The 1,153,433-nt window shown below is 39.2% G+C and overlaps 21 protein-coding genes and 4 long non-coding RNA genes across 70 annotated transcripts; 16 read left to right on the forward strand and 9 right to left on the reverse strand.

Moving 5' to 3' along the window:
• Positions 1 to 334: 334 nt before the first annotated feature.
• LanB2 (laminin subunit gamma-1) lies at positions 335 to 161,406 on the forward strand. Of its 2 annotated transcripts, XM_087359845.1 has the most exons (27): positions 335 to 542; positions 28,469 to 28,742; positions 70,975 to 71,092; positions 71,835 to 72,021; positions 72,884 to 73,014; positions 73,889 to 74,067; positions 133,757 to 133,942; positions 135,358 to 135,583; positions 137,475 to 137,734; positions 138,971 to 139,140; positions 139,980 to 140,112; positions 140,470 to 140,694; positions 141,895 to 142,080; positions 143,109 to 143,306; positions 145,485 to 145,681; positions 146,114 to 146,329; positions 147,094 to 147,364; positions 148,456 to 148,634; positions 148,735 to 148,865; positions 149,440 to 149,550; positions 151,035 to 151,239; positions 152,423 to 152,660; positions 153,668 to 153,870; positions 155,455 to 155,613; positions 156,175 to 156,292; positions 157,577 to 157,689; positions 158,221 to 161,406. In XM_087359845.1, the coding sequence occupies exons 1-27, from the start codon at positions 405 to 407 to the stop codon at positions 158,341 to 158,343; spliced, it is 4,875 nt and encodes a 1,624-aa protein (XP_087215971.1). In that variant the 5' UTR covers positions 335 to 404; the 3' UTR covers positions 158,344 to 161,406. The 2 variants fall into 2 exon arrangements, with proteins under 2 accessions (XP_087215971.1, XP_021921558.1); XM_022065866.2 differs by lacking the exons at positions 335 to 542; positions 28,469 to 28,742; positions 70,975 to 71,092; ... (1 more) ...; positions 72,884 to 73,014; positions 73,889 to 74,067 and adding an exon at positions 107,035 to 107,323.
• Positions 161,407 to 165,623: 4,217 nt separating this feature from the next.
• Syx6 (Syntaxin 6) lies at positions 165,624 to 186,273 on the forward strand. Its single transcript, XM_022065966.2, has 7 exons — positions 165,624 to 165,960; positions 168,441 to 168,613; positions 174,718 to 174,812; positions 175,802 to 175,861; positions 177,568 to 177,800; positions 179,442 to 179,536; positions 182,233 to 186,273. Exons 1-7 carry the CDS (start codon positions 165,926 to 165,928, stop codon positions 182,307 to 182,309), a joined length of 768 nt encoding a protein of 255 aa, XP_021921658.1. The 5' UTR covers positions 165,624 to 165,925; the 3' UTR covers positions 182,310 to 186,273.
• A 1,555-nt stretch (positions 186,274 to 187,828) lies between these two features.
• Positions 187,829 to 193,752, reverse strand: eEFSec (eukaryotic translation elongation factor, selenocysteine-specific). Of its 2 annotated transcripts, XM_022066016.2 has the most exons (6): positions 193,273 to 193,752; positions 192,805 to 192,974; positions 191,703 to 191,817; positions 191,300 to 191,460; positions 190,089 to 190,890; positions 187,829 to 188,526 (listed from the first exon to the last, which is right to left on the reverse strand). In XM_022066016.2, exons 1-6 carry the CDS (start codon positions 193,547 to 193,549, stop codon positions 188,363 to 188,365), a joined length of 1,689 nt encoding a protein of 562 aa, XP_021921708.1. In that variant the 5' UTR covers positions 193,550 to 193,752; the 3' UTR covers positions 187,829 to 188,362. The 2 variants fall into 2 exon arrangements, with proteins under 2 accessions (XP_021921708.1, XP_087215988.1); XM_087359862.1 differs by lacking the exon at positions 192,805 to 192,974 and having other exon boundaries at positions 191,707 to 191,817.
• Positions 193,753 to 194,694: 942 nt separating this feature from the next.
• On the forward strand, positions 194,695 to 317,808 carry LOC110830682 (WD repeat-containing protein 47). Of its 6 annotated transcripts, none has more exons than XM_087359886.1 (11): positions 194,695 to 194,892; positions 207,854 to 207,925; positions 226,975 to 228,615; positions 262,061 to 262,240; positions 262,693 to 262,777; positions 302,986 to 303,182; positions 306,410 to 306,579; positions 307,796 to 307,966; positions 309,702 to 309,838; positions 310,871 to 311,090; positions 313,080 to 317,808. In XM_087359886.1, the coding sequence occupies exons 3-11, from the start codon at positions 226,994 to 226,996 to the stop codon at positions 313,223 to 313,225; spliced, it is 2,928 nt and encodes a 975-aa protein (XP_087216012.1). In that variant the 5' UTR covers positions 194,695 to 194,892; positions 207,854 to 207,925; positions 226,975 to 226,993; the 3' UTR covers positions 313,226 to 317,808. The 6 variants fall into 6 exon arrangements, with proteins under 6 accessions (XP_087216012.1, XP_087216029.1, XP_087216022.1 ...); XM_087359896.1 differs by lacking the exon at positions 194,695 to 194,892 and adding an exon at positions 201,227 to 201,325; XM_087359903.1 differs by lacking the exon at positions 207,854 to 207,925.
• Positions 317,809 to 318,760: 952 nt separating this feature from the next.
• LOC110830703 (uncharacterized) lies at positions 318,761 to 329,791 on the forward strand. 2 transcript variants are annotated; one of them, XM_022065944.2, is made up of 5 exons: positions 318,761 to 318,944; positions 321,296 to 321,445; positions 323,802 to 323,880; positions 326,634 to 326,790; positions 328,210 to 329,791. In XM_022065944.2, exons 2-5 carry the CDS (start codon positions 321,308 to 321,310, stop codon positions 328,400 to 328,402), a joined length of 567 nt encoding a protein of 188 aa, XP_021921636.1. In that variant the 5' UTR covers positions 318,761 to 318,944; positions 321,296 to 321,307; the 3' UTR covers positions 328,403 to 329,791. The 2 variants fall into 2 exon arrangements, with proteins under 2 accessions (XP_021921636.1, XP_021921626.1); XM_022065934.2 differs by having other exon boundaries at positions 318,766 to 319,005.
• A 2,915-nt stretch (positions 329,792 to 332,706) lies between these two features.
• On the forward strand, positions 332,707 to 714,105 carry Ih (hyperpolarization activated cyclic nucleotide gated potassium channel Ih). 15 transcript variants are annotated; one of them, XM_087359920.1, is made up of 14 exons: positions 332,707 to 332,939; positions 504,501 to 505,022; positions 624,352 to 624,515; positions 656,762 to 656,898; positions 663,960 to 664,103; positions 673,514 to 673,591; positions 684,217 to 684,324; positions 691,502 to 691,651; positions 692,609 to 692,827; positions 695,279 to 695,425; positions 697,427 to 697,544; positions 698,238 to 698,514; positions 701,038 to 701,480; positions 702,581 to 714,105. In XM_087359920.1, exons 1-13 carry the CDS (start codon positions 332,899 to 332,901, stop codon positions 701,399 to 701,401), a joined length of 2,469 nt encoding a protein of 822 aa, XP_087216046.1. In that variant the 5' UTR covers positions 332,707 to 332,898; the 3' UTR covers positions 701,402 to 701,480; positions 702,581 to 714,105. The 15 variants fall into 15 exon arrangements, with proteins under 15 accessions (XP_087216046.1, XP_087216050.1, XP_087216073.1 ...); XM_087359924.1 differs by having other exon boundaries at positions 663,966 to 664,103; XM_087359927.1 differs by having other exon boundaries at positions 332,708 to 332,939; positions 701,062 to 701,480.
• LOC147874857 (uncharacterized) lies at positions 682,468 to 684,702 on the reverse strand. The gene is made up of 3 exons (XR_015538311.1): positions 684,623 to 684,702; positions 684,115 to 684,268; positions 682,468 to 683,810 (listed from the first exon to the last, which is right to left on the reverse strand). It is a non-coding gene; the product is annotated as an uncharacterized LOC147874857 (long non-coding RNA).
• A 2,311-nt stretch (positions 714,106 to 716,416) lies between the features above and the next one.
• On the forward strand, positions 716,417 to 734,864 carry LOC110836668 (BOS complex subunit NCLN). Its single transcript, XM_022078089.2, has 13 exons — positions 716,417 to 716,708; positions 719,409 to 719,596; positions 721,261 to 721,408; positions 723,540 to 723,634; positions 724,640 to 724,723; positions 726,871 to 727,080; positions 727,847 to 727,954; positions 728,522 to 728,671; positions 729,768 to 729,917; positions 730,900 to 731,021; positions 732,361 to 732,459; positions 733,203 to 733,281; positions 734,471 to 734,864. The coding sequence occupies exons 1-13, from the start codon at positions 716,537 to 716,539 to the stop codon at positions 734,534 to 734,536; spliced, it is 1,671 nt and encodes a 556-aa protein (XP_021933781.1). The 5' UTR covers positions 716,417 to 716,536; the 3' UTR covers positions 734,537 to 734,864.
• Positions 734,865 to 738,169: 3,305 nt separating this feature from the next.
• On the forward strand, positions 738,170 to 747,814 carry Phax (phosphorylated adaptor for RNA export). 2 transcript variants are annotated; one of them, XM_022078090.2, is made up of 5 exons: positions 738,170 to 738,428; positions 741,074 to 741,674; positions 743,094 to 743,185; positions 744,259 to 744,448; positions 745,674 to 747,814. In XM_022078090.2, exons 1-5 carry the CDS (start codon positions 738,396 to 738,398, stop codon positions 745,919 to 745,921), a joined length of 1,164 nt encoding a protein of 387 aa, XP_021933782.1. In that variant the 5' UTR covers positions 738,170 to 738,395; the 3' UTR covers positions 745,922 to 747,814. The 2 variants fall into 2 exon arrangements, with proteins under 2 accessions (XP_021933782.1, XP_087216207.1); XM_087360081.1 differs by lacking the exon at positions 738,170 to 738,428 and adding an exon at positions 738,869 to 738,933.
• Positions 747,815 to 749,140: 1,326 nt separating this feature from the next.
• On the reverse strand, positions 749,141 to 751,059 carry LOC110836675 (centromere protein X). Its single transcript, XM_022078108.2, has 3 exons — positions 750,873 to 751,059; positions 750,150 to 750,344; positions 749,141 to 749,583 (listed from the first exon to the last, which is right to left on the reverse strand). Exons 1-3 carry the CDS (start codon positions 750,921 to 750,923, stop codon positions 749,566 to 749,568), a joined length of 264 nt encoding a protein of 87 aa, XP_021933800.1. The 5' UTR covers positions 750,924 to 751,059; the 3' UTR covers positions 749,141 to 749,565.
• Positions 751,060 to 751,199: 140 nt separating this feature from the next.
• LOC110836665 (GON-4-like protein) lies at positions 751,200 to 774,003 on the forward strand. 4 transcript variants are annotated; one of them, XM_087360026.1, is made up of 15 exons: positions 751,200 to 751,357; positions 752,317 to 752,603; positions 754,112 to 754,247; positions 756,985 to 757,112; positions 757,819 to 757,969; positions 759,720 to 759,866; positions 761,639 to 761,804; positions 763,299 to 763,379; positions 764,676 to 764,854; positions 765,836 to 766,039; positions 766,697 to 766,833; positions 767,766 to 767,792; positions 767,956 to 768,120; positions 770,142 to 770,343; positions 771,962 to 774,003. In XM_087360026.1, the coding sequence occupies exons 2-15, from the start codon at positions 752,380 to 752,382 to the stop codon at positions 772,145 to 772,147; spliced, it is 2,133 nt and encodes a 710-aa protein (XP_087216152.1). In that variant the 5' UTR covers positions 751,200 to 751,357; positions 752,317 to 752,379; the 3' UTR covers positions 772,148 to 774,003. The 4 variants fall into 4 exon arrangements, with proteins under 4 accessions (XP_087216152.1, XP_087216171.1, XP_087216162.1 ...); XM_087360036.1 differs by lacking the exon at positions 751,200 to 751,357 and adding an exon at positions 751,495 to 751,556; XM_087360045.1 differs by lacking the exon at positions 765,836 to 766,039.
• Positions 774,004 to 779,168: 5,165 nt separating this feature from the next.
• LOC147874858 (uncharacterized) lies at positions 779,169 to 782,510 on the forward strand. The gene is made up of 4 exons (XM_087360086.1): positions 779,169 to 779,342; positions 780,325 to 780,474; positions 781,072 to 781,164; positions 781,962 to 782,510. Exons 1-4 carry the CDS (start codon positions 779,261 to 779,263, stop codon positions 782,285 to 782,287), a joined length of 651 nt encoding a protein of 216 aa, XP_087216212.1. The 5' UTR covers positions 779,169 to 779,260; the 3' UTR covers positions 782,288 to 782,510.
• A 202-nt stretch (positions 782,511 to 782,712) lies between these two features.
• LOC110836670 (ubiquitin-conjugating enzyme E2 T) lies at positions 782,713 to 794,958 on the forward strand. Of its 3 annotated transcripts, none has more exons than XM_022078097.2 (5): positions 782,713 to 783,947; positions 784,865 to 784,934; positions 786,189 to 786,393; positions 787,305 to 787,403; positions 793,504 to 794,958. In XM_022078097.2, exons 1-4 carry the CDS (start codon positions 783,839 to 783,841, stop codon positions 787,386 to 787,388), a joined length of 468 nt encoding a protein of 155 aa, XP_021933789.1. In that variant the 5' UTR covers positions 782,713 to 783,838; the 3' UTR covers positions 787,389 to 787,403; positions 793,504 to 794,958. The 3 variants fall into 3 exon arrangements, with proteins under 3 accessions (XP_021933789.1, XP_021933788.1, XP_021933787.1); XM_022078096.2 differs by lacking the exon at positions 793,504 to 794,958 and adding an exon at positions 788,729 to 789,904; XM_022078095.2 differs by lacking the exon at positions 793,504 to 794,958 and having other exon boundaries at positions 787,305 to 788,663.
• mRpL42 (mitochondrial ribosomal protein L42) lies at positions 791,982 to 793,075 on the forward strand. The gene has a single exon (XM_087360121.1). The coding sequence runs from the start codon at positions 792,173 to 792,175 to the stop codon at positions 792,560 to 792,562; it is 390 nt and encodes a 129-aa protein (XP_087216247.1). The 5' UTR covers positions 791,982 to 792,172; the 3' UTR covers positions 792,563 to 793,075.
• Positions 794,007 to 800,339, reverse strand: LOC110836671 (uncharacterized). 3 transcript variants are annotated; one of them, XM_022078099.2, is made up of 6 exons: positions 800,168 to 800,339; positions 798,158 to 798,291; positions 797,826 to 797,956; positions 797,362 to 797,444; positions 796,413 to 796,563; positions 794,007 to 795,010 (listed from the first exon to the last, which is right to left on the reverse strand). In XM_022078099.2, the coding sequence occupies exons 2-5, from the start codon at positions 798,229 to 798,231 to the stop codon at positions 796,528 to 796,530; spliced, it is 324 nt and encodes a 107-aa protein (XP_021933791.1). In that variant the 5' UTR covers positions 798,232 to 798,291; positions 800,168 to 800,339; the 3' UTR covers positions 794,007 to 795,010; positions 796,413 to 796,527. The 3 variants fall into 3 exon arrangements, with proteins under 3 accessions (XP_021933791.1, XP_021933790.1, XP_021933792.1); XM_022078098.2 differs by lacking the exon at positions 800,168 to 800,339 and adding an exon at positions 799,857 to 799,977; XM_022078100.2 differs by lacking the exon at positions 800,168 to 800,339 and adding an exon at positions 799,018 to 799,130.
• Positions 800,340 to 804,138: 3,799 nt separating this feature from the next.
• Madm (MLF1-adaptor molecule) lies at positions 804,139 to 918,660 on the forward strand. Its single transcript, XM_087360176.1, has 10 exons — positions 804,139 to 804,749; positions 905,824 to 906,048; positions 907,503 to 907,633; positions 909,302 to 909,396; positions 909,823 to 909,906; positions 911,430 to 911,717; positions 912,630 to 912,789; positions 914,265 to 914,451; positions 915,784 to 915,903; positions 916,381 to 918,660. The coding sequence occupies exons 1-10, from the start codon at positions 804,621 to 804,623 to the stop codon at positions 916,564 to 916,566; spliced, it is 1,605 nt and encodes a 534-aa protein (XP_087216302.1). The 5' UTR covers positions 804,139 to 804,620; the 3' UTR covers positions 916,567 to 918,660.
• Positions 918,661 to 919,972: 1,312 nt separating this feature from the next.
• On the reverse strand, positions 919,973 to 926,371 carry LOC110836676 (uncharacterized). 2 transcript variants are annotated; one of them, XM_087360166.1, is made up of 3 exons: positions 926,307 to 926,371; positions 924,665 to 926,156; positions 919,973 to 923,270 (listed from the first exon to the last, which is right to left on the reverse strand). In XM_087360166.1, the coding sequence occupies exons 2-3, from the start codon at positions 924,679 to 924,681 to the stop codon at positions 920,525 to 920,527; spliced, it is 2,763 nt and encodes a 920-aa protein (XP_087216292.1). In that variant the 5' UTR covers positions 924,682 to 926,156; positions 926,307 to 926,371; the 3' UTR covers positions 919,973 to 920,524. The 2 variants fall into 2 exon arrangements, with proteins under 2 accessions (XP_087216292.1, XP_087216286.1); XM_087360160.1 differs by having other exon boundaries at positions 924,665 to 926,349.
• A 70-nt stretch (positions 926,372 to 926,441) lies between these two features.
• LOC110836672 (lymphokine-activated killer T-cell-originated protein kinase) lies at positions 926,442 to 940,306 on the forward strand. Of its 2 annotated transcripts, none has more exons than XM_022078103.2 (5): positions 926,442 to 926,687; positions 927,385 to 927,777; positions 929,912 to 930,259; positions 930,997 to 931,132; positions 937,641 to 940,306. In XM_022078103.2, the coding sequence occupies exons 1-5, from the start codon at positions 926,579 to 926,581 to the stop codon at positions 937,654 to 937,656; spliced, it is 1,002 nt and encodes a 333-aa protein (XP_021933795.1). In that variant the 5' UTR covers positions 926,442 to 926,578; the 3' UTR covers positions 937,657 to 940,306. The 2 variants fall into 2 exon arrangements, with proteins under 2 accessions (XP_021933795.1, XP_021933796.1); XM_022078104.2 differs by lacking the exon at positions 937,641 to 940,306 and adding an exon at positions 935,961 to 937,598.
• On the reverse strand, positions 931,796 to 943,006 carry LOC110836674 (syntaxin-1A). 2 transcript variants are annotated; one of them, XM_087360203.1, is made up of 10 exons: positions 942,876 to 943,006; positions 940,347 to 940,426; positions 939,607 to 939,693; positions 939,112 to 939,211; positions 937,873 to 937,947; positions 937,589 to 937,777; positions 935,124 to 935,197; positions 934,356 to 934,493; positions 934,020 to 934,130; positions 931,796 to 933,257 (listed from the first exon to the last, which is right to left on the reverse strand). In XM_087360203.1, exons 2-10 carry the CDS (start codon positions 940,377 to 940,379, stop codon positions 933,189 to 933,191), a joined length of 876 nt encoding a protein of 291 aa, XP_087216329.1. In that variant the 5' UTR covers positions 940,380 to 940,426; positions 942,876 to 943,006; the 3' UTR covers positions 931,796 to 933,188. The 2 variants fall into 2 exon arrangements, with proteins under 2 accessions (XP_087216329.1, XP_087216337.1); XM_087360211.1 differs by lacking the exon at positions 942,876 to 943,006 and having other exon boundaries at positions 940,347 to 940,429.
• Positions 943,007 to 950,153: 7,147 nt separating this feature from the next.
• Positions 950,154 to 974,104, forward strand: LOC110840776 (ribosomal protein S6 kinase alpha-5-like). 6 transcript variants are annotated; one of them, XM_087360218.1, is made up of 14 exons: positions 950,154 to 951,482; positions 954,503 to 954,765; positions 956,697 to 956,758; positions 958,812 to 959,046; positions 966,886 to 967,023; positions 967,359 to 967,484; positions 968,850 to 969,068; positions 969,279 to 969,394; positions 969,807 to 969,917; positions 970,614 to 970,694; positions 971,165 to 971,271; positions 971,673 to 971,823; positions 972,033 to 972,144; positions 972,727 to 974,104. In XM_087360218.1, the coding sequence occupies exons 5-14, from the start codon at positions 966,969 to 966,971 to the stop codon at positions 972,963 to 972,965; spliced, it is 1,317 nt and encodes a 438-aa protein (XP_087216344.1). In that variant the 5' UTR covers positions 950,154 to 951,482; positions 954,503 to 954,765; positions 956,697 to 956,758; positions 958,812 to 959,046; positions 966,886 to 966,968; the 3' UTR covers positions 972,966 to 974,104. The 6 variants fall into 6 exon arrangements, with proteins under 6 accessions (XP_087216344.1, XP_087216378.1, XP_087216352.1 ...); XM_087360252.1 differs by having other exon boundaries at positions 972,730 to 974,104; XM_087360226.1 differs by having other exon boundaries at positions 966,923 to 967,023.
• A 5,226-nt stretch (positions 974,105 to 979,330) lies between these two features.
• LOC110840934 (uncharacterized) lies at positions 979,331 to 981,968 on the forward strand. Its single transcript, XR_015538369.1, has 5 exons — positions 979,331 to 979,390; positions 980,071 to 980,209; positions 980,315 to 980,490; positions 981,250 to 981,369; positions 981,836 to 981,968. It is a non-coding gene; the product is annotated as an uncharacterized LOC110840934 (long non-coding RNA).
• A 32,022-nt stretch (positions 981,969 to 1,013,990) lies between these two features.
• LOC147874860 (uncharacterized) lies at positions 1,013,991 to 1,015,433 on the reverse strand. The gene is made up of 2 exons (XR_015538371.1): positions 1,015,180 to 1,015,433; positions 1,013,991 to 1,014,645 (listed from the first exon to the last, which is right to left on the reverse strand). It is a non-coding gene; the product is annotated as an uncharacterized LOC147874860 (long non-coding RNA).
• Positions 1,015,434 to 1,032,858: 17,425 nt separating this feature from the next.
• Positions 1,032,859 to 1,036,440, reverse strand: LOC147874861 (uncharacterized). Its single transcript, XR_015538377.1, has 3 exons — positions 1,035,200 to 1,036,440; positions 1,034,509 to 1,034,781; positions 1,032,859 to 1,034,223 (listed from the first exon to the last, which is right to left on the reverse strand). It is a non-coding gene; the product is annotated as an uncharacterized LOC147874861 (long non-coding RNA).
• A 6,091-nt stretch (positions 1,036,441 to 1,042,531) lies between these two features.
• On the reverse strand, positions 1,042,532 to 1,144,484 carry scramb1 (phospholipid scramblase 1). 8 transcript variants are annotated; one of them, XM_087360465.1, is made up of 10 exons: positions 1,144,368 to 1,144,484; positions 1,069,653 to 1,069,746; positions 1,067,477 to 1,067,740; positions 1,064,381 to 1,064,428; positions 1,052,588 to 1,052,695; positions 1,052,085 to 1,052,302; positions 1,050,144 to 1,050,308; positions 1,048,573 to 1,048,734; positions 1,047,476 to 1,047,572; positions 1,042,532 to 1,043,078 (listed from the first exon to the last, which is right to left on the reverse strand). In XM_087360465.1, exons 2-9 carry the CDS (start codon positions 1,069,699 to 1,069,701, stop codon positions 1,047,513 to 1,047,515), a joined length of 1,074 nt encoding a protein of 357 aa, XP_087216591.1. In that variant the 5' UTR covers positions 1,069,702 to 1,069,746; positions 1,144,368 to 1,144,484; the 3' UTR covers positions 1,042,532 to 1,043,078; positions 1,047,476 to 1,047,512. The 8 variants fall into 8 exon arrangements, with proteins under 8 accessions (XP_087216591.1, XP_021940950.2, XP_021940949.2 ...); XM_022085258.2 differs by lacking the exon at positions 1,144,368 to 1,144,484 and adding an exon at positions 1,143,298 to 1,143,475; XM_022085257.2 differs by lacking the exon at positions 1,144,368 to 1,144,484 and adding an exon at positions 1,071,310 to 1,071,471.
• Rap2l (Ras-associated protein 2-like) lies at positions 1,071,539 to 1,074,986 on the forward strand. Its single transcript, XM_022085263.2, has one exon. It carries the CDS (start codon positions 1,071,739 to 1,071,741, stop codon positions 1,072,282 to 1,072,284), a length of 546 nt encoding a protein of 181 aa, XP_021940955.1. The 5' UTR covers positions 1,071,539 to 1,071,738; the 3' UTR covers positions 1,072,285 to 1,074,986.
• Positions 1,144,485 to 1,153,433: the final 8,949 nt, after the last annotated feature.

Raw genomic sequence — 1,153,433 nt, forward strand, 5'->3', positions numbered from 1 at the left:
GAATTCGCGTTTAACGTACATAATAAGGCATGGGATTAGTGGCGTAACCTTGAAACTTTTACACTTACGTTCTGATCCCACAAAGCTGTCGAATCCGCGTTGGACAAACCCGCGTATTAGGAAAGTTTGTTTGTATTATATTTATTTATTCTAACAGAACAGCTAAACACATTTTCCCTCCTTCCTTCCTTCCTTTATCGTAAAATGATTCGCTGTTCCTTTAACTTTGCGCTCCACAGGGTACAAACCATTGATCTGATGAATGGGATCCGAGATAAATCGGCGAACGGTACATAACGTAGTTGCGCGCTGTCGGAGAGACCGCGCAGGGAGATTGCGCAGTGGGATTCAGTCGGTGGCCGTCCGTCGCGCAGTGCAGTCGCGTGTTGTTTCGTGTTTGTGCAATGGCGGGCGAGTGGCCGGGTGTATTCATTGCCCTGTGTGTGGTTGACTTGCTTGTGCTCGGACAGGTGTCACACGTGGACCCCGTAGGTTTCACGAGTCACGAAGGAACGAGGTGCTACGACCACGGACGGCCTCAGGTAAGTCGTTATCTGGCATTGACACTGCAGCTTATGGAGATTTTTAAGAGCAAGCCACGGTTAAACGACACAGAGACTTGCGTTAGGTATCTTGTATTGGAGACAAAACGTATCGTGTCCATTCAGAAAGATTAAAAAGTTTTAACTTGTAGGAAGTGAACAGCTTCAGAAATCGGTTCCTGATATTCCGAGGTTTAACCTGTTGTTTGTAATAGGATTCTTTTCGCTCTGATTTTCGTGTAGCAAACATAACCACACATTTTTGTAGAAACTCGTATCTGTTCGTCGTGGCTTGCGATTAAAATAAAAATTCGATTGTGATGGTGAAAAATTGTTTTCGCGTCGTTCTGTGTCGGGTTTATTTCGTATTAGTAATAATACTGTAAGTGTGATGGAGATGTAATTCTTGTACTGATTTCGGTTTAATGTAAAGATAATTTAGGTTCTGGTACAGGCATCGCTTTATTTGGTAAATTAAAGGCTTCACATATTGTATTCAACGAATATTATTACGAAGATCAAACCAAGGAGAATTAGACGGAAAGACATGTAGCACGCACCGTTTAGATGTTAACTGCGTCCAGAATTTTTGTCGACGGTAGTGAAGGGAAGAAATCACTTCACAAATCGATAGGGAGATATTATTAAAACTAATCTAAAATAATTTTTATGTTGATTGAATTGAACCATCTTGTTACGGGCTCTTGTGAACACGATAATGAACATTCAGGTTTTATAAAAGCTGTGAAATTCTTGAAAAGCTGAATCCCAAGTTCTCTGTTCAGCTGTCCCAAAAAGATGTATACGCACATTCAGTGAATGAAAGACTTTCAATAAACCAAATTTATTCTAGCGTCTGCATTGACGCGTAGTGTAGGTGTTTGAAGTGACCACCGTTAAGTTCGTGGCACAATTGACGGCGGTGGGCAAGCGACGACCACCCCCCACAACTGCTGCTGCGTGTACGTCTTTACGGGGCAGCCTGTGTGTACGGAGCGAAGCAGAGGAAACAGCTCACAGTTCTCTGTGATTACGGCCAAGTTCCAATATTCGTAATCTATTTATTTACTAGACGATTTTATGTTGCGCTGTGACGTGGACCAGAGCCCGCCACCGGTCATTTGTCTGTGACGTGGAAAGTGGTCAAATCGGACGGAACAGGGTGACTCGGAAGTAAATTTTGAACTCGGTGCACCTTAGCAGATAATGTGGAAAAAATCACCGCGGTGAGTGAGTTCTGTCTCAGAATTCGATCTCAATTGTGACCAAGAGCGCGGTTGGGGCTTATTTAAAGACGGGTTGACCGAAACCTTTTGCGTTTGTTTCGTATTTATCTCCCAAAGTCGAGTCGTCCCGTTTATTAGACGTAAACTGGACCGATGGATGGTCCGATAATCAAAAATATTGGATAATTCGGAAGACCAATGCTAAAGCTTGGGTTAATATCAACTGAATTATAACTCAGTTGACGATATTATTTAATTATGAAGACATCAACTTAAAAAGGTTCAGGATTTTCGATTATGTAAATTTGTATATAAAAGAGCTTGTTTTTTAAGATGTTATAAATGTTTTGAGCCAGTGCGTCTGAAGCAGCAGAGAGCATAATAAAATGTCGAAGGCGAGAGGCGGAGAGTGTGATTCATTCCGCCATATTGCAGAGATGACCGTCGACAAAATGGAGCGTTCGGACACGGCACGTCGGATAATCGGGGACTCGCCCTGCACTTGGACGGCCTTGACACGTTTCGGGGTTGCGCTGTGCGGATTTGCGATTTATCTGATCTGAAGTATCAGCGCAGTCTTGGCTATTGTGTTCCTGTAATTCGTGCGGTTTCAGAAAATCCCCGCGTTTTGTGGAAGCCAAGAGACCGCCGCCACTGAACCCTATCGTATGTCAGATGAAACCTGTTCATACCCTCCCACGATATTTATTTAAAATTTACTTTAAAATTAGCCTTCCATCTTCCGAAATATCACCTCCCTTCAAGTTTCCCTGCAAAAATTCTGTGTTCATTTATAACATCCGTACGCTATTAAATCAAACGTATTCACTGTCTGTGTGTTTAAATGTTGCTGATGTGTGTTTTTTACTACAGTGAATCGATGTTTTATAATATAATTGTCGCCAGAATCGTTTTGGCCAATCCGCGACTGTGCCGTAAGTTCCATGACTTTTGTTTACCCTTCGCGATATATTATGAAATTAATACGAAGGGTTGAGACTGTATGAAACTCTAAAGGTTCTTTGTCAATCCCCGAGGTAATACACGAGTTCACGTGGAATTATATTGACAAGGTAAATCAGGACTCGGAGAGAAACCTGTTTTGTCGCCCCCACGTGGACCGCTCTGGGATCGGACCCGGGACTCCGCGGTGAGAAGCCGGCGACTAACCGCGTGAGCTATGGCACAGCCCTAACTCGGTGTTACGCGGTGATCTGCAGGTAATGGCTGCATTGTGACTAGCAATATTAAAATGATATAAAAGGTCGAAGACATAATCTCACCAAAACAAAGCGAGCGAGCCGACCGGCCCAGAGTCTTATATTCTTCTGTGCATGATTAATTATTTATTGTGTGACGTTGCCTCCGCCCAGCTGACGCTCAGTGAAACATCGCGTATCACTCTCAACACTTGAATCACATCCACAAGCCTCTCAGCGAGAAACAGAAGTTAATTAGAGGAAGGGTGACTGAGGAAAGCCATTAGAACACCTGGGTGTTTGGGTCCATAATCGAGTTTGGTATTTTTGAAGTACGAAGCAACCACTTAACAGCGACGATCCAGCTCTGGCAGCGGATTCAACGAACCAGTTTCAAATTGTGTTTATAAAAAGAATAAAACGCTGCTTTGGGTACGTAGCACACTTTTGCGCTTCGACGCGCCGAGCCCGGGTGACAACAGTGATAAAGCGGATTTACTCACGCGAGTTTTACCTCCGTTTCAATTTGGGCGCTTGTGGGGAAACTCGTCTCTTCGGCTGCTCGTGAGAGCAGAGAGAAACTGTCGAAGGTCAACGCGAACGACGTTTCGTGAAACTACTGCCGTTGCAGTGTCTGAAGTTGTGATTGAACAAATTGCGATCGGAGATTGTTTCAAGAGACTGAACATGTTTAGTTAAGAAAGTTGCCGTACCAACGCGAGTGCGTAAGCGATGTCGCTCGATTCGAGGTCGTAGTACCGCCTCTACGCATGCGTAGGAGCAATCAGGCAGACACATGGCGGAATGCTATGCTATAGCTGTCGAAACTTCCTACAATCATCGAACCACGTTATTTCTGATATGGGACAATGATGACGATGAGAAGTAAGTTGAAGACATTCTGAGTGGAAAAAAATTATATTAATTTTTAATATAAAATGTAAAGCGTGTTGTGTGTCGAATGGTAAGTAATTTAAAAAATTAATTTTAATGGCAAGCTATTTATTATTTTATTTCAGATTGTTGCAGAATTTATTGGTAAAGAGGTCTCTGACTTGTCTTACTTCAGCACTTGACAGGTTTTTCTTGCCATTTGTTGGTCCACGTGATTTTCTTCAGTTACGCTTAGTTGTTGTATGACGTAATGATTCAGTTTACTGTAAGGGCGGTATCGCACTAGGATGCCAACGGGAGGCCATGGCGCAGCTGCCAGCATCTCGGCCAAACTCAATGCATTAATTTAGTAGTCACATATCGCACCTGGCATCCGTCTGGCAGCGCTTCCAACTTGGCATCGCTGCCAACCAAGATGCCAAGTTCAAATGCTACTGGCATCGCTGCCAAGGCCAAATCAACATCACATGACAGTCTGGCCAGTCCATTGGCGTCCGTGCGATGTGCTTGTGTGTATTTCTGTTTCTTCCAAACGTGGATAATATCGACACCGAAAGATTGATAATTGAAATTCAGTCCCGACTATGGGATTCATCTGCTATTGAATACGCAAACCGGGACTTGTAAAAAAGAAACTGGGTAGAACTTGTGGAAATATTTGGAGGAGGAGATTTATTTACAGTAGAAAAGAAAGAATTAGCTAAGAAGTGTTTCTATGGCTTTATTTGTGGGGCCGCTCTCCAATATGGCAACTTGATTTTTAAGTTTTTTTGTTTAGCAATCTATGCATCTATCTATATATCGCAAATAACGTGAATTAAGAAGAAACATGCTTTTATAATGTTTTATTAAATAAATTTGTTCATGTAATATTACATATGATTTGCAAGAACTGAAATATTTCAAATTCAATAAAGGTATGGACGTGCAAATTGTGTGAATGGAGAATTTTTCTTACTTATTTCTTTGTTACAGAATTGAAATTCACTCCAGGTATGTAGTTTTGATAAAGGTGAATCTCATTTTCTCAAAAGTGATAAAAGTGGACATTTCTCCTTGCTAATAGCCCTTCATTTCGTGATCTCATAATGTTGATCCATCTGTTCGCTCGACTGGCGTCGAAAGCTGGCAGCTTGTCTGGCGTCTTCTTCTGGCAGCTGGACGCCATGGCATCCTAGTGTCTGATCAAGTTGCGGAGAAGGCAAACACGTTTACCTTAACACAAGCTTTTCAGGAAATTTTCTATGTCTAACGACAGAATATAAAATTCGATAAACTCTCGAGCGATCGAGAGGCGCTAGTTGTGAAGCGGTCCGTTCAGGAACTACAACCCTCTGCCGGTTCGGTCAGTTTAAGTGCGCCTGTCCTTTGAGAGGATACGCCTCTCACCAATTAGAACGATAGGCGACTTCACTTTGGTTCCTCTTGAGCAGGTAGAACGTCAAATTAACTTTTCTTAAGTATATTCAAATCATCTTTTTCCGACAAAAGTGTTTCTCCTCCCACCCCAATCATCAAGACTTTTTTGTATCTGCTACACCTTGCAATATGGCCGAGTAATATTTAAGGTAATCGTTATAAGTAGAGGGCATTTTACCTGGCAGCATTTCTCGCAACCGAAACAGTTGGGGAATTTTCAAAGTTTAGAAGCATCTGAATCCACTTTGAAGTTGGCTGTCTTCTGGATTGTTGTGCCGTGCAGTCTGGTAGATGTTTATCGACGTTTCAGAGGCCCCTGCTGCTTCCATCATCAGGGCGATGACTCACCGCCTTGAAAACCTCGAATCCTACTCATTCCACTTATTAGAAAGGTTCAGATACTTTGAGTTTGATGTTGTTTTCCCCATTTGATACGCAAAAACCAAAGAATGAAATGAACGAATGCTGAGAACCTCGAAGAAAGATCCATGGTTTAATGTCTTTATTACTTATTATTATTATCAGTGCTACTAATTTGCGGGAAATGTTGCTAAGACGAAATAGAAATCTCTGAACAGTCAATACAGACGCGAGTTGTAAAACGTTCCCACTTTGTACGGTTGGTAGCAGTGGAGTTTCCTCCATTCCACGCAAGGGTATTTGGGGGGCAGCACAGTCGTGTTCCTTGAAGAGATCGGTGTTGAGGACGATTTGATTGTGAAATTGTATAGAGTAACGACGATTTTGAAATGTCATGGCCTTCGCCGGTACAGTCACCAAGCACTCCGCTCGAGAGTACGTGTTCAAATGCACACCAACAGAATTGAATACAGGTAATCTTTCGTTGTCGCCCTGATGATGGATGCAGTGACCACCTCTGAAACGTCGATAGACTTCCACCAGACTGCACGTTGTAACATCTCAGAAGACAGGAATTCCTGTCCAACAACGTGTTGAATGCTCAGCAGAACACATTTCCTCCACAAGCCTGTGATTGCTGAAATTGTTTTATTATTTTTGTTTTAAATAAGTATTTTACCTAACTAAATCTTCGTAATATGAAATATTAACTTCTTGCAACAACCAGTCTCTCAGCAGGCGAAATGGTAGTCTGTAATTCATATCTGCTTTTGAAGATGGTGACTCACTTTACATACTAAGAAGTTTCCACGGACATACGACAAGTATTTGAAATACCGATTTGGGTGATTTTGAAACTGCCAATAAAGATAAAATCCCCATAAATATATTAATACATTAATCATGTGAACACAAAATGTCCATTCTTTAACATAATATTTTGTATACGAACTTTCTAGAAAGTTTGTCGTTTAAGATGGCTAATTCTGCCTGTTGTTTTGTATGGGTGCGAAACCTGGTCTGTCACTCAGAGGGAGGAACACAGATTGCAGGAGTTTGAGAATCCGGTGTTGAGGAGGATATTTGGGCCTAGGAGAGGAGACGATGGGGCATGGAGAAAACTGCACAATGACGAGCTTAAAAATCTGTACTCCTCCCCCAGTATTGTCAGGGTGATTAAGTCGAGAAGAAGGAGATGGGCTGGGCATGTAGCGCGCATGGATGGTATAAGAGATGTGCACCGGGTGTTGGTTGGGAAGCCTGAGGGGAAGAGACCCCTGGGGAGACCTAGACATAGATGGGAGGATAATCTCAGGCGGGATCTATGGGAGATAGGAGTTGAAGGAGACTGGATTTTGTTGGCCCAGGACAGAGCTTTTGTTAATTCGGTGATAAACCTTCGGGTTCCGTAAGCCATCTAGTTGGTTGGGTCCACTATTTGGGAAGCCTGAGGGGAAGAGACCTCTGGGGAGACCTAGACGTAGATGGGAGGATAATCTCAGGCGGGATCTATGGGAGAGAGGAGTTGAAGGAGACTGGATTATGTTGGCCCAGGACAGAGCTTTGGTTAATTCGGTGATGAACCTTCGGGTTCCCTAAGCCATCTGGTTGGTTGGGTCCACTATTTGGGAAGCCTGAGGGGAAGAGACCCCTGGGGACACCTAGACGTAGATGGGAGGATAATCTCAGGCGGGATCTATGGGAGATATGAATTGAAGGAGACTGGATTTTGTTGGCCCAGGACAGGGTCCGGTGGAGGGCTTTGGTTAGTTCGGTGATGAACCTTCGGGTTCCCTAAGCCATCTGGTTGGTTGGGTCCACTATTTGGGAAGCCTGAGGGGAAGAGACCTCTGGGGAGACCTAGACGTAGATGGGAGGATAATCTCAGGCGGGATCTATGGGAGATAGGAGTTGACGGAGACTGGATTTTGTTGGCTCAGGACAGGGTCCGGTGGAGGGCTTTGGTTAGTTCGGTGATGAACCTTCGGGTTCCATAAGCCGTCTAGTTAGTTAGTTAGTTTCTCTTTTCTGACGTATCGAGTGCCCCTTTACTACGAAAGTGAGACAGAAGACTTTGAGGTTTCGATTTTATTTTTAAGTGTTAGCCGGGCTAACACGGTTAACATGGTTTTTAGTATAGTTGTCCCAAAAAGATGGTAAAACAGCAACTTTTGCTTGCCGCTGTCAACTGCTCTGCGTGGCTATCAGTGGTTATTTTCGCGGAGTTCCAATGATTGAGTTTGTTTCCTTCGTTGACTGCATGCGTGCAGCTTTAGTGTACTTCGATATCGCGATGGTGATCCGTGTTCTTAGGAACCTGAGTGTACAAGATCACGCCTTGTGCTTCGTTGCCCATTTATTTCGGTGCGAAAGCAGTTGTTACATTTCTCGAGTCCAAAGTGGCTAGAACACTTCGCCTCAATTGAAACATTGGCAGGCAGAGTTTAAGACTAACTTTTGTGTGTTTAGATTCATTGGCGGTCATTAAATTTGTACGGATGCCAGGCAGAGTTTGTGTGTCTGAACTAAGAGTTTACGTCAGAGTTAACTGTTGAGAATGTGAGTTGTAGCGCTGAATTCACTGTAGAAACAGGGGAACTGAGACAATTACGTAATGAGGAACTCATAGTTGAACCTTCGCCGAGTTATTTATTCACCCACGGACATTTCATTAACCGAATAAGCGTTGTTCATTTTTGGCGTTTTCATCAACTGCAAATGTTTTACTTAACTCGGGCAATATACGCAGACCACAGAAGATACTTCGCATGAAATTCAGCTTTTACAACGCTAAATTATTCGCACAAGAGTGCAGCTGTGTCTGACATCGCATTAAGAACTGGTTATTGTGTCTGTGGTTATGGTTTGATTCTCCGTGTGAATCTCGCGATTCCGTTAGAAAGTGTCGGAGAAAATTTCGTCATAATTTTCGCGGGATTTCAATTCCAAGCACGTGTTAATGAGGTCACGTGTACTTGGTCACTTCTGGACACGAAACAGAAACCAGGAGTAAGGGCTGATATAGAACAAACAGTGAGACGCCTTTAGCAAGAGACCGGCATTTCGACGTCGTCAGCAGCGAATTTGAACTTACCTAAAAGGTATAGAATGTGTGCGTGTGCAGGAAAATCATTTTTAGCAACTGGTACAGTCTTGGTTACTTTTTATAGACCGACACTTGACTTGTTTCGGGAAAGTCTTGTAATGCTCGATTAGGCAACGCGCAGTTCCTTCTGGGAGCCTTGCTTGGGCCCATGTCACTGTATATAATACAACAAATAAATAATATACAGGCATACCTCGTTTTATTGCGCCTCGCAGATATTGCGTTTTTCCCCCAAATCGAAGGTTTGTTGGCAACCCTGCGTCGAGCGAGTCCATCGGCGCCATTTTTCGTGCTCACTTCGTGTCTCTGCGTCACATTTCGGTAATTCTCGCGTTGTTTTTAGACTTAATAGACCACAGTAGAGAGTAAACATAACTTTTATGTGCACTGGGAAACCAAAAAATTCGTGTGACTCGCTTTAGAAGAAGAAGAAGAAGAATATTCACTTCCGTCGAGTTCGGAAGTTCCGATGTTTAATTACGTCTTCATGGGACTGGGCTTAAAAATAGAGACGTTTATTTTTATGTTTCTGTAGTCAAAGAAACATACGAAGTTTTAAGTAGGATCTGAGGTTTTCGCGGCGGTCAGTCTCAAGATGATTGTCTTCTGGGTTGTTGCGCCGTGTAGTCTGGTAGAAGTTTATCGACGTTTCAGAGGTTCTTGCTGCCTCCGTCATCAGGGCGACTCATCATCCTGATGATGGAGGCACCAACCCAGAAGACAGCCATCTTCATACGAAGTTTTCGTTTTCCCTTTCTCTACTTCTCTCCGTCTTTTTTCTTCCTTCATCTCATGCTCTCTTTCTTAATGATTGTCTGTCTTTTCTTTATATTTCTTATTTCGTCTTATAAGATTTTCATATTAGTGGCTAATAATTAAAATGGAGTCGGAGCTGGAAATTAGATCTGCCGCTTACTAATGTGGTAATTACTCAAACTTCTTCGAAACTCGTATCTTGCTTCTACAGCTGCGTTAAATTCATTAAGTTTTGCTCGCATAAATCACCAAGGGCCGTACTGCTGCAATTTAAAAAGAATTATCGCATAATTTTACCTCAGTAACGTAGTGAGTAATTCGCCGAACCTCTCGGGGGCGGATTAGAGGCGCCAGTGAAGTCGACGACGTGCGTCCACTTTTGAAATTAAGAGGCCAAAGAACGGAGCTGATGCAGCTCGAATTGAGAGGAAACGCGTGTCAGTGCACCGATACTCTAGATGAGTATAGCAAGTATTTATTTGTTATTTAATAAATACGCCACGCGCTTGTTATTAGATTCAATTGTCTTTTGCGTTTCAGGAAATACTCGAAAGTTCTGTGTATCAGTGGATTGTAAACCCACTTCTGTGTGACTTGACTGAAATCCCCGATGGTGTTAATGGTTTCGCAGAGCAAATGATGGAGCTTGAGTCACGCAGTCGTTGCAAAATGTTATTTGAGGGAAAAAAAGGACGATTTGGAGTCTTTCTGGGTAACAGCTGGGGAGGCCGCGATGCAGATTCCGAGCACCTGCATCTGTGAAGTGGGATTTTCCACTCTCGCCGTCATAAAGGGCACAAAATGAAACTTTGCTGAACCCCGAATACGACGTGAGGTGTGCTCTGTCTCCAATTGCTGCAAATTTTGTGTTACTAGTAAATAAGATGGGGCAGTGGCGTTGTACTCATTAGCTGGGACGTGGGTGATGAAATATTCAAGGTGGCTGCTAAAATGTTTAGAGACGTTTAAAATATGTTTTCTGTGCAGTTTGTGTTTAACTTGCATTGGGTAAAAAGGACTTTCAGATAAGCGGTTTTCGGTAACGAAGGAAAAAGTTTGGTTAGCAGCGATCTGGAGAGATTTGATAAAGTTACTCATCTTCCTGTTAATTGGTATTCACGCCGAGAAGAAATATGACGAAGGAGGCCTGCAGATGTGCACAGCTAAAGAAGTTCGATGTACGTACGTAATGTCATTGAATGACTTGTTCCACGTAGGACTCACAAAGCCTAATTTCGTATTTCGCCGACCGTCAGTCTTACAAATCTTGTGTTGTTATCAGCGGCATTATTATTATTATTATTATTAAACTAACTTAATATTGTGGTGCGATTATTGGGGGGGGGGGGGTAATATTATTGCATTTACTCTTGACGTCACTTCTAGGCCAGGATTCGCCACTGTTGCTGATGTCATGTGTTTCATGATAGAGGGATGCAGTGTGGTTTAGGGTCAGCTCGTAATTAGATGGTCAAAAGATCGAATTTCTCTCGAGTTTCATGGTCTTTTCTCGTATATACAGTTTTAGGCATTCTATGGCTCATTGATTTTATGATTCTGTTATTAGTAACATTTTAATTTCCTTTCAGTAATTAGCATTAAAGTAACACACAGAACTTACTAACTACAATATTAATGAGAAAGTATACGAATACAGAATGAAATGGTTGGAACACGTGGGCGTGTGCAAGAAGACCTAGAAAGAGATGGAGTTACATCAGGCTAGTCTTGGTGTTTGAGGAATAAAAATACGAACTTATTAGCCCGCAAAGTAGCTACAGATTCAGATCTTTCGGCCATAACCTCAAAAGTATCTGTCACGCCGTCTCTGTAGTCGCTCACTTACGTAAACTGTTTCTGACGTAGGATCGTTGAATAACCTGAAGGTGTCGTGGCAGACGGTCTCCGTTTTCTTTTGTCCTGTATTTCAAAGATGTTCCGCTTTCCATGTTTTAATGGATTTGAATTGATTATGTGTTTGCCTCGAGGTCCAGCTGTTAGGCAGGGAATTTGTTTGCGTGTGGTTGCTTGTTATATCTAAATCAGTTTAAAAACGTTTTCCTTTGCCAAACGTTCCATGCCTTACAGATTCTGTGTACAGTATCATTTCAGTTTCACGCAGTGATTTCTAGGTTTAAAACAATAGGTCCCGAGTTCACATCTCGTCCCGAAGACCAGTTATCTTAACCCAAGTTTCCCGTGATTTTCCTCAGATTCCTCGGGCATAATACTTTAAAATTAGTCCATTGCCCCATCCTTTCTCACGTTGTTTAATTACGTGATCCTAACATACGACGCAATAGCCCATAGTCTGAACTATTTGAAATGTCGTAAAATAATTATAAATTAAAGGCTCCAAAGTAATGCCTGTTCGTTGTAGGACATACCAATATTATATAAAATGGTGATGGTTCGCACCACTGGAAATTACCAGTTAGTCAGACATAAAAAGTAGTTAGCGCGTTCATGTCCAAAGGAAGTGAAATTATAGGCCTGAAGTTAAGTAATAATTGGAACCACGTGGTGACCCTGGGATCATGGTTTGGTCAGCCCTGTGCGGACTCTGAACATGGTGTAGATATGCTTACCGAAGCCAGTGTTAAACTAACAACAAGACTGTGTAACTTTATAAACTAAGATATAATAAATGACATAATGTTTTGATAATATACGATTCCTTAATGTTATTTGATTTAAAAATAAATATCTGCCCCGTTTTGGGATTTGGTTAACACTGGCTCCCCAACTGGTAGATAGTAGCTGAGTTGGTCGAGAAATGCGTAATCTTTTACAGAACCTAGTGTTTATTTTGTGACCACCAGAGCCCGCCTCAAGTCTCTGTCCTGAGCCAATCAGCGTAGGCCGCTGTATTTTAAGACTTTCGTTCTGTTGAGCTACGTTTCGAGAAGAAACGGACCGCGACTATGTGCCTGTCCGAACACGACAGCGAATAAGTTTTTCTTGGTGAAACGAGAATGCGCTGAAATGTTCTACACAAAGTTTGGTGCGTGACATTTGATCTCCTCCCAGACCAGAACATTCTCTGTGCTGGCCAAGTCTCGTGCAGACTAAAGGCCGTCGATTATTAAACGTACCCTTCGAAAACACTCTCTAGTCCGTCAGTGAACAGCCACTCGACCAGACCGTCTCTCTCTCCCATCGTATAGAGACCAATTACTGGCTCCGGAAGTTGGCTTCCCTTCTGTCCTTGTATGTCCTCATTTAAAGGACCTCCTAGTGCGTCTCTCATTCATCAGTTTTACCCTCCCAGTTTCTTGACACTCGCATTTCAAAACGTCTCGATTTTAGAACCGAGGTTATTGTGAGAAATACAGTAGTTAGGCCATTGTAAGGAAAAGGGTAGCCGACTGACCAGAAACCTAACCTAACCGAAGAGCTGAGGACCGAGTCCCTTCTACGTCACACCATTCCTCCTCACGAGACGCAAGCCTCGATGGTTAAAACTAGGGCCTCTTGCTAATGGTGGGAGATTATCTCCGTTGTGAAAAGGATTTGAACCCAGAAGTGGTGTTGATCGCTTTGGCGGGGGGCCGTGCCCCTTTTGAATTATACCTTGACCCTGAGCAGATGCCTCTGACCGACCTTTTGTGTTCCAATGCACTTTCTCTTCTATTGTATCCTACACACCCTCTGGACGCTTAAAAATTAAGATGACAAATTTTTCTGATATAATATGTGCTGTCACTCAAGATAATTTTTTTTTTTTTTGAAATTGCGGGCGGACACTCCAGAAGTTTGCAAAATAGGCAAAGTCAGATTATTACGCGTTGCGTCTTGTTTACTTTGTTACACTGGTGATTCACACGATTTATCATCTCTCTAGCCACATTATTGATGGTTGTACCCTACTTTCAGTTTGCACCGGAAACAAATAGAAAATTAAATTGAATTAACTTGCACGTAACTCCAGTGGACTACGTACGGTTTCCAGCCAGAGATTTTCTGCTGTCGGACTTACGCAAAGGTCCTCACTGCCGAGGACAAAAGCTTTTCCCCCGATTAACGAACAGCAGATGCCGAACTTTGTGCCTGAGAGAAAAGCGAATTCTGTACCAGAATGCACACGCGTTCTTTGCTACGTGCATTTGGAGGTATTAAATCCACCTTGTACGACAGTTGCCACTTCAATGTCTGCCTCGCAACTTTCCTCATCCGTAGGATTTTCAAAAGTACTATTTTGAGGTCGTGCAGAATAGTACAACCTGAACTTGAAATTTTATCCAAATTCGTCGAGTCGTTCTCGAGTAGAATCGACTAGGCGGACGGACAGACACGACCAATTCATAATGCATTCTCGCTATGCCCTTTGTGCAAAGAATGCATTATGACTAACTCCTTAATTTTAAGACTTCTCTAAATCAAGGTTGTGAGATGGACGGGACATGTAGCATGAAGCAGACAGCTGAGGAATGAATGCACAGTTACGTTAGAGAAGAACGCTTTAAAAACCTGGACATAGATGAGAAAATACTGAAAGAAGTCTGTAAGGAAATGTGCATGATACATCTGGCCTAAGATGGGAGCTCTTGTCGAACGCATTAATAAATCTGTTGTTCCAAGAAGAGGCGATTAATTGTGGCCCCGTAAAATGTTTCGCTCTTAAAGGGTCACTCTTTGAACGTGATGTAATTTTAGCCCTGATGATAACGGTGGTCGGCAGATGAGACGTACAGCTTGACGCGAGATACGAACCACGGTCTTGTATTTTACTCTGCCGGAGTAGGTTTTACCTGAAGACGGAGATAGGCTCCAATCTCCGAAACTTCGTGGTTTTATTTGATATTGGACGATGGTTAATGTCCAGAAAACAGTTTCATATTACTTAACTTTATATTAAAATTCTTCTGGTATATTAGAGCAACGAAAACATTATCTTTAATGAGAAATTCTTTTTTTACGCCATATTATAAACACAAAACAAGTCAACATTTTTGAATATATATTCAAATTTAGTATTCAAACTCATCGAAGGTTTGTTTCTTTCGCCGCGGACTTCATTTTTCTTGTTTCCAGAGGCGATCATCTTCACTGTATCAAGACCACCCAGCTTGTTCGAGCAGTTGACTAGACCTTACCATCAATCTAACACTCTCGAGCCAGGAAATTACATAGCAAGAATTCCTCGGACGCTGGAAACTGTACAAGCCCACGTGGCGGGCGACTAGGAGACAAAATCACTGAATTGCGATCTTGTGGCGTATGTACACTGTAACTTTCCATGACTTAAGAATTATTCGTTCTCCTGGGAATCTGAAAAGTCATAAAAATTGAAGGCAATGAATTTTCGTGTTTCGCCCAACCAGCTGAGACCAACAGCTCCTCAAAAACGTCTCTTCCCAGTGGTGTTAGTCGTCTAATGATAAATGGAGCGAAGGCAGGGGCCCTAAATCTGAACGTGTGGATACCAGGCTGCGTGGTTCTGTCCTACTTTGTTTCTGCTCGATTTTCCTTTTTTCTTCGTCGGATGACCCCCCCCCCCCCCCCGGGCCCCCCCTTGTTCAAACACGTTTCGTCCAGATGTTGCTCTATGCCTCCTCATCTGAGTTTGCACTTGTTCTAAATTGTTAATGGTACAGTCTGTTTTGTTTAAAGATGTAATAATTTGATAATCCTTTAAGCACGGTGGTAAATATCTGTTACCCGCTTTTCCAATCATTAAATCTGCATTTTCCCCACAGAGTACATTTTTATGATTTCCATACGATTCTCAGAATAAGCAATGATTTTTCCCGTTAGCGACAACAACTTGTTGATCTTTATAATGCAAACGCTCAATTTTCTTTGTGACAAGAATTGGATTATTAAATATGAGTTCTTTGAACGATTTGCAATAAATAAATAAAGGCTGTCGTCTGTCATGATTCGATTCGAGAATCGCTGGTCGGACATTTATTAAACTTAATATCGACCTTGTGCCCCTCAAACTCATGTTTCTTTCTAAATTTTGTACAGTTTATATACCAAAATGACGGACGAACGAACTTTCGGAGAGAGGTCGACACCAGCGCCACTTAATACAGTCTTTTAATGATGTGTGGTAGTAAAACGTAGAAAAACGCGTGTTTTGTGCAGCTGCATTGGACAATAAAGAGAGGTCATACTGGACCACCTTCGTACGAACCCAAACGCTGCCATTGGTTTACATTAGATACTTTAAAGAAGACGTAAAGACCACGTGTTTCGTCCGGTTTGAGTAAGATAAACGTAATTTATTAATTACCTTTCCGTTAGTTTCAACAGGACGAGGGATATTTCAACAAATACAATGTAGGAATTTATTAGTTTTTAGTAAGTATTGAAACAAATTTTTTCTTTCTACAGTTTCCGATACTCAAATCAGCAGCTGAGAAAATAAACAAAGTTCCAGTTGAGTGATTATAATATCGATTCCAGCCTGGAACATGCGAAGTGCTTTTGTGCAAGGTTCGTGTACATTTCCGGTGTACACGGGTTTCGGCCTCGAAGAGTTAATTGTAACCTGATAATCGCAAAAGTCCGCCCCCAAGAACCAAACCCAGTACTTAGCGTTTCTTCATGCTTAGATTGTGTTCAGGTATAAATAATGGTGACATTATTTGTTACATTCTTTTTGTAAGAAAGGACTTGAAATCGCGGTAATGCTACATTTATTTTATTTTGGAACAATTTTGCATTTTTATGAATATTTTAACGGATTTTGATAGAAAATTACTGTCTTCTCGGGTGTTTTACTGACTCATCGCCCAGATGGTGGTAGTAAGCACTTCTGAAACGTCGGTAAACTACCAGACTACACGGCACACCATCTAGATCAGTGGTATTCAACCTGGGGCAAGCGTACCCACGGGGGTACGCGAAGACATCTTAGGGGGTACGTGAAATTTAAAAAAATATATATTATTTTACGATAAACACTGAATAATCAGTAATGTAATTTATTTAATTTATTTTAGATGTAGATTATATACTACGTATAACTTGAATTATACACCAACAACTTTGGGGGTACAAAGTTGAAGAGAAATTATATCTGGGGGTACGCGAACAAAAAAGGTTGAATACCACTGGTCTAGAAGACAGCCATCTTCATACTCGTCACCGTGAGAAACTGCAATCTCAGGAAGATGAAATACATTACGTACGAGAGTTTTCGGCCAGTTTTGAAATCTTCTTCAGATTAGTGACTGAGGTAAAGAAGTGTTTGCCTTTTCGTTGATGAGACTGTACCTCGGCACTTGTTATGTAGATGATTTCTCGAAGTGACCATCCATCCATCATCACACAGAGGTGCAACCCAGCACCGGGATGCTGCAGTCTTTCGAGAAAGCTGTCGGCTCCAGTGAAATCCTCTTTGATGACTTGCAAAGCTCGTAAATACGCGCGGAATAAATAGGAGACAGCTCGTTTTCATTTTCACTAGATGACACTTATAGCGTATAATTTGCGTTGTACGAAGTGAAGTCCTTTTTTAAACAACTGAGAACATGAACCGGGAAAGTTTTCTCCAGCCCATTGAAGTAATTGGTCCAGAAGTAGTCTGAGTAAAACCAAATATAAAAATTAACCCCATCCGTGCAGCTCGTAGCCGAAAATTACTGATAAAGTGGAATTTTGACGCTTCAAACGACAGAGAGAGGAGAAAGTGGGTGGAGTAGCGTGGGAGGGGGGGTAAACTTAGATTTGCGGTCCCTACTCGTCCTTATGGTAAAGATTGGGAATGGAGAAAGGAGGTTACTCAGTGGAGCAAAGCGAGAAATCGAGCACAATTTTGAATTTTGATATTGGCCTTGTAAAAATGTTGATATGGGGGAGGGGGTTACTTTAGGGCGGAAATCTTATTTTAACACACGGAAGGCTACACGAAATTTTGGTACTAACTCTTAAAGCCGAAGGCGTTGAATTCAGTCCGTGCCGAAAAGAAAACAACATTTTGTGGTACCAACTGAATTTTTAAAAGTAATTTAGACGTACTTTGACTTAAAAAGGCTGTTGCGTTTTAAACGAAGGGCATCGCGCATTTTTTCTGTTTTATGATTCAGGAATTAAGACTCGTGATGACGTGCCCCCGATATATTTTATACGAAACTGTCGTCACCGGAACGAGGCAGGCGGTTTGCAAATAGAAAGTTAATTACATGTCTAGCTTGCTTCAGCCGTCAACAACTCTTCGCTTTTCGTTACGATTCTCGCTGTTAAGAGGGATTATTTGTTTCAACAGCGTTAACCAGTTCGTGCTTGTAAAGGTACGAGCTTCGGCTTCGAATAGTGGAACGGATTCGCGTGTTTCAGGACAGCCGGATGCATCTCTCGCTACCCGGTAAGGTGCACGTGTAACGTAGGATCACAAGGTCGCAGGAGCTGCTATGACATCACGAGATGATGTCTGCGTGTGAAAGTGTTGACATGTTAAGTCTCACCCAGTCCTGGTGACCTGGACACCCACGTCTGGTAACTTACGAAATTTAAATGTTCGTGTACTCGCTTCCGGAATATCGAAAAAGAACTTTTTTTTTTAAACTCTTGCAGACAGAATATGTAGCGAGTACAAAGTCGTAGGATTACAGCATTCATTGGAGTTCTGTGCTTGCATTTGGAGAAAAAGTAAGAATTGACTTGAGGCATCAACTGGGCCGTGTTCTGCCATCTTGTCAGAGACTCGGGGGATGGAAGTTGGTGTTTTAAACTCTTGTACGTGCGTGTTTAACCAGGGAACACAAAGAATATATATGGCGGTATTGTGGTGAAGACACATCCGAGAAATTTTGTAAACATGTAAACAGAGAGGCACGCTCCAACCTTGCGTAACGTTTATCTCTCCTTCCGGTCCATATATCTCTCACTTGTATCCGTTAGCAGCTTCTCGCTTGTATCTGGGTCGTCCTGTGTGGATTGTAAAGCAGTGTGTGGTCCGTGGTGGAATTCGGCTCGCGGTCGGAATATCATCAAATTATCTACAGAGCAAGTTGACGTGTATTCTGGTGTCCATTTCGAATCTTTGCATCGGACACCGTCTGTCTTAAAGTAGGCCACATTCTGTTCTCGCGAATTCTGGGATAATTCATTGAAATAGGCCGCGACTTTTCCTTACAGCATTTTAATCGGGTAAAGTCTTCCTGTCACATGATAAGTTTGTGTAACGTTTGCAGTTGATACAAGCCTTACTGTATTCATTCCAAATATTTTTATTATCTGATGAAACGTAATGAGATGGCGAAACATGAAGCCAAAGGTGACGTGAGAAATGCATAATTTTGTCTGACAACCTGAATGGAGAGGATAATATTAAAATTAATCGTAGAAAAATTAAATACGAAGGTTTTGACTGTTCCGGGACAGGGACCAGTGGCGGACTCTCGTGAAACTTCGGGTTTCGTAAAGCAACTGGTAACGATGCACCCACGCCGAGTAAGACTGAGCTTTAATTATTCAGGTCTGTGGGGCGTAGTTCAGCTCATAACTCTGTCATGTGTCTCAGTGATCTGATACTTGTGGGAGGACTGACTGTTGCACCATCTAGAGTCACGAGTGTTTGACGTCGACTATGAGAGCACAAATTCCTTTTAATGCAATTTCGTCTTGAGAAACAGGGGTCTCCAAAGGAGGTTTACGAGCCACTGCGGAGCACGTCCGCTGGTCAGAGAGGCAACGTCTTCTTAAGCTTCGTATCCATTGTTTTATTGTATAAAATCTGTATATTACGAGACCCCCAAGAAGAATGAAAAACTGTTTTGGATAATTCTTCGTTTAACAAAGCGCGTTCTTACTCTGTCTTCCAGTGACTGTACAGGCTACAAAAACCCAATTCCTGTAGGTTTTTGATTTTGGTCAGCTTTCTGTAACCATTCTAGTCATATCGCTTCCTGTGTACAGGCATACCTCGGAGATATTGCGGGTTCGGTTCCAGACCACCGCAATAAAGCGAGTCACACGAACTTTTTGGTTTCCCAGTGCACATAAAAGTTATGTTTACTCTCTACTGTGGTCTATTAAGTCTAAAAACAACGCGAGAATTACCGAAATGTGACGCAGAGACACGAAGTGAGCTCGAAAAATGGCGCCGATGGACTTGCTCGACGCAGGGTTGCCAACAAACCTTCAATTTGAGAAAAAAATACCCCGCAATATCTGCGAGGCGCAATAAAACGAGGTATGCCTACAGTCATCCAACTATTAGACTTCACATACTTCGGCTGTTTCAGGTTTATTTTTAATTTTCTTTAATTTCCACTGCATAGGAACTGTAAAATTGTTTCAATGATCCTTGGTTCGAGAAAATTGTTTCCAGCCCTTGGTAATGTTTATTGTTGTAGGACACTGAGTTTGTCGGAATAAATGGTTGTGGATGATGATGGCTGAGGTTCGGAGACATTAAGGGACACACAGAAAGTAAAATAATTTTTCGTTAGGACCAAGCATTCGGCATAAATTACTTAAAGAGATTTTTTGAAAGAAGGAACTGAAAGGAGATGCCGATTATGTAAGAACGTGACAAAACTATTGACTACCTAACCTAACGTCAGAATGTCAAATTCAGGCAAAGAACGAATACGTAATAAGACATGATAAAGTGTGTACAGTCTGCATTGCTCAATTTACAAGACATCTGGCACTGATACAACAAATGGTCCTCACACGTACCGGTCGGTACAACATTTTATGGAACCCGAAAGTTCATTACCGTGTTCAAAAGTCCGCCATTTGTCCCTATCCCTAGCAAAATTAATAATCCGTCCCAGTCCGAGGCCGTGTGTAACATTTCGTAACAATTCTTTATTTATACAGTGAGTTTTAGCCCCACGCCAAACCCCAAACTAGAAAGCCACCCCTTGTCGGCTGTCCGCGACGCTTGTTCAATATATTCTCAGCTACCGTCCATTTCTGGAGGTCTTCTCCATCTGCAACAAGGCGCCCACAGCGGCTTACCTCGTCCGAAAATCTAAGCAAAGAAATTAAGTTTCTGTATAACGTGAAATAATTTGTCATGCCTGTAATTGCTGGGTCCACGGGACTGCAATAAATATCCGTGAAAATACCAGAAAATTATTCAATATATTTTCTACAGCAGCCCCAATAAAGTGTGTCCAGATATAAGAGTGAATCATTGCGCTTGAGGTCGCAGAGTTTGTAATATTTGCGACTTGTCCACTTTTTCGTTTGAGAGAAGCAAAATTATCCATTCTGTTTAAAAACACAAATTAAACTTCAAGAAATCATCGTTAAAACACCGACACCTGTTAACTTTTCTTTGGAATGAACTGTACTGCACTCCAACTCACCACGTGCACTGCGCCAGTGTCTGTTCCTTCCTCTGTACACAACCCCGATAATTATAAAATAAAAATACATTGTATTGGATTAAATTTAAACATTTAAATAAACTCTTTACACACTAGAAATGTACTACGAATTACTCAAAGTGAATTCTTACGAATCACAGTCGTACCGCAACTCTCGGTTTTGTAAATGGAAACGTATGCATAAGGGGGGGTGACAGAAATGGAAGTAAAAGCCGGACCCGTGCTTCTCTGGATTCTTTATAGCAACGTGAAATGTTATAAAGAAAGTGCTACAATCTGAAACCCGGAAACAAGGAAGTCAAGCTTAGATGTGAGGCTACTTTAAACATTAACCTTTAAGAGATTGGTTGATGTTTTTGAGTGGATTAAACCGGACCAGGTTAGTGTCCAGTTAGGGCTATCGTAAGTGAACACGGAATGGAAGGAAGGAATTTCATGATCGACTGAGTGACAGCTTCAAAAGATTCTACTTCATCTAGTTATGTCTGGAGTAGGCCAATTGGTTAAGATGACAAATTACTATTTCATTGTGACAGTTACAATGCATGTCGAAATGTAAGAATGTGGGTCTTTTTTTTTAGAAAAAGAACTATTTAAGGTCGTACGGATATCACATGTCATCTCGTTGCTTTGTGTGAATGTTGATACTAGCTGATAGCAGCGCCAGGCACGCAGACCTCCCTGCACTGCACACGCGTTGCGCAGGCGCAGTTGTCCGTGAAGTGAAATGGCTCCATGCAGTGCGAAGTCCCGAGTCCCATCAACGTGATGACTCACTTCATCCTGTGCGGCCGATATTTCAGTGTATACAGTAGCTGGCTTTTGTTTTCTTCGAAAATATCAGTGGCGGATCCCAGCCACTTCGCCTCAGACGTTTTGACAGTGTTGCAAGTTATGAGGAAATGAAGGCGAATGCATGTCGGAAGTAGGTATTCGCTCTGCTGGGTTGTTCTGTTTTTTTAATTTTTTTTATTTTTCACGACACGCCATATTGTTTATCGCGTCCCGGGGCGATAAATAAAACAAGAAACTGTTTTGTTCAACAAATTTTGTCCAAGATTTAACATATAAAAGCATTTTTGTTTATAGACCGATGTTGAATTTTACTGAATTTTTAGAACTCTCTTAAACAATAGAACATCATAGTGTTAAATGTAAGCTACATTACGAAAATACCACGGACATGTCAAGTGGCCATCTTATGAGTTGTTGCGCCGTGAGTTCTGGTAGTTTACCGACGTTTCGGGCGTACTTTTTGCGTTCATCATCACGAAACTTTTAAATCACTTTCTGCCTGTTGCTGCCCTAATGTGGACTGCACTTGTAAAACTCGCGGAGTTTTTCTTGTGATATTGCATTTGTCTTTATTACAGCTAGGAAGATTCAGAAGTATCAAAGAGCTATTGTGATTACTGTGAATTTCGGTACCGGTTATATTTTCCTGGTCTCATTAACACAATTTTCGGATTCAGATGATTTATAAATTAATTAATAATTAATAAAGGCATGTTGGATCTGTGACAGCGACTCAAAAATGTTTTACCTGTAATACGTGTTAAATAATCACTTTAGTCATACATTTTATTGGGAACACAATATGTCCTCGAACATAAGGTGTCGTGGTCTTAACACATCCCTTAAATAAGAATCTTTTGTTTTGTGCGGTAATAATATGACGACCGCTTTATTCATTTCATAGCTCAAAAATAAAAAAAATGGTATTTTTCAAGGATAATTTTATAATGTTTGAGTCGTGGTGATTGGCTGAGGCCTGCTTTGTTCACATAGGAGCGCTCCGATTGGCCGTCTGATGTCATAAACGTATCAAAAATCATTATACGTAACTGTCCTGTTAGCCATAAATTATTGCTAACACGAACCGTAGTAGGTATGGATTGTCAGCTTATCCGCCTCTGTAATCCGCCACTGCACGAAACATTACTCAGCATGTTGTTTGTTGGCGCTAATAAGAATCATCAGTCGCTTGTATATAAACTTCTTGGTGCTCTGAATTACATGCCATTCAAGCCAGAACACTTCGCGCGGTGTTGGCCCACACATGCGCACAGCGTGCTACTTGCCATGCGCGCGACGAATCTGGATCCCCAGGGACGGACAGAACCGAACCGAACCGAACCGAAGCTAATGGGAGGGGTTGGCGAGCGAAGCGCGAAGGGGCAGGGGGAAATATTGAATATGAATGTTTTCACACTTTAATTACTTCATAAAGGCGGAAATATTTTGTTCTTTCAGTGCGATTTAGAAAGACACGAAAAGAGGTTCATTCCCGTCAACTTAAACGGGTCATTATTTCAGTAAGAAGTATATTGAATTATCCCTTGTCACAGACCCTTCGACGATCATTAAAACACCCGCAATTAGCAATTAAGGGTCTTGTGGGTTGCAGTGACGTGTAGATTTGTAGGCTACCAACGTTTCGTAGAACCACACTGGCACCTTCTTCAGGGCGACCTGTTTCTTGGGATAGGCTTCGTTTAGTACAACAGCAGGGCTACACCCCTCGAGATCGCTAGACTGCGTATGTGATTGCTCCCGGAAGTGACGCAGCATCCGGAAATGTGAACGAGACGCAACTGTCTTCACGTGGCTGCAGTCGTTCAGATTAAGACGGCCTTGGATTCGGGAAACCCTCGTCCAGTGCCCGTGGGTTCGCGTTGTACAGGAGAAATGCGAATGGAAAGCCAACGTTAATATACAAACACACTGAAATCATATTTATTTGTGAACAAATTCTGTAATTTTATAAACATCATGGGAAAGTCGAGCATTCAGGTAATATATCAACGGAGTGTCAGGCCAACTTCAGCTGCGCACAAACCACCGCGCAGCTTATCCAGAAGCAATTAGTATCCCCGAATGAAATCTGCCTTCATGTTCCTTATGAATAATTTTTATTCCAAAACATTTAAATATTCTGCCTCTGTCTTCGGTTTACGATTTTGACTTGTTTTTTTTGTCAGACAAGTTATTACGTCATAACTGTTGCACCTGCGGTGTATTAAACCCCTCCGTCAATTTTATGAGGGTACGTGCAAGGTTAACTAATCTTTCCTGTTCCGCTGTTCTGAGCCTCGCCACCCCCTCCCCCGGTGTGTGGGCTTGTGACGACCGCCTTGACCCCGCCTTTCGTTGAGGTAGGCTCTTCCCCTCCAAGGCTTGAAGGCCACGGGACCACATCCTCTTCCGGTGGGCTTGGTTGTGATGCTTCCACATTTGTGACAGATACCGATATTCATCTTCGAATTTAGGCAACCAACCTCCCCCCCTTCAATTCGCACAGGTAAAATGATTGGCAGCCAAAACACATTCCCCTCTCTTCACACTCCTTCTAAAACGTGGTTGAAATGTTATTTTGTTCTCCTGTAAACATATACTGATGATATCCTGATACTTTCTTTGTTACTGACGTACGCTGTGCCTCCTACACCCAAAAAGTAAACATCAACACTCACAAAATTTAAAGTTTCGAGTTGCACAACTAAAGGACGAATGTGTGCCTCGTGGATCCGCTGGCCAGTGCGCTGTTCAAATTAACACGCATCCACCCCAAAGTCGTTTTACAGACAAACGTATGCAGCACTGGAACATTTAACATCGTCTATTTTATAAATACTGATCAATATGACGCTGAAGATCGTTGTTGCAAAGAATAATACAGTCGCTGTATTCAGTTATTAAAGAAAGAAGAAAAGTATTAATGAAATAACACCGGACGAAGGACAAGGTTCGAAAGAAGTAACAGCGACACGACTTTGTTTACATCGCCCCCCATCTCATCGGGAGTGCTGCTTAGTGGAGAGGTGTTTTGTTGTGCGTTCTTTGCAGTTTGAATTATTAAAGCTCCGATCAGACTAAGAAGATACCGTATCCATACGCCATTAATGAGTTACAGATAAGGGGAAAAGACTCGGCTCGTAACCGTCACGGCGGAAGTGTTGGCCACGCCTTGCTGAAAACATCTCAGGTTACAGTCCTAGATGGCGTTCAAGTCGTGCAGTCGATTCCATAGTACGAGTTACTTGCACGTTCTGTTTGTGTTTTAAGATTTCGTATAGTTTTTATTCAAGTGGTTCGGTTCTTGAGGTTAAATGCGTTTTTAATGACTAATAGAGCTGTTATTCATTTCGTAGAATTCGGACGTCGCCCACACACCAAGTTCTTTGCCCGTGTGTATACGTCACTAAATTATTCTTTTCAGAAGGCTGGAGTGCAGACCGAGTTACGTAATTTGCCCTTTGAAGGTTAGTGGTGCATTCAGCAACTGCTTCAACAATAGCAATTTTGCGTATTTGTCGATTTCATATGATTTTCAGAGCAAGCAGCTGTCATTTCCACATACCATAACTCATTTTGGGACACAGTTTTTTTGCATTAATTCAACATTTTCAAGCTCTTCGTATGTGAAATATTGTTTAGTGAAGAAACTTGGAAGTAAGACACCGCTTTGATTCGATCTAGTTGTAGAAGGGACGAGGGAAACGTGTGAGAATGTCTAGATTCAGGCGGTACGAAAAAGGTTCTGTGGCTGGATCTCGTGGATTACATAAGAGGCTGGACATTTCTTGACTGGCTAAAGAGGAGTTGGCTTCTTGTCCCTAGAATGAGGTTAGTAGTTCGAGCGGCCGGACGCAGATGACGACTCTTTTGTTAGGGTGCGCTAACCTCGTCACTCACTGCAATTCGTTTGTGTTGTAATTTAGAAGGCGGTGGTAGCGGAATGTTAACTAGTCGATGGTGAGAAGACAACTCTTCGTGTTCAACCACAGACGAGCTATCCTCACTGTGGTTTTCCTCAGTTCCTAGAAGAATATGTTGTGATGGTCTTTGAAAACAAATCATTGCAGCTGTATCCGAATGTAAAATCAAATTAGAAGTTTGCTTTTCGAACAGCCTGTAGTGTTTTGTCGCTGTTAAGAAATGCTGACCACGTAGATTTCTTATTCTCCGCATTCCCTCCCCTCCCCTTTCATCGTATTTCCTCGAGGGTCCTTGGTTTTCCTCAGTCTATACAGACTGCATTTCTCCGTCTGTGTATGCCTTCTCGGACGTCTTTTGAACGCCTGCTTAATGCGAAACTTTTCGCTGCTGTTAATATAAAGAGTGTCCCAGGTAACAAAAGAATCCAACACTCGATGTGCAACAGCCGTCTCCTAAGCAGTATCTGAGGTTCTCGCCCCACCGAGTATGTCGATGACTGTCTTCTGGGTTGTAGTGCCATGTAGTCTGGTACAAAATTTACCGACGTTTCGGAGGTCCTTGCTGCCTCTGTCTTCAGGGTGATGAACCGTTTGCCAAATAACGGGGGTTTGCCTGGGACTTAAGGGACAACCTGTTAGATATCAAATCTAAAAGTTCTTGATGATGATGATGAGTCATTAGAATAAGAATTTTCTTGGATAATATCCAAGAAAATTCTTATTCTAACCTGTTAGATGTTTGAGATTACAAAATCAAACCGTGTGTCTATAAGAGAGGATTTAAATTATGTTTGGCGTCATCTGACGGCAAATTATATGATTCACAAACGATCTTAAATAACACACCCCTTTCATAAAATCCTACCTGATGTTTTTGTGGTATTACTCAGTCTCCTGACAAACGCGGACATTCGTGTACGCCCCGAGCGGAATTCCCAGTTTTCAAATGGCACGGTTTCTGTGACCAGCAGAGTTATTCATTATGTATGAATCAGCTACTTTCTTTGGTCAATAATTATAATTCTAAAAGGTCCGTGTGATATTAAAAGAATAATCCCCGTCTACGCGTGGTCCGTTGCCCTGGTTTGCACTGCGCTGGCCCACACTTTACGTCAAATTCTTGGTTCTCCTTAAATACTGCGATTGTACAAACTTCTTCAAGGCCCAGCTCTCGAAGTCCTCACATCTTTACGATAATTGCAGTGAAACAATGGAACATTTACCTCAGCGGTCCCCAACCTCATCCGCTGTCCACGAAATTCTACTTTATACGATCTCCATAAATACGTATCTGAATCCATGCAGGAGAATTCGTCCTGAGATTCTGATAGTGATCCATCTGGTCAGGAGATTCCGCACTCTTTTATGGGACCAAATGGTTTGTTCCCATATTCAGAAGACCCGCTAATGAACCTCGTCTTGGGCCAACCGAATGACCCGTGTGCCTCCGTGACTTCAGGTTCATCAACTGAAATTTGATATGCGTTTTTCATTACCCAGTTCAGTGGTAAAAATCCAGAATCCTGATAAAAAGTCAGTAGCGTTTTTAAAAAAGATGCTTTATACCACATCAATAAATATGCGTCTTATTGACGAATAAACTTCGACACCTGAGCTCAATATTTTGCTTTCGCCCAGTACTAATTTCTCTCTCTTGCGCGCACAGTCAGTACCTCGCAACGCAATAAATCGTCGTGAATGACGAAATCATGAACCATTTACAATACATTGATTCTGATACCTAACTCTGTCCGTTCTATGTTCGTGTTAAATTGTTTATTTTCATTGGATAAATTTAATGTAGTTACAAGATCCGCGACATGTTGAAGGTTAATTTATTAGCACTATAAATTTGCGGACTTGATTGTAGATTCAAGTTTCCACGTTGGGCGCATCCGGTTTTGGCGTTGCGCCAATCACTGGGGCTCGGACGATGCGCTCCGGGCTGGAACTTTCATTCATTATACGGTGTCGGTGTGGGAAAAACGGAAACACTGTACGCGAGAGTTAATAAGTTCCTATGACGTAGGCGGCCTGGTAGGAAAATGATGTGCGCATGCGTAAGCCCTCTGCGCACCTGACTGAAGAACATTGGTCTTAGTACAAAGATAGTTCTCACGCTTTTATGTTGTTTTCCGCTGATGGCAGCTAACTTCCAGTGTCTATAGTATTGCTAGTATCAAATTAGAACGAGCATAATGTTTTCGGTCTGTACCATGTGACTGTCCAGGACGTATACGTCACAGAGACTTATTTAAATCTTGCGTTCTGTAGTAAATAATCGTAGAAAAGTGTTGTGGTGTGACTGTCGTGAGACTAGACTAGCACTTGGCTCGATTTCATCCCATCTGCCGATCAGGGGAACGAAAGTGTGGCCACTTGTGTTGTGACGGTAACTCATACCCAATTTCCATCCATCTTCAAAAGATTCGCGCGGCGAACAGGTAATGTTTCTTTTTTTTATCTCGAGTGACGCAGATGCGCTGTTGAGCTGGAGTAGCAAGTTTTGTGTGTGTGACTATCGATTGTATAATCGGAGTTCGATCTACGGCGGGGCCAGAGGTTTTTGCTTCTAACCTCTGCCTGTAGATCAGCACTGGGTCTGTATGGGACGACGACGTAAAATTCTCATGCAGCTTTGTGCCATGGCCGATTTATCACGGAAATTACTGCGCTCTTACCATTGACTCGGCGGGTACAAAAGCTCGTACAGATGTGTGGAAAATAGATTCCTACCGTCGTCATTTAAATGAGTGAAATGTGTTGTAGCCGCCAACAAATTGCATGCTTCAAGGCCAATCTTTGCCACGCTGTACGATTTTTCTGTGACCTTGAATCACGCAGTGTTCGTAATAAAATCCGTATTTTCGTTGGGAACTTCCCCCTGAATTAGTTTGTGTGGTCTATGGTTCGGCAAGCCTCGCTCACTCGTCTCTGCTCTGTGTTCTCAGAGATGTATTCCTGGGTTTGAGAACGCCGCCTTCAATGTCCTCGTCGAGGCCACCAACACGTGTGGCGAGGAGCGACCCACCGAGTTCTGCGTGCAGACGGGGGCTTCGGGCACTAAGAAGTCCTGCGAAGTTTGCTACGACGTAGGACCCCAGTCGCACCCGGCCGCCTACCTCACAGATTTCAACAACAATGAAAACCAAACGTGGTGGCAGTCGGAGACCATGTACGAGGCCATCCAGTACCCCAACCAGGTCAACCTGACCCTCCACCTACGTGAGTACCCGCCTTAATCTGAGTTTGATGATATCTGAGCTGTCGATTGTGGTTTTCCGGTCCTTCATTTTAGATAACCGTGATTGCTGACACGCGGGAACTGTGGGTCTTTATCCAATTGACCTACAGTTAACTGTTTTCTTTCCTCTTATACCGGCGGTCATTTCGATGAGCGGGTTTGCCATCCCAAGGGCATCACATCGTGTCTAAACCGTCCACACTGACTTGTGAACGCAGAGACTAACGTTCCGGAGGAACACGGGCGATGTTTGCATACTCCTGAGGTGTAGCTAATCTTAAAAGTAATCCTAATAAATTACAGCCTTACATAATATTATATTAAAATAACAGTTAATAATGCAACGTTTCATCGATTTTAAGACGGCATCGGTTGGATTTAATAATCACGAAATCATCTACAGCCCGTTGTCTTCGTCTCGACCGGAAACCTTTTTTTCCCCTCTTGGAGGGTCGGATGTTTGGCCTGGGACCTCTCAATTTCAGCCGGAAAGAAAATGAATGACGGCTACGAAAAAAGGAGAGAACATAAGCCCCCTCTCCTCCCCTCCGGCCCAATTTACGTCAAGGTCACCCCTTCCGGTTTACCAGCTGCATTTTGTTTGAATTTCTCTCACTGGCGTGCTGCATGTCTCACCCTAATAATATCCGATGAGTACAAAAATAGCCCTGAAGATGGAGCCGGTATTTTTGTCCGAATCGTTGATATCTACCAACGTGTTAACAACATACAAATTATGAAGGTCCTGCTACATCCATTAGGTCCACAAACTCCCGAAGCATGAGTTTTCTTCCAGTGGGACAGGCTCTGGTTTAGACAGCAGACTTCAAGACGAAAGATTTTGAACTCGAAGCCCCCCCCCCCCCCCCCAAATTTAATGTGACCTTGGTGACATTCCCCAGTGCAATCCAGAAGGCAGCCATCTTTAAGAGTATCGAAATTTATCACGTTTATGAATTATGTATGTGAGTCAGTTAAATTCAACGGGAAATGGTTTATTTGCGATTCTAATCTCCCGTCTCCATCTTCGTAATCTATTCCTTTCTAATCCCTTGGCTCTTCTCACCATTCGTCTAATTTTAGTGTCCGTGACACACCTTTTTCCGTAGATGCTGTTTTATTCGGTGTCGTGTTGTAGTCTCGTGAAATAGAAGTACCAGGTTCCAAATTACATTTTGATCCAACTCTGAGAATTCTTTTATCTGCCTGCGCGTTCCAGGAGTTTACGTTCACTTGAGGTCAAACTGACTTTAGGGCAGATACGCACGCACAAGACTGGTTTTTAAGCCTTTAATAAAGGAACTTTGTCCTTGACGGATTTAAGGCACGTAAGTGGCCGTGCGGTCTTGATCCTGTGAATTCAGGGATCGTCGGTTCGGATTTTGTTTCGTGTTTCTGTTCTGTGCTGTCGTAGAGGTCGCGCGAGTAGTCGTGACACCTAAATGCGCGATGTTTAAGCCGAGAGAGGGGAGTTCGGTAGTAGTGGGGGGGTCGCACCGAACTAAACACAGCGAGAGCTACAAACCAACTGAAGCTGACACCCCTCGAGCGCGTGCCTAGGACGGGTCCATCTCGCACGACCAAAATCAGTCCTTCGCGCATGCGCCAGCAGTTCTCGCGCGACCTCTACGCAGGTCCAAGGAGCCTGCCAATGCCGGAAAACGGTTTCCAAAGGTCTAGAACAGGGGTGGGGAACCTTTTCATGCTGGAAGGCCGCATTCAAGAAACTTCAATTAGATATACTTAAAAATGTACATTATTTTGTAAAAATCTAACTACTATGTGCTTCATAATTTCTAAAAATGAAAACTATTTGTTAATTTTAAAGTTAACTGATCTTTTAATGACTTTGTTGTGTCTGCGTTTTGTTGGAAAGCATTTGAATGTTTGGTTGCAGCATGTATTAATAAAAATAAAAGGATTTACTATGTAAAATTTGGATTCAGTCAAAAGGCCGCACTTAAGGACCTAGAAGGCCACATGTGGCCTTGAGGCCGTAGGTTCCCCACCCCTGGTCCAGAATCTCCTACAAGAAATAAATAAATAGACGACAGAGTTAGAAATTCTCAAGGACAACCGAACACGACCTTCAGCATGCAAATTCTCTATGTTCTGTGACTAATCAAATTCGGGTAATTCCTTAGACCGGTAGCAATAGAAGGAGATTAAGTTAGGGTAGGACGGGGACGATGCCACGTAGTGCGTGATGGAGTGAAGTGCAGAACTGAATTCCGCCTCCACTTGTGCACTTTCTGAGACTGATCCCGTGATGTAATAATTTTTATTTAAATATCCGAAGTAATTGAACTTTGACTTGGTGTTTGTATGTGAAGACGATTTAGATGTGTACACATTTTCTTAGCTTTGCTAATGAAACATTCGAAACAATCGAATACCGGAGCATTTAGAGGTTAGCCTGCTTCTGATTTTTAAGCCACAGTTATGCTGTGATGACGTAACTCTTCGGATTTTCCCAAGGAATTTGAATATTGCGTGTCTCCATTCGCACAGAAGTTGCTGTTGTCCCTTGTTTCGTTTTTGCTGTGAACTCTATGGTTACCCTTGAGTACACAACGAATTAAAAGGCTTTCGGGGGGGCTCTTATTACATTACGGAGTCCGTATAGTCTGCAGTCCCATTAAAATGTTTCTTTTCTCGTGGAAGGCATACAAATTGGTGAGTCATCACGAGAGATGGGCCGTGTAAGAGGTGACTAGTCTTATTTATAGGGACCTGAGAACGACTTGATGGCGGGATCACGAGGGTCACAATCAGGCTTTAGTCTTGCTTCTAGCCGACAACTGGCAACACTAATGGATACAACCCCAGGGCTACTAGTTAAGGGGCTTCTCGGGTCAAAAGCTCCTGGTTTCTTGTATCATTTGGAGCAGGGGTATTCAACCTTTTTTGTTCGCGTACCCCTAGATATAATTTCTCTTCAACTTTGTACCCCCAAAGTTGTTGGTGTATAATTCAAGTTATACATAGTATATAATCTACATCTAAAATAAATTAAATAAATTACATTACTGATTATTCAGTGTTTATCGTAAAATAATATATATTTTTTTAAATTTCACGTACTCCCTCGCGTGCCCCAGGTTGAGTACCACTGCTTTAGAGTGTGTATCCGTGGATCTGTTTGCAGTGAGAATTAAGTTTTCCACATTTCTTTACTTTAATAGAATTTTTCTGGTATTTACTGAAATGTGTATGTGCCATGATCCTTGTTTATGTGTAGACGTTCTTTGCACAGAATGCACAAAGTCTGTAAAAATTTGGAAGGTCACGTCTGTCCATCCATGTTTGTCTTACTTCTTCGTTCTACTTTGCATTGACCAATTATAGTTAATATTTTAGATTGGGGGCAAAGCTGAAATTTGCTGGTCGAATTTAATCGTGATTTATGTCGGTCGGTCTGTCCGATTTAATATGAAACTCAAATCGAAGTTGATAAGTCTTTTCAAAAACGACGTATGAGAAAAGGAGTTCGTGCATGATGAATCTAGTGTAGATTTCTTGAAGATCGAACATTTTAAAACATTTCCGATATTGTTATGAGTATTTAAGGACATTCCATTGATTAGATTTGCAACATTTGATTTGTATAGGTGATATTGAACAAGGCAGAGACGATATACGATATTGTGATTAAACCACATCGGAAAATACGTGTTTTTCGAATTGAAGTAATTCTGTCTTTCCAATCTTGTTCTTTTTGGTAAGACTTTTAAAACATTTTGTCCCAAATGTATCCGGTCTCGCGGACGGATACTTCGTCGAAACGCGTTTCAGCAGCGTTGATACATGATACGCTGGGAGATATGGCGAGTTTGTTGGGATTATTAATTTTCATGCCGCGTGTTGTTTTTCAAAGCACGTCTCAGCATTTCTCATGCAGTCCCATTGTGTGGGCTTGAATTGCGCCTGGACAAAGTCCCTGCAGATACAAGGACGTGTCATCAAGAACCTAACTAACTAACTAACTAACTCGTGTTTTGTAACGCAGCTAAACTGTTGACATGACTGAGACGATCTCTTGTCGAGAACGACAGAACCTGAGTCGTGCGATGAGGAACTAGCGACTGACATTAAAATTAAGAGCTGTGATGGGCTGCACATGTAGCGAGAATGGTAAAACGATAGATCTGGACTGTACAAAGCGTTGTTGCGGTAATTTGGTAAGCGTTTACTGTGAGGGCAATCGCTCTGATGATGGAGGCACTAATCATCTCTGATTTTACGTGACTTCAAGGCGCAAGTCCCAGATCTCCCTCTCACCTTCGTACTTACCGCCTTGAGAACCTGAAATCGAACGTCCCGTACTGTTTATGTACATCAAGTTTTACGATATTCTGTTTTTTCCACATTATTCACGTCGTTTAAATGATTTACAAAAGAATTGTGATCTATTACAATACAGAGTGAATTTTGTTCGCAAACCCAACATGTTTTTACCTTTAGGTGGTCATGAACACAAGTGTAATCCAAATTACCTGTCGGAGCGTAAGTTTGTTTTATTTTATAGTGTTATTCCAACAAAAATATACCACATTTCAACGTCCAAGGTTGCATACGACCGTGTGAAAATATTCTTTCTCTCTGGAGGCCATTACCTCGCATCATTTTGTTAAATGAAAGTTTTCTGGCAATCCAACAACGTCCACGAAGTTCTCTACACATTAAAACAGATCTGGTGACCATCTCCGAAACGTCGGTGTATTTGTATCTGATCACATGGCGGTACAACCCAGAAAACAGACATCTCGATACCTCAAGGGAACCAGGGAGTTGGCCCCCGTGTCCTCGAGTCCACTTCGCCCTGAGATACGGACCGCGGCAGTCGAGAGGTCACGCGGCAATTCTTTGATGTCGTCTCCGTTCGATTGTATTTAAATCTGTGGATTCCTACGAGCAAGGCATCGCTCCCAGATATCGCTTGTACCTGCAGCTTGGCACGTCGTCTGGTTGGGGGACGAGAGGGCTTGTATTTTAGTTGTTTATTTAATGACGCTGTCGGTAGATCAGTCTAGTCTTAAAACTTGTACAGTTGAATGATAGGAAGACTAACTGAAGACATTTTCATGAAATTTGTCTGGATTGACCAAAGAAAACCACGATAAACTTATATATAGTATTTCTCTATGCCATTTAACCGCTTACTTGTGCTCATATCTGTACTGTTAAATTGTATGTACAGGCATACCTCGGAGATATTGCGGGCTCGGTTCCAGACCACCGCAATAAAGCGAGTCACGCGAACTTTTTGGTTTCCCGGTGCATATAAAAGTTATGTTTACTCTATACTGTGGTCTATTAAGTCTATAAACAACGCGAGAATTACCGAAATGTGACGCAGAGACACGAAGTGAGCGCGTGATGTTGGGAAAATGGCGCCGATAGACTTTCTCGACGCAGGGTTGCCACAAACCTTCGATTTGAGGGGAAAACGCAATATCTGCGAGGTATGCCTGTACCTCAGACTTTGGCGGGTTCTTTGGAAGGTCCTGAGCAAGAGGGGTTCGTCGGAAAACACGAGGAAACGAGGTCACTTGAGGTAGCTAGGCGTAGGTGAGAGAATTATATTAAAATTGATCTCAAAAGAGTGTATGACGGTGTGGACTGGATTCACTTATCTCAGGGCTAGGCGTAGTTGAGGAATTTTGTGAACTTGGTCATGAACCTTCGGATTATAGACTTGTTGAGCTGAATTATCAGCGTGTTAAGATGGACTCTTGTTACGTAGAGTTATTTAATTACAGGTCACGTGGCTTCGAGTCTGATTATGAATAATTAATTTGGAAAGATGTTAGGAGATACTTGTTTTCTGTTTTAGGTACTGTATCAGTATTTGCCTGAATGGACGTTAAAATTCTCCGGGTTGTGAACTCAGTCCTCAAACTGGCTTCATGTTAATCACATTCACAAATTGGACAATTGGGGACAAATGGTCGGTCCGTCCTATCTGCGGGCTAGACCGCCGAGGATTAAGTTGATGGATCGGTTGTCGTGATCTGATAATGATACAAATTCCTTCTTTATATAAGCTACCGGTTCTGTCCTCCCGAAATAGTGACCGCACTCAATATCTTTACGTCAATTCTCAGGGCGCATGCGCGAGAGAAGACAAACCAGTAGCCTCAGGTCTGCGCGAGAGTCTTTTTGTAACGGAATCTGAACAAAGCGTAAACGTAAATAACGCGCTTGTAACATCTTCCTTCGATAATCGACCTCAGTTCACATCAAATATCGATTTTCGACGTTGCCTACGTCATTCGATTTTACTGTTGGAGTTTGTTGTTGGACTGTTTAGTGTAAAGATTTTGTTTTGCAACTTTTGGCATCAGATAACTTTCAGACGAAACTGATGTGGTCGGGACATTGGATCTGTCATCTTCAGGGTGAATGTGTGGTGGTTGGCCTTGCAAAGAGCAGGCAGGAAGTAGGTGGCAAGTGTTCTTTGAAGGAGCGTGAGAGATGTCTGCTTTGAATTGGGAGAAAACCCTTATTTTGATGTTATTGGCGGTACTAAATTTCGTAATGGCGACGTGAAATGAGATCTGCTGGAGTGGTATTTTCAGTAGGCATGTAACCTACTAAATTTAGTGCAAATCCATCACTTCCAAACATTTTAAAGAGGACTTACGGATTCTGTAACACCATAAATATTTCCTGTAACACGGAGAAGGCAGAAGAACTCCATGGAGTACAGGCAACTCTCGGTTTACGAACGAGTTCCGTTCCAAGACGTTGTTCCTTATGTGTATTTTGCATTCCTGAGCTTTTGCGATACGTTAGCAGCCATTTTAAAGCATTAAAACCATGTACTAAACATCGAATAGTCTATACCAGTGGTATTCAACCTTTTTTGTTCGCGTACCCCCAGATATAATTTCTCTTCAACTTTGTACCCCCAAATTTGTTGGTGTATAATTCAAGTTATACTTAGTATATAATCTACATCTAAAATAAATTAAATAAATTACATTACCGACTATTCAGTGTTTATCGTAAAATAATATATATTTTTTTAAATTTCACGTACCCCGTAAGATGTCCTCGCGTACCCCCTGGGGTAAACCAACTTTTTTTTTTACTGGCTGGATTTGTTTTATTAACCAAGAAAAGTTCAGTGTAATTATCATATAATAATTTTGTAATAATTACATTTTTCAAAAGTTTATTTATTTAAATCTTAATTATGTTTACTATACGTTTGGCATTCCGTTTTATAAAGAACTCTATCTGTTGGCGACTTTAAGAAATTTTGAATGAATTGTGACTTTCGTTATAGCGAACGTTCGTAATCCGAGAGGTGCCTCTGCGGTGGTTCTCGATAAACTGATGCCGTAATTATGGAATCCGATTATTACGAACAGAGTTTACAAGAGCCTGATCAACTTTAGTTCGCATTCTCACACCAGTTTTCTGTAAGATTCGTTAAAGTGTTGTCCCATCTGCGTCTACGTTTTCCAATTGATCGAATTTCATGTTTTCCGCCAAAAATTCGGTATGCATTTCTCTATTCTCCTGTAGATGCTGCGAAATATCTACCTCTCTCTGTGGGATCGCACTGAGCTAATGCGTAAGAGAAGTGGATTATTGTAGAAAGAAGATGAATAAATATGGATGAGGCGTTCTGTGGCATTCAAAGAAAGGATATGTAAATGGTTGCATTCATTTTGCAGGTAGCGGACTTGTACATTACCAATACAGGATGTGCGCTTGGCAAGCAAAACCATTCAAATGTACAGTCGCTTTATTCTGTGTTGGCGTCTGGATTGCGCGAAAGAACAGGAGGGGGGGGGGAGACGATATTGAGGGGAGTCAGTTGCAGTAGATCTGTCGGTGAGCGTTATGACATACAATTCGGTCAGATTAAATTCTCCGTACGTTTTGTGTACGTACATGTGATTAATGCGAAATTTTGTGGAGATTTGTTAAGTATTTCAGACGTGATCGTGGTGGAAGACAAACGTATCTTCCCATAAAGAATTCCCCTCGGGCTACTACCGAAGTTGGTTCTCTAAACGTTGGTGTTTTCTCCATTGAACCACCTGACACGTCTCGTAGCCCGAGAAGAATTCATTTTTAGCAATATGCTCTTATTTTAGAAGCTTACAAGAAGATTTGTGAGTCTTGTCATGAAATCGTCCTTTCTCAAGCAGGCCTTGAGAAGCTGATAGTTGCTCAGCTAGTAAGAAGTTCCCACCTCCTTTCCACATTTCTACCTACATTAATAATTTATCCAGCAGCGTAACACCAGGCTGGATGTTATTCGTTGAGGTACATTGGAAATGTCTCATTGAAACTTCCAAATGTGTGCGATATCTCCAAGCTTTACCAAGTTTCTGATGCTCTGTGAAAGCTTTAAGTACGGCTTTGGAGTAGACTTATACGACAGATACATGTTTTCCAAATGTATTTCGTGCTATTTTGGTTTATTTATATAACCTTCTTGTTCATTTATTGTGGATGTGAAGCTGTTCTTTGCAATGCATCATCACACGTACAGAATGAGAAGTTCTCTTAAATTTCTTTAAATATACTTAAAAAGAAAAATCTGTGCTTTATGTTATAAAATCGATTAAATTCGAGATGTTAGTATAGACTTTATTTTCAGAACCACATTGTGTTGTTATTGGCTAAGCGCAGAGAACTCGCGGGATTTGAATAAATGTTCGTCGCTTGTGACGTATTAAGCCACTGCATTCCTAATTCTTCACGTGTTTGTCCTTTAAGGCAGCTTAGAGACACGAAGTATGTGACAGGTACATTCCTCGTGCAGTATTCAATAATCGAGATGTCAGGTATCGACTATCGTTCGTTCTCATCAAACACCCGAACTTTCGAATGGTAATCTGTCTCGGCCACTGACTGGCATCTGTTGCTTGTATGTAATGAATCTCCTACCTGCTCACCTGTGCGTGACGTCCAGGTTTACCCTCCAACGCCGTGTTACCTAACCCAGACCATGAATTTGTGAATATCAGCAAATTAAAAACGGAAATTGCTTCAGGCTGTTCTCAAATAGGAAACGAGTCTTGTACAAAGATTTTTTCAGTCTGTCGCCGTCGACCACCGAAGAGGTTTGGTACGTTCCCAGAAAAAGTGTTGACTTCATGGGAAACCAAGTGCAATGTCGTATAAGAGACTTTCCTCCGGAGTCTGGTCACACGTGGCCATATTCTGTTGTCTGCTGTCTTAATTACGTTTGCTGAAAGGTGCAATTGAGTAACAGCAATTACGCCTTTTCGAGTTTCTCAAAACCGGTTTAGTTAAAAGTGAAGATTTGCTCGTAGTTAAGATCTGAAATTTTTATACTTAAACCTTCGTTCTATATGGCCTTCATCACGATTCCTAAACATTTTTGGCACCCCTGACACCCCCCCCCCCCCCACCATAAAATTATCTCGTACATTTTGAGGATTAAACAAAATGTAATTTCTTTTGGTGTGATGTATTTCCTTGAGTGAAGAGCATAAATTCTGGGTTGTTGCGCTGTGTAGTCTGGTCGATGTTAGCCAACGTTTCGGAGGTGATACTTGCCTCCTTCATCAGGGCGATGATATATATCTCATGGTCTGGTGATTAATTAACCACCAGGTCCAATTTACATTTTCCTTTCTACACGACCATTCAAGGTACCACGCCTTACTTCTTCCGTTTCTGTTGCAAGAATCTCCCCCCCCCCCTTCCTCATTGCTTCTTACAAGTGACTGTTCCCCCCACTTAGGTCCGCAAATCGCCAAGGCCTGATGTGTGTGTGTTCACTAATGAAACTCTGAGGGTTGATTTCCCGTCCATTGTCTTTCGAGTGGCGGGAGGCGAGCGAGCACTCCGGCCACTTTATAAATCTCCTTTCACTCCCTGCCCTCCTGCTTGACTGGTTGCAGCCAACACGGGTCAACACGTGTTCAGAAGGCAGGTTTGTTTCGTTTAGCCGAAGGAATCGTCACTAATAAATTACATTCTCGCTCCAGGTGCAGTCAACCTGAAAGCACGGAACGGATCTGATGCCAAATTAACTGAAGGGGCGATGAGAATCCACTCGTGTGGAGGTTGACCTCCATTCTGCCATACGCCTTTATGATAGGGACCTTAAATAAATATTTTCTTACTATTTGTTGTAAATGTTGATTTTAGTCCGAAAGGATTGACAGCTTCGTTGCCCGGTTAATTCTCTTTAGATGTTCCTTATCTGCGTTGATATGTTAGGACTTTGAACGCGTCATTGACATGAATTTGTAGAAAACTAAAAACAACTTTGTTAACAGCTAAATGTAGGCTGTACTTTCCTCCAGATCAAACAGAGTTATGTTACTTGCATAATATATTCTTTTATGTGGATCAGTATAGCCACGGTGGTCTAGCGGTTAGAACGCTGGCCTTGTAATCCTGGGGTCTCGGGTTCGAATTTATAACTTGTGTTGGGCAAGGCCGTGGTCTAGGCAACACGGAGTTTTCCTCCGTGGCATCCCAACAATTACTCCATTCACACACAGAAGAAGGCAATGGCAAACCACTTCTGGATCATCTGCCAAGAACGTATATGAACAGGTCCCAGTCCGAGAAGAGAAAAGGATGGAAGGATCCTGTTCATATGGACCTGTCGTCAGACAGAACACTAAATAATAATAAGATGAGGTGGTCTAGCGGTTAGAACGCTGGCCTTGTAATCCTGGGGTCTCGGGTTCGAATTTATAACTTGTGTTGGGCAAGGCCGTGGTCTAGGCAACACGGAGTTTTCCTCCGTGGCATCCCAACAATTACTCCATTCACACACAGAAGAAGGCAATGGCAAACCACTTCTGGATCATCTGCCAAGAACGTATATGAACAGGTCCCAGTCCGAGAAGAGAAAAGGATGGAAGGATCATGTTCATATGGACCTGTCGTCAGACAGAACACTAAATAAATAAACAATGTAAAGTGATCAGAGGGCCAATAAGGAGCGCGTTTTATCCATAATGCAAGATTACTGTAGGTCAGACTTCGAAAGGATTTAAAATAACGAATATGGTTATCTAAGAAGCTACGCGGAGATGAATTAGCAAGGTGTTTCACCCTCTCCGAGACTGTAGCGCTGTTAGGAAGCTTTTTCCGCCTCAGTTGGTTTCATGATACTGCCGCGTGTAGAAATGTTCATTGTCCAGGAACGAAAAATAACTTGCATCAGACTCTAACGCCACACGAGACACAGTGAAAGTTATTTCACGGGGGAGGCGTGGATCGTGTGCGGCGCTGACCCTGGGGTTTGATAGACTCAGCCGAGGTACACGTGTGCCCGGGTACTGTACCCTCCAAGAGAAAAGATTCGGGCGAGCACGTGGTCACGGTGAAAACATTTGTCTAGAGGTTTCAGTTAGGACTGGGGTAACGCCGAAACGGACTCAGTGATCGCGCATGTTGGAAACCCAATGCCGTTTCGGTGAAATATCTTCACTGCGTGAGCACGACCTGACTTCCGGGATTCAATTGCTTTCGAGTTGCAGCGAACGTGCCCCGAGACTTATTTACGAGTCATTGTTTCCGTTGTGGGTGGTTTTCGAGTTTAAACCCCACCGGAGATGTTGTAACGTATAATTTAATTTGGAGAAATTAAGTTGGAAATAAATAATTGCTGCTAGAAGGATTCGTGTAATGTACTTTTAACGTTTCAATAACCCTCCTTCGGACGGAAGTGAAATTCTGGGTTGTGACGCTCTTCAAACATTTTGAAGGAACAAATCTCCATATTCTGGGTAGATACCGTACATACTCCCATGCTCTGTGCCGTATTCCAGAAGACGGCCATCTAAGATTTTCACTGTCTTCAAAATTTCATCTCGCACTTAGTTCTGTTTGGGATAGTCTGTATCAGGGGTAATAAATCTGCGATCAGCACATGGCCCGTGAACGTCTTCGTAACGCTGTTTATCTCTGTGTGTTGAGAATTGTTAAGTGCCATACTTAAAATATTAAACGCTGAGTTTAATTAGTAGTAAAGAAATCAAGGTTTTGTTAAAATTACTGGATGTATGCGAACGTGATAGCGTTTTTACTAAACTGCCATAAACGTCGTCACTTGTCCATTAGATTCAGTTGTAAATTAATTATCACTGTGTATTTACAGGACCGATGAAATTTACAGTCTAGGCTTTTTCTGTGAAAGTTTATAGGACCGTAAAGTGCTCCTTGTCAGTTACAATTATTCGGCACTTGAAATGGTAAACAACTCAGGTCTGGCTTCGGGCTGAGTGCGTGTTGCAGAGAAGCACGAGAAGATAAGATGGACGAAGTCACTTGTCATCGTGATTTTTATATTTTATTCTGTCCGATTCTGGCTCGACTCAGTCAGCGGGGGGGGGGGGGGGGGTCACGAAGTTGCATTAGCTCAGTCACTCTCTTGGGCTCTACGATTTAGTACAGAGGAGTTGAAACTTGGTGAAAAGTGTGAAGAATTGTAGGACGTAGCTCGACTAGCCCAGACCTGTTGAGACAGACATCAAGAGGGATTACAGTTCCACGCCTTCAGGGTCTCAGTGGCGTGCTCCCCAGTAAACTCCATTTTTGCCTTCGTAGGGTCTATTAATCGATAACTTTACGACATTTCTCGAAATTATAATAATATCGTATAATTAATTTCTCCGCCATAACGTACCGTCGTAATACAACGTCAAATGCAGTGAGTTACATGAAATATGCAAAAGATGGCAGCGCAAGGTGACAGTGGCGTATCTAAAACTGTCCTCTGCCTATAAAACCGAGTTTATTTGTGGTCTAAAGACGCCCTCAGTAGCCGAGACTGATTCGAAATGTTATGCTTGAAGGCCACAGAAGGACTTACCCATCTTATCCCGCGCAGTGTCGCAGGCTTTGCTACGCTGCGAGTTTTGAGCTGTCTTCACTCGTTATACGATTTCGCTTTGACCTTGAAGCATGTAATTTGATGACGGCTGCCATGGTGATTAATGGTTTTGCAAAGGATATAGAAGAAAGTGATCGTGTTTAATTTAATGTATTATCTCGGCTCGATACAAATATTTTCAAAGTAGGATTTTATGTTTTCCGTCCCAAGATGAGGTCCTTGATTCCTCCTTCATCAGGGCAATGATCGCCCTGATGATGGAATCGCAAAACCCGGAAGACAGCCTCTTCAATTATGAAGCCAGCCTATGACGGCTTTAAATAGGAATCTTTTCACTCGTAGGCTTTGGTGTGTTGACATCTTGAAATGAATTTCTTGTCTCTCTGCATTTGCTCTTTCCAACGAGGGAAATGTATAAATTTAAGAAGTTAGTTGCCTTAGAAACGTGGGAATGAATCAAATTTGAAGACTGAATGTCGTGCTCCGGTGTTCAGATCTGCGACAAACAACCATTTGTCATTTATCTTCTCGGGTATAAAAGACACGCCACTGATTTCGTACAAAAAAACCCAATCTTCTTTCCATTTGTCACGGCCGGTCTCACATTTTCTTGGCTTCCGTTTCGAAATGGTCGCAGTGCGTCTGCATGTGATAATGAATGACCACGATGCTCGATCTTCATATGCCCCTTTGTATTATACTTTTTTTTTGTTCTCCTGCTGTACATTTGTCTGACTCAAGCAACAGAGCGATTGGCTCTTAATCGGGCATGTAGCACGCATGGGAAATATGTGAAATTTGTACAAGGGAAATATATGTTTGGGAAAACTAGGCGTAGATGGACGGATAATATTAAAATGTACTTTAAAAATGGTCGCAGGTTGTGGATTGGATTTATTTTATTTAGGATAGGGTCCCGTAGTTTCATAAAACTCGCGAAATATGTTGTCCACTTGATTGGCTGTTTGCTTCTTAATAATTAGTTCGTCTGTGGCGTTGCATAGACAATAATCTTTAGTCACGTGGTAGTCACTTAAGTGTTCAGAATACTGAGTCTTTACAGACTCATCACTATTTTTGAGTCGACAAATTACACTACTAAAGCACGTTTCTGAACTGAACTGGTTCAGAATACATGTTAGCCCAGCGTTTCTCAACCTGTGGTACGCGAACTAAGTAAGAAAATCAAAACGTAATATTAACATGAACGCTACATTAAGTGTGTTACATTAGAATTAGTGGCACGCCAGTTAATGTCTCCATAACTCATTTCTGTGCTATAAAATTTCGCATTATCTTCCTATGTTACAAGTTAACCATCTAATATCTAAATTATATTTAAGAATTCAGTCCTTACCGCAAAGAAAACATTGCACCTTACCATTACAAAGATCAAGCGGTTAATGGTGTTTACCCTAAGATTAACACTAAACACTAAATTAGTTATTCATTGTTTAAGGTGAGGCAAAGAGGTTAGTTACCATTGGAATTTGAAGGGTTAACTAGAGGCTGTTATCGCCCTGATGATGGAGGCAGCAAGGCCCTCTGGTAAGTTTGTAAATTTGGCGCTGTAACCGAGAAGACAGCCATTGGTTTATGAGCTCAGTTTAGGCTATCAACACTGACACTCATTAAATAAACAGAAAGCAGTTGATAGCACCGAATTCGTGAGCGGCGAAAACAATGGGCCTGTTGAGTGTTCCTTTACGGCTTATAAACACCTTTAAAGAACGTAGTTGTAGAGAACGTTTGTCAGCTTTACGTTCCATTTGATTTATCACCCGGGAAATAACTCCCGCTAGCCGTTGGATGGATAGGCCCTGTAGTTCTCGTAAAGAGATTTATTTCGGTGTATATTTACACACAGTAAGCTCCTGTGAAAACATCTCTTATACCAGTCGAAAGCCCCTGTAACTGTTTGGCTTGAAACTTGAACTGGGTGAAGATTCCCACGCTTGCAATTCATGTGTGGAGGTTCCCACGCCAGTTAAGGGATCTGGAAGACACGGCATTACTCGAGTGGACACGGTCGACAGCGGGTGTTGAGCCTGTGTGCAAAACTTTGGTACCAGTTATGGAAAGTGGTGTATAAGATTGGCCTTAATTTCAAAAGTAAAATTATTCGGAGTTCTTAAATTTGTTGTTCCTGTGTTTATTGAAATACATAAAATTTACGACGTCAACCCTGAGGCGATCCTTGTTCCCCACTGACTCCAGTTCGGAAAATAACTATCTCTTGCCGAAGGAACAAAGGAGGAGTATAAAGAATAGTTATATAAAAAGTGGCGCCCAACGAGGATCGGCGTCGAGATTAGGCAGAAGAGCACCGGTACGACACTGCAAGTGTCAGGGGAGCATCAAACCAGCCCCCGCGTTTCCAGAAATCTGCCGACTTCGAAGTGGGCAACCGGGTTCAGGGATTGCAGCACCCGCGAGGAGACGTCGCCCGGGGAATCAGCCGCGGACCCTGGCAAGTCAGTTTAAGGAGATTTGGAGCGGGGAGGAACGTCCACATAAACACCCCCCCCCCCCCAGAGTGTGCGTGTGAAATAAGGAAATAGAAGTGAAAGGAAATCGTGAAATCCTTAGTCAAGTGTAAAGAGTGCTCAGTGAAGTCAACCCCACCAGCAGCAACATCAGCTTCGGCACACCAGGTTAGCACAGAGTTTAGTTAATTAAAATGTATAACCAGAAGGAGCTCAGTGGATGTAGCTCCCTCAACACAGAGCCTGAGATTGAGATTGACGAAACATCCCCTAGCTTACGTGGTCAACCATCTCCAGTAGCTGACACCGAACCACAGACCGGAAAGGAAGTCCCGGAAGGTGACAGACACGGGGACGTTATCGCGATCAGACGGGGAGAGGGTACAGCAGATGAGGGACAAGCCAGTTTTACGGTCAGAAAACAACTTATTAACTAATGATTCCTTACAGAGAATTATGGACTTAATACTAGGAAGCAACGAGGCTTTGAAACAAAGCTTGAAAGATGAGAATGCTAAACTATTGAGAAAGTTAGAGAGGAAACAAGCAGAATATTTCGAGGCGTCCCTACGAGAACGGTCGACCAGGTTAGATGCGTCCATAACGGCTTTAAGGAACAGGACAGAGGAGTTGGGAGTTCAAGACTAGGGACCTATCAAATGAGGTATTAAACATATAGAAACGAATGTGAACCAAGAAATTGAAGCGGTGAGAGAGGCAGGAAGTGTCGAGCGAAATTGTAGATTGGAGAAGGGAAGCTACGAACAAGTAGATGTAACGAATACGTGACTTTATTTACAGACATCCGGTATTTAAAATTTTAAAGACTTATTGATAACAGAAAAGACAAAATTTAATACAGTATATACCAAGTATTTTTGTAATATTCGAGCGGATAGTAATAACATTCTAGGTTTTAGCAAAATTTATTAATTTTAATACTTTAAATTTCATGTCATTGTATTTATATTACTTTATTTTAACGTCCTAACTTTTACAACAGATATTCTAAAATAATTTTTAATTAGTTTTAATTAATTTTAAACCAGGTACACCCCGGATAATCTGAAACCCAATTAATCTGCCCCCTGATAATCGGGTATCTATTATATTTCGAAAACCGAACCGGACAAATCCGTGCGTTGTCACTCCGCACGTTAAACATGAGCGGCTGATCCATTCTTCGTTTAAAAAACTTTACTTTAATTTGAGTTTCAACCCGTCCTAACCACGTAACGGTCGATATTTCGTACCATTTTGATATCAAATGCGACACTTAAAATAACCACCTGAATTTGGAACACGCTGTAGGTTTTTCGCTTAGGGCGAAAGTTCAAGTTTTCACATCCATACAAAACAAGAGGTAATGCTAGTCTTTTTATGACTTCATCTTTATGATTTTAGATACGAGACGATAAGACATAAGATTTCGAACTGAAAGGTAGCAAGCAGTCTCCAAACTGGATCTACTCTTGACTTCTCCGTGAATACAATTTTGATTTCTTGCTGTTGTTAACCTGCGAGATACTTATCACCTGATGTGCTGGTAACCACTGTGTGCCAAAGTGATATAAACCAATGCGGAGTATCGTGAGTACCCCCTCTATAGCCCGAGATCATATCGGCTCGAGTCCAGTGGTACTTAGAGTAACACGCGCAATTGACGCGAGAGAATTATCGCGTAAAACAGGATGCAGCTTGAACTGGAACTGGAACTGGTGTCAGCATCTTCCGTTGACACTTATCTCTTTCGTCTGTGAAGTTCAAGAGTACTTTGCTGTGTTCACAGGAACCATCTGTATACGTTTTACGTTTTTGAATCTCGTGTAAGATCCATTTTAATATTATATTCTCATCTGTGCTTCAAATATTTTCGTAGCTTCAACTATTAATACATTCAGCCCGCCCAATTTTACGTGAAAACATTAGTAAAATGTAATACCAGTTCTACGGAGTAGAGTCCTTATTGGAAAGCTAATAGCCCCTTACGTAACCGAGAAATTCTACTTCTTTTATAGAACCCAAAGTTTTGTTACCGTGGACACAGTGTCCTTCCATTGAACCTTCGATGTCCTCTCACCCTGTTCACAAAAGATTTAAAATATCTTGCTCCAACCTAAGTCTACTTCTTCCAAGTGGTCTCTTACGTTCAAGTTATCTGACCAAAATTTTAAATGCATTTCTTGTCTTTCTTACGTGAAGTAACGTCGAACCACGCGTTTGAGGATTTATTTTGGTTTGTAGTTTTTTTCGGAATTTATGCTTTGAAATTTATTGATATTCTAAAAATAAAGGCCATCGTAGAAAGATTTTTCTGGACGTTAAATATGGATGTGATGAAGCTCTGAATGTTTAATTTTGAAACATTTTTCATTGTGTTTCTTGCAATAAGAAATGATTTTGGCCATGCAGTGCGATGTGCCTTTTATTCAAATAAGCTTTTATCGACCATAAGGGGAGATTGCCAGTAACGTATGAACCTGTTCGACACATGTTCGTTGCCTCAACTCTGTAGAACTAAGCTCATGAATTCAGCATTTTAAGAAGCAGCAGATGTTTGCAAGTCGTTTCACTTCGCCTAACACCTTTCAACACTTGGCTGATTTGATGACGTCACCGTAGCCAGTCATTGTGACTAACTTATTGTCGTACATAAAATGACCGCAGAAGTCGATTCTTCTGTGCCACCGAATTAAGCCTTTAAGACCCAGTGGTAATTATATGTACCACCTGCTTTACACAGTTAATAACTCAGCGTTTTGTATGTATGGGTTTCGTATTGTTCTCAGTGTAAACAGGGATTATTTCCTTAAGCGGAGTCAACCAGTTGATCCACGTAATGGTGAGGTGTTGTGTTTTCTTCGCGGTACGGGCTGATTTATTAAATAATATTTAGACGAGCTTTGGCTTCAAAGGGTTAAGCCGAACGTATGGTTGACTTTAACCTTGGCTTTCGGGCGAGGGCCGCGCTGAACGCTTGGTGTTAACCAACATTTCGTTGTCGCAGGTAACAGGCTTTAAAATTTGGCAGCTGATATGATATCGATGCTTCTCACGATAACAGAAATAAACCGGGGACATGTGAAGGCGTGTCGCGAGCCACCTGTGATTAGATTATGATTGTGTGTGTACTCGCATTGATGTGTCGACTGTCTCGTGGAACGTATGCTCGACAACAGAATTTGACGTGTAAAACTCGTGAATGTGTTAAAATTTTCGGGCACTCCAAAATTATTCTGAGGGCAGCGAGGTGCGTGCGAACTCCGGGATTATAACTGTATTAAAATAGGTCACGACTGTTTTCTTCATTATTATCCGTAATTCAATATTGACGTTGGTTATCATCTTGTAATTTGAGGCTATGTGGCCTCAACCACTACAACGTCGATTAACCACAAATTCACAGATGGTGTTCGGAATGTCACTAGGCAAATGTGACCCAGAAAAGGAATATGGAAGTTAGAATCGATTGGACTGAAAACATACGAATGGAAACCCGGATCAGTTTGTCATGTAACATTGCAAGCGTTTGACTACTAATCGTGAATTATTCATGACAGTAATTGTTGAATAAATATCAAATTAGGTGCAAAGTTGAAATCGGCCCCTCCCTTAACTTGTAACTTGAACGTTGGCCAAGACGAGCGCATCAGTGGCGGATCAGCTACACTGCGCATTTGATAAGTCTCTGCTGTTTCCGTCTGTCTGTCTGTCTGTCTGTGGTGTGCTTTCGTGTATTGGCCGCGCTCGCTGTGAATTAATTTTCGACAAATCTTTTTACCCCTTGAATGAATCGATTCTTAACTCCTCACATTCACGTATTCCTGTTGTAAAACGAAAGCTTCAAATTAACGTGGAAAGATTCGACCGTTGCTTATTTTAAGGTGCTGTCTAAAAATTTGTCTGGAGTACTAAGGAAAGCAATGGATAACCGGTCTCCGGTCAAAGATCCAGCTATGCTCTCCCATTCACTGCGTTAAAACATGATTTTAGATAGTTTGTATTATGTAGTTGAAAGCTGAATAAATTTAGTAAATTTTCAGACTAAAAACAACGCGAGAATTACCGAAATGTGACGCAGAGACACGAAGTGAGCGCGTGATGTTGGGAAAATGGCGCCGATGGACTTGCTCGACGCAGGGTTGCCACACACCTTCGATTTGGGGGGAAAAACGCAATATATGCGGAGCGCAATAAAGCGAGGTGTGCCTGTATATGCATTTTTCACTGGGTTGTAAAAATTTAGGTTCCCGCAAACATAAGAGTAGAAGAAAGGAAACAAGGAATTGATGAAGAATGATAAAGAAGTGAGAAGGTTAACTGACGTACAGAGTAGTGTACATTTGTAAAGTGAATGTGTGAGTTCTACACTCGGTTGTTAAAAATTAATAACCCGCGTTTATGTTCTGAGGTAACGAACTGTGTGAGATTTGAGGGAATGTTCGTTATGTTTTTCAGGGGTTTTTGGCGCCGTGTAGACTCGTCGGTATGTGCAGGACCAAACTCAAAAGAACATGGCAACTGTTCTACGTGAGCCCGTCTGAAACGGAACCATGATTTTGCCCGTCGAATTCCGTTATAAAGTTGGCTGGACTTCGCTTTCAAATAATTGCAGTGGATTTCTCGTACGACTGTGCAGCAAACTGAGAGATGAGATTCTTGTTCTGCTTTTTGGGAAATTCGCTGAATATTAAGGGTGACTTATGTAATCAGAAATTTCATTTTCATTTTCGAGAAACATTTCCGAGCGATATGTTCATATATTTTTCGTAATGAAAAGGTTAGTTACGAGCTTCGTCTTCCCATGGCTGTTGTCGGCGACTTCAAAGAGCGACCCGAAGGACAGTTTGTAGGAACTACACGTCTCCCTCGGCGACTGGGAAAACATTCTCGTGTTTGGAATCCCACTCCCTTCGTTCTTGAAACCCACGCCAAAAAATATCCTCCCTCTCGTCCGGAAGTTTGGTCGGCCATTTATAGAACAAATAGTTGACGTACGCCGTGCGCGCACTGGGACTTCAGGTCTGATCCAACTGGAGGTATTTCGGCGGACAAAAACTGCCATGGGGATTAAACTTGTTATGTGGTCAAAACGTCTGGTAGACTCTGCCCTAAAGAATTAAACTGGTCTTTAAATCCACTGTAATTAATATTCCTTCGAGTGAACGTTTCACCGACTGTCTTAACGACAGATGATGACAAGGCATCTGAGAAGGAGAATTAAATTAGATGTGGGCGTTGTAACAGGACTGAAGGGCCCTAACAAATCCTGCCGTAGTCGAATTATGAAAAGAGAGGAAGGGGATTCCCCGTATTTCCGCAGGCAACGTGGATCGCACTTAACGAGGCGTTAACTTGACAACTGACTCGCCCCGGTATAAAACTGAAAATTATTTAACAGGTACTTTAATTAATGAGCGTTTAAATGGACAGCGTTCTCTGTTCAGTTATTCGTGAGTGCCCCCCCACGGGGAGCTAAAGTTGAAGATATTTAAATTATAGGACAGCATGTAAGGTAAATAAGTGTAATAAATTTGGAATACAAATATTAAAATGATTTTATATTTTTATTGTGCACGTGTCGATAGGAAATTTACAGTGCAGAGGCCTCGGGGAAATAAGGTGAGGAATGGGGCTACACCCTGAACGCTTTGAGGCATCTTAGGCTATTATAATATCGTGGGAGCATTTTCTCCATCTGAACATAAACTGCGGGGAGTTTACGAAATTGTCTGTCGAACACGGAGAAACTCAACGAAATTAGTAATGGAACACAATTCACGTTTCTCTACATGGAAACACGTATAAACCCATTGCTCGAAATCGGGTGTACACCGACTCAGAAATTACTATCGTAATATGGATTTATTTCGAATACAGATCGATTTCCCGTGAGTCGACAGCTCGTCCTTTACCATTATCGATTCAAAATTTAGACTCGAGGTATATGGGTTGCTCGGAGGGTGGGATTGTGTTCGAATCCCTGTTGGGGTAATGATGTTTGTTTTAAATATTGTGTTGGTCTCTGTAGGTAGTAATTGTGTGACGGGAGGATCCCCGTCCAGGGAGTCCTACAAAATATCTTACAGTTTAGTAGTTTCAGAATTTTTAATCGTAACCACTTACAAGACTACGTCACAGGCTAATGCAGAATACCACAGCCGATATCTTCACCGCCCTGATGACCTCAGATCTCATCAATCTCTTTGTTTATTAGGCCTTTTGTTAGGCCGAAATGATATAATTTGATTGTTAATCGCGTGGACCTTCCTCTCTGCATTGAGCTATTGAAAATGTATCCAAATTGCTTAATCTAGTTCCAAGCCACGTGCGTGTGTGGGGACTGAAGGCATAGAATGAAAGTATTTTGTGAATTTGCCTTCGCGCTCCGGCCGTTTTACCCCCGAAGTAAGAAGGATACTGGTACGTATATAAGACGCGTGGTGCGCCCCAAAGCCTGTCCTGACGTGACGAAGGAAAAATCTTGCCAGAGCTCTGTCCTTGGCAACTGTAAGATCTGTTTCTTGTGGTAAAAGTCGCTGATAGTTGCCGCGTCTTTTCATTTTCAGGCTGATGATTGTAAAGAATTTTGTTTCGTTGCCCTGTAATTAAAAACTAGGTTTAATGAGTGGCGTTGGGACTTTTATGTCGGCCTAGTCCGTCCAACTTGTCCCTGAAGGCGTAATAAAATTTGTTTTCAGACTTTTGAACGAGCCATGAAAACATCATCCTACTGTAATGAACTTAAAATTTACGACCCCTGACTTCGTTTTACAGTAAATTTGTCTGAGGGGTATTCAAACTATTTTCAACGAATGCTTTGCGGGACTTTGCAGGAACAAAGTCCCATACGGTCGTTGGGAAACTACAACTATCTTGGCGTGGGTATAAAATGCAACTACCAACTTCATCATAAATAGTTCGTTTTTAAAACTTTCTTTGCACTAAGTTCATGAAATAAGTGTCAATTTACCCTCCGAAGGTATAAGACAGTTTTTTATTAAATTTATTTTATTTGGATTGAAAATTAAGCTTTATCTGGCGAAGTTAATTTACATTTGTCCTAGTCCAGTGGACAAAAAACTGTTTGTGTTTTTTTTTTTTTGGATAGTAACGCCGCGTGGACTTATGGGTAGATACCGACGTTTCGAAGGAACAAGCAGTCAGTCGACACTGTAAGAACCTCAGATCGGACTTAACCGATTAAAGGACACGAGTTATCGTACGAAATTGGCGGGGAACGTGGTTTAAAGACGGTATTTGTTTTAAATCTTCAACTTTTATTTGAAATATTTTGAAATGCGGTGAAGTTTTAACGAAACACCAGGACAAACAATGTAACAGGATAGGATTTGTGCCTGCAGGTGATGAACATATTAGTGAGGAAGATTTCCCGGGCCGTTCTGGACGCGATAGTAATCAGAAAAATGCTATCGTTTCCGCCGGGAATTGAACCGCGACCTTCCATTACACTGATGGTAGAAATGCAATCCTTTGTCCGCAAAGATTAAAGATGAAGAATTTTCGGTCAGGAATGGTAATTGACATCATTGAATTCCGAAAATTCTTCTTTAGAACGTCAGCACATGGAAATTAATTGATATTGAAAGGATAAACGAAGAAGTCCTTGAATTGTCGGTCTGTGTAATTTATGGAAAGACGCGTCTACTCGAGAACAGGTGTGGTGTCTCTCGCCAGAGCGCACCTGTGTGCCGAATGTGGTCCGAAAGACACTGACCTCTGAAGGGCGTCCATATATTTCGAATATTACGCCTGGTGGGGGCACTGCCCTACACCACACGGATTCGGAAGAAAGTACAGAACATGACGTCGTCATTTTGCGTTGTTGTTCTGTTTACGACTATGAATAAAATGCATTTATTCCTTATTTATCTTCATAGAATTAGCTGACAAAGTACGCTTTGTATCACGGGTAGGAATAAAACGTACAATGAACTTCTATGTTATAAATGCCTCAGTGTACGTATAAAAAGTTTCTCGGTACAATCAATAGACGTTAAAATACTATTTGCAAATTCACGTAGGATGTCATTGAATTTTTTTTTTATTAATTTGGATAAAAGTTTTTTGGATGCATTTTAGTAGGCGTAAGGATTCAAAATTCCATCTCTCCATGAACGGATCAGTAATTACTATAGACTGCAGTGATTTGAGACAGGAACATTTCCATATATTCTTTAGCGAAATATTTATTATTTGGCGTCCGTTGCGCTGAAAGTAATCCGTAGGCAGAAACTGCACGCGTTAAAGATAAAGTTGTCCCAGTGCTTATCTAAGCGCTAGGAATCTCACGTGATTTCGTCACTGTGATGTCAGCGAAGAGTAAACTTTGCCGGAAGTGTGATTGCTGCTTTCCAGCGAAATATTTTGTGTTCTGTGATTTAGCAAAAAAAACTGTTCAGCTTAAATTTCGTGTGTAAACTGTATAAACACGTTTCTATATTTCTTGAAAATCAATGGACAGGATTTGTGAGAATTTTATTAGAATTACTTTTAGTTTATTTTGTTGCCTTGACAGGAAAATGATTAAACTTCTCAGCACGTACTTTGCTTCGTATTTCTGTTACATTCTCTGTCATAGGTCAAAATATTTTCAGGACCCTGGTTTTTGAACAGCTTCAGTACAGGTGAAATTTCAGGTTTTCACGACGAGTAAGATTGATTGATGGGAGATCGGCCTGATGATGGAAGTAGTGAGCGTCTGCGAAACGTCGGTCAATTTCTACAACATTACATGGCACAGAATTCCAGAACACAGTCGTCTTTACCCTCAGTCTGTGTTCTCCTTCGGTCATCTGCAATGTCTTATTCTGCAACTGTGAATATTAACTAGCCGATTAATTTGTCTCTGTTCGTGTGTTTTGTAAGCAAATGAACAACTTCTCTGTACGACTAAATTTATATTCATCTGTGAAAGGTTTAGTTATGACGTAACTAGTTCATAAATCTCTCGAGGTTTTTAATGTTCGGCGCGTAGTTAAATTGTGTGTTCTCTCGGACCGCGTGTCACGTGACGTGTTACTGTGTTATTTGTTTACAGAGAAAGATTAATTATGTTTCTCGCGCAAATCGGAATACGTAGTGTGGAGTTTTAAAAATCCGAAAATTTGACTGTTCACTGAAATGGAATTATCAGATCCGAAGGTTCATATCCCCTCGAAGAGTTACCTGGTGTAGTCATCACCGAATTGCTTTATTCAAGGCCACAGCAAAATTGTGTAACTTCGCCCAGGCGAGGTAAAGCTAGTAACATGGACTTTTCTCAGGCTGATGAACAGATATGTGAGGTTAGGTTAGCATGTTTAACAATTTTCCTTCTTTGTGATGCAACATTGAACTTATTTTGCTCAGTTTCAGAGCATGAATAAATGAGATACAGGACCGAGTGTGTTTTAAGACATCTAAGATTCTCATGATGATAATGACGTCGATATCTGTCTTACGAGAATCATCGCCACATGGACTTTAAGGTTTACCACCATTCAGAGAGACATACTGCCTCCACCTTCAGGGTTCCCTCCAGCCCAGAAGGGGGAAGTAAGTCTTTCTGAAACATTTTTTCGCCACGAGATATCGACACAGCGTCGCTATCGAGAAGCCTGTATCGATAAACAGATTATTTACTTTTTAGATTTTAATAATTTCTGGATGGATTCAGTGTAGAGTGACAGATCAATGGTGTTCCTTTATATTGAAGGTCGCATGTCAGTAAAAAGGTAAAGTTAATTAGGCAACTCTACGCATTCATAAATCGATACGAGATGGAATTGAGTGGTTAGCCTCACGATCCGACCGATGAAAACTGTATTAGAGCCTGTCTGAGAACAGTGGTGACGAGAAATGTCTCTGCTCTTACCGGGAATCGAAGTCCGGCCGTCTAGCTCGTGGCCTGACGGAGATCTCCCGGCTTCTGGAAACACGCAAAGAGCTAAACCTGTAATTGGTGACAGTTTTGAAAAGTTACTGGAAGTTGGATCAACGCATTCGAGAAGTTTGCCATCGTACGTTCAGGTGTGGCCTTATTATTACGGTGTTTGAATGGCGTTCGGAGGAGATCTCAAGTTAATTAAGAAGTTTATTGAAGTAAAGGAATCTTCTTCGTATTTCAGATACAGATCTCTGCGTGATTTGGATCAGTGACTGGGTTTAATTAATCGACGAATATACGTATTTTAATTGTCCGACAACAAGATACAGGAAAATAATGCCTGCTACAGATTTAACACTCTTGTACTTAGCAGCTGTCTGTCTGTCTGTCTGTCGTCCATGTTAGTTCCGGCTCTCCTTTAAACCTTTTCGTTCTATAATTCTTTGAGGTAACTTATAGAAAATCCAGTTCGCCCTCTGTATGAGCTATTGCTGTTATGTCCGAAGTGCGTATTTCATAATAGAAATTTATGGCCATAAATTTCGTAACCGAGGCGCTACGATTTCTGGGGCACTGCGTCCACTCCAGCGTCTGATTCAAAGTTATTAGGACGCGGACAGTGGACGCTACGCTTTGCTGATGACATCTCGTGGCCCCACCTGTATGGAGTGTGGGCGGGTCAGGGCTCATTAAGACCGGATATTATCAAGCGCCCATGCGTTCTGGGCCAGGGGTTACCAATATCATACCCAAAGTTGTTTCATTTGGCCCGCATATGAAAGCAGAACCTTGCTTGTGAGATTTTCATCTTTATTGACTCCCTGTGCAGAGTCCCTCAGGAGCTGATATTCAAGATGTATCCCGAATTTTTGTAAAACCCGGAGATTCATTAACGTGTTCGCAACAGCTTGTTAGCAGTCACTGTCCTAAGCCAGGAGGTCCGTTTTAATATTATTCTCCCAACTACACTCAGATCGTCCGAGTTTCTTTCAGGTTTTCCAACAATTTTTTTGAATGCATTGCTGATCTCCATGCGTGCTACAAACCTGTCTCATCCTGGATTCCTTGTCTTATTAAGAGTTGATGAAAAATACGAAAAATGGATTTTAGATACCAGGTGGATGGACCTGTACGATAACACTGATTCTCGGAATTATGTAATCTGTTTTAATTTCTTTTGGTTTTCTAACGTCGTTTCCAAACTTTCGAAATATTTATCAGCCACCCTTACAGATTTTGTCCTGTAGTCTGGTTGCAAGCCAGTTATTCGTCTTTGGATGATTTACCATTAATCCGACGTTTCTGAATCAATTGGAGATTGTAAGGTATATTGTGCTTAATGATATTTAATAAGAAAAATTTGAATTATAAAAACGGGACGCATGTACCGGGAAACGATACTAGTTTGCTCTTAAGATATTGTATTTTTATTTTTATCGAAAGACTGAGGGAAATTGTGTAGGTCTTTGTGTTATCTAGTCCTCGGTCAGGATTCAAATCCAGAACCTTCAAGGCGCGTCAACGTATTGAATATCCTGCACGTATATTTTAATGTCAGTATTACTTTTTTGGTGTGTAAATTATTATTTTGAATATGACATTCACGAAATATTTCAGAATGAAATTCTGATACATCAGGACGTTTAGGCCATTCGAAGTGCCAAAGCTCAGGCCACTAGACGATGGCTTCTGGGTTCATTTCCGTGTAAGTGAGATTCGAGATGTAGGGAGAGACGCCTGTTGCTCCGTATTCATACACCCCGACCCACGAGGACCAAGCGGCACATTATCACACCCTCGCCCAATTTTGTTTGTCTTTGTACTAATGTAAATTAGTGGTTTTAGCTGACCGCGTATTTAATTGCGTGGTGTCGTCGTACGAACACGACACCGACACCCACGGACTGTGTCGTGAGTTTATGTTTGGTAAAATTGTCCAGTAGAATGGTGGGTGCGAATCTGAAGTTGTCAGTGTTAATCTTCTGAATCTGTGACGGCGTCGTAACCCAGAAGACCAACACCGACAGATCGTAGGACTTGAGGTTTTCACGGCGGTGGGTACGAAGATTTCTGTCTTCTAGGTTGTTGCGCTGTGTAGTCTGGTCGATGTTTACCAACGTTTCAGAGGTCATACTGCCTCCGTCATCAGAGTATGAAGATTTCTGTCTTCTGGGTTGTTGCGCTGTGTAGTCTGGTCGATGTTTACCAACGTTTCAGAGGTCATACTGCCTCCGTCATCAGAGTATGAAGATTTCTGTCTTCTGGGTTGTTGCGCTGTGTAGTCTGATCGATGTTAACCAACGTTTCAGAGGTCATACTGCCTCCGTCATCAGAGTATGAAGATTTCTGTCTTCTGGGTTGTTGCGCTGTGTAGTCTGGTCGATGTTTACCAACGTTTCAGAGGTCATACTGCCTCCGTCATCAGGGCGATGAGTATGAAGATTTCTGTCTTCTGGGTTGTTGCTCCGTGTAGTCTGGTCGATGTTAACCAACGTTTCAGAGGTCATACTGCCTCCGTCATCAGGGCGATGAGTATGAAGATTTCTGTCTTCTGGGTTGTTGCGCTGTGTAGTCTGGTCGATGTTTACCAACGTTTCAGAGGTCATACTGCCTCCGTCATCAGGGCGATGAGTATGAAGATTTCTGTCTTCTGGGTTGTTGCTCCGTGTAGTCTGGTCGATGTTTACCAACGTTTCAGAGGTCATACTGCCTCCATCATCAGGGCGATGAGTATCAAGATTTCTGTCTTCTGGGTTGTTGCGCTGTGTAGTCTGGTCGATGTTTACCAACGTTTCGGAGGTCATACGGAGGCAGTATGACCCCTGAAACGTCGGTAAACATCTACCAGACTACACAGCGCAACAACCCAGAAGACAGAAATCTTCATACTCTGATGACGGAGGCAGTATGACCTCTGAAACGTTGGTTAACATCGATCAGACTACACAGCGCAACAACCCAGAAGACAGAAATCTTGATACTCATCGCCCTGATGATGGAGGCAGTATGACCTCTGAAACGTTGGTAAACATCGACCAGACTACACAGCGCAACAACCCAGAAGACAGAAATCTTCATACTCTGATGACGGAGGCAGTATGACCTCTGAAACGTTGGTTAACATCGATCAGACTACACAGCGCAACAACCCAGAAGACAGAAATCTTGATACTCATCGCCCTGATGACGGAGGCAGTATGACCTCTGAAACGTTGGTTAACATCGACCAGACTACACAGCGCAATAACCCAGAAGACAGAAATCTTCATACTCATCGCCCTGATGACGGAGGCAGTATGACCTCTGAAACGTTGGTTAACATCGACCAGACTACACAGCGCAACAACCCAGAAGACAGAAATCTTCATACTCATCGCCCTGATGACGGAGGCAGTATGACCTCTGAAACGTTGGTAAACATCGACCAGACTACACAGCGCAACAACCCAGAAGACAGAAATCTTCACCGACAGATCGGTTTTCACATTGGTGTAGCTGTACGACTTTCGTGTTGTACATCTTAACATTTATTTCTGGACATTCTAAATGTAGGTACTTTTTGCCGCAAATTTCGACAGTACTTCAGCTTTACTGTGAAAGGTGGAAGATACTTTTAGCTTAATACGAGAACCACAGAATTTCATGTCACAGAAATGTCCTCCACACGAGGACGCTTGTACCTTGCATTCCAGGAGTCAAAATAACCCAATTAATTAACCCCATGTAGCAGAGTGTATCTTGAGACGCCTCCTTCCCCTTTTTGGAATGTATTCACTTCAGCCAGCCACTGGTCTCTATCCTGAACCAGATAAATCCAGTTTACATTCCCAGCTCTTATTCCTTTGAGAGTCATTTGATAGTAGATTCCCATGTACGCCAAGGTCTTCCGAATGTCGTCTTTCTTTTAGATTTTCGAACTAAAACTTTGTATCCGACATTCGTTTCATCCGACGTCCCGTGTCGTAACGCTCGGGGGGGGGGGGGGGGGGGGCACTTGTAATTTCTTAAAAATACTTTTATTTACAAATTTCCTTTGTGAACCCCTTAAATTTGGTGCCGTGTTAAATATTCTTTGTAATTTAATAAAATTGTAAACTGAGTTACAAATTGAGATGATCCTTTCCCTCGTCTTTTTAATTAGTCTTCCGTATTATCCGACCGTCCTACGACCCCCTATAGATCGGATAATTGGGGCTTGAACTGTTCGCCCCCTGCTCCTAGCAAAACGTCCTTAAGTGCAGTATTAAGCACCTGATTCCTGGGTATTACTGCAGGCGGTAGAATTGATGGCAGCGTCTGATTGATGGTCGTGGCAGGTGGATCGGATAATTATAGTTGGCTAAACACTCGGGGCGGCAACGCGGAACATTTGACTGACTCCAGGTCGGAAGGACTTTGCTTCGTATCCCAGGACTTAATACTTTGGAAGTGTTACGTAAACACTACTTTCTTAAAAGTGTGACCTCCAGTGCACACAACACGTGTTGGTCAAAATTGGTCGGACCGATGTATGTGGAACCGCCTTAGCGATTTCAAGATGCAGCCGAACCCCCGGGTACTTTGAAATTTTGAAAGAGATCGACGCTTCCAAGCTTAGAGCTTTATTTAGTTCATTCCCTCACCAAAATAGTACACTCAACGAGATGAGAAATTCCCCGTCTTTTATGGACCCCTTAGTTTGAGCCCGCCACCGTCACAAACTACGCGTGAGTCTGTCGGACTCCTGCGAAACGCAACCTTCAATCACGATACGGCACATTTGTTCTGAAATTTACATTTCGTCATAACCTCGGCGTTTTGAAGTCTGCATAAAATGAATGTTTTTCTTGGACAGTATGTCTGTCCGTCGTTCGTCGGGCGGTTCGATTCTAAACTCCGCAACTCATTTCGATGCAATTTGGTATTGGGAGGCCTCATCTGTTCCTATTTGCCCAATAAATTTCCATATGACATCGCAGTTCTGGTCTCTTCCTGTCTCAGCTCATTCCTCAGTCACGTAATCAGCCCTTTCATGACTCATTTTTCGACGGCGGGTCTGCCCGTCTGTAAAAAATATTTCTTCTTAGTCAAAGTTCAGAACGAAATTTAGGCCTGGGTATGAACAGAAAAGAAATATTCTAGACTATTTTTCGTTAAATCATTTGCCTTTGTTCTATAATTACGCATTAAGCACAGATTACGTGTTTAATTTTCTCTTTATTCTAAGGACACGAATCCTGTTAAATAGAAGATACTGTTTAATCGAATTTTGGGCGTGGAGAAAACTGTTTAATGACGAGCTTAAAAATCTGTACTCCTCCCCCAATATTGTCAGTGTGATTAAGTCGAGAAGAAGGAGATGGGCGGGGCATGTAGCACGCATGGATGGGACAAGAGGTGCATTGGTCGAGAAGCCTGAGGGGAAGAGACCCCTGGAGAGACCTAGACGTAGATGGGAGGATAATCTCAGGCGGGATCTATGGGAGATAGGAGTTGAAGGAGACTGGATTTTGTTGGCCCAGGACAGGGTCCGGTGGAGGGCTTTGGTTAATTCGGTGATGAACCTTTGGGTTCCGTAAGCCATCTAGTTGGTTGGGTCCACTATTTGGGAAGCCTGAGGGGAAGAGACCTCTGGGGAGACCTAGACGTAGATGGGAGGATAATCTCAGGCGGGATCTATGGGAGATAGGAGTTGAAGGAGACTGGATTTTGTTGGCCCAGGACAGGGACCGGTGGAGGGCTTTGGTTAATTCGGTGATGAACCTTCGGGTTTTATAAGCCATCTGGTTGGTTGGGTCCACTATTTGGGAAGCCTGAGGGGAAGAGACCGCTGGGGAGACCTAGACGTAGATGGGAGGATAATCTCAGGCGGGATCTATGGGAGATAGGAGTTAAAGGAGACAGGGGCCGGTGGAGGGCTTTGGTTAGTTCGGTGATGAACATTAGGGTTCGATAAGCCATCTAGTTAGTTAGTTACTCCACTACGTCACGGAAGTTACGAGAATGTGTTACAACATGGTAGATGTCCTTGCTGTCTCCATCATCAGGGCAGCTTGGACCCCTGAAACGGTGGTAAAGTTCTACCTGATTACACGATGCCACACCCCAGAAGACAGCCATGAACTTTTCGTGCTGTGTTTTCGAAAGAAATGGGACCCAGCATTTAGTGTCTTGGTTCCTGCCTGATTTGTTTGTATAAAACCGGTTCGACAGATTCCCCCACATAGCGATCTGAAATAGCAGCAGCCGGGTTTTCGCCTTACGCCGACACCCAGACACTTGGCCTACGCGTTCTCAAATGAAAAAAATACTCGAACGTTATAATGCGGCCAGATGTTCGAGGTTCGACCACGTCTCTGCAGATACCATCGGGACATGTCCGGTGACCGAGCGGGACTGAACAAGCATTGGTTCACAAGGCGTGGCCCGCGAGGTGGTCACCGCCACTTTTAACCAAGGGTACGGAAACCTGTACGAGTGTGGAACGTGGTCGCTCACTCTATATACAGAACGTCCAAACAAGATGTCTGCACATTAACCTTTTGTCGATCGTCGCGTGTTGTGTTTATGGAAGACATGGGCAGTATATTATTTTAAATTTGCTCCATCAACAGCTTGCACCTCTCACAATTTTTACCTGGTACAATAACAATTTGTGCCATCAGAACGTACGTCTTATGCTTTTAAAGTCAATGTCTTTAGTAAGAGCACTGAGCAGAATGTTCTTTTACCAGTGACGGAACATCAACTTCTATTTTTGTCGTCGTTAAACCAAGGGTTGATCCTAACACAACCTCAGATAACGCGTACCGAAATGTGACATTTGTACGTAAAGCAGCTGACGAGATAAGAATTACAATTACTTTTTTTTCAAATCCTTTCGAAATTAAACGGGTTTGTACTAACTAGTAACAAATTAACAAATCAATAAAATCTTCTCGGACAATCAGCCGCGTCAACTGATTACCGTAGTAAACAGACGTTTCGGGAGTTTGTTCCCGAAACGTCGGTTTACTCGCCGCGATAAACAAATATCTCGGTCCAGCCACTTCTTTGACTTAGCTTCTGTGTAGTGAAGGACGAGTGATTTCGCTGGGACCGACAAATTAACTTTCCTCGTGAGGCGCTGAGTTGTTATGGAAAGAAACGGGGTGGTCATAATGGCGTGTACTTGGCAAGGCAGTCACCTCCTGTTGTTATGTTGATGGCGGTTCTGTTTATGATCCGCGGATCATTACCTGAATGGGATGTCGGAAGGAGGCTGCTAATAAGATATAATAAGTCTGTGTACTTAACAGCGAACTGTCGGTGTTTTGTATCTCAGCGTCTGAAAAGTTACAGCTCGCAAGACAAGGTAACGAGACTTATGTGAAGAATTGATTACATTTGCTTTCTTCAAGCTCCTGGAACTGCCTGCTGTGCACTACGTAACCTGTATCCAGAACAGTGATTAATCGTAGTACAGATTCACGATGTTACGTTTGTCAGATATAAATTCGTAAAATTCTGTAATGCGTAAAAAGTATTTTTTTTATACGGAATTTGTTGGCATGTTTGTGATCATCGACCATAAAAGAGTTACATGCTTAGCTTAAGCGATTCTTTAGTCACATTTACGGTCTTAAAAAGCATTTCCCAAAGTTGTACATTTTTTCGAATATGTTTGTTTTCATATAAACTTCAAACTCTACTTTAAGCTCAACTTGATTTCCGAAAGAAAGAAAAAACTATTGTAATGAAAATACATGACTTGAAATATTGATCTAATTAAAATTTAGAGTATTGTTTCAAACATTTTCCTATAACCTTAATACTTTACTTACTGGGATACTAGGAACGTCCCGTTCTTCAGGTGCCTGAGAACTGCGTGTCCCAACTTTTCGATGGCTCTGATCTATAGACACTCGGTAGGACTCCTTAGACGAGGGATCGGCCCGTCGCAAGGCCTCTACATGTACACCACAACATCCATGGCTTGAGTGGGATTCGAACCCACGGTCCCAGCGACCAAGAGGCACTAGGCCCTCGCCTCAGCCCGCGCGGCCACTGGGACGGCTTTAACCTCAATGCTTGTCACTCGTGTGATGTGACGCCGTTCAAATCTTTGAGAATCGACTGTTCAGTCCATGTTTCGTAAGCTGTCATTCGGTCTCCTTATCGGACCTGCTTTAAATTATCACGTTCATGAAAACTTACGGACATTTTTGTTACAGATTATAAACATGGTTAATATTATGACGGGTCCCGCGATCAGTTTACTAAGGTTTGGACGTGATTTGGATTACTTCTTCAGTGTCAAATTGAACCAGTACGACTTTTATTACTACTGTCCGATTTGTTTATGTTTTAGTCTGTCCTGCGCAAGAGGGAGGGGAGGGGAAGGGAAGGGAAGAGTGGTGGGGGAAGAGGCGGTGAGCTCAGGTGTCATTAGCAGAAGATGACTTCAAAGAATAACAACTTTCAGGAAACGTGAACCGTTCATTGACAAATGTAACATATAATTTTGATAATTATGCAACCGGACTTACCGTCCACTGACTCTCTCTGTCCTTTGTTTGCGCGTAATTTTACCTCGTGGTTGACATTTAACTGATGTTTTGTAATCTTGTTAGTATCACGATGATAAAGTCTTCACACTAGATCACTCTTGAAAGCAGCTATCAGCAAACAACCGCTTGTTGTGAGTGCGGGCGCCACCATTTCTGCTCAGTAAAGTAAAGTTTGTCCCACTATACGCCAAATAGGCGTTTGGGGTGAGTGGAGGTATAGCTCCTCTCTTCCTTGACCTCGGCACTAGATGGGGGTGAGTGGTCAGCATCACGCCCCGGCCGGCTTTACCCCCGGGAAAGGACCCCGGTACCCATTGTAGAGGAGGCTGGGTGGGCCCCAGAGCCGGTCTGGACGCAGAGGCTAGAGGAAAAATCCTCTGCCCCCGTCGGGGATCGAACCCCGGTCGTCCAGCCCGTAGCTAGTCACTATACTGACTGAGCTATCCCGGCTCATATTTCTGCTCAGTGGTCACGACAAAATAATGGGACTGTAACATGTACTTCCACCGTTCGAATACGAGAGTCGAGACGGACGGCACTGATGATGCCAGGTGTTCGAAGTACGTCGAACTTGTTCCCTGCATAGTTAATATCGGCGGTAACATTTCCGATACTCGTCTGTTGTGACACCCCGATGTTTGTACATACATTAGCACTGACAGGTTATTACCGTCTGTAATATTAACTTCACAGCGGATTTCGATTAGGTTTAGGTTTCGCGTTGTGAAACAATGTCCTTGAACGATGATTCTTGCACTAATCATTTATAATAAATGTTACGTACGTCCTATATTCGCCTGTTTTGTCTTGAAGGAAAACGTCCGTGGTGATGTATACTTTCTGTTATTGAAAACCTGTAACTGTTCAAAGATGGCGTAGCGTATTTGTTTCACAGTAAAATGCAACATAAAGCCACAGCAATAGAGCCAGTATTACCGTGTAAAAATCTCTTGTACGTTGCAGTACCAGTGTTTGATTTTTTATCAGCTGTGCCGCGGAAAATGTATTCTGAACGAACACGTAAATGAGTGATGTCGAACTTCTGATGCCCTGTACACGTACTTTGGCTGTATTTTCTGTCAGAACTGGTTATTAGTATTCCTGTTTTCATATTATCAATAAAATGTTATAATGCGAATAACTGATAATTACGTAATGATTTGAAAACGAACACTGGCTTTAGGTCCCGGTAAAAGGAGGGAATTTTCCCTTCGTTGCCCCTTCCAACTCGGATCTGGGGTTCAACCAGTCTGTCCAAGGGCACGACGATCTCTTCCTCAGAGGAAGTGTCGAGTGACAGTTGCCGATACAAAATTGCATTGAGGTTATATTAACTGGTCCATACGTCTTCATTCGTGGTGCTCGCAGGGACACAATTGCCTTTTACGCAATACTACAGTCATAATGCTAATGCGCACTTAATAGACTACAGTAGAGAGTAAACATAACTTTTATGTGCACTGGGAAACCAAAAAGTTCGTGTGACTCGCTTTATTGCGGTGGTCTGGAACCGAACCCGCAATATCTCCGAGGTATGCCTGTATAAAACTGAAATGAGATTTGTACTGGGCCGTTTCAGGAAGGGTTCCGTTGCTGTGAGTGAAATGAAGCGATGAGTTTGGGAGAATGTTTGGATCCAAGAGGAAGGGACAAACAGGAGGCTGGAAAAAACTAATTTTGATCGGAAATTATTTTATATTAATGATCAAAATTGGGTGGATGAGATGGGAAGGGAGAGAAATGTACATGCAGTTTTAATCAGAAAACCTGAAAGGAAGAGACCATTTCGAATAATTTTTCGAAAATGCGAAGATTATATTAAAATGGATATGAAATAGGTTTTGAGTCTTAACTGGGTTCAGTTTACTGAGGGCAGTGACTGGTGGCGTGCTTTTGTGAGTATGGTAATGAACCGTGGGGTTCCATAAAAGAAGGGAAATTTGTTGACCAGATCGACTGTTCACTCACGAAGGACGCTGCTACAAGAGGACAGCGGCTGCTGTAGGATTCGGCCGACCGAACTTCCGGCCGCTCCTACCCTTTTCGTTTGACTCTTGCCAGCTTCTGTTTAAGGACAATTTCACACTGGAAAGAAGTTCTTTAAACCAGAACCTTTTTTGTTCGCGTACCCCCAGATGATAGCCGCGGTGGTCTAGCGGTTAGAACGCTGGCCTTGTAATCCTGGGGTCTCGGGTTCGAATTTATAACTTGTGTTGGGCAAGGCCGTGGTCTAGGCAACACGTAGTTTTCCTCCGTGGCATCCCAACAATTACTCCATTCACACACAGAAGAAGGCAATGGCAAACCACTTCTGGATCATCTGCCAAGAACGTATATGAACAGGTCCCAGTCCGAGAAGAGAAAAGGATGGAAGGATCCTGTTCATATGGACCTGTCGTCAGACAGAACACTAAATAATAATAAGATGAGGTGGTCTAGCGGTTCGAACGCTGGCCTTGTAATCCTGGGGTCTCGGGTTCGAATTTATAACTTGTGTTGGGCAAGGCCGTGGTCTAGGCAACACGTAGTTTTCCTCCGTGGCATCCCAACAATTACTCCATTCACACACAGAAGAAGGCAATGGCAAACCACTTCTGGATCATCTGCCAAGAACGTATATGAACAGGTCCCAGTCCGAGAAGAGAAAAGGATGGAAGGATCCTGTTCATATGGACCTGTCGTCAGACAGAACACTAAATAATAATAAGATGAGGTGGTCTAGCGGTTCGAACGCTGGCCTTGTAATCCTGGGGTCTCGGGTTCGAATTTATAACTTGTGTTGGGCAAGGCCGTGGTCTAGGCAACACGGAGTTTTCCTCCGTGGCATCCCAACAATTACTCCATTCACACACAGAAGAAGGCAATGGCAAACCACTTCTGGATCATCTGCCAAGAACGTATTATATGAACAGGTCCCAGTCCGAGAAGAGAAAAGGATGGAAGGATCCTGTTCATATGGACCTGTCCTCAGACAGAACACTAAATAATAATACCCCCAGGTATAATTTCTCTTCAACTTTGTACCCCATACATAAGCTCGGATATATTTTGCGTCTGCTGTACCAAACTGTTCCGTGGATTCGTTTCTCTGAGGGAAATCGAAGTCCATAGCTGAAAAATGTATAATTGTTGTCGGTCAAGACGTTTCTCTTCTTTAATGGAACTAGAAGGTTCATAACCGTGTTCACAAAATCCCGCGTTTGAACCCATTCCTGAGTGATCTCAGTCTTGTCTCCGTCACTATATTTGTGAAATCTCCATTTGCTTGTGTCCTCCAAGCCAGTGCCTCTCTGGTTTGGCTGTACACAGTTTTGCCTTGCAGTTTCCTAACTCGCGGGCCAACACGTAGCAGAATAACCAATGTTTTTGTGCTCGCTAGTACCAACACGTAACATCCCTGTACTCGACCTCCCAATTACGCAGGTATCGACTACTGAACCACACACCTCCTGATAATAGACTCGACCAAGTTTCCTGTCCTGTGAAATTTTATGGCCACCATAAAATAATGTGACGGTAGTGGGACTCATGACCGGTTTATTGTCCGAAATTTGTTTCCGTCATGAACTGACTGTGCCCCATTTTTCTTACCCCGAAAGCACGTAATCCTGAAATATATCAACCACAGCGGAAGAACATTTAGTTTCAGAAATACTTCACAGAGGGCAATAGAGGCCACCTGTCGAATTCCCAGTGAAGCTCACGTGAGTGTTTACAACGGTGCGCATCTCCGCCATGATAAATCACATTTGTTGAGGCAGCGAAAGGAAGTTGTTACTACTGGCTTATAAATCACGCGAGGAGAATTATGTTGTAACGTAATCAACTTTAAGAGCTGTGAACGAAAGTAAGGACAAGATAATTACACGGGGCCCTCGGATTGTACATCTCGTAAGCTTTTTTGTTCTGCAGATCGGCACAAACAGAAGACTGTGCAGGTGCGTTGTTGATGGTTTTACGTTTGATACCGTGGAACAGGTCCTCTGACTTCGCCTCTAGCGTCTAGTTACAGCGCCGTAGGCTTTGTACTCGCAATTAGCCGGATCAGGTTTCTTGCTTCCGGGATTGCGGGTCCGTCATTCTTGTGGAAATTGGATTATGGTCCACTGTTGGATTAAAAAGTCAGATTAAGCAGGGGCAAAGGGGAGGAAGGAAAGTGGGAAAGTACGGATAATGAAAGAAGGTTTCTTTTTGTTAAATATGGTTTTCAAAGAACGCTTAAGTCGAACAGTTGTTTTGAAAATGGTGCAGGAATAATTAGATCTAACGGAATGCATACATACCTGTAATACGTACATATTTTGATAAATGTATGGCACCAGTAATTGACTCATATTGCAGGATCAACACACACAGTCTCTCGGAGCATTTCCGGAATACATCTTATTTTCAATAGTGGTATGGGGCATGGTTTTAGACGGCGGGGTTGACACTCCGCTCAGTAAAGGCTTTTTCCAAAGTTAACTCGGACTTTACAAGTGCTCAGCTGGAATAGTAGCCGTCAACAGATTTTATACTTCAAGGCCACGTAAGGATTTTACCCCCTCTTTGCTGTGCTCCTAGCTCTGAGGTGTCTTCACTCGCCAGGGCTCGCTGTTCGAGTTGCAACGTTGCATGATTTTGCTGTGACCTTGAATCATTCGATTTGGTGACGTCTACAATACTGCAATGCTCATATTGGATGCAATGACGGTCGCTGACGACTCCCCCCCCCCCCCCCACACTCGACGTCTGTTATCCGGCGTGTAAATGAGGAGAGAAGAGCCCTCGAGAAGGAACATTATCGTGTTTACAACAGACCGCCACTGGTCACTCTCCCTGAGATCTATTTCTAAAAAGCCTCACATTTACGTCGTCCTCCGAGGTGTCTCCCCCTTTATTCGTCCCACACGTCTCATCCTCATTGATTTGATCATAAAAAGTTATTGCTGATGCTTCTGATTGAACTATTCTTAACCTCACTTCTCTGCATTTTTTCCTCAAACGCCCACAATCTGTCTTCTAATACGAGAGACATCGTTTCACACCGTTGGAAGAGAAGAGAACTTTTTGCCGTACGTTCAATGTAACTACGCCGAGTGAATTGGCGTTGGCAAATAACTCGCACGTGTGGGTGACGTCACGATTCTAGGGCATCAGTATCGCTTCTACTGGTAATTGAAAACTGGACGCGACTGCACGACTCGAACTGCTATCCCGACACAAATGTTTTCAACACTCGGCTTAGAGCTTCCGTCTCCGAAGTAGTTTGCCTTAGTTAAACCGAAGTGTTACTGCCCGGAAGCGGCCAGCATTATTTCTAAGCCACAATCAGATCTTATCTCAAAAAATTACAAAATGCTTTCCTATAGAATTATCTGTTTCTCTCTCCTACTCTCCCCACGAACAATCAGCTGTAAAGCTGTCCCACTATACGCCATGTAGGCGCTTGGGGGGAGAGGAGTATAGCTCCTACTCATTCTTGACCTCGGCACCAGATGGGGTGAGTGGCCAACATTATGCCCTGGCCGGCTTTACCCCCGGGAAAGGATCCCGGTACCGATTGGATAGGAGGTTGGGTGGAACCCCAGAGCCGGTCTGGACGCAGACCGGATCTTGACTAAAGTCGATCTGTGTCCATCGATATTCCGTTCCTTGGCCACCTAATTCATTAGGCGAATATTATACAACACCACGGCGGTTAGTAACAAAAAGTAAGGTTGTAATCCTAAGCAATTGCATTATTTAATTTCATTTTGAAGACGAAGAACTCGCACTTTCGGTTCTATAAACGAATTTGCAGATGGCTGTATAAAATTTGCAGTGTTGTCATGAAAAGGAAGGTTGTGTAATATCGATAATGGCCCAGCAATCAATGACAATACGCAAAACGTTAGTTATTTATAATCACTTTTAAATGTAAATGTCGTGGATACAGCCAATAAGAATTAGATTTCAGTACTGAATCGAGTGCGTTACAGCCGTCTTGCAGCAGCCTTTAAGATTAACGGTCCGTTATTTCCAACGGAGCCAGAAATCGGATATTCCGTTATTAGTTCCACACACGCGCTCGGCTGTAATGCTCTTTTATTCCGTAAGATGGCAGTGTGAGTCGTCGATACACGCGGACGGTTGTCAGACATAACCTCCTTGTGCGTTGGATTTTGCACGTAAAATGCGGTAAGTAAGGTTGCCTTCTGTCTTTAAACATTCCTTTTGTTCTACGGCGTCCTAGACAAATACATCAAACATGTGCTTAGGGTTACCTCATGTCCCATTTTACCGTTCGTAGTTTGGCCCCGGTCTTCTGTTTTAGTAAAAGGCTCGCTCTCGTGTGTCTGAACTACAAACAGTGCGAAGAAAGTGATGAATTGTGTTATTGAATTGGAAAGTGCAAATGACTATCTGGTATCAGGAGAATTTTATATTTAATCCAATTTTTCATTTGTATTAATTACATAGAATGGAACCGTGATCATTGACTGACATGAAATCAAGTCATGTACTACAATGTGCCCCATCTTCCATCTCGTATAAGAAAGGGTGTGTTCCGGTTTGTAGGACCAAAAATATTGTAACCTAACACAGTTTTATTGTTTGGGTTATAACGAAGAGTTAGAGCCGGACTTTGACTTTATGAGGCCCAAAGTTATGTCAAGTTTAAGCGTTTCAAAAATTCGAAAGTCGAAATATATATTTTCCACTGTTACTGGAGGAAAAAGTAACAAGTAAACACGAAACTGGTGCGAATGAATGCATTATATTTAGCATTGGCATACAAAAGTGACGAAAGCCAGGACGGACACTGTTTGGACAAAAGATTAATTTAAGCAATAAAATGTTTTTGAGGCCCAAAGCCATAACTTAGCGTTTGCTTGAATTTGGCAGTCCGAAGAACTCTAATAAATTCATCTTTGTGTTACGTTGCATTTACCAACAGGCTCACCGAAGTCGGTATTATGTGGTTGTTCGAACTGCCACAAAGAGCGCGTAGTGGTGCCATCTGTTGAATATCAAAAACGACAAAAGGAAATTGCTTCGTAGTTTGTAATGTTTTTAACGACGCTTTTTAGTAGCTCAAAGTACATAACATCGAATGAGAGGATGATAGTGAATTGGAAAGGATGTGGAAGGAAGCGGTCGTGGCCTAATTTGAGGTACTATCCCGGAATTTGCCTGGAAGAACTGAGGAAAACCAATCAGGATTAACAGTCTTTGGGCCGAGATATGAACCCGGGACATTGCTTGGGAAGCTATGTTTGTGGATAAGTGGTGTACGAACGTGTTAAATTTGAAAATACGTAATTTCTTACTTGGGTGATCATAGAAAGAGTATGAGGCAAGGCACGTAGCACAAATGAGGGAAATGTGAACTGCATACAAAATTTTAGCCTCGAAACTTGAAGACAACGGACCTCGTAGACCACCTGGGCGAAGGTGGATATTAGAAACTGATTTCAAAGAAGTAGGTTCTGTGGACGTGAACTGAATACACGTTTCACCGTTTGCTATTTGCTCATTAGTAATAAATCATCTTGTACTGACAGTGTCGTTATATAAACAATAAATAAGTTAACTACAGTTGCTTGGCTACAGACTGGACGACTTGGGTTCGGTTCCAGGCAGAGCAGGAAATGTTCTCGTCCACTCACAAGGTCAGGAGTGGCCCTCCAGTGCCACCCCCCCCCCCCCACCAATACCAATGAATGGCGTTGTTCTTAATTGAGCAGAGTGGACTAGTTTACTCCTCACACCAATGAATTTATATTCTTCCGCGTTAATTCGTGCCCTAGTTCGCCAGAGTAAATGTGTGACTACCAGGGCTCATTATCAGGCACACAATTTCCCCAATCAAGTCATTCTCCTTAAACTCATCTGCCATTTTCAGACTTTTAAGGGTTGCCTAACCCAAGTACGGACACTCAGTCTTAATATGGGAGCTGCAGTGTTTATCGAAGACCGAAGTCACTTTCAACTCTAGCAGGGAAAGTCTGAGTGTGTTTTATGAAGTCGTGTCATTCTTGTGTATGTTCCGGATGTTAATGTGTTCCATCAACATATGAACTTTTTAATAATGAGAACATGACGTCAGGTGCAGTGTAAACAACGTGTCTATGTTGGTAGCACTGAAATAGCTGCCGTGGCTTTTGAAAGTAGTTACAACACTTGCCGTTAGATGGTACGATATGCGACGTCACGTGTCAAGGCTTTAAGAATCTAGACTTCTCTTTTCGAGGTCCAAATATTATCTTCAACACTTCGTTCTCTAACATCCACAACCTTTGTTGTTCTCTCTGGGTGACTGAAGGCCACGCCATAGCTCAGGCTGTTTTTTTCTCAGCTAGCAGACTTGGAATAGTAATTGTGATAAAGTTTCAGAGATTTTTATTTATGGCATCTAATTTCTATTTTTCCGACTGCTAAATCAACATTACCGGCGATCAGCCCTTGTATAAAACTAGCTTTTTTTTTCCTTTGCAGGCAAAGCTTTCGACATTACTTACGTTCGCTTGTGGTTCTACTCCCCGAGGCCTGAAAGTTTCGCGATTTTCAAGCGAACCAGCGAGGACGGCCCGTGGCTACCGTATCAGTTCTACAGGTGAGTGTCTGCCCCTTAAACTGTCTCAGAACTTACACTGAGTAAATTTATCGTGTCACGAAAACACGACAGACGTTTCGCACGTGCCTACTGCGATGAACTGTTCATAGAGGAAGTGAACACCTCTGAAACGTCGGTTAGTTTTTATCAGAGAACACAGTCACGTGGTGTTCAGGTTTCCTGATTGATAGTGTCTCGTCTTGTCTGTCGTCATCATTAGGGACTGGTCTCACTGCCTTCAACTTTGTAGTCTTTGGTCATAGCCCAGACGTGTAGTTACTGAAGGTTTCCCTTACCTGAGGTCCAGGTTCATTCCCAGGGCAGATCATGCCGATAAAGTAGCACTAGGGTAGGTTTTAATACCTTTCATAACAACGAACCAGTTTTAACTCCTTGGGGCCATTTTCAGTGGCTCTGCATTTCGTTCAAACTTACGTAATAAAACGTGTAGTCGTGAAATTGTAAAATGTTACGACCGAGTCTGATAAGACCCCAAAATGCATATTAAAACTTTGGCTAAAATACATTTCAATTGTTTTCCCTTGTGCCTTGGACCACTGTTCCACTACACATATGACATTCTTTGTTTTCTCACGTGTTCGATTGGCAGTGGTTGGTGGTCTTTTGGGGCAGGTTGTTTCTCGTAGAACTCTGGTTTCACCTTTGATCTAACTCGTATCACGACGTTCGGTGTCTGCATTTGCGCGAACGCGTACAGACTGAAGGCGTTGCTTGTTCCCAGTGCCACCTGCAGGGACACGTACGGTCTCCCTGACAGCAGCTACACGAGGAAGGGACCCGAGGAGACCCGGGCCCTCTGCACCGCTGAGTACTCCGACATCTCGCCTCTCACAGGCGGTAACGTCGCCTTCTCCACCCTCGAGGGCCGGCCGTCTGCTTACAACTTCGACACGAGCCCCGAATTGCAGGTCAGTCCGGCTTTCAATCCGAATTCACGCAGAGATATCAAAACTTTCGAAGTTGGAAGTAAGATTCTTGGACCAGAGGGTTCAGAATCTTGGTATTTATTTATTTATAGTTGATTTAACGACTCTGTGTCTAGACTTGGCATTTTCTTCGAGGTACTGAGGAAAACCACGAAGAAATATCGGTCTGTATAGCCGAGATTCAAACCCGGGACCTCCAAAATACGAAGCAGGAGTACAACGTTCTTCAGGATCATAGCAAATCCAACGGATGTTTTTAAGTGTTTTATGTTCGTGGGTTCTGGACTTTAGATATGAACCAGTTATAATTTCTGAGACCATATTTTGTTTGTTTTTAAATTAGCAAATCTAAATTCGCCGCTTACGACGGGTTTGAATTCTATCCTAGCGTTGAAGTCTTTCGTCCCCCGTTCTTTAGTTTCGATTAGTAACGCGAGTAGTGTTTAGGGCTTCTGTGCTCATGAATAAGTCTTTAAATTTTAAATATCTGCCTCGCCAAAGTTCGCTTGTTCTCAACTTCCGCCGATAACTGTCCGACGTAGAAATAATTTCTCGCGCAGAATTGTTAACGGGTACCAGAGTTGTTCTGCTTTGTACTTCGCCCTTCGTTGGAAATCCCGGTGTTACGGGGCCGCACCCCCCAAAAAATATGCCCGACGAAACGAAGTCTGTACTCTTTTCTTTCGCAGATTTGATTGAATTTGAGAATGGAGAGAAGTTATTTAAGGAAAATACGAGTCTTTTTTATATTACTTTCTTTTTATTGGCTTGATTTGGTGAACTGGAACGCGTGTCCGCCCAACCCTGACCAGTGAGCCTCGCCAAAGTGAGGTTTGTTTTGCAGGAGTGGGTGACGGCCACGGACATCCGCATCACGCTGGACAGACTCAACACGTTCGGAGACGAAGTGTTCGGAGACCAGCAGGTGCTGCGCTCGTACTTCTACGCGATTTCAGACTTCGCCGTGGGAGCCAGGTGAGAAAGATCGCGAACTTCTTTTTACGTCAAACGCACCGAGACTAAGTGTGACCAGAGACACGAAAGTGCTGCTAGGGCGAAATCATATTTCCTGGGAAAGTTTTAGTTTTGTGAGATGTGAGGTTTCCACGTAGGTTGTAATCGTCTGGTTTGTGACGTCATGTAGATGATTACCGTTAGAGTTTATACAAAAACCGACTTTTGAAAAAACCTGATTTCGAATTCCAGTATTTCCAAAAAAACAGTTTTCGGAATTTTACAAAAAAAATTAAAACAATAAAAACTATTTGTACTTATTTTAAAAATTTTCAGTCTACTTAATATTTCTGGAACTACGAAAAATATAACAAAATAAAACATACTCCATACAAAACCAAATAAAAAACTAAAATAACTAAAATCCGTACAAAATATAAATTATAAATTTTTATTTTATTTAGTATTTTTATTCAGGAAATATGGTTTCTTTCTTGAATTCGTACTTCTAAAGCGTTTAATAATTTGGAAGTAATTTCAGTCTTTACATTTTTTAGTTCATTTAACAGAAATTTTTACATATTAATTCTAGTATGTAAAACCGGTTTTTTAAATTTTAAAAGCCGGTCTTCGAATTTTACAAATTTATCCAAAAAAAACCCGGTTTTTAAAAACCCGACAAACCCTAGTTACCATCGTTTCTGAAGGCGTTCCCACACATTTGAGTCCTTTCATGTGAAGGGACTGAGAGGCAGACGGACGAAAGGACCAACGACGTCTCCTTCGAGGACAAATGTTTCACTCCCGTTGCTTAGTGCAGTAACAGAATTTGCAGACACCACTCGTAGTGACCTTGGGCGACAGCTGTCAGTGTTCCTTCTGTGCTTCTGTGCAGATGCAAGTGCAACGGACACGCGTCGGAGTGCGTCGCGAGCACCGCCGTGGATGGCAGCGCGCGGCGCGTGTGTCGCTGCGAGCACAACACGGCGGGCCCCGACTGCAACGAGTGTCTGCCGTTCTACAACGACGCCCCCTGGGGACGCGCCTCTGCCCTGGACGCCCACGAGTGCCGGGGTAAGTGACGCGACTTGTCTTTTGAGCGAGGACGTCAAGAAATGTGTGATTCGAGGAAGTCTCTGTCTTAAAATAGTGAATTGTCTGCTGATGTCAGTCGATCTGGTTGAAATTCGGTCTCTTAATGCGGGAGTCGGATAATCGAGGGTCGGTTAACGGAGGTTTCACTGTACCCACAACAATTTGTAGTTTGCGTGATTATGGGCCTGTTCCATCTTTCTAGGAACTAGACAACCCGAATGATTTCCGCAAAGGACTGCAATTCGAGCCCCCCCCGCCCCCCCGCGCTTACTGCTCTGGAGATTTTGCCCCAGGCTTCGTCTCCCGTCCGTTAAACGTCGATCGGTTCGCCGTCGTTGGGCTGCAGCCAACTCGTGGTTAGAACGCTGGCCTTGTAATCCTGGGGTCTCGGGTTCGAATTTATAACTTGTGTTGGGCAAGGCCGTGGTCTAGGCAACACGGAGTTTTCCTCCGTGGCATCCCAACAATTACTCCATTCACACACAGAAGAAGGCAATGGCAAACCACTTCTGGATCATCTGCCAAGAACGTATACGAACAGGTCCCAGTCCGAGAAGAGAAAAGGATGGAAGGATCCTGTTCATATGTCGCGTAATAAATGTCGCGTAGTGATTAGAAAGATTTGTCCTTCATTTGTCGTATTTAATTATAATGGCGGTGGATATTTGTTTGCGTTTCGGTTTCGCTGATAAATGAATCTACAAAGACGCCAGTGTCTCCGCGAGTGACGGATTGCTGCACTGATTTAGATGAGACAGATTTGTGGCTCGGATAGTCAATCTGCTTTCTGACCGGAATAGTGGCTTTTTTATCCTCATGCATTCCTAAAACTCACGAAACTGATGTTTAATTCATAAAGAACGTTTTCACTGTTAGTGGAACTTTCTTTGTCGTATTTTATACCTCGGTTCGACCCCAGTCCACGGACATAAATATAAGATTGACTGACGATAGAAAATTCTAGAACCTTCGTCATTTGCACACCGAACCAAGTACTTGAGCTATTAGACCAAGTCTGTAGGGACCGTAACATGAGACAAGAACGAAATAAGAAATGCTTGCGAAATTTTTTACTGGGAAACACGTGGATGAAAGAATAATAGTGATCATTTGTTGGGGTATTCGACTTCTGTGTTCTGTAGCGTAGGTGGAAGGAATGGTTTATTGTTTTATTTCTACGTTTGTCTGGAGGGACTAAGGAAAATCATGAAATGCCTGAGTTAGTTTGGCTGATCTCAGGGGCATGGATCCTATCCCAGGACCTTCCAGATATGAAGTGCGGGTGCTGACTTGAATAACATTTGATAGAATTTTACTTAAACGTCGTTTAAATGTTAAACTGTTAAAATTGGTTTTAATTGGGGTTTGCGAGGTGGATTTTGTGGCGAAGGGCTCAAGAATCCGTAGCAAAGAACAGCTTAATTATGTTATGATGCAAGGATCTTTAAATGAACGCGTAATCTTGAGGTGTTAATTCGAAAAATATCTAACGGGTTTCGATAAAGTGTGGTATTTGTAGCTAATTTTGGTTCGCAGGTACAAAAAGTGTCCCGTAATGAATCTAAAATGCGTTTAATACGCGGTTCTTAAAAGAATGAAATTGGTTGGCATAAAGATGTAAAGTTTTTGTATTTGAAATACTTTTCGAGTGGATTTTCAACGGAATTAAAGTAAATGCAGCTTCTGACCTACGTAATTTGAGGTATTTTTGTGTGATTCGACTTGAGTCACTGGGTTTCTGGCCGACTTTAAGGTCGCGGAGACGTTTAAAATGTGAAGGAAGCAATTTGGAAAGTGATGATGGCTGTCGTGTGACTCACCCTCGTGAAAACCCCAAATCGTACTTAATTTGGGAAATATAGGAGTAAAACCTTTCCAATCTCTTTGAATAAAAATTTCCTTGGATATTTTCCATCGTTTAGTCCAGTGGCATTGAACCTTTTTTGTTCGCGTACCCCCAGATATAATTTCTTTTCGACTCTGTACCCCCAAATTTGAGGGTGTATAATTCAAGTTATACATAGTATATAATCTACACCTAAAATAAATTAAATAAATTACATTATTTGATTATTCAGTGTTTATTATAAAATAATATATATTTTTTTAAATTTCACGTACCCCCTAAGATGTCCTCGCGTACCCCCGGGGGTACGCTTGCCCCAGGTTGAATACCACTGATCTAAGAAATAAAATAGAAAAACGACGTTTCGGAGACGGGTATCTATTGGGCCTGAGTAGGTACCTGAAGACGTAGATAGAGCCCCATCTCCGAAACGTCGTTTTTTCTGTTTTATATCTTAGACGATGGAAAGTATCCAAGGAAATTTTTTATTCAAATGACTCGCCGTCGTCACGAACTTTTAGACTTTCGTAGTCGGTGAGAGACGAGTTTGGGAAATCGGGCATTCGTGGTGACGTGATGATGGCTGGGTGCGCCCAGAAGTTGACCATATAGGGAGCTACCCGAGACCAGTTGGGCCTGGCGCCTCTCTGCCGGCCGTGTGGACGGGGATATAGCTGCAGTCTGACTTTCGTCTATTGATGCAACAAACCATCAGTAGGATGAAGCAGGGTGCTTGGTACAGCACACGCCACGAGTTAAGACACAGAAAGAATATACTCCGCCTTTCCATCCGCGTATTTCTTGATCTCATCTCCGACCGTAGGAAGTAAACACGTGGGGGTTTGCGTTGCAAATCGCCGTGTATATCGAAAAGGTGAAATGTGTGACGTTCCCGTGGAATTTCTGAGCCATGCGCCGTTGGAGTCCCCGGAGTCAAAATGGCGGAGTGAGTCAACGAAAATGCCCGCGAAAATGTTTACCTTCTACGGATGGGATATTGAAATAAGAGAGCGGATATGCGAAAACGCCGATATCGGATGCTGATTAAACGACAGTAATCTGTAAATTAGAAATAAAGAGATGTAGGCCCCATGTTAACATATCCGTAACGTGTTTCTCGGGAGTTTTATTTTTAATTAACAAGTTACTTTCGTTTGAAACAATCTTTGTTCTTTGCGCGTAAACAACTTTCCATTTTACAAGTCCATTAAACATGGTTTTCCCAAACTAAAACTTGTTACAATCATATTGAACGCGCTGATCTGTCGGTGTGAGACTTCGGGGGCAACAGAGCAGGGCTGTTCTGTTTAGCGAAATACCAGTCGAAAGCCCCTGCAACTGTTTGGCTTGAAACTTGAACTGGGTGGAGGTTCCCACGCCAGTTAAGGGATCTGGAAGACACGGCATTACTCGAGTGGACACGGTCGACAGCGGGTGTTGAGCCTGTGTGCAAAACTTTGGTGCCAGTTATGGAAAGTGGCGTATAAGATTGGCCTTAATTTCAAAAGTAAAATTATTCGGAGTTCTTTACTTCGTTGTTCCTGTGTTTATTGAAATACATAAAATTTACGACGTCAACCCTGAGGCGATCCTTGTTCCCCACTGACTCCAGTTCGGAAAATAACTATCTCTTGCCGAAGGAACAAAGGAGGAGTATAAAGAAGAGTTATATAAAAAGTGGCGCCCAACGAGGATCGGCGTCGAGATTAGGCAGAAGAGCACCGGTACGACACTGCAAGTGTCAGGGGAGCATCAAACCAGCCCCCGCGTTTCCAGAAAAACTGCCGACTTCGAAGTGGGCAACCGGGTTCAGGGATTGCAGCACCCGCGAGGAGACGTCGCCCGGGGAATCAGCCGCGGACCCTGGCAAGTCAGTTTAAGGAGATTTTGCATGTGAAATAAGGAAATAGAAGTGAAAGGAAATCGTGAAATCCTTAGTCAAGTGTAAAGAGTGCTCAGTGAAGTCAACCCCACCAGCAGCAACATCAGCTTCGGCACACCAGGTTAGCACAGAGTTTAGTTAATTAAAATGTATAACCAGAACCCGCTCAGTGGACGTAGCTCCCTCAACACAGAGCCTGAGATTGAGATTGACATAACAGCCCCTAGCTTACGTGGTCAACCATCTCCAGTAGATGGCACGGAGCCACAGACCGGAAAGGAAGTCCCGGAAGGTGGCAGACACGGGGAAGTTATCGCGATCAGACGGGGAGAGGGTACAGCAGATGAGGGACAAGCCATAAATGCAAAGGAGGAGGGCAGTGAGAGTATGAATGATAGTTATAGCGAGTATGGAAAATGTAATTAAAAATTTAAATTCAATTGGTCATTTGCCATTCCACAAGACACACTTTCGAGAAAACTGAAAGATGTGAGAGCTTATTCATGAAGTTGTAGTTCACGAACAGCTTTCACGTCCAAAGTTGTGGGGTAATTATTTGTGTAGTCTTTTCAAGTACCCGTAATACTGATGTAACACTTACCGTTGTTGTCGCTGCTGGGGTGCTCTGGGCTTTGGTGCGTTCTTTAAACTTAAATCGAAACTAACGATTTATAACGTTGAGTCCAGGACTCATGTCGTTTCGCTTGTACCGACGTGATTATTGTGAGAAACTTTGTCAAATTCATGTTCTCACGGCAGCGCCTTGTAGTCTGTTAGATGTTTTCCGACGTTTCAGAGGTCATACTGCCTCCATCATCAGGGCGATGTTTTTCAGTTTTCTGCAAATTTCCGTGATTGTATTTGGCGCAGTTGTCTCCGTCTTTCTGTCATGCTGTTAGATAACAAATGCCCTCGTAATGGGGCAGAACGCGTAAGGAAGCGTCACGTATCTTCTCAGAGGCTGCGACCAGTCGCGTAGTTGCATTGCCGTTGTCATCTGTTTCTCTTTCAAAATGAGTCCATCGGTTACCCAGAGCAGACCGGTTGTTATTATTCGGAACTTATCAGCAACCACTTTACTGCCATTTAGAGGTCAGCCCTGCGTTTGTCTCCACCCACAAGCCACATCTTGAGGGTTACATGACCGAGAGCGATAAAGAACTCGACAACAGAAAGTCGTGTCTGCCCGAAAGTTAATAAAAAGTACGAAACCGGTTCATATCTGAAGATGGAGGATGTCACAACTTTGAAAATAAACCGCGGTTTTACGTGGAGTCCACACTGAAATTATTATTTTTTCTTAAAATTGATATTAGTATAAAAATATCTCTCGCTTCTGGCCACGAGGATTGGTCAATAAATAACGTGTTTTTGCCTATGTTTTAAGGAGCACAGACGTCGGTCGCTGACAGATTTTCTCTAATTTTAGTCGCCCTTCTAAAATTCGTGAATGGCTGTCGTCTGTGTTGTAGCTTCATGTAGTGTGGTAAGCGTTTACCATCGTTTCAGAGGCGTTGCAACCCAGTAGACATCCATCTTCGTAAGAACCTCGTGTCCAGAAATAAGTACTTGGTACCAACTTGTAATCTCCTATGGGCCGGAATTAATGAAGTGTTTTATTTTCTGCAGATTTAAGAACTGCGATGGTAGCTTCATTTTGTGCTCGTGTATTTCGTCTTGTTTCGAAAATGTGAGAAAATCCAAGTATTTAGGGACGAAACTGAGAAATCATTATCACATTAATGACGAAACCAAGGGAAGATTAAATTCAGGGAATGTTTGCTATCGTCCAAACAAAATCTTTTGTCCTCTCGTCTTGTAAGGTTAAAATGTAAAAAAATGTCATTTTGCCAGTTGTGCTGTACGGGTTCGAAACCTGGTCTCTCACTTTGAGGGAGGATCATAGATCGAGGGTCTTTCATAACTGAGTGTTGAGGGGGATATTTGGACCTAAAAGGGGGGAAGACGGATCATAGGGAGAATTGCAGTTTGATGAGCTCCACGGCCTGTACTCCTCACCTGATATTCTTAGGGTGATTAAATCGGGGAGGATGAGGTGGGCAGGACATGTGGCACGTATGGAGGTTGGGAGGGGCGAGGAGGACACCTAGGCGCAGGTGAGAGGTTAACGTTAAGAAGGGCCTTACGGACATCGGAATCGGTGGAGCGCATTGGATGCAGATGGCTCAGGATAGAGCCTGGTTGCGGGATTTTGTGAACACGGTGATGAACCTTCGGGTTCCATAAAGGAAGTGGCTATTCTTTGAGAAGCCGAGTATGTTACCGGCGATGTATAGAGTGCCTAAGTCAGTAGACAAAGTTTGAAATGACTCGTAATTTTAATATTTTTTGGTTGTGTAAATTGAAATTAATCAAGGTCGATTGGGTGAGCTCTCAAGATGGAGGCTGTGCAAGATAGTCGCGAAAACACGAAGCTACTGAATCTGAACATAACAAAAGTTTTTGCAAATATAGAAGATAAAATAAAACTGTATAAGTCGTCATTTTTTAGTTCATTTAACAGAAATTTTTACATATTAATTCTAGTAAGTAAAACCGATTTTTTAAATTTTAAAAGCCGGTCTTCGAATTTTACAAATTTATCAAAAAAATCCGGTTTTTAAAAACCGACAAACCCTAATAACCATAATCGGGGTTTCGGTGCTGTGTAGACTTCAGTGGCGTCAGCCACGCCTGGTTGGCGTCCACCGACGAGTTTACACGGCGCCAAAATCCTTCTCTTCCTTCATGACGGCACATCGGGTGCATATTTTCCAAACCTTTGGCGAATGGTCATCTCCTCACTCCGGCCGCATAAAGTGTCCCTGATACACCACCTGCTTCGTAGGAGATTGGCCTAGACACAGATTTACGTATACATCAGCCAACCACAGAGACCCTAACTAAAGGGTGAAAGTTCTGAAGTGTCTTGAGGTAACGTCGTAGCGGTGGAGCGAGTTCCGTTGTGCGAAGAACCACGAGGCAGCCGTGAGCTAACATTCGTCTGCATTTGTAATGAGTCTTGAGGTAATCCTTAGGTTTACGCGTCTTTCCGAGTATTTGAAGGACGTGAACGTACGGAGAAAACAACTTTTTGTGCCACAGATGTCACTGACTTCGTGCTCTTAGAGCACGACTATCCATCTGGATGTGCCCCACGATAGATTTTACTCGGCGTGTGTCCTCGTGAGTTCTGGCATTTAACTTCGAACGAGGAACTTAAAGTGAATCCAGATGTGATATATTCAGCAACAGATATTTTTATTGAGTTTGTTTTACAGTTCTTGTGCGTGTCTCTGGTGCAGACATACAATCAAAAATAATGGAATAACTAAAATATACCGAACATTATGGATCAATTGTCCAGAAATGTAATAGTGTACAAATATATCATAAAGATTTTAGCAAGAAATGTTTATATTGCACCAAAACGTGCACTAACTGACGTACAGTTTACAGACCTGATGATGACTGGGTGTTAGTCGAAAGGCATTTTTCAAAGGTGTGGTAAATTGAAGGTTCTTTAACACGCACAAAAACAATTTCTCACCACAGTTTACGCCATGATTGTGTGTCGTAATTCTGACTATCGATAATGTCAACATGGCGAACATGCGAACTTCTTAGGTGAACAACCACTAGCCCCACTTAATGAACGTCCTGAGAATGTGCTCTCTTTCTAATTAAAAAAGTGATCAGATATTTCAACAATATAATACAACGTGGCTGCCGCGGGAAATACAAGTCTGTCGGCTAATTTATCTCTCCGTTTGATGGCGATAACTAACGAACCATTGTTTCTGTGCGTGTAATGTTTTGTAAGGAGATACGCGGTGAATTATGTGTAAAATGTATTATAGAGTAGGACTTACGAACATGGCGGCTGTGCGAAATTTTAAACAAGTGTAAGGCAATCTTGATAATGTGTAGTTTGAAACTTTTTAAGAAAATTATGTTCCTTTCAAAGTTTTTTTTTAAAAAAAATTAAATATTAAAATGCAATTCTTATTCGTGTTTCATAACTTGCTGCATTTCTGCAGATGACAGAAGGGTTGGCGCACCACCAGGAGGGATTTTGGGAAACTTTGTCCACGTCACATTTAAAATACTTTACGATTGATGCTAATCCGTTAAAAAATTCTTCGCATCAAAAACTTCAGACGAAATTAACAAAACTCGCCGAAACATTAAATGTACGGAAGCAAATCTGTTTGTGTAATATTTTTCATTATTATCTTATTATTATTTATTATCAGTGTTTGCCTGTTTCTGGCTTCTTGCTGTTGGCAAACACTCATATAAATAAATTGAATTGAATTGAAAATTAAAGGCGAGTTTGTTATGAGTAGTCAAAATAACCGCGTACTAGTCGGACATCTTGTAAATGATTAAGTAATCGCATTCCATTAGGGAAACAACAATATTTAAAGACATCGACACTTCCTTGGTACAAACGATGAACGCTCAAATTTCCAGGGCTGCCAATATCACTATTTAGGTAAACTGTGATTGTCACCTGATAATTACAGACGAAGTTTTGATGATGTGTATCGTTGGGACAAGTGGTTATTTACACATTCTTGGAATTTTTTGGGATTCTGGTTCGACTCGAAGACTTTGACAACCCTCGCCTCTCCCCCAGACCACCAATCCGTAACTTTCTCGGTCAAGAGACCAGACGGTGTCGGCGAAGTTACCTCCAGTCTAACTTACGAGAGTACTTAAGGGTGGAAGCCCGACCACCCACATTCACGTTCATTATCCAAGAAGTGACGGCTTTGTTCCCTTTATGGAGAGCTGGACACTATCCGGTGCGACAGGCCACGGCTCGTCCAGTGGACGTAGCAAGTTGTCAGATATGTAAATTTTATAAATAAACGTAAATACAATGATTAAAGACTCCAAAAATATACCAAACATTTCTAAGGTACAAAGATAATTTTGAAAAAAATAATAACATAAATATTAGCGTTGCAACATTTGGCCTCCTGGTGGCGTATTAATTGATTCTTCTTAAGCCGAAATATTCTTCTCAGAACCATGTTCTCAAACACCCTCAGTCTGCGTTACTCCTTTAATGTAATGAACTATCGGATTTCAGAAAAAGCGTGGATTATATTTGTCTAGAAGTCTCGAAGGACTCTTACCTTTGGAGTCAGTTACTTGTGTGTAGTGCGGAAGGCTCCTATAGGACGGATATGTGACTTTCTCGTCTCGTGATTTCACTTAGGCCAGTCTTGTTTGCAGCTTAACAAAACGATAGTCTGTGGTTTCTGTGCCTGTTATTGGCTCCCGTAACTCGTACCTTATGTTCCCAATTACGTGAATATGTGTGAGCTGCTTCTCGTGTTATTACGTGATAATTAAGAGGGTCGATCTTTGAAGCAGACAATTTGAGAGCAATGCCCCGCGACACGGAAGTCGCAGATCTCGTCTTAGGACAATCTCTTGGTGGAACGTAGACAAAGAGAAATCGATAATTGTCCTCTGGCTGTGTTTATACCTTACAGGTGGTTACCGACGTTTCGAAGGTTGATATTTAATTAACGAAATGTAAACTAATTGAGAAGTCATGAACTGGACTGAACTTACCGAGTGTGAAATTGTTATTTTGGAGTTTTTATAAAAATTGTTTCAGAGTTACGTCTGCTGTTGTATGAATTCTAATACAAAAGTAAATTTAACAGATTTGTCAACTGATAAAACTCCTACTTCAGCTCGTGGCTTACACCATTGTAATTTTCTTAGTCCGCGCCTAAATCTTGATTATAACGTGGATCTGTCACTTCCGAGTTAACGCGTTCTGATGTAACTGGTGAGGGGGTGCGCCGATAAACACGTTATGACGCTCCAGCGTCAGATGCACTTAAACTTGGACTGAACTTATTCAGTCCAAGGTACGTACAATTTCGAACCTTTGTGCTTTCGGAATCCGTAAGCAGAGTGGAGTTCTTAGTCGTTTGGCTAAATCTCGGTCATTTGATGGCCAGTTTCTTCATTGAGGTGGTGTGTTCCTCTCGAGGTCTGTTAACCACCTACAATGACCCAGAGGACCAAAATACACGTCAACGAGCATTCTCGTGCTGCCTACAACAGAACCCGGATCAAAGACAAATATTATTCCGATATTCGTGAACATCGATTTAAAATGTTACGTAAATTTTGCTCTATAAACTGGAAGATATGAATTCTACCAAAAATATTTAATTCTGTCCGTCCAGTTTTTATTTTCCTTGCAACTTGCATTTCACTGATATTTTCCTCCGTCTTGCAAATGGACGTTTCTCAGCCGCGGTTCTCGTATATGCCATTTTCATCTCATTTAATGGACCATTTCATTATCTTAACGGTACCAGATAACCCGTATAAAGCTCGAAGTGCCTCTGTAATTCTCCATCCTTTGTTTCAAAACGCTTGTGATTTAAACTGATTCATATCACGTGGTGTTTCGTAACCTAGCTATGCTTCCATCATCAGGTGAAAGTATAGAAATTGTCCATTTAAACTCTCACCGCGGATTCCGAAACGTGCGACTTTCTTTGAACAAGACAACAGAAAATGCCAAAGGAATTATTAAATGAAACTTATAATTTGTATTCTTTTCTAAAACTTCGTTTGCCGTGCTCGGTAATACGGACGTTTCGTCAGGGAGAACACGCTGTGTGTAGCCAACCATTTCGCAAGACAGAAAATATACTCTGTATAGTCTGGGCTACTGAAATAGTAAATTATAAATAAATGAGAGTGGAACACCGGTGTTGGCTGTCTGGGCCTCCGACAGTCCGTTCATTTGCATATAATAGCTAATCCGAACAGAGTTCGCTGTGATTACGGTTGTGGACAAAGGCAGAATTAACATCTCCATTCCGAATATCTGAGTTTGAAATATTCCATTTCCCTAGAGACAATGGCAGATGCATTCAGAGTTCTGTGCTAATTAACAACTTTAAATAATCGTGCGTAGTTTTAAAATTTAACTAATATCCTTATCTTTTCCAGTGGCATAATGAATGTTAAATATAGTCTCAGTTCTTAAATATAACGCGTATGAAGTGTCGTCATAATTCTTACTACATTATCATTCTTTCGGGGTCGCATATTTTACCATTCTAATATATTTCTCGTGATGTAGTCGGGATGAATCCGTGCGTCCTACGTCCGTTAGAAGTAAACTGCGTGGTGGTTAGAGGGGTTTGGTGGGGGCGCAGATAAGGAAGCTTACACTGTCCATACTACAAACGCTATTTCCCATCAGCTGTACTGTTTATTTTCCGTCTACTCTCAAGTTAGTGACGAAAGAGGACAAAGTTTCGTCACGGCTACTGTACAGTTGGAAAGACAAAACTGGTATCCAGTGACTGGAGGTTTTTTGCACATTCAGAATGAGCGTTCTAGCTACAACACGAACACCTGTGTTCGAGAATTGTAGTAAACAATCACCCCTCCGCCCCCTCCATAAGAGATGATATTTGGTGAAATTTGAGTAGCCCAAACGAATGTATCGGCACACAAAAAGAACTGGAAACAAATGTGTAGCAAATAACTCGCTGTTAATCACAGCCTTCGAGGTATTCGAATCGACGTGAACTCTCAAGCTGGAAGTAATTGCGTTTTAGTGAAGCTGATAGCAGCAAAAGAGCATTGGCTGTTTCATCAAGAGACCTACTTCAATGTTCAGCGGACATTTTAAAACCTTTATTAGTAATAAATGCTTTAAATATGAAATAATATTTCTTTGACGTCAAGAAGAATGAGATGGGACAAGAGGTGTGCTCCGGGTATTGGTCGGGAAGCCTGAGGGGAGACCTAGACGTAGATGGGAGGATAATCTCAGGCGGGATCTGTGGGAGATAGGAGTTGAAGGAGACTGGATTTTGTTGGCCCAGGACAGGGTCCGGTGGAGGGCTTTGGTTAGTTCGGTGATGAACCTTCGGGTTCCCTAAGCCATCTGGTTGGTTGGGTCCACTATTTGGGAAGCCTGAGGGGAAGAGACCACTGGGGAGACCTAGACGTAGATGGGAGGATAATCTCAGGCGGGATCTATGGGAGATAGGAGTTGAAGGAGACTGGATTTTGTTGGCCCAGGACAGGGTCCGGTGGAGGGCTTTGGTTAGTTCGGTGATGAACCTTCGGGTTCGGTAAGCCATCTGGTTGGTTGGGTCCACTATTTGAGAAGCCTGAGGGGAAGAGACCCCTGGGGAGACCTAGACGTAGATGGGAGGATAATCTCTGGCGGGATCTGTGGGAGATAGGAGTTGAAGGAGACTGGATTTTGTTGGTCCAGGACAGGGTCCGGTGGAGGGCTTTGCTTAATTCGGTGATGAACCTTCGGGTTCGGTAAGCCATCTGGTTAGTTACTTGACGCGAAGCGACAAGCTTCCAGCTCAGCACGTGAATATCCTAATGTATTGTTCAGAAACTACACTACATGTTTCGACCTTTACCAATCATCATCAGTTGGAAAAACGGTATTCGTACAGAAATGTCACTATTAAATTAATACATATGTGTTTATATGACGATGTTATGGGTGATGTTATTTTGATAAGTGGATGTTTTATTAACACTTGGAACCTCGAAATTAAAATTAAAATGAACAGCAAATCACAGGAGAAACAAAAGAAATGCCAGATTCCGTCGCACTTTTCGCCTCGCGTCACAAATAATACAGTGATAATGTGGACGATATTTACGACTGCATTTCGCTCGCTGACAGAAGTTATCGGACTGAGTAATCATTCTCTTTCTACAGCTGCGCGGTTTAAACGAGTACTCGTGCTGAGTCAAGATATCTATTGATTAAATTTGCCGATCGAACTCGCAATTTTCACCTCTGCATGATCGCTGGTCTACCGAGAAGGAGTCTTCAACTTTGTTTTGCCGTGGAACCTCGGAAAAGTCATTAATGTTAATTTGTATTCAAATTAAGCAGACATGTTTTGGTGTCGTTTCTTAATAGGCATCTGTAACACGTAATTATAATTATTAGAAGAAAGAGAGGACAAACAGAACGAAAATACTGATGACTGGAATTACGACACCAGACGTGCTCTTACGTCACTTCTGCTTTCGAAATGTTAAGACTTTCAAGCACTTGATGTTCGTTGCACAGAGTATGCAATATAACCAATTCCACATATTTATAAAATAAAATGTATTTGTCATGAATATATTACTTTTTATCGAAATCGATCCAGTCCAGTAATTTATATCCATTTGATGGCGGCCATGAAGGTCGAAACACATTGTAGAGGAGTTTATAAACATATATTCATATATACATACACGTGTTATGTTGACCGTCTTTTATTTCTTATAAATAATACACACAAAACGAAAGATTTGGAACGCATTAGAATGGACATGACGAAGACTCTGTATCTTATGCAGACGACATCTGACCTCGAAGCCGCCTTTCATCGTCATAAAGTGTTTGGCACTCCGCCCACAGCTTAAAAATTGCTCCGGGATTTTAAAATTATATCCGCGATCAATGAACTACGTGTGTGTTTATTGTTTCATTCTTATGATCGCTACCAGCATCTGCACCAAAGTTCGTCTCATTTATGGAGATCTTAATTCGAATCCCTGATCTGACTATCCCAGTACCCAGGTTTATGCCATGAGCAGAGCGGGTTATTTCAGCGGGAACTGCGTAAGGTTTGAGTACCCTCTCAGTGTCTCGAAGACGTGTCGCGCGCTAACGTAGCTAATTTACGTTGTCCAAGTCACTCAGAAGCCAAGCAAGGGGTTAACGCTGTTCCAATTAAAACTAAAATAATGTCCATTCCGATATTTTCATGAATTAATGAGCATCTTTTTTTTCCAGTGGGAACAAAGAGGCTTTTGTTTTGACACTGACTGTGTACACACGTATGAAAGATCTCGATTTGAGTTATGATGGACATTGTTTTGTCTGTGCGAGTCTCTGTAATGAGTAATGCATATTTGTGTTTGTACTGAATTCTGTCCCGTAAAATATACGGTTTTTAATATAATTAAACATCTCATAACTCAAGTGCTGTTTGACTGATTTCTATCAAATGCTGTATTGAAGTCTTTGCTCGTTTGTCCCGAATGTTTTACTATACAGGTAGCCCTCGATTTACGCCGGGGATGTGTTCCTGGACGTACCGGCGTAAATTGAAACTCTTTTTATAATTTAAATCAATGGGAAGTCACGCGTTCCCAGCACCAAAACATTGACGAGTAATATAATGGCATTGCATTTAAAGATCTGAAATGACGTAAATAAAATAAAATAAAGGGAATTTAAAAAATATATTTTATACATTTACAGTCGGCGTTGGCGTGATGAAGCGACGTTAGTTCTCTGACGAAGTCCGTGGTTGAGGATCGTCGTGTTTTTTAAAGACGGCATGTCGTGATTTATTATTTCTTTCTTTAAAAATTTTACGATTAGGCCTCATGGATGCCATAACGCTAATCTTCGCTGTAGTACAAGAGAAAACTCGCATATGAAAAAGTTTGCAACTCACAAACAGCTTTTATCGATTCATGGGATCTCATTGGAAGAAATTCGAGTTTACGAAATACGTATTTGCAGAGATGACTGTATTTATAATTTTTATTCAAAATCAGCGATGTAAGAATTACGATTTGATGTAAGAATCAGTACGAGAAACATTGTAAAACGTTATAAATAATAGTAATTTTTTTTTTCAAAAAGACTTGCTGGTCTCAGAATCGGCGCAAATCGAGGGCTACCTGTATTTATAAGAGATCGTCAGAAGTTAGCGTTTACAGTTGAGAATCTAGAAGCAGTAACAGAGCGAACGCTCTAGAATTTGTATCCTGAGTTCACATTTCTCAACGTGCCATTGTATTTTTTTAGTTACTTTTTATGAATCCTAAAACAGAAGGCCGTTAATTCGAGTATACGACCAGATCCATCCGTAGTAATCACGTAACTAACTACGGAATCATCAGACACGGTGTTCTAGGGAGACGTCTTTAGATACGGCTTAGACATGTTCCTTTTCCTCACATCTGCTATAGAAATTGTCTGGCGTTGTGACAAGGTCGGTAGGTTTTTTGGTGTAAGAAATGCATAACGAATTCTTATATCTGCTCTATGTTGAGTTAAAATTGGTCACACTTGTCTACGAGATTAAGGTTAAAGTAAGGGGAAATTAAAAACTGAATTTTATGTTGTTTGGTGTTAACCAGATGAAAGCTTGCAGAAAAGGAACGAAGCAACTGCTAGATTGCATGGATGTGAGAATCTTTAAACACTCACATGAAAACTATTCATAAGCAATGCGTAATTATTAGGTCGGACGAATCAAGGAGAATGACGCATAGCAGAAATGGAGTTCTTCGACTAGTTTTTTGTTTAAATTGTAACCGACGATTTCAACGGTTTAAAATTTACTTATAGAAATATGTAATCTGGACATAAAAATAGATTCTTGTGTTCAAAATGGCGCACGTAAGAATTTATCTAAGCATTTTAGTATTTAAACCTACTGTTTTAAAGTCGATATGTTTTCAGTAGATTTAATACTTTATGCGAATCCCTGGTTATTTCTTACACTAACTGTGAGAACTTTCAGTTATCCAGCCTGACATCTGCGCAGAAAAGCTCGTTCGTGTTTTAATACTGCAGCGCCTTCAAGTGGCTATTCTGTGCATCAAAGACATCCGCCGATAACAACTGACTGGCTACTGCGTCTTCTAGTGGCTTCCATTCAGATATTTGTTGTTCTCGTGGGTATATAAAATTTCTGAGTAGTCGAACTTTTCCAATTTTACGTTGAAGTTTGCGCAGAATTGTTTTTTATTATATATTCACCTAAGTTATATGATAAGATCGACAGTCGAAACGTGACAGTTTTATAGCAGTAATACCTCGATTTCATTTGATAATCGATAAGACTCGAAAGAGGATTTATAGGTTATGTCAGTCGGTTGAGATTGTATCATTACTGCATTTGGATTTTTAATGCTGAGCCGAGTTTCTTTTCCGTTGAGAGTACAATGGACTTATTTATCAAAGACAGCTTTCGTGAAGCTGTAATCCTGGTTATGTTTAGTTTTGAAATGCGTTGTCTTATGTGGCTATTTAAAAACCTCTTGGTGGTGGTCCGTCGCTGACAGATGGAATAAGTGACTAGTTTTTGTCTTATTAATAGAGCGTGTTCAGAATTTTCGAGTTCCCAGGCTTCCGTGGTTCTTAGTACAAACTTCAACCGGTTTTATTGAATTTTGTATTAGAATTCAGAGATCCATTTCATCCACTGATCCACGCATGGCGTCTATTTCCCACAATGCATCTATCTCCTTATCCGTATTAAAAGTGGAAATGTTCTACACTCTTATGGCCTCGACTGTGGCGAGTGATAGAGTAGGTTTCGTGCTGTGTTCTCAGAAGTTCTGGCTTCGATTCGCTGTCCGGAACCCTGTTATTCAGTCTCTTTTCTTGGTTTTCACAGTCCCTCAAGATCCCTCCAATCATGTAAAAGGTTATGTTAAAAACAAACACTTTTTTGCTAATCTAACCTAACTTTTGTACTACCTGCTTATGGCAAATCCTAAAATGTACCAACGCCCATTGAAATAAGACGCGAATAGTTCTTTCTACGGCCTTTTACCAACATAAAACCTAGGTTTCACCAACAACGGGCTTTTACGTTAAGAAACACGTTTTTACATCTCTTCAAGTTCATTTTTCAGAATCATTCCCGACATTTGACTGTGTTATATTTCTTTTCCTACGTATTCCATGACGCTTTCCCACGAAACTTGTGTGTGTATTTTATGTTTTCACCATCTTAGTCCGATCCCCACCCATGATCCTTCATATTTCCCTATCTTATCAATACTTGGCGCACTCTAAGGGTCAGAGAGTTCCTCGTTTTGTAAAGACGTAAGTTTTCCTGTAATTTCTTATTTCTGTCTCGCGTCCTTATTTGCTTTCTTTGAATTTCGAGAACGCAATTTGGGCCGATCGTGTCCGTCCATCTGTCCAGACGATTGGTCTCGGAACTCCAGAGCAGCTTCACGGATTTTAACGAAATTTGATGTGGACGTTGTGCTGTTCTGCACAACATAAAAATATAACTTTTTGAATATTATACGAGCGGTGTTACCAAAATGACGGATAAGGAAAGTAAGGTAGACATTGAGGTTCTGCCATGTGACCAAAGTAGGAACTATCTTATAAGTGCACGTTGCAAAGAACGCCTGAGTACACATCCGAGCTTGTTTCAGTTTGTTTTTACGTTTCTCTTTATGTTTCGCTGCTACTCTCAACCTGGGAGTGGACCGTTCTTCACAAAATCATGCTCGTAATGTGACCCCCATAACGGTGCCCGTGCTGAGGTTACGTAACAAGCGTTGTCCTGGTTTATTTAACGACGCCTTCAGTAGCAGTTAGGGCGGTTCCTTCCGTATATGAGTAATTCGCCGAACACCGAACCGCGAATGTCTGACACGAACGTCGCGCAGTTCGTAGTAGAGCAAGGATTTATTCGTAATTTGACAAATGATCACAGACGTCGTGCATTTAGCGAATGACGAATGTTCGGAGGCGCCATTAGACTTTAGGGGCTTATGGGATGTCAGAAACAGCTTCAGACTTTTGAAGGCCTGTTCAATGTTTACTATTGTGACACAGAACAAATATTGTGGCATTTTGAGAACAGCTTCGTGGATGTAGTTCGATTACGTAATTTTAAATATGGCGGTCGGTGGTGCGACAGACATCCCAGTCTCTAGAATTGTCTGGTGTACCTCGCAGTTAACCTGCCCTTTGACTTCTGAAGACGAGGTGGTAATGATGGTTGTTGATGACTCGCGTCTCTTCCGGTGATTCTAGTAGGAAATTTAACATAAAATGATCCATTTCTACGTAACATTTCCACTCAGTTTGGAACACACGCCTTATGTTTCCCGGTCGTCTGCTAACTCCACCCCCACTCCGGATTTTATTACCTTAATATTATTTGATGAAGAGTACATCGGGTGATTCCGGAATCACAAAATTAAATGACAAGATTCATTACGCATGAAAATGTAGCTTACTGAACATTTAATCTTACGAAAAATGATTTCGTTGTTCAAGGACTAAAAATTATATCAAATTTGAAAGTGTTTTTAATATATTTTTCAGATTTATTTTTTAATTTTCAATCAGAAAAAAGCGAAGGGAAGATAATATTCTCGGATTTGGGAGGATAATATTGAAGTAGATCCAAAATAAATATATTTAGATGTGGATTGGATTAAGCTGGAATAGGACGGGGTTTTGTTACGGTAATGGACCGTCGAGTGCTGTATAAATCGGAATTTTCACCGAAGTATAAATGGATGCGCGGAATATGTTTTTGAACTACAACTTATCTTCTGTTCTGAATGCACGGAACTACCGAATAAATTGTTAATTTATATCCAGAGGAAAAGTAAATTTTATTTATTTCGTGTTTTCTAAGAAAACTGTTCTTTTTATACCGTAATTTCATAGGAATTAAAACGGAATCGATTTATGCGATCGCACAGACTCGCTCTCAGATGACAGATGTAATAGATTTAAACATCTCAGGTTTTATTCGAAGCACGTCTACATGTCAGCGTAATCATTCGACATCTGAAATTGCTGCTTAGGAAATTCCTTTGCTAACCGGCTGGAGACGCATTCAACACAGAAATAAATTAACAAAATGATGCAACCAACTCCAGTTTAAATTTCTATTAAATCAGTAGGTCTCTTTATCGCCGCCAGAGTGGACACGACGTAAACCCGACTAAAAAGGTACAAGGGTCTTAAAAGTTCAGTAGATTCTTTTAAATCGGGGAATTTTACTAAAGTTCTTCGACACGTTCCAGTTTTCGTTGAAGTTGTACTCGACATTTCTCTTCAATAAAATGAGTAGCGTTTCCTTCTTTCAAATGTTTTTTCAGCTTTAATACTTGTCCCATTTTTTAATCTGACGTTTTCCAGTAACAAACCTTGTCCTTTGTTTTGAGGTAACTCTTATCGCCAAGACGATTGTACGTAAAAGGTACGCGGGCCGCGGGTAACAGCGTGAACGTGGGAGTTGTTAATGTCGTGTGTACATTCCATGGCCTCTTATGACTTATCGTGGTCGTGGCTGTAAGAAGTTTGAGTGACGATGTCTTTGTAAAGCGTACGTGTGGAAAAGTGCTTAAAAGCAAAGAACGACAAATTGTTTTGAACTGTCGACTGTTTAACCACAAAGCAAACTGGGCAAGATTTTATAGGAGGATAGGAAATGTAATGAAAAATTATATACACATACATAATGAGCGGGCGTAGCTCAGTCAGTATAGTGACTAGCCACGGGCTGGACGACTAAGGTTCGATCCCCGATGGGGGCAGAGAATTTATCCTCTAACCTCTGCGTCCAGACCGGCTTTGGGGCCCACCCAGCCTCCTCTACAATGGGTAGCGGGGTCCTTTCCCGGGGGTAAAGCCGGCCAGGGCATAATGCCGAGGTCAAGGAAGAGAGGAGCTATACCTCCGCTCTCCCCCCAAGCGCCTACATGGCGTGTAGCGGGACATCTTATATATACATATTTATCGTAAAAGGTAATTAACCAGGATCTGTAGATCTCACGGTAGTGATTACGAAGATGGCTGTCTTCTGGGTTATAGCGCCGTGAAGTCTGGTAGAAGTTTATCGACGTTTCAGAGGATCTCTGAAGACTGTCATCGTCTAATTAGCGTGTGAAGATAAGACTGTTTATCGTATACAAATGAAGTTGGCATTGGACACAGTTCCTGACAGATTGCCTTCTGATAAGGCATCTTTCGTCGTCGTCGTCGTCGTAAGTTACAGGACAGAACTTGTTTGATCTCGTTTACGTGTTCCACCTACAATCGTTAATTGGCTTTCAGGTTTGGGAGCGCGTGTATTTACATGATCTTTGCCACGTAATGATTACGTTTTAAGATAATACTGGATCGTAGCACTGCGCGTACTAATGCATAGAATATGTTTTCGTAAGTTACCAGGGGATGGACGGCTGAAGTTTCGCCCAGGGTGCCAAATATCCTTGTTCCGGCCCTGTTTTGAACACTGTAAACGTATTCAGCGAGCGTATTTCAGCCACAGAACTTACGAGAGTTTCAATTTGTACGGAAGGGATTTTACGTCTGTAGAATAAATTGTGTATGTAAATTATTTATTTCGATTTCTTCGTATGAGTCCAAATCTGCCACCTCGTCTCGTACGATTAGAGAAACTGTTTAATAATGTTGTTGCTTATTGACCGTGCGTCTGAATCTCTGTCTGTTTTGTACTCCTGGGGTCTCGGGTTCGAATTTATAACTTGTGTTGGGCAAGGCCGTGGTCCAGGCATCACGGAGTTTTCCTCCGGGGGCTTTCCCGGTTTCTCCGTGGCATCCCAACAATTACTCCATTCACACACAGAAGAAGGCAATGGCAAACCACTTCTGGATCATCTGCCAAGAACGTATATGAACAGGTCCCAGTCCGAGAAGAGAAAAGGATGGAAGGATCCTGTTCATATGGACCTGTCGTCAGACAGAACACTAAATAATAATAAGATGAGGTGGTCTAGCGGTCAGAACGCTGGCCTTGTAATCCTGGGGTCTCGGGTTCGAATTTATAACTTGTGTTGGGCAAGGCCGTGGTCTAGGCAACACGGAGTTTTCCTCCGTGGCATCCCAACAATTACTCCACTTTCATAATCATTTCGCAAAAATGGGGTCACAGCAGGAGCGTTAAATGTCGCGGTCCTGGTCGAACCCATGTACCGATGGGTCGAGTATCCAATGCACAACAAATGCCGTCGGATTAGTAAAAGTTGTCTGCGTCCTTAACATCGGACAGGCTGTAGTAAAATGGATTGCATTGCTGTTGTAACATGAGGAAGCGATGCCCACGTAATTAGCGAGATAAGTAAAGATACAGCCGATGGCCGTGGGCTCTGTGTCCCCTCCTCCATGCCCAGGAGTTAGTTGTTTCTTGTACCGCTAGAGGCATTGCCATTTATTTTGATGAGACTTCATCAGAAAATTCAGTACGCGGACCTGTTTTTCAGGTCAAATAACTAAAGATTCTGTGTGTGTTAACAAATGTTGCATTTCGTTTACGTACTTTTGTTAAAAAAGTGAATCAGAGGAATAATACCAGAGTTCCTTTACATGCTTAAGCGCTTTTGAGAGTAGTTGTTTTGTGTGAAATGTGGAGAAAAATTACCTCGGGAAGCTTCTTATGGCTTTGTGCAAGAGACCATTGGGTATACGTAAAATCAAAAAAAAATTAAAATGTTTTACTCGGTTGAAATAACTTAACCTCTTCGGTCTGGTAATGAATTGAATCGATTAGAACAAGAAGGAATCAACTCCACTGTCTGGGCTAACATGAGGATGTGTTTGCGAAGGCACGTCTCTTGAGCAGAAGATATTCCGGCTAAATCAACATTAAACCGGCGACAAATGCGATGGAAAATATCGTGAGTCGAGAAGTTCTCGATAAATATATTCACCGATCGATATCAACGGATAAATCATGTCATGTCATTAAATGTCTTACATCAGATGTTCCTGTCGATGAAATGGTGTATGTTCATATAAATATTATGTACAATGAATTAACAGATCCTTGTCATTGCCTACGATAACGGGGTTCATAAGAAAATGGCCTCAAACTCATCTTATAAAAAACGGATCCTAAGAATTTGATGGTTATGGGTTCTTCTTGTACTAACAGATTTAGTTTTAAGTAATGATACAGTTTTTGTAACTAGCAACTGGGTTTGGAAGTAACGATGCTATCTCCGAAGTTACACTGGCCGCGTTACAAATATTTTTATGTTCTCGTGTCCCGCGGACAGATTCTTCCTCTGATATCTGGAGACGCAGGACCGAAAGTGTAGTATTGCTTCTCACGGATGTGTTAAAACCTAAACCAAGAGCACTCTTGGCTGTGCCTGCGTTGGACTGACGAGATTGTCGACAAAAAGACCCGACCAGATCACGCGAGGGTTTTATGAAGTGCTCTAACGCTTTGAAGTACGTAGTTTGTCTACGCCTTAAGAATCTACCGACAGAATTAGACACGATTTGATACGAGATTACGAGTATGAAGATGGCTGCCTTATATGAGTTATTGGTAGTGTAGTCTGATATAGATTTACCAACGTTTCAAAGGTGCTTGGCGCCTCCAACATGAGGAACCTCTGAAACGTCAGTAATCAGACGCAGCATTCCAGAAGGTATTTAACACCAACGTCAGAACCTTAAATCTCACCAAGTGTATTAATGGGTTTCATATGATTTTGGGAATAAACAGCAATTATTTTATAAAACAGCATTTCCTATTTGATCGTTGTAATTAATAGGCATGCGATGTTTTCTGTGAGGTAGGTACCGGAATTTTAAATATTATTTATACCAGTTTTCGTTAACCGGATTCCCACGAAAGGGTTGCGTGGAGCTCGTGAGAATTCTACTCGTGAGTTTTAAACGTTTGTCTGATTGTCACATGACCGCTGTTTCTCAAGAAGTTTACCGACGTTTCGGAGGTGTTTGCTGCGTGCATCATCATGACGATGAGGACGTATGAAGCACGATTTAATGTCATTAAACTTATACCAGACTACACGGCGCAACATAATTGAAAATAATTATAGTTTGAGGTTCTGTCGGCGATGAGTACTGGTTGAAGATGGTAATCTTCGCCCTGATGATGGATGCAGCAAAGACCTCTGTAACGCTGGTAAATTTCCATCAGACTACACCGCGGTACAACACACAAGACACGTCTTTATAACGTGAAATAATCATGTCCATAAATACACCGTCTCGGCTGAATGCACAGTTAATTAATATGAAAGTGGGTGATATTTACGAGTGTACGACGACTGCACTTAAAAGGGTTGACTTTCTACTGCGTTTGAAGTGAGATAAGGAAGGGAATTGTGTTTAAATAGGGTGTGGGGGTGTGGTTGGTGCACTTGGGTCAGGAAAGGGTCCAGTGGCGTGTTCCATAATGGAAGGAAATTTACTGACCGACTATCGGCTTGTGAAAAAACTCTTGTCCGTGGTGTAAAATTTAAGTATATCTGGTTCCGGTCTGGTATGCCTCCTGAATATGAAGCGAAAAGGTTACGAGGAGCAGTTTTTGAAAGAAGCATTTGCTACTGGCACAGTCGAATTTATCCTGAATTTGTGTCTCCACTAATCGAACGTAACCTCGCCCCGTATCAAATATAATTCACTTAAACAGAATGGCAGATGAGTTACCGTCATATGGTTTAAGAAATTATGTTATGTGCATTTGAGGAGCTGGTAATTTCTCAGTTGGCCAAGCGATTCTCCGCCAAATTAAAGAACCTGAGGGGATCATAACAACCCGCGATCCAGCTTTGTATAAAACGTTTTTCTACGCGTAAGCGACTCGTCTGCTCACTGCAAACGCAGACTCGACGCAACGAGATCGTTTTTTGTCTGTCGGCCCACGCCTTAGGAGCGGGCGAGGACGATGAATCACTCGAGGCCGATACCACCGCTCGCTTTGGAAATTTTAATTTTCTCGACGATAAATGAATATTTTAAGAGTGGCGACGTGAAGGCGCTTTGGCGGCCTCTACCATACGCAGCGTGACGTAGGGTCTGAAAGAGGACCTAGGCAGTTTCTTGGTATTGCCAGCAGAGTGAGCCCAAAACTGACTATGATAAATGAGGACATCTCCATTGGGCTAAACGGCCTAATGTAAAAACACACAAACACCCGAATAATATTTCAGAATTCAGCCCGTACCGCGAAGAAAACATTACACTACAATATGCAGAGCTATTTATTGTTAAAGCAGGTGGTTTAAACGGTGAATGTATCTGTCAGTACCTCAGACTTACGGGTTTAATGTCATAATAGGAAGTCATGACCAAATTTAAAGTCCTGTGGGCGGACTACGGAAGAAACCTGAGTCATTATAGCCGGTCTCCAGACTGAGATATGAACTCGTGACCTCCAGAATACGAAGCAAAGGTGTCAGTCACGGCCAAGACGTGATTTGTTGTCATAGTAGACTGATGGGTTGCGATGGGCTGGACTTTTAGTCAAATTGTAGGACGAAGCAAGAGTTGAAAGAGAATGTGATATGGAAACCTCTCCAAGAAAGTTCGAGGAGTGGGATTTTCTATAGAATCCTGTAAGCCAATAGAAATACAGTACCCATGGGGGTGTACAAACCACTCGTTAGAAAGGCGATGTCACCCTGACGCCCTGAAAAAGAACAGTTTTGCCGTCTTGTATTTGACGTGGTGTTTAGGTTAGGTTAGGAACGGAACAGGAACTGCATGTCGCACTGCCGAGGGCTACAAAAATTTTCCGGACTCTAGTCAATTAGTGTTTTTCAGAAACGAAATCAACAGGTGCTGAAAATATCCCTGGTTCATCAACGAACGTCGTGTGTGGAAACGGTGTTCAGCCTGGAATGTGAATATTTGAGAAATCCGTGTCTTAAAACGTAGAAGTGTCATCGGAGGATACACCGGTCCAAAGGCTCTAATTTGAAACCGACTGAATAATTCAAGCGGTGACTTCGTAATGGCTGCTTCAGTTCACGTATAAGATCATGAGACGGGCAAGCCTTGTGTTACTTTCAGACGTATTCAGCGATAAACTATGATCGATTGTGACGTGTGAATGTAATGTCATTAGTCCCTCGATGGCAGTACTCTTACATAAATGCATAATTGTGTATTGGATGTCCTTGAATTGCAGAATTTGCAGTTGAACTGTGTAGAAAAAGTTTTTGACAAACTGTACAGACATTTCCTTAATTAACGAGGATAACCAACTTAGATACTTAATTTTTTTAGTCTAAATAAATTAATTTTTATTCAGCCAAAATGTTTTTACAAGGTTGTTTGAATTTTCCACAAATTTATTTGTTTGTGATCATGAGGTTATTTAACAACTGTGTATCAACTAAATGCATTATATAGCTCCGGAATATCTTGCGAAGGATTTGGAAGGAAACTGTTGGAACAGGAATAATGTCTGAGCACCGGTCATGAGATGGATTTCCGTCTGTGTTGCGACCTTGAATAAAACGCAGTCCAGTGGTTGTAATGCCTTCATGGTGTGACATGGCAGAAGAAGGATAATGCTGTAATTTGCACAGCGAATTCTAACAATTCTGTATTATTCAGTTGTGCTACTTAAAAACAGATATTAACAAATAGGCTACAGGAGTGTTTTCGTTTCAGAAACACCTCCGACAATCCATCAACCATCTCCAAATTTTTCCTCGCGTAATTTACGATTGAAGTTTGAGGAATCAAATATTCTTTCAACAGTAATTACGTACTGCAGTGGGCACATTTTCAACTATTCCATGTGGACGTCATCCACTGCCTTTGTTGTCAGCTTTCTGGCGCGTTGATAAAATAATAGATTTATCTTTATTGGAAATATGTCGAGACTTATAAAAAATCTGGTTCTTTTCACGTATATTTTTCAGGAAATGAGAATCAAAGCGTTTTACAACTTTTCTTGTCTATCAAGAGACATTCCATCCTCCGTGTCGTAGATATTCAAGACTTTTTGCTGAAATTACTCTGTGGAATGTAACGAGCCGCCTCTGAATGTTTTTAACAGTTCCAGGAACCACCCGAGGTGTGGCGACACTGTATGTCTCCGTATCTATCGCACTTTTCATCTTCTGAATAATTTTGTTTTACATTTCGTCTTGTGTTATCTTTTCTCAAACCGAATTCATTTTGTGCTCCGACGTCTGTGGATCATTTCAATAACAACCTCCACTTTCAGCTGTCCTCTACTGTGTGAGTAATGGAAAGCAAAGCTGCTTTACAAAGAAGATAAAAGGATGTTAGTTCTCTGGTGAAAAGTCACGTCCCCCCTAGTCTAACAGCGTCTCCTTTGTGCGCTCAGACTCTAATGTTGAATCATCAGTACAATAGCGTTAATTCCTTCTGATTTCGTGGGAAATAATTCTGAGGACAGACACGTGTAGCGAACGCTGCCAAGAACATTCGAGACTCTCCTCGTGCGAACGCTGAGTCAATGTTAAAAACGTTGGAACAAGTCAGTACATTTTTTTAGGCGAGACGGGATCACATTTCCCTTCCTCCCACGAAGTTTTATGCGGCCGAATGGTTGGCACTCCTGCTTCGTATTCGAAGACTGGTTGTCCTTACTGAGGATTTATATGTCATATTCCAGGACAGTGCCTTAATTAGGCGACTTACATTTTTTTTTCAAATTCGTTTTCAGTTTAATTTTTATAGTTTATTGATTACGCTCTCATCCGACGCTATATAGTTGAGCTACTGACAGTGTCGTTAAATAAAACAAATGACTAAATCACGTGGTGGTCCATTCGGAAAATCCACAAATTTAAGATATTAGAATTTTTTTAGGTAAATTGAAGGTAACGTCATGTCGACTACCCGACATTTTTAATTACGATTTATTGAGATTTTTATAGGAGGTGTGAAATTTCTTTGATAATCTGTGTGATATCACTAAGTGACTAATAGGATTGAGACCTGTAGAGCGTAATTGACCTGTTTTCTGCCCTGAATACCTTATTCTTTGTGCAAAATGAAATTATTATTTATAAATCAAAGAATATTAACAGAAGTCCCTCTTCATACTCTTTGAACAATTTAGTGTTAATAAAAGCAAAGGAAATATCCTCAAAATGATCAGTAAGCAGCGAAACAGTTCTCTTAAATTCGAACTTCAGAAGAATTTTTACGTTTTAACGGCATGTGAAGTGAAGTTCCTTATGTAAGCTCTGAAGATGCCAGGTCTTGGAGGCTGACATACAGATTCATATTTTGTAGAACTAACTCATTTTTTACGACACAGAAACGTTTCTAAAGAATTTTTTTTCCTGTCAGATTCGTCAGTGACATTTCTAAAGTTTGCACGTGTTTACCAACAGAAGGGATTTGACACATTTAACAGATGAAGATTACTGTTTTTTTTGGGGTATTTCGCCGTGCAGGGCCGTCATCGCCCTGATGATGGAGGCACTAAGCACCTACGAAACATCGGTAAACTTTAATCAGACTGCAGGTTGCAAGAACCCAGAAGAACATTATTATCGTACTTGCCACCTTGAGAACCTGAAATATCGTCTTTGAAACAAGACTTTGTAGTCGGAATAAGCTTAAACGTGATATGGGATTTGAGACTTTCGCGGCGAGTGCAATGAATAAAATCTTCTCGGGCAATCAGCCGCCTCAACTGGTTACCGTAGTAAACCGACGTTTCGGGAACCAACTGTCCCCATCATCAGGGTTCTTATGTGACTTATGCGACTTCAAAGGTATCCAGTCCTGTCAGAACCCTGATCATGGGGACAGAGTTTGTTCCCGAAACGTCGGTTTACTACGGTAACCAGTTGAGGCGGCTGATTGCCCGAGAATACTTCATTGAAGCTTAAACATATTCATATGGAGGCAAGAAAAATGAGATGTGGCGATATTTTTGTGAAATAAGTTGCCCGAGTCCCGTTTAATAGCACTCACGCTCGCTTGTGGTATTTTTAGACCGTGATCCATCAAACACTCGGAGCTTATCGCGAACACTTTGGCTTATCGTCGTGAGAGTAACGAAGTTTGGTGTCCGATCCACGCAGCCCCGAAATGGAACTTCATTTACCTACGATACGTGGGAAAGACATAATTGAACGCACTCTGAAACGAGGGCGAAGTGATTCAGAGCTAGAAAGATGGAGTGCCGAGGCTAAGAATGCGTGGAGCTTTACCTTCGGTTAGCCATAAATTATTAATTAGAATAATATACAGAGGAACAGAAAGGAAAGTTGATGAGGCACGAGTACTCGAGAGGCAATTCTGATCTTACGTTTGATAATAGAAGGACGGATTAAGAAAAATAAAGATGCAATTATGGCATTTGTAGACTTGGAGAAAGTGGAATAAGGCGTTTGAAATCTTGAGGAGGACAGGGCTCAAGTTTGAAGACAGACGAGTTATTGACAGTGGCCATAAGAAAAGTGGAGAATCAAGAAAGATTTTTCTGAAGTTAAATGTTTGGAGCACGGCGCTGTACGAGAGCGAAACATGGTCGGTGGGGAAGGCAGAAAGAAGGAGGGTAGAAGCATTTGAAATGTTGAAAATTAAGTGGACTGATAAAGGACGAAATGAGCTCGTCTTAGACAGGACAGGCGAAGGAAAAATCTTACGAGAACAAATAGGATGGGGGGACACATTCTGAGGCACCCAGGATTGGTTAATTTGGTAATGGAAGGGAAAATTGTAGGGGAAGACAAAGATTGGAATTTTTGAGGATGTGGGCTGTGAAAAATATGTGGAAATGAAGAGAATGGCGCACAAGATAGACGAAAATGGAGGACCAGTCGAAAGACTGATGACAAACAAGCAAACAAAACTCTGACTTTTACGCGTTTATTTAAGTTGTAAGGTTAATTAATCCCACACCATTAACACAGCCTACAAACTTGCATTAATGTAAAATATTGTTACCCTAGTTTGGTTTGATTTAACTCCTGCAGCACTGAGATTTCGTAACAAAGAATTGGCGCCAAATTGTGCCATCTTAGGAACCTGCTAGTCGCTTGTCCTTCAAACGTCGCCTGTCGTCAACACCAAATGTATTTATAGCCGTGCAAAATGTCGGCAGATGAACCCAACGCAGCGTGGCGCCATAACCCCAATACAGAAACAAGGTTTGGCGCTGACCGCTGTGAAAAACTTTGTAATATTCAGGTAATATTTCGGGTTCTCTCGACGAGTGTGGAGGTGTCTGTCTCTAGGATGTTACGTAGATATTGACCGACGTTTCAGAGGTGCTTGCTGTCTTCATCATCAGGCAATGATACACAACACGAGGCGATATTCCACAAGTCTCCTACTCGTCGCCCTGAGAAATTCCGTTTCAGATATGTTATTAACACCTCGGAAAAGAGTCGATTTTAGAAGCTGATAGTTGCTAAGCACGTCGAGAGATTTCCAACCTTTCGTGGAGCCGAGGGTTCATTATCGTGTTTACAAGAATCCGCCGTTGCTGGGCTAGATTAATCCAGTCCCCATCCCAGAATATTTTTTAAATATAAATGTTGGTATTACTGCCATGTGTAGCTAAGTCCACCAATTGGCCTCTTTCGTTCGGGTTTTAATAAATTTCTCATGTCTCTGCATGCCTCGCCCCTTTTGAGTAAGAATCATCTTCAAAAGCTTGTGAAGACTGAGACTGGTCTCCACAGCTGTCATTGCTACGGCATGGATGGGCAGACAGCTCTGACATTGACGAGAATTCTCTCGACTTAGTCCGGTTCTCACGGGCAGACGCTGTTAACAAGGATACAGCAACACGAAATGGAAGGCGTGTATTGGAAGAGTTCTTCAGGTTGTACAGGAGACGAAAGGTGACGGACATATTCATTGAATTATACGTTTTCTCGTCGCCTCTGTGACGAACCGTGTTACATGATACATTCTTCACCATTTTCATGTTACGGACGAGATATCTCGCTTAAGAACATGGCTCGAATTTAATTAATGCTTATAATATGGTCTAGTGAACATATCGTGCCACCTCTGAATGTGTAAAGATGATGACAGACAACCATAGGATGTGTACGTTACCATGGAAACTCGAACAGAACGTTTTTCAAATGGGATACTATCTAGAAAGGAGTACGCTGTAATAATTCTGTCCAAAAACACGAACCCATTCGTAAATGACCTTTAATTTCACTTCCGTAATGTTTTCGCGTTATGTAGTATTCGACAGAAGCTTTCGCCATGAGACGCATTTCTCGGAATTGTTTGAATTTAAGTTGTGTTACCTCGTCTCGGCTCATCAAGTTTGTTTGCGCGTTACAGGAGCCTCTCTCTGCATTGGACTGAACGCACTTTTCATGTCGTCTGGTTTGTTTCGGAGGTAATCGAACGGATCTTCTAAGTAAAATACACGTCAATCTGTCGGCTCACGAGGAATCAAAAGTGATTGCATGCGATTAACGGTTTATCGCGTTGAGATCGACCTTTGCGTTGTTGCCAAAACATCCGCTTGAAGTTGTGTATCTTAAGCGTGTATCAAATGTGTTTTTGGGGACATGGCAACAACGTGCTGTCGATTCAAGTCGAGAACCACTGGACGGATTTGGATGAAATTTGATGTGGAGTTTTGTTATCCTACGAGTGATGATAACAGCGTGACGGATGAGGAAAATCGTGAGGTAGACATTGAGGTGCTGCGATCTGGTGGCCAAAATGGACGAGGCGGATTTAACACCTCTAAATACGTGTTGCAAAGAACGCGTGTGATTCTGTTACGGAATTAAACTTTCCCAGATTGTTTTGCTTGTGTGAGATACAGATTGGTTAAGTAACCAGCGTTCCTTTTTTATTTCTATTAGTGAGTCAGCCTTCATTTCAGCTCTGATTGTCATATTTTACGCAGACAGACAGACAAGAGATGGAGAATTACGAACTTGTGTACGATGCTTACAAATCTCTCAAGAACGGATTGTTGCTAAGAGGTTTGTGTGACGTGAGTATTAGAACAGCGAGGTTGAACCAGAAGTTTGGCAACACTCACGCGCCTTCATGTTTGAATTCTACAATAGTTGTATCGATAAACTGTTGCCTGGTTTCTTGTTCGTCCTGTATTACAAATTCTGTGCATCAGACGTTTCAGAATACGGTAGCCGGTTTTTTATACGTCGGGTTCAACACGCGTGATGAAAAGGTGTGTGCAAATAATGTCACTGAGTTAGTGTAAGAATAATTCAATTTGGTGTCGTTTCGCGGCCTCGTAAAGCAGGGCGACGCTTTGAGCGTAGAAGACGTCACGATCAAGAATTATGGTACAGCCACGTCCCTAAAAAACGAAACTAAGTGGACAGTTACGTATGTCAAGTCAAGTCAAGTGGTCGGCACGTTGGGCTGAATTCTGCTGATTCAAAACAGAGCCCAACATCTTAGAAGTTCGAAACTATTGATTAATTGTTTATTTAACGACGATTTATCAACTGGACTGTCATGTAGCGTGGATGCCACAGTGATTTCGGATGATGTTTCGCGTTTGATGTCAAACTCATAACAGCTGTGATCGCTGGAAAATTTATCTATCACGTGAGTAGCTCTCTAATTTTTAATGAAGGTTCTGTACCAATAAGTTGATTATTTAAAGAGATCCTTGCGTGCGATATTAGGGAACATCCTTCCAGGGTACTTGAAGTGAGTTTAATATCTTAAAAACGAGCTTGTTCCATCTGCCAGCTGGTGCTATTCGTTTCTGTAGCCTGAACCACGTATATAGAAGGGTCTATTAAACGTACGTAAAACACAACCGATAATAGGACAATCTTTCACAAACCCCGTGGAGCTGAGGTCTTCTTAAGAAGCTCAGGTGGTTAAGAACAGGCCCATCGTCCATTTCCCAGGTGGCGCGTGACTGAATTAGAGTGGATATTGGAGGGAAAACCGAAGGACTCTGACAAAAATTCTTGCCCGCCACAAGATCCACGTGGACGAACCAGGGCGCGAACCCGGTCCTCCGCGACAAGAACTCAGGAAGACAGTAACAAATTGGGGAAATATAAATTGTTCTCATTTGTGACCTCGCGGCCCGCGAGTCGGTGAGGGCGGGTGAACCGCACCGGGGTTCATGTCCAGGTCAGTCCATGTGAGATTTGTTGCGGACAGAGTGGCACTTGGACAGATTTTTCTCGTTATCCTGTTTTTCCCCAGCCACTCTAATTCCACCGCGTTTCCAGTAGGGTTTATCGGTTTTTAAAAACCGAGTTTAAAAACATTTTTTTTTGGATAAAATTGTAAAATTCGAAAACCTGTTTTTAAAATTTAAAAAACCAGTTTTATATACTAGAATTAATTTGTAAAAATTAATTAATTAATTAAAAACGTTAACATTTTGACTTGAAATCGCCTCGGGCACAAGAATATTGTAGTGAAACTAATCTTCATGAGTCAGACTGAAATTAGTTCCAAATTATTAAATGCTTTAGAAGTACGAATTCAAGAAAGAAACCGTATTTCCTGAAGAAAAATACTAAATGAAATAAAAATTTATAATTTATATTTTGTACGGATTTGAGTTATTTTAGTTTTTTTATTTGGTTTTGTATATGGTACATTTTATTTTGTTATATTTTAGTAGTTCCAGAAATATTAAGTAGACTGATTTTTTTAAAAATAAGTATAAATATTTTTTTACTGTTTTAATTATTATTTTTTTTAAAAAATTCTAAAACCAGTTTTTTTTTCTTCAAAAGTCGGTTTTTGTATAAACCTGAGTTTCCAGATTCACTTACTTATCTGGGGGATGGACTCTCCTCTGAAGGAGGAATGCCGACATATTGGAACAGCTTTATTGTAGGGTTCTGTTAAGTGTGAGCGTAAACATTAACATTCCGATGAAAAGGGCGAAAAGTCAAATGCTCGGACAGTTTTACTGAAACGTTGAAGCGAATGTAAGTTCCCCGCAGCCACTCGTTATAACTGAAGACCGAGGGGCACCAAGATCACAGACTGGGGTGTGTCCGACCTTTCCCTACAACAACCTGTCTCTCCCGCTCGTGCGTCTCCCGTATCCAGTTTACCTGCGGCCAGTCGTGTGCAGAGCGACTAGGAAGAAGGCCGAGTGCGGTTGTGAGCCGAGCCGAAGGCTGCCACTAACCTGTGTTAGGTAGAAGTAAGGTTAGTTCTAGAAGTAGGTTCGTAAACTTCGACACTGTAATACGTCGTTTGTGACGAAAGATTTCCTTGTTTTTTTTTTTGTAAAGTTCAATTGTTGTCTGTCATTCGTGTATAAACGAAAGTTTTAAGTTGGTACTGCGAACAGTTTGATTCAAGTGGCCTTGTCTTATGCAGTGTTGTTAATACTTGAAAACAAGATAGGATAGTTTATGTAATTGTTTAGTGAGCTTCATACTTACTTCGTGTTAAATTAATTTTACTCTCAGTGTGGTGAAGTTTGTGATGGAGAATTTATGGACGGCTGGAGTCGTTGATGATTTAAATCTGAAGTTCTAAATGTGTTTGTGCTGTTGTATCGATGGTGAATAAGTAGACGAAGTATAAGTGTCATGAACATGGCGTTTGTTATGAGAAACGTCTAGAATGTCATCGGAAAATGAACCTTAAGCTCTTTTTTTTTTGTATAAATGGACAAACACTTATCCAAGCTTACTTTAAAAGTTAAAGCAGATAAGTTTAAATAAGTTTTCTTATTGGTTCTTCGTTTGATTACGCAGTTTACGAACAAAAATTTGTACACTTAAGACTAAAGAAACAACTGAGTGTTTGTGTCCGAGTGCGTAATCGTGTGTGAGATGGTACTCAAGACGACGCAGCGACTGTGAGGTGATGTTGACTTTTGCTGATCTCGAGGTAGTTGACATGACCCTAACACGGATTCACATCAGCGTCTTGCTGGCGTTTTGCCTGGTGCTGCCTGCCTCTGACACCACCAAGTGGGACGGGATTACTCCTTGGTTCTCAGACTCTTGTAAGTCCACTGCATTCATTCCAAAGTATTTCCATGCATGGTAATTAGCAGCATTTGTAAACGTTTTAAAGACAACTTTTAAATTTGCAGGAGGCACGACGCGTGATGTACTGCTCGCTGAAGAAATACAATGACAAAACTGAACGGAACTGTTTACTTACCGGCTCCCGACTGGAACTGCGTGACTCACCGCCAAGCGCTACTCGGTTCTCCCGAAACGAGACGAAAACAATAGTGAACACGCCTTTATTTGCAGCAGTTCCTGTCGGGAGCCTGGAAGTTGCGTTCAACTTTGTCGATGAACGCGCATTATTTTGTGTTACGCGATTGGGGGCGAAGCGCCGAGGTTAAGAATGAGTAGGAGCTATTATAGTCTCATGGTAGACCATAGGATAAGTCAGGGTTCGAATCTCCAAATTTCGGAAACATTGCGAGACGTCTAATGTTCAGGTGTAACGACGATGTTTCTCGATCATGTCCGCTGCTTCTGACTTTTAAATCTGACAGATTTTAAGTTTAAACGTAGATGTGGCTGTTGTATTATAAGTTAATCCACATTTCTTTTAATGCGCAATGCCAGTAATGAATTGTTAACGACGCTCTGGAACTTTGAGGTTATTTTGTCATTTTTGGAGCTGTACAAAGATATCGGACCCCAAGTTTGTTAGTCTCGAACTGTTTTTGGGAGGTTCAGATACGAAAGATTCTTGAAACCGAATGCCACGATGGATTCAGGTGGTGAGCGCTACTGGGCAGTCTCCGGAAGTCCCGTGTTCTAGTCGCAGCCCAGACAATTCATACCCTGACAATGTTTTTAGCCGATTCCTTCAGTCACTTAATTGAATCGGGGGGTATCTTTTTTATATAGGCCACGGCCGATTCCTTCTATATCCTTTCCCGTTCATCACTTACACTATCATGCTACTACCATTCGACGCGAGGTGTCGTATCTTGTAAATTAGGATAATCGTAGATTCGAAAATCGAACAGAAACCGGATTACGAACTGAATGACCATGACTGATGAATTATAGTTTAAGATATATTTTTTGTTCGTCTGTTTCCACACAGAGATGTGACTCATTCAAGCTCATATACGCTTTATTTAATTAAAATATAAAACTGCTGTAGACTTACAACACGCATTTGGGGGGGGGGGGGGCGCACAAGACGAAGGCCGAGGCTTTGACGTGTTTTCTGTAAGCCAGATTTTTTTTTATCCGAGCCTCATATTCGGAAGATAAATAGATCGCTTTCGAATTCGATCGGCTTGGTGACTCAGAATAGCCTCTGAAATAACTCAGACCTGTCGCTGCCTCGAGGCCTTATACGGCGAGATTAAATTATACCTATCACAATTGCGGAAAGGCGTGTTCACTAGGTAAACAGACTTCCGTCGTCTCTTGGTTTATCAAGCACCACTCCATAGAGACAAACGGGGAAATGTTTATAAAGCTGCAAGCTTTCTAAGCCCCGGCACTGGCTTCAAGACCCGATCGCCTTAACCCACGGACAGGGTCACTGGTACCCGTTGAAGGAGATCCCGGGTGGGCTCGACGCTATGGCAAACGGAATATCTTCCGTTGTTCTGTTTCTTTAAGATTTTCCGGTTAAAATTGTTTAATTTCTCATCTCTTGTAACAGCCAGTGTGTAATTCATCCGTGTAATGTTACTTTCTCGTCGTGTTTGTTCGTATTGAAAATCGTTTCCCTGCAGAAGACCTCTCCCGTGGGAATTGTTCTTGTGCCAAGGTGAGACGTACACGATGTCAATTCCGACTGCGGTTTCGCTAACAAAATTTCCTGCAGATTGAGCGCGGTTATGCACGTAAAGAAAGAGATATTGATCGTGTGTGAGATTGGGAGAAGACCGCAAATCAGATTTCAGATTAAATCGAAACGAAGTACGAGTTAGAAGGAAGTCTACTAAGTTGCATTGTGCTCGTGGGGTCACATGGCGTGTTATGGAACAGTGCAGGGAATATTTGAACTCTGACCGACATTTTAGGTCCTGGAAAGACTATTTAGCGAAGAAAGACAATTAAAGAGTAGAATTTTTTTAAAAAAAATAGGAATGGAATACACGAAAATATAGGAAATTTGTTTAGGAAACTCATTCCGTGGAGAATATTACTTCTTGAGAAACTAACAGTCGCTCGGATAGTCAGAAAATTCTCTTTTGTTGGACTCGAAGGCTATATACCGTATTCGCAAAAGATCACGAAATCCGTAAAGTTTATCTCTTTAAAAACTGTCCTTTTCCTTTGGACTGAAAAGCGTAAGACATTTATTGGACGGATTTAGAAGAATCGGATGTCTCGTGCATGAAAATGTTGTAGATAAACAGAAATCTGATCATGCCTCTGTAATGTGGCTGTTATACGCATGCGCGCGCACTGAGAAACAGTGATTTCGTTTTACTTTGTGAAGCGTCTGTTCTAATCGTTCAAAGAACACAGCAATGAATCTGACAGTTCTTGGGGACAATGCATTGCCGCTGTGCGTTTCTTTCCCACACCCGCTGCTGCTCAGAGGTCGTTATACCCTTGTTTTCCACAACACAGCGTTTTATGCGCAAGTCGTCTTGTTTCGAAACATTAATCTTCATTTTTATGTCCACGTCTTCTTGTACATTCTGCGACGATAATTAGGAAGCTTTGTTTTACAAGAAAACATAAAAAGATGACGTTATTATGGTCTACAAGCTTGCCAACCGTACATTCTTTAAAGTAAAATGTAGTAAGTCTCGGATACTAACACGGAGGTTGATCTACAGGGTGGGTGGGAAGTAAGTAGGCATTGAGAAATGGTTATAACCTCTGTATTTAAAATGTATAGCGATTATTTAATGACTACTTACTTCTCACCCACCCTGTAGAAGAAAACTGAAAAATGAGATGTGCATATGTCGCCACCAGAGCGCAGAATGAAATTATAATACAAAAAGCATATTGTTAATATGCCTTTCGAAACTGTGGTAAAGCTTATATTTTTGAGAAAGACAGTTTTTAAGTTACATTCATAAAGGAGATGAGGGCAGGTTCAATTAGAGTTTTTTTAACGAATTATCAGACCTTTCTAAACGCGCCGCCATTAAAATATACAAAATTATCATTGTACCTGTTTAATATGTATAGTAAGAACCAGATAACTTGCGTGTTCTTGGCGCGGGGGTGAAAAGCAAGGTGCGCGCGCACCTCCACGTTCTACCCGGCCGTTCCGAGCACTGACCGGGCCGTGCCTAGTGCAACTATCCACAGCGCTAGGGAGCTCAGGTAGCAAGTAATCTGGTCCCTACTGTAAGTGAAACTCGGCGACTCAGCGTAAAGGAACGCTGATTGAGAGCGTTTCAAAACAAGGCGATAAAGAAAATGTTTTGACGTCGGAGGATGAAAGAAGTTTCACAGTAAATGAACTTAAGTTTTACCGGATTCATCAAATAATGGAACATGATATCTGTCGGAAAACGATAATGAATCTTCGGGCTGTAACAGTCGACTACTTCAGAGACTGCCAGCTTCTGAAAAAGGACTCTACTCTTTGGAGTTCGCGTGTCGAGGCGAAGCCACGAGCAGATTCAATTAAAAGGAAATTATTTTATTTATGTCCTCAGTAACTCGCGTTGCGTAGAAGTCGGTGGCCGAGGCAATATGTAGGCGGTCTTGGAGCTGCCGTGTGACCTTTGAACCATTATGCGAGTAAATTAGAACAGGGGTTGGCAAATTTTTATTGTCGACTGGATGTTTATGTCTCCGCAGAAAAAAACAAAAACAAATAACGATGTCGAAGATTCTAATCGAAACTTTATTTAACTTAAAGAATATAGCGGGTGTTTACTTGAAAAATAAAGACGTTGTTAGCTTTCATTAAATATCTTTTTTTTTAGATTGTTTGCCTTTACGTATACGTAATGTATTTATATTAATGTTGTCTTCTGGGTTGCGTCGTGTAATCTGATAGACGTTTGCCGAGGTTCCAGAGGTTCTTGCTGCCTCCATCATCAGAACTTAGAAGACGGTCATCTTCGAACTCACCGCCGTGAAAAAGCTCAAATCCTGCTCAGAGATTATGGTGAAATATAAATTTATTCTTCTACGCACTTTTTGTGGAAATTATGCGTGTTAATACGCACGAACCTTTGACATATCGAAAATTGGCCAAACTGCTTGTGATGAGTTTATAATTTGCGACGGAAGACAAATTAGCTTCGACTCTTTAACTGAGAGTGGTTGTAGAGGTGATGGACGTCTGTACACTCTTCTCCAAAAGCCGTGTCTTTTCGCGTGGGCATTTCTGTTGGGCTGGGGTCGTGGCGACAGGATCCTGGAAATCTTCATCTCCTTATTTAGTCAGTGATTACGCGAGAGACTACTGGGCAAATCTCCACTTGTGTTGTTCAGCAAATAATGTCTATTGTGTGTTAAATCAACTTCTGAGAGTACTCTTGACTAAAGGATGTCACTTATTAGTATTCTCGTAGTTCCCTTCAGGACTGTATGTAGTTTTATGTACAGAAACAAACACTTCGCACATGGCTGGTTTCCATGAAAGCCTTTGAGCAAATCCGTTCTTGCGTCTGGCTCTCTGTGTTTGATTTAATCTTTAGTGACAGTTGGTTCTACAATAAGTCAGGATATTATAAGACCGTATCAAATTTTTCGTGGTTTTCATCGTAGGAAATCTTACCGTAGTCTATTCAGCGGGTTAAAGTGGATTTATTGAAATACATTTATTTGTGTTCTATTTATTACTGTATTCGCACAATGACTGCGCACTTCTGTTTACATCCGGAAGACGCATTCTTTCTGGATGAAACATATACCCACTGCGTTCAAACTATTTGAAGATCTGGGATAATATTAAAACGGATTGTAGAGAAATATGATCTGAAAATGGACTAAAAATATGTGAGATTTCCATCAAAGAAAGGAGTTTTCTTGGACAGCTATCAAATAACCCTTCGTATGAAGCTGTATGATGCTGATAGTTGCTCAGCTAGTGAAGAAATTTTCCTGTTTTGATGATAATAAACATAACTTTTTAAAATTTTATCTAAAATATATAAAATCATGCATACAAACAAAACTGTTTACACTTTCAAAAACACTTTCATAGACGGACTAATGAATTAATGTTTTTCCCACTGATGAGGTCTAAACGCATTTGGCGCTAAGTGATTTTCAAAGTGTAAACAGTTTTGTTTGTATGCATGATTTTATATATTTTAGATAAATATTCAACACTGCACGGTATGCAAGGTTTTAAGATTTTTGAATTTTAAATACTGTTCTCACACAATACGAAATATCAGAATGTGACTTCATATATAAAAAGTTGTTTACGAAATTAATGATCTAAGCATTTCATTTCATTTCATTTCGGAGTTTCAACTTCGTCGAAATCGTGAACTCGTGTCGTTTCGTCGAAATGGAGCGAGCACATACCATTCGATCTTCGACAGATGTGCGGTTGTTGTTTCGAGGCTGGCCGTCTCTGGCCTTCGAGATTTCCAGATTTAAATGAATTTGACGTTACCCTGTGGGCGAAGATTGAATCATGACCACAATATTGTCGAGCTGAAGGGGTCGAATTCGAAAAACCTTCTCTGAAGAGGAGTGAAATGTTTGCAAAGGGGCGAAAACATGTCTCGATGTAGTTTTTAAAAGTGAAATGTTACACTAAAATTCTTATATGAATGTTTGACTTCGTTACATAAAGTATTACGCATTTGTCGGATTGTTATGGCGGATTCTGCTTATACGCGCTTAAATACGATTACTTCCGACATTACTTTAGTATTATAAGAGCTTTCAGCCGTTTTAGATGGTAAACAAGTTACAAAGAAGCCGTCATTATATTACGACTGCCGGGAACATCTGACCCAAACTGCTTGACATTATCTGTCGCTCCGTAATGGAGTAATAAAAGACGCAGTGTTCTACTTCTTGAATGTCTTGCAGCGCTGGAACTCCATTAGTGGACTTTGTAGGCCACATCTTGGTTCTTTTTCTTCTGACTGGGCGGGGAAATTTGATGAGATATTGTTATGATCAAATTTGTAAACCTGTTCCATGCAGAGCTGTCTCTGTGGACTCACGCATTGTCGTGTGCTATCTGTACGATGTACAGTAGGGACCAGATTACTTGCCAGCTGAGCTCCCTAGCGCTGTGGATAGTTGCACTCGGCACGGCCCGGTCGGTGCTCGGAACGGCCGGGTAGAACGTGGAGGTGCGCGCGCACCTTGCTTTTCACCCCCGCGCCAAGAACACGCAAGTTATCTGGTCCTTACTATACATGAATTTAACGCATGTATCTGTCCGCATGTCCGTCAAAGATACGTGTTTTTGTACAGAAATTGTCACCGTTCCTTAAAAATGTTACAGATGTTCAATTTTCAGGCTGATTCACCTGGTTTCGTCTTTACAGTTTGGTAAATGACATGAATATACAGTAACAGATAGATGTAGCCTAAAACCTCAACTTTCCTCGGCGACTAAATTCCTCTCGGACTATCAGCCACGTTCACAGGGAGTAAAATATTCGAGACGGCAGAATTTGTCTATTTTTTTGGGGTTCATGTGATCATTCACGCAAATCGGTCGATATATCATCCACACACAAAGACCTTACCCAGTTCAGTCTTCATATTTTTCCGCCGGCTAGTTCGTGGACAAAGATGATTGGGCTCCGATAGATACATAGTCCCATCTGCGAATATGTTCTTCTTTCGTCATATAAGCTCCTGATGATGGAAGCAGTGACAGCCCACGAAACGTCGAACTTCTGTTCAATATCGAGGAAGCAGATTGCCGACAAGATTTCTTGTCAGGGGAACAGTGTCATTTCTTGTTTAGCAAGTGTGAGTTTGGGCGTAAAATCGTCTCTGCTTCGGAAGAAACGTTCTCAGCAGACCAACCGAGTGTTGCACTGACACCAGGAGGACGGATAGCGGACTGAAGGTTCGCTCTTGATTAGCATCTGACGATGTTTGCAGGCTGCCACGTCCTAGAAATGGCGAACACAACTGAAACGCTCGGTGTGAACGGAGACAATTGACGCGAAATAACTGCTACCAAGGCCACAAACATCCCGTGTTAAATACACGCGAGTCTGATCGGATGCCACACGCTTTATCATCGGATCGAAAATAAAGCAAGTGGAAGGTCGCTGCTTTATTTCTTGTACAGAGATTCCATGCCATTTTGTACACGTAATAGTGTCTGAGATGTTCTCTGTAGTAGCAAGCGGATTCACGCAGTGTTTTGTTTATTTTGTCATATCAGAAGAGACGGGAAGGGGGAATGGACGTTTCGTCTGCATCATATCAAAATAACTTCATGGATTTTTAGAAGATGGTAGTCGCTTCACTGGCGAAGGCATTCCAGAAATTTTATAAAACCCTAAAGTTCATTATCGTATTCACAAGAGCTCACACTTTTTCATATCCTGAGGTACTTGAATCCAATCCATAGTCACGTGTCCTGTTTCTTTAATATCCGTGTTAGAATTATCCCCTCTGCTTCTAGGTCTGAATCCCATGCAGTCTACATGTCCCGCCAATGTAGTCCTCAGCGAAGAAATATTACTAAGAGTACTAAACAGTTGAAGGTAATTTAATTTGAAGATTTTTAAATAATCACAAAGTATTTAGACGTATCTGATTTTTCCACACGTATTCTCTTTACTTTGCAGTGTGTGAGATTCATTGTTCCGCAAAATTTCTGATTTCTTCAGGGTCGTAAACGTTTCTTTGTATGTATTCATTTCGTATACCGTTTCATAAAAATAGATTTGTTTTTCCGGATTCTCTGATAATGGTATCATTCACCCCAGAACTTATTATAACTTCGGCGGGCTTACGATTTGAGGTTTAAACGACGGTCATTCCGAAGATGACGGTCTTCTAGGTTGTAACGCCAACGTTTAAGAGGTCCTTGCTGCCTCCATCTTCATCAGGACAAATCGCTACAACGCAGAGGACAGCCATTTTTTTTTCGGGCATCTCTGTTTGTACCTTCTAGCCCGAAGGACGTGATTTTGTTGGTTTTGAATACGGAGGATCTTCAAGAACTCCTGTGTCCTGCGTTACAGAGGCAGTCAGGCAGAGACGGTGTTATCACGAAACACGCCCTCAAAGTAGAAACCGTCGCGAGTAGCGATAGTTGTTGTTAAAGAAATTGACAGCTTCTCGGCTCGTCTTTTCGTATCCCCAGTTCTTTGAACCCTCCTCTGACGCAAGCCAAATCCTCAGGAGCATTCCCTTTGTTCTTGCCGAGAGCGTGGCTAAAGAACGGTAATTATCTGTTCTCACTTCTCGTCGTCTTCGTTTTCGGATTTTATGGATTTCGCCTTCTGGCACCTTCTGATTTAGTATTATTTATTACACAAGTCTAGATTGCTATTTGATAGGAACCCCTGGACTGGGGATCGGCCTGTCCTAAGGGCTTTAACTCTGTGGGTCAACACAAACGGAGCATTCATGCTGCAGTCTCCTCAGTGTTCCAACGTTTCAAGGTCGCTCTGATTCTCACAGTTTGATTTAAAAATGTTCCATAGGTTAGTTCACACAGATTTGTCGAAAACAAGACATTTTAAAATTTAAAATTCGTGTTCGATTCCTGGGAGTACCCACGTTCATTCTTCGGGGGGGGGGGGGGGGGGGGGCAAAGCGACCGTGGAGTGAGGCTAACCGATAATCTAGTGCCAAGTTTAAGAATATGTGGAGTTCTACTTCCAACGTCCATACGTCTGCATGTCGTGATGCTTAGCTATGAACCAGTGCATCGTTACTTGGTTACAGTCTGAAAATTTAACCCTTTGGATCCGAAGCGCGTAAAAATATTTAATAATTCCGTACCGCAAAGAAAACAATATTTCACCATTACAAAGATCATGTTGCTAACGCTGGTTAAGAAAGCAAGAATCACGCGAAACCGATAAATATACAATTAAGAGTTATCGATTGCTGAAGAAAGTGGGACACATACTTACCATTGGGCATTAAAGGTAAATGCTCATACCTGCGCACTGGAGAGAGTGGCCAGGCGGACGAGGAGTCCTCTCCGCCTTAATCGACGTCTTCTGTGAATTATAAACAATTAGGAACAAGTCACGCTTGGCGCTGTGGGTCGTGATGAGGGGGCGAACGTCACTAGAAACTGTCTCTACAAATAAATGCAAACATGTTAATTCTCTGCAGGAGGTCTGATCCATGCCAAGTAATGTCCCTGTCGACCGCTTCATTTATGTCAAGGTATAGAATCTTTTCTCCATTTGGAACGAGCGGAAATAACATTTACGATTGTAGGTAGTTACGATGCGAGGGATAACTAACCTTGAATGTTGCCTCTTTAACTTTTTCAAAGCTGTTTTTTTTAGAAGATGCAATAATTCAGTTTACAGAAATTGATGTGACGGTCGTCCAGCCCAAGATGACTGTCTTCTGGGGTGTTGCACCGTGTCTTCTGATGTAAGTTTAGCGAATAAGCGAGTTCGTCGCACTCATGATGGGGGGCAGCAAGCACCTCTGAAACGTCGGTTCAGATTATACATCGCAGTATCCCAGAAGACAGTCACTCGTCGCGAGAACTCGAAATCTCACAAAGGAGTCAGTTTCCAGTTCGAGGATCGTAGAGGTTCAATAACGCAGCGGTATTCAACCTTTTTTGTTCGCGTACCCCCAGATATAATTTCTCTTCAACTTTGTACCCCCAAAGTTGTTGGTGTATATTTGAAGTTATACATAGTATATAATCTACATCTAAAATAAATTAAATAAATTATATTACTGATTATTCAGTGTTTATCATAAAATAATATATTTTTTTTAAATTTCACGTTCCCCCTAAGATGTCTTCGCGTACCCCAGGTTGAATACCACTGATCTAGTGGGCCGGATCCACCGTTCTTTTGTTCAACCAAAACGGACTGCATCAAAATAGGTGATGTTCGGGCAATATTTGAGCGGAGTACCTCCCGAATTCAAAAGCAAGGCTCGTAGTTTTTACTGAGACCACTTATTTCTCGTGTTGCATAAATTCCTAACATTCCATTTGTCGACTTCAGGATCGACAGAATTCAAAAGGCGGTGTCAGAGCGAGGTTACTGGCACTTTGCGTAAAACCTAATGTTTTCCGATCCTAATGGGGTCATTGTAATTCAAGTCCAGTCCAGCGTCGCGTAGATCATGTAAAAATGTATTAGTTATTTGTTTCGGTGAATATTTAACGTCGACTCACTGTCTGGCCTCCGACGGCTGTGCATGCCGACGCAGCACAGCGTAGTTTTTGTAAGCTGAGATGTATTTGGAGGAAAGATGCCATAGACGGAATGCGCTCCTAATTTGGAATAGACCACGTCCTTATCGGGTGGGAACGCAATGTGACAACACTGTAATGAACCCTCCACGTAGTCTCTCTTGTTAAATGACGCTGAAGTCCAGCCTTTTATTTGTTCTTGGTCAACGACGTGTTTCTCAGTTTCACAAGGAATTTTTGTGCGAGACTTTTGCAAATAAGATGATTAGAAATTGGTAAATTGAAGTGGTACAGAATTTCAGATACGGACAAGCAGTTTCGTTTATAGTGATATTCCAGGTTGTCGCCCTCGGTGGACTATGGCTAGCGTGCTCGCCACTGAACCCAAGGTATGCGGGTTCAAACCTGGCCGAGGTCGATCGATGGATTTTTAAGGGTGATAAATATCCGTATTACATAGGATTTGAGACTTTCGCGGCGAGTGCAATCAATAAAATCTTCTCGGGGCAATCAGCCGCGTTAGCTGGTTACCGTAGTAAACCGACGTTTCGGGAGCAAACTCTGTCCCCATCAGAACCCTGAAGATGGGAACAGAGTTTGTTCCCGAAACGTCGGTTTACTACGGTAACCAGCTAACGCGGCTGATTGCCCCGAGAAGATTTTATTGGTCCGTAGCAGAATTTCCAGTTGGCGGTCCCACGTCGCAGGATTACGGCATGTAAAAGAACGTTACGAGCTCGAACGAGATGTTTCGTAAGCAAAATTCAGCGGTCATTCTCATCCAAGTCTCTCCTACTATAGTGAATACCGTGAATCAAGAGCACTTTGCGAACAATAATCAATTTGTGTGTGCATGCATGACAGACACACGTACCGCCGCTGTCTCTCGCAGTAATACGCAATTTTGTATTCTGTGGTGTTTAATCTTGGTCTAGAATTCAGGTCAAGTCAGGTCTTGATCTTAATAATAAGTCGCCGTTCTATTAGGAATCTAACACTTCTTTGATATTCCTCAAATTCTATAGCAAATTTAATTCTTCGAGGTCACAGCACCGTCGTAACAAAGCTGGAAACGCTGTGCTGACTTCGAGCCGCGCGCGCATGCGCGTACGTTTGTGTGAATTATTTCTCGTGTCCTTGAAGCAGGCTCCGTGGTGATTGCTACTGTAGTGGTGTGGCGGCGCGGTAGTAGCCTGACCGGAACTTTGCCCCTGCGTGTGAAAAGGTTTGAGATTGTTTCTTAACATTAGTTTACAATATTTAGCCCGGAGACTCTTGCCAACTGTAGTACCAGATCTGCAGTTTAATATAGGTCCACCCACAGTCGTCTGCAACTTCGAGTAACTGCGGAGGGCGATTAAGTTGAGATTCAGCGAAGAAACCGCGTTATTTGTGTTCACACGGTAAAAAGACTGCTTTTGTACCAAAAAGTTTACATTTGCTGTAATGACAACCGAAATAAGGTTTCTGGTGTCCAATGTTACGACTTTTTGTCTTAGCGAAGGAACTTAGGACAGCGTTCTCGGTGCCCCTAATCCCCAATTTCCCATAATTCTTTGATCCTGCCAACCGCGGTGTTGTTCAGGAACCCTGTGGCTAGCGAGGAGTTGCTTTCCCTACTTTGTTATTGTAACGTGTCTCTGATGGTCGTCAATCATATGCAGTTACACGTGGGAATGAGACGTTCCAAAAAAAAAAGACATTTCGGCAGCGAAGACAGACGATCAAGATTTAATGACCGGAAACTGGTTATGTTTCAGCAGTTGGGCATGGGCCAGTCACATAATCTGTGCCCACATTTATGGTGCATCGAGTAACAAAGAAAATGTTCCCATCTGGTTCAGTTTTCTGATGTTCTTTCAATGACTAACGATACCCGGTGTTCCAAAATGTTTCAGTCTGCATTTTAAGGTAGTAAGAACTATAAATCAGTAATTATAGAAATTTTTATATAATTTTCTATGATATACCAATTCCTATGTAAATCTTTTTTGCTGAACATCTGTTAATGTAGGACGTAACAAGCGGACAGAGTCGAAGGTTCTAGTTCTTGGTGGTTTTAGAATGTTCCTGGATTAAACAATTCTTTTATTTTTTTTGAAACATTGGTGCCGTACACTGCCTCTCAATCTTTGCATGCAACTCACACAATCAGCGTGAGAATTAGATCGGCTTCAGCGTCGAGGGAGTTGGAAGGAAGGAACTGACTCAGTGTGGTGGCTAAATGCAGACCAGAGCGTTGCCAACCTTTGCCTGCCCGTTATTGGACCTGTGCCCGTAGATGCTCTTGATCTCACCGCCGATGTGCGCTGTCCGGAACATCGCTGATGCAGGACTCCGGTCACGTCCATATCTTCTTGGTTATCGTACGGCCGGTTCTCAATTCATAGGTTGAGACATGTTGACTTATAAGCTTAGTGAATTACTAATGCGTAAGGAAGTGGTCGTGGCTTTGTGGTCCTTCAATGTCCTTGTCCAGGGGCCAATGAAAACAACAGAACACCTCAGCTGTTATGACGAGTGCCGGAAGAGACATTCGTGAACCACGCTGATGGAGAGTGGTAGGGTCAGAGAACTGGAGATGACAGTCGCTCAGCTGGAAAACCAAAATATTGTAAATCCTGTCCTGAAAAAATCCGGTTCAAAATCTACTTTAATATTCCGTGTAAAATTTTGTACACATTTCTCATCGTTCTTGATTTGATCATCCAAATAATATGTGATTAGTATTTATGTAATTTTCTACATGTTTCTGTCTTGGGTCAAAATATCCCCTTTAGCATTATGCTCACGTATGCCTTACATAATACAAGAACCCGTGCATTCCATGTTGAGTCCGAAGACAATTACGTACGTGAGATTCGTGTTTTTCCTTTCGCTATTTCTGTTGTACTTTCACGTGCGACTTTAATAACGTCCTCCGCCTACCGCGTGGGAACTAGACCAACGTTTCAGTCGCTGTTTGCCGAGACTGTGTGGCGTTCTTGAAAAACCCGTTGGCGAAATCAGTTTTTTTAAAGGGCTGGTTGGGTTTTAATATTTAAATCTCGCCTGTACTCCCGTGAGTGCGTGGTTTCGGCCAATTTTCTTCCTAATGCACACGTATTTCTGTTACCTGTTTGGATTGTGACTTTGTGAATTGGCTTGAGCTGAATCAGAAGCGGTTTCTATGAAGCGTTGACTCGCGTTTTGTCGTAACAGCGAGTGCGCATGTGCGGACTCAGTTGCTGAAGGTTTGGCGCATCAGTGGCACATGTGCTATGTTTCCGGTTTGAAATTTAGCCCGTTGATTGCTACGTCTTACCGCAAATTTGGAATATGGATATTTTAGCCTTATTGTTTACAGCTCTATGTTAATATTGGTGTTCATATAAAACAAATTCAAATTCTTACATCTTCAGTATTCACAATTATTTTCCCGTCTTCCTTAACGCTGTGTAATATCTGAAGTTGAAACATCGTCGTTAAATAACCTTATAATCTAGCACTGCAGTGACACAGCTGCTTGGAATCGAAACAGGTATCCAGTTAGAATGTCGGCCAGGGCAAAACTAATGGAATTAGGTTTCTAATGTTTTTTCTCAGTCCTTCCAGTATAAAGGTGGCGTTTCGAATTCTTCTTACGCAGTTTGATTTGAGGTGTCGTTGAGTTTATGGAGAAATGGCTCAACGCTGTTCGACGATGCCTGAATTGGCCGAGCTGTTTGTTAACACCGAGTCTGTGTAACAGAATGACGCGACTGTACGTGCCGACATTTGGGTGCGCCCGCCTACGTGCGCACTAGACAAATGGTAACATTTCCACCCACAACACAGCGTGGGCTGGGCTGCAGGTCACTGGTTCCAGAACCCCTATACTAAGCAGTTCGTCGGTAAGCGTATTAGACGTATTTAAGAAATCGATGCTCTGCTTGATAGTGAAATAAAACCGCGGAGTTCGAAATCGCGTATAACGAGAGTCTCCAGTGAAGTGTTAATTCCAGCTAAGATTAAAGTTGAAGGGTACGGAACATTAGTAACCTTGTTCTTCAGCATGAAGACACCGTGAAGACGTGTGGGGGGGAGTGGAGGTAAACTCCCACGCATTCCTGTCCTTGGTATTAAGATACGGGTAAGAGGTCAGCTTCACGTTCCGACCGTATTATACCAGGAAAATAAAATTTAAAAATGTTGTATATTAACACCAACGTAAACCAACAAATCTAGCGTCACTCAGCTTATCAGACTGTACCCACGGAAATGTTTTGGAATCAGAGAACATTTTCCGGTAGAATTAAAAGTTAATGGAACCGCTCGTTGTAGGATCTTGACTTTTTTGGGGGGTTCTTAGATCTGCGGTAAGTAAAGACATTTTTATCGTAGACTCAGATGCATCAACACATCGGCCGCCCTTAATCCGCGTTTATCTTTCGGTACGTGTAACAGTTTTAACTAATGAACCTTTGTGAAATTTTAGTGGCAAGAGATCATAAACATTCTTACGATTTATGTGGTCATGATATTACATGGCGACTGTGCGAAAATTTGAAATTATGTCCCGATATATTTATGATAATTTGGAATCTGTGTTTGTGGAAATGAGAGGCATTGATACGTAATTAATTTTAAGGTGTTAATCTGTAGTTACTGCTAGCTTCATAATATGTTTAAGTCCGTATGAAGCTCGCCTAAATACTGTTTACAAAATAAATTATTACCTGAAAGAATATAAAGTCGTGTGCATTACAGAGACCAATACTCTAACCCCTAAATACGGTTTATACGTAAAATGCACTTACGGAATTTAGAAAGGATTCGAACCATTAGTGCAGGGGTTCTCAAATTTATGTAACCCAGGGCCGATTTCATCCTTGCTTATCAACTCGCGGGCGACAAATTTGTAAATGTAAATGAGACGGAATTTATTAAAGATGCTACTTAATTTGAGCTATTATTGCAGACATGTTTGCATTGGGTTACTCAGTAGAATCCGTCATTAGTTAGATGTTTGACACTAATTTAACCCGATTATGTTTGTATTCCTTTAAGTGTTCGTTAGTAATACAGGCCCGAGTTCTTGATTAAATGTTCATCTTTAAGTTTTAAGGAATATATTCTGTTGTCCGTTGATTAAAATCCAATACACGTGTCTACCTTAATAGGTCATCTCCAGGTGGTTATATATAAGTGGTCGAAAGTAATACGTAGATATGATAGGTCGAAACATGTAGTGGATTTTGATAAATATTGAGACTAATCATAAAAATTGTTGAGTACACGGACTGTCAATATAACCTCATTAAACTATACGGTGGTACGAACTGACGACATTTCTGATATCAAGTTAACTATCTTTTATCATATAGACCAGTGGTATTCAACTTTTTTTGTTCGCGTACCCCCAGATATAATTTCTCTTCAACTCTGTACCCCCAAAGTTGTTGGTGTATAATTCAAGTTATACATAGTATATAATCTACATCTAAAATAATTTAAATAAATTACATTACTGATTATTCAGTGTTTATCGTAAAATAATATTTATTTTTAAATTTCACGTACCCCCTAAGATGTCCTCGTGTACCCCCAGATATAATTTCTCTTCAACTCTGTACCCCCAAAGTTGTTGGTGTATAATTCAAGTTATACATAGTATATAATCTACATCTAAAATAAATTAAATAAATTACATTACTGATTATTCAGTGTTTATCGTAAAATAATATATATTTTTTTAAATTTCACGTACCCCCTAAGATGTCTTCGCGTACCCCCAGATATAATTTCTCTTCAACTCTGTACCCCCAAAGTTGTTGGTGTGTAATTCAAGTTATACTTAGTATATAATCTACATCTAAAATAAATTAAATAAATTAAATTACTGATTATTCAGTGTTTATCGTAAAATAATATTTATTTTTAAATTTCACGTACCCCCTAAGATGTCCTCGCGTACCCCAGGTTGCACAGCACTGATATAGACTAACACGGTACTACATTAAACGTTTTTGAAATCTTGGACATTTTGAGAAATACTTTGCTGTGTGTGAGGTCGCGGAACTCAACAAATGATGAGTGCAGAAACTTTTCCAGTACGCGGAAACTGTTTTATAATGTGTGGGGCTCGGGCCATTTCGAGATTGACATACGCACTTGAGAGACGCTGGTCCCACGCTTGTACCTGGGCCGACATAGCTCACAAGGACGTTGACTTTGGATGGGCGGACAACTCGAGTTACTTGTGTCTCTGTTAGTGACGGGCTACGTGGGATGAGAAAGCTTTTGGCGCCTTAGTGTAATTGACAATCTGCAGGGTATTATCTGGTCTCTCACTCAGGCTCTATGAACCGCTCCCTGCCGCTGTGGGACACGTAAAGCCGCGCGAGGCAATGCTCGTTGCTTTGCCTCGCAAAGTCGATACCATGTTGCCGCGCGCGGCAGAACGAACGCGTTTCTGATCTGAGTTTCACGTGCCTTTAAAAGTGGCAACTTCTGGCTGCAATCCAACGAACGCAATGAATGACGCTCCTCTCCAAAGACCTGGCACGTCGTAATGTTCGCACTTGCAGGAAGTGCGATAAGATATGCGACATTTACTTATCGATTGCGCTGTAAAAATAACAGTTTGTTTCATTCCTTAGTTTCCACTATTTGGACAGGTTTCTAGACGCTCCTCGTGTCCCGTTGGAAGATACAGATCAGGGCGTCTTACCACTTTGGCATTCTAATCTGTTTCTTTGTGATATTATTATTATTATTATTTAGTGTTCTGTCTGACGACAGGTCCATATGAACAGGATCCTTCCATCCTTTTCTCTTCTCGGACTGGGACCTGTTCATATACGTTCTTGGCAGATGATGCAGAAGTGGTTTGCCATTGCCTTCTTCTGTGTGTGAATGGAGTAATTGTTGGGATGCCACGGAGGAAAACTCCGTGTTGCCTAGACCACGGCCTTGCCCAACACAAGTTATAAATTCGAACCCGAGACCCCAGGATTACAAGGCCAGCGTTCTAACCGCTAGACCACCGCGGCTGTTGTATCAGGATAGGGGATTTTAAAGGGTTTCATAAAAGACGCGGAATTTCTTAACCAGGTGAGCGACTATCACGTTCTGAAGAAGGTATCTGCTGCATGTAAGTAGTATCGTGAAACGTTTTAACTTTGCTGCGATAATTGAATGGTCTGTCAGTGCTGGGAATTAAAGGGGATACTGACAGAAGCTGAACTCTGGACCAGTGCGTGTTTGTTGGCGAAGTGGATGGATTATAATAACGCAAATGAAATATGAGTGGCTATAATAAAACAAGGCGGCTCATTCAGCTGATATTTTATTACTTATCTCGCCCGAGGGGCAGTCATTTTTACTTGTTCCTTGCTGGGTAAAAGCCAATTCGAGTGAGACCTCTCCGGAGCCGTCTGCTGAAGAGAGAGACTGAGAGACCGATTTTCATTAAAGTCGGTGCCATTGGACACTTCACGTTCTTTGATGAACGGGACGAAGACGTTTATTGGGTTCTGAGATCTCGGACTATATTCTGACTTGAGAATAAATTACCGTGGTCTTGCAGTGTTAATAAAATGACTTGTGTAAGTGTTGAATCACGAAATTCGAGATGTTTAGTTCTCCATCTGAGCTTTGCTAATCAGTAGAATGTCACTTCGAGTTTCGTCAAAGACTTGTGTAGTTTCCACATCATCAGCGCCTGGTTCAAAGAATTTTCCACGCGCTCACATAGCAGACGCTTATTTTAATTACGTTGTAAAATAGTTCTCATGACGTGAGGACTGACAGATACCTTTAAATGGCAATTGTTCCTTAAAGGTACTTGAAGTTACCGGAATCAGCCACAAGTTCTTCCCAGTTTCTTTTTTTCAAGTCCCGGTTTGCGTATTCAATAGCAGATGAATCCCATAGTCGGGACTGAATTTCAATTATCAATCTTTCGGTGTCGATATTATCCACGTTTGGAAGAAACAGAAATACACACAAGCACATCGCACGGACGCCAATGGACTGGCCTCAGATTGTCGTGTGATGTTGATTTGGCCTTGGCCGTGGCAGCGATGCCAGTAGCATTTGTACTTGGCATCTTGGTTGGCAGCGATGCCAAGTTGGAAGCGCTGCCAGACGGATGCCATTGGTGATATGTGACTACTAAATTAATGCATTGAGTTTGGCCGAGATGCTGGCAGCTGCGCCATGGCCTCGCGTTGGCATCCTAGTGCGATACCGCCCTAACGGGGTGATGCCGTTGGTCCCGCTTGGTCATGTGCCAGGGCAGGAGCGCCTGGCGCTAGGCAACAAGTTTGGCTCGTCACATGACGCCACAATTTGGATCATTTCCTTGATTTCGTGTTCTTTCGATGTTAAGGGAAATTATTGGTCCGAAGAGAGATACAAGGAGAATTGAATGTTTCACATAACGAGCAATTTTGTGAGCCTGAAAATAATTATTAAAATTTTGGCCTGTAATCTTGCACAGTTTTAACCTATTTTCCTCATTTATTAAGAAGGTCTTTATGGCATCATTCCCGTACCATAGTACCCGTCCCCCTAATTAATTCACAGAGGCTCTGATTCACGCTGGTAACGAGATTGGTCTGGAGGTAAAGACAGAGAAGACCAAGTGTATGTTGGTGTCTCGTTACCAGAATGCAGGGCAAAATTGTAACAAAGAAAGCTAGTCGATCCTTTTATAATGTTGCAAACTTCATATATTTTGGAACGACCTTTACAAATCAGAAATTCATTCGTGAGGAAATTAAGAGCTGATTAAATTCCGATAATTTTTGGCTACCGTTCATTTCAGGACATTTTGTCTAAAAACCTAAAGATTAAAACACACAACACTAATTTCGCCTCTAGTTTTGTATGGGTGTGAAACTTGGTCTCTGACACTAAGGAAGAAACGTAGACTGAGGGCGTTTGAGAACAGGGTGCTGATGAGAATATTTGGACCCAAAAGGGATGAATTTCTAGGAGGGTGGAGAAAGTTGTACTCCTCGCCAAATATAATAAGACAAATCAGGTCAAGGAGGATGGGATGGGCAGGGCATGTAGCCCGCATGGGAGGGAAGAGGAACACATACAAACCAGAAGGAAAGAGACCAATAGGTAGACCAAGATGTAGATGGGAGGATAATATTAAAATGGATCTAAGATGGGGTGGTATGGACTCGATTCATTTGGCGCGGGGTAGGGACCAGTGGCGGGCTCTTGTGAACACGGTATTGAACCTTTGGTTTCCATAAAATTTTAATAAATCGAGTGTCTGAGCGACTGTTGGCTTTTGAGGAAGGACTCGATGCTCGCGATGTAGAATGAAATGTTTGAGAGGAAGACAGCGACTCTTCTAGACTGTTGCATCGTGTGGTCTGGTGGAAGTCCCGTCGTTTGAGAAAGGTGTTCATTCCGTCCGATCGGGTTCTTGTGCAACTGTCGCTGGTGCAATCGATATGAGCCTCGTACAAGGAAACATGGCAACCAGAAACTCCACATTGAACAAGTAAGAAATGAGTGACGTTGAAATGTGAGGTCCCTTCAGACACCAGGTCCAAGGTAATAAAACGTATTGTTTGTTGCCACAGGTAGGCTCTTCCCCGACTTCCAAGAGAACAACACTCCACAGTCCGGTGGCCATTGCGCACGTCTTTTGTCGTTTGGTAGAAATTACGAAACAGCATGGGGTTGTGAGGGTGGCCTAGGATTTCTTCTATAATCTTCTCTTCTTTCTTTATGTGATTCTCTTTCATTTTCTTCTCTTCATCTGTTTTTGTTTTCTCTACGTCTAGTTTGTTTCCCTTTAATTATTTCCTGTTTCTTCTCTCCTGGGGCCAGAATTAGACGTACTCGAGCCCTGAGGTTTTTAAGCTTCCGAGAGGACAATAAAAAGTTAGTATAAACTTAGTATCTGGGATACTGGGAACGACCCGTTCTTCAAGTGCCTGAGCACTTCGGGTCCCAACTTTTCGTTGGCTCTGATCTATAGACACTCGGTATGACTCCTTGGATTAGGGATCGGCCCGTCACAAGGCCTCTACCTGTACACAGGACAGCACAACACAGAAAAACATTCATGGCCTGAGTGGGATTCGAACCTACGGTCCCAGTGACCAAGCGGCACTAGGCCCGCGCCTCGGACTTACTATCATCACCGACAAAGATGCGATAAAGATTGACAGCTGTGAAAATAACTGATTTGTATCTTGGCGCTTTTGAGGTTCTCAGTTTCTTCAAGAGTCATTTCGGGCTTTAAATACGCGTCATGTACAGTCCGCGTCTGTAATCTTGAGACCTGCGGGGTGTGGAAGTGGGGTGAAGGAGGAAATCGTCTGCCTTTAACGCTTCGGACTTTCTGCAAGTCTCAAGATTACAGTCGGTGGACTGTAATTAAAACAGAATCACATTAGGGCCACTGATAACGCGAGGCCCTGTCCACCATTTTGACAACGACAGCACAGAAGCTTTACCGTGGCACAGCTGGAGGGACCGACCAGCTAATAAGCGGCTGATTGCAGACAAGCGCCGGTCTGCATGCGATATTCTGCGATAATCGATGCGCTGCGAGCTGAATTCCCCGACAGCGAGTCTCGCTGGTAGGGAGCCATTGTGTCGGCAGCCATTGTCCACATTCCCAGGACAATACACGAGTTAAACGTTTTTTGTAGGAAGTTAAGCAATCATTAATCAGCAAGAGAACATATCGTCTGTCTGCCAGTTTATGGGACCCCACTAGAACAAAGGGAGCTTCGTACCTCATGAAGACATGTCCATGGATTCACCTAATGACAGTAATCAAATGCAGATGTTATGTTGCTAAGAGTGAAAGGCAAATGTGGTAATGGTTGGGCAGGAGTGGTGAATGGGAAGGGATGGGTTAGGAGAGGATGCGTTACTATACAGTCTCTACACTCGACACACACACAGCCCTCGGTCCGTAGCACCCCACTGGACACACGATGGCCCCTCAAACGCACTCGATCTCCCTTCGCTTCAGTTCCACGTCATTTCGACCTGTTAATGTTCTTTTTCGTGATATACACTTGGAAACATTTTTTAAAAGATTTATTAGAGCTACAAAAATTATATAATGAAGCTGTTGCTGATCTTGGCTTTGTGTCAGTTGGTGTGTTTAATTTTATGAGCAGTGTAACCGTCTTCAATGCAAAACTGTCTTAAGGATTTTTGAGTTTTCTTCTATGAACAGCTGATTCTGATTAACCAACTTGAGGCGAGGTTAGAGTAGCAGAGGCTCGGACTGACTGACGGGTGATTCACATTTCAAACTGCATTCCAGCTTAGACTCACAGAAATGTCGAAATGTAAAAAGAATTTACGTGGAACATTTTTTTTTTTTTAGATGTAAGGAATGAGAATTTGGTCGTGAGTTTTGACGTCGGCTACTGACATTCCTGGCTTGAAGAAATTAAGCGTTGCGTCTTTTTTTCTCCCTTTATGGATCTTTCTAGTTTTGTTATATTATGAACACTGCCTATAAATAATGGAAGAGTTGAGGTGAAGAATCCTGTTCACGACAAAAAGAAATACGCGTTCTCTGATTCGTTTGTTTGTCCCAATGGACTGCCGGCTTTTCGTGAAGTATTGGGCGAGCGTGGGAACTTTATTTGCCGTCAGAATGGTTCTAGTTCATTTCTTGTCTGAACAGAGTAATAGTCGTTTCATCAAAAACCAGCATTTCTGCAGGCCTTAAAGGAAAGGAGTTCATAATTGGTTCTTGCACTAAAAGTCTATCGAGATGTTCCGATTGGTGACAGCTTCCTGCTGTTTCAGGCGTCTGAAGCGTGAGAATTATTCGGAAACTCGGGTTGCACATTTGGAAGTTGATTTTGGCCGGTAGCAATTCGATTGGCATGTCCTGCACTAGCAGAGAAGACATTAAAATCGCTGCGCAGTTGACTGATTCTTCACACGCCTCAAGCCTAAAGCAGTTGGTAACCAACATCGCATTCGGGAGGTCGCGGGATCAAGTCTGGTTCTAGAGTCTGGTTTTTATAACCGACGTTTTTCGTGGTTTTACTCTACGAACAGGCAAATGCCGGGATACTAACCAACGACTGTATTCTTCAATATCATTTCCAATTAATTCCTCACTAATTATTCTATCATTCGACGCTAACTCTTTTGTCAGAATTACTGACCACGACGTTAAATAAACCACAAATATGTAAATTTACCAGCGTCCTTCAGAGCTGCCATAACCTGCTTACTTGTTACTTTAATGTCGATAAAAACAACACGTTTTAAGTGGACTAAAAATTGGCTAGAACAAAACATTCTTCTATAAATCTGTTGAATGAAATTCTGCCATCTTCAGTACCCAAACACGTTGCGTCTTGTAAACATCATTGCAAACCTGCAGGGAAAAAATTAAACTGGTGCAGATTTGAAGATTTCTGTCTTCTGGGTTGAGTTCATCGCCCTGATGACGGAGGCAGTATGACCTCCGAAACGTTGGTAAACATCGACCAGACTACACGGCGCAACAACCCAGAAGACAGAAGAAATCTTCATACTCATCGCCCTGATGACGGAGGCAGTATGACCTCTGAAACGTCGGTTAACATCGACCAGACTACACGGCGCAACAACCCAGAAGACAGAAATCTTCATACTCAAGGCTGTGAAAACCTCAATCTTAAATGTTGCAGATTTATCTGAGGCTGTATTTCCGGCCGAATTCCGCCACGTACACTCAGATTTACCGGAAGCTTTGCCTTCCAGTAACTCGTAACTTGCATGCCAACCCTTGGATCTAACGTGTCAGACCGTGGGACCACACTCCAAACGTCTGATTTCTCTTCTAACCTTTAAATCACGTGGTTGAGTCCGGTCAATGATTATCACGTATTTGGGATCATGCGTCTATAAACACTTGGTAATTACAGCCAAGAAACAATTTTGAAGGTAATCATTACCGACTCCACCCATAGGCGCCGAAAATTACCGTTCATCCTCGCCGAAGAATCCAGTCGCTTCGGTGACGTGGCACATTTGATCCACTCTTTTGTTGCGAGTCACAGGAGCCATCTGTCAACCCGAATAAATGTCTGGTTCTTTTGAACTCGCTGTGTGGAGTTAACGAGTGTAGGAAGTCGTGACAGGAGACTTGATTCTTTACGTTGTAGAGGTGCGACCTTCTACTGTGGAAAGGATTGCTTCTTTGCACAGGCATGAATTGAACGCATATAGGGCTCGTCTGTCTGTCTGTCCGCAAGGTTCACCGCTAGAATCGCTGGATGGATTTGAATGAAATTTGGCATGGGCGTTATGTCACTGGAAACTATCCTAAATTCGTACTTTTCGTAATACTTGTGAAGTGTGATTGATGCTAGGGCCACTTGCAGTATGATTACAGGTTTTAGTAAAATACAAAATTTGATGTACAATTCTTTGTATTTCGTAGTCACCAGTGGCGCAATGTCTATACGAAATTTCATCTAAGTTCGTACATCGGCTGTCGAGTTAAATCATACGGACGGACAAATACATGGGACCAGTTTTATATAACGCATATCAACTGACGTAAACTCGATAATTCAGAATTTGCGAATAAGGCGTTTGTGTATTCCGGCACACGGATTATTCCTTTCCAGTCTTGTTCCACTGAGATAGAAGGCATAACAGTTTTGTTGTCACTGTTGAGAAGCTAGACGAAGTGTTCTTGAATAACTGTGAGGAAAACGTGTCTTTGTAATCCAGTGTCTGTTGAATCTTCCCGGATTTCGGTTTTCACGAATATCATTCAGCGCTGTATAGTCTGAGAGACAAACGTCGTTGAATAAATCTAAAATTTAATTCAATTCCTTTATTAGAGTGTTTGACAACAGCAAAGAGCCTATGTCAGGAAAACTCTTAATTTAAATATAAAAAATACTAAAACAATGTAAGGAAACAAAATGAAAGCAAATTAAAACAAATAACCAAGCTAGATCCAATCTAGACCACTCTCTAAATCATTTCTCTTAGTGAGAAAGTGCCCTCAAAAATGTTTATGCCAAATACGTCCAAAGATTTACATACGTCATTTGCAGTGATGACGCACCTCGCAGAAGGACTATATCTACGCGCACTGCACACACTAAAAGTAGAAAATTCTCTTATTTGCCTCGACGGCACACGAATACCAACATATATTTAATAGCTGACAATTAAGGTATTCTTTCAGAAAAGATGACCTATGAAAATTTGAAAAGAGGAAACGTAAAGCGACAACTGTGCATTCAGTTACTCTCATCTCAGCCTTCTCGATTTTCCAGAAGCCAGTTCTAGCAGGGTTTGATAATCTTTTTTGTTTACTGAAACACGGCGAATTATAGGTTGTCATGGAATATCGTTCTATGCTGTTAGGATATTTCAGAAAATAGTTTTCTTTTTCTTGTTGCTAATAAATTATTTTACTGATTGTCTCAGCTCTTTCTGATGTTACGTTAATGTTAATAGAGATTTAAAATATCATTAAAGGAACACGAAGTCAAGACATTCAATTGCCAATAATTAATTTCTAAGCGACTGGTTTTCTTGAAGACATTAATATATTTTATTTTATAAATTTGATTATAGCCTGACAGATTTTATTCCTTGAACGAATCTAAGCAGCAGTTGTGAACAGTCCTTGTGGTTGTCGACCAGAAAAATAATGTGTTGTCCCGCCGTGTGCTGCCTTTTAACCGTTTAGTGGTAACCACACGTACTACTTCGGCATTTAGTAACTCTGCATTCTGCTCACAGAGTGCGTTGATGCGTTTCTTATGATTCTCGGAGTAAACATCGATTGTTTCCCTAAACAGCATTAACCGGATTATCTTTGTAATGGAGACGTATTGTGTTTCATGATGAGCTTAGGATTCACGGGGTTAATGCCACGACACAGACCGGGAAAAAAAAAGTTGTAGGGTTTCCAGTTCCTCGTTTCTTTTCCTCTCTCTTATAGTTTAATTTTCTATTTAATTTTCCTGTTAAATGCCTGCAGTCGGAAAAATTCTGATGTACCTTAAGATTTAGTATCTGTTCTTTTTTTTTTATTATATTCAGTATTTGGCCTTCACAATCAGACATCGCTACTGAATAATTCAGGCAAATTAGTTTTATAATAAAGTTGTGTTAAAACTGTTTCGTGGCTAAGTGTGTGGATTGCAAGGGACGTCGATTATTTTCAGAAGTTTTTTTTGTTAATGTTTTAAACCTCCAACATGGCGACAATGCGAACCTTTGTCGAGTCAGGACTAGGGCGATGTGTTTTTGTTTTGGAAATCTGGATCAGGCGTTTGACTGTGTTGACTTTGCCCAGCTCCACCGCGTCACGTGACGTGACTCACTCAGCTTGGACTGGAAAAAGGGCGGACCCAGTTTTCTCCCCGTTGCAGCGAAAGGGGTTGTGTGCAGAGAACAAAGAATTGTGGAGTTTGTGCTGCGTACATTTCGTGTGCTCCAAAGAGTACACCTTTCCAGTCTTGTTATTTTTATGTTGGCAATTGGTTCTTTCTGACAAGATTTGTGTTGCACTTTAGACCGACCTACACCCACTGTCTGCTCGACACGTGCCAGTTTGTAAGTGATAACTCTTATATAATCTAATCATTTCGCCGCTGTCCTAGTAATATTTCTTGTCTTCCAACCTTCATGAATAGTGAAAACCTTTTCAAGTTCATTGCTACCTTAGTTCAGTCACGCAGTAAGATACCTCATAATTGTTATTGTTATTATTCAGCTGTCTTAGATTAAGCCCTCAGGTGTTTCATTTCAGAATTTTGGAAGTATAAATATTTTAGAAATTTTGTAGAACTTCTTGTGTGGAGAACTGGTACATCACAATCTGCAAAGAAAACGCGACAAGCCAAAATAATATCGACATATATCGATACCCCAAGTCGATTTTGAACCCCGACCTCTGGTGTTCGTGTTTTAAACAGAAACACATTGTTATAAAGTTAATGGCGCCACAGACATTGTACAGAGCCAAAAAAAAAATATTTTTTTTTACTGTTGAATAAAATTATTTGCCATATTGGAAGGTGTCTCAACATTTGACGGTGGATATTTTTTTTATCAGATAGTAATTATTCATATGAGCTGTTTTTATGCTTAATGTAAATTCATTTTACACACTTAGCATGAACGCTATTAAAAAATTATACATTAATTTTAATAATTTAAATTGTCTTTTTTTTATTTTCAGCTTGTAACTGCAATGGGTTTTCAAATCGGTGCTTTTTCGACAAGGAGTTATATGAGAGAACAGGGCATGGCGGCCATTGTCTGGACTGCACAGGGAACAGAGACGGACCGAACTGTGAACGCTGCCGTGAGAACTATTTTCAGCGAGAAGATAATTACTGCATTGCCTGCAACTGCAATGAGATAGGCAAGCTCTTTGCATTTATACTTCTTTTTCCATCACGTTTGCATGTTTGTCTTTCCTCTAGCTTCTAGGCTTGCCTCCAAGAACAGAAAACCATTTTATTAAATCTTTCAGTCCACTGAAGTGACTACACGAACGAAGACGGTAGCTGCAGTGTCAGAGGGGGCGGAGGAGTGAGATAGTACTTACGCACAATTGCCTAAAGCTGATTGGCTCACGACGGCACGTGCCGGCAGATGTACAGAACGGCCAAAAATCGGCTTCCATTAGTTGCTTTGGTATTCGGCGACTAGTGTAAGAGGCCCTTTGAAATCAAATGGGGAATAATTGCTTTTATACCTTTATCCCTTATGTAATTTGACTCCTTCCCTTCTGTATTCCATATTCTTTTCCCATCTTTTTGAACTCAGAACAACGATGAAAAATAACAAATGTGGTAGTTCCTGTGTTGCTTGAACTGGTAAGTAATTCGTAAGGCTGCCCAATGGTAGCAGTGCTTGTAAAAAAAATGATTTTTGCAGTCATTACTGAAAACTTTGTACCTCTGTGACTGCAACTGAACTTATTTCTAAGCAAACAAACGTCAGACTGAGTTTTATTTAATACGTATGATTAAATTGTCAACAAATGAAAAGTGTCTGGTGAAATTACGTTTTTGCTGTCAAGTCGACATGGCAACGCTGCCTCAAATTTTACTATTTATAGTATGAAGAATGCAAAAATTGAAACTTCAGGTTGGAAACCATGACTTCAAACTGTTTCCCCCTCTTTGCATTTACCTGTATTTTGCCAAATATGGCTTTGAGGTTATGGGACACACTGTATTTGACTTCGCAATTTTTAGTACATAAAAAAACATGGACATATATCCCCCCCTCTCCCTCACTCTCTTCCCTCTCTCTTCCCTCTCTCTTCCCTCTCTCTTCCCTCTCCCTCCCTCCCTCCCTCCCTCCCCCCCCGTCCCATTTCTACATTTAGTACGTACTGTTGTGATTATTGACACATCATGTATTGTATGTTTTATGTATCATATTTTATCTAACTCTCCTCCCCTCCTCCTCCTCAGGTCCGTATTCGGTCCATGCCCTCCTCAATTCTCCTCTTCCATTCGATCCTCTGTCCGAGGCTTTGATCGAGGTTTCGAAACGTCTTCCTTCTTATGGTGCAAGGTTGTTGGCCTTGCGACCAACCCCCAACCTGGAGCATAACTTTAGTTTCAGGCAGGAAAACATAAATAAATTATGAAATTCTTTGAAAACATGGTTAACAATTTTATGAAGGGTATGAACTGTACACATTTCTTGGCACACGCAAGAAATACTTTGATGTTAAAATACTGGTTCAATTCGTGAGCTCATCTGTGTGAAAACTTTGCGAGTTTGTTGGTAAGTGAACGCATTTTAAATGTAATGTTCCAGGATCTAGGAGTCTGCAGTGCAACAGTGAAGGAAAATGCCAGTGTAAGCCTGGAGTGACTGGGGTGAAATGTGACCGCTGCGAAGAGAATCATTATGATTTTAGTAACCAGGGTTGCAAACCGTGCGGTTGTAATGCAGCGGGCAGTCTGAGAAATCAGCCCAGATGTGATCCGTACTCTGGCACTTGTCAATGCAAGGAAAATGTCGAAGGCAAGAGATGTGGAGGGTGAGTTTGCACCCAAATAAGATATTCCCTTCCCCTTATACTTGTGATGTACATGATTTAATCTTATCCGGGTTATTGGCCGCTGCATATCTCTTCGTTTTTAAAATCACTGTCTTGTATCTTGTTGCGTGGTTTGCATTTCTGTCTAGGTAAGTGTCGTATTAGTCCCGCGCCGTAGCCGCGCGGTCTGAGGCATCATGCCTCGGACCGGCGATACGCAATGCGCGCTGGTTCGAGTCTCGGGGGAGAAGAAATTTTCTCGTGAGCTTTCGACCGGTGCCAACCCAGCATCGTGAGGAAATTGGGGAGCTACGATAAGTAGCGTAATCCGGTCAGGAAAAGCTAGCAATGGCTGGGGGTTCGTCGTGCTGACCACACGTCACCCTATATCTGGTTGGATGATCGTTCACCTCCGCTTAGGCCGGCAGCCAGCTAGTCGGCTCTGGCTCTCTGGAGCTGTTACGCCACGGATTTAATTTCATTTCAAGTGTCGTATTAATAACTTTTCATAAGAAATTACTTTTCTTTAAAATCTTCATGATCATATATACAGCTTATTGAGTGCTATATAATCCCTTCAGTTGATACAGCTTCATTAAATAAGAAAATAAGCTGAAGCCTCAAGTTGTAGTGTTCCTTTTAGTCTTTGCTCACCAACAGGATCAAGAATTCACTTCTATGTTGGGAGCTGGCCTATGGTTAGGATTCCGTTACAGTGGCAGGGTGAGAGAGATGTCCGTTAGTCATGCTGAGGGCTTGGAACGCCCTCACATTCATAAAGTTTTTAACTCTTATTGATGGAGAGGAGGATTGAGGAAGATATGGACGAAAATTGACACGTCCCATATTCTGGGAGTGTGTTCCGTGTGCCGCGTATAGACCACCAGAGTTCTGGCTACACATATACGCTTCTTTTTCAATTTAATGATTAAAGAATATTTATTCATGTTCAAACACTAGTCACAAAGCCCAAGAACTGTGGTCTCTTCTCCAGAACAACCAGTTACGATTTTTATAAGAAAACTTCAGTTCTCCTATATTTCGACATACACGGAACTTGATTTTCAGTAACGAGTGATGCAATACGTACTTTTTATAAATTCCTACCATGAATTGTGTGAAATGAACATACAATGAGTAATTCATGTTAGTCAGTCCATTAAGATTTTTTTGGAGTTTTAATATATTGGTGATGGGGGTTCTTTGCTGAAGTTTCTCAGGTAAATTTTAATTTTGATTCTTACTGGTGTCCTGCTTTCTTTAATTAAAATTACTAGATTTTTAAACACAGCTCATTGGTTAAAACAATTGGTTCCTGGTACAAAAATACAGGTTTATAAATGTTACTTGTAACATTTTTTCAGTATGGTGTTTATGTAATAGACTGAAACAAAAATAATGTACGGCTCTGTCCGAAATAACATATTCACTCTTAAATACATTTAACAACGGATTGTTTTCTTGTGTGCATGTAAACTTGTACCTGCTGTAAATCAACGTCGGCACTAACGAGACCAAATATCAGGACTGTATGGTTGTCACTCCTGCTTGATATTTGTGAGATCCCTTCCGCACCATTTCCAATTCGTCGTTCTATAACCATCCTGTCATTCATTCCATGTTACATAATTTGAGCTACTGAAAGTATATTTAAATCATGCATAAATAAATAAATGTATAAATACATGAAACACTAATGGGGAATGAAAAATCACAAAGGATTCATTTGGAAACTTACGTAGTTCAAATCACGTCTTATTCATCTTTCTGTAGGTTATCACACATCCAGTACATATCAAGCCGTAATCAACGTAACCTGAGTTGTAGCAGTAACGAGATGTCGGCATCTTAAAGCCCTGGTGAGATCATAATGTCATTTAATTTGTTGCAGTTGCAAGCCTGGATATTTCAATCTGGATACTGAGAATGAATTTGGTTGCACACCCTGCTTCTGCTATGGCCATTCCTCAGTGTGCCGGTCTGCGCCCGGCTACTCAAAAGTAGAGATTGCGAGTATTTTTGCTCGAGGCAACGAGCGTTGGTCTGCGCAGGACTACAGAGGACATACTCTGAGTATCCAGTACAATGGTATAACACAAGCCATTGGGGCCAGTGCTCCAGGCAGAGAGGCTATCTACTTTGTGGCACCAGGTAACGAGCGGAGAGACCGATGATGTGATGGCGTAATACATTTTGATTCTCTCATTACACCGGTGTTCTGTAAGGATTTGAATAGTCGCCCTCGGTGGACTAGTGGTTAGCGTGGACACAAGGTTCGCATGTTCAAACCCGGCTGAGGTCAATGGGTTTTTAAGGGTGGTAAAAATCTGTAGCACAACTTCCTTCGGAGGGGAAGGTCCGATGTTGTAGATTTACGGCATATAAAAGAACCTTACGAGCATGAACGAGAGCAAAATTCAGCGGCAATTTCTCATCTAAGTCTCTCTTGATTCACTACTAGATGGCTCTGGCAGAAAAAAATAAGGACAGAGTAGGAATTGTGTGGAGGCAGTGGGCGTGTCACTCACTACTCACAAATGCACGTTTCAAAGACTAGGAAATCCTCTGAAATGGAGATTTATCTAAAATACTTAAAATCATAAACAGTTTTGTTTTGTATGCATAATTTTATATATTTTAGACAAATATTCAACCTGCACTGTGTGCGCGGTTTTAAGATTGAGTTGTAGAGCCAAGGAAGTAGAAGAGGAGGAGGATTTGAATAGGAGGACGGTTATATAAAATTAAAAGATAGAATAATTGTCAATATTACATTATTATCTCTAATTAAGTATATGTTATAAATTAGTACAGCTTCGTTATTTTATTTTGTGATAATTTTATATTTTCATACAATATATGACACACTTAAAAATAAATTTTAGTCCTCTGTTCCAAAAAAAAGTATCCCTGGTGTTAGCATCACTGCATTAGACCAATTATGCTTAAAATTGTTAAAAAAATTTTTTTTTTGGCCGAGCAGCGATGTCATTACTGAGTTAGAAACCAGTGTTTCAGACTGGCTCTGCCCCCATCATCAGGGAGATTATCAGAGAATGAGCTAGTATCTGAATCATCGGTTTCTCGTAAATCAAGACTTCGTTTCTGTTTATTAAATCTGTCGGTGTGATAAAATATTTTGGGTAATTTGGTCTATGAATTTGGGCTTTTGCTTCATGTTGATACGACTGATTACCCATAAATTTTTTATTGCTTCCAGCAGACGTGTAATCTTCAAGCTGTACGCAAATAAAAATAGATCAGACTTTAAGATTGTTTTGTTGTTTCTCTAAAGAACAAAGTGTGCTAGTTAAATTGTAGGAATTGTTTTAAACTCCTTCACCTTTTAGGAGGAATCTTTTGGTACAAACTGCTGAATATTTCCAGACAGATTCTTGGGTGACCAACGAGCCAGTTACAATCAAGACCTGACATTCAAGCTGAGGATTGGAGAAAATGGGCCATCACCCACTGTAGAGGATATTGTACTCGAAGGAGCTGGTCTTTCCATTACTCAGGCAATTTTTGGACAGCAAAATCCTCTTCCTTCAACAGTTGTAAGTGGCTTTTGTCTAGTTAAATGTTGACTGCTTTTTGTCTGGTATTGTTCATTATTTCTGAAGCATGCAAAGCTGCCCCACTATACACCATGTAGGCACTTGGGAGGAGAGGCGGTATAGCTCCTACTCGTTCTTGACCTCGGCACTAGATGGGGGTGAGTGGTCAGCATCACGCCCCGGCCACGCTTTACTCCCGAGAAAGGACCGTGGTACACGTTGGGTAGGAGGTTGGGTGAGCCCCAGAAGCGGTCTGGACGCAGAGGCTAGAGGAAAAATTCTCGGTCCCCGTCGGGGATCGAACCCCGGTAAAGTTCAAAATAAAAGTCTTGGATGTTGCTGCTTCAGTACAGTTTTGCAAATTAAGTTGTGAATCATCATCATCATCATCATTAGTTATGGTGACGTAAAATCAATGCATTTGGCTCACCTAAACCAATCAACTGACCAGAGCCAGATGAATCCAGTTTACAATTTGATTTTATATTTCTTTAATATTCTCTCCCAATCCGTGCCCATGTCTTACACGTGGTCTGATCCCTTGAAGTTATGTCTAAAATTGTGTATGCATTTCTCACCACTCCAATGCATGCTACATGCCCTTCCCATCTTTATCTCCTTGATCTGGTCATCCCAGTAGCATTTTGTGATGAGTACAAAGCTTCTAATAATGTAATTTTTTCCATCCTGTTATTACGTCCTGTCTCAGCCAATTCAAATTTATTGATCACTTTCCTTAAGCTAATTATTTAACACCTTCAAATGAAGCACAAATTCCTTTTATATCTTAGAATCGTTTCATGCCCGCAAATTCCTGATATTATTATTAACTGTCTTAGACTCAAGAATACAAGTTTCGGCTCCATGAACACCCGCAGTTTGGCTGGCAGCCTCGTCTGTCAGCTCGTGATTTTATGAGTGTTTTGGCTAACCTGACTGCAGTTCATGTAAGAGCTACGTACACACCTGAAGGTGAGTTCATTTATAGAATAAAATATTACATGTTTGTGGTTTACCATCCAAAGCTACAGAATTAAGTCAGTCATTATCCCCTGCGCACTCTCACCTGATCCAAAGTGTTTTCAGAACTTGTGTGGCAGCCTGTACTTCTTGAAACCAGAAAAAAACATCACTCTCACATAACGTCATTAAAGTGGTCATTCTGCTTTGTATTTCTGGATCATTAATGGTGGTGGCATGTGGTTCTGTAGTCAGTCCGAGACAAAACTTGGACTTGTGATAGACGTTCTGTTACAGGCACTGAAATTTCTAGTCATTTTATGCTCGCTCTGTGTAGTACTAATATGTTTTAATTTTTATTCTGATAAGGGGTTGGATTTCTGGATGACGTGGTACTTCAGACTGCCCGGCGAGGAGCAGCAGGGCGACCTGCCAATTGGATTGAAATGTGTACCTGTCCTGATGGATATGTGGGGCAATTCTGCGAATCTTGCGCCCCAGGATTTCGGCATGAACCGTCAAACGGGGGTCCGTTTGCGCCTTGTGTGCCTTGCAACTGCAACGGACATGCAGATATTTGCGACGCTGAAACCGGTGAGCTCAGTATATTCATCCTTACTTTTGTTTGTATTCAGCCGTCAAACAGCAAATAGCCACATGTGAGAAGTGGGCAAACAACTAGCCCTTTTTGACTTTAGGATATTGTGTTATATCAAATTTGGATGCTACATCCTCCTACTAAAGTGGGGTGTATCATGAGCGTCCAATGGGTTGCCTCACACAATTTGATTTCCATTGGATAGGAGGTTTTCAAAGTGTAAAAACTTGGTGAGATGTCTTATGCATTCTTCCAGAATATTTAACTTTACATTTTACTTACGGCTTGGTGGATGCTGAGTAATGGTAATCTTAGCCGTTGTTTCTACTCCTTTTATCTCGTACTTATTTTTTTAATTCTTAGGGATTTCTTATTATTCTTCTTCCCACTGCCTTATTGCACATTACAGAGGCTTGTAGATGGGATCTGAAACCTTTCTAACTGATCGAGGCAGCGTACGTTCGTTCAAAGTACATCTCTAGACAGATGCGTTGTCTGGTGAAGGTGTCTTGAGACTTAGCGGCCATTGAATTTTCTGTAATGTGGTGACAATAGTAGATCATGCCATATTATGTTGTGTAGTCAAGTAAGATCTTCATAAAATATTCCGTGTTTTTTTTCCATCTTAAGAATGTCAGCTAGCCATTGATTCATTTTATGAGGGAAAACAAAAAGGTCCGGTTTACCAGTCCCATGAACGTACATATGAGAATTTGAGGTGAATTGCTGTGTTGTGTTTACCACAGCTTTAGGTTGAGATAAGCAGTCAGATCACAGGTCACCTGCTTTTATCCTATTTGATATTATTTCCCACTCTGTTGGATTTGAAAAAATATAGTTGTGACTGTATTATTTTTGCACTTCTTTTTCTAAAACTTAACTTTGTTCGGAAAGAATTTTTTTATGCAGAGGTCACGCGAGTAGTCGTGGCTCTTAAATGCGCGATGTGTAAGCCGAGAGAGGGGAGTTCATTAGAAGCGGGGGTCACACATCCTCAGCTGCGGTGACGCACCGAACTAAACACAGCTAGAGCTACAAACCAACTGAAGCTGACACCCCTCTAGCGCGTGCTTCGGAAGGGTCCATCTCGCACGACCAAAATCATTCCTTCGTTCAAGTGCCAGCACTCGGCATCATACGAACATACAGGGCTTCTCTCTGTCAAGCCCATATGTAATGTTGTTTGGTTCATTCAGGTCGCTGTATATGCCAGCACAATACAGCTGGAGACAACTGTGAACGCTGTGCTCGTGGGTACTATGGTAACTCACTGCAAGGAACTGCTTATGACTGCAAACACTGTCCGTGTCCAAATCAGGGAGCCTGCACGCAGCTGGTGGACGAAACAGTTGTCTGTTTGGAGTGCCCCAGGGGATATGGAGGTGAGATGCCTGTGACAGATTAACCACCTAACCAGTTACCTAACTAAATAACTTTATGGTACAAGGTGAGGTGTGGAAAGCAAGTACTGAGATAAGCAAGAAATATAATCTTGTTGTTGATCATTACGCATCATCAGTGTTCACTTGTTTGTTGGACTGTACCCAGTGTCTCTTCAGTTGTGATTACACATTCTCACAACCTATTTCTCAAACGTACGTTATAATATTTTTCTACTTTATATGCCTAAGTTTTCCAAGTATCTTCTGATGAGATTTTCCAAACAGATTTTGTATTAGTGTTTTGTCTGCCCCATGTGAGATTACGCATTTCCAAAATAAATAAATAAATATATGAGTTTATTCATTGAATTCATGTACTGTGTCATAACCGGTTTCTGGTGGCAATGTGCATATTTCTTCCAATGCTTTACCCCATTTATTAAATGCTTACTGGGAGCCTCTACTTTATACATTTTGATTATTGTTGTATTACTGCTGTTTTTGTGCCTGGCTGTTGTCATGCACAATAATAAATGAATTGTACTGAACTGAATCTCTCTGTGCCGCTCGTACAATTTAAAAAGTTGCTCTTTTATTTCAGCCACTCTTTAGAATATTTTATTTATATCTTTGAAAATACCATCAGCATTTAAATTTGTCATAATATGATATGAATAAGATGACATTGTTTTGTCTGCAATTATTTCATTTCTGTAATTACAACATGAAGCATAAAAAGTCCCCCAACAACATCAAATTCCCCCGTTGGTCTCTTCCTGTTAGGTCTTCTAATTAAAACTATGTAAACATTTCTCATCTCTTCCATGTGTTATTTTTTCCAAGTCAATTTCGCTTGCATCCGCATGCATTCAATAAGAGTATTCAGTTTAATACTGTACCTAAATACCAGTTTTCTTTCCTTCGCCTCTGCTGTTGCCATGGAAACGTGTAGCAGTCCGGCAGCATGTAATGGCGGTACGGCAAGGTGCTCTAAACACTTTTTCAAAGACATATTTGTTTTGCGTCAGGACCACGGTGTGACCTTTGCAGCGACGGTTACTACGGAGATCCAACAGGAAGGTTTGGACCGGTTCGGGCATGCCAGCCGTGTGACTGCAACCAGAATGTCGATCCTAACGCCGTTGGGAACTGCAACAGAACTACGGGAGAGTGCTTGAAGTGCATATACAACACTGGAGGACGTGAATGTGACCAGTGTATGCCAGGTATGATATCACGTATTTTATTTGTGTGTTTAAACTCAAGATATTAATAAAGTATGAAAGAACTTTCCTTAAAATGCTTCATTGCTTTTGAGGTTATTGAAAAATTTTAAGTTATTATTAAACGATGGATGTGCTCGCGTGTTTATTCCTCTGGTAAACAGCTGGTTTATTATATGCGGGTGGTTGATAAGTGTGAATGCACACTTGTTCCAGCTGGTGGTAGTCTGAAGTAATATTCGTTCTCCCTGTTGTTGGCCAGAAAATTTATTTGCAGTTAGCACAGACGCTAGTTAGTAGCAGTCTGTAAGAAATTTTAAATTTCTCTGACATGATTGGCTAACAACATATACTAGATTAAAAATTCCCATCGTAATGTCAACAGATGACAATAATCACGAGTTTCCACCATGAATTCACAAATGTCAGGAATTAACTTAGAAACCTATGAAACTAGTATTGTGATCCTCGGTAAATCGCGAATGATCCATTTATAATAATTTAAATAATTGTCATTAGTACTTATTTCCATTATGTCAGTTATTCAAAGTTTTTGTGTGATCACCGTATTTGTAATGTTAAAAAAAGTTTCCTACAGAATTTGTAAGTATATTTATGGCCCACGCAAAGTTAAGTTGGTGTCTAGTGGCATGATATATATACCAGATCTCCACGAGAACTTCTTGAGAATCTGATATTGACTTTTATGGAACACAAAGACAAATTCTTCACATGAGTCCACCAATAAACCTTGTCCTGAGCTAGATGAATCTGGTCCATACACTTACAGCCTATTTCTTCAAAGTCTTTTAAATATTATCTTCCCATCTACAACTTGATTTTCCCCCGAGGTTTTTTGACTAAAATTTTGTATGCATTTGTCTTCTGCCCATCTCATCCACCTTAATCTGATCACTCTAGTATTATTTGTTGAATAGCAGAAATTATGGAGCTGTTTATCATGTATTTTTCATCATCATTCTGTTTACCCCCTCTCTCCTCAGTACCGTGTTCTCAAATGCCATCAATGTGTGTCTTTTCCCTTTGGGGCGATAAGCAAGTTTCACAAGTAGAAAACAGCAGCTAAAATGATAGTATTTTATATTTGATTTTTCTAGGATTCTAGGTAGAACATGTGAAGATAACATGAAGCGAATCTAGCAATGACATGAGTCAGCTTTTGATTTCTTTGTGAAATGTATAAATATTTATGAAATTGCTGGTAAAGTGTGTATAATTATTCTGTTGGGCTTATCCATTGTGTAAATGCTCTTGTTTAATACCACAACATTCAGAAGTTGGTTCTACTTCAATTTTCAGGTGAGTAGGGGGGAGGGGAGGAGCCACGGTGGTCTAGCGGTTAGAACGCTGGCCTTGTAATCCTGGGGTCTCGGGTTCGATGCCCGAATTTATAACTTGTGTTGGGCAAGGCCATGGTCTAGGGAACACGGAGTTTTCCTCTGGGGGCTTCCCCGGTTTCTCCGTGGCATCCCAAATATTACTCCATTCACACACAGAAGAAGGCAGTGGCAAACCACCTCTGGATCATCTGCCAAGAACGTCTATGAACAGGTCCCAGTCCGAGAAAAGGATGGAAGGATCCTGTTCATATGGACCTGTCGTCAGACAGAACACTGAATAATAATAAGATGAGGTGGTCTAGCGGTTAGAATGCTGGCCTTGTACTCCTGGGGTCTCGGGTTCGAATTTATAACTTGTGTTGGGCAAGGCCGTGGTCTAGGCAACACGGAGTTTTTCTCCGTGGCATCCCAACAATTACTTCATTCACACACAGAAGAAGGCAATGGCAAACCACTTCTGGATCATCTGCCAAGAACGTATATGAACAGGTCCCAGTCCGAGAAGAGAAAAGGATGGAAGGATCCTGTTCATATGGACCTGTCGTCAGACAGAACACTAAATAAATAATAATGATAGGGGGGAGGGGAGGGAGTCCTTTAACTTATCTGTTGGAACCCATGCTTGAAGTAGTCTTCACCCAGCGGAGTGGAACGTTTCCATCCCACCATTTATCTGATGATGTAAAGTTACAAAATCTTGTGGTTTTACATAAAAAACAAGTGGACTGTGGATAAAGCCTAATATAATAATCACCATCATCAGAAATTTTATACTTTGCTGTTCAAGTACCTGAAACTTTATTTATTGTTTGTTTTGAAGGCTTCTATGGTGATGCATTGGCAATACCAAAGGGAGACTGCAAGCAGTGTCAGTGTAACCGAGATGGAACGCAGCAAACTGGGTTTGGTCCTCCGGTCTGCGATCAGCTATCTGGGCAGTGTCAGTGCAAAATACATGTCGTAGGGAAGAATTGTGACAGGTGTGAAGATGGTTTCTATAACATCATCAGTGGAGAAGTAAGTGGGCATTGGAATACAAAGTAAAATGTCAAGTAGATGATTTATGAAGTTAACAACGGTGTCTTGTTTATTTATTTTTATTATTTAAATTATTGTCTCTGAAAATGAAAAAAAGTCTGTCTGTCTGTTCATGTCATCCATTCATATCATAAAGAGGGTGTGGGAGATATAATAATTTAAAAAATAGAGAAATAGGATTTGCTTCTTGAGCATTCATGTGTACTAGTAGAGACATTCTCATAAAAATCCCATACCATGGACAGTAACAAACTTTTTGTTTCCCGTGTACAGTCGTTACCATTTGTGCAATACCTGCGTTTGCTTTGCTGTTCGTGTTACACTTAATTTATGCCTTAAGCCAGGCTTTTGCGCACGCTGAAACGCTGAAGCACCTACATATTAAATTTGAGGATTAGTTTTATGTTTCAGGGTTGTCAGCCATGTAATTGTGATCCTGTGGGTTCTTTGAACCATACTTGCGACCTCTACACGGGACAGTGCCAGTGTCGACCTGGTGTGACTGGTCAGAGGTGTGACGTCTGTCAGGCGTACCAATATGGATTCTCTCTCGTTGGCTGTAGACCATGTGAATGTGACCAGATTGGGTCTCTTGCTCTTCAATGTGACCCTCTTGGACAGTGTCCAGTGAGTAGAGAACAAAATGTTTCTTGCTGCCATCTCAAGGCTTTCTAAGATATTGTGATGTTTGAAATTCCGCTACCCAGATCCGTGCTGGAGTGTGAAATTCTGCGTTTGTTTGATTTTACAACTGTTTTATTAACATTGGGGGGGGGGGGGGGACATACAGAATTTTGCTGGGAAACCGTTCTGGAAAATGACCGCTGGGCAGATCCAGAAGGAGATGGGAGGATAATATCAAGATGGATCTTAGGGAGGTGGAGTGTGAGAATGGTAAATTGATGGAGTTGGCTCTGGATTGTGGCCAGTGGCAGGCTTTGGTGTTGTCGGTGTTCGACCTGCGGGTTCTGATACCATGGAATTAGTTGCTGCATTGTGGGACCTAATATTTAAATGTACCTTGGCTGCATGGGAAGATTTCTTTTATATGTCATGTTAAAGGATTAACATGGCAATGTCTTTGGAAAAAGCAGAAATATTCAGTGTCATTAGCCTAGTTCTTCCAGTTATGTTGAACCCTCAGTTACACTTAATCCACTACGGTTATAATGGTTACACTGCAATGACTTATCTTCCTGGACGTTGTTTGGTAAAATGGGATAAATCATGTAAAGATGAGGTTGCTAGTGTGTACCTTACACTGTAATAATATTTTATTTTATAGTCGAGATTTTTTCTCAGCCCTGGAAGATTGTGTCTTTCTCTTGGTCAAATTGTATTTGTTGTGTCAAAGTTATGGGTGTTTTATGCAATGTTGACTTTGTTCCTAGTGTCTGGAGAATGTGGAGGGCCGCCAGTGTGATCGTTGCAAGGAAAACAAGTACGATCGACAGCGTGGGTGTGTAGACTGTCCTGCTTGTTACAACTTGGTACAGAGTGCGGCTAATCAGCATCGAGTCAAACTTAAGGAACTCGAGAAAGTACTGAGTGATATTGCAAGTAATCCGACCGTCATCAGTGATCAGGACTTCGAGAATAAACTGAAAGAAGTTGAAAGAATCATGGAGCAGCTGTGGAATGAAGCCAGACATGGGGCAGGAAGTATGATTTATATGAGTACATAGCTTTGCATGTAACGGGATGAGATGTACTACAAATAAGAAATTTAAAATTTATAAATGTAATAACTACTAAATCTAGATCTTTCTTGATTAGCTGGAACTTATTCAGTTAATGAATTAAATTACTCTTTTTTGTGGAACATCACTGTGTTGACAGAAGCCAGGTATTCGATTATAGCCTGAGCCATTTCAGCCAGTTTCCAATTTTATAACCTATTTATTGAAGGTAAGATTTTAATTATTACCTTCCGTCTACACTTAGTTCTCCCAATACCTTTTCTTCTATTGTATGCGTAGATATTTTGATTTTATTATATTCAAGTTTTCTAGCACTGTAGTTGGGAAATGTAGACAGTTTTGTTTGGAAAACATAAAAAGAAAGAGACCACTTGGAAGATAGGAGTAGGTAGGATAATATTAAAATATATTTTAAATAAATAGGGCGGAGTTTGTGGCTGAATGTATTTAACTCATGACACAGACCATTGGTGGGCCCTTGTTACTCTTTGGTTTCCATTAAAGGCAGGATTTTCTTAACCGACTATTAGCTTTATTCGTTGTAGTCAATTAATTAGTCAGTTTGTACATAGTCAAGAAATGACTTTTCAAGTAATTTTATTTTATATTAGGACTGTGAAGGATAGGAGTTAAAAAAAAATTGACTTTTGTGTGCCTTTCTGTCTGTTTTTAATTCTATTACAGGTACAATGAAATTCCAGTGCAAGGTTTATCCGGTTGGCAGTAAATTTAAGAGAACCTTAAATAGAGGATGTTTAACGTCGAGATGATCAACTTGGGCTCATTGAAATTGAAGTTGAATATTGAGAAACCTTAAATTGAAGAATGTTAACTCAAAGTTTTACTGTATCCATATTATAGATCCTAATTGGCCACAACTACTTCTTTAAAAAATCCTTCCTAACTCGCCGTTATCTTCCTCATATCTCTGCCAGTTGATACAGTGTTACAAAAGTGCCAATACACTTTTTTTCAAAAATATATGAGAACAGGAAGTGTGAGTTTCTATACTTCAGGTTCAGTTCCATGTTGTTGGTGTGTTCGTGTTTCCAGGTGAGGATAAGAGCTTGCTGGAGAGACTGGAAGAGCTACAAAAGCGTTTTGACGCAGTGGGCGAACTTACTGACCAGACTGATGAGCTTACCGACAAAACAGCATTGAGCACTGCACAAGGCATTGGGAATGTTACGCTTGCAGAAGAGACTATTGAGAAGGCGTTCGAGTCTTTCAAAGTAAGTCGAAGTAAATATTTTTTTCAGATGCCCCGCGTGCTGCCCCGATAAAGGACGTTTCTTTTCTCTTGTAATTTATTTCTAACCTTTATCGCTACAGGACACGATGGATTACGTGCAGACAGATGGCTCTGCTGCTTTAAAGAAGGCTGTGGAACGCTCGGAAGAGTTTGGGCAGACGAGTAGTCAGATGTCTGAAATCGCACGGGAAGCTCGAGGTTTGGCTGAAAAGTGAGTAACCTGGCACATGAATAAATCTCTGTTCTTCTGTTCTGTATTGTGTCAATGTTCGTACGTTATATTTACTTATTTTTTTATCATTTTAGCCAAACCACTAGACTTATTACTAAGACACAGTGAGTTCTTATTAATTTAGCCATATGAAATTAACACAGAAGATAAATACAAAAGCTGTTTTATAAAGAAATGTTACTTAGCTTAATTTTAGTGTCATAAAATGTACTTGTAGTAACCCAAGGAACATGTTACACTCCGCAAACCAAGAAGTTAATGTTCCTGACTTAACAATCATTAGCTTCTCAACTATCCACGCATTTAATTGTGTGGACGTGTATCTGTATTTCTCTTTATGTTGTAAACCTAACAACTAATTATAGGAATTTGATCTTGGTGGATACTGTGTTTCTGTTGTCAGATTAATTAATTAATTTTGCAATTTTCACGACTGTATGAGATTGAGGTTCTCATGGAGATGGGGACCCATATACTTGTGGCCTGACTGAACATGTATTCTAAACAGAACCTTGTTTTAATGCTTTGTTAATATTCAGCTTGTCTTTGGCAGACAGGAAAAAGAAGCTGATGATATTCAGCTGATTGCCGCCAGAGCTGTCAATACTTCCACGGCAGCTTATGAATTGGCGAGGGATGCCATAAAACAGCAACAAAACATCAGGTATTGCAAACTCTCTACACTTGTCCTTTTCTAAAAATATCTGTCGATCAAAAGATTGTTCTGCATGCCTTTGCAAATATGATAAATCATATTAGGGAAAGTTTAAAAGCAAATACATTTTTTTTAGTTAATCTCCTTGTATTTGTCCATTTGTGGCTTTTTCCTGCCTTCCATTAATTTCAATTACTTTGGCTACACATATATTAAGTTAAAGATACCAATATATCCGTCTAATTTGAAGAAAGACACGAATGATTGTCACCGGCATTTCCGAGACAAGGGATTATGTCACATGGCAAAAAAACATGTGAAGACTATAGTTTGCTTTGACAACTATTTCTACCACTAGGCAAGTTGCTAGCGTTGGAGGCATTTGTTGTAGTGAAGATCACATTTGCAAGTTTGAGGTCTCATGTCAGCACTTAATGGATAATTTAAATTGGAAATGGACACTGAAATATATCGATCAAGATATTTGAAAGCAAATATGTAATTGTTGTTTCTCTGTGAGGTATATCAAGTCCAGTAAATTTTGTTTATGGGCAAAAAGTAATCATCCTTATATGTCATTCACATTATTATTTTATTATTTGTTCTGTGTTGGAAAGGCTGCGAGTGCAAGGGAATCAGGTATTTCTTTTATTATTCCATTATATGTAGTTCATTGACATTCTTATTTAAAAGTTCCATGTTTAAATCTGACAGTAGTCAATCTTATTTGCGTGAAACAACATTTAGAGTTTTGTTTTTGTAAAATACACCAGTTGCTTACACAAAGCATGAATTAGTATGGTAGCCCTTCACTCACTCACTATGGCACAGGAAATTCTTTGAAAAGTCAGTTGTATACTCGACTTGTCAAAGAATAGCCCACTTTCTGTATGGAACATGAAAGTTCATCACCGTATTCACAAAATCCCACCATCGGACTCTGTCGTGAGCTAGCCATCATTGCATGGTCTTGGTTGTTTTATTGGTTGTTCCATTGTGGAATGGCAACAGCATAGCTATGAAATGGTGTTGAAAGGGCTTTAGGTAGCCCCTTACCCGCATGAAGTCGCACTCGGTGGACTAGTGGTTAGCGTGCTCACCACAACCCATGTTTCGTGGGTTCAAACCCGGCCAAGGTCGATGGATTTTTAAGGGCGATAAAAATCCGTAACATAACTTCCTTTGGAGGGGAAGTAAAGCTGGCGGTCCCATGTTATAGATTTATGGCACATAAAAGACATTACGAACATGAACGAGATGTTTCGTAAGCAAAATTCAGTGGCCATTTCTCATCTAAGTCTCTCCTGATTCACTACTAGATGGCTATAGCGGACAAAATCAGGATTGAGTAGAAATTGTGCAGAGGCAGTGGGCGTGTCACTCACTACTCACAAAAGCACACTTCAAAGACAAAGTAACCTCCCACATGGGAGGAGGCCAAGGCCTGAACTTGGGCTGTAGTCTAATTTAATAATTTAATTTCTTGTTTACAGTGATGAGTTAAAGGTTCTGGGACAGGAACTAGGAAGTACTGAAGAGAAGCTGGGACATACGAAGGAGTTAGCTGAAGTGGCCAGCGCAGCTGTAGGAGACATTCACACGAATGCCCTTAAAATTTACACTGACATATATAGTCTCAACATTCCTGAAATTAATATTCCAAAATTGAAGCAAGTTGCTGAATTGACTGCAGCTGAGGTAAGTTGGTTTAAAGGATTTTCTTCCATTATTCAGCGAGAGAACTTTTTTGTAACAAGTATCCATTGAGTTTCCACTACTTTAGACAATATAACAATTTTGTATTTATTAATCTGTATTTGTCAGTAGACAGTATCGTTAAATCAACTACAAATAAAAAGCATAATGTTATGGTCACTCACTCTTATGCATATATCATATTTGCCTCTTTATATTCCGTTGTGTTAAAAATACGTCTCATTACATGCCAATGTTGGCACTAAGGGGAGCGGAGGTATAGCTCCTACTCATTCTCAACCCCAGCACAAGAAGGGGGTGAGTGGTCAGCACTTTACCCCTCTAGAAGAGGAGCCCGGTACCCATTGGACAGGAGGCTGGGTGGGCCCCAGAGCTGGTCTGGATGCAGTGGCTAGAAGAAAAATTCCTGCCTCTGTCATAGATTGAACACCGATCGCCCAGCCCGTAGCCAGTCACCGTGCTGACTGTGCTACCTGGCTCGCCTCCTCTGTGTTGGCATAATACTGTAGAAACAGTGATTTGCATAGTAAAATATAGTTCATATAAGAAATAAGAAGATTTTCCCTTAAATGTAAATGGGCGTCATATTGTTGTGGAAGACTGAAAACAGTAAGGGGTGTGTCCTCCCCCCCCCCCCCCCACCCAAAGTGTTAGGTTTTAGCTATATCCGTGCCATCAGATATGACCCTTGAGCCAATTTGGTCCAGTTGAAATTCTCAGTTTTTTCCCCCAAGGTTTATTTTAAGATATTTTCTGTCTCATACTGAGATAGCACCAAATCTCACAGTTTTGTCATGAACATTCTGATTCATGTCTAATGGGTGTCAAGTTTGCCTAAGATCAACTGTAGACAAACTCACAAGGAGTTTAAATTTTCCTCAGTCTGTCCAGGTGAATGCTGAATAGACTATGAAGTATTTTCATCTTTCTTTCAGAGTCGTAATTTAGTCATCCTTGCATTGAAATTATATGTTAATGAGCCCTGATAGGCAGCAGGCACCTTTGAAACGTCAGTAACTTCTACCAAACTACACAGGACACCTGAAATCTAACCCAGAGACTTTATCAATTTTGATGGCAAGCATTAGTGCCTAGAATATCTCATTTATTTCTGTATATACATTAAGTGCATTCGTCCTAACATGTATCGTGTTATATTTTTAAGGCTCGGATGATAAAGCAGGAAGCAGAAGACCTTCTGGCTGATAATGAGAGCCTCCTTGAAGACCTTAGGGACCAGATCGATGAGACAAGGGAACTGCTGGAGAGGGGCCACAGTCAGCAGCAGATTGCAGATGAGTTATTGGCGGATACAGATGCTGCGAAGGCTAAAGCTGAGGAAGCGGTTAGTAGAGGGGATGAAATTCTGGAAACAGCCAGGAAGACATTAAAAACACTGCAAGGTTTGTAAATATTGATTTATGGGCATTTATAACCAGATACCTGGCTGCGTGATTTTAGTGTTTGCACGCCTTTCACATCTTCACACATACAAATTTAATTGCATTTTTAATTTTTATAAAATAGATTGACTTCATTTATCATTTAATAGTGTGTAACCTGAATTCCTTTTTATGTTTTATATATTTTTATGCCGCGCTCAGTTACAAATTTAGCGGGAAAAGAGATCGAGTTCGACCATGAAGAAGATGGAAAGATCAATTTGAAGCCAGAACAGGCATTAATGGCTAATCCGTGATGATGATGATGATGTTGTTTATTTGCTTTGACACACTCACTTATTTTACCATCTCTGTGTCTGTTTGCTTATTGTCCATTTTAATTTTTCTTATGATAATGAATTAAAAGATGACCATGGTGATGTGGCCTCCAAAGGCATGACTTTCATACAGATTTTTTAAATCATCCAACTTATTAAAACATTATTAGGTTGATATGTAAAAACACTCATTTGATGTGGTTAATCTGTAACATTTCCTGGTTGAAAGAGAAATCTGTTCCAGTAGAATAATTTTGTTATAACAACTCTGTATGTTGCTGTATAAAGTGAAGCTTTCGCGGCGACCGAAGTTAATGAAAGACTCTCGGGTAACAAGCCGCGTCAGGTGGCTGAATGGTGAATAAACCATTTCTTCTGTATGTCGCCGCTGAAACAGGAAGTCATGATTCATAAAAATGATGCTAACTATTTTGGTAATGTTTTCTTCATTTATGGAGACTAAGAGTCCCATGGAGTACTGCTTGATCCAAGAAATGTATGTGTTAGTTTCCATAGTTGTGCCTTTTTGATAAATATGACCAATCAGATTGCTTGTATATTTATTTCTTATATTAAAAATTGTTTTTGTCATGTGATCAGTACCAGCATTAAATTTTTTGCATGGATTATTGAACTTTATTGTGAGAAAATTGTATGAGACAAGTTAAGTAAGCAATGTTTGTTTTACAGAGTTTGATCAGCAGGTGCAAGATAGTAAATACAAGGCAGAGGATGCCCTGAGTCTGGTACCAGAGATTCGGCAACTGATCGCTGATGCAGAGAACAAAACTGATAATGCCAGGCAGGCACTGGTTGGTGCAGAGCACAGTGCTCAAATTGCTCGTGACACAGCGCAGGAAGCACAACAGAAGTACGCAGAACAGGCTTCTCATGTACGTCCTAAAAATATTTTATGAAAACAGTGTGTTTCACGCTTCTTCAATTGTTACCAGATTGAAGCAGAATATAATTATATCTGACTGAACTAACTCTGTGTCCATGCCATGGCTTAGGCTGTTAGTCACTCATTTTTGCTGCGGGGGTCACGGTTCAATGCCAAGGCAGTGTATGTGAGATTTATGGTTGACAGAGCAGGGCTGGGACAGGATTTGCCCTGAATACTTTAGTTTTGCTGTGCCAGTTATTCTGCCATTGCACTGCACACCTCATAAGGGGGTTAAACAGTGGGCCCATCTAAGGCTGCAGTGACAAGGGATTCAGTCTTCCCCAGACTTTATCAGTAACTGACAGTGAAACCAAAAGTTTTGTATCTCCAAGACCAGAAACTGTCACTGACCAATATCTTGAGATAGGCCACTTCTATCAAAATTAGTTTGATGCAACATATGTTATGTTTTTGGTATATCTGAATTGCGATGTAGTTGATTTTTGAAATTTATTCTTTATTTGTTGCAATTGATTTTGAATTAATGAACTGCGGTATGCATATTGTATTTATAAATGCATTTTACCTCAAAATGATTCATTGCTTGTTGAAAAGGAGTGTATATTGTCTTGTATTCAGTAAATGGTGTTCCACAAACTTTTTCACCTGTGACACACCCTAAGGTGTTGAAGACACATGATGACACACCACAAAATTATGCCTCGTGGAAGGGAGGTATGAAACTGTACATGGACATAAATATGTATTTACATATAAATCCTTACTCCGTGAGAAAGCAGGCATATGAAAACGATGCAACACATTTTGGATTAAACTATTGTTAATGATGATTCCGGTTAATTGGGCTATCTGTTAATCGGGGCAGCCGTTTATTTGGGAAACAAACATTTTTAACCCTTTATGTGGAACTTCGCACAATTGGGGCAGTCACTTAATTGGGCCAACGTGTTTTAGTCCCGATGTGTCCCAATTAACCGGAATCCACTATATATCACAAATCTAATTACGAAAGATAAGGTATCTTTTTTTATAACTGCAAGATGCAAATAAGCATTCTCTTACAACAATTTGTGAGACACCTGAAACCTCGTGATTGTACACCAGTTGCAGAACATTGCAGTAAAATAAGTAAAACTATTTTCTGCACACACCATGAAGATACACAAGGAAAAAAAGAGGAGGTATAACCTTTACTCATTCTTGACTTTCACATTAGATGGGGTGAAAGTGGTGAGTTTCATGCATGGAGAAAGGTCTGCATAGGAGGCTGGTGGGCCCCAGAGCCAGTCTGGACGAAAAGGCCAGAAGAGAATTTGTTCTGCCTGGGATTGAACCTCAGTCATCCAGTCCATAGTCAGTCACCATGTTGGCTGAGCTACCTAAGCTCCCCTAATATTCAGTATTAAAAATTAATTTTTGTCACCCAGAATCTGTTTAGAAACATTTGATCAGTCATGTAATTTGAAATTATCAGCCTGTTGATAACATTGGGACTTCATTATTAATAATAATAATGTAATAATACATTTATTAAATTCATAGTAATAATTTATATTTTAAATTATATTAGGAAGCAGATTTAATACGACAAGGAGCTGACCAAACCAAGCAGGATGCTGGAAAAGTTCGTGATGAAGCAGAGGCACTGGAAGGCCGTGTCGCGGTTACCACAAACAAAATTAAGGAGCTTGAAGCCCTAGCTGTTCAGGATGAAGAACTTACTACAGTGGTAAGTACAACAGTTATTAGGTCATTTCACAGAAACGTACATTTCTTGGCTTGGATGTGTATCATGGCTGCATGGCACACATTTTAATACAACAGGTTTAAGTTAACCATCATTATTTGTGCGTCGCTACTTACATGTGTTCCACATGGCCTTGTACCACACTAGCATACCACTAAACTGTTGACCCCAAAGTTAAAGTTTGGCTCGCATTACCTCAGTACTTGGCTTTAAATCTTGAAATCCCTTGATTTTGAGCCTTGTAGTTCATCATCATTGGCTGATAAAAAACATGGGAACAAAATTATTGGTGAATTGTTTGCTTTGTCAAACTGTACAAAAAAAAGGGTGCAGAATTTTATATGAAGACATAACCATTTCTTTGTTTCACAGTATCCAGTAAAATACATGGTTTAAAAGATGTACCAAGTTTGCGTGTTGCATAAAAATGCATTTGTCAGGGAGGCATACTGAAAACTACCTTATAAGTTATCTTCTTTTAGGAATTAGTCTAAATTTGAGAAGTGTAATAAAATTAGTGTTGTGACTATTACTGTTTCCTAGGCAAAAAATAAAGTGGGCCAAACCAAAAGTAAATCGGCAAATGCTACAAGACAAGTTGAAAAAGCCCTGGATGATGTCGAAGCTATTATTGAAGAACTGAATCAGTTACCTAACATAGGTAAGACCTCACTTTACTGCTACGTAACAGTGTCGATGACTTATACAGTTGCTTTTCTGTTTTGTTTGCAGGTGTGTGAAATCGGTAATTTTAAGTGCAAGCCAAGTTTAAGTCATGTTATGGAATGCTTACAGGTTCCAAGTTTAAACTCGGGTTTGATCTCAAAATTTTTTTCATGTTTCACAGCAGCTAGGGCAGTGGTTCTTAAGGTACAATTTGGCTGCACGCGACAGAGACGGGAGACGGACACATCGCAGCTTGTCGCCACACACTTTTGAGGTGACGACCGAGACATGCGGCAAAGTGTTTGTTTCCTTTGTTTTGTTGAGACATATGTGCACATATTCTGTGAAAAATGAGTACAAAAATGCTTCTAAAAAGGTTACTCGAAGAAGAAGAAGAAGATGATGAGTTGCTGTGTTATTTGTTGCGAAAGAAACAAAGAAAACCTATGAGTTCAATATTCAAAACCAGACGTGAAGAAGGATCTTTCTGTCGGTGGTCAGTGGTTGGTTTTCTGCTACTGATTCTACCAATTGCTCATCTTGGTCACCAGTAAATTTAATTTCTGCCATTATTTTACTCAACAACACACGTGCTGCCTGAGCCTGTCGCGAGACACTACTGGTCCGAGAGCGGTCTCCTGTGCTTTGTCTCTGTCGCCTGTCTTTGTCTCGCGCTAGTAATTGGACTTCATACGATTGTACAGAGAGCAGACAGGAAGCGACCAGTCTTGGTCTCGCAATTCTGTCGCTTGTCTCTGTCGCGTGCAGCCAAATTGTACCTTTAATGTCTATGGGACTGTTACCACTTATGCATGTTCATTAAACCAAAATTACCCTTTTTCCTCTTTCAGAGAATAGAGAGCATGTAAGAACCTCTGCAATTGACAAAAAGAAAATTATGATTAATCATTTTTGTTATATTTAATTTTCTCATATATTGTTGAACAAAATTGAACGCCTGTTATGTTTTATACCATTGTGAGAACACTGGAACACTTTGTTGCATCAATGGGAACATTTTCATGTATAAAATAAATCATAAAATAGAAGCCATGGGGGAGCAAAGTATTTTAGACACAAGCCAAAAGGGGGGGAAAGTTCAGTTTGTAATTCTGAGGAATATTGACAGACATGCAGTACTCTGAGTGAAGAATTCTGCTGTGGTAATAGTGCTTTATGTCAGAGAATGTGACTTTCTTATAATGTTCAGGAGCTGTGGTTCTTGGCAAGACCGTGTAAAGAGACTGTACTGTGTGTGCATCCTTTTATTTTGATTCAGACCCCGCAGTACTAGATGATCTGCAGTTGCGACTGGAAAGAGCGGAGAAAGAATTCAAGGTAGCAGATCTTGATGGACGCATCCAAGAACTGAAGGACGCCAGAATTTCACAGGTATGGTTTTGGGATGTGTGCTTTATAAAGGCGAGTATAATATTCTCGTAATAAAATTTATAAACAACATAACATACTGACAGTGGGTAAAATACATGTTATTTTCCAGGATTTTCCTTATTTATGTGTGGTTTATTTCGTGGCACAGTGTGTGGTGTGATAAGTTAAAATATGAAGCCACTTAAGTATACCTAAACCAAAAAAATATACAGTACCAATAAAGTCAGTAGTAAATAAACAGTAGGTTGTGTTAATTGTGAGGTTTTAGTTTTATTCTGGATGGTTTTGATGATGTAATAAAATCTGGATTACTGGGTTTTCTGACCTTGTCTATTGTCTGATGCTATAAAGTTACACGATGTATCAAGGACTGGATCTGTCCTTGTCTTCAGGTGTGGAGTGGAAGGGCACCTACTCCGCAGGGTCCATTAGAAAGAGCTTATCTTAATCACTGGACCAGTACTTGAAATTTTGTGTAAATTTATAACATCAAACGATGGACAATCCAGGTTTCAATTTGTTAAATGACAGGCACAGTGGGTGAAGGACTACCAAGATGAAGTGGACAGGCTCCAAGCTGATGTACAGAATATAGAGGACATCAGTAACTCGCTGCCTGATGGATGTTGGAAGCGGGTGCAACTTGAACCTTAGGGAACAGATGTGTACCATTTTGTAAAGTGAAATTGAAAGAACAAAACACCACTGAAATATACCAGAAATGCTCTAAATGTGTCTTGAACGTTATCAAAGTCAGAGATGTGAGTGGTCACTCATGGGGATGCACAGATCATGCCAGTGTCTCACATGCTGGTAAACAGAACGGTTATACAAAGAGACCAAAAATTACTGTGATTAAGGCATTAATACAATCTTCCTCTGTGCACTCGTGCCTTAGGCATAAGTTTGACAATTTTTAGAGGAAAAAAAATGTTCTTGTCACATCATCATACAATTCCAAAAATATTGAAGATACAACAAACTGAAGTTTATTTTTGTATCAACTCTTATTGGTATGAACTTTTATTTGCTGGATCGCTACAATATTCTGAATATTATCAGTGGATAGTTTATTTGCAGACACACATACCAAAGAATGTAATTGCTTTGACTTATAAATATTTGTTTTTTTTTTTGTAGTGTAAGTGTTTTAACAACCATTACACATTCAACTCAGTGAACGGAATATAACAGCTGCTTGGTGCAGTAGCTGATAACAGTGGTGTTACTCCACGTTCCTGATACATTATGTGGTATCAAATGGAATTAAGAACCTTTCATCTGTTGTGGAAGCTAAGATTTTTATAAACTTTAATTTTTCATGGATGTGCCATATTTTGATAAGATTTATTATAGCATTTGCCTAATAGTATTTAACCAAACAGGGTATTTTTTATGTGTAGTCCTACACAAAAAATTCAACTTCAATTTCACGCAAATATAGAATTTTGTAACAAGTAGAACATTTAGAAGAGGAAGGAAATTTCTTTTTCTTGTGTTGTCTTGCCACTTTTACCAAGTTCAGCATCGTCTGACTCTTATCGTGTGGTTTCTCTTCGAAGATATCTTGGGCAATCAGCAGAAATGCTGTGTCTACCTGAATCTAAGACATCCTTTCAAAATGAAGAGTGAAACCCTATATCCCACAAAACCTTCTGAGATTACACACACAAAAAATGTTATTTCATAACAATTTTAACCTAGTGCTTTTATCTCAGTAATATAATATTTTCGTGGTTACACAATTTTGTTACTGTTTCTGCAGTGTTTGTTGTCGTTATGTTTAGATATGTATAACAACTTGTGAGTACTGCTGTAGTCAGTTTTCATATAATGCACGTGACTTCATGTTTATAATTGACTCTAGACAAACCATTCAGCAATATAAATATTTTTTGATAGTCTGCATAATTTATTCAAATGGAAAATGTTGTTTGGTGTGATTAATACTTTTGCTACATGAAAATATCTCTATCGAAACATCATGCTGTATGAGATTATGGTAATACAAAGCATATGCCAGTAGGTGGCTCTGCCAACAGTATATGAAAAACTTAATTATGCTACATGAGATTATGGCAGGAGTTAAATGCATGTTAATTATAAATACGGTAGAACAGGGACAACAAACCATCATGGATATCTATGATGGGACCAAGAACTAAACTGAGTTTTTGTTAGAATTAAAGTATTTAGCAAATACATATGAAACTTTGAATGGATACAGGGTTTTTTATATGATTAATATGTATTAAACTCAGATGGAGCCGCAGTGAGCTGCTCAGTAATGAGGACAAGTTATTGATTGCTTTGGAGAAAGTGTGTTTGATGAAAATTAGATTTTATTATGGGTGAATCATGTGGGAAGTATGAGGATTGTGGTGCTTTAGCGGTTAAAGCTAAAGAAGGATGAGCTATTTGTGCTTGATGCTAATTTTGCTAATTCCTTCATCCCAGAATCCCTAAAATGATGGGAAGGACAGGAAGGAGGGATGGAAGCCCTCTGGCAGGATAGTAAGTAAGGCAAGCTGTGGTAGAGTCCATGGTCTTCACATAATGATGTACATGAGCTAAAAATCATGTACATAATTTATAACTTCTGGTTGTGTGGTTAATTCCTTGTACTATCGCTTCCCAAAACATTTTCCTAACCACACAAAAACATTGTTATAAGATGAATACATTGACGTTTCCAAGGTTTCTTTTTTAGGATGAAAGTTTAATACAGGCCTTATTATTTAGAAATTAAGATGTCTTATATTTGGGTAGATATGGTGCTTCAGATTTTTCATGTTTCTGTGTCTCATCTTGTATGGCTTCAGTATGAAGACTGATTTATTGTAATTATTTAACAACACTGTATCAACAGTAGATGTTATTTAATTAGAAATGAGTTGTGAGATGATCATATATGCTGAACTTAGGGTGATAGAAAAGAATATTACCCATATTAATTTCAAAATCTGATGTCCATTTATCTGGAATGACTATTGCAAACCACAGAAAATTATGTCAGAAGAGCGAGTGTACTGGTTAATATTTGAAGTTGTGTTTACTGACTACAAGTTTTGACATGTTATTAATGAGCTAATTAATTTTATTATGAAATAATTCTGCATAATTTAGTAATAAAATAGTTGATTTTTTTTAAAATTATTAATTAGAAATTTCACCGTTTTGTCCAATATTTTGAAGACTTTGTGTAGTTCTATGAGCTCATTAAAAGAAACCCTGTACCATAGGCTCTAAGTTTGTTTCATGCAACAACTTCTATTTTGTAAGATGAATCAAGGTATGCTCCTTTATCAAAAATATGCAATACTGTTGTGGATAGAAGCACAGCAGCAAAACACGAGTACCTTGCAATATTATTTTTATACCAAAGATGTTAAATGAGTGTTTTCTTGTGCATTGAATTCTAGTTCTTTGATGATAAATGTGTGGCATTTTGCAATTTGTTTATTTTAATTTAACAGAGAGAATACCTCGGTTGATTTTATATGATTCACTGCCAGTAGTTGATATATTTGTGTCTTGTATTTTCACATCTCATCAAGTTCATAACACTTTGAAGACAAAGAGAAGTTTGGTGGTAAGAATAGGTATGTATGTTTCATACAGAGATAATAAATATTAAAGTAGATGAAATAATAAAATGTATGTAAAAATGTTATAATTAACCATTTAAGAGTCTGGAAATAACAGTACCATATTTCATTCTTTCATTTAATTCATGTACCCTCATTTCTTATCGTGACATAAATATATCCATATATATTTTATGCATTCTTTAACTTCACATAGAAGAATTAAAATAAAAGGTTTTGTCACAAAAGACTGAAAGGGATACTGGCAGGTATAAATTCAAAGCATGTGGAAGAAGAAAGTGGTGTGCTGTGGTGACAATTATTCCTTCTTGTTATATGTTATGAAATCTGTGTTGCATGACACTGTGCCTATACAGAAGTGACAGACAAAATCATCGATCATTAGATGATGTGCTGTGCAAAAGAAGCACGAACATTTTTTCTGGTCTTTTATTACTTCATAAGTTATGGAGTGCCACTGTCCAACTTTCTCTGATGTGTGACGGACACCACTGATGGTTTTCTGCAGGAAAGTTCAAATAATCAGTGCTTCATTCATTTCGAAAGATGTTGCTCAGTTGCTTTGATATGTTTACATTAATTTTTTCAGTCATGTTCCAGGCATATGATTTTACTACTGTTAGAAGTACCGTTATTTTTAATTAAAATTCACTGTTTTTTTAACTCTCAACTTAAATTTAGGGAACAGTTTAATTTGAATACTTAAAATGACAATTTCAAGTGTTAAGAGACAGGAAGAGCTGAAAAACAACACGTTATCATACTGTTCGATATATATGGGATTTTAGGTTCTCGTGGTAGTGAAGATGTCGATATTGGCCTTCTGGGTTGTAGCGTAGTGTGAAGTAGTAGGTAGATACCAACATTTTGGAAGAACATACTGTTGATGAAAACCGAAGAGCAAAATACCTCCAGCATCTATATTGCCTGGTGAGTATTAATCAAATTCCACAGCCAAGAAATTAGTCAGTTTGACTGCGTTTAATATGACTGTAACTGCAGTCATGTTTGTGTTTGTTTTATTGTCCATCTGGAACTAAATTTATCCCAGTAGCAACTTATTTTCTTTAATGTAGCATGAGATTTTGCTCACATGTTAAATTTTCATAAATTCCTGCATGAAACAGAATCCTTCATGGGAAACTGATATTCACTCAGCTGGTCCTGCCCTTATGGAATCTGGAAGTTTGTTAATGTGTTCACAAGAGGCCACCACTAGACCCAATACTGAGTCATTTTAATCCAATCTACATCAGACACATTTTTAATCCATTTTAATACTGTAAGAGGTGGTCTGTTCCAAAGGGCAAAGGGGTTGGGCCCCATCAACTTTTAACACCTTAATATATAAAAAGTAGATTGATGCTTTTATAATTTGTTTGATGTAGTATAGCACAAAAGGTTTTTTTCAGGATCTGTGGAGAAGATGCGTAAAATGACATGGAGGGTCTTACAATTTTATCACAGCTTTTCATAAGAGTCCCTTCCCTTGGCTTTTGGTGTTAAATAGATGCTTGAACATCTGTTCGCTTCTGCTCGGACCAGGACATTTTTGTTCGGTGAGAAGTTTGAGAATAACATACAAATTTGTGTCTTGGAAATCAAGTTTGAGAATAAGGAATACATGTATTAATGAGTGTTTACCACTGGGATTAAGGTTCATGAAATAATGTTTTCATATAATTTCCTCAAGTAAAACAGCTGTATCTTCTTTATTTTTATCATAATTAACATGATAGTGTAATAAATGTGTGGGTAAGCACATGCATGTACATGTGTGATATGAATACAGTTCATAGTTAACTAGAAAACCATTTTTCATGCCAGACTATCAAAGAAAGGTTATATATTTAAAAACTTAATGCTGTTCAACATGAAGGTATAGAAATAACTGAAGAAGATCGAGGGCTTTGAACAAAAAAGGTAGTGTTAACTGCATGCGAAGGAAAGGAAGTTATTGCTTTGAGTTTGTTGTCACGAACTCTAAAGGAATTAACATTTATATGATCACATTAAATTTATAGCTTTTATTAGTATAGGCATTGAGGTGGAGGTTAGGAACTGCAGATTTTATTGGTCATGCTTACAAGCCACCATTTTTGTCTGCATACTGGTCTCCCTAGTTGCCCCTTCCCTTCTCATTTTCTGACTAGTTCAACACAAAAATAAAAAAATGTTATTTAGGGCTAACAAATTTTAAAATAAGGAATAGAAAGAATCAAGATTTAGCCTCATTGGTTGTTGGTGTAGGCATGTCCTTCATTCCATTATCATCTCTGTTTGTATTGAAAGCTGGATAACCGTATTTTCCTATAATGAATGAAGCCATTTTGATTATATATGTAGTCTGAGGCTTACAAATGCCTTGTATTTCCATGGGACATGTCACTTCACGAGAATCTGCTGATGGTTTTTCTGCACATTAATTTATCTATAGAATGTTCTTGTGGTTCATGTTCAGAACTTCCTTGTTTACTATTCTGTTTCTGTCATATTCCAATTGAGAGGCCCACATCAATATTTAATTTAAATACGTTTATGAATCACCTTTGTCCTATCTATTGCCTATGAGAAGCTCTTTTCAGTTAGATGAAGTCTGAATGTGAAGCTGACTGATCAACTATAGCTAGTACCTAGATTAGGAGTTACAAATCTATAACCTTACTCCATACATGTCTTCATTTTATGGTGCTTCATTAATCATAAAAATGTGTTTACTTGGTTAGAAGGTATTAAAAGTTATACATTCAGCATCATAATCCATTCACAAACTTAGGTCAGGGGTTGACCTGTTTCAGTCTCAATATTCACGCCATCAAGCAATCAAGTCTTCTCCCTTTCAGACAGTATTTCAGCAACCTGTGATCTTCCATTCAAGTTACATGTTCCAACCAATTGTTTCTGTATGTGGTGGTTCCATGGTGGAGTTTATCTAAAATTTCTTCATTTCTCTTGTGGTCAAGTCGACCATATTCTGTCATCCAACGTAGGTATTTCATTTCTGCAGCGTTTAATTTGTTAAAATCTTGTTTAATGTCCACATTTTGCTTCCATGTAAAAGGGATGGAAGGGCTAATGTTTTATATGATTTCATTCTTGAACTCTGTTGTACTAGATTTGGTTTAAAAGTGTTAATGAAAAGTCCTAATATTTGTAAAAAAAATTTGCAATTTTCGAATTTATATCTTTCTCTCCTTGATATGAGATGTTGCAGCCTAGATATGTGAATGTGTTAACTTGTTCTAGTAGGCTATTATTAATTGTAATTTTATTTCAGATTGGTCCTGTACCTTTGAAGGCCATTATTTTCATTTTCTGAGATGATTTTTCATGCCAAATTGTTGTGTTGTTTGGTTTAAAGTATATATTCCTATTTGTAGATTATTTTAAAATTTGCAATGAACACCTGAAATCAGCAAATAATAGGATATTTAATTCAATTTTGTGTGACATCTTTATTCCAATGCTATATACCATTTCCAGCAGTTTATCATTTCATGTATGTTTATATTTAACAATGTTTGTGACAAGGAATAGCCATGTTTTATTTGTTGATTTATAATTTATTCTTCTGACATCCTGTTATTTAATTGAATTTTTATAGTATTGTTTGTGTACAATTCTATTATGTTCTGGAGTAATAAGTTTGGAACCGAGTCACAGCAGTATAACTTGCATCAGGCACAGAGGAATTGCTATACATAAAAGCCTGTCCAGAATATAAATGTAGTGGCCTTACCACTGGAATACTCATCGCCAGGCTAGTTACCTGACATAAGAAAATCATATTACTTTCAAGCCTACAGAACGTAATCCGGCCGAATAAATTTATACATTGTGTTGGTTATATTTATGTATGACGTCAGTTGTAATGTACTTTAAAGAATGTTTTATGTGGAAATTTAGAAAACAAGACCTGGAAATCAAATACCCGAACTTCAATAACTGTAAAATTCTACGAGACTGCATGGTACAACATTCAAGAAGACAGATATATTTTAAAGCAACTGTATAATAATATGAAATGTATGTCTAATTTTGAAATGAAAAGATTTAATCATTTTGAATACGCCGCCATTGAACTAACACTGACGTCATGAGATTATGCAAAATTTCACAGGCTGTGAAAACAGCCAACATTTAAACAAGAAATCTTCTTTTGTTAGGGCGTGAAGGTGAGAAAAATAGTTTAAATGGAATGCAGACATTTCACTTACTTGTTATGTTTATGTATTAATCAATCGATATTATTAATAAATATATATCAATATTTCCTTCGGTAACTCAGGTTAGTATTATAATATTGGCAATCGTGTACATTGACTGTAGGTTCGAGATTACATAAAACAGATTATGTTGTTAATTTGTGCATTTAGAAGGCACAGTTTGTGTGACTTGCTAATGGTTAATATGTGGCAGTGATAGTGAAGTGGAGGTGGGGAAAGTACATATTGTACGTGTACGGCAATCTTTTTTTGTACCCGTTTGTTGTTTTGGTGATCTTGTGTTCTACTCTGTTTCTTCCTCGGTAAGATACTTTAAATAACACTCCTGATGATTCTGATATCAGTAGAACTGTGTGGATATTACAGCAAACGATCAGTGCATGAGTGTCGTTGAGTGCTGACATGACACTCGAAGATCCTTTTTTCGTGGTGAAAGAGTAAGTAGGCCTTATCTCTAGCAAACAGAATATTATAAGTGTGGTGTGGGAGAATTCACCAACAATAACGAGTACTTGGAAGTGTTTTGCACATGTAGCCAGACGTAAGCAGTTTGTCTGTCAAAACATTGCTCATGTGTCATTCTTTCTATAGAATTGATAGTGGTTAGCTAATAGAGGTTGAACATTCAGTTGGACCATTTCCATTATTACTGAATCTACTGTTCCGTTTTGTTGCCACAGGGCTGTTCAGCTGTGACAGCATTTTAATTTCCTTCAGTGTTTATCCAGTCTTAAAAAGGGAAATTTTAAGGATGTACATTTTGTTATTGTTATGTTTCTTATCTGAATTCACTGTAACCCATATGTGTGGTATAAAGGGACAGTTCCATGGTAGATTTGAATCCTTACGTCAAATCAGGCATTTGTCAGAGGGATTAAGAAGGATTTATGCTACCCATTTGATGTGTAATTTCTGGCACTCATACAGGATTTAATTGCTAATTACACACCTTTCTTAACCCATTGGAGTCTTAGCATTGAGCTGTACTTTAGGGCAGCTGTAATATCTGTAGAACTACAGTATAATCATAGGTTGTGTTTCTTTGTGCTACCTGCTCTGACTGTACCATTTAAATGTATTTGCAGGCCAAGCAGCAGCCCATTAATAATAACAATAATTATTATTATTATTGTTATGGGGATTTACATAAATTTTTTGGTGGTGAAATCTGGATCATGGCAGTGTGTAGATTCATGGGTGGCTACCAGTGTTTTGGAGGATTGTCATATTCATTAAACTTAACAGTTGAGGTACTGAATACTTTAGATATTTAAAAATCTTTAAATTCAACTGTGTATTTTTTACATGCTTTCTGATGTCTCGCTCACTCACTCACTCACTCTGTGGTGCAGGATATTCTTTGTAAAGTTGAGTGTATACTCGGCTTGTCAAAGAATAGCCCACTTTCTTTATGGAACCCAAAGGTTCATCACTGTATTCACAAAAGCCCACCAACAGACACACTCCTGAACTAGCTGCATCGAGTTCACTCCATTTAGCCTTGTCTCCATAAGGTCCATCTTAATGTTATGCTCCCACCTTCACCTAGGTTTTACCTTGCAAACACCCTCCCCCATGCATGCCGAATGTCCTCATCCTCCTCGATTTTATCACCCTAACAATTTCAGGTGAGCTCATCATTATGCAATTTTCTCCATGATCCGTCTTCCTCCTTTTTAGGTTCAAATATCTTTCTCAACACGCTGTTTTCAGAAACCCATTATGTATGTTCCGCCTTCAAAGTTAGAGACCCAAGTTTTGAACCCATACAGCACAACTGGCAAAATTACATTTTTGTATATTTTAACCTTTAGTTTCTTTGATACGAGATGGGAGGACAAAAGATTTTGTTTGGATGATAGCAAGCATTTCTTGAATTTAATCTTCCCTTGATTTCGTCATGAATGCTATTCTGACTTGTTAATGTCGTCCCCAAATACTTGGATTTTGTCACATTTTCGGACGATTCATTAGCTGTCCTTACATTCTGGTTCTGTCCTGAATTCTGATGCTGAGACATTGTCATATACTTTGTCTTTTCTGCATTTATTTCGTAACCAAAATCCTTACTAGCCCTTAAGTGTTTCTTTGTTTCCTTTTATAGTATTTGTATTATCGCCCAACACATTAATATCATCAGCAGAGACCAAAATCTGATGTGTCCCATTCAATTCCAAACCACACTGATTTTCTTGGACCTTCCTGATGGCATATTCTAAAGCAAAATTGAAAAGCAGCGGCGATAGAGCATCTCCCTATTTCTGACTATTTGAAATCGGAAGCGTATCAGACACATGTTTACCTACACGAATTTTGTTAGAGGTTTCACTTATTCACATTTTAATTAAGCTGATTAGCTTCTCAGTTACACCAAATTCGAGCAAAATATTGTAGAGCTTTTCTTTTAACTGAGTCATAGGCTTTCTTGAAGTCTATCGTAAATAGTTGATGGACTGTTGTTCATGATGTCTAAAGTTAAAAAATCCACCATGAAACTACATGTAGATGGCATGAGTACTGCCACATCTTTATCCCTGGGGAAACAACCTCTGTTGCCCATTAGGTAGGGGTGGAGCCCACAGCTGGTTTGGCTGCAGTAGTAAATAAAAAAAATTCTGCTGTTGCCTGATTGACCAGCTAAAAGATACTTCACTGGCACAGCAGTCCTGGTTCACAGTTACTTTTTTGGAGGAAAAATATATGAATATTATAGACTATGTTGTCGAGCTCTTCTCTTCAAATTCTGACTTGTGCTGCATTAATTTGTAGTGTATTCTTTTACAGGACATTAAACTGAAACTTGGTGCCCTTAAATGGCCTGTTGCCCACGTGCATAATGTGCATTCTCTTAATTTTCAGAGTAGCTTCACATCTCATCATATTACCATAAAGGATAACACGTTCATTATATTTGCAGTGAGGTTTGTAAAGCACTGAACAAGACAAGAGGACTTTACCGTCGGTGGCTCGAGCTCCAAGACGATACAGCTAATAATGTTTCGAAGGATGAATTGGAATGGACAACAACAGAATTACGAAATTCAGTTCGTAGTATTGAGTGGGATTTAGAAGACTTGGAAGATACTATTGATATCCTTTGAATGTTTTATTGTTTTACATGTTTTAGCTATTCTTTTCTGACATATTGACGGCACTATAAAATTATATTTATGACATCTTATTGCGTTACTATTATACTGGTTGTTATATTGGTTTTTTTTTTGGTTTTTTTATTAGGGTTCAAAGTTGAGATTAAAAAATACAAAGTTATTTGGATTGAGTCTCCTGTTCATAGCAGCTCACTTTGCTTGTTTTAAGTTACTACTTTCGTACTAAGACAGATGTTAAAACCACTGAAGTAAAAGTAGAGATGTGCTGTCTAGGCCCTTAGGGAGAGAATATGGCTCCTCCTTCTTGACTTCAGCTTTAGATGTGGGAGAGTGGTTGTCAGTATCGTACCCCTGTACATATTTTAATTCCTTGTATATTATGTTAGAATATGCACCATGTCCGTGTAGTTTTAGGGTATTTTAGTGTCCCTGGTTACAATTAGGTTAATGGCTTTACCCAAGATAGCTAAAATTGCTGAACCAAAATTAGAGGCTGTATTATTCAGATTCAAATTGTCATATAAGATGTTGAACTTCACCAGTACAACCTCACTCTCCATAATCTTCTTCGGCGTTGATTTCTGGGTTGTGGTGCCGTGTAGTCTGGTAGAAGTTTACTGATGTTTCAGAGGTGGTTTGTGATTCCATCATAAGGGTGATCATATTCTACCAGGACTACACAATGCTACAACCCAGAAGAGAGCCATTTTCTTGATCTTGTTATCACAAACTTTCCTGATATCGGTTTGCAGTTGGTAACCCTGATTTCATTGTTCCTGATACCTGTTATCCTTCTGTGGTTATTTATCACAGTATATCTCTGGCATTCTGTTTGCATTCTCCGGATTATCTGTTTCATAATTATGTATTTGAAGATAACGCTATGTTTCATGAAATGTTCTCATCTCAGTAGTTAGTGGTCCTTTAAATCGTATTGTTCCTTATATATACTTCTAGTACTAAGACACATTACGTTAAAATGAAATCACTCTTTTCATTATTACAAGAAAACAATCTGTTTTACATTTTACTTATTTTTTATATTTTTGTAAACTTAGTCTATTGACGATGGTGTTAAGACTCAAGCAGTTTTGGGAATATATTTCAATATTACAGGGAAGGATATTACTTTTATTTGACTTAAAGTTGATAACCGGTATGTTACAGAACCAAAAAATGTCGCCAATGATTTGCTAATCGTAAGTCAATTTTTAATACATTGCATTCTCATTTTGTTATGTCATACTTTTTCCTGCGGCTTCTATGTGTGCTACTGAATTTAGCAGGGGCTATCAAGTATCTTAAATTGCCCAAGTGTGTTGTTTTGATAGAATTCCGTTCATAATTAAGGTATGCCTGACATTTTTGTTCTGTTGTTAATTTAAATTGTTAACCTCAGTGAAAGAAGTGAGACCTTCCCATCCTTTTGGAAGCAGACTGCTGTCATCCTAATGTTTAAAAAGGAAAACAATACTACACTTAGCAAATGTAGACCCATCTCAGTGTTTTTGAATTTTACCATTTTTTTTTAAAAAATTTGTTGTCTATGACCATTTATATAATTTAAGCACAGACTTAATCTTTCTTAGGTGTCTTCCAAAAACATAATTTCATCTTGACAGTTTGATTACCTATTATGCATTTGATGTGCATTCAAGAATTAATTGATTCTGTGTTTATAAAGCGAAGCTTTCACGGCGACCGAAGTTGATGAAAGACTCTCCGGTTACCACCCGCGTCAGGTGGCTGAATGGTGAATAAACCATATCTTCTGCCAACGTTTCGAGAGTCATCTCTGCTCTCATCCTTAGGGGCTGCTGTGTGATAAATCTGGTTCTATGTAGCGTGCTCTGTATAGTATGGTTAATAAGTTTAGATATCCCTGTTTATGTCAATTGGTTCAGCAGGTATTTGCCCAAGAGACAATATCCTTTTTGCATTTCTGGAATCTTTTCATTTTTGTGTGTTCTGAATTCAGGAATTTCGCAAAGAACCATTTCAGGACCTGTTTTTTTAATGTATTTGTTAATGCTATATGTGACTGTATTCATAATTCTAAGTAACTCTTATATTAAAAATGTCATTGTCTATAAACTTCTGCAGTCTGATACTGATTCAATGCGAAATTGGTGTTTGGACCATAATTTTGGCAAATCTATGATTATATCATTTACCTTTAAAATGATCAGCATTAACTTTAATTACAAACGATGGAATAATCTTATTTAACATTCCCATTGTGGAAAAGATCCCAGAGTTCAGTTAGACTGTAATCTCTGTTTTCATCATCACATTTATTACATATTTTCACAAGGTTTAAAAATGTTGTGTTTAATTTATTATGTATTCTTTTTTTTCCACTATTTGAACCCAGAACCTCCTGAGTGCTAACCACTGCACCACTAATCTTAGAGATCAGGTTTTATTGTGGGAAAATTGTTTTTAATATACATTTTGCTGGCATTATTTTCGATTCATTTGGATGGGGACAGGCAGGCTTACGGCTTTTGTGCTGATGTGTTTTTGGTTGCATAACATTAAGTAATTGTAATGTGTGAATTTCGTAAACTTTGCTGTAGCCATAAGCCGAGTGCTAGTGTGCGTCTGATAAATAGACGTAGCAGAGCTGGTAAGCAGGTTTTTTTTAGCATTGATGGCTTAAACTAAGTACAAGGTCACATTAGCTATGTATGTGCTATCACTTCGGTGACTGATATCGTCACTGCGGTTACCCGTTTTAGTGCTCTTTGTTGCTAACATTCAAGTTCGCCATAAATTATGCAAGTAAGAGTTATTTGTGTATATGGAATGATGAAACATTTCTGTATACAGTCTAGTAATGGTGGACTCGGTGAATAGTAAAGATGAAGTTGTTTGTGTGCCTAAACAGACACCACGAAGGTGTATGAGAGATTCATTTATTCTATTGAATATCATGGCCAAGTAGTTAACCCTCCTGCTTCTTATTTGGGAGGTCCCTGGTTCAAATCTTCGCCCAGAGAGGTTTTTTGTGATTTTCCTCAGTCCATCCAGGCAGGTGCTCGGATAATACCTGAATTAAGGCTGTGACCACTTCCTTCCCAGTTCGTTATCCGTTAATCATTTTATCATCTGACACTGTATAGTCTGAGGTGGTTAAAGCATTGTTAAAATAAAACACAAATAATTAGCTCAATGCGTGATAATAGATGGAGCAGTGTGGCTAACTTTACATTGTGATCCATTCATTGTTGGTGTACTGTTGTATAGGAGGCTGGGTGGGCCCCAGACTGGTCTGAATGTTGGGGCAAAATAGTCCTGCCCCTACTGGGAAATGGGTCGTAGTTGTCCAGCCCATATTGATTTAGCTGTCCGAGCTCATACAGAATGAAGCAGTTTGTTTTGGCTCTTGCAGTGACAGGAGATTGAAGAGAATTATGTAATGAGGAGCTTCATAATATGTAATAGTTATAAAATAACACCAGGGCAGTCAGATCGTGTATCATGAGATGGATAAGGCGAGGGAGTTGAGGCATGCATTTTATTTTTATCTGGAAACCTGTACACAGGACAGCAGAACCCAGAAAAACGCGGACAAACATCCATGGCTTGAGTGGGATTCGAACCCACGGTCCCAGCGACCAAGCGGCACAAGGCCCACGCCTCAGACCGCACGGCCACTGCGGACCCCTTATTATATATGGAAAATTATAAATTAAATTCTCTGAAATATTTGTTTTACAAATTAGTTGACAGTGAAATCATTTCTTTCTTAACATGTGTAACAGTAAATTATTTAAGCATGTATGTGATTGGATCAGCAGTTTTATTATTGTCACTACTGAGATTAGATCTAGAATTTGATTTTGATTTAAAGAACTCCTGTGTTGATGTTACGTGCATTTTCTGGGTTATGAGGTAGCCAGCTCATCCAAATAGAAAGCAGTCCTAAGTGAAACCTGTTTGTTGACCATGTACCGTCCCTTTTCAGAACATTCAGTTTAATTTGTCAAGCGTGTGTGCATGTATAGCATTGCACATCCTCACAGAACCAAACATAAAGGTGAAAGTCATTCCAACTAGCCGTCCGTTTTGTTCATGAAGTCACAGTTGACGTACAAAGCAAGTGGCCTTACTGAGTGAAAGAAAACTATTTCAATATTGAAAAAGGTTTAAGAATTATTCTCAGGCTATCAGCTGTGTAAGGTGGTTTAATAAAGAAAATACTAATGTTTAGAGGACCATCTTCGTCCTCATCCTCATGGTACCATAGCTGTAGTAAGTACCCTGAAGACGAAGTTGAAGATGGTTCTCGAAACGTTGCTGGTTTTTTTTTTTCATTAAACCACCTTACACGGCTGGTAGCCCGAGAAGAATTTAATATACATAGTCACCGTGAAAGCTTCAGATCATACAACAAACTTTAATTTTCACACGTTTGCTCAGAGTATTGTGTCGGATTGTATCGTTAACCATTTAAAATTCAGTGGCAACCATATGCCCCACCTGCTTCAACATTCAATAACTGTTCATTTTGTATTTGTGGATTTTGTATGATTTGCGCTGTAAACAGTGATTATTCCCGTAAACATCATTAACCAGTTGATCATTGTAATGATGAAATGTTATGCTTTCTTTGAGGTATAAATTGAATTATTAAATATTATTAGATAAGCTTCAGCTTCAGAGGTTAAGGATGGAAAGTAAGGAAGAAAGAAGGGAGGGCAGAAAGGAACAGATAAATAAAGATAAATAGATTTATTCCTTTTATGCATTTTAAGAAAAGAAATTGAGAGGGTATGAAATGGACTGAACCAACTCAAGGCACTTTTAAATTTGGTGGGGGGTGGGGGCTTCAGGTTGTGTTAACAGAGAAGTGTTTGGTTGGTAGGTTTGTTAGTGTGCTGGTAAACTGCACGGCTTACTTGTCGCCCTGATAATATAGGCAGCAAGCACCTCTGAAATATCAGTAAATGTCTACTGGCTACGTGGCACAACAAATCAGAAGATAGCCGTCTTCATACTTGAAACTTAATTTGTAGTACATTGGTAGAGGTTCTGATTTATTTGTCTAACTTCTGTGGAAATTTTGGACCTAGAAGTAATATTATTGGTCTGTGGTCTGCAGACAGCCGCTCTTCTGAAGACTGCTGGAGCAATATCTTTAAACATACGTCATTTCTTACTACTCTGCTTTCCTTCCTTCCCGCAACATCATTAATCTCTTACCTTACTAAACACTATTTGCATTGGATACAGTGTTATGAAATAAGCTCAGAAAGTGAATTCTGTACCGAAATACACATAATGTCTTCATGCAACGTGAATTTAGAGGAATAAAAGCCATGTTTTTGATAGTTTCCACTTTTGTCACCGGATTGCAGCACCTCTGTCTACCTCACGATTTTCCTTACCTGTCATTTCGTTATTGTCGCTCGTAGGATATTCAAATGTAAGGATTTGAGATTGTACAGAATATCGCAACCTCCACATCATATATCATCCAAATCCTTCCATTTGTTCTCGAATTGAATCAACTAGACGGACGGACATGACAAGCCATAATGCATTCTCCCTATGCGCTTCTTGCAAGGAACACAAAAATGTACAATTAAATCAGTCTTTACTACATGTTTCAGAGGATATGAGAATAAGTTTTATATGAGAGTGAGAAAGGGAATATTAGTATTTTGATTTTGTTGAATATTGTCAGTATTAGTAATGTAAAAATTACCAAAATCATCTTCGCTCTTTTTTTTCCCATTGTACAGTAACCATGTATGTGTCATGGCTTTCAGTATATTGCATTAAAAATGTAATTGATTAAATTATTTATAATTATTTCTAAGTGCCTTTAAAGCTTAACTCTGATGTATGTGTATTTAATTTTATTTCCAGAATTTATTGAAGAATTTATAATTTTTAAATGCATTAAATTATACTGTTTAATGTGAAATAAGTCATGTTAATATTTATTGCAGAGTTATTAACTTTTACTTTTCACTTAGTCTCTTTACCTCAGGGCTACAGTGTGAAATTAAATGCCCTTGAAAATAAATTTCTGTAAGTAAATTTGAGTATTGTGATCCTTAACTTTGACTTAACGCATTGTCGAGAAGAATCCTAGTAAATTCAAAATTGACAACAAGGAACTAAGCAGCCGAAGAAGCTTCATTGACCAAACTCGGGAGGAAGTGAAGGTGAGCATACGTCACATCGTAACCAGAACACTTCTGTCTGGAAGTGGTCATGTTACTAGTCAGCTGACAGTTTTATTATTGTTAGTTCTGTGGAAGAAATTAATTAATCTAGATTAAGCACTGTAGAGGCACGTTCACTGAAATAAGGGATGTTGATTACTGTAAAGACAATTGTTCACATTTCTTTGGATTCTTTTAATTTGACTTTATAAAATTCACAGAATACCTAGTGTAAGTATTCACCAGGATACTTTAAAGAAGTTCTGTCCTACAAATTTTTATTAAAGTTACTAAATTTGAAAGATATTTATTTGTCTGATTAATTTTTATTATGTAAAACTTGAGGTTCTCACAGCGGTGAGTATGAAGATTTCCATCTTCTGGGTTGTTGCGCTGTGTAGCCTGGTCGATGTTAACCAACGTTTCAGAGGTCATACTGCCTCCGTCATCAGGGCGCCCTGATGACGGAGGCAGTATGACCTCTGAGATGCTGGTAAACATCTACCAGACTACACAGCGCAACAACCCAGAAGACAGAAATCTTCATACTCATCGCCCTGATGACGGAGGCAGTATGACCTCTGAAACGTTGGTAAACATCGACCAGACTACATGGCGCAACAACCCAGAAGACAGAAATCTTCATACTCATCGCCCTGATGACGGAGGCAGTATGACCTCTGAAACGTTGGTAAACATCGACCAGACTACACGGCGCAACAACCCAGAAGACAGAAATCTTCATACCCACCGCCGTGAAAACCTCAAATCTTACGTTGAAGAGTTGACTGTGAAGTGCAGACTTAATTCAGTTCATCTCAAGATTTTTGTTGCATTGATATACCTTTGCATGTGTACTGGGAGTTTGATTCAGTCTGTGTAATGGCGGAAGCAAAATTCCTCGTCTGTATTACTAAACTTACGTGTTTATAATAAGAAGTTGTGGCTGCAGATTGACTTCAGTCTTATCTTTGTTGATTTGTTCACAGACTATGAAAGACAAGATGAATATCTCCAGGAATAGGGATCGTGACAGAACTGCTAGGCAGGTATGCACACGCTGATTCATTAGCATACTTTCTGTGATGGTATAGGTAAATAGTAATAGCCAGGTATGTATTGTGTCAACTTGTTTTGGTATTTTTTGTGAAGTCATACTACAAACTCTTTGCGTTTTATGTGGCGAGTCTGTAAAACCTAATTGTATGTTTGGATTTTGAATATTGTTTGAATTAATACTTCGTGCAATGTAAAATGTATGCTGAGACGTGAAATTAATAAAGACAGAACATCAAACATGTAACTAATAAAAGAATACGGAAATAGTTCAGATATATCTTGTATCGTTTAAAGTATAATTTTGAAAATGACACTATCAAAGACATTTAAACATGCAATGTAAAATACGTTTTAAAAGTATATTCAGCAGACACATGGACTTCCATTAAAAAGGCAAATAGAATCCTGGCAACTGAAATAAAATAGTAATTCTGAAAACCAGAAGTGATGCAGTTAGGAACGGAATAAAAATTGATAAACTACGAGAGAAGTTTGAATTACCCGTGTGAAGTAAGTGAAGGAAGATGGATTGCCAAAAAATGTTCATGGATTTGAAACCGAAAGAATGAAACATCTAAGAATTTTGAGATCTGACAGGTGGACCACGTGAGGTGCGAAAGGAGACAGTTCATTGATGGAAGTGACAGACGTGAAACTGTGGAGGGTTAAACAAGGACAGAATTTTTTATGCAATAGAACACGATAATGATGATGATAATGATTTCGCAGTTGAGTAATTTAAAAATGCTCAAACAGTTTCTGACTACTGTCACCAATTTTTCTATTAATTATGACAAGTATCTTAAGATATTTATAGCCTTGATTCTTATTCACAGGAAGACATCCTGAAAGAGGTGATTTCAGATGAACTTAGTAATAATATATAGGTCAGTTCTGAAAAGGTACAAATAATGAACTGTACTTGGATTCCAAAGCTGGGTCTTAAGTGTGGACCAAAAGGAAGAAGAAACATAGAATATTATTATGCAATATTTTCACAACTGTGTCGAGGTGGAATGCAAACTGATGCTTCATTGGTATGATGAAACATCAAGAAGTATTTCAGACATAATGTTTGCACTAATCATGTTTTGTATATATAAATTTTTAAATGTTCAGATTTTTTTGTATAGATATTGACTAACTTAGCCCAGTGATGTCTGCAATTTTTAGGTGCATTTGCATCCCTTCAGAGCACCAATTAAAATTGCTCTGTCCTTCTGTTTATATGTATGAGTGAAGTAACTCAAGAATGATAAACCACTTTCGATTAAATTTTTCAATGAAAAATTTTGTATAAAATTGTCAGGCTCTTTCAGTTTTGGGGTCGTAGTGGCCGCGAGGTCTGAGGCGCGGGCCTTGTGTCGCTTGGTCACTGGGACCGTGGTTTCGAATCCCATTCAAGCCATGGATGTTTGTTCGCGTTTTTCTGTGTTGCGCTGTCCTGTGTACAGGTAGAGGCCTTGCGACAGGCTGATCCCTCGTCCAAGGAGTCCTACCGAATGTATATAGGTCAAGCCAATGAAAAAGTTGGGACCCGCAGTGCTCAGGCACTTGAAGAACGGGTCATTCCCAGTATCCCAGTTTCAGTTTTAGATCAGACAAGTTTAGCAACTCTGTGTGACATATTAAGATTGAATTGAGGCATGTTTGTTGAGTTGCAGTTAATCTTACTACAAGTATATTCTGCCCATAGCCACTTCTGGAGAACAGTCCAGTTCGAGTTCCAACGAGTCATGGGACAACCAAGTATTCTAAGCTGGAGAATGAATTGGACAGTCCAAATCGACAGTTTTTGGATGACACACTCCAGCAACAAAACCACATCATGAGGACTCAAGATGAACAGTTGGATATGATTAGTGATTCAGTTGGGTCACTAAAGACTGTGTCACGGCAAATTGGGAGTGAACTAGATGAACAGGCTGTGTAAGTACCCGTTTCAAAAGTATTCTGTGTCTGCATGGAATAGATGTTCTCGCAGCGACAGAGTTATGATGCATTGTTTGCACAGTATGCATGAAATGAACACATGGGCTGATCATGTTTGTCTGTTTGTCCATCCATATGATTTAACTCTAAGACATTTGTACAGATTTTGACGAGATTTGGTGTGGATGTTATGCCATTGGAGGCTATCCTAAAGTAGTACATTTTAATTTCGTATAATTGTCAATACCAACATAGTATATGTACAAACTTGGGAGGTGGGAATGACACTGTTGCCAGTTGATACAGGGTCATACAATGATGTATGGTAAAAATGTAAAATTTTGGTGCATTAATTTTTTGTACAGTATAAAACAACACAGTGGCTGTGCGAAACAATTACTATGCTTATGTGGAAAATAATTCAGAATGTAAAGAATACTTGTGGAAACTGTACCCCGATATATATTTTACCTCTCCGTTCTTTATTTCGATGGTCGACACTTATGTTGTTATGGAACCTGTACCATTTCAGCCATATTTGGAGCCACTTACTCCACATTTCTGTCACCACAATTGGATTGTAACAGGTTATAGTTTCTTGGGTTCATGAGAATTTTTTTGTACACCACCCGTGTTTAAATTTCACATACTCATATGCCTTTATAAATGGCGTCACTTAGAACAAGGCTTGTCAAAGATTCTTTAAGGGTATTAATGCATTTTATGCATGTATGTGTATCAGTGGGGTGTGTGGATAGTTTTGGGATTGGGGGATGTGGATGAGAGATGGAACATTAACTCCACTTCAAAATATGAACCTTGATTCACGGTACACATGTTCCAGAACACATCCACAATATTCAAAGACTGCCTTGTAGGCATGAATATTACTTGTAGAATTGAATCATTTGAAAATTGTCTGCCCTGAACTTGGAAGTCACAACATAAAACTTCCTTCTTCCTGTGGCTCTACAACCCAGTGTGGGTCTTGACTGCCTCCTTTTGGAGGTTTCTTAGTCTTCAAAGTGTGCATTTGTGAGTAGTGGGTGACCAGTCCACTGCCTCCGCACAATTGCTACTCAATCCTGATTTCGTCTTCTATAGCCATCTAGTACTGAATCAGGAGAGAGTTGGGTGAGAAATTGCCATTGAATTTTGCTTACGAAACATCTTGTTCATGTTCGTAATGTCTTTTATGTGCCATAAATCTATAACGTGGGACCGCCAGCTTTGCTTCCCCTCCAAAGGATGTGTGCTACGGATTTTTATCACCCTTAAGAATCCATCGACCTCGGCCAGGTTTGCACCTGTGAACCTTGGGTCCAGTGGCGAGCATGCTAACCACTAGTCCACCGAGGGCAACCGCAACATATAACACCTTAGTTAAAAGGGTAGTTGACTGAAATTGTCATTTATACAGGTCATAACTTTGTAATCCAGGAGGTTTGATAGGTTGGGCGTGTGGATAGAAGGGTTTTCAGGATCAGATGTGTTGAGAGGCTGTCTTTGGTATTAATGGTGTTGAGCCTTTTTGTTAGCTGCATTTCATCTTGAACATGCCATGTTGAAAATGGTTTGAGATTAATGATACTGAATTAAAATTATTTTGAATCTTCATTTTTTTATCATTTGTTGTAGGATGTTAGATGAATTTGGTAATGAATTGGAAAACACCGACTCCAAACTTGACACCACAGTGAAGAAAGTAGCAAAGGTGCTTCATATGTCAAATGGTGAGTTTGAAAAACTTGCTATTTCCAGTATAGATGAAATAGTGATATTAAAGTAAGAGAGATGAAAGTTCACAAATTGTTCTATGTGACAAAAGTAATGGATGTTTAGTTTTGATCTTGGCGTACTGTTTTTTACGTATAACAAAATTTATATACACACCCCACAAACGCCTGCACACCAAACACACCACACACTGCACATCCATGCACACTCGCGCGCGCACACAATTATCTGTTTATACAGGGTGAGTCAGAAGTATGTTTACAAACTTCTGTGCATGTTCCAGGATTAAAAATAAGAAAAAATGTTCCTATGAACATGGGGTCGCAAATGTTTCATTTTCGAAATAATAGCTAAAAATAAGTTTCAATGAATTGACTTTATCTCAAAGTGAATCCAGCTTCCAGCAAAGATTTTCAATTAACGTTTGGGCAGGAATTGTTGGCGACATGCTTATTGGACCACACATGCTTCGATCGCATCTAAGAGGACCTTTATATCGACGATTCTTAAGAAGACACTTGCCACGTCTCCTTGAAGACGTACCACTGAATACAAGAAGACAAATGTGGTTTATGCATGACGGAGCGCCAGCACACTTCCCCCATCGCGTCAGATATCATCTCAACGAACAGTACCCTCAGCGATGGATTGGGCGTGGTGGCCCAGTAGCATGGCCACCGAGGTCACCGGACCTGACTCCATTGGACTTTTATCTGTGGGGTCACTTGAAGTCCGTCGTTTATGCAACTCCCATAAACAATGAAGACGACCTCTGGGAACGTGTGCGGAATGCAGGCCTGATGATTCGAGGAAACCCTGGTGTGTAGGAACGAATTCGTCAGTCTTGTGTACGTCGTGCTCGGGCATTTGTGGAGAATGGAGGAACAACCTTTGAGAATCTGTTACAAAGAAACATCCCTGTCCTTATACTTGGCAATAAAGGCATACATTGAAACCTATTTTTTGCTATTATTTCAAAAATGAAACATTTGCGACCCCGTGTTCATAGAAAGTTTTTTTTCTTATTTTTGATCCGGGAACACGCACACACAATTTGTAAACATACTTCTGACTCACCCTGTATATTTCCTATTTCACTTGAACAGTTTTTATATAAGAAAGGCACATGACAATGGTATTTTATCACATGCCAAAACATGTAACTTTCATGAATTTACATAAACAGTTTTGTTCAACTGAAAAGAAAAAATACACTTACTGGTAATTCTGCAATGAAAGTATATTTATGTTGTGTTTAATGTTGTTTGATTTTGGTAGTGCGAGTTTACTTTCATCTTGTAATGTTTTGTAACATTTCAGTCCACTTCACATTAGTGTGACGCCATCTTTATCAGTTTTAATCAATCCTGCTCGTGTTACACTGACAACTGAGAGTAATTAAATCATCTTCTGTTATTGATGCTTTTTCTGTGTTGTGGTGCCTTATGGATTTATAGGTAGATGCCAGTGTTTCAGAGAAACATACTGTCTTCATCTTCAGAGCTGAAGTTTCTCTGAAATGTTGGTATGTACCCACGTGTATGTCCACAAAGCATCACAACCCAGAAGAACAACACTGACATCTTTACCACTGTGAGAACCTCCCTCAAATTTCACAAACTGTCCTCTGCCTGGATAAGAAGTAAACTAATTTATCAGGTTACGTAAATACGACAAATAAACTGTTCCAAGGTTTCAGTCAAACCCAGGCTTTTCATCTGTGGAAATCACATTCAGGTCAGATGTTGGCCTAGTCTGAGAATCCTGATGGTCTTAAAATTGAAAAGAAAATTAAATGAATTTTAAAAGGTGCTCCTTGTAGTCTGTAAAAGTAAACAGTCCCGCTACACACCATGTAGGTCGCTTGGGGGGAGAAGAGGTACAGCTCCTACTCTTTCTTGACCTCGGCACTGGATGGGGGTGAGCGGTCAGCATCACGCCCCGGCCACGCTTTATCCCTGTGGAAAGGACCCCTGTACCCATTGGATAGGAGGCTCTGTGGGCCCCAGAGCCAGTCTGGATACAGAGACTAGAGGAAAAATCCTCTGCCCCCGTTGGAGATCGAACCCCGGTCGTCCAGCCTGTAGATAGTCACTATACTGACTGGGCTATCCTGGCTTCCTTGTATTGGTTTGTTAAAATAAATGGATCCTAACAGGAGCCCTTTGTTGGATTTAGTGTAACCCTCAGAAAATCATGCCACAGTCCAATAGGTTTGACCTGCAAGGGTGTTATGTGTTAAAACATAGGGAACGTAAAGGATTAACCCTCTTCTGGCTTAAGTGCTTTGTTGTTAGTCTTAGCATTCAGAAACATTCATGTTTTTTTGTTATTTACCAGTCATATTTGTTGTGAAGTTGAACTAACTTCTCGATGATCCATGTAGTCTGTAGTGACGTTTCAGAGGCGTTTGTTGCTTCCATCATCAGAGCAGTGAGTCCTGATGATGAACTCATTAAGCGCCTCTAAAATGACGGTAAACTTCTACCAGATTACATGGCGCAACATTCCAACAGACAGTAATTTTCTACTCACTGCCGTGGGAACCCGAAATCTCACCATGAGAGGCTTTTTTTTTTTAATTTTCTCCAGTTCTGACTTATTTATCTTGATGAAATAATGTAACATTACTTTTCTTGTGTGTGAAATATTAGAATGGGTTAATGAAACTCCTGTCTTGTTATGTTTCCAGATCGAAGGCAGTGGATTGCTATAGCGGTCTTATCAGGAATAATGGTAGTTGTCATTATTCTTTTCATTGTCACTTGAAGAGTTCTCTCCCAGCGCAAGCTGCAGATTATCTGTGACTTGTGTTTGTTGTAATTAGCTACGTGTTAGTTGTACTGATGTCACAGACATACTCCAGCTAGTCCAACTTGATGCAAGAGGATGCCATTAGCTTCATGCGATCGAGGATATAAGTGGGTGCTCATTTTACTCCAGTGTTTACAAATCTTGTAGGGTTTTTTTTTGTATAGAATGGTTATTGTAATTCCATTTTCTATTCCTGTATATGTCTTGAAGTAATTTATTTGGAAAAATCTAAGCTTCAGTAATTTTAACTATCGTGAATTTTAAATTCTAAAAAATAATGCAAGTATTAGAGATAGAAATGTTCCTACATTATCACACAATTTATCCAAAATGCTGCGTACCATTTGAATGCTTCATGAGACTATAAGTGATTCATATGTAATGTCAAGGAATTCCAGGCAGAACTTGTAATGATTACTTTTCTGTTACACTAACTTCTAGTGCCACAAACATTGTGTTGTTTGTATGTTATTTAGGCAAAATACATTTATAGTCCAACAGCAAAATAAAATTTAGCACGCGCACAAGAGCAGATGGTCATATAATTGAATCCTAGATGAGTTAGAAAATTTTTATCCCTTGCAATTATAAATATGTTACAGATTATTATCATCATATTTATAATCTTCATTGTTTCCTTCTGAGCAGAACTTATTACTTAGGTATCAGTTTTGTTTTTATTTAAATTTGTCAGACATAATCTTAAAGTTTTGTACCATTGGTGTGTTTGTATAAATGAAATTTGCACACAATTAATAGACATGTTTACAGCCTACATATTTTCGTATTGAATTTCAAATTCCCAGGTCAGATGGTTCATTATTTATCATCTTCAAACTGAAAATTAAATATGCATGTCATGTAGCTACCATCCTGTTGTTTTACACACTACAAAAATTACCTCAATAAATGTAATTTTGCTTAATGTCAATTACCGTACATCATTTCCGGACCACTTGTTAAGTGGGTTTAATATCATTCCGACTTCACAAATTCATGTTTCTGCCATGTTCTATGTATTTATTTATTTGTATATTATTTAATGATGCTTTTTCATTAACTCAGACTATATAATGTCGATCTGCCTTGTTGTTGTTGCTGATCATTAGGAATTAAAATTATGAGGGGATAGTGGTTTGAAATGGCACATCATATATCATTCTGTGAAAGTTAGTCACTTCGTTCTAAAGCTGAAAGGTGGAAGGACACCCGAACTGCATGGACATCGCAAAATCTTTCTTTATGTACGTTTTGCGAGATATATTTTTGTGTCATCACAGAAATAACAGAGGATGAGTTTACCCCTAAATGCATTATCCTACTGAAGTAATTGCTACTTTAGAGGAGAGAATGATGTGAAAGAATTAGTCGCAAAGAAGCGAATGTTCTAGACCAAAAATTACACCAAGTTGTTGCAGGGCTGTTCAAGTTAAAAAAATTAAATAAACATGCTGTGATGTTCTTTGAAATTTTGTGTAGTATTCTTCCCTCAGAATTCTGTTTAGTACTTTGAAAAAAAATTTCAACAAGAATGGCAAACAATCCATTTTGAGATTTTGTCAAAATTAAGAACTATATTTTTTACAAAAAAATATGTATATGACACATAGTGTGTTTTTTTGTTAAACTTTATTGTACAAGTATAAGGGATGTAAACCCCCATTATAGGGGCTGCTGGCCAGACTTTAACTTTGAGATTAACAATTTAGTGATTTGCGAGTGTGACTCATGGCCGGTTCGACTGCACATTAGCCACAATGTACAAAGGTTAAGCTCTATAATTTTCATTTCAAATATTTTTAATAAAAAGTATTTGTTATTGGCCTTACGTGAAGCAGAGGCTATAATGTTTACCTCTGAACTAGAATTCACTGGCAAGTTTCATGGACGGAAAGATATATCAGTCCCGTACTTAGTGTTTCAGTTTCAGCATTGAATATCTGAAATCTGAACAGCGAAAACTGTTGCCATATAATGGCCTACTTTGACCAATGAAGTTCAGAACTCGTACATCAAATATCATACAGAACTTGTTATGATGGTGTAAAATGTTTTCTAGCCAGAAACAGCAGCTTCATAAATTGAAGATACATGTTTGTTTAATTTGTGTGAGGCTTATTGTTTCATAAATAAAGCAGTAAAATGGTACTCAGATCTTTAATGATCCTGTAGACAGGGATGGAAGTGGCTTTTCGGAACTAGGCCGTTACTCCAGATCAGTAGAAATGTCCAGGGGAATGTACAGCACGCGTTATAAAGCAAATTAATATGATGCAGGTTTGAGAATTCATTCCCACGTGGTGTGTTTTTGGGAACAATATTTACTATGTCCAAGGCTCTGGAAATTGCTTAGTTAAGAGAAGCAATCTGGAACTAAGTAGAAAGTCTTCTCCGTAGGTTTTAGTGGCTGTTGTTTAAAGTATAACTTTGGCTTTTGGGTAATAAGCTTTATCATTTGTTTAAGGTTTTCTAACATTTTAGCAAATATATCATTTGCAATCTCATACATCAAGTATCATACAGAATTTTTGAAGACTGCAACTGCATTGTTTGCTGAAATATAGGGAAACGTTAAAAAATGTACTTGACTTATCCCCGAAAGTCGAAGTTATACATCAGGTACGTAGCATATGTCTGCATCTTCTTCTCTTTCAAGCCCTGCCTATAGATGTTGCATCAGTTGATATTCCCAGTGCTCCCTTCAAGTGAGAAACACTTGGGATACAAGAATTTTAAGATGCAATCACATTTCCTATTCATTCATTAAAAATCACCAAAGTTTTATGTTTAGTTTAAAACAGTAGGTGAGTTACGTATGTTAGCTGTATAAGACGCAGTGCAATATGTTCATAGAGTGAACATTTTATACCACAGTTATTTCCTGGTTACAATAATTAGATTGCTAAATTATTGGTTTAGTTTTTTGTTAGGTGCTGTTTCATAAAGCAGTGTCATATTCTTTTATGCTCTGAATTTTTTTGTGCACAGTTGTAAGGATACACTAAAGAATTGTATTAATTGCCAATAAAATGTACACAATTATTCTCAAAAAAGTTATCTGATAGGTTGTACAGTATCATATTAGATTGTATATAGATGAGGGAAATTATAATTTTAATTATTGTTTGGTGTGTTTTAGAAACATTTGTTCCATTTATATTGGTGCATCATTTGAAAAATATAAAATGTACGTAAATTAAAATGTTTTGTTTCAGGTGTCAGTGTGTTTTCATTGGTGATTTGAAAAATGACTTTGTAGTAAGTAGTTACTGCACTTGTATTGACTTGTCATTAGCCTCTGATGATCTTTTTATTTATATTTTTTATCCTGGCTTTAAATACATTGTCTTAGAACTTGGTGGTTTGCCAACCATATTTACTTTTATATATTCGGCGTCAGATTATAATTTATGCTATTAACAAAACAGCAACATGCTCCACACACCTTATCTTGCATTTGAATAAATATTTATGAACTGTATTTAGATTTCTGTAGAGTGGAATTATATGAATTTTATCTTCCACTTTAGCGACTGTCTGAGAAGTAAATGAATTTAATTTTATAACTTCTTCAGAAGAAAACTAGAAAAGTACAAATACTTAAAGGAAACATAATAAACATTATATACCTGGTTGCATTATTTACCATAACCGTGAGAATTCAATGATTTTCCTTAAACAAATATGGTTTTTGCTAAACTACTACTTTCATTTGATACTTGTGTTTTGTTATTTATATTGTTAATGTCTTTATAAGATGAGTTGTTGCTATCAAACATCATATTAAAACATTGTGTATCTTATATTTGTAAGGGAAACTAAACAGTTGTGGAATAATGAAACTGAAATTGTCATGTCACCTTATATAAATATATAATTGAACCCTGATATAGAATAAATCATCATATTTCCATCCCTCTTTGGCTCTACAACGTAAATCAAGTTTTGTCTAGAAAACTTCTAGTGTTGTGTTTGTAGAAGTCATCTGTTGATCCCCCGCTGAACTGCATTATCCCACCCCCTCATTTTCCCTACAGGCCCCTTTTTACCTCAAAATTACTAATCCATTTATGGTGATTCATAACCATGTGAGCCACCAAGTCTTGCATCCACGTAAAACAAGATTTGTTACTGCAATGCTCAAGTGCTTGAACGTGGCTACATTTTCTAACGTTTTATTTGCCTTCATATGATCTAGAGCAAACTTTTTACATAATAAGGCGAGATGTGTTGGTGATTCTATTTCATGGCATGTTCTTCATCAAAGGATGACAGTTGCTATAGCAGCAGCTTGTGATGCCTTTGTTTTTAAGACCATCAGCAATTCATGTGGCAGTTTTTATGCGGGTCTTCATAATTACCGCAACGTGATGCATAGACGTAAAAAGTCTCACGGTCGGCAAGGGGAATGGGCCCAGGTAAGTGGTGAACTGATGATATGTAAACAATTGTGTACTTGATAGCATTATCACTAAGAGATGGAATGTTGTGCTGTGCTTAAAATTTTCAATATTCTTCATTCAGGAAATACCAGCTCCTTCAAATGAGAAGTTCTGTGCAGATTGATCTGGAATTCTGAACGTGCAAGGTATGTATTGTTTGTTACTGAATCTGTACATCATGGTGTCCATGGTGTACAGTTTTTCAGTGATGATAAAATGTTCCCTTGGTGGTTGTAAGCATTTACAGTTTATGGCATTCAATTAGTGTATGAAAATAAAATTCAATTCATTTACAACTTACATAAAAATCTTTAATAAACGCAGAATACCAGATTTCCTGTACAAGATACAACAAGAAAATACATGTACAATCTTCATTAAATTTTATGTTAATATTAACATGATTAAAAACTGTTGTCCAGATCAAATTAAAATCTATTCTTTCTATTGCTTTGACAAGCTGAGTAATTACTTGAGTTAACAGATGAGATTTTATTATTTGGTATTCTACATGTCGTAACACAATAGTGTTTCCAATCTTTGAAGAAGTGAGACCTAGTCCAGTTGTTTTTAAGTTATTGTGTTCATCTACCCAGTTACTAGGGTGATCTAGAACAGTGGTATTCAAACCTGCGGTACGTGAAATTTAAAAAAAATATATATTATTTTACGATAAACACTGAATAATCAGTAATTTAATTTATTTAATTTATTTTAGATGTAGATTATATACTATGTATAACTTGAATTATACGCCAACAACTTTGGGGGTACAAAGTTGAAGAGAAATTATATCTGGGGGTACACGAACAAAAAAGGTTGAATACCACTGGTCTAGAAGAATGAAATTCTGGGACATGAATGCAATGATGAGCAATGTGTACAGAATTTTAGTCTGGAAACATGAAGGGAAGAAACCAATCTGGAGACGTACGTATAGATCAGAGGATAATATTAAGTGGACTTTTCAAGATCAGACTTAGCATAGCATACAGTGGCAGGATCTTGTGAATGTGGTAATAAAACTTCGGGTTCTGTACAGCGTAGGGAATTTCTTAACCATGATAATTGTTTATTGTATTACTGTCAATACCGAGTGAGCACAAAAGAACTTTACACTTTCAGAATGATACAGAATACAAATGTGGTGTCCCTAATGATGGAAGCTATGGCAGTTGTGATTCACTTCCTCAACTCTGGCAGAGACTGCGGCAGAGGCACAACAGACACTCTGTCTTTCATGTAGCCCCCACAAGAAGTCACACGGAGTTAGGTCTGGCTATCTGCACTGCACGACATCATTGGCAAGTGCACTCTTTCTGCTCAGATTTCTTGTACCAAGCATAAATGGATATTCAGGTAGGTGGTTCCGTGCGAAATTGTGTTGGAAATGCACACTGCACAGACTCTTCCTTCGCTAACTGCAGAACACAGTAACTCCTCTGTTGTGGGGTAGCCATTTTCAAAATCAGTGGCATCTGGCAGAGGCGTGCAACAACAATCACCCAGGTGATCCGAAGCAAAACTTTGAGAAGACGGCAGGTTATTGCCTTTCAGTCGCGATTGCTATGGTTGGATAATTTCCTTCTTTGGGTCATAAATATATCTTCTGAAGTGTAACACTATTTTTATGGGTTCAGGATCCGGTAAAGTGTTCTGAGGATCAGAATGCTTGCCTTTCTTCTTGGTCATGCTAGGTAAAAGTACAGAAGTTGATTCTTTGAGTCCATCTGAAAATTATAAAAATCCGAAGAAGTAAATAATTGAGAATGATAATATGTCAGTTTTTTTTGAAGGCCTGTGACAAATTAGATAAAGCAAAATGGTAGTGATACCTTGTATATTATATTGAAAAAATGTCAAAATACAGTTATTTGCAATTTTCATTCAAAAAATTGGTAAAGTAGTTGTAAAGAGACCCATAGAGAGTGAACAGAACATAGATACAGAAGATACAAAATCTAATAAAAGTAATATTTCAAGTACAAGGGAGGCTAATGTAGAGCAGATGGACAGGACAATAAACAACCCAAACTGCAATATGAACATAACATGATAACACAATATAGCCAAGAATAACTTAACTTTATTGTTTTAAAAACTGAATATATGAAGCGGCTCACACTGGGATGCTGAAGTTACAAATAAAGTTTATATTGTCATTCCAATCAGCGTATTATTGTAAGAGCAACAAATGATGGAAGTTAAATTAAATCCGCGGCGTAACAGCTCCAGAGAGCCAAAGCCGACTAGCTGACCTCACGTTCACATGCCTAAGCAGAGGTGAACGATCATCCAACCAGATATAGGGTGACGTGTGGTCAGCACGACGAACCCCCAGCAATGATGGAAGTTATCTTTCTAAATTCTAAGATAATGAATATTTAATGTGCTTCAGGTTAGAAGTTTTTCATGTTTATCATACCCTTGAAGACGACTATAAGAGGTCAGATAAAACATAAATGTAATAATAAATATTTCAGCACACAAATTCTAAAGACTTGTATTTTGACATTTTTCACACACAAACCTGGATAGTGTGCGTTGTTCAAAAGCCTGTCAAGATTGTTACAAGGTTATTCCATGCAACCAAGTACAAATGTAGATGGCTGAATCCCATCAGTACAAAAAACAGTTAAAGCTCGTGGTAAACACTTACTGCCGAGCGTTAAATGATTAATAGCCAAATCTGAATTATTATTATGAATATGAACAAGACATTGTAGTCGTATTGTATGTCCGAACTCCTGAACCAATCCTTGGTCATTGATGAACTAGTGGCCTATGAATTCTGATAAATTTTTTGTCAATCAACATCTAAACCTTGGCTGATTTAATTTCTATGAAAGAAAAGGGTTCACTTTTGAATACGAGGGAAGCCTGGATGATATGGTAATGGTGGATACAGTGTGGCAAATGCATGCAAAAGGGGGCAGAATCCTGCTATTTTACTTTAAAAATACTACAGTCCAAATAATTACGTGATACACATATTGAAATGGAGGTGGCACAGCTCAGCCAGTTTTCTGACTGACTATGGACTCGACATCCAGGGTTTGGTCCGTGATAGGGGCAAAGGATTTTTCCTCTAGCCCCTGCACGAAGACCAAGTCTGGAGCCCACCCAGTCTCTATTCAATGAGTACTGGTGGTCCCTTCCCTGCATGTAAAGTAAAGCCAAGGCTTTACGCTGACCATCAACCTTCTGGTGCTGAGGTCAAGTATTTGCAAGGGTGTGGCAAGGCAACTTTACTTTACATAACGAAATGTGTTGATAATCTAAATTTACAAACCTGGAATATGTATTTTTACTTTCCCACTCTGTCCAAATGAGCTTTCGATAACGCCCGTTTCTCCCGTAGACAGTTCCACTTGTAAGCCTACAAACAACTGGATGTTGGTTTCTTTTTTAAACATGCTCTTCCCAATAACTTGATACTGATTACATGCTCTGTCGACCACTCCACATTTGCATTTTTCCTTATAAATCTTCAGTTTTGGTAACACAGTTGTTGAGTAATTCTTATCTTCAACGCTTTCTAAAAGATGTCCCCAGAACGCTAGTCTGCAGGTCTTGGCGTGAATGTCGGAGTCTAGCTTTGATCCTATTACAAGACATTTAGGGACTACCAGTGTAGGTTTTTCAAATTCTAGCATAGCAAACTGCTTTACTGGCATCTCGTGTGCTCTTGCGCCTTCGTCGTCATTCGTTGGGTCAGGCAAAAGTTCATTTTGAAACTTGTATTCTTTATTAAAATCAAAAGCATTGTCTTCAGATGTGTTGCTAAAATCTTGCAACAAACCAAAAAATGATAACTTTGCCATTACTGTTTCATGCCCTATGCTAATATGAAACTTTGCCTTTGTGTTAACATTTCCCTTGAAATACTTTATTTTCTGAACTGAAACGATGGCCAATGAAATGGCTGGAACATATCCAGGCATACAAGCTATCCCTCGCTCCAGCTGTCTGGGGTCAAACTGAGTGACGCAGAGGCCAATTCGATCACCTTGTACTGAACATTCTACTGGTTTCCTGAACATCTGCATTGACTTCACTTTCCTAGTTACATGGATGGATGGTATTTCGACTGTCTGAAAATTAAATTATATCAACTTTAGTTTTCTCCCTTTATTACCAGGTTTGAACCAAGAAATATGGTTCCAGACATCATATAGCTGAATTTATTAATTTTATTTTGCCAATAGATGAACCATGATTAATGAAAAATACAGTTATGTGTACGTAAGATATTCTGAACCAATGAAACAGTGATCATGGTATCAACATTTTAAATTTATCACAAGAATCAACATGAAAAAGAACATTCGGATGTTCCTCTACACGAAAAATTGTAAATCAAAAAATATATGTCGATAAGTCACGGAATTGTGATTTGTATATCGAAGTGAATCTTAAAAGGAGGTATAAGAACATTAAGATAACTTAAGTGTCAATGACAGGTTCTAATGATAACAGTGGCGGTTATCAGATTGCACATACATCATTTATGTTTACCGTTCCTTGCAATACAGTGCCTGTCATGACAGTGCCTTGACCACGCACACTGAAACAGTGATCAACAGCAAAAAGAAATGGACTCGAGACGTAACGTTTTGGTATAAATGCAAACTTCTGTAATGTCTCTATGAGATCTTGGAGCCCTGTAACAAAAAGTGAATCATAAACCAATACAAATAGGCAAATGGAGACTGGTCTGTACATTTTCAGGTCTTATATCTTACAGAATACACATCTTTGCCCAAAATTAGTTTAAATGTGGAAGAAATATATGCAGAAGAAATCACAAGAATGGTTGTAAGATCCAACCAAGGGCCTAAAAATTGTAAAAAAATTTCCTCAAACTTTCCCCTGTCTAAAAAGTATCTGCGATGAAACTGCATACCTACAGGCGGGGAGGCCGAAACAGCTTCTGAGCCCCCAGGTTTTGCCGAGACGCTCACAACAGGGGAATCCTTGAAAACTGAATTTTGTAATGTCAACTTCATTTTCCTTGTCATCTGCAATGAAATGAATAATTCACCAGTGCCAGGATAAAGTTCAGGGGGAGGGGGGGGGGGTAAAGATGTACTTAAAATCACTTTTATTTATTTCTTCAAAAAATAATGCAATGCTAGTTTTGCTACAGATAATATGAAATACAGGTCAAAACGCAGAAAACATATCTCCATTGTTTTTTGGACTCAGATCCCTTGACCCTGACACCAGTAACTTTCAGTACGTATATCTGTTTTCATATGCCAATTAAATTTAATTTGTGTATACTAATTACAAGAGGTCATAACTGATTTGGATAACTGATTGTCAGTCTGTCAAATTGTTTACAACATACAAAACAACTAGCATAGAAAATGGCTTTCTTTTACCATTGCATTTGTAATCAGCATGTTTGACGTTATAATTGAAACATTAAATCTCTCTTTCATCCGAGACTCAGGAAGTTAAATCAGTGAACAATGAACATGGTGGAAATGTGACGTAAATGTAAAAGGGAGAATCCCATTGGAAATTATTCATATTAAAGTGGGAAAGATACTTGTAAAAATTAACACATATTTTAATAAACCTGGTCGCAAGCCTGTGACCTGTACTTTGTGCCTCAGGAAAGAAGGCCCAATGGGAGGCTTTTGTGTTGCATTTTTAACATTCTGGTTCCATTATCAGAATGTTTCACCTTGTGTCATCCAACATCATGGTATGGTATTCCATGAAAATTGACAGCCAATCAGCTGATTAATTCCCTGTTATAACAGAACAATCAATACAAAAAGCACACCATGTGTCCCTGTTCTGTGTTTGCTGAACACTGGCCGTCCAGTCCGTAGCCAGCCATTATACTGACTGAGCTACGCCAACTCATTACTATCCCATCCTCATTATGAAGTGTTGACACGAAGAGGTTTCATACTAAAACTCTGATATTCACTATGAAGTATCTTGCATTATCCTCTTAATCTTATTTATTTATGTATGCAGTGATCAGCAACCTTATCAATCAGCGCTTGTTTCTGTCCTTCAGGCAGCAGATCTGTTTTGTTTAGTACCACAATCATCTTCTGGCAGGTCACTTCACCAACAACAAGGCACTCTGCGGTTTGTGTTTGCATTCCTTTAGTGATGTCAATTACAAGCAACATCAAATCAATAATCTGTGCCCCTGAAAAGTTATAAACATTTCTGTATTCAGTCCATGTTCATTTCAACTGGATGTGCATTGCACTAGCGTAATGCTAACCTGTTAACACCAAAACTAAAGTCTGGTCATCAGCCATGTGTTATGGGGATTTAATGTACTTCATTCCCTACTAATTTACCATGAAGGTTATATGATAAAAGTACAGAAGATTGTTCTGAATCCTGACAGCAAATGACATTTGTGATGCTGTACCCATGAGTACTAGATGGTTAAAAAAAGGTGGTCTAAGGATGAAATGCATCTATATCTCTTAATCTACCTCCAATTATAGTGCGAATTAATGATGCATGGCCAGGACAATCCACTAATGTTAGCTGCAGTTGTTCTTCCAAACATGAGTTCTTCAAATGTTCTGGGATGTCAACTAAAAGTGAACTAAAGCCTAGATCAATCGTGATCCCTCTTTCTTGAGACTGAGGATTTTTATCGAAACTTGCTGTACTAGCGGTAGTACTTAGAGCCTTTGCCAGTGTTGTTTTACCGCAATCAACATGTCCTAAGATACCAACATTTAAATTTAACACAGAGCTGGCCATTTGTTCTTTATTAAATTTTCACATAAACACAAAACAAGATACACGGTCACAACATTCTTTCACATGTACGGTATGTGCATATTATTTTGCAGAATTTCTTTCAGCGGGCAATATTCGTTAACACATAATGAATGAAATATTTTTGTTTTGACGTCTTATTAATTCCATTCATTCATACTTTCAACGATCCATTACTCATTTGTTTATTTATAATTCCAGTATTTACCGCTAGGAGTCCTTCAAAGATCATAAAATGCAGATATGTTACTAAGATAGAGTAGAGTAGAGTAGAGTTTATTTACATTCCATAGATCCTTCTTAGGACTCAACCAAAGGATGTAGAAAATGTCATTTCATACAATATATACATACACTTCAGAACTTTCAACACAAGTACAAGATTGTATTTCACATGTCAATGTACATAAATTTCAGATTCTGCAATACAAGTATGAAAAATAATTTTACAAATTAATATACATAAACCTCAGAATTTTAAATATAAATACAAAACTTGCTTTACATATACGTAGATTATGGATATAAAGCTTAAACCTTTTCAGCAGAGATGAAATCATCTACAGAATAGAAGGAGTGAGTAAAGAGGTAACCTTTCAATGCAGGCTTGAATACCTTCATATCATAATTTAGACTTTTAATTGTTGGTGGAAGATTATTAAACAACTTGATACCTGTATAGTACACTCCTTTCTGATATTTAGTAAAGTTAGCATTTGGCACATATAGATTATGTTTACGTCTTGTATTTAAATTATGTACGTCTGTATTTCTTTTAAATTTATCTATGTTTTCCACCACAAATGATAGCAAGCAGAGTATAAATTCACTTGCAAGTGGAAGTATATTAAATTTACGAAATAATTTTCTACAAGATACCCTGCTTTTGACACCAGCCATTATTCTAATTATTTCCTTTTGCATGTAAAAAACTTTATTACTAATATATAACATGTCATGAAAAAAGAAATCCTTTAGAGTATGGTTTAAATATTAGAGACCCTAACCATAATTCTTATTAATTGTTTAAGATTACTATGTTTTCATTAATGACAGAATATTAATTTGATATTTTATTTTAGTTTCAGAATGTAATGTAACATGTCTGTGCTATTAGGTGCTTTGGTTTGTTGTGCAGTTGGGGCGGAATAGGAATGGCGCGTTGGGTGTTTATTGTGGTCTTATGTGCCGATTTGGTGTTATAAAAAGCGGTTTTTGAATCAAACATTTTAACAGAATTAGAATATATAGTGATCTATCTTGGTTTTTTTTGCAATTGTGTTATTGGCATTTCGGTTAGGTTCGTGCTGGTATCAAGTGTGTGGGTGAGTATGTTTTCTCAATAGTTAATCCCCTTTTAGAAATCGTTTGTATTACATCTTTTGCATCTAGTTATTGAATGTTTTGTTCAAAAGAGTAAGGTCTGGCAGAGAAGACGTGTTTTATAAATGGGAAATTTAAGGTCTCCTTCATGTCAGTGAAGTAGCAGCGTTATTAAGGAGGGGCCAGCAAGTCTCTTATAGTACAGAGTGAATAATGTATTTATATAATGTAATGTGTAGTGTCTTTTCGCCGTTGTTTATCGTAATCATATTGAATAGCAGAAATTGACTTCAGGAATATGTTTGGTTTGTAATGCTGTTACAAAACTATTTCATGCAAACGAGTTATGGGAGTACCAAATCTCATTTTACTGGGTGGTTGTGAAGGAATAAAAGCCACTACGTTTGTGAATGAACTGTTTTGAATTCATTTGGAACAGAATATGTATTAATACTTAAAAATTTATAACAATTAATAAAAACAGTTCTTTTGTGAGTCTGAAATGAGATTTGGTACTGGACTACAGTTGCAATACTATTTTTGAAAATATTGTAAGTGTAGAAATAGATGTACAGGTGTGAATAATATCTCATGAATTGTTGTGAAGTTGACCATTAGTCCAGTTTGACATTCTATAGGCTGTCTGAGGTTAGTAGGCATTATACTGGAGCTTAATTTGAGGGCCGTTATGAGTTTTACTGCACGCCAATCTGGATGTGAATATGATTCCTGTCCCAAATTAGTTTGATCTTTTAAAAATATCTGTGTTCGTAACTAGATTTTATATTGTATTTTGGGTTATTACATTCATTGGTCATTGATTGTATACCAAGATTCTTGATGGACCTATGGCATCCATTTTTAAGATTGAACCTAGACTGCATATTTTCTTATACCACAGTGTAAGCTGTCGCTGATGTGAAAACCTCAAATCCTGACCTATTTCTATTTTTATTGGGAGTGATTCACAGAATGAAGTTTTAGGTAAGATTTTAAAGTTGGAACTTCTCTTCTCAATAAAATATTTTGAATTGTGTGTGGTAATTATTCTGTGAAAATGTTAGTGCGGACATAGATAATGATTTCTTAGAAAATGTCACTGAAATATACAGTTTTTTCCCTGTGAAATGATTTGATGATTCATTGTTAAAAATAACAGATTTTAAGGTCACTAAAAGAATTTCTCAAGGATCGTATCTTGCAGAATGTCAGTCCATGTAGGATTTTAGGTTCACGTGGCAATGAGATGTCTGTCTTCTGAGTTGTAACATTTTCTAGTCTGGTACTAGTTTACTGACCTGATGATGAAGACAGCAAGGACCTCTGAAATGTCGGTAATCTTCTACCAGATGAGACGGCGCTACAACTCAGAAGACAGCCATCTACGTTACTTTTTAAATTGTATGAATTTTTTGTCTCATTGCGGCTTCTTGAGCTGATAAGTGAAGCTGTTCCACTACACTCCATGTAGGCACTTGGGGGGAGAGGACGTATAGCTCCTGTCTTCCTTAACCTCGGCACTAGATGGGGATGAGTGGTCAGCATCACGCCCCGGCCGCGCTTTACCCCTGGGGAAGGACCACGGTACCCATTGGATAGGAGGCTGGGTGGGCGTCACACATTATGAAGATCTTTATTGTTTAATTTTCCCATTTTATTTATTCAGCATTTCTTTAAAAAATTCTCTTACTCTTTGTTCATTCTTCATAATGAGACGTCAAGTATTTCACACACAAGAGTTTTATGTTTCAGACTTTAATCTTTTTTGACTTTAACACTCGAGAGACTTTTAGTAAGTTTGGAATGTTGTTTTCTGACACCTTATAGACCGGTTTGGAGGAACATACTGCTTGCATCTTTATGGTAGATGAGAGTCAGTGTGGTTTGTTTACAGGCGGAATTAATTAAATTGAGTCCTTCTCAAATCGGAATGACGTTAATGCATGTCATTTATTTAGCAATATTAGTGCAACTTTTACCTCACAAGTTTGCGAGTTTGTTTTCTGTGTCGTCGTTAGTGATCGCAAGAAATATTTAAAGCATGAGGTTGTGTGACCTCCAGTGACATAACATTTATGTCATATTTTGTGGAGATCGGTCAACTAGTTAAAAGCTAAATTGCATGCTCGGACACCTCACGCGGTGATGTCGTAACTGTATTATTCTTTTAACCACTAATGCGACTAATAACGCAAAGTAAGAAAAACAGATGTGAATGTTGTGTTGAAATAACAACATTATTTTGAAATGAATTTATGATGGATTTATTGAATGTTTTAGTCTTCTCCTGTATATCTGTTGATATCTTATGACTAGACGAAGATTGCGATGATAGTGAAAAATTCTGCAGTTGTTTCTTATTTTATTCTATGCTTGAGAATAGACATGATTTATAAAATTCTATAAAGTATTATAGTTCCCCTGATGTTTGGGACAGAGTTGGTTCCCGAAACGTTGGTCTACTATGGTAACCAGTTGACGTGGCTGATTGCCCGAGAAGATTTTATTTATTACAGTTTATGTGTGATTACACCAGCTAGAATTTGAAGGGTAATATTATAATAAAACCATATTCTGTTCCGTTTCATGTAATCCACAGGACATAATGTCAGAAACAAGGGGTAGGTAAGATATTTAGATGACAAGCGTTAAATCTTTTTGGCATCTTAAAACTGCCTTTGGAGAAACCAAGGATTAATTAGTCAAATCAGTTTCCAGCTGAAAATTTGTTGTCTTTGTATTGTTTTTAAATCGCACCTTTCGGGAATTCAGAATGTTTTGGTATTTTGGTCATTCAGTGACGCGCATGCGCGTTTGTGTTGTGGATGTTGATGCAACGTCGGTAGGTACAGAAACATTTAGCGTGGCATTAAAGACTTTTGGTTGGATTTCTCGATATTTACAGAAGTTTACCGGTTCTTTGCCATGTAAGAAGTGTCGTGTAATGGCCACTTTACGAGTACAGCCGTACTAAGTCAAGGTTCTCCGTGCGTGAGAAAAATATTCGTGTTTGTTTATACAGGAAAATAACACCCGAGGATGAGTATCGCTATTTTAGGACATGTAGGGGTCCGCCACATTTAGAAAACTTTTACACAAAAACTCTGGATGTAAAAATATGCTTCCCAGACGTTTCCTCTGAGGAAGGAAGCAATCCGTTTCTGAATTACCCAACCACATGGAAACGTTCAGTTTAATAATGCTAGTCATTCGTCTCTCTGCTAGATGGCAGCCAGTTCCAGCTCCTAACCGTGGTCGTGTATTCTGACTTGGCGCTGGTATGCGACCGAAGTAGTAATTACTTGTACTAAACGTAATTCAGTTTTCAGTCATATTAATGTCCGACGACGAGGGTTATGTTGGAATTACTTTCTTCGCGTAGTTTAATAACTCCCTAAGGGCGGTATCGCACTAGGATGCCAACGGGAGGCCATGGCGCAGCTGCCAGCATCTCGGCCAAACTCAATGCATTAATTTAGTAGTCATACGTATATCGCACCTGGCATCCATCTGGCAGCGCTTCCAACTTGGCATCGCTGCCAACCAAGATGCCAAGTTCAAATGCTACTGGCATCGCTGCCAAGGCCAAATCAACATCACATGACAGTCTGGCCAGTCCATTGGCGTCCGTGCGATGTGCTTGTGTGTATTTCTGTTTCTTCCAAACGTGGATAATTTCGACACCGAAAGATTGATAATTGAAATTCAGTCCCGACTATGGGATTCATCTGCTATTGAATACGCAAACCGGGACTTGAAAAAATGAAACTGGGTAGAACTTGTGGAATTATTTGGAGGAGGAGATTTATTTACAGTAGAAAAGAAAGAATTAGCTAAGAAGTGTTTCTATGGCTTTATTTGTGGAGCCGCTTTCCAATATGGCAACTTGATTTATAAGTTTTTTTGTTTAGCGATCTATATCTATCTATATATCACAAATAACGTGAATTAAGAAGAAACCTGCTCTTATAATGTTTTATTAAATAAAGTTTGTTCATGTAATATTACATGTGATTTGCAAGAACTGAAACATTTCAAATTCAATAATGTGTATGGACGAGCAAAGTGTGTGTATGGAAAATTTTTCTTACTTATTTCTTTGTTACAGAATTGAAATTCACTCCAGGTATGTAGTTTTGATAAGGTAAATCTCATTTTCTCAAAAGTGATAAAAGTGGACATTTCTCCTTGCTAATAGCCCTTCATTTCGTGATCTCATAACGTTGATCCATCTGGCGTCGAAAGCTGGCAGCTTGTCTGGCGTCTTCTTCTGGCAGCTCGACGCCATGACATCGCTGTTGGTGTCGCTGCCATGGCATCCTAGTGCGATACCACCCTAACAGTCGCTAAACATACTTACTCTTGACTGCCTGTATACCTATGACAGCTACATCAAGGTTGGACGTGTTTACGTATTTACACGGTCATACATCTCTCAGATTTATAAAGGGCGATACCCGAACATTCTATTGTGTTACAGTTTGCCTAACATTGTCAACCCCATGTACATTGAACAGCTAACAGGATAATTCTTTTTCCAAGTTCCTTTACGTTGGTAACCCCTCTTAAATTCGTATATGCCACTGTACAGTCATTGGGGTCTTGCAAGATCTGCTCTACTAGTCTCGCGTTTTACTTTGTTACGCGTTCTGCGCACGAAGCGAGCGCTGAGTTCTGCGCAAGCGCAAGACGTCGTCCCTTGCAAGGTTAAACCATTCCTTCATACGAAACGAAAACTGTACCTTATAAAATTATAACTGGAGACGTACTTACACTAACTGGATTTGAGCTCTTGGCATGTACAAATGCTCTTTTTTAAATATCCGAACCCGTATTAATGGCATTGTCATCAAAGATTTCCAAAGCTGCAGTTATGCTATTAAGATTTCTACATTGCGTAGATTCGTGATGGTCTTTCAAGTGTGGTTATAAATTTTGTGTGAAACATTTTCATATCTGCCAATTTTTTTTTCATAATATGTGTCCGATGTAGGTCTCAGGTTTTTAGTTTCGGAATGCAGTTCAAGTCGTGCTTGCGAGTTCATGATCAAACGCGTTTTGAATTACGAATATAATCGCAATAAATTTCATAAAATTGTGACGCGTCAAATTGTTTGATCATATCTGTACTACTCCCGTCAGATAGGGAACGACTAGCGGTGTGCCTATTTCACGGTAATTTTCCGTGTAGTTTTGACCTAAATCAGTGGAGATGGGAAAAATAGCTCGATAACAAACGGGAAGTTTGGTGAGTCCGAGTATTCCAGCTGAAAATACTGACGTGGAAGGCACTGAGTTTCTCTGCAGGCAACGTTGCATGTTTTTGACAAGGTCTTTACGTCTCTGATTCCACTACTCGGGAGTCGGAATTACAAATAGAAGTTCAACTCCCTGCAAAGCATCAGCGAAAAACTAAGAATGAATCGTATGTTGGGCTGTGAAGTTTTTAGTTAGAGCAGCAGTGTCGCCAACCAGAACAATAATTTGTACAGAGAGCAGCGGTGGCTAATTTCTGCATCCCTGAACGTCTATAGTCGAATCTCGGTCAATAAATATCAAAGTAGTCTTCACCAGATAATATTCGGCGAGGATGAGGTATGAGGAATGTGTAGCACTTACAGAGATACAAAATATTAGTCGAGAAATTAGAATTGAAGAAACATCTTACAAGAAGAAGGCATAGTTGGACGGAGGATTTTAAATTGGATCTTCAAGAAACAGTGTGACGTGGACTGTTTTTAACTATATTGGGATAAATGGTTTTTTTAACACGGTAAAGAAAGCATTGATAAGCATAATCTGAAAGGAGGATATCCTCCAGGAGACCGAGGTTTCGATGGGAGGATACTAATAAAAATGTATCTTAAGGAACTGTGTTGTGAGAATGTAGGCTGGTTTCGGGTTCAGTAAAAGGTAAATTCCTTTACCAGCTGAGCGACTGTCAGCTCCTGCAACCAATCGCCTTCATGGAGTTCATTTGGGGTCACTATTTTTAAGCAGGCCACAACACTATTGAAGAATTATTTGAAACATACTGTACCAGTCTCGAGTAATGAGTGCATTTTATTTGGAGGCACGTGTAGTCAAGTGATTAGGTCATTTGCCGCTCGTTACCGGAACACGTTCCCGCCCCTTCCCCGCCGCCAGTCACGTGTTACCGCCTTCACTCTTGTTCCTTTGCACTGTACTCGTAACCCTCGCACTCTGAGCGTCTCTCTTTTCAGTGTGAATACGCTCCTTGACTATGGTAAGTGCGCTGTTGGAGGGGGGGTCGCACTGCGCATGCGTACTCCGCCTATTCCAATTCCAAACGCATTACACCCCAGTCGTCTCCAGCCGTGCAATGCGGTGTGTGCGAGGTTAGTGATGCAGGGGTAGACGAGTGTTTCGTGATCTGGTGTGTTGTGGTGCTTGTGTAAAAAGCATTGTCGCCAGGTGAGTTCATTAATTGCGATCTTAATTGTTATAGTCGAACCAGTACAGATTTTTTTTTATCGAAATCTGCGTAGACTATAACCGTATATTAGCTTTGATAATATCAGCGCAGGTTGTGTTTGAATTAGTATCCTGTATCAGCGAGCGATTAGAAAGATACGTATCTGTATGCTACCGTATTTTGCAGGTTTCGTTTTGGTGATGTGATAAAGTGTACACCATTTTATCTTATCTCTTCCTACCGATTTATACAGTATGTGCGCTAGGTAAGACGGTTTCTGATTGAATATTTTGGATTACTTCTGGAGGTCAAAAGCCTCTATGAATTTTTATGGCGATGTTCAAAGTGACAATACACCTACAGATCTTGAACTTAAAATGATGTCTAATGGAGAAGAGTCCATATTGAGAAACTGGTAGTCGCATAGCTGGTAAACGTGATTCAGAATAACTTGTAGCTTACAGGCGTTCGGATGATGTTTCTTGAAGTTCAGGGCTGTCTTCAGTCAGTAGTTCATTACCCGTCTTCGAAGTACAGGAAAATCCGGGTTTTCGGTTCCGATTTTCGTGGTTTTTCCCTTAACCGTTTCTGCTGTTGCCGAGACACTGTAGCGCGCCCTTCTCTAGTATTCTGTTTTTTTTTTATAAATTTGGCCTTTTTAATGATACTGCCTTGACGAAAGAGGTACGATAATATTTCTCTGTCTCTTTATGTAGTTACATTTAGTTAACTCAAGAGTGACAATGTTGCGTTGCTCTCGACTTTCTCAATTCTTTTACCTGATCTGAAAAAAGAATGAATTGCGCAGAAACACATCGACGACCAAAGTTTTTGGAACTTTATCCTTCAATAAATACTGTGCACGGGATTTAATTAAACCGCTCTTCTTTGTCTAATAACTTAAAAAATGTGTTTCAGAAGCCGGTATTCGGTAAAGAATTTGTAATAGAACTTATTATTTTTGTTTGAAAGTGCTCTTCATTCGTACAGATGCCCCTCCAAAACGACGCCATAAGCCAGACGGCCACAGTTTGAAATTACGCCACCGTCTATGCGTTTTTGAGAAGACATCCGATGATGTTTACTCTCCCAGGCTGTGGGTTAGTGAAACTTGTGGGCTTTTAGTAATAGTTCGAGTAATCCCTTCACTACACAGCGTTTTTCAGAGTTGGCCATGCCCACTGAAAAGCTCCGAGCCTTTCTGCGACTATGCGACGAAATAAACAGCACAGAGAGAAATTTTCAGTATTAAAAATGTATACTTTAAGGTTCCGTGGCAGTTCTACCAGCAAATCCAAATTTTTACGTCTAGGAAGGCGTGTGTGCGGTTCAATCTGCAAGATTGTAGTGGACGTAAGGTGGTTAAAGGCGAACTGCTACTGACCGGTGCATTTTGGCTGACATTGTGGTGGAAACAGTCGAGACTCCCGTGTGTTCAGTGCCTACGATTTTTCTATGTTAATTATGTACGCTCAGGTCTTTTGTGCAATCTTCTATCAATTACTTTGTATGGAAATGCAGGTCTGGCGCAGTGTGTGCTGTGCACCATTAACTAACTACGAGCCAATTGCTTGTTTGATTGTATACATCCTTTGTAAAAAAAACATTATAATGGAGTAAAATCGAGTTCAGAAATGAAGATATGGAGTAAGGCGTGGGATGAAGGAAAGATAACAAACGATGAACGAAGTAAAGACTGATGTTTTCAAGTAAGAGTGTAACTTATAAAATAAGAACTGGAAGGCTTTGGCCATTCGGCGTATGCATGTATGTTTTAAGAGTATGGCACATACCGATAGAAATTTTCGTTTGAAGCGTCCCTGTCCGTGTTGCGTGGCTTTCCTTCTCTCAGTCCCGGCTTCGAGTTCAGAACAGTGACGAAAGCTGTCATCGCCGGTGAAAATCATGTTAACGAAGTGCCTTAAATTTGCGGAAGTTGGTGTTAATCTGAACAGTAGATTTTTTCTTATCGTTCGGCTAACAGAGAGATCTTTAGCCGGGTTAAAGCAGCCGGAATATTAAGCTGATTACTCCCATTTGCCTTCTATGGCTCTCATTAAGTACCAGCGACAATTTTACCTTAATTTTTGTAAGGTCGTGTAGAAATGTGGATTCTTTTTATATTAAGCGATTAACATTTCACGTTACATGATCTGGAGCTTTCACGGCGAGTGAGTGTAATAAGTTCTTCTCTGGCTCAGTACTCGGTACTTGAGTACCCAGAGGACGAGGGCGAAGTTGGTTTTTTCGCTATTCAACCACCAGACACGGCTGGTAACCAGAGAAGGATCGGGTATATTTGGAATCTGTATTGCTCTAATTTGCGTGTTTGTATTCTGGTTTGTTTTTAATGATGATTTCTGCCATACGCTGATGAATAAGAAGAAGAAGATGAAATAAGGGGACAAGCAACATCGAGAGGAAGAAGGAAGGAGCAAATATGGAGAGAAAGAAACTTACGAATGAGAGAGGTAAAAGATGGAAAGACTCGTGGGCAGAAACGAAGAAAGGGAGATACAGAGATAAAAGACAAATGAATGTGATATAGAGGAAATGGAGGAACAGAGAAACGTAGGTAGAGAGACAAAGAAGTAAGGAAGAAGATACAATTTCTTTTTTACGTCTATTAAGGAAGCTGTCACTCATTGGTGGTACGAATCAGACGAGTGGATTCAGTCTGTTTGTTCTGAGGCCGCCTCGTATTCCGATGTTCTTCTATCTTTTAGACGTTCTTCCAGAAGAGAAAATGAACACTGCGATCCCCAGAGCACATTTCTTTAGTGAAAGATGTTTCTGTTCTGGGAAGAGCTTGAAATTGCCTTGTGAAATGATCGGGTTGAAGTTCCTTGCAGACACACCGCGTACAGGTCGGAAATAAAGCGAATGGTTCTTACAGGCTTGCGGTGTTCAAATACAGAGCTTTATATGTCTTATTATGTCAGTAATTATTTTAAAGAATGTAAAAGTTGAAGATTGCGCCGTGTAGTCTGGTAGATGTTAACCAACGTTTCAGAGGTCATACTGCCTCCATCATCAGGGCCATGAGTATGAAGATTTCTGTCTTCTGGGTTGTTGCGCTGTGTAGTCTGGTCGATGTTAACCAACGTTTCAGAGGTCATACTGCCTCCATCATCAGGGCGATGAGTATGAAGATTTCCGTCTTCTGGGTTGTTGCGCCGTGTAATCTGGTAGATTTCCACCATGGTGGTTAACATCGACCAGACTACACAGCGCAACAACCCAGAAGACAGCAATCTTCATACTCACAGCCGTGGAAACCTCAAATCCTACAAAGTAAAAGTTAAGAGTGAAGTTCGTATGCTTCATTAAGCACAACCGTGGGGTAGTGGAATATCAGGATCGTGCCCCTGTGGATGTCGACGAAGAAACCTCACCACGTAACACATTATAGTCAAAGGGTTAAACTTTCGGGTTGACAGATTTTTTTGTGAGTTGTAGCGCACACAAGAATTTGTAGGCAAAGTTTTGGAACTTAGATTAGTCCATTTCTTTAAGGGTGGCCCCACACGCTCCGGCTTGCCGGGAGGTAAGCCTCAAACCTCTGAGAGTCTTGTGGCTGGTTTGTGATCAGTCTTTTTAATCTTCAGTCGATGCTACGACATGTTCAGTGAAGACGATGCGATTTTAATCGGTCTTGCTGTTAATTTAATGTTGAAAAAGGAAAGAAAGTTGAAACGTTCTAAGTGGGCCAGAGGTTGGTCGGATGGATCAAAACATTCTCACATAAATTTGTTGAATGAAATTCGATTAGAGCCGACAGACTGACATAAATACCTGCGAATGGATGAGGACGCATATTTGGAGCTGTTAAACTTAGTTTAACTTAGCACCCTCGTCTCTGCCCACACACGTTACGACTTGTAAACATTCAGTAAGCCTCGAGGTAAGAAATCAAGCGACTGCAGATTCATCGGAGGCTCGGTTTCCGGTCAAATTCAGCACACACGCTCCGGGTTGCCTTCAGGGACGTAAGCCTTCCGGCAAACCGGAGCGTGTGTGGCCACCCTAAGGCCCGTTTTAATATTATCCTATCATGTATATCTAGGTCTCGCAAGTGGATTTCCGGATACAATTTTGAAGCTGCTTATTTTGTAATATTCACAGTTCTTTTGTTACTCCATCTTAAGTCCAGATACGCAAGGAATAGGCAGGTTCAACCCCAGAGATCACTATATATATCGCTTGATTTAATAATCAGTAATTTTGCGTTTTGTGATTCGGGTGTCCTGTGACACTCAGTGTAAACAGGGATTATTTATTTATGGGTAAGTGTTGTGTTTTGAGGTAGAGATGAATTTAGGGCTTCAGAGGATTGCCTTGTGTTGTGCTGGTGTCATCGGCTATGATAGAAAGAGGACCTTTTAGTCAATTTCTAACCTTTTTTGGACAGCTTATGAAATACGTTCGGAAAAATACTTGAATTTCTGATTTCGTAGAGCTGAATTTTTGTACATCGAGGATTGTCACCATTTCGACATAAAGCTGGATAGACGACCACTCGAAACTTAATTGGCTTTCTTAATTACATTCTTTATGTACACAAGTTTGATTGATGACGGCGCTGTCCAACTGCATGTGACGGTGTCCTAAATCAAGGCTTTGTTTTTGCAGTTCTGTTAAGGAACTTTTGTTACGCTCCGCGTCATATGATTGCATGAACCCACGTTCTGCAGTCCTGAGCACTTCCCTTAATTAATATGGCCGGCTTTAAGAGAAGAAGGTGTTTGTGTTGGTATTATATCACCACGTTAATTAGTTTTGCTAATTATTTCTGATAACCAATAAGAACTCTGTACTTCTTCACAAACTCTCATGTGGGCACGAAGCCAAGACCCGAAGATTCAACTCCGAAATACACAACAGGGCGTAAGAGTTTATTTTACAAGCTTTTCAGAAGTTAGCCTCTTTTTAAATATTTCTTACGTTAGTCGTCAGCAGATTTCATGGCTTAAGACAACGGAAGGAACCGCGAGGCTCTAATTCAACAGCACAGTTGTGGTATCTTTGCTACGGCACGAGTTCTGCGCTGTCTTCACTCGCATGGACTCCTCTGTTCGTGTTACAACGTTGTTCGATTTCGCAGAGACCTCGAAGCGTGCGTTTTGGTGATCATAATTACTTCAATTTCATTTTTGTCTTCACAGAAAGATACAGTAGTCACAGCGATACAAAACGAAAGGTAAAATTAAGTATTGCGTGTTTTTTGTTGGAGGCGAACCACGTAAAGTGTGGTAGAAGTTTACCGACGTTTCGGAGGTTCTTGCTGCCTCCATCGTCTTGATGATCTTCGTAATTTCGCTTTTGTGGAACCAGAAGGTTCACAAGAACTCACCGTTGGTCCGTGTCGTGAACCAATCAGATCCATTGTACACTCTTACATGAAACGTTTGTTGTCCATTTTAATATTGTCATCCCATCGCAGATTGTGATAGTGACCATTATGTAGTTTGTAACCTAACATAGTGAGGATAGTGAAATTTAGGAGACTCCGATGGGCTGGACATGTAGCACGCATGGGGCCAAGAATTTTGGTAGGGAATCCTTCTGGAAAAAGACCACTGGGTAGAACAAGAAGGAGATGGGAGGATAATATCGAGATGTATCTTAGGGAGGTCGGCTGTGAGGATGGCAAATTGATGGAGTTGGCTGACGATCGTGTCCAGGTAGTTAGTTCTTTAGTCAGGCTGTCCTCCCATCTGCTTCTAATTTGGGTACGCCGACTTTCTGCATATAATTGAAGACAGTTATTTCAACATAGGCATGAAAGAACATGTTCTGGAATGCTGCTAATTCTTGTGTTAATGCTGCATGTGATCCAGAATAGTGACACTAATTAGTTAAGGCAATTAACTCACGAATTTTCTCTACGAACAGTGGCACACTGAACGACATTTGGAATAAGTCCAGCTGAGGTTAACGAACGGGTCGCAGTTAGAGGTGTATTTGTTTACGTAGTGAAGTTACAATTAGCCTGTAATCTGTGCTCTAGATCACTCACTGCTTGCATTAAGGCAGAAGGAAAACAGTCTCCGATTTTACGGTGAAATTATTGCTTATTTTAAATACTGTGCTGGACGCATTTCCATGTTCTTGGGTGTGTGAGTTTGTGTGTCATTTAAAACAAATCTCTTTGTTTAGATCGTGTTTTAAGGATGTAAGAATAGTAAATTTTTGAGTAAAGTAGAGAGCAGGACACATCAGATCCAATTCTCGCATTCGGTAGGACGTCTTAGAAAATTGGTTTATTTCATCGGATAGCCTCCGCCCCTTGACGGGACAGCACGGGGCGACGACTCGATAACTTTGAGGTTATATACGACAAATTAGCGTATTTGTAATCTGTAGCGGTCTAGAAAGATATATAATTTCTTAAGTTGTTTCTGGTGGGCTCATTAAAAATTTATGATTTGGAGGAAAGTGGGAAACACGAATGTAAAGTAATGTAAAGTAATGTAAGTGTCGAGAAGTTGTTCGTTACAAGCTCGTCGTTGTGTTTTTGTTCACAGAGACCTGGTGCTAAGAGCGTATTAATGTAGACGCCGTCGAGGAAGCCAGGAGTTGCCGTATCACGGTGATTGGTAAGTTGTCATCTGTTAAATCAGCGTTGAGTGGCTTGACGGTAACCTGTTCCGCACTTAACACGCGATACGTCAAGCTTCAGTCCCCGTTATCTGAGAGGGTCTTCGTCAGTATTTGAGTTTTAATCGACGTCCGGCACAAAGGAATTTGAATAGAGAGGTTTAACAGAGATACCAGGAGAGGGTGTGATAAAGGGAGAAGTTTTTTTAAATACGTCGAGACATTTAGAAAAATTGAGATGTGATTGTCGCAAGATATCTCCGAGCTTGCTGATCAACCGAGGGGAAGCGATAGTCTAGCTCCTCCTTGACTTTTCAATGTTTCCTCCCCTTTTAATGTGACGCAGCCTAGGCCCGCAGATATTCTGCGTGTGGTATACATCCTGCTGAACCGTTAGTTGGAGGACCAAGGTGTGAAACTGAAGTCCTTGGGAAATTAGAGCGTTTTGAATATCGAGATGTTATGTAGGATTTGAGGTTTTCACAGCGGTGAGTCTGAAGACGGAGGCAGTATGACCTCTGACACGGTGGAAATCTATCAGACTTCACAGCGCAATAACCCAGAAGACAGCAATAATCGATATATTAATTTTTCGCTCAGAGTTACGTAATTTGCAGTCGTATTTGGAGTGAAGGGTAATTACATGAATTGGGGAGAAATGTTTTTGCCCCTTTCATAACAGAGACAGAAATTGAGAAATTTCTCTTCCGTGAATCCCACACAAAATTCCATCCAAAATATTTTTAAGCGCAGTTCATAATATTCGTGAGTGATGTTAATGTCGATAATTGTTGTTGATTCCGACGTAATAGCGAACTGTTTATCAAGTTTCCTGTTGGGCGTATTTAATGTTGAAGGAAATTGGAATATATTCTATTAGCAACACTAGATTTAAAATTCTCGTGATACACTTTGGAGGATAGTACTGAATTTGAGTCTCGATGTCGAGGCACCTTATTAGGTTAATTTAAATGCGTGTGCATCAGATGGACGTTTTAGGAAATATTTATTTGTTGAATTTCAATTTCAGGGTAGGCCAAAACATGGTAAAGTTTTCCCCCCCGTTACCGAGGAAAATGTGTAATTAAATGACGCATACCAGGTTCTTGTTCATGTTGATATGTCGGGGAAGAATAGACCCGTATATAAAACATGTTTAATAATGTATTGAAGCGTAGATACTTACAGACACAGGGTTTATAATATTTATTATGTTAATTGGTGTTGAAACTAAGCCGACACGTGGTGTAACAAGTCGATCGTTTCGATATTATTAATCGATTAATGTCACTGGCGCCGAAAAATATTTCGTCGATTGCTAACATAATTTCTGTTTCGTACTGACGCCACATTTTGACGGTTTGCACACCCACGTGCAAATGAACAGGAGATAAATCTTTCATCGTTTGAATAAATCGTCTTTCATTTCCGGATGACCTCGTTTTGAAAACAGTGTGACTTAAATATGTGAATTATGTTCGGTAAGTCATCATATAAGCCTCAATTTTGAGCTCAGAAATGACCACCGAGAATTCGGCTCGTTGAACACAAACTATTAACATTAATTAAAAAAAATTAATCTACGAAGTTTACGTACGATGTGATGGGCGAGATACCGGCTGTGCTGTCTGGAATATCTTGCAGTCTATTGGAGTGAATGCAAGGGTCGTGGTTTAAACCGGCCACGACCAAGTTCACATAACGTGGTCACGTTTTGCCGCCATGTAAAATAACCGAAAGACCGGTGACATCTTCAGGAACGTGCCGAGATAGCACCTTGAAATAGGCCACGGTCGCTTTATGCTCTGGTTAACCGTACAGATTCAAAGAAGTTTTGTAGTCTACACAAAAACCTGCTAAGAACCAATGAATCTTTAATTCCTTTGAAGATGTAATGTGAACATACTAATTAAGGTTCAGGCTCCATAAAAGGTAGCGAATTAGCTTTTAAACAAAAACTCTGTTCCATGAAGTTAGTTAGAAGATATCATTACTTAGAAATTAGTCGTAGTTTTTCTTAATTCCCATATTGCTGGGTAATACGAGAGGAATACTTTGTGACGTGATGGTATGTGTAGATCCGGATACAGTGGCTCTGAAGATTTATAGTGAGGGCCCCTCCATCCCCCCTTTCGATCACCACAAAATTCTATAGGCTTCAATACATCCAGTGGCTGTTACAATTTTTAGCATATTTTAGCTTAAAATACCTCTAGAAATTAGAGGGGTTTTCTTTAATAAATTATTTTGTTTTGTATAAATTATATTCGAAAATGACGTAACAGAGATCGTCCTCTGAAATTAAATTAGAAATAAGATAAAGTCGTTATGTAATTCGTTTAACAGTTTCTGTTGTCGAAGAAATGCGTGGTTATGCACTTGATTTTAGATTAGGTAATGAAGGTAATCATTCACACATTCAACCAACAAATTATATTTCCTAATGTTCAGTCATAATAACACCAGTTATATTATGTTACGTATTTCATTTATACTCATTCATTGCACGAACTGCTTGCATGAAAATAATGCATTGTGGGAGGTTTGTCTGTCCGCCAGCGAATTCCATCTTTGAAAGTAGCAACTTGACGGATTTAGATAAAATTTAGTATAAGATAGTGTAATTGCGTCATATTGTGAATATTATATCAATTATTTATTTTAATCCGTCTGATCACAATATAATTTTTATTTAAAATTTCTTATAATTAAGATAATAAAATATCATTCATGTTTCATATCGATTGATCGATCAATGTAAATCGATCAATCGATATGGAACATGAATGATATTTTATTATCTTAATTATAAAAAATTTTAAATAAAAATTATATTGTGATCAGACGGATTAAAATAAATAATTGATAAAATTTAGTATAATGAAAGTTACAGAACATTTTCATTTTGTTTTGTGCCTCAAATATAACCCTTAATTTACGTAAGCCCAAATAGAATTTGATCTACCCTAAAAAAAACAGAATCGTCATGCAAAGAAACTTATATCACAAAAAGTGAGGTTAGAAGAAATATATAATTTATTGCAGAAAAATGGGGACTTCGAAGCTGTTTCTGGGGTCAGTGCCATGGACTGAGTTATTATTTCTGTCTCCGTCCTTCGCTCTTCATTTGTATGAGCGTCTCGTATTTGATATCCGCGATGTCGTGTGGTCATCTCGTAGCCTGGAGGCAGTTACGAGTTGAAACGTGAGCCGAGTCGTCACATCGAGCGCGGCTGTCCACAAGTGCACTGCCCCTCGAGAAGGTTTGTGTTCTCCACTTCTTTCAGTTTTGTGATAGCAGTTGCGATGTGTGAGTTCGGCTGACGTGCGTTTACCACGGAACCACACCCGTTCTCGTGGGAAAATAGGTTCTTCGTTTATTCCACCGTACAGCTTAACGATTGTATCGATTTTTGATTCGAGTGTTGTGTGAGTGGTGTCGATATTCATTATCGTGGTTCACAGATGTTTTACTCGCTTGGAAATCAGGACTCAAACGGATATCAAGTCTACGTTGTGTAAGAAACGTATAACACGCTGGCATATACAGAATTTTGAAGTGAAGATTATTTACGAAATTTATAGAGTGTGAGTTATGAAAAGGCTTTGTGTTAACAGTTTGAAGGCTTAAGACTCGTCAAAATAACGTTTTAAAATGCAGTCCGTACCTCTAAATAAACACACTGCACCAACTATTACAAATTTAAGTATGTAATGATAGTTAATTTGTGATTAAGAGGAAAACGTTTCTTAAATGTTTAAAGAATTCTTAGGAGATTTTATGGTCTTCATTCTAAGAACCAAGTTAAACCCACAAATACCTTTATTGTGTGAGCGATATGCATGACTGTGATCTCAAAAGTTGCCTGCAGAGTATCAGAAGTTAACATTTTGTAAGCGTTGCATTCATTAGCACCGAATTTGTTACGTACAAATACACGGAGCTTCTTGGTTGTTGTTATAGAACGTAATTGTTTGTCAAAATATCTGTCGATTTTATTTTAAATGATTTCTTATGATATATTTTCGATTTAATACGCTTTTAAAAATCATTTAAAATATTATGATTAAAACAATACAAATTTCAGTATTTGTTACTTGTTTTACAATTATATTTTTTTAAAGTTTCTGTAACCTTTCGTAAAAACATTTATTTGTGGGTGTTTTTTAAGTCTTAATCGATCATGTAGTTGTGCTGTCATTAATGGATTTTCATACACGCTTCTGAAGACAGTGAATTGTGGAATTTTTGTGCATTTTACATTACGATGTTAAAGTAGACAAATGTGTTTAACTCTTAAAAGCCTAATATCGACTATATATTCAACACGCTTTAATAATTAGCAACTCTTTGTTTTGTTATGGATTTCGTATGATTCTCACTTTAAACGAAGATGTTTTTGTAAACAGCTTTAACGTATTGATCTTTTTAATGGTGAAGAGTTGTGTTTACTTCGCGGTACGGACTGGATTCGTAAATATTATGAAGACGAGCTTCGGCTTCAAAGGGTTAACCAGCTGATTTTCGTAATGGTGAGGTGTAGTGTTTACTTCGCGGTACGGACTGAATTATTAAAATATTATTTAGACGAGCTTCGGTTTCAAAAGGTATAATTATATAAAAGTTTAATGTCCGGGCTCTGAAGGTGGCCCACGATTTAATGCAATTTAAATTGAATTTAAATGACGGCTAAATCTAGCATTTGGGTCTTCGGTAAGCGGATGAAATGCCGTTGGTGGGAAGACACCGATGATGGACTCTTCGAAATTTCCGATCATGTGTGTGTAGTTAATCCCTGCGATCAGCTGGTATACACAGAAAGTAAGGTTATTTAATACATTTCTAGAACCTGTTAACTTGTAGCGAAGCCGAATAACTTGAAATGTGGCAAAATGTGGATTCCTAAGATGGCTCACGCTCTAAAACCTCTCGTTTTTGTACTTACTTAAAAATTAAACGTTGCGTGTTTGGGCACCCATATCAGCGCTAACAGTGTTTTTATTTATTTTATGAATCATTGAGTTGTAATTAAATTCAACTGTTTGGGTAATTTTAGTAGATAGCTGAACAGTGCCCTTTTTTACATTTTTTATTGTTAAAATGTCTTTTAGTTTAATTTTATAGCCACAAATAAACTTTGTAATTAATACATGTTTTACAATTCTTTAATAATTCTGTGGGTCGGCCATCTTTGGACTGTTGTGGCTTTCAGACGTAACATTTTTCTAAATTTCTGTGCGTGTGCCTTTATTCTGTCCTGTCTAGGGTCAATCTGTGCGGAACACAAAATTAGAAAAAAATCTGACAAATTGGGTCACCTTTGGAACCTGTACCGTATATATTTTAGTTTTTCTACTTTGATTGGTGCGAAAATGTGGAACTGACGCCGTGTCATGTGACATCTGCAGCTGCGAGAGGAAGATAAACAGATGTTCTGACTTCATGGGACGAAGTTTCGTGTCTTAAGCTGAATCAACGAGTGCACTGTGCGTTAGAATGTGTTTGCCGTGTTCTACAGTATGTGAACATGCCACCGTGTACTTTCCAGATGTTTGAAAACTTCTCTCGTAATTCTATATCGTGACATGAAACATGAAACGTGGTTAATTTGAAGCCGCTTACAAGCCAGAGGACGGATGCAACCACGGCGTGTGGTTTGCGATGGTAGCGCTCTCTTTTGTTGCTTTCGGGAGTCAAGAGGAGTTCTCTTGTGGGTAAGTTAACATGTTCTGACCACAAGAAATCCAAGGGATTTTCTATTTTTCTCTTAAAAAAGAAAGCGATTTGTTGAGGTAGAATTCACGTGAAGCCAATAAACTCTTGCCTGGATTGGATTCTTCTGGTTCAGTGTGAAAATCGTGTCGTAACGAAGTTCTTCAGTAAAGGGCTTGAAATTTCTTCATCCTGTCAAGGATTCTGCAAGGTCACATCCACTGCTATTTTCCTTAGGGTCCGGTGGAGGGCATTGGCGTGTTCGGTGATGAACCTTCGGGTTCTGTAAGCCTTCTAGTTAGTTAGTTTCGTCCATTGGCTGCAATTCGGCGGTGTCACGGTGGAGTACCTAAACGCCCGGAAACGATAAATAATTTTTGGAAATATGAGGTTCTTACTTCGACCAGAATGAGGATTTCTGTCTTTTGGGATATTGTACCGTTTACTCTGGTAATGGCTGACGTTTCGGAGAAGCTTACTGTCATCCTGACGTTGTAGGCTGTAGGCTCCTCTGAAATGTAGACCAGTGTAGTATCTACCAGACTGCATGGTGCAATATACCAGATTATAATCTTAAAAGACTGGAAAGTTTTTATAAACCAGATTTATTGTTTTTTAAAAAAATATGTAAATGTGAATGTAAAATTCACACATGAAATTTAGGCTGAAGTGATAGTTTTGCTAAATTACTTGCGATATGAAATGCAGGTTCTAAAGTAACAGGAATGATTTTGATGTAATTTCTGAAGTAAAATTCCATTGCCTGCCGATCAGAGTGGCTTAATTCGTAAGTGTTAATTATGTCGTAACCCTGACATCGGGTAATTATAGTCGACCGGTCAAATCTGGAATTAATACGTCGTCGGTAACATGAATTTTCCAGACAAACGATCCTTCTGTAAGAATCGAGGTAATTGAGGAACAGGTGGACGGCTGAGTTGTGTTAATAAAGTTGTACCTGTTGGGTTATGAACTCGAGAAGTATGTCGATTAGGTCAGAGTCCGGTTGGCACTCTCCCCTTTGAACTGTGTACAGCCGGGTAGCAATTTCTTTAAATTCGTGATGTTAGCCCAGCTACCAGCTGACGCTTGTCTTACATTTCCCGAGTTCTTTAATCACCTGTCGCAGTCTGAGGCGCGTACGGCCTTGAACTCCCGTGACACTGGGATTCTCTGGAATGCTGCTTCGTATTCGGGAAGTTTCTGGTTAAAATCCAGCCGGTCTGTCCTATTTTTTCATGGTTTTCCTCAGTCCGTCTGTCCAGGATGGTACCTTAAAGTAGGACACGACCGCTTCCTCGCATTTTGGGCCGACTGTATTTTTAGTAGCCTTAAACAGGCACTAGGAACTTTCAGTTCTCGAATTATGTAGGATACGCGATGTCTCACTTTTAATAGATTTTAAATTTAAAGTGTTTTTAAACAGCTTCTCGTGCGAAATCAACTGCAGTTCTGTATCTAAGGTGAATTGGAAATGTGTTTCAATGAAATTCACATTTGCGTGTTTATAGGAACGAATGACGTATTATAAAGTTGAGCATGAATTTGGTAAAAGTAGGCGATTATAATTTCCCACACCCATGTGTAGGCGTTCGGAACAATGAATTGTTTTCTAAGCGTCCTTTAAAGCATTTCTGCTGTGCGCCATGGAGGTCGCTTGAGGGGAGAGACGGTATAGCTCATACTCATTCTTAACCTCGGCACTAGATGGGGGTGAGTGGTCAGCGTCACGCCCCGGCCGGCTTTACTCCCGGGAAAGGACCCCCGGTACCCATTGCAGAGGAGGCTGGGTGGGCCCCAGAGCTGGTCTGGACGCAGCGGTTAGAGGAAAAAGACCTCTGCCCCGGTCGGGGATCGAACCCCTGTCGTCCAGCCCGTGGCTAGTCACTATACCGACTGAGCTATCTGGGCTCGCTAACCGGTCCTAAGTTCATCAGATAGCGAGAAAGTTTCGTGTCTGCTTTAGACCAAATATTATTAGGATGAGGTGGGCGGGGAATGCAGCACGCATGGGAAGACGAGAATTGCCGTAAAACCGAATAGAAGAGACCACTAGACAGGAGACGGAGATGGGAAGATGATATTAAAATGTATCTTGAAGAAATAGGATGTGACAGTGTGGACTGGATTAAGCCGGCTTAAGTTTTGGGTCCAGTGGCGGGTTATTGTGAAAATGATAATGAACATTTGTATTCAGTGAACGGCGGGAAATTTTGAATAAAAGTTTTCTTGGATTTTATCCATCGTCTAGTAAATAAAACGAGAATTGCGGGAAATTACTCGACTGGCTGTCTGACTGTCAGCGTCTCAACATAGTTTGTTAAACTTTTCCAAAGGGGCGTGCATTGTATTCGTAAATCTCTTTAAAGTTATTTATAAACTTTTATCCTACCCCTAGCATCTCTACTCCACACACAACAACCCTTTGTGACCTCCAGCAACGAGCCATCATCACTCATCAGAGGTTATCTTGGCACCGATTGTCTGTCTGACACGTGTGGATTCTGGAGCAAGGCCGGAGAACGGGAGGCGGAAGGGAATTGGATCGATGCCCGTGACGTTCACGTAATGCTTAGCAGAGTTTCCACCGCCTTGCTCTCCGCACGCCGTGAACCGTGGTAGGCAATGCCAGTGCCTGGCTCCTCCTCTCCTTGCGTAGAGCTTGTTTAGTCCAAGCGCTTTGTTCGGAGACACGACTTCGTAAATGTTAGTGAAAGTTTTGTAGACAGTCTCATCGCTTAGACTTTGAAAAGTTTTATTTATGTTGGAATTTACTCCTCTACAGATGTGACGAATTCGTAAGCGTGTTTGGATGTTTTGCGCATTTAGCCGGATGTACTGAGACGCGGTGTCCAAACCTCAGATTTTTAAAAGGCGCGTTGTTGTGTTGAACAGCCCCGAAAGTCGTGTTCGAATTGTGGTTGTGACATTTTTGTGTACGTTTTTCTGTGTTGTGTTGTATTTTGTGGGTACTTTGCGACAAGCCGATGTGCGTTTTGTAAACGTTCTTATAAATGTTCAAAATAATTTTTTTGTTTTTAATTAATTCTTAATCGGAACAAGTCAAAGAGCGTAAATGTTGAACTCGGGAAACTAAATTGAAGTATTAGAATCACATTTTGTCAGTTTCTTTTGATCTGGTAGTTAAAACCGAAGCCGAATCGCGTGGATGTTTTGAAACTTACCGGAAAATTGACGCGTGATGTCAAGTTAAATTTGCGAGTGGTCGGTATGTGTGCAGAATCTACCTTAAACGCCCCCGGAGGGAGGCCCGAGGGGTGTCGTTCCAGGTCCTGATGCCAGCTGGTGTCTTGGTACGAATGCAGTGTTTTTACTCCTTCTATTTTGCTCCAAGGTCTTACATCTCTTTTATTTGTGTATTACCGCAATCTTTTCCGAGTGTGTCCAGTTCAAGATGGCTTCTGGTCATTCACCTATTTGCCCCGCGTTCTTGCCGTCTTTTGTTCACAGAATCATCTGTTAATACTTGCACGTATTGACTGAATATTTATAAAGCGGTTAACTTCATTTGGAAGCAGTTCGTGACAATGTAGAAGCCGAACGAGTCAGATGTTCTTGATGGGTTTATTCCTTATTCGGTTTAGTAGATTTCAGTTAATTTAGTCAGTCATTTTGACAAGAGGCTTATTTTTTTTGTCTAAAATGAGTTAAAGAATTTTTATTTAGTGTTCTGTCTGACGACAGGTCCATATGAACAGGATCCTTCCATCCTTTTCTCTTCTCGGACTGGGACCTGTTCATATACGTTCTTGGCAGATGATCCAGAAGTGGTTTGCCATTGCCTTCTTCTGTGTGTGAATGGAGTAATTGTTGGGATGCCACGGAGGAAAACTCCGTGTTGCCTAGACCACGGCCTTGCCCAACACAAGTTATAAATTCGAACCCGAGACCCCAGGATTACAAGGCCAGCGTTCTAACCGCTGGACCACCGTGGCTTTCTTAAACTGGTGGAGAAAAAGATGGTATAGGCCTGTTATGTAAAATATTAACTGAAATAATCCGTCGTCCGAGATTTTTTGTAAATAAACTTATTGAAATTATTAAATAGTTTGTTCGTATCATACATTTATTTAATGATTGCGACTACATTTATAATAAATTAACTTACATTGTGGGTCTTTAATAAAATACGTTAACAGTGATGAATTACAGCAAACTCATAACTTCTTAAATTCAGACCCTAAAAACGAAGGAATTTACTAATTATTTTATCTTGCGTTGTCTCCCAGCATCCAACATGCTGACAGGACGGAAAGAAGGAATGAAACAATTTCATGTTACGCGTAACGTTTGAGTGACATTCAGTAATGTCACTATCCAAAAGGACCATAAAAATTCGACGAAATTGTAAAGGAAGACATTGTAATTTGTATTTAACTCCCTAATATTGAACTCCGACCTTGCCTAAGTAGGCGCTGGGATTCTGGATTTGTTTTATTTTGATACAAGATTCGATATTAGACGTACACATTTTAGTGATGAGTTTTTCATACAGAAATAATTATACAAGTTTATATAAACATGGATCCGAAAATCATTGGATTTGAAGTTGGGGCTTTTCGTACATGCTGGAAATTGACGCCTGGTGAGTGCATCCAGTAGTCGTACACACATTGCACGGCTGTACGTAAAATTGCCTATCGCGCAGTCGCAATGCATTTTGTAATTGAAACGCACGTGAACGGAACATCAGAAGAGTATCAGACGGGGACAGTCACCGTCTAACTGTAATACTTTTTCCTGTCTGTGCATGATGGCTGGATAGCAAGGTCAGGGGCCTGTCAAATGCTTTGGGAATGCACAACGACTGTGCGGTAGGCAATTTGACGAACAGCCGTGCAGTGTGTGTGAACTACTGAACAGGCGCTTTGTCCTTCAAACTGCAGCATGTACGAAGGGCCCTCCCCGACTAGAACACTACGGATCTGCGGACTAGGGTTTATACAAAAACCGACTTTTGAAAGAAACCGGTTTTCGAATTTTTACAAAAAAATTAAAACAGTAAAACAATATTTATACTTATTTTAAAATTATTCAGTTTATTTAATATTTATGGAACTACACAAATATAACAAAATAAAATATACTCGATTCAAAACCAAATAAAAAAACTAAAGTAACTAAAATCCGCATAAAATATAAATTTTTATTCCATTTAGTGTTTTTCTTCAGGAAATATGATTTCAAAAAACATAAAATGTCCACTGAACGATTCTTCTTCTAGATACAAAATTGCCTGAAATAGAAAACACTCTCTCATTGGCTACTGAACTTGGTTTTATCGTTTTCAGGGCATCAAATAATAAATCCAAATTCTTTGTTCTTTTCAAATACTGAAAACTCGGCCTTCAGTGTCTTCGGATTTGATATTATTTCTTCAGGTTCCTCAAGAAACCTTCTTTTCGAGCATTGCCCTGATTAATTGTTTCTCCGTCATCGGAATCTGTTTCCATACAAGAATTTTCCAGATAACTTAATAATATATCGAGTTTCGAAAGTAGTGGAAATTCACTAGATTTTTTTGTCGAAACGTTTCGTGGATTTTGCAAATGTAACAAAAGGGTTACCAATCCAACTTGTCTTCTTTCTCGAATTCGTACTTCTAAAGCATTTAATAATTTGGAACTAATTTCAGTCTTTAAATTTTTTAGTTCGTTTAACAGAACTTTTTACATATTAATTCTAGTATGTAAAACCGGTTTTTTTTAAATTTTAAAAGCCGGTCTTCGAATTTTACAAATTCATCGAAAAAACCGGTTTTTAAACCCGGTTTTTAAAAACCGACAAACCCTACTGCGGACCAATAATCATATGAACTTACATAATTGTTTCTGGATGCACAGCTTGCCACTAAAATGTGTACGTCTGATACCGAATCAAACTATTATTTGCTGTCGTGTGACGTAAGTAATGAATTAATCTCTTCGTTGATTGACCAAGAGGGATTCTCGTTTCGAATGTAGTCCTTCGAGACAACGATATATAAATTGCGCAGTTTTTGTTCCAATTACATTTACTGGGGTGATGAGATGGTCTGGCCGTGCAGCACGCACGTTAACGATGAGAAATGCATAGAATCATCTTACTGCAAAACCTGGAGGCAGCGGTCATATGATATACCCAGGAGGATATTATTAATGTGGATATTTTCTTTAGTAGAGTGTGAGGTTGTGGACTGGATTACCTGCCTCAGGGTAGTGTCCAGTGGCTGGCTTTTGTGAACGCGGTAATGAGACATGGGGATCCATGAAGAACTGCTATTGGCTTCTGAAAAAGGTCTGTAGCGTAGTCGAATTTCAACTGACCTGTTTGCCTTTAGCTGATCCGGAAATAACTTTGACGCACGTATTGACTGCCTTTGTTTTGGCTTTAAATAAACCACTTTACCGTTTGTAGTGACGTAGAGGTAACTAGCCGCATGAGACAGATTCATAATTGAGAAGCTGACAGTCAGTTATCTGGTCAAGGAATTCCTCGGCTTTTATGGAACATGGTTAGTTGCCGTGTTCACGAGAGACCTCGGGGTACAATTATAACTTTGGAAATGTTAAACTGCGGTGAACCGAGACGTTTCGTCTTCTGTTCTAACTCGAGCGCTTCGTTAATTAGATTTTACTGCAATTAAGACGTAGGCGGGAGTCTTTTATCAATGTCGGTCTACGAAAAACAGCAGAAATCGTATCTTTTAGAGTACTTTGACCCCATCTCCCAAGAAGAGAAGCCTTTCTTGGCAGCTTTGTAATTGAAGTCACGCACTTTGGGATCCGGAATTCTAATCTCTCTGTGTCTGTCCGTACGGTAAAATCTCAGGTTCTGATACGAGGAAGATAGTCCTAATTCTAATGTTTAAATTTTACTAAACTCTAGAAAAAGATTGAGATTATTGGTACAAGTTCGTGCTATGTGTTTAGCTTGCTTTCCTGTCTTAAGGAAATAAAGCAGGTTGTGTGTGACTGCCTAAATTTCAACTTTAAATCAAGTGGCAAGGACATGTTTTTATGGAATTCGACCATTTCAACCTCTTAATTTTCGGTTCCTACTGTGGGTAATAACAACATGGCGGACACACGAACTGTGATGTCTGAGCGACACTAGCGCCATTTCGTAAACGGTCCTGAAATTACGTACTGCATTAAGTGTTTGAGAAATGTTCAACTTTGTAAGGCAATGTTTTTTTGTAGACAGAAACACAAGGCCTCTAGTTAGTTAGCGTTAGATTTGTCGGCGCACGGATGAACCATAAAGATATTTACCAATTGTGCGTGGAATATTGTTTATAAGTCAACAGTTACAAACATGGCGACGGTGCGAAACTTTTAGCCCGTGTCCGATAATTAACGTAGACAAGTTCTGTACTTAATTAGACTTTTCCTGTTCTGCGCCAGTTTCGCTTAGACACACCGCAGATATATATCTCATGCCACTTTTATCGTGAGTGGTAAATATAGACCGTCCATGAAACTATCGGCTTACTAATTAATCTACTTACATTTCAGCATGGAATGGATTAAATATGTTTAAAACTGATAATTGTGGAATATTGAAATTACATGACGTGGGCCCTTCTAAGCATGGTAATAAACTCGCGGTTTTCATAAGAGGTTGTGGAAAGAAGGTAGCGTGATTGCATTGTGCCTTTCGGTCTGAAGTCAGATCTCTTCTGGTATGTGTTACTGTCGAATTGTCCCTCTGTCACCATTTATGTAATCCCGTTCAAATCCAGTTTCGGGAGCTATTCATGAACCATCCAGGTAAAAAAGCAGGAGATTATCTCGTAATCCCATCGCTTCTGTGACAGGGCGGTGTAACGTTTCGAAATCACCTTGCAGGTATCGATTTTTTTTTTTTTGAAAGAGATGAAATCGGGGATTTGAAGAGTTCAAACTGCTTGGTATTACCGGGGATACACCGCACATTACATTTACATAAGTGAGTTTTTATTTTCCTTTTAAAGGCATGAAGTTTTTCGCACTGGAATTAACATAACTTGACGTATGTATTTCTCAGGTCTGTTATAGTAAGGACCAGATTACTTACGTGTTCTTGGCGCGGGGGTGAAAAGCAAGGTGCGCGCGCACCTCCACGTTCTACCCGGCCGTTCCGAGCACCGACCGGGCCGTGTCTTGTGCAACTATCCACAGCGCTAGGGAGCTCAACTAGCAAGTAATCTGGTCCCTACTGAACATACTTCGTAAGGTTAAATGAAGAGCAAACGAAGATTAAGGACCGTGGTATTTCTGTTGTTTGGGCAGCAACATTTGTTTAAAATAGTTTATAATTAGAATCTAATATGGGCAGTAAAATAATCATTACACGAGTAAAAGAATATAAATAAATAAACAAATGAAATGAACATTACGCAGTGCAGTTGTCACTGAGTATCGCTGCGAACAGTATTTTGAAATTGTAAACTGACTAAGAAATCAGTAAGTGTGACGATGTATTTAAATAAAACGTACGAGTAGGCATATATTGAGCAACACATACGTTGAATAAGGTACATGATGTATTAAATACAATAAGTCGTGTTGGTGAAAGACTTGTGTAATTTTTGTAGTTTGAGAGTGTTTGGTAACTGGGTTCTGAGGACGACATTTGGACCTAAGAGATTGGAAGTGACAGGAGAATGGAGAAAACTGCGTAACGAAGAGATACATTATTTATTCTCATCAGCAAATATTATTAGGGTTATGAAATAAAGTAGGATGAAATGGGCGGGGCATGGAAGATATGAGAAACGCGTATAAAGTTTTAACCCGGAAAACCTTTAAAGGAAGAGGCTACTTGGAAGACCCAGGCTTTAATTTAAGGATACTATTAAAATGAATCGTAAGGTATTAGGGTGGGAGGTTTTCGATTACATTTATTTGATTCGCGTTAGAGTTAATGTAATGAATCTTGGCAGACCAGTAGTTTCTCAAGAACTCTTGTTCATGAAATTCGATCATGACGTAAATTCGTTTTGAGAACCGAACAGTCGTTAGGTAGTCAAGAAATTTGCCGTCGTTTAGGGAACCTTAAGGTTTTTTTTATTGTTTTCACAAGATTCCACTAGATTATAGTATCCTGGACGTCATGAACCCAGTCCATGTCCTCAGACTGTGTTCCTGTAGCGTCCTTTTTAATATTATGCTCCGAAGTTGTCTTTCCCGACTAAGATTCCATAAAGATGTCTGTCTTCTGGGATGGCCCACCGTGTATTAATACAGAGGTTTACAGACCTTTCAGAGGTGTTTACTACTTCCATCATCAGGGCGATGGTTTACCTTCCTTATAATTACATGTTATACGTGGAGTGTGGCCAGTCGGGTGACCTAGGGGAAGCCACGAAGCCATCTTTCTTTTACGGACTGGGCACTTCGATAGTTTGAATTTCCAATCAGCGAAACCAGCAGATGGTCATTATTTTGATTTGCTGTTACTTCGAAACGTGTCACTAACTGTTGACCCCCGAGGAAGGGGGTGAGGTCATAAGTCAGTGAGTGTCGGCAGAATGACCTTTGATCTGGCGATCCTGCACGTGAACTGTTGTCTGACCTCACAGTTTCTTGTTGAATTGTTAGGACGCGTCGGAAAGGCACGCTTTCAGCTAGCACCTGTTGTGGTTTGTGTTACGGAGCTCCGGTGACGATTTCTGTCTGTAGTTTACAAAACATGCATACGAACTGTTTACACTTTGAAGGACACTAATGCCAAACGCGTTTCGACCTCAAGAGGTCATCATCGGTGGCAAAAAAACAGGTTTTTGATTTGTATTTTATGAATTATCTTGTTTTTTGGGACTGGTGACCTCTTGAGGTCGAAACGCGTTTGGCATTAGTGTCCTTCAAAGTGTAAACAGTTCGTATGCATGTTTTGTATTCCAATACACTACACGGTATGCAAGATTTTAAGATTGTCTGTAGTTTGTTGTGGAAGTTTGAATTTTCAGTATCGTTGGAGTTTTTATGCAACCTGCTAATTAAAATATTGGCCTCACTGCCTCAGATTTATTATTCTCTTGCAGTTGGCTTTGGACACTATATTTACTATCAATTCGCCTGCTCGTAACATCTTCAGTTACCAGTGCACCGTCCCTTAAAATTTTTGGACTGAAATGGTACATACGTCCTCACATCTCCCTCTCGTGCTAAATGTCCCCGTCATCTAATCTCCTTGAAATTACAGAATTTTGAGGTAAAGACGCGTTAAAGCCTACCGCGTAGAACAACGCAGAAACTCATCTAAAGTTATTTGATAGTGGTAGTCAACGACTTTCAGTGTGTGGTCAACTTGACCTCGACCTTAAACTATGGAAATTATACAGGGTGAGTCAGAAGTATGTTTACAAACTTCGTGTGCGTGTTCCAGGATCAAAAATTAGAAAATAATGTACCTATGAACATGGGGTCGCAAATGTTTCATTTTCGAAATAATAGCCAAAAATAAGTTTCAATGTATGCCTTTATTGCCAAGTGTAAGGACAGGGATGTTTCTTTATAACAGATGCTCAAAGGTTGTTCCTCCATTCTCCACACATGCACGAGCACGACGTACACAAGACTGACGAATTCGTTCCTACACTCCAGGGTTTCCTCGAATGATCTGCACGCGTTCCCATTGGTCGTCTTCATTGTTTATGGGAGTTGCAGAAACGACGGACTTCAAGTGACCCCACAGATAAAAGTCCAATGGAGTCAGGTCCGGCGACTTCGGTGGCCATGCTACTGGGCCACCACGCCCAATCCATCGCTGAGAGTACTGTTCATCGAGATGATATCTGACGTGATGGGAGAAGTGTGCCGGGGCTCCGTCGCGCATAAACCACATTTGTCTTCTTGTATTCAGTGGGACATCTTCAGGGAGACGTGGCAAGTGTCTTCTTAAGAATCACCGATATGAAGGTCCTCTTAGAAGCGATCGAAGCATGTCGCCAACAATTCCTGCCCAAACGTTAATTGAAAATCTTTGCTGGAAGCTGGATTCACTTTGAGATAAAGTCATTTAGGTTTGGCTATTATTTCGAAAATGAAACATTTGCGACCCCATGTTCATAGGAACATTTTTCCTTATTTTTGATCCAGGAACACGCACACGAAGTTTGTAAACATACTTCTGACTCACCCTGTATATGTGGGCAATAAGATATTGGAGAAGCGATTACAGTGGCTGCGTGGATCGTTCCAACACTGGGTTTGTGGGTTCGAGCCCCCCTCGCTTATTTTTGAATCTCTGAGTCGGGTGTGCGATGGGCTGTGCCCCTTCGAAGGAGTGTATCAATGTCTAAAATATTAGTAGTTACGGAAGTTAATCCTCAGTTGGCTCAGTGTAGTAGCCGTGTTTAGGGCTGCTTGATATTTAAGCAACTTTATAATACGCCATACTGCAAAGTATTTTTGTTGGTTAATGAACAGGAATGGAGAAGGCTTGTAGGCTGTCTTTTTTACGTTATTGTGTCATGTACGGTGGAAATTTACCGACGTTTCAGATGTGCTTGCTGTTAACATTGCTCTGGTGATAGAGGTAGCGGGTACATCTGAAACGTCGGTGAACTTCTGCCAAGATTATATGGCGCATCAACCCGGAAGACAGCCATCTTAATATTTGGCGTTATTTTTGACAAATCTTTCGTATCAGAAATGTTGTTGCTGTTTTTACTCTTTCAAACCTCTCTGATGACAGCAAAATAAAGGAAACCAGACACCTTAAGTTCTTCTAAGAAGTTTTGTTTTTATTTACAAAATGTATTTACAGTTCTTTTTAATGATTTTATTGTACAACATCGTTACTTTCTATTTCCTTTCTAGCTTGTTTTGTGCTTTTGTGCAATGTCCTCAATCCAAAATGTGTCTGGAACGGACAAGGAAAGTTTTCAATAGGATGGAACTGTGTGACATAGTTCAGTCTGATTGGGGTCTCTTTTGAAAGACCACCTGTGTTGCTGAGTAACTGGACCGTGGTTCATGGAAACAGCGAGTCATTTGTACTCGAAAACAAATAAAATGCGATCGTGTTCTAGAAAAAATTTGCAACATCTTTGAAATGTTGTCTGTCGTTAAATGAAGTGACGTGAAGGAACCGTGAATAGTAAACTTTTCGTAAATATAACATTCGAACAATCTTAATGTCTCTTTTAACTCCCGCCCGGGCATTGAACTCTCCCTTAAAGTTGACACTGATTTGACATGTTGCATGGTTAGTTTAGGAAGGACGTAGTGACGGAGGACATACAACGAATGTTTCTTTATTCATTTAAAACACTGTCTTAATTTCGTCTGCTTTCCAAAATGCGAAATATTGAGGAGGAGAGTCCGATTATTGTTACCTTGTTACTTTTAGTGTTAGTGAAACGTGATTTCTACCATAAGGACTTTAATTACATTACAAGTTCTTACAGAAAAGGACGTAAGGTGGTTATGAACTCATTTGTTCCAAGTATTAATGTAGATGGATTTGTAGGATTTGAGGTTTTCACTGCGGTGAGTCTGAAGATGGCTGTATTCCGAGTTGTTGCGTCGTGTAGCCTGGTAGAAGTTTACCGACGTTGGTAAAGAAGACGGCCATCTTTAGATGAATTCGTGTTCTTCGCCACATATGATTCTCATGATCGATGTGTAGCCTACAAATCAAGGCGACGAGGTGGGTGTGACACGTAGTACGCATGTGGGACATATTAAAGGCATGCGGAATTTTAGCTGGAAATCCAGAAGGTTGGAGAAGATTTGGGGTCCTAGCCGTTGATGCTGTGAATGTATACAAAAAGGTTTTAGATAAATATTTTACGAAGATACGAATTGTATCGAAATGTCCCAGTTGTGGGCCGCGGAGAGAACTTTGTGACGGCCCTTCGTGTTCTGCGAAGTTCATAAGAGAGTACACCAAGCCATACGCCATGTTTTTGTCATAATTCGGTGTGGCAGTGGCTGTCTCCTGGGGAACTACGCCTGCATTTTAAAGAAGGTTATTGCCTCGTACTGATGGAGGCAGTGAAATTCTCCGAAATGTCTGAATGTCTATCAGACTACACGGCGTAACTTCCCAGAAGACAGTCATGTTCATTCACGTCGCCATGAGAACCTGAAATTTATCGTATTAGAATATGTCTGTTAGTATCTTACCATTATTCTTGAGAGCGTTTATTTATATGTCCTCGTTCGTCGAATCCTGGAAGTTAGTTCCCTGCAGGGTGATTTACAGCAATGAAAAAAACACACACACCTGCCGTGGTTTGGATTCGAACCCACAAACCCAGCATTCGATGAGCTTTATACACACTGATGTTGAGTTGATATACTCGTATTGCTGACTGTTGAGAGTAAGTTGTTGGTGTTGCAGATTGCGGATTCGATACGTGATGCCGTCGGCGCACCTGACGCTGCGCGAGGAGGACGTGGTGCGCCTCACCCTCGAGTTCTTACACACCCGGGAGCTACACATATCTCAGCTCAGCCTAGAGCGGGAGACGGGTGTTATCAACGGCACGTTTTCAGACGACGTTCTGTTCCTCAGGCAGCTAATCCTTGACGGGCAGTGGGATGACGTCCTTGAATTCATCCAGCCACTGGAGGCGCTTCAGGCATTCGACATGCGTCGATTCCGGTACTCGATCTTGCGCCACAAGTACGTGGAATTGCTCTGCATAAAGTCAGAGGCCCTGGTGACGTCTGGTCCCATCAGCAATGTGGACAGTGCCGTCGAGGATGTTGTTAAAGTGCTCCACGAACTTGAACTCGTGGCGCCTTCCAAAGAGGATTACTCAAATTTGTGTTTGTTGCTTACATTACAGCGTTTGTCAGACCACCTGCAGTACAAGGACTGGAACCCAAGCAACGCCCGCGTTCAGTGCTTTCGAGAAGTGTTTCCTCTGGTCGAGAAGTTCTTACCCGGTGATAGGAAGACCTCAGAGCAGGCTTCAAATATCGTGAATACTACAGCGAAAAACGACAGACTGATCCATTTAATTATAAAGGGAATACTTTACGAGTCTTGTGTCAACTATTGTCAGGCTAAAGCCACGGGTTCCAAGGATTCCCAGCAACAAGAAATGACTTTCTCGCGTCTATTGGACGGTTCTGTGGGATATAGTGACTCAGATCTCAGTCTGTTGTCCTGGTTGCAGAGTATACCGTCGGACACTTTCTCAGTGCCGTTCGAACAGCGAACTCTTAATGTGGATATCGAACGGTTGGAACGGCCATCCCTGGAGACCTCTTGGACGGAACACATGTTAGTGACGCCTATCAAACCGAAATTGTTCCCACATTCGGCCATGCCGTTCACCCGACCTCGATCCGCTGCCGATGTCATGTCGCGGTCCTTGCTTCCAGCTTTAGACGGACTGCCCTTTGGACTAGCTGGTCAGCAAGGCAGTGGCGGTGGCTTGGGAGCTCATAACCGGAACCATAGTCCGATGATGATGGCGCTCTCTACTGGGGATATCAACACAGGCAACGCGATGTCTCGTTCGTCCTTCGCCAGTTTCCACCTCACTGGTTACAAGAATAACAAGCTGATGAACACGTCGGTAGACAGGCTGTTTGAAAACGATGGTGATGTTTTCCTGAGCAGTAGTTACGCTGATTTCCAGCAGTTACCGGCGATTCTAGAAAGTACCCCAAAACCGCAACCCCCTCCTCGTGCCAGAGGGAGATCTCGCAGCCCTGATAAGAAAGGTGGCGTGGTCTCCTCCGCCGCGTCCACACCCGAGCACAGAGGCAGAGAGTCTCCTGCGACAGCGAGGTCGTCCCGCCGGGACTCGCTCACGGACAAGCCGGCGGCCATGCACAGTGGCACAACGGTGGTGCTGACCGGAGCTGAGGCCAGTCCCGACCAGCAGCAAGGCTTCGACGGCGATTTGCTGAAGGAGTACCAACGCCAGAAGCAGCGGCTCCAGGAATCTCTGCAGGTGAAGGAACGAGAACGCGAGGATTTGATCCGACAGCTTCACACCACGGACAATCGATTGCAGGACAGCAGGTGAGTCAGTACTTCCCACAGCCGGTAGGGGCGCATCGTCGGCCTCTTACGTCGGTGTTTGAAGGCGGAATATTTACTTCGTCTGTTGGTTAAAGTGCGGATTAGGAATGGGTTTCTCCAGTGGACCGAGTTTACTAATGGCGGAATCAGAACCAGAAACTTTTTTTGTTTGTAGATTACTAGACAAAGGAAAATGCCCAATGCATTGATGTTTGTTGATGGCTGAGGAAGATAATAGGACGTTAAAAAAACATGAATTAATAAGAGTGTGGAGAATATTTATGATTTTTAAGATTGCGGTCACTAAATGTCTGGGTGTTCAAGTCTAGGAGAAAATTATGGGTGCGACACGTAGTATGCATGGGGAGTTAAGAAATGCGTGCAATATTTTGGTTAAAATACAGACATACCTCGGAGATATTGCGGGTTCGGTGCCAGACCACCGCAATAAAGCGAGTCACGCGAACTTTTTGGTTTCCCAGTGCATATAAAAGTTATGTTTACTCTCTACTGTGGTCTATTAAGTCTAAAAACAACGCGAGAATTACCGAAATGTGACGCAGAGACACGAAGTGAGCGCGTGATGTTGGGAAAATGGCGCCGATAGACTTGCTCGACGCAGGGTTGCCACACACCTTCAATTTGAGGGAAAAAAAAGAGAGATTCACCTGAAGATGGAAGCGGAGTCAGCTTCCGAAACGTATCGATTTTGTTTTCAGTGTACTGAACGAATGTTAAGTCTATAGAAACAGCAGTACAGTAATCCATCATATAATAAGATTAAAACAGTGGTAAATGTTAGTATTTTTGTTCGTGTTTTCTGTCTTCTGATGATTGTGTCCGCTGTTTCGAATTCTGCAAAAGTGAAATCTCGAACGATAATTTTTTCGAAAGTGTTTTCTACGACTCGTATCGGCTTGCACCTGTTTACGTGGCCCAGTTCCTTACTGATCCACTTCCTTTGCCGTTTGCTGGTGTGTCTTTGATATTAGCGTTCACTCGCCAGTCACGAATTCACTAAAGGTAACCCACAATGGACCAGCGGTGTGAAAGTGAAAATGGATTCTGCATTCCAGTGGAGCGTCGTCTCGTACTCGCGGGTGTAGAGGATTTTTGGGACCGTTTAGACTCCGGCTTCTTAGCGCAGAGGCCCGTGAGATTCGTGGTAGACGACATGCCACCGTCACAAGGTTTTCTCCGAGTTAACTCGGTTCGCTCCTGCGTACACATCCGAGGTGACCGATAGCCCCCGACCATCTCTTGTCTATCACAAACTTTTTACACAAGTTCTGAGTTTGGTGCGTGACACCGCGAAGTAGACTCTCCCTTTTTCGCCAAGGAGACGGAACAGGACGTCGTTCGCCGTGCCAGGGCGTGTTTCAGCATTGTCTCTTGCCAGAATTTGGAGCAGGAAAACACGAATGACGAAGCACGTGGACGATACGTTCAGCGATAACTTTTGTGGCCTCGTGAGACCCATTACATTTGACCTCCGTGTTCATACAGCACGACTTATCTACGTCAGATTACCGAAGAACATCGTGAATGAAGATTTCTGTCTTCTGGGTTGTTGCGCTGTGTAGTCTGGTCGATGTTAACCAACGTTTCAGAGGTCATACTGCCTCCGTCATCAGGGCGATGAGTATGAATATTTCCGTCTTCTGGGTTGTCTGGTCGATGTTAACCAACGTTTCAGAGGTCATACTGCCTCCGTCATCAGGGCGATGAGTATGAAGATTTCTGTCTTCTGGGTTGTTGCGCTGTGTAGTCTGGTCGATGTTAACCAACGTTTCGGAGGTGATACTGCCTCCGTCATCAGGGCGATGAGTATGAATATTTCCGTCTTCTGGGTTGTCTGGTCGATGTTTACCAACGTTTCGGAGGTCATACTGCCTCCGTCATCAGGGCGATGAGTATGAATATTTCCGTCTTCTGGGTTGTCTGGTCGATGTTAACCAACGTTTCAGAGGTCATACTGCCTCCGTCATCAGGGCGATGAGTATGAAGATTTCTGTCTTCTGGGTTGTTGCGCTGTGTAGTCTGGTCGATGTTAACCAACGTTTCAGAGGTCATACTGCCTCCGTCATCAGGGCGATGAGTATGAAGATTTCTGTCTTCTGGGTTGTTGCGCTGTGTAGTCTGGTCGATGCTAACCAACGTTTCGGAGGTCATACTGCCTCCATCATCAGGGCGATGAGTATGAAGATTTCTGTCTTCTGGGTTGTTGCGCTGTGTAGTCTGGTCGATGTTTACCAACGTTTCGGAGGTGATACTGCCTCCGTCATCAGGGCGATGAGTATGAATATTTCCGTCTTCTGGGTTGTCTGGTCGATGTTAACCAACGTTTCAGAGGTCATACTGCCTCCGTCATCAGGGCGATGAGTATGAAGATTTCTGTCTTCTGGGTTGTTGCGCTGTGTAGTCTGGTCGATGTTAACCAACGTTTCAGAGGTCATACTGCCTCCGTCATCAGGGCGATGAGTATGAAGATTTCTGTCTTCTGGGTTGTTGCGCTGTGTAGTCTGGTCGATGTTAACCAACGTTTCAGAGGTCATACTGCCTCCGTCATCAGGGCGATTCATCGCCCTGATGACGGAGGCAGTATGACCTCTGAAACGTTGGTTAACATCGACCAGACTACACAGCGCAATAACCCAGAAGACGGATATCTTCATACTCACCGCTGTGAGAACCTCAAGTCTTACATAAACATCGTGAATCTTAAGCGACCGATGAACATAGATAATTAACAGCAAAGATGACTTAAATTTGCAGGGAGTTAGACGACAGATGTGATGATATTAAGTGTCGTGTCCACCAGAGTCCGTGGCGTCTATACCGAGGAAAGTAAATTATAATTTTGAGGCGAACGTGTGTCATATACTGTCTCGAAGTTAAAAGTTTCTGTTTAAAAGTATTTATTTTATCCATACGCAGCCGTGCTGTGGTTTAATCACACACCTAGGTCCTTGTGAAGGAAGGCAATGAACAGATTTCAGCTGTCGGGAATCTTATTACAACGCACCGGGCTGGAACGTTTTAATTGGTTGGGTTCAACGAACTGAGGACCACGTCATAACCAGTTCTTCGACGTTGTTAATTGGTCTCTGTCTATTGTAATCAACATGCACCGCTGTCATTCTACGTAACTTGTGTTTAGAATATTGTTTACTTATTACGAGCGGTAACTTCGTAAGCTAAGAGTACTCGCCTTTTATGACACCGGAAGAGTCATTAGTGTTCACAGTAGCTCGCTACCGGTCTCTGTCCTGAGCTAGATGAATCCAGACACAACCTCTAACCGTGTTTCCTTCACATACATTTTAATATTATCCTCATTGTTAACATTAGTATTTGGCAAAGAGTACAAATTACGAAGCTTGTTTGGGCCCAAATTATCCTTTTTTCAGGCAGTCTCATTCCGCCCCCCCCCCCCCCCGTACGCACGAGACAAGTTTCACGTTCAGGAAAACAACATGCGAAATTGTAGTTTTTATGTATTTTAATTTTACTTGTAGATGAGAAATACTGACGAGCTTAAAAATCTGTACTCCTCCCCCAGTATTGTGAGGGTGATTAAGGCGAGAAGAATGAGATGGGCTGGGCATGTAGCGCTCATGGATGGGACAAGAGGTGTGCACCGGGTATTGGTTGGGAAGCCTAAGGGGAAGAGACAGCTGGGGAGACCTAGACGTAGATGGGAGGATAATCTCAGGCGGGATCTATGGGAGATAGGAGTCGAAGGAGATTGGATTTTGTTGGCCCAGGACAGGGGCCGGTGGAGGGCTTTGGTTAATTCGGTGATGAACCTTTGGGTTCGGTAAGCCATCTGGTTGGTTGGGTCCACTATTTGGGAAGCCTGAGGGGAAGAGACCTCTGGGGAGACCTAGACGTAGATGGGAGGATAATCTCAGGCGGGATCTATGGGAGATAGGAGTCGAAGGAGACTGGATTTTGTTGGCCCAGGACAGGGTCCGGTGGAGGGCTTTGGTTAATTCGGTGATGAACCTTTGGGTTCGGTAAGCCATCTAGTTGGTTAGAAGAGATTCTGAACTTTCTGATAGCAAGCATTCCCGTAAGTTAACTTCTTCGTAATTTCCTCGCAAATGTAATTCTGATTCTGTTAAAGCTGTTTACAGATATTTAAATTTTGCCACATTTTCAAAGTGTACCCTGACGAGACATGAACGTACTTCATTTCCTCTACGTTTGCTTCTAGAAGAACGTTATTATTAGCATCTGATAGAGCATTTATGCGTTTCTTCATCGTATTTACGTTTCCAGCTAAGAAAGTCAAATCGTTGGTATACGATAGATCGATTAGAAGCTGTGAGTTCCATTCATTTTCAGCCCCACTTTGTTTCCTTGGAGCTCTCTGATGGCGTATTCCAAGGCGAAGTTGAAAACCAATGGAAAAGCGTCTTGTTTCAGATTATTCCGAGCCAAAAAATAATTTGCACTATACACAACTCCGACGTCATTTTGCGACTCGTAAACGTTTGGATCCGTAGTCCGTGTGTAGGATGAAGGTTTTCTGTCACCTGTTCATAGATGTCAGTGTGTTGCTCTTCTGCTAATCGCTTTAGCGTTGTTCCCACGCCGTAGACATAATTCGGGTATCTCGGACGTGTATGGATGAGACAGCTTCTGGAGACGACCGGCGGTGTGGGAACGGGTGAAACCCTCGTTGACACAGCAGGACACTGACTTTTGTACATATGGGACAGAGAAACATCGCGCAATGTCGTCTCAGTCTGTAGGACCTGAGGTGTTCACGGCGGTGAGTCTGAAGATGGCTGTCTTCTAGGTTATTGCGCCGTGTACTCTGGTAGAAGTTTACCGACGTTCGACCTGATGATGGAGGCAGGAAGGACATCTGAAACGTCGGTAAACTTCTACCAGAGTACACGGCGCAATAACCTAGAAGACAGCCATCTTTGGTCTCAGTCTTCATGGACACGTAAATTGTTACGATACATTGTTTCTTGCGAAGCTAATAGTTGCTCAGCTCCTCGTATTTTATGTAACTCGAACAGAAATATTTTAAGTCTATTTTAATATGACCCTGTGATCTACTTCTAGGTCTTCCAACTGGTCTCTTTTCTGGAGGGTTTTCGACCAAAATATTTGTATGATGTTTATTTTTCCCAGGGGTCTTAGAAATAGCTTATGGGTTTTATCGTGACAATGTCTTTATCATATCGAAGATTCAGTTCACGATTTTACACGATTTTCGTCCTTGCAAGAAATGGCGGCCGGATTTAAGACGCCCCGTGGCTCGGTCGAGTAGTGTTGACGACTTCAGTGGGTGCGTTACTTTGCCCGAAGCGTAATTCAATATCCGGACACGTAACGCATTCCTGATGACCGTTAATGTGTTTAGTATACACGTTAAACCGTCTTTCGTCTTGGTAAGGAATGTGTTTTACCCAGAGACAGATGACGCTGGTCCACCTTGACCTCGTGCCTGAGTTTTTAAAGTGTGTCGTGCAAGGAATATGTTGAAGGAATTTTTTCCGTAAGTTAAGAAGACAGCCCCCACGTACTTTCGCCGAGCATCAGATTTGCAACAAATTTGTTTTCATAGTCCCGATGTTTATTATAAGTTCCCTTGGTGTACTATTTTCTGTTTTACATATAAGGGGCCCAGTTATTGTGGTTTGGTGTTACAGATTTCTCTTAAGAAAATTCGGAATACAAATTGCGAGACAAATATTACGCAGTCTTCCGAAGTAGGCCAAAATCTCGACGTATCTATTCCAAATCTGAACCAGCGTACATATAATTTTTATTAATTTTGCACTAATTATTTGTTCTCATGTTATGTGGTTTTTTTAAATATGATAAATTGTACTCTAAATCAGGGGTGGCCAACCCGCGGGCCGCATGTGGCCCGCCTTGAACATTTTTCCGGCCCGCGAGATTTATCACACTTTTACAAAATATATTTATTTTATAATGGCCAAAGTAGTGAAAACCAATGTATTAAAAAAATACATTATTTGTGCATCCATATATTCAAAAATTATCTGTCGAAATTATGAGAAAAAATTAACTTTGATTTTAAAATAATATTCTTGCGAATATATGACAGATATTGCCTGTTTCATTATTTTTATTTCATTCATATTTATATATTTTTTATATTTAATTTTTAGTGCTATATATTTCTTTACAATGTAGGCTTAGTATCATTATTATTATATTATCTATGTTTACATGTAAGAATAATAGTAAAGACAATAATAATAATAACTCATTATGTTTCAATTTTTCACTCCAAAAACATGTCTATAGTGTATCTAAATCTAATATGGGGATATATAATTTTACATGTGGCCAGCGGAGTTATGATGCATTTCCAAAGTGGCCCGAAAGATCATTTGGGTTGGCCACCCCTGCTCTAAATGGATCTTGTTCGTTCTGAGTTACCGACACGTATTTTTCCGTAAGTCTTACCTCGTACCAATTGTGCGTCTTTTTATCTACTTTGAGAGAACCTGAAAAAGGCGACCAAAACTTTTGAAGTCTGATTCTTCTACAAAAAGAGGACAAAAACACGGGAGAATTTATTTGATATTATGGAGAAAGCAGTTCAGTAGGAAAATGAAAGGTGCCCGAAGGTAAACCTACAGAAATCAGCCGTTGAAGGCGGGAAAAAATATTGGAAGAGCGAACTAAAGTTTCCAGAAGGGACGGTCAGAGGAGCTTCTGGAGAGCAAGAACGGCATGAGGCACATTGACATTATCCTGCACGCCCGGCAAGACACAAAAAGTGCAGAAACGTGTGACGGACATTGATGCGTAATTGGGTTTGCAGTTTATGAAAAACCGACTTTTTAAAAAACCGATTTTCGAATTTTTACAAAAAAAAACAAACAAAATATAATTAAAACAGTAAAAAATATTTATACTTATTTTAAAAATTTGCAGTTTATGTAATATTTATGGAACTACAAAAATATAACAAAATAAAATATACTCCATACAGAACCAAATAAAAAACTAAAATACCTATAATCCGTACAAAATACAAATTTTTATTCCTTTTAGTGTTTTTCTTCAGGAAATATGATTTCAAAAAACATAAAATGTCCACTGAACGATTACTTAATCTTGTTCTTATTCCAGATACAAATTTGCCTGAAATAGAAAATTCTCTCTCATTGGCTACTGAACTTGGTTTTATCGTTTTCAGGGCATCAAATAATAAATCCAAATTCTTTGTTCTTTTCAAATACTGAAAATTCGCCCTTCAGTGTCTTCGGATTTGATATTATCTCTTCAGGTTCCTCAAGAAACCTTCTTTTCGAGCTTTGCCCTGATTAATAGTTTCTCCGTCTCCGATATATTCGTCATCGGAATCTGTTTCCATACAAGAATTTGGATAAATTCTAGACAGTATTTTTCCAGATAACTTAATAATATATCGAGTTTCGAAAGTAGTGGAAATTCACTAGATTTCTTTGTCGAAATGTTTCGTGGATTTTGCAAATGTAACAAAAGGGTTACCAATCCAACTTGTCTTCTTTCTCGAATTCGTACTTCTAAAGCATTTAATAATTTGGAACTAATTTCAGTCTTTAAATTTTTTAGTTCGTTTAACAGAAATTTTTACATATTAATTCTAGTATGTAAAACCGGTTTTTTTTAAATTTTAAAAGCCGGTCTTCGAATTTTACAAATTCATCCAAAAAACCGGTTTTTAAAAACCGACACACTCTTTTAGGATGAAGCTTAAGAAACATTGCGAAGGAGCTTGGATTTCTGTGGAAGGAGACGGGAAACAAAAGGATGGTCCTGATCGAAAAGAATGAGTCGTCATTCTTCATGAGGAAGGCCGCCGTGGCTTACTTTCCATATTAAAATGATCAATCACTAAATCTGTTTTGTTTTAAAAATCGCCCATAAAAATTATCACCACCTTCTACGGAAGTATATATATATGAGATTAGGTTTTCTTTGTATGACTGTACCTTCTGAAGGCTGTCGACTGCCACGAAGCAAACGGCGGTCACTTCGAACACCTGCGCTGGATTCGATAATTCACGTATTTAGTTTAACAATTTTTTTATTTCTTTAATTGGATTTGTGTGTAAATATTTTTGGGACAGCCTGTAGTTGTAAGGCACCATTTCGAGGAATGGTTTAACCCAGCAAGGGACAATTCCACGATTTCCAGCACGAGCACGTAACCATTTTCCGTTTTGCCATACGCCAGTCTTATTATATTCATTGTGGTTATTTGGTGGCTGTGCCGGGCACGACACGGCACAGCCCGGTATTGACTCTGTCGCGTGATCACCGCGTTTACTGTTCTACTGTCAGAGTTAGTTGTGTATTAGGGAAGTAGGTTATGAGGTTCGGAGGTCGAGGGAATTGGCCTGGGTTCGTGTCTCGTGATGGGTTTTCGTATAACCAGAATCTACAGAACTTTGAAAGCGAACACAGGAACACCTAAGGGCTAGTGAGGATTTTGGTCTAGAAATAAATGCAGAAAAGACAAAGTATATGACAATGTCTCAGCATCAGAATTCAGGACAGAACCAGAATGTAAGGGTAGCTAATGAATCGTCCGAAAATGTGACAAAATCCAAGTATTTGGGGACGAAACTGAGAAATCATTATCACATTAATGACGAAACCAAGGGAAGATTAAATTCAGGGAATGTTTGCTATCGTCCAAACAAAATCTTTTGTCCTCTCGTCTTGTAAGGTTAAAATGTACAAAAATGGTAATTTTGCCAGTTGTGCTGTATGGGTTCGAATCCTGGTCTCTCACTTTGAGGGAGGATCATAGATCGAGGGTCTTTGATAACTGAGTGTTGAGGGGGATATTTGGACCTAAAAGGGGGGAAGACGGATCATGGGGAAAATTTCGTAATGATGAGCTTCAAGGCCCGTAATCCTCACCTGATATTCTTAGGGTGATTAAATCGAGGAGGATGAGGTGGGCAGGACATGTGGCACGTATGGAGGTTGGGAGGGGCGAGGAGGACACCTAGGCGCAGGTGAGAGGTTAACGTTAAGAAGGGCCTTACGGACATCGGAATCGGTGGAGCGCATTGGATGCAGATGGCTCAGGATAGAGCCTGGTTGCGGGATTTTGTGAACACGGTGATGAACCTTCGGGTTCCATAAAGAAAGTGGCTATTCTTTGACAAGATGAGTACGCAATCGACTTTTCAAAGAATTTCCTGCGCCATTGTGAGTGAGAGTGAGTGAGTCTCACCTGTTTTAACATTCAATGAATCAGAATTTTTTATTTCGTGTAATTCTCAGAATAAACAAATAATTTCCTTGATAATCTTTAATCAAGTGGTCTTCGTAATGATGAAGTTGTGTTTTCTTTGCGGTACGGAATTCTCAGATGTTATTTGGACGGTCTTTTGTTCAGTAATTATTTTTTTTCTATTTAAATGCAAAATATCAGGTTTTTTCGTTTTTGATAGGAAACATGCCTGAAGCATAGAGGTGATCCCAATTATATTTGGGGGTTTAATAAGCAAATCGTGGGGTATTTTGATTCAAGAGTCGCATGTGATTTACTCAATAGTTTGGGCACAGAACCAGTGTAATTCTTCAGATCTGCTTACTTCCTGTCGTGTGGATGAGTGTTCGGTTTCTCGATTAGTCAGGCTGTCTGTGCTGAATGATCTATGCTTAATTGATCATCAGTTGTCCGTCTTAAACAGGTAGTCATAAATCCAGCCTCTTTAAAATGAAGCTCTAATTTGACGTTTCTCGATTTGTCAGTTGACATGTCGTAAATGAATCTGATGTTATATAACCATTTAAAGAACAGATCAAATTTGAATAATAGAATAATTTGGCGGCTATTTGCGAGAAAACACACAACACCGCTACTGAGTTCAGACTTTTATGTTGTTTATCAGAAGCTGTGATGTTTATTCTGACCTCAAACCGAAACCCAGGGAACTTCGTTGGCGAAATATGGAGTAGCTAAAACGAGTTCACGAGACTTTTTCAGCAGGAGACGTGTAATAGATAAATAACATTATCTTGGATAATGAACAGACAAAGGTCTGGCCTAGAGTGACTGTTCGGGAATTATACTTGAGAAAATTAGAAATCTGCAGTCAGAATAAATTGTGGTGTGATCTGTAGTCGAATTGGGTACGATGTCCCGGTGTCAATTCTGTTGATTAATTTATCCCAGACAGCAGTACGTAAGTCAGATGGTCGCATTAGGTTTATATGAGAAGTTTGTCAGATGTCTCCAAAACGAGGCTGTTAGTGTTAAAAGTTTTGAATGTGGCTTAGAAGTTAATGTTTCTGTGTGTTGCATGCTTCTAAGTTGTTTTTCAGTCTTGCAAAATCCTCCTTCTCTACTAATGAATAAAAGATTCTCACTTCTGATATGGTGCAGGTCAGCGTGCTACTGTTCAGTTATTTTGTGGAGGCCGCTGAGTTTTGCGCGGCTGTATTCATTCTTACGAACTCGCGTGTCTGAAGGCGTTTGAATCAGCTGGTACCTACGTTACGTATAGTCTCCCAGCAAGCTAGGCAATTTTCATACCAGCAAGGCGCTGTTAGGCACACCCGCGGATCATTCCGAACCCAAGTGAATGTTTAGGTGGCATGAGTCGGAACTGTTTATTCAACAAAATATGATGCTTTACGGTAGGAGAATGTTTATTATTATATCGGAGGCTGAAGCGATCGCACGGGTTAGGTAACCACTGGGCGTTGTCGGAATATACATTATTACCGCCTCTCTTTTCGTATCCGATGCCTGACATCTGTCTGGGTAGACCAGCGGCCACTATAAAATAGCGAGATTGTATCTCAGAGGTCTGCTTCGTGCAGGTTCGCAACTTGGAACTGAAACCTGTGAATGACAAGCGATTGATACTGGAACAAGATTGTGGGGGAGTAAGTAAATTGGAACCGAGTTGAGTCTCGTTCGCCAACGAATCGGTTTGCGATGGTAACGACCTCGATGCTTTTCGCATCATGGCGTGACGTAGTCGTCCGTATAGGTTAGGAATTTACGTCAGCTGTGGGGTAAATGATCTTGTCCCTTAAAACATAATTTAAAATTAGACTTTTGAAGAGTAGGCACCGGCGTAGAAGATTGGAAAGTTGGAATTAGATTTTTTATTTACTGTGTGGAAGAATGGTGGTGGAACCTAAGATCGGAGCTTATAGTAATGAATTCGCAGGCACCTACAATAATAACCTGTACCATCCTAAGGTTACGAGCTTTTGAATTACATACATGAATAAAAGTATTTTATTAATGTGTAGTTTTTTACGTGAGGAATGTCTGTTGAATAAGTGTATATTTTAAATTACAGAGACATTCTTTAGAAGTTAATAGTAAATCAGCTAGTCAAAAAATCTTCCGGTAATTCAGTGACCCCCCAGGGTTCATTACCATAGTCCCTATCCTGAGAAGGATAAATCCATCCCACACCCTGTTTATTAAAGACGAATTTTAATATTTCGAATCCAAATACGTTTCGGCCTTTCGAGTGGTTACTTCCTTCCGGTTTTCAGACCACAACTTTGTGCACAGAATTTTTCAGATTCGTCTCGATTTGATCATCTTGGTAGAATTTAGTGACCAGTGCAAATTACGAAGTTGAAATTTTGAAAATTTCGGACGATATTCATTATAATACATAAAACTGTTATTTTGGACATAGTTTGTGTTCTATACAGGATGAACACAAAATAAATTTATACTTAAAACAAACGCGGTGTACTCAGAACTTCACACCTACTCCAGTCGATAGAAAAAGATTTATTTTTTCGAATTATCTCGGTGTTTGGTGGTGTTCCGCGCCTCCGGTAGAGGCCACTAGTTCAGAAATCGGTTTCTCCGCGACAGAGGAGTTGGTGTGTTATGCAGTTAGCGAAGAATGAGTCTGTAACAGCTGTGCACCGTCCATTTCGCACACAGTTGGAGCCACGCAGCCGAGAATGCATTTTCGCCGGAGTTTGAGTAGCCAATCACAACTGCCTCATCTCTTGTCACAAGGGAGCCTCGAAATGAGTGATCTCTGTGCGTCGTTCAGCTGTGTTTTTAACTGTTAGGAGTAAAGTTGTCTGACCGTGTACTTGTTTGTACTTTTAAACATCGTACACATTTCTAGGTTTATGATTTACCTCCAGACTTAATTTGACATCCGTAGCTCCAGTGATCTAATCATTACCTCATGCAGAAAAACTGAAAACCAAATTTTCCGCTATTTTTCCATTCTATAAAGAAATCGTCTCACGAAATTTTATAATCATATTATTAGTGTTGTTCCCGCCTCACAAGTTCGCACTACCCTACGTTATTATTAGGTCATAGTGGCCGCGCGGTCTGGAACGTGGGCCTTGATCGCTCGTGCAGTGAGATCGTGGGTTTGAGTCCCGTCCTCAACTTTCTGTTGTGGTCTTGCGTCAGAGTCCAAGGGGTCCTGCCAAATGTCTTTAACCGATTAATAATTTCGGAAGTAATTTGAATTTTAACAGCCCACAAGGCTTATTCTACAAGAACGTATTATTATTATTATCCCATTAAATATTCACCACTTTATGGAGTATGTACTTCCATGTACCCGGGACAGACCTTGTACCTTAAGGTACATAGGGCAGCAGCTATTTCCGGGATACATTTTGTTTTTAATATGTATTACATGTATTATATAATTTTATTTTATGAAAGCGTCTTTCGGATTATGTTTGAAGTTCCCAAAATGGCGGTCTTCTGCAGTTCCCTGACGTCGTGATCGCCCGGGATGTTGGCCAAATATTTTTTGATTGATTTGGAGACAGTTCCAGTTGCTCCTATAATTATTAAAATTTTATTATTATTATTATAATTATGATTTTTATTAAATTTAAATATGGAGGCGGGATGGCCTCTAGTGGCGTGATGTTCCATTAATATCCGTCTGTTTGTTCAAAAACTAATCTTGCGGAAAGACGCAGACCACTGTGATGGATGATACTGTAAATCTTTGTTTAGGCCAGGAAACTTCTCTGACTGATTATCACTCTTAGAAGTTTGACCCTTTCCAAGCTGAACGGATGATGCCTTGAATAAATGAACTGTTTTGTCATTGAGATTTATATTGCGATCCTGAGTTTAAACTTACGCGCAAGACAATGTTAAAGTAAACGACTTTATAATGACTGGCATTCAGCGCAGTTGATAGTCGTTTTAATAATTAACTAGCACACACCTGAGGTAATTGCTCATACCGCCCTAGAATCTAGGAGATCTTTTACCCTAGCTGTTTGAGGACTTGCACAGAAATATCACAGATAACGTGAGTTAAGGCTATTTTTTATATAACGTTGTCACAAGGCTGGAGAATTCTGAAAACTGATGTATAATTAATTAATTAATTAATTGTGAATTTACGATTGAGCGAATATCACCTTAATACCACAGACAAGCTTTATTTGTATAGGCTAGGCTGCTGTTATTTTACGTAGTAATGGACCGAGCTTCGTGATCGAGTGTTTAGCATTATCGTCTCGTGTTGTGAGGTTCCAGGTTCAAATATGTGCCTGGGGGCTGTTCGTTGTTTAACCTAAGGTACTCCAGGTGAATTCCTCGGCGTAGTACCTTAAAGTAGGCCTCATGGATTTCCTTTTATATACTTTCAAGTTAATCACTCATTAGTCATATAATTTGACGTAAATAAATACGTGATAGTAATAATTTGATCTATAAACTGTTACTTTTACGTACATAGCGTTACGTTGTTTCGAAAAGAAACCTGAAATCGTCGTGACCTACTTTATAACTGTCATGCAAATCATAGATCAAGCTTCGGTGAACTTACCGAGTTTGATTATGTCTGTTTTAACGAATTAAATGCGAAGTAATGAAGTAGCAGGTCCCGTTTGTATTTGAACCGGAAATGAGGTCGTTAATATGTCACTACCGGTTTACAGTTTTCGTAATTCATTGCACATCGGGTTCTTGTAACGGTTAGCGAGGTCAGGGGTCAGTTGTCTCGTGCGACAAGAGCCCATAACTTTGTTTGCTAGGAGCTGCATTGCCGTGGATTGGTTGGTGTCAGCGACTGCCTGTGTGTTGCGCTGTAGATGGAATTTTATCGCAGGTAAGATCGTCTTAATTCCGAGACTGAAAATTTTGCTAGTAAATAATTTAATGACTACTGAAAGCTCCCAATTTCCCTCTGAATTCAAATTATTTAGCGAATTCTGCAAACCACAACATTTAGTATAAATTATTGGGGAAAATAATTGTAATTGTTTATCATGTTAGCATTCATTTGTCGTTAGGTTAAGTGTTCTGAGTAGATTACTAATTTTGCAGAAACTGCGCCAAATTGAGTGTCCATCTGCCCATATGTTATTATTCCGAAACTACCGAACGGATTTAAGAGCTCCCCATAAACATTTTTTGGCGGAATCTAAATTTTGTTCTCATCTGAAATATATTCGCGAGCAAATTAATGTGACTTCTCAGAGCTGAGGCCTTGGCGGGAATCCTGATTAATGAGTACAGAGTCAATGAGGACGGAGCGCCCACCAGATTTTCCTTCGTGGAGGGAACAGAAATTCCTAGCAGTGCCATTCTTGGGTCCGCGAAGTCGGTCACGGTGTGATAACGAGTCATTCAGTGATACATGACGTCATCGGAGGCTGTGCACCGTTACAAATGTTGCGCGCGCATGTCTCGTTCCTGTGATTGACAGCTGATGTGTGGTTGCTGTGTAGGTATGCGAGGTCATACGCTGTTGTATTTTGTACTCGGGAGTATTTAAGAAATACTTAATATAAACATTAACCCCCTCCACTCCCTACACCCTCTTCTAAGACATTTGCATTCAGCCACCCTCTAACTTTTTTAGCGGTTCGAACGCTGGCCTTGTAATCCTGGGGTCTCGGGTTCGAATTTATAACTTGTGTTGGGCAAGGCCGTGGTCTAGGCAACACGGAGTTTTCCTCCGTGGCATCCCAACAATTACTCCATTCACACACAGAAGAAGGCAATGGCAAACCACTTCTGGATCATCTGCCAAGAACGTATATGAACAGGTCCCAGTCCGAGAAGAGAAAAGGATGGAAGGATCCTGTTCATATGGACCTGTCGTCAGTCAGAACACTAAATAAAAAATAAGGTTGGTCATAGGGAGAGCGACTATGTTGGTACAGCCTTGTACACGTGTTTACATATGGGATTTTCTACACTGCAGGACGCGGCCAGAACTGACCGTCAATTGGCTGTGCTGCCCCTTGTAGAAGGTCTGAATTGGGCTCCTGGGTTTTGTCATCACTGATACAACGACCATTTATCAAAATATGCGTTTACGTGGCTTCGTGTATAACCTAACCTGAGATCCGTTTAATATTATTTACCCACTTACACCGTAGTCTCCTGAGTAAATTAATATCTTGAAGTTCCCCGACAAAATGTATGCATAATTCTCACCCCATACGTGATAAACGCCCTCTTTGATTACACAGCTGACTGACGTAACTGTGAATCATCGACAGGTTTTCCAGTTGCCGATGCATTAGTGAAGGTCACGGCTGAGCTCGTTCGTAGTGTCGTGGAAAGTCTTCTAAGGTTTGGTGTGAGAATTGTGGCGTGGGAACTGTTCTAGTAGGATTTATGCTGTATTCGTATTGAACATCTGCGGATTGTTTAAAACACATTCAATAACCACACACAGTGAGTATTTTAGATAGTGCAACTGTGAAGCAAATGTACACCGTGTGTCAGCGTTAACTGAAATTTCCTCACTAAGTTTAGCGTCTTTATATAATGCGTGTTGTCCAAATAATAAGGTTTATAACATCGTCTTACTCTCAGGAAGGTAAATCAGGCCCGACCAGCAATCTTCGCTTTTGTTTGAACGTGTATGGGTGAGCTCGAAGAAATTTTGGCATGTTTTTATGAAACGCGGTGGGAAATTTTGAGCTGGAAATAACAGACTTGTTGAACGTGTAATTATAAAATTTAAATTATCGACTGCTAAGTGTTGTGAAGTATGTAGATTTTTAAGATGATTTGTGCTTGGTACTGAAAATAACATGGCGACCTCATTAAATGTACCATTTTGTATGTTAAGATGTAGGCCTATCTATTTCATATTTTTATAGCTGATCTTCATGAGCGTAGTAGCAAGATTGGCGAAGTCCACAGTGTATTACGAATTTGTGTTTACAAGACGTCATTAATGAAATTCAATCTTTGATTAGGAATTTAAAGATAGTTAAAAAAATCATCTGACACAACGATTAAGCACGGGTTTTGACGAAAGGACTGTTATATATTTTTAATTGTTTTGATTTTTTTATGGGACCATCTGGTTTGGTGTCGGAAAAATTACGTAAAGCAATGCTGGACGTTTTTGACAATTTAATTTATGATAATAGCTTCCTCCATTAAATAACGCTGTGTATTTATTGTCAACAGAAATTCCTTTCGTGTATACACAGCAAGGTCGCTACGGCCTCGTGTAATGCAGCGAATTATTACGACTCTTAAACAGATTGTGCGTTTTTCCCATGAACTCTGTACATCTTTACGGCGTCCTGTTTTACCACAGCGACAGATTGGTCGTACTATGACAAATTTGCGTCATACATAACCCAGTTTTTTTAAAATTTGAGCTTCGTACGAGCACGAAAATGGCAGTTTTCTGGATTTTTGCGCCTTGTTGAAGTTTGTCGACGTTTCAAAAGGTGTTTGCTGCCGCCTTCAGGGCGAGGAGCGAGGACCTCTGAAACGTCGGCAGATTTCTACCAGATTAGACAGCGGAACAAACCAAAAGACTGGCATCTTTAACACAAGTTTAATATTGACGCGGGATTGAAGTAAAATTGCATTTTTTTTGGTATCGACTGATGTAGTGTTATTAATTACCATTGATAATGTAAACCTCGCGGGCCATTCTTTTTCGATGACACGGTGAACTCTGATCGTTACCCGGCCAAGTTGCGTAAGAACTTTACGCCGTAATTAATTGCAACAGGATTGCCGATCAGAACCCAGTGGTTTATGCAAGACGGAGCCAGGCCACACACAGCTAATTGGTCCCGTGATTTTCTGTATGAAAACTTCGGTCCCACAGTGATTTCTCATCGTTTTCCAGGACGCCATGATTGTGGCCAGGTCTGGAAACCCCACAGCCAAGATATTAATCCATGTGATTTATTTATGTGGGGCCTCATGAAGGAAACCTCGTTCATTAACCCTTTGAAGCCGAAGATCGTCTGAATATTATTTATGAATTCAGTCCGTACCGCGAAGAAAACACTACACCTCACCATTACGAAAATCAGCTGGTTAACCCTTTGAAGCCGAAGCTCGTCTTCATAATATTTACGAATCCAGACCGTACCGCGAAGAAAACACTTCACCTCACCATTACGAAAATCAGCTGGTTAACCCTTTGAAGGTGAAGCTCGTCTTCATAATATTTACGAATCCAGACCGTACCGCGAAGAAAACACTTCACCTCACCATTACGAAAATCAGCTGGTTAACCCTTTGAAGGTGAAGCTCGTCTTCATAATATTTATGAATCCAGACCGTACCGCGAAGAAAACACTTAACCTCACCATTACGAAAATCAGCTGGTTAACCCTTTGAAGGTGAAGCTCGTCTTCATAATATTTACGAATCCAGACCGTACCGCGAAGAAAACACTTCACCTCACCATTACGAAAATCAGCTGGTTAACCCTTTGAAGGTGAAGCTCGTCTTCATAATATTTACGAATCCAGACCGTACCGCGAAGAAAACACTTCACCTCACCATTACGAAAATCAGCTGGTTAACCCTTTGAAGGTGAAGCTCGTCTTCATAATATTTACGAATCCAGACCGTACCGCGAAGAAAACACTTCACTTAACCATTAGAAGTCGAATCAGGCGGTACCACATAAGATTTAACAAAAGAACATCCCGGTCAAAGCCTTAATGGAACTCTGAGCCATGAACATTCTTCAGCTGTGCCGCACACTCTCAGAAGACTCTATTTCATTCTCTTCATACCCTCTTTCGTATTGTTCATGTCTTGTTCTACTCGTATTATTTTCTTTAATCGTCTGCGTTTTCATTTCTCTCATCTTTTCCCGCTTGTCCCGTCCTCCTTGCACGTTTTCCCGCCGTATTCCTCGTCTTCGCGTGTTCCTCTCCCAGCAGACTTCATGCCTCAACGTCCCTCAAGCTTCGGTTGTGGTTAGATAACGCTGTTTGCGTACTCGTGGCTTACGAAGGCTGATTTAACAATCATTAAAACCTTTGTAACGGAAACTGCTGCTGAAGTTCATTGTCGGTCAATAGGAATTCCCCTCGGGCTTCCTGTGCCGTGGTTCGACTGGAAAGGGGAGGGGATGTATTGACACGTGACGTCTCGAAGATCATAAGGGCATGGCGTAGCGGTATCGAACACACGTGGCAACACAGCAGGCCCTACAAAGACAATTTTCATCGCTAGTGGAGGATTCACGGTCTGTAAGAGATTCAGATGGTCGTCGGCGTGCGTGTCGCCAGGAATGTTCCCGGCGTTGTTGGAGTGTGTTCATCTGTGGATTTTAGCCGTGAGTCATTGCAGTTGGAACAGTGCAGTGAAGTGATTCAGTTGTCGGCGTTTGGTAAGACGGGATGTACCATCATAATACGTCGAAATTCGCAACACATTCGCCCGCATCCAGCGGAAAGTCGCAAGAGAGTTGGAGGACGTTGCCTGCCTCGTTACATTCACGGTAAGAAGTAGTTCGCGTCTGGGTTTGGCTTCGAGGGCCCTGTGTTCGTTTCTGGTCAAGTCCACAGGTGTGGAAGGCTACGTGATAATGGCGTGGAGTTGAGTGTCTTCTTAAAGGTGCGAGAAGTGGATTGGAGCAGAAATTCAGAAGCTGAGAGCCTGACACTTGACTGTAACCTGAGCTTTCTGAGTCACACCCTCACAGTTTCCTTAAGATACGGCCTAATATTGTCGGTTCTTGCGTTCGTCTTCCAAGTGATACCTCTCGTCCCTTCAAATTTACGACAAGAATTGTTTTGAAGATTTCTGTCTTCTGGGTTGTTGCGCTGTGTAGTCTGGTCGATGTTAACCGACGTTTCAGAGGTCATACTGCCTCCGTCATCAGGGCGATGAGTATGAAGATTTCTGTCTTCTGGGTTGTTGCGCTGTGTAGTCTGGTCGATGTTAACCGACGTTTCAGAGGTCATACTGCCTCCGTCATCAGGGCGATGAGTATGAAGATTTCTGTCTTCTGGGTTGTTGCGCTGTGTAGTCTGGTCGATGTTAACCGACGTTTCAGAGGTCATACTGCCTCCATCATCAGGACGATGAGTATGAAGATTTATGTCTTCTGGGTTGTTGCGCTGTGTAGTCTGGTCGATGTTAACCAACGTTTCAGAGGTCATACTGCCTCCGTCATCAGAGTATGAAGATTTCTGTCTTCTGGGTTGTTGCGCTGTGTAGTCTGGTCGATGTTAACCAACGTTTCAGAGGTCATACTGCCTCCGTCATCAGAGTATGAAGATTTATGTCTTCTGGGTTGTTGCGCTGTGTAGTCTGGTCGATGTTTACCAACGTTTCAGAGGTCATACTGCCTCCGTCATCAGGGCGATGAGTATGAAGATTTCTGTCTTCTGGGTTGTTGCGCTGTGTAGTCTGGTCGATGTTAACCAACGTTTCAGAGGTCATACTGCCTCCGTCATCAGGGCGATGAGTATGAAGATTTCTGTCTTCTGGGTTGTTGCGCTGTGTAGTCTGGTCGATGTTAACCGACGTTTCAGAGGTCATACTGCCTCCGTCATCAGGGCGATGAGTATGAAGATTTCTGTCTTCTGGGTTGTTGCGCTGTGTAGTCTGGTAGATGTCAACCAACGTTTCGGAGGTCATACTGCCTCCGTCATCAGGGCGATGAGTATGAAGATTTCTGTCTTCTGGGTTGTTGCGCTGTGTAGTCTGGTAGATGTCAACCAACGTTTCGGAGGTCATACTGCCTCCGTCATCAGGGCGATGAGTATGAAGATTTCTGTCTTCTGGGTTGTTGCGCTGTGTAGTCTGGTCGATGTTAACCAACGTTTCGGAGGTCATACTGCCTCCGTCATCAGGGCGATGAGTATGAAGATTTCTGTCTTCTGGGTTGTTGCGCTGTGTAGTCTGGTAGATGTCAACCAACGTTTCGGAGGTCATACTGCCTCCGTCATCAGGGCGATGAGTATGAAGATTTCTGTCTTCTGGGTTGTTGCGCTGTGTAGTCTGGTCGATGTTAACCAACGTTTCAGAGGTCATACTGCCTCCATCATCAGGGCGATGAGTATGAAGATTTCTGTCTTCTGGGTTGTTGCGCTGTGTAGTCTGGTCGATGTTAACCGACGTTTCAGAGGTCATACTGCCTCCATCATCAGGGCGATGAGTATGAAGATTTCTGTCTTCTGGGTTGTTGCGCTGTGTAGTCTGGTCGATGTTAACCGACGTTTCAGAGGTCATACTGCCTCCGTCATCAGGGCGATGAGTATGAAGATTTCTGTCTTCTGGGTTGTTGCGCTGTGTAGTCTGGTCGATGTTAACCGACGTTTCAGAGGTCATACTGCCTCCATCATCAGGGCGATGAGTATGAAGATTTCTGTCTTCTGGGTTGTTGCGCTGTGTAGTCTGGTAGATGTCAACCAACGTTTCGGAGGTCGTACTGCCTCCGTCATCAGGGCGATGAGTATGAAGATTTCTGTCTTCTGGGTTGTTGCGCTGTGTAGTCTGGTCGATGTTAACCGACGTTTCAGAGGTCATACTGCCTCCGTCATCAGGGCGATGAGTATGAAGATTTCTGTCTTCTGGGTTGTTGCGCCATGTAGTCTGGTCGATGTTAACCAACGTTTCAGAGGTCATACTGCCTCCGTCATCAGGGCGATGAGTATGAAGATTTCTGTCTTCTGGGTTGTTGCGCTGTGTAGTCTGGTCGATGTTAACCGACGTTTCAGAGGTCATACTGCCTCCGTCATCAGGGCGATGAGTATGAAGATTTCTGTCTTCTGGGTTGTTGCGCTGTGTAGTCTGGTCGATGTTAACCGACGTTTCAGAGGTCATACTGCCTCCGTCATCAGGGCGATGAGTATGAAGATTTCTGTCTTCTGGGTTGTTGCGCCATGTAGTCTGGTCGATGTTAACCAACGTTTCAGAGGTCATACTGCCTCCGTCATCAGGGCGATGAGTATGAAGATTTCTGTCTTCTGGGTTGTTGCGCTGTGTAGTCTGGTCGATGTTAACCGACGTTTCAGAGGTCATACTGCCTCCGTCATCAGGGCGATGAGTATGAAGATTTCTGTCTTCTGGGTTGTTGCGCCATGTAGTCTGGTCGATGTTTACCAACGTTTCAGAGGTCATACTGCCTCCATCATCAGGGCGATGAGTATGAAGATTTCTGTCTTCTGGGTTGTTGCGCCATGTAGTCTGGTCGATGTTAACCGACGTTTCAGAGGTCATACTGCCTCCGTCATCAGGGCGATGAGTATGAAGATTTCTGTCTTCTGGGTTGTTGCGCCATGTAGTCTGGTCGATGTTTACCAACGTTTCAGAGGTCATACTGCCTCCATCATCAGGGCGATGAGTATGAAGATTTCTGTCTTCTGGGTTGTTGCGCCATGTAGTCTGGTCGATGTTTACCAACGTTTCAGAGGTCATACTGCCTCCGTCATCAGGGCGATGAGTATGAAGATTTCTGTCTTCTGGGTTGTTGCGCCATGTAGTCTGGTCGATGTTAACCAACGTTTCAGAGGTCATACTGCCTCCGTCATCAGGGCGATGAGTATGAAGATTTCTGTCTTCTGGGTTGTTGCGCTGTGTAGTCTGGTCGATGTTAACCAACGTTTCAGAGGTCATACTGCCTCCGTCATCAGGGCGATGAGTATGAAGATTTCTGTCTTCTGGGTTGTTGCGCTGTGTAGTCTGGTCGATGTTAACCGACGTTTCAGAGGTCATACTGCCTCCGTCATCAGGGCGATGAGTATGAAGATTTCTGTCTTCTGGGTTGTTGCGCTGTGTAGTCTGGTAGATGTCAACCAACGTTTCGGAGGTCATACTGCCTCCGTCATCAGGGCGATGAGTATGAAGATTTCTGTCTTCTGGGTTGTTGCGCTGTGTAGTCTGGTAGATGTCAACCAACGTTTCGGAGGTCATACTGCCTCCGTCATCAGGGCGATGAGTATGAAGATTTCTGTCTTCTGGGTTGTTGCGCTGTGTAGTCTGGTCGATGTTAACCAACGTTTCGGAGGTCATACTGCCTCCGTCATCAGGGCGATGAGTATGAAGATTTCTGTCTTCTGGGTTGTTGCGCTGTGTAGTCTGGTAGATGTCAACCAACGTTTCGGAGGTCATACTGCCTCCGTCATCAGGGCGATGAGTATGAAGATTTCTGTCTTCTGGGTTGTTGCGCTGTGTAGTCTGGTCGATGTTAACCAACGTTTCAGAGGTCATACTGCCTCCATCATCAGGGCGATGAGTATGAAGATTTCTGTCTTCTGGGTTGTTGCGCTGTGTAGTCTGGTCGATGTTAACCGACGTTTCAGAGGTCATACTGCCTCCATCATCAGGGCGATGAGTATGAAGATTTCTGTCTTCTGGGTTGTTGCGCTGTGTAGTCTGGTCGATGTTAACCGACGTTTCAGAGGTCATACTGCCTCCGTCATCAGGGCGATGAGTATGAAGATTTCTGTCTTCTGGGTTGTTGCGCTGTGTAGTCTGGTAGATGTCAACCAACGTTTCGGAGGTCGTACTGCCTCCGTCATCAGGGCGATGAGTATGAAGATTTCTGTCTTCTGGGTTGTTGCGCTGTGTAGTCTGGTCGATGTTAACCGACGTTTCAGAGGTCATACTGCCTCCGTCATCAGGGCGATGAGTATGAAGATTTCTGTCTTCTGGGTTGTTGCGCTGTGTAGTCTGGTCGATGTTAACCGACGTTTCAGAGGTCATACTGCCTCCGTCATCAGGGCGATGAGTATGAAGATTTCTGTCTTCTGGGTTGTTGCGCTGTGTAGTCTGGTCGATGTTAACCGACGTTTCAGAGGTCATACTGCCTCCGTCATCAGGGCGATGAGTATGAAGATTTCTGTCTTCTGGGTTGTTGCGCTGTGTAGTCTGGTCGATGTTAACCGACGTTTCAGAGGTCATACTGCCTCCGTCATCAGGGCGATGAGTATGAAGATTTCTGTCTTCTGGGTTGTTGCGCTGTGTAGTCTGGTCGATGTTAACCGACGTTTCAGAGGTCATACTGCCTCCGTCATCAGGGCGATGAGTATGAAGATTTCTGTCTTCTGGGTTGTTGCGCTGTGTAGTCTGGTCGATGTTAACCGACGTTTCAGAGGTCATACTGCCTCCGTCATCAGGGCGATGAGTATGAAGATTTCTGTCTTCTGGGTTGTTGCGCTGTGTAGTCTGGTCGATGTTAACCGACGTTTCAGAGGTCATACTGCCTCCGTCATCAGGGCGATGAGTATGAAGATTTCTGTCTTCTGGGTTGTTGCGCTGTGTAGTCTGGTAGATGTCAACCAACGTTTCGGAGGTCGTACTGCCTCCGTCATCAGGGCGATGAGTATGAAGATTTCTGTCTTCTGGGTTGTTGCGCTGTGTAGTCTGGTCGATGTTTACCAACGTTTCAGAGGTCATACTGCCTCCGTCATCAGGGCGATGAGTATGAAGATTTCTGTCTTCTGGGTTGTTGCGCTGTGTAGTCTGGTAGATGTCAACCAACGTTTCGGAGGTCGTACTGCCTCCGTCATCAGGGCGATGAGTATGAAGATTTCTGTCTTCTGGGTTGTTGCGCTGTGTAGTCTGGTCGATGTTTACCAACGTTTCAGAGGTCATACTGCCTCCGTCATCAGGGCGATGAGTATGAAGATTTCTGTCTTCTGGGTTGTTGCGCTGTGTAGTCTGGTAGATGTCAACCAACGTTTCGGAGGTCGTACTGCCTCCGTCATCAGGGCGATGAGTATGAAGATTTCTGTCTTCTGGGTTGTTGCGCTGTGTAGTCTGGTCGATGTTTACCAACGTTTCAGAGGTCATACTGCCTCCGTCATCAGGGCGATGAGTATGAAGATTTCTGTCTTCTGGGTTGTTGCGCTGTGTAGTCTGGTCGATGTTAACCGACGTTTCAGAGGTCATACTGCCTCCGTCATCAGGGCGATGAGTATGAAGATTTCTGTCTTCTGGGTTGTTGCGCCATGTAGTCTGGTCGATGTTTACCAACGTTTCAGAGGTCATACTGCCTCCATCATCAGGGCGATGAGTATGAAGATTTCTGTCTTCTGGGTTGTTGCGCCATGTAGTCTGGTCGATGTTTACCAACGTTTCAGAGGTCATACTGCCTCCGTCATCAGGGCGATGAGTATGAAGATTTCTGTCTTCTGGGTTGTTGCGCTGTGTAGTCTGGTCGATGTTAACCGACGTTTCAGAGGTCATACTGCCTCCGTCATCAGGGCGATGAGTATGAAGATTTCTGTCTTCTGGGTTGTTGCGCTGTGTAGTCTGGTCGATGTTTACCAACGTTTCAGAGGTCATACTGCCTCCGTCATCAGGGCGATGAGTATGAAGATTTCTGTCTTCTGGGTTGTTGCGCTGTGTAGTCTGGTCGATGTTAACCGACGTTTCAGAGGTCATACTGCCTCCGTCATCAGGGCGATGAGTATGAAGATTTCTGTCTTCTGGGTTGTTGCGCTGTGTAGTCTGGTCGATGTTAACCGACGTTTCAGAGGTCATACTGCCTCCGTCATCAGGGCGATGAGTATGAAGATTTCTGTCTTCTGGGTTGTTGCGCCATGTAGTCTGGTCGATGTTTACCGACGTTTCAGAGGTCATACTGCCTCCATCATCAGGGCGATGAGTATGAAGATTTCTGTCTTCTGGGTTGTTGCGCCATGTAGTCTGGTCGATGTTTACCAACGTTTCAGAGGTCATACTGCCTCCGTCATCAGGGCGATGAGTATGAAGATTTCTGTCTTCTGGGTTGTTGCGCTGTGTAGTCTGGTCGATGTTAACCAACGTATCAGAGGTCATACTGCCTCCGTCATCAGGGCGATGAGTATGAAGATTTCTGTCTTCTGGGTTGTTGCGCTGTGTAGTCTGGTCGATGTTAACCGACGTTTCAGAGGTCATACTGCCTCCATCATCAGGGCGATGAGTATGAAGATTTCTGTCTTCTGGGTTGTTGCGCCATGTAGTCTGGTCGATGTTTACCAACGTTTCAGAGGTCATACTGCCTCCGTCATCAGGGCGATGAGTATGAAGATTTCTGTCTTCTGGGTTGTTGCGCTGTGTAGTCTGGTCGATGTTAACCAACGTATCAGAGGTCATACTGCCTCCGTCATCAGGGCGATGAGTATGAAGATTTCTGTCTTCTGGGTTGTTGCGCTGTGTAGTCTGGTCGATGTTTACCAACGTTTCAGAGGTCATACTGCCTCCGTCATCAGGGCGATGAGTATGAAGATTTCTGTCTTCTGGGTTGTTGCGCTGTGTAGTCTGGTCGATGTTAACCGACGTTTCAGAGGTCATACTGCCTCCGTCATCGGGCGATGAGTATGAAGATTTCTGTCTTCTGGGTTGTTGCGCCATGTAGTCTGGTCGATGTTTACCAACGTTTCAGAGGTCATACTGCCTCCGTCATCAGGGCGATGAGTATGAAGATTTCTGTCTTCTGGGTTGTTGCGCTGTGTAGTCTGGTCGATGTTAACCAACGTATCAGAGGTCATACTGCCTCCGTCATCAGGGCGATGAGTATGAAGATTTCTGCCTTCTGGGTTGTTGTGCCGTGTAGTCTGGTCGATGTTAACCAACGTTTCAGAGGTCATACTGCCTCCGTCATCAGGGCGATGAGTATGAAGATTTCTGTCTTCTGGGTTGTTGCGCTGTGTAGTCTGGTCGATGTTAACCGACGTTTCAGAGGTCATACTGCCTCCGTCATCAGGGCGATGAGTATGAAGATTTCTGTCTTCTGGGTTGTTGCGCTGTGTAGTCTGGTCGATGTTAACCGACGTTTCAGAGGTCATACTGCCTCCGTCATCAGGGCGATGAGTATGAAGATTTCTGTCTTCTGGGTTGTTGCGCTGTGTAGTCTGGTCGATGTTAACCGACGTTTCAGAGGTCATACTGCCTCCGTCATCAGGGCGATGAGTATGAAGATTTCTGTCTTCTGGGTTGTTGCGCCATGTAGTCTGGTCGATGTTTACCGACGTTTCAGAGGTCATACTGCCTCCATCATCAGGGCGATGAGTATGAAGATTTCTGTCTTCTGGGTTGTTGCGCCATGTAGTCTGGTCGATGTTTACCAACGTTTCAGAGGTCATACTGCCTCCGTCATCAGGGCGATGAGTATGAAGATTTCTGTCTTCTGGGTTGTTGCGCTGTGTAGTCTGGTCGATGTTAACCAACGTATCAGAGGTCATACTGCCTCCGTCATCAGGGCGATGAGTATGAAGATTTCTGTCTTCTGGGTTGTTGCGCTGTGTAGTCTGGTCGATGTTAACCGACGTTTCAGAGGTCATACTGCCTCCATCATCAGGGCGATGAGTATGAAGATTTCTGTCTTCTGGGTTGTTGCGCCATGTAGTCTGGTCGATGTTTACCAACGTTTCAGAGGTCATACTGCCTCCGTCATCAGGGCGATGAGTATGAAGATTTCTGTCTTCTGGGTTGTTGCGCTGTGTAGTCTGGTCGATGTTAACCAACGTATCAGAGGTCATACTGCCTCCGTCATCAGGGCGATGAGTATGAAGATTTCTGTCTTCTGGGTTGTTGCGCTGTGTAGTCTGGTCGATGTTTACCAACGTTTCAGAGGTCATACTGCCTCCGTCATCAGGGCGATGAGTATGAAGATTTCTGTCTTCTGGGTTGTTGCGCTGTGTAGTCTGGTCGATGTTAACCGACGTTTCAGAGGTCATACTGCCTCCGTCATCAGGGCGATGAGTATGAAGATTTCTGTCTTCTGGGTTGTTGCGCCATGTAGTCTGGTCGATGTTTACCAACGTTTCAGAGGTCATACTGCCTCCGTCATCAGGGCGATGAGTATGAAGATTTCTGTCTTCTGGGTTGTTGCGCTGTGTAGTCTGGTCGATGTTAACCAACGTATCAGAGGTCATACTGCCTCCGTCATCAGGGCGATGAGTATGAAGATTTCTGCCTTCTGGGTTGTTGTGCCGTGTAGTCTGGTCGATGTTAACCAACGTTTCAGAGGTCATACTGCCTCCGTCATCAGGGCGATGAGTATGAAGATTTCTGTCTTCTGGGTTGTTGCGCTGTGTAGTCTGGTCGATGTTAACCGACGTTTCAGAGGTCATACTGCCTCCGTCATCAGGGCGATGAGTATGAAGATTTCTGTCTTCTGGGTTGTTGCGCTGTGTAGTCTGGTCGATGTTAACCGACGTTTCAGAGGTCATACTGCCTCCGTCATCAGGGCGATGAGTATGAAGATTTCTGTCTTCTGGGTTGTTGCGCTGTGTAGTCTGGTCGATGTTAACCAACGTTTCAGAGGTCATACTGCCTCCGTCATCAGAGTATGAAGATTTCTGTCTTCTGGGTTGTTGCGCTGTGTAGTCTGGTCGATGTTAACCAACGTTTCAGAGGTCATACTGCCTCCATCATCAGGGCGATTCTTAGTATGAAGATTTCTGTCTTCTGGGTTGTTGCGCTGTGTAGTCTGGTAGATATTTACCGACGTTTCGGAGGTCATACTGCCTCCGTCATCAGGGCGAATTGTTTTAACATTTTTTTATTTTTTTTACGTGTGTTGCATGCCTCTCCCATCTCATTATTCTTGGTTTACAATAATAATTTAATTAATAGAACAATGTTATTAAGTTTCACGTGTGTCTGTGTAATAAGTAAATGTTGGTTTGTGATTTTTATATTTTAAGGGGTTTCGGGGTTTATGAAATAATATTTATGACTAGATTTTCCCGTCATTTTTGACTTGCAATTTACTAGTTGCGTAATATACGCCATCTTCCTCTTACATCCAAATATTCTCGCCACTAGTTCAAAGCATCGTCAGTCAGTATTTTTCCTTTGGGGATGAGGAACCCAGTTTCACAGTAACACAAAACAACAGTTGGAATTGTTTGTCACTTTTGTGCTCCTGTGTAAATATTGATTCATATTTGGGAGGCCCGAAGTAAAAATTTCGTCACTGAGACTCGCCTTACCGACTGAAATATGCGTGGTTTTACTCAGCCCCTCGAGGAAAATTCCGGAATAGCAATTTAAATTAGCCCACGACTGTCACTATCTTTGTAATTAATTACTTAGTAATCTTCCTGTTCTTCGATGATTTATAGTCTGAGTCACTGACAGCGTCGTTTAATAAAGCACGAATAACATTGCCTCGTATACCGTGAAGGTCTTCCTGCAGGAACAGATAACAATGTGATAACCCCCGGGGGTACGCGAAGACATCTTAAGGGGCACGTGAAATTTAAAAAAAATTATTTTACGATAAACACTGAATAATCAGTAATGTAATTTATTTAATTTATTTTAGATGTAGATTATATACTACGTATAACTTGAATTATACACCAACAACTTTGGGGGTACAAATTTGAAGAGAAATTATATCTGGGGGCACGCGAAGACATCTTAGGGGGTACGTGAAATTTAAAAAATATATATATTATTTTATGATAAACACTGAATAATCAGTAAATTAATTTATTTAATTTATTTTAGATGTAGATTATATACTACGTATAACTTGAATTATACACCAACGACTTTGGGGGTACAAAGTTGAAGAGAAATTATATCTGGGGGTACGCGAACAAAAAAGGTTCAATGCCACTGTCTTATACGATGTCGTCTGAAGAAATTTTCACGTCAGAATTGTTTTGCCACCTGCACGTGCTACATTTCTAGACCACCGAGGTCTACCTTATTTACCAAGTCTGAATCGACTGGAAGATTTATGTATTTAACTGTGTAAATTAGTGTTAAATGCGCGGTCTGTTTTTATTTGAAGCACGTGGAGTTACGCTGGAATATCGAAGGTTTCTTATTGTTTACAAAAGGAAAAAGGCACGACCCGGTTTCGACTACCCTGGTATTTAATAGGACAAGTGACCGAAGATCGAACGCCGAGAATACTGCCAGAGAATAGTTTACAGCATCACCTCTCCCAGAGATGTCGATAGTGAAGTAACGGTTCCTTTGACTCGGTAGAACGTCTTAGGTCACACAGACACGAGGATTAATTAAATAGATTTCGTTTTCGGATGACTGTCAGTCTTTATCTCTGAGAGTTTTCCAGTTCAAACGTTAGTACGTGTTCGGTTGAACGCAAAATTCGGTTAAACCAGACATAACGGAACTTTTTCAACTCGAGTGTCTCAGTTCAGCGTAAACCATTACACTGACGACTTGAAGGCCACAGGCTCAGCTTGAGAAATTCTCTACGGAATGAACGCCACAGAATCAAAGGAGTTTAAACTAACTCGATGAAACAGTCCTTGAGAACCTGATAAGCGCTCATCTGACCGAGAAAATACCCATCATTTTTGGAGTCCGAAGGTTCACCCCTGAACCCCGTCGCGAAGCATATAAATCGAGTTAATATCATTCTATTTTATATTTCTAAGAACTATGTTTTCCGATTAAAAATTCTGTGGATCACACTGATAAAAATGCAAAGTTGTAATATTATGTTTTTTTTAAAAAAAAAATTCTCTCTAGTACGCTCTTTCCGTAATCTCATGGAATTTCTGTTAACGCATGAGTGTCGTTTAATAAAGTAGCATATACACTGATTTGGACTGTTTAATGTGATATCAAATTGAGTTAGAATCGTTGGATTCAAAGCCTTTCCAGTCGGTTGTCAGTGAAGCATTTCTTAAAGGAACCATAGAGCCTTTTCGCACGTACTGTAGCCGGGGCGAATGTGCGCGCTCGAGATTCGTTAGAAATTTAAAAAAAAAATACGGGGATCTCACGGGTGATGACGTTATTTTGCAGCTCACATTCACAGTTCATGTTTTCCTTCTACCTGCAAGTTACTGAGAGGAATTCAGATATACATAATCTCGATCAAATCAACCCAGTGGATTGGTACAGCAGTGTTTCGTCAGATTCTTGACGTGACCAACCACGTGCAAGCTGCACAGAATTCGATATTGCGTGTTTCAGTTACCACGAAAAGCCGAGATAATTTTTAAGTAGGCCATGGCAGTTTTATTTGAATAGAATTGCGTGTATTTCACAACCATCGCACAAATTACAGTCTCACCAATTGGTACCCTATAACTATCTCCACGGAGCAGAGGCTTTGGAAAACTTGTAGTCTCAAAGTCTCTCAAATATCTCGCGTTTTATGAAATCTGAAGGTTCATTACCGTGTTCACAACAGCCCATCACTGGACCCTATCACGGGTTAGGATAATTTCATACGTATACACCATGTTTCTTTATGATCCATTTTAATATTATCTTTCTTTATCCCATTATGCAGATTCAGTAAAATAATCAAATAGCCTAATACAAATGTCTGAAAGGCTTTTTCCTGGTCATCCGATGCTATAGTTTCGTATCGTGTGAATTGCTCCAAGCTCTGATTGCAGACAGGTATAGTACGGACCAGATTACTTGGGAGAACAAGGTGACAAGCCCTGCGCGCGCACCTCCACGTTCTACCCGGCCGTTCCGAGCACCGACCGGGCCGTGCCGAGTGCAACTATCCACAGCGCTAGGGAGCTCAGCTAGCAAGTAATCTGGTCCCTACTGTAATTGTATCTTGTATGACAAATGACTGCCGGTAGTGAACTTGGGAAATTGCTATGAAAGTAAAGTGAAATATGGAAACACGACCCTCAGCTACTGACAATTGACGAATTTACAGAGTTAACTATCATCATGGCAGTGGTTGTTAACAGTCGGTAGAATATTCGAGACTTTTGCTTTCTTGTAAGCTGAATGAATACTCTCCTCGAAGTCTTGTTGTAAATGCGAAGAGCCGTAAACATAAATGAAGTATAAATATTTACGCAGTAAGAATGCTGAGTCTGTGTTTTGAACAGGTGCTAAGTGCGAGACCGAACGGTTTTTGTAGAACAACTTTGCCTCTTTCTGCAAGAAGCAGGAAGCCAACCTGAGTGCTGTGGTAGGTTACACGGCGTGCGTGTGGACCAGCTGACGTTTAACCGCTTCGCCAAATCGGTTCCTGCCACAGGGATGGTCCGGATATCTTTACCCACAACTGACTCCGTACCCCCCCCCCCCCCCGCGTTTCATGGAACCTGAAAACTAATTTCTCCAATCGGAAGATTCCACCACTGGTTCCTGCCCTAAGCCAGACGAATCCGCCCAAAACCCTCATGTCCAGTTTATTTTAGAACCGTTTTAATATTATCATGACATGATGTTCTACGTGGTTCCTTCCGTTCAGGAATTGTCTAATTACGAGAAAAGGGCTACTTTACAAAGCTGTATAATCACAAAATGACATATTTTGTAGTCGATATAAGGTCCCAGCGGTGTGTCATCAGTATATCTGTGAGTATGTTGTCGTGTGACGAAGAATTCTGCTCTGCCACGCCCAAGGCTTACACTGGGGCCCACCCAATTACCGCGTGTTCTTTTCAATGTGATGTCAAGGTTAAGAACATATGACGAAGTTTACGATGTGGTGCTTAAGAGGTCTGTAATTTTATATTGATTGTTTCAAACATGGTTCTGTGCACAAAGCAACAAGTTAGGTACTGGATTACGTATTAATAAAATCGAGCCGAACTGAGATTGGCTGTCTTATGGGTTGTAGCGCCGTGTAGTCTGGTGGAAGTTTACAGAACTTTGATGATAAAGGCAGCAGGGACCTCTGAAACGCTGGTAAACTTCTAGCAGACGGTGCCACAATCCTTTAGACAGCCATATTTGTACTCACCGTCGTTGGAACGTCAACGCCTACGTTTTGTGAAGTCACGTGGTAATTGCACGTATGTAATAGAACACGTAGCCATCTAGCGGTGCCGCTAAGAACCTGAGAGCGCAACGAAACATCAAACATGGTTTTTGTACAATGAAGATTGGTTTTCTTGTCGGGCGATAATGCCTGTGTATTCGTTAATGAGTTTTACGTAATAAGATAGCGGTCATTAAACTTCGTATGAAGGTCATTCCAACTCTGCGTATTTTAATTTACTACAGTCGGCACTCAGAACATGGCTGCCGTGCGGCTTTTGTAAATGTGTGAAATAGGTTACAGTTTAATATGATATTGCCCTCGCACAGCATTGTGGGATCAAAACGTAAGTGTAAAAGTTTCAAGGTTACGCCACTAGATGGGGGAGTGGAGATTGTGGATAGGTTGCGCGGTGGTTTGTGCGCAGCTGAAGTTGGCTTCACACTCCGTTGACATTTTATTTTGAAGCATAACGTTCCGACGATACTTGTTTTTGGCAATATAATTGCCTTGTATTTATGATTTTATGTTAATTTGCTTCAATCTTCCACTGTCGCTATCCCGCATTCACTTTGATCTCACAGAAAACGGATTAACCGAACGCTCCGGTTTCGAGGAAAATATTTCATCAGTATCTTCTTACACGTCTACACGTTTTACTGCCAAGAATACGAACATCGTTGGTCTACATATTTGCAGGTATTTGTTTCATTAATGATTCTAACTGGCGCACTGATGTTTCAGATCACGTACGTATCGTGAGCTAATGTAACAAGTTCTTGTTGGACAAAGTTGTTCTAAATTCAAGATTTGCGATGAGACGAATCTTTCATTCAGGTTATTTTAATTGATCATTGGTCGAGACGTTTCGCATCGTAGCAAATCTCGCATTTAAAATAACTTTGTGTAACAAGAAGTTGTTAGATACGCTACATAATGATATTTACGTGATTACATGCGATAGTACACCAGTCAGAATCATAAACATAACAGCAGGTACCTGCAAATATGTGGGCTGACGATGGTCTCTTTTTTTTTGTATTCAGCTCAGAAATAACGCATTTAATATTGGAATTATAGGGGACTTCTGAATGTTGACAGGATATTTGACAGCTTTCATGAAGGATTAGGAGTCGGAGTCGGAGGTTTTAGTACCGACTCTACAGCCCTGATGGGTACCTGTTGGGTTATTGCGCCGTGTAATCTGATGATGGAGACAGCAAGTTTCCAGGAAATTTTTACCAGACTGCATAGCGTAACAACCCACCAGACATCCGTCTTTATATTTGCTGCCGTGAGAAACTGAAATCTAATGTGTCGTTGGATTGTAGACCAGATTGGTGTGAATAACATCGTTACAAAATATTTGTAAGCTTAGAAATTTGTGTAATGCGTATGTTGGTTTTGTAATTTCTGCCCCGAACTACATGTTTTCGGATAAAATGGAGCATATCTACTCACCCATCACATAAATAATAGTCTTGTTATTCGTTTCCATAAAATTATTTGAATTAATCGCCGTGCTCATGGGAACTAAAGTCTGTATTTTGTTACAGCCTGAAGCCTGTCGGTAAATTGCCACCGCCTACAGTGGCCGGAGCTGGAGGCACCGTCATAGTCAGAACCAACCCCGCTCCTCCTTCCGATGCTACCAACCGAGTCTCTGTAATCAGCAACCAGGCCTCGTCACTTCGGCCGGCATCCATCACCATGAACGGGACGGGGGATTCCATCAGGTCAGTGTCAGCTGTTCTGTGCAATTGATCTAACTTCTGTACTCAGCGACACGGACACGGACGACTGACTTTCGGGTGCTTCCGCGGGTCTCCAGTCACGTGATCTGGTCAGCCAATAACCTTCAGTCACTTGCTGTCCGCCTGCTCAGGTGTGTCTGGCATGCAAGAAGTATTCAGTTGATTCAAGCGTGAAGCACTTACTCGGTTTCCATGGTTGAGGTTTTCTACGTTTTTCCTCAGTTGTAAATTCCAGGGTATTTCTTGTTCAAGAACGTAACATCTGCGGTTGGTAATAGGATTGCTGAGATTACTTGAGAGGATTTGTGCGCCAGATAACTAGAATTGTCTTTAAAATTGGTGTGTTAAATGACCCTGTTACTAAGCACCCTGTCATGAAACCAGTGTCGGTGGCCAACGTGAGCGAAATATTAACTCCACATTGTTTCTTCCAGAAACACGCAGCCTCCGACGTCATACCATGGCGAAAACGCTGGTGACATTTCTGGGCTTCAAGAAGGGCACTACGATGCTGTTAAGGTAAGCAGAAGCTTGTTATTTGCTGTGAAGTGTGTGCGCGCCCAGTGTAGAGCAGGCACGTGGATTGGTTACATACGATTTCCCACCCCAAACCATGCCATAACGATCACTGAAGACGTGTAGTCTTCGTAGTACCGGCATTGTTCGGTAGATGTCGCGTACGTAATGCGTAATTCCACCAGTAGGTGTCATGCGGATATGTTACTTTCTGCATAGACTGTGCTGCCATATTTGATATTTCGAATACAGGAAGTGAGAAGAGAACGTATTTAATTGAAACGGGGTACATATTATGTTTTTGGTTATGAAGTCAAGGTGGGCGGGTTGTCTTAAACGAACGCGGAGATATTCGTACAAAAGTCTCTTCGGAAAACCGGAAGGGAGTAGTCCATTTTGGGGAGAACGTGGAATACATTGGAGGGTATATGGATGTTAAAGAAACATTAATTCACTACTCTCGCTTGCCTAATTTCCGTTGTATAGGTTCTAAGAATGTCATCATTTTTATTCTAATATTTTTTCAGTTATTAAGTGTGGTTAATTGATAGTCTAACACTGATAATCGATACCTCGAATTCTAATACAATGGACGTGACCATTCCTATATGCATTCATGCACACTGCACTGAATGCACAGAAATTCTACGTGTAGTTGAATTTTGTGATCACCTGATAAGGTTATAGTACTCCACCATTATAGAAGGTCTCACTACATGCCAGTGCTGTTATCAACTTTAGACATACATTGCACCAAAAGTGATTAACATTAAGTAGACGTAAATTTGGAAAGCAATGGTTATGAACTATTTTAAGATAAGGTACCACGTTTTCCTGCAACAACAGATAAATCCCGCGGAAAATCTGTTAGGGTAGCCGAAGCTGAATTTCGTACAGGGGACCTCCCAAATACGATGTACAATGAATGAGGGAACCTAACCTAAACGTGAATTTTACAGTCAAGGAGAGAAGAATCAATTCAGGAAATGCGTTTTACTGTTGTGAGTAATGTATTCACTTACTTTTATGATTAATGGACTGGTAAAACAGCAATGGTGTTTTCAAGGACCAGTCCCCACATCCTACTTTGTGCAATGGAAGTAGTAGTGTATAAATTTAATTACAAGCAACGCACCCAAATATGTTCCTTTTCGGTATAAAAGTAAGCACTTTTGTGTAACATTAAATTCGATTGGATATTACAATCGCCCACACTGTACGTTCACATTTTAAATTGTTCCGTAATGCCTACGAAATAAGTCTGTTGCGCCTTGTAGTCTGGTAGATATTGACCGACGTTTCAGGGTCGCTCACTGTTTCCATCATATGAAACGTTGCTCGGTGTATGCCAGTCTGTGTGATACAAAATCACGGAAGACAGCCATCTTTGTTTAATAGTGAAGGGAATTCGTCTTGCACGAGATATCGCGAGACTGACGTCACAGGTTTCGAGAGGCTCGAGAATATCCCGAGAGTAGAATTGTGTTGTTGTTGCTGCATTCTGTGGGTACGTTTAGGAACTGTTTGCCGGTTCATTTGTTTATCGGAAACTGCTCGTTTAGACAACAGCGTAAATTCAGAGAGCCTTGACTTTATATTGAAAACTGGTAATAGAAATGTAATGTATAGCTGCCATTTTTAAAAAATAGACCGATTATTAAAAATTATATCTTACTCAGGATACTTTATTTTATAATTGTACATGTGACATGATCTCACTGTTCGTACAAACGTTAATCTCTGGATATCGCTCAGAAATCAAACCGATCTCGAGAGTATCGATTATAATCGCTCGTCAGTACTGTCTAAAAGCGTGTTTGGACCTCGGAGGCATGACGAAAGTGGGGAACTGAGCATATTATGTAGTAAGGTAGTTTGAGATTTATATTTTTCTTTAAAATTCACTTAAGAGGAAGAACTTTTTGAGAATTTCGAATAGATTCAGCTTAAACCATTCTGATTAATTTTAGACTATCTGTCTCATTCTTCGTTCTACTTATGACTGCATAACCTGGTTTCGCCCCGGTCCTTTGTTTGATTTTGTCCTGCGTTTTACACTTTGTGATTCTTTGCTTCAGTCTGAATGTTATTACTAACTTTCCATACTTCAAGTTATTGGCGTACTTCTCCCAAAGTCTGTAATTGTGAGTTAGTTATTTCTCATTGCGAAACCAATATTAATTCGTGAGAGTTGAACTAGTTATGCAAATCAATTGCTGGCTTCCTGTTTCTCAACTGTTAACTTATACGCCAGTTCATTTCTGCGTAAATTTACTGTTAGGACACGCGAGGAACAATTTGCTTACTGGTTGTCATTGAGATACGAAGAGACAGCCTTATGAGACTAAAACTCGATGCATTTTAATGGAAAAGGAAGTTCTTTGATTCTAACCTCAAAGGCCTTCTATCCTGATTTTCTGATTCGTATTTCTTGGTTTTCCTCGGCTAGCAAGACACGTCGATTTTACTAATTTTGCTAAAACGACTTTTCCCTGCAGAATATTTGGCTCTCATTAAGGTCGAGACCTATTCCGGTGGCCCCCCCCCCCCCCCCGCCCTGCGTTCCATTCTCTGGGGTTCAAAGCATACGAAGCTGACTATCAATATTCTCAGAAGTTAAGAACGTATTTTGTAATAGACGCTGCGCGCGCGGCCTACGAAGAAATTGTCGATGGTGTTTTTTTATTTGTATGATAAATCTTGTAACAACGATATCTTCCCGAAAAAATTTCTGTCTGAAAAAAAATATTTAAGATAATTTTGATTACCGGTCTACCCATATAAATCGATACACCCATAAAAATGCACCCATCAAAGGTCCTAACCAACTAACTAGATGGCTTAGGGAACCCGAAGGTTCATCACCGAACTAACCAAAGCTCTGTCCTGGGCCCACAAAATCCAGTCTCCTTCAACTCCTATCTCCCATAGATCCCGCCTGAGATTTTCCTCCCATCTACGTCTAGGTCTCCCCAGAGGTCTCTTCCCCTCAGGCTTCCCGACCAATACCTAGAAAACATAAATCCTTAATCCGGACGTGCGTGAAGTGTACCTGCCCTCCACGATCTTCATGGTGGTTACGTAAGCAGAGATCATTTCGTCTTTTATTCTTTATAGTGGTAATTTTAATGTGGCTATGTTGGCAGCATTAGATCTGTAATTAATGAACATGAAGATGAATGATATATATATGTAAAAAATCGTAAATCTCGTATTTATTGAAGTATGTGAACTCTCAATTTTTAAAATTTCTGTTCCGGACTCGCTCTCGGTCGTGAACAAAATTGTGCTCAGTCTCCTGTTTCGCACTAGGGTTCAAATTTTGGCTCTTCGAGCGGTTGGCCTTTCAGAGGTTTGTCTACCCCGCCAAGAAAGAATTCTGGGGCAGAACTTTAAATCAGGCCACGACCCTTTTTCTCCTACAAATTCCCAATACATTTTACAAATGTACATGAAGTGAAATATATCGAGGTAGTACGAAGTTGTAACGTGGTCTAGTCTGATAGACGTTTACCGACGTTTCAGAGGTCCGTACTGCCTTCATCATAAGGACGATTGTAAGGGCCTCTGAAATGTTGGCGAAATTTAAGTTGAGTAGGATTTGAGATTTTCACGGCGGTGAGTCTGAAGATGGAGGCAGCAGGCACCTCTGAAACGTATGTAGACTTCTACCAGACTACACGATGCTACAACCAAGGAGACAGCCATCTTTGAAATATTTGCGTGTCATGTTTTTCGTCAACTTATTGCGTATTTATTTACAATTGGCCGTCTACCAAGTTTTCTCGTAAGCGTATCTATAGATGGCCGGTCGCGAGGGCAGATATGGACTGGGCGGGCCACGTACAAACATGGCAGCGACCATTTCCCAATTGCGCGGAAAGTTTTATCGCTAATGCGTAGCTCGATTTCTGTTTTCTGGCACATTCCCTCGTTGTCCTTGTTCGGAAAGTTGGTAGTTGGCCTCATTCTTCCACAATTATTTCCTGTTAACCGGCACCGTTATTTGGAAATTTGAATAAAAATATTAAACTCCACGGAGCTCTCGTGTTTCGGAAGATGCTAATTGTTCAGCTGGTCGTTTTGGAACCAGAGCACTCAACGCCTTCTTACGAATTTTAATATCAGTTTTGGTATCAACCCCCATTTATCCTCGGGTCTTGTAAAGTCTCTTCAGATTTTCTGACTAAAATTTCGTATGAATTTACGTGCCCCCATGCATGTTCCTTTTCTCGCCCATCCGCCCTCGATTTTTTAATCTCGGTGTTTGGTGAAGAATGACATTTGTGAAACTTTCTTGCTTAATTTCTCCATAATCTGGTCACATTTTTCCCGTCCTCGTCTTAGGCGCCTGTCTGACAGACGTGAACAAGGCTCCCGAAGATACCAGAAAATAGTGACGTAAATCCGAGTAGATGACGTAAAAGATAGCAGAGCTTTTGTAGGAATGCGGTTACGAGATGTGGTAATTAGGTTGATGCCATTACGCTAGATGGCAGTGCAGGCGTGTCGGGGCACGAACGTGACTCAGTCACGCGTCATGTTTTTTTGTGCAGTCGGCAAACAACTGGTAGAATTTCCTTCTGTCCGCCCTGTCTGCATGCAGTACGCGTTTCAATTGCTTCTAAACTGAGCCCCCCCCCCCCCCCGACGCACAAAAGATCAAAGTTTGTATAGTCGGCGCAGTGGTTTTTGGCCGGTGGAGCTGGCGGGCGGGCCTACTCTACGGTCAGCGTATTTCTTTTGTTTGGGCGTTCAGTCCGAGACTCGCTCCTAGCCTTCCCGTTTAAAAATTCCACTGCGCTGACTATAAGTTACTTGCAGGTCTAGTATTTCTGGAACTAAGTCGTATGTTTATGAAAGAGGCGGCGAGGAGGTCCAGCCTGGGGTCAGAAAGTGACATTTGCATGCAACGTAACTTCTTTAATATACGGGAAGTGGCCCCGATCTTATGAAGCCTGTGATTAGATTCCACCGAACCGCGTATTACGTCATTTTGTAAGACACCGCGACTTTTGTGTTCTCCGGGAATTCGTCCTGAAAAAGCGGACTGCAGTTCTGACTCGTGTGCAGAGAAGGCGTCGTTCCGATTATGTTTAAAGAAGGTACAGTGAAACGAATGCAGTTTAAGAAATAACGATTGAATGTAAAGATTGATTTTAATTGATTATTTCTATCCATTTAACTCAGGTCTGCCTGCATTGATTTTTTTTACAGAATTTGGCTCAGAAGGCGTGCGTTGAGAACTGTCAAATGATTCATTAATTTGTCGTCATATCAACTTGTTATTTACTTACCTGACTTACGAAGTTCTGACGAAAGCCCGTGCTTATGAATTTTTCGGTTTTAGAAAGTTAATTTTTTTTTTAAAACACGACGTCCTGTCAGTGTTGCAAGAATATAAGACGAATACTTATCTATTTTTAGTTTTTTTTTCCTTCTGCGATATCTTACTCGCATTAAAAGTGTCCGGTAAGATATTCAGTGTTCTGTCAGTCGCGTGTATAAACCATCTGAAGGTGTCGATTCGACGTTGTGGTGACTTATCATGCGTTCATAATAATTTTATGGGAAGGAGAAGCTAAATCAGCCACGTGTTGTTGACGTTGACACTTCACAGCGGGGCAGAGTGCTTGTGGAGCACGTTTCCTTTGTGCCAGTGCGAATCGTTTGCTCCTGTGCTGGCCGGCAGGTCTTCTGATGCCCTAATAAGGCAGATCGAGGCCCTGCTTGTAGGAATGAAAGTTATGTCGAGCGGAGAGCAGCACGCAGTCACTTCTCCAGCACGCTCCGCGCTGGTCTGACGTTTATGTGTTTGTGTTAAGTGTTTTGTTAAGTTTACAAGCCTGTGAGGATGTCAAGCTGGGGGAACGTCGCGGCAGTGAGACGCCTCGAAGCTCTTTTCAGTAACGTGAAGATAGAAACCCAGCCTTCAGATCACACACACGCGCAGTCGAAATTCGAAACCAGAGGCTGTGATGTTCACGGGGATGGAAACCATAAGATAAATGGTTATGGTTCACGAAGAGGATCCTTGGGCAGTATCTTGCATAATCGCCGTGAATCGGTCGGACCTCGTAGGGAATCGATGCCGGCCCTGAATTCTTCAGTAGGTCACCGACGAAGGGATTCTGTGGGTTTACCGCATTCCCCGCCACGCAAAGATTGCCCAATGCATCCATCTGCATTCCCTTCGACGCTTCGAAGAGATTCTCTGGGGTCTTCCATGGGCTCGTTGCGTAAAGAGTCGTTGAACGTGCCCCTGCGTAGGGATTCGACGGGCTCAACGGGTTCCCTGCGTAAGGATTCCGTAGGGCTGGGCCCTGTATGTTCTACACGCAGAGACTCCTGTGTTTCGAGGCGTCGGTTCTCGACGGATTCCTTGGATTCTGTGCGACGTAATTCTTGGGATCCTGGCCGCCGAGGGTCGTCGAGCAGTTCTGGCGGATGGGATGATCCGATCTGGGAAGAGAACATCGTACGTAAGGTAATGTTTCCTGAAGTTGGTGTGGAAGGCTCTGATGTTATTCTTGGTTTATTTAACGATACTTTAAGTTGATAAAGTTATTTATTTTGTTTGTTGTTAAACGATATCAGCATAGAAGTTTATGAATAGTTTATAATTAATTGGCAAGGAATTATAAGAAAGCTAGTGTTTTTTTTAGTTTGAAATACCACGAAAACCGTGTTGAGATTTGAACTAGGGTAATTCTGAATAAGAAGTAGGTGTGTTGATCGTTCGACTGTGGCATTAGCCTGTGAGATTTTTATTGTCAGTATAAAAAAATCACGTGTCACTGGCAGCTCCAGAGAAGGTTGCCAGACTCGGCCATGACCAAGAGAGACGGCAAATAGGCTGGGCCACTGCATGTAAACGTGATATGAAGATGGCTACCGACGTACTTAGAGGATGACGCACGAGACAATACATTTCTATATCCATGTATGGCTCCGGTTTCAAAGAACATGTGCATATTAAGTGATGTCTTTATTGTGTACTCTTTTCTCAACCCGCGCAAGATTTAAAGCAGCGAGATACAATCCATGACCTTTGGACCTAATGTTACGACAGCTTCGTGTTATTCCTGGAACTTGGGCACGTTCACGTGTTGAATCATTCGCCTGTTTTCATCGTTTGCTTTTATGATAACGAATTAAAAGGTGATGCGGCCTCTGGGGGTTGGAATGAGTACCTTCAGTTTAACAGTAAAGCCGTTCCACTGCACGCCATTTGCGCGCTTGGGAGGGGAACGGGAGGGAAACTCGTGCTCGTTCTTGACGTCGGCGTTAGATGGGGTTAGTGGTCAGCGTCACTCAGAAGCCCAGGGCCTGTCAGGATAGTCTGAAATAAAAATGTCTGTTATCCAATCAGCTGTCAGATATTGTACTGACTGAGGTCTCCTGGCTCCTGGTAGTAATTGTAAATAAAACCCGAATTCGTGGAAGGTGATATAACTGATATGGATGATTTGAGGTTTTCACAGCGGTGAGTATGAAGATTTACTAACGTTTCGAAGGCCATACTGCCTCCGCCATCAGAGTATGAAGATTTCTGTCTTCTGGGTTGTTGCGCAGTGTAGCCTGGTAGATGTTTACCAACGTTTCGAAGGTCATACTGCCTCCGTCATCAGGGCCCTGATGACGGAGGCAGTAAGACCGGAAGAGATTAAAGTTGGGTTTTGTGGTCCAGTTATTTGTTAACACCAGTGTTAAGCTTCGTTCATTTTATGACGCACTACCAATAAAATGCACGTGCGTGTTACATGCCTCGCTCATCTCTTCTTGATTCGGTCCTCCTAACAATGTTTGGAGGTCCTCATCCGAATCTGTCGAGCTTCAAACGCGAAATCTGTGTTATGCAGGTGTTCTCGGTCAGACCATGCAGTGTGTGGGCGTAGCCCAGTTGAAGGCTGTTTCTGAGAAGCAAACTTTGTCAGCTGTATTGAAATCCAGGCGTGCGCGTGAGAAAGTGATGGCTTCGTGTGGATTTGAGTGAGAGTTTGATCGCTAGTGATATTTATGGCTGTTGTCACTTAAGGCGTAAATCCCATCAGACGATGACCCCGAATATGGATGTGTCTTAAGGCTTTGACCGGGATGTTCTTTTGTTAAATCTTATGTGGTACCGCCTGATTCGACTTCTAATGGTTAAGTGAAGTGTTTTCTTCGCGGTACGGTCTGGATTCGTAAATATTATGAAGACGAGCTTCGGCTTCAGAGGGTTAACCAGCTGATTTTCGTAATGGTGAGGTGTAGTGTTTTCTTCGCGGTACGGACTGAATTCATAAATAATATTCAGACGATCTTCGGCTTCGAAGGGTTAAGGAAGTGCAGACTTGGTTCATTTTAGCGACACACCGAATTTCAGTTTCCTACAGGAATTTTGTTAAATTAACTTCGTGGAAAGTTTCGTGTTGATATCACAACCCCGAGACTAGTTATCGTGACTTATTTTGTTCATGATTTTACTCAGTACCTTCAGACAAGTCGGGATAGAGTCTTTTAATAAGCCACGATCGCCTTCTTCCGCATTCTTAGTCAATTATCATCTCATTCGACACCGTACAATCATAGTTACTGACAGATTCTTCTGTGTTGACGGTTTCCAAACACGGGGTTCAGTCACTGGGTGAAGATTTGGGAATTAACCGGCGGATTAGGTCGTCGAAATTTGTTCTTCGCCTAAAGCTTAGGCAGTCCATCAGTACGTTTAGAGCCACTGAGCTATTTTATCACGTGACAGGCCTCATATGACGGGGATATGTCATTGTACATGAACGAGCATTCACGCATGCGCGAGGCGGGATCTCGTAACTAGTCCTCTCAGTATGACAACTTCTTAAACGACGCGGGCACCAAAATAGGATCGAATCAGGCCTTTTCTCTTAGTTTTATTCAAATTGAAAAGACTTTTAGTCCAATTTAACGTTTAGTATAAATGCGGATAAATTTATCATTACGATAAGCTTTGCGGGCGGAGTTGTCTGTTTCTGAGTGTTTAAAAGCATAATTCGCTCTGTCTTCTTGGTTGTTGCGTGTCATCGCCCAGGTGACGAATGCAGCAAACACCTGTGAAACGTCAGTACATTCTTACGAAACTAAAGTCTGTCTGAGCGGAGAATTGACTCCACCTTCGAACATAAGTTTAGGGCCACGCGGTATCGAAACATCGGCAGACTCTCGATCTTCTGTTAGTTTTCTAGATTTCTAGTTTTTCGCCTCATTATTTTGTTGTTGGTGTTGTATACTTTATACAGAGTTTAGTACATCGGTTGGGTCACACATTTATAGTTTCAGATGTGAAGATTACTGGAACAGTGGGAACATTTTTTTAGGACAGCATTTAGAACTGCGTCACGACTTGAAGGTCGTCGTGAGATCCTGAAATCTGAAAACTGTCTAATTGTTCCCGTGTGTGCGTAAAATCTGCGGTGGTTTGTTTGCGAATAAAATGCAGTATTTGCTCTTATGCATTAGTGACGTCATGAATAAGAAGCTATGGCCGCGTGTTGCGAGTAGATGTTGAATGATACAGCGTGAACCAAGGCCGATGAACCCACTCGAGGTTAAATCGAAGTTGTGTGCCTTTCCTGTACGCTTAATTCGTGAAGTGATGATTGATGTTCAGTGTCTCAGAGATTGTATGTAATGAATAAAGTATTCTTATCGCTACGGATTTGTTAAGAATTACGGCGTGGAGTGCATTCCTTTGTATTGCCCTTTTTTATCTGTGCTAATTAGAGTGTTGACTACGTGTTAATTTTTTAAATACTTTTGCTGAGTAACTTTGCATATGCGTTTTAATTTCTAACACCTGGAGATGACCATTTCGGCCGAAATATGTTGCGGGAAAAGCCTGAATGATCCAGTGTTTATAGCAAAAAGGTTTGTTATTCTAATTTCGAAATTGTGTCGGGTTGTTTGCGTGTTTAACGGGGTGTTAAGCAATAGTAATGTAGTTTCGTACAGCCTGTACGTAGGTTACAAATGTGTGTAAAAATTATGTATGAACATTTTTCGTCTGCCGACAGTTTAAACATGGCGGTGATGCGAAACTCGTGAGATTTTAGGGGATATATATATATAAGCTGACCGTTTGAAGCCTAATATGTAAATAACATTTAAGATTTCCGTCCGTGGCTCAAGGAAAACAACACGTTGCCTTTCCAAAGACTATTTGATTAATTTTATGTAAGGAATTATTTCTGTTTACACTGAGAATCATACGAAACCCGTTAGTACAGAATGTGAAATTGTTGATTGCTAAAGCAGATGGTACGTATAGTTACCACTGGGCTGAAAGGAGAAACGTAGTCGAGATATTTGCACAGAAGGATTGCCATTTGGAGTGGTTATTAATTACTGTTGTCGCTGGCTGGCTCGTAGGTTGAGGCGTTTAAAGAAAGTGGGTGTCAGGTTGTGAGAAGGACTTCGTCGTGTCCAGTTATCCCAGGAAGTCTCTGTCTATGACGGACAACTAGAGTGAAAGGAGTTTGGCGTGACCGCTCTGGTAAGAAATGGAATGAGCTTCTCGCAAGTGGAATCGAGGCCTCGGGGGCTGTTGGTTGCCAACACGAACACGCCGAGTACTAGAAATTATATTGACCGTGTACACCAAGCGTAGAGCATAATTATTTATGCACGATGTCCCTTCAAGGTGAGATGTGGTGGGTGTGGCGTGGTGGCAAAGGAGAGAGCTCTGACACTTTTCCAAGTCCGTGCTATCGATATTAAGTATCGAGATTTCGGTTGAGCGTAGTTGTTCGGGGAAGTCAACGTTTCGTAGGCAGATCTTTTAATGACTTCGCTGTTTTTTGATGAACGTTTAAAATATAGTTAAACCCTCCTCCATCGTGGGTTTGTCTAATGCAGATTCAATTATACGCGTGAATATTTCTTTGCCGAACGCGGAATATCCTCTGCGATGAACGAGGATTTACTGTAGTACGTTTGTTAAATCGATATTCTGTTATATCTTTCCTTGTCACATCTCGAAATATTTTGTTACATTTGTTTTTATATGGGTGCAAAATATCTGTCGTTCTTGGTACCCTGGTTCTTGGTGTGTGTGGTGTTCCACTCCCCACACCAGGGGAGTCACAGAGAACTCAAGGCCTTCAGCTGGATGCTGTACGCGTTGAAAGGAATGCATCCACGTTCGATTTCTCTCTAACAAGAGTCTCTCTTCACAGCACACTTGTCTGTCGGCTGCCATTGACAGCTTATTCAACGTGTTGGCTTCAGCGCGTACTATCTGAAGTTGGTCTCTCCCGTTAGAAATACGAGTCTGCGACAATCATGGCGAAAGACGATTAGTTTGTGAGATGTGTAAAAATGTAGTACGCAGATCAAATTTCGCTTTCGATTCTCGTTCTGAATGTCTCACAGTCGCCGGCTGGAACTTGGTGATAATTCAGTCCATTTCCTTTCTACAGAGGAAACCACAATTCCCGGTGTTTGTTTGTGGGATGGACGAATGTGGTGCATGAGATGACGTAGGACTGAGAAGATGACGCCATTGGACACAGTCCTTCAAAGCTTATAGTCGCTCAGCTGGTTAAGAAATACCTCGCATTTACCAAGGTCCATCCCACTGTTTACAGGAGCCATTTTGAACAAACCTGCGACAGTCTACTTCCATTTTAATAGTATCCTCCCTTTTATAGACCTTCCATATAATCTGTTTTAAAGATTTTCGTACGAAATCTTCGAGTGCAGTTTTGGGAGGACACGAGAAGGCAATAATGCATTCTCGCTATGCACTTTGTGCAAAGAACGCCTTTTTAACGTACTTTCTTAGGGCTGAAAGACTTTCTTTGCTTAATTGAATGTTGAATTATCATTTTCACCCACAGTCGTCACAACTTCTAAGGATCACCGCCTTCTATATCCACTTGCTGATCGCTTGTAAAGTTGTTTGTTCACTCAGTGATCACAGATTCAAGGACAGCAAAATGTCAAATGCGGGAAGTGTCTTGATGTGTTACCAATAACTTAATTTGCCACGTCGTCTTTTGTTTCTTATTGTTCCTGATCGCAGTCTTTTCGGCTTTTGAACGAGATTTAGATGTGATTTTACGTGACACTGACAGAAGGATTTAGAAACAGCTGAACTACTACGGGTTTTTTGCGAACGAAAAATCTAACCATCAAACAAGAATAAATGTTTCTTAGAATTGTAACCGTCTTTGTAGTTGTCATCGGAATGAATTTGCGGGACTGAGCCTTGTTCTGTCTTCCTTAAACCAGACACAATTTGTCTTTGCTATTTCTCTTCTGTTCTCGTTCGTGTGTCCTGTGTTTTTCCGTCCTTAGTTTTAAATATAAACAGTTCTGTTATGTCTTGTAGTTCCCTAAACGTATAGTCGGCGCAGTAGTTTAATGGCCGGTGGAATTTTTCAAGGGGAAGGCTAGGAGCGAGTCTCGGACTGAATGCCCAAACAAAAGAAATGCACTGACCGTGCCACCTCAGGTACACAGAGTAGGCCCGTCCGCCAGCTTGGAATTTTCAAGGGGAAGGCTAGGAGCGAGTCTCGGACTGAACGCCCAAACAAAAGAAATGCACTGACCGTGCCACCTCAGGTACACAGAGTAGGCCCGTCCGCCAGCTTGGAATTTTCAAGGGGAAGGCTAGGAGCGAGTCTCGGACTGAACGCCCAAACAAAAGAAATGCACTGACCGTGCCACCTCAGGTACACAGAGTAGGCCCGCCCGCCAGCTCCTCCGGCCAAAAACTACTGCGCCGACTATAACAGCGCAATATGAAGTGATTATTATGATCCTTTATGATTATAGTAATAATTTATGGTCTTTCTGCCTTCTTCATGTGGGGAATCTAGCTCATCGCTTCAGGAAAAGCATTCATCCCAATTGTGTATATAAGGTGACTTTGTGGGTGTATTACCGCTTTCGAAGTGAAGTGCGCTCTATTATGTGTGTCATAAAATTACACCGTGCATTAACCAGATTCCAAACGTATCAGTTGTCGAACTTTCACTGTGCATCTCATGTTACTTGTGAGAGCAAATTGGGCGAATTATTAAAGAGAAACGTAAAGAAAGCTTAGCCGTGGCTGTCCTAATTAATAGGAAATGTTCGCATGGCGGATTGATACATGTCATCAGGTATTGTTTGAGGCTGTTGTAGGTTGGGGAGACAAGTAATGCAGACAATATTTTGGTGGGGAAATGCTCACTTGGAAGACCAAGGAAAAGATGACAGGTGTTGATCGGGTCTAGGTGGGATATGAACTGGGTTTTCAAGAATCGAATCTTGGTGGTGCTGGTCGATGTTAACCAACGTTTCGGAGGTCATACTGCCTCCGTCATCAGGGCGACAATAACCCAGAAGACAGAAATCTTCATACTCACCGCCGTGAAAAAGTAGGGTGAAATCGGCAGGGTTTGCAGCATATAAAGAGCAACATGTTTCGACAAAGATGTTGCCATCATCATCATCAAATTGTTATTAGAGGCTGAAATAATTTAATGACGGGTCTACGTAGAGTTGTCAGAGTTGTTTCTGTCTAAAAATTTGCGTAGCTTTTTTTTTTAAAAAAGGCGAAATATTCGAAATGCTCAGTTCTTTTTTTCCGGAGTTGTTGAGACCGATACGTCAGATGTCGAATTTATCTTCGTATAATTCTTCAGTCGCGATTCAACTTTCTCTCGGAGCTATTATGATTTTTCTTTTCCCTAATTCTTGCAACCCGGTCTACATCAAATACTCTGCTGTAATTAAGGAGCCATTAAACAAGTATATAATTTGGTTCACTTTTCATTAACTGTGTTGTTTAGTTTGTCAACCGATTAACATTCCAATGTAATGACGATTTATATCAGCAATTCGTCTCGTCATAAAAACCAAAAATTTACAGTACATTAACAGGTTCAGAGAACTGATTGATGTTGATGGCTGTACTTTGGAATGTTGCGCCGTGTAGTGTGATTTATATTACCGACGTTTCAGATGTGCTTCTTTTAGTTGTTGCGCCGTGTAGTGTGATAGAAATTTACCGACGTTTCGGAGTTGCTTGCTGCCTCTGTAATCAGGGAGATAATGGAGGCAGAAAACACGCCTGCTAGAACCCAGAAGACCTTGAAATTTCACTCACATTGATTTGATGATTGCATGGTCGTCTCTGTCGAGGGGTTGGGTGGACTTATTTAACAGGCCAATGACTGGGAATGCTCGTACGTGTCTGTTAAACGCGCTCCTAGGAAATCCTAATACGGAAGTTATGCACACAGAAAGTCTGGGGAAACGAGTGTTTGCCTTTGTTACAGTTCACTTTCCTTTCACATGTCAAAAACAAACACCTGGTGCCCCCGATACTGTGAAGGTCTTGTTCACGAAGTACCAAGCCGTTCCACCTCGTGGAACCACCTGGGAGAACGTTGGGCGGCCGACAGGCGATGTTACATGACGCAAGTGTTGTGAACTTTACAACGATGACATTTCGTGTTTTATGAATAAGTGTTTGGGCGTAATGATCCGATTAGATGAATATCTCTCTAAACACAGTCGCCAAGATTTTATCTAAGGAAGTTCGAGAACAGTTGTGTCTTATCAAAACCTCTTAACAGCAATTGAATAACAAGTCCGTTAAGTGAAATACAGTTCGATGTTTACTTGTTTGGATTGAGGCGTAACAGTTGTTGGTACTGACGCTAGATGGCAATATGTTCTATTTTACAAGTGCTACTGTTCTTAGATCGCTTCAGACGGACTTCTGACGTGAAGTTTGGAGGTTTTTGGCGATGGAGCGTTATACTAAGTAAAATTGTTGATTTCGACTTGGCCATAATTGTGCAAATTAAAAAAACAACGTTGACTGATTGTATTGGTGTGCCGAAAGATAAGGATAAGAATGGATTGAGGTGGCATCCATCACAGGGATTTCGTGTATGAATGTTTTGCTAGCATTCGTGGGCCGTTCATTTGGGCTTCAGTGGGTGGACTGCCCGTCGATGTTTTGTGTCAAGTTCGCGGACATTTTTGTTGATACCGTGTTCCTTTGTGCGATGCAAACTTGATATCAGAAAACACGCTTTGTTCCTGTCCGTAACAACAACCCAGAAGACGGAAATCTTCAACTGTAAGTTACTTTTACTTTTAAAATAATTTGCCATAGCGTTATAATTAATCGTCGTCGATTTTTACGATGCAGTCCGCGAGTCGATTACCAAGGGTGACCGTGGCCTTAGGCCGGGAAGTGGTTCCAGACCCCCTGATATAAAGTGAACTCTCTCGTTCTGATTAATCGCCCATCTAATACAGTTTGTAGCAATGTCAGTGTGGAACGTAGCCATTTTGAACAGGCAGTGCATTCACGTGACCTGCGTCGATGTGTCATTAGCAGTAATGACGCAGGTGTGGTACTTGCCTTGGCCTGAATGTGTGGTATTACTCGATTAGGTCACGTTCGTAAACCGTGTTGTTGGCAAACACTGTGGACGGGTCAGCAGATGCCGGTCAGCACTAGGTCACCGTGGCCTTGACGCGCTCACGTAAGTTAAGAGAGACCTTTGACTCCATCGCACAATTAATGTAAATTACGTTGGCAGATTTGTGTCATAGACTGTCGTGTTTGTGGGACAAATCAACTCTGGGTCCGGGTATGAGGAACGGAGTCCCAGAATTTGGGTTTGTGTAACAGTCACGAAGCCAAGTTTTGGGCTTTTGTTCAGGTTTGTTAGTGAACTTAATCGGTATTCAGGGTCGGACTGAATCCGATGCAAATCTGTAATATCATGCAGTTTAACGTCGCTTTTTAAATTTTGGAGCCGCGTATCAAAAGTACCGTACATTAAGTATTTACCAGTTTGTATTTAACAACATAATCCAAAAGTCCAGAAGTTTCCATGCAAACTCTCACATTTGATGATAATTATTTAGATTTAATACGATGGATTATAAAACTTCTTATGACAAGGCATTGTCTTGAGGTATGTGTGGTTACGTGGAGTGCAGTGAAGAGTCACTGCGGTCTGCTGTTACAGTGACACTGTTGCCACACTTCGCCAGGTACATTGTTGGCGTTTGCGTACAGCATTTGCCACAAGTTGAGCATTCGTGTATGCAAGAATACATATTAATTGTCAATTATTCAGCTTTACACAGAGACAGTTTTTTTTTTTAAAATGACATGTACAAAACATGCCGGATCTGGTTATGGCAGAGGTTGTATGCAGTTTATTACATGGTCACCGTTGCGTCGTGTACGACGTGGCAACACGGTACAGGCTGTTACTTTAAGCGTACGCAACCCTCGCAAAGTAAATTAAGTGCTTGTGTTGTTGTTAAGAAGCATCTAAACGTTTTGTTCTTACTAATGAGACAAAAGCACCTCCATCAAATTTATTTCATGCGAAAAGTTATTACATCTTTGTCAACTTTCTTACAGAATTATTTGGAGATGTTTCGCTAAAGTAAAGACACGCGAAAGTTGGCGGTCTATTCAAAACAGCGAATCTTTGTAATTCCACACGGAACATTTTATTTGGCACTACAGTCTACAACAGGAACTTGGAGAAAGTTATATGAGGGGGTTATAATTTTTACTTCGCAATATATTATTAGATCGATGAGATGGGCGTGACGTATGCTACGTTATAGATGAGAAATGCGTACAAATTACGTCGAAAAACTATTTTGAAAAGACCACTTACGAGACACAAGGATAAATGTGAGGTTCATATTAAAATGGACTTTGTTTGAGCAGGTTTTTGTGCCATGAGGGGAGTTATTAGACTGGTGAACAAATATACATTTTGAAATTTAAGAACACTGAGATATTTTACTGCGACGTTGCCAGATATGGCAGAAAACTCCTTTTTCAGTTGTTGAATTATCAAATAAAGGATTTAAAAGTGGCATGTTTGCCCATAAAAAGAAGTTGTTTGAGCTTTCCCTCGTTCAGGAGAAATGTCTCTCTATCCTGATTGACCGTTTTTGAGCATCGCCTATTCAATCACAACCCATGTTTGATGTTAGTTGCTTGCTCTGACATCGATATTCAAGCTGCTGGCTGGTTTGTTTTCTGCATTTGTGGTATTGTGTCTTCCTGTTTTCTTAAATATAGTTACATGATACAGGAAACTCTCGGTTTACGAACGAGTTACGTTCCAAGACGTTGTTCCTTATGTGTATTTTGCATTCCTGAGCTTTTACGATACGTTAGCAGCCATTTTAAAGCATTAAAACCATGTACTAAACATCGAAAGGTCTTTACCAGTGGTATTCAACCTTTTCTGTTTGCGTACCCCCAGATATAATTTCTCTTCAACTTTGTACCCCCAAAGTTATTGGTGTATAATTCAAGTTATACATAGTATATAAATCTACATCTAAAATAAATTAAATAAATTACATTACTGATTATTCAGTGTTTATCGTAAAATAATATTTATTTTTAAATTTCACGTACCCCCTAAGATGTCCTCGCGTACCCCCGGGGGTACGCGTACCCCAGGTTGAATACCACTGGTCTATACAATGTTTTTTATAATATATATATATATGTGTTATGGTTTATCGTATACGATACGTAACGTACGCCACGGGGCGTGGCTTGTAAACCAACATTTTTTTTATTGGTTAGATTTGTTTTATTAACCAATAACAGTTCAGTATAATTATCATATAATAATTTTGTACTAATTACATTTTTTAAAGTTTATTAATTTAAATCTTAAAATTATGTTCACTATACGTTTGGCATTTTGTTTTATAAGGAACTCTATCTGTTGGCGACTTTGAGAAGTTTTCAATGAATTGTGACGTTCGTAAACCGAGAGAGTTGCCTGTACTATAAAATCCGTCGTGTTACTGTCAGTATTTGGCAGTAATAAAGCTTTGATAAACTGTACAGCTTAATGACAGACGTTCGATCAAGAATCGAGAATCTACAGTGGACACAAAATAACTCCGAGCTTGAGCTGCGTCACAGCTGTGAATGGAACATTGAGTCTGTGTGCGCACGAACACAGAATCCGCCACCTTCGTTTTAATTTCGGCACAGTAGACTCTAAAACTGTGTTTTGTGAATCAAAGGAACTTTATGCATGCCTTAACCAACCCGCGTGATAATTTAACATCTGATAGCTTCAAGGAAAGCCTGGTTTTGATGAAGAATGTTGTTGAGTAATTTGTCGAACTGTTTGGACTTGTAAGCCCGGTTTAGTGGTATTTTTAATAACCTGACATGGCTGTTGAATAAATTATCATTCGTAACCTTGTGACCCCCGAATGACAATTCGTAATCGTGAGTTGTGTAAAATTTTGAGAGCCTCTAGGGTTGAAGGGAAGGGAAGGGTATCGTACGAGGTGCGATCGAAAAGTTTCCAGACTGCGCATATAAAAACCCGTACACTTATCTCAGGTATTAAATTCATCAACCACCCTCAAAGTAGTTCCCCTGGGAGTGAACACAACGAAAGATTTCCAGGGATGCTTCCAGGCTTGGCAGCGGCGCTGGGATCGTTGTGTTCACTCCCAGGGGAACTACTTCGAGGGTGATGGATGAATTTAATACCTGAGATAAGTGTACGGGTTTTTTTTTTTTATAGGCGCAGTCTTGAAACTTTCCGATCGCACCTCGTATCTAGCAGAGTTGAGCAGTGCTGCTGGGGGGAGGTTTTAGTTTTGGGATGGCTGGAAATAGAACTACGCGTTGGGCGAGGAGGAGATTCATCAGCAACCCTGGGATCAACGACGCGATGTTACTTCGTGCTATTGAAATTCATAAATAAGATAACATAATTACATTCCAAAGAAAAATACAGCTGCAAAGTTGAAATTCTGGGCCGGCAGTTGAGGAAATGTCGTGGGTGGTTGCCTTCCCGTTCCTACACTCAGTGGGCGATGCTAGAGAGGCCAACGTCAGGTTTGGTACGCGTAGGTTTTAAGGAAGATACAAATGTTGTTATATAACTGGTGGTAAGAGCGTGGGTTTGATGTCTAAAGCTTTCGGAGACATAAACAATTGTCTTCTTGCCATTTGCTGTGCCCTAATTGATGTAACTCTGTAAACAACCCCGCAGCTCCTAAACGAGTCTGTCTTGCGCCTTGGCCTTGGAGTCTCGTGGTCATCTGCAGTCAGGTTCCGCACCCAACACCATTTACAGCGGTGACCCTGTGGTCCTCCTCGTTCGTCCACACGTTACAAGTTACGTATTGCAAATAGGGACCAGCATCTGTGTCCTGGTCCCTTGACAACAAGCCCTTGTAGGAAACAATTTACCTGGCGACTTGTACGTAACTCTTCTTATATTGGTTGTTTACACCAGCAGACGTTCATATAATTGTCTTGTTCTACTCGCAGAATAGGCTCGGCCCTGGTCTGTCTACATACGTAATTATCTTTTACAGGATTTCCTTGTGTTTGGGTTTACTACGAACTGCAAGTGTTCGTTCTGTTTATCTTCCAACTCTTTAAGTAGGCTTAGAACTTGCTTTTTGCTCAAGTCGGCTTCAGGCGTTCACCCTTCTTAAAAGTTTATTTGTCTTGTGTTGATGTTCTTTCCAACAGGAAGTATAATTTATATATTTCGAAGTTTCCCCGCTGATTGTCACGTCTTATGAAATTCGTTTATATATTTAAAAATTTCACTCTGAACTCCGCTAGGTCTCGAAGACTTGCTTTCCCGCGGTCTTCAGATTAGAAAGTTTGTGTCCGTCAACCGAAGATGATTAGCTCAGTGATGGCAGCCAATTCTTCACGGAAGTTGTGCCCTAAAAGAAATTTGGAAAAAAAAAATCGTGGCGGGTTTGACGAGTTACCAAATAGAACAAGATGGTTGATGGAATAATCTCCCACAAGTTCAAAAGATGTTGAACGGCGGATTTGTCTACTTCGTTGACGTCGAGTGGCTGAAAACTCGGGTTACAGACGACATAGAAGATCTACGAGTTCAGACACGTTCTAAAATATCTGGGACACGATGAATACTTGTTATAAAGATTTGGTGATTGGAGAAGTGTTTGTCGGTAGCACAGCCGATATTTGAATCTGTTAGAAAATATACTTTTTTTAAAATTTAGTTTTCAAAAAATTGTCACGTGATACTGTGGAATTTGCCTGATGACACGCGCATGAGCAGAATTATACCGGGTGTTCATTTGAGATGTTCTCCCAGTTAACATTTCTATGCGCAGAGAGGATTTTATATTCCGGTGTTTTTCAGGGAAATATAATGCAATAAAAAATTAATGCAACAGTCCAGACGATAGGATATTATTAAAATTAATCCTAGAGATACAATACGTGAAGATAGGGATAATTGAGTTGGTAGGCTTTTGTGAATACGGTGACGAACCTTTGGATTCAGTAACTACAAAGACTGTATGAATGAGTGTGAACGTCTCGTGTAGTAATTATAGCGAATGGCCTAGTTTGTTACGTGGTCGGTTAGTTGGTTTGTAAGTAAGTTTGTTTCCTTGTTGCAGGTATGTTGAGAAGTGCGCACAGTAGCGTGAGTTTGATGCAGTGGTGCCAATCAGGTATTTGTGCTACCAACTTAATAATGAAAACCCTTGAATTCTCGAATTCCTTGCGTAGTGATACATTGATGATTCTCATAGCTTTACACACGTATTTCGGTTATATAAAATTTAAAATGAAGAATTAATCGAACATTTTAATTTGATTCACGTAAATTAATAATAGGTTTCTTATTTGTTTTGATTTAGGTACAGAACTACCGTGTTTCCTCGTGTTTAAGACGCACTTTTTTCACGTTTTGATGTTTCTGAAGTCAGTGGCGTACAAAAAACGATGTGGCGTATTTTTTTTTAAAAAAAACCCTGTTATCTTACGATCGGTGACGTCATAAAATCGAGGAAATTCGGCAATCCCTTTTACTTGGTAGAGATTGGAAACATTTAGATTTTTTGAAACAGGACAAAACCATTACGAGTTTGAAGCCGAAGTTTATCTGAATACTATATAAGATTTCGGTCCGTACCGCGAAGAAAACACAACATTTCACCATTACGAAGATAAACTGGTTGACGCTGTTTAAGGAAATAGTCGCTGTTTGCAGTGAGAATCGTACGAAACACGTTAGTACAGAAGCAGGTGGTACGCTTACCACTACAAGGTCACGCCCCGAGTTCCCTGTGCGTTATCATCATTAGGAACTGTTCAAACATCATCAATATTGCATCCGTGTAATTAAGTTTGGTTGTAGAGCATTTGTGTGTATCCAAAGTCCCTCCTCTTAACAAGCGATAGGTTCAGGATAATTTCTGGTTTTTATTTGGTTAATTTAAGACGCTTGTTACGAAATCACAAACCTCTATAGTTCGTAGGAGAATATTTGCATGTAATATACGAATTAACGGGAAATTTGTTTATAGTTAATTTCCCTTTTCTTATGCATTATCTCGTGTTGTAAAGGGGTTAATTGAAAGCCAATTAAATCTGACTTTTAGCACGTAAGAAGGAAACAGTAAGTGAACAAAAACATTTGCTGCGAAATGAAGCGAGATCGCTTGGAATTTCGAAGAGTAGATGATAATTTTGAATATAGAATTAAGAATTAATCTTTGCCGATTACACTGGCTGCGCTGTCTAGGGCGTGAGTTTGTCGTAATCTTCCATAATTCACATCTAGGTGTCGTTAGTGATGGACTCTTCTACTAACGTAGTGAAAGCGTGTGTTTGTACACTACCGCCATCTGTTAAACGTACTAGCAATTACATTGATGAGTACTCCGTTGTAATATTTTTAATCAAGTTTATTTTAATTTAGATTTAGATTGTGGAATTTAAGGTTCTTACTGCTGCATTTATGAACATGACTGTCGTTTCGGATGTTGTTTAGTCTGGTAGAAATTTGCTGACATTTCAGAGGTCAATACAATCTTCTCGGGCAATCAGCCGCGTTAACTGGTTAGCTTAGTAAACCGACGTTTCGGGAACCAACTCTGTCCCCATCTGGATATCCAGTCACATCAGAACCCTGAACCTGTATAGGTAAGTATCTGATGTTATTTGAGAAAAGATAAGTTGAATGAAAATTAATTCTTACGCATTAATAATAAAAATAATAGTAGCCCACTTTCTCACGGAACCCGAAGGTCCATCTTAACGTCATTAGGTTGGTCCCTTGTTACCGTGGCGTGTCTTCAGGTTGCGGATGTAGGAGAAGGCCTCCAGTCGTGGAGGGTAGCCGCGAATATGTTGAATACGAAGTCGCGGGCAGTCGACAAGGGGTGGTCCCCAAGCTTGGGGTTGGACGTAAAAACTTAATTTTGTTACGAAATGTCTAAAACGGCCTCGGACCTGGACTAATTCCTTGGCACTACCGAAACAATGTAAAAAGGACATTAATGGAAATCAGTGGTCGATTAATCTCTGAAGCATGTACAGGGTGAGTCAGAAGTATGTTTACAAACTTAGTGTGCGTGTTCCACTATCAAAAATGAAAATGAAACATTTGCGACCCCGTGTTCGTAGTAACATTTTTTCTTATTTTTTGGTCCTGGAACACGCACTCGAAGTTTGTAAAAATACTTCTGACTCACCCTGTAGATTTTTTGCTTAAATTGGCATGTGGATGTTTATACTAATACTTACGAAAGGGAAGTTGGGCTTTGGTGGGGTTTAGGTGGCGTTAGCTTGGGCTGGGTCAGGCCAGGTGAAAATCTAGAAGATTCCGCCCGTGAAGATCACTATGCTGCTGAATGCATAGCGGGCTAGCAACGTACAAGCCAGGGCTGTTAGGTTTCGTAAGAATGATGGTAGATGGCAGTAACAAGCGTAGTGGAAAATACGCATGCGCAAGCCCTAACCTAGCGTAATAAATGAGAAAGTCACTTAACGTAGCTCTTCTATAGAACTTGCTGTGGCAAATTTTGTTTTGTTGTACTGAAACACGAAAATCGGGTTATCTGTAAAGTGACAGTCACGATGTTGACGCGCCTGGCATGAGGAGTGACGAGGATATACAATTATAACGAGTACAGTGTGAAATCGTTGTAACACAGAGCTGTTGAAGAAAATGGCTTCCAAGGACGATGCATCAGTGGAGACCAGATTGAGGGAGAGGTGTAGGACAACTTAAAAGGTGATGGGTGAATCAGGATGGTGTGGTAGTCGGCTAGACGTATTATAATTATAATTTATTGACTATCTGAGCGTCTCAAGAAGGTCTCGTTAGTTAGTTAATACTCCGAGCGTTAAGACAGTTGAAGGACGGAAACCCGCGAAGATTACTCGTTGCTCTCTCACTGATTTCACGGAGCAGAGTTCTTTTTGCGAACTTGGTCGCGACGAAACGCGACATGGATTAATCTGGATTAGGATAGGACCCAGTGTCGGGCATAAAGGACCTTGAGGCTCCATAAAAGGCGGCGATAATGAATTCTTCTCGGGCTACCAGGCGTGTTTGGTGGCTTAATGACGAAAACACCAACGTTTCGAGAACCATCTTCGTCCTCAGGGTGCCATAGTACAGTACCCTGAGGGCGAGGAGAATTCTTTATATACTTAGTCGCCATGACAGCTTCAGATTATAAAAAAGGTGAGAAATTTCTTGACTAGCTGGGCAACTGTTAGATTTTCAGTAAGGACTCTGGTTATAAGTCGGATAAAAAGTTGAGGTTTCAAACCAGAGTTGAATTCGTCCGTAATTTCGTCGTAATCTGTTAGCCTCAAATTTCAGTCGGCAGACTTCGCTGTACGCGCGTTCCTTTCATGAAGTTCGTGGCTTGGGGGTCCTCTGATGGTTTCTTAAACTGAAATTTAATCGCGTATTGAACAAAGTGTCGTTCCAACGCGTTAAGTTATTTAGGACTTAGGATGGCAGTATTAAGTGAACCACTAGCCTCTTTCCCACGAGTGTCTTCTGTTAATGTTATCCCACTTATTGTTAAAAGACGTAGCCTCAGCTTAACCGAGGCGTGAGATTGAGATCTTGAGATCTTGAGCAGTCATTGTGATCCGTTTTTACCCTTTCGTTCAGTAGCCTCAAATGAAGTTTTCTCACCGAGTTCTCAGTGCCTCCACGCCCTATATATCTAAGTCTTTTAACTTCTAACCTGAAGATTAACTGCTGTGCTCACAAGTGTCCACATGTCGTCATCCGGAGCTATATGAATCCGGGCCACACCCTCCATTTTAATATTATATTTCAATTTATTCGTAGGTCTCCTAATGGTGTCTTCTCGTGACGTTTTCTGATGAAAATGTATGGATGTATAATTTTTCTTGTGCGTGATACATGATTCTTTTGTCGTGTTTCTTAATTTTATTTTCGAAATGTTTATTTTGTGAAGAGTGTGTGAATTGTCATTTCAATTTATTTAACTACGTCGTATGTCGATGAAATATAAAATTTTTTGAATGAACCACTTTTCTATGCAGCGAATATTTAAAGAAAAACACCCAAAAAAAGAAAATTGTTCCATGAAATGTGTCTTTGTAGGACATTTATCTTTGAAACAGTCAAGTTCTGTGAACTTGTATGTGGTAAGATTTAAAATATTGTCGGGGAATAGTCACGTACAGGTCTTTTCAATTTATTTAACTACGTCGGATGTTTTGATTTTGAACAAGAAAGTATGTGGAGGCCAGCGAACGTTGTCTACTTAAGATTCTGACCATGAATTTGCAAGGGCAGACTGAGGTAAACCACGAGAAAGCTCGGACTTTTCAAGTCTTCGGACCGAGATTCGAACCATGAACCATAACAACAGCGCTACCTTCCGAATAACGACGCTAGGCGGCATTACTCGTGGTTGTCGCCATATTGTTTCTGCGTTAGTAATGTCACCCGGCGGTAGGCGGAAGAAGGGTCGGGGTTCTTTTCTGTGTTTGGTTTTTTTTTCGTTTTTGTTGAAGTTTAGCAACAGTTCGTGTCAGCGATTGTGAACGCGAGGTCGTCACAGGCAACGCGGTGATCATATTACGTCAGCTGTTTGTACAGTAAAGCTGAGCGACTGTGCTCACATTTTCCCACCTGCGACTAGCCAAGACGAAATACCCTCCCTAATGATAGGAACTTTATTCATACGTAGTCCACACGATATTCGACAGTATTTCGATATATCGATGCACGAGATAGGTCGAGAAAGGCGATGTAATAGTTTGTTCTGGGTTCTGACCCGTGGAGTGGGGAGTCTTTGCGTCAGCATGGGCTAGCTATTGCAGCTCAGGGCGATGGCGCGTGACTGCAACACCAGGAGGCAGACGTGGCCGATGTAGGCCGCGCGGTTTGCCCGCTGAGGCTTCGCGTCTCACAGCCAGTCGCTTGGTCGCTCTCTCCAGGGAAGTTGGCTCTACCGGAGTGCAGTGACGTTGATAAGTTTGGGTGATGTGTGAAATGTGTTCGTCTGATGGATGAACAGCGAAGGGGAGTCGAGAAAGGGACAATGTTACGCCGACCGTGGCCTCCGCTGTACCGACATCCTCTCCAGCACCGTCCTCGGTTCTGTTTCCGGACACCGGACCCGCCCGCGGAGTGGCGAGAATATAACCACACGAACAAAGGTCGGGACTACTATTTCATGGCCCCCATGTACAGGAACGCCCTGCCACCCCCGCCGCCTCCAGTGCGACACATGCTCCTGCTGGACACGAGGCAGAGACGGGTACCCCACAACCACGTGCAGTGTCCGTGTCTTCAGGGGACGCGCTCACGGTCTCTGGAAGATGTCCGCTCCGAGGTGAACAGCGAGTGGGAAGAGGAGGCTGGCAACGGTGGGCCGTGGCCACTCCAGCAGCTGGGCTGCAGCAACAAGGAGAACCACCGTTTGCAGAGGCGATCCATGGAGAACCTCTTGGAGCCGTCGACGCCTTCCAGGAAACCTGGCAATAAGGTTCCGTTCCTGCTTCTATGACTTTCATATGCGGTCGCTTGGGAGGAGAACATTAACCATTTAAAGCCGAAGCCTCTCTAGTATTCAAAATTTAGTCCGTACCGCATAGAAAACGCGTTAGACTAATTATTAGTTAATGATGTTTAAGGAAATAAGCCCGGTTTACACTGAGAATTATATGAAACCGTAAATCCGAAATGTGATGGTGTAAACTGGATTTGCTTAGCTTGGGATAAAGACCATTGTGAATACGATAATGAACCGGATTCATTAAAAGGCGGGGTTTTATTGACCAGCTGAACGACCATCAGCTTCAAAAGAAGGGTTACGTTGGCCGTGGATTTGGTTAGTTGGAGCTGTTCACTTTGTAGTTCCATAGGATTGCATCAACCTTGAAGATGGAGACAGCAGTATACGTAGTGCAGATCGTGCTAAGTGACCAACACATGAGCTTGGCGTGCAGAGTTCCAAGTTCGCGTGTTAGTTACCGTGATTCAACCAAGACAGTTCGCGCGGTCGCCATGTTGTTGCTTTTAATTTTTTTTTTTCAAGACAAGAAAGTCTCATGATTTTTAAATGTCAGTCTTGTTGCAGTATTTCCATTTCACGAGTTTCCTTGTGCGCCATGTTTTTACTTTGAGGACAGATAATTAGAACTCGTTAAGATGTTCACACTAAGAGTTAGTTTGTGGTATTTAATTGGGTTCGTTGGTTATACATAAACCCAGCAACGAGGAGGAAATACATTTGTAACTCTCCTCAAGTTTATCAGATGTAAATTAACTTCATCCCAATTAATTACGCAAAATCCCAAAGAACGCCGTCAAGATGGAGGCAGTGTGTTTCTCCGAAACGTCCGTACAGGTCCTCATGGCGTTATGATTCAGAAGACAAATTTGAATAACTTAGGTATTATTTAGTCTAACAGAGAAAGTCTTGAAGATGGCTGTCTTCAGGGTTGTTGCGCGTGTTTTATAGTAGAAGTTTAGGGTGATGATGGAGGTAGCAATGACCTCTGAAACGTCGGTAAACTTCTTCCAGACTACACGGCGCAACAACCCAGAAGACTGCCATCACCGTGTGGTACTATGAGACACTGGTGTTACAGTGGATTCCGGTTAATTGGGACACGTCGGGACTTGAACACTCTGGCCCAATTATCCTCCGTCTTGTACGTAGGTAAAAATTGTGGCGCGATGCGTAAGTAAACATCGGGACAACTTGCCGATATTTATTAAGCAAATGGAAAACGTAGACACGTACCCGGAAGCAGGAACCCAAACTTAACGAAATTAACTCAGAAACCTTGATTTACATCGAGAAACGAAAACACGCGGAAATTTGGGAATGCGATTTTTATGAAATCGTAAAAAAGATTTGATCGCACGCAAATGATTTATTGACGTTAACATCTAGAATGTTCGGCTGTTTAACACGTTCGTACGAATGAATTTATTTTTGCGTGTGTGTCTCGTTCGTACAGTGTTACTGACACAATTTTGGTCTCACGCACTTATATTATTTTTTTAAAATATGATTCCACAAATTCCTAACTGCTGATTGTAGATATAAACGGTCAGCAAACTGATACGCTCCGTTGACTTTTGTTAGGTTTCACCGGTGAAATCGCTCCACAAATCATCTTAATATTTTAGTAGCCGTGTCACTGTTATTGGCAAGCCTGTAATTCAATAGCGAAATTTGGAGAAGTTCTGGTCCGTTCGCTGTGTTGGCGCGGATTTCTCTTTTATTCGCTGTTGAGAGAATTTAATCTTTTGCTGTTCGTAACGAAAAGTTTGTGTCTGCATGTCGACTCGATTTTAATTACATTTTATATTAAGAAATTCATCAACACGTAATACGCGAAGACCTACTCGTGTTTATGCGCGTATAGAAATTCTTCGAAATAGGATCAGAAAATTTTCGAACAAAAAATGAAACACGTGTTGTCGTAAATCTTCCGATTTTCAGCGTCATTAAAAAGTGACTTCTGATCTCATAACACAAGAACCTTTGGTCTAATTTTGATGGGATTTTCAAATTAGAAATGTAAAGACGGTGACAGAGCCGGAGAGCCTGAATTGTTACGCTGTTCTTACATTTCCTAACTTGTTATTTTGCTAGCAGCTGAGAGAAAGGTCTTAAACTTTGTTTGCTATTTTGACGTTACCCTAAATTTCGTGAACTCGATGCTGTCTTGTTATTCTCCCAGGAGCCAGAACGGAGGCCACTTGCTTAAAGACGCCTTTTTGTTGTGACGTGTTAATAGATTCTCTTTATTTCTGCAAATGTGATGTGACATCCTGTGATGTAGAAAGGAGGTATTGAATTGCACGATTCCTTTTTGAACCTTTACTGTTCACCAAAAATTAAGACGATCAGATAACGGAGAATGAGACGCGCGGGGCATGTAGAACGCAGGGGAGAAATTAGAAATGCATATAGAATTTTAGCCGGGAAACCCTAATATGAGGGGCCATTTGGTTAGATTAAGATATGAATGGGAAATTAAATTAATTTTAAATAATTATGAGGACGTGAATTGAGTTCAACTAACTGAGGATAGGTTCCAATGGCGGGCAATTGCGAACACAGTAATGAATCTTTGTATTCCATAAAAGACGTGGAATGTTCAAATATATATTTATTATTCAAGTCTATACACAAACTTTTAAATTGTTGATGTTAAAATTTAAAATCACCATTAATATTCTGCGCCATTCATCGTTATCTCGATGTTACAATATTGCGCTATATATTACAATCTGGTGATTTTAAATTTTAACATCAACAATTTAAAAGTTTGTGTATAGACTTGAATAATAAATATATATTTGAATTTTGAACACAAACATGACGCATCTAAACTATAAACGTGGAATGTATTGACTACCTGAGATACTTGCAGTTTCACAAGAAGGGCCCTGCTCTGTGGCGTTAGTAATTATACAGAGGCAAGGATTTGGAAGGAGGGTGTTGTCGCCTCTTTGCTCACGGTATCTGGGAACTATAATCCGGTGAAGAGTCGAACCCAGTTCATCTCTGGTCTGTTCGGTCTGTGGCAGGTTGAATTGTCTCGAGTCATCCATCGTGTCCAGATATTTTAAGTGTTGTCAGAATCCTCGACCCGTGTCTTCTGAACACGGTCTTGATGAGAAGAGGTCGATAGTCCAGGAAGCAGTTGCGTGTGAATTGTTTAATCGGTTTTCTTACCATCTGCGCCGATCCACTCTTATCTGATTGTGCCGGGTTCGTGAGCGGTGCGCTCTGGAGCAGTCTGTCACTAGTTCCTGTCCCGCGCGGTGCACTACGGACAGGCAGCGCTGTGAGAACAGGTTCTGATCTCTGGTATGTCGGTCACCAGGCCACGAGGCCTCCTCTCGCGCGTTGACGATACATTTCGGACTTAATTGGTCAGCTATTTGTCCTCAGGTACTGCTACTTTCCTCGGTCCTCTGTCCGTGTTCTATAAAAGTCGCAGACTCCTTAGCCCGAGGCCTTGTACCATTACCGTCAGTTCGTTATTGTGATCGCTGACCAGAGATTGTTCTTAATGGTGCGTATCGAGTTTACGACTTGGAACGTTTTGCATGAGTGGTCGGTGCTTCTAGGAATCCGGAGTTCGAATCTCTCTCCCCGTGCTCTTGGTATCTCAGCAGAATTTCATTTCTCCGGTCTCCAGTCAAATGACACACGATCATTCGGTTTGTTTCTACACCGTTCATAGTCGTTATAGGTTTCGATGATGTTTCGCCTGGTATTTGCAGTTCTAATTTCATGGAGAGGTTTTTCTTGCAAAGCGGACAGTCACACATAACCTGCTTTTTATGGAATCTATGTTCATAATAGCCCGTTAACGGTATCTCATCTTATATGTGTCTAGGATTATATTTTAATAGTATACTCCCATCTATGCCTTCGTCTTCCAAATTCTCTTTTGCCTTCAGTTGTCAATACTAAAATGATGCTTGCAAATCGCATCTCCATCCTTCTCCGATCTTTTCATCCATTATCGTATTACTTTGAATAAAAGATGGGAGATAAAAATGTATATTTTTAGACGTTTGAAGTTAAACCCTTCAAATCTTGGTGGTAACGTCCCAACTGATTCAACAGTCGATTAATCGACACTTGTGTTTATCGATCTTGTGTAATTCTCTGGGTAGAGATTATTTTCATAAACCGTTTTATCTTTTTGGTGGCGAAGAGTTGCTACGGGCTGAAATCTTTAATATTATTTAGACGAAGGCACATTTCGTCTTGAGACTGAACTTGACCGAGGCCGTTGTCACAGCGGTCCGTTACTGCATTGTGGCGCTGCTGGTACCGTACGGGACGCCATCTGTCAGCTGATCCGAGCCTCCGTGGCCTTGAATCTCGGGAGGCTGTGATCAGCGTAGCGGTACGTTCAACTTGTCTGTCACATGCAAAGTGCAATGCCCGTCCTTCGGTTTGATACATGCCCAGCCGATCACCTTCGAAATGTCTGCCTACTTTTTATTTGTGTACAACAAACTTTGACCAGGAAGCCCTTCTAGAGAAGCTGATGGTCGGTCAGTTGTTCACTAAATTCCCCGTCTGTTGTCGGATCTGAAGGTTTATTACCTTGTTCAGGAAAAGCCGATGTTGGACGTTGATTTATTTAGCCAGTTGAGTTCATTCCACGCCCTCACGTGGTTTCAGTAAGACCTTTCATCTACCTTTAGACCTCTCAGTTGAGACTTCGTATTGGTCTCTTACATTGACGGAAGAACGTTGAACACAAGAGTTTGAAAACAGAGTTCTCAGGAGGAAATTTGGACCTAGAAGGGATGAAATAAGTGGGGAATTTAGAATATTGCGTAACGAGGAGCTGGTGCATTGTACAGTTCACCTAACATAGTGAGGATAGTGAAATGTAGGAGACTCCGATGGGCTGGACATGTAGCACGCATGGGAAGGCAATGGGGCAAGAATTTTGGTGAGAAATCCTTCTGGAAAGCGATCCTTGGGCAGACCAAGAAGGAGATGGGAAGATAACATCAAGATGGATCTTAGGGAGTTGGGCTGTGAGGATGGGAAATGGATGGAGTTGGCTCAGGATCGTGGCAGGTGGCGGGATTTGGTGTTGTCGGTGTTGAACCTGTGGCTACTACTACCGGGGGGAGTTGGTTATGTGTGAGACTTCGTCAAAGGTGAAACCCGAAGATCCGATCCGTGTCAGAATTTCATCAGATTAAGATACAACATTCAACGACTTGCTCTAAGAAATGGAGCTCAAGATATACAGGGTGATTCAAAAGGGACTCGGAGAGAACAACTTTTGAGTAGGAATCCACGTCCTCCGAAGTCATCCTGAGTCAGTCGAGGCCATTGAAGATCTGATAACGTACCGATGAAATAACCGTACTTTGCTATTCTCCTACTAGTTTAATTTTGTTTTTTATTAATGTACAAGGATTACATTAGCAATCTTACAAACCAAATTATTTCAGCGGTGTGTTATCAGGCGTCCCTGCCTTCAATGGCCTCGACTGACTCGGGATAACTTCGGAGGACATGGATTCCTATTCGAAAGTCGTTCTCTCTGAGTCCCTCTATACGTTTGGCCCTAACCTTTTGAATCACTCTGTATTTAAACACATATGAGAAACATTGGATACAAAATTGTTTTAGACTAAGGTCTGGTGGATATTCAGAGTTATTTGATAACAGAATTTAAGTGTGGAGGAAATTATATGTTGCTAGAGTGACTGAAGGGTTTTGTAGAAATGTTAGGCATTTCTCATAAAACTACCAGCAACTACATCGAACATTACTTCTAATCGAACTCGTTTGCTGCTATTCGTAAATCATTTAGCGATGTGTGTCCTGACGTGGAAGTGCCGACATCGGGCGACAAAACAGTTGAAATTAATGCCATTTTTCAAGCAGTGTCTCAGCTGCAAATGCATGTAGGATTTATTGTTTCGGAGTTAATTTTGTATCGGACATGGGCATGGGACGGAATGGAAGAGAGAGGTTTTGTTCATTCGGTTCAAACCTGCGAAAGTATTTTTTTTTTTTTAGAATAGACCGTATATTGAATAGAATTGTCTGCTTAATCACGCTGTAGGCGTGATTAGAAGAAGTGTGTCGTTTTGAGAAAGAAAGTTCTTGCGTCTTCCTTGTTCCGGTTGAAAGTTCATTGGTGTGATGATATCGCAGACCGAACACGGAAATATTTTCATTACATATTATTCCTTTAAAGGCCAGTGGTAATTATATGTACCAGATGCTGTAACAATCATCAGCCCTACAATTTGTATATATGTGTTTCGTATGATTCTCACTGTAAACAGCGGTTATTTCCTTAAACAGCGTTAACCAGTCGATCTTTTTAATGATAAAGTGTAGTGTTTTCTTCGCGGTACGGACTGAATTCTTACGTAATATTTATACGAGCTTCGGCTTCATAGGGTTAACCAGTCGATCTTTTTAATGGTGAAGTGTGGTGTTTTCTTCGCGGTACGGGCTGAATTCTTATATATCTTTTGACGATATTCGACTTCAAAGGGTTAATTAATTATCAGAATAAACAGCGATTATTTCCTTAAACAGCGTTAACCAGTTGATCTAATGGTCAAGTGTTGTGTTTTATTTGCGGTACGGGCTGAATTCTTAAGCATTGTTTATACGAGCTTCGGCTTTAAATGGTTAATCGTATCAGTACATTTTCGGTGTGTCTAAGGACTGTAATGTCGTGTAGAAATTATTTGTACGATGGATGAAGGATGTTCGACGTTACATATCGAAATGAATCGAACTCTGTTCGGCACTAAGTAGCAGACAGACTCGACTTCTAAATTGCGTGTTAAAGTTTATGTACTCTGTCTAAGGAGAATATTAGTGTCATGTGATCACGTAATTATACGTCAGTTGTTACATGTGACTTCTTGTGGTCCACATAAGAGATGTAAGTCTGCACCTGTCGCACGTAGACCCAGCAAACCAGTGTCTGAAATGTAATGATGGTTAATCACCGTATAGAACATCTTGACGCCATGAAATTTGAGGTTCTCACGGAGGGGAAAATAACAGTTGTCGTGTAGGGGTTACCAACGTTTTGGAGAAAAATATCTCCTCCATATTTAGTTGGTGGTCCACCTAAATTGACTGCACGGATCCCAACCAAGAAGATCACGAGCTATAGTTCTTTTTTTCTCGTTTTATAATATACGTTGTTTTTCAGATCTTGTACGCGTCAGCTGCTTTGCTTGGCATTTTATTTCGTATTTCTTTACTGTATTTTCTCACCTTAGCCGTAAGAGGTCTCGTTTCACAGTTACACGAAACACATGGTAGCACTTTTTGACGTAAATACGTCTATACGGAAGGGTCATTCGGCAAAAAAGTGTAACAAGTGTACCTAGGCAACGTCGTGTTTACTCGGAATTGTTGTTACCTAGGAAACGTTACCTTACATTACCCTACATTACATTACCTTACATTACATTCAGCTACCACAGAGCCATCTTAAGCGTAACTAATTCAAGTTAAATAAGCAATGTCTTAATCAAACTTATCTCAATTGTAAAGCATGTATAAAGGAAATATTTAGAATAAAGCCAATATATAAACTTCCTTTCCGTATAGACGTATTTACGTCAAATTCTCCGGAACCGTGGTTCCACTGACAACTTTTAATTAGAATATTCTAAAGCTGTATCAGATTTAAAAATGTTATGGAAAACTTTTTGTACCGATCACGTTACAGGGGCGAAACTTTTTTGTGTTTACAACACTTCATACCGCCATTATGGCCGCACACCGTGTAATAGTGCTTGAACACAGCGATACAAGTATCGATAAGTCGATTGAGGCAATCGATATCTGCGCGTGGGTGAAAAATGTGCCGATTACCGACACTTTTGTTCTGTAGCATGACGAATGCAAGTGGTGTAGAATGCGTGGTCGTGTTCTTAAAACACCTGAACATCGCCACGTGCTTCATATTACGTAAAAACTTCGAACGTTGTTTGACCCGAAAAGACGAACTAAATTCGCGCACAAGATTTCCACAGTGTGATTCCCTGTTAAAGGACATTTTTAAAATTTGTACAATATGTGTCCTGTGACGGTTACTTTTATTAATACACATATTATTATTAGTGTTCTGTCTGACGACAGGTCCGTTTACTTGGCAGATGATTCAGAAGTGGTTTGCCATTGCCTTCTTCTGTATGTAAATGATGATGAATGTGAAGTAATTGTTGGGATGCCACGGAGAAACCGGGGAAGCCCCGGAGGAAAACTCCGTGATACCTGGACCACGGCCTTGCCCAACACAAGTTATAAATTCGAACCCGAGACCCCAGGATTACAAGGCCAGCGTTCTAACCGCTAGACCACCGTGGCGCAACTCACCAAATTATCAAACCATGGCCGTCTCGTAGTTGCAATAGGTATTTGAAGCGACCTACATCCATTTCAAGGCAGACGGCGTGGAATTCTCTTGAATACGCTGTAATATGTTAGCATTGCCGTCGTCAGAGGTGCTTCAAGTCTTGCCACAAGATCGTCGATTGTCCTGGGAGGGATTGTTCCCACAGGAAAAAGTCGATTGGGGTTAGATCCGGTGACCATGCAATCGGGCCTCCACGTCCTGGGTATGTCGTGCTGAAACCACGTCTGCCATCGGTAGAACAGTTCCCACGAAATCGTTGAGCTGTTACCCTTTCAGGTAGTAGACAGGGGCCCAGGACAATGTCCCCGACGATACCAGCCCAAACGCTGACGCTGAAGTGGACTTGGTACATTTGCGGATAGCCTAAGGATTTTCTCGTGCCCAGAGGTGACTTGAATTGAAGACTTACAGGGATGCATGGAATCATGGGAAAAACGCTGGTATCGCTTGTATCCATGGCCAAGGGAACTACTTCGAAGGAGACGGTGGAAACTAGGATTTTTTTAAGGGCAAATTTCCTGAACGTTTGGGTAGCTCCTCGTGTGTATGACATCTTCATTGGGCTGTGTCCGTGGAGTCCGTGGGCGAATTTCGTTTCATGTTTGTGTTAACGCGAGAGGAAGATTGTTTAGCTTTTATATCTGTACGTATTCGTTTAACCAATTTGGTTTGTTTTATTCAGCACAGGGAAGGGTATAAATAGGATTCAGCTCAACTGTAATCCACCCCCTCTGGGTCCCTCAGTCTCCGCATTTCACTGTTTCTGATATTGCCCTCGCACAGCATTGTGGGATCAGAACGTAGGTGTAAAAGTTTCAAGGTTACGCCACTAGATGGGGGAGTGGAGATTGTGGATAGGTTGCGCGGTGGTTTGTGCGCAGCTGAAGTTGGCTTCACACTCCGTTGATATTTTATTTTAATGCTGAACTTTCCGATTATATTTTATCATTTATCACAGTTTCGTCATAATAAAATATAATTCAATGTGTTTATGATGTTTTGTATGTTAACGTTGGCTTTCCACGGCCTTGTTCCCGTATCCCCATTAAACCTTAACAATATTAAGTTCGTCGAACGCGGATTTACCGTACGCACCGCATTTGATTAAAGCATTTCCCTTAGGAGGAGGGTTCACTGCTGGAACCTCCGACTCCGACTCCTTCATAAAAGCTCAATATGTATTAATAATGGTAAACCTACTAAAATGGTAAATGGTACCACAAGATATTTCATCACCACCACGTGAACCATCAGCCTACTTTTTAGACTTATAACCGATATTTAAATATAAGTCTAATGGTTGTTGCAGAAATCGGTTGATTTGTAGACAGTTCGTATTTTTAAGGTATCCCAGCCAAAGTTACAAAGCATTTTCCCCACACCACGTGGCTCAACGCGTCGTTGAATCTCCCTAAGCGTTAGGCCGCCTGCGGCACACGCGGTATAGAAATTGTTCTTAAGATTTTATACCGAGGTCGGAGTCAGTACATTTTTATCGACTCAGACTCCACAGCCCTGGTTCGAGACGTACATGCAAATGGGAGTTTAATCTTGTACTAATAGGGCGTTTAAATGTTGGCTGGGCTGTATTGACATTTATATCGCTGACCTCTACAAATGCGGATCTCATGATACTGAAGCCGTCAGTTTTTCCGTGTACACAAATGTGAGAGCCCCTTTTCCAGGAATATTTAAATCCTCTTTGTTATTAGTAAATCTATACAAAAATTAAGTAGAGTATGTCTGTAAATAAACTTACGTATTTTTGTTTTTTTAGCGAGTTTTTTTTTTGTAATTTTTGCGGATTATCCGAGAAAAATGTTTACCAACCACCGCGGTTAATCGAGAGTCAACTGTTTTTGACAAGCCTTTAGAGAGTCTTCGGTACTTTTTAAGTACACGCTGCAATATACGAAATCGAAATAATAGATTCTGTGATACTCCGTTTTGGCAAGTGATGAGATGTGAAGTCTTCCGTCTGGAACTTGTAACACGATGACTCTACTGGAGTGAAAGGCACAACCAGTGGAAAGCAGCGATGGCCAAGATTCTGAAAAGGACTGCTTTACGTAATGCAGATGTTTGTGTTGGAAACCGGAAGGGAATTCGGTCGCGGATATTTCTCAACAAGAAAGCTTCTTGGAGACGACACTTCAAATGCGTGTTGCTTGTAACTTCCCCGTTTCTATTTAAACTAGCAGAATGTTCGTAGTGTTAATGCTGGGAAATTGTATTATTGTATTTGTTATTAATCTTTACTGCCCGAAAGTTTCTTGTAGGCCTGATTATTTGATATGTTTCGTTGCAAAAGAATTTTTGTTTTTGAAAAAAAATTATGCTTGAACACGACATTTTTAATGTTGAATCCAGGACAGATTTTAGATTTGTGACCTTACTATAATCTTCTGGCTTGAAACAAACATCTGTCGTTCTTAATTTACGAGCTGTAGAAACCGCAGTCACCGGGTTTTGAACCCAGAACGTTTTTCGGAGTTTTGACATTTCCGAATATTTTTCGACCATGATTTCCGTTAGGAACACAATTAAACAGTTTTGTTTGTAACTGCACTCCTGCAACGACGCAAGATTCAATAAAAGACAATGAACAGAAAAATAACTATCGGTCATTAACGGGTAATGGTTTAATGGAATTAGAAGTCGATATTTCAGAAAACATAGTCGATTCACGTCAATGATATCGATATACGTCCATGATCTTTAGTCGGCTTATGTTTACTGGAGACGTTTAGGTTATATGCATTTGGATGACGTAGCTTTCAGTTTGATGTCTTCATTTTACATCCAACAGACTGAAACAACAGAAGATGGATCTCTTCAGTTATGTTATGCCGTAGAAATCGACCGACGTGTCAGAGAGGCTTACTGCCTACGTCGTCAGGTCGACGATAAATTTCTATCGATAGGTTAGGTTTATTCAGGTATCGATTAGGTTGAAAGATTTCGACTTTTGTAGAATTTTTTAGAAATGTGGGTCGTGTGTGTGTGTGTGTGTGTGTGGAGGATAACTGTAACTTTTTTGAATAAATTTTTACTTTCGTGTCAGGCCTAATAGGCGTACTCTGAAGAATGTTAGATTTTAAACTAATGACGTAAACATTATGAGTCGCATTTAATAAGTGTCGTGTGCCAAGTTTGATCAGTATCTGCAAAAGAGAAGGGCGGACATTTGCATTTTAGTTCCCTTAGGCACTTAAGTTAGAAGATCGTTGGGAGATAGTTAAGACTTTGGGGGGGGGGGGGGGTTACGAAACAATTTTTTGTAGACGCTGTCTCGAGTTTGGTCTAAATAGACCAGTTTCGGTCTGTTTTCATGCGAACCCAGCTGTGAGACTAATTGTGTGATTTTTTTGTTTCAAAACGCACGTAAAACATATGTTAACATTGATTTTGTGATAAATTAAGTGGTTATTTACGTAGTGCCACATACGAGTAATTTCACATTTTTCAGAAAGGTACGAATGCTGTTCCAAAGTATGAATTGCCGCCGAAATTGATGTGTAATCGTCGTGTACAGAGTTTATATTTTGTGTTCCGACATATTTAGCATATTCTAGCATTTCAGCCCAGTCTGACATATTTGGACTTTACGAAGATTAGCTGAGGTAGCTAGAATTTGGCTTCTCACCGCAGAGACACGGGTACAGTCGTGGGTGACTTTTAAGTTCTGTGGTGGACGAAGGTTTTTCTCCCAAGTTTTATTTTCCCCTGATAATTATCATTCTAGCACTGCTCGACACTCCGTCTTTTGATCTGTGCCTAGATCACACACGTAGCTGGAGAGAGAGAGATATATTTGTCTCGTTTATTTCGGGTTTTACCCCCCCCCCCCCAGACCCTTGTGAAAAGGCTACACTACATCTCTGCATTCCGACAGTTGTAGATTCTTTGAAATTGGGCAGTGCACAAACTCTGCCTAAATTCGTCAACACCATGGTGCTTCAGTCACTGAGTGCACTGTGTTCTGTGATAATTTTTTAAAACTTCCGAGTTACAATGCTTTATCGACATTTTATGGAGATCGAATTCGTAATGAACGCCGATCACATTGCTTTCTTGTTTTTTTTATAAATTAAACCTTGGGTATTTATATCGGAATATTAATCGATGTTCACAGAATTATGTTACACCGAAAAAGTAATTTAACCCCTTGAAGCCGAAGATCGTCTGAATATTATTTATGAATTCAGCCCGTACCGCGAAGAAAACACTACACCTCACCATTACGAAAATCAGCTGGTTAACCCTTTGAAGGTGAAGCTCGTCTTCATAATATTTACGATTCCAGACCGTACCGCGAAGAAAACACTTCACTTAACCATTAGAAGTCGAATCAGGCGGTACCACATAAGATTTAACAAAAGAACATCCCGGTCAAAGCCTTAATACGCGAAGGTATTTTTGCGGAGTGTGAGGCTACTACTCACAGCATATTTTGGTCCTAAATGTCCCTGACATGCTTATGTTTAAAGATGTTATCTCGCCAGAATCCTGTGTGAGTTTCACACTTCATCCTAACTTCCAACATTGTGGGTGAGTTTTGAGGTTATGTCTGTTCGTTGTCCCAGTTTTGTGAAGTAGACCGCATGATTTTAGCAGATGACAGACGTGAAGTGTTCGTGAGAACAGCTGGCCGCTGTTGCATTGTGGGAAGATAACGTTGAGCGCCATCTTTGCTGTTGTTTTGATGATGTCATGGACACATCAGACTGAAAGATATGTAAATATAGACTTCGCGCGGTCGCCATGTTTTTGAAATGACTTTAATGCGAGTAATGCGTTTATGAAGATCTGTTACCATAAACAGTTTAATGTCCATATTTTAACTGTCGCTAAGTTGACTTCCCGATGGCAGGAAAGTGAGTTTCAATAATTACGATTATCCGAACATGGCTTGAGCTTCGATGTGCAATTTTAAGGTTATATTTCCCGCGTATTTTTGTATCATTTTGATATTTGTAAGTTCTGCGATCTCGATGTTAAATGTATCGCTATACTGTAGGGTTATCGAAAAATCACACAGTAAATATTAAAATATTTATTGATGGTTGCAGTTCAATACAGTTGAAGCCGAAGCTCGTCTAAATAATATTTAAAAATTCAGCCCCTACTGCAAAGAAAACACAACATTACGCCATTACAAATATCACCTGGTAAATGATGTTTAAGGAAATAATCCGTTGTTTACACTCAGAATCGTATGTATACATAATGCAGAATTATTGATTGAGGAAGTAGATGGTACGTAAGGTTACCATTGGGCTTCAAGGGGTTAGTAGACAGACATTATCGCCGTGACTGTACAAGAGGCGTTGCATTTCACGCCAGCCTGTCAGTTGTCTTTTGCAACGAGGTTTCATTTTCTAACACTACGTGGCGTCTCGTTCGTAGAACTTCCTTCACTTGTCAGAACGAGGTGTTGTGGATATTCTTTACGCTTCACAGATTTTCTATGAACGTATATCGCCATGTCATGTTCTCGATTTGATATCTCCAGTGAGATGACGATGATTATTATTATTACTTGATTGGCAATGAATGCGAAGTCTACAGACGAGACTTTTCCAAGCATTGTCTCCTGTCGCTTTCTCCATCTCACCGTGGAGAGATTTTGTGCCATGCCGAATAATAAACTGCTCTGAATTGCGTGATAGACGGAACGTGACAGCTGAATTGGAAACCAGTGAAAGGTTTGAAGTCTGATGAGACGACCGACTGCCCATACGAATTTGAATCGTGTGATGCCAGACTCCACGCCTTCTCCTGGTCAGTACGCGACAGAGAAGTGATTATTAAGTAGTGGAACTATTTCTTGTGAATGCGCACACCGGTCTGCCTTCAGTCTTGTGTCGGGCGGAAGGTGACATGTTTGTTTACGTCAGGATCGTTATTCTGCGAGACAGGAAATAGAAGTGTTTGACTTGTTATGTTTTGTTTCTTGTAGCCCGTGCCTCGAGCAGATGCTGAAGTGAATGGTGGAGGGGGAGGTGCCGGAAGGCCTCGGTTTGTGGCTGTCACGTCTCTAGAAGATGTTCAAGCTGTTCGCTGCGCGGAGTTTCACCCCCAGGGCAAGCTCTACGCCGTGGGGTCCAATTCCAAAACATTACGTATCTGCTCGTACCCCAAACTCTCAGATCTCAGGTTTGTATCTGGAGCACACGCACTAAGTCATTTAATGTTTGAGGTTGTTGGTTGCTGTGTTGGTGATTTGGTCTGTAACGCCCTGAAGTATGTTCCTCCGAAATTCTGGTATCTGGCCACAAGTCCGCACAGCGTTACTACCCGGGATCAACATCGACACAATATCAGGTTTATTTAATAGTATTTGACTTTTTGGGATTACTGCGCCGTGCTGTAAATGTCAGGTCCATTTTACGTGATACAGTCGTAAAACTATTATCTATAAGTCATGCACATATTAATAATACGAGCAGTGGGTCTACTGAGATTAATTTAATTAACAAAACAGTTATTTGTTCTGGTTTTAAAGTATTTTGGTCTACACAGCTACAAGTTATGTTGCAATGGCGGGATCTTTTGGACACTGCTGTGAATCTTCCGGTTTCATGGAGGAGGTGACTTCACCAGCTTAGCGACTGATAAATTCCATCGAAGGTCTTCGCTCCATCGAGTTACTATTGCCAGTGGTCCCATTAGATTATCGCAGTTATCGAACTGTATGTTTTTTTTCTTCTGAAAGTTTTCAAGTTGTCTGTGGAAATTCAGAAATCAAACTTGGTAAAATGTATCTCGCGGTTATTTTACTTTCATTCCTGTTAAAGGTCAGTAGTTCCTTTGTACTGCACGCAAGAGTTCAGAAAGTCCCTGTGACGTCACAAGCATGGAAAGCAACCGATGTAGTGCGCATGCCCAAACCGCTCCTCCGTACCCGAGTGGTGGACATTCGTGTTTATTACAAATATATTTCTCACAAGTCTCTCGTGCTTTTCGCTGCTTCACTGTCAAGATCATAGTTGTTCATCCATTTGTTTTATTATTACTGACTGTTTTATAACTTCCAGTGGTTGAAACTGTTACCAGTGAAGTTCAAATCAAATCTGAACAAGCACGACGTTTTTCGGTCTGCTAGTAGTGCGGCACGTGACTTCACGTTTCAGGAACTTACTTCACTTTCGCGAACAGTAATTTCGCGTAAGATCAAAGCCTGTGTTTCGACGTCTGTACTGGCTGATAGACCAACTGATGGCCAAGACTTGTTTGTGCGCAAATTGATGCAAGTAAAAGTTGTTATGAATACGCCTCGAAGGCCAGGTAGTCTTTGATGTCAATGCCAAGTTGACACAACCGAGACTGACTGTAAACCAGTTCCTCGTTTCCTCGTGTAGGCTGATTCAGCGTAATGTTAGTAGCAACACTCATTCCATCCCCAAATCACGGAGATTTTGAAAAGAGGATTCGTATGTTTTTACCAGAATTGTGCAGCGCCGTCCATTTTAACTGCAGTCTGCACCAGGATATCTCAGTCGATACGGCGGCTAAGCAGTAGACTGGATTACTGGGGTTCGATTCTCTTCTCACCCCATCAACCCGGCCCTGAGACCCATCCAGCTGTGTCTGAATTGGATATCGGAGTCTCTTTTGTTTTGGAGGCAAATCGTCCGAGGCGTGAACCTGCCGAGGGTAATGTGTGGAGCTAACATTAACCTCACTTCTCCATGAGTCTTTATGCTGTGGTGTTTTAACCCTTAAAAGCTTAACAAAGTTCGTTTGAATATTATTTGGTTATTCAGTCCGTACCGCGAAGAAAACGCCACACGTAACCATTACGAAAATAATCTCTGTTTACGGGGAGAATCATAGGGAAGTCTTTCGGCTTCAAAGGTTGATTAAGTTCGACGAAGCTTTGCCTTGCCCGATATAACTCGATCAGATTATTGAATTCGTACTGCGTTGTCGTTTGTAATGTGACCGCGTAGTTCGCCTGCGATTGGGCTTACCTGGGGACATCATCTTGCTCTGTGTTCCGAGAGTTTGGCGTTATCGTCGTGTTTAGGAATTTCACCACTAGATGGAGTTGAGTCAGCAACACACTTCTTCCGCCTTCCCCAGTGATTGAAGGTTCAGTGGAATTGTTTGTCATTCTGAATGTTGCAGTATTCTTTCCAGTGATTGCCTGTCTTTACTGATGTTTTCTTGAGGATTTGAGGATCTGCTTGTTGCTTGTGTAAGATTAGAAGGGCAAGGCGTTCGCAGAATAAAAGTGATCGGTCTACGTGTCCTGTTGATGCACTTAAATCCGGAGAAAGTTTGTCAGACTGGTGGACGCTCGCCTCGCTGGCCATGTGGCTCAGTGGAATGAAACCGATTTCAAGGGATTATTGAGTATGAAATCGCACAACTTTCACTAACGTCGTTAATTTGCAGGTGTGCGATGCACGGTGGAGAACGAAGTAGTAATTTATTCATCCTCAAAGACATTTACGTCTTCACACTACTTACAAGTTATTTAGCGAAATTATTGTTATAGTGAAACATGGTCTCTTACATTGAAGGAAGAACGTAGATTATAAGTGTTTGAAAACAGAGTGCTCAGGAAGATATTTTGGACATAGAAGGGATGAAATATTGAAATCTAGGATGTTCCGATAGCCCAGACATGGGATTATGACATTTTAGAAGGAGTTATAAGTACCTAATTAGAAATTTTAATGTTTCGACATTAAATTAGAAGAATTGTAGCAGTGTGTTAATGTGAAAGTAAATATAGACCTAAAGATGGGTCTGTGGGCCTGAAACATGTCATATTAAACCAAATACTGAGACGTGGTGTTTTAAATGTTTTGTGATCAAACATTTACAGATGTATAATTCACTATAAACTTGGAAATATTTTAAAGGTAACTTTTCTGTTGTGCTTGTTAAATAGATTAAATGTGAGTTTTTCACGGCGGTGAGTACAAAGATGGCTGTCTTCAGAATTAAATAATTGTTTAACCACAATCGTGCTTAATATACTGCACACATATCAGTACCGTCAATGCACGTACTACCATTTTGTCATCTACACTTACTAATTACAATTTCGTGGTCTAATAACACTGATCAACAATGTTTCGGTAACAAAATTCAAATATGACCTTGAAAATTTTCCATCATGTAACAATTTTTGTGTTATTTTGTCTTAACGTCTACCAAATGAGTAAATTTCTTGATTCCATAAGGATATTTTTTTTTGCAGGTTGGCTACACTGTCTGTCTCCCATCCCATGTCGATCATCCGGCAATACGTTTTAAGTTTTGTGATTCCACCCGAATATTACATTATTACTGGCATTTATTTCAAAAACTTTTTGTGATTTTACTTTGAGGCTGTATAATGAAAATTATTTTCGTATTTCTTGTTTCAGGGAGGACCATGTCACGTACCAACCGACAGTACTCTTCAAACGCACGAAGCATCACAAGGGTTCCATCTACTGCCTGGCATGGACACCGATGGGGGACTTAATGGCTACTGGGAGTAACGACAAGACGGTGAAGCTGATGCGGTTTAACACGGACACCTCGAACCTGGAAGGTGAGATAACTGAATTGCCTTTACAGTTACGACGACTGCACCTTTGTTGTTGTTTTTTTTGTTAAAAGCCTTTTATAAATGAAACTTCATGGAAAGAGGCCGCTCTGACCTGAGTTTAGGTCAAACTTTGGGCTTGTGTGTGATTTTGTAATAAGAAAGTATTTTAAAGAACTGTTATCTATACGAGACGACCAGGAAGTAAGTAATACCTACGTTGAAGTGAACGAGTGCTTACAAAATCTGTTCGGTTCAACCGAGTGGCTTGAGAACGTGTGTTCTGTTCTACGCGGCGCGTGCATGTCTGTATTGTTCTCATACGTGTGTACTGTAGCCACTCGGATCCTCCGAACGCCAATCGCATTTTGCCGAGTTCCACACGTCTACGACTCTGTTTTCAAAAATAGTTTGTTGGGAAACCTAAGAATTTTAAAAAAAAGTCTAAAGCAGCTGTCTTCTAGGTTGTAGCGCCCAGCGTGATGATTGCCCTGATGACAGAGGCTGCGAGGACCTCTGAAATGTCAGTAAACATCTACCAGATGACACGGCGCTACCATGAAAACCTCAAAATAGTAATTTGTTGCTAAAGCCACCGTTGCATTGAGCACCACGACATGTGACCACCGGCTCTACTTCCTCTCCAAAGGAAGTTGTGCTACAGATTTTTATCACCCTTAAAAATCTGTCGACCTCGGCCAAGTTTGAACCCGTGGACATTGGGTCCAGTGGCGAGCTCACTCGCCACGAGTCCACCAACAGCAACTCCTATACTTGTATGATAAAGGTTAAATTAGGCCAATTTCATATTCTGGGTACTGGGAACGACCCGTTCTCCATGTGCCTGAGCACTGCGAGTCCAAACTTTTTGTTGGCTTTGATCTATAGACATTTTGGTAGGACTCCTTGGAAGAGGGATCGGCCCGTCGCAAGGCCTCTGCCTGTACACAGGACAACGGGGACAAACATCCATGGCTTGAGTGGGATTCGAACCCGCGGTCCCAGTGACCAAGCGACACCAGGCCCTCGCCTCAGACAGCACGGCCACTGCGGACCCCCAATTTTATATTCTATCCCGTTCATTACGCATTAACCATTCTGACATTTGACGCTGTAAAATCTGAACTATTGGCAGATTCGTTAGTCGTACGCAGCATTTTTGGTGTGTGGCGGAAAGATTAATACTAATTCTGTCTCGTTTCTGTTGATAATTTGTTTGCAGGACAAGAGATTGAACTGACAATGCATGACGGGACAGTGAGGGACCTCTGCTTTCTTGAGGACACAAGTAACAAGTCTAGCCTTCTGATCAGTGGCGGTGCTGGTGATTGCAAGATCTATGTCACCGATTGTGCCACTGGTACTCCATTCCAGGCTCTGAGTGGTCACTCAGGTTGGTTCCTCGGCTTTAGCGTCAGATCCATAGGATGCGCTTGTTACCAGTTGTTTCACTACCTGAGATTTAGCGTCTTCAGCGGACATGGCAAATATTAATTTGTCCACGTCAGGAAATTACGAAGCACTACTCTCTTTTGATAATTATTTAATTTAATTTCATGTTACATCTTTTCTCTGATGGGAATGTTACGCCGTTAACAATAGTAGGCGTGCATATGTGCATTATTTCTGGGTTTCTACCACAAGATATGAAACGTATATAATAAGATGATTTTTTGGCCAATTTGTTACAAATTTTATGTAGAATCAGTAGTTACGTACACTTTTTATAAAGTTCACAGCTTTGAGCCCAGAAATTCCTAAAGTCAGTTTTCATTAATAAGGAAGTACAAATTTTTGGGGAAAAAATGTTCTTTTACAGATTCCGTAGAATTATAGTTGACGTGCCACGATGACGCTCGAACCTCGGGTGCATAAAAGAGCAAAGACTCTGTTCGGTTTACTTACTACTGTATCAAAGTCCGTGTGATGTGTGACCAGAAAATGGAATATTCTGGATGCGGCAACTTTGGGTTTGGTACGATATCGTTTAAGCGAGAGGCAGCAACGGCCACGCAAAACTGATTGGATCCAAGAACGCAACTAAGGGCTTTCTGATGGTTGTCTTCATTATGTCTTCTTCTCCGTTCCAAACGTTTCTTGAAACAGGAAAGTTGATATTCGTATATTTAAATTGTAATTTCAGATGGGATTTTACTAATAAGTGTTTTGTCCATAACCAATCAGTTAGAGTGAGCTAGTTGTTAAAATGCATTAAAGCGTCTGCAAATAAAATGTAGAAGGGGATACAGATCAGTGTATCAAATATACAAAATTATTTATTTCCACGACTCGCTTGTTATTTGTGAGTCTGTACTCTCATTGACTAAAATTTTATTTCTTCTTTCTTGACTCTAGAACCCACTTGTGGGTCTTTGTCACTCTTTTCGGAGGATTTCCTAATCTTTGAAGTGTGCATTTGTGAGCAGTGAGTGACACGCCCACTGCCTCCGCACAATTTCTACTCTATCCTTATTTGACTGCTAGAGCCATCTAGTAGTAAATCAGGAGAGACTTGGGTGAGAAATGGCCGCTGAATTTTGCTTACGAAACATCTTGTTCACGCTCGTAAGGTTCTTTTACATGCCGTAAATCTACGACATGGGACCTTCCCCTCCGAAGGAAGTTGTGCTACAGATTTTTACCACCCTTAAAAACCCACCGACCTCGGCCAGGTTTGAACCCGCGAACCTTGGGTCCAGTGCCGATCACGCTAGCCACTAGTCCACCGAGGGTTACAACTAAAATATTACAGGCAATAAACATTTAAGGATTTAAGAAATACACATTTTTAATATTTATAAATGTCTTGTTTGTTAGATTAAATTAAATTAAATTAAGTGCATGTGAGATTGTACCCCGTAACCTTAACTAATGGCGAGTGTTGTTAGTAGCCATCACCAAATAAAACCACAGAAGGTCTTCACCCCCTTTACTGCATGGTTGTAAGTCAACAGTACATTTTTGCCGGATTTACAATTTGGCGAGAGCTAGTGCAGTTCATTTTTCTAGAAACTCGTCGCAATATTAAGATAAGGAGCTGTTTGTTGGTTTGATGAATGGTCATGTAGAATGTTAAGGGTTTTCTGTGATATTGCTCTTGCAAGTGAGATCTTATTCTGTGTGCACAGGACACGTGTTGACGCTCTACAACTGGGGTGGTGCCATGTTCGTGAGCGGTTCTCAAGACAAGACGGTTCGGTTCTGGGACCTTCGAACTCGTGGCTGCGTGAATATGGTGACTCCGGCAACTGCGCCCGGCAGTCGGGTGGGTTTCAGCCACGTACCGAAATGTTTGTTCAGTGTGAAATTATTCATTATTCTGAACAACGGATTATGTTACAGCACTTTTTAAATTTTAAGTATTCACTGACCGAACTAGTTTTTCTTGTTACGAATTTAAATGAAGCACATTGTTCATCCATCATCATCTCTGGAACATGATTTGAACCTTAGACCTTATAAATATTATACATAAATGATAATTGTTTTACTGCAACATTTGTTATAAACTACATTAAGTCATGCTGAGTGCAGCGAAGACAGATGCAGATCCACTCCGACGCTAAGCAGAGAGACTTGAATGCACATTTTGTGTTACTCGGATCATGTCTCTCTCTCTCTGCAACTGAATCTCTACCCATGTTTCAATAATTATTACCTTTTTTTAGCTTTGTGATGTGAAAAATTATGTATTCTGGTACCTGCAATATATACAGCAGCACTGAGTCAGATTTCAGGTTCTCACAGTCCGAAGTATGAAGATGGCTGTCTTCTGGATTGATGTGTTGTGTACTATGGTGAAAGTTTACCAACATTTCATAGGTGCTCACTGCCTCCATAATCAGGACATCGACGGAGGCAGCAACACTGAAATGTCGGTAATCTTCAACCTGACGACGCAGCACAATAACCCAGAAGTGCTGTCAAGTTACACGGGTAAAGTTGTCCTTGTGTCTAATAAAAATGTCTTGAAGGCATAAGGAGAGATGGCGGTAAAACTCCAAATACGTATTCTTAACTCTGGCGCTAGATGCAGGTGAATTATAACCTCCATGTTTGTCATTTAACCCCAGGAAAGAGAGTCTCTGGTACCTAATTGCATTGAAGACTCGGCTGGTTTTGATGTGATATTAAAGAAGAAATTCTTGTTTGGAACCTCAATTTTCCATCCGTTAGCAACTCATTTTTATAACTGACCTACTTCAGTGACACATTAATAACGTGTTTAGTAAGTAAGAGTTTACTGCAAGAAAGTGAAGCCCACACAATACAAATTTCAGTTGTTTTAATTATGCAGGGCTCTCCAGTCGCAGCCGTCTGCGTCGACCCGTCGGGGCGACTTCTGGTGTCAGGCCACGAGGATTCTTCCTGTGTGTTGTTTGATATCAGAGGCGGTCGCAACGTGCAGTGTTTCAAGCCACATTCGTCAGATGTGCGTTCCATCCGCTTTTCTCCCAGTGCCTATTACCTCCTTACAGGAGGATACGACAACAAACTGGTGCTCACTGACCTGCAAGGTAAACGCGGTAATGCAGCCGCAAGTTTTGTAAAGTTTAGAGAATTTCTAGACTAAACTGACCAACTGTTGGCTTCTGAAAAGTACTTTTCTCCGTGTAGTTCGTTAGTCAGGAATCACCGTGTTTCTGCTTTAGGCGTTATTCGCGTGACATCGGAGTCCGCTTCCGTCTTGTGAAACTGTCATTGAACTCTTCAGGTTGAGCTGTTTAAAATGATACTAGTGAATTCCTCCTGAAAATGGATATCACTTTACTCGTCTAAACAAATAGAATTTTATTTTTATTTTGCTAAATACCAAATTAAGAATATTTTACATATTCTTGTTGTTTTTTGTGGTATTTGTTTCTGTGGTATGCTATTTGACCAAGTTTACATGATCAATATCCATAAAGGCTTGATCACGTTTTAAAATTTCTCACGAACAGCTCATCATGCACGTGTGACACACATTAATGATATTATTCAGTGTTCTGTCTTACGACAGGTCCATTGCTCTGCCCAAAAAGAGCTCTCCAGTTGTCCCTATTCTCGGCTTCTCGCTTTAATTCCTGGAACGTCATCTTCTTTCCTTGTTTAAGGTTGTCGGTTAGCTGTATCAATCTTCTTCCCAGTCCTCGCTTTCCTTCAACCTGGCCTTCGGTGATATCACTCAGTAATCCATTCCTTCTCATAATATGTCCCAGCCAGTTAGCTTTCCTTCGTGTAATCGCCTGCAGAATGTTTCTTTGCTCGTTGACTCTCCTCAATACTTCTTCGTTGGTCACTCGATCCGTCCACCTGATCTTCTCTATTCTTCTCCAACACCACATTTCAAAACTCTCCAGGTATTTCTGTTCCTTCTTCTTGAGTGTCCAAGTCTCTGCTCCATACGTAACACTTCACTAGTTTCTCCTTCATCTCCAAGCCCAACTTGCTAGTGAGAAGTATCCTCTTCTTGACGAAAGCTGCCTTGGCCATGGCTATCCTTGCCTTTACCTCCTTGGTGCACAGAGCGTCCGTCGTGATTATGCTTCACAGCAAAATATGCTTTAGTAATTTCTGTAACATGTGTCAATAATAATAACAATGGCGATGTCTCATACGCTTCTTTCTGATCAGCCCAAGCAGAATCCTTCAAATTAAGGAACACAGGTGATGTGTATCGGTGATATCAATATTTGAGTAGGTGGAGATCATTCGTGCCTCTTAGTGAATGTCCATTGTGATTAGTTTATTTTGTAGTGATCTACTGATATAGAAACTGCACTGAGGCATATTAGTGTAAATGAAAAGTGAAAGATTGTTATTTTTCAGTAAACATATTTGAATCATGACTTAGAATTTAATATTAGATTAAGGTGTGCTTGTATCTTTGACTCTTGAAAATTAATGTGCTTGCGGATTTCAGTTCCTACGTAAAGGATCTATACGTTGGGCAAACTAAATTACAGATCATACAGAACTGTTACTTATAGTTTGGGTTACAGGCAACTCTTGGTTTACGAACGAGTTTCATTCCAAGACGTTCGTTATACGTTTTTGTTCCTTATGTGTGTCTTGCATTCCTGAGCTTTTGCGATATGTATCGTATACGTTAGCAGTCATTTTAAAGCATTAAATGTTTACATCGCAAGCAAGTGATGATTCTAATATAATAGGAGGGAATCACCGATTTCTTTCCCACGAGAAAACATTCTACGGGGCGTGGCATGTAAACCAAAGTTTCTTTACTGGCTGGGTTTGTTTTATTAACCAATAACAGTTCAGTATAATTATCATATAATAATTTTCCGATAATTATTGTAATAAATACATTTTTAAAAATTTTATTTATTTACAATTATGTTCACTATATGTTTGGCATTTCGTTTTATAAGGAACTCTTATCTATTGGTAACTTTAAGAAATTTTGAATGAATTGTGACGTTCGTTAAAGCGAATGTTCGTAAATCCGAGAGGTGCCTGTCTTGAAAATAAGAATAGTTTAATTATGTTTTTCTTCTGTTCAGGTGACCTGACAATGCCTTTACCGAGTGTCGTAGTAGCCCAACACCAGGATAAAGTCATCTCTGGGCGCTGGCACCCAACAGAGTTCTCATTTCTGAGCACCAGTGCAGACAAAACTGCTACACTGTGGGCCCTTCCTCCAGTGTGAATATGCTTAATGCCCACACTGACGTGAGCACAAAACCACTGTTTCGTGGCAGTCGCGTTGTTTTATTGTTCGTTCGAACTGCAATGCATTGAGATTACCCATAAAAGATTAATTATTTTTTGGGGGATTAATTAAGGTTGACTAATTCCTACAGACTTACAGAGATTTATTACGTTAACTTCTGTACTAGTGGAATGTACATTTGTTGATGAAGAGAACTTCATTTGTAAAAACACATCCAAATAATCAGTGAGACTGAGAATCGTAACCAAAACTGTATTTGCTGTCTTTGTTTGTAACTTTAATTTTATATGAGAAAGAGATTCAAATCTTGTTTTAACAAACCAGACAGAAATTCGGTGAGTATGTGAGTTGCTGTGGTAAGGCGGTTTGCTTGTCGATCTGATGTGGGTCTGACATCGGTTAAAAAGTCTGTTGACGTTAAGGATTCTAGGTCGAGAGTGCGGAGTGCATAGGAGAGTTACGCTGCTCTTTTCTTGTGCATGGTCACAGTATATTTTGCACATTCGGGCAGAATGTCTTTGTAACATACATAAATGGTCCATGATACAGACTTTGCTTTATTGAATTTGCAGACGAATGTTTACACATGATTTGGGCTATACAAGATTTATATTCATCTTTGTCGTTATGTGTTTTTTTAATTATTTTTTAATTCTCTGCACTACCAACACTAAGAAGTGTTTTCTTTACGAGTCCTGTGATTTTATTCAACTGTTTCTTAAGAACTTGTTAACTTATTATCATTATTGTGTTGCATAATTGTTTATAAGTTGATAATTGGTGAGGTGACTCTGTATTATTGTCTTTTGTTTTCTTCTAAGAATCGTAAGATTTGTCCCGTTGTAATAAAGGAAATAATCTACAAGAAAATAGTGATGAGAAATATGTTTGAAATATCAGGAACTTGCAGCAATAACACTCGTGTTGTAATGTTCAGATAATGAGGTCTGCTGCGAGATGGCCTCACATGAAAACCTAACTCCATTGAGTAGAGTCCTTCTTGGAAAGCTAATGGTCACTCAGCTGCTCAAAAAATGCCCTGTCTTTTTTGGAATTTTGAAGGCTCGTTATTTTCAAAAGAGCCCACCATCAGTCCCTGCCTTCAGTTACATGAAATCAGTCCACACCTCATCATATTTCTTCAAGATATATTCTGATATTGTCCTCCAATGTTTAGCAATGTCATCCAAGTACTCTGATCTGCTGAAACTATTATTGAAAACATAAAAAATATCCATCCGCTGATGTTGGCCATGCCATAGCTCACGTAATTACTGTACCGCATGCAAACGTGTAAACCATGCACCCCATTTTTCGAGGAACTAAAGAAATTATTTTAAAAAGTTTGTAACTTTTTCTTCGTATGCGTCTTGTAGCCTCTTCGCGATCTGGGTCCGTATTCTTATGGTTAAATTATTGTGGGCAAAACACCTCGCCAACCACCCTTGAATTGCCTAAAAATTTGTTACATGCTTGGCCCTAGCTACTTCCAGCACTTTCATCTGGCACATTTCTGTCGATACAGCTTGTCCGAACTGCTGCTTCTCGCAAATAATGCTCGCTAGCTCCTCTTCGATAACTTCAAACTTTAGTTTGGATCTTCTGAAGGCTCTTATTACCTGTAGTCTCTCTTCTTACTCCAGTCTCTTCTTATACATGCCTCGAACCTTCTGCCAGCAGCCCAATTTCCGATTTCCTCGGCCATCGGAACCATAATCTCGTACTCATTTTTAAAATAATATCTGAAGCAGGTAATGGTCAACCCTGCTTTTAAAGGGCAAGGAGCAGGTAGAGAGATACAGTTCAATGACTCATTTTTGCATAAGCCACGCACTCCATTGTACAGGTAAATTATTTTCGAGAAAGTGTTAGTGGGGTACATGAGTAAATACGGCAATTCCTGGCTGTTGGAGCAAGGTTTGCACCCAGGCCAATTCAGCGGGATTTATACTGGAAAAGGGGCACTGAGACTGGTTTTTCTCCGAGTTCCACCATTTGCCCCCATTATCATATTCATATTTAAACAAATGTCTGGGGTATAGGCAGTGGGCCCCTCGGCAGCTGCCGTTCCATTGCAACGATAACAATCTATTCATTTTAAATGTAAAAATTCTGTGAGGCGCATCATCGGTCAACCACGTGTCGTCCTTTGCCATGGCAAAACCAAGTCCCACTATATGCTGCGTAGGGACTCATATTTTGACCTTGCTCCGCTGATGTAAATCTTCCTGTTTACAAGGGAGTTTTGTTTCTTTAGGTTGGATTGGTCCCAGCAGCTGTCTCATTCGCATTAAAAATGCTTATGTAGACCTTGTTTATCAAGCATGGCATAGATATTTTTATATATCAGTGAATGTTTCGGGTTCTTTTTTTAGAGTCATTGAACATATATTTTTCTGACAGTCTGATGGCTGTACTTATGTTTTCTCAAGTGCAGGAATTTGTGGATTTTACTGTTTTTTCTTGTTGATGAAACTGAAATCAGTTTTGTCATTTGCAGGTAACAAACATGTACCATTCTGTTACCGCAGGCCTGCCAGTGAGGAATATTATCAATTTTTTTTTTGGGGGGGGGGGGGGTGGCATGTAGCTTTCCTTGTCTCCCTCATTGATATTATTAACATCTCCATGTTTTATGGTGAAGTAATTGTTTTTAATAGCTAAGCCTTTTGCCTTTTGCCTTTTGTGTGACATCAACCAATGGCCAAGCAGTGAAAATTCTAGTTTAAATATGTGACCAGTTGTTGGGCCGTTATGTATCAGGACAAGAAACCTGTAATAGCACGTACATGTTTTACTATCTCCTGTTCAACTGTTAACTGGTGACATGGGTTTTCTGTAGCGCAAACAGTGGCATGAGATATGAGAGACTGCTCGAGTTTTGATAATCCTATCTGGCCCCAGATTTACTCGGCATGCAAGAAAATTTTAAATCTAAGACGATGTCTCTCACATGGCATATGTATCATAAAAATGTATTTAAAAGAAACTATTTTGCACCTTTTCTGGATGTTAAAAAATGAGTGTGGGTTTAGCGCAAAGATAAACACAAAATTAGAAATTTATTTTATTTCGTCATTAAGAAATCTGGACAAAGTTTCAAATTGTGATACTTTCATTGTGTTCTGGTATAACACACGAAGAATGAATTGAAATGCTTGGGTGAAAATCTGCGGTGGGTAAACTTCTTGGTTACTTTTTTTACTTTTTTTGATTCATGTAACTTAATTATCTTCCTCCTCACTTCTTCAGCCTTTTCTATGAAGGCATCTCGCTGCTCAGCATGCTCTGCTTTCATAATATTTTTGGTCCTTTCAAGGGACAAATCAAAATGATTATAGACTGTCAAGTCGGCATCTTTCTTCCCAATCTTCACAAACAAGCAAGAGGAAGAATGTGTCTTGTGTTCATTCCAGAACCATTCCAGATTTCATGTTATGGTTACTTTAAATTGTGCTCACTTTCACTGTCATCATCACTGAAACCTTCATGCAGGACCCCAAGCACTTCTTCAAAATTGGGATCACGAATTGTAACCCACTTTGAAGTCTCCATGCCCACCCTAAAACTAGTAACGTGTGGTCTCCTTCGCCAGACTAAATTTCCAGGTACAGTCTGTATCAAATGATGGAGGAATGGAAAGAAATATGAGTAGACATATAAGCGAAAGTAAGAAAGAATGGGATTAAGAGAGCACTGCAAGCCATGATCTTGAAAAAAAAAGTAAGATGTAATTTGTTCTGAGGACTGCAAGTCGCCAGTTGAGGGTTAATCAGTTTTTGTTACACTCGTTATGTTAAATATCTTCCAGATGAAAATTGCAAAATATCTGCACACTTTTCAGAGATGCTAAAAAATTAGTTTTTGGCGCACAAAAAAGTTGCATGGCAGGTAAACATCCATCAGTGTGGAAACTAATTCACATGCAGTAGACAGATAGTCCACTAGATAGCAGCATTGGTGATAGGAAATGACCACCTGCTGTTTTATACAAGTTTTTGCTGCTAATGCTGTAAAGAAGTGAGCTTTGTATATTTGAATGAGAGTGGCAAGTCACTTCAGGACAATTTGCTGCTGTTGAATGCAAATGCTATCTGTGGTTATTCTGTAATAACCTTAACATTTGATGATGTATGATTGGTGAAATTCCATGCCTTGCTCCAGTCCTGTAATCAGAAGGAAATACAAACATAACCTCACACAATCAATTACTTTAGGTTTTAGGCTCTTACGAAATACCAAATATTATATTAGCATTAAATATCTTAACATATTTGCTTGAGTACTGAAATATTTTGTATGTAAAATAGATTGTGACCTACTTCATGTAACCATGACTATTATTTTATTGTAATGAATATATTGATGTAAAAGAAAAACCATGATATTGAAGTGTTTGTTTGTATAAATGTATTTGTGGTGCCTTCCTATTGCATATGATCAGTTTGGCAGCTTTACTGTCAATAAATCATAATGTAGCCTTTTTTTCTCTCTGTAGAGTGGGCTACTTTGTAAATGTACATCTGGGTAAAATATTAAAGCACATGTTTTTATTTTCATCATTAGCCAGCTTGATATTATCATACTTGAGCTTTTTAGGTTTGCTTGCAAGGAGCACAGTAGTGAGGCATGTTTTGACATTTACTGTGATGAGCAGAAGCAGCTTTGCCGTTATGACACGAACCTCAGAAAGAAGATCCACATGTATAAAGTAAAACTTTTGCGGCAACTGAAGTTGATGAAAGACTTTCAGGTTACTACAGCAGGTATTTTAAGCAGAGGCTTAAACTTCGCACAAACATTGGGTCTGAAGGCAAACCTCAAGGACTTCATTAGTGGAGTGGAACGCGCCATCCAACACCTTCCGACCTTGCAGTTGCCCTCATGTCAGAGCACTTTGATAAAGAGACTGTTGAGCTCATCAGACATGTGCTCACCACCACACATTTCCCATACGACGGCTCGTTCTATGACCAGAAGGACGGTCGTCGTGGGATCTCCTCTGGTCCCAGTCGTGGCAAACCTGTATGTGGTGTGATGTGGCAGTGCAGACAGGATGTGCTATGGGTCTTTCTGAAACACCTCAACAATATCCACCCAAACATCACGTTTACAACGTTTAAACGGAACACTGCCGATCTTAGACGTTCTGATAAGCAGGAGAGCAGATGGTGTCCTGGGACACGGTATATAGGAAGTCCATTCACTTGGATCTCTACCTCCACGACAGGTCTGAACACCCTGCACAGAAACAGGCCGTTTGAAGTACCTTAGTCCGTCGAGCTAGAAGACTGTGAAACAGCAATATAATCTATGGTCATCTTTTCCACTTGTGATTCATTCAAGCGATTAATTTGTACGTGCCATAACAGGATGCCTATTTTACCAACTGTACACCGTTCCCGGAATTTGTGCGTTGTGTTATCTTTGGAGGAGAGTAGGTGGCAGAATATATCATCGATATGACGTGTCGTCTGCTGTGCTACGTGCGTTGCCAACTTTTAGCACTAACTTGCAAATCAGTTTTGTTTCTGTGTTTGTTCGTACCCATTGCTACCAATGATTTTCTTTCCGACCGTGAATGAGTGATCAGAGAGAACTTTGTTGTATTCTGTGGTAGATACTGTGAGAATGGAAATAATCTGATTTAGAATATGTCAGCTTTTGTTTGTGATTTTATTTTAATATATGATGTGTAAGTTTTCGTAAAATGTAGCTTATGTCAGCTGTTTTACCGTTTGTGAGGTACACCGTAGGTAAGAATGTGTGAAGTACGGAATAGAATATAATTGAATTTATTTACATTCCATACATGTTTCGTAGGCCTAAACCAAGGATGTAGAACATGTCATAGAACAAGTACAGTATTTTTTTCGAATGCAATTATAAATTGCATAGTTATGGCTGTGATTTACAGTCAGATATAGCATTACATCAAAAATAATCACAATAAATCACCATTATTGCTTACGTGTATATACGTTTTTAAAATCCACGTAGAGCTCATGTCTTGTGAGTCATGGATTGAGTCTAGAATCTGGTTCCCACACGTTTTGTTTATTGTAAACTGACATTTTTATTACACCTGTTGATTTCGTGCCTTTGATTTGACCATAACTATACTTTGCATTCAATTTACATCAATGCACAGGCATAATGACTTCGTGATAACAATGTGCATTGCGAATTTAAAAATGTACATGTTCTTTATATGGTTGACCTTTTTAAAACTGTGTGTAGTCCGATGTTTTAAATTGGTTTAATGCATACAGTATAGTGTTTTATTACTGAACAGTATTGATTATTCTTAGGTCATGTTCTGTTCCATGTTGTAATGTATCAGTACTGATCTGAGGTATGTTCTGCATCTTCAGATTATTCATTTTGAGATTTCAACAGCTTTTTATTCATTCCGCAGGGGAATTTTGCATGTTTTGTATTATTTCCATAGTCTTTAAAATATAATGGACCAAAAATGCTACATACAACAGTTAAACCTCACTTATTCATCATCATCTGCCCTAAAGGGGTGGTGCTTTCTTTCTTTCTTTCCACATTCACTAAAAACTGTATTTTTCACACTTCTTTATATTGTGATTCAGACTTTTTAAAGTGGGTGGAATGTTTTCATGAGTAATGTGATAGCCGTCATAGCAAAGCATGCTGAGTGTAGTTTAGTATAATGAATTGAATATGTGTTTTCTGATTTAAGTTACTGTCAATTTGGAGGCCAAGAAATTTTCTTTCTTCTTTAATAGGAGCTGGCGTAGCTCAGTCTTTATAGTGACTGCCATTGATTGATTATTTAAAGGAATAGTAATGTAATCTGCACAGCTTTTGAGTAAAGTTGTTGGTATTTTGTTTTAACCACATGAGTTCTTCGATTTGAGAGAATTTATTATACTTTTAATTTCTTTTACTGTTATGACCGTAAGAATTGTGTTTGCTTGAGTAAGGTACTTTGTTGATTGCTGTCTTCCGGGTTGTTGTGCCGTGTAGTCTGGTAGATTTCTACCAACGTTTCAGATGTCCTTGCTATCTCCATCATCGCCCTCATGATGGAGGCAGCAAGGACCTCTACCAGACTACACGGCGCAACAACCCGGAAGACAGCAATCGTCAGACTCACTGCCGTGAAAACCTCAAATCCTACAAGGTACTTTGTTGTGTCTTCTGTTGTTATGGTTGTATTGTCATTGTTCGTTCTTATATAATTGTTAAGAAGTAAGCATTTAAATGATTTGCTAAGAGTTTAGGATTCTTTATTGCTTATAATTCATCTCTATTAATGGGGTCACTTCTGTAGAATATTTCTCTGTTTCCTTTTTTACTGTTTTCCAGACTGCTTTTATTTATTTATTTCTGTTTATTACTAGCAGTAGTAATAACACTCTTGAATTAGCAGTTGAAAGTTGTAAACACACATTCTTGATTTATGCTTTCACCATAGTCCCTTCTGATTCAACATAAATCATTACCACAATTTTTACATCTTGTGTGATACTAAATAACAGCTGCAGTTGAATTTGCATCATCAAGTAACCCACAGAATAAACTTTTTATGTCTTGCGGTACATTTATGTATTAAGCGTTGGTATAGTCGGCGCAGTAGTTTTTGGCCTGTGGAATTTTTGAGGGGAAGGCTAGGAGCTAGTCACTTGTGCGACTGTATAATGCTGACTGCACCGAGGAGCTGAACGCCCAAACAAAAGAAATGCACTGACCGTGCCACCTCAGGTACACAGAGTAGGCCCGCCCGCCAGCTTGGAATTTTCAAGGGGAAGGCTAGGAGCTAGTCACTTGTGCGATCCTATAATGCTGACTGCACCGAGGAGCTGAACGCCCAAACAAAAGAAATGCACTGACCGTGCCACCTCAGGTACACAGAGTAGGCCCGCCCGCCAGCTTTTCCACTGGCCAAAAACTATTGCGCCGACTTCCATTTCACATTTCAGTTGTGGAATCGGTATTGTCTGTTGTTCTGTATCGTGGGTGTAGGAGGGTCTCTTAGAGGGACTGATATTGCCCGTTGTGGTTGGTTTGCAGGGAATATGCTTGATGGCAGGAATGATTGGTGTGGAGAACAGTAACTGTCTCTGGAATTCTGGTGAAAAGGAGAATTTTCAGATGGAGGACAGTGGCATTGACAGTGATCAGAAACAGCAGCACATCCAAGAGGATGGGAGACTGTTCACGGTAAGGGCACTGTTTGTTGTTGCATTTGTCCAGTAACTTGAGATTTCTCATGATTGTGTCTTACTAAGATGTGCATTAGTGTTGTGTGAATAGTTTGGATTTGTATCTGAACTTTTTGTGGACTTCTTGTATGGGTTGAGGTTGAATTCATGTGACTTGGCACTCTGTAACCTTAAAAAGTTCCATTAACTCACTGGTATATCAGTTAATTTAAAAAGAGTTAATTATTTTCTCAAAGTAATCGCAGAACTTTCATACGCATTTGGGCATATCAGATCTGTTTGCCCAGTATATTATAAAACACGCTTTTATTCATCGACATTTCAAAGCTGTCAAAGTAGCTAATGTTGCCCAAATAGGAGCATGTTCTGTACCCATCAAAGTAGTTTACGTACATGACCTAAGAATTGGGTCATTTATCTCTCTTTAAATTATGGAGAAGTGTATTTCTTTGCCACTGATTGCATGCATCCAAAATTTTATCTTAACTGATTATTATGAATTTTAATATTGGTGGCACCAAATTATAGAGATGTGATGTAATTTTGGTTTGTAATGGGTATTTTGATGTACCACTATGTATTTTTACTTTGGTGGTTGGTGTGTACGATTTAAGTTGTATTTTAACAGATTTTGATGTGATTTGGTTTAGAGAATTCTTAATAAAATCAAAGTCTAAAATGGTACTTCAGACCTATAATGATCTGGCCAAATGCGCTTTCTACTTCAGTTTCATTACCGAGCTTCTTAACAAATTCAGTACCCAGATGACTACAAATTTTACCACAGCACCTCTTATACTTGTTTGCAGCTAAAGTACCAATTTTTTTAGCTCATAAGAATTTCCATATAACATGAGGTTATAATTCTAAGAAATTAAAATTACTTTCAAATGTCTCTCATACAGCACAATGACAATAAATACTGGTACTGGGAAACTGGGAATGACCCGTTCTTCAAGTGCCTGAGCACTGCGGGTCCCAACTTTTTCGTTGGGTTTGATCTATAGACATTCGGTAGGACTCCTTGGACGAGGGATCGGCCCGTCGCAAGGCCTCTACCTGTACACAGGACAGCACAACACAGAAAAATGCGGGCAGACATCCATGGCTTGGGTGGGATTCGAACCCACGGTCCCAGCGACCAAGCGGCAGAAGGCCCACGCCTCAGACCGCTCGGCCACTGCGGACCCCGAGACAATAAATAACTTAATTATTCAACTAACACTTGATATGTGTAGTTACTTTAAAGGATAATTAAGTAAGCCAAATTTTTACTAAATATGTCAGTATATTTATAAATGGAATTGATGGCTGATGCACATTTAGCAGAGGGATAAGATTTATGTGAGGAACCGACAATGAAGAAAGGAACATCTATAAATTTTATGTAGGAATATGAATGCCAACAGTTTCATTTAAGGAAGGACACATTTAAAACCATTATAAACAATAATAAAAAATCGCATCAGGTGGCGTCTTTCAATCCTTGAGGTATGGAAATTTAGGTGATGTAAATCATGCAGACCGCTCAGCCCCCTCTAGTGCCAAAGTCAAGAATGAGCAAGAGCTGTACCACCTCTCCCCCTAAGTGCCTACATGGTGTATACTGGGACAACTTTACTTTAGTTATTAAGAAAAACCCTCAGGTCTGTAGAATTGATACAAGATTCACAAAGCAGTCATATTTATTTTACTAGTAAAAGGAATTAACATTGTTTTCACTAATATTAAGCTTCTTCTGGTTCACCGTGCATAAGTGAGTCAATGTCCGCTTGAAGTAAGGAATGATCTTGAGGAAACTTTATGGCAGGCAGTAGGTGGAGATTTGTTTTTTTTATGGCTCTGTTCTTCGTGCAGTTAGTGAGGCAAGGGTGAAAAGTATGTAAGAAGGAAACAAAATGCTGTTGGATTAATCCAGGTGCTGATACTCCGACGTGCAATTTAAATGGCTGATGATGTGATGCTGTTTGTAGTGCAGATAGCCATAGAAGTTGACACAGGCACCTCTAAACACACACGTGCGTGCGCACACCAAATGTTGGCTCTGTGGGGATTGGAGAGGATTGTGAAGAAGGAATACAATTTTACAGTTGTGTTATTGCAAAACCCCTTAATCGAACATTTGAATTAATTTAATATTACATTTTATTTTCTTAGGTGTTCGGTCAGGACCATGTGCCTAGTTACAGAGGTGTTAAAACATGAAAATGGTGGAAGGCGGAGAATTTGAGATTCTCCAAAACTTTTGAGTTCATGTGATTTTACATGTTGATGATGCATGCTCTTCAGTTGTGTGTTAGAACACTAGACGCCGATATTACTAAAAAGTTTAGATACTGATTGTCTTCTTGTAGGCGAGTGACAGCTCATGCAGCAGTACAACTGCCGCCTCTCCTCAGAAGACTAATGTCAGACAGCTACATAGAAAGCTTGGTACGGTTCTTGTGTGAAGGTGACACGTCCGTTTGTTATCGTTGTCATGCTTACATTTGGAGCTTTTGTATAGTTCGAGCATATGAACGACTCGAATGATCTGTGTGTGTTACAGGATAATATTAAAGTGACATTTAGAGAAGCATGTATTTTGAATTGAAATGATATAGGTTAGAATCTGTTGGCAGGCTTATTTTGATGATCAGTTTTCAGGGGATTTTTTTGGTGGGTGAACCCTACTAAGGAGTTAGTTGTCTTTTCATAATGAATATTCACATGAAATATGATTGTTATTTTGTTCAGCAGTTAGGCAGAACCAATGTTGTGGTGATGTTTTGTGCAAATTTTGAGCTTTGCATTTTAAGTAGAATATTTAAATCATAATTATATTTGTAAGGAATCTTAATACAAGTGACTTGCATAAAGAAAGTTGTCAGAAACTTTTAGAAAACTGAGCTTGCTCCGATGTCAGAAATGGACCGGACTCGAGGTATGTCTTTAAGTTAATCTGTTTAATGAGGAGGATACCCAGGCTAATGACTGTAAAACCCCGGTAAGTAACGGAAACAGGTGTTTGTTTGTTTATGGCATGTCGTGTGACTGATTCTGATTATGAATGAAAAGTTGTAGAGTTGTTTCATAGCTCAGATATCTGTCAGTACTAGCCCATTTCCTGTAAAATATACTATTTTTATGTAACCTTAAATTTGAAAATGTAACCAGATATTGTCACCATTTGGCTTCATTCTTGTCCTTAAGTATAAACTAGTCATCTGACCTTGAATTGTAATCTGCATGTCTGCTTATTTGTTGTCAGTGTCATTATCGTAGGTTCTTGGGGCTTAAGATGGTTGTTTTCAGGGCCTTAGCACCTTGTAGTCTGGTAGAGATTTGGCAATGTTTCAGAGGTCCTTGCTGCCTCCATCACCAGGGTGATTGCCCTGTTGGAGGCAGCAAGGACCTCTGAAACGTTGGTAAATCTCTACCAGACTACATGGTGTTACAATCCGGAAGAAGCTATATCATAAATCATGCGGAAGCTTTCACCGTGCTTAGATGTGTGTGGATTCTTAACTAGAGCTTTAGATTTAGTTTAGTGATCAGCTTCGTACTCCACCTGTCCTTAGTTTCAGTCCAGTAGCTGCAGGTAGTTATTGGATATGAGGTTTCAGAATTATTACAGACGTGATGAGGAAAATCCAGTGATCATCTTCAAAATTAAACCGTCTCTGCTCATCGCTTTATTGACTTCACATTTGTGTCTCAAACAAACTGTTTACATGTTATAATATCATAGATTTTCTGTTAAAGTTATTGGGAGAATATTGCTGAGTAATCAGAACCAAACTCAACGCATTAAAAGGACTGCATGTCCATATTCAGTTCTTTCGCGTTCCCTTCGATTCTACACGTTTAAGAACAAACCGCTAGCATATGATTTTTTTCCCATGGATAAAGAATGTGTTTGAATACTCTGATGGCTGTGAGATGTCAAATTGTTTGGGTCACAGAGCAAAGTACTTTGATAAACTGATAGTCACTCAGCTGGCCAAAAAATCTCTGACATGGAAGTTGAAGGTTAATTACCGTGCTCATAAGAGCTAGCCTCTGATCTGTATCCTTAGCCAGATGAATCCAGTACTTATTTTTACTGGGTCCCGTTAATACTCTTTCTTCAGGATTTTTTGCGAAACCTTTGTATGAATGTACACCAGTCTCATCCGGCGTAGCTCAGTCGGTATAGTGACTGGCTATGGACTGGGCAACCGGGGTTCGATCCCCGACGGGGGGCAGAGGATTTTTCCTCTAGCCTCTGTGTCCAGACTGGCTCTGGGGCCCACCCAGCCTCCTATCCAGTGGGTACCGGGGTCATTTCGCGGGGGTAAAGCACGGCCGGGGCGTGATGCTGACCACGCACCCCCATCTAGTGCCGAGGTCAAGAATGAGTAGGAGCTATACCGCCACTCCCCTCAAGTGCCTACATGGCGTATAGTGGAACAGCGTTACTTTACACAAGTCTCATGGTAATGACAAGTGTTTCACAGTAAAGTTGTATCTGTACTGTCTTTCCATTTTCTGCTTTTTCACTTCAATCCTCACTGGCTGTTGGCTGCGATAAAGTAATGGGATATTTCTGCATTACTTTTTGGTGTATTGCTGTCGCTTCCTTTGCTTGCCGACCCCATTGGGTGGTTCCCACTCTTTTCTCAAGTTTTATGCCCTTTTTTGTCATTCTTTCTTCTCATCATTTGAAGGATGAAATAATTATGGAACTCAACAGGAAATAAGGACAATTAATAGACTTATTTTTATTTTGAGAATCATAGTTGATTGAGAACTTGACGGTGTAGAGTGTTTATAATTCGTTCTTACGTTTTTCTCCAGTTACTTTAATTTTTCATCTCTAGAAGGCTGCCTCTAACAGTGCTACATATAATTGACGATGACCAAAGATGGGCATATTTTGTACATTTTGAAAACATTGGCTTTATGCTTTGTTACTTTGCGTTGTTATTAGCATAACCATCTGTTGGTACACTTTGACACTACTAGAAATGAATGTGTATCAGCACTTTGTGTTAACAACATCTAGTTTTATGTTTTTCTTATGTAGAGAAACATTTTTTGTGCCTTGCCCGTGTTTGCTAAGAGTCCAGCATGTTGCTTTTTGGAATAGACCACTTTTCTGTACTTTCTGCCCTGTGTGAGCTACGAATTATGTTTTTTAATGTTAGTATTATCACAAATTTCAGAACAAAGGATAGAACAAGCAAAGAAGATCCAGAGGATTCAGGAATACAAGAAGAACTCTACCCTTATTCCAATTCAGAGACTTCCTATTCCAAGTAAAGCTGTGACGAGTGCTCACCGTGAACAGCAGCCGTTGGTGGACTGGGAGACCGATGAAAGGTGCACACTCTTTTTTGGAGTTATAGAAGAACCGAATTTATTTTTGGGACCCAATTTGTGAGCTCTGTGGTCTGTCCATACCCTTACAGCTACACCTATCAATATTATGCATACTCTGTGATTGATTTCTGCGTTCGTTAGTGTGAACGGCAAGTTGTGGGAGGTCTGCCAAGCTTGGCATTTATTAACTGCCATCAGTAATACAAACATGGCGGCTATGCAGAAATTTCTAGCATCATTCGGTGTAGATTCATGAAATTTCTTTAAAATGTAACTGGGAAATAAAATCACGGCTACCAAATGAAGTATTTTGACCTGGTCATCTTCTTTTTGAGATCTTCTAAACAAACTAATTTTTTGGTTTTTCTGCCCCCGGTTCAGTTAGATTAGGTTATTATGAATGGTATTTAAGGTGCATAAAGCAAGTTGTGTGAACAATATTTTGTTGCTTGGCAAGTATGTACTTCACAAAGAGATTACTATGTCAGTCACGAATTTAGTGGTAACAGAAAAATCCTGATGAAAGACTCGGGTTACAAGCCGCGCCTGTGCTCTCATCCTCGGCTACTGTGTAACAAATCTGTTCCTCTGTAGCTCACTCGCAGATGGGAACTGGCGATGTAACAAATCTGATCCTTTGTAGCGCGCTCACCTATGGGAACTGGCGGTGTGTAACAAATCTGATCCTTTGTAGCGCACTCGCCAATGGGAACTGGCCATTTCTCATTGACGAGCATGCTACAAAGGATCAGATTTGTTACACTGAGGATGAGAGTAGAGATTGTTCTCGAAACGTTGGCAGAAGTAATGGTTTATTCACCATTCAGACACCTGACGCGGCTTGTAACCCGAGAGTCTTTCATCAACTTTAGTTTCCGCGAAAGCTTCACTTTATACAGTAAAAATCCTGTTAGGTACTACATCATTAAATCTCATGGTACTGTAGTCGGGACAGATATGTACGTTCAAGGTCCATTAGAAGTACAAGGCAACGGATCATTGGGGTTGGGAGGGGTAGCAGGTGAGGAAGCATATACTGTCTGTACTATAAACATTATTTCCCAGCGGCAGCACTTTGCAGCTTGATGTATCAATGCCTACGTCAGCAATGTGTCTGGTTTACATAGTATGTGTGTAGGTTTTTGTTCTCCCCGAAACCCAGTGACGTAGATAAAGTGCACAGTTTTGTCCCAGGTACAGTAAATGGTTAATAAGCGGAATGTTTACCAACAGATTTATATTAACGCCGTCATCTCTCCTTTTGGTGCAGATATCTGAGGTCAATGTCTTGCTGTTTTTAATTCCATTTCCTTTCTCGAGCAGTTCAGTATTCGCTATAAATAATTGGGCTGTTATTCTCTTAAAGTTTCACGTTATGTTTTTATAGTATATATGTATAATTTAAATTTTACTTCACAGTGATGAGGATATAAATTTCTTCCCGTTGTCGAGAATGAAAGACGGCAAGCAGGAACTGACGGACACTTTCAGCATAGAGGACTTTGAAGTGTCGCCAGATGAAGATGACCTCAATTTGCTTCCACCAAAACCAATGTACCAGCGTTGTGTATGTTGTGTCGTTCCCGGCGATTGGAAGTGCACCCTCATTTGAGCGTCGTCTGTGCACGTTTAATTTTTTGTCATTTTTCCCTTGTGCTTATTGGTTTAAAGATGGCAGACATTGAAAATATATTATCTTATAGCTTCAGAATGTGACTTAATCTGTTCTTGCAGTTATAACATTTTTAAAATGGGGGGGGGGGGGCGATGCTTTGTCTTCATATTTTTATGCCTCTTTGCAGAGGTTGTGTCATATGTATGGCGAAACTGGTCACAGTAAAATGTTTAGCAGTTCATTTGTGTTTGTAAGTAGTAGCTTCTGGATGTGTAAACTCTAGTCTCCATAAACGTGCAATGTGAACGTGACTAATGGATTATATTCTTATTTATGTATGTTAAAAGTAAATACAGAAATTTACTGAGATAACATTCAGTTTATTAAGACACGTGCTATGGATTTACTGAGAAATACTTTGGATTTAATCGTGGTAAGAACAATTCGTAAAATATCCGAAATACGCTGTTACAAGTCACCATATCGAACATGAAAAGGGAAGGGGAGACGTCGTGGTTTGATTGATACATGGTGTCTAGTAATTTCTGACACTATTCCCATAAGAGGAAGAAGTGTTTCTAGACTCTCAGCCCTAACTGAATACTCCTGCTTCATATTGCGGGGGCTGTCTTGAATTTGAATGTCTGTCCAGGGATCAGCTATTCTGTTTTTCGTTTTTCCTCGGTCCGTCTTTGCAAGTGCCGGGATAGTACCTTAACATACGTCAAGACCAGTTCCGCGTCTCTCAGACTCGTCGTTCATAGTTATTCGACCCTGTGTATTCTAAATATATAAAATCATGCGTACAAACAAAACTTTTTACACTTTGAAAAGACTGTCAGTGCCAAACGCGTTTTGACCTCAAAGGGTCATCATCAGTGGCAAAGAAATTAATTCATATTAAATCATACGATTCATAAGACGACGGTTTGTTATAAAGCGTAAAAGGTCGCACTTTATAAAACTATATTTTATGTAATATCACGCGAGAGTTGGTGTATTATCTAAATTGAGTTATGTCTGCTGGCCTAAGTTGAGGTTTCCGTTGTTGGTCTTCGTGGTTGCGTTGTGTCCACGATTTTATATTTTTAGAAAACACTGCAAGGTTTTAAGCCTGTGTATTCTGTTCAGTAGAAATAGAATTAATAAATAACCGAATAACCAGTCAGTACATTAGTCCATTTAAAGAGCCAATGTAATTTAATGTTAAGTAGAGTTTTAGGTTCTCAGGGGCAATTATGAAGATGGGCGTCTGCTGGATTGTAGCACTGAGCAGTTTTGTATACATTTACTGATGCTTTAGAGGTTCTTGCTGCTTTCATCATCAGGGTAATGATGACGGAGGCAGTAAGCAGCTCAGAAACATTAAACTTCTTTGGCACTGTTCGGAGCTTCTTCTTCTTCTTCTTCTATGGCTCTCCGGTCCGTATTCGGTCCATGGCCTCCACAATTCTCCTCTTCCATTCAGTCCGTCTGTCCGAGGCTTTGATCGAGGTCTCGAAACATCTTCCTTTTTACAGCGCAAGGTTGTTAGCCTTGCGACCAACCCCCAACCTGGAGGACCAGGGTACCTGTCTTAGTCTGACCTCTCCCCCTAGGGAGGCCCTACCAGTAGCTCTTGGGGTCAAGCCCCACCACCACGACAAGGTGCGCACTGTTCAGTGCTACGACCCAGAATTCAGCCATCCTCATATTTTGATGTTGTGCTGGCTTGAAATGTAGAAAATAGGGGTGCAAGATATGTTTAATTTTGTCCCCAAAATTGGTATAGTAAATTTATTTTTTTAAATTTTTTTTGTGTCAGTTTTCAAAACAGAAATGTGAATAGAATCTTGTTTTTTCTCATAGAACATGGTATTTTTTGTTCTTGAAGAATTGTTATGACTTTAAAGTAGTTAGAACCAGTTACTTTATATGCAATTTCAAGGTGTTTCTTGCATCCATACCTTGCGCATCTTTTACGATACTATGACGTGATGTCCAATGTAGCCATTGCCACTTCAAAATTCTGTTGCTTTTTCAAGGAAGTTGAGTTTTCCAACATGGCCGCCATGATGTCAGTCAACAGCCTTGCACAAGGCATTAGAAGTGAAACCTTTTTTAAAGAAAATTATCATACCAGTTTTTGTATGTGGCAATTGGAATTTTTTTTAGATCTGATTAAGCAATGATGTGTAAAGGTTATACAATAAAAATGTTTTATTTATTAAACAGCCAAATTCTTTAATGGCTATTATCTGAGAGAAAATTCAAGAGATGATTCTGTAGTTTGCATTCTCTGTCTCCAACTTCTGTTCACTCTTGTCATAAACAAAAGCTTATCGACTATGCTTTATTACGAAATATACTCATCTGCAAATGTTTAGGTTAGGAGAGGTTAGGTTAAATACCTCAGCTGAAGGGTTAATGTGGTAAGAGGCAACAGTCCTTACGTGATGAATGTTCTTTCCAGCGCCTGGGGGTAGCACAGAGGTAGGTTATGTGTGGTATCAGATGTTTGAGAACAGTGGAGCCCGGACTGCGAATTGGCACAGTACAATGGCCAAACCTCCTCATCTGTATTCCTGAGCCGTCTTCATATATAAACGCCAAGGTAATTTCAAGAACAGACTATTTTTTAACCCTTTACAATGCTCATGCTTGAGTAATAACCCTAATTTTCCATGAGAAGCTCAGCTAGTAAAATTCCGTACCTTTTGTGGAATCCGATGGTTCATTACCATGTTGACAATGGTAAGCTATTGGATCATATTCTGAGCCAGATGAGTTCAGTCTTACACCATATTGATGATTATTATTATGATCATCAAATAAAGGAAGATGAGATGGGCGAATGTGTACCACGCGTATGTGAGAAGAGAAATGCGTATACAATTCTGCTCTGAAAACTTGGAGAACCAGGACATAGCTGGGATGATAATATTAAAATGGAATGAGGAAATCAGCGAGAATGTAAAATGGATTCAAGTTGGTTAGGTTATAAAGGATGGGAAATTTTATCGTCAGAGCTGCCTTATCTTGAAACCGATATTTCGTCAGTTGGCTGCACTGACCGTGAGCTTCGATGAATCGTTCGAGACCTGCAGGGCGTAGGGATATTCGTTGGAACAGCGGTCGACGCGTAACGAAGGCTGCACAGCGCTGGAAACAACGTAACATGTTTATACGCAATTTTCCAGTCCAGTGGTTGGCTTTCCTTCATATCTTCGAGGTCCCATATTCGACTCTTATCACGTGAAGCCCGCTATCCTGAATATTTTCGTGATTTCTATCGGTCCCTTCAGAAAAAAAAAAAAACGTTGGGATATTATGTACGATTTGAGGTCTTCACGGCGATGAGTCTCAAAATGGCTGTCTTGTGGGTTGTAGTACCGTGTGGTAAGTCATCGTCCTGATGATGGAGGTAGAAAGGACCTCTGAAACGTCTGTAAAGTTCTGCCAGATTACACGGCCACTTAATTGTATGTCATTTCTGATTCATAATTTATAAACTACGCAACTGAGAATAAGCCTTAATAAGTTAAACAAAGGGAAAATGAAATTGCTGTTCAGACAGCGCCTTGCGTGCTCAGATGAAAGAGGAACTAGTTAAAATTGGTTTTCTGATAAAGCTGTTATGAAAAAGTGGCTGTGTAATTAAAACGTTGTACAAGAGGCAAGACGAATCCTACGTGAGTGTGAAGATTTGTGCTTTGCGAAAAGCTGAGTTGCCTTTGTGCTTAATTAGTATCACAAGCTTTGTAGGATTAGAAATATGTGCCGTAGGGAAGTACGCTTAGAAATGGGTCTACAGCTCCTTGTTCTGTGGGTGTGAAACTCCCCCCCCCTCTCAAATTAACCTTTATTTTACCCCCTTCTTCGAAACATGACACGACAAAAGAACAAAACATCTTAACAGTGGTATATTTTACGTAATTTTTAAGTTCTCTGCGAGGTCCGCGCCCATTTCAACTAGGCACAAGCAATTATGAAGGTATGAAACTGTTTGGGTGTACCGAGCTGAATTGAATGAGGTTAGCGACCTCTCAAAGGGGAGGGAGGATGATGAACCTTCGGGTTTAATAAACATTTTCTTAGCCTGCTGTTCAGCTGATGATCTCTCAAAGAAGGCAATGTCTTGGATAGTAAAAGAAGTGAAAACGTGTTTCACGACGAACACAAAGTCAAATCGTATTTCTTTTACTATCTTCACACCTCAGTACATATACCGTGGCTTCTACCACCAGTTGACTTCGTAAATGTTCGGCAGCATTCGGTTGCTATGTCACGAGGTGCCGCGCATGCGTCCCGGTCGCCCTCGCCACTGTGATTGCTGTGGTCCTGAAGTGGATGTTCGCATCGGAGCGGTTGTGGCGAGGAGGGTGTCGTGGTGTGTTGTGTTGTGTAAAGTGTGTACCGCCGTCAGCGCCACCACGGGACAACCTTCGAGGGGACTAGGGTGAGGCGATGCCAGGCCTGCCTGGAGAAGACCACGACATCCCAGATCACGTGACATGTCCGTCCGTAGCCTCCAACGGAGGGTGTCCGGCCCGGGGTGAGTCTGGAATTGAGAGGCATTGTTAAGAAACAATCCTTAATGATGTAGCTGGTTCCTGCAACTACTCCAGCTTATTAATTGAATCTTTGTTAAGAAATGCTATAAACTGAAGTGATGTTCATGTTTCATTTCATCCTTTTCATTATCACTTGATTTATATAGTAACCGTGTGTCATTGGACGATATCGTTTCAAATTAAATTGTGTTCGTCTACATGAATGTGTTACTGAAGATCGGTCTATAAAGCCTAATAAATGTTTTATTTCGTATCACGACAACAAAACGTCATCAACAAACATCGTTCCTGAATATGTTTGTGATATCGTGACAGATCAGTGTTTAAATATCGAAAGTCTTTGTCGAGTTGTGTCGATCATTGAGGGATGCAGAAACGTGGCGAAAAGTTCCACCTCCATTTTGGTTTTGTTGTGTTAATGAATGTAGCCGACATCTGATCTGTTCTCATGATCAATAGCAGTGGTTCTGTGTTCGGGTCCCATTCTGGGTGTGGCCAGGGGAATTTAGACGAGCTTAAATGATTTCAAGGACCAAACCTGATGTAGTTACCCCATCTCTCTCTGTGAAGGCACTATCGTCAAAAGGCCACGGACTGGATTGATTATAGCCACACTGTCGCTCGATGGGGAAGGGGGTGGGGGGGTGCTGTAACCATCTTCAGTGTCCCTCTGACACGATTTCAGAATCTTTCCCACACACACGCAGCGACTTTCTTTAACTCAGTGGCCCGCGAATGCTATGGTTTAATTGGTCCTTGCCTTATTTAACGTAACCTCAAAAACTGCTTTTGTTATACATCGTTCAGTTGTAGGTTAGGTTTATGAACGACAGAGACAAACGGATTTAGGGCATAGACTCGTGACTTCCGGATTACGAAGTCTACCGCGATTTTCGTCGAATGATAAGAAAAATGTCTTGTGGTTCAAAAACATATTTTTGTGTCTCGATAAACTTATTTTTTAAGGTAAATCAAGGAAAACTAATAATTATACGTGGCATTGCTCTCTTCGTTCGTTTTTTTTTTCAGGTGATTTGTTGTGGTGCAGAATCAGTTACAGTTTCTTAATTTAATTTTAGAAACGGTGGTAATGCTGAAGTGTAGTTAAACTGGAATAGTCTACGTCAGTTGTGTGTCTGGGGAATGTGAACGGATCACGTAATGGAGAACTTACATAGAAAGTTTCAGAATGTATTTGTGTATTCTAATTTTTTCAGATGTTTTGTGAAAATACGAAGTTTGGGAGACTGAAAGATTGTTGAAATCTGCATTAGTGTTTGGATATGCGTAAGGATATGTGATCGAACAGTTATTTTCAATTCCGTATTTTTAACAGTTGCGAAATATTAAACTATGCAACACAAATTGAAGTGTTATCTGTGCCATTTATCTGCCTTTAGATGGACGCTGCTTTGTGGAATGGATTTTCTTTTAAAGCACGTAATGTCATATTAAGTGAAACAGTCGCGTTCTTAAAATAAAAAATTGAAGTTCATTTATTAGAGCCTTTGTCAACAGGCAAACGTGAATAAATATATAGTATATTAAAAATTGGCCTAAATACACGTAAACAATCTAATAATTTTCCCGCATGGAGAAGGTGTCCTTGAGGGCTTTAGCTGAAAATATCCAAAAAATCTGCATATGCCATTTGCAGCTGTGACACGTCTAGATGAAGGATTATAAAAATCTTATAAATATAAATAATTTAAAACTTAAAAAAATGTAAAAATAATTTATTTAATAGTAATTATTACATTATCTATTTCTGAAGTTTAGGCTGGACAACCATTTTCCTCCCTCAATCTTTAGTCGTAATTTCAGGCTCTGATGTTCAGAATACTACAAAAGTTGGCGACTTTTCATGGTTTTGTTATTAATGGTTATTCTGAAATAGTAATTTCTGTTCTTAAGCTAATTTCTAACCGTAGTTTCTCTACGTTCCTCTACTTTACGGAAGCAAAGAGTAGTCCCTGCTTTTTTAAAATAAAACATGATGGCCTTTTCAGTAATTGCAAACCAATCGCTGTTATTAAAAGTTCTTCGGAAGTGTTTTAATTTACTATACATTACGACTTTTCTCATTATTTCGACTTTATCCCCCCCGGGGGGCATAATTTCGCTAAGCCTTAAATTTCGTTTAATTCGTTCTCAACGTCATGTTGATCTCGTCAACTTTGACCTTGTTCCTCACGCCTGTATGCGTTTTGACTTATTAACGCTACAACAACTACAAACTTTCTGCCTTCGTCGACAAATTCGTGTGTGCACTCGAAATTTCTGAGATTTTACTTCGCTCGCTGTTGTCTCCTCGTTCATGACTTGTCGATCATCTGACACGCGCTTCGCGTGTTAATTGTTTATTTTTGTGTCTTGTATCTGTAATTGCCAGTTGGTTTATTTAAAGATGCTCTGTTAAATATAGAAGTTACTTATCGTAAAATGAAATAAGAGTGAGACTGGAGTGGGGTGTGGTCTAATCTGTGGCAGCCGACTGATTCTTCCGAATGTAGTTGGCTGATGTAGACATGATTCCGCGCTAATTTGTGCACTTGAACAGAGAGACATCAAGTTCGGTCGCCTTTATTTAATCAGTTTATTAAATTTACTTTGATGTTAAATTACGCTCATAAGATTTTAACGCGGTCGGTGAGCCGAGGCCTGAAAAACACCAGTACTTTTAAATTTAGGTCACATGTTGTTATTTGCGTAAAAATAGCAACATGGCGACAATGCAAAATTTATACCAGGCGGTGGTTTTATGTTCGGACCGTATGACGTAACCTCGACCCGCCACAGACACTATCAGACGCGGGCTTCTCCTCGCTAGTCTTGTTATCTGTGACTCACGTGTCCAGGCTGAGTGCATTTTAAGTGCTATTCAAGATGGTGTACTGTTAGAACAACGCATTTTAACGTACGGAAGTTATGTAAAAAAGCTATTCTACTCGATTGTATCGAAGAGAATTTCATAAAAAAATGTTTCGTGTTTACACAACTTCAAATTCACTATTTATTATTTAGTTTTTAAATTAAGATCTAATGGTTCGGTATTGGATAAGAAAATATGTATTGACTAAAAACATAACATCACTGGGAAAACCAGCCCAGAAATTCGACGTTTCCGTCTCCAAAGCAAGAACTGATACAAAATTATTGAAAAATTAACACAATTGAATTCATTGCAACCAAGAGACTCAGGTACAGAGATACATTTTTGAAACTGGTTTATCCGATCAGTGTGTGAAGGAGCTTAATTTAAATTTACGTGTGAACACGCAGTATAAATGCCACTGGTCAGAAAGCCTTCGGGTTCCTCGTGAGGCGCCACTACTCGATTCTCGACATTTTTTCCCCTGTGTTAACAGAGGAGGAAATACTACACGGTTATTGTCAACAGGCAAGAAAATGTATTCCCCCAGCCGGGAATCGATGCCCGATCTTTCGGGGCCCAATCTTTTTTAAACCTATTGCTAGGCGTTCTTTTTGTGTGGAATAAAACGCCTTAGGTTCTGTGTGCCTGTTGATAAATTAAAATCACCGGAATTTTCTGCGAAAGGATTTTGATATTTTGAGACGTCTCAGTAGATTAGGCCACCAGGGTTTGACTCGATGACGGAATTAACGTAAAGGAAATGCTCCGGAGAGAGTAACATCAGCAGCTGACTGTAGCTAATGACGTCTGAACCGGTTTGCTGATTTTAAGGGAAGGAGACCATTACAGTGATTTGTTTTGAAGTACAGACAACCGAGCGGGTTTACAACTCAAAGACACAGTGAGCTTGGAAGCTGTTCTATGTTTTAAATGTCGCGTTTTACCATTAATTAATATTCTTATTCTAATAATCACCGCCATTTCTTAATTTTCTTTGTTTATTTCTTTTTAAGATGGAGACAGTTACGTGTAAAAAAATATTCATGGTTTGTATTCTTCACCGTTATCACAATGATTAGATCAAGGAAAATTAGACGGGCGGGGAATGTAGCACGCAAGGGAACAACATAAAAATATAAGATTTTAAAGTTTCGTCATATTGTGATATAATAAGTATATATTAAATCTTGTCCGTCTAATCACAATAATTCTTATTAAATATTAAAATATTACAATAATTAACATTTTAAAATATTTAAAATATTAAATGATGTTGTTTATCGAAATATTCGATTTACATTAGACCATCATTTTTTCGTGTTTCACGACATGTTTCGGTTCCTAAAAGAACCATCCTCAGGTTTATATAATTATATAAAGCTTCAAAACGATAAATAATTTCAAATACAATTTTCATACATTATGCCAGCGTACATTTTTATCAGATTTTTACCAGATATTAAACGATGTTCTTTTTCAGATTTATTTTAATATTTAATAAGAATTTATTGTGATTAGACGGACAAGATTTAATATAAACATAAAAATATGTCGCTAATCTTAAAGTAAAGAGGTCATTTGGTAATTCAAAATATAGAGGGGACGATAATATTAAAACTGGTCTTGTAGACGTAGGATGTGAAGGTATGGAGTGTATTTAACTGCTTCAGAACGGAATAGCGGTACGTAATAAATCCTTGGGTTACGTAAATGGCGGGGAATTTCTAGTTTCAGAATTCCTCCTTCCTTCCGAATGCAGTTTACAGTCCGTAGACATCTCTTGAAGAATGAAGATAAAACTTGGTTGGGTTTTCATCACCCACGCTCTGTCGCAGAATACACGTCTCTGAAAACTGTTTCTGATTTTTCCTCATTCTGTGCTCTGTCTTACGCGAGGGGCCGAAAGACTGTACAACGACATTTCAGGAAATATATTCTTAATTATACATTTGTTATGACAAGACAAATTAAATATAAGCTCTTTTATTCAAACTAATTTCAAAAGAAAGGGAGCCTGTCGCTTTGGTCGTGAAATCCAAGTATTTGACCACTTGAACATTAGAAAACGTTTTATAATCTCCTTCGAGGTATCGATGTGCGCCCTTTGTCGATAGAGACCTAAGTAGGAGTCGATTCCCCATAAAACGACTTCTATCAACGTAACCTAACAAATTTATTATTTCAAACGCTGGGTTCAGTTTGTGACAGCTGAAAGTGAAAACCCAGGAAGTTAATATCGAAAATAAGTCCCTTTATGGTCGTTTGTCAGAATGAATATATTTTAGTCTTTAAAGAGGAAAAGTTTGAGAAATGATTTAGACAAAATTTTAGATTTGTGCAAATTGAACTGAGGCACTAAGATTCAATTTGACTGATAACTCTAGGTGTAAACGTCGTTTCGTAGAAATTCATCGAATATTTCTGACGAACAGAAACGATTTCATCATTACGAATATATTTTGAACATTTTGCAGAAAGGAAGGGCAGAGAGACAATTATGGATACAGTTCGTTGACGTAATTATAAAAAAAATATTTTTATTTCTACTTAAATTATTGTCCTATGGCAATTAGCACACGAACTTTAGAATTGGCTACATATTCCGTGTTTTAACTATACAGAGCGGAATCCTTTCACAGTCGCTTAGCTGGTCAACAAATTCCGCGTCTTTTACTGAAACTGAATTGTCAGTGTGCCGAAAAACCCGCAAAGGATGTCTATCTGAGCCAATTGAGACTAGTCCATACGCTCAAACTCTATTTAAGATCCATTTTTAATATTATACGACTAAAATTTTGTATTTATGCATTTATCCTCTGCTGATACTGTTTGCAGATCACGCACTGAAATCGGACGGGAGTGTATGGTTGGATGTTACTCGAAAGATTTTGGTACCATAATGCTAAAATCTCATTAATATAGGGTGCACATTTTTTTTTAAAAAAAAAAAATTAGGCTCTGACAACTGAGTTACGGTCTTATAAGCATTTCGTGTGTTGTGAAGAAAATGTAGAATCTAACCTAACAAAAGAAGAAACGAGTCATTGCAGTTTTGCCCACTAGGTGTCCAGAGATGTCGTAACCAAAATTTAGATGAGGTTAGAGAGAAAAAAAGAATATGTTAGAACCATGATTCCTACGTTTTGATCTGGTTAATTAAATAACTTCACAGATGCAGACAACTAACGCAGTTAAACCGGTTTTAACAGACTCAAGAATTATAAACTTTGGCTTTCGGGTGTGAGCCGAATGAAATGGTGAGCACAAAACCAATATTTAGGCAAACACTGCCAGTATGATTCAATGTTTCGTTCCACCAATCAGCGCCCTCAAATCAAACTCGTCACCTTCTACTGTCCTATATAAGGCTTCCAGAACTCGCCCCCACTACACATTACCCTGAAGATGGTAACTGCAGTGTTTGGTTAATACTCAGTGTTCAACACGGCTAGCCCGAAAGAAAAACGTCGAAACGCTAACCTGCTTCAGTGCAGTGGTATCCTAGCAACGCAGTTGTCAAATATCTTGTGAGTCTCGGAGTGAATGCACAAAAAGGCAGAACGCCTCTCTCTCACACACGCACAGCAAAGCCACTCGACTCGGCGTCGCCTGACAGGTACAAATACACGTCAGAGAAAGCAAATAGACTCAGCCACGCGGGGCCATGCTCCCCTGAACAGTAAGAATACAAGTATCGTGTAACAGATGTTAGATTGATATTTTTCTCGATCTTCTCGATTCTCCGCTTCGTAATATTTTCCTGTCATTTTATTCTCATATTCCTTCTTCCTTCTCTGATTGTATTGACGATTCTTCATAGTTTTTTTGCATTTCGAAATTCCAAAGCTTCGTGTTGCTTTCCGGGGTCTGGCAGTGACTGAGAGCTACGCGCATGCGCAGAAAGGCTAGTGTTACCGCTGCATCTCACGAAGATATATAGGACGTGTGACAATTCTTCGACGTTGTGCCAGATGCTTCAGCGTTGAGAAACATTTTCTAGGACATAGAATCCTGTTTCCTCATGAAAATTTTACCAGCTAATGGAATTTGCAAATGATATTTTTCTAACATTACGTATTGATGTAGGCGTATAGTTTATTTAACGATTATGTCAATAACTAAGACTTTCGAGAAGAATTAATAGATAATTAATGAATAACGAATTAAGGAAAGACATAAAAGGAAGTGGTCGTGGCCTAATTTAAGACAATATCCCTGAGTTTGTGTGTTGGAACTGGTGAAGACCACGAAATTCTGAGTCAAGATAGTCGGTCTCAGAGCCGAGATTTTAGCTCGGAAACTCCGGTATACGAATCAGGGTTGCCTACCATTAGTCCGTGAAATTATAAAATTATACATTTCTCCCCTGTCTTGTGTGCTACATGCATTAGCCATCTCATTGGCGAAAAGTACAAATTGTTAAGCTCCTCATTACGTAGTTTTCTCCAGTTTTATGTTACTCGTGTTACTTACTTTTTATTAACTCAAAGTAACACTCCTTGTTCCACCCTTGTCTCAAACGTCCCCAGTCTAATTTATTTGCTTTGTATGAGAGAAAAATATTAACACCCATACAATTAACAGGTGACGTTATATTTCTGAATATTTTAATCTTTGCGTTTTAGATAGATAACAGAAAGACAAGTGAAGAGTTAAGAATAATATTTAGTAGCCGTTAAGACTGGAAATGTAGGAGAAGACGTAATTCACGTGTCAGTATACGAACAGAAGACAGCGATTTGCAGTCTCTTTAACCCTTTGAAGCCGAAGATCGTCTGAATATTATTTATGAATTCAGTCCGTACCGCGAAGAAAACACTACACCTCACCATTACGAAAATCAGCTGGTTAACCCTTTGAAGCCGAAGCTCGTCTTCATAATATTTACGAATCCAGTCCGTACCGTGAAGAAAACACTACACCTCACCATTACGAAAATCAGCTGGTTAACCCTTTGAAGCCGAAGCTCGTCTTCATAATATTTACGAATCCAGACCGTACCGCGAAGAAAACACTTCACTTAACCATTAGAAGTCGAATCAGGCGGTACCACATAAGATTTAACAAAAGAACATCCCGGTCAAAGCCTTAACGTCTTACATTTCCGATGACGAAGTGTTTAAGCCATGGACCACATTAATCCACTTGTGACAATGGGGCGTGTCCGTCGAATATTGATTTGTGCTTACTTAATTAACATGGCTGGACAGGCAGACAGAAAAATCCTCAGACATGACTTTAAAATTTTCTACATCCAACGAAGATGACAAAACGTAGTTAAATGAACTTTAAAAATTAACAAAAACACGTGGAAAGATAAAATCAAGTTACAGTTTCAAGCACAACAACTAATTAGCTAAGTTCGTGGAGTGAAGTCCTTCTTGAGAAGCTCATAGTCGCCAAGCTTGTCAGGAAATTATCTGCTTTCATAAGTCACAATATTTGCCCCCGAGATTTCGGAGTGGTAATTACGAATTAAAAAACATGCATATTTTATTGACACATTCTGAACATGTCTGTAACACTGTCAATAAAGAGACTAGTTCATGATGAGCTACGTTTACAGTTCAAACAGTGTGAGGTTGGAAGGTCTACATGATTCTTAGGGATTAGCAGCGGTTTTGAATAATTTTCGCGAGACACTTTTCTGGAAATGAACCAGGTACGTCGAAGTGGGAACATCTCTGCAAGGACCAACGAACACAGGACTTAAAGGATGTAATAAATGCCGGAATACACCCTCGGAATTCTTTGCTAATTCTTAATTCTTAATAAAAAAAAATATATAAATTATCTTAATTTTAGTTAACAACTTCACAAATCATGTGCTTTTTCTATTTAAATAATATGAAACAAAATATTACTACGTCATAGCATGCTTGACTCCTGCACATGGTGTTATGGGATCGAATCCTGGTCAGACCAAATTTTTTTATGAAGCTGTCATGTTATTTTATATTACACAAAGAATTACCATACAAATTTTTGTATTTTTTTTTTTTTGAAATTCTGTAACCATACATCATTGTACGGCTCTATTGCAAGTGGCGCTAGTGTCGATTCCACCTCATAAGTTTGTTCGCCCACCATGTTAGTATTAGCCATTGTAGGAAATTGAGAAGTACGACTTTAGGGGGAGGCTTCCAATGGCATAACGTCCGTACCAAATATTTTCCACATCCGTCCAGTTCTTCTCGAGTTTAATCAAGCGGACAATAAGCACGAAGCTATTTTTTTTGACGTAAATACGTCTATGTTTTAGGGTCAGTGTCATTCGGCTTAAATGTGTTACGAAAAAATGTTACAAAAAAATGTTACGAAAAAGTGTAACTTCATTGTTATGTTACCTAGGAAACGTTACATTACATTACATTACATTACATTTATCTACCACAGACCCATCTTAAGCGTAACTAATTCAAGTTAAATAAGCAATGTCTTAATCAAACTTATCTCAATGGTAAAGGATGTATAAAGGAAATATTTAGAATAAAGCCAATACATAAACTTCCTCTCCGTATGGACGTATTTACGTCAAATTCTCCGGAACCGTGGTTCCACTGACAACTTTTTTCTATTTCATGTCTATCGAAAAAATAACCTAACCTAACAACCCATCATTCAGAATAGTAGGCCTCTCCTGGTCGGGATTCGAACCCTCCTTCTCCTGAATACGAATCAGGATTAGTGTAATTTAAGTTCCTTGTAGAGCTTAACTAAGTGCGTAGATTTTCACTGTCTAACAAGTAACGGCTTGGGAGAAGATCCTATTGAATGAAATATTTAGTGTAGACAGGATTAGGAATTGAGTTGTGCTAAAGACATGTATAAAATATGAGGCAGAAACTGATCCCACACCTTGGAGACGCTTGCATTACCCAAACCATTTTGCGGCTGTAATACTTAATGGCACCATAAAACAAATGAGATATATCTACAGAAACTCATAACTGTTCTTGAAACTTATTTTTAGAAATAGCGCTTCACGGAACAAGGGAAAATAATGGTCAATGTAAAAGCTTTGTTAACGATGCATTTCAGAGTGAACTGTCTTAATTAGAACGACGTCTTAACCCTTTCCACGCTGGTTTATAGTTAAATGTCCTCACATTTTCATCGTAACGTAATCATTTCAAAAAAATAGTGAGCTTGGCGAGAAATATTTCTCTCACTAATCTAACATCTAACCGAGATATCTCGTACGAAACACTCAAAGGAATAAAGAATGTTTAGTGCAAAAGATTTATAGTAGCTTATGATAAATACACTTGCAGTAATAAACAAGATATTCTGGACTAAATGAATGATATCACTGACCAGTGTTCTTCTCGAAAAGCTGATGATAGGCCACAGATCCATTATATTATTCGTCCTTCATGGAACACCGGTCTCTGTACTGTGCCAGATCAATCCAGTCCAGACTTTGCCAACCTGTTTCCTGAAGGTTCATTTTAATATTGTCTTATCGTCGCACAAATCTTCCCAGGGTAATTTTTTCCTTTAGGATTTCCAGCCAAAAATTCTGCACTGTGCGAACTACATTCTTCGCTCAATTAACATTCCTTGTTTTGATCATAAAAATGACTGGTTAAGATTTAAGATTCGTCGAGGTCCAAACTGTGGTGTCTTGGCCTCTTGGATATTGGGACTGTGGGTTTGAATCTCGCTCAGGGCATGGATGTTTGTCTTCGTCTTTGTAATCTGTGCTGTTATCGTTAGATAGAGGCCTTGGTTCGAAGAGTCATACCAACTGTCTAAGAAATGTTTTTGGTGTCTCAAATGAGGAGGCTGCTAAGGTTCTCCAAAAAACTGTAGAACCGCGGAAAAACGAGATAGAGCACATATTACTAAGCTTCTCGGTATGTAATTTTCTCCAGTCCCCTGTCATTTCCTGTACCTAAGATCCATATATTCTCTTCAGCACTCTCTCTTCGATTATGCTCAATTCAGGATCTTTCTTCAATGTAAGATACGAATTTTGATACCTACACAAAACAATTGGTAAAATGATGTTTTTTTATGTTTTAATTTTTAAGTTTTGATATGTTATACTTCAAGACAAAAAATTCGCAACTGCATGTTAGCAGGAATTGATTTGAATTTTCTGTTGACGTTATGACGAATACAATTTTGATTTGCTACCGACTTTCCCATATATTTCAACACCCCCCAAGTACATGTATCTATATATTACGATGTCTTAGAGTCTGGTGTTGGAGCGTAAGTACATACTTAATCTGGTCAAAATATATAATATAATTCAGGTCTATACACAAACTTTATTTACTTCATTGGCGCAGTATTGTAACATCGTTGTAACGATGAATAGCGCAAATTTTAAATTTTAAATTTTAACATCTGTAACTAAAGTTTGTGTATAGACCTGAATTATATTATATATTTTGATTATAAAACACAAACATGACGCATTTAAACCTTAAACTTAATCTGGTATTCTAGACAAGACATGGAAAAAAAAACTTTTTGAAAATCGGTACTTTGCTTTTAAATTCCAATCTTGGATAATTCCAACAGAGCAACCATGGGAAATTCGATGTGAAATCGACTTCATCCGTATCAGAGTATTATCTCATAAATTTACTAAACCCAAGAAGCAAAATCTTTTATTAAGTCATTAAATTATCTTTACAGAATACCGGGTGTTTACGGACTGCAGTCTACTTACTTACGTACTTTCCCTAATGACGCTACGTAAACGTAGAAACATTATTTTTCTAACTAGAATCCTACCCCATTTTTCAATATTCTCATTTGTATCTCACTAGTTATGTTTTTTCCATCTAAGTCTAGCTTTACACAAGTATTCTCCCATTTTCCTTAATTCAACAACCTCGGCGTATTTTATTATACCCCTACAAGATACTTCATTATTTATAATAAACCAACTCTTCAAAAAAAAAAGTCACTCTATCTCTCCTCGTTTTAACACCGCGTAAAAAAACACCTTCTTCCGCCTTACACAGAGGACGTCTCTCTTACTCAAACAATTCCTTCGACCTTCATCTGCCGTGTACCAACTTAAAACCACTTATCCATTTCACGTATAAAATATTAATTACCCCTTGTTACTAAAATCTGCAAAGGATATGATATTCAGTCTCTTTTCTCACTATTATCCTTTAGATTATGGTAAATGTATTTAAAAGAGTCCTTTTTATTGTACTCGAAGTCTCATTACCCAATTCAACTCTGTCCTGAGCCTGGTGAATCGATATTAGAGTGTCACGTCCAACTTTTTAATGTTCGTTTTAATATTATCCTCTCATCTGTATCTGTGCCCCGGATTGGTCTTTAATTCAAGACTTTTGACTAATAATAATCCTCTTTGCTTGATAAATGTCCTAACATCTAATCGTCCTGAATTTGACCATTTTAATAATATCTTATCAAGAGTACAAATTATGAGATTTCTTGTGTAATTTTCTGTGTACTCTTATTGAATTCGCTGTCACAGCTTCGTTTTATCAAACACTTTCAACCTATGTTCCTCTTTCTGGAGAGAGATCAGGTTTTTACGCCCATATAATAAACGAAAGACAAAATTCTATTTAAATCTGTACTTGACGGGTTCGAATTTGCGATTCGCGATTCTTACCTTCAGATTATCCCCGTCTTAGTCTGGCCTGAGTATATTTGTTAGTTAATTTCGTTTGTTTTGTGTTATTAATAACATGTGTATTTGAAGAAGCGTCATTAAATAACCAAATAAATGACCGTACAACAATAACATTCAGTTAATTTGACTTCTGCGGTTGGTGAATCAAAGTTAAGAATATCTAACCTATAAATTTACTAAATAATAATATGTGTAACTTACACTTTTTGATGGAGTCGTATTTGGTCTCAGGGATAACTTAACCTGTACCTCACGTTCTTCTCTGTGATATTCTTAAACGACGAAAGCTTAAAATATTAAAATAAAGAAAATGGACTGACGTTTTGCGAAGGTAAATGATCTTGAAACATCAGTGAGAAAATGTGACACATTTCAGTTACGAGCGGTTGTAATGTTCCGTTATGAAGCTAAATTATCCAAAAAATTCTCCTGGGGGAAGGAGGGGTAGTATGGCTGCTACACAGAAAGCGAGCGGAGGTTCAGGATGTACAACGGTACAAGAAACAAACCAAACGCATTTGTTTTGGGACTCTGAGGTCCCTTTTTCAAAACCCTGTTACCAAACTGCAAATGTTATCTCTCAGCCGTCCAGACACATTGTGCATTACGTCACAGTGTTTTGGAAAGGTCATAGGTTCGACTGTGGGCTCGGAGACAAGTTGTCCTGACAGCGATTTCTCGGGGTAGTATGTCTGCATATCCGACCACTAATTCAACTACAGACATCGATATTATGATTATATTAATAAAAGTATAATAAGATTTATTGTAATATTTATTACAAGCGTATTGAATTAAATAATATAAACAAAATATTGTTAACGATAATAAAACAGCAATCAAAATAAACTATGATAAATATTTAACAAATCTGAGATTTGTATGAAAATCAAAATGGCCACCTTGCCAAAATTTTGTTTAGCGATGATTGGTAGATTCTTACGTAATTTGGCGTCGTTTTTCAATAGAATATTTATGGACCTGTAGCGTAAAACCTTAATGTGAGTATTGAATGTGATTATAAAGAATTCGGAATGAAGCTGTCGTGTCCTATGTAAGGTAATACCCAAGAATTTGCCAGAGATTGATCTACAGACATAAATCACATAAACTAAGAGATATTAATTTAGTCTAAAATTTTGTCTGTTGTTCCTCATAACAGCCAAAACTGTTGCATTACATCAATTTCAATATCATTTGGGAAGGAACCAAGAGGTAAGTTACTCACGATAATCTGGTTCGAACAGAGTAAGAATAATTTGAGAAGCTTTGGCCCTTAACACTTTAAGAACTGGTTCTCAATCCAGTTCGGTCGGTAGACAAGAAAAAACAACAGAGGATTTTCCGACGACAGAGGTCTTGCATTGTTCTGCACAATACAATTAAGTTTACAAATCTACACCACGTTCACTTTACTAACTTTCCTCGCTGGCGTTTCCAATCAAATGTTGGTATTTTTATTATTACGAGCTGTTAGGTTGTCACAATCTACATTATCAGTAGTAAAAAAAACTACTGCCATGTTGCCACATTGACGTAACGGGGAAAATGGTACGTGTTCCATAGTTTGCTGTAGTATCCGTGTCTCGTTCGCTACCGTTTCACCGTGCCCAGTTACGTCAACGTGGCAACATCGGAGTAACGTTCTTCTTTCGATGATTTGAAGGGCGGAGAGCCGTTAGAGTCTTACGAGGTGCGATCGGAAAGTTTCCAGACTGCGCCTATAAAAACCCGTACACTTATCTCAGGTATTAAATTCATCCATCATCCTCGAAGTAGTTCCCCTGGGAGTGAACACAACGATCCCAGCGCCGCTGCCAAGCCTGTTAGCATCCCTGGAAATCTTTCTTTGTCAGCCTGTCAAGCACCATCTGCGATTCTGCCTGAATCTCTTCTATCGTCTCAAATCTCCTTCCCTCTAGCTGAATTTTCATCTTTGGGAAGAGGAAGACGTCACACGGAGCTTAGAAAGGAAGTTGGGGTCGGTTCTTGCAAGATCTTTGAGCTCCTGACAAACGAGAAGTCGATTCTGCTTCTGGTCCTCAGACAGGATGCGTCGCATGTGGAGTTCTTCCTTTAGAATCAGCTGACAGGTCCCATAGCCTATCCCAACAATGTCGCACAAGTCGTTGATGGTACGACGTCGATCTTCGTGACATTTTCGGGCGTTGTGCTCGAAGATGGTCGTCCAGAACGCTCGTCATCATCGACAGAGGTTCGGCCATTTCTAAAACGTGAATGCCACACAAAAGTTTGTGCACGACCCATTGCGGACTCCCCAAATGCTTGCTTTAGCATTTCATAGGTTTCCGTAGCCGTTTCGGCGAGTCTTTGGCAAAATTTGATGCACACGCCATTCCGAAATCGCAGGAGGGTCGGTGTAATGCACTACCAAAACGCCCGTAACTAAGAAACAAATGCTAATTCGATGATGCCGGCTGGCACACTGATTCACTATGAATGTAGGCCGCACCCCCTAAAGGCAGAAGCTCGTACTACATCCGGTTCGCCCTCTATTGACACAGTCTTGAAACTTTCCGATCGCACCTCGTACGTGAATAATTCCAACGTTTTTGCTAAATAAAAAATGTTCTTGTTCGGACCCAGACTTATGGGACACTCTGTATATCACTTAAAATCCAGCTAGAAAATTACTATTCACTTCTAAAGTTTTGCAGAATCTAGCCTTTACGTAAGTAAGTAAGTAAGTAAGTAAGTAAGTAAGTAAGTAAGTAAGTAAGTAAGTAAGTAAGTGAGTGAGTGAGTTTCAACCCCTGCATCAAGATTTTTGGGAACTTCGTCACTTATATGACAGAATAAATTTTCTTTAGCATGAAATTGTTTTATAGCGTAATATGTGGAATGAATTGCAAACAGCCATTCTCCAGACAACTTTAAATTAACGAATCCACGCTTATAAGTTGTTCTCGAGCAGACAGGACGTTGTGACTGAGTTAAATCGTCATTTAATATAAAAAGCCGCCTCTGAGTTTAACTTTGTTGTCTATATTGTGGGTTAGCAACCTGCGTCTGCAATTGCCTTGTCGTATCGACACGCGGACCGTCAAGTTATTAATGACAATGTATTGAAACGTCATGAGGATTTATTTAAAATATTATTTTATTAAAATATTATCGAAAATATTCATGTTTGTAACTTACAGGTCAAATTTTTCATCACGCAGGATGATAAAATATTCCTAACGTGGAAACCCGTGGACTGTATTATTTCATTCTCTGATTTGAAGTAAGAATTACTTTATCTGGAATTTGATATGCCGTGTTTTCTAGATTTTAAGACACCTTAAATTGTAATACGGTACTTTATTCAGAAATAGACTTTCAGGGGGAAAATATGCTATATCAATTCTTAGATGCCGTCAAATGTTAAACGCGCACCGATTTCAAAAATTTGAAAATGTGAAAAAAGTTCGAATTAAAAACTAGGAAATGTTGTAATTATTACTAAATAATTATTAATATATTTAGATCCCGCTGATTTTCAACGGGCTGATCTCCTAGTAATAGTAGCAATGCTCAAAACGAACTATTCAATGACCAAAATAAACTGAGAACACGAATTGATAATTGTAGATCAGGGGTCGGTAACAACCTCATTACCGAGGGCCACATTGGCTATTCATATATTCCTCGAGGACCACAGAAAAAATTAATATCGTGGACAATAAACGAAACCTAATTTCCTTAACTTAAATAGGTACAGCTATTATTAATTTAAAAACAGATAACAGTTCATTTCCCCACACAAATGAGTTTACTGTGAAGACTTTTGTTAGCTTTCAAATAGTTCCGATTAAAAGTCATTGTTAATTTAATACAATTTTAGTTATCAAAGCCAAAGTAATTTTCATATCGTTTTATTGAATTTTATATGGTTTTAACAGCAGTACAATGAACGTATGATCAATATAGCGATTTTAAAATCGTAAGCCTGTATCTACAAAATGTGTATTTGGTTCATTAAATATTTTTTTCAATTGTTTGCTCTCACGCTTATATATATATATATATATATATATATATATATATATATATATATATATATATTCCTTTTCGTTCTGCCTAATTCAAAAATCATGTGACGGGTCACATAAGAAGTTTCTAGGGCCGAAGATTTCCAACCGTCTGGTGTAGAATAATGATTTTTTTCGTCGCTGACTGAAATTTGCATCTAAACAATCATCCAGCGATCTGTGGATCACAGATTTGTTACCGTGTGTTTACCGTTCACAGTTATATTTTATTATGTGTTTGGTTATTGAGAAGTTCATAAACGTACTTTACAATAGTAAAATTAAATCTAAAACTTCTTGACGATGGTGAAGAGTCAATTGAATAAAAATTTACTTGGATATTATCCATCGTCTAGTAAATATAAAACGTAAAACGACATTTCGGAGATGGGACTCTATCACCGTCTTCAGGTTCCTACACAGTTGGGCCCACTAGATAGAGCTAATCCGGTCCGGAGATAGGGATTAGCTCTATCTAGTGGGCCCAACTGTGTAGGAACCTGAAGACGGTGATAGAGTCCCATCTCCGAAACGTCGTTTTACGTTTTATATTTACTAGACGATGGATAATATCCAAGAAAGGTCCGGAGATAGGGATTAGCTCTATCTAGTGGGCCCAACTGTGTAGGAACCTGAAGACGGTGATAGAGTCCCATCTCCGAAACGTCGTTTTACGTTTTATATTTACTAGACGATGGATAATATCCAAGGAAAAAGTCCGGAGATAGGGATTAGCTCTATCTAGTGGGCCCAACTGTGTAGGAACCTGAAGACGGAGATAGAGTCCCATCTCCGAAACGTCGTTTTACGTTTTATATTTACTAGACGATGGTTAATATCCAAGGAAAAAGTCCGGAGATAGGGATTAGCTCTATCTAGTGGGCCCAACTGTGTAGGAACCTGAAGACGGTGATAGAGTCCCATCTCCGAAACGTCGTTTTACGTTTTATATTTACTAGACGATGGATAATATCCAAGAAAGGTCCGGAGATAGGGATTAGCTCTATCTAGTGGGCCCAACTGTGTAGGAACCTGAAGACGGAGATAGAGTCCCATCTCCGAAACGTCGTTTTACGTTTTATATTTACTAGACGATGGATAATATCCAAGGAAAAAGTCCGGAGATAGGGATTAGCTCTATCTAGTGGGCCCAACTGTGTAGAAACCTGAAGACGGAGATAGAGTCCCATCTCCGAAACGTCGTTTTACGTTTTATATTTACTAGACGATGGATAATATCCAAGGAAAAAATCCGGTGATAGGGATCAGCTCTATCTAGTGGGCCCAACTGTGTAGGAACCTGAAGACGGAGATAGAGTCCCATCTCCGAAACGTCGTTTTACGTTTTATATTTACTAGACGATGGTTAATATCCAAGAAAATTTTTATTCAGTAGTAAAATTGGTAATCATATTTTTGTTTAACCACGGAAGTTATAAGTGAATGTATAAAGCGATTAGGCTGACTGGCGATACCGAATAACAGCGAAATGGAGACAGCCTTCAGAATGAATGCACGAAACCAGGCTATAATGCCATCAAACTGAGCACCTGTCCTTTCAGACATTCGCTAACCTCGCTCATTTGTCTCACTGGATGGATTTAAGTACCACGGCGCCGTATAAATCTTCGTAGAAGGAATCAGAGAAAATCTGGTGAAACTTTCTGTAATCCGGACATTTATAATATGAAGGTAGAGAATAACTAAGCGTTTGCTGAAAGAGGTGAGATGTGAGGTTATGTGATCTTCACAGTATTTTGAAGGAATGTTTGCGTCTGTTGGTAAATATAATACGTTGTGATTGAAATTAATTAACTTAGTGGTAGTTGGAAAAATGTTTTGGTCTTTGTTGGGCATGTACACAGATGAGGAATTTCAAAACTGCAACAAAGTTATTGATTCCAAATTTTGACGTAAATACGTCTATAAGGAAGGGTCATTCGGCAAGAAAGTGGAACCAAAAAGTGTAACAAGTGTACCTAGAGAACATCGTGTTTACTCGGAATTGTTGTTACCTAGGAAACATTACATTACTTTACCTTACATTACATTCAGCTACCACAGAGCCATCTTAAGCGTAACTAATTCAAGTTAAGCATTCAAGCATTTTTGTTACCTAGGAAACGTCATCTGTTTACTCGGCATTGTTGTTACCTATAAAACATTACATTACATTACATTACTTTACATTACATTACATTACATTACATTACATTTATCTACCACAGACCCATCTTAAGCGTAACTAATTCAAGTTAAATAAGCAATGTCTTAATCAAACTTATCTCAATTGTAAAGCATGTATAAAGGAAATATTTAGAATAAAGCCAATATATAAACTTCCTTTCCGTATAGACGTATTTACGTCAAATTCTCCGGAACCGTGGTTCCACTGACAACTTTTTCTCTCTAATTTTCTGTTCCTGATGCTATGAGCTATAAATCACTGATATTATTTGGCAACCGTTTGAATTATTTATTAGTTACATAATGACTTCTTAAATGCATAAGAATAAAGTGTTGAACTCCAGTAAAAGAAGTTTTCTTGAGACGCTGATAGTAGCTTATGTGGCTATGATGCTCACGTCATTTATGGAACCTGAGGGTTCATTATTGTGTTCTCAAGAACCGCTTACCGGATGTTATTCTGAAGCAGATGAATCCAGTTCACATTCTTATATCCATTATCCGTATTATTATGCACTGATTGCATTCGTTGATAATTAATGCTTTTATTAACGCATACATAATTCTTACGTATGTTATTCGTTGTGACGTCACGTGTAATAAGCGGATAAATGCCAATGTGATTACAGTATACAGTTTCATTGAGGTTTCGAGTCCAATTTAACATACCCGGAAAGTTTAGATTTTGTTGAACGTTCCCATTCGCCGGGTTTCAAACCCGATATCTGTCAGGCCGCCAGGTCTCACACATTAAAATTGATCATGCTTTCTTAGCTCGTTAAGTCTCTTGGACATATTGTAAGAAACATTTTTGTTACTACAGGCATACCTCGTTTTATTGCGCTTCGCAGATATTTCGGGGTATTTTTTTTTCCCAAATCGAAGGTGTGTGGCAACCCTGCGTCGAGCAAGTCTATCGGCGCCATTTTGCCAACATCACGCGCTCACTTCGTGTGTCTGCGTCACATTTCCGTAATTCTCGCGTTGTTTTTTAGACTTAATAGACTACAGTATAGAGTAAACGTAACTTTTATGTGCACTGGGAAACCAGAAAGTTCGTGTGACTCGCTTTATTGCGCTCCGCAGATATTGCGTTTTTTTTACAAATTGAAGGTTTGTGGCAACCCTGCGTCGAGCAAGTCCATCGGCGCCAGTGCAACTATCCACGGCGCTAGGGAGCTCAGCTAGCAAGTAATCTGGTCCCTGCTGAACTCCCGAGTTTTATATGGGGGATGACTGTGTGTAATCTGCGCATTAGAAGTCTTCACAGGTATAGTAAGGACCAGATAACTTGCGTGTTCTTGGCGCTGGGGTGACAAGCACTGCGCGCGCACCTCCACGTTCTACCCGGCCGTTCCGTGCACCGACCGGGCCGTGCCGAGTGCAACTATCCACGGCGCTAGGGAGCTCAGCTAGAAAGTAATCTGGTCCCTGCTGTTTGACAAATTATGCCCTGTGGCTTGTTCTGGTTCAGAATTGTGAAATTCTTGAGCCTGATACCATTTCTTGGACGGTGACCCTCCCGTTGCAAGAACTTCACCTGCACAGCACAGAGAAACTTGGATAGACTCGTACCCCGGGCGGGATTCGAAGCCAGTGTCCCTGCGATCTCTTACACCGCACAGCTGCAGTGACCAGCCGAACAAACACTCGTTCCGACAATAAATGTTGACGAAGGGCTGTTGAGGGGAAATGTTTGAAAACTACACCGGAGTTCGCTTCTCAACTGTTTGTTGTAGACAGAGGAAAGTAATTTCTCCACTTGAAAGCTACCCCCAATTAACTCTCAGTACTTTGAATCTTGTCTTAATGCGTAAGAACACTGACAGAACGTGCTCTTAAATGCGTATAATTATTCCGACTAAGAGGTGTATAATAAGGATTATATCCATTTATGTATTTCTTTTTCAAATATTATTAGAGAAATGAGACTCAATTGGATGGTAAGAGACGAAGTATACAGTACGTATAGTCGAGTAACTGAAGAGATCATTCAGAAAAAATATACTAGATGGGAGGATTCTATTAAAACAGGGGTGACCAACCCGCGGGCCGCATGTGGCCCGCCTTGAACATTTTTCCGGCCCGCGAGATTCATCACACTTTTACAATTACATCAAATATGCAAAAGAAATAAGAAAACTTACAGCTGCTTTTGAAAGCCGATTCAGTAATTTAGAGTTAGACAAATACAACAAAATTTTTGAAATATATTCATCTCCCTTTCATGTTAAAATCGAGTCGGCCCCACAATATCTCCAAATGGAACTGGTTGACTTACAGTGCAATATTGAATTAAAACACATTTTTGAAACATCAGAATCAAAAATAGATTTTTATAACACTTACGTCACAAAAGAGAAATTTTCCAATTTGAGAAATCTGGCACAAAAAGTTGTTAGCGCTTTTGGTTCAACTTACACCTGCGAATCGTTTTTTTCGAAAATGAAATTGACCAAACACAAAACACGCTCAAACATAACGGACGCTAACCTGCAACACCAATTACGATGTGCAAATACCCAAATTGAGATCGATTTGCAAAAGCTAAGTGAAAGAGTGGAGAAACAAATATCGCACTAGTAAAATAAATATTTTTTAATGATTTCATTATTTTTATTTCATTCATATTTATATATTTTTTATATTTAATTGTTAGTGCTATATATTTCTTTACAATGTAGGCTTAGTATCATTATTATTATATTATCTATGTTTACATGTAAGAATAATAGTAAACACAATAATAATAACTCATTATGTTTCAATTTTTCACTCCAAAAAAATGTCTATAGTGTATCTAAATCTAATATGGGGATATATAATTTTATATGTGACCCGCGGAGTTATGATGCATTTCCAAAGTGGCCCGAAAGATCATTTGGGTTGGCCACCCCTGTATTAAAATATATCTTGAAAGACTGGGAGGGGGGGGAGTGCGCTGATTGGATTAACTTGGATCAGAATAGTGTCTAGTGACGAGATCTTGTCAACACGACAATGAACCTTATGATTCCGTAAAAGGCAGGGAATGTCTTGACCAACTGAGCGAATTTTCGCTTCTTAAGTAGAAATTTGTAGCATCGACTTAGAATCACACACGTTGCTATAGTGCGTCCAGATATAAGAGTGAATCATTCATTGAGATTGTGGTCCCCAGCGTTGCAATATTTGCTAAACGCTCGCGGTGTTCGTTTGGGAGAAGCAAAATTATCCATTCTGTTTAAAAACACGAATTAAACTTCATGAAATCGCCCTTAAAACACCGACACCTGTTAACTTTTCTTTGGATTGAACTGTACTGCACTCCAACTCACCACGTGCACTGCGCTAGTGGCTGTTCCTTCCTCCGTACACAACCCCGCTAATTATAAAATAAAAATACATTTATATTGGATGAAATTTAAACATTTAAATAAACTCTTTACACATTAGAAATGTACTACGAATTACTCAAAGTGAATTCTTACGAATCACAGTCGTACTGCAACTCTCGGTTTTGTAAATGGAAACGTATGCATAAGGGGGGTGACAGAAATGGAAGTAAGAGCCGTGCTTCACTCTTGTGTTTGGATTGTATAATTTGAAGGGCCTTTTCGTTGTTGTGACTCATTGAAGAACAACTCAGTAGCTGCAGGTGGCGCGATTGTGCGTACGTGCCCGCTGATTGGTCAAGTGTTGTCCGACGTCCTCATATTTTATTGTTCTGTGTTGCGCGACTGTGTGAAGTGTGTGCTGGAGGTTATCCAATGTTTGATTGCAACTGTATTGAATATCGCCTGCCATATTAACATTGCTTTATAGCATTAAACATACGTTCCAGTGTCAGTGGTTCAAATATCGTCCGCATCGACTTCGTATTTTCGTCTCGTATGTTGGTGGTAAGTGTTAATATTTAAACAAGTTTAAGTTATTAATGTCATTTCAGGATACTGAGTATTTAATGCACATAAAAATGAATGAAGATTCTTTACTGGGTCTGCCATTTTATTATCTGTGCAAACGTGTACAAGTACAATTCATATTATTACAAAAATGTAACACAGTTTAAACAAAGGGTTCGTGTAAAGTTGTAGTGATGTGTTACAAAACAAATCCACCCACTACGCGCGTTAGATACACAGACCATTTATATTATACGGAGGCAATGAACATTATAACTTATTAATAAGCATTTGGAATTGAGCCTCTGGGTAAAATGAGTGTGTAATTAAGTGCCTTTTTTTAAAAGCTACTTTAAAGACTTGTGTTGACAATTTTGATGCCTGCATAATATAAACTCTTCTGAAGAATGAGAGGTTGGCAATTGGTCTATGAAGCTGATTTTTATTCCTTGTGTTGGCACTGTGTACAGCAGAATTAGTTTGAAAGAGTTCTTGGTTATTTACAATAAAGTTCATTAACGAGGTTCTATATTCACGTGGAATAGCCAAGATCTCTAATCTCTTTAATAGACTCCTACACGAATTTTTAGGTCTGACACCAGCCAATTATCTAATAATTATATTTTGTAATGTGAATATATTTTTGATATTAGATGAATAACCCCCCCTTAAAAAAATCTGTTCCTCAATTTGTTGTAGAGCAAATTAAACGGATTTGAGTATGTCAGTGAAAACATCGTAACATGCTCCACTTAACTCAAGGCAGGACCGCGCTACATTAATAATGTCTCAAAATATTTTTAAAGTGTAGCGTCATTATTATTTGCCAAATAACCATCTTGTTCATGCAATATTAACAGAACTTACAAGATCCTTTGAACGTTTATGTGTTCTCTATGCGAATAAATACACGAAGCAAACATTTTTTTAGATTATGTTAACAATATTGAGGAAAGTAATAGAAATTTTTGTAATCCAACAAAAAATTAGAAAATACCAGTTTTGTGTGTTATTTTGAAGAAGATGGGAGATAATATGCCTTGCGGTTGTCAGTAATATTTTTGTGGGAAGACGTAGTAACAATAAAATATTTATTTATATAGTTTATTGTAAGAGGAGATGTTTTTAATTACATCGATGGTAGTTTTTTAAAGGTGGACAAAAAAGTATATATATTTTTAACGCTTGTAGAAGAATACTTTAGAACTAATACTGAGTCTTCAGTTACGTTTCAGGCAGCGTTTCGGATTAAGAGTAGACTTAAATGATTAGGAAGTAATTATTTTTTAACTATCTTTGTTGAGAACCTCGCTTGAGTTCCGGGAATTGTATTAGGCGTGTTTGAAATTAAACAATACAAAATGTATACATTTTTGAATGAGATTGATTACAGTATAGAATAAACCCTCTGGTGATTAAAATTGTTTTAATTGCGTCTAGTAGAATTTTTAAATATCTTTTAACATTTTGAGGAAATTTTAGTTTTGTTTCAATATGAGAACAAGGTTTAAACAACAAGGAGAGTATAGGAGATCTGTGTTGAGTCGTCAGTAATCTTTTGAAAATATATACAAATTTTGAAAAGTAATTAAAATCGTCAGGTTTATTTTAAAAGGAACTGTTATTCCAAATTCTACAGGTGGTTGGATAAAGCTGTTTCGTGAATGAATGTAAACAGATAATCAGATATTATTTATTAGTGTTTGGAAGTTTACTGCTGTGGTATAGCAGGTGATCTCTGTTAAAAGAATCTTATTCCTCAGGTAATTTGTTTAAGCACATCTGAAAGTTGGCAAACAACAATGAAATACCGGGATTTTTAGATTAGGGGCTCTAAAATGTAGGGATATTTTCGTGACAAAAGCAATAAAAATGTTAGGATAATAAATTCAAACGTATAATTAGTTGAATTTACAGTAATTAATAATCTTGATAATTATTTAATAAATACTATTATTTGTAAGGGCTTAAAGGAGTATGTTTCAGCGATTCAACTGTTTCTTGTACAAAACAAAATGTACTTAATTTTGGAGGGATCTGTCTGCCGTGGACTGATATATAATGGATAATACTCCGGAACATGACCACCGGAATATAGTAAATGTGTCTGCAAATGTTTTTATGCGTTTCAGAATTTTATGACTGTTTATACTAAATTCGTCACTTCACAAATATCAGTACGCGAACGTTTACAAAAAAAATAATTTTTTTCTGACCTAAACTCCTGTACTTTTACGAAGCGGATTCCACGTGTCCACTTCGTTCATGACCACGTACTTAGACTATAAATTGATTCGATTCTGCAGCGGAAATTCAGATTTATGAAGGAAAGTCAATGAAGCCGGGTTATTTTTTGCATAAAAATTGCAGAACTTTGAAACACTGAAAATATAACATTTCTACGAAATCAACAAATACGTTACGTAAATTTTATATGAAATAATACCGACAAAAAAATGTTTTTATTCATGTTTACCGACAAACCGTCTGAAATGTTTCATGTTCTGTACTCCCTAGGGGTTAGCAAACCAATGTTGCAGCCCTTAGGGGCCTAAATTTTTGAAAGTTCGTGTTTATACGGTGATGCTTTTGTGAAGAACAGAGGTCGAAAGACGACATAGAAGCACTTATTTTTATATATTCTCTCTCTTCATGTTCTCCTGTTTGTTCTACACCTTTCCTTTGCAAGATTTTGAGCCCAGAGACTGGAAGGAGTAACAGTTTTATTGGTAGGGTAAAGTGGAATGCGACTTCTTGTTAGCAGCTTTGTTTGTTTTACGAAGCTTTCTCAAATGCGCATGTTGCAAATGATTTCATTTGGACTTGATGGTCAGGTTGCTAACCCCATCAAGAGGCCTTTTTCAACTGGACTCTCAGCGGAACCATAATCAGAGCCCTGAAAGTTTTCGACGTTTCTCCGCTGTAGCAGAAAACGCAAGAAATGAACCCGTCGGTGCAATCAGAAAATATCCAGGACCCTTTATAAAGGAGTCGCTAGATGTAACTCGTCCGATCTCAGAGGAGTCAGACATTTCGGGGTAAAAATAACCGCGGCGTCTTATAATAATTAACTTTTATATAGACGTCCCACGAGCAGCTAGGGCATGCTTAAGGGAGGGTGGATGATCGCGTGGTGATTTCAAGTACGCACGGTGCAATGTAAGCCATCGCAGAGAAGCTCACACCTTACGTAACCGCAGAATTATCCCTAGCTTACAGACAACGCCACTAGGAGTCTTCGTTGTTAGTGATATGACGTAAAGTACTGAGAAGTTGTTGATACGATGTTATGAACCAAGCAAGGACAGCTTTTATTTAGAATTAGAGCATGTGTTTTGTTACAAATGTACCAGAATGAAAATTATGTTATGGATTTTATTTTAAAAGTGGTAACGGCAAGAGAGACCAAGTGTTAACACGAAACTCGTAATGGTGTTGGAGGTGGGATAGTAAATTTTGTTACGTAAAATAATCTTAATTGTCAAGGGTACAGTGTTTCCACATCACGAAATTAATATATACTGTTGGAGTTCTTATGGAAGAAGTGATTTATGAATTTTTGATAGATAAAAGACAAATATAAAATATATCTGATGTCCGATCCTTCAGTCTAGCTGACTTATGGGTATTTATTATTTTATTTAGTGTTCTGTCTGACGACAGGTCCATATGAACAGGATCCTTCCATCCTTTTCTCTTCTCGGACTGGGACCTGTTCATATACGTTCTTGGCAGATGATCCAGAAGTGGTTTGCCATTGCCTTCTTCTGTGTGTGAATGGAGTAATTGTTGGGATGCCACGGAGGAAAACTCCGTGTTGCCTAGACCATGGCCTTGCCCAACACAAGTTATAAATTCGAACCCGAGACCCCAGGATTACAAGGCCAGCGTTCTAACCGCTAGACCACCTCATCTTAATATTATTTAGTGTTCTGTGTGACGACAGGTCCATATGAACAGGATCCTTCCATCCTTTTCTCTTCTCGGACTGGGACCTGTTCATATACGTTCTTGGCAGATGATCCAGAAGTGGTTTGCCATTGCCTTCTTCTGTGTGTGAATGGAGTAATTGTTGGGATGCCACGGAGGAAAACTCCGTGTTGCCTAGACCACGGCCTTGCCCAACACAAGTTATAAATTCGGGCACCGCCGGGAATCGAACCATGGGTAAATACATTGTACAAAAGTTTGATACGTAGACATTCTGTCTCAGGAAACTTAAACGATGTAGGAAGTAAGGAAAAGTATCGGCTAAAAATTTCAAACAGTTCTTCACGTCTTGAAAGCTCGGATGGTTAGTGTAGACATCAGTAGGGCTTGCTGGGGAACATATAACCATTTGAACCAAAGACATTTTAGGTCATTATATGATAAGCAGCTTTAATTATTTTACTTAGGGCAGAAGGAAACAGCATACATTTCGGTGGTTGTAGAACTTACGACAAATGAATGACGATAATATGGACAATGTTAATGGTGTTCATAGAAATTTCAGGGTTATAATTAGATAATATCTGAAGGCCCGAATTAACGACCTTTAAGCGAACAGTCAGAGCAAAATTATTAGGGACCTAAACAGAATATAAACGATTTAAGAAGGGTTAGCGATCTGGAAGTAACTTGGTACAAGATGAGAATGTTGATCTGCTTGCAGAGTCTCACTGTTTTCTGAACAGTTGAACAAATTACGTTTGAAAGCCGCTGAACGTACATGGAATTTTGTTAATGGAATTTTTGCGTATTGAAATACACAGAGCTGAGCCATTAATACTTGAGACCAGTTGTTTTGAGGTTAAGAATGCTATTGAAAAATATATAATTTGCCATTTATTGACTAGATTCTAGCATAATTGTTCGAAACCGGAGGTAATGTGTTGTGTACTGAGGTCTACAAACTTAGCGATTCGATTTAGAATAAGGAAGAATTACTACAGCTGTGGTAGCAATATATATTTGATTTTTGTATCTGTCCATAACAGGGACTGTAATAATTACCGGTGATCACAATTTAATAACTGCGTACACATTTTTTATTCAGCATTCTTCTGTCAGATTTAACTCCATGAGTAGAAAAAAATTATTGTGGATTATCTATGGATTTTGACGTAGTTGATCGACATTCGTTCAGTTTTTCTACATTAATCAGACACTAGAGAAGAAATGGAAAATACAAGTCGGACAGTACATCATCTAGTTACAGACTACAGGAGAACCATGATTAAGTTAGAGAGATATGTAACATTTCCATTGAATTCGGTGAAACAATGAGACGAGATACACGGACTGAAATGTTTTTGAATGAAACCGAGAGCGAAGTCTGTGTATTTGAACACATCGTACACAATTCCAGTTCAGAATGGTCTGAAACAAGAAGATGTTTTATTATAATTGATTTTCGACTTAACTTTGGAATATGATATCAGGAATGTTCATGAAAACAAAGTGACTTTATCACTGAGTGGAATTCATCACCTGGTCTGCGATGGTATTCATTTATAGGACGAAAGATTAATAAATATCTTATCTTAAGGGGAAAAAACAGAATTTATATCAGGTACTGGTAACGCAGTTATATGACTAATAGAAGAGAAAACTAGATATATGTTAATTATTGTCAGTAAACTACAAAACCAAATTAATAAATTAATAAATCCATTGAAAATTTAGCAAAGCTCAAATCTATGGGGGAAAAGTCTTAAATGTTGTGTAGTATTAAAATGGAAATAGATTTGGAGTGTGTGTGGATTGGACTAATCTGGTTAAGACCTCTTATGAACATACTAATTAATTAATTAATTAATTTTCGTGTTCCATGAAGTGATAGGAATTGACCAGCTGAGCTTACTGGCTCTTAAGAAGGAATTTTTTTTTCCGTGGAGAGAGATGTTTAGCTATTTTCGAAAATAACACTGATAATTATTATAATTTTTTTCTGTAAGTGGACTACATGGAAGTGAATTTGACAATTAAAATTTTATATACGGAACGCCTCAGAGTCGCGTCTTCCTGCTGAAGAATATGTTTTATACTTTGCGTGTTGTATTTCTGCAGTTACAAAGGGATCCTTATCTCGACGTCCAGGAAACCACCTGTCATATAAGATAATGAAAGTGTTCTTATTTTATATCGTTACGTTAAATATTTTATGTTATTAAAAATATCTTGGGGTTCCCATTGGTTCCGTGTCGATTAGTTATCTTGTCGTGTTGTCAGCCTAGCGTGAAGTTAATTTATGGAAGGGATAAACGAATTTTTTATTACAAACCCACCAAGTCACCGACTATGCCAAACACTCAAGTCATTAATCCTTTCTAATATGGTCTTCGTCAATTCCGGGTTACTCTTAATATATATGTGTTCGTCGTTAACACTACTGTATAAATCTGCGTGTTTCTCAGGTATTTATATTTCCACTTATTGTCTTTGAGTTAATTTTTCTTAAATTTCTGATCTTTGAGGTTTCTGTTTTGTCTCGGCTTTGAAGATTTGTCTTCTGGTTTGTAACACCGTACGGACTTGTTGATTGATAACATTGGTATATACGATCGTATATATAAGTCTACACGGTGTATAATCCAGATGACAAACATTGGTATTCTACACTACGATATGTTATGTATAACTTAAAACCTCGGATTATCGTGGATAGTTTTCATAAGAGTGTGTAGGAATGTAATGAATGATATTTAAAATATTGAACTGACTAGATGTTTATGATTTTATTTATATTTTAAACATATACGAATATTATTAGGGCTTTGTGTTTGTCATAATGTCAAAAAAAAAATCACGAAAACTACTAGAAATATTTCTTTGGTTTAAATTTGTCACCAGTCAGTAGGAAATATTGGTATTCACGTTGAATTTTATACTGTGACACCTTAGAAATATGACATTATTTGTCATCACGGTATAAAATTTAGCTCAAATTGAATTTAAGAAATTTTTTCACTTATTTAGATCAATATATTAAAATTTTATAAGCATTTCTTGTCTCTCTCATACTCCCAACGACATTCGTTACAGTTTGGTGGTAGAAATTTGTGTCGACGTCGTCTTAGTAATGGCGACAACTATTTTGTGTAGACTGTATTGTGATATCTGAGCACATGCTAGTAATGTTAACGGTTGGTGGGTCATTGTGAACGAGTTGTGTTTGTTGTGTGGCTGATTATGCTAAGAATAATTACTGTGGCCAGTTGTTGGTAGAAATTAGTTGTCCTTATAATTTCTATCCGGCGTGATCACAGAAATATAAAAGAAATATATAGAAATATTCCTAACATCATGCAATATTTTATATTTTAAAAATAAACTTAATAATACTTACTCAGTGGGAAGTATAGGGCTGCTTCACGGGCGAATTTGATCACAGATTCTTGGGATTTAGTATTTATTTTAGTTAACGTTATGTTTAATATTTTAACATTTTTTTAATAATGCGTTTTATTCACAGAAGGTAACTATTATCAACAAATTAATGTACGTATTTATAACATTTATTTTATTTATTTACAGTAAATATTACTTTTGTTGGGCCGGGTTCTCCAAACAAATATTACATTTGAATGTACTGGTCTTGGGGAAGGATTACGATGTTTTTTCGAGTGTCATTAGTCTAACGTACCTTCCATTCTGCGATGAGTTAACTGTAAAGAAACTTTTTTTAATGACGTTGGTGTGTGATGTCAGACAAAGAGGGTTTTATCCTGAAACCTATCCGAAGATGACAATTTCGTCTAGTATCAGTGTAAGTTATTGTAGAGTTATGAAGATAAAATAAATATATTTTGCAGAAGGAAACATTTATATGAGTGAATCAGTGGTTAAATGTGATGAATTTTAGGAAATAACGTACCAATGAAATTCTGGAGCGGAGCGAATCATGAGCAGTTCTTAAAATATCTTGAAATATTGAAGACCGTGGATTACATTTGAATTTTATTTAAATATTCTTAATTTGATTCCCAGAAATGTGATTTATCCTACATTTAATATCGCGATCTTGTATGATATTTCGTTCCATGTAAGCTATGCGACAGAGACATTTTGGCAGAGTGTTTAATGACGTTATATCTGTTAAAATTGTTATCCAGACTATCAAATATGGCGGTAGTACTACTTTATTATTAGTTTTCGCTCATTTCACAGAATAAACAGCCAATATTTTTCGTAATTAACTAGCAAAAAGATTTCTGTCCTCTGGGTTGTTGCGTCGTGTAGTCTGGTAGAAGTTTACCGACGTTCGCCCTGATGATGGAGGCAGCAAGGACCTCTGAAATCCTACAACCAGCAACCAGTGTGTCGCGACATGGTTTTTTAGTGTGTTGAGAATTTTTGGTAAGCAATTGTGTGTTTACACGTTAAGATGCGCTGTCATAACTATAACCCTTAAGAATTTGAATTAACTTCCCCCCCCCCCCCCCCCCTGTAATGTCTGCATAAGGATTACAATGTTCGGTTTGTCCTTCGCCCTTCGCCCGTTAGTTTACTTACGAAGAGAAAATTATCTGGGATTATGAATTTATCGAAAATGGGTTTTGTGCAACAGTCATTAGGGCTTATGTTTTATTAAGTTTCAACGTTCATGTTCACATGAATATGGACTCTCCTATGACTTGTTTCATCTCGTGAGTGGCATTGGCTTAGTTCAGATTTTTTATTCTCTGGGCCAAGGATAATTTTCCCAATTCACCCAAGGACCAAGAAATGGTTTTTTTGTTACTATTTTAAAAAAAATTATATCCAGTTTTCGTTATCTTTGTAAATATTTATTCAGAAATGTCAAACTTAGTATATGTTCAGATACAAGTTTTATTGAAATATGTACGAATTAATATAAAATTGCGTTCTATTTATAATCTGCTCCTGAAACAGCTTGCATATGAAAATTTTTACCTCGAAAACATACAATTTGTGGCACTTGAGCGTAAAGTAGCTGACGAGATAGGATTTTTTAATCCTTCGGAATAGGGAATGTAAATGAGCTAGTAACAATGTAACGATTAATTTCACGGGTATGGTTACAAGTGGTTCTGGTCACCATTTAATCCGCGTTGGTCTAGTGCAGGGGTTCTTAACCTTTTTTCGCTGGAGTAACACTAATTCTAATTTAACAAATTAAATGTACCACAAACCAAATACGTTGAGGGAAAACTTATTTACGTTAATATTAACTTTTGATTTGTTTACGTAGTTCCCTTACCACTCAACATACCACCAGTGGTACGCGTACCATAGGTTGAGAATCGCTGTTCTAGTGCATTGTTTTTCACACTGTGACTGACATCTCAAATTGCTACTCGTTTTCTAAATTCTGTTGAGCTCTGTGTTTTACCATAGCAGAAAATAATCGCTATTTTACGTCTGTCTACAACTTTTTTTTACATTTCCTTTTAACCATTAAATTTTGCATCTATATTTTGCGTGGTGTAGGGGGTGTGACCGCCTGTCATCTCTTGCTAATTCTCTCAAAAATAGGGATTCAGAGACATTTTACAGACCCCAGGTCCCTGGAAAGCGAACGTCATATGACCTATTTCATATGTTTAATTATTAATAATTTGATTGGATGATTATGACTCGTCTTCTATTCCAACATTAAGTAAATTAATTATTTATTATTTTGTATGTAGACGTGCTAGTTACTGGATTTGTATCGCGTTGTGTTTTATTGATCCTGGTATCTGTGTAATGTGACATGTGTCCGCCGTTCCAAGTGTTTGACTGCTACTAGGCACGGTGCAAACCACTGAGCATTTCTAGCCAATCACCGTGGTTTATAGAAATAAGAAATAGCAGTCTCAGCTGTCACTACATTATTACCACGACAAAATAATTTAATTTCTCATAATAGGATAAGTCTGTTTCAGAATAACCGTGGAATGTAATGTAACTATCTGAAATACAATTTCCCCAAACTGGCCAAGAGCACTCAATTGTTTATCTGTTGTTAATAAACTTGGATAGTTTTTTCATAAATAATGTCTTCATACGGTCATTTCCTGAAGTAATTCAATCCATTTTTTTCTACCCTTAATATATAGACCTATGGAGTTAACTACTTCTTGAAAAGTTAGCTTAGTTTGGCTAGTTAAGAATTTTCCCTCCTTTGGTGTAAGCCAAATGTTGATTATCGTGTTCATATAAACCTACCAAAGATTCCACTTTTGAGCCAAATGAATAAAATTCATACTAACAAAAATTCTTTTTTACAAGATCCATTTTAATATTATCCTTTGTCCTACTCCAAGGCCTTTTGAATGGTCTCTTACCATCAAAGTTTTCAAGAAAAAATGTGTAATAATTTTTCATCTCCCCATGCGCGCTACTTTATAGATTCACACTGAAATATTTTCAGCCCTGTAGGATTTGAAGTTTTCACGGCATTGAATGTGAAGATTTCTGTCTTCTGGGTTGTTGCTCCGTGTAGTCTGGTAGAAGTTTACCGGTCGCCCTGATGATGGAGTCAGCAAGGACGTCTGAAACGTCGGTAAACAACTACCAGACTACACGGAGCTACAACCCAGAAGACAGAAATCTTCAAGGGGTTGACTTTTATGTAACAAGAAATATGTCTTACACGAGACATCAACTTTCTTCTCTCCAATCGATAATGCAGGTTACTTAACGTTCTACATTCAACAAATTTATAAACTTATATGCAATAAAAATATAAATGGACAAAAGTAGATTCAGGCTTTTGAGGTGTCAGGAAGGACGCTGTGCAGAATTGAGTAATGTGGAAAGATGGATCAACAGGCGTATATTTAAACAAAAACTTTTAAGCTAAAAAGAAAGTAATGATATATTCAAAATAGTCGAAACGAGCAAAAACACACACAATGAAACTTTTTGAGCGGTTTTTACAGCAAAGTTCTTCTTTATCGAACGAGAAAGAACACGTCAAAGCCTCCTGCTACAAGCCGCGCCTTCACTTGTCACTAAAACAAATAAGAACGTACCTGATGCAAATTGAATCTTCGCGAATTTGCGTGTCCTTCCACAACAAATACGTGAAACAGACGATGTATTATTCTGTGGTGAGATTTTAGGTTCTCGCAGATGCGAGCACAAAAATTACTTGTCTCCTGAGATGTACCATCTGCCGTCTGTTAGAAGATTTACCGACGTTTCAGAGGTCCTTGATATTCCCATCATCATCGTCCAGACATGATTTTTGTTCCCTCCTAGCCAAATTTTCAAACACTACAACTCCTTCATTTTTGTGTTTTGAACATTTCGATATGAGCAGATATAGAAAATCTTAACTTCATATTGTGGTGGCCTAGGACACCAGATATCCTGAGCTATCCTCAGTACTCCTAACCATATTTGTTACTTCTCGTGTACGTATTTCTCTTGAAACCTAACCTAGTAACCCTGAAGGAGGCTTGTAATTTAAATTTAGATTTCGTAATGAAATAATGCCCAATAAATGATTTTTAAACTTTTAATACCGGTAACTTTACACAACGATTATAATTACAAATATATTTCGCACAGAAGTGAGTTTTAACAATGAATGAAATTGTTAATATTATTTTCAAAATTATCGTCGACCTTTGTTAATTCCAGAAAATTAAAGAATTTATTACATACGAGAGAAAATATGCACTTAATTCTTGAGCACGTTTCTTCAGATGTTCTCTGTGGTTCTTCATATCTCATTGGCCTTGTTCATTTATTACTGGCGTAAGTCTTTGGATGGAACAGTTACAGTTTATTTATTCTCAATGGTGTAAAATATTTAAACTGATGCAAATCTTGAATAAAATATCTCTTTTTGGAACAACCGGTACCATTGAAATACGTAACTGTCTGCTTCTGAATAAAAAAGAGTATAAATTTTGGGACAGACTGTCCACTTGTGACTAGTTTTGTGGGTTATAACAATCAGATTTGAATAATTAAACCGATGTATCAAGTTCAGAAAATTAATATGACGAAGTATTAAATATTTAAACTTGCTGGAAATAACAATCTGTATTATGAATTTTATTGGTTTGTTAATAAAAGAATGGTACAACAAAATGGTATATTATTAAAGGTAATGCTTATGCGAACTGCATACATGATCTTCATAACGTAAATGTGTGATGTCCTTTGTGTTTCAAAGTTAAAATGATAAATGATAAAACAATTTGCAATCGTCAGGTTTTATCAAAACTCTTGTGCCTTACGCCATAATGGTACCAGGTCTCTCAAGTTTATTCTTAAAAAATTTATTAATGTGTAGTCTTGCTTATGTAAATCTTGTATAGAATATCCGTTTGAGACAAGCTGAGATTCTTTGCTTCAACAATCTTGCTTATTCACTATTAGGTCCTGACACATTTGCCCGGCGTATAATTTAAATCTCAAATAAAAATTCAATGTTTATTGAAAATAACTTTAATTATAATTCCAATGAGACGCGTAATTCATAACAATAAATTTATAGTTTAAATAGGTAAATATTCTTGAATAATAAGACTGGAAATAAATGAACGCCGACGTTTTATATATGGACGCGCTGTCGTAAACCCCACCTACACTATCTACAAGTTCCATGAATTTCGACAAATATTTATCATATCCAAAAATTATTATGTAAAATGTGTAGACCGAAATGTAGCACGTGTTTGGTGACAACAGGTTTATTTTCTACGTAATTCGCTTTGGGTTTCAAGAAAAGTAGTATATTTGCCCCCAGTGCGAACCAAATTTAAAGTCGTTCGACAGCTTTCAATGTATATTTCCAATACCACATTTCATGGAAATTCGATTACTAACTTCGTATGTAGATATCAGGCCTGAAGGAGATGGGGCGTTTGGGAGAAGGGAATGAGAATAAAAGTACGTACAGTAGACGGAAGACGATCCAATTTCCGATACGCAATTTTATTAAAATTTAGACAATTGACAAAGTCTTAGACACCACTTTTATATATTATAACGCACCATCGTCACTGACATTAAAGTTTATGAAGATATTCGTATTTAATATGTTTACCAGTTACTGAAGTTGTGTTTGAAGGTGGCTGTCTCCTGGGTTGTTGCGCCGTGTAGTCTGTCTACACGGCGCAACAACCCAGGAGACAGCCATCTGCAGAACTCTAATCCTACTGCTAGACATTTACCAGTGTTTTAGAGGTTCTGGCTGCCACCGTCATCAGGTCTCAAATCATACTATTGCGTTGTCAGGAACATTGAACGAATTAAATTACATTTTTCTTAGAGAAAATCACGGAAACTGTCTAAAACCGTTCGGTCAGTGAAGATCATGTCAAGAACTTGCATTGTAGTTTTGGTACCGGTTTATTAAATGAAGACCTCGTCGATTTATAGCTGAAAGTCTTACTCAGATCGTCACGGCATTTGAATAAACGTGGAACCAAAGTACTGTGGGGGTGAAGGCTCCCGGTTCGCTCTGGTATCGATTAGGGAGGGTCTACTCAGCAGCAGCGTCGAGAGGGCATCCCAAGTGACACTGTAATGATGCTGGTTCCTTAAAAGAGTCACTAACTTTGTCATGCCGATCGGGACAAGAGACAGTAGAAGACACCTTGGACTATAAAAGACTAACTATATGAGAAGCTGATAGTCTCTCTTTCATTTGTTAAAGAAAATTTTCCAACCTTTTATAAGATCAAAAGCTTATAAGCTTGTTTACAAGGGCTTGGCACTGTTCTCAGCCCTTTGCCAGATGAATCTAGGTCACATCCTCTCATCCTCTTTCTTGAAGATCCGCTTTAAGAGTATTCTGTTATCTACGTCTAGGTCTGGGTCACGCAATTTGTCTCTTATTTTCAGGTTTACAGTTTGAATGGATTGTGGATTTATATTTCTCACGCCTGCTATGTGTGACTGGCAACGAATCCCTAAATAATCTTTGTTTTAAGTAATATAAATAATGCATATAAACAAAACTGTCTACACTTTGAAGAACACCAATGCTAAACGGGTTTCGACCTCAAGAGGTCATCATCAGTAGCAAAATAAATTAATTCATATAATACAAATCAAAAAATCAAAAATATTACGGTTTTCTACAGAGCATAAAATGTATGTGTGAGGTCGAAACGCGTTAGGCATTGGTTTCCTTCAAAGTGTAAACAGTTTTGTTTGTATACATGATTTGTGTTCGAATACATTACAAGGTATGCAAGGTTTTAAGATTTGTTGAAGTACTTCGTACACTTAAACTTGTGGCTACAAATTTTATAACGACGTAAAATATTTTAAATTTAACTGTGGCAACTATTTATCTGGTGTTAATAAATAAACATGCTCGCTTCTCTTTAAAAAAGAAACGAATTCCGCGTTATAACAAAGGAAGAAAATATTTTCCGGACCACAAAACACCTTTAACATCAGGACAAGTAGATAAAGGTACTTAATACAGAATTTGTGTTGGGTTAACAGATGGGGCAGAAGATATAAACGGATTAAGTGGGATTTGAGGTTTTAAAGGCGGTTGGTTCGAAGATGGCTGTATTCTTGGTACCTCCATATTCAGGGACTCATCACCCTAATTATGGATGCATCGAGAAGCAACTCTCAGAGTTTGGCAAACGTTTACTAGAACACTCCGTAGAGAGAAGTTGGAGTTTCTGCGTTTTTGATTGTTTAATGATGCTTTATTAACGTCAAATTGAATTGTTGGGGGGGGGGGGGTAGTGTGAGGTCTCTGTTCTGATATCCTTGAGGGATTCTAAGGTCCTTCTAGGATTTTATTTGAGGAGCTGATGGAATGTTGGACGAAACTCGATTAATCTGTTGTGTGCTGATACGTGTCTGGTACTTTACTGCGATGTACATTGTCAGCGTAGATTTGTGTATTTACTAAGGAAAATCAAATTTGGGTTGTCGTTGTGCGTGCTCTGTTGTTTTGTGTATCGTCATATCTTGCGACAAAAAGAGGTTTCGCATTTTCAGTGAGGTCACATCATCCTTTGTCTTGTTATAAATTTAGAATACAGAGGATAATAAATAATATGAAAGATGGAAGAGTAAGGAATGTAGCATGCATGAAATAAATAAATGCATACAATATTTTAAACGAAGGGGAGGTCACAACTTACGTTAAACAGTGGTATAAAACGGTGTGACGATGTGGCACAGATTGATGTGGTTTTGGACAAGCATAAAGCTCTGGAACTGCCTGAGCGAGGATTGACTTCTCAAGAAGATATATTATTTTGTACAATATGGCTGCTACAATGACTGGCTACGGACTGGATGAGATGGGGGCAGAGAATTTATCCTCTAACCTCTGCGTCCAGACCGGCTCTGGGGCCCACTCAGCCTCCTCTACAATGGGTACCGGGGTCCTTTCCCGGGGGTAAAGCCGGCCGCGGCGTGATGCTGACCGCTCAGCACCATCTGGTGCCGAGGTTAAGAATGAGTAGGAGCTATACCGTCTCTCCCCTCAAGCGCCTACATGGCGTATAGTGGGACAGCTTTACTTTTTAATTTAGTAGACAAATTCTTCAATTAAACTGGACATTTTTCCTTCGTCTATCAGTCAAATTTATACGACGTTTCGGAAACTGAACTTTATTTCTTCCTTAGATAAAAATAATACAGTCTAATCAGTTGTATCCACTGGGACAAGTTAATCTGGTTACTTAACATTTTCCATTGCACCCAGTTAATTAGATATCTGAGAATGGAAGCACAACCAGCTTTCGAAACGCCGTTTGTTTTCAATGTACCACCAAAGAAATGTGTTTAGCATTATGCATCAGTTTAACTATTCACCTTGGGTTGAAAGGTGAACTTGAGGCTACGACGTTCCTTGTGGATCAGTAAAACAGCAGAGATACTTACTTAGTGGCTCTGATATTCTTTAAGGTTGTTGTCAGACTTTCAGGGTGAGTTGTTGTTGAGGTCAGCCAGCCAGCCAGTTTTTGGGCAGTTACATCTCGTTGTGGTATACTGAATATACCGATAAAAAAATCAATTTATAATTGAAAAGTGGGTCTTGTTGGAATGTTTGTCAGCTGTCAGATATTGGAGGAATCAGCATTAGCGGAAATTGTACTAAAATACTGACAGATAATATAAATTATTTTACGGACAATTTCCTCTGACTCTTCTGTATTTTCATCTTCATACGATAGAAAATTGTTTCATTTAAACTATTTTGTGGCAGATCTAGCAGATCTAGAGACGAGATAATTGTTTTAGTCACTACCAGAAGATGTCGTACACTTCGGAACGGACTGCCAGTCAGAACGCGCCTGACACGTAGAACCAGACCTTTCAATTAACGTCACATCTGATGGAGGAAACGTGAAATGCCAGCTAGGGCACCGGGATCGATGTCGGACTGGTGACAGTTCAAATACGTGGCTGCTTTTTTAAAAAACATCAACTAGCAAAAGTTATTTAGCAACTATATTTTTAATAGATTGCTTCTTATTAACTATTTTCTTGTCATTTTAGTGGTCTTAGCAGAAACATTTCAAAGGCTTGAAATTGGTGGTAAATTTTAATTAAGATATTTAATTTTAATTGTACTAGATCATGTGTTTATTCCTTCTTATGTGACGCCATTTCTCCGTAAAAGTAATAAATAAGATTATTCATACCCTATTTTGAGCTGCAAAAACACTAGCTTAACCTTTCAGAACCACTAAAATATAAAACAGGTATACTGACATATATCTTCTTGACAACAGAAAAGAATCACTGAAATAAGACATAACTGGCAACCCTAAACGTATTTTACGTTTGTCTGAGTTCGTATATTAGCCATGAGATTCCAAACTATTCGTTCACAACGAATCCCAGCGGTAGGTTTAATGTCAATATTGGCCGTGACCGAAATATGGTGGCACCTGCCGGCGAGGTTGAGTGGCTGTGTTTCAAAAGTCGCATCATGTCCTTGAATATTAGTAAAATTCTCTGTAGCGGATGCCTTCTTGGCTTGGTACCAACCGTTCGAACTTTGGAGTTTCAAACACAAGACTTTATTTTGATCGTTGGGTTTTTAGTTTCAAATGTCAGTGTCGAAATGATTTTTGTTCGTGTGCCCATAGGAAATTTATACAAATAACAATACATAATAAAAAATAAATAAACTTAGCATAATCCTCGTTTACATGTTGATGATACTCGCTCGGCTGGTAAAGAAATTACTCGGGTTTTCACAAAGTGTGAAAATTTCTAAACATTTTATCAAAGCCCGCTTAGGAACTGACGCCTGTGCCAGTTTAATCCACTTAACATCATTACACCCAGTTCCTTTAATAACCGTTTTAACCCTTTGAAGCCGAAGATCGTCTGAATATTATTTATGAATTCAGTCCGTACCGCGAAGAAAACACTACACCTCACCATTACGAAAATCAGCTGGTTAACCCTTTGAAGCCGAAGCTCGTCTTCATAATATTTACGAATCCAGACCGTACCGCGAAGAAAACACTTCACTTAACCATTAGAAGTCGAATCAGGCGGTACCACATAAGATTTAACAAAAGAACATCCCGGTCAAAGCCTTAATATTGAAACTGTAATATTAAATTCAGAGTGTTTAATATTCTGTATCACTGAAACCTTGCGTGTTATAACCTTATGTGATTTATAATTAATGTACCCCATCTTCGAAATAATCCATCAGAACTACTACTAGCATCATATATAACACCTTAATTCCTCACACAGACTAAACTCGAAGACACCAACACCTGCCCACCGTAACAAGATTCGAACGGCCAATGTAATAACCCACTCAAAGGCATGCATACAAATGACAAAATACCTTCAGAAACAAAAAGTTTGAAACTATAAATAACAACGCATAACTGATTGCTACAGATACGCGCTTAAACTGTGGGAACACAACTAAATTACATTACGACAAGGTATTAACATTTGTTTATAAGTAACATGAGATTTTAACAGAAATTTTAGCAGAATAACATTTTACGTTGCAAATAAAAAAGTAAAATATCTTAAGTGTGGACCTGATGATGCTAAAACTTTTACAATTATCTGTATTGGGTTACAGAATATGTCGACATCACACTTTTATTTCCGTGTTGTGGTAGCAATGGGATGTGTAGAACACATCTAAAATCAAACCACACAGTTACTACGAACACATGGTCGTAACTGTTTGTTAGTAAGATTGAAATCATTGTCCAGTGACGAGGTATCGACTCGATTAGTAAAGTTTTGGGAGAATAATTGACGGTCTCCTCATAGGGGTCTCTTATTTACATTTATGACCAAAGATTTATCTCGAGTACTGGAGAATGCACCGTTGGTAAAGCTATGTAGTTATGCTTTTGATGGAGCTAATTCTCGTTCCACCCGCGACATAAAATAGTTCTTCGGAGCTCGCTACAAAGATCGATGGTTAGTACGAAATGGACCTGTTATGTGTCCCCCGCGATCGCCTGATCCCACACCTGCCGGCTTGTACGCGTGGGGTCATCTGAAGGGCTTAGTTTATGTGAAAATATTAAACATGCGGGCGGCTGTGATAGCGATGGGGGTACATGCTTTGAATTGTTCAGCGTGCCATGAATTCTTGGCGGCACAAGGCTCAGTCATGCATTCGAACTAACGGAAAACATTTCCAGCGACTTCTGTAAATATCAAGACGCTTTTGTGTTAAAATATGAAGTTACTTGTCTTAGTTGATTTAGTAATGTGTCTCGTTCTCTAACAAAAGTAGTTGTGACAATATGTTTATATTAACGTTGTGACTTGGTTTTAAGGAGTAGAACACGATTACTGTATTTATTACACGCATTTATAATTCACCTTGCATATTATAAGGTTAGGTTTGTATATAGCATTAGGCTATTAAGGAATGTAATTATACGTCTTTGATTTACCGTTGAATTTCAGCAGATAACTTGCTCAGTTGTGTAGTAAGGCCACTTGCTGAACAATTTTCGCGTAAGTCCAAATATTTTTTTAAAGTTTATCTCCTTTTCTCAATCCACGTAGTTTGTGATTTTTTTTAATGTTTTGGGAAGTACGTCTTCTTGAATTGTCAGGATATTGAATACAAATTTATTTTTATTAAATTTAGTTCCGAATGTTCAATGTCTTGAAAATTGCATTCATAAGACCTGAAACTCTTATAAAGATAGACATTTTAGCTTGTGTGTAGCTTTGTATAACCCAGGTAATTAAATTCTATTATTGTATTATTTTATCGTTTTGTCAGATGACAAATTTTGAAACGATGTCATAAAATACCGAAGGGTCTGTGTAAGAAGGGAGAAAGTATTTTTTTTTTTTAATTTATATATTGGGAGAAGGTAAATTGGAAATCCGAATTATGGTCCCTAGTGTAATAAATTTTACGATCAGTTCTCGAAAACACAAGGTGCCCCAAAACGATATATATACAATGCTGACGTATATAATGGTTGTGTATAGAGCTTTTGAGACACTCGGTACTACGAAAGATGTTTGTGTTTAAATCTCTCGATATAAATAAACATCCGAGTAAAACTATAACAAAAGTTATAAAATAATATTTTATACGACACAATAAAATAATGAAGCAGAAATATCTTTAAAAGCTTGGAGACGTGTTGGTGGTTAATATTAAAATTGGCCAATAGAAGAAGTTTTTTAAGAATAAGTATTGGTTTCAACTGATTTAGGACAGCGTCCAGTGGCAGGCTTTAGTATAATTTCTGCATCTATTACCAGAGAGCCAATAGAAAGTACTTTGAGGAATGTAGGCTTTATTGAAAGATAATATTAAGATGGATCTGAGCTTGTGATAAAGTGCTCTAGATTCAGCAGGTTCAGAATAGAATCTAATTGCGGGTGATATTTTACTAGACTGTTAGATTTTGTGCTTCATGGAGTTAATCAAAATAGGCGTGTATGTATTCAAGAAATAGAGTGACGTGTAGGATTTAAGGGTTTCACGGCGGTGAGTCTGAAGATTGCTGTCTTCTGGGTTGTTTTGCCGTGTAGTCTGATTGGCGATAAATTTTCATCGCCCTGATGACGGAAGCAGCATGACCTCTAAAACGTTGGTGGACATCTACCAGACTACACGGCGGAACAACCCAGAAGACAGAAATCTTTAGAGTGACGTAGATTGAAATGAATGACGAGCGTTTGTTTTAGCGTATTAAATCTTTGGGTTCTACTAAATTGTCATCCGGTTTAAGAATTTCCAATTTACCCTTCATAATTATCACATCGCTTAATAATTGAGTGCTAAGAGCTAATTACTGGAACGTAAGCGGACTTGGATCTGTGCCATCTGACTCTGAGGAAATGGGTTAAGGGCGCCGCCAAACTCTAAAAGTCCGTAAAGGTCCCGACATAATTGCGAACTGCTATGAGGGGCAGTGCACTTTTTGTGAGAAGTTGTAATTTGCAGTTGCATTGGAGAACTATGGACCTGCGCGATTGTAGATTCACAGGGAAGGCACGTGAATAGTATTTAAAGACTCGGGGGGCCGTACCGCGAAGAGAACATATCACAACTCCTTTACCTGGTGAGATTTCAGGTTTCTACGGCAGCGAGTATGAAGATGGCTGTCTTATGGATTTTCCCCCCGTGTATTCTGGCATAACATTGCAGATGCTTCAAAGATCCTTGCTGCCTCCATCATAATTGTGATGAGGTATCTTCTATGGTGTTATTGTACATTCTAAGAAAATGATTAGCTACTACAATTTTTTTTTTAAAGTTTTTACGTAAGGAATTCCACCAGCATCACTTCCATCTTCAGGAGAAAATTAGAAGTACAAATGTGGTGACCTCTAAAGGCATGAAGTTCATATCAAGTTAAAAGAATGTCCGTTCGTTGGTTTAAAATGTACTTCTGAGGAACCGACTAGCAGACATGGCTATGCCATAAACCTGCCATTTACTAATCTCTGATGATGATGGTACCAAAAGCCTCTGAGATGTGGTAAACATCTAACCAGATTATAAGGCGTAATATCCCACAAGGCATTCATAGTGTCAAACGCACAACATTCAATATTAACACAAAGCCATCTTTATTATTAAAAAATCCGTTCATGTAAATTTTGATTACACACAAAAATTTTCAACCTTACTTGTCATCTTCAGGTGTTAAATATTTATAACATAAAATGCGAGTACATGAATGACGTTTTAATATAGAGGTTGTCCCAGAAAGATTTATACACACGAGAATAATACAATTCAATTCCTTTATTAGAGTTTTTGCCAACAGCAAAGAGCCTATGTCAGGAAAACTCTAATATAAATGTAAAAAAATACTAAAACAATGTAAGGAAACAAAATGAAAGCAAATTAAAACAAATAACCAAGCTAGATCCAATCTAGACCACTCTCTAAATCATTTCTCTTAGTGAGAAAGTGCCCTCAAAAATGTTTATGCCAAATACGTCCAAAGATTTACATACGTCATTTGCAGTGATGACGCACCTCGCAGAAGGACTATATCTACGCGCACTGCACGCACTAAAAGTAGAAAATTCTCTTATTTGCCTCGACGGCACACGAATACCAACACTCCAGATAACACCGCGTAGAGAGAAGAAGACTGTCCTAAAATGCGAACAAAGGCAGATCTGGATGATAAATAACTTTGGACCCACTTGACATAAGGAGAAGATAGTCCAAAATTATTAAGCTTTTCCAAAAGAATGAAATGAGGCTTGTCTCAGATCAAAATACACAGAGTCGATCTGTCCCTGTGAACAAACAGACGGCTGAACATCATTTAGGTAGGTAACTAAATTGGTTACCGTAGATTTAGATTTACAAAAACCATGCTGACTGGGGTGTAATTTGAATTTGAAATAAAATTAAAGATGATCATGAACAATACTTTAAATTTTTTTGGAAAAATTATTTAAAATCGAAATAGGCCGATAGTTAGAATCTAAAGCACTGTTGCCTTTCTTAAAAATCGACACTACGGATGTTTGCTTCCATAACAAAGGAAAATTCCCACTAGATAATTTAAGGTTGAAAATATGGCGTAAAACAGGAGTGCAATGAAATTTGGAATCTCATCAGGTCCGACACATTTCGTCGAACGAGGACGATTAATCGCCCGTTTGACGTCTGCAACGGAGATGGATGGAATATTAATGAAACCAGAGCAGGTGTAACCAGAAATATTCTGAGTATTAATACAAAAAAAATGTTTAAAAACAGAGGAAAAATGGTCTGCAAGGGCTTCGGAAATTAATTGGGGGTCTGTAATAATTTTGTTTCCAACTTCAATTTGGGTAACAGATCGATCATTCTTTTTAGATTTTGAGATATATTTCCAAAAGTGCTTAGGTTGAGTTATTAAATTATCATTAATATTCAGGATTATAATACGTATAAATATTTCTGGAACACTTTATAGATTTATGTAGGATTTTTCATATTTGACGTATGTATGTGACGGTTATGTGCTCGCATCGTTTTTGAACAGCTTGTACATCGCAGCTGCGTGCTGTCTTATAATTTTTATGCTCGGCGCCGTGAGATTTTGGAATCTTTTTTGACTGACGATAGTTTGTATGTAAGTAAAATTTTTGAAATTATAACTGTTCTTTTATCTTACATTGCTAATTAGTTTATTATAATGCTACAATTTGAAGTGGGTACCTCTTAAATTGACACAGGTGTATTTTAATTTAGGTGCACTAATTTCAGGTTCTAATGGAGATTTAGATAGAAATTATGTTACAATTCTTGTTAGCTAGTAGGTCTTGATGACATGGACATATGAAGTATTACATTTAATTTGCCTTCGTTTTGCATTAAATTAAAAGTACTTAATGCTGAAATGAATCGAAGAATCCGAGAATTAAAATATTCCGTAGACTTCAATAATAAGTTAAGCCTGCGTAGCGAACGACATAAGTCCTGCTAAGAAGAACAATTTATGCTGTAACAGAAATCACAGTACCCTCTTTATAGTAAATTCCATTTATTGTTGAGTAATTAATTTTATTTATCTGTGAAAAGTTCTGTCACGATAAGGAAAAAACACGAGAGAGAGTTAAGACAGGATGCAGGGGAGATACAGGGATACTTTGACGACCCGTTCTTCAAGTGCCTGAGCACTGCGGGTCCCAACTTTTCGTTGGCTTTGATCTATGGACATTCGGTAGGACTCCTTGGATGGGGGATCGGCCCGTCGCAAGGCCTCTACCTGTACACAGGACAGCACAACACATACGATAAAATGGAAAAATATCACATAACTTGAAGAGTATGAAGTAGACAAACATGTCTGAGATTACAATATTAAATTGAATAAAATTTGTTTAATTTGTTTATTTGTTTCGATAGAGAACATCATTTAATATATTTTAAATATTTAAATGTTAATTATAGTAATATTTTAATATTTAATAGGAATTTTATTGTGATTAGACTGATAAGATTTAAACAAATATATATTTATCACAATATGACGCAACTTTATCATCTCATGAATAAAATTTTCTCGGGTTATCAGTCGCGTCAGACGGTTAAATAAAGAAACCGACGTTTCAGGGACCATCTCTGTCCCCCTCATCCGAGAAACGTTTATTGAGTTACGTCGCCGCGAAAGCTTAAAATCAAATATTAAATTGGATTTTAAGGTTATAATGTGGGTTCATTTGTTTCGAAAACCATAACGAAATTTCAATTCCATAAAGGACGAGTACGTTTGTAACTAGCTGAGAGACTGTCAGCTTATAAGGCGGCACAGTGCTAGTACTTATTTAGACTACAGTTAATAACGACGTAGTAATTGTTCAGTTTTTTCCAGGAAAATTAATATTGCGCGTGAGTCGCCCCGCGTTTTTCGGGGTGTTTCACTGTGGACATGCTTTCGACAGGTCGTACGTGAGAATTAACACCGAGCGGCGGGTCGGGATAACAACTCAAGCTCGTCTTTGAACTATAACCTGCCGTCAGAAAATTTATTGAGCGTTAATTAATTTTACGTCACAGCTTCGTATCGTGCTTAAAAGTAACTTAATAAAATAATAGACAAGTAAAATTCTCCCAGTGCCTAGGGACTGCAATTTGAAGACGTACAGACCTAGTCACTTCACACCTAGCCGCCAGATGGAGGTGAGTGTTCGGGGTCACGCTTCGGCTGTTTTAAACCCAAATAAAAATATCTGGAATGGTTGTGATGGGGAAGTGATACTTCTTTGCCTGTGAACTCCCAGTTGTCCAGTCTGACTGATTTATCTGTTGCCATCATAAAAATACTGACGCTTTCGACCGAAACTTCATTTTACTTACTAAAATTTTCGATCTTTTATTGACATCGAATCTTTATTTTATTCTGTCTTCAAGTTTCATCTTGAACGTATGGACCCCGTTTCTGAGTTAAGTCTTTATTCCATAGTAAACATTATTCTTTGTCTTATTTTATTTTACTATTTTATTATATTAACTCATATTTTAAATTTCTTATAATTTTACGCGACTCATAGTTCATTTTTAGCCTATATAAAAGACTGTGCCACCTGAAGATGGCAGCGTATTCACCGGAACAAGTGGAATTAATAAATAAGAAATTTCAGTAATAAAGTTGCGTTGAATGTTCGTAAGAAAATTCTAGGATGTTCATTATTGTATTCAAAACAGCCCTCCAGAAATCACAAGCCTTAATCGTGACTCAACTTTCATACCTTCATATAATATGTTCATATATTTTAATATTATAATCCCGTCTACGCCCTGGTCTCTTAGGTAACCGATTTCTTGGTATTGTGTATTAAAGATTCAGTGGTACATTCAGATCCACGTTTCGGCACATGATGTAGTCTATGTAACGCGAAAACGTGTTAGATCTTCAATGGGAATCTATAAAGTGTCTCGTACAAATATTGAACTTTGCCCTCTTCCCTCGTTCAGAGTAACGCTTCATAACAAAGAGTGCATCTGACAATGTGCGTTAGCTCCACATCAGTCAAGTCTGTCATGCTACGGCTGTTGAATGAGTAATGGAATTTCCCACAATGCGCACTCTTACTTAATACTTAACTTAGGATCCGACAGCTGGTATCTGTTCCGTCCTTTCATGTTGAGTAGAATTGCGAGATTTTGCGTCAATAATGTCGAGTCACCTAACGCTAAGAGACTTAATTGGCGAAGGAAGTCATTCAGCCATCTTCAAGCAAACCTAAGTCGGCTGTCTTCTGGGTTTTTGCGTCACGTAGTTTGTTATAAGTTTACCGACGTTTCAGAGGTCATACTGCCTCCGTCATCAGAGTATGAAGATTTCTGTCTTCTGGGTTGTTGTGCCGTGTAGTCTGGTAGAAGTTTATCGACGTTTCAGAGGTCATACTGCCTCCGTCATCAGAGTAAGAAGATTTCTGTCTTCTGGGTTGTTGTGCTGTGAAGTTTGGTAGAAGTTTACGGACGTTTCAGAGGTCATACTGCCTCCATCACCAGGACGATGATCCCTGATGATGAATTCAGCCGTGAAAACCTCAGGTCTTGCCGTTTCAGACGACAGAGCAGATACGTCTCTTGGTGGACGGTTCCGACTTTACTAAACCACAGGTCCTCAGAGTTGAGCTGACTTTTATAAACTCTGTACTGAACCTACGAACCCGCAGTGATCAGGCACTTGAAGAACGGGTCGTTGCCAGTACCCAGTGTTCTTCATGTACAGTAATTGGTGACGTAATTGATTATTTTCATCTGCGAAAATTGGAAACTTTGTTTTTGTTTTCGAGTTATAATGTACTTAAGTAATTGTAGCGAAGCGTCTACGAAGTGTGTCGCTTGCTTTCCCTTGTGATTGAATTATGTTGGACAGTAACTGAACGTGTACGTCGCTGGTTGAAGAACTGTAGGAAGGCATTGACGCCTCTTATAATGAGAAACGTTGCCTCTCGTAACAGCGCTTTGGTTCTGTGGCAGTTCTGTGATGAATATACGTACACTTTATAAAGAGCATCGCTTAAAACTCCCTCATGTCTGCTGTACATAGTTAAGAAATAAAAGTCTTGAGTGTCATAGAATTTCTTTTTGGGTGCGTTATTTTCGCTGTCGTATGCAAAACCAATGCAGCTTGACATTTTTAATGTGTGCTTGAGAAAACTATTATTTACGAGGTGAACGTAATATTTTACAACTCTTACAGACTATAGGACGCGAACACTTATAAATAACATATAAAAAGAGAGACTTGTTTTTAACGACTTCAAAGGGATTTTGACAATTTACCGTTTCAGAAAGCTTTTTGTTTAAAGTAGGGACTTCATTAATAAACGCATGGAAACAGGTAATTCTTTACGGATTTGAATTATGTAACATTTGCGCACTATAAACTTGAACATTCTCAGTTTTCTGTATTTTATGCCTAGAAGTTCTTCAGTGTTCTTCATTACAGCTTTCCGAACATAATTTCTTGACAGCCAGTTCTCATTCACGAGACTAAAGCCACTTTTGAGAGTTGCAATAAACATTGAAGGAGACCACTTTTCTCTTTAACTTCTCTTGGCAAACAGTTTTCATTTATTAACCTACATTCATTTTCATTCTGTTTTCTCAGAATTTGTTGAAGTCATTTTACAGACCCGATAAAGCGAAGACGGATTTCTGTCGCACACACGCATAGAATTTTAAAATTAAATTAATTTTCGTAGTCACAATGGACTAGTTTATCTGTAAACGTGCCTGAAAACGCAGATAAGGCCATCACATTCTGTAGTCGGGGCGAATCTGCGCGCTCGAGTTGCAATACAAGTATAAGGCGGGCTGATAAGCACAAAACATGTTCTACGTTCTTGTGTGTTACTCAGAAGAGCTTTGACCTTAACAGTGAGGATGGACTTTGTCAAAACATAAGGATTTCATTCTTTATAACGTAGCGTTTTGAGAAATGTGTTCCAGCTGATGAACTTGTAGCCACAGTTTGATCTATTGGACTTATATGGGTCTTCTTCAGAGTAACGAACACTGTATGCGTTTGGTTTCCTTCTACCCGCAAAATACTGACGTAGGAATTTGCCCTGAGTTTGGTTCGAAGTTGGCCTTGTCACGTGTTACTTTCTGTTTACACAAAATTATATTGTAATTCAGAAACCTTGACACTGTTTAAAGCAATTGTAGGATTTGAGGTTTTCACGGCGGTGAGTATGAAGATTTCTGTCTTCTGGGTTGTTGCGCTGTGTAGTCTGGTCGATGTTTACCGACGTTTCAGAGGTCATACTGCCTCCGTCATCAGGGCGATGAGTATGAAGATTTCTGTCTTCTGGGTTGTTGCACTGTGTAGTCTGGTCGATGTTTACCGACGCTTCGCTGGTCCTTGCTGCCTTCATCATCAGGGCGATACAACCCAGAAGACAGCCATCATATAATTATAGGCTGGTCACTTGGAACGATAAATTCATAGCATAAAATCTGAATAAGATATACGTTTAAACACCAAATTTTTGTTTCAATTTATTTATTAAAGAAATTTTAATTATTGTATACATATAAACCGTTTTGGGTTTATATATATATATATATATATGTATGTTTATGTATATGCATATATGTCTAGATAGTAAGTAAAGTCAATACAAGGATATTATAAAAGTAAGCATTGATTTTGATATTCTTAGTTTAACAACCTTCGTGGGCTAGTGAAGTTGAAATTTCGACTTACGTCACCATATCGATCTGTGTACCGGTGCTAACAGCAGTCATGGATAAAAACCGGTGTCAGGAGGCTGTGTCTCAGTGCACATCAAACAGCGCTGGTGCGGGAAATTGAATTATGGTCGTTACACATCTGTTTCAACACAAATTTCTCTACCATCAGCTGTTTAGAATTACAGCAAATATTATTTCAGGCAGATTGAAAATATTAGGAAGTTTGAGATTTCTTTTCCCCAGGTAACAGAATATCCTCTATGAATTACGAAATTAGAAGTAATTCAATTTATAAACGTCTTCGTCAGAAATAAAAATATCTGGGTCATTTGACTACTCTGGCGTAACATGTGAGAGAAGCCTAGCATTATCTTTAGTAATTTTTAGACTTTTCCACTGATTTGTCCTCATATTCTTCTACTCTGTACAAACGAAAGAGTAGTGAGATTTTTATTCGTTTCAACACTGCTTTGTTTTTCAGTTGTTTCGTGTACGAAATATTCGAATCTAGGGTTGAAAACTAGTTATATTGAGAAGCTATTCTCAATTTTTAAAAATATATTTAGAAAGTGATAGCAACTTTTCATAAAATTTCGGTACAAAATATTAAGAAATATTTATCTAATTAAATTTTTAAACTCCAATAGAAAACAAGTATAGAAATATTGCCCGCTGTTTGTTTAAGTTTTGAATAGGCTTATATTTCATTGGTAGAATATTTAAAATAATTTTCAGAATTCTCACAGCTGGATTTTCCATGTTTTGTAAACATCAATCAATCATGTAGATTGTAAATAACACAAGTGCCTCCTTAAAATCAGTTCTCATTACTATACTATAGCCCTGGATCGAACCCGGAACCTGTCAAATACTGGGCCAACAAGATATTATTCTAAAGTTCCCGTATTCGATTCCGATCATTATCACTAACAGTACAGGAGACTCCCGAAACGTCGGGTAAATCAAATATACCTCAGACAATGGACAGTGTCTATCATAGTTGAAGTAAATATTTTTCTGGATATTTTCCGTTGTCTAATAAATAAAATCATAAAATCCACGACGTTTCGGAGATGGGGCTCTATCTCTGTCTTCAGGTAGACCTACTTAGTTGGGCCGAATCGATAGAGCTAATTCCTATCTCCGGATATGGCAAAAGTGAATGTCCCTTTAGGTCTGCCTGAAGACGGAGATAGAGTCCCATCTCCGAAACGTCGTGGATTTTATGATTTTATTTATTGGACAATGGAAAATATTCAGAAAAGTCTTTACTTCAACAACGCACTATCGTCACAGACTTTTAGAATTGAGTCTATCATAGTGTTTGCATGATGATTTAACAATTCTCACAAACATTTAAAGAATCATTAAACTATAGATTTTAAACAATATTTTATAGTATATCCACGTTTTTTTGGGCTTATTTGATAATGTACTTAGGCCAACATAAATTTACGTGTCTAATATGAAACAAAGATTTCAGCACTTTCAACCAAAACAAAATCGAAATTATATCTTTCATAGTTTTCAAATTACGGAACCTTAAATATAAAGGGTTTTCGTGTGTGGAAGATACATCAGATAATCACAGATATTATAACAGCGAAATAAATTAACACCAAAGAAAAACACGAGTGTTGTTAATTCTTTTTCGCTGATTTTTAGAAAAAATTCTGGTAGTTACATGACTGTGCCCTTCCGACTAGAAATTGAGTGCGTCACACGTATAATCATTGCGACTTAGTTCACTTTAAATTAATCTAGAAACCTGATGATGTAAAGTGACGAAATTTTTCTAAAATGACGTCCTGCTAAATAAACTTTGAATGTGTCATGAAACTTTTTATCTCGTGTTGTTCACCCCTGTGTTTCATGCCATCTACCTGTTCTGGTGTTTCCACGTGACATTGCCATCTCCGTATTATATATATGTTTTAACATACTGTTCTATTATCAGATTTAATCGTAATACTCAGCTTTCCGTTCCAAATCTACGCATTTCACAAAATTTTAAATTTTACAGTTTGTTCAACGATGATTTATCATCCCACCTAACAGTGTTGCTGTTTTTTTGTTGTTAGGTTGTTGCTAAATTTTTAAAATAGCCATCATTTATATAAATAATTTAATTAATATTTATTTCTCTGTCTTAAAATCGATGATCGACGTTTGCTAAGAGACAAATGAACATTTTGGTTCCATATAAGGCGACGATAATTTTTCGGGTAGTTGATAGGCTGTTAGAATTTATCGGATTTTTAAAAATTTTTATCATGTAGTCAATTTTATTTTCATAATTTTTGTAATTTGTTACTGTCTTTTTCTGTGAGGAGTTTGTAGTTATGCAGAATTACTTTGTTCTTTGAAAAAAATTATGCCTGCGTTATTTTTCGAGGGTCAAATGTAAGTAATTTTGTAGTTCTTGATGCAGAGACCGAAACGTCGGCTTCCCGATATAGTTTTGCAGATAACGTTCCTGGCTAACACTTCAGTCGTGCACAAATATAGTTAAGTTTTTCTTGAGTCAACACGTGGTGTGTTCTCCTTTCTATTTGATGATAAAACTGTAGTTTTGAATTTATTACCAAAATTGATTGGTAAACATAGCAGGAATATAAATACCAGGGCATTTTTATTGAAATTCTCGAAGATATACGTGAACTGAATCGATTTTTACGTATCTGTCGACATGAAAGTGCAATGTTGTACTGTGTTCTTACGTATCTTTGAACAGCACTTAACCGGTGTTCAACCTCGACACGTTAGGCACAGATAACAGAGTAGTCGGAAAGCACGTGTCTGATAAGATCTGTGGCGAGAATCGAGGTTCTGTCAAAACAAACACGCTGTATAATCGGCTATTCCCTGCTTTGACTAAACCTTGTCTACCATTACTATGATGCTAATGGCTAGCCAACTAAACCTACCCTGAGATATTGTATGTGGAGTGCCGTGTAATTAGAGAAAGGGGAACGTTAAACAATCCTTTATTTTCAGACCATACTGGATAGACAAATGTTTGTTATTAACTGAACTGTGGGGTTAGTTAACGTTTGTTAATTTACAGGCAACTCTCGGTTTACGAACGAGTTCCGTTCCAAGACGTTGTTCGTTATGTGTATTTTGCATTCCTGAGCTTTTGCGATACGTTATCAGCCATTTTAAAGCATTAAAATCATGTACATATATTTATTTTCACAGTCTATACACAAACTTATTTAAAATGATGTTGTTAAAATATTATAACATTTATAGTATAAAGTATATTATGGCGCTTTTTTTATCGTAGTACGACATTACATTATTCAGCGCTTCTATTTTTGAACTACATGTTTCGATGTTTTAAGACATCATCTTCAGGTTTATCAATTTATATTATTTTAAAAACTATTATACATTTTGATGCATTGTATTTATTGATCTTTTAGTATGTTTTTAGAATTTTCCGTCTTCATAATGATCTGGTGTCTGTATTCATTTGCATAATAATACTTGGAAATTAATTCCACAGATAACGAACGTCTGAATACATAAATAAGTTTGTGTATAGACTGTGAAAATAAATATATGTATTTGATTCAACACAAACATGACGCACTTAAGATACAAATTAAAATCATGTACTAATTATTTTTTAATTAATTTTCTGATAATTATTGTAATAAATACATTTTTTAAAGTTTATTTATTTAAATCTTAATTATGTTTACTATACGTTTGGAATTTCGTTTTATAAAGAACTCTATCTATTGGTAACTTTAAGAAATTTTGAATGAATTGTGACTTTCGTTAAAGCGAACGTTCGTAAACCGAGAGTTGCCTGTATTTAGATTTCTGAGCGCTACGGACTCAGTTGTAATCTGTAGAAGTATTTGCATATATGAGATACGTAATTGCCTTTCTGAAGCCTATAAATATGACCTAGGGTTGGCTTGAACAACCTGTAACTTGCGGTCAACATGTTGCGCCCGGAGAAATTTTAAATAAGAACCATGAAAGAGAATTCACCACCAATTCAATATTCCCAAGTGACACTGTCATAAATCTTTACCGAGATTAAAATAACTTTGTCGACGATTACCCACGTGTTTTGTTAAGGGGATGTTTTATAGTTAACGATTTGTAGATGTGATGGCAACAGCAGCGGATTCTTTAAAATACTTTCATTGCCGGTCATATCGTGCGAAAGATCACACCCAAGTTAAAATCTATTCAATATTTATTTTAAAAAGGTTATGAGCTATTTATGTATGGAGACATACATCACATTACTAATTAATTTTGTAAAAATATGCTAAAATAAACACACCCTACCCTAGGTTGTGAATTGCATTATTTTTTTTTACAAATTTTTCACATTATTATCAGTATAATTTTATTTTATATAATTTATAGAAAAATACGCAGATAAAAGTATATATATATAATTATAGTATATATTCTATATTTTATATACTGAACTTCATGTTGTATGTACTTTAACTCTGTAGTTACATTTTTCTCCGTATGAGCAGTGCGAAAGGTTTGACCTCTTGACAGCGGACAACGACGACCCAGATAATTTAGTCCACGCGTGGAGGTGAACTTTAGAATAAATTTTTTGTATTGATTCTCTTGATTTTATTTCTTTCAAGGGTTGTGATCTCAATGCTGAAGAACTTGTAGTTTTGTATCGGCGTTTCTCACGTTATTGGAGGAACAAAATTTTAATGATTGGGAACGAAGTTTGAGGAAAGTATTAGGACCGAGTGACAGACGTTTCGGCAACATTTGACAGCGGGAAATTCCATAATCCGTACTCTTCGTCAAATATTATCAGGATTTTATTATTTATTTATTTAGTGTTCTGTCTGACGACAGGTCCATATGAACAGGATCCTTCCATCCTTTTCTCTTCTCGGACTGGGGCCTGTTCATATACGTTCTTGGCAGATGATCCAGAAGTGGTTTGCCATTGCCTTCTTCTGTGTGTGAATGGAGTAATTGTTGGGATGCCACGGAGGAAAACTCCGTGTTGCCTAGACCACGGCCTTGCCCAACACAAGTTATAAATTCGGGCACTGCCGGGAATCGAACCCGAGACCCCAAGGATTACAAGGCCAGCGTTCTAACCGCTAGACCACCTCATCTTATTATTATTTAGTGTTCTGTCTGAGGACAGGTCCATATGAACAGAATCCTTCCATCCTTTTCTCTTCTCGGACTGGGACCTGTTCATATACGTTCTTGGCAGATGATCCAGAAGTGGTTTGCCATTGCCTTCTTCTGTGTGTGAATGGAGTAGTTGTTGGGATGCCACGGAGGAAAACTCCGTGTTGCCTAGACCACGGCCTTGCCCAACACAAGTTATAAATTCGAACCCGAGACCCCAGGACTACAAGGCCAGCGTTCTAACCGCTAGACCACCTCATCTTATTATTATTTAGTGTTCTGTCTGACGACAGGTCCATATGAACAGGATCCTTCCATCCTTTTCTCTTCTCGGACTGGGACCTGTTCATATACGTTCTTGGCAGATGATCCAGAAGTGGTTTGCCATTGCCTTCTTCTGTGTGTGAATGGAGTAATTGTTGGGATGCCACGGAGGAAAACTCCGTGTTGCCCAGACCACGGCCTTGGCCAACGCAAGTTATAAATTCGAACCCGAGACCCCAGGATTACAAGGCCAGCGTTCTAACCGCTAGACCGCTAAAAGAATAAGATGGGTTGGGTATGAAGCACGCGAGGGAGACGTAAAATATTGTAATTGGAAAGACTGTAGGGTCAAGCCCACCCACAAGATCTAGGTGGAAGTGGGAAGATAATATTAAAAATGTATGTGAGTCAAATAATTTGGGGATTAGTGAATTGGATTCGTCTGGTAAAAGACAGGGGCTGATGTCGGTCTGTTGTTAACGCTGCGATGAACATCTTGGTTTCGTAAAAGGTGGACGATGTTTCGACTTGATCAGATTAATATCAGTTCTGCTTCATGCAGTTAGTTAGGCTGATAATAATGAGGTTACTCGATAATTACAAATGTCCATCTTATTTTCACATCCAATTGTACGTGATTTTGTTACGATTCGTGAATTTTAAATTCTTGACAGTTAAATTTATAGTTTATTTATTTTTTCTTAAAGAAAATATGTTTACTTACGAGACCAACAAATTGTCTATATGTGTGTGTGTGATACTCTTTCAAAGTTTGAATTGATTTACCAATTTTCATGAAATTTTGTATTGATTTTATATCGTTTGACTTTATCGAAACCTCCTACTTTATACAGCCGCCCCATTACTATAAATCCTAAAACTATGTATGACAACATTTAGCCTAAGAATTAATAACTTTTGTTAATGTTTTGTAGGATGAACATACAATTTTAGTCTCAACTTCTATTTTCACAGCGAAGGCTATAAATATTTTCCGATAAGAACATGGAACTTAGTAGAAGGATAAAATTATAAACGTACCTAATTATAAATAGGTTTTGAGGTTTTTAGGGCGGTGAGTCTGAATATATATATGTCTTCTGGGTTTCAGCGCCGTGTACTCTGGTAGAATTATTTCAGAGGTAATTGCTGCCTCTATCATCAGGTCAACCTGATGATGGAGGCAGCAAGAACCTCTAAAACGCTGGTAAAATTCTACCAGGCTACACGGGGCTTCATACATACAAATAATAAAGAAGCTGTATTTAAGAAATATGTCACGTTCTCTCATTAAGAAAATACTAACATTCAGTTACTAATGTTACTTATGTTTCTGACACCGCGATATTGCTGACGAAAATTTTCAAAACAATACGTAGTTCATGATTTGAGTTCTCGTCAATCTTGTGGTGTGTTTGCTTGAACCCTGAACTGTAATCCAGGAACTAAATTACGTCTCGTTTTGTAGCTGTAAATTTATATTACTTAATATGACATTAGGAACACAGGTTTAATGACAGGATGAAATTAAGGTTTATGAGTTTTGGTTGGAGCCATTTGTATAATTACCACTTACGTTAAAGCTATTAGCTACATACATTGGTTATCGTATGAAGTCTCATTTCCGTATGTCAGTTTAAAAATGTTCTGTTTTGTTATTGAGTTCATTTTGCTTAAGAGTATTGGCAAATGGAACGTAACAAAATCATTTGATCGAACGTTCTCGTTATTAATAAAACAGTTCTTTATACAGCGTGTTCATCGATAAAGCTGTATCCATACTTTCAACTTTACCAATGAAAGCAATGTATAATCACCTTTGTGCTCGTCTGTTAATGAATTGATATTTACATTGATTTCATTTAAATTTAATAGATCTTCAATAAATACCATGTGAGGTTATGGCTTGAATTCATGTGATTCAGAACAGCGTTCAGTTGTGGGCTTTTGTGAACAGGGTACTAAACTTTTGGGTCGTGTGAAAGGTTGGATATTTCTTGACTGACTGAAAAACTATTAGTTTTTGAAGTACTCAGCTGCATGTGGGTAGTTATATATATTTGTCAGTTTAGGTCGTAAATTTTGTTTCTTTTACAAAATTAGCGTCTTAACCTCTTTGTTAAACTTCGTCGTGAATAATAATCAGATCGGATTCAGTAAGTGTAATATATTTTGTCAACTTTGTAGTAATGACATTTAGGCGTAGTGTGTGACACCTGACACGACACGAGACGCGATTTTCCTGTCTGGGTGACATCCAAGCCATTGTACACTAGAAGAGCTTCAGAAATGTAAATCATTCACCATTGTATCGGAATTAGCTGTAAGCCCGGGGCCTGACGGTTAATTAAGCCTCAAGACGTCTGTATTGAGGCACACCGTCCCAGGCTCGATTGGATCTGAGGAATACAGAATAATTTAAAGCGAAACTCCATCCATGATGTTACGTTGAATGGAATACACTTTCTGAACACTTTACCTTTGATAGCTATCTAAGGAGTTAACTAACTCCATGGATCACTGTATTTCTAAGGAAGCTGATAGTTGTTCAGAGAGAGAGAAGTTTAATAAATTATTTTCGGGCTAATAGCAGTGCAAGATGGCTTAATGAACGAAACACCGACGTTTCGAGAATCAACTCTGTTTTATTCATTAAGCCCGAGAGGAATTTATTATACTTAGTCGCCGTGAAAACTTCAGATTATAAAAGCCTTTTGTGGAACCGGTATGTTTCTTACAACCCTGTGTCACACTTGGTAACGTGCTGTGAGGATTTCTTAGCCTCCTTCTGAATCCCTGAACTGAAGAACGGTCCCTTGTCGGTTGTCCGCCACTGATTATTCCATATATTAGCATCTGCCTTCTACATGCAGTGGTCTTTTGTCCTAAGGAGCCTGCTTTAACCGTATGTGCAGAATTTTAATCCATAAATCAGATAGGGATATACGAAATTACTTTTTATCATGCAAAATTATTATTATAAATAGTTTTATTTTAAAATATTATGAGCAAAAACAACATTTCCTGAAGATAATATACAACGCGATGTAAACATTATTTTTCTGAATTAATTATAGACGAGATTTTGTTCTTTAATTATGTATAAAGTGATATTCATTATGAAATTAAATATTCAATTCGATAACATTTATTTAAGTTCTTGACAAGGCCAATAACAGTCAAACACTGAACAACTTTACAGGATGAAATATGATACAATAATTACATTCATGTCGATAATAATAAAAGTAAAACATTACAAATACAAAACCAAACAAATTAACCCTTTGAAGCCGAAGATCGTCTGAATATTATTTATGAATTCAGTCCGTACCGCGAAGAAAACATTTCACCACACCATTACGAAAATCAGCTGGTTAACCCTTTGAAGCCGAAGCTCGTCTTCATAATATTTACGAATCCAGACCGTACCGCGAAGAAAACACTTCACTTAACCATTAGAAGTCGAATCAGGCGGTACCACATAAGATTTAACAAAAGAACATCCCGGTCAAAGCCTTAAACTAAATAAATAAATAATAATAATAAAATTCAATTCCTTTATTGAGTGATAATTCTCAAGTAAATGGACTTAATTTCACTGATCACAATTATAATTATTTGAAAATCCGACTGACATCGGTAAGCAAAATACGATCTTTGTTAAAGACGTCGATGCTCCTTCAGACTGCATTGGCAGGAGAAACGCATCTGTCAGAGGGACTGGTCTTGAAATTACGATGTACAGTAAAGGTAGAGTAGCCCCTGATAGACGTAGTGGGTACTCAGAGACTAAGTGTATCAAAAACAGATGAGCGTCTGTAACAAGGACCATGTGTGAGACGATAAACAGAACAAGAGAAGTGAAGATGCAACTTTGAAATGTTATAAAAATTTTGGACTCTCCATACCTTTATATGTAAGTGAACGCATTTAAGATTTTACTAAAAAATCAGGCAGAGGAAACAGTTTTAAGAAGCTTTAAGCGGATTGTACGAGATTAGACAAATTAAAAGAAGCAAAACGTTTATTCATTAAATGCAGGAACAGAAGATTACAAAAGAAACGTTGTTAAACCTCTTGAAGGGGATGAAAAGTTAGCGAAACCCAAAACTGTACAGAAATTTTTGAGCTACAGAACGTGTCAGCTGAAGCTCTACAAGCGGTTACTAGGAAAATGATTACTGGTGTGATTTTTCACTCACTGTAGCATTTTGAAGTTCAGAACTCATTTAAATATGCACAAACAATTATAAATAGGAAATGTTCTGTTATAAATCCTGAGAACCAAGTGAAATGTAAATTAGACTGCTTAAGCGACGCTCAGCGTTACAATTTTGTACACATAGTCACGAGTATATTCGTGGAATTCCAAGGAATTTAAAATCGTGGGAATAAACCGTAAGACATTGGAAACATTTGATTTTAAATAATAACGAAAGCAACGATAATTAAAAAATTAAGAACGTGACTCTTTTAATTAAGTGCTATTTAATTAGATTATTTCTGAATTTAATTGAAAGTAATTTTCACGATCAACGCTGTCTGTATTTTAATTGTGGCCTTATTAATCAATAGTAACACAAGTTAAGTCACACCTTAATGGTCAGCTATCGGACAGGAAATTAATGTAGATATAGTCTAATACAGCGTTTCTTAACCTATGGCACGTGTACCACTGGTGGCACGCGAACTAAGTAAGAAAATCAGTCAAGGCTGAAATTAACTGAAATCGAACCTGACATACGAAAGTTGTGTTTTGTTAAACAAACACAACCTTCGAACTGAAGCCTAGATTGGTCTGTTATGTATCCAGAAATGTGCTTTTTGTGAAATATGAAATTGTCATGTATGTACGTACACTTTAATTTCCAGTATTATGTGTTTGAGTAGTTGCTAACCTATTCACTATTTGAATATTATTATGCACACACCTTTCAGTATATTTTATGTAAATGCAGTTAAAGAGAGAAACTATTTCTCATTGAAGTACGTACACTTGTGGTGACTGGGGGTAGGTATCGAGATTTCCCTGAACGAATTTGGTTAGTGGTGCATCTAATGTGTTAAATTAGAATTAGTGGTACGCCAGCGAAAAATGTTAGGAACCCCTGCTCTAAGAAATGGAATGAATGGTAAACATAATTGTTTACACAAAAGCATATAATGGTAATGTATAAATCGTCCCGAAAACTTGCTAATGTGAAAATTAAGGGAGTAATGGAAAATTTACTAATGTATTTAAAATTCACACTGTCAAACTAAAATGTTCGAGTTATAAAGGTGGAAATGGATTAATGAGAAACGTGTTAATTTTACACAAATTTTTTAAAACAGCACACAGATTAAAATGTTACGATTTCTACTAGCTGGAGTTGAAAACAGAATTATTAAATTTTTTTAAATTCATGTTGTCGCTACGTTTTGTATTGTTGGAGACGAAGTTTAGGAAGTATAAAGTCAAAATTGATCCAACTGCTTGTGATTCACGATAATTTATGGTCCAAAGTATTTATGCTCTTTAATCACATCGCAGAGTTCGAGAGAAAAAATTCATGTCCTCCAGTGCCTTAAACAATTTTGGATGATTTACTGTAAAATGAATAAAAAATAAGTTGGAAAATCAGAAAGTAAGGGCATTTAAGACCTGGGTGTAGACGGAAGGGAAAACACTAAAATTTGTCGATTCCTCGTAGGTATGTGACAATGGTTGATTCATTACAGGAACCTTGTGTTGTGCACTGCTTATTGTCTGAGGTATATTTGATACACATGGAGATTTTAAGAGTAGATTCAAATCCGAAACACCCTGTATGTTGAAAATGGCCAACGTCCTACATAATGTTCCTATACTAAGATTTATCTTGCAGAAACAGGATTTGAAATGTAGGATTTGAGGTTTTCACAGCGGTGAGTATGAAAATTTCTGTCTTCTGGGTTGTTCCTCCGTTTAGTGTGGTAGATTTCCACCAACGTTTAAGAGGACATATTGCCTCCATCTTCAGGGCTGATTCTCTTACTCTTTGTGAAATAAAAAATATCCATCGAGGTAATTATTCAGACGAAATATCAGCTAACTGCAAGAAAGTATAATGTTTTACGTACCAACGAGCATACAATTTGCACGCTGATAATGTAGTAGAGAATGTGACGTACTTTAAAAAGGGAAGTGTAGGTTTTATACAAAATCTATAACAAGAAATTCCAATGTTCCGTAGTGATTTGTTTCATGGTAGTAGTTAATACAGTAGCCAAGTTGAATCACTGAAGCAGGAAATTTAAAATGTGATGGCTTCGAACGAACCATCTTTCTATCAAAATAAGGAAACAAATGAGCTATCTGAAAAGTTATTAGTGGGGATTTGGAGCATGTAATATACATCCTGAATTTTTCAGTGTTACGAATGGCAGACTATTTATTTATTCATATTACAGCTAAAACTTAATGAGGCGAGGCACATAGTGGGGGACAATTCTGAAGTGAAGTGTCTGTTTGAACGAGCTATGTGTGATATTAAAAGTTATTTAAAAGAAATAGGATGTATGGATGTTGACTGGTTTCATCTGATTCAGGGTGGGTACAACGTCAGTGAACCTACGGCTTATAAAAGATGAGGAATATGAGTTTTATTTTATGTTGAGCTAATAAGGATTTGAAGGAGATGGTCGTGGAATAATTTGAGATATTATACTGTTATTAGCCGGGAAATGCTGAGTAAAACCGCGGAAACTTCAGTCAATAAGTGGCCCTACAAAGATTCGATCTGGGAACCTGTTGAGTAGAAGTCGAGGGCGTAACCACTGCAAGAACTTTATCTGCTTCATTTTCCATTTACTGTTAAGAACTCGGAGAGTATTTGTGGTAATGTTTGTGAGATTGAAAGTGCTTTTAAGTGGTTAAGACTGCGGACACGTGGCGATGAATGTTACGCCAGAATACTACAAAGTTGACAACGTAGATGATTGGATTAAGCTCTACTTGCTACAATGGATAATTTGCTCATGCCTACCGGCGTTTCCAGTGAAACTGAAAAGAGACGGAAATTTTTCGACGAAGAGAACTCAGTTCTGAGTTGTCTTTCAGTTAGCAATGATAATTGGTACTGCGGTAGAGTTAGCTATCAGTTTATCCGCTAACTTACACTGCGGCAAATTTTATGCTCAAAACTTCATCGGTTTTTCTATTACAACAAACATAACTGAGAAGAATGTTGATTAAAAATATCTCATTATGTAGGCGTAAGGACAAAAACTCACAAACAAATATTTTAATACAAAGGTTGAAGTCTCGTTATTCATTTTAAAGTGCAAATCAATTCTAGCCCTTTGTGCTAAAGAAATGAAATTTTTCTTTCATAATTTTATATTTAATATTATGAAGCCAATATGGTGACCTTGCGAAATTTGTATATGAAACAATAATAGCGTCACTTAATATACATCGTTCTGAAATTCTGTGTGACTTGGCCTTTACCATGTCGAAAGTTTCAAGCTAAAAGCAAGTAATCAAATTTTTTTGTGCGTTTATTTTCACGATAACTCGAAAATTTGAAGAACCGAAAAGCCACAAAAGTTCAATTCTAAAACTCCAAAAAAATTACAGGAAAGCCTCCATTCTAGTATTAGCATTGGTAAAAAAATGAATTTAAAGACGAAGACGGTGTTTCAGATCGATATATCGCGTTGATGACTTTTAAAGGGTCAGTGTATAGCAAAGTTAATTCAGAGGTTTGTAGAAACGTGAGGCTAAATCTGGGCTCTGATGTGTGTGTGTGTGTGTGTGTGTGGGGGGGGGGGGGTGATGACGTCACGTGATCGATAACCTTATAGCCCACGCAGTGTTATCAACAATTCGCTGCTTCAAATTGGATTACAAATCTGCGCACGGTGGCTAAGAGAAAAATTGTGTTATTTTCCACAACGAACACGTTTGTTAGTCGGTTTCACTTTTAGCAGTAGATAATGACTACCGATGTTCTCAATTCTTATCTGTGATAAGAGGCACGATTTCAAGACTCGGCGAATTTATGTGCACCGATAATGTAATCTGGGTTAGTTTACTAATAATGAAATAATTTATTAAAAGAGTTGAAGTTATTTTTTATAACAACGAACAGTTATTTCATGTAAAGTATTGTAAATCCCTTAGGATATTCCATTAGCCCTGCCATTACTAACACCTATTAATTATTACTTTAAAATAATTCCATAATTAATGACATTTGGATGAGAATTGAACATCTGGATATTTAGGTGTCCATTTTATTTTGTCTATAATATATATATATATATATATAGTATATATACATACACATACGTACATATAATGCATCGTCGACGTCATGTCTGATGCTGTGCAAAATGCCTAGAAAAGTTTTAGGAAAGAAGATTCATATTTTTCCTCTAGTTTTTGGCATTTTAATATAATATCTGACTTGGTTATTTGCCTGTAACATGTACAATTAAATAAGGCGAACAGATCTATGATAATGACACTGGAACAGATATAGCCAATGCCGGAGATACTCGTAAGAGTAGGAATTAATCTGGAGGCTACAAGAAACAGCAGTGTTCGGAATTTAAATAAATGAATGGTACTAAAATGAAGAGGAGTTGTTACTTGCTGTAACACGTAGATTTCTCTGCAAAACTAACTAACTAGATGGCTTAGGGAACCCGAAGGTTCATCACCGAAACAACCAAAGCCCTCCACCGGACCAACAAAATCCAGTCTCCTTCAACTCCTATCTCCCATAGATCCCGCCTGAGATTATCCTCCCATTTACGTTTAGGTCTCCCCAGCGGTCTCTTCCCCTCAGGCTTCCCAAGTAGTGGACCCAACCAACCAGATGGCTTACGGAACCCGAAGGTTCATCACCGAATTAACCAAAGCCCTCCATCGGACCCTGTCCTGGGCCAACAAAATCCAGTCTCCTTCAACTCCTATCTCCCATAGATCCCGTTTGAGATTATCCTCCCATCTACGTCTAGGTCTCCCCAGCGGTCTCTTTCCTTCAGGTGCACACCTCTTGTCCCATCCATGCGCGCTACATGCCCAGCCCATCTCATTCTTCTCGACTTAATCGCCCTGACAATATTGGGGGAGGGGTACAGATTTTTAAGCTCGTCATTATGCAGTTTTGTCCATGCCCCATCGTCTTCTCTCCTAGGCCCAAATATCCTCCTCAACACCCGATTCTCAAACACCTGCAATCTGTGTTCCTCCCTCTGAGTGAGAGACCATGTTTCGCACCCATACAAACCAACAGGCATTTTTTATCTTAAGGTTCTTAGAAATCAGACGGGAAGACAAAACAATATGAAGATTTCTGTCTTCTGGGTTGTTGCGCTGTGTAGTCTGGTCGATGTTAACCAACGTTTCGGAGGTCAAACTGCCTCCATCATCAGGGCGATGAGTATGAAGATTTCTGTCTTCTGGGTTGTTGCGCTGTGTAGTCTGGTCGATGTTAACCAACGTTTCGGAGGTCATACTGCCTCCGTCATCAGGGCGATGAATATGAAGATTTCTGTCTTCTGGGTTGTTGCGCTGTGTAGTCTGGTCGATGTTAACCGACGTTTCAGAGGTCATACTGCCTCCATCATCAGGGCGATGAGTATGAAGATTTCTGTCTTCTGGGTTGTTGCGCTGTGTAGTCTGGTCGATGTTAACCAACGTTTCGGAGGTCAAACTGCCTCCATCATCAGGGCGATGAGTATGAAGATTTCTGTCTTCTGGGTTGTTGCGCTGTGTAGTCTGGTCGATGTTAACCAACGTTTCGGAGGTCATACTGCCTCCGTCATCAGGGCGATGAATATGAAGATTTCTGTCTTCTGGGTTGTTGCGCTGTGTAGTCTGGTCGATGTTAACCGACGTTTCAGAGGTCATACTGCCTCCATCATCAGGGCGATGAGTATGAAGATTTCTGTCTTCTGGGTTGTTGCGCTGTGTAGTCTGGTCGATGTTAACCAACGTTTCGGAGGTCATACTGCCTCCGTCATCAGGGCGATGAATATGAAGATTTCTGTCTTCTGGGTTGTTGCGCTGTGTAGTCTGGTCGATGTTAACCGACGTTTCAGAGGTCATACTGCCTCCGTCATCAGGGCGATGAATATGAAGATTTCTGTCTTCTGGGTTGTTGCGCTGTGTAGTCTGGTCGATGTTAACCGACGTTTCAGAGGTCATACTGCCTCCATCATCAGGGCGATGAGTATGAAGATTTCTGTCTTCTGGGTTGTTGCGCTGTGTAGTCCGGTCGCTGTTAACCAACGTTTCAGAGGTCATACTGCCTCCATCATCAGGGCGATGAGTATGAAGATTTCTGTCTTCTGGGTTGTTGCGCTGTGTAGTCCGGTCGCTGTTAACCGACGTTTCAGAGGTCATACTGCCTCCATCATCAGGGCGATGAGTATGAAGATTTCTGTCTTCTGGGTTGTTGCGCTGTGTAGTCTGGTCGATGTTAACCAACGTTTCGGAGGTCATACTGCCTCCGTCATCAGGGCGATGAATATGAAGATTTCTGTCTTCTGGGTTGTTGCGCTGTGTAGTCTGGTCGATGTTAACCGACGTTTCAGAGGTCATACTGCCTCCATCATCAGGGCGATGAGTATGAAGATTTCTGTCTTCTGGGTTGTTGCGCTGTGTAGTCTGGTCGATGTTAACCAACGTTTCGGAGGTCATACTGCCTCCGTCATCAGGGCGATGAATATGAAGATTTCTGTCTTCTGGGTTGTTGCGCTGTGTAGTCTGGTCGATGTTAACCGACGTTTCAGAGGTCATACTGCCTCCGTCATCAGGGCGATGAATATGAAGATTTCTGTCTTCTGGGTTGTTGCGCTGTGTAGTCTGGTCGATGTTAACCGACGTTTCAGAGGTCATACTGCCTCCATCATCAGGGCGATGAGTATGAAGATTTCTGTCTTCTGGGTTGTTGCGCTGTGTAGTCCGGTCGCTGTTAACCAACGTTTCAGAGGTCATACTGCCTCCGTCATCAGGGCGATGTGAAAACTTCAAATCTTACAAAACACTATGAACTTAGAATTAGAGATTTCTCCACATACAATCTGAAAATCCTGAAACATCTAGATAATAACTTGGTGTTAAGTTTAATCAGAATTTTCTACTGGCTTCAAGCATTAACTTCATATGCAACACACAGATGTTTAAAACATTCAGATAAATTTATTTTAATTATGCCGTTGAAGTAATTAATTAATTTTTGTACTAATTAAGGTAGGTTAGATACTTTCAAACTGATACTGATAAATATACGTGCAAAGTGAGTGTTTTAAGGTTTATGTACATTTTGTTTTCCGAAAAGAAGTTGCATCTCTTTATTTCAGCAAATGTGTTCCTTCTATCGTAAATGAAAAGTTCCTACGCTCTTCGATGGAGAGAGATTGTCCTATTTCGTAACCTGAGAGGCCCGTGGAGTTAAAGCCGCTTGAATCCCTTCCCAGGAGATACATAAAATAATGCGTTTTATGGAATCATTCTACATACAGACAGTTTTAAACACCGAAACACAGTATTAAGGCTGCTACTGAAATCATATCGACGCGATATCGTCTCGATATATCGCATTAAAGGAAGTGGTCATTCAGAAATTTGATAAAGGAAGTTAAATATTTTGTCATTTTATTTTATGTTTCAGGTATTTGTCATAATCATAAAAATATAACACTTTGAAGCGTGGAATGTATTTTCTGAATACAATATATTTAAAAGTTGACCCGATTATATTTGTTTACTAATTATATTTCCATATAATTTTATTATATAGACAGAAAAGTTTTTTACAGATTTAAAATGTAGTTGGACACCGTTATATTTATAAACATGTAAGGGTTTTTAAATTACATAATTAATAACATTTTAATTAGGATAATAAATACAACAATTCATATTACAAACTTAACGCCATTATTTACTAGCCGTCGAAAATGTATTGCAATTATATTATATTATATTTGACAATAGTAAATATATGTAACATCCCCTTTAAATAATTAATAATTCTGTATTTCTTTTTTATGGTATTTTTGTATGGTTCTCACTGTGAATAGAAATTATTTTATTAGACTGTGTCTTTGCAATGGATAAGTGTTGTGTTCTCTTAGAGGTCCGGACTGAATTCTTAAGTGTGAGTTGGACGAGATTTGGATTCAAAGGGTTAAACAAACGACGTGATGTTTTCACAAACCTTTAAAAAAATTGCTGACAGACTCTAAATTTAGATTCAATAAGTGTTAACGTATTAACAGTATTGAATGATTAGGAATGTTGCTTCAAGACAGATTCCTCATAACGTACTTGTGCATCGAGCTGCAGAAACTTGACTTATTTATTTATATTATGTAGACGTTGGTCGTCTGTGTAGTAACGCATTTTGGATTTGTAAGCAGATACCAACGTTTCCGAGAAACCTACTGTGTCCATCCTCAGCTGTGACAACTCCATACGGGGTTACTACCCGGACGAGCAACTTCAATATCTTTACGGCCGTGAGAACATAAGATGTCGTGGGCCTATTTGTATTTTTTTAACTTGCTGTCTGTATCTGCAGTGTATATTTGTTTAACGACGGACTTTATGGCGTCCAGTGATAGAATTATCATGTGATAATGGATTAGAAAGGATGTGTAAGAAGGCGGTCTTGTGACGAGTTAAGTTATTGCACCGAAGTATGTCTGGAGGGTTTCCGGTCTGGTAGTTGAACCCGGAACCTCCCGAATTCGAAGCAGAATTACTGAGCACTTGACGTCATTTTCAGTTATAGGCGATCTTGTGACGAATTCTCTTTATTATGTAAAATAATTAGTACATTTTTAAGTATACGTAACATCTGAAGGAGAGTTTCTGAAAAACGGAAATTATTAATAAATAGGGTCATATTTTTTTGTAACTCTGTACCTAATGTAATATTGGACCTGGTATCATTTTGTATTCCGTAATGCGTGACGAACACAATAGATTTGACATGCGTCATTGTCATGGTAACCGATTATGACGTGAGCAATATTATTCAGTTTTGTAATTTCGCATAAATGTACGTATTTGTCATACAAACATTCGATTTCCTTCTGATTGTCTCGTTGCGAGCCGGCTGTTTCAGCGTGTTGCAAAATCGTGAAGAACAATACACTGAGATTATCTGAATTGAACGTATACAGGGTGATTCAAAAGTTTGGGACCAAACTGACGGAGCGTATAGAGGGACTCAGACAGAACAACTTTTGAGTAGGAATCCATGTCCTCCGAAGTTTCAATGAACCCTTTAAAGCCCTGTGGTAACCAACAGCCAATAACTGTTCATTTTGTATTCACGGGTTTTGTGTGTTTGTCAAAGTAAACAGAGGTTATTTTTCCTTGGACAGCGAAATGGTGAATTGTCGTGTTTTCTTTGCGGTACGGACTGGATTCTTAAGTAACATGTAGATGAGCGTCTGCCGTTTCTACCCTGCAGCGTCACAAACTTGAGTTAAGACTTTCTCTGGGCAGAAAAAATGCGTTATTGCAAGGTTAGGTGTTTGATATAAGCCGGGGTAACTCGGCCATTACGAACTGGACAAACGGGGTTTGGTCTTCTGCAGGGACAAAGGATTTATTTTGTAGCCTTTGCATCCATACCGGCTTATTTATTCCATAACAAACGACCAATATTTTGACCAGCTTAGTGACTTCAAGCTTCTCAAGATGGACTCTACTCCGTGACGTCAGTAGGAGTAGGAAGACACTGAAATATTAAGGAACGCATATGAAAAACAAGTGAAAACCTCATTCCAAATTTGGGTAATCTTCCTCTCGACTTGCGACGGTGGACTTGGAATTTTATGAAATGAATAATGACGTATGACTGGAGAGACGTAGCGAAGAACATGGTGTCATTCGCCAATACGAGCTTCAGGTTTATGTGGAACAAGAGTGATCTATGTGGTTGCCGGAATTGAATAAAGCAGTTAATCGAAAGGAACGTAGTGGTTTAGCCACTTCAATCACAATGAAGGCTTAGGAGGTACAGCTGATTTACGTTCTGGATAAGGTCCAGTAAAACAATGGACAATGAGTCAGCTGGAATTTAGACTACGTAGAACATTGAGAACTGACAGAGGCACTGATGTAGGTCACAAGTAAAAGGTTGCATGTTAATGGAGTTACAAAGAGACGAGGCTTAGGTAATGAAAATGTATGTAGAACAAATAAGTGTTGAGAAAACAAGACGTAAGGTTAGGTTAGAATTATAAATAGATACAGCTAGATATGTAGTGTGTTATGAATTTGGATTAAATCTCTTGTAGGTTATGACAAAGCTCGTAATTCCTGATCGAAGGGTGGAGCATCTGTCCCAGGTGGCAGATAAATTTTAAACATCAAAGAAGTCGGATTTGAGACTTTCGCGGCGAGTACAATCAATAAAATCCTCTCGGGCAATCAGCCGCGTTACCTGGTTACCGTAGTAAACCGACGTTTCGGGAACAAACTCGGTACCCGTCTTCAGGGTTCTGATGTGACTGCCTGCCTGGGTCCGGACATGTGCACTGGTCCCGAGCAGTTACACAGGCGACTTCCGAGGATCCAGTCACATCAGGACCCTGATGATGGGGGACAGAGTTTGTTCCCGAAACGTCGGTTTACTACGGTAACCAGCTAAAGCGGCTGATTGCCCGAGAGGATTTTATCCATCAAAGAAGTCGTTTGTTTTAGAAAACTTTGAAGTCTGTTCGAAAATTGAAAATTGAAACTTAGAGTAAACATAGAAACTGTTTAAACACTGTCAATATTTTCGTAATATTTAGTTCCGTCAGTGTGGGAGGACCACGTGGTCAGGCCTTGAGCAGGAAGACAGCTGACGTAATTAATGGATTCCTATTAATGTACTTGTTTTGATAAGCGCGGGTATTTGATAACGGACAGCGGGGCAGCACAGTTGGATATTGGGTTCTTTTTTGAGAAATTGCGAAGTCTATGTCCAGTTGCGACTGATGGTCAGTCAATCAGTCTTGGTGTCGAGTCGCATTTCTAGGGCTCATGACTAGGTTTTAGAGTCTTAGTAGCGAGGAGTGTTGAAAAGTGGTTGGCTAATGTGTGGCTTGTCGAAGAATTAAGCCAGGGCGATTTGCCAATCAGAGCTTTGGATGAGGAAGGTTGAAGAAATGTCAACGTACCTGCGGGTTCCATGAAAAAAGGCATTTATTTACCATCTGAATGACTATTATCACTTCGAAGATGGATTTCTTCTGGGGTAATCTTCTGAAACATCCGTCAGTGTCTAGCAGACTACAAGTAGAAAATAGCTTCCTTAAGAACCTGATATCTCGCCAAATTTGTATCGATATACAGAAAATATGGATGGGATATTCTGGTTCAGAATCAGCCATTTTGGGTTTGTATTAATGGAAGAGAAATGGCGCAAAATGAGGGACCGTACCCCCAGATATAATTTCTCTTCAACTTTGTACCCCCAAAGTTGTTGGTGTATAATTCAAGTTATACATAGTATATAATCTACATATAAAATAAATTAAATAAATTACATTACTGATTATTCAGTGTTTATTATAAAATAATTTTTTTTTAAATTTCATGTACCCCTTAAGATGTCTTCGCGTACCCTCGGGGGTACGCGTACCCCAGGTTGAAAACCACTTGTTTAAAGAAAGTAGCGTATTAATTCCAGGCTCGCAGTAGAACAAAACCCCTTCCTCATTCTTTGCCCAGGTCTTCATACCCTCCCCTCCCTGCCCGCAGCTGACCCCATGAATACAGAGAGTGGAACTTTATTACATAAGGCAGAGCGAAGGACACCAATTTCTTAGAGGGTCTCCACTGACCGCTTGTTATTCTAGTGAGAGTAGAGTCAAAATGAAGTCGGTTTGGCTGCAGTTCACTAAGTTACGAGGATTATTCTTTCACGTGTACGTTTTGAACATGGCAAGTTCTTCAGTCCTGATATCCAAAACTGCATGTTCATCGTGGGATATGCAAGTAATATAACTTTTAGGTACTTGTGGGTTATCGGGACACATCGCTTTAAAAATAAGTTAGGTTAGGTTAGGTTATGTTAGGTTATGTTATGTTAGGTTAGGTTAGGTTAGGTTAGGTTAGGTTAGCTTAGGTTAGGTTATGTTATGTTAGGTTAGGTTAGCTTAGGTTAGGTGAGCTTAATGTGTGTGAATAAATGACAATTACTTGAAAGTTATTATATTTTATTTCAATAAATGACAAGTATTTTTAAAGCGATGTGTCCCGGTAACCAACAATTACCAAATTTTAATTTAATCCCTTTACCATAGAAAAGAACGTCCTCAGACTCCGAACGAAGGAGACGACTTTCAGACGTATTGTCCAAGTACAGGCGGTTTTCTATCTTGGTGGTTGGACGGGGGGGGGGGGGGGGGGGGGGGGGGGGGTTAACAATTCCCTATCGTAAATACAGAGGTTCGGGCTTCACTCTTCGGTTTTCACAAAAGGCGGATAATTTATTGACTACACTAGTGACCTCTAGCATTTTTAGACTAAACTCGAAGGAGTTCGAAAGTTAAAAGACATTTGAGAATCATTTGCGTAGAAACGAACTAAATTCAAATGTCTTATTATCATTATTATAATTGTTGGGGTGGGACTGTGTTTCTGGGGCCCTCTAAAGGGGCCATTGTCCGTCCCCCAACTGACACCTGAGTGAAGACGGTGAGTGACGGAATGATACTGAAGGCCTCGGAGAGAATGTTGTTAAGTCACAGATGGACTGATCCGAGCGCGAACCCTTGTTTCCGGTTTGAGAAACCGGTGGTGGTTAACCGTCTGAGCTACGTCACGATACGATGGTTCGTACTTTGTAAATGATACGGAAGGTGGCGTGTCAGTTGAAACTGAAGGTCAGACGGTTCCAGGATCTCCGATGAAAGCAATGAACAGGAAGATCAGGGAAACATGGTGACTTTAAAGGAGCTTGTTTTTGTTTTACAAATATATATCGAAGGAAATATCTTGTACGGATTTGGGAGATGGATGATATAACCCCAAGGATTAACATGTTTAAGTGAAATTGATTATGGATTATAAAAACTGCTAGGCGTATGTGAATATTGAGCATGTAGGGAAATGATAATTAACATAAATGTAATTTATTTAAAACGCAGTGGAAAATGAGAGAGAAAAATTTGTGGAGGATAAGAGGCAATGAATTATTTACAGCAGACTCTCGATTACACGGGAGTCGATTAATCGGGGTCTCGATGGTCTGAACGAAAATTAGAAATTAATTTTTGGAAAATTCGCTGTAAAAGTTATAATGTTCAAAATAGTGATTGGTACTTGAAGTTTAGGGCAATATAATTTTATCACTATCCGTTGGAATTCTTTTCGAAAAAAAAATAGTTGGTATATATTATATAAAAAATTATTTCTGGTATCAGTAAATGTTTGAAACATGAAATAGTGTATGTTTGTAAATAAACAAACGTATTTGTTAAATCTGCGTGTTTTTATTTTATGTTTTCGGATTATCCAGGAGTGCCACTATCAGGAAAAATATTTCCCAACCAAACTGGATAATCGAGAGTCTACTTCATGTAACATTTGATATGTATAATGAGTGAGCAGTGTCAGTGGGCATAGAAGTGAAGTTGCTCTGGACAGCAGAACCCAATGACAAATCAAGTATACGAGAATACAGCTAAATTAAATTAGTTGAAATTAGACACAAATTAAACAGAGTGCATACTAATATGATCCCTCTCATATATATGATTCTTTGTTTGTGTTTTAACAAGGTAGCATAAATTTTAACCTACAAAAATCACCAAATTGTGATTTATAATTATTGTTACGAAGTTCTTACCAATGGTAGCCATCACCAAATTCCGCGATTCAAGTTTTAGGTTACCACTACAGCGTTAGAGGTCGCGCGAGTAATCGTGGCTCTTAAATGCGCGATGTTTAAGCCGAGAGAGGGGAGTTCATTAGTAGTGGGGGGTCGCACCGAACTAAACACAGCTAGAGCTACAAACCAACTGAAGCTGACACCCCTCTAGCGCTCGCTTCGGACGAGTCCATCTCATACGACCAAAATCAGTCCTTCGCGCATGCGCCAGCACTTCTCGCGCGACCTCTATTTGCTTCGCTACTTTGCTAGTTCTGAGGTGTCTTCATTCGCCTGGATGGCGCCTACAGTTTCCTGTTTACTACTCAGATGCTTTTATATATTTCTAAATTATTATATAATATTTTTAAATGCGCACTGTATAGTTACATTTCAATCGTAGTCTTTTATATGAAAACAGTGAGTATTTTATTACATAACGTATCAAAAATATTATATCCACTTGTAATACGTATGTATACAGGGTGATTCAGATCTGCAGGATAATACGTAAGCATGTTGTTTGGGGAGATCATTTGTAGCAGAAAATGTAAATGTCTGTGTTTTTTCAGATCCGCCAACGTTTCTGAGTGACGACGTTTTTACGTTGTCTAAATTTGCATTATTGTGATCGTTTGACATTCTCGGTGCATTGAGGCGATGTTAGTATCGACATCCGAATCGCAGTCAACCCAACAGCGATGTTTTCGTGGTCTGATACCCTTAGATCTTTGTTCGCGGGGAAAGGTAAAAATTATGCTACGGGTGTTTGGGTTCGCGATGATGAAATTCATGGGATTGAGGTAGCTCCTGAAGATATCGTGCCTAGGAGGTTAAATCGACATATCTGTGGGACGTATGGAGTTGGGAAGTCGGGTGTAATTATGTACAGTGCATCCAGTGTCCTGATAAGTCCCCTCCAGACGAAAAGAAACGTCCTCGGAAAGAAGTACTCTGATGTGACAATTGGTAGATGTTATAAAGGGTAGAGTTTGTTTTATTTATTTCCTTCACTACAAACAAGGAAATTAATTGTCATGTAATGTTAAAATAAATAAATTGTATTCGACAAACACCATAAAAGCGACATTAACTTAAAAAATATCGTAACTCTAAAACGGTGGTTAATCTGAAAAAAATATATTTACGTTTTGTATTCTGAATCACCCTGTATACATACGCTTTGACTGTCAGTGTTGGCTTATACATTTATAGGAAACGTATGCTGGTCTGATTATTGGCATTACCAACTTTGTCTCAGCAAAATACCGGCAACTGTTATGATGTCCCTGAATTAATTTGTAATTTCCTGTCTAGACTATGAATTTATAGAAATAATTTTGGTTTTGGTTTTGCATCGCCACAGTATAACTCCAAATTGTTCTGGAGGGACCGGATATTGAAAAAGCTTCTTAAAACGTTTTATATTACGAAATAATTGGCATTCAGCAGTTTCGACGCTCATTAGGAGAATAGACATAAGCTTACTTATCTGTTTGTGTTGTGTTATTGTGTGTAGACTACATGGTGGTCTTTAGATTGGGTGATCATTAGTCCAAAGAATGTTAGGAAATGTCCGAAATATTCATAATCTAAAAAGCTAATTATGAATTAGAAATAGACAAAGCGTAAAGTTCACGGTAGATTAAGAATTAAAACTTATAGTGGCTTCCCGAAGATGGTTATGGGAACTTTTCTATTTATTCGGGAAGATTTTAGTCGTTCGTTAAAAGCATACAATTGACCTTTATTCCTGTTCTTATAGAACGTCACTGACAAGTTTTAAGGCTGTAGATTATATTATTCAGAGCGTCAAGTCTTTGCTACTGTGCGCCAGTCTTGATTCGTGAATAACTTAGGTCGGCATTGTTAATTAAGCTGTAAATTTCAGTGAGATATTTGTTCGTGCAAGCTGAGACATCTGAGCTTTAAACTGCACAGACTACCCGAAAACATCCATCACTCTGCATTCCTCAGTATAAGAATGGAATGAAGCTCTTGATCCCAGCTGTGTGGTTGCTGTGTTATTAATTGTCTGTTCTTGGAAGAACATATGAAGATCACCTTTGTGGAAAGTGATTTAGAAATTATAATTCCGGTTTACATTAAAACACCTAATATTAATACGCGTAAAGTGTAACTTTTTTCAGAATAGGACCGAAATTTATGAACCACATTTAAGAACAAGGCACGTGGGGGAGACATTTGGATTTAAAATAAATGTCAGATCAATGAGAGGAAGAACCACGTAAGTTTACGAAAATCTCCGTTATTTATAAATTTTATGTAGTGTTTTAAGAGTACTTACGTCACAATGGTATTGATAAGAAAATAAAACATTTATGTGAGAAATAAATGCAAACCCAATCTTGATTGAACAATCTAATAAAGAAATATAAAAAAATAGTTTTTCCCAGGAGGAAGCCCCAAAATATTTTTTTCAAATTCCGACGAACCCCTACATATGTTCCCTGTCTTTATTGCATTGTATAATCTGTTTTTAAATATAAAGATATAAAATAAAAATAAAGTTCACATCCAAAGTCAATATTAAGCTTATTTTCAGCGTCACTTAGGCACACATTTTCTAAATATTTCGAGGTATTTCAAAATTTGTATTTATTTATTTTACGATTTATCGTGGAAACCCTGACAATGTTTTGCGGAACCCCGATTTGGAAACACTCCCGTAGACAAACGGATTGTTATGTGAATTGGATTGAAGTGGCTCAGGATAAAATCCAGTGGCGTTATTACCAGTAAAGGACGACCACTCATACTTTCGTAAATAAAAGTTAATTTTAGAGGAGGATTATAGGACTGTGAAGTTGGTGGATCACGTAAGTAAATTATTCGACTTTGGACTGAGGGCGTTCGAGGGCAGGATGCTGAGGAGGCTGGTCCTAAGACGGGGAAGGAACGCGTTACGTAACGAGGGTTATCGTAATTTATATTATTATGGCGTTGATCAAGAGACGGGGAGAGAGACACGTGTCGAGTTCAGGAAGGAATGAAAATGGCACAGAAAAATTTAGTCGAAGCATTACGGGCCCAGGTGGGAGATTACTGTTGATCGAGTGAATTTGGTTGCATATCCCATGATTATTCTGGAGGCCCTAGCTTCAAGTCTAGGCCCGCAGAGAGGCTGCCTTAACAGAGAGTTTTCGTGGTTTTGCTCAGTCACTCCAGGAAAATGCCACGTTAGTACCTGAAATTGTACCACGACCTCTACCTTTTATATCCTTACAATTCGCATCAAAATTGTTGTAGTTATAATAACTGAAATAATAAAGACTTAATATAAATTTTTTTGAAAGGTAACAAATAATGAACTCTGCTATAAACTTTGTTGTGTGAGTACAGCTGTTATCCATTGTCAGGTAAATATCAGCTTTTCAGTCTCACTCGGCTGCCCCAGACAAAAATATGAGTTTAACATGCGACCGCGGTAATGAGAAACGGTTGTCGAACCTATTTAAGAAGTTGCCATGAAAGTACGCAAGTAGTCGGCTCACACCGGTTTCTGGGGTGTGACAGGTCGGCTGTTAACATTTCAGTAGATGTGACGGTTCATTATCACAGTGGTTCATTACATTATTTGCTTGAAAGCAGCGAAGATCCATTACCGTGTCAGCTAAATCTTTGTATCTAACCGCTTCAGCAATCTCCAGCTTCACGCCTTCTGTCTCCAAGGATCATTTCAATAATATTCTCTCATCACTGGTAAGAGTTAGAGGAGGTAAGTCAGTCATAGTTAAACGTCTATGCTCATTTCTCATCCGCTGATACTTCTTTTTAAGTTCCAACTTCTTTCATTTCATCATAGAAATGTTGTAATCCACTTTACATATAAATATTTTCAACATATTTCAACAAGTATCAAGTAGATATAAAAGTACTTTCAAATAAATATATAGTTTTTAATTACATTCTGTTTTGTCATCACGCTGTTTTGCAGCAAGAACTAGCGGCTGACAAAGGAACTAGCAGTTCCCGGCCAACACTGAGAATCTTAACTGCCTCATTCAAGAAATGCGCGTGGAACAGAGATGAGTCAAATTAGGTTATGTTGATATATTTTCTGGGGAAACACAACCGAGAACAAAAAAAACAACAAACTTTATGTGTGTAATAAGTGTTACGTGTTAATGGATTGTAGGATATACTGTTCTAAACGAAGTTGGAAGATTATAATGTTGATATATCTTTACCAACGTTATTATTCTGGGTGAAATTATGGTAATATAAAGCGTCAGTTGGTAGATGGCTCTGTCAACAGTAGTTATAATACCGCTAGCGATCTCTGTCAACGATTATAGGCAGCGTTGCATGTTAACTCGAAACAGCCGACTGTGCGAATTTTGCGAACTACACGTCTGTGTCACATTCTCTCTGTCCCTGGTCCAGAATGTAACCGTACAGTTTAGAAGATGGTACAGTAAACTCGTGAATTTATAGTAGTAGTGTAGTTTCTGCAAATAATTTGCCGTGGAAGTGACAAACGGTGATTATTAAGTGGAAGTGACTATTGTGCTCTGCGCGCATGCGTCGACTGAGCGGCAGCACTGAGCATGCCCCGACCTGTGCCAGGAGATTGGACAACGTAAAAAGAGAATTTGTATTAGACAATCAGAACTGTAGATTGTGAAACGACAGGCATTAATCCAGGTAATAATAAATTATAATGGCACCTTGTGCTTTTAAACACGTAAACCCACGTGTAGTCACTGAAAACGATGAAGAATAAAAGCGTGGGTCTACTTAATTTCTGTCATAAGGGGAAAGATATGTCTGTACAGCCATATTCCTAATCTCTTTAAAAAAATAAAACTTCATTGAGGAAAACGAGGACTCTAAACATTTTAGAAACACATATCTGCTACGACAAACAATACTTTTGAATTAGCTTCGTTTAACGCGAGACAAGATAATTTTAATGGACATGTACATGCTATTCTACAGTAATTGCTGTTGTAGCCCTGGCTACTAGAAGTATTTTATCAACACGGGCTACGAATAAACCACGGTATGCATATTTATGATAGTAGAACTGGTCTTTGTTTCCCTCATCACAGAACTGTGATACGTCTGTATTAGCAATAATAATGAAGGCAACGGAAGGAATGTCCTTTGATTAGATGCGTAAAATATTATAGAATATTTACCGAGAAAGGAGTTCATAATAGGTACAACCTAATTTCATTTCGAAAACTATTAATGACTGAAATGGTTATAATATATCAAGAGTCACAACGTAAAAACTAGTAGCCCGAGAATAATTCATTGTATTAACTATTCTTAATATTTTTTCTGTTTATTAATCTCGTGTTTTCGTCCTGAAGAAATCCTGTATCCTTGGAGGAGGGATGTGTTATTACATGTGCCCTCACCATAGACTCTTCTTCAATTCTTATGCCACATAAATTTCTGTAATTCAACAACCATGTTTAAGCGCGCTGTTGATAACAATTTAGAGATTATTATTTGTTCTGTAGAAAATTATGGAACCGGTCTTTAAAGAAGCCCGTTGCTGATTTGCGGGTTCTTGAACCAGAAAGGAGTGACAACCTACAGTGTACATTAAAATAGTACTTCTGTTAAATGCAGTGAACCTTGACAAGTTAATATACTTTTCTTTTTTCGCAAGATAAAGATAATTTTCTTTTGTTGTGGATTTTGAATATTACGCAGTAATCATAAAGCCAGTCATTGTCCTGTTAATTCCAGTTTGACTTCGAACAATGTTTTACTTCGGTATAAGTCGTTGTTCTCTAAATGGACTATTCTAGGGAGGCGTTGCATTGTATATGTTACCGGCAAACTACGAAATTCGGCAATGCCTAAAGTCAGTAGGCATTGTATGAAATTCAGGCATCCCAACAATTACTCCATTCACACACAGAAGAAGGCAATGGCAAACCACTTCTGGATCATCTGCCAAGGACGTATATGAACAGGTCCCAGTCCGAGAAGAGAAAAGGATGGAAGGATCCTGTTCATATGGACCTGTCCTCAGACAGAACACTAAATAAATAAAATAAATAAATGAAAATAACAGTTTATTTTATACTTTGCCTAGGTATTCTTTAGAATACCTAGGAGTTTTATAAAATTCCTCACATTCTTTAGGCAAAATATATAACAAAGAAGTTGTCTTACTCGAAGACTTAACTTTTCAATGATCCTTTATTACATAACACAGTTTGTTCATATAATTACCGTATATTTATAAACTGTATGCTAGTTTAGGTTTACACTGCCGTGTTCCCGTATCCGCTTTAGTGCCATAGAAAATGAAGTTCATCCAAAGCGGATTCACCGAAAGCTACTTTTACTATCCCCCGCGTTGGACAAGGGTTTTAGTGCAAAGGACAAAAGCAACTTCCCCCATTAATGTCTACATCTCTTGTAAGAAAACATTTAGTTATACAGACGTACCTAATACCTGGGCCTCTACGAATATGAGGTCGTTGAGCTGGCTTATCTGACTCACTAAGGTGATTGCCTTAGCGATGAGCAACGGGGTTTAGATTAGCGACAGCGACTGAAATGATCTCTCCTCTCCTCTCTAACTCCAGACTGACTCTGGAGCCCACCAAGCCCTCTCTTCAGTGGTTAATGAAGGTTTATTCCCCGGAAGTGAAATGTCGAGGCAAGAACGTGATCCTGAACTTTAACCCCATCTCGTGTCGAGGTTAAGACTGCTTACAGCCAGGGCTGTGGAGTTGATGCTAAAACCTCCGACTCCTTCATGAAATCTCAATATGTATTAAGAAGGGTAAACCTACTAAAATGGCAAATGGTACCACAAGATATTTCATCACCACCACGTGAACCATCAGCCTACTTTTTAGACTTATAACCAATATTTAAATATAAGTCTAATGGTTATTGCAGAAATTGGTTGATTTGTAGACAGTTTGTATTTTTTAAAAGGTATCCCAGCCAAAGTTACAAAGAATTTTTCCTACACCACGTGGCTCAACGCGTCGTTGAATCTCCCTAAGCGTTAGGCCGCCTGCGGCACACGCGGTATAGAAATTGTTCTTAAGATTTTATATCGAGGTCGGAGTCGTAGATTTTTACCGACTCAGACTCCACAGCCCTGGTTACAACTTTACACCTGTCTATAACGTTTCCCTGACCTAACATATACAATTTAGCGTTATCTTTACTTGTAAATTATAGCTCAAAGGTTTATCGGTGTTCATCAGCGTTTATTATTGTGTGGGATTTAAACATGAATAGCGTGCAATGAGAAGTCAATCCCTTAAACAAACAACTTACGGATCGATGCAATGTCAACATCTCTCGTTTCTCCCATTCGTCTCGTTATTCTTTATTTAATCACCATAATAACATCTGATAAAATCACAGATGATGACCCCCGACCACTTTCTCTCTCTTTGAACATTGACATAATTTCAGTGGAGATACTTTAATACATCAAATGAAAAGTTAATTTAAATATTATTTAAATATTCGGTTTCTACAGCTAAAAAATACAAGTATCTATTAATAAGGTTAATTGATTAATGTTATTGAGGGAATTAATTGGTGTTTACGTTGAGAATTATATTAAATTAAAAAATACACTCAGTGGGAAAAATTCAGGTTTTTTATAATGTAAAAGTAGGTGGTATTAACTATGCTTTACTGGTTTTATATTTCGTTCCTGAGTCACGGATAACAGGGGTAAACTAGATCCATCCCAGTCTCCTATAGCATGAGTACCGTTAGACAACATCTTGGCTGCTGACGTGAGACATAACGTAAAAGCTCACAACACGCCGCCATTAGAACAGCCGCTTCGTCTGTACACATATTTCTTTCTCTCATCCTTTTTACCTGTAGGTGTCGAGGTTTTTATTTATTAGATTGATCTATTTGGACAATGGTAGGGCTCCTTAGATGAGTGATCAGCCCGACGCAAGGCCTGTACCTATACAAAGACATCCGTGCCTTGAGTGGGACTCGAACCCACGGTCCCAGCGGCCAAGCGCACGAGGTCCATCCCGTCTGTACACATACCGGGACAAAATCTTAAATTAGGCTATGACATTTAACTTTACACAGCAACTCAAATTTATTATTCTTCAATGCCCCTATCATTTGCCTTAGTGGAATTTGACGATTTCGAATTTATGTTAACTAAAACAGAAATACACAAATAAACAGAGCAGAGTAGAGTTTTTTTGGGGTTTCAAGCTATCTGATAATGAAGTTACTTTTGGACGTATCAGGTACTGTCTCTGTTTTCATCAGGTGACTTCAATGCATGAGTTTGTCTCGGAAGCTTAAAGCTAAGTTAGGTTTAGGCCTTATCTTTGATATCGTTGAGAAGACTGCGTTTGCATTCAGTGTCTCCCACAATTCTCGCTTTTCGAGTTCGTAAGATTTACACGGTTTAAAATAACAGTACAGTCAATTTACGAAATAATTTTAAAACCATTTAATCTAAGAAAGATCTGAAATCTGAAGGACGGATTTGTAGTGTTACATCCCGTTGTGTTAAGTTTATTAATTTAAATTTTGACCTTAATATGACGTTTAGAGAAAGAGTAAATTCCGAAATATTCAGAAATATTTGAAGCTCAGATGAATAAACTATGAATTATGAGTGTGTGAAAATCACTGAGAAAAACTTACAAAAATTATCAATGGAACTGTCACTCTAAGGAAGGAACTTGTGAAATAAATTTATCAGTTTTGAAAATAGATGATGACAAATATTTTAATGTCACTTTTTAAAAATACCTAAACCATTTGCCCGATTAAGATGTAATTAAGTAAATTTAACAAACTCTCAAAATTTCAAAGTAAAGAAATCATCAATACTAACTACAAATGTGGATTGCACTGTTATAACACATGACCCAGAATAGACATTCTATGCTTTCAAGAGCTTGGTTTCCAAGTTCTACGTGGAATATTTGAGTCAATGACGTAATTATATGTTACGAGGCCAAAGAACTATCCAGAATACGAACTGTGCGGTATCATTTAAGGAAAAAAACACGCCAACTTGGCTTCTTTACCGGAACTTTTAACTCACAGAGAGCTCTAATTCAACTTCAACTCTTCTGTTTGCCAAAAAATAGACTTTTTTTTATAATGTTCAACAACGTGTAGACGCTGTTGTATAATGACGTCACCAAACAACGAAATCTTGTTCATGGGCTATAAATAAAGGAGTTGAAAAGGTGTTGAAAGTAGGGGAAGGCTTGGCTATTTGCCACAACTGAAGACACGCAGAAGGGGGTGTGGCTTAGAGGAGATTGTTTCAATGCTTCTCACGTTGGTCTGAATTGTCCCCTTTAATAGCATTCTAATGTACTCGTTCTGTGGCGATTTTTCTGCGATATACTCGAGACGTTTCCAATCGAACGTCGCTATTGTGAATGTTACCTATGATTCACATCAGAATATTGATCTTCCACAGTCTCAAATATGTCGTTATAAGTGGTCAGTAAAATGTAAGACTAAAATTTCTTTCTTCTCAAACCGCGATCTGAAGGTACATGATGATTGTCGTCTTATTTGAACAGAAAACTATATAACGATTTGCTGGATCAAATTCCACTTTTGTCCAGTCTGACGAAATGTAGTTAAATAATTAAATTAAAGTAATTCGGAAGATATCGTGGTAATTTCTGGTGAATTTTAACTCGAACAGGAGACTTACAGTGTTTTGATAATACAGACTCACCCCATCCAGTAGAATTATTCCTTTTCCATTGAAGCGAAAAATACTCTAAACAAAATTCGTACAGAAATATCGTATCTCTGCATTCTATTGTTTCGCATTAATTCTGAACGCGACATTAATTGGACAAAGAACAACACAGTGCATTTAGACCTCATTGCCTGTTTGATTTCTATTCTCGACTCAATTAACAGTCCAATGTTTCGTTTTCCATTTGTGCAATTATTGTCATATGAATAGGTAGAAATATATGAATTATTTTCATTCATAAACCTGTCGGATCGATTCAAGTTTCAGGACAAATTGTGAAAAGGGTTTTTCTTAACAGTAGAATGTGTAGGAAATATTGGATTTAGTGAGTGTGAAAAGAGATTTGGTTCATTCGTTTGTTAAGATCGTAAACTCTGAAGTCGGTAAACGGCAAACCGCCTCCTGTCGGCTGTCCAGGACTGCTTTTTTGTGCAGCATTGCGTGTACCAGATTACTCAGCTGGCAACCATCTTAATTATCGCCGCCTTGAGAACCTGTGGATGGCGTGGTAACAAAAGCCCCACCTAACATTCTCTCATCCCGCATTCTTCTTATATTCCAGATAAAGTTCCTTACCTGCGTTCCCTTAGGAAAAGTTTAGCCACTGATTTAAAGTTTCCTTTGCCGTAAAGAGAGACGACTGGCTAATGGATTTTGCTGATAAGAACGCCTGTTGCATTGTTGTGTAGGTTGCGTGCGTCACTGGGATGTCGGAGAAGTTGCCGCATGAGTCCGGCGCTCCCGTACAGTAAAAAATATTGTGAAAACTTTTAGCAAGGCACTGGGGAATTTTCTCTTTGCGCCATTAATTTACGTCAAGCGATATGTACGATCGTGGCCATTAAGTTTAAAAATATGAGGATTTATTTTACATAACCCCAGACTTACGGCTAGGCAATAATTCTGCCTGTTGTTTTGTGTGGGTGTGAAACATGGTCTCTCACTCAGAGGGAGGAACATAGATTGCAGGTGTTTGAGAATCGGGTGTTGAGGAGGATATTTGGGCCTAGGAGAGAAGACGATGGGGCGTGGAGGAAACTTAAAAATCTGTACTCCTCCCCCAATATTGTCAGGGTGATTAAATCGAGAAGAATGAGATGGGCGGGGCATGTAGCTCGCATGGATGGGACAAGAGGAGCGCGGGTAAACATCCTTGGCTTGAGTGAGATTCGAACCCAAGGTCCCAGTGACCAAGCGACACAAGGCCCGATTTTGAAGATGTTTTCCGGGAAAAAAACTTGTTTTTAAATGAGCATGTAAGTTGTTATTGTGGAGAGCGTAATGAATTTTTGAGTTCTATAATAAGCAACTGCTTTCTTGACTAACTGTGCTGATGATACATCGTCGTGAAAAACTCGGCTTTGTGGCGTTAGTGTTTTATAGAATAAAATGCAGTGATTCTTGTGTAAGAGCGTTGAAAATTTAAACTGACTTCCAATTTCTAAAGACGTTCAATGGAGATAAATGCTAGGTCTGTGTACTGGATCTTGGATACCCCGTTTTATACTACACGACCAAAGAACTTAACTCATGTTCTTTTTGCTCGAAGGAGCTGCGAAGTTCTAGAGGGAGCGAGAACAGAAACCAACATCTAACTTAATGCATTCAAGTCGCCTTGTATCAGTCTATTGTTCACGGAACATGTTGCTTGATGCGTTCCCATAGAGACGTTGAAATCTTATTTCTATTGTCCGTGTTATGTTGGTGTAGAGCGGAATACATTGTAGTTCGAAGCCTTTGCAGTGGAGTGGGAGGTCTCGTGAACAACACATGTAAGGATGCATATTTGAAGAACTGTCAGGAAGTTTTTAAAAAGTCACAACAGTTGACGTCATGAAGTTGATTTCTACAGCAGGATTTTGAAACGACGAGAGAATGTTGTCTTAAATTGTAAAATCAAATAGGACACAATATTGATGATCCTAAAGGGAGTTCGATGGTTGTATGTTTTGTTACAGTCTAAAAGTGGCTCTTTCAAGGAACTTTTAAGTTGATAAACCTCCTGAAATTTATATTAACTTCTGTTGCTTAGTTTTTTGAGTTATGGAGACAGAAACTGAGAACAATTATTTGTACTCTGCATTCCATTTAATATCGCAAGAATATGTTGCTCATTAAAACGAGGGACAAAAGCGAGCGTGGGAATTGATTTTAAAATGGATTTTATTAAAATAGGTTTTTGAATATATGAACTGAATAAAACTTTCACAGAATTATTTAAAAAGTTTATATATATTTTCTGTACGAAAGAAAATAGTTTTTTTTATTGAGTAATAGAATAATTACACTACATAATTTAAGCCTCTATTTCATCACGTAAACGATGAAGAATTATCTCCATGTAGTAGAACGCTTCTTGATAAGCTAGTGGTCGCTCAGCTATCGCCACAAAATTGCCCACCTCTGTGGAAGCCAAAGGTTTATTTACAAAACCCTTACATGAGACCAGCCGAAACCATCCCAACAAGACCTGTTTTATTATCTCCCATGTACATGTAAATCATCGAAGTTATCTCCTCTCTTCAGAATTTTTGACTAAAATTCTATATGCATTTCTTTCAGGCATGCTACATTCTCGGTCCATCTCATTTTTCTTGATTTCTCCATGCGAAGAATGCTATTTCTTATCTCTTAGATCGAAATAATGTCCTCAGTATCATCTTCTCGAATATATTCTTTGTTTCTCTTTCGTATAAGTAGACCGGAGATCACAATATTCTGAACCATGTTTCTAAAACAAATTTTGAACTCACCGCAGAATCTGTTTAAAGCCAGTCGCTAAATCGGGTTTTGTCGTATAATTTGCTACAATGTGGCTTATAATTTCTGGTCATGTGGCGCTTTGGGAATCGATGTGAGGACCTTCGGTTATGTACTTGTAAACAAATGATTAAATGTAAACTGTTCAATAAAGATCGTGTATCGTCGAATTTGATACTTTGGATTATAAGCACCAGGTGCATTTAGTTAATTGGCTGAGTGTTTATCAATGGAACCCACCGACTGGGGTTTGCAGGCACAGTAATGCAAAACCACAATAAATAATTGGGCGCAGGGAATATTATTAAGCAAGGAGAATAGACCATATCGGTGTATGAACAATACTCTCTTCCAGTTTGCTCGGGGATTTCTTCTGTACTCGTATATATTCGTTGACCATTCCTTTAAGATTAGTTTTTATATTATCGTCTTATTTACGTCTAGATATCCCACGTCGTCTTCTTTCCTAAACTTTTGCGTCATACATTTATATACTTTCTTATCCTAACAAGATTTCAGCTCCAGGCAAATTCCGAGATTTTGCCTTTAATTAGGCCAGGACTGCTATCCTCCAGTCGACATTACATTGTTTGAATTTCTGAAAGCGTCGTTAAATGAACTATAAATAGTTTGTTTTATGTAAATTTGTGAGCTTATATGAATTTAAAATTTCTGTTCAATTTTTAGCGTGTAGGAACTTTAAATAAAAGGTATACTATTTATTTTATTAATCGAAAAAGATTATAATCTGTAATTTATTTTTTTATTTAATATATGTATGGATTAAAATTGATACTGTATGCCTAAAAGTCTATAAAACTGTGGAAGAAAACCATTCAATTGGATGTTCATTAGATATTAGGCTACTTAATTTCGCGAAATATGGCACATAGACGTTTAGATTTTCTGTGTTGTGAAGCTGTTGTAAGAAGACGAATCAGTTTTGTGTCGGACTCCAAATATTTGTAATTTCTGCAGTAAAAATGCAACTGTTTGTAACCACTTCTGGAAAATCTGGTAGCAGGGACTTAACCGTTTGAAATGTAATTTCCCTTTGGAAATTGAACGTCGTAATAATGACTACAGACAAAACATTCTGTCAATCTCAACATTTTCCGATATTTGAGAATTAGACTTACATTCTTGTGGTCCGGTCGAAAATTATTCTATCTCCGTGTTTCCAAAACAAGGTTTTTCTCGGGTACACAGAAGTAAATACTCTGTAAAGTGGTGACTAGATGGGATAATAATAATAATATTAATAATTCAAAAATTCGTTTATATTAATATTCCAATATTACCAAGATTCCTTACTTATGGGATATTAAATTAATTTTGTTAAACTTTTGTAAATTGCGGGATCGCGTAAACATGACAGTGAATCTTCTGTTCCTGTAAAAGGAGGGTGTTTGAAGATGGCTGTCTTCTGGGTTGTTGCGCCTTGTAGTCTGGTAGAGGCTCACAACCGTTTCAGAGGTCCCTGCTGCCTCCATTATCAGGGCGACGAGTTACTCATCGCCCTGATGATGGAGGCAACAAAGACCTCTGAAACGTATGTCTTCTACCAGACTGCACTACGCAACAACCAAGAAGACAGCCATCTTCAGACTCACCGTAGCGAAAACCTCAAATTCTACACAGGAGGGTCTTTGTTTGAGAAACTATCAGTTTTTTAAAAACTATTCTGCTCCACTGAGTTAATAAAGACTGTTTAGAGTAAATAGAACTGGAGAGATGAGTTGGGGTACTGAGGAGTAGTTTGGCGATAATATTAAAACGGTTCTTAAATAAATGGGATTTGAATTCGTGGGCTGGATTTATCTAACTCATGGCAAGGTCCAATGACGGGCTTTTGTGAACACGATAATAGATTTTATGGTACCACAAAGAGAGGCGAATTTCTTGCCCGCCGGAGAACCTATTAGATTCTGGGACTCTGTCCTCTAAATGCCGTATATAAAATCCTTTTCTTTAGCACAGACAGACTTCCAGGTATGACGAAGCCAGACATCCGCTTACGTCATGAGTTCAGTCTGTTGAACACAAAGGACAGTGTTCGTGATGTGATATTCCGGGAATCTGACCCTTGCAGACAGAAATCCTCTTTAAAACAAATCGTGTTTTGGTGCTCTAAGCTGTATTGGCAAATCATTTACTACAAAGCACTGTACTTTTACAATATGAGTTCAGCTTTGTGAATACGTAGTTTAGGGAGAAATTACCTGTGTCTACGTTTCGTTGATGACGTAAGAGTAAAATGTTTAATATTGAAGCCACATTTTAAGTTAAATACAAAACTGCATTTGTGTTAGTTTCCAGTAAGTGGGATTCAGGAAAAAATACTGTATTTATTCACCAATCGATTCGGTGTATTGGTTACTCTGTCATGTTTGGGCGCCCTGGTTTCGATTCCAGATAATTGAATAAAATAGATTTTTAAGAAGTGTTGTTTTTAGGTTAATCTGTGTTATCCTCTTGTCTCTTACATTTTAAAACAGATGCATCATGGGCCTTCTATAGGGGTACTTTGCACTTAACTCGTACGCCATGTTAATCACTGTATCAACATATTCTGATGTTTATTTGTTCTGATATTATTATTAATCGGAAGTTTCCGGGTTTGTGTATCAACTGAACGGAATATCAGACGAAAAATATATTAAGAACTGAAGTTTGTTATTTTTCCAGATTATTCTCAGAAAAATAATTCGAAAAAAAAACAATTGGTATTAAATGAACGGTTATAATGATATACATATAATATAATGAACTGTGTCCGTCACGCTTACGTGTGTCGTTGTAATAGTTGCCATGGTAATTCTGCTAAGGGATTCTCGGCCTTATGATCTGTGTTATTGAATGTTGATTAGTTCCATTACAGGTTACAATGTAATCTTACAGACATTTAGAACGGTTCGAAATTTTATTTTATTTTTAAATAAAGAGGACGGTTACCAATGGGTAAAATTCATATTGTTATAAATTAGTTCTGTTTTTGTTATTGTCATAACATACTACAACACTTGAATTCTCAAGAATAAATAATTTTAATAACTTTAATGTTAAGAATCAAACTTGAAATACTGTAAATATAAATTAACATTCAAATATATTTATATAAATAAAGCTAACAAGTGAATACTTTTCGCTGTTTGTTGCTGTGTAATACATTTCAGAATTTAATAAATTACCTGTGTAGGAACATTAGACCCAAATTCTGTTTATATTTATATAGAAGGAATTGGTAAAAATTCTGACGAATATCTTTGAAACAAATTACTGTCCTGGTGTTTAGGGATAATAATTTTTAATGTAATATTCAACGATTGATAAACTATGATACACATTTGAGCAAGAAATTTCGATAAAAATATAAGCAAACACTTGTCTAATTTCTCCTCAGTAACAACAAACTCTGTTAGTATAATAACATAGAAACTTATGTTAATTTGAAACTAAAATAAATAAGACGCATTCCTTAATTTTATTCTTGCTCTATGAAACTTATAATTATGCTTCCTAACTGATCTTCCTGGAAGCGGACTTCCGTGGATGTAATAAGTCTGGCAGCTTTGCTACTGTTCAGGTCATTATTTCGTGAAACTTATTAACAATTATATGAACCTAGCCCTCTCCACTCATTTGGCTCATTCATCGCCCTGATGACGGAGGCAGTATTGTTCATTTTTGATTGGGGGTCTTCTGATTTTATGTAAAACGGATTTTAGGGCACTATGGCGTGTGACTTGGTAAAACCACGATGAAGGTGACTTGATGTATGAGATTTTAGAATGTTTTTGTTCCTTTGTTTTTATTATTAATTTCGTGTTTCTGATCACATCCTAAAGGCACGACGTGAACAAAGACATTCTGAACTATTGATCACCACTTGTGTAAGGAAGGGTGAAAGAGTCTCGAACCCAGACAATGGGGCAGTCCGGACCGGCCCAGATGTCGCATCTCCAAAACCGCGCGTCGATCGATAAGCGAGGAGCCCGCCACACACAGTCAAAATAGCGAACTAAAACAAGCCATGCCCTTTCTCCCGAGTAGGAAAATATTTCTGTAACGTTTATACGAGACCACGGTGGTCTAGCGGTTAGAACGCTGGCCTTGTAATCCTGGGGTCTCAGGTTCGAATTTATAACTTGTGTTGAGCAAGGCCGTGGTCTAGGCAACACGGAGTTTTCCTCCGTGGCATCCCAACAATTACTCCATTCACACACAGAAGAAGGCAATGGCAAACCACTTCTGGATCATCTGCCAAGAACGTATATGAACAGGTCCCAGTCCGAGAAGAGAAAAGGATGGAAGGATCCTGTTCATATGGACCTGTCGTCAGACAGAACACTAAATAATAATAAGATGAGGTGGTCTAGCGGTTAGAACGCTGGCCTTGTAATCCTGGGGTCTCGGGTTCGAATTTATAACTTGTGTTGGGCAAGGCCGTGGTCTAGGCAACACGGAGTTTTCCTCCGTGGCATCCCAACAATTACTCCATTCACACAAAGAAGAAGGCAATGGCAAACCACTTCTGGATCATCTGCGAAGAACGTATATGAACAGGTCCCAGTCCGAGAAGAGAAAAGGATGGAAGGATCCTGTTCATATGGACCTGTCGTCAGACAGAACACTAAATAATAATAAGATGAGGTGGTCTAGAGGTTAGAACGCTGGACTTGTAATCCTGGGGTCTCGGGTTCGATACCCGAATTTATAACTTGTGTTGGGCAAGGCCGTGGTCTAGGCAACACGGAGTTTTCCTCCGTGGCATCCCAACAATTACTCCATTCACACACAGAAGAAGGCAATGGCAAACCACTTCTGGATCATCTGCCAAGAACGTATATGAACAGGTCCCAGTCCGAGAAGAGAAAAGGATGGAAGGATCCTGTTCATATGGACCTGTCGTCAGACAGAACACTAAATAATAATAACGTTTATACATAAACCATATTTAATTATCAACATAAGAACGTAACTAATGAAGCTCCACGTTATGTAATTTTCTCGTCTTCTTTTGTTCAGTATCTCTGTGTTGCAAATGTTGACCAAAACGGTTTGTTATTAAGCACTTTCAGTGCGGGAGACAAAGTTTCACTGTGATGTGAAACACCGGGAAATATGAGACATGTTTACTTCTTCGGCTGAAACCTGAGGAACAGAATTTCAACTGAAGTGATTTGTTATTATTGTTGTTGACATTTTAAGTATAATTTAATTTCAAATCCCTTAAAATTTCAGTAGGCTTTATTCCAGACAACATCTACGTGTATGATTTATTTCTTATTAATATTTTCTAGAACAAAATAAATTACGTTTCAATCATAGACGCTGTTGGTATTCGTACCAAGAAAAATAAGAATATATTTGTGTTTTTACCATGAGCAGTGCGCCATTGCTGCAAATTACGTAAGAATTACATTTAAATTTATTTAAATTTATTTTTGTTTAATATATTTTTGGTCCTTACGTGCACTTATACAGCTGTTCTTAACATTTGTACCTCTACGGACCCCCAATGAATCAGTACTAGAAGCCACGGACCCCTAAGACATTTCTACGATTTTAACCTCAAAACTATACACAAAAACACAAAAAATACACAACAAACAAATACTCAGATTAAGAAATGTTACTTTACTTTCGATACGAAGGGTGATGCTACACTGTGTGACTATTTTTTTAATATTTGATTTTATTTTCTGAGAGTTGAATTCTGAGTTCAGATCCTACGTTTGCTAAGCGGTTTTCGTATTTATTTTTAGGTACATGAGAGCTGAGAAAGCGTTTCCACGTAAATATTTGGTGGGGAATGGAATTAAAAGTTTCAGTGCTCTCTACGATAATTCGTGATAATCCGTTCGTACATGCAGCCAAAATTTCGCCAGAGAGAATTTTTCTTGAATTGAATTTTTAGTGAACTATTCGTAGGGATTTCAATCAAGCCATTGTCTTCTGCTGCTGTAAGTGCCGTTAATTTGCTAATATCTACATTAAATTGATGTTTAAATAAATTTTCACTTTCATTTCGAGGTGCAAAATACTCTTAAAAACTGCATCGCAGGTCTTGCAGATGCTGGGTAAAAAATTCTAACACTTTGTTCGATAATTCTTCATCAGAAGATTCCAGGAAGATCTTAAGGTTTTGAAAATCATCGTAATTTCTTCCTGATAAGTTGCGAGCCCACATTTATAACTTTCTGGTCATGTTTTCTAAAATAAAAATTTTGATGCCTGCTCCTTGCATGGTCGAGTTGAGTGCTTTTAAATGAGTTAAGAGTCCGCCATATTCCTTCACTTTAAAGAGCGTTTTAAAAATTTTAAATTTCAGATTTTGTTTTTAACGTATATATACTTTATTAATCTTCTGAGAAGAAATATTTAATTTCCTAAAGAGTCGCGGACCCCAATGGGTTGCAGACCACAGGTTTCCTAACCGATGCATTAATAGAAGAAATTAATTATTATTCCTTGTTACTGGTTATTTCAAACTGGAGAGTTGGCAGTCTCACATTCTGAAATCAAAAATGACAAAACTGCCCCTTTTAATTATAATTGTACTGTAACAACGGATGCTCGCTTTCTGTTGTCTAATGTTCGCGACTGTAATCTTGAGACTTGCAGAAAGTCCGAAGCGTTAAAGGCTGGGCATAGTCTCAAGATTACAGTCGCGAACATTAGTTGCTACTTGTGTTTGTTTAATAACAAGTAGGTCAGTGTAATATGCTCACTCAGATGTGTGAGACAGTCAGATGTTTTGGAGGGTAGCCGTGTGCCACACCAGCTATTGCCTAGAACAGGGGTGGGGAACCTTTTCATGTTGGAAGTCCGCATTCAAGAAACTTCAGTTAGATATACTTAAAAACGTACATTATTTTGTAAAAATCTAACTACTATGTACTTAATAATTTAAAAAAAAATTAAAAATATTTGTTAAATTTTAAAGTTAACTAATATTTTAATGACTTTATTGTGTCTGCTTTCTGTTGGAAATCATTTGAATGTTTGGTTGCAGCATGTATTAATAAAAATAAAAGGATTTGTTCTGTAAAATCTGGATTCAGTCAGAACGCCGCACTTAAGGACCTAGAAGGCCACATGTGGCCTTGAGGCCGTAGGTTTCCCACCCCTGGCCTCGAACATTTGATCGCAGCGTGTACAGTAAGACAGGTGGTGTCATGTGACGGCAGAGCTCTGAACCACATCCATTGATTCTTAAAGAATGTGTCAGATGTAAGAGAGAATAAAGATTTTGGACACGAAAGGCAGAAGAAAAAACTAGGAGAAGGCAATAGGAAGACAGAACAAAGGAAAAAATGGTTGAGGAGGATGAAATTCAAAGTTTAAATACTGCGTCAGGAATGAATTATATTAACATAACACAGTTTTTGTGTTCTGTCTTGAGAATGGCGAAGTCCATGTCAGGAGTTGGAAACGGTGCAGATGTTTTAATCTGGTAGGGCGACGAAACGGTGAAGGAGGGGTTGTTGGCATATTATGGAAAATTCAGCGCGGACAACGAACGTCAGAGGGACGGAGTAAAAAGTGTAACACAGTGTACTGATTAGCTGTCACTATTAAAGAAACATTATCTCTGTGCTATTTTTTATTTAAGTGGAATTTCTTTGGGCGCTTAGATTACCGCGAATTTCCCTTCAGGAAAATGCCGGAGTAATACAAAGTTTGTTAAAAAAATAACACTGTAAATGTTCGCAGGTGCAAGTTTTTACAGCAGTTGTTGAGGGGGTATAACTGCTTGATTGAACAGCGAGAACAGCGCTCTGGATCTGCTCATGCGCAGATGACAGGTAGAAGGGACGAATGTAGATGGGATAAGTGTATCAGGGCTTTATTGCGAGAAGGTGTTATCGTGCTCTATGGCAATGTGACACCACAGACAGCCCAGAAAACCCGACAGTGGTTCCAGGGAAGGGGTGGGAGGTGTTAACAGCGTTCCACCGCACAGTCCGTACTCGTGACCCTCAGACTTGCGTCTCTTTGGGACTTTTAAATAACATTTATCAGGGCAGTGGTTTGTGAACGATTATGATGTTATTTTGGAGGGATGTACGTTGTTCCTTGCCACAAAATAAATAAGCGATAAGGAATTTTTTTAAAAGCTAAGTAGAAGAACGTGTTAACTTCATCGAAATGTGTCCAAGTCGACTGTTCTTGAAATTGTGATAAAAGAAAAGCTCTTAACTCAAGGGTCAGTATTTTTAATGGAATTTTAATGTAAACTGTCCGATATGATGATAAATTTCGTGGGAAAGAATATTTTTTTAGAACCCAATAGCTTTTAAGTTAGTCAGAGAGTTACGTGATTTTACAGAACCCAGAGGTTTATTATTTGATTTAAAATTATAGATGGTTGTAAATGACATAAAAAGCGAAAATAAGTGAAATTTTTTTGAAATGTTCCGAAAAAAATTTTAATTAAGAATTTTTCAAAAAATTATGGTTTTGGACAATTTTCAGCGTATTTTGATTTTTTGAAGATTTTAAAAAAATTGTTTTTTTAAAAAAAACACATTTCGCTACCCGATCCCTAACAAAACCAGTCACTGACACACTCGGTCTCTGCAACAGGGAGCTGGAGGAATCCAGTTCAAATTGTGAAACCATATTTCTCTAATATGTATTTTAATATTATCCTGCTATCTCTGCATCTAGTTGTCCTTATGGTCTCTTCCTTTCAGGTTTTGCGATCAAAAATTTTGTGTTAAGATTATTTTTCCTCTCGTCACTTTCACGAAAGCTAACGGTGCAACTCACTTTAAATATCACACGAACCGACAGCTGACTCGAGATAAATTTTATTTGGATAAAGTAAAGTCACCGAGCGGTCTCTTGATTATAATGAAGTTAAAGGAGACGCCATGTGGCATTTGGTACAATTGACTCTGAAGACAATTGAATGAAGCTTGTTGCTCTCTGTCGGTGGTTAATTGAACTACACATTTGTGATCTATACGAGATATATGACCCACATTTTATCATCTCGTGTTGCGCTTATAACTCAGTATCAGAGAGTGTTCCACGCTAAGTGTGTTTGGTGTAATAGGTATTTTCTAGGGTGCTGCTGATGTACAGAACGGCATTTTATCTCCAATATCATTTATATAGAACGCTTCACGATTAACTGGCCCATTCGTAAGCCACAAATTTTTGAATTACGATGCGTTTTATGGAATCAAGTTCTGAAACTTCGGACTTTGAAAATAAACCCAAAACCAGCATCCAAAAGAACTGGAAACCTTGTAGAGATATTGATTTAGAACCCCGAAGTAACTTAATCTTTCCTTGAATTTATATTTTCTAAATAGTGGATGAATATAAAATTTTATTCGTCTTGAAGAAACTGATAGTTGCTCAGATAAATAAGAATTCTCGGCCTTTTATGGGGACGAAGGGTTTCAAATCTTGAACACACAACTTCTTCAGTAGACTCTATCTGGAATAAATTGCATTCAGTGCGTATTCCTAAACCCATATTAAAATCCGTTTTAATATTATCCTTCGACCTAAGACAGCCATCTCGTACTCGCAGCTGGGAGAACATCAAAACCTCTGTTCAACGCTGTCATGCGATCTATGATCTGTATTCTTCTCACACTGTCCCTTAGGTACACGACAGTCCCTACTAACCTCTGACAATGCACTTGGTTGTGCTCAAAGTAAGTGACTTTTACTTTATAGCCTGAAGGTGTGCCTGTTCTCACATCCATTGTTAAGAGCTCTGCTTTCACTGGGGGGATCTTCATTGATTACCCCGCATAACACGCAATGTGGCTCTTAAAATAGGTTTTGTATCTGACAGGTCACATATTTCAAGGCTGTTACAGAAATAAAGCCAGATAAAGATTTCTGTTCTAGCGAATTCGTAAATAAGAATATGGCTGTCTTCTGGGTTCCTGCGCCTTGTAGTCTGTTTATCTGTGTTTCGGAGGTCCTTGCTGCGTCCATCATCAAGACGATAAATAGCCGTCTTCATACCCGCCGCCATGACAATCGAAAATATCAGTCAGAAAAAATAATTTAACCAAGTCTGCCAAGTAAAAATTAAAAATAAAGCTGTCCCACTATACGCCATGTAGGTCGCTTGGGGGGAGAGGAGTATAGCTCCTACTCATTCATAAACTTGACACTAGATGGGGTGAGTGGCCAACATCACGCTTAGGGCGTGCTTTTCCCCTCGGGATAAGGCCCCGGTACCCACTGGATAGGAGGCTGGGTGGGCCCCAGAATAGGTCTGGACGCAGAGGCTTGAAGAAAATTTCTCTGCCTCGTTGAGGATCGAACCCCGGTCACCCAGTCCGTAACCAGTCATTGTACTAACTGAGCTGTCCCAAGTCTTTGGTAGTGGTGCTAATAGTACTCGGTACTTTATAAAACAGAGCCATTTTTGGAACTTGATAGTCTCTCGTCTATTTAATTAAAATACATATCCTCATAACCTATTAGATTTCCCTCCGAATTGTGTATCTGTTTTCTACTTGTCAGGTTCCATCAAGTTTCTACACCAATATTATTTTTACATTTCATGTTTTCCCCACCCGTTTTGAAATCGTTATATCGTGACGTTTAAAAATCATTTCTCCCACCAGACGGGAGATGCAAAAAACGTGAAATGAAAAAAGTCATTTAACTTTCCAGTTTAGGCCTACATGCTTTATATTATGACATTGAAATTCTGTGGACCTCCACAATATAACCCTCCCTGCTTCCTCACGAGACAGGAATTAATAACCAACAGGTATCAAAATTGAAAGCCATTAAAATTTCATAGAGGCGTCTGTGCCCCTGTGTCCGTAGGGTAAGGCTGGCTTTTAAGAGGAACATCTGCCTTCTCTTGCTAGATTTTGGTTGGTGGCACAGCTGGTCTACTGTAACCGAACATTTACGTCACACAGAATCTTCAAAAAGTAAATTTTAAATAGTATTTAACAGAATATAACCAACCCTCTGATGATATTTATAACATGTAACGGAATATCTGTTGATAGAAACCGATGATTATCTACCGTCATTTGCCAGTTTAGTCCATTTCAAATAAGGTACTCACATCTACTTCTCTGAGATCCACTTCATTTTACTTTCTTAGGAGTAACTTTCAATACGAGTCGTACGAAGAATTTGTGTTCCTGGAGATTAGCTTCGAAAATCGAGATTTGTGATCTTCACGAAATATTATTTGGGTGACCAGGTCAAGGAGGACGAGTTGGGTCGGCCACGTAGCTGAATTGGAGACATGAAAATTAAATACGACGTGTCAGATGAGAATCTTTAAGAGACAGGCCACTTTGGAGACCAAGGGGGTAGATGAGAGGATAATATTAAAAATTATCTTAATAAAACCGTATATGAGGTGTTGACTGGATTCGTGTGGATCAGAGTAGGATCCAGAATATGGCGTTGAACCGTAATTTCTCGATATTTAAGTGTATTGGCTTCTTAAGGAGGACTCTGACCCTTTTATAATCGCTGTTACCAAATTGTATGCTTCAAGGTCATGGAATGACTTTATATTCCTTCTTCGAAGTTAAGAATACAGCGTTGCTACATTTGGTACGTTGCAGTTTTAAGCTGTGTTTACTGTCAGGTCTCCGTTGTTCATGTTGCAACGTTGTACGATTATTAATTTTTATATGATAGACAATAATGTATTTGTTGTTTAATAGCTTGATTTTCCTTTTTTCCCATTTAAAACTTATTATTTAATACATTATTTTGGATGTAATTTACTTAATTTATTTTGGATGTAGATTATATACTATGTATAACTTGAATTATACAAATTATACTTTGGGGGTACAAAGTTGAAGAGAAATTATAACTGGGGGTACGCGAACAAAAAAGGTTGAATACCACTGGTCTAGAAGATGACTGTATTTTGGGATGTTTAAATTTTATAAACATTTCGAAGGTTCTTACTGTCTCGGACATCAGGTTGTCCCCCTAACGATAGAGGCAGTGAACACCTTGAAAACGTCTGTCTGTTTTTACGAGACTACAATCTAGAAGACAGCCATCTTTACGCCTAAAATCTCACAGTATAAATGTAACTGTTTTTGCCAGTTCAGTGCATACAGAATTTTTATGCAAGCCGTCAGACTGACTTTGCAGCTGAAACACACGAACTCCGTCACTGCTTCACGCAAAACTGTGTCACAGCTCAGCTGAAGAGCTGTATTTTGCCAGGGTGTGCAACATTTGTGTGGGAAATGGTCCGTTACTTGTATTTTATGGCCCAAGTCGGAGGTACCCCCGTTCCAAACATCGAACCACGGGGCCAGTAACCTCATGAAGGTGTTTCATGGAGTAATTTCGAGCTGTTGTCCGTCTCGCTTCGCAGTGTTTCTTGGGATAAACGAGATGGAGTCAAACTTGTACGAAGACAATAATTCATTCAATGCACGCTGTAGAATGAAATACATATATTTTAGATTTGTAATATACCGTCAATATCTCGTGTTATATTTCGTCAAATGAGAGGATTTTAGTAAATGCTAAATTTAAATGTACTTGGAGGTCGGTGGTCGTCGAAAAATTTCAGACACCATCAATCAGGGTAGCAGGTCTCCGGACTGGGATTTGAACCCGAGACTGCCCGAATACAAAGCAGGAGTTTTATCTATTTAAATGCTACGTTTGGTCACAAAATTATAATTTTACCTGTTTGTAAGATGTAGGTATAGATGGTATTATGTTAGAATTCATTTTATATATACGTAGGCTAAGAATGATATATTTTAAATGGATCGCATTGTCTCCGGCGAAAGATGATATGAAATGGATTTTAGATACTTTTATGGATTGTGGGTTCTTGGAGTATATCGCATTGGATCAGATGCGAGATGATATTAAAATGAATTTCTGGCTGGCAGGAGCCTCGCTGATGGCTAATTCAGATACCGAAAGCCACAATCGACTTAAACTCCATGTTTTTGTTGTTTTTGCATTATTAAACTTTCCATTTATAGACGAGGCACTTAGCGGATTTCGGAGTTAAGGTTATGTTAATTTTGTCTTAATTAAATTCTCAAACTTGAATAGAAACCATGGTCGTCCAGTTTTGTCCTCAGATTTCTATGGATCCACAACTTCGATTTCTTGATATTCACACGAAGGACATTATGCAGTTTGAAAGTTAGAAACATGAGATGCTTATATAATTTTCATAAGGAAAACTCTTTGAAAAATGATAATTTTGAAAATCGTAACGGAGCTGGGTGGTTATATTTTAAAACTGATATGAATATTTTGGTAATGTAAAATTGATTCAGCTTGCTTAGAACGGGGTTATGGTATCAGACTGTCGAGGAACTGAGCCAGTATGTTGCAAGGCTGACTTCTTGCTAGCTTATTGATCGTGGGATAGACAAGGATTCAGTGGGACAATGGCGGAGATGATAATCGGCTATGTGGAGGCAACGGTTGCAATGGCGGCCCAGGTAGCTCAAATGGTCCCGTAAGGAAGCGACTTGTGTTTTTTTTGTTAAACACTGGTTGCTAGGTTACAGTCTGTCGAAATATTTTTGATTATTTCTCAAAGAATTTGATATTCTTCTATTGAGGGCGTCTAAAAACTGATATCGTAGGAGAATATTAGGACCCAAAAGGGAGGAATTAAGGAGACACTGAAGAAAATTACGTAATATGTTTTATTCTGCTAATACTGTTAGGGCTGTTATATTAAAACTGATGATAATAATGTAACAAATGAGAAATGTTTGCAGCTCTTGGTAACGAAGTCTCGACAAAGAAACAGATTGACAGACACAGGTCTAGTTAAGGGATTGTTAACATAAATTAATGTAAAGCTGTTCTACTGTACGCCATGAAGGCGCTTGGGGGGAGAGGAGGTATAGCTACAACTCATTCTTAACCTCGGCACTAGATGGGGGTGAGTGGTCAGCGTCACGCCCCGGCCGGCTTTACCCCCGGGAAAGGATCCCGGTACCCATTGTAGAGGAGGCTGGGTGGGCCCCAGAGGCTAGAGGAAAAATCCTCTGTCCCCGTCGGGGATCGAACCCCGGTCGTAGCCAGTCACTATACTGATTCAGCTGCTCTGGGTCTTAATTTTAAAATAAATCTTAGACAAATAAAGTTTTGGAGTGTAAGAGTTTGGGCTGGGTTATCCTGGCTGAAGATAGGTGACCTTTCATGAACGCTACAATAAGACTTAGTGTTCTTAACTCATTAGAGCAAAGTGGTAATTATATGTACCGCCTCCTTAAAGATTAAATTATTCTGCATCTTTTCCACAAGACGTATTTATGGGTTTTATATTATTCTCAGACTAAAGAGATAATTTTTGAAATAGCATAGACTAATTGATCTTTGTAATTGAGGTACGTTGCTTTGTTTGAGATGTGTAAAATAATTGCACTAATATAATAGCAACGTTTCGGATTCGTAAATTCTTTCTGGCATATTTCGTAACTACTTCATTCGCTGTGATTTATAGTTTTTATGCTAATAAATATGATCTTGTAATACATAGATTATTCTTTATTTGACATTGTTAAGAATAATGCTTTAAATACATTTTTAATAAATTTAGTCTCATGGGAATTAAAAATATATGAGACTATTTATTTTTTGTATAGAGGATTTGTGTGAAAATTACACATTTGTTTTTCGACTCTGCATTAGGAGATGCGATTTTAAGCAAGGAGTACAAGAAGGGATAAATTTCAAGAAGTCGAAATTGTAATTATAATTTTTAACAAATGTATTATTAAAGCAATAAGCATTAATAAGACAACTTTACTGAGATGTATGCACTCATGCCTCTTTTAATTATAAAGAATGACAGATTCTTGTACGTGTGTTATTACGTAGGTACTAGATTTTATCTAAAAATGATTTGGTTGCCTTGAACATGGTCTGTCGAGCGCCTCAAGGGGAACATAAATCATCACGATGACGTTTAAACCATGGCCTATCTCGCCTCGTATCTCCTGAAAGAGGACTTCAGTAGCTTTCAGTCAACACCTAATACACTCTCTGCGTAATGTTCCCCACAAACTCAAAGGCTGACCGGAATATCGTATTTCTAATAGCACGGGGCAGATTGAGCTACGCGCATCGCGTAGTTCAGATCAGAAGGTCCTGAAATGATACGAGTTTCCACAGTCACGTGTAAGACTTTGTATATTAAGCACAGTCCTTCTTAAGAGGCTAAGAGTCGTTCAGATAGTCAAGAATTTGCACGCCTTTCATGAAACGTGAATGTTCCTTATCGTGTTTTCAATATCCTGCCGCTGAATCTGTTCTGAGCCAGATAAATCCAATCCAAAATCTGGCAATATATTTTCATAAGATCAACTTTAATATTATCTTTCCGTATATTTCTGATATTTTTAATAACGTTTAACTTTTTAACGTTAAATTTTAACTTTAATAAGTTTTAATAACAAATGTAAATTCTTAAATTCTTGTTAAAACATACTGCCTCTCACGTGCATAAAATTTCTGATTCCACGGAAAGAGTGTAATTTCTTGTGATTGTTAGATTCTCAATGATAATTCTGCTATTTAGTTAGTGTTCTGTGTGACGACAGGTCCATATGAACAGGATCCTTCCATCCTTTTCTCTTCTCGGACTGGGACCTGTTCATATACGTTCTTGGCAGATGATCCAGAAGTGGTTTGCCATTGCCTTCTTCTGTGTGTGAATGGAGTAATTGTTGGGATGCCACGGAGGAAAACTCCGTGTTGCCTAGACCACGGCTTTGCCCAACACAAGTTATAAATTCGAACCCGAGACCCCAGGATTACAAGGCCAGCGTTCTAAACGCTAGACCACCGTGGCGGATACTAGACATTAAGGATTAATAACGGACTGCATTGGCAATAATGTCCTCCTAGCACGCCGTGACTAACATTGTGTAGACTGGTTTTTAAAATATCATTTACGTGCTGGTTTCCTGAATTGGATTTTTGTCCTCTCAATACCAAAACGCTTATGTAGAATTTCTATTGGCGTTACCCTTGAGAGTCTAGTAATAATTTTCAGTATTTTATTCTGAAAAAGAAATTGAAGTTAACTAACATGAGTTTCGTCCGCGTATCCCAAGGTAGGGGCTGCTTACGTTCTTATAGGTCGTATGAAGGTTTTATAAATTGTTAATGCAAGGTTAATGTTGATGAAGGAGGATTTGTTCAAGATTGGGTAGAGTTACCTAAACACGTGGTTGGCTTTGCAAACTGCTTTATTTATATACGACCTGTAGGTGAGTTTCCGATCTAGGATGAACCGAACGTATTTAAGTAAATTTAACCAGGAATTATTTGTTACAAAAATCTTAAGTGGAGGCACTTTTGTGGGGAGGTGGGTCGACCGTTTTGATAATAATGTAACAGTGCATTTAGTATCATCCTCCATTTTTAAAACCAGATTTTAAAAGTGTTAATGAGGTAGTATATTTGCGTCATATTGTGAATTAGGTTAATATTTTAATATTTTCCGTTAAATCACAATTTTTAATAAGATAATAAAATATAAAATATTTAAAATATCATTTCACGTTCCGCATCGATGCGGAACGTGAAATGATATTTTAAATATTTTATATTTTATTATCTTATTAAAAATTGTGATTTGACGGAAAATATTAAGATATTAAGTGTTAATGAGTTTACTTAATTTACTTACCGCGAACTGTACACTGCCTGCTCGAACAATGACGTTCCTATTATCAGCGTATATTTAGACGGCTAAATGATTATAAATTTAGATAGATGGTATATTATTTATATAAATATTAAATAATACAGACCCTAAGCAGCTGCAATTGAAGCTAAAGCTCGCTTGAATAATATTTAAGAATTCAGTCCGTACCTCATATAAAACACACAACTCCATCGTTACAAAATCAACTGGTTAATGCTGTTCAGGGAAGTAATAGCTTCTTACAGTGAGAATTATACGATATACATAAATTAAAAACGAAGGGAAATTTATTTTTGAAGCAGGTGGCACATGGGCTTTAATTCGTTAAAACCAAATACTCTCAGTAAATATACTAGAGCACTGTGACAAACCTTTAAAAGTACAAAAACGTCTAACTTGAAGTGCCATGGAGGGCCACTTAACGTTGGTGAGATAGCTTAACCCTTTGAAGCCGAAGATCGTCTGAATATTATTTATGAATTCAGTCCGTACCGCGAAGAAAACACTACACTTAACCATTACGAAAATCAGCTGGTTAACCCTTTGAAGCCGAAGATCGTCTAAATATTATTTATGAATTCAGTCCGTACCGCGAAGAAAACACTACACCTCACCATTACGAAAATCAGCTGGTTAACCCTTTGAAGCCGAAGCTCGTCTTCATAATATTTACGAATCCAGACCGTACCGCGAAGAAAACACTTCACTTAACCATTAGAAGTCGAATCAGGTGGTACCACATAAGATTTAACAAAAGAACATCCCGGTCAAAGCCTTAAGAATTTGGTACCGCTGGATTTATCTCGCGGTCTCTCGTGTACCACGAGACCCCCCACGCGATGTTTCATAACGTTCTTAGCGCTAAGAGCTCGGGTATAAATTAGAGTAGCAGAAATATCTGCAGCTCGCTGTAGCAATTCCTATGCAAATGAAAACCACGTCGAGGTTTTTAAGAAATTGAATTGCCCCCGCGAGCTATTATTACGCTTTTCCTTAAGGCCATTTTTTTTTGTCTTATAACCGCAGTAAAATGGAAACTTCACATTTTACGTAATACTTTTTTTTTTTAACATGAACTACTTTTTATTCGTTTTGTATCTTTCAAACTTTCTCAATTTGAAATATAACGTCGGGTTCTCACTCAGGTTTATGAGTTGTTTATAGTATTCTCTATCTTAAGACGTACACACACTATCTGAATTCAAAATAAAGACAAACATTAGCTACGAACCTAGTGTCACGATTAAATGCTTAATAAATCCCTCTCTGTGAACCTTAGGACTCAGATTATATTCTTGGTCCCAAGATCTGTTTTCCTGAGAATTCCGTGGTTTTCCCCAGTATCTTCACGTAAATTCTGGGATACTACCTTGAGTTAAAACAGCTGATTTCTTCCATATTTTAAATTAACTAACCACATTTTTACTCGCGTATGGTGATATAAAGCTGATGTAGTTGGGATAGTGTCTTTAAATAAGCCAAATAGGAAACGAAGTGGACAACTGAGTCAGCTTATCAGCGGCTGATAAAGTTCTTGTGACTCGCGCTATTTAGGATTGTTAAGCCGTGCGGTTTGACGCGTGCTAAAATTGTGTAGGCTGCTTATCCCATATGCCGTTTTCACTATTTTCTGTTTACAGAACATTCTTCTATAATTCACAAGGGAGTCTGTCCCCTTCAAGTTTCCCGGTCAGATTTAGGTATTAGTTTTTATTTCCCATGTGCATAAGAAAGGCTTCAATAATTTTCGCTTTTCATTGTCGAATATTATTAGGACGATCATATTATCGAAGATGAGATGGACACGTAGCACGCAGTTATGTAAAAAAAATAGGCTACATATAGAATTTCATTCGTAAAAATCCGAGGGAAGAACACTAATTGAAAGAACTAGGCATCGATCAGAAGATAATATTAAAATTAATATTGAATTGAGGGGGCAGAATTTGGGCTGGAATTTAATGCCTCAGAATGAGGACTAGTGTCAGACTTTTCTGATTACGATAATTAACCTTCGGGCACCGTAAAAGACTGGAAATTTCTTGACTGAGGGACTGTGGTCCATACAGTGAACTATGTGATGAAAAGAGCGAATTTAGGTTGGTTTATGAAGTGTGATTCGAGATTGTGTTCGTAGATCTCATATAATTTCAGATAGGACAACATTGACATTAATAATGGTAAAAATGTCACCCACGAGACAAGTAGCTTCAGGAATAACTTAAATAATTAATTAATATTGCACCCTGAAGCGATTAATATCAGGCCGTTGTACAGAAATATTTTATGCAAATGAAAGACCTAACCTTGAGCTAGTAATGTAATTATCATAGATAACATTTGTTACGATTACCAGTCCAATGTACTCCACTGCCACTATGATTATAAACCTCTGACTGTTCAGTCTAGTGAAGAAATGGTTAGCGTATCCGAATTGGTGGAGCGTGGGTAAGTAGACTTTGATTTTAACTGTATTTTAATATACTATATATTTTAATTATATATCAAATTTCGAATTAGATAATCGAACAAATTCGTACGCAAACCTTTCTGTTCCTGAATAAATTATGTAAAGTTGCCTTCTTCAGGTCTACATTTAAAATAGTGTACGAATAACTCAATTAAGTGACTGGAAGACCGGGGTTTAATTCCTGGTAGTTGTAAAAAGTTCTCTCCTCAGCTTCTAGACTGACTCTGGGATCCGTCCATTAGGTTCACCGGGATGAAATGTCTCTGAGCTTGACGGTAACCGTTCTTCCCTGTTGATTTTTGTTTGTTATACTGTGTAGTCTAATATCTGGTTTCCGACGTTTCGGAGGAACGTATCATCATTATCTTCAAGATATTCTATACGGCGTCTGACCCAGAGGGCAGCAATCCACAGGTGAATAACTGGAAATTGTTTTGAGAAAATGGAAAAATAATCAATAATTTTATGCAGACTAACCTGAATAAATCCTACATTACTCTTGTCTGCACCATAAGAGAAACATAGTTTGAACTCATTCATGTAGATTTATGTCAATCGACTATTCCAATTTATGCTTTTGAATTTATAGTAACAGTACGTGTCGTGTTTATTTATTAATTTTTGAACTAAAAAATATATTTGTGAAGTTAGGTGAATGTTAAATTCTTGAAATGCTTGATATCAGTTAATTCTTTATCAAAATGCGTGTAACTACAGGTCTACATTTTTTTATGATTTTGGAAGTTTGTTACTTTTAATTGCGTTTAATAAATACGATATGAAGTGCGGAGAGCATAGGTCTAGCTCAGGACATGGGTTAGAGGTGGACTCTTATGGACAGGATAATGATCCTATGAGTAACTATCAGCTTCTTTGGAAGGACTCTGCTTTATTGCCAAAAGATCTGGCGAAGGTGGATAGGCGTTAACGCCACTGGACTTCTGGACTTTGTCGTCTAGTAACCCGAAAGTGTATAATGTTTAAGAAACTTGATGTTCCTGTCGTCAGAAAAATATGGAGATTATAAACTTTGTTGCTTTTATAAAGACCTAATTTCAATCATAAAGTTATCGACATGTATTAATACTCATCATGACTTAGAACTCTGACAGAAAATGAAACGAGAAATAAATCCACCAAATTAAGCAAGGACAGAGTCCAGAAAACATGTAAGCGTCGGACAATCGAATTAGTACTACTATAAAATATACGCTTACGAATACACCGTATATGGAAGTTTTAGGGTCTCACCAATGATAATTACACGGTAGGTTTAAATAATATACTAGTGTATGTTGTACTTGGCTATAATTTGCTAATCTTGTTACTGATAAGAGAAACCAAAGTGGACGACCTCCATGTTAGTTTGGCTGATGGATTGGTGAAAGTAACCTCATACATTTATTGCGATAATTCAGAAATTTGTAGACGACCCTGAGAAAACTCCTCGTATCTCTGTGCTTACTCCTGAAAAATTATTGTTTATTATTTTTATGGATTATTCAGTCACTTTACAATGATGTAGAACATGTCTAAATTAGTACAAACTCATGTTACGCATAATACATGCAGAAGTGCGTTATAAACAAAATGACATAAAGTGTAAGAACATATCGAGGACAGACATCATTAATATAACAGAACAGGAAAAATAAAGAAAAAATATTTATGTTGAACTTTTTAAGATTTGGGCAGTTCTAAAAACTAAACACACTTTCAGAAGTTCGCGTATGAGAGATCTATGCTAAAAACCTAACCTAACCTAACCTAACCTAACTTTAGCCAGTCATGTCACGAGGGGAGAACGACACTAGCGACACAGCAAGATGGTGGCAGTTAAGATAATCTACAGCGATACAAAAATAAAAATAAATTTATTAAGAAAAAGCTGTGGTTTTATTAAAAATATTTGTAAGAAAATAATTAATAATATTGGAAAAGATAAAATGTCTGCAGAAATGTTATCGCTTCCTTTGAAACAGATGAGGAGCGCTGTGTTTGGGATAACATCGATCGGAAGTTTCCAGGAATCACACGTAGGAGGCGTTGTTCTGTCACATTAATCAAAATGTCTATTATTTAAGGTCATCCCTGTGGCCCGTGCTTAAATTATCCCTCGTCATTACAGAAACACAAAGTGACATAACTCCAGACCATGGACCCCCAGCAATTACGGTGGCCTTTAACTTACGTGATTCTTGGTTATTAGGGACTACAGTAATAGTGAAATGACATGGTCCCTCGTCATTTCATTCGTTCAAAACTGACATGACTTCTGGTCATTGCTGTAGTAAAAAAATTATGTAATCCCTGGTTATTACATTAATTGAAAATTGGCGTGACTTTAGGTTCTCACAGATGTCCATTTGGCACATGAGACTTAATTATTATTATTATTATTATTATTATTTGCACGAAGAACGCTTTTAGGGTTGGTTATTTCTGTCTGTCCATCTTTTCACATGATTTTGCCATGGTTTATTTGGTTACCATGGCTACATTTGTTAAATCATGTACCGTATTTGTCTTAGTTACTATGGATACCATATTTTAATTAGTGGATGTGGTTTATAGGATAACACACCGGTTAGGCTTGAGGTAGGTTAGATGTGGTTGGATTGAGCTAAGACGGTCGGGTTTGCATAGATTAGGTTAGGTTCGGTTAGGTTGGGTTAAATTTGGGTCGCTGAGTTGGGGGAGGTTGGGTAAGGTTGAGAATCTGTTTAATATTTTTAACTTTTACGACAAATCTATTTCCGAGTGCTAGGCTCACGTTTACACAAGACGCATGTAACTTATGTGGAAACTGTGTGTTCCGGTGCTAATTACATGTTTTCGGTCCTGATATATTTTTCTAGAGGAGTCCAGACATACCAGGGGACTTTGCCCTGAGCCACTTTAATTCGTTTTACGACCTGATGGCATATTCTGATCATATTTGTCCTCCTGCATCGTATTCGAGAAGTCCCGAGTTCATATCTTGGCGATCAATATGCCAATAGGGTGTGTGGGAAACCTAGCCCCACACACCCTATTGGCATAATCATCGCCCTGATGACGGAGGCAGTATGACCTCCGAAACATCGACCAGACTACACAGCGCAACAACCCAGAAGACAGAAATCTTCATACTCTGATGACGGAGGCAGTATGACCTCTGAAACGTTGGTTAACATCGACCAGACTACACAGCGCAACAACCCAGAAGACAGAAATCTTCATACTCATCGCCCTGATGATGGAGGCAGTATGACCTCTGAAACGTCGGTAAACATCGACCAGACTACACAGCGCAACAACCCAGAAGACAGAAATCTTCATACTCATCGCCCTGATGACGGAGGCAGTATGACCTCCGAAACGTTGGTTAACATCGACCAGACTACACAGCGCAACAACCCAGAAGACAGAAATCTTCATACTCATCGCCCTGATGATGGAGGCAGTATGACCTCTGAAACGTTGGTTAACATCGACCAGACTACACAGCGCAACAACCCAGAAGACAGAAATCTTCATACTCATCGCCCTGATGATGGAGGCAGTATGACCTCTGAAACGTCGGTAAACATCGACCAGACTACACAGCGTAACAACCCAGAAGACAGAAATCTTCATTCTCATCACTCTGATGATGGAGGCAGTATGACCTCTGAAACGTCGGTTAACATCGACCAGACTACACAGCGCAACAGCCCAGAAGACAGAAATCTTCATACTCTGATGATGGAGGCAGTATGACCTCTGAAACGTTGGTTAACATCGACCAGACTACACAGCGCAACAACCCAGAAGACAGAAATCTTCATACTCATCGCCCTGATGATGGAGGCAGTATGACCTCTGAAACGTCGGTAAACATCGACCAGACTACACAGCGTAACAACCCAGAAGACAGAAATCTTCATTCTCATCACTCTGATGATGGAGGCAGTATGACCTCTGAAACGTCGGTTAACATCGACCAGACTACACAGCGCAACAACCCTGAAGACAGAAATCTTCAGACCTAATATAAATTGCCTGTACTGTATGTTGTGACCAAGTGTTCAATACTTTTGTTTCATATTTGGGAAACCCCAGTTTAAAATCACGTTAATCATCATATAATTCGAGAATGTATAATCGTCGTTAAATAATTATAAAATAAATTTCACTCATCTCAACATATAATTCGAGATCAAAATGAATTCGTATCTTTCGTTTTATTTTGCTACAAAATTTTCAAGTGCCCATTTATTCTTTGGCGTAATTCGTTCTATTAGAGATTTTATGTAAATATTCAACTTTGAGGTTACGTGTTCATTCTTGAAGATCTAGGGTGTTTGTGTCAGTAAGGTCTGGACTGCATTGAGAGTCAACAGAATAGGACATGTGGATTTTGTTCGTGACACGGGCCAGTAAGACATAATTTGAGATTAATCCTTGTAAGGAATGTACCTGGGAAATTATTTTTGAGATCTCCACTCTTCAAATAACTGACAATACGGAAAACTTTCTGTCTACATTTCTCTCTTCGTATCATTGCACTTGTAGGTTATAATTCGATGATGAAAATTTATAACAATTCTTTTTCGTGTCACGGATTTAATCGTGGAATGTGATACGCCTTATCTTTAGATGGTTTCCTGACATTTGTCTGGTGGGTTTGACGATTACTACAAAAATCCTGTCAGAATAGCTGGTCTCCGGGACGGGATTTGAATTCGGGACCTCCAGAGTATGACGCAGATTTGATACCTGCAACTTTCGATAAGTTTAATTTCGAGTCCCTAAATGTCTTTAAAATGGTGCCACGTGGCTAACTATCGAGCGAGTTCCTTCATGGCTGAAATAATCGATTATCCTCGCATCCTGTTGTCGGTTGCTGTGGCAACGCATACCAGCCGAGCTGTCGCTCTCAGGGGTTGTAACAAATGCGAAGGTACAAATAACATTAAGGAAGACGAAATTCTTCTTATGACTTCGTTCGAGGAATATCTGACTCGAGATAATGAAATTTAGACGTTGAAAGTGATTTTCAGAGGAGAGATATCGGTAATATCAGTTTTAACACTTCACAGAGGACAAGCGATGTGAGTGTCATTGAATTCTTTCTGGGATGTGATAAGTAATTTCCGGCTATGAAAAACAGCTCATTTAATTTCGTGACTCGAAGGGATTTTCCCTTCGCCCCAACGTTCAGATTGGCTCTGGGGACAACTTAGCCTTCTGCCCCATGTGGGTATAGTAGATTTATTCATGGGTAAATCGACCGAAGCGTGAAGCTAACCAATCATTTACATGCACTTTGAAGCCTGATATTTTGTATTCCAACATTTGTAGCAACACTTCTGAATCCGTTGGTGTCATTTCTACAAAATTTCTGAAGCCACCTCAGTCATCTCGACCGGGGTTCGATCCCCGACGGGGGCAGAGGATTTTTACAGGAGACGGATAAACCAGACACAGGCCAGTCTAATTGGTCAGTTTCAGAACCTTCTGGTTGAGTACTGACTTGTAACCATCAGTACGTCATTGAAACATGAAAACCCGATAGATGATATTTCAGAGACACTATCGTTGTCTAGGGTTGCCATCTTCTAAACAGACATGGAAAGTCTTATATTTGCCACTTATGGGGACCACACTAACCTAATTGTTGAATTTGGCAATTTTGACGTATTTTAAACTTTTAACATAGAGCGTTTGCTACATTTGATGTGATTTTTATTAACAATATTCTTACCAGATTTTATCTTTAATCTTGGTAACTTTGTCATTACCTTGAGGATTTTTATTTTCAAATCTCTATAACTTACAGATAGACGTCTCAGTATCACAGCCTACGTCATCAATAGGAGCCGAGGAGTGATTTATAAATGGGGCTAATTAAAACAAGATTGATGTTAATGGCACAGGATTTTTAATATAAGATGTTGACTCAGGGTAAAAATTTGATTTTCTCAGAAATCTGGTTATATATACACGGTATGTTAATCTTGAATCTTACATTATCACAATTATTTTATCTCACTGATCTACACTAAGTTTTCATTAAAAATATGTAATCGACAAAATTTGCGACAGTGTTAACGTAATCTTATATGAAATAAGGTAACATTTTAGAACATTCATGAATATTAATTTTGATTTTTTTACATGTGAAACCGAGGTTCCTACGTCTTAATCTTGTTACTGTGATGTAATTTAATTTTAACACTAAACGGTCTCATTATCACCACAGCCTGAAGTGGCAATGAATGTAGTGAATAATTGTAATGGACTTGTCCTAACACCTAGACTCGCAGGCTTCTTATAATCGCTTTCACTCTAAGAAACCATTCCAAGAAATCCTGATTCACACTGATAAACACTTAGCTCAAAATCCTCTCACGACAGGTTTCACCTTTTAAAGTGTACAATCCTTCAACTTAAATTATTTTCTCCTCTTGATTTTAATATATCTGTACGTAAGAAGTGTCTTCTGTCAAAAGATAATATTTTACTCTCGCTAATGCTCCCGCGCCTTTGGAAAGTGTAATAAATCGTGGGGGAGGACGGGGGAATAGCGGCCAGACACTTTTCTGACAAACGGTAGCAGGTATTTGCTTCTAGTGTTTCATCTATGTTTCTGTGATTTAAGTATCCCAGTGAATGAACATGGACTTAAATTTGTACGTTAAGATGATTTAGATGTGTACACATTTTATAAGCTAAGTTAGTATGCCTTTCGATAATATAACATATTTTGTTTAATTATTTTTCCCGTTTATTTCCGTTAAGGAACGACGTATTAATATGTAAAAGGCGTATCATTTAAAATTTTCCATCCATGCGTAATACGTGCAAATTTTATTGTAAGGAACGTAACGAAACGTGGTTATACGTATTATATCAAATGGGTTGAACACCCCTGCCTGCAGGGAGCACGTGAGGTTTCCCAACGTGCCGCCAGGGTGGGAGTGGTCGTGTGGGCGTGCGCGGGGAGCAGTTAGGTATCTGCGCTCAGTCATCGAATGACCCGGTAGCTCGCCGGTCGTCCCGTGCTTGAGCGAGAGGTGCTCCTGCCGGTCCGGTTCGTCACGGCGCGGTACGGGTTGGCGAGGCTCGTCGCGGCCCGGCACGCGTTCTGGAGGCTGCGACGGCAACACCAGCAGCCACAGCCGGACCCGACGCAGTCTGTGGACATGGGACTGTAAGTGTCTTTCATTTTGTGGGGCTGAGCTTGCACGAAATTGTGACTGGGGAATAAGCATGTGCTGTATGGCCTTCGGATCTAGATACGAATATTTTTAACTTATCTAAATGAGCTGATTTAACACTGCAGTAAATTGGATGTTCTCGCCTGCTACTTTCAGAACTGAGATGTGATTGTTATGTTCTGGAGTCCTACAATATCTCATCATTTACATATGGTTACCTGATTATTCGAAACATTTGATTTGTAAGGATGTTTTGACCTAATCTTTAGAATTGGTTCGGAGTTTGGTGTGTTGGGATATGAAATACAGTCGTGGAGGTACTTGGTCGTAATGGTATAGTGTATTGATATCTCTCTCTAAGGAAAGAAGCAGTAGGTTCTAGATGTTTGAAAACTTAATGCAAGCACATTATTGGGAAACGTTTACGTAAAGCTTCGTAATTTCTGATTCACACCGCTTTGGACTTCGTGGAAAGAACGCATAACGCATTGTTGGCTGGTAGTGTCCGTCCGTCCATTGTATTGAACTCGAGAACCACCGGATTCGGATGAAATTTGATGTGGAGGTTGTATTGTTCTGCACGACTTCAAAAACATACTTGGGCTATCCTTCGAGACTGTTGTAACAAAATGACGGACGAGAGAAGTCGTGGTTGACTCTGAGGTGCTGCGATCTAGTAGTCAAAGTGGGGAACTATCGAACAAGTAGAATGGAGCGAGTCCCTTGTGCGACGGTATAATGCTGACTGCACCGAGGAGCTGAACGCCGAAACAAAAGAAATGCACTGGACGTGCCACCTCAGGTACACAGACTAGGCCCGTCCGCCAGCTTGGAATTTTCAAGGGGAAGGCTAGGAGCGAGTCTCATGTGCGATCCTATAATGCTGACTGCACCGAGGAGCTGAATGCCCAAACAAAAGAAATGCACTGACCGTGCCACCTCAGGTACACAGAGTAGGCCCGTCCGCCAGCTCCTCCGGCCAAAAAACTACTAAGCCGACTATAACAGCCAAATGCACGTTGAAAAGAACACACGAGGTGTGCATTCAAGTACAGGATACATTTTCCGAGCTTGTTCTTCAAATAGTAGAAGTTTAAAAAAGGAGGGAAACAATAAATTGACGCATAAATTCGGGTTGAAGACGAATTTGGAAGAGATTAAAGCTCAGGGGGAGTTAGCATCTAATTGCACGATAGAATGTTGCGGCTAATGTCTAAATCAGCGTGGTGCAACTGGAGGCCCGCGACCACTTGTAATCCGGCCCGCGAAAGTATTTGATAAATTTTTGCTGGTTGGTACAAGCCCATTTTTTTTCGAAGTTGATGTTCCGTCACTGGTAAAAGAACATTCTGCTCAGTGCTCTTACTAAAGACATTGACTTTAAAAGCATAAAATATACGTTCTGCTGGTACAAATTGTTATTGTATCTGATACAATTTACAGATTTATTTAAGTTTTACAACTAAATTGTATGCGTTTCTGATTTCTTGGTGTATCTTATGCCTTGAATTCATTTCTATACAGTTTTATCTACCCTCACATGTTTACTCTCACGAAAATAAATAAAAGTCCATTGAATAGCGTATAAAATGAAGTGATATGGGGGTAAGGCCTCGTTCATTTCTTGTAAAGAACTCGTTTTACAAGTTCAGTCCGTGTTTCTTTGCTTACTTTTTTAATGTCAAATACGCTTTTGAGTGCTGGTTTAATATGGCACTCACCTGCGCAATAACAAGGCAGCAGTTAGTACCAGAATGAGGTTCAGAGATGTTAAGTGTGAAATAACACCCACTTCGTCACGTAACTGTAGACAAAGTATCTCAGCTCCCTGGAGTGGAGGGGTGCATTTTTCTCCTACGTATTTGTGAACAGTTACACTAGATTCGGAATGGAATAACCCGTTGTCTGAGAATGTTTCTGTTCGCTGTCGGCCATTGGCTTGAAGGTGTTTCGGTATGTAGAACTGAACTGTATATTGCAATGATAAGGACGTGTCATGACACAATTATGTTAAATCTTCTTTGGAAACGAAACCCTTAATCCTATGAAAATCTAAGTTTGCGTTTGTCGTCTGGAATGACTCGTCTAAACGTGAAAGCATTCTAAGAACATTTCCAGCATCGTTACGACAGATTTTTGAATGGTGCTTGTTATTTTAGCATGAATACATTTTAGTTGCGTTAAATTTCTATTTAAGTAGGAGGAATCGTAATTCGCTGTTTCTTAATTGTGTTTTCAAGGCCAAACTAGTTCTCATCTGTTTTGGATGATGTTAGTCTGTGAATACCCACGTGGTCAATCAGACTATTCTACTGTGCGTCGTAGCTTCAACCTAACCTAACAATCGTTCTGCTTCGCCAAGAATTTCTGCGCACTTCAACAAGGATAAGATTCCAATTTGCAAATTCCCGTTTGTGCACTTAACTTTGCAGGCTGTTTATCCGAAATCATAACAAACCATAGGTGATTAGAATAAAACCAACACGGGCAGGTACCATGATGACCAAGAAATTTGCTACAGGGAATCTCACTCAACACGTGCCACGTATAACTTGAAGTATCGACATTTGCGTAAAGATGTTGTATTTTCCTGTTTTACTTGTTTGTGGTCACGTAAGACGGCCTCAAAACTTTGAAGTCTAAAATTGAATCACCCTGTATAATTAGGGAATGTGTTTCCTTTTCTGAGGGAAGTGAAACTTGAGAATTGTTTTCCAAAGCAAATAAACTAGTTTGCTGAGCTCTAGTGCAAACCGCTTCGTGAAGTGTTCTAGAAGTATGCGTTTCGAGTCTCGGTCTTGGTTGAGGTTTCGCGTGGTGTACCATAGATCACCGCAGTGCGACATTTAAGTAGACCACGGTCGTAACATTTTACAACACCTACGCTAAATAAGCCATTAGTGAAAGTTAAAGGATATCAGGTTTTCGCATCGGTGTTGAGTAGAGAGTGTGATGTTGTGGGTTGTTGCGATGGTAGTCTTACGGTTCTGTACCGACGTTTCGGCACCTATGTTCATAGCTGAATCCACATTTTAAAGAGATTAAGAGCTAATATGGCGGTTTTAAATATTATGCAAACCAGCCAGATTTACAGTGAGGTGCCTGCCGTCTGTGTGTGTGTGTGTTGTAAACACGTGATTTTATTCGTAACTCCCTCCCTGGTAACAGAACCCACAACACCAAAGCCCGCCACCGGCCACGATCCTGAGCCAACTTCATCCATTTATCGTCCTCACAGCCCAACTCCCAAAGATCCATCTTGATGTTATTTTCCCATCTCCTTCTTGGTCTGCCCAGTGGTCGTTTACCAGAATGATCCCCTACCGTATCCTGTATGCACCCGTAGTCTCCCCCATGCGTGCTACATGTCCATCCCATTGGATCCTCATAGATTTCACTATCCTTCTTAAAGTCCAGGAAGTGAGTCCATAATGAAGAGGTTACGTCAATCCCCGCGTTGTACCTCCGTAAACATTTTGCGGTCTAATTTTTTATGTGGAGTATATACAAAGAATCTGTTAGGGCGAATTTCGGCCCACTATAGAGAGTGTTTCGAGATGTTGATGCAAAACTTGTAGGAATATTCCTTGGGTCAATTTGAGTCAATTTAATTCAATATTTACCGTTTCGAAGTTGAACAGTTTTGGAGATTTGGACAAGAGAATTTCGTACTTTGCGTTAAATACAGAACATCCCAAAAGATGCATACACACGCGGTTAATATTCCATGTTATAATGTGTGTGTATTTTTTTTAGATGTTCTTTATAAACGTCACTAATACTGTGACTTGTAACTTTTTTGTTACGGCGAAATGCTATTTCGTTTTCGTTAGTTTGTAGCAACTTTTATGTACAATGGACTATTTTCTGTCAAAATTACCAATTACAAAAACATCAAAAAATACTTCTGAAAAACGCACTTGTAGGTCTACTCAAATTTTATTAGGTTTTTCCGATTATTTTAAGATTGTGGCCGAAAATTGAAGTTATCACAATAAATATTATGATATTATACAAGGCGATGTCTCTGAAACGTCGATAAATCTATACCAGATTACACGGTGCAACAATCTAGAAGACAGCAATTTTTATTTTCGTCTCCTTGAAAACCAGAAATCTCATTATGACAATGTTATTTTCATTTCATGGTCTTAATGAACTTGTTAAGTAATTTAAACTAAATATCTTGACACCGGACCACTGACGATGGCTCTACAGGCCTGAAACTCGCCTGGCGATGCAAATAAAAGCCAACAAACGGTGAGTAGAAGTGGCAGGATCTTGTAACATTTATTTACGTAACTGCATTACAGTATGATTGTACGAGATTAGTTGTTTTCGTTAGGAGAAAGGAAGTCACTGAACGCTGGAGTAAACGGGGCCACGCTGAGTCCGTATTGATCCACGGAACCTGTCCCAGCGGCATGCAAATTGCACCTGATTCGTGAAACCCGGGATTTCAATCTGGCGAATTAAGAAACGTTGAAATATCGCTTTGATTAAAGATAACACAAGTACTGTAACTTATGTGGAGCTGAACCCTCATATTAAGTAGCATTGTCGCAGTAATTAATTCTGTTTATGAAAATGGAATAAACAAATTCCGTTCTGCAATAACAGACTTTACATATTCAACTGTGAAGTAGACGAGTCCTTATATGACGTATGCTTATGGTTTTAAAGGAAATGGATCTGGCTTAATTTTAATTTTAAAATAGACAAAATGTACGAAAGCATTTCTGTCAAACAAATATATAGCTTGTTATCAGAGTGCCCACAGTGTCAAGGTAAATACTTTCCCACAGTATTTATGGCCGGAAAGTTTTTCATACGCTTAGTCCTTCAATATGTATCGTTGGATATTATAAGAAAAAATAGACACTGAACGCAACATCTTTACTGGGATTCGAACCCAGGATAGTTTTTAGGTTATGTGACCTTAATTCTTGTAATCTCCTCGTCACTTTGGTCTTGGAACCATTTTTCTGCCGTACTTGGTTTCCGGGTTGCAGGGACCGCCCTCAACGAGAATGGAATTTAGAATATTTTTCCGGATTTCTTTATCTTCTGACATCTTCTTGGTCTCAAGAGAAAAGAATACAGATCGGTGTATCCGTTCTCGAGCTATAAGTAAGTAAACAAACAAACAAACAAACAGACAGACACACACGCCCCCAATTTCAACTTTGTACTTTTCCTTAAAATAACATTGATGAAAATTGTGTTGCCTATTCGTTACCATCGTAGATTCGTGTTTAATGTACCGACATTCCTCATGGACACGTTTACGCGACAGTTTTTCGCTGTTGTGAAATATTTTCCTGCATGTTTCGGCTGATATGTGGCCATTATCAGGTCTCTGTTTGAAATATTGCACGTAATTTACGATATAATGCTAAAATTAAGTGTTAAAATTTAAAAATTTAAAAACTTTTAAATGTGTATAAATACGCAGACACACACATCATATGTAACGGAATGTTAATTGCCTGTAGTAGGGTAATTTGTAGTAATGAGTTGTACGATATTAGACGTAATTACATTTTTTGTTTATATTGTGTCAGATGTTATTTGTGTCGTATAAATGTTTTCCCAACTCATCCATTGAAGAATTTTACACAACTCTGGCGGGTTTTCCAATTTAATAAGTACTACTCATGTAACATACATAAATTATATAGCGTGTCTGTAAAGCCCTTAGAAAAAATTTAATTTAATAGACAATTCGATTGTCCACAGGGTGTTTCGTAATGTGAAATGTCAACTGAATAAACACACGTTAAAGCACATTAGATAATGTAAAATTTTGTTATCTTGGATCTCGCTAATGTGAAAGAGTTTATGGGACACTGTATAATCACTTAGAATATTTTGAGTAATCGTTTATAAAGAATACATAAAAATGGAAAATGGTGGTGTGTTTCTTCAGCTGTCTACTGTCTCTTTTTGTTGAAGTGATAGGAACAATGTCTCTGGGATATTTTCGTATTATTTATATTTTGAAATTGTTTAAGACATCTAACCTAACCTAACCTAACGTATCATGAGTATTAGAACGTGTCTAACAGAAATGAAAGTCTTATGGTTGCCTCTGGGCTGCAAATCGACTACGAGACCTCCCGAATGCGAGACAGAATTGCCAACTACTTGACACATAAAACGTAAGACGCTATTTTAAAATTATACTCAGATTTGTCACGTACGTCTTTAAGAGCCACTGGCAGCTCCATGAAGCAGATAATCGTGTTAAATATTGCTGAATTTCAGGAGATTTGTACTTTATATCGTGTAGTATTGTCAAATTTCGAGAAACTTTATAAATTTTGGTTTTAAATAAAACAGGGATTATAAAAATGTACAAAAAAATCAAGATTATTCAACAGCCTTTGTGTTGACTTTCGATATCTGATTATAATCCGTTGTTTCGAAAATGTTACGGACGGAGAGGCAGACAGATTAGTAAATGACACACACGACCTCCCTATTGAGCGTTCTGCTTACGAGCCGTGCGCAGAGAACGCACAATGAAATGACAGTTGTTCGAGCATTCTGCTTGTTTCGTTGCCATGGAGACGTGGCTGGCCTGTGAGTTCCGGAAGGCGAAACTGCTTGGAGGCCCCGTGAACTGAGAGTCAAACCATGCGTATTTAGGGAATCCCCAGTCCGCTTCGAGGGTCTCTATTGATCGAGGGGATGTCAGAAGTCTCACTGACCAACATGTCTTTGTAAACTGCTGCTCCGGAAATAATACAAATTAAAGTTTATAGGTTATAATTGAAGTCTTTATTTCGTAACATTCGATTTACATTTAGAACATCCTTTTCTTACGACATGTTTCGGTTCTTAAATGAACCATCTTCAGGTGTATAAAAATTAATTAAAATTATATAAACTTAAAACTTAATCATAATTTCTTATATGCAACTTTTTTATAGTTGTTTATCAGTTAATAGTGATGTTCACTTCCAGATTCCATTTTAATATATTTGAAGTTGTTTTACATATGTGCGTCGTGTTTAAGCAAACTTTTTTGTTGGTGAATGTTTTTGTTGATGTTCTTACATCGGCCAAAGATGAGAGGTGTAGATGAGTTCCGATGTGTCTGGAAGTATTAAAGTTTACTTAAACACGACGCACATATGTAAAACAACTTCAAATATATTAAAATGGAATCTGGAAGTGAACATCACTATTAACTGATAAACAACTATAAAAAAGTTGCATATAAGAAATTATGATTAAGTTTTAAGTTTATATAATTTTAATTAATTTTTATACACCTGAAGATGGTTCATTTAAGAACCGAAACATGTCGTAAGAAAAGGATGTTCTAAATGTAAATCGAATGTTTCGATAGGAACATCACATGATATTTTAATTATCTTAATTTTAATTTTAAATTTTAAATTGTGATTAGACGGACAAGAATAATTAAATATATTTTTACAATATGACGCAACTATACCATCTAACAAATAATTAAATATTATAAATTTTGTAAATACGTGTGTTAGAAGTACACAGTGCTTAGTCACCTGCAATCTGTTACAGGATTTTGAGCCTTATAAGATAATATTTATGAATGTGTGCGATGTTATAGCTGTTGCCATGGTAATGCTGTTACGATGCCTTGGGTCTTACGGAATAATAGTTAAGGCTTCCCAGCTTTTGTAATTAATCAAGGTTAAGTAATGACTTTAATTTTTAAATGCTCTTTATTACGCTTTAAAAATGCCTTTTAAGTTAGATTCTAATTTTAATATTGACGGGAATTTTTCTAGTATAAACATCATAGACTTTGAAGATTTCTGTCTTCTGGGTTGTTGCGCTGTGTAGTCTGGTCGATGTTAACCAGCGTTTCAGAGGTCATACTGCCTCCATCATCAGGGCGATGAGTATGAAGATTTCTGTCTTCTGGGTTGTTGCGCTGTGTAGTCTGGTCGATGTTAACCAGCGTTTCAGAGGTCATACTGCCTCCATCATCAGGGCGATGAGTATGAAGATTTCTGTCTTCTGGGTTGTTGCGCTGTGTAGTCTGGTCGATGTTAACCAACGTTTCAGAGGTCATACTGCCTCCATCATCAGGGCGATGAGTATGAAGATTTCTGTCTTCTGGGTTGTTGCGCTGTGTAGTCTGGTCGATGTTAACCAGCGTTTCAGAGGTCATACTGCCTCCATCATCAGGGCGATGAGTATGAAGATTTCTGTCTTCTGGGTTGTTGCGCTGTGTAGTCTGGTCGATGTTAACCAGCGTTTCAGAGGTCATACTGCCTCCATCATCAGGGCGATTGCAGCGCAACAACCCAGAAGACGGAAATCTTCATATTCACCGCTGTGAGAACCTCAAGTCTTACATGATATACTTTATGAAACACGAGAACGTTTGAGAGTTCTAGAAGCTGATCTTGGGTTAAGATGCGATTGCAAAGTTGGTTTTTACTCCGAATACAGAATATGAAGAGACGCCGAGCACTGTAAAATGTTACATTCGTGTAGTAATGCAATGTCAGACATGAATATATTTGAACGAAAGGATGGGACAGGTGTGTAAAATCCATGTTTGACTTTGCACTTTGGTGTAGTTGACATTCACGCCCTGTTGCTGAAGGGTGAAACTGTAGATCTCTCAAATATTTCATGCGCAAAAGTCAGCTTATAGTAAGACAGCAACAAACATAAGTTTTGTATTACTTTGATTTTTACTGATCTAAATTAGGCGTTGAAATTCTTATAGTAAATAGCTTTCGAATAAATCAACACGACCTTATTTCAAATGCTATGAGGCCTTAAAAGTAAGAACAGTGGATTAACCATTATAAATTAGTTGCATGCCATTTTCAATAGTCCAGATAAGAATTATGTTAACTTGTGTTCCGATTCATGTCTATTTACTTTACAATTTTCTAACACGATAACTCATATAGGTTTTAAGGACTGAAACCTGTGGTCTGTTACATCGAAAATTACTTCTGTAATTATAATTCCGTTTTGATATTTGGTAGCACTCCGAAGACGGGGGTTAACCCCACGAAAGGCCTCTACCTAACCAAGAGAGCACAACTGAAACACAAACTTTAATTTTTCCTTAATCCCAGTGAACCAGGGTTCAAGACCCTTATCTCAGACCCGCATTTCTTATCATTTAGATTTGTGTTACGACCTCAGAATTTAACAAGACCCGGGTAACTCGCTCAGGATAGTGACTAGCTACGGGCTGGACGACCGGAGTTCGATCCCCGACGGAGGCAGAGGATTTATCCTCTAGCCTCTGCGTCCAGACCGGCTCTGGGGCCCACCCAGCCTCCTCTACAATGGGTACCGGGGTCCTTTCCCGGGGGTAAAGCCGGCCAGGGCGTGATGCTGACCACTCATCTAGTGCCGAGGTCAAGAATGAGTAGGAGCTATACCATCTCTCCCCCCAAGCGCCTACATGGCGTACAGTGGGACGTTTTTACTTTTTACGTCAGAATTTAACACAGAATAGCAATAATAACAGACATTGGACTCAGTAGAAGTTTTTTTTTTTCAAGATTATATTTCGCAAGATTTCGTGGTCAGGAGAATAGCTGTCAACTCGCAGTGTGAGTTTTCTAGGCAGAGTAACCGCGAAGCGAAGTGATGCCGGACTTCACGGAAGGAGCAACCGACATCTCGGTCTGAGTCCGCAGTCTTGAGTAAATCTAAAACCTTCGCATAGTCATGGGTTGCGGGAATTCTATTTATTAGTGCGTCCAAAAGCTATAACTGGTTTCAAGTTGCTCGATACGAATAGAGTCCAGGTTCTTTTTCTAAGCGATGTCCACTACAAGAAAACTGTGATATTTTACCGGTGGAATCAATGAGATTCCGAAAGAATTTTGTGTCGTAAAGAGAGAGTCGTGGACTCAGCGGCAATGCACGTCTACTTGAAGTGTCAAATGTCGTATTGACGTGACTGTACACATAAGAAATTGATAGAAAAGTCGAAGACTGTTCCCCCTTTTTATTTTACATTACCTGATTCCTTCATTTGTTACTTTCCTTTCTTTCCCATAATATACGAAGCAAAACGTTGATCATGTTCTGTAAATAGTAACGCAATTAGATACGTAAATGGTACGTTTATTTCTACTACGTAAATCGATACCTTCTTATCGACGTGAAGTTAGAAAACTCCTTTTTGCCATTAAATGTAAGTTTAATGGTCAGCTTTAAGCTTTAGTCGATTTGTTTTTATTCCAAATTCCCTTTTTTGATTTTTTTAAAAATAAGAATCTTTCCCATTTGTTTGCTGAATTACGCAAATATAACAGAGCCTGTATATGACATAATGTCACGTGCTCCTATAACTTTAGCACAAGGAACTGTCGTTATTATTAATACCAGTGAAATGCTAAATTATGTTAATATTTCTGCTTATATATGAAATAGAAGAATTGTAGCTCTAGAAAGTAAGTTCGCTTGAAAGTTTACAGCACAGATATCTTGGACGAATTTAAATCAATATCTTACAAATAAATCGAATTTTGCAACAACAACACGTGTATTGTATATTTATATTTAAATTGTATGAAAGCACGTTCGCTGCCATTTTCTCTTGAGGGTAGGAATCCTTTATTCTCTACGACATGACACTTAATCATCTAACGCCTGACAGAATCGTTCCACTACTTGCCGTACACGAATGTCGGAGAAGTTGCAGCTCCTCGCAGGGTTTTTCCAAATCACACGTCGCGTACCGGAGCGGACAAATTTAGACACGTGGTGTGTCTGATTCGTAAATTGTTTATAGATGAGGTGTCAGATGCAGACATAGTTAACAAAACGAATGATCATCTGAAAGGGTGACAATGAATTAGAAATGAGGAAAATGTTGGAGGAGCTGGAGAGTTTCACGAAAAATCTCAGCTTATCAATTTCACTTTCGAGACGTAACTGTGGTAAAACCAAATACAAATCGAAAATAGTTACTGAAGAAGACATCAATGTTTTATGAATTTATTTTACGAATTATGTTGTAGCGTGTGATTATCTAGCGAAGATCGGATTTAATATCTCATTACCATTATTTAGGTAACGCAGGGGTTGAGTAATTATGGTATTAAATTCTACGAGATTTATTTAGACAAATACCTACTTAATATGATATAAATGCATCGCGTGGATTTACTACAGTAGTTAAATCAAAGGGGCGATATTTGGGCCCTCGTGTAAATCGTATATGTATACTACATCCTTAGACATTTTCATGGAAACCTTTCGGAAATTTAAGGGCATGCATCTAATTCAAATTATTTAAACTGAAACTCTCTATTTTTTAGCACGTATTTATTTCGAAATCGGACCCGTGTTAATGGGACTATTTTTACTCCTTTTAATGCTTAATTTATGATATGAACAGTGTTGAGTGGATTCAGTACAGAATCCACACAATGGATTTTGTTAGTGACGTCTGGGGTATTATAATTTGTTTTTGTATTGTCAAGTTTTTCTGGCTTCCTCATTACCACGATTAGCCTACAAGTGTAATTGAATTTTGAATTTGTGAAGCAGAGTTATTTAATATGCTCAGACGCTTTTAAAGACGTAGAACACAGACGTAATTATTTACACAGGCGATTTATTCTTTATAAATGAAATGCACGAAGACATTCTTTTGTTTGTAGTACAAATAAAATGCCACTGATATTAAATTTCTGTCAACGTAAGCCTGAATTTATGAAGAAACTGCAACAGACTTATATTTTTATTGATTGGCTTTCAGAATTGCTCACTGAGACATTCGCTCTCGTCATTTCAATTACTTACTCTCTGCCTTATACCTTTCACCTATTGTCTCTGAGTCACGCTGTTTAATATCTTTTTTATTGTAACGTTCATCCATTCTTTCTCTCCACAGCTTATTCCCTGTCTGTCTTACTCACTCTTATTTTCCATTACGTATTATTTACTTCTGAAACTTATACCGAGTTTAATGAATTAGTCTTCACGTATAATGCATTTTATCCAATTACTAACTAACTAACTAACTAGATGGCTCACCGAACCCGAAGGTTCATCACCGAACCAACCAAAGCCCTCCACCGGACCCTGTCCTGGGCCAACAAAATCCAGTCTCCTTCAATTCATATCTCCCATAGATCCCGCCTGAGATTATCCTCCCATCTACGTCTAGGTCCCCCCAGAGGTCTCTTTCCCTCAGGCTTCCTCCCGATGGAGATTATCCTCCCATCTACGTCTAGGTCTCCCCAGCGGTCTCTTCCCCTCAGGCTTCCCAACCAACACCCGGTGCACATCTCTTATACCATCCATGCGCGCTACATGCCCAGCCCATCTCCTTCTTCTCGACTTAATCACCCTGACAATACTGGGGGAGGAGTACAGATTTTTAAGCTCGTCATTATGCAGTTTTCTCCATGCCCCATCGTCTCCTCTCCTAGGCCCAAATATCCTCCTCAACACCCGATTCTCAAACACCTGCAATCTGTGTTCCTCCCTCTGAGTGAGAGACCATGTTTCACACCCATACAAAACAACAGTTTATCCAATTACTATAAATTTAATTTATACGTCATCAATTCCACTTAAATATCAATTTTATTAAATAATTCTCTGATTTTTTTTAACTATACGTATCGTGCGATAACTGTCATTGAATCTGCCATTTTGATTATTAAAATTTTACAACAAAATTGCAGGCTTCTTTTACGATGTATTACGTCATGACGTCGTATTTAAGGAAAATCGAAGTCCTGACATCATCCAACACGTCTTCTTGTGTTTGCTAATGTAAGTAATGAATGATCCGGTGTTAAGTTACGTGTGTTAACTCGTTTGTCACCATTAGCTTAATAAAGTTCTGTTTCAGTTTTGTGCCTCTAGGGTAATGGTTTACTTCGTCGTCTAATTTTATACGTAGATGCACAAACACTGGTCCGTGGAAACTGAGAAATTATCATCTATCTCGGAAATGGCTTCGTAAACAGGATCTCTCATACTGGCTGATGGATCATAGATATATAATGACGCTGCGACAAATTATGTAAGAGGTTGATCGATTTTCATATGCATTTAAGGACTGAAGGAAAGTTATTGTCTTACTTTAATATTCTGTACCGAAATTTATGTCAAGAAAAGGCCACGGTCAGACGGACGACGTGTAGAACGCATGAAGGAAATTAGATCTATACAAAATTGTAGGTGGGAAATATTAAGGAAAAAGGTTGACCGATTTGTACTTGATAATGGATCATGAATTAGAGGGTGTGAGGGCGTGGCCTGTAATGAATTGGTTCAGGACAGGAACCAGTGTTTGGCTACTACGAATGAGGAAATGATATTTCAATGTCCTGTCTGAGAAGTCGGAACTCACCCAGCAACGAAATAAATTTTCTGATATTTATTCATGCATCTTGAAGTTTCATTACTGTGTTCGTAGGAGTTGTTGCCCAGTCGTGAACCTCATAGCCAATTTCTTCAATGTCGTTTTTAATATTATCCTCCCATCTACGTTTAGGAGTCTCAAGTGGTGTTTTCTCTTCAGAGTTCCGGCCCGAAGATTTTGCATGGTTGATGTTTATAATGTTTTCTATGCATTCTACATGCCCGTACCTTATTTTCGTCTTTGCATTTTATACCCTCGATTTGGCGAAGATTTCTCCCACCGCCTGTTACATCCTTTCTCGTAGATTCTGTATTCCCCTCAATATTCCGTTATTAAATGTCCTCAGTTTATGTTCCTAACGTCTTCATAAGTTGCGCACTGAAGTATAACAAGCCTGAAAAATGATTTCCTTTCAGGATACACGGTCGTTCATAACATGTTCTTTGCAACGTATTTTGCAGTTTTAAATTCGCTTTCCCGAAATAGATTTGTTGATAACGTCCACACTGCTAAGTAGATCCTAAACATTATCTAACCTTCCTTTCCCTAACCTAACATAACCTAACCTAACCTAACCTAAACTAACCTAAACTAACCTAACCTAACCTAACCTTCCTTTCCCTAACCTAACCTAACCTAACCTTCCTTTCCCTAACCTAACATAACCTAACCTAACCTAAACTAACCTAACCTAACCTAACCTTCCTTTCCCTAACCTAACCTAACCTAACCTAACCTAACCTAACCTAACGTAACTGTCATTATCTAACATTTAAACATCGCTGAATTTACGAATAATTGATTACCTATTTGTATATTACGAATTTGTCAAGCGTTTTGTTAGCGCGAAATGAACATATACTTTTTTCTCAATGTACACGTGGAGACTAACTTTCTTATTAGTGTGTACTAGAACATTTTTGCTCTTATGGTATTTATTTTTTTGTTCGTTAAATGGATATCGGTAATGATACTTCGGTTTTGCATGGAAAGACGGTAATTTATGGACAACCAAGATGGATTCTGCTTGCATGACGTTACCTAATGTTGAGTGGATTATGAATTATTTAAAGCGACATTTATGGTTATAAGAGTTTTACATTTCCTTCATACAAATTCATATTTAATCCGATGCCCCTCGGATGCCAAAGTGGACTTGCACATTGCAGTATTTTGCAACGGCGTTAATTCAAACACCAGGTCTACATTATATATAAAAAAATCATAGACCAGGACAGAGGGTGATGGTCCTTATTTTAAAATATTGATCAATCTTGATCCATGCCAGTTCTTTCTCGGAGTGTGTTTAAAGTCTTTTGTGATCGGCTACCGCCCGACACGCAGATACGCTTTGGTCGGGACATGCCCGTAACAGGATTCCGTATCGATCCTCGGCCAAGGCTGCAGGATGACGTATGCATTCCACTTGGCACGTGTGAGCGGCGGGCATATTGGAAAGGAGTATGATTCATTCGTGCCAGCAACTTTAACTTTAGAATCTTCCAAGGGCTGAATTCTAAATTTTCGGAAGGCCATTTTTTTTTATAAATTAATTAAGTATTATATATTTTTGTATTATGTTTGTTATTACCTTCTGTATTTATTATTGTGTTCGCGTGCTCATCTCTTGTGCTATGTCTGTATTTGGCCTTCTGGCTGTTGGTACATCACACTCTAATAATTAAAAATTGAATTGAATTATTGTAGGACGCACGGCGAATATAAGAAATACATACAGATTTTATTCAGAGAACCGGAACACGCTATACATTTGTGTCGATGTGAGATAATGTTGAAATTTACTTAAAGATGTGGGAAGTGAGAACGTGGGCTGAATTCAGCTGCATTCGGATTACGTAGAAGTTAGGAAGTTCCATGGATAGAGAAGGTAAACTTCTCAAGAATGACTTTGCTTCGAGGAATTCATTTTTTGTTCAACGCCTATTTCAACATCTCATTAACTGCTTTATTATTCAGAGCGGGAATAAATCTAAAGTTGCTACAAACAGCCAGATAAAGTATCCTTAACATGAAGATTTCTGTCTTCTGGGTTATTGCGCTGTGTAGTCTGGTCGATGTTAACCAACGTTTCAGAGGTCATACTGCCTCCGTCATCAGGGCGATTCATCGCCCTGATGACGGAGGCAGTATGACCTCTGAAACGTTGGTTAACATCGACCAGACTACACAGCGCAACAACCCAGAAGACGGAAATCTTCATACTCATCGCCCTGATGACGGAGGCAGTATGACCTCTGAAACGATGGTTAACATCGACCAGACTACACAGCGCAACAACCCAGAAGACAGAAATCTTCATACTCTGATGACGGAGGCAGTATGACCTCTGAAACGTTGGTTAACATCGACCAGACTACACAGCGCAATAACCCAGAAGGCAGAAATCTTCATATTCACCGCTGTGAGAACCTCAAGTCTATCCTTAACATTATAAATGCGTAGAAATTGGCTAAGTTAAAATATGACTATTTAAAAGTGAGGGTTTGCGATAATTAAATAATATGTTAGCAGTGGAAAGAAGCAGTTTCCTACAAAAAGATTATTTTTCTAGTGATTTCTCCATCCTTTGAAACTGTTTTCTAGATTTATTCCTACTGAACTCTGGCCTATGACAATACTTAGTCACGCAGATAGATCTCGAAGTATAAAGTTTGTGTTTATCGATATTTATACCAAGTAATCTTCAAAAGGGACGTTACTTTTCCCCGTGATGAACTTTGTTCCAAAGGTTTTAAAGTCTTCTTCTGCAATAGGTTAGTCCTTCCTCAGCATGGCAACAGATCCTTACTGGGATAAAGTAAATCCAGTGACTGTGTTCGAAATCCTTAAAGGATTTTAATGGGAGAACCTGGATTGGTGAGGCCATCCACAAGGCGCAGGGGGTAAATGCGAGTAGAACATTACGACGCATTTTAGAGAGCGTGGACTGAAATCGCTGGTTAATAAATCTCTCTCCCTTTATAGAACCGGGAAGCTCATTACGGGGTTCACAAGAGCCCGACACCAATCCCTATCTTGAGCCAGTTGAATCCAATCCCTCATAGTCTAGTGAAATCATATAAATTTTAATGTCCTCCCATTTACAAGCGATATACCAAATGGTATCTTCTCTTCAGGTTTTTATAGTAAAATTCTGTATGAAGTTTCATCATCTCTGACATGTCCAGTCTATTTATGTATTTCTATACACAATCTTGAAGGTTGTAAACATGAAGGAGCTGCTATGAGTTGTTGACGTGGATCGTTTGTTGCAATTTGCACTTAATAATAATAAATTACTGTTTCATTGATTCTTTTAGGAGGCTACGTTAAGACAGTAGACGGATTAATTACATTCTTACATGTGGAATGTGGAAAGTGAAAGTAATCCCAATAATTATAGGAGCAACTGGAACTGTCTCCAAGTCACTTAGAAAATATTTGGCCAACATCCCGGGCGAACACGACATCAGGGAACTTCAGAAAAACCGCCATTGTAAGATCTTCATACATAATTCGAAAGACGCTCACGTAAAACGTGATAATGTCTCACGCGAAATCTGTTTAATGCGTGTAACTTATTAAAAAAGAAAATGTATTTCGGAAATAGCTGCTGCGCTATGTAAATCAGGAGCAAGGTTTGCCTCAGGCACGTAGAAGTAAATGCCCTGTAAAGTGGTGAATAGTTTTCTTATATGGAACAAGAAACTTGAAAGAAGTACCGAAATTATTGGTTCCTTATTTGAACTTTGGAACTCGGGCTGATTTTCTACATTTTTTTAAACGTTTCACGAAAACTTACAATGGCAAGATTACCTCGAAAACGTCCAGGACTAGTTTTTAAATTACTCGTTAGTCTGAAGAGGACATTTTTCGTTTTCACCGCCATAGTGTGATTTTAACAACGCACGTCAATTAAAATCAAGGTTTGTGAATGAATGGAGCTTTTCCTCCATAATTTTTCTCAAATTCTTAACGGATTGCTCAGACACAATAATGTCTGTACCTTTTTTTTTTTAGATAATTTAACAATTGTGTTCTTACTGATGTTATGCAGGTTGAAATTAATGACGAACGGTGAATACGATAAGGGTTTGGAAGGAGGCGGTCGTGATTTGTTTGCGGGCAGGTTAGAAGATTCTCAGCTCGAATTCCATACGTTAACATCATTTTACACTAATGAATCTTCTTGGCATTTTGTACGGCGTCGTTAAATATCCAACGCATCGTTGGATTTATTCGTGTTTTCTGCTAGGTCACATATACCGTTTTTACATTTGTGAAGCCACACAAAGTGACGCGGAGCTTTTTTTAAATGGGAGTCGACCGCCTTTACATTCGTTCTAAATAAAAATGAGATCACGTCTTGAGACGTGAAGCTATTTGTCTCGGACGTAGATTTTCACGAAATGTGTTCACCGACCTTGATTTATGGCCACAATTAACGTTCAGTTCATCGTGAATTTATACATTTTCATGCCTCGATGAACTGGCATCTAGAGTTCGTGCGAAGAGATGTCGTTTGAGTACGTGGTTCTTGGAGTACTCTGTAGAGGTCTCTGCTTATCGACCCTTCTTCATGCTGTTGTAGACTCGACTAACATTTTCACACACGACGTCGAATAGCTGACTGTCTGAAGCGTAGTGAACATAACCTAGTATCATTTGAGATACTTGGCTACAGAGCAAGATCTGTTTTCCTGTGAGGAACTATAATAAATGTATGGAATGAATATTTAAAGGCTTTCCACTTAGCTAGGTCAGTGTTTCTTCTTACTCTGACTGTGTTACGTCACTGGGGGGTTTTGAATGGGTGGATCAATACACCGCTGGTTCATTCACAACCGACTAGTGACATCACGACTGGATGTCGCCTGGGAATTTTTTTTTTTTAATTTTCGTAGGCTAGTGGCGATATATTTCTTTATATTCTGAGCTGACTTCTGAGTGTCAGAAGCGAATGGCTGTGGACTGATTTATAAGAAGAAAAGCCTTTACGTGACTATGAATCGGCATAGTCTTATGTTGATAATGTAATTTATGCTCGGAAAATTAATTTGATTTGTGACTAAAACGAAGTTTAGTTTGGATATTGGATAATTTTGGGATGTCGTTATATTGCATTGCTTTTGTGTTGTAAATAACGCCATTTTATTAAATAAACATACCGTTTCAAAGTCGAATGTTTCAAAAGGTCACATTGCCAAACTATTCCATAACGTAAATTTCATAAATAATAACAGAATTATATATGATAGGTAGTTTAAATGTTTTTGCCAATTTTTGCAACAGAATTTTTGTGAGTCAACAAATAAACATTTATTTTTAAGTCGTATTCGGTGGAATACATCAACTGGACCTATTTGATAATTAAGTACGTTATGTCAAAACTGACTTCAACTGCTTGTACAGAATAATTAGGACGCTTTTTAAAATATTTACCTGGACTTTCAGTGCCTGAACCGAATAAGTTACTTGATGTTCTGTCTAAATTATCAATAATAGTAATGTTTTTGGTTGAAATCTGAATGTATAATTTAAAAACATCGTCTATATTTTGTTTACATATCACATATGTGATGCTAACTTTATTCTCAACGATATAAAGATTTTTTCTCGGGCTACTAGCTGTGTAAGGTGGTTTAATAGAAAAAATACCAATGTTTCTAGAACCTTATTTGTTCTTGTCTTCCTGTGGTGACGGGAGTGACAAGAAACAGCTGCAGTAGTTACGCGAGCCACAGGTTGTACGCATAGAAACAATTCCACACAAAAACACATACGTTTATACATCGTGCCGAATTTTAAACTGATATACGTTAAGCAACATTAATGTATTTGCCACTTACCTCTTGTTTATAGCGGGCCATACAAAGAACATCGGTTACCCGAATATGGTCGTTACTGGTCTAGGCTGTAAGTTTAAAATACGCATTTGTCGAATCAATCTTTGTGGTGGATGTTGTCTATCTGCCCCTAATCTTAAAAATCTGGCCCAAGAAACGATGGTCGTTGTCACACCCAATTATCCCAGGTGAATGCCGGGGGTGTCTTAAAGTAGGCCACGATCTTTTATATTGTCGTTACCGAGAAGGTACTGAGAATCTTAAATAGTAAATACACAGTCATAAATATTACACATTAAGGCTCAAAATCTCTTCACTGAAAATGATCACCAGCTAATTAATTGACGTATAGGTAAGGCCTTTGAACCTGTAGTAATAGTAATCGCTAAACAACCAAACTATGTATGATTAAGCCTAGGAGGATATAAGAACATGGCAGATTCACAGAAAGTGTTAACAAAAAACGCTGAAATGGAGAAACCACTTTGGAGACAGGTCAAAGTGGTGTGATAATATTAAAATTGATTTAAAAAAAGTGGACTGTGAGGAGGTAGACTTTTAACACACTCTGCTTTTGGACAGGGTCCGGTGGCGACGTCTTTGAATCATGATAATGAATCTTATTTCCTCGTCATAGGCAGGTAATTTATCTACCAGCTGACAGACTATCAGCTTCTGTCTTCTCTACGTGGTTAGATGATTCATTTTCAGTGGGACGACCACAGTTTGCCAGCATCATTGTTCCATTCTCACATCCCACGTGTCTCTATAATAAACCTTGTTCCGGACTCCAACAGGGAGTCTCACCATCTTATCTTTGGTCTTCTTATTTTGCGTTTTCCTTTCGGAGAATTCGCTTAGATAATTTGCCAGTCAGTGCTTCTCCATTCGTTCTCCATGATCCTGTCAGTTTAGATGGTAAATTGTAATTGTTATTTGCAATTATGGAAAATATAATAATTCTGTTGTGACTCTATTTGGAATTTTGTCAGATCTTCTGCGTTCTACTAGAGATCGAGAGAAATTCCTTCTGGATGACTGTCTTCTGGGTTGTTGCGCCGTGTAATCTGGTAGAAGTTTACCGACGTTTCAGAGTTCCTGATGATGGAGGCAGCAAGGACCTCTGAAACGTCGGTAAACTTCTACCAGACTACACGGGACAACAACCCAGAAGGAAAACCTCAAATCCTACAAATTCCTTCTGCCCTGCTTATAATCGTTTTTGCTGGTTTATATTTGGGGTCTAGAATTTTAAGAGCTTCGTAAATATAAAACACGAGTAGAGTCGATGGGTCTCGTGAGTAAAGGCCGGTGCGGAACACCTGTTAAGTTTCCTTTCTTTTAATAAACGTATTCAGTGCTTTTCTGGGAAATAAAGGTCCTCTTACTCGACAACTACGTTGGAATGAATGTCATTAACTATAAGTGAAACAGAGTTTTGAATATAGCGATTTAAGAATTATGTAACATGGCTGGTGCTGATTGGTGGTTTGTATAAATAAACCAAGGAGAAAAGTTACGAAACTCGTAGTTGTCTAGAACCCGGAGGTTCCACACTGCTGACACCGGTGTCCGCTACTGGGTAACATCTTGCCTTCCTTCATTAAAAAGTATCTCTTTGCGTTGCGCCTTAAAAATTATTCTTCCAACTTTTTTTGGATATTCTAATTGTATATTTTCCAAAAGATGTGTTTTTCATATATTCTGTGTGGATTCATCGTCTCCCACATCCTAGCCATATGTCCAGTAAATCATAGTCTTGGTAGATTTAATATCCTAAAAATACTAGTCTCTCTGTTTGGGTAAGTTACAATTTTTTTTATTTAAGTTCCAGAAAATCAGTCTAATCTTTAAAAGATTAATTAAAATTAGAATTATAGACATTCGAATCGATAGATCGCGATACAAATAACTGGAAGAAGGGATTGATTGATTAATAAATACAGAAATAAAAGCAAGTGAAGTCGCAATTACGTCCCAACTTAAACGCAATATAATTCTAAAATTAACTCGGGGACAACCATATTGAGAACTTATAAAAATGAAACTTGTTAAAACAAACTTGAAGTTAGTTGCAGTATCACGTGTTTTATATCCAAAGCTTTGGATATTTCAAAATTATAATTTATTTAATCCGGGACGTAATTGTGACTCGACCTGAATAGTTAGCTAGTTGTTACACATACATGTTAAACAAAAGAGAATTATCACTGGAATGAAATAAATTCAAATTGAATAATGGAACATAAAGGAATCGCAGTTCGTACGAATATGCATTGAATAGGTTCGGATATGAGTAGTTGATAGGACAGTCACGTGCTAATAGATTGGTACTTGGCAAATAGATACTTGGGTGGTTCATGAGTGAACAGATATGTTAATAGAGAAATGTTTGTTGTAATTACGGTCTGTTAAATTAATAGGATCTCGCATATTCTAACGGTAACCAAGGGTACATACTCTAGTCAGGATTCAACTGTCGAGAGCGTTCCTTTGAAGTAGCGTCTGTTGTCGTGTGTTCTTCGCACGAAGTGTACAGCGAGAACGCATTATGGGCTGGTCGTGGCGGGCCGTTTGTTCGTCCGTCCAGTCGATTAAACTCGAGAACCACTCGGCGAATTTCGATTAAATTGTAAATGGAGGTCGTGCCATTCTGCACGACCTCAAAATCATACTTTTAAGTATCCTAAGAGAGGCGAGAACAAAATTACGCATGAGGAAAGTCGTGAGGTGGACATTGAGGTGTTGCGATCTGGTGGCCAACGTGGGAACTATCGAATGAGGTTATAAATACATGTTGTATATATTTGTTTAATGTTGTCAGTCTAATCACAATAAAATTCCTATTAAATATTAAAATATTGGTATAATTAACATTTAAATATTTAAAATATATTAAAATAATGTTCTCTATCGAAATGTTCGATTTAAAATTAGAACATCATATTTCACACGACATGTTTCAGTTCTATATGAACCATCTTCAGGTGTATAAATTATATAAACTTAAACTCAAATATAATTTCTTAAATGCAACTTTTAGTCAGATGTTTATCAGATATCAAAATGTTGTTTTCTTCCAGATTTTTATTGTATTTTAATATAGGGGCCTGCATATTCTAGAACTGTGTAGTAGATTGTAGATGCTTCACGCTCTGACGTCTTTGATCCTGGGTAAATATCTCTCGATAAATAATGGGTACGACCCACGGCGGCGCTGATGATTCTGCCAGAAATCGAATCCCGTCTGTCTAGAACGTAACCACTCACTTCACTAAGTGAGCTAGCGAGATTTTGTCAGAGCTGTCCGTTATTACGGGATATAAATTATTTAATCAGTTCTGTTGAAAGCAGTAGATACTAGCTCCTGTAAGGCTGGGCATCCATGTTGCATTTTACCCATATCGATCGGGTCAAGGGGTCGATTTCCGAGATGCCGTGACGTCAGGTTCGCTAGAATAGAAGTTCCATTTGTAAGTTATTTTTTGTTATAGTTAAAAAGTGTGGGATTTCTTAACTCGTTTATGAGTTAATGTAAGAATCATTTATTTTAATCCGTCTGATCACAATATAATTTTTTATTTAAAATTTCTTATAATTAAGATAATACAATATCATTCATGTTCCATATCGATTGATCGATTTACATTTCGGAACAAAAAACAAAAATTGATGTAATATTCACAATATGACGAAATTACACTGTCTTATTAATGTAGCAAGTTCCTGTATATTCTTGTCTCTGCTTTTGTTTATACTACAGGGACAAATGGACGATGTTCAAACGATAATTATGTAACTTTACTATGGTTTTGTAAAGAACTCAACTTCATGATTTGTTTTAAAACCATTTTTGATTATATGAATTAATTCCCTTTTTTGACTTTTGATGTCGAAATGCGTTTGGCACTAGAGTCATTTACAGTGTTAACAGTTTGTTTGTTTTGTATTCTAAAACACTGCGCGGTATGCAAAGTTTTAACTTGTAGTTGTTAATTTTTTAAAATATTTCTTTAGCTTAAAACCTAATTCACCAAACCTACATCTGAATTTACCATTCATTTGGTAATTTTACAGAATGTTATTGAAACTAAGCCAAACTCTTTGTTAAAACTTATGTTTGGCTGCAGATGGCTAGTCAACCAGTGGTCTGGAAAGCCCCTTTGCGTATGTGAGCCGTGTTGCTTTGTTACAAATTTAGCGACCAATATGACGTGTTCCATAGCACGCAACGATGTTTTATTTAAATTCGGAATGAAATTATCGATTTAACAAGTTATGTGATATATACGTTTGCGTCATCACGAAAACTCTCCATGTTGTATTGTTTAAAATAAATACGTTCTCCGACGTACTGGTGCCTCATTAATTAATTTTAAGTACATTTTTAGGTACATACGTACCTTGGAAAATTGTGCAAGTATTCTAGGTATTGATTATTTCGGAGAAACTTACTGTTTCCATCTTCAGGGCTGAATATTCTACAAGACTAAACGGCGAAAATCTCAAACTGTGTGTTTTTCTTGTGTAGTTTGCGATTATAAAAATAATACTTCGCCCTGTTCTCGATGCTGTCGGGTTTTTCAGCGAACGTCAAACGTTACGCAGTTTGTCTGTTCGGTAACACACAGAATTCTCATCAAGCAGAACATGTATCAGACCTCACGATACTACAAATATTTTATCTCGAAAATTGTAATGTAAAACTTGACATTTGGAACACGATTCAGGGTTATAATCCCAGCGTGATTTTAGATAAGGGTTTAGATAGAATTATAGAATCGCCTCTGTATATTATCATTTCTAAGCCATAAAAGTACCACTGGACCCAGTGGACCCAAGGTTCGTGGGTTCAAACCTGGCCGAGGTCGATGGATTTTTAAGGGTGGTAAAAATCTGTAGCAGAAATTCCTTCGGAGGGGAAGTTCCCATGTCGTAGATTTACGGCACGCAAAAGAACCTTACGAGCATGAACGAGATGTTTCGTAAGTAAAATTCAGCGGCCATTTTTCACCTGTCTCTCTCCTGATTGTCTATAGATGTCTCCAGCAGTCAAATCAGGATTTAGTAGAAATTGTACAGAGGAAGTTGGCTGGTCACTCACCACTCACAAATGCACGTTTCAAAGACTAGGAAATCCTCCGAAAAGAGTGGCGAAGACCCACAAGTGGGTCCTAGAGCCAAGAAATAATAATAATAAGAAGAAGTTATACCTTGAAATAGCGTGATATAAAATGGACCTTAACAATTTAACGAAAATCGACGAAACCGAATAACTTTATCAGTCGAGACAGTGTCGTTAGCGTGTCTTCTGACTTCACAACATTGGTTCTTGTTTCCAGGATGCCGCTGAGGTCTCGGATCTGGATTTTACTAGGAGCACGACAGGCTGATTCCATTCCGTTAGTTATCACGTTAAAATATTTTTATATCTTTTTTAAATTAAACTTACTTCTCTCTGCTTGCATGCATTGATTCCTGCTTCTGCAGTTTTCTACATTTTATCAGCACTTCAAAATATCACAGCACGTAACACACGTAGCAGCCAAACACCAAGGAATGTGGATAGCCACGTGTTGTCATGGTTACGGAGTAATATTAAAGTTAGTCTTTTGGGTGTGTAATGAAACACGTTTAATTTTCGGGTCAGTTGTGTAGGTGTCGGTATTGTAAAGTATTTTCCATAAGCAACGTAATATTCTGGGTGGAAATTAAAGTGCAAATAGAACACTTAAATGTGGGTCATCTTGATGGATTTGTCTGCATTGCAACTCGTATTACGTTGGCAGGACTGAGCGAGTGTTCAGCTGCATTATAAAAAGTGTAATAAAAGGGCTATAGATTTTGAAGGATACTGATTCGTGTCCTTGCGTTTTCGCAGAAACTAACTAACTAGATGTCTTACCGAACCCTAAGGTTCGTCACCGAATTAACCAAAGCCCTCCACCGGACCCTGTCCTGGGCCAACAAAATCCAGTCTCCTTCAACTCCTATCTCCCATAGATCCCGCCTGAGATTATCCTCCCATCTACGTCTAGGTCTGTCCAGCGGTCTCTTCCCCTCAGGCTTCCCAAATAGTGGACCCAACCAACCAGATGGCTTACGGAACCCGAAGGTTCATCACCGAATTAACCAAAGCCCTCCACCGGACCCTGTCCTGGGCCAACAAACTCCAGTCTCCTTCAACTCCTATCTCCCATAGATACCGCCTGACATTATCCTCCCATCTACGTCTAGGTCTCCCCAGAGGTCTCTTCCCCTCAGGCTTCCCAAATACTGGACCCAACCAACCAGATGGCTTACGGAACCCAAAGGTTCATCACCGAACTAACCAAAGCCCTCCACCGGACTCTGTCCTGGGCCAGCAAAATCCAGTCTCCTTCAACTCCTATCTCCCATAGATCCCGCCTGACATTATCCTCCCATCTACGTCTAGGTCTCCCCAGAGGTCTCTTCCCCTCAGGTTTCCCGACCAATACCCGGTGCACACCTCTTGTCCCATCCATGCGCGCTACATGCCCAGCCTATCTCTTTCTTCTCGACTTAATCGCCCTGACAATACTGGGGGAGCAGTACAGATTTTTAAGCTCGTCATTGTGCAGTTTTCTCCACGCCCCATCGTCTCCTGTCCTAGACCCAAATATCCTCCTCAACACCCGATTCTCAAACACCTGCAATCTGTGTTCCTCCCTCTGAGTGAGAGACCATGTTTCGCACCCACACAAAACAACAGGGAAAATTATCGTTTTGTGTATTTTAATCTTTAGGTTCTTAGAAATCAGACGGGAAGACAAAATATTTTGAACTGAGAAGTAAAGCATTTTCCGTGGTCGTGCCAAAGAGTTCATCCTCATCCGTTTTCGCAGTCAGAACTTTATTAAAATTCTGTTTCGGGGATGACACGCACCGAGTTTTCAATGTGTTTCGAAGTTTGTGGGAATCCCCAGGGTTTATAAATAAGGACTTCATCATTTATGCATTAAAACGTATATGGTTACCTAGCGACAGGACATTTGTGGACATAATATCGGCTTATGTATTGAACCTTACTGGTGACCAGGCACACAAGAGGGAAGTCGACCTCTTAAGCGGGAAATAGGATTCGAAATGAGTAACTGCCTAATATGTAGAGGCAGTTTTGTCAGTGAAGGTAAGAAAATGTTTTTAAAATGCGTTTTGTGATTGAGGTATAAGTGAAAAATAAATATCCCGCAGTTTCGCATGATAATTAATCATGATATTTGTTACGACTATCAAACGATATAAATTATGGGGTACCATTAAAAATGTAATAACAAATATGTATAATTTGAAGCTTTGATGTATAAAATCTTCAAATATATTAAAACTTATCGAAGTTTCGAAGACTACTCATGAGTATCCCTGAGGACGAGGACAGATGTCCTCAAAAAATCATATGACACAGCTGATAGCCCGAGAAGATTTTATTAAAAAAATATTTGTGTTTTAATGAGAGTTAAGAGCTCCAATAAAAGTGACAGAGAGTTTTCTAGCTGTGATTCGAACCCCGAGCCTTCCAAACGCCAAGTGGGAGTCGTATTTTGTCCTGGATTTAGGGCGTCGTAACCAGATGATGGACTCTGTTGTGTTCGATCGAGCGCTTTCTAGCGGCGCGGAATGGAACATGGTGTCAATACCCTGTTTGAAATGTGCTAAAAATAGACTCAGTGTAACACGAAGCCAGCTTATAATTCTGTTGCTGTTGAAAAATCAATAGGTGTCTTGTAGGAGGCAGGCTTTACAAAGTTCTGCCAGTTTTACGATTGCATTACGAACTTCTTCTGTTTCCTTGAACTGGTTCACTCTAGTCTAGCCTGAATCTGATAACTCACCTCCCTCCGTCTAGTGCCGAGGCCTGAATGCGTGTTTGAAGTAATAACTCCACTTTTCCCACACGTCTTTGTGGCGTGGTGTTTGTACACAAGCAGAGAATCTTCCGAAAGAATGATTGGTTAGTTTTTAGAAAGATTGTATTTTGTTACGAACTCCGTGTCTTTTCACCATCTTCTTAAAATCCAATAATTACTAGTTTATTGCTTACTTAACTTATTTTCCTACCATGATGATCTGCATTTAACGATAACTTAATAATAATATATATTCACGATATCTTATCACCTCAATTATTGATAAGACACAAATAGAATAAAACAATATTTGATAATATGAGATTTGAGATTTGATATTCTTGTGGTAGTGAAGATGTCCGTGTTGATCTTCTGGGTAGAAACGCCAAACAGATTTGTAGGTACATGTCATAGTTTTGAGGAACATACCGATTCCATCCTCGGCGCTGAATATTGAGGCAGTAAGTTTCCCCGACACTAATCTGCCTGTAAGTGTACATGGCGTTACAACCCAGAAGATCAACACGGGCAGTGTCAGATATGTTTCCTTTCACTTCTCTTTTCAAACATTAAATAAATACGTACAGAAGTCTATTGAGTCTGAACGAAATATCCCGTAAGTAGCATGAAAAAGGTTTAAACACAAAATAGAATGCTATCGGACCGTAACACTGCTTCAATAGGCTCGTGTGGAGAGACCGGTCTTCAGTCAGTTGCCTCGCCCTAATCGTATTTCATTTTCGTGGGAAATGGATGATGGCTGATGCTCCTGCAAGAAGGTACTGAATAACACGCGATTATGATCCGTGCTGGATCCAGTCTGCTATATTTTCTCTGAGAGAGACGAATGATTACGTCTTATATGTGACAGAATGTGTCATTTATGATTGTGATCTGTACAACTGATTTCTGTTTCCATTCCCCATGTGTAAAGTAAATATGTTGATGAATGTAGAATGTGTGAAACGCAGTCCGCCTGTACACTCGTGATGATGCTACACGCAGTACAGGCGAGTCGGAGAAGTAGTCGAAAGGACACGGCGCTATCATGAAATTATGTGAAAGTGTTTTAACTTTAATATCAGTCAATTTTTATGCATAAATTCAGTTAGTGCGGGTATCAGAGTGAAAGTCTTCGTTATAATTTGGCATTAATTGCACGAGGCGTTGAAATATCGTCTCATATAGAAAGCTGTAAGTTTAGTTATAACATTTTTAAAACAGTTTCTTTAATCTGGGCCGACTTCATGTATTCGCCATATTACATTCCACCATTTACGTATATTTAAACAAATGTTAAGAATAATTATAGGCCTATTACATATTGATGACTTCTGGCTCCTAGTGTGATTTGAGCAATTAGAAGTAAGCAATTGGTAAGTAAGGATACAAGAAATGCACACTAATTTTTTCAAGAAACATTTACGAAGCAAATTTCAGTGAAATTGCATAAGAACTGCTCTAGTGGCTGTCATATTATTTATGTTACATTAAATATTTAAATTCTAATGCCAGAAAGTTCATTTTATTTATAATTAATTACACGATAATTTTTCTGTTTGCCATTTGCTTCATATAATTTGACATTTAGGGCGCGAAATCCGATTTGCATGCGTTGTGAGCTTTCACTCGTATTTTAGCAAGGGCTCTCATTTAACGCGACATGGGAAAGTGTGGGTGGGTGAGTGGGTGTGTAAATCCTATAAAGCGACAGAATTCACCCTGGAGCCTTGCGGCCTGCAGATGTAATTCTGTGTTTATATTAACGTCGTAAGTCGCGCGTGTACCTCGTAAAGCGAAAAACAGATTCAGGTGCGACGACTGTGAGTTCGGGTGAAGTATTTGAGGCCACAACAGCGCTTAGTGTGAACTGGAATGACGTTTATAGTCGTCACTATTTAAAGTTAAGGCCGCATATACAAGTGCCAGATGTGGATATTACAACGCAGTCATGGAATTACAGTACGTACACCAGTGTTTCTACATTTTGTGCACCTCTGTACACGTTCGAATATTTGAGAACAACAATAACGAATCGGAATGAGATTCACGAGGAAGTTAGGAGGAGATTAAATTCCGGAAATGCTTGCTACTTCTCAGTTCAAAATATTTTGTCTTCCCGTCTGATTTCTAAGATCCTTAAGATAAAAAATGCCTGTTGTTTTGTATGGGTGCGAAACATGGTCTCTCACTCAGAGGGAGGAACACAGATTGCAGGTGTTTGAGAATCGGGTGTTGAGGAGGATATTTGGGCCTAGGAGAGAAGACGATGGGGCGTGGAGAAAACTGCATAATGACGAGCTTAAAAATCTGTACTGCTCCCCCAATATTGTCAGGGTGATTAAGTCGAGAAGAATGAGATGGGCTGGGCATGTAGCGCGCATGGATGGGACAAGAGGTGTGGAAGCCTGAGGGGAAGAGACCGCTGGGGAGACCTAGACGTAGATGGGAGGACAATCTCAGGCGGGATCTATGGGAAATGGGAGTTGAAGGAGACAGGGGCCGGTGGAGGGCTTTGGTTAGTTCGGTGATGAACCTTCGGGTTCCGTAAGCCATCTGGTTGGTTGGGTCCACTATTTGGGAAGCCTGAGGGGAAGAGACCGCTGGGGAGACCTAGACGTAGATGGGAGGACAATCTCAGGCGGGATCTATGGGAGATAGGAGTTGAAGGAGACTGGATTTTGTTGGTCCGGTGGAGGGCTTTGGTTAATTCGGTGATGAACCTTTGGGTTCCGTAAGTCAATCTAGTTAGTTAGTACATGGTCACGTGTTTATTGAACTGCTATAAATGTAGCTGTTATATTTCCCAACTTCTGCCTATCTTGTGTGTCTTTACACAGTACTGTAGAGTATTTAACGAAGCAATGTTTGTCATTCTTATTTCTTACTTGGTAATTTACAGTCTCAAGCAGAAATCTGTTGCTATCTTATAAACTCAGTGGGATTTGATGTTTTCACTGCGGTGAGTCCGAAGAATATTACTAACGTTTCGGAGGTCTTTGCTGATTCCATCATCAGGACGATGATTCATGACTCAGACTACACGGCGCTACAACCCAGAAGACAACCTGTCTTGTTATAAGTTTAATTGTTGGTTTTTAAATCCATGTTTCTCAACAGGCGTGCAACATTATTTTGATTTCAGAGATCGTTTCTACAAATTCAAGAAACATTCGCCAAAATGTGGTTACAGCTGTGTTACTGTGTCCAGTCCCTGTTTTATCAAATAATCTGGTTCTTTTACGGTTTGTTTCGTGAATGGTTTGGACCTCGTTATTTCCGTATTTTACGTTTTTCACGTTGTTCTTTGTCAGTGTATTAATTCTTAATAATAATAATATTTTGTCTGTCTCAGCCATGTAATGTATTACTCACTCCTAAATTGTCGCTGGTCTCTTAAATATTTCTTTTTGCTGTAATATGTTACACGAACATTTATATAAGTAAAAAGTACTCAAAGTATGATAGAACTGATGGGTTACCGAGTTTAAATCTTGGCTCGGACACCAAATATATATATATATATATATATATATATATATTTGTAGATTTTCATCAACTTCTCAAGACAAATTCCAATCACGATGGCCATTAATTATCCTATTATAATCAGACGTTTCTATTTTTCTGAGGTAACGACACTGATAAACAATAAATAAAATAATGAGAAATTATGTGACCATAGGTTTTTCAGAGATGCGTGCACCCTATTATGTACACTGCATACAGATCCAATCAAACTGGCTTCTGTATTGTATTGTCATTATAATGTCGACGGATACCAAGAAGAGTAATCAATTTTTCTGTGATATTTCTCGTATCTTCCAAGAAAACTCCGGTAAAAAAACCTGGAAATAGTTCATGACCAATTCATCAACAACCCTTCAAGTTGACCGAACGTTATGTAACCACTCCAGCTGATGCGGCTTTGTTAAATAATCTAGGATATATCGGTCCGTTCTTACGTAGCTACTGATTGGATTCCACATACACACAGTTTACAGTGACGAATTAATTCATTGCGTAGTTTTTTTTTATTTATAGTGTTCTGTCTGACGACAGGTCCATATATTATGAACAGGATCCTTCCAACCTCTTCAGGTTGTCAGGGACCTGCTCATATACGTTCTTGGCAGATGATCCAGAAGTGGTTTGCCATTGCCTTCTTCTGTGTGTGAATGGAGTAATTGTTGGGATGCCACGGAGGAAAACTCCGTGTTGCCTAGACCACGGCCTTGCCCAACACAAGTTATAAATTCGAACCCGAGACCCCCAGGATTACAAGGCCAGCGTTCTAACCGCTAGACCACCTCATCTTATTTTTATTTAGTGTTCTGTCTGACGACAGGTCCATATGAACAGGATCCTTCGATCCTTTTCTCTTCTCGGACTGGGACCTGTTCATATACGTTCTTGGCAGATGATCCAGAAGTGGTTTGCCATTGCCTTCTTCTGTGTGTGAATGGAGTAATTGTTGGGATGCCACGGAGGAAAACTCCGTGTTGCCTAGACCACGGCCTTGCCCAACACAAGTTATAAATTCGAACCCGAGACCCCCAGGATTACAAGGCCAGCGTTCTAACCGCTAGACCACCTCATCTTATTTTTATTTAGTGTTCTGTCTGACGACAGGTCCATATGAACAGGATCCTTCGATCCTTTTCTCTTCTCGGACTGGGACCTGTTCATATACGTTCTTGGCAGATGATCCAGAAGTGGTTTGCCATTGCCTTCTTCTGTGTGTGAATGGAGTAATTGTTGGGATGCCACGGAGGAAAACTCCGTGTTGCCTAGACCACGGCCTTGCCCAACACAAGTTATAAATTCGAACCCGAGACCCCAGGATTACAAGGCCAGCGTTCTAACCGCTAGACCACCGTGGCGGTGTTTCACAGTATACAATATTAAATATTTTTATGATATACGGGGAGGCTGTGATTGGCTGGGTATGTGGCTAGAATAGTAAGACAAAGCATGCATGTACAATTTTGGCGAGGAAACCTCTTGGAAAACCGAGGGATTGGAGCGTAATGTTGAGGTGGTTTAAGAGACGTGTTTTGAGATAAGATGGGACTGGTTTAGTGTCGTCACTGTTGGTGGCTTTGGTGTTATTCGTGTTGTACAGTAGGGACCAGATTACTTGCTAACTGAGATCTCTAGCACTGTGGATAGTTGCACTCGGCACGGCCCGGTCGGTGCTCGGAACGGCCGGGTAGAACGTGGAAGTGCGCGCGCAGTGCTTGTCACCCCAGCGCCAAGAACACGCAAGTAATCTTTTAGGGAAATGTTTGGAAAAACTTAATTGTGTGATACATTTATGTGGTTTTATTCAACGATGAAAAATCTTGAGAAAATAATTGATATGTACAAAGACGATGCTACTGGCGAAATCGGATTTTTTTTTAGTGGCGATGGTATACGATTTGTAGATTTGTATTCTGCTGATAAGTTACAGTGTGATTTATTTTCATGTCTCGTTCCTTCATCTCATCAGAATGCTGCGTTAAATTCATTAAGAAACATTTTTGCTTTGTATCAGAAGGAATACTTAAGTTTCTGAACATATTTCAGTCAGGGGAACATCTCGTATTTCCGAGGATTATATTCGGTTGAGATGTAGAGATTTCCAGGGACACTCGATAGATGGCAGACCTAGTAGCTGGAGAGCGGATATTGGATTCATTACAGGATGTTGTGTCAGAACAAAGTAGACGGAGTGTTCGTTATTATCCATTGGACCGGATTTATTACATTTGAAGAATTATTCCAACGCCTTGATTGAAATTCTTTGTGTTCAATTCGTCTTTATATAAATCTTACTAAGAAATGCTCACATTAAACTAGAACTGAAATTTCAGTTTCTCATGACGGCGAGCGTAAAGATTGCTGTCTATTGGGTTGTTACGCCGTGTTTGCCGACGTTTCAGATAACCTTCCTGCCTCCATCATCGGGTATAACTCATCTCCCTGAGAGTGTAGGTAGCAAGCACCTCCGAAACGTCAGTAAACGTCTATCAGACTATGCACAAGACAGACTTCTTATTAACCAAAAACATTTGAATCTGTTTGTTTTTTTTGTTTTTTTTTTTTGTATTTTATAAATGTACGTGACTCTTTGAGTTAGATATTCATATAAATCTCCCTAATCTTTTGTTGAGTTGTCTTTGCCAGCCTTCAGGTGTGTTTTGAAGTTTCTAAATTCGAAACAAAAGCTTCAGTTAATTAAAATTAGTAGTAATTATTTTGCACATTACATTTTGAAGGAAAGGTTTAAACTACCAAGGAGAATATTTGTACCCAAAACCGAGAAAGTAACATTGCATTTGAGATATAAATTATACTCTTTTTCAAATATAAATTGAGTGATGAAATATATGACAGCATTAAGGTACGTGCGATGCACATTGATGATTCCCCTAGACATATCCAGATAGAAAAAAATATATTATGGTAGACATTTTGAATGTCACAAGAGTATTTTAAAATGATGTTTATGTAGGTTGTTTTTGTCTGTTGTTTCAATAATTAGTCAAAACAAGTTCTATGATAATTTATTTATTTTAGTGTTCTGTCTGACGACAGGTCCATATGAACAGGATCCTTCCATCCTTTTCTCTTCTCGGACTGGGACCTGTTCATATACGTTCTTGGCAGATAATCCAGAAGTGGTTTGCCATTGCCTTCTTCTGTGTGTGAATGGAGTAATTGTTGGGATGCCACGGAGGAAAACTCCGTGTTGCCTAGACTTTTGACAAATCTGACCATGGTTATATCTATGTATGGTTTTTACAAAGTCTACATTCACATGTTTAAAAAATAAATCTAGCAAAGTAAACGTAAGTTTACAGTGGATCTTAAGAAATAAATGTGACAATCAGGACTGGATTAATCTGGATACACTCTTGTGACGGTAAAGCAGGAAGTCAACTGACCGGCTGTTCCGTTGCCTAGCAACAGTGTCTAGTTACGTGCGGACGGGTGAGCACTCGAAGAAAGGCAGTTATGAATCAACTGTCTCTTCTTGGCTGCTCGAGTTGGTACATCAGCGTTGTAACCGTCCCGCTGGGAACGTACGAGCCGGTCGTGATTTCTCATTCGTGAATAAGTTAAGATGAATGGTCGGATTTTTGTTTTAGAAACTTTCTCGTTCTAGTAATCGTCCGCGACACTAACCTCACTTTATGTTGGTTGCCATGGAATTGATCTTTGTTACGCTGCGGTATTTTTAGGAGCTGGTAGGTGAATTTTGAAATGACGTCTTGTGCCGGGAGCTGATACTAAGATTACCCGATGACACAGCGAACGTCTTTAAGCGATAAATAATGCGATGCACATTGTAGGCCGTGGGCGATTTTATGGAGCCGAGGACTGCGTCTTGACAAGATCATAACAGCCCTGTTGGTCAACAGATTTTACATTTATTTTAGTTTTCACGTCATTGGCAGGCAACGCCACCACGTAATTAAATTATCAGGCTGAAAAGAATTATTACACTTATTTATACTAAGGCACTACTTTCTTGTACCCCCGACATGAACAGATGGCGAATGAGCATCGCATAAAAAACATTATCACGTCTGAATTAAGGATCGATCATTCGTCACAATTTTGGAGAGATCAGGTCTTATTTTCGTTTCCTTTCGTCTTTTCATATTCTTGGTTGTATATTTTTATGTATCCATCCCCTACAGCTTTATCACCGTCCTTATTTCTTGTCCTTTCCTGAATGAGATTCCGTCATCCCTACATTAAACGGAATGTAATTACGTTAACAATTGCTCTAATTATTATTTTTTGTGAATCAAAAACATCGATACTGCACGATCTACACAAAACTGTCCTTTCGAAAGGTAAATCTTCGCTCATAACCCCACTGGACACCTTAGTAGATGGAGAAGTCTGCAGTACTTTCAATCAAACGTCTCAGCGGGCCAATAATATCCTTCCGCCGCGCATGCGCAATGCGTGATATGCGAGCGCTGTGTGTAGACCACGCCTACGTAAGGATTCGACTGACGTCACAAGGGTATTGTGTGGGTGGATCGGAGTGAAACATGTGCATTACGTCAGATGTTCAGTTCCCTAACCTTTTTAGAGCCCTGTGGCTGATAATAATGTGAAATATGTACGTGAGGGCGATACGAAAATATATTGATTCAGGACGCTGGCCGCTCTGCAGTTCGCGAGTGGTGGCATCTTGTGGGCGATGCAGACAATTCTTGTGCGGTACTCGGCAGACGGCGGACCCGTTATGTAAGACGTGATTCGCACGTCATGATTTTGCATGCGTTTATTACAAAACACTACGGCAGTGTTACAAAATCATAAATTTCATATGACTTCAAGGAGATGTATTTCTTGAGAGTTTCTCAAGAAATTCACTGTTTTATGTAGAATCAGAAGGTTCATTCGCCATTGAAGTTGCCCTCAACCAAATCGGTCTTGCCCATTCTCTCATATCCTAAGATCCGATTTAATGTTAATCTCTCATCTTTTCTGGATCTCCAAAATTTCCTTTTTCCCCTTTAGGTTTTCCTATTAAAATGTTGTATGCATTTACAGATCTCACAGGACTTACAGACACGTTATAGGTCACAGCTATATTATAAAACCTGCTAGAAGATTGTATGAACGTTATGAAGGTTTATTCATAAAAGAAAGTAACTTGTAGACCGCAAATAACATGTAAAAATAAAAAAAATATAGTCCTAAGTTTCGAAACCTGAACTTCATCACGCGTAGGGTTTTGTTTCTTGTAGTGCATTGAATTTCATGTGTCAGTTAAGAGGTTAAATGGGGTATTTTTTACGTAGCTTACAAAGTTTATTAACGTTACATGTAGAATATTTAGTAGGCGTACGAGGTGCGATCGGAAAGTTTCAAGACTGTGTCAATAGCGGGCGAACCGGATGTAGTACGAGCTTCTGCCTTTAGGGGGTGCTGCCTACATTCATAGTGAATCAGTGTGCCAGCCGGCATCATTTAATTAGCATTTGTTTCTTAGTTACGGGCGTTTTGGTAGTGCATTACACCGCCCCTCCTGCGATTTCGGAATGGCGTGTGCATCAAATTTTGCCAAAGACTCGCCAAAACGGCTACGGAAACCTATGAAATGCTAAAGCAAGCATTTGGGGAGTCCGCAAACTTTTGTGTGGCATTCACGTTTTAAAAATGGCCGAACCTCTGTCGATGATGACGAGCGTTCTGGACGACCATCTTCGAGCACAACGCCCGAAAATGTTACGAAGATCGACGTCGTACCATCAACGACTTGTGCGACATTGTTGGGATAGGCTATGGGACCTGTCAGCTGATTCTAAAGGAAGAACTCCACATGCGACGCATCCTGTCTGAGGACCAGAAGCAGAATCGACTTGACTTCTCGTTTGTCAGGAGCTCAAAGATCTTGCAAGAACCGACCCCAACTTCCTTTCTAAGCTCCGTGTGACTTCTTCCTCTTCCCAAAGATGAAAATTCAGCTAAAGGGAAGGAGATTTGAGACGATAGAAGAGATTCAGTCAGAATCGCAGATGGTGCTTGACAGGCTGACAAAGAAAGATTTCCAGGGATGCTTCCAGGCTTGGCAGCGGCGCTGGGATCGTTGTGTTCACTCCCAGGGGAACTACTTCGAGGGTGATGGATGAATTTAATACCTGAGATAAGTGTACGGGTTTTTATAGGCGCAGTCTTGAAACTTTCCGATCGCACCTCGTATTATATACGTAGTTCATAGTTTTTAAAATACGTTTTCTGTTATATCCCACTGTGCAGAATTTTAATTATTTTAGTTAAGTTTATTTTAAGAATAAACTCGGGGAAGATCGTGTAGGTTAATGCAAACGCCATTTCCAGCAACCATCTTCTTGTTACAGTATTTGATATTCAGCTGGTCAAGGAATGTTTTCTTAGGGAATATGTAAAACAGATCGTGAGACCCCGGTTTGCTGTGTCCTAGCAACAAAAACCTACAGACTGCAGGTCAGTGGCACTGCACTACGGGTCACGCCAAGGTGAAGTGAGATATTTTTAAATGTCTTGTCAAGTATATCAGCTCACACCTTTCGTATAATGAGGATTTATCTTTAGCGTCAGGACCAGTTGTGGCCTTCGAGGTTAGAGTCCATGCGTGTCAGACTACATAAACACGCACGCACAATATCGAAACTTCTGGTAGGTGATAACATAAGATGAACTACGCTTTTCTATGACATCGATCTGAAGTAAAATATTTTGGAATTAGTGTATGAAAGTAACAGAATATATGAACGACATTTCGAGTCTTCAGGGAGAGTCATAATTTTTCATAAGGTTTTATCTTAAGGGCTCTCGAATCTTCGTCTTTATTTCACAGATTAACCTTTTACTTCATGTTCTGTGAATGAAATTTTGCATGCGTTTTTGATTGTCATGGCGCTTGGTGGATGCCGTGCTTATTTAACGATTATTGATCTGATGATGCGTATATGTGGCTAAAAACGAAAATTATAAAGTTATTTATTACGCATTTGTCTCCATCTTATTGTTAATTTTTCCCTGTTAGTTGCGAGTACGTCCATCGGCACTTTGTTATGAAACAACCGAGGTTTATGTGAGATCCCTATAAAATAACGTGTAACACAGAATTTTGCACTGCGTTTACCAAGCATTAATAATTAATAAGAAGATAACATTAACATTTAATTAATGGTTATATATTTTTGCAGATCGTCTTTTAAATTACAATATAAAGTATGTTCTCTACAAAAAAAAATACTACTGCTGAAGGTTGTAATAATAATCAACGTAGAAAATGTTAGAATCGACTGGGATATAAATAATGCATCCAGTGGAGCCATCTTTTCGCATCACAATGAATTGTATTTGTCAGAAGCTGCACTGGATGTATTTCTCCCGTTACGTAATATCATGTACACATAACTAAATATACATCGCTATTACCCCGATACAAGCTGTATTTAATGACATTTTCCGGGAACCTGTAATTCATTAACATAAATTATTGTCAATGACAAAGCTCGTATATCAGACGAGGGAGACCAATGACAATGGCATGATAAGCGACTACCTGCATACATTTCCGTGTTCCCCCCACCCTCCTCCCTTCCTACACAGCAGCTGTCATGTGATCTATGTAATCTCTGGACTTCTGTCGCGTTTACCAACATTACGACATAAATTAAATGTTTTTGTAACGAGCGTCACATGATTTGATTAACCAAGCGGAAGATGTAATGACTCTCTGTTGTGATGTGGATTGCAATACAGTGTAATAAAATTATTGGCTGTGGGAATAGGGAAAGTTCTTTGTCTATTTCGATGGGATTGTTTACGATGTGTAGTCTGGTCGATGTTAACCGACGTTTTAGAGGTAATACTGCCTCCGTCATCAGAGTATGAAGATTTCTGTCTTCTGGGTTGTTGCGCTGTGTAGTCTGGTCGATGTTAACCGACGTTTCAGAGGTCATACTGCCTCCGTCATCAGAGTATGAAGATTTCTGTCTTCTGGGTTGTTGCGCTGTGTAGTCTGGTCGATGTTAACCGACGTTTCAGAGGTCATACTGCCTCCGTCATCAGAGTATGAAGATTTCTGTCTTCTGGGTTGTTGCGCTGTGTAGTCTGGTCGATGTTAACCAACGTTTCAGAGGTCATACTGCCTCCGAAACGTTGGTTAACATCGACCAGACTACACAGCGCAACAACCCAGAAGACAGAAATCTTGATACTCATCGCCCTGATGATGGAGGCAGTATGACCTCTTAAACGTTGGTTAACATCGACCAGACTACACAGCGCAACAACCCAGAAGACAGAAATCTTCAGACTCATCGCCCTGATGACGGAGGCAGTATGACCTCTGAAACGTTGGTTAACATCGACCAGACTACACAGCGCAACAACCCAGAAGACAGAAATCTTCATACTCACCGCTGTGAAAACCTCAAATCCTACATAATTTCCCATTTAAGTTCAACTCTTATACAAGAATCTTCCTATATTTTTAAAGCCATTTTGTTTGTACAACTTCACGTTTTTTTATATGCTGTTTCTTCATTAATATTGAAGAATCCCTTACTTGTCATTTCTGTTCTCAAATTTTTAGTGTACGGACACTCCTACTAAATATATTTGCTGTCTTCCTTAAGTAACATCGGGGGCGTGTTTATTTATCTGTGTCTTTCATAACCCAGCTTCCACGTCTACTCTCGTCCATATTGAAACAATCAGTATAGGAAAGAGAAATTAGTTGGAAAATAATTTGGAGGTTAGCAGTCATAGTTTATGACAGGCCAGGGACCCCCTGAACGGACTGCATATACATGAATAACCTCGAATCAAAATCTCCGCTATCTAGATAGAGAATCGAACCCAGTACTTATTTTCAAAGCAGTTAACCACTCAACAGAGACTTGTGATATCGGTTTGTGCTCTGAAACTGAATTTTATGCAGAATTCTTGAGTTGATAATCGTTCATCTAGTCGAATTGTTTGTCTCTTTATGGAACACGAATTTTCTATACGATTTTCTATCCTAATCCAATCCATTCTCGTACGTTTATTTAAGTCCAGTTTAATAATTGTCTACTTTGTCTCCAAAATGTTTTGTTGTTTTTTTCTGCAAATAGTTACCTTCTGTCGATTCGTGCTACGTGCCCGACCTATATCATAATTCTGTTCTTCCGTCAGAAATTATCGAAATATTTTAATCAAAGTTTATCTTGTTGAGAAATGTTTACAGAGTGTATTATAATTGGTTTCGTAAGATTATCGCCGATAAATATGGATTATATTTTTTTAAATAGAAATAACAAGTTTATCTTTTGCACTGGAGGTGAGATTGTTCCTTTCACGTGGAGGCTGTATTTTTAAAGTATTTATTTAGATTAATTTGCTGCTTCAGAAAGTTTCCTTCTTGCGTGGCGAAAGGATGAGTATCGTTGGAGCTACCATCTCGCCAAATGAGACCTCCATATTTCCCGTCTGTTCCTTCCTGTAATATAGGTCATTTTTACATCTTTTACGTTTCTGTCATCAGCGTCTAATTGATTCCACCCCCGTCTCCGGTCCAACCGCCTGCTTGAGACGTGTGGTAATTGTCTCACGTGTCTGCAAGAAATCGTTCTTTTTTTCACGTGGAGATAAACGTCAGAACGAGTAATACAATGGACCGAAATTAACCTAAATTTCCATAACAACCAGAGAACGAAACAGAATAAATAAACGTTTGTGAGATGAAGACCAAGGAGTTTCAAAATGTCTCGCTTCTAACAACTCCTTCACGCGTTCTGTATAAAAGACATTCTTAGGTCGTGCCAGTGATTTACAAAGTTATCTAAGTCTGACTATAGAAAGTTAACTTGAAAGCAGTGGTATTCAACCTTTTTTTGTTCGCGTACCCCCAGATATAATTTCTCTTCAACTTTGTACCCCCAAATTTGCTGATGTATAATTCAAGTTATACTTAGTATATAATCTACATCTAAAATAAATTAAGTAAATTACATTACTGATTATTCAGTGTTTATCATAAAATAATATATGTTTTTTTAAATTTCACGTACCCCCAAATATGTCTTCGCGTACCCCCAAATATAATTTCTCTTCAACTTTGTACCCCCAAAGTTGTTGGTATATAATTCAAGTTATACTTAGTATATAATCTACATCTAAAATAAATTAAATAAATTACAACCAAAATAATGTATTAAATGTGGCCCTGATTATTCAGTGCTTATCATAATTTTTTTTTAAATTTCACGTACCCCCTAAGATGTCTTCGCGTACCCCTGGGGGTACGCGTACCCCAGGTTGAAACCACTGCTTTAGAGGATATAAATAAGCATTGGTCCATGTATTATAAGAGTAAGGAATGTCATCGTTCAACGATAATGACCTTTAAAGACCTGGCTCAAATCCAATATTTTGGAGATTGTTTAAGGGTGTAGTTTTTTTGTCTTGAATCGAATTTATTTTGAGATTAATGCCAATAAAATTATGTCTTTTTTATGATAGCGTAAAACATCGGTTGCTGACGAGAAAAGTTTAACCTCAAAGAAAGGACGTAACAGAATTGAGGAAAAAATGTGTAACTTCATAATTTGCGCGCTTCGCGAAAAATTATTAGGGTGACCAAATCTAGGAGGAAGTGATTGGCTGTGCGTGTAACACGCGTGTGGTGGATCTGAGAGATTTCGGCCTACGTGGGAGACTATTAGTGTAGTTGACACTGAAGGAATGGGGATTTGATGTTTTCACGACGGAGCGTCCATTCTCTGGGTTGTAGCGCTGTGTAGTCTTGTAGAGGTCCTTGCTGCCTCCATCATTAGAGCGATGTTGGAGACAGTAAGGACCTCTGAAACGTCGATAAATTTCTACCAGACTACACGGCGCAACAACCCGGAAGACAGCAATCTTAGCAATCTTCTAGTTCAAGATATGTGGTCTCTTCTGTAACACGGTAATGAACATTTAGATACCATAAATATTTGGTAATTTCGTGGACAGCTGAGCGAGTAGGTGTTACCATGTCAATAAATATTCGGCTTCTTTGAATGAGTCCTGATGGATGAAATTAAACACAAGAAGGTCTAACTCCTGAAACGTCGTCTAGGGCCTGTATCTAATGTTCATGGCGTTATTAGTCTTAACAGACTGTAATTAAAAAGATGTAGAGGATAAATAGTTCTTAAATAAACACGTAAAAGTTTAATTTTTCAATATTACCACACCTGAGAAATTATGTAGGCTAAATCATCGAGGTTCAACGATTGTGGAAGACCGTATTAGATGTGGTGGTACAATAAGATCAATGATTCTGTCTGTATTAAAATTTATATAATCACCCAAAAACCAAAATATATTTTCACTCCCGATAACAAAATCTAGCAAGAAAATTACATTTCTATTATTCGGTGTTTCATTTTTCAGTTCAAATAGTCGTTCAGTATTTCACTACCATGAATTAAATACAACTAGTGATATCTCAAATGACCATGGGATCTCCCTTTCTTCCTTCATACCTGAAGAAGGGAACAATTTATTCCGCCGAAACGTTGGCATACAATCAAAATTCTACACGACGCAACAGCACATAACACCGCTGTCTGAATTAAAATCCTTCTGAAAAGCTCAGTACATAAACTAACAGACATTTTACGTGAAACCTTACGCGTGTTTCTGAGCGTATCTTGAGCGTCACTGCTAAATATTTATTGGGGAGAAATTTTTCGTACAAAAGTTGTAGAGGAAAAGGAAAAACTCTTTATGTCAAAGAAGTTGCTTTCTTTCCGAAAGTATTTCTGTTCTTTTATAAAACTAAACAGAAGTTCTTTTGCTGTATCATCTCACAACTCGAGAACCATTGGACTGATTTTGAACAGATGCAATATAATTATTGAAGTCCTTGCTCGTTTGTCCCACCTATTTTACGATATACAGGGTGATCCTGAAAGGACTTTACAACTTTGAAAGTGTATAGAAATTTAATCAGAAAGCTTATAGAATCGGTTGAGGTGTCATTTTGTAGCATTTAACATTCACAATTGAAAACTAAAGTCAGGAACGCACCAAAATTCCTAAGCTACAAGTAAAATATCATCTTAATAATATTTAAACATCCAGTACGTACCTTAAAGAAAACACAACCCATAACCATTATAACAATCAATAAGATAATGCCTTATAGGGAAATAATAGCTGTCAGGAGTAACTTTTAGTAACATCTGAAACAAATTTATTTAATTTCTAATTAAGAAATATAAAGTTGTATAATTTTTGTGAGATTCGATCCCCGACGGGGGCAGAGGTCTTTTTCCTCTAGCCTCTGAGTCCAGACCGGCTCTGGGGCCCACCCAGCCTCCTATCCGATGGGTACCGGGGTCCTTTCCCGGGGGTAAAACCGGCCGGGGCGTGATGCTGACCAATCACCCCATCTAGTGTAAAGGTTAAGAATGAGTAGGAGCTATACCTTCTCTCCCCCCAAGCGATCTTCATGGCGTGCAGCAGGAATGCTTTACTTTTTAAGTATATTTTTACCTAACAAAAATAATTTTACACGTAAGCAAGAAGTTGAATATGAGTTCAGCATTAATTAACAAAGAATAAAATTGTTTTCACTTTTTATCACGAGAAAGAATTATACTTACCAAGTTAACTTTTTATGAACGTAGGTTCAGAATCGTAGAGTCCATACTTCATCCAGAATCTACAAAAAAAAAAGATGGTTTGATTTATGCGTTTTTCGTATAGTTATTTAAATAAAACCAAACCCAGCGCGTATTTATTCTGAACTGAAAATATATACCAAAAATAAAGAAATGAATTTACATTTTATTCCCGAATAATATCTTGCCACATGACAAAGGCCAGTCTTGCAGTGAATGATGTATCGAGAGATTTCCGTGGACTACTCTGCGTTTTGCATAGAAATGTGAAGTTTATGTCAGTGAAGATACAAAACGTTTCTGGGAAATGTTCCAGCGGAAAACCCATAAAACTTGAAGTGGTCATCACTCATGGCATGTAACATATTTTACGTAATTTTAGAAACGGACACGCATGAACGTAAATATTCAATGCTGTTATTTTTTGACTAAATCTATCGTTCAGTATAAAAACGTAAAGCAGTCCTACCACACGCCAAGTAGGCGCTTGGGAGGGGAGATTCTATAGCTCCAACTCATTCTTAACATTGAGTGGTCAGCATCACGCCCCGGCCGGCTTTACCCCCGGGAAAGGACCCAGGTATTCATTGGACAGGAGGCTGGGTGGGCCCCAAAGCCGGTCTGGACGCAGAGGTTAGAGGAAAAATACCTCTGCCCCCGTCGGGGATCGAACCCTGGTCGTCAAGTCCATAGTCAGTCACTAAGCTACCCCGGCTCCGACCATAGTTCTGTTTTCTAAAATGAAGTCACGACGTTTCGGAAACTATAATAAAACTTCAACGTTTCAAAAGCTGGATTCTGCTTCCGTGTTAAGGTAGAAAATGAAGGAAGTTGACAGGTGGCCCATCTGTTGTGCCCTCTGTTTGAGCCGGCTTCAGGTCTGAGGCAACCTCAACCCTATTTCCTACCTGAAGACGGAGGCAGAATTCAGGTTTCGAAACGTTGAAGTTTTAAACATTCTATCATTTAGAGCGCAAAAGATCTTGACTAGCTGGATGAATACGATCAACGAGGAATTCTGATCCATACAGTTCTTGAGATATTTAATTAGTTTTAAATCTAATTTGTTAGTAACTAATCTGGTTTCGAAATTAACATTTTATTGGTTCGTTCGTTATCCTGTTAGGTTATTAGTTGCGTTATTGACACCTGGCGCACAAACGAGGTACAAAAGAGCCTCTGAAACGTCGGTAAACTTGTACCAGACTACACGGGGCTACAACCCAGAAGACAGCCATCTTTGACGTCTGCGCAGTGCAACGCGTTATGACGTACCATATTTTGTGACTGTTCTATTTGATGGCATTTCCAATGTTGAGTGTGTCGTCGTATCAACTGGAGTGACGTGTCGGACACTGCGTACGTTTCTGGTGCATTACACACTGTCAATAAAGAAGACTTTACAGTTGCGACGATTCCCTTTCGAGTCTCGGTGGAGTCATGGCGTCTGTAGATCTTCCTATAAAACAAACGAACACCCGAATTCACGTCTTCATAAGTTTTTTTTTTCCCAATGTTTTCTTTGCACGAAGTGTGCACAGCGAGAACACATTATGGACTGGTCGTGTCTCTTTGTCCGTCCGCTGAGTTCTTTCAACTCGAGACCCACTGGACGGATTTCAATTAAATTTGATTAGAGGTTATGCCATTCTGCACGACCTCATAATCGAACTTTTAAATATCCTAAGAGCGGTGACTACAAAATGGCGGATGAGAAAAGTCGTGAGGTAGACATCTGGTGTCCAACGTCTAAACTATCAAACTAGGCTGGTTTAATGCCCCTAAATGCAGTCTGGAAAGAACGGATGACGTGTTTTATGGTACGGGACACACTTTCTTGGCTTGTTCACTGTAAAGTCTTCCGGACGAATGACCATTTCAGACGGAAACATATTTCCGACGTTTCGGAGATTGCCTGTACATGCGCTATCATCACATGTAAGTATCGGTTTGTTTTATTTTTATTGTTGTGATGGTTTGAGAACGTCTCTGTGGAATTAGGGCCGCTGACGGGTGTAGGACATGAATTAATATGGAGTAGCGGTGGAATGATATTTAAGAGAAAGACCGAATGACTCGGACAGAAATTTGTCTCAGTGACATTGACCGTGGACTTACCTTTGGTCGTCTCCGGGTTTCTCCGGCGACTAACCGCCTGAGCTACAACACGGATTTATCTCTTTGCTGTCGTGGGGCTTAGCCAGCTTTAAAGTTCGTGGCTACGTTGGGCCCTTTCCCCATGTGTAGGGCTGCAAAATCCTTAAACTGAAATCTCACTAGTGACAATGCCAAGAATATATGGAGTTATACCTCCATTTTCGAAAACTTGTTCATGGGACAGTGTCTAATTATGCTTAAGAAAAGTATTTTAACTGATTTAGTCTCTTTATATATTGCGTCCTCCGAACAAATCGATCGACTATTATTATGAGTCGACATATTTATCGAATATCAGCACGCTGTTAGAAGACTGACGATGGTTACGATCTTTTGTGAGGTAGTCTTTGAAAATTGGTCACGACCACATTCTTAAATATCCTTCCAGATTAATTATTCATTAATCATTATACCGTTTTATATTATATTCTTTCACGGCGACTAAGTTTAATTGATTCCTCCCAGGCTACCAACCGGGTACCCTGAGGACGAGGACGAAGATGGTTCCCGAAACGTCGGGGTTTTCGTCATCAAGCCAGAGAAGAATTTATTATATATTACATGTATTTAATTATAAATATAAGAAAGTAATTTGTCCGATTTATATATATTTCCTCTGGTATATAAATACATTTAAAAGTAAAGTATGAAATTGATTACAATTTGCGATCACATGCGTTGTAAAGAAGACTTAGCTTGGCCTTGCTCTGTGCTTATCTGGTCAAGGGAAAACTGGTAATGTGGTTTATCTCTCCTTTTAAGGGTTTAGTTCCATGGCCTACATAGCAGTCCGTGTTCTCGCTGATGAGCGCTTGGTTACATTACCAAGTGTTTAGTGTCGATGTGTCGTACTTTCACTTACCGCTCGAATGTGATCAATTATCGATAGCTCGCGTTCCGTCTGTTAGAACTCCCGCCTAGCACAAAGCCGTGGTTCCCCGACCTTTGCCTCGGCCTGCGCGCCGGATCGGGCCACCAGGGGTAGATTTACCCGTTGGAAAGCGTCCTTGAGAAGTCACAGGCGAGAGGCAACTCAGATCTGTCTCCATGACTGAATATAAGCTGATTACGTCGAAATATGCAGTAGACAGCATTAGATTGAAAAACGTTTAAGCGCTTAATAATGTTTTATTAGGTAATTATCGTCATAACAATAGTCCTAAACCCTTAGTCATATTTCACAAGATGGGGGTTTCTAATCTCCAGTTCTACCCCGAAGATTAGAAGCAACCACGGTAGTAGTTCTGTGACTGCTTGCATAATCGGCACCGCGACTGGAGGGCGTCTATTCTGTCTGTGATCTACGTCTTAGTGGGAGGATAATATTAAAATGGGTCTTAAAATTACGATGTGAGGGTGTTGACTGAATTCATCTGGCTGAACATAGTTACCAACGTTGGGCTCTTCGGAACAGTTAAGAAACTTTAGGTTTTATAAAATTTGGGGAATGTTTTTTTGCCAGCTGAGAGACTGTCGGGTTATTTAGAAAGGCTTTGATCCGTGGAATTACGAATTTGATTTATGTTTTCTGTTTTGTTTGATTTTGAAGATTCCTTGTAAGAGGCGGATTAGCGATATCTCATACAACCTTTTGCAATGACATTTCCGTATGTTGTAAGGTTGTTATGAAATGTGTTAATGTTATCTCTTGAAAATACCACCGCGTCACATGTTTTACGAGGCAACATCTGTTTCTGCGTCATTGTTTGTTTGCGTATTTCCGCTTTAGGTTTAGTTAACAAATCTGCAATCTGAAATCATTTTCAAATTCTACTGGTTGTTGCCTCTAGCGAAACATAAGAAATGCCGGTCATTGAATTTAATGACACTTGTAGTATATGAACGTTAAGAAACTTGACCTCATAAATTATTTTACTTTTAAATTTTAGGCATATTAGGACAGTTTTTTTATAGTCCCATATATACATTTAATGTATGTGGCCATGAATAAATACGTGTTTTGAGTGGGATCTGTCGCCAGGTAATCGAAAATTATCTATTAAACACGCTCCTGCAAATTTTCCTTCTCCATCAACAAAGATTGTCTCGAAGGGTAAAATTTGGTTGAGATTTGATGGGCGCATTGAATGGCGTTACGTTGTAAATTTTCGAATATCTACATAGATACATTTAATTATGTTTGTTAGAATGTATCCATATGTTACAGCACAAATAAATAATTCCTTTAGTGAATAATAATCGGAAATTATACAAAATTACGTGCATAACTGGTTCGTGAATTATACGTAATCGCCGATAATTATTTATATATTTATATATATAGAGAGAGAATTGATCTGGCTCAGGACAGGTGTTATTGGCGGTGTAATGTGAAGACAGAGATAAATATTCGGGTTTCGTTAAAGGCTAGCTGAGCGTACTGTAAGCTATGCCTTTCAAGACTCGGCTCTGTGAATTTAGTCAGAATGTAAATACTTTACTACTCCTCTCTTATTTTGTAAAGCATTTCTTGGAACTGGGGGAAGACCGTAAATTACAGGCGTCTGGGAAAAGCAATGACGAAATACATTCGGACCTAAAATGGATGTATTAAGCAGGAGGTGGATAGAATTACATGTCACTGAATGACTGTTAGTGACGCGTGTGCGCCATCTTGAACCACGGCTTACAGCATTTACGAATACATCTTGGTATAAATTGTCCTCGTGTTTGTATGTTGTCCATGGAAGGTTTCAGTCTCCAAGTAATCAAATCAGGGAAATTAAGATGGACGCCGGTGTTAAGAAACGGTTACAAAATTATAGTTCGGTTAATGCCAAGTGAAGAGCTTATTATAAATATCTTGGCGTAGCTGGGAGGATAATATTAATTTTTTTTTTAAAGACATGGGATGAATTTATATTTCTCAGGGTAGAGCACATTTGGCGAGCTTTTCTGAAGATGGTAATGTATATTTTAAATCCATAGGAAACCTATAATATTTTACTAACTGAGCAGCTACTGTTAATTTCTCACGATGTCCTGTGCTCCGTGCAGTTGTAAGTACAACCGGTGATTCCAGTCTTTAGTTCGCGATGTGAAACAGACGTAAACTTCATGTTTATTCACAACTAAGCATGTCTTATCATATCGCGGTTACCTTCTAAATCAAGACTACCTGTCTAGTGCCTCACTGCGTTTGCTACGTTTCACAGAACAGAAGACGTGTTAGTATCTGTCCTGAGCTGCTCCGACGCCTGATACGTCCAGCGTATCTGACAGCGAAGACAATCGAGTCCAAGCCGAATTATCTACAAGTTTATTTAATAGAGGTTTGAGATCTTTATCTTAATTTCATCAAGGTCATTAACTCAGTAAATACGCAGATGCCATCTGGTGTGGTTTGACGTTGGTAACTGTTTATTTACATATATTTATTTTACAGTCTATACACAAACTTATTTAAAATAATGTTGTTAAAATATTATAACATTTACAGTATAAATTGTATTAAGTTATATTTATGGCGCTCCTTTATCGTAATACGATTTTATATTATTCAGCGTCTTCATTTTTGTTTTTGGACGACATGTTTCGATGTTTTATGACATCATCTTCAGGTTTATCAATTTATATTATTTTAAAAACTATTATACATTTTGATGCATTGTATTTATTGATCTTTTAGTATGTTTGTAGAATTTTCCGTCTTCATAATGATCTGGTGTCTGTATTCAGACGTTCATTATCTGTGGAATTAATTTCCAAGTGTTATTATGCAAATGAGTATGGAATTGACATAGGAAATAAATAAATATTAATATGATTGTAAATATAAAATATAATGAAAAACATACCAAGTTGTATTTGTGACGTAACATGACGCACTTAAGATACAAACTGTTTATTTGTTTCAATACAACGTCCAGAGTTAACTAAAGTCTCAACCAGGGCTCTAATCCAAGAGGTCTTTGCTCAGTGGTTCAGTGCTACCAGACCACCAAGTACACCACACCCTAACCTACGCAAATGTTATGAATCTGGCTACGCCCCTAATCCACCTTCATGTTTATTAATGCTTAATATTTGATCTGGAACTTACGTTACTTGTAGTCACTGTTAAAATAATAGTTATGATACCTTTGACGATGTACGACCCTGAAACACAATGTAACGCGATTCTGTGACCTGCATGAGGTCACGTGACTTTAAACGGGTCAATGTCAAATGCGAATCGTCCTGAAAGTATCAAGGTAGCTCCACTTTCGCTCTGTGTGGATCTCTTTTAGACTCTGCAATGCACAAGACAGTGATCCGAATTGCTTAAAATGACTGGAGAATGGAGAGTTACGAAACCTGACATGGATGTTTTGTGAGGGACGACTGCTTATCGTGTTTATCCTCTGGCCTTTTAGACGAATACAGGGATGGTAAAATGAAGTCAGCTGAATTCTAACTAACGTTTCAGAGGTCCATGCTGCCTCCATCATTATTGCGATCATCGCTCTGATTATCTTCTGAAACGTCGGAAAGACAACAAGCCACATCTTGGGACTCTCCGCTTTGAGAAACTAAGAATGTCACATACTAAATCATAAAATCGTGTAAAACGGGTATATTTGTGAGGGCCATACAGTACCACCAAACATACTATGAAAGTAAGAAGAGAATTTGACAAAATACACATCTTCAGTGTAATAAATAAAGCAAACGTTTTACGAATACAAATCATGCGTTGTCCCTTTACTTTTGGCTTACATTGGAATCTACACAGAAGCATAAGCGATCTAAAGCAATTTATAAACATTTATATTGAACATAAAAATAATTTATAACACACATTTTCTTATATTAAGTAAAATTTACATTGAGGATATTTGAATTTTATGAAGATCTACTCCTGTATATAATTGTTTAAATTATGTTCATTACAGTGTAAAGTAGAGTATTCAGTAAAGCTCGTTTCCATCAACCAAATTAATTGCAAATGAGAGCTAATAACTGGAGCTGTACGTCGAAACGGGCAACTTTTCGTTCTGCAAAGATTTTTTTTAAGAGTGATTATTGGAAGTCTGTAATATCCACGCTTAAAACAATTTAATTCTCAGATAGGAATGGACGTAAAGAATCCTAAATCGATTACTTACGATGCTTAGGTCTCATGAATAAAATATTTTAATTTAAAATAGCAGGCCTCCATCATTCACGTACTATCACAGAGAGAAAATTACCTCATTGGAAATAATATTGAAACTTATGTCAGAGAGTACGTGAGTCTGTTTGCTAACTGAAAGGTATGGTATATTTCACCTAACATATACATGAAACAATATCTCATATTAAAGAGGGTCATGGTCCAATCATCTTTGGTCCAAAGCATACAATTTGAGCTTGTAGGAGAATACTGTGAAATAGGCCACCACTATTTCCTATGTCCGGTATATTCCACACAATTATATACTCGTTGGAATTAGTTACAGCATCAGATGATATGGAACTGTCGAGCTATGAAATAAGACACGTAGGTTTATTAAATTTCTTACGCGGAGAGCAACTCAATTTTGGGAAATACTCTGAGGGTGTTTGCGGGGGGAGAGGCACGTGGTTGCAGAATGTAACCCGAATGACGAGTTTCATGATCTGTAATCTTCACATTTCATTCTCAAGAAAGACTGCTCCTTGGAATTATTTCGTTAGTAGCAATGCAATTTGCTGTTATTCTGCCTCGTTTGTTTCTCTGCTTTGTCTGTTTTCTCTTGTTATTGTAAGACCTGTTAGTTTTATTATTACAGGGACTGTTTAAACCACTAGGGTGCTATTTACGTAGTTGAATATTTTACATATCCGTAGTTTATGTCTGTATCCCAGTGCCTTGCTTTTCCAGGAAAATAGCTCTCCTCTCTGGCGTACCTGTTTTTTCCTTTATTTTTTCCTTGAACTTCGGTTGGAATAAATGCTATAAAATACTTATTCTGAAATAGTTCACCGCCATTTTCTGTAATACTCTCGCAGATCCATGTCCATAGTTGTTCAGATCTCCCGGCAGAGTGGGTTTATATCGTTGGCTTCCGGTCGTGAACCAACGTTCAGAAGGAATATTCCTCGTTCTTCATCTGCAGAAAAATATTACAGCTTGTGGTCCCCAGCGTTGCAATATTTGCTAAACGCTCGCGGTGTTCGTTTGGGAGAAGCAAAATTATCCATTCTGTTGAAAAACACGAATTAAACTTCATGAAATCGCCCTTAAAACACCGACACCTGTTAACGTTTCTTTGGATTGAACTGTACTGCACTCCGAATCACCACGTGCACTGCGCTAGTGGCTGTTCCTTCCTCCGTACACAACCCCGATAATTATAAAATAAAAATACATTATATTGGATTAAATTTAAACATTTAAATAAACTCTTTACACACTAGAAATGTACTACGAATTACTCAAAGTGAATTCTTACGAACCACAGTCGTACTGCAACTCTCGGTTTTGTAAATGGAAACGTATGCATAAGGGGGGTGACAGAAATGGAAGTAACAGCTCACGAGAACTGGGTTGTTTATAGCCGAGTGCTGGCAGTGTTACTGTTAGGAAATCCGGCAAACACTTACGTTACTTTATTAATCTAAATTGCACGAGAACTTATAAGGCCGATCATTTGAAGCTAATCGTTGAATTTCGTTGCAAGAAATTTTTTTCCGCAAACCCAAGAACATTTGTCTTTACTGTAATTCTTTATAGAAATATTTGTATAATTCTTCTTTATGAATATTATAGCAGTTGGATCCGATCTTTATCAATAGGTTACGTGCTCCCTAAATTTGTTGGTGTATAATTCAAGTTATACATAGTATATAATCTACATCTAAAATAAATTAAATAAATTACATTACTGATTATTCAGTGTTTATCATAAAATAATATATGCATTTTTTTTAAATTTCACGTACCCCCTAAGATGTCTTCGCGTACCCCCAGGGGTACGCGTTCCCCACGTTGAAAACCACTGATCTAAATAAATAACATTCAACTGAATCCTCATTCATACCAACCCATACTGCAAAATGTTCCTCATATTAAATTACACGGTACATTATTTATGCAGCTGATACCAGACCTGGCAACTTACAAAGTGTCTTGCTGATTCAGACACTTGCCTCCGACATCGACAGACATTTTCCGTCTCCTCCAGTGCCACCTGGTGGCCTAAAAGAGACATTTGCTACTGCACGTTATTAAACAGTTGAATTCTTGTCCTTTGTTCTGTTGTTTCGAGAGCAGAGAGCAGTATCGATTGTCAAGACGGCTTCTTGAATTTATTTTTATTGAAAATCGTGGGTTTGAGCGATGTCTAAAAACTGTGTGTATTTTACTGTGGCTAAATACACTTTTCAGTAAGCCGGATGGAAACGTGTAGCAATAACGGAAGTCAGTTTTGCAGATTTATCATGTTTTGGACATGACTGTCTTCTAGATTTTTGTACATTGTAGTCTGAAGAAGTACTTGCTGCCTCCATCATCAGGGCGATTACTGCTTGGTAATTCATTTGTGTGATATTTTGACGTATAGAAAACCTGTAATCGTCGAAATGTCATTCCGTACCAATGGCTTGTCAGTCTTCAGTCTAACCTTCTGGATTGTGTTCCAGCTCCATTTATCATGACGAAACACCTGTCGTGTTTGTAGGGTAAATTAACCTCAACTTCAATATATTATCGTGTCAGTAAGCCTTACAGCAATAATACGCGTTTAAGTGGAATCAATCTCTGTGACATGTAGGTATTCAAATATTTATTACTAGTTTCAGTCTACATAGGAAGCGAACATAATTTTAGTGGGGCCCTGTTTTTGAAGTAGCTTCTAGAATCAATGTAACCTCACAGCGACTTACAGAGTTAGCACTCTTAACACCGGAACACTTTCTCTGAACTGCAAAAGTCTCTTTTAAACCGTTAAATAATTTAATTGTGGACACAAAGGTGTCCTAAAAAGATATATACACATATTCAATGTAACTCAATCGAGACTTCGCCATTTTGCTTACCTGAATCATGGGTAAAGATATTGTGGTGCCATCTGTTAAGTGTAAACCACACTAGGTTTCTCTCGTAAACACAGCACACGGAGATCGACAACAAGGTTGATTTTTCGTATTATAATGTGTAAACATCTTTTTTGGGACACCGTGTATGTTATAGACATTTATTTTCGAGAAATTTAGTTATTATCAACTTATCACTGGAGTCGATTCGATCTTCGTACAAAAACTTGCTTTAGAGTAGTTAACACTCGTATTCATATTATTGAAGTATCGGTTCGATTCTCGGTCTGGAGGTTGACTTCGGAGTTGTCTTGGTCTTACTCAGTCCCAGTAGCCAATGCCTGCTTCTGTGTGTGAATTGAGTAATTGTTGGGATGCCACGGAGGAAAACTCCGTGTTGCCTAGACCACGGCCTTGCCCAACACAAGTTATAAATTCGAACCCGAGACCCCAGGATTGCAAGGCCAGCGTTCTAACCGCTGGACCACCTCATCTTATTATTATTTAGTGTTCTGTCTGACGACAGGTCCATATGAACAGGATCCTTCCATCCTTTTCTCTTCTCGGACTGGGACCTGTTCATATACGTTCTTGGCAGATGATCCAGAAGTGGTTTGCCATTGCCTTCTTCTGTGTGTGAATGGAGTAATTGTTGGGATGCCACGGAGGAAAACTCCGTGTTGCCTAGACCACGGCCTTGCCCAACACAAGTTATAAATTCGAACCCGAGACCCCAGGATTACAAGGCCAGCGTTCTAACCGCTAGACCACCTCATCTTATTATTATTTAGTGTTCTGTCTGACGACAGGTCCATATGAACAGGATCCTTCCATCCTTTTCTCTTCTCGGACTGGGACCTGTTCATATACGTTCTTGGCAGATGATCCAGAAGTGGTTTGCCATTGCCTTCTTCTGTGTGTGAATGGAGTAATTGTTGGGATGCCACGGAGGAAAACTCCGTGTTGCCTAGACCACGGCCTTGCCCAACACAAGTTATAAATTCGAACCCGAGACCCCAGGATTACAAGGCCAGCGTTCTAACCGCTAGACCACCGCGGCTACTGAAATATATATGAGGTAAATATTTTCTTTGGAATTAATGATCACGGAATAGAAACGCGTTGGGGTGTGGAATTTAGGTTCCACACATTATAGGTCTCTACACCGGTTGGTATTCCATTTTCATTTAAAGGGGAATGCTGTATAACACATACGTTATGCACATGTCTGATTTTCATTGTTGTGTTAGTTAAGGCTCCCCTGATTTAAAGCTCATTAAAACAGCTTTAGGGGGAAGAATTGTTCGCGTCTGTGGTCCGGGCTGTCTCATTTCCACTTCGATTTCGACAAGCGCTTTGAAAGGCACGGAAATTGTCTGCAGACTCAGCAGGGCTGCCGCGCCTTAACTTGCCCATTTACATTTTAATTCCTTTTTACACAAATTTTGAAACGTTTTCCTCAAAATGAAATTGTACGTGGCAGGAATCTTATTCATGTTCGCCTGTTCTGTGTACAGCTTAACTCTTCTCTAGGTTTGTCTCTTATTCTGTCCGTGGCTGATAAATGTTGAGGAGATCGATGAGTTTTGTGAAAATATACCACGCCACTACGCCGCTAAAACTTATCAAATGAGTAACTATGGTAACGAAACCTGAAGTTTAAGATTCTCTTCTTTTTTATTATTATTTTACTATAAAAATTTCTGACCCACAATTCTGAGCAAGTTACTTAACTTCGTAACGTCATGATTGTTCTTTACTGTTTTGTGACACCATTTGGGCTTGTAGGTGGTTATCAGGGTTCCTGAGGAACGTGTCGCTTTCGTCTTCAGGGTGAAAGTCTTACTTAATCATGAATATGATTGTGATACGTTAGCAGACGACTCAGAATGTCGGAGATTGTGGAAACTTGTTGTAAGAAGGCGCTTCTCTGAAAGGACTAGGGACCACATGCGGTAGTTTGTATGGAAGAACCGACTCACCGAGGCAAGTCATTATCGCCTTTCGGGATCAACACGTCGACAGCGTATTCCATTTACGTATTTTAAAGTTTCTCGCCTCTATTTTTAGAGTTGTGTGTTGCTGTCTTTGAGAAGAAACTGTTTTCCGATAACTGAAGTAAGCATTACGCAGACATTTCTTATTATTCAGTAACTTCGTAGGCGTTTCAAATGACTCGTTCCTTCTCTTACAATCTGAAATTCTTCTGCACGACGTCGACAACGTTTATTATTCCAGCCATCTGTCCATCATTCTCCATACAATACTGCTGATTCCGTCCTAACTTATACTTGCTCATTATTTATCTTCTTACTGTATCATTCTGTGTTATAGAATCTCTGTACCTGAAACAGCGACTTCAAGTAACTCAGTGACGCACTTTTATGTTCATTTGTTATACTGTATACACTCCTTCAATGCTGATTCAGTTATACGAGTGAAAATAAATGTGAAACTTTATTTGTCAAACTTGGAAATTCGATTATATTTGGTCTGCCTAATACAATGTGTAAAATCATACGAAAGATGACATTGCTGTTTAAAAAGCTCAAGATAGTTTAGCTTTTGTATCTCTACGTATTCGTTTAACCAATTTGGTTTGTTTTATTCAGCACAGGGAAGGGTATAAATACGATTCAGCTCAACTGTAATCCACCCCCTCTGGGTCCCTCAGTCTCCGCATTTCACTGTTTCTGATATTGCCCTCGCACAGCATTGTGGGATCAGTACGTAAGTGTAAAAGTTTCAAGGTTACGCCACTAGATGGGGGAGTGGAGATTGTGGATAGGTTGCGCGGTGGTTTGTGCGCAGCTGAAGTTGGCTTCACACTCCGTTGATATTTTATTTTAATGATTAACTTTCCGATTATATTTTATCATTTATCACAGTTTCGTCATAATAAAATATAATTCGATGTGTTTATGATGTTTTGTATGTTAACGTTGGCTTTCCACGGCCTTGTTCCCGTATCCCCATTAAACCTTAACAATATTAAGTTCGTCGAACGCGGATTTACCAAACACGTCGCTTTGGACGAAGGGTTTACGGTAATGTTCATGCACTGAAACCGTTCGTTAGCCCTGTCTGTCGGTTGAATGTCAGCTAAAATGACAGCCGAACTGCAAATTTTCCTCATAAATTTCAAAACGTGAATTAGAGTCTGGATGAAATATTGGCGATCCAGAGGCTCGGGACAATTTTGGGGCGACCATCTGACGACATTTATTTAGGCAATCGTTAAGCCAGATCCGGAATGGACAATTGCATAAGGAGACTCTTCATTTCTCTGATATCACCTCAAATATTTCGCCTCTCAGTCTGCTTGTCTGTCCGCTCGTCAGTTCCCTGTTTCAAACATATTTAACGCCTTGCATTATAGGCAACTTCTCTGACACATATACACTGCGGGAAGCCTAACCATATTTCAGACCCTGAACGCGTGGTTCATGGAGAATAATGGTTGTGAAAAGGGGGAGGGAGGATAGACTAAAGAAGGTTAATATAAATAAGGGGCTGCTGAATAAGTAAATTAACTAAATATGTAACTGGACTAACTCAATACTGGCAACGACCCGTTCTTCAAGTGCCTGAGCACTGCGGGTTCGTAGGTTCAGTACAGAGTTTATAAAAGTCAGCTCAACTCTGAGGACCTGTGGGAACCGTCCACCAAGAGAGTGGACCTCCGCTTATTTGTTATATCGACGTATCTGCTCTGTCGTCTGAAACGGCAAGACCTGAGGTTTTCACGGCTGAATTCATCATCAGGGATCATCGTCCTGGTGACGGAGGCAGTATGACCTCTGAAACGTCGATAAACTTCTACCAAACTACACGACGCAACAACCCATCATTTCGGTGCAGGGCATAAGATAACACAAATCATCGCTTTCGTCAGGAAACGTCGTCCTATTTATATTTATTTTCCGCATTTTGTTACTTTTTATTCCAACTCCACTTTCTCCTATCCTCCATCTCCTTCTCTCTTCTTAACCTCTTCTTCTGTTTTATTTCCTTCTTTTCTGGTTATTTTTCATCCTCTTGGCTTCCTGACATCCACAAAATTTCGTACGGGACATGAAGAAACATTTGTTATTAATCCGATTTATGTAAGATTTCCGTTTGCATCGGTATTTTGAAAAGTATTTATTGCTAAGTCATTGACAGAGCCGTCTACTGAATGACCTCGTTGTGATTAACGATGGAGTAGCTGGGGACTTCCGGAACCGCTAGGGTGGCCGTCAAAACTTTTTACGAAGTTGCTACCGGGGATAAAGTTGACTAAACTTGAAGCTTACTATTTATATCTGTCTAGTTCGAGGATAAAGTTGCGTGGGGGTAAAAATATATTATCCGTCCGTCTTACTTCTGGTGTGGTGAGGATTATCGGACATCGTCTGATAATCTTTCTAAGAGAAGGGTGAGACGTATTGCGAATTAGGAAAGGAATGAAGGAAGTACATAGTTTTATTTTTTATACTTCAAGATAAGAGACGACTTCAGTTACCTATTTTTTTGACGGGATATGCCATTAAAATGGACGTTAGAGGTACATATTGTGAGGGTGGACAGTGTTTTCGATTAAATCAGAATAGATTCTAATGATAAAAGTTTTGAAAACTCTGTAATGAACCTTTTTCTCCATTAGGGACTGAATTATTTATTTAACGGTTACATTAAAATAGAACGCAAACAGAACGGAATGTTTGTCCACCGGAACCATGACTCAGTTTGTATGTTTCGTCATGTACAGACATGTCAGACTGCGGTTTCACGGAGACGAGAATACAGATGGGTTTTTTTTCTCTCTCCGGGATTCTACATCGTGTAGTCTGATAGAAATTTAACGACGTTTTAGAGATGCTTACTGCCTTCTTCATCAGGGTACCCTACTAGACAACAGGGCGCAACATTCTCGAAGACAGCTGTTTTATAAATTCTGACAGCTTTGACGTCTTCGTCGATGACGGATTAATCCGTCTGAAGAGCTCAAACTGAGAATCCTTTCGCTGGTGAGCACAAACGAGACAATTTCACTCGAATGTCTTCGATGGTGGATCTGACGCGCTGACCTTTTAGGTTGGCTACGACTGTCATCTGTCGGTTCTCGCTACCAGGAAGAACTACTGAGCATGAAACATAATGTTGAGTTTTTGCAATGGACTTCCTGAAATCGATTACATGACTCGCATACATGCAGTGCACCTGTTGTGACGTCAGTACAGTTCAGATCATGAAACTGTGTGGCCACCCGCTGAATCTTGGACCTCCTGATGGTATCACTGCCTTTGTCATCTGTGTCCTCTTGCGTGTAGTACTGAAAAGTGGTTTTAGCATTCTAATATTCTTTTTTATGCCGGAAGATTTCTGTCTTCTAGATTGTTGCACTGTGTAGTCTCGTAGAAGTTTACCGATTTTTAGAGGTCCTTTGGAGACTGGATTTTGTTGACCCAAGACAGGGTCTGGTGGAGGGCTTTGGTTAATTCGGTGATGAACCTTCGTGTTCGGTAAGCCATCTAGTTAGAGGTCCTTTCCTTAACGTACCATTTTATTTCCCAGAAATCCAGGTATATAATTTTTGTTGTGGTTTGTATGTGTGGCCTAGATATGTACTATATACAAAACTTTGGTCAATAAACCTGAAGGAGAGAACTATATTTGCATGTGAGGATGATATTAAAACGGATCTTGAATTGAATGTGTTGGTATTGAATGAATTAATCTGATTTATGCATTGATTGACGGTAATCACCATTAGATTTCCACAACCGCAGAATAATTTTTGACTTGCTAAGCCCCAAAATACGCACGTAGTTTGAACAGAGCGCCACTAGCGACCACGTGACTAGAAAGTACCGTGCGATTGGCTGTTGCAGGGACTCGGAGCGGGAGGCGGGGGAGGGGAGGAGGACTCGACGCGTGCCCAGTCTCAAGCTGGCGAACGGCCGGCTACGAGTTGGGGCCACGCAGTCCGAGGAAGAGATTCGTTCTCCGCCGCCACAACCTCGTCTCGCCAAGGATGACTCCATCAAGATCAGCATCGAGAACACAAACACGTGTACCGACTCACTGGTGACTGCAATCGACGACGAGGCTCTGCTCATCGCGGACTACCTGTCCAACTCCCTAACGAACATGAACTACAAGGAGAGTGGAAAGGTGCATTTTGGGGGTGACGATGTCAGTTTATATGGCACCCCTAAGGAGGAGCCGGGGCCCAACCCTCTGGGTGCCAGCGAGAAACAGAGCTTCATCAAGAACCAACTCCAGGCCCTGTTTCAACCCACGGACAACAAACTGGCGATGAAGCTCTTCGGCAGTAAGAAGGCGTTGATGAAGGAGCGGATTAGACAGAGGGCGGCCGGACACTGGGTCATCCACCCCTGTTCCAGCTTCAGGTCAGTGCTAATTTGCATATTCTAGATTCACGTAGTTGAAACCCTTCCCTGCGATGTTATAAACGAAGGAATTTCTTCATGCGGTTACAGTGCGGCACTGACGTTCCTAGTGATCTGCTCGTCTCGAAACGACAAGAGGTTTTGTGTCTGTGATAGAAAAAACTTACTTTAAAACCCTGTGGTAACTATGCACCTGTTTTAACACTCGATGATTCTGAACTTTGTCCACGGATTGTACATTACGAGTTTCGTGTGTGCCTGAATTAAGATTTCTCACTGTCTATTTAACGACGTCCTAACTGCTCATATTGTTTAACGTTGAATTGCATAATAATTTATGAACGCGTGTGAGTTTTCGGGGCCAGGACATCCAGTAGCAGTGTTATCCACTCAACCGAGACGTTTGATGGTAAGAAGTGGTCGTGTACTATTTTAAATAATTAATCTCTGTTCGATTTTCGAAGTGACAGAGGAAAACCACGAATATGTTCTTACGCGTTTTCTGACCTGAGAAAAGTGACGTATAAATAATCAAACACTGCCCATGGTTTTAATGATGTAACTTTATTCAGTCGGGAATCAAATCCTGGTCCCTTCGTCTCGTTGTCTTACTTACACGTACGTAGATGGTACAGTCTCTTCATTTATAGTTACTTGTTTTCGTAAGGAATCGCCTTCTTCCCACGTAGTATTTATCCACACACATCCATTCTGATGTGAACACAATCCCAACTTGTTAATGGATTTTTCAATTTTTAAGAAACACGACTTTAAGTAAAATTAACCTCTCTGCTACGCACGGCATATCTCGGTTCTGGCCTGCGTGTTTGTTGGGACGTTCGGCGAACAAAACAGTTTACATTAACCGTTTATGAGTTTTCAAGAATAGAAATTACGCTCGACTCCTCAAGGTATCTTTATACAGAAAAGGTCTCGAGAAGCAAAGTTATCGATTATATGAATCGATTTTCTAACGTTATAGTTCAGTAAATGACTTAAGTGTACGGTAATTCAACCCTGAATATTGAGGCTTTAAAAACGCGTGTACACGTCGTCGAAACCAAGAGAGATATCATCGATTTCTGAACCCAGAGAACACCAAATCTCACCACGAGCTGTAGTTAAAACTCTTTTACGTAGTGATACAATGTGTCGATATTTATGTGATTTTCAGTTGTTTATCACTTGTAAAGTTTTGGTTGAATTTATGCACTGATATTACCTAATTTGTTTAACCAATCAAAGAATTGTTCAACGAAGCCTTTATTGTTTACTGAACAATTTAAAGATTCCTGACGTGGCTCCGATTGCAGAAACTAGGCTATTCCGTTGCTGAGAGTTGGTGACTAACGATCATCGTGAGATTTTAAAGATTTGTTGTATCGAACACAAGCCCAGGGTAGCCGGGTATTGAACTGAGACCTCCTGAATATAAAGTGGGAGTGTGTATATTCGTGAGTCATTGCGTCATCCCTCGTATTTTTAACATTGATGACGAATGAAGAATTGGGCAAGCACGAACAGCGTAAGTGCACTAGTTACTGACAAAGAGTCAAATGGGACCACTGGCTGTGCTAACCGGGGTTATTGTAGAAATATCCCGTATTTTTAGTGGTCAGAGTGTGAAGATGATTAAAGCTTTTCCAGAGTCGAAGGCACATTCACTGTTCCTTATCGACTTACGTGCACCAATTTGTAATACATATATTTATTTTTCCAGTCTATACACAAAACTTGTTTTAAAATAATGTTGTTTAAAATTTTATAACATTTACAATATAAATTGCATTATGTTATATTTTATGGCGCTTTTCTGTGTCGTATAATATTACATCTTTCCAGCGCTTTTGATTTTTGACGACATGTTTCGATGTTTACCACATCATCTTCAGGCTTATCAATACATACATTTTAAAAACTATTGTACATTTTTGTGCATTGCATTTGTTGATTTTTAATTTTCTGTCTTCATCTTGATTTGGAGTATGCATTTAGATGTTCATTATCGAGTTATATTGTGATATAGACTGGAAAATAAATATATGTATTGATATAACACAAACATGACGCAATTAAGATATATATAAAAAAACCAATTTGTAAATAATGACAATTTATCGAAACCTCGTGGCAACTTACGTGATATTAAATCTGAACTACACTTGTGATTCAGTATATCTTTTTAATAAAATGTTTTGGTATTACGTTCTCGAGATTAATTATTCCAGGTAATAGTTAATTGCTATTATAATTTAATTTAATTTACCTCGGTTCTCGTGAATTCTTCAAAGTGTTAATCTTTAAGATTATTTCTGATACCTGAGCAAACGTTTTTCTGTGATACGCAAAATTGTGTAGTTCACAGCGATAAGTACCCCCGATAAAACATTTAACAAACAGTGAATGAACAGGGTAGGCGCTCCTTTTATGGAGAAATCTTGTTGGAATATAAAAGTGATTTTCAAAATAATGGGATTTCTGACTCTTATATTTTTTTAAGTCTTTTCGTTCTCACCGGATCGGAAGAGACATTTTACTGTGTGCGTAATAAACCATGATTTTCGTCTTAACTGTGTAGTACGACGTATAATAATACCCTTTCGATGCTGACCAATATTTACGCAAATCATAAGTCAATATATTTGCATGGGAACACATTTTTATTGTTGGAAATTCGCAAATTGCCTTAATTGTCGATGTGTTTTTAATTTATTAATCTCTAGCACGAAATAAATTTCGATCAGAAAAAGTTTCTGAACGAGGTATCTGGCGCGAAAAGTAGTGGATAGAGATTCATCTTTACATCGGCTGTTATGACTTTTATATAGACACACGAGTGTACGTTAATTTAAATTTTAATGAATCTGCTTTATTTTATCTTTATGTCTGTGTGTCTGCGATGTTATAAACTGTCTTATCAGAACGGTGTGTCATCTGGGAAGGAAGAAAGGCCCGTCGCATTATAAAGTAAAATAATTTGTTTTAAAACTTTTGTTGAAAACTTTTTTGTTTGTGTTTTTTAAAAAAATTATGTGTCTGATTCCCCCTACAAGTCACCCCTCAAAAATAACACTTATTTTATAGCAGAAATCAGTATTTTCATTTGTATATTTGGTAAGGTCTTTATTTACGTCATTAAGGACGTTTGAAAATCTTGTCAATTTCTATAATATCTTAATAATTTTCCATAACTGTAGCTCATAGAGGGGAAAACGTTGGGACTCTAATAATGTAAATTTGATTTTGCAAATTAGAAACACTCCAGAAGACTATAAAATGTGCTAATTCCAAATTTGTCCTGTAATCTTTACGAAAAAACATTTTATCTCATGACATTAGAGGCGACGTGAACATGGCTTCTTCTAGGTTGTTGCCCTGTGTAGTCTGGTATACGTTTACCGACGTTTCAGAGGTACTTGCTGCCTCCATTATCAAGGGTATCGATCTGATCAAGCATCTCTGAAACGTCGATAAACGTCTACCAGACTACACGGCGTAACAACCCATTTTAAAATTTTATCTCATTCGTTATTTCCTTGGACGTTCTCCCCTTCGAGATGGAGAAACGTGATGCTTTCAAATGCCTATGCCCTGATGAATGTGCTAATGAAATGCCATTAAGCGTTCATTCGACAGGTGGGCGATGCATTTGCATCGTATGCCATCATGACTGCTGTCTGTCTGTGATTCTATGGACCACCCGTCGTCCTACGAGTCCGTAACATTCACAACCTGAATATCCATTCTTCGTGTATTTAATTAACATTTATCAACTGCATAGTTTATAGAACTTCTGGAAAAAGAATTGGGATATGATGCAAGTTAATTATTGGGAAAAAATGTGGGAAAAATTTTAGGATAATTAAAGTTTCTTAAGTTGGAAAGTGTATGGAGAATACTGTCGTGAAATTATTTAAGTTACAATCTCGGGATTTGTCTTATTAACTGAGGAATACCATGTTTTTTCTAGGTTTTAACGCTGTGTAGACACCATTGTGTTTAAGGAACGTGCTGTCTCCATTTTCAAGACAGAAGTAATCCTGAAGATGGAGACAGTAATGTCTGTCCTAAATGTCGATGGCTGTCCACAGATTTTCTTTGGTGTAAATCCAAAAAGTGCAATATCATTTAAATTAGGCCCTCATTCTATATGTGATTTTTCACAGCTGGGAAAATTAGCGTTTTACAACGCCTTAATAATCCTGTTGAACGCATTTTTATATGTTCTTATTACGTATATCAGATATCATTTCTAGAAATTGAAATTATGCGTACGTTCTCAAGACTAATTTTAATTGCGTATGTTCATTACGCCTGATTATAACGTTGCTTCGTTTTTGAAACCTAATAAAGACATTATTTGTAATTTAATAAACAAGTTTATATGTGTCTATTATAATTATTGGTGCACTACTCTTCTATGTAGCGTAAGACTACTGCTTGTTTACTAATCTGTGAAACAGAAAAGTAGGGAATTATAGCTATAAGTAATGAAAAATTAACGTAAAAGCCTTGGAAGTTGCCGCGGAATTAACTTTGTCCAGGTAAAGAACATATTTCTAGGGGAACGTTCATGTTCTTGGTCCGAGTATGAAGTTCTTGCGTTGTGTATACTCGTAGACGTGTTTTTCGTTTAACCTATCATATGACAGTGTGCAACCTGTTTTATATGATTGTACCTGTCAAATAGGACTCAACTTTTCGGTCTTGTTCAGCCTGTGTGTTGCTTATAGGTCGCGCGATGTTTAAGCCGAGAGAGGAGAGTTCATTAGTATTGGGGGGGTCGCACAGTCTCAGTTGCGGTGATGCACCGAACTAAACACAGCGAGAGCTACAAAACAACTGAAGCCGACACCCCTCTAGCGCGTGCTTCGGACGAGTCCATCTCATACGACGAAAATCAGTCCTTCGCGCATGCGCCAGCAGTTCTCGCGCGACCTATACTAGTGAGCATCATGTTTGGTTGTCTTGTTTCCGAACTGTTATCGAGTCATGTTAGGAGACTCGCCCCTCGCCTGGCTTGTGCACATCAAATTTTGGCCACGACATCGAAAGTTTAGTTTTGTCTCATTCCGAAACAGTCCACTGGTGACAGCACTGTCCCCTCAGGGCGAAGTGTCACGAGGATTGAGTTGCCTGTTTTAATGACGTCCCTCAGAGAGTTCAGCGTGTTCTAACTTCGTCTTCTCCGTGACGTTTACAAGGATATGATATACCTTTGGAATTACTACGGGGGTCTGTGTTTAAAGTAGTTTATTAGATGCAGGTGTTAGACTTTAGAATGATTGAACATTTTATGTTTATCAGTTAATACTTTTCATGCTATGAACGAGAGGGAAATTTAATTGAATATACGAGTGAAAGCAAGAAACGTGAATCATTGATGGCACTCGATATGATGTATGATCTATGAAAGATACAGATGGAAGGATTTATATTCCGGAGAGAACTAGTTCATGGCCTGCAGGAGAAAGGAAAAGAAGAATAAGGCTATATACAGCGTGTTTCTAAAATGCATATCACAACATAAGGCGTGTATTATTTTCATACAAAAATTTTTTTTTTTCGAGTTGTAGCCCGTAAGATCACCGATAAATTTTTAGTAATGCCTCTGTAGCCTAGCCCATAGTAATACTTCGTTATTACCGACACTTGGTAATTCTTTTGTCTGTACGCGTGCAGTTACGTGAATGGGCGGAAGGATTTGCATGAATTGATATCGGGTGTTAACGTGCCGTTAAATTATAATTCGAAATCCCGCTTTAAATTTTCTACGGTTAGTAAAAACGAACGTGACGGATTCGAAAATACGTGAGGTGGGACAGTGATAATGCCGTTAACCACAGTAATTTACGTGATGACGTCATGATTTAGGTGACGTCATCGGTCTTGACGAGGTTGATGACTGACTAATGTTAAAAAATGTTGCCCAAAGAACAATTTTGGAAATTTTTTTGTCTTAAAGGCTGAAAATTCATATACATTTGCTTTAGGAAGCGCTGACTTCGATTTTCTTCAGTCCCTCCAGAGAAATTCTTGGATAGTATTGGCTCCTAAAACACATCATAACAGGTTTTCTCACGTTACTCTTTACCATTTTTGACAATATTTCGTGTTCAGTGCAGAGGGCGTCGTTGAAGCAAGAACAGACCTGGAGGAACGCGGTGTTACAGCGGCGTTGTACCTAGGAACTGAAAACCCACGAAATGTAGCGTGTCCCTCTGTCAGGAACACCCGTTCGAGTAAAATTATCTGCCCGCTGCATTTCTCGGTAACGAAATGGGAATTTCACAGAATGCAAAACGTTTTTCAGTCAGTGTGTTTGATTCATCTGGCCATGACACTAATTGTTTTATTACTTTGACGTGTGGATATGAGGATAATATTAAAATGGATAATAAGGAAATGTGGTGTGAGAGTGTGGTCTGGATTTATCTTGTTTAGGATTGGCTACGTTTGTGGGCAGTTGTGATGTTTGTTAACAAGTTGGTTATTTGAACTTAAAATATAATCGACGCTGAAAATTAATTATTAAACTAATTTATAACACAAGATCTTGGTCTAAATTCTTATTCCCCATGCTTCAATACCTTTATAAGCTCTTAAACGTCTAATAAAGACATTTAAAACGAACATTATTAGATTATGCAATTATCAGAAAATTTCGTATAAAAATAACGGTAAAATCCAAAGTAGTTCTCCAGAAACAAATTTTTATTTGAAAGTTAACAAAGCATACAGGAATTGAGATCATTTCTTACCTTTCTCTATTTAGGAAAGCTGAGACGTGTTAACACGTGACAGGAGTCCATTATTTTCATAAAGAATATAAAAATTCATATCGTTGCTCGCCTTTGGTTGATTAAGAAATATTTTAAAATTTAATTAAGTGACCACGGTGTGAAATTTGATCTTCTACAGAGGTGGCAGCATCTAGGAACCCTCCGTTGGAGATCTTGTTGAACGTAGAGGACCTTCGCTTTCGTGAGGATGAATATTCAGTGTCTGTCCCTCGTCCCTACGTTCAGTAAACAGGGCGTAGTGGCCCTCCATCAACAGTATTACACATATTTAATTCACATAAGGCCTATAATCCCATAAAAACATCAAACTTATCACCAACCAACTATATTAAGCAATTCCTTATCGTGTGGAGAGGTTCTTCAACTGGCCTGATCGCCTGTAGGTTACGTAACGTAAAATGAGTTCTGCATAAAGAACTATAAATTATGTGATAAGACTAAATAAGTAAGAAAGACAGCTGTCTTCGGGTTTGTACGTCTTGTGCTCGGTTGGAAATTTACCGACGTTTCGTAGGTACTTACTGCTTCCATCATCAGGGCGATTATCGCTTAGACTACAGGGCGCTATAACCTATAATAGAAACAGAGTCATACTCGTTGTTGTGAGGACCTGAAATCCTATATAAATAAATGTATAGTGAAACATTAAGATTTTACGAAAGATCGCGTAGTTTATAAATAATTGAAGGGAAGACAAATTAAGGACTTGCACAAAAAACCAGTTGATGAGAAAAAGAGAGTGGGATTAATGCAAAGAAAGAATGAATCGTTTGGAAACTTCGTTTCGTATAAGAATGTTAATACTAAGTTCAGTGACCTTGAAGTAGATGCACTATTTTAGCTGATTTACAGATCATCTTTCGAACTTCCTTTAACGATAATGCACTGTGTTTACTTGTGTGGACTGACTGGTGGGTTTAAAGTCTGGCGAGCTGCTTTAGCGGCAACACCGCGAAAGCAAGTCACAACACTTGAAAAGAAAAACGCTTACATTGAAAACAATCTGACGAATGCAAGTATACTGCTTCTCGACATCGAGTAACAATGTACGGTTTTAACCAAAGTAAGAAGAACCTCCTAACTTCAGCCATGAAGATGGACGTTCTTTCTCCAGAAACTGAGTTAATTCTTCCGTAAAAAAAATGTAGCTTGTGAGGTGCTATGAGATCGTCAGTTATTGTCTCTCAAACATTAATCGTACAGTAGTGTCTCGTTCGCCGCGCTGTTGCCATATCTCGCTACAAAGCGTTTGCGACGAAATTTTCAAAAAAAAAAAAGTTTTGTTTCGATTTTAAAGTTAGAACATGATTCTTATATTAATCACATGTATTTAAGAACCGAGTTGAAAATTAAACATATATGTATGTTATCAATTTAAAAGATGATAACGGTTTAGAACTTAGTTACTTTATCGAGAAAAAAAAAATAATTATATTGTCCATGTCACTGAATATTAGGCAAAGAAGGGTTAATAAATTTTGTAAAGTTTGATGTATATATTATATGCCAGACTCTTTGAAAAAATTGAGGGGCATAATTTACTCCTGGAACGTGATTTTCAAGTTGCTGTTCCGAGCTTTCGATGTCTGTCACACGAGGCGCTCGGTTTCCTCAGTTGAATCGGTTTCGTGGATGAGTTTACTGCATATAAACTCAATGCCAAATGTGCATTTTTCGTCGTTTTCAATTTAGACAAATGACTCTTGAAATTTAACAGGCACATTTGAGTACCCCCATATTATGTAATCCCGGATTCTCATCTTGGCCAGGAGACACATCCGGACACATTTTTTCTGAAGATGGCTGTCTTTTGGCAATCGTCCTGATGATGGATACAGAAAGTACCTCTGAAACGTTGCCAAACTTCTACTAGACTACGCGGCGTTACAATTCAGAAAACAACCATCTTCATATTTTTCATTGTTTCCCTCAGTCCTTGTAGGATAATATCTGGATTGTACTTTAAAATAAGCCATTACACCTTCCTTCCAAGCCCTATTGAATTTATTAATGATTAATTATCTTGTTATTTGATACTACGTAATCTGTTATTAACAACCCTTTAATGTACCATAAATAAATAATTAATGTTACGTAAACGAATATTCAGAAATCTGTTTTCTCCCGCCAGAGGTCTCTGCTATTCCTACGCGTGATATTTTGTCGTATTCCACTGTCGCTGCTTGTTCAGGAAACGCGTGTCAGATCCGTGAACTAATTCTGCCTTTAACTGGGATAAATTTGAATTGAGGTACGCAAATTCAGCGCATGCGCGAGAGTTATCACTTTGTTGTAAGTGGTCGATATGTATAAACAATGAGCTGTTAATCGACAAGACTTGAAAGTAAGCTCTCGCCCTTGTCAGTTAAGGATTTAAGAAATGGAACGGACTGTAGACGTGATCATAACGCACCTGCGGGCGAGGTCACGTGACAAGACTGCCCCGATTATGACGTCACAGAGAACATCAGTCATTGGTTTTATCCAGGGACGTCGAGTGTTGATATCTGGTTTAACATTTAAGAACTTCAACTGTGGTTGTATCATGGTTTAAGGTAGTTAAAATTCACCTCAGCAGAGCTATTCATAAATATATAATTGAAGTTTAGCCCCAGTTGCGAATCTAATAGTTGCTTAGTTGTTTAATAAATATACCGTTTCTTGTAGAATCCAAACCGAAATGACCATGAATACGGCTGCCTTCTGGATTTTTAAACCGAGTAGTCTCCCTGATGATGGAAGCAAAAATCATCTGTGAAACCTCGGTAAACTATATTCTTTTTCATACTAGCTGCTTTGAGAACCTCAAATCTTACGTTAATTACTGTGTTTACTAGAGCCTGTCTCAGTCCCTATTCATTTTAAGATTCATTTTAATATTATCCTCACATTTACGCAGAAGCATTCGAAGTGTTTTCTCTTACCTTCGAGGCTTTTGGGTGAAAGGGTCACTCAAACCAGCGCGGTGTGCAGAGACGATAATGTTACGATTTGTGCATACCGCGTTAGTCTGAGAGGAAACTTAAAGTTTTGTGATAAATTTCTTATATCACATGCCAAAGCCATCTTAACCTTAATGATTAAATTTCCCTAGTAACATTTGCTAAGGAGTACAAATTAGAAACCTCATCATGACGCGTTAACATTTGTTCACAATCTGAACGTGTTTCGGCAGTTAGTGCAACTGATCTCTGACTTGTTTATTTATGAATACGTCTATCAAAACATCATTAAGAACGAATACAAATTAAAATAGTGCCAAAGGTAATATTAAAACTTACATTAAATAAATAAAATACCGTGTCACAGTACAATCACTACTCGTAAGCCAATGAGAGCCAAGTAAGTTAGAATAAGGGAATACTCACATTGTGTACATTCGCCATATTTGTTCAGTGTTGCCATAACCACTTGTGAAATAAGTTTTGGCATTTTATGAGTTAAAATTAGTGGCTTAATATGTTTATTTATAAGATAGTGTAGTTGCGTCATATTGTGAATTATTAAATTAAAATTAATTATTTGGTTTTCCGTCAAATCACAATGTATTTAAAATAAGATAATTAAGATATCATTCTGTGTTCCATATCGAATAATCGATTTACAATTGGAACATTTACAACATATTTCGGTTTTATTAAACCATCATCAGGTGTAAAATTATATTAAATTTAAAACTGAATTACAATTTTTTACAATTTTTTGTAGTGTAGTTTTTTGGTGGTCGTGTCCAGATATTTTCATATAATGGATCAACTTTATTGTTTGAAGTGATGATTTTGATGTTTACACTACGAAAAATTGTAAAAAATTGTAATTGAGTTTTAAATTTAATATAATTTTACACCTGATGATGGTTTAATAAAACCGAAACATGTTGTAACTGTTCCAATTGTAAATCGATTATTCGATATGGAACACAGAATTATATTTTAATTATTTTAATTATCTTATTTTAAATACATTGTGATTTGACAGAATAACCAAATAATTAATTTTAATGTTTATATATGTTAATTTTCTCGTTTCGTGCTAAAGTTTAACGTAAAAACGTGATATGACGCTCAAATTTATTATCAGAGTACAAATGTGCAGTTAACTAAGCAAATACTCCAGGACGTTACGGGTCACCGCTTCGAGCCCGTGATCTGCAATATGCAGCAGGTTCGACAGCGGACAAATCGGAGAGCATGCGCATTTAGAGAAAAGAATTGTTTAATTACTTAGACATGGAGTACACGTTTTACAAATGCCTTGTTGTTTAACTATTGCAAATACAAATACGTTGTTAGAAATCTACTATGGGAACATCGGTCAATTATACCAGTCAACAAAATTTTGGTAACGCGATGAACAACAAACTGTTCATAATACTTTTTCAGATACAGCGAGAATAAAGATCTATGCGTGTTAAAAAATTTTGAGTGGTATTTTCGTATTTCGTTAAATATTTACCATATCGGAAATTTGTTTAAGATATTAACGATATTCAGACATATACTTTGCTATGTGTACTAAGGTTTATATTATGAACTAATTTTCCAAAATACGATACAGCCAGACTTGCTTAGCTAATCGTTGGTTTTCTTAGAAAAGCCTTTTCAGTTCGTAAAATGAGGTAATGATCTCCAATACAGAGATACAAAGAATGTGTAAGGAAACTGTCATGACCGGATCTGGCGCTAAGGATCGAATTTGGTAATCACCTAATGCAAAATTAGGTTTGAGATGTGTTAATGTAGAGTGTGGGTTATGTTGAAATCACTAAGGCTACAGTGTAATTAGTTTCGATAACTTTCAATTTGTCCCTCGCCGTTCACAAATTCAAAGTTCCCTTTAAATTTTGATGGGTTATTTCAGAAACGAAACTTTTGTTTGTACTAACACGAAATTTTCCATTACGTTTTCATTTTACGTACTATATATAACATAAACAGTGAATGTGGAAATTCTAGAACTATAATATGCCCATTAATTATTTATTTCGCTATTTCCTGTTCATATGGACCTGTCGTCAGACACAACACTAAATAATAATAAGATGAGGTGGTCTAGCGGTTAGAACGCTGGCCTTGTAATCCTGGGGTCTCGGGTTCGAATTTATAACTTGTGTTTTGCAAGGCCGTGGTCTAGGCAACACGGAGTTTTCCTCCGTGGCATCCCAACAATTACTCCATTCACACACAGAAGAAGGCAATGGCAAACCACTTCTGGATCATCTGCCAAGAACGTATATGAACAGGTCCCAGTCCGAGAAGAGAAAAGGATGGAAGGATCCTGTTCATATGGACCTGTCGTCAGACAGAACACTAAATAATAATAAGATGAGGTGGTCTAGCGGTTAGAACGCTGGCCTTGTAATCCTGGGGTCTCGGGTTCGAATTTCTAACTTGTGTTGGGCAAGGCCGTGGTCTAGGCAACACGGAGTTTTCCTCCGTGGCATACCAACAATTACTCCATTCACACACAGAAGAAGGCAATGGCAAACCACTTCTGGATCATCTGCCAAGAACGTATATGAACAGGTCCCAGTCCGAGAAGAGAAAAGGATGGAAGGATCCTGTTCATATGGACCTGTCCTCAGACAGAACACTAAATAATAATAAATAAAACTTACCGGCGGTTTAAAAAAGTCACGAAGACACCAATCCATAGACGGGAACATGGTCGAGGTTTCAACTCGATACCTCGATTATTAGTTGAAATTACTCTCTAACACTACATATGTTAGGCCTAGGACCTTGAAGTACATTAAACACTGTCATCGTAGGCTGTCTGTAGGTTCTTATACCGATTTTCTCGTGACAAATGTAACAGATTTGCTAAGCTTTAGTGGTACTCGATTCACAGCATCAGAACTATCGATTTAGAAGAACGGAATTTTCAAATTGTAGAACAAATGAATCTCGATCCTGCCCATGAATGCGCTAGTGTGTTGGTCCCTGTGGGCGGCGAAATTCACCCTTGATTCTAGGAGCGGAGTTCAAAACTAATTAAAAAGTGTTCAATCATTCGAAAATGTAGACGGAAGACAACTTTGACGGTTTTACGTTAATTATAAACCTGCCATGGAGGTGGGACATTAGCTCCTACTTAAGTGTACGGTATACAACAGTCACTAAGTGACCGTCTACGGGATGAATTAACGGGGTTCAATTTACTGTAGAAGCAGGGATTATTAATATTATTTTCTAAACCACTTTTGAACTGCCCTGGGGCTCACCAATCTCCAATCCGGTAGCTACCGGGGCTGGCGCCCGGTGTGTGGACCCAAATACTCACATCCATTCACTGCCAGGATCTTCAACTTCATGAAAGGATGTTTTCTCGAGGAACCAAGTTTTAATTTCTAAAATGTTGTCTTCGCTGACATCAGGTTCTTGTGTACGTACGTATGTCTAAGTAATTTTAACGGAGACACGTACATCTTGCCACTAATGGAAATCGTACTTTATGATGTTAAATTTAAATGATTAATATGAGTTAACGTTTCGGAATTAGCGAGATATGTTTTTTATCTTCAGTTCTGATGGCGGTAATTAGTGAGATGTTGTATCTTGGTGTGGGTGTGGGCATATACACAGCTACTAATTGTGCGTGACTCGCTGTAATGTAGACCTATATTTGGAATCAGAAATATAGTATCAATCAAATTTAGCGTACTCTGAATGTGTTAATATAAAATTAAGTACGTTAATAGATGACGGAAAAATGGCTTTGTGTTTATAATTTTATGGCATTTTAGCCTCATAATATCGACCTAAACATTTTAAGAAAAGTAGACTTTAAAACGTATTCCCAGAACACCTTGTTCCGGGTCATAATCTTATTTTATGAAGATTGCTGTCTTCTGTGTTGTTGCGCTGCGTGGTCTGGTAGAATTTCTCTGACGTTTCAGAGGTCCTTGCTGCCCCCATCATCAGGGCGATGAATCTTTGAGATTCGTAAAAGCTCTCAAACATCATAGATGGACGTGCGGGTCACGCGAGATATTTACCTGTGAGGACATTATTATCGGTGGGACAAAGTCCTTTTAAAAAGTTAATAAAAGTCTAGAAATCTAGCTTATTATGGAACTCGTCTGTTAATTATCGTGTTCACAAAAGCCCCAATTGTACTCTGTCCTAAACCAGGTAAATTTAATTACACATTTTTCCCTCGGGATAAGAGTGAAATGTCTTCATCCATGTTTAAAAAGACAAGGAATATTGTAATGTTGAATGGCTTTGACAATTATATAATAATCTATCAATAAATCTTCTCGGGCAATCAGCCGCGTTAAATGGTTACCGAAGTAAACCGACGTTTCGGGAACAAACTCTGTCCACGTCTTCAGGGTTCTGATGTGACTGGATCCTCAGAAGTCGAAGGATCCAGTCACATCAGAACCCTGACGATGGGGACAGAGTTTTTTCCCGAAACGTCGGTTTACTACGGTAATCAGGTAACGCGGCTGATTTCCCGAGAAGATTTTATTGATTGTACTCGCCGCGAAAGTCTCAAATCTGTTGAAAGTTGAAATAAGAAATCTTAAGAATCACTTAATCTTCAACGACGTTTTCCGTCTTCGAGTAAAGGAGGAGATGCCTGTTTTGATGGATCCGGCTGACCGAGCTGTGCCTCAAGACGAAAGAAGTTTAATTCTTCTAAAAGTTGTGATTCTTAAGACTCTTTTTTTTTTTTTAGAAAAATTACAACACGCGATGAATACACAATTTTAAATAAAGAATCTGTATGGAAACATTGCAGTTGTATGTATTTTAGATATTTAAATACAAAGCCAGTGCATGACAAATTCAAAACTAAGTTTTATCAAGCATTCCAAGAAGTTAACCTAACCTTAAATTCTCCATGAATCTTTCAGAAGTCTCCACAAATCGACTTAAATAGATATGAACTCTGGAGTCTGATATCGATAGAAGAATTCGGTTCCTATCGACATGCAGTATATTTATCAGTTGGGTTGTTTGTATTGTACACTTTCTGTTAAAATTTTTGTTGGTTTATTACGTTCGTTGTTTGTTGATCTACATTTGGTAGGACTGCTTCGAAGAGTGGTCGACCTGTCAGACATAGGAAGACGTCCTTGTCTTGAAAGTTGTTTGAACCAACGCTCCAACGGTTCAGACCACGCGGCTACTGTTTTGAGCAAACCTATTAGACAAAGTTCTTCAATTTTCGACCACGTAATTAGATAATTAACACGAAGAAGTGATGTAATCTTTGGGTTGTTTTAAACTAGATCGTAGTCTACTTGCAGTATAAAGCTCAGTGAAGGTAAATTGTTAGGTTATGTTAATATTGAAATTGGTATACGTGAGAATGGCAGACATTGATGTTAACCTTACGTCATACTCCACCGCGTATATGGACAATGTATCTAGGACATTTGAGTAAGAAATACGGAATTGATTTCCTTCTGAAAGTTAAAGTTATAACAGCTATTACTGTCCCATTATGCAAAAAAATATATATACAGATTATCATAATAAGCGAATTTATTCGTGTGTTTGGAGGTTTTCAACTGGAATCGTATTTAAATTGTAATTCGGTCGCCACATTCCAGTTGCTCGTTTTTATGCATCGAATTACAGAAGATAAAAACTGAGTAAGAGATTTGCATCACGTCGTAACATTGCAAACAAAAGGCTCTTATATCTCGCTCGAGCTGTTTCGTTTTCATGGATTCCGGAATTTGAAAGTGAAATTACTTTTTTTTTTTTTTAAAAAAAATATGTGAGACTCGTACTTGAAAGGGTTTTGTTTAAGGCAAGAATTGTAAAAGTAACTGGATAAAGTTTCTGAATTTTAAATTTGTAGAAGCGTTGGACATTTTAGCAAAAATTTTGGGGCTGAAAGATTTCTGGGCACTCAGCGTATGTTCCATGAGACGACTGATAGGGTAAATTATACATCTCGTTATTTAACAACAGTTTATCAACATCGTGTTACCTGTGATGAAATTTATTTACAGTTAAGGAAAATTTGATTTAAGAAGTTGGTATACACGTTAACTGAGACAAAACAGGGTTATGTTATTTTAATATGTCGATGTTGGTGTTCCGGTTGTGGGTTTGTAGATTACTGCCTCCATCTTCAGGGTTCTATGTTAGTATTTACGTAGAAATCCACACGGCCTTACAATTTAGAAGATGTTCATGTCTTGTCACCAGAATACGTGATATAATCGTAAAATAAATGTATTTATTAAATGAGTCTTAAATGTGGCAAAGTTCTGTTACTTAGGATGGAATTTTAAGAAGCAAATGTAAGTTAATTTTCTCCTTAAAATGTATACATTGCTTCAGTAACGGAGGTAACTCCTTGTTTAGCTGTTAGATTGACACCAAGTATACATTTATTAACTCGTTTCACGGCCAATGCAGTGTTGCTTGAAACCCTGACAAATGACAGCTGACAAGCGTCTCATAGGACCTAATGAAGTGTGTCTTGGTACAGTGTGTTACAAAAACGTAATACGTAGCTGTGTCCTGTATAAAAAAACAACCCGAGAACAGTCACGTACTTTGGTATACGAAATATGAAAATCCGGCGTGATATTTGAGTCGTGGTCGACTTGGTTGCTAGGCCGTTGCTCGTATCAGCTGCGCAAAATCTGTTTAGTTACGTACAAAGTGCATTAATTAGCTGGATATGTGTTTGTTCTCGAACAGTGTTAGTAAATGGACCGATTGGTAACTAAAATTTCGGGACACGGGAAGTGTTTATCTGTGAAAAGAGCTTATCGATCGATAAGACAGTATCGATTTCAAGAAATGCATCAGCTGCAAGAACGAGATACGGATACAAGAATTGAATATTAATATTAATTTGCGTGAAGGAGTTCATTTTTATAATTTATGATTTGCGTTTTGAACTGTTAATTAAAATGTTACTTAAAATTAAGTTAATTACTGGTCAGTATTTGGATATCGGCTTTTGGTCCCCGAATAAAAAGAATTGGGAATGTATACTCTCTGGAGTACACTAACGTTTCAAAGGTATTCTTTAAGACTCGTGACAGGCGATGAATTCGCTTGGGCAGCCAAAGACATAACTAATGCAAAAATTGTATCAAAGGCAAATACGGATACTTATTGGTCCAAGGCCGTTGTAACAATTTTATAAACGATTTAGATGTGGTCGGGCTTATAGGATGTTCTGCGTTTACGCCAAATTGTAAAGGACATTCGGAGAATCTTATCGTAAAGTTACACTGAATTCCTCGATGTCTTCTCTCCATTTTTTCGGTGTTACTGTTTTACTGTATATTATAAATTAATCTCTGTCAGTCTGTCGAACGTCATCATCATCATCAGCTTTAACGTGTGGTGAGATTCTGTTAGACCAGAACTTCACTACGGTCCGTACGCCCACATTTAACTGAAAGTCTGGTCTTGCTGTTTAAATAAACTATTCTTAAAATACTCGTCCTTACGTGAAGAACTTCCAGTCCTCAATATCGGTAGGTTATAGTACAGGCTGGAATGAAAATTATAGACTTTTAAGTGTGAAACGCATTTTATATCGAGGAAGACTGTCTTCTGGGATGTTGCGCCGTGTAGTCTGGAGGATTTACGCACCTCTGAAACGTCGGTTAATTTATGTATGACTACACAGTGCAGTATCCAAGCTCATCGCCGTGAGAACCTGAAATCTCCCATAGGTAAATTCCAGTATTACGATGGTTCTCGGACCACCGATTGAGAATTTGTGACTTGTCAACATTTATCATCATACAGTCGTCTTTTAAATGCAGTTTGTAGAGAAATGAAATCGTTGACAAATGTTCAGCTTTGAGGTTGAGCAGCACACGTACTGTATAATTGTGGTTTTCAAACGTAATTTTGAGTATTTTATTAGTGGTTTACTAATTCCTGTGATTATTATTCTTATACGTACGTAATAATCTTATCCTTGGCATGAATCCTGATCTTTTACTTTAAAATTAAACTCTTTTAACAAAATATTATCAAAATGACGCACTTCGAAGGATTTATTTGTATGTTACAAAGATTTCTTCGTGTGTAGAAATGTTTACAGATATACCGACAAGGTAATTCAGCCTACTGGTTTGCCAGCCTCAAGAATTATAAATTCAAACAAGTATGAACATGTAATAAACCTTTGTGTTAGAGAATTATTTGAACTCCTCGGGGGGTTGGTTGCGTTTTAAAATCTTGAGTAAGACACTAAACTAACCCCCCCTTCGGCATTGTTCTGTTGGTATACGCAACAATGCCGAGTAAACAAATGTTTGTTTGATGACGTGTGTTCTGTTATAACCAGCCACTTTGATTGTTGTTATATTATAATATATAATATTGTTGGTACAACAATGCCAAGTAAACAAATGTAACGTAACATTGTTTGATGACGTCATTTCTTGAAGACAAATTGGTTGGCTACAAATAGGTTGACGACGGCGACAAATCACGAATTTTTATAATATATAAAAAGATAGATTTTATTCGTTAATTGTTAAGGGATACAGCACCCTTTTGTGTTTCACGTAAGGACTCGACAATCTTACAGTTTCGCGAGTATTTGAGAAACAAGTCGGTCGTGTTAAGTTATTTCGTAACGCTTCCTAACTAATGTGTGTCTAATTGAAGCATAATTGTTTGTGTAATTGAGGGGACAGTTTCTAGCACGTTAGAACCGCTGGAAAGCAGCACCACGCACAGATCAACGTTAATTGAGGATAATTTACAAGCACTCAGCAGTGAAGTGGCTTGAGTCTGTGTCCAGCCATCTTGATGGGACAGAACGGAACACAAAATTAAGATATTATGCAAAGATCAATATTAAAAGAGGACTTTGACGAGAGATTTGTTCAGTTGTGGTACCAGGTCGGAGCGAATTGTCACCCGAAAATATGAAAATAGAAATTCATCAAAACTTTGTGTACTCATGCGAATATATGAAAAGAATTTTGCAGGATAATTCCGTAATGTTTCATACATAGTATGGAATTTTCCTTTCAATACTCTCTCATTCTATGATGGATGCACCCAGTAATTCCTCCTTTTATTGAGGGGAATCACAAGTGCAGTTTCAACAAAATCCATGTTTGACAATCGTCTACTGTCTGCAAATGCTCTCACGAAATGAAAGGCAGAACGACTGAAAGGTCGTTCGTTCGTCTGCGCGCTTTCATATAATTCGAAGGGCCAACGACAGTTGGTGGACAGAAAAATCCGGGGTTGTCGGTAGAGGTAACCGACTGCCAGTCGTGTCGTAACAGTGCGCGCACCTCTATATGTTCTTAAGGGCTTTGTGCGAATGACGAAACTGTTTGTCTCACGTGTGCGGTAACGCTTATAGTAGGGACCAGATTACTTTCTAGCTGAGCTGCCTAACGCTGTGGATAGTTGCACTCGGCACGGCCCGGTCGGTGCTCGGAACGGCCGGGTAGAACGCGGAGGTGCGCGCGCAGGGCTTGTCACCTTGTTCTCCCAAGTAATCTGGTCCTTACTGTATTAAGCGAAGGACACGATTATAATCTGTGTTATAAATAATAATCAGTGTCGGTGTACAACCATGCACTTGTTTTAAGCAATATTCATATTTAATAGAATATAACAACAAAACAAATGTAATAAAATATGACAAAACATTTGAGATCTTTTAAATTTTTAGTAAAATTTTTGTCAAAGTCGTTGCAATGCTTTGTGAGTCGGTTATCTTTTCCAGACTACACGGTGCAAAATCCCAGAAGGCATTTTCAGGTTGGCTTTTGTATAAGATGTGCTGAACGTCCAGTTTCTGTTACAAGGTGATCCGGAGATAGACGCTTCAGCCGTGCGTCATCTATTTATAGAAATAATGTTTTAAGAAAACTTTTCCTGGTGTGGCCCCAGTAAAGCTGAAGGCATCTGAAATATTACTCTGTATAAATGAACGCGAGAGAACGGTAAAGGCTGTTTATAAATTATTCTCGTCAGACAAACCAATTCGCTGGTTCGCTCATGCAAACAACAATTTCAGAATTCACAAACATGACCTTTCCCTGTCATGAAAATCTGATGAGCTGGGTAGCTCAGCAGCTGCATAGTAACTGGACATAACCTCGGACTGCTAGTGAACTGGCTGTACCCGCGAATCTGTCCATGACACCATCATTACTGGTAAGCCTACATTGGGGTGTAATGAAAGGTGAGGCCAGCTAGATTCGTTTGTTAAAAAAGTTTTAACGAGCTCTACGCTGGTTGGATTGAGTTAGTTTATAATGTGAACATTGCTACGCCAAACTACACACTCCCAGTATACAGGGTGTTTCCAAGACAAGTGCATTTGTTGTAATTACGCTCAATGAGTCACATTGTGTATTAATGGCTTAATTAATTATAGGATAATATCTAAGTAGCCACGGTGGTCTAGCGGTTAGAACGCTGGCCTTGTAATCCTGGGGTCTCGGGTTCGAATTTATAACTTGTGTTGGGCAAGGCCGTGGTCTAGGCAACACGGAGTTTTCCTCCGTGGCATCCCAACAATTACTCCATTCACACACAGAAGAAGGCAATGGCAAACCACTTCTGGATCATCTGCCAAGAACGTATATGAACAGGTCCCAGTCCGAGAAGAGAAAAGGATGGAAGGATCCTGTTCATATGGACCTGTCGTCAGACAGAACACTAAATAATAATGAGATGAGGTGGTCTAGCGGTTAGAACGCTGGCCTTGTAATCCTGGGGTCTTGGGTTCGAATTTATAACTTGTGTTGGGCAAGGCCGTGGTCTAGGCAACACGGAGTTTTCCTCCGTGGCATCCCAACAATTACTCCATTCACACACAGAAGAAGGCAATGGCAAACCACTTCTGGATCATCTGCCAAGAACGTATATGAACAGGTCCCAGTCCGAGAAGAGAAAAGGATGGAAGGATCCTGTTCATATGGACCTGTCGTCAGACAGAACACTAAATAATAATAGGTCAGTAGAACGGCAAGTGTGACCAAACGTGTCGTTGGTTTACGACGTCAGATCGTCACAAAATAAAATATTGGTTGACGTTAGAATGAGTGATGAGTTGGAAATAAATTGTCGTGTTCTGATTGAGGTTACTGTCCTGGAATTCTCTTGGAGCGACTGAGAAAAACCACAGACAGTCTCAGATAGTGTACGCGGTCTCCGGTTTCGTATTTGAACCGGGGATCTCCCGATGAATCACAAATGCTAGTCGCTCTAATTCAACGTTGTTCGACGAAATATAGTTCATGACAATGTGAGTATATGCTATCGCATCTATGAGAATATGTGACCAGATGTTTGCGTGAGTGTAAAACTAGGTCTCTTGCCGGGAAGTAAGATTATAAATTACGTTGTCTGCAAACGAGGTGTTGAGGTAGAGATTCTCAAGGGTCCGGGTGTGGTAGTGTCCGGGCCGGATTCGGGCTTCGTTAAAATGCTAGCCATGAAATATTACATGGAAAGTTTCGTGCTTTCTCGGACTATCCTTTTTCTTTTTTCGCAAAGATAAATTATTTGCAGGTTGACCTCATCCTATGCTCTTGACAGAGTAAAGCTCCAGAGACAAATCTCACCGAGTTGATTTTCTCGGTGATCTCGTAGCTGCCCCCTTCAAGAAATAGTTTGAAGTTACAGCTTAACAAACTAAGTCTAAATCTGAGATATTTTAGAACGTCGTTAAATAGTTAGTTCAAGGATTACTGACGTTTATGCATTAAAATAAATATGTTTTATACGATATTGAGGATAGATTGTTAATAGATCGGGATTCATTGGGGCCCGATAAAAGGGGAGTCGGGCTTGGCTGGAATGCGGTTAAAATATTTGAAGGTAAAATTTGGTCCAAAGAGAGGCGAAGTGACTGGTGGATGGTTCAATCGTCTCCATTACAAAGGTAAATTGGTTACTGTTGCTTAAATAAATAATTTCTGTGTATTTTTAGAATTATACAAAACCCTAATATATTCTGTGGTCGAAAACTAAGTGATATTGAATGTTGAAGCAGGAAGTACATGCACTCTGATGGGTTAAAGATTAGCAGTAGTTTCAGGTATGAAACGTTGCTTTAAAATATGGTAAAAATGGTATGGCGACCATGGATAAAATGTGTGTAGAACATCCAAGGGAAATACTGGAAGGATAGGTGAGATTTGAGGTTCTCACTGCTTGAAGTTTCTGTCTTCTTGGATCAAGACACGTGCCCAAGGGCTTTGCCATATCTCTTTGTCTGTCTGTCTGTCTGTCTGTTAACATGTTTCAGTTCGAGAATCGCTGGATGAATTTCTTGAAACCTAATGAGGACTCTACATCGCTGGAGTCCGCCCCGAACTCATAATTTTTAATTTCTTGCGGTTGGTAATAACAACATGGCGGACGCACGAATTTGTGAGGCTGGAGCGACGCCAGCGCCACTTGAAACGATTCTGAAATAATGTGTACTAATAGAAATAAATTCGAGGTCGTATATTTGAAATTCTGCCATAATCTTAACCGATAGGATCTCGTAAGCAAATAGATCAGTTAAGGAGAAAGACAATAATATTTATAATTTAAGCTGATGAACTTGTGACTATAGATTAAGGCACTAATTTTATTACGATGCATTCTTTGTATTTTTGTGAATGGCAAACGTTTCGTGAATGAAACTTTCAATTTGTCACTAATTGCATTGAAATTATTACTACGTGCTTTTATTTGTTAAACATTTATTTTGCTCGTAAGTAAATATTAGAAAAAAATATTCTATACGTTAAAAAATCTGTGGTAAAATGATTAATAAATATGTCAAAATATATCCTGTTCATTATATTAAAATATTATATTATTTTACCTCGAGATACCGGGTAATGCCAAGGATAATCTGTTAGAATAAGAATTATACTAGTCGAGATTCGAACCTGGTACTTCCCAGACACGAGTCAGATTTGTTACAGATTGGCTCATGGTTCGTGTAATTATAATGAAGAGTTTGCATGACCATTCCGTGTCTTATGGACGCACAGGGTGTGGTACCTGCAACCGGAAATAACCGCGTGGTTTGGGCGTCGCTGGTTCACACGCGTGTTAATACCGGAAGTTCCCGTTCTGATCCATCGGTCAGCTTATGCACAGTAGAGACATCTGCATGTAAGAACAAGCCCCTGTCGGTAAAGGGAGACCCTAGCATTGGTCACATTTTATGTTTATTAAATAAGGAGACGTTTTGTGGTTTATAGAGTAAAATGTGGTAACGCATTACATTGTATATACAGGGTGATTCTTAATTACATGCAGTAAATATAAGTAGGAGACTATTGAGGGTCGTAATGGCGATATTGCCAATTATCCCTGCCTAAACTTCCTCAGTGTGCAGTGTTGCCATATGTCACTTCCAAAGCATCTACGATAATTTTTGTGGGTACACCATGTTTTGATTTGAGGAGTAGAACACAATCATTAAAAAGTTGAATGTGATTAAGAATCACTCTATATGTATCTGTGTGTACAAGGTGAATGTTCAGCATCTATGAATTTGTTATGCAATCGCGGATAAAAGCTGTTTTACACTCTAACCTGAAAACGTCAGTCTTTATTTCGTATTATAGCAAGTGTTATTTTATAAATATTTCTGCCTTTCCTTCTATCTTTGTTTTTTTTCCTTTATCCTATTCCTTATGCCATATATTCGTTTCTGAACGTTCTCCATTACAATGCTTTTAAAAATCTGTACACAGTCAAACCAGTAGCCGACTTTTAGTGGAAGTATAGAAAATGTATTCTGTCATTTCGATTTTGTTACACTACAGGAATATAATTTTAAATATATACACTGTATTTTGAATATATTAACAAGTACAGCTTTTAATCAAACACAGTATATTAACAGTTGCTTGTGACAGCGTGTACAATGCAGTGGATTCCGGTTAATTGGGACACATGAGGACTAGAACACTTTGGCCCAATTACGCGAAGTTCCACGTAAAGAGTTAAAAAGGTTTCTTCTTTTAAGATTTGTCCCAAATAAACGCCTAACGTCGTGATGTCGACGAGATTCAACTGTTTCGTGATGCTGCCCAGTAGTGGGCCCTCGTGAATGTATCAGTAAATTCTAGACTCTACAACAGTTGATAAATTTCTTGATTAATAGATCAAAAATGATTGTGATCTCTGGACTCAAACTATCTCCGTGTCTGTGCTACGTTCACAGTGAAATATGAAGGAAAGTTGGAAAGGCAAAGATGTTATTTGAACATGTATAGCAGTGCCGTGCCGTGCCGTGTATGAAAACAAGGGAGAAGCTTCGTTAATCTTCGTAAGAGTTCGTCCCACCCGAAGTACCTATAAGGTAGCAATTCTGACTCTGTTGTCCGTTCTCCTTGGGCTGTTGTGCAGACGCGGAAGAATGTATTTCAGTTGTGTTGTGAGAATTAAGGCTTTGACCGGGATGTTCTTTTGTTAAATCTTATGTGGTACCGCCTGATTCGACTTCTAATGGTTAAGTGAAGTGTTTTCTTCGCGGTACGGTCTGGATTCGTAAATATTATGAAGACGAGCTTCGGCTTCAGAGGGTTAACCAGCTGATTTTCGTAATGGTGAGGTGTAGTGTTTTCTTCGCGGTACGGACTGAATTCATAAATAATATTCAGACGATCTTCGGCTTCAAAGGGTTAACTGTTTATGTGTTGATTTCAGTAATTATTGCGTGTTGTAAGTAACATTATTTTTTTAAAAAAAACATTTTACGTGCATATTTAGATGGTGGAGGAATGTATTTGTGATCGTAGGGGAGTGATTAGACTCTAATCACGAGATTGGAAATGCTTCCCTTAAATGAGGATCGTTTACTTTCTGGAGTTCAACTGTAACTGAAAACTTCTTTTCTCTTTTAATCTCAACAGAATCTATGGAATTTCGATATACTGACTTTTACATTGCGCTATATTTTATAAACTAAAGGACTATAAAACTGTCAGTGGCAGGTACACGCCTTAGCCCGTGTTCTATGCTTCTACAGCGTAAACGTTCGATAGCAAAATATCGGATTTTCTGTCCGTATCTGAGACCATTTCGTGGTCTTGTCCTCCCACCCTCGTCTATTTGTGACGGTCAACGAAGCTCGGTGTTACTGTAGTAAGGTGTGTCTTCGTAGCAATTTCGGTACCACTCTGTATGTAGTGTTTATCTCTCAGCCCTCTTGATGGTATTGCTTGATAAATATTTATGCGGAATCAGAATGGGCAAGGCGAAGCATCCTTCCTGATGACTTGGATTGTGTTATAATTCTGAGAAGTCGTAAGTTCTAACTTTGAATCATTAATCTCCTCGTAATTACTGCAATTCTTCTTTTACTGTGAGTTGCGTTTAAATATGTTGAAATATTTCCCAGGAAGACGTTCTTTTTTTTCAAAGTAAGGAGTCTGCGCTTAAGAGAAGTTTTGTTCCATCTTTATAACACTGGCAGAAATTTACGAATGACGTATAAGTTTGTTCATTGATTTCAGACATTTGAATTTAATCCGGATTCTGACCTTCGCGAAAATAAATACTCAGGTTAAATATATGTAAAATATATAGACATATACTGGATATATATCCAAGTTTGATTATCGGCTGACTTATTTGCTGTCGAGATTGAACTGTTTCATGGATTTTTCAAGTCTAGTTTGTCCAATTTAATACCGGGGATGTTTTATCGAAATCGTCCACTATCATATTCAATGTACTGTCCTATTTAAGGATTATAATCGTCTCCCAAACTTATTGGACGTTCTGCATAGCCTTGAAATATTTTCAGATTAATTTAAATATTTAAATAACCTGATAATCGATTAATTTATGATGCTATATTAAAAATCATCTCAGACACGTAAGTCGTATTTCAATTTGATATAAATTCATGGATTTTTATATTAACATAGTGTATTAGCATTATAAAAATACATACGACGTTTCGGAGACCTATTTCCTTCTTATGATTACCCCCTCCCCCTATAGAGTACATTCTGCACAATTATATCTGGCAGTTTATCGCGACTGATATATTGTAGTTTTCCTCAGTTGTTCCAAGGAGTACATGGCTGATGTCTTACGTCCACGTTCTAGGTTATGTAACGTTTTACGGTGACTCTCGTACTCAACGCTTTATAAATTATGCATTTGAGAGGGCGTCGTTAAATAAAACACGTTGATAGAAGATGTTTATGCCAGCAGTTTGCGTACTTGAGTGTAATCGCGTTAGGCACAAAACTCGCTGACCTCTTATATCGCTCGCGTCTTGGCCAGGTCCGAGCGACCCCCAGATGGAAACTGTGTCACTGGACTCGCCTTGCAGTCGCGGAAACCAATAGCAGCCTCTCAAGGTCTCGATCATTCAACCTTGCGCTTTGCGCGGCTTCGCCATATTGATAACAGCCGAACGTCGCGGTGTTACGTGGCCAGTGGTTAGTGCCCTCGCTAGAGTGTGTTTGTTTATTAATCAGCTTTCTGTATCTCAAAAGAAAACAGTGAATGTTCAGTTTCTTATAATGTTATACAGTCCAATGCGACAACAGTTACATACTTACTTCATCTATGAATATGACAACACTCCATTAGAATGTTTTTACAAAGGCTGTACTCCTGTTAAAGAACAGCATAAATTACGTGCTTGATAGAGGACCAGCCCAAGGGATTTTATAGGCTGTGCGGGCTGCATAACAAACATCTGGAAGGCTCTCGACATTCTACCTTGTGTAACGTCGACTTATAGAATGAAAAAAATCAGTTGTAAAAGATGGAATTGCGCTGTATTCGGCTAATTTGTTCAATCTGACGTTCAGGAAGGACTGAGGTAAACTACGAGAGATCTCAACTCGGAACCTCTCAGTTATGAAGTTGGAGTGGTAACCACTGAGCCGAAACTGTTAGTGTTCTGGCTTCATATCTGGGATGTCACAGGTTCGAATCTCGTTTTTTTAGATCGAAAACTCCGAGGTTGCTGTTTCTTAATTTACCTTACCATATTCTGGGATAATTGCATGAAATGTTATTATGGCCGTCAAATAACTGTGGGTTAGGTTTTCACGCACGTAAGAGACGCATATATAAAATATAAAATTCAAAATGAGCGAGATGAATGTGGTGATACGATATTAAAATAACTTGTGTTTGAAATAAATTTAAATTACCCGGGACAAAGTCTGTTGACAGTTTTATGGTGATGAGATTACGCAATTAAAAATGTAGCATTTATTTTCCACAATACATGATACAAGTCCTGACCATCTCAGATTTCTTCGTCTTAACAAGTGCAGTAATTTAAACTTCTTGAATCCCCAGACGTTACGTCTAATGGCCTGTAGCGATTTAATTCTAAAAGTATGAAGCTTTTATACATTTGTTAGAAACCTTGTCGCGTGCTCAGAACAAGGTAATAAGGAAAATCGCGAACTAAGTGCACTTTCATGCCCCAGAGGGACTATAACCCAGGATTCCATACAAAAACTTATCTTGAAAGAGTCTTAGGACCTTCCAAGTTTTTACGCATTCCCATCCACGAGGAATAAGGCCTATGCAATCCAGCCAAGCTGCCGGTTTTAAAACGCTAACTAGAGGTCGCGCGAGTAGTCGTGACACCTAAACGCGCGATCTGTAAGCCGAGAGAGGGGAGTTCGGTAGGGGAGGGGGTCGCACAGCCTCAGCTGCGGTGACGCACCGAACTAAACACAGCGAGAGCTACAAACCAACTGAAGCTGTTGGGATGCCACGGAGGAAAACTCCGTGTTGCCTAGACCACGGCCTTGCCCAACACAAGTTATAAATTCGAACCCGAGACCCCAGAATTACAAGGCCAGCGTTCTAACCGCTAGACCACCGTGGCTATGGACTGCCTATTTGTCTTCGTAATATGAATTGGAATAATCTGATTTTAATAGATCTATTTATCAGTAGTGATTAACTTTCAGACTGGAAGAACGCGTGAGTGATCTGTTAAACCATCGATTTTTTGGTTGGGCAATTGGTTTATTTTGTTGGTTGTTTATTTTTACGAACAACCAAGGGATTCCAACAGAACACAGAGTCAAAAATTCGGAAATTGCTACAAAAATATTCTGCCGGTACTGATGCACAGTTTATGTCAAGTCATCCCGCTACCCGGTACCCACTGGACAGGAGGCTGTGTGTGCTGACTGAGCTATCCAGTGCATAATGTTCTTCTGTCGGTGACTGTACTGCAGTGTCGTATGTGTGGGGCTTATCTGCTCTTTGCATATTCACACGATCCAATGAAACTGTCGTCGTGACATGTTTGACAAATCAAGGTGTCGAGTTGCCGGAGCTGCCACCTGGCGCACAAAACAGAGATAAGTTTCTGCTGACACCACATGACAGCCACGATGACAACACCGTAACACGAGGGGATTTCGTATGATTTCGTATGGGTCCTCTTACGAGATTATTTTGCGAATGATGATGTTTTGTTGAGGCTAACGTTGGTCATTTGGGAAGGTGTCGTTCTGTTTCGAAGGACGAGACCGAATGTGATACAAGATTACTGTTTTATGAGATGTTGTGCCGTGTATACCGCGTTACAGGGACAGGGGGACGGGGAAGGTCTCTTACCTCTTCCTAACCTTGTCCTTCGTCCGGTGTCATTTCAAATCGCTGTTCATTTTTTAAAAAGAATTCAATAGCAATTAGCTATAACGGTTTGGAGCGTAATTTTGGTAAGAAGCTTTCGCACAACCAAAACCTTCATTATCGTGTTAAGTTGAGTCCATAAATAAGCATTTTAATCCAGTTCGCACTGTCACATCAATCTCCATAAGATCCAAATTGTTGATCTACGTAATTACTTGGATATTCCTCCAGACACATTCACCGACCACATTTTACTTTCGATTTCCGATATTTAATGGGGTTCCTATGCGTCTCTAAGCACCTGGGGTCTGCCGAGAAGAATGGATAGTCGATATTAATCAGGTCAAGACAGAATGCAACGCCATCTACTTAGCAGAGTTCGTATTCGGGTTGGGTAATGAATTGGTCGCGTAACTTGGTGTTTTAATGTCGGTTCAAATTCTCTGTGTTTCGAATTACTCGTAAAGGACGCAAGTATGTATGTGTGTGCACGTTTTCGTGACAACAGATTTGCTAAAAACGGCTTTAATTAAGTAACCTTATCGTTTTAACCGCTCGTGGAATTGCGATCAGGTTAAATGTGATTTATGTTGTACCGGAGGAGTCATTTTTGAAGATTCCGTTTGATGTCGGGGATAAAAACTATGATGAACTGAACGTTCAGTCGTCGGACGCACTCGTACGTAATGAAGACGTCTGTCTTCTGAGTTGTTGGCGTCGTAGAAGGGCGATTAATCATTGGCTGTTGGTGGAGACAGGAAGTATCTCTTACGCGCGACAACCCAGAAGACAAAGATATAGTTTTTCTATGTGTAATGTATCGTTTAGAACAGGAAATCATTGATACCGAACTCAGAAGAAATAGTTCCTTTTGCTCAGTGAGATGTTAAATGTCTGAGATTCGACACGTGTGTATGTCGATAGCCATCGAACCTGATCCAGTCCGCGCAGTCTAAAGAACGACCACGTTATTTGTGGTGGACAAACAAGCTGTCAACTACAAAGTCTGCCCCCTTGGAATTCTGTAGCTGTTCAAAGCGAAATGGCTCTCTGTGTTAGATACTTAAGATCGAACACGAAACGGCAAATTGAGGTTATGTTCGAACCTTTACTTCCTGTTGATTTACGACGTCAAAGCTACTTTCAGGGATGAACAAACAGCTGACTTTTGACTACCACAGATTAACCCGGCATCACGCACAATTAATTCACATGGTTTTTTATTAAGATGTGAGTGTATTTCCTAACTTCTAGATTGAAGCTCGTTTATTTAATCAAGTCGTACAAACAGCTGGAAACAAGACTCTGGTAACACGAAGAGAGAATTAACAGCGGGAATACTTATTGCATTCCTTCATAATTAAGGCCTCCTGCCTCGAGTCTGTGACTCACAGAATCATCTATCTCTACAATACAAAGATCATTTTGTAAGACTTGAGGTTCTCACAGCGGTGAATATGAAGATTTCTGTCTTCTGGGTTATTGCGCTGTGTAGTCTGGTCGATGTTAACCAACGTTTCAGAGGTCATACTGCCTCCGTCATCAGGGCGATGAATCGCCCTGATGACGGAGGCAGTATGACCTCTGAAACGTTGGTTAACATCGACCAGACTACACAGCGCAATAACCCAGAAGACAGAAATCTTCAAAGATCATTTTGTGTTCTCTCCAGGCCCTGGTCCAGGGCATTCTTGATATCAAGATGGCTGTCTTCTGGGTTGTGACACCGTGTAGTCTGTCGGGTGGTGGTGAATCTATGGTCACAATGTTCACAGTATGCAGTTAACGAGTTGGTCCATTTGTCGAGAAGGACCTCCGAAGACCTCAAACTTCAACGAAGGTTGGGAAATGATAGATTGAAAGTAAATTAGAAGAACGCTGTTTCAGGTTTAAGCCACTGGTACTGTACCGGCGTTGTAATATCGAGATTAATGAAATTGTCACTTCAGATAACCCGCTGTGTCTCCGAGGTGCGAAGCCTCTACATTGCAGCGAGTGTTTTCCGTGACCAATGTCTGTTCAGTGTATAGAAAGAAACTTTCGACGATGATCAAGAATGTTAAATCACGGACTGAGTTGTGTTGATTCATCTGAACTCTATATTAATCGAGAGCGTTGGGCTCAGTATCTGTACATTCTGAAGAGGCGCTCAAGGGCTCTTAACCCTTTGAAGCCGAAGATCGTCTAAATATTATTTATGAATTCAGTCCGTACCGCGAAGAAAACACTACACCTCACCATTACGAAAATCAGCTGGTCAACCCTTTGAAGCCGAAGCTCGTCTTCATAATATTTAGGAATCCAGACCGTACCGCGAAGAAAACACTTCACTTAACCATTAGAAGTCGAATCAGGCGGTACCACATAAGATTTAACAAAAGAACATCCCGGTCAAAGCCTTAAGAGACATCAGCTGTGTTCCACCCACACAGTGAAGTTTCCCGATGAAGGATTGAGGTACAGTTGAAAAATCAATTGTGTTATACTGACGGATTGGTTTCTGAAAACTGAGAAAGCGATTACTCAGTCTTAGTGTCGGAAAGGGTCAGATGTCAGGCGATCGTTGGAACTCAAGTAACTGACTTGCTTACGAGGATGTCTTCTGTTATGTTTCTTGGTGTGCTCTTGCAGAAATTAACCTAAGTTTCAGAAACCGTGATGATGGAGGCAGTAAACGCCTCTGAAACGTCGGTCAATTTCTGGGACACTACGGCGTAACCTACCAGCAGTCAGCCGTCTTCATACTCTCCGACGTGAGAACCTGAAATCTCACAAATTAAGTCGTAACAATCATGCAAAAGGGGTCTATATGACAAGAGACTTTTGAAACACGTTGTTTCCGTCTTAAGAGTAAATTCTTTTTGAAAATGAAAGCGACACGTGTTACCGAAATGTTGGTGACGCTATGTAAGAACCCATCGGATCGACTTCTTCACCGCGTGAGACCCTCATATTTGAAGGACGTAAGTTCGCAAATAAATCATTTAAGAATCTATTGGAGAGCGAAAGAGACGAGAAGAGAGGAAAGGAGAAAGTTGGACGGAAGGTGGAGAGATTAGAAAATAAAGAATAATGTAACGCGAATCGCTCGGAGCGCGAAGTTGTCGAATGTAAAGTTACGAGTGTCTTCTCGTGGACAAGGACGACAGTTGACATCGCAGCGACACGCCGTGACCTTGAGATGGCACGTTCGGGTTTCGCCAGTGAAGGGAATCAGGTCGGACTGCGGTCTGTACTTAGTAGTCGGATGAAAATTTTAACCGCACCAAATTCTGTGAAAGACATTTCGTGATGTTTTATGACGCATATCAAACACATCACTTCGTCGGAAGTAATGAGTACATTTTAAGGCTAAGTTCTGAAATACGAGAGCTTATTTTTGGTAAACTACGTTGCGTGTGTGTTTTAAACTCAGTAGCTTTGAGCCAGAATTTTCGGGGTTTATTTTTAACAAAAGGCAGCTCCCAACAAAATCATTATACGAACTTCTAACGTAGACGTCATTAACGTTCGGTACACAAAATAATATGCAAATCATTGAACACTAGAAAATTTCCCGTCAAGAAAGGCGGGAAAATATACGGAGTTGAAATACAAATTTTTATTCAAAGTGTATCAGAATTTAAATTGTCATTAAATTTCTTTCTTTATTACTAAAACTACGAAGCTTTAACACACAAACATCTCTTTTATTCAGTTGTATATAAATGTACATGTACGAAGCAGGCCGTGGATGATTAAATAGTATTTTGTTTAAACACTGCAGCGTATAAAAAATTGAAATTAAGTACCGTAATATCGCGTTGCAGAAAAATGAATATCATGACTTGTCTTCCATTTATTGAAGAATAAACACGATTTTGTGTGGTGCAGTCACGTCATATATTATATGGTGTATATTGAGGTCATAATTGTGCTGTAGTCTTCCCTCTACATCACCGTGGCAACGATTATAACTTTATTTCATATTCGTAAATATTATCATACAAGGCCCGAAGTCCCTTTACAACAACTGGTTACATTTAAAATAAAATAAATATTTATCGTTAACAAATATAATATTTATTGTAATACTGACACGAAATTAAATATTTTATCCTGAATTTTGTTGGCCTGTAGTATAAGATTATGAAGTTATGTTAAATTGTTTGTGAAACATTCATTTTAAAATGTGTGTGTTATGTATATTGAAATGACAAAGATGTCAACGTTTGAAGTTAAAATTTAAAATTAAACATGAGCAAGCCCTGAATTTGTCACGTTCGACATGCTACAACGTTTGTCGACAGTTAATAAAATATACAGTTGATACAGCGTCGTTGTATAGATACGAATAATGCAACAGATTTGTCTTGCCCTGAAATTTGTAGCAACAAAAGAAGTTTGGAAGTTACAGGATGAAACAAAAAATACGCTGAGCTAGACAGAATTTTCCGAAGGTTTATCATCGTCTTCACAAGAGCGCGCCAACTTCAACTGTCCTTTGAAGGATGCAGGAGGAAAAAGGAGAAAATTATACGTCGTATATTGAAGAGTTTTATAATTTGTACGAGGCGCGTCCCAAAAGTAAGTTTCCCTGGGGCCGTTTACAGAAACAAAAGACAATTTCATGGAAATATTTATTGCAACAGATACAGCAAGTGTCCAGCTATTTTTAAACATATTCGCCACCGGAATTGAGACATTTGTCATACCGTGGGACCAACTTTTGAATACCTGTGTCGTAGAAGTCTGCCGCCTGGGATTGGAACCACTGTGTGACAACCATCTCCGCATCTCTGTCATTCTCAAAACGCTGACGCTGACCGGACAGGAATTTCTTGAGGTGTAGGAATAGATGGAAATCACTGGGAGCGAGGTCCGGGCTGTAGGGTGGATGATTAAACACCTCCCAGCTGAACTCCTGCAGGAGACTTGCTGTCCGTCGAGCCGTGTGCGGCCTAGCGTTATCACTGACCGCACTTCACAGTCGGCGGGAGCTGGAATAAGAACCTCCATCTTCAACAGCTGCAACGATGCTACTGTGAGAACGCGGGAGGTGCCGTTAGTGCATGCGCCATGCTACGTCATTGCTCTATCACGTACGCACAGTCGCTTCGCGCAATATAAGGTTTGCTAGCTGTGGGACGAGTGGGAAACTTACTTTGTGGACGCGCCTCGTACATTTATTAATACGTAACACATACGTGACTTAAAAAAATGCATGTATTTTAGTCGATAAACCCCCAAGGAATTTTTCTATTATTATACGTAGTTCGTTAAAGCACTGAATAACGTTGGAATTTAGTTCTGTCTCAACAAGGTCGTATTTCCATTTAACAAGTTTTTGTACAGAGAGACTTCCATCCGTCTTCATTACCGTGAAATTGTAAGCTTCGGTCAGCATCGTCTGATGTTTCAAAATGAAAAGATCATAAGAAAACAGAACAGCCAACGCCCCGAAACGTCGGATATACGAAGTTCTTGATATAGGTTAATGTATTGCTTTGTGTGATTTAACTTTTAAGTATTAAACAAAGTTTTCCACGATCTTTTCACGTTTAGAAAAGATAGTTTGAAATATATGAAATTATATTTTTGTATTTTTCATAAAATGAACCCATTTTAGGTCGATAAAATCAAGGTGGGTGTGTTTAGAAAGACAAATAACTTGCATCTGAAGTGTAAGAAATTTCACAGAATTGTAGCCCCAGTCTCAGGGCGGATTGTGTAGAAATTAGTTTACGAACCCTCTATTGTGTTAGTTTGCCTTACGTTTAAACAGCCAAATCACTTTAGCGCTTCGTAATGTAGTTCCCTAAGATCCATCTACGTCACAGCCTCAAAATTCGTCTAAATCAGTGGTATTCAACATATTTTTGTTCGCGTACCCCCAGATATAATTTCTCTTCAACTTTGTACCCCCAAAGTTGTTGGTGTATGATTCAAGTTATACGTAGTATATAATCTACATCTAAAATAAATTAAATAAATTACATTACTGATTATTCAGTGTTTATCATAAAATAATATATATTTTTTTAAATCTCACGTACCCCCTAAGATGTCTTCGCGTACCCCCCGGGGTACGCGTACCCCAGGTTGAAAACCACTCGTCTAAATCACAAGATTCTGTAGGAAATATTCCTCGTGTTTCCTCATCTGAGGTCAGAACTAACCCATTATCATTACATTCGACTGTATAATGCAAAATTGAATAAGATCTTTACATTCCAGTTAGGACACTAAATGTCGAAGTTCATGGAAATTCGTTCATCCATGGCGAAGGTTTCCCTTCCGTGTGACTGACGAAAGAGACGAAGACAAACATTCCGCACAGCCTTGGGTTAGTCACACCCGAACTTCGCCGCTGCGTATTCATTAATCAAGAATAACAAAAACCTATGTGACACTGACCTAATTTCTTAGGCAACTGTAATACCGACAACAGTTACAACTCACGTCGACCGTTTAACACAAAACAGTTATGATTATAAAAAAAATTGTCCACTTTCTGCATTTTGTACAAAAAAAATAATTTTGAATTCAAAGTTTCTGGACGTAGTTTCAACGGAGGAATTGGTAAATTACATTTATTAATCATTGTACCTAACATTGATATCTTAATGCTATATCTTTAAAAAAATTATCGAAGAGCCGTGTTTGAGAATCGATTTTTTGGAATTAGATAATCGAATTATTTGAAGATTTATTCAAATATCGCCCTATCAGCTGATATGATACTTAAAATGAAGAGAAATGAGATAAAATTCATTTCATTTGAATTGAATAAAAATTTTCTTGGATATTATCCATCGTCTAGTAAATATAAAACGTAAAAACGACGTTTCGGAGATGGGACTCTATCTCCGTCTTCAGGTTCCTACACAGTTGGGCCCACTAGATAGAGCTAATCCCTATCTTCGGATTTGATATTCATTTCATTTGACTGCAAAGAATTTGGTTTAGTCGAATAGTGGTTTTGGGTTCCGCCATTCGCGTGAGGTAACTGAGGACAACTGCGATTACAATTAATATTTTTATTAAATTCTGATATATTCTAGTCACACAGTAATATATCTGCCATTAACTTGTGAGATATACAGAGTGTCCCACGAAACGTCTGCTAAAATTTGTGTGGTTACTCGTATCCATTGGCTTATTTTGGATCAAAAAATATTTTATAATAATGGTTCGAAATCTCAACCATTGCGTAACTATGAGGAAATTAAACCCAAAGAAAGACTCAGATTAAATTAAATTATTTTAATTTAAGGAATTAATCTCCTGCATCAAAATGGTGGTCTATTCACGTTTAACGGTGTACGTAGAGAGTGAGATTTAATCCCATGTTGATACAACGGCTGTTCAGTTAAAATAAGTCAATGGATAGCTATCCGGTATTGGTAGGTGTTTCGTGGGACACTCTGTATAAAGAGGGACCAAAGTTTGTTACTTGCAGTAAGTTTTTGAAATAAGGAAACGCGAAGTAATTTATGGGAGTCCATCTTGAGAAGTCAGTAGTCTTTGAGTTGGCCAAGGAATCCAATGTATTACACACCCCAGAGGTGAATTCCCGTGTCCTATGAGACATTCTAATATCAAGTTATGTTTCAAATTATCACGGTAGCGAGTATGAAAATTGGCTGTCTTTGGGTAGTTGCGATGTGTAATCTGGTAGAAGTTTACACACGTTTCGGAAGTATTTGCTGCTTCCATCGTCACGGCGATAATGATGGAGGTAGCAAAATCCTTTAAACTTCAGTAAATTTCTACCACACTAAACGGCGTAAAAATTAAGAAGATAGTTGTCTTTATTTAAATATTATTCTTCCAAGTATGCCTGGATCTTTAGGGGATGATTTATTTTTAATTTAATAATAATAATTTATAAATTTCTGTCAACATTACTAGCCCCGAGATTATCTAAGAGACTTGGATGAAGGTTAGGTTAGGTATACTCTAATATTGTGTAGCGAATTTTATTTTAATTAAGATGCCTGAATTACAATACCCAATTTCGTAAGAATATAAATTGTATTTTTTTGTAGTTCCTTAAACACAAATTAATTTTAAACAGATGGAGATGCTTTGAATTTATTTTTTTACGTAAACAGGATGAAATTTGTTAGGCATGTAACAAGAATGGAAGAGATTAAAAATGCATACAGAATTTTAAGAGGCAAACCCGATGGTAATAGACAGCTTAAGAGTCGTTGGCTTAAATGAGAAGGTAATATTACAATGTATTATAAAAAAATAAGGTGTTATTGACTGGAGTTTTGTGACTGACAATATGGCCTCTTGGCGTGCTCTTGTGATCACGACAATGGAGCTTCAGGTTTCATAACATCTTGACCAGCTAAGCAACTTATAGCTTCTCAACGACTTTCCTCAATGATATCAGTTATCCCTGGTGCAGCCAATATGTCAAGGACCTTCCCCCAGCTCACGGTCACACACTTTAATGCCAGTTTCTTTAATAAAATATCAAGATTTACGGCTGTTCCTTGCTACGTTAGTCAAAAGTTCCCACGCCTCGTCTCCCAACAAGGAATGAACTGTCATATCCGCTTTGAAATACAACGCAGGCTTTTTCTGCTGCAGGTGTAACTCGCATCTTTTCAGCGAACTATATTATCTGTAAACGTAACAGAAACACGTGGAGTGCGAAAAATCCCGTCACTTACTAGTTTAATTGTCGTCGTGTTTCGGCGGTACACGGCGCAACAACCCAGACAGACAGACAGACATCTTCAAAATTCACGTTTGATGATCGTATTAAGTGATCAAGATATTTCCAGCCTTTTATGGATTCTGAAGTTCATTGTTGAGTCACTAGATTCCGCCACAGTCATTTATGGTTTTCACCCGAACCCAGGCCAAACCCCTCCCCACACCTTTTTTTTCGTATGATCCGTTTTAATAGTATCTTTCTGATAGTAACTTCAACATAATTTCCCGAGGAAGTTTTTATGAACACTTTATCGTCCTCAAGCCAATCGCATTCTCCTTCTTTGTTCAAGTAGTTTGTTAAGGGTAAATATATTCTGAAGCTTTCCATTACATTCTTCCAAATTATATAACTTCGTCATTCTTAGATTCATCCCTCAGTTTTAAAAACTCATTTTGTTCCTGTCCATACGTTTTAGCGGATGGAGTTCACCGTAAGACTTCAGCTTTCGGGTAGTGTGTTGTGATTGGACGAATTTTGGTAGCCATGTTTTATAGCGTGGAAAGTAGAGGGGGAGGGGAGGCAAGCAGTTCACATTCGCCAGTTACAGTCGCGTCTCAAATTCCCAAAGCATCAATCGTCTTGATGTCCATTTTAAAAGCCTTGAAGAGGTTCTAAGTTTTGTAAGACTACTTGGGTGTTAGCAACGGAGCATTACAGAGTCGTAAGTAACGACTTTAATGCGTATTATCACATAATAGTGTAGAGTTTCGTTTGCAAAGTGTCGTGACTGACCGTGTGTTGTGTTGTGCGACAAAGGCGCACCTATCGGTAAGATAGGGTAACTAGAACTACGCGCTCAGCAAGACAACGGATCTGATCTAAACATTTCAGCCCAGTCATCATTCACAGTAAAACGTCTCATATTATTGAAGTAGTCAACATGTGTTTGTGAACCATCGTTACTGATATGGTAGTGTGCATCAGAGAACCAGGCTGGAGAAAATTACACGATGACGAACTTTAGATGTAATTGTGATCCGATTAAGGAGCGTGAAATGGCTGAGGTAAGTACCAAGCATGGAGAGGTTAAGTGCATATAAAATGTTAGTTGAAGAGTTTGGAAGATACCAAGTGGGAGACCTAGTTATAGATGTGAGGGTGTAATAATTATAATAATTAAATTATTTATAATAATATATTAATGTGGGTTGTAAATAAGTGGGGTTTGTATATGTTAACTGGTTCAGTAAAGTGACAGGGTGTCGTGATATTTCGGATTTGTACCGGAAAAAGTCTGGGTTCGAATCCCGTTAAAGGAAGCTCGGGAATTTTTTATGTTATATGGGATTGTTATAAATATCAAGACGTGCTTTATATAGAGTAGGGACATAATTAACCTTAAAACAACTTTGATATAACGACCTTGTCCATTGCAAATACTACCCGCTAAGAATGTGGTTTAAAAACCCTTTTGTTTGTAGTTTTTCTTAGTTAAAGCAGGTATTTATCAAGAACTCACTTGCAGAGTGAATACCTCTGTGTCTTTGTTAATGTTCCATGTTGTATTATAGGCCGTGTTCCTTATTAATTATAGTTTAGTTGAATTGTGAGAATATAACTGAAAACCCACAACACTACTGAGAAGCAAACCACTGACGAATTTATGGTTAACCATATTCCAAGTTTTGTAAGGTGTGAGGTACACGAAGTCACTCGAGTGGTGAGCGGATTCTCAGAAGTGTAATAATTAAGTCGTGAGAGAAGTCAAGTCCTGCTCAGAACCCAACGGTGGTTATTAAATATTTAGTTTATATTTAAATAAAACAGTTAAACGTAAGTTTTACATTGAAGCGACGTTTTTGGACTACCGGTGAATGCTTTATAGTTGTAAATGATGAGTATATAAAGTGATTATGACCATATCGTGGCCTATTTTAAGCCGGAGATGTTTGTCTTCTGCGTTGTAGCGCCCTGTAGTCTGGTAGATTATTAGCGAAGATCTGATGATGGAGGCATTAAGGACTTCTGAAACGATGGTAAACTTCTGCACAAACTGCACGATGCTACAACCCAGAGGACAGCCATCTTTGTATTCAGAACGATGAGAATCTCAACTGCTTCTGATTTTTAATCGAATAACTGAGGAACAGTGGAGTTCTACTCGTTGCCCCTGAATGTAGATGACACGCAGTGGAAGGTCGAGTTCTTGTTTGCATAATACACGCGTAATGAAAGATTGAGGTGGATTTTCGTAATGAAGTTCTTGAAACGATCCGTTGTGTTTGAGGCGTGGAAAATTTCTCAAATTCGATGTCTGTTTTGTTTGAACCGATATCACGGCAACGGAAGGAGACATTGAGGCAATGTTTTGTGAGAGAGGGCGTTTGCTCTGTTGACTCTGAAACTCCAAGCGGTAAGCGGCTTCCTCAACTCTGCGCGGGTTTTTTTTCCGTATTATCCGGTGTTTTCAGGATCTTGTCTGTAGGCCCGAAAATTACAGTACAGTGTAATTATAAATTTTATATTTCTTATTTTTTATTTTCTGGAGTCTAATGGTTGTGGACAGCTAAACAGATCAGCGGTATTCAACCTTTTTTGTTCGTGTACTCCCAGATATAATTTCTCTTCAACTTTGTACCCCCCAAAGTTGTTGGTGTATAATTCAAGTTATACATAGTATATAATCTACATCTGAAATAAATTAAATAAATTACATTACTGATTATTCAGTGTTTATCATAAAATAATTTTTTTTTAAATTTCACGTACCCCCTAAGATGTCTTCGCGTACCCCCAGATATAATTTCTCTTCAATTTTGTACCCCCAAATTTGTTGGTGTATAATTCAAGTTATACATAGTATATAATCTACATCTGAAATAAATTAAATAAATTACATTACTAATTATTCAGTGTTTATCATAAAATAATATTTTTTTTTAATTTCACGTACCCCAGGTTGAAAACCACTGAAGTGGATTACGTATAGGACGCTGAGGTTAGCGTATGTCTGTCTATCCCTCAATAATTTGGAGACGCATCTATGTTACAAGTCGGATGTATCTGACCATATTTATTTACGAATATTTTATTTTACTAATTATAATATCTCTCCTATTTTAATGCAGATAATAGCATTAATTAATGCATTCTTATCTTAAAAACGTGTATATATTTTAGTAATAATTAGATTTATATATTAGGCTTTTTCTTTTGTATTCCGGTCACTTGAAAAAACTTTGCTGTTATTTTAACTTTCCGAGTTGAGAGCCATTGTTACAAGATCTGATACCAGCGGAGAGGAGTACAAACCCCTTCATTAGTGAGGGCAAACATCCCTAGAGTGGTTGGCGCGAAGTTCTAGCAGCCCCCTGCGGTGTGTGTCGTATGAGAACATCACATTTGGTGGTGGCAGTGTGGACGTATTATTGATTACTGGGGGCAAATATGTGGCGAGGACATCTGGCTGAACGACTGTTTAAAGTAGCCCATAGGGGCGGGTAACTGTAATTGATCAGCGTGTCTAAATATGCACGTAAAATTTAATGTTCTTGGTCAGCACGTCCGAACAAATATGTGGCTTAACTTCATGATATTGTTTTAGTACTTAAAGTTATCGTTAATAGCTGTTATTCAGAAATATATAGCGGTTAGAACGCTGGCCTTGAAATCCTGGGGTCTCCCGGCGGTGCCCGAATTTATAACGTGATATCAAATTAGAAGAGAGATGGGTGGGGAATGTAGCACACATCCAGAAATTTACAATTTTACAAATATGTCGGAAAACATAACATGGAGAGACCTAGAAATAGACGGAAGGACGAAATTAAAAAATTTTATTACGTAAATGTAATGCGAGGCTGTTGAGTGGATTGATCTGGCTGAAGATTGTGTCGAGTTTTGGTTATTGTGAACACGATAATGGATCCTCCGGTTGTATAATGATGTCGCGGTCGGCTGTATAATTGTCAAAATTAGACACTCTGACTCAAGTATCATAATTCTAACGGCAAATTACCGGTTGTCATTTGTTGATTAATTGTAAGTGGGTTTGAAGCAGATACCGCTGCACTAAGCGACATCCAGAGGTCATTTTATTAGTGGCCGTGACCTGTAATTGTTTTCTTTCTGTGGTCTCGAAATTTATTATCTTAAGGTGTTAATTCCTTGCTCATTGTCTCGCAAGTCTTAATCGTGTCAAGGCGTGGGTGTGGCAAATAAGGCAATTAGTGTGATAATGTATCGGTTGGTAACACTGACACACTGTGCACCTCACGAAAGTGGACTTGAACTTCTGAAGTTGAGATTGCAGTTCATACATGGGCAGAGGGTGCGTGATTGTGTCATTTTCTGTTGAAAACATTTGTTGTTCGTTAGTAAATAAGATCTCGATATCTTTAATTTGCTTTACTTTGTTAATATAGCCGCGGTGGTCTAGCGGTTAGAACGCTGGCCTTGTAATCCTGGGGGTCTCGGGTTCGATGCCCGAATTTATAACTTGTGTTGGGCAAGGCCGTGGTCTAGGCAACACGGAGTTTTCCTCCGTGGCATCCCAACAATTACTCCATTCACACACAGAAGAAGGCAATGGCAAACCACTTCTGGATCATCTGCCAAGAACGTATATGAACAGGTCCCAGTCCGAGAAGAGAAAAGGATGGAAGGATCCTGTTCATATGGACCTGTCGTCAGACAGAACACTAAATAATAATAAGATGAGGTGGTCTAGCGGTTAGAACGCTGGCCTTGTAATCCTGGGGTCTCGGGTTCGAATTTATAACTTGTGTTGGGCAAGGCCGTGGTCTAGGCAACACGGAGTTTTCCTCCGTGGCATCCCAACAATTACTCCATTCACACACAGAAGAAGGCAATGGCAAACCACTTCTGGATCATCTGCCAAGAACGTATATGAACAGGTCCCAGTCCGAGAAGAGAAAAGGATGGAAGGATCCTGTTCATATGGACCTGTCGTCAGACAGAACACTAAATATTAATGAATAAAATAAACTTTGTTAATCCGTCCCGGAGAACCAATACTCCATTTGCGAGTTGTCGTGGTTTTCGACAGATCTTCAAGGAAATTCTGCGATGTTACTTCAAAATAGACAAATGCGTTTGTGGAATCTTTATTTCACGTTCATCCAAGGCTGTATAAAGTATATAATTACTAAAAGCGTCATTAAATAAAATAAGAATCAACACTTCTTTTGATGGTTTATTTAGTGTTTTCTCGGTCTGAAAGTAACTGTTTCATGCAGAATCCGTGTAAGTTAGAAACAATTTTTCATGCAAGTTTACATCTGTTATATTAAACCGTTTCTGCATAACAAATATTTCAAACGTTTGTATTGATTTATATGTTGTTTATTTAAGAAAACTGTCGGGAATAATATGACAGCGATGTTACGCGATTTAAAATCTTTGTTTCGACGACAAAAATGCCAGTGGGTCCATTCAGCCGGAATATTCTCTCTTCCAGCCACGTTACATTTTCCGTCAACATATAACATTTTATTCGAATATGGCTGACTGCATGTTCTGATGTCAGTACGTGATCATATTTTCATGCATTGTCTTGTAAAATGTAAACATTGTTTTATATATTGATATTTTGTAGGATACACGCTATATATTACATACATTACTTGTCATTCTGTTTATAACATTTCTGTTGAAATGTATAAATCAAGGAAAATCACTGACGTAATTTGTACTAAAATATCCAACTACTAACTTCATTGCCTGTCTTCGTAGATATGTGTAATATACCGGGACAATGCTGTGCGTTTTGCCTACGTCACTATATGGCGAGTGAGAGAAACAATCATGCAGGTACTACCCAAACCAAACACATTACCGACATTCGAACCAGTTTCAAGGAGTTACAAATTACTGCGTCAGGGAAGGAATTCTTACAGTTTGGACACGCTCTCATGTCCTTACCGAATCTAACGGACGACATAAACTCAAATTTGTATCGGCCACAGTAACTCTTTTGTTATCAGGATCTGTGGGCGTACTTAGAAGGCTCACAGTTATACATTTTCTTGGTCTTACGCTATAGAATCTTTGTCTGTTTGTTTCACCTTTTATTTAGTAATTTGTCATTTAGCTGATTCCCCACGTAGGGGGCACAAAAATATGTAATATTTTCGACAAGTTGTATGCGTTATATATCGACTTGAATTGGTTTTTAAAATCGCAAAGATTATTTTGAATATAATAGAAATGGTTTCAAATGATACAAATGTGTTGGAAGAAGTGGACGTGGCCTATTTAATACACTCCCCGCATTTGTTTTTTGATTGAGGGGAGCCACAAACAAACCTCAATGAAAACATCCGGTCTCAGGGGCGACCGACATTCGAACCTCGGACCTGAATACTAAGCATGATTGCTAACCATTCAATAACAGTGGTTGTTGCATATAAAAACCTGGAAGAATAATCTTTATTTATATAACAACCACAATTTAAATGAAGATGGCTGTCTTCAGGGATGTTGCACCGCACCCTGATGATGGAGGTGGTAAGGTCTTCGGTCAGTATTTATCAGACTTAATAGCACAAAATTCCAGGAAGCAGCCATCTTCTTACACTTTGTAGTGAGAACTTGAAATCTCACCAACATTTAAATAGTTAAAATTGAACGGAGTTGAATGGTGCTTGGGCACAAGGGTGGCATTGTAATTGTGAGCTATCACGCGTGGACATGTTTGCTATTCAGATCAGTGAGTGAACGGTGTCTTGTTCCTTGCTTACAGCCCACCTCTGTATTGTTTTGTGATGATTAATGACTTATGAAAACGAACTTCGTTACATAAGAACTAGTTAGCAACAAGCAGACGGCTCGAGGTTGCCAACCGAGCAGGGATTACTTGTATGTAGGAGTCTCGGGGTCAGGAGAGAATTAAAAAGTGACGTAATTATTATTATTATTGTTATTATTATTATTATTATTATTATTAAGTGTTCTGTCTTACGACAGGTCCATTGCTCTGCCCAAAAAGAGCTCTCCAGTTGTCCCTATTCTCGGCTTCTCGCTTTAATTCCTGGAACGTCATCTTCTTTCCTTGTTTAAGGTCGTCGGTTAGCTGTATCAATCTTCTTCCCAGTCCTCGCTTTCCTTCAACCTGGCCTTCGATGATATCACTCAGTAATCCATTCCTTCTCATAATATGTCCCAGCCAGTTAGCTTTCCTTCGTGTAATCGCCTGCAGAATGCTTCTTTGCTCGTTGACTCTCCTCAATACTTCTTCGTTGGTCACTCGATCCGTCCACCTGATCTTCTCTATTCTTCTCCAACACCACATTTCAAAACTCTCCAGGTATTTCTGTTCCTTCTTCCTGAGTGTCCAGGTCTCTGCTCCATACGTAACACTTCACTAGTTTCTCCTTCATCTCCAAGCCCAACTTGCTAGTGACAAGTATCCTCTCTTCTTGACGAAAGCTGCCTTGGCAATAGCTGAAAAAAATACAGTGTAGATGTTAACTCCGGCCCGGAATCAAGACAGGTATCTTTGAAATACAATAGTGTAGTGTAACCGCTAAGGTAGCCTTGTCCTCCCTCCAGTTTTGACATTTTTCCGCTGACCTATTTTAACATACAACGTGGTAACATTACCTAACTTGTTACTGTTGACAATGTGATGGCTCGTCCCAGGCAAAATAATTCCGTGACTTGAGATTAAAAAAGTAAAATTTTCAACAGCTGTTTCGTATTTACATTTTTACGTATTTTACCAGATAAAGAGTTCTTGGAGTCAGAATGGGTTTCTGACGTTGGTACGTTATATGTGAAATTAATATTTTGGACTTTATTCGTAGTCTAAATTTTAAAATGTAAAACCTCACCGTCTTCAGAACATATGTGGTCCCCCCCAACCTCTGTTGCTGCTGTGGCCTTGCACTTAAGGGACACTTTAATATCCAGTTCTCAGGAAGAGTGGACCTTAACGCGCGTGGCACTGAAATCAATCACCGCAAAGGAATTTCATTAACTGTTGAATATTTAATGACGCGTCGCCATGTAGTGACATAATATTTATTACTCGTCTAGAATCATTTACCAAGACATTCCGTTGCGTTCAGTTGGTGCACCTGGCATTTCTTCCGGTTTATTCAATGTACGTACTAATGACAATGGCTGATACGTTACGAATACATTTAAACTTGTGAACAGCCGTTTGTGTGGACTGCGAAACGACTGAGCACACCTATCTTTCGATTTGCGAACTTCGTCTTAAAAATTTTCGCTATAAATAACCATGTAAATTTATACATTTTTGTTTTGTTTCTATTAAGAACATTATCTTCGCTAAAACAAAGCACCAAACCAACCTTCGTTCGGTTTATACGAGTAAGTAACGAACTTCCGGTCTGCAACTGCTGTAAACATTGTACAATGTAGAGGTCGCGCGAGAAATGCTCTCCCTTGCGCGAAGGACTGGGGTATAATGTATTTGGAATAGGAATAGGTCGAGCGCGCATGCGTAATGAGATCACTCCTCTTCGCGGCTCGTACTTCCCAGCTGGCACGCGGACAGTAGGTGCAACCTAACCTCAAAATTCAGGGGTTTTGTACAAATAATCTGGAGACAGATGGAATGAGAAGATAGCGTCAAGATGAATCTTAGATCTATTGTAAGAATGGGTGATGGACAGAATTATCTAAGAGCTGTTTGGTAGTGGCTTTGTTGAACCTTTAGTTACACTGCTGAAGTCTGTAATACTAACGCTGGTGTTAAGGCTGTGATAACTACACTGTAATTCTGAGAACGCCATTGGAATATACCAGAACAATAGGAGATGTGTTATCTCTTTACTTGAAAATTCCTCACAAGCCATGAAACGCTCTTAATGTCCACTGTATGAAGTACTTTGTGCAACTCTGTACAGTGGCAATAACTGGATATTTTAATGTTTGTTTGGTTCAATATTTTTAGGTTATGGCTCATTATTCCCCACATAACTGATATCACAGCTGTTACTGTCTGGATGTAATGCAGACGGCATATCTCTCTCTCCTGCAGGGATCACTCATTAAAACACTGTTTCTGACACACGAGAGTTTCTCAGAGATATATAAAATTTTCTCGTAACTAAATTAAATTTGTATATTTCATGGTATCGTCTTTCCATGTGCATACTTTGTATAGAAAAAGTAGATGATAGTGTTCTGGGTTGTTGCGCCGTGTAGTCTGGTAGATGTTTACCAATGTTTCAGAGGTACTTGCTGCCTCCATCATCAGGGCGATCAGATTTACCGTCGTGAAAAACTCAAATCCTAAACAGATATAAGTAAACTTTTTTATTTTAATTTTTGTATGATGCTGTGTTATAATTCTCTATAAAAGTTTCTTTTTATGTACTGCTTTAAATTTTACCGTCATTCATGAAAGGCAGTTTTCTAGTAATGATTTATTTTAGTGAGAATTGCGAATATGAACCTCCTCTTTCGTCTCAGTACTCTGTGCTCATTTAGCCTCAATTTATATTTCTTTTCGTAGAGTTTTAATCTACAGTCGGCTCTGTTACAAAGAACACGAAAAATAACGAGATTGTGTTTGCTTTTAATGTGACTGATGCTTTCACGCATTGCCTTTTCTCTGGATGAACGGATTTTATGTTGACCTATTACTCAAAATTAATATTGACCCTAACATTAAAAACATGAATTCCGCTTTTGAGGTGTAAATACATTTTGGATGTATCAATAAATACTGAACAGTTCGAACATATGATATTTCAGGTTATTATGCGGCGAATACGAATATATCGGCCTTCTGTGATATTGCGCCCTGATGATGGAGACATTAAACACCTCCGAAACGTCGGTAAACTTCTACGCACTTTTCCAAAAGGCTCGCATATTTGGCTGAAAAATATTCTGGATTAAATTTGTAGCCGCTAATGATGGGAATATTATGTTTTGTGTCAACGAAATTTTCAATTTTCTGTTGTTTTGTTATTTGCGTGAGTTGAGTACAATGAAAAACAAAAACGTGTGTAACGTGGAACATTTAAAAGCAACACAAGGGAGATAAATTAACTTTTCATAGCAGCCTACTTACATATCCAACTAAACATTTTTATAAGTGAATCTTTCGTTGTAAGATAACAGTATATAATCCATAGAAATCACATTTTAAACTAATGATGAAAGATATTTTTATTTGAATAGGATAAGAATTATATCAATCTAGTCCTTCATATATTTACTGTAATTGGAAAAATAAATTTAAATTCATATCAGATATGAACGACTCATATTACATGTGGACGTCTAGACATTATGTGAGAAACAGTATTACCACATTTTGAATTGCTATCTCGAGGAATAAGACTTATAATAAGCTTCATAAAGGATGGAATAATGGCTGAACAGAGTCTTTAACCTATAAGGCAAAATAATACCTTTCCATAAAACGTTATTTTCGACAGTTTTCTACTTTCACTCAACAAAACAGATTCAATATAATCTATAGGCATATTTTTGTGATACGACGCGTGATATAGGTTAGGTTAGGTTAGGTTAGGTTAGGTTAAAACCTCGAAAGACGTATTTCTCGCGAGGGCCTTCACAAATTTCTTATTTATTAAATATTTGTATAGAAATTCGTATCTTCTCTAAATTAAAAGCTTTTATGACGAAAATAGCTTTAATAACACTTTCCCGAGTTTAGATAATACCTATCCTAAGGGCCGGGCAGCCATGACATTGATGGACCTCGATGTTTCCGACAGAGGTAGGGATTTCTGTCTTCGCCTGCACGCCGAAACCGACTCTGGGACCTACTCTTAGGTGTTCGTAAAGCTTAAAGTCACGCTGAGTTTAAGTATGCTTGTAGCTTAGGCACAGAGAAAGCTTAATAATTTTACATGACTTGAAGCCCTAGTGTTCGGTCACAGCTCGTGTTTACCTGTTTATAATTTATAGCCTGCCCTGTTTTATGGGATGTTACCTCAAATGTCACCACGTTTTTTAAACAGCCTATAGTCTACGTTTAATGCATTGATTTCATTAATAAGAATGCAGTAATTTGTGTGTTGGCAAAAGTTTATATTTTGCGTTGTTAATAATGAATTCCTCTTTTAGGAGGATTCCGAATCCATTTCATAATCACCACACGTTTGTCCAGACACGTTAATCTCCTGCAAAACCACTGAACAGGTTTAAAAAAGTCTGATATTAGAGGGATTTTTTTAAAATTAATCGACACATTCAAATTTTGATTAAAATCGACAATGACGGACAATTTACGTGTTTCTGCCCGTGGTAATGACTCCATTGAGGTCGAGGAAGTCTTCAGGTCATGAGTTTTCTAGTTGGTCACGTGGGAATGTCCAGCTGGCCTCGCTACCACGTGGAATAAACCTCCGTGTTGATATCACCCAGCCAGGTGGGTGCTAAGAAGGCCACCTGCTCTAATGTCATTGACTTGGATAGCTTCGACGTCACTAACTCCATCTGCAGATGTCAAGGATTGCAACTGATTTGTTCCCCTTTGAATCCATTCGTCGACTTATCGAAATAGTCTGTCCTCTCTATAAGTAATAGTCTTTCGCTTTTTAGAAAAGTTGCATGTCCCAGCGAAATGTTACGAATATTTTGAGTTCTGTATCAACCTACAGTCCTGTTATTTTATGAAGGCCTCTGAATTTAGGCCGCGCATCAAAGGTGGTCCAATCACTTAATTCTGCGGGTCGGGTGTGGGTCATTTGTTGATATCTGCGTGCGGGGAAAAGTGAAGATTTTAAAGTTTAACTTCGTAATACCAGAAAATATTTCATCTTTTTATAGCCTACATGCAAAAAAAATAAGTGTGTTGCAAGTTAAAGAATTGTACAGTGAAGTAAAATATTTAGAGGTCATTGATATGACCAGTGGCGGACACGTAAGAATCTTACGTATTATTGAATGTTTTTTGGTTTTAATTATTAATGTTTTTCGAAAGATCTGTAGTTACACTGTCTCTAGATCCTCCTTCGCTGTTCCATACTATTTTTTATCATCTCTCTCCTTTCGTGCATTACAACGACCGCCTTGAGATACGCCATTATTTAGGTTTGCAGATGTCTTATTGTTCTTTTGACACGGAGTGATAAACGAGTTCTCTGCAGATGACTAGAATTGCATTCCCGAGAAATATGATATTGAATTTAAATTAATAAATTGAGGTTAGGAACAGTGGAACCTGCTTGTTACATTTCTTGAATTGTAGACAAGGTAACGTCACTGTGGTATTTCGTGGAGATTGGTCTGGTTCATCGCCATGGCAACGAGACGTGAAATTCAGAGCACTGGCTCTCGCATGTGTCTATCATCTGTGAGATATTATTTCTTGACATGAATAAGGAACGTGAATTGAAATTTATGAAACAGAATACTGAGAAATATTCGGATCATCGCTGAAGTGAGTGAAAAGAATTTTTTGCAGAAAAGTTACGTAACGCGGAACTTCGAAAATTTTTTGCTGATGTGAATCCTGTTTCTGGCCAGTGGCACCGGAAAGGTGCTGGCTGTATTGCCGATCTTTTCAAGGTCATCGTTGTCTGAATTGCGTTATAAGTGGTCACTGCCGTACACAGGCCTGTTCTGTACAGGTTTTACAGTTCAATGTTAACTTCATTTGATTCGTCGACGCGAGATGGAGAATTAAGAATTTTCAAGGTCATCTCTTTCTGTAGGGCTGAATAATTCTAAGAAAACTACGTGATAGGTAACATCACGAAAGAGAATGAGAATATGAAAGAGGATAGAGAAGATAAGAAATATGAAGTGGACATGGAATAATTGTCATTGTCTTCTTTGGTAGGTATTTCAGACGATAAAGTATGATCAAGGAAGGTGATTTTGTGAGTTTTAGACCTCTTGGTGGTTAGACCAAAACGTTTAGGGCAGTTTGATGCGTAAATTTCGTCGGAAACATCAAGAAATTCATGTAGAATTGTAACGAGAAACGTACATGGAAAGTGACCATTTGGAAGACCAAGACGGAGACAAAAGTATGATATTAAAGTGGAAGTGAATAGGATCGAACTGCTTTTAGTCTGGGTTTTCAAGCTAAAACCTCAGCCAGTTTACGTATTGAGTCGGAAGGAGGGAAAGTTTTGACATAAACTTACTATTAAGACATTCACTGGAAGCAATTCGGAAGAACTCGGAGACTGTCAGATATGCATGAATTAATAATTGAATTACAATAAACTTTAAAAACTAGCCACGGTGGTCCAGCGGTTAGAACGCTGGCCTTGTAATCCTGGGGTCTCGGGTTCGAATTTATAACTTGTGTTGGGCAAGGCCGTGGTCTAGGCAACACGGAGTTTTCCTCCGTGGCATCCCAACAATTACTCCATTCACACACAGAAGAAGGCAATGGCAAACCACTTCTGGATCATCTGCCAAGAACGTATATGAACAGGTCCCAGTCCGAGAAGAGAAAAGGATGGAAGGATCCTGTTCATATGGACCTGTCGTCAGACAGAACACTAAATAAAATATAATAATAATAAACATTAAAGCGTTAAACTATTAAAAGATGTTCATTCATTTGCATTTGTTTGTGGACTTATGGAACCAGCGTCTGGGGCCTGAAATATGTACAAATGTCTAATATGTTAAAGTACGGCAGAAATTATTAATCACGAACAAAATCATTTGTGAGTCCGCTTCATGGAACTTCATCCACTCTCTGCACGATCCGACAAACATAAACGCCATGTCGCGGAATAAAAATTATCTTCCAGTTATGAGGTACGCCGTGAGCCAAAGTTATTTTGGTATCTTTAATATCGTATACAAAGAGACGAAACAACCAGTTAATTTTTGTTTCCCAGTTCTGGAAACGACGCCAGACCTTCAGATACTGAAGTCTTGAAGTAAGTTTATAGACGTTTTCAAATTTGTTGAAACAAAGCTGTGTACCGCGGCTCTGATACAAAATTTACATCTTTAGGTTATGTACGTCTGGTCGGAGACAGGTATTTAGAATGTCCTTATCCACGCAACTTGTCAGACACGTGTTCTTTATCAAGGAGTCGATTCTGTTTGTCGCTATCGTTCGAGTCTATCGATATAACTTCTGGTGTTCTCGCGACACAGAAGACTTTTGTAACAAGATATTTAGGAACAAATACACACTTTCATGGGCCAGCTAGCCGCGGACCGGTGATGGGAGGGGACGCGATAGAGCATAAGGCATCTTACCCCTCCCCCCCTTCTATTCCATCTTCACTTCCCCTATTCCTGTGACGTAGCTCAAGTTGATGTTCTGCGTTTAGTACACAGACGTCCGCCCCAGCCGTCATGGCGCTGTTCGAAACCTTTACGTACAGAGCGTGCCTCTGAGCGCTCACGTGCGCATGCTCTGTTCGGAATCGAGCGATCTCTCGAACTTTGTTTCCTTTTTTAGGAGAGACTGCGTCCCGAATGTTGGAGGATATTTGTGTGTCTTGATGAATGAGGCAATTTGAAATAGGATTATGGGATCCTTCTTAAGTTATTTTCGGTTTGATCTGGGTGGTTGTCTCTGTTCCGACATTTGCTCTCTGAAAGATTCTCCGTTACTGTGTCATTCTTCGGTCTTCGTCTCGTCATGCTGTATCAGTTGTGCGGTTTCTGTAGTGCCACACGCGTGGTCGTAGTTGGAGGAGTTGTCGTCTGATTACACTTTCCATTTCTGCAGTTCGTCGCTCGTATTGTGTGACGACACATTCAAAGTGCAACCAACTACTCTCACTTTCAACGAGGTTTCAAATTAGAATTCGTACTCGAATAATTCAATTTTACGAATTTTTTCCTGAACGTCAGTGAGCGAACACCAGAAAACATTTCGAACAAATAAATACTAAGTATTGTTACAAATAAACTGATGATCACTTCTGTTTCGCATTGAGGATATCCACTTCTTGAATTGTTTTCGTAGTTTTTTTTTCTAAGTTGATCCACCTTAATTCACAGTGCGACATCTTTATATGTCCTTTACAACTAATTATTCATACTTATTCTGCCATTTGAATATCGATAATCAATTTGTGACAAGTCTTGGTCTATTTCATCGGATATTCCCCCCTCGATCTACAAATACTGACATATTTCCAGCTGCTGTATACATTAAACATATTTTTAAAAGTTTCTAAATTCTTACTAGGGTTTCGACTGGCTGAAGATATCAGTCAGCATGGTTATTATGTTTTTGAACTCTGCTTTTTAAATTGTGTTGCTATTGAAGCTTGTCTGAAGGGGAATCCGCAGAGATCCTCTCAGAATATCGCGTTTGCTGGCATATTTTCGAACCCGAAACCTATTGTTTATAGTACCACGATTCGGTAACAGAGGACGTCTAGATGTAGCGGAACTTTATAATAGAATTTTAAAGAAACAAAGAGGTTTTTACTGGTTATTACAAATAGTTTACCAGAAATGAAACTTCGGGTTCAGATTTCATACAACCGGCCTTCAATGTATGTATTGTTTGTTACTTTGTATGATTTGAGGTCTTACGTCGGTTCTGGTTTGTAGCGCCGTGTAGTCTGGCCACCAGGGGAAATAACTCATCGCCCTGATGATGGAGGACATCTGAAACGGAGGTAAACTTTTACCATACGGCACTACAACCAAGAAGACAGACATCATCGTTAGTTACTTTGATTATAACTTTATTTAACAGTGTTAGAATGTGTTTTCTTTGGAGTAATGATAAAAGTGTTCTCCACTCTTCACGTGGACCACTGTTGCACTTGAGTGATCCAAGGTCATTATTATGCAATGGCGTTGGTGTCCAGGACTGGTTATCAAAGCAGTGGAGAGACTGTCCGTGGGCTAAACCCCCGGAGTAACAAACGCTGTTTAATTCAGGTTTGCAACAGGCGCTGTGAGCATTGTCTGGGGTTTCTCCTTTGGGGCTTAACCCCCGAAGCTGGCCTAGTCCCATGGGAGGCAGAGACCCTCGGGTTCAGACCAGATCCTCCCGTGGCCTGGACGTTCTTCGAACTTAATTTATATTTTAAACAGTTTAATGTATCGAATGGAAATTATGCAGTGCGAGGGAAATGAAACTTAAGATTTTCCACTTGGCACTCGGCCGAAGGTCACTTCTGTGCATCTGATTGGCTGCGCGGCCGTAGGGGAAACTGGTTTTAATTCTGGAGCGTTATGTAAGCGACATGGCTCTGAACGTGACCTACAAGCACCTGGATTTAACTCCTGCATTTATAATTATCAGCAGTGTAATTATTTCGCAGTCCAGTTTGAACATCGGTGAAATTGGAATAAAATTTTCTTCGACAAATCGTAACCGAATAATTACCTACCTGTCTATCGGTTCAGTTTCCATACGGATATCAGTAGTGTGTCGTTGCCAAGTACTATTTTTGTAATCATATTTTGATTTTATGTTGTATTTCGTTTTCTTCCTAATTTAACAACATCGTAAACTAAGTTACTCTTGTCTCTTTCATCAGTCTTCCACGTCATTGAACATTTTCGATTATTCGACCGTCATTAGGCTCCGTTTAAATCGAATAATCATGAATCTACTTGTAGAACAGGTTTCTTATTCACATTTGATATTTTAATGAATTTCTTCTGCTAACATTTTGGTTTTGTCAGTTTGTTACGAGCCGCCACTGCATTATACTTCGCTGATCGTATCATAAATAACGCATAGCATTAATGACAGCAAATTCCTGTGGTCGGCGTGGTTAGTTTCACGTGGCAATGCATGTTTCATCGTTTCACAGAGGCGATAATAGGTGTTGTTCACATGCCAAACGCTAACTGCTATGTTGTTCATTCGACTAACCGGATGACGTAAACACTGATATCGATAGTTACATTAAAATCGATTACTCGGCCATTTGTCTGCCTCCATATTGTCAAAGAGGGTTTCAGTTTCATGGATAATGAATACTTCAGGTTAGGTTAAGTTAGGTAAAGTTACAATGAGTAAAGAAATTTCTGTTGAGCTTAATTAGTAGATACGTACAGACAGACGTCTGTTTTTGCAAATAATATTCTTCTGTGACAAAATATGGGTGTCTGGCGGTTGTTTCGCCGTGATAATTTTTCTCATCGTCCTGACAATGGTAGCAGTAAGCTCCTTTGAAACATCGATAAACTTAGATAAGACAACCCAGAAGACAGCCAACCTCAGACCTTACTCAGTCTTTTTATTCCGCCTGAAGTAATTACGAGGTGCGATCGGAAAGTTTCAAGACTGCGCCTACAAAAACCCGTACACTTATCTCAGGTATTAAATTCATCCATCACCCTCGACGTAGTTCCCCTGGGAGTGAACACAACGATCCCAGCGCCGCTGCCAAGCCTGGAAGCATCCCTGGAAATCTTTCTTTGTCAGCCTGTCAAGCACCATCTGCGATTCTGCCTGAATCTCTTCTATCGTCTCAAATCTCCTTCCCTTTAGCTGAATTTTCATCTTTGGGAAGAGGAAGAAGTCACACGGAGTTTAGAAAGGAAGTTGGGGTCGGTTCTTGCAAGATCTTTGAGCTCCTGACAAACGAGAAGTCGATTCTGCTTCTGGTCCTCAGACAGGATGCGTCGCATGTGGAGTTCTTCCTTTAGAATCAGCTGACAGGTCCCATAGCCTATCCCAACAATGTCGCACAAGTCGTTGATGGTACGACGTCGATCTTCGTGAATGGCCTGCCGAATCTTCGTAACATTTTCGGGCGTTGTGCTTGAAGATGGTCGTCCAGAACGCTCGTCATCATCGACAGAGGTTCGGCCATTTTTAAAACGTGAATGCCACACAAAAGTTTGTGCACGACCCATTGCGGACTCCCCAAATGCTTGCTTTAGCATTTCATAGGTTTCCGTAGCCGTTTTGGCGAGTCTTTGGCAAAATTTGATGCACACGCCATTCCGAAATCGCAGGAGGGTCGGTGTAATGCACTACCAAAACGCCCGTAACTAAGAAACAAATGCTAATTCGATGATGCCGGCTGGCACACTGATTCACTATGAATGTAGGCCGCACCCCCTAGCGGCAGAAGCTCGTACTACATCCGGTTCGCCCGCTATTGACACAGTCTTGAAACTTTCCGATCGCACCTCGTATATTGGTCGTACATGTACCGTAGTTTGAAGGCTTGTGTACTACACCAGAACTTTGTGTGGTTTTAAGTGCGTCTGGTTTTAAACATCCCGTGTTTTCACACTCTGCAGAACTGTGATCATAATAAGTACAAGTACTGTTTTCCACCACCGCGAAATAATTAATGCATACAAGTGTAGAACAATTTGCTCTGAGCGTCGTCTCGTGTAAGAAGAGACTTTGCATAAAATGAAGCTCTTCTGGTTAGGAGAGGCTTATCTCACGTAATGATGCCCTGGGGTTAGAATTTTGCTCAAAATTAATGTTTTCATTAACAGCTCGCTCACTCACAGGATTTACGACGCGTGAGGAAGTCTTATTGTATAAACAGCACGTGGCAAAGTGGCTATTGAATTGTGATGGGTTCACATGAAACTGTAGAGTTTAGAAACGAAATTTTAAAGAATTCATTGAATAATTTAAATTGTATTTGACTGAATATCCCCTGAAGTTGTGTTCTGGTGTTACAGTGGTTAGTGAGTTGTCTAGACCACTGGTATTCAACCTTTTTTGTTCGCGTACCCCCAGATATAATTTCTCTTCAACTTTGTACCCCCAAAGTTGTTGGTGTATAATTCAAGTTATACATAGTATATAATCTACATCTAAAATAAATTAAATAAATTACATTACTGATTATTCAGTGTTTATCATAAAATAACATATTTTTTTAAATCTCACGTACCCCCTAAGACGTCTTCGCATACCCCCGTTGGTACGCGTACCCCCGGTTGAATACCACTGTTCTAGATAAACTGAGAAACTGGGGATATACGTTTATATTTAATCATCGTGACAATTTCACGGCAAATCAACTCAGGTCACAGGCCGACCACCTCATATTGCCATAGCCTTCATAAAGGTGAATTGTCATAGAAAATTTTGGACCCTTAGGTGTAATAGATTTTAATAATATCCTTATTCGAAAAAAAAATATGGCATGATTAAATGATTTTACACTGCCATATTTCTGACCCATATTTGGATATAAATCCTAAGTTCGTAAGTTCGTCTTATTTTAAAGATAATTTTCTCGGCCTTGACGCTGCTTATGTTAACTGAAAGTTTGTGATTTTTCTCAGCCCCTCCAGCAAAATTATGTTCTAGTTAATTAAAACCAGCTCCACCGCTTCTATTCACATCCTCTCGAACTCATTATTCATATGTATGACGCACTACTCATCACACTGTTGAGAAACGTAATTTAGTAAACGAAAAAAAACAAACACTGAGATACGAGGTGCGATCGGAAAGTTTCAAGACTGCGCCTATAAAAACCCGTACACTTATCTCAGGTATTAAATTCATCCATCACCCTCGAAGTAGTTCCCCTGGGAGTGAACACAACGATCCCAGCGCCGCTGCCAAGCCTGGAAGCATCCCTGGAAATCTTTCTTTGTCAGCCTGTCAAGCACCATCTGCGATTCTGCCTGAATCTCTTCTATCGTCTCAAATCTCCTTCCCTTTAGCTCAAAGATCTTGCAAGAACCGACCTCAACTTCCTCTCTAAGCTCCGTGTGACTTCTTCCTCTTCCCAAAGATGAAAATTCAGCTAAAGGGAAGGAGATTTGAGACGATAGAAGAGATTCAGGCAGAATCGCAGATGGTGCTTGACAGGCTGACAAAGAAAGATTTCCAGGGATGCTTCCAGGCTTGGCAGCGGCGCTGGGATCGTTGTGTTCACTCCCAGGGGAACTACTTCGAGGGTTATGGATGAATTGAATACCTGAGATAAGTGTACGGGTTTTTATACGCGCAGTCTGGAAACCTTCCGATCGCACCTCGTATAGTGAGACTTCAGGTTTCTCACGGCAGCGAGTTTGGATGTCACTGACGTCTGGAATGTTTCGTCGTGTAGTGTGGTATAGTCGGCGCAGTAGTTTTTGGCCGGTGGAATTTTTAAACGGGAAGGCTAGGAGCGAGTCTCGGACTGAACGCCCAAACAGAAGAAATGCGCTGACCGTGTCACCTCACGTACACAGACTAGGCCCGCCCGCCAGCTCCTCCGGCCAAAAACTACACTGCGCCGACTATAGGAGCTTACTGACATTTGAAAGATTCCTTCTGCTTCCATCATCAGAGCGATAGATTCACCATTCACCTCTGAAACGTCGATATAATGCTAATATAAACGTAGCTCCTCTTTTGAAAGACAAGTGTGTGTGGCGTCCATTGTAATTATCCTGACCTCCAGTAACTTGCGCTTTGGAACTTTATTTGTTTAACGACTGTCTGTTGTTTACGTACATTCTATAATGAGATGTTACGTAAAAATTTGTAGATTCCTGAACTTGCCTGAAGGGACTGAGGTGGTGATAAAGAATACTGTGAGGAAAAAATAGGTCGAATCTGGCCGAAATGTGAACAGACGATTTCTCGAAGACGTTTCCATCCTCGGCCCTGTGTCTGGCTACCATCACAAGAGGTTTTTGTGGTTTTCCTTAATCCTTGCAAATTCGGGATGGTACCACGACAGCATTCTTCCATTTCAGTTTCTGTCCACCAGGTGTGCATTAATCGTCTTTTTATTTGGCAGTCTTATCCTAATTGAGAATAGGAGTGCTAACCACTACATCGAAAAGTACTGTCGTTGCTAATGGGCTGACAGAAGGATGTGACAGCTCTCTGCTCTAACCGACACATCTTGGTCGGGGCGGTGGTGTCCGGGAGGGAGGGGGGGGGGTCTAGTATCGAGTCTACGAAACAGCTGACGGCTCAAGGTAAACGTTTCTATCAGATCTTGCGCGCACTGACGTCTGTAAATCGGCCATTTCCCTTTATTTACCCAGGGGCATGACAAAAGCTACTCGTAATTTTATTACGCCGTTTGCGTATAAAAGTTTTTTTTTTTACCGGAGTTCCATAAGACTCACGGGATAAATCCGGAGCTGTGTTTGATTTTGTAGTTGTTTAACGACGGTGTTAATACTCGTACATTGGTTATAGAATGTAATGTAAATTATTTGGTCATATGTATGAAGAGGTGCGAATTTGGAAGGAGGATGTCGTGGCCTATTACGTTATTTGTAAGCCATGGAACTCCTCAGTCATGTTAGTTTGTAACCGGATTTTTCGGTGAGTTTTTCTATCTACTCTGATGTTAATTCCTTCGGTCTAGGTCAAACTCTGTTCAGCACACGAATTACGCATAGTAAACCATTACTCTGGAAAAAGAAAATAGGTCAAAGCGCCTGTGAACAGAGTGTTTGAACGTGGTTACATATCGGATTTCGTAATTATACGTACTGAATTACAATGGTTGAATATGTGGAGATACAAAATGTACTTAAAGTAATTGGATAGAGGTCACGTGGAAGATCGAAGGGTATCGGAGGATATTATTAAAGTGGATAAAATTTATGCGTGTTTAGAACGTGAAATATAATGTAGGCTTACTGACCTCTGAACTTTTTATACGGAAGGGGCTGTTGAAACTTCGGGTTCTATAACCAGAGATGTTGAAATCTAAAAAGAGAGATAGAGAGTTAGGAAGCAAATAGAATATTGTGGGGGGGGGCGGGGGGGGGGAGAGAAAGCATCCTTGGTTAGAAAGTTCCCAGGCAATGGCCGCTCGGCCAACCAGCCACGAACCTACGGGCGAAGTCCACCGCTAGGTGACACCATTCCTGCGTAGACACGCATATATGGTTACCATTGGGGTTTAAAGGCTGAATTAATTTGTACAGAAATGGGGAAACTGAGCAATCAGTCATGGCCTTCTTGAAATTACTGCTGACTAGATAGACGAAATTAACAGTATTTTAGCTTTCAGTTCTAAACTAGACTCTAGCAGTTCGCAAATGCAAATCGGGCGCGTTATGGGTTTTGCTAACCCGCTCGATTTTAATCCACGTTAAAAGTGCAGTATTGAATCGTTATTGATAGAAGAAGCTTTTATACCCACTAGAACAAAGCAGGGATTTTAACAAAGGAAAAGACTGTGGCTGCAAATATGCACAATGGGTACAGAAACAGTCGACGACATGACTTGAATCGCAATTACTTTGCTACAATTCCACACGACACACACATTCAGAATCGAACAGCGAGGTTTAATGTGTAATGACCGGGCTGTGGGCTGGACGGCAGCAATTGGATGTCCAGCAGGGCAAAAATATCTTTTGTCACGTCACCTTTCTAGCACGACCTGATTCTATTTCCTCAAAAGCAAAGCTGACAACTCGCTACCGTCTAGTGTCGAAGGAGAATTCGATATACGCGCATGCGCGAGATTTCGCGGTGAGTGACGACCCATCCTAAAAGCATTCGTTCCACAACCACTGAACGAACAACAGACGACGGGCTTTCGTGTGTTCTGATGGGTACAGCTTTAAGATTACCTCACAGAGGTACAGAGATTTAATCTAGAATATTATCGCAACACCCGCAGAACACATTAGAGGTGTACAGTCCACAGACCAGGAGAAAATCCCTGCTAGGAATTCGATATACGCGCATGCGCGAGATTTCGCGGTGAGTGACGACCCATCCTAAAAGCATTCGTTCCACAACCACTACGACGTGTGTTTGTAACCTGTAGTTATAAAATTATGCATCTTATCAACTAATTTTGTCCCAACATGAAATTCTCCACAAAGGTTAGACTAAATAAAAGCCTTACTTAAGAACGTTGAAGGCGAGAGCTCTATCTTAATTATGATCAGAGGTTATAAGCGTTTTAATATATAAAAAAAATGTCAATTACAATAACCTTTAAATTAAATGATATATGAACGAGGGACTTAATTTATCACTCGTCAGATTCTGTAGGCTTGCAAGATTTCGTAGGAATCTTTGGTGCTTATGTTTAAAGCTGAGTATTTGTTAAAGCGATAGATGTTTTTGTGCTGGCTTTCGATGTACCGCCGAGCATAAAATTTATCTGTTTGGATTTAATTACGTGTGTTGTACCCATGTGCCATGTTTTGGCTTATGTTTGTTAATTATGTGAGATGAAGTACTGTACTTGTCGACGTACCTAATTGCCAAAATTTTCACTACCCCCTTTCGAGATCTGTCTGCACTTTTGAAAAAGACACTCCACCACTAGATACGAGGGAGTGAACAGAATTTGACTAGCTTAAGAGAAGATCGTAGTAAACCATCATGAGTCAGGGTATGTCTTAACTAAGTAAGCGATCGTCACCTCCTGAATAATTACTGTACTTAATTGAGTTACGTCATAATTATTAAATACAGTTCCTACAGTCACGAATGTAACAACCAACAGACCTCAAAATAGAATGAAACCAGCTATGGTGTCATTGTTATTCTTGGGAACCAGGTTAAAACAATTTGGTAGCTCAGAGCCAAATTATAACAAAGCATCAGTCATTAAACTGAGCAAGAAATTTGTTACTGCAATCCGAAATGTCTAAGCTTCGCCCTTCTCTGCCCTCGTTGGTCAAATTCAACTTCAACCGTGTATTCTAAAGCAGTGGTATTCAAATCTTTTTGTTCGCGTACCCCCAGATATAATTTCTCTTCAACTTTGTACCCCAAAGTTGTTGGTGTATAATTCAAGTTATACATAGTATATAATCTACATCTAAAATAAATTAAATAAATTACATTACTGATTATTCAGTGTTTATCATAAAGTAATATATTTTTTTTAAATTTCGCGTACCCCGTAAGATGTTTTCGCGTACCCCCAGATATAATTTCTCTTCAACTTTGTACCCCTAAAGTTGTTGGTGTATAATTCAAGTTATACAAAGTATATAATCTACACCTAAAATAAATTACATTACTGATTATTCAGTGTTTATCATAAAATAATATATATATTTTTTAAAATTTCACGTACCCCCTAAGATGTCTTCGCGTACCCCAGGTTGAATACCACTGTTCTAAAGTATCCCGCTACTGTAATGTTGATGTCTAGAGTTACGGTAATGAAATCAATAAGTGATTGCTTTTCTTTGCAGGTAAGAAACTCCCCCAAATTCACGCCAGGATCCACGAACATCTCCATACGTGAGTGAAATGTTATTTGAAGTTCTTGTATAGTAATCGTCATCAAATTGTATGCTTCAAGGTCACAGAAGGACTTAACCTGCGCGCGCACAGATACAGCCGCGCGGCTCCCAATCAACGATGCAGTGTTGATAATTTTGCTACGGTGCGAGTTCTGATCTGTCTTTACTCATCTGGATTCCGCTGTTGGTGTTGCTGTGGCCTTGAAGCTCGCAATTTGGTGACTTCTTTTTGTAGTAAATATGTAGAATGGACAGAAATACTTAGGTGTTTTAGGATTAACAGACATAAATGTTTAATGCAAAGTAAGAGAGTGGAGTTTTATTCGATGAAGTACACAGAATACAAATTATTTGCTGTTTTGCATATTTCGTTGGCTATTATGTTCATTTATTGTAGATATAAATCTGATTCTCCAAAGATGTGCTATAAGAATCACATTGCACGGAGCCAGAAATTATTTTATGTATATTTTCTTTAGACCTCAACACTTCGTTTTCGCGTACTGTTGGGCGAATTGGAATGAAAGAATAAAATATGAAGATTAATAGAATTTAGATTTAAACATGAAGATATCCTAACTTTTTTTTTCAAAATTGACTGTTAAAAAGCGGTACAATATCAACCACTCGTGAAATCTGAAAAAACCTTCTACATATTTCGTGTTTAAAACGAATAAAATAAGATTTTGCAGCATCGCTGTGTTAAAATGATCAAATCATGAATTTTGAGATTGGCAGGACGTCTAGCATTACATGGGGGGATGCAAGATGTCGGTTATACCCTCTGAACGCAAGAGACAACCCAGAATGCCAAGGCGTAGATGAGAGGATAATATTAAAATGGATTTTAGTCGTCTTTTGCTGGTATTACGATAACGTTCTTTTGTGATTAAATCACTGAACACAAGTAACTCAACGCTTGCAATTTTATTCATGGCTACCAACAGTCGGCTTAACAAAAACGACTATCATCGGTGTTGCCAACACAAGGATTAAAAGTTATTTATATAGTTAAAATTATAGCGTTTGTGCTCACCAGTAAGACTACTGTGTCAAAATTCTTGGTAGAAATATAGATTTTTTTAAAAAGTTTTCTCACTGTGCAGAGCTTAGAGTCATGAGATTTCTTGACATGTTCCATGCTATGTACAAGTTATCTCGGAAATAGACTGATATTTATTTATGGATGTGTTTTGGGGTTAAAGAAAGTCAGTTAAAGACATGTCTGACGCCTTCTCTGGACAGTTATAGCTAACTATTCGCGAGATGTTCGACATAATAATTTACGCATTGCCATATTGACAGAAAAAAACATGGCTGTAGAAGAGAGATCTTGAGAAGTTGGTAAATATGATACGAGCGTGGGAATTGTTGACAGTTTCGCGTCACTTAAATTCTCCAAGTTTGCCCTGTAGCTGCTGTAATTGAGGTTATGTTAGCAGCTGGCAGTCCATAGTTCAAATTAACTCCCGGTGGCGTGAATTAGATGCCCTGTGACCTAGTGGCTGATCCACCGAAGACATCAGCGCCACTGAGTCACACCGTACGCGTAATAAATTGTTCAACCATTTTCTTTAAATCATTTCGTAATTATGTCAGAAAATCGCATTTAAATACTCGATAAATGCCCGGAAGCTTTGTGGGCCCCGTGTACAGTTTTTATTTGTAGTGTTCTGTCTGACGACAGGTCCATATGAACAGGATCCTTCCATCCTTTTCTCTTCTCGGACTGGGACCTGTTCATATACGTTCTTGGCAGATGATCCAGAAGTGGTTTGCCATTGCCTTCTTCTGTGTGTGAATGGAGTAATTGTTGGGATGCCACGGAGGAAAACTCCGTGTTGCCTAGACCACGGCCTTGCCCAACACAAGTTATAAATTCGGGCACCGCCGGGAATCGAACCCGAGACCCCAGGATTATAAATAAAGAATAGGCCGTGTCTATATAAAACCCATTCCGGACGTGAAAGATTTTTCTATATTGAGGGCGTCTGGGGTAAAGGGACTGAGGAAATTATGCAGTGAGGAACATCAAAATTTGTACGGTTCTCAAATTTTTGGAATACGAGACAGAAGTTCATTATTCATGGGAACGAGAGGGGAAGGTTTATTTAAATGTATATAGAATTTTAATCGGCAAATCTGAAAGTAAGAGACCACTTTGGAGACGTAGGTGTAGATGGGAGGATAATATTAAAGTAGATGTTACAGAAGACAAGTGAGTTTATTTGGTTCATGGAAGGATCCGGTGTAGACCTATTCTAAATAGAGGATTGAGTCTTCGGGTTCTGTAAAAGGTGGAAAATTTTATTACCACTTGAGTTTCCATCAAATTCTCAAAAATGACTCTCCTCCATGTGGTTGATATACTAACATGGTGGTGACGATGGAATTTGGTTCGGCCTAAAGTACGTCTTTGCATGAAGCCAAATTTAATTCTGAGTAAGTGCAAGTCAGTAACTGTTGCTTGTTGCAGCCTCCAAAGGTTGAATGATCCTTACGAATAAAATTAAATGATTTTCTTCTGCTTGTAGATCTTTGACATTTCATCCTGTTGTTGGAAATAACCTGTTATGTATTTTAAGGAGTACCAGAATATCAACATCCGGTTTTAACAATCGACACTTATTTCAGTACTGTTCTCTTAATCATCAAACCCCCCCTCTACATAAAATGTGCCGCCATTGTATCCATAGAAACAAATGTGGTCTGTTCTCTGTGGAGATTAGTACAATAGGAACTTCAAACGATGTCCGTTCTACCCGGCCGTTCCGAGCACCGACAGGGCCGTGCCGAGTGCAACTATCCTCGGCGCTAGGGAGCTCAGCTAGCAAGTAATCTGGTCCCTACTGTAACTGAACTTTGCAATTTGTGTAGACTAACTCATTCATTCATCTCGTTAAGAATTTCTCTGTTTTTTTATGTGACCGAAAGATTAATTTCTGTGTTCAGTGCATACGCACTCTCGTGGCATGTTTCTTTAAGGCCCATTTTAATATTATCTCTTACCTGTGTGCAGAGGTATCCAAATTGTATCTTTTAGGTTTTACCGCTGAAATTTTATAGAGTCCAAGCCATACATTTATAATGTGTATATCTACCTCACAAGCCACGGTGGTCTAGCGGTTAGAACGCTGGCCTTGTAATCCTGGGGTCTCGGGTTCGAATTTATAACTTGTGTTGGGCAAGGCCGTGGTCTAGGCAACACGGAGTTTTCCTCCGTGGCACCCCAACAATTACTCCATTCACACACAGAAGAAGGCAATGGCAAACCACTTCTGGATCATCTGCCAAGAACGTATATGAACAGGTCCCAGTCCGAGAAGAGAAAAGGATGGAAGGATCCTGTTCATATGGACCTGTCGTCAGACAGAACACTAAATAAATAAATATCCACCTCGTGCCTTTGATTTGATTAACTTCGTAACAGTTACTGAAGAATATACATTATCATACTCCTTGCAATGTAAATTCATCTCGTTCTACGTCCTCTATCTTAGGTTTAAATATTCTCATCACCATGGTCTAAGAACAGACGCAATCTTATGTTGTTTCCTTACGTAGAGACACCGAAGTCTCAGAACCTGGATGTGTAAATGTCCCTTTGATTACGCTCAAGAGATTGATGGTTTCAACACGACTTTTATAAACGAGATTTTGCAGATTAACACAAAGTTAGGTCCTGAAATCCGAAGAGCGTCTCTTCAACGTAAAAATGTAGGAACTTTGTGATCTTTGCTTTACACATCATCAAAGTTTCGTAGTGTAAACCGAAAAGAAGAAGCCTGAGCTGTTGAAATATTGAGTGAGGACTTCGTAAAGGAATTCTGTTGACACGAGGATTCAGCCTAGAGAGATGGTACCTACTAAAACACTTGCCTGCGTCTTCTAGTGTGTTTTCCAAAAGAGCTTAAATTTAAACACAAAAATAAATAAAAACATCTTGTTTGACATCTCAAGTGACATTGCAGCTCACGTGAAGGATGGAGCAGAGATCTTCAGGACCAAACTGTGTTACGTAAAAGCAAGGATGTTATCCGTGTCTGCTTTATGTAACCTCTTGGCATATTTATGGTGCAGAGATTAAACATTTCGTCCATATTTTACCTTCTACCGATTCAGATGTTTTATTATCAGAAGAAAAAGTCATTTTCGAAGTAATTTTCGGTCCAGTGATACAATTTGTAATGATGATTTTATTGCAGTGGTCAGTTTATCGTCGGATATTTTGGAGATCGTAACAGCTAACGAATTCTTAAGGATATAAATATTGGCTGTGCTAAAAATTTGGAGAACACAATTTATTAAAATGCGTACTTTCAGATTTTTATCTCATTGGCCTTGATTTTAAATTATTACCGATAAAAATCCATTATTATTGCATCATTGACCTTACTACACACAGCCACGTAGTATTTAATTTGCATTTATTAAATTATATACTATATAAATATGTTGCAGATGAACATAATTATAATGAAATCGTTATTTAATGTTAAGGACTAAATTACGTCATGTTATCAATGAATATTTATACAGAGTGTCCCAGAAAGATATATACGCACAACCATTACGTAAGGCAAGATTTTTGGGACAACTTGTATGTGTGGGTAAACTTTTGGTGTCCAATTCGGCCTGAAGGTTTGGCCTTAAATCGAACTTTTTATAAATCAGCAGTGAATTGACTTTTTTTTACCTGGAGATTTGTACGAGTAGTAATATTTGTGGGTTGAGGTTAAGACTGCAACATTTCACCTCAATCAGTGAGCACAGAATAGCAGATCTGTCTCATTCCTTCTTTGTTAGACTGGCATGAAAAGTCTGTCTGTAACCAAAATCGAGTGTTCCTCAGAAATCTGTAGTAAAAACAGAAGTGAGTCGAGTCGCGTTGAGTGGACTTTTATCCTCTGGATTTGCATGGCTGTTGGATTTACGAGTTTTACAAGACCAGCTGTTCGGTCTCTGACAGCTGGGTGTGTTTCTCGGTAGGATACCGATTGTAGTCCACGATAAAACAGTAATGGGAAACTGTAATTATTTCAGTGGGGGTTATTCATATATTGTAAACGTTTTATTTTAAAATTCCTTGTTCACAATGTGTATTTTTGCTCGCATATCGTAGAAACGGGGCGTATTATTTATCTTGAAATTCATCTTTATGTTCTGACGATAAAATAATATAAAGAAGTTGTTCGCAAAGATGTTTAACATTAAATTTAATCACCATAGCGTTCCTTGAATGTCCTTCTCAATGATAATTAGCAATAGAAGTGTTACTGAGGATAAATTACGTAAATACTACCTTAATTTGGTTAAAAGTACCACGCAAAATTAATAGTTATTAAGCTAAAACTTAGATTTCTATAACCTTTGTCATGTGTCTGCTTTTATAACTCTGATATAAATAAATATGAATGTATATAAAGTAAGGATTACGATGAACTGAAATCAGCTGATTTTAATCAAATTGGAAAATAAGCCTCAATCAGTAATGGAGCAAATTTATGTATTTTTATAGAACTGGCCGTTTTATTAAAGCGTTCAAAAAATCCTACCAATGAATCTCATTCTGTGCCAGATGTTAAAATTGTCATCACATCACCTTTGTTTGATTTATCATCTCTTCAATGCGTGCTACATGGCCGGACCATCTCATTCTTCTATATTTATTATTTTGGTTCTGCAAGGGCATGAAGCTTATCATCGTATTCGTCAATGAATTGACGTAAAATGTGTTTTTGTGCCTGGATAAAGTGATGTAATGTATCACATACATTAGTTGTCACTTAAATTAAGCTGAAATGCAAAATACACACGATATTTTTCCACGATCAACAAGAATGAAATCTTCAGTCTACTAAAATGAAAATCTTCAAAGTGTGGGAAGTTATATATTACATTTTTACGATCAGTCACATTTCAGACGCCCCTGTGTATAAATTCTATTGAGAAAAATCACTTATTTTCCCTCCCCCACATTTGTCTCTCACGGAAAAACCGGGGAAGCCCCCAGAGGAAAACTCCGTGTTGCCTAGACCACGGCCTTGCCCATCACAAGTTATAAATTCGAACCCGAGACCCCAGGATTACAAGGCCAGCGTTCTGACCGCTAGACCACCTCATCTTATTATTATTTAGTGTTCTGTCTGACGACAGGTCCATATGAATAGGATCCTTCCATCCTTTTCTCTTCTCGGACTGGGACCTGTTCATATACGTTCTTGGCAGATGATCCAGAAGTGGTTTGCCATTGCCTTCTTCTGTGTGTGAATGGAGTAATTGTTGGGATGCCACGGAGGAAAACTCCGTGTTGCCTAGACCACGGCCTTGCCCAACACAAGTTATAAATTCGAACCCGAGACCCCAGGATTACAAGGCCAGCGTTCTAACCGCTAGACCACCTCATCTTATTATTATTTAGTGTCCTGTCTGACGACAGGTCCATATGAATAGGATCCTTCCATCCTTTTCTCTTCTCGGACTGGGACCTGTTCATATACGTTCTTGGCAGATGATCCAGAAGTGGTTTGCCATTGCCTTCTTCTGTGTGTGAATGGAGTAATTGTTGGGATGCCACGGAGGAAAACTCCGTGTTGCCTAGACCACGGCCTTGCCCAACACAAGTTATAAATTCGGGCACCGCCGGGAATCGAACCCGAGACCCCAGGATTATAAATAAAGAATAGGCCGTTTTTTCTGAAGTTGTCCTCCGAGAAAAAAAACCCATTTGCGTTGTTCTATGGGTTTTTGGACAGCCCTGTGCTTAATTTTCGAAATAAAGTAACTCTAATTTTCGTTGGATTGCCTTTTCTAGTGGAACATTTTTCGTATTTGCATTCTGGGAGAAACTTGAGACTCGTGTGTCTAATTTCCGAAATATAAAAAGTCAGTCTGTAATTTTGCCTCTCCGAAAGGAACAGATTTCGTCTTTAACATTTAATTCTACGACTCGTTGTTTTAGAAAAAAAAAACTATGTTGGACGGAAAGACAGTTTTTGTATTATACGGGCTTTAATGTTGTTGAGATGTGCAGTTAATGAATGGTACAGATTTTTTATTGCATTTGAGTACATCTTGTTTCTGGAGTTTGCTTAGCGGAGTTAACACCGTGTTTTGTCAGCGGTGTGTCGCCCGTCTTGCCCCCGGGTAAGAGATAACTGAATGACTTGGCGACAGACTTTTTTAATTAGACGTATGCAAATACTTCTTAATAACTTAATGAACACGTCTTGAGATGCTTCATTCTAAGCTGAGAACACGAAGAAGAAGTTGATGAAAAATCTATTATGACGGGATTCAATTAACTTATAAATAGAGAGGCAGAGTGGACTAAGTCTCCTTTACCAGCGTCTATGAAATAAATGATTATACATGCTTGATATTGTATCGATTATATAATTATATTCCTTGCTCAATTTTATCAGTCTAATCACAATAAAATATTATTATTAAATGTTAAAATATTATTACAATTAACATTTAAATATTTAAAATATATATTAAAATGATGCTCTCGTCGAAATGTTCGATTTACATTAGAGCTTCATCTTTTACACTACATGTTTCAGTTCTAAATGAACCATCTTCAGGTGTATAATCCATAATCCATCATAAATATTAAATGTTAATTGTAATAATATTTTAATATTTTAACATTTAATAATAATATTTTATTGTGATTAGACTGATAAAATTGAGCTAGTATATATTCAACACAATATGACGCAACATTATCATCTAACTATATTCCATTTACTTGTATTGTTTATTTAATTTTTAGAATTCATACTGGAAATAGTTTATCATTACAATAACAATAAAATGTCGTAGCAAATACAAAAGAACGTAATATTACTTACATCCATGATATTACATTTCGTAGTCTTTTAAGGACGTGGTTTATGTAGCAAAGCTCATCACTGGATACAATTCTGATCCAGTTTCATCCCTCTGATCGTCAGTATATTTCCGTCTATTTATCGGCCTTCAAAGAACATATTTTCCAAGAGAATTTCACACCAAATTTACATAAGTATTTATTGTTTCCCCCAATGTAGCCTGCGTCCGTTGCATTATAGCAATACTGGGCCATGTACGTTAATCATAGAGTTAGCGTTGTTAAGTTTACAGAATATGGGTTTTTTACGGTAGTGAGGCTATCTTCTGAGTTGTTGTGTTATAATCCAAAAGAGAGACATCTTTGATCACTTTTCGTTCCCCTTACATCTGTATATTTTCTTGGTTACTTCATTTTAAACACTTTTAATTAATGTCTGATCTTCTCTCTGAGTACAAGACCACGTTTTATAAAAGAACTTTGTTTCTGTCAAACGTGATCTGTAACGTCTGGAGAAATTGACGAAATATCAACAGTTTCTGAATTTATCAAGGACAAGTATTTCGCCCCTTTCGAATCGTATTTATAATTATAATCCTAAGTCTCTTGATACTAATTTTATTATAAAAAGTGTAAAGGATTTGCGCTGGTCTAATTCTGTCTGAAAAATACTCTGTTACTGGGAAAATTTTGCATTTATTTTAATGTTATATGTCGCAATTTATGTGAAGGTGGAAAATACGTTTTAACACAATAGTTGTCAGGCCTGACGTAGGTAATTTTGTTCTTAATAATATCGTTTAAAATCTCGTAAGTCATACTGAATGAGAAGTGATGATTTTAACTCATAAGAATTTCAAACCTTGCTTATAAACCATTCTGTGAAAAGTCAGGAAATCGCTGTATATGAATAAACCTGTATATGGTTTGAATGTTTTCTGCTTAACAGTAGAGAATACTCGTTGAAATTCAACGGGGAATGATCTCGTCCGTATCTTTATCCCTGATCATTGTTATTCATTTACTTCGTCCCTTCGCACCGTTTCTATGAGCTGCCTAATAGTTGCAGCACTCGAATAATAGTGAATTATTTTACGTATAACTTTACTAATAGTGTATAAACGTTTCCATGCTGACTGACTTTCTTAGATATTTATAATAACATCAAATTAACTTCTGTATTTCTTTTCTGTAAGTTGGTATACTTCACTGGTGTTTCCACTTTGTTGTCAGTCTTAAATTTGTGTATTTTTCTAGCCCTGGTATTTTCCGAGTCTACTGAACTTCTGTGACATTTGAACCAAGTTTTTCATCAGTGGTAGTGGCTATTTAAATATATATGTAGATGTCTGTCTTGTGGATTTTTCTGCCGCGTAGTTTGGTAGAAGTTTATCGACGTTTCAGTGGTGTTTGTTGCCTTCATAATTGAGCAATAACCCAGAAGTCACCTCCGTGAGGACCTGAAATCTCACTTTCAGTTATATTTTTGTTGATAAAACAAGTGTTAAAATTTGTAAGTTTTAAAATTATTTTAAATGTAATACAACTTTAAGTTACGTGTTCAAATTAGTTAACATTATTCCGATTTGCTTACTAAATATTATTTCCCTTTTAAGCTGATCAAGGTTAAACAATCCACTGAAAATAAATGAATTAGGAACTAAACGGAAAGGAAGACAGATCGAAAATATTTCTCGCAACAGCTTTAACAAAAACATAACGATTGAATCTCACGGTAATGGGTACTTCAAATGTCTTTATAACGCGCACTCTAAATGCAGTCGTTTGTTCACGTCATAGCCACATCTGGCGCCACTGGTGTGGTGTAAACTGACCGCTCAATGTGGGATTGCATCAGAGGCTGTAAAAATCTTTCCAAATAACACAGCTACCAACTGTCACAGCAATATCTCTCCTACAGAGGAAAGCATTAAACATTAAAAATTAATATCCCACCACCGAGCATTAAAATGGCATTTCTGTGCAAAAATAAATGAGTGTGTCCAATTTCAACGTTTAGAATGTACGTTCTGGTCTCCCTAGTTTTATGGAAGACGTTTTGGGAACGTATGATAAATTTGTACAATGTTTTGATTGTAAAGCCTAGAATCCTGAGGATCTAGGCGTAATTGTAAGGATAATATTAAAATGGGCGAAATGAGTACTTGCAGGCAAAGCTTAGCACTGTCGTTATTTGAGGATTTTTCAGTTGAATACAAGTTTATGTCTGCTCAGTTACGTTACAAGGAAACAAAGAAACAGAATAATTAACTTCACAGTAGGAAGTCCTCATTTGTTGAAAACTAGTGAACCCTGTTCATTTTTTCACACAATATAAGCCACTCTTTAATATTATCCTGTAATCTACTTCAGGAAAGGGCGTCTAATTTATTTTTCGACAAAAATTGTGTGATTTTCGTGTCGAAAGACGTGAGTTTACGAATTTGTCTTCGTTCTAATTTTTACACATATTAACTGTATCTAATATTCGATTATTTTCTTTAAATACAGAATCATGTACATACAATATAAGCTACATTGTAGCCCATCGCCATATTTGTTGTCTCTCGTAAGAAACACCCCGAATTGAGGTTAGGTTGGTCCACCTTTCGAGAAGTAAATCATGACTACCGTGATTTTAAAATATATATTTTCTAAAAACAATCGCCTGTTATTGTCAGACAAAGTTACATAGAAATTGTTGACAAAAACACTCTCATGATGTGTTCATTCCCTTTACACATTACACTTTCTCCCGGAAGCAACACGGAACTGCAATTCGTTACCGAATACACTAGCAGTGGACGAGAGATCTGTAGGTCCACTGTGTAAGCAACCATTACTCCACTCGCTCGTGCAAAAAGGGACTAACCCTGGAATGACTACCTCGTGTTTTGTTACCATATAAATAGACATAACAACTACGAACCGAAAAATCTGGTTGAAGCTGTACCGATTCGTGCCAGGTTCGAATCCAAGTCCGGACAGCGACTGTTATGACTGAGATGTAACTTTTCCTAAGCTCCCCGCAACCAATTTCGAACACAGTAACATAAAATGTGCCACGAGTATTTATTTTGTAGTATTTTGAAATTTACGTAACGCCAGATAACCACTGAAGTTTATTACCAATCATCGAGCCATGCAGAACCCAGGACATCAGGATAGGATCAAGTGATGTTGTGAGGTCGGCAACGAACCTAGGGTTCCAAAAAAAAAAAAAGGCGTGAAGTTTTTTGACAAGCTGAGCGACCTTGGGTTGTCTAGTAGTACTTTAAAACCCAAAATATTTTATAGAGAAATGTCATCCGTGAAATTATTTTTAATACAAGTCAATGTATGCTTCCTACAATTTTATATAAAAATGAAAATATTTTACTTTTGCTCAAATTTCGTCAGTTGGCTTTGCTTTGTCAATACTCAGACGCTTTCACCGACAAACAAATTATCAGATCCAGGTACAACTAATACCAGAAGCTGAAAAATTGCTTCTGTGAAGAAATAAGTCGTGGTTTATAAACCATAATTCATTCTAGTCTGTAAATAATATATGATGGTTGTACTGAGTGTGAGGTAATTCCACGACATATCCTTCACTTGCTGATTTGTGTTCGTGACGAGAGAAAAATTCCATATAAAATAATTTTAATGACGACATTTTGTTTGAGAGGAATTGTAAATACAGGTATCATAGGTTGACGAAACACTTTGATGTTCGTAGATCGTCCTTCTGTCAATAAAATTAGAGCTGTCAAGTTTACGGCCTTCACAATTAAATGTTGTAGAATGCTGTCATATACTTCGCCATGTCTGTTATCACGTGACACCTCTTTTGGAGAGTTGTACTAAAATTTGTCGATAAATTTCAGTGTTGACTCAAATCAGACAACAGTGAAGGTGATCCATACAATCCGGACAAATTTCTGGCGAAGACGCTGGTATTATTAAACTGTATGTACGTTTCCCAAATTGCGTTCTTAAATAAGTTAGTAATTTCGTTGTATTTGTGGGAATTTAAGTTTCGTTGGCTTCGCGCTGTTAATTAATGGTTTCAATGGAAATAATGGTAACAGTTAGCATCTAAATGATTAAGTACGAGAACAGATTGGCAAAGAAAATTACGTAAATAAATTTTAGAACCCGTCGGCCTGACTTATTTGTACAATTCGCGTTTCATGGTGAAAGATTCGTGTATAAACACCACGGACCTCGCGCACTAGAACTGCAAACATGAAACAGAAAATATACAATTCAATCTGCTATGTCCAATAAACATTGGCTAGAAAGATTTTTTTGGAAATGTTATTTATGCAGTAGCCCTCCTAACTCTTTACACATTGAATTAATTCAGTAAAGTCTTTTTAATACAGTGACATAACGTAGATATATATTCCATTGCTGTTCATGTTAATTAAAAACGAAGGGCAGTTTTCTAATCTTTATTCTCAAAGATAATAGTAGATTATGAGACGAATGTAGGAATGCGATTTTACTGAGGGCCTTCGCCAAAACCAACATTGGGAATGTTGGTAATATTATTTTAAATGTCCGTAGGAAGACTAGTTTCGTATGTATCAAACATCTCTCCACGTAGTCACACTCAGAGGTCGATTCTAGTGTTTCAAAAAAAGTTTGCCATTTGTAGCCAGGCTCTTCTACAGGAAGAAATTTTGTACTCAGGTGTGTTCAGTGATCATGTCACTCAGCTGATACCATATTCTCCTCTCGGTTTACCGCTCACTCCTTCCTGATTATTGATTTTTGACACAAATAGGCCCACACACCCCAAACATTGTCCGCCGTTACATATCAGCCGAGTCTGATCGAACGCGGTCCTCGAAGTGTTCAGTGCAAGCTCCAAGTCCTCATAAACTGGTTTATTACGTCGACTCAGGTCAACTTCTGCAGAGCCGTAATAGTTCGTATCCTAGTTTAAAATGTCTCTTAGGTTTGTTTGACTGTGATGCTCCGTCTCTCGTCATCTTATATACAGAACTGAAATTGTGGCCCTGTGTTTATGATAGCTTCTTATAAAAAAAATATTGGAACTGCCGTAGTTTATGAAATTGAAGATCTCCTTTTGTGTGCCTTTTAAAGTTCTGTTTTGTCTCTTACCTCGAATGAAGAATATAAAATAAATTCTTCAAAATATCGGAATGTGCACGGAACCATTTTGTGTCATATTAAAATTTTTAGATTATTTTGAAATTAATGGAAATTTCTGGGTAATACGTGGCTTATGGTTGGCTGTAACGCCATTGTAAATAAATGCTTATCGAATCGGTGAATTTTATTTTATTTCTGTAATCATACTAGTACCAGTATTATAATAAATAACATAATATCTTATTACAGTTATTACGTAATTGAAGGTTTAATAATTACATGCTTGCTTACACTAGTAGACTTTGTACTCAATTCTGTATCCTTCTTTTTAATCTGTTTGGTCGGAATTCTAGGAACTAACCTAACCTAACCTAACATAACCTAACCTAACCTAACACTTGGGTTACAAAAACATTGGCGACGCGTGTTTGTGATGTTTATGATGCTACTCCGAGTACCATATTCAAAACTTGTTTGAGGATGTGAAGTATTGCCGGGCGTTGAGCGTGTTTACCAGTTCCAGTATATTCTCTCTAGTTCAAATGTCTGCCGCTTTATGTACTTAAAAACAGCGCTGACAGCAAACAGTTGAGAGTCGATACGCGACAATCGAAGTCCAGTGTCTAACCCGTTGTTACCGATTCGTTTGTAAGTACCGTGTGTTTTGTGTATCATTTGTATATTTAATTAAATTAACTACATTCATCTGTCGATGTTTTCGGTTGAGCTAGTATCAATACAATATTATAGATTTTATCTGAGAAGTTTCTGGTGTATATCTTCGCCATCTGTGCGGACTAGTTGAGCATGTAGTCCAAGGTCGCACTGTCTTCCTTAATCCGCGTCTCGTAACTGTGCCAGCAACTTGTGTTCTTCAGGGAGCAATGCCCCCATCCCCAATAAAGATAAACTCTATTAACAAGAAGTGGAAAGAACTTCATTACATTCATATACTTAGGCATGTATTTATCATATATTCCATTACCTTATTCGTGGTTTTTCTTCTTCAAGGAATGTGTCCACCTACAAATACGGAGGTTTGTCTGTTGTTTTCAAAATACACAGTTTGAAGATGTTGTGATTTTAAATAATTTTTTCCCTTATAATTTTGAATTTAACCTTTTTTAACAGTTTTACAAAACTTGGAAGACTGGCACCATCCCAAAATAAGGCCAGAAATTTCAGATCTCGTAGGCTGTCAGATGTTTATTCCATGGACCATTTGCATCCATTCCACATATTTTACAACTCTATAACTCATTTTATTACTGAAAGTTAAAATTCAACGAGGGATGAATTCTTTCGTGTCCTCATAGCATACTCGTCTCTTCCTTTTCATTTATCCCTTACATACCTATATATATATATATGTGCTTCTAAAAGTTCCTTAATGGTGGTAGCACTTCTAAAAATGTGGTTTTATAGCATCATCGCTGATGGTCACATTAAATATGGCGTAATATGCCGTTTCCCAAGCAGAACTTATTTTCCTCTGAGGTTTAATGAGTAAGATGCTGGACGCATCTTTTAATTCATGTACGTCGTTCCGTCCTTGACGTAATTAATTACGTAGCTTCTCGTATTCCGATATTCTCCGTCCTACTACGCCTAAATATAATACAGCTCATCTGGGAAAGTTATTTTTAAAGTTTTTCGCCCCTCGTAACTCAGTAAAATGAATGGCTTCGGGTTTGAGATCGGTATTTTATTCCGGGTAATAATTTATTGTTTGAAACAGGTTTTTCCGTACACACTGGAATATATCCAGGGGCTGTTTTCAGGAAATAAAGCGACCATCCCCTGGAGCTAACCGTCCACTACCATCTGGTAACGTGGTTAATGATTCACTAGGTCGTACCATTTTGCTTTCAGGCATTGGCTCGGCCTGAATATACATATACATTTTAACGAGAACATTTTCAAATATATTTTATCGACCTGTATCTTTTTGCTAATTATTATTGTCAGTCGATTTGATATTTGTGTATTTTACGATCTTATATCAATGATAAATAGTTAGTCTTAGGTATTTTGTTTCACGAAGGACATATTTATTGAATACGTTCTGTTTTTGGGATACATCTTTACATTCTTCATGTAGCCTATGTGAAAGTCCATGTTCTGAAAAAATATACGAATATCTTGGAATCTTGGAGGAAGAATGTGTAAGAAGTAACAATCTCTTGACTAACTGCAGAAACCTTAATGTTTATAGGGTAAGTGTGGGTCGTCTCGTCGAAGTATGTGTTAATGTCCCCGACGATGATCATACCGAATTCTAAGACTTATAATTTAAAAATTCAAAGTTCCGATGTATCAACGAAGGAAATTGTATGATCAAGGTTGACAGAATAATGAGATGGAATTTACTGTCAAATGTGCTCTCAGTTACGAATACTTTTACATCCTGAGAATGCAAAGTTTAATTAACGAAGAAATTAAGTTTAAATTGAATTCACCTGCTGTCTAAAAATATAAAAACTAAAATATAAAAAAAATTCCCTTTTGCTATTGTGAAACTCGATCTGACCCTTACTCTATTTGAGAACAGGGTGCTGAGTAAAATGATTGTCTGCAAGAGAGAGGAAGTAATGATGAAATGGAGAAAATTAAATAATGAATAAGTTCATATTAATTACACTTAGGGTCGTTAAATCGCAGACAATGTACAAATTCTAGTTGGAATGCCTTAAAGGAAGAAATTTAACAGAAAACCCGGCCATAAACGATTTTTAAGTAAGTAGAATATGGAAATATGGGTTAAATTTAATTTAGAATTACGGGGTTTTTTTGTGGAAACTGTAAAGATCCTGACGTTTAAATAAAAGGCTGGGGATTTTTTTGACAAACTGAGCGACTGTTAGCTTCTCAAAAGGATATTAATCTATTGATTTAATTTAAAGAGACGTTAGTTGAATTAATACGATGTTAAAATCTAAATATAAGTAAGGAGAATATATTTTTTAAAAATAAGATGAACGTACATGTCCTATTTGTCGTGTCCGGCTGCAATTTTTGTTGATTTTCAGAAGCCACTTTCCGTAATTAATCTTAAAACGTCAGGGTCTTAAGTATCCTCCTTTGCTGCTTGAGACGGCGTAACAGCCATTGGATCGATGCTCGTTTGTTCCCTCGAGGATACGAGTTGATTGCGCAGTTCCGGGTAATCGCGTTGTCTGCACGTGATGAGCGTTAGGACATCTGTTCCTTTGCAGTTATTTTGCAGACCGTTCCACTAACATAAAGCGCAGATGTCAATCTACAGTAGCACACTAGATTGAGTATAAATGTATTGCCAGGATCTGCTACTCCTTTGTATTTGTATACAGATAATTTCAGTCACAACAGAATTTTAGTTGGAAGGCCTGAAGGTGGGAGACCACAAGGAAGACCTCGACGTACGTAGGAAAACAGTATTAAGATGGATCTTAGAGAAATTGGATTGAAATATGTGGATTGGATTTATCTGGCATAGGATAGGGATGCCTTGCCACGGTGGTCTAGCTGTAAGAACACTAGCCTTGTAAGCCTGGGGTCCCGGGTTCAATTCCCGGTGGTGCTCAAATTTATAACTTGCGTTGGCCAAGGCCGTGGTCTAGGCAACACGGAGTTTTCCTCCGTGGCATCCCAACAATTACTCCATTCACACACAGAAGAAGGCAATGGCAAACCACTTCTGGATCATCTGCCAAGAACGTATATGAACAGGTCCCAGTCCGAGAAGAGAAAAGGATGGAAGGATCCTGTTCATATGGACCTGTCGTCAGACAGAACACTAAATAAAAATAAGATGAGGTGGTCTAGCGGTTAGAACGCTGGCCTTGTAATCCTGGGGTCTCGGGTTCAATTCCCGGCGGTGCCCGAATTTATAACTTGTGTTGGGCAAGGCCGTGGTCCAGGCAACACGGAGTTTTCCTCCGTGGCATCCCAACAATTACTCCATTCACACAGAAGAAGGCAATGGCAAACCACTTCTGGATCATCTGCCAAGAACGTATATGAACAGGTCCCAGTCCGAGAAGAGAAAAGGATGGAAGGATCCTGTTCATATGGACCTGTCGTCAGACAGAACACTAAATAAAAATAAGATGAGGTGGTCTAGCGGTTAGAACGCTGGCCTTGTAATCCTGGGGTCTCGGGTTCGAATTTATAACTTGCGTTGGCCAAGGCCGTGGTCTAGGCAACACGGAGTTTTCCTCCGTGGCATCCCAACAATTACTCCATTCACACACAGAAGAAGGCAATGGCAAACCACTTCTGGATCATCTGCCAAGAACGTATATGAACAGGTCCCAGTCCGAGAAAAGGATGGAAGGATTCTGTTCATATGGACCTGTCGTCAGACAGAACACTACAAATAAAAAATAAAAAATAAGGATAGGGATACGAAAGTTTGGGATTTAAATTTTTCGTGTCTAGCTGAGTCTATCATCATGAAGTCTATTATCAGATCTTTACATTCAGTGAGACATGGGTGTCCAACTTGTGTTTCGGTAGGCGTGTGGCCAGAAATTGATGCTCGTTATTATTTATGTAAAGACCTTTTCACTTAACATGTGGCAGTTGCAAGTTGTTATCAAAATCTCTTGTTATTTCTCATTTGAAATTGTTTCATTCGCACAATTTTGATTTCAATATGTGACCAGTAGCTGATATTTTTTCGAGGTCTGAAAATAATCAGGTTAATGTAGCAGAAATTATCATATCTAAAAGTTCGTGACGATGTTGAGTCATTTGAATAAAAAATTTCCTTGGATATTTTTCAACGTCTAAGAAATAAAATAGAAAAACGACGTTTCGGAGATGGGGAAATTTTTTCTATATTATTTCTTAGACGATGGAAAAAATATACAATATACTTGCAATCGGAAGTTAACGATTCGTGAATTTCGGCCGATTTATGTTCCTACCCAGTGTTTTTCGTGATTTTTCTCAGTCTCTCCGTTAGGCTGACGAAATAAATCTTAAAGTTTTCGTTGTGTGACGTCTAGACGCAGGCATACGCCACTGTGCCCCTCCTCAAAGGAAAAGCGAATATCTGTAGATGTGACATGACATCTTGGTCTCAAAACCCCTGTGTTTATGTTATGTAAGGATGTCGGAGTGCGCTGTATATTTTCTTAGGGGCCGTGAAAGATTTATCTCTGCCTATATTGAAATGAAATAAATTTATGTGCTAGTTTTCCGTCTGGTTGGCTGGAGTTCAATAATAATCATTTCCCGACGCTGCGCAGTTCCTAAATAAGAATGACCAATCCGCTTTTCTGGACGGGTTTGAAATTCATCGCTGGTGCACGCAACAGGCGATCGAAATCCTCATTTTAACCCATTTATTTACAGTTTTTAGTAGGTTATGTAAGTCTGTAGCCTGACTAAGTTATGGGGTCTATGGAGTGTTGGAATACAAAGGCCCCCCCCCCCACAAATTGAAGGTTTGTTGGCAACCCTGCGTCGAGCAAGTCTATCGGCGCCATTTTGCCAACATCACGTGCTCACTTCGTGTCTCTGCGTCATATTTCGGTAATTCTCGCGTTGTTTTTAGACTTAATAGACTACAGTAGAGAGTAAACATAACTTTTATGTGCACTGGGAAACCAAAAAGTTCGTGTGACTCACTTTATTGCGGTGGTCTGGAACCGAGCCCGCAATATCTCCGAGGTATGTCTGTACTTTCATACTTTTAGAAGACTAAATTTAGGCATTACACTGTTGAAGTAATTAATAATATTTACACTGCTAATCGATAATGATATATTAATACTAAAGACAGTGAAATTAATTTGCACAAATAAGTTTGGGATAAATAAATTAACAGGTGATACGTCATGGTGAAGTCCCCGGTGTTTAACTATGTACTGCTACGTTTAGGTGTATGGGGGGAGTGTAGGTATAGCTCCATTAGATGGAAGGAAGAGGTTAGGTTTATCTCCCAGGAAGCAACAGTGCTTCTCACTGGGTAGGAGGGTCGTAACCGGAACTAGCCTGGATATTGTTACCTTGTCGGGAATCGAACCGTGGTCGATCAGCTGTAGCCTAGTTGCTGTACTGATTTAATTGTTATGACTCCCTAAATCACGCAGTGGTTTCAGTTTTAAGTTCTGAAAAAGTAAAACAGATTTGAATTTTAGAGGAAAATATCGGTGATATTAAAATAGCTTTGGATAAGAACATGTTAGAGCAATTATTATATGTGATTCGTGTGGCATGCACTATTAGTTGCAAGGAAAAAGAAGATTTAGATAAAAGTTAATACATTTTGAGGTGGAGTGGAATATTTTTAAGAACAATGAAAAGAATAAAACAGGGAATACACTAGAAACATGAAAGGTAAGCGAAACACAAGTTAGAATAACATTCAGACGGTAGAAATGAAATATTTATGAAGTGTGATGGCTTGCACTAGAGTAGATACATTGAAAGTACATTTTTAACTGCCAATGAATTTAGAACTACGTGTAGAATGAATGTAGAGAAATAGGTTACATTTGTACCATAAACGCAATAGCAAAGAGAGAGTATCTTCCAATAAAAAATTTAAAAAAACAGTATTAGCTGGATTAAAGTTCATGGTATAGGCTATCTCTCCAGGATGAAACGTTGAAAATAAAATGGAAGACGTATAATTCGAGTCTTGAAGATAGCTGTCTTCTGGGTTGTTGCGACGTGTAATCTGTTAGAAGTTTATCGACGTTTCAGAGGTCCTTCCTGTTTCCATCGTCATTGCCTTGATGATGGAGGCAGCGAGGACCTCCGAAACGTTAATAAACTTCTAACAGATTACACGTCGCAACAACCCAGAAGACAGCTATCTTCAAGATGGAAGACATTTGCTGTCAAGGGCGTTCGTGAGTTCTTCAGACTTATTCTGCTGGAGACAGCGTCATATGAATTATATGGAGCATAAATACAGGCGTTTAGGTTTAATAACGCAACAATTAATAACCTATGACGTCATTTTTTGTTTTTATGGGATAGCTGCAGAGTTTTTTTAACGTCCAGTGAAGACTTTTAAGCAGTTATTAACTGTGATTTTCGATACGAAGCTGAATGTATCAGTTAAAGTATTTAAAACGTTTGTGTAATTTTAGCGTATTTTATGACGTTGTTTTAATTACATAAGCGTTAAAACTTAATAGAATAATATTATCCAGGTAAGGGCAGCATCGAGATATATTTGAAAATTCTAAGTACAATACAGTTTATTACAATGTATTCTGACAGCGGTATATTATAACGAAGAAAGCACATAGGTGTATTTAGTTAAACTTCAGTGGGAATAGGTCTGGTTAGTAAAACCTAGGATTTGAGAAATTTATGGTAATAATGTTAACCACTCTACCGCGATGTCTGGTTTAAATCAAAGATATTACAGCGGAATAATACAGCTTATTTACGTAATGTCCTATTTATAGCATTGCACTTAAATTCTTTGTAGGTAAGACAGACGTTGATAGCCGAATTTGACATTGAATGAATAGTTTTTTTTTAAATTTGCCAAACATATATCAGTAAAATGAACTAGTTCCGGGACAAAATTTATTTGCAGTATTCTTGTGTTAGGCGGTCTCATAATTGTGTTTATACGTTTATGTATCGGTAAGTTGGAATATTGACCAAATATGGGTGCGATATGTGGATTTTGACTTACGTGAGAAAAATTGGTTTGGTGTGGGCATGTCCCAAGAACGGCGGAAAAGCAGATGGCCTGACGTATACTGGGAGTGGATGCTGTTAGGGCGAAACTAGAAAGGAGGACGGGATGAAGACAGAGTTAAATGGATGGAAGAAATTCAAAATTCAGGATGTAGTGGCAGAGAGAGAATGGGCGAATGGTGGGAGTTGATGGATAAAGGAGAATGGAGGGGCTGGAAATCGGAAGATTCCAGTGACGTAAATAAACCTATATATATATATATATATATATATATATATATATATTAAAAGTAACACATCACTTGAAAGTGATTCAAAATTTAAGTATCTTGGAACAACAATAAGTATAAAGGAGGTCCATGATGAAATTAGGACTAGAATACATTTGGGGAACACTTGTTTCCGTTCTATTTAGACATTATCATCTCGTTTGCTGTCCAAAACACTGAAGATAAAGATATATAAAACAATAATTTTGCCTGTTGTCTTGTATGGTTGTGAAACGTGGTCTCTTACCTTGAAGGAAGAACGTAGATTACAAGTGTTTGAAAACAGAGTTCTCAGGAAGATATTTTGGACCTAGAAGGGATGAAATAAGTTGGGAATTTAGAATATTGCATAACGACGAGCTGGTGCATTGTACAGGTAACCTAACATAGTGAGGATAGTGAAATGTAGGAGACTCCGATGGGCTGGACGTGTAGCACGCATGGGAAGGCAATGGGGCAAGAATTTTGGTGAGAAATCCCTCTGGAAAGCGATCCTTGGGCAGACCAAGAAGGAGATGGGAAGATAACATCAAGATGGATTTTAGGGAATTGGGCTGTGAGGATGGGAAATGGATGGAGTTGTTACGTCACTTTTTAAAAGTTTGTACCACGGCAAATTTTGCCGTAAGCATAAGGACTACCCCTTGTCCGTTGTCTCTTGCTCGTTTAATACCGCAATAGGAACAACATTTTAACTTTTTCTTTATTTTTGTTTCAGGTATGTCCATATGCCGTTGTATACACATCTCCTTCGTCACCATGGTAACACGCAAGGTACTGTAGGCTGCTATCTGCTTCTTCATTGAACTTAGAGTCTCATCTCTTTGAAACTGAATTTATGATCTCGTACCAACGATAATAGCAGAATGTCGGGCAACCTTGGATTATCTTGTGATCTCTGTGTTGCGGTTAGTTTGTCACTGCAGAACGTGACAAACATACAGACACACCGAATCTCGTTTATGAAAGTAGTTTTTTTAAACGAAATTAAATTTTCCGCTAAATTAGAGATAATATTTATAGATGCGGTGACATGAGACAACATATACTAATTAACTCATGGATCAATAACCTTCTCTGAGAAGCTAATAGTGTCTCAGCTAGTCAAGAAATTACCCGTCTTTTATGGAGCCCGAAGGTTTGTTACCATTTTCATAATCGCCCATCACTGAATCCTATCCTGAGCTATTTTAAGACACTCCAAAACCTATTTCTTTAAGTTCAGTTTTAATATTGTCCCATCTACGCGTAGGTCTCCAAATACTATTTTTTCATTCAGGATTTCAAACTATAATCGTGCGCATTTGTCATCTCTCCCATGTACTTCAGACTCTTAAGTTCAGTGGCGTTAGTGATTCTTCCAACTCAGAAATTTGCACAGTTCCCTTGTTTGTAGCGTTACGATAATTAGTTTAAAAAGTACCAAGATGCTGAAATATACAACCTTCATACCGAGTTTCATAACCATGAATAATGTAGACGTTTGTACTTGAGTAAATGGAAGGAGGGACGGACGGACAGACATCCTCCTTTCTAATAATTTTATGATTAGAACGCCAATCAAAGATGATCTAGGACGTGAAACTAAGTGGCTTGGCGATATTTCTGTTGTATCGAATATTCATTACGTGTCAACTAAGTCCATGCTAATTTTTCCTTTAATGTAAGAAACCAAGTTTCACACCCATACCAAAACAGGTAAAATTCTTAGTTGTTTTTATTGTATCTTTACGTTTTTATTTAAAATTTTTGACGAAAAGACCGCAGATTCTGAGCTGCATGTTGGCTAGGATTCTCCGAACTTAATTTTGATTACTTTCTGTGGTTCGTAACTAGGACTCTCTGATCTTTGCCATATTATCAAAGCTGTCGTCATGTCATGGTTTTCTCTTGCCTTCTGGTAACGAACCGTGATTATAGAATATACGTCTTTATATTTCGTTTCTTTTGTGTTTATTTTCAGAACTAACCTCCACACTATCATTTAATAAAAGCTCTTCATTAGGTATTAATGTATAAAACGCGTTAACATCGCACCAAACGGACGCAGCCTCTTGCTAAGACATAACACCCCTTTGATGTGTAAAAGCACTGGCTAATTAGGTGAATTTTCAATCAAGATTACACGCAGCAAGATGGCGGCCGAATCGCTTCCGGTGGCGCTAGTGTGCCGGTTCTTCCGGTCTAGAGTAAATAACAATGGAATACGTAACTTGGGTTTAAAATGCAGAGCGATCCATTTAAACTAATGGTGTCTTTACTGAGTAGTTGAAATGTGAACAAACAGTTCAGTTACGTGTGTCCTTAATAAACCAATGAGATAAACGTGTTTAAGACACAAAGTAGCCCACTATAATTTTGAATGAAGTAACTTTGTCAGGTTTATTACGTAATGGAAATAATTATGTACGGTCTGTGTAAGGTAATTGCTGTTTTAATGACAGGTAATTTTTAAATTAAGGAAATAACCGTACGTGACATCTTTAATAATAATAATGGTTCTCCAGGTTGGGGGTTGGGCGTAAGGCTAACAACCTTTCACCGTAAAAAACAACATTGTTACAAACAAATTAACTAAGCCTCGGACCAGGACGGACTCTTTGGGACGACCATGGCAATTGAAAACGACATGAGATTTTGAACTTGGAACATTAGGAGTCTCTTTTAAGGCTGGGGCACTGAAATCAGTGAGTAGCGAATTAGAGAATAAGTTAGGAGACCTAGACGTAGATGGGAGGATAATGTCAGGCGGTATCTATGGGACATAGGAGTTGAAGGAGACTGGATTTTGTTGACCCAGGACAGAGCTTTGGTTAATTCGGTGATGAACCTTTGGGTTCCCTAAGCCATCTAGTTGGGTCCACTATTTGGGAAGCCTGAGGGGAAGAGACCTCTGGGGAGACCTAGACGTAGATGGGAGGATAATCTCAGACGGGATCTATGGGAGATAGGAGTTGAAGGAGACTGGATTTTGTTGGCCCAGGACAGGGTCCGGTGGAGGGCTTTGGTTAATTCGGTGATGAACCTTTGGGTTCCGTAAGCCATCTGGTTGGTTGGGTCCACTATTTGGGAAGCCTGAGGGGAAGAGACCTCTGGGGAGACCTAGACGTAGATGGGAGGATAATCTCAGGCGGGATCTATGGGAGATAGGAGTTGAAGGAGATTGGATTTTGTTGGCCCAGGACAGAGCTTTGGTTAGTTCGGTGATGTTCTCTATCGAAATGTTCGATTTACATCGAACATTTCGATAGAGAACATCATTTTAATATATTTTAAATATTTAAATGTTAATTATAGTAATATTTTAATATTTAATAGGAATTTTATTGTGATCAGACTGACAAGATTTAAACAAATATATCTTTGAGTTAATTGGAGCTGTATAGGATGAAGTCAAGAGAGTTCAGTTTTAACAGAAGTACTTAACAGAGACGAAGTCAATGAAGGAGAATAAGGAGCGAAAGTTGGACCTGCGCAGTTTGTGGTTGTAGGTTTCACAGCAAAAAGGGGCATTAATGATTAAAAAGTTGCACTTCAATTAAGACTTAACGAGTAACAAGACCTCGGCGTTGCTAATAGCGGTTTGTGTGAGGGATGTGGCAGTGGCGGACTGTCTCTACTCTTGTTTGATCAATACAAAGTGATTTATTTGAATTACATTCCTGTTACATCGACTCGAAACGCCTCGACGAAAAATACAAGCTTTTATAAGACGTGATATAAACTCGACTATGTTAATTATTTGGTATCAGGACCCGTCTTCATGCTGTGTCTCCTTGTATTTTTATTCTGTGTTCAAACTGAAATATGTACACTCTTATAAGTTATTCCATAGAACAGTCCATTAATATGGAATCTTCTCTGCTATTGAAGAAATACCTCGCCCTTTTTGAACCCTGAAGGTTCATCAGTGTTCACAAGAATCCGACATCAGACTTTGTGCTCTAGTATATTAATCCAATTTATACTCGATACAGTAAACTGTCTGGACATTTGAATTCTTAGCTTTCTTGGTTCGTTATACGAATCAGAGCCTGTAAGGTACATTTAAGAGTTTTATTTCTTTGAGAAATGTTTTTTGAACTTATTAGTGCTACGTAGTATTTCATATCCAATTGGACGTCTAATTAACTTTAATTAATGTTAATCATTATTTTGATTGCCAAATAAATTTCTGGCAGCCTCTCATTACAATTAAAATGTCTTGAACAAAATATGTAGACATTCGTATAAAAACGTTTTTTGGACTAATGTTTTTATACTTTCAAAGCCTTGGGCCATATTTGCACTTTATTATCGACTAGAGGTTTTTTTTTAAATGCTGTTAACTTAATGTCAGAAACAGGTCCACATACTACGCACTACTTTTTTTCAACAAATTTGAATTAATTTATATTAATTATTTACTTCCAGTGGATTAACTTGGGTAATATCAATTTTTCATAGCACCGAGTTATACGGTATTACGTAAAAGAACACTGGATGCACGAAATATTTCGGCGGGTTGAGAATCACTGATTTAGACGAAATTTCAGAAATTTTACGTAAATGAACTATCGTAATTAAAATACTTCGGAAAATGTAAAACATATCAGGTCGATGGATTTTTTATCTGTACAAGTCTGGTTGTCATATAGACACAAATTTTAGGTTGGAGTAGTAGTTTAACTGAATTTAAGGTTCTTTAAAATACAGGCTCTAAAAACTTACATAATTTAAATATAATATTTGGACTCAACCCTATTATGTGGCCACCGGGCTCTTTATCAGGCACATTTGCACGGAGTAACAAATATTTCTTCCACCTTAAAAGTCAACATGGCTGCCATGATAAAAAACTGGATTTAAAAAATGGCGTTGGAATTATTTTTGAGGTACAATTTTCCAAGAGAAATAGTGACTTGATGTCAGAGATTAATGACAAGATATATCTCCGTGTATCCTAGCAACAAGACCACTGCCTTCTGCCTGTTTGTGTTTCAACAAATGACATTGACGAAAGACGAGATGACAAACCACTGAGTCAGGTCACAAGCTATGCGCTGTTCGCAACACGTGACTGTACAGTACAGCTGCGTGTGTCTCGTCCAGCTCAGCTCAGCTGAGCACTTGAAATACGAGCGTGTTTATATCTCACGTATAGGTTTCTGTAAAGTTCCTCACATCCTCGAACATGTAATAATTGCATTCATTTCGTGCTATAAATTTATATAACTCAAAAATGGGCGAAGACCGATTACATCGACTGAAGAAAAACCAAAACTTCTAGCGTCTATAAAATCGATCCTTCATACAGACATGTCTGACTAATCGATTGTTACGTACAGCTGCTGCTACCTTGTGACAGAAGCGGGAAATACAAAGGTTTAATCCTAAGAATGACCAAAACATTCTATAAAATTGATTAAAATAATAAAAATTATAAAACTTTAACAAATACACGAGTCATCTGTGTAGAGAACTCAACTTAGTAAAAGATTGATTGTTTGATTGATTGGCAGCCTACATATATATATATATATATATATATATATATATATATATATATGAGTGGCTCGCTTTACGCATCGATCAGTTTCCCTTCAGGGTATACCCACTGGATACGAGGATGGGTGATATCAGAATTTGCCAAGACGTGATGGCGTAGAGGAAAATGGCTTCCAATGACTGGAATCAAACTTCGGTCGTCCACCTTGTACCGTTTTACGTGATGTACTTTTATATTAGATTAGTGTGTGTTTTTTTGTGCCGAAAGAGGCTGGAAATCTGTGGCCGCGCCATATGAAGCATTGGTCTTTCCCTTTCCCGGCTTCGAATACCATTTCAGGAGTGGATGTTTGGGATTTCCTGTGTTGTGGTGTTATTTGTAGGTAGATTTCTTACGTTGGGCTGACAGTCCGTCTAATGTCTAAAAGGGTTCATAATTTCTAAAATACCACAGGGTATAAGCCCTAATCCGGAAAAAGTTTGAAAATAAACAGTAAACTTAATTTTAAACGTACATATCTGGGGATGAAAAATATTATCTGACCTTGCGTAAAATCTAAATTTCGTATCCGTTTGCAAATTACGTTTCAAGGTCACAACAAAATCATACACGAATAGCGGAGCCCAGGAAACTGAAGACATCTTAGCAAAGCTGTACTGTTGACTTGCAGTCGCGCGGAGAGGGGAATCCTTCGGTGGCCTTGAGGCATGCAAACTCGATGACGACAGCTGTAGCTTAGTGATGCATTGCTCGTGCCTCAACTGAATTCTCCTTGGGCCAGCACGTGTGTTAAACAGCCAGGACGGAGCATAAACATTTCTATGTAAGCTTGGTAGTGTAAATACACCGGATTCTTTAAAACAGACACACAGCGTCCAGAATAAATAATAGGCTACTCTTTGACTCCTTTGCTTATATAACGACCCCAAGAGAAAGTATCACGTAGAAGACAGGGAGACAGGTGCCTCGAACCTTGTGTTCCGGCGTTACACGGTTCGAAATCAGTCTAGGTCAGGGGTTCTTATCCTTTTCTCGCCAGCGTACCACTAATTCTAATATAACACATTAAATGTACCAGTAAACAAATGTTTTCAGTTAAAACTTATCTGTTTTAATATTATCTTTTGGTATTCTTACTTGGCTCGCGTACCATAGGTTGAGAAACGCTGGTCTAAGTTGTTCGATGTTATGAATGAGGTTTTTTGTTGCTTTCATTAGTATCTCCGAGTGTTCAGAAATTACGTTGACGTAAAATATAGACTCTTCCTTCCAGATACTTACCCACTCGTCATGGTCTTTTCGTGAAACGTTGTGCTGTGTGAGTTACTAGTAGGATTTGAGGTTTTTGGCGGTGGTGAACTCTTATTAAAATAACTTACATCGTGCTATGATTTTTTTTGGGGGGGGGGATTTAGATGTTGCATTTTCTTACGAATTGACTTCTAGACTAAAATTCGCCATTGATTGTGTCATCTTATTGTCAAGTCAACGGTTGCGATCTCCCATTTGCTGCAAATATTTTTAAAAGTTCTGTTTCCTGCTGTGTAAGTTAAATTTATGACCGTTTGGTTTTCGTTAAATATACATTTTAAACCACTCAGATCATGTTTGTTCACTCTGAGCATATATAAAATTCTGTAAAATATATTTTTTATATTTTAACTCCAAAGAAGGTGACGATACAATCAACTGAATTTATGTCCGACAAAGAAAAGGTCATGATACGTACTAGTAAAAATTACATAACCTTTAATGCCGAGTTGTTACTATTATAGTCTCAACACAGACACAGGCATTAATAGGAAACCAGTCTTCATCAGTACGAATTTCTCAGAAAGTCTTGTTGAAGTTTAGGTCACATATCCGTGCATGAGGAACGAGTTTCACTTACGTGAAGCTGCCAGCCTCAGGGCGCTCGGACACGTGACGTCTGTTAACAAGAGTTCGGGGAATACCGTGGCCCTGAACTTGTTGTAAAGCCTCGTTGTCTGGTGACACTGCTTTCTTCCATTCGAATGCGTCTCTGTTTAATCGATGTTCCACGGTAAATCGATTCTTTGACATCGGACACGTTCTAAATGCGTTGGAAAAACGTGATTAATTCCATGTTATTATCTCTGTCCGTTCTTATGGAACTTTAATAGTGTAATTATATGTCATATGTAAGTCAGAGACGATGAGATGGGTGAGGCATATAGCATACATGGGGAGATGAGAAATTTCTATATTTGAGTCTAAAAACGTGTAGGGAAGAAACTAAAAGTTGGATTTTAGGTTTTCACGGTTTTGAGTCTGTAGATTTCTGTCGTCTGTGTTGTTTCGCCGTGTAGTATGGTAGAAGTTTATCTACGTTTCAGAAGGCCTTGCTGCCTTCATCATCAGTGCGATCATGAAGGCAGCAAACATCAAGGACCTCTGAAACTTGGGTGGACAACTACCAGACTACACAGCGCAACAACCCAGAAGACAGAAGTCTTCATCGCCCTGATGACGGAGGCAGTATGACCTCTGAAACGTCGGTTAACATCGACCAGACTACACAGCGCAACAACCCAGAAGACAGAAGTCTTCATCGCCCTGATGACGGAGGCAGTATGACCTCTGAGACGTTGGTTAACATCGACCAGACTACACAGCGCAACAACCCAGAAGACAGAAATCTTCATACTCTGATGATGGAGGCAGTATGACCTCTGAAACGTTGGTTAACATCAACCAGACTACACAGCGCAACAACCCAGAAGACAGAAATCTTCATACTCTGATGACGGAGGCAGTATGACCTCTGAAACGTTGGTTAACATCGACCAGACTACACAGCGCAACAACCCAGAAGACAGAAATCTTCATACTCTGATGATGGAGGCAGTATGACCTCTGAAACGTTGGTTAACATCAACCAGACTACACAGCGCAACAACCCAGAAGACAGAAATCTTCATACTCATCGCCCTGATGACGGAGGCAGTATGACCTCCGAAACGTCGGTAAACATCTACCAGACTACACGGCGCAACAACCCAGAAGACAGAAATCTTCAAACTCTGATGATGGAGGCAGTATGACCTCCGAAACGTTGGTTAACATCGACCAGATTACACAGCGCAACAACCCAGAAGACAGAAATCTTCATACTCATCGCCCTGATGATGGAGGCAGTATGACCTCTGAAACGTTGGTTAACATCGACCAGACTACACGGCGCAACAACCCAGAAGACAGAAATCTTCAAACTCTGATGATGGAGGCAGTATGACCTCCGAAACGTTGGTTAACATCGACCAGACTACACAGCGCAACAACCCAGAAGACAGAAATCTTCATACTCTGATGATGGAGGCAGTATGACCTCCGAAACGTTGGTTAACATCGACCAGACTACACAGCGCAACAACCCAGAAGACAGAAATCTTCATACTCATCGCCCTGATGATGGAGGCAGTATGACCTCCGAAACGTTGGTTAACATCGACCAGATTACACAGCGCAACAACCCAGAAGACAGAAATCTTCATACTCATCGCCCTGATGATGGAGGCAGTATGACCTCTGAAACGTTGGTTAACATCGACCAGACTACACGGCGCAACAACCCAGAAGACAGAAATCTTCAAACTCTGATGATGGAGGCAGTATGACCTCCGAAACGTTGGTTAACATCGACCAGATTACACAGCGCAACAACCCAGAAGACAGAAATCTTCATACTCATCGCCCTGATGATGGAGGCAGTATGACCTCCGAAACGTTGGTTAACATCGACCAGACTACACGGCGCAACAACCCAGAAGACAGAAATCTTCAAACTCTGATGATGGAGGCAGTATGACCTCCGAAACGTTGGTTAACATCGACCAGATTACACAGCGCAACAACCCAGAAGACAGAAATCTTCATACTCATCGCCCTGATGATGGAGGCAGTATGACCTCTGAAACGTTGGTTAACATCGACCAGACTACACAGCGCAACAACCCAGAAGACAGAAATCTTCAGGCAAAAAGTTGCTGTTAAGAACCAAAAGTTCAGCACAACACAAAATAGATTTAAACTTTTAATAAATCATTCTCTTTAAAAGTCTGTATTTCAAAGAGTTTGCTTCTGTGCGGCGTATTAAATAGACCTATGTTTTACAACCATCAAAAATTGTTACCGGTGTTGTATTTTAATCCGCATTCGACCGGCTATCACGGCTTATCACGGGGCTGACAGTGGATCTGCCGACATAGAATCACTGCTTATCGCTCTCAGCTGTCGGGGTTAATTGAAAAAGATAACGGGTAACGACAGGTTTATAAACCAATCTGTGATTTATACACGAACCAGATAAACTCGTCAGACTGAATGCCTGCCGTCCGCATAACATTAACTTTGATAGGTGTTAAACTTTGTAAATATAGTTCATTTAGATTAAGGATTATCAACCCGTGGCCCGTCGATGTATTGTGTTCGGCCCGCGCCAAGGCGAATTTTAAGTATCACACTATCAATTCGTATTTCTTCAAATACAGTACAGATATTCTTGAAAAAATAAATATATATATATATATATATATATATACATAAATAATGTAGTTCGTCCAGAAGGCAACTCAGAAAACGAATACATGTTTGTTTCGTCGCCAGATTGCAGGATAAATTTTCAATTTTAAAACAGCTAAGTGTTTTCCAAAAAATTAGCGAAGTTTAAACATTTGGGAACGACAGTAAAAAGTTACAATTGCATTTATGAATAAATTGAAAGAGATTAAGTTCGGGAGATGCTTAGTAAATCGCGACTTTCCGTCCGCTATCTGAGGTATAAATGCATGCCTGCTATTATAAATGGAATTTAAAGGATGCTCTAGAGAATTACGTAACAAGCAGATTAATAAGTTGAACCCTTCACCAAATATCTTGGAGATAGAATCAAGGAGGATGTCGTGCGCATGGGACAGATGAGTTAACTATCCCGGATAGAAGAGCCCACTTGGTAGAACTGGCTTAGATGGAAGAATGAATCTTAAAGAAACTGGATGTAAACTGAATCTATTACATTCTTACATTGTCGGTCGTTCTATTTTGTTTAGCTTACAACTCAGAAGTTCGCACGATAGCTATATTTATATTATTTCCAGTGAGCAAATAAAAATTACGGTTAGGGAGGGTAGGAAAACTCACGTGCATGTTTACCATTGGTTGGGACAGAGCCATGATTACAGTCACTAGGCTGGGGAGTGGAAGACCCGGATTCGATAATGAGAAAGGGCGTCTCGTTATCATTGCGTTTAGACCGGCTCCAAGGAATAAAACAGCCGGTGTACGTCTCCAACCACTTATCAGCCACATACCTTTCATTATGTAGGGTTACGTTTGGCACAGACAAGTGTACAGACCTTATAAAAATCATGAAATAAACCTTTCTCTGCGTGAGTTTCTTGCCGGTGGTACAAAATTTCTTGGTTGCGAATATAAACGTAAAAATACATCTTTAATTAATTTTTGAGACTAATGTCTATCCCTCCATTTAGCCTAAGATTTAGAATATGCGAAGTTTTAATGTTCACTTCTAACAGGGCGGCACATCTACCGGTAAGCTTAAAAGTGAATCTGTCCCACTAAACGCCATGTAGGCGCTTGGGGGGAGAGGAGGTATAGCTCCTACTCATTCTTAACCTTGACACTAGATGGGGTGAGTGGTCAGCATCACGCCGCGGCCGGATTTACCCCCGGGAAATGACCCCGGTACCCATTGGATAGGAGGCTGGGTGGACCCCAGAGCCGGTCTGGACGCAGAGGCTAGAGGAAAAATCCTCTGTCCCCGTCGGGGATCGAACCCCGGTCGTAGCCAGTCACTATACTGACTGATCTAACCGTAATATATCGTAAACAACAAACGTGGTTTCTCTAGGAAACTGTTTTCAGGATAAATTGTAGATTCCGTAAAAACTTGTGTACTAGGGAACGTCGAATTGTTGTGAGATCGGCAGCAAAACATGAATGTAGTGCGCGTAGGATTGGCTGCTTTCTTTTGGAAGGCGTTCTAACCGTGCTGTAGATTTAAACCATTGCAGACAGCAGCAACCAGTCTGTCTAGAGACTTTGACCTACTCTGATCGAGGCTGCTCTACAAAGCAATGTATCAGACGCTTAAATGGCCTATTGTTTGCCCTTGTAGCAATAATAAAACCCGCCACTGCGAACTTTGTAATCGCGTTGCAACTTCATCTCATAACCACTGTGGCGCAATGTAATTACTGAGGTAGGAACGGCATAGAAGTAAGACGTAATGTACAGGGTGATTCAATATGTTTAGGTTATGATATATAACCATAAACAGGTGAAAAAAGAAAAACCAAATAAAGTTTGGAACTGAGACGTTTCTATTGGTTACAGTTCTTTAAGATTTATACGTGTTTGCAAATTTTTTGGGGTCGCGCAGACATCGCGGGTACGTAAAAATGCCCACCTTTCATGTAACGGTCTTCCGAACACAAGACGTCAAGGTTTAGATTTTTTTTACAAAGTTATTTCGACATAATCATCAACTTTGTACATTAATATGACTCTGGAAACTGGATTATTTTTAAATACTGCATGATATTACTATTACAGAATCATAAATCCGGTCAAGGGTCACGTACCAATGTAACATCTCCGTTTTGTAACAGAAATGTGTGACGTTTTAACACCACAACCGTACCCAAATTTCAGCACTCATGGCTACCGAGTTTTTTAAACTTCTGCGCATCTGCTGTCACGTGCCGTCGCCAGCCAATGAGCTGCAGTCACGTGTTGTACTCTAACCGCTCGTTACTTTGTCCTGTGGAATACATTCATTATGGGAGGCCATCATGTCCCAGAAGCCCATAAAAATGACAGGTAGAATTACTGACCCATAAATATTATTTGTCGCCGTGTCCCTCTCGTGGAAACAAGACATCAATTTAAAACCTCAAATAATCTAATGAAATATTGCTTTTGGTACCTGAAAATCGTTAAATGCTAACAAGGTGGTTTAAATTATGTGTATCAATCCCGGAAGTAATACTTATACCGCCATAAGTCTGCTTCTTTCCTATTAATCTCTAGGATTCCATCTACGCCACACCTACATTTTCGTGACATGTCTGTTATTACGCAGTAAACTTGCGTAGCTGTGCGTAATAATGTGAAAGGCAAGATGGCACTGTGTTTCAAAGGCCGGTTGTTTGATATTCCAACTTCAAAAGCTCCACAGTGATACATAAATAAAGATACGGTGTGCAGCCTCTGAAAATTTGCACCTGCAACTGTAATAAGGCCCCCCCCCCGCTTTACACCACTGGAAATAGTCTTCTTTTGAGACTCGAGACCACAGAAATGTTAGAACTACTTCTCGTAACAAACAGACCGCAGAGATGCTATCGGGCAGGCGGGGATAAAACTTCTGGCATCGTTGCCTGATTTCACGAGAGCAACGGCTGAAATTCTGATATTTTCAACACTCAGATCCACTTTCGAGGCTCAGTGGCACCAAAGATCATCTGATGATACATGTCTCAGTGGCACCAAAGATACTCTGATGATACCTGGCTCAGTGGCACCAAAGATACTCTGATGATACCTAGCTCAGTGGCACCAAAGATCATCTGATGATACATGACTCAGTGACACCAAAGATACTCTGATGATACCTGACTCAGTGGCACCAAAGATTCTGACGATATCTGGCTCAGTGGCACCAAAGATACTCTGATGATACCTGACTCAGTGGCACCAAAGATTCTGGCGATATCTGGCTCAGTGGCACCAAAGATACTCTGATGATACCTGACTCAGTGGCACCAAAGATTCTGACGATATCTGGCTCAGTGGCACCAAAGATACTCTGATGATACCTGACTCAGTGGCACCAAAGATTCTGACGATATCTGGCTCAGTGGCACCAAAGATCATCTGATGATACCTGGCTCAGTGGCACCAAAGATACTCTGATGATACATGACTCAGTGGCACCAAAGATTCTGACGATACCTGGCTCAGTGGCACCAAAGATCATCTGATGATACCTGGCTCAGTGGCACCAAAGATACTCTGATGATACATGACTCAGTGGCACCAAAGATACTCTGATGATACCTGGCTCAGTGGCACCAAAGATCCTGATGATACCTGGCTCAGTGGCACCAAAGATCATCTGATGATTCCTGGCTCAGTGGCACCAAAGATCATCTGATGATGACACGTGGTCATCGGACAGTTTTGCCAACATGCGGGCCAGAAATGAAACCTAAGACGTCCAGAATGATTAGGCTGTCAGTACGTAAGCTTACGTACTGACAGCCTGCGACTCTCGGTTAAAGTCATAAATTGCAGATTCTGGTAATGTCGGTCATGAAGGAATTGTTGCGGTCAAAACACGTTAAATTATCCAGTGTCTCACTGTTCTGCTGTAGGGTATATGAGCACAAAACATTTTCTGTAACATTTCCTTTTGTGTTTACGGGTTTCGTATGATTCTAACTGTAAACAGCGATTATTTCCTTAAAAAGCATCAATTAGTTGATCTTTGTAATGAATTATTAAGTTTATTAAGACGAGTTTCGGCTTCAAAGGGCTACCATACTCACAAAGCTTGTCACTGGACTGCATCCCGAGCGAGCTGAATCCAGTTCAAATCCTCACACGTCAACATTTTAAGATTTATAAGAACCTTTTATTGATTTTTACATTAAACCTCATATGGTGTATCAACATCCATACAGAGAGGTCAGAACGACGAGGGTGAGACATAATCTAGCTGCATCCATAGAGCAAAACCTTTTGAGCAAGTTTATGGTTCATAATAGTATTCAAAGAGTCCGCCACTGTCAACATAACTGGTTGTACTCGAATGCTTGTAGCTTGAGCTCTCTGTGTGAGGTTTTATTTTATTTGTAGACTCGTAATCTACAAGCAGAATGTCAACCATATAGAAATATAGAACCGTGTAAGGTTAGGACCTGCAGAAACCCTAAACACTAAAGTAAATACAATAGGACTTAGTTGGAAGTCTAATTCAGACGTACATTTTAAATTGAAGCTACGACATTGAATGGCAACTAGATTTGCATTGTGCAGATGTTATTTGAAACTCTTTACTGATGGAAATACTTTTTAGCTACCACGCACAACAAAACCAATCACAGAGCTAACGGGCTCAATGAAGCAAATTACTCTCCACGCTATTACGGCTCTGTACCAAGCGCAGATATTTCGATAGATTACCAACAAACAAATACGAGAGATTTTCATCATGAACCGCATTAGCTCTTTTAGTGTTTATAGCCAGCGAGAGATCCCTCGCCTTGCTTTCAGGTAGCTTATGTTTTGTTTCTAGGTCAGACAGGCCACGTAACCACGGAGGTGGCTCCGCGTTGTGTTACTTGTAGGTACTTTACCAACATAGACTTCTCCTTACTCACAGCCACTTCCACACTTAAGATGGAGGCGACTATTATACAACTAGTTAACTTAGTTACTCAACATACTGGCCAACTATCGAACTAGTTAAATAGTTAACTACATAAATACCTGCCTGCCTAATTAATTAGTTAGACTGATAAATAAGCTTAACTAAAGTCACTCTGTAACCAACCAACGAATTCCGTGATTATTTAACACTCTGGGATCTGAAAAGTCCTGGTCTGCAAATTTTAGAAACCAGGCGGAAGAGTAAGTTAGAGAATAATATTAAAACGGATCTTAATGTAATTGAGGTTAGGTTATCATTCAGTTATCTTTCAAACGCAGGTCCTATTAAAGGCGGGCAGTTTGAACAGCAGAGCAAATATCAGCTTCTCAGAAAGGACTTTGTTTGATAGGCAAAGTTATTACCTGAAGAGCATATATAAAACCAGGAAAATCTCTGAAAGGATATCAGTACTTCACGAATGCAGATATACAGCATTGTAATTATACTACGCCGATCAACTGGCCTTAAAATTGGTTTAAATTTATAAAAAAACTTGATTAATTTGAATGAAATTAGGCATGAGCTATTATATTAGAAATTGCTTTGGTATGAATCAGATCTGCAATAAATGTAATTTGCTTAAAGGCATAAGTGAACATGTTATATCGTTTTCTTTATATTTACATTAAATATAATAAAAAGTTGTTCAGAACACTGTTGTTATTCTAAATTAAGTACATCATTCATGACATGGAATGCAGTATCACGTTTCTGAAAAATTTATTAAGATTCAATTTGAGTATTTGCATTCATGTTTTTTTTTAAAAAAAAAAACAAGGATTTAATTTAAAAGTATTCTGAACTGAAACGTAACACACACTTTCTGCTCAATGGAATTATAAATTTAATTTCAATTAGTAATTGTCGCGCCCCTCAGAGACATTAATTTCGCCACAAATTTGGCTGTGTAATTCCATCCAAGTAAACTTCCCTTTTCGAAGCATTCATGCACATGGTTTAAGAGCGTTAGTCAAATCGTGCAGAGTAATTACAGCCGGAAAGGAATTTTGCGTGGAACGTTTCTAAGTCTTTTATTCGCCCATCTGAACGACAGCGCATTCTCTCGGAAAGCCACGATAATACGATTCAATTTCAGTTGCACAATGTTGGACCCACTGCTGATAAAGCTACTTCCTGTTCCGGAGTATCGGCTTGCATTAACGGCTGATAGGTGGCTCTCTCAGCGGCTGCGCAATATTGAGCAGTGCATAAACCAAGCACACATCAAAAAGATGTCTGTATATTTGAAATGTTCCGCGTTTTGGCCACTCCAACACAGGATCGTGGGTTCGAAGCCCACACGAGTTATAGATGTGTTTTCGCAGAAGAATTACCTCTGTGTTTTAAGTACCACATCATGAAGGCTATCGGTGGCGTGGATATAAATTAGTCATCATTAATTTCAGCATTAAATTGGATTAGGCGGGATAATACCTTAAATTAGGCCACGATCACTTCCTAACTTAGTCTTTCTAACATATCGGTCTTACCAATTAACGCTGTGGAATCTGAGATAAAACAAAATAAATAAAAATAATATTGAAGTATGCGTTGGAATATACATTATAATTAAAATAATTCATATATGTTCAAAATGAAAACTTGAAAAAATTGTTTATTTTAAACGAAGTCGTGACGTCTTAACAGACAATACACAGTAGTTTTTTTTCATGTTTCTGTAATTGTGAAGTATGATCTCTTGTATTCGGTGAAACAATATTTGAACCTGAGGAGATTGAAGTGTTTTTTCGGATGTTACGTAGGGAGGAACATGGCGTGCCCCACATTCGAAAGTGCGTTACTGGCTCTCGACCAGTAGAAAGCCAATATGGTCTTAACCAAGGTTTTGCTGTGATAGTTTAATATAAGAGGGTGTTATGATACTATAATGCGGTACAGAATTTTTGTACGAAATAACGGAATAGTCTTGAAAAACGTCCAGTTGGATGACCGAGAAGAAGATGGGATATTAACGAGATTGGTTGACCGTATTTGAGGTTGAGGGAAGTTACTGACGAACTTTGATAATAAACACCATTGCCTCTGTCGTAAAAATTAAGGAAGTATAATCAGATGGGAATCATCAATTTGATCTTTAATCTCATGTACTTTTAAAACGATTGAAATTTGACCAAATTTTCATAGTAGAAATTAATATATTGCAGAGACAATACAACATTGTGGCCGTGGTAAGATTTGTTCCTTTACCTGAGACATTGCACTAATATTCTGAGGATGATGAATTGAATTTGCTTTGAGTAATTTTGTAAGGAGATACGAACTCAGAGTCTGCAAAAAATTGTGAGGAGCGCTCAAGGTGTTGCAGTCTCGGCGTGTTATTGTAACACTTCGGGATAGACTTGCACACAAAGGCAAATTGAAACTCCATTGTACTGCAAGGACCGCTCATTAAACAGGTGAGAATCGATTCTTTCACACTTCAGCTGTTCTGGTGGAGTTCATCTAGACCGTAAATATATGGCTCGGGGGAAACAAGAAATGCGTAGTACATTTTGTGTTGCAGCATCTAGATGGGACAATAATACTGCAGTTTTTCTTATACAACAGATAATCTTAAAATTAAATTATTTGGATATTCCGTCAAATCACAATGTATTTAAAATAAGATAATTAAAATATCATTCTTTGTTCCATATCGAATAATCGATTTACAATTGGAACAGTTACAACATGTTTCGGTTTTATTAAACCATCATCAGGTGTAAAATTATATTAAATTTAAAACTCAATTACAAACACGAAACAATTCAGTTATGATATCCGACATCCAGCTAGAGATTTCAGTCCGAAACTTATGATTAAGAATCAGGAATTTTAGGATAATATCTGAACTCTGCGTTAGGTTAATAGATTGTAAAGCTGTTGATTGATTTCAACTGGCTCAGGATGTTTACAGCTACAGAGCTTTGTGTTTTATTAAAGAACGAGTTAAATAGCTGGACTAGGAGGATGGATTATTATTGTTATTTGTCTTAAAGAGTTACAATCCTGTATGTGCCTTCTATTATTCAACGTCATGTGATGGATAACTATAAATGACAAATTTTAGTGCAGCGTTGTCTGACTTTTGTCTACCCTTGGCTCAAGAATAATTATCCAAGAACCAAGAAACCCCCCTGGACTATTTCTGGAAATTTATAGTTAATTTTGTTATGTTTTAACAATATTTATTCAGGAATGACAAATTCGCATATAAAATTTTTTAAATGTAAATGTTATTGAAATGTGGATAAATTACTTACAGAGTTATATATTATTTTAAATTTATTCCTGCTAAATATTATATCTGACACAGTTTTTGGTTGTAAAACTTAAATTTATGGTCTGGTTTTACAGTCAGGATGTAGCACGTACATATAAAAACAGACGAGGAATGAATCACGAGTCTTTTTTCAAATCCTTCTGAGTAAATAAAATAAACTATCTTGTAACTAGTAACAAATTATAATATAATTTTGCGGGTCTGATTACATGTTGTCTTATACTGATTGTGGCCCGCGGGTCGCCAGTTCGACTACGCTGGTTTAGTATATTATTTCATTTTCTTAAATGGACGGGAAAAGTAATATAACCTCAGAACAGAGAAGATGTTTGCTGAGATCTGAACCCGAGACCTTCCGAATGCGAAGTTACACTTATATACTCTGTCAGTAAGCATGTTTCGTTGCTAGCCGTTAGATGAATTCGAACGAGATCTGTCTTCTGCATTAAATCGTGGTAAACTGAATATACATACAGCAAAATTAGTCGGTGTTGTAGAAATTCTATATGGTACGGATTTAATATAAGAATTCCCGAACACATTCCATAAATGCGCTTGCATATTTTCCATTCTTCCTTATCACAACACGTGTATCTACTGACTGAATGTCTGTATAGTAATGTATCCGGAGGTGTGTCACCACAAATACCAAAATTTAAAATTTGAAGCGATTTCAAGTCAATTAAATCAAATTTGCATCTTCACGACCTAGTTTTCTAACATCTAGGTATTGTACATATTACCATATTTTCCGCGGGCTTCCAAGCGATATTTTACAAGTAGTTTCCTTGACAAATATTCGCAACTTTTCTTGTTTCCCTATTCATAGTATATATCCAAGTCACGAGACTCACATTGCGTAACTTTTTACAAAAATCTGTTACGTCAGTATGTAAATTCTTCCAGTCTCAAAATATATTGATTTCTTTCGATTCAGAATAATTTATTTGGCCCCTCTAAAACAAATATTTCTCCTTTATTTTGAGAAAGAGACTAAGAAGTAGTTCACAAATGAGGCAGCAGAGGCTGCCACTGTAGCGGAAAAATTTCTCGCCCCCCCGAGGCTGTTTGAAATTCATTACCGAATCCATTTATCATCCCTACTCACCTTGAAGACTTAAGTGCGTTTTGTTTCCAAATTACGTCACCAGGAGGACTTTGTCCTGCATTCCAACAGCGGGGAGTCTACACAGCGAGATATTTCAAGTCGCAAATAGATAATGCAAACACGGGATATGAAGTACGAAAGCCCGCCACTGTATCAGATCATGATCCATCCAGTTCATATAGTGGTAACGTGTTTTCTTGAGATCCATGAGCGCCACGATTACAGTTCGCATCTTCTGGATGCTAATTTAAGACTTGAGGTTCTCACGGCGATGAGGAATATGTTGTTTTTTATTTTGGCGTTGTGTTTCTTCAAGCGTTGACGAGTCTACTAACTAACTAACTAACTAGATGGCTTAGGGAACCCGAAGGTTCATCACCGAATTAACCAAAGCCCTCCACCGGACCCTGTCCTGGGCCAACAAAATCCAGTCTCCTTCAACTCCTATCTCCCATAGATCCCGCCTGAGATTATCCTCCCATCTACGTCTAGGTCTCCCCAGAGGTCTCTTCCCCTCAGACTTCCCAAATAGTGGACCCAACCAACCAGATGGCTTACGGAACTCAAAGGTTCATCACCGAATTAACCAAAGCCCTCCACCGGACCCTGTCCTGGGCCAACAAAATCCAGTCTCCTTCAACTCCTATCTCCCATAGATCCCGCCTGAGATTATCCTCCCATCTACGTCTAGGTCTCCCCAGCGGTCTCTTCCCCTCAGACTTCCCAAATAGTGGACCCAACCAACCAGATGGCTTACAGAACCCGAAGGTTCATCACCGAATTAACCAAAGCCCTCCACCGGACCCTGTCCTGGGCCAACAAAATCCAGTCTCCTTCAACTCCTATCTCCCATAGATCCCGCCTGAGATTATCCTCCCATCTACGTCTAGGTCTCCCCAGAGGTCTCTTCCCCTCAGACTTCCCAAATAGTGGACCCAACCAACCAGATGGCTTACGGAACTCAAAGGTTCATCACCGAATTAACCAAAGCCCTCCACCGGACCCTGTCCTGGGCCAACAAAATCCAGTCTCCTTCAACTCCTATCTCCCATAGATCCCGCCTGAGATTATCCTCCCATCTACGTCTAGGTCTCCCCAGAGGTCTCTTCCCCTCAGACTTCCCAAATAGTGGACCCAACCAACCAGATGGCTTACGGAACTCAAAGGTTCATCACCGAATTAACCAAAGCCCTCCACCGGACCCTGTCCTGGGCCAACAAAATCCAGTCTCCTTCAACTCCTATCTCCCATAGATCCCGCCTGAGATTATCCTCCCATCTACGTCTAGGTCTCCCCAGAGGTCTCTTCCCCTCAGACTTCCCAAATAGTGGACCCAACCAACCAGATGGCTTACAGAACCCGAAGGTTCATCACCGAATTAACCAAAGCCCTCCACTGGACCCTGTCCTGGGCCAACAAAATCCAGTCTCCTTCAACTCCTATCTCCCATAGATCCCGCCTGAGATTATCCTCCCATCTACGTCTAGGTCTCCCCAGCGGTCTCTTCCCCTCAGTCTACATGGCGCCAAAACCCCAGAACAGCATCGTCAGAATAAAAATGTTTTATTTTCACCGGTTTGTTATAAAGCATCGTTAAATTTCCTGTATTAGTCAGTGGTCCTAAAAGTGCTTGTCGGAGAAGCAGGAACTTATAAGACAAAAACAGAATTTACAGAAATGAGGGGATGCAAAGCCAAAAGTAGATGGAGTATTTCATTCCAGACTTGCGGATAATCGTAAATTAAATAATTATGATGATGAATCTGGGAAGGATCTGATGGACTAGGCATGTAACACGCATGGGGGAAATGAGAAGTGCATACTAAATTTTAGTCGTAAAATGTGGAGAGAAGACCTACAGTCAGATGAGAAGATAATATTAAAATAGATGTTGAATAAGTAGAATATGAGGGTGTGTAGTGGATTTAACTAACTCGGGAGAGGGTTCATTAGCGGTTGTGAAGTCTGTAATGAGCTTTGTATTTTATAAAACACTTAATTTCATAAACAGCCTCGTTTGATAGAATGCCCCTAAATAACTTTAGAAATTAAGCGTGTAACCAGATCTGTCTTCAATACTTATCGCCCTACGATGACATCTGAATGACGTCAATTTGTAATCTGATATCTTGAGAAATGGTAAATATTTCTATAATAGCACTTGAATAATTCTGGATTCGAACTAGTGAAGGCCAATTTTAAGATGCAAAAAACTTTTACATCAGAATAGAACTTAATTAATTCCTCGTTCATTTAATGATTATATCAAGTGTATAGGTTACATGACATCTAAACACAGGATGATTGTTAAGAGTAAAGAACTGGATAGGATGTAAAATAAACTTATTTTGGGTTTATTTGAAGGAATTATCAAACGATAAAAAGCTTTGTAATTTGAACCTTCACCAAATATTATTCGGATGATAAAATGAAGACGTGTAGCACGCATGGAAGATGTTAATGATACTGATCGTAAATTCAAAAGGGAAGAGATCACATGTGAGACAATGCTTAGATCGAGGATATTATTAAAGTGGATAGACCATTAACTTCTCAAGTACTCTGTTCCATGGAGATAAAAAAGTGGCTGATGTGAACAACGGAATAGAAAGGCTTAGGCTATTTGAGCTTGGGGCAGGAGGGTGTGTTGGGAGGGCTAGTAATACAGACGGCCTGGCGTGTCGATGATTTAGCGGTGGGGTAATTTTTCGTGTGTGTTAATGTGAAGAGTCAGTAATCAAAATTTTATAAAACGGGGGGTTAATATAAGCTGTTTCTCATCGTGATATTTGAGGTTATCACAGCGGTGAAGCCCTGAAGATGGAGGTAGAATATTGTTCTGAGATGTTAATACCTACATAGAAGTTTACATGTCCCAACAACACTGAGCCACGACGGCGTTCATGTCTTTCACTTGTAGACAACTTCTCTGTCGTATATGCAACTCGTGTAGACAACGCATTTGTCCAGAATGTTCTGGGATTGGCTGGGAGAATTAACTAATTCAGGTTAAATAAGCAATGTCTTAATCAAACTTTACTCAATTGTAAAGCATGTAGGACTAACACACAAGATCTCATTGTGATGTTCTGGGTCTTGGCGTAGTGCACACTCGTCGGTAGATGCATCTACTGGAGAGTCAACACGGCGCATAAACTCAGAACAACATCATTATTGTCTCGCCGCTGTGAAAATCTGAAATCTCACAAAAAAGAGAGCTCCTTCAGCCAGGTTTCAAAACTGCCATCTCCGCGACCGCCATATTTCCCATGCTCGTCTCAAGTCATGTTCGAACGTTGTGGTTTATTGGGTCCCTGCTTCGAATTCGGAAGAATCCATCCTTAAATATCCTAGTTAATCCCTGATAAGCTGATATATTTGTCGATTCTCTTGGTGTCCATTTTAATGCTTACCAACTTCATGGAGCCGTGTACTTCCACTCAAGAAATTCCCAACATTTTATGGAACCCTAAGGTTCAATACCGTGTTCACAAGAGCCCGCCACTGGTCCCTACCCCGCGCCAAATGAATCGAGTCCATACCACCCCATCTTAGATCCATTTTAATATTATCCTCCCATCTACATCTTGGTCTACCTATTGGTCTCTTTCCTTCTGGTTTGTATGTGTTCCTCTTCCCTCCCATGCGGGCTACATGCCCTGCCCATCCCATCCTCCTTGACTTGATCAGTCTAATTACATTTGTTTAGGAGTACAACTTATGAAGCTCCTCATTATGAATCTTTCTCCACCCTCCTAGAAATTCATCCCTTTTGGGTCCAAATATTCTTATCAACACCCTCAGTCTATGCTCCTCCTTTAGTGTTAGAGACCAAGTTTCACACCCATACAAAACTTCAGGCAAAATTATAGTTTTGTAAATCTTTACGTTTTTAGACTGCAGACGGAAAAGTCAAAAAAGTTCTGAAATGATCGGTTGCAAGCGTTGACCAAATTTAATCTGATATTAATTTCTACATTAATCAAATTTTTTATCTGAACTTTGCCAGATCTTCAAAGCATCCATCAGCCATCTTTATGTAACCGTTTTGCCCTGCATTCTGGTGACGAGATCTCAACACATACTTATTTCCCTCTGTGTTTTTCTTTGTCGTATTTACGTTAGGCCCCCAATAGATTTACATTTCGCTGGCAGAGTTAAATTAGAACCATACCTCGGGCCCAAATTTCTCTCTTTTTCGCTGTAACGTTACTGACTAGTGTATACAGTTCCGTCATGATGAAGAGAACTCATCGTGTTGAGTTCAATAAACTCTTGTCAGTGAGAACGAACAAAATATAGAGCATCGTTAATGTTGAGTGGGATACTTGAACAGTTTAAATTAAACGTAGCGAATGAGAGAGTGTGTGTGTTCATGTGTCATGGTCATGTGATGTGCGCAGACTTCTGCGCAGTGCGCTTCTATGTGGGCAGGCAAGGCTTATTGAGACGCTTCGAAACAAGTGAACGTTAAGACACGAAATGCATGAAGTCAGGGCGAGAACTTGACTCAATCCATGTATTAATATTAACTCTTTCTCTGATGGCTTTTAAGAGATAGTTTTGTTTGTAAGTCTCGCTATTCTGATAGTTTTTAATTAGTTTTCCTGAGTCCCTGCTGGCAAATTCTGGGATAGTACTTTAAATTAGGTCATTATAATTTCATTCTTTATCCTTTTCGATTAATCTTCAACTAATCATCCTATCATCTGACGCGAAAAATCGCAGCTACGGGCAACGTAGTTAAATAAACAATAGAATGACAGGCTTCTGGGACAATGCGCTGTGTAATATCGCCCTGATGATGGAGGCAGAAGCACATTTTAAACGTCGGTGAACTTCTTTGAGACTACAAGTCACAAGAAACCAAAATGCTGTTACATTCTCGATCGCTACCGTGAGAATCTGAAATCTAATAAACAAATAAATAATAAAATATACAAAATAAGATAAAATATAGTTATTTTTACTTCAACATACACAGACAAATTAGTATACTTTTAGCGATTCTCGTATTTACATGGTAAAATAACTTTCTACTCTTATAAAAATAAAAAATAAATGCAATTTTTAATTTTTAGCGACAGCGGGAGAGGTTTTGTATCTGACAAAATCCCCGTATTTTAAATTATACGTCGATACGATATTTTGAGCGTGACATTAAAAGGGTTAATGGTCATGACCTTAATTATTATACATAACAAAATATTTCATTGTGGCATGTAATAGTCCTCCTTTTAAAATATGTATCTCATATTTTATTTCATAATAAATAGGCTATACCCGACCTTGGAAAACTTCTAACGGAATGTGTGACATGACGTATTGTGATTTCGTAAAATCTTCTCACTAAACAGAATAATGTCGATTTTCTTCAAGATATCTGACATTTTGAACGTAAAATACGTTTTAGGCGTTGGCTTCTTCCGATCTCTACGTGAATGGTTATCGATACATCGAACTTTATCTTCCATACAGCTGGCTAGATTAGAAGTTTAATACCCCAAGGGTTCAGATACTGAATTAAACTATTTTTTTTAGAACATTAACTCTTCAGAAACTGATTGTGGCTCAGTTAGTCAAATTCCTTGCCTTTTGTGACACTGATTGTTCATTATTATGTTCGAAATAACCTGCCAGTGGTCCCTATCCTAAGCCAGATGAATGGACTCCATATTCTGACATCCCATTCTCTCGCATTTTAATATTATCCTGTTACCTACGTATAAATCTTGCAAGTTATCGTTTCCTTCATGCTGACCGACTAAAATTCTGTGTGCATTTCTCATCTCTCCCAACAAGATGACAGTGAAGTGATTTTAATGAATATGAATTAGGTTTGAGTGGTTACAACTGAGATTCAACGTCACCTGCGAAAATTATTTTGTAGCAGTTGAAATGTGATGTGAATTTGAACTGAGGTGATTTGTATTTACATTCGTCCCCGCATAAAACTTTTTTATATAATAATACTTCATTCGTAGTTTTGTTAGATTATTTCTGAGTTCGAGTTAAAGTCATTTTATACGCACTCTGTACATTGTGACCTCAGAAATTAGCTTTTATCGTAATGGTCAGTCATTGAATAGGAAGCACATGCAGTAGGTAGGAAAGAAGGAAAGAAGGAAGAAAGGAAAGAATGAAGAAAGGAAAGAAGGAAGGAAGGAAGGAAGAAAGGAAAGAAGGAAGAAAGGAAAGAAGGAAGAAAGGAAAGAAGGAAGAAAGGAAAGAAGGAAGAAAGGAAAGAAGGAAGAAAGGAAAGAAGGAAAGAAGGAAGAAAGGAAAGAATGAAGAAAGGAAAGAAGGAAGAAAGGAAAGAAGGAAGAAAGGAAAGAAGGAAGAAAGGAAAGAAGGAAGAAAGGAAAGAAGGAAGAAAGGAAAGAAGGAAGAAAGGAAAGAAGGAAGAAAGGAAAGAAGGAAGAAAGGAAAGAAGGAAGGAAGGAAAGAAGGAAGAAAGGAAAGAAGGAAGAAAGGAAAGAAGGAAGAAAGGAAAGAAGGAAGGAAGGAAAGAAGGAAGAAAGGAAAGGAAAGAAGGAAGAAAGGAAGAAAGGAAAGAAGGAAGAAAGGAAAGAAGGAAGAAAGGAAAGAAGGAAGAAAGGAAAGAAGGAACCTTCCAAGAATAAGATTGACAAAATAGCATGACGGTAACATTCATGCAGTCTCGCGCGACTTGCTAATGTTAAAATCCGCATAATTTTCAATATTCCCTTTTTTAAGTCTCAGTTAATTCCCTTCGGAGATCCCACCTCACCCCGAAGGTTCACGCTGTTTCTCGAACATTTCATAGTTCCTCTCCCCGCGTGACCCAAAAATTCACTGTTAAATGGTTTAAAGCCTTGTGGTATCTATATATACCATCTGTTTTAAGAATTAGTAAACCTGCGTTTTGCCCACAAAATGTATCTATGTTAGAGTAGACGATTATTTCCGTAAGCAGCAGTGACTGATTGATCGTTGTAATGATTGTGGGTTGTTTATCCTTTGAGGTATAATATTTAAATATTTTAAGACGACCTTCGGCTTCAAAGAGATAATTAAACCGACTGTAATTTCCCTCGATTTTTAACAAAATAATGAATGAAAGTCACTTATGAACAAATAATAAGTAAATATTTAATTAATATTGAAAGTTAATGGCTTTTATTCCTGGTTCGAATAGATTTATTTAAATAGTATTAAAATATATTAAAATTGGCCGTCAATCACAATATAAGATAATTAAAAGATTAAAATATCATTTTACGTTCCGTATCGAGTACTCGATTTACATGTGGAACATTTACGACATGTTTCGGCTATATATAGCCATCATCAGGTGTTATGTTATAAACTTTTTAACTGAATTACTGATTTTTACTGATTTTTAGTTTTCATTTTTCTTATCATTAAAAATCAGTAATTCAGTTAAAAAGTTTATAACATAACACCTGATGATGGCTATATATAGCCGAAACATGTCGTAAATGTTCCACATGTAAATCGAGTACTCGATACGGAACGTAAAATGATATTTTAATCTTTTAATTATCTTATATTGTGATTGACGGCCAATTTTAATATATTTTTAATACTATTTAAATAAATCACAATATGACGCACCTACAATATCTTAGAATTGTTTGCTTTCAGTTGCTGTGTTCAGTTGTCACGTGACACGCTTGGCGTCTTTTCTAGCTCGGAATATTTTTATTCGTTTGAATTCGAAATAAGGGTGGATGCTCAGGAAATTAGATTTGTTTTATTTACAATGTCGTTTCCTTAGTAACTCATGTGTGTTTTATCGTTGTTTTACTAGAGTCAAGGATGTTCACAGTAGTAACTGCCGAACTGCCTTCCTCTTCACAGCTGATCATCTTTTATTTTAATGCAACTTTGTGTGAACTGCCTTGTTTCACGTAAAACACTCTCTAAACGTTAAAATTATGAACTCATATACTTTTTAGTGCCTCGAAACATTTTAAAATGAAAGTACAGATTAATTAGATGGACAAGACATTTATTGAGCGTTGGGCAAATGAGAAATGCATAGAGCAGTTTGTTTGGAAAATTCTAAAAGAAGTTACCACATTTAGATAATGAGTATATTGGGAGATAATATTAAAATGGGCATCAGAATAATGAGATGTAGGTATAAGAGTATGAAGTAGATTTAACTGACTCAGGATAGGTTCCAATGGTTAAATTCTGTAATATTATTTAATGACGACGCTACATCTGTAGAAGTTATATAGGGTAGAATGAAATCGTGACATCATGATAAGTAACCAGAGAGTTTCCGAAGCCCTGACCACTGTCAAAATATTCTCCTAATTGTCTTGGAGAAATGGTTTTAAGAAGCTTTAATCTGGAATCACTTTCGTTTTGAATACAAATAACAACGTTACCGTTACACCAATAAGCTCGTTTCAGACATAATTTCTTCAGAAGTAAGGCACGCCATATTTCCGTCACATAGCTTACATATTATTCCGCATTCATAATCATGTTTAAAACTCATTCAAACAGTAAAGCGTCACAACTTGGTACATTATCGTTTAATAGAATAACTAACGTTAAATCTAAAACATTTTTCCATATAAATGATAAGGATATTAACCATTGTTCCCGCAGGCTTCTGTGTTTTTATTATTTGCCAACGTGGCGCCGCGTAGTGATAGTTTTAGGAATTAAACGGTTTCGAAACAAAAGAACGACGATGCCCGTCGATTACGTTATGCAATATAAAACGAGTTATTGACGTGTAGAAACTATTACTGGGATAAAAGTTAAAATCGAGAGGATTAAGTGATTTAGGCCTGTGCATAAGATTTTTAAAATGTCTTCCGTAGTCTAATATGGAGGATGATAAATATACATCTGAATCGCAGACTTTTGCTCTTAATGCATTTAAAGAACTGAAATTTGTGGGATGTAGCATACAGTTAAATATTCACACACTGATAGAGAAAGATGTTCTGAACCGCCACTGCTACATATCTGAAAAAGTTTCCTTTAAGAATGTGCTTGCAGCTTTCTTGCTGATAAACCAACCCCCTGGAGGCAATATTTGTCTTCTTATCGACAATTTAGCTCGTCCGGGAAGAACGCCGGATACTTTGTGCTAAACTCGGCCTCAACTTGAGGTCGTTTCTCAACGTGACAACGTACACAGGATTCTTCAGTTGAGTTTACCAATGGAAATGGGAACTTTGCAGTCAGAGGAAAATTTATATACCCAAGAGTAGCTTCACACACAGTAAATGTGAATTGTATAAGCAGTAACAGATTGGCTCAATCTACCAAACCATGAGTCAGAATGCTCCTATGCATTTCTGTGAGTCTTATTGACTGTGATAAATATAAATCCCAGTATCGTCTACTACAGGCTGTAACGAATCTTAACTCGTGTTGTGAATTTCGTCTAAATAATATTTAAATAATGTGACGTACCTCAGAGAAAACACAACGCGTCTCCACTACAATTATCAACTGATTAATCCCGAGCAGAAAAATAACCACTGTTTATTCAGACAATGATAAGAACCCATAAGTAAAATTTGTGGGAAAAATTATATTTATTTGATTAAAAAATGCGATGAATACAATAAATACTTTAAATATATTTATTTTTTATAGTCTATACACAAACGTTTGAAGTTTATTGGTGTTGTAAAAAATTATATAATATTAAAACATTTTATTGTGTAAAATATTATATTAGCGCTCTTAATCGTAAATACGATTTTACAATTTTATAATTTTTTACAACACCAATAAACTTCAAACGTTTGTGTATAGACTGTACAAAATAAATATATTTAATCAAACACAAACATGACGCATATAAGATATAAAAAAAACTTTGTTTTAAAGATTTGAAGTAAGTACCTTTAAACTATGGTAAAAAGCCTTAGTTAACACCGGGCCACCGAGGATTGCTTTCATTCTTTTCCGGAATTATTTCGTTAATTTTTGACATCAAATTAATAAACGAAAAATTTTATCTACTTAGGGTAGAGAATCTGTAGTGATCACAAGCATCAATGATATTATGATAAATGTACAGAGATCTGTGCTCTTGTTAGGATCCGAACCCTTGTCAACGATAACCGAGACTGGAATTACGTCCCAACGGAATAAAACGTTTTACGAATGGAACGGGATCGTCTTAAGCTTGCGTCAGTAACTGAAGTGTAATTCGTTTCAGCGAGTTGGATCTGGCTTTTAATCTCGCTAATACAAGAATAACTTATACTTGACATCATTCAGACAACCGTCGGGCTTCAAGTGGAGATGAAACACGGTCTGGCATCGCGAAGCGTGTTCAAATTCGCACACAAGTTGCTGGAAAGCCATTAATAACTTCGCTTTTAAAGGCTCGGCTACAATTAAAATGAATGTTTACACTATAAAACTTCAGAACTTGGTACATTATCATTTAATAAAGTAACGAACATTAAATGTCAAATATTTTAAACGTAAATGATAAGGATAATGCCCATTGTTCCCGAAAGTTTTTATTATCTGTTCTTTAAGAAAGTGGTGCCGCGTAGTGATAGTTTTAGGAATTAAACGGTTTCGAAACAAAAGAACGACGATGCACGTCGATTACGTTATGCAATATAAAACGAGTTATTGGTGCCTAGGAACTATTACTGGGATAAAAGTTTAAATCGATGGGATTAAGTGATTTAGGCCTATTCATAAGACTATTAAAATGTCTTCCGTAGTCTAATATGGAGGATGATAAATATACATCTGAATCGCAGACTTTTGCTGTTAATGCATTGAAAGAACTGAAATTTGTGGGATGTAGCATACAGTTAAATATTCACACACTGATAGAGGTCATACTGCCTCCATCATCAGGGCGATGAGTCTGAAGATTTCTGTCTTCTGGGTTGTTGCGCCGTGTAGTCTGGTCGATGTTTACCAACGTTTCAGAGGTCATACTGCCTTCGTCATCAGAGTATGAAGATTTCTGTCTTCTGGGTTGTTGCGCTGTGTAGTCTGGTCGATGTTTACCAACGTTTCAGAGGTCATACTGCCTCCGTCATCAGAGTATGAAGATTTCTGTCTTCTGGGTTATTACGCTGTGTAGTCTGGTCGATGTTTACCAACGTTTCAGAGGTCATACTGCCTCCGTCATCAGAGTATGAAGATTTCTGTCTTCTGGGTTATTACGCTGTGTAGTCTGGTCGATGTTTACCAACGTTTCGGAGGTCATACTGCCTCCATCATCAGGGCGATGAAGATTTCTGTCTTCTGGGTTGTTGCGCTGTGTAGTCTGGTCGATGTTTACTAACGTTTCAGAGGTCATGCTGCCTCCGTCATCAGAGTATGAAGATTTCTGTCTTCTGGGTTATTACGCTGTGTAGTCTGGTCGATGTTTACCAACGTTTCAGAGGTCATACTGCCTCCATCATCAGAGTATGAAGATTTCTGTCTTCTGCTTTATTGCGCTGTGTAGTCTGGTCGATGTTAACCAACGTTTCGGAGGTCATACTGCCTCCGTCATCAGGGCGATTCATCGCCCTGATACCATACTACACGGCGTTGCAACCCAGAAGACAGAAATCTAGGAGTAATGTGTTGTAGACTAAATGAGACTTTATGTCCTTTTTATTGCCGTCACTGGTAAGAGCCTTTTGTGTTTATGTTTTATGACGATTGTATGCATTAAACATTAGTTACAGAACTTACAACACTTCACTTTGTTAGACCCCAAATTTCTTGACAGAGACACTTCGTCGTACGTCGATGCTTAGGTTAAGGTCTACGCAGTTGCAACAGTCGTGTTTATAATTAGCCCTCCATTTTCGTCACGTTATAATGTACCATCGTACTAAGCGTCACGGTGTCTGAAAGAGTGGATGATTGTTTTTCGCCGTCAAACCAAAGATTGGATAAATACGTACTTCAGGTTATGTTTGTCATTTGGCGTTTTCCAGACAAATTATTCTAGTAGATTTTAGGCATCACATGATTTCGAAATTTTTGGGAAATTTGCTGTCTCCACCATGAAGATAGTTGCAGTTAATCTATACGAAACGTCAAGAACGTTTACAATTTTGACACGCTAAGAAAACATAAATATCTTTAGTAGTATTTGTCATCATTCTACGTTAGATTCTATAACAGTAACTGTATTATTTTACGTTATTACATTAGATATTGCCTCATTAAAGTTACATTTTTATAATATGTGTAAAATGAATTACAAATGTCTGCTTATATACAATGCAGAATCGTGGTGTAAGAACATGGCTAATCTAACGCCTGCAAACATGCGGTTCGATTACACGCTATACTCATCAACCGGAGAAATTGCCGCATTAACACGGATACTTCGGCAAATTGTATCATGTGAATATAATACAGGAGTCACTGAGCTTTGTAATTATCATTAATTACTGTATAAAATTAACAGAGGATAAAAAAATACAAAACTTGTTAATATCAAGATATTGAATGAAACAAGAAAGTCGAAATGACAGATGTAGAACTCAATGTAGTCTATGATAAAGTGTATAAGGAAAACGAAAAATTCTATTCAAAAATAAGAAACAAACACAATTTTAAAAAAAACTTATATTAATATATGCATTTCAGATAACCCGTATATTACTGACACCTCAAATTAATATTTTACGTAAACTACTTAGATGAGTACAATTAATACAAAGTAACATATCTCCTCTAAATAAATACATTTAAACGTAATCAGTGTAATCAATGTAAACATTTTAAAAATATATGATAATATGCTGGGCCATTCAGTTGGCGATTACCAATTTAGAGTACACTTCAATACATAAAGTCCATAGCAAATTTGATCCAAATCCGTCCAGCTGTTCTCGAGTGTAATTATGGGGACAGACAGACAGACATGACTGACTGGTCCTATAAGCGTTCATTTTATCCAGTTCGCGCAAAATACGCGTAATAATTGTAAACATTTGTTATTCAGTTTTTGAGATTAAATTAACATACGACCCAAAATTAAATTAGTGTCTCGCTGACGGGCGCAAATTTGGTTTATTTTGGAACCGGACGCCTCAGTTTCCATCCACCGAACAACAGGTCCTGGAGTCTGCAATTCCAGTTAGAGTATCTTCCACTGGAACGTTCATTAATTGAAGCGTATTTTTTTCCAGAAGAATGCAGCGTCCTTGTCTGCTAATGAACAAGTAATTAGGTCACACTGGACACATCAGTTCCGTGAAATTAGTTTTTCTGCGGAGGACAGTGGCTCGTGCTTTGCGTTACTCAACTGTTTCTGCCAACAGGAACAGTTGAGAAACTGTGGCCGCGATCTGTTATACAACCTTACTTGCGTGCTAATTTCTCACGGTTATCAGAACGCTGTTTGGACAGCTGAGATTTCTTCCTCTGAAATATTTTCGTCGCATACAAAAGGCACTGTACCCATAAATTTGTTGTGTATTTTTTCAAGCCCGTTTGAAATAAATCACAAGGGAAATCTGAGAGGTTTGGAGGTGTAGCAGGTAAGGAATCATATACCTTCCATACAACAAACATTATATCTAAAAATCCACACTTTGTAGCTCGCTGTTTCATTTAATGTTTTTGAAATGATAATGTTGCGTCATATTGTGTTGAATATATACTTGTTCAATTTTTATCAGTCTAATCACAATAAAATATTATTATTAAATATTATTACAATTAACATTTAAATATTTAAAATATATTAAAATGATGCTCTCTATCGAAATGTTCGATTTACATTAGAGCTTCATCTTTTACACTACATGTTTCAGTTCAAAATGAACCATCTTCAGGTGTATAATCCATAATAACTCAAATGTAATATCCTAAGTGCAATCCTTCGTCAGATGTACATTAAATATCAATGTTTTTGATTTACATAGTATACTTATTTGTTATTATTTTATCCGCAAGCTGGTGACGTGGGCGAAAAAGACGTTTCGGCCCAAGCTCTGTATGTTAACCATATTTTGAAAAATTTCTGCCTTATTGATTCTTAAGGCTTCGTACAAGTTCGTAATCACGAGTCCTTAAGAGCTCACGTCTCGTACATTGGCCACCTGAGAAAATTACAATAACGTATGCGTAATAACGAAGAACGCATTTGAAAGTCTGAATGTTTTGTTTGGTATTGATATTAATTGGTTGAAAACAAAGTGTTGGTCCTCTTTGACGGAAATGACCAATGAAAAACTAATTTCGTGGGATAAATTTTAACGTGTGTTTCCCTTAAATATTTATTAAATTGCAGTTTGCTGGTACATTACTGTACTTCCAAATATTCTGGCTCTTTCAATTTTGCAAGATATTTACAGCAGAACTTTATACCGTCGAGTTTCGTTGCCATGTTTGTGACTTTTTTTCATATAAAAAGTCCATTTACAATGTGTAGATTTCTTTATGGTCCATAACCATACAAAAGTTCATATTCCATAAAACTGAGAGCGATTTTCGAATTTTTTTGTGGTCACCAGTCGTTTTTTAATGCGCAGAAATAAATTGTATTAAAACTGACAGTGACATTTATCAGTCAGTTGGTTTTAGTTTACAATATTTGACAGGTCTCGTGAGCATCTAAAAATATTATTAACACTGAAGCTAGATATTTTTAAACGCTTTTTAGACCAAAAAATGTTATAACTCTTTTATTACACCAAAAATTGACACGGCCGCCATATTTGTATAAACATTGTTATGAAATTAGAAAACACAATGTCGTATATTTTTCTAATGGCGTGTTGTTCATACCAAGTTTAGTGAAAATACGTATGTTGGTTCAAGATATAAATATGAAGATACCATAAGTCTGTCACTGCTCATAAAACATTAGAAATTTGCTAGAAATTACTATAGGCTGAACATCAATAATAGTAATTTAGCTTCAGAGAGCTAAAATGGAGTATTATAACATCGAACACTTCACCTCTCAGTGGATTATATCAACAGCTGCAGAAATGGGTTATACCACTTTAGCTCTGATCAGTTGAATTGTGACTTATTTGTATCAAGAGAACTCTGCTAACGAGGAACAGTGAACAGATACTGAGTTTTAAATAGGTTAGGATTAATGATAACATGGACTTTGAACAAATACGAAGCTTTGAAGTACAGTTTTAACACTGTTTCTCTGAACAATTTATTAATACGTACATTGTACAGCGACGAATGACATACCTAGATGATCGTGATGATTTGGTATGGATTGGGAAAGAAGCGATGGCGACTTGTTTCGATATATTATACAGGTATTTTCTGGATACACGAAAAAAAAAATTCCCTAAATAAATATTCAGGATTGAAGGTATCCCGTCGGAGATTCGAACCTGGCACCTCCAGAATAATTCAAGAGTGTTAGCTTGCCTGCCAGCGTGTCACTGAACTAAGATTATAAGACAGGAATAATTTGAAGCACACAGAACTCACAAATTCCCGCTTAGCGTTGTTTAATTATGACTGAAGCACATGTAATTTAAGTAACAACTGAACTCATCGTGGTATGAGGAACATTTAAGTGATTTTGGAGATTTAAACTTTAGGGTTACGTAAATTTTATCCAATAATTTATCTGGACAAATTCACTGAATCCAACCGCCGTTTGCATTGAGAAGGGTAATTACCTACTGTAAAATACGTGGACCTGATGATGAACACATCTTGTCGAAACATATAGTTCGGTAATAAGCAAACTCTTGACAAACTGGGGAAAAAGGCGCGTGTTGAAAGTGACAGTGATATCAAAATTCGACAAATACATAGTGTAATAGAAATATTCTCTATTATAATGTGTTGCATCTTTTTGAGACACCCTGTATTCCACACTGGGATGCTATGCTAGATGATAAGAGGTTAATTTTTCCCAACGAATCTACAGCTACGCTGTTTTATCTAATGCCAGCAGCTGCCTTGCTTAAAGGGAATAGTGACCGATCCCTCCCTGTAATAGCGAGGTTATTCTAACCCACCCAGCTCTGGAGGTTTGCCCAGGAGGGCATGCGTTGTGGCAGTTTTTGGATGTAGATAAAAGTGTTTTGCTGCCCCATTCGGACGTGCCATTACTTAACGTCCGTCACGAGATGTTCTCCTGCATCAGGAGTGTATACACTCACGTCTACGGATTCTGACAGGATAAATTCTTCTACTCCGGACGTTTGTGGCTACGGAGGTCACGTGCTAGTCTACCAGCATACCGAAAAACGTCGTGCTTTTTATAATCTGATGTAAACTTTGCTGACAATACTTTAAAACACGTGGAAGTTATAAAATAGTCATTAACAAGCAAAATAAACAAGTTACGTAACAGCAACCTTCTTAACTCTATCTTAACATTCTTTTGTCCTATAGGCTACGTCTTATTTAAATGAGTTATTTGCAATTTTTAATGTCTCATTAGCCTTGATTCTAATTTACTGCAGATACAGTTACAAGCAATTTTAGGTGGAGCCGGTAAAAATATACCGAATCCGACCTCGATATAAAATCTTAAGAACAATTTCTATACCGCGTGTGCCGCAGGCGGCCTAACGCTTAGGGAGATTCAATGACGCGTTGAGCCACGTGGTGTGGGGAAAAAATGCTTTGTAACTTTGGCTGGGATACCTTAAAAATACAAACTGTCTACAAATCAACCGATTTCTGCAATAACCATTAGACGTATGTTTAAATATAGGTTATAAGTCTAAAAAGTAGGCTGATGATTCACGTGGTGGTGATGAAATCTCTTATAGTACCATTTGCCATTATTAATACATATTGAGCTTTTATGAAGGAGTCGGAGTCTGAGTCGGAGGTTTTAATACCAGGGTGACCTTAACTCAAATGTCACGGGGAGGTTGGAAAACTCTTACACGGTTATGGACCTACTTGTGATCCAATTTTTGTATTGAAGGACATGATTGCTCTTTGGTTACTGTCTGTGCTCTGTTGAGGCTGTGTGTAGACCAGATACCAGCAGACATTGGCCAGGGAAGGGTATCATATTGGCTTAGTGTTCGTGAAGGGCCACGTACATAACCTAGAGCCGTGTGCTTAATCTCTTTGATGTCATAAGGGCTCATATTAAAGCTTCGTCTTCTGACTACGAACTACGCGTGTCATTTGTCTGTCCTTGTTCAGCTACGCACACATCCGGAACACAGCGTAGTCTTTATTGCTAGTTCCGCTCAGGCATGCCAACTTCTAAGTCTTCATTTTTCTTTATTCTTCGCAGGAAACCTTACATCTGGATGTGACCATACCAACATAATCATTTCTTTTCTATGTTACTTTTAATACGCTATCTGGATTCTCCAGTGATTGTCCGTTCTACTTGTGGATCGCTCCGCGTTACTCACAGTGCAATGCCCTCATACATGTAACTAATCTTCAATTAGCAGAGAGGCCTTTTTTTAGATTATGATAGTTGCTTGACTGTAAAAGAAATTCCACCCTTTTATGTGACAAGACAATTCATTACCGTATTCACAAGAGCTCGCCATTGGACCCTGTCCCGAGGCCGATGAGTCTAGCAAAATTCTGTTTATTTAAAATACATTTTAATGTTATCTTACCACCTACGCCGAGGTCTCTGAATATGTTTTCTAATCAGATTTTCGAACAATAATTCTATCCGATCTGTGGTATTCTGCCCTCTTGTGGGATTCCCTGAAACTAACGTCTGTGTGCAGTTTTAACCTCACTTCTGTGGTTACCGAGAATTTATTTGTTTCATCCAGAGAGAGGTTATCGGATATATATAGCCTATGCCCGCACCTGCATGTTTGCCAATTAACTACTGCAGGGGTACCAACCGCCGCAGAGCAAATGTCCCTGATATAAGTTTCTTTCGGTTTGAAATCTAACTGCGTTGCCTTGCCTTTGCCATAAGCGTGTGGCGTAATGTATACGTCTTAGTGATTCGATGAGACTCGAGGGTGCCTTAGTTAATGCGTTTGTTTTACAGGAACAGCAAATTGTACCACACTCTGTACTATATATATTTACGTGTCTTTTGTTGCAGGTTCTATTGGGATCTGTGCATGTTACTGCTGCTGGTCGCGAATCTTATCATTCTCCCCGTCGCCATATCTTTCTTCAACGATGACCTCAGTACACGCTGGATTGCCTTCAATTGTCTCTCCGACACCATCTTCCTAATCGACATCGTCGTCAACTTCAGGACTGGTAAGTCACGAGTGCCGTCTGCTTGGCACATTTCATTTATCATTATAATATGGTAACTACAGGGTGATTCAAAACTCTCCATACATAGGGAAAATTACCACTTTTTTAACAAACTGTCACTTATTCACAAAAAATGTTCTACATGGTTACCATTCCTTTGGGAAAAGAAAACATCCGGAACTCGCGTTAACACGTCTGGTGTTATACGCGAAATTGCATTTCGAATGCGTTCATTTAGGTGATTCATGTTTCGTATCTTTTCCTGGTACACCATGGCTTTCGTGTGCCCCCACAAGTTAAAAATCACGTGGGCTGAGGTCTGAGGTCTGGGGACCTCGGGGGCCAATCCACGGGACCACGGCGACCAATCCAGGAACTCGGAAACTGCTTATCCATTATTCCCTATGTATGTAGATTTTGAAACATCCTGTATATGTTTTCACTTCTTAAAAGTACGCGATATGATAATAAATCGTGAAGGGAGTCACACTTAATTGATAGATTAATGAGTGTGGATCACTTACTCACTCACGAAACTATTAAATAAAAGCAGGTTTTTGAGTTTGGAAAATTGGGAGTTCCAAGAGAAAAACTTTGGAAATAAGACCCATTCGTGAAATGACTGTCATCTAGGTCGTAGCGCCGTGTAGTCTGGTAGAAGTTTGCCGATGTTTCGGGGATCCTTGCTACCTCCATCATTATGGCGATCAGTCGTCCTGATGACGGAGGAAGCAAGGACCTCCGAAACATTGGCAAACTTTTAACAGACTATAGGGCGCTACAACCCAGAAGACAGCCAACTTTGGACTCACCGCTGTGAGAACCTCAAATGTTACAATTCAGTGAAGTGTCCTTGTATCTGTGGCACAGACACTTCCTGTCACATGACGTCTTGACTGGGTGTCGCCCTCTGAAATGTTATTACAGTGACAGCCGCATTGGAAATCAAATTTCGACTGCGAGGTTACGAGGCCCCTGCCGGCATTTGTTTCTCACACCTTACGGACTCATCAGCGCTGCGTTAATCGATACTCCCTGTATCATATGGACCTACCGTAAAGTTGCGTTACCATGACTTCCCCCGTGGATGCCTTTTGACAGCTCCAGTAATCTGTCGTGATTAATTAATATACACGTAACAAATGACTGATGATAGGTCACAATTATATTAGCGCTCTTCGAGGAACGATAATTCCACCGCCAGTCTCTCTCTCTGCCCGAATCGTTTAATATACTATTTATGTTAAAGTTTGCCTAAAGGTAACTTAGATCTTTAAGGACCAGTGGTAACTATACGTACCACCTCGTTTAACAGTAACTGCGCGTTTTATATGTGTGTTTCATAATATTCTCAGTGTAAATAGATATTATGGCATTAATCAGTTGACATTTGTAAAGGTGAAGTGTTGTGTTTTCTTTGCGGTACGGACTGAGTTCTTATATGTTATTTATAAGATCTTCGGCTTCAGAGGGCTGGAAGTAAATCTGCCCTCCTACTACATAAACTGGAGTTACACAACACCCAGTTAGGGAGAATTTAATCAATAAGGATCCGATTGACAGGATATATAGCACGCATGGAAAATAGCTGTAGAAAATGATTTTGGATTGAATGCCTAAAACGAAGAAAATACATGGGGGACCTATGCGCAGATGTAAAGATATTAAAAATATTATTACGTAAACCTTACTGGAGTGACCCAAGATTGTAATGTCGGGATTTTGTGAAGTGGTAATGAAGTTTGAATTTCTATAAAAGCAGGAAAATTCTTGTTAGACCGAGTATCGCGTGCTGAATAAAAACCTGAAAACTGAAGATAACTGTCTTCTGGGATGTTCGTCGTTTAGCCTGGTAGAAGCTAACATATGTTTCGTAAGTGATTACTGCCTCCATCTTCAGGGCGATAAAACACCGATAAACTTTTACCTGACTACAAGGCGCAATATCCTAGCCCTCTTCGTATAATCCACTGTGAGAACCTAAACTATCACTATGATAATAATAAACAAAGATTTTCTTAATTATTTTACGATATTTGCGGTTCCAAAGGCGGGTAGACTTTCGTCTTCCGGGTTCTGACACAGTGTAGTCTTGTATGTGGTCGCCACTGGGTAAACAGTGAAGTCCCTCATGCGTGCTACATGTCCAGCCCATCAGAGCCTCCTACATCTCACTATGTTAGGTGACCTGTACAATTCAGGTAGCTCCTCGTTATACAGAATTCTAAATTCCCAACTTATATCATCCCTTCTAGGTCCAAATATCCTCCTGAGAACTCTGTTTTCAAACTCTTGTGTTCAACGTTATTCCTTCAAGGTAAGAGACCATGTTTCACAACCATACAAGACAACAGGCAAAATTATTGTTTTATATATCTTTATCTTCGGTGTTTTGGCCAGCAAACGAGATGATAACAGTTTTTGAATAAAAAAAAAAGAGTTTCCGAAAATATTCTACTGTTAATTTCAATATAGACCTCATTTCTATTTGTTATTTTTGTTCCCAGATATTTAAATTTTTAAACATTTTTAAATTACGTGTTACTTATACGCAAATAAATTAATTAAATTAACTACACAAACAAAAATAAGAATGAAATGAGTGGAATCATGGATCATACTGAAATTACATTTTATTCACATTTTTATTGATACAACGTCGTTAAATAATGTATGACCTGAAGAGCTATATACGCATGCGCTAAGTACTACCTCCCGAACACTTATCGAGATGTAGGTCATGTTCCAGACAGATATCGAACGCTTCACAGCCGTCGATGTTCTGATCGGGAAAGTTACGTCACGTTCGCTGGAATTCTCACTTCGGATGCGAGGCGTCCTTCGATAGATCACGGACGGAGCCGAACTCTTGCCAGTTCGTTCACACTGAACGCTGAATTTCGAAGCGTCTCTTGCCTTATTTTGTCATCATCGTAGATTAGCCTTTTTCTAGCCTCTTTCGATTTCAGGGGCTGTAGCCTATAAACGTAAGTCATTGGCCTTTGTTTCCTGTGAACTCTGCTCTCTGATGGTATCTCCCACTTTCCTCCATTCTTTCAAGTGAGAACATTATTTCGGTTGTTAGTCAACTATTTTAATTCGGCCCTGTGTTTAGTTTTTCTGTTTAACTAACTAGATGGCTTACGGAACCCTGGGGTTCATCACCGAATTAACCAAAGCTCTGTCCTGGGCCAACAAAATCCAGTCTCCTTCGACTCCTATCTCCCATAGATCCCGCCTGAGATTATCCTCCCATCTACGTCTAGGTCTTCCCAGGGGTCTCTTCCCCTCAGGCTTCCCAAATAGTGGACCCAACCAACCAGATGGCTTACGGAACCCGAAGGTTCATCACCGAATTAACCAAAGCCCTCCACCGGACCCTGTCCTGGGCCAACAAAATCCAGTCTCCTTCAACTCCTATCTCCCATAGATCCCGCCTGAGATTATCCTCCCATCTACGTCTAGGTCTCCCCAGAGGTCTCTTCCCCTCAGGCTTCCTCCCGCCTGAGATTATCCTCCCATCTACGTCTAGGTCTCCCCAGCGGTCTCTTCCCCTCAGGCTTCCACACCTCTTGTCCCATCCATGCGCGCTACATGCCCAGCCCATCTCACTCTTCTCGACTTAATCACCCTCACAATACTGGGGGAGGAGTACAGATTTTTAAGCTCGTCATTATGCAGTTTTTTCCACGCCCCATCGTCTTCTCTCCTAGGCCCAAATATCCTCCTCAACACCCGATTCTCAAACACCTGCAATCTGTGTTCCTCCCTCAGAGTGAGAGACCATGTTTCACACCCATACAAAACAACAGGCAAGATTATTGTTTTGTGTACTTTAATCTTTGGGTTCTTAGAAATCTGATGGGACGACGAAATATTTTGAACTGAGAAGTAGCGAGCATTTCCGGAATTTAATCTCTCTTAATTTCCTCGTGACTATCATTTCGATTTCTTATTGAAGTTCTCAAATACAGTAGATTCCGGTTAATCGGGGCATCCATTTATTTGGGACAAATCTTAAAGAAGAAACCTTTTTAACTCTTTTACGTGGAACTTCGCATAATTGGGTCAAAGTGCTCTAGTCCCGATGTGTCCCAATTAACCAAAATCCACTGTATTTGAACTTCTTCACACTTTTAAAGGATCAGTTTTATGTTTTATTTAACTTATCTTATAGTTCGTTCTTCTAAATCCCAGTGATTGCCCTTGGAAGACTTTCATCTGTTGATTAATTGCATTTGTCATTTTGGTTGAAGGCCAGTTTTCTCATACACGTAACAACGAGTACGTGATATATTCCTCGTTACAGTATTCGTACTGACAATCATCCAAGTCAGAAATTATATTTATCTTCAATAATTGAACATTGTTTGCCAATCTGGTACGCGGTTTCGTAAGCAAAGAATTTGTCCCAGACTACAGAACACTTTTAAACTGTTTTTTCGTAATATTCTGTCAGGAAATTCTATAGACTCAGATGGATGAAACTTGTTATTACGTGATTACATGTGTAATTGTTGAAAGTAAATCCGATTACAATGTTTGTACCATATTATGGATCTCGACAAATGTTTACAAACATTAACATTAACATTAACAGTCTGTCTGAATGTCGTTCTTGTCAATTATCTGTCCGTCCAATTCACTGGGTCAGAGTTCAAGAACAAATTCACAAAGATAAGAAGAAATTGGATGTCAGTGACTCCATAGATTGACGCATTACCCTAATAGATATGTGGGCGGGCAGATTGACGGATGGACGGACTGATCGGAGAATTAATGGCTGAATGTGGGTAGGTGAATACATTGACGGATAGATGGCGAATTAGTGTGTGTGATTGGTTGCGCTATGGATGGCGGACAGCTGGAAATTTCGATGGAGACAAAACTACGTTATCGAATAATTTTAATCTGTCGATTAATCCCAAATTGAATTTACCAAAAAACGTTTAGGGGTAAAAATAGAAAGAATCACGATTAAGGCTTTGGCCGGGATGTTCTTTTGTTAAATCTTATGTGGTACCGCCTGATTCGACTTCTAATGGTTAAGTGAAGTGTTTTCTTCGCGGTACGGTCTGGATTCGTAAATGCTATTTAGACGAGCTTCGGCTTCAAAGGGTTAACCAGCTGATTTTCGTAATGGTGAGGTGAAGTGTTTTCTTCGCGGTACGGTCTGGATTCGTAAATATTATGAAGACGAGCTTCGGCTTCAAAGGGTTAACCAGCTGATTTTCGTAATGGTGAGGTGTAGTGTTTTCTTCGCGGTACGGACTGAATTCATAAATAATATTCAGACGATCTTCGTCTTCAAAGGGTTAAGTATAATCACCCAATTATATTTATTATTTAATTAATTTCGTGTTGTTTTATTTATCGTCTTATATCAACTGTTTAAATAAAAAGTTATTTTGATATTTTCCATCGTCTAAAATAATTAAATACACAATAAAATTGAAACGACGTTTCGGAGTTGGGGCTCTAACTCCGTCTTTAGGTTAAAAAAGGTCCGGAGATAGGATTAGCTCTATCTGTTGGGCCCAACAGAGTAGGTACCTGAAGACGGAGATAGAGCCCCATCTCCGAAACCTCGTTTCAATTTTATCGTGTATTTAATTATTTTAGACGATGAAAAATATCCAAAGAACTTTTTATTTAAATAACTCAACATCGTCACGAACTTTTAGATCTGAGTTACATTAACTGTATTGGTAAACTGTGCGTATATAATTAAGAAATATACGTCATATAATTATGATAATCGGTTTCAAACGAAATTGAACCCGAGACCCCCAGAGTATGAATCAGAACTGTCAACCACTGATCTCCAACAGTGAGTGACAAACGTTCCTGATACAGGTCTCAAGGACAACCTGGTGAGAAATTAGGAGGGTGGAGATAATTTGATGATAACAGGTCCATAATTTGTAAGGGCTCACAAAATATTTTAATTGAATTCTTCAAGGCCACAGGACGTCTTTTGCCCAGTCCTGAGCTGTCTTCACTTACCTAGGGTTCTCCGTTCGTGTTTCAACGATGTACCATTTCGCTGTGACCTTGAAACAATTAATTCGGTGATGGCTACTGTAGAGAGATGAAATCGATGAAGATGAGATTGGCTAGACATGTAGCACACATGGGAGTGTTTAGAAATATAACACTTTCATCGAAAAATTTAACTGAATTAACTACTTGAGAGAGATCTCGGAATAGACGAGACATTGATGGAATATGACATGAAGGTAGGGCCTGTATTTAGCTTGATATAAGGACAGTGACGGGCTCTTGTGGACACTAATGAAAATTCTTTGACATGTTAGGTGTCAGCCACTAATTTAGCGACGAAAACAGTTAGCAAGTATATTAGTTATGCACTTTTTACTTATTGGATAGATGGGAGAGCCATGGTGGTCTGTGGGGCTCTCGCTACTAAAACAGGCCCCGTTAAACGCGAGGACTTTCCAGGCTCAGGAGAGGTGCCCTATTGATCGACGCCGGCTTCAAAAATTGGGTCATGGTGGAGGTAGCAACTGAAATTGTTCAAACACTGGCCGCGTGGAAAATATCATCCTCTGGTTACGTTCTGTGATACCGAACATGGCTCTTGCAATATCACGCGGATGTTGACAACGTCGTCTAATCGTAACGATTGTAGGAACTCTTTTATTTCATTTTTAGCTCTGATAAGGAACATTCAGAAAGATATGACTTGTGTTTTGCACAAATTTTTCATCCCCAAGATATCAGGAAAAAAAGTCCGTGTTTGTACGATGAAGTTTTTATGAAAGTTACAGGTATGCCAACATGAAAACAAAAATATTTTCTGCTCCGGAAATGGAGACTTTAATGTGAGTTTTCAGATCTTGATGGCATCGAGTATGAAGACGGTTGTTATCATCTAGGATATTGCGTCATGTAGTCTGATAGACGTTTACTGACGTTTCAGAGGTGCAATAAACACGACGCAACATTTCAGAAGACGGTCATTTTCTGGTACATGGCTGTTCTTACAACAGACGTTTAGCCGTCAAATTAAACGGAATAGATGATCACAAGATCAGTGCTTATATGGTTCGAATTCACGTAGTTATTTAATCTTGTGTTTATATTTGTTTCCCCTGTTTAACTTTAATATTTAATTCGGTTTTAATTCATATTTATACGCTACATCCATAACTCTGGTGTCCTTGTTCGTCACTACAGAGCAGTGCCATTTTCTTTATAACCTGAAGATGGAGACGGATTGAGCCTGCAGATGGCGTGTTTTTTGTACAGACAGTAGACTTGCGAATAAACGTCTCTCACAATGAAACTTTTATGTATGATAGAATATTTAGATAAAATTAGCCATAAATTGGAAAATAGGTCGATAAAAGTAGTAGATTATGTTTATGATTGTGATGATAATAATCTCGTATATAATGTGGATAAAAGTGTGTATATGGAGGAGACCGTGAAACCAGGTGTTAAACCTCGCTGTCTCACAATATCTTGTATTTGTAAATGAACTTAACTCAGATGTGTTGAAATTAATTGGGCTGAACCTTGAATGGTAATAGACGTATGTAAGTAGTATTTGAGGTTTTCATGGAGGTGAGTAACTTCATCACCCTAATGATGGACCTCTGAAACGTCGATAAACTTCTACCATACTACACCCATCTATTATCACGTAGTTTACAAATATTAATTATTACAATTATTTAAAAGCTTGTTTTCAACTGGTTCCTCAGCTGTTGTAAACCCTTCAGAACCTTTGTGTGACGGTGAAACAAGGCTTTACGTAGTGTCTGAGGTTCTGTATAATACACGCTCCATTAACCACTGCACTGTACTGGAAATGGTTGGCTGTGTTGCTGTCGAACCATTCGTTTTGCTTCTCTGTCCGTGCTGCATTTTTTTTGTTCGATGCTAAATGATGGCGTCAGGTTGTGAATGGAAGCCATGCCTCTTTCAAGTACTGTACTTGCTCTGAATTGGAATTACACCTCTTAACTGGCTCGTTGATTGGTTTTTTAACGACCGCTTTCAAAGAATAATGTCAGAATGAAAGAGTAGAACTTGTACTGAATCTTTTTTGTCGTGTTTTCACGTAAATTAGTGAGAACTGACGTTTAATTCAGGGAGATACGAGTTGTCCCTTGAAGTTAACAAGTTGTTGTGTTATCCCTGCTTATTCTCCGTCGTCTTGGTTGTTTCGGACATGCTTTTTGCCTCCATCTTCAAGGCAATCGCTCTGAAGCCTGAAAGCATGTCTGTAAACGTCTACGACTGCACGGCACTACAAACCAAAAGGCAGCCATATTAATTTTCGCGGTTTTAAGAACCTGAAATATCATTTATTCTCTGTTAACTTGTGTTACGATGTCATACCAACTACTGACGCTACGTAGTGCCACCTGACAAGACGTTTCTGATTGATGGATCTGAAGGGTGTTGGTTCATTTTAAAGGTCTTACGTAACCATTTTCTCTGAGAGGTTGAGGAACTATTGACTTGTCTAAAAGGATTTTGCTTCTTAGATTTATAAATAGGCTTATGATACTAAAATGGATATTAAATGAGAAGGGTGTAGAATCGTGCACTGGATTCAACTGGCTCAGGATAGGATCTATTGGTAGGCTGTTGTTAACTCGGAAATTAACTTTAGGGTTACGTAAAAGATGTGGAAATTCGTGCCTCTCTGAGCTACTATTGGCTCCTGAAGAAGGTCTATACTTCATTGAAGTTACTTGTTAGATTAAACAGTTTTTTTTTCTGTAGGAATGACTAACTTTTCATGTATATATTTTCATGTGAAATAATAAATTTGAAACTCGAAATAAATCAACATCAAAGCATTCGCTTTGGTATGTAAATTCGCAAAGAGAACACGTGCTCTCCTGTTTTTAATGGCGCTGTACTGTACAAAGAATTCTACAAAAATTATTTTACATGAACGCTAAAAAAATCATATTTACGCACTCACCTGTAATCTGTCGTCCACCTGCCACACATCTCCAATGCCCACAACGTCGAGAGCGCCTCTAGTGTCGTAAAGTGTGTTACTGCGTCTCTATAGAAAATCTCGACCTATCGATACTTGCATAGTCGATTATAAAAAGCACTATAATCCAATGTGACATGCGCGCAATCTGAGCTTGTTGTAATTGTTTCCGTGGATGTCTCATTAATATTTAATGACACTGCGACATGACAGGGGAGTAATTTGGCTTCGCATCAAATTCCTTCGTCTGTTTTATGAAATGTGACTCTCTTTCTTTCCGGCAGATGGCTACAGCGGTTTTGTATAACTACCTGCAATTTGTTAGAATGAAATTAATGATACATTTCGATGTTTCGTGCCAGAAATGAATTTATTTTGTGAATATCTTCTTTCTTTTTTTTGACAGTTTATTAATGAAAAAAGACACAGTATTATAATTACCTAATTACGTAAGTAGGCCTGTGTGTGTCTCCGTGAACATGTTAGAAAATTACTTACTTTATAAGCATACTGAGTGAAATTTCAAGTGTCTGACTCGTATTTCGGAAGAAGCTACTTCGAATTCCTGTCGGGACACCTCTTATTCTGATTGGGATTTGGTTAAGTACTCTTGAACGTCAGCCTGTTATCTGGATGTCGTGACAAAGATAACTTATGACATTTCTCATCCCATCTAGGGAAATGCCAAGAACCTTAAAATAGGTCACTTCCATATCGTTTCGAGTAGACCGTTCACAGGTTATCCTACCACCATTCCACGCCTCGTAACGAAGGTACTCGTTATATAAATAGACAGTTGTTACGTATTTTTAAACGCCTGTATGTTAGCAACTTTAAAATATGCCACGATCGTTTCTCGAAACGTTCGTGTCGACCCATAATTAATAACGATTGTATCATGTCTCATTCGACGATGAATAATATAATTCAGTGCAGTAAAATTACCTCATAATTATCTTAGTAAAGGGAGAGGAATACTAATTTTTGTTGGTGCCTTAGGTTTAGTAGCATTTTATAAATTTCCGTGACTTAATAAGATTGTAAGAATTTCTAGCAAAATTTGCCTTACGCGGTCGAGGTTACAGAAATTCTCGTTTCCGGTGGCTTACGTTGGAGTTTAAATTCGGATCTTGTAAAATTAATAGATTTATTCTCGTGAAGAGAGAAACATTTTCGAAATTTTAATGATGATCTGGAGGCTATCAAAATCATAGGCTTATAAAATGGATAGTTGATAATTTGATGACCCGTTCTTCAGTGCCTGAGGACTCCTTGGATGAGGGATCGGCCCGTCGCAGGACAGCATTCCCCATCATTGGTCTCTTATTGGTCACTCTTCTATCCCTCTTCCAATATTGCTATTGTCCTGTTCGGCATTGTAACAGCACTCACGTCTGTCATGGAGGATGAAAATGGAAGCATCATGTTCCTCCGAAACTTTGGTAGCCATGTCCTAAGCTACACGTGTAATAAAGCCTTTGGTCTTAGTTCAACAGAATATCTTTCCACGATACATATTTTTAAACGCAGTTACCATGCACTTCTGGAAATTCATTTCGTAATTCTCTCGTCAGATGCACAGAAATTGGTGGTCAGGGGAGAAATGACATTATCCCTTGCACGGTCCGTGGGAACGTCATTACATTGCGCTCTGTACAGGTGGCAGCACTGGACGTGCAGGAGATTTCAGTTAAAACGAGCATAGCGTATCCATTGTGTCTTTCAGCAGACTTGTTATCCTAAAGTCGCTGGGATTACAACACGCCATTTGTGCTGGAAGTTGGTAGATTCGTTTCTATACTTGGCTTTAAATGAAACAGGAACTGTAAAATTAGTTAAAACAAGACTTACAACTAAGCCCACAGCATGTGACGTTTACTCAGAACTTTGCGTTGGTCGTAACAAACCACGCCTACTTACCTATACATACGCGTCTCTCTGTATATCTGTCTGCGAAACATTTTTTCAAGTGTACTCTCTACGTAGAAGCCACGGTGGTCTAGCGGTTAGAACGCTGGCCTTGTAATCCTGGGGTCTCGGGTTCGATGCCCGAATTTATAACTTGTGTTGGGCAAGGCCGTGGTCTAGGCAACACGGAGTTTTCCTCCGTGGCATCCCAACAATTACTCCATTCACACACAGAAGAAGGCAATGGCAAACCACTTCTGGATCATCTGCCAAGAACGTATATGAACAGGTCCCAGTCCGAGAAGAGAAAAGGATGGAAGGATCCTGTTCATATGGACCTGTCGTCAGACAGAACACTAAATAATAATAAGATGAGGTGGTCTAGCGGTTAGAACGCTGGCCTTGTAATCCTGGGGTCTCGGGTTCGAATTTATAACTTGTGTTGGGCAAGGCCGTGGTCTAGGCAACACGGAGTTTTCCTCCGTGGCATCCCAACAATTACTCCATTCACACACAGAAGAAGGCAATGGCAAACCACTTCTGGATCATCTGCCAAGAACGTATATGAACAGGTCCCAGTCCGAGAAGAGAAAAGGATGGAAGGATCCTGTTCATATGGACCTGTCGTCAGACAGAACACTAAATAATAATAAGATGAGGTGGTCTAGCGGTTAGAACGCTGGCCTTGTAATCCTGGGGTCTCGGGTTCGAATTTATAACTTGTGTTGGGCAAGGCCGTGGTCTAGGCAACACGGAGTTTTCCTCCGTGGCATCCCAACAATTACTCCATTCACACACAGAAGAAGGCAATGGCAAACCGCTTCTGGATCATCTGCCAAGAACGTATATGAACAGGTCCCAGTCCGAGAAGAGAAAAGGATGGAAGGATCCTGTTCATATGGACCTGTCGTCAGACAGAACACTAAATAAATAAATAAATAAATACTCTCTACGTATCTCTAACCATGTCACGATTCATATATATTTATATACACACCTGTACATAAATGCGTGTGTGCGTGATGGTACAGTTCTAAACTCCATTGGATTAAGGTCGTATATTTTGTTTGTGGTACACGCGTGCAGTGTTCACCACCTGATGCACGTAAATTCGTGCTGTGCCCTGAATCATAAATTAATGTTTAGGAGATTCTGCGTATGTGAGGTCCTTTACCATCGTCCGCTCTCGTGTCCGAATTATAGTTTGTCATCAAATGAATGTAAGCGGGAACATTTATCACGCATTGGAAAGATGGGAAATGCAAATTAGTCGGAAGACCTGACGTAGATGAAAGAATAATATTAAGATTGATATTATAAATATATAACGTGAGGCTGTACTGGGTGAGATTTGAGGTTTTCAAGGGTTGTAGCATCTTCTTATATTATGCTGACCCGCGGTGTTCCCCATTGGCGTGCAGTTGTGAACACTGTATATAAAACATCGTTTTACATATAAACCAGTTAATTTCTTAATCAACTGTACAGTTATTAGTTTTTTTCCAAAAAGATTGTGTCCTGTGTATTTATATGGTTTTACCGAGCTGTAAAAAGCATGAATTATGTTCTGAATGTACACGGTTCGAATCTCGGCTGCAGAATTATGAATTCACTCTGAGGAATTCACAAGGTTGGCCCAAATTTTAAATATGCCACGGCTGTATCCATAATTTCACAATGAGCATCTTCTGTATTCGATACGAGGTCGTTGAAATAGTAATCAGTGTTATTAATGCATTGTTTCTGCTAGTTTCAAAATGAGTGTACGTAGAATGATATTGAATTTCTTGGTAGCTTGGAATCCGAAGGTTCAACGTTGCTCTTATCAAAGCCAGCCTGTTTACTGTCATTTTAATGTTTCTATCCCATCGTTTTCGATATTTTATCTGGACATTTTGAAGGATATTTTCGCTCCAAAAATATAGCCTGCATGGTCGTATAAATGTTTTCCCAAAAAGCTGTTATGTAACGTTAGTGTCACACCAACGATGTGACGTCACAAGGGAAGAAACTCGTCGACTTTCAACAGTTTCTTCAACACATTTAAGATAACTTCCGCCAGAACTTAGGAGAGAATTGGAAAATGGCGGTCACTTAAGAGGAAAGCTAGATAAAACGAAAAGTATACGCAAAGTTGAAACTTTATATAAAATGGTATTTAGTCTGAAGAGTCTACTTCTTAAGTATGCAGAATAAAACACGTTGGACGTAACAAAAATTCTATAAGAAATTATAACTGAAGAAGTGTCTTTGGCCGGTATTACCCACCCTTAGGGGTAATGACGGTTACTATTTGAGCTTCAGGATGTCACTTAATTAAATAAGATTATGAGTGAATAAAATGTGTTTCTTAATAAGTAATAGGCATATATTTTAGCTTACAAAATGTGTACACGTCTAAATCATTTGAACGTACAAATTCTAACGGAATGTTAAGATGGAAGTCTTCAATAACCTTAAGTGTGTTAGATCACTGGAGCACGAAACAGACACATGCAAATATCTCGGCAACTGCACCAGAGGAAAATGTCGGAATTCGCTGCTGCAGTTCACTGAATGAAGCACTAGATGTCAGCACCAGCTTGAAGCTTCTATCTGGAACCGTTCGTCAGAAAAGTGCCTGACCGGCATTACCCCTTCACCCCCTAACCTAAGACTGTTAATACGGTTTATTTCAGACAGAAGCTATTTTTAAGTCACACAGAACTTCATGGTATCTGGTAATTAAACTACTTTGTAAATTACACGTTCACAGTACAACACATAAGCTAACTTGTTAATATCTGCGTCGCATGGACAGTAATTTGGCCTCCGATACAGCCTCCCGGTTGTCACAAAGACATGACCGGCTCTGTAGCCTACAAATTGATGAATCATTACGAAGTCTGATTAGTAAAGGCTGATCTATCAAAATGTGGGCAACTGACTAGCTGCTTACTGACTCTCTCGGCTACATGTTTTGAATCTCTGTAACTTATTAGCGGTTAAAAAAATGAGATGTCACACTCTCTATCACTGAATTATTTTGTAATTGTTCCCCACCCTTCACGGTATTAATTATCTGGTATAGACCTACCATTATACAGATGGCTCACGTTATCAACGGTATCGTGTTTCTGCGAATTACCGTCAATATCGAAGGAGCGTAAAACGTGAAATGTTTTATGCCTTGTATATTTTTAGAACGACCCTCAGAGAGGCCTTATTTTTTAGTACCCGATTTCAAAGTGGTGCTGAGAGTCATTGAAATTGAAATTGATGTACTAGTTAGATATTTCTTCGATTTCCATCTACTGTCAAGGCGATTTAACAATAAAAGTGTATAGAATTTTATATTTCATGACTCTAAGTCCGAGGAAGGCTGTCTACTTGTTTTATAGCAACGTGTAGTCTGGTAGAAGTTTACCGACGTTTCGGAGGAACTTCTACCACACCACACGGCTCAACAACCCTGAATACAGTCATTCTAGTAATATAATAGACCGTTAAGGCTTTGACCGGGATGTTCTTTTGTTAAATCTTATGTGGTACCGCCTGATTCGACTTCTAATGGTTAAGTGAAGTGTTTTCTTCGCGGTACGGTCTGGATTCGTAAATATTATGAAGACGAGCTTCGGCTTCAAAGGGTTAACCAGCTGATTTTCGTAATGGTGAGGTGTAGTGTTTTCTTCGCGGTACGGACTGAATTCATAAATAATATTCAGACGATCTTCGGCTTCAAAGGGTTAACCAGCTGATTTTCGTAATGGTGAGGTGAAGTGTTTTCTTCGCGGTACGGTCTGGATTCGTAAATATTATGAAGACGAGCTTCGGCTTCAAAGGGTTGACCAGCTGATTTTCGTAATGGTGAGGTGTAGTGTTTTCTTCGCGGTACGGTCTGGATTCGTAAATATTATGAAGACGAGCTTCGGCTTCAAAGGGTTGACCAGCTGATTTTCGTAATGGTGAGGTGTAGTGTTTTCTTCGCGGTACGGACTGAGTTCATAAATAATATTCAGACGATCTTCGGCTTCAAAGGGTTAACCAGCTGATTTTCGTAATGGTGAGGTGTAGTGTTTTCTTCGCGGTACGGACTGAATTCATAAATAATATTCAGACGATCTTCGGCTTCAAAGGGTTAATATTAACCATTTTTCAAATCTTCACGTATTATTGTCATATTTCTACCTAATTTGGCCTATGAACTGAACTTCTAACGTTTTGATCGAATACTTTTGTACTCGGAACGTCCCCGGTTCGAATCTCTGCGTGGATGCATTGTATGTAGTGAAATTTTACATTCTTTTCGAACTATTGTTTATATTTATCCCAAGATTCAACGCCCTGAGTAATTAAAATTTGTCACTAAGTAAGCCAGAATCTATATAAACTCTGTAGTTGAAGTAGCATCATTAAATTGGATATACCATTCTTTTAACTCGTGACGCCCTGTCTTCAGCTGCCACGAAGAACACTAGAAATCCATGCTCTTGTTATTTGGCTTTGGCATTCGTTTGTTCTGGTATAACCTTCCTCAGGTGAGGGTGAGCCTGTGTTTCAAACCGAATCGATTTTAGCTCACTGCCGCCCGCCGACAAGACACTGCAATATTTCAGGCAGCTTCAATATTTCGTGTGAACTTTGTGTTATACCAACGATCCAGCGGTTCGCTATAATTATCGGGGAAATATTCTACTTCTTCCGCTCGGAGAATAATGAACAAAATATGTACTCACATTGTTTCCTTATTTCTCCATCTCCTTCTCTATTTTATTCATTTTTAGTGATTTCAAAAATATAAGAACTCGTTTGCAAACCCAGGCTTAAACCCTTGAAGCCAAAGCTAATCTAAATAATATTTAAAAATTAGTTTATACCTCAAATAAAACACATTTACATTACAATTGTTTAATGTTGTTTAAGGCAGTGGTATTCAACCTGGGGTACGTTAAATTTAAAAAAAAATATTTTACGATAAACACTGAATAATCAGTAATGTAATTTATTTGATTTATTTTAGATGTAGATTATACACTTTGTATAACTTGAATTATACACCAATAACTTTGGGGGTACAAAATTGGAGAGAAATTATATCTAGGGGTACACGAAGACATCTAAGGGGGTACGTGAAATTTAAAAAAATATTATTTTATGATAAACACTGAATAATCAGTAATGTAATTTATTTAATTTATTTTAGATGTAGATTATATACTATGTATAACTTGACTTATACACCAACAACTTTGGGGGTACAAAGTTGAAGAGAAATTATATCTGGGGGGTACGCGAACAAAAAAGGTTGAATACCACTGGTTTAAGGTAATGATCACTTTTTGATATGAGAATCGTACTGAACCCATAAATACGCAATGTGTGCAAAGTTTATAATTACTGATTGTTAACGTACGTGGTATCTATTGATCCCACTGGGCTTTATAGGGTCGAACTTTGTTGATATTAAAGCTAACACCGGACCAGTCGAATAAAAATTCCCATCCCTGAAACCTAGATTAAAACATCTTATTTTATTACAGGTTTTATATAAAATAATGTCAAAAATTATATAATAAAACCTGTTAAATTAATGAATTTGTTATTAAAGATTCATTTAAGATGGATGTTTGTTTGCACATATGAATTTAAGTACCTTAATTATACGGAATATATCAAAAAAGATTATCATTTTCTGTCCATGTGTTTTTAAGCTTCAGGAACAATCTGTTTCTATGAAATGGGTTGATAACTACACTAGTCTATTCTTTAAGAACTTCCGTGGACTGGTCGAGATGTGTACGTTTCTTGGCCACCATGTTTTCCGGTTTTAATTCCACTGACGTTTTCCTATGTGAGATACTTGAGAAATAAGATGGCTGTCTTCTGGGTTATAACGTCGTGTAGTCTGGTAAAAGTTTATCGACGTTTCAGAGGTCGTTGCTGTCAGATTATTCGGCGTAATAACCCAGAAAGCCACGGTGGTCTAGCGGTTAGAACGCTGGCCTTGTAATCCTGGGGTCTCGGGTTCGAATTTATGACTTGTGTTGGGCAAGGCCGTGGTCTAGGCAACACGGAGTTTTCCTCCGTGGCATCCCAACAATTACTCCATTCACACACAGAAGAAGGCAATGGCAAACCACTTCTGGATCATCTGCCAAGAACGTATATGAACAGGTCCCAGTCCGAGAAGAGAAAAGGATGGAAGGATCCTGTTCATATGGACCTGTCGTCAGACAGAACACTAAATAATAATAAGATGAGGTGGTCTAGCGGTTAGAACGCTGGCCTTGTAATCCTGGGGTCTCGGGTTCGATGCCCGAATTTATAACTTGTGTTGGGCAAGGCCGTGGTCTAGGCAACACGGAGTTTTCCTCCGTGGCATCCCAACAATTACTCCATTCACACACAGAAGAAGGCAATGGCAAACCACTTCTGGATCATCTGCCAAGAACGTATATGAACAGGTCCCAGTCCGAGAAGAGAAAAGGATGGAAGGATCCTGTTCATATGGACCTGTCGTCACACAGAACACTAAATAATAATAAATAAATAATAATAATAACCCAGAAGACAGCCATCTTCAGACTCACCGCCGCGAAAACCTAAAATCCTACAACAGAACGTAACACACCATTTCCATCATTACACGAGAAATGCTTCAAAGCACATTTAAAGGAGTTCTGCTATGCAGATGTACTATAACTCAGCACAGTCATCGTAACTTTGATATAAAATTATATTTTAGATTGTGGTATATGAAATCGTATTATGTTCTTCAATCAAGCAAAGACAAGTAATGATATTAATTTTTCTAAGACACAGAATGACCTTTAATTTTAAACTTTTTACGATGCTTAGTGGAAATTATGCACTAAAGGAATACACCACTCCCACTTACTGTTATGTACACATTCTTCTATATAACGCAGCAAAGAGAAGTTTTATATACGAGTTAATGCTTCGTAGCTTCTGTAATTAGGCAAACATAAGCGATGATTTTGATTTAAATATGTTCCTATGTCGTGTTTTTCGATAAAAATGTGTTTTTTTTTACTATATTTTTCCCCGTCATTCTTGACGGGTAGTATACTAGTTTAACACAATAAAATGTTGATTTTTAGTCAGGGTGGGGTCCAGGGTTATCAGATAAGAACAAAATCGGACTTAAAGGTGTGGCAAGTTAGTGGAATCAATCATTAAGCCGGAAGATAATTATATTTTGGAACATGTGATTAATATGGATCTGTTTAATATTATTATGTAGGTAAGGGAGCGGTTGTTCTAAAAGGAGAATGTAATCTATGTAATATTTGAAATCTAGATTTTTGGCTTTTAGAAAAGAGCATGAAATATCAGTAGGGTAACGATGATTAAGTAAATAATTGTTGTTTATTCCGGGAATGATTTTTTTTAGAAAGTATCAAATTATTATATTGTTAATATTTAATAATCCGTTTTATCCAGTGGTTTAAGTGAGTCTCTTTATGTCAACTGATCTCTGACCCCTTTTAAATCTATCTTTCTTACTCATTTAACAAGTCGTCGTTGAGTATTCTGCTGTTAAATTTTCCGTTACCTTGAGAACCAGAGATTTTTACTCAGCAACACCAAAATACACGATCCTTTGTCAGCTCAACTTTATTCATGTGTTCGTAACCCATTTCCTAATTGGCTCTATGGTGTAGGGGAGAACGGGTAAATGGCGGTCACTTAAGAGGAAAGCTAGATAAAACGAAAAGTATACGCAAAGTTGAAACTTTATATAAAATGGTATTTAGTCTGAAGAGTCTACTTCTTAAGTATGCAGAATAAAACACGTTGGACGTAACAAAAATTCTATAGGAAATTAAAACTGAAGAAGTGTCTTTGGCCGGTATTCCCCATCCTTAGGGGTAATGACGGTCACTATTTGAGCTTCAAGATGTCACTGAATTAAATAAGATTATGAGTGAATAAAATGTGTTTCTTAATAAGTAATAGGCATATATTTTAGCTTACAAAATGTGTACACGTCTAAATCATTTGAACGTACAAATTCTAACGTAATATTAAGATGGAAGTCTTCAATAACCTTAAGTGTGTTAGATACTGGAGCACGAAACAGACACATGCAAATATCTCGGTAACTGTACGAGAAGCAAATGGCGGAATTCGCTGCTGCAGTTCACTGAATGAAGCACTAGCAAGCTTGAAGCTTCTATCTGGAACCGTTCGTCAGAAAAGTGCCTGACCGGCATTACCCCTTCATCCCCTACTGGTAATTTCAAAAGCTTACATGAAACTCTTCAAATATATTTTTGATTTTATATTACCTGCGGGTTGAAAACTGTTTTCTCGAGGCATAGACAGTGTTCTAACTCCTGATTTGCCATACATTTGCGTCATATTTATCTTAATATCATATTAATTATATCCGCTCGTTCCCATGTCTTCTGATTAATGTTTTGTGAGCCAACCCTGCCAAAATTTTGTGGTAAATTTTAAACCTCTGTGACTAGCAGATGAAGATAGTTTCCTGTTCTTTATTATTATCTAGTGCTCATAATCTTTTGACAGAGTGCAGAGATTATCCGATCTCTATTTGACTTATATACTGTACGTTGTAACGTAGTATAATCCCATTAAGGTCCAATTGGACACGCAAAAGAAATGCTGCATTTTTTTTTAAATCCTGCCGCCACTCATCAGCTGATGTTCTCCAGAGCTCACCAGTCTGTTGTATGATTGATGGACTGTCCCATTACGAAACGCCATCTTAATTTCCTGAAATTTCTTATCCAACGCTGCCGGTGCAGTAATATGACGTAGTTTAATGCGTTAAGGTTTTTAAAGTAATGTTAATGTATCTCCGCTGACTTTGCCTTTGGAAACTCTTGACATTTCCTGTGTAATAATAATTGTTGCTAGGTAAAGTTTTATTTGATGTCAGAGGTGTGACAGATAAGAAGCACGGAAGCTAGTAAAACAGACTTTTAGTGACAACGTATTTAAATTCCGGGTCATTTACTATAAAAATGGTTGTATTTTTTAAGAACATACGAGATCCGCTTATAAATAACATATTTAGGAAATCGTTGTTTTTAAAGACCAAGCCGAATTTTGTGTTCACCAAAGGATATTTTTTTTAAAATTATATTGAATAAACGTATTTTTTGTTATGTACAGAAATTGAATAAAAATTTACTTGGATATTATCCATAGTCTAGTAATAAAACGTAAAAAACGTAAAACGACGTTTCGGAGATAGGACTCTATCTCCGTCTTCAGGTTCCTACACAGTTGGGCTCACTAGATAGAGCTAATCCCTATCTCCGGACTTTTTCCTTGGATATTATCCATCGTCTAGTAAGTATAAAACGTAAAAACGACGTTTCGGAGATGGGACTCTTATCTCCGTCTTCAGGTTCCTACACAGTTGGGCCCACTAGATAGAGCTAATCCCTATCTCCGGACTTTTTCCTTGGATATTATCCATCGTCTAGTAAATATAAAACGTAAAACGACGTTTCGGAGATGGGACTCTTATCTCCGTCTTCAGGTTCCTACACAGTTGGGCCCACTAGATAGAGCTAATCCCTATCTCCGGACTTTTTCCTTGGATATTATCCATCGTCTAGTAAATATAAAACGTAAAACGACGTTTCGGAGATGGGACTCTTATCTCCGTCTTCAGGTTCCTACACAGTTGGGCCCACTAGATAGAGCTAATCCCTATCTCCGGACTTTTTCCTTGGATATTATCCATCGTCTAGTAAATATAAAACGTAAAACGACGTTTCGGAGATGAGGCTCTATCTCCGTCTTCAGGTTCCTACACAGTTGGGCCCACTAGATAGAGCTAATCCCTATCTCCGGACCTCTTGGATATTATCCATCGTCTAGTAAATATAAAACGTAAAAACGACGTTTCGGAGATGGGACTCTATCTCCGTCTTCATGTTCCTACACAGTTGGGCCCACTAGATAGAGCTAATCCCTATCTCCGGACGAAACGTCGTTTTACGTTTTTTACGTTTTATTACTAGACGATGGATAATATCCAAGAAAATTTTTATTCAATTGACTCTTCACCATCGTCAAGAAGTTTTAGATTTGATGTACAGAAATTTTTTTACTATAAAAAGTCGTACACTGAAGTAACTGCCCTGTATTCATTAAGACATTGAGATGGTATGTTTTTTTTAAAATGTCAAGATGACAAATGTTTGGAGAAAAAAATATATATTTATTTATTTATTTATAGGTTATGAACAAAATAATAGGTATTTCCAAACAAAACCATCCTGAATCTTATCCATGTGACTTAAATCGTGAAGAAACCTCAATTTAGTGAGTCAAAAGAAACATTAACATTGTGGTTATTGTGTAAACACGCAAAGATCTACATATCAGAACTTTAATTATGATAGTGGAGAAGATCTCGGGCGAGATGGATTTAATGCAGAGTCTTCAAATTATTCAGTGGCGTCGTAAAAAGGAACACCAGCCACAAACAATTACGGTGTAATATTTATTAGCCTGAAGATCCACTACGTAGGAACGATATTGTAAATAGCTTAGTTATTAAGTGTCCTGCTATTAATTAAATGACTTCAGATGTTATTAGGACGTTGCATGATAATGGTCTGTGGCAGTGTTGCGTAACCTTTCTACACGAGAGGCGCACTAAATATCGTCGAATTTATTTTAGATGTAGATTATATACTATGTATAACTTGAATTATACACCAACAGCTTTGGGGGTACAAAGTTGAAGAGAAATTATATCTGGGGGTACACGAAGACATCTTACGGGGGTACGTGAAATTTAAAAAAATATATATTATTTTATGATAAACACTGAATAATCAGTAATGCAATTTATTTAATTTATTTTAGGTGTAGATTATATACTTTGTATAACTTGAATTATACACCAACAGCTTTGGGGGTACAAAGTTGAAGAGAAATTATATCTGGGGGTACACGAAGACATCTTACGGGGGTACGTGAAATTTAAAAAAATATATATTATTTTATGATGAACACTGAATAATCAGTAATGTAATTTATTTAATTTATTTTAGATGTAGATTATATACAAAGTATAACTTGAATTATACACCAATAACTTTGGGGGTACAAAGTTGAAGAGAAATTATATCTGGGGGTACGCGAAGACATCTTAGGGGGTACGTGAAATTTAAAAAATATATTATTTTACGATAAACACTGAATAATCAGTAATGTAATTTATTTGATTTATTTTAGATGTAGATTATATACTATGTATAACTTGAATTATACACCAATAACTTTTTGGGTACAAAGTTGAAGAGAAATTATATCTGGGGGTACGCGAACAAAAAAGGTTGAATACCACTGGTCTAGAAGACACCATCGACGTAAGACTATTGGATGTACTTTAATTGATATGAATTACCTCTCCATGATGCAAGAAGTTTCTAGCCATGGCGTGAAATTATGAAGATGAACCGTCTCGAATTACTATTTGTTTCGATTGTAGCTGTTGAATCGGAAGGTACAATCCCTTAAAGGTAAAACTGTCACAAGAAAAGTTCTTACGTATGGTGAAATGGTACTCATAAAATATTTCACGAAGATGGCTGGCTTCTGGGAAATGGAGCCATGTAGGCTGACCGACGTTTCAGAGGTACTAACTGCTTCCATCATGAGGGACTATAATGAAAGCAGAAACGTCCGTCTATATGTATCAGACTATATGGTACGTTGCGTTAATAAAAGTAGGCTAACATTGCACACGTCTTTAACATTTGCAGTCCGATCTACTGATGACATTGTCATGTTTTGATGTTCAACTGATTAATTTAACAATCTAAAATATTTAAAATTTGTTGGACATGAGAAACATCTTTAGAAATCCTAACATTCGTGATAAACCGAAATAATTTTGATGCTTCGAAATAAATCATAACTCATAAACATTCTCCAACTCTTTACTGTTTTTGTCCTGCATATTGGCATATTTAGTACGATAGGCCTACAGATATCAGACTAAAACCAATAAATATTTTATATGTTTGCCTTCCAATTTTCGAATTGGTATCAATTCTCACCGCTGATTCGTTCAACATAATTTAATAAAGATTATTAGCACAGCAACTGTACCAGTCACAGCGTGATTTATAAATGAACACTACACAAATTTTGACGTGTTTGTTAATGAATCGTGAATCTTTCAGAGCAAAGCGAGAACGTTCTGACGTTAATCTGAAGAAGAATATGACGTTATTTTCCGTAGCTTAATTAACTGGTTAACAGGTTTTTACGCCGTTTTGCTAACTTAACTGCAATATTAAAATGATAATCCCATATTCTGTTCTAGAAATAGCCTGTATTAATCGCATATTTGGGATCCGAACTCCCTATCTGCGATTTCTTGGACAACGAGACATTATTTTTCATTTTATGGTCGCAGTAGTGGCTGTTAATGGAGACAGGCCGTGGCGCCTAAATGCTGGCTATAAAATGATCAGAAATTCAACATGGCAGAGAGGCGTGTATCTGACATCGAAGTACAGGTTTAAAAAATTATAGCTAATTTAAAAGTGTTCAGATTTCTCGTCACTATAATGACTCGAAATTAATAATTTTTGTGGCAGATTTTATCTCATTTCTTGCAATGTTTTCAGCCTTCGTTAAACCGTGGATATTTCTGAATACTCATGCTGTGATCTATTTTGAATTCTTCTGTCTTTATGGAGGAACCAGCATAAGTTAATACAAATTCCGTTGAGAAGAGTCCTTGTAGAGAGGTTGATAGTCGCTCGGTCAAAAATTATCCTTCATTTTTTGAACTAAAAAAAATTTCAGTGTTCACAAGCTCGCCAGTAGATATTATTTTGAGACATATCGATCCATTCCACGCCCTAAAATATTTACTTGTGATTTGTTAAACAAAAGTCCTTCCATCTATACCTAGGTCCAACAAGTTCTCTATTGCCTTCAGGTTTTCGGCTCTTATGCGTGTTATATGAAGTGCACATCTAATCTTTCATTTATATACACACTTATGGTAATTATTTTGATATTTAGATAGAAAATTGTAAGAACAGAAATTCTGAACAGATGAGTTCAATGATTTCCTAATTTAATTTTTTTGTAATTTATTTCTTAATTAATTTACGTTTCATTGTCATTGTCATTTTCAAATACCTGAGTGTTGTACACTTTTAAAGGATTTATTGAACATTGTTATTGTTTATAATTTGACAAATTAGTGATACAAGTTAAAATTAAATGTTCTTACTCCAACTCTGAAGAAAAGTGGTCAAAATTTCTAGGTTAATTTCTAACCCTTTATCAAACTGTACAAGTATATATTAAATCTTGTCCGTCTAATCACAATAAAATTCTTATTAAATATTAAAATATTACAATAATTAACATTTAAAATATTTAAAATATTATTAAATGATGTTCTTTATCGAAATATTCGATTTACATTTACATCATTTAATATTTTAAATATTTTAAATGTTTTAAATGTTGAAATGTTAATTATTGTAATATTTTAATATTTAGTAAGAATTTATTGTAATTAGACGGACAAGATTTAATATATACTTATTATATCACAATATGACGCAACTTTACCATCTTACAAACTGTACAAGTCTGAGAGTTAGCAACAATTGTTAGTCGTTTGTTGTTTTGTGGAAACACGGAAAGGAAATTTCTCTATAAAATTATAAAATAAATAACAGAACTTGTAGTGCTTTTCCGGTCGGTTGAAAAACAGTCCTGATATTTGAGAGTCACATTCGGTACAAAGGACAGCTCAATTTGCTTTATTGGCGTTGGGAAAAAAAATTCAGTTGACTGATTGTTTAATATTCAGATTTTGTGTCCGTAATTGGCTTCCATTATCGTTAATTGCATGCTCTTTGTTAATGAAGTTGTTTGAACCCAACCGTGACACTTTGCCACAATTCTACTTTACATAGGGACATCAACTTTGTTAAGGTAATGCCATTACAGCTATAAACCATTTGAATGAGTCCTCAAGAGAACATTGAAGACCCGAGACACATGAACCCCGAACTTGAAAAATTACATAATGAGGAACATTGTGATGTTACATCCTCTTGTTACTAACCAACTCCTTCGCGTTGCTGGGCAACAAACGATGCGAAGATGGCTGTCTTCTGAGATCGCCCTGGTGATAGAGGCTGCAAGTACCTTTGAAACGTCGGTAAACTTCTACCAGAGCTCGCGGCGCAGCCATCTTCAGACTCACCTCCGTGAAAACCTCACATCCTACCAAGAAATTATGCTTTCAAGGAATCCTAAGATTGAGCCCATGTTGGCATCGAGTCCTGTCCTGGGTTCATGAATTGAGCCCACGTCCTGATTCGAAGATTCGCTCGTACCTTGATGTTTAGGGATCCTAATTCTGTATATTTCTGCCTGCCTTTTGTACAGACTGCCTGCATACCAATGTAATTATCCTTCTTACTGGGATACTGGGAACGACCCGTTCTTCAAGTGCCTGAGCACTGCGGGTCCCAACTTTTCGTTGGCTTTGATCTATTAGACATTCGGTAGGACTCCTTGGATGAGGGATCAGCCCGTCGCAAGGCCTCTACCTGTACACAGGACAGCACAACACAGAAAAACGCGGACAGACATCCGTGGCTTGGGTGGGATTCGAACCCATGGTCCCAGCGACCAAGCGGCACGAGGCCCGCTCTAATTATCCTCCTTACCCTGACAATATTAAGGAACGAGTACAAAATATAAAAAAAAAATTCGTAACTAACACAGAAAAGCAAATTAAACCTTTGAAAACAAAGCTCGTCTTAAGTGATTCATTTCAGTGGTCTTACTTTACAATATTCTCTCAGTGTAAATCTGTGCAGTCAATGGCTGATGGGCCTTTACAGAGCACTCGTTGTAGAAATGACGTTTGTATTTTTGTAAGTTTGTCACGACACGTGAAGTAGCCTCGTCGATAAATAACTGATAATATATTTCTTGTTTGTTTTTATTCATATACAGAAAAAATCGTGTTTCCTCCTATTTAAAACACATTTTGTTATTTCTCAAATCAGCGTGCGTCTTGCAATCGACAAAATAAGGTTGAAAGCATTAAGACTCTTATTGAAACAGGCCAAAATCATTAAATCTTTGAAGCCGAAGGTCGTCTAAATATATATAAGAATCCAGCCCGTACCGCGAAGGAAACACCTCACTTCACCATTAAATCTATCAACTGGCACTCGTAATCATTTGAAATCGGAAATTCAAACCGTGAAGCGATACTTTTTTTATAATTATACAGTGATATAACTATTTTCAACTGATATAACTTAATTATCTACTCTTGTCTCTTGTTCAGACAGTAAGTAGTCATTAAATTATCTGTCCGGACACTCAGTAACACAGGAATACGATTTTGGGATGGATCTACATTAAATCTAATGTGATACCCACAGATTCTTTAAGGCTTTGACCGGGATGTTCTTTTGTTAAATCTTATGTGGTACCGCCTGATTCGACTTCTAATGGTTAAGTGAAGTGTTTTCTTCGCGGTACGGTCTGGATTCGTAAATATTATGAAGACGAGCCTCGGCTTCAAAGGGTTAACCAGCTGATTTTCGTAATGGTGAGGTGTAGTGTTTTCTTCGCGGTACGGACTGAATTCATAAATAATATTCAGACGATCTTCGGCTTCAAAGGGTTAAGTAAGACTGAACTGTGTGGATAGGAAAGTCGTGGTCCCAGTGTACAGGCTACTGAAATATGAAGGTTTTGTTATATTAATTTAACCCAAACAAATGCAACAAAATTGTAATTGATTTTTAATTTTATAGAACAAATTCCATGGAGTAGATTCCTTGAGAAGCTAATAGTTGCGTAGTTAACACATATCCCGACTCCTTTCGAACTATTTTTCAAGCTGGAATCTATCACGAGGCAGTTAAATCCGATTCGCACTCTTATAACATGTTTAAGTCCCATTTTAATATTATTTTTCCCCTCCATGTCTAGATGAATCTATGTGGGCTATTCTCTTTGGGATTTTTGCCAAAAACCCTGTTCAATGTGCAATTATATTTTGTAAACTTTCATAAAACTTCGCCCAGATTTCTGTACGAATTTTAAATGTGGAATTCTGATATTCTTAAAATAATTTTGGGTGGATGTTCGTTCTTCCGCTGTCATTCCGAAATCCCCCCCTAAACGCATTGAAAGGTTAGCAATGCAGAACAGACTCAGTAATTTACGCATCGTCACTAAATAACATCCGAATATGTTCGCACGTTTCGCATGAGGACTACGCCCCCCCCCCCCCCCAGTAATTCTATAAGGTTCCATTCAACTCACGTTTCCTGATAACGAGGCACGGCAAATCCTCTAACCCAGATGCCTCGCTACCAGGCGCTGTTCAGTTTACACAGTGAGCCTACTTTTTTTGCATTGGATGTGAAACGTCTCACTCGAACTTCTACCTGTAATATCAGCGTTTTGAAATGTGGAGCAGAAATGTAATTCTTTGATGGAAATGTTGCAAAAAAATCTCGCGAATATGTGAATTATTAGTTTTTTACCATCAAAATTGCATGTACGTGAAATACAATCTCATAAAACGTCGGAATGTTGCAGTCTTCAGGGGTACCTTATTCATGTGTTTAAATATCAATTTCTCGAAACAATCCTTATTCTAATAGAGTGGCCATATAGATGGGTTTCTATTTATAACTGAAGATAATAGTTTTCACTTTTCGCAATTCTATGTAAGGAGATCCTTCACGATCATCATTATCAATATTATCAAAATTTGTTTTGGTATTCATCTTCGTCTGGTTCGCTACTTGAACTCCCTAGATCGAATTCTGGTGACTTCTTTCTTGAGGTCTGCATTATTGTTTAGTTTGACCCTGACAGAGATCGATATCTGTATGCCCTTTATTATTATTATTATTATCCCATTAAATATTCACCACTTTATGGGGTAAGGACTTCCATGTACCCGAGACAGACCTGCTCCCTAAGGTACATAGGGCAGCAGCTATTTCCGAGATACATTTTGTTTTTAATATGTATTACATATATTATATAATATTATTTTACGACAGCGTCTTTCGAATGATGTATGAAGTTATTATTATTATTATTATTATCTAGTTTGGATCTAATTTGGTTATTTGTTTTAATTTGAGTTTTGTTTTTATTTTGTTCCTTGTATTAATATTAATATTTTATTAATGTTTTACATTTATACTAGTGCTTACCTAGGTAGATTATTTTCTTTTTATCAAATTTCTATCTTTGTATTAGTGTTTGCCTGTCATAGGCTCTTTGCTGTTGGCAAACACTTAACAAAGTAATTTAACTATTATTATTATTATTATTTAGTATTATTTATTTTATTCAGAATTATTAAATTTAATTATATTACTTAGGTATCGTATTTACCCCATTTATTTGTGAAATATGATTCAATAAATGAATCTAATTATTATTATTATTAATATGATCCATTTATATATTTAGTTTCATTTTTTGTTTGTTTTACTTTTATTATTATTGAAATAAATTAATTAGTTATTATATTTTATCCTATACTCTGGTTTAGTGCTTGGCTGTTATCAAGCACTTAAGTAATTGAATTGAATGGAATTGAATTATTGCAGTGACGGTCAATACAAATACCACAGAAGTGACAAGAAATTCTTTTACAGGCCAGTAGGGAGACTGGTTCAAAAATAAATCTCTAAACAGATCATTTTTGTCAGTATTGAAAAGACGATGAGAACGAAGTATAGAACATAAAATTTGGTGTTGCGAAAAACATTTTTCACCGAAACTAGAATTTGATTTTCTCTCCCTGTTGAAGGCATAATTATTTATAGTTCGCTGTTCTGTGTATGGAAAGGAGCGCTGTTTTATCTGCATCGCCTCCCGCCGTCGCTTGTCTCAGACATCTCAAAAGAAAAGGACGCCTCTTCCGTCAGCGAAACACGACGTTGCCCTACTGGAGGCTTCACTCCAAGTCATGATTCCTAATTACGCGTGGCGTTGATGACGTTCTCGTGTTATCTCGCTTAAAGCGAGAAGATCCTTGTTTTCATTTGCGGAAGTTCGTAACGTCGTAATACTTTGTTACTGGACAGGGCTTCGATATCTCGTAATGGTGATCACGGTTAAATAAATGATTCGTTCTTACAATGCACAGAAGAATATTGTTCTTTCGGAGATCATACGCCGGATTTAACTGCTTCAGCGTTGTGTTGGGTATTTGAATAGTTATTTGTAAATTAAAATTAAATTATTTGGTTATTCCGTCAAATCACAATGTATTTAAAATAAGAATAATTAAAATAATTAAAATATCATTCTGTGTTCCATATCGAATAATCGATTTACAAGTGGAACAGTTCCAATTGTAAATCGATTATTCGATATGGAACACAGAATGATATTTTAATTATTTTAATTATTCTTATTTTAAATACATTGTGATTTGAGGGAATAACCAAATAATTTAATTTTAATTTAATAAATCACAATATAACGCAACTACACTATTTTACTTATTTGTAATTTATTCCTTTAAATTGTTCAGTCAGTTGAATAGTTAGTACAAATGTTGCTTAGTTAGCTAGTTATTCCGTTTGTTGGTTATTTTATTTTTTTAGTTAGAGAATTAATATGTCACCAAGTTTCTCTACTTCAGTGATATTCAACCTGGGGTACGCGAAGACATGTTTGGGGGTACGTGAAATTTAAAAAAATAATATTATTTTATGATAAACACTGAATAATCAGTAATGTAATTTATTTAATTTATTTCAGATGTAGATTATATACTATGTATAACTTGAATTATACACCAACAACTTTGGGGGTACAAAGTTCAAGAGAAATTATATCTGGGGGTACGCGAACAAAAAAGGTTGAATAACACTGCTCTAGAGGGCGTTCCTTCAGGAATGAACCGTTTAACTTGTATTTGACATATGTTTTTGATAAGGTGTCGTTAAGTAGCCAGGTACCCAGACAAGTATCTGTCCTAATCTGGTATTGCTCGTCCGATTTTGATAACATTTGTGTCGTTTTATTAATCGTGGTTTAAATAAATTAATGTGTAAAATAATTTAAGTTTAGCAAACCGCAGTGGTAAACAAGGTTATGTCACTGGCAAGCAGAAACACGCACACTTATAATTCTCATAAAACCTTCATTTTATTGTGAATTGAATCTTAGTATCTGTTTATCATACTAATGCCCTGATAACACCTTGAAACAATCAACAAATATCTCATTTCATTCTTAAACTCTGACCTTTACATTCGATTCTGTCTGACTTCTGATACTGAAACAGACACCAAGTAACCTGATGGTGAATTATAGATAATCTGTGCAATTGGTAAGCTTGTGTTAAATCACGAGGCAAATTAAATAACAACTTGTTCATCCTCTGATGTTTGTCGCTTTGCAAAGGCACTGAGTTTGCAAGGCGACAGCTGTCTCGTCTCAGATTCAGGCAGTGACGTCACGAAGCATTTTGTTTGTTTTCATAACCTATAAACAACTGAAAGAGGATTTCCGGGCATAAACACTCGCTTATGCTTTGGAATAATTTCAAAATGTGTGTTGTAAGCAACCATTTCTGCTTTGCGTTAACAGATCTAGTAGTCCTGTATCGAACCCTGTTTTGTTAAAATTCATTCATTTTGTTGACCGCAACAAATTCATTGGCGGCAAGCCAGACGGGGTTCGGGATGGGAGGGGAAGAGACATCGTGTCAGGCGTCTTCCTCCCACCCCCATCTTCATTTCCCCGCTTACTGTAACGAAACTCAAGCTCGCAGATATGCGGGAAATCATAAACTTTTCGTGGCATAAATAAACCTTTGTTCTCTGACATTAGATAATATACGAGGTGCGATCGGAAAGTTTCAAGACTGCGCCTATAAAAACCCGTACACTTATCTCAGGTATTAAATTCATCCATCACCCTCGAAGTAGTTCCCCTGGGAGTGAACACAACGATCCCAGCGCCGCTGCCAAGCCTGGAAGCATCCCTGGAAATCTTTCTTTGTCAGCCTGTCAAGCACCATCTGCGATTCTGCCTGAATCTCTTCTATCGTCTCCAATCTCCTTCCCTTTAGCTGAATTTTCATCTTTGGGAAGAGGAAGAAGTCACACGGAGCTTAGAAAGGAAGTTGGGGTCGGTTCTTGCAAGATCTTTGAGCTCCTGACAAACGAGAAGTCAAGTCGATTCTGCTTCTGGTCCTCAGACAGGATGCGTCGCATGTGGAGTTCCTCCTTTAGAATCAGCTGACAGGTCCCATAGCCTATCCCAACAATGTCGCACAAGTCGTTGATGGTACGACGTCGATCTTCGTAACATTTTCGGGCGTTGTGCTCGAAGATGGTCGTCCAGAACGCTCGTCATCATCGACAGAGGTTCGGCCATTTTTAAAACGTGAATACCACACAAAAGTTTGCGGACTCCCCAAATGCTTGCTTTAGCATTTCATAGGTTTCCGTAGCCGTTTTGGCGAGTCTTTGGCAAGAGATTCAGGCAGAATCGCAGATGGTGCTTGACAGGCTGACAAAGAAAGATTTGCAGGGATGCTTCCAGGCTTGGCAGCGGCGCTGGGATCGTTGTGTTCACTCCCAGGGGAACTACTTCGAGGGTGATGGATGAATTTAATACCTGATATAAGTGTACGGGTTTTTATAGGCGCAGTCTTGAAACTTTCCGATCGCACCTCGTAATACCACGAAAACATAACAGCAGGGAAAATTAGAGTTAAACAGTTAAGAGGATTATTTATGTCCACTTACGAAGTTGGACGCAATCGTCACTTTCCGGTCGTCGGCAGGAATTGTCACAACATGGGTGTTACTTTTTTCTTTTAAGGAACGATACTTTATTCGTATCGGGAAAACCACGGAGACCTTGACGGTGAGTTGACGCGGGTCCAGCCGTGTGCCGGGAAGTGACGATTGCGTTTAACTTCGTCGGTGAACGGACCGTAGTTGATGGTATTTTTTTTTTGAAGTGAATGCTCCAATATATGAAAATATCTGGATATGAACATCTCCAAAAAGCTACACAACAGAAATTGTAATTGAGTTTTAAGCTTGTTGATATAATTTTACACCTGAAGATGGTTCGATGAAACCGAAACATGTTGTAAGAATGTTCCAAATGTAAATCGATTATTCGATGTGGAACATAAAATAATATTTTAATTATCTGATTTGTAAATTTTAAATATAATTGTGATTAGACGGACAAAACCGAATAATTAATTTTAATATTTGATTCGCAATATGACGCAATTATACTATCTTAGGTATTTTGTTGATGTGCCGTGTGTTGTGTGTGTTTTCAGGCATCATGCAACAGGATAATGCCGAGCAGGTGATCCTAGACCCGAAACTAATTGCTAAACATTATCTGAAAACGTGGTTCTTCCTGGATCTCATCAGTTCAATACCTCTAGACTACATCTTCCTTATTTTCAACCAGGTAAGGGATCTTGGCTTTTGGAGTGGAGAGGGGACAGTGCAACTTGCATCCAAAAGAATTTTTATATTAAAGCATGAAAACGCTTATATATCGCACATTTACATTATACCATATATTACACAGGTGTTCGCAAAACCTTAGTTTTTTTCTAATTAAAGTGTTAAATACTGATATAGACATTCATATCATTAGTGTAGCATCTGGAAACTTAATATTTACCTTACAAAATTCATAATGGCCTCCCTGTATTTAAATATATTTATTATGTTAACCCTTTAAAGCCCCATCTACTTTAACAAGCATTAACTATTCATTTTGTGTTTTGGGGTTTCGTATGATATACTTAAACAGCGTTAACCAACTGATCTTTGTAATGGTAAAGAGTTGTGTTTTCTTTGCGGTACGGACTGAATTCTTAAATACGTAATATTTAGACGGGCTTAAGGCTTCAACGGGTTAATATGTGAGTTTCAGAGTGGTTCAAGGCTTAATACGAATGGGACAAGATTGTTAGTGATTTCATTAATATAAGCGTACTTAGTAGGGAGTATAGACACTTTAGGCTTTGTCACCCTTGTGTTAACCATTTGAAATCCGTATATTTTTGAAAACAAGTGTATCTGGTCGAATATGTTCAGTTAATTTTCTGATCTTCTTTGAACCGCTAGGCCGGACATTTGAGCTATTTTTGGTTAATTTACGTAAAACACGATATGGGGCTATATTATTTTGGACCCCTGCTGAGCAACTTTTAAAATTTCTTTGTACATAAGTCGACAACGGCTTGGAGAATTTTTATGGAATTTTATATGGTAGATTTTTACGAAAAAATTGATAAATAGTTATGTCACTTTTGGTTGACATCGGTTAATAATAACGGACATTATACGTGACGTCAGTACGCGTGAAGATTGTCATGTAAAATTCCGGTTATTGTTAACCGATTTCAACCAGAATTGGCATGGGTCGACAATTTTTCATGAAACTCGTCAGTATCATATTTAATAACAATTCGGCTTACCGCACCCGAGCCTAAAGCAGATCACATCAGTGCACTGCGTAGAGGTCGCGCGAGTAGTGGTGGCACCTAAACGCGCGATGTGTAAGCCGAGAGAGGGGAGTTCGGTATGGGAGGGGGTCGCACAGCCTCAGCTGCGGTGACGCACCGAACTGAACACAGCGAGAGCTACAAACCAACTGAAGGTGACACCCCTCGAGCGCGTGCGCCGGACGGGTCCATCTCGCACGACAAAAATCAGTCCTTTGCGCAGGTGACACCACTTCTCGCGCGACCTCTACCTTCATGATAACCAAAGTGTTGTGAAAAGGATGTATAGGTCTGTAGATATCTTCGTTAAAGAACTAACGTCTATAAGGAGACTACCTTGAGGCAGACATTTTGCGGACACCTGTACACATGATCTGCGTGCACTTTTGTACATAAATTTTTATGCTGCTTTTATAATATTTATAATATATTTCTATTGCACGACTGGCAGAATAATTAATTTATTCAGTCTTTTGTACATTATTAGTATTTTATATGATTCTTTTGGTTTATTGACTTGTTAGTGGCAGTTATTTCGAAGATTTATACAGTTAATATTTAACGTAGATTTGTAATTAACTTTTTATATAAGCATGTGCGTTTCTTTGTTACTCTTATCTTGAACTGTCCTGTCCACAGTTTCGTAGTTCCACAGAGGAAATTCTCGAATAACACTCGCCGAGTTAAGTAGAACAATGAAATAGTATTTCGCTCTAAAATACCGCGTAGATCACAAGAAAGTTTCTCATTTTCGTAATTATATTGCTTTGTTATACCTACAGTTTGCAAAAATAATAGCTCGTCTGCGCCAAATATCTTGGTAAATATCTCTACAAATTGTGAACAATTTCTAAGAATAGTTTATAATTATATAATGTATTAAACTATTATAAGTAGAATGGTACAGAACCTTGCTTTATACCTCAGTAATTGAAAAGCTGTTATATCGTATTTGTTGCGATTAAACTGGGAAATATTTTTCCATCATCTGCACAGCTTCGTACAGAATTTAATGGAAATCGATGTTTTGATTTATACGTTATTATAAATGTCATGGACAATATAATAGTAATTAATAAAATATTTTTTCTGCGACGAGTTACAGCCATCCGCGTAATCTAAATCCTAAGCACAACCCTTCATTGTCTTTCAATGACTGCTTATTGGCAACTGTTCTTTTATCCGGGGCACACATAATATAGGCCTATAGGAAGCTACGTAATAGAACCCCAGACAGAATTGTAAATGGGAGATATGATTAAATGATGCACCCTTAGGATTTGAGGTTTTCACGGCTGTGAGTGTGAAAATTACCGTCTTCTGGGTTTTCGTCCTGATGATGGAGGCAGCAAGGACCTCTGAAACACTAGTAAATTTCTACCAGACTACACAGCAAAAACCCAGAAGACAGCAATTTTCAGTTTTAAACAAGTTTATTTATTGCGTTGGCTTCGTGGAATTAACAGTGTGAACAACTTTAGTTACGAAAGGGTGGGGAATTTCATCTTCTAATAGCATCCAGGCCGTTTCTGAGGCCCAGAGAACCTTTTGTCCAATTGTTAGTGAGGGATGTTTTTCGAAAAAAATACAAAACAAAATTAAGATTTTCGCAAGCAGCGAATTTGAAAATATGCGTAGTCTTTCAGCTGAGTGCGTCAATGCTGTAAATAACATGTACATTTCTTTTGACATTTTCAGCAAAACTATTTTCTCATTCGACAAGATTCTCTCGATACGAAAATGCTTTCGAATTGATTATATTGCCTTCGCTTGTTTGTATTGTTTTATGTTCTTTGTGTTTATTTTATCTTGTGCTGACTATGTAATTGGCTGTCGTAACTGTTGAGTTAGCACTTTAAAATAAACAATTCAATTCAATTATTATTGTTAGTCTGTTTTGTTTCGAGAGAGATCTTTTTTACTTCGCGCGGATTATGACGACGTAAAATTATTTGCACAACCTCAAAACTGTCGTGTTCTAGGTTGTGATACCGTGAAGTCTTATAGGTAGTTAGTTGCCGACATTTCGAAGGGACATCTTTCCTTCATTTTCAGCGTCGACATGAATACGGTAATGTAGGAAGTCCGAAAATGTCAGGGACTTTAAGAAAATTGTCGTACGGGATACCAGGGGTGCCAGAGAGGAGATAGAAACCTATCCGAGCCTTCTTAATGAACCCTAGAAACAAAACTGTTTCCGTTGAACCCTGACGATATGGTACTACGTACGACATTACACGGTATCACAACCAAGAAAACCGCGTTCAGAAATCTCACCGCATTTAAAACCTCAAATTCATATAAACTCAAAGGTTTTCAGTCGCCAAGAATGTAATTAATTGTTCACGCATAGAAAAACCACACGATTTGTAAATATGTGAATTATTTGAGTAATAAATTTCATATTTTAGTGGTTCGTGAGTCAAAATGAAACTTGTCTGTAGGCCTGTGTACAAAATGTTCGTACCTACGCCATGTTGTTCCACATTTTACAAAATTTTATTATTTTTTAATATCTATCAGCAGTCGTAATTTCATGACATTATATTAAGTGGGGCTACTGTCGGTCCGCGAATTTTTTAAAGGGGAAACTCACATACACACACGAGCATAACATTGTCTCTTTTAAGTCATCTTTTTTTTAAAAATTCATCGTGGCTGCAATGAACCGCGTTGGCTTTAGTGAACTCGTTATAGACATATTGACTTGTGATTCTTACGCATGTTCAAATAGTTCATGTAACTTTGTGTGACCACAGTTCACATTTCTTGGGTGGAGGACGTGAGGAGACTTTAATGAAGGGCGTTGTACCAAGCATTGTTTTCTCTATTCGATAACCAGTGCCGTGCCACTGTCTTCAAAATACAACCATCTCATATCTGCGCTTAGTGATTTAGGAATTAAACATTATTTTATACCTTATTCCTGTTTTAAATATTGAATTCTTCCTCGCTCGAAATCTCAATTCAAATTTAATTTTATGTATATATAGACGTTTTGGAAATCCTCTTTGGACACACCGTGCGAACAACGTCATATCTGCCTTCACAGAAGAAAAGCCTATATTACAATTTATAGTCTTGAGTCATGTTTTATTTAACGTAAGACCGGGAGTGATTTGGAAATTTCCGTAATTGGGATGTGATAGTAAAGTCAGGTGATTACATGATGTCAATTAAAATTTTTTTTTTTTTTTTTTAAATCGATAGCTACACGAAACAAGAATACAATTTCATAATCAATGCTGTATATGACATAAAACCTGATGTATTAACCTTGTAACTGGATAATTTATATACCTACAGTGTCAATTAAAATCCATTTATTTATTTTTGTTTCGGAAATTCCTTTGTATAAATATCCAGCGGGATTCTTTTAAGAAATTGCTTAAGGTTTTGGAATTATCTATAGCATGAGAAGTTTATAGTCAGCTGGTCAATAAATTCCTCAGTTTTTACGGAAGCCAAAGTTTCATTACCGCTACTGGTAGGATGGAGTAGGATAGGATCTTTATCCGCGTAGATCCAGTCAACATCCCCATATTCCGTTTCTCAGAGGTCCATTTTTTATTATTATCATCAACCAATCTCCTAAGTCATCTCTTTTCATGATATGTGCATTTCTCAGTTTAACCCATCCTGCTACATTCCTCGCCAATATATATATCCCTAACTTCATCATCCTAATATTTTATGAAAAAGAGAATTGTATTATTCGTCTTCGTGTAATGTTATAAACGAGTAACAGAGGTCCATTGTGGGAATTAAGATTCAGTTAGTTTTATAATTATGTGAATTTATGTTAATAAATGTTATCAGAACCAAACAACGTTTGTGGAGTCTAATCTGCTTCTTGGTTCTTCACTAGGAGTTGAAAGAGTTGTGGAAATTTTTCATGATCTCAAGCACCGAATTGAAATAATCCCAAGGACATGTTAGAACGACTTTATAAATCAGTTTGCCTGTTAAATAGGCCCATGACATGAGAGATAACAAATAGAACGTTTATCGTTTACGCATTTTATAACTGGTATTCCAAGAACGTAGTTTTAACTGCCACGAACAAACAAGTTTTATGTTGTATTGAAAACCTTAGTCGTATTTGTATATTTTACGTAACATAAAATTCGACACGCCTGTTTTAAAAAAAATGTCAGTGCATTGCAGAAGTACATTTTCTGCCAGACGTGCCAACGGAGTATCGAACTTCTTTTGTTCAATGCTCATCCAAAATGGCCTCTCATTTTTGTAGCGACTGAATGTTAGGTTAGGTTTTGTCTTTTGTAATGTCACGTGGTCGTCGAGGTGTGTGTCAACGTTTCGGAGGAATATATCGATTTAAAATAGATACGATATGTTCCTCCGAAACGTCAGCCACGTCTTAGAAGACCGCAGTGGCCGGAATCTTTACCGCAATGAGTAATTGAAATGCTATATCATTTCATGGTTACAGAGAGACTTTAGTTACGTACAAATGAAAATTTATGAGTAATCAGAACACACACTGACTCTATCTTAAGGTCAGCATGTTTCTGGGTAATGTCGACTGCTTGTTTATATCAAGTTACACGGACCCCTAGTAATTAGATAATTATAAATGTGGCACTGCCGATTAAATACATCGAAAAATGTTTGTGTAACATCCTCAGATTCTTTTGCATTGTCATTAAATATGTACTCGTATGGTGAGTAATAATTTTCTGTCAGGTAAATAATGTAATATTTACTTTTCGTATATTGAAAAAAAAGTCTCGTGTAACGTGATAAGAACAAGGCCGACATAATCTTCCTCAAGGGTGGTATTGTTCAATTTTGGTTGGAGCATGGCCATGTTATTTTATTCTGCTGGGAATTTATTCTGCACGATATATTAAAATACATCGGTACGCAAGCTTCTTTAAAGAATACACATGAAATGGTTATGTCACTGAATATTCTTTACTTTTATAAACACTAACATTTTATAACTCCATATATATTTTATTCTTACACGTATGCCACTTTTCTACTTACTTTAAAGCTTGATAATTAATCTCTCCATTAAGCATGCTTACAGCTCGAGATAGTGGTCTTGCCTCTTTTTCTAATCTCAGTCAGTATAATAGTAACATGATCTGTTTATTTACTTTGTTTCAGTTATATTGTTTGTTTAAATCTTGTCCGTCTAATCACAATAAATTCTTATTAAATATTAAAATATTACAATAATTAACATTTAATATTAAAATATTACATTAATTAACATTTAAATATTTTAATATTAAATGTTAATTATTGTAATATTTTAATATTTAATAAGAATTTATTAATTAACATTTAAATACTTTAATATTAAATGTTAATTATTGTAATATTTTAATATTTAATAAGAATTTATTGTGATTAGACGGACAAGATTTAAACAATATATATTTATTATATCACAATATGACGCAACTTTACCATTTCAGTTATATTGTTTGTTTGTTTTTTTCCTGTATTTTTATATATAGTTCTTGTGTCATATTTCGGATTGTTTTCTGACGTTTCGGCACATCTCCATGGGATGTACTGTGGAACGTTCGTGAACAAATCCGAAAAACATTTCAGAAGAGTAATGTCGTCTGATCATTGTGTCTACAATCCCCGATTGTTTTAATCCTTGTATTCCATATCACCCTCATTTCTCCATTAAACAGTATAATTTATATTATTTATATTCATGTTTTTATTTCCGAAATTATGGTTTTTAAATATTTGTCGTGTTATAACCCTAACTGTTGCAACTAACCAGTTGTTTTACGTGTTTTAGGACAACCATCGCCTAGATATACGTTCTCAGATTCTTCTTAAATACAATTTGCAGACCTCATCCTCCATACGGACGTCACTGTTACAGCTGGACCACAGGCCAGATATAAAAAAACACATATTTTAAATTAAATCTAAACATGGCCCCATGCTTCTATACTCCCAAAATGGACAGTATCAGCCGTGTTATGTGGCTTAACCTCTGCATCACTGCGCACTTGAGTTGCAGGATTTCAGCGAGAGTTTCCAAATCCTGCACGCGGGCCGAGCTCTGAGGATCCTGCGCCTGGCCAAACTTCTCAGCCTCGTCCGATTACTACGTCTCTCCCGCCTTGTCCGCTATGTCAGCCAATGGGAGGAAGTCTACGTAAGATTGAACAAATATATCTCAGAGCACATTCTGACACTTGCACTATATTAGTGTTTGGTTAATATTTTAGTATAAGGATCCAGAGGTCCTCAGCCATGACGCCTCCGCGTGTCATTTGTCTCTGGATTCATTATCTTGTTTTTGGTGACATGAATGCATGTATATTCAGAAATATACTAGAATTTACGTAATAAATTCAATAGTCACACGAAATCCAGGCAAAGTTCCTGAGTCTCAGTCATACGATGTCTCTTTTGGAATGCACAGAATAGTTTTTGGGCAGTCACATAGCATCTACGCTCCACCTAACCTAACCTAACCTAACCTAACGTAACCTAACTTAACCTATCCTAACCTAACCTAACTTAACCTATCCTAACCTAACTTAACCTAACCTAACCTAACCTATCCTAACCTAACCTAACTTAACCTATCCTAACCTAACTTAACCTAACCTAACCTATCCTAACTTAACCTAACCTATCCTAACCTAACTTAACTTAACCTAACCTATCCTAACCTAACTTAACTTAACCTAACCTATCCTAACCTAACTTAACTTAACCTAACCTATCCTAACCTAACTTAACTTAACCTAACTTAACTTAACCTAACCTATCCTAACCTAACTTAACTTAACCTAACATAACCTAACCTATCCTAACTTAACTTAACTTAACTTAACTTAACTTAACTTAACCTAACTTAACTTAACTTAACTTAACTTAACCTAACCTATCCTAACCTAACTTAACTTAACCTAACCTAACCTAACATAACCTAACCTAACCTAATGTGAACTACTCCTGTGACTTGTATACATTTAACCTTGGCTCTGTAAAGTGTTTCGCCTAATCAAAGCAACAACACGCCCCATGACTGAGGATCCCTGGGTGGATGTATTTATGATATGTCATTTGCATAAGAATGCTTTCTGGTTGGTTAAAGAAAATGTTCCACGTGATATATAAACAAAGTATATGATTCGGGAGGGAATTTCTACTGTGGGTCCGCAGGCCAGATGGCATGAATCTTGGTTATCCTGACTGCTTTTTAAGATTCGTTACAATTGTTATGTTTTGTTGACAGTCCGAATACCATTTGTATTTTGTGTGTTTGTTCGTGGTTAGGGAGAATTTTAAAATGTCAATGATACATGTAAGTTGTTTTGAATAATCTAAGTTTAAAAGTAAATATTTCAAAAGATTAAGTTATGTAACACGTGAAGAATTAGTTTTTCGCCGTAATTAGTAGATACGATTAACAGTCTCCGGCCTTAAGCATTATAAAAAATGTTTTTAGGGATATTTCACAGCTTTACAGCATCACTTCGAAATACACATTACTTTTTCGTGTATTTTTGTTGTTTTTAGTCGAAGTGAGACATTTTCTGCGCGTTGAGTTGACTTTACAGAAATGCTCATTTTAATAAGTGGCATCGGAAGTAACTTACTGCAGTCGTTGAAAATGATTATTTAAGGTTACGACACCTGTGTCAGTCGACACGTGATTGTATATCTGAATGAAAATCTTCTCGGTTGATGGTTCGTAGAAATGGCCCCTTCGGTCGCCGGGCCTCACTCCCCTAGATTGCCACGAAATGTATAGTTTGTAGGCGCAAAGTAAACAATATAGGAAGATGGCTGTCTTCTGGATTTCAGCGCCGTGTAGTCTGGAAGAAGTTTACCAAATATTCAGAGGGCGTTGAGTATAGGAATTGCATCATCGAATATCGATCCTACAAGACGTATGTTTCTTGAACTTAAAATATTTGTAACTCCGTAAACTTTTTTGGAATCTGACACAAGTTCATGTGACATTTGTGACTGTCAATGACCTTAAGAATTAGATCCTGAAATACTGAAATAATGTCAATGTACACTCTGTATAGAAAGACTTGCATTCGAATTGGCTTGTCCTCGTCTTATACCGAAGTCACGTGATGGATTTGCAATGTCATTTTTGAGTAATTGAAGTACATAGCTTTGGACAGGTGCTTTTAATTGATTTCACGATATTCTTTTTTAAAATTATGGTCTGTGTGATGAGTAGGTTAGAAGTCACAATTTTTTCGACGTCGAAGCCTTCAGAGAGTCATCGGTTAGCATTGCAATGATCTTACACGTCAGTACACGTACTTTTAAATTTTATTGTAGAAAATATTTGTCAGGACTCCGGAATCAATCTTTATTGGACGGTAATGGAAGACAATAATTAAACTGCACGTCTCTTCTAATTAGATGCTTCGAGAATCGAAAGGTGCATCTTTTATTAAAGTGTTCTATTTAGAACGCAAAATAACAACGTGGTCACATTGACAATTTTTAATATAACTGATGAACCAATGAAACGTGATATATAAACAGTTTAATGAAGTTAGAAGACTACGTGTTTTACAACCACTTTTTCATACAGTGGTGTGGTAATTCGAGAGATAATTTCGAATAAAATATAATTTCGAAATTAGATCTGTTTTCAACCGTGTCGGTTTCAAATTACGCGCATCAAAAAACAAGATTATTAATAAAAGTAATTTATCGCTGTATTTTGTGAGATGCGTCTTAACTATTCATCTCCCTTTTCAATACACGAACTTGACATTTCGAAACATTTCGTTGTGTTCTCATGTAAGCAATTTGTCTCTCTTAGTCTAGTCTAATCTTTTGGGTCGTGTATTTCATTAGACTTCATGAAATTAATCAAGCTGGATGAAGTTCGGATATCGCGGCGGCCAACAACACTAACTTTTCACCAAAAATGAGGATTGAATTTACCTACTGTTGAACACAAAAGGGTTTATTCCCGTAAACTTTCATACCCTTGTAATATAATAAAATGTAATAATTAACATTGAACCGTCGAAATGTACAGTATCGAAACTACATAATATGAACAAACAACAGTTTAAAGTCTAATTAGAATCGATAACTAATTATAATGACAACAACAATAGTATTTCAGGTGTATTTTGAGCACGCTAACATTCCAAATGTGTTATTCACGCTACATCACAGGGGTTAATGTTGCATTAATTTCATCCAAGGTAGAGGTCGCGCGAGAAGAAGTTCTCGCGCTTGCGCAAAGGACTGATTTTTGTCGTATGAGATGGACCAGTCCTAAGCACGCGCTCGAGGGGTGTCAGCTTCAGTTGGTTTGTAGCTCTCGCTGTGTTTAGTTCGGTGCGTCACCGCAGCTGAGGCTGTGCAACCCCCCACTACTAATGAACTCCCCTCTCTCGGCTTACACATCGCGCGTTTAGGTGCCACCACTACTCGCGCGACCTCTACGCAGTGCACTGATGTGATCTGCTTTAGGCTCGGGTGCGGTAAGCCGAATTGTTATTAAATATGATACTGACGAGTTTCATGAAAAATTGTAGACCCATGCCAATTTTGGTTGAAATCGGTTAACAATAACCGGCATTTTACATGGCAATCTTCACGCGTACTGACGTCACGTATAATGTCCGTTATTGAAATTCTTAGTTCTCCCCAAAACGTATTTATATATTAATGTTATTAACCCTTTGAAGACGAAGATCGTCTGAATATTATTTATGAATCCAGACCGTACCGCGAAGAAAACACTACACCTCACCATTACGAAAATCAGCTGGTTAACCCTCTGAAGCCGAAGCTCGTCTTCATAATATTTACGAATCCAGACCGTACCGCGAAGAAAACACTTCACTTAACCATTAGAAGTCGAATCAGGCGGTACCACATAAGATTTAACAAAAGAACATCCCGGTCAAAGCCTTAATAACCATGGGCTGAGGAAGGCAAATATGTGACCCTTTCTAGGGTACACGTAGAGATGAAAAAGCTTTCCTTCTTGTACGCAGTTGGCGTTAAGATGCAAAGTAGTGACAGGATTACAATGGACATTGCCCAAAGAATTTCGTCATCATCGGCTCCTTTGTTAACAAAGTTTCATAGATGTCACTCACAACACAAAGCTCTAACGCATGGCCGATCTTCTGACTCGGGTGGGTGTGCCAATGTTCTTGCAAGTAATGGACCTCCATAACTTTCGTGCGACAGACTATTATAATCTGTTCTTCACCGCCACGGATTGGGTCTATTAATCTGCTTCGGTTTCATTTCTTAATAATTTATCCGTTCTTTTCAGATGTATTTCTAAATCCCGGTTTCTTTTTTAATGTAATAAATGTGTTTTACGTCTTCAAAATTCAATTCTTTGAATAAAATCAATCCATGTAAGATTTGAGGTTTTCACAGCCTTGAGTATGAAGATTTCTGTCTTCTGGGTTGTTGCGCTGTGTAGTCTGGTCGATGTTAACCAACGTTTCAGAGGTCATACTGCCTCCATCATCAGGGCGATTAGTATGAAGATTTCTGTCTTCTGGGTTGTTGCGCTGTGTAGTCTGGTCGATGTTTACCAACGTTTCAGAGGTCATACTGCCTCCATCATCAGGGCGATGAGTATGAAGATTTCTGTCTTCTGGGTTATTGCGCTGTGTAGTCTGGTCGATGTTAACCAACGTTTCGGAGGTCATACTGCCTCCATCATCAGGGCGATGAGTATGAAGATTTCTGTCTTCTGGGTTGAATATTCATCGCCCTGATCCTGTCTTTTCTATCAAGTATCAATCGCATAATTCCATCAAAATGTTTCAGAAACTTTAATTAACAGATAACTTTTACCAAACGACAGCCATCGTAAGACTGGCGGCCATGAAAACCTGAAATCCTACGTAATTTGTTCACTTTCTTACGAAACTAACAAACATTTCACCCCGACTTCGAATAGATACATTTTCAAAGATATCTTATAAGAAGATTATAAAATATAAATTCTTCATAAAAAAATGTTTTTATTATCGATATCGGCTTCAACTTCCTTGGTCCAGTGGTCGTTTACCGTCTGATGTTATCATTTTAGGGTCTTTCAAAAGATTAGAGATTATTTTGTTTTCGACGAAGAATCTTACATTTAATTCTGTAATATTCTACGAATTCCATGATTGATTGTGAACGTACAGTTCATTTCTGCTGTATTGAATCTCCTTTTATCTCATCTGCATATAAATTTTCACTGCTGTGAGTTAACAGTTATTTACCATGATTCTATTCTTTTACGTTTCTGAACCAAATTTGGTTTGAAAAACTTGTGTTGTTGTTGTTCTGTTTACCTAATCATCTCAGTATTATCCCCCTGCGCAGATCTGTGCCCCAAATGGTCTAATTTCATGAAAACAGCGAAAAATATACCCATTAACTCCACATGTTCGTCGCGATCTCAACTTATCAGAATATATAATTTGTAAATATTGTATTGTAACGTGTATTTATTGTAGTAACATTTACGATATGCATACATAAAAAAAATTATAAATAAATTTTGTACTAATGTTTTAGTAAGTGACCAAGATATATTCTAATTCAACAATTCAAATCTCATTTCTGGTTTCTCGTTGCCCCGACTGGTACTCGAACCACGAACATTCCGAATATAAATAACATAGATACGATATTTTTGCATGAAAACGCCGCGATTCCGGAATATTTTGTACGTATTTTTGTATTTTAAGCTCGTGCTTTCGTAAGGTAACTTGGAGCTTCTGAAAGTCAGTCGGACATTTCGTATGCAGCACAGGAGGGAATGGTTTTCTACACGAACGACCCGTTGCCGTGGTAACGCTTTATTGGGGCTTATGGACTTGAGTTTTCAGGTTAATAGAGCTTCAGTATTCTCTGCGAGAGTCGGGAACATGATCAGTGTTCGGGGATCACGAAGCAATGTGCCTTAAGCTCTGTTAACGAAAGCGAGAAAGTGTTGGGACAGAATGAGGAATCTTGTAAGGAAGCTTTGATACTTTAATTAACATCGCCTCCTCCTCCTCCTCCACATTCATCTTCTTCTCCTGCTGAACTCCTAATTCCTCTATTTCGTCTTCGTATTCTCTCTCCTCCTGACTTTCAGAATCGAGTTCTGTTCTTCTCGAAACGTAAAAGCTTAATGTTCTGGCAGAAGGCTGTGAGATTTCTTACACCATCATATTTCACTTTTTATATAACCTTCGCGGTCTAGTGTGCCCGTCCATGTCTGTCTGTAGTCGCGGTTTTCCTACAAATTATGCAACCCTCATGTTATTAAAATTCTACCATCAGAGGTCATATCATCCAGGCCTCAGGGAGATTGAGACCACACCCGAGGGGCTCCACCACCCACGGGGCTAGATTACGTCAGGGGACAACCCCAGAGATTTTTCCCACGCCAAATTCCGACCGAGAACTTTTTATTAACTTTTTGTGTTTTAACATCCAGACTCTTCCCGAGTATTCTTACTTCTTTGGGGCCTAGCCCCCGGCGATTTTTGCTCCAGGGACTTTGCCCCAGTAGTAACCTCTCTCCTGCCTTGGCCAGCATTGTCCTTGCTTCCACGATTCTTGTTGTAACATTAGTACAAGAGTGATCTAAACCAGTGGTATTCAACCTTTCTTGTTCGCGTACCCCCCAGATATAATTTCTCTTCAACTTTGTACCCCCAAATTTGTTGGTGTATAATTCAAGTTATACATAGTATATAATCTACATCTAAAATAAATTAAATAAATTACATTACCGATTATTCAGTGTTTATCATAAAATAATATTATTTTTTTAAATTTTACGTACCCCCCAAGATGTCTTCGCGTACCCCCGGGGGTACGCGTAGCCCAGGTTGAATATCACTGATCTAAAGCATTCTGACCACATTTTTTTCTCAACAGTTGCCTTGGTGGAAAAATTATCCGTGTGATGTGGCGTGTAGAAAACACCTCAGAATACAATCCAACGTCGCTAATTGTCTCTCACCAATAACACAATGACGACCGTTTAAACAACATTAGTGTGTCTCTGCCTTGTCATTTTGTGAGATATTTTAAGAAAAATATTTCATTCAACACCGTCGTCTAAGAAAATTTAAATTCGTTGTTCATTAACCGACTAAGAGCCAGTTCTTGTAGGATTTGAGGTTTTCACGGCGGTGAGTCTGAAGATGGCGGTCTTCTAAATGAAATAAAAATTTATAATCTATATTTTGTACTGATTTTAGTTATTTTAGTTTTTTTATTTGGTTTTGTATGTGGTATATTTTATTTTATATTTTTGTAGTTCCATAAATATTAAGTAAACTGAAAATTTTTAAAATAAGTATAAATATTTTTTACTGTTTTTTTTGTAAACATTCGAAAACCTTTTTTTTAAAAGTCTTTTTTTGTATAAACCCATGAGAGATAGCCAGGTTCAGTCGTGAGATTTAAAAAACTATAACCTCCTTAATGTGAATTATGAGCAAATTACTACTCTCTTGACGTTTGGTTTGTTCTAGTCGAAACACCTGAAATAGTTTGCTGTTTCTTTCCTTAATTTCTCTCTGACTTTCTACATTTCTTTCTTTAAGTTCGGGCTCTAATTTATAACACAAGATCCGTGCGTGATTTGAAAATTCAAATACAGACGTAAAGGAAATCTAACCTGCTTATCCGCTCACGCACAGACACACAATTCTACATTCTAAAAAGAAATCTCGGTTTCCTAAATTTAATGTTTCCTTACTCTCTCTTGTCGAGTTTCGCATTTATAAATATATTACACTAGAAATCGTGTTCCAGCTTTGACAAATCGTAAACATTTTAATAATCTTTTTGGAGGTCCGATATGTTGAAGTACGTTGCGATGCGTTGAACGGTATTCAAACCTTTGATCTCAGCCTAAGATTCCATATCTCGAATCGTAGGGCCACAATGATTGGCTCTAGATCTTATGTTTCGGTTTTAAACTCGAGAGTGTTCTTGCCTTTTTTCCTTATTTTAATCTTATGGTACCACAAAGTCCGTTTGTCTTTCTCTCTAATAAGTCTGGAAAAAATTCACAGACTTTTGTCGAACTTTGTATATAAAAAAAATCTCATCACTAGGGACCAACCGATCTCTGCAATGTTTAGTTTCCTTCCATCAGTATTACCAATATGGCGGCCGTTGGAACTTCTGGGGTTGGAGCGACTCTAGCGTCACTTAATATAAACTTCGAAAAATAAACAAGATGGCTGTAGGTTGTTTTTGTAGAATGTAAAACAGCATTGCGGGCTCACGAAATATATGTTTAATTTTCCGTTTTATGGTAAGCAATGAACCATTGGAACTAGGAACATGAAATTGCTCATGAATATGAATCATAAACATGCCTTTGAATACTTTACGAACCGCTTCATTTTGCTGACAGTTGCAAAGATCTGGACGATGTGAGACTTTGAGGTTATGTAAGTGACGTTTAACGTAGTGGAAACACGTAATAGCGGAAAACATGCAGAAAAACGTCCTCTTGTAATTTACATTATCAGACACTCTCGACGTATAAGCCTATAGACCTATTGAACCATTTGAATTTGATTCGCTATAAAAATAGTTTAAGCTACGTGTATGAAAAGATTAAATAGAATTTAAATATTTCGTGGTATATAGGTGATTTCCAAACGATTATGTTCCGTGTGCTGAAGGGACGTGCTGCCTCACTTTACTTTGGTGGGGTGAAATCGACATTCTACGCTAGTGCCATGGCGCGTGGCCTACATATCATCCTGACCTCACTAACTTAGTGAACGTTTCTTTAGAAATTAGACAAACTGTGAAATCGTCACATGCGTCTGTTAATCAGGGCACGTGAAAAGGAATTAATTTTGGATTTAAAAATTGGCTAGATGCCCGGTTTAAATAAATGGCTTTACACTCAAACTTTTAAGATTTTAAGGTAATATATTAACTTATCTTAGTAACTACAGCCTTGACTAGGAGACGTTAAAGTAAAACATGTCGTCAGTATAAAAGTTGGGCGTTTGAGCTTCATGATTCGGCCACCTTTAGTTCAAAAGAATGTACCCGTTACAAGTTGATTACATTATTGCTGAAATCACTTTTGTGATCAAGCATTACGTCATGAAATCGTGGAGGTAAAGTTTTCTGAATTTCTTATATACAAGATACACCGGCTTTTATTACAGGAGAAGTTATTAATATTAGCTGGATACGATTCTAGCAGCTTATGCAAAATATTTACCCGCCAATAAATATGGTCGAAGCGAGATATACGAGTCTCATCTCCGCCTGATTCTGAAATTTTTCAGAAGTTTGGTTATGTTTATTTCAACGTCTCCTTACGCCTACTAGATGGTGCGGTGTTGAGACATGGCGGTAGCAATGCAGTAATATGTGGATTATAACACTAACGCCATCTATTATCAGTTCCTGGTAACTTGTATGATTAAAATATTTGTGAGATATATCGTGTCTTGTTCCCGCTCTTAGCAGCTGAGAAATGATTTGCCTGCAACTGGCCACAATTTAAGTTAAAAAGACAAAATGATGCAGGTCCTTTATGAAGGTTTCTGTTCTTCACTGTAGATGGCACCACTACATCAGGCTGGGAAAGCAGTGGACTACAGTACCTGTAATTCGCTAAACCCGGAAAGAAGCCGTAAGGTGCTAATTACTGCCGTGGCCGTGTGTCTCTGTCTCTGTGTCTCTGTTTATTCTTAGTCTGGGAATCCAATTGGTGGATTACGCATCGTTCGCCCCGCCTCGCCCTGCACCTAACCCCTGTTGTGTGCGCTTTAAGACGTTGTTGCAACACAGTACACTAACTTTAAAAGAGTATTTTTTCGTGGAGTGATAATCTTAGAATAAAAACAGTAATTTCATTTGGTTTATTGTCTGTGAACTATTCTTCTGCATTTATTTTATATTTTTCTAATCTTCGTAATTCACCACCTCTCCCTATACGTTCGTCTGTTATTTCACACGAATTAAAAGTCTTGGGATTCACGCGTTGGGGGATCCCCAGTTGGAGAATAAGAATAATAAATCTTGTCACCGCAATAATACAGATAAGAATGTTGAAAATGTTCCTTTATGGGACAGATACAGTTTTATCATTTTGTATACAGCAAAAAAAAAAAGAGATAAATGTAAGAAATATTATTTCCTTCGCTGTTGGATAGGGAGGGATATTTATGTCCATGTGAAGGGGAGGAGGGAATTTATGAGATTTACTGTAAACATTTCCCTTAGTTGTTGATAAGAAGGGAGCAGAATTATTTCATCAAAAAGTCGTGCTTGTTTGCTGAGGGGAAACAAAGTTATCTTTGTTTGTAAGACGTTTTGAATCAGATTTCTCTACTAACCACTGAGGTAGTAATTTACAGAATTCGTTACGGTCCATCTTAGTTACAAACAAGGGTAGAAGGAAGACACATCTCGGCTCTGCATAAATGTAACTTTTGAATAAAAATTTCCTTGGATATTATCCATCGTCTAGTAAAATATAAAATATAAAACGTAAAACGACGTTTCGGAGATGGGACTCTATCTCCCATAGAGTCCCATCTCCGAAACGTCGTTTTACGTTTTATATTTTATATTTTACTAGACGATGGATAATATCCAAGGAAATTTTTATTCAATTGACTCTTCACCATCGTCAAGAAATTTTAGATTTGATGTAATTTAATGAGTTTGTTAAGAATCTTGCTAAAACTTAAGCATTTCGAGACACTGTAACTGTAATGACCGCTTTCTGTAGAAGCTTCTGCTATCTTAACTAACTTCGATAGTAAAACCCAAAATAACGTTATTCCACGGAACAGAGTCCTAATTGAGAAGCTAACCGTGTTCTAGCTGGTCCAGACATTTCCTGCGTTTAATAAAACCCGTGTGAGAGTTAACATTCTTCACAAGAGGCCGTCCCTGGTTCTTATCTTGAACCAGGTTAATCAACTTTTCTCTCGCCCTTAATATTTTTTTAAGATCCACTTTAATATTATCTTCTTATATATTATGCTTTGGTCTTCCGAATATTCTCTCCCATTCAGGTCCTCCGACGTAAATGTTGCTGCCATGCATGCTACATGCCCAACCATCTTATTGCGTCCGATTTTATTTAAGAATTCAAATTATGAAGCTCCTCTCTATGTCTCCTATCGATTATTTCTTTCAGACGCAAATTTTGTTGTCCTCGACGCCTGTTCCAAAAGGAATTTTAATGTATTCTCCCTTTAACATGGGAAACCAATGTAGGATTTGAGGTTTTCACGGCGGTGTTGTACGAAGATGGCTGTCTTCTGGGTGTCGCGCCGTGTAGTGTGGTAGAAGTTTACCGACGTTTCAGAGGTCCTTGCTGCCTCCATCATTGCCCTGATGAAATTCTTACTCGCACGTGCATTTTAATATTATCATGCCATGTCTAGGCCTCTCAAATGGTTTCTTTCCTTCTGAAAGTCCCTGGACAGTAACAGAAAAATATAAACAATAATTCGATCACTTACTTTAGTTTTTGATAGTAACAGGTGTTTGTCAACTTTGTGTCTACAAAATACATCAGTTTTCATTAAAAGATGTCGCTTAGAAGGACTGAGATATAATCAATCTTCGACTTAATATAAAATTGTTACGTGCAGTTAGGATTTTAGGTTAGGGGTTTATGAACTTAACATTACCCTTTTAAACATTCTGAATTATATGAAAAATTTGCTTTTTTATATAACTTACGTACAAATATATTAATGGAATAAATATTTATATCGTTTGCCTGAATTTGATGTACCTAAGAAGCTAGGCGGGCTAATTAAAATGCGTTTGAATGAAACCTCTAGCAAAATTCGTGTTGGTAAACATTTTTCAGTTTTGCAATAAAATATGCCTTCAAAAAAGTCCAAGAAAATCAGGTAGATTTGGAATTGAATGGGGCACATCAGCTTTTGGTCTGTGCTGATGATATTAATGTGTTGGGCGATAATACAAACACTATAAAAGGAAACAAAGAAACACTTAAGGGCTAGTAGGGACGTTGGTCTAGAAATAAATGCAGAAAAGTCAAAGTATATGACAATGTCTCGGTATCAGAATTCAGGGCAGATCCATAATATAAGGGTAGCTAATGAATCGATAGAAAATGTGACAAAATCCAAGTATTTGGGGACGACATTAACAAGTCAGAATAGCATTCATGACGAAATCAAGGGAAGATTAAATTCAGGGAATGTTTGCTATCGTCCAAACAAAATCTTTTGTCCTCTCGTCTTGTAAGGTTAAAATGTACAAAAATGGTAATTTTGCCAGTTGTGCTGTATGGGTTCGAATCCTGGTCTCTCACTTTGAGGGAGGATCATAGATCGAGGGTCTTTGATAACTGAGTGTTGAGGGGGATATTTGGACCTAAAAGGGGGGAAGACGGATGATGGGGAAAATTTCGTAATGATGAGCTCCAAGGCCCGTAATCCTCACCTGATATTAGGGTGATTAAATCGGGGAGGATGAGGTGGGCAGGACATGTGGCACGTATGGAGGTTGGGAGGGATGTTTGCAAGGTATTGGTTGGCAGGCCTGAAGGGAGAAGACAGGTGGGAAGACCTAGGCGTAGGTGGGAGGATGACGTTAAGATGGACCTTAGGGAGATAGGAGTCGATGGAGCGAACTGGATGCAGCTGGCTCAGGGTAAAGTATGGTTACGGGATTTTGTGAACACGGTGATGAACTTTCGGGTTCCATAAAGAAAGTGGCTATTCTTTGACAAGATGAGTATATCCTGTACCGTAGAGTGAATGAGTGAAACAGTTATACCAAAAACATAATTAAACGTAAGTTTGGAAACTCTTTTAATTCTTATATATATATTTTTTTATCCGAAACGAAATTCTACATACCAAATTCCCTGCGCCGTAAGAAGCTATTAGACCTGGCTTTACATTTCTATTGTTTACTATATCCTGTTACCCGAAGACCAGTGATACACTGTTGCAGAAATCGGCCGTGCAGTGAGCATGGCGCCACTTGTTGGAAATGATTTAAAGCGCACAACCTGTCCGTTTTCCCCCCTCAAATTCCTCTCGTTACTCCTCTGATTGGTCAGAATTAGAAATCGTAGGTTTCAAGTGCGTTCTGTCCAGCAGAATTATTTTCACTCCTCGAAGCAAGGCTACCATTATGAAGACCCTTTTCTGTCCAGGCAAATATGACGAGCGGTTAGGAACGAAGTTTCCAAGACATGTCTAGAAGTTATTCAGTCTAATCTTTTATACGGATAATAGAACGACGATTTACTATTCATAAATAATGTTTAGACAGTCTCAGTATGATTTTCCGTATCAGAGATACAAAATAATCACGCGTTAACACGTTTAAAATTAAAAGATTACTTGTAAGGCATTCCGATTTACTGTTCAATATTTTTAAAGGTGCTTCAGTGGATAATTATTTTTAGTGTTGTACTCATCGTCAAATATTAATGTGGCCTTAGTGTTTCAAGACTTTCTTGAAACTTAATAATCACGGAGGTTTACAAAATTTACTACGTTTCACTGCGCCCAGATAAATACTAAGTAGATAAACAAATTTCTTAGTTGTTTAAAAATATTCTTGTAATCAGCTGGTATGCAGATCACATTTTCTGAAATAAACAACGCAAGAGACAGGTTGTGACAGAAATTCGAATGACTGGATAGTTTTGATCTGTTTTCGAGGATACTTAAGTTAAAACTAGATGAAAAACTGAATATAATATTAAAAACGGTTCTTACGAAAATTATACTGTTTGAAGAAAACCCTTGTATTCAATTACCGTAACGTTACTAAGATATAAGCGTCTTATTACTGCATTTCCACTGTTCTTCAGTTGTGCAGTGTTCGTAACAATTCTCCTGAAACTGTGCCTTCATTCGGTGTTTTAAAATAACTAAAAACGTATACAAGTGATGTTCATAATGGTAGACCAGAAGTAACGAAGTGTCATTTAAAACGCAACCAAAGAGAAAACAGTCTGTACAGAAATGGAATAAGGAATAAATCGATCCCCGTGTAATTGACACTCGCAAGATCGACAGTGAAACTCGAATGTGACAATCGACTCAAGGCCGCCATCTTGTTATGGCGCTGATGTCTCGGACGTCCATAACCTCTGTAGGTGTGAATCTTGATATATTCACGACCAGAACGTGTGTTCATTAGCGAATATAATTGTCTGTCGATGTTCGTGAAGCATTTATAGTATTAATCCTAGCAATGAAGTAGTTAATAAGACAATAACACTGCCTGCCTGACGTCACCAAAGCTAACAAATAGGTTAGGTTGCGTTTTAAAAGGAACACGTTCTTACCGGTGAATTCTCTGGCGAATCAGCTGTTGGACAGAGTACACTCGTATCTGGTTGCACCACCACTAGATAGATTTAGTCCCTTAAACCATGTAAGAAGGGCAATGTCATTCATGAATTTTACGTCCCGTTGTTACTCTAAGTTAATGGCATGTTTTTTCAGGATTTGTGAGATGGTTACTTTCAGAGACATTGCTCTGCCGTTGGTGATATCATTGTTATGTGATACTGACTGCCATGTTGTGTAAACTGTCATTTCCCATTAGAGTAGTTGACACACGAGACGTCAGGGGATGTTTGCATCGGTGTTGTTGTTGTTAGAACATAGAATATGACGTCATTGTACTCGTCAGCAATATTTCGTAGCCACATCACGGGACTTCTGCTGTGCATACACACTGAAATGGGGTATCTTCAAAATCAGTTGTTCTTACGAATTGTTTGTTGTTGGTTACACATGTTAAAACCAGCCTTCGAGTCGTGAAACTGACATAATCTCTCTTACAGCAACGACTATTTGCACTTATGTGGATCGGAAAAAAGTTCAATAAATTTCGCTTACGAGAAGATTTTTTTTGCAACAGGAATACGAGATGTCTTCTCGAAAGAATCCCCTTGTTCTTAAGAAGAATTATTTTGGTTCTGCAAATGCTCATTTCGTAATATCTGACAACTGCCAACCCACAAAAACTTTATGTATGAAAAACATTTTAGGGCGTTGTGCTCGAAGATGGTCGTCCAGAACGCTCGTCATCATCGACAGAGGTTCGGCCATTTTTAAAACGTGAATGCCACACAAAAGTTTGTGCACGACCCATTGCGGACTCCCCAAATGCTTGCTTTAGCATTTCATAGGTTTCCGTAGCCGTTTTGGCGAGTCTTTGGCAAAATTTGATGCACACGCCATTCCGAAATCGCAGGAGGGTCGGTGTAATGCACTACCAAAACGCCCGTAACTAAGAAACAAATGCTAATTCGATGATGCCGGCTGGCACACTGATTCACTATGAATGTAGGCCGCACCCCCTAGCGGCAGAAGCTCGTACTACATCCGGTTCGCCCTCTATTGACACAGTCTTGAAACTTTCCGATCGCACCTCGTATGTTACTTTCTCTCTAACAGAGACTCAGAAATCCATTTCTTAGATTAAAACAACACTTTGAATAATACGAGAACGTTTAGTTTCACTGCAAGAATGAAATATATGGACTACGGCCATACGTCGTTTGAGGCAGACTTCAAATTGCGTCAGGAAACTTGGCGAACGATTCGATTGGACGATCAAGTTTAGGCCTAATCATTAAAATTCCGAGATTTCTATTGATACGTGCAATCCATTAGCTAAGATTCAAAGAAATTTGAATATATACTTTTAGCAGACTGTTTGATTAAATAAATAAGTGATATTATAATGCGCTTATATGTAGGAGTTAGAATCATCTTTTATATAAATTTGTTTCTAAAGCAACAGCTTTAAATAATTAAATAACATTCGTTCTTGACAAGTCATTAATCACGCAGATAGTCTAATATATATTAGAATGATAAACGCTGTTCTTCGCATTAATATTTGAAGATAATTAAATCCTAAAGATTTAAAGGTGCAAAGTTTCCGTCCTGTTTTAGTGGATTTTGCTTCGTTATGAAGTTTTGTTTATTCCGAAGAATATTATTGGTTACCCAGCTTGTGACAGCGCTGAAGTCTCTGGCTTAACAAACACGTAGTGAGGTCACATAGAGGCACTTTCTGTTGAGTGAATATTTCGCGTTGTCGCCATGTTTTGATAAGACTTGTCTTTATATTCCTCAGTTATTCTTTTGAAAGCCGGTATATTTTTTTGGATATCCCTCCTCTCCCCATTTAAAATAAACGTTTTAATCGATTTTGTAAATATTTTGTGATATTTATCCGTTCTTTATTATGGGGTCAAACTTTCCTCACGTAATACCTAAGATTCCAAGCGTATTTCAAAATTTACATCTCCTTTAACGTGTTAGTTTTATTATGAAATCCACAGAAGATATTTTTCATTGTTTACAAATGCAATTAGTATGGGGAACCCCACGTCTCATCTCTTCATCTCAGTGTATGAACCGATTTTTTTTTAAATATTTGTATACAAATATTTATACGTATTTGTAGATTGTGGTTGTTATAACAAATGCCATATTGTTTAGAAAATAGCCTAATGCAAATTTTTCGATCCCAGTAGTAGTTTTGTGGGTATTATAAAGATTGAATCTCTTCTCGCACACATTTTCGATTATATTTCATTTTAGAGACACATTTATCTGTCAACAATTTGAGGATACTGTATTTGTGATGTATCCAGTACGCGCTGACCGTCCACAAATTTCTCTAAAACCCCGAAAGAGGTCGTCAAAGATCTCGTCCCGTTTAAATCGATTCTCCTATTGACGTTGGTCTCCTTCATTTCAGTGTGTATGTACGCGATTAGCATTAAGTGGAAATTGTCGTTCTGAAGGGACCTGTATGTGAATACCTGAATCAGTTGATTCACTGCCGTTCTTGATACCTTAAATGCATGGACTAGAGTACAACATATACATTTACAATCATCTCAACATATTTTATATATACATACTTTTATCTTAAACTCGGCCTAAAATCAATTAATTAATTAATATGCATTAATATTAACAATACAGTTGGCCATTTTGTGATAATATTTAGCTACGGAATGATGAACGATGGAATGTATTTTATCTGGCATGTATTCAATACAATTTTTGCTACTGGGTAATTAAAATGTTTGTTTAAGTTCAAGTATCTGTCCGTCCGTCTGTTGAGAAAATCGAGCACTCAAGTTGTTTATTTACACACGTTCTGTTTTGGTTTGCCGATATTTTTTCATTATATTTTGTTGTCACGTACAAAAGACCGATATAAGTAGTTAACAGGAAGTTTATAAGTCACAGAACTACCACAGGACACCAGATAATTAGAATCTGACCAATTTCCAACATTCCTTTGTCTAATTCGATGTTTTCATAGTTCTCTTGGTAAAAAGAAAAGAATTTTCAGGTGGGTTGTGTTTAACTACAGATGTGGACAGATTTTAAAAAATATCTCAAAACACTATTACCTTTTTGTGTTATGAAATGTTTGTAAGGAAATGAAAGTTAATGACTTTCGTGAGATGTTACGTTCGTGTAGTCTGGTAGAAATTAACCGACGTTTCTGAGACGTGTAATACCTCTATCATCAGGGCGGTGATGATAAAATCAGTAAGCACCTCTGAAACGTCGGTCAGCTCAGAAGACAGTTATCTTCATATTTGTCGCCTTGATAACCTTAAATTTTATCAAATAAACATTGAAGGCTAAACAGTTTCGATGGAAGGATTATTTATTTATATATGCCTATATGAAAATGGACTTGAAACGAGATTTTCAATTATCTGCGTATTTCAAGTCACGAACACATTTCATGGTACATATTTTATAAATGTAAACGGATTATTTTTGCGAACAGAACGTCTAATTGACTTGACGTTAAAAATGAGAATCAAAATTAATTTACCAGTGGAAAATTATCCTACGAGTGTAGATATTATGAGGGTGTTAGACCTGTCAATTATCCGTGTATTGGCTACGGAAGTCACTTCTACCAGTTAAGATAAAGATTTAAAATCGAAAGAAATGTGTAAACTCTTGTGCAACCTAACCTATAATTTGCCTTCCGTTCAGCTTTGCGATGTTCTGTTGTAGTTCTAAGCTTATAAGATAAAACCTTGAACTGTACTTACATCGATAAAAATCTAAAAAAAAAAAAAATCGACTTGCTTACTTGAACGGAAGAACGCCCTATCAATCTGGATCCTTTTTAACACGAAATTTGAGAAAAATAAATTAAAATTAAATTATTTGGATATTCCGTCAAATCACAATGTATTTAAAATAAGATAATTAAAATATCATTCTGTGTTCCATATCGAATAATCGATTTACAATTGGAACAGTTACAACATGTTTCGGTTTTATTAAACCATCATCAGGTGTAAAATTATATTAATAAATTTAAAACTCAATTACAATTTTTTTTACAATTTTTCGTAGTGTAAACATCAAAAGCATCACTTCAAACAATAAAGTTGATCCATTATATGAAAATATCTGGACACGACCACCAAAAAACTACACTACGAAAAATTGTAAAAGAGTTTTAAATTTAATATAATTTTACACCTGATGATGGTTTAATAAAACCGAAACATGTTGTAACTGTTCCAATTGTAAATCGATTATTCGATATGGAACACAGAATGATATTTTAATTATCTTATTTTAAATACATTGTGATTTGACGGAATAACCAAATAATTAATTTTAAATTAATAAGTCACAATATGACGCAACTACACTATCTTAAAAATAAAGTAGTCTATAAGACAATTAACCTAGTTCATAAAAATTTAACATCGTTCATAGATAAACTAATTTTTATTATTCCACTAATAAATTTTGATTATTTAACCTTTCTGTAAATTGAATGTCCTTGTGTCTAATTTCTGCACTGTTCACTTGAGTATAGAATTTGCGTTTCCTTTGTGGACGCAACCGAAGTTACTTGTTAGTATTGCAGGAGGCGTACCTCAGTCAAACTCGGATGGTGAAAACATTGTAGTGTTTTCGTAGTACCCTACCTGTAGAAAATTGTAACCTAAAAACAAAATCGTAGCGACTTCTTTTGTTCATTTCCCATTGCACAAACATGTTCTCTACTTATACTGGGTCTTCCATCCCTGTAGACTTCTATAATTTCCTTAGACCTCATTTCTTATTATTTAACAAGTATTTATCGCACGTTGCATTCGCCCTTTTCGTGTAGAACACTAGATGAAGGAAACCAGTTCGTAGCTTTTCAAAACGTCTTGTCGGGATATTTTAAGATTTTGTTTTGTTTTTAACCCAGGATTGCCAACCGTTTGACAGAGGGCATCTTGGTGGCCTCGGAAGACTTTTTGAATAACCACGATATTTTTTTGTAAAAATTTACAACAACTGGCATTTGCGAGTATTTTTGTAAGATGGTTTATGTGTTTTAAAAAATGTTTTAATGTGATAAAACGAGGTTAGCAGTTAATTTATTTCAGTTATTATTATACCTTTGGTGGATTTACTCAGTTTGGTTTCAATCATAAATTGTCACACACGAAAAAGTTAACGACCCCTGTCTCACACAATGAATTGGCTTAATTTTTTTTAATGTGTGATTAAACTGTAATTGATTTGTTGAAATTATTTTAAATCCTGGGTGTCGTCTGGGAAGAAATTTGGAAATTGCCCATTGGGCGACAGACCTAATTTTGTGTGCAGGTAAGTGCTTATCCGTTGGACGAACTGGGTCCCCTGCTCTGAGACGCTTGCACTGCTTCTCGACTGTTTGCATGATCGTCCTTCATCCTCTCTCTCTCTCTCTATCTCTCTCTGTCATCCACCTTGCACAGCCTCAGCTGTTCGGGGCTTGGATTGGCTACTGTTATTCATGTACTGGCATGGGGTTGCTTCATTGTTCGTGCTATAATCAGTTCCTGTAATTTGGGCCACAGTGTGAGGTTATGTTTAACAGCATATGTGTATGCAGCGGACAGTCATTAGAAACACCAACTGTTGAAAAAGTATTTTTTTTTTTAAAAAAAATTAGAATGTATTTGAAATAAAATTAACAGGTTAATGAAACGTAGTGGAATGTTGCATTTAAACCTGTATTTAAGGACTGATGAAAAAAAAAATTTCTCTCTTTCTACTTTATAAGTCTTATCTATGCACAAACTTTCAGTATCTGTTCATTTATTTTTCTCTATTTTCTCTTCGGAGCAAAAACAAATCACTTACTTCATTTCTCTTTTCTCCTTGACATCAAAACGTTCCAGTGTGTGTTTTTGGTGATGGCTTGTGCTCTCTATCTTGTGTTTCTCGCTTCTTCTTTTTTTCTAGATCTTGCAGAACCTCCAAAAAAAGCGCACAGAACGGAGGGGCCGCCTCAGCTCTGATGGGCGGAACAAAAAGAAGTCAAAGTTCAGCAAAAGCAATCTCATTTTTAAGGTAACCCCTTGTCGCTTCGTTGCATGGCCTCGCTCTGTAAAAGCCGCCCGCCATATTCTTACGCTAGCATGTGAGCTCCTCGCTCGCTGTCTCACCTAGTTCGCAACAGTAGACATAGATGGCCGCTGATTCGCTTTGCGCTTGTCGCCATAATACAAAGCTGCTTTTTTTTTTACGTATAGGACAATTATTTGCGCTGATGTGACGTGTAAATCACCTTTCTCCTCCCTCCTCCACATCTCATTCGTCGCGTATAATGTACTTCCGTTCAGGATTAATATTCTATAAATAAACTTACTAAATAATCCATTCGTACATGGGCTTCGTCCGGCGTGGAGCAGGCGTCGACAGATCTGTAAGCATCCCATCACGCATGCGCGGACACCGTACAGCCAGTGTTACCACACCTCGAAGTGTTCTGCGAAACGGAAATCTTTTTGCAGAAAACTCCCATAAAAAATGTGTTGCGCGGATAATTTGTGCATCTGAACGGTGACGTGTGGATGTACAATGGTTAAACCCCCATCACATGTCCCCGTCCAGATTTAGAAGGCATATTGTTTCTTATTTCAGTGCTAATTCACTCATAAGTGTTGGTTGGAGCTCTTATGGAAGGGCCCGCTTGGACTAAAGACCACGGTCTCCAGTTCGATAGGAGCACGCCGTACTACGAAGATCTGCAAAGCTTTCGCTACATATTTCCCTGTCTCAGCAAAATTATAGTTAAATGTGCGACACCAGGTGTCGTACGTTTAACAGAAATTTGGTTACGACAAGAAAATAATGTTTTCAGTGATAACGCACAGCTGAAACTTGGTGTTTACTGTAACTGCTCGGTATTATGGACGTTGGATCGCATGCAATAGTGTTGTTTATCCACGACGCCAGATGTCTCTGGGTCTTCGGACTGGCATGTTTTGAGTTACGAACACAGTAAATGTTACACATTCATTTAAGGATTTGTTGTGTTTCTTTATTGTTGCAACTTGTAAATCCGTCGGTTGTTTCTAAACAGCAACAAATGAGGATAATACGAATAATATAAGCTGAAGATATACAATCCGAATGGTTTTCAAATCTTTCTTTTACTTAAACTAAATGGCATACGGGAATGAATTTTACACCAGTGGAAGGAGAACTCAAAATAATTCTGTAGCTTGTACGAGAAGTGACGTAATACCAAAGATGCGCAATTGTTAACATAGAAGTAAGATGGCGACTTAGATTTTTAAGGGATTTCCTCCGAATCCATGTTGGACAGTTTCTCGCTTAGATTGTGGAATGGAATTTGAGCATACGAAAAGCTTTCTTGGATTGAGTCGACGATTCACTGATACGTCAACAATTGTGCTCCTGGGGATCATCTTTGGAATTACGTCACGTCTCCCACATTCCAAAGTTTGTTTTGAGTTCTTCGTCCAGGTAGTTTCATCTCAATATGCCATTCTGTTTCCGTTAAATAAACATTTTTAAACCTTTCACATCATTTGTGTTCACTCGATGTTAATGCTTATCGATGTGCATTTTTCTTAGCTGTGTTATTTCAAGTGTTTTGCATGTATGCGCTCGTGTTGACCCTGTTGATAAATTTTGCATTTTGAGTTGCGGGTAATGAGATTTTTGTGAAGGGTATTAAATAACTCGAAAAAATATTTCCCGTTTTTTTGCAATGGCGTTGCGAATTACGTGGATATTTTTAACCTCCATATTTTACAAAACCATCTCTCTTTAACTCTGTATGTGGATTATGTTTACAGTTCAAAAAAAGTTTGTCAAATGTTTACACAGTCGCGTATAATCAAAATGGGGGTGTCCTTCAACTTGTGGGTTGGACATGTGGCCAAAGACTCATCGCTGAAGAAAACATTACATCATAAAATCCTAGTTATTTCATACGTACATTCATTATCGGGAATTATCAGTGGAGTTTTCGACATATACAAAACTGATCATATACACCGTGTTTCAAAAGTAGCTTTACAACTTCGCAGGAGAATATAAATTTATTTAAAGGACGTGAGCAATATTTTTAAATGCACAAATTTAGCCAAACACATCAAGTTTCATGTGCCATACCAAGAAAGTGGCCACGTGTTTCTGAAGACGCCGTGGAACAGATTAGGGAGAGCTTCGCTCGAAGTCAACGAGACGTGCATCTCGGGAAAGTGGGATTCCACATGTGACTTTGTGGTTAGTGTTACGAAGACGTTTACACTTATTTCAGATGGTGATAAACTGTTTCGTAAGGAATTTTGTACGGAAATGTTGCGGTGGGTTGAAGACGACAAAGGATTTCCGGACTCTGTAATTTTTAGTGACGAAAGCACGTTCCATGTCACTGGTAAGGTCAACACCCACAACTGCAGGATTTGGGGTGGTGAAAATCCACGTGCCTTCCTGGAACATGTTCGTGATAGTCCGAAAGTTAATGTTTTGGGCCCTCAGCAAAGATCGAGTGTACGTGCCACCCTCACCTGCAAATGTGGCCGAACTCCGAAACTCGAATTACCGACGCAGTTGCAGAAATGACACCGGAGACGCTACACCGCGTGTTGCAAGATATTGACTACAGATGGGACGTCTGTCGCATAACAAATGGAAGTCACGTTGAACCATAAAAATCCGATGGACGTAAAACTTGAAGTGTTTGACTACATTTCTACGTTCTGAAATTATATGTTTCTCCTATCAGTTCACCAATATCTCGCCCTCAAGTTGTAAAGCTACTTTTGAAACACGCTGTATATTCAGAATACGTCGTGTCTGAATTCGGCATTCACATGAAACTAGTTCACGCTGATTAAAATGTGTTAAACACTTTAAAGCTGAGTGCTATGCCATCTGCTTTAACAGTCAGTAACTATATTTTTTCATAGGTTTCGTATGAATTATTTCCTTAAACAGCATTTCACATTTGATCTTTGTAATGGCAAATATTAGTGTTTTCTTTGCGGTACGGTTTGAATTCTTACAAATTATGTAGACGAGTTTTGGTTTTAAACGGTTAGGTGAAACTTGTTATAAAGTCCGTCTACGTGAATACGTATTTGTCTGATTATTTTTTTTTATTTTGAATAGTTAAAGGAAGGCGATGCTTTACCCCCATTGCTTTTTATGCATTTAATAAAGTCCAAGGAAACCAGGTGAGATTGAAATTAGGTGGGACACGTCAGTTTCTAGTCTGTGATGATGATGCCTATTTATTTGTCGAAAACACAAAAAAGGCCTACCATAATTGAAAGTAATCTTACTAGGCTTTATAGTGGAAATGTTGGCCTAAAACACAGGGAAAAGTAAGAACATTTTCGCGTCTTCTCACCAGACTACAGGAAAAAATAACAGTAAGCCCATATACTTTGTGGTAAAGTTAAAATATTTTGGAACAACGGTAACAAATTAAAATTTCATTTACGTAGAAATTAATAGCATTTCCATCTCTAGAAATCTTTACTCTGTCCGTCTATTTAAAAATCCCTAAGAATTATTTTTACCCCGTATTTTGTATAGGTATGAAATGTGTTATCTTACATGGGGACGAACGCCGTTTAACGTTGTTTTAAAACAGGTATTTACGAAAATAAAAAGTGATAATACACCGGAGAGAAAATTACATAGAGTAGCTTCATAATTTGTACTTTTTGTAGAGTGTAATTAGGATGTCCAAATCAAGAAGAATGAGGTGGGCGGTGCATGTAGAACGTGGGGAGATAAGAAATGCGTACAAAATTCTGGTCGGAAACCCAGAGAGGAAGTGACTACAGTCCACAGACCAGGAGAAAATCCCTGCTAGGAATTCGATATACGCGCATGCGCGAGATTTCGCGGTTAGTGACGACCGATCCTAAAAGCATTCGTTCCACAACCACTGAACGAACAACAGACGACAGGCTTTCATGTGTTCTGATGGGTACAGCTTTAAGATTACCTCACAGAGGCACAGCGATTTAATCTAGAATATTATCGCAACACCCACAGTCCACAGACCAGGAGAAAAGCCCTGCTAGGAATTCGATATACGCGCATGCGCAAGATTTTGCGGTTAGTGACGACCGATCCTAAAAGCATTCGTTCCACAACCACTGAACGAACAACAGACGACAGGCTTTCATGTGTTCTGATGGGTACAGCTTTAAGATTACCTCACAGAGGCACAGCGATTTAATCTAGAATATTATCAGAACACATTAGAGGTGCGCTCACTACACGCTACTCGTAACTGCTTGATGTTTTCAGTCTGTGTAGTAGCGTAAAACTCTGACGTATCACACTTCCCACCAATAGCAGCCCTCTAGTCCAGCTGATCAGTAACATTCCCCCAGCAGGGCTTTTCTCGTGATCTGTGGACAGTAGGACTGATAGTGTCTGCTTGTTTATCTGTCCATTTGTTTCACGTCCGGAACAGGTGGGGGGGGATTCTGATGTAGTTTTATATGGAACTTACGTCATTGGTGACGACACCAGCCTTGTTCTTTTTAAGTTTGTGCAGTCGGTACTAACAAAAGGCCGGACGCACGAATTTGTTAGGTGGGAGTGACAGAAGCTCCACGGATCTTATAAAATGAAACTTTTGTTTAATATCTTTTTAGTTTTCGGTTTAACGGCGGTAACTAATTAACCTTTGGAGATAGGCATTTGAAATTTGGTATGAACCATGATGACAGAAATTCTCTCAGTAGCCACTGTTTCCTGTTTCCAGAAAACAGTTAACATATGTTTCAGAAAGAATACAGCTTTCTTCGATATTAGGTTACATCGAAAACTGCCACGTGAAATAAAACCAAAGGATAACATTTGTTGTAATCACGGTTCCATGTTTCATAAAACCCCAATGAACTTCTTTATTTGCCTCATATATATGAAAAGAAAGTGTAACATATTTAATTTAATTTAACAAAAGAAAATAGTTGTGTGTTTTGAATTTTTGGTAGGATAAATGATTTGAGGCGTTTTGTAAATATTATTTCATGGTAATTAACTCCTATATGGACATGAAGATGACTATCTTCTGGGTTGTTGCCCTGTGTAATCTGGTAGGGGTTTATTGGTGTTTCAGAGGTGCTTGCTGCCTCCATCATCAGTGTACCATGTTGATGGAGGCAGCAAGGACCTCTGAAACATTCTTAAACTTTTACCGGGGTACATGGCACAACATCCTGGAAGACTGTCGTCCTCTGTGGACACTTAAGAGTGAATGTGCAGATTGGATATGATTGGTCTCAATTTCTCAGGTGGTTACTTCATTAGTTAATTTAAACTCTGAATACTTTTGAATTGGTTGGTTTGAAAACCTAATACAGGATATTAAAGTGGATACAAGCGAATTATGTGGACTGGATAAAACTGCCCAGTATGGCATATAATGTGGTTTTCTTCTCTAAGGATGGTGTCGGACCTCCAATGTTCAAAAGAATTGGAATACTTGTATTTTTAAAATACGAAATGACATTTGCCCCGTATCAGAGAGATAGGAGACATTTATGAAACTACTGGGAATTCACTGTGTTCTGTTCATGGAACTGAGGTCAGAAAATTAAGAGGGAGTCCTGGGAGTTAACACTCACGGGGCGGTCGAGTGTATTGTGGAGTTGCTGCGTCTACATTGGACTAGTGTATTGGATACATTCTAATTGGCACGGGTTTTAAAGCTGCCAACAAAGGCAGCCAAATTTACTTGTGTTCTTTTCATCTCTGCTGATGGACTGAACTGTGGGATAACTGTTTTTGGAAACCTTTTTACCTCCGTTGCAATACTGGACTTTCTGGCCCTCTACGTGTGGGACAATTCTCCGTGGTGTCCCCTTGGTCGGGGGGAGGTTGTGACGTTACCTTCCTTGTTACTCTGTACCTAACCTATTTTCCTTTCTGACAACCTCTTCCCAAGCTTCATTATTTTCCCGTCAGAGTGAGCCCTGGTCTTATGTTGTCTTGTTTTAGTCAGTCTGTGTCAGGTGGTTGCGTGTGTTAATTCGTGTGCACTTGTGTAGGACTAAATTGGGGTATTTTTTTATATCTTGATAATCTGGGGCAGAGAACCGGTCGGTGTGTCATTCTTTGTTAACTGTCAGTATTTATTCATGTAATTCATAGGTTGTAACTCGTAGTTTGTCAATAATCGATTTTGTTATAAAGAGTTTTGTGCCTAAATGCGTCTCATTGCAGAAAATAAATTTTTTAGGAACAGCAACCGAACATTTGAATAAGTCAAGAGATGACGACCAAACTATGAAAATCTTACAACTAATCCCTACTATTCCGTACTGTTCCATTTCCCATCTTTTATTCTCACTGTAGAAATTCTGTGCTTCTCACACATTTTTATCAGATTTTCTAATAACTTTGGTTTATTTACTTATTTCTAGCATCTTTGGTCGCTGTGTGTGGTTTGTTTGCATGCAGTGAAACTCTGTTAAAATTAATTTGCTTAATAGGAAATACTGATTACAATGTTAAAAGACAAGAACTTACTTCCTATTCATTTGACTTTTTGTAAGTTAACCCTTCATACGACAAAATCGATCATTAGTATTATCAGTATTAATCAATATTAATATATCAGAACTTTAGGCATTGGTCTCCAAGAGAAAACATCATTTTTCTGTTTCAAAGATCATCATGTCGTAAGTAATGTGGAAGAAGGCAGTTTCGTTTTCTGTTAATCAAATGAAACTGTTCTTAAAGTATGACAATTGTATGGATTCAAACAAGAAAGTAACTTCAAAAAAATCAAATAATCACGCAGTACAACCTGTTACGACTTCATCATGCTTTGAATAAATATTACTCATGAAATATAATAATGCATATTATTAGAGTAAACTTCATTATAAAAGATTTCCGTCTTCTGGGTTGTTGCGCTGTGTAGTCTGGTCGATGTTTACCAACGTTTCAGAGGTCATCAGGGTTCTGTTATCACATTTTCATCAGATGCAAGTTTGGTCTGCCCCCTGTACGTAAGAAATTAAATGATAAATGTAGTGTTGGCCAACCTGTGTATCGTGTATTTACGTAAAGTAACAAACTGTGACATTTACATTTACAGTACAGAGCAACGGCGTGATGCTGGCTTCATAGAGAATCTTAACAGGGCACGGTTGGAATTTCGTATATTAAATGTTATTTTGAAAAACAAATTTCAGTGTCAATAGCTCTATGTTAAGCCGTGCGTCTTTCATTGCAGTTCCTCAATATGGCGAGTGTATTTATGCGGATATTTAACCTCATCTGCATGATGCTGTTGATCGGCCATTGGTCCGGTTGCCTGCAGTTTTTGGTGCCCATGCTCCAAGGATTCCCAGCCAATTCCTGGGTTGCCATCAATGAGCTCCAGGTGTGTTCAAACAGTGTGACTGCTTCCTTAAAATTGTGTTATAAACTCCATAATTTATTGCAGACACAAATTGGTTGTTGCAGAGATAATCGCATTACATATAACTGTATGAACTAACTAACTACATGAATATAATTGATGTGAGGTCATTCAGAGGAGCAGATTGTGACACTGACCATTATCTGGTGGTAGCAAAAGTGAGGGAGCGGCTTTCAGTAAGTAGACGAACTAAGCAAAATTTCGACGTGACTGCCAGAAATTATTTTTTCTTATATTTTATTAAATATTTATCATATTGAACGATGCAAATCAATTTCACTTGACATATTTCAGTGTGCAATAGTTTTGATGAGATCATGTGGATGGAGAGACGGACGGAACCTGCCTGAGTATGTTCGCTCTGTGCATTTTTGCTCAGTGACAAATTAAATTCGTCGAAAGTCAGTATGAATGTCTGAATTTGAACTTCTGGTAATACGTAGCAATGGTAACAGCTACAGACTTCAATAAAACATTGTGCTTATGTGACTGTCAGGTAGGCCCATAAACCAAGTTTAGAATAACTTTATCCCTGTATACAAATTCCCTAGAATATGAGTGAGACACATCTGGAAGTAATTACAGAAATAATCATGCATGAAACATCAAGAGGGATTGAGTAGAAAGCTAATATGTAATAAATAGATAAACATAATATCAAAATTCTCTTCCACACATCTCTTCCTTTCCTTTCTTCCTTCCTTTCTCTCTTCCCTCCTTATTTCTTCCTTGATTGCTGTCAGTAGAGGGAAACAGTTTGATTTTTCAGTCCGATTTCTTCATCCTTTCTTCTATAAAATATTGTCTCAATTCTGAGTCCTAAAACTTGCAGTTTCCATCTGTCACAATCTCTGCTTTTAACAAAAAATCTCTTCCAATTTCCACATTTTCTTCAGCGATGATTTTGATCGGTTGCAGGAAGCATTCTGGTTAGAGCAATACTCGTGGGCATTATTCAAAGCCATGTCACACATGCTGTGCATCGGATATGGCCGATTTCCACCGCAGTCGCTCACGGACATGTGGCTCACCATGTTGTCCATGATCAGTGGTGCCACCTGCTATGCACTTTTCTTGGGACATGCCACCAACTTAATCCAAAGTTTGGATTCTTCAAGGCGGCAGTATCGGGAAAAGGTACGTGGTATCCGCAGCTTCTCACGACTGTGGCTCGAGGACGCTCGGCGTATCAGTTCGCTAGCGATGGAAGCACGATAAAATAAGTAAGAACAAACCACTTTGACTGCAGTTCAAGTTGGCAAGTCGATACCAGCGCCAGTCTCAAAAATCCTCTTTCCGGTAGTTTTATTGATTTTCCTGTTATCAGGAAATATTGTTACTTCTCTAAATCAGGAGGGTGAAATATAGTCCTTATTTCATTTAAAAGGATCCTCATTTTATATATAAATTGTATTGTTATTATTTATTGATAATTATAATTATAAGACTTAAGCTTTAATGCCGACAGAGAGGAACGCAGAATTACATAAGCTAGCTGTGACTTTTTAGTGTTTGCAGATGCCGATCTTCATACTTTGGCTACCTGATCGATAGATAAAAGTTATTGCATTGCGACAAACTAATTTATCTGCTTATTACGAGACTCGTCCTTAAAGTAAGTTTCCCTGGGGCCGTTTACAGAAACAAAACACAATTTCATGGAAATATTTATTGCAACAGATACAGCAAGTGTCCAGCTATTTTTCAACATATTCGCCACCGGAATTGAGACATTTGTCATACCGTGGGACCAACTTTTGAATACCTGTGTCGTAGAAGTCTGCCGCCTGGGATTGGAACCACTGTGTGACAACCATCTCCGCCTCTCTGTCATTCTCAAAACGCTGACGCTGACCGGACAGGAATTTCTTGAGGTGTAGGAAAAGATGGAAATCACTGGGAGCGAGGTCCGGGCTGTAGGGTGAATGATTAAACACCTCCCAGCTGAACTCCTGCAGGAGACTTGCTGTCCGTCGAGCCGTGTGCGGCCTAGCGTTATCACTGACCGCACTTCATAGTCGGCGGGAGCTGGAATAAGAACCTCCATCTTCAACAGCTGCAACGATGCTACTGTGAGAACGCGGGAGGTGCCGTTAGTGCATGCGCCATGCTACGTCATTGCTCTATCACGTACGCACAGTCGCTTCGCACAATATAAGGTTTGCTAGCTGTGGGACGAGTGGGAAACTTACTTTGAGGACGCGCCTTGTATTAAATTTAGGTTCTACAAATGAAGGAATGGTACATCGTATATATTTTATGTTAGTTACCATGGTGATGCCACATAATTATCGCTTGACGCAATTAATGATTACGAAACAGTGGAATGTTGGTGCGTATATAAGTACGAGAGGTGAACATCCTTGGCAAACATACATATGCACATACGTTGGCATTTATAAATATGTGTGTGGTTTAGAATAAATATTTAATTTTATTTCTTGTTGGACTCGCAGTAAGCCGTGATTAACCTGAATGAAGTAGTTAATAATTTATTTTCATTTTACTCAGTTAAACACAGGAATAGGACCTTCAAGTTCCTTTAAATTTGGTTTGAACACCCTCTTATAATATTTTGATATTTTTCTAACATTTCAAACATTTAATTTTATTATGTTTTATTTATTTTATATAATAATAAGAAACCAGTTTCAAGATGAAACTTTTTCTGAGCAGAGAGGGATGAAGTTGAACCATATCCAGAATTCTTGTGCTTTCAGGAGTCTTGGAAACCTTTCTCTCCTCTGCGTCGTTATTATGCTGTCCAGTTCAATATTAAAATTTTAAAATTTAATTTTTTTTCATGTATGTTACATTCCCAACCCATCATATTCTTCTCTGTTTAGTCACAAGTTCAGAATTAAATGAAATAGAGCGAATAATGAGGGTTCTGTTTGTATAATTTTCTTCGTTCAGTTTTGATTCCAGATTTATCGGTAAATTCTATACATATTTAGAAGTTACCCAGATTGAATCTTGGGCCACATTTCAAAATATTTATTTTCTTTGACTTCACAAGTAAATGCCAAATACCTTCAAATATTTTCATTACCGCCTCTTTCTTAACATCCGCATATTTAACATTCTCTTCTGCACAGTGTTCTGAAACATCCTCCATGTCTTTTATTCTCTCAGACTGAGAGACCAAGTTTTACGCTAATTTTAAATAATAGTGATCCTGTGAGTGACTGTCACTTCCAAATAAACTTAATTGAAGCTCCTGTCATGAGAGTCACCCTCGGAGGACTAGTGGTTAACGTGCTCACCACTGGACCAAAGTTTCGCGGGTTCAAACCCGACCGAGGGTGATAAAAATCCGTAGCAAAACTTTCTTCAGAGGGGAAGTAAATCCGCGTAGATTTACGGCATGTAAAAGAACCTTTCAAGCATGAACGAGATGTTTTGTAAGCAAAATTCATCGGCCATTTCTCACCCAAGTCTCCTGAATCACCGCTAGATGTCTCTGGCAGTCAAATCAGGAATGAGTAGAAATTGTGCAGAGTCACTACTCACAAATGCGCACTTCAAAGACGTGTCAAAGTCAAGGAACAACCACAACATGTCATGAGAATGATGAGTGTTTTTCAGGTAAAACAAGTGGAAGAATATATGGCCTATAGAAAGCTGCCTCGGGACATGCGCCAGAGGATCACAGAATACTTTGAGCATCGGTACCAAGGGAAGTTTTTTGATGAGGAAGCCATCTTGGGTGAGCTTTCTGAGAAGCTTCGTGAGGTGAGATTTATGTTATTCCTTATATGTTTAGTTGACGAGAAACTTTGAACATGTTGACACGCATGCAACTTGTAGAAGTGGCTCCACTTCCCATCTGAATGACATCATAATTGTCGTTCTCATCAATTTTGGCCTGTTACGATTAATATTTTTTATTTAGTGTTCTGTGTGACGACAGGTCCATATGAACAGGATCCTTCGATCCTTTTCTCTTCTCGGACTGGGACCTGCTCATATACGTTCTTGGCAGATGATCCAGAAGTGGTTTGCCATTGCCTTCTTCTGTGTGTGAATGGAGTAATTGTTGGGATGCCACGGAGGAAAACTCCGTGTTGCCTAGACCACGGCCTTGCCCAACACAAGTTATAAATTCGAACCCGAGACCCCAGGATTACAAGGCCAGCGTTCTAACCGCTAGACCACCGTGGCTCTTTTACGATCATTACAAAACAGAATTGTGCAATCGTTTTGAATATCTTTCTAAGCAATTTGTTCCTCTGTGTGGATCACCAGGCTTTCAAAACATTTCCATAAAAATGTTGATCCCAGTGGCCATGCACAGACACTCTGATTATGTTGTGGGTTGAAATCTTATTCAAAGTATCAGCGTTTCAAAATGTGTTTTTGTATATCATGTATCGAGAACAGCAAAGTAAAACTTGTTACAGAAAGTGTATTTATATTTTAAAATGTATATAAAATATTTATAACCAAACTGAACATGATGGTTATTTCGGATGTAAGTGGAGCCATCGTGGAAATGTTCCTCGCCAGCCTGCCATTGGTTGTTTAGAGAGAAGAAAGGCACCAGAATCTTCTTTGCTTGGGTGACTGCCACCATGACCCACTCTCATGAAATACTTCTCGTGAGTTGCTCTTTGCATAATCACTGGCAGTCAGGAAAAAAAGTAGCGGGTCCTACGCTACTGTCAAGCTGCTACTTTATGCACCTGCCATGAGAATAATTGTCCATGCAGATGAGTATAGGCCTTTGCAGCTCCAGGGGACTTGCAGATCATATCATAGCCCCCAGTCGGCAGTAATATGTTACTGTGGCACAGCCAGGCCAATGGTCGCTTGGCAGTGGGAGTGTCTACACTGCCTGAGTACCCCCATCAAGGCACTTTGTGGGTGTATGTGAGTTATGATCTGGGCTAGACTTGCATATAAGGGCAGTGAGAGAGCATACAGCCTTCATTTCTGAGTTTTCTGTGTAGACGTACAAGTCGGAAGTTGCGCCAAAACCACGCGACAGGAACACGGAGATAAAAATATCCCTACTGGCGAGGCAGTCGGTTCGTAAATTTGATGTACCTTAAAACTAAGAAATACATAAACCAAGGAGAATTACTGTTGTGCAAAAACAGACTTGTAAAATCCAGATGAAAGCAATCCCGCTACACGCCATGTCGGTTGCTTGGGGGGAGAGGATGTATAGATCCTACTTATTCTTGACCTCAGCACTAAATGGGGGTGAGTGGTCAGCATCACTCCCCACTAAAAGACTCTGGTACCCCAGAGCCAGTCTGGACGCAAAGGCTATAGGAAAAATCCTTTTCCCTCGGGGATCGAACCCCGGTCGCCCAGTCCGTGGGTGGGCACTATATTAACTGCGCTGTCCCGGCTCCTGAATATGAATTAATTAAGGTAATGACGTGGTAAGTGTTCAACATGCAAAGAGGGAAAGAAAACTTGATAGCTCCCTTTGCATCCCCACAATCAAAACGTGGACCAACCTACCTCAATGGGTTGTCGTGCCGTGGTGATTGTAGAATTGTAAAATCCTGGATAAGGGCATGGGTTTGAGTTGACGCACATTTTATCTCTGGGAAAGTTATAACAGGAAATGTAGTTTCAGATGTAACATATTATTTGACAAATAGGAATCTTGATGTTTCTAATAAATTTGAATCCTTTTTAGTCTTGAAATGAATCCATCAACAGCGAGTGCTTTTTATTATTTGCCTTGTACATCCTTACAATTATACTTCTATTCTACAGGATGTTATAAACTACAACTGTCGCTCCCTTGTAGCGTCTGTGCCATTCTTTGCCAATGCTGATACAAATTTTGTGTCTGATGTGGTAACAAAACTGCGCTATGAAGTCTTCCAGCCAGGTAAGAAGTCTCTCTGTTATATCAACCACATGTTGATTTTGTTTACAACAAACTGTCATAAAAGATAAAATTTGATGCTTTTATGGCAGTGAAATTGGTTATGTTTCCATGTAGTCTTTTGAATAAAAATCTTCTTGGATATTATCCATCATCTAGTCAATAAAGTATAAAACATATATTTTATTGACTAGACGATGGATAATATCCAAGAAGATTTTTATTCAAATGACTCATCACCATCGTCAAGAACTTTTAGATTTGATATTCTGTGTAGTCTCTTAGGTGGTTACTTAATCTTAAGAAAATGTGCCACCTCCATCTTCAACTCTATGCATTCTTAACCTCGGCTCTAGACGGAGGTGAGCGGTCGACTTCAAGCATACAAAATGTTACTCTGAAAACCTGAAAGGAAGAGATTAGGTGGGAGAATAATATTAATATAGATCTTAAAGAAATAGAATTCATGAAGTGGATTCAACTGGCTCAGGATAGGGACCAATTGCAGTCTGGTGTAAACATAATAATGATCCTCTAAGTTTAAAAAAATGCATTTAATGTGACTGATTACCTCAGTGAATATCGACTTCATGTAATTAGTTGGACTGTAAATCAGTCAGTCTTAACTCTTGTTTGTGTATTTGTACTGATGAATGTTTATGTACCAAATACAGCACCAGCAATGATCTGTTTCAGGAGACATCATCATCAAAGAGGGTACGATTGGCAACAAAATGTATTTCATTCAAGAAGGCATCGTTGATATTGTAATGGCCAATGGAGAAGTCGCCACGAGTCTCAGTGACGGCTCATACTTTGGTGAGATTTGTCTGTTGACAAACGCTCGCCGAGTCGCAAGTGTGCGTGCTGAAACATATTGCAATCTCTTCTCCCTATCTGTAGAGCATTTTAATGTGGTGTTGGATCAGTATCCGCTTATGCGTCGGACCATGGAGAGCGTCGCGGCTGAAAGGTAAGTTTATGAGAACACGATCGGGTCTAACCGAGAAAAACTGATAATGAATTATGGTGATTCATATGCAGAATTTTACCAAGTGAAACACATATGAGACATGTATTATATGAAACTTATGTCAGGAAACATTTATAAAATAGGAAACAATATATTCCAGACAATGAAAGTTATTGTATTGTGTACATGACAGGCATAAATTACTTAAAAATATATGCAAGCAGCATATTTCAGTTTATGCAACAATCTGGTGAATGACCCATTCAACGTATTTTTTTAAAAAAAAATAATCGCGTTTCTCTATTTTTGAACGCATTCCTGTTATGACCATGTTAAAATTAACCTACTCTACGCGATTTTGATTTATGCAGCGATTTCAAAGAACCCATTAATAGCGTATAAAAAGGGATACCTGTACGTGATGGAGGCAATGGAAAATATAAACAGTGTGTTTTGAATCTAAAACCAAAGGTTAAATTATTAAAAGCAAAATGGTGTGAGACGACACTTTTTCTCGTAAATCACTGTTAAAGACTAGGAATTTACTAGGGTTGAATGGTGCAAAAATCTTAGATTTTAGTGTTTATGTTGCAGGAAGTTTGTTGATTTTTATCCTACAGTTACAGTAAAGAACAGTAAGTTATCTGCCAAGACTCTCAGAAATATTCAAGTGTGTCCGAGAAAAAGGGAAATTCTGGGAACACTGCTGTACAGAACCCCAGGGCTGCATTACTGTAGCCAGAACCTTTGCACAGTCAGATTAAATGTTCTTCTATGGCTCTCCGGTCCGTATTCGGTCCATGGCCTCCTCAATTCTCCTCCTCTTCCATTCGGTCCTCTGTTAGGTCCGTCTGTCCAAGGCTTTGATCGAGGTTTCGAAACATCTTCCTTTTTACGGTGCAAGGTTGTTAGCCTTGCGACCAACCCCCCAACCTGGAGGACCAGGGTACCTCTCCCCCTCGACCAATCTGACTAGGGAGGCCGTACCAGTAGCTCTTGGGGTTACTGAGGTACTCGAGCCCCACTACCACGACAAGGTGCAGGTACCATTAAGTAGGGCAGATTAAATGTTGCTGTTAAAATTCTATTCAGAAGACTTTGTTAAATTTTGATTGGCACTAAATATCCTGAATTGGTTTAAGAAGTTTCAAAAAAGAGCTTTGATACTTCATACCTTTGCAAGTTACGGTTATCTTTAATAGTGGTTATGAAAATCAAGCAGTGAATTCATCTATCACTGGAAAATTAGTTGTTTTGTGTGTTTCCATTAAAAAAAACACAGATTGATAGGTTAATAAATGCAAAACAAGTTCAGATTTCACACCAAAACAATTACATCATTTGGTAGTTTAAAAAAAAAAAAATGTTTCCATCTTCACAGTGACTGAAGTAAGTTGATGTAGTCACTTTTATGTGTAAACTGTATTCAGCTAGGTTAAGTTTTGGCAAGAAATGGAGATTTATATGCATTAAGAACAAGTATGACGCATTTCTGTAGGGTCAGTATTTATCTACAGTGACTAGTAAACATATCTTTTGAGACGAAACAAACACACACAAAAATTGACTTTACACTGAAACAGTGATTTTGACGAATGTACGAGGCGCGTCCTCAAAGTAAGTTTCCCTGGGGCCGTTTACAGAAACAAAACACAATTTCATGGAAATATTTATTGCAACAGATACAGCAAGTGTCCAGCTATTTTTCAACATATTCGCCACCGGAATTGAGACATTGGTCATACCGTGGGACCAACTTTTGAATACCTGTGTCGTAGAAGTCTGCCGCCTGGGATTGGAACCACTGTGTGACAACCATCTCCGCCTCTCTGTCATTCTCAAAACGCTGACGCTGACCGGACAGGAATTTCTTGAGGTGTAGGAAAAGATGGAAATCACTGGGAGCGAGGTCCGGGCTGTAGGGTGGATGATTAAACACCTCCCAGCTGAACTCCTGCAGGAGACTCGCTGTCCGTCGAGCCGTGTGCGGCCTAGCGTTATCACTGACCGCACTTCACAGTCGGCGGGAGCTGGAATAAGAACCTCCATCTTCAACAGCTGCAACGATGCTACTGTGAGAACGCGGGAAGTGCCGTTAGTGCATGCGCCATGCTACGTCATTGCTCTATCACGTACGCACAGTCGCTTCGCGCAATATAAGGTTTGCTAGCTGTGGGACGAGTGGGAAACTTACTTTGAGGACGCGCCTCGTAGTAACAATTTAATAAAAGTGTGAATGTGAAGTGTTACTGTACTTGTACCAGTAAAGGTTACTCATCGTAGTGTCACTATTTACTTGACTAGGTTAATACTCTTATCTTGCAGCCCAGATTCCTAATTGTTTTCCGAAGGGCTATTTCTTGGTGGTATCATGTGGTCAAAGAGTAGATCTTGGTAAAATCTGGGACAATTTGACAAGATTCAGCACGATCTTACGAATCTATAGGAATCTTGCCAAATGCCATGCAAGAAATTGCGTGTCTGTCCTGGATCTTCCAAGATCCAGCTAAGACGTCTCAGTAGGATCGCTTGTTGGTACTGTTCCAGACTGAATAAAATCGGGAAGAACCCGAACCTCGTATCCCACCGCGAGGAGGACATGGGTAGCGAGAGCAAGACCATCAATGCCGTGGTAAACGCTCTGGCCGAGCAGGCGGACCAGGTGAACACGTCCGAGGAGTCCATGGGCAATCAGTCTAGTGACAAGAGCATTCACGAGCTGGGGCGTAACCTGCACGAACTGGGCAAGACGCTTCACAGGCTAAACCTGCCGAGGCCCAAGTCGGAGAACAACTTCGCGTCCCAGGAGCAGTTGCCGATGAATATCACCAGCCGGCCCATGTTCCACAAGTCTGAAACATTTCACAGGGACACCGCTTTTCAATGACACCATTGAATAGTGTATTTTGTTATTGTTGTTGCCGCCGCCGCCGCCGCGCTACAGTGAGAGACGCCGCAAACTTTTGGTAAATCGATTTTGTATTCAAATAATATAATATGCTGAAGTCCACATTTACTGATGATGATTCGGTGCAAATTCTCATCGTCAGAATTTGCTGGATCTCGCGCGTCTTCTGCTTGTACCGGACGAAGAGCACGAATGTTGTTGTTCCGGTGTTCGAGGGATCCGGCATCACATTGTTCTGTTGATAGTGAGAGTAACTGACTCACGTACAAGAGGAAGCTAGAAATGTGCAATATTAGAATAAAAAAATAATATAGCTTTAAACTAGGGTGCTCAATAAATATAGGGAGCTGCGTTTTTACACCCAGTCTGCGTCACAGTATGTGTGGTGTAATAGAGTATTTTATTAGTTTACACATCTAGATAATTAAATAGGCCTAAATGTAAAATAATATATATATATATGTACAACATTAATGGCAGGACCATTATCTACTTATAGTACACAGAGTCGGGTTGAGAAGGTTCTATATTTGTTCGTAGCTATTTTCAAACGGGCGAACATTAATTATAAAATTCAGAAGAGGCTTTTTCATACAAGCTCTGTAATTGTGATTATAAAAATCCAGGAACTTTTTCTTATTACTATATTCTCATCTGTTTCGTTGCTGTTTTTTTTCTTTACCGGTAAATCTGACTGACTTAACCGCGTTACATTTCTTTATGCTGTTTCTGATACGAAGGTCTTAACCGCATTACTCGTTTCTAAAATGCGATGATGATGATGATGATGATGATGATTTAGTTTTCGTAGATCTCTTATCCCAGGTCGAATGAGACAAAAGATAGGCGTTATGTATGTATCTATAGTACTAACATGTCCTCCTCAGCGATGTGACGTTTATGTTGGAATAGATTCAAACGTAGTGCTGATATTTTGTACCAAAAGTGCTCATAATTGTTGTAATGTAAGCGAATGATCGGTGGAGAGCGAAGTGACCATCTAGGGGTGCCGATCGAAGAGCGGAAAACACTCCCCATAGAACGAAATCTTAGCCGTGATCCAAGTTGGTAGCTGCTGAAATCTTCCCTCTCACAAACTGTATACCGCTCCTTCATTTCTCCGGAGATGCATTATTGCCGTTATTTTTGTATTTCCAGTTGAGTTGCAGCAAAGCACAAGTCAAATTCAGAAGTTACTTCTGCTGAAGTCTTGATTCCGCTATGCCCAAGCTGCTTCCCCACGATAACTAGGCACTAAGGAATTGTTGTAGAGTTTTATATCTCAGACACGAAAGTTCGTATAAGAGCTGCTTTACGCCACGGTTCGAACACTGGATCTTACTTTAGTTTCAGTTAAAATGGTGTAATTGTTTTTTGTTTTTTTTGATTACAAGATGTCGAACTAGAGCTGTGACTCATACAATGAACAAAGAAGAAGAGACTTTAAAGAGAAATGGAAAGTGTGATAATATTAAAAGTGATACTATTAAGAATAGAACATTTACCAGGATGGAAATAATACAAGAATGTGAGATTTCACGTTCTCGCAGCGGTGAATATGAAGATGTCCGTCTGCTGGGAAGTTGCGCCATGTAGTCTGGTAGATGCTCGATATTTCAGAGGTGTTTTCTGTCTCCATCATCAGGGTGATCATTATAATCCTGGTGATGTAGTCGGCAAGCACCAGTAAAGTTCTACCAGATTACACAGCGCAACGATCAAGAACACGGCCATCTTAATACAAGATTCGGCCCAAGGCAAGCCGGTTAATATTTTAGGACCTAATTTTGAAGTCCTCAACCAAAATTTGCCGACTGCATGCGATGAAAGAAGATTGTGTACAGACAGGCAAATTTTCAAAGACAGAACTTAACAGATGTTGTTCACTCAAGCATTATGAATCATAAGTTCTATATAATAAATTCCATTAATGATAATACACATATGTTGCATAAAATATACCCAACGTACTGCTGTCTTGTTGCAATCAGTAATGACACAGAAACTGTTTAGTCCTGGAAGAACTCAAAAGGTACGACGAGAAGTGGCCATCCAGTAGTTGTTTTATTATCCGAGAGGTTTTTATTAATGAATTGTCTGGCTGTTTAAATGGAACCATGTTTAACCGCTTAAAGCCTTGTACTGTTAGAAACTTTGTTTATGAATTGGGACCCAAAGAAAATAATGTTTAGCGGTCACATACCAGTTACATTTATTCAATTCATTTGAGTTTTTGACGTAAATACGTCTATACGGAAGGGTCATTCGGCAAAAACAGCTTTACGAAGATGTGTCATCTGTTTATTCGGCATTGTTGCGTTTCATTACTGCCGTCAACAATCCGCTTTCGTTATTGCGGAAAGAGCTGAGCTGTAAACGTTTTAGAATATCACAATTACTTATATAAGAATTATTAAGAAATCTTGGTCATTGCGGGTGGACATCGTGGTCTCTTACAATTGAACAAAGTTTGAGGTTAGGGATTCCTATTTATTATTATTGTTCATCACATTAAGCGCCCGGAAGAGATGGATCTGGACATATTGCGTACGAAATACGTATTACCTCTTGAGCTTTCCATATCTGTTTTCAGATTTTACGTATCTCAAATGGTTTAGGTTCTACATACATTTATTTATCCAAATAAAGGCACATCGCACTTCACGCTGATTCTGCGTTTGCGTGTTGCGTCATACTATGTAGAGGTAACAAGATGGATGACATCGAAGCTAAAAGAGACCAATGATGATAATTTAAATACAAAGACGTATTTACGTCAGATTCTCCAGAACCGTGGTTCGACTGTCAATTTTTTTTTTTAAATTTTGCATTATATTATTTTGGTGCACAAAAACAATAGCTTTATGTTGAAAATAACATCACATATTCCTAAATATTATCAGTTGACAAGACAACTTAATCAGTTACTCATTCATAGCAATAACAGAGACACCAATGTATGTTTTTATTGTGGAGTTGAATTTATTACGACTGTGGCCCCATTGTTGTTGAAAGTCGTCTCTGCATTCAGCATTGTTGCCCTTTGTATGCTTTCCACGTTAAGAAGTTCAACAAATCATTTTAAAGCCGCAATTGAGGTTATGTGCAGTGCAGGACAGAATAACAATTTGTTGTTTTTTCGTTGTAACGTTTTTGTCAGGAACTCGGTGAATGTCATTGTTGTCGTAACATTGGTGTAATCATTTTTACTCAAGAATTGTATATTTTTAATATTTGCACCAATTTTGTTCTGGCGGGGATTAGGTTTGGAGTAAATTTTATGTATACTTTTAGTTTTTAATATTATTTCTGGAACAGGAAAATTGAAATTTGTAATTTGTCTTATTTTCTTAATGTTTTCAGGAAGTTTTTTTTTCCGTATATTTTGGAATTTTTAGTTTAACAAGTTCTTTATATTGTATGCCATATGTTTGGTATTTTTAAAATTTTGTGAAATTTTTATTACATGAATCACTGCTATAGGGAAATTCTTATCCTAATAGAGATATTTTAGTTCTGTCGTCACCTCTGCATCCATAATGACTCTTGGATCCACCCATGGGTACTGGGAACTCATTTTTGGGGAGAAACTGCCCCAAGCATGAAGCTGATCACTCTCCTCCACTTTCACCTGCATTAGTTTTGCTTAGTGAATATCAATGTATTTATTTAACTATTTATTTGTTTATTTATTTGTGTTTTTATCACAATCAGGCACAGACATGAGAGAAGGGAAAATATTTTAAACAAAGTAAAGGTAGCCCTCGATTTGCGCCGATTCAGAATAACGCCGATTTTGAAACCAGAAAGTCAAAAAGTAAAAAAAAAAATATTTTACTATTATTTATAACGTTTTACAATGTATCTCGTACTGATTCTTATACTAAATCGTAATTCTTACATCGCTTATTTTGAATAAAAATTATAAATACAGTCATCTCTGCAATTACATATGTTTCGGTAACGCAAATTTGCTCCAATGAGATCGATGAATCGTTAAAAGCTGTTTTTGAAATGCAAACTTTTGCATATGCGAGTTCTCTCTTATGCAATTTCATTCCTGGCACTTTAAACTTTCAAAGGACCAATTTAATCTCTGCGGAGGTCCCGGGGTTATTTTTACTACGCGATTCTCTATAGGTCGGCCGATTTTAAGCGTGTAAAATATATTTTTTTTAAATTCCCTTTATTTTATTTACGTCATTTCAGAACTTTAAATGTAATACCATTATATTACTCGTCAATGTTTTGGTGCTGGGAACGCGTGTCATTGACTTCCCATTGATTTTCATTATAAAAAAGTTTCAATTTACGCCGGTTCGTCCAGGAACGTATCCCCGGCGTAAATCGAGGGCTACCTGTACCATTAATAAACAAGTATTAATATGAATTAATTTTGTAAAAATTAATCTCTAGCCTGTTCTTATTTTAAATATTCTGCCTTTATCATACTTGTTGGTCCTTTATGGAAGAGGGAGGTTTCTTGTCTGATTGTCTTGACCACTGGTTCTGAATGAGGGGTACTTCTGTACATGTGGCCCCAGGGACTACATGAATTCTCGTCATATATTGTCAGTGTGTAATATATAAATTAAATTCCAGGTTCTGTTGGCAGTGAGTATGAAGACGGCTGCTGTCTTCTGAGTTGTAGTCTGGTATAATTTTTCCAACATTTCAGAGATGCGTACTACCTCCATTACCAACGCGATGAGTGAGCCATGCACGAGGAAGCAGTCTGAAATATATAAACTAGTCGTTCAAGGCAGAATCTTGATTTGGAGCACAGCTTATTCATTGCTGTGATGATGGAGGCAGCAATTACCTCTGAAACGTCGATAAAATTTTACCAGACCTCACAATGCAACAACAGCTGAGAAGACTGCCATCTTTATACAATATATGTTGTCATATCTGCAGTACATATTTACGTGTAATATGAGATAAAACTGAAATCCCCATTTAAAGTGGTACACGGGCGATGTCTAACTCTGAGACTTAGGGGTGGGGCAAGAAATTCAGAAATGCCAGACCAGATCGTTCTTGGAGATCATTTGCGCACAATTCATGTGCAGGGCCTCATGAAGGTGAATGGTGAAGAAAAACAGGATTCTGGAATATGTCATGTTATAAGTTCTACAACAAAGGGTCTAAACATTCACAGATATTTCTACATAAGTCGCTTATCTTTGATACTAAAATTAAATATTTATCACTTAAAAACATGTGACTAAAATATTTACCTTTGGGTATCTGATCATTCATTGTTCCAGTCCTTTTGTGGTCGAATATTATTTGCAACATGAAGGCACAAATGAAGAAGCACTGCTAGTAAGAATATAAAATTAAAATAAATAAACAATATATATATTACAATCGTTAAAAATAACATACAGCAAGGGGTGGGGCATATGTTGGAAAATTTGCCTGAGAACAGGATAAATTTTATGGGGAGTTTATACATCGTTACAAAATATTGTACATCGTGTTTCATAATGTTGTTTGGTGGATGGTTAAATATTTATTGTCCTAATGTTTATTAGACTGTTATCAAGTTGAAAATGATTAAGTAGTTCAGAGACAAGTTAAGTTCGTTACAATTATCAATGTATCCTGCCTGGAAGTTGTCATGGAGTGCTGTTTCCACAAATTATTTTGTAAAATCTATAGAAGTCTTGTACAAATTGTTGTTACTCGTATACAAACAAAATTGCAGACTTAAAAATAGAAATTATTACAATATTTCATTTAAGATTTCTGACTTTCTAAATATCCAAGCAATGAAATAATTGCATTCAGGGGACTCAATTTTGCCAGTAAGTGATCCATATGAGCCATGGGATGCCCCCCCCCCCCCCCCCCCCCCCCCGAGATCTTCAATTTCTTTCAGGTTTTGTGTTGCCCTTGCATTTTGTCCCTTCTGCATTAGCACCACGTCACTTAGAGCCATCCCTAACGTTCATCCGAAAAGTAGGAGCCGTTATTACATTTTCACAGAAGAATTAACACCCACTTAGGATGGATCTACAAATTACGCTGCTATAATCGGTGAATACAAAAACACAATATCCCTGATAAATTAAAATTAATGACATGCCGTACGTGGCCATATGTGATGTCTTTCCCATGGCTCAATTGGTCTGACTACTATTAATTCAATGAACAGATGACAGAAGTTTAAGTCCAATTTGGATAAAAAGTTGTCACTGTCTTAATATTATCTTGACCATTGCCCATCATCTTGGGTTTTTTTCCCCACACACAAGACATTCTAAGTGTTGTCTCTAATTCTTTCTCAAATTACTGGTTACAGCAAACTCCAGAAACATATGAATATAAAATATACCTGAGACAATAGACAATGCCCAACATATTGTTAATATAATTAAGGTAACCAATACAAACAAAGACATGGCACAGAGATATGTATACATATATGTCTACTTCACACTTGAAGTAACTGATTACCAAGTAAGATTTTAGGTTTTCACAGCAGTGAGTCTGAAGATTTCTGTCTTCTGGGTTGTTGCGCTGTGTAGTCTGGTCGATGTTTACCAACGCTTAAGAGGTCATACTGCCTCCGTCATCAGGGCGATGAGTATGAAGATTTCTGTCTTCTGGGTTGTTGCGCTGTGTAGTCTGGTTGACGTTAACCAACGTTTCAGAGGTCATACGGCCTCCATCATCAGAGTATGAAGATTTCTGTCTTCTCGGTTGTTGCGCTGTGTAGTCTGGTCGATGTTTACCAACGTTTCAGAGGTCATACTGCCTCTGTCATCAGGGCGATGACAGAGGCAGTATGACCTCTGAAACGTTGGTTAACATCGACCAGACTACACCTCGCAACAACCCAGAAGACAGAAATCTTCATACTCATCGCCCTGATGATGGAGGCAGTATGACCTCTGAAACGTTGGTTAACGTCGACCAGACTACACAGCGCAACAACCGAGAAGACAGAAATCTTCATACTCACCGCCCTGATGATGGAGGCAGTATGACCTCTGAAACGTTGGTTAACATCGACCAGACTACACAGCGCAACAACCCAGAAGACAGAAATCTTCAACTGATTACCAACTCTCTGAAGCTGATTGGCTCACGAGAGAATCTAACAGTAGATGTAACTAAGGTGTAATTTTGGTGTCAATCACTTCAGTTAATCTCTGTCACAAACCTTTAGAGAATGAATCCGTGACTGCGTTAAAATTGTAAAATGCAATGTAAACCAGAAGGCAAGGTCATAGGTCAGGCTGTTCGCCACCAGCTTCTCACTGTGCAGGACCAGGATAAATCCCAGTGAAGTCGTTACAGGATTCGTGGTGGACAAAGTGAAACTGGAGCAGGTTTTCTTATGTGTATTTTACAGACTACTGTTGTTACTTGTTGTTCAACCCATCTTCTGTATTCATCCAAAACCGCCATAGAAGTGTGTTCCAGGCCTACCAGATTTCAAGTTTCCTTTAACTTGTGTCCTCGAGAGTCCACTTCATACTTGAACTAACTCAGAGTGAGGAAGTGTGAATTTGTAAAGAGTATATTGAATTTGTACAGCCAGTCCTCACTTTACAAAGATTTGCGTTACAAAATTTAATTCATTTTAACTATAGTAACAGAGGGCATACGCTCCTTTTGGTTTGTCATCTGAAATTGAACTCATTCATCTGTAGTCTTCCGAACAAAATTGAAAACATGCAAACAACGGATGTGATGTCACTCGGTCAGTCGGTTAAACCATAACAAGTACGAGTCAGTTCACCTTAAGCTTCGCCTTGATGTGCAGATTTATAGCATATTTAATAATCCAGCATGTTTCTGTTGCTTGTATGCTTCATTTCAGGCAATAAAATTCCTGATTTCTAATTATTTTTTGGTCATTTAACATTGCATTTACGGGAAATATCGACTTACTTTGAGAAATTTTGCTTAATAAACTTTCTCCAAGAGCATAACTATTTGTACAGAGTGAGAAACCGCAATATGGCAGATTCCTCACAGACTGGCGAAGTATTTTGCGGTGAGAAAGAAGCATTTCACAAAGAACTCTGACTGGTTCATCCCCTTACGAGGCAATTAATTCAGTGGAAGTGGAATAAAAATGTTAAGAAACAGTGGAAGTTAATTTTATATAAACCTAAGAGCTTGCCAGCTGACACTGCTATAGAATTCTCACTTCATATCAGATACATAGCTGTCCATTTTTTAAAGTAAATTTTATCATTTCTGTTTGGTACTCGATCTGAGTTCCCAATAAATGAACAGTACAAGTTTTATTTGCATGAACGCCTTGCCATTTCTATATAAATGACATTCTTCAGAGAGGTGGCTATATTCTTGATTGTAGATGCAATAAATGATGCACCTTAATCAGGAGATTGTCTTGAATAGCCTAGTCACAAGACAACTCTGATAGAAAGCAGATGACCTAGGTTGGAACACTTTGAGAGACGATATTTTATTTATTGGAACCAAACTATAGTTAGTGATAGGATGGTTTCTTTGTATATGTAAAAGAATTATTTAAATTAAAAGGAATACATCATAGACCTGTTTGGCTGAATTTAATTAATGTGTTTATTAAGTAAAAACATAATTGTAATCAGAATTAGTAATTTTACATTGAAGTAATTTATTAACAGTTAACAGCTAATATTTTATCTGAAAGTTCAAACATTTAATCAAGGTGCATGGATAAATTACCAGCCTCAAAGACACTTAATTTATGTGAATGAGAGCATAATATTTTGACTGCATGAAGCCCTCAATTTTGGAACATACAAACACATTATTTTTTACACACGGTGTTACTTATAGGCTCACATCTAAGAACTGACGAGGTAAAATTGACGTTTTTGAGTGCTGTGGACTATGGTCTAATGCATTTGAGTATTAGTAGTTTGACTGCTAGTGCATGACAAAATGTTTTTATATTACTGATAAAAATTAGACCTAACGGCTGAATGCTACCGACATTGAATGTACATGACTTCTCAGAATATGGTAGCCATATTGTTTCAATAAATAAAGCAGTTAAATTATTTCAATTTTTTCGATCCAGCATTGAATCACGTTGTGCATTTCACATATCATGTCATATAAAATCAGTTTCTACATCATTTGACCATGCTTAGGATTAGGGGTGTAAGTTCACCCCTAATCCTAAGGTCCTGTATTGGGTAATATGAGAACAAAAGGAGCATTTACCTGAAAAAGAGCTCCCAGATACAATGAAGAAAATTATGTATTATATTATGTCATAATAGACACTGCGTACTTCCTATAAGCGGAAAAAAACAAGCAGACATTCGTGGGCAATTGCTCTGGTAATTTCTTCTTTCTCACATTACCTGTTATAAACGTAGTAAAACCAAGTTTTGATAGTAGAGCCAGGCTTTGTATTATATTCTGGTTATCTCACAGGGAAAAAGTTGTTTGCAGTTGCCTGATGAGAATCAGCCTATCTCGTTATGAAATATGGTGCGATAGTTTTGTTGATGCTTCATAGTCTATTGGCTTTACCTGTTTTAATGAGAATTGTGGACAGTTTATACAGAGGTATGAATGAATGGATGAATAAAACCAGAACTGAAAAATGGAATTCTTAAAATACTCCATGTTATTAGAGACTGTTTGGAATATAGTTTTAGCCTTTATGATGTCTTGTACAGTATGGCCAGTCAGACTGTATGAGGAATTATGGTAGTGGATTGTTAAGTGGTTTTTTGAACAGTTTATTCCCATTCAGGTGTTAAGAATTCCACCTCTGATAAACTATCAGGAATGTAGGAAGCTCATCAATGTTATGCCTTAAATCAAAATGTTTCACATGCATGATGCTGATAGAGTTATGCCATGTCTGTGTGATCAGCTAGCTGTCAGCTCCTGTCATATATTGTGCAGGGTCACATACATACAAAATCTGATTATATAATTTTGGATACCACCACTTAAACCTCATGTTGGGTTACAGTAACCATTTTGTAAATTATAAAATTTCTTCTCTGTTTTAACATGCGAATTAATATGCCATACTTTAAAATGTGTTTCAAATTGACAAATAATTTAAATGAATGAAAAATCTTGTTAACATGAATATAATTAAAAAAAAAAGAGCACATACATCAATGACATATGGACCTGTTATCAGTTTTTGGCGACATGTCTCTGGGTCTCTCTAAAAGAAGTGGTCCGCCTTTTCTAACCCATGTAACGTCTGTCTGTAGTTCTGGATATTGGATTCAAAGATATATTTAAGGAGAACACAGTAAGATTTTTAAAAAAAAGCCTTATTATCTTCATCGTGATAAGTGAGAACTATTTGAATGAATTTGTGTTTCCTTCTTTCTTCCTGTGAGCATCTGGTTTTCAACTCACATGATAAGTAGAACAGAACAGAGAGTTTTATGCAAAAAAAATTAAGGGATTTTGAGATTATGTAATTGTTTGTCACTTGTGAGCAGCTGCTTGCCTTACAAAAAGAAACTTCATTCTGCTAGTGTTTGTGAACTTCAGTATGATATTGATTGATATTTTCAGCCTCAGTTACAGAATGGCAACTTTCAAGTTTGTATATTCTCTCTTTCTCACGTAAATAGGCTAGCAAATCGCATAAGGAGCATGAAATTTGTTGGAATGGTTCATTAACTTATTAACTCTTTACAGGGTGAATGAATGACTTCAGATTACTGATGTGCATAATGGGGTGTCTTACATGTATAAAGTCATTAACCTCCTAACTAACTAACACTAAATGAGATTTCTGTCATAATTGGTGAAAACAACAAACATGCTTCTCACCATTTTACAGATTAAAACCTAATGTAAACAATTATTTAAAATTCAGTTGCAACCTTTAAGAAGTCTTATGACATTTTTATTACAAAATGTCAGTCGGTAAAAGATAAGAAATTTACTGTTGTTTAATATGGAAGTAAAACAAAACCAATAGATTTACACTGAGGTCAAAATGTTTGGTTATTTGCTATTAAAGCATTTGATTCAATAGCAATCACAGTCCTATCAAAGGTTACATTATTAAGTTTGGCACGTTTGTGAAGAGGGATCAACAATAAATTGCTATGACATCTAGCTGAAAGGACATATCAGACATTTTGGCAACATTTAGATACAACAATATATAAATCAGACATGTTATAATATGTACATAACTAAAGTTTTCTTTTACCCTTAGACAGGCACTGTTATATATGTAAGTTCTGTATCATTACTGATGCTGATGTAAACTTTTACACAGTGTAGTTTGTGATGCATAGTCAATTCTTGTAGTATAAAGACTGTTGAATTTTTTATTTTGTTTTAATATGTGAGTTGAAATAAAGTATAACTAGAGGTCAGGTCACTTAAATTTTGGCAGTGCTCGAAGCTGTGAATGCCCACATTGGATTATTTGAAGACTGTGTATGAAAGCAGGTGAAACGTAACCTCACTTTATGTCCCATACACAGGCAATGCTTTTGTTACTGTCTGCACTTTCGCAGAACTGAACACAATATTTATTCATTATAATCAACATTATACATGCATATTGGCTGTATAACACAAATGAGGTGTGTTTCATTAGTCTGCAGTCTATCCTATCCAGAGTTTCATAAAATTAACGTTAACAAAAATCTTTTAAACTTTCACAGCTGTAATCTCGAAACTTATCCTTCATATCAAAGAGGTATACACTTTCCAAGTTCTCCAATTTTTTTCTCCTAACATCTATGTATATTAATAATAAATATTCTAAACACATTTTAAACTTTAAAATAATAACAACTTTCACTATAGCTGAAAAATTTAGGCCCTTGAATAGAGAAATATTCTGGACAACTAATATGGCGATGAGAATTTCAGTTTAGACCTTCTAATAGAGTATTTTCTCATTAAATAACAACCTACCAAAAGTTTAAATTTTAACCCAGGGTTACAAGACAGCTCTGAAAATTAATGTGGGTTATTTTTTGTTCAACCATGTACTGCAGCCAGTTTTGCATTAACCCCAGAGTTAGAGTTCGATCAGCAGCCCCTTGGTATAGGGGTTTAAATATTCCATTACTGCATGATAAAAAGCTTTCACGGCATCTAAGTATGATCTTTTCTTCTCAGGCTACCAGCCATGTCATATACCCGAGGACAAGGACAAAGATAGTAAACATTGGTGTTCTCTCGATTAAACCACGTGCCATGGCTGGTAGCCTTTTACTAAAGCAAGTACCCAGTATAACACGTGCACCAAATTATCAGTTTCTGGAGCATTGAATTCCTCATATTAAATTGACACAAAAATACATTTTTCTGTGGGAGTGCAAAACAGACTTACATGAAACATGCCGAAAAGTTTACGAAAAACAATTTAAATGATGACATATCATATGGAAATTTTTTCGCTGAAAATGCGAAGAACTGCCCCATTTAACTCAACACAATTCGAGCACTGAATTTTGGCTAAGCATTGAGTTGCAGCTTCCGTGGAACTGTGAATAGAATTCAAACTAATAAGCAATAAGATTTTATCTTTTTTATGGTTATCAACTGTTAGTGTGATGCTGTTTGGTTCAGTATCTCTTACATGTAATTAAATATCACAGACATTTATTTTAAGTCATGATTATTTTTAATTTAAATATGCACTAAACAGGTATAAATTATTTTAGCAAATTAAACACTTTGCTATCCCTACAGACATGTATAATTTATTGCTGGAAACCTTTCCTATGAAACCAGACAATTCCGCCCCCTCAGTCACTGTCATTTTATCACTACTTTAGCAGTAATAATTAACTGATCACAACAGTATTAATATTTGTGTCAACAATTGTAGTGAACTTATATATTATGTCGCATTTACCCAGAATCTGATAAGTCCCTCATTTCTGAAGCTACCACTTTCTTTTCAAGTAATCTCGTCAAATCTCCATCATTTTACCAGATGTCACAGCATAGCGTTTAGTATTTATACTTTGCATTATGGAGGTCCTGGCATCAAGATCGGACTGGAGACCACATATCCTGACTGAGGTATTCCTGATGGCATATTTTAAGGCAAAATTGAAAAGCAGCGGTGATAGTTCGTCTCCCTGGTTCAGGCCATCCTGAACAGGAAATGTATCAGTAAAACGTTTACCTACACAAATTTTGCTACAGGTTTCGTTCAAACACGTTTTAATTAACCTGACTAGCTTCTTCGGTACACCAAATTCTAACAAAATGTTGTAAAGAGCTTGTCTTTTAACTAAGTCACAGGCTTTGTTGAAGTTTATAAATAGTTAATGGACTGTCCCGTTGTACTCCCACTTTCTCTCTAGTAGCTGAAGAATATAGAAAATTTGGTCAGTTGTAGATCTGTTATGAGGGAACCCGCACTGTTGATCCCCAATAATTTCATTCACATATGGAGTCGACCTTGTCGGAAGAATTTTGGATAAAATTTTGTAAGCAGATGATAAGAGGGATATTTCTCAGTAATTATTAAAATCAGGTTTATCACTCTTCGTATGATTTGGTACAATGCTTACAACTACCAGATAAATAACTTTAGTGTTTCTGTAACTAAAAATACGTTCATCCTGTAGGTCAATTTTGGTATGTCTTCTAGATACATTAGAGTAGAAACAGACATGCAAATTGAAATACAATGAAACTTCATTTTTATGTTCCTGAATTTTACATTTTCATATGCAATTTTACACACATTTTGTGTAGTTTCAGTCGAATGCCACAAGAACAATATTACATGCCCGTGCACCATGTAACGTCATTAAACTTTCTTCCTGTTGCAAGTTCCAGGCCATTTGCAATCCACAGACCCATATTTTTATTGAGAACTTGTTTTCTACCTGCACCCACCCTCACTAGGAAAACCATGTTTTAAGTGTGCAGAAAATGCAGATTGCTGTCATAAGATTGTGACCAGTTTCTAATATAATTTATAAAAAAGTTTAATATGAATAAATGTGTGTAATGTGCTCAGTATTGATTTTAATAATCCAGGGTTACAGTCTTTCTTGCTTCTCATACCTATGTTTTACGTAAGAGTTTCCAGTATTCTTCCTGTGTAGCTGTATGACACATTTCTTAATCATTTGCTTGTCTGCCTTGATGTTGCCTTGGATTGTCTATAATTTGACAGGACTTGTAGGATATTCATATTTTGAAAGCTTTATTTCTACCGACAACACATCATCTATGGTTGTTCTGGGGTCCATATGTTTAACTTAGATCAATGCCATTCTTTCCACTGCTCAAAGTCTCCCTTCCCAATGTGGCCCCATTCCTATTTTTCCCACCACATGTTCAGGCTGTTCCTTGCTGGACTTTTTCTCTGACTACAGAGTTTGCATTATTGGAGCATTGGTACCAATCACTGGTGGCAGAGGTTATATGGTGCTTGAACTGCCCATCTGAATGGTAGATTTTGATTCTTTATTTGGCTTTCTGAGATCATTTTTAGCTGTTCCATTTCACTCTTTAGTTTTTCCTCGTCTTGATTTTGTTACTTTCCACTGCTGCCTTTTTTTGTGTGTTTATGTCAGCTTCTATGTTGTCTATCTTGAAGAGTTTTCCTTTGTAGTAGGTCCAGGCAAAACCACAGCATACATCAGTTCTTTGACTTTAATATGTTAGATTCCCCAACATTGACTCCTGTTCCATTTTCTGTGGTACCATTCGCCATAGTCAGCTTCATAGTCCACACCTTGCCCATCTTCTCCACAGGTTTTCATACCACCTTTGTTTTGCTATGTTATTTAATATTTCATAAGAAAAATGTTGTCTAATGGGATGCTGCACCATGTAGTCTGTTGTCTGATACACGTTTATAATCTTCATACTCGCCGCCGCGAGAACCTGAAATCTCACCTAATATTTTGTCCGTCAGATGGTAGACTTTAGTGGTAATTTGTTGGTAAATTTGTGGTCTAGAGAATTTTCTGTCTGATGTTGTCTAGCTTGTTAAGAGCATAGTTTACCTGCCTTGCCCTGAGAAGTACCCGATGTTGGCATTAATGTATGATAGTTCTCATTGGTTAATTTGTTTCGTGAGGTGAGATGTGAATAAAATAGTACAATTTCTTTCTGTTGTGTGTTGGAAGTGTTCTAACCTGAAAAGGGAATATGTGGTTCGAAGTCGATGAAATAGCTGAATTATTCAGAGGATATATTCCATATTATTTACTAATCGTGTTACCAATATTTATTATTATATCACCCGTGAACCCTGTTGGTGCTGCAAATGAATTTCCCGTGCACCGCATGCATCAGTATGACTTGCATGGTGTACCGCACGGTAAGATTTTAGGTTTTTTCTTTCTTCTTATGGTATACAATAAAAACATATTTGGATGTATTGATGTGAGCATTGAATTTTAACACCGAGTAAAATAGCTAAGAGTATTACAGTGAGCCATTGCTGGAGGAGATATTATAACCTCAATTCTGCTGTCTCATCTATTATTTCACAAGTTATCGTTTGATAAAACAGAGAGTGTCTCATTCAGAATGACCTCAGTAAGGAGATGCCTAATCAGCATTGATTTTCAATTTTGCTTTGAAATGTGTCATCAGTCTGGTTCAAGAAAAGAAAGAGGCATTGAGATTGAATGGGACATACCAGCGTCTGGTCTATGATGATGTTAATTTATTGCGTAAAAACATAATTATCACAAAGGAAAGCAGAGAAATTCTATTAGATTCGTATAATGATGTTGGTCCAGAATTAAATACAGAGAAAACTACATGGTCATGTCTGGTCACCAGACTACATGTCAGAATCTTTTATAAAGGTAGCTAATAAGTCCTTAGAAAGTGTGATGAAGTTCAGATATCCGGGAATGATGGTAACAAATGAAAATTGCATTCATGAAGAAGTTAAAGAACAGAATACATCTGGGGAATATTTCCTACCTTGTAGTTCAGAATCATTTGTTTTCTCCACTCCTGTCTAAAAGTTGAAAGTTTAGAATTGCATAATGAGGAGCTCCATAAATTGTATGTCACCATATATTGTTTGTAGCCTGGAAACAGCTCCATGTCTCCCGACCTGCCCCAGTATATACCAGCTACGTTTTAACATTATTCACTATAGGTGAGATTTCAGGTTATCATGGCAGTAAGTATGATGGGATGTTTCACTGTGTAGTCTAGTAGGTGTTGACCGAGTTTTGGAGGTGCTTACTGCTATAACCATCCACTGTGTAGCTTCCAAGGTTCCGTTGGTTGAACACCATAGAGCTGTAGCTTTTTCGGGGTGGACATTGAGCTGCCTCTGCTCCTGGGGCAATATGGGTGTTTCACAGATAATGTTTTAATTTGGGAGCAGGTGAATGAGGTTGGGTATCCCAGAGTAAATAGGTTATTGGGGCTTAGATAGGTGGTGGATGGACTCCGGATGTCAGGGGGTGTTAACAGTCTGTTTGTAGCAGCTAATGATTAACATTTGATTGGTTTCGAGGAAGTCACCACTATTTATTCACACACACGTACAACACAGAAGTTACTAGGTAATGATCGTTAGATAATTGTAAGTTCTCTGGGGTAATAAACATAATTTAGTTGTTTAGATGTGAGACAAAAATAAGATGTTTTCTGCACACGTAGCATAAGGCTTACTTCTAGGACTTAGAAGCAGATGTCCACTTCCATACTAAACATGTGGTGCTAAACCTCCAAGTAGCTGTTAATACAATGAACAACTTGAGATGTGTGATGCAGAAACGTGTTAACTTGAATAAATCGTTTAGGAATTAATATGAAATAAAAAAATATTAACAAATTTGGTATCAAAAGACATAACCTAATGAAGAGTTGAGATTAATATACAAAATTAATTAATTAAAACTAAACTAAAGTCAGATGAGTCGTTACACTGCTTGCGTCATTAGCATAATGGGTTCTGAAACAATGATCAACTTCAGAATGTGTGATGCAACATCCCAGAAGACAGCCATTTTTGTTTATTGCTTCAGCCTTGATGATAGAGTTCCCTGAAACATTGCCAAAAGGCCATCATCTACTATCTGTATTTACCAAAAGTTTACTCAGCCATGAAGCTATGACATCATGCTGAATGCTTTCCTCAAAACATTGCCCCCTCCTAAAGACGTTTCTACTGTTTGAACAATCTGAATGATATTTAATTGTATGGGTCTGTTACCAGTGAACAGACAAAGATGCTAAATTCTATATAAATTGTGAAATGCTAACAATAGAAGAATGGCATGAAACATTAGAAAGTTAGAAAAATAATGGAGAACAGAGTCAGACAATGTTTCTATACCGCATACAGCTGCGTGTGTGCATGGAAGGGTACTTCTGTTGGAAGGTCAAGTCTCCTTAGACTGAGAGTAATGAGTTGCTGTAGAAGCTTAAAGCTAGTTACTAGAATATCATATCAGGGAGGATGAGTTAGGCAGGGCATGTAAAGAACATAGATGTAAAGAGAAATAAACACAAAATTTTGGTTGGAAGGCCTGAATGGAGGAGACCGCTGGGAAGGCATAGGTGGGAGGATAGCATTAAGATGGACCTTAGGGATAGAGGAATCGATGGAATGAACTGGATGCAGCTAGCTCAGGATAGAGTCTGGTGGCAGGCTCTTATGAGCACAGTGATGAACCTTCAGGTTCCATAAAGAAAGTGGGCTGTTCTTTGTCAAGCCAAGTATACAATCAACTTTTCAAAGAATTTTCTACACCACAAAGTGAGTGAGGAGGCTCTTGTGATCACGGTAATGAACCATTGGGTTCCACAAAATGTGGAGAATTTTTTGACTAACCAAACTTCGTATTAAGGACTTACTACTTGTCAAGGACTGTTTCATCGAATTAGTTTTTATTATGTTACATGTGTTAGGTCTGTCAAAGATAAGCATAAGTATCCTGGTAGATTATGTGATGTATGCTAAAGTGGCTCAAATACATGCCAAAATGCCCCCCCCCCCCCCCCCCCCCCCAATATCGTACAGTTCCATGTTCTTTTATATTCACAGGTTGTCGCAGTTCACACGTAAACTTGGAAGCACGTTCTGTTAGTAGATGGAGTACATCTCGTCACTGTGTTGTTACACGGCTGGAAGACATCACAGCTGCTCAATTTCGAGAACTCTGTAACAAAGCAGGAGCTCTTCTTGTTATGTTACCTCGAGATATGACGAGCTTGCTTGAGGAAGAGAAGCAGGTAAGAAGTTTAAAGCATCTGTGACATTGAAAGAGTGGATCACATGGATTGGACACTAAGTATCTTAGCAGTCTTATGCAAAAATGTTGAGAAAAGGGGTAATGCCAAAAGTACTATTGCACTATGAACACAGTTATCTGAGGGTAGATACTTACTTACTTAGGATATTTAGGCGACCCTTTCTTCAGTGCCTGAGCAACTGCGGGTCCCTACTTTCGTTGGCGTTGATCTATAGACAGTTGGTAGGACTCCTTGGATGAGTGATCAGCCCGTCGTAAAGCCTCTACCTGTGCACAGGACAGCACAACACACAGAGAGACGGAGACAAACATCCATGCCTTTAGCAGGATTCGAACTCACGATCACAGTGTCCAAGCGGCACAAGGCCCGCGCCACAGACCGCGTGGCCACTGTGACAGCACTGAGGGTAGATAATAATATAAAACATTCTTGTGGTGAATGTTATGTTAATCCAATGCTTATCCCGTAAGGTGTAGAACAACTACTTACCATGCTGAGGATAGTAAGGAATGTAAAGTTATTTCTAAATTTTACCAATGTTTTCTCTCAAGATCTTCTACTGTTATAGATTTCAGAATCTTGAGTTGAATAGTGCTTATTCTGAAGGTGGATGGATGTCTTCTGGGTTGTAACACCATGTAGTGTGGTTGTTGTTTATCAGCGTTTTAATGGTCGTTGCTGCCTCCATCATCAGGGCAGTGATGGTGGAGGTGACAAGAACCTCTGAAACATTGATAAACTTCTACCAGACTACATAGTGCTAGGGAGATTCAACGACGCATTAAGCCACATGGTGTGGGAAAAATGCTTTGTGACTTTGGCTCTGTTACCTTAAGAATACAAACTGTCTGCAAATCAACCGATTTCTGCAATAACCATTAGACGTATGTTTAAATATAGGTTATAAGTCTAAAAAGTAGCCTGATGATTCATGTGGTGGTGATGAAATCTCTTATGGTACCATTTACCATTTTAATAGGTTTACCCTTATTAATACGAGGCGCGTCCTCAAAGTAAGTTTCCCTGGGGCCGTTTACAGAAACAAAACACAATTTCATGGGAATATTTATTGCAACAGATACAGCAAGTGTCCAGCTATTTTTCAACATATTCGCCACCGGAATTGAGACATTGGTCATACCGTGGGACCAACTTTTGAATACCTGTGTCGTAGAAGTCTGCCGCCTGGGATTGGAACCACTGTGTGACAACCATCTCCGCCTCTCTGTCATTCTCAAAACGCTGACGCTGACCGGACAGGAATTTCTTGAGGTGTAGGAAAAGATGGAAATCACTGGGAGCGAGGTCCGGGCTGTAGGGTGAATGATTAAACACCTCCCAGCTGAACTCCTGCAGGAGACTCGCTGTCCGTCGAGCCGTGTGCGGCCTAGCGTTATCACTGACCGCACTTCACAGTCGGCGGGAGCTGGAATAAGAACCTCCATCTTCAACAGCTGCAACGATGCTACTGTGAGAACGCGGGAAGTGCCGTTAGTGCATGCGCCATGCTACGTCATTGCTCTATCACGTACGCACAGTCGTTTTGCGCAATATACGGTTTGCTAGCTGTGGGACGAGTGGGAAACTTACTTTGAGGACGCGCCTCGTATGAATTGTTTGTTTACAGCTCTTCTTTGTTGCAGCAAGTGATGGAACTAGAAGCAGCCATGATGTTACAAGAGGTGTTCATTCCAGTTTACTTTACTAAATGGAGTCCAGATCTCCATAATATACTGGATGACATCTCAAGAAGCTCTGTGACTGATGATCGATCTATTTCAGCAGCTGAAGGTGAATAATAGCAGTTTACTCATATTATATTTGAAACTCTGTGAACACTGAAATTTAAAACCTCGGGGTAAAATGCTGAATGATTGCATTTTTGTTTGTCTTTAACTACAGCGTGGGACAAAGGTTTTTTGTAAGTGAGATGCAAATGCTGAAATTTCATCCTCATGTTTGTTTTAAAGACACGGATTATTGCTATATTCTAAAACTTTAATCACAGTGTATCTAATTGTATAGTATGAAGTATAATGTAAGCAAATTTTTTTATTTTCTTTAAGAACTCATCACAACTCTGTCCTGAGCTATTTCATTCAACTTCACATCTTCACAACCTTTTTCTTTAAACACATGTTTTATATTATCTTCCTATTTATACTCCTCCCCCAAGTATTATCAGGGTGATTAAGTCAAGAAGAATGAGACGGACGGGGCATGTAGCGTGTATGGATGGGGCAAGAGGTGTGAACCAGGTATTGGTCAGGAAGCCTGAGGGGAAGAGACTGCTGGGGAGACGTAGATGGGAGGATAATCTCAGGTGGGATCTATGGGAGATAGGAGTTGAAGGAGACTGGATTTTGTTGGCCCAGGACAGGGTCCGGTGGAGGGCTTTGGTTAGTTCGGTGATGAACCTTCGGGTTCCGTAAGCCATCTGGTTGGTTGGGTCCACTATTTGGGAAGCCTGAGGGGAAGAGACCTCTGGGGAGACCTAGACGTAGATGGGAGGATAATCTCAGGTGGGATCTATGGGAGATAGGAGTTGAAGGAGACTGGATTTTGTTGGCCCAGGACGGGGTCCAGTGGAGGGCTTTGGTTAGTTCGGTGATGAACCTTCGGGTTCCGTAAGCCATCTGGTTGGTTGGGTCCACTATTTGGGAAGCCTGAGGGGAAGAGACCTCTGGGGAGACCTAGACGTAGATGGGAGGATAATCTCAGGCGGGATCTATGGGAGATAGGAGTTGAAGGAGACTGGATTTTGTTGGCCCAGGACGGGGTCCAGTGGAGGGCTTTGGTTAGTTCGGTGATGAACCTTCGGGTTCCGTAAGCCATCTGGTTGGTTGGGTCCACTATTTGGGAAGCCTGAGGGGAAGAGACCTCTGGGGAGACCTAGACGTAGATGGGAGGATAATCTCAGGCGGGATCTATGGGAGATAGGAGTTGAAGGAGACTGGATTTTGTTGGCCAAGGACAGGGTCCGGTGGAGGGCTTTGGTTAGTTCGGTGATGAACCTTCGGGTTCCGTAAGCCATCTGGTTGGTTGGGTCCACTATTTTGGAAGCCTGAGGGGAAGAGACCTCTGGGGAGACCTAGACGTAGATGGGAGGATAATCTCAGGCGGGATCTATGGGAGATAGGAGTTGAAGGAGACTGGATTTTGTTGGCCCAGGACAGGGTCCGGTGGAGGGCTTTGGTTAGTTCGGTGATGAACCTTCGGGTTCCGTAAGCCATCTGGTTGGTTGGGTCCACTATTTGGGAAGTCTGAGGGGAAGAGACCTCTGGGGAGACCTAGATGTAGATGGGAGGATAATCTCAGGCGGGATCTATGGGAGATAGGAGTTGAAGGAGACTGGATTTTGTTGGCCCAGGACAGGGTCCGGTGGAGGGCTTTGGTTAATTCGGTGATGATCCTTCGGGTTCCGTAAGCCATCTAGTTGGTTGGGTCCACTATTTTGGAAGCCTGAGGGGAAGAGACCTCTGGGGAGACCTAGACGTAGATGGGAGGATAATCTCAGGCGGGATCTATGGGAGATAGGAGTTGAAGGAGACTGGATTTTGTAGGTCCAGGACAGGGTCCGGTGGAGGGCTTTGGTTAGTTCGGTGATGAACCTTGGGGTTCCCTAAGATGTCTAGTTAGTTAGTTATAATACTATCTTCATTTTCATGTCTCAGGCTTCTAACATTTGCTGTAACATTTTATATGCATTTGTTCCATGTACAACCCATCATCACCACTCCCTCAATGTATTCATCATCTAATGCAATATAATTTTGAAGTCCCTCATTGTGTAATTTTGTCTGTTCATCTTTCAAGTTGTCTATTTTATGTCCACAATGTTTTCCTCTGCATTTTGTTTTCTTTACAGTCATAATTTTGTGAATAATGAAAAATTAATTTTTATTGATCTTTCTGCTTTTAGCTCTGATGAATTCTGTGTCTGCCAATAGTTATCAGGTAGTAATCGGCGCCAATCAAGCTACAGCCAGACCTGATGTCAGTATTGCAGCCATTCAGGTGTGTACATCATCATATTTATCCTTGCATTAGAGAACGCAGATTGGATTAGAGCAGGATTCTCAGATGTGATCATCAATTATTCTTTTTGGTGCATCTGTTGAATATTTCTGTTGTTTGTGTAAAGTCCATAAAATTAATATATGATGGCGAGATAATGTCTCTGCCTGTTGACTGCATCGTTCATTTCCAAAACTGAACAGATTTCCATTAAATTTGATACTAGACGAAACACTCAAAGTTATTGGGTGAATTTAATTTTGGTACACAATTTGTTCGATAGAATTCGTACGTTTATGTAATTTAGAACTAGTTTAAAAGTCGTGGTGACAGAAAATGTTTGAAACGCATGCCAGAAAGTGGGGCCTCAGCATCTGGTTTATATCAAATCTTACAGCAGTCCTTTTCCAACCTTAGTTTTAATTCAGTGGTATTGGTTTTCATTTGTATCAATTTTTACCAACTTCAGTATTGGATTATTTTATTAATTTCTATACACACAGACGAAGTGCCTTTTACGTCAGCACATACACCTGTACTGGAGACAGGCCTTAAATGACACTTGAAATCAGGTTTCTGGCTTCGAGATTGCTTTCGTAGTACATCTTTTTGTGACAATTTTGTATTTCATATTTATTTTTAAACACATTTGTCGGGTGGTTTTGTGTTTAGTGGAGAAACACACAGCTTAGACTGTGATGAGTATTAACAACCAGTATTATTCCACCGACCCCATTGTCCCATATGGAGTCTGGAAACTGCTGGTCTGCCAGTGATGTTGAATTTAAAATGTTTCAGTCAGTATTTAAGGCATGACATGGCTTGTTCATTGTCCGTAACTTCGTAATAGCACAGTTTATGTTTACTCGGAAGGAACTGCATATATGGGGCAGTACAGCAGAAGTAAATGCTTTAAAACTGATGCTTCATATGTTTAATAATTCCTGGAAATCAGTGTGTATTACCACAGCCAGCCACCAAATCTTTTTTTTACTCTTGTTACAGGGTAAACTGTCTGGTTATGGTATTGAGGAAGATCTTCCAACCATTGTGATTGTAGCATATTATGATAGTTTTGCAGTTGCACCAGTAAGTAACAATTATTATATTTAAATGTCTTTGATGAAATCTTGAATGTAAGGTACGTCGTAAAAAGGGGCCATAAATTTAAGAATTAAAGTAGAGGTTAAGGAGAATGATTTTGAATTTCCTGGTTTTTAACCTGACAGGCTTACCACCAGAGACTTGTGAGGGTTTTGGGGCTGTGCTCGCAGGCTTAGACGCGGAGTACAGGGAATCTTTTTATGCAGTGATAGCTCATTGTTCACTTCCCATAAAATGGTGTAAGCTGTGCTCTTTTTGAAATCAAAGCCAGGATATAATTTATTCCAAAAAGAATTGTCAACCCTTACGTTAACAATTAAAAATTATAATTTTAACTTTTTTATTGTGTAATGAATTCTTGGGCTAGAACCATCTTCATCCTCATCCTCAGGGTGCTGAAGTACAGAGGACAAAGATGGTTCTGGAAATGGTGTTTTCTCCATTAAGTCACCTGACATGGTTGGTTGCCCGAGAAGAATTTATTATACTTCGTTGCTGTGAAAGTTTCAGATCATAAATTTTTATAGTCTTTGCGCTCGAGTTCTTATAATTAATCATCATTCTTTGGCTTACGGTCACTTTTTTATTCTTTTTCTTTGTATTTTAAAACTCGTCTGTAACTTATTTAATGTGAAATTTTGCACTTATCTCATTTAAATAAATAATGACTAATGCGCATAGAAAGATAATAGAAAATGTTCTTTGGATGTGGTATTGGTTGGGAGGGGGGGGCACAAAATGGGAAAGTTTAAGACCACTGTTTTGGCTAAATAATTTTAAGTTCATATACTTGCTTTGGTAATAGATATTTACAAAGGTATGCAGTTATATTCTATATAATTTGAACCATAAATTTTTATCATTTCTATAGAAAACTTCCATATATTCTGTTTGTTTTGTTTTTTAATCTCGGCCACGGTGGTCTAGTGGTTAGAATGCTGGCCTTGTAATCCTGGGGTCTCGGGTTCGATTCCCGGCGGTGCCCGAATTTATAACTTGTGTTGGGCAAGGCCGTGGTCTAGGCAACACGGAGTTTTCCTCCGTGGCATCCCAACAATTACTCCATTCACACACAGAAGAAGGCAATGGCAAACCACTTCTGGATCATCTGCCAAGAACGTATATGAACAGGTCCCAGTCCGAGAAGAGAAAAGGATGGAAGGATCCTGTTCATATGGACCTGTCGTCAGACAGAACACTAAATAAATAAAATAAAATAAAATATATTATGCAGATAGTTACCACATTAAATGTAATTTGTTGTCACTTTTCCAATGATTACCATTCTTGCCCAATAAGAAGTTATATTATCATATATAATTAAGTAATTTAACATAATAATTCACAGAAATAGAATCATATAATCTGTTTGGCATCTCTTTATTGTGCATTATGGAACATTTACATGGTAGAAGTAACCTGGATATTATTCTATGGACCTGAGTCATTCTTGAGAAACTGATGGTCATTGAGATAGTCGCATTTTACCAAACTAAAAGGTTTGTTACAATGTTCACAAGAGCCTACCACAGGATTCTATCCTTTGCCAGACGAATCCTTTCCACATCTTCATGTCCAATTTCTTTATTGTCCATTTTAATATTATCCTCCCATCTACATCTATATATATCAGACTTTCTGGCAAACAAGTTGTTTTGTTTTTCATCATCATAGGGTTTTTTTTGTAGTGCGTATAAAAACAATTTGTTGCATAATAATTTCTTGGTGTCATATGCAAAATTAAAATATCCCTTTGTTTTCACATCATAATTCCCTTTGCTAATCCTGTCTTTTGATAACTACGTGGCTTATATTCCTTTTATCTCTTCACTCCTCGCATTTTAATCCAACCAATTGGCATGTGAGAGGGGTAAAGCCCTGACTGAAGATCAAAATTCTGATATTACCGCAGGCCCACTTCAAATCTTACACTTTTTCTACTGGGATTAAAACAATTTCTATGCAGTTATATTACAGGATTTTTATAATGTTGTGTTTGGATTAATGTTATTGGAATTTGACTAGACCATGAAATGTTTGCCAAATCCAAATAATGAACAGGTGGATGAACGAAGGTTTTGGCATCACCAATCTCATTTAGATGGGAAGATATAGTCTGGATATGTTTGCAGACGCTGGCATTTGGTGCAGACTCCAATGCCTCTGGAGTAAGCATGCTGTTGGAACTTGCACGCCTTTTCTCACATCTGTACACAAGCTCAAAGTCACATGCCCGTTATAACATGATTTTTCTGCTGTCTGGTGCTGGAAAACTAAACTACCAAGGCAGCAAGAGATGGCTGGATGATCAGCTTGATGGTCTGGAGGGGTCTATTATTCAGGTTTGTATTTTTGGTTACATATTCTTCATAGCTTTTTTTCTCTAATGTGGAACTTTGTTTTTGGTTAGTGTTATGTAGCTCATTAAATGTGTGCTACGCTAACACTGTGGTAGCAGAACCACTAATACCAGCTATTGCCATCAGACATGGAAATAAGTTTAATTTATTAAGCTCTGATACTCACATCTCCATATGTTTCTTGATCTTCAGATGGACCTTTTATATTCCATAAGACTTTTTCTCTCCAACATTATGTATAGTAGGATTTGAGGTTTTCACGGAGTCTGAAGATGGCTGTCTTCTGGGTTGTAGCGCCGTGTAGTCTGGTGGAAGTTTACCGACGTTTCAGAAGTCCTTGATGCCTTCATCAGGGCGATGACTTATAACTCTACCTGACTACATGGTGCCATGCTGCCCAGAAGACAGCCATAATCAGCATTATGCTTATGTTCCCAAATATACATAAGAAGGAAATATGGGACAGAATTTAGCATTGTGGACAGAGGGATTTTCATGGATGACGGTATATTTGCAGTGCATATGCTTCCCTTTCCGTGATATGGTAATGTTTCCCATAGGTCAGAAATATTAATCTTATAACAAAACTAAGAAAGTACATAATTTTAAAATTGAAAGAATTGTGTTATTTTAAATGTGATATTTATATGTAATTAAAAAGGGGTATTTGTTACTTCTTTTTAACTTTTCTTCGTTTGTAAATGCTCATAATCTTTTTTTCATTATTATTATTATTTTGTTTCTGCAGGATGCTTCGTACATCCTCTGTCTGGACACAGTGGCTACCTCCAGTAGCTTGTATGTCCATGTCTCAAAACCGCCTCGTGAAGGAAGCCCGGGAGCCTTGTTTTTCAAGGTTTGTGTTAATACATTAATTTAATAAACATGTATTAAAAATATATTAAAATTGGTCGAGTACTCGATACGGAACGTAAAATGATATTTTAATCTTTTAATTATCTTATATTGTGATTGACGGCCAATTTTAATATATTTTTAATACTGTTTAAATAAATCACAATATGACGCACCTACAATATCTTAATAAACATGCCTTGGAGTAAAATAACATTTTATATTAACTTATTTCCTCTAGTAACAAAACTTGTAATTTACCTTGCTGCCGCAAAAGCCTACCATTTGACATTGTCCTGAGCTAATTGAGTCCAGTTCACCTGCTTATAACTGTTGCCTTGATCTTTACAGTACAAAAATAAGGGATTTAATCACCCATATCTTGGGGATTCTGGCTAAAATTTAACACCAGAGATTTAATGACTTAGTGGTATGCCACTGTGAAACTGGATCAGTTGGTTCATTAATCAGTTGTGTGGCCAGTAAATGTTAAGATATATTTTAATGTTATATACTTCAGTTTGGCCAACTGTAGAAACTAATTTCAGATGTGTAACAATGTATGCAGGAGCTGAAAGATATAGCAGAACATTTATACCCCAATGTGACAGTAGATGGTGTTCATAAGAAAATCAACCTCGCTGAGGAAGTGTTGGCTTGGGAACACGAACGCTACAGCATACGCCGTCTTCCTTCCTTCACATTGTCTTCCTTGAAGGTATGTTCTGTGTATGAAGATTTCCATTAGTTTGATATGGTATCTCTCAAATTGTTAATAGAATTGCTTGGTGAAATTAGTGATGGATGTAGTCAAGTTATTTTCTTCAATTTATTTATTACCAAACTGTTCCACAAAACTAAACGTTAAAGTGGCGACTGACTTGTAACATTTGCCTGTAATGTAACGTGTTACAAATCGAGCATTACACAAGTGAAGACAGCGAACGGAGCCGCTCGATGCGAGCCGCTCACGCTCGCGGGCGCTCCATCGTGTTGTCGGTTTTTTCGCGAATCCCTTTGAGTGTTACATTACAAGTCAGTCAGTCAGTCGAGCGGCGTCGTAACGAGCATTCACGAGTTCTTTAGATAAGAGTAGCGTATTAAATGAAACAAAGATAACACAACCTCCATGTCCGACATATTGAATGAAATGAATGGAGTACACACGAGCACAGTCGAGCCGAGCGTTCAAAACGAGCATTCGATGCGCCTCACCAGTTGTGGTGTAATGTAACATGCTCGCCGCGAATGTTACATTACGAGTAAATGTTACAAGTCAGTCGCCACCTTTAGATGGCAGGGTACGTGCCATAGTCTGGTCAGCAGGAGGGGAAAGGGCATGAGGGGGGGAGAAAAAAAAGAGGGATCCTCCTGCTGCCCAGGTTGTGGCACGCCCTGCTCCTATTGGTTCCCAGGCCCTCACCTGATTCTCACTCATACCTACTGGCTAGACCAAGGTTCTTCCGTAACTGTGTCCTATAACTCAAACCATTTCCACACGTGCAACTTACTCATCGTCTTTATGATGGAGGCAGTAAGGACCTCTGAAACGTCGGTAAACTTATACCAGACTGCGTGGTACAACAACCCACAAGACAGCCATCTTTGAATTGTCTGCCATGAAAACCTCAAATTGTACTTATTCATATTTTGTCTTACAAATTTTCAACTTGCTTAGTTGTTGCAGTTACGGGTGATATTTATGCAGGCAGTAGCTAAGAAAATTTTATAAATCATAAAGAAGGATAGATGTGGTGAAAACCAGTTTAGAAGTTAATGCCAATATGACATGGATTTCTTGTTGTTTGTCCCAGAGCCACAAGGACTTGATACGAGCCTCTCTGCTTGATGTCCGGGAGAATGTGGACGTGACACGTCTCACAGAAAATACACAGATTTTAGCCGAAGTTCTTGCTAGGCATATCTTCAACCTAACTACAGGAGAAATTTTTTCAAGTACCGTGGTAAGTGATGTATATCTCTTTACAGATTTGGTTGCTCTGACCTGTTTATTCCCTTGGAAAAACATAACAGGCGTAACAATTGTTCCTGTGCTAACAAACTTTGCATTAAGATAAATACAAACAAGTTCCAGGCAGAATTCATATATATTACTTTCCTACTGTGTATAGACTTCTATCCCTACAAATCTTGATATGTTAGAATGCTGGACTTGCCCATAGATGGTTATAGGATTTAAAATAATACTTGGGGTCACAGTTTTGTTATTGCTTACAAATGTAAATGTCATACAAGTTATTTTATTGTTATTGCTATTGATATTTTATTTTTTAGAACGTATTACTCATTTACGTTCTATGTTAAATGTCATGGTTGAGTGGTTAGCACCCCTGCTTCATATTCACGAGGTCTGAGGTTCAGATCTCGTCCTAGAGATTAAGCCTTTCTGAGTGAGTTTTCTCCATGATTTTCTTCAGTCTCTCCAGGTAAATGCCAGGATAATAGCTTAATTTAGGATATAAATTTATGAATTGGAGTATCAGTCTAGGTTAAAATGATTCTAATGAAAATTACTGCCTTCTGGGGTGTTTCGCTTTGTGTCTGTCATCACCCTGATGATGGAGGTAATAAGCACCTCTGAATTGTCAGTAAACTTCTACCATACTGCATGGCGCAACAACTCAGAAGTTAACCATCTTTATACTTCCCATCATGAGAACTTTAATCTCACAAAAAAGAAGTAATGATCCAGTTGAAAAGGTAAAATTGTTCTTCTGCTTAAGCCGATGTCATGATGATGTGTGGGATAGTGTAGATAAATCTCCATTCATTCTTAACTTCAATACTATATAGAGGCGAGTAGTTAGCTTTACAGGCCGATCACTTTATCTTCAAGAAAATTGTAAACTGATTCTCTTTCTTTGACGAGGAACACGTGCTACAGATGGATAGTGTTATTTATAAAACTTTATTTTCTCATTGCAGGGTGTGAAATTGGACTCCTTGAGGTCATGGCTTGACTTCCTAGCAACTCAGCCAAGGTCTGTACAGCTCCTCTCAGAAAAGAACAATCCCTTGGTGATTTCATTGAAGGATGCCATGAGCAGGTACTTGTGTTTGAACTAACCACAATTAACATATTTAAGCTACGAGGCGCGTCCACAAAGTAAGTTTCCCACTCGTCCCACAGCTAGCAAACCTTATATTGCGCGAAGCGACTGTGCGTACGTGATAGAGCAATGACGTAGCATGGCACTTGCACTAACGGCACTTCCCGCGTTCTCACAGTAGCATCGTTGCAGCTGTTGAAGACGGAGGTTCTTATTCCAGCTCCCGCCGACTGTGAAGTGCGGTCAGTGATAACGCTAGGCCGCACACGGCTCGACGGACAGCGAGTCTCCTGCAGGAGTTCAGCTGGGAGGTGTTTAATCATTCACCCTACAGCCCGGACCTCGCTCCCAGTGATTTCCATCTTTTCCTACACCTCAAGAAATTCCTGTCCGGTCAGCGTCAGCGTTTTGAGAATGACAGAGAGGCGGAGATGGTTGTCACACAGTGGTTCCAATCCCAGGCGGCAGACTTCTACGACACAGGTATTCAAAAGTTGGTCCCACGGTATGACAAATGTCTTAATTCCGGTGGCGAATATGTTGAAAAATAGCTGGACACTTGCTGTATCTGTTGCAATAAATATTCCCATGAAATTGTGTTTTGTTTCTGTAAACGGCCCCAGGGAAACTTACTTTGTGGACGAGCCTCGTACTTTGTATAACACAACACCAAACATTAATTATTTTACTTTCATAGACACACAACGCTGCCACGGTGGTCTAGCGGTTAGAACGCTGGCCTTATAATCCTGGGGTCTCCGGTTCAATTCCCGGCGGTGCCCGAATTTATAACTTGTGTTGGGCAAGGCCGTGGTCTAGGCAACACGGAGTTTTCCTCCGTGGCATCCCAACAATTACTCCATTCACACACAGAAGAAGGCAATGGCAAACCACTTCTGGATCATCTGCCAAGAACGTATATGAACAGGTCCCAGTCCGAGAAAATGATGGAAGGATCCTGTTCATATGGACCTGTCGTCAGACAGAACACTAAATAATAATAAGATGAGGTGGTCTAGCGGTTAGAACGCTGGCCTTGTAATCCTGGGGTCTCGGGTTCGAATTTATAACTTGTGTTGGGCAAGGCCGTGGTCTAGGCAACACGGAGTTTTCCTCCGTGGCATCCCAACAATTACTCCATTCACACACAGAAGAAGGCAATGGCAAACCACTTCTGGATCATCTGCCAAGAACGTATATGAACAGGTCCCAGTCCGAGAAGAGAAAAGGATGGAAGGATCCTGTTCATATGGACCTGTCGTCAGACAGAACACTAAATAAGTACCCTGACTTAAAAGTGAACCTCCCAGTATATATTGTGATATTATACTTACAGGTACTTGAAAGAAGTGAAGATAATTTACCAGATGCCAGACAAACGGGATCCTGAGTTTGTCTTGTACGATGTGACAAAAACTGTTGTCAATTTGTACAGGTAAGTGTGGTTTATTAAATTTTATGCTAATGAACTGGTTTTCAGTTTTGTTCCAGAGATTGTTTATTCTAATGTGAACTTTGCTCTATTATTCTTAAGTTTAGTCCTCCAAAGTTCAAAATAACAAGTAACTGATAAGAATGTTAGTATGTGTCTTAAACAGGGAAGTATCCATCCCAATATTACACTCCAAACACCACAGAAAGTTAAAATTTTTAAAAGAAAACTTAAAACAAATTCAGATTAATAAAATAATAAGAAATTAAATAGTATGATTAAATTACCTCAGCAGAAGTTGTAATTTGGGCTGTTACACGTTCTCCTCCCATTTTTTCTCTAGTATCTGGCGAATGTATAAAATTTGAACAGTTGTAGATCTATTATGAAATCCAAACTGATGATTTACAATAATTTTATTGACATGGAGTCATCCTTGTCAGTCAATATAAACATTGCCTTTCCCAAATCTTCATGACTTTTGCCTTGAAGGAGAACTAGAAAGTTTAAAGAAACTTTCTAAGCTTTCCTGGCATTTTTAGGAAATTGAGGTTCACTGTTAATATTAGCTGTAGTCTAGTGTTACTAACATATATTATGTCATAGATAAAAATATTAGAGAAATGAGAAGGGAAGTAACACTAACTTCCATCTAGTGTAGTCCTTTTCACATTTTTTTTCTTTTGCATCACATTACAAATTAAATTAAAGCTGAGTTGTTGCTTTTTTATATTTATATATTTCAGTGTTAAACCGGCCATCTTTGATCTCTTCCTGACCTTTGCCATAGCTATTTATCTTGGACTGGTTTATCTCATTATTCAGGTAAGTAAACTTGTCCATTCTCAAACTTGACATTTAAATCTTGGAAGAAACGTAATTTGATTTATTCTGTTTGCATTATATGCTGTTTATTTTCAGAAAACAGTTATCATTCCTACTCCAGTTTCTTTGTTACAAATTAATCTGCTTTATTATTACAGAATTATTTTTCTGAACATTTTTTATGCTAGAAATGTAATATGAATTCTCTTAATGAGTGTTTATTGCTGTTGTCATAACTGTGTTAAAATTAACGTACCACCATGACCACAAAACTGTCTAAAATTTGTTGTATGTCACTTATGTTGGTACCCCATTGTTCTTTATGGAAAATAAATGCACCTAAAAGAGATTAAATAAGTAAACAGAAAATAATAATAGAGAAAAGTACAGAGTCAGATCCCAAAATCAGAAGGACTTAAAAATCCTCTCTCTCTCTCCCCCCCCCCCCCCCCCCTCTCTTATGGCAGAATTTCCGTACATTTGTCATTTTTAAAACTGGCACTGTGCAGTTATTTGACTCACCACCACGTTTGAGGAGCACCACTGTCGGTCTTATTGCTAGTAGAAGACACCCTGCATGTTTGCACTTGTTTAGTCTGTGGATGGCATAAGTTATGGGCTTTTATGCGTTCTTTAGGTGATGAAGATACCACTCTAGATTTTTGAGTTTTCTGATTTCTTGTGAGAAACAAATTTTGAACTGTTGTTAAAGCATACCTCAACAGATAATTTTTATTTTTTATTCTGTCTGTGTTAAAATTCCATAAAGATCCAACATATCCTGAGTTATACACTTAAATCACAGTATAATCTATGTGTTATGGATCTCAATAGTAAACATCCTCATATAGCAAGAAAATTCTGTGCCCCAATTGAACTTGCTATATACATTTATGTAGGATATAGTGTCTAGAACTCCCATGTTACAAACTGCAGAAGTTTTTATTCCCTGAATATCTCAAAACACAAGTTTCACATTATGGACAGGAATGAAGTATGTTTGTAAAGTTAAAAGTTTCTTTAATATGATGTTCATTTGTTAAATATTTGCTGCATAATTATAATGATGTCCAGACTTGAGGCCGAATGGGTAGTAAGAACATTCATGCCACCTAAAATGTCATTTTTAGACAGTATTCCACCGATCTCTTCGGCTGTGTGTTCGCTAACTTTCTGTTCTTGGTTTCAGAACTTTCCAGTCTTGTATGCAACAGTATCTAAAATCATCTCATCAAAGAAGGTCAGAAGTCAGTGAAGAATATTTGGATTCCTTGGGGAACCCCTTTAAAAATGCAGTTTTAATTTGTGAAGGGTAGTTTTTTAATTTTTCCATATACCTGACGAACTTTTCATATAATACATTTGTACCATACTTTATCATTGGCGTAGGTTAAGAATATTAGTCTTCTTAATTATGGCTATTATTTTGGAGTGCCTTTGCCTTAAATTTTCAGGCATTCTAGTCATCTGCTCAGTGTATACAGCAACATACTTAAAATCCCTGTTTGGGTGCTTATGGTAAAGGAGTGCATCCTGTGTATGTATTTATTATGCCATACAATAAATTCCATGTATGAATGTTACTCTTCTCTGGAATGCTCCAACATTTTTATTCTGTTTTCCTTGCAGAGATTCAGATAATTTCTAATTTCACTTCTGACATACCATTTTGTTGTATATAGCTAGATTATTCAGTTTGTGTACAGAGTTAAAAGAATCAGACGTAACCTGTTTATAGTGCTATTATTTGTACAAAAATGTGCGGAAAATATTTGTCTGGTTTGTAAGATACATGCCACTCTGAAATGGGGCAACACATAACTGTCCAGCAGTGATGCTACTTGTTCATATCCACAAACAAAGGTTATGTAGCAGTGACTGTACTCTTATGTGTAGATATACAGTGCACAGTGAGGCAGATTTGTGATCAGAGGGTCATGGAATACACATGATTAATATTGTGACATGATCCTAACGTTGGGTGCCTGTGATGGCCAAACTGGAATTGCATCGTGGGAAGTAAAGGTCGCGCGAGTAGTCGTGGCAGCTAAATGCGCGATGTGTAAGCCGAGAGAGGGGAGTTCGGTAGTAGTGGGGGTCGCACAGCCTCAGCTGCGGTGATGCACCGAACTAAACACAGCTAGAGCTACAAACCAACTGAAGCTGACACCCCTCGAGCGCGTGCTTCGGACGGGTCCATCTCATACGACAAAAATCAGTCCTTTGCGCAAGTGCCAGCATTTCTCACGCGACCTGTAATTGAGTGTTATCTTGAATGACATAATCCAGACAGTAATGTATTGGCAGATGATACCAGCATTTTCTGGAGACAGAAATTCTTACACCACCTGCAATGTCAGTACAACTTGTCCATAGTGTGTACAGACACCACCCACTAAAGAAGTTATAATTCGTGCCGTGGAATGAGAACCTTTGAGAAGTGCGTGTGCTACCATATACAGTCAAACTCATTTATAATGAGATCTCAGCTATTGCGAGCAAACAGACAAGAATTAGTTGGAAGCGATATATTTTATGAGCAACATTTCACGGTTAAAGCAATCACGGTAGTCGAGAGCTTCATGGGTATAAGAAACAAATCTTTAAGCCATTATAACGAACAGTGGCTCTACTGTCGTACGATGAACTATGATTTATTATTCATTTGCCTGTTTATGACATTCTCCCCTATCTCTTTCAACATCCCTGCCGATAGCAAGTTCTAGCCCCTTTTAAAGATATTTACAGTCGACATTCATAGTGTTTGGTTCGATTTCTCCTCTCAGAATCTCATTTAGTGCTGTACGCTACTTATGAAGAGCATAGTCTCATTCCAGTGGTGTAGCAAATCCCTGCAGACCCTGTGTGTTGGGGCTGCCGAAGATCTACGGGGGATCTTGGGTATAAGGGCAGATATCTCTTCTCCATAAGTATATATCTGTGTGTGTAATAAAAGTAGTGAGCAACAGCAAAAGTAACATATAGCTACAATAATGGACGTAACAAGCACTTTTCCTTGGTCCCTTGGTTCTCGTTATAACCGAGTTTGACTCTACATGGATAGAAAGTCTACTTTAATGTAAACGTGTGGGCTGGTAATATTGGTGGTGCATCCACTTGTTACCAGTACCATCCAGATGCTTAACGGTATACTGTTTTCTTCAAACTATTCTTCCAGGGCTACTTGAAGATGTGCCTCTGGTTGTGTGGCAGGGGTTATCATTCTAGCGTTATGGAGCCTACCACTCTGGAAGATTTTTGTGAGAGTGGGTAGACATGATGGATCCACAGAGGTAGATTGGGTATTGGTTGTAGAGGTCATGTTGCGTGTCTTTCATGGTCAATTGGATTTCTTGTGAGGACACGTCAAGGAATATGTGTATGCAGTTTTTTCCACAAGTATTGAAGAATTGATATTGAGATTTTGTACTGTTGTTACTGACAATATTGGTATGTTGTTTCACATTCAGGGTAATACTATGTGACTCACTACTATACATATGGAACAATCTAGTTACAGTGACTGTTTTCCATAAAAAAAATTCCAATCAGTATGGTGAAGACAGTAAGAACCATAGAACAAAGTAATAATTATTTGATTTGCTTATCTATTTTATTAGCTTACTTTCCACTATAGTGCAGATTTTAGTTACATTAAATTTGTTGGGTACAACCTCAAAATTTCTCAGCATTGCTATCTTTGTAATTGTTACCATAAGTGTTTCAAAAACAATTTCTATGTGTGTTTATGATCTCTTAGATGCCTTGCTCCAGTGGATCAAATAGGGTGTATTGTTGCTGTGTTATTTCACATTCTGCAAAACATTCACCTTAACACAGATGTAATTTTTTATGATGTTACCGCACAAAATTTCAGAATTTATATTACCAGCCTAGTATTACCAAAATTCATTAAAATCTGTAGATTGGTCCAGGCCACACCATAAATCTTTTTTTCTTAAAGAGGAATGTAAAGAAATGCCAAGAACATGTAATAAAGAGAATAGTAGATGGTACAAATATTATGAGAAAAATACTATGGATGCTGAGTTTATTTTCTAGTAGAATATTCATGTATCTAGTGAATTAAATCTTTATGACTAGTGAACCAAGCTAACATATACTGAGCACAGTGGATGACACTATTTGCTTGTACATTATCAGTCAGTGTGCAGTGGTAAATGCAGGTGTTTGATAATTTGAACTGTTCTTTAACTTTCAAAATAACTATATCTTATTTTGACAAGTAGCAGACAGGATAAATTCCCTCACTGCTCATGAACCCTTTTTGCAAGGAAAGTCTCACTTTTCCAAAATTTAAGACTGAAACTAACCCAGTATGAAACACATAGATGCCCTGAGCTATATCAAGCATTATGGCACTGTAACAGACTGCACTGTTCAAATGGGAATGATTCTGTACATAGACATACATTTTTAACTTGCATATTAACATATTTTCATTAAAAAGGTACCAATGCAAAGTGCATTTAAAGTCTGAAAATTATTTGTTTTACACTAACTCAAGTAGGTAGGTTAGATGTATAGTTAAATCATTGCGGTATTGAGCTGTAACAAATAAAGGTAAATTACATACAGCCTGATCATTAATTCGGTTTCATCCTGATTTTGGTTATCCGTGGTCCAGATCCACAATTGTGAACCACAGACAACCTTCAGAAAGAATGTACGGAAGGAATTCTGGTCATTTTGAAACTTATTGGTGTGATGTCATTTAACTGTGAAATGAAAATTATTTCACCTATATTTACGAAGTTGCTGGCTAAGAAAAAATATTTTAAATGTTATAGAAGTTTTTCCATTTCAGAAAGAAAACGAAGTACAGTAGTTTCAAATTATGTTGGTATTGTTTGTGATTTCGAGACTTGTAGATGACACTTGTATTGGCAAGCTGACCATCATTACTTTTATAAATATGCCGACGTAACTTATTATTTGTAGATAAGGGAGATTTTGTTATAGCGTTTCGCATTTGTGAAAGGTAAATTATAATGTTACGACCCGGATGAGACAGCAGACAAAGTTGTGAGATTTAAGTTGGTATGGGTATGTTATATCTGAAGCAGTTTGGTAAACGGCTCTGATAATAAAATATGGACGAAGAAGTGGAATTGGAAGAAGGCGAGGTAAATATGGAGGCTGGGTTTTTAGAAGATTTGCAAATATTGTAATTTAATATGGAAGTAAATTTAGTATGAGAGAATCTATTTTGAAGTAGTCGGAGCCGAGCTGTACTTGATTAATCATGTTGATAGCAATAATACACAAAATTATTGCCAATATTTCAAGTTTAAAACTATGTCTAGAGTGTTAATTTTCTTGGAATTTATAGTAAATTAGCCCTTGTTTCTTATGAGTCAGGTAAATAAATTTCACGTTTTGTCAACTGTTGCTTGCACGTGGCCCATCAAGCCATGAAGGAGATGTGTTGAATGATTAGTTTCAGCTTCTCATGTACATAAAAAAGTATCACACTTTTCTGTATAACCAATACTTGTTGATATCTTCTTTTTCAGCGTCCGTTGAAGCAGAAGCTGCGATTCGGGGGGGGGGGGGGGGCTGAATTAGGTTATGTTATTAAAATTTTTTATTTACATGGTACTTTAAATGGTGTGTGACTAAGGGATTATGGTAAGCATGTCTATATGCTCACATGTACTTATATTATATCTTTTTTAATTTAATATTTTGCTTAAATTATAACTATTTTGGGGGAATTTACACACCAGAACAAAAAAATTAACGTTCTATAATGTAATGAACATTTTACTTTGTGCATATTTTACTAGCATTGTAGGAAAGTGCATGCCCCATGTCTAATGACCATAGTCTCAGCTGCATGTGCCCTGAAATGGCATAATTAAAATATTTTTACTTGATGGAAGGAATGACGGTGGATATAAAAAATTCCCAGTGGAAGCTAAGCATCCTATGCTTTTTAAATACAATGTTTTTTTAATGAGGGATAAGATTACAGGTAACATGATGGTATTTGTAGTAGTTTGATTTAGTTGTACATGGGATGAATACATGCATTTTAATAAATTTAACAGGAAGGTTAAGTACCATGTGACATTGAAATAATTATCAGGAATTTTTAGAATTTACAGAACTTGGTATTACCAAGGCACTCAAAAATATGCTAAATTAATTGATATTTTGAGATGTTAGAAGCCAAAGTAACAAATGAGAAGTGTAGTTGCAAACTTTAGTTAAAATAGATCTGAATAACCTTCTTGTCAATTGACGAAGGACTCTCGGTCTACAAGCCGCGTGAATACACCATATCCTTGGGAACAGGATTTGGTGTATTCACTATTCAGCCACCTGACATGGCGTGTAGCCTCAGAGTCTTTCATCAACTTCAGTATTCGCAAAAGCTTCACTTTATAAACGTTCTTGTCAGTATGCTTTCTTGAAAGTAGTGACCAGGGGAAGAAAAGTGGACTCTCATGCTTTTCTACCTACCACACTTTCCACATCTGAACTATGTGTGACAGCTTCTCAGTCCCTTCTAAGTTTATTCCCAGTTTCTAGTCTTGGCCCACTGGTGTAGATTCTCCTGCCTAACTAGCAGGGACCTGTCCTACCTTCATAGTGCTGCCTCATGGTTTCCATTGTAATCTCCAGTGTGTCTTCTTGGAGAAAGTTCAGAAATGAAGTTCAGTGCACGTTTTTTACTGCCCCCAGCTGCAGATTCCAGATATCAGGAACCTGATATGTTCATATATTCCAGTGAATCCATTGCTGCACTGCCACTTGGCTGGTGTGTTACATTTTATTTATTAAGTGTTCTGTCTTACGACAGGTCCATTGCTCTGCCCAAAAAGAGCTCTCCAGTTGTGCCTATTCTCGGCTTCTCGCTGTAATTCCTGGAACGTCATCTTCTTTCCTTGTTTAAGGTCGTCGGTTAGCTGTATCAATCTTCTTCCCAGTCCTCGCTTTCCTTCAACCTGGCCTTCGGTGATATCACTCAGTAATCCATTCCTTCTCATAATATGTCCCAGCCAGTTAGCTTTCCTTCGTGTAATCGCCTGCAGAATGTTTCTTTGCTCGTTGACTCTCCTCAATACTTCTTCGTTGGTCACTCGATCCGTCCACCTGATCTTCTCTATTCTTCTCCAACACCACATTTCAAAACTCTCCAGGTATTTCTGTTCCTTCTTCCTGAGTGTCCAAGTCTCTGCTCCATACGTAACACTTCACTAGTTTCTCCTTCATCTCCAAGCCCAATTTGCTAGTGAGAAGTATCCTCTTCTTGACGAAAGCTGCCTTGGCCATGGCTATCCTTGCTTTTACTTCCTTGGTGCATAGGGCGTCCGTCGTGACTATGCTTCCCAAGTACTTGAAATGCTCCACATTCTCCAGCTGTTGGTTTCCAATTACAACGTTCAGTGGTTCTGCTCTCGGTGCTATCCTCATTACCTTTGATTTTTCAATGTTGATTTCCATTCCATTGTGTTACATAGGGAGGTAAAAAAGAAAATGAAGTCGTCCCGCTTCATGCCATGTAGATCATTTGGGGGGGAGTGGAAGTGAAGATCCTACTCTTTCTTGACCTCGACACTAGATGGGGGTGAGTGGTCAGCATCATGCCCCTGCCGCGCTTTACCCCTATAAAGTACCCCAGTACCCATTGGTTAGGAGGCTTGGTCAGCGCCAGAGCCAGTATGGATGCAGAGGCCAGAGGAAAAATCTGCCCCCGTCGGGGATCGAACCCCAGTCATCCAGCCCGTAGCTAGCTGACATTGAAATATATTCTTTATTCTAGATTGTGGATTACAACCCTATCCCAAGACCCAGTGTTTGTGGATCAAGTGTAACAACTATGAAGTACAGTGACAACAGTGGAGATGAGGATGATTCTGTTGACAGTGACAGTGGAAATGACAGTGACTCGCCATGTTTTAGGGCCAAAAAGCCGAAATTAAAGAAGAAAAGTGTAGGTGCCAAAAGAACAACAAACACTGGTAAACAGAATAAGTACAATATATGGTGCAGTGAGCTGCAAGAAACATCGTTAACAGAAGAGCTGGTAAACTGTGATGTGAGGCAGAAGATGTTGGACCGTTCGCGAGATGTCGAGTCCTATGACTACAAACTGGCCTACAGTATGAATGACCAGCATGAGCCCAACGTGGATAATTTTGGCAGTGAATCGAGGGCATTTCATCAGGGTATGAAAAGACGTTATGAGGATAGAGGAAGTGTGAAGTTACGTCTTGGAAAGAGACAGAGCAATAGCAGTGAGAGTGACTGTAGAGGTTCACCAAGGACTCTATCAGATCTTAATGTCACGTTGGAGAATACAAATGAAGAAGTGGCTGATGATATAGCTAACAAGCTCTGTGAGGAGAAAGATGATCTTATTTGTAAGTACTATAATACAATTGACTAAAGGTGGCGACTGACTTGTAACATTTACTCGTAATGTGACATTTGCGGCGAGCATGTTACATTACACCACAACTGGTGAGGCGCATCGAATGCTCGTTTTGAACGCTCGGCTCGACTGTGCTCGTGTGTGCTCCATTCATTTCGTTCAATATGTCGGACATGGAGGTTGTGTTATCTTTGTTCCATTTAATACGCTACTCTTATCTAAAGAACTCGTGAATGCTCGTTACGACGCCTTTCGACTGACTGACTGACTTGTAATGTAACACTCAAAGGGATTCGCGAAAAAACCGACAACACGATGGAGCGCCCGCGAGCGTGAGCGGCTCGCATCGAGCGGCTCCGTTCGCTGTCTTCATTTGTGTAATGCTCGATTTGTAACACGTTACATTACAGGCAAATGTTACAAGTCAGTCGCCACCTTAAGAATTGTGCTTCATTTACCTGTGTCCGTGCATGAAGTTTCTCTCTTCTGTATTATATCCATTCATGAAATGCAGTTGTAGAATGCATGTGACATTGATGTTAGTTTTATCTGTAAATAGTACACAAAATTTTCAGAAAACCCAAATGTGGAGGAAATCCAGTATGTAAGGTAAAGCCGTCCCACTACACGCCATGTAGGTCGCTTGGGAGGAGAGGCGGTATAGCTCCTACTCTTTCTTGACTTCGACACTAGATGGGGTTGGCAAATCAAACTTATTTAGTGTGTTTATTAATTATACTTCCTAGTTTTGAGTGGATGTGAGTTTGAGTCTGATATTTCTCACAATAAATGTAGTGTTTGTAGTGACATGAATGTGAAAAATCTGTAAATAGACTATAAAATGTCAGCTTTGATGATGAAGATGATATCATTGATGAAAGTGACATGCAGTATATGGGTTCCTGGTACCTGTTAGATAAGAGGCTAGGTATTCCCCACAGCTGGTCTGGATGAGTACATGAGTCAGAAATATATTAGTGATAATTTCATTCCATCTGAAATCTGTATCACTTGAGTAGTTATTTAGAATACAGTGAAAATCGATTAATGTATTTGAACATAAATTAACTTTCTGTACGGGTTTTATGGCTGAAAATATGTACATATGAATTTTATAGTAAAAGAAATCCAAGAAAAAGAATTTTCAAAATGAGTGCAAAACTTTTGAAGATAAATGGCTGCCATATCAAATTAAAATATCAGCGGGATTTTTCAGATAGATAGTGACTCAAAAATATACCACTTAAGTTGTTAAAGAGTACAAGTCACAACATTGTAACCATACATCTAGCGTAGCATAGCGGGCACACTTCAAGAAATTTCAGTTTTACATAAGAGCATTTTCTTGATCAAATGTTATTAACCTATTGCTCTTCGCATTTTATTTTGCATAATTATTCTGTTTCAGTGAAAGTTGTTGAGGTTCTCGGTAAACAGAAGGCCATTGACATGTTCAGGGAAACAAGAAAGATAGAAGAAGATGGTGGTATGATGGTTTTGGTATGTAGTCTGAATATTTTTGGATTGAGAGAGTTTGTGCTTTATATTTACTTCATGTAGAGCACATTTTATGCTGGTTTCCAGAAGAAAAATAGCTTTGTAAATTTATACATGCTGTTGAGTCTCCCAAAAGTCTTTTGAATGGAATTACCAAAAGTCAGTAAGTAAAGTAAAGTTTGTCCCACTGTACGCCATGTAGGCGCTTGGGGGGAGTGGAGGTATAGCTCCTCTCTTCCTTGACCTCGGCACTAGATGGGGGTGAGTGGTCAGCATCACGCCCTGGCCATGCTTTACCCCCGGGAAAGGATCCCGGTACCCATTGTAGAGGAGGCTGGGTGGGCCCCAGAGCCGGTCTGGACGCAGAGGCTAGAGGAAAAATCCTCTTCCCCCTTGTCGGGGATCGAACCCCAGTCGCCCAGTCCGTAGCCAGTCACTATACTGACTGAGCTATCCCGGCTCATAATAGAAATATGGAGTGCCCCAAAATGCTGGAAGTACACTGTAATCGTGTTATATGTCACTCAAGCTGTGTGAATGGCCCTGATAATCTACATAAGGTTTAGATTGTCTTGAACTTCAAATATCTGTAGCTCTGTAACTGCTGAGAATCAGACCTGTGTTAATGATGTTTCTGACTGGGAATGACCTCTAGAAATATTGACACAGTCACCATACTTACTTACTTTACTTTGATATTTTGACGACCCGTCCTTCAAGTGCCTGAGCACTGCGGGTCCCAACTTTTCGTTGGCTTGATCTATAGACATTCGGTAGGACTCCTTGGACGAGGGATCGGCCCGTCGCAAGGCCTCTACCTGTACACAGGACAGCACGACACAACATCCATGCCTTGAGTGGGATTCAAACCCACGGTCCCAGCGACCAAGCGGCAGAAGGTCCACGCCTCAGACTGCATGGCCACTGAGACAGCACAGTGACCATACACCTTGTATTTTGGTTTCACTGTAAAGATGCTTTGAAAACCACAATCATTTGTGGCCAATGTGTTTATTGCTTTGAATGTTCTGATGTGGATTCTTTTTCTTTCTTTCTTTCTCTTCTTCCCCATATAGAATAACTCTCGACGAAGAACTCCAGGTGGGATATTCCTTTTGCTGGTGAAAAGAGATGGCGACATTCAACAAGACAAGCTGAACTTGATATTCACAGATGACAAAAAGAAAAGGGAAACAGTGAAGAAACATTCACATTCACGGTTGAGAAAGGCAAAGGCAGAAGAGCTGAGGAGGAGCTTATCAGCAGGTAGGCGTGTGCGCGTGCGGTCCCCCCCCCCCCCCCCCCCCCCCCCCCCAATCTACTGGTACATATAAATACCAAATGAGTCACTTCTGTGAAAACCAGGGTTGTGGAGTCGGTACTAAAACCTCTGACTCCAGGTCTGATTTCAACTCTGGCTCTGACTCCGACTCCTTCATAAAAGCTCAATATGTATTAATAATGGCAAATGGTACCATTAGAGATTTCTTCACCACCACATGAATCATCAGGCTAATTTCTAGACTTATAACCTGTATTTAAATATAAGTCTAATGGTAATTGCATAAATCGGTTGATTTGTAGACAGTTTGTATTCTTAAGGTAACAGAGCCAAAGTCACAAAGCATTTTTCCCACACCGTGTGGCTCAACGCGTCGTTGAATCTCCCTAAGCGTGAGGCTGCCGGCAGCTCACGTGGTAGCGAAAGTGTTAAAATAGTATTTTCTAAGATTCTATATCGGAGTCTACATTTTTACCGACTCCTACTCCACCTAAAATTGCTTCCGATTCCAACTCCACAGCCCTGGTGAGAACCTCATCTCATGTATCAGTCAAGGTGGGCTCATCCAAGCAGTGACCAAGTGATGAAATGGGCTTAAACTGCTGGCCGCTTTTGCTTAACGCCCACCTCACTTGTCTTGTCTGAATTTTACTACAGATAATGTTACATGTGAGAGCTTATTCTTTCCATCTACATTCATTCCCACTATGTAATTTTAAGGCTGTCACCCTCGGTAGGCTAGTGGTTTGCGTGCTCGCCGCTGTACCCAAGGTTCGTGGGTTCAAACCTGACCAAGGATGATGGATTTTTAAGGGTGATAAAAATCTGTCGCACAACTTCCTTCGGAGGGGAAGTAAAGCCTGCGGTCCCATGTCGTAGATTTACGGCATGTAAAAGAACCTTACAAGCATGATACGAGATGTTTCATAAGCAAACTTCAGCGGCCATTTCTCACCCAAGTCTCTCCTGATTGACTGTTAGATGGCTCTGGCAGTCAGATCAGGATTGAGTAGAAATTGTGCAGAGTCAGTGGGGTCACTCACTACTCATAAATGCACACTTCAAGACCAAGAAACCTCTGAAAAAAGGAGGCGGCAAAAACCCACAACTTCGGTTGTAGAGCCAAGAAACAACAACAACCAAAATACAATTGTATTCTCATGCTTTGCTTGAAATCACGACATCATAAAGTACTTGTCTCAATTCCAGATGGCATGTTGGCAGAAAGAGACCTGCCGGCCTTATTGACTCGGTCAGAGCTACAAATTCAGCAGCGACGCAAGGACTGCGAGACTGATGGGGTGACTAATCCCCCACCTTCACCAGCAACCGATGGACGGGAGAATAGCAGTGACGGCGTTCCCGAGTTGAGTGAGCAGCTGGGGAACAGGCAGCTTACCGCTTACGCTGATGCGGACTTCCTAGATGTGGCCTGTGACAATATGGATGTTTTCTAGTGATAACGTGCCTCACAAACACAAAACTGCGGTACTCTGTTTATTGCATAAGTTTTTTTGCAGACTTCGCAGTTTGAGCTACAGATAGGCAGATGTGATATTTTTCTGTTTGAAGAATGTTGTAGTATTGACTACTTGGTTGGCATTTCAAGTTTAATTTTGAAATAATATGGAAAGCAGTTACAGCAAATGTTTTTCGTGCATTCTTATGCGTCATGAGAAAGTTATATTCAGATTTCATATTTGCACTTGAATGTTATTCCTTGGTGAATATATATAATAGTTTGCATATATTAAGGTGGCGACTGACTTGTAACATTTGCCTGTAATGTAACGTGTTACAAATCGAGCATTACACAAGTGAAGACAGCGAACGGAGCCGCTCACGCTCGCGGGCGCTCCATCGTGTTGTCGGTTTTTTCGCGAATCCCTTTGAGTGTTACATTACAAGTCAGTCAGTCAGTCGAGCGGCGTCGTAACGAGCATTCACGAGTTCTTTAAATAAGAGTAGCGTATTAAATGAAACAAAGATAACACAACCTCCACGTCCGACATATTGAATGAAATGAATGGAGCACACACGAGCACAGTCGAGCCGAGCGTTCAAAACGAGCATTCGATGCGCCTCACCAGTTGTGGTGTAATGTAACATGCTCGCCGCGAATGTTACATTACGAGTAAATGTTATAAGTCAGTCGCCACCTTTAAGCATATGCTAAAATTATCCTTTTTACTATGACTTGTGTATGTAAGAGGTTTATATCTTTTGGTGAGTTTCAACTTTGTTCATAGTAAAGTTGCAGTTATAACAGTACATTGAATTCCTTAGTGTTCGGAAATGGGTAGCTTTAAAGCAATTGTGGTGTTCTTCAGATGTTTTTAAGAGTTCGTAATGTCAATTGTACAGTCCATGACTGTAATGTTGAAACTAGCGGGGTGAGGGCGTGGGGTGAAGGAGGAAAGACACCGTCTGCCTTCAACGCTACGTACTTCCTGCATTCCTTGCAAGTCTCAAGATTACAGTCGTGGACTATACTAAACTTGTTATCATATGTGTGTTCTGACAGGTACAGCAAAGCTAATTTATGATATGCAGTTTTCCAAAATGAGGAGGCTAGGGCTCGATTTTGGGCTGTTACGCCATAGTAGTAGTAGTAGTTTTCCAAAATGCTGCTAATAAGAATTGCCTTCCAAGGCCCTGACAAGCAAAAAGCATCACAAAAATTTTGATACTGATTTTTAATCTGCAGGTAGATTAGTTTCATCATTTTTCAGTGCTGAGCATAATTTCTGTACACAGTATTCTAATTACATCCAAAATCGATTAGATCTAATTATAAATGAACAATACATTATCTTAATAGTGGAAAGTTGTGATAAATTGGCTGAAAAGTATTAAGAAGACTGTCATATTGTCGTCCTTGCAGTTCAATGTTCTGAATCACATTATTTGATTGAATTTTTATAATTCTGTTTGTAGCTGTTTTCTGTTATTCGATGTTATGTAATTTAAGTTGCCTTTGGCATTCTCTGTGCTAAAACTTTATTCCACCATTCTAAAAAATTACTCATATCAGATATAATATCTGTATTTTAAGATCAATAACTTTTATTTCAAACTATTTTTGGTTTTATTTGTTGTGTGTTTAACTAAACAAAGCATTTGTTTTATGCATTACATAAAATATGGAGTGGACTGGTATCAAAATTAAATTTATCCTACAGTTTTTAATGTAAACCTCTCGTAAGAAATTTCATCCAAAATCAGGTAGTTTTGGATTTGAAATGGAAGAAGACTTTAATATGCAGCCTCCTGGTATATGCAGATTGTGATGCCTGTTTTCCTTCTGTTGAAGCCAGCAGGAATAATAAATACTTAACATAATTTAGTGATTCATGTTTTTGTATAATTTGCATGTTTACAGACACTCTGTTAAATTTACCAAATATAACAACAAAGTATTGTAAGAGTAGCAGGAACTATAAATTAACAATAATTATATAATTTAGTGACAGTTCCCACTGATACAGATTCTGACTCATGTAAAATTTGTCAGATATGACATCAAAATTATGTGCAAAATTTTTTAAGTATATCTGTAATATTCTTACAAAATGCCATATCATTGCTTACATTCTACAAAAGATTACCTGAACAAATATTGCACATTTTTTCCAAGGTCTATCACCACATCAGATTTTATGGCAATGGCACTGATGTTGTTCCTACCCCAGGATTTTGGACGGTAAACATACAAAGATGCAGTGCCCTCTAGTGGCAAGTTTCATCAAATTCTACCATTTGGTTGAAAAGCTATTGGTGGGATGGGAACAGACGAAGTCATGTTTATATGGTAAGTCTGTCTTTTATTGTAAAAAAAATCCCATGAACTGAATTTGCATTTTTTGTATACTTGCAGGCTTCTGAACTTCTCGTATGTGGCCCAGGAAGTGTGGAACGAAAATAATTGTTCACTGATGTATGTGATATTTTATATGTTGTTATTATCCATCTTTACACAACAAATTATCACGTAATGTCTTAGTATTCAGTTCACATATGATGACATGTTTCTGGTTTAAGAACCCATCTTCAGGTCTTGCATAGTGTCCAGAAGATGAAGATATCCGTCTTCTGGGTTATTGCGCTGTGTAGTCTGGTCGATGTTAACCAACGTTTCAGAGGTCATACTGCCTCCATCATCAGGGCGATCATCGCCCTGATGATGGAGGCAGTATGACCTCCGAAACGTTGGTTAACATCGACCAGACTACACAGCGCAACAACCCAGAAGACAGAAATCTTCATACTCTGATGACGGAGGCAGTATGACCTCTGAAACGTCGGTTAACATCGACCAGACTACACAGCGCAACAACCCAGAAGACAGAAATCTTCATACTCATCGCCCTGATGATGGAGGCAGTATGACCTCTGAAACGTTGGTTAACATCGACCAGACTACACAGCGCAATAACCCAGAAGACGGATATCTTCATACTCACCGCTGTGAGAACCTCAAGTCTTGTCCAGAAGATTTTCCAACCTTTCATGAATTTCTAGAGACATGTCAGCATTTAGGGCATTTGCCCCCCCCCCCCCCCCCCCCCCCCCCAATTCCACGTCTCATTCATACCCGCTGCTTGTCTGGTCCAACTCAGTATGTGATTAACTATAATACAGGAAGAAGTATACAAAATATAAAACTTGTTTCAAAATTGTATCTCCATTCTCCTTTTATTGCATTCGCATCCAGACACAACGAACTACAAGGAGTAGACCCTATACAAGTACAAAAATATCACGTGCGTAAAGAAACATCAACTCATGGATTAGACCTTATGGCCTGTTCCAATTAAGAATTTCTCCTGAAATCGTGAATCGGTTTAGACATTTAGCAGGACTTCCTAGATAGGTGATCAGCCTGTCACGAGACCTTTGCTTATGGCATATTTTCATAAAAAAATACAAATTATATTTTCCCATATTTACAGAAGAACAAATTTGTTTATATACTGGCTACATAACATTACAAAGAAATTCAAGAAGAAAACGACAATTTATATATAGTAAATCTGTATAACTGATGCAGTCGGTTAATTGTGTGTAGTTTTATTTGCTAGGGGTTCACTGTTTGGCTCTGTCAGATGAAATCCAGCATCTGGGGGAAAAAAGTGCAAAGAATCATGTTAGCCCAGTGCATTTAAACAGGTGACATGCATCATACAAACTGACGATGAATGAAATGAGGCATGATTAACCTGAATTTTGCCCACAGGCACTAATTGGTGTATATTAGGTTTACTGAAAATAAAATTAATCGAAGTCCGTTATCAGCACAGGATGGCACATCCATCCGGTTGCAGATGGAACAGAATGCCTCCAGACATGAAGAGAGGCTGCAAGTATATTGAATAAGCAGTTGCAAACAGCTGACAGGGGGTGGTCCTCTGTATTGGGTGGAGGGTATGAACTCCTCACTGTGAAAAACTAACATGGGACCTTGACTGCAGATTCTTGTAAACATGGTGATGAAATTTTGGGTTCCATAAGTGGAGGGGGAATTTTTTTACTGCCAACTTCTGAAGAACTCTGCTCTATGGAATCAGTTTGTAATTATTACATTATCAGCCCTGGAGAATGGATCAGAAGGGAAGCTGAATGAAGACTTGGGCAATGCTATGAAATAAGGAAGAAACTTCAATAATATACTGTCCCATGACTCACTAGTTGTGGCAGTATCTTCTCTACGTGCAAAATCTGTACCTCTACCAGTCCCTCAATACTGGCTTGCCTGCTTGCTCTCAAAGTAGCCTCTGTGGTTATAATGCGAATAACTTCTGCCACGAGCTGCAGCACATCTTCTGTGATACGCGTTTTTGAATCTACAAAATGCAGTTTCAAAACTTCCCTAATGGCCTCCTGTTGCACAAATAAAATGTCTCATTAGTTGTGGAAGAAATATTTATTAAAGACTACATAGTGCACTAACCCAGTAAATAGTCATCTTCATACTCCCTGCCATGAAAACTTGAAATCCCATGCTCAGTGCTTTAGTAATGGGTGAAATGGATTACAGTAGCATTTCATAGAATGGTGGAATTTGAAGCTATCACAGAAGAGGTCCTTAAATAAATACTTGATTTCAGAGGTCACAACCATGACAGAAATTAATAGAGCAATAGGGGAAACAGTTTCCTAATTTATTAGAACTATAGTTATTAAAAAACATATGACTCGACTTCACTGCACGACTTGAACTGCATTCTAGATGAGAAAAGTGAGGGAAATGTATGGCGTGTGCCAAGACTTCTGCCGCGACCGTTACGAGCCCCTCGCAACAGTTGCTCTCACGCCTAATAGTTTACCCATATCTATAAGCACTTTTTCCAAGAACATAAATAATACGCTTGTGCTTCATCAAAAAGGCGTAATGGATTACAAACTTACAATTTTAAACTTCGAAGTTAGTTTTGAGATATCGTAGTCTTCTACGTCCATATTTATTGAAATATACAACACTAAACGTTTCGTTTGACAAAATGACACGATCTAATAGCTAAACTAAAACATCGTCTGTATATGAAATGCCATGGAGCCTAGTCGTTGGATGGTAATCAACTCACAAATAACTCGGTTCATCTTTGGAATGTATTGCCGTAATCTGTATACGGATTTTGAAGTTTAAATGGCGATATTAGTACATAGCAATAAATATTATTCTTTAAAAGATGAACGTATAATATTGACATAGAGGTAACGCAGAAGTTTTGAGAAATTCACTGAATGTGTTCAGGGAATTTAGGATTTGTGAGGGAATTTATAAATAAGCTGGAGGTAATTTAGGTTTTGTGATGTTTGTGACTGTGATGGATGGAAATGTAAGCGGTAATGTGTGGCAGACGGAATAATTAGTTTAAGGGCATTTGTTGTTGGTGAGTTTTTCAAACATATTACTAGTGTTAATTTGGGTAGTCGGTAATTGGAGGCATGCGTTTTAAGGAATAAATATCGAATATGCATTCATATGTATTTTTTAGTGTCATGAGATAGACCATCATGTAATTTTCATATTTGCGATTGTCCGTATATTTGTATGAATTGAGGTGCAGTACTGAACTACAGTTTTTAAAGGTATTGACAGAACCAATACCTTGCTTGCAATCTGATGTTATAACACAGTTTGCCGTTTAGAATGCAGTAGACCATTCTAAGAATGCTGATACTGTTGGGAAGATGATGTAGAAGGGAGGTTGATGTGACCAAGTTAACTGCCCACAAACCATCATGTCCATGTATAAAGTGAAGCTTTTGCAGCTACTGAAGTTGATGAAAGACTGTCGGGTTACCAGCCGCGTCAGGTGGCTGAATGGTGAATAAACTATCTTCTGCCAACGTTTCGAGAGCCATCTCTGCTCTCATCCTCAGGGCTGCTGCTTAACAAATCTGGTCATTTGTAGTGCTGATGATGAGAGCAGAGATGGCTCTCGAAACGGCAGAAGATATGGTTTATTCACCATTCAGCCACCTGATGCGGTACCCGAGAGTCTTTCATCAATGTTTACAGTGAGATTGACTTTGAAATTAACCTTACGTAATTTGATGACGTTTGAGAATAGCATCTATGGGATTTGATATATTAATGGCATGTTACAGTTGGTATGCAACGTACAGGGGCCCTCCATTTTTATAGATCTGCCTTTGATCCAGTTTATCATACAACTGTGTGACATCTGTTACCAAAGTTCTTGCATATTTTGTAAATTTATATAAGAATTGAGGTTTTCACAATTGTGTATATGGATTATGCTTATCAGGGTTGTTAAGCGTTTGACAATAGACAGTGTGAAAAAAATAATCACGTTACGTGCTCATAGTTTTGTATTGTTTTCAGGATTTACAATCATGCTAATTGCATACACTGGCGTTGATTGCAAGTGATGAGTGAAATGGAGCTATGGTTTTTCTAAATATTACTAACAATATGGATAACTACTCTCATACTGAGGAGCGTAGATCTCTTGGAGACTGCCCCATTTGGAAGAACAAAACAGATGAGTCATTGACACTTAAGCTGGAAGTGTTTGATGATGAGTCCTCAGATGGTGGCTCTTCAGAGGCATTAGAAATAGTTACATCAGAGAATGAAGTGGCAGAGTCAAGTAGCAGAGAACATAAGAGGTGAGTTTTATTACTTATTTGTAAGTTGATGCAGTAACTAGCAAAATGCCCGCAGTGTTACTGTCGGAAAATTTGACAGATGCTTAGTGATGTTTTTCTGTGATGCTTGATTTCTGGGTTATAAAGAAATGATTTTTCACTGGGACCTGAGCCCAAGACTGATTTTTGGGGTTGTAACCATTGTTTTCATAATCTCCTTGCTGAAGCAAATAACTTAAGTCTTGGCAGAAGCTATCCTGATTGAAGTTTTCTTGATTTTCATAAGTCTTTCCAGAACACCAAAATAAGCAATGATAGTCCCCTGCGACATCTTTTCGTATTTGAAATTCACAATAATTTTCCTGTCTCGTTCAGCACAGAAGAATCCAGTCAGTGGGCAGATATTGTGTTTTTTATTATATTATTACATTATATGATGCCTTTAATTAAGATTCAAGTTTCTTATTATCTACAAAACTGAAAACTTAGTTCTTATATTTGTGCCATGTTTAAACCGAGGTAATGTCTGTATAAGGTGCAAGGTGGGGGAGTGTAAGTAATCATGCTGATGGTTTAGCGGTTTAGCAGTTTCAAAGACTACAAAAATGTGTAATGGGTGGGGGCGGGTATGTGCAGTTGATGTGTGTGGAATTGAACCACATTTTTTTTTCAGTTTGGCCAGCTACAAGGCCGAGAATAATTCTGTGTATTTCCAGGAAACCAGTCTCATGGTTTACTGCTGGTCTGACATATCTGATGGTTTTATTCTTGTACTTCTGGGTAATTGCTGATACTCTTTAAGATAAGCCAAACTGCATCCGATCCTTCCTGGCTCACTACTTCTCATTTTTGGTCTGATGCTGCATAATACTTTTTTAACCCCTTCTCTGATTAATTTTTTCTGAAAACATGACCCAAAAGAATCATATTTTTCATTTCGTGTTGGAATTTACCAACAAAAGTGAAATTATTGATCTGTGTTTTGATGAAAAATATTTAATGGACTGAAAAAATATTTTTATATAACCTGAGTTATCTCAAGTCACTTTCAACCATTTTTAAAAATTAACGTCTTCAAAGTCACAGCACACAGATTACACCGCAGCTAGCACATGCTACAGAAGCATAAACGTTAACGTATTCGTGTACCATCTAGCATGAAAATATATAAATACACATGGCTTATGAAAGTACAGCAGTCTGCCATTTACTGACATGCAGATTGTGTTTTTTTCATGGCCCAAAATAACTCGGTATATTAATGGTGAGACAAAAAGAAAATGTACCGAATTAACTCAAGTTAATATTTTATTTTTATTTTTGCAAAAATTATTAACCAGAGATACGAGATAATCAGGGATATAGTTAAGTTGATGTAAAGTAACGTAAAGAAGTGTACGACGGAACAAGAGACTGGAAGACGGTTTCTTTTGTGTCACTGAGAAATAAGGCTAGGAAGTATAATGCATTGTTTAGCTGAGTATTTGTGCCTGTTTGATGATTTTTTCTTTTTCTTTTTTTTCTTCCAGAGAAAAGAAGGAGAGTTCAACTAATAATGATGTGCCAGAAATAATGAGTGATATGGAAGAAGAGATAGAAAGACAGCTTGATGCTAAAGCTGCAAAATCAAATTTGACGGTTGCTAATGTAAAGAATATCTTAAAGGTAGGTATAGGCATCATATGAGCCGGGATAGCTCAGTCAGTATAGTGACTAGCTACGGGCTGGACGACCGGGGTTCGATCCCCGACGGGGGCAGAGGATTTTTCCTCTAGCCACTGCGTCCAGACCGGCTCTGGGGCCCACCCAGCCTCCTCTACAATGGGTACCGGGGTTCTTTCCTGGGGGTAAATCCGGCCGGGGCGTGATGATGACCACTCACCCCCCATCTAGTGCCGAGGTCAAGGAAGAGAGGAGCTATACCTCCACTCACCCCAAACGCCTACATGGCGTATAGTGGGACAAACTTAAACTTTAGGTATAGGCATCATTTGTATAAATACATTTGACTCTTTGACTATATACATTCATATATTATTGGTTTGTATCTAATTCCTTTCTGGCCTCAGCCTACATGGCAAGGGCGTAGCATCCATTTCTGATGTGGGAGCATTTACAAAGTACATTCTGTTACTCCTAATGTTAAAGTGATAATGTGAGAATGATGGTTGGCAGAAGGGCTCTCCAGATTAGTGTGGACTTCGTACCATGAGGGGGGCTAATGTACTTCACATTACTAAAATTTTATGATTGACAGTGCTTATCCTCTTGATTATCATAAGTGTCATTGGTTTATCAGCTTCATACAAAAATTATGTAATTATTTAATTGGTGTTGCTCTGTGAGATGGTTTCATAACGTCATTCAGGTCTGAACAGTAGATATAAAAGACAGTTTTATAGTACCAAAATACATTATCTTCTGGTTGTTGTAGGTGTTCATAGATGGCAGTCACATTTAATTCTCTCTGAGTTGCACATAAAACTTCCCTTGTTTCTCACAGTGAAATAATTTAAATTATTTAATTTATACAGTAAAACCTCTCTAACTTGGACACTCGCGGTTCCACGATAATGTGTCCAACTTACAGAGGTGTCCAGGATAGAGGGAAAGGGGGAAATTATCCTTTAAAATTGTGGTGTAATGACAATGTGGTAATTGTAAAGTATTATGGAGCCCTTCCCAAAAAGGAAATTATTGATAAGAAAAATCAAAAGTGTAGATTAAATTTTTACAAATTTTGTTTTCACTAAATTAAACTTGCATGGATAAGCTCAAAGGGAAGGGCACCAATACTTTACGTTTACAGACAATGTAATCTATTTAATTACATAATCTAACTACTGTAAGCTTGATTGAATTAAGAATTAATGACAATAATAATAATCTTTTGACACCCACTCTCATGGTTGCACATTACACCCCAGCGTCAATGAAATTTTAAATATTCAGAATGTATTTTTTTAATTGTACTTAAGGCATTAGCTCAACATATGATATCACTTCTTTCTTGTAAAAAAGTCCGTCACTTTTATCTTGGAATTTGCCCATCCCCTTTCTAATTTTTGCCGCAATCCAAACAAAGTTTCAACCATTCCCGGTTGATTATGAGCGAAAGCATACCGTTCCAATTTCTGTTAACACTGTTTAACTCAGTTGCAAGCACAGTACTGACAAATTTAAAACTTTACTAGCAATACATACTGTAGTCCAGTGAAGGGTTCAACAAAATAATTCCATTGATGTGTTCAAAGTCTCACACCCTCAACCATAAGCTAATCCTCAGGTAGAAGGCATTCATAAGTCATAAATTCAAAACAACAAAATATTAACTGTAAACCTTTCCCATAAAAGCTTTGAAGCTAAGTGCGTGCCTGCACCTGTCCAACTTGCAACAAAGGGTGACCAAGTTCCAGGATAAAGGGGTGTCCAAGATATAGGGTATTGTGGACATGTAAAATTATAGGATATTTGCTGGTTCCAATTAAAAGTGTCCAACTTGAGGGGTTTTACTGTATAAAGCTAGAATGCAGTTGTCTTCAAATTTGTTGGGGAGAAATAAACGGGGTTTCCGTAGAGCTGGTTATCTTGGTAGTCAAAATAGGGGTGAGTGGGGAAGTGGGTCGAGTGAGTGTGGTAGGAAACATTTTCTTCGCTTCCGATCCATCAACCACTTACTCATGGTATTGCTTGTGGTGACGTGTCAACTGGCTAACACAAGCAGGTCAAACAAAGTAATTCACTTTAAATAAAAAGGGGGAGATCATTAATAATAATGGTATACTCTACATATGTTTTATTAACAGTCAGTACAACTTCTGTTCACATAACTTTGACGTGGCCATACACATCGAGTGGCGTCTAGGAAGGCAATTGTCAAAATAACTTGTGAGTGTAATACCATTAATTTTAGAATCTTTTATCTTCTCATCTCATATATTTAAAATAATTGTGAAACTATACTTTTTTTGTTGATTTATATGGGCATGAAATATGATGTTACAAGAACAAATAATTAAAAAAGTGACACTATTAATTAGTTTTAATAATTTAACAAAAATGTTGGTCTTGTAAACCAAAAATGATGGCGGTCTTTTGAAACTTCAGAGAAAAGATAAATCTTGTCATTCATCCCAAGAACTAACATTTGTATTTGGAAGACGTAAACATAGGAAGTAAGATGAAGTTAAAATGGATCCTAAATGTGATATAAGGATGTGGACTGGATTGAAATGGCTCATAATAGGATCCAGTGGTTGGAGAGTACCTGTAGGTTCCATAAAAGATGGAGAATTGACTAGCTGAGGTTCTGTTACCTTCTGAAGAAGGACATTGTTCCATAGAGTTTGCTAGCAATGTCATGGTAATTTCTGATCGATAAAGAATGTGTTTGTTTTTCTAGCATGTGATAACAAATGAACATGTCCTTGCAATGGTGAGGCGCACAGTTAAGGAAGATAATGACAATATGTGTGATGATACTGAAGAAGAGTTCCCATATGAGCCCAAGCTAACAAGAGCAAAAGCAAAGTAAGTTGATGTTACTGAATTTATTTATTTCAGAACTTGGAGCTGTTTCCCATGCATTTTGAATCTCTCTTGTTCAGTGGCATCATGTCGCCCTCAGTGGACTAGTGGTTAGCGTTCTCGCCGCTGGACCCAAGGTTTGTGGGTTCAAACCCGGCTGAGGTCGATGTATTTTTAAGGGTGATAAAAATATGTAGCACAACTTCCTTCGGAGGGGAATTAAAGCCGGCAGTCCCATGTCGTAGATTTACGGCATGTAAAAGAACCTTACGAGCATGATACGAGATGTTTCGTCGGAAAAATTTCAGCAGCAATTTCTTACCCAAGTCTCCTGATTCACTGCTAGATGGCAGTCGAATCAGATTCGAGTATAAATTGTGTAGAGTTACTACTCTCACTAATACCGGGACGTCCGTTGGGCTTTGCCGGACACGGAAATAAAAATAAATAGTGGCGTCATGTGAATGAATCCATTTTCTGTAGAGCCTTAGCACCTTTCAAGTTGCAAACAATTTGTGACTTTGTGCATTACAGAAATTGTCACTTTATTTATGATCCATCTTTAGTAATGATTATATTGACATATTTTAGCATAGCGAAAAATTAAATTTTTGTCCACAGAATTTCTACTTTTGAGTATGGGTTCCATCTTATTTCTGTTGCCCTGTTCTATCATTAGAGTAGTAATTCAGTATTTGGTACTTTGCAGGGAATTGCTTAGGACACAATCTGCTATCGCATGGCCATTAACTCCTCCCAAAAAGCATTCTGCTTCCAAGTGCCATGTGCTGATAGAACAAGAATTGTCAGAGGATTCTAGTGATGAAGAATATCAGCCTAATGATGAAGAACCAGAGCAGGTACTTATCTGCCTTAATTATATATATATATATATATCGGTTTGTAACGTCTTTCAACGTCGTCCGATTCCTAGATTCCACCCCCTTTCTATCAATCCATTTCTTCTCTCTTAAGTCTAGCATTCAGTGCTTTTGTTATTCTTTCCCTCCCCCCCTTCCTTCATCTTCCTCATTTCCATTTCTGTGATGGTGTTCACCCTGTTACTTGTTTTGGTAGTCTCCTCATGCCCGCGCGTTGTACGTGCCTATACCAGATCAGTTGTTTCTTCTCTGTGTGTTCTACTCTCGTTCCCTCAGCTCCTATTTTCTGTTTCACAGTTTCATTTCTCACTCTTTCAACCCATGATATTCTCATTCTTATTGCATCCATCTACTGCTTCTACCTTCCTTTTGTTTTTCTCTGAGAGTCTCCATGTTTCGGCCCTGTAAAAAACTTACCTTTGATCTTTGTCTCATTTATGTTATAGTTCCATTTGTAGCCGGACATTTTTTAAGAAAGTCAGTTTAAAAACTTGAATTTTACAAGGAATGATGCGCTGGTGGCTCAGCCTGGTGGGGATTCCCGTTGGAGGCGTTTTGGTTTGCCCCCACCCCCCATCATAAACTATTGGCGTCACTAACAGTTAATTTCTGGTCAAGAGTAGTCGCACTTCATTGAGCTGCGTATCACTAAAGGTTTCAATAAAGAATTATAAGTAACTTTTACGAGAATTTGTCACGTTAAATGCATCCCAGTATCCCATGAGAAGATCTCATGATTCTGCTGACCGATAGCCAGTGATAGAAGATTAGTGAAGGTGTTCGGGCACACTTTTTTGTTATTTTTATACTCAATAATATTCCATTTAGGCAAGCCATCATTTTCCTGGCCTGGGTTATTCGTGTTCCTGCGTCTCTGTCATTGGTTCTTGTTTCATCAAAGCCAACCGCTAGGCATTTTAAGAGGCATACCTCGTTTTATTGCGCTTCACAGATATCGCGTTTTTTTACAAATTGAAGGTTGTGGCATCCCTGTGTCGAGCAAGTCTATCGGCGCCATTTTTCCAACAGCATGTGCTCACTTCATGTCTCTGTGTCACATTTTGGTAATTCTCACATTGTTTTTTTAGGCATAATGCTATTGGACACTTAATAGTGTAAACATAACTTTTATATGCACTGGGAAACCAAAAAATTTGTGTGATTCGCTTTATTGCGGTGGTCTGGAACCGAACCCGCAATATCTCCGAGGTATGCCTGTATTCTTTACGTGACTTGATTTCTCACGTATCCTCCAATGTGATGTTATTCGATTTTGCATCCATGCATGGGTACTTTGTTTTTCCAATGTTAACTATAAAATCCCAGTCCTCATATTCCTCTAACAGATTTTGTATCATGTATTCCATGTCATCCTCATCATTGGCTACAAGTACTTGGTCGTCTGCAAACTGTAATGTCTAAAGACACGTCTCATCATTTATTTCAATACCCATACTATTTTTCCATTGTTCCAACGCCTTTGCTATATATATTTTAAAAAGTGTTGGAGATATACAGCATGCCTGTCTTAATCCTTTTGTTACTAGGAATTCTTCTGTCAGATATTTTCCTGTTCTTATTTTGAAAGTTTGCTTCTGCTTTTAATTTATTTTACAGAATTTGTGTAATATTTTAAATAAAATTCCAAAGGCCCGGCAACAACAGGTTTAACATCATTCAGCTGTTGTAGCTGCTGTCTAATTAGCAGTCTTTGGTAATTTTGCTGTAGAGCGATGAGGAGAGCAAGTTTGTGGCAAGCGACATGGATATGCAGCATCCAGTCCGCAACTGCCCTTCTACATTGAAGTCTCTGGCAAGCAATGATTGCTCCACGCAGACATCCTGGTCTGAAGATGGTCTCTTCAAGATCCCTCAGGTTTGTTTGATAAGATCTTGAAATGGTGCAGGATGAGACCCTGCACTTTTAACAATATCCAATTCTGTCATTTTACCTGGCCTGAAACTATTCTGGTATTTCTGTGGGTTATAGTCTTACCCAATTCTTTCACTTCAGCACAATTTTGAATTTGCTTAGCAAGTTGATTAATTGTTGTCTCTCTCTCTCTCTGAGGGAGGAACACAGATTGCAGGTGTTTGAGAATCGGGTGTTGAGGAGGACATTTGGGCCTAGGAGAGAAGACGATGGGGCATGGAGAAAACTGCATAATGATGAGCTTAAAAATATGTACTCCTCCCCCAATATTGTCAGGGTGATTAAGTCGAGAAGAATGAGATGGGCTGGGCATGTAGCGCGCATGGATGGGACAAGAGGTGTGGAAGCCTGAGGGGAAGAGACCGCTGGGGAGATCTAGACGTAGATGGGAGGATAATCTCAGGCGGGATCTATGGGAGATAGGAGTTGAAGGAGACTGGATTTCGTTGGCCCAGGACAGAGTCCGGTGGAGGGCTTTGGTTAATTTGGTGATGAACCTTCGGGTTCCGTAAGCCATCTGGTTGGTTGGGTCCACTATCTGGGAAGCCTGAGGGGAAGAGACCGCTGGGGAGACCTAGACGTAGATGGGAGGATAATCTCAGGCGGGATCTATGGGAGATAGGAGTTGAAGGAGACTGGATTTCGTTGGCCCAGGACAGGGTCTGATGGAGGGCATTGGTGAGTTTGGTGATGAACCTTCGGGTTCTCTAAGCCATCTAGTTAGTTGATCAATTGTTTAATTTCTGAAATCTTATGGTCAGTTAGTAAATAATTTTGTTCAACGGTTCCAGAAATAAAGCAACACTTTTTTCACTACCATATAATTTTTTTCAAGTTGACCCCCTTGTCATTGCTTCAAACACAGTGCACAATCTCATTGATATTTTATTCTTTTACCACTTACACACTTTTATCTCACGTATTACCAGTTTAAAGCAATTGAAGAATGTCTTTTTCATATATGTAATTTTAGTTCTAAGTCTAATGCTGTTAAATGGTCACCAACAGGTGACATTGTGGACAGAGAGGTGGACGCAATGGAAACTGTGTGCACCCACTGTATATGACTATGAACATTCTTTCTTAGATGGAAAGAGGAAGCTGGTCTCTTTATTGGCACATTTTTTAAAATTTAAATTACGTTCTTCAAGAACATACCTACAGTGTAAAAGGAGGAAGGTCTGTTCATAGTTTTCTTTTTGCTTAGATTTTGTAGGAATGTTGTAAGATGTGCCATAACAGTTATTCATTAGAAATCCAGGGCTGTGGAGTCGGAAGCAATTTTGGGTGGAGTTGGAGTCTATAAAAATGTACTGACTCCGACCTCAATATAAAATCTTAAGAACACTTTTGCTGCCGTGTGAACCGATTGTGGCCTCATGCTTAGGGAGATTCAAAGACGCGTTGAGCCACATGATGTGGGAATAATGCTTTGTAACTTTGGCTCCGGTACCTTGAGAATACAAACTGTCTACAAATCAATCGATTTCTGCAATAACCATTAGACTTATATTTAAATATAGGTTATAAGTCTAAAAAGTAGGCTGATGATTCACGTGGTGATGATGAAATCTCTTATAGTACCATTTACGGTTTACCATTATTAATACATATTGAGCTTTTATGAAGGGGTCAGAGTCAGAGTCGGAGATTTTATTTCCTACTCCACAGCCCTGTACATTTGCATAAAGAATTCTGTATTCTTCATATTACAGGAGAATATTGGGCAGCGAACACGATCAAAATTATCTCTTAGTGATACGCCACTGGAAACAATCGAGAAAGCATTTGTGCCACCAGACATTACGACGGATATGTATGATTCTGAATGCGATGATGAGGACTGGAAGGATTTCTTGAACAATTTTACAGAACCTTTAAGTAAGTTGTGTAACTTCTTTGACTGTGATACTTTATAATGTAGGTCATTGTAGTGGACAAGTTTGGAAGTCTTTTAAATTTAATTTTATTGAATGACATTGGAAGGGACTCTCTGAAATTAATATAGGTTAAATTTTAAATATGGCAGAATTAACCTGTCTCATAATTTTTTTATGAATGTTGAATTGAGTACTTTTGTTACGTTAGATTTTATTGGAAAGGGGCATATAATAATCTAAATTTGGGATGTAACTAACTCTCTCACAAACGGGTGGGTTAGACTTCAGTGGTACTGTTAATGATGGACGGTTGCTTATGTGACTGCCTATGAAGACCATAGTATTGTTATTTATTTGTAAATGCTTCTTCAGTAACTCAAACTGTACAGCATCGAATGAGAGAAAAATCGTGAATTGGAAAGGACGCAGTCATGGCCTAATTTAAGGTACTATCCTGGCATTTGCCTGGAGGGACTGAGGAAGACCACAAAAAACACAGATGCACAGAGTTTATTTCCATTTATTAACTTGTTTGGTGTTACAAACCCAGCAGTAGAACTTCTTAGTATAATCTTTTGCATCTTATATTTATGCAGAAGTGTAAGTTACAAACCAAACTGTCCTGTTCTATACCAGATTGTGAAATTGGGTCCTGTTAAGGTAATCACTAGTAATACGAGGCTGGTCTACAAAGTAAGTTTCCCTGGGGCCGTTTACAGAAACAAAACACAATTTCATGGAAATATTTATTGCAACAGATACAGCAAGTGTCCAGCTATTTTTCAACATATTCGCCACCGGAATTGAGACATTTGTCATACCGTGGGACCAACTTTTGAATACCTGTGTCGTAGAAGTCTGCCGCCTGGGATTGGAACCACTGTGTGACAACCATCTCCGCATCTCTGTCATTCTCAAAACGCTGACGCTGACCGGACAGGAATTTCTTGAGGTGTAGGAATAGATGGAAATCACTGGGAGCGAGGTCCGGGCTGTAGGGTGGATGATTAAACACCTCCCAGCTGAACTCCTGCAGGAGACTTGCTGTCCGTCGAGCCGTGTGCGGCCTAGCGTTATCACTGACCGCACTTCACAGTCGGCGGGAGCTGGAATAAGAACCTCCATCTTCAACAGCTGCAACGATGCTACTGTGAGAACGCGGGAAGTGCCGTTAGTGCATGAGCCATGCTACGTCATTGCTCTATCACGTATGCATAGTCGCTTGGCGCAATATAAGGTTTGCTAGCTGTGGGACGAGTGGGAAACTTACTTTTGGGACGCGCCTTGTAGTTGTTGTATCTTTTTTTACTACTGCCCTTGCGCATTTGTGTTTGAACTCTAGCTGTTGCGTAAGAATGCCCCCCATTTGTACTGTTATCATTTACGTGAATGCAAGTTATTCTACCATTTTTATACAGCGTGTAAATTAAGTACAGCTTAAATGGGCACTAATGTAAAATTATTGTGATTCTAAATGAGCATCTTTTCTTTCCAGCAACAGATATTAATGATGCATTTGATGACGATGAAGCAGATCCCGAGTACAATATTTTGGCAGATGAGGAACAAGAAACAGGTGATATTTTTTTGTGTTCTCAGTGGTAGACTATGACATTTTGAAAATCAGTAATTACTGCTATTATTATGACACATGAAGTTTGTTTGTTGGTTTGCGTGATTCTCTGACCTTATGTACTGACCTTTGACATAATTCTTGTTGTTTTGAACAAAATTTCTAGAAAAATAAAGTGTGAACAGCAGTCATATGAGCTTTGTGTTGGCATCTGTAGAATGAGCAGGGCCTGAAAAGCATTATTTTTGTCCTCTGTGGCAACCTGTCAGTTTGTGATTCTAGAGGTAAATGTCATATTTTCAGTTTGCTGCTCAGCGTATTTGTTAGGTTGGTTGTTTGTGTTACGTAAGAGCTGTATCAGAAAAATTCTGAACATATTTAATAGTGCCCACAGTTACTGCAGATTTCCTACGTGCCGCTAAACATTCTAATATTCTGCCAAGAAAACTTTCCACTCTGTTCCTGTTTGTCACCGTGTGTTGCTCAGTGTCATTATTTTCATGTGTTCCTGGGAACACAAATTGTGTGCAACGAACACTTTCAGAACACCTTAATTTAATTTAAAATTTATTATCAGGACTTTTTCCATTGTCTTTTCTTTAAGAAACCCACAACGTTTCAGAGGCTGGTTCTGTCTCTGTCTTCCGGTGACTTGTGATTATTTCTTCAAGTCCCAAAATTGTAACATTGAAAAGTCTTAGTTCAATGAATGGCTAAATGTGTAATGTGATTTAGCAAATTTATTCTCAAGAAGCTTATAGTCACTCATCTGGTTAACAGATTTCCTCATCTTATATGAAACATGAATGTTTAAAACTTATAAAAAAAACTAATAGGTTTTATGAATATAGAATTAAATCTAATGTAGAATTGTTTCCGTTAAGTATAAATGTTTATTGTGGAAATGGAAAGTAAGAAACAAAGAGATGAAATAAAGGCAGCTGAAATTGTGTACTGCTTAGAAGATGTGAACATACGTGGCATGAATTCTGAACTTGTTATTTTGGTCATAAATACTTTAGTTATGAACTGTCCAACATGTGTTAAAATTGATATTACTTCTCAAAATTTCTTGAAGTAGTTATTTAACTTTGAATTATTTGTTGGCACTCGGCCTCATGAACCATCAACATTTTCCTTAAGTCTACATATTTTATATTTTCTTACTTGGTTGCAGCAGAGAAAGAATGAATGAAAACACTGATTTAAAAGAAACTGAATGTTTGAAGACTTCAGGCACAAATTTGTTAATAGCACATGTTTGAAATAAACTTTGTAACAAACACATGATGGTTGCAGTTGACAAGGAGGAGCTGCGTGTTGATAGGGCTGTCAAGGTGTCTAGGAAGGAGCTGAATCTTCTGGTGGCTGAACTGTTTGACTGCACGGACATGATATCTAGCGATGATGAAGACATCAAGACTCAGCATCACGAGAGTTTCATGTTACCTGATCGGGATGAGTCCGTACAAATTGAGGTTGGTGTGACACTCATGAAGATGTACTTCTTTTATTTTTAAGTACCTTCATGATCTGTACATGTAATATGTTCATTTCACCATTGCCTGAAAATTGTAATTTAAATACACATTGCCACAATTAAAATTTCTAGGACAGTTCAGTTAGTAAAGTATCTGGCTGTGGGCTGGACAACCAAGGTTCAACTCCCAGGAGTGGCACAACCGAGACCAAATAAGCTGTGGAACCCACCCAGTCTCTTGTCAACTTGGTACAGTGGATGCGCGGTTAGAACGCTGGCCTTGTAATCCTGGGGTCTCGGGTTCAATTCCCGGCGGTGCCCGAATTTATAACTTGTGTTGGGCAATGCCGTGGTCCAGGCAACACGGAGTTTTCCTCCGTGGCATCCCAACAATTACTCCATTCACACACAGAAGAAGGCAATGGCAAACCACTTCTGGATCATCTGCCAAGAACGTATATGAACAGGTCCCAGTCCGAGAAAAGGATGGAAGGATCCTGTTCATATGGACCTGTCGTCAGACAGAACACTAAATAATAATAAGATGAGGTGGTCTAGCGGTTAGAACGCTGGCCTTGTAATCCTGGGGTCTCGGGTTCGAATTTATAACTTTTGTTGGGCAAGGCCGTGGTCTAGGCACACGGAGTTTTTCTCCGTGGCATCCCAACAATTAACTCCATTCACACACAGAAGAAGGCAATGGCAAACCACTTCTGGATCATCTGCCAAGAACGTATATGAACAGGTCCCAGTCCGAGAAGAGAAAAGGATGGAAGGATCCTGTTCATATGGACCTGTTGTCAGACAGAACACTAAATAAAAAAAAGTGGTACAGGGTAAACACACTGAAATCTTGTGCACGTCCTCATGTCTGATGAAGTCAGAAGTTTGTGAATGTAACCCAAGAGTCTTTTATCAACCTCAGTCACCACGAAAGCTTCACTTTATACATCATTTTACCTTTGTTTTGCTCTTCAAGGATCCAGCACCAGTAACGGAAGATATGTTGATGGAAACGTCTGATCACAGTGTCAGTGAAGAGGAGTTCGTGCTGTCGTCAGAACAGAGACTTTTGCTAGATCAGCAAATGAGAAAGCACGTACAACTAACAACACAACACTTCCTGCAGACATACGCTCATCCGCAGCTGTCCCACTGTGCTTCAGAATGCAAGGGTACACTTGTAAGTGGTTCAGTATTTCCGTTTGACTGCCTTGCCGATCTAGATACAATACAAAATAAAAAAGAAATCGTAGATTATATTTCGTAACTAACTTCACGGTGCAAAGTCCAATTTGAGAAGTTACCCAGTTGTCCAGTTATTAAAATTTTCTGCCTTTGAGTGTTGCACTGCATTTAAAATTTCTGGGTATCTGGACATTGTCCATCATCGATATTCAAAAACACACATTTCAGAAATGGATCTGTTTCCGTCATCAGGTTAAATGAAGAGGGAGAAAGGGCACCTACTCGGTTGGGTCCATTAGAAAGAGCTAACCTCAACCAGTGACCAGTGGTTACCATTTTTTTAAATGCAAGCTGCATGACCATCCTCCACTCTGCAGTACTTTTGAGGTGCTTTCACATTTTGACAGTGCTACATCAAATCATTTAACACAGACATTTAAGAATCATTAGATTGGCCATCATGCAACTTACGCAATTGCTGTGGCATTTTTATAAATTTCATTATATATATAAACTGTTTTTGAGACTGGATGGTTATGTGGATATTTTATTTTTGTTTTGATGTAAATTACAAGAATTTAATCTTGCAGTGTTTAATTCCCATGTTATTTTACCCTGGGTTGAATTTATTATGATAATTTGTTGCTTTTAGGTGAGTCTTAAGTGTCTTGGTGGTACAAATACAGAATCAGCCTTTATTGCTGCAAATTTGCATGCGGCACTCACGCTAGTAGAAATATGGGAGAGAAAGTTGAATCCGTCCTCTCTAGAAGCATCTGAAATCATCAAGTAAGTAAAAAGTTTTTTTTTTTTTTTTAATTTTTCTTAATATGACAGTGTTAGGCCTGCTTTGTAAGCTTGTAAATAATTCTCTCTCATTCTCATGGATGAATTTTAATTTCATGTATACAGAAAAATTGTTTTACGAGATGAACTGTTATGACGAGTCCGATATTACAAGAGTTCGCTACCAATAATATACCTTCAGCTCCTTAATTTTAAATATAGTTCACACATGTTAAAATAAGTAGCATGTTGTCAGTAACTGTTTGCTGTAATGAGTGTGTTTGGAATCTTTCTGCTCCATCGACAGAGTTTTCTTGCACTGTGGAATAAACAGAGCATAAAATCAGCTGTTATGAAGGACATTGCATGAGGAGGAGACAAAAGGTTATGTGGTGTTGGCAGTCGTGAGTCAGAAATGATTCTTTTTGGAAGGTTTTATCAGTGATTTGCATTCAGTGTTTCTGTATGTTCTAAATTTTTACACATCATGCTTCTTCTTCGTCTTCCGTTTCTTGACCGTTACTAAGGCGTTCCGATGCCTAATATTCTTTGGTAACCTTTCCTCCTCCATCCTTTGCACGTGTCCGTACCAAATCAGTTGTCTTTTCTCTATCTCCTCAATTATATCACGATCCATCCTCACGATTTCTCTAATCCTTTCGTTTCTCACTCTCTTCTTCCTGGAAATTCCAGCCGCTCTTCTTAGGAAATCCATTTCCATTATTCGCATCATGCTATAGTATCAATATTTGTAATGTCTGTCAGCCTTTTAGTATGTAGCTTTAAATCGTTTATTTCTGCATGGTAAAAATTAAATATTAAATGCGAGAAAACTCCAGTTTAGGAAACATTAAGTGCATTTTCCAGTCTATTTTCCTCATTTTCAGACAGTAACACATGTTTACTAATATGTTTTTTTTTCTTTTTTTTTTCAGCTTTGTGCAGAAGGAAATAGATACAGCGTAAGTTTATGTTCATAGTTTAAAATACTTTATAACTTTGCTGGTATTATTTTTATTTTACTATTTATTTTACATATATGTAAAATCAGTGACTCAGTCATGTACCTTGCTGAACTGGAAATTAAGAAAAGAATCTTATGGACTACATTTGGATGCTTTTCAGAGTGTTGCTATGGAACAAGAAACGAGTGTACAGGTGTGAATTTCCACCACAGTTCTTGGAACTTGTCGGCCAGAGTGAGGTTTTCTTATACCCATTGCTTTTACCACCTCAACCATTTAGATGTGATGGATTCACCAAGCCTTGCTTTGTTCCATCTGAAGATTCGTAAGTCGCTTCACATTTAGTATTAAAAGATTTTATTTGAAAGTAATATGCCACATTTTAAAATCTGTTTATTTCATGTGTTCTCGCTACAGTCTTAATCCAATTTTTCTGTGATGAGACGTCTCTCTTTACTCTGTACTGCTTGATTTACTGAACTTACTTTTGTAGGACAGCTGTCTTACATTTCAGTACAGGTAAGCCTCGATTTACGCCGGGGATGCGTTCCTGGACGAACCGGCGTAAATTGAAACTCTTTTTCTAATATAAATCAATGGGAAGTCAATGACATGCGTTCCTGGCACCCAAACATTGACGACTTAAGTTCCTCAAAAATTGACTTCACCTTATCTGTGATAGCAACTTCAGTCAAGGGAATGTTTTTTCGATTCATGTCATCCACCCATACCAATCGTAATTTCTCGATTCTTTCTAAAAGTTTACTTCTGCTATGACTCACTTGCGTTGCACTTACTCTCGTAGCCTGTTCCATTAACTGTTTTATTTTATATGAATTTTTCATTATGGTAGTCACAGTGGAAGGAGGCAACTTCATACGGTATCACCACCTTCTATCCTACACATTACGTCCATCTTATCTTCTGACGCAATAGACCTACGCAACTTTTTAGCATCACATTCACTTCTCTTACCAGACATGGTGGCTCTTCTACGATTTATAAATATAAAACAGTTGCTAGTGCAGAATAGTGGTCGAACAACAACACAAACACGTTTAGAACACAGTTTTTAGCACATTCAATGTGTCAACAAGAAGCGAACTGAGTGCATTTTTCCTTACTCCCTTATCAGGATGAACGCAAATGACTCACCGTGAAGAGTGACCAATGCTCACGTGACTATTGCGCAATGTTGGCAGATTTTTAGGAGATTATCTCGCAATGAGTGCAGAGGTGAATGCATTTATAATTGTTATTCAAAATCAGCGATGTAAGAATTACGATTTAGTATAAGAATCAGTACGAGAAACATTGTAAAACGTTATAAATAATAGTAAAATATATTTTTTTCACTTTTTGACGTGATGGTTTCGAAAGCGGCGTTATTCTGAATCGGCGCAAATCGAAGTTTACCTATACTTTTGTATTCTTTACATGTTCATCATAGAAAATTAGAAGATGCAGAATTATTTATTCCTGTGATATATTTCTCTGGTCACTTTTCATCCATCACCCATGGCCCTTTTCGTCAGCATGCCCATAAATATAGTTACAAAAATTCCAAGGATTTTATACAACGTTACAACAAATTTCTTGACTAGTATTGTTTAATAGTCGTGCGTGTAATATTTTATTAAACTTATATAGTATTTGGCCCAGTTTGATTACTTATTTTATAACTTTTCTCTCAATTACTTTTACGTTGACTTCTCTGTGCACTCTCTCTCAGGTCTTGTCTTCAACTGTTAAGGTATGAAAACATAAAATTAAGAATTTTTGCCATGTTTCATGTAATGTTTCATCCTTTAAGCAGTAGGAATGTTGTTTGGTATTAAGTAAATTAACAAGCTTTTATCTGCTTTTGAAAGTAAAAGCAAGAAAGCGTTAATAAGGGTAATGGTGGCTTTGTACTTTGCACTTCTTTCCTGTTATTATTAGTGTAATTAGATCATTGATATTACAAAGGATTGGTTATATAACTTCAGTATTATAGCTGATTTGAAACCCAGCTTACAGGCAGTCACTTCACTGACAAACCTAGGACCACATTCACTCTTGCTTGTCAGCTCGTGGACCACAAGGTTATAGGGAAGAAAATGTGTACTAATAACTTGCTATTACGAACAGGTTCACATTACTTGAAAATGTATTTTAACACAAACAGTCATCATCATGCTAAGTATGCAGAATTATAAAAATGGACGTGGACTATGCAAAGCACGTCGACAAACTTTGGATTGGGAACCCCTGGTTTAGACTTTATTGACAAATCTCCACATCATTGAGAGGGTTAACAGTGATGATGTCTCATTGGTATTATCTCAGTTTTTATTTCACTTTCAGATTGATAGCAATAGGCCTAGAGCAGTTTGAAGCGTACTTGAAAGTGACATCTCAGCCTCCATCAACTTCTAAACATAAAATCAAGGGATTGCTCATAGAAGTCATGAACCTAGTATCAATGTACATGTTGCCAGGTAGAGATCCAAAACAATTATATTTCCACGTGCGGAAAGCAAGACTGATCAACTCGAATCCTATACAGGTGAGTGTCATCAGTAATATCAGTGTTCTTAATGTTTATTGATGTCATCGCTGTGGGGTTTACCTTATGACAGAATATTCACCGTTCTTCTCTGTTGTTCATAACTGATCCTTCTTTGTTTGTGTCGTCTCTTTCCGTACACTCTTTTGTGTGTATTCTCTTCATCTCTCCACTTACTGCTCAGTTTCCCCAGTGGTCATTTGCTCAACAACTTTATTTTAACGTGCTCGTTGACATCCTATCCTCTGTGACACCACTGTTTCCTCAATTCCTGCAAGTTCTTGTAATGATTCAGGTTTCATATTTTGTACGTATGCTCATTTCTAAATCATCTATAGGAAGTTCATCTCTGCCGCTTGTATCTATCTAAGTTCCTGGATATGTTTCTGCCTCTTAACGCCAAAACAGGCAGATGATGTGTTCTGTGTAACATGTCTTTAACATTCTCTTAACCATGTTTCTGCTGTGTCAAAACAGGTATCCCATTTTATGTATTTCTATTTTCTAATTTACTCTTGAATGTGTGTTTCTTGCTCAGGGTCGTAGAACACGAAACACTTGGTATTTTAAGATTTCTGTCTTCTGGGTTGTTGCGCTGTGTAGTCTGGTCGATGTCAACCAACGTTTCAGAGGTCATACTGCCTCCGTCATCAGGGCGATGAGTATGAAGATTTCTGTCTTCTGGGTTGTTGCGCTGTGTAGTCTGGTCGATGTCAACCAACGTTTCAGAGGTCATACTGCCTCCGTCATCAGGGCGATGAGTATGAAGATTTCTGTCTTCTGGGTTGTTGCGCTGTGTAGTCTGGTCGATGTTAACCAACGTTTCAGAGGTCATACTGCCTCCGTCATCAGAGTATGAAGATTTCTGTCTTCTGGGTTGTTGCGCTGTGTAGTCTGGTCGATGTTAACCAACGTTTCAGAGGTCATACTGCCTCCACCATCAGGGCGATGAGTATGAAGATTTCTGTCTTCTGGGTTGTTGCGCTGTGTAGTCTGGTCAATGTTTACCCTGATGACGGAGGCAGTATGACCTCTGAAACGTTGGTAAACATCGACCAGACTACACAGCGCAACAACACAGAAGACAGAAATCTTCAGACTCGCCGCTGTGAGAACCTCAAATCCTGCACTTGGTAAATTGACCATAATCATAGGGTTCAAATGATCTAGACACTTATTCATTGCTGTGAGAGAGAGAGAGAGAGATAATGACAGTTCTGATATAAATGTTTTGAATCATACTAAAATTAAAAAACAGTGGGACCAGTAAATTGTGCTCCAATCAGTTTCAAGTCATATGCTTTTTTATTGATTTATTTTATGATGTTTTGAATTACTTAATTATATAATGTATGGTGATTAGTGAATAATGAATTTTAAAGATATGTAAGGAAGTAGTTGTTGCTAAATTTAAGGTACTGTCCCAGCATATAACTGGAAGGATTAAGGAAAGCTATGGAAAATCTCGCAATACGCAGTCTCTGATCTGAGATTTGAATCCAGGACCTTCTGAATACAAAACAGAGTGCTAACCATTCAACCATGATGTTCACAAGGGCGAGTTTTTGTCTGAAATTGCGTGATCTCTTAATGGAATATCTGTCTTTTCTCTTTGCAGTATTACTTTCAACATAATAGAGCTCCTAAGACAGACCACTATGTCATCCCGTTCACCCGAGACCTTGTTAGGTCACCAATGGAACAACCCAGAGAACTGCTTCCAGGGGTGTGGAAAGAGTATCTGCACCCCAAGAAAACAAAGTCTCAAGACAGCGTAACAAGTCTCCTTTTGCTACATTCATGATAAGACACTATCAGATGTTCCTTTATTACTCACCTTACTGATTGCAAGGTGAAGCTGACGTAATATGTAGACTGAATCAGGAAGAGTCTGCCGAACTCAATGGGTACATTAGTCAAGCAGTTCAGAGTTGAGAATAAGATAATGACATGCCTGAAATAGGGTGAGGATGGTTGTTGTGCCATACAGCATGGTAGAAGTTTACCAACATATCAGAGGTACTTGCTGCTTTCATCATCGGTGTGACCCATTGACTGCTTGTTCCTGTATAGCTCCAGAAAATATTTTAATTTGCACAAAACTTGGCATATTTGTATATTGAAAGCAGGAAGAACTTTAAGAGAAATTAAAAACTTTGGAAATTTGCCCTGAATTTGGTTTGGATGGTCCCTGTAACTCAGAAACTGAGCACCGTATAATAATGGCGCTGTAATCAGAGATTTTTTAGACTAGAAAATTACAGAGACATAGGCCGCAACCACGAAATCCCAGGTTTGAGACCTGTGAATGTGCATTTTGTATCTAGGAAACTGAGCACAGTACAAACATGGCACCAAGTTGAAATTTGTTTATTTAACCCAGGAAATCACTACGACAAAAGACCAGAACTCGTAAAATCTGTCCTGGGTCCACTGAGTTACAAGAAAAGTAAATGTAAATGAAATGGTCCCTGGTATGTAACAAAACACTGCGTCTTGCAAGCGTATAGGGGAGTCTGGGAACGTGTTCATAACTTTGTTATTATTAAGCTAATTTGAAAATTGAAAAAAAGCAAGCTTCTGGCGCTGTACAGTCCAGAAATTAAGTAAAATTTATAGTTAGTAAGGTGTAGGAGGTACGGGAAATGTATCGTCTTCATACTTGTTAACATATTTCAGAATAGCTGCAATGAGAAACATGAAATAAGTGTTATTTAGAGATGAAATGTTATAAAAGCTGTTCCAAGTGTCTGCCTGTGACCATTTGAGCTCGATATTATTGAGGTGGTTACATTCTCAAGAAAGCAATGGCTGTTTTGTGTATGTCATCTGCAGCCTCCAAAATTCTTTGAAGGAGTTCATTTTTGTCATTGGTTCTTGTGTATAAACTATTGTCTTCACATTCCTCACAGAGAATAATCTAGAGGTTCATATCAGGATCTTGCTGGCCAAGGACAGCCAATCAAATTATTTTAATAGTTGTGATTAAGATATTCCAACAACCGTCATTGAAAATGACGGATGGGGGGATTATCTTGTTGCTGGTACATGCAGGATCATGTTAATAAGTGAACATCCTCCAACAGGACTGGCCTTTCATATATAAGGCAAGGTAGATACTCTCTGTAAGATTTGAGGTTTTCACAGCGGTGAGTATGAAGATTTTCGTCTTCTGGGTTGTTGCGCTGTGTAGTCTGGTCGATGTTAACATCGACCAGACTACACAGCGCAACAACCCAGAAGACAGAAATCTTCATCGCCCTGATGACGGAGGCAGTATGACCTCCAAAACGTTGGTTAACATCGACCAGACTACACAGCGCAACAACCCAGAAGACGGAAATCTAGCTACTCTCTGTAAGATGTTCTTCGAAAACATAAGACCCAATAAACTGATTTCTGTGATGCCCCACTACACATTTATCAAGAACCCGTGTTGAAAATTGCTGTGAACTGTTGGGTGAGGATCCTCGCTAGTCCATAAATGTGTGTTCTGAACAATATTTGCTCCATCACATGTAAGAATTGCTTTTTTCAATGTATAAAATGTAATTCCACATTTGAACATGTACATGAAGCCAGTGACATCAATTCGACTGCGAAGTGTAATCCATTTCTTGCTACACATAAGAAAGCAATACAAAAAATTCACGTTGAAAAGTTCTTTTCATTCCCAGAAGCATGGAAGAGGTGCCGTGAACAACAGCCTGGACCGAAGGTCACATACGCTCATGTCGCTGCCTCTGGCCCTTTGACCTTTGAAATATCCACCTGAACAGATGAGTGTACCTTTGTGTGTGACGATGGTTTTAAGACTCATTCCTACCAACCTCAGATACCTAGCGGACGAACTGAAACAAGCAGAGATCCACCAATCTCAGAAACTGTCTCTTCACAGGCAAAGCCTCTTGGAATTATCCATTGATTCTTCTGATAGAAAAAGGGAGGGCATTCTTACCCAACCCGAAATCATTCCACGAGGACTTCAATTACGTCAGAGCACAGAACTCCAAACCAGTGACCAAACGTAAATGGCACAGTAAGTCCAAGCAGACACGTCCAATCCTTCACACACCACGGACATCCTACTGTGGAATGTCGTTTACAAGAAACATGCCTCCATCAATGTCTCGTGTCCACTGTCCTGCTCAAAGGCCATACATCATGCAGGTAAGGCCATCCGATTGGTGACAGGACAAAGTGGTACTGCCATAGAGTTGGTGATATTGTGTGCTGAACACAGGTGATTCCACATGTCTCTTGCATCTGGTAATCTCTCGTCTTGGTCTTGCCATGTGTAGTCGTGCTATTTCATTGATCTCTGCAGAATTTAAAGTCTGTCTTTATGTACATTTAGGTACCCTTCAGGAAGAGTGTGGTACAAACTGGGCTCTGTTGTCTCGGCTTTCCACAATCAAGGATCCTTTTTTTACCACAGTAGACTCCATACTGAATAAGTACTGAGAGCGTCCAAACAATCTATTCTACAGTCGTACATCAAACCACGCTGTGTTCCTGTCCCGTGGTTGGCGGAAGAATGTTGATGCTATCGAGCCCCGGAGGCGTGGTCTCAGGTACGTCAGACACCAACTTACTGAGGCAAATCTGATTATCTTCAAATATGCCCATGCCAGAGTACAGAGAAATATCCAACAGTCTAAAACATTTTCTTTGTAAAGTAAAACATTCGGCACGTTTGCTCAGCAACGGTGCTTTTGTAGTTTGATGATTTATAGTTTACATATCAGTAAGATCACTGGCAGTAGTGGATGAGCCTGAGGGCAAGGTGGCACGAGCCTTGTGAAAAAATACATGAGGCATTTTACTGAAATATAATACTCATTTTTAACAACATGGAATGTGTTTGTTTGTTGTTGTTTTTTCTAGTTTCTCAAATCTTTCATTTACTGGATATGATGTAAAATAAAGTCATGTAAGCATGCGGATATGTTAACGGGTGTTGGTATCTCACGGAAAAGCAAATCAGCCAGGCCGATGTTTTCGCATATATGCTGCAATAAGGGAGTGGTTTTCGCTTATATTTAAACATTTGTACTTCCCCTTAGTCACATACATGAGTCGGTTGGTCGAATAATATGATGTCCGACTACAAATTGGACGACTGGTGTTCAATTCTCAGCAAGGCTAAAGGATTTTTCTTCTGATCTCTGCATCCAGGCCAGCTCTGGGATCCATCCAGCCTCCTAGCCAGTGGATAATCTGCAGCCAGGGCATAGCACCTCCTTCTAGTGTCAAGGTAAGGAATGAGTAGGAGCTATAATACTCTCCCCACAAATGCCTCCATGGTGTGCATTGGGACAGACTTACTTAGTCATTTAGCGTTAGTCTTACTATATAAAATTTTAAGCATTTATTTAAATTGCTGATCAAGATTGGTGACTCAAAATGCGATGGCTTCACATCTGGAATGATGATGGGGAGAGGGTCGTGGTTTTCATCAGGTCCTCCACACTAAACCCTGGATGGTTCATCACAGTTGCTGAATTCCTAATTTTTCTTCATAACAACCGATGACGTACATACTTATTTACTTAGTCCAGTCCTTCCTGAGAAGCTGACAGTTGCTCAGCCACTCAAGAAGTCCTCAACATTTTATGGAACCTGGAGTTTCATTATCGTGTTCACAAGAGCCCGCCACTGGGCCCTGTCCTGATCCAGAGGATCCAGTCCGTACCTTCCCATCCCGCTTCTCGTATGTCACCAGTGAGGACATATATTGTGGGTCCCTTGTCACCACGGCATGTCATGTCCTCAGCCTGCAGATGGAGGAGACGGCTTCCAGGTATGGAGGATAGCTGCGAATATATTGAATAATCATTCGCGGACAGCCGACAATGGGTGGTCCTCCAGCTTTGGGGTTCGGCATGGAACTAACAACTCCTCACCGTAAAAGTAACAACTTGTTGCAAAATGTTACACGGGGCCTCGCTGGTGACATAAAGTAATGAATTTAATATCGTTATTCAAGTCGACATTAAATTATAAAAGTATTGTTGTTATTACACCATTTTACAGTGTATCTGTCCCTGAGGCTTATTAATGAGATGGATGGGCATCTTTGCGTGAATGGGTTGGGGGAGGAATGTGTTCAATATTTTGTTTCGACAGCCACTTGGAAGACAGGTGTAGATGAGAGGATAAAATTGAAATATCTTAAAGAAATAGGTTTAGAGAACATGGTAATGAACGTATCAGGGCTTTAAAAGGCGATGACGGGCTGAACATACTGTTAGCTCTTCAAGACGTGTGTTCCCAGAAATGAATGGTCTTTCGTAGTTCCACGCAGCGGTTTTTACCAGGGATGTCAGCTATTGGTAATATTCCAGTTGCACCACTATTATTAATATTATCGCCGCTGTTGTAGTAGTGGTGTGGTGATTATGCAGTTATTATTATCATTGATCACATTTTACATACGAATTGTTAACATTGCAAAACCGTCCCAGGGTTTAAGACACCATGAATTCGTTGCCCTGGGCGCCATTTTTCGGAAGGCTCACCCGGAATTTAAAGCCATTACAACAGTGTTATTTGACACTGGAAATCCCAAGCTCTGCAGCTGTTTCCAACATGCTAATGAGCTGCTGTCTTTCTAGACGAATGACATCAGATATGGTCTTTAGTTGTTTTAAACGATGTCATAAATGACATTTCATCCCAGTGGTTTCTGATAAAGATAACCTATAAGGCAATGCTTGCTGTTTGCAGTTGTTCTTTCTCATGATACTGTTAAGTAACTGACTGTTGGCCCAAGGTCATGCCCCTTGTAGATCACAGCCAAGTGATATTTCTACATTCCTGTCTTCAGTGATAGAAATATGGTCTCTGAGGGAATTTTTTTAGCAGGAAACAAGGCTAGAAACAATCGCATTCTGGCATTTTACATGATGCATTGTTGAAACATACATAAGTTATGGCAGATTTCAAAAGAGACGGTTAAGAACAACATAACTAACCAACTCCCTGGTAGCATAACTCGCAGGTTCAACACCAAAGCCCTCTAACGGACACGATCCTGAGCCAACTCCATCTATTTTGCATCACAGCAAACCTAACCTAAGATCCTGAAAGCAATAATTATTGAAGTAGATATTTCCCGTTAAAATGTTATTTTTAATTTTAGTTCTTTTAGTTAAGTTGTTACCGTGTACAGTCGGTCTCTGCTTTTAAGAATAGTTACGTTCCAAGAGAGCATTCTCAAAGTGAATCCGCTGTTTCCCATAAGCACAGTGTTGTAACTTAGGGTTATGTTCCGGAAAGACCAAAAGTGACCAAGAAAATTAGATAACAATTAGTTTCTGGCCTGAAGCGAAACATGGAGGCAGAGGAAACATCTCAGATGTTATAAAATACAAAGAAAAGAATTACAGAAATGCGTCCTCTAAACAAGAATGGGAAAAATGTTTTTCTCGCCTTTCATCTTTTTTCTTTCTTTTGTGATTCCAAGGCATTGATTTTCATTAGCATGTGTTCGAGTTTGTTCGGAAGATTTCGGATGACGAGCGAAATGGAGGGCATTTGCTTCATTATAAAAGTTTGTACCAGCGAATTTTCGTAAAGTGATCTTGAAACCTTTCGTACCGTGCAGTGTTGAATATTTATCTAAAATATATAAAATCATGCATACAAACAAAAGTATTTACACTCTGAAAAACACTTAGTGGCAAACGCATTTCGTAAAACGAGTTTTGACGGCATTAGAGATGATTTTATGATGGCATTCGCCCTATGCAGTCGGGTGCCGAGATATTGTACAAATAATGTATTGTTCAATCCAGGTTTTGCTTATTTTACATTTCGGTTTCACGAATCATGGAGGTTAGAGAGTCTATATTTGATAAATATGTTTATAATTTTATATGAAACTTTCTTCTATTAAAAAACATTTCTGGAATACAACAGTGCGAGTTGATGTTTGTGAATTTGTGTGCGTTGTGTTTTCTTTGTTGAATTTATGTCGTAAAATTTCAATGAGTTTTCATGGTTTCTAGTCTACGTCATTGCTTCTTGCCATTCTACGAACAGAGCTACAATACAAATTAACAGGCTGGTTGTAAGAACACTGTGATTTATCGTACTTCAGTGACAACGACAAGAAATGTGGTCTTTGACACTTGTTCTGCGTAGACTGTGCAGGGGAAGCGTTAAAAGTCCCACCTCCAACAGCCAACCTTGTTGACTGTCCGCGATTGCGTGTTAGTAACAGGAGAGTAGGCATCTATCATTTTAGCATAGGAACAGCAGCACAGCGGAGTTTGGTTAACGAAGACGATTAAGAATACAAGGTAGGCCTACCAACATAACACCGGTTTTAATGCAATTAATTTTGTTTTGATTTTTAAAATTATATTTAAATATTCTCGTCCTCCTATCCAGTGGGTACTATTTTTTTTTCCAGAGGTAAGATGACGCATTTTAAGTTGTACTTTGACCTAAGGAGGAAGTAGCAGGAGACTAGAAATTTGTATTGGGGAACTTCATGTGCCCTACGTTAAATATTAGGCAGATCGAGATGGGCGGGGCATGTAGCATGTTGAGCTAGGAAAGATAAGACATATATTTTCGGAAAATGGTGAGGGAAAATACCACTTTGAAGACATATATGAAAGAGATTTTTGGCGCAGTTTTGAGACTAATGGCGGACTCTTGTGAGCACTGTAATTAACCTCATGTTACAATTAAAGACGAGTAGTTTCTTGACTAGCTGAGGGACTGTTCGTTTTTGAAGTGGTATTCAAGCGTGGGTTCGAAAGACGCAACCTTCAAATTGTCACATGCGATCAGGTTTAGTCAGACGGAGAGTCATAATCGAAGCTTCAATAGAATCCGTGCCACTACGTAACCTGTGTGGCCCAGTCAGCGGGCGCATTCCTTCGGGTAAGGTCGTCTTAACCAGATGTTAGGAGGTTTGGCGAAGTTCACTCGACCTGCGCTGTGGTGGATCTTATCTCTCTGCGCCAGCCTTCTACGAGGTCAAGGTACGGACGGCTCCTACGTTATCGCTGTTATTCATATTCGTTGCTCATTTGTTGGTTTTTTTATTACGTTACTAATGGTTATGCTGGCACGGTACACAGCTTATAACCTCAATTTTTGTTAATTAGACTATTTAATGATAGTGAATCAACAGAGCATTCACACAGGAGAGGTGAGAAATGCACTTAAGAAATAGGACATTATTCCTTGGAGTTAGTGCTTCGTGTGAACATCTCTTACGAGCAGGAAGTGTCTGCCATCAAACCTGTACGTCTGGCTTGATGTTAGCATCACTCCGAGAGCCAGAAGTCTGACATACTTTCAACGTCACTGCTTGATTCAAAAACTTTGGCTCGTTTTTATGATACTCAGAAGTAACAAATACTGTAATATCATGCCAGTGCCTTATTTACTTCACACAAAAACATAGCCCAGTGATCATAATTAAGCAGTAAATTAACTCCATGAACATGAGTTCTTCAAGACAAGTTGATAATTGCTCAGTTAACCAATTAATTACCCACCTGTTATGGAATGACACCTCAACCGATTCTATTCAAAGTTGTAAAGTCCTTTTAGAATCACTCTGTATAATGAATTGGAAAGGATAGGGAAGGAAGCAGTTATGGCCAAGCACTATCCTGGCATTTACCTGGATGGTTTGGAAAAAAATATAAACAGCTTCAGTCAAATCTCCAAGCTGAGATTTAGTGATGAGGAAAACAACTGGTGAATTGTATTTCCTCTAATCTTTGACATTAATTCTTTTACGTGGAACTTCGCATAATCGGGGCAGCCGCTTAATTGGGCCAAAGTTTTCTAGTCCGGATGTGTCCCAGTTAATCGGAATCCACTGTATTAATACTTTTAACAGGAAACAGGGCTTATGGCCACCTCCGTTTAATTTGCTTTTGTCTGTCTCCACAGATCACATCCGGATGATTAAATCAATTATGTTACAGGATTAACATTTCTTTGTTATAGAATTTGTTGATGATGTGGAATTGCTCTTCCATGAGGGGAGTACCACCCCCCAAAAGCTGCTACTGGACCGAATGCCCTGCTCCTGTCAGTCATATACTTGTGGCTGCTGTGCTGGGATGTCCATTCAGTCTTACAACTTCAGTCGTAATGGCAAGTGTTTCAGGCTGAAACTGCGACAGAAATAACGCAATTAATTATACAGCCTACTACGTATATTCTGACGTGTATATTGCTCAATTTGTATGGTGTACACCGTAGGCCCAGTGCGGTTATTTATTTCGTAAAATGACGTTAGCTGGTTATATATTTTGGTGCTCCAGACAAACGGTCATCAGATGAAAGTTACCGAAAATTTTATAGTTTAGTATGAACACATACAACCAATTAACTTTATGATGTAAATTATACTGTATTAATACGTGAACTGAGTTATATAATTCATTTACATTCAAGTATTTTGATAGTTGATCATAATTTAGGTGGTTATTTCTTTGTTTATTACTAAATCGAATATCAAACAAACTTAACGTAATATTGGTACATAGTGATCCTAAAGCATGCGTAATAATTAGATGGTCAATTTCACGTTTGGATGCGAGTATAATCGTAATCCTCAGTTAAATATTTGAAATTTACTATTCCATCATTAACTGTTGTAAATTGCACTGAATGAAATCTTCAGGGGGAAGCAGTTTCTGTATCCCAGACATCGAAGTAATAGTAATGTTGCCTCACTCTCATTTGCAGCCTGCCTTAACCTAACATATGATCCCTACGAATTCTCCGTAACATCCGACATGCTAATGAATGACAACTCTGTGTTTACAAATACATTCTCAGGTAAGATATGCAAATATAAGTGGCTGTGTATTTTACAGAATCATATAATAACTAGTGAGAATATGTTCATGACCTTATTTTCCTTCGAGATCTGCACAGTCTCTTAAAAGCTGTGCATATGATTTATACTTTACCCTTCAGTTCATATGCACTTGAAATATATCTTTCGAAATGTTTGAACATAAAGTGAAAATAATGTAATGAAAATTTTTGTAGCCGAGAGGAATGAAATTTAGTGGGGAATGGAGGATTCTGTATTTCAAAGAATTTTGTGGTTTAGATTATTATAATAGTTAAATTACGTACTATAGCTTGGGCAGAGAAAATAAAATATTAATAAAATATTCTGTTGGGGAAATGCCTTGTAAGGTGGCAATTACATGTTTAAAATTTATGAGGATGACATTATAATGTATCATAGGGAAATAATTTTTAAGAATGTGAAGTTCATGAAATGTGGTCAAGGTAGATGTACGATTTGAGGTTTTCATCGCCTTGATGATGGAGGCAGCAAGGACCTCTGAGGTGTCGGTAAACTTCTACCAGACTACACACTGCAACAACTCAGAAGACAGCCATCTTCACGATGGTAGACTTTGAATTTTTAAGCAGTGTAAAACCTTTTGGTTCTATAACCAGAGATTTATTCATTGCTTAGTTTATAGTCTGTTCATTAACCTGCAAAATCACTAATTGTTTAAACTGTGTCATTAATTTTTAAGTATAGTCTTTTCCCCAGTCCTTAGAGGAAAATCCATTACATGATGAGATCTTACATAACCTCATCTGTGTTTCAGCCAAGAATCCGCCTGCTTCCTGCGTACCAGTGCCCTTGCCCTATCTGCCAACAACAGTGCACATGTGTGTGCGCGTGTTCAACATCTTCACACCTGGCTTCAACCTACACATGTGTGTTGACTTTGAGGGACGCATTGCTAATAAGCCCATTGTCATTCTGCATTTTGACTGTCTCCGTGTTGGGTCGGACGGTTTTGCACTACTCAAGCCAGAGGACGAGGGAGGTCTAAAGCCTCCTACACCTGTCAATTTGCCAGGAGATGATGAGTATGATGAGGTCATCGAAGAGTCACACTTGATTCAGACAACAGCTGTAACTCAATAAAATCTTCTCGGGCGATCAGCACCGTCAAATGGTTAAACAATAAAACGGACGTTTCAGGGACCGTCCCTTTCCCCATCAACACATCAGAACCCTGATGATGGGGACAGAGATGGTCCCTGAAACGTCTGTTTTATTGTTTAACCATTTTACGTGGCTGACCGCCCGAGAAGATTTTATTGGGATCTTTAATTTTATTTAAGAATAAAATTGTGACCTTTCTGCAGTTAATGTAGTTCTGGATGCTTAACTATTTAAAACATTTGCCTTGCCAGTCTTCTTTTATATTGCTAACACATATCACTGCAAAACTTGTTCCATTCTGTGACCTTGAATGTCTGCGATAATCTTTGTGTTGTTTTTAAATGTTTTGTATTAATTTGAAAAGAAAGTTGGGAGTAGTGAAAGAAACTGAAACTACAATTGACAGGTGGAAGAGAGATCGATTTATGGCTGTGGAAGTTGCCAGGCAGTGCCCACGCTTATTCTTCTGATAAAGGTAGATAGAAGAGAAGGTAGTGTGATGAAAAGTGGAGGAAGGAGAGAAATTGAGCATGATCATACTGCTTTTGTTCCCAATTTCTAATTTTGGTATTATCCTTGGGGGGGTTTCATTTGGTGAAATTTTGTTATCATGAGGGGGATCTACTCTTGGGCAGAATTTTCATGAGAGAGCCATGTGAGAGGTAATTTGGAATTTGGGTACCGTGGGCTCTCGGATCGAAGAAAACCATGAACAAGTTGGCTGATCACGGAACCTTCCAGGTGCATACAGAATTCTAGCCAGTAGTTCAACATCCAAATATGCAAGCATTAACACTCCTGTATGTGCTGTTGCTTTATTTTAGTTGAAATTGTTTGCAGATTTGTTACAGACGTTTATTGCATATATATTTACTTTCAATGATAAATGAACAGTTACGTTTGTTGCTCATCCATTTTACAAAAATATCATGTCCATATGGCAGTTCCTTCATTTCTTTTACTGTAGAAGGTTGTTTTAGCCTTACGCCCAACCCTAAAGCTGGACGACCACCCCTCGACTGCTTATTCAGTATGTTCGCAGATAACCTCCTTACCGGGAGGCCGTCCCACTAACATGAATCTTGCCGACAGATGGCGCGGCAATTCACTTATCTTTACATTAGTTCATGCCCTCACTAATATATGGCGCGGCAGGGCTTATATCAATAACTTTGGCCAAATTTTTATGGGAAAGTTTTTATTAAATGCAAAGTCTATATTAATGGAAGCTACCTTGCAAGTTTTTGACAGATCTGTCACTATATGGCATATTTCTCTCAAGTTTCTAGTTTATTTATTACTGTTCTGTACATATATGCATCATCGTTATGTTGGTATTGATTGTGGAAGTTCATGCAGACGAAGTTGGCGTACCTGCGTACTTGGTGGGAAATATCAAGTAGTTGGTACTTATATGTATGTTATGTTATATATTTGAATTATTTGTTTTAATTGATGTTTATGTGTTAGTGTTTGGCGAAATTTATAGGTTTATGAAAAGCGAAGAATTGGGTTTGTATATATAGCGCAATGAATAAGTCTTTCAGACTAAAGCGTGAACTGGAGTACATAACAAAAAGTCCACCGCCTGGAATTTCATGTGTGCCAAAGGGCGATTCGCTTGATGTTCTTGATGCTAGTAAGTGTCAACTGTTATCGCAATTGAGATTAAATTGTATGAGTAGCTGGAAATAACTTCCATTCACTTGTTATATCTTACTGTATGGTAATAATTTGCGTTAGGTTAGTTTCAAGTGGTTTGTGTTGTAATTAGTAGCAAATTAAAATCTAATATCAGTGATATAAATTGTAATGATATGTCATGTCTTATTGTGTGCTCGTAACTAGACATAAATAAAGACACTATGAAAGCATTTACAACACATCTAACTAATGAAAATTGGGAATCAGTATTAAGTAACCATGATATAGTTTCAAAGTTCAACACATTTCTAAACATTATCTTAAGAACTTCTGAAACAAGTTTTCCCACCAAACGAGAAGTAAAGGTGTTTAATAATAATGAATGGGTAACATCTTGTAAACATAAAACTAAATGTTTACCTAAATATCTGATTGAGTAGCAACCATACCTTCATGACAAGAAATGGCAAGTAGAAATAAAATCAGATTCATACCATATACTCACACTGGGTGTTATAAAGCATGGAGTTCTCAAAGTTCAGTACTTGGTTCTCTGCCTTTCCTCATATATGTCAATTATTTGACTTTTATTCATATCATTCCATAAAGGTATGTAGGAGATATGGGGTTTCTTACATTCTCTCATTTTTGTACCAGATGGAGGTGAGTGGCCTGATACACGCTCTAATTGGCTTTATTACGGAGTGATAAACTTAAGGATGGTGGACACATTTTATATACTTTTCAGGATTCAGTGGGATGACAGTTCCAACAAATCTGATGTTTGTTGAACAATGTATTTATGAAAGACTCTCGGGTAACAAGCCACCTGATGCGGCTTGTAGCCCGAGAATCTTTCATCGATAGACATACATGTTATTTTTCATCTTGTTGCTTCATTTTCTCATTTAGGTATAGTCGGGATAAAAGATACGCCATATGAATCTGGTGTTTTTAAAATTGAGATACAAATTCCAGAAAAGTAAGTACTGTTTTTTACTTAAATATAAACTGTAAGAACTTTCATTTGTGATACGGTGAGGGTGACATGATTGTGGAGATTTCTACACAAGTGGTGTCATGGTGGCCAGTGCCTCTGAATATTTCTGAATATCCAGGATTTATATGAATTTATAAACTTAGAAACAGAAATTTTAATCTTTTTATTAAAGCTGTAGCCACCAATTAAACTCTTGATTGATTATGACTTTGCCTTTAATTGAAAAATTAAGATGTTATTTTATTGATAGGGGAACGCCTTTAAGACAAAAAGAGATTATTATTAACCTTTATTGGCCTTGCATTGCTCTAGCATGCTTCTAAACCGTTAAGATCAGACTGGAAGCACTGTAGCATTGGTTTTTAAGGTGCGGTTTTAAATATAACATTTGCAACATTAGCTGTAGAAGTTTTCCTCCAGGGCTTCCCCGGTTTCTCTGTGGCATCCCAACAATTACTCCATTCACACACAGAAGAAGGCAATGGCAAACCACTTCTGGATCATCTGCCAAGAACGTATATGAACAGGTCCCAGTCCGAGAAGAGAAAAGGATGGAAGGATCCTGTTCATATGGACCTGTCGTCAGACAGAACACTAAATAATAATAAGATGAGGTGGTCTAGCGGTTAGAACGCTGGCCTTGTAATCCTGGGGTCTCGGGTTCGAATTTATAACTTGTGTTGGGCAAGGCCGTGGTCTAGGCAACACAGAGTTTTCCTCCGTGGCATCCCAACAATTACTCCATTCACACACAGAAGAAGGCAATGGCAAACCACTTCTGGATCATCTGCCAAGAACGTATATGAACAGGTCCCAGTCCGAGAAGAGAAAAGGATGGAAGGATCCTGTTCATATGGACCTGTCGTCAGACAGAACAATAAAAAAAAATCCTGCAGAGTTGTTTTAAATAGTTTGCATCTTGTTTATATAGAATTACCTTGTGAACCGCATAGATTGAATTGAATTATTATGAATTGGAAGTGGTTTAACATGTTTAGATGCTGTCCCCACATTTGCTTGAAGGAAGTGAGGAAAATCACAGCTGAAATTCAAATTCAGGCCCTGCCAATGCAAAGCAGGAGTGCTAGACAGTACAGTACTGTGCTCAGTGAATTGTTTAAGTCTGAACCATGAGAAATGTAAATAAACAACAAATAATAACCCAGATATACTTGCCTGTGTTGTCATCATCCCATTCTAAAGTTTTGAAGTTAATTGAAATTTTTTACATTTTAGATACCCATTTGAACCTCCTTGTGCACGTTTCATAACTCCGGTGTACCATCCAAATATAGATGTAGCCGGTCGAATATGCCTTGATTTACTACGTCTCCCGCCAAAAGGAACATGGCGCCCGGTAATAACACTTAGTGGCTTGCTGACTTCTCTGCAGATGTTGCTTACACAACCAAATCCAGATGATCCCCTTATGACAGAAATTGTAAGTATAAAATATATATTCCCACTTTTTGAATACTGTGGACTCTCCCCTAATTGATGCTGTCTTAACCAGCATGCCAGCTTAACTTTTTTTTTATGAATTTCCTCAATTACAGTTAATTATAATAGTCTAAAGTTCAATCAGGCTTTTTCCCTTTTATTTTCCTTTAATTAATTTATTATAAATTTACCTATTTATTATATTTTCATCTTTTGTGTGATTTTAACTTGGTGCGATCAAAGGATTCGGAGTCTATAAGTGGATGCACATTTTGCATGTTTTTAAATTAAACTTTTTGACTGTAATTGTCGTCGTCAGGTGTGAAAGTGTTCACAGTTAAAGCTTGAAGTTTGAGTGTAAGGATTCACGAAGTTTTCGCGGCATTATAAATAAAAGGTTCTCGTGGGGTTTTGAGTTTCAAACTGGTTCAGTAGAGACAATGAGCTGTTTCAGGGGAACTTAAGATGGGATGGCATTGTCACTGATGGTCAGGCTAGAGATTGATAAACTGCTCGTAAAGTTTGTGTGTGATTTATTGAAGCGAGCAGCCCTGTTTGATTTTTAGTTGTCAGTTACATATCATGCCTACCATCGTGATTAAAGATGAATGCTGGAAATTAATTTACCATCTTCATTGTACTGTAGTTCACTTAAAATTTAGATTGAATTAAAAGTGTGACTGGCAAAATATCAAACACTCAGTTCAGACTTAAACTTCTGAAACTGTGAATCCTTTTAGACATTTGGTATAACTCCTTGAACAGGGGATATGTCTATTGCAAATCCTCTATCTGCGCATCTGTACATCCATACAAGACGTGGGATTCAGACCCAGTGTTATAGTTGTTTGAATGAACCAGAGTTGCAATAGGTTAAACCTGATTACTGAAGTCTTGCTGCGTTGTTTGCAGGCCGATGAGTATCGTTTCAACAGACCTGAGTACATCAGGAAGGCTAAAGAATGTACAATGAAACATGCATTTCAGAGCATCTGAAAGTGAAACAAATAGGTAATATTTTCAAATTAACACTTTTATTTCCTCAAATTTAAGACACACTTTTCTTAACATTTTCAACTTTCTAAAATCAGTGCATCTTACATTTGATGGCGTCTAAGAATCGATGTAGCGTCTTTATTTTTTCCCTGAAAACCTGTTACTAAATCAAGGGTGTGTCTTAAAATTGAGGAAATATGGTATTAATGAGGTGCATAACAAGAGAAGAGAGATGAATATTTACGGCATAAAGGCAGTTTCATTTCAAAATAACATTTCTCAAAGTAAAGTTAAACAAAATAGGAAATGTAACGTGTTTGCTCTGTTATTGCCTGTAGGTTTACAGTTCAGATGAATGATGCTTTGTTATAATTAGCATAAATAGTTCTGGGAAGCTGTTCGTTCTGTCAGAACGTGACCTTTGACATTTGCAAAAGGCAACATAGGCGTTAACGTTGCTTGGAGTCAGTGACCTTGACATGGTACCTGCCTGGCTGGAGGTTTACCCATGATTCCTCGATGCAAGGAATTTCCAATGCTGGAACTTTCACATGCAGAAGAAATACAGGCAGCCTTTTGCATAAAGTGTCCATTATTTTCTGATAAATTATTATCTGTGTTGATAAATTTTAATAAATCTCTCAAATACTATTAAATGTCATGAAAATCCACACAATCTTTCTTTAGTTGGTACATGTGGGAAGATATGATGTAGCTAATAGATGCATTTTTGCAACTTTTAGCTGTGAATGTACCTGAAAATGGTGCTATGGTTTGTTAGAGGTTTATATCTCAAATAAGTACATTGGTCATTCAATTCCCATATAATGTAATTATGGATCAATTAAGAGTATGTTGTTAAAAACATTTCTATAATTGTGCCCCCCCGTAATTCGGGAACACTTGAACGTATCATTGTTTTTGCCCTTGTTTTCATTTATTTGTCTTCAGTTCAAATCTTCTCCTCGGCAGTTGTTTTCAAAGCTTTTTAATATTTGTTCTGTCCTTGGAGAGGTCAAGTTTACTACACATACAAAATGATTGTTTTACTTTATTTGTCGGAATATAATACACACTTCATTTCCTCCAGATGCGGCATTTACCTGAATTTAATGCTGACCCAAAATTCTGAAAAGTCAAATTTTTAATACAACATTTCCTTCTGCATATTAGTTGTACAAAATTGAATATGTACATTGCATTTAAGCAAATACATTTATGTATGTGTTTAGAACGAAGACAAAAGAATAAAAGGTTCGTACTCAAAAAATGTAATATGTTTCTTGAGTTTATTTTACTTCAATTTTGTAATCAGTCTGATTTTATTACTCTCCCTCTAGGTTTGGGGAATTTATATAAATTTGAGAAATTATGACAACCTATGCAGCGGACAAGAGTGGACCGGATATGATTAAACGTCTTGTATCGAGGATTGCTAGTTTGTCATTCATATGTATTGATCATTAAACTTCTCTTTAGTCCTTGCATTGTGCTGCTGACATGTAATATAGATTATTTCATGTAATTTCTAGCTTATTATCAGCCATTCCGATATGTCCCTCGCATCAGCTTGCGCACTCGCATGTCGCGCTCCACCATACTTTAAAGAACGGGGAAACGTGATATGTGACATTCTTGAATTTCTGAAATCTATTTATGTACACGCATTTATATTTTACTTTGATGCTCGTAAGTTTGGTTTGTAGCATCGTGATCGTGGAGTATTTCGTCATGCAAAAAGATTCAGAAATACAAAAACTTATGATAAGTTTACTTTCTGTGAATATGTTATCTTTTATTGCTCAGTTGTCTTTGATTTCTGTCATCCTGAGTGGTATTAATTGCAGATATTTCTTTACGTAGGAATAAGCTATGCCATCTTGTTTTTATACTCCTTTGCAGTGGGTATGGATTAAGAAATAATTTTTTACCGTTAAGCATTTTAATTCTGTTTACCTTGAAGGGGGTTGACTTCTAAGGCTTACCTGAAGTCAGCTTGCTTAAAATATTTTTCTTATTTTTACTGTTAACATTGTTCTGGTAACTCTTTGAATCAAAATGATGCCGCGTTAAATATGACTTTAGTATCAGTTATTTGCCGAATCTGAGTGCCTTTATAGCGTACTCTTTGCAATTCACAAGTAAAGTGAGGTGTTATAAATGTGATATTACTGTTGAATCACCTGACTGATTTGGTATCACCATAAATTGATGCTTATAATTCCCTACTGTAATGTCAAGTAAATTTTCCATTTTTGTTGTAGACGTGTTTCTGAAAAATATACTGTAACTGAAGAGCTAATTTTCCATTAGAGGTTCCAGATCTCGGATGAAAACAATTATAATTATTTAGGCATCTAAAATATTTATGTAGTTGTATATAATGTTGTGGTCACATTTTAAGATATTATCTTGATTATCTTTATCATAATCCACCATGTTGCCACTTAGTGACCATGTAACTTTGTTGAAGTCAGAACTGAAATAACTTAAATAAAAGAAGTGATTCTCTTCAACTGCTTTAAACCACTTGCATTGAAGAGTGTAAATGTGGTTGCTTTGTGAACTAAGATGGCAGCAACACTTTTGCCTTCAAAACGTTGTCCTAAAATTTTATATGACCTGTGAAACATGTCATGTTACAAAAAAATTTAACAGGATTGAATGTGTTTGCAGCGTGGTTTTTACAGCCCACGCATGATAGTGGAGTCTACACTGAAACTTGTTGGAGATTTTTAATTTAGGTTTTACAGAACATAACCTGTACATTTCATAAAACTCACATTGAGCTTTGTTGGTTTCCACAAAAAAAAAAAAGGCTCTTAATAACAAACTCCGTAGATCAGAGCCTTCTTGACAGGCTACAGGTGTACTTGGCTAGTCATGAAATTCTCCACATTTTGGAGCCAGAAATTTCATTACTATGTTCACAAGAGCCTACCACCAGTTCCAATCTTGAGCCAGATGAATCCAGTCCAAACCCACAAAGCATGCTTCCCTAAGAAACATTTTAAAATCCATCTACATCTAGGTCTTCTGAGTGGTTCAGCCTTCCCATTCAAACACTATGAACACTGGAATTTATTTCTGGTTTGTATCTTTATAATTTACAGACAAGGTTTTTAATTTAATGTAAAAAAAGAGTAAAGCTGTCCCGCTACGTGCCATGTAGGTCGTCTGGCGGGAGTGGGGGTATAGCTCCTAGTCTTTCTTGACCTCTGCACTAGATGGGGGTGCCCCGGCTGCGCTTTACCCCTGGGAAAGGACCCTGGTACCCATTGGATAGGAGGCTGAGATTTATGAAAAGTTTGTAGTAGGATTTCCTTTTACTTCTATAATAAATAAGGCCATATGTGTGTTTCTAACTGATACTGAATAGCCATAGTTCTACAAGGATAATATCATTTCATTATGAATCAATATAATTTATTTCAGTAGTCGGTTTTTAGTACAGGAGTAAAGTGATAAACTATTAATCTTTATAAGCTGTAAGGACATGATACCCTTTCGAACCAAGGACATTATTGGATCAGACATCTGAAATTCTTAAGTGATTATAATTGGAAGCTCGCTGTACATAAGTCCGTAACAAAAACATTTTCAGCTAAATTCACATGTTAACTGGATGGAAAAATGTAATATCACACTCCAGCAAGAAGAGTTTAAAATCGTTCATATACATACAAGTACATAGATGTGTTTGCAAAAGTGACTACTGAGACAGAATTCTTATTAGAACTTCATTACATTAATCAAACCTATGTTTGTAGGAAGAACATAGATTATACATTTTGATTCATTATTTGGGGATTCTATAATTTTTAATTTCAGTATCCTATGTAGCATAAATTTAATGTGGCAAGAAGATATATATTGCTTTCTGTCACGTAATTTTCACTACGAACACCGACATTATTTTGTACCGAACTGGGAAATGGGTTGTTGCAAAATATGCACTGAAATTTACAGTGATTACAGCATTAATATTATGCTGCTGAATCATTGACACTTCACCGTCATTACTTTTGTGTCATTTTAGTTGTTTAAAATACACAATCTATAATGACAATATAATATATAAACCACCCAACGGTTTATTTAGTGCAATTTAACTGCATATAAATAGTATCAAAAATAACTGAACGGCGAAGAACACTCGCATCTATGTTGCTGAATTTCACTGATTTACGGCAATAAATATTGGAACTTTTGTTATGATATAAAGCGGTATTTGTACTTAAATTTCTTTTAAGTACACCGAGTAATGAAAAAGTTTGTCTGGCATAATAACATTTCCCGTATGCTGGTGGTCTGGTATGAGTTAAAGATTGCTGTGTTATTCTTGTAGTTTCATTACATTGTACTGCTCACTTCTTCAGTACATAATTATGGTGATCGGGATGGGCGTCCTTAATACTAGTCTAGCTTGTCAGCAGATATATCGGGGGTGCCAAGTTATGCTTCAAATAAATCTAGGTCATTTATCGAATGCCAAGGGTCTATGTCACGCACATCCTCAATCGGATACTGGGTTCAGAAAATCTTATAAAAAGTTTGTAAAGGGAAATATTGTGTTGTTGGTCATTATTTAATATCGTGATGTTGGTATTGACATAAAACAAAATGGTAAAACTAGGAATGTAGCAACGTTATTTGTGGATGTACGTGAATCTGTTTCGGAAAACGTGGACGAGACTTGTAAAGAAGGAAAAGAGTAAGAAAAACTGGAAGGTGCTCCAGTTAAGCTTTAATTATATTTTGAACAGTACTTTCAAGATTCTTGCATGGCATCGGTATTACTGATGTACAAACGCGGCATTACTAATTTAGTTGCACATACTGGGAGGGTGTTGTGGTCGTTGGGACGGGCGTCGTCATCGCGAAGTTTGGATGAACAAGTCACAGTAACTGATGATGGTTCAATTATAGTTTGTTGGCATCCAGAGACACATTTTCCTTACGACTGTTCTCGTGCTCTGCCAGTAGAACAAGAAACTCACTCAAACCTGAAAATCCAGTCTTTGGACGAAGTTGACTCAGTGTTTAACGAAAAGAAGGAAGAATTTGTTCGCCAAGAATTGATGAGTCTCACATACACAACAAAGCATAGATGGTTTCCTCGAGCGAGAGACAAATATGCAAAGAAGACTCCTCCAGATAGAGAATATTTATAAACTCTTACATTTTCAGTGCATTCAAACTATTTTGAAGTTCCTGAGAGGTTTGTTGCCAGTTCTTTTAACATGTACCAATACTGACAGGCGTGTTTAAGTTGCTGTATAATGAATTGCATAATGCTCTTCTTTAGTTTTAACCTTTAACAAGAATATTGCTAGCATCAAGAGCCACCCTAGATATGGTTTTAAGAGGATGTTTTCAGCATATTCACCCTGGAATGAAGTCTTTGCATTTGAACATGATGCTACATTATCCTAACTGAAGTTCCAGTCAAGCAGCTTTCCTCATGATATGAATTGCTAAGTATCACATCATTACTATTTACATTGTCTTGTTTATTAAAAGTTAAGTCTTCTTTATTGTGTCAAATATTCACCATAGTGTGTTAGTGCTGGTGTTATTGTAATTTACTGCATTCTCATGAGACCTGGGAAGTAAATATGTTTTCATTTTAACTGTACATATGGCTACAAAATAACTATATGATGTAATAAATTTCTGTAAACTAATGTCAATTTCATTGCATTAAAAAATTTTACTCCTCCCCCAATATTGTCAAGAGGAATGAAAAGGGCAGGGCATGTGGAGCGCATGGATGGGACAAGAGGTGTGCACCGGGTATTGGTTGGGAAGCCTGAGGGGAAGAGACCACTGGGGAGACCTAGACAAAGATGGGAGGATCAGGATGGTGTACTGTTCGTCGAGGCACTGATTATAATTTTGCTGTTAAATAGTGTATGGTCAAAGTAAGGGAATATTTGTATCTTTTCCAGCAGTGTATTGGTGATTTTTTCAGAGAGGAGAGTACTTGCTTCTTCATTAAGTGGGAACAGAAGCAGATCTCAGTTGCCTCTGTGATCATAGTTTCTAACTTTATGTAGTGCCACATATGCAGTGTCTCAAATGTTCATTTTCGACTCTGCTATATGACTACTAGGCGCGGTGCAGTGCAGCGTATCATCATTCTAGCCTTTGTTTATTGGCCGTGATTCCAAGCTGAAAGAAGAATAGAACAGGCTACTATCTAAAGGGAGCGGAGGATGTGGTTGAGGAAAGCAGGTGACGAGTTTCTGGTGACCATGTTGGAGAGCAGTTAAGTAAAATACAGTGGTGCCTGTTCAATGATGATATTTGGAGAGGCGATAGTGGACCTGCCCTTTTGATTGCAGAATGGGTGGGAATTCTATGAGGTTTGGTTTCATGAGTCCCTGTTCAAAGTGATGAAAGCCACAATCAATTCATGATTGACCACGGATGATATATGACTTCAGACTGAGAAAAGAGCCCAGGAAAAACAACTTCTCAGTAACAGAAGCCAGATTCCTGTCAAATGCACCCAAAACAAAGTTCACAGCCTGACTTTGGATCACATTAGTGTAAGAACAACATATGTGATGTAGCACGAAAGAAAACTTTGAAATGTCATTAAAAACATAAAAGTTGTCGCATTGGTTTATTCTATGTTAAACGAAAAGTACATCATTATTTATTAAATAGCATATAGATTACAACTGCAGTCAGAAATATAATTGTCATTGTGGTCTGTACCGGTGAGTGGATGTCATCTTACATGCTTGTTGGCACGATATAGTTTTCCAGTAGATTTATAAGTGTAGCCTTATTACAGTCGGATTCATCAGATATCGTGATATCAACATCCAGAAGATGATGGCAATCTTTCTCTCCAGATGGTGACTTATGTTGTGAATGCTGCTGAGATAGTAGTTCTTAGCAGCAAATACACCAGCCAGTGGATCAAATAAGGAGCGAATGCCATATCCTTCATGATCACTGGACATAATCTCCTTTTATACGGACCTTATTGTATCATCTGGCACGCTGATCCCAAATCGCACACTGCTCAGTAGGACAAATACTCCTAAACTCCGGAGCGGATACCAACCTCCGAGACACAGAGGCTGACCCAGATGAGCAGTCAGACAACATCATGCTGGACCCTGAGGTGCGAGAGAGCCATCAGCAGTTCCAGCATACATCAGGCAACCATCTCAATGATCCAGACCCTACTCCAAGAATGTCAAAATGGCTGCCCAATGTATGGAGGTACCGCTGCTTCTACTCCTTGCTGTGGACCGGGCATGGCACTGTCTGACGTCAGGGTCAGTGATTGGGTGGCTCTGGGTCGCTCCACTCCAGAAGTCGAGAGCAACATCCAGGCACTCGTCCATGCGCGTGTGGTTAGTGACGTGGGGTCAGTATGCCAGAAAGGTCATCCATTCCCATGGGGGGGGGATAATACCAAACCATCTGAACAGCATTCACAGCAACATAAAAGTAACCACGAGGACCAAGGTGGCCAAAACATCTTCCAAGATGCTAATACCAGCAAAACTCAATGTATCTGTGAATTAAATAGTTGTGAAGAAATCTAGTCTCATAGTCCTAAATATTCCTGATCTCATCTTCCATTCACCGTACTGCACCTGGAAAACAAACACAGTTTTAACGAGAGAATGTCTAGCATTAGACATACCTGACGACACCGTATTCTCATTGAAACATCTTTAAACCGTTCACAACCCAAGACAGTCACTGACATGACATATTTGTAAACGAACACCATGTTGTGAATCATTTATAAAGTATAAATAAGAGAAGTCTGTTCCTCAAGATGCTTAAAAACTATATTGAAATATATAACTCGTAATAACTTATGAAATGTTTCTAACTCAAGTTATCAACTCAGATCACATATAAACATTACACAACTGTCATACGTAAGAAAATATCTCTATTATTTAAAATTAAGAAATACAAAATCTGGTTTCCAACAGTTCTCCTCATGGAATCAACCGGTGTAATGTGTATACATACATCTCAAATAGTTTTGGAGTTATGATCTTTCAATCGGCCTGCATATATGTCTGTGTGTGTGTCCTTGAGTGTGCGCCTCTTTGTATGTATTTGTGTCTGTGAGTGTCTAGTGCATGACTGTGTGTGCGTGTGAGACTACAGACTTCCTTTTTGGAAATGTGGTATATTCCAGAGTCTCAGAATTATATGCTTCAAAGATACTCAAACTGCCCAGAGTAAACCAAAAGCTATTGCTGAAGAATTATTCGAACCAAATAATTTTTATGTGAAAAACAGCGTAGCTTACAACAGTAGGTTCATGATGATTATAAACAAACTGTATCCATGACAAGTATTACTACGTAAATCAGTGACTTTCTTCAGCATAGAGTAACTGCAGTCCACTATTTCATAAGATGCATTAAACAATACCTGGTTCCCGATATTTACCACACATAAGAAAGGTATATCATTTCAGTACAAGAACTGTGAAAACTTCTTGAACTTATATTGTCACAAACAAGATTTGCGCAGTGGAATTTATTTCTTATGTTGCATAGAAAAAGTTCTTGAGAAGGAATTGGTGGAACAGTAAAGTAACTTGCAGCAAATACTCTTCAAGCAACTGAGAGAAGCCACATTTTAGGACCAGAAGATTTATGTAAATGCGTCAAAGAAAATATGACAGGAATTAGATTCTTCCACATAATACAGGGAGAAATCAAGGCTCTCATTAAGTGACTAACGGACAGGCCGCAATATGGCAAAACTGACCGTGGTACATGAAACCACCATGAGATTGTGCGCATGTGCACCAAAGCAAGTGGCACTGGTACATTGGAAGTATCACTGCACATAACGGTGTGAAGAATGTGATATTCTTGTAACATTTATGGACGGAATATTTTGGAATTTTCATGGCCACATAGAGAACACGTGTTCATACTTTATGTAAAGTGCCAGAACTATACATTCTAAGCGTTGCAGAAAAAATAATCATGGCATAATTTCGAACATCATCCGAACACTTACCTCAATTGACTCAGAAAAAACGTAATAAATCTTGGCCAGGATTCTTGATTTTAGGCAAAAGATATAAACCATAAGCAAGACAGCAGTTGCAGTTAAAGCTACACCAAATACGACATCAGTAATCCCAGGACACGAAGATGGTTTGTTCACACTGCAAAATATAAGTGGTTACTAGGACAATGGTGTCACTCACCACAAACACATAGCTAGAATTAATTTTTCTTCGGCTATCAGCCGTGCAAGGAGGTTGAAAGGGGTAAACACTTGACATGGCTAGTAACCCGAGAAGAATTCATTATACTTAGTTTCCGTGAAAACTGTAGAGCATATAAACAAACAGCTATCTCCGAAGACCCCAGGATTACAAGGCCAGCGTTCTAACCGCTAGACCACCTCATCTTATTATTATTTAGTGTTCTGTCTGACGACATGTCCATATGAACAGGATCCTTCCATCCTTTTCTCTTCTCGGACTGGGAACTGTTCATATACGTTCTTGGCAGATGATCCAGAAGTGGTTTGCCATTGCCTTCTTCTGTGTGTGAATGGAGTAATTGTTGGGATGCCATGGAGGAAAACTCCGTGTTGCCTAGACCACGGCCTTGCCCAACACAAGTTATAAATTCGGGCACAAGTTAATAACTGGTCAAGAGATCTGATACTAAGTCACGATATGAAACTGGTACCTCCCAAATATAAAGCACGAGAGAGGCCCGATATAAACTTTCCTGGATATCTGGAACGAAAAATGATTCTGCACACTCTGCCTTTGGACATGTCCTCACGACTTACATGAAAAGTGCGTGTATATTGCCTATGATCGAAATCTGTGAAGCTAAAAGTTTCATACGTGATACTAACATCACGTTTAATTATAACTGTAAATGAAATTTCAGAGTTGCAGATTATACACACTCTGAAATATTTAAGCTAATTTAATTCTCTATACCTTTTTTTCCTGTGTATTTTCAACGTTTATTTTCTTCTGAAAATTGCTGCAGAACTTGGCAAACGCCCCTTGTTTCATGTCTCCTTCCGCAGTAAAAGAAAAACAAAATTTTAAGTTAAAAAAAAAGGAACTAGTAGTTTATGCATACTCATGAATTTATCTGGGATGTCTAAAGTGGAGAAACAGGGTAAAGCATTTTATTCTTTGCGAATACTAAAAAGTTATGCCACAAAATTGGAAAATTTGTGACACCTGTGAAATATATCCATGTAAAAATCACAGTTAAATTCAATACATGTATGAGATTGAATAAATACTTTATATATCTGTGTAAAGGTTTAATGCAAAGAGAATTCATTTAGATATGACTTGAATATTTCTATTCTGGCACGGCTTACACACTTTTTAAACAGCAATCTGTCCTATGAGTGAACAACTGTGCTATTACATTAACTTTTACATACCATTTTTGATTAACTGGCTCTTGTCTTGAGAGTCTACCTCCTCATTGTCCTTTTCTGCACGGACACAGGTCTGACAAAACACATAAAAATTGCTGTTATCTCCCACAAGCTCTGAAGCAGTTAGTGTCTTCCTGTAACAAAATAAGTTCCAGCACAGATAAGTTTCGCTTTTATTATTGAATTATGATACTGATGGATGCAAAGGCTAGAGGAAAAAATCCTGTCCCCGTCGGGGATCGAACCCTGGTCATCTAGTCTGTAGTCACTAGCTATACTGACTGAGCTACTCTGTCCCCAATATATATTTAATAAATGCACGGATTATCACATACCTTACTAAACCCTTACTATCAGGTGTCTCAGCAGGCGTTGGCTTGGCATTAATCGAAGTCTGAATCTTTGGCATAGTGTTCAACAAATTTTGGATGCGTCAACTCAGAGGGCGTTAAATTGGTGAGTGTACACTCTGGAAAAAGAAAGTGTGATAAGAGTATTAGACAATGAAGCCATAAACAAGAAATATCATAGGCTTTTATCCATGCTGTAATAGTAACAATTTTAATATCATATCCAATTTTACATCTCCCTTCTCTCACCCAACAGCAACTTAAGTTCTGCAACAAAGCTGTGTTGACACAGATACCATTTGTTTTTCATCAGCTACGAGATTCACCGAAATGTAAATGCATAGAAAATTAAATATACGTTGATGTTCCATCAACAGACTGAAGAATAATATCACAGTAATAAAATATCGCCCTGATGAAGGAGGCAGTATGACCTCTGAAACGTTGGTGCAACAACCCAGAAGACAGAAATCTTCAATAAAATATCTAATAAAACATTCAAATTTGGTCAAGAGATCTCTCTTGCTTCATATTTTGGGGGTCCCAGGTTCTTATCATGAGTTGGAAGCTACATTTTGGTGTTTGATGTGTCCTCACGTTTTACAGGAAGCGTCCATAAATATTGCTGATGATTGAAGACCATGAAACTATGAAGCTAAAAGTTTCTGAAGTGATACCAAAACTGTAATTTCACACTTACAGAATATTCACAATCATCACATGGCATTAAAAGTTTCAATTATGATATAAAAAAGTTGACAGTGGAACCACGGTTCCGGAGAATCTGACGTAAATACGTCTCTGTAATGTAATGAAATGTAATAATTCTTATATAAGATAAGTACCTGTGATATTCTAAAACGATTTTACCAGCACAAAATTATCTACTCTACGACGCACTTCCACAATCGATTCACAGCTCAGCTTTCCGGAATAATGAAAGCGTATTGTTGACGGCGATAATGAAACACAACAATGCCTAGTAAACAGCTGACGTAACAATTAGTTTCTTAGGTAAAGGAGTAAATCATTGTTATGTAAGCAGGAGTTCATATAAAAGCTGACCATTGTTGGTCCATATTTACACATTGTCGGTATGGATCTTACACGTTTTCCGAACGACCCTTACGTATAGACGTATTTACGTCAAAATATTTAAGCCAGCAGTGAATGGTTCTCTTACCCCTCTCCTACTCTATATAATTTACTTCAATTATAAAAACTCTTAATATTTACGTAAACAGTTGTAATAAGTTAGCAATTATAATTCTGTTTTGGTATTTGATTCTACTGTATTCAATTTCATACCAAAATATAACCTTAACTAAACTCAGCAAATATCAAAAAGGGGTTTACTACACTGGAATTAAGCTATTCAATAATCTCCACACCACTATAAAAAGTCTGAATCTCGAGAAAAAGAAGTTCCATAACCTTGGCTTGTACCATGAAGAATCTATGGAATGTAAATAAATTCTAATTCCATACGAACTAACCTCAAAATTCTACTCATATTTGTGCAGCACTACTATCTCCATGTTTTTCATTTATCATATGCTGTTCCAACTGATAAATACTAACTCGCTTTTAGCTTTACACCTGGTTAATTTCAGGTAATCGTAGGGGAATTATGACTACAAAATAACTATTTTTAATAGACGAATAATCGAGTTATTTCACTTACCAATTTTTCAATACTTATCTTGCAGTAAAGTCTTCTGGCACAGACCTCTCTGTAATATGGTTTGCAACAGAATGTCTTAACGCTTCAAGTTCGTTTATAAAGAAACATATCTCCACAGTAACACAACAATACCTTGTTCATTTCTATTGTTAGATATCAATAATTAGAATCAAACAACAATACCTTGTTTATTTATATTGTTAGATACTAATAAAGAGAGTAAAGCCACAACACCCACATTCTAACAATGCAAAATTGACATTGGAACCATGGAACGTGATGAACATTAATAATAAATAGGAATCACTTACCTCAAACTTCGCTCAATTGTAAGAGACCACGATGTCCACCGTCAATGACCAAGATTTATTAATAATTCTTAGTACTTGTGATATTATAAAACGTTTTTAACAACACAATATTATCTGCTCTACGACGCACTTCTTCTACAAGCTACTGAAACTCAGCTCTTTCCGCAATAACGAAAGTGGATTGTTGACGGCAGTAATTAAACACAACAATGCCGACATAATAATTAGTTTCAGTTCATATAAAAGCTGACCATTGTCGGTCCATAATTACGCATTTATGGCTTAATATGAGACTCTATCCTGACAGTTTCGTGGATAGGATAGGATTTGAACCCTTCTTCTCCGAAACACAGAGGAGTACTAACCACTCAGCAGCAACTTGTCTTTGAAATGAATGAATGAGTCACAATCATTCAGTTGGAAAAGAAAGTAAATTGATTACTTTTTAAATATTCAGATTGTTCCGTGATTTGCAAAATAAGAATGATTAATAGTTTTCATTTGGTTGTGTTCATTACTAAAAATTTATGTTCCAAATGAATGTTCTCATACCAAGACAAAATATGTCAACATTTGCCATGCAGCTTTAATTTTGTAACATACAGATCGCTTCTAATGGGGCTATTTAAGCCCTAATTTAAAGAAAAAACAAAATGTTTCACAGACCTGTATGAGTATTACAGCAAATAATATATACTATTTTCAACATTAGTTAACAGATGGCATATCTTACAATCAGTGAGTGGATTGCAATCTCCCTTTTTGTTGTTCATATCATCACGTTCTCTTAATTAATTCTTTTTCATTGAGATTTCCTGATATCAGCGTTTGATACATATCATTTTTCATAAGTATACATAAAAACAAATATCGCAACAACTCTGGAACCTTTCATTTTATTCATTGTATTTTACCCTGAAATTGTAGATCTACGAAAATACTTTTATGGCATATTTCATTTTTTGTTGATGATGGCCAAATTGAATATGTGTTTTTATTGAAAACACATATTCACGAAATTACATATTTTTCATAAGCTAGCCAAAAATTTATGTCTATAATGTCATGTCTCAAAACTATTAACAGATGAAAGTTAAAAACTCTGCACATTACCACCCAGAGGAGGAAATTTGAGAGCATTTAATATTGAAGTTGTAGGTTAAGGTAGTCCGTAGATAACAGAGGTGAAATAACAAAATAAGATGCAGTTTCATACCTGATTTATTGAGGTCTGACAGCCCATTAACATTTGTCACTTATAACAAAGATGTAATGACATACAGTAAAAAATATATTTAGAATTCAACATTGCACTCCTACTGTACTTTGAAATAGCCCTTGTGTATTTAGTTACTGATGAAATGAGCCGTGGGCTGAAACATGCATCCTTGAGGAGAACACTAGTCTATAACCTTAAATTAAAAGTAGGTTAAATAAGGTTCTTTTGTGTTTGTGAGAGAGAGAGATTAATTTGTTTATTAAACAATGTTTTGGCCTGTCTTTTTTAAGAAAAAAGTTTAAATACCCACAGAAATTTGAAGAACTAGACATATCAGAGGCAGAAGAATGTGAGTATTGTTATTAGCCATACCAAATTCTAAGGATATACTTTATATTGTGGTGCATAAGACGTTACTCTTAACAAAGTCTTAAATCTTAATAAAGTATGATTGTTACCATAAACTACCTTATTATCAGCTGTATGTCACATCAAGAATTACCATATAGGTCGATAATGTGTTAGTTATTAGTTAGGTTATGTAATATTGCTAAAGTTGTGAAGACAAAGATTTCATATCTCCTTCTGAGAAAGTACTTAAGTCTCTGAAACTGATCAGGAATGTGTTATATGTAACTGACAGCGCGTGTTCCTTTGAGTTTTGGTGTTCTCTTTCATGTACCTTGTATACTTGTTCCTGTCTCATGTGTCATCACATCTTTGTTTGTGCTGGGGGAATGTGTGCTTTAATGAAGCTGCGACCTATGTCTGTATATGCATCGTTGTTGGCAAAGCATCCGCCAGCCTTTCAGGTCTGTTGTCTGTGGGAGAGGAAAGAATATATTTACTTGTCACAAATTAAATTAACTATAAGACTCGTTTTACATTATCTGCATTTTACTGAAATCCACTGAATGCCATGGCCGAGTGTCGAGCACTCCGGCTTCATTCACATCTTGAGGTCCCAAGCTAAAATTTCAGCCCATAGACAAGCTGTTCTCTATGAGTTTTTTCAGGGTTTTTCTCAGTCCCCCAGAGTACTTTAAATAAGACAATGACCACTTCCTTTCTTTTGTTTTATAAGCCATTGTTCATTAATCAGCCCGTCATCTGATGCTACATATTCTGAGCAATTGACAGCTCTCTTAAATAAATCCATAACTAAGTATTTGCAGGGAAATTCTCTTCCAAAGATAAAAAGGTAAGTTTTTGTGAAGCTGTGAGCTATAGCAGTAATTAATAGTTTATTGGCATGAATTCCCACAGCAGACATGTTGCATCACAGGTACAAACTTCTGGTGTTCCACAAGATCTAACTTTGCTCTTTTTTGGTGCTGATGGACAACCACCTTGACATTGTAAACATCTTGAACAGGTGTTCATTTTCTTTAGCTACTTGAAATCTTAAAATGACAAATCATTATTGTTCTCCCACTCCATTATCTTCATGACAGGTTAAAATATATCTCCCAGCCTGAAAATCTAAATATTAAAATAAATTAAACTATTTTTTTTATATGAGTATGAAGGTTGGTCGCTGACCCTAACAGAAGGACACAGATGAAGGATATATGAAATTTAAAGTTATCATGGTTGTGAAGATGTCCGTGTTGATCTTCTGGGTGGTAACATCATTTTGGGGAAACATTCAACCTCTATCTTGAGCCCTGAATGCGCTGAAGATGGAGGCAGTACATTTCTGCAAGATGTTGATATCTGCCTACCATGGCACAAGTACTTAGAGGACCAACATTGACAAAGTAATGACTTAGATTGGTTGTTGGAGTCCTGTAACTCAATACATTTAAATAAACTTGCAGCTATGGTGAATTCTACCAATGGTTTCTAGGTATTTACTAATATAGAATGTGAGATTTTTGTTGGAATACTTTAGAATTGGTGTTAAGTATGTAAATGATCAAATTAGGAGAGACCAGATGATGTCTGAGCTTTTAATTAATCTTATATGTTGAGCGTTTGGAACTAAGTGTCTTTCCAAAGTAAACAGTTTTGTTTGTATGAATGATGTTGAGGTGAAATTCATAGAAGGACATGGTTATGATGGCACTTTGGTGGTGTGTGGCAAGCGTAATGGTGTATAAGTACCGTCAAAACCTGATACGGTGCCCCTCTATATACCACCATCCTTACATTGTCCCTAAAAATCCTCAGAACAGAAATTCTCTATGTAATTTCAAAGGGAATCCCCCCCCCCCCCCAATAAAGCACCACTTCCACTAATTGTCATCTGCCAACATCTGTGAGTTTTTAAAAGTAACAAAACAGTAAATAAAAAAACACTTACTAAAATTATAAAGATGATAGATAATGTATGGTACTGTAATGGGATTTGTCTGTCTATGTCGGGCGAAGCATCCACTGACTGTTAACGTTCACTGTGCTTCCTCACCTCATAATATCTATCAGTAAGGCCTACTCAGTTGCTTTTGCCAGAATTCGAAAGACAGTTATAAATACATTTAATAAAATTTTTGATATGTGTGTGCGTGCGTGTTCAAAGGTTCTTTAAGTTAGATGGCAAAAGGATGTGGGTAAGTGTGTGTGTGTCATGAAGTAAAAATACTTGTAAATTTTCATTTGAAATAATATCAGTTTAGATTGTAGTAATTTTTTACCAATGTGGAGACTGCTGATAACATTAGCCATGGATTCAAATGTTGCGCCTGACATTCATGCACTCTGATTGTAAAATATGGTACTAATAGATTAATACCAGTAGAGGGCAGGATGGTTCTGCACTGATATAACAGTAGCATTTGGTGAACCACGATCCGAGCTAAGCCGAACGTGGATACACGAAGTAGTGCGATATAGGTTCGATAGTGACTGAGTTCGAGTCAGTGTAGAATATAACCATTGGAATGTTACTGTATTACTCGTTTGCTTTGTTTACTCATATGATTTGTATTTTAAAAGTGAGTGTTTCTTTTGAATAATGGAGCTACATTTTAATGAGGAGAGTGTCACGTGATCTTTCAGCAGAAAGGAAAACCTAAGTTCGAACGATTCCGGTTAACAAGTGACGGTGTTTTCGCGTTGAACCAATGAGAATCACAAACATAGCTTAGGGCTTGAAACATTGTAGTGAGAAATGTTGAATAATGATCCATGGCTGTGAATTGTGGTGTGAAGTGTATAGTGAGATGTGTCTGTATCTATAAACAGTGTGATGTCTGTTTTCAAGACGTAAATCGTACTTTCTAATTCTCCGGAATGTCTGGAAGTCGCTCAAGTAACGACCCGGAACATAAGTCACCACGGGAAAGTGGTGAAGATTCCGAGGATGAGAGTGAAATTTTAGAAGAAAGTCCATGTGGAAGATGGCTTAAACGAAGAGAAGAGGTGAGTACTTATGTAATGAAATATTTTGCTACTGAAGAAACATAATGGGATGTTGAAGTAGCTACGATATGTTGTTCACTTTCCAGTTTGGTTTCTGCATTCCCTTTTTTATTCCACATTACATCCCCACTCACGTAATACTCACCATTTCAGACAGGTTTAAGTTATGATATAAATAAAGAGCCAGTTCATTTGTTGTAGTGCCTCTTTTAAAATACAGTATGTATGGCATCTGTGTAAGTAACGGTACTTCGTGGTTAGTGCTTAGGAAGTTTATTGTCTATTATATTACATTGCTATATTTATTTTTCATATTTTTTTGTAAGGCCATTGCAATTGCATGGGTGGTATCGTTTTCAGTGCACATGGATTATTGTCCTAATGTGTGATGTTAAGTTTTGACAGTGCAGGAGAATTAAATGTTAAACATTTATTATTTTTCCTTTTTATGATCAACGAAATTTTATGCCACACATTTAATTAAAGCCTCCAGTTCATTCATCATAAATGCACATTAAGAGAAGAATCTGCAGTGTAAACAGGAGGGGAAGAAAATTGCAGTTTGAAAGCTACAAAAATATAGAAAGAGGCCCGTGGAAGTGCCTTTGCAGTGATTGTCCAAGTTGCAGTGAACATAACGTCTGGGATTCTTAGAAAAAATGCACACAACACAAAATAAATTCTTTTGAAGGAGATATAAATTTTGTCAAGATGTTGCCTTGTTTGTTACTTACATCCTCCATGTTGTTTACAATCACAGTAATGAGAGCAAGAATTTACTGGTTTGAAGTATATTAAATATCTTTAAACAGACTTAAGCTATCCAGAGTGAGAAAATTTCATGCTCTGGACAAAAACTGTGAATACCGCTGTGCCATGGATGATGTCAATGTTACCACATATTGAATTATTAAGAAATGCTGTGGTCTGTTACAGACTGTAGCAAAGAAACAGATTAATATCCATTTGTTTAATATTCTTATCTTTTTTGGGGGCTTTAAAACTTCTTTTCTGCTGTTTCTTCTGTTTGTTGAATTTTCTTTAGAAAATTTTGACATGATGTTGTGGGAATAGACAACTAATTTTGAAACATTTATGAGTTATGAAACTGCCCTCATAGAAAAACGTGTTGAACCTGCCTTGGGGGATTATATCAGTATGTAGGCCAAGGACTTTGGTAATACCTGCATTTTTTATTATCATACTTAATGCACACATTTACATTAATATGTGTCTGTTGTTAGTAGATATTTTGTTTAAGATTTTTAGAATGCACTGCAAGTTTATTTTCCTTGGAACTAGTGAGCTAGTAAAGATGTCACTCATGCACTTTCAAAGAACTGCAAAATAATAACAATAGTATTTGCAGCAAGTAGTATGGGTTTTGATGTGTATAAAAGAAGCAGAGGACCATGTATTTATTGCATGCTGAGGAACTTCGTGTTTCACAAGACTCCATTTTGAATAAATGTTAACTTATGTGTATTTTCTTTATCTGAAATTCTTGCACCTGACATTAAAGAGTTCACGGTAAAGCTTACAAATTTTAAATGGTTACTTGTTATATAAATTTTTGGAAATTAATTTCAGAAAAGTGGCATGTGGTGATTTGTTTGAAACTTTTTCTGTAGTTTCAACCACATTTCGCCCCTTCAATAATATTTGGATCATAAGAACTTTGGATGCCGTAATGAATTTTGTAAAGAAGAGTCGCACTTCCAAGTTCGAAGATATAAAACTTTTATATATTTAAGTTATTTAATGCTGAAAATAAATTAATAGTTTCTTGAGTGCGTTGTTGGATTCCACAATGTTTCATTTACAAAAATGGAACGCATTCTGTGTACTACGTGACTAACATGGATATTTAGTAATACGTTATATTTATTATTGGAATCTTTTATACTTTTATTACATTTCATGAACATTTCTCTTGCAATCACTTTAGATTGATTTCTGCCGAGATTAGTTAGCGAGTTCTGCCAGTTTAAGACGTAGGAGTAGACAAAGGCAAGATTACATTCACTGGAATATTTGGTTCATGTAGTTGAAGAGGGTATATGAAGGATGCTGCTAGTACATGTGGACATAAAAATCAGATGTGGATTTCTTCAGTTTCGTATAAAAAATTCTGTTATGTTTCTTAGCCACCAGTGATTGTCGTATACTGCAGTAACATAACCGATGGCTGTGCAGAAGGAACTGATGAGTATTAGAATGTTCATAGATTGTCCAATTTGTTTGTATGTTTGTTTTTCCCCCAATGAAGTTTGAGTAATGGGAATAAATACATGATAATTGCTGATGTCTAGCGTGGACTGCACTACATCAAACAGTGACTGTAGATTGAAGCTTGTGGTTTTCTATTTCACTGAATTAAATATGTGTAAGATGGATAAATTATGAAATTTTCCTTTCAAAATGAACGAAGGTCTAAATATTTCAGTATTTTATTTTCATATCGCTTAGTTGGCATTTTTTTTTTAAAATAGCCCACAAAAGGGTGTATTGAGACTGATTGTTTTATTTGAATCCCCGAGCTGCATATTGTACAATAAATTATTAATTTTTGGAAAAGTTACCTATTACAACTGTGCTTCTCCGTCTGTTCAGCAGTATTTTGTTTCTGACTTGCTAGCGAGTCATAAAATTTTGTGTTTGCAGTGTTTTTTTTATGATTAAGATGTCAAACAAATTTTTCAGATGGGTCCTTCTCCTTGACATGCAGCTCAAACACTGAAAATGCATTTCTGGGCCGAAAGTTTGCTCGTCAGTAGTTCTAAACAGTGATTGAGTTGATACGTCAAGTTCTGAGTTCGTGCCACTTGTTAGGTCGTTCGGTTTTACTCCAGTGGTCATCATTTTAACATGATTTATGTACACGTTTGTATCACATTATGGCATCCTGTTTTCCTGCTTGTTTCAAGTTATGGTCATGTTATTAATTTTTTGAGGTAGTACTTTGAATCTTAATTAATTCGAATTTAGTTAAAATATGAAATGAAGATTTCCGTCTTCTGGGTTGTTGCGCTGTGTAGTCTGGTCGATGTTAACCAACGTTTCAGAGGTCATACTGCCTCCATCATCAGGGCGATGAGTATGAAGATTTCTGTCTTCTGGGTTGTTGCGCTGTGTAGTCTGGTCGATGTTAACCAACGTTTCAGAGGTCATACTGCCTCCATCATCAGGGCGATGAGTATGAAGATTTCTGTCTTCTGGGTTGTTGCGCTGTGTAGTCTGGTCGATGTTTACCAACGTTTCAGAGGTCATACTGCCTCCATCATCAGGGCGATGAGTATGAAGATTTCTGTCTTCTGGGTTGTTGCGCTGTGTAGTCTGGTCGATGTTAACCAACGTTTCAGAGGTCATACTGCCTCCGTCATCAGGGCGACGAGTATGAAGATTTCTGTCTTCTAGGTTGTTGCGCTGTGTAGTCTGGTCGATGTTAACCAACGTTTCAGAGGTCATACTGCCCTGATGATGGAGGCAGTATGACCTCTGAAACGTTGGTTAACATCGACCAGACTACACAGCGCAATAACCCAGAAGACAGAAATCTTCATACTCACCGCTGTGAGAACCTCAAGTCTTACAAAATATGAAATGGTCACTGCTCGTTTACATTTATATTCTTCTGTTGATGAACTCCTACAGTTTGAAAGGACCCATAATCCTTTTAGAGCTATGGTAATTAATGTAGTATAAAACATATCTGCTGTTTGGTGATGGATTTAGTATAACATTTTAATATATTTATGTTAAGCGTCGCTGTTTGGGAAACCGAATTAATGTGTACTCTGTGGATTGTTCTACGTTCTCTTGTGATTCTGACTAACCTTTGGATCCGTGGAATGCATACTTGTGTATTTGTTGGTGTGAAGCCAGAAAAATATGGGACTTATTTACAACATTCAGAACAGCTTCTAAAATTCTTGTGTTAGCAGAATTATTTTTTTTTTTGCACACTTTATGAGGTGTATGTAGCTGACACTTCAGTTCAGTTTCAGACAATTCTCAGATGGAATTTCGAAATGTAGCTTTTTCAGTGGTTTAAACACACCTTTGTGACGGAAGGCAGCACATGTAAGTAAAATCACCGGATTAAAATATTAGCACCTATTCAAATTGGGGGCGTGATAAGACATGGAGTTCCTCAAGATACTTTGATTTTCATATATCATTGATCTACCCTCAGTCATTTAACTCTCGCTCTAAACCAATACTTTTTGTGGATGATACTAACATTATTTGGCGTCCAGAAATTGACTGCTTCCAAATTTGTGTGAATTATGTCTTTGCTAGCTTGAACAAATGAATAAAAGTAAAGCTTTCCCACTGTACCCCATGTAGGTGCTTGGGGGGAGAGCTCATATAGATCCTAATCATTCTAGACCTCACCACTAGATGGGGTGAGTGGTTAGCATCATGCCCTGGCCACGCTCTACCCCCAGCCATTGGACAGGAGGCTGGGTGGGTCTCAGAACCTGCTGGGACGCTGAGGCTAGAGGAAAAATCCTCTGCCCCTGTTGGGGATCAGATCATACTGACTGAACAAATGGATTAAAGCCAATAAGTTCATATTAGTTTTTGACAAAACAAATTTTATAATGTGTATTACTAACAAAAATTGTGTGGGGTATGAGGGTAAAATTTTGCTGTCCTACAAACTGGAAAAAACATATTCAGTACATTATCCCGAAACTAAGTTCAGAATCTTTTTCTATGCGTGTCACGTCACTCGTGAAAAACAGAAAGTTTAAAATTATTCTACCTTGCATACTTCCATTCATTCATCATCATCATCCTTTCCGTATTAGGCCTGGTACGGTCTTGTATTTTCCGTCCATCTCATCTGAGGTTGGCAGAGAGATCTTTTCCCAGCAGGGCGGTATTTCAAAATTGCATTTGGGGAATCTACTGTCGGTCATTCTATCCACATGATTTGTCCAATTTTGTTGATATTGCCAAATGTAGTTCATTGCAGGTTCCATCTGAAGTTCTGTCATAATGTCCTCATATCTCATGTGGTCAAGTTTGATGTATCCCGCAGTTCTTCTCATGAATCTCATTTCGCAAGCTGTTATTCAGCAAATATCCTGTTTTTTTTTTTAAAGTCCAAGCTTCGCTTCCATATGAGAGGACAGGTCTCGCGAGAATGTTGTAGAGGCGTGAGCGGGTATGTTTCTGAAAATGTCAGGGCTTGAAGACAATTATTGATAATACCCATTGTTTTCGTGTATTTATTAATTTTTTTTGTGAAATATCCCTTTCGTCTTTAAAGGCTGAATTATATCCCAAATAATTAAATTCATTCACCCTTTCCAGAATTTCCATTAATTCATGTATGTCACTTAGAATTAAAATAATGGTAGGCATTGAACAGAGACCCTCATGTAGAGAATTTTTTTAAGAAATGTAATATTTTTCTACAAGCCTGAAAATTCTTGGTCACGTTATCATCATTCGTAGCGGACAACGTAGAAACATTTCGAACAAACTCAGATATCGACAGTATAAATACAAGATACAGATACAGCCTTCATGTGCAGATTTCTAACCTCAGTATCTGAATGGAGTTTCCTTTAGTTGAATTAAGATGTTGATTAATCTTCCCTCCGTTATCAAAAGTCTGAATCATGATATAAAGAAGTTTTATCTCTCTCATTCCTTCTACTCCGCAATACAATTTATTCCAACCAAAAATTTGCAGATGTTATCAGTTCATGTGGGCAGTAGCGGTGATACTTTCTCGAGAAACTATTTTTACATTAATACAGTAATTTACTCTAAATCGCTGTAATGAATATGTAATTTATGTTTGTATTTGTGCTGTGGCGTGTTCTACATCTTTAGCTAAGGTGTATGAAGGCTTAATGGAATGTAAATATATTATTTTCTGTTCTTATCTTCTCTGTTGTGTGCTATGCTGTGCCATGCTACGCTACGCTACTTACCTGAAATTAATTTCTGAAGTTACGAACTTGTGACCATTTATATCTCTTGAAACTTTACAAGTTTTGAGGTACATTTATGTACATGGAAGAAGTTATCAAAACCTTTTGCAGTGAACTCTGGAATGTTTTTTTGTAAGAATGGAATTTTTACACCGATGTGAAAAGACGAGAAACATTATAGTTTTGTAAGTTATAATCTTTGTCTTCGGATGGGAGACGGAAGATTCCAAACTGCGTTGTGACGAGCATTCCCCATACTTAATCTGCTAGTCCAGTTTAGGCCTGTGGCCTGTTCCGACTTCAAGGGTTGTTATTTAAATTTCCCTTGAAGATTGCCACTAATATAAATTCTACCCAAATATTTTGGATTTTGCAACATTTTAAGGATACATTGACCACTTATATTGTGATTTTGTCCACGAGTCTGCTGTAGAAGCCTGAACACATACAATTAGTTTATTTCTGTATTTATTTGAAGTTAATTTTTGTGTTTTTGCACAGTAAAATATCATTTGCATAGACTAGAAGTTGATGTGTTCCATTCAGTTCAGGTGCACCATGAAGTCTGGTAGAAGTTTTACAGACGTTTCAGAGGTGCTTTCTGCGTCTATCATCGGTGAGATGAAAATTCAGTTCTGAAACGTCGGTTCACTTGTAGTAGACTACACGGTGTAGCATCCCAGAAGACAGCACTGCCATGAAAACCTCAAATCATAAATATATCAAACTTTCTAGAATGTCACCAATGGCGAGGTATCTCAGTTTAACAGTAAACTTATCATTTGCCTCTCGAAAAGAAGTGTGTTTTTCCGTGAAATGATCGTATGCAATTTAATTAGCACATCTTCAAAATCCGTTTGTGTCTTGCGAATCTCATTCTTAAAAACTTCTTCTATCTTCAATGCGTTACACTTTTAAAATAGAATTATACGTCTCGTATGATTTTTTTTTGTAAAAAAAAAAATTATCGCATCGACGGCCATCTTGGACGATTGATTTTTTTCGATATTTTTTTTTGTTACTACGAAAGAAGGACTGCATTCAGTCGTCAGAACAGCTGTTTCCTCCATTACCGAAGATGACACAAGACCGTGTGAACGTTTAAGAGTGTCCCAGGACAGTGTTCAGTTGACAATCAGTTCCCAGACTTGCTCATTCGGGATTTAATACAGTGGACGTGCTCACGTGAAACAGACATCTGTTTCAGATATTGTCAAGAAGACGTTTCAGAATTAAGACGAATTGCAGTGCGTGATATTGCATCCAGTGTCTGCGTAAGCGTTGGAACTGTAGAGAACTCTGATTGTTTAAAAAAAGTATGTGCAAACATCCGAATTGTTTTGAACTGTAGAGAAACTCATTTCTGAAGCGTATAACAGGCTCTGACTCCATAATCGAAGAGGTCCGGTATAGAATGGTGACACAAAGGATCCCTACCACCCAACCTTTAGCTAGGAAGATCATGGCAGATGTCTTTTGGGACCCGGAAGGGAGTTCCCTTCAATTTTAACAAGAATAACAAAGTTTGGCAACATTGGGATAGGTCATCTTGAGCTCAGTCAGTATAGTGACTGGCTACGACCGGGGTTCGATCCCCGACGGGGGCAGAGGATTTTTCCTCTAGCCTCTGCGTCCAGACCAGCTCTGCGGCCCACCCAGCCTCCTCTACAATGAGTACCGGGATCCTTTCCCGGCGGTAAAGCCGGCCGCGGCGTGATGCTGACCACTAACCCCATCTAGTGCCGAGGTTAAGAATGAGTAGGAGCTATACCTCCTCTCCCCCCCCAAGCGCCTACATGGCGTATAGTGGGACAGCTTTACTTTTTATCATTCGTTACCAGGGTGATTGCTTGATAAATTATTTTTAAAGACGCTAACTTCAGTACATTTGATTAACTTTTCGAGCTCAAAATTGAATTTGTATTCGTGACACATCGTTTGTTTTCGAAACTTGTTTCTGGTTTTCCCAGCGAGTTGTACCCGAATATTAAGATGGACTTTGGTCTGGAAACAAACCCCCGTTATTATTGCTTGAAAGTTGAATCGTTTTGACTAGCATTGTTTCTGCATTACTCATCTGGTTTTCCGGTTTAAGGACGGCGGGTAGAAGGAGGAGGGAGGATTCACTTACGGAACAGGATAATAACAACTGTCAGTTTATTTTTAGAGCGGCTTGCTTGTTTCTTGTTCGTTTTGCCTTCCACCGCAAGTTGACTGGCGACGGCGACCGGTTCTAGTATTCGAAGTGCATGATACTTATTTAGAGGTCATTTATAGAACCCGACACAATGTCTTTACTGTGATTCATTTGAAACCTGGCGATTCCGAAATTGGTAGTTGGATAGCCTACCCTTACACCAGGCCTCATTTATGTACGTTCAAGCCTGGAAGGATCATTTGTTTATAAGCAGTTTTTGGATATTTTTTTCTCTTGACAATGTCAGGCCACAGAACAGCCGAATGGATTTCCATGAAAATTTATATTGGAGATTTATTTTTAACATGTCAACATGTGTGAAGACCCAATGTGACGAAGGATTTTGGAACCTGTTAACAAGGCCATTGGCCCAAGTTCTGAGATGGTAGGTTCATGGTTTTTTTTGGTATGATCACGTGTAAAGAATTACCAGTTTCAAAATTTTGACGTAAACACGTCTATATTGAAGGGTCATTCCGCGAAAAAGTGTTACGAAAAAGTGTAAGGAAAACGTGTAACACGGTTACCTATGAAATATCAACAATTTGTAAATATGGACCATTGTCGTCGGTAATGTGTAAGATCCGTACCAACAAATCGACAACAATGTGTAAATATGGACCGGCAACAATGGTTACCTGTTGTTGCATTGTTATGTTACCTAAGAAACGTCATCTGTTTACTCGGCATTGTTGTGTTACATTACTGCCGTCAACAATCCGCTTTCGTAACAAGAAGGACGACATTGAAGATAACATTTACATTACATTACAGAGACGTAAATATAATTTAAATACGGAGACGTATTTAAGGCAAATTCTCCGGAACCGTGGTTCCACTGTCGTCAATGTGCTTCAATTGGAAAAGTACAAAACATTGAAATGGGTAATTCAACACCGTAGTCAATAATATTTAGAGATGTTCTTCGTTTAAAGAGTTTGTTATTGCTGTAGAAAGCATCTGGTCCTACACCGGAAGTCATTAAGCCCAGGCCATGGTCATTGGCAGAGGTCCAAGGCCGTTGGTTCTAGTTTTATGGTCATTGTTCATAGTCCAGAGGTAACTGGTCTTCGTTTTTCAAGGACATTGGTATTGTGCCTCATGTAATTGGTTCTAGTCCTTCATTAGTCGCCTTGAACCAACGAAATGTGACGGCAAAACGGATTTCAATTAAATTTCGTATTTTTGAATTGTAGTCAGATTTGATTGTTTACTCTAATTTTTTGTTAAAATCATATAAGAACGCTCATTTTACATGAAAATCTGATCCACGCATTCTTAACAGCACCAACGTCAGTAATGACTACTCCCCCCCTCCACAACTTGGAAGGTGACAGTCGCCCGGCTCTGTCTTTGAATGAACCCGTAGGTTTGTTTACGTGTTCACTAGAGGTCACCACTGGGCCCAGTTTGTATTCAACGGCGCTTTCAGTAACTCCAGACTAAAAAGCGTAGAATGATCGGATGATCATTGAGTAATGAATTAGAAAGGATGTGGGACGTAATTTTGGGTACTATTCCGGGATTTGCCCGGAGGAAAACAATACCTGTCAGGTTATCGGAACTCATGGCCGAGATTTGAACTCGGGATCTCCCGAGTTCGAAGCAGGTGACGACGTTAAGCTTAGATCAATCACATCCTCCCGTCTTTTGTTCTAGAAATCCATTTCAACATTGCCCTCCTCAGGCCTAGGCCTTCGAGTTGTCTCTTCCCGTTATGCTTCTTAATCAAGATCTTGAATATATGTTTTATCAGTAATGGTAAACCTACTAAAATGGTAAATGGTACCACAAGATATTTCATCACCACTACGTAAACCATCAGCCTACTTTTTAGACTTATAACCAATATTTAAATATAAGTCTAATGGTTGTTGCAGAAATCGGTTGATTTGTAGACAGTTTGTATTCTTAAGGTATCACAGCCAAAGTCACAAAGAATTTTTCCTACACCACGTGGCTCAACGCGTCGTTGAATCTCCCTAAGCGTTAGGCCGCCTGCGGCACACGCGGTATAGAAATTGTTCTTAAGATTTTATGTCGAGGTCGGATTCGGTATATTTTTACCGACTCCACAGCCGTGATATCGATGTAAGGTCGAGTTTATGTCGTAATTAAGAACTCGGATTTTCTCGTTCTGTTAACTGGAATTTCACCCAGGGAATTCTCACGGGGTATTTAAGAGATGAAGCCATCGAGGTCCTTCAGACTCTACCGTCGGTGTAGCGGATTTTTATGTCGAAATAGAGACACATTTGACAGTTTGCGATAATTGAGCGTCACTTTAAGAATTCAGTTGTCTGTAATAACGCAGGGTAATAAATATTGATTATTTAGGCCCAGTCTCTCTTAGGCTTTTAAGACGACAAACACGCCTTCTCAGATTGCTAGCGTGTGACTCAAGATAAGTTCGCTTGAATTATGTTTACGATGTTTTCTGGAAAATTCTTAACTGAATTTTGCACACGTAAACAAATTTACACATTCAGGCACCATCTCTTTTAATTTCTTCAGGTTGCCGTTTATGATCTATTGTGTTATGTTGGTAACGCCCAGGCGTAAACACTTTTTCAGACGAACAACAACCTGTTTTCCCCAACAGATAATGCTGTTTTCACATGCTGGTAGTCTTCCTAAAATGTCTAATACATACATTTAATAAGGGAAGGTGTATTATATCGAACGTTATTAATCACACCCCACTCCTTTCTATACAGGGTGATTCAAAAGGTTAGAGCCAAACTGAAGAAGCGTATAGAGGGACTCTGAGAGAACAACTTTCGATTAGGAATCCATGTCCTCCGAAGTTATCCTGAGTCAGTCGAGGCCATTGAAGGCAGGGAAGTCTGATAACATATCGCTGAAATAATCGTACTTTGCTAATTGCTAATGTAATCCTTGTACATTCATAAAAAAACAAATTAAGCTAGTAGGAGAATAGTAAAGTACGATTATTTCATCGGTATGTTGTCAGACTTCCCTACCTATTCCTATTCGAAAGTTGTTCTCTCTGAGTCCATTTTGAATCACCCTGTATATACAATCAGAATGATCGGCGAAATATCTGGTTTGAGACCAAGTCTTAAGGAAGCTAGCCCAAGAATTAAACCCAGGCCGCGCTATGGCCATCTTTTCCCTGTTTTCTATTCCACTGGCGATTTATAAAGCACCGTATAAATTCTGCATTCACGAATTGAAAGTCTAAGACCTATGTGACCTGGGTGGTATCGTGTATTTCCTTGAACATATTTTACGATTATTTTCTGAATTAATATTAGTTTTATTTTTACGATTTTTAACATTTTCTGTGGACTCAGAAATGTTCAATTTAGCCCCAACCTGTATGTTGGCCAACGTATTAAAGTTTACGTTCATATTTTGAATAGTTGATTTTAATTCACAATTTATTTCAGACGTATCCACACTTTCTACTTTAGTTCGTGTCGGATGTGTATATATTATGTGCTTTGACAAATATTTTCTTCATTATTAAATTTTCGTACTGAGATATACAAATATGTTTTCACATGTCGCCTTGTACATTTCAGGATATATGAACTCCTCATTCTACTCTTTCCAACTCCGTCTGATGACTCTTGTAACTGTTGTAATGGGGACTATTTCCAGGCAGCGTTTCAGCGAGGTGTGCGCGCGCATGTAGTTCCCATGATTCATCAGCAATCGACCGATTTTCATGTGAGGTTAGAACACCATCAGCGCCATTGAAAGTCAAGGTCTGATGCATTTAAGGTGACGCATCGAGTTTTCTTAGAGACTTTTTCCTTTGCGGATTTAGAGTGTTGACTCCCAAAGTGATTTTACAGAAAAAATTACAGGCAGTAGAATTGTTTAAACTTGTATGCTGATTCTTCGGAACCGTGACCGTTACTGTACCGTATTTCCGTGGGAAATGATTTGTGACGTCATGACGACCTCGTGAGTTTTATAGTTTGATGACAGTGACTGATTATCGGTTGTAGCCGAGTCAAGGACGTTTTTATTGAATCATCTAGTTTTGCACGTTTGACGATACCGATTTCGACATCGCATTCGTTCCGAGGTTATGTTCAAAAGTAAACTGAACCCATCTACTTGTTAATGTTTAATGATAAGGGTCCTGGTTTTGGGGGACAGTTGATCTTAAGAACTCTGTTTTTCATTTTGATATAATCTGCCGGCCCGAAAAGTGATAATTACGTCTCTTGTTCTAATTAACATCAGTTGTCGCCCTGAAAGCTAAGCCTGGACGTCATGGAGTGACCGGCAGATCATGTACACTGATTACCGTCCTCGTATTAATTGACTATAATTTAATTATTATAAATGTAACAAGATCTGATTTTATAGTAGAATTATGTCTGGTTTGCGTACAGAACGTTAATCTGAAAGAAAGACATCTTGGAGATGTGTATCGGGGGTTTTATTGAAAATCGAATTTTATATAGGAGGTGAGGTTGTTAACTGGATTCATCTGGCTCAAGATGGGGTCCAGTTTCATGTACCAAGTGGTTGCCAGACGACGAAAATATGTTACGTTATTGCAATATTGATGTGGTATAAAATAGTTACTGCCTAAATTAAGAACTTATGTTTAATATTCCGCAAGAACAAATCGGAACAAATTTTTCCAAAGAAAATTGTGTGGGTATGAACGTGTTTTCGACATAATATTTTAATCAGCGTTGTGAAATTTCGATGTTTTGATAATTTACAAGCCGGCGGTCAGCCTGTCGATAGGAAGGGCGAATTTGGTCCTATTCGTAAACAGCCAATCGGTGGATGACAGGCGTATTCTATATTACGTTGTGATCGCCTAGCAACAAGGCCATAGACGGAGAAAATGGATAAGTCATGTTTCCGACATACTGAACGCTAACGGCAACTTTGGTGTCTGTTTCTCGGTCAGCTGATCACCTACTGTCAACTACCACGAAGCTAACGGTGATCATTTTGAACACCTACACCAGATTTCCTAATCACAAAGTGCCAATGCTGACGTATGTAATGGTATAGTTTATTAAAATGTATTTATTCGATTTATTGAATGTTTATATACGTCTTTTTTTGGGACACTCTGTATGCATGGGAAACAGTTCGTCTGTTTAAGTTCGTGCATCTTTTTAATAACCATCGGAGCATAAACTGTGTAAGTCCGTGGCGCCTTCGAGATGATCGCTCTGTGTTGAATGCTTAATAATGATCTGTACTGTAGTTGGCAGAAGTTTCTTACACGCAGCAATCATTTAGGATTGGAAACTTTGTACGTTAATAACCTGTAGATCTCATTTATAGATCTGCGAAATCGAAATATCTGAAGGGATGAAGACACTTGATAGGTACAAATGTTGAAGTGAGTCTTGAGTAATTGCGAGGGCGTGACTCAGAATAGGATCCAGAGGCGGGTTTTGTGAACACGGCAGCGAACTGTGTCTGGTTTATTAAGAGTTTGAGGCTTTCTCGTCTAGCTGAGTGGCGGAAAGCTTATCAATATAGTCGGTAGTTTTTGGCCGGTGGAGAAGCTAGCGGAGCTGGCGGACGGACCTACTCTACGGTCAGTGTATTTCTTTTGTTTGGGCGTTCAGTCCGAGACTCGCTCCTAGCCTTTCCCTTGAAAATTCCACCGGCCAAACACCACTGCGCCGACTATAGTGAAGATTGCTGTGTTCCTGGTTGTTGCGCCGTGTAGTCTGGTAGATGTTTACCTACGTTCGCCATGATGACGGAGGCAACACCCCAGCAGACAGCCATCTTCAGACTCTCAGGCCGTGGAAACTTCAAATCCTTGCACAGTCACGCCCGGAAAGTTTGTAGTCGGCCGTGAACATTTAGTTATCCGCTGTGAGGCTGAGGGAATTATGTGATCCTGCTCCAGAGGTCAGGGTAGAAGACTTGAACCTAGTAAAAAGCCTCGGACACCCATTGGGTAGGAGGCAGAATTAGCCACGGAGCAGAAAAGACATTCTCTTGTTAGGAATTGTACCAAGTCCATTCAACCCGCAGTCTTGTCTGAGTTACGTTGCAGTCACTGTCTCGGGGAAAGAACGTTTCTTTGTCGTACGTAGATTTTTTATGTCGGAGCTGTAATACTCGGAACTCTTGAGCTAAGAACTTTTGGTCGGATAAGAAAATTGAATGGAACGGTAAGGTGAAAAAGTTCCAAGTTTAGTTTACTGTTCTGTGTCGTGGATCTTGGCAGTAAAATTGAATCTTAGTATAAACATTGTCACTTTCTGAAAATTTACAAACACTTCTAAGAAGTGTCTAAAATAGGCCACTCGTCTTAACCTTCGCGTGTCGTGGTGATGACTCGAGATACAAGGAGGCGGGCTTGGTCGCGTGTTGAAGGAAAGATTTAAAAGTGTAGCCTTCCCAGTCGGAACGAACATTTCTTTGACAGGAATCACAATATGCATTCCCACATAAAGCGTTTCTTTTTCTGTCGAAAACAGTTTAGCCCAGGAGAGTAATCGACGTCACCTGGGGGCACAGTGTCTGTGGTTATTCTGAATTGTTTAAAGTTTCGACATTGTTAGTGGGAAACGTTTCTCCGCTCTTTGTAATGTGGATATGTTATTACGTGTTTGACATTTAACATCCGGGTGTGGTTCACTGACTTCTGTCTCGTAACTGTGTACATTTTTTTTTTCAAAACGAAATGTGGTGGGGGTGATGGCTCTGCAGACGAATACGGGTGTTCGAATCTCTTTGCCGTCTGTACGTTCACCCCCACACAGCGGAGAATTTCTTGAGGGTAGGTCGTGAATAAACAGCCACGGTGGTCTAGCGGTTAGAACGCTGGCCTTGTAATCCTGGGGTCTCGGGTTCGATTCCCGTCGGTGCCCGAATTTATAACTTGTGTTGGGCAAGGCCGTGGTCTAGGCAACACGGAGTTTTCCTCCGTGGCATCCCAACAATTACTCCATTCACACACAGAAGAAGGCAATGGCAAACCACTTCTGGATCATCTGCCAAGAACGTATATGAACAGGTCCCAGTCCGAGAAGAGAAAAGGATGGAAGGATCCTGTTCATATGGACCTGTCGTCAGACGGAACACTAAATAATAGTAAGATGAGGTGGTCTAGCGGTTAGAACGCTGGCCTTGTAATCCTGGGGTCTCGGGTTCGAATTTATAACTTGTGTTGGGCAAGGCCGTGGTCTAAGCAACACGGAGTTTTCCTCCGTGGCATCCCAACAATTACTCCATTCACACACAGAAGAAGGCAATGGCAAACCACTTCTGGATCATCTGCCAAGAACGTATATGAACAGGTCCCAGTCCGAGAAGAGAAAAGGATGGAAGGATCCTGTTCATATGGACCTGTCGTCAGACGGAACACTAAATAATAATAAGATGAGGTGGTCTAGCGGTTAGAACGCTGGCCTTGTAATCCTGGGGTCTCGGGTTCGAATTTATAACTTGTGTTGGGCAAGGCCGTGGTCTAGGCAACACGGAGTTTTCCTCCGTGGCATCCCAACAATTACTCCATTCACACACAGAAGAAGGCAATGGCAAACCACTTCTGGATCATCTGCCAAGAACGTATATGAACAGGTCCCAGTCCGAGAAGAGAAAAGGATGGAAGGATCCTGTTCATATGGACCTGTCGTCAGACAGAACACTAAATAAATAGGTCGTGAATGGTTTAATGGATGTCAAGTGACTGTTAGGGCCTTACCCTTCGTAGTAGGAGGAACTGAGTAAAGAAAGCGAAAAGTCAAACTGCCTCCAGGAAGAGATTAACGCCAATGAGAAGTCGCTCTTGAGAAACTAGTAGTTGCTGAGAAATTCAGGAAATCCGCTGACTTTTATGGGACCTCATAGGTCCTATCGCGTTCACAAGAACCATACGTTGAGCAAATCGACTACAGTCCACATTGTCATACTATTTATTCTACATATATTTAATATTATTATTGTTACTCTGAACATCTTTTGTGATTTAAGGTAAGAACTATTAATGTAATAACATGTATTAGTGACGAGAATTATTCGTTGTTCGCTGTTACTAGCGGCATTGAAACTGATTCGCCGGTCACCCACCGGAAGAACGCGCACAACTCCCGCCCGCATCAACGCGGGACGCCGGCTGACCACGCAATGGAAGCTCGACCGCAGCCTCATAAATTGTATACCCGATACATTGTTTGTTTTGATTTGGGTGTATTGTGCAAATGTGTAATCTGTTACGAGACAAATTTTTTGTTGTGAATCTTATGGAACGCTGTGTAGCATTACATTCATTTATAATTTTGTATAAATGTGTTTTAATCTTGTTGAAGATTATGCAAATATTGCCTACGTATCTAAATTTGTATGTTGGTCTGATGTTAATATCTGAATATTTAGCTAGCGTCTGTAGAAAGCCTCTGTTCTATGTTTTTGGTCTTTGCACCGAACATTCATAAATGTGTGAATGTATGATTAAAATTCGTTTTTTGAAGTTTGTCGGTGTCTGGTCGTGGACAGACTTGCAGACAATCTGCACAGATTTGCCTTCCGGCCATTTCAAGATTCCATTTGTATCTCTGCGTCAGATTTCAATTACTGCAAGGCAAAGCGTTTATTATTACAAGCCGAGTAATTTGTAGTGTCAGATTGTCGGCTTTCATTACCTCAGTATGGAGTTTGCTGTGTTGACTGGTTGCTGACTCGTCCCATTTGTAGGGCTCGGATTACGAGTCACCGCCAGCTTACCATCCATATACACCCGGTAATAGCAGTCCGGAGGAGAAATCGAAGGAAGGAGGATATTTGTTAACATACTTCGATTCTAGTACCGCTGTTGTTGTAGGCCACACGCGTATTTTACAATGCAGAAAAGTGCCCTGCAAGCCGGTAGTAGAGCATCGTGACTGTTAACAGTTGTAGTTAGGGTTTATACAAAAACCGACTTTTGAAAATACCGGTTTTCGAATCCCAGTATTTCCAAAAAATGATTTTCGAATTTTTACAAAAAAAAAATTAAAACTGTAAAAAATATTTATAGTTATTTTAAATTTTTTCAGTTTATTTAATATTTATGGAACTACAAAAATATAACAAAATAAAATATACTCCATACAAAACCAAATAAAAAACTAAAATCCGTACAAAATATAAATTATAAATTTTTATTTCATTTAGAATTTTTCTTCAGGAAATGTGATTTCAAAAAACATAAAATGTCCACTGAACGATTACTTAATCTTGTTCTTATTCTAGATACAAAATTGCCTGAAATAGAAAATACTCTCTCACTGGCTACTGAACTTGGTTTTATCGTTTTCAGGGCATCAAATAATAAATCCAAATTCTTTGTTCTTTTCAAATACTGAAAATTCGGCCTTCAGTGTCTTCGGATTTGATATTATTTTTTCAGGTTCCTCAAGAAACCTTCTTTTCGAGCTTTGCCCTGATTAATAGTTTCTCCTTCTCCGATATATTCGTCATCGGAATCTGTTTCCATACAAGAATTTGGATAAATTCTAGACAGTATTTTTCCAGATAACTTAAAAATATTGAGTTTCGAAGCTAGTGGAAATACACTAGATTTCTTTCTCGAAATGTTTCGTGGATTTTGCAAATGTAGCAAAAGGCTTACCAATCCAACTTGTCTTCTTTCTTCAATTCGTATTTCTAAAGCATTTAATAATTTGGAACTAATTTCAGTCTTTAAATTTCAATGATTAATAATCATTTCAGCTATAAAACACGTCACAACAAACCCCAAAGTCAGTCAACATGTTTTTCGAACAACCCATAACTCTAAGGAAACAATGCGAAGTTTCGCAACCTTTTTAATCAAGAACTTGAGGGATTTCGCCCTTCCTTCGATGAAGATTGAGGTTATACAGGGTGTTTATAAATTATATTTTCAACTTCACTCGTGAATGAAACCTTTATGAAAAGACATCGAGACGCCGTTTGAGCGTAATCTTGCGAGAGAAACTCTCCAGGTTTTATCGAGTTCCCTGTTTATAGTAACACTCGTTTTTTTACTGAATGCAACCGTCTTTGTGGATGAGGTCAGTCGCCATGAACCCGCAGGATGAGGCACGCAGTGCGTGGAGTGCTTTATCGAAATAGGATACGCAGGTCCAATGACGTTTCAGAACAGCGTATCACAAAACGCCACCATCAAGATCATCGATATCTGGGTGGTACAGACAGTTTAAGGATACAGGAAATATTTCGCGCATAAAAAGAGATAATGGGCCTACACGTGTGTCTGATGAAAATTATTGAAAAGCTACGCGACATCTTTACAGTTTTGAGCATTTCTGAAGTGTGTTTATGCTTAATTAGGTTAGTTTAAATGAAAAAGAGTATCTGAAGTTGTTTTTCTGTGGTTTTTTGGAGTTTGTGTGTTCGTGCTGGTGTGTGCGATTGATTATTGAAATGGCCGTGGGTTTTTTTTTTTTTTTTTAGCGAAAAACCGCAGTCAGTGTTTGACATGTACTTGGACGTCGTGTGAGACTGAATTTAATGAAACGTACTCAGGCTGTGCCAGAAACACACGGCACCATTTTGGGGGCGTGTTCTATGCACAGTGACGACGAAGTCTTGTGTCAGCATGGATCCTTGGACTCTTCGCCTTTTGAGTTGTAGCCCGTTTTATTTTGGAAGGAGGATAAAAAATAATGCGCAAACTCGACCGCAGGAAAGTGTTTATTTACAAGTAGCTGATTCCAGGGTTAGGAATTATTAGTTTGAGAATAAATTAAAAAATTCGAGTGTTATCTGTGCTGCGAGGTCTATTAAGAATTGCGTTACATCATTAACCTTTATAGCATACTTGGTTTTTTTTTTAAAGATGACCCCCACAAACAAAAATCCAGTGGGTTTGTTACGTATTCTTACGGGCCATAATTCGAAGACGAATCATCCAAAGACCTGTATTTACAATTTTTTTTTCACAGAACACGCCACTAAAGTGGCGCCGTGTGTTTAAGAACGTCCTGTATATTATTTGAAGTTAGGAACGATTTGCCATGTGTCACTCAAAACATTTTGCCCCACATTTTATATCTCTTCCAAAAATGACGTTCTTAACACAAATTCCATTACTAATAGCCCTGTGACCCAGAAAACCACAATAAAGGTTTTCACTGTCACGTTATTTTGATTATTATTTTTAATGTGAGGTGTTTTTGATGGACACAGTGAGACCAGACTTACTTTTTTGATTTCTCAGGCTAAGTAGAAGGAACTTTTGACCTATCGAGTGCTTTCTGGAGGGCGTGTTTAATTTTAAGCGCTTAATAGCTCACTTTTGAATAATGAATAGATATAATCAGCGTTCTGAAGCCCTTGGTTTGATCTGTCTAATGTGGATTCTTCATGTAATCTTTCTGTCAAAGATAACACTGGGATATTTCACTTGGTTTACAGATAGATAGTTGTTCGTTCCTTCTTTGTTTCATTAGACTCAAACGGCCTACGTCTACGAGAGAAACAGATTTCGTATGTCTTATCATCGGGGTTAGTTGAACAGCTGGACATGGCATCATTTATGAAAAAAACTGCTCAAGGTTGGGGTCAGGATGGAACTTAATCTGTAGACGATCTATTCTGTAGAAAGAAGCTAATTATCTGTATTAAACTACCCGAAAATTGTAATTTTGATATCGAAGAACACGGCAGCCGTGGTCTTATTGATGACATTTGAGGCCACGAGGTCTGTGAGCCTCATGCATTGCAGTGTTTGTTGTGTAACGTGCGCGAATTGACTAGCGCTGAGCGGGTCTCTTTTTTAAGCGTGATTTTGAACTATTTTTGATATAACCTGCTGTAGTTTGCCCCGTCGTGGGCCAGAGGCTGATGTGACGTAAATTCTGTGAGAATTTAAGATCGGCTTTCTTCCAAGATTTATCAAAGCGTGACTGCCGAATAAATGGGCGAGGTGTACCAGTGGTATTCTTGGAAGGTGCCTGAGGTATTCATTTGGAATGCAGTCAATACCACAAGCATTTCTCAATTTTAAAAGTTTGTATTGACTTTTATATTTGAGACTGTCTTACTTTTCCAAGGGGGATTGTTATCTGCGGATTTGAACAGAGCTTGAACTGTAGCCTCCATCCACTATTCATGATGCTCGTTACACAGGTGGTGGTGGTGGTGGTGGTGGTGGTGGAGGACTGATTTTCCAAACCATCCACCATCACGTTGGTTTTCTCTAACGGGCGATATTTCAGACCTAAAATTTCATGAATAGCTGGTGGTGCCTTCGGCCCATACGTCTTCATAAGGGACTTAGCAATAGGCCAATTGTTTGAGTTGTGACCTCACGCCTCCCATCATTCATTTGTCTTTCTGCGAGAGTCATTCGCCTGATGGTTTTAGTGACCCAGGTAACTTCCGTTTTACATAAAGGATCCTGGGGTTTGTGCCACTGTTTTCTCAGCCTCTAAATGCCTTAACAGCAGGTCTGAACCAGCTAGATGGTTGTTGAAGTCTGAGGATATGTGAATTCCGGTATGGAATTCCAGACGTCGCCAGCTGCCACGCACAATCTGATGCTCGATCACAATTATTCATTAATTACGTTGGCATTCAGAGTTAACATCCGGTCGGTTGTGTAGTATGCGTACATAGATCTCTGACAAGGTCGTGAGGAATTCCTAGCTCAAGAACCGATTCTGTAATTCGTGATCCATGCAATTTTTAATGTAGGTACCATAAATTGCATTGGTGTGTGTCAAATTTCGTTTGGATGGGGTAATGGATGAATACGACATTTTGGTCGGAAAATTTTTAAAGATACAGGTCTCGGGTTCGATTCCCGGCGGTGCCTGAATTTATAACTTGTGTTGGGCAAGGCCGTGGTCTAGGCAACACGGAGTTTTCCTCCGTGGCATCCCAACAATTACTCCATTCACACACAGAAGAAGGCAATGGCAAACCACTTCTGGATCATCTGCCAAGAACGTATATGAACAGGTCCCAGTCCGAGAAGAGAAAAGGATGGAAGGATCCTGTTCATATGGACCTGTCCTCAGACAGAACACTTAATAATAATAATAATAATAATAATAATAAAAGAGGCCACGTGGATGAAATTGGTGTTATCGGTACCAATTTAATCCACGTGATACTAAACTACATAACACTGTAACGGGACTTAACGTTAATAAGGCTTCTGAGCCATTGTTTTGCAATAATTTGTTGACTTCACATTTTTATCGCGAGAACTGTCGGAATTAGCAGCCCTCGGTGGACATTCTGGGAAACTTACTCTCATAACTTTTGATCAATAATTAATCGCCTACATTCGCTTACCCTCGTAATGTACCGGCTTCAAAATTGATAAATGCTTTAAATGATTTTCACAATACAAAGCAGAATAGTGCACCCATGGAACAGTTACAGAGAAATTAAAATCATGTCACCTAAATGTTTTTAAGTTGGTTACAGTGGCCACCACTGCCCTCGGGCTGCCAGCGAAATCTCGATCCGATTTGTAACAATAACGAAAATTACTATATTTTTTTGTGTGGGTTCTACGGTTAGGTGGAACCCATCTGTGTTCATTTTCATGGTTTATAGACGCGGTGAATAATGTCCCCGAGCTCCTGGCTAGCCAATAGTTGTATTGAGTGGCGTCTGGGCAGAAATTGGGAAGGATGCCATCGCCGTGTGACACTGAGCTTTCAGTGGGCGCCGCCACCGGTATTTTTATGTGCAGATGACTCTCTGCCAAGCGCTTAAATTGCTCTGTTGTAGGCAAATGAACGCTTTACTCATGGGCTGAATTGTTAAAGTGTGGACGTGGCATCGAAGAATTCTTTTTAAGATGACTCATACAGCATCACTGCATAAGTCGACTGTCTTCTGGGCTATACTGCCATATATAGTCTAGCGGTTAGAACGCTGGCCTTGTAATCCTGGGGTCTCGGGTTCGAATTTATAACTTGTGTTGGGCAAGGCCGTGGTCTAGGCAACACGGAGTTTTCCTCCGTGGCATCCCAACAATTACTCCATTCACACACAGAAGAAGGCAATGGCAAACCACTTCTGGATCATCTGCCAAGAACGTATATGAACAGGTCCCAGTCCGAGAAGAGAAAAGGATGGAAGGATCCTGTTCATATGGACCTGTCGTCAGACAGAACACTAAATAATAATAATAGAGGTTTACCATCGTTTCAGAGGTTCTTACTGCCTCCATTATCAGGTTCGATGACCTATCGCCTCCGATGATGAATGCAGCAAGGCCCTGCAACCGAGAAGATAGCCAGCCAATATCATATTAGCCGCTGTAAAAACCTCAAAATCCTTCATCACTGAAGATTGGACTAGGAAGAAACATTTGAAACTCGCGTCTCTGGATTCAGACTTTTTTAAGAATCGACATTTCTCCATTGTGTTAGGCTCTTGTAAAAATTATGAATGCGTGGAATATTAGTATTATAAAGGACACAGTTCCTGTATAATTAAGCAATTGTAAGTTCTGCGAATGAACAGTGATTTATTTGAATTAGTAACGGATTGTGCCACCTACTTTGACATTAATTTAATCCTGTTTTTGGCTACAGAGTATAATTTGTGGATTTTATATGATTCTCAGAATAAATAGCGATTATTTCTATGAAGAACATTACCTAATTGGCTTTTAAAATAGGACGTATTTTCTTGGGTCAGGTACAAATTAGCTTTTTTCTACAAACATCTTTGTTATAATCTCCTAGATAGAATGTCTAGGATATCATCTTTCTTGATACATCGTTATTTAAAAAAAACAGCGTTGCCGCACGTACGTCAGACGGTGTATCCAACCTTACAAAAACAGTTGTTGGCAACCGTGTTAGACTCTGGTATAGGGATTTGAGTTTTGGCATGACGTATTTTCCGAATGTATTAAACTTGCAGTGTCCTTGACGTTACATCAGTTATCAGCGGGGCTTTGGTAAAGGTCATGTTGGGTTTATCATCAGTTGATATCAGCATTTGCGCACATTAAGCTATTAATTGCTTCAGACTTGTTGGCATTCCTCCCTTAATAATTTAGTATTTTTTGTTTTAGGCTTAGAGCAACTTTCCTGAATATGGTCTGTAAAATATACATTTGTTACAGATATTTTTGGGACTATGAGACTTCTCCAACTTATGAGTCACTTGTACGATGTGTAATAAATACATCTGTTAGGAAGAGAATTGTTTTAAATTCTATGCCTGAAGAAATTGCCGAGTTATGTTCTTAATATGTGTAAATAAAGTGTGGAATCGTCTCTGAGCTAAAACGTCGTAACTTCTAAGTGAAGTGCATCCAGATGATCGCTAAGTTTATAGCATTTTAAAATCATAAAACATTTGCTAAGAATACTGAAACGTTTAAATGATACTTTGAAACGTTCTAGCTAAAAGCAGTTCGAGATAATTTGGACATTGAGCCACGGTGACACAAATGGAATGTGCGTTTCAGAGGTTAGAAAGAAGCTCTTTGCATCTTCCAAACGGAGGGATACGGGTTCCCCGAAGTACCACCGTGCCCGAGGAAGGCGATGACGGACGACGGGAATACCAAGGGCGAAGCAGGCTACTTATAAAAGATTCAACTGCATGTAGAGGAGTTTTACTTGAGAAGCTGGTAGTCGCAAGGCTGGTTAATAAATTCCCCTCGTTTCATGGACCACTAAAGATTATTTACGTGTTCACAGGGGCTCAACACCGGGTCCTGTCCTGAACCTGGTTAATTAACACAACGCTATCATTAAAGATTAAACTTAATATCAAATCTAAAACTTCTTGACGATGGTGAAGAGCCAATTGAATAAAAATTTACTTGGATATTATCCATCGTCTAGTAAATATAAAACGTAAAACGACGTTTCGGAGATGGGACTCTATCTCCGTCTTCAGGTTCCTACACAGTTGGGCCCACTAGATAGAGCTAATCCCTATCTCCGGACCTTTCTTGGATATTATCCATCGTCTAGTAAATATAAAACGTAAAACGACGTTTCGGAGATGGGACTTTATCTCCGTCTTCAGGTTCCTACACAGTTGGGCCCACTAGATAGAGCTAACTTGTGTGTTTGGGCCACAGACTGATTGCTGTTTTGCTATTGCAAACCGAAGTCAGTAATTCATAAACTTTTGTTCACCTTTGGTCTATCATGCAAGATTCGCTCGTGTCGTCTCTACATGGTTACTACTGGGACTGGTCTTGGCATGCAGTCTGAATTGGTTTAGGGGTCATTTGCGTTCTTATTTCAACTGTGGCTGATAAGTCTTGGGTCGATTGATACTCTGGACACATTGCGTCAGACCGAACCGGAAGGTTATTTGATTGACAATAGCCGGTGGCCATTAGTGGTCATGCCTTGCCACTTGGGAAATTTGTTTGTTACGCTAAAACGTTTTCCACGTGATTCCCCCCGAAGATCACGAACGTTATGTAAACGTAGTACAAAATTATTGAGAACCTTGGGTAGAGTTTCTGTAAAAATAACTTCAGTCTGTGATTGGACGACAGATTTTAGTTCCGAAAGTGATTGAGAATTTTTGTGAAACACTCTTGGCGAATCGATCTGATGATGGATGCAACAGGGACCTCTAAAACGTCGGAAACTTCTACCAGACTACCATTTTGCCGAGGGAGGTTTCTGGGAATGATTCTTTTGTAATAATTCACTTCGAATGTTTGCAAGAATTTCCATTATTTTATACGAAGCTAGGATTGTCCGAGGTATATTTGAGAGCTGTGTGTTTACCTTATTCGGGGGGAATGTTTTTGGTTATTTTAATGGAAGTGTCTGGGATAAAACTCGGGCTCTTTTGAGTACCAGAATAGTGTACTAACCACTAGACCGCTCCGGTTACGACATGCGTAATTAGACAACGAAACTTGGTACATCCCCGTAAGCACGTGAAGTGCAATGAACTACTGCCCGACTTGGATGGAAAACGAACCATACGAAGTATATTAGTTGTTCTTAAAGATTGTTTATGTAGTCTATGTTGGCCTATGAGACGAGGTTCTTGGGACATTCGATGCTCCTTCAAACTTGTTTTAAACGCACGCAAAATATTCCGACGTTCATGTCGGCTGAATGTACAGGGTTTCCCCAATAAGATCTGGCCACATCAGTAACTTTGGTGGCCGTTCGCCGCTGTCAACTGTGCCACGAAGCTAACGGTGGTCACTTCGAACACCAGCACTAGATTCGATAATTTCATTTATTGAATGTGTTTATACGTCTTTTTTGGAACGCCCTGTATTTTAGCTCATCTCACTGATCGTATTAAGAAATACACATGCTATTCTTTGTTGCTACTGAGTACTCTTGGTTTATAGTTGAATTGAATCTGTGCATTTTGTGTCCATGGTCTTGTGGACCACAGACTAGAGGTTAATTGATTTAATTACAGGGTTTAGGCAATAGTTCATGAAATATGATTCTGATTGTGCCATATACAGTAAAACCTCTCTAACTTGGACACTTGCGGTTCCACGATAATGTGTCCAACTTACAGGGGTGTCCAGGATAGAGGGAAAGGGGAAAATCATCCTTTCAAATTGTCGTGTAATAACAATGTGGTAATTGTAGAGTATTATGGAGCCCTTCCCAAAAATAAAATTATTGATAACAAAAATCAAAAGGGTAAATTAAATTTTTACAAATTTTGTCTTCACTAAATTAAACTTGCATGGATAAGCTCAAAGGGAAGGGCACCAATACTTTACGTTTACCGACAATATAATCTGTTTACTTACATAATCTAACTACTGTAGGCTTGCTCGAATTAAGAATTAATGACAATAATAATAATCTTTTGAAACCCACTCTCGTGGTTGCACATTACACCCCAGCCTCAATGAAATTTTAAATGTTCAGAATGTATTTTTTTTAATTGTACTTACGGCAGTAGCTCAACATATGATGTCACTTCTTTCTTGTAAAAAAGTCCGTTGCTTTTATCTTTGAATTTGTCCATCCTCTTTCTAATTTTCGACGCAATCCGAATAAAGTTTCAACCATTCCTTGTTGGTTATGAGCGAAAGCACACCGTTCCAATTTCTGTTAACACTGTTTAACTCAGTTGCAAGCACAGTACTGACAAAGTTAAAATTGTACCAGTAATATATACTGTAGTCCAGTGAAGGGTTCAACAAAATTATTCCATTGATGTGTTCAAAGTCTCACACCTTCAAACATAAGCAAATCCTCAGGTAGAAGGCATTCATAAGTCATAAATTCAAAGCAACAAAATACTAACTGTAAACGTTTCCCATAAAAGCATTGAAGCTAAGTGCATGAACCTGTCCAACTTACAACAAAAGAGGTGTTCAAGTTCCAGGATAAAGGGGTGTCCAAGATATAGGGTGTTGTGGACATGTAAAATTATAGGATATTCGCTGGTTCCAATTAAAAGTGTCCAATATAGAGGGGTGTCCAGGATATAGGGGTGTCCAACTAGAGGGGTTTTACTGTATCTTGTGCTGTCATATTTAATATATTTGAGGTGTTTAACTTATAAGAAATGAGTCCTATAACCTTCAAATGAATTGTCCTGTTCCTGAAGACCTAGACGCAAAGTAGTAATTTTGTCCAAAACTGCGCGATTTTTTTATTAAATTTTGTTAAAGTGTAAGAAATGTCTCAAATTATACATCTCGATAGGCTACAGGTTTATAAAAAATGTCTGCTCAGAGCCAGGAATTTTCTTTCGACACGTTCAACATATGATGAAGTTTGTACACTCTTCAGAATTAATTAGAAGTAGGTGTACCATCGCATGTCTCTTCAATGAAAATAGAAAAAGTGTTGTAAAATTGAATTTATTAAATTGCTTTTCTCTTTACAGTTGGGCGATAAATTATTTAACAGTACTTTGCACGTGACATGTATGGCGGTAAGTCGGATGAGCGAGGGGTAAGGAGAACGTGGTCATGGATTTGAAAAAAAATAAGTAGAAGTCAAAATATGTAATTAGCAAAGTTGTAACAAAAACATGTAAATCATTGTTATAAATACTGAGATATACAGAGATTCAATACAGATTTTCCTCTGCAGATGGCTCGGACGTTTCGCACGCACGGCAAAAGAGTCTCTCGTGAGCTCTGTTCGATGAAGTTCCTATATTAAAATAGTGAATTTATCAGTAATTCTTCACTTGAAGTGGAGGTTCTGGTGTGATTCTGCTGATGTCAGTTGATTTACTTTCTAAGTTGTCCTGAACAAGGAGGGTTAGGGGTTCAGCTCCTACGGGAACAGCAGGTTTGAAGAAGCTATGTATTTTCAGCTGGGTTATTTTTTTTATCTTTGCCTGAGAATAACCGATTCTCTAAATGCCCCGAAGTTTTCATGATAATCAACAAGACCTGGGTTTGAGGTTATATCATTGAACTTCATGTTAACCATCAACATTTTCCCTCACAGCTGATAAATTCTCATAACCAGGATCTCCCTCATCAACTTCCAGCTAGCCTTCCACATCATTTATGGAAGTCTGCTGGCTCAAATCCTTCAAAATCATAGACTGATTCGACGTCACTTACACAGATGCCATGGTCAGTTGCTATCTTATCTATCGCGACACCAGATTCAGTCTCCTCAATAATCTTTAATTTATAAGCTGTCGAAAGCACAACACTTTTCCCCCCATCTCGCCACCCTTCTAGATCTCATTAGCCTTGATAGAAGCTAAGTACAGTAATACAACAAAATATGCACCACACGGCGTCTCCACGCGGACTGATAACACGCGTGAGTCTCGATCTGGTTGAAATTCGGTCGGATAATCGAGGGTCGGTTAAAAGAGGTTTTACTGTAATCGAATTTCTTTTGAAGATATATTGCAATTGTATACGTACTTTTGGGCTACCCGGTGTATTAAAGATCGACTACTTGGCGTAATAAGGTGGTTGTGTATTTTTTGTCTTCAGATCAAGTTGTTAACCCTTTGAAGCCGAAGATCGTCTGAATATTATTTAAGAATTCAGTCCGTACCGCGAAGAAAACACTACACCTCACCATTACGAAAATCAGTTGGTTAACCCTTTGAAGCCGAAGCTCGTCTGAATATTATTTACGAATCCAGACCGTACCGCGAAGAAAACACTTCACTTAACCATTAGAAGTCGAATCAGGCGGTACCACATAAGATTTAACATTCGATCGGATAATCGAGGGTCGGTTAAAAGAGGTTTTACTGTAATCGAATTTCTTTTGAAGATATATTGCAATTGTATACGTACTTTTGGGCTACCCGGTGTATTAAAGATCGACTACTTGGCGTAATAAGGTGGTTGTATATTTTTTTGTCTTCAGATCAAGTTGTTAAAGATTCCAGTTCGATGTGGGCTAGTAATGTTTCTGTCACATACGGAGTTCATGTGGAATCCAGTCGTAATGTGTCTTCGAGGCAAAGATGTTGAGGTCCTAGAATTTTGCTCTGTAGCAATAAGTAGGTTAATTTGATTCAGCAACCGTTTCACTGCCACGAAGTGTTTTTTCTCAATAACATCTCACTGCAGGCCAATCGATTTAGTGGGAATGCAGTGAAATCTTGGGACTGTAATTAACAGAACTTTGTTGTAAGTGGAATTGATTCTGTGAACATCACCGACTTGTATGTCTCGTTACTGTTTCTCGAAACTTCTCTAGTGTAGATGTTCATTTTAATTGTTTTATTATTGCTGGATATCTGCTAATTTTCTGTCTGTACTTACGTTTAAGATTCATTATCCTGTAGGCCTACCCTGTGATATCATACTGACTATGAAATATTGTGAGGGGTTTGGAGGAATGTTGTAGGAAATGGTGTCGGTTACCAGTGGAATCGATAAAATTGTACAGTCACACACCAGGATGAAGATTTTATGTACGTCGTCCCCAGAATGTGATTGGTGTCAAGCCCGGAACGGAATAATAATAAAATTGGAATCATGAATTGGTATCGGAATTGGAGGAAAAAGAATTAATAGCAGAATGAACACTGGTGGTGGCGTTTTTGGAAGCTGTAGGAGCAGCGGCTTGATTGCATTGCGTTCAGAGTAACTCTGATTCTGTCGTCTGTAGGACTGAGAAGGTTGTTCCAAATCTCGAAGGTTTAGGACAGAGGCTAGCAATTTCCATGCGTTTTGAAGGATGAGACACTGAAACGAAGAGGTTGGTGTTTATTTAAAACAATTACTTCTGAGAAACGAAAATCTTTCACTTATACAGCTGTCAAAGCTTGTGACGGACCTACATGAGTTGGGTATTCCTCACCCCTTCTACTGAAAGTGGAAACAGTTTCTGGAAGGATATGTTTCTTTTGTTAGAATACCAGACGATGGACAAAGCTCGGACTTACAGGAGTAGTATATGGAATATAAAGCTTTTCTATTTATGGAAACAATATTCTTCCTTGTACTTCTTGGAAAATGCTACATTAAGATTCGTCGCTTTTTGTAAGGACATTGTGTGAAGTTTATTTTTAAATTTTCCCCAGTATTGACAACCCAGAGTAAATGAGATTTCCGTCTTCTGGCAGTATGACCTCTGAAACGTTGGTTAACATCGACCATACTACACAGCGCAACAACCCAGAAGACAGAAATCTTCATACTCATCGCCCTGATGACGGAGGCAGTATGACCTCTGAAACGTTGGTAAACATCGACCAGACTACACAGCGCAACAACCCAGAAGACAGAAATCTTCATACTCATCGCCCTGATGACGGAGGCAGTATGACCTCTGAAACGTTGGTTAACATCGACCAGACTACACAGCGCAACAACCCAGAAGACAGAAATCTTCATACTCATCGCCCTGATGACGGAGGTAGTATGCCCTCCGAAACGTTGGTAAACATCGACCAGACTACACAGCGCAACAACCCAGAAGACAGAAATCTTCATACTCTGATGACGGAGGCAGTATGACCTCTGAAACGTTGGTTAACATCGACCAGACTACACAGCGCAACAACCTAGAAGACAGAAATCTTCATACTCATCGCCCTGATGACGGAGGCAGTATGACCTCTTAAACGTTGGTTAACATCTACCAGACTACACAGCGCAACAACCCAGAAGACAGAAATCTTCATACTCATCGCCCTGATGACGGAGGCAGTATGACCTCTGAAACGTTGGTAAACATCGACCAGACTACACAGCGCAACAACCCAGAAGACAGAAATCTTCATACTCATCGCCCTGATGATGGAGGCAGTATGACCTCTGAAACGTTGGTTAACATCGACCAGACTACACAGCGCAACAACCCAGAAGACTGAAATCTTCATACTCTGATGACGGAGGCAGTATGACCTCTGAAACGTTGGTAAACATCGACCAGACTACACAGCGCAACAACCCAGAAGACAGAAATCTTCATACTCACCGCCCTGATGATGGAGGCAGTATGACCTCCGAAACGTTGGTAAACATCGACCAGACTACACAGTGCAACAACCCAGAAGACAGAAATCTTCATCGCCCTGATGACGGAGGCAGTATGACCTCCGAAACGTTGGTAAACATCGACCAGACTACACAGTGCAACAACCCAGAAGACAGAAATCTTCATACTAAGAATCGCCCTGATGACGGAGGCAGTATGACCTCTGAAACGTTGGTTAACATCGACCAGACTACACAGCGCAACAACCCAGAAGACAGAAATCTTCATCGCCCTGATGACGGAGGCAGTATGACCTCTGAAACGTTGGTTAACATCGACCAGACTACACAGTGCAACAACCCAGAAGACAGAAATCTTCATACTAAGAATCGCCCTGATGACGGAGGCAGTATGACCTCTGAAACGTTGGTTAACATCGACCAGACTACACAGCGCAACAACCCAGAAGACAGAAATCTTCATCGCCCTGATGATGGAGGCAGTATGACCTCTGAAACGTTGGTTAACATCTACCAGACTACACGGCGCAACAACCCAGAAGACAGCAATCTTCATACTCTGATGATGGAGGCAGTATGACATCTGAAACGTTGGTAAACATCTACCAGACTACACAGTGCAACAACCCAGAAGACAGAAATCTTCATACTAAGAATCGCCCTGATGACGGAGGCAGTATGACCTCTGAAACGTTGGTTAACATCGACCAGACTACACAGTGCAACAACCCAGAAGACAGAAATCTTCATACTAAGAATCGCCCTGATGACGGAGGCAGTATGACCTCTGATACGTTGGTTAACATCGACCAGACTACACAGCGCAACAACCTAGAAGACAGAAATCTTCATACTCATCGCCCTGGTGACGGAGGCGGTATGACCTCTGAAACGTTGGTTAACATCGACCAGACTACACAGCGCAACAACCCAGAAGACAGAAATCTTCATACTAAGAATCGCCCTGATGACGGAGGCAGTATGACCTCTGATACGTTGGTTAACATCGACCAGACTACACAGCGCAACAACCCAGAAGACTGAAATCTTCATACTCTGATGACGGAGGCAGTATGACCTCCGAAACGTTGGTAAACATCGACCAGACTACACAGCGCAACAACCCAGAAGACAGAAATCTTCATACTCACCGCCCTGATGATGGAGGCAGTATGACCTCCGAAACGTTGGTTAACATCGACCAGACTACACAGCGCAACAACCCAGAAGACAGAAATCTTCATACTAAGAATCGCCCTGATGACGGAGGCAGTATGACCTCTGATACGTTGGTTAACATCGACCAGACTACACAGCGCAACAACCTAGAAGACAGAAATCTTCATACTAAGAATCGCCCTGATGACGGAGGCAGTATGACCTCTGATACGTTGGTTAACATCGACCAGACTACACAGCGCAACAACCTAGAAGACAGAAATCTTCATACTCATCGCCCTGATGATGGAGGCAGTATGACCTCTGAAACGTTGGTTAACATCGACCAGACTACACAGCGCAACAACCCAGAAGACAGAAATCTTCATACTCATCGCCCTGATGACGGAGGCAGTATGACCTCTGAAACGTTGGTTAACATCGACCAGACTACACAGCGCAACAACCCAGAAGACAGAAATCTTCATACTCATCGCCCTGATGATGGAGGCAGTATGACCTCTGAAACGTTGGTTAACATCGACCAGACTACACCTCGCAACAACCCAGAAGACAGAAATCTTCATACTCATCGCCCTGATGATGGAGGCAGTATGACCTCCGAAACGTTGGTTAACATCGACCAGACTACACAGCGCAACAACCCAGAAGACAGAAATCTTCATACTAAGAATCGCCCTGATGACGGAGGCAGTATGACCTCTGATACGTTGGTTAACATCGACCAGACTACACAGCGCAACAACCTAGAAGACAGAAATCTTCATACTAAGAATCGCCCTGATGACGGAGGCAGTATGACCTCTGATACGTTGGTTAACATCGACCAGACTACACAGCGCAACAACCCAGAAGACAGAAATCTTCATACTCACCGCTGTGAGAACCTCAAGTCTTACAGAGTAAATGATATTGAGGAAACTTACTCGCTTTGATCACTACACATCAAAGAACAGGTCATTTCGTATGGACCTGTCGTCAGACAGAACACTAAATAAAATAAATAAAAGTCGTCTGAAGTGGATATGCAAGGAGCCAAAAACGTGTTGCAGAGGCGAGAGACTGTCAGCACTCAGGATTGTCCTTTGAGGGTGGACATCGCCCATCACGCTGGGAGAGACCAAATGACAAATTCTGAATAGTCAGGAACAAACTGAAAGTTCCAGGATCATAATCCCGTCTCCCGAGAATGTAGCAAGACACTCGTGAAGGAGAAGGAATTATGTTACAAGTTCAACGTCATCTGAACATATAAAAAGGGCCAAGCGATCTCTTGAACAGAAACGAAAGCTTTCAACGAAAGAATTGAAATACGATACTACAAGCGCGCGAGAGTTGTGATACGGAATCAGCAGAGTCCGATGACGACCCTGTGCGGGTTATCTGGAATTGCATGCAGGTCCTCGTTGCAGACATTGAAAGGCGACTCGATACAGTCTCGACGGCGAGGAATGTGGTACCGCGAAAAATGTGTTACAGCTGTTCGAAGGTAGGTCTTTTCCAACCTCTAGTAGCCCTACCATTTGCAGAAAGCTCCAGTGGATGTAACCCAACAGTGAGATGTTTCATAAGATGCCATGTAATCTGGTAGAAGTTTAATGACGTTTCAGAGATACTTGCATCATCAGTTTGACTCCCATTTCTCGTGGTTGGGGATAATCTTTCTTCCAGCTCTGTTCAACGATTCGTAGGCTATGATCAGCTTTCGGGCTAGAAAAATTGTCAGCATCTCACAGTGACACTGTGGTCACTACGTGTTAATAATACGGTATCCACCACATTTAAATTCATCCTCACAGTTCGGAGGTTTGAAAGCAATTGGCGAGATGCACTGAACACGTCTGCACCAAAGTGCAGGTTCTGCAAAGTTACCTTTGAAGCCACCGTTCATGTTCCAACATCGCTGATGTCTCAGTGTGCTTCGCGTGCACATCTACTGGCTTGTGGAATACTAACCTAGGGCCTGGGCCTTAGAAAGCAGGTGCTAGCTTTGCCCTTACGTCATACAGCTGATCAGCACATTGTTCGTGCTTATGTGTGACAATTTGAAGACTAGTATTGAAATGGAAACTCTTTAAGATATGATGACAACTTGTTTGCGTGCTCGGAAATCTACCGTCTGCGCGTGATGTCAATGCAGTTTTAGCGGTGTGGATGACATCATTTTGTTATTCAGGAATGCGACGGTGTTTAATGTTAATTTGTGTACGTTAGATTTTTTTTTTTGCGTTTAAGTCGGTTTTAAGCTTAGCCGTTTTGACTGAAATTATAACGTGAGCACTGTATGCAGGTGTGAACTGTCCTGCTCTGGTTTTTAACCAGAATATCGTAACCCTATCATGTTCTGTTCTTAGAATGAGATTTGGCGTGTAAGTGTGGACTGTTGCAACAGTTAAAACACACGTTCGAATGGCACTGGAGCAATGAATGTTTTTACTTGTTTATGTGTTGTGTAGTCTAGCGGTTAGAACGCCGGCCTTGTAATCCTGGGGGTCTCGGGTTCGACTCCCAAGAACGTATACGAACAGGTCCCAGTCCGAGAAGAGAAAAGGATGGAAGGATCCTGTTCATATGGACCTGTCGTCAGACAGAACACTAAATAATAATATGAGGTGGTCTAGCGGTTAGAACGCTGGCTTTGTAATCATGGGGTCTCGGGTTCGAATTTATAACTTGTGTTGGGCAAGGCCGTGGTCTAGGCAACACGGAGTTTTCCTCCGTGGCATCCCAACAATTACTCCATTCACACACAGAAGAAGGCAATGGCAAACCACTTCTGGATCATCTGCCAAGAACATATATGAACAGGTCCCAGTCCGAGAAGAGAAAAGGATGGAAGGATCCTGTTCATATGGACCTGTCGTCAGACAGAACACTAAATAATAATAAGATGAGGTGGTCTAGCGGTTAGAAAGCTGGCCTTGTGATCCTGGGGTCTCGGGTTCGAATTTATAACTTGTGTTGGGCAAGGCCGTGGTCTAGGCAACACGGAGTTTTCCTCCGTGGCATCCCAACAATTACTCCATTCACACACAGAAGAAGGCAATGGCAAACCACTTCTGGATCATCTGCCAAGAACGTATATGAACAGGTCCCAGTCCGAGAAGAGAAAAGGATGGAAGGATCCTGTTCATATGGACCTGTCGTCAGACAGAACACTAAAAATAATAAAACCCTGTTATACAGTGCGTCCGCTGACAAAGTTAAACGCGGCCATCACTTCCTGGCTCCCAACAGGAGCTGCGTGACCACCGCCAGGCGCTACAAGATGATTCTGATACGATTCAAGTACATGTATCGCTCCATAACAGTAATAAAATAATTCTCTCGGAGTTCACCCAAAGATATAATGAATTCTTCTCGGGCTGCCAGCCGTGTCTGGTGGTTTAATGGAGAAAACACCAACGTCCTCGTCCTCAGGATACTGAACCCGGAGTTGTTTGTGAGGAATTCTTTCTACCTTCGACTCTCCTTCCGAATGCGGGTTTGTAATGTAGATTTTGCCGTTGAAATTTCCCCATGAATGAAACTGACATCTTTATAAATTTACTCTTGAATAAACATTTACGAATAGACGTAGCAACACTGAGCGTAATCTTGCGAGAGAAACTCTCCAGGTTTTATCGAGTTCCCTGTTTATAGTAACACTCGTTTTTTTACTGAATGCAACCGTCTTTGTGGATGAGGTCAGTCGCCATGAACCCGCAGGATGAGGCACGCAGTGCGTGGAGTGGTTTATCGAAACGAAATTGGATACGCAGGTCCAATGGCGTTTCAGAACAGCGCATCACAAAACGCCACCATCAAGATCATCGATATCTGGGTGGTACAGACAGTTTAAGGATACAGGAAATATTTCGCGCATAAAAAGAGATAATGGGCCTACACGTGTGTCTGATGAAAATTATTGAAAGGCTACGCGACATCTTTACAGTTTTGAGCATTTCTCAAGTGTGTTTATGCTTAATTATGTTAGCTTAAATGAAAAAAATGTATTGAATTAATGTAATGCCTTATAATAACAGAAGCCACATTGTGATGTCTTTTATAAACCATCCGAAACAGCATGAGGAAATCTGCTGAATAATTCCATAGCAGACGACTCGAACTTAATTCAGGGCAAAAGGAAAAGTTTCTCTGATAATGAAAACGCTAATTTTTTGAGGTTTAAAGTGTCCTAATTTATAGCTAAGCTCGGAAATGACTTGCGGTAGGAGAGTAAATAATTGCAACCCCTGATAAGAAAATTACGTGTGTAATTCTTGGAAACAACCGGAAAACATAATTTGATTTTGTTATCAGACATCAGATTAAAGACGCGGCCGACAACTTATAAAATCAAGTAGTGAAGAATCTGTTCAGGAGTGAATGTTATTTTTTGACGTAAATACGTCTCTAAGGAAGGGTCATTCGGCAAAAAAGTGTAACAAGTGTACCTGGGGAACGTCGTGTTTACTCGGCATTGTTGTTACCTATAAAACATTACATTACATTACATTACATTCAGCTACCACAGAGCCATCTTAAGCGTAACTAATTCAAGTTGATTAAGCAAAGTCTTAATCAAACTTTACGCAATTGTAAAGCATGTATAAAGGAAATATTTAGAATAAAGCCAATATATAAACTTCCTTTCCTTATAGACGTATTTACGTCAAATTCTCCGGAACCATGGTTCCACTGTAAATTTTTTTCAACCAGAATATCCTTATGTTTGAAACGGCGCTAATTTGCTTGCGTTCATAAGATAAAGGATCAGATGGTATATGGTTTTATAAAACCAGTAAGGACTTCGTATTTTGAAGACGGCCGTCTTCCTATCCACCGCCGTTAAAACCTCAAATCCCCACGCATCGTATTTGGGGCAATTCATGATACCGGAAAGGCAGCTTTTAAGTTCCTGCGATATCATAATTGGAGTGGAATTGAAATAGTCAATGTGTGAAGTTGTCGGTGTTGGTGGTTGCCTGCAATTGCAAGGAACGCACCGTGCTGATGCCATTTGGACGGTGCGTACGTACCGAGTCATTTCGCAGCAAGTTTGATGTCTCAAAAATTGCAATCCTACGCTGACTGAACAGTGAAAGCTGATCATTTAAATTCATTTCACGTTTTCTTAATGTTCTTTGTGAATACGTGTATACGAATAGATGCAGCGTCGATAGTCTCTTGAGCGTCTTTGAGTTGCGTGATTATTTCTCAGTGAAACGTATTTCGATGATTTCTCTTTGCTGTCTGTGGTAATATTCGTCTGCAATGTTCACGTACTTGAATGTACGCGGGCTATAACTTCTGTTATCATTAAAGTACAAGATTAACTGGAAATTGGACTTGTGTCCAGAACGTGTTTATGTTAGGTTATGTTAGAGATAATTTCGAATAGTGATTTTCTTAGAGCTTCCGATGACATCTCGTATTATACGTCATTTGCATGTTGGCAGTAAAACGTAGATTAGTGTTCACTTAAGGTAGACGTGACTTTAAAATTGTTAAGGGTTTAACTGCAAAAGAAAAGAAACACGAACTTTAATGTGACACCGTTTTGAAGTTGGTTTTTTTTTTTCAGTTTTAAGTCATCATACTTGTAGTTTATCTTGCGAAAGAATTTCCTGGACTGGCTCCAAAGATCTGACGTAGTGTTTAATGTTGCATAAATTGTTAGTCTCATGTTAGTCACCTTCTCGAATTGTGAATACCATAAACGCAAGTTAGAATGACATCATATCGCTTTGGGGGTTCGTAGTCTGCGGCCCGCCGAAGTGTTTCCATCGGCACACATATATTTGTAATGTTATATAATAAAATTATTCACTCTTGTGTCAATTAAATGGAGGAATTTGCTTTTTTTTAAAATTCCTTCACGCTTCTGGGCTGTACAACGTCTCTTAATAATTGTACCAGCCTCTATTTTATTTCTGAAAACAAAACAAGCTAATGGATACAAAATATTCAATTATTTCAGATGGGATGATTAATTATGCTCCACTCTGTATATGCAAGTAGGAGACGAAAGCACCTCGTAAGAATAAAAACAGAAATTATGGCGGATTAAATATTAAATAAATTATTTTAAACCGCATGACTTATAGGAATTAACTGAGACAATTTCTGAATGGAGATTAATCTTATAATAATGTGCGCATGCGTAAAGCTCCTGAATGTGACGAGAATATCGTCCCAATATATTAGTTAGTTGTATGCTGTTGTAAATAATAGTGTTTCGTGATGACGGTCAAATAGTCGAATTGTGATTAACAACATATAATTGTAATGAAGTCTACTGAAATTTACCTCGGCGTCCCGCGACTCGATAAGGCTTGCATGTGGACACAGGTCAAAGTTCGGAACCCCTGGACATCAGTGGTTTTAATTAAACACATAATGTGTTAAGGCATGCGTGTCGGTGTTGAATACAATAAAGGGTCACATTGCTTGCGTGTGAATATATTTAGCACATATATATTTTTAGTAATGTCTAATATTAGAATATATTTTTGGAGCTTTAAGAATCAGTGGGAAGGCAACCCCCTTCATGGCATGCCAAGTAAAATCTTCTTACTGTCATTGTTGGCGTGTGTGCCAACTGTCCATCGCTGTGTTAAGTGAAAAGAAAGCCTATGCTCGATTATGTATATGTGTAGGGTAACTTCTAGCGGATAGAATGCTGGCCTTGTAATCCTGGGGTCTCGGGTTCGAATTTATAACTTGTGTTGGGCAAGGCCGTGGTCTAGGCAACACGGAGTTTTCCTCCGTGGCATCCCAACAATTACTCCATTCACACACAGAAGAAGGCAATGGCAAACCACTTCTGGATCATCTGCCAAGAACGTATATGAACAGGTCCCAGTCCGAGAAGAGAAAAGGATGGAAGGATCCTGTTCATATGGACCTGTCGTCAGACAGAACACTAAATAATAGGGTAACGTATTTTTAAACATTTAGGTCTTTAAATTAATGAATTGTTGAAATATGACCTCGTGATGCAAATAATTCCAAGTTTAATCGGTTGTAAGTAATTCAGACTACAAAATCTGTGTTAGAATGTGATTCAGCGTTGTTAAACGTAATCAGTGTAGAGGGTTTAGTAGTTTGGTCAGCCCTGGCATGTACAAATGCACAAGGGCTAGTGGCTATTACCATCTTGGCTGCTTTTGCCAAGTAAAATAGCAGGCTGTTGTGTTTCCGAGGGTCTGAGGGGGGGGGGGGGTCACCAAGGCGATGACCGTGAGGCATATTCTTGTTCACTGGTGAGGAGTGAAATGGGTCAAGGTCGCTCATGATCTGTCTGAGGAACAAGGTGACGGCGACTTGCTACTGAATCCTCCGATCATCGTAATTGTTGCTGTTGGTGAGCTGATGATTCTTGTGTAACATTATCAGCAGTTTTGTTTCGGACAGAAGTCTGATTATTTTGTTATTGCAGTCCGCGTATTATTCGCCCTCTGCAGACCGTCATGACGTTGTTGGAAGAACCCACGTCCTTTTTGGAAAATAAATAATTGATGGTCTTCGTCGACGCTTTAACAACAAATGCCGAATTCTGTACTAGCAAAGTTCTGAGTCTCTGAGATCGAGAAAAGTAAGTCATTCTCAGAATTAAAAGTCAAAACCGCGCTGATTTGCTTTTCTGTTGTCAAAATTGTTTTCCGTTTGTGTTAAATAGCCAACCAAGTATTAAAGTTTTGTTATACATTCGACAGCAGCACGTTACTTAAAGAAGGGCCAAGTCTTAGGCCGGTCACGTGAAATTTGCACTAAAAATGCGATTTCTCACACAGCTTCCGGTAAAACTAGTTTTTGTCAAGAAAAAATTGATATCTGTGCTGAACCTCCCACTGGATTCGGCTGATTTTTGGCCTCTGTGACGTTTTACGTTCTGTGATGATAAACGTCTTGAAAGGGTCTCATTTTAATCAATTTGAACACTAAGCGACATGTTACGAGTGTGTGGAAATGACAAAGATAATTATTTCCTGCGTTTTACAGACATTGGAAAGTGAGTTTATAAAGTGCGGGTCTGCACTGGCCCAGGCGTCGGCCGTACCCGGCCAATAGGACGGACCCGACAACTTTTTCAGGTCATTTCTTAACAAAGATTAACGTTAATCCCAGTTTCGCACATCTTATTCTCGTGACCCAGTAGGGCAGTGGTATTCAACCTGGGGTACCCCCGGGGGTACGCGAGGACATCTTATGGGGTACGTGAAATTTAAAAAATTATTTTATGATAAACACTGAATAATCATTAATGTAATTTATTTAATTTATTTTAGATGTATATTATATACTATGTATAACTTGAATTATATACCAATAACTTTGGGGGTACAAAGTTGAAGAGAAATTATATCTGGGGGTACGCGAAGACATCTTAGGGGGTACGTGAAATTTAAAAAAAATATATATTATTTTATGATAAACACTGAATAATCAGTAATGTAATTTATTTAATTTATTTTAGATGTATATTATATACTATGTATAACTTGAATTATACACAAACAACTTTGGGGGTACAAAGTTGAAGAGAAATTTTATCTGGGGGTACGCGAAAACATCTTAGGGGGTACGTGAAATTTAAAAGAAATTATTATTTTATGATAAACACTGAATAATCAGTAATGTAATTTATTTAATTTATTTTAGATGTATATTATATACTATGTATAACTTGAATTATACACAAACAACTTTGGGGGTACAAAGTTGAAGAAAAATTATATCTGGGGGTACGCGAACAAAAAAGGTTGAATACCACTGCAGTAGGGTTCCGGAAATAAATCCCACCAACTCCATCTTCTGGAAGTTTCTGCCCTGTTCCACAAATAGTTCGATATCTCGCCTTACGAACTTTGCTTTCGATATATTATATCATTCCTCAGATGCCAAAATAACTTCATGATCTTAGAGCGTCGTTAAATAATTCATCAATAGAAAAGTGTAGTAATGATACAGGTAACATATTTGAAGATAAACTTTGAGTTCCGGCTGGAACGTTCCAAATGGTTCTCGGACTGTCAGATATTTTAAAATTTCGGCGAGTGTAGATCTCTAAAATCGAAATGCTTTTATTTTGAAAGTAATCTCACTCCCAAAAGATTACAGTCAGCGTGTTACGTAATTTGCGTGGTTATTTAATCGCGAGACGTGTTTTCCCTTGATATCTCGCCTGCGAGGAAGCTGAATACGTCATTTTCATGTTCATTAGACTGACAGCCTTGTAAGTTCCCGTCTCTCAGTCCCAGACAATTCTTCGTTTATAATTGCTCTGACCTCATCTTTATCTTCTAAAAATTTCCGCTCTTGGAGTAGAAATGCAGAGGTCGCTGGTAAGCCAGACTTCAGTTTTATGAAGGGCATTGTGTGGAAAATTCGTACTTCTAAAGCATTTAATAATCTGGAAATAATTTCAGTATCTACATTTTTTTTAGTTCATTTAACATAAATTTTTACATATTAATTCCAGTATCTAAAACCAGTATTTTAAATTTTAAAAACAGGTTTTCGAATTTTACTAATATTTAAAAAAAACAGTTTTTAAACCCGATTTTTAAAAATCGAATTATGCGTCACTTTGGGGGGCAATGTGGCAGTGGCTGTGAAGTTCCATTTCTTAAATTAACCTCGGCACTAAGTAAACATGAGCTGCAAATTTCAGGCTGTTGTCATTTTGTCCTTGAGGAAGGAACCATCAATACCCTCTGAAGCTGGGCGGGTCTCTGAACCAGTCTGGACAGAATAGCGGCTCAGAGATTATTGTTTTCCTATTGAAACACAATGAGGGTTCGGTTTATAAAAATAAATAGGCCTCGGAGACGATCAGTAATTTTGGAGCGAAGTATTGTCCGCTGTATTACGTGTTAGTATAGAGGTTATACACAAAAGAATGGTGCTGTTTGAAAAGTTACCCCAACTGAATAGCACTTATTAACTTTTGAAAACGCACCATTCTTTTGTGTATACCCTGTATTTGTTGTCTTGCTTTTTACAGTTAGATGACCTCGGTGTTTATTATTGATGATTGATCAGTAAACATACTTTGAGTTTCCTGTTTACCTTCTACCGCGTTTACCAGTTCTTACCCGGTGTCCTACGTGAGCGATTAAGTGCGAGCGGTGCGATTTGCGTGGGTGAAGCGGAAATATCGAACTGGCTGTTTGTGTGGCGCTGTCCTAGGTTACAGCGAAGCGGTCGGCATATTTTGATATTTTCGCGCAGGGCCCTGCGCTGGCCAGTAAGGCGCATGCGTAAGGAAGCTCTGACTGTGCAGTACAGGGAAGGCGCATGCGCAGGAAGGCCGTGTGTTTCTCTCACGTAGGACACAACAAGCGATTCCCTTTATGTCATATGACACCCCATGCAGCTCGCTTCTTATCGCTTACGTAGGACATTGCCTTAAGGATTAAGTCTTTATGTTTCACTCCTGACAAATTCTTTTCGAAAAACGTCACGTTTGATATTACATTCATGAAGATGACATTAGTTAATTTGTTGTGACTGATCTATTTCTAATTTAAGTTGTTTTTTTAAAAGGTCTTATACGAGTCTGTTTGCTTTTCAGGTAAGTGATGTTCTGAAAAAGATGAATGGAACACCCAAGTCACTAGAACAATCTTCCTTCTGGTAAGGTAATGGATTTTATCAACTTACGTGCTATTGGTGGGAAGTGTGATACGTCAGAGTTTTACGCTACTACACAGACTGAAAACATCAAGCAGTTAAGAGTAGCGTGTAGTGAGCGCACCTCTAATGTGTTCTGATAATATTCTAGACTAAATCGCTGTGTCTCTGTGAGGTAATCTTAAAGCTGTACCCATCAGAACACATGAAAGCCTGTCGTCTGTTGTTCGTTCAGTGGTTGTGGAACGAATGTTTTTAGGATGCGTCGTCACTCACCACGAAATCTTGCGCATGCGCGTATATCGAATTCCTAGCAGGGCTTTCCTCCTGGTCTGTGGACTGTATGTCTCCGTTTAATAGGCCACATGCCACATGATCTAGAAATGTTTGTTGTTGTATATGATCGTGTCTCTGAATCAGAATTCAGGACAGGACGAGAATATAAGGACAGCTTATGAATCGATGGAGAATGTAAGAAAATTCAAGTACTTGGGGGACGACACGAGCAAGTCAGAATGACATTCGTGATTAAATCAACAGCAGATTAAATTCTGGGAATGCTGGCCATCATTCAGCACAAAATCTTTTGTCCTTGAGTCTCATCGAAAAAATCCAATATTTAAATATACAGAAGTGTAATTTTGCCAGTTGTGCTGTGTGGGTGCGAAACTTGGTCTCTCACTTTGAGGGCGGAACATAGATTGAGGGTCTTTGAGAACAGAGTTGAGGAAGATATTTGGGGCTAAAAGGGGGGAAGATGGATCATGGAGAAAATTGCAGTTTGATGAGCTCCACGGCCTGTACTCCTCACCTGATATTCTTAGGGTGATTAAATCGGGGAGGATGTGGTGGGTGGGACATGTGGCACGTATGGGGTTTGGGAGGGATGTTGCAAGGTATTGGTTGGCAGGCCTGAAGGGAGAAGACAGGTGGGAAGACCTAGGCGTAGGTGGGAGGATGACGTTAAGATGGACCTTAGGGAGATAGGAGTCGATGGAGCGAACTGGATGCAGCTGGCTCAGGGTAAAGTATGGTTACGGGGTTTTGTGAATATGGTGATGAACGCTGGGTTCCGTAAATAAAGTGGGCTGTTTTTTGAGAAGCCGAGTATACAGTTGAGTTTTCAAAGAATTTCCTGCACCAAGGAGTGAGTGAGTGACGAGTTGTGATCACAGAAACTACGGATGAGGAAATTCGTGACGCAGATTTGGTGGCCAAAGTTGGAACTATGGAACTGCAGGATTTAATGCCCCTAAATTCAGGTTGCCAAGAACACATGAGGACATGGCGTGTGTTCCGGTACGGAATGTACTTTCCCAGATTGTTATGAAGGATGGTAAAAGTAACGGAGCTGATATTACGTGATGTGAATTACGCCAGGTCACAGAATAATGATAATTAACTCATGATAACAAGCGTAAAGGAACAGAAAACCATGTGACTAAGATTTTTTTTTAACTAAATCTCACATGAATCTTCCTGCGACTAGTTTTCAGTGCTGCCAATATCTCGTCCTTTGCCACACTCTCCTCTGATCGCTTCAACCATGTTTTTCGGTTGGGGACTTGGGCGATTGAGAAACTTTGTAAGAAACAAAATTGGAAGACCGAGGGAGCGGTACTTGGGCTGAAATCTTTCGGGATAATTGCCTTTGGATTTAATCCAAGAGCCTTTCTGTTAAAGTTAAATACGTGCGGACCCGAAAACCGCCAGGTGCAAGTCTTGACATGTTGGAGGATCATATTCTAGTGTCTGTCTTTGGGTAGGTGACCTCGTATGCAATCGAGAGACCCGTATTTTAGGCTCTTTGTCAACCTAAAACTGGTGCAGCACTAAGGCCGACCGAAGTATTTGCTGAGTGAGCCTTGGTCTACTTTCTTATTGTTTTTTGACGTCCTCTCGTCGGAAGCAACGGACTTGAACTAAGGTGTTGTCGTTTGAGGTTATGTTTGATGTACACGCAATAGAAATGTGTTTGTAACTTTGTCAAGTAGCGATTCTGTGACCTCGCAAATATGAATTCGTGTTATTGTTCTGGATTCTTATCGTCTCTTGCCATGGAGACCTCGTCTTATACAAAATTTCGTTGTGCATCTCGAAATCCATGGGTTGGCGCGTAAAACTTGTTGTACTCGTTGATTAACTTTTCATGAACAGCAATTCTTTGGTGTATTCAGAGCCACGAACGTAATGGTAATACAAGCTTCAAAGACACTTTTATGTTTATCCTGCATTGAAAGAAAAGGTAAAGTTAGATTTGACTGCGCGTTTAACGAGAAATTGAAACAAAACTGATGCTTTTTTTTGCGTATTTTCCTTTGTGTATGAGTTAACTCCTACAATTTCTGTGACATTTATTTATCTTTGTACTAATCAGATGTGTTGCATGTTTTCGTTGGAGACCCCTAGAAAGTCTGTTTTACGGTCAGCGCCCGTTACTTAACAAGAAGTTGTGGAAATAATATTATGATCGTATTTACGTTCAAATGCTTCGGTCTATATGGGAGACGGTCACCAAAGAAGGCAGATCGCGACTTTGCCTTCGATATTAATTCTTTAACACGCCACGGTGGTCCCTTGTAATCCTGGGGTCTCGGGTTCGAATTTATAACTTGTGTTGGGCGAGGCGGTGGTCTAGGCAACACGGAGTTTTCCTCCGTGGCATCCCAACAATTACTCCATTCACACACAGAAGAAGGCAATGGCAAACCACTTCTGGATCATCTGCCAAGAACGTATATGAACAGGTCCCAGTCCGAGAAGAGAAAAGGATGGAAGGATCCTGTTCATATGGACCTGTCGTCAGACAGAACACTAAATAAAATACATATATGGCTGTTTTAATATTCTTAGTGGTTATGTACTAATTTATGGCCGGTTACTGCCTGCTTCTTTAAATGCATTTTAATCTTATCTTCACATCTGTCTCTAGGTCTTGCAAGTTATCTTTCTCTAAAGGTTTTCAACCTAAATTTTGTACTCATTTTCGTTTCCCGTCTTGTACGTACAGTAGTGGGAAAGGAGTGACAAATTGCGGGATTCCCCGTGCCTTAATCTTGTTTCGTTAATTTTACATTTGTGTTCTGATCCCTGTTTGCGTTTTTTTTTGAGGGGAATACAGCGCAAGTCTTGTGCTGGAAACGTCAAATCTCTTCTAGACGATACAAGTAATGTAGCGGGTGAATGAGTGGCGCTGGCTGTGTGAACGTAGCAATCGATATGACGCCGTCCAGACGTACAGTATCGACCGGCTTGTCCCCTCTGTCGCCTTGCAGCGTTCTCATGTGAACCAACCAATCCCTGGTCAGCCCTCTAGAATCTCTGCTCCTGCAGCTGGGAAGGGGATTCAATTCACTATTCCATTCATTGTAACGTCATAATAACCATGTGTAACCCGTACCGAGTAATGCTCATGATTTGTACTCGGAAGGTCCATGGATGAATCTTTACGTTGGTTTTCCAGAGGCTTCTCGTAGATTCTCACGGTTTCCTTGGCAACTCTCGGAACTCTACCCCCTGCATTATTCCTGTGGTCCTGTGTTGGGATAGGTTGTTTAACGACGTCGTTTTACCTGTAGATTTGCGTAATTTAAAAAAAGAAAGCTTTCGTGATGTCTCGGTGTAATACGAGGCGCGTCCACAAAGTAAGTTTCCCACTCGTCCCACAGCTAGCAAACCTTATATTGCGCGAAGCGACTGTGCGTACGTGATAGAGCAATGACGTAGCATGGCGCATGCACTAACGGTACTTCCCGCGTTCTCACAGTAGCATCGTTGCAGCTGTTGAAGATGGAGGTTCTTATTCCAGCTCCCGCCGACTGTGAAGTGCGGTCAGTGATAACGCTAGGCCGCACACGGCTCGACGGACAGCAAGTCTCCTGCAGGAGTTCAGCTGGGAGGTGTTTAATCATTCACCCTACAGCCCGGACCTCGCTCCCAGTGATTTCCATCTCTTCCTACACCTCAAGAAATTCCTGTCCGGTCAGCGTCAGCGTTTTGAGAATGACAGAGAGGCGGAGATGGTTGTCACACAGTGGTTCCAATCCCAGGCGGCAGACTTCTACGACACAGGTATTCAAAAGTTGGTCCCACGGTATGACCAATGTCTCAATTCCGGTGGCGAATATGTTGAAAAATAGCTGGACACTTGCTGTATCTGTTGCAATAAATATTTCCATGAAATTGTGTTTTGTTTCTGTAAACGGCCCCAGGGAAACTTACTTTTGGGACGCGCCTCGTAATAGGTTGACACAAATAACTGTGTTGGTACCCGATTTATAAATATTTCTAGGTCTTAAGATACATGTAGGAGAAGTGTCTGTTGGTATGATATTGACAGCCGAGGCAGGACGAATGTTGTCCTACAGTGGATAGAAAATGTGACGAACTGATATTTTTTGGGTGGAGTTAGGTGGCGTGGGATAGGCTCCTTTAGTTCTGCGTACAGTCGCACTGATGTTCAAGTCGAAATTATATTGTACTGAGCAAAAATGTCCAGTTCCGTCCTCCCTAGGTCTTGGCTCCGAGACTCATATGACACCTGTTGTAAGAAACGTTGAAAAGTAACAGCAATGTACACTGACGATGTCGAAGTTAAGGCCGCATGTGACCATGTCGCTGAGTAAAAAGGGCATTAGTCACACGTAGTGTCTGTTCAGCTGAGTCTTTAGCAAGTTTATCAAGCGCCTTGGAAGGTATGTTAACATCACTGGCTGCAGCTGGCATAATTGAATGTGTCTGATGAGTAAGATACTTTCCTCGAAATAAACTTATCTGATAGAAAACTTACGTAACATAACCTATTCTGACAAATTAAACCGAACTTACGAGGTGTCATATTTTGGTTTCTCACGCTGTGTAGTCTTGTAGGAAGGCCTTGTACATGTCAGCGTTTCGGACAAAAATGTACAAGTCTACACACCACCACGACGCATATCGCATTCCACATAGGCGAATCTAACCTCACTTCGAATCGAAACTAATCCATTTTATACCGAAATAAAAATCCGCCACCAAGCAAAATAATGCATTTGACTTTCTCGGTCGCTGTTTTGAGAGCGGGCAGTTGTGTGCTTAGGTCCTACACTGCAGTTGTCGCCTGTCTTCGTCAGTAAGAGATGGATGTCTCTCTCTATACCTCCGCCTTAACGGAATCCCTTTGAAGCGACAGAATTCTAAATCTGACCAGCAGGTTTTAACCTTGAAGTTCAGCCTTGAAGAAATGACATTCCAGCTTCGTCCCGGAACCTAAAGATTTCAAATTCGTTTTGCGCAGCGCCGGCCGATTTAAGAAATAAATTGCGAACTACGACGATTTTTTTTGTACAGTCTCATTATAGGTTAGGTTAGATTTCTGAGAATAAACAAGAAAGCCTTTCCAAAACTCTGGTTTTATATTTAGAATTAAATTTATAAATAATTTGACGTGGTGAAAGGCACCCATTTTCTGCTCGTGAGGATAACATCGATATAAATACATGCACATTGAGGAAAATAAGCAGACATATTTTAGCGTAATAAATACAATTTCGTAGACGCAGGCCTGCAAAGTTAACTTCGTGTATTAATAAATAAAAATGAAAATTACTGGGGTATTAGCACTACAGGTTATATAAAATCAACAATCAAAACTTCGTGGAACATAGCAGACGTCTACATTAAACTCAGTTGTGTGTAGAAACACAGCTGTTACCCGTTCTGAGGTGATTGAATACCTGGATACTGGGAACGATACGTTCTTCAAGTTCCTGAGCACTGCGGGTCCCAATTTTTAGTTGGCTTGATCTATTAGACATTCGGTAGGACTCCTTGGATGAGGGATCGGCCCGTCGCAAGGCCTCTACCTGTACACAGGACAGCACAACACAGAAAAACGCGGACAGACATCCAAGGCTTGAGTGGGATTCGAACCCACGGTCCCAGTGACCAAGTGGCACAAGGCCCACGCCCCAGATTGAATACCAGTTGTACTATTTTAAAATTAAATTGCAGGTTTGCTAATTGCACAAGGCATTACTGATTTTTTGCGCGGCCCTCGACAAAGTTAATTATGCGACTGTGTGTAATAGTTTGTCAACACCTACTTTGACGTGGTAAAAGTGGACATTAGATATTTTAGTTCATAACTCATTTTAGCCACTGCACGTACAAAATATTTCATTCTAACTACAGGGTGTCTACATCCTTTACCACCGAGCGTTGTGGTGTACAGTGAACTTCAGCTGAGTTAAGAGTCTGTCTGAGTACGTATAGCGTAACTGAAAACAATTTTCCTCAATTTAATTCCCTTACAATCAGTGGAGATCTGAGGCGCTTGACGGACTCATGTCATTTTATTGAACACTTGATGGATTCATATCGCTTTGGCAGTGATATTTGTAACCGAAAACATTGGACGGCCAAGTTCTGCCCCAGACGAACGTACGCCATTTCGGCATTACTCTGAACCAGCGTGGCCATGTCAGTAATAGGGGCCTGATGTTGTGTGATGAACGTGTTTTTGACAAAATTTGGAACTACTGAATGACTAATTTGAAGTTTTAGCACCTCACGTTAGTGGGGTGTTCATTTCGAATCTCGATTTGAATGCGGGCTGTAATGCTGATTCGTAGTTTTCCTCTGTCCCTCCCGTCGAATATGGGAGTAGTGTATTGAAATGGATTATACCAGTGGTATTCAACCTGGGGTACGCGAAGACATCTTAGGGGGTACGCGAAATTTAAAAAAAAATATTATTTTATGATAAACACTGAATAATCAGTAATGTAATTTATTTAATTTATTTTAGATGTAGATTATATACTATGTATAACTTGAATTATACACCAACAACTTTGGGGGTACAAAGTTGAAAAGAAATTATATCTGGGGGTACGCGAAGACATCTTAGGGGGTACGTGAAATTTAAAAAATATATTATTTTATGATAAACACTGAATAATCAGTAATGTAATATATTTAATTTATTTAAGATGTAGATTATATACTATGTATAACTTGAATTATACACCAACAACTTTGGGGGTACAAAGTTGAAAAGAAATTATATCTGGGGGTACGCGAAGACATCTTAGGGGGTACGTGAAATTTAAAAAATATATTATTTTATGATAAACACTGAATAATCAGTAATGTAATATATTTAATTTATTTAAGATGTAGATTATATACTATGTATAACTTGAATTATATACCAACAACTTTGGGGGTACAAAGTTGAAGAGAAATTATATCTGGGGGTACGCGAACAAAAAAGGTTGAATAACACTGGATTATACCATTTCTGTATTTTTTTCCCAATTTAACCTACTCGGGCTACTGGACTCTGAACATCGTTTAAGGTGGCCTTATTAGTCCGTAACTTCAATAAAAAGCCTATACCATAACAGATCAGTATTCGGATTTAAGCTGGAGCTGATGTTCTCTGAAAAATATTTTATCGTGCTACATTCAGAAACGCATACAAATTTAAGTGTGTGGTCAGAGGTGAGTTGCAGCGGACAAAGTCTGGGCGTACGGGAGAGTTGGTAACAGAGAGGCTGAGGAGCCTAGAATGATGAGAGATGAGAAACGAATACAAAATTTTAGTTTGAAAACCTGAAGGAAAGATACACATATTGAAGAATAATGTGAAGTTGGGTTTTAGACGAAGAGTTCACCAGAACCAGTGGAGGGCGTTTGTCAAGAAGACTATTCAGAAAAGCAGTCTTTCCGCTATTTAAGACTTTGTGTTAACTTCGAGGCCAAGCTGTACGCAAGCCTCAGGGCATGGAATATACTTTCTCACTTTCTGATTGTTTATTGTTCGAGCGATAGGATTCACGTTTAAATCCAAATACAGTTGCAAGACTTCAAGCTCATTCTAAATCCATGGATCAGAGGCCGTCTTGAGACGCTGACAGTTTCCCACCCCGCCAATTGCTTCCCTGTCTGTAACCCGTGGGTTCATTGTCATGTTTACAAAAGTGACCTCAACACACAGTATACCCTGTGTCTTTTTGCAAGAACTCATACGCGTTTTAGAGGTCAGTTTCTTTGTCGGATACCAGGGACCTCTGCCTACACTCAAGTAGCAGAATTTTTACAGCAGTTCCTCACCGTCCGCTGGTGTTCCGTTTCTGAAGAACTAAATTTCACGTTCCTTCATTAAGGACCAGTACATAAGGTCTAGCGGTTCGAACGCTGGCCTTGTAATCCTGGGGTCTCGGGTTCGATTCCCGGCGGTGCCCGAATTTATAACTTGTGGTGGGCAAGGCCGTGGTCTAGGCAACACGGAGTTTTCCTCCGTGGCATCCCAACAATTACTCCATTCACACACAGAAGAAGGCAATGGCAAACCACTTCTGGATCATCTGCCAAGAACGTATATGAACAGGTCCCAGTCCGAGAAGAGAAAAGGATGGAAGGATCCTGTTCATATGGACCTGTCGTCACACAGAACACTAAATAAAATACATAAGGATAATACGCACATTTGAAATAATGAGAATGAGACAAGACAGCCAATTTGTGTATGGAAAATATTGGAAATTGCAAAGTGCGGTCGAATTTGTAGACATTAAAGGTACTGGAAACGACGGACATTTTAAAGCATGGCGACGTTATAACGTTCAATGGCTTATCTTCGACGATAATCACATTACAAAATCTAGAAAATTTATCGGTAAATGTAAAAGTGTCAACACTTTTATTATTTGAAAAAAAAATCATAGAATAAAAAATGTTACGTCATTTGTTTACTCTGTATTGTCGTGTTGGTATATTGGCTTCAAAAATCCCCTTCCGTTATTACTCACAGTATTTTAACAGACAATACGTCTTTATCGAATAATATATCGAAGATTGGCAAGGGTGGAGTTGGACGTAGAAAGTTGACTGACCAAGAACAGTTGGCCTCTGAACAGCGACGTAAAGAACTACAACATCAGACCTTTTTAGTAATATAAAACGGTCTCAAAAATGTACACTGCACTTGTAATCTGAAAGCTAGGAATTGGTTTCAGACGGAGTTGATGAATTGTAGTCGTCATTTTTTTTTATTTCTTTCTGATAAAAGCTGTACCGTCCTCTGAATTCGCCTTTTAGCCTCCAGACACGTGGATTTCCGATTTCGCCGTTAAGTATCCATTGTAAGTTTCGATGCGCATTTGTTTTGTCCTCGGGGATAGTAAATTTAACGGCGTACATGTTGCGAGACAAGCCGACGCCTTCCAACACCAGCAGAGGAACATGAACTGAAGCCTTGCGAAACACCAGGCTTTGCCGGAACAGCGCCAGCTTTTCCCCCGTCTAGGTACCGGTGCAGACCTTCGTTCGCTCCGACATAAAATACGTCCCACACAACGGCACACGTCACACAGACAAGAAATGGAACATGCTGAATGTGTTTGTTGCTGATGTTATGTAAGTCTCCGGCGTCTGAATGCTAGACGTCAGTACCATCGGCCTTCATGAGGAATTCCGTCGCTGCCGTCAGAAAGAAACCCAGCTGTTTGTTCCTCCATCGTCAGTACAATCGACGCACTGCATTTGATCCAGTAGCAGGTTATCAGGATGACCTGGCTTCGAGACCGGTCGTCGTATGTTATTTAACGATATTTCTTGTCATTGACTTCACAAGTCTTATAATATGCGAAATTTCAGTCTTTGGTCTCTGTCATGTGGGCAAAACGTTGTCAGTGGAACCACGGTTCCGGAGAATTTGACGTCTATACGGAAAGGAAGTTTATATATTGGCTTTATTCTAAATATTTCCTTTATACATGCTTTACAATTGAGTAAAGTTTGATTAAGACTTTGCTTATTTAACTTGAATTAGTTACGCTTAAGATGGGTCTGTGGTAGCTGAATGTAATGTAAAGTAATGTATTTTAATGTAATTTAATGTAAGGTAATGTAATGTAACGTAACGTTCCCTAGGTAACCATTGTTACACTTTTTCGTTCCCCTTTTTCGTTACACTTTTTTTGCCGAATTACCCTTCCTTATAGATGTATTTACGTCAAAATCTAAAGTATGGAGTGATCGAGAAGTCATAATCGTTTCTTGAAACACATTTTATTTGTTGTAAAATAAATTATATTGAAATTAGAAAAAAGTGTCGTGTAATGTGTTGGAAATGTCTTCCACGTTCACTCTTTTCCTTGTCTGATGCAGCCCGGTAAAGAATGTCTGCAGTGACGTATGAATTTAAGATGTTCAGTGTTTTGTTTCAATTCGTGTGATTCGTGCGGATTTTTTGTTGTTGTACAAATTGTCCTAAAAACTTCCGAATATGTAAATCCTGCGGAAATATTTTTCTTAATCAGGATGTTTGATTTCGTGCATGACGTCCACGATCCATTCGTAACAGTTTTTTCTCAACTACTTTCGTGGAGAATGTCGTCCAGACGAAAGTCGCTCAACACCGAAAGTCGACCGCGCTTACCGTGTCGTTGAAGCGGTTAACGGGACGAGGTATTGCCGATATGTTTGGCGCAGGATAGTCGGAAAATGTTTCCCTGAACTCATTCTGGCAAGCGAAGTGATGCCACGTAGTGTTCGACAGCGAACACTCGTTGAGCTAGTGAAAAAGGCATCCTCGCACTTTGTTCAAAAACAACTGACGACAGACTGGCGCGAGCAGATCACGCGAAGTGACTTGTATCGGCTCTTCTATAGTCGCGGGGATATCGTGCGTTTATTAATCAAGTATAATTGTATTAAAATACAATCGATAACAAATATTTTAATTTGTGTTTGCGTGACTTTTCTATCATACTGTCCATACAGTACAGGTTAGAATCGGACTCAGGATCACGTGGCATTTGTGACCTTGGAAATATTATCCCAAGTATTGATGTAGAGTCACCTGACACTGTGTATACAACTCTTCACTTAAAGTAGGATGCCAAATTGTTTTTGTGAATGAAAAAAGCGTATTAGTATTTGAATGTGATGTAAAATGTTCGAAGCATTAACCAAAAGATAAGTAGATGGCGTTGCTGTATACAAATCAAATAAAGAGAATTCGCACTTGAGTGGACGCATTTCTAAACAAAAGAAGTGTGCATGTACTTTAAAGTCATGTTTATGTCTTTGCTCTGGCTCGTCGTATATCGCAGTGGTATTGAACATTTTTTGTTCGCGTACCCACAGATAGAATTTCTCTTCAACTTTGTACGCCCAAATTTGTTGGTGTATAATTTAAGTTATACTTAGATTATAATCTACATATAAAATAAATTAAATAAATTACATTACTGATTATTTAGAGTTTATAATAAAATAATTTTTTTTTTAAATTTCACGTACCCCCTTAGATGTCTTCGTGTACCCCCAGATATAATCTCTCTTCAACTTTGTACCCCCAAATTTGATGGTGTATGATTCAAGTTATACGTAGTATATAATCTACATCTAAAATAAATTAAATAAATTACATTACTAATTATTCAGTGTTTATCATAAAATAATATTATTTTTTTAAATTTTACGTACCCCCAAATATGTTTTCGCGTACCCCAGGTTGAATACCACTGATATATCGGATAGAACTATACACGCAGTCTGTTCCAGGAACACGGGCCTAGTAGGTTAGGACTTGGTAAATTGTATTCTTGAGTTTCCTATTTCGACCTTTACTCGTCTGAAGTTTCATGTAATTTTTGTAAATATTCCATTTTATATATTTTAAAGTCCTTTATTTTTTATTCGTTCCACGGTAATTTCTGTTTTTGACGTGAGTAACCAATATTTAAAACGTAAATGAAAGTCTCAAATTTTTTGTATGATGTCTGGAACTTATTCTCGTCCAACAACACGTTTTTCGTTACTTTGTAGACAGACGGGCGTAAAAATCGAGGTTGAAACAGTAACTGACGGATTTTTGTTTGTTTGTTTACTGTATTTTTATTTTTGTTTTTGTTTTTGTTGTGAGTGTTGCAAGCCGGCATACGCGTACTGCACGTTGGCCTCCAGAGCGTGGCGTGTCGATAATTCCTGGGGAAATACAAAGTTTATCGGAACATTTTTCGTAGGCCACGATTAAATTGAAGAAAGTTATATTTAAGCAGTTCAGAATTAGTTCGGAACGAAATGTAAATCGATCAATCGATATGGAACATGAATGATATTTTATTATCTTAATTATAAGAAATTTTAAATAAAATTATATTGTGATCAGACGGATTAAATTAAGTAATTGATATAATATTCACAATATGACGTAATTACACTATCTTATGAAGTTTTGTTTGTATTTAATTACGTTCCGGGCACAATTAGGCTTTCCTGTGTGTTTGTTTTTATGACTGGAACTTGAACTCCGGTCTTGTGAAATCAGTCAACACTCGCTTACTTATCGACGTCGTACTTGGAAGATGAGTCATTTTGTTTCTGAGTAGAAATGTCTCGTGTCCGTTACGCATTGGTCCAAGTATTTAAGCCTCATTTTAAAGCATTACGTAAATTGATTTCTTTTTTATTTTAATCTTATTTGCCAGCTGTCGTAAACGACGTTAATCAACACGCGTTTAATCTGCAAATTGAAGGAAAATTACTCTTTGCTATTATTTATACTCTGGACGTACGCCGATTAGTCAAGATAAGACACGTCTAAGAGAGGTTAGATAATACGTGGATGAGACACACGTCAGTGTGAGACATCTGACAGATTTCTTTTCGGATGAAATGAACTTTCTAAAATCTTGTCCCGTTCCCTGGCAATGAAGCATCGCGGCTTCTTAGAAATCTTTTTGAGACCCTTTCACAGAAGGAGCTTTAACACCCCGAAGACTTTGGAATATGCAGTTAGGGAATATATCGTAGTTCAACGTGTGTTCCATGAAAACTAATGAGTCACTTAATGCCCTGATGATGGAAGTAGCGAGGACCTCTGAAACGTTGGTAAACAACCCAGGAGACAGCCATCTTCGAACTCACCTCCCGAAGATGTCAATTCTTAATGCCCAGTTGCTACTTTGAGACGAGCATCCACCTTTTGTGTTACCTGTCAGTGTATTGTCTCATTCCGCGTCGATTTTGACGTGAGCATTGTCCTTAGTTACAAAGGACAGTCGAGACTCTTCTGTGACTGGGGACGCTGGAGTGTTAACAGTCGGGTAGCCTGATTTGATTTGTGTAAGTGTTGTTTTAATTGCTACGCCCTGCACAATGAGGGAAGTTTCACAAAATGAAAATATTTGTCATTAGTGTGGGAAATGCTATAATTATGAAGTAACTATCGGTAAATTATAAATCTAGTAGGAGCCACATGACACTCACGAGGAAGTTAGGAGGAGATTAAATTCTGGACATGCTCGCTACTTCTCAGTTAAAAATATTTTGTCTTTCCGTCTGATTTCTAAGATCCTTAAGATAAAAAATGCCTGTTGTTTTGTATGGGTGCGAAACATGGTCTCTCACACAGAGGGAGGAACACAGATTGCAGGTGTTTGAGAATCGGGTGTTGAGGATATTTGGGCCCAAGAGAGAAGACGATGGGGCGTGGAGAAAACTGCATAATGACGAGCTTAAAAATCTGTACTCCTCCCCCAATATTGTCAGGGTGATTAAGTCGAGAAGAATGAGATGGGCTGGCCATGTAGCGCGCATGGATGGGACAAGAGGTGTGCACCGGGTATTGGTTGGGAAGCCTGAGGGGAAGAGACCTCTGGGGAGACCTAGACGTAGATGGGAGGATAATGTCAGGCGGGATCTATGGGTGATAGGAGTTGAAGGAGACTGGATTTTGTTGGTCCGGTGGAGGGCTTTGGTTAATTCGGTGATGAACCTTCGGGTTCCCTAAGACATCTGGTTGGTTGGGTCCACTATTTGGGAAGCCTGAGGGGAAGAGACCTCTGGGGAGACCTAGACGTAGATGGGAGGATAATTCAGGCAGGATATATGGGTGATAGGAGTTGAAGGAGACTGGATTTTGTTGGTCCGGTGGAGGGCTTTGGTTAATTCGGTGATGAACCTTCGGGTTCCCTAAGACATCTGGTTGGTTGGGTCCACTATTTGGGAAGCCTGAGGGGAAGAGACCTCTGGGGAGACCTAGACGTAGATGGGAGGATAATTCAGGCAGGAGGAAGCTTGAGGGGAAGAGACCTCTGGGGAGACCTAGACGTAGATGGGAGGATAATGTCAGGCGGGATATATGGGTGATAGGAGTTGAAGGAGACTGGATTTTGTTGGTCCGGTGGAGGGCTTTGGTTAATTCGGTGATGAACCTTCGGGTTCCCTAAGACATCTGGTTGGTTGGGTCCACTATTTGGGAAGCCTGAGGGGAAGAGACCTCTGGGGAGACCTAGACGTAGATGGGAGGATAATTCAGGCAGGAGGAAGCTTGAGGGGAAGAGACCTCTGGGGAGACCTAGACGTAGATGGGAGGATAATGTCAGGCGGGATCTATGGGTGATAGGAGTTGAAGGAGACTGGATTTTGTTGGTCCGGTGGAGGGCTTTGGTTAATTCGGTGATGAACCTTCGGGTTCCCTAAGACATCTAGTTAGTTAGTAGTAGCCACAAAGTGACTGCATTTAACGTATCAAATGACCATTAAAGAACTTGACAATTTAGTCATCGTGTTTGAGCTCTAGAGCGTTTGCCAGGATTTTTGGAGATTCTGTTGGAAGGCATATAGGTGTTCGTGTAAGTAAATTGTCATGTGTCGACAGATTTAATTAGAATCCGTACCGAAGAATGAATATTAATGTTTTTTATGAATTCTCCTGCAGTAGTCAAGCTTTTTGTTCTGCGTAATTAGTGATATTTTTTCTTGTTCCGTCCCACGCAGGTTTCAACATATCATGAACACTCTCCGTCATCATTCGCGAGAAACCATAAACTATTTCTCATTCCGAGCTGAGTTTAAGGATTAAATTTTGTGGGGTATTTTTATCGTCTCCGTCCTGATCACGATACATTCTGCTGTTGGTGTCTTATCTTGTCGTTTGTGATATCCTGTTTTCTCTTGACTGAGCGATGTGCAACTTTATAGCGAAGGTAAACAAGTATGAATTCGCAGTACAAGTCTCTATTTCTGTGGAAATATTCCGTCTTGGGAAATCGTTGGTTACTCGACTATTAATAAACTTCCGTGGAATCCGAAGACTTACTACAGGGTTTACAATTTATGTCTTTCGAGGCGCGGGAAGAACACGGACTAGTCCCGCCCACGTCAACGGATCGCTAGCCGACCGCGCGGTGCGGGCGCCCCCCGAAAGACATAAATTGTAAACCCGGTATAACCTTCCTTTATTACGGCTGGTATAATTTCGTCATGTTCTCCGGCCAAAATTTTGTATTTATCACGCCCCCCCCTGGAGTGATACATACGACTCCCTTTCTATTTATTTTTAATTGTCCCAATGACAGTTGTTGCAGTTTCGTTATTATTTTTTTATCGTGTTTGTTGCCGTCTGTTAGATCCGCGTGTTCTCAGCACACTGTTTGCACCTCCATCTCTGTTCTTGCGTTCAGATGAGAAGATTCGAACCCAGACCATAACGAACGCGTGCTATAAAATGCTTATTGAGTCTTTCGTGGAGACAAGCAGTTCTGCATGTCTGTAGTGGTACTCGGTCTGTTGCAAGGACGACTTTCCGTGCTAGAGGGGTTCGTCCGTTAATAACGTAACGTAAATGTTGATACGGTTCTGAAAATAGTCGGCAGCCATAGTTTTCCTCAAAGAAATCAAACTATTACAGGAACTGTTTGCTCTTATTCGTGATATTGTCTGTTCTTCGTTCAAAGTTTCTACACGCCTACACGTGCATAAATATTTAATATCGGGAGTTTTAGGTTGACCGGTTTAGTGTCGTGATGTAATCCAAGTTTCATCTCAGTGTACAATTATGATTGTCTTCTGGGATATTGGGCGTGTAGAATTCGACAGAAATTTCGGAGGTAAAATTCTACGAGACTGCCACGACTCAGTTGACCAGAAAGGCTGTCGTCTTCATATACTCGCTGCTGTGATAACCTGAAATCTGACAAAGATCCACAATACGATAAATAACGCAAGGTAGAAGAGACGTCTGCAAAATTTTATCCGGAAGACTTTAAGGGAAGGGATCTCTTAGGAAACCGACGAGGATGAGACGACGATATAAAAGGCTTTTAAATCGGATGTGAGGGCGTGGTCTGGATTCTCGTGGCTATGGATGGGGTCCATTCGTGGGCTGTTTTCAACACGATGATCATGTTTGTGTTTTCTTAAAAGACGTTCATTTGATGGTAACAGCTGTTATTAATTAGCTTGATGATAATTTTGTAACATAGAGGTCGTTATTGATTTTTCATATTTTATAATATTTCTTACGTATTTATTTATTTATTTAGTGTTCTGTCTGACGACAGGTCCATGTGAACAGGATCCTTTTCTCTTCTCGGACTGGGACCTGTTCATATACGTTCTTGGCAGATGATCCAGAAGTGGTTTGCCATTGCCTTCTTCTGTGTGTGAATGGAGTAATTGTTGGGATGCCACGGAGGAAAACTCCGTGTTGCCTAGACCACGGCCTTGCCCAACACAAGTCATAAATTCGAACCCGAGACCCCAGGATTACAAGGCCAGCGTTCTAACCGCTAGACCACCTCATCTTATTATTATTTAGTGTTCTGTCTGACGACAGGTCCATATGAACAGGATCCTTCCATCCTTTTCTCTTCTCGGACTGGGACCTGTTCATATACGTTCTTGGCAGATGATCCAGAAGTGGTTTGCCATTGCCTTCTTCTGTGTGTGAATGGAGTAATTGTTGGGATGCCACGGAGGAAAACTCCGTGTTGCCTAGACCACGGCCTTGCCCAACACAAGTTATAAATTCGAACCCGAGACCCCAGGATTACAAGGCCAGCGTTCTAACCGCTAGACCACGGGTCTTCCAGTCGTATTTTATCGGCCACTCTGATCTTTCCTGGAATGATGATGTGATAAACTGAAAGCGTTGTCATGTTTGCGGAATGATGTGAGCATAGTTTTTACAAGTAATGACACACATAGTTTGTAGTTCCGTGTTCTGCCGCGTGAGAAGTCGCTGATTTATCGCACCGTTCTGTAGCGTCAACTACGGAAGAGACCTTGGTTTCCACGACGACAGTCCAATTGCGTGCTGTCCTTGTGGCAGTGTTATTCGATTCCGTTGCTCTAAAGAGAATTGATGTCAGTCTGGCGACACATGAATGTACGTACGTGTTCTGAATTTAGTAAGTCTTCATCTGTCTCTTTCCCTCAGTGATTGTTACTTTATTTGGTCACGAGTGAGTTCTGCTTGGATGATTAACCAGCTTGTGGGGAATAGAGTGGACGTAACTAGGATGAACAAGTACAACGGCCTTCATATTAGGTTATAGTTGCTCTTAATGATGGCATTTTCAGAGCCACGAACTAAGTAACAAGTAGCCTTAATGTGCTGTTCTGTTCATTTGTTGGAAAGGAACGTGTTAACTGGGTTTTCTCTTTCGAAGCAAGAAGTATGTTGTTTGCTGCTGAAATTGTTTATCGGCTTTTGCAGATTGTGATTAAGTTGATTTGGTTAGGGGTTCAAGAGGGCTGTGACCGGAGTCGAAATTGATCTCTCACCACGTGAATCCGTGCCTGACAGGAGCTAGAGACAAGTTATATTTCCCCAGAACGTGTGAATATCTCATCCTATATTTGACCTGTTTGGTGGGGATGAAGGGGTTGTTAGCCGATTTTTAACATTGGAGGCGTAGATCAATCCACGTGGTGTTTGTGGACAAAATAACACCGGAGCAGATTTTCATCTGACTTTTTCCTGTCTCTGTCAGTACCCAACGACAGTAGCGATGGAATGACTCCATCTGTGGTAACCGCTGGAAATAATGTTCTTTATTGTAAGATTTGAGGTTTTCACAGCGGTGAGTATGAAGATTTCTGTCTTCTGGGTTGTTGCGCTGTGTAGTCTGGTCGATGTTAACCAACGTTTCGGAGGTCATACTGCCTCCATCATCAGAGTATGAAGATTTCTGTCTTCTGGGTTGTTGCGCTGTGTAATCTGGTAGAAGTTTACAAACGTTTCAGAGGTCATACTGCCTCCATCATCAGGGCGATGAGTATGAAGATTTCCGTCTTCTGGGTTGTTGCGCTGTGTAGTCCGGTCGACGTTAACCAACGTTTCAGAGGTCATACTGCCTCCATCATCAGAGTATGAAGATTTCTGTCTTCTGGGTTGTTGCGCTGTGTAATCTGGTAGAAGTTTACAAACGTTTCAGAGGTCATACTGCCTCCATCATCAGGGCGATGAGTATGAAGATTTCCGTCTTCTGGGTTGTTGCGCTGTGTAGTCCGGTCGATGTTAACCAACGTTTCAGAGGTCATACTGCCTCCGTCATCAGGGCGATGAGTATGAAGATTTCTGTCTTCTGGGTTGTTGCGCTGTGTAGTCTGGTCGATGTTAACCAACGTTTCAGAGGTCATACTGCCTCCATCATCAGGGCGATGAGTATGAAGATTTCCGTCTTCTGGGTTGTTGCGCTGTGTAGTCCGGTCGATGTTAACCAACGTTTCAGAGGTCATACTGCCTCCGTCATCAGGGCGATGAGTATGAAGATTTCTGTCTTCTGGGTTGTTGCGCTGTGTAGTCCGGTCGATGTTAACCAACGTTTCAGAGGTCATACTGCCTCCGTCATCAGGGCGATGAGTATGAAGATTTCTGTCTTCTGGGTTGTTGCGCTGTGTAGTCTGGTCGATGTTAACCAACGTTTCAGAGGTCATACTGCCTCCGTCATCAGGGCGATGAGTATGAAGATTTCTGTCTTCTGGGTTGTTGCGCCGTGTAGTCTGGTCGATGTTAACCAACGTTTCGGAGGTCATACTGCCTCCGTCATCAGGGCGATGAATCTTATTTTATATGTGTGGTTTGTGTACTCCAAAGATTTGTAAGCCTGTGTTTAACCTGTTAAAACAAATATTGTCTATTAAATTACCGTTATCTGCTGTACGTGAAGCGCTAATTATTCTGAAACCTCTCATTTGCGGTAGTTCGTGCCCGACTCTGTTCTCGTTAACGTTTTACACTTTTCGAATCTTGAAGTGGAGCGCCGAAGATTAGACTGTCATCTGGGCCGCAAAACGTAAACAATGATAAGACGGAGAAATATGCAAACGAATTTTATAATGTACCATTCATAAATTATCATTATTGAGGTTGTGAAATTGAGTATGGTGAAGTAGGCTGGGCACGTAGCAGGCATGGTGAGTATGAGAAATTCATGCAAAATTTTAGTCGAAGAGTCTTATTTTTGCAAGGGGCCGCTTGGGAGACCTTGAAGCCCGGAAGATTATCCAAGCAGGTGTTTCGATAATAAAATGAGTCCAAGTGTGAGATTCCGTTTTGATTTTGGCATCTGACTCTGAATCAGGCGTGCGAATAAGGAAGGCTGTGATGTCAGAGTCGAATATCATGTATTGATAATAACTGCCGTAAATATTTAATAAAACGAAGAAGTAGATATATCGTGTTGTCCCTCTGAGAAATGAAAGGTGGAGATCAATACGGGATACTTTTAGAAGCGAATCTTAATAGTGAGATGCGCGTACTTGGGGCATTGTGAGTGTTTTGTAACAAGGAATTAGGTGAAAATGATTCATTTAGAAAGTTAAGTAATGTTAACTTGAATGAAAGAACACTGCTTGAACAGATTTTAATCGCATGTTTTTTTTCTTTCATTTTTGTAACTGCGCGTGCGTAAAAATACAGTGTTTGATTACGTCGAAGCCCTCACAAGGCCACCTTTCCTTTACCCTTGGCACTGAGATAGTAAATTACGAAGGCACACAATACGAGGTGCGATCGGAAAGTATCAAGACTGTGTTTATAGAGGGCGAACCGGATGTAGTACGAGCTTCTGCCGCTAGGGGGTGCGGCCTACATTCATAGTGAATCAGTGTGCCAGCCGGCATCATCCAATTAGCATTTGTTTCTTAGTTACGGGCGTTTTGGTAGTGCATTACACCGACCCTCCTGCGATTTCGGAATGGCGTGTGCATCAAATTTTGCCAAAGACTCGCCGAAACGGCTACGGAAACCTATGAAATGCTAAAGCAAGCATTTGGGGAGTCCGCAATGGGTCGTGCACAAACTTTTGTGTGGCATTCACGTTTTAAAAATGGCCGAACCTCTGTCGATGATGACGAGCGTTCTGGACGACCATCTTCGAGCACAACGCCCGAAAATGTTACGAAGATCGACGTCGTACCATCAACGACTTGTGCGACATTGTTGGGATAGGCTATGGGACCTGTCAGCTGATTCTAAAGGAAGAACTCCACATGCGACGCATCATGACAACGCGCCAGCGCACACCGCCCTCAAAGTTCGGCAGTTTTTGGCCTCAAACACCATGGCCGTTATCCCGCATCCTCCTTATTCGCCGTGTGACTTCTTCCTCTTCCCAAAGATGAAAATTCAGCTAAAGGGAAGGAGATTTGAGACGATAGAAGAGATTCAGGCAGAATCGCAGATGGTGCTTGACAGGCTGACAAAGAAAGATTTCCAGGGATGCTTCCAGGCTTGGCAGCGGCGCTGGGATCGTTGTGTTCACTCCCAGGGGAACTACTTCGAGGATGATGGATGAATTTAATACCTGAGATAAGTGTACGGGTTTTTATAGGCGCAGTCTTGAAACTTTCCGATCGCACCTCGCACTATAGGAACGTCGCATTACAGCTTTTCAGGTTATATTTAACATCTGCAGTTACACAGTTAAGCCAGTTTTATAAAGCGACAGGCGTTTTTGCGCAAGTGACGCGGAATTTTATACACTATATCAGCTTTAAGGAATTGTGAACTTTGCTGTTTATGATTACCATTCAAGTCGTTTATCTATCTAAGTGCTAGAATTTGTAAAGAGTTTTTTCTCCGCGTTGAAGTCAAAAGCTTTCGCCACTGAACGGAGTATTTAAACGTTTCAGAACATTTTGTTGACACACTCGTAGCTGCACCCTGGCCAAGCCTCGAGCTTTCTCCGTCTGTAACATTACCGGTTGTGTTAATGCAGAACACCAGAAGGCAATGACACCTGTGGACAGCATATAACAGCTTTCCGTACAACGGGGATTTTCCGTTATGATATAGCCATTTTTTTTAAAATAATTAGATTCTTAGTAACTTTATTACTGACAGTCGCAGTGGAATGTGCGAGAACAAGAACCAGTCGTAACAAAGGTAGTAGATCAAGAACTCAGCCTTTGACGACGGACGAAACAGGTTTCTTCAGTTCGAATTTACAATAGAATGTGTTTAATTTAATTCATGAGGATTTCCGTGGTTGTTGCAAAGATGGGGAAATGAAAGGCGAAAGAGAAAAGGAACAAAGAGAAAGCTTCTCTAGGGAAGAAGTATAACTAACTAACCAACTAGATGGCTTACCGAACCCGAAGGTTCATCACCGAATTAACCAAAGCTCTGTCCTGGGCCAACAAAATCCAGTCTCCTTCAACTCCTATGTCCCATAGATACCGCCTGAGATTATCCTCCCATCTACGTCTAGGTCTCCCCAGCGGTCTCTTCCCTTCAGGCTTCCCAAATAGTGGACCCAACCAACTAGATGGCTTACCGAACCCGAAGGTTCATCACCGAATTAACCAAAGCTCTGTCCTGGGCCAACAAAATCCAGTCTCCTTCAACTCCTTACTCCCATAGATACCGCCTGAGATTATCCTCCCATCTACGTCTAGGTCTCCCCAGAGGCTCTTCCCCTCAGGCTTCCCAAATAGTGGACCCAACCAACCAGATGGCTTACTGAACCCGAAGGTTCATCACCGAATTAACCAAAGCTCTGTCCTGGGCCAACAAAATCCAGTCTCCTTCAACTCCTTACTCCCATAGATACCGCCTGAGATTATCCTCCCATCTACGTCTAGGTCTCCCCAGAGGCTCTTCCCCTCAGGCTTCCCAAATAGTGGACCCAACCAACTAGATGGCTTACCGAACCCGAAGGTTCATCACCGAATTAACCAAAGCTCTGTCCTGGGCCAACAAAATCCAGTCTCCTTCAACTCCTTACTCCCATAGATACCGCCTGAGATTATCCTCCCATCTACGTCTAGGTCTCCCCAGAGGCTCTTCCCCTCAGGCTTCCCAAATAGTGGACCCAACCAACCAGATGGCTTACTGAACCCGAAGGTTCATCACCGAATTAACCAAAGCTCTGTCCTGGGCCAACAAAATCCAGTCTCCTTCAACTCCTATCTCCCACAGATCCCGCCTGAGATTATCCTCCCATCTACGTCTAGGTCTCCCCAGCGGTCTCTTGCCCTCAGGCTTCCCAAATAGTGGACCCAACCAACTAGATGGCTTACCGAACCCAAAGGTTCATCACCGAATTAACCAAAGCCCTCCACCGGACCCTGTTCTGGGCCAACGAAATCCAGTCTCCTTCAACTCCTATCTCCCATAGATCCCGCCTGAGATTATCCTCCCATCTACGTCTAGGTCTCCCCAGCGGTCTCTTTCCCTCAGGTTTCCCAACCAATACCCATCCATGCGCGCTATCTCATTCTCGACTTAATCACCCTGAAGATACTGTCCACCAGACAACACGGCGCTGCAACCCAGAGGACAGCCATCTTCAGACTCAAATGCTACGTAGGATGAAATGTATCTACTATCCAGGATGTATTGCCTTTGGTCTTTGCTGAGTTTACTTTAGTGTTTGTCATGGATTACCCAACGCGAATTAGTTCACTAAGGAAAGATTCTGCCTGTGTTAATTGATAACCGTTAAGACATTTCTCGTCATACTTCAACTCCGTGTGCGTGGAAGATATATGAGGAACCGTCATGCTAACGTGATTATGTGGCAGGAACGGACACGACAGAGAAGACTAGAGGCTTGGACGCAGAAATTCAGCCATGCTCCTGTAGCTGCCTCTTTCATCAACTGTTTATTTTCTTAAGGATATCGAGTTCAATTACGCCGACTGGCTCCATCTATACTCCCCATTGTTTATAAGAGGTTAACAACTTTCTGCATTGTTTTTCTTGGTTGTTGAGGAAAGCAGAAACGTGCGTCATCGAACAAGTTTCGTCTGGTCTACTCCTGAGTTCAAAGTAAGGTATTTTGACCTTACTTTGCTCTATGGGTGAGTGTCTTTTCCGCGATGGACATGTTTACTGAATGTTTCTTCGTATTACGCGATGTATATAAAATATTACGTACTGAGCATTTGCAAGTTCTTAGATGATATCAGTGTAAAGTTTTCCCTGTACACCACGAAGACGTATGGGGGAGTGGAGGTATAATTCCATGCATTATTGACCTCTACATTGGATGGGTAACCACGGTGGTCTAGCGGTTAGAACGCTGGCCTTGTAATCCTGGGGTCTCGGGTTCGAATTTATAACTTGTGTTGGGCAAGGCCGTGGTCTAGGCAACACGGAGTTTTCCTCCGTGGCATCCCAACAATTACTCCATTCACACACAGAAGAAGGCAATGGCAAACCACTTCTGGATCATCTGCCAAGAACGTATATGAACAGGTCCCAGTCCGAGAAGAGAAAAGGATGGAAGGATCCTGTTCATATGGACCTGTCGTCAGACAGAACACTACAAATAAATAACATTGGATGGGCACCCAGTCTTGTTAAGTTTTGTTAAGACTGTCAGAGCTCGTCATTAATGTCGTAGGCCCACATGACGTAATTTGTGAAGTGTTCAAAGCTTTCAGACACTCTACGAAAAAAAGACTTTGCAGTGATCTCTGACAATTTGTATGTTATGTTTTAAGAAAACGCATGAATTGATCCTAATGTTTTTTCCTGGTGTGTAGCCTACGGATTTGTAATTGTCCTTGATAACGTGTTAATAGTTTTGTCATCTTCGCATTTCCCATACCGGCTCCGGGTCTGGAGGTGAGGTTAAGAATATCCGGAACCGTACGTCTTCATTTAATTGGGTTCGTCGCTTTAACTTCCTTTACTCAGATTCCAGCCAGACGTGAGTCAGAGATGAAGTCCCCAATTCAAGACAGTGGATGTTGAAGTTCATTCGAGAGTCCTAGTTTCCTGCTGTGCTAAGAACTATTTTGCAGGATTGTCGGAGGGGACGGAGGACTGTAATTGAGAAAATGTTAATTGAAATTTTAACAGAGGAATTACAATTTTAGAATATCTTTCAGTTCCGAACGGTGGGTTTATTTTATGACGTCTGTGTATACGTCCGTGTCTCTCCATTAACTCCAACTGCAATTATGGCGACGATGCGAAAAGTCCATGTTACGTTTGAAAGTTTTAACGTACCCAGAATTGTTTACCTACGAACTTACGCTCTCTGCTGTCCTGAACATATTAAATCGAAGCAGGGCTCTTGTGTGACCTCTAATTGGCTTGGCTACAGTCCACGACTGTAATCTTCAGTCTTGCAAGGAATGCAGGAAAAGGGTTTGTCGGTTTGTAAAAACCGGGTTTTTTTTTTGATAAATTTGTAAAATTCGAAAACCGGTTTTTAAAATTTAAAAATTAACTGGTTTTAGATGCTAGAATTAATGTGTAAAAATTAATTAATTAATTAAACACGTTAACATTTTGACTTTAAATCGCCTCGGACACAACTAATCTTCATGAGTCAGGCTGAAATTAGTTCCAAATTATTAAATGCTTTAGAAATACGAATTCAAGAGAGAAGACAAGTTGGATTGGTAACCCTTTTGCTATATTTGCAAAATCCACGAAACATTTCGACAAAGAAATCTAGTGTATTTCCACTAGCTTCGAAACTCGATATTATTAAGTTATCTGGAGAAATATTGTCTAGAATATATCCAAATTCTTGTATGGAAACAGATTCCGATGACGAATATATCGGAGAAGGAGAAACTATTAATCAGGGCAAAGCTCGAAAAGAAGGTTTCTTGAGGGACCTGAAGAGATAATATCAAATCGAAAGACACTGAAGGCCGAATTTTCAGTATTTGAAAAGAACAAAGAATTTAGATTTATTATTTGATGCCCTGAAAACGATAAAACCAAGTTCAGTAGCCAGTGAGAGAGAGAATTTTCTATTTCAGGCAATTTTGTATCTAGAAGAAGAATCGTTCAGTGGACATTTTATGTTTTTTGAAATCATATTTCCTGAAGAAAAATTCTAAATGAAATAAAAATTTATATTTTGTATGGATTTTAGTTATTTTAGTTTTTTTATTTGGTTTTGAATCGAGTATATTTTATTTTGTTATATTTTTGTAGTTCCATTAATATTAAGTAAAGTGAAAATTTTTAAAGTAAGTACAAATATTTTTTTACTGTTTTAATAATGTTTTTTTTTGTAAAAATTCGAAAACCGGTTTTTTCAAAAGTCGGTTTTTGTATAAACCCTAGCAGGAAGTCCGTAGCGTTAAAGGCAGATGCTGTCTTTCCTCCTTCACCCCACGTCCTCACCCCGAAAGTCTCAAGATTACAGTCGCGGACTGTACATTCTGCAGATTTCCTAACAGCACAGGAATCGTTCGCCCGTAGATCGAAACACTTCGAAAAAGTTTGCAATGATTTTTGTTATATTCAAGAATAAATGCAAGGGGAAACGGTGATTATATTTTCTTGTCTTGCAAAGGGAATGAAAGTAAATTAATATTGTCCTTGGTTTTTCGCAACGTTTCTCCCGTGCTCCGTGTCTAATATTGTTCTGCACGTGTTTTACGTAGCCTTCCATTTTTATTTACCTAGGAAAGTGTGTTATAAAGACCTTCGTACTTGAAACATGGCTGGCGGCCGCAACCTGTCGCAATGCTTGTTGCTGCGAAAGGAATTCAGATTGTAAATCAAATGATGTTAAATTACGTAGTTTAAAGGAGGGTTACAAAAGTCGGTTCTGTAGCAGGTAGAAATAACACTTGACAGAAGAAGCCGTGGATATTTGTAGTCAGAATTGGTCAGTTGGTCGCAGGTTCACACGTCGGGCGATTTCCGGGTTCCTCTGTGACATCTTAAGTTGTCCGTGACCGTCTCTGGAGCGCACATATTTTACAAATGTGGTATATGTTACCGGCAAACTATGAAATCCGGAAATGTATATAATTTCTAAAGTCAGTAGGCAAAGTATGAAATTCAGGCATTCTGTGGAATGCCCAGGTATTTTATAAAATGCCTATAACTTGTAGGCAATGAATGAAACTAACAGTTTATTTATAATTTGACTAGGTATTCTAAAGCAGTGGTATTCAACCTGGGGTACGCGAAGACATCTTAGGGGGTACGTAAAATTTTAAAAAAGTATATTATTTTATGATAAACACTGAATAATCGGTAATGTAATTTATTAAATTTATTTTAGGTGTAGATTATATACTACGTATAACTTGAATTATACACCAACAACTTTGGGGGTACAAAGTTGAAGAGAAATTTTATCTGGGAGTACGCGAAGACATCTTAGGGGATACGCAAAATTTTAAAAAATATGTTATTTTATGATAAACACTGAATAATCAGTAATGTAATTTATTTAATTTATTTTAGATGTAGATTATATACTATGTATAACTTGAATTATACACCAACAACTTTGGGGGTACAAAGTTGAAGAGAAATTGTATCTGGGGGTACGCGAACAAAAAAGGTTGAATAACACTGCTCTAAAGAATACCTAGGAATTTTATAAAATGCCTCAGATTCTTTAGGCAAAGCATGTAACTAAGAAGTTTCTATAATACGATTTATAAAGATTTATTTTATCTTTTATATTTGCAAAAACTTAACATAAAACAATTGTTTTTTATTCTCAAAACTTTTGTTATGTTCAGATTCAGTAGCTTGGTGTTTTCGCGATTATCTTGCACAGCCTCCATCTTGAGAGCTTACCAAATCGACTTTGATTAATTTTAATTTACACAACCAAACAATATTGATGTTAAGATTTATTTCTATACATTGCCGGTAACATATATATATTCTTTTGGATTCCCTTACGCTGTTCGCCTTGACGTTTATCGTATCGCAAGGTAACAATAAACTACACTGCGCCGATCAAATAGTTGCCTACTGCGTCGACTACATGTAAAAAGATTTCACATAAGAATTTTATATATTAATGATGCCAATATTTTTTTTTCAATGTCCTACGTTTTAGAAATTCAGAAGGCGTTGTACTTAGCTGGACGACATGTGGTTCTGTTACTTTATGGGGTTTGCTGTTAGTTTGTCTATTACGCAGAAACGAATGTGAAGTGCTTTTATGTTCTTGGCTGATCATCGAAGGAGACGGCCATTTTTATTTATCCGTGCTGTGCGAAAATAACGCGTACGAGAGACTGAAGTTTGTCTGTTAACCTGTTTAATATTTCCGTTGTGCGTTTCGTCGTCTTTTTGCGTGGCGACATAACACAGTTCTTTCGGCCAACAAACAGTAAAGAACGGAAAACGTAACTTGCATATTGGCCGGTCAAAAGTATAATGCGACGTTGTTTGTTGATCGAGGGCCAAGTCGTTGTGGTTTGTTTCAGTCGTCAGTTCTTGTGGCGCCTAATTTGGCACGAGGCGCCTTCTACACCGTTCAGGGTCAGTGGGGACCACAGCGTTACCAAAAATCTAGGGGGATTAATACACGCGGCAGACGTGATACGCCCGTGGCTCTGGCCGTCTACCAGCGTCCATCACGACCTGCGCCGTCGATATCTGATTTCTGTACTAAATGAAGAACAGAGTTTGGGGGACAGTGAATTCTGTTGTTAGGACCGAAATAACAGCAGAGTCCTTCTAGATAAGCAAATTAACTCCTGTCTGCTGGCCAATTTCCCGAAATTTCTTTGCCGTTTTTACAAGAACCAGTCTTATGACTCAGCCCAGAGCCAGGTGAATCCTTACCCCGCCATTATAAGTAAAGTTTGTCCCACTATACGCCATGTAGGCGCTTGGGGGGAGTGGAGGTATAGCTCCTCTCTTCCTTGACCTCGGCACTAGATGGGAGGTGAGTGGTCAGCATCACGCCCCGGCCGGCTTTACCCCCGGGAAAGGATCCCGGTACCCATTGTAGAGGAGGCTGGATGGGCCCCAGAGACGGTCTGGATGCAGAGGCTAGAGGAAAAATCCTCTGTCCCCATCGGGGATCGAACCCCGGTCGTCCAGCCCGTAGCCAGTCACTATACTGACTGAGCTATCCCGGCTCACGGTTTGGTTTTTATTTTTCTGGTTTGTTTTAGTGATTCTGATTGTGTTCTTTGTCTGTTAGTTTTCTTTAGGGTTATACCATGTCTTAATCCATTTTAATATTATATTCCTTTATACTGCAAAGTAATGATTTTCTTACAAGCAGTTTCCTCCCTTTAAGATATACGGATAGAATTTTGATTACGTTTTTCATCTCCCTAAACATTTTTCAGGCCCAATTGCCTCACCTTCCTGACCCTTGATGTGATCGTCTTAATATGTCGGGAAAGGTACAAATCATGGCGATCGTCATTTACAGTTTATTTTCCAGCTACTTCCTTCGTCTAGGGGCAAATACTCCGCAAAGAACTTTGCCGATTTTGATGATTCTGGGCATTAAAATGTTACTTTGATGGCATATGCGAAAGTCCAAGGCTGGCCTTATTGTGTGAAAGTAATGATGTAGAGACCTGTAAGACTTGAGGTTCTCACAGCGGTGAATATGAAGATTTCTGTCTTCTGGGTTATTGCGCTGTGTAGTCTGGTCGATGTTAACCAACGTTTCAGAGGTCATACTGCCTCCGTCATCAGGGCGATGAATATTCATCGCCCTGATGACGGAGGCAGTATGACCTCTGAAACGTTTGTAAACTTCTACCAGATTACACAGCGCAACAACCCAGAAGACAGAAATCTTCATGTAGAGACCTGTTATGATTTTATCCTGGCTGGAGGGAGGTCACTGCTGTGGCGATGTAGAAGTTATGATGAAGACAGCCTTGTGTTCACAGCATCCTGAGAACGGTATGTGTGCTTAAAAGTTCTGTGTCGAACTTGGAGACCTACGAAGTGGTTGAACGTGTGTTTGATAAAATGGCTCGGCAACTGCGCGATTTGAATTTCGGTCGAAGACCAATTATGCCCCTAGATGCTAATTACGATCTGTTTAAATGTTATAGAAGTGTTTTTTTTCCCCCAAAACTGGTTTGACCAATGAGCCTTTTTGGGTTTCTGAAGTGCAGATAGAAGCCTGTGCCTCGTCTGATGTTAACATGTATTTGAATAAAACTACGTACAAAGAAAATAGATCACAGGGGTTGATATTTTCTACAATTTATATCTGGATTTTGTAACAAAATTGTTTTATACAAGAAAACTGGTTGTGGAAAACAGTTAAGTGTATTTTATATAATGAGAAACGTGTTTTGCTTCTGTATTACGGATAAGCGTTTAATATTAAGAGCGATGCATGCAAACAATAATTTTTTGGATGAGATGAGACATTTGAAGGAGAAAATTGTTAGTTAGAGCACGTTTTAAATTACACGTGGCTTTGCTGAAAATTATAACACCGTATTTCGTAGCCTATTTTGGTCTCGAAATCCGGGGCAGAATTTCCCAGTAAGGGGTTTGTTGTAAAATGTTATTTCGGTATTGTAGAGGTGCAGTCACCCGACTTCTGTGAAGGAACCGTTTCTCATGCCACGAAACTCGGGGATGCACGGAGACTGTCTGGTACATGGAGGGGTTGCAGTGGGCACGATGTCCACCTGGATGTTGTTTAACGTGCCTGTTTACTCTGAGGCGTTTGTTGAGCCACCGTATTCACCTGGAGGCTTTTTTATCTTTCTCGAACTGGAAGGTGCCAAAAACCGAATGCCAGAGAGCAACACAAGAATGCGACACAGGAATTGAGAATGGGGATGCTGGATAAAGGGACAGAACCACCGGATGGTATCGTTGTCGTAGTCAGGAACTTGAAACTTCGGCGTCATTGGTTGTTTTGATTCTGTCGTAAAATGCGTAGTGTGTAGCCTGACATTTGTATGATTTGAGGTTTTCACAGCGGTGAGTATGAAGATTTCTGTCTTCTGGGTTGTTGCGCTGTGTAGTCTGGTCGATGTTTACCAACGTTTCGGAGGTCATACTGCCTCCGTCATCAGGGCGATGAGTATGAAGATTTCCGTCTTCTGGGTTGTTGCGCTGTGTAGTCTGGTCGATGTTAACCAACGTTTCGGAGGTCATACTGCCTCCATCATCAGGGTGATGAGTATGAAGATTTCCGTCTTCTGGGTTGTTGCGCTGTGTAGTCTGGTCTGTGTTTACCAACGTTTCAGTGGTCATACTGCCTCCATCATCAGGGTGATGAGTATGAAGATTTCCGTCTTCTGGGTTGTTACGCTGTGTAGTCTGGTCGATGTTAACCAACGTTTCAGAGGTCATACTGCCTCCATCATCAGAGTATGAAGATTTCTGTCTTCTGGGTTGTTGCGCTGTGTAGTCTGGTCGATGTTTACCAACGTTTCGGAGGTCATACTGCCTCCGTCATCAGGGCGATGAAACGTTGGTTAACATCGACCAGACTACACAGCGCAACAACCCAGAAGACAGAAATCTTTATACTCATCGCCCTGATGATGGAGGCAGTATGACCTCTGAAACGTTGGTTAACATCGACCAGACTACAAGGCGCAACAACCCAGAAGACAGAAATCTTCTAGTCTAAAATTGTTGTACACATTTGTAGTCTTGTCTCTCAGTAACGATCTTCTGTTTAGATTTCGACCATTTGGCAATTCGTGTTTTAAAGCGTAGCTTATAGCTAAGCTGTGTTTGAATATGGAGATATTCTCCTCTTTTGGCCCGCTGAACGATTTTATAGCGCGTTCTGTTGAAACACAGAAGCATTTCGAAATTTAAGCCAAATATGAATGTTCTTTTCTGTGTGTGATCCGACGGATGAAGATTAGCTACATCCAGAGGTGTTAGTATATATTAATCGTAGCATTAAATACTAGAAGGCTTGTTGGTTAAACAAGTATTCGTATGTAAATTTTCTCTTTCACATCCAAGTCAACACGTGTAGCTCAAGGTGTCTTGCGTAACATCTTTAGGACTTCTGGTGTCCGCTGTGAGTGTACGTGGGTTAATTTTTATACCATTCCGTGTGCGCTTGTAGGTAACTGACGGCCTTCAAAAGACATACTGTCTCCATCTGCAGCTCTGAAGTGGCGATGATGAACGAGACCAAGTTGGTAACAGAGGGCAGAGTCTTGAGCTTGTCTTGGGCGAAGGCCTTGACATTTTGAGACGGGGCCTTCTTGGTACTGGCGGTAGAAGAGTGATCCCATCAGGCAATTTATCCTTTGCGAAAATAACTTTGGTTGAACGGATGCCTGGGATTTGAACCCAGAAACGTTGGAATGATTCATGGTCCCCTGTGATTAGGCGACGGTGAGAAGTCGCCCTTACACATTATACCTTGGCATTTACATCGAATCTGAGGAAAAGTACGGAAACCCTCAGTCAGGGTAGCACAGTAATGTTAGGCACTAAAAGTTCCGTCTATTTGCCTTTTTAGGGACAGTTTCGAGTGGACTCCTAAGCGTGTCTTTGGTTAACCGTACATGGCTTAAGGCAGACTTTTATGGGCACAAAGTTATGTAACTCTTGAGTCGAAGCTTCCATTTAATGTTGTGGTGTGGTCGGTGAATTTGCTTGCTAGTGACGTAACAAGGCGCCTTAGTCACATTGCGAAGAATCTTGGATTGCAACATCTCCGGCTACCGGACATGACTCAGGGCAGTGGACATGTAGTCGGGACACGCATCCAGGTCGACGGTGCATCAAAGATTTCCCCAAGTTGCCGTATTGTTTCGGTCCACTGTTATTAGCTTTAAAGAAATTGTCTCGACTGAGCTTTTGGATGCGTCTCGCACTCGTAGGAGATTCTACAACGATGCTTTTTGAGACGTCGTCAAGAAGAGGATACTTCTCACTAGCAAGTTGGGCTTGGAGATGAAGGAGAAACTAGTGAAGTGTTACGTATGGAGCAGAGACTTGGACACTCAGGAAGAAGGAACGGAAATACCTGGAGAGTTTTGAAATGTGGTGTTGGAGGAGAATAGAGAAGATCAGGTGGACGGATCGAGTGACCAACGAAGAAGTATTGAGGAGAGTCGACGAGCAAAGACACGAAGGAAAGCTAACTGGCTGGGACATATTATGAGAAGGAATGGATTAATGAGTGATATCATCGAAGGCCAGGTTGAAGGAAAGCGAGGACTGGGAAGAAGATTGATACAGCTAACCGACGACCATAAACAAGGAAAGAAGATGACGTTCCAGGAATTAAAGCGAGAAGCCGAGAATAGGGACAACTGGAGAGCTCTTTTTGGGCAGAGCAATGGACCTGTCGTAAGACAGAACACTTAATAATAATAATAGCAATCCGTCAGTCCAGTTGCCAGAGCTCGAAGTCTGACAAGGTAAGTCTCCAGATAACTTTGCGAGATGCGATGGTATGTGCTTCGTTACGAGAGCCATGTCATGTATGTAGCTCGACATGGCGGGAGGGTGAAGACAGACTGATTGGTCCACCCTGGGCCACTCACTCCAACCCGCAAGCTACGAAATGCAGATGTGGGTGACTGGAAGAGCGTGTTCAGCATCCGACGATGAAGACGGGACATGGTTTTTACCAGCTGATACGAGATGTTCATGGTAGTGAGTTTGTATAGGAGACCATTTGATCCATTCGGTGTCGAAGGATTTGGTCACACGCAGGGAACCTTCGCCGATTAATTATTCTCGTTAAAGTCTCTGTTTACTGGTACAACATTGCGGGCGAGTTTCAGCGGCCTTCGGGATCCGAACTGGTCATCATGCGGCATATCACTCGTGCGTGCTTCGATGCTAGTGACGACTACCGTCTGCGGAGGACAGCATCGAACGATTTGTTGAAAAAAATTATCGCTTTGTTTGGTGGACTTCTCAGGACCCTGTTCGGACTACAATTCGGGTCCGAAACCTTGCCAAATTTGAGTCCCCTTATGACAGGATTTCCTTGGGGCTGATTAATTGATGTTTATTTTGCGGGATCATACTTGTACGCACGCATCGCCTCATTAACCAATCCAGTGACTGCTTGTTCACTGGCTGACATGCCGAGGGCTTTCGCCTTCTTGGAGTCTTCAGGAGCTGGGACTCCCGACACTTGAAGGGGAGATGAGGAAGTTTGAAGTCGCATTACCCTTTTGAAATCTTCCTAAACCGCCCACCACGCCACTACACCTCTATTTTCGACCCGAAGCGACCCAGATAGGGGGCTCCCAAGGTTTTAGAATGTGATTACCTCGTTATCAATTTGACACTAAACACTGACAAACAGGAAATACAGTAACGGAAATGTATAAGTTCAAAACCCACAACAAAATATGATAGTGTATATTAAATTTGCATCATTTCTACGATAAGTAACCTCAGCTTCTAAACCATAGAAGCATATTTAATAAGTAAACCCGTCCCAAGATTTTTAACTTAGGTCTCACAGCAGGAGTCTTCCCGCCAAAACTGCTACGTGCTTACGTGTGATTTAGTAACTAACAATATATCATCTCTTGAACTCGGTTACATGGCTTCACAAACGTGTGTCACATCTTGGACGCCATAATATCTGACCACACGACACACAAAACCACGCTCTTACGATGTGAACCACAACTCAGCGTTTTAAGTTCTGGGTTCTTCGTGCTTATAGTAGAAATGTTTCAAAACACGAGATCCCGTCTCGACATTCACATCGATACAGTAAATCCTTCAGTTATCTACAAACTAAAATGTAACTGCTGTTTGCTAAACGCTTAAGAAGTGGATAGAAAACCATAATTAATATTCAGAACATGCCACATCTTCACCAGATAAGATGTATCCGCTCTTAGGTGTTATGAAACACCAAAATGAATGTTCCAGACAGAATTTCACGCTACGAAAACAAGAGAAACCAGCTGTAACTCGTAAATTGATGCACGTATTTTTATTCTGATAGCTGTCACAAATTCAAAGTGGCATGTATATCTTCTGTTCAAATGTCCAATCGGTGATCAGTTTCGATCCATATCTGGTGTGATAGTGGAAATGGAATTTGTATAAATTTAGACCAATGCGTGGAAGTCTTTTTCAAAGCCGAGGTATCTCACATTATTCTAATATATCTAAGTGGCCATTCGCCCTGATAATGGAGGCAACATGGACTTTTGAAACATCGGTAAATTTCTACCAGACTACACGGCGCAACAACCCAGAGGACAGAAATCTTCATACTCTGATGACGGAGGCAGTATGACCTCTGAAACGTTGGTAAACATCTACCAGACTACACAGCGCAACAACCCAGGAGACAGAAATCTTCATACTCACCGCTGTGAAAACCTCAAATCCTACATAGGAACTGCTGGATTTTAATTTTTGCCCGTTCATTGGCTGTAATTTAATTTCAGGTAGTGGTCTAGCGGTTAGAACGCTGGCCTTGTAATCCTGGGGTCTCGGGTTCGAATTTATAACTTGTGTTGGGCAAGGCCGTGGTCTAGGCAACACGGAGTTTTCCTCCGTGGCATCCCAACAATTACTCCATTCACACACAGAAGAAGGCAATGGCAAACCACTTCTGGATCATCTGCCAAGAACGTATATGAACAGGTCCCAGTCCGAGAAGAGAAAAGGATGGAAGGATCCTGTTCATATGGACCTGTCCTCAGACAGAACACTAAATAATAATAAAAATAAAATAGATTCTGGAGTATAACCATCCCTCACAATAAAACTATATAATATATGTAACATATTAAAAACAAAATGTATTTCGGAAATAGCTGCTGCACCATGTACCTCAGGGGCAAGGTTTGTCTTGGGTACATAGGAGTAAATACTCTATAAAGTGGTGAATAGATGGAATAATAATAATAATTATTAGATGTCTTAGGGAACCCGAAGGTTCATCACCGAATTAACCAAAGCCCTCTATCGGTCCCCCTCCTGGGCCAGCAAAATCTAGTCGCTAATAATAATATGAAATTTGCACTCCTGATTCAACATTGTGACACCGATGTTAGTAATAATAAAATCATGAGCCTTTGTGACGCTGGAAGAAATCAATGGCCGTGCTGTGTGTCCGCCAGATAAGGAATCAATAAGTCACGAGTGATTCATCTCCCTTCGAAGCTAGTAACATATTTACGGAGATAAAAGGACGGGAAACGAGGCGACGACATTCCGCTAAATATCCCTTTGACTTGTCTCTTGAGTGATTTGTGCAAGATGTTGCGTAACTTTTCCCACGCATCGCTTCTAAGGAAAGGCAAAGATAACCTCATTCGATGTTTCCATTTCCAAGATTGAGATTCGAACCGGATGTCTCCTCTCAAATTACTGCTGTTGTCATGTACTCGTCATTGTGACGTGCTTTCCACAATGTCATAACTTACTTCGGTTGTGATTACAGAATCTGATAGTTGCTCTAGAATTAAGTAAAATTCAGTTATGAAATTCTTGAACTTGCATAAGTCGCCTTAGGTCCATCACAGTGACAGCAAAACCTGGAATTAGGATTTGGACTGAAACTGGGGTCTGCCTCTCCGTTCCGGATGTTGGCGATCAGCATAGCAGCTGGCAGCTACTTGAAACAGCCCTCCAGTGGACATCGAGGACCAAGTTTTTAGGTTCTGAAGCCAGGAGATTCTTGGCCTGCCAGGTTCCCCTCCTTCCGAATCCTTTTCCCCGGATTATCAACTGAAGCAGCCCGTATATATCACTATTTCTCATGATATGACCGAAATATTCCAACTTTCTCTTTTGTATGGTGTTAACAACCTCGACGTCCTTGCGGAGTTTTCGAGAACTTTTTTGTTGTTGATTACACGGTCAATCCAGGAAATTCTGAGAATACGTCGTTACAACCACATTTTGAAGGCCTCCAACTTTTTTGAAGAAGCTTCGGTCAATGGACTCGATTCAGCGTTGTATAAAAGCACGGAGAGTTTAAGTTTAAGTCTCTACTCCTGAACTTTGCTCTGGCTTTTTCGATACGGCACTTTATTTCCAAGGAGTGATCCCACTGGTCATTAATTCTGCTGCCCAAGTACAGTCCACAGACCAGGAGAAAATCCCTGCTAGGAATTCGATATACGCGCATGCGCAAAGATTTCGCGGTGAGTGACGACCCATCCTAAAAGCATTCGTTCCACAACCACTGAACGAACAACAGACGACAATCTTTCATGTGTTCTAATGGGTACAGCTTTAAGATTACCTCACAGAGGCACAGCGATTTAATCTAGAATATTATCAGAACACATTAGAGGTGCGCTCACTACACGCTACTCTTAACTGCTTGATGTTTTCAGTCTGTGTAGTAGCGTAAAACTCTGACGTATCACACTTCCCACCAATAGCAGCCCTCTAGTCCAGCTGATCAGTAACATTCCCCCAGCAGGGTTTTTCTCGTGATCTGTGGACAGTTGACATCTATTGAGTCCATTGGTACTTCCAATTTGCAGTGTCGGGCATGACTTCCGGGGAATTTTATCCGGCTTCTGACTGCATTTAGATTCATGTCGACACTTTTTAACACAATCTGTTTTCAGGAAAATCCCACCCTCCCCCGCGTTTGATTCCACCATAGTTTGTGACTTTTAAACATTTATATTAATTTTTATTTGCAATTATTTTTTTCTAATTCGAAATTATTTTAATTAACCTTGCAGTTTTTGATGGACTTTTCATAACCCAATGCTATTTTGAGCTGAATTTTCATAATTTGCCTTTGTATCTAGAAAATTTCGTGTCTAATAATACATTTGTTGTTTCAGGTAAGTGTTAAGCTGGCGTGGAGTGAACTGGATGGGCGATCTTGATAATTGTAAGTCATAAAGAATGTAATTTAATTCAATGTTTTCCAACAAAACGCTGGTTTGGGGGGGATAAACGGATACTAGAGCGTGGTTGGCCTTGATTTCGAATATCCTGTTGCTGTGCGCGGCTCGCGGAGTCCACGACCCACAGTTTGCAAACATTTTTGCTACCACAGATTTTTATTGACGTCTTAACATGGTAACTGGCCTAGTTTGTTCATGTTTAAACAAAATTTTTCTTACGATGTAACATTTTACCTTAGGCGAGACATTGAAGGCGTAGTTATGCATTGTCATGGCACCGGCTCATCATATAACCTAAGGCAGGGGTCGGAAAACATTTTTCTAAAGGGCCAAATAGTAAATATTTTAGGCTCTGCGGGCCAAGAGGCAAACTCGAGGATATTTGTATAGGTAAGCCTACTTACGTAACAAGAAAAAACCAAGTTTTAACAAATTTATTGAACAAAATGTAACGTAATAATATTAAATAGACTAGTATTGTTTGAAATACAGCTCTGCTAATGAGAAGAATGGAATTGCCTGTTTATGAGATAACATCTCACCAAACTGAGGTTCAAATTCGGTACTCCGTAACGTCAAAATTTATTGTAAATTTTCATCCGTTAATGCTGACCTGTATTAAGATTTAACATATTTCATCTTTGAAAATGTCTTTTCACACAGGTACGTGCTACCAAATACAGATATAAATCCCCGAGCATATGATCTTAATTGACCGTATTCATCGCTTGGAAGACATTTATAGAATTCTGTTAGATTATTCTCTTGAAATTTGCTTTTTAGCGTGTGTTCACACTGCAGAGTAATCACTTTCTATCGAAGGTTAGGTGGAAGGTTCTCAATTTGACAGTCAAATGGATTTTGAAATATGGAAATGTCTTCTGCATTTGCATCAAGATCCGAAAAACTCTGCTGGAACTGTAGTTTGAGTTCAGAAAATATATCCGCTGCAAATTTGTGCGGGAATGGAGATTTAACTTCTTTTAATTTTTGACAGCATGGGAAATGCACGAAGCAGTTTTGAAATTTTCTAAGAATTTAAATATTTAAAATCCGTTCTTAGCTCGCGGGCCGTAGTTTGCTACGACCTCTGACCTAAGGCATCGCTTCAGTTTTCGGTCATGTTTTCATTGAGAATAGTATACCACAGGAAGTGCAGTAAACATAATTCTTACCCAAAGCATTTTGAATTTGATTTGTTTATGCGGATTTAATATTCAGTGAAAATGTATAGGAATTTCATTATTCATAAGGTAGTTTGTTGGTATAGCGGAAAACTTAAACGATGCGATGTGTCTGTTAAAATGCGTTGGTGAACAGCGGATAGCGTAAATTTTGGGTATTTCAGCGACAGGGGTCATAACGCATTCCTGTCCTGTCGTTGGAGTCTTTCTACGAATTCCCTCCAGTGCAAGGGACTTTATTTTATGTGATTAATGATTTGCATAATGTAAATTAATATTTTAAATTATACATTCTTCTATATAGGCTGTTTATACGTGTTTGGTTCGTTAGAAGTAAAAGATCAGCCCAAAATTTTGGTCACTTCACGGTCTAAATCTTTATTCAACTTCTTCATTTGAGATCCCGACAGCTGTTTTGTTTTATTCCAGCAAGGAATTTGATGTTTCTGTTATAATTTATGTAGACTTGAAATGACAGTTAAATTTGGGATATGGAAGGAATACATAATTATTCCTATTCATTAGAAGGGCGACAAGACTGAGTGTGGTAATTTATTATTATTTATTGTTCTGTCTGACGACAGGTCCATATGAACAGGATCCTTCCATCCTTTTCTCTTCTCGGACTGGGACCTGTTCATATACGTTCTTGGCAGATGATCCAGAAGTGGTTTGCCATTGCCTTCTTCTGTGTGTGAATGGAGTAATTGTTGGGATGCCACGGAGGAAAACTCCGTGTTGCCTAGACCACGGCCTTGCCCAACACAAGTTATAAATTCGAACCCGAGACCCCAGGATTACAAGGCCAGCGTTCTAACCGCTAGACCGAGGAATTTCTCTACTATGAACGTCAACCACTTTGGTGGGACCCTATGTATCCCGAAACTCATAATGGCAAGTTAAGTGAGGCCTAGATTCCAGGTAGTGTTCGACAATGAACGCTCGTTACACTTGTACAAAAGACATCCTTGAACTTCGACTGTTTGATGACAACTGGAGCCATCAGGTTACATGGTATGACCTGCGTGATCTCTTGTATAGTCACAGCGATATTGTGTTTATTAATCCCATCGAGTCGTATTGAATTGAAACAGACTGTGAATAATTAACATGGTCTGCTTGAAGTTTAGGTCAGTCTGTGCAAGGAGATTTTAAATGCTGGCTGGAATTATGACACCGGCTGTACGTTTACATTACTTCCGGTTTGGAATTTTCAAGTGATTTGTCTTTGTTGCACGGGGTATGCAAACAAAGATTTAACTAAATTCCATGGACCCGGAATTCTTCTTGAGAAGCTGATTGTTGCTTGGGTAGTCACGAAGTTCCTTGCGTTTTATGGAGCCGAGCGAGAAATGCTCTCCCTTGCGCGAAGGACTGATTTTGGTCGTGTGAGATGGACCCGTCCGGCGCACGCGCTCGAGGGGTGTAACCTTCAGTTGGTTTGTAGCTCTCGCTGTGTTTAGTTCGGTGCGTCACCGCAGCTGAGGCTGTGAGACCCCCACTACTACTGAACTCCCCTCTCTCGGCTTACACATCGCGCATTTAGGTGGACACGACTACTCGCGCGACCTCTACAGTTTTCATTAGAGCCCGCTACTGGATCATGTCGTTAGTCACATGAACGCATTCTACGTTTTAAATATTTGAGTTTAATGATATTTTCCCATCTCTGCCTCTGTCTTCTAAGTGTTTCTTATCACAATTTCGAATGCATTACATTCGTGTGCTGCAATGCCAGGTGGGCAGTAACACTGTTAAGTGGTCAGTTAGTTTACTGCGAGACACGCCCTTGGTATGAGTTACTGAGGAAGGCGTCTGCCCGTCTCTCTCCTTTTGACATCCGTTAGAACTTAATAACACGGCGAACTATTTATAAGTAGCACTCAAGAATTATCTATCGTTCAACATCTGTCTTATGTACGTAACCAACCCATCTCTGGTTTGTCATTATGGGTTTTTCTTAAACCACGATCCATTACGGACGATGAAAGCCACTTTCTGCTCTCAAGACCAGTTTAACACACGTTTCGAGGTTGCGTGTGGACTGTATTCATATGGTTCAGGAGATAGCTCAGTTGCAGGTCCTTGTGAATACATTAATAGACTAGGGTTCTGAGAAGTGGAGGATTTGTTAACCAGTTGAGCGACTGTCAGTTTGAGGCGGACTGTGTTGTGCTCCATAGAACCAGCGTGTTCCAACCTTCATTTTGTTTGTCCTGGGTTGGGGTGTGTAGTCTTGTGGGCGTATACCAGTGTTTCGGAGAAGTATGCTTCCTCTGTTTTCAGGACTGAAACTGCTACACAATATTACACATCTCACCAACCCAGAAGACCTCATTTTTCGATGGGGACTTCGTTCTTATCTTATACTAGGTGTAGTAATGTTTAATGACAAGACTTTGTTGGCTCGTTCGGAGTTTTCCTCCGTGGCATCCCAACAATTACTCCATTCACACACAGAAGAAGGCAATGGCAAACCACTTCTGGATCATCTGCCAAGAACGTATATGAACAGGTCCCAGTCCGAGAAGAGAAAAGGATGGAAGGATCCTGTTCATATGGACCTGTCGTCAGACAGAACACTAAATAATAATAAGATGAGGTGGTCTAGCGGTTAGAACGCTGGCCTTGTAATCCTGGGGTCTCGGGTTCGATTCCCGGCGGACTACATGAGAGTCGTGTTAAGAACGTGTATGATATTGGTAACAAATAATAAATCGCACATTATTGATTTCAGACATACTTTGTTAGGTTATGCACGCTCGTCATAAAATTTTAAGTTACATTCGTGTCACGTCAGGAACCATTGATGAAACTGTCCTGTCTCGCCGTGAATCCTTTCCGGTACTCATTTGATTCTGAACAGACGTTTTCTCTTCCCGGGTTTAACGGCCCCGTATTATTATCTTCAACACTTCAGTCCCTGAATTTCCAGATGCGTCGTACTGCCTGTTGGCTTTAACTGCATAATGAAGAGCTTTATAACGTATACAGTAAGTACTCAGAATTTGAATAGGAAAGCCTAAGTGTAAGGGACTGTTGAATCTCCTCGTAGGCATTTGCTTTGGAGTGAACACTAGGTTCTTATGGACCTGCGTCACATCGAGGGTGGGTGTTCGATCTGCGTAGGGAAAACTGATAACGTACATCCATTTCCTGCTCAGAGACAATGTTATCAGCGTGATCATGCTTCATTAGATTGACAACACATGCTAGAGGATCGAGATAATGGTATAGATTACAATGTTTGGGTGTGGCCAAGCCTGCGTCACGGAATGGAGTTACTTCAGGGTTTTACGTTCTTGAAATCTTCAATTTTAAATTGTTAAGCTTCATAATTTGTGTTCTTCATCGGATATTGATGAAGGCAGCAAGGACCTCTGAAACGTCGATAAACTTCTACCAGACTACACGGCGCTACAACCCGGAAGACAGAAATCTTTGTTACCGAGTTGTTAGCTGAAGAGGATGTGTGAATGATTAGATAATTCCTGCAATAATTTGTGAAGATTTTAATGTATCTGAATGTTCTCTATCCTCGTGACGCCCCGAACTGTAAAGATTTATTATGCAAGAAATCACCAAAGTGGCTGGACGACCGGGGTTCGAAGCCCTTCACGGATTGATCTCTTTGGCCCTGCATCCAGATACAATATCGTGATCCACGTACCGTGTGTTGTAAAACAACTGGAAATTGGTTACGGGATTGTCTTGGCTGAAGGGTGATTTCCATATATGGAAATGTAGTTATTGGTCGTTAAAGGAGGGGGTACGTATGTTTTCACTGGTCCCTGTCGTATTTAGTGACAAGTTGTCGACTTTTCCATAAGCAAGTCCGTAATGAGGAAATAAAACCGAGTTTGGCTAAAAAGGATTTGGGGCAACTGGATTAGCATTTATGTGGACGGCACAGGTGATTCATGTGTCCCCGATTTTCTTCGAAACTTGGAGTAGACGTGTTATTGCAAAAATGTCTTCCTCTTTCTAAACGCGAGTGTCTTGTTGACAGAATCACATCTTAGTCGCTTTCATGACGTCATTGGCTGACGAGAAGCGATGTCCTGTCAGATGTTCCCCTTCGGATCCGGGAAGAGATGGAAGTCAGATGAGTCTGGGATGCATGGCGGGTGGTCCAAGACAATGAAATTAAGGCGATGAATCTCTGCTGTCGTCCACGTTCTCGAGTGAGAAAATGCATTGTGTTGGGCGCAGGAAAACTGGCTCTAGTCTTCACCCAATTGCGTTCTCGAAACCGCAGAAATCGCTCTGAGGTAATCTTAAAGATGTACCCATCAGAACACATGAAAGCCTGTCGTCTGTTGTTCGTTCAGTGGTTGTGGAACGAATGCTTTTAGGATGGGTCGTCACTCAACGCGAAATCTTGCGCATGCGCGTATATCGAATTCCTATCAGGGCTTTTCTCCTGGTCTGTGGACTGTACGAGCTGAACTTTACTACTTAAATTATACTCGAGCCTCAAAGGGTTAGACAGCCCCTCCCACATCCCACGCCACTCCGTGAAGACAAGTTAAAGCTCTGTGCGTTCTTAAGCAAGGCGTAAGTAAGTTGGACGCGAGAGGCCATCTTTATGCTGAATCCATTTCACGAAAGGATGAGAGCCCACAGCATCCGCCGGTTAGGAAGGTCCAGCGTCTGTCTGGACACAGTGCGGGCGAAGAGGAAATAGTGTTAATGCTGGGATACAAACCCCGATCATGAAACCACTATACTGAAAGAGATTTTCGGCGTTACTGGTGCATTGGATACTTAAATAAATTCTCCACCTGTGCTTTATAAAGCAAAACATATGATGTATGGAAAGCGGAGATAGAGCTCCACGAATTCGTACCGTCATTAGATGGAGGTTAGGTCACTTCTTCTCTGCAAGTAATCAATGTTAGGTTAATTGGAATCGAACGATCTCTAAACTGTTTTGTATTCAGCCGGTCACCGTTTCATATCTCAGCCTGGAGATCGGCTATCCTGGAAGGTTTTTTCCCCCTCTGTCTCTCCGGGGTGGTATCTACGATTTGACCACCACCGCCTCCCTCCTTGTCCTTTCGAATTCATTATTCATGAAGTTGATCCGACGTTATGTAGTCTGGAAACGTTAAATAAACCACAAGTTTTGGTGGAATTTCTACCCCGGTATTGACGCAATCGAGAGAGTCGGTTAGAACGCTGGCCTTGTAATCCTGGGGTCTCGGGTTCGAATTTATAACATGTGTTGGGCAAGGCCGTCGTCTAGGCAACACGGAGTTTTCCTCCGTGGCATCCCAACAATTACTCCATTCACACACAGAAGAAGGCAATGGCAAACCACTTCTGGATCATCTGCCAAGAACGTATATGAACAGGTCCCAGTCCGAGAAGAGAAAAGGATGGAAGGATCCTGTTCATATGGACCTGTCGTCAGACAGAACACTAAATAATAATAAGATGAGGTGGTCTAGCGGTTAGAACGCTGGCCTTGTAATCCTGGGGTCTCGGGTTCGAATTTATAACTTGTGTTGGGCAAGGCCGTGGTCTAGGCAACACGGAGTTTTCCTCCGTGGCATCCCAACAATTACTCCATTCACACACAGAAGAAGGCAATGGCAAACCACTTCTGGATCATCTGCCAAGAACGTATATGAACAGGTCCCAGTCCGAGAAGAGAAAAGGATGGAAGGATCCTGTTCATATGGACCTGTCGTCAGACAGAACTAACTAACTAACTAACTAGATGGCTTACCGAACCCGAAGGTTCATCACCGAATTAACCAAAGCCCTCCACCGGACCCTGTCCTGGGCCAACAAAATCCAGTTTCCTTCAACTCCTATCTCCCATAGATCCCGCCTGAGATTATCCTCCCATCTACGTCTAGGTCTCCCCAGCGGTCTCTTCCCTTCAGGTTTCCCAACCAGTACCCGGTGCACACCTCTTGTCCCATCCATGCGCGCTACATGTCCCGCCCATCTCACTCTTCTCGACTTAATCACCCTCACAATACTGGGGGAGCAGTACAGATTTTTAAGCTCGTCATTGTGCAGTTTTCTCCACGCCCCATCGTCTTCCCTCTTAGGCCCAAATATCCTCCTCAACACCCGATTCTCAAACACCTGCAATCTGTGTTCCTCCCTCTGAGTGAGAGACCATGTTTCGCACCCATACAAAACAACAGGCAAGATTATTGTTTTGTATACTTTAATTTTCAGGTTCTTAGAAATCAGACGGGAAGACAAAATATTTTGGACTGAGAAGTAGCAAGCATTTCCGGAATTTAGTCTCCTCCTAACTTCCTCACAAGTATCATTTTGATTTGTTATTGTTGTTCCCAAATATTTGAACTTTGTAACCCTTTCAAAGGATTTATTAGCTACCCTAAGATAATTTTGCCCGCCTGTCTTCTGATGACGAGATACTAACATGTACTTAGTTTTTTCTGAATTTACTTCCAGCCCCACTTGTCTACCAGCCTCTAGTAAAACTTCTGCGTTCCTCTTTATTGTATTTATATCGTCCCCCAATAAATTAACATCATCAGCATATGCCAATAGCTGATGTGTCCCGTTCAATTGCAAACCCTCCTGCCTACCTTGGACCTTCCTGATGGCGTATTCTAGCGCAAAGTTAAAGAGCAAGGGAGACAAAGCATCTCCTTGTTTTAGACCGTTCTTGATGAGGAATGTCTCAGATACATATTTACCTACTCGAATTTTGCTGCAGGTTTCATTTAAGCACATTTTTATTAGACCCACTAGCTTCTTTGGTATACCAAATTCAATAAGAATATTATATAGCACTTCTCTCTTCACAGAGTCATAGGCTTTTTTGAAATCTATAAATAACTGATGTACAGTCCCACCGAACTCCCATTTTTTCTCTAGTATCTGACGAATGCAAAAGATCTGATCAATCGTTGATCTGTTTCGTCTGAACCCACACTGATGATCCCCAATAGTTTCATTCGCATATGGGGTTAATCTTGCCAAAAGAATGTTGGATAGAATTTTGTATGAGGTTGATAGCAGCGATATTCCTCGGTAATTACCACACTCAGTCTTGTCCCCCTTCTTATAAATAGGAATAATTATGGATTCCTTCCATTGATGTGGCATCTCTTCCTTATCCCAAATTAACTGAATAAGCTTATGGATCCTCATATGCAACACTTTGCCACCTGCTTTAATTAATTCGGCCGGAATCTGATCAATTCCTGGAGATTTATAACTTTTCAACTTCCCAATGGCTAGTTCCACTTCATCTAAGCTAGGTTCTGGCACCAACAGTTCAGCTGTATGCATTTTAATCTGTCTAATATCACCAGTATTATGAACATTTAAGAGCTCGCTAAAGAAATTTTTCCACCTATTCACAATTTTTATTGGATCTGCAAGCAAATTGCCACTATCATCCTCTACCAAATTGGTCTGGGGTTGATATCCTTTCTTAAAGTTATTAATGCCTCTGTACAGGTCTCTGATGTTTTTTTCCTTATTATTTGTCTCAAGTTCAGCAATTTTGCCCTTCAGGTATTCCCTTTTCTTAGTCCTAAAGGTTCTACTAGCCTCACGTCTCACGTTACATAGATTATCCGCATTTGTTTTGTTTGGGTTCTGCAACCATTGAAATTTTGTTTGCTTCCTTCGATCTATTAATTTTGAACATTCTTCATCAAACCACGGTTTATTTTGCTTTCTCCTGTAGTATCCTAGTTTCTCTTTTGCTGAAATTTTGATGCAGTTTCTGACATTTTCCCACTCCCTGTTGATGTCCACACTTTCATTATCCTCATTTGTCTCTAAAATTTGAAACCTATTCGAAATTTCAACTTGATATTGTTCCTTTGCCTCTCCCTCACTTAATTTTTTCAAATCAAATCTTTCTGTGTCAAAATTTTGTTTAGTTCGTCTACTTACTGAAAGCCGCTCCCTCACTTTTGCTACCACCAGATAATGATCAGTGTCGCAATCTGCTCCTCTGAATGATCTCACATCAATTACATTTGTCTGCCTTCTCTTATCTACTAAAACATGATCTATTTGATTGTGTGTTCTGCCATCTGGGGAAGTCCAAGTGTATTTATGAACATCACGGTGTGGAAATTTTGTACTTTTTACAATTAAATCTTTTGACGTAGCGAAGGTCACTGCTCTGACGCCATTATCATTACTAAGTGCATGGAGACTCTCGCTGCCTATTGTGGGTTTGAAGACATCCTCCCTCCCAATTTTTGCATTGAAATCTCCTAGCAGAATTTTCATGTGATACTTGCCAAATGTATCAAATACTGATTCCAATTCTTCATAAAAGCTATCCTTGATATCATCGCTTTTGTCTTCAGTTGGGGCATGAACATTAAGGACAATGATGTCGCACCAACGTCCTTCCAAAATTACGTAAGACAACCTGTCACTAACAAATTCTACTCTCTTAACTGCTGCCCTAATTCTGCTATGAACAAAAAAACCCGTCCCTAGCTGATGATTGTCATTCCCCTTTCCATAGAAAAATGTAAAATTGTCCACTGGGATCGTGCCCTCCCCCTCCCATCGCACTTCCTGCACTGCCACTAAGTCTAACTTATAATTACCTAATTCCCTACACACTGATTTCAGTGCCCCAGCCCTATAGAGGCTCCTAATGTTCCAGGTACCAAATCTCATGTCCTTTTTCAATTGCCGTGGTCGTGCCAAAGAGTCCGTCCTGATCCGAGGTGGTCTAGCGGTTAGAACGCTGGCCTTGTAATCCTGGGGTCTCGGGTTCGAATTTATAACTTGTGTTGGGCAAGGCCGTGGTCTAGGCAACACGGAGTTTTCCTCCGTGGCATCCCAACAATTACTCCATTCACACACAGAAGAAGGCAATGGCAAACCACTTCTGGATCATCTGCCAAGAACGTATATGAACAGGTCCCAGTCCGAGAAGAGAAAAGGATGGAAGGATCCTGTTCATATGGACCTGTCGTCAGACAGAACACTAAATAATAATAATATGAGGTGGTCTAGCGGTTAGAACGCTGGCCTTGTAATCCTGGGGTCTCGGGTTCAAATTTATAACTTGTGTTGGGCAAGGCCGTGGTCTAGGCAACACGGAGTTTTCCTCCGTGGCATCCCAACAATTACTCCATTCACACACAGAAGAAGGCAATGGCAAACCACTTCTGGATCATCTGCCAAGAACGTATATGAACAGGTCCCAGTCCGAGAAGAGAAAAGGATGGAAGGATCCTGTTCATATGGACCTGTCGTCAGACAGAACACTAAATAATAATAAGATGAGGTGGTCTAGCGGTTAGAACGCTGGCCTTGTAATCCTGGGGTCTCGGGTTCGAATTTATAACTTGTGTTGGGCAAGGCCGTGGTCTAGGCAACACGGAGTTTTCCTCCGTGGCATCCCAACAATTACTCCATTCACACACAGAAGAAGGCAATGGCAAACCACTTCTGGATCATCTGCCAAGAACGTATATGAACAGGTCCCAGTCCGAGAAGAGAAAAGGATGGAAGGATCCTGTTCATATGGACCTGTCGTCAGACAGAACACTAAATAATAATAAGATGAGGTGGTCTAGCGGTTAGAACGCTGGCCTTGTAATCCTGGGGTCTCGGGTTCGAATTTATAACTTGTGTTGGGCAAGGCCGTGGTCTAGGCAACACGGAGTTTTCCTCCGTGGCATCCCAACAATTACTCCATTCACACACAGAAGAAGGCAATGGCAAACCACTTCTGGATCATCTGCCAAGAACGTATATGAACAGGTCCCAGTCCGTGAAGAGAAAAGGATGGAAGGATCCTGTTCATATGGACCTGTCGTCAGACAGAACACTAAATAATAATAAGATGAGGTGGTCTAGCGGTTAGAACGCTGGCCTTGTAATCCTGGGGTCTCGGGTTCGAATTTATAACTTGTGTTGGGCAAGGCCGTGGTCTAGGCAACACGGAGTTTTCCTCCGTGGCATCCCAACAATTACTCCATTCACACACAGAAGAAGGCAATGGCAAACCACTTCTGGATCATCTGCCAAGAACGTATATGAACAGGTCCCAGTCCGAGAAGAGAAAAGGATGGAAGGATCCTGTTCATATGGACCTGTCGTCAGACAGAACACTAAATAATAATAAGATGAGGTGGTCTAGCGGTTAGAACGCTGGCCTTGTAATCCTGGGGTCTCGGGTTCGAATTTATAACTTGTGTTGGGCAAGGCCGTGGTCTAGGCAACACGGAGTTTTCCTCCGTGGCATCCCAACAATTACTCCATTCACACACAGAAGAAGGCAATGGCAAACCACTTCTGGATCATCTGCCAAGAACGTATATGAACAGGTCCCAGTCCGTGAAGAGAAAAGGATGGAAGGATCCTGTTCATATGGACCTGTCGTCAGACAGAACACAAAATAAATAATAATATGTTTGTCGCATGGGTAAATTTTCAGTTAGTTGGCCATGTATCATAAAGTTGATAATCATCGTTAAATATCTGTTTGTCAGTTTACGGATACTCTCCCTGCCCGCCTGTTCCTTATTTACACTTGCCAGTGGTTTCGTTGTATCCGTTATTCGGTCCATATTCGTTGTCTGTTCTTATAACCGTCCGGGTCAGTGTGATCGTGTGTTTGTACGTAACAAACCGTACTTATTGGTAGGTGTCAGTTTCTCAATGTGCAATAAGTCTACGCCCGCTGGATCGAGATTCATTAGATTTTTACATTTCAGCATCGAAGTTTTCACGTTCATATCGAATTCTTATAACGTAGTATTGTTTACGACCGTGTACACGATGTGTTCCCCCCCACGACACATGGTTCATCTCCCTCTTGTCATTTCCCGTTGATAAATGTGTGTTTGAGTCGCTCTCGGTGGTCTGTTAGTAGCGTGATTGCCACTGGACCCAAGGTTTGCGGGTTCAAACCCGGCCGAGATCTATTTTTAAGGGTGATAAAATCCGTAGCACAAATTCAATTTCTTTCGGAGAGGGTCCCAAGGTCAGGCGGTCACAAGTCGTAGATTTAAGGCATGCAAGAGAACCTTGCATGGACGAGATGTATCGTAAGCAAAACTCAGCGGCCATTTCTCTTCGGTAAAGAGAGGCCTTGATGACTCGTCCAAGGAGTCCGTACCAAATAGATCAGAAAGCTCCTATGCTCAACGTAGGAGAGAAAAGGGTACAAGATGAAGAAGAATCTGTTTGGTTAAGAGTCGTTGAACACCGCGGAATCAGATCATTTGTGCCAACTTAGTGAGTGCCATAAGGGCATTCTGAAAACAACTTTCGTGCGCCTGCCGCCACCAGTGAGCTCCCTGGCGCCTTGCCTACAATGTGAGTCGACTGTGAAATGCAGACGTCTTACTCATGGTGTTGATCGGACTTCAGTCCACGCATGTCTCTTTTTCATTCAGAATTTTGGTTTGTATGTTAGGTGTAAATCAGTGGGACATAACAGAAGATATCTCGTGCAGGTGATTAGAAAAAAAAAAGCACGCCAATGTTATTCTTACATACGAGGTGCGATCGGAAAGTTTCAAGACTGTGTCAATAGCGGGCGAACCGGATGTAGTACGAGCTTCTGCCGCTAGGGGGTGCGGCCTACATTCATAGTGAATCAGTGTGCCAGCCGGCATCATCGAATTAGCATTTGTTTCTTAGTTACGGGCGTTTTGGTAGTGCATTACACCGACCCTCCTGCGATTTCGGAATGGCGTGTGCATCAAATTTTGCCAAAGACTCGCCGAAACGGCTACGGAAACCTATGAAATGCTAAAGCAAGCATTTGGGGAGTCCGCAATGGGTCGTGCACAAACTTTTGTGTGGCATTCACGTTTTAAAAATGGCCGAACCTCTGTCGATGATGACGAGCGTTCTGGACGACCATCTTCGAGCACAACGCCCGAAAATGTTACGAAGATCGACGTCGTACCATCAACGACTTGTGCGACATTGTTGGGATAGGCTATGGGACCTGTCAGCTGATTCTAAAGGAATAACTCCACATGCGACGCATCATGACAACGCGCCAGCGCACACCGCCCTCAAAGTTCGGCAGGTTTTGGCCTCAAACACCATGGCCGTCATCCCGCACCCTCCTTATTCGCCGTGTGACTTCTTCCTCTTCCCAAAGATGAAAATTCAGCTAAAGGGAAGGAGATTTGAGACGATAGAAGAGATTCAGGCAGAATCGCAGATGGTGCTTGACAGGCTGACAAAGAAAGATTTCCAGGGATGCTTCCAGGCTTGGCAGCGGCGCTGGGATCGTTGTGTTCACTCCCAGGGGAACTGCTTCGAGGGTGATGGATGAATTTAATACCTGAGATAAGTGTACGGGTTTTTATAGGCGCAGTCTAGAAACTTTCCGATCGCACCTCGTATAAAGGTGTGTCACATTACTTTCACGCGCAGTCTTCACGTGTTAACAGAATCTGCCCCACCCTGACGCCAAGGCGAGCTAGAAATCGGTGTCGGACTTGCACGTCGCAAGCCAAATTGCCAGTCAATTGTTCCTCAGAACTCCGATTAGAGGGAAATCACTTGGTGTGAGGTCTGGGTCAGAACTCCCACTCGTATGACGTGATTTTACTTTCAAACATCTTCGTACGTGTCATCACATCACAGCAGCCCACAATATAACTTTTTAACCGCCGTGAAAACTCCACCTCACAAATGGAAACATTATTTAAAAATAAAATTAACTCTGGTGCTTGAAGAGTGCGATAAGTTGAGGGCAATTTGTTGGAAAGTTTAACAGATGTCAGATTCTCAAGATGGACTCTCTTCCGTGGGATTACTTTGGTGAATCAGTGATCCCTTCAATCCAAAGGCCTACTTTGTGCGAGTCTGTATGAAAGGACGTAAAGTAACTAAAGCTGTCCGACTGTACGCCATGGAGGTCGCTTGAGGGGAGAGGAGGTATAGCTCCTCTCTTCCTTGACCTCGGCACTAGATGGTGAGTGGTCGGCATCACGCCCCGACCGGCTTTACCCCCGGGAAAGACCCCGGTACCCATTGTAGAGGAGGCTGGGCGGGCCCCAAAGCCGGTCTGGACGCAGAGGCTAGAGGAAAAATCCTCTGCCCCCGTCGGGAATCGAACTCCTGTCGTCCAGTCTGTAGCCAGTCAGTCACTGTACTGGACGTGTAGACTTAAAATCCTAACGTTGTGCTTGGCTTTGTACAGCCATCGGACCAGATGCGAGATTTGAAGCTGTGTGAAAAAGTTTTCGTCGAGAGGATTTCCCTATCCTGTAGTATCGACAGGTTTCATGTTTCACAGTTAACTCGATACGACCTCCGCATTGGAAAAGTTCATGAGTTTTGATTCTGTCAATAAAAGCATTTGCTAGATTGTAAAGAAATAGGTCAGAATTCACGTACTGGCTGCGCAGTCTCAGATCCTTGTCCGTGGTTTTATTCGAAACATAAAATGTCGTGGCTCTAAATTTTCCTGATAAGGGTTGCGAAATTATGCATTTTCCAGACAGATATTAGCGAGACAAGTTCAGCGCTGTGATGTAGACAACCATTGGCCTTTGTCGTAATTTAGAACCATTTAAAAAGGCGGATATTTGGAGAATATTTTTTGATTCCAGTCAACATAAATACTTACTTCGGCACAGGGAGACTCGGTAAGTTTGACTTAATAGTTTGCTGGGTTCAATTCTTATTCTGTTGGCTGCAATTGTGGTCTGTGATTGTTTTTCTTCACTTTGTTTATCTTTGTTTATCTTGTCCATCTAATCACAATAATTCTTATTAAATATTAAAATATTACAATATTACAATAATTAACATTTTTAACATTTAAAATATATAAAATATTTAAAATATCAAATAATGTTGTTTATCGAAATATTCGATTTACATTAGACCATAATTTTTTCATGTTTCAGTTCCTAAAAGAACCATCCTCAGGTGTATATATAATTATATAAAGCTTCATAACGATAAATAATTCAAATACAATTTTCATACATTATGCCAGCGTACATTTTTATCAGATTTTTACCAGATATCAGATTCACTTTGTTTACAAACTTAGATATTTGGCAATTAACCCTGCATGATGTGACAGTGCAGGGTATGTAGAAACGTAGCGATTTTATATCTGTGATGCAACGTCATGCTATTTTAAAACCGAATGTCAAGTCTGAAGTTTGCGAAATTACATCGTGGGTCATTATATTCTCTTTTCAATGACCGAAGAGTAGTTTCTGTATTCTTAAGGAAGTCTAACCTGGGTGTTGTAACAAGGAGAGAGAGAGAAGCAGAACTCGTCCAGGTGAAATGTAATTATTAAGTCTCGTAACATTTTTTTACTGCAAGAATTTTAACCAGAGTCGTCTATGAAAAACTTAAGGTTTCTGGGCTAGTAAGGAAGTTGCCCGCCGTTTTTAAGGTTCTTTATCGTGTTCATAGGATCCCGACACTGTACCGAGCCAGATCAATTCTTCCCTCCACCATTTCCTGAAGATAAGTTTTAATATCAGCCCTCCTTATCCCCCAATCTGCACATAAATTAGGTCCAAATATTCTTCTCAACACCCTGTTCTCTGACACCCTCAATGTGAAAAGTCTTCTGTTAGGGCGAGAAATTACTTTTCACGCCCGTGACACATTCCCCAAAGCAGTACGCACACTCTGTACGACAGTCACACACTTGAAATTTGCGAGTCCCAAACCGGAAATGACGCATACGTCCATCTGGCGTCATAATTCCAGTCATTCTTAATCTCCTTGTATTTTCCCGTCTGAGGCTTTTTCGTGACATCCTTTAACTACTACGACTTATGCCAGACGTCTGTTAATCAAGGACACCGATATGTCTGCCTAATTTTAAGGAAGGCGTGAATTAATTAATGTTAATGACATTTTTGAGTCTCCGAAAACTATACGAGGTGCGATCGGAAAGTTTCAAGACTGTGTCAATAGAGGGCGAACCGGATGTAGTACGAGCTTCTGCCGCTAGGGGGTGCGACCTACATTCATAGTGAATCAGTGTGCCAGCCGGCATCATCCAATTAGCATTTGTTTCTTAGTTACGGGCGTTTTGGTAGTGCATTACACCGACCCTCCTGCGATTTCGGAATGGCGTGTGCATCAAATTTTGCCAAAGACTCGCCAAAACGGCTACGGAAACCTATGAAATGCTAAAGCAAGCATTTGGGGAGTCCGCAAACTTTTGTGTGGCATTCACGTTTTAAAAATGGCCGAACCTCTGTCGATGATGACGAGCGTTCTGGACGACCATCTTCGAACACAACGCCCGAAAATGTTACGAAGATCGACGTCGTACCATCAACGACTTGTGCGACATTGTTGGGATAGGCTATGGGACCTGTCAGCTGATTCTAAAGGAAGAACTCCACATGCGACGCATCCTGTCTGAGGACCAGAAGCAGAATCGACTTGACTTCTCGTTTGTCAGGAGCTCAAAGATCTTGCAAGAACCGACCCCAACTTCCTTTCTAAGCTCCGTGTGACTTCTTCCTCTTCCCAAAGATGAAAATTCAGCTAAAGGGAAGGAGATTTGAGACGATAGAAGAGATTCAGGCAGAATCGCAGATGGTGCTTGACAGGCTGACAAAGAAAGATTTCCAGGGATGCTTCCAGGCTTGGCAGCGGCGCTGGGATCGTTGTGTTCACTCCCAGGGGAACTACTTCGAGGGTGATGGATGAATTTAATACCTGAGATAAGTGTACGGGTTTTTATAGGCGCAGTCTGGAAACTTTCAGATCGCACCTCGTACAAAGGCCTGTTGCCCGTGTTCCCCCCGTGGACCAGTTGCATTTTAGGGTACTGACATTGTTGCGAAGGTCACGTTTTCAACTTTGAATCCCGACGTTTAAATATGTTTACTTAACGTGTTGTATTCTACTCATTAGAATTGTACACGTGTTATATTTAACAGTAGAACTCACGCCAAGAGCAACTCGAGATGAATATCTAAATATGCCGATTGTGTTGTTCGAAAAAAGAATGTCGTATTGTCTATAAAGCGAACTCGTTTTAGTAATTGTTTCAACGAGTAAAATATTATAATTCATATTTCACGGTATTATTCGTAGCTTATTGGCGAGGTTAGAAGTGCATTTCATTTGTTTCTCCGTGAATTATTGTCCGTCGTTCGTATCTGACCGTGGACAAACTATTTTATTTCCAAAATCGCGTATTTTAGAATTGTTTTGTTTACCTAAGTATGGCTAATGACTTAAAATGTGTATTACGATGTTTTCAAGACGTGACATCTTTAATAAGATGTCTGAAAATCTTTGAGCGTCGGCCACGGATCTCTCGTTCGCCGGCATGGACCAAGCAACGGCAGTCAGCTGCCATACCGACTTGTCAATCAGCGCAATTGAAGTGTAGCTTTCATTTCGCTGTCTTTAGGATGACTCGGAAAATGATTTAAATTGTTGTACAGAGTGTACAAGCGGAAGGTTATGCCTTCGTGTTGAGGGCGTGTCATGCCGGAATGTACTCTTGTGTGTATTTTTGTCTCCTGCATCCCAAAGGTTAACGACTAGCAGAGTCCTCCATCCCCTCGTGTTACTCGCTTACTCACTTTGCCTTGTCTGGCGAAATCGTTTGCAGATTCGCTTAGGGAATTTATCGTAAGAACAGACACCAGCAGTTAATATTTAAACGGGCAAATTTTGTTTTACGAGGGTCGCTCATTAAGTAATGCCCCACATTTTTTTCCTCAGAACATATTTATTCAAGATGGCTCAAATTTAGTGACAATATAAATCAATGTTTCCTTTACACATACTATTTTTCCACATAGTCCCCATCAACTTGTACGGTTTTACGCCAGCGTGGAACAAGTGCATGCATGCCTTGCCGGTACCAGCTCTTGTCCTGTGCACGTAGCCATGTCCTCACTGCTTGAATCACGCTCTCGTCATCTTCAAATCTTGTTCCGCGGATAGCATCTTTAAGTGGCCCAAAGAGATGGAAGTCGGAGGGTGCCAGATCTGGACTGTAGGGTGGATGGGGTAGCACCGTCCAACCCAATTTGGTGATTTCTTCCCGGGTTCTCAGACTTGTGTGAGGGCGTGCATTGTCGTGCAGGAGCAAAATTTCTGCTGGATGCTTGTGAGGCCGAACTCGTCGAAAACGCTTCTTGAGGGTTTTCAGGGTCCTGATGTACGCGTCTGAATTGATGGTCGCACCTCTTGGCATCACATCCACAAGAATGACTCCATTGACTGCCTTTTTGTCTCTGGCTCAAAGTGGTGTATCCAGGTTTCGTCACCTGTAATGATCCGGGACAGAAAGACCTCTCCCTCAGCATCAAAACGCTCCAACAATTCAGAAGAAATCGTTTTCCTTTGAATCCTGTGGTCTGCTGTGAGACTTCGTGGAACCCATCTTGCGCACACCTTCGAATATGCGAGAGCCTGGATAATTGCAATCACACTTCCATTGCTGACTGAAAGCTGTTGGGCCAATTGTCGAGTTGTGATGCGCCAATCCTCACGAATAATGGCATCCGCGCGGTTCAACATGTCTGGAGTGGTGGCTGTGGCAGGACGCCCAGAGCGCGGCAGATCACGGAGCTCGGTTTCTTCACTTCCTGAAGCTTTAACTCTCTTAGCCCAGCGACCAACGGTGCTCCTATCGACTGCACAGCTTCCATACACAGCACACAAACGTTTATGAATGTTCACCACCGTTTCTTTTTCAGCAACAAGGAATTCAATTACAGCTCGTTGCTTGTAACGAGAGTCGTTCACAGACGCCATTTGAACAGTTCACTACAGCTCCGCTATCGGTTGGAATCATTTGAAACTCCGTACACGAACGCGGGAAACATCAAATCTCAAGCATGTAAAAGTACACTTTTCTATCTTCATTATTGGCTGAGAAAAAAAATGTGGGGCATTACTTAATGAGCGACCCTCGTAAGTTCTTGTGTTTACGTTTCCGCTTTGAAAGCAATTTCATCTTCACATAGATTTTCGGTCTGTGTTCTAGAACCCAGAGAAATTTGTATACAAAGGCAGGTTTGTTGTAATGAACTAATAAGACATTTTATTATTATTTATTTAGTGTTCTGTCTGACGACAGGTCCATATGAACAGGATCCTTCCATCCTTTTCTCTTCTCGGACTGGGACCTGTTCATATACGTTCTTCGCAGATTATCCAGAAGTGGTTTGACATTGCCTTCTTCTGTGTGTGAATGGAGTAATTGTTGGGATGCCACGGAGGAAAACTCCGTGTTGCCTAGACCACGGCCTTGCCCAACACAAGTTATAAATTCGAACCCGAGACCCCAGGATTACAAGGCCAGCGTTCTAACCGCTAGACCACCTCATCTTATTATTATTTAGTGTTCTGTCTGACGACAGGTCCATATGAACAGGATCCTTCCATCCTTTTCTCTTCTCGGACTGGGACCTGTTCATATACGTTCTTCGCAGATGATCCAGAAGTGGTTTGACATTGCCTTCTTCTGTGTGTGAATGGAGTAATTGTTGGGATGCCACGGAGGAAAACTCCGTGTTGCCTAGACCACGGCCTTGCCCAACACAAGTTATAAATTCGAACCCGAGACCCCAGGATTACAAGGCCAGCGTTCTAACAGCTAGACCACCGTAGAGATTTCTACTGTTAAAAGCCAGCAGTGCCAGTATCTTCAGACGAACTGGCACTTTTGATATCACAATTACGATCACCGTTCGTTCTTGGCGATTTTAATGCTAATAATATCCTGTGGGGTGTGGCCTTCAAGTGAACTCTTGAGACATTTTTGACCTCGTCCTGCATTTGAGAATTTGGTACCGTTTAAACGCTAGATGCTAAGGCCGTGAGTGTCACCGAACCTTATAACATTACATTTAGTGTTGGAGGATCGCTGGCTGAGTTACAGCGTTTTCCATAACGAAATGAGCTCTCACCTTCCACCCGCAGGCAAGAAGTTTCTTTTGCAGTGGTCAACCGAATGTGGAGAGAGATCGATACCAGATGCCTGGAGAGAAGGTACCTTCATTTCCGTCCTTAAACCAGCCAAAGACCGCTCCGTGTGGCAAGTAGTTGTCTGTGCGTGGTACCGTCGTCTCGTCTGGATCCTGGGGAGTCGAAACATTCTCTCCAATGCTTCGTCTGGATTTCGACGCCATAGATCCAGTACCTAGTGTCTATCTTATTCTACCTGGAGGCGGCATATGACGTAACCACGTAACCTGGTGGTGTGGTATTCTCAGAACCCTTCACCGCTGGGACTCTTAGGATGACTGCCAGTGTTTCTACCCTAATGTTCCCCCCAGAGCCGTTTTTTCGCGTCCGACTTGGGAATGTGTTATCTGCGCGATGTCCCAAAGAATAATGAGTTCCACACGGATCAGTTTTAAGTGGGAACCTTTTTTTTGCAATCGCCGTCAACTGAATGGTAAAAGCACTAAGGCCATCTGTAACTACGTCGTCGTATGTAGACGATATTGCTATTTATTACAGTTCCCGGAGCATCGCCTGCTACAGGGGGGCTATAAACCGTCTGTCACGATGGACGCTGGAGAATGGATTTTAATTTTCCGCGGACAAAATCCACTGTGTAAATTTCACACTCTTGAGGGCTTAACATCATCACCCCCTCCCTGTTTCTGAGTTATTTCGCTCTTATATTTGTTCCGACGGTCCTTGCCGAGATCCTGATGCCAGTGTCCCACCTCCAGTTGGTGTTTTTGTTGGGTACCAGGACACTCCGGCCTACCTGGCAACGAGCTCGCCGCTGCGGCATCCTTGCTGTGATGTTTGCACCTTCCTTCATTCTGTCCTCGTATTCTCATTTTTCAAAGACATTGTGCTGGACCCCTTTACAGCCTGGCAAATTTAAGTCATAGTGGAACGCCATTATATTCTAGGAGCATCGGAACTCCACGGGCAGGCCTCTACACAGCCTTCTACATGGTTCTTGCTGCCATTTCCTGATGGTTGGCTACCTTTTTAATCGTGTCTGTTGTTCGCCTTGTGCGCATGCGCATACAAGTCGGTCATAGAAGGTGACGCGTCCCTAAACACACCCACACGCTGATACCCACCATGTAATGGCCTTATACTAGTTTCTGTTGGCAGTATTGACTATTTTCATTAATTAACCCTTTGAAGCCGAAGATCGTCTGAATATTATTTACGAATCCAGACCGTACCGCGAAGAAAACACTTCACTTAACCATTAGAAGTCGAATCAGGCGGTACCACATAAGATTTAACAAAAGAACATCCCGGTCGAAGCCTTAAAAATGGAATACCAGCCAAATACGAAGCCTCTCTTTTGTTATTTTATTCTCACAAGAGTCGTGTGTGGTCAGAGTTTTGCAAAGTATTATTTGTTTACGAATTTATTGGTGGAGGTATGTAAGTATTAATTCAAAACTCGTATATATATTCTCCTTGAACAAAGGAAAATATTGAACAAGCTTATCACTGTGATACTGCGTAGTAATTGACTTATTCATTTAATAAGAATAACAATGGATATGGGCCAGTGCATGTACTGTAAACATTAATAAGTTTTCTGGTAACCTAACCTAGAAACAACAATAGGCATGTCGGATGTAGGACTTGAATTTCCAAATACTGATCTGACTGATTAAGATAGTATGGCCCCGTGTGACTGATGGCAAGTGGTTTGGCACTCTGCTTCGTATTTACGAGGTTCAAGGTATGAATCAGCATGGAGATTTGAAATCGGTTTAAATAAATAATAACAATAGACCGGACTGTATTGAGGTGTGACCGTAGGATTGGGGTTACTGGGTCAGAGCTATTTCCATATTTCACTGCTGGACACTGCAAGTCATGAGGTTTTAATTGTTCATTGTAGGTGGAGCAACGTGATGTACCAGGGATTGACTGTGCCTACCTGGCGATGGACACTGAGGAGGGCGTTGAGGTCGTGTGGAATGAGGTGCAGTTCTCTGAAAGGAAAAACTTCAAGGCCCAGGAGGATAAAATTCAACAGGTGTTCGAAAACCTCACCCAGTTAGAACATCCAAACATTGTCAAGTTCCATCGCTACTGGACAGATACTCACAACGACAAGCCACGGGTAAGTTTATTATTCTACCGTTGGCAACATTGCATTGTTGTATCGTATCGGTGTGATATTTAAAAAAAAATTGGTAGTTGTTGATAATGTTTTTACGTACATTGTGCACGAAAAGATCAGGTACTTGAAATTTACCGAGTGCTAAACCGGAAGTGACGTAATGTGTGAAGTTGGTATCATAATTCCACTCGGACAGACGGACCGAATACGGACTGGAGAGCCATAGAATAAGAAGAATGTTATGTATTATATATTAAATCTTGTCCGTCTAATCACAATAAATTCTTATTAAATATTAAAATATTACAATAATTAACATTTAAAATATTATTAAATGATGTTCTTTATCGAAATATTCGATTTACATTAGACCATGATTTTTCATGTTTCACGACATGTTTCAGTTCCTAAAAGAACCATCCTCAGGTGTATATAATTATATAAAGCTTCAAAACGATAAATAATTTCAAATACAATTTTCATACATTATGCCAGCGTACATTTTTATCAGATTTTTACCAGATATTAAACGATGTTCTTTTTTCAGATTTTTATTTTTAATAACACACTCGATGTTGTTCTGTATATATATACATCATGCTCAATGTGACTTTAGTGTGGGTGAACGTTTTTGTTGTTTTTTGTATCAGTCAGAAATGTTGTGGAGGAGTTTACGTCTGTCTGGAAGTATTGTCGTGTTTTGAAGCTTTATATAATTATATAATAATAATCATTTAATAATATTTTAAATGTTAATTATTGTAATATTTTAATATTTAATAAGAATTTTATTGTGATTAGACGGACAAGATTTAATATATACTTATTATATCACAATATGACGCAACATTACCATCTTAAGAAGAATGTTGTGCAATGAGAAGTAATTCAAACATCATTTGAAATCTGATAAACATCTGACTAAAAGTCTCATTTAAGAAATTATATTTAAGTTTATATAATTTTATACACCTGAAGATGGTTCTTTTAGAACTGAAACATGTCGTGTAAAAAAGTGATGATGTAATGTAAATCGAACATTTCGATAGAGAACATCATTTTAATATATTTTAAATATTTAAATAAGATAGTGTAATTGCGTCATATTGTGAATATTATAACAATTATTTATTTTAATCCGTCTTATCACAATATTTAAAATTTCTTATAATTAAGATAATAAAATATCATTGATCGATTTACATTTTGGAACATTTACACATGTTCCAAAATGTAAATCGATCAATCGATATGGAACATCAATGATATTTTATTATCTTAATTATAAGAAATTTTAAATATTGTGATAAGACGGATTAAAATAAATAATTGTTAAAATATTTAAATGTTAATTATAGTAATATTTTAATATTTAATAGGTATTTTATTGTGATTAGACTGACAAGATTTAAACAAGTAATTTAAACTTCTGTAACACGTCATGTTATATGCAGGTTATCTTCATCACGGAATATATGTCGTCCGGGTCCCTGAAACAGTTCCTAAAACGCACCAAGAGAAATGTGAAGAAGTTACCACTCCAGGCCTGGAAGAGATGGTGCACGCAGATTCTGTCAGCCTTGAGGTAAGCAAACATTCAACCTGGTTTATTTTTTATATATTTTTATATATTTTTTATTTATTTATTTATTTTTATTTTTTGCATATGGTGGAATGTTGGGAAATTTATGTCAGTAATATTGTTCGACTGGTGAAGATGTTTCAGTTTGCAGACCACATTGGTGACTTTTAGTGCTAAATTTTTATTTTAGCTGATTGGCGTAAATCAAGGAAAGCATCACGTTTTTTAAAGATAAAAAGTAATGTAGTTAAATGCTTTTCATGGTTTGAAGCTAAAACAATGTCACCTAAGCAGGTAGGTCTGCTCATTTTAAGGTTGTGCTAATGCTGATGATATTGATTTCCTTCTCCTGACAAGAGGGACGAGTGCTTGGAGTGTGTATAGATGACATACGGAACAGATTTTTCGTCATGTCCGAGTCTGATTTGGGCGCTTGTGATTTGGGAGAGACACATGCTTAGCTCACACGTGACAGCTGTAATTACGGAGAGTAATGTGTTTTATGTTTTGTAATTCTTTAAAAGTTTCGTGGTAAACGGTCAGTCCATAATAAACGCTACATACGAGGTGCGATCGGAAAGTATCCAGACTGCGCGTTTAAAAACCCGTACACTTATCTCAGGTATTAAATTCATCCATCACCCTCGAAGTAGTTCCCCTGGGAGTGAACACAACGATCCCAGCGCCGCTGCCAAGCCTGGAAGCATCCCTGGAAATCTTTCTTTGTCAGCCTGTCAAGCACCATCTGCGATTCTGCCTGAATCTCTTGCCAAAGACTCGCCAAAACGGCTACGGAAACCTATGAAATGCTAAAGCAAGCATTTGGGGAGTCCGCAATGGGTCGTGCACAAACTTTTGTGTGGCATTCACGTTTTAAAAATGGCCGAACCTCTGTCGATGATGACGAGCGTTCTGGACGACCATCTTCGAGCACAACGCCCGAAAATGTTACGAAGATCGACGTCGTACCATCAACGACTTGTGCGACATTGTTGGGATAGGCTATGGGACCTGTCAGCTGATTCTAAAGGAAGAACTCCACATGCGACGCATCCTGTCTGAGGACCAGAAGCAGAATCGACTTGACTTCTCGTTTGTCAGGAGCTCAAAGATCTTGCAAGAACCGACCCCAACTTCCTTTCTAAGTTCCGTGTGACTTCTTCCTCTTCCCAAAGATGAAAATTCAGCTAAAGGGAAGGAGATTTGAGACGATAGAAGAGATTCAGGCAGAATCGCAGATGGTGCTTGACAGGCTGACAAAGAAAGATTTCCAGGGATGCTTCCAGGCTTGGCAGCGGCGCTGGGATCGTTGTGTTCACTCCCAGGGGAACTACTTCGAGGGTGATGGCTGAATTTAATACCTGAGATAAGTGTACGGGTTTTTATACGCGCAGTCTGGAAACTTTCCGATCGCACCTCGTATATTGAGTGTCAGTAATAGTGGGGATGGGGGAGGTATAGTTGGTGTTCCGTATGGATCACTACACACATCAGCTGATTCCTCAAAAAAAAGTCACAGAGTGTCCACAGCTGAACCTGCAGCTTTTGAGGTTGGCAGCAGTGTAAACGGAGCAGAGCATCGTCGCCCCGTCGCTTGCGGACAACGGAAACTGTGCAGCATACTTCATCCATCCTTGTTGATGGGGTAAACGCTGATGTTTTTCTTTACAGTTACTTGCATTCCTGTTCTCCACCCATCATCCATGGGAATCTCACCTGTGATACCATATTTATTCAGCACAATGGCCTCGTGAAAATAGGATCAGGTAAAGTGAAGCATAACACCATTATTCTTTAATGTCTCTCTAGTGCGTAAGGCTTTATTTATAGTAAGCAGCTCCAGGGTGAACACGTACACCGTGGAGGGTTTTGTTGGTGAACCTTCAGTGGTTTTGTAGGGTTTCCCGGCTGTCTAATTCGTTATCTGACGCACAAAAACATCGGACGAGCGCGATCGCGTGGGGACGCGGTATGCCACCGATGGCATAGGTCCGCTGATGGGCAGGGGCGAGTCTCGAACGTTGGCAGAATGAGTTGCCGTCAAGAATCCGACCGGGGTCTTTGTGTGTGGAATTGGCCAGCAGTTAACGTGGGATGGGTGGGTTGGGGGGCGAATCGGGAGAACCCACAATCACGAAGGCACAGCTGAATGCATTTTCTAACTTTGTTTTCGTAACTCTTTATCTCCGCAGTGGCACCTGATGCTATCCATCACCACGTCAAGACGTGCAGAGACAATATGAAGAATATGCATTTTATTGCCCCTGAATATGGAGGTAAGTAACAGAATATGGGAATAATATGTAATTTATTAAGAATATATAATGTTTTACCTAAAAAAAAGTACATTCTGTGAAACTTAAATGGAAGATGAGACACGTGGCGTGTTGCGTTTGCAAAATTAAGTCAGATGTACATATATAAATGTGCTTAAAAGTCGAGTGTTATACGTAAAAGATATCAGAGAGATTAAAATAAAATGATGGATCGCGGTTCATGTTTTGGTAAAGGTTCGCTGCTGTTTTCTGTTATAAGTATAATATTTAATGCAAACGATTCAGGATAGCCAACTGTGGTACGGATGACCAGTGTACTTCGCCACCTCATCTAGTTTGGCTCATAGACTATCCAGTGGGCACACGGAGGTCTTTCCCCAGGGTTAAAGCTGACCACTTTACCTTTATCTATTGCCAAGGTCATGGCATCATTTTCATATGCAGATTTCTTCAGACGTTAATGGCCGATCGGCTGGTTTGGGAATTTCATACCAGACTTAGAAGGATCGTTACTGTGTTCACGAGAATCCTCCAGAAAAATGTAGATAACGCAATTATACCTTGTTTTATATATATTCATAGTAATTTTCTGCGATCAGTGCCATCGTCTTCCCTTGTAGCGTTCCAGCTTATATTTTGCACTAATATCTCATCGTAACCATGGAACGTTGTAATTGGAAACCAACAGCTGGAGAATGTGGAGCATTTCAAGTACTTGGGAAGCATAGTCACGACGGACGCCCTATGCACCAAGGAGGTAAAAGCAAGGATAGCCGTGGCCAAGGCAGCTTTCGTCAAGAAGAGGATACTTCTCACTAGCAAGTTGGGCTTGGAGATGAAGGAGAAACTAGTGAAGTGTTACGTATGGAGCAGAGACTTGGACACTCAGGAAGAAGGAACAGAAATACCTGGAGAGTTTTGAAATGTGGTGTTGGAGAAGAATAGAGAAGATCAGGTGGACGGATCGAGTGACCAACGAAGAAGTATTGAGGAGAGTCAACGAGCAAAGAAACATTCTGCAGGCGATTACACGAAGGAAAGCTAACTGGCTGGGACATATTATGAGAAGGAATGGATTACTGAGTGATATCACCGAAGGCCAGGTTGAAGGAAAGCGAGGACTGGGAAGAAGATTGATACAGCTAACCGACGACCTTAAACAAGGAAAGAAGATGACGTTCCAGGAATTAAAGCGAGAAGCCGAGAATAGGGACAACTGGAGAGCTCTGTTTGGGCAGAGCAATGGACCTGTCGTAAGACAGAACACTGAATAATAATAATAATAATCTCATCGTGCCGCTCGTCACTCCTTGATTTGGTCACCCTAATAACATGCGATTGAGAATACAGATTGCGAAGTTATTCAAAATTGAACTCGTCGGTATCCAGACGTAAGGTCTTTTGGACAAATAACGCAGGAAGTAACCTTACAGCAGCGAGGAATTGTTTTGTTGAGATGTGGAACTGGTATTAGAAAGTTGTGCCATGCATTTTAATCGTTTTTCTTTCTGGGTGTGTTTCAGTTTCTGTGACGCCTGCAATTGACGTTTACTCGTTCGGTATGTGCGCGTTAGAGATGGCAGCGTTGGAGATCCAGGGTAATGGCGACTCTGGGACGCTGGTGACCGAAGAAAATATCAATCGGACGATAGAGTCACTCGACGACGAGCAACAGAAGGACTTCATCCATAAGTGTCTGCACAAAGAGCCGGATCACCGACCCTGTGCCCGAGAGCTCTTATTCCACCCACTTCTCTTTGAAGTCCATTCACTCAAACTCTTGTCTGCGCATGCTCTCGTCTATAGCACCGGTAAGGACGTGGTTTAGTACTTTGACTGTCATGTTATTCTCAGGAACCATGCAAAACGTTGGACGTTGATTTTTCAAAGGGGATTTGCTCTATTCTGTATCAGGTATGAATTTTAATAGATAGTGCCCTGTAACTTTGTTCTTGCATTCTTTTACTCTGTGCGTAACATGGATGTATATAGGACAGATTGTGTTGATCCCCAGATTTCGACTCGGGCGTAATTTGATGAATGTTACGCCACTGGAGGACACCTCAGCCTCCTACTTTTTAATTCCCTGCAATCTCATAGCAGTATCTTCTTCTTCTACGGCTCTCCGGTCCGTATTCGGTCCACGGCCTCCTCCGTTCTCCTCTTCCGTCTGTCCGAGGCTTTGATCGAGGTCTCGAAACATCTTCCTTTTTACGGCGCAAGGTTGGTAGCCTTGCGACCAACCCCCCAACCTGGAGGACCAGGGTACCTGTCTTAATCTGACCTCTCCCGCTCGAAACATCTGGCTACGGAGGCCCTACCAGTAGCTCTTGGGGTCACTGAGGTACTCGAGCCTCACCACCATGAGAAGGTGCGGGTACCATTAAGTGGCACAAACTTGTGAGATGGAAATGACCCCAGCATCTCTTTATGTGGGGTTGTGAAATGAGGTGTGGTAATCGATCTTCGAAAGTTACGTAACTCGTATTGTGTGGAGTGAGGTTCCACACCCCTGTTTATAAAAAAAAATGATTCAGGTAAAAGGGTTGAGCATCCCCATAAAATTCTTGTTGAAGTAGAAAGCGTGACGTTCCTTAAATACGACATCCAGAAATTCAGATCTGTGAAGAGGCTTTGTATGTCTTGCAGGAAGCAGCATCGTTAAATAAATACAGTACGCCTAAGACTTTTTTTTCTTGATAAAATCATCTTAACTGTTATAGCCAACATCTCGGAGACTATAACAGATGAGGTGATGCAGAGACTGTTCGGACCGGACGTGGTGGTAGCAGAGATCATCCACGTTGATCGACAAGGAGTGCAGATGAAGATGTGTGACGTGCCCGTCGCAGAGAAACTTGAGAAATTTGTCGAAGATGTGAAGTGAGTTTCATTGCACGGCCTTTACCTAGTAAATCGTAAATGTACGTAGATGTGATCTGCTGTCCATAGAAGGAAGCTTAAAATTGTGGTCCATAGATGATATTTACACACACTAATGTCTGCAAGGTTGCCCTCGGTCAACTAGAGGTTAGCGTGCTCGCTGCTGGACCCGAGGTTTGCGGGTTTCAAACCTGGCCGAGGTCGATGGATTTTTAAGGGTGTAGCACAATTTCCTTTGGAGGGGAAGTAAAGCCGGCGGTCCCATGTCGTAGATTTGCGGCATGTAAAAGATCCTTACGAGCATGAACGAGATGTTTCGTAAGCAAAATTCAGTGGCAATTTCTCACCCAAGTCTCTCCTGATTCACTACTAGATGGCTCTAGTAGACAAATTAGGATTGAGTAGGAATTGTGCGGAGGCAGTGGGCGTGTCACTCGCTACTCATAATTGCACACTTCGAAGACAAAGAAACCTCCCACATGGGAGGAGGACAAGGCTTGGCTTCTGGCTGGTGCGTCTGTGTGCAAGAGAGGTACACAGATGGTGTGCTTATATGGCACTTTACATTATGTTACATTTTTTGTTGTTTTGTGTGTTACAGGAATGCAATATAATAGGAATTTGTTTCTGTATTTTTTCATTTCTGGGCTTGCTTATTCACAGAAAAATTATTGTGGTAATATTTGGGAATCGTGGCTTAGGTACGTCACCCTATCATGTTTCATCTTGTGCGCATGGAGTCATATTAGCAGCCCGCATCCGCCCACCTGTCGTAGTACCTGCGAATATTGTGCGACACAATTTTTATAACTGCTTGTCAGTTACCCTTGTGTGCATTCAGCCTGACGGCATTCAACAAGGAATGCCAATATCATACCAGTAAACATCAATACTGACGTTTTCACATTTTGCATGTCCGTGGTTCTGAACCTCATTTTTCGCTGTAAGGTCTGAACTTCGCGCATCACGGTTTTATCATTCGCGGGTTTCTTCAAGAATATAATGCCGGCAAATGGCAAGTGAAAATTCTGTGAAATTTCTCCATCATTGTAAGTAAAGTAAAGTTTGTCCCACTATACGCCATGTAGGCGCTTGGGGGTGAGCGGAGGTATAGCTCCTCCCTTCCTTGACCTCGGCACTAGATGGGAGGTGAGTGGTCAGCATCACGCCCCGGCCGACGTTACCCCCGGGAAAGGACTCCGGTACCCATTGTAGAGGAGGCTGGGTGGGCCCCAGAGCCGGTCTGGACGCAGAGGTTAGAGGAAAAATTCCTCTGCCCCCGTCGGGGATCGAACCCCGGTCGTCCAGCCGGCCATTGTGTTGGAATTTATTTTATGGTGTAGAATAGGTTGTGGGTAAAGAAAGTACTAACACAAGACCAAAGCTTCCTTCTACTCTGTAATAACCTTGGGATAACCTGTTGTGACGTCAGTGTCTCATTTGAGTCTGCATGGACGCGACTTCTACATTTGCAGGTATGGCATTTACCCGCTGACTGCATTCAGGGCTCAACAACCTCCACCGCCTCGACCTCGTCCAATATCACCAGAGATGGCAGAATCTGTGAAGTCTGTTACACCAGAGCCGGTCGACGTGGAAATGAGGAGAGTCGTGAACATGATGTGCAACGTGAAGCCGAAGGACGAGAGCTGTGAATTGCAGGTGAGATGCCCCCCCTTTTTTTTACCCAAATATAAAACATCTTTTTATTTAATTTTCATTAAAAGCAGGGGTTGTATTTATTTGCAAATTAAGGAAAATTCGTAAGATATCGAATGTGCTTAGATGATTTCTGATTAAATCATTTGTTCTAATCACAGGAGGTTGTCACATTGAACTTTTTGTGGTCGTTCTTGAAATAATTTTGTGAACATTTACTTATGCTGCAGTATGTGGTAATAATGCAAGTATTTAGTGTACATATCTAATTTATGTTATTCATGATGATAAGCCTAATGATTTGAAATTTTACGTGTTACCATCAAGCAGATGTTGATTAAATTCTAGGAGACCACGAGGGGGGGAGACAGACTCTTACCGCACAGATTTGTTTTTCCTAACAGAATATGAGTCAGTCTTAAATTAATGCTTGAAATGCAAAGTGATTAACAGTTTTTGCGACTGGTAAAAGTACAACATTCCTGGTCTGGATCAATGGAGAAGCTGAATTTTGGAGTCTCGCTTTCTTCAGAACATTCCTTCAACGCGTCGAGCCACCATTTGATTCGCAGACACCCACGCCTTTTCAGAAGAAGTTATATTTCCTTCTTGACTGACATATCGTCATATCCTAGAAGGAACCCCATCCCCCGATCTTGCTCCGTAGGCATCGGAAAAGTGTTACGTCATCTGTAGTTGCTGGCATCACGTTGAGGAGCGATATGACCAATTGGTAACACGTGAACTGTCCGAGATCTGAAGCTTTCACGGTGACTAAGTATAACGGCTGGGAGCCTGCGAAGAATTCATTATACGTGTAACTTCTGGAAGAAATTGTGTAGGTGGGCGGAAGAAAATGATTATTTTTTTCTGCCTCGCAAAAGGACATCTAAAATTTGGAGGGGTAAGCTGTCGGTCTTCGTGCTAGGTCGCTTGAGAGATGAAGTAGACAGGTTGAAAAGAGAGGGGTAATTTGGATACAACAGATACTGGTACTTAACATCTGTTTATAAAAGACACTGACACGTGAGAAACGTGCACTTGTTTGTTATCAAGAAATACAATATGAGTTTTATTTTCACTTTTATAAGTAAGTATATTAAAATATTCTCTCAACAGCCAAGGGCCATCGCAGAATTACAGCAATTCTCACGTTTATAAATTTAATAAATTGAGACATTGCCATGGATCTTTTTCTTACTGTAATGAAGTACTCGTTATAAGTCGTGCCCGTTCCGTCACAGCTGCGCTGCGCTCGTGTAAGTTGCAAGTTTTATCACTGCACTCGGCTATTGCAGAGTAATCACGGAATAACACAAGTCTACTTTCTTTCAGATGACTATATTGCTTCGAATGGATGACAAGATGAATCGTCAGCTTACGTGTTTGGTGTCTGAAATTGACACGTCTTTACTTCTGGCTCAGGAATTGGTTTATTTTGGCTTCATCAATGAGGTAATAATACAACTCAGTTTCTTCTAGAACGTAAAGCAGTCGGGTGAGTCAGATAATTCGGTAACGGACTGCGGTATATTTTGAGTGCAGAACGGTATTCAGTAACCGAATTGTAGGCTTCCATTCTAATAAATTCTGAAGGGCTTTTTATGATGGTGCAATACAATCTGGATTTTCGGGGGAGGGTTTTCGTACCTTGTCCATCTTCTGATATTCTATGACACACACTGTTGTGTATCGTATAACATCAGACAGTGGACGAGGTCCAAAAACCCGACGGTCCTGATTTCATTCTGCTGTTTTCTATACGTGCCTTTCCGTCTTGTCTGCTCTGAAATTAGCAATTTATTTTTAATTTTTAATTTTTGAAAGGGTGTAAGGTATAGCTGACTCCCACATAAATTGCGTAAGGATAAGAAACATCATCAGCAAGTATAATTATAAGTATAAAAATATTATGGTTAAAATATGTTGCAGGCTGATAAAGAGAAGATCGCCACTCTTATCGAAGACACGCTGCACAGCTGTTTCAGTAATCAACTCCTAAGTCCGAGAAGCGGCACCTCTCAACTCCTCGGTACTGCCACTCTGTTTCCTCCGCAACCACCGATGCTTTTGTCTTCAGCACCCAGCAATCAAGTGACGGTACACTCGGGGAGTTAATAGCGGCTTCACAGCCAGTCGGCTAGCTGAATGGGCGAAGTGTGGGTGGAGCTCTCGTGCAGTCCACTCTAGCAATATTATAACCAGTTGGCTTGCCGGTGGGCTGATAAGTGACTGGGTACAGCACCAGAACTAGACTGACGTCTAGTGACAAGCGGAAGAAGTGCGACATTGCGCTTGAGAATAGCCGGCAACAGGTGTAAGGAGTGTGCATTCAGTAAGTCCGGAACCCAGTAACAATTTAATTACTACCTTTCTCTGTAATTCCTTGTCCCTTCAATTTTTCATGTATAAGTATATATTTTTAAGTCAGCTTGGTGCAGAAAGCTAGTCATACCAGAAGATTTCTCTTGCTCCCATACGTTGCAAATTGAATGCATATCGCTGCAGGTTTAGCTTCATTTTTAGGACAGTTTTTTCTTTTACTGCCATTTTCCACATCGCTGTCACTGTCGTCGCAACTAGTTTTGAGCAGACGGCATCCGCCGAATTATAGCCGTAGCTGCCGACACCGGTGCTGTATTTAAGCATTTTTGTGTCAGATCTGGAGCTGATTTATTTTCTTGCTAGCCAACAGCAGCTCTGGAGCAAGTACGTGACCCGCAGAAGATATTTTATCCGAGCCGTGGCGAATTATTCCGCGTGTACTTCCCAACTCTGACCAGACATACAGATACATATTGTGTGGTATATATTCAGACGCTGCTTCGATATTCTTGGGCCACGTGTAACCGACGTTTCTTTACAGCGAAAATAAAATTTGGAAAATTGCATTTTTTCTTAGGGTTTAAATAGTTAGTTTTCCATGGGATATGTCATGTTCTTTGTTTCGGTATCATCTGTTTGTTTATAATTACACTCAAATTTTCCAGTGCAGAATGTATGAATTGTATGGAGCTGTTTTAAATCTCCTGTGTCCTGTGATACATTAGTTTCTAAATTTGTTACGAGACCTGAAATGCAGTCAGAATTTGATATTGCAACACATGCAGTGTCTTGTCCCAACAACTCTTGCTTGTAGATTTCTGTTAACTGCTGCATTGTGTACTGCATATCGGCTTCATTTTTGTAAACAATACAATACTCAATTAGAATGATAGATATCTGTGTATATAATGCAAATACTATTTTGTTATTTTTTAAATTGATGTATTTGCCTCTAGAGACTGATAAGGTGAAACAAGAAATATATGGATGTTTATGAGGAAAATTTGCATAATTAAGAGGCAAGGGGCCAACTCAATAATTATTATAATTATAGTATTTGCTGCAAGGGGTGGAAGGAAGAGAATGTGTGCACGGTCAGTGCTCGTAACGTGCCGGATATGTCGTGAATGGGCGCTTTCTAGATTGAGGGGCATATGATGAATAACTGGTGGGTTGAAGAAATAAAATGGTAGACTAAAAGTGCAAATGTAGCCTGTCTATATTTTTTCCTCCCCCAGAGCTTGAAAATGTTTTTTGCTCAAATTCCAGCGCAGTGTTTCTGTAATTTACGATGTAATAGTCTGTGTAGTTTTTTATTTTTTGGAAATGGGGTACCATGTTTGTAGTGTTCATCCGCCATGTCACGTATTGATTTAAAGCTTTGGAAATAAACCTTTGCACTTGTGTCGCTGATTAAAAAAAAAAAGGAAATTACAGTGTATTGTTCTTCCCTAGTCTAATGGAAATTGAAAGAAAACCACTGCTTTGATGGCTCATATTGAGCGGCATTAAGACTGTCTTTGACTGATGAAACTTTGCAAATCTCTTTTATGTGAAAGCATCTAAATGATGGTGAATGTATTTTCAAGCAAGATCCAGTAAACCATAGGAGTGCATCTTTTCTTAGGCACATGACAATACAATCGTGTGATGGTGGGTGAGTATAATTAAAGGACATCATCTTCACATGAGCTCAAGAAAATATGCGTATCAGGGGGTCGAGGTCAGCAGAAAATGTGTTAATAATTTGTTGTGATCATTGCTTGTATTGTGTAAGGTTCATGCAATCCCTTTTGAAATTATGTCAATGGCCATTTTCAAATTGTGTTATTATGATGAGCATTCAGCCATTCTAATTCATTAAACAATCCTAAATGTGGCCAACAAGTGTTGTGGCTTATTCTTTACTCTTCCCAATGTTTTTTTTATTTCAGGATCCTCGGAATCATTCCCGATCCTTTCCTTCTGCCACCTGTCGAGTTAGTGTGCGCAGTACTATAAATATATATTTGCAGACACTGTAAGTAGGTAGAATTTTGGGGGTAATTTCTTTTCACAATTTTTTTTATGTTGTGCACTATATTTACTGATGTAACACAGGCCCTTATTTTTGGATTAAAAAAATCATATATTTATGATTAGCACTGCAAAATAAAGTAAATGTATGTAGTGGGAAAAAAAGACATGTCTGAAGATAGGAGGGTAGAATTAGCAGGTGGTATTTTGTGATGAAATTATGCCAAAAAATTGTGATAGGGGCCCATCTGACCAATCACAATTAACCAGTTGCGTGTGCAGCATGTTGGAAGTACACCCACCTCATGATTTGTCACCTTCACTTTGTTAATTAAAGCCAACATAACCTCTTGAATATCTAAAGCACTAACCTAAAATGTTTCAAATTTTTTCATGGTCTTTGAAGAATAGAGGAAAATTCTGTGTACATGCATATCTCGGAGATATTGCAGTTTGGTTCCAGACCACGGCAATAAAGCGAATCACGAATTTTTTGGTTTCCCAGTGCATATAAAAGTTATGTTTACGCTATACTGTAGTCTATTAAGTCTAAAAACAACGCGAGAATTACCGAAATGTGACGCAGAGACACGAAGTGAACACGTGATGTTGGGAAAATGGCGCCGATAGACTTGCTCGACGCAGGGTTGCCACACCTTCGATTTGGAAAAAAAAACTATCTGCTAAGCGCAATACAGCGAGGTATGCCTGTATTTATACATCAAAGCATTGAGAACATACGTTGAAGTCTGCTGTTTTGCCAGATTTTTGAACTTTGGAAAAGATCAGTTAACTGGTTGGGTTAATGGGTTGTTTTGAGAGGGGGGGCAACTTAGCAAAGGTACAGAGGTTTGAAGAGAAATGTATGTTGAAGGTCAAATCAAACTTTGTCAACAGACTACTTGAAAATGGGTCACCTAACAAATTTTTTTTGCAAGACACAAAATGCAATGTGCCTTGTGGGAGGGGGCTGACTCAAAAGCTTCTTGAATGAGTGAATGACTTTAGATGGGGTGGGCACCAAACTGATTCTTGTACTATGACCGTGAATGATCTTACCAAGCAGGATCTCATAATAAAAACACCTGAAATATATAACCAGGTGACAGAAATCTGAATTCTGCCGTGGCTTCATAATATAGAACCCTCTTTATAATTACCCTTTAATATTAAAACTAGCATGTTCGTTCATTTATTTTATTTAGCGTAATTCAACTAACTACATTGCAAATAATTAACAAATAGGTTATGAATGCCCTTCAAACTGTTATGGGAAGATAATCTTTTTACTTTATAAAATACAGTTTGCATTAACATTGTTTAATATTTCTGTACATGTTCACACTTTGCCTTCTGCACAGCATATTCTGAAAAGGACCTGTTTATTTACTGTAACATCAAACACTGCAAAGTGATGGACTCAGAATATTAAAATGAACAAAATATGAAACATTATGTGCACTGGACGATGAATTCAGACATCACAAACACCCCCATCAAGTTTCCCATGTGTAAAACAACTCAGCTAAGAATAATATAGAATTAAGACATGAAGTAATATACCTGAGAATGATTACTGTCAAGTTTTCTTGGATGGAGGGGATACTTAACTTCCATGGAAAAATACTGTCCAGAACAGCGATTTTTCTCAGAGAACACTGTACGTAAAGTAAAGTTAAACTAAATACATTTACGTGCCACGACTAAAGCTGACATTCCTGAGAGGGAATACCACTCACTCGTGCTGTAGCTGCTGGAAGTACTCCATAAGTTTTGTTGTGTACTCAGACTGGGCAGCGTGAAGTGTGGCATCCAGCGAAGGCATGGATTGTTTCTCTGTAGATGGTTGGGGCACACGTGTACTCAGAGATGCCATGTTTTCGTTCTGGTGTCCTGGCTGCTTTAGCTGCTGTTCAGTATAACTCAGAAACTTTTGAAATGGTGATGTTTGTGGTAAGAGGACTGTTTTATCACCAGGAGAAGAGTGTTGTACGGCAATTGAGGTGTGAGGCAGTGTGGCTCTCTGGAGATAATTCGGCGGTGGAAAATGAAACGGGTGTGGTTCAGTAAACTCCGGAAGATTTCGCATAGATGGAAGACTGGATGTCGCTGCGGTCAGAGATGATTGGGCCAGAGAAGGGATGATATTGAATCGGTCAGATACAAGCTTCTTCTGTTCATGTAACTGCCATTCGTGTTTGCTAACATTTTCTTCGTTTGGCAAATTTGATGTTGCTATTATGGTTTGTATGTATTTTTGTGGTGGGAGATTTTCACTGTGCCTGAACGTATAATGCTGTTGAAATGCCTGTGTGTATGGCCGACGAAACGGATTTACGTCTTCCTTAAAACTAGTTACTCCGGAAGACGGTAGAGTATCACTAGTAGAAGGTTTGACTGCTACGGAGACCAAGGGCATCATGGAATTCTGAATTTGATTTCGAAATGGTTCTGGCTGTGTAGGGTGTGGTAAGTGAAACAATGGACTCATGTAATTGGGACTGTCGAGATGTTGCATAGTCGCAGGATCAGTGAATCCCTTAGGTATTGGCCCTACAACGTTTATGAGACCTTCCATGGGGATTTCTCCAATCAGAGAACCTCTTGTGTCCATTCCTGCTGCTTCTGATTCTGACAGATGATGTTCAGTTACATCATGGCCGGTTTGTTGATTATGTGAAAATTTTGGTGCACTAGATTCTGTATTTGCTTGTGTGGGTCTCCTTTGGAAGGAAGATAGCCTGTTCCTTGTTTTTGTCCTCGCCCCGAAAGTTCTGTGCGCTGTTTCCGAAGTCTTTCTTCTGACTACAGGACGTTTTCTGTGCTCATCTATTTCATTCTGATTACTTTTAGGAGGTTGGATTACAGTGTTCTCCATTGTGGAAGTACCTCCCGCTGTAAACAAATCAGTGTTTTCTGGCACAGAATCAGAATTTCTCTTCAAGTGCATTTGCCTGTGTCTCGGAAATGCCATCTCGTGCACTTGGTAATCAACAACCCCCTCTCTTAGGCGACCATCTTGAACTTGAAAGTCTGCAATGTCTGATGTGATTCCATGAGTGTAATTTATGCTCAAATGACGAGAAGAGGTATTTTGGGATTTTGAAGCATGGGATGCGATTGTGATGTCCTGAGCAGCTGTCATCGAAGGCTTCGCGTTTGATTGTAATCGTTCCAAAGGTCGTGATCTCACAGCCTTTCTGTCCACTGATATATCAAGCAAGATTTTATTGGCTTCAGGACGGGTATACCGATTCGGAGTTATTGTCTTTGAAAGTAGCGGAGCGGATCCACGCTGCCTCTTCGCAACTACTTCTGGCTGTTTCTGACCGGATTTTGGGCCCGTTAGATGTCGAGTATCCTCGCTTCGCACTTCGTCAGATGCTGGGTTACGTCTTCCTGTAGCTAACTGGGATATTCTCATCTTGAGATTCTGTGATACGAAAGATCTTTTAGGAATATTTGGTCGCTTGGTTTGAATAATTTCCGTCCGTGTATGCAGTCCGTGGACAGGAGACTCGATTTTGTCACCATTAACTTCGTCTTCATTATCATCATCATCACCATCGTCATCTTCAGTATCTTCTTGCATTTTGTTGTGTGTTCGAACCCCATTGTACTCGCTACCGGAAGCGACGAGATATTCCTTCTCAGGCATACCAACAGCCTCAGCGAACGCTTGTTCTGTGTCAGAGGAAATAGGAATTTCTATCAGATACTCACGATTATCGTCTTCCGACTCGAATAATTGTGATTCAGCCATGTTGCTCGACAACGAAGCAGCGTCCGTCATATTCGTGTTCCGTGCTTTTGTATTATTTTCGCTACTGTTTGAAGGATATACCAGAAATACATCCTCCGGTTCTGTCGAGTCAAAATTCCCTTCCGTACGCCGTGGGTAGACAATTGATGAACCTGAACTATCTGTCTCTGGCTCTTTTTGTAGGTGTTCGGTGTTTCTAATATGTTCTGGCTGCTGTAATCTGGGATGATGTAGTGAAATAATGGAATCGTCACTCATTTCTCCACTTCTGTTGAAGCTATCAATGTAATCTTCAGAATCAACGGTGCCTTTTGGTTGATGTTGAGGAAGAAAACTCAAGGCTGTTTGCGAACTGTCTGCATGTTGCTGTGGTACCATCTGTTGTGCTGTTATTGTTTGTTCAACTGCCTGATTGTTGTTTCCCTTGGATCTCTCGTCTACGTCGTATTCCTGCCCGGATCGTGCCACATGACCAGAAACTCCCGACAATTCTACTCTGAACGATGCACCACAGCATCTAATCTGCCGGCTGTCCATGCAGATCGGGATCTGACCGAAGTGTCTGACATCATATTCGGAATCTCCAAACATTCTAGGGCAGAGTTCGGGTGACATGCAAGGACAGCGTGATTCCAGGGGCCCTCCGCCTGGAGTGTGAAGCATCCAGTCCTCCTCCGCCGACGACGAAACTGCGACCATTAGCAACAGACACCACAACCTGCAAAATCAGCATTTTAATAAGATCGATTAAGTCCTGGTGTCAAACACCAAACCGTGGTGCAGTCTTAACCTGGGCACTTGTTCGAGGTGAACGGTCTGGTCGTTTTACTTCCGAGAAATAATATAAGATGATACTACCTGAAGATGGCACATAGTGGACCGAAACACGTAGAGGACGAAATTAACGCATAAATTTGGAAATAAGGTTAACTGTGTGGACGGATTTTGTGTTGGTTAAGTCACCACATAGCAGGATGCCTCTGATTATGATTCTTATTGTGCGGTCGATACTAAATGTCAGTCTGCAAACGAGTTTTTATTTATATCGATCTATCGACGATTCCTACGTTTTACGTGAAGTTCAGATCGAAGTGTGGGCTAAGACGGCTCATTGTAAGTAAAATATAATAACAGTAGTACATGGAACGAAACTTGGAACTCAATTACATTACTTTTCGATGTTGTGAATGTTTAAATAAATTATGATTCTATGTAATGTGCCATTTTACACTGTGATTAGTTTTGTGACGATGGTTTCGTTGTCTACAGTTAACCTCAAAATCCCTTTGAGGAAACAATGAAGACAACGTAATATTTCATGTAACGCAAAATGCGATGTAATATAACAGACACCAGTTAAGATAAACTGATTTCACGAAGGCGAGAGATTTATAAACCGCATAACCTAATCTGACCATATAAAAATACACACGTATCTGGAATAACACGGGTGCATATGTTGTTTAAAAAATCTGAAAGGACGTACTTGAAAAAACACTACCTCATTTTATATTTTGTTTTAAACAATTTGGGTCTTAAGTTAATTAAGCTCACAAATCTTCATACTTCGCATCGTAATTTTATAATTAATTTAAAGATGGTTGTCTGGGCTATAACGCCGTGTAGTCTGGTAGAAGTTTACAAACGTTTCAGAGGTTTTTCCTGTCTCTGTCATCAGGGCGAGGACTCAAGGACCTCTGAAACATTTTGTAAACTTCTACCAGGCTACACGGCGTTATAGCCCAGAAGACAGTCGTCTTTAAACTCACATACTATGTTAAACACTTTGATGCCAGAGTAATACGTATGTTTCATAGAACATAATTGATGTGCATCTCATGATAATGTACATGTTATTCTTATAACGCGTTTGGTGATTATGTACACACACATTGACTTTTCCGAATTTAGACTTTAAAACATTGTGACAGCTTGATCGGCTGAAATATTTTCTTAAAAAATTATGCTTCCATTTATACGAAAGTTTCTTTCTGCAAATCCGTTAATCGTTAGGGCCCAGACAACACTTTGTTTAAAAATCCATTGCGTGAAGTTCTACTGTAATATTAATACGCCCAACACTAAACAATTGAGCATCTATAAGATGGCTACCTGTGTATTGGTTTCATGGCTGCATCCTATACTTTCAGTCCACTGCAATCACGAATGTACTATGCCAACACCAGGCTCTGCGTTCGTACCAAATTCACCATTTACTGTTAGGTTATTGACGTCAATAAATATTACAGTTTAGTCTAATTATAGTGAACTCGGACTGAGAGGAGAAACACCGGATATAACAGGAAAACAGTGTCACTTTCTAATTGAAATGTTCGTTACTGTTACAAAGCGAGACTCTGTTTCATCCTCTTAACCTAAAAATCAGAATTATCTCCCATGTTCCACGCATCCTATACAAATCGTAGGTGGCTGGCTGTCCCGAGGTTATCTGTGGCTGTCTTCAGTTCAGGCAAATACTGATTGTGCCTTAAATTTTATGTATTTTTAAATTAATTATTCACTGAATTATTGTATCACCCGACGTTAGATAATCTCATTCACTTCATAGGATTAATATGAGCGAGCAGGTCTGGCTTGTCCTCATTTTATAAGGCACACGATTCGAATCTTTATCTGTTACAAGATTTCATTTGTTTAGTAGTATTCCCCTGACTTTGCAAGTAATAATTCATAATCATCGTAAATTTTTTATGGCATTTATAACACTAATAACAAACTATTAATTAAGTTCCTTAACCTACCAATTTGCGACCTCAAACCATTAATTACGTAGCTTCATAATATAAAATTTAGCTCATGCATTTGATTTGTACATCTTGTCGTTTCATCGGAATGTGTACGACTTCTTAGCGACGTCGAGAAAAACCCAAACCTGTTTCATATTTTTATATTGAAGTGATATTATTATTTAAAAATAAATACTATTGTAATTTGCACAGCATTATTCAGATATTAACATGCCAGATAATTTTTAGATCAAGGATTTATTCATGGTTAGTGTATTAATATGATTTTAGACTCCGCTGAATTTGTTTTCAATTTTCTTATGATATGGTTGGTAATAGATAAACTTTCGATTGACACTTTGAGCACTCACCAAATCGAAAAACACCTTTTACCAAAAATCCAGACGTTAAAATGTGGATATTTTTTTGTATTCTTAATTTTACATGAACATTATATCATAAATTTCTATGAAAGTTTATAATTGTTAAAAGTTGTAACAATAATAATGACAATTAATTCTGGGCAGAATTTATAAAAGCAGATTTTCTCACTGAACAGATTTCATTATTACAAATGATGTTCTTTAATGCCATATTTAAAACCCAATTTTATCTTTCGTTTGATTCGTCTTGTTTCAAAATGTATCTGGAAACAATAATAACACATAGAAATTAGGTCCATTATGAAAAAAAGGAGTAGAATAAAGTTAGTGAACGGTTGTTTTTATTCAATAAAAATCTATTATCATCTCGTTTGCTATCCATTGAATTGACTCCAGCCCTTCATCTCACTAGACTCCCACAGATTTACTCGATCCAATGTTGCCGCAGCCGACCTGAGTTACCTAGCTGACAAACTGAAAGTAATAGAGACATCACACATTTGTTTCTGTTGCTGAACAGCCCTCACAAATCAATGTTTCAAAACTCGTAACGCAGCCAGCACAATGAACGTTAAATGAATATTCGCAACAAATCCCATCAACCACAGTGACTATATTGCAAACCTCCACAATGTTCTCGAGGAAGTTCGACCTTGGAAACCAGCTGCAATGCAGTATCTATCATTTCCAACTTTTCACACAAAAGCGCTAGTTGTTTGAGGAAAGAAGTTGTTTTTCATCTTTGGTTTTGAATGTCTTTTTTTTTCCATTGTGTACGTTCCTTATATTCTCGTATTTCATGTTGGCATTCCTGTATATTCGAAAGAGCGGTGTTGTTTCAACTGTTGGTGTGTTGACATTTTAGGAAGTTAAAATTTGATATTACGTTATTTATTATGGATCAATGCAAAACTCCAGAAATGCAAAAACTGAGAAGTGTATTGCAGTGTGATAAACTAGTGATCCCGGAGTCGCCGCAAATGGACAAACTTGGTTATGGCACAGGTAATTTTGTATTTCAGTGAAGTATGGAATAGTATGAAATTATACAAGACCGCCCAACTGTTCTTATTCTGCATCAGCGTTTCTAATATTTTCTAAGTCATAATGCCATTTCATTTTAAACTTTGTCTCATGTATGAAACAAGAGGTGTGGATATGTCCTTTTTGAGAACAGGTGCTATGGCCTTGTGCTAATAACATAAATTGACTATACTAAGGAAACTAATTTGTCCTCTGGAGAAGTTTACAATTGTTTGGTAACATCCCTACTAGCCCTTAAGAGTGTTTCTATGTTTGCTATTATAATATTTATGTTATCGCCCAACAGATTAATATCATCAGCATAGACCAAAAGCTGACGTATCCCATTCAATTCCAAATCTACCTGATTTTCTTGGACTTGTTTGAAGGCATATTCTAGGGTAAAATTTTAAAGCAGTGGTGATAGAGCATCTCCCCGTTTCAGGTCATTCCGAATAGGAAATGTGTTGGACAAATGTTTACCTACACACAAAATATTGTAATGAGCTTCTCTTTCAACTGAGTCATAGGCTTTCTTGAAGTCTATAAATCGTTGTCAGACTGTCCTATTGTACTCCAACTTTTTCTCTAGTATCTGGCAAATGTAGGAAATTTGATCATTTGTAGCAATATTATTAAATCAATAATTTTATCATGAACTTTGTACTTTATTTTTTAGGTGTAAGTGTATACAGAATGAAACGTTCCCCAAAGGTCGGTATGTATCAATCTCCTTGGGCAGTTAAAAGAGTATTTCACACTTACATGGGTAGTACCTATTCAGAAAGACTGACAAGTGAAGCCAACATCTTAAAGAAGTTAAACCACCCAAATATCGTGGGCTTTCGTGCATTTGTTAAGGCCGAGGATGGCCGAGATTGCCTGGCAATGGAAGAGTGTGACACTTCTGTTGCTGATTTGATCGAGATGCGTTCTGAAGACGGCCTAGGACCATTTCAAGCTGAGAAGATTCTGAAAGTTGCTTTGGACATTGGAAAAGCACTCGACTATCTGCACAGAGTGTGCCATCTTTTGCATGGTGATATTAAATCTCTGAATATCCTTGTGAAAGGTGCGTACATGTGTATCTATTTATGAATGTCACTCAGTCATGTACAGTAGAATGTGATGACACTAATGGTCCCTTACATGTATTATACTATATTGCATTCATGATGTGTGTGGAATGGAAGTAAACATAGACTAGGGGCAAAGATAGGCATACTTTATAATCACACAGTGGCATTTGCAAGTTCCATTATATAAAAGTGTCACAAAATAATGTCAATTTTTTATCAGTGTTGAATATTCCTGTGTCAGGATTGCATTTAGTCAGCGTTTTGGACGCATTTAAACGTTTCTCTTAAAAATGTTTCTACTTTGGACAGTTCCAGGTTACCCTGGTTGGGACTCTCGTTCTGGCAGAAGAAATTAATTTGAAATTATGAATGACATTAAACATATCTAACCACCAGTTACAAAGAATAATGAAGTATTATTTGAACACAATTGTCTTATTTATGTGTACTTCATTGTGTCTGATATTCAGCTTGATTATTGTTCTGTTCAGGGCTGTGGAGTCGGAGTTGAAAGCAATGTTAAGTGGTCAGAGTTGGTAAAAAATGTACCTACTCCGATATAAAATATTAAGAAAATACTCTTTTAACACTTTCGCTACCATGTGAGCTGCCGGCAGCCTCACGCTTATGGAGATTCAAGGACGCGTTGAGCCACGTGGTGTGGGAAAAATGCTTTGTGACTTTGGCTCTGTTACCTTAAGAATACAAACTGTCTACAAATCAACCGATTTCTGCAATTACCATATGACTTATATTTAAATATCGGTTATAAGTCTAAAAAGTAGGCTGATGATCCACGTGGTGATGATGAAATCTCTTATAGTACCATTTACGGTTTACCATTATTAATACATATTGAGCTTTTATGAAGGAGTTGGAGGTTTCATGTACTGACTCCACAGCCCTGGTTCTGTTGCTGGAACATGATGTGAACCATTCTCAGACATACTTCCCAGCTCTCTCCCAGTTATATGCCACTCCCTGACCAGTCTATAGAAAATAGTGTTCTTCGTGGAGCAGAGTCCTTCTTGAATCCAGTCCACATCTCAGATCTTACTTTTTTAAGATCCATTTTGGTGTTGTCCTTCCTTTATATCTAGATCTCTGAAATAGTTTCTTCCCTACAATTTTTTCTCTCTAAATTCTGAATGAATTTCTCATGTAATTATGTTTGATTTTATTACCATATATGTCGTTGGTTCACTTGGCCCACGCCCCTGAAAAAGGATGTACTCAAAACACAGCAATGTACAATTAGAAACAAAATCATTTACTTTCTTAAGACAAATTATAATTCATACACGGGGTCATTGATTACCCTACTACAAACAAAACATATAAGGACATGAAAAGCCCACAACTCGCTCTCGGTAACACTCCAATTCGTCTCCCCGGCCTTGACCACCCCGAGGAGACCACCCAAAAAACACGGTGGCTGCCCCGTCCACCAACACAACAAAATCGATACCTATCCGGACGGGCAACCACAACGTGAAAACAAATACAAACCGAGGTCACCTCGAAGGGAGTGCCCAGCTGGAGAGAACGTTGCCGACTGGATCCGTAGCAACAGCCTGAGTGCTCGTCCATGTGCTGGCGAGAAGAGGTCAGCCCAAATCAACCCCCATCCTAAACCGGCCTAACCTCCCCACACGCATGCGCACCTCTTTTGAAGTTTCGTCCTTACAACTTCAGAGCCGAATAGTCGGCTCAGTCTGATAGCATCAGTAAATCTTAATGCCACAACAAAGATTTAATTTCCAGTTTGAAAACTGTGTATTTCTTCTTGGTGTTCCTACTCTTTCTTACAGCTGTTTTTGGTGCTAAGTAATCTTTGTAGTTATTACATTTTAATTTAATAGCCCAAAATAAATTTAATCTTGCAAGCAGTTCTACGCAACATTGTCAATAGATTTTACAGGTGCGGTTTTAACACATCATTTTCTAAATATTATAGACTACTGAGGAAAGGGAGAAAGTGTTCACTCTGAATTACGACAGTATGTCAGACTTAGCAGCTGCTCACTTTGTGTATTGAATACGAAGAAAGGGTAAAACTGCTACTGGTAATGGCAAGAATTCTTCCAAATATGTCCATATGTTAATTGCATTACTCTGATTTCACAGGTGATTTTGAAATAGTGAAGCTGTGTGACTTTGGTGTTTCGGTGCCATTGAACGCAGACGGCGTATTAGATACTGATGATGCAGATGTAGAATATATTGGTACCTCTAACTGGGCAGCCCCTGAAGCAGTGTGTAGTGATGGTCCAACTCCTATTACAAACAAAGCTGATATATTTTCATTTGGTCTGGTACTATGGGAAATGATAACACTCAGGACACCACATTGTGATGAGTCATCAGTGGAAGAAGTAGATACATCTGAGGTGGCAGAGGAAGGTGCATCTGATGATACATCTTTCATGTCATCACCAGACACATCTGTGTCTGCCATGATTGGTCTGAAATGTGGTAAGTGTGCAATGAGGTAATTTGATGTGATATGTAGATGTGTGAATTAAAGAGAGGGATGTGGTCACAAAGAAGGGTGAGAAGGGCTGATGAGACCGAGATGGGGTGGGAAAGAAATACATGAGAAAGGAGGGAAGGAGATGAAGGAAAGAGAATGGGAGAGAGAGGAGTATGGAAGGAGATAAAGTTATGATATGAAGATATCCGTCTTCTGGGTTATTGCGCTGTGTAGTCTGGTCGATGTTAACCAACGTTTCGGAGGTCATACTGCCTCCGTCATCAGGGCGATGAATATGCCAATAGGGTGTGAGGATCTGGATTTATAGGCCGGGAGGTGAAAGGTGTAGCCTGCCCCGAGCCAATGGTAGCAGGTATGGGAGTGGACCAATGGTAGCACGTGGGCGAGAGTGGGAGAGGGAGAGAAAGTAGAGAGAGAAAGGTGAGTTTGGTTGTATGGATCATATATGATATGAATAAAGGAAAAGGAGAAAGGGGGTTAAGATATGAAAGAAATCATTGTGTATTGGCTGTGTCATCATTCCTGTTAAATTCTGAAAACAAAACCTCCAAAAATGAGATGTCGTTTGTGAAATCAGAATGCTATATACTTTATAAGGCTCATTGGTGATACACTGAAAGATTTGCAAGGTTAGTTTCCTATTACACATCCTCTTAAGTGCACTTCAGAGAAAACACATTTTTATTGACATAGAATCTTGTTCTATTGGATATCATAGGGACTAGACCACCATTACCAGACAGTCCACTGGGTGAAGAATATATACCAGTGATAATGCTCTTCAATTCATGCACTGAGGAAGATTTCAAGAAACGACCAAGTGCTAAAGAAATTGTGGAGCAGTTGGAAACCTTGTAAATATTCACATTTTTATAACTTTTTGTGTGTGTGTGTGTGTGTTTTAACTTCTCACATATTTACTATTTGAAAAGACATGGCTTCACTGTAAAGTATATCCACTCTATCTGTTTTTAAAGTAAGATACCAAATTGATGAAATGTTTCATTTTAAATCACCAGAATATTGTCATATGTTACCATCAGTGGACTAGTGGTTAGCATGCTTGCCACTGGACCCGAGGTTCGCGGGTTCAAACCTAGCCGAGGTCGATGGATTTTTAAGGGTGATAAAAATCTGTAGCACAACTTCCTTCAGAGGGGAAGTAAAGCTGGCGGTCCCATGTCGTGGATTTACGGCATGTAAAAGAACCTTACGAGCATGAACGAGATGTTTCGTAAGCAAAATTCATCGGCCGTTTCTCACCCAAGTCTCTCCTGATTCACTACTAGATCGCTCTAGCAGTGAAATCAGGATGAGTAGAAATTGTGCGGAGGCAGTGGGCGTGTCTCTCGCTACTCACAAATGCACACTTCGAAGACTAGGAAAACCCCCGAATTGGAGGTGGCGAAGACCCACAACTGGGTTGTAGAGCCAAGGAAGAAGAAAAAGAATATTACCATATCTATATTTAAGTATATGTTGGGAAATAAGTAGGAAAGTGACATTAGGAACATAATTTTTGGATCCTGTGTTCATTGAAGGGAACTGTCTTTTCTTTTCAGTCTATGGATATTATATATTTTTATGTTAAATCGTTTGTTTTATATTCTGATTTCAAATAATAATGTTTATTGGTATCTTCTTGATTTTAAACAATTTAAATAAAAGTAATGTTACAAGTTGCATGAAATTGGCTATAATTAACGTATTCACATTCTGTTGTGTTAACATAGGGAATGGTGAATTATGAGGGTCAGAAAGATCCCTTCATATAATTTGGAGGAAATAACTTCCAGTAATTTGTAGATGCTTACGTTTCCTTCTATAAATGATGTCCAGGATATTTTTTATCAGCCGTCATATTCTGGTACCACTTGATTTTCATATTTAACTTTCGAATCAATGCCAGTCTACTGTGGTACCCATTCATACAGACGCCGAAGCGTAGTTGTAGTATTGGCCTTCATTTTGCCATGGAATCTGGTCCAACGACTTGGAAAAGTCAATTCTATTTCATGTTTTCCCTCAAATTACACATATACGAGGCGCGTCCCAAAAGTAAGTTTCCCTGGGGCCGTTTACAGAAACAAAACACAATTTCATGAAAATATTTATCGCAACAGATACAGCAAGTGTCCAGCTATTTTTCAACATATTCGCCACCGGAATTGAGACATTGGTCATACCGTGGGACCAACTTTTGAATACCTGTGTCGTAGAAGTCTGCCGCCTGGGATTGGAACCACTGTGTGACAACCATCTCCGCCTCTCTGTCATTCTCAAAACGCTGACGCTGACCGGACAGGAATTTCTTGAGGTGTAGGAAAAGATGGAAATCACTGGGAGCGAGGTCCGGGCTGTAGGGTGAATGATTAAACACCTCCCAGCTGAACTCCCGCAGGAGACTCGCTGTCCGTCGAGCCGTGCGCGGCCTAGCGTTATCACTGACCGCACTTCACAGTCGGCGGGAGCTGGAATAAGAACCTCCATCTTCAACAGCTGCAACGATGCTACTGTGAGAACGCGGGAGGTGCCGTTAGTGCATGCGCCATGCTACGTCATTGCTCTATCACGTACGCACAGTCGCTTCGCGCAATATAAGGTTTGCTAGCTGTGGGACGAGTGGGAAACTTACTTTGAGGACGCGCCTCGTATGTTGGTGTCTCTTCTTAATACATACGTGGGATGCGTAATTGTAATGATCCTCATTTCTATGCCTGTACACTTACATCAGTTCTGGTAACAGACATTAACAGTATTAAGGGTTCCTCTAAGTAAGGCACTGGAAAACTGAAACTAAACCTACTATTATTGATAAAACATCGAATAGCAATCAAATTATTACGACTTTAAAACATGTATTTTTATTGTATGTCAGTATACATGAAATAATGGTGCTGTTCTTTTTCTTTATATAATGAGTAGAATTATAACACATCCAATTAGTAATATGAAGACACCCAAGAAGAAAAGTTTTGTCTGAAACAAGAGAAGGGTGAGAACGTGTTACTAGCATATGGTAATATGGCAGTTATAAAATTGGAGCGGGAACAGGAGAGAACATTTCAGGTTTTGTACCGAAACTATAACCAACTCCACAGAGCAAAGTACTTCTTGAGAAAGTGTTTGTCAATTAGGTAGTCAAGAAATTCCTCATCTTTATGGAACCCAGTGATTAACAAGAGTGGTACCTATCCTGAGCCAGGTGAATCCAGTCCACTTTAATATTATCCTCCTTTCTATGCCTGGTCTCCCAAGCAGTCTGTTCTCTTGGGGTTTCCATACTAAAATTTTGTATGCATCTGTCGTCCCTCCCACGTGTGCTATGTCCTGCCCATCCCATCCTTGATTTGTTTACCCCAATAATATAATATAAATTGTGAAGCTCCTAATTATGATATTTTCTCTATCCTCTTGTGACTTCATCTTACTCTTTACACTTTAGACAGGAAGACAAAATGTGGTAAATACTGGTCAGTGGGAATATATGTTTATAATATTTTCATAATAAATACATAATTTTATTATTTAAGAACAGTTTAAAACGAAAACCTGGTTGAAAAGTGTGCTCATTAATTTATATAAAAGTTTATACCCTTAAGGGTGGGGCCAGTAGACTCCCTTGAAATTTGCCAACTACCAAGATCACAAAGAATCAAAACTCATGCGCAATCGAAATTTTCAGTGCTGTGAAAACTGAAAATGTATTTGTATTTGATGTTTAAAAGCTTTTAAGTGTACCTTTCTGTGTTTTACTTTTATTTTTCGTGCTTTCTGGAGCCGGCTTTTACCGTGATCGGTGCATCCTCCGGCTTTTAGCACATGGAATTCTATTCTCTTGATATTGTCGCCCTGTCAGAGAAATCGCAGTATTGAATCAATTCAGGTTATTTACTCCAATTTCCTAATGATCTTAAACATTTTATGAAAGGGGTGGATTATTTAGAAGTCATCATGAAGTATAATTAATTAACCATTGATTTAGGGGCGAGAGTAAACTCAATTTTGTATTGCTGCTTTTACACAAATTATTGTAAACGATAGAAGCATATATCAAGCATTCATTGCTTGTTGTACCTGTGTGTCTACCAGTGTTGCCATCTGCACAAAAATGTCCCTTATTTCCTGCACAGATCTTTCAGTATTCAGTAACTCTTCATGTCTTGCTTTTACACTTGACAGAGCAAGTTGGGCTTCAAGGGTATCTGCAACAATCTGGAGAAGAGATAACATAAGATACTTCTTTAGCATTAAGATGATGTTTCTCTGTCGATGCTTCATTCTGCTAAGATTTATTTCACGAGCGATCTCTGTCTTGACATGAACCACTCTCTGCCTGCAAGCCACGTGTGAGGTGTGACGGTGACAGAATTTGTTAGACAAAGATTAGGTGTAAGACAGGGTTGTAGTTTGAGTCCATATCTGTTTAATATTTTTATTAATGATATTGTTGTTATTAATGAAGATAATGCACGTGCACATACATCTAGAGAAGTGCTTCAAGGAAATCAGTCCTTAGTAGATATTGACAAGTGTTTAACAAGAACACCTGATATAATATTGAAACTTTTAGAAATTGTATATGAGATGGTGTGTGAGTTGACATATGGAGATGGAACAGAGGTACGATGATCATAAGAGGGATGGCTGTATTTTTTATCACCAGATTGAAACATATGTTGAATTAGAATGTTTCATTTTAAAGAAAATACCTTGAAAACTCTGGAGATATCTTGGATGTATGGATATTCTGAATTCTATACGACTTACAGATCCTTCTATACTCTCTGTCAGTTCAGGTCAATGTTTTTGTGTTTGTTTTTATTTTTGTTGTTGAAAACTTACATTGTTTACAAACACAGCTGCTTTATCTTTCTCTAACAGATCCTCCAATTCATCACTTGTGGCTGCTTTGTCAACTGCGTAAGAGAAACAAACAGTTTTACTTCATTTCACAGTCACTCCAGTTCAAAATATTCTATTTCTCACATCAGCTAAATAACTCCATGGGGCAAAGTCCTTCATGAACCTGATAGTCACTCAACTGATCGAGAAGATCCCTATCTTTTTACAAAAAACTGATCTGGATATAAATGTTTCACAATAATATCCATGGTTTATGCTTGTGATATCAGTACCGAATCATCAGGTTCCACTGCTGACTCTCCCAAACAGTGAATTTCCATTAACTAACTACCTGAGCACTGTACCATGGAGTGCATTATATACAGAATGAAACGAAATCTGTGCATAAACTCTACATAGTGTAATTCCTTGTTAAAAAATACGTCAAAAATGTTATACAACGTATGTGGCGAGATGCTTAGTTTTTTATATACACATCACCATAAAATGGGGTAACACAGTTATCAGCAGTGTTATCTGTAATGATGATACATACTCAAGACACCTTGCACAGCAGGGCTCAGTTGTGACCGAATATCATCGCACACACACACACGATGAATACTGTGACATGCTCATAAATCTCACTGTCTGTAATAGTGATGCTGGTCCTGCTGCATGGGAATAAGTGCTGTTATCCTTGTCGAAGTCATCCAGACGCTGTGTTTCTATGACTGAAGCAGCATCTCTGTGACGTGTATCACCACATACAGCACATGAATGCAAGTAACCCACAGAGTGTACGGACACCACCCAGTGAAATTTTCATACTTACAGGTCGGGATGAAGAGCTGTGGAGAATCTCACGTGATATTCCACAAGAAATGGAACTGTCCCGACCAAGGATTCTCATCGTACTTCACGACAAACAATCGTATCCATGTCACTACTTGCGGAGCGCACATCTGTTTCCAGATTATCGCCCTCTACGGATGCAATTTTGTAAATGGCTACGTCAACACGCTGCAGATGACTGCTTTTTACACAACATTATGTGGACAGACAAAGTATGAGGATGTGTTCAACAACAGTCATCCCTGGGCACGGAATAATCCTCATTCTCTCTGTGAACGTAGGTATGAAGTCTGCTTCAGCATTTCGGCTGGCATTGGAGACAATGTTGTGGGCCCCTATCTGTGACCTGACAGGCTCACTGCTGAATGATATCGTGATGATGTGCCTCTAGCAGTAAGGCAGAGGTTGTGGTTTCAGCTTAATGGAGCTCCAGTGTGCAGTATGGGGAAGACGTCCAGCAGTGGTTGAACATGACATATCCAGGAAGGTCGATTGGACAGTTGCCATATGTAACTCCGAAAGATTTCTTTCCCTGTGGGGACACCTGAAGGAGCACGTTTATGCAGTCCCTACCAGGACTATCAAAGATTTCGTGGCAAGACTTCAAGCGACTGTAACAACAGTCAGTGCAAATATGTTAAGGCGTGTTCGAGGATGCCATGCGGCGCGCTGATGTCAGCCGAGAAATGGGTGGAGGCGACTTCATACATCTATTGTAACTACGAAACAGCCATGGTTTGATCATCTGATAGCTTGCACCGTTTGAAGGTAATGTGTATCATGAAAACTAAACATTACAGGACATACGTTCCTTTTTACTTTCGACTTGTTTTTCAACAAGGAATCACACTATGCAGATCCACTACATAGCACTAGTGTACATGCCCATGATTGTGTGGCTTTATTGTGAAACCAAGAATTAAAGCAATTCATTTCAGTAAGGATACTGTTGAAGTATGTTTCATAAGGAGCAGACGCTTTGTTCATAGGTTTGTACACGACAGTTTTGCCGATTTGCGGAAAACTTTCTGTGGTAATATTTGTGCATTGTGGCATAGGTCCCGAGCTCCTTCGTGGTTGCTCTTGTGCAGATGCGTAGAGTAACACGCAACAGCCCACATGTCTCCAGTAGCTAGATAGGTATTGTGCTATACCAAGTGTACTGTGGCTGTACTTCCTGATTTTTAGTCCTGTTTGTTGCCCTTGTGTTCCGTCATCTTTCAGCCAGGGACATCGATATCGTCCCAATGAACATCAACGTTACTGTTTCCACGTTTATTAATCATTAATTGGACATTATGTATCATATTTTGTGTTTGTCTTTTTCCCATAAGATCTGAACTCGCGCTACAGTTTTTGCTGTTTGTGGGAGTTTTCAAAAACATAACCCCTGAGAGTGGCAAAGGTGTGCTGAAAAAGGTACCATCTGATGGCAATGTTAGTTGAAACGTGTCATATTTTTTAAAGTTATATTTGTTTCTTCTTATGTTTATAGCGTCTTATTTATCTATACTTATAACAAAAATAACACAAAATGCACACTGTCAAGATTTCTTGCTAAGTGTTTTGTAATTTTTCTGAACGATCGGAACAGATTTGAATACACTTACTTATTCTTAACTGCTGATGTACAATTGCTTTACACCTTTCTTGATATTTCAGAAGCATTTCATTGTAGTTTCTCAACGCTTCAGAAAACATCGATACCAAGGTCGCGTGCTGGATTATTTTGACTCTCGCAAGAGTTGGTAAGTTTTCGATTGGTGTTTCTTTGTCTTTTTCTACAGTTCTTTCTATTTCTGAAAATAATGACAGTATACGTATTAAACCATCTTGAAGCAAATGAGAATATTACTACATCAGATCTGTGTGTCTCATTTTACATTTTACCCACCTTTGATATGGCTGTGAACCTGGATTATGGTGTGGGAAATGAATCCCTTTCTGTCTTCGACTCCTGAATTGCTTGCTGCAAAATCATAAACAAACCTCTTACGTTTGTGATCCGTCTAATGAAATTGGCATTAAGGAACAATGTGAATGATGTAATGTAGTTTGTCTGTAAAGTTATGTTGTGCTTTTAAAGCTTTGATACTTTGCAAAAATTAATGCTAGAAACATGAACAAAATATGATACGAAAGAGAAACTGTGAAAGCGTATCTGTGTTGCCGATGTTCCGGGTTGTAACACCATGTGGGCCTGTTGGTAGATACCAGTGTTTTTCAGGGCATTACGACCTAGACGACCAACACTGTTTCAAGAAATGAAACGCACTCATTGAATACATTCAGTCAAAGATGTTATTTAATATTTTCATGAATTGTTTTAAAACTCATCCAACAAATTTATACACATCAGACACAAATGGGTATCTGGAGATGTGTATTTACAGACATATTACGCAAAGAACAAATTTACGTACGTGATTCATCACAGTTTCTTAAAAGTTTACTGATACAAAAAAAAATTATTTAGGATCAAATCCAGGACCCCCCCTCCCCCACAGTACATATCTGCAAGCTCATTGCTTGGCTACCATGTCTCTTGACCATAAAAGCACCTTTTCTGCGTACATAGCAAAGGGAGACATTTCGAAGCTTATATTTCAGATTTCAGGAACCAGGGCCCAACACACAAAATACTGGGACACATGCAAATTAGTTTTTGTCAACTTTGGAATCTACTCGTTCGCAAGTGTCCTCTGTCGAGATGGATCACAGTAAATTATCTTTCTTGTATAACTGAAATGGAATCAATGTCTCGCCCCACACTGACATTCAGAATTTTTTCAGAGTTAGTTATTCTGACAGATTATTACTTTTTAGAAGTTCAGGGAAAAAATATTTTGAAGTTTTATTGCACTTTGGTAATTAATTTTTTTAAAAAGTAGTTTTGCGTGTGCTTTCTCAAACTCCTGGTATTCACGCATTCCCATTCACACGTGCTTCAAAATAGGCAGTACACATGAAGACAATATAAAAAGTTTTGTTTTTAAACAACTGTAATAATTCTGATTGCACTTCATTTTTATATATTGCAGTCTCCCAATTTATAGGTTAAATATCCCCAACACATATTCTATGCTTGGATAGAACTGTGTTAAGTAGATAAAGAAAAATCTACATTACTTACTAGCTCTGCCTCGAGGTAATGAAAGAATGATACTGTTGAGTTTCTTAATTTCCTCAGTATTGGTGTTAATGTTGTCAATTTCAATTCGAATTTTCTCCACCTACATGTACAAAATTTATACCCACATTAATCAGTGACATTTTAAGTAGGGAGAGAAACATGATGTTCCTGTGTTTGAAGTTCTCATGTCAGTGAGGATGACGATTAATATTCTTTGATTCACCTTCAGAAGTAATTAAGTCGTAATACAACTGTCAAAACACGAAGCAGGAATATGTATTGCTCAGAGCACTGTGTTATACCTTTATTTGAATTTAATGTGTGTAAGCATCCTCTCCTCTCATTTAATGCTGAGTAATATTTGCAGATGATAGAGGATAATTAAGTTGCTCGCATGCATGTAATTTTTATTGGTGATTGTTAGTCAGCATTTTACCAGAGTCAAGAAATTGCCTATAATATTGCAGTATGGAAACCAGGCTGTTTAAAACTGACCTTGTCAAGGAACTGAGTGATTTCATTTGACTTCTTGGCTAAATCAATACAAACTTTATCTACACTGTAGCTCTTGGAGTGCAGAGCCTGGAAAAATATATGTATTAGCAACATCAGCAAAGACCATACATAATGTAATTTCCATAAGGTATTAAAGAATTACATTTTGATATTGGAACATTGGTGTCTAGAAACATGTGAAAGGGAGGGATATATTATGATGAATACTATGTGATGTCTGCCTGTTTAGTTTGGTTATCTGTTAATGTTATTACAGTAGTTGACCTTGAACATTTTGAGGTTAAGTTGAGCTACAGTGGGGCAAGAGGAAACATACAGAACCTTCTGGGAAACATTTTCACGAAGTTAAAGGTGGAAAGGCAGTATTGGACTGTATCTTCAGATGAACTAGCTCATGATAAGGTCAAACACCTGATTTTGTGTGTTATGTAAAATACCAAGAGATGTAATTAGATAGTTTATAATGTACTGTTATACATTGTAGCTTACAAATATTAACAGCATGGTTAACTAAAAAAAATGCTTTCAAATCTCCTGACCAATCAGTTGTATGTTAGGCTTTGGTTGTCTTGATTTTGAGACATTTCTAAATGCTACACACGTCGGATATATAAACTTTAGATCTTTTATGTGGTGTAGTTAGTAAAGAGTTCAAATAAAAAGTATAATTTACTTATTACATATTTAAAAATATGTGGGCTTAGTGCTTTAATCCTTACCAGTTGGAGCTCAGGCAGCCGGTCCTTTACCATTATCCGTGCAGCCTAGTGGAACATCAAATGTGATATGACAGTGGTATCTGTGTTGAAAATGAGATAAACTTCGGAGATAACAGTTTCTTTTCAGTGTCAAAAGCATGTTCACCGGAATCCAGCCTCTTCAGTTGACATTATGAGCCTACTGAGATATGAACTCTGCTCCTGGGATGTTTATCTTTTGCTTCTTGATTTATTTAACAGTGTTTGTCAACTGAGTAGGCTGTTTAGTGTTGAATGAATGTAACAGGATGATTACCAATTGGGAAGGGAGCAGCCATGGTTATTTTAAGAATGTCTTAAGTATCGGCCTGGAGGAATTGAGGAAAACCACACAGTCACAGGTTAGCTGGTCTTTCAACTGAGATTGAACCCAGTGTCTCCTGACAAAGGAGGTTGGTTTATTTTGAAATGTTTCATTAATTGTAGGCTATAATTATACAATATTGAATGAGATGTGACAAGACATAGAAGGAAGTGGTCATGGTACGTGAGAGATATGAGGTTATTTGTTGGTTAAGATATCACTGTTATAGGTTGTGATGCCTACAAATCCATGTAGCATTATAAGCCAGACAAACAACCGGTGATGTGGCCCCCCAAGTGGGCTGGAAGCTTCTTTCTAGGGAGGGTTAGAGGTCCAATTATAATACATATAAATTTATAAGGAAAAGGACCGTGTTAAATTATGAACATAAAATTTATTGCACGAAATAAGACATATAAACTCCCACACTATAAAGCTGCTGGACAGACTTTAATTCAGTGTTAGTGTAATGCATGGCCAGTTGGATTGTACAGGGTTCATAAAGGTTAATAGAAAAAGCACTGAAAAGATGTGCATGTTTCACTGGTCTAGTCTGCTGCACGTATCGATACATTTCTTGTTCATCATCTTGAGGTCATAATCAGCCTTTAGTTATGTTTTGTTGTCTATCGATTCTGAAGCAGATTATATGCCAAATGACTTTGGTTTTGTGTTATGTTTCATGTCTCTTGTGCTCGTTTTCTTACCAGCAATCGATATGGAAATACAGAGCTACAGAAATGTATTCTGTGCATGAACCGATTAAGAGCCAGTTGCTGGTTTGATTGTATACAGCATTTGTGAGAATACTGTAGTGGAGTACAACCAGGCACGGCAAAGGGACTAGGAGAATTCTGCTAAGATCGCGCTTGGAAACTGTATACCTGTATGGATGGCACATTTCCAGTCTTTTAAACATCTTCTACTGCAAGTACATTACGTTCTGATACAACGATGATCGTGCAAGATGAAATGCTCTAGGAATCTTTATTGAGACAACGTCCATGTGAATGAGCGTCAGTAAGTGAAAGCCCACATAAATATGGTTCCACGTAGAAAATATAATTAGAAAAAAAAGTTGTCAGTGGAACCACGGTTCCGGAGAATTTGACGTAAATACGTCTATATGGAAAGGAAGTTTATATATTGGCTTTATTCTAAATATTTCCTTTATACCTGCTTTACCATTGAGTAAAGTTTGATTAAGACATTGCTTAATCAACTTGAATTAGTTACGCTTAAGATGGGTCTGTGGTAGCTGAATGTAATGTAAGGTTAGGTAAGGTAATTATCCATCTTATACATAGTATGACGCAACAAACTAACACAACAACAGATTACTTAGTAATTCTTATATAAGATAAGTACCTGTGATATTGTAAAACGTTTTTAACAGTACAGATAGCTTTAAGAGAGGTTACGAAAAAGTAAATTCAAGATTTGTTGGAAAAAGTTATTATACGTGAAAGTGATAGATAGTCCATGGACAAGCCCCGCCATATTGACCCCAAAAAGGAGTATGGGTGGCGCACACAAATGGAGAATGTGCACGGATTTTAGAGGTTTAAATGCACTGACCAAGATTCAGGCATTTCCCGCGGTGGCATGGTGCTGATTGTTTCAGTGGATTTTTGCGAGTGGAGTACCCATTGGGCATTATGAATATAATCGCTTATGTTTTGGTTTGTGCGATGTTTCAGTCCCTGATGGACAAAGTATTGGGAGATTTAATAGGCAGGGAGGTCTACTGTCACATAGATGACTTGGTGATTTTCAGTTCTACTCCTGAAAAGGCTAGAAAGAAAGACCCATAGCCTATCCTTCTAGACAGTTAAACGAACACGGACAGATATTGAGCTCTAGTGAATTAGAACTTTTAGGTCTAGTGTGGGCCACACGTCACTTCCGAAGCCATCTATATGGACGTCAGTTCGTAGCCCGATCTGACCATCGAGCTTTATCTAAAGAAATTCTGAGACACCCAACTCCCGGTTAATGAGATTGTCTCTCAGATTAGCGGAGTTTGATTTCACAGCAGAATTCCGCCCAGGAAAGTTTATCCAGCATGTAGACGCCCTAAGTCGACACGTCGTGACCCTGGAAAACGACCCCTTGAGTCGGGAAAACGTGGCGACAGGTTTTGTCAGATTGTCTGTAGAAATAGCTTTGACGAAGGTCAGTATTACCTTGACAAAGATGGCTTACTTCATCGGCGACCAGGAGGTCATTGCCCCGATCAGGTGGTAATACCACGTGGGTTAGTAAATGACGTCACACCCAGGACAGAACAGGACTCTGAAGCCAGGGATGAACCGAGCGATACGATCCCATGTCAGCATCTGCGTGTCGAGAGACCGACGGAAACAAGGCCACGAGTATAAAGCCCATTGGTGAGCGAGGGATCCATTTCAAGTATGCGCCGTGGATCAAGGATTGGACTGTGTGACGCGGGATCAACATTTGTAGATTAGCGATCACGCAGGTTATGAACTCGCCGTGACACCGAATGAGACTCGAGTCCATGCCTACCGATTCGCGTAGCTTATGAAGAATCCCTGAGAAAACCTATCAAAAACCCGAAATATCCCACCAGCTACGTCACTCTCCGGGGTGGGACGCAGAGTGCGACCAGCCACGTCGTAGCGGACGCCGCGATGTACGCGAGAGACATTAAGGTGGATAATAAATCCTTTGAAAGTGTGACAAAGTTCAAATATTTGGGAAAAAACAATAACGATTCAAAATGATACTCCCGCGGAAGTTAGGAGGAGATTAAATTATGGAAATGCTTGCTACTTCTCAGTTCAAAATATTTTGTCTTCCCGTCTAATTTCTAAGAACCTGAAAATTAAAGTATACAAAACAATGATTTTGCCTGTTGTTTGGTATGGGTGCGAAACACGGTCAGTTTCATTGACATTACTGTGTTGAATATTTCGGGTACAAACCTGGGTCAACATTTTCGCGTTCCGCTGTTATGTTACGGCAGTGCGCGTCAGTGTGGACCCGGCTTTAAGACGCCGAGACGTATAAATGAAACTTCAAGATAAAAAGAAGTAGACAGAGCCAAAGACTCGAGAACGAGTGTCCATATCCAGAAAATCATTCCGTACCGAGCGTATTTTATTAGCCAAGTGATCTAATTAGAGATTTGTGGAGACTATTACCGATTGGGTACAAGGATGCTTTGTGGGGTGGAGTTATTTTATCACGTGCTCGTGGCTGATTTTCAAAAGACATGCGTAATTTATAATTTAAAAAGAACCGGTTATGACGACAGGCGTTATAATTCTGTACGCTTTCAGAATTTTCATTCGCTGTTTAACGTTCAAATTTTGGGACATTACTGAGTTACGACGTAACTGACCATGAGTGCAGAATGCAACGTGCGTGTTATTTCAACAGTTTTAGCGTTCTTGGATTTCTTGTCACAGTGAACTTACTAAAACTGCAGCTGTGGTAGCTTCCTTGGTGACACACCATATGCGACTCCACCCCCCACCCCCACTTAAAAGAAGGTTGAGCTGAAACAGGGTGTTTCATGTTAATTGTTATTGAAATAAAATTTAATGTGCGTTAGATGTATAACACACCTCTTTCGATCTTTACTTTTTATGTATGAGGGGATGGTTATTCATGTAATAAATGCTTCGAACCCCCTCTGAGATTAAGATTATGGCAGAGCAGATCTTTATCTATCTATCTGTCCGAAAGTCCATCCACCTGTCTTTATTATCCAGAGTTTCCGCACAAAACACAGTAACTAAGTACAACAGCAGAGCATACAGGCTTGGATTCAAACCAGTAACCTGCCGAGTACGAACCCCATTCCACAGCGCCCAGTTCCCAAGCCGCGAGTCGCTGCCTGAACTTACCCAGAGCAGCAAGACAGAGCCTTCACTGTCCTAGTGTGTTGTTGCTTGTGTTCTCAGCTTCAATAACAAATATAATGCTCCATGCGCTGTGTTCTAATAGGGCAAACCACGGAAGTCTAGAATACTTTTCCAGAAGTCAGATTTCTTGAACAGCCCAGCGACTATTACATTGTCAAGAAGCATTCTGTTCTATAGTTTGTTTCGCGGTCAAATCTAGAGCTCATAACGTGACGAAAACAGTCCTAATGTATTTGAATACATTTATACAAAGACTGAATAATGGCTACAGAATTTCATGAAGCTAAACCTACGATGGCTCAATTTTGTGGGCCCTCAGATTTTAACTGGGAAACTTGGATGTTTTCAAGTTAATGTATGTTCAATAATTCTCTACATTTTGCGTTTTGGACGAATGCTTTTGTGCTGAAAAGCTTGAAACATTGGGTACTCGGTACGTTCTACTTGGTTAGTAACAGCGGAGGGATACATACTGGCATAGCGTGAGAACGGGGGCGCGCCATTTGCTTGTCTGATCTGTGACGTCGCTTACCCCAGGTTAAAATTTATATAATTTTATGTGTGTTGAACTTTAAAACCCAAATAATAGGCGTACTAAATATATTTAGTGACATCTGCACTTATTATTTTGATCATTAAATGCCGTCCGTTTGTTAGATTTAGCTTGAACCGTCACAGGATGTCAGGTGGGGTGACATCTTACGGGCGAAACTGATCTTCATTTTTTTTAATCGCGTAGTAATATCAGAGGGCCATTAGGCTTCGTAGTGGTAAGACGTGCGTGCCTGCCTGCTGTCTATCTTGGCCTACAGCGTACGAATCTGGTATTGTAGAATAAGCAACTAGTGTTTATAAGTTGTATTAAATAGTTTACGTGAAATTAATTGTGATTTCGTATTAATAGAAACAAAGTAAATGTTTTCGGACACGTCCAAAAGCTACTTCACTTTAGTTTGTGTAGTTGGATAAAAAGTAGTTCGTGGTGTGTGCAAATCAGGTCGTGTGAAACAATGAAGAGGTGTTCACTAAAAACGTCGTAACAGTTTCGTGATTTGAAATAACTTCGACTTTGATTTCACTTTGCTCGGTGAGGAATTGCATAATTGTTATTCACGATATTCATTCCAACATGGAAAATTACGTGCGAAGTTGGTAGCCATTATGGCGTGTTTTTGCGATGTAGAAATATTAAATATTCAAGTCATTCAGAAATGAAGAACTTTTCCAAAATATTAAATTTGTTTGCCGACTTTTGAGCACGAAAACAAAATTACTGCTGACCAGTGGCTTTGTAATCCGCATGGCCTATAGGAACTGTACCGAGTGCTCATTAATATGAATAATTAATTAGTTGCAAAAGTGGTAGACATTTTGATTTCTCCGAGTGTTGTATTTTTTCGCCGACATGAATATTCAGGCTGATCTGAATCATATTACATATTAATAATGAACGAGTTTTGCAAAGTTTCTAGAAGTTCGTCTTCAAAATTCTGGCGAACGTTTGGGAATCAAATTAACTGTTGATTGTCATTCTTATGATTTAGTCTAAAAATTCAGTGGTCCCATTGTAAAGTTATTGTCGTAGTTTCATGAAAATAATTTTAAATGCACTTACTTAAATAATTATTGTGATAATATTATGTCAGTTCGGTTTCATATAATTTGATGAGTACATTTCAGTCAAATAGGGTTACGATGCACTCAGATGTCATTGCTAATATTAAATAGTTTTGTTGTTCATATTTATAATCAGCTATTTACATGTGACATTACCGTAAAATGACCTCGCTCGGCTCACTGCTTGTTGCATCCGGAAGGCACTCGGATTGATTCCCGAGCTGGTACAGAAGGTTTCGTGTTTCTCAGCGCATAATTAACTAATTAGTCACTGTGTCTTATATTATACTTTATTTTCGAAGCTGCATAAGGATGCGAGCAGTAGAATGACGGACAATTGTCTTCCTGTGATTAAATGAAAAAGGCTAATTGCACTTGAGGAATGTGAAATTTATTTCTTAGGATGTCTGCATTTTATCTTTACGTCGACACGTTAAATGATTTGTTACGTCTTTGCAGCTTTTCTTGTACTCTCGCGTAAAATATTCTCGTTATCCCTAGAGTCAGGAATTCTTCCACTATTTCATTTTCCAGGATAGGAAACCAGCGGCGTGTCTCATGAACACTTTTCATCTCCTAGTAATCTCCCGTCGTTTGTTCTACTTAGGATGGAAATTTCTTTACTCGGTTCATCGTATGCAGGATTTGTACAAAACTTGAAACATGTTAGCCTGCACCAACAAATTATTCCCCATTATAGCCAAGGTTGTTGGGTTGTGACGTCAGATTTTGATATAAAATTATTTGATGGCAGACTCCACACACGAATCGTACAAATTATCATTCTTTCTGCATGACTAACTCACTAATAAACCTAATAATTCTTTCCTTCTGTATGCATGGCCGGCGAACACTAACTTTTCATGATTTGTACGTTCTCGTGTGCCCCCTGTCATCTGTTGCGTCTTTGAATGTAGACAAATTTTAAATTTCGTTTCGTGAAAGAGCTTAAGAATGAACTTCAATCGAAATCAAGACAGTAAATAAATGGGACCAAAGGCGTCCCCACTCACAAATTAAAGGAATATTATAAACAGTAGTATGATAATATTAAAAAATGTCGCTAAATATGTTACGTGCGATGGGTAGTTGGACAGAACGTTCTGTTTAAGGGGTTTTGTTCTGAAGTTTCGGTCAGGATTACCACAGTGAAGTTTGCAAATGTTGAACACAGCTTCCATATCAGGTGACATTTCTCGTGCGTTTCTTCAATAAGAGCTCTTAATTTACATCTCGACGCTGAGGCTCTCTGTCCCTGTTCCAACTTCTCGATTCTCTTCCACGTTTTCATACATTACAACGTTTTCGGGAAATTCACTATCACAAAAGTTCATTTTCGTCACCAGTAAAATAAAGTAAAGTTTGTCCCACTATACGCCATGTAGGCGCTTGGGGGGAGTGGAGGTATAGCTCCTCTCATTCTTGACCTCGGCACTAGATGGGGGTGAGTGGTCAGCATCACGCCCCGGCCGGCTTAACCCCCGGGACGCAGAGGCCAGAGGAAAAATCCTCTGCCCCCGTCGAGGATCGAACCCCGGCCGTCCAATCTCTAGGTAGTCACTACACTGACTGAGCTATTCTACCCCTAGTCCGAACCATTTAATTTAAATTCGGATCTTAACTCCGTTTTAATAATATTCTCCTCCACTCCGAGGCCCCTTAGCTCGTGTCATGTGTTTCTGTGTCAAAATTTTGTGCTAGGTTTCAAATTCCTTGGGCGTGGCCTTCTTGACGTAATCACAGGAAAGAATAAAATAAATGAAACTCCTTCAACTGATACATCGTTGTTCTATAGTCTAGGGATTAGTTAATAAGTCGTTCAACATCATGCTTCGAGTCGAGAATAATTTAAGTTATTGTAGAGTATGAACTCACGCAGATGTTTCTTTAGTTTTTAATTTGTTTTGTGTTAGAAAAGATTATTCCACGGACCCGGAATCAAAACTTTGACCGTGCATCGGACAGCCGTCTTCGCTATGTGAAACTGAATAAAATCACGAAACCAAGCAAAGAGGAGAAGGTTTTTGATCAGAGTAGCATCTGAACTGTTTTGTTATTGTCAAATTGAGATTTGCAGACATCAGCAAGAAATCTTTTTAAAATTGTTTGTCTGTCCATTGAATAGCTTATATTTTATACGCAACGTGTTATGTACGCTGTCTAAATGTCCAGCCAATCGTAACAATCTTGATTTATTTATGGCTGTGATGTTCTCACACTAAAAGGCCATGTTACACGATCATGTAACTTGCCGAATTCGATGGCGTACGCATTCATCACGAACTAACAGACGTGTCGAAATTTCGTAATTAACTCGCGCGGTGTATTAGAGGCAGGCAGGCTCTGGTCATTGCGGTATGATTTTCGATAAACCATGAAATATAAGTGAATATTTACTAGTCAGGGATTTCGAAGTGTTTAGTGTTTAGTAAAGATTTGGTGGTGTTCTTGGCTCAGAGCTTCGAAAGAGTGTAAAGTCTGTGTGTGAGTGAAACGGCCCTCTGAGTATTTGTGATTGTGTTGTACCAACGAGAGACTTCGAACCAGGGACCACGGCAAGAGGAGCCACGCGCCAACAGTAAAGTTAAAACCAAAACCAGTGTCGGCCGAACCCCTAGAGGTTGAGGACCCATCCGCTGGAGGATGGGCTGGGTGCTCGCGGCAGATCTTGTACGCCATAGCATAGGCACGGTCTTATCAGAGCAGCCAGGCCCCAGGTTGCCAACGATAACCACGTCGGTCCGTGCCAGGTAACTTGTATTTGACGCGGCGCCCGCAACGACTGAGGGCATGTTAGGTTAAGGTCAAGTTGGCAACCCTGTGCACTAATATACATTTTTTTTTATAGTTTGTAAGAGTCCTCCCTGCCCTCCCCGTTAGGTGCCCAAGTTAGGTTAGCTTTTGTGTCCATGGCAATGGACGGTCACTTAGGAGGGTTTGATATTTCTGTGTGTTCTTTTTTTTTATCACAGGGTGCACAACTTGACAGGTTCGGTCGGCACGACCAATGAAATCAATGCGAGAAGGAGAGAGGAAAAAAAGAAACTTTTGCATTCTCTTCCTGTGAACAAATCGCATTGCAAGGAAAAAGATTCAGTAAAGCCAAAATACAAATTTTGGTTCTTCAGTCTTTCGCTTCAGTGCTGAAAGATTCGTCTGAATCTGTAAGGTTATTTATTGTCAGGAATTCTGAAGAGAAATATTATGTTTTGTTGTGTGTTTTATTCTGTGAACTGAATTACAGGTTATTCGACGTTAGAGAAAGACATCGATTGTGTTTGTTTTTTTCCCTTAAGAAAGCGTAAATCTGCGTTATCGAACGCAGATCAGTTACACGAACATTTTGCGTTTCGTTTGTCAGCGAGAATCGCGGAATTCGCGCCGGAGTTAGGATTTTACACGACGAAAACTTCGCCGACGTAATAACGCGCTTTGGTTTGAACAAATTAGGAGTTTCGTGTGTTGTTCCGGGCCGCGAATCCGTGTCGCTGTTATTTTTTACAGGACGGCGAACTCCTTGCGCGGGCGTAAAGGTGAGTGACAGAATAAAGGTGAGTGAGAGAGGTTCGACGTTGTTTGGTCCTCGTTTCCAACGTTTCGTTCTTAGATTCAGTGACCCCGTCATTCCAGCGCGAGACTAATCTGAATTTCGTGTTCTCGTTTCATTTCCGGTCTTATTGCGACGTCGTAAAAGCTCGATAAATTATAGTCTGCGTTTTCGTTCGCCGAAGTGGACGCCCTTCAGTCGTGTCGCTTGTCAAAACGGACAACTGCAGTGGGCAATTCGTGCTCCCAGCTGTTCGCCATCATAAATGGCTACTGAACTCTGCGCGTGCGCACAGCAGAAGAGATGAGTCACGGAGTCAACGAACAGCACAGGTAAGTTTTCTGCGTACGTGTTCTTACTTCCAATGTATGATTGTTGTGCCGTTCTTACAGAAGTCGTTTTGTTTGTTTGTTTGTTACAGGTCCCGCTCATTTCCTGTGCCTCAACGTGGCGAGCGGGTGAAACAAAGAACGATGCACGCCCGAAATTGGTTTTCGGTTTTACTTTGACGGAAATCCGTCCATTTTGGTCGCACTGTTTCGTCTGTGTGCGGTTATGATTCGTGATTTGCCAAATTAATTGTTCTTTAAAAGTTTTAAATATTATTTCGCGTCGCCTGTTGACACGTGTTCGTCTGTCTTATTTTCTCCAGGTTGTGAGGATTTGAATAGGAGAGTCGACTTATGCAGATAAGTGACGTGGAAATTATAATGGAAATGTCCGGGCAGTATTTTACGAAGGTGTGATTCGTCGATTTTGATTAATATCGTTCGGGTAATAGCACAATTCCTCGCTGACGGATACGATGACACTAACAGGTGGTCTTTAAAAAACACAGACGAGGGGGATTGTTTTGGTTTCATAATAGTGACACTCTGTCAATTATTTGTTTCCATGAATGTACAGAATTGAAACATTTGACAGGGTGACCAAGAATGTTCAGAATGATGAAAGAACGTTTTGATATTTTGGCCAAGCAATGTAAGTGTGATGATACAAACTTCTGTTAAACCTTTGTTGTGTGACCACAGAGTTGTATTCGTGAATCTGGTAATTTAGAAATTATGGGGATGCATCGTTCCTTGGCCAAACAGGATGAAGCTGATAATTTTAAATAATTTCCTGGTCACCAAACCCTCGTTCACAGCTTTAAATGCATTCAGTATTTAGATTTTCAAGAAGTTTCCTCTTACAAATCCTGCCATTTCAATCTGAACCTGTGACCTAGCAACCTTAAATTTATTTTCATGTTAACGATGTCATGTGTTGAATGTTAACCGAAGAGATTTTCTGTATCTTTCCTAAATTATTCACGTGTCTGTAGTAATAGCAGTGCCTGGATCCAGTTTCTGAAATTTAATGTCTTGAAATATTCATTCTTATAATAATTTCTCTAACTATACATGATTCAATTAACTCAACTTTTTATCATAAGAATACTTTTAACATTTGCCTTAACGTCACGTATAAGAATTGTGGAATTAAGGGCTTAATGTCCATCAAAAGGTTTCAGGTAACTCGTGTCATCCCTAGCCCAAGTTGAATTTTTGACACTCTGTGAAAATGATATACATCTGTGATTTATCGGAAGGTACTACGCCTGCAGGTACCTGGAGGAACTTACAAAAACCAGCTCAGCTCATCCGCAGTCCAATTCTTGAGCACAGGACGTCCAGAACACAGAGCAGAGGGGCTACGCCTTCAACAATTCATCATCACGAAGTTTTGTTGTTGATGCAAGTTTTTGGATACCCCCCCCCCTCCCCTTCTTTGTTTCACTGCCTCATTTCATTCGTGATCTTAAAATCTGTGTTCCATACAGCGTTCTTTCACGTAGGCGAAACCTAACCTTAGAGCAGGGGTGGCCAACCCGCGGGCCGCATGTGGCCCGCCTTGAACATTTTTCCGGCCCGCGAGATTCATCACACTTTTACAAAATATATTTATTTTATAATGGCCAAAGTAGTGAAAACCAATGTATTAAAAAAATACATTATTTGTGCATCCATATATTCAAAAATTATCTGTCGAAATTATGAGAAAAAATTAACTTTGATTTTAAAATAATATTCTTGCGAATATATGACAGATATTGCCTGTTTTATTCATTAGTATCATTATTATTATATTATCTATGTTTACATGTAAGAATAATAGTAAACACAATAATAATAACTCATTATGTTTCAATTTTTCACTCCAAAAAAATGTCTACAGTGTATCTAAATCTAATATGGGGATATATAATTTTATATGTGGCCCGCGGAGTTATGATGCGTTTCCAAAGTGGCCCGAAAGATCATTTGGGTTGGCCACCCCTGCCTTAGAGCACAAGAACTAAAATCAATATTATTGTGCGGTAGCGGATGCTCTCTATGGAGTACTCTTAGTACCATGAGCAGAGGAGCGTTCTTTCTCTTTGTGCCATCTTTAGGATAATTGAAGAAGTTCAGCCGGTCTTGGTAGCTCTATCAATAAAGTGAATCAGCATTTTAACCTACTTTACTCCTAGTTTACGAAATTTGACATTTTAGACTTCAAGCTTCCTGTGGCAGTATAATCAGTGCAGTTATGCCTAGAATTAGGATGTTTAGTCTTGAAACAGTATTTATGGATACAATGTGCACGCTGATACTCCAAACACCAAAGCAAGTTGCTTGTGCTTCCAAATGTCATACAACGGAATGGCCCAGTTGTTCAAGTCAAAACGCACTTGTAAGCCTGTGAAAGTCTTGATAAATCGCACACCCAATATATATATATTAAATAAATACTATAGCATAAGATGCAGATCGACCTAAGAAGACAAGCTTGGTTTTGATGTCTCACACTTCTGTGACATTTATAGTGCACAGTTTAGTAGATAGTTTAATCACATGCATTCTGTGAGTTGATTCCTGATATATATGAGACTGTGTGCATTTGTGTGCGAGACATTTCCTAAGTCTTGCACAGTCTTACCAGCTCTCATCCTCTGTTGCGTAACAAAATTCAGTTCCTACAGCAAAGAAACCAATTTATCAATATTAAAAAGATCTCGTGGTTGTTGTTGTTGTGTAAGGAAATAAACACTGTGTAATTTTAAGCCTTTGTAATTCATGCTTATCTGAATATATAAATCGTATATTGTATATTCATGCACTTTTCATTTTGACAAAAAAGCATTTCTGCTATCAACTTTTTTTAATGTTTATTTCAGGGCAGTTGTAACAAATACGATATTTAAAATTTTTAATAACGTAATTTTATTATTTAAAATAAATCATTACGGGATTAAAACTTTGTTGCCATGAGAACAAAAGTGTTCACTTGCGCGAGTGCGCACACACAGGGACACATCGAATTGAGGAATATGAATATTTTCTCTTATTGGACTTCAAACTTTTAAATTTTGAAATTCATTACCTTATGTTATTCCTAAATTCAGTAAATTGTTTATCAACATTCATGTTTTCAGACTTAAAATAACTACTCAGTAAGTGGGATAGCTCAGTCTGCAACGTGACTAGCTATGGGCTTGCCAGACAAGGTTCGGTTTCAGGCAGGGCATTAATTTTTCGTCATCCTATAATAAAATGGTACCTGAATTCATAATTCCAGCATTGTGACTAATGTATGTTCCACATAAAGGATAACTTAAAGCCATTACATTTTTATTTTGTGATCTCGTCTTCTTGCACTCTGCAATGTTCTGCCACTTAGGTCATTTCAGAAGAGCGTGTTGCCTCCATCTTCAGGGTTGCAGTAGGTTTTTTGGTAGGCTGTATGAAGATGTTACTAATTTATTTCAGGCTTAGAACATTTCAAGTGCATAATTTTTGTTGCAATGTGTATAAGCAGTCGCAGTTCACGGTTTCTCATAGATGCCTTGCAACTGTGACAGGGATATAAAACCTTCAGACCTCAAGAATATAGGAAGATAACAATTCTGTTCCTCACTGTATGTTAGCTAAACAGAAAAATAATGTCACTACATGTTTCACTGATCATTCTATCACTAAGATCTTTGCTGAAGTGAGTAATATCTTTCTTTATTTAACACAGCACTACATAGCCTACTTTGAACCATAATAAGCAAAATGAAATATCAGGCTGTCATGGAGATAAATAAAGAAGTTTGCTATCTTCTTGAGTGTTGCATCATGTAGTCTGGTAGAAATTCACTGAAGTTTCAGAGGCGGGAAGCACCTCAGAAATGTTAATCAATTTATAGTAGACTATATGGTGAAACATACCTATTAAAGCAATCTCTATAAGAAGTAAGGTTCAATAACTCTCACCTCAATAAGAGTGGGAAGACATAACAGAATCATGTGAAAAGTTGTCCTTTTCTTGGTTACAAATTCAATTACTGACATGTCAGAAATATCTTTGTACCAAAGACCAATGTTCTGATGCTGTGTTGTATGTTTCCTCGCGTCTCGCTGTTTCTTCTGTATTCCTCATTCTCCTGGCTTTATTAAACATAATCCTTATTGTGACGATCAGTTGAAAACTTTTTCCAGGGTCTTTCTTAAAAATTCTGATTAATTTTGTGAAATGGTGTGAAACACGGCTAATTCAAATCACGTACTCAATCAGAATGGCGTCCCTGTGACGCAATCCTGCAGATAGGATTGACATGACGTCACAAAACGTCGCAACCGTAAAGCAAGAAATAAAAATATTATTGATATTAAAATTATAAACAGAAAATCTGTTCAAATTGCTTACATAATGAGAATCAGATTAATAGAATTCTTTTCTGGTTTTGCAGAATTTTAGCCGGAAGTATGCCTCGGCACCCATTCCTGCTCTCGATTATCGATTGGTTAGATTTGCGACTCTACAGAAATCCTGCCATAAGGGGTATATACAGACATTTGTACCTGCTCCACGTTGCGATTGTGAACGATAACTTGAATATCGTTTATTATTAATTAAATGCTGTACTACATTACGTTTTCCCAAATCTTCAAGAATGATTAGCATCAGTGATGCGTATACACACACTTCACCTTTTAAAATCGAGTGGTGTCTGTAAGTACCATCTCCTTTAATAACCAGTAACGATGTATTTTAAGTATTTGTGTTTTGCATGATTCTCATTATAGCGATTATCTCCTTAACATTAACTAGGTGATCGTTGTAATGGTAATGTTTACTAAATTGTTACATATTATTTAGATCTCTGTCTGTACAGGATTGAATGTTTTGAAGAATCGAACTTATTCAAAGAATGAATAATAATTGCAGTCCGTACCTCAAAGACAAACACAACAAAATTGTAATGCCTTTTAAGGAAACACTGTGTTAATTACAAGTAACTGTGTATTCTCAGATTCTTTGATTTATATAAAAAGGGCCTTAAGAGTTGTAAAAAATGTATTGCTCAGTTAGTTTTTGAGGTTAAACCCCAGAAACGTCTCGGAAGACTCACTTCTACTGTTTATGTTTCTATTGTCCACTTTATTCAGTTCTCAACTGTAGAAGCGTGCAAGTAGTGGCATCATATCATGAAACTTAAGCGCTGTATACTTTCTAGTGTAGCCTGATTAAAATTATCATTCTATCAACATTTACTTGTGTGTACAAATCAGGAAAGCATTCTGCTTATTTGTAATGTTCGCAACATTACACTGTGTATACGAGTATTCTCTTGTTGAGTAAGAAATTAAGTAATGAAAAATAATCATAATAATAATGGGACCCAAACAGTAGTAATGAAACTGGGTTTCTAGTACATACTGTGATCAGGCTGGAAAACACTTCAAACAGGATGGCTACTAGCGTCATAATTTTTCTTCTTCTGCACTGCCTCGTGTGAGCAACAGTAAGTGTAGGTTGAAGAGATAAGTTCTTTTACCTTTCTCTTTCATACCTGTTGCTAAAATAAAGAAAATGATACTTAATTTCCAAAGGATTTTCAAAGTGGAATAATTCTACCATCACCAGATTCTTACGACCTCAGAAACTGAGTGCTTTTGACTGTAAGTAAGCCATGTTTTGTGATTTTGTATCGCAACCTTGTCAGTTGTCACCCGAGAGATTCCTTTTGTCTTCATATTTGGTAAGATGATGTTGAGAATATGTGAATATCTTTGACCACCAAATTTGATCTGGAAAATTAAAATCACGAGTCTCATTTGTCAACTCCAGAGCAACATATCTTTGTGACAGCCCTGAAAGTCTTAGAAACCGGAAGCTAGCAGTTATTTTGTTTTTCAGACCAGGAAACCTTACCATTCTTTGTTTGGTCTTAATATCATGGACTGAAAGAATTCTGGCATCTTTGCTAACTGCAATAAGAGAAACCGCCTTGTCCATTCTCTGTGCATCAGGAGGCATGTCTACAATGAGGTTCATCTGATTCATTGAGCATTCAATCTGAAATTAATTAAAACTGTCTTAAGGTTCCAGGATTAGAGAAATGTTTTGTGTTCAGAACACACATTTAGAAATTTGTTCTTATCAAAGAGAGAGAGAAAAAAGATATATATAGATTTCTTGATGACACTGATAATGGTGGTGATGAACTATGAGCCCCAATTATTTAAAAGATATTGACTCTCTTAAAATTTGACTCACAAACTCAGCACATTAACTTGAAGGCTAATTTGATTTCCATTGCTGGATTATAAATCAGTATTTACCTTATTATAAACTGAACACAGGACACATAGGACAGAAGTCTAGCTTACAGTAGAGAAGTAGAATTTGTGAGTCGGCCTGGAACTATTCTTTTACTCTAGAATTGCAAAAAATTCAAAATTGGCAGAGAATGCATTTTGTGAATTTGAAATTGGATATCTCATTTCCATTTGCTGAAAATGTTCTGATCGTCGAGAACAGGTGAAACATTTCGTGCACTCTCATATGCCACTGCCTCTGCCTTTACCCAGCTGCAACCCTTGGACGTTGGTCCTGCGACCTGCCTGCGATCTTACAAGTTTTGCTTTTTCTATTTGCAGACTTGGCGGAATGTGGAGAGCAATGGAGAAAGACAAGAAAGAGCACAAGTTGAAATATCCCGGTAAATAATTAATTCACTTTTAATGTCAACAACCAGCAGAAAGATTCCAAAAAATGTACCTGAGAATTCTGAGAAACATCAGCGATTCAGATTTATTTGGGATTGAATGCAAGCGATTTTAAGTAAGAGAAATTTTGACGAGTCTTTATTCTTTAGTAATATGTTTTATGATGATTTCTAAGAACCTGAAAATTAAAGTATACAAAACAATAATTCTGCCTGTTGTTTTGTATGGGTGCGAAACATGGTCTCTCACTCAGAGGGAGGAACACAGATTGCAGGTGTTTGAGAATCGGATGTTGAGGAGGATATTTGGGCGTAGGAGAGAAGACGATGGGGCGTGGAGAAAACTGCACAATGACGAGCTTAAAAATCTGTACTGCTCCCCCAATATTGTCAGGGTGATTAAGTCGAGAAGAATGAGATGGGCTGGGCATGTAGCGCGCATGGATGGGACAAGAGGTGTGCACCGGGTACTGGTTGGGAAACCTGAAGGGAAGAGACAGCTGGGGAGACCTAGACGTAGATGGGAGGATAATGTCAGGCGGGATCTATGGGAGATAGGAGTTGAAGGAGACTGGATTTCGTTGTCCCAGGACAGGGTCCAGTGGAGGGCTTTGGTTAATTAGGTGATGAACCTTTGGGTTCGGTAAGCCATCTGGTTGGTTGGGTCCACTATTTGGGAAGCCTGAGGGGAAGAGACCGCTGGGGAGACCTAGACGTAGATGGGAGGATAATGTCAGGCGGGATCTATGGGTGATAGGAGTTGAAGGAGACTGGATTTTGTTGTCCCAGGACAGGGTCCAGTGGAGGGCTTTGGTTAATTAGGTGATGAACCTTTGGGTTCGGTAAGCCATCTGGTTGGTTGGGTCCACTATTTGGGAAGCCTGAGGGGAAGAGACCGCTGGGGAGACCTAGACGTATATGGGAGGATAATCTCAGGCGGGATCTACGGGAGATAGGAGTTGAAGGAGACTGGATTTTGTTGGCCCAGGACAGAGCTTTGGTTAATTTGGTGATGAACCTTCGGGTTCTGTAAGCCATCTGGTTGGTTGGGTCCACTATTTGGGAAGCCTGAGGGGAAGAGACCGCTGGGGAGACCTAGACGTAGATGGGAGGATAATCTCAGGCGGGATCTACGGGAGTTAGGAGTTGAAGGAGACTGGATTTTGTTGGCCCAGGACAGAGCTTTGGTTAATTTGGTGATGAACCTTCGGGTTCTGTAAGCCATCTGGTTGGTTGGGTCCACTATTTGGGAAGCCTGAGGGGAAGAGACCTCTGGGGAGACCTAGACGTAGATGGGAGGATAATCTCAGGCGGGATCTACGGGAGATAGGAGTTGAAGGAGACTGGATTTTGTTGGCCCAGGACAGAGCTTTGGTTAATTTGGTGATGAACCTTCGGGTTCTGTAAGCCATCTGGTTGGTTGGGTCCACTATTTGGGAAGCCTGAGGGGAAGAGACCGCTGGGGAGACCTAGACGTAGATGGGAGGATAATCTCAGGCGGGATCTACGGGAGTTAGGAGTTGAAGGAGACTGGATTTTGTTGGCCCAGGACAGAGCTTTGGTTAATTTGGTGATGAACCTTCGGGTTCAGTAAGCCATCTAGTTGGTTAGTTAATATATTTTATGATTTGAGTCGGTCAGAGCTGGAGTGGTGTAAGTCAAGAAAAATACAGAAGGCATATTTATTGTGATATCAGTCTTCAGGGTGAAGTGACTATGCGGGGAACTGGAGAAACTTATGTTAGATGACGGAAATGCTGAGGGAAGCTGAAAACACTTTCTCCGAAAAGTTTTCATCTAGTTACGAGTCATGGCACCAGAACGCAGATATCAAAATGCGTCGAGATGTTATAATATTAAAACGGGAATAACCTAAACATTTAATTTTACAATTACTTATGATCAAAAGACATTGTACTGTTCCTGTCTTTCTGTAATACATGATTTATGAATGTTGCTTAATTTCCTTTTCTGTTGTCAAATGATACTATCAGAAACAACCGCCTACAGAATGCTGTGATCCGAATGTCATTCTTTCGGTTTGTAGATTATGTCTACAGCCCGAAGGAGGCCTGCAAGCAGAAGCGTCTTCGCGTGCAGGTCCGTGATACAAAATTACAACGGTCAAGCGATTCGACACCTCACCACCACGCAGGCTAGCAGCACCCGTCTCCTGCCTGCCCAGTAGCATCAATGGGGGAGGGGGGGGCGGCAGCAGGGCCCACCAGAGAGGAATCACGGACAGACATGTGTACAGTCGGCAAGGTGTCGCTTCGTCAGAGGTAAGTCGTCATCTCATTACTCTTACTTTTCACTTGCACATGAAAAACAAACAAGAGTGGAATCTCTTGATTATCGGGGTCGGTTGGGAAGTATATTTTTTCCCCTGTTTGTAAGAACGCATTGGAGATGAATTTATTTAAATCCCTAAAACTCTACGCTAATTTTTAAACATTAATTTATCTGCCATTCTGTTTCTTTAAAAGGAAACTGGCTGTTGACAGGAAAGATGTCTCACAAATAGTTTATATTTGTAAAGACATTAAATATTCACGCGTCGCCATTTTCCTTGACCTACGAGTATTACGTCATTTCCTACCGGAGCACCGAAAGAAAGGGTCAAACCGAAGCCACCCCAAAAAATTGCTAAATCAGGCTGAAGCGTGTAATTTATATAAAAGTGGACGTAACTAGAGTCAGTACAGTGTCTTTCGCCACGTCCTTCATCACAAATTCCTTCACAACCACAACCGCCATCTTTAGAGATCGCCTAACGCGAGATATTCCCTGCATCTTTTTTTTCCATACTTGTTACCCGTAATTCCAGTTCCTATTGTGGTCCAAATGTTTATTTCCTTTCCAGAATCCTGAAATATAATAGGAGACGCGCAATTTGAAGCAATTATACAAGACATAACGACACTGCCCGTTCAGTGCGGTAAAATATCTTTTGTTAAATTGTTCTTAGTAAAATTATTTTATTTAAGTGGTTGAAGTGTTTTTAGTGAAAAGGTTATTTTTTTTTTAATTAAATATGTATTATATATTTAAGAATAAAAGTAAAAAAATATGTTCACAAACTTTCCTTTTGTTATTCTGGCAAAGTAATATTTGAACATGTCGTACTCGGTGGAATAGTAGAGGTTAATGCGCTCACCTCTGGACCCAAGGTACGCGGGTCCAAACCCGACCGAGTTCGATGGATTTTTAAGGGGTGATAAAAGACCGTAGCACAGTTTCCTTAATAGGGGAAGTAAAGGCGGCGGTCCCACGTCGTAGATTTTCGGAACGAAAATGAACCTCGCGAGATGTTTCTTAAGCAAAATTCAGCGGCCATTTCTCAACCCAAGTCTCTCCTGATTCTCTACTAGATGGCTCTTGCGGACAAATAAGGATTGAGTAGAAATTGTGCAGAGGCAGTGGGCGTGTCACTCACTACTCGTAAACGCACACTTCGAAAAGACCAGGAAGAGAGAATGTTTTAACTTGGGGTATCGCAAATATACGAGTATGTGTAGCAAAACATTTAGCAATAATATTCTGGCGTGGGGGATCATTTTTTATTTCAACATTCTCAAGATAACAGATGATCGCTGCTACTTACGCTACACGACCGAAACTTCGGACTCTGAATAGGAGATCCAAAACTACCCAAAAGTCTCAGAATTGCGTGTAAACAATTAGTCCTATTTAATGACCGTAATAAAAGAATGATTATCTGACTTGCCACTATGAATGCCAAGATCTAAATTCAAAACTTTAATAAATATTTCACTTACACTTACAGAATCATCACGGTACTACAGACTAATTATTCCGTGCTGACGTCAAAGACACAAGTCATTTGAATACGCAAAATCAAATTAACACGCACCGTCACTGCATAATTTCTGCATAATAGTCACCTCATTTAAAAGACGCATCCAGCGTCAGATAGACGTCCGTTTAACGCGTTTTATCCACGGCACTCCCAGCATCGAAGTACGTGTACTCACGGCTGAGTAGATAACACACAAAGCACGTCAACTTTGTTAATTGAAGTATCATTACGCCATGTAGCGCAACGGAACAGACCTAGTTGCTTTAAAAATAAACAATTCGGAGTTCTGCAGCGTAAACAGCGATTAAATACTTCAAAAACATTTAACCCTTGTAATGGCTGAGTTGTCTTCTTTGATTTACCACCGAATGTTCAGAAATATTTACGCGACTTTAAGCTATAAATGGTTAATATCTAATTGATGCTGATGTGGTTACAAAACACTCGCACGAGAAAAATGCAAATAAGAATATTAAAAAATTGTGAATATAATAAATGTATAAGAAAAAGAAAGGTCTTTACCATTCTTTTAAATATAAAAATGGTTGACCTCGACATGAACTGAAGAAGAGGTGAATTGTACCAAGATCACTCACAAACTGCAATTTTCGTAAACACGATTGCAGTGACGTAAGTTTACGCGTTTGCAAACGGTGAAAGACCATTTGAAGTTGAGATACGCTGAACTAAATTAATTAAAGTCTGTTCAGAATCAGACGCCCTGGAGCCATGTTTATTAATTTTCTCAACCAGAAAACTGATAAATGCGGATGTAAGATTAATCGCGATCTTAGAAACTCAGTTTATGACAAAATACCGACGTACCTAATTAAGAAACACCACGGTGGTCTAGCGGTTAGAACGCTGGCCTTGTAATCCTGGGGTCTCGGGTTCGAATTTATAACTTGTGTTGAGCAAGGCCGTGGTCTAGGCAACACGGAGTTTTCCTCCGGGGGCATCCCAACAATTACTCCATTCACACACAGAAGAAGGCAATGGCAAACCACTTCTGGATCATCTGCCAAGAACGTATATGAACAGGTCCCAGTCCGAGAAGAGAAAAGGACGGAAGGATCCTGTTCATATGGACCTGTCGTCACACAGAACACTTAAAAAAAAAAGTAAGAAGAGGCATTTTTGACAATTAGTAATAATTAATCCGGGCAATATACCGTAGATTAATTTCCCTGTTCATAACAGCTCCTCCCACTCACACACAACGTGACCCAGATAAATGCAGTCCACACCCTGGCATTCTACGTCTTTTAAGATACTTTTTAATATTATCCACCCTGGTGGTATTTTACTTTAGGTCTTCCGACTAAAATTCTATATTCATTTCTCCATTTTTCCCTTGTGTACTGCATTCTCCGCATGCCTCGTAAAAACCTTGTAAGTAAAGCTAACTAACCAACTAACTAACTAACTCCCTGGTAGCAGAACCCATAGGTCGAACACCAAAGACCGCCACCGGCCACGATCCTGAGCCAGCTCCATCCATTAGCCATCGTCACAGCCCAACTCCCAAAGATCCATCTCGACGTTACCCTCCCATCTCCTTCTTGGTCTGTCCGGTGGTCTTTTCCATAAGGATTCCTTACCATAAATCTGCATGCACACCTTGCCTACCCCCCCCCCATGCGCGCTACACGACCAGTCCATCGGAGCAAGTTTTCAAACGCTTGTAATCTACGTTCTTCCTTCAAGGTAAGAGACCATGTTTTACAACCATACAAAATCACTGTTTTATATATCCTGACCTTCAGTATTTTGGGTAGTGAATACAATCGAGCGTTTTCCGAATGAATTCTACTCCTAATTTCGTCATGGACCTCATTTCTCTTTGTTATTGTTGTTGCCCATTGGATTTATAAAAATTTAAGCTTCAATTAAAGAATAATTATTTGTTGTCATTACAACACGCTTTGGCGTCAGTCACCGTCTTCAGGTAACGGGGAACTGACAGCATGATGCACTGGTGCAACGTGTATCCTTTAGAGTGGCAGTACTGTTAATTAAAAAAACAGGAAATAACTTCACCACCTGGAGCGGAGTCTCCATAAGAACGGCAGCTTTTGGGTTTGTCGACTTTTGGTCAGTGCAGTCGTGCCCTTCCACCTTCTTATCGCATAAAACTGACAATAACATTATAAATCTGATTCAAGTACATTCTCATAAAATCCGAACTAAATTTATAATAAATAAACAATTAATATCTAAAGGTGTCTTCATTAAAAAACTTAATACACTGAACACAGACACAAAAATAAATTTCTGCAACGTCCATTCCAGAAGTTAATATTTCACACTACATTTAAATTCGCGACAGATAAATTACTGCACCCAGTGAACAGAATTATTCGCCTTGTCAACTTGGAAGTTTATTCTGATCACTGATTTAGTAATTGTATTTCCCAGTAAGTTAAGAAGAATTTCGTTTGGATAAACTCAGCTGACTTATCTGTAAACATCTTCTTATCAATTCAATTCAGAAGCAGAAACATTAATTCGTTCTTGATAAGCAAAAAATTATAAGCCAGCATTTGACGAAAGAGCGGATTCACAGCGAGGGACGGATCGAATCGCAAATTCACTTTTCCTTATACGACAATAAAGGAATGAAGAAATTTTGGTGAGGGAATCCTGTAACTACACAGAAAGAAAGAATTTGCCAATAAACTGATTACCAGGTACAAGAATGCACACTGCTACACTGAATTATTAAAACTAATATTTTCAAGGCGGATAGTAGCTCAGTGGCGAGCTCCTGTCCTCTGCTGATTGTCCCACAGTTCGATTCCCGTTCCCTGCTTCTCCTCCGATTGGTTTAAAGTAGCAATTTTGTCCGATTAATATTATTTAAGTTACAGGCTGATTTAATGTGTTGTCATATTTCGCGTTTTCATTTCTTGAGAAGCAAAATTCTCTATCAACGATCATCGGCGTGCAGCGACCACGGAGTTCGTCGGGGATTATCGCAGCAACTGAGATGTGTGCGAATTCATACGACGCGATGTTAGAAATATGCTTTATTATAACAACAAAATATCAGCACCTTAATTTTGAGACATCTGGTAGCTTATAGGCCCCAATCAGTAAACGAGTATCGTTTAATACGCCCGAAAAAATTACCTCAGAAACCAACGCCTTAAGAGAAAGGCTCGAACCGAGGACTGTATTCGTGTCTGTGACCTTAGACCCCGTAATTTCCTCTCCGAAACGAAAGAATTTTGCTTTGACGTCGTTCGTCTGTCTCGGTTGAGTTCCCGTCAACAGAAACCGTCCTCGTCGGGAGTCGAACTCAGTGTCGAGGCCTTAGTTTCCGTAGTCTCCACTTCGAAGCAAATAAAAAACTCTGATCCTGGCTCCGTTGTTCTGTCTCGCTTAGTTTCGGAGCTAAAGGAACCGCCCTGGAAGGAAATCGAACTCGGGACACTTTTCCCAGAGTTCCGACCTTCCTGTGTTCGCTCATTGGTCAAAACGAACAATCACGCCATGTTTTTCCTTCACGGGCCGAAAGCGAACCAGTGAAGGAACACGTCAACCCCCAATCTCGAGTTTACACGTGACCACCAGACTCTGCGGTATTTACGAAGGGCAAATACAAATTCATCTTCTCGATCTGAGGACAGTTTTCGGGTTTGTGATCTTAGCCAATGAGATCCCTTCCCAGGAACAAACGAAATTTGCCTTAGCGCCTGTCGCCTCTGTCCGAAGAACAGAAAACATCTCAGCCGGGATTCGAAGGAAGGAAACATTTTTCTCTCGCCCAGGGGCGATGGGCTCAACAGCGCCCAGGACCCTAAAAATCGTCTTTAAAACACGACGTTGTTTTTAAAATAGGGCAAATGAAATTTAAAAATTTACCTCAAACCTCTTTTCAATAGTTTTAAATCGATTTCCTTCTTACAGAGAAAATATTTAATATCAATTATTGACTTGTTACATTTATGATGGAATGTAACCAAATTATAACTTGGAGTAATTTTTTTAGTATTCCTGTATCTAAAAAAACACCTGCGCGTTCAACAATGTAAGAAAAGGGATTGAACACGTGCAACAATCTAGACAGAGCATGCCATAAGGTTCATTTTCTATTTCTTATGCACGCAGTATAATAGCCTGAATGAACCTTATTGCACTCCTTTACTGATTCTTGCGTCATAGGTTACGTCGGCTTTGTTGTCTTTACTATAAAAATTTGTGATTCCTCGTCGTCAATAAATTACGTCATCAACAATGTCAACAGATATTTGTTTACTCGACATTGTTGTGTTCCACAACAATGCCGAGTACAACACAACAATGCCGAGTAAACAAATAACGCTTCACTACCAAGCCAGTCGCATTATCACTGCTTTACAAGCAGCACGTCGCATTATTAAAAATTGACTGACAGTCGGCCTAAATCATCAGAAAAGTGAAAACAAAAATTATCAACTATTTTAAGTACCAAATCCAACAACTTCAATAAGGTAAAGTGACACTAATAATACTATTCATATATAGTCGATATATTACGATTACGAAAATTATTATGATCGATTTTAAGACGAAGATTTGCAAGGGTGGGGTTGGACGTAGGTAGTTGACTGACCGAGAACACTTGGCCTTCAAGTAGCTGGATTACAGGAGTACGCCACAACTCCCAACACTAAATTAACACCCCGAAGGGGGGTTAGTTTGGTGTCTTACTCAAGATTTTTAAACGTATCCAACCCCCCCCCCCCCCCCCCCCGAAGGGGGAGTTAGTCAAGTGTTTTAACCAGCCCATTGGGGGGTGAGAGTCAGTTTAGTTTCTTACTCAAGGGTTAAAACACTTGAATGAGACATAAACTAACCCTTCCGAAGGGGAGTTAGTTTAGTGTCTTACTCAAGAATTTAAAACGCAACCCCCCCCCCCCCCCAAAGGGGAGTTAGTTTAGCGCGTTACTTAAGATTTCAAAACGCAACCAACCCCCCAGAATGGTCAATTGTTTTAACACTCAATTCGCCCTGCTCTAGTACTGGTATAAATTGCGGTCTACAATCGGGATTCGTTACTTTGGAAAGGATTGCCTTGTGAATCGGTTGTTGTTGAAGTGGATCGTGGTCTAGATAATTTTGTGAAAACCTTTGAAAATAACTCGTGTATTCATCTTCTGTGAATCATCAACAATTTCGTGACAGTGTCCTGCACTCTTTATATTTAATTTCTGATTAAACTTTTGCTCCTGTGGACATCGAGGTCTGTTCTTCTTCAGGAAGGGTGAGACAAAGGTTTCCTATTTATTTTTAATATTATTATTTGATTTTGCATTTGTGATTGTCTGTGGTATTTTGAGAGTTTGTGTGTAATTTTTAAGCATCCACACACGTCGGCTATCATCAACAAAGTTATTTGAGTTCCGGCTAAGTTAAACGCCTGATAGGGACTTAAGTCAGAGTCACTTGGGAATAAATAAGTGTCTTTCGTAGTTTACCAGGAAACGCGTGGAATTGCTTAGGCGTTGCCCGCGAGCTACAGGTTGGGGAAATATTACCTACGCAAACCAAATCGATCGGTGGAACAGAGATCTGTAATGCAACGCCTCTCAAAATGTTTCTTGTCCCCTGGTTCCCGAAATGTCACTGAAAAGTTTCGAGGTTTCTTAGCCGCGGTGACTATAAGAAGAGATTGTAGTCTGTAACACTAAATATGTATTCATTACACATTTGTCATTGAATACTAATGTTTTCAATTTGTTTTTCATTCAATATTAATAATCGTTTAGTGAATCTACGTGGGGAAAAGAGGTTCAAAGTAAAGGCTCACAAGTCTGACTGCATTTTAAAAATGTTCAGGCGTCTGAATACACCATCCAGTTAAACAGCAGTGAACTGAACGATTGGTCTGTGGTCTGAAAGAGGGTTTGTTGTCAAAATTACTTATCTTAATCAAGTAATTTATTACACTCTTATTCGCACTAACGAGGGAATGGTCAGGTTGGTCGTGCGCTCAGGATTGTCCAAAATTCAAATACGCTACTGCGTCCAAGGATGAGTAATACATAAAAATATCTTATTCCTGGAGAGACAACCCAGGAGAAATCATTACCTTCTCGTATATGCTACAAAATATGGGGCACAGGGTTGGCCATAAAGCTTCCTTCGCCGAAAAATGGCGCATGTAAAGAATGCCTCAGTGCCGTTATTTCGAAGAATGTAGAGTACGTAGTATAAATTTGTATTTCGCGTGTTCCGAATTTCGTGTTGGATTTAAAAGAGCGCCGATGCTATTATAATGTTGGAAGGTAACAGGATATACCTTTTTTGACTACAGGTGCCTGAGGAGAATCCCGATTTTTTTTTGTCAACAGACGAAGAAATTGAGTCAGGGACATTGTGGAACCTGTTCTGAGTTCGATGACTGACAAGCAACCAGAGATGGACAGGAACGTGACTTCCGGCAGTCAATCCGGTTAGTATTCAAAGTTAGGTTTTGCCCTCGATGTGACCTTTCTAAATCAAAAGTTCTAACTATAATATATTGGAAATTTGTTAGGTTTATATTTTAGGATTGTAGCGTAACGTAGATGCTCTGCGGGCTGGAGACAACAATAACATTAGACAATGTGCTATGTTTGTTGGCAATATTTGAAACAGCCGACATGTTTCTTTTGAAGACGATAACTTTGCATATCAGGAAACAGCCCGCCATGAGAATTGGCACTCACTGGTTCTTTCATAACTATAACAAAGCACGATGGGGAATTTCATGGTTTATTTTACTAACTAACTAACTCCTTGTATCAGAAGCTGCAGGTCCATCAACACCACAGCGTGCCACCGGACAGAATCCTGAGGCAAATCCATCCCCTTGCCTTCCTCGCAGCCTCAGTCTAGACGATTTTAAACGCGGGAGGGTTCTAGGAAAAGGAGGTAAGTGGAGGTTTCTCTTAATTCTGAGACGATTTTTCTCCTTATAGAATGCGACCCTGATTACTCGAACCTTCATGGACAGCTTTTACAGCAGAATAGCAGTAAAGTTATTATTGTTATTATTATTAGTAGTAGTAGTAGTAGTATCAGCAGAAGCAAGGAAAGTGGAGCCCATCCCCAGTTTTGAATCAGTCACAATTTTTATAGGCACGTGACTACAGAAAAATTTAAGATACTGAACATCAGTTATAAATTATTTCGCTGTATAAGAATTGCAATTAGTAACAACTGTCTGAGCACAACTCAGATCCCCGTCGCTATCAAAGTTCCGAGGACCACGGAATTAACGCATCTTAATCATCTTGCGATATTTCCTTGTATCTAGAAGTGGAAGATAATTTAAAATAACTCAGGATTTATTTATCCCTTCTGTAAGACAACGAAAATGTATCAGCAACAAAACTGATTTCTTTTTACGTTTTCCTCTGATGGCTGACAAGTTATTGAACGCCTTCCGAGCAAAGTACATCGGCAAATCGGAGCTGTTACTAATGCTGCCTCGTTGTCGTCACATCTCCTTACCGATCCTCTGTGTGACGCTAGGTCCAGTTCCTAACAGGGCAGAAGACTTCTTAACATCGACGGAACCGCACTGAATCTTTTGCCATCTCCGTGGACTTTTTGTAACGCAATTCTTAAGCAGCAGACAATGAGGAGACGAGCATCTGACCGCTACCTCCGGGCACTGCAACTCAGTCGAGGGTGAAATTCTGAAGTGTAGTTTCTCGCCAATTTACACTGTTTTGCTGAGTTTAACACTGCTGACTGTCCCGCCACGACCGTTTTAATGCATGAGTGATATATCTAGTTATTTTCAAACTGAGAATTATGTAGAGCCTGTTCTGACGTAGATAATTTTCAACCTATGGCCTATAAAAGTTTATTTGTGGGTAGATTCAAAACAAGATGGCGAGTAATGAATTCGGGCATTGAGCTCGTGTGACTTGGTCAATCAACCCTTCGAAGAAGTATTATAACAGGAAAAGTTTAATTATGGAACACCTGTAATAAGATTAAATAAAGTTTTATTATGTTACTCTCAATTAGTAGGGCTATTCATACCCCTTACTTGAAATTATGTGCTCCAATAATTAGAAACTATGAAAACTTTCGCGCTTATTGCAAGTGATTCTAGTGTTTTTTTAAACTGACTACAGAATATACTGAAAAATTCTTTTTCACTCAAGGAGTTTAGACGCTGCATAGAAATTGTACTGACTCCTAAGCTGTATGAGGAGATTGTTTTCTACGTGAGAACCGTTTGTTGAAAGGGCATGAATTAGTAACACAGATGAAATTTTACAGGTTTCGGGAAAGTTTGCTTGGTCGAGCAGATTAGAGGCTTCAACGAGGGAAAACTCTACGCGATGAAATCAATGAAACTGAAGGAAATCACTGCCGACAAAGATTCTTTGTGGCAGACGATGGCGGAGTGCCGCGTGTTAGCGGAGGTAGGCGACAGCCCGTTCTTGGTTAAGTCGCACTACACCTTCGTCACGCAATCTCATCTGCACTTGGTGATGGGTGAGTACATAAAGAACTGCTCTCATGTTCGGGACAGAACCGCGACTGGGTGTTTGGGTCCTGAATCGCAAGGAACTGAAGTCTGTAACTACGTTTAGAGATACACTTTATACTTACATTTTGTCGAAATTAATATGCAATACACTACTATTCGCTGATGGTCCTTAAAATAACGAGGTCTGGAAATTATTGTTTTTAATGTGTTCACAGATTATCTGGAAGGTGGAGACTTACAAGACCTTCTGGACAAGAAACAGAAACTTCCTGAGGGCGATGTTCAATTCTACACATCGGAGATCGTCCTCGGTATCGATCACCTGCACAAGGTAGGCGCACTGCAGCCCTCGCCAGTGAACTGCCTAACAAATACAGTATTTGTTTGTTTGTTTGCACGTTCAGATAGCCCATTTCTGTGTCGGGTCGAAAATGACAGCCAACAGTTTCGAAAATCATGATTGTTTCCATTGAGTAAAGAAATAATTATTTTTTATGAGTTGTGTTAGAAAAAGGTCATTTGTTAAGGTCACAGGGTTCCTGTCCCTAATCCTCCCCCCTCCGCCGCTTTCAGACCCAGTGACTTGAAACTTCCTGACTCATGAGCTTAGTCATAACTTAATAAATAACAAGAGTTGTGGAGCACAAAAGCAAACTGCTGGGTTGTGCATCTCACAGCCACAATAAGTACGGAAACACAAGAGAACAGAAGGAATTTGTTAATTTTTGTTTTGTTTTTTACAGATAGACGTCATCCACCGAGACCTCAAACCCGCAAACATCCTCAGAGACTCCAGTGGCCACTTGAGAATCACTGACTACGGCGCCTGTAAAATGTTCCACTCTGATCAGAAGGTAAATTTAATTTCCACCTGAGGCCCCGTCTGTTGCTTAGTCCAGCTACAGGGAAACGTAGGCCGTCAATGCAGGAGCTGCGTGGGCCGCCGTCAGTACGCTTTGTCTGACGGACGCCAGAATACAAGAATCATAAAGGTCGTACGTCTCTCAGTTGTTAAAATCGCTTCATCCGTGATCAGATTTTGTGTCTTGTATCAATATTTAACGGAAGGTGCGACCAACATGCATCGGATGCGCTCCGAAGTTGAGGAGCTGAACTCAGAAGCACAGAACCAATTCAACTGTAGCGCAACTGTTTGCAATTCCTTCGGGATTTTTACCATAAAGAAATACAAACAGAAATTACCGGTGTTAGAAGATAAACTCTAATGGAAACAAAGCTGTATGAGGTACAGAGAGGACTAATTTAGATGTTATTTTATGAGAAACTTTGTGGATAAGTCTTCGTGGGACAGACCCCTTCGAAAGGGCCAATTCAGAAGACGAGGAAGAACATCGAGGGACAGAGTTAAGAGGAATATAAGAAAAAGAATTGATATTGAGAGCAGGAGGAAAATGGCGCTGCGTCCAGTGGTGGTCTTTGGAATTAGCGATATTAAGAGTTCTTAGCCTCACTACCAGAAAGTTAGTCACTAGTTGCTTTGTGTGTCATAATACTCTCACACTTATGTAAAATGATGTTTCTATCGACAGCCTAAAACTGCACATTCCGACTGCTGTGGCACTCCCCATTACATGGCTCCTGAGGTGATCTCAGGCAAAGGACATACCAAGGTAATTTCTTACGCAATGGCAATCTGACAACGAGGATTTCACTGTTTCCTGTGACTGAACCAACAGTTATATTAACGTAAACAAATCAGCCGTCGCAGTGTGAGGGTACGGATGCATAAGTACAAATTTCATGCGGGATGAGATGGTCTTCTACCTCCAGGAGGGGCCAACGACGAAGAAATATTTTAAAATCTGCGTGTGTTTTCCAACTGCTCATAACATCATTTAAAGATAAATAGTCGGCGCACGTTACAGGCGTCAGAATCTTTCGTCTGTATTTGGGGCAGTTAGCTTTGCGCCGACCGACACACATTTGCCAGAAGAATTGAGGATTAATATATAAAACCTTAACGCAATAAATTAACGACACCTTATAGATCCCGCAAAAATTTTGTCGCCCTTAAATTCTTGTGGACATGTAGAAGTCTTTTGAAGTGAAAAGTGACTGATTTCACCTGTTTTTGTTGCAGGTGGTTGATTGGTGGAGTCTAGGCATCATCGTGTATCAGATGCTAAAAGGAACCACACCGTTTGAAAAAGACGGTGATGAGAGTGACAAATGCAAGAAACTTTTCAAGTGAGTTCAGTTTGTGACGTACAAGCTCCTTTAAACACGTTTCTCTCGAAAGACGTTTGTCGCTAAATAAACGTTAGGGCAGGGAACGAATTGCAGTCAGGAAAAAATTCCTGGTGACCAAAACCATTTAAAATCTGACGATTGTACAGGGCTCTAATTGACTGTGAGGGACAGGGCAGTAAAGGGTTCGAAATGTTGAGAAGCTGAGTGCGTCCTTATAGATGATCCATCTTAAACGTCTGTGGTGTTACCCGCTCCAGAGATTTCCGTGTAAAACAGCCACTGATGAGGTTTCTTATAATAGAAGCAAGAGACTTTAAACACACTAATTATGGATGCGTATTTAATATGAAGTTTTCTTTATACAAATACAAGAATGGCGTTCCTTTCTCCCATTGCAGACGAATTGTGAGGCGAGAGCCGAAGATCCCAAAAGAGTTTTCCGCTGAGGCGAGAGATTTCGTCCTACAATTATTAGCTAAAAGACCAAAGAACCGTCTAGGTGCAGGCGGGAACAGAGTCGTTGACATCAAGGGGCACCGATTCTTCAACGTGAGTTCTGTCTCAGTTCAGAGTAAGAAGTTAGGAAGAGAATGCATAAATCATTGACAGATGACGTTTTAGAGGAAAAAACCTCTCACCGCAAGCCTTAGATTTCCAAATAACTGAAGTGTCTGTTCATATGAGATGCTCCCAGTCGTGCCTTGCCAGCCAGACGTTCGCTCTGCAATCACGGTTAATGCTCGTGTTTCATCCCACAGAACATCAACTGGGCTGATACAGAACGAAAAGCCGCGATAGCTCCGTTTGTGCCGGACTTGGACAAGGATAATCAAAATCCGTCATCCCAGGATAGTGACACTTCATCCTCAGGTGAGATACTTGACGTAATTTCAGAAGAAACCTACTTTTTGTACCTCGTGTTTCTCTAAACGAGTTTGATTTCAATGTGCCCAGAAAGTGACACGACATGTTGACGTTGGTCCCCTGCGTTTTAATGCCATGTGCACACGTAAATACATTTCTGCGTTCCGGAGGAACATACTGCCTCCATCGCCATCGCTGAAGACGGTATCAGTACATTCTTCCGAAACTTTGGTACAGAGGCAACTCTGTTGATGTGAGTTTCCTTTCCCACCCAACTGCTTCATCTGCTTGCAGAAACTGTTGTCCCAGGTCACATAATTAGTTAAAATGTGGTCCAGGAATTGCCTTCTGCCCCACATTCACTCGACTCAGGTTATAAAACTGCTCAGAAGTAACAAGAAAGGCGACTTTATGGGGAGAATTATACACAGCTTTAATTTTTAAAACATGGAATAGCAGTTGCAGTCTTCAGAGAATGTGAGAGTATTTATCAGCAGAAAATATCCTGGAGCAGACGTGTTCAAGTGTCGAGAATCGCTGTGTCCGTTACAGGAACACAGACTGAATATGTCGTGTATTTCTCTTCAGCAGAGGTTTTGGCCGATTTACAAACGACGGAATCCTCTTCAGAAGAGATTATGAGCGATACACGAACGACAGAGATTCCTGCAGGGCAAGGAACACCTGCGGTTGTCGGGAAGACTCCGTCAAAAAAGAGGAGGATGAGCAGCTCGGAAGACGACGGGAGGCCAGTGAAGAGACCACGATCACCAACGTCGGAGGTCGACCTCCCAAATGACGGCCACGGAATTGCAAAAGGAGACTGATAAAATGCGGGAACGATTTCACTACTTGTCTGGTCTAATTTTGAATTCACATTGAGCCAGACGCCATTAGTTTGGTGCGTTATGAGATCCTGATGGATTAGACCAATTTAATTCATTGGGGCGCTGTATAAAGTATATACGTGGCTGCATACCTCTCGCACGACCAGCAGCGTCAGACTGACTTACTGATTCCAATGGAACAAATCCCTTTGTCGATCGGCGGACACGAGACATTTCCAGCATTTCTGCAGAAACAAAATATTTATGATCCTCGTTAATGTTTTTAAAGGGAAAATTAGTTGTTCATCTGTTTTTGATGTAGTTAAGTCTCTGCATACCCAGTAGGTCTATCAGGGGCTACTCTACCTTTATTGAAAAACGCAATTTCAAGGCCGGTCCATCTGACAGATGCGTTTCTGGTGCCAATGCAGTCTGTAGGAGCATCGACGTCTTTAGCAAAGATCCTGTTTTGCTTACTGATGTCAGTCGGATTTTCAAACAAGTAGAGCAAATCGTCTATCAAGGTCATTCGGAAGACGGGTCAGAAGAATTTGTAAGGTCAATATCAACAAATCGACAGCAATGGTTACCTAGGAAACGCCATCTGTTTACTCGGCATGCAATGAAAGGAAGGGGGTTAAAACACTTGACCAAACCCCACTTCGGGGGGAGGGGGGGTTAGTTTATGGCATGTAAGGTAATATATTTCGACTTTAAGCATACTTACACTACTGAGATAATGATTTTAATTATTAGGCCTAAATATGTTATTTATGTATAAAGTAAAATGTAAAATTTGACGTCTACAGAAGCCTGAATAGTACAACCGCACAAAAATCCAGGCGCAAATTGAAACATTTTATATGTTCTGAAAGCTGGAACTCTGTATTAGTTCAGTAAAATGAATTTGGTTCGAAAATGACATATTTGATATCTGAACATGTCTCGAGGAATAACATCAACTAATTAATATTTCAAAATAAAACTGTTGAATAAATGATGTAAATAAATAATGGAATGTAATAATAATAATATTTATTTAAGTAGAAATGTCTCTGTATATGTGCGCTACAATATTTGTAATTCACGACTAATCGTAGCTTGAATAAAATTTCGTCTGACTGAAGGCAGTTCAGAAACACTGGTTTAAATGATAAATACACCTCATAGATCTTAATTTTCAATGTTTGTATTAGTAGAAAGGAAGATACAATTTCCATATTCTGGTAACCCACGTAGTTCTGTTTATCTGTAGAAAAGACTTTTAATACCTTGAGGGCCCCAAAATTCCTCTCCATAATCAGTCGGATTATCATGACAGATTCCTTTAAATACTAACACCAAACACCTCAGCGAACACGGGGCTATAAAATGATTAGGCACTATTACCTGAATCAGATACCAACCTAATACAGCATAACCTCGCTATAACGCGGGTCGCGGGGGACGGGTAATCCCGCGTTATCACGGAAGTGCATCGGAGAAATCGGTACAGTATTGATAGACTATCGCCATTTAAGAGTATACATACTTATCTGACTATGTCACGATTGATTTTTACGGAAAAACTGATAAATAATTAATTTGACTTGCGTTTTAATATACTGTACTACCATTCCTACTCTCGATTATCGATTGGTTAGATTTTCGACTCTACAGAAATCCTGCCATAAGGGGTACATACAGCCATTTTTGCCTGCTCTACGTTGAGATTGTGAACATAGCAGCTTCCTTCCAAGACTATTATAATGGCTATGTGGCAAAGTCTATGGAGGTCCGGGCGCCTGACTCCAGGGAGAAACACCACAGCCAGTGCCAGCATACCCAAGGCCAGGCAACCTAGGGCCACACCCTTTACCCCAGGGACAAATCCTTACCCAGGACCACCACCCCAGTCACACCCCTCCCCTAGGGCCAGAGACACAGAGTACATCAGACACAGTCCGAAGGCGATCTGTCCTGCATGGCATCAGTTGGGGTGAAATTTGAAAGAAATTTTGAAATCTTTTCAAAATTTTCGAAAAATCAAAAAACGCTGGAAATTGTCCAAAAAGCGCACAAAACCAAATTTTTTAAAAATTCCACTTTCAAATTTTCGAAAATTTCAAAATTTTTGGGTTTTGTGCACTTTTCAGACAATTTCCAGCGTTTTTTGTATTTTTCGAAAATTTTTAAAATTTAGAAAAAAAATTCAAAACTCTCACCAAGAGATGCATGCCAACCTCGGCGAATGCCTCACCCTGTCTCTGCCGGACTCAGCCTCGATCCTTTCCGATTGCTGACTGCCTCGGTTTCTACACAACCGGCCTATGCAGGGCTCGATGTCGGCCCGACCCTGTCCCTGCCCGTCTCGGTATCTGCCTTACGTGTTGCATCCCGCACCTCGGCTTATAGAAGACCGTGTGAGGCACAGACCACGTTCGTCAGAGACGCATTCCGACGGCGATCTGTCCTGCATGGCATCAGGTGGGGTGAACTTTGAAAGAAATTTTGAAATCTTTTCAAAATTTTCGAAAAATAAAAAAACGCAAGAAAGCGCAAAAAACCAAATTTTTTTGAAAAATTCCACTTCCAAATTTTTTCACAAATTTCAAAATTTTTGGGATTTGTTCGTGTTTCAGACAATTTGCAGCGTTTTTTGATTTTTCGAAAATTTTGAAATTTTCGAAAAATTTTCGAAAAATGAAAAAACGACGGAAATTGTCCAAAAAGCGCACAAAACCAAAAAAATTGAAAAACTCCAATTTAAAAACTTGTAAAAAGATTTCAAAATTTTTGGGTTTTGTGCGCTTTTCAGACAATTTCCATCGTTTTTTGATTTTTCGAAAATTTTGAAATTTTTTTTAAAACTCTCACCAAGGGATGCATTCCAACCTCGGCGAATGCCTCACTATGTCTGCCGGACTCGGGCTCGATCCTTTCCGACTGCTGATTGCCTCGGTTTCTGCACAATCGGCTTACGGAGGGCTCGATGTGTGGCCAACCGTGTCCCTGCCCGTCTCGGTATCTGCCTTACGTGATGCATCCCGCACCTCGGCTTATAGAAGACGACACGTAAGAGACCGTGTGAGGCGGTCTGCGTTCGTCAGAGAGACAGTACTTCAGACACAGTCCGACGGCGATCTGTCCTGCGAGGCATCAGGTGGGGTGATATTTGAAAGAAATTTTGAAATTTTTTCAAAATGTTCGAAAAATCAAAAAACGCTGGAAATTGTCCAAAAAGCGCATAAAACCTAAAATTTTTGAAAAATTCCACTTTAAAATTGTTTTCAAAAATTTCGAAATTTTTTGGTTTTGTGCGCTTTTCAGATAATTTCCAGCGTTTTTGATTTTTCCAAAATTTTGAATTTTTTTTTCAAAACTCTCACCAAGGAATGCATGCCAACCTCGGCGAATGCCTCACTATGTCTCTGCCGGACTCGGCCTCGATTCTCTCCGATTGCTGACTGCCTCGGTTTCTGCACAACCGGCCTATGCAGGGTTCGATGTGTTGCCGACCGTGTCCCTGCCCGTCTCGAAATCTGCCTTACGTGTTGCATCGAGCACCTCGGCTTATAGAAGACCGTGTGAGGCACAGACCGCGTTCGTCAGAGACACAGTACATCAGACACAGTCCGACGGCGATCTGTCCTGCATGGCATCAGGTGGGGTGAAATTTGAAAGAAATTTTCAAGTTTTTTAAAAATTTTCGGAAAATCAAAAAACGCTGGAAATTGTCTAAAGAGCGCACAAAACAAAAAATTGTGAAAAATTCCACTTTCAAAATGTTTTCAAAAAATTCAAAATTTTTGGGTTTTGTGCGCTTTTCAAACAATTTCCAGCGTTTTTTTGATTTTCGAAAATTTTGAAAATTTCGAAATTTTGGAATTTTTTCAAAATTTTCGAAAAATCAAAAACCGCTGGAAATTGTCCAAACAGCGCACAAAACCAATTTTTTTAAAAATTCCACTTTCAAAGTTTTTCGAAAATTTCAAAATTGTTGGGTTTTGTGCACTTTTCAGACCAATTCCTGCGTTTTTTGATTTTTCGAAAATTTTGAAAATTTAGAAAAAAAAATCCAAAACTCTCACCAAGAGATGCATGCCAACCTCGGCGAATGCCTCACCCTGTCTCTGCCGGACTCAGCCTCAATCCTTTCCGATTGCTGACTGCTTCGGTTCCTGCACAACCGGCCTATGCAGGGCTCGATGTCGGGCCGACCCTGTCCCTGCCCGTCTCGGTATGTCTTACGTGTTGCATCCAGCACCTCGGCTTATAGAAGACCGTGTGAGGCACAGACCACGTTCGTCAGAGACACATTCCGACGGCGATCTGTCCTGCATGGCATCAGGTGGGGTGAATTTTGAAAGAAATTTTTTCAAAATTTTCGAAAAATCAAAAACCGCTGGAAATTGTGCAAAAAGCGCAAAAAACCAAAATTTTTTGAAAAATTCCACTTCCAAATTTTTTTCACAAATTTCAAAATTTTTTAGATTTGTCCGCGTTTCAGACAATTTGCAGCGTTTTTTGATTTTTCGAAAATTTTGAAAATTTTGAAATTTTTTCAAAATTTGCGAAAAATCAAAAAACGCTGGAAATTGTCCAGAAAGCGCAAAAAACCAAAAAAATTTGAAAAATTCCACTTCCAAATTTTTTTCACAAATTTCAATTTTTTTTGGGATTTGTCCGCGTTTCAGACAATTTGCAGCGTTTTTTGATTTTTCGAAAATTTTGAAATTTTTTCAAAATTTTCGAAAAATCAAAAAACGACGGAAATTGTCCAAAAAGCGCACAAAATCAAAAAAATTTGAAAAACTCTAATTTAAAAATTTGTAAAAAAAAATCAAAATTTTTGGGTTTCGTGCGCTTTTCAGACAATTGCCATCGTTTTTTGATTTTTCGTAAATTTTGAAAATTTTAAAAAAAATTTCAAAACTCTCACCAAGGGATGCATGCCAACCTCGGCGAATGCCTCACTATGTCTCTGCTGGACTCGGGCTCGATCCTTTCCGATTGCTGATTGCCTCGGTTTCTGCACAACCGGCCTATGCAGGGCTCGATGTGTGGCACACCGTGTCCCTGCCCGTCTCGGTATCTGTCTTACGTGTTGCATCCCGCACCTCGACTTATAGAGACCGTGTGAGGCACAGACCGCGTTCGTCAGACACAGTCCGACGAAATTTTTTCAAAATTTTCGAAAAATCAAAAAACGCTGGAAATTGTCCAAAAAGCGCATAAAACCTAAAATTTTTGAAAAATTCCACTTTAAATTTTTTTTCAGACATTTCGAATTTTATTGGTTTTGTGCGCTTTTCAGATAATTTCCAGCGTTTTTTGATTTTTCCAAAATTTTGAAATTTTTTTCAAAACTCTCACCAAGTGATGCATGCCAACCTCGGCGAATGCCTCACCGTGTGAGGCACAGACCGCTTTCGTCAGAGACGCAGTACTGCAGGCGGCCCAACCCCAGGGCGGGCGGCCCAACCCCAGGGCGGGCGGCCCAACCCCAGGGCGGGCGGCCCAACCCCAGGGCGGGCGGCCCAACCCCAGGGCGGGCGGCCCAACCCCAGGGCGGGCGGCCCAACCCCAGGGCGGGCGGCCCAACCCCAGGGCGGGCGGCCCAACCCCAGGGCGGCTCAACCCAAAAAACCTCCCCACGAAGGGAAGTGGAAGCCCAGGCCGTTTCTTGAGCGAGCAGAGGCGCGGACCCGGCTCCAGACAATGGCCTGGGCGCCGGGCGCCTGGTGGCGGGTTCCAACGAACCGCCCGAGTCGGACGAGTCCAACTCGTTGGCTTTGCGCTTGCACGCTACGGAAAACAAGACCTTGTGGGTGAGGCGAGTCGTCCAACTCTTTCGACTAACCAACCTGGCAACAGATCTTGTCTACGGGATACAGCAAGAGCTTAATAAGATTAGGTCTAATGAAAGGACCACTCGAAATTAGAAAATTGTACCAGCAGCGAAAGAGCAGTAATTGATATGGAATATTTCCGAAAGGGGGGCTCAACCCCAGCGGCCGAGTGGTCTTAGGAAATTAAAACAAATCTCTTAAAGCGGATAATAACCTCTTGCGCCCTCTTTGCGGGGTGGCGCTTGAGGTGGGTCCCCATGTTCCCGCACAGAGGACGCTGCCGTTTATTTTACGTTTTTCGAGCCTTGTTTTCTTCTCCACAGGCCGTGGCTGACCCTCCGTCCCGCGATTTGGTTTCATTCGATTAAATCATCGAGTTTTCGCTGCTGGTAATATTTTCGCTTTTAGTGTTTTATTACTGGACGTATAATTTTATCTGCCCCTTAGTTATCTCTGCCGACGCGCGTTGGATGAGTTTATCATCTTTGCCTTTCCCAGCATGCTCCGCGAAACTTGTTTCCTACGGACAAGTTGAGGTTTTTTCCGGTTGTCTCTCTCCTGCTCCGGTACAGCGCGTGTGTACGCAGTCTTTACGTAAGTTGGGGGCTTCAGTCGGCCATTTTGATATTACGTCTCAGCTTGTGTTTGGTTTAATTCTCGATCTATTCGACAGCCAAAGAGCTGTTGAAGCTTTCGTGGTGGTAGTACGAGGCTTCAAAGAATGCAGGCGAATTCGTGATAGTTAAAATACTAACCGGTTTTCTCTAGAAATTACATAAATCGTTGAGTTAGATTGTATTCGACTTAAACCCTTGTACCATTGAAAATTTAATCCTTGAATCTGAAGGGAAAATAATACATTTTTATTGACTAATTCCGTGTGGATTTCAACCTGTTTTCCTACTCACTGAACGTGTAATGTAAGCACAAATCGATGAAAATTGTAATATTGATTATAATTGACTCGTGGATTTGACCTTATCATAAATAATACAGATTTAACCTGGTCGTATAGATAACAACCCTGACTTATCGGCATTTCTGTCGGGCGGCTTTAGAGGTGAATTACGTCGCGGAGTGGTAAAAGATCGTCTATATATTTTTCTCTGAAAGTACGTTGAGAATAAAAAAAACTTATATTGCGTGCTGTTATCGATACAACGTGATTTGGTCTACGTCACACAAGACGAGATGCAACACTGAACTAAGTATTCTGAGATATTATTTTACGTTTTGATTGTTCTGTGATACTGCCCACGCATTCTGTCTCCTAGGTCAGTGGTAACAACCACGAGACGCTCGTTCAAGACTTGAGGTTTACGGAGCGGTGAGGATGACGGCCGCTTACATCGTGAGGTCGCTAACACGACAACCCGAAAATTATATTACAGCAGTAGCGAACTAAGGACTCCGGTGAGTACAATGAGAAATTGTCAGATAATTCCCACTGATCGAGTTTCCGACCGTACGTACAGAAGCGACGTAATTATAAATTCTTGTCGTTATGTCTGCTTTGAGGTGATTGGCGGAGCCCTCTTCACATTCACGGTGATTACGATATCATCATTCTTCATCGCCGTCGTGAACCTCTGAACCAGAAGATTTTTCCACGTCTCGCTCCTGGACGCTGCTCTGTGACGTCGTCTGGCTCGAGACGTCTCAAACGATGAGGCACCAGCGAGCGATGGACTCGGGTGAGTACGGTGATGTATTATTTCAAGGTTGATTCAAAATTATAATGACTTTCGTAGACAGTGTTCTGTGGGAAATTAAAAATTAGTATGTCTCGACGGCAATGTAGTGTCTGAGTAAAGCCTGGTCTGCGTGGATGCGAGAGGAATGGGATTTCGCGAAGGTACCGATATTGTCAAAAATGAAAGAATGTTTGAAACTCCTACGTACGGTAAGGAATCGAGTTCTTTCGTGAGTTGGAAACAGAAAGGAAAAGTTACAGATCATTTGAGAAGTGTTGAAGACAAAGGAGAAAATGCAGACAATCGTAGAGACGTTGCGTGTCCGGTAATAGACACGCACACAATTTATTCCGCCTGTCTTGTTGTAAACATACACGGCAGTCATCGTGTAGCTGACAGTCGTTTAACTGGTCAAAGCCTTTCTCTTCGTGTATGGAAACAGAGACATTTTATTACAGTGTTTACAAAAACTGACTGGTCGTCCTTACTTCAGTTCTCGTGAATAAATTTCGAGTACGTAGAAGTCGGTATTGATTTGGACTGAGTAGACGTAGTTTACGTGCTGATGGAATTAGAGGTTCCGAAAGTGTAGGTCGTGTTGTTCGTATGAAAAACTTTCTTTAACGAAATACGGAGAAACATTTTTAATATCCTTGGCTCGATCGAGGCAGTTCAGAAGTGGCGGACATCAGAACAAAGTATCGTTCTACGATGAACCTGCGTTGAACGTGAATTTTAAACCAGTGACTTGTTTTCCAGAATATGGTGTTATGTGGTAAGCTCGTATCCTGTAGTCGTCATGTACCGCCAGGTACTTCCAGATGCTACTTACATCATCCAACAGGATATAATGTGGCAGTACTGAGTTCGAGACTCGTGGTAAGTACACTGGACTACTATTTTCAATTACCTTCCGATTAAATTTCAGTGCTCATACATTTTTTACCTGTGTAATGCGTGAAACATACTTTGAAATCATTTATTGTGTCATCGTCAGGAATATAATAGAGTATATTTTCAGCACTTGAAAATGTTAAATTTATGAAACATTGGTCTGACTCATTTTGCAATTCAAAATGGCCTGAAACAAGGAGATTCGTTGTCTACTTCTAGGTCAGCTGTAATAACCTCTTGACATTTAATTAAGTTTTTCTCGGCGGTGAGGATAATGGCCGCCTACGTCGTGAAGTCTGTTACGCCATACAACACGAGACGCCGAAAATGTTACCGGAACACAGAACTAAGGACTCCATGTTCCATTAATATGATATAACGCCCACTGACGGAGCTTCAGACCCTACATATAAATTCTTGTCATTTTATGGGACATTCTGTCTGGTTTCAGGGGAAAGGCATCGCCGTCGGATTTGAGGTTTTCACGTGGTTCTGAAACTCAGCGGAGGATCTTCATCGCATTTTCACCCGTGCGGTTGCGTCTACACGCTCCGGGGTACCCGGACGCCGCACTCTTGTCGTGTTTTATTTTCGTTGCGATCTTTAATTTTCTTTTTACTTTACGACAGATTAAACGAGCTAAATGAAGAAATTAATCACAAGACGAGACGTAACGATCGAATACGACGCCAAAGTACATAAGCGATGTGCGCGAGCTGCACACGCGTACTCTAACACGCGCAAACTTGTGCATTCGCACTGCACCTCGTCAGATGATGTACTCGCGTGCTGCGCCCCGTCTCCTCGTACTCTGAGCGCGTCAACTGCTACCGCTCTGCAGATAGTCTATCAGTCGATTTGCCGCAAGTCTTCTTCTCTTTGCGTAAATCAGTGTGCGATTCGCGTCAGAACACCGTCTCTTTCTGCGGGGACGACTTGCGCTACGTTCAGCGTCTCTCCTGCTTCATTTCGCGTATATTTTCCAAGTATTGCGCGTCGTATGGCCGAATTTGCGTGATAAGTGCGTAGAAATCACGTCTTTCGCTTGCGAGACTCCGAGTTCTCCGTCATTTCGCTGCAAACACTTGCATTCTTTCACCTTTCCGCGCCCAGGGACTTAGTTTTCCGCCCTAGGAACGCGCATCCACACTCACATTCATACTATCTACACATAAAATACAGGGTGAGTCAGCCGTATGTTTACAAACTTCGTATTCGTGCCGGTTATAAAAGAGACAAATTACATTAGACTTATACCACAATCAGACGATGAAAAACTCAAAGATCCAACAAGAGTGGCTAACGTCTTCCATTTATATCATTATATTTAAAAGCTGCTTCCTTATTGCTCCACACATGCCTTCCACAACCTTCCTATAGTCGATTCTTAACGAGACACCTGCCGAATACATCGGTTCATCCACAACGAAGCCCCAGGACATTTCCAGCATCACTTCACAGACAACCTCAGCGACAAATCATCAGGCCTAACTCCGCTCGACTCTCATCTATCAAGACACTCAAACTCCTTCCAGAAACGATCAAGACACCTATGCAAAACCTAGGCAGAATGCATGACATACAAACACATCAGTCTGTACTCTATATCTAGTGATCGGGCATGTGTGGAGAATGGAGCAGCAAACTTTGACAATCTGTCTTTATACTTGGCAGCAAACTCAAACACTGATAATTATTCTTGGCCATTATCTTCAAAAATAAACATTGGCAGCTGCATGTTCATAGGCACATTCTTCCTTATTTCTGATCCCGGAACGCGAAGTTTGTAAACATATTTTCGACTCACCCTATATACTACACATATAACATTCACACAACATATACCATTCACACAACATATAACATTCAAACAACATATAACATTCAGACAACATATACCATTCAGACAACATATACCATTCAGACAACATATAGCATTCAAACAACATATAACATTCACACAACATATAACATTCAAACAACATATAACATTCAAACAACATATAACATTCAATCAACAAATAACATTCAATCAACAAATAACATTCAAACAACATATAACATTCAAACAACATTCATATTCATTTTAAAACTAAAAGAAAAATGTCAGATACTCACACAATAACTTATAATAATAAATTCATTAATAATATCTTCTGTACTAAATTCTTAGCAATTAAGATTCATGGTGCATTAACTAGCAAGAATCATATTCAAGTACTCATTCTAAAATTCAGCAACGCTTGCTATGTAATTAGAAATATCAAAGCATAAATGTCTACTTCAGTACTAAAGTCAATTTATTATGCTTCTTTTCATTCCTCAATTAGCTATGGCATCATCATCATCTGCGAAAATTCATCTCATAGTTACACTATTTTTCTCCTTCAGAAAAAGGCAATTAGAACAATGATGGCATCTGGCAATAGAGTCTCGTGTAGAAATATATTCAAACAATTTCATATTTTACCGTTGGCATCGCAATATATGTTTAATATTCTGTTACAAAACAAAACTCTTCTTCCATCAAACATACAAATTTTGTCTCTGTCTAGTATCAATCTACCTCAAGCTAATCAAACTATTTATCACAAACGAGTTCATTATGCAGGTATAAAGATATTCAATAAATTACCCATACAGATTAACAATACCTCAAATAATCTTAAAAAGTTCAACATTGCATTAAGGCATTTTTTTAATTACCCACTCATTGCATACAGTGGATGAGTACTTAATTGGATAACTATTAAAATAAAAAATTCTAGTTATATTCTTTGGTATTTAGTACACTGATTGTCTCGATGTAATTCTTTAACGTATATCTTTTATGCTTCTATACTTGACTTTCTGACTTCTTCTATATCCACTATTCCATTTCTGGAAATTGTAAATAAATAAATAAATAAACACTACATACAGCATACACACAACTAACTCAAACACATACAGAAACAACATAAATGCAGCCATACAGCCACATCAATCCAATCTAAAAGCACTCTCATACATACAGTATACACACAACATATAACATTCAGACAACATATAACATTCAGACAACATATACCATTCACACAACATATAACATTCAATCAACAAATACCATTCACACAACATTTAAAATACACACAACTAACTCAAAGCCATACACAATCACTCTCAAACAACCCTCATAGCCACATCAATCCAATCTAAAAGCACTCTCATACATACAGTATACACACAACATATAACATTCAGACAACATATAACATTCAGACAACATATACCATTCACACAACATATAACATTCAATCAACAAATACCATTCACACAACATTTAAAATACACACAACTAACTCAAAGCCATACACAATCACTCTCAAACAACCCTCATAGCCACATAAATCCAATCTAATAGCAGCCTCAATTCATACACAATCAGACTCAAAGCAATAACTTAGCCACATCAATCCAATCTAATAGCAGCCTCAAGTCATACACAATCACACTCAAAGCAATTACTCAGCCACATCAATCCAATCTAATAGCAGCCTCAAGTCATACACAATCAGACTCAAAGCAATAACTTAGCCACATCAATCCAATCTAATAGCAGCCTCAAGTCATACACAATCAGACTCAAAGCAATAACTTAGCCACATCAATCCAATCTAATAGCAGCCTCAAGTCATACACAATCAGACTCAAAGCAATAACTTAGCCACATAAATTAATTGCATAACTATTCCAATAAAAATAATACTTATATTGTTTTGTATTTAGTATGCTGCTACTCTGCATGTAATTCTTTAACGTATATCTTTTATGCTTTTATACTTGACATTCTGACATGTTCTATATCCACTATTGCATTTCTGGAAATTGTAAATAAATAAATAAACACTACATACAGCATACACACAACTAACTCATACCCATACAAAAACAACATAAATGCAGTCACATATCCACAACAATCCAATCTAATAGCACTCTCACACATGCACACAACATATCACATACGCTCAACTTGCAACAAACACACCAACATTTAACATACACACCACAAGTAACTTACAAACAAAACACACAACTAACTCAAACACTCTCAAAACATTCACATATCAACAACAATCCAATCTAATAGCACTCTCACACATGCACACAACATATCACATACGTTCAACTTGTAACAAACACAAAAACATTTAACATACACACCACAAGTAACTTACAAACAAAACACACAACTAAACTCAAACACTCTCAAATCATTCACACATCCACAACAATCCAATCTAATAGCAGCCTCAAAGTCATACACAATCAGACACAAACCAATCACTTAGCCACATAAATCCAATCTAATAGCAGCCTCAAGTCATACACAATCAGACTCAAAGCAATAACTTAGCCACATCAATCCAATCTAATAGCAGCCTCAAGTCATACACAATCAGACTCAAAGCAATAACTTAGTCACCTCAATCCAATCTAATAGCAGCCTCAAGTCATACACAATCAGACTCAAAGCAATAACTTAGCCACATAAATTAACTGCATATCTATTCCAATAAAAAATAATACTTATATTCTTTGTATTTAGTATGCTCCTTCTCTGCATGTAATTCTTTAACGTATATCTTTTATGCTTCTAACTTTACTTTCTGACGTGTTCTATATCCACTATTGCATTTCTGGAAATTGTAAATAAATAAATAAACACTACAAACAGCATACACACAACTAACTCAAACCCATACAAAAACAACATAAATGCAGTCACATATCCACAACAATCCAATCTAATAGCACTCTCACACATGCACACAACATATCACATACGCTCAACTTGCAACAAACACACCAACATTTAACATACACACCACAAGTAACTTACAAACAAAACACACAACTAACTCAAACACTCTCAAAACATTCACATATCAACAACAATCCAATCTAATAGCACTCTCACACATGCACACAACATATGACATACACTCAACTTGTAACAAACACACAAACTTTTAACATACACACCACAAGTAACTTACAAACAAAACACACAACTAACTCAAATACTCTCAAAACATTCACATATCAATAACAATCCAATCTAATAGCACTCTCATACATGCACACAACATATGACATACACTCAACTTGTAACAAACACACAAACATTTAACATACACACCACAAGTAACTTACAAACAAAACACACAACTACTTCAAACACTCTCAAACCATTCACATATCAATAACAATCCAATCTAATAGCACTCTCATACATGCACACAACATATGACATACACTCAACTTGTAACAAACACACAAACATTTAACATACACACCACAAGTAACTTACAAACAAAACACACAACTAACTCAAACACTCTCAAACCATTCACATATCCACAACAATCCAATCTAATAGCACTCTCATACATGCACACAACATATGACATACACTCAACTTGTAACAAACACACAAACATTTAACATACACACCACAAGTAACTTACAAACAAAACACACAACTACTTCAAACACTCTCAAACCATTCACATATCAATAACAATCCAATCTAATAGCACTCTCATACATGCACACAACATATGACATACACTCAACTTGTAACAAACACACAAACATTTAACATACACACCACAAGTAACTGACAAACAAAACACACAACTAACTCAAATACTCTCAAAACATTCACATATCAACAACAATCCAATCTAATAGCACTCTCATACATGCACACAACATATGACATACACTCAACTTGTAACAAACACACAAACATTTAACATACACACCACAAGTAACTTACAAACAAAACACACAACTACTTCAAACACTCTCAAACCATTCACATATCAATAACAATCCAATCTAATAGCACTCTCATACATGCACACAACATATGACATACACTCAACTTGTAACAAACACACAAACATTTAACATACACACCACAAGTAACTGACAAACAAAACACACAACTAACTCAAATACTCTCAAAACATTCACATATCAACAACAATCCAATCTAATAGCAGCCTCAAGTCATACATAATCAGACTCAAAGCAATTACTCAGCCACCTCAATCCAATCTAATGGCAGCCTCAAAGTTATACACAATCACACTCAAAGCAATTACTCAGCCACATCAATCCAATCTAATAGCAGCCTCAAGTCATACATAATCAGACTCAAAGCAATTACTTAGCCACCTCAATCCAATCTAATAGCAGCCTCAAAGTCATATATAAACAACATAAAATCATTTTCATAGCCACCTCAATTCAATCTAATAGCAGCCTCAAAGTCATACACAGTCACACTCAAAGCAATTACTCAGCCACATCAATCCAATCTAATAGCAGCCTCAAGTCATACATAATCAGACTCAAAGCAATTACTCAGCCACCTCAATCCAATCTAATAGCAGCCTCAAGTCATACATAATCAGACTCAAAGCAATCACCTAGCCACATAAATCCAATCTAATAGCAGCCTCAAAGTTATACACAATCACACTCAAAGCAATTACTTAGCCACATAAATCCAATCTAATACAACTCTCATACATGCACACAACATATGACATACACTCAACTTGTAACAAACACACCAACATTTAACATACACACCACAAGTAACTTACAAACAAAACACACAACTAATTCAAACACTCTCAAACCATTCACATATCCACAACAATCCAATCTAATAGCACTCTCACACATGCACACAACATATGACATACGCTCAACTTGTAACAAACACACCAACATTTAACATACACACCACAAGTAACTTACAAACAAAACACACAACTAACTCAAACACTCTCAAAACATTCACATATCAACAACAATCCAATCTAATAGCACTCTCACACATGCACACAACATATAACATACGCTCAACTTGTAACAAACACACCAACATTTAACATACACACCACAAGTAACTTACAAACAAAACACACAACTAATTCAAACACTCTCAAACCATTCACATATCAACAACAATCCAATCTAATAGCACTCTCACACATGCACACAACATATGACATACACTCAACTTGTAACAAACACACCAACATTTAACATACACACCACAAGTAACTTACAAACAAAACACACAACTAATTCAAACACTCTCAAAACATTCACATATCCACAACAATCCAATCTAATAGCACTCTCGCACATGCACACAACATATGACATACGCTCAACTTGTAACAAACACACCAACATTTAACATACACACCACAAGTAACTTACAAACAAAACACACAACTAATTCAAACACTCTCAACCATTCACATATCAACAACAATCCAATCTAATAGCACTCTCGCACATGCACACAACATATGACATACGCTCAACTTGTAACAAACACACCAACATTTAACATACACACCACAAGTAACTTACAAACAAAACACACAACTAACTCAAACACTCTCAAAACATTCACATATCCACAACAATCCAATCTAATAGCACTCTCGCACATGCACACAACATATGACATACGCTCAACTTGTAACAAACACACCAACATTTAACATACACACCACAAGTAACTTACAAACAAAACACACAACTAATTCAAACACTCTCAAACCATTCACATATCAACAACAATCCAATCTAATAGCACTCTCGCACATGCACACAACATATGACATACGCTCAACTTGTAACAAACACACCAACATTTAACATACACACCACAAGTAACTTACAAACAAAACACACAACTAATTCAAACACTCTCAAACCATTCACATATCAACAACAATCCAATCTAATAGCACTCTCACACATGCACACAACATATAACATACGCTCAACTTGTAACAAACACACCAACATTTAACATACACACCACAAGTAACTTACAAACAAAACACACAACTAATTCAAACACTCTCAAACCATTCACATATCAACAACAATCCAATCTAATAGCACTCTCGCACATGCACACAACATATGACATACGCTCAACTTGTAACAAACACACCAACATTTAACATACACACCACAAGTAACTTACAAACAAAACACACAACTAACTCAAACACTCTCAAAACATTCACATATCCACAACAATCCAATCTAATAGCACTCTCGCACATGCACACAACATATGACATACGCTCAACTTGTAACAAACACACCAACATTTAACATACACACCACAAGTAACTTACAAACAAAACACACAACTAATTCAAACACTCTCAAACCATTCACATATCAACAACAATCCAATCTAATAGCACTCTCGCACATGCACACAACATATGACATACGCTCAACTTGTAACAAACACACCAACATTTAACATACACACCACAAGTAACTTACAAACAAAACACACAACTAATTCAAACACTCTCAAACCATTCACATATCAACAACAATCCAATCTAATAGCACTCTCGCACATGCACACAACATATGACATACGCTCAACTTGTAACAAACACACCAACATTTAACATACACACCACAAGTAACTTACAAACAAAACACACAACTAATTCAAACACTCTCAAACCATTCACATATCAACAACAATCCAATCTAATAGCACTCTCACACATGCACACAACATATAACATACGCTCAACTTGTAACAAACACACCAACATTTAACATACACACCACAAGTAACTTACAAACAAAACACACAACTAATTCAAACACTCTCAAACCATTCACATATCAACAACAATCCAATCTAATAGCACTCTCGCACATGCACACAACATATAACATACGCTCAACTTGTAACAAACACACCAACATTTAACATACACACCACAAGTAACTTACAAACAAAACACACAACTAATTCAAACACTCTCAAACCATTCACATATCAACAACAATCCAATCTAATAGCACTCTCGCACATGCACACAACATATGACATACGCTCAACTTGTAACAAACACACCAACATTTAACATACACACCACAAGTAACTTACAAACAAAACACACAACTAACTCAAACACTCTCAAAACATTCACATATCCACAACAATCCAATCTAATAGCACTCTCGCACATGCACACAACATATGACATACGCTCAACTTGTAACAAACACACCAACATTTAACATACACACCACAAGTAACTTACAAACAAAACACACAACTAATTCAAACACTCTCAAACCATTCACATATCAACAACAATCCAATCTAATAGCACTCTCGCACATGCACACAACATATGACATACGCTCAACTTGTAACAAACACACCAACATTTAACATACACACCACAAGTAACTTACAAACAAAACACACAACTAATTCAAACACTCTCAAACCATTCACATATCAACAACAATCCAATCTAATAGCACTCTCGCACATGCACACAACATATGACATACGCTCAACTTGTAACAAACACACCAACATTTAACATACACACCACAAGTAACTTACAAACAAAACACACAACTAATTCAAACACTCTCAAACCATTCACATATCAACAACAATCCAATCTAATAGCACTCTCACACATGCACACAACATATAACATACGCTCAACTTGTAACAAACACACCAACATTTAACATACACACCACAAGTAACTTACAAACAAAACACACAACTAATTCAAACACTCTCAAACCATTCACATATCAACAACAATCCAATCTAATAGCACTCTCGCACATGCACACAACATATAACATACGCTCAACTTGTAACAAACACACCAACATTTAACATACACACCACAAGTAACTTACAAACAAAACACACAACTAATTCAAACACTCTCAAACCATTCACATATCAACAACAATCCAATCTAATAGCACTCTCGCACATGCACACAACATATAACATACGCTCAACTTGTAACAAACACACCAACATTTAACATACACACCACAAGTAACTTACAAACAAAACACACAACTAATTCAAACACTCTCAAACCATTCACATATCAACAACAATCCAATCTAATAGCACTCTCGCACATGCACACAACATATGACATACGCTCAACTTGTAACAAACACACCAACATTTAACATACACACCACAAGTAACTTACAAACAAAACACACAACTAACTCAAACACTCTCAAAACATTCACATATCCACAACAATCCAATCTAATAGCACTCTCGCACATGCACACAACATATGACATACGCTCAACTTGTAACAAACACACCAACATTTAACATACACACCACAAGTAACTTACAAACAAAACACACAACTAATTCAAACACTCTCAAACCATTCACATATCAACAACAATCCAATCTAATAGCACTCTCGCACATGCACACAACATATGACATACGCTCAACTTGTAACAAACACACCAACATTTAACATACACACCACAAGTAACTTACAAACAAAACACACAACTAATTCAAACACTCTCAAACCATTCACATATCAACAACAATCCAATCTAATAGCACTCTCGCACATGCACACAACATATGACATACGCTCAACTTGTAACAAACACACCAACATTTAACATACACACCACAAGTAACTTACAAACAAAACACACAACTAATTCAAACACTCTCAAACCATTCACATATCAACAACAATCCAATCTAATAGCACTCTCACACATGCACACAACATATAACATACGCTCAACTTGTAACAAACACACCAACATTTAACATACACACCACAAGTAACTTACAAACAAAACACACAACTAATTCAAACACTCTCAAACCATTCACATATCAACAACAATCCAATCTAATAGCACTCTCGCACATGCACACAACATATAACATACGCTCAACTTGTAACAAACACACCAACATTTAACATACACACCACAAGTAACTTACAAACAAAACACACAACTAATTCAAACACTCTCAAACCATTCACATATCAACAACAATCCAATCTAATAGCACTCTCACACATGCACACAACATATAACATACGCTCAACTTGTAACAAACACACCAACATTTAACATACACACCACAAGTAACTTACAAACAAAACACACAACTAATTCAAACACTCTCAAACCATTCACATATCAACAACAATCCAATCTAATAGCACTCTCACACATGCACACAACATATAACATACGCTCAACTTGTAACAAACACACCAACATTTAACATACACACCACAAGTAACTTACAAACAAAACACACAACTAACTCAAAGTCATATATAAACAACATAAAATCATTATCATAGCCACATAAATCCAATCTAACAGCATCCTCAAAGTCATACACAATCACTCCAAAATCACTCTCATAGCCACTTCAATCCAATCTAATACCATCTACAAAGCCATACACAAACACTCTCAAACAACTATCATAGCAACCTCAATCCAATGTAATAGCATCCTCAAACCATTCTCATCCTTGGTTTCACAGCTCCAAAGAGCTTCAGCCTACTAGCTTGACTGCTGGCCTCACGTTCACATGCCTAAGCAGAGGCGAACGATCATACAACCAGATATAGGGTGACGTTAATCAGCACATCGAACCCCCAGCCATTGCTAGTTCCCATCACCAGATTACACTACCAATTGTAGCTCCCCACTTTCCTCACGGTGCTGAGTTGGCACCAGTCTCGTACCCACATTAATCCAATCTAATAGCATTTTCAAAGTCATACACAACCACACTCAAAGCAATCACTCAGCCACATCAATCCAATCTAATATCATCCTCAAAGTCATACACAATCACACTCAAAGCAATCACTTAGCCACTTCAATCCAATCCAATAGCATCCTCAAAGTCATACACAATCACTCCAAAATCACTCTCATAGCCACTTCAATCCAATCTAATAGCACTCTCATACATGCACACAACATATAACCTACACACAACAAATAGCATACAACATATAAGATACACACGACATTTAAAATACACACACACACACACACACAACCCACATCATTCCAAAGGCACACACGACATTTCACAACACGCCAAACATTGCACACCTCATACAACAAGACGCCACAAGGAACACACACACACACAACCCACACCACTCCAAAGACACACATGACAATTCACAGCACGCCAAACAATGCACATCTCATACAAGACGCCACAAGGAACACACACACACACACAACCCACATCATTCCAAAGACACACATGACAATTCACAGCACGCCAAACAATGCACATCTCATACAAGACGCCACGAGGAACACACACACAACCCACATCATTCCAAAGACACACATGACAATTCACAGCACGCCAAACAATGCACACCTCATACAAGACGCCACAAGGAACACACACACACACAACCCACATCATTCCAAAGACACACATGACAATTCACAGCACGCCAAACAATGCACACCTCATACAAGACGCCACAAGGAACACACACACACACAACCCACATCATTCCAAAGACACACATGACAATTCACAGCACGCCAAACAATGCACACCTCATACAAGACGCCACAAGGAACACACACACACACAACCCACATCATTCCAAAGACACACTTGACAATTCACAACACGCCAAACAATGCACTCCTCATACAAGACGCCACAAGGAACACACACACACACAACCCACATCATTCCAAAGACACACATGACAATTCACAGCACGCCAAACAATGCACACCTCATACAAGACGCCACAAGGAACACACACACACACAACCCACATCATTCCAAAGACACACATGACAATTCACAGCACGCCAAACAATGCACACCTCATACAAGACGCCACAAGGAACACACACACACACAACCCACATCATTCCAAAGACACACTTGACAATTCACAACACGCCAAACAATGCACTCCTCATACAAGACGCCACAAGGAACACACACACACACAACCCACATCATTCCAAAGACACACATGACAATTCACAGCACGCCAAACAATGCACACCTCATACAAGACGCCACAAGGAACACACACACACACAACCCACATCATTCCAAAGACACACTTGACAATTCACAACACGCCAAACAATGCACTCCTCATACAAGACGCCACAAGGAACACACACACACACAACCCACATCATTCCAAAGACACACATGACAATTCACAGCACGCCAAACAATGCACACCTCATACAAGACGCCACAAGGAACACACACACACACAACCCACATCATTCCAAAGACACACATGACAATTCACAGCACGCCAAACAATGCACACCTCATACAAGACGCCACAAGGAACACACACACACACAACCCACATCATTCCAAAGACACACTTGACAATTCACAGCACGCCAAACAATGCACACCTCATACAAGACGCCACAAGGAACACACACACACACAACCCACATCATTCCAAAGACACACATGACAATTCACAGCACGCCAAACAATGCACATCTCATACAAGACGCCACAAGGAACACACACACACACAACCCACATCATTCCAAAGACACACTTGACAATTCACAACACGCCAAACAATGCACTCCTCATACAAGACGCCACAAGGAACACACACACACACAACCCACATCATTCCAAAGACACACATGACAATTCACAGCACGCCAAACAATGCACACCTCATACAAGACGCCACAAGGAACACACACACACACAACCCACATCATTCCAAAGACACACATGACAATTCACAGCACGCCAAACAATGCACACCTCATACAAGACGCCACAAGGAACACACACACACACAACCCACATCATTCCAAAGACACACATGACAATTCACAGCACGCCAAACAATGCACACCTCATACAAGACGCCACAAGGAACACACACACACACAACCCACATCATTCCAAAGACACACATGACAATTCACAGCACGCCAAACAATGCACACCTCATACAAGACGCCACAAGGAACACACACACACACAACCCACATCATTCCAAAGACACACATGACAATTCACAGCACGCCAAACAATGCACATCTCATACAAGACGCCACAAGGAACACACACACACACAACCCACATCATTCCAAAGACACACATGACAATTCACAGCACGCCAAACAATGCACACCTCATACAAGACGCCACAAGGAACACACACACACACAACCCACATCATTCCAAAGACACACTTGACAATTCACAACACGCCAAACAATGCACACCTCATACAAGACGCCACAAGGAACACACACACACACAACCCACATCATTCCAAAGACACACTTGACAATTCACAGCACGCCAAACAATGCACACCTCATACAAGACGCCACAAGGAACACACACACACACAACCCACATCATTCCAAAGACACACTTGACAATTCACAACACGCCAAACAATGCACACCTCATACAAGACGCCACAAGGAACACACACACACACACACACAACCCGCATCATTCCAAACACACACATGACAATTCACAGCACGCCAAACAATGCACACCTCATACAAGACGCCACAAGGAACACACACACACACAACCCACATCATTCCAAAGACACACATGACAATTCACAGCACGCCAAACAATGCACTCCTCATACAAGACGCCACAAGGAACACACAACCCACATCATTCCAAAGACACACATGACAATTCACAGCACGCCAAACAATGCACACCTCATACAAGACGCCACAAGGAACACACACACACACAACCCACATCATTCCAAAGACACACATGACAATTCACAGCACGCCAAACAATGCACACCTCATACAAGACGCCACAAGGAACACACACACACACAACCCACATCATTCCAAAGACACACTTGACAATTCACAACACGCCAAACAATGCACATCTCATACAAGACGCCACAAGGAACACACACACACACAACCCACATCATTCCAAAGACACACATGACAATTCACAACACGCCAAACAATGCACACCTCATACAAGACGCCACAAGGAACACACACACACACACACACAACCCGCATCATTCCAAACACACACATGACAATTCACAACACGCCAAACAATGCACACCACATACAAGACGCCACAAGGAACACACACACAACCAACATCATTCCAAAGACACACACGGCAAACACGACACAGTCAAAAGAGACGCCACAGATATCGCAACTCACCCCCGCCAACAGAACTCACCGACGCCTGCAGCACTCACCGCATCCAGCAGCACTCACCGCAGCCAGCAGCACTCACCGCATCCAGCATCACTCACCGTAGCCAGCAGCACTCACCGCATCCAGCAGCACTTACCGCAGCCAATAGCACTCACCTTACCTTACATCACTCATCTTACATCACTCACCTTACATTAAAAAATACTTAAATCAAAATTACGATGCTCCGAACAATAATGAATGCATCAGACAATCCTAGCAACATTAAAAATCAATCTAACCTATGCAGACACGAGACTATACCGATGAAATATAAACCCCACCAACTACCAGAAAACCAATAATATCTATCAAATGACTTGCGAAAATTTACAACCTATAAATAAATAACTGCAGCCCTTAAAATCAAGATTTGAGGTTTTCACAGCGGTCAGTATCAAAGTCTCAACTGATTCAAGACCTCTACAACTATGTAAAGTCCTAGACCCTAGAACTGCACACGTAGCTTGCAACTTCAAAACAATCACGAGTCTATGCTCAACTCTCAACCCTACTGCCTTGAGAAGGATCGAGTCACCGAAAACCCAATAAATAACGTATTACCAACACCACATAACATAACAAAATCAAACTAATAAACCACACAAACCAAATAACTACTACTACTAATTACAAAACTTGTAATACACACCACAACCACTACTAAACAGAAACTATGAAAAGCCAACCCTTCTCAAGGCAATAACCTCGTGGCACGTAAACTCAATTAAAGCTCGGTGCACTTCAGAGCACACCCTATAAATTTTCAATCACAAAATTCATATCAAATTAAAATAAAGCCCTGACTTATATTCCAAACTCTCAAAAGTACTCCTAAAATCGCTATACAAGGAAATCTTACAGGGAATCCAATATAATACGTAGTCTTAAAAAGGGTCAGGAGCCCAGCGGAACCATAAAATAGTCAAAACACCTATAGGGCAATCAACAATGCAGGAAACGCAAAAATATGCCAATTCCTATACTCAAGTTGCTTCAAACCTGCAACCATACTAACCTCAAAAATTCTCAAAATTATCAAGCAACTCAAAACAACTTTAACCTTACTGCCTTCAGAATGATCGAGAGTCTTCAAACAGTCTCAAATCAAGTATCTCTTCGGACATAATCCCAATTAAGGTCCAAAGCACTTCAGAGGAAACCCTATCAATTTGCAATAACAAACTTCCTTTCAAATACGAATAAAGCCCATGGGCAACCACATCATTATATTCCAAATTCTCAAAACACTGAAAACCTACAATCGAAAACCTACTCTTAAAACGGTCAACAGCCCAGTGGAAACTTAATTGTCGAAACCACTGTGGCAGAAATTTAAAAAAAACAAAAAAAAACACCCAAGAGATTAAAACGATCACGTCGGTAACCAAGAATGCATCAAAACCAAAAGTACTCACTGCTGGTTAACGAACCACAAAAGTAACTCTGAAAGAAGCTTCAACCTGCAGTCACAATAACCTCAAAAATTTTGAAAAATATATCAAGTCTCAATTACCACACTCAACTTAAATAAGTATTTCGTTGGACATAAAGCCAATTAAAACTTAATGCATAAGTTTCCAATCCAACTTACTTATATTACAAACTTTCAAAGTTCCCCTAAAATCTCATACGCCAATCGAATACCTAGTCATAAATAAGGGTGCAAACCTAAAATAGTCAAAACACCTAAGAATTTGATATCATCAGGTAGAGCCTAGCACGATAAACCTAACATGTGCTTCGGTAACCAACAATGCATGAAATCACATTCCCAATAACTCTCAAACCTGCAATCACAATTACCTCAAAATTTTTTTAAAAAATTATCAAGGGACTAGATACCCCTCTGAGGTCTCAAATTTTTTTTAACCCTATTGCCTTGAGAACGATCGAGTCTCTCCAAAAAACAATAAAAAAAAATACCAACACCACATAACATACCAAAAATTCTACTAATAAACCAACACCTCTTTAAATAACCAAACAAACAAAACTACTACAAATTACAAAAGGTTAATAAATATCACATAAAGAAATCAACCGTTCTCAAGGCAATAATAACCACACTGAAATTAAATAAGTATTTCGTGGGACAAAATCCCAAATAAAGCTTAAAGCACTTCACGGGAAACCCTATTATTTCCTCCCCTCCAAGAGCATCCACCTTACTTATATTCAAAACTCTCAAAGGTCCCCTTCAAATCTCAAAAACCTAGAACCCAGTGGAAAACTAAAGTAGTGAAAACACCTGTACCAGAAAATTTAGACAATACACCTAAGAAATTAAAACCATGAGGTAGAGTCTAGCATGACAATCCAACGCAATCACAGGTGGTTAACGAACCAAATTCCTATACAGTCCCAATAACTCTGAAAGTCGCTTCAAACCTGCAGTCACAAAACCGTCAAAATTTTCGAAAAATATCGAGGGACTAAATACCCCTCTGAGGGTTTAAAAAAAAACTGCCTTCAGAAGGAACGAGTCTCCAAAACACGTTAAAATAACCAAACCGAAAAAATAAATCAAAAACTACTAATCCACCTTCCCTATATTCGAAACTCCAAGGTCCCCAAAAAATCTCAAAAGAATCGAGAGTCCAGCGGAAACACCTGTGGCAGGAATTTAAAAAAAAAAACTAACAATTTCAAAAGATGAGGTAGAGCCTAGCATGATAACCCTAAGACGTACTTCGGTAATCATCGCAGCTGGTTAAAGAAACACACAAGTTTCGAATAACACTCAAAGTGGCTTCAAACTTGCAGTCATAACAACCTCAAAACTTTAGAAAAATATCGCAGGTCTCAAAAACTTCAACCCTAATAACTTCAAGATCGAGAGTCTCCAAAACTCTCACAGCAATAAATAAGTATATCTTCCGACATAAAGCACTTCAGAAGAAACCCTATAAATTTCGAATCACAAAACAAATAAAGCCACCCCTTAAAATCTGTAAAGAATGAAAATCTACAAGGAATCCCAGACCCTTATAGCCCTAAAAGTATCGACGTCTTCTGGTTACCAACAAATTATGAAAAATTGTAACTTTCAAAATTCCTATGTAGAAAACCTACAGCCTTGAGAAGGATCAACAATAACAAATATCCCATTAATCACCCATCCGCTCTTTCAAATAAAAAAACCCATCATTTCTCAAGAAAATAACCACCCCCTTATATATATATTCCACACACAACTAGCAACTATCTCAGACCCTCATAAACCAATTATAACCCAAATGAGCTTGATCCTAAACACAGTCAGGAGCCCTGAGAAAACCTAAAATTTCAAAGAGCCCAATAAACAGAGAATTTTAACATACACTTCGTAAAGGCTAGCATAAAATACCTAAAAATTCTTCACATATCAAAAGGATCATCATAACGAAACCTCGGTACTGTCAAGTAATTCAAATTTCGGAAATTCCTAGACCCAATAACTCTCGATGTAACTTGACCTTAACATGAAAACGATAAGATAAAGCCTAACATGACGTATTCAAAAGTTTTAAGAGTTTTAAAAATGCAAAGTACTCTGAAGTAATTTAACACACTTATAAATTTCGAAACCTTCAAAATTAAAACCATATAGTACACTCCGGGTAACCAAGAAAGCTTCAAAAACCCAAAGTACTCTCAAGTGATGCACGACAGCTTCGTAATTTCATATTACACTACTGCCTCAAAATCTAATAAAGCGTTAAACTAAAAGCATCCCAAAAATTCTTAAGGTTCTCCACCCCTATCGAGTAAAAGCATCCAACCCAATTGAATACACTACATAAAATCCCTACAAGCAAGTAAAATCTCAGTTTTCAAAGGAGCCACCAACCTTCAGAACGACCTATAATAACCCAAAATTAAAAAATAGAATACCCAATAAGCCTCAAGGGACACAGGAAACATGATACGTCCCTAAAATTTTCGTTCCACCTAATAGTCATCATACCTACAATTTCAAGGAAATAATTTTTCACTAAATAAAATTCACAAATTTCTCAACAAGGAACTGTAAAGAAGATAAAGATCCTCAACCCATAAGATAATTTGGAAAAATTACAATTAACACCACAAAAATATCGGAAAAATCTATCAAGAACGGGAATCAAATTTTCTGAAAAATTAATACTGATTCGTGATAACCCATTAATTAAAACTATACTAACTAAAAGGTTCCCAAAATTTCTCATGGCTCTACTCCCCTCTCAACTGACCTAAATACACTGAAAGCATCAAACCTCAAACAAGACTGCCCTGTGAAACATGAACCCTCCTAAAGACATCTGAATTCTGTACATGACTAATCACCTTACAAATCTCGCACTCCACTGTAAGGCCTCAAACAACTACAGAGGGAATCAGAAAGAATGAAAATATATATAAAGTGCTATCAAATCTCATTAGTACCTTACACACTTACAAATACAAATGGGACAACCTACTATCAGAAGGACCTCAAACCCAATCATAATAATAAAATACCCGAAACATGAAATGCCCCTATTACTCTGCCTAGACTACAAGTCATCATACCTAAAATACCCTCAGACGTAAATTCCGACACATTCTTAACAAAGAAATGAAACCAATATAAAAAACTAAATTTGCCTCAAAGACCCTAATAAGGCCCCACAGCCACGGAAAACTTTGCAAATTTTACGACTCCCAGACTTTCGCACGTCAAACAATTCTATCGACAATCCTCAATATCTCCACGAATCACAGGAGAATCAAAATTCCTCAACAGTTACTAAATATTCGTAATTTCGTAATATATTACGTTAAAATAAAATCACACAAACTGAAAGGCCTCCAAATTTTCTCAAGTCTCTCCACCCCTCTCATGTGACCAAAATACATTGAAACATTTTTAAAAGACAACATTACCCTGAACACGACACATCCCCTCAGAAACCTTGCACTCCACCCTAAGCAGAATCACTGCAAAATTCTATACCTAAACCAATTACAATTTTCAAATCATCGATCAACTCTCAGAAGGAATAAAATACTCAGCATGCCTATAGAGACTCTGGCTGGAACTTTAGAAACTTGGAAATTTAGAAACAATACAAGAAATCAGAAAATTCTATCAAGAAACATCAATATGCCTAGAGCTTCATCATTTCATAACACATTACCCATTAATCTAAAAAAAACACTAACTTAACAGTTCCCAAAATTTCTCAAACCCCTTCAACACACAAATTTGCCCTGAGAACCATGACATATCACCTCACGAATCTCGCACTCCGCTGTTAGGAACCGTAAAATATAGACGAAATCAGAACCACTCAAAAAAATATTAGCATCTCAAAGTTAAAACATCGACTCAATTGGGCATAGAGATCCTACAGGAGGCCTCAAAGACCCTGAACACCATGAAATGATTTTCCAACACTAAAAATTTCTATCAATAACCCAGCCAGCCTCAAGACAATTAAAATTCCTCAAAACATACTAACGCTTCATAATTTTATAATATATTACATTAAAACCATTAAAAAATTATGAAATAAATTAACCGACAATCCTAGAGGGGCCTAACAGTAATCATACCTAAAATTAATCAACAAATTTCAACGTTATTATTCAATACATTCTGCACAAGAAATTCAAAATAATAATAATAATAATAATAGCGTTTAAGAAATGCAGGAAAAATCCAAAAAATCTAAAGGGACAACTCCTAACAGTTAAAATATCTAATGTGCCTAGACAAATAAAACTTCTTAAATCATACGTCACATTTCAATATACATAAAAATTTGAATCAATTCCCTACAACCTTGAAATTATAAAATACATCTCATATATATCTATATATATATATATATATATCGCCTCCGAAATTATCCACCACCTCTCACGGCACCCGACCCTTCTCAAGGCACTGTATCACCCTTAAGTAACCAACTCCTGTCAAGGCACCTAGCCCCTCTGAAAACTGCTCTCAAGTTATGTAATCCCATTGCAGTTACGCAGCTGCTCTGAAAACTTCAGACAGCCACGAACATACTCGACACCTCTGAAGGCTTTGAACCACTCTTTAAAGTCACTCAATCTCTTGAAATGACCCAAGGACTTAAGGGCACGAGCTCCCAAAGTCCCAAAACCGGGAAAGACTCAAAAACCCTTAAAAATACCTTCCATCTCTGAAAGTATCAAACAAGTCTGAATATGAACAAGATTCCTTTTCTCGGTTATTACGCTGTGTAGTCTGGTCGATGTTAACCATACTGACTCTGTCAGGGCCCTGATGACAGAGACAGTATGACTAACATCGACCAGATTACACACCGCAACAACCCACAAGACAGAAATCTTCATACCCGCTGCTCTGAAAACCTCAAATCTTGCAAGTCTGAATATACCCAAAATTCAGACTACCCAACAAATCTGATTGCACCCACTAGCCCTGAAGGCTGAAAGCACCCACGTACCCTTAAACTACCCAAGAATCCTAAAAGCACTCGACAACTCTGAAAGCATTCGACAATTCTGAAACTATTCGACAACTCTGAAAGCATTCGACAACTCTGAAACTATTCGACAACTCTGAAAGCATTCGACAATTCTGAAACTATTCGACAACTCTAAACCACAAAACATCTCTGAAAACACAAATAAAATCCACAAAAACCTGAAAACGGATCAAGGAAAGGAAAACACATGTTTATACACTCATATGCAAGCAATGAAACTTTGCAAAAATATGCCCTTTAATAAGGCTAAATCGTTTTATTGACGTAGACTTTGTAAAAGTTATAGATAATTAACACTAGTGCTACATACGCTTCATTGCGTTATATAACGCAATTATGATTCATCATTCTTAATCATTACGAAGCTCCTTGTCACAGAAGAGGAGTTTGTAAATAAATACGAATTGCATAATACTATAAATTGTGTCTTCTTATACTCAAGATTTTCATACTTGATGGTACGCCATTCAAAATTAGGACGTCACAAAAATATATATCTTTTCAAAACATAAATGTCTTCGAAAAACATACACGAAAACGTAGGCTTCGAAACTGCCTTTCTTAAGTTATATTTTTCACTCCTACAAAATATTTCCACAAAATCTTCTCCTTATTTAATTAAGTAACACATTAGTCGAAATTCATAACAGGCTCGACTCAAGCAAACATTTAAGTAATTTCAAATTGACAAATTCAAATTATATTCTCATCGTAAGAACGTGTATTAATGACAAATTTGTTACACTTTCGTAATTTATTTTGCCCACATTTACGGCCAACTCGTAAGCTGTAATGAAATTTTCCCACGTCATAGACATTAAAATTGTGTTGCAACATTTCGCGCTAATCACCGGAAAATATTACGACTTCTGATAGGTGCATCGTTCCAAGTACATTTATGTGTCATAATAAAAACCGCTAATACTACAAACGATCTCGAACTCAACGATTTCCTCATCTCACAGTCTGAAGATACAATACCAATTTGCATTCCATAATTCTGTTTCCGTATTTTGATTTTATACCTACGAGACAGCGTCTAAAAAATTCAGTTCAATATCACACGTGTACATTTTCACATTAATAAATTTCACTACGGTGCGTTACCTTCAATTTAACATTCCAGCAACGTCCTTATAAGGTCAATATTTTATTACCCTGTCTTTATACGAGGTCAAAAGGTTTTACATTGAAATAGACGAAGCATTCCCTGAATTCAATTCCCTCTTCATTTCGTAATGAATACCATTCTCACTTTATAGTACTTGAACTTTGCCACATTTTCGAAAGTTTTGTCCTCAATTCCGATGTCGAGACACGATCATGTACCTTGTCTTTCCCGCATTTACTCCTAGACCGATATCCATGCTAACCCTTTCATCGTATTTACGATTTCGCCAAACAGATTAATATTACCGGCACAGAACATAACAAAGCCGACCTGACTTTCTTCGACTTTCCTGATGTCATATTCTGAGGAGAAATTAGAAAGCATCGTTGACACAGCATCTCCCTGTTTCAGAAAATTCTTAATACCAAACGTATCGGACAAATCTTTACCTAAACCAAGTTTGCCAGCGATTTCACTTCAACACCTTTTAATTACCCTGACTAGCATTTTAGGTACGCCAAAATATTGTAAAGAGCTTCTCTTTAAGCCTATAATAGTTAGACTGCCCAATTTTACTCCAACTTTTTTCTCTACGATCCGACAAATGTAGAAAATTTCGCCAGGTGTGAACCTATTACGACGGAACCCACACACTGATCCCGAATAATTTCATTTCCATATGGAATCAGCCTCGCCAGAGAAACGTTGGATAAAGTTTCCTACGTGGATGATAACAAGACAGATTCCTCCACAATCATCGCAATCAGTCTCATCACAGTTCTCATCAACAGCTTCAATAACAGATTCCTTCCACTGCAAATAACTTTGTGCGTCTCAAAACGCAAATTTTCGCCTCCTGCCTCGATCAGTTCGGCCGAAATCTCATCAGTACCCGCGGATTTATAGTCCTCAACTTCTCAATAAGTTTACACTTCGGTAAGACTAATTTCTGGTAATAACGGCTCAGTCGTATGTATGTCCATCCGCGTACTGTTATGAACATATAAAAAATTCTTTTAACTCACTCAATTACTATGGGGACCTGCGAGAAGACAACCATTCTCTTCTTTGAAAATATAAAATTTAGGTTGGTAACTTTTTTCAAGTTCATTTATGCCTCTGTATAGATTTATATTTCTGTTTCTGTACTTAGTTTTAAGTTCATTATTTTTTTCAGACAATCCCTTGTCAGCTTTCTTAAGAAACGCGAAGGTTCATCACCGACTTAACCAAAGCCCTCCACCGGACCCTGTCCTGGGCCAACAAAATCCAGTCTCCTTCAACTCCTATCTCCCATAGATCCCGCCTGAGATTATCCTCCCATCTACGTCTAGGTCTCCCCAGAGGTCTCTTCCCCTCAGGCTTCCCAAATAGTGGAGCCAACCAACCAGATGGCTTACGGAACCCAAAGGTTCATCACCGAATTAACCAAAGCTCTGTCCTGGGCCAACAAAATCCAGTCTCCTTCAACTCCTATCTCCCTTAGATCCCGCCTGAGATTATCCTCCCATCTACGTCTAGGTCTCCCCAGAGGACTCTTCCCCTCAGGCTTCCCAAATAGTGGAGCCAACCAACCAGATGGCTTACGGAACCCAAAGGTTCATCACCGAATTAACCAAAGCTCTGTCCTGGGCCAACAAAATCCAGTCTCCTTCAACTCCTATCTCCCATAGATCCCGCCTGAGATTATCCTCCCATCTACGTCTAGGTCTCCCCAGAGGTCTCTTCCCCTCAGGCTTCCCAAATAGTGGAGCCAACCAGATGGCTTACGGAACCCAAAGGTTCATCACCGAATTAACCAAAGCTCTGTCCTGGGCCAACAAAATCCAGTCTCCTTCGACTCCTATCTCCCATAGATCCCGCCTGAGATTATCCTCCCATCTACGTCTAGGTCTCCCCAGTTGTCTCTTCCCCTCAGGCTTCCCAACCAGTACCCGGTGCACACCTCTTGTCCCATCCATGCGCGCTACATGTCCCGCCCATCTCATCTTCTCGACTTAATCACCCTGACAATATTATGGAAAGGAGTACAGATTTTTAAGTTCGTCATCATGCAGTTTTCTATATGTCCCGTCGTCTTCTCTCTTAGGCCCAAATATCTTCCTCAACACCCTGTTCTCAAACACCCTCAGAGTCAGAGACCATGTTCCGCACCCAAACAAAACAACAGGCAGAATTATTGTTTTGAGTATTTCAATCTTTACGTTCTTAGAAATCAGACGCAAGTACAAAATATTTTTAAATCAAAAAGTAGCAAGAATTTCCAAACTTCCTCGCGAATATAATTTTCATTTGTTATTGTTACTCCGAAATAATTTAGCTTTGTAACACTTTCAAAGGGTTTATTAGCCACCCTAAGATAATTTTGCCCGCCTGTCTTCTGATGACGAGATACTAACATGTACTTGGTGTTTTCTGAATTTCCTTCTAACCCCACCTGTCTACTAGCTTCTAGTAAATCTTCGTTCCTCTTTAATGTATTCATATCGTCACCCAATAAATTATCATCATCATCATATGCCAACAGCTGATGTGTTCCATTCGATTGCAAACCCTTCTGCCTATCTTGGACTCTCCTCATGGCGTATTCTAGTATAAAGTGTAAGACGAATGAGACGAAACATCTCCTTTCTCAGACCGTTCTTGATGAAAAACATAGCTTTCGTTTAAGCACGTGCTTATTAAACTCACTATACTTCTAAACTTCTCGATAACTTCCCACGTCTATTACTTTCGATTGCGGTTTGTAACTCTTCTACTTCGCGAAATTCTATACTTTTCTTGGCTGAGGTCTTCATATTCCCCTTAATACTTTCCCAACATAAATTAATAACTAAACTGTCATCAAAGTTCTCTAAACCCACAAATATATTCGAGATTTCTACCACTCTTTTCCCCTTAACTTCATAAGAACCTTTCTAAACACAATTTTTGCCTTACTTGTTCCCTTACTGGAATCGAAGTGTCTCCCTTAATTTTTTCATTGCTAGATAATGTTCCGTATAAACGTCAGCTCCTCTGAACGATCTCACATACTCGAGTGTCGTCTTTCGTCAACGAAAACATGCCCTATGTCATTATGTGTAACGCCATGAGGAGAGCTCCAAGTATGTTTCTGAATGTCACGATGACGGAATGTTGCCCTTCTCACAATTACACTTTTCGAAACAGCAAAATTTACTTCTCAGACCCCTATTATAATTACCTACTTCATATACTCTTTCCTTGTCCCTTCGCACTGAAATCTCATACCAAATTTTCTATTTCTTCGTGAAAATCATCCCTCGGATCACAATCTTTATCCTCAATTGGGTAGTCCCAAGAAATCAATCCAGGTCCCAGGCGTTTCTAGACATAACGTAACAAAATCATTTTTTAAGGTGAGGGGTCTCAGCCCCACGCACAACCCCTTAAGCTCGTGGACCACCCCTTTACGGCTGTCCGAGGCTGATTATTCAACACATTCGCGTCTACCCTTCACGTCCGGGGGGCCTAATCCTCCATCCACAATCTGAGGACGCGTGAACACAAATGACCCAAGTAACACGAGTGTCTTAAATCATCTCTATACAAGTAAATTTAAAAAAACAGCACATATTCAAGAGTTTTTGACTTTAAATAGGGAGCGAAAATTACGTATAATAACAAACATCAATACTGAAAGTAACAGAGAGACACTAATAAAGATTTACTGCAACTTTCTTTCTAATCATTCTTTCGACTGGTTTCATGCGGTCCTCCAATTTCGCCTATCTCGCGCCAATCTCTTCATTTCCACACACTTTTTACAGCCCACATCCTCAAAATTCTGCGTCACATCTTCCAATCTTTGTCTTCCCTTCAACTGTTCCTTCCATTACAAAATTAACCAATCCCGAGTGCCTCAGAATGTGTCCCGCCATCCTATCTCGTCTTCTCGTAAGATTTTTCCATAGACTCCTTCCTTCGCCTGTCCTCATTTCGTACTTCATCAGTCCACTTAATTTTCAACATTTCAAATGCTTCTACCCTCCTTCTTTCTGCCTTCCCCACTGACCATGTTTCGCCTCCAAACATACAACTTCAGAAAAATATCTCTTAATTCCACTTCAATGTTTCAAACTCGTAGACTTCTCTTTTCGCTTGTGCTAATCTGCTTTCAATGTCTTCGTTGCTTCGTCCATCTTTTCTGATTTTGTTTCCTAAATAACAGAATTCCTTCACGTCTTCTACTGTGTCTTTCCTAAATTTAATATTTTTTTCTGCTGCTCCTCGTAACTTTTCTCTATCCTTAAGCCGAATTCCTCACTGAGTAATCTATTCATACCATTCAATAATTTCTCTGCATCTTCCTTCCTCTCAGCCAAAAGGACAATATCATCAGCGAACCTTAACATTCCTATCCTCTCCCCTTCGACCTTTATTCCTGTCCCAAAAACTTTCTTTCACTTTCTTCGTTCCTTCCTCAACATACAAATTAAACAGCAGGGGCGATAGGCTGCAACCTTGTCTTACTCCCTTTTTAATAAATGCGTCATTCTCGATTCTCCACTTTTATTATCGCCACCTGACGTTTATAAATATTCTAAATAACTCGTCTATCTTTAATCTTCAGCACTTTCTTCAAGATTTCAAACATCTTATTCCACTTTACTGGAACTATGGACCACGATCGTCTACACTGACATACGAACTGATAAAAGATCGACTGATTCACTTAAAAATCTAGAAATGTTCACGTTCGGTAAGTGACTACTAGACTCGAAAAAAAAGCATAATTAACGCATTCTTACATCCACTGTCACTGACTACAAGCCCTGAAAATGAACTCCCTCATTTTGCGGAAAACATTAAAAAATAAAATCCTTACGTGACAATTCGTGCATGATACAGGGGACGGAATGTACCTAATAAAATCAAATTACCGACCACCCACGTAAAAAAATTTTTCTATAAATAAAAATAAGCAAGATTAATATTCTACAAAGATTACACCCGAACGGAAGCATTGAGAGCATTTGACAAGACACTCGTGAAACTTCTTACACACTGTCGATCAATCTATGTAGGCTTCATATATGACGCACGACAAATATTTTAAAACATCGCACCTCATTATTATAAAAAACAAAGTTCTACATGGAAAATATCGGGCAGCGTAGAGCCTTTCAATTATTTAAGTACGTCGAACGGAAAACGGGCAACATTTGTGAATTGCAAATATATCGATTTACTTATTAAACTGCCTATGTCTGCGCTATAAAGATACATATTTGGCGAAATATTTCAAATACGGTGTTGAGGTGATGAACCTTCGAGTTCGGTAAGCCATCTAGTTACTTAGTTAGTTGGGATCTCTACTTCCGGTCGTAGGGTACATACTTTCATGAATTTCAACCCCCGCAGATAAAATTAAATGCTAAATTTTATGGTATCCTACACTCTCCTCAGCTGAAAATTTTCATGTTATCACGTATTTTTCCCCAGACATTATCGGAGTCCACTTCCATATCCTATGCATTCTCTTCAACGTTTTCTACGACTGCGAACTTATTCAAAATTTTCTCCTGGCACTCTCGCTTAGTTTCTACATCGCTCGGCACATCTGACCGAGAATCTTGCCCTCAATTTGGCAATCACTACATAACACAGTCACCTCCCCTTAAAGATCGCACGTCTACGATGTTTCATTGTCTCCTCCGATCGATTAGAACGTCATCAATTCGACTATGAGTGTGCATATGGATATCACGATGTCGGAATGTTATGCTTCTGACGATAACATTTTCGAATGTGGCAAAGTTCACTAGTCTCACCCTCTTATTACTAACTTCATGTAAAAATTCTCACTCCCTATACTTGGTTACAGACCAATTTTAGCATTCAATTCTACTACCAGAATTTTCACGCGGAATTTACTAAATAAAAGCTCTAATTCCCCACAAAACTATCTTCTACCTAATCATCCTTATCTTAAGTTTCTGTGTGCACGTTTTAAAAATAATAATATCACACCATCGGCCACGAATAATCAAACATGACAGCCTATTATTAACAAATTCTACTCTTTTAACTGCCCGCCGTGCTGCTAATTCCGTTTTATATAGTCTAATACGAGTTCGCCTATACAATAGTCTTCCGTCATCAGGTCGCCTAACCTCCTGTATTCCTGCAATATCCAAACTATATTTCCCCACCTCCGTAGCTAACGCCCCTGTCCCATATGAGCTCCTCACATGCAAAGTTCCAATCTCAGGTCCTTTAAACATAGCCTGGGTCGTATATCCATACGATCCATCCTATTCCGAGGCTTTCGTATTGTTTTCGTAACACAAAACATTTTTACGATAAAGCGTTCTTAGTCGTACGCACAACCCACAAGCTTTAGGACCACCCCTTATCGTCTATCCGCGACTGCTTATTCAATATATTCACAGCTAACCTCCATAACTGGAGACTGTCCTTCAATCAGCAAACTGAGCACGCGACATGAACCCATCTAACATGGATGCTAATGTGACCCAAAGAGTAATGACAGAAATGCAACTAGATTGTATCTTCAAACTATGATTCCACTGCGAATTAGCAGTTTCCATCAACTGTTTATCCCGTGGAATACGACCCCCGTCATCACTAACAAGTTGGCTCCAAATGTTAGCGAGACGCCTCGAGTTTACCCACCGAAATTCAAAAAGTTTTCATAAATATGCCTGTTCCATGAATTTCTGACTACGTATTTATAACCACCATCTTCAGAAAACGGTCTCTCTTAAATTAACGTGTCCCTACAGACCCGCGATATGCCCGTTTCTACCGCCTACGTACTTCCGAACAATCGAAGCGGACGAGTTTTCCAGACAAATTCAATTTAGCTTTAAAAGTTCATCGAACATAACCTTCAAAAGTTCATCGAACATAACCTTCAAACGAGCACGAAGAATGAAACTTTTACAAGTATACACGTACAATTTTTAAAATTTTCTGGCAACAAACCATCGGGTTTTTGACGATAAAGTGCTATATAATCTGTCAATTTAGACATCGTTGAAAAATAATCAGTATTTTAAATAAACTCTCCCTACAAAAAAACCGGTTAAATTCAATCTCTCTTCAACGATGACGTATATGAATTTTATAGTTCACGATTTAGTACGTACGAATAATGACGAGCCTATCTCTGTAACACGTTTTACAAACTCCTTTAGGAACTCCTTTACAATCATTACACAATACATTAGACTTGATCAATGGCTAGAATATTAATTACTTTAATTACATTCATCCCATCGCACAATGTGATCCACACTTACGTTAAATATTATTCAGTTTACACGACAACTTCTTCCAGTAATTTATGCCTTATTCCTAACTTTACGTTGTTTGGTCAAAATTCTGATCATCCTCAATCCTATCAAAAGTCTAAACTGAACTTTGTGACATAATATTTATCATATCATTAAAATAATTAAATCAATTATGAAATTCAAGTCTAATCACGTCTTGAATACTAAATAATTCTCATGTAACTGTTAATAATATGAATAATAATGAATTCTCCTGTGAAATAAAACTTCAAATTCTAGAATTTGAGTCGTTTCCAAATTTATAAATTGTGGAGATAACATTCAACGACTACTGTAAATATTATTCTTGATTCAAATCTGGTACTTGGTTTCAAATACTGAATAAGACTCCTTTAATTGTTAATAATATGAATAATAGTGAATTCTCCTGTGAAATAAAACTTCAAATTCTAGAATCTGCACCTACTCAAATACTTAGGGAGTGGTTTTCAAAATTTATAAATTGCAGCAGTGTCATTGAACAACTCCTCTTCTATCTTCTTATCATTTGCCTCGCTTTAGCGAGGTCGTGCTTTTTTTCCTCTCTTTTCAGAGGTTGGGTGATCTACTTAAGACATTTGGTACGACTCCTTCGACAAGTGATTAGCCCAATATCATTCAACGATGACTACTGATGTGAATCCTCCTCCTGTAAAACAAAACTTCCAATTCTAGAATCTGAACCTACTCAAATACTTAGGGCGACGTCAGCGAACAGAGAAAACGTTGCAAGGACCAGCTGTGATTAGATCCAGGACATGGATCAGACCCAATGGCCTAATCCGTAGAGTTCTTGTTGATGTTGATGATGATGATGGTTGTTCGACAATGACTACTGCATATATTATTCTTGATTCAAATCTGATATTTGGTTTCAAATAATAAGGCATAAATTAGTAAAATTATTGTCGTGTTTGTTGTCATTACAGCGCTGATAAAAGATTTACGACGGGAGAAACAATATCTGCAAGTTATCAATTGCGTATGTAGCACTAGCGAATAATGAAACTTGTCAACACTCACCACCCTTTCGAGTTGTCATATGACACTCACCACCTTTATAGTTGATGATCGATGACAGGTCGGATGGCTGCAGGATCTCGGTGTGGAGGCAGGAAGCATCTCTTGAGCTCGTCGTGGCAGATCGGAAGAATCGAGGATCTCGGCGTGGAGGCAGGAAGCATCTCTTGAGCTCGGCGCCGCAGATCGGAAGACTCGAGGATCTCGGTGTCGAGCCAGGAAGCATCTCTTGAGCTCAGCACAGCGCAGCGCTAAAAAAACCCAATAATTATCAGTCACATTGTTCATACAATTTGAATACAAAATTCTTTTTATACCTCTAAGTGAATTAATTTTAAATTTATAAATGTCTAAGCAGTTGCACTACGGCAAGAGGCCCTTACAAGCGGAGACATTTTCAAGAACAAAATAAATTTAAGAAGTCAAGAAACGAGTTAAAAAATTCTTTTATCACAGAATACAGAGTGTGGTTATAAACCATCACCTTAATAGAAATTATAAATCATTGTAAATAACAATTTTTATTTTTTAAGTGTCAACAAGCGAACTTCAAGACATGCCTCGATTTCGGGCATCAATTGTTACTGCCTCATTAACAAGAGAGCAAAGGAATTTCGGCCAAGAAGCATTGAATGACTTCCGACACACGCTGAAGATAATACAAACCTGTCTTTCACATTCTTCGAGTACAAGAGTAGAAGACTTTTCCTGTCCTCACGAAATTGCAGGTACTCAGGCTAATTAGACCACTTGATTCAGAAACACAGTGTAAAGTCAGTAAAACTATGTCATTCACTTTTAAATATTCCGTCTTTACGAGGTGCGATCGGAAAGTTTCGAGACTGCGCCTATAAAAACCCGTACACTTCTCTCAGGTATTAAATTCATCCATCACCCTCGAAGTAGTTCTCCTGGGAGTGAACACAACGATCCCAGCGCCGCTGCCAAGCCTGGAAGCATCCCTGGAAATATTTCTTTGTCAGCCTGTCAAGCACCATCTGCGATTCTGCCTGAATCTCTTCTATCGTCTCAAATCTTCTTCCCTTTAGCTGAATTTTCATCTTTGGGAAGAGGAAGAAGTCACACGGAGCTAAATCCGGCGATCCGGCAAGATCTTTGAGCTCCTGACAAACGAGAAGTCGATTCTGCTTCTGGTCCTCAGACAGGAGCCTTGGCACAAACTTGGCTGCGATGCGTCGCATGTGGAGTTCTTCCTTTAGAATCAGCTGACAGGTCCCATAGCCTATCCCAACAATGTCGCACAAGTCGTTGATGGTACGACGTCGATCTTCGTGAATGGCCTGCCGAATCTTCGTAACATTTTCGGGCGTTGTGCTCGAAGATGGTCGTCCAGAACGCTCGTCATCATCGACAGAGGTTCGGCCATTTTTAAAACGTGAATGCCACACAAAAGTTTGTGCACGACCCATTGCGGACTCCCCACATGCTTGCTTTAGCATTTCATAGGTTTCCGTAGCCGTTTTGGCGAGTCTTTGGCAAAATTTGATGCACACTCTTTCTTCATGAAAATCCGAAATCGCAGGAGGGTCGGTGTAATGCACTACCAAAACGCACGTAACTAAGAAACAAATGCTAATTCGATGATGCCGGCTGGCACACTGATTCACTATGAATGTAGGCCGCACCCCCTAAAGGCAGAAGCTCGTACTACATCTGGTTCGCCCTCTATTGACACAGTCTTGAAACTTTCCGATCGCACCTCGTATTTACTATCGCAAAGTGCATTTAATTATGGTGGTAGATTCCAAAATGTGATTCGGCGAAAATCCTGCATAAATCTACCAAAGTCCACAAAAATTTTGAGCTGAAGCCGCTCACTTCTCGAAGGAACTTTTTTTTCCACGTCTATCGTTAGCCTCGTTTCATATCTCAAAACAAAATACTTTGTTACTCTTTAATTTTAATTCATGTATCAACTTTTCAACTACGTAAGACTTTTAACATTCGAAGAAATAAATATTGCAAAGAATTCGAGAGAACTCACCAATCATGATGCAGGTACATGCAACCCTGGGGTTGCGGGCGGTAGCCGAGGTCCTCTGGCAGAAATCTCGAATTATGAAGAGCGGTCATGGTCCTCCTCCGGTTGTCGGAACTCCTGAAGAATTAAGAAGGGGGTACCGATTAACAACTACATCATCGCAGTTTACATACCAATTTTATGTGCAATCTGCCAAATAACAGAAAATAAAGGAAAGTATAAAGTTCATTGCTGATACTACGTATGGATCAAGAGCCCTTTCGAGCTCAAAAATACAAAAGAGAGTGCCCCAAACAAGACAAAACTCACCACTGCACACTGGACGGAGTACAACCCCATGGTTGGGGGCGGTAGCCAAGGACCCTCTGAACGGATTCCCGGATTATGAAGAGAAGAAAGGAACTGCACCCACTACAGCTGGTGGCGGAGGCAACGGTCATCATCCCCTGGACGGAATTCCTGAAACATTAATAAACGAGTACCGATTAACAACTACATCATCGCAGTTTACATATCAATTTTATGTGCAATCTGCCAAATAAGAGAAAATAATGAAAAGTATAAAGTTCATTGCTGATACTACGTATGCATCAAGAGCCCTTTCGAGCTCAAAAATACAAAAGAGAGTGCCCCAAACAAGACAAAACTCACCACTGCACATTGGACGGAGTACAACCCCATGGTTTGGGGCGGTAGCCAAGGTCCTCTGAAAGGATTCCCAGATTATGAAGAGAAGAAAGGAACTGCGCCATTACAGATGACATCACCAGACACCGTCCCCCTTGGGTGGTCACCTTGGAAGGGTGCTGAAAGGAGAGAGCGAGTCTCAATTAATAAAATCTTCATTGCAGTTTTCATGATAATTTGAATTTGATTCTCACCTGCGACATCAAGTTTCAGCAATGTTGGTGGTCCACGGGTTGGAAATCATGAAAAAAAAAACAGTTCTAGTCAACATCATTTCAGTTTTAATAAGGACTTTGTCATTCAAAAAGCAAAAAGTGATGCCCCAAAATCAAGAAAACTCACCAATTAAAGGAACACAAAACACTCCGCCCCCTAGGTTAGACCGTGGTGAAGAGCCTGTCGACACCTCTGGAAAGAAAAAACACTTTCATTATTCAAAATACAAGGTCCCATTTCACCAGAAAGTACTCATCACCAAAAATAGAAAAATATTCAAAAGTCAAGTAAACTCATCTTTATAGAGCAATCGACCAAACAACGCTCCACCCCCTAGGTCTGACTGCGGCGAAGAGCCTCTCGATACCTCTGGAAAGAAAAGACACTTTCAATAAAAACAATACTAATGCACTTTCATTATTTAAAATACAAGGTCCCATACCACCAGAAAGTACCCATCACCGAAAATAAAGAAATATTCAAAAGTCAAGTAAACTCATCTTTATAGAGCAATCAATCAGACAACGCTCCGCCCACTGCGGTGAAGAGCCTCTCGATACCTCTGGAAAGAAAATACACTTTCAATTAAAACAATATTAATGCACTTTCATTATTCAAAATACAAGGTCCCATACCACCAGAAAGTATTCATCACCAAAAATAGAGAAATATTCAAAAGTCAAGTAAACTCATCTTTATAGAGCAATCGACCAAACAACGCTCCACCCCCTAGGTCTGACTGCGGCGAAGAGCCTCTCGATACCTCTGGAAAGAAAAGACACTTTCAATAAAAACAATACTAATGCACTTTCATTATTTAAAATACAAGGTCCCATACCACCAGAAAGTACCCATCACCGAAAATAAAGAAATATTCAAAAATCAAGTAAACTCATCTTTATAGAGCAATCAATCAGACAACGCTCCGCCCACTGCGGTGAAGAGCCTCTCGATACCTCTGGAAAGAAAATACACTTTCAATTAAAACAATATTAATGCACTTTCATTATTTAAAATACAAGGTCCCATACCACCAGAAAGTATTCATCACCAAAAATAGAGAAATATTCAAAAGTCAATTAAACTCATCTTTATAGAGCAATCGACCAGACAACGCTCCGCCCCCTAGGTCCCACTGCGGTGAAGAGCCTCTCGATACCTCTGGAAAGAAAAGACACTTTCAATTAAAACAATATTAATGCACTTTCATTATTCAAAATACAAGGTCCCATACCACCAGAAAGTACCCATCACCCAAAATTAGAGAAATATTCAAAAGTCAAGTAAACTCATCTTTATAGAGGAAGCGACCAGACAACGCTCCGCCCCCTAGGTCTCAGTGCGGTGAAGAGCCTCTCGACACCTCTGGAAAGAAAAAACACTTTCAATTAAAACAATATTAATGCACTTTCATTATTCAAAATACAAGGTCCCATACCACCAGAAAGTACCCATCACCCAAAATTAGAGAAATATTCAAAAGTCAAGTAAACTCATCTTTATAGAGGAAGCGACCAGACAACGCTCCGCCCCCTAGGTCCCACTGCGGTGAAGAGCCTCTCGATACCTCTGGAAAAAAAAAAAACACTTTCAATTAAAATAATGATAATGCACTTTCATTATTTAAAATACAAGGTCCCATACCACCAGAAAGTCTTCATTACCAAAAATAGAAAAATATTTAAAAGTCAAGTAAACTCATCTTTATAGAGGAAGCGACCAGACAACGCTCCGCCCCCTAGGTCCCACTGCGGTGAAGAGCCTCTCGATACCTCTGGAAAGAAAAAAAAACTTTCAATTAAAACAATCTTAATGCACTTTCATTATTTAAAATACAAGGTCCGATACCACCAGAAAGTATTCATCACCAAAAATAGAAAAATATTTAAAAGTCAAGTAAACTCATCTTTATAGAGGAAGCGACCAGACAACGCTCCGCCCCCTAGGTCCGACTGCAGTGAAGAGCCTTTCGATACCTCTGGAAAAAAAAGACACTTTCAATTAAAACAATGTTAATGCACTTTCATTATTTAAAATACAAGGTCCCATACCACCAGAAAGTATTCATCACCAAAAATAGAGAAATATTCAAAAGTCAAGTAAACTCATCTTTATAGAGCAATCGACCAGACAACGCTCCGCCCCCTAGGTCCCACTGCGGTGAAGAGCCTCTCGACACCTCTGGAAAGAAAAAACACTTTCAATTAAAACAATATTAATGCACTTTCATTATTTAAAATACAAGGTCCCATACCACCAGAAAGTATTCATCACCAAAAATAGAGAAATATTCAAAAGTCAAGTAAACTCATCTTTATAGAGGAAGCGACCAGACAACGCTCCGCCCCCTAGGTACAGCAGTAGTGGTGGTCACCTTGGAAGGGTGCTGAACAGAGAGAGCGACTCCCAAATAATAAAAACTTCATTGCAGTTCTTAAGGTAATCTGAAGTAGAGCCTCTCTTATTCAGACGAAATGACGTATCTGCGACCCCAAGTTTCGGTGAAGGCTGTGATCAAATTGTCGGAAACTCTGAAAAACTAAATGCAAGTTACAGTTAATAGTTGCATTCTGGTGAGGGCTTTGGTTGATTCGGTGATGAAACTTCGGGTTCAGTAAGCCACCTAGTTAGTTAGTTAGTTGCAATCTAGTGTTGATAATAATTTAAAATACAACCTGCCAATTACGAAGAAAACTGAAGGACATAAGGTTACATGCTGCTAGCACGTATGCTTCAAAGGCTTTTCACGCTCAAAAAGAAGGGAAAATTGGCTGCAAATTCAAGAAAACTCACCATTTTAAGCCACATGACTTAACTCTGCCCCCTTGGAATATCACTTGTGTCACCTTTAGAGAGAAAACAACCAGACACCGTCCCCCTAGGTTCATTTGCAGCAGAAGTGGACAGGTTGGAATAATGCTGAAAGAAGTGAACGAGGTCCAGTTCACCTTGGAAGAATGCTGAAAGGAGAAAGCGAGTCCCAATTTATAAAAACTTCATTGCAGTTTTCATGATAATTTGAAGACCTACAACAAGACACATCAAAACAATGAGACACAACAAAACACACAAAATAACACAAATCATAAGAATACAAAAAAATGAAACACTCAGCCCCCCAGGTACGACAGTGGTCGAAAGCCTGTCAACACCTCTGAAAAGAAATGAGTTCCAATTAAAACAATGTTAATGCAGTTTCATAATTTAAAGATCCATCCATACAAATAACAAAGACATAAATAAAACATACAAGGTTTCTCACTACCAGCAGGTATGCATCAACAGAAATCAAGAAACATCCAAACTCACCTTTACAGAGGAGACGACCAGACACCGTCGCCCTAGGTTCATTTGCGGCAGAAGTGGACAGGTTGGAATAATGCTGACAGAAGTGAACGAGGTCCAGTTAATAAAAATTTCACCTTGGAAGAATCCTGAAAGGAGAAAGCGAGTCCCAATTAATAAAATTTCATTGCAGTTTTTAAGGTAATCTGAAGAAGAGCCTCTCTTAATAAGAGGAAATGACGTATCTGCGACTCCAAGTTCCGGTGAAGGCTGTGATCAAATTGTCGGAAACTCTGAAAAACTAAATGCAAGATACAGTTAACAGTTGCATTCTGATGAGGGCTTTGGTTGATTAGGTGATGAACCTTCAAGTTCGTTAAGTTAGTTAGTTAGGTAGTTAGTTAGTTAGTTAGTTAGTTGCATTTTAGTGTTGATAATTTAAAATACTACCTGCCAAATACAAAAATATAAACAACATAAGATTTCATGTTGCTACTACGTACACGTCAAAGGCCTTTGACGCTCAATAAAAAGAAAAAGTTGCCCCAAACTCAAGAAAACTCACCATTTAAAGCAACATGACTTAACTCTGCCCCCTTGGTACGGCGGTGATGGTGGTACTGGTGGTCACCTTGGAAGAATGCTGAAAGGAGAAAGCGAGTCCCAATTAATAAAAACTTCACTGCAGTTTTCATGATAATTTGAAGACCTACAATAAGACACATCAAAACAATGAGACACAACAAAACAATGAGTCACATCAAAACAATGAGACACAACAAAACAATGAGACACAACAAAACACACAAAATAACACAAATCATAAGAATACAGGAAAATGAAACACTCAGCCCCCCAGGTACGACAGTGGTCGAAAGCCTGTCAACACCTCTGAAAAGAAATGAGTTCCAATTAAAACAATGTTAATGCAGTTTCATAATTTAAAGTTCCATCCATACAAATAACAAAGACATAAATAAAACATACAAGGTCTCTCACTACCAGCAGGTATGCATCAACAGAAATCAAGAAACATCCAAACTCACCTTTACAGAGGAGACGACCAGACACCGTCCCCCTAGGTTCATTTGCGGCAGAAGTGGACAGGTTGGAATAATGCTGACAGAAGTGAACGAGGTCCTGTTAATAAAAATTTCACCTTGGAAGAATCCTGAAAGGAGAAAGCGAGTCCCAATTAATAAAACTTCATTGCAGTTTTTAAGGTAATCTGAAGAAGAGCCTCTCTTAATAAGAGGAAATGACGTATCTGCGACCCCAAGTTTCGGTGAAGGCTGTGATCAAATTGTCGGAAACTCTGAAAAACTAAATGCAAGATACAGTTAATAGTTGCATTCTGGTGAGGGCTTTGGTTCATTAGGTGATGAACCTTCAAGTTCATTAAGCCATCTAGTTAGTTAGGTAGTTAGTTAGTTAGTAAGTTAGTTAGTTAGTTGCATTTTAGTGTTGATAATTTAAAATACTACCTGCCAAATACAAAAATATAAAGAACATAAGATTACATGTTGCTACTACGTACACGTCAAAGGCCTTTGACGCTTAATAAGAAGGAAAAAGTTGCCACAAACTCAAGAAAACTCACCATTTAAAGCAATATGACTTAACTCTGCCCCCTTGGTACGGCGGTGATGGTGGTACTGGTGGTCACCTTGGAAGAATCCTGAAAGGAGAGAGCGAGTCCCAATTAATAAAAACTTCACTACAGTTTTCATGATAATTTGAAGACCTAAAATAAGACACAACAAAACAACAAGACACAACAAATCACACAAAATAACACAAATCATAAGAATACAGGAAAATGAAACACTCAGCCCCCCAGGTACGACAGTGGTCGAAAGCCTGTCAACACCTCTGAAAACAAATGAGTTCCAATTAAAACAATGTTAATGCAGTTTCATAATTTAAAGTTCCATCCATACAAATAACAAAGACATAAATAAAACATACAAGGTTTCTCACTACCAGCAGGTATGCATCAACAGAAATCAAGAAACATCCAAACTCACCTTTACAGAGGAGACGACCAGACACCGTCCCCCTAGGTTCATTTGCGGCAGAAGTGGACAGGTTGGAATAATGCTGACAGAAGTGAACGAGGTCCAGTTAATAAAAATTTCACCTTGGAAGAATCCTGAAAGGAGAAAGCGAGTCCCAATTAATAAAATTTCATTGCAGTTTTTAAGGTAATCTGAAGAAGAGCCTCTCTTAATAAGAGGAAATGACGTATCTGCGACCCCAAGTTTCGGTGAAAGCTGTGATCAAATTGACGGAAACTCTGAAAAACTAAATGCAAGATACAGTTAACAGTTGCATTCTGGTGAGGGCTTTGGTTGATTAGGTGATGAACCTTCAAGTTCGTTAAGCCATCTAGTTAGTTAGGTAGTTAGCTAGTTAGTAAGTTAGTTAGTTAGTTGCATTTTAGTGTTGATAATTTAAAATACTACCTGCCAAATACAAAAATATAAAGAACATAAGATTACATGTTACTACTACGTACACGTCAAAGGCCTTTGACGCTTAATAAGAAGGAAAAAGTTGCCACAAACTCAATAAAACTCACCATTTAAAGCGACATGACTTAACTCTGCCCCCTTGGTACGGCGGTGATGGTGGTACTGGTGGTCACCTTGGAAGAATGCTCAAAGGAGAGAGCGAGTCCCAATTAATAAAAACTTCACTGCAGTTTTCATGATAATCTGAAGACCTACAATAAGACACATCAAAACAATGAGACACAACAAAACAATGAGACACAACAAAACAATAAGACACAACAAATCACACAAAATAACACAAATCATAAGAATACAGGAAAATGAAACACTCAGCCCCCCAGGTACGACAGTGGTCGAAAGCCTGTCAACACCTCTGAAAACAAATGAGTTCCAATTAAAACAATGTTAATGCAGTTTCATAATTTAAAGTTCCATCCATACAAATAACAAAGACATAAATAAAACATACAAGGTCTCTCACTACCAGCAAGTATACATCAACAGAAATCAAGAAACATCCAAACTCACCTTTACAGAGGAGACGACCAGACACCGTCCCCCTAGGTTCATTTGCGGCAGAAGTGGACAGGTTGGAATAATGCTGACAGAAGTGAACGAGGTCCAGTTAATAAAAATTTCACCTTGGAAGAATCCTGAAAGGAGAAAGCGAGTCCCAATTAATAAAATTTCATTGCAGTTTTTAAGGTAATCTGAAGAAGAGCCTCTCTTAATAAGAGGAAATGACGTATCTGCGACTCCAAGTTTCGGTGAAGGCTGTGATCAAATTGTCGGAAACTCTGAAAAACTAAATGCAAGATACAGTTAATAGTTGCATTCTGGTGAGGGCTTTGGTTCATTAGGTGATGAACCTTCAATTTCGTTAAGCCATCTAGTTAGTTAGGTAGTTAGTTAGTTAGTAAGTTAGTCAGTTAGTTGCATTCTAGTATTGATAATAATTTAAAATACTACCTGCCAAATACAAAAATATAAAGAACATAAGATTACATGTTGCTACTACGTACACGTCAAAGGCCTTTGACGCTTAATAAGAAGGAAAAAGTTGCCACAAACTCAAGAAAACTCACCATTTAAAGCAATATGTATTAACTCTGCCCCCTTGGTACGGTGGTGATGGTGGTACTGGTGGTCACCTTGGAAGAATCCTGAAAGGAGAGAGCGAGTCCCAATTAATAAAAACTTCACTACAGTTTTCATGATAATTTGAAGACCTAAAATAAGACACAACAAAACAACAAGACACAACAAATCACACAAAATAACACAAATCATAAGAATACAGGAAAATGAAACACTCAGCCCCCCAGGTACGACAGTGGTCGAAAGCCTGTCAACACCTCTGAAAACAAATGAGTTCCAATTAAAACAATGTTAATGCAGTTTCATAATTTAAAGTTCCATCCATACAAATAACAAAGACATAAATAAAACATACAAGGTTTCTCACTACCAGCAGGTATGCATCAACAGAAATCAAGAAACATCCAAACTCACCTTTACAGAGGAGACGACCAGACACCGTCCCCCTAGGTTCATTTGCGGCAGAAGTGGACAGGTTGGAATAATGCTGACAGAAGTGAACGAGGTCCAGTTAATAAAAATTTCACCTTGGAAGAATCCTGAAAGGAGAAAGCGAGTCCCAATTAATAAAATTTCATTGCAGTTTTTAAGGTAATCTGAAGAAGAGCCTCTCTTAATAAGAGGAAATGACGTATCTGCGACTCCAAGTTCCGGTGAAGGCTGTGATCAAATTGTCGGAAACTCTGAAAAACTAAATGCAAGATACAGTTAATAGTTGCATTCTGGTGAGGGCTTTGGTTCATTAGGTGATGAACCTTCAATTTCGTTAAGCCATCTAGTTAGTTAGGTAGTTAGTTAGTTAGTAAGTTAGTCAGTTAGTTGCATTCTAGTATTGATAATAATTTAAAATACTACCTGCCAAATACAAAAATATAAAGAACATAAGATTACATGTTGCTACTACGTACACGTCAAAGGCCTTTGACGCTTAATAAGAAGGAAAAAGTCGCCACAAACTCAAGAAAACTCACCATTTAAAGCAATATGTATTAACTCTGCCCCCTTGGTACGGTGGTGATGGTGGTACTGGTGGTCACCTTGGAAGAATGCTGAAAGGAGAGAGCGAGTCCCGATTAATAAAAACTTCACTGCAGTTTTCGAGATAATTTGAAGTTGATTCTCACCTATTAAGTAAGATAAGATGATTTATCTCCGACCCCAAGTCCTCTTGGTACAGCGATTTCGGTGGAAGTGGTGGTCACCTTGGAAGAATCCTGAAAGGAGAGAGCGAGTCCCGATTAATAAAAACTTCACTGCAGTTTTCGAGATAATTTGAAGTTGATTCTCACCTATTAAGTAAGATAAGATGATTTATCTCCGACCCCAAGTCTTCTTGGTACAGCGATTTCGGTGGAAGTGGTGGTCACCTTGGAAGAATCCTGAAAGGAGAGAGCGAGTCCCAATTAATAAAAACTTCATTGCAGTTTTTGAGATAATTTGAAGATGATTCTCACCCATTAAGTAAGATGATTTATATCCGACCCCAAGTCTTCTTGGTACAGCGATTTCGGTGGAAGTGGTGGTCACCTTGGAAGAATCCTGAAAGGAGAGAGCGAGTCCCAATTAATAAAAACTTCATTGCAGTTTTTGAGATAATTTGAAGTTGATTCTCACCTATTAAGTAAGATAAGATGATTTATCTCCGACCCCAAGTCCTCTTGGTACAGCGATTTCGGTGGAAGTGGTGGTCACCTTGGAAGAATCCTGAAAGGAGAGAGCGAGTCCCGATTAATAAAAACTTCACTGCAGTTTTCGAGATAATTTGAAGTTGATTCTCACCTATTAAGTAAGATAAGATGATTTATCTCCGACCCCAAGTCTTCTTGGTACAGCGATTTCGGTGGAAGTGGTGGTCACCTTGGAAGAATCCTGAAAGGAGAGAGCGAGTCCCAATTAATAAAAACTTCATTGCAGTTTTTGAGATAATTTGAAGATGATTCTCACCCATTAAGTAAGATGATTTATATCCGACCCCAAGTCCTCTTGGTACAGCGATTTCGGTGGAAGTGGTGGTCACCTTGGAAGAATCCTGAAAGGAGAGAGCGAGTCCCGATTAATAAAAACTTCACTGCAGTTTTCGAGATAATTTGAAGTTGATTCTCACCTATTAAGTAAGATAAGATGATTTATCTCCGACCCCAAGTCTTCTTGGTACAGCGATTTCGGTGGAAGTGGTGGTCACCTTGGAAGAATCCTGAAAGGAGAGAGCGAGTCCCAATTAATAAAAACTTCATTGCAGTTTTTGAGATAATTTGAAGTTGATTCTCACCTATTAAGTAAGATAAGATGATTTATCTCCGACCCCAAGTCCTCTTGGTACAGCGATTTCGGTGGAAGTGGTGGTCACCTTGGAAGAATGCTGAAAGGAGAAAGCGAGTCCCAATTAATAAAATCTTCATTGCAGTTTTCGAGATAATTTGAAGTTGACTCTCACTGTAACCGTCCACTGCTCGTGGCCTCGTAACAGCTGCCTTATCAGGGTGTAGGATTGTTAGGGGCTAGCTAGTCGGGATGTAGCTCTTGTCTCAAGTCGTCTTAACGGCCTGATCACACCAGCCAATAATGATTCGGATTGAATTTGGAAGGCACTACTAGTTATTTGTATACAATATACAGTTTCCAGTATGTCCTAGAACCATCGCTAAAGCGACTTAAAACAAGAGTGAGTCTCTACCCTAATTTTCTTCGGCGTCTGGGTCCCGGGCTTGGTGCGAAGCACCCCCACGCCCCCGTGACAGAGAGAGACCTCTCACGGACCGCACACCACGATCCTCCACACTTGTTCCTAAAAACACTTCTTTGTCTGTCGTAGGCGGAGTCGAGATCGGATGTTAACCAGATGGCCTAAACATGACTTCTAGCTCTTAGGGCTGAAGTCCCTCCTTGTTCTCTGCAGGTGGTGCTAGAATCTTACAGAAAGGTTTTGAAATACTGGAAACACACACAAAAGAAAAACTAACAAAACCAAACTAATTCTAGATGAGCGGTTACATCACCTATTAAGTAAGATAAGATGATTTATCTCCGACACCAAGTCCTCTTTGAACAGCGATATCGGTGGAAGTGGTGGTCACCTTGGAAGGGTGCTGAACAGAGAGAGCGAGTCCCAATTAATAAAAAATTCATTGCAGTTTTCGAGATAATTTGAAGTTGACTCTCACCTATTAAGTAAGTTAAGATGATTTATCTCCGACCCCAAGTCCTCTTGGTACAGCGATTTCGGTGGTAGTGGTGGTCACCTTGGAAGAACGCTGAAAGTAGAGAGTGAGTCCCAATTAATAAAAACTTCACTGCAGTTTTCATGATAATCTGAAGTTGATTCTCACCTGTTAAGACTAGATGATCTTACTCCACGCCCCACCCCCACTCCTAGTTTCGGTGGTTGTGGCTATCCATTTATTGGAAATCCTGGAAAACAAACAAAGAGACAGTCCCAATTAACATGATCGTATTTTTCATAATAATTTAAAATACAACATACCAAATAATAAATAAATAAATCAACATTTAAAGCATTAAAAATTATGCAAAATTTTACAATAGTCGTCAGGAAATATTATTAGCTCTGATAAGTTACATCATTGAGAGTACGTCATTTACTTGACATTATTGATATTACATGTACTACAAATGATCCTTTAAGACCGTTTGTTTATCTGTTCTTAGAATCTAGAAAGACAATTCAAAGTTGCATTTAATATTTTTAATCTGTTATTTTGGTTTATGTAACACAACATCTGAACATTAACACGAAATTTAATTTCCGTAGTAAAATTTGTACTAATCACAAAATATTTGTGTAACGCATATTTTCAAATTAATAAATTTCACCCTCGTTGTAACAATTTTTAATGAAAACCCAATTCTTCAACCAAGTTTCGTATGGGACCAACAACCTGCTTCACATAAGTTTTCCAAGTACTTTAGATAAAGGTTAATACTCAAATCAGACTATATTTTGTCACCCTCGTGTTGTGACCTTTGCTGTGAAACTATTTTTCTGTCCGAACTTCGAAACAATCGCAAATCCATTGTAAATATTTCCCAAGTATACTTTGCATCACGACATAATTATTATGGATTTTAAGTTTAATAAAAATAAAAAAATATCCTTTCATTATACACATTTATAGACCTGTTATGTTACTTTATTCACAGTTTAGGATCACACAAGTCTACAATTTTAAGCTACTTTTCATCGAATGCATCGTACCAACAATATTTAAACCAGTGCGTATCGTAATAGATTTGACAAAGTTTTCCAGCGTCTATCGTCCAATAACGGAACCTATCTCCTTCTAAATGTCCCTCTTATTGTACCTGATGACGGAGACAGATCTACTCTCGAAACGTCGTGTTATAATTCTGTATGAGACCCCTCCTTTACTCACAGAAATTAGCTTCTCCATCGTTCAACATTAAAATCTCCCTTGACCTTCTACGCAAAAATTTATTTAGCAGCGAGTATAAATCGGTTTGCTTCCGTTTTAAATATACTCAACGCTGACACGTTCACCGAGTTGGAAACCTCAATTCCGTGACACGCCCAAATAAAATCAGTTTTATACGTTTGGAAAAAATAACAGGTAGAGATCAACATCGTAATTTGGAACAGTAAAACATGTTCAATTGCTTGGCATTTTCGATAAACATCTCGTAGAGTTGTAAGTTCCAAAACAATAAAATATCAAAATTCAACCCAAATATACTACGACGTGTTTTCGATTAACCTGGCATAACACACACACACACACACACACACACACCAATTAAGCCTTACTAGTTGTGTTTAAACTTTCAAATATGACGCCACACTTAATGAAACAACAATTTTGAGAACAAAATATATTTAAAAATACACCAATTTGTATGTGGAGATGTCATTTTCATTATTATATCTCGTCTCAAAGTTCAGAAGCAAGAAGATACCTCGTTAGACCAAAGAGTAGATGCAGTGTCTTACAATGCTGTCAGATCGAACATAAATACGACCCAGACTGACACCCTCAATTTCTTTTTTCTCTCTCGAACGTCAAAATATTCACAATCTTGCATTCGGTATAACATTACTACATACATATTGACGAATGCAATCCAAACCAATCATGAACTTAATTGTAATATAAACGTTTCGTGACGTCTTCACTTACATGCTAACACTTTACCATCAATCATCCCAGCTGACGTTTCGAAAGAGAACCTATCATTTCTTTCAACTTCTTTCAAAGATTCATACGTCCAGTTATACAAGATTGTCTTATCACATTAGAACATTTGAAGCTCTCACGAAACAAATACTACCTCACGCAACTGAAAATGTAAGCATTGCAATGTTGGTATCTACCTAAACGTCCAATCTTCGTTACCACTCGGAATACCATCACTCACATCTTTACTGCCGCGATAATTTCAAATTGCATGTAAAACAAATGACGCTGAGGAAAATCACGAAATACTTTTGTCACGATAGACGATCCAGTGTTCGAACCTCATCAAGGCAACGGAAAGCATAACAAAATCTCTGTTACACCCAACGAGAAGTGATCAGTGTCCACAAAGGAATCAATTTTGACAATTTTAACAAAACACTGGAGTTAAAAGACGTCATGAACAAAGCAATTACTGTGCAGATAAAGGTGGGCCGCTCTCTCGTTGCGCCTTGGCGGGTGAAAAGTAATTAAATTTGGTGCCAATATTTCTATAAAATGAACCCCCCCCCCCCCCCAACAGCCCAAAGGATGCCTTTCTTTATACAAATCAGATAATTTGAATTTGTTACGTTGGTAAAGTGCAGAATGTTGCGAGAATCAGTCAGACTCCGAAACAAAGTGAATTATTTCTATCTTTATTAAAACGAAACTCTATTAAAGAAAATATTACTTACACTCGTCGAACGGCATATGGTAAAACCGATCGACTTACCCAATAAGAAAAACCTATGGTTGCCTGACAACGTAAAAAGCAGGGGGCAGGCATGTCTACTGCGAGTCCTAAGATAATCTGTTTCATGTATTTATACCTTCATGGGAAAAATTAAATTAGTCCTAGGTATTTCCAACCATAACAGCAGCGAAAAAGAAAATTCAACAGAATTTTATCTTGAAACCAGGACTAAACATCGACAATTAGCTATTTCCATATTCCGGCACTTTATCCAACGGCAAAAAAGTTCGCGCCATATGCTAAAATTTTGGCTGCAAATGTTGACAAAACACCACAAATTTACGTACGTAAAATTAGATTCAAGCAATGTTCGACGAAAGTTTTCAGTAAAAGATTATTAAAAAACATCATCGAAAAAGTAGTCTACCTTGAATTAATCTGTCCCCACAGACATTCGATATTGTTTCTAACTTTTATATTCGAATATATTTTATATATTTTAATATATTTTAAATTTTTATATATTTTAAATATTTAAATGTTAATTGTAATAATATTTTAATATTTAATAATAATATTTTATTATTATTGGACTGACAAAAATTGAACAAGTTTATATTCGAAACAATTTCTGAATATGATATTCCCACTGAACCAGCCGAGATTCCAACCATCTGCCTCTTTGCTTCGACAATTTATCGACCTTAACTCTCACACATATAAATAAACAATTGTAATCTTTTAAACTAACAGCCACTACCACGTACTTCGCGACCAATAAAGATTTAACATCCGGTCCCATAAGTGACAAAACGTGATCAATTTTTAAATAAACCGTTCCTACAAAACAACGGTTAAGCTTCACATGAAACTCTTAAGCAACGACGTAATATTACGTCTTCACACATTCTCTACGCTATAAATCGTACGTGAATTGTACAATTCATGACACTTCATTATTTACTACGTATGAATACGCAAATCACTCCTTAATCCTTTCAAAATACATCATACTAGCCTAATCCCTTTGCTCAATGTCATAATTATATTAAATACTGTTCCGTCTACACAAAAAATATGTTTTAGTCTTGTGATCGTTCTAAATCTTAGTAAACGTCGAAACTGAAGTCTGACAAAGGATAGTTATAATAAGAGAAAAATTTTAATTAAATGCAAAATTCGAGTCTAACTTCATAATTTAATAGTAAATAAATAATTCTGTAAATTCAAATACTTACTATGTACTTTGCATATTTATAGATTACAACAATAATATCAAACTGTGCCTACTTTGATACAAATCTCAAAATAAATTGTGTAAATACGACAAAAATTAGTAAAATTATTGTTGTGTGCTGTGTAATCATGTCGGTGAGACTTAATTCTGAGTATTTATGTAACACCTAAGTGTAATAAAATTCGTTAACACTCGCTCAGACCATTGAACATCACAACAAAGTCCTCTTTCATTTTTTAAGTGTAAATTAGCGAACATCAAGTTCAGGATTGAGATCGTTACAACACTAACGACATGCCCGGACGTCTCGCACAATATTGACGATCCATTAATGTGATGCCTCGATTGTTAGGATTTCATTAACAGTAATAAATAACTAGGAATTTAGGCATAAAAACATTGAATGAGTGACTATACGTGATGAACATAATATAAACACGCCTTTCACACGTTTACAACGCAGCGGAAGAAATCTTTTGTTTACATGCGTGTGTGTGTGTGTGTGTAAATATGAACCGAGACTTAATTATCATCTCCATAGCAGCTCCGAAGTCTAGTTAATTTCCTCACAAGACTAATTACTTCATTTCACACAGGAACTGTAAAACTGTCCTTCACTTTCAATTTTCAATCTCCATTTATTATCAGAACACGGATATAATTTGCAAAGCAGTTACAAAATGGAATTACTTAAAAATTGTACATAAATCAACTGATATTTACAAACAAATTTTGCCCAGCATTTGACAGGTTTACTTTGACATCGATCCTTGTTATTGTTTCATCTCTCGAAACAAGATTTAGTTGTTCTTAATTTTAATTTAAATTACTGCTTAACACTCTGTAAAACAGATGCTTCAACAACAACAAAAATAAATTCAAAATTCTATCGCATACTTCCAGCATTTACCTCGAGATTACTTTAACACAGACAATTTTCGGGCCAAGAAACGAACACGGGACACGGAAAAAACGAGGAAAATAGTGGTAACAATCTGCTATAATTTTTGGCGTCTTCAGACCAATTCTTCACTAAATTCTGTGTGCATTTGTAATTTCGACCCCCATGACCCTTGATCTCCGGTCAGTCAGCGCTGTATCAAACAGAATACTCCACATTTATTTCCATAATTTGTATACCAAGATCGATTTCGCAGAGCAGAGCAGGTATGCTGCATGGACCAGTATCCGGCTCGTCAGTCCAATTGCACAGTAGTGCAGTGTTCTGAACCGATAGCATAAACTCAGTAACACCCTGTGGACATTCTACATTCCCGTCAGCTGTTTGGATGGGAGATTTGCCTCAGTTTATCAAAACAAATCGCCTTGCTGGACGGATCTGTATTTATGGAGATCGTGTGATGCTCTTGAATCATGCTTCTATGTTCGTGACCAATGGCCAAGATTTCAAAGTCATGAGAATTTTTTTCAGAACAATGTAATGAGCATTAAATGCAGGCAGTTTGGGATACCCTGTATCCCCTCCCCCACACCGAGTTAACTTCAAATTCATAATCTATAATCTGGAGAAATAAACTTCTGACAAAATTTCAAACTCACGTAATTACCATAGAAAAGATTTTTTTTTAAAATTCAGTAGACACGTTTCTCATAAGCAAATATCTGACCACCTTGTCTATGAATGAACACAATTGTTCGTAAACAAAAGGTTAACTTGCGTATAAACAAAATTTTACGTAATTTCATACCCGTCAAATTATAACTGTATTTACGTGAAAGTCAAACATATTTTGCACATACGACACTCTCTACCACGCAGACAGAAGCCATAGTTTTCTCCGAAACTTATGCAACCATCAAGAAATCATCCTACAAAATCACGATCCAGATTTTGACCGCCCCCTATAAAACTCAAATGTCATTGCATTTCAAATCATAAATTATACTTAATAGGGCCTTTAAGAGAAAACCAACATTCATAAAATCAACGACAGATAAAAATTTAAAAAACATAACACGCAAAATAAAGGAGACCCATTAGATACCCAATATGACAAACTCAAATCCAATCATTTGTTATTGGGTTATGTGCCGTTTCATCTAGCTAAATGTCAATTAAACCACAAAACACGACTAGTAGCCCGAGTAGGAATAAATTTAACTCAGTCGTAGTTAAAGCTTCAGAAAATACATATCGTAGTCTTTAAATCAGCCTTTACTATTAATAAATTGTGTACCTCAAGTAATGGTAAAATATAAATACCACCGACGACTAAAGAATATAAATTCATTAACGCAGAAATTTTCAAAATAATAATTCAACAAAGTAAACAATAATAAACGTTTCTGAAGTCGGAGGCGGAGGGTAAGGCACCGTGTATTTTGTTCGACCATCAAACATGGTGGAAAATCGCATAAAGGCATCCATATTACTACGAAGTATTAAAAAAAAATATTAAATCTTCAACAGTAACTGAAGCAGATGCACCAACTTCCGCAAAGAATTTGAAAAATTAAAAGGCGACTTGTTTGAAATGAAGCCTAGAAGTCTAAAAAACAGATAAACAAAGCTTCAAGGCTATGAAATAACCGCAACTAACCACAATAGTAACCAATTGCAATAACGAAAGAGCACAAAAGGTGCCCGACTTACCTCAGGATTCCGGAAGTCCGTACTCAACCAGAGGTACACTGAAACTCCCTTGGTGAATATAATCTTCTCGAAGGAAACCTCTGATCTGTCAGCTTGCCAAGTTTCGAGGTGCATTATGGGAAAGGCAAAGATAAATATTAAGCACAGATACTTTTTATCAGACAACTACCCACGTTATTGATCACAGATAAAGTTACATTTCATGTTCTCATGGTGACGAGTACATTGTCACACTACAAATGTCATACAGCGGTTTGCCTAACAAATACATTACAAATTTAAACAAATAGCCTGTAAGCAGTCAAGGTCTGGATAACATCTTACTCTGTAAAGTCATGAGGTCGCAAGTCTAAGCGTATATCGTGTCTTAAGTGAGCCACCGAGAACAACTACATACTCGGCTTAAGGTACGCCTCTGTAGCTAATTTCACAAATAACGGACACAAAATGGAGTACCACTGAATCACAAAATTATTACGTCTTAAATGGTAACCCTATATTATACGAAGTTAAAGTGTATATTTTGTGGCCAGTGATAACTTTGTCGTACTTTAAAACCCACGGCCGTGTTTTTAATCCTACGATCCAGAATGAGTCCAAACGTAATCACACGCCAACACAGCCCTTATTAGGGGGTAAAGACGACCAGAGTCTGGAGCTTTAAACTTTTCTCTCTGCATAGTCATTATAATCATTTTTATATCTTCATTTTAATTCAGGGATACATTTTTCAAAAAGTTGTCAGTGGAACCACGGTTCCGGAGAATTTGACGTAAATACGTCTATAAGGAAAGGAAGTTTATATATTGGCTTTATTCTAAATATTTCCTTTATACATGCTTTACAATTGAGATAAGTTTGATTAAGACATTGCTTATTTAACTTGAATTAGTTACGCTTAAGATGGGTCTGTGGTAGCTGAATGTAATGTAAGGTTAGGTAATGAAATGTTTTATAGGTAACAATAATGCCGAGTAAACACGACGTTCCCCAGGTACACTTGTTACACTTTTTTGCCGAATGACTTTTACGTTTCTACTGCAATGGCTGTGAGGTACTGGAGACTCGATGGTCATCAGACGCTAAGAAACGGCGTAATATTTATATTTAACTTCAATACATAACCTCAACTTACATGGAGGTACATATTACAAAAGGTCCATATATTTTACTAAGCTACCCCGTTCAAAAAAAAATACCATCTGTAATGATGTTCCACCTTTTCACGGAACTTGAGATTATGAAACTTCACTTGTCCTTGTATAATACTTAATATCATTTAAATACTTCACACATACTAGAAAATTTTACAATCCAAATTAACAAAACTCAGAAATAATTGCTGTTTCATTGCAACAGTGCTCCATATAGTAGAAATGTGTTCTACAATATTAATCTAGATGACAAATACTTTACTTTAGGTAGTAGTTGCTCTGTAACCCTCATTTTCTAAGCTTGACTAGAATACCAAATAATGTCAAAGTTTTCCTCAGCTTCCAAGGCATTTCTCACAGGTTATGATTACCTCTTAACAACTTATGGTCATCTTCTCTTGCCAATCAGTCATGCAACAACTCCAGTTCAGAGAGCATCACTAAATAACCACATCACTTATTAAGAATAAAATAAAATTACAGTAATGCTCGTAGAAATGAGGACACTCTCCTTTCTTTAACTGAACACAAAACAATCCAAGTAAAACAACAAACATTAACATATCTTCAATTCACAAATGTCTACGTGATTACGTGTTGTATTCAATTTCGTATCTGAAACAAACACCTAACTTAAAAATCAAATTTCAATTTACGTCATTCCCATTAAGACAAACTCACTAAATCTGGCATTTGCTAAATAGTACATCGATAAACAGGAGCCAAGTCTTACGAATTCATTATAAAGTCTCCTGAAGAACCAAATGTTAGGAGACGTCTTTATAATAACAGCAAAGTCACAAGGAGTAAGGATGGAGTAATGTGCACTACAGACTGAAAATTTTTTCAAACAACAGATATGAATTTCATATGACATAATTTCTTTTTAAGTATCAACATGAGTACCACACACAAATCCCAAGATGGCTGTCTTCTGGGATGTTGTACCGTGCAATCTGATGATATTCCATTGAATCTTACTTCACGTGATGGCAGAAAGGACCTCTGAAATGTCGATAAGATCTAATTGCAATGTGACAGATGTGTATCATATACGAATATTATTTGCATCATTTCATATAAAATTGTATAACATAGAAACAAAGATAAAATATAAAACAGTGCTCATATCACAAACATATCATCAAAGTACTGAATACACATATAATTTATTTCAATGTACTGACAGCGAATGAACCTTACTTACGCGTTCATCTGGATGCATTATATATCTACTTTTCTTTAAACACCCTGTATTCACAACACACAAGTGTTAGGTATGCAACTTACCTCAAGCAAGAAATTGCACATTTCAGTAGAAAATGGTAAACCTGATATTAATTTCGGTTCTCTGAAGACATGTAACATGAAACTACATGTGTTAACAGCAGGTATCTATCTGAAATCTATGTAAAGACAATGGTTTCTGTCTGGATGTTTCCGCAAAACTGCACAAGTAATGAGAAACAGCTTGTGTCTTGGTAAATGGCGATGCAATCATTTAACATAATAAGAAGTTTTAATTCGAGTCCATGCATCGGTGATATCCATAAATCAATGCCCCTGGAGGAAGATGGAAAATTACGTAAGACTCACACAGAGAAGAAAATTTCATAGCCTAATGTTGTAATGTCTTGTTTACAGTAACAGTTACAGTCAAATACTGACAAAAATCACAAATCTTATTTTCTGATCGCTGCTAACAATTTCCATCAAAAAACAGAATGAAAAGTATTACAACACGTATTTGGGCCACACGTGGGTTGAGAAATAATCTTCATACTACCGTACAGAAAAACTTCCCAGACTTAGTAATTTTAAAACAAGTTAAAATGTAACAGACACAGTCCAATTAAGAACTTATTATTTCATAATACAGTAGATAAACTTCCTGCATATCTTACTTTGTCATATTTACAGTTTATTTAAAAAAATAAAATAAATTTCATATTTGCAAAATAATCTTATCTTGTTTACTCACTGTTCCAGACCAAGGTACGGATTTCACAACCAAATCACAACACTGAAACTTTACAACAAATCTCGCCAATGAAGACGAGATTAGGTTAACTCCGCCCCACAGGTTCGGGGGTTGTGGTGATGGTCCGGATGTCGGAAACTCTTAAAAAAAAAACTAACAGTTTCCATATAACAACAACATCATTAATTTGCCTCACTTAACCAGCGTTCTAATTACCTTCGACACTAACAAACACTGACGCGTAGTATCAAACCGTCCCATAACAAGCCCAATTGAACACATCTGAAGCCCTCGTATCAACCTCAGACTGGGTCAAAAGAACACTTGAGTACTTAATTAAACGTACAAACTGTCAGAATAAAAATCAGAAACTGGATAATTGCGATTACTGGTCGAGCAGTCAACACGCCATCAAAATATTCGCAGCGTCACCACCATAAAAACCAGCCAAATTTTTACAAAAAACACCAAATGGCTAAAGCTTCACACGACCAAATTACCATCGTCAACACAAACACAAGCTGAGACGTAATTAACAAAATGGCCGACTTACGTAAAGACTGAACACATACGCGCTGTATCGGAGCAGGAGACATACAACCGCAAAGGGAAAGTCGACTTGTCCGGAAGAAACCTCGGATCAGGTGACCTGACAAGTTTCGCGGAGCACGCAGGGAAAGCCAAAGATGAAAAACTCGTCGGCAGAGATAACTAAGGGACAGAGAATTAAAAAAAGCTCAAAAAACGGCAGCGTCCTCTGTGCGGGAACATGGGGACCCACCTCAAGCGCCACCCCGCAAAGAGGGCGCAAGAGGTTATTATCTGCTTTAAGAGGTTTGTTTTAAGTTCCTAAGACCACTCGGCCGCTGGGGTTGAGCCCCCCTTTCGGAATTATTCGATATCAATTACCGCGCCTTCGCTGCTGGTACAATTTTCTAATTTCGAGTGGTCCTTTCATTAGACCTAATCTTATTAAGCTCTTGCTGTATCCCGTAGACAAGATCTGTTGCCAGGTTGGTTAGTCGAAAGACTTGGACGACCTGCCTCGCCCACAACGGCCTGTTTTCCGTAGCGTGCGAGCGCAAAGCCAACGAGTTGGACTCGTCCGACTCGGGCGGTTCGTTGGAACCCGCCACTAGGCGCCCGGCGCCCGGGCCATTGTCCGGAGCCGGGTCCGCGCCTCTGCTCGCTCAAGGAACGGCCTGGGATTCCACCTCCCGGGGTTAGGGCGCGGGGGCAGGGCGCGGGGGCAGGGCGCGGGGGCAGGGCGCGGGGGCAGGGCGCGGGGGCAGGGCGCGGGGGCAGGGCGCGGGGGCAGGGCGCGGGGGCAGGGCGCGGGGGCAGGGCGCGGGGGCAGGGCGCGGGGGCAGGGCGCGGGGGCAGGGCGCGGGGGCAGGGCGCGGGGGCAGGGCGCGGGGGCAGGGCGCGGGGGCAGGGCGCGGGGGCAGGGCGCGGGGGCAGGGCGCGGGGGTAGGGCGCGGGGGTAGGGCGCGGGGGTAGGGCGCGGGGGTAGGGCGCGGGGGTAGGGCGCGGGGGTAGGGCGCGGGGGTAGGGCGCGGGGGGTAGGGCGCGGGGGGTAGGGCGCGGGGGGTAGGGCGCGGGGGTTAGGGCGCGGGGGGTAGGGCGCGGGGGTTAGGGCGCGGGGGGTAGGGCGCGGGGGGTAGGGCGCGGGGGTAGGGCGCGGGGGTAGCGGCCCCGCGTTTTGAATCCTGGTTGGGGAATCTGTTTGTGGATCCTATGTGGGATAATATGGGGATCGTGGGTAATATTATGTGGTGAATCCAGGGGAATATCGGGGGTCCTGGGAGAATACTCGGTAGGGATACTGCTGGAATCCTGCGTTGGGATCGTGGGGAATTCTGTTGGAAATCCTTGGTGGGGATCCTAGAAAATCTGTGGGGAATCCTAGGATGGTCATGTCGAATACATTTTCTAAGTTCGGCATTTGGTGTTTGAGTTGCGTGGAGGAACTTTTTTACTTCGTGCGTAAATCCTGCAGATGATGGTGATTTTGGTTGGTTGTTTGTTTGTTGGCAAGGCTTACCTCATTTGGTGTCTATCGAAGAAATTTTTCAAAGTCCATTGCGCTCGTCATATTTTTTCCCCTTACCTTTTTATTAGCTAATGGAAGAATTTTTTTCTCAGTGCACGTAAGCTTTTCTTAACTTTTGCCATTTTTCTGCTGTACAAACGTGGGCTCTTTTTTCTGTCTCTCTCTGTCATAGCCTCATTTTTTCATATTATATTTATTATTATTATTATTATATTTTGAACGGCTTTAGGGAGGAAGTCTAAGCAAGCCAGGAAATTGTTCTAACTCCAGACTGAGAGAGCTTTTTAACAATTTAATTTTAAATTGATATGCAATTTCTTTACATATTGAAGCTTACAGACGTTTTCTCTTCATCAGGATGAAGTCACCTTAAGCCTAACTCGCAAACCTTGGTGGTGGTGGTCTATGGAAGAACACTCTGCGACTCACCCAGCAGAAAACACCACACCAAACCTGCAGCTGTCAAGTCCTGGCATTGAACCAGGCAGTCTTCGAAACATCAAATTACAGCTCCTATGATGGGAACGCTCGACGCTAACCCCGGCAGCTGTTTGTCCTTCCACATATATATCTATCAATCACTCTGAGTATATACACCCACATACTATATATACAGTATATATATATATATATGTATATATTCTATATATTACTACTATACTTATACCATATACCCTACGAATTTACATTATTTTTTTAAAAAAATTACCATTTAAAAATTTTGTTTTATCCGATGTAAACATTACTTATTTATTTAAAGAAATATTTTTATTTGATTCCAAGTTGTAGTTTCTTCCTAATTTAACATTATCGTAAAATGAATTATAAAGCGAGTATTTTTATTAGTCTTACGACATTTTCGATTATCAAACCGTCCTTCTGCCCGGTATGGGTCGGATAATCGCAAATGAACTTCATTTTCGAACTACAAGTCAACGTCACAATTTGCGTTTCGAACTTACTTCATTTGTTTCACCATTATAAATATATTCAGGACGTGAGTGACTTCCTATTCTATCAGCTTGAGCAAAAATACTAGACAAGCAGAGTCATTTCATGACGTCATCCAGTGATATTACGTAATAGGCAAACAGGGGTACCAATGCATTTGCCATACGAAAGAAATAAACAGTGTCACGCAGCTTATCGGAAGAGGCAGATGATCCAAAAGGAAGAAGAATAAAAAGAAGTCTGACATTAAAGTAACTTTACTTTATTTTCTCGTATGAAACGCGTAGATGCACGTCAATGACGACGTGTGTAACAAACTGTAGCCCTGAACAACGATGAAGGAACTTTGACATTTCCTATGAATCTTCAGTTTAATTTCTGCAACACGACGAAAAGAAAAGACTTTTACGTTTCTACTGCAATGGTTGTGAAGTACTGGAGACTCGATGGTCATCAGACGCTAAGAAACGGCGTAATATTTATATTTAACTTCAATACATAACCTCAACTTACATGGAGGTACATATTACAAAAGGTCCATATATTTTACTAAGCTACCCCGTTCAAAAAAAAATACCATCTGTAATGATGTTCCACCTTTTCACGGAACTTGAGATTATGAAACTTCACTTGTCCTTGTATAATACTTAATATCATTTAAATACTTCACACATACTTGAAAATTTTACAATCCAAATTAACAAGACTCAGAAATAATTCCTGTTTTATTACAAGTGCTCCATATAGTAGAAATGTGTTCTACAATAGTAATCTAGATGACAAATAGTTTACGTTAGGTAGTAGTTGCTCTGTAACACTCATTTTCTAAGCTTGGCTAGAATACCAAATAATGTCAAAGTTTTCCTCAGCTTCCAAGGCATTTCTCACAGGTTATGATTACCTCCTCACAACTTATGGTCATCTTCTCTTGCCAATCAGTCATGCAACAACTCCAGTTCAGAGAGCATCACTAAATAACCACATCAGTTATTAAGAATAAAATAAAATTACAGTAATGCTCGTAGAAATGAGTGACACTCTCCTTTCTTTAACTGAACACAAAACAATCCAAGTAAAACAACAAACATTAACATATCTTCAATTCACAAATGTCTACGTGATTACGTGTTGTATCCTATTTCGTATCTGAAACAAACACCTAACTTAAAAATCAAATTTCAATTTACGCCATTCCCATTAAGACAAACTCGCTAAATCTGGCATTTGCTAAATAGTAAGTTCACGTGAAATTCAACAGACAGTAATAAAGTTTTTTTACACGCAAAAGAAAATAATTAGAATAATGGCCGGTGTCAAAAGCAGGGTATCTTGTAGAAAATTATTTCGTAAATTTAATATACTTCCACTTGCAAGTGAATTTATACTCTGCTTGCTATCATCTGTGGTGGAAAACATGGATAAATTTAAAAGAAATACAGATGTACATAATTTAAATACAAGACGTAAACATGATCTATATGTGCCAAATGCTAACTTTACTAAATATCAGAAAGGAGTGTAATATACAGGTATCAAGTTGTTTAATAATCTTCCACCAACAATTAAAAGTCTAAATTATGATATAAAGGTATTCAAGCCTGCATTGAAAGATTACCTCTTTACTCACTCCTTCTATTCTGTAGATGATTTCATCTCTGCTGAAAATGTTTAAGCTTTAGAAGGAACAGAAATACCTGGAGAGTTTTGAAATGTGGTGTTGGAGAAGAATAGAGAAGATCAGGTGGACGGATCGAGTGACCAACGAAGAAGTATTGAGGAGAGTCAACGAGCAAAGAAGCATTCTGCAGGCGATTACACGAAGGAAAGCTAACTGGCTGGGACATATTATGAGAAGGAATGGATTACTGAGTGATATCATCGAAGGCCAGGTTGAAGGAAAGCGAGGACTGGGAAGAAGATTGATACAGCTAACCGACGACCTTAAACAAGGAAAGAAGATGACGTTCCAGGAATTAAAGCGAGAAGCCGAGAATAGGGACAACTGGAGAGCTCTTTTTGGGCAGAGCAATGGACCTGTCGTAAGACAGAACACTTAATAATAATCCATAATCTACGTATATGTAAAGCAAGTTTTGTATTCAATAAACTGCCACTTACAATAAATACAAAACCCACGATACTACTGGTAACAGGTTATAGGGGCAGACGTCCACGAATTACAACTGTAGCGTGATAGCTGCTTCAGGTCCTATATTTCATATTACATTACTGAAAAGCAAACACTTCAGCTTTATGGTTTTATATAGAAAAATCAAAAGTAAAGCTGCCCCACTATATATCATGTGGGCGCTTGGCGAGAGAGGAGGTACGGCTCCTACTCGATCTTAACCTCGGCGCTAGATAAGGGTGAGTGGTCGGCGTCTCACCCCGGCCACGCTTTACCCCCCTGGTAAGGACCCCGGAACCCACTCAGCAGGACGCTGGGTGGACCCCAGACCCAGTCCGGATGCAAGGCTACCCTTGTCAAGGATCAAACCCCCAATCATCCAGTCCATAGTCAGTCACTATACTGACTGATCTGCCCCCCCCCCAGCTCCCAGTTTTGTCTAAATGTTTTACAATTATATCTGTACAGACTTTTAAAAAGTCAATAAACCTGCATTTTGAGCACTTTTTTTTTAATACTTTTTCATTTCTTAACTTTAAGGATTTACACCATTTTTACAATAGCATTGGCAAAACAGCCATGTCAGTAAATTTCCAACATACTAGGCAACGTAACAATACGGAAGACGGTCATCTTCCTAGTTGCTGCCATTAGAACCTGAAATCTCATCCACATGTTCAATACACTTCCAAAATTCTTTCATCACAACTGACAAAGTAGACAACACCTACCAAGCCAGGCCATGACTGAAGAGATTACATATTTATGATTGGAAAAACAAAAGCTTCTAAGAAAACATACATATTTCAATCTCACACAAAAATTGCCTGCTATTTGTACAGTGAAATAAAATAAAAACCAACGATAAGTACACGAGACAGTGACAATATGGTCGCTACGAAGATGAAAGTGAGTACTGACCATTTTGAACTGAACTATTTGGATGAATTCAGTGGCAGTAATGAGGATTTTTTACTGTTTCAAAAAGCGAATACAAATATAATACTGATGATGTGAATGTAGCAAATGTCCATAGAGGTGATAGTGGAAAAGGTAATGGCAACTCCGACTCAAGACTTTTCAAAAGAAACCGCAATCTGTGCCAAGCCTCTAGTGGTTAAGCAACCTTCTTCCCCGTTACGATCTTTACGACGCTCTTCTCCGACTACCTACTATCATAAATGTTTTATGAAAACTATCATCTGGGTGACCTGGACTGCTATTATACTGACAGAGTTCAAAGAATTTCTAGGTGTCTTTCTCAACGCGTAAATCCAAAACCAGAATCAAAGACTATTTTTCTGAAGATTGGTTTATCAGACATCAAATTTATAAAATACTTTAGATAGTTCATGTGAGTCGTCAAAGTCCTGCTGCTATTCAGACTAGGGTAGAAGAAATTCACGATGCGGTTCAATATACAGACGTGTGTAGAGTTCCAAGATATGCAAACCAGCTGATCCTCCCACGCCATACTACAGATTCTACTGCGGCACTGATACGACTCCCAGGCGTGTCCTTCGTCACAAGAACAGTAATGGAACTTACGCTAATAGATTTCATGAATTTTGCAACCTGGAGCAGCGATTAGCGAAGACTGGTTTCCATTTGACAGTGACTGGGACTATATAAATAAACAGGATAGATCTCCCGAGTCAGATGAAGCCCCAAATGTTGGACATAAACAAAAAAATGCATTATGTTATGGCATACAGGCATGACAACAAAATGGTTGCCCTTCCGCGACGGACTGCGGATATGGGAGCTGGTTGCTCGTGTCCGCAGCAAAACTACACAAGAGATAATAATCTCTGACAAGCAATAAGTAAGCATGGCTCGATAGCAAATCAAAATCTGAAACACGACAGAAAAGACTGCCGCGTTCTTTGTAGCAACAGACGGAGGGCTGTCGTCTACACTTTTAACAAATGTACCAGAAAGCCTGGCCTTTGATTTTAATACTAAAAGCAATTAATGTTAAGTATGTCATTCAAGCCTGTAATGACACTAGTCCCATATTAGGGAAGTGCTTTTAACAACAAGTTCATTTTATATGGGGAATTTTAATTCATTTCTTACGTCACGTGTGCAAGGCAATTTTTGCAATTCTTCATTAAAATAAACACGACTACCGTCAAATGACAAAATATTCAATCACGAAAGGTTAATCAGTAATTAGTATTACTTCTGAATAAATCTATTATGATCAGAGAATATTTTAATAATAATAATTTAATATATAATTTCAATTCACACATCTGAGAGCATGTTTTAAACGTATTAACAATCTCAGTGCGTGTTTCAATCATAATTTAATATTTTTATAATTTAACAATATCAGCTTCATCTAAATACGTAACTGACTATATTAAACAATGTAATAATGTAATCTGTGTTAATAAATCAGAAGCGTGGAATTAAACTGCGTGAACTTGTAATGTTAATACTTCTTCCTTTGTCAAGAGAGACAAGGAAATATTTTATTCCTGTTATTATAATCACACTATGATGCTCAAACACAGTGAAAGAAAATACTCCTTTGATGACTTTACAATCAGATAAAATAGGAATCAGCTGCATTAATTTTTAACATATAACACCTGTGTGTAGTACAGGAAAACTTTGTCCCATGCAGATGTTGTGGTATTCAGCGTTACTAAACTTACACAGCGCACTGTCCGTTTATATTAGAACATTCCGATACCATCTCTTTCTCTATTTTGTGACTTTTCAAAGAACATGTAGTCCTGTGGAAATAAGAAAAAAGACAGCATTAGAACAATGTTTCTCTAGATATTATACCTTTGGTACTCAACACAAAGGGTTTTAGTCAAAAAACATGATCCCTAGTGATTTTAGAGTTTCTTTAACGAGTACCAAAGTCATATCATAAAAAATGAAACAAAAATTCACAAATCTGTTATGGTTAAACCATCCGGTTATTGTCTACTTGGTCTTCCCGACTTCCACCCGCCTCTGCAGCGTTGAAGAAAACCAGTTCCTTACTGGGACACCTATAAGCTATACTCTGCTACCCCTGATGAGGAATGATTGGTTCTTAGTTTAGCCTTCGTCATATGGGAATCTGGGATATATTATGAGAAGGAATGGGTTACTGAGTGATATCATCGAAGGCCAGGTTGAAGGAAAGCGAGGACTGGGAAGAAGACGGACACAGCTAACCGACGACCTTAAACAAGGAAAGAAGATGACGTTCCAGGAATTACAGCGAGAAGCCGAGAATAGGGACAACTGGAGAGCTCTTTTTGGGCAGAGCAATGGACCTGTCGTAAGACAGAACACTTAATAATAATAATAATATGGGAATAGCGGATTTAAAAACCTGTATTATGGAGCTGTCACACAGATTTTAGCTCCATGGTTAATGGTTTAGCAGCAGGTTACAGTTATACAGAACCAGCTGGATCACGTATAAGCTGCGACACACAGACAACACAGTTAACATCACTGTTTCAACTGCTCAGGTTATTTAGTGGTAGAAAAGATGGGGGGCAATGGTTTGAAGCTGTGCATCTCCTCTGTCAGCCACCAGGGGTAGCAGAGTCCAGATGTCATTAAAAATTTGCAAAGAAAGCAGATACCGAGAAGTTCAATAATGCCGTAATTGGATACATTTGCCACAATGATGTATTAATAATTTACTCCCATAGCATTTTCAGACAAGTTCCATGTTATTTAATCACAGCCATTAACACACATCCCTTCACTTAAATATTTATTACGCGTAAAGAACCCTCGAAGCTAATGCATATTATTTTATCGCTAAATATAAAAACATATTTCCAAAGCCACCATGTTAGTAAATTCATTAGGACATGCTGTAAAGGGAAAAAAGTGTAAATTATACATTACATTAAACATCTAAAAGTATTATGTACCCTATAACGAAACTAAAAGGTGGCAACTGACTTGTAACATTTGCCTGTATTGTAACGCGTTACAAATCGAGCATTACACAAGTGAAGACAGCGAACGGAGCCGCTCGATGCGAGCCGCTCACGCTCGTGGGCGCTCCATCGTGTTGTCGGTTTTTTCGCAAATCCCTTTGAGAGTTACATTACAAGTCAGTCAGTCAGTCGAGCGGCGTCGTAACGAGCATTCACGAGTTATTTAAATAAGAGTAGCGTATTAAATGGAACAAAGATAACGCAACCTCCATGTCCGACATGTTGAATGAAATGAATGGAGCACACACGAGCACAGTCGAGCCGAGCGTTCAAAACGAGCATTCGATGCGCCTCACCAGTTGTGGTGTAATGTAACATGCTCGCCGCGAATGTTACATTACGAGTAAATGTTACAAGTCAGTCGCCACCTAAAGACATACGTTAAAATGTTACAGCACTTTAAACACAAGTGGAACCTCCACTCAAGGAAAGGACAACAGTTTCACCATTATTTTATATTTGTGGTTACGTTTAAGTAGAAAAGGTATAACGATTACAGACAAAACCGAATGATTTCTTAGTTTAATATTTGGATTCTCTTAGAAAAAGAAAAAGCAACATCCATCGTGCAACTCTTGCTGTGATGATACTGACTATTTAAAATGGTGATCCATTTTCAGTGGTACGTGCCTACAACTAGACTTTATTCATATTCAAATGTCTGCTGATTTGCTACACATAAACCTACTGAGTGCGAAAACATTTTTATACATGTGAAACAGTCGCATAAATATACAGACATCTCCAAAATCACATTAACACTAACGAGCATAAAATACAGTTGTAGGTTCCCTGAACCATCTTACTTAATGCTACTGTGAAATACGACTTACTAAATATTGCTGATCATTTTGGTTCAACGAATATACATGTAGGTAACACTGAGATGGAGCGATGTAGAAAACTGGGTCACAGAATTTCAATATATCATAAGTCATTGACAAAATGAAAAGTGTTGACTGTTACTTTGGGGAATTGCGATGGCAACCTCTTTCACGGGTAGTCATAAAACAGAACTGAAGCCATTACGTTACACTGAGACCTACTAATATAAATCCTGTTGGTGTGGTTAAAAGATTCTATACATGACAGCACCATAAAGTAGAGATTACAATGAGAATGCAGAATATGCCTCTAGATTTTTACTCCTGCAGTGTGTTAGGCCTGACCAACCGGCACATTTTCACAAACAAAGTCCTTCAATTCCACCCGGTAGTGTCTTCACCTTGTTGTGTCAGTGGGGCTTCTGAGTTGCAATGATCTCAAGAGCTATGCCAGTGGTAGAATAGCTACTGGTAGGGTCTCTCGAGCCGGACAAGTCGAGAGTGAGATTACAGACTGAGAGAGATGCCCTGGTCCTCCAGGCTGGGGGGTTGGGCATTGGGTTGACAACGCAACCCCATAAAAACAATATTATATTGATAAGACAGTACAGGTGAAATCCCAACCAGACAGGTGTTTACTTTGCTAAGGACTGTCATGAACAAAAGAAAAATTGTACCGGAAGCCAGGGTCCACTACGGACTGTAGTACTTCAGAAGAAGAAGAAGAACAAGTCCCTTACTGGAAGGCTTCACCTCTCACTCACCAACAGTTAACCCAAAAATAAATAAGTAAACTTAACACATGCATATGCTATAAAACAACAGATAAGTCAAAGCAGTGCAAAGAACAATGACCAAAGATGAACTACTGACTTAAGTCATTTTCATACTTCTCCACGACAATTCTTCAAAATGAATTATATAACATAACAGTTATAATTATAACATAAAAATTAATTCTTCGCCAAAATAAAATTTTAAAAAATTAAATATTAAAAATTTTAAGCTGGACACAGCCATGGAGAATAGATGATTATTTAAAAATTAATGTTTCTAATGCAAGTGACATGACAACTGGTATATATTTTTCTGAATTAGAGAGACAGCTCTGCTAATTATTTTAGACGCGAAATAAGGTTAGAAACAGAACGCTTAAAACAATTATCCTTATTTTTTAATATTAGCCTGATAAATTCAGACTTGTGGTTTTGAGTTAAGCTTTAGACAATTAAACTAAATATTATGGCATACTCTGAAACTCATACTATGAGCAATCCCAGTTTTACGACAAACTCAGAAGTATCCTAAAACATGTTGTAAAAAATAAGAATAATTCCACAAAACAAAATAAAGTTAATAAAACAATGGTATCTTAATCAAAGTAATGGCATGATAATAAACAGTTGTCCTCTGCATACATACATAAATACTGAACAGACTCCATCGGTGCTCCTGTACACTATCGAAATTTACTCAAATGTGTCACATTTCAGAAACATTGTACTAAAATACCAATATGAAAAGGCTGGAAGGAGGAGAGGGTCAGTTAGGACACTGTAAAGCTCATAATGTGATTGCTACTCATGCAGTAGCGAACACAGTAAAACCTCTACACAATTAACGTCAATTTAAAGAAAAGAATGGCTTAGAAGACAGTGTCTTCACTCCTGTCACGGCTAATATTACCCAACATATAAGCTGAGTTTAACTCAGATGCAAAAGTTAGCTGTTTATTAATTTGTCATATCTACCCTCCATATATGGAGGCCGTCAGCTCAGTTCGCAATCTGAGGACGTACTAAGAATGAACTATATCTAACTTACAGTAAGACAGCATAAAGGTTCAACATCACTAACATCAGAATCTGCCATTTAATACAATACTAAGTCAGCTCAATCCATTTTTCATCCTCATAATTTATTTATCTGTAATGCAGCTTAATGTTATCTTCCTAGCTATTCTTGGTTTTATCTAATAGTTGCTTTGTAACAAATTCCCATACCAAAACTCTGTATGCATTTTTTGTCCCCCCCCATCCACTGGCTAACATAATCTCCTACGTTCCACAACAGATGGTCTACGTAAGTCACGGGAGTTTATCGATATGTAACGCGCAAAACCGCCCACGACACTTACCAACACGCTTCGTTCTTCCCTAAAAGAGACCATTAGACAGCGAAAGAAGTTACCGTATCGAGGTTTTACTGTATGCAGGATAGTGCCGGTACTTTGTATCGTAACTATGACACACATAAACATATCATGCTCCCCAACATGCTTTGTATCCCATTTGCAAATGCAGTTAGTTTCAAGCCTGCAACCTCTGAGGAGCAACATTTCGAAATGCTTACCTCACTATACCAAAGTCATAAAATAATGAGCTGTTGCTCAAAACATTCCAGGACGATCAGACTCTCTGTTGCCTTGTTTCTCAAAGAACATCACATCCTATTTCAAATTGAATAACACATAAATGACAAGACACAAACACCGTTCCTCAATCACAATGGACATTCTGCCTGACGTATATTTGTTATACGGGACACTTCCAAAGTTCACTCCAGTCCCATATTTACGTTAATAGATTAATAGATCTCATTTCATAAGTAGTATCTTTTACTGCATCTTTCTATATCTGTGAAAGTGGTTTGAATTAAACCCTGATTCTATGAATACTAACTTAACTCGTTTACCACCACAGAAGTCAATACAGTGACAACCAAAAATATGAAGACGGGTACAGACATGCCAAAATATTAAATATATAAATCTAATACGTGGACATCGGACAAATCCAACATATAAAGTTATAATCAACATTATCACACATCTTTAAAGAATCAACGTACACATCGCACATTCTATAAGGATGTAACTTCATGTACATAGAACAAAATATATTATATCCCTCTTTAATTTACTGTAAAGGCCTAAAATACATTTGTAAAAAGTATGAAATGACTGGAGTGTGAAATAAGTAAAATAAATATATAAATTAACAATACAAATTTTTGCAACAGGTCTCTTAAATGAAAGTATATTTTCCCTTTCAGTTTTTATATCACAAACCATTCAATAAAGAAAGTCAATATAAATGAATGGGTTTGCTGTAACACTGCAGTGTATTCTAAGTATACATAGTACATACGCACGCACATACACACACCAGTTGTCTAAATAAACTACATAAACATACCGTATCAGTATTGTATTAATTCATAGATGATACCGCAAAATGCACGAAACTAGTGGGTTCACTGCGGTGACTATATGTTATTTCCCCATATAACCATCAAATTCATAAAAATACTATATAAGTAAATATATAAAAATATATAAAAATAAATGCTGAGAGGGGATATATGCAGATTTATGTAACGACTACTACAAAAACTGGAACTCAATATTGATATAAAATGTAAAGGAAGTCTGACTCCACAGTACTTACAATTAGAAAACATGCACCCATCATGACTGCCTTCATCTTAACATCCAAATCCATGGGGAACGTAATGCCAAAGTAGTCAGCATCAGTGAACGCTTCTCTTAAGAGTCCAGCCCATTGTTTGGAGATCTTTCCAACCTGACTGCTTCCATCTTTGGACAGAATCTACAGAAACAATATTCTCACTGAACACACGGTATAAAAGAAATACAAGAATTGACCGCTTCGTGGATTTATATCGAACATGAGTGGTCTTGGCTACGCACTTTAACAAAGTTCCACATTAGGTAAAATTAACCATGTTCTCGTGGCAGTGAGAATAAAAATGATTGTCTTCTGGGATGTTGTGCCATTAATTTATTTCAAATATAAATCTACTACCGCAAATACAAATTTATCATTGCAAACATGATCTAACTACACAGCCAAAAGTTTATTTTTTGTGGATTTTAGTGTTCTTGGTTGTGACACCAGTAGGTTCTTTCCTACCAATGTCCCTCCAAAATTTTGATTAAGTACTGACAAGGCTACATGGTGTCACAACCAGGTACATTACAACCCACATTACCACCACACTGAAAAAATTATTTTTCATTTCATTATATATATATATATATATAAAATGTCATAAAAAATTTAAAAACTTCTACTTTCATATTACGTACCAATTTTTGATGTAATGAGCCATAGCAGAAGATAATTCATAATCTTTGATTTGTGCTTCACGTAAAGTACTTACTACTTTACACCCACATGTACAAGTGTTACATAATTTTAGATAAAGGCTGAAACAACTACGAGGGTGAGTCAAATGAAAACCGTAAAACTGAGATAAAAATTCGAAATATCGCGCCACTGTCCTATAAGTTGACAGACATGTTACCAATGCTATAACGAGTATCCTATAGGTGGTAGTATAATGCAGACAAACATATCGCCATCACAGTGCCAATTTGAAAATGGCTGCTCCACTAGTTACGTGCACGAAAGAAAAACAACGTTCTGTAATTCGTTTTTTGATCAGTGAAGAATCTTAAAGAATCATCTTCGACCTGCAGTCAGATCAAAGCGACGTGGACTTTTGACTAGAGGTGTCCTTGACATGACAATGCTCGGCCCCATACTGCCCGTGCAACAGTTGCAACAATCCAAGACTTGCACTTTGAGTGTCTTCCACATCCGCCATACTCACCAGACCTAGCCCCAACCACATGTTTGGGCCACTCAAAGAGGCGATGGGAGGAAAGAAGTTCCGTTCTGACGAAGAGGTACAGCAGGCGGTGCATGAGTGGTTGCGCAGACAACCACAAGAATTTTTTTTCTAGAGGAATCCATACACTTCGTAAACGCTGGAGGGCCTGTATTGAACGAAATGGAGACTATGCAGAAAAATGATATAGTTGTGTACCGCTTTCACTCAATAAATTAAATTTAAAAAAAAATTACAGTTTTCATTTGACTCACCCTCGTATATGCTAATGATGTGCGTTGCAACGCAAACACTCTTCGTACGAATTCCTAAAAATGAAACAAATTGCAGTCCACAACATGGGACACAAAGCTAACAAACCAACCTTGAATTCAACATCTCCACAAATGCTGAATGTACATATCGGACCTTCAATTTTCAGCACTACGTCGCCTGCGGCATTCTTAATGTTAAACTGTGGAGTGAGGATGCTCCACTCCTGCTGTATTGAACCGATGACAGTGCCCGGTGGAGACGATACTTCCATGTTCTTTAAACGCAAGACAAAATTAGTATTAACTTATTGGACCTAACGTATAATACTGGTTTTCTTAAAATAATTTTAATTATGTTATTTCCCAACACTCAGGAAGAAGGAACAGAAATACCTGGAGAGTTTTGAAATGTGGTGTTGGAGAAGAATATAGAAGATCAGGTGGACGGATCGAGTGACCAACGAAGAAGTATTGAGGAGAGTCAACGAGCAAAGAAACATTCTGCAGGCGATTACACGAAGGAAAGCTAACTGGCTGGGACATATTATAAGAAGGAATGGATTACTGAGTGATATCACCGAAGGCCAGGTTGAAGGAAAGCGAGGACTGGGAAGAAGATTGATACAGCTAACCGACGACCTTAAACAAGGAAAGAAGATGACGTTCCAGGAATTACAGCGAGAAGCCGAGAATAGGGACAACTGGAGAGCTCTTTTTGGGCAGAGCAATGGACCTGTCGTAAGACAGAACACTTAATAATAATAAATATATTTCCCAAAGATATGTTCTACTGGCACATAGTGTAATATTTTAAGATTGAAAAAATTTTAAGGATAGCATTGTGTCATTAGCATCTCATGAGAGAGGCAATATAACCACGATATTTAAATAACTGTATCTTTAACTGGTAAGATTTCAGGTTCTCATTTATGGGAAGTTGTGGAATGTATTTTGGTAGAAGTTTACTGACATTTCAAAAGTGTTTACTGCCTCAATCAACAGGACAATAACTTCCATCACAATGATGATGAAGGAAGTAAGCACTTCTGAAATATTGGTAGACTTGTACCAGACTACATGGAACATTTCACAAGACGTGTCAACTATCCTGAGGGAAGGATATATTCCAGAACCATACTGGTTAAAAAATTCTTCCTGAAAGTCTCTGATGAAGACGTGACAATCAAAGGAACACAAAAACAACGAATAAGATTACACATCATAAACCAGAAAAAAAGAGAGACAAGAATTTGTTTTTAGGCACATTCAAATCCCTGTGGGAGCACCTATTAAAACTGCTTTCTCGGTCCATCCATCAGTCTCGAGAACGGCTGAATTTATTTTCATGAAATATGATATTGGAGTACAACTGAAATTTATCAACAAATTGCAATTTTGGTCAAAGTTTGACAACAATAATGGGTATTTAAATGAATACTTACATGCACTCCAAAGTGACTAGATGGGGAATTACCAGACAGGGGAGAATTTCCAAGTGGGAATACCCGACCAGAGAATTCAGGTGGGAAATTCCTAGCCGTTCATAATGATCAAATTCTGGCAAATTCAACAGAACTGTTAGGCACACATTTCCTAACTTGTTTAACTTGTTATCCTTCACAGGCACCATTGTATTGTAAAACAACACAGTTTGCTCTCAATTTTTAAAACTAATGGAGGCAAGAGGATGCATGAATAACCCAAAAAGTAAATTTTAACACAAACATATAACTTTCAATACAAACTACCCATATAAGAGCTGAAATAATATTTTATTAATCACACGCAAACCAGCACCACAGAGTAATGTCATGGAGGAGAAAAAGAAAGCTGAATATTTTACCCATCACCCCACAGTAAACTACCTTATATGGTGATTATCATACATCTTGGTCTACTCACTTAATGGGAATGGTGCGTGAGAAATAAAAGTTTGCCTCGCAGTTACCTGTGTACGAGCCTTATTATAAACACTCAGCAAAATTAGAACTAAAAGAATAAATATGCATAAACAATCCACAAATCGATAGTCAGGAGTAAAAGTAGCTTGCCTGCAGACAGCACGGAAACCAGCAGGAGTCGCACGCAAGAGGTCGATTCAAATGAATCACTTCATTCTTGTAATTGTCAAGAATCTTCATATCAAATGGTCGCAGGGGGCCACAACAATTTCGCGTGAGACAATCTGAGTCTTCCACCGCATAGTAAACCTTCTGGCCGACACTGTTCTTTATTGTATATTTGTTTTGAGTTTCAAATCCAGTAAATGCTGAAATACGAAAACAGTAATGCAAATGTACATGCTTACATCACCACACAGGTGTTATAACAGTAAATAAACTTCACAACAAAGACAAAGTTTAAATATTTTTCTCAACATAATCCATCAGCTTTGTTTCGAGTATTTCCTGAAGATGTTGCAACAGAATATGCTGAATTAATACTACATTTGTAACTGTTAACATATAAAAATATGTTTGATACCATATGCTTATGTTTTGGTATTAAATTGCCAAATGTAACCACAACTAATTTGTTCCAAAGTATTTTTCACCTTCAAGTAACTCCACTTTTTGATGTACAAGCAGCTGGTCAATCGTAGTAAGGTATTCCAAACCGGGTGGGACATTGGGATTGCCTTGCGGCATATTCATCCATCCACCTGTAAGACATCACAATAAAATGCCTTGAATTTTAGATAAAACTTAACAAATTCACTATACTATATGAATTATTGTACAGTTTGTTACAGAAATGGTTAGAACTGCAAAGATTACACCAATTTTTATCTTCATTGTTCATAATTTCATTTTGGAACACACAATACAAATAAACAGAAAGAAAGTTGATAGTGGAACCACGATTCTAAAACGTTTTTACCAGCACAAAATTATCTAGTCTACGACGCACTTCTTCTACAAGCGATTCGCAGCTCGGCTCTTTCCGCAATAACGAAAGCGGATTGTTGACGGCAGTAATGTAACTCAACAACGCCGAGTAAACAGCTGACGTAACAATTAGTTCCTTAGGTAACATAACAATGCACGAAGGAGTTCATATAAAAGCTGACCACTGTTATCGGTCCATATTTACACATCGTTGATATGGATCTTACACAACTTCGTTACGCTTTTTGCCGAATGACCCTTCCGTATTGACGTATTTACATCAAAAGAGAAGATAAGAATTTACCCTGCACCGTCTAATCAGAAAGAACTCCCTTTTGTTAATTATACCCATATAAAGCCATTAGAACATAACTCCAATGAATTACATCGTACTGGAGCATATGTTATAAAAGAAATTATATATATTGACCATCTTCGCACAGCTTTAAAAACTATCTACTTATGTCTTAAAGTTTGATTTATCACAACATGTTTTGGACCCACGACCAACAAGTATAAATAATTACTAAGAAGAGTTTTCAGCAATTTAACAAACAGAGATTTAACTTTTAATATGAAGAATTAGGGGCAACATTCCTTCTTCACTTGTCAACAGTGCAGTGGTTTGTGGAGGTAAATAAAAACATGAGGTGGACCCATGGGTTCTGAAACATGTGACAAATCAAATATTAAGACATGTGTAAGATAGTTTTTATAGTTGTGTAAAGACAGTCGATAAACGTATAAGCCAATTAATTTAATCTTCAATTAATGTGCTAAAAATAAATACATTTTCTTCGATGATATTCTTAATTTATTAATTTAATTAATACAAAAACTTCTTTGCAATCAATTATTGTCAATTCTGGACAGAAGATTCAATACCAAAAACACAATATGGGAAATTACGAAGCCAGCCATTCCGCAAAGCACGTAGGGTGTAATTACTGTACTACTTGACTATTTAACATAAAAATAGGGTATGGTACTTAAAGCAGAAATTAATTATTAATGATACTAAAATCCTCACAACTGAGCGAATAATGGCTGACTAACACATGGCCATGTGACACATTTTACTTCATTAACAGTGCAAGTGTTAAGATATTAAACCAGAAGTAACTACCGTTACAAAAACATAAATACAAATCATGACCATATAAAACAAAAGATGTCAAACCTTTTTTCTTCATCAGTGAAAAACACAACATAATTAATTTCTGTTGATGATGCCAACATAAATTCATCAGGAATGTGGACAATAAAATTTCTTGTTCTCTTCCACAGTCTCTTGAATGATGGTGCTGGTATATAGGCGTGTTTGGAGCAACCAACGATATAACGCACGCGGTGCCCAAATTTGGATAGATGTCTGCGAATGTTTTGTAACTTAGGCACTTTCTTTGGCTTGCAGCCAGTATTTTCAACATTTTCATGCATTCTGTATACCTCACATGCCACTGATCATGTAACACACTAATAAACACAGTTTATCTTCTCTGCAAGACTTCACTGTCCAATTATTTCAGGTTTCTTATAAAACTCACAGACATACATGCCATTTAGTACAGACCTTGAGTGGCTACATGTATGTCGACCTATGAATAAATTAACAAAAATAAAAATATCATACAGGAACCCAATAAACAAAACACTACCTCAGATAACATAATCCTAATGTTCAACACCGCCAATACCAACATCCACAAACCTGAGCCACTTCCATTTTTTAAGATCCATTCCCGCATTACTCCCATTTCCTTCCATGTCAAATTCTTCACCCTTAAAATTTTGCATGTATTTAATCTTTCTCTGCGAGCTACACGTCAAGCCCATCACAAAATTCTTGCAGTAAGCAGACTAACAACATAATTTGCCATTGATCACTTTACATAACCTTGTAACTGCAAAACTAGGTATCTGATAATACAACCTAAACATTCAGCACTGCTAAGAACAAAACCCACCATTTCAGTATATCCGGTAATGTTAACTTGAAAACATATTAACGTTCTGCATCTAAATTATCTCTTTCCCTCAGATTTAAACAAATTCTTGAGATTATGCTTTTTAGACACTTCTAATTTATGTTTTTCCTTCAAGATAAGAGACCATCTTTCACAACACTCAAAACTGACAATTATGTTTTACATACGTCCATCATTACAAATTAAACATTTTCAATCGTCTTTGGATGCCAGTGTCTCCACAGACAAGTCCAGATTCTAACAAACAGGTACGTACCATACCGACTAAATATTATAAATGGTGAGGGTCTTTCTTGGAAGACAGTTCATCAGGTGGTAAAATTCCCCATTCTTATACAACCTGAAAGTTCACTATGTGTTTACAGAAGCTGCCATTAGACCTTATCCTGAAGCTGCTAAATCCAGTCCAGACACTATTCCTCTAAAATCCAAACTATTAATATTCTCAAATTTACGCTTAGGTCTCACAAGAGGTTTCTTCTGTTGACGTTTATGTCCAAAACTCTGTATGCATTTCCATGTTTTCTTGTGCATGCTACATGTTCTGCAAATCTCAACCTCCTTCATTTAATAACCCCAATAATGTTATGAGAAGGATATAAATTATAAAGTTTCTCATTACGTATTTCTTTCCCACACCACGTCTTACGTTCTAATATTCTCATCAGCACTTTCTACAGTTACAGGAATCCCTCACCAACCACAGCGTTGCTAAATGCAGGTTTCAAGTATCCACATTTTTTCAGTTGCATCCAGTTTTTCCAATCACTGTATTAAATTTTGCGAGTTCAACGTATGGAGTGTCGCGCTGTATGGAGCAGAGACTTGGACACTCAGGAAGAAGGAACAGAAATACCTGGAGAGTTTTGAAATGTGGTGTTGGAGAAGATCAGGTGGACGGATCGAGTGACCAACGAAGAAGTATTGAGGAGAGTCAACGAGCAAAGAAACATTCTGCAGGCGATTACACGAAGGAAAGCTAGCTGGCTGGGACATATTATGAGAAGGAATGGATTACTGAGTGATATCATCGAAGGCCAGGTTGAAGGAAAGCGAGGACTGGGAAGAAGATTGATACAGCTAACCGGCGACCTTAAACAAGGAAAGAAGATGATGTTCCAGGAATTAAAGCGAGAAGCCGAGAATAGGGACAACTGGAGAGCTCTTTTTGGGCAGAGCAATGGACCTGTCGTAAGACAGAACACTGAATAATAATAATAATAATACAGCTTTTAATTTGTGCACACATGACAACAAACTGGCAGCTTCTCTGCCATGAGATCTACAGTTGCTGTAAGAAAGTTGTAATGGCATCCAAATCCAGTTTTTTACCTTTCATATTTCCACTGCATGAAATGTTATAAGCAGCCTAAACACTGATGAGTGTTAACAGCGGACACAGCTCCCCTCACTGCCAAATTTCCCATAATGAAAACCACAAAGCTTTTTCAGGAATATAACAACTGCGGCTAGCAAGGGATTGCTGTTTGCATAATATACACACTATAATTTTCCAAGGATACGCCGTCATCTCCACTTGAATCTCCTTTTGATCTTCATAAATTCTGCTCTCTTGTATATAAATACTGCACTAATATTTGTCACATTTCCACTACAATTCAAACATGCCCTACTTTAAATGTGCCTTTCTACAGAAAAGATAATAAATGCTTCAGACCATTTCACAGTGTTTCGACTCACAGCGAGTAGACGACGACAGCAAGACAAATGATGCAAGATAACACCTCTCTTCTCACTTATATTTCCATTTCCTTTTACCACTGACCTTTGACTTTATCTTATAGCTTCTTATTTACTCAGCATCCATTTATCAGCTTCACTAAGATTTCATCAAACATCATCACAATAGGCCATAATTAAACTAATTCCATGGTACAGTCTTGTTGAAAAACTGTTACTTAGTTGAACAAAAAAAAATAATTTCCCGCCTTTATAGAACCTGAAGGTTCATCGGTATACTGGACAATAACATCCTTCACCAGCTGAATCCAGTACACATCTTAATATCCTTTTTCTGTGAGATACATTTAAACATTATCCTTCAATGTATATGCGGATTTTCCAAACTGCCCTTCCCTTCAGGTTTTATGATCACCTCCACCCTGTGGAATGTGGTCTTCTGGTTTGTGACACTGTTCTTGTAGATGGTTACCAATATTTTTTAATATCTCAGCCTGTACCCTAAATTATGTGATACGTTCATTCAAAATATTAAATGTCGGTAACCACCTACAAGACCACGTGACATCACATTCCAGAAGACCACAATACACATTTTCAATTCTGTGAAAACCTCAATTCTCACCTCTTCACATCCCATGTGACGTCCTCCTTAACTAACAGGACATAATTATATTACAATTCAAATGTGTTTCAAATGTAATTTCTATTCAAAACCAGCACTCCGTCAATATTTACCTTCTGACAAGCAACATGAAGTCTTGTCAAAAGGAGAATGAAATTTATAATTTCAACTAACTCAATGTCTCCCACTTCCCCAATACCCGTCGTCACACAGACGGTCTATCCTCAGCGACGGTGCTATTAAAATTACTTAGCAATCCAAACGCCTGGAAAATTCTTCTACGGAGAAATACAGCGTAACATTCACTACCAACTCCAGACAAACATACGAGAATTAGTTCAGCTTCAATTATGTTACTTGTACTATATATAAAATGTATTGGCAAAGCCACCCTCTACTTGTAAACAGCAAAGTTCCCTTCCTCAAATACAGACTTTTCTACAAATATCCTTATCATGTTTATTCTGAATTAAAGCTCCCACTAACAGTGACACCAACATAAACAACTGAGCAGTGGTGATGTACCAATATTAAATATTTCTTATAAAAATATTCTTGTGCTTTCTGTGATGAGCAATGGTTTTACAATCACTAGCGACTCTTTTAACCCACTCTCCAACTCCACCACCCCAAATACTGAAGTAGATTTATGTGGCTCAGGCTGTATTCATATGGTCAAGATTACATCTTGTTATGCATGAAGAAGGTTCAGAACAGTCACAACAAATGCACAGTTGGACACTATCCTGAGCCAGATCAATTCAGCTCACATCTTCACAACATATTTAAACAACCACTTTAATATTATCCTCCCACATATGTTTTCGTCTCCAAAACAGTCTGATATTATGAAGTCTTATAACAAAGCTGCAGATTAAAACTAAAATTAACTGAAAATGATAGAGGAAAAGCATTTTAAATACACCGTCTTAACCCCAGCCGAACCTGATCTTTAAAAAACCAAATGTGCACACCCTTCATAAACACATAACTGTTTCTGACTAAATTTGGGCAACAAATTTATCATCAGCCAGAACAGAATGACAACTGTGTAAACATTATGTCTCACTAGCAGCAGCAACTTTTACTTCAGAACTCCAAAACCAACCTGACCACGACACACGTTCTTATCACGGAAACATGTAGCATACTCTTGCTGTAAGCACAGTCCACTACAAGAGTTCAAATATTTGTTGGCTCCTACCCACACACGTACCAAGTACAAGACCACAAATTACCCCCTCAATTGCTGTTAATATGATCTATTATAACCACATGACCAATGTGAAGTTGTGTTAGTATGAATGTTCGCTACAGTAGAGCTCTATTCACTAGGCATTTTATACAGAAGACGGAGCGATTTGTAAATCAAAATAACGTGACTGTTGGAGATATTACATGAATGTCGTAAAACAATCTATACAAATCTGAGGAGGAGGAGGAGGAGGAGGAGGAGGAGGAGGAGGAGGAGGAGGAGGAGGAGGAGGAGGAGGCGGAGGAGGAGGAGGAGGAGGGTGAGGAGGAGGAGGAGGAGGAGGAGGAGGAGGAGGAGGAGGAGGCGGAGGAGGAGGAGGGTGAGGAGGAGGAGGAGGAGGAGGAGGAGGAGGAGGAGGAGGCGGAGGAGGAGGAGGAGGAGGAGGAGGAGGAGGAGGAGGAAAGTAAAAGAGAGGGTTTAAAAGAAAAAACCAGATAAAGAAAGAAGAAAAAATGGGGACAAGAATAAATATGTTAATGAAAAAACTTTCAAAAGACTGTGTATCAGTATCCAGGTTATGTAATCTTATCAGAACATGAAAGTAAACTCAAGTACAAAAAGAAGAGCTGAAGACACATACAAAGGTCAAGAGAACACGCGTTACGTTCCAGCATGATAGGAATTTGTATCCTGTTTCATACAAAAGAAAGACAAATTCTTATTACTACAGAAGTGACATATGGACTATAAGTCACTGACCACAATGAACACAGCATAAAATTCTGGGAAGGAATTGTGGTCTTCTGCTTTACTCTTGAAACATTTCAGAGAATCACATCACTTCCATCTTCAGGGCAGAAAAGAGTCAAGCAGGGATGTGGGTTGATTTATATGAAGGAGCGTGGCCAATAGGAAATGGGAAACCAGAGTGGCCCTAAGAAGGGGCTTAAAGACAGGCCCTTATAAGGGCAATATGCAGAAGAAGACCGATTAGACCAGTAAGCCCTGTCCGTCGAAAGTGCCAGTGTTTTACACTTCTTCAGGATGCAAAAGAGAAGCTTCCATCATCTGTTTAGGGAGAAACCATCTTCCCTGTTCATCTAGCTTGAAATCTATGCTTCCCTAAGAATCCAGTTCATACATCTCGCCTTTTGGTCAGAATATTGGTATTCTGAAGTTGAGTGTGGAGCCCGCATTTATATTTATGCTCTGCCGTGGCTGATTAATCTGGCTGGCAGAGACAAACGTGCCGGGGATTCTCTTCAACCCTGGTTCCATTTAATGCAATGTAAACCATTCCAAACATGTATATGACCAGTCTTTTAAGGCCAGTTCTTTCTTAATGTATCAAGGGAAATTGGAGACTTTCCTTAGTCTGAGAGCTACCATCTTCATACTGTGCACAAACAAGGCCGCACATCATAACCAAGATCTGCAGACGTCTAGAAATATTCTGCTCTGGAATTCTGTGATAACATATAATTTTTAAAATGTTAAATTAGGTGAAAAATCACCTTATATTCTCGTAAATTCAGTATTTCAGAGTTTAAAATTATACAGTTTACACTAATTTTCATAATAAATAAAGAAACATGAGTACAACCATTTCCATACTCCAGATATACAAACTGGACAAAGTCTGTCCTCAAGTTTTAGCAGACTTGTGTTATATAAAGTCACCATGTTATATACACATCTTCAAAACACCACAACACAGCATAACCAACCAAAATTTGTAAAAACAAGGAAATGTTATATTATTTAACACCTTACTTTCCACAAACAACAAAGAATTAGCATTTTCTATTAAGAAATGACATGAATACCAACATACATGCAAATCACATGCAGTGCCAACATGAGAATGCAAAAATTAGAAGTAAAGTTACCAATCTGTTTCAGTTACATTATAAATGCCACGAATAAAAAAATTCCTGGGTCCACAATAAAATATTACGGAGCAAGACTCAAATTTGTAAACCTACCGCAGCCCTCATTCAAACATACTATAACACCAACCTTTATTCTGATATTTTTCCACGTTAAGAAAAACAACCTGGGAAATTGGTACCAATCTGTGATATGAACACAGTCCCCATACATTGCATGATAATGAAAATAGTTAAATCTCCTACAGATGTCACTAGGATATTGAAGAAATTAATGCTTTCAAGAACTAGGACCAGGATGAACACACAAGAGCATTTTGGTCAATAAAGGGTTAATTATACCCAAAGACTGCCATAATACGAGGCGCGTCCCAAAAGTAAGTTTCCCACTCGTCCCACAGCTAGCAAACCTTATATTGAGCGAAGCGACTGTGCGTACGTGATAGAGCAATGACGTAGCATGGCGCATGCACTAACAGAACTTCCTGCGTTCTCACAGTAGCATCGTTGCAGCTGATGAAGATGGAGGTTCTTATTCCAGCTCCCGCCGACTGTGAAGTGCGGTCAGTGATAACGCTAGGCCGCGCATGACTCGACGGACAGCAAGTCTCCTGCAGGAGTTCAGCTGGGAGGTGTTTAATCATTCACCCTACAGCCCGGACCTCGCTCCCAGTGATTTCCATCTTTTCCTACACCTCAAGAAATTCCTGTCCGGTCAGCGTCAGCGTTTTGAGAATGACAGAGAGGCGGAGATGGTTGTCACACAGTGGTTCCAATCCCAGGCGGCAGACTTCTACGACACAGGTATTCAAAAGTTGGTCCCACGGTATGACAAATGTCTCAATTCCGGTGGCGAATATGTTGAAAAATAGCTGGACACTTGCTGTATCTGTTGCAATAAATATTTCCATGAAATTGTGTTTTGTTTCTGTAAACGGCACCAGGGAAACTTACTTTTGGGACGCGCCTCGTAAATCAAGAGAATATCACCAACAAGCCAATACAAGAAAAACCTGGTATGATACCTCAACTCACAAATTCTGCTTCTAAACCAGAGATGGCAGGCACCATAGAAAATTCACAGTAATAGATGTAACAGATCACTTCTAATAATCATTGCGACAGAGCATGAGAGAGTCACAACTGATGTCACATGCTAATTTATGTTGTTACAGATATAATACAGATGGCCCACATACAACTAAACTTTAACCCTACAGGGTTAAAGTTTAGTTGTAACTAATATAGGACAAGTCTGGCACGTTTTCCGACATCAGAACTTTACTTCCCAGATAATACAATATGGACTCTACAGAATTCACCAATTATTTTCTAGTGGTACATAAGAATATTGGCACCTTTAGTCACAAAATACAGGAACAAAAAAATTAAAAATGAGGGGAATTTAATATTTGGTTTATCTGAGAACACATTTTCAACTACAGAGGTTACACATCACCAAACTCATCATGCTCTACAGATTTTGTGAATAACGAAGTGGAAATGGAAGGATACACTCCTAGACTATTTTAAGACATCCTAGCACTTGCTAGGAAGGACTGAGGAAAATGAAGACAAACTTAGAACAGCTGTCCCCAGGCCAAGATTTTAACCCAAAGTAACTTACATGAGCGTCCCGCGCCGTAGCCGCGCGGTCTGAGGCATCATGCTTCAGACCGGTGATACGGGATGCGCGCTGGTTCGAGTCTCAGGGGAGAAGAAATTTTCTCACGAGCTCTCGACCAGTGTATGGGACCGGTGCCAACCCAGCATCGTGAGGAAATTTTAAAAACCGGTTTTAGATACTATTATGTAATATGTAATAATTTCTGTTACATGAACTAAAAAATTTAAAGACTGAAATTAGTTCCAAATTATTAAATGCTTTAGAAGTACGAATTCAAGAAAGAAGACAAGTTGGATTGGTAAACCTTTTGCTACATTTGCAAAATCCACAAAACATTTCGATAAAGAAATCTAGTGAATTTCCACTAGCTTCAAAATTCGATATTATTAAGTTATCTGGAAAAATATTGTCTAGAATATATCCAAATTCTTGTATGGAAACGGATTCCTATGATGAATATATCGGAGGAGACACAATTAATCAGGGCAATGCTCTAAAAGAAGCCACGGAAAAATAAGTTCATAGGTTTCTTGAGGAACCTGAAGAAATAATATCAAATCGAAAGACACTGAAGGCCGAATTTTCAGTATTTGAAAAGAACAAAGAATTTGGATTTATTATTTGATGCCCTGAAAACGATAAAAGCAAGTTCAGTAGCCAGTGAGAGAGTATTTTCGATTTCAGGCAAATTTGTATCTGGAATAAGAACAAGATTAAGTAATCGTTCAGTGGACATTTTATGTTTTTCGAAATCACATTTCCTGAAGAAAAATTCTAAATGAAATAAAAATTTATAATTTATATTTTGTACGGATTTTAGTTATTTTAGTTTTGTATGGAGTATATTTTATTTTGTTATATTTTTGTAGTTCCATAAATATTAAATAAACTGATAATTTTTAAAATAAGTATAAATATTTTTTACTGTTCTATTTATATTTTTTGTAAAAATTCGAAAACCGGTTTTTGTATAAACCCTAGTACAGAGCCTCCGGGACTTACTAGATTCGAAGTTGCGTGGATATGGCACAAAGGAATGCCCATTTTCTTACAGGAATTCAGTCCTGGATATCAAGCCTTTAGTCGGTTACTTTAAGAAGTTATCATGGTACCTACATCATTACAAGATTATATAAAATTATAAAATAAACAAAATAACATATTAAGTTCCACTACCCGCAACTACACAACCATGCTACACTGAAACAACTTCACTAAATGATACTCTACAATCTGTGAGAAAGGTAACTTCATTACATTGCAGTTATGTTGGACATTATCTGTTATCTAATGTATACATTGAAACATAACATTTCAGGAGCTTGGTTAACTCTCACCTTCTGGTGAATGGTTGATAATATACTAACTTCTCTTTATAACTGAATGTCACAGACAACTGCTTAGACTCATACTTCATATTTAGAAGGTCCCAGATTCAAATATTGGTCACAGACCAGCTGTTCCAAACAAAATGTCATGGTTTTCTTCAAGCATTCCTTCCAAATCATTGCTCATTAACCATTCAATCATCCAACGAGTTTCTGATGTCATTAAATAGACCACTAATATGTCACAGATTATCTATTCTTTGTAATGGTGACAGCGACCAGAATCAAACGTGGAATTTTTTTTTTTAGAACTATATTTGTATACCACCAAAATGATCTAATGGTTAGCACATAAAATTTAATACTCGTTAGGGTCTACATAACTAACTGATGCCAATAATATCGAAAATAAAAGTATATATCAATATAATAATAACTTGTATTGCAGATTAAAATGTCAAACACAACTACATAACTATTCGTTTGTGGTTTTTAATGACAGTATTTGTAGCTCAGACTACACAGCATTCGATGATTAGAAAATGACGAATTCGAAATCATATGAAAGGAAGCAGCTGTGGCCTAATTTAAGGTACTCGCATGCCATTCGCCTAGACGGAATGAGGAAAATAACAAAAAAAAAACCTCTGTCAGGATAGCTGGTCTCTGAGCCAAATTGCGAACCTCGAAAATCCTGAATACCAAACAGGAGTACCAACCATTTAGCCGTGACATTCGACGACAACGTCGAACAAAACTGCAATATAATCTATACACCGCCTACACAAAGCATTATACATCAGGAACATCAGCAGGCTTTAAAAAAAATTTGAATCTGAAAAATTTTGAATCCTGAATGTTATTTACGGTTTACTACAACTTCTTATTTATAAAATGCCTGCCTTCTGGCATACTGCAACATTCTGATAGATATTAAATGTGTATCAGAAGACTTCAAATATCCTATACTCACTGCACAATTAGTTTAACGTAATGACAGAAAAGCTGATGACGTCGCTGATTAGAAATCAACAAATAATGATGTGGGGGTAACATAACTACAGGCTGGAGCACAACTTCACATCAAAGGTCATATTACCATATACCTTGCTGCGGCTGATAGGGTGTCATTATCGCAGAATTATAACCATATCCTGAATGAGACAGAAAAAACTGATTAACAGAAACAAATATTAAAATACCTTTCTCCAGAATAATGTATTAATTCAAAGAACTAGCTCCGGTCCACCTTACTGCTGTTAGTTTTAATATTTCAAGTAAAACCGATTCATAAATTTTCACAAAACCAAAATATTTGTGCACCAGTATGTTACTTTCTAGATTCCTATCAGTGCAAAAGCTAAACTATGTTCACTCCAAGACCCGCCACGTACTTCGACAGAGATGAAGCCTCGAATTCAGAAGTAAGATTTATGATAATGTGCTGCCTGGTCGGGCTACTGCACATGTTGAGTATGAAGCAATGGAGGGATAATTATTAGCTGGAAAAAACTGAACAACTAGAGATAAAATCCAGTGCCGCCTTGTTCACCACAAAATATCACTTGAAGTCACCCCAGACTGAACCTGCACCTGTATTAAGGAGCCTGGGTATAGCCACAAGAGCTAAAAACACATGTCCAAAAAAGTTGCAAAATTTTCATATCAACATAGAGAATCCTATTAAAAATATATTAAATAGTATTAAAAATATATTAAAATTGGCCGTCAATCACAATATAAGATAATTAAAAGATTAAAATATCATTTTTCGTTCCGTATCAAGTACTCGATTTACATATGGAACATTTACGACATGTTTCGGCTATCATAGAGCCGTCATCACCTTGACCTTTCACCCACTAGCACCACAGTCGGTAACCAGCCACGATCCGATACAGTATACCTCCAATCTCTCCTAATACTGCTACGATATTACTTCTCGGTCCAATATACACAACATTGGCATCACTACGACATACAATTATATTAGTGACATGTGACACAACAACAGATGAAGATACATTATGAAGGACGAGAAAATGATAAGAAAATTGAAAACTAAAAATCATTAAAAATCAGTAATTCAGTTAAAAAGTTTATAACATAACACCTGATGACGGATCTATGATAGCCGAAACATGTCGTAAATGTTCCATATGTAAATCGAGTACTCGATACGGAACGAAAAATGATATTTTAATCTTTTAATTATCTTATATTGTGATTGACGGCCAATTTTAATATATTTTTAATACTATTTAAATAAATCACAATATGACGCACCTACAATATCTTATAGAGAATCCTATAACGAATTGTATCAGCAAAATCCGATACCCACACTGATCAAACGAGACAGGTGTCAATTCCCAGCATGGGTAACGATTTTCTCCTCGCCACCAAGTCTGAAACAGCTGTGAACCCAACTGCTCCCTGTTAAATGGGTACTAGGGGCTTTGCCCACAGGGGATAGGAGAGCATGCTGACGTCTAGAATGTGTGGACCTTTACCTCAGTATTCACTTTATGCCTCTGTGGCATAATGTTCACACATAGAGTCATCTTTATTGTATAAAACTATTGCTTCAATATAGCACAAACAGAGAAAAGATACATTAGTTTAAGTTTTGTGATTCACAGGAACATATGCAAATAATTTATATCATGTAAGAAATGTGGTGTTGGAGAAGAATAGAGAAGATCAGGTGGACGGATCGAGTGACCAACGAAGAAGTATTGAGGAGAGTCAACGAGCAAAGAAACATTCTGCAGGCGATTACACGAAGGAAAGCTAACTGGCTGGGACATATTATGAGAACGAATGGGTTACTGAGTGATATCACCGAAGGCCAGGTTGAAGGAAAGCGAGGACTGGGAAGAAGACTGATACAGCTAACCGACGACCTTAAACAAGGAAAGAAGATGACGTTCCAGGAATTAAAGCGAGAAGCCGAGAATAGGGACAACTGGAGAGCTCTTTTTGGGCAGAGCAATGGACCTATCGTAAGACAGAACACTTAATAATAATAATAATAAACACATGTATTTAACTGTCACCATATTACTGTAGTTATCAGAGATGAACTAAGAAAAAGGTTTGACTGAGACAGGAAAATCAATGTATGGAAGATATTTTTCAGTATACGGCGCAAACTGTGAACGAAAATAATATTTTTCAGCAGTCAAGAAGCTGAACTATTAACTCGGTGGTGTAAAGTCTGTCTTCAGAAGCTGATAATCACTCATCTAGTCAAGGAAGTCCCCATATTTTATGAAACCAGAGACAATGAATCTGAACTGTGAAAATCCACACATCACAAAAAACCATCCATGATACAGACTATTGTTAGACATCATCATTGCACATAAATGTTTTTTTCTTCGTGCATCCTTCTCCATGTCGTAACATTCTTGCTATACAAATATTTTCAGGTCTCTGTGCCCTATTGATCACTATACATTCATACATACATGTAGAGCCTCCATGTTCTTCTTTATATAAAGTGACGCACGTCGAACAATAATGTTATCTGGCAACCATTTCATGTAATTCGAAATCTCTGCGTAGGACTGATAAATAATAAAAAATATCTGTGATATCACAGACTTCCATTTTAAAAACATGAATTTAATGATAAGCCAGTCTAACAATTATTTGTACACGATGTGAAAGTTTTTGATAGAATATGAAACATAGGGATTAAAAGGGATTTAGTAAATGACATACAAAAATAATTTAGAGAGGAATAGACAGTTACTCACTACAAGAATGGGCAACCTTTGAAAATGTACGCGTTTGCGGATTATTGCGTTAAGATTCCAACATCAAGACCCAGTAGAAACAGACTCTATTTTATGTGACTATACGAAACAGAACTTATCCTTGAACCCGAGTAGATCCAAGGGCAGAATATGAACACGGTATCTGTGGTGGCATCCTGAGCATCCGCACAGCATTCACCAACCCCTGCTATTTCTCATACTAAAATATTGTCGCTTTGACATTTTACTCTCATATTAATTAAATGTGAAATGCAAAGTATGAGAAACTTCACACCCCCTCCATTTCTTCAAGCACTGACACAGTTCACCCCCACAGATTTTGTGTTCGGAGCCCAACATTTATGTTACAAATGCGGTATAACAAATCATACTTACAGAATATCATTTCAAGATAACAGATTTAAAGAAACTACTCACCAGTAACTGCTGGGGTCCCCCCACTTGTTGGCTGTGCTGCAATTGGCTGCCCATATCCCCCTGGGGGAGGGTACCCTTGGGGCTGGTATCCTTGTGGTTGGTATCCTTGTGGTTGGTATCCCTGAGGCTGGTAACCTGGTTGTTGGTAACCCTGAGGCTGGTAACCTGGTTGTCCACCAGGTGGAACAAAGCCTGGATGAGGCTGGAATCCCACCTGTCCTGGAGGTGGTTGGTAGCCTCCAGGTGGCAGAGGTTGGCCTTGTCCTAATGGCACATGAAACACAGAGTAGTCGCCAGATGTCTTGCAAGCTGTCGGCACGGTGGGCAGTGCAGAGGGGAATGTACCAAAAACCATAATCTCTTCCATTACCTCCAAACTTCTAGTTACATATTTTACCAAGATATTACTTCAAGACTAGCGGTAATAATGTAGGGTGAAGCATTACAAGAAACAGAGATATTCATAATAAAGTTTGAGAAATAATTACGAGGCGCGTCCTCAAAGTAAGTTTCCCACTCGTCCCACAGCTAGCAAACCTTATATTGTGCGAAGCGACTGTGCGTACGTGACAGAGCAATGACGTAGCATGGCGCATGCACTAACGGCACCTCCCGCGTTCTCACAGTAGCATCGTTGCAGCTGTTGAAGATGGAGGTTCTTATTCCAGCTCCCGCCGACTGTGAACTGCGGTCAGTGATAACGCTAGGCCGCACACGGCTCGACGGACAGCAAGTCTCCTGCAGGAGTTCAGCTGGGAGGTGTTTAATCATTCACCCTACAGCCCGGACCTCGCTCCCAGTGATTTCCATCTTTTCCTACACCTCAAGAAATTCCTGTCCGGTCAGCGTCAGCGTTTTGAGAATGACAGAGAGGCGGAGATGGTTGTCACACAGTGGTTCCAATCCCAGGCGGCAGACTTCTACGACACAGGTATTCAAAAGTTGGTCCCACGGTATGACAAATGTCTCAATTCCGGTGGCGAATATGTTGAAAAATAGCTGGACACTTGCTGTATCTGTTGCAATAAATATTTCCATGAAATTGTGTTTTGTTTCTGTAAACGGCGCCAGGGAAACTTACTTTGAGGACGCGCCTCGTAAAATGGTCCATTCACAGAAGTCAGTGTTTTTGAAATGGCTACCAAAGCACCATATTCCTCTGAATCTTTACCTGGCTGTGCCCAATACAGTGCAGCCCAGGAACTAAGGAGTACACCCGGCAATTACATTACATCTGTAACGTAACTCGGCTTTCCACATTACTGATTATCTTACTTTTACGTTGGTGGTTGTGTTAACACTTTGCAGCACCTAACGTACGCAAACACACTGAAAGTAAATTCTTCCTTGCGGTATTCGTCGCGCTGTATGGAGCAGAGACTTGGACACTCAGGAAGAAGGAACAGAAATACCTGGAGAGTTTTGAAATGTGGTGTTGGAGAAGAATAGAGAAGATCAGGTGGACGGATCGAGTGACCAACGAAGAAGTATTGAGGAGAGTCAACGAGCAAAGAAGCATTCTGCAGGCGATTACACGAAGGAAAGCTAACTGGCTGGGACATATTATGAGAAGGAATGGATTACTGAGTGATATCACCAAAGGCCAGGTTGAAGGAAAGAGAGGACTAGGAAGAAGATTGATACAGCTAACCGACGACCTTAAAGAAGGAAAGAAGATGACGTTCCAGGAATTAAAGCGAGAAGCCGAGAATAGGGACAAATGGAGAGCTCTTTTTGGGCAGAGCAATGGACCTTTCGTAAGACAGAACACTTAATAATAATAATAATAATTCAGTGTTCTGAAACATAGTATATAAAGGATATTTATAGTACAGAGATTAGGCTATTTGCTGGAAAGACTAGGAATAGATTATTTGAGGTCTGAGGCTAGCCAGGGGGCCCAACAGATGAACTTTCCATCCTCTTTCCTCCTTTAACATGAAGACAAAAGCAGAATCCAGCTGCATTCCTCAGAGGATATGTGGGAAGCACTGTTTGTGAATGTAATGTAATACCCAATGAACACAGTTTCATATTTGCTTCACAGAAATAAAAAATGATGGAATAAAGATACTGGTACTTAACTAATTCACACACTCCACACAAGGACGGTTTAAGAATTCACTTCAATGCACTGCATCTATATTCCAGAATCTGAGAGTCTGCTCCTAAATACCTGAATATGGTGGAGGATACCCCTGTTGTCCAGGTGGTGGGTAAGACATCTCAGCTGTTACTGTCTTATCCTTGAGAAGTCACTTACACGCACACTGAAAAATATAAGAAGGTACAGTAGTCACAAATACTACATACTTATGATTAACCCACTGACAAAACTTCGAAGTCCAAGCGAGAATCACCCATTCCAGTGATGTAAAATCACATCTATGGCTGTGAAACATAATCAGTTCAAATAGTCAACTTATGACAACAATGAAGAATTCTCATACTCATGTTCTGTGATGAATTTTAAGCTTTTATTTTGACTGATTTTATTTTTGGGGGTATTGAGAGTACACAAAATTCTTATCTGGAATGTCTAGGAGTCGATACACCAACAACTAGCAATACAAAAGAAGTTTTTCTTGCAGTCACTGTGATAACCAGTTGATGATGAGTCACTGATACAGCCAACAAACATGTAGCGGTTAGTACAGTACTGCACACTGAGATTTGTTGAGATTAAGGCCTGAATTCTATTGCTCTTACAATGAAGTATACAATTTACAGTTATCTTCATTGGGAAGAAAACTTAAAGAAAATGCATTTAGGGGCTTGCTGGTAAAATATTCACAATAATCTATTCTATTTAAGTTTCCACAAAGTCATATGTATAGCAGCTTATCAAAAACCAGGTGGACCACCTTAGAGATCTCATCAATACACAAAATATATGAATGTAAAGCAATGAAAATCCTCACCTTGTTGAACAAGAGCCATTACACACTACAAGATTGTGATCATGCTCAGAAAATCATCAACCCAATATTTTTTTTCAGCCAATTGTAAATAAAGACCAATACATCAGCAATATACTGAATCCCTTCTCTAACCAGCTGGTAACTGAATTACAATATGATTGCCTGTACAGCTGAACAGTAAACCTCAATCTTATCATTACAAGCATCAAGTTTCTTTTGTAACTGAATATATTGTACCTTATCTCAGAAAAAATATTCAGGGCCATATATATGGAGGGGAAGGTTACAAGTTCATAATGTATTTCTCCTGAAGCACCTGAAGACATGCAAAATGGTTCTTTTATGTCAAAATTTATACACAAAGTTTTGATGATGAAATTAACAATAATTATGTAAACAGCACACTTTCTTTGTAAATAAGTGCAGAGAAAACAGATTAAATTAATTTTTAAAACAACTCCAAAAGTGATATACCGATATGTTGCTGACAGCAGCCTTCCCTCAGCTGCCAGTGTTCTTAACTGATCTAAACTTTTATATAAAATGACACCTGCTGTAATTGTGAAGTGGATCCCTCGTCACTTTAAATTGACAACCCCTATCAAGGAACCAAAAACACCTCTGACGAAAGTTCTCAATTTCGATCGCGGAGTGATAACGAAAAAAAAACTTTGGGTAGATGACATTCACATGAGATAAACTTATCATAAAACGCACAGCAAATCTATTGCGTGCTGAAAATTACTACCTCGGTTTTAAACACCATCACCACCTGTATTCATAAAATACATCAAACAGTGGTTCATACAGTAGTTAATGTCTGTGGTCTCGTCCTAGTATAAAATTTACTATGTACTTCACGATAAAACCTATTAAACCACAATCTTTAACGCAGAATACGCAATTTCATACCTGATATCAGACTACGCCAAACTCCTGGACAATATGGTATTACTCGTAATCAATTTAATGCTATTGCCACTCCCCAAATCTCTATATAACCATCCTTATCTCGTTTCCAACGAGGACCTCTATGACGCTTTATGGCGATGTTTTATTTTGCAACAGCTGCCATGTGATATAAACCTCATTTCCGTTTTCATGTTTTCATGTTCCACCGCCAGAGACCTCTACAATCCAGCTGCAAAATATTAGTCAGGAAGATGGCGAAGGAGAAGTAGGTGTGATGGTTGAAATGGCTTGCAGTAATTTCGTTTTACGGGATAAGTTTTGGATCAAGTTCCCTCTTGGTTGTGCATATATCACGCATAAAGTATCATTGTCTTCACAGTGAAAGTAACTGTTCCAGCTCAGAAGAAGAAGTGTGAAATATAGACAAAAATGCGCGAGTTCAAAGTAGTTGTCCTCGGATCGGGTGGGGTTGGCAAAAGTGCACTTACTGTCCAGTTCGTATCCGGTTGCTTTATGGAGAAATATGATCCAACTATTGAGGATTTCTACAGGAAGGAAATCGAGGTGGACAATTCTCCCTGCGTGTTGGAAATTCTCGACACAGCTGGAACCGAACAATTCGCCAGCATGCGTGATTTATATATTAAAAATGGGCAAGGTTTTGTAGTAGTATACAGTCTCACAAATCACCAAACGTTCCAAGACATAAAAGCAATGAAAGAGCTCATCACCCGAGTTAAAGGGACAGAAAGGGTACCTATATTATTGGTAGCCAATAAAGTGGATCTTGAACATCAACGCGAAGTGCCAACCAGTGAAGGAAATGGATTGGCGCAAGTGTGGGGATGTCCATTTGTGGAAGCAAGTGCCAAAAACAGGACAAACGTAAATGAAGTGTTTGCCGAGATTGTAAGAGAAATGAATTTCAGTCCTGAGAAGGAAAAGAAAAGTTATTGTTGTTGCACGGTGCTTTAAGCTATAATGAATCTTAATTTCTCTGGTCAGCCTTTAAATTAGACATCCTCAAGAGTTTACCTACCTGCATGATGATGGTGAAATGTCCTAAATTAAAGTTTTAGGGCCTATCTATGTAAGAAACATCTAAACATTGCTTAAAACTTAATCTGGCTACTATTTAATGTTATGCTGTTTTAATTTTGGATTGAATTATGAATATTTGTTCATTTTATGTTAGCTTTGAAGCTTTCATAATTGTGCTTTGTATGTCTATTTACATGTTTTTGAGCCAGTGCAGTTATATTTTAAGTGTCAAGGAACACGTAGGACATGTTTAGTATCAGGAAGATTTTTCTACCAAGATTTTGCAGTTAGCTAATTATATTCAGTGCCTCTGATACAAGACAGAGCATGGAAATTTATACATCTGGCCAGAATGGTAAAGTAGGCATTGTTGGCTTCTTTTAAATCATGGCTGCACAATATTGGAATCAGTTCATGTATAGTCTCTCTGTGGGCCTACACACATTTCTGATGCTCACTGAACAATACCAGAATGAATCAAGTTTGCATAGCTACTGAAGACTAAGAGAGGCATATTTTTATAAGCCTATAGTCAGAAATTCTGAATTAATAGCATGGATGTTAATTTTCATTATTAATGTAAGTAAAGAATATGTGTTCTGTCATACCTACATGCTTGCAAAAATATGCCTTAATATTAAAGCAAAGAACACCATTGATTTTGCTGTAAATTAATATTAAGGTACAAGGGTACCATTCTTGAATTTGGAAATTGCCATTAGTTACTCCAAAAAAACAGAAGGGTATAATAATGCTGAAAAAGTTCAGTACATCGATTCAGTCTGGCCTAAGATCTTACATCTTAATGAAAGATTAATACTATACCATCTACAGTGGTGACTACAAATATACGTATATATGTACTATATCGTATCATATACGGCGCACATTGTTACATATTCAACGTCCCAAATTTTTATAGTTGGTGCTGTGTCTTTTGAATTATTTGCCATAATATAAATGATATTTAACTGAGTGATGTTTTGTGTACAGAACATTTTTTAGGAACTTAAGTGTGACATCTTCTATACAAATTCCACCTATATTGTTAGTTAATCAGTGGAAATTCTTTTTCATAAAGCTTAAAAAAATTACAAAAAAGCAATGTGTAATATCTTTCTATATAAATAATATGTGGATATAAATATATAGTGAAAATATTGTTTGGATTGAGTGGTGGTAAAGCAGGGATTGCGACTAGTTACAGCTGTAACTGTGCGTATGTTGTTTGCTGCAAAGTATCGTGTGTCAATATATCAGAATTATATATTTCGAATTGTGGGCAATATGCATATTTAGTGAACGGAAAAAGGTGGTTCTGTGACGTGTATTTTTCTGTCTGTGTGTGGGCGTGCTTGTATGAGTTTAACAGATGTCGACGCATTTGTGATATATATATATATACCTGAAAATATGTCACTGGAATATACTTTGGATTATCATATTGCCAGGTACTGTAACAAAAATTCATATATTACCTATAGTTTTAATAACCCATATGTAATTTGACATGTAAAGAAATCACAAAATTGGGTCCATGTTTGAGATTGCTTTTTCCACTTAATGCATGTATTGAATCACATAAAATGTCACAATATTTTTCATTTTTTGTGTGCATATATATATATATATATGGACTGCATTTGTTTTAGTCTGCCCAACAACCTCCGGCTCTTATGTTTGAAAATTTTTAATCCGAATGTATTTTCTGTATGCCTAGAATACTGTGTGAATAGCAGATAGTTTTATTTTAGATTAAAAACTACATTGTGTGAAAGCATCTATTAATTTGTTTAATTATTTAGTAGTTTGGGAGGAGTTGGATGATTATTAACCATATCATATATCAAAAAATTTATATTTCTCATTAAAATACAGAATTTTGCTTTATCAACATCACTGGGAGGATGCAGTTTTAATGTGTGGCATAACAGAGATACACGGATGTACTTTGAACTTGAGGCTTTATCATGGGACATATATATTCAAAATGTAAGGAATTAAACCAAGAAAGTATTGCTTGACAATTTTAATTGTCCTTTTATATCACTCTAACAAATCAAGTGACCTAACAGTGATGAATATGCATCCCAAGAGACTGCATGTGTTACATTTCTTAGTCTATTTCAAAAGGACACAAAGTTTATTTGTATGAAACTCGTGTTACATTTCCTGGACAGAATGACGCATGGGGTCGTAACTTTGAAGATGTGTTAATGTTGGGGGTCATGTAAAGAAAATTGATGAGCAATACTTAATGAGAGGTCAACTTTTGATATAATAGCAATATTTTATTCATCAATTTACAGATTATTTTACACAATTTTAAATTTATTCTTCCATATATTTTTACATACCCCTCAAATTAAATACCCTCTTCTTATTTGTTGACATCTTTAGTTATTGATCTTAAAATATGCCCAAATACCAAGGGTGATTGTAAATAATGAATCCAGTCATTGATATGTATCAACCATCCTAATGTTATCCCAATGTTGTATGCGAACTTATAAAAAATACATGTGTTTACTTTGTGGTAAAGAAAGCATGAACCAATACCAGAAATAGATTTATAAGTGTATAACAAATTACAAAAATATGTTTTAATACATGGTTTATACAAAAGATGAATGAAAGTTGGTTGTGTCTTTCAGTTTCACTTGTAAATCCCACTTTATCCTATCACCTTTAATATTCCCCAGATGGGTTCCCCGTAGCTGAACCTTATACTCTGAAGTTTTCTATGTCTTAAGTGAAAACCACATTTACCAGTTTTAAATTCCTGTTTTTAGTGGGAAAGATGTGTATTCTTCATATTATGTTGAAATTCATAACAAATAGTAAACATAGTCTGGCTTCAAAGGATTACAGTAGTATGGGCAGTTCAAATGGTTTCTGATCTTCATAGATTTCCTATAATCTCATTGCAGCTGTATTAAATGATGCCAATATAGGGCAGAAGATATCTCAACTATAAAATTCAGCTGTTCATAATTTCATATGAGCTGGTAACTTTGTCAGTAGATTGGTGACTGACTACGGGATTTTCTTCAAGCCTCTGTGCCCACCCAGCCTCCTTTCCGATGGGTACGGGGGGGGTCCGTGGGGGTAAAGCGTGGCTGGGGCGCGATGCTGACCACTCGCCCCCATCTAGTGCTGAGACTGAGAATGCCTGCATGGAATATAGTGGGACGGCTTTATTCCTAAGTTCATGATTTTCTCTTTCGATGGATGAAATGGTGACACTGCCTTTCAAACGTCAACAAGTCAGACTAGAGGGTTAGCTCTTCGGTCTTTTACCATGCTTACAAGTCAGACTTCATACTAGGACGCAGTGAGTTGTGTTGACTTGAATTTAGTTCGGATATTAATGTAACTTATGTCTGCGTACAGAATGACACTGGTATTTCTATACATTTGTTTCTATTTTTAATGTGTCGTGTGGATGTTAATCTTCGAAAACGGAAACACATCGTGCATATCTAGTGACTAGCCCAGTGTAATTCACTTATACAGACAATCAATTTAGAAATCTGGGAAATGGATGGAGCTTCGAGTGAGGTGGGAAGAATATCGTGCAGGTAGCGTACTGTGGTAGAAGACTGGCAACTGTGTTGGTAATTTTACTCTACAGAACTGCATATGTGGTCCACTCTGTAATCAGCCACAAGTTGATAAATTAATTAATTTTAGTAAAATGTTTACTTTTATAACATCAGGAGCTGTTTAGAGTAAATTAAACTTAACGACACGCTCATTTGAAAATGTAACTTATGGATTTTGTCTTATACTGCCATTACTGGATAATATTGTAGTAAGTGAATTTTTCATAACATTCAATTCATGAAGAGACCAAAAGTATAAAAACATTGCATGAATAAGTAATTAGTCCAACTAGTCGACCATACAAAGTAATACACCTGTCTTCTACTGCTACTCGGCTAAACATCAAGATAAAAACCACTATACGTTCTAACAGTTTGTCATGAATTCCATGTGGATTTGTTCATTATGGACAGTGATGTAATGAACGAACTGTGCGTACATTCCGATGCTGAATTCACAGCTTTCAGGATATCAGAGGTTTGGAATTTCCCATGCAGATACAGAATGTATCTGAAAGGGTGCAGTTACTATCATCATCTGATGTCTTGCCTAACTGCAGGCATGGTGAAATATGTTGTAATCCTTGATACACGTCAGCGAGGTTTAAGGATCAGCAGATGCAAACATAAGGTGGTGTGGGAAGTATTTGTGGTCCCATGATAATAGAAACTTTTAATTTTGGTCTCTCGATCCATGATGCAGGTCAACTCGAGTGCTAGTTTTCCTGCTGTATGAAACCAAGAATGCAAATATGTCTTTGTCGTCGTGCAGTATTTAGAATGTGATTATTTGTTTAAAAATTGGTTTATTTCTGTCTCCTCTTTTCATAGAGTGGATGAAATAAATACATAACTGGGATGTGGTGTCTGTCCATCTTCCTACATTTTATCTCATAAACCAGTGAATGTATTTTTGATTTTATATTGCTTTGGCTACACTAAAAATTTGTTGAGCCAATTCCATTTCATTTCACTCTATCATAAGTAATTTACCTGAATTCACTTTCTCAAAAATTGTCTCATTGTGTAGAAATTTGGTATCTCATTGAAATATAGCTCTCATTAGATTCTGAAACATTTATCTGGAACGTATTGTGTACCAAATATTCAACAGTGCGATGCATAAAAAATTATGGTCGGAAGAAAGACTGAAGAGACCACTCGGAAGACTAGGCATAGATGAGAAGATTATATTAAAATTGATCTTTTTGAAATGGGGTGGGTGGATATGGACTCGATTCATCTGGCTCAGGACAGGGACTGTTGGCTGGCTTGTGTGGGCACAATGAAACTTTATGTTCGATAAAGGTGCAAAATTTCTCGACTAACACAGCTTCACAAGGACTCTGTTCCATGCAGTTAGTTACAGATTTAACAAAGTGAAAGGAAGTATAATTTCTAACTGTATGCAGTTTGGTATCCACAGAGGGATTATGAAATAGGCATCAGTAAATTTTCATTGGGCCACAGTTCAAATCTTTGGCAAGCTCGCGCGCACACAGTAATATCTTCCAGTTTTGCTTTTTTTATGTGCTTATTTGTTTTTTGGTCAATGACACTGTCAGTACTCAAATTATGTATTGTAAAATGTTAGGATGTTTCGTGAATAATGAATCTGAAGTGGTCGTGGTCTAATTTAAAGTATTATCCCAGAATTTTCCTAGTGCGACTGAGGACACCCATAAAAAACATAAGGACAGCTGATCTCAATGAAATTTTAACCCATGACCTCCTGAAGTAGGAATGCTAACCACTTAACAAAGTTCACTTTGCTTTTCTGGTGTGTAAATATAATCTATTGATTATTCATTTAATCATGTGGATATTATTTTTATGATATAAACATGGAGTTTCTGGCAGAACTCATAAAGCCTGCTTTCCTATTGGACAGACTTTCACAAAGATTAGGTCGTGGCTTGTCGTAATCTTATAAGTACATGTAATGTAGTCTTAATCTAAAATTATGATATACCGTTGGGTTGTATGTCATTTACATAGACACGTTTGGACTAGTTTTCCTTTTTTCCAGTGTAATTTGTCATTTGTGCCCCTTATTTCATGCACGTTGGTTTTAAACTAAGCTCTGTTATTTGTTTCATGGCCAAACAATGTCTTACTTTCCATTTATTATACCAATACTGATAAAACTCACTAGACCTTCAATATGTTATCATGCGAGGATGTTCCATGCCGAGCTTCTGTTTTGTAAGTTTAACTTCTTACCAGACTGGAAAGCTTCATGTGTATTTGTGTGACTAACATATTCTTGGCAGTACGACTTTAAATTCCTCACCCGTAAAACCCACCAACATTGGCCAGTTGAATCCATTTCATACCCTGACAACAAATTTTCCAGAAACTCATTTTTATATTAGTTTTCCTTGAAGTTTACCCACAGAAATTCTTTATTGATTTCCGTCATCTAAGCTATGGAAACTGGTTTGATTCCTTGAACAATACTAAGTGAGACCTAAACTAGAGATTCTCTCCTGTGTATTTAATAATGTATCTTGAATTTCTTATTCGTTTTGTAAAGGTCATATTTTTTCTGAGCATTTTATCTACATAACAATTTGAGATATGCAGCATGAAATTGGTCATCTTCATCTTATCTCTTCCAACTGTTTGATCTTACACCAGTTTTCTTGATCACATTGAAAATTATGCAGAATTTGGACCGGTCCTCTCAGTACTGTGATACTCTACCGTAACATTCTCATGCTTTCTGTAAAATCTTTTACTGAAACGTGTGTCAGATTCATTGTAAACATTGCAAAGTAATGCTAAGTGATAACGCAAAGTCTACTTTTCTTCAAATGATTTGTCTACGAAGGCACAACACAAGATAATAATATAATGTAGTGGTGTATCTTTATGTATAATTTCTGATACTATATATTTTCACAATTTGAATTTCTTCTATGGCTCTCCGGTCCGTATTCGGTCCTCTTTTAGGTTATGTTAATAGTTGAAAAAGGAGATTAGGCCTAAATAAGTGGCTGGCTTCCTGATATGTCCGAATAAAGGAACTGTTGTTCCTCCTACAAATGTGTCGATAGGCAAATTAAGTTATTCGTCATTCTGCAGTGTGTTAAATGTATAAGTTGTAACTAATGTTCATGTATTGCGTATTACTAGTGTATTTTGTTTTCCCTGTTTGATGGCTGCACTACACAGTGTGAAAGCGTGTGAATCGTTAGCGACACAAAGTAAGTAACATGATAAAAATACACTTGCAGTAAAAGCTTTAAGAGTTCAGCATTTTACAGGTTTCTTTCGAAAGGCAAAAACAAAAATCAGCTATGCTGGGTTGTGCACGCTTTGTGTAGGACTCGTAAGAGGAATAATACGTAAATATGGAGACCTGGCTGTGATTCAACTGCTTCGGTAGGCTATAGCCTCAGATCGCAAAGCTTTCGTGGGCGGGGGTAAAATTATAAATTTATCGAGGAACATTCTACAGCTACGAAGGATATAGAATCGCTGTTGTTTTGTTTCATTTCCTCGCTTGTTAAATTCGGATTTTGTACAAATCTGCCGATGTATGATATGGGTGGGGGAGGGGCCTTGTTAAAACCGCTTTAAGGCAATGGTGGGCCTTGGGAAAAGTATTATCATATTGTCCCCAAGTATTTTTTTCCCCAATAAAAGTACTGTCTTACAATTTTATACCACTACAATATTTATATTAACAAAATCGAAAACAATTATCTTTTGACATATAAGAGCACAGCCCGGAACTGTTCGTATCTCGCCGTCTGCATGCTAGTTGCGATGGGATTATAATATTAAAATGAATGCTTAAGGAACTGGGTTAAGGGCGCGGAAAGGAATCAGCTGGCTTTGGATAGGATACACTGGTGGGTTCTTGTGAACACGGTAATTAACCTTCAGGTTCTGTAAACGACAGAATCTCTTATAAAATTCTATTAGAACGTCATGTAAAGTTGTACCGATACGAATCAAAACTGACTTCCAATGCATACAGTCCACTCCAAATGTACTCGAATTTGGTTACCTGCTTCGTGAAAACTTAACATGCGAATCGACAGGCTATCGTGAATGTGCGTTGACTTGAAGCACTCGAACAAAAGTAATATATAGAAATCAGTAGCGCCAACATTGGAGATTTTCCAGTGTCACGACTGAGTCATATGCAAGTTACGTATTGCTCATCAGAGCCTCGTAGGATGTGTAAAAATATCTCCCGGTCTCTTTGCTCTGGCCTTTAATACATCCGGATATTGACTATACGCGGGGAACAGGTGAGAAAGACCACGGTCTTTTATGGAGCTTAACGTACAGATATGAAAGTCTTTATCAGTTTTCTGGAAGAAAGGTGAATCATACAAAAATTTGTACGTGACATAAAAATGAGTCTTGATTTATTTACCAACGTTCCTCCGCGCTGCGCGGTGTTACAAACCAGAAGACCCGAATCTAAATATTAGGTAGGCTATCTACAAGATACAAGCTTGTTCGCTAACAAGCAGTAAACAAGTTTGCGCTGTTACGTGGTACTAAAGTCGAAGAGACGTCATGATCACATACACTAAACATTCCAGCTTCTAAGGATATGGGGTGTGTAACACGGCACTGTCTCACCACTTCCGGTGGGCCTCCTGTTGGTCACAACACTAACACGTTAAAAATAAACGAAGCAAATAAAAGGCATTGATGTTCGGATCATCGCCCTGATGATGGAAGCAGCAACGATCTCCGAAACGTTGGTAAACGTCTACCAGACTACACAGCGCAACAACCCAGAAGACAGAAATCTTCATACTCTGACGACGGAGGCAGTATGACCTCTGAAACGTTGGTAAACATCGACCAGACTACACAGCGCAACAACCCAGAAGACAGAAATCTTCATACTCTGATGACGGAGGCAGTATGACCTCTGAAACGTTGGTAAACATCGACCAGACTACACAGCGCAACAACCCAGAAGACAGAAATCTTCATACTCTGACGACGGAGGCAGTATGACCTCTGAAACGTTGGTAAACATCGACCAGACTACACAGCGCAACAACCCAGAAGACAGAAATCTTCATACTCTGATGACGGAGGCAGTATGACCTCTGAAACGTTGGTAAACATCGACCAGACTACACAGCGCAACAACGCAGAAGACGGAAATCTTCATACTCTGATGACGGAGGCAGTATGACCTCTGAAACGTTGGTAAACATCGACCAGACTACACAGCGCAACAACCCAGAAGACAGAAATCTTCATACTCTGATGACGGAGGCAGTATGACCTCTGAAACGTTGGTAAACATCGACCAGACTACACAGCGCAACAACGCAGAAGACGGAAATCTTCATACTCTGATGACGGAGGCAGTATGACCTCTGAAACGTTGGTAAACATCGACCAGACTACACAGCGCAACAACCCAGAAGACAGCCATCTTTGAAAAACGAAAGCTGTCAGCTGTAAAGTAACAGTTCTTCCAGTTGTGGCGTGATATTTTCTAAATACACACTGTCCTGAATTAATAATAAAAATACGTATTGACACTCCATAATGATCGCTTCATGCATGAAGAAGCCCTTGACTGCAGAGGGCATCTTTGATAGGCCCCCCTTCGCTTTTCTCCACAGATGTCGAACGGTAAATTTGTAACTGGCGTGGGCACGAGGGCCGTTGTTGACTCGACTATGACGTTTGAGCGTAAGAATGTACAAAAAAGATAACAGTTTCCATCCGGCACTTCGTTTCCTTTAAGATGTTAGATGTCAAGAGCTGCTGATGACAGTGACTCACCTCTCCTCAATGGCGGTCAGTTGTAAACAGTATTAGCCGATCAGAGTTCGTCTTGGTGGTATTTTCAGTGTAGGAAATGTACGACGAACGATTAGAAGTTTTGTCTCACTGGTGATCTGAGCCAACGTGTGTTTATTCCTGTACATAATGCTAATTGGAATTTGTGTGCTCGTATAAATTAACCTTCGAAGAGTAACCTATTACCGACCAGCGAACACTGAAAGACTACGTCGTTTGTGTGATGCAGACATCTCCCTATAACATTTCCTTTTAACTATGAAAAGGCTTTTCCTATATGACGAAAATCGACTTTTATAATTATCGATCTTCTTACACATGACATGTTCGTTTAACCGAATTGCGTTTTGACATTGGGGACCAAGAAACAAGCGTACAAATGAGTGTTCTTGGCTCATCCCGTGCTCTTAGCGAGATTTCTAGTTTACAGACATCAGCCACTTAACAGTTCTTAAGAAGATACATCTCAAATTACGGTACACACTTCACACAAAATAGGCCTTCCATCCTTCATCTGTCATATGTGAAGGTGTCGCTTAATCAAATTAACATTAAGACAAAGACCACTTCAAATTAACACCATCTCCATAGAGCAGAGCCGTCCTTGAAAAACTAGCCAAGAAATTCACCGCCTTTTATAAATCTGAATGTTCATTTCGCCTACCGTGTCCATAAGGAATCACCACTAGGCCCTATCCTGATCGAGGTAAATCCACACTCCCTCCTACCCTATTTCTTTAAGATCCGTTTTAATATTATCGCATCGACGTCTGAACTTCCGAGTAGGCTCTTCCTTCCAGGAAAATGTTGGACTTGTTCCTTACTTCACCAATGCGCTCTACATACTCTACCCATCCCATCCTCCTTGAATTGGTTATTCTAATAATATCGGCTGAACCTCCTCGTCACGAACCCTTCATCCCCGTATTTTAAATAAAATAAGTGGATTTAAGTCATGAGGATATCATCGAGTGTTTTCAGAGGACGCTTTGTATCACCGGTTGTCTTAGAGTCAGGACACTATAATGAAAGGTAGGCCGGCCATTCCTGGCTCTGTCTCACAGAAAATCAATGTTCCAGCATCAACTTTGTCACTGCGGGAGACTTCTTGTCCGAGCCAACCTATAAACTACAAAATTTTGGTAATAATTCCATACGGCACCTGAATTTATTACTCAATCAAACATTAAATTGCACAGTGCCGGAAACCTATTAAATTATTGTTCGCCGTTTAAACATCCTAGTTTTTGTAAGAACTAAGTAACGGTTTCGTGAAAAAAGGACGTACCTCAATATTTACCATATTTTCTTTCCGAAGGAATAGTAGATTATGTCTTTTGTTTATCTTCAGTGTACACTATGCACAAAAATAGACCACTGACTTGTAAAATTGTGCATTTTAATTTCTGTGAACTCATCTGTATACGTGGAGATATTCACAGAAATTGTGTGTCTTACAGATTCGAAATATTTCACGTATGCGTTCTGTGTAAAAATGTGTCTTAATACGTAAATAAATTATTTATTCCTAAATGCTGTTTCATAACTAGAGAAAACTATGTTACTACATTTAGTATATCATCAGATATTCCACTCCTTCATCCTTCGGAATTAATTGTTCCCAAGTTGGTATTGTTGGAAGTATCACAACATTTCGTATCTCACAGTTGTTAACCCTGTTGTGAATGCATTCTCTTTCGAAAACTTACTTTACAACCCGCAACGAATCACTTTATTTTCATATGTTAAGATTTAGAAATATTAATAATAAATACCATCCGCCCTCTATTGTCATTAACAAAACTAATTTTACCTTTTGCTTAATATACGAGTCGTTGTGAAACTTGGTCTCTGAACCTAAGAGAAGGGTCGGCGGTGTTTCAGAACAGAATTCCGACGAGAATATTTGGACCCAAGAGTGAGGATATAACAGGATTGAGAGAACTACATTAAAGACAAGCTTAATAATTTGAGCTCTTCAGAAGATAATTGTAGGATGATCTTATCTAAGATGATAAGATTCGCGGAGATTATCGAACGTTCAGAGAACAACATGCAGTTTCGTCTGAAAGTCTGAACTTAGGAATTTTAGCGTAGGCGGGAGAATAATATTAAAGTGAATCTTAAAGACACCAATGTGAGGATGTGAACTGGATTGATGTGTCTCAGAATAGGGTCCAGTGGTCCAGAGGACTGCAATGAATTTCTGATTTCATGAAAAGCGGGAAATTATTTATCTGAGCTGCTATTAATTTATCAGGAAGGACTATTCTGTGGAGTAAGAAGATTTAACATAAACTCTGAGAACTCCTGATTCGTATTCGGGAGGTCCTAGGTTCAAATCTTGACTCGGAAACCGCCTATCCTGACAAGTTTTTTATAGTTCTCAATCTTTCCAGGTAAATGCCGGGATTGTGCGTTCAACTAGGCCACGACCGCTTCCTTCCAAATCATTTCCATTTCATTATTCACTTTAAGTAGTTTCGAAGATGAAACATGTCACAAACAGAGGCGGCCTCTCCATTATACGTTATTTTTTACGCATTTTGGAAAGGACACACGAAACCTACGTCTTGAAGGTCTTGGAATTTTGCGTTGTACGAGGCTACAAATGCAAAGTTTTAGAACACTGATTCGTGCGTATTTTAAAGATATCATAGTAATATTTTAATATTTTCCGTCACATCACAATTTTTAAAGATAATAAAATATTTAAAATATCATTCGATGCGGAACGTGAAATGATATTTTAAATATTTTATTATCTTATTAAAATTGTGATTTGACGGAAAATATTAAAATATTAACCTAATTCACAATATGACGCAAATATACTACCTTATATCATAGTAAGTAATCAATTGAACTTAAATCAGCTGGCGTATAACATTTGTAGAAAAGAAAATGTTGGAATATTTATTTGCATGTTATTTCAGTCTCACTATTCAGCATTCCTTTGTGAATATGAAGCAGAGTTAAAAGGCACTTGCCAAGAAGCGTCTTTCTGCAATAGTTGTTTGGAGGTCGTGCTGCCTTGATGCAATGATAAATACCTCCGGGGCTAGATGACGATTTACCAAGGCCCGTTCTTGAATTGCTCAGTTCTGTGCCGTAGAAAGACGGAAAACCTCCGATTTTACATCAACTGTGGCCCGAAACTACTGAATCACATCTCAAGGGATCCAATCGTTTTGTACGTATAAGCAGCTGCAAAGGCAAGCTTGCCCCACGCCATGATTAAGGGAGAAATTGTTCCCCTCCTGGGAATCGAACCCCGTAGACATTCACTTTACATCGTGGCCTATTCCAGGAGTTCATAAATGTATTTGGCCAGAGGGACTTCAGGGAAGAGAACCACTAGGAAGACCTTGGTGTAGATGGAAGGATAATATTAAGAGAGAACCTTGAAGAAATCGTGAGGATGTGAACTGGATTTATTTTGTCCAGGAAAGAGTCCAGTGGTGTCCAGTTGTGAACACGACAAGTAACCTTTCTTTTTCTTTAAAATGCTGTAAATTTATTGATCAGCTAAGCGACTATCAGTTTCTGAATAAATACCCCCTCCATAGAATACTTCCAATCAAAACATGTATAATCAATAATTAGCCTTTTTCCGTGATTAATACAAATTAGCGTGGGCTGGGTGTCTGATTGTGTGTTGACTTCATCAGAGGGTATTTGGGGGCAGTTTGAAGACGCCTGCTGGAGATTCCTCGAGGCTGAGGATGGAGGTACGTTCCTTCGGAACGCTGTATGCAACCAACGCAAGAAATCTTCACCGCCGTGAGAACTTCAAGCCTCGTGGTATGTATGTTAAGAAAGCTAATCTACTTTTGTATAATTTAATACTCTGCAGTTATGCGTAATTCTGATTTTATGACCTTGAAATCTTGTATGGCAGCGTAATAATAATTTAGACAAATATTCAACTTTCCTTGTGGTACTTTTTATAAGATTCGAAAAGAAGTGTAGTCATGTCTGTGATTGGCTATACACTTGAATCTGATAACTGATTATCCACTGGCTCGAAGCTCCTGTCGCTTTGAATACATATAGAGGCCTCTAGGTCAATTTAAACATTCTGAATTCCGTCAATAGATACAATCCCCCGGTCCCCACCGCTCATGAGGTCTTTTGGACCCTAGACTCGTCTAGATGCGGTGGCGAGGAGAGATAACGAACCCTGTCCCTACTGGAGACAATAAAACCTTGGTCGTCCAGCCCGTAGGGAGTGATTTGGTTTCCCTACTAATTAGCTGATTTCAAATACTCTTTCTTGTAAAATTATCTACAAAGTACGAATGAAAGGAATAAATTAGAATTTAAATAAAACGAAGAACTATGATAACGAATTCTCCTAATGTGTATAGTTTATATTGTATGACAGAGTATTTTCGCTGTCCTGATGCACTGGAAAGTACGTGGGAGAAGTTTTGAAAGTCCTATTGTATTTCAAATCTAAAACTTCTTGACGATGGTGAAGAGTCAATTGAATAAAAATTTTCTTGGATATTATCCATCGTCTAGTAAATATAAAACGTAAAACGACGTTTCGGAGATGGGACTCTATCTCCGTCTTCAGGTTCCTACACAGTTGGGCCCACTAGATAGAGCTAATCCCTATCTCCGGACTTTTTCCTTGGATATTATCCATCGTCTAGTAAATATAAAACGTAAAACGACGTTTCGGAGATGGGACTCTATCTCCGTCTTCAGGTTCCTACACAGTTGGGCCCACTACATAGAGCTAATCCCTATCTCCGGACTTTTTCCTTGGATATTATCCATCGTCTAGTAAATATAAAACGTAAAACGACGTTTCGGAGATGGGACTCTATCTCCGTCTTCAGGTTCCTACACAGTTGGGCCCACTACATAGAGCTAATCCCTATCTCCGGACTTTTTCCTTGGATATTATCCATCGTCTAGTAAATATAAAACGTAAAACGACGTTTCGGAGAGAAAATTTTTATTCAATTGTCCTATTGTATTATCCATTTAAATCAAAGTGTAAACTACGTGTAACCAATAACTCTCTGTTTTGCTCACATGGTATATATTCAGAGTACGCCTCTCAGAATAAATAGCGATTTACCTAAACATTAACCGACTGTTGATTGTAATGGTGACACGTTACGTTTTCTTTGAGGTTGGAAATGAATTTTTTAAATATCATTCAGATAACTTCTTTCTTCAAAAAGGTTATTCATTCCTGCCACTGTTTGAATTCGTCCTCCACTAGAAACGTTCTGTCCTTGAGACACAACGCCATTTTGCAATGTGAACAGTAAACAACTGTCATAAATCAGTCCTACCAACTTAGACAATAATAACCATGCTGTCAATCTCTGAGTGTTGAAGAATTACAAGTAGTACGTGTTTACTATATCCTGTAAAGAGTTTAAGGAAGCCCTGTAGTATATAGTGAGTGCGAACTGAGTCATTCCTCGATAAAGATGGCTCAGTCAGAGCGACTTATCATTCTTTTGTCCACCAGTGCTTCAGGTGGGCTTGCGATATCAGGAATATTATCCACATCGCCGATATTAACTTTGATGCTTATTATTATAAGCTTTAAAACAAAAGAATGTAAAAAGAACTTAGTCTAAAACATTTCTTCGGCTGGTTTTACAATAAACCCACCTATAAAAATTCAAAGGTATCTGACCATATTTCGCACAGGGAGACGAAATATTGCATGGTCTTTCTGGGTTGTGACATCGCGTGGTTGTGTAGGTGGCTACAGGTCAGCTTAGCACATAGCTGGGTGTACATTCGAATCGAGTACCTTTATAACGCACGTCTGAATCCTCTCTTGCCTTCTGAATGTTCTCTACTTGCTGGTTAGTTGGCTTTAAGCCACGAAAAGACAAGTAGATTCTTGGCTTGTGTGGTCGTATTTATGAAACAGGTATTCTTGTGTATCCTGATTTGCTTTTTATGGAGTTGAATTATGTCCATCCTTCGATTCAAGTAAAACAAGTGCTGATATGCCTAAACTCTTACACATTCTTATGGACGCATAATAAATGCTCGTGGAACGCGTATAAGAAGTCTGCAGGAGGCATCTAAGAGGCCTTAACGTGATCATTTCTGTGCCCACTTCTTGGCTCTTATTATTTAAGGTGGCTTGGCTGTTGTCAATCACACAGTTCAATTGACTTGAACTTAATTTAATTAAACTGAATAATTTATTAACCTGTGGAAGCTTTCAGCAAAGGCACGGAAAGGAAGACATCTGTGAAACACGTGATAAACGCCTAGTTCATATAAGGTAATGCACGGTACACGGATTTATTATTTAGTGTTCTGTCTGAGGACAGGTCCATAAGAACAGGATCCTTATATCCTTTTCTCGGACTGGGACCTGTTCATATACGTTCTTGGCAGATGATCCAGAAGTGGTTTGCCATTGCCTTCTTCTGTGTGTGAATGGAGTAATTGTTGGGATGCCACGGAGGAAAACTCCGTGTTGCCTAGACCACGGCCTTGCCCAACACAAGTTATAAATTCGAACCCGAGACCCCAGGATTACAAGGCCAGCGTTCTAACCGCTAGACCACCTCATCTTATTATTATTCAGTGTTCTGTGTGACGACAGGTCCATATGAACAGGATCCTTCCATCCTTTTCTCGGACTGGGACCTGTTCATATACGTTCTTGGCAGATGATCCAGAAGTGGTTTGCCATTGCCTTCTTCTGTGTGTGAATGGAGTAATTGAAACCGGGGAAGCCCCCGGAGGAAAACTCCGTGTTGCCTAGACCACGGCCTTGCCCAACACAAGTTATAAATTCGAACCCGAGACCCCAGGATTACAAGGCCAGCGTTATAACCGCTAGACCACCTCATCTTATTATTATTTAGTGTTCTGTCTGAGGACAGGTCCATATGAACAGGATCCTTCCATCCTTTTCTCGGACTGGGACCTGTTCATATACGTTCTTGGCAGATGATCCAGAAGTGGTTTGCCATTGCCTTCTTCTGTGTGTGAATGGAGTAATTGTTGGGATGCCACGGAGGAAAACTCCGTGTTGCCTAGACCACGGCCTTGCCCAGCACAAGTTATAAATTCGGGCACCGCCGGGAATCGAACCCGAGACCCCAGGATTACAAGGCCAGCGTTCTAACAGAAGAAAATTATAGTTGAAACCTTCTAAATAATAATTTTCGGCTCGTTCTGTTCTTGAAACTTTAAAACTTAGTTGCGATACAAAAATATAAGATCGATTACATGATGAGCAATGATTATGTGATCATTAAAGGACATGTCCGAAACAATTATGACTGCCTCTCAAAGATCGAAATGAGTCTGCCTGATGGTGTAGTAAAAATCAAGTTGGTAAAACTGTGGCTGTTGTTTGATTAGTTGCTTGTCAGTCCACCGAACGGCGCTTCCGTACTGAGTGTTGGTTCAGGCGACGCAGTTGTAAATGAAAAACGTATCTCTTTAGTATTTCTTCTGTACATTGTACTTAATTGAGCGTTATATATGCTTTGTGCTAACCATGGCAACACTGCGAAGTGCGCGTAGGTGGAGAATAAACGACGAAGGAAAGGAAAGAGTGCAATAAAACTTCTCATTCGAAAAAAATCAGAGGCTTCGCAGATAATCCAACACATACTAAGCGTCTTATCTCTGTTCTTTATCATTTCTTCCTTTCTATTGCCCAATCCCCATTGTTTTTCCTGTTCATACGCATTGACTGTGATGTAAGTCTCACTCTGGTCTGTATCTGTCCACTAAAACACCCACAGTTTTACAGGAAGCTCGAGATGAACGTTGTAGAATTTCTTAAAATCTCATATCATACAAATAAAATGCATGTGACAAACTTTAGATCTTATAAAAATACAGAACTGGGACTATTATGAGCCGGGATAGCTCAGTATAGTGACTGGACGACCGGGGTTCGATCCCCGACAAGGACAGAGGATTTTTCTAATAGCCTCTAAGCTCTGGGGCCCACCCAGCCTCCTCTACAATGGGTACCGGGGTCCTTTCCCGGGGGTAAAGCCGGCCACGGCGTGACGCTGACCACTAACCCCATCTAGTGCCGAGGTTAAGAATGAGTAGGAGCTATACCTCCTCTCCCCTCAAGCGCCTACATGGCGTTTAGTGGGAAAAACTTTACGTTTTAATAGGATTGTTATTTGAAAAGATTTTTCAATGTAAACCGGCCTAACAAGATAACGTGAAACAATTTATGAACCTAGACAGTATATAGACAGGCCTATCTTTCCAGTTTATTCCATTGGCAGAAGAACGATTTACGAGTCTGTTCCCGCGTAGTATCTGCACTGTTAATTAACTCTGTCAACAATGTTTCTGTATATGCAATAAATTAGCGTCAAGATCAATGCTGCAGATTAAAAGCAACAGAAAATGTTCTCGAATGAAGAACATTTTTTCCAGTCCTAACAGTGCCTCATATAATCAGATCCCCGACTTTTATAGAACCCGAAATTTCATTACCTTTTTCGCAATAGCCCACAATTAGGGGCAATTTGTTACCTGACGAGATTCGAACAGAAGTCTCCCGAATACGAGGCAAAATTTTTAACCAGTACAAAGTGACGTTCGGTTATTGTTTTTAAAAAAAACTGTCCCTTCTTCTGAGATCTATTTCCGGAAAAGGAAATTTTAGAAACAGCTGAAATTTGTGAATTGGAACCTAGGAGCGAGTCATTTACCAAAAGTTTGCTGAAAGTGATGGCAGCAGGCCGCGTACAGTATACCCCAAATAAAATATCACTACAGTATGAAACACAGGAAAGTCGATGTCACTACACTACTCATAACTAGAAAATTAACACTAAAGAGAGTTTTAGATAATTTTATCTTCTTCACAACTATTCGGTCCTCTTACAATTCTTCCACTGCTCACAGACCATCGAGTTCTGTCACATCACTCAATTCATCGCTTCCGCTCCATTATAAGTGACACAGCGTGACAAGGCGTGACCACAAATAAAGACGAAACAATTAGTGTTAAAATTCGAAGAAGATTTGAAAAGTGTGTCTAAGCGTGACCAGGAGTGACATACTGTAAGGGCGTGACGAACTGTGAACATCAGTATCAAAACGTCACAAAAAATTTCAAAACGTTACATATCCTAACAAAATCCACTGAACAAACTTAACCTAACCTAAGCCAACCTAACCTAACCTTATCCAACCAATCCTAACCTAACCTAACCTTATCCAACCAATCCTAACCTAACCTAACCTAACCTTATCCAACCAATCCTAACCTAACCTAATCTAATCTAACCTAACCCAACCTAAACTAACCTAACCTAACCTAACCCAACCTAACCTAACCTTATCCAACCAATCCTAACCCAACCTAACCTAACCTAACCTTATCCAACCAATCCTAACCCAACCTAACCTAACCTTATCCAACCAATCCTAACCTAACCCAACCTAACCTAACCTAACCTAATCTAACCTAACCTAACCTAACCTAACCTTATCCAACCAATCCTAACCTAACCCAACCTAACCTAATCTAACCTAACCTTATCCAACCAATCCTAACCCAACCTAACCTAACCTAACCTTATCCAACCAATCCTAACCTAACCCAACCTAACCTAATCTAACCTAACCTAATCTAACCTAACCTAACCTAACCTAACCTTATCCAACCAATCCTAACCTAACCCAACCTAACCTAACCTAACCTAACCTTATCCAACCAATCCTAACCTAACCCAACCTAACCTAATCTAACCTAACCTAATCTAACCTAACCTAACCTAACCTTATCCAACCAATCCTAACCTAACCCAACCTAACCTAACCTAACAAAATAACCCAACCTAACTTAATCTAGTTAGTGTCACTTTGTACAGAGCTCGGACAGGTTCATTTCACTGATTGTTCGTAACAGATGCTCTAATGGCATACCATTCATTCATCACACAGACAAGGCATTCAGCTCTTCGCATCCAAAGGCGTTACCCTTCTGTACCCAGCGGCAGCTGCTCAAGGATAAGCCAATGACAGGTCTCGGCAAAGAAAACTATCATTTACTGCAAACCCACACAAATTATATTAGTTCCCTATTACATTTTCTCAGCTATGGCAATGTAACACTATTAAACCGGTTTAATGGTTCGTATTCGATAGGTCCCGGGTTAAAGTCTCGGCCCGGAGACCAGCCTTGAGTTTTTCGTAGTTTTCCTCAGTCACTTATGAATGCTTAAAATTTGGCCACCGTTATTTCTTTCCATATCCGATGCAATTTCAAAAAATCTCTCATTCGACGCTATAAAGCATAAGCTACTGACAGAATCTTTAAATAGACAAAACATTAGGACAGATGATGCAAAGAGGGGAATGGCGACGGGTCGATGACATTTTGAAACCGAGACACTCATTCGGTTCAAAATTAACAATCAAGGTCAATGACGAATGCAAAATCGAAAAATAAAGTATATCAAATCTAAAAATCCTTGACGATGGTGAAGAGTCAATTGAATAAAAATTTCCTTGGATATTATCCATCGTCTAGTAAATATAAAACGTAAAACGACGTTTCGGAGATGGGACGAGGTCCGGAGATAGGGATTAGCTCTATCTAGTGGGCCCAACTGTGTAGGAACCTGAAGACGGACATAGAGTCCCATCTCCGAAACGTCGTTTTACGTTTTATATTTACTAGACGATGGATAATATCCAAGGAAAAAGTCCGGAGATAGGGATTAGCTCTATCTAGTGGGCCCAACTGTGTAGGAACCTGAAGACGGAGATAGAGTCCCATCTCCGAAACGTCGTTTTACGTTTTATATTTACTAGACGATGGATAATATCCAAGTAAATTTTTATTCAATCGAAAAATAAAGCGTTTGGAGAATGAAATGTATTTACCGCTCTTCTGTTCGGATCGTGAAGCTGTAGACTGAGTGTAGGCCCGTTTCTTACCGTAATGTGAAGTTCCCGTTTGTTATGACGTCACACGAGTTTGGGCCACAGAACAATAGACGAGCCCTGCGCAATGACACAGCATTACGTAAGACTGTTTCCAGTAGGTTGCCCTCTAGTGCATCGGAGTTTCTACAGCGCTGGGTAACACGTTATACTTTGAAACGCCTCGGAACTTCCTTCTTCATTACAATAGAAAGGACCTAGAAAAGTCTGCGTTTGTTTCTCCTCAATTTTAAACTGTCGTGGGAAAATAAAATAAAAAAACTAATAGCTTATTCTAATGTAATGTAAGCTACAAATTCTGAGCTGGTTAAATTTCTGTTCATTCTTGTTGAATGTGGGTCACGCGTGAAAGGACAGACAGGAAGAATCAGAGAAAAATACAGGAAGTGTGCACACACGGTCACAAATCTGAAGCGTTCGTCTTAATTTGACCTTTTTAAATGGTACCAGCGGTGACAGATTTTTCTGTCATCTATGACCTATGCGCCAGTCTTGGTAAATGATGACGTAACCACGGAGGATTCTTCGTGTGGTAGCCATTATTATTGTTCGATTACAACCAAACTCGGCAGCGTGGACAACGTTTACTAAAACTCCATCGACATCAAATTTAATAGAATTTCGTTCAGCTTTTCTCGAGATGTCACTTGTGGACAGACGAATATGGAAAATGGAATTGGCGAATTTTTATAACTTGTAATAGCGAATTCATGTAAGAAAGAATAATAAATTGATAATTACAGAAAGAATGAAACGAGCGAAAGAAGACTCTGTGTTAACCCATGGCATCGCTTGCCAGGTTGAACCTCCATCCTATTTGTTGAGGGAAGCTTCCAAGGTACTACCCTTGTTCTGGCTTCGCTCTCAGTAAACATGAGCATTATTCGGACCCTGTAATCCTTTGAGACTACGCCGACATAAATAAAATGCAAATGAACCTCTCCCCCCCACCTCAACACACCTACAAACTGACAGAAGACTCATTACGTCCCGTTAGCGCGGCAGCCATGTTCCGTGTACGCGAGAACAAGGCAACTCCTCTCTTGTTTCGCCTGGCTTTTCCAAATTACTTTCATTTGTAAACTGCTTTTTCCTAATGAAGATGACTGTCTTCTGGATTGTTGGGACGTGTAGTCTGCTAAAAGTTTATCGGCGTTTAAGACGTGTTTGCTGTCTCCGTGATCAGGGCAATCGAATTTTCCTTCAGAATCCATCGTCTCGTCGAACGAAATCTCAAAATTCTACGGAATACACGTTTCGAAATTTCTGCAATAAAAAATTTTGATTTGAAAGTTGCAGGCTACTTCAGAGTATTTCGGTGTCTACTAGAACGTTCTGTGCGAGTTTGTCTTTGAAGTTCACTTAATGCAGCCACAGATACACACCTATTGTAAAAAAAAAACTAATCACACCACACAGAGTAATAAATTGTTTCATCTCGTATTCTGTGAAGTACATACCGTATCGAAAAATTTTGGCATCAAGTAAAATTTGTATATACGAGGTGCGATCGGAAAGTTTCAAGACTGCGCGTATAAAAACCCGTACACTTATCTCAGGTATTAAATTCATCCATCACCCTCGAAGTAGTTCCCCTGGGAGTGAACACAACGATCCCAGCGCCGCTGCCAAGCCTCGAAGCATCCCTGGAAATCTTTCTTTGTCAGCCTGTCAAGCACCATCTGCGATTCTGCCTGAATCTCTTCTATCGTCTCAAATCTCCTTCCCTTTAGCTGAATTTTCATCTTTGGGAAGAGGAAGAAGTCACACGGAGCTTAGAAAGGAAGTTGGGGTCGGTTCTTGCAAGATCTTTGAGCTCCTGACAAACGAGAAGTCGATTCTGCTTCTGGTCCTCAGACAGGATGCGTCGCATGTGGAGTTCTTCCTTTAGAATCAGCTGACAGGTCCCATAGCCTATCCCAACAATGTCGCACAAGTCGTTGATGGTACGACGTCGATCTTCGTAACATTTTCGGGCGTTGTGCTCGAAGATGGTCGTCCAGAACGCTCGTCATCATCGACAGAGGTTCGGCCATTTTTAAAACGTGAATGCCACACAAACGTTTGTGCACGACCCATCGCGGACTCCCCAAATGCTTGCTTTAGCATTTCATAGGTTTCCGTAGCCGTTTTGGCGAGTCTTTGGCAAGAGATTCAGGCAGAATCGCAGATGGTGCTTGACAGGCTGACAAAGAAAGATTTCCAGGGATGCTTCCAGGCTTGGCAGCGGCGCTGGGATCGTTGTGTTCACTCCCAGGGGAACTACTTCGAGGGTGATAGATGAATTTAATACCTGAGATAAGTGTACGGGTTTTTATACGGGCAGTCTTGAAACCTTCCGATCGCACCTCGTACAGAAGCGTCTGGATTTTATACAGCCTGATCCAAATGTCACGCAACCCATATTAAAATATTTATTGATGGTTGAAATTCAATACAACTCGAGTGGATTAATTCCCACGTAAAGTCGCTGTGACTTTGTGGGAGCCCACTTTCAACAGTTCGGAGTTCATTTCACAAGTGCAGCGAGTGTTAAGTGCCGAGCAGTACCTGGCATCTTGTTCTTACTTAACTTTCCACAACGAGTCTAGGGATACGCCTCCAGATTTTCCTGTGCCAATAAATCGACAGTCTGGTGAACTATTCCCGTGACGCAGGAACTCTTCGCCGGTTTGCGTCAGACACGAGGAAAAGAGCGAATGCATCCGCCCATGAACGCGGTGCACATTTCCAGTATGATATAACATTCCTTTTCGTTTTATCATTTCAATGTAATTTATTTTTTGACAAATACAGAAATACAGCATTTTCCAGGTAATTCTGTATTACACAGTGTAAAGGTTATAAACCTATTTCAAATCTGTCTTATCGACTCACTGACAGCTATAAATAAGACATGCCATGACGTACTAATTCTGGTAAAGTATATCTATCAAAACAGGTCCACATAACACCCCTATTCAATAATTTTGTTTTACAAATAAGTCATTTGTGAGATACGTTATAATGTTTTAGTCTGACTAACCTTTCAATGTCAGTTTTAATTTCTCTTGCAGAAATTTGCATATATCTTTGAGTGTTCATCAAAAAGACCGGTCCCACTTCTTGACTTGGCGTCAGCTGTTCGCATCGACATTTGTTTTCAAATGCTGACGGCATTAGCGTAGAATGTTTTCTAATATCAACCACTGCATCTAATTTACACCACACAGCTGACACAGTGTTACTAAAAACGTCACATGTAGAGATCTCCTTGATGACCTGTCTTGTTGGATGCAGCGCCCTGATGATGGAGGCAGCACGGACCTCCGAAACGTTAAAAACTTCCACCACGTTACGTGGTGCCACAAACCAGAAGACAACCATCTTCGTACTGACCGCCGTGAGAACCTCAAATCCTACTGATCCCTTTACGTAGGGCTACCAACTTTTGAACTTTGAACCATCTTTCGTAAAATGTTTATAAAATATTAGTTATGTTTTGAAGAATACGGACCAAAACAAAATTTATCCCGCAGTTCTGAGTGTAGATCCAAAATAGCAGCTTTTATCAAAATCCGCAGATGAAACAGGGTACAGATACACCCACTGGTAGCTTCATCTGCATTATGTGTATATATATATATATATATAATGCCACTAATAAATTGCTACGATATTAATTGTCTGGAAGAAATCAAATCAGTGGACAAGCAATCTATTTGATGCAGATCAATTACGTAATTATTAAAAGAATCTGAATATCGCTTCTATCCGTACTGAAATTTTGTAACTGCGGCCCGCGGGCCGTAGTTTTCCGATCACTACTCCAGCAGTAAGAAATGGGGCGATGGGCAGTAAGTTCGATGAACAGACTGACCACGAGAACTGTCTTCACTTTTCTTGAATGGAATTGTGACACTTCGTTAATTCCTTGCATAATTTCTATTTTAATGTTAAGTCGTGTCTTTGCTGAATGTCTCTTATCAGCTTACGGAACATGTCAAAGGACCAGACGCTCATACGTCTGTATCGTATGCTGATATTCGCTGCAGACATTGGGGTTCACTTTTGGTTTCCCTTATAATTCTTCTGTCACCTTTTTCCGGGCCGATCGCCACGATGAAATAATCGACCTGTGTATAAAACATAGCGTGCAACAGCAATTTTGAATGTAGCTGATGCAGAGAGAATTTGCAGTCTTACATTCACAAACTAACACGAAAGCAAAATACTTCAAGAACATCTTTACACTGCAAATTATACTCGCTCGTGTTACATTTTCGCAACACGATGGGATGGAGGAGCTGTCAGATCCAGTACAATGTGAAACTGATTGAAAACTACATCTTATTTATAAGGGATACAAAAACCTATTCGGTCATGTCGCGCGGTCTGAGGCATCATGCTTCGGACCGGTGATACGGAATGCGCGCTGGTTCGAGTCTCAGGGAAAGAAATTTCTCATGATCTTTCGACCAGTTTATGGGACCGGTGCCAACCCAGCATCGTGAGGAAATTTGGGAGCTACGATAAGTAGCGTAATCCGGTCATGAAAACTAGCAATGGCTGGGGGTTCGTCGTGCTGACCACACGTCACCCTATATCTGGTTGGATGATCGTCGACCTCTGCTTAGGCATGTGAACGTGAGGCCAGCAGCCAGTTAGTTGATGATCCTGATCCGTTGTATCTGTATTTGAAAAAATATACCTCTGAAACGTCGGTTAACATCGACCAGACTACACGGCGCAACAACCCAGAAGACAGAAATCTTCATACTCTGATGATGGAGGCAGTATGACCTCTGAAACGTTGGTAAACATCGACCAGACTACACAGCGCAACAACCCAGAAGACAGAAATCTTCATACTCATCGCCCTGATGATGGAGGCAGTATGACCTCTGAAACGTTGGTAAACATCGACCAGACTACACAGCGCAACAACCCAGAAGACAGAAATCTTCATCTCTGTTTCCGGTAATGTTTCGCTTTTCTGAAAGCCGTGCCACGGCCCTTTTTAAGAAATTAAAAATATGCCATCAGTATCGTGTATTTGTAAAGTAGCAGTTCTGTTGGACTGTACAGTTGGACTTTCACGTCTTAAACATGTAATCAAATATCCAGAAGGAAATAAAAGTTAGTGCATTACGTTTTATAAATAATATATGCCAGAAAGTAAGGTTACTGTAATCATTACACAACACGACGCTCGAGTATAGGATCTTTGTGTGGAATTAGAACCGTGCTGATCATCCACCCAAGAAACAAACAACACAGCTCTTAGTTTGTCGACCTGCATCACAAATAAGGGCTCGAAGCAAGTTTTGATTCTGGTCTTTCGAGTTAACCAAACCGATGTAAGGAGATTAACATTATTCTGTCAAACTACATCGTAACTGAGATCCGTTGAGCGTAACGAGGTACCTAGCTAAGAAAATAAGCCTGCGTAACTAGGAAATTAAGATACTCTCCACACAGACAAGAAATAGTCTAAGACGCCTTAATCGGCATTATACATCGTGTCATGCAAAGCGAGCTGTAATTAGGAAGTATACAAAAGCTCATTATTTCTCCTTACCCATGACAGTCTAAACAAGTTCGCATTTTTAAACTTTTAACAATTTAAACCACAGTGGTAATATCAGATCTAAAACTTCTTGAAGATGGTGAAGAGTCAATTGAATAAAAATTTTCTTGGATATTATCCATCGTCTAGTAAATATAAAACGTAAAAAACGACGTTTCGGAGATGGGACTCTATCTCCGTCTTCAGGTTCCTACACAGTTGGGTCCACTAGATAGAGCTAATCCCTATCTCCGGACTTTTTCCTTGGATATTATCCATCGTCTAGTAAATATAAAACGTAAAAACGACGTTTCGGAGATGGGACTCTATCTCCGTCTTCAGGTTCCTACACAGTTGGGCCCACTAGATAGAGCTAATCCCTATCTCCGGACTTTTTCCTTGGATATTATCCATCGTCTAGTAAATATAAAACGTAAAACGACGTTTCGGAGATGGGACTCTATCTCCGTCTTCAGGTTCCTACACAGTTGGGCCCACTACATAGAGCTAATCCCTATCTCCGGACTTTTTCCTTGGATATTATCCATCGTCTAGTAAATATAAAACGTAAAACGACGTTTCGGAGATGGGACTCTATCTCCGTCTTCAGGTTCCTACACAGTTGGGCCCACTAGATAGAGCTAATCCCTATCTCCGGACTTTTTCCTTGGATATTATCCATCGTCTAGTAAATATAAAACGTAAAAACGACGTTTCGGAGATGGGACTCTATCTCCGTCTTCAGGTTCCTACACAGTTGGGCCCACTAGATAGAGCTAATCCCTATCTCCGGACTTTTTCCTTGGATATTATCCATCGTCTAGTAAATATAAAACGTAAAAAACGACGTTTCGGAGATGGGACTCTATCTCCGTCTTCAGGTTCCTACACAGTTGGGCCCACTAGATAGAGCTAATCCCTATCTCCGGACTTTTTCCTTGGATATTATCCATCGTCTAGTAAATATAAAACGTAAAACGACGTTTCGGAGATGGGACTCTATCTCCGTCTTCAGGTTCCTACTCAGTTGGGCGCACTAGATAGAGCTAATCCCTATCTCCGGACTTTTTCCTTGGATACTATCCATCGTCTAGTAAATATAAAACGTAAAAACGACGTTTCGGAGATGGGACTCTATCTCCGTCTTCAGGTTCCTACACAGTTGGGCCCACTAGATAGAGCTGATCCCTATCTACGTTTTATATTTACTAGACGATGGATAATATCCAAGAAAATTTTTATTCAATTCACAGTGGTAATTATATGTACCACCTGATTTTAACAATCAATAATTCTGAATTTTATAATCACAGATTTTCCTACGTTTTTCAATGTAAACACCAACTGTTTTCTTAAACAGCCTTAACAAGTTGATGCTTGTAAATTAAGACATGTTGTGTTTTCTTTTCGGTACGTATTAAAAACAAATATTACTTATACATTAACTCCGCCTTCATATCGTTAACGTATTACAGATACATTTGCCTGTTATTTTTACAAGAGTTAAAAATTTCACTTTTTTAAATTTTAATTAAAGTATTGTTCGAACCAAGTCATATGTACATAACTGAATACTATCACTTTGAAACTTGTACTAAATGGATCCATGTCAATGGAGTTAACCTGGGCGCTTATAATAGCTGAAGAGTATAATTTCATTCGTACGAAGATGACAATGCGACAAAACACGAGGACGATTCGATTCCCGGCGGTGCCCGAATTTATAACTTGTGTTGGGCAAGGCCGTGGTCTAGGCAACACGGAGTTTTCCTCCGTGGCATCCCAACAATTACTCCATTCACACACAGAAGAAGGCAATGGCAAACCACTTCTGGATCATCTGCCAAGAACGTATATGAACAGGTCCCAGTCCGAGAAAAGGATGGAAGGATCCTGTTCATATGGACCTGTCGTCAGACAGAACACTAAATAATAATAAGATGAGGTGGTCTAGCGGTTAGAACGCTGGCCTTGTAATCCTGGGGTCTCGGGTTCGAATTTATAACTTGTGTTGGGCAAGGCCGTGGTCTAGGCAACACGGAGTTTTCCTCCGTGGCATCCCAACAATTACTCCATTCACACACAGAAGAAGGCAATGGCAAACCACTTCTGGATCATCTGCCAAGAACGTATATGAACAGGTCCCAGTCCGAGAAGAGAAAAGGATGGAAGGATCCTGTTCATATGGACCTGTCGTCAGACAGAACACTAAATAATAATAAGATGAGGTGGTCTAGCGGTTAGAACGCTGGCCTTGTAATCCTGGGGTCTCGGGTTCGAATTTATAACTTGTGTTGGGCAAGGCCGTGGTCTAGGCAACACGGAGTTTTCCTCCGTGGCATCCCAACAATTACTCCATTCACACACAGAAGAAGGCAATGTCAAACCACTTCTGGATCATATGCCAAGAACGTATATGAACAGGTCCCAGTCCGAGAAGAGAAAAGGATGGAAGGATCCTGTTCATATGGACCTGTCGTCAGACAGAACACTAAATAATAATAAGATGAGGTGGTCTAGCGGTTAGAACGCTGGCCTTGTAATCCTGGGGTCTCGGGTTCGAATTTATAACTTGTGTTGGGCAAGGCCGTGGTCTAGGCAACACGGAGTTTTCCTCCGTGGCATCCCAACAATTACTCCATTCACACACAGAAGAAGGCAATGGCAAACCACTTCTGGATCATCTGCCAAGAACATATATGAACAGGTCCCAGTCCGAGAAGAGAAAAGGATGGAAGGATCCTGTTCATATGGACCTGTCGTCAGACAGAACACTAAATAAATAAATATGTTATGCTACGGTTCTTCTAATTTCTATATAAATAACAAACAGACAAACTGCCTAAGTAACTAACAAAGTAACCATGTGACTGTGTAAGTACCTGCCTATCAGACTAATTGACTAACTAACTAGTAAATGAGTAAGATTTCAGGTTCTCACGGCAACAAGTCTGGTAGAAGTTTACAGACGTTTCAGAGGTGCTTGTTGCCTCTATCAGGCAATCGCTTTGAACCTCTGAAACGTCGGAAAACTTCTACCAGCTACTCGGTGCAACATCCCGGAAGATTTATCTTCGTAGCTAATAACTGGTCCAGAATCCAGTTTCAGCAACAGATGCTGAGTGATTGTGTACAGATCAGCGAGGTTAACAACTCAGCAGTTTGCAATTTACCGTCTCATTACCATTCGCACGTTCCGACCAAAGAAAGCATTACATCGCCGACTCTGAGATGAGTCGGGTTTGTAAAGGCGAGTGACGGACGGTCCAGAGAATGGAAGCTTGGAAGCTATTCTGAATGATCAACGGATATGACGACGTAAGGTCAGGGCCCTTCTTGTCTGACTGGCTGCCTTCCTGTGTCTCCCCACCAATACACACGTTGTATTAAAACAATGAATGTTCCTTCTTTTGTCTTCCTGTAAGCTTACTATGTACATAAGAAAATGAAGTACGGATGACAATACGCAGACTTACCAAAGACTAACAAACAAACAAACAAACATTGTAATTTCAGGTTTTCACGGCGTCGAGTATGTGCATGATTGTATTCTGTGATGTTGCGCCGTGTAGTCTAGCAGGAGTTTACTCACGTTTCAGAGGTCATACTGCCTCCATCATCAGGGCGATGAGTATGAAGATTTCTGTCTTCTGGGTTGTTGCGCTGTGTAGTCTGGTCGAAGTTTACCGACGTTTCGGAGGTCATACTGCCTCCGTCATCAGGGCGATGAGTATGAAGATTTCTGTCTTCTGGGTTGTTGCGCTGTGTAGTCTGGTCGATGTTTACCAACGTTTCAGAGGTCATACTGTCTCCGTCATCAGAGTATGAAGATTTCTGTCTTCTGGGTTGTTGCGCCGTGTAGTCTGGTAGATGTCTACCAACGTTTCAGAGGTCATACTGCCTCCGTCATCAGAGTATGAAGATTTCTGTCTTCTGGGGTGTTGCGCTGTGTAGAAAGTGTTAATTTTCGCCATCACTATTTGAGGGACTCCTGTCTGGTTCAAACACTGTAACTTCATTTCAACATTGAAGTGCTTATGTACATGTGCGATCTTAACTTAAATTGATTACCAGATTCTAAAATGTTTACTTCATTCCGCTAAACAGTCTGTAAGGCGGCAGTTTCATTCTTGGCAAGAACGGGAATATATTCCTTCGCGACTAACGTGTGAGGGACAACCAAGATCCAATTCCGTGGGCACAGCGGACGTCATTCCCAGTATAAGACGACTCGCGTCTGAAGGCAAACAAACATGTCCTCCTAATTACGAAGTCTCTAATGCGTTCAGCTTTTTACCGACGCCGACTATACATTACAGACCGCTTCCTACTCATGAGGACAACTCTGACCTTTGCCTTCAGTTCATCGTTGTAACAAGTGAAATGCTTATAACTCACTTATTTCGGTCAAGGCCAGAGTCTTTTTACAGTTAATCGATACAATGAACAGAAGGGGATATAACAGGTCTGTTACAAGTAAGATAAGGCCCGTACACCGTAAAAATTAGCCTATTCCGCGTTAGCCAGAATTTTAGTATTTTCAGATGAAATACTGGAATAAAACTGCTCAGATATTGGTAAATGAGGAAAAATAAAGCAATAATATAAATTCCTTAACTGTTAGCATCAGCTGAATCAACTGATACGACGATGTCATCACCGGTGATAACCGAATTACGAGTCATGAAATGAACTATAAAAATGTAACATCACTGGCAATGACGTCATCGTACCATCTCACAAGTTCGAGCGTCCGTCATGTTACAATCTTGAACTGTAGTACGGTTTTAGAACACCCTACAACAGAATAACGTCCACGCCAAATTTCATAAGAATCGGTTCAGCCATTCTCGAGTTGTTACATGCGTTCGGACGGACGGACGGACGGATGGACAAAGCGAACTTAACAGTCGCTCCACAGGGATACTGAGAACGCGCCTAAAACTGATCCAAAAGGAATAATGAAGCCGTGCACTGGAATAGAATATCAGAATTAGGCTCAATTGTGGAGTCTTGATTAAGGCTTTGACCGGGATGTTCTTTGGTTAAATCTTATGTGGTACCGCCTGATTCGACTTCTAATGGTTAAGTGAAGTGTTTTCTTCGCGGTACGGTCTGGATTCGTAAATATTATGAAGACGAGCTTCGGCTTCAAAGGGTTAACCAGCTGATTTTCGTAATGGTGAGGTGTAGTGTTTTCTTCGCGGTACGGACTGAATTCATAAATAATATTCAGACGATCTTCGGCTTCAAAGGGTTAACCAGCTGATTTTCGTAATGGTGAGGTGTAGTGTTTTCTTCGCGGTACGGACTGAATTCTTAAATAATATTCAGACGATCTTCGGCTTCAAAGGGTTAAGGAACACGGTGATAAACCTTCGTGTTCCTTAACAGCAGATGACCAAACGTCGCGTTTGGCCATCTGCTGTTCGTCGATCAGTCATTGCGGCAAAGAACACAGGCAATCCATAAATAGAAAACAAGGATACAAGTTTGAACAAAAAATTGATCAGGAAACCGCCTGAGAAGACGTGCAAATTAATAGCGCGATGTTCTAACAAACACAGGATGAGAGGGGCGGGTTAACGGCAGCTATGCAAGGGATGTTTGGGGGCTGCAGCCAGAAGGGATCGTACCCCCTCCCTCGTTTCCGGTACTCTACTGCTATTTATAAGGACATTAAATCATAGAATTTATGAGATAATTAACGTGTTTGGATGTAATCCATACGCTCGGGGCTGAAGAGCCAACCCTGGGGGTTTACATCTGTTTCAGGATAGGAAAAACTGTAGACAGCAGCAACTAGGACTTCGTTTCCTACGCGAGGATATTCCCTAATACCAATTAAAGTTTTAACGCTGCTTAAATTAATAAAAAAATATGGTACAGTACGAAAAGATAATAAAATACAAACGTTCAGTTTATCTAAAAAAAATTCTCTCCGATCCCGATAATATAAAGTGAAAACGAATGTAAATTTGCCTCTAACAAACGAAAAATGTTTACAGCGGATACGGAGACTAGATGCTATATTTTAAAGGAAAACTGTCGGCTTTAATGCAGATCTTGTGTTCTGCTGTTCTTATTCTGCTTTCTCCGACCTTGTTGTGAAGACGTAGTGCTGATATAAAACCCGGTCGTCGAAGGAACGCCTACGGATTTAATTAAGAGCATATAGAAATATAAATAGAAACTAGGAAGAGAGAGAGACAAGAAAGGAAAGGAAGGAGATACTAGACAAGTCGGGATGGACTGTGGTCGGTTTTGCTGTGAATACCCACACTTTGCCACTCATTGTGGTGGGAGGGACTGAATAAAACACGAAAAATTAAGGTATTGTAGATGCGTCATATTGTGAATTAATAGTATTAAAATATTTAAAAATAACCGTCAATCACAATAAAATTAAAAGATCAAAAGATTAAAATATCATATTACGTTCCCTATCGAGTACTCGATTTACATATGGAACTTACACAACATGACAGTCAAGTCAAAAGCGTATATCAATATATAAACTTAAAACGAAAATTACTGAAATGCAACGCCAATATTAGGTTTAATAAAATATGTATAAGTGAATCAATATAAAGGACAAAACATCATAAGAAAAATCATTAAAAATCCTTAAAAGTAATTCAGTGAAAAGTTTATATACAAAACACCAGATGATGGCTATATATAGCCGAAACATGTTGTGTAAGTTCTATATGTAAATCGAGTACTCGATAGGGAACGTAATATGATATTTTAATCTTTTAATTTCTATTGTGATTGACGGTTATTTTTAAATATTTTAATACGAAAAATTAAACTTTAAGATAGCTGATCCCCGGCGAGATTCGAACCAACTCAGTTTTCCCCAAGTTATTTTCTCATAAGTGTACCGCTGTTGAAACCTAATAACGCTCGTTAGAGACTTGGGGTAGTTTTTTACGTCATTTCCGCCATGGGGATTTTCTGACCTCTTGAACCCACTACTTGATTCTCCCCGCCAGATGTCTCGAGTTCACATAACGTACAAGGTCCTTTGGTAGACCTGGAACCAATTAGTCTGCGTTTCTTCCGATATTCAATGTTCAGTTTTTAAATTACTGCCAGAAAAGCGAAAGAATGGATTTATGAGGGGAGAAAACTCCATTTTGCAGAGGTTTCCCTGAAAGCTTTCCAGTTTCTCAGATAGTCAAGCAATTCTAGAAACATGCACACAAATTCCCGCAAGTATATTCAACCCCTTAAGACCAGAGGCCAGCGAAATACTCATTACTGTGATCTGTCCGAAGGTTCAGTGAAACTCCTCTCACAAATTATCACAGTATTCTCGCTCTCATTCTTGAACTCGGCTCTAGGTCGGGGTACATGATCAACGTCACGCTCCGGCTGGGTTTACTTTATTCGTAGCTGGGATATTTGTTGCGCCTCAAAGCCGATCTGAACGCAGAGGCTACAAGAAGGGATCGATCCCCGGTTGCACAGTCCGTAGCTACTGAACTACCGCGGCTCTTAATTATTCACACAGTAGCCCCAAAACACAAATATTCAGTTTTATTGAAATATATTCTGCGATAAATTCCAAGTCTAGGAATACGATTCATAAGAAATCAGTATGTCAGTCAACTAATTATGCGCCATCACAGCCATTTTGACTAGTTATTTATTATTATTTAGTGTTCTGTCTGATGACAGGTCCATATGAACAGGATCCTTCCATCCTTTTCTCTTCTCGGACTGGGACCTGTTCATATACGTTCTTGGCAGATCATCCAGAAGTGGTTTGCCATTGCCTTCTTCTGTGTGTGAATGGAGTAATTGTTGGGATGCCACGGAGGAAAACTCCGTGTTGCCTAGACCACGGCCTTGCCCAACACAAGTTATAAATTCGAACCCGAGACCCCAGGATTACAAGGCCAGCGTTCTAACCGCTGGACCACCTCATCTTATTATTATTTAGTGTTCTGTCTGACGACAGGTCCATATGAACAGGATCCTTCCATCCTTTTCTCTTCTCGGACTGGGACCTGTTCATATACGTTCTTGGCAGATGATCCAGAAGTGGTTTGCCATTGCCTTCTTCTGTGTGTGAATGGAGTAATTGTTGGGATGCCACGGAGGAAAACTACGTGTTGCCTAGACCACGGCCTTGCCCAACACAAGTTATAAATTCGAACCCGAGACCCCAGGATTACAAGGCCAGCGTTCTAACTGGTAGACCACCGTAGTAGAAAGAAAGAAATTTCCTTCCTTCATGGAGTCGAAGGTTCATCTCTGTGTTCAAGAAAGGCAGTCAAAGAACCCTATCACGTGTCTTTCATTCCATTTCACATCTTAACAGCCTGTGTTCTTCTTGTCCATTTTAATATCATCCTCCGGTCTGCACGTAGAATTCTTAAGGGTTCTGTCATCTTTACTGTTTACCACTCAATACTATGTATGCATTTTCTGTGTCCCGTAATGCGTCGTGCTTATCCCTCCTTAATCTAGCAGAAGGCCCACAAATGAAGCTTGAAGCTGCCACATTTTCGTTTCCCCTAGCGCCTTATATCTTCCTCAACGCACTGTTTGCATTCTCCCTTACATTTTCTAAATATTTCTCGTTTCCTCGACCATTCCTACCAGCACTTGTCGAGGAATACAAACTGGGAGGTGCAGCGGACGCTCAAAGCACAGACAACTGCTGTCTATTTCGGATTCTGTGGCAGTCGGATGTTAATTTTTTTTTAAGCAGCGGCTGCGACTGTGGAGGTCTCTGACACGTGACAAAGAGAGCAGCGTTTGTACCAGTGTGTCGTTGCGGAACTGTTAAATAACTTGCTGACGAAATGAGATTAGTTTAGTAACAAGAAATCCCAATGTGTTAAACCACTTTCCACAATCCTTCCTGCACAACCGGATATTCAGATTTCAGATCAGATTTTATATTCTTTAAAAGTAAGGAACTCGACATGCATCCATTCATAGAGGTTAAATCAGAGAACAAAATTTAAAACTACACAGCAAAATTTAATGCAGAATCCGAAATTTAATTTATATCTATTCAGTAACCTCGCAGACATGTCGAGTACACCCTCCGGTTATCACTTTCGGAACGGTAACCGAAACTGACTGAAATTACAACAGCTCCTCAGTACAAAATCTGACATATTTTGTTGTATTTTTTGAGAAATTAAAAATACGGGCACAGAGAGACAGATAGAAAGGCAGGCTTACACACGGATCAAACTTCAACCACTGCGCTGGAGTAGTCAAGGCACTTCAATATCCAGCAACCGGTAGTCTGCTTGCCACATGTGAGACCAGACCCTGATTGCACTCCGTTCCGAAACCGTAGTTTCATTTGGGACACAGCCAGGACCAACCGACCTTTTGAAGTCTGATAACTGGATGAAGGTTCAAACTAATAAACACAGTTCATTCCTTCATTTGTATACTAACACTTCGTGTATAAGGTTTCAGGTTCTCACGGCTACGACTAAGAAGATGGCTGTCTTCTAGGATGTTGCCTCCTGTAGTCTGGTATGGACGAATTGGAGGAATGATATTCATCGCCCTGATGACGGAGGCAGTATGACCTCTGAAACGTTGGTTAACATCGACCAGACTACACAGCGCAACAACCCAGAAGACAGAAATCTTCATACTCATCGCCCTGATGATGGAGGCAGTATGACCTCTGAAACGTTGGTTAACATCGACCAGACTACACAGCGCAACAACCCAGAAGACAGAAATCTTCATACTCTGATGACGGAGGCAGTATGACCTCTGAAACGTTGGTTAACATCGACCAGACTACACAGCGCAACAACCCAGAAGACAGAAATCTTCATACTCTGATGATGGAGGCAGTATGACCTCTGAAACGTTGGTTAACATCTACCAGACTACACAGCGCAACAACCCAGAAGACAGAAATCTTCATACTCTGATGATGGAGGCAGTATGACCTCCGAAATGTTGGTTAACATCGACCAGACTGCACAGCGCAACAACCCAGAAGACGGATATCTTCATACTCACCGCTGTGAGAACCTCAAGTCTTACATATTCGAAGTACTCGGAGAAAAAAACTTTCTGAATTGTCACTTAGTACCTGGGACTGAACCCGGGTTTCCCCAACGGAAACACACCGTCTAATCGCCTCAGATTAAAACCATTGATATCCGCATCCTTCCCAGTTCTGTATCCCTAATCGTTCAGTAATTCGTCGCTATAGCATGGAGCTTCAGAGAGCTTGGGACTATGTTATTACATAAACATTTTCATGGAGACTAAATACAATCATTTTAGGGCCATCAGCCTAGTCAGTATCGACATCAGAAGACTTATCTGTCTCGATCCAGTGATAAAAATTGGCCGATACACGCACCATCTCTGAAACAACAACAATTACTCCATTCACACACAGAAGAAGGCAATGGCAAACCACTTCTGGATCATCTGCCAAGAACGTATATGAACAGGTCCCAGTCCGAGAAGAGAAAAGGATCGAAGGATCCTGTTCATATGGACCTGTCGTCAGACAGAACACTAAATAATAATAAGATGAGGTGGTCTAGCGGTTAGAACGCTGGCCTTGTAATCCTGGGGTCTCGGGTTCGAATTTATAACTTGTGTTGGGCAAGGCCGTGGTCTAGGCAACACGGAGTTTTCCTCCGTGGCATCCCAACAATTACTCCATTCACACACAGAAGAAGGCAATGGCAAACCACTTCTGGATCATCTGCCAAGAACGTATATGAACAGGTCCCAGTCCGAGAAGAGAAAAGGATGGAAGGATCCTGTTCATATGGACCTGTCGTCAGACAGAACACTAATAATAATAATAATAATAATAATTCGATAATAATAATGAAACTAAACTTGTGATTTAAGAGCTAGACTAAAACGAGTATAACCAACTCCAAAGAACGTCCTGTACTTTAAATGTCTCTCAGATAACGTACAAAGTTTAAATGAGTCAAACAACCATAAACTTTTGGAGTCGTGATTTCTTGTGTTCTGAAATGAATCTATAATCACGAAAAAGACGATAAATCTTTAACGTATGGATGAACACACGCGTGAACCAAGGTTACTTACATAGGAATCGAAATCATACAGTCGATAATGTAATTTAACAATGATGGTAGGTGGTAACCGATAATGGAGAGAATAATGAACAGCTGTGCAGAACAGAGCTAATGGTATTATCTTTCGCTGTGCTGTGTTTGATATCCTCATGAAGAACACAGGTCTTACAGGATGGAAGAGGTCAACGTTTCCCAGTTTCATGAGCCTTTCCAGGTACGGTGTTTATGAAGTGTCAATAGAGCTTTTTTTAGACAGTGCAAATATGTTGACCCGATTTGAAGACAGGAGCCCTACGTTTCATTTCAATAACCGAACAGAGAACAGAAAAATGTAGCGATAACACTTTTTGTTCCCGAGATATCAGATTATAATCTGAGCTGAGTTATCGTATATAATGAATACGATAAACTATTTCCTTTGTCTCTACAGGCAAATGAGTGAACGGTACACTGAAGTATTATTTTAAGACGCTGTTTCAACTCTTGAAGTTATATTACTTCAAATGAAATGGTACGACAGTAATCACTACAAATTAAATCGTTCATTTGCAAAATCACATGAGTCCATTTTTTTTTTTAATTAACTGAGTTAGTGTTACCATGGCACTCACCAAGGTAAATGCATCGTTTCCAACATTGGTCCATGTCTTCCGGGCGTGGGCAACATCAGCTATTATTTGGTTCCCGTAAAAACGTTATGAGTCCTGGACACATGTTATTTATATACTAGAAACCACTGAAACGAATGAAAAATAACTTTAGCTAAAACTCTGTATGCTTAAGATGTTAGTGAACTATATCCGTGTAAAAATCCAATTCTTGTCAATTATTCTTGCAGGAAAATAAATTAAGCACAAAACAAAGTGTTATCTTAGTTTTCGCACAATTTTGTGGACTCGTGTGGTCTTAAAGATAACCGATTCACTTAAGTACACACATTTATAACAAATCGTGGTTCAGACTTTGTCTTGGTTAGTCTTGGGGATATTTAATGACGATATTGAAGGAAGTGGTCTTAGCCTGTGGTGAGGCACTCGGAGAAAACACGAAAAGTGTCAGGACATCCAGCAGGTCGGCGGAAATTACAACTGGATACCTCAGAAACACACAATTGTAGCTACAGCTTTGCACCTACACATCTGACGTACTTGAGCGTTTTAGGATGATGAATACGACCAAGATCGTAGGCAGTTCGTCACAATCATCACTGTCATCTTGATGCCTTGTGAAACGAACAAGCGAAACCTCGCTCGCTCGTTACGCCAGTTCGCGGTTCAGTGGGCTGTGTGTATGAATCATTGAGGAACGAATAGTTGTATAATAAAGCCAACGAAAGATATCTTTCAAGACCGAATTACCAGATACAGTCAACAACAACCAAAAATACTGGGGATGAAGAAATAAAATGGATCTGGAGTTTGCTTTCGAAGTTAACTACCTAGCTTTATTCCGTTGGTCGAAAATGCAGATAGATGCTTCACTCCAAATGCAGAATTCAACACGTCAGATCTGTTGACGTGTCTTATTTACTTACCTGTGGAATAAGGAAAGGTAGACATGTCCGTAATAACTTCTGAACCACGAAAAATCATCCCATATTCAAACTTTCTATTCCGTCATGAATAATATCAACATGGTAACAGTTCGAAACTCTGAGGTGGGAGCGTAGAACGTGAAACTAACATGACGACCACGGAAAATGTCTCTTGCATTCTGATTGCGATAACCCCTGAAGATTATAATATGAAATATGGTATGAGGGGGGATATGAGTTGCCTACAAATTATTTAGGAACAGTCTTTGATATGTTAATTAATTATTATAAACATTGTAACTGCGTAAATCTTCGAAATTAGGCCAATAGCTGATGTGTTTACATGCCTGAATCGAAATTGTAACACAAATGGGTCACTAAAACGTTTTATCGAGCCATTAATTCGAAGCACTGGAAGGAAAACAGTATCTCGAAGTTATACCAAGAACTTATCGTTCTCATTATTAATTACACTACAAAGCACGTACAATATTTCAATGTAGACGGAGGAAATCACAGAGGGATATAGTAAAATTGCACAGTAGGAGTTTCATGGATTCTGCTCATCACTTAATATTGTTTATGGTCATTAAATAAAGGCCAACGGAAGATGTTTATCACGCGTGGCGGAATGCAGAACTTCGTACAAATTTTCCGCTGCAAAACCTCAGAGAACAGTTTCTTACGTGACCTAAGCGTAAAAGGATGATATTAAATCAGATCTTAAATCAGTTATTAGAACGTTAACTAGCTCAGAACAGTGAACAATTGCGGACTTTTAAGGAATCTTCCGGTTTCATTTATTCATTATTTATTTGTGGCAATCATTATTCCTATAATTTTGGCTTTGAATGATAGAATGACCATAAAACTGGCAACCATGGCCGATTTCGGGGCTCTCCCCAATACAAATCAGGAATACCAACCATATGACCACACCATTCGGTTACTAGTTGTTTATTTATTGATTTATTATTATTATTTTATATATTATTTAGTGTTCTGTCTGACGACAGGTCCATATGAACAGGATCCTTCCATCCTTTTCTCTTCTCGGACTGGGACCTGTTCATATACGTTCTTGGCAGATGATCCAGAAGTGGTTTGCCATTGCCTTCTTCTGTGTGTGAATGGGGTAATTGTTGGGATGCCACGGAGGAAAACTCCGTGTTGCCTAGACCACGGCCTTGGCCAACACAAGTTATAAATTCGAACCCGAGACCCCAGGATTACAAGGCCAGCGTTCTAACCGCTAGACCACCTCATCTTATTATTATTTAGTGTTCTGTCTGACGACAGGTCCATATGAACAGGATCCTTCCATCCTTTTCTCTTCTCGGACTGGGACCTGTTCATATACGTTCTTGGCAGATGATCCAGAAGTGGTTTGCCATTGCCTTCTTCTGTGTGTGAATGGAGTAATTGTTGGGATGCCACGGAGGAAAACTCCGTGTTGCCTAGACCACGGCCTTGCCCACCACAAGTTATAAATTCGAACCCGAGACCCCAGGATTACAAGGCCAGCGTTCTAACCGCTAGACCACCGTGGCCATCTATTGATTTATACTACAATAAAATTTTCTTAGCGTCCAAACGAAGGCTTATGAATTTATAAAGTTATGGAGAAAACATACAAATTAAAATGACTGTCTTCTGGGTGAACGTTTATCAGACTACACTGCGCTACAAACCAGAATACAGCCGTCATGCTCTCCGCCATGAGAATCTGAAATCCTACAACAGCAAAAAGTTGTCAAACCACTGTAATACACAAAAGCAATTTGAATGGGAGAGACGGGGAGGGGAGGGGGGGGATATTCGATGAGAGGTGATCGAACCAGAGTCCTCTGCGCACGTTCCTGGGTGCTATTGTGCCGGTCATTCAGTTGCCTGTGACTGAAGCCGTGTTGAGCATTTCAAAGCAGCGAAAGCCACCCACTGACGAGTGTATTGCCCTTCGCTACTAAACATAGAACGAAGCCTCACTGGTTCATCTGTCTGACTTACAGTGACTGACTCACTGAGTAGCTGACTTACGGGCAGCGTCTGACCGGTTAACAAGTAACCAAGAACACGAGAATCTTTCTCTATGTCTCCCTCACTGACTACATTTCTACCCACTCAATAGCCGACCTTCATACAAACTAAACGCACAAACGAATTTCATGGTACGGAATCTATTCTGATAAATCGATATTTACTTGGCTGATAAAAAGACTTCCCTGATGAATATGAAAATTCTTCACCAAAGCCAATTAATGACATCTTAATTCAATTCACGTCTTCATAAATAATTTAACTGGCATCCGCTTTCACAACATTCTCTTACCTACGGCAACACCTCTCAAGTAACCTCCGTCAATGAGGTTTTCAACAACTAAACTATATTTCCCCCCCATTCGTGTTACATGTCCTGCCCATCTCAACATCCTTTGCTTAATGACTTCAGCATTTCTCTTAGGTTCAAATACGCTAATCAGAAAATTGTTCTAAAAATTCTCCATGTTGAAGATGGCTGTTTTCTGGGGTATTGAGTTCTGTAATCTGGCAGGAGTTTACCGACGTTTCAGAGGTGCTTGCTGTTTTCATCATCAAGGTGGTGAATAAGCCGCGAGAAAGAACTGAAAGGGCTTTGGTAATAGAAACATATGCCAAAAAACAATGCGTAAGTGTGGTTGGTTTTTTCAAGTGTTTGTTACACACAAACACTGCTGCATGATTCTGAAGGTTATTACGAGAATTTGCGATATTTTGCTTCAATGGTATGCCCATAGTCTTGTGTTGACTCAATGAAAGGAATCGGTGAAGTAAGATGTATTTCTGTCCGTGCAGGAGGCTTAAAGCTAAATATAGGCCTGCACTACGCGACTAGTAGCAAGCACCAACTCCGGACATGCGGATGTCGTAAGAAATACGCGTAATCAGTCAACGTATTTCCACGACACACAAATGACAAATTCTGTTTATGAGAGAATATGTACTTGAGATTAGATTATGTAACTGAAGATACTGGTAGTCGTTCAGTTTGGGTGCAAATCAAAGGCGGAGGGAAGAATGAACAAAACAAGTTGTGAGACAGTACCTCTGAAACGTCGGTCGGTACCTACCAGTATCCCCCAGAAGACAGAAATCTTCATACTCTGACGACGGAGGCAGTATGACCTCTGAAACGTTGGTTAACATCGACCAGACTACACAGCACAACAACCCAGAAGACGGAAATCTTCATACTCATCACCCTGATGATGGAGGCAGTATGACCTCTGAAACGTTGGTTAACATCGACCAGACTACACAGCGCAACAACCCAGAAGACATATCTTCATACTCTGATGATGGAGGCAGTATGACCTCTGAAACGTTGGTTAACATCTACCAGACTACACAGCGCAACAACCCAGAAGACATATCTTCATACTCTGATGATGGAGGCAGTATGACCTCCGAAACGTTGGTTAACATCGACCAGACTACACAGCGCAACAACCCAGAAGACAGAAATCTTCATACTCTGATGATGGAGGCAGTATGACCTCTGAAACGTTGGTAAACATCGACCAGACTACACAGCGCAACATCCCAGAAAACAGAAATCTTCATACTCTGATGACGGAGGCAGTATGACCTCTGAAACGTTGGTTAACATCGACCAGACTACACAGCGCAACAACCCAGAAGACAGAAATCTTCATACTCGCCGCTGTGAAAACCTCAAATCTTACAGATAACTTCTTGTCGCCATGGGAACCTAAAATCCCACCTAATAACAGTAGTTGCTAGGTCCACGCTGTGCGGACCTGACCCTCCACAGATTTTCGGGCAACCGTCTCGGCGATCGATATCTTGACACCTGTGCAGCGAGGATATACCTACTAGTTGAGAGAATTCGCCAAGCAATCCGTTTTACCTTCCAGACAGTCTGTCCTGACGGCCCCGTGTCGTCTGCTGGCTTCGTATTCAGCAACTTACTTATTGCAGTTCCAGTCCTGGCCCTCAGACCAGCAGACCCGATTAAAATCTGTCGTTCTCCCCAGTACGAACCCAAACGCTAACCAAAAGGAAGCGACGTTTCTTAAGAGCCAAATATTTGCTATGGTAGTCAATAAATCCCTAGCATTTAATGAAACCCAAAGGTTTATTACACGGTTCATAAGGGCCCGCCACTGCAGTCCATCCCCCCTAAAACGTGTTTCCCTACGAAATCTCCCATCAATGCTTCGATCTTACCTTCCAGGTTTTTCGATAAAATCGTTCGTGTATTTCTCATATTTTTGTGCGTGCTACATTCCTCACCCATCATTCTTGGTTTGGTACTGTAATTTTATCTGGTGAACACAAGAACCATGAAACACCTTACCGTACATTTTTCTCTAACCTTCTGTCTATTTAACATTTCTTAAATCTGAATAACCTTCTAAGCAGCAACATGTTCTCCAAATCTTTGTTTCCCCCTTTATGTTAAAGACCAAGTTTCACAACCATCTCAATCAGCAGGCAAAATTATACCATAACCGCCCCCCATGATCTCCGATATACCACACGTTATCTATCTCGTAAAATACCACTGAATAGATTTCAATAAAATTTGACATAAGCGGTTTCCAGTCAGAATTCAATGGCAATATCTTATTTGGACACATTACACTGTGTGGATGAGACGTGACAAAGTATTACGCCGTTCGACATGGCAACAACTGACAAGTGTTTTAACAGGCCATATCGAAGAAACCTTCCGCTTTCGAACCGGAAGCGATATCTAGCCGGTTCGGAGAAACGTGGAGTCAAGCCGACAAGGACACATATACAAGACATGTGGAAGTCTCCAATGCCTACGAAACAACTGATAACGAACACTCACGCAGAATGAGATTCAAAGTCCCGAATTTCATGACGACAAACAATGTTCCGGCGTTAGGGTCTCCCACAATTTCCCGGAGTCATTACACCTGTTTCTCCTACTTTTTTCTGATTTTCCTTTCTTCATCTCCAAAGGGAACAACCGACTACACCGAAATGAAGAGCTACGAGTACTTCCGTATGACAAGAAGTCTCTGTTGCTGGTCCATTTATGCGATGAGACATTTCAGTGGCGACACTGAGGAAGCAAGGCCGAGGGCCAGGGTGATGACCTCATGCCGCGTTGTCAAATTGCTCATTCCAAATTAAAATGGAGATTAAGTGCAGAGGTCTAGAGTAATCTGATGGCAAGTGAGAAACATAACAGGGGCAGGAGGGGGGCAGCTAGAGAAGAAATCTTTATTTAGAGAAACGATAAAGTCTTGAGAATATACAGCAGAAACTGATTTAATATCAATAAAATCTTCTCGGGCAATCTGCCGCGTTAACTGGTTACCGTAGTAAAACCGACGTTTCGGGAACCAACTCTGTCCCCATCATTAGGGTTCTGATGTGACTGGATACCTCGGAAGACGCCTGGTACCCGAAACGTCGGTTTACTACGGTAACCAGTTGACGCTGTTGATTGACCGAGAAGATTTTATTGATTGTAGTCGCCGCGAAAGTCTCAAATCCTATATGATTTAATATCATATCTAATGAATAGAAACAGTTGAATTTTGAAAATGTAATCCTGGGGTCTCGGGTTCGATTCCCGGCGGTGCCCGAATTTATAACTTGCGTTGGGCAAGGCCGTGGTCTAGGCAACACGGAGTTTTCCTCCGTGGCATCCCAACAATTACTCCATTCACACACAGAAGAAGGCAATGGCAAACCACTTCTGGATCATCTGCCAAGAACGTATATGAACAGGTCCCAGTCCGAGAAAAGGATGGAAGGATCCTGTTCATATGGACCTGTCGTCAGACGGAACACTAAATAATAATAAGATGAGGTGGTCTAGCGGTTAGAACGCTGGCCTTGTAATCCTGGGGTCTCGGGTTCGAATTTATAACTTGTGTTGGGCAAGGCCGTGGTCTAGGCAACACGGAGTTTTCCTCCGTGGCATCCCAACAATTACTCCATTCACACACAGAAGAAGGCACCGGCAAACCACTTCTGGATCATCTGCCAAGAACGTATATGAACAGGTCCCAGTCCGAGAAGAGAAAAGGATGGAAGGATCCTGTTCATATGGACCTGTCGTCACACAGAACACTAATTAATAAATAATGGGAATTGTCTGCTTTAATATTTGTTTTCTTTTTATATAATTTAATTCCTGTAATGTATTTGAGAAAGAACGATGTTTACTGAAAAGGGGACAAATTAAATCAAACCTTTCACAGAATATACACCGAATGCTAAATGAACTGTTGGAGAATATTTAAAGACGAATATAACGGAAATATTTGTTCGCCCGTACAAAACACAACGGGGAATATCTCCGTTCCACAATTCCAATACACGCATTTAATGCAGAGACATCGCAGAGCCGCTAATTAAAATCTGAACAAGTATTCAAACCATTCGCCATTAATGCAGTGCATTTTCGCGTTCCAATGGTTCGATGACATCCACACCACTAACACGTCATACAAATCACCATATTAATTTCACAGATAAAGTAAGCGTGTTTCATGAACCAATTATTACCAGACCAAAGCCTCTCGCTCAGTAACCACGTTTTACTCTGTAATTTCACAATTTGTGACTTTGAATGTTCCGCCAGGGCTGGGCTAACTAGACCTGCGATAGTTCCAATTGCATGGCCGCCATGTTAGTATTGTTAATTACAGAAACTGAAGATGTTTAACGGCGTGATAATCGTGTGTCTATAAATTTTTATAAAAACGGGCAACAAATGTCTTATTTTTTGTAGTGTTCTGTCTGACGACAGGTCCATATGAACAGGATCCTTCCATCCTTTTCTCTTCTCGGACTGGGACCTGTTCATATACGTTCTTGGCAGATGATCCAGAAGTGGTTTGCCATTGCCTTCTTCTGTGTGTGAATGGAGTAATTGTTGGGATGCCACGGAGGAAAACTCCGTGTTGCCTAGACCACGGCCTTGCCCAACACAAGTTATAAATTCGAACCCGAGACCCCAGGATTACAAGGCCAGCCTTCTAACCGCTAGACCACCTCATCTTATTATTATTTAGTGTTCTGTCTGACGACAGGTCCATATGAACAGGATCCTTCCATCCTTTTCTCTTCTCGGACTGGGACCTGTTCATATACGTTCTTGGCAGATGATCCAGAAGTGGTTTGCCATTGCCTTCTTCTGTGTGTGAATGGAGTAATTGTTGGGATGCCACGGAGAAACCGGGGAAGCCCCCGGAGGAAAACTCCGTGTCTATACTCCGATAAATGTGGCCTCATGTCTCAAAATCATTGACAATCTCTGATTTAGGAGACTGTCGTGGTCTACTTTAAGATATTATCCTAGCACGCGCTTGAAGAATTTTATCGTCAAAATAAAACTGGGCCAGCCCGTGAGAACTGGGTAACACTCCGTGGGAGACCTGATATCAACGTAATTTGTAAATAATTAACTTCTCCTAATTACATTATTCATCACAAGTAGGTCTCTCTTTCATCTTAATGAGAAATAAAGACGGAATGAGAACATAAATTCAAATAATGATGTAATTTGTTCTTTCTCTCTTTACAGCAGTTTCCGAAGAGCAGGAACCGGTCCGACCAGGTGTTAAAAAAAGTTTCTTTCCTTAAGCTTTAATGCTATTGTAGGTTATCACGGCAGCGAAAATGAAGATGGCTTGTCTTCTCGGGTAAGATGATATAGTTGCGTCATATTGTGAAACCATATATTAATTAATAATTCGGTTTTGGTCCGTCTAATCACAATTCAAATTTAAAATTTAATATTTACAATTAAGATAATTAAAATATCATTTGATGTTCCTCATCGAACAATCGATTTACATTTGGAACATCTTTTTACAACATGTTTCGGTTGGCGCATCGTGTAGTCTGGTAGAAGCTTGCCGACGTTTCAGAGGTGTTTGCTGTCTCCAATCAAGTAAAGCTATTATATTAAAAAGTCTAAAACGAAATTCACTGTACAATTTTAGTGTTCGACCCCCAATATCAAATTTCATCAAACTATGTACCTTCTCTGGCCACTTTTGTGCCATCGAACGCTACAGAACCAGTTCAGTTGATAAAGAATCGTTGAACAAATAAAGAAATAGTCACAAAACATACACGGATTATACCAAAGCCTGATCCGATATGCTACGATACACTGCAGTCATGTAGAAAAGAATGCGAACCAAGGATCAATACAACAGCGAACTAAGTTCTTACACCACGTGTAGAACTCGCTCCGAGGTTCTGCGTGTTTTTACAAGGAAGCGAGAGTCCCTGGAGGGGATGGAGAAGCCCGTATAAAGAAGAATGGTTTTAAAATACCTAATTAATCGTGTCTACTTCTTGAATTCTTAAGACCTCAAATTTTATTGTCCTCAACTCTCTCACCATCTCTCTCTCTGCTGAAACCTCTCTTTCTCATTCTGTCACTTAAAATATGGTTTAATCAAATCACGTATGCCATTTATTAAAACGGAATATTTTTATATCTATTCGTGCTGGCTTCAACTACGCGGCGATACCAATCGTGGAGAGTTTAATGTGGGCTACTGAATTCTACGCTGCTTGGAACTTTCTGGCTTAAAGTTAGAGCATGCAATCCAATTCATTAAGACGTCATACTGAACACGTAGCAGCACGTAGTTGATGGAACGCGCCCAATGAGAGGCGAAAGTTCATATTTTTTGTCCAAAAACATATAAGAGACTTCGATTAAATATGTTGTCAAGACTCTCATTGTCACGATTCCCCAGTGCGACTATAAAAGACCCGATTAACCCTTTAAATCCCAGTGGTAACTATATGTACCACCCTGTTTTAAAAATCAGTAACGCAGCGTAAAAAACGGATCATTAACCAACTGATATTCGCAATGGTAAAGTGTCGTGTTTTCTTTGACGTACGGACTAAATTCATAAACGTTACTTAAACTCTCTTTGGTCTCAAAGGTTTAATATTCCACAGAGCTTTTAGAAGCTACGTCGTCATGTTCAGATTGATTATTTAAAACCGATGTGCTTCTAGGTTATGACAACTTGTAGTCATAAACAGCATTTCGGAGGAACATACATCCTCAGTCTTACTGTTGTCCGCATAATTCTTTAAATAATATTTAATAGTTAATATTTTAATATTTTCCGTCAAATCACAATTTTAATAAGATAATAAAATATATAAAATATTTAAAATATCATTTCACGTTCCGCATCGAATGATCGATTTACAAATTGGAACGTCTCTTACGACATGTTTCGGTTATATTTAACCGTCCTCAGGTATAATTTAAAACTCGAATTACAATCATTTACAATGTTATGCAGTTTATTGAAATGTTCTTATCAGATTATTCTTATATATTAGAACGAAGGTATTGTTTTTTATATGGCGTGGTTCATCTGATGTTCAATATTAGTCTGTAAAGCAATGATTTAAATAAATAAAACATTAATAAATATGGAGTAATATAGAAAACAAAATGATGGAAGTAAATAAATAGTAAAATGTATAAGTAAAATTAATTAATTTAATAAAACATACCGGTGATGAGTTGATAGAGACATGACGTGTCTGGCGGAAGACATCTAGAAGTATTACTGTGTCGGGTCGAGGTTTAATACTGAATTGCGGTTGCTCGTGGATTGCGTATGATATTTTAAATATTTTATATTTTATTATCTTATTAAAATTGTGATTTGACGGAAAATATTAAAATATTAACCTAACGAAAGAATATATGTAAATATGAAAGACATCCTCGCTCAATTCCAAAGGGCTTTGTGCACACATAAACTGCATGGATAGATGTCAGTACATAATTACACGCATCACAACACGTCAATCTGGTACTGAGGATGAGAAAAGAAGAGCTTACCATTCATCTTTACTATTCCATACTTCTTCCGTGCTTAGGTACAGATTTTACATTCTGTAACATAACTTTATTACATGTATATTACATTTCAACTGCAAGAATTCTGCTATAGAGATTTCACGGAACATAAGCAGAAATTCCAACGCAAATGCAGTCGTCCTGTTTATACTGAACCCTCCCATAAAGGGATAACATATATAAAGTTTCACGTAATTCAAAGAGACTACGAAATCCGTGGAGTTTCCTGAACGAAAAAATAAAATAAAACGAAATCCTATTACATTATCTAGTGACCTACTCAAAACTCGTTTAAATTCATGCATGAAGAATTTTTTAAGAACAATCTTATCAAGAGGTCACTTCTCCCTAAACAGACATGTTGCAATAACATAGTCACCGCGTTTAGCTTTGACAGCGATAACCTAAAAACAACCTGCCTGCTATCAGCGAAACATTTAAATGGAGCAGTGACACGTCAACTCACAACTTTCTCCACCTTAAAGGTCAACTGAAAACGCACTCTCCGCCTAAATACGTGTCGTGCAGGGAAAACTCCACATATTAAACCCTCGCAGTATCACGCTCATGTCGGCTTAACCCCGCGAAAAGAATTCTCCGATTATGACCCTTAGGGCCGGTACGAACACGGCGAAGACAAGACTAATTTCTGTGACGGGATTTGAACTTCGGTCATCCGGCACACTTTATTAACACGGGTGTCGCACAGCTCACTTCCTCTCGATTGGCTGTTAACAACTGACGTGATGAATTTTACGAACCCTAACTATTAACACTTAATCAATTGAATAAAAATTTTCTTGGATATTATCCATCGTCTAGTAAATATAAAACGTAAAACGACGTTTCGGAGATGGGACGAGGTCCGGAGATAGGGACTAGCTCTATCTAGTGGGCCCAACTGTGTAGGAACCTGAAGACGGAGATAGAGTCTCATCTCCGAAACGTCGTTTTACGTTTTATATTTACCAGACGATGGATAATATCCAAGGAAAAAGTCCGGAGATAGGGATTAGCTCTATCTAGTGGGCCCAACTGTGTAGGAACCTGAAGACGGAGATAAAGTCCCATCTCCGAAACGTCGTTTTTACGTTTTATATTCACTAGACGATGGATAATATCCAAGGAAAAAGTCCGGAGATAGGGATTAGCTCTATCTAGTGGGCCAAACTGTGTAGGAACCTGAAGACGGAGATAGAGTCGCATCTCCGAAACGTCGTTTTACGTTTTATATTTACCAGACGATGGATAATATCCAAGGAAAAAGTCCGGAGATAGGGACTAGCTCTATCTAGTGGGCCCAACTGTGTAGGAACCTGAAGACGGAGATAGAGTCCCATCTCCGAAACGTCGTTTTTACGTTTTATATTCACTAGACGATGGATAATATCCAAGGAAATTTTTATTCAATTGACTCTTCACCATCGTCAAGAAGTTTTAGATTTGATATATTAACACTCAATGCTTTAAACATTCTACAGCGCGTTCACTATTGAAGCTGAAAGCAGTTGTCACATCCGCGCTGGAAGCTTCTTTCTCGATACGAGTCAAGGCAAATGTTGGCAGAGAACGCACTGAATCTATATCTCTACAGTTCGAATCTCTGTCAAGTAGTCTGCTTTGCTCACAGATTCCTTCGTGGTTTTCATCTCTCGACGTAAACGTCTCGTTCTGTCTCATTCGATTATTCAGATGAAACAACATCGTTTAATAACGTAAAAATCATTTTAACTCCTGTGTAGTAGTCGAATCCGGAAGGGACCGTCCTTAGCAAACAAATGCACACAGTTCAACACTACAAACTCTACAGACCACGATAAAATAGCCTTCCTTTTGCCATATTAACATTACTCATTCTGAGTGAGGTCATTCCCATTAAACGCCACGTGTCCGTCCAATTTCCCTCTCACAAAAAGCAGTTTCCTATCCCTCTTAGGCAAATGAATTAACTCCACGTTGTTGGATCTTATTTGAAAAAGCCTACATTCATTAAGATGATAAAGAAATCCGCATCTTTTACTGAACACGAAGTTTCGTTGTCTGAGAGATATTCAGATTAAAATTTTATATGCATCTCTAAACTCGATCTGTCCCACCCATCATCCATTATTTAATGATATCAATGTTATTAAAGCCTTAATCGTGGGATCGTGGGTTCGAATCCAGCTCAAGGCATGGATGTTTTCCTGTGCTGTGTTATCCTGTGTAGGCAGAGGCCTCGCGAAGGTGTAAAATCTCGTCAGAGAAGTCCCTCCAAATGTCTAAATAGATTAAGAAAACCTTCCATATGTGAGGCGACCAAGGTCCTTCAAAGACGGCACAGCCACGAAGTAACCAGGCCTCTTGTTGTTAAGTGAAGAGTTGGCCTACACAATATAAATGTCCTCATTCTGTCATTGTCTCCTAATCTTCCACAGGTTGAAATATTCTCCTCGATATTTTATTCTAAAACCTTCTGTCTGTGTTAGTCATTCAGATAAAGAGTCCACTTTTCACACCCAATCAAAGAAAAATCTATTTAAATAATTAGTTCTTCGGAGTTATTTATTTCTCTGTCTGATATCGAAATGTTTTGTTAGTTACAGGATTTGTCTTAAGCTGAGATATGCCGGAGAAACGACTGGATGTACACCGAGTTCACTATATTAAAAAAAAAACCCGGCTGAAGATGGAGACAATTTATTCCTCCGAAGCGTTGATATGTACCTAACACTCAGAACATCTCAAGCATCTACAGCGAAGCCAAACTCCTCGGTTGCGTAATGTCATTCTTCTTTACAAACACGATGGGACTGGTTTCGTATCCCTGTCTCCTAGGTAACGCTAATCTCCCTCCAATCCGAAACGAGAATTCAGTGTTCCGGAGAAACGCGATTGTGGGAATCGCATTCGACGTAAGACACTCTCGACGTTTGTGAACTCGAATCGAGATAAAAGCAAATGTGGACTAGTGACCCAGAGCACGCACTGTGGCTCCAATCACGCAAACGCGGAATTCGTTTATATTTCTTTGTTAAAATTATCAGATTTAGAAATAAGTGCTACTTTATTCACGTTGACCTACTAAATTAACATTTTCACAAAAAAAAAGTTGGTTCTTAAGATTATAGAAAATGAATGTTCAATGCTTTCAAATTTATGTTATTGCAGTCTCGCACAACAATCATTATACATTCTTTCTTGAAAACATTAAGCTTTATATTAGTACTAATGCAAGTGTTCGAACAGGTGACCTGGGGTTACATGCCGACAAACCCCACCCCTTCATCATACTCCATTCCATTATTTCGTTTCTGAATCTGACTGTACTCCATCACAATGCTTTTTACGGAGGAACGTGTCTTTGTCTCCATAATCAAGAAATTAGAACATTTCTGAAATTTTGCACCTCAGATCTGGGATAACACCGCTGACCTGATCGCCCAAATCGCGCAAAGGCCAGAATTCTTAAATGATTCTCTGGCTATAGAAGTTATAGCTTAACAGCTACGAATGTAATGGGAGGTTAAGCATGGATAGTGAACATGTAGGGATTTGGAAGGAAGGTGCCTGGAGAAACGCCGAAAAATCTCATCTTTAACCTCTCGATGAAAGTGCAGGCTCACACTGCACTGTGATATTCTGTCTTACGGCTTCCACAAAGCTACCTGCAGTTGGAGTATCAAACCTAACCTAACCTAAACTAACCAAACCTAACCTAACCTAACCTAAACTAACCTAACCAAACCTAACCTAATCTAATCTAACCTAACCTAACCTAACCTAACCAAACCTAACCTAACATAATCTAACCTAACCTAACCTAACCAAACCTAACCTAATCTAATCTAACCTAACCTAACCAAACCTAACCTAACCTAAACTAACCTAACCTAATCTATCCTAAACTAACCTAACCTAACCTAACCTAATCTAACCTAACCTAACCTAACCTAACCTTATCCAACCAATCCTAACCTAACCTAACCTTATCCAACCAATCCTAATCCTAACCTAACCTTATCCAACCAATCCTAACCTAACCTAACCTAACCTAACCTAACCAAACCTAACCAAACCTAACCTAACCTAACATAATCTAACCTAACCTAACCAAACCAAACCTAACCTAACCTAACCAAACCTAACCTAACCTAACCAAACCTAACCTAACCTAACCTAACCTAACCTAACTTGGATTTCGTTTTTTAAAAAAGTACGAACACGTGCGCTCGCGTGTTGGAATGAAAACAAACAATGCTTTTGCTCATATTAAACTCTGAAACAAAATGTCTGTTCGAATTTTCTGCTTGCCAGAGGAAGACGTAATGGGACAGACTTAACCCCATCATTTCTTCCTACATTCATCTGACTTCGCTACTGTCTGTCTGTCTGTCCGTCCGTCAATCTTTCTTCCTTCTTCCTTTTCACTTTTTCTTTCTTTCTTTCTCTTTTCCTTCATTCCCTCCCATATTTCTTTCATCTCTGCTGTTATCCTCCTACCTTATTTAGTTCTGTCCTTGTTTACAATATGATGACTGTTCCCCGTTAATAACCTCGAAGTCTCGATAAGCAGGCGGTGATGAACTGTCCCATCACAGTTCAACGCTCGCCACATAACGCATCACCGGGTCCACTCCCCTGTTTGATAATAGGAGCAAATACTCCCGGCATCTGACACGCCCTATTTAATACCAAAGCACGGCTATATATGGAAATTATTTAAACTCTTACTTCGAAATATATTCATTCTGTTATTCAGATTAGAAGCCCTCGTCTTCTCCTCGTTATTTCATTGTTTGTTTAACAACGCTTTATGGATTTAATAGGTATCTCAGTGTCTAATATAGAAGGCGTGTTATATTATAAATGAACGTAAAATTTTGTTACTCTGAGTGAAGAATGCAGATTGGGAGTGTCGGAGAGCAAACTGCTGAGGAGAATATTTGGCCATGAGAAATACGGTGTGACAAGAGATTGGAGAAAGTTGTGAAATGCGGAGTTTCATGATTTGTACTCCTCAAATCGAATACTGCTTGGTAAGTCTTACAAAATGGCAGATATCTCGGATAAAGGATGTCTGTGATCGATTCTGGCAAGTTATGCAATTTTTTTAACTTCGATCTAATCTATACTGACATTTTGAAGGATATATTTCTAAATAACAAATCAATTATGTGCTGTCAGCTTGACACTCAGCGAAGGAACATGACAGATTTTGTACAAGTTACTTAAAGTTATTTGTCACGTGACGCGGGACTGGACTGTAATCGTACAGAGAGATCCAGTCGGTGACTGACTCACTGTTCGTACCCCTCCTACATCTTATCGCAGGATGCTGTCGGTCTCAGAGCAGGACTTCCGTTACAAGTAAGTTCCGCTGCACTATGAACATCTCGATTGAGTAACAAGCTATTTGCCAAACAAAACAACTGTTCAAACCTTCATCTAATCTCCATAGCGAAGTGTAGTACACGATCGTAAATATCTGTTGAACGTATAACCTTGAAGATTTCTGTCTTCTGGGTTGTTGCGCTGTGTAGTCTGGTCGATGTTAACCAACGTTTCAGAGGTCATACTGCCTCCATCATCAGAGTATGAAGATTTCTGTCTTCTGGGTTGTTGCGCTGTGTAGTCTGGTCGATGTTTACCAACGTTTCAGAGGTCATACTGCCTCCGTCATCAGGGCGATGAATCGCCCTGATGATGGAGGCAGTATGACCTTTGAAACGTTGGTTAACATCGACCAGACTACACAACGCAACAACCCAGAAGACAGAAATCTTCATACTCACCGCTGTGAGAACCTCAAGTCTTACATATAACCTTGAATCAAATTTTACCAGGCTCTATATCAAAATTACTCAGAGTCGATGAATGTGGAATGGAAACCAACGTAATTAATGACAGCTATTGAAAACGGAAACCCATTGTATGAAACACCATCCAACGTCGATTATCTCACACCACGATTGGAATTCAGAGCTTTAAAACCATTTTGGTGCCACTGGATATTTCTTCAGAATCTCTGATCAATAATCCTCATCTTTAGCATGTGATTCTACACGGCTGCAATACTAATGAGTCGCCATAATGCGCGTCGAAGTGTGATAGAAGACATCAGCATTCAAATTTATGTTTGTAGTAAAATTAATAAATGGACACAAATATGACTAATCGAAAGAACGGTGTATTTCGAACTTGTTTCCAAAATTAAGCCTCGTGCGCTGATAAAAACAGAATGCTAATTTGTAGCTGTTACTGCCGTGCTCTCGACGAGAATGTTTTGTTACGGACAGAGTCGACATCGTTCCTCCAGAGTCAGAAGCACTATCAGCTGGCGCACATCCTGTGAAGGGAAAAAAACAAAAACAAAAGCAGTTCTATCTGCTTTGCTGTTCACACAATCCTTTCCTCCTGTTCAGCTAACGGCGGTAAAAGTTTCTGTTTCACCTGCCATCCTTCCCTTCATGATTCCCACTTTCCTTCACCTTCCCTTCCACCAATCGATCCGTTCTGTCTTCCTTCCATCCGTACTTTATATATTCCTGTCTTTTTTAACAGAAAGATCATCTCTCACCTGTTTGCACAGATATTCTGTTATTCAGCATCCATAGGGCTCTGAAGAAAGAAAGAAAGAAAGAAAGAAAGGAAGAAAGAAAGAAAAACACATTTTCTCTCTTATTCAGCATCCATAGGGCTCTGAAGAAAGAAGAAAGAAAGAAAGAAAGGAAGAAAGAAAGAAAAACACATTTTCTCTCTTATTCAGCATCCATAGGGCTCTGAAGAAAGAAGAAGGAAGGAAGGAAAGAAAGAAAGAAAGAAAGAAAGAAGAAAGAAAGAAAGAAAGAAAGAAAGAAGAAAGAAAGAAAGAAAGAAAGAAGAAAGAAAGAAAGAAGAAAGAAAGAAAAACACATTTTCTCTCTTATTCAGCATCCATAGGGCTCTGAAGAAAGAAGAAAGAAAGAAAGAAAGGAAGAAAGAAAGAAAAACACATTTTCTCTCTTATTCAGCATCCATAGGGCTCTGAAGAAAGAAGAAGGAAGGAAGGAAAGAAAGAAAGAAAGAAAGAAAGAAGAAAGAAAGAAAGAAAGAAAGAAAGAAGAAAGAAAGAAAGAAAGAAAGAAGAAAGAAAGAAAGAAGAAAGAAAGAAAAACACATTTTCTCTCTTATTCAGCATCCATAGGGCTCTGAAGAAAGAAGAAAGAAAGAAAGAAAGGAAGAAAGAAAGAAAAACACATTTTCTCTCTTATTCAGCATCCATAGGGCTCTGAAGAAAGAAGAAGGAAGGAAGGAAAGAAAGAAAGAAAGAAAGAAAGAAGAAAGAAAGAAAGAAAGAAGAAAGAAAGAAAGAAAGAAGAAAGAAAGAAAGAAGAAAGAAAGAAAAACACATTTTCTCTCTTATTCAGCATCCATAGGGCTCTGAAGAAAGAAGAAAGAAAGAAAGAAAGAAAGAAAGAAAGAAAGAAAGAAAAACACATTTTCTCTCTTATTCAGCATCCATAGGGCTCTGAAGAAAGAAGAAAGAAAGAAAGAAAGAAAGGAAGAAAGAAAGAAAAACACATTTTCTCTCTTATTCAGCATCCATAGGGCTCTGAAGAAAGAAGAAGGAAGGAAGGAAAGAAAGAAAGAAAGAAAGAAAGAAGAAAGAAAGAAAGAAAGAAGAAAGAAAGAAAGAAAGAAGAAAGAAAGAAAGAAGAAAGAAAGAAAAACACATTTTCTCTCTTATTCAGCATCCATAGGGCTCTGAAGAAAGAAGAAGGAAGGAAGGAAAGAAAGAAAGAAAGAAAGAAAGAAGAAAGAAAGAAAGAAAGAAGAAAGAAAGAAAGAAAGAAGAAAGAAAGAAAGAAGAAAGAAAGAAAAACACATTTTCTCTCTTATTCAGCATCCATAGGGCTCTGAAGAAAGAAGAAAGAAAGAAAGAAAGAAAGAAAGAAAGAAAGAAAGAAAAACACATTTTCTCTCTTATTCAGCATCCATAGGGCTCTGAAGAAAGAAGAAAGAAAGAAAGAAAGAAAGGAAGAAAGAAAGAAAAACACATTTTCTCTCTTATTCAGCATCCATAGGGCTCTGAAGAAAGAAGAAGGAAGGAAGGAAAGAAAGAAAGAAAGAAAGAAAGAAGAAAGAAAGAAAGAAAGAAGAAAGAAAGAAAGAAAGAAGAAAGAAAGAAAGAAGAAAGAAAGAAAAACACATTTTCTCTCTTATTCAGCATCCATAGGGCTCTGAAGAAAGAAGAAGGAAGGAAGGAAAGAAAGAAAGAAAGAAAGAAAGAAGAAAGAAAGAAAGAAAGAAGAAAGAAAGAAAGAAAGAAGAAAGAAAGAAAGAAGAAAGAAAGAAAAACACATTTTCTCTCTTATTCAGCATCCATAGGGCTCTGAAGAAAGAAGAAAGAAAGAAAGAAAGAAAGAAAGAAAGAAAGAAAAACACATTTTCTCTCTTATTCAGCATCCATAGGGCTCTGAAGAAAGAAGAAAGAAAGAAAGAAAGAAAGGAAGAAAGAAAGAAAAACACATTTTCTCTCTTATTCAGCATCCATAGGGCTCTGAAGAAAGAAGAAAGAAAGAAAGAAAGAAAGGAAGAAAGAAAGAAAAACACATTTTCTCTCTTATTCAGCATCCATAGGGCTCTGAAGAAAGAAGAAGGAAGGAAGGAAAGAAAGAAAGAAAGAAAGAAAGAAGAAAGAAAGAAAGAAAGAAAGAAAGAAGAAAGAAAGAAAGAAGAAAGAAAGAAAAACACATTTTCTCTCTTATTCAGCATCCATAGGGCTCTGAAGAAAGAAGAAAGAAGGAAGGAAAGAAAGAAAGAAAGAAAGAAAGAAGAAAGAAAGAAAGAAAGAAAGAAAGAAGAAAGAAAGAAAGAAAGAAAGAAGAAAGAAAGAAAGAAGAAAGAAAGAAAAACACATTTTCTCTCTTATTCAGCATCCATAGGGCTCTGAAGAAAGAAGAAAGAAAGAAAGAAAGAAAGAAAGAAAAACACATTTTCTCTCTTATTCAGCATCCATAGGGCTCTGAAGAAAGAAGAAGGAAGGAAGGAAAGAAAGAAAGAAAGAAAGAAAGAAGAAAGAAAGAAAGAAAGAAAGAAAGAAAGAAAGAAAAACACATTTTCTCTCTTATTCAGCATCCATAGGGCTCTGAAGAAAGAAGAAGGAAGGAAGGAAAGAAAGAAAGAAAGAAAGAAAGAAGAAAGAAAGAAAGAAAGAAAGAAAGAAGAAAGAAAGAAAGAAAGAAGAAAGAAAGAAAGAAAGAAAGAAAGAAAGAAAGAAAAACACATTTTCTCTCTTATTCAGCATCCATAGGGCTCTGAAGAAAGAAGAAGGAAGGAAGGAAAGAAAGAAAGAAAGAAAGAAAGAAGAAAGAAAGAAAGAAAGAAAGAAAGAAGAAAGAAAGAAAGAAAGAAAGAAGAAAGAAAGAAAGAAGAAAGAAAGAAAAACACATTTTCTCTCTTATTCAGCATCCATAGGGCTCTGAAGAAAGAAGAAAGAAAGAAAGAAAGGAAGAAAGAAAGAAAAACACATTTTCTCTCTTATTCAGCATCCATAGGGCTCTGAAGAAAGAAGAAGGAAGGAAGGAAAGAAAGAAAGAAAGAAAGAAAGAAGAAAGAAAGAAAGAAAGAAGAAAGAAAGAAAGAAAGAAGAAAGAAAGAAAGAAGAAAGAAAGAAAAACACATTTTCTCTCTTATTCAGCATCCATAGGGCTCTGAAGAAAGAAGAAGGAAGGAAGGAAAGAAAGAAAGAAAGAAAGAAAGAAGAAAGAAAGAAAGAAAGAAGAAAGAAAGAAAGAAAGAAGAAAGAAAGAAAGAAGAAAGAAAGAAAAACACATTTTCTCTCTTATTCAGCATCCATAGGGCTCTGAAGAAAGAAGAAAGAAAGAAAGAAAGAAAGAAAGAAAGAAAGAAAGAAAAACACATTTTCTCTCTTATTCAGCATCCATAGGGCTCTGAAGAAAGAAGAAAGAAAGAAAGAAAGAAAGGAAGAAAGAAAGAAAAACACATTTTCTCTCTTATTCAGCATCCATAGGGCTCTGAAGAAAGAAGAAAGAAAGAAAGAAAGAAAGGAAGAAAGAAAGAAAAACACATTTTCTCTCTTATTCAGCATCCATAGGGCTCTGAAGAAAGAAGAAGGAAGGAAGGAAAGAAAGAAAGAAAGAAAGAAAGAAGAAAGAAAGAAAGAAAGAAAGAAAGAAGAAAGAAAGAAAGAAGAAAGAAAGAAAAACACATTTTCTCTCTTATTCAGCATCCATAGGGCTCTGAAGAAAGAAGAAAGAAAGAAAGAAAGAAAGGAAGAAAGAAAGAAAAACACATTTTCTCTCTTATTCAGCATCCATAGGGCTCTGAAGAAAGAAGAAGGAAGGAAGGAAAGAAAGAAAGAAAGAAAGAAAGAAGAAAGAAAGAAAGAAAGAAGAAAGAAAGAAAGAAAGAAAGAAAGAAAGAAAGAAGAAAGAAAGAAAGAAGAAAGAAAGAAAAACACATTTTCTCTCTTATTCAGCATCCATAGGGCTCTGAAGAAAGAAGAAAGAAAGAAAGAAAGAAAGGAAGAAAGAAAGAAAAACACATTTTCTCTCTTATTCAGCATCCATAGGGCTCTGAAGAAAGAAGAAGGAAGGAAGGAAAGAAAGAAAGAAAGAAAGAAAGAAGAAAGAAAGAAAGAAAGAAGAAAGAAAGAAAGAAAGGAAGAAAGAAAGAAAAACACATTTTCTCTCTTATTCAGCATCCATAGGGCTCTGAAGAAAGAAGAAGGAAGGAAGGAAAGAAAGAAAGAAAGAAAGAAAGAAGAAAGAAAGAAAGAAAGAAGAAAGAAAGAAAGAAAGAAGAAAGAAAGAAAGAAGAAAGAAAGAAAAACACATTTTCTCTCTTATTCAGCATCCATAGGGCTCTGAAGAAAGAAGAAAGAAAGAAAGAAAGAAAGGAAGAAAGAAAGAAAAACACATTTTCTCTCTTATTCAGCATCCATAGGGCTCTGAAGAAAGAAGAAGGAAGGAAGGAAAGAAAGAAAGAAAGAAAGAAAGAAGAAAGAAAGAAAGAAAGAAGAAAGAAAGAAAGAAAGAAGAAAGAAAGAAAGAAGAAAGAAAGAAAAACACATTTTCTCTCTTATTCAGCATCCATAGGGCTCTGAAGAAAGAAGAAAGAAAGAAAGAAAGAAAGAAAGAAAGAAAGAAAGAAAAACACATTTTCTCTCTTATTCAGCATCCATAGGGCTCTGAAGAAAGAAGAAAGAAAGAAAGAAAGAAAGGAAGAAAGAAAGAAAAACACATTTTCTCTCTTATTCAGCATCCATAGGGCTCTGAAGAAAGAAGAAGGAAGGAAGGAAAGAAAGAAAGAAAGAAAGAAAGAAGAAAGAAAGAAAGAAAGAAAGAAGAAAGAAAGAAAGAAAGAAGAAAGAAAGAAAGAAAGAAAGAAGAAAGAAAGAAAGAAAGAAAGAAAGAAAGAAAAACACATTTTCTCTCTTATTCAGCATCCATAGGGCTCTGAAGAAAGAAGAAAGAAAGAAAGAAAGAAAGGAAGAAAGAAAGAAAAACACATTTTCTCTCTTATTCAGCATCCATAGGGCTCTGAAGAAAGAAGAAGGAAGGAAGGAAAGAAAGAAAGAAAGAAAGAAAGAAGAAAGAAAGAAAGAAAGAAGAAAGAAAGAAAGAAAGAAGAAAGAAAGAAAGAAGAAAGAAAGAAAAACACATTTTCTCTCTTATTCAGCATCCATAGGGCTCTGAAGAAAGAAGAAAGAAAGAAAGAAAGAAAGGAAGAAAGAAAGAAAAACACATTTTCTCTCTTATTCAGCATCCATAGGGCTCTGAAGAAAGAAGAAGGAAGGAAGGAAAGAAAGAAAGAAAGAAAGAAAGAAGAAAGAAAGAAAGAAAGAAGAAAGAAAGAAAGAAAGAAAGAAGAAAGAAAGAAAGAAGAAAGAAAGAAAAACACATTTTCTCTCTTATTCAGCATCCATAGGGCTCTGAAGAAAGAAGAAAGAAAGAAAGAAAGAAAGAAAGAAGAAAGAAAGAAAAACACATTTTCTCTCTTATTCAGCATCCATAGGGCTCTGAAGAAAGAAGAAAGAAAGAAAGAAAGAAAGGAAGAAAGAAAGAAAAACACATTTTCTCTCTTATTCAGCATCCATAGGGCTCTGAAGAAAGAAGAAGGAAGGAAGGAAAGAAAGAAAGAAAGAAAGAAGAAAGAAAGAAAGAAAGAAAAACACATTTTCTCTCTTATTCAGCATCCATAGGGCTCTGAAGAAAGAAGAAGGAAGGAAGGAAAGAAAGAAAGAAAGAAAGAAAGAAAGAAGAATGAAAGAAAGAAAGAAAGAAAGAAAGAAAGAAGAAAGAAAGAAAGAAAGAAAGAAAGAAAGAAAGAAGAAAGAAAGAAAGAAAGAAAAACACATTTTCTCTCTTATTCAGCATCCATAGGGCTCTGAAGAAAGAAGAAAGAAGGAAGGAATGAAAGAAAGAAAGAAAGAAAGAAGAAAGAAAGAAAGAAAGAAGAAAGAAAGAAAGAAAGAAGAAAGAAAGAAAGAAAGAAAAACACATTTTCTCTCTTATTCAGCATCCATAGGGCTCTGAAGAAAGAAGAAGGAAGGAAGGAATGAAAGAAAGAAAGAAAGAAAGAAGAAAGAAAGAAAGAAAGAAGAAAGAAAGAAAGAAAAACACATTTTCTCTCTTATTCAGCATCCATAGGGCTCTGAAGAAAGAAGAAAGAAGGAAGGAATGAAAGAAAGAAAGAAAGAAAGAAGATAGAAAGAAAGAAAGAAGAAAGAAAGAAAGAAAGAAGAAAGAAAGAAAGAAAGAAAAACACATTTTCTCTCTTATTCAGCATCCATAGGGCTCTGAAGAAAGAAGAAGGAAGGAAGGAATGAAAGAAAGAAAGAAAGAAAGAAGAAAGAAAGAAAGAAAGAAGAAAGAAAGAAAGAAAAACACATTTTCTCTCTTATTCAGCATCCATAGGGCTCTGAAGAAAGAAGAAGGAAGGAAGGAAAGAAAGAAAGAAAGAAAGAAGAAAGAAAGAAAGAAAGAAAAACACATTTTCTCTCTTATTCAGCATCCATAGGGCTCTGAAGAAAGAAGAAGGAAGGAAGGAAAGAAAGAAAGAAAGAAAGAAAGAAAGAAGAATGAAAGAAAGAAAGAAAGAAGAAAGAAAGAAAGAAAGAAAGAAAGAAGAAAGAAAGAAAAACACATTTTCTCTCTTATTCAGCATCCATAGGGCTCTGAAGAAAGAAGAAAGAAAGAAAGAAAGAAAGGAAGAAAGAAAGAAAAACACATTTTCTCTCTTATTCAGCATCCATAGGGCTCTGAAGAAAGAAGAAAGAAAGAAAGAAAGAAAGGAAGAAAGAAAGAAAGAAGAAAGAAAGAAAGAAAGAAGAAAGAAAGAAAGAAAGAAGAAAGAAAGAAAGAAGAAAGAAAGAAAAACACATTTTCTCTCTTATTCAGCATCCATAGGGCTCTGAAGAAAGAAGAAAGAAAGAAAGAAAGAAAGGAAGAAAGAAAGAAAAACACATTTTCTCTCAAGATAGGAAGAGAAACACGTTTTCATTCATTCATTCATCCCTTAAGCCAGCCTCCAGAGGACTCTCTCATGCAGTGTAGCTGGCAGCTGCCATCATTAAAGCCACCTCTTGCTTTGCCATCGATCTACGAACAACGCAGTGGAGGGCACGAGCTCTCACCCAACGCACGAACCTTCTGTCACTGCTCAAGTTTTCAAGACGAAAACTTGCAACTGCCGAATGACGAGTCAGAGGTCGCGATCAAACAAGTGAGTCACGAACCGCGCGCCTCGAGACCAGTTCTTCTATGAAATTATAAAAAGGTTATACTACAAGATGCTTCTTATACAGTTACACGGTGACAGAACACTCAAGTGTAGAAGGCGGACGCCGTAGAAACTGGCCGACGTTTCGGAGATTCTCATTGCCTCCTTCATCAGAAATGAGAAGAAGGAATCTGACAATGACGGAACGGGCTTTAGTGTGGTACAGTCATTGCCTCTAAAGAGAGGAATAAACGAAAACATTTTGTTCTTGAAGGAAGAAATATAAAAAGAAATGAGGTTTCTGTAATGTGTACATGTGGCTAACAAGACAGGAGGTGGTCGAAAACTGGCTCAGAATTGTATATCAAATGACAGAATTTTGTGTTAACGGTCATGAACCTTAGAGTTCTGTTGCCAGAGACTTAGTAAGTTAGTAACTGGCTAGACAGTCAGTTAACAGATTCAGTGCCTTTATCAATCCACAGACCTCGGCCTGGCTTCTACTGGCTTCCTGAAACTGTTTTGAGTAAATTTGCTAAACATTTGTATTTTTCATAAAAAATTAAAGTAATAATTTTATTTTCTTACTGATGGAAGAGCGGACGACAAAAGAAGCTTTCGCATTTTATGAAAAGCATTTGTAAAACTCAACTTAAGCTGCTCATGTAATTAAATCCGCGTAGGATAAGAATTGTGATATTCTGAATAAATTATTAACATTACAAAAGATTCTTCTTTCCACGAAAAAACTCTGTACCTTTCGGGCATATCGTAATGTTAAAAAATACAGGTCGATCTTAAGAATACATAAGAGAGGAACACGTGACACTAGGTTCAGTACACTCTATTGTTTCATAAGTACACTCTGTTACTCTTTCATCTGCTGCTAGGCGTCGCCGTCATCTTTTTCAAGAACAATTGAAATGCAGAGAGCAAGGCGGGCGGTGTAGCAATTGAAATACACAGCCTCTGGGCTCCTTACTGCCGGTTGGTTGCCTGGTAACAGTGGCGCGTAGGTAGTGGGGAAAACTCTCGAGAAAGGCGATGAATAATAAAGATAAAAATATCATGAAGTAAGACGCTACAAGTGTACATCGCTGATTTCTTATTGGAACAAAAAAAACCATTTGTTGTTTATTACCCACAATGAGACAGTTTCTTATAAAGAAGCAGACAGAATCCTTAATTAGATTTCAGGATCTCACATCGGCGAGTGTGAACACTCTCTTCTGACGTTTCAGAGGTGCCTTCGGTGATAAGACCCCTTGATGGAGGCAGTATAACCCCTGAAACGTCGGTAAAAATCTACAAGTCTTCACGGCGCAACATCCCAGAAGACAGTTATCTTCAGAATATTTTATGAATGCTTGCAAGGGACAAAATTTGAATCATGCTTAATGATCACATCGATGACTGGAGTCATGGAGGAGAGACCTACGCATTCTATAACTCGAAGTTAATTTTAATATCAGATCGCTTTATCGCGAAAAATAGAACGGGATGACCACTGCAGAGGGCGAGTGCGTGGACCTCGGAAGCTCTGCAAATTGAGACAGGCTGAATTATAGTTCCGGGATCTGAACTCCGGTCGTCAATCCGCAGCCACTCGCATTCTCGGTGGTAGAACTAGCTTTACTCCGACTCCAGCTAAGTCCAGGGTTAGAGATGAAGCTCCTAACTTGGTACCGAGAATATGATGATATAAGCTGCTGGTTCAGGGCTTTCGTACATCTTGTGGGGCGCTGATAGACGAATATGAAGCCTCTGCGTCCAAACTGGTTCTGGGGCCCACCCAGCCTCCTGTCCAATGGGTACCGGGGTCCTTTCCCGGGGGTAAAGCCGGCCGGGGCGTGATACTGACCACTCACCTCCCATCTAGTGCCGAGGTCAAGGAAGAGAGGAGCTATACCTCCACTCACCCCAAGCGCCTACATGGCGTATAACTAACTAACCAACCAGATGGCTTAGGAATCCCGAAGGTTCATCACCGAATTAACCAAAGCCCTGTCCTGGGCCAACAAACTGCAGTCTCCTTCAACTCCTATCTCCCATAGATCCCGCCTGAGATTATCCTCCCATCTACGTCTAGGTCTCCCCAGAGGTCTCTTCCCCTCAGGCTTCCCAAATAGTGGACCCAACCAACCAGATGGCTTACGGAACCCGAAGGTTCATCACCGAATTAACCAAAGCTCTGTCCTGGGCCAACAAAATCCAGTCTCCTTCAACTCCTATCTCCCATAGATCCCGCCTGAGATTATCCTCCCATCTACGTCCAAGTCTCCCCAGCGGTCTCTTCTCCTCAGGCTTCCCAAATAGTGGACCCAACCAACTAGATGGCTTAGGGAACCCGAAGGTTCATCACCGAATTAACGAAAGCCCTGTCCTGGGCCAACAAACTCCAGTCTCCTTCAACTCCTATCTCCCATAGATCCCGCCTGAGATTGTCCTCCCATCTACGTCTAGGTCTCGCCAGCGGTCTCTTACCCTCAGGAGGAGGAGAACAGATTTTTAAGCTCGTCATTGTGCAGTTTTCTCGCCTACATGGCGTATAGTGGGACAAACTTTACTTTTAACTAAAGGACAACCTGCACAGATCAACTAAAATCTGATACTTAAGAAATGAGTTGTAAATATGTGTAGTACTGAAATGAAATAACAAAGTTCATGTTCGAATGGGACTTTGGTGAACGACGATACTTATAATTTTGTAAGAAAATCACATTTTACACTAAGACTCCAGCACGGGAACTGTTAAAAATCTTAGCATCGATCGTGTAACAGGCAAAGAGCGATGCCTACCGACGAGGCTTCTAAAGAGGAAAAGGAGAATGGCTCAATTGCAAAACTGTAGTTGTTCTAGAATAAAAGTCCAAAGTCTGCAAAATGGTTAAGGTAATATAATACAGGCGCAGTCGTCGAACGAATGCTGAACTCAGACTTCCTGGTGTGCGTTGGATCGTCTCGAATTTCAGAAAGGAAACAATTTCAAATTACTTAAATATCACAGAGCATCCATCCATTTTCGAAGTAGTTGAAGACGTCACGAAGAAGTGTTCATTCAACTATAGACGTACATTCTGCACAAAATGGTGTATAATACTTGCTTTCTAACATCTCTTACTTGATAAACCGTTCACTTTAAAGACAGGTAAAGATTTTTCAAAACGCCACGGTGGTCTAGCGGTTAGAACGCTGGCCTTGTAATCCTGGGGTCTCGGGTTCGAATTTATAACTTGTGTTGGGCAAGGCCGTGGTCTAGGCAACACGGAGTTTTCCTCCGTGGCACCCCAACAATTACTCCATTCACACACAGAAGAAGGCAATGGCAAACCACTTCTGGATCATCTGCCAAGAACGTATATGAACAGGTCCCAGTCCGAGAAGAGAAAAGGATGGAAGGATCCTGTTCATATGGACCTGTCGTCAGACAGAACACTAAATAATAATAAGATGAGGTGATCCAGCGGTTAAAACGCTGGCCTTGTAATCCTGGGGTCTCGGGTTCGAATTTATAACTTGTGTTGGGCAAGGCCGTGGTCTAGGCAACACGGAGTTTTCCTCCGTGGCATCCCAACAATTACTCCATTCACACACAGAAGAAGGCAATGGCAAACCACTTCTGGATCATCTGCCAAGAACGTATATGAACAGGTCCCAGTCCGAGAAGAGAAAAGGATGGAAGGATCCTGTTCATATGGACCTGTCGTCAGACAGAACACTAAATAATAATAAGATGAGGTGGTCTAGCGGTTAGAACGCCGGCCTTGTAATCCTGGGGTCTCGGGTTCGAATTTATAACTTGTGTTGGGCAAGGCCGTGGTCTAGGCAACACGGAGTTTTCCTCCGTGGCATCCCAACAATTACTCCATTCACACACAGAAGAAGGCAATGGCAAACCACTTCTGGATCATCTGCCAAGAACGTATATGAACAGGTCCCAGTCCGAGAAGAGAAAAGGATGGAAGGATCCTGTTCATATGGACCTGTCGTCAGACAGAACACTAAATAATAATAATAAAAAGATTTTTCAAGGAAACTTTTTATCCTAATTCGGAAAGGAACAATTACTTTGACATAAATTATTGAAAAAAAATTCACATTTCAGGTAGTTGAGATGAACAGATTATTAAAATGACAAATAAGGGTTGATCCAACGCTTAAATCTTACACAAAAATTAGTGTAATGCGGTTTAAAACTGATAGAAAAGTTTCTTCATTTGTTAGGCTAAACTATATAAACCATATTCTTACTGTTTACATATTCAATACACGAGTTTAAGCTTAAAGTGTCGACACAAATGTGAGACCATACAAGATGGCCGTGACATTTTAACACTTGTACAGGTCAGCCTTCTACAACGCATCTTTGTACTGTAATCTCTCAACGTGAAGTAAACAGTAAATTATTGTTACTTGTTATTAGATTCAGGTTCTGAAAACCAAAGGACGTGACGTCACACACGGCTGTGGCGTCGAATATTGACCACATTTCCAAAACTTTTATATTAAAGTGAAACATGACGTAAGAAGAACATAAAATATAAGTTAAATTCAATTATCGAAAATGAGAGATACGAGAGCCATGGGATTTATCAGATTACATAAAACTGAAATCAAAGCTATATGGAAGATTTAAAATATATTCGACAAATGAAGGGACGGACGAAAGATAAAAATGTTTAATCTATACGAAAAGAGTGAACAATGACTGAAAGAGATTACTACAATGTCAGAACAGACGGATTAAATCCACGGAGATTATACCTCGTATTACGCTACTCTTACTGTCGTCACAAATTTCAATTCACTATCTGTACTAGTATACTAACTCCAAAATTCATAATCCTTGAGAATCTGACAGTCGCTCAGCTGTCAATAAATCCACTGCTACTTTCGCATGAGCTCATCATCCGTCCCAATCCACGGCCTCCAATACAAATTCCCTAAGATCCATTTTAATATTATCCTTCCATTTACCGCTAGGTCTCGACGTGGTCTGTTACCTCCCTTTGCAACTAGAATTGTGCATGCAATTGTTTTATCCGCTCGTGGTACGTCCCACACATATCGTCCTTCTTAATATATTCACACATTTCTGGTATGTTTCAAAATCAAATTATCAAATATATTATTTTATTTTATGTTTCTAATTTATTAATATTCATTTAGTATTTATATTATTTACTTTACAGGATGATACAAAAACAACAACAAAACGTTCACCCACACAAAATCATGTTAAGCACGACGTACATACAGAACAACTTCGAATACGATATTAAAAAATACAATAAAATCTGTAAGAAAACATCGTTTGAAATCTGATAAACATCTGACTAAAAGTCTCATTTAAGAAATTATATTTAAGTTTATATAATTTTATACGCCTGAAGATGGTTCTTTTAGAACTGAAACATGTCGTGTAAAAAAGTGATGATCTAATGTATAAATCGAACATTTCGATAGAGAACATCATTTAATATATTTTAAATATTTAAATGTTAATTATAGTAATATTTTAATATTTAATAGGAATTTTATTGTGATTAGACTGACGAAATTTAAACAAATATATATTCACACAAGTAATACAGAATGCCCCCCCCAAAAAAAAAATGTATAAACATTACGATAAGAAATGTTAACTTTTTCTATCGATCGACTGTGCCAAGAAGTTAACGGTGGTCAATTTGAAAACCACTAGATTTCCTACTTCATTAAGTGCCACGTATGTAACGGTTTATTTTATTAAAATGTATTTATTTCATTCATTCAACTCATGAAAATCCGCCATTCCGAAATCGCAGGAGGGTCGGTGTAATGCACTACCAAAACGCCCGTAACTAAGAAACAAATGCTAATTCGATGATGCCGGCTGGCACACTGATTCACTATGAATGTAGGCCGCACCCCCTAGCGGCATAAGCTCGTACTACATCCGGTTCGCCCTCTATTGACACAGTCTTGAAACTTTCCGATCGCACCTCGTATGTATCTTTCTGGAACACGCTCTATTTGGTTAAAAGTACAAATTATAATATTTTGTATTTACCTAACCCACTGGGTTGGAAAAAGATTCTTTAAATAAACGAAGAAGAATAGAGAATCCTTAATTTCTCGCATCTAACCACTTACACTATGTAATGTGAATTAGCCCATTTAGATAATATTAAATCACGAAGTGATATAATTTCTATATTTTTGAGTAATAATGGAGATTAGAAGATACGTCTGATAACACTTAAACACACTTATAAAAGGAACAGAAGGGAGTTAAGAAGCATGTCTGCGGAGACATCGAAGGAGCCCAAAGCCATTCAGATCAAATCTGGAGCTGTACATGAGAGACATTCTTCTTATCTGATGATCCTTGCAAAATATATGTAGTTACAGTCAGACTGGAAACAGTTCTGACCACGAGAGAGAAGAAAGTCTAGAAAAATTAATTCTATTTCATGAGCCAACAACAGAAATTTCCTGTTCTTGAGCGTTTACGGATTACGCCCCATGCAATTATCTTCAAAATTCAATACCGAAACGTCTACCAGCGTACCTTCTGATGTAACGAACAGCGTGATCCTATTCTGTTCACATGAACCAACTAAAGAACGGATAATCAGATTTTAATTACAATTAACCCCCATAAAGTCGAAGCTCGTGAAAGTTAACATTTAAGAATTCAGTCCCTACCTCAAAGAAAACAACACTTTATAAATACAAAGATCAAATGCTTAATTCTGTTTAAGGACATAACCTCCGTTTTAAATGAGAATAATTATAAAATCCATAAATATAAAACGATGATATACCAACTGTCCGAGCAGGTGGTACATATAGTTACCACTGAGGTTTAAATGGTTAGTATTGGAGAAATTTACAAAAAAAAACTGTCGAACCAATTTTCATGGTTTCTGCTTCATAAATAACGCAGAGTCCACATTTCAAGCAAAACGTTTATTTTTCGTTCGTTGAGTGACGTCACAAATCCCCCTTCACTAGTTTCTTTCTAATTAAGAACTCGTTGCTGGACTCAAAGATTGATTATTTCCGGTCCACGTGTGTCTGTTTACCCTTTTCGACCATCAGCATACCTTGCCTGGCTACGTACAGCACTGGGCATGAGACTGGAAACAATAAACTAATTTTGTAGCCAACTTGTTCGGAGGTGTAGCTTGTAGTCTGTTTCCCGGTTCCTGAATCGACGAAATATGACACTCATAATCAAGTGATCATTCGATTAATTCATTATTAAACCTTAAGTAAAAATATCCCAAATATTTGGCTGTAGAAGAGTTCCTCACGAAATCACCGTTGGACAAAATGAATAACTCGTGGGTTAAATATGGACATATAAACCCCGCCGCGTAATGTCTCTTATAAAAATCTAGACACGTGCGCTTGCGCAAATGAATGGTTCTAACCTTACTGCGTATGAATCTATAAAAAGTTGTCAGTGGAACCACGGTTCCGGAGAATTAGACGTAAATACGTCTATACGGAGAGGAAGTTTATATATTGGCTTTATTCTAAATATTTCCTTTATACCTGCTTTACAACTGCGTAAAGTTTGATTAAGACTTTGCTTATTTAACTTAAATTAGTTACGCTTAAGATGGGTATGTGGTAGCTGAATGTAATGAAATGTAATGTTTTATAGGTAACAACAATGCCGAGTAAACAGATGTTCCTTAGGTAACCATTATTGTCGATTTGTTGATAAACAGATGAAGTTTCCCAGGTAACCATCCTAAAATATAGACGTATTTACGTCAAAAAGAACACATTTTGATGACAAGAACTTTTCAACCATAGTCATCATGACATTTACACATGGCAAATAAATAAATTAAAAATAAAATTATGTTTCCGTGATCAAGACTTGAGCTGATTATAACAAAAGGCTCCGATGAAGATATGAGTATCGATCTGGAAGATGACAGCTTGTAGCGGATAAAATACTGCAGCCAGTAATAGCATGGCAGAATGTCCGACAAACTGCGTACAGGATTAGCAATCCCAAGAAACAAAAGTTGATCACAAAAATCTTCGTAGATTAGGTAAATATCTAGCTAAAAACAGGATATCTCTATAAACAGGTTAGAAGATAATGGAAATGAACACACAAATACAACGATTTCCAGGCTATACACAATAGAGTAGTTAAGTACCATCGTTCTGAATTTATTTGGTGTTTAAATAAATGTCCCTGCATCTCTTAACAACCATCAATGGCATTCGAACATTAATAATTGTACCTTACCATACACATGCTATGAAAAGAATGTTCTTTTGAAAAATACACAGCATTGAAAGTATATATTTATTATTCAAGTCATATACACAAACTTTTAAATTTTGATGTTAAAATTTAAAATTTAAAATTGATATTCTGCGCCATTCATCGTTATCTCGATGTTACAATGTTGCGCTTTAATATTTCTACATGTTTCGATGTCATAGCATCATCTTCAGGTTTTTATATTTAAAAACTATTCTATATTTATTAATGCAAGCTTTTCGTTGATTGTAGATTGTAGATTACTATTGTAGGTGTTTTCTTTGGTCTTCTTATTATTTTGCATATTATGTTAGCTGTTCATTGTTCTGTGAAATTATTAATAATATAATTAATATTTGAGTTATTAATATTATTTATATGAAAATGAGTTTGGATATTGTGATAAAAATTCATGTAAAAGTAAGAACATAATATCATCAAAACATCAAAATTTAAAAGTTTGTGTATATGACTTGAATAATAAATATATATGTTGAATTATAAACACAAACATGACGCATCAAAACTATAAGCATTGAAAGGGTTAAATTAACTAAAGTTCTGTACTCACTATCAAACCAGCTTTACTGCACGAAGAACTGTGACTCGGCGATTTAATTCAGATTACAAAAAGTTCACTTTTTTCCACGGGAATAACAACGTAGCACTTCACAGACGCCCAACGCACGTTCAGTGATTTCGATGAACGTAAGAATACAACCGACTGCTGAATTACGATCTCATTTACGTTTACCAGTGCTTGATATAATGAAATATAACCTGTCTGACCCTTCCTACGTCTTAATGTCTGTGCGTCTCATCAACAAACTCCAGTCTATCTTTTTTTAAATAGTGCCTATGACTGAATCAGAAGTGTAAACAATCTAATAGAACTGGTCCCACAACATTTCAGTTCTTGTAGTCGTCATCTGGCGAATGTCAACCACTCACATTTCAAAAATTCTCAAAATGTTGACGAACATTTTTAATAAAAATACAATGACGGTGGAGGGAATATATCGATCTTGTCAAAAAAATATAAAAATTCAGCGTTTTAAGAAATACTTTTCAATTGAAAAATTACAAGCCAAAGATTTACTGCCATCGGACTTCCAAGGTCAAAAACATTTTCTCCGGAGTAAGAAACATTACAGTACACAGGAAAAACTGTGTGTTTTGCCTACGTCACAAGGAGAATGAAAACAAACTCGTGTACTATGTAACCCAAAGCATTATCGACACGGGAAATGAGACAGCGAGTTACAAAGACCTGCTACTGGGAAATAATGTTTATACAGGGTGGGTTGGAAGTAAGTAGACGTTAAATAATCGCTTTGCATTAGAAATATAAAGATTATAACCATTTCTCAATGCCTACTTACTTCTCACCCACCCTGTAGTATGGACAATATACGATTCCATAACTGTGACCCCTCCCACCCTCTGAAACCTGGTGCGTTTTACTTCTAACGGACATATAACGTACAGATTCGCCTCGAGTACAGTAAAGATTTATCGAAATTATTTTACAAGAGTTGAAATTCGTAGTAATAAAACTTGATTCTTTGAAGAAAAAAAACCATTTTCGATGCTGACATGTTAATAACTACAAACTAACGAGAACAAATGACGGAAACTTACACTCGTGTTGATGTGAGGGTTTGCAAACCAACCCTGGAACCACGAATTATTCATAAACTGCGTAAGAGTGCACCAGCTTCATATCCCGTGCAAGTTTGTTGAACTCCCTTCAAGCCACTCCATCAACCAGTCACAGCGCCATCTTTCTGCAACAAATGAAACATAAAACTGCGTTCGCTATGTCTGAAGAGTTAAAAATTGTAAACCAGGTAAAAGTGAGATTTTAAGATTCCTACGTATTCCGTCGTGTAATTCTCGTAAAAAAAATTTTACCGACGTTTCTGAGTTGCTAACCGCCTCCGTCGATCCATTTCCACAGTTACAGTCGGTAATTCGTACACAAAAGTTGAATGACGTGTCGTTTAATTCGCACGGAGAGCGGAAAACTCACGTTACGAATCCCGGTGCTTGTAATTGGGCTCGTTCAATTCTTTTTACCTTATCGTCAAAACTACTTCAGCTGTCGTTCATTTCCGTACGCTTTTAGGATGTATCTTGTTTGCGTGTTGCTTTGCTTAACGAAACCGTGGGCGAATTTCTTGATCTATTTTATACCTTAAACTGTAAAGGATGACGAAAATTATCCTGATCTGTCTCAAGGTTTATTTTAAATTTATTAACGCTGTATCCGTTGAGAGGGATATTTGGCTACGAATAATAAGAAAATGTTCAGAGAAAAATTATACGGTATCATCTTCTTTCGAGGTACAGTCATTCGACTTGTACGACTGTCCGAACCATTGAAAACCTCAGCTAAGGAAGTTACTGCTTCGTCGGATATTCTAACTAAACAACAAACCTTTCAATCCGTCCACATTTCTATCAACACAAAACTTATAAACATCCTATATTTTTTGTAGATGAACCTGCGATATCTAAAAAAATCAATAATAAAAAGAATAATAAAGTAATGTAACTAAAACACAGCTGTTACTTAACCTAACCTACACGCCCTTTTATATGCCTGCTATCTGTTGATTAGCAATTCAAACAAAATCACTGCGCATTAAATTGACAATGACCACACTAAAAAAGTTAGACTGTACCTACACGTATTTCGCCTACAACACGTCTTCTCTTGTATAAAATATTTGCGACATCTGATTTAACAGAAATTGTTTATAACATGGATAAGGCGTAAGAGACGTCTGAACCGACATCTTTTAAAACTGTTTCTTGAAGTAGCAGAGTTATGGCATTGAACTGGTTCCAGTGACAAGAAAGTTTACTGGAAACATGAAACATGGCGGCGAGAAGATTTATGTAAACAGGAACACATTTAAAAATACATAGATTAGGTAGACTTTTCCAATTAATAAAACATCCGAACTTGTGAAACAGACAAGAAGGCAGTGCGAACAGTTCTGCAACTTTTAGTCCAATGTAGACTTGTTTCAGTCCCTTCAAGGAATTTTTATTATTTTTATTTAGTGTTCTGTCTGACGACAGGTCCATATGAACAGGATCCTTCCATCCTTTTCTCTTCTCGGACTGGGACCTCTTCATATATGTTCTTGGCAGATGATCCAGAAGTGGTTTGCCATTGCCTTCTTCTGTGTGTGAATGGAGTAATTGTTGGGATGCCACGGAGGAAAACTCCGTGTTGCCTAGACCACGGCCTTGCCCAACACAAGTTATAAATTCGGGCACCGCCGGGAATCGAACCCGAGACCCCAGGATTACAAGGCCAGCGTTCTAACCGCTAGACCACCGTGGTGGAAAATCGAAATCACCCGCCACCAATCAGCACCACCGAATACAACTCGCCACCTACTGCCTGTCCAATATAAAGCTTTCAATCACATATTAACCCTGGAGATGACAACTCCAATGTTTACTGAGACGTTGGATAATTTTCAACATTTCATCTTTGAAAGCTGAAGTTTGGGACATGGTTACTTAGCGTGAAACTAAGTCTGTCATTACAAGGAGAGAACAGGGCGTGTTTTATAACAGGGTGCTGATGAGGATATTTGGACCTTGAAGAGAATAAGTGACAGGACCTTGAGAAAATTGTATAACGAGCGCCGGGCAAGCTACTGGGTTTGAACCCGTGGCTACATCAGCAGAAAGACTAGTCGTGTGTTGAAGGGCGGTTACAATAACATGTACTATTAATCTTCAACCGTTTGGATGGCTACATCGAACATGTTGAAGTCGGAGGGCGTGTACAAATAAAGAATGCAAACGAATTGATAAAATTTCCCACGGAAAGGAACTACGTAAGATAAGATTTTTCACAACAATTTTTATGCCAGAACACGAAATCTCATTACAAACATTACCTACGTTAGCCCTGAATATCATAGGCATTCAACAACTTATTCCTTAATGCGTAGTTTTCCTTTGTACTAGGCACCACACCATGAAACCGTATAAAGTCGTGAACGTCTTAATCGGCATTAGATCTGCAATAGTTTAGTCAGTTGGTATATTGGATGTAAGAAGACAATCATAACCTGATTACTTCAATTATCATCTTTTCTCTGTAGATTCAACTTGTGCTGGATATAAACAAAATTTGACTAATTCTCCCGAGCGTTCCTTCTTCTAACATTATATAAATATTCAAATCCCTAATTATCCTTCTTCAACCTTGAAGATGAAGACAAAACGTTGACATGTATCTACCAACGAGTCCATACAAGGTCACAACCCACAGAAACAAATGTACAAAGTTACAAGACATTGGCAAACGACTGAATCAGACTCTAATTCCGAGATATTGCAACGAGGCAGTCAGAGAAAGTTGAAGTTACTGACTGAATCATTACACACTCATTTGTGATGCGTCACCGTAGTTCTGGAGAACTGTACTTGGTGGAGAAATCTCTTCGCATTACATCGACTGTAGTCCACTACATTAATTCCAGTAGGTTTTTAACGCTCGAGTCTCCAATTTGTCTTTAAAAAAATATACAAAATACGAAACAAAATCATAAAATGTTAATCTGAAAAGAAGAGATCACATGCGAGACATGAAATGGATTAATCTGGCTCAGGCCTGGGTTCGGTACACGAGGAATTTCTTGACAGAAGATGACTGTCATCTTAAGAAGTCAGTCAACCTTCATACTCGCCGCCCGTGGGAGCCTGAAATATCACTAACGACTATCAGATTCGCAAGAAGATCTCTCTGTTTCATGGAGTACCTTGCAAATGATTTCACTCATGATAAATTGGTAAATGCACAGATCACAGAACAAACGTCGCGACTCGTTGAGTAACATTCTTATTTTGTGGGCCTATTAGGGAGGTCTCGAGTTCAAACATCGGCACAGAGACGTTCCTCCAACTACTGCCGAGAGATTTAATGAAATAAACCATAATCTCTTCCTTCCAATTCATCATTCGCTAATCATCCTATAATTCAACGTTGTGCAATACGAGTCGCTGACAACGTCGTTAACCAGCTGATTTTCGTAATGGTGAGGAGTAGTGTTTTCTTCGCGGTACGGTCTGGATTCGTAAATATTATGAAGACGATCTTCGGCTTCAAAGGGTTAACCAGCTGATTTTCGTAATGGTGAGGTGTAGTGTTTTCTTCGCGGTACGGTCTGGATTCGTAAATATTATGAAGACGATCTTCGGCTTCAAAGGGTTAACCAGCTGATTTTCGTAATGGTGAGGAGTAGTGTTTTCTTCGCGGTACGGACTGAATTCATAAATAATATTCAGACGATCTTCGGCTTCAAAGGGTTAACCAGCTGATTTTCGTAATGGTGAGGTGAAGTGTTTTCTTCGCGGTACGGACTGAATTCATAAATAATATTCACACGATCTTCGGCTTCAAAGGGTTAAATAAATACAACAGGAACATACAGACACCCGGGAAACGGCGTCCCTCAGCTGAGTATCGATGTGTATCCTGGGACTCGTATATGCACAAGTGACATACGGTTCAACCAACCAGCAGGCAGAGACAGGCCGCAAGGTTGCGTGACTTCGCCTGCAAACTTATGTGTCACGCGTTACAATACCAAAAATCGGCATTTCGTTCGTAATTCCGTGACAATGAAGTTAGTCCCGCATTGAAACACCACGACATGAAGGTTTATATTTGAGGGAGTTAAGCATAACTCCGTGCATTCTAGACATTGACATTATTTGAAGGCGACTGGCTAGTTTCATGTTCTAGCCGGTTTAATCCCACTGAAAAAAACCCAAGGGACCCCATGAAAATGAGGCTGGACGGGTTCTAAGAAGTGTACGCGTGGTAGAGAAGAGATAACTCACTGCCCCTGTTGGGAATTGAACCCAGGACCAGTATGTAACTAGTCACTTTATTCAAAGAGCAATCTCGACTTTTAACTGACATTTTTAAGTAAATTTCTGCGTAATATTTTCTATGTAGTTCGTATAACACAATAAAACAATAGTGTCTCTTTGTTCAGTCATCAGGCAACATTTTTCCGGGAAATTCCCTCTTTGTTGCCCTCTCACGTGAAGACAATGAAGCAGGATTTATTTTTAACTCATCACACACTCCATCCCCAGCCCTCATGTCCCACACCCTTCATTAATCCTTTCAGAGATAACTACAGCATCCGTCACCAAATTGCATGTTTCAAGGCCGTGAAGCATTCCATACTCCATGGAGTACAGCCCTTCTTGAGAAGCCAACAGTTAACCAAATAGTTAATGAAATTCATCGCCTTTTCTGGATACTCAAGGTTCATTATCGTCATCACATTGTCCACCAACTGTCCCTGATGTCAAATTATAAATCAGTTCACATCTTAGCACCCTATTAAAAATTAATTTTAATGTCAACCTCACACCGAGATTCTGCAATTATAAAAACGACAACCTGTATAGACATTGAATAAAATTTTTCTTATCCAAGAAAATTTTTATTCAATGTCTAAAGGACGTTTCGGAGATGGGACTCTATCTCCGTCTTCAGGTTCCTACACAGTTGGGCCCACTAGATAGAGCTAATCCCTATCTCCGAAACGTCGTTTTACGTTTTATATTTACTAGACGATGGATAATATCCAAGTAAATTTTTATTCAATTGGCTCTTCACCATCGTCAAGAAATTTTAGATCTGTATAGACATATTCATATTTTCTGATTTTTAAACGTCGCTTAACAGTATCAGTAAAATTCAACCTCGACTATCACGTTTGGATATTCTAAGTTATAATTAGTTGTGTATTTTGAATAATGGGAACTTGAATTGTCATAAGATTATAAACTCATGAATTACGTAGAATTTTTCTTACGTGCCCTTAGCATGGGAAGAGTCAAAGATCCGGCGAATTTCCTTTGAAATAATTCTTCTTACAGTAATGAGTCTGCTGTAATCTCCGTTTAATTCATTTCGTCTCTTTCGTTTAAATATCTTTCTGAGAACAGAAAATAACACCAAACTTTTGTGCAGGTATACAGGGCGGATATCTATGCATACTTTCCAACAGGTTGAACCACATCCGTTTTCATTAAATGCTAATATCGCCTTAGAGAGCTCTCCAGACAAAGAATATTACTAGAATACTTGGTCGAGTCGAACTTCGGTCCGTTTAATTACTGAGACAGCTACTGATCTCTTGCAGTCATTTATATTAACGTGTGGTGCTGGCATGTAAATCCTTCAGTCTCCAGAAAGGATTTAGATGAAGGCTTCGTTTCAAAAAAGAAATTTTATATTTGAAACTTAGAACTCACGTTCACTGAAGTCAGTATCAAATGCAGGACCTAACTTAGATTTAGTAACAACAAGGAAGACCAATGTGACAAAAGTGACAATGAACAGGGGTTGGAGGGTGACTAAACATTTTCTATGAAAAATTCAATGACACTCATCACTTACACGCGAAGAGAATGAGATTAGCAGCTAAAATTGTAGAATTTGTCAAGAATAATAATAATGATATTATATTTATATATATTTATTTTGTACAGTCTATACACAAACGTTTGAAGTTTATTGATGTTGTAAAAATTATATAATATTAAAACATTTTATTGTGTAAAATATTATATTAGCGCTCTTAATCGTAAATACGATTTTACATTATATTTTTTAGCGCTTTTTATTAAAACGACATGTTTCGACGGGTAATACCGTCGTCTTCAGGTTTTTATCAATTTAAAATATTTTAAAAACTATTAGATATTTGATGCAATATATTATAATGATCCGTAGTTCTGTTTGTAGCTTTCCATTTTCATGGTAAGTTGCTTATTGTAGTCAGACGTTATATTTATCTGTGGAATTAATGTTTAATTTTTTTTTCTTGGAATGAGTATGAATTGACATATGAAATAAATAAATAATCGTATAAATATATATTAAAATAGTAATAATGATATTGTTTGTATCGTGTTATTCTGGACGTGCAGACTCAACTGAGGACAAAACCGTGAAGAATATAGTCTGGGTTGTGACACGATATATTCTTCTTAGTAGACAAACGCATTGCCATCGGAGGCGACTACAAGATAACACGTAGTCACATCCCAGAAAAATATAATCGATATTGTCCCTCCAGAGGGAAACTCTTAGACGATACACAGTTGGCTGTAATTTTTATGAGAATTTCTTCTATAAAATTTTAGCCCCCCCAGCCAAATTTTAAATGTATTTGAAATTTAGTTTCAAATTTTTTTATTTCTGATCTATGAATCCTTTTTTGGATAAGTTTGTGGATTTCTATCAGAAATTGCATGTACTCGAAGAATCCTTAACGAACCTCACTAAAAACTTAAAACACGGTTGTCTTCTAGAATGTTGCGCCATGCAGTCTGGTAGAAACTGACCGACGTTTCAGAGATGCTTACTGCCAACATCTGGGCAGAATACGAATAAAACGATTAAACTCGTTGTCATGCAAATTCTGTTTTTGTTCTTAGAAAAATTGTATGCCTCGTGTCCCGCATACATTAAGAAGCCGATCCTTTGAACGTTCTTTCAATTAGATCCATAAAAAAGATAAGACTTCTTAATTTATTATTTATTTTATTTAGTGTTCTGTCTGACGACAGGTCCATATGAACAAGATCCTTCCATCCTTTTCTCTTCTCGGACTGGGACCTGTTCATATACGTTCTTGGCAGATGATCCAGAAGTGGTTTGCCATTGCCTTCTTCTGTGTGTGAATGGAGTAATTGTTGGGATGCCACGGAGGAAACCTCCGTGTTGCCTAGACCACGGCCTTGCCCAACACAAGTTATAAATTCGGGCACCGCCGGGAATCGAACCCGAGACCCCCAGGATTACAACGTATTTGCGAATAGCAAAGCAACTTTAAGCGTCGGAAATAGAACCCAAGTCGTCCAGCCAGTCGGAAACAGTAGTTTAGGATCAATATTTAAAAAAATTATTCTCTAATATTTCAATGAATCTTGCGGCGAGATTAAATTGTTTCACGAAACAAAAGGCCAGGCATTTGTGAACAAGCGAATCGATAGTTGATTTCCATAAAAGCAGGGCATTTCCTGACCAGCTGAGCTACTTCCAGCTTCTCAAATACTAGCACAACGGGAGTTTTCAGTTATTAGTTCATATAGGTCGAATAATACCAAACACCGCATAGACGACGATGTAATTACACAGGTCCACTGACTTTATCGATATCACAAGGCGTCAGTGTAGCTTGGTTCGTGCTACACCGCCATGTAAATTTGTGATTAGAAACCAAATCTCCTCACCTCACGCAACTTTTCGACTGATATGCACCTCAGTAAATTATTGTTCCCTTTGCTTGAAAAATATAAAAGAATTCTCGTTGTATGTCAAACTAGCGTTGATATTGCCTTCGCCATTCTGAGCTAAATTCGTGTGAACAAAAATTGCTCTGAAGATGGCTGTCTTCTGGATTGTTTCGCCGTGTAGAAGTTTACCGACGTTTCAGAAGTCCTTGCTGCCATCTTCAGACTCACAGCCTTAAAAACCTCAAATCCTCCTATCATCTTTCTGTGATATTCCATTAACGTAGGAGACCAAATTTGATATCAATACAAAACAACAGACAGAACTATAGTTTTGTGTATTTGTACCATTTAGAAAAGACATAAGGATCAAAGCCTAAATACTTCGCTCGTTAGTTTGAATTCCACTGTAGACATTTACGGGTGACAGCATCTGCTGTCCTGTGTACGCAGGGGGCTGATCCCCCTTCGAGAAATTCTGCCAAAAATATGAAGAAATTTTATAGTATGAAAAACCAACAAAATGTATGATCAGAATGAACAGACATCAAATTATATTTCCTACTGAAATAGAAGGATTCCCAGAACCTCTGCTCTGAAAAGTGTTCGAAAATGTAATACTCTTTTCCAGAAGACAGACTTTTATTATTCCAGTGTGTGAGATGAAGATTAAAGACGCCATCACTGCGTGAGATTTGCCCCCCCCCCCCCCACCCCAACCCCAAAACTTCTGGCGTTATTGCGACGTAACGCGAAGTATTTTGTATATTACACAGCTAACTGCTTTGGAAGTTTTAACTCGGTATAAAGACGGTGGGAGACGATAATGGACGTGACGCGCAAGTTAAGCATCTCAACCTGTCTCCGTATACTGTGTCATGACCCTCTGCTAAACGCGTAAGGATACATGCATAAGCTACCCATTTCCATCACGACCGTGTACTGTAATAACAATTGAAAGGTTTTGGCGCAAGAAGGACCCATCTCCATCTCATACACTGTTGTTGTTCTTAAGTTATTTAACGACGTCTTTTGAACTACAGATCATGTATAAATATATTTATTTTGTACAGTCTATACACAAACGTTTGAAGTTTATTGGTGTTGTAAAAATTATATATTAAAACATTTTATTGTGTAAAATATTATATTAGCGCTCTTAATCGTAAATACGATTTTACATTATAATATATTATATATTTATATATTATATATTTTAATAAAAGCGCTAAAAATATAATGTAAAATCGTATTTACGATTAAGAGCGCTAATATAATATTTTACACAACAAAATGTTTTAATATTATATAATTTTTACAACACCAATAAACTTCAAACGTTTGTGTATAGATTGTACAAAATTAATATATTTAATCAAACACAAACATGACGCATATAAGATACAAATA

This window comes from Zootermopsis nevadensis, unplaced genomic scaffold, assembly GCF_977971745.1.
Source record: "Zootermopsis nevadensis isolate Lab colony 2312 unplaced genomic scaffold, Znev_1.0 Znev_ptg000003l, whole genome shotgun sequence".
NCBI classification, from domain to species: domain Eukaryota; kingdom Metazoa; phylum Arthropoda; class Insecta; order Blattodea; family Termopsidae; genus Zootermopsis; species Zootermopsis nevadensis.

Bases quoted from the DNA above. Each gene is read 5' to 3' on its own strand.
- Phax (XM_022078090.2), top strand. From the start codon at position 738,396: ATGGACGAAGAAGTGGAATTGGAAGAAGGCGAG. The intron at 743,186-744,258 runs GTATGTAGTCTG...TTCCCCATATAG, and splicing joins ATGGTGGTATGATGGTTTTG to AATAACTCTCGACGAAGAAC. The intron at 744,449-745,673 runs GTAGGCGTGTGC...TCTCAATTCCAG, and splicing joins GAGGAGGAGCTTATCAGCAG to ATGGCATGTTGGCAGAAAGA.
- LOC110836668 (XM_022078089.2), top strand. From the start codon at position 716,537: ATGTGGTTCGAAGTCGATGAAATAGCTGAATTATTCAGAGGATATATT. The intron at 719,597-721,260 runs GTAAGAAGTTTA...TCTTTGTTGCAG, and splicing joins TGCTTGAGGAAGAGAAGCAG to CAAGTGATGGAACTAGAAGC. The intron at 728,672-729,767 runs GTATGTTCTGTG...TGTTTGTCCCAG, and splicing joins TCACATTGTCTTCCTTGAAG to AGCCACAAGGACTTGATACG.
- scramb1 (XM_087360465.1), bottom strand. From the start codon at position 1,069,701: ATGTCTTACCCACCACCTGGACAACAGGGGTATCCTCCACCATATTCA. The intron at 1,067,741-1,069,652 runs GTATTTAGGAGC...ATGTGCCATTAG, and splicing joins GTATCCTCCACCATATTCAG to GACAAGGCCAACCTCTGCCA. The intron at 1,052,696-1,064,380 runs GTATATGGTAAT...GATGTCTTACAG, and splicing joins ACCCTATCAGCCGCAGCAAG to GTGGATGGATGAATATGCCG.
- Madm (XM_087360176.1), top strand. From the start codon at position 804,621: ATGTCTGGAAGTCGCTCAAGTAACGACCCGGAACATAAGTCACCACGG. The intron at 906,049-907,502 runs GTAAGTTTATTA...TGTTATATGCAG, and splicing joins CTCACAACGACAAGCCACGG to GTTATCTTCATCACGGAATA. The intron at 909,907-911,429 runs GTAAGTAACAGA...GGTGTGTTTCAG, and splicing joins TATTGCCCCTGAATATGGAG to TTTCTGTGACGCCTGCAATT.
- Ih (XM_087359920.1), top strand. From the start codon at position 332,899: ATGTCCGTCCGTAGCCTCCAACGGAGGGTGTCCGGCCCGGG. The intron at 656,899-663,959 runs GTAAGGGATCTT...TGCGCACTTGAG, and splicing joins TCTTCCTTATTTTCAACCAG to TTGCAGGATTTCAGCGAGAG. The intron at 684,325-691,501 runs GTAACCCCTTGT...CTTTCATTGCAG, and splicing joins AAAGCAATCTCATTTTTAAG to TTCCTCAATATGGCGAGTGT.
- eEFSec (XM_022066016.2), bottom strand. From the start codon at position 193,549: ATGGCCAGCTCTGTGTTAAATTTAAATGTTGGTATCTTAGGACATGTT. The intron at 191,818-192,804 runs GTTGCTGATCAC...ATTTCATTGCAG, and splicing joins AACAAGCGCTGATTGATAAG to ATGACAAGGAAAATGAAGTT. The intron at 190,891-191,299 runs GTATGTGCAATC...TTTAATTTTCAG, and splicing joins GAACGGTAAACATAAATGAT to ACAGTCGAAATACCATCCAT.
- LOC110836665 (XM_087360026.1), top strand. From the start codon at position 752,380: ATGGTTTTTCTAAATATTACTAACAATATGGATAACTACTCTCATACT. The intron at 757,970-759,719 runs GTACTTATCTGC...ATTTTGCTGTAG, and splicing joins ATGATGAAGAACCAGAGCAG to AGCGATGAGGAGAGCAAGTT. The intron at 766,040-766,696 runs GTAAGTGGTTCA...TGTTGCTTTTAG, and splicing joins CAGAATGCAAGGGTACACTT to GTGAGTCTTAAGTGTCTTGG.
- LOC110836672 (XM_022078103.2), top strand. From the start codon at position 926,579: ATGGATCAATGCAAAACTCCAGAAATGCAAAAACTGAGAAGTGTATTG. The intron at 927,778-929,911 runs GTGCGTACATGT...CTGATTTCACAG, and splicing joins TCTGAATATCCTTGTGAAAG to GTGATTTTGAAATAGTGAAG. The intron at 930,260-930,996 runs GTAAGTGTGCAA...TGGATATCATAG, and splicing joins CATGATTGGTCTGAAATGTG to GGACTAGACCACCATTACCA.
- Rap2l (XM_022085263.2), top strand. From the start codon at position 1,071,739: ATGCGCGAGTTCAAAGTAGTTGTCCTCGGATCGGGTGGGGTTGGCAAA.
- LOC147874858 (XM_087360086.1), top strand. From the start codon at position 779,261: ATGTTAGGAGGTTTGGCGAAGTTCACTCGACCTGCGCTGTGGTGGATC. The intron at 779,343-780,324 runs GTACGGACGGCT...TCTTTGTTATAG, and splicing joins CAGCCTTCTACGAGGTCAAG to AATTTGTTGATGATGTGGAA. The intron at 781,165-781,961 runs GTAAGATATGCA...TCTGTGTTTCAG, and splicing joins GTTTACAAATACATTCTCAG to CCAAGAATCCGCCTGCTTCC.
- LOC110836675 (XM_022078108.2), bottom strand. From the start codon at position 750,923: ATGGACGTAGAAGACTACGATATCTCAAAACTAACTTCGAAGTTTAAA. The intron at 750,345-750,872 runs GTAAGTTTGTAA...TTTGTGCAACAG, and splicing joins TAACTTCGAAGTTTAAAATT to GAGGCCATTAGGGAAGTTTT.
- LOC110836670 (XM_022078097.2), top strand. From the start codon at position 783,839: ATGAATAAGTCTTTCAGACTAAAGCGTGAACTGGAGTACATAACAAAA. The intron at 783,948-784,864 runs GTAAGTGTCAAC...TTTCTCATTTAG, and splicing joins GCTTGATGTTCTTGATGCTA to GTATAGTCGGGATAAAAGAT. The intron at 784,935-786,188 runs GTAAGTACTGTT...TTTACATTTTAG, and splicing joins GAGATACAAATTCCAGAAAA to ATACCCATTTGAACCTCCTT.
- mRpL42 (XM_087360121.1), top strand. From the start codon at position 792,173: ATGGCATCGGTATTACTGATGTACAAACGCGGCATTACTAATTTAGTT.
- Syx6 (XM_022065966.2), top strand. From the start codon at position 165,926: ATGACACTCGAAGATCCTTTTTTCGTGGTGAAAGA. The intron at 165,961-168,440 runs GTAAGTAGGCCT...TTATATTTGCAG, and splicing joins CCTTTTTTCGTGGTGAAAGA to TGAGGTTTGTAAAGCACTGA. The intron at 175,862-177,567 runs GTATGCACACGC...TTCTGCCCATAG, and splicing joins GTGACAGAACTGCTAGGCAG to CCACTTCTGGAGAACAGTCC.
- LOC110836671 (XM_022078099.2), bottom strand. From the start codon at position 798,231: ATGCCAAAGATTCAGACTTCGATTAATGCCAAGCCAACGCCTGCTGAG. The intron at 797,957-798,157 runs GTATGTGATAAT...ATTTTGTTACAG, and splicing joins GATAGTAAGGGTTTAGTAAG to GAAGACACTAACTGCTTCAG. The intron at 797,445-797,825 runs GTATGTAAAAGT...TTACTGCGGAAG, and splicing joins GAGCCAGTTAATCAAAAATG to GAGACATGAAACAAGGGGCG.
- LOC110830682 (XM_087359879.1), top strand. From the start codon at position 213,589: ATGGTAGCGCTCTCTTTTGTTGCTTTCGGGAGTCAAGAGGAGTTCTCT. The intron at 303,183-306,409 runs GTTTGTATCTGG...TTCTTGTTTCAG, and splicing joins CCCAAACTCTCAGATCTCAG to GGAGGACCATGTCACGTACC. The intron at 306,580-307,795 runs GTGAGATAACTG...ATTTGTTTGCAG, and splicing joins GGACACCTCGAACCTGGAAG to GACAAGAGATTGAACTGACA.
- LOC110830703 (XM_022065944.2), top strand. From the start codon at position 321,308: ATGGCAGGAATGATTGGTGTGGAGAACAGTAACTGTCTCTGGAATTCT. The intron at 323,881-326,633 runs GTACGGTTCTTG...CACAAATTTCAG, and splicing joins ACAGCTACATAGAAAGCTTG to AACAAAGGATAGAACAAGCA. The intron at 326,791-328,209 runs GTGCACACTCTT...TTTACTTCACAG, and splicing joins GACTGGGAGACCGATGAAAG to TGATGAGGATATAAATTTCT.
- LanB2 (XM_087359845.1), top strand. From the start codon at position 405: ATGGCGGGCGAGTGGCCGGGTGTATTCATTGCCCTGTGTGTGGTTGAC. The intron at 143,307-145,484 runs GTATGATATCAC...TTTGTTTTGAAG, and splicing joins ATGTGACCAGTGTATGCCAG to GCTTCTATGGTGATGCATTG. The intron at 146,330-147,093 runs GTGAGTAGAGAA...CTTTGTTCCTAG, and splicing joins ACCCTCTTGGACAGTGTCCA to TGTCTGGAGAATGTGGAGGG.
- LOC110836674 (XM_087360203.1), bottom strand. From the start codon at position 940,379: ATGGTAAAGGACCGGCTGCCTGAGCTCCAACTG. The intron at 939,212-939,606 runs GTCAGTTTTAAA...TTGTACATGTAG, and splicing joins TCACTCAGTTCCTTGACAAG to GTGGAGAAAATTCGAATTGA. The intron at 934,494-935,123 runs GTAAGTTTTCAA...TCTCTTCTCCAG, and splicing joins CAGCTGTGTTTGTAAACAAT to ATTGTTGCAGATACCCTTGA.
- LOC110840776 (XM_087360218.1), top strand. From the start codon at position 966,969: ATGACTGACAAGCAACCAGAGATGGACAGGAACGTGACTTCCGGCAGT. The intron at 969,395-969,806 runs GTAGGCGCACTG...TGTTTTTTACAG, and splicing joins GTATCGATCACCTGCACAAG to ATAGACGTCATCCACCGAGA. The intron at 972,145-972,726 runs GTGAGATACTTG...ATTTCTCTTCAG, and splicing joins TAGTGACACTTCATCCTCAG to CAGAGGTTTTGGCCGATTTA.